Source organism: Amblyomma americanum, chromosome 2, assembly GCF_052857255.1.
Source record: "Amblyomma americanum isolate KBUSLIRL-KWMA chromosome 2, ASM5285725v1, whole genome shotgun sequence".
In the NCBI taxonomy this organism is placed as follows: domain Eukaryota; kingdom Metazoa; phylum Arthropoda; class Arachnida; order Ixodida; family Ixodidae; genus Amblyomma; species Amblyomma americanum.
Window position 1 is genome coordinate 224,898,823 of NC_135498.1, and position 1,153,433 is coordinate 226,052,255.

At 47.8% G+C, this 1,153,433-nt stretch overlaps 4 protein-coding genes, 3 long non-coding RNA genes and 2 pseudogenes across 8 annotated transcripts in view; 6 read left to right on the top strand and 3 right to left on the bottom strand.

Moving 5' to 3' along the window:
* LOC144120389 (uncharacterized) overlaps positions 1-10,730 on the top strand; it is an 11,510-nt gene extending 780 nt beyond the window's left edge. The window contains exons 2-5 of the mRNA XM_077652737.1: positions 504-688; positions 1,882-2,016; positions 9,171-9,316; positions 9,807-10,730. Coding sequence (XP_077508863.1) covers positions 504-688; positions 1,882-2,016; positions 9,171-9,316; positions 9,807-10,662 — 1,322 coding nt within the window. The 3' untranslated portion in view covers positions 10,663-10,730. The remainder of the gene's footprint in view (positions 1-503; positions 689-1,881; positions 2,017-9,170; positions 9,317-9,806) is intronic.
* Positions 10,731-77,358: 66,628 nt separating this feature from the next.
* On the bottom strand, positions 77,359-77,968 carry LOC144120390 (uncharacterized; annotated as a pseudogene).
* A 56,880-nt stretch (positions 77,969-134,848) lies between these two features.
* On the bottom strand, positions 134,849-791,175 carry LOC144120391 (gonadotropin-releasing hormone receptor-like). The gene is made up of 3 exons (XM_077652739.1): positions 790,681-791,175; positions 386,599-386,782; positions 134,849-135,535 (listed from the first exon to the last, which is right to left on the bottom strand). The coding sequence occupies exons 1-3, from the start codon at positions 791,173-791,175 to the stop codon at positions 134,973-134,975; spliced, it is 1,242 nt and encodes a 413-aa protein (XP_077508865.1). The 3' UTR covers positions 134,849-134,972.
* LOC144119448 (uncharacterized) lies at positions 587,161-592,204 on the top strand (annotated as a pseudogene).
* Positions 708,629-730,269, top strand: LOC144119451 (uncharacterized). The gene is made up of 6 exons (XM_077652054.1): positions 708,629-708,739; positions 709,206-709,517; positions 726,271-726,403; positions 727,082-727,539; positions 728,629-728,817; positions 729,524-730,269. Exons 1-6 carry the CDS (start codon positions 708,629-708,631, stop codon positions 729,713-729,715), a joined length of 1,395 nt encoding a protein of 464 aa, XP_077508180.1. The 3' UTR covers positions 729,716-730,269.
* On the bottom strand, positions 757,891-760,045 carry LOC144122199 (uncharacterized). 2 transcript variants are annotated; one of them, XR_013312850.1, is made up of 3 exons: positions 759,964-760,045; positions 759,436-759,516; positions 757,891-759,232 (listed from the first exon to the last, which is right to left on the bottom strand). It is a non-coding gene; the product is annotated as an uncharacterized LOC144122199 (long non-coding RNA). The 2 variants fall into 2 exon arrangements; XR_013312849.1 differs by having other exon boundaries at positions 759,989-760,039.
* A 105,289-nt stretch (positions 791,176-896,464) lies between the features above and the next one.
* On the top strand, positions 896,465-901,536 carry LOC144120392 (uncharacterized). Its single transcript, XM_077652740.1, has 5 exons — positions 896,465-896,493; positions 897,700-897,785; positions 898,524-898,921; positions 900,011-900,136; positions 900,906-901,536. Exons 1-5 carry the CDS (start codon positions 896,465-896,467, stop codon positions 901,095-901,097), a joined length of 831 nt encoding a protein of 276 aa, XP_077508866.1. The 3' UTR covers positions 901,098-901,536.
* A 73,015-nt stretch (positions 901,537-974,551) lies between these two features.
* LOC144119480 (uncharacterized) lies at positions 974,552-976,033 on the top strand. Its single transcript, XR_013312386.1, has 3 exons — positions 974,552-974,793; positions 975,574-975,682; positions 975,852-976,033. It is a non-coding gene; the product is annotated as an uncharacterized LOC144119480 (long non-coding RNA).
* A 171-nt stretch (positions 976,034-976,204) lies between these two features.
* On the top strand, positions 976,205-981,982 carry LOC144122200 (uncharacterized). The gene is made up of 3 exons (XR_013312851.1): positions 976,205-976,278; positions 976,885-977,048; positions 977,232-981,982. It is a non-coding gene; the product is annotated as an uncharacterized LOC144122200 (long non-coding RNA).
* The last annotated feature ends 171,451 nt before the right edge of the window (positions 981,983-1,153,433 follow it).

A 1,153,433-nucleotide genomic window follows, 5' to 3' on the forward strand; every position in this document is an offset into this window, starting at 1 on the left:
GAGTTCCCGTAGGGGAAACTAGATGCAGCAGCCTTTGGAGGTGCGGCTGCTCAACGACAAAATGTGAAAGATCCTCTATCGCCGCAAGACAGTTCCAGTTCACACAACGCCGAATGCCCTAGCCGTACCGACGACTCATCAGACAAAGTGCCACAAGACAAGCCGATGTCCTCACGTACCCCTCCGTGGTCACGACGCCTTTCCTCAATGTCGGACTCCTTCGACGCACTGCAGCCGAGACCGAATGCCTCATCCCCAAAGTAAGACGCTAGCAACAGCCGACTTGGAGATTTCGGTCGATGGCGCCGATGTAACAGCGCTGGTGGATACTGGCGCCGATTATTCTGTGCTCAGTAGAAAATTTGCGGCGGCACTGAAAAAGGTCACAACCGCTTGGGACGGCCCACAGATGCGTGCTGCAGGGGGCCATTTGAACACGCCAACGGGAACATGCACGTCGCGGGTAACCGTGCAAGGCCAAACATTTCTGGCAACGTTCGTAGTGCTAGCCGAGTGCTCTCGGGACGTCATACTCGGCATGGACTTCCTGACTGAAAACGGTGCCGTCATTGATCTGCAATCGCAGTCCGTCAAGTTCTCGACCGAGAAGGCCATATCCGTCGATAGTGTTCTCCCAGCGGCGCTGCACATTCTAGGCGAACACGTGACCGTGCCTGCACGATCCAGTGTAATATTAACCGTCGGCTTAAAGAACATGCGGCAAATTGAGGGTGTCGTGAAAAGCAAGCAATTGTTGCTTCTGTACAGAGGACTTTCCGTCGCCAGGGTGGTTGTCTTCCTCGAAGATAGCAAGGTGAACGTTCTTCTCACTAATTTCAGCAACGAACACCAGCACCTTAACAAGGGGACGACTGTGGCATATATTGACGCTCTTAGTGAAACTAGGTGTGTGCACAGTTTAACGACTGCTTCAACGACTGAGTCTGATATACCTCCTGGTGTTCAGTACGACATTAACCCAACCCTTCCGCTCGATCAGCGCGACAAGGTGCGCGAACTGCTCGATCGCTACTGTGGTGCCTTCGCGTCGGGCGGACGCATCTTGCGAAGCATCGCATAATTACTGATGAAAATGTTCCACCACTCCGGCAGTCACCTTATTGAGTGTCCTCTAAAGAACGTGAGGCTAGCAGCACACAGGTGAAAGAAATGCTCGCCAACGACGTTATTCGACCTTCTAGGGGCCCGTGGGCGGCACCTGTCGTGCTTGTGAAGAAGAAGGACGGCATCTTACGATTCTGTGTTGACTACCGTCGGTTAAACAACATCACCAAAAAGGATGTGTACCCGCTACCCAGAATTGACGATGCCTTGGATCGCTTATGCAACACCAGATATTTCTCCTCCATGAACCTGAAGGCTGGATATTGGCAAATTGAGGTAGACGAGAGGGACTGCGAAAAAACGACATTCATCACTCCAGACTGCCTGTACGAGTTCCAGGTGATGCCAGTTGGCCTTTGTTCCGCACCCGCGACATTCCAAAGGCTCATGGATACCGTTATTGCGGCTTTGAAGTGGCAAACTTGTCTGGTCTGCCTGGACGACGTCATCGTTTTTTCCCCGTCTTTCTAGGAGCACCTGCATCGCTTCGAGGAAGTATTGCAGACCATAACGTCATCAGGCCTTACTCTAAAAGCCGAAATATAGCATTTTGCATACGAAGAGTTAAAGTTTTTAGGCCATGTCGTGAACTACGAAGGATTCCTTCCAGATCCCGAGAAAACATCCGCCATTGCCAATTTTCCACCGCCGCGTGATCAGAAGGAAGTTAGTTGATTCCTCGGACTATGCGCGTATTACCGCCGCTTCGTGGAGAATTTCTCTAACATTACCTCACCCCTTACTGCTCTGACAAAGGCGCAGGTGCCGTTCAGGTGGGAACCACCACAACAGATGGCGTTTCAAGAGCTTCAATGCCGCCTGCAGTCACCCCCTGTGCTGGCGCACTTTGATAAACTTGCAGACACCAGGGTCCACACCGATGCAAGCAAAGTTGGTTTGGGCGCTGCCCTAGTTCAAGTTCGGCGGAACCAACCACGTGTCATCGCCTATGCAAGCCGCGCACTATCGAAGACATAAGCCAACTACTCTGCCTCTGAAAAAGAATGCCTCGCCATCGTATGGGCAGTTTCGAAGTTCAGACCATACCTTTATGGTCGCTCTTTCAAAGTAGTGACCGATCATCACGCACTATGCTGGCTTACCAACCTCAAGGATCCCTCCGGGCGCCTCGCACGATGGAGCCTTCGACTCCAAGAGTTCGATATCACCGTCATTTACAAATCCGGTCACACACACGCAGACGCCGACTGCTTATCTCGTGCTCCCGTGCAAACAGCTCCTTACGAGGCTGCTGATGACGATGAAGTCTTCTTGAATACAATACATGCCAACGATTTCGCCGAGCATCAACGCGCCGACCCCGACATCCACGACATCATTCGTTATCCTGAAGGTACCAGCAGGAGAGTTCCTAAAGCCTTCGGGCGAGCTTTGTCGTCTCTCTGCATACGAAGCGGTGTTCTCTTCAAGAAGAATTTCGCCGCGAACAGTAGGCAATACTTGCTGGTCGTCCCTCTGAACCTACGCGACGAAATTCTTCACGCCTGCCATGACGAACCAGCTTCCGGCCACTTTGGTGTTACTAGAACACAAGCTCGGATTCAAGACAAATACTACTGGCCTCGCCTGGGCCCTGACGTTGCGCATTACGTCCGCACTAGCCGGGATTGCCAGCGCCGCTAAGTTCAAATTCAAATTCATTTTATTTCTGGTAGAAAGCAAGTATACATCATGAGCAAGAGAGTTAAGAGGATTTTTCTACCAAGGAAGACGAGGCAAAAGGCGTTTCATCTACGCCTGACAAGGCCTCGCCTCCTGGCGAGATACATTGCACTCTCTATGCTACAAAAGCCGTTGTAAAAAATATATTGTACCATTGATTACGTGTAGAAAACAGAAGCATTGTGAACAAGCATTATATGAAATTAAAACCGTAAGTACTACAGAAAACAAGAGAAATTTTCTTCACAAAAAAAAAGCTTACATCACAACCTGTTAGTTATTATTGTGTCAGAAGGTAAGAACCGCAGTTGCATAAATATTTATCTCAACAAAAGATTAGCTCCTAACCAGAAAATTATTACAGAGTCAAAAAGCCTGAAGAAGCAACATTTGTATCGACATATTTCAAGAATCTAACAAGGAACACAGCAATACAAACGAAACACAAACCTAAATGAGATAACAAGGAGACAGGTCATTTTTTTTCTACCAGGAGTACTTTTTTTATCCGTGCTTTATAAGTATACGGTGACTGTACATTCACTGCGATGTCAATAAGCTCTGGAAACAAATTTAAAAGGACAGGAATCTGGTAGTCTAACGATTGTGTACCATAGGAAGTTCTGACTTTTTTCTTAACAAATGAATTTGCCCTAAAGTTATAGCCGCATTCTTGACGTCGGTACTTCCCAAGAAATGAATTTAGGTTACTTTTTATGTGAGTGAATATGTTCAGTGCCAAGCGCTGTCGAAATATACTTGTAATTGCAAGTATTTCATTTTTTACGAACAGTGGAGCTGTGTGTTCTCGCAACGCTGCATTTTCTATGAATCGGATGCATTTCTTTTGAAGAATATGAAGACGTTCCAAATTACCAGTGGTAGTGGTGCCCCAAACTAGTATGCAGTATTGCAGTCTTGAATTAATCATGGTATAATAAAGCTGGCGTTTGAACCACGCTGGGAGCATAAACTTAAATCTATTTAGAATTCCAATAGTTTTCGCGAGGTCCATAGTCAAATAGTTTATGTGGTGTGTCCAGTTCAAGTTTTCGTGGAAATGTACACCCAGAAATTTCTGAGCGCTAACACGGTTTAATGTTTGCCCCTCGAAGACTAGTTTAAGTTTAGTGTCAATCGCCTTGTTTTTAGCCCGAAAGATAATGTAGTTGGTTTTGTCTGTATTGAGTCGTAACTGGCTATGCTGCAACCACGTCGATAATTCTTCGAGCCATGTATTGGCATTCTTCATTAGGGTGATTAGACAATTGCCATGGAAAAATACATTAGTATCATCAGCATACAACACTATTTCGGGGGTTTGGGGTATTGATACAATGTCATTAATATATAAGAGAAATAGGAGAGGACCTAAGATGGAACCTTGGGGTACGCCATATTTAATTACCTGTGCTGTTGATCTGCTGTTATGAATACTAACGAACTGGAGGCGGTTGTACAAATAACTTTTTATCAAATCAAGAGCTTTGCCGCGGATTCCATAGTCGGAAAGTTTACTAAACAATATATCGTGTTTAATGGAGTCAAGTGCCTTCCTGAAATCTAGGAATATACCAAGAGTATATAGCTGTCTCTCTATGTTTGTTATTATTTTTTCCTTAATATTCAGTAGTGCTGATTCAACGGATTTCCCTTTTTGGAAACCATACTGTTGGTTTGAAATTATACCCTTAGAGGACAAAAAACTGCTGATTCTAGTGTTGATTATTTTTTCCGCCACCTTCGCGAAAACTGGAAGCACGGATATCGGGCGATAGTTACCAATATTGTTCTTTGCCCCACTCTAATGTATTGCGCACACTCGGGCGATCTTCATTTCATCAGGGAATGACGCATGACGCATTATGCAGTTGCAGATATGACAAAGGGGTACGCTCAAAATGTCGCATGATCCTTTCACCGCACGGACTGCAATATCGTCATGACCATATGCGCAAGTATCTTTGAGGCTTTTGATGACTGTTTCGATTTCACTTGGCGTGGTTGGAGACAAGAATATGGAACTAGTTTCTATCTTAGTTATGTAACTCCTAGATGAACTGCTCTGCGTGCTCTGTGACGCACCAGATGCTAGAAAATGACCGTTAAATTTATCTGCCAGTGAAGGACCTGAATAGGTTTTGCCATCAATGATTATTTGCTGGGGGACAGAATCTTGATTTTTACAGACAAGAGAGCGCATAAGTGCCCATGTTTCTTTCGGACAGGTATAAGCTGCTGTAAACTTGCTCATGTAGTACGATGTACGGGCTTTTTTTAAGTCAGCGTTTAACTTATTCCTAACCTTTTTGAATTCTAGGAATTTCGAGCTATCTTTAGTCGCAATAAATGAGTGGAACAGATTATTTCTATAGTTCAGTCTATTGATGTATTCATCTGTAATCCATGGTTTTCTTCCTTTCTTATTTCTTTTTATTTGTTTGAGAGGGAAAGCAATATTATATAATTCTTTTACTGTACGAATGAAGGAGTTATACGCATCGTTCGGGTCGTCGGTGCTCAAGACGTCATACCATGTTGTTTCTGATAGAAGATTACGGAATTGCGCAATGCCATTATCGCTGATAAATCTGCGCGATGTTTCAGTTTGGGGTCCGCTATGTCTTTGGATGATAGGTAAAAAACAAAAAAATGGCATGTGGTCACTAATGTTCACTGAAAACACTCCACAGCACACGGTGTCCTCTAAACAGTTTGTAGGACATAGATCAATTAACGTCTCGCTGTCTGGTGTTACGCGTGTTGGGATACCAATCACATTAACAAGTCCTATCGAATGCATCATCGCGAGGAAAGCATTGCAAGAATTGTCGAAAGAAAGCATGTTTATGTTGAAATCGCCTGGCATGACGAATGGAATATGTAATGAGAGCAGGTATTCGCCGAGTTCTTCAAAGAAGCTTAAGAATGCGGAAACAGACCCTGAAGGTGGACGGTAAATAACGGCTACTGCAAAAGCATGACTTACAACTGTTAGACATTCGTAGTTTTCTGTGATAAGTGTATATTCTGGAATAACAGTGTACATAATATCTCTGCTGATATAAAGTGCCACACCGCCACCCCTTTGCTGCTGACGACACAGTGTTTCGCAGTTATAATTGTCGAAGTGCACAGCATCTTGCGCGTTTTCGAACCAAGTTTCCGTGAAGGCTAGTATGGAAAAATTGTGATTCAGTGCGTCCAAATATGTACCAACATCGATATGCTTATTTTGCAAACTTCGGGTGTTAAGATGGAATAGAGATATAGATTTCCTCCGTGGTTGCTCTTTTATCAATTTGTTGAAAGAGTTTGTGTCATGATAACAGCAGTTACAAGACTGTTCAGCCATGATGATAGGCGCTCCTCTAGACACGTGACTTGTTCAAGCGATCAAGTGATTTGCATGATGTCATCTTCTGACTTTATGTGGATGGCCGCTTCACCTTGCTTTTTTCTGACAAGGATCCTGCCGTTTTTTTGCCAAGCAAACTGGTACGAACGTTCTTTTGCCCTCATCTTAGCCAGCCACAGCCGTTTCCGGTTTTGTGAAGTCATGTTGTCAAAAAAACTAAGGTCGGGAAGTTTCGTTCGGAGAAGTGCTTTTCGTTCGGACCATTGTTCTTTTACGGCGCGCGAAGCAAACCGTACAAGGACAATGGGTGTCTTCGGGGGTTTGGACGGCAGCCTGTGTACGGCTTCTATGTCCCTGTGTGTGACTTCTTCAATGTTCAACTCTCGTGCAATGTCGTTCAGCTTGCTCAACAAATTTTCATCATCAGTCTGCTTGAGGCCGTGAATTTCAAGGTTCTGTCGGCGGTTATATTGGTCCAGGTCGTTTAGTTGCTGTTTAAGTTCTTTGATTTCTTCAGTCGCTGTTTGTGTTTCGATTTTTTCCACTCTCTCTTTGAGGTCGTCAATGTCCTTTTTTTGTGAGTCAACCATTTCGATAACCTTATCGTACTTATCAGACAAAAAGCTGATGCTTGTCTCAATGCTTTCGACAGTTTCTTTGACTGACATGAGATCATCAATTTTCTCAAGAAGTGGGAGTAGGGCGGTGATGTTCCGATTCATCACAATTAGCCTAGCCGCAATATCAGCATCTTGTTCAGGTTTACCCTTTGCAGAGCTTGGGCCCCCCCTTAGTTTAGAAGCTTTACATGTCGGGCAGAGCCATGACTTTCCTATATCCGGTTTGGATTTCACTGCTGCTTCCCCCACTCCTGAGCAGTTGCCAGCATGATAAGAGAATGAACACTCAGAACATTTTATAGCCGTAGATTCCTTTGAAATAGTCTGCTGGCAAGCCAGGCATACGTCACAAGGCATAGCGTCTAGGAAAACACCGCAACGCAGCAAACAGAAAACACAGCAGCAGCAGCAGCAGCGGCAGCAGAAAAAATTTCGCAACTACTTAGTCGTTTAGAGCTTATTTCTATCTGAGCAAAAAACGAAAAAGAGCACCAACCTGTAAAACACGGTTTGAAAGGATTATGTATAGTCCGTCACAGGCCGTTGCTGCTTCTGCCACTACGTGCAATGATGCGAAGCTTGGTGCGTCGACCGCTTCTTATAGTTGTCCATGGGCTGTCACTGATGACGTTGCTCCGGACGGGCCAATCGGGATGCAGGCAAAGATGCAGGTCATGCAGTGTTGTCGGGCCACACCGCCAAGCAGCTGTAAAACACGGTTTGAAAGGATTATGTATAGTCCGTCACAGGCCGTTGCTGCCGCTGCCACTACGTGCAATGATGCGAAGCTTGGTGCGTCGACCGCTTCTTATAGTTGTCCATGGGCTGTCACTGATGACGTTGCTCCGGACGGGCCAATCGGGATGCAGGCAAAGATGCAGGTCATGCAGTGTTGTCGGGCCGCACCGCCAAGCAGCTGTAAAACACGGTTTGAAAGGAATATGTATAGTCCGTCACAGGCCGTTGCTGCCGCTGCCACTACACCCGTGAAGCCAGCCGGATTCCTCAAGCCAATTGAGCCGCCTTCGCAAATGTTTCAACAAGTGGGCATGGAATTGCTCGGGCCCTTTCCTACATCAGACTCCGGAAAAAGTTGGATAATAGTAGCCACTGATTACCTCACACGTTATGCGGAGACAGCGTCTCTTCAAAGTAGCACCGCCACCGATGTAGCCCAGTTCTTTGTTACTCAAATTGTCTTACGTCATGGTGCTCCACAAGTTTTAATTACGGACAGAGGGGCTGCCTTTACCTCTGAGCTCCTGCACCAAATTCTAATTTTCAGTCACACCAGTCACCGTCGAACGACTTCTTATCATCCCTAAACTAATGGACTGACGGAACGCCTAAACAAGACGCTTGCGGACATGCTTTCAATGTACGTGGACGTGGAACATAAAACCTTGGACGACGTCCTACCCTACGTCACGTTCGCATACAATACAGCCGTGCAGGAAACAACCAAGATGACACCACACCATTTGGCCTAGTTTATGGACGTCAGGTGAAGACAACACTCGATGTCATGCTGCCTCATGTCGACGATCATCCAAATGACGACGTTGCGTCATTCTTACCACGCGCTGAAGCTATCCGCCAACTCGCACGGGTTCGAATTCAGGACCAGCAGGGCCAGGACGCACAACGCTACAACCTATACTCCTTTTCATACTTAGCTGTCTACGCAGCCAAGGCTACGGTGCCTGTTTGCGATCCTCGTCCGCATCATAATATAGTGCGTCAAAAATAAAAATAGAAATGAATTGACAAGCAAAGTGAACAGTAGTTGATATTATAGTAGACCGATGGAAGTGTTTTATTTTGCAAATAGATTGATTTTTCTTTTATGTTTTCCAGAACCGAGTGACGCAGATTTTTCGTTTTCTCAGGCGCCGGCTGTATCAGGTTTTCGCAGCTGAGCCGGCAGGTCTGTTTGTGAAAATGGCGTCGCTGTCACCTGCTCGCTTGTTTTCTTCCCCCGCTTCGACTTCGAAAACATCTCCTGTTCGCCTCTTTTCCAAGGTGAAGTCTCCAAAGTTTTCTAAAGACTGCAAGGCGGTGATAGTTAATGTCTACGCAAGCATAAGGAAGCTCCACCCCGAGAAGACTGTGCGTGACGTTCTCGCAATTGTGGGCGAGATGACCGGAGTGAGCCCTCGGACAGTTGTGAGGTTTAAGAAAGAAGGTCTTTCTGGCGGAGTAAAATCACCGCAAAAAAGACCGAAAAGGATGGCAATATCAAGCTCCCGCAGTGTGAAGTACGACAGCTTTACGGTCAACGCCATCCGGCTCAAGTTGCATCGTATGTATGCCGAAAGACAAATACCGACTTTGGACAGTATCCTGCATAAAGTAAACGGAGATGACGATTTGCCGGATATGAGCAAAGCCACCTTGTGGAGGTTGCTGAAAGAGATGGGCTTCAAGTTCGAAAAAGGAAACGAACTCTCGCACTCATCGAGCGATCCGACATAGTAGCCTGGCGGCGCCGGTATCTCAGAGCTATCAAAGCATTCCGGAGCCAAGGGAGGTAAGCGCTTCGTTTTTAATGATCGTTCAGAGAGCGACTTTTACATTATTTGCCTACCTTCATCGCACCTAGCTGTGTACGTCATGCACTCATTTTGTGAAATCATTAATACTGTTTTTAAAATAAAATAAAAGACGAATCAAATAGCGATGACACTGAATCGCGGATGTTGCAAAGAAGAATTAGTTTCTCGCTCTTTGTTCTATTCTCCGGGTCCGTGCACCTTGGTGCCGATTATTCGAAAGCATTACATATATAATTTGTGTTTTCAATAGGCACTATTCAGTTCGAATGACGAATTGAAGAATATTCTAATAGCCATTCAAAAGTTTGTAATAATTGCATACGCGATATTTTATATTTCTATGATGAATACATTGATAACAACAAAAACTCGAGCGATATTTGTTCTGCCCCCCCCCCCCCCCCCCGCCCCGTGCAGGTGCACCATAAAAACTCAATCGGTATTTTTATCTTCCTCCCCGTGCAGGTGCATCGTATACCTCGATGAGACTTGGGTCAATGCTGGCCACACCAGGCAACATGTGTGGAAGGACAGCACTGTCAAGTCATCGCAAGATGCCTTTCTTAGGGGCCTGACTACAGGTCTGCCAGCGCCATCGGGGAAAGGAGGCCGCCTGATCCTCGTTCATGCAGGCAGTAGCCTCACAGGCTTTGTGAGCGGTGCTGCCGACTTCTTCAGAGCCAAGAAGGGCGCTTCAGCTGATTACCACTCCGAGATAGACGGCAAGTACTTCGAGGAGTGGTTTTCAAGCAAACTGCTGCCAAACATTCCTAACAGCAGCATTATTGTTATGGATAATGCCCCTTACCATAGTGTTGCGCTCGAAAAGCCACCAACGACATCAACTCGGAAGATTGAAATCCAGGCATGGCTCACAAGGAAGGGTATATCCTGGTCAACAGACATGGTACGAGCTGAGTTGCTCGATTTGTGCAAAAGAACGACGAGCGGACACACTGTGTATGCGATCGACACACTTGCCGCAAAACATGGCCACGAAGTGTTGCGTCTGCCTCCGTACCATTGCGAGTTTAATCCGATTGAGCAGGTGTGGAGCATGGTGAAAGGATTCGTAGCAAAAAGAAACAAAGCTTTCACATTGGCTGAAGTTGAGGAGCTTCTGCCTCAGGCTTTGGCACATGTGTCAAAGGAAGACTGGCAAAAATTTTGTGCACATGCTGAGCGCATTCAGGATGAAGCCTGGGAAAGGGATATAATTTTCGATGATGAAGTTGACCCAGTAGTTTTCGCCATTGGCAGTTCAAGCAGCTCGTCTGAAGAGTCCAGCTCTGAATTGAGTGGCATTGAGGAGCTGGAATAATACTGTTTTCTTTGCAGAGTTTTTGCATTTAATGTTTGTTGGTTGGTTTATGGGGTTTAACGTCCCAAAGCGACCCAGGCTATGAGAAACGGCGTAGTGGAGGCCTCCGGAAATTTCGACCACCTGGGGTTCTTTAACGTGCACTGACATCGCACAGCACACGGGCGCCTTGCTTTTCGCCTCGATCGAAATGCGGCCGCTGCGGCCGGGATACGATCTCGCATCCTTGGGTACAGCAGTCGAGCGCCATAACCAGTGCGCCACTGCAGCGCGTTTTCCATTTAATGTGAACAACATTACTTACCTCCTTTGATGATTTCTCTATCCGGGTGTTGCTACGGCATCTAGATAACGCTTGGATGCTGGTCACACTATCATCGAAAGTCATTGTGAAATAGTTTCTGCCCGAATTTTCAGGTGTCAGCTGAAACACGAAGACAGGTTTCCTTGTCGAAACGTTGGCTCGGCTTGCGAACTGAGGCTGCCGCTCAACCTTTGTTCAGTGCTCTCTCATACCGTGCAGCCATCTTCTTCCTATCTTTCTACCATGCATGTGTTCAATGTCACTGCTTTGCATTAAGCAAAAGTGCCCGTGTCAAAGAACTACGGAAATATTTAACGTCCAGATGACTGTTTGTCCTTTCTTCCTCTCTACTTTATGAGGTTCTCACTGTGCAACATTGCTTTGTTGGTCATTTTTTATATAATATTACTCATGTCTGGTGTGTTTTATGCCGTGTTATGCGTTGTTTTCATTTGGGTGTCTCCTCTACTGTGTGAATACCGGGACTAGGTTTTACTGCAATAGCACGGCTCCAGACGTATGAAACGTGAGCAAGAAAATTGCGTGCCAGTTATCGTGTTTGAAATTTTTCTTACTTGTTACTCACTTGTTCCTGCTTTATTGTGCTGCAGTTGCTTTTTATTTTATTTGTGACATTGCGATAGTTTGATCGTATTATTGAGTTCGAATGTCATAAAGCAACAGAGACTATGGAGACACTAGCACCGTAGCCGCTGAGCCACTTGTGATAGTAAGATGCCATATATGTTGTATGTAGCATCAGCAACTGCCATCGTTCCTAGTCATGTGTTCAAAGTCTTCATAATTATGATCATTTTCTGCCTTGTGCATATCGTGCTTTGTGCGTTGTTTCATTGCTGTCTCAACTCGCATTCTGATTTATCTATTATGTATAAATATTCCGAGGTTTTTAAGTGCCTTGTGGCCTCCTCTCTCTAAGACCACATGACCCATATGACTTCATTCTCTGGAACTGGCGTCACAGAAAATTCTTCACAAAAGATTTATTTAGTGCTGCCTGTATGATTAGCCTTATCATATTGTGTAGCTCACTATAATTTGTGCTCCTATATATGCTGTTTGTCCCAAGTTGTTGGCGACATTGCTCTGCTGGTCTTCGACTGTGTATGCCAAAGTTTGGCAGTTTTCATGCTTGTTCCCTGCTGAAGTTATATTGTATTTATCCCATGCTCCAGCTCTGAAATTTTGGCCTACTACAAAACTGCGAGAGCAAATGGCACACAAGATACTGAGAGGGTGCCGTTTAATAAAAAAATGAACAATTGATATTTGTGGACTTGTGGCATTTGGGGACATACGCTTCAATGGTTCACCTGACATCTCGCCTTTTTTTTGGGGGGGGGGGTTTAAAAATTGATTTCCTCAAGCATGTAAATGATCAAAAAAGTCTTGGACAAGAGAATTTTGGCGCACTGTTCTCTTTACAATACAGGCCGTACAAACATGGTCCGCCATTCACACGGCATGCACAGCAAATATCGACATATAACATTCTATAATCTGCAACACCAGTTTTCAAACCCTGGTATGTTTGGGCAGCAGTCAAAAAACTACAGTAACTCACGATCGAGCACAAACGGTTATCTCCAGTAACAAACATGATTTCTATCACTGCGGATATGTACAAATATTAAAAACATGCGAGGTGATGTTAATTATACCAGCCACCACGTTCATTCACTCTGTACTTACATATCCTTTGTGTAGAAACCCAAATTTTCGCCGTTGATATTGTTACCGCGAGAAGGCGGCGAGCTACCGTGGTTTGTGAGGAGGACGAACAGCGAGCTTTGGGACGTTGGACCCCATGAATTATAAATCCAAAACAACATCGCCAATCTATACCGCGTAGCCTCCAGACGACGCTGCCTCGAATAATTGAAGCCACACTGAATTCTATCATCCCACAATTATTGATTCATTGTGTGCAGCATGTGAAAAAATCCGTGAACACCGAAAAACAGCGCCTCTCAGCACGTCCGCTGCCAACTCTCACTTCACTTTCGTTTCCCTGCGGAAAAAGTTAACAGCACGCTTCTTATTAAAGAAGTCATTTCATTTTGATAACAAAAAAGGCCACTTATATATGGCTCGCATTTAGACTTTCTATCTAGAGATTCGCCGAAAAAAGATAAAAAAGAACAAACCTACGCTGAGGATCGAACCTGGGCCCCCTCATAAAATGAACAAACATGCCCGCGCTTCGTACCACTCAGCCACGACGCGAGGCGGAGTGACACGTTTTGTTAGTTTTTTTTTGACGGACTACTTCCGTACCTTTGGCTGTGTAGACAGCTATGTATGAAACGGAGTATAGGGAGGCGGCATGTGGAATACCACCCAGGTGACCTTGTCTGGGTTTGGTCACTAATCCGACGACGCGGACTGAGTGAAAAGCTCTTGCGCCGCTACTTCGGTCCTTACCGAATTGTGCGACGCATTGGAGCCATCAATTATGAAGTCGTCCTTCATGAGACTCAACAATCTCGACGCCACCACCGGCCCGAGGTGGTCCACGTGGTTCGCCTGAAGCGCTACTACGCAAGGACACCAAAATAGGTCTTCTCGAGACCCCTTGCTTTCTTTTCTGCATCGGGTCAATGCTTTGGGAGGAGGGAGCTAATGACGCCAGCGCTCGGGAAGACGAACGCGCCGATCAAGAAGAAAGCGAAGTGTTGAGGAACCGCTCTCGTCCAGGGCTACGCCGCTACTGACTCTCGGTCGCTTAAGGTCGTTGCTGACTCTACGCCAACGCCAACGTGACAATATTGCACTAGAAAAACACACATATTCAAAAGGAATTACTGGAAACTAGAGGCCTTTTCGTAAAATACGCACTTTTGATTATGTTTAGCGTTTCGAGGTTGCTTGCTTTTCTATACCTCATTCCACTCTTTTACCTGCCTTTAATCTTCCCCTTTACACGTGTTCTTTGTTGTTTCCATGCTCTCATGCCAGTTTTTCCATATGTCACACCATGATTTTGTCTCGTTTTTGTAGTTTTTACTCTTGTTGTCTGTTGGATCACCTGCATTATCATTTCGCGTATTTTCACCCTCTTTATTCAGGTTGATTGTTAGGTGCTTACATTTTTCATTTTTTCATTTTCTTGACATGGAGTGTCTCGGGACATGCTGAGTACTCTGTCGTGGTTTATCGGCCCTTCTGCAACGTAACATTTTGATTAATGTGGTCTAGATTTTAATCAGGACATGTGTGAATGACAATGATGGTTATGTGCTAAGGTTCATCCCTTATATAGCGTTTGCCTTCTGGTCTCGAAAAAACAGTTGGAAGTCTGCTCCTGTGTTGTCGTGTTTGTCCCTGTTCTCCTATCTTGTATAATTCGCGCAGCACTAACCTTTTTTCTGCAATGAACCAACTAGCCCGCAAAAACGTTCTACTTGGTACTTTTCTGTAAAGGGCTTCCCCCTACAGTGGAAAGCAGTGGGGCTTATTTTTCCAAGGCATTGGGGTTTAAAGACAGTTAATGGAAGGTATATTTTCACGTCTCGGACACTGAAGTTTACCGGAGAAAGCTTCTCGACAACCTCGCACGGTCCTCTCCACTTCGTCTGGAACTTACGAGCTAGCCCAATCTGCCTTTGGCAGTTTTCAATGTATACGCTGTCATCCACATCAAACGGCGCGTCTCTAGCACTGCGATCGTGCGCCTCCTTCCTGCGCTTCGCCGCTTTCTTTAAGGCCTCCTTTGCGATGTCCCTCGCCACTTGCAAGCGCGATTCTAGCTCAACCTTATAGTCGTCCAGTGAAGCGTATGGGACACGACGGGGGCTTCTGGCACTTCACTAGGCTGGTCCGGGTCTCGGCCGTAGAGAAGAAGGAATGGCGATTCGTCCGTGCTCTCGTGTGCTGCGGAATTGTAGGCAAACATTGCATACGGGAGCCACAAGTCCCAGTCCCGCTGGTCGCGCGAAACAAAATGCGACTGGAACCCGGCCACGGTTTGGTTCAGTCGCTCCGCCGCGCCGTTGCAAGCAGGATGGTACGGTGTTGTCTGCTTCTTAGCGATCTTAAGCAGCTCGCAAACTCTCCTCATTAGCTGCGACAGGAAGTTCGTTCCCCGATCTGTCAAAAGTTGCCTCGGGGGTCCATGTCGGAGCCCGATCTGTTCGACAAATGCTCTTGCAACCGTGTCTGCCTTCTGATCTGGGAGTGCTACCGCTTCCGCGTATTTTGAAAGGTGATCGACAAATACTAAAATGTACCTGTTTCCGGAAGTTGTCGTGGGCAATGGGCCCATTATGTCCATACCTGTCCGCTCGAAGGGAGCCGAAACCTCAGGGAACGGCTGAATTGGAGCTGGTCTTCGTCCCTTGGGTGTTTTTCTTTCGAGACAGGAATGACACTTCGCACAGTAGTCTCTAACATCCTGTCGAATGCCACTCCAAAAGTACAAACGCTCCACACGCCTGCGTGTCTTCGCTACGCCAAAATGACCGGCGCATGGCGCATCGTGAAACGCGCGAAGAACCCTTTCTGTCCACGACCGAGGTATGACGACTCTCTCCCAAGCGGTTTTCTCTGGTCTCCCTTTCCTGGTTTGCCTCGTGCGCCGACACAGGGTGCCGTCTTTGCCAATGGAATAACCTAGCTGTTCGGGGTGAAACGGTGCGCCCTCTAAGATTTCAATTATTCGCTTCAGGTCAGGATCTTTGCACTGCTCTGTGCGTAATTCGGCGGGGTCGACTACGGGGACAAACTCATCTATAGCTGCCACGGCAGCTGTGCGGCTGAGTGCATCAGCATTCAGATGTGTCTTTCCTGACTTGTGCTCCACTTCAAAGCAGTATTCCGGCAGGTGTAGATTCCATCTAGCGAGTCACGAGCTAGGGTCCCTGCCACTCATCACCCTTTTCAAAGGATGGCAGTCTGTGGCTAGCTTGAATTTGCGGCCGTAAAGGTAGCATCTGAAGTGCTTTACTGCCCAGACAACGGCGAGGCACTCCCTTTCCGTAGCTCCGTACTTTTGCTCTGTGGGGCTCAGCTGTCGGCTAGCAAAAGCAACGGGATGTTCTTTACCCTCGATAACCTGAGATAGCACGGCACCAACTGCGAACTTTGACGCATCTGTGGCCATAACGAAGGGAAAATTAAACTCCGGGTGGCGCAACAGCGGTGCACTCATTAGCTTCCTTTTCAGGGCCCCAAAAGCATCCTCCGCGTTTTCGTCTCAGCGAAAGGCGACATTTTTGGCTGTTAAGGCGGTGAGCGGCTTAGCGAGCTTGGCGAACTCCTCTATGTGCCATCGGTAGTAACTGATCAGGCCGAGAAACTGCCGGACCTGGCGGACGCAAGTCGGGGATGGAAAATGTGAGACACACCTTAGTTTCTCAGGGTCCGGTCGCACGCCGTCAGCTGAAACAACGTGCCCGAGGTATTTCACCTCGTTTTTGAGGAATTGGCACTTAGAGGGCTTGAGCTTGCGACCCGCTCCTCTTAGTCGCACCAACACCTGCTCAATATCGCGCAAATGGTTCTCAAATCTGTCACTGTATATGATTATGTCATCCATATATACGAAGCGCAGCCTCCCCAGAAGACCTGTCAGGATAACATCAGCGGTTCTCTGCCAGACAGCAGGGCTGTTGGCCAGACCCATCGGCATTCTTTTCCATTCATAGTGTCCTGAGGCCGTGTCGAATGCCGTTTTCTCGGCATCTGCCGGATCCATTGCTATCTGCCAGAATCCCACCGCCATGTCCACTACGGTGAAGTACCTGGCAGAGCCCAGCTGAGAAAGCGTCTCCTGTATATTGGGGATGGGGTATGGATCGATGCGAGTTACGGCATTTAGTTTGCGGCAGTCCACTAGCAATCGATACGAGCCATCTGGCTTTTCCACCAATAGTGCTGGTGCTCCCCAGGGTGACTTTGAGTGTTCGAAAATGCCGCGATCAATCAGGTCCTGCACCTCCCGCTCCATCTCCTAACGTTGGGAGTAAGGAATCCCGTACACACGCTGGTAAACGGGCGATGAAGTGCCTGTTTCTATCCTGTGCTTTATAACGCCACAGCAGCCCAAATCCAGGTTGGACGCGGCGAATACCTCCGAGTAGTCCTTCAGCAAACCAGCCAGAGCCTCCCTCTCCCTGGATTTTACGTGAGAAAAATCGAACGACGCCTTTGGAGCAGCCGAAGGACTAGCATGCTCTACAGTTGCGAGTACCGTAACGGTGGGCTCACGTTTCTCTATCGCAGAGGTGAAGAAAGCCAATGTTTTGTTCTTGGGAAGGCTCAGTGGATGCTGGCTACAGTTAACCACCCGTAAGGGCACTCTGTGGGCGTCATTAACTGTCACGAGGCACGCGGCTGCCTTCAGGCCATTTCTGAGAGAGTCGACCGGCTCAAGCACTCCCACGGCGCCGCTCTCTACATCTGAAAGCACACACGCGTACAAAATGTGCTCCGACCAAGGAAGGACGACCGCCTCATCGACCAGCCTGACGGCAACTCGCGAATATACCTTCTCCAATGATCCCTCTGTTTGACGGGTGTCAATATCGGTAATGCGAATCTCAGCCCCTCTCCTGGTCAAAAACGGAACTTTTGAGCCGCCCGCATTAACCTCTTCCTCAGAGAATGAGACTACTACCTTCCCTTTTCTCAAAAAATCCTGCCCTAATATACCTGACACTCCGTTTGGCAGAGACACCGTGTCCGGGCATACGTAGCAGGGGTGCTCCAATGCAATTCCGCCGAGAAAGAAGTGTAACCGGTAGAGTCCACTTATGCCAAGAGGATCCCCCGTTATGCCTACAAATTTGGTTGCCATACCACCAGACGCTTCCAACACCTCGCGGTCCCCCTTCCTTCGAAGCGTGTTAAAACTGCTCTCCTTAAGCAATGTCACCTTTGACCCCGTATCTATCAACAATTCCATGCAACAACCGTTTAAACTTGCAACGCACAACAGGGCATGCCTCGTCGGCCACACAAACCACCACCACCTCCTCATCCACTGCTCCCTCCCCACGCTCCTCAGGATGGGGAGGACTATCTAGTTTTTTGTCTCGGTACCTGGAGCCCCGCTGTAGGCTTGCTTAGGGCGTGTCTCGCCTGCTCCTCTTTGTGGCTCCCCACGGCGCACGTTTTGGCAGAACCTAGCGATGTGTCCGCGACCCTGGCAAGCGAAGCATACGATTTCTTCAAAATCTCGCATACCGCGCCTGTAGCTTTGTGGCGGTCTCTGGTTTCCAGCGAATGGGCGCTGTTGAGCGCGCGCTTCAACCTGGCGTTCCACCTGCTGAGATAGCAGCTGTTCTAAGCGATCTAACCGCTCTGTCAATAGAGCAACCTCAGGGTTGAGCACCGCTCTCTCTATGACGCGTACACTCGCTGCGGCTGTCGTTAACGCCTCATTTCGTTCCTCATCCAATGCGGCCGCCACGGCTTGGTCGAAATTGCTCGGCTTGCGCGAGAGCACGAACTGGCGCACGGGGTCTTGCAGACCAGCCACGAATAAAGCGGTCATTTCCTCTTTAAGTAGATCCTCCGCGTATTTCTTCTTTAGCTGGTCTCCTTCCTCCTCCCTGCTTAACGTATCGCGTGCTAGGCGCTGAAGCCGCGACGCAAACGTTCGCACGTCCTCCCCAACCATCTGTCCGGCGTCACGTAACCTCTGTACCCGCACGTGACGTGGTTCAGTGTCGAAATGCTCAAACGCGAGCTTCTTAAATTCCGCAAATGATTTTGTGGATTTTACTTTTTCGTCTCGCCATGCAAAATCATGAGCAGCTCCTGCCATCTTACACCTCGCCATTCCCAGCATTTGAGCATCGGACCATCCCCCATTTTCCCAATCTCTTCTAGCCTGGAAAAGAAATCGCAGATTGGAACCCCTGTCTTATCTCCCGTAAACGTCGGTATGACGCTTCCTAATGCCAGCATGCTTGCTCCGAGCGACGGCTGTGGAGTGGGAGCTCCCTCAGATACACATTTTTTTTTCGCTCAAGCCCTCCGGTGCCTCAAGCCTCTAAAATGGGGGTAAATGTCCCACAATCAGTCCCGTGATTCCCTTTTGATTACAATTTTGAAGTCATGAATGTCGCAGCATTCAGAGGACATTTGCTTTTGAGACCCCACTTTTGACACCATTGTGACGACCCCCCATAATGCGCAGGTCCACACGGGACGGAGAGGCAAAGAGACACCGTATGGCTCAGTTTAAACAAACAGATATATTCAATAATTATACATGATTATTGATTATACATGAGAGGCTGGGGTGTCCGAGCTTACGTGCCGACGACTTGATGAGGACGATGGAGGGGCTCCGGAGTTGAGCTCGAACGGTTGCTGGCAGAAGCTGCACGCCGTCGGGCTTCGGCGCTGAAGGCCTCCTTAGCGAACGATGTCGTCCTGAGCGTTCCTTCTTCCGTACTCCTTGTCGATTTTTATATCCTCTTATCCCCACATTCCCTAAGGTGAGGACGCCCACGCCGGTGTGGGAGGGGCCTAGGGCTTTCACTTGGGCGCACAGACACACCACCGCACTTATGGTCTCGGCCCCGTCACGTGTTGAGTCCGAGGGAAAGAAGGTTGTCGTCGAGGTAGCGTCGGCTGCGGTAGACGGTCTATGGCCCGCTGACGGTTCCCGCGGGTCACCAACCTCTGTTCTCCATCAAATGACACTTGCCACTCAAGGCCGGAACGCGAGGTCACTAAAAGGCCGGGAAAGTGGTCCCTTGTCCTGGGATGTGCTCGGGAGGGTTGGTGATGATGCCCGCCGTCTTGTCACGGGGCCAGGCCCGCCGAAACGAGGCCCTTTGTCCCCGGCACGGTTACGGCTATTGGGGAAGATAACGCCCGTCTCCCCGCGGCGGCGGCGGCGGCGTTCGACACGTGCCGACACTATGGAAAGGGAGTCCGGTTGTGCTTAAACCCCTTCGTTTTGGTCGTTCACTCTCAACGAGTATGGCTCGGTAATTGATTATGCCCGCCGTCTTGTCACGGGGCCAGGCCCGCCGAAACGAGGCCCTTCGTAGCACACACAAGGAACGTCACACTCGCTCACCCTCCAGAAGAATGTTCTCCGAACATTTGAGTCCATGCAGCTCCCCTTCGCTTTCTGAATCGCCTCGCACAGTGCGTCCGACAAAACACTTTTCGCTGCACTCAACATCACTGCACAACACCATATACCTCAGCTGTCATAACTGGCGTCTCCAGGGGCAGCAGTGATCTTCTTTTACAGATAAACATGAAACTCAGCACCCAAGCCTCTCCTTTCTAGTCCAAACTGGACGAAATAAATTTACCACAGTTACAAAGGAGCTCCGACTTCTAGCACGATCACGGCACAGACAAAAATATAGATAACGAAAGGAAGTAGGGCAGGTTCTGCATGCGCTCCGCATGCTCTCCTGTGAAGGTGTTACTTAATGACAGAAAAGTTTAACTACCAACTCCGATATCTTAACACATAAGCACGTAGCAATGTTATGAGCTGCGGCATTACACAATTCTAACCAGTTCACAACTCCGCTCTGTTTACGCCATTAGTCCGACTTAGCTTTCCGATTTCGCAGCGGATATCGGCTTTCATGAGTCATATCAAGTAAGTCTGTGACCCTTTATCTGCTTTGAGACTCGCGAGGGCTCGTGGCAGGAGCCTTTCCTGGCGTTATCTGCGCGGCAACCTCGCGCGCTTCTTCTTCTAGCAATGCATGAAGTAAATCCGGTGGCATTCCGGCCGGCACCTCTGGCGCCTGCCGAACAAATGCAGGAGAGGGCGTTTCTTGCGAACTATCTGCGCGCTCCGCTTCTCTTCTGTCCCCATCAAAATCCGCGCTTTCCCTTTCCTCATTTCATGAATACTGAACCGGTGCCGACTTGAGGCGATTTGCGTGTATCCTTATCAAGCGCCGGTTCACGTCTCGGACTCTGAAGTTTACCGGAGAAAGCTTCTCGACAACCTCGCAAGGTCCTCTCCACTTCGTCTGGAACTTACGAGCTAGATCAATCTGCCTTTGGCAGTTTTCAATGTAAACGCTGTCCCCCACATCAAACGGCGCGTCTCTAGCACTGCGATCGTGCACCTCCTTCCTGCGCTTCGCCGCTTTCTTTAAGGCCTCCTTTGCGATGTCCCTCGCCACTTGCAAGCGCGATTCTAGCTCAACCTTATAGTCGTCCAGTCCAGCGTATGGGACACGACGGGGGCCCTCTGGCACTTCACTAGGCTGGTCCGGGTCTCGGCCGTAGACAAGAAAGAATGGCGATTCGTCCGTGCTCTCGTGTGCTGCGGAATTGTAGGCAAACATTGCATACGGGAGCCACAAGTTCCAGTCCCGCTGGTCGCGCGAAACAAAATGCGACAGGAACCCGGCCACGGTTTGGTTCAGTCGCTCCACCCCGCCGTTGCAAGCCGGATGGTACGGAGTTGTCTGCTTCTTAGCGATCATAAGCAGCTCGCAAACTCTCCTCATTAGCTGCGACACGAAGTTCGTTCCCCGATCTGTCAAAAGTTGCCTCGGGGGTCCATGTCGGAGGCCGATCTGTTCGACAAATGCTCTTGCAACCGTGTCTGCCTTCTGATCTGGGAGTGCTACCGCTTCCGCGTATTTTGAAAGGTGATCGACAAATACTAAAATGTACCTGTTTCCGGAAGTGGTCGTGGGCAATGGGCCCATTATGTCCATACCTGTCCGCTCGAAGGGAGCCGAAACCTGAGGGAACGGCTGAATTGGAGCTGGTCTTCGTCCCTTGGGTGTTTTTCTTTCGAGACAGGAATGACACTTCGCACAGTAGTCTCTAACATCCTGTCGCATGCCACTCCAAATGTACAAACGCTCCACACGCCTGCGTGTCTTCGCTACGCCAAAATGACCGGCGCATGGCGCATCGTGAAACGCGCGAAGAACCCTTTCTGTCCACGACCGAGGTATGACGACTCTCTCCCAAGCGGTTTTCTCTGGTCTCCCTTTCCTGGTTGGCCTCGAGCGCCGACACAGGGTGCCGTCTTTGCCAATGGAATAACCTAGCTGTTCGGGGTGAAACGGTGCGCCCTCTAAGATTTCAATTATTCGCTTCAGGTCAGGATCTTTGCACTGCTCTGTGCGTAATTCGACGGGGTCGACTACGGGGACAAACTCATCTATAGCTGCCACGGCAGCTGTGCGGCTGAGTGCATCAGCATTCAGATGTGTCTTTCCTGACTTGTGCTCCACTTCAAAGCAGTATTCCTGCAGGTGTAGATTCCATCTAGCGAGTCGCGAGCTAGGGTCCCTGCCTGACACTCATCACCCATTTCAGAGGATGACAGTCTGTGACTAGCTTGAATTTGCGGCCGTAAAAGTAGCATCTGAAGTGCTTTACTGCCCAGACAACGGCGAGGCACTCCCTTTCCGTAGCTCCGTACTTTTGCTCTGTGGGGCTCAGCTGTCGGCTAGCAAAAGCAACGGGATGTTCTTTACCCTCGATAACCTGAGATAGCACGGCACCAACTCCGATCTTTGACGCATCTGTGGCCATAACGAAGGGCAAATTAAAATCCGGGTGGCGGAACAGCGGTGCACTCATTAGCTTCCTTTTCAGGGCCCCAAAAGCATCTTCCGCGTTTTCGTCCCAGCGAAAGGCGACATTTTTGGCTGTTAAGGCGGTGAGCGGCTTTGCGAGCTTGGCGAACTACTCTATGTGCCTTCGGTAGTAACCGATCAGGCCGAGAAACTGCCGGACCAGGCGGACGCTAGTCGGGAATGGAGAATCCGAGACACACCTTAGTTTCTCAGGGTCCGGTCGCACGCCGTCAGCTGAAACAACTTGCCCGAGGTATTTCACCTCGTTTTTGAGGAATTGGCACTTAGAGGGCTTCAGCTTGAGACCCGCTCCTCTTAGTCGCACCAAAACCTGCTCAATATCGCGCAAATGGTTCTCAAAACTGTCACTGTATATGATTACGTCATCCACATACACGAAGCACAGCCTCCCCAGAAGACCTGCCAGGGTAACATCAGCGGTTCTCTGCCAGACAGCAGGGCTGTTGGCCAGACCCATCGGCCTTCTTTTCCATTCATAGTGCCCTGAGGGCGTGTTGAATGCCGTTTTCTCGGCATCTGCCGGATCCATTGCTATCTGCCAGAATCCCGCCGCCATGTCCACTACGGTGAAGTACCTGGCAGAGCCCAGCTGAGAAAGCGTCTCCTGTATATTGGGGATGGGGTATGGATGGATGCGAGTTACGGCATTTAGTTTGCGGCAGTCCACTAGCAATCGATACGAGCCATCTGGCTTTTCCACCAATAGTGCTGGTGCTCCCCAGGGTGACTTTGTGTGTTCGAAAATGCCGCGATCAATCAGGTCCTGCACCTGCCGCTCCATCTCCTAACGTTGGGAGTAAGGAATCCCGTACGCACGCTGGTAAACGGGCGATGAAGTGCCGGTTTCTATCCTGTGCTTTATAACACCACAGCAGCCCAAATCCAGGTTGGACGCGGCGAATACCTCCGAGTAGTCGTTCAGCAAACCAGCCAGAGCCTCCCTCTCCCTGGATTTTACGTGAGAAAGATCGAACGACGCCTTTGGAGCAGCCGAAGGACTAGCATGCTCTACAGTTGCGAGTACCGTAATGGTGGGCTCACGTTTATCTATCGCAGAGGTGAAGAAAGCCAATGTTTTGTTCTTGGGAAGGCTCAGTGGCTGCTGGCTACAGTTAACCACCCGTAGGGGCACTCTGTGGGCGTCATTAACTGTCACGAGGCACGCGGCTGCCTTCAGGCTATTGCTGAGAGAGTCGACCGGCTCAAGCACTCCCACGGCGCCGCTCTCTACATCTGAAGGCACACACGCGTACAAAATGTGCTCCGACAAAGGAAGGACGACCGCCTCATCGACCAGCCTGACGTCAACCCGCGAATATACCTTCTCCAATGATCCCGCTGTTTGACGGGTGTCAATATCGGTAATGCGAATCTCAGCCCCTCTCCTGTTCAAAAGCGGAACTTTTCAGCCGCCCGCATTAACCTCTTCCTCAGAGAATGAGACTACTACCTTCCCTTTTCTCAAAAAATCCTGCCCTAATATACCTGACACTCCGTTTGGCAGAGACACTGTGTCCGGGCATACGTAGCAGGGGGGCTCCAATGCAATTCCGCCGAGAGAGAAGTGTAGCCGGTAGCGTCCACTTATGCCAAGAGGATCCCCCGTTATGCCTACAAATTTGGTTGCCATACCACCAGACGCTTCCAACACCTCGCGGTCCCCCTTCCTTCGAAGCGTGTTAAAACTGCTCTCCTTAAGCAATGTCACCTTTGACCCCGTATCTATCAACAATTCCATACAACAACCATTGAACTTGCAACGCACAACAGGGCATGCCTCGTCGGCCACACAAACCACCACCACCTCATCATCCATGCTCCCTCCCCACGCTCCTCAGGATGGGGAGGATTATCTATTTTTTTGTCTCGGTATCTGGAGCCCCGCTGTAGGCTTACTTAGGGCGTGTATCGCCTGCTTCACTTTGTGGCTCCCCACGGCGCACGGTTTGGCAGAACCTAGCGATGTGTCCGCGACCCTGGCAAGCGAAGCATACGATTTCTTCAAAATCTCGCATACTGCGCCTGTAGCTTTGTGGCGGTCTCCGGTTTCCAGCGAATGGGCGCTGTTGAGCGCGCGCTTCAACCTGGCGTTTCACCTGCTGAGATAGCAGCTGTTATAAGCGATCTAACCGTTATGTCAAGAGAGCAACCTCAGGGTTGAGCACCGCTCTCTCTATGACGCGTACTCTCGCTGCGGCTGTCGTTAACGCCTCATTTCGTTCCTCATCCAATGCGGCCGCCATGGCTTGGTCGAAATTGCTCGGCTTGCGCGAGAGCACGAACCGGAGCACGGGGTCTTGCAGACCAGCCACGAACAAAGCGGTCATTTCCTCTTTAAGTAGATCCTCCGCGTATTTCTTCTTTAGCTGGTCTCGTTCCTCCTCCCTGCTTAACGTATCGCGTGCTAGGCGCTGAAGCCGCGACGCAAACGTTCGCACGTCCTCCCCTACCATCTGTCCGGCGTCACGGAACCTCTGTACCCGCACGTGACGTGGTTCAGTGTCGAAATGCACAAACGCGAGCTTCTTAAATTCCGCAAATGATTTTGTGGATTTTACTTGTTCGTCTCGCCATGCAAAATTATGAGCAGCTCCTGCCATCTTACACCTCGCCATTTCCAGCATTTGAGCATCGGACCATCCCCCATTTTCTCAATCTCTTCTAGCATGGAAAAGAAATCGCAGATTGGAACCCCTGTCTTATCTCCCGTAAACGTCGGTATGACGCTTCCTAATGCCAGCATGCTTGCTCCGAGCGACGGCTGTGGAGTGGGAGCTCCCTCAGATACAGACATTTTTTTTTCGCTCAAGCCCTCCGGTGCCTCAAGCCTCTCAAATGGGGGTAAAAGTCCCACAATCAGTCCCGTGATTCTTTTTTGATTACAATTTTGAAGTCATGAATGTCGCAGCGTTCAGAGGACATTTGCTTTTGAGGCCCCACTTCTGACACCAGTGTGACGACCCCCTATAATGCGCAGGTCCACACGGGACAGAGAGGCAAAGAGACACCGTATGGCTCAGTTTAAACAAACAGATATATTCAATAATTATACATGATTATTGATTATACATGAGAGGCTGGGGTGTCCGAGCTTACGTGCCGACGACTTGATGAGGACGATGGAGGGGCTCCGGAGTTGAGCTCGAACGGTTGCTGGCAGAAGCTGCACGCCGTCGGGCTTCGGCGCTGAAGGCCCCCTTAGCGAACGATGTCGTCCTGAGCGTTCCTTCTTCCGTAGTCCTTGTCGATTTTTATATCCTCTTATCCCCACATTCCCTAGGGTGAGCACGCCCAAGCCGGAGTGGGAGGGGCCTAGGGCTTTCACTTGGGCGCACAAACACACCACCGCACTTATGGTCTCGCCCCCGTCACGTGTTGAATCGGAGGGAAAGAAGGTTGTCGTCGAGGTAGCGTCGGCTGTGGTAGACGGTCTATGGCCCGCTGACGGTTCCTGCGGGTCACCGACCTCCGTTCTCCATCAAATGACACTCGCCACTCAAGGCCGGAACGCGAGGTCACTAAAAGGCCGGGAAAGTGGTCCCTTGTCCTGGGATGTGCTCGGGAGGGTTGGTGATGATGCCCGTTGTCTTGTAACGGGGCCAGGCCCGCCGAAACGGGCCCTGTGTCCCCGGCACGGTTACGGCATTTGGGGAAGATAACGCCCGTCTCCCCGCGGCGGCGGCGGCGGCGTTCGACACGTGCCGACACTATGGAAAGGGAGTCCGGTTGTGCTTAAACCCCCTTCGTTTTGGTCGTTCACTCTCAAGGACTATGGCTCGGTAATTGATTATGCTCGCCGTTTTGTCACGGGGCCAGGCCCGCCGAAACGAGGCCCTTCGTAGCACACAAAAGGAACGTCACAACTCTCTTATTTAATAGTTTTTAATCTACCTCGTGAAGTGGAGCCGGTCTGCTGAATGACATGTTTGTAGTTGTCGGAGATGATATTCTTCTCGTTTGTTCAAACTTCGCAAGATTTCTATAGATTTGCCTCCTGAGATGTAGGTGTTGTAGAATTCGGCGTAGGTTGTCAAAGGCGGAAAGGATTCACCATTTTCAGGGAGAGGGAGGAGGAGGGACTCCGGGGAGAAATGGTCGGGTTTCTTTACCCTCTGGTAATGAAATCAGCTGTTTATAAGATGCGCAAGCTACGGATTGTTTCAGAATTCTGTGGGCCGGCGGTGCAATTCTGCCCCGATTGATGATGATGTATTATGATGATTTCTTATGTAGGATGAGATCCCTCGGGTGCAGTCACTCCTTCTTCAATGTCTGCAATATTATCAGGGTGATGGGAATAGACTGAAGCCCTTGTCTGGAACGGGGTCCTTTGACGGGAAAAAGCAGCTGCGTTTGTGAGTTTTATCCGACTATAGAAAAAGACTGACGATTGCGAAAATTATCTTCGCAGAATTTACACTTTTATAATCAGTAGTATTTCGTTTGTGGATTCATTATATCGGCTCAGCAAGTGCCATTTAAATATATTTGAAGTAATATTCAGAAACGCGTATAAAATTGCACTGGGACTGTTGGATTAAAAATCTATGGAGCAAAAAATTCCAAGCGCTAAGGACGGGACAAAGTGAACGGCGACACTCACGCCGGTCTCCTTTCACTTTGTTCCGTCCTTAGCGCGTTGAATTTTTCTCGTCATGCACCAACTGGCCCGGCTGATTCCCCTCTTGGATTTATGGAGCGTCTCTAATATTTGAGGCTACATAATCTCAGGTAACATATCAGATCCTTAGATTAGCAGGGTCAGCGACGGGACGTATAGTGTCGCAGGACTTGGGAATTGCACACCCCTAACACAACACACTGAGGCAAACTATTTTGAAACAGTGGAGATCCAGATTCGGGTGACTCCTCTCCTCAGAAACATGCATCTGGAGCATCACCCGGGATAGCCAGAGGAAAGGCGACGATCAGAGCTACGCCGGCAGACAGAAGCAAAAGCAGCGAGTGCAGCAGATGCGGCACACCAGCCCGGTCAGTCTGGACCGCTAACAAATTTTGAAAGTTTGATGTCAAGTCGAGGGTTGTGTAGCACGTTTACTCTGCTGTAGAGTTATGCAACAACTCCTGGTACAAACTTTATTTTCTGTGCACGCGATTTTGCAGTTTTCTTCTGACCTTTTTATTTTATTTTTCTCCATTAAAAGTCAGCCTATTTTTCTGATTCCTTCGTCACTTTTTCAGAATACTTCAAATAACTCATTTTTTGCTAAAGGCGTGAAACACACACACACGGAAGTTAGACAGGATTGATCGCAACTCAAAACTGGTTTATTCAGAGGCAGAACGCAGAACTATATGGCCGCCGTGCAGGTATGGAGCACCATCATGATATGACAGGTGAAAAAGTTGCAGTTTTTCTCGGCCCTATATAGATATATGGACGCGTCGATGACGCACATGCCTCCTTTCATTCTGATAAAAAATGCTTCAATTATTTCACAGTTCAAATATTCTTACTTCTTGACAGAATCTACGCTCCAGAAAAATACTGCTCACAAGAGAGTGACGGGCTGGACCTTATATGGCTTTGTAAATTTTGGCCCTCTTTATCTTGCTCAATGTTTCGCTCGTGCTCTCTTGTTCAATTCTTAATGCAGCGCCCGGTTCTCTCACAACAGGAGCGGTCGCACATGAGAGGGTTTTCAACACGACTCCACCGGCAAACTTCACAATTGCTCGCACATTCTTGGTGCCACAGCATCTTTCAAGTTTTCTTCCTCTGTCAAAAAGGAAGCAAAGGCTTCCGAGCTTCCGAGCTTCCTTGGGACTGAAAAGAAAAGCGGCACACTATGCCTGCTTGCCACTTTTCAATTGTGGGCTAAATTATGCACGTAGGGCACCATCACAGGTCTCACCACCTGTTCTCGAGAGACGTCTTCCCTAGGTATCACTCCCCTTTCCTTCATTTTCGGCGACTGCCGTCACAAGCGAATGACGGAAGCTACCTCAAGACAGCCTGGTCAGTTGGTTCCGAAAACTTCACTGCATCTTGTGACGGCATGATTTCTTAAGGGTGGATTCTGGGCGAAGTTATGGAGCTCCCTTTCTTATAAGCTTTGAATAAGCTGAGTGACATGGCAGAAGCCCCTTTCTTGGACGTACCCCCAATAAATATGATCCTCACAAAACTCAATATTAGCAACTAAAAACTAATAAATTGCCCTCAGGCACGTCACATGTAAATCTCAAACCATTTTCAACCAGTCGTAGTAAACATAAAACATCATGCACACCTTCCCTGAAATTGAAATTTTCGTCCTTAGATGTTCAAAATCGTCCACATACTTGAACACTTTCAAAAAGTTCCTAGCTGCTTAAACCTTTTCAAAAGTTCATCCACTCGTTAAGGAAAAATAATAGGTAAAACGGGTTAACAAAGGGTGTTATACATATGCCTGCTAGAATAAGAAAACACTGCTTGTCAAACGTTACAAAGTTGATTGTAGTAACACTGCAGTAGGGTTAAAAAATCGTCAATTTAGACACCCACAGAGTTTCCTTCATTATAGGACCTAACTGCCTCGAACAAGGCTTCGTGAGGAACGGAATAGAATAAATCAAGAACATCCTACGAAAAAGAGCGCCCAACATGACAATGAGATGTTAGGAATTCACAAAATTCTTTAGATTTTTTTCTTGAGCAATGGGTAATCTACATCATGCTCACACAAATCTTCTAACAATAACCGGTTAGGCAGCTTCTACAAGGAGACATTTACTGCGACTATTGTTCGAAATGGCAAACTTTGGTTGTGCATTTTCATCGAAAAGAACATCCTGAAAACGTCATTTTGCTTTTTTTTTAAATCTATTTGTCAAGACTGTCGCATTCCAGCTGCAAACACAGTGCAACAGCGCTGTTCTTAACTTTCATAGCATTCACTTTAATAAGCGAAAAATTACTTTAACTGCCTTTACTGTCCTTTCCGAGAATATACACATAAAACTACAAATTCGCCCTCGTGATGTGCTTGTAGAAGCCTTAGGTGGCTATTCCTAAAGAATGACACCATGGCTGCGGTTGAAATAGAGAGTTTCAAATATTGCTACTAGTGAACGCCTCTCAGAAGGCAGATTTCTTCCTCCTCTGGATCAGTCGTACTGGCGATGCGACGACTGATGACAATCAGTTCATGCGGCGGAACCTTTGGTTCAAGTCCGTGCTTCGGTCGTGTATGAAGAACGAATGACGTTTTCTCAGTAAGAAGAATGTCCGCCAAAACCACTGACCCATCCACAGTATTCTTCTCCTAATTCTATCCTTCATCAGACTGCTTAACACGCTCACCCAGACTTGTTCTGTCATCTAGGAAGCTAACCACCTGACGGACCGAAAATTCTTGTCAGAAAGCCAGGTAGCAAATTGCGCTAGACAAGCGATGAGTAGAAGTTCATTCAGCAGGCATAACTGACGCTACATCCGCGACCTGGGAATTCTCGTTATTGATCTCACGTGTCCTGAGGAGGGTAGAAATAGACGGAAAATCGCACTTACTTCATCATCATATCCAGCCTGACAAAGCCCACTGCAGAGAAAAGGCATCTCTCATGTCTCTTCAATTAACCCTGTATTTTGCCAGCTGCGGCCACCGCATCCAGCAAACTTCTTAATCTCATCCGCCAATTTAACTTTCTGCCACCCCCAGCTACGCTTGCCTTCTGTTGGAATCCACTGCGTTACCTTCAATGACCAGCGGTTATTTTTTCTTCGCAATGCATGCCCTCCTCAAACACATTTTTTCCCTCTTGATTACAACATGGATGTCAATAACCTCCGTTCTTTCCATCACCCACTCTGCCCGCTTCCGATCTCTTAAAGTTATGCCTACCATTTTTCTTGCCATAGCTCGCTGCGTTGTTCTTACCTTAAGTTGAACCGCTTTCCTGAGCCTCCACGTATCTGCCCAGTAGGTTAGTACATGTACGATACAGCTGCTGTATACTTTTCTCTTTAGGGATATTGGTAAACTGCCACTCATGATACGAGCGAAGCTGCGGCTTTCGCTCTACCCAATTCTGTAAGTAAACTGTATTCCGTTACCGCTTCCACCACCTGGCCACCAACTTGGAACTGCTGTTCCCTTCGGAGACTGTTGAACATTACTTTGGTTTCCTACATGTTAATATATAAACCCAGCATTCTGCTCTGCCTCTCAACTCATTTTTCATGATTTGCAGTTCATCTTCTGAGTGACTAAGGAAGGCAATATCATAATCGAATCGCAGATTACTGAGGCGTTCTGCATTGACTCTCGTCCCCAACTGTTTACAATTAACACCTCGGGATACCTTCCGCAAAAACGCAGTGAGTAGCATTGGCAAGATCAGTGTACCTGTCTGACAACCTTTCTTATTGGAATTTTACTGCTGACTTTACGGAAGAAATACTTGCAGCTGGGCTTGTTGGTGCGTATTAGTGAGAGACAAGAGAGCGCAAAATGGCAATAAGGACGAGTAATGGAGCGCTAGTCCTGTTCCCTTACTCATCCGTGTCGCTATTTTGCACTCTCATGTCTTTCACAACTTTATGGAAGACCACGGCAGCAGGGCAGTCGTTATAGATACCTTCCAGTATTTTCATTTAAGGCCCTTCTACCATGATTCCGCAATGCCTTCTTGATAGCTGAGGTTTCGACTGAGTCAAATGCTATCTCGTAATAAATGTGGGCTATATATAGGGGTTGGTTAGACTATGCACATAACTCTATCACTTGACTGATAGTGGGAATATGGTCTCTTGTCGAGTATCATTTACGAAAGCCTGCCTGATTAATTGGTTGCTTGAAGTCTAAGGTTGTCCTGTCTCTATTAGAGATTACCTTAGCAAATACCTTATCGGCAACGGATTATAAGCTGATCGGTTTGTATTTTGAAATTCCTCGGCGTCTCCTTTCTTTTCAATAAAGATAATCTTAGCCTTCTTTCAAACATCTGGTACGCTTATGTCAAAAGGCATTGCGTATACAGGGTAGCTACTTTTTCTGGCCCAATCTAATCTCCGTCCTTCAGCATATCTGCTATCACCTGATCCTCACCAGTTGCTTTCCCCCTTTGCATTGCTCCTAAGGCTTTCTTTACTTCCTTTTTGGTTACCGGCAGGATGTCTCATTGCTTTGCGCTGCTGCCGCTGTCATTGACGTTCTGATTACATTGGCATATATGCGCACCTGCTTCAAGCTTTTATGTCCGCACTGGTCACGTCCTTCAAGTTTCAAGACCACGTACCAGTACCACCACATTTTCAACGTCATTCTTTCCCAGAAGAGCAGCCGACTCAAACGAGCTTCCCAACCACATCGCTGCCACCACGTGTCCCTTTATGTTCTGTGAAAGTGCTTCCTCGCATCATATAAAGAGAATATGTATTTTTCTTCTGCCCACCCTTTATGGCATACCCCTAAGAGGATATTTAAGGTAATAAACTGAAATCAAATGAATTCGGTACAGTATAGATTTGTGTAGCACTGTTTGCCTAATTTAACTGTCTCATGCATACTGCTAATGACATTTCCCTCTTTGTCTCTTTGCACATACATGTGGTTTTTGCCATGTGTAGTTTCCTCTCTGCTGGTTTTAGATTACCTCCCTCCTTTAGAGCATGCTCCATTCTCTCCATATTAAACTTCCATATTTCGGATATCTTGCTTTTCTTTATTAGCTTTGATAGGTCTGAGAGTTCTGTTCTGTCTGTAGGGTTAGACTTCGGCGTTTTTCAATCATATCTTTCGTCTTCTGAGATATCTTGTCGTTATCCTGTCGAACAATCTTACCGCCTACTTATACTGCGCACTCCGCAATTGTAGCTGTGGGATTATCGTTCGTTGCTTGAACATTACGATCGTCTCATTCAGTTAGATCTGAATATATGTTCTCCGGAGATTTCTTGTATACCTGCACTTTTTATTATTCTGCTAACTCGTTAATAAGCTCCCAATTCACTATTTATTCCCTTCACTCTTCAAGTCTGATTTAATGCGAGACCTTACCATTCTGTACTCGCTAGAACGCGCCTTTCCGTGGACCTGTAAAACCTGCACGATACCAGCGTGAGCATATAGTACGAAGTCTGTTTCGCTCTTAGTCTCACCATTAGGGCTTTTCTACGTCCACTTCTATTTATTTCGTTTCCGGGAGAAGGTATTCGTGGTCTGTAAATTATTTCCCACTGCGAACTCTACTAATAACTCCACCCGGCTATTCCTGGAGCCTATGCAATAGTCACCTACCGCCTGGTCTTCGGCCTGCTTTTTGAATACCATCGCATTGAAGTCGCCCATAAGTACACTGTACCGCGATTTTACTTTGTTCATTGCCGCATAAGTACAATGTACTGCGATTTTACTTAGTTCATTGCCGCTTCTAAGTCTTCATAGAAGCTTTCAACGATCTGGTCATCATGGAAGGATGTTGACGCGTAGGTGTTCACCACCATCAGCTTGTACCTCTTATTAAGCCTAATTACGATTGCAGACACCCTCTCGTTAATACTGTATAACGCGTCTGTTTCCAGCTGTATGCTGTTTTATGAGGCATCCCACACCTAGTTCTTCTCTGTCCGCTAATCCACGATAGCACTGTACGTACCCGCCCCTTATCATGAAATATGGCTCATCTGTCCGTCTCACCTGACTAAGCCCTATGACATTCCATTTAAAACATTCTATTTCCTCCAACAGCACTGCTCGGCGTCCCGCACTGGATAATGTTATAGAGTTTAACGTTACCAAGTTCAGTTTCCAATAACAAAGAATGTACTTGCGCAAAGAACATAGGACACAATAAAGTAACACATACGACAAGAACAGAGCGCAAGAGTGTTAAATGCGCTCTGTTCTTGTCGTATGTGTTACTTTGTTGTGCCCTGTGTTCTTTGCGCACGTACATTCTTTGTTAGAATTGAACCAACTCGCCCAGACAAGGGTGTTAATTCAGTTTCCAATGGCGTCCTGTCCGAAATCAGAGATTCCTAGCACCCTTCACTTTGTCACAGCTCTGACCGCCGCATTGGTCAATTGCTCCGCAGCCGCTGTGGACTGATGAATGAGGGTTAATTGGTTTCTTCTTAGAAGGTTGTGTCAAAGTTTCTCATCTTTGGCTCTTTTAAGGTCATGTAGTACATCAGGGGGGCCAAATCCTACTCTGGTGAGGGAGTGCATTGCCGCTTCTGGTCACCGAGATCAGGCCACACCTCAGGCCTCTTTATGCTAATCCATCGACACGTGGTTTATTTTCAAAACCCTGTGGAGAATTTCGCGGCACCAGGATTGGAACAGCGGTCTTCTGGCACACGAGGTGGATAATGTACTTCTGCACAACCGCTGCACCAGATAGAAGCTGTACAAAAGAAACACCACAACTGGCATCAGTCGAAGTGCTTGAACTGCTCAAGGAACGAACAGGGCCTGTTCCTGCCCGTCATCACAGCGCTGTCATTTATGGAGGCTCTTCGTTCGCAGCAACTGTCTTTGTCGACAAACATGCTGGGAGCAACATCATCGCGACAAGCGCTACAATTTCTGCACTACGTGATGTCATCGGATACAAGCTGTATGAAAGGAGTACCAGTATTGACATCAGTCAAAGGGCTCGGCGAAGTGCCCAGGCACAGATCGTTAACATTGCTTCCTGTTTTCGTCGTACAGGCACCGTTCCCTTCCGTTTGCGGAGTGCTATATAATCGCCATAGGCTTCGTCGTCTGCAGCAACTTACTTCGCCTACAAGCACGCTGGGAACCACGACATCACCACGAGCGCTGCCATTCCTGCGACGAAGCAAGGCTTCGTGAAGCGAACAGGTACAAGACGTATGAAAGAACCAGCACCACTGACATAAGTCAGTGGGCTTGCCGTAGTGGCCAGGCAAAGATCGCTAACCTTGCGACTTGTTTTCGTCGTATAGGCCCCGTTCCTTTCCATCTGCAGAGCGCTGTATCATCGCCATAGGCTTCGTCGTCTGTAGCAACTTGCTGCGCCTACAAGCACGCTGGGAACCACGACATCACCACGATCGCTGCCATTTCTGTGACGAAGCAAGGCTTTTTTTTTATTGGTTTTTGGGCGAAGGAAATAGCGCAGTATCTGTCTAATATATCGTTGGACACCTGAACCGCGCCGTAAGAGAAGGGAGAAAGGAGGGAGTGAAAGATGAAAGAGGAGCCGTAGTGGAGGGCTCCGGAATAATTTCGACCACCTGGGGATCTTTAACGTGTACTGACATCGCACAGCACACGGGCGCCTTAGCGTTTTTCCTTCGAAGCAAGGCTTCGTGACGCTATCAGATAAAAGACGCATGAAAGAACCAGCACCACTGACATAGTCAGTGGGCTTGCAGAAGTGGCCAGGCAAACATCGCTAACCATGCGACTTGTTTTCTTCGTACAGGCCCCGTTCCTTTTCCTCTGCGGAGCGCTATATCATCGTCATAAGCTTCGTCGTCTGCAGCAACTTACTTCGCCTACAAGCACGCTGGGAACCGCGACATCACCACGAGCACTGCTATTCCTGCGACGAAGCAAGGCTTCGTGACGCGATCAGATACAAGACGTATGACGGAGACAGCACCACTGACATAAGTCAGTGGGCTTGCCGAAGTGGCCAGGCAAACATCGCTAACCATGCGACTTGTTTTCTTCGTACAGGCCCCGTTCCTTTTCCTCTGCGGAGCGCTATATCATCGTCATAAGCTTCGTCGTCTGCAGCAACTTACTTCGCCTACAAGCACGCTGGGAACCGCGACATCACCACGAGCACTGCTATTCCTGCGACGATGCAAGGCTTCGTGACGCGATCAGATACAAGACGTATGACGGAGACAGCACCACTGACATAAGTCAGTGGGCTTGCCGAAGTGGCCAGGCAAACATCGCTAACCATGCGACTTGTTTTCTTCGTACAGGCCCCGTTCCTTTTCCTCTGCGGAGCGCTATATCATCGTCATAAGCTTCGTCGTCTGCAGCAACTTACTTCGCCTACAAGCACGCTGGGAACCGCGACATCACCACGAGCACTGCTATTCCTGCGACGAAGCAAGGCTTCGTGACGCTATCAGATACAAGACGTATGACGGAGACAGCACCACTGACATAAGTCAGTGGGCTTGCCGAAGTGGCCAGGCAAACATCGCTAACCATGCGACTTGTTTTCTTCATACAGGCCCCGTTCCTTTTCCTCTGCGGAGCGCTATATCATCGTCATAAGATTCGTCGTCTGCAGCAACTTACTTCGCCTACAAGCACGCTGGGAACCGCGACATCACCACGAGCACTGCTATTCCTGCGACGAAGCAAGGCTTCGTGACGCGATCAGATACAAGACGTATGACGGAGACAGCACCACTGACATAAGTCAGTGGGATTGCCGAAGTGGCCAGGCAAACATCGCTAACCATGCGACTTGTTTTCTTCGCACAGGCCCCGTTCCTTTTCCTCTGCGGAGCGCTATATCATCGTCATAAGATTCGTCGTCTGCAGCAACTTACTTCGCCTACAAGCACGCTGGGAACCGCGACATCACCACGAGCACTGCTATTCCTGCGACGAAGCAAGGCTTCGTGACGCGATCAGATACAAGACGTATGACGGAGACAGCACCACTGACATAAGTCAGTGGGACTGCCGAAGTGGCCAGGCAAACATCGCTAACCATGCGACTTGTTTTCTTCGCACAGGCCCCGTTCCTTTTCCTCTGCGGAGCGCTATATCATCGTCATAAGATTCGTCGTCTGCAGCAACTTACTTCGCCTACCAGGACGCTGGGAACCGCAACATCACCACGAGCACTGCTATTCCTGCGACGAAGCAAGGCTTCGTGACGCGATCAGATACAAGACGTATGACGGAGACAGCACCACTGACATAAGTCAGTGGGCTTGCCGAAGTGGCCAGGCAAACATCGCTAACCATGCGACTTGTTTTCTTCGCACAGGCCCCGTTCCTTTTCCTCTGCGGAGCGCTATATCATCGCCATGAGCTTCGTCGTCTGCAGCAACTTGCTTCTTCTACAAGCACGCTAGGAACCACGACATCACCACGAGCACTGCTATTCCTGCGACGATGCAAGGCTTCGTGACGCGATCAGATACAAGACGTATGACGGAGACAGCACCACTGACATAAGTCAGTGGGCTTGCCGAAGTGGCCAGGCAAACATCGCTAACCATGCGACTTGTTTTCTTCGTACAGGCCCCGTTCGTTTCCGTCTGCGGAGCGCTATATCATCGCCATGAGTTTCGTCGTCTGCAGCAACTTGCTTCTTCTACAAGCACGCTAGGAACCACGACATCACCACGATCACTGCTATTCCTGCGACGATGCAAGGCTTCGTGACGCGATCAGATACAAGACGTATGACGGAGACAGCACCACTGACATAAGTCAGTGGGCTTGCCGAAGTGGCCAGGCAAACATCGCTAACCATGCGACTTGTTTTCTTCGTACAGGCCCCGTTCCTTTCCGTCTGCGGAGCGCTATATCATCGCCATGAGCTTCGTCGTCTGCAGCAACTTGCTTCTTCTACAAGCACGCTAGGAACCACGACATCACCACTAGCGCTTCCATTCCTGCGACGAAGCAAGGATTCGTGACGCGATCAGATACGAGACTTATGCAAAAACCAGCACCACTGACATAAGTCAGTGGTGCTGGTTTTTTCATACGTTTCGTATCTGATCGCGTCACGAATCCTTGCTTCGTGGACTGGCGAAGTGGCCAGGCAAACATCGCTAACAATGCGACTTGTTTTCTTCGCACAGGTCCTGTTGCCCTCCGTCTGCGGAGCGTTATATCATCGCCATATGCTTCTTCGTCTGCAGCAACTGACTTTTTCGACAAGTAAGATTTGAAACACATCGTCACCACGAGCGCTGGCATTGCTGTGAGCAAGCAAGGCTACGTGCACGGCATCGATTACATCATCGTCAGCATTACTACGCGCACTCCTGCGCAAAGGCTTCTCTCTTGTCTCTCCAAACAACCTTGTCCTTTGCGAGCTGCGGCCTCCGTATTGCCGCGGACTTCTTTATCTCATCCGGCCACCTAATTTTCTGGCGGTCCTGGCTACGCTGGCGGTCTTTTGGAATCCACTCCGCTATCCGTATGGGCCAGCGTTTTATCTTGCCTTCGCATACTTGATCCTGACTGGGGTGGCCGACAGCCCTGCTTGTGAAAGATGTGGCTTCACTGACCAACAAAGTGTTCACTGACCAACAAGCCCAAACAGCCGCTTTAGTTCATCAGATTTCTTCTACATTGGGCTCTTTTCTTTCATCCATGAGCAAGCAAAATGCAGCCATAACCTGCGTGAACCTCATCGCTATTTCTACTTGCAAGGCCAGGATCCTCTCGTTCCATATCAAAAATTGTGCTGTTCGAAGTGCGAGTGTTGTTCGGTCCTGTGGAGCCGTCTTGGGGGCATGTTCGGCGTATGTGCAAGATTCTGAAGTCAGCACTCTGGAGACAAGTGCGTCTTTTCCAAGACTGGCTAGGTGTGTTCGCGCCCCAGAGGCCACATTCGACGGGGGCGAGCTGCAGATATTATGAGTACAAAAAGCTCGCAGCACAATCGGCTGAATTCCTATGGCACCAGTACCGTCTGTGCCTTCCAGAAAGGAAGAAGGAAGTGAAGTCGTCTACGACCAACGTCACCGTTCTCGGAGGTGCACGCATCTCGTCTCAGGACTTGAAGGTCCTACAGAAGGGTCCCAAATTCAGCTTTCAACCACCTTCAAACAAGTACCAGCTCCTGGCTATGGTGCGGCAGATGGCACAACGAGTACCAGAGCAAGACAAGGCACGAGTCATTGGGGGTGGCGTCGATGTTCTACGTCGCTGTGGGGCCTCGCTCACGCATGTAAAGCCTCCCATCGTGTCCATTGCTAAACGCCTCAAGGAGGGAAACCTTATGGCTCTGCAAAGCGACAAAGAAGGCGGATTTGTCATCCTCCCTGACCACTTGTACAAGGAGAAGGCTGAGGTAGCGCTCGAAAAGAATTTCAAGAAGGTTCAATTCCGCCCCAGCATACAGAAAACTTTGGCTTTGGAGCTACTGACAAGGTTCCATCTCGATAGAATAAGATCATCGGCAGAAAAGGCCCGAGACTGCTTCTTGGAAGTCTTCTTCACAGGCAAAACCCATAAGCCTGACTGCTCTCTGAGGACCATCATCTCGGAAAAAGTTACGTGGCAGGCTGAAGTTGGTGCCTACCTACAACGCCACTTGAATGGCCTACCTTTAGATGACCCTTTTCTGGTAAGGAACTCGTCAGAGGTGTTACAGCGATTCAAAGGCAGTTCAGACGCTACGACTGGCTTTACAATTGACGTTGAAGACTTGTTTTATTCCGTTCCGCACGGTGGTCTATACGCAGCGGTGCGCGACGTGATCCAACTGTCGGGTGAAGTGCGTTTCCAGAACAGCTCGGGTGTGAGCAGCGACAATTTCCTTCGCCTTCTTCAGTTCTACCTTGAATCTACTGTTGTTCAGTACAGCGGTCAGTACTTCGTGCAAAAGAATGGCGTATGCATCGGGTCATCAATCGCTCCGGTCCTGTGTGATATCTACCTGGCGGCAGCCGATAAGCGCATTAGCCAGGTTCTCCCGGGTGATGTGGTCCATTCGGTCTTCCGGTATGTGGATGATTTTATCATTGTCCTCAGAAGTTGCCCACCTGGTTCTGTGGAGCGTGTCATTCTTGAAATTGTCGCCCTTTTCAAATCCCATTTTGGGGGACTGAACTTTACCTGTGAACCGCCGAGAGGCAAGGATGTTCAGTTTTTGGACGTACTTTTTAGTTTTGAACAAACCCACCTCTGTTGGACGTACAACCCTCGCTCTAAGAAAGGTCTTCTTCCGCATGACAGCGCTCACTCGAAATTGATCAAGCGAGGCATTGTTTCTTCTGCCATCCAGGCAGCGCTCACAAAAAGCTGTCCCCATACGATGCAGAGCAGTGTTAACAACCAAGTCCAACGTCTTTACAGTGCTGGCTACTCACCAACACTAGTGAGTAGCGTTTTAGAGACTCTTCTCCAGAAATTGAAAGTGCAAGGTAAAGACGCAGGCAAGCTAGAACAGGCCAAACGACCTCCTTTGGCCGTCACCCCGTATCTTCACATGCTGTCTCACAATTTAAAGAAGGTTGAAAAAAGAAACAACGTAAACCTTGTCTTCTCAGCCCCGTGCAAATTGTCACGAGTGTGTACACTGCTGACAAAGCAAAAGAAAGAGGTTTGCCCTATTAGACATGCAGAACCACTCACACATTGTGCTACATGTGTCATTTACGAGATTCCCTTGAAGTGTGGACGCGTGTATATTGGGCAAACCGGCAGGTGTCTCAACGAGAGATTGTTTGAATACCGCCGGAGGGTCCGTAACAAAAGCGGCGGGCACCTGGACGACCATTGCAAGTCTTGCAAAGGGTGCGAACCATGTTACACGCGCGCGGTTGTCAGAGCACGGGCGCGAACAGAAATTGAAAGGGTCATCATTGAGGCAAGGATGATAGCCAAAGCTGGTGACAAGTGCGTCAGCACGCCTTCAATTTTACTTACAGACATGGAGTCCAGTTTTCTAGGCCCACTGTAAACACGTCTTTTTTTAATCACGTCTGCTTTTAATTCTTGTTCTAGAGAACTTTCAACTTTTTTGACTCAGTTTGACTGTGAACGGTTGACTCAGCTTTTGCGTTGCGTTTTGTATTGTTTTGTTATGCGTTTGGCCCCGACCCTGCTTTTAGCTTCGACTTAGTGTTCGGTGACTATATTGTTATTTTCGTTTTCGTTTTGCCTCGTGCTGCATTGGCGGCAAAGGTCGCTGACTGATCATTTTCCATGCGTGCACCTTACGGTTCGTCGTGGTCCTCTCGGTTTTATCGGTTCTTGGCTGACATTGCGCTACCTAGATATGTATCACTTTGATATTGTGTACTTCGTTTTTTTTTTGTATTAGATAGTTGAACGCGTTTGCTATTTTCTTGGTCACGTGGGTGTTGGACTGCGTTATATAGGCTGCTCATCTCTCTGAATAAATGTGTTGGTAGTCAGCGCCCTGTCCTGTCCACTTCTGTTCGTCCTTGTTTTTTTCGCGCTGCATTCTTTTACCATGTTCGAAGAGACAATTGCACATCACTTGTGTGAGTGTCCTGCTTCGGCGGCCGAAAGACGTACCCTGCGTTGTGTCTCGGACCGCCTCGATCCTCGGCCTATAACAGAGAAAACAATCCTTGGGCCGTCTCACAGAATTCTACCGCAGTAGAAAACGCTCTGGGGCAAGTTGGCGCATAGCTAGAGTAGATGAAGCGCGCAAAAGACAGCACACAGACCAAGAATAACACGAGAGAGATGCTTTCAGAGAACAACACGAGAAGCGCCTGTCTCGCGTTATTGTTTATCTGTGTGGCCGCGCGAACTTCTCGCCATGAGGGCGATTGTGTGTCCATCCCCCTCTCGAGAGCCTACGCAGTGGGCAGGCTGAGACCATTGTCGCGTGACATCACACTTGCCGCGTAGAATTCAGGCCAATTCTCGCATTTGTGTTTAAAATCCTTGGACCCAGATCTGAACATGTAAAATGTATAAACAACAACATACACATGTCTAAATTGCACCAGGCTCATATCTGGGGCCCTCTTAAAATGCAGCAAAGTCCCCTTTTGTTCGTGTGGCTGCTTGTTATTCTTCCTAGCCCGTTTGTTTTCTCGTCAGTTGATTCGCGTTGAGTAGTAGTAGTAAGTAGTAAGTGGATTTTATTAAAATAATAATAAAATGGAAGGAAAAGATTTTTGCTAGCCCCGGCATCTGCCATCGATACTGAAGCACACCTGAGCTGGGCAACGGAAATAAAGGATAGCAGGCAGAATGGAGAAATGAAATGAAAGAGTTGAGGGGACAGGAAACATGTCAAACTTATGTAGAGCCTTTTGCATTCTCTCGCGGACTCTAGCAAAGCAAGCTATTGCTGCGTAGCACCCTGTTCAATAGCGGCCTTCCTCAGGATACCAAGGGGGCTTACACTGCCATTATGGAAGTGTGCTAAAGCTTCAGAAAGGCGAAGAGCAATGTAGGGAAGCTTACGTACACTACCTTGGGAGCCCGTTGCGATATCAGCCCATTGAAACACTCGTTTGCATTTTTTGTTTTGCCATGTAGACACATTGATACAAGTTTCTCTGTATTAAAGCCGAAATTTGAGCTAGTTGGAAATCATTCACAATCATATTTGCTAGTGCTTGTTTCCACACGAGCACAGAGTAACACGTGCGCACAGGAGAGACTATAGTCTATAACTGCCGTTTATTGAAAAAAGACATGGCTTATAAATCTTTCCACGTTGGAGAAAATCACACACGCACAGTAGTAGTGACACACTTCAGGAACGATATCTCCTTTTTGGAGAGTAACACTGCGAGTTATCGAGTTAGTACATACTTGAACAAAAACAGCGCAGCAACAGGGACAAGAAAGAAGAAGACGGGACAGGCGCTGACTAGCAAGTGAAGGTTTATTGAAAAGGAACACGTAAAATATACTCCACGTACGATCAAGAGCGCGCATGAGCTCCACCAACAACAGCACTGATAAGCTGACAACTTCAGTCATGATGATCGAGATACAATAGCTCACAGTTATGGACGGATGGGGTCCTCGACATTCTTTGTAGCGCAGGGCTAGGTTTGAAAAAGGGGCCCCTCCCAAAGAAGTGCTGTGTTCACGTAGGCGGGTATTCAGGCACCTTCCCCTCTGCCCTACACAGCTCTTCCCGCACTTGAGGGGAACACAATATACCACACCTTTGGCACAGGAACGAACTTGAAGTCATGATCTACTTGGCACGCTTTCTTTGTTTTTCCCCCTTTTTGTTTTTATGTTTTTCTTCTCTGGTTTTCCTATCCCCCATGGCGCAAATTTTGCCCTGCTTATGAGGTGCAGAAAAAAAGTACATCAACCGCATATCTGCGGCCTACCTGCTTTAAACGGTGGGACACGACACGACCGCAAATTTCTTTTTCTCTTTACTTGAAGGATCTCCTGGTTCGTGTCTACAAAATGATTTGATCTTTTTGATTATCTTACTGCATGCATGTAATATAGCCTCATCCGGAAAGCCGGCTGCCAGCCTCTCAACCTGATGATTAAATCTCTGGTTACCAGCAAAGAGAAAACCTCCCTGTTCCGAAGGCCAGCTGCTGGTGTTGGGCAATCAGCGGGTACCAGAAAGGTTCCAGAAGGTGCTCAAGCTGGGACCGAAACTTTGTGTCGAGCCAACGCTGCAAAAGGAGGAAGCGCTGTCTCTTGGGAGGCCCATCTCGTTTCACGTCCGGCAAGAGGAGTGGCCTGGGTGCTTTGTTGAATGTGTCGAGGCTATGAGAAGAAGTGAAGGGGTGTCTGTGAAGAACTGGAGCTTTTTGCCGTTGGCTTATTTCATGAAGTCTGAAAAGCTGCGCTTGGTAGTTTTCGATAAAGAAGGGTATTTTGTTGTACTCCTGGAAAAATTTTTAAATGAAAAAGCTTGAAAGTCTATCACAAAAAACTTCAAACCTGTCTGCTTTAGTGTGAAAAGACAAAAGCGTGAAGCCTTGCGCCTACTCGAAGAAATGAATTTAGAATGCCTTTAGTCCTCGGTTAAGAAAGCAGAAAAGGACATTCGGAAATATATTTTTTCGCGAAAACCCATAAACCCGACGTTCCATTCCGCTTTACAGCTACCGAACGCGCTACCTGGCAATATGAGGTTTCAAGTTTTTTTACAAAGGAGTCTGTCTTCTTTTGCAATAGATGATCCATTTCTAGTGTCTGATTCTTTGGACGTTGTTGAATATTTGATGTGCCATAATCCACGGGTGTGTAACGTGTTTACCATCGATGACAGGACTTATTTTACTCTCTTCCGCACGATACCCTCCTACAGTGCGTCAGCAAATGTATAAAAGGTGGTACCGATGAAGAGGAATGCATTTCAAAATAAGAATATCTGTGGGAGCCTTTTTAGAATCGTTGTCTTTTTATCTTAAAGATGCTCTTCATGGATGGCAAGGCAGACTGTATACCCGAAATTCGGGGGTATGTATTGTGTCGAAAGTCGCTCCTGTAGTAAGTAATATTTTACAATAAATTGTACATCTCCAACCAAAAACTTTAATTTTATCCCAACTCAAGACAGACACCAGCATAGTAATCCTCCCAGCGGACAAAGGGCAACACAACAGTCGTTCTAGAAAGCCAGGACTACAAGGAGAAAATATCCTCCTTACTCAGCAGTCAAGAGTATGAGAAATTGAAGAAGGACCCCACAACAACAACGCAAGCAAGGCTAAACAAAACATTGAAAGTCTTCCAATAGCATCCCAACTTCCGAAACCCCGACCTCCAGTTATTGAGCACCAACGGACCGGCTCCATCTTCCTGCGGCCTGCCCAAAGTCCACAAACCGGGGATCCCTTTGCGCCCGGTTGTGGACTTTCGGTGTTCCCCCTTCGCTCGTTGTTGGAATACCTTCACAAACTCATATCCCTAATCGCAGGGGAAACAGTGACCCATATCCGTCATTGCAGTCACTTCCTTGAAATGGTGTCCCAAGCCACCCTTGAGGCCGACGAGTGCCTTGCTTCCTTCGACGTGGTGTCCCTTTTCACAAAAATCCCCGTGAAGCTTGCGGTGACCGCTACCCGAGACGCCCTGCAACGCGGCGACACACTCAGCGCACGAACTCCGCTGAGTGTAAATGATGCGTGCCGCCTCCTGGAGCTGTGCCTATCAAACACATACTTCTCGTCAAACGGAGAATTTTACCGACAATGTCAGTGCAGGTTAAAGAACCCCAGGTAGTCGAAATTTCCGGCGCCCTTCACTCCGGTGTCCCCCATAGTCTTAGTCGCTTTGGAACGTTAAACCCCCATAAACCAAAACAAACCACTTTTACCGACAAGTAAAAGGAACGCCAGTAGGAGCATCCATCTCTGTCGTCATGGCCAATTAAACCATGGAACACACCGAACAACGAGCCCTCAACTCATTCCACCCGAAACCAAAGATTTTCGTCGGGTATGTCGACGACTGTTTCGCAGTCCTGAAACGATTTGAGATTCAAAATTTCGTTTCTCATTTAAACTCCGTAGAACCTGATAGTCAGTTGATGCTAGAGGTGGAACAAGAAAACGCCCTTCCGTTTCTGGACGTCCTCGTGTCCCGAAACCAAAGTACCCTTCAATTCTCCGTATACCGCAAACCAACCCACTCAGGCCGGTATTTCCACTTATTTTCGAACCACCCGACAGTCCATAAAGCACCAGTGGTGAAGACGTTGTTCAGAAGAGTTGAGACACACTGTAGCACAGAACCTGACAGAAAAAAGAACAACGCATGATATTCAAAGAACTCATCATCAACGGCTACCCAAAAAATTTATTCAAAAAACCACTCGACTTCAAAAACACAGCGTGCGCCAAGGAATCAACGCACAAAGACAAACGCCAGCACCAGAATACGTAACCAGAATACGTAAAAAAAAGGGGGTCTCCAGGTTGCGCACAAGCCTACAAACGATTTTGCACTTTGCCTACCTTTTCCCAAACACCGGTCGCGGAGCGAAAGCGCCTAAGGCATTGTCTACAAAATTATTTGCGCAGACAGCGAGCTACATGGGCGCAACCAAAAATAGAGACGTTTAGAATAGTGTATGAGCGCTTACGTACGTTATACGCAAGCATTTAGTGGGAGATTACAGTGGAAATCGCATAAGCACATTTAGTTAATCGTATGCCAACCTGAAAGCAAAGACAGCGCCGGCCGCTGTGGCGCCATCTGGTATTGAAATGTGAAAACTATTTTGTGACAGTTTCCGCATTTAGCCAAGGTTATCCAAGTCGCTTCGCGTAGATAGCCAATTCCATGCCTATAGTTAAATCGAGCCAGGGCCCAATTTCTTTTAGGCAGCTGAACAGAGCATGGTTTTTGATAGCGTCATGTATAGTTCTTTCGGGCCCTTTTGCCCACCGCGGAAACGACCACTTTTGGCAAGGTTGCCTTGGCCTAAAAATTCAAATCAAGGCAATCCACAGCCGGCGGCTTCTTCTTACCGCGGAATCGTTACACAGAATAAAAAATTAGGCACGTTTATTCCTCATTCGTTATGCTGTTTGTGAGGGGAGGAAAAGCGAATATCACGTGTACCATCTAAAGCCAATGATTGTGCCTAAAAACCTTAGAACATTGACGAATTCTCTCCGAAGCGGGTGACGTGGGCGCCGCCAACTTGACAACGCTATTTTTCCTAGTGTAAGCAAAAGCACGCACACTAATTTCGAAATACAGCGTACGTATAACGCACACGTGCGTTAAACCTTGATTAGTGATAGCGTTACGCGCATGCCGAATACGAAGAACGCTTTTTTAAAGCATTCGCTATGCCCTTGCGTAAGTCTGCATAGGCTATACTAACAGTCACTAATCTCAAAGAAAGAATTTGGCAACATAAAAACGACATCCGCTACATCGCAAAAGAGCGCAATCCTGTAGCATAACATTCCGAGGACTCAGATCATAGAATCAACATCGAAGAAACCAGCTTCCTCGGAACCGAAACAAATTACCGCGAAAAAACAAACTACCACAAAAGGCTCCTTCTGTAATCCTGGTGCATCCTGACGACCCCGAACATCATCAACCACACAAAAGGAAACTTGCCCCCAGTATATGCCCAGGCACTTCGCTCTTCAACTCAACGAAAAAAAAATCGCCTGTGACCGCGTCCCCAAGGTGCGAAAACGTGACTAACAGCCTTAACCCCCCCTCCTCCCCCTCCCCCATGCCTTTCTCATCACAACCTTGGTTCCTTTCACACCCGCCTCTCCTCCATACTGAAAGAGGCTAGCTGCTGCCCTCAGTCACACCTGATGAAGGAGCCGAGTCGGCTTCGAAACGCTGGGTTCAAATTAAGGTTTGTGGTTGGACATGTGCAGTTTATTATAAGTCTTCATACCTAACCAGACATGCAAATCTGTCAAAAATGTTTAGTTTTCAAGTAATATTTTTCTTAGTTATGTAGATAAGGCTATACAAAGTATTTTGGGCTTCCGAACAAAACATCTTCAGATATGGAGATGATTGTCTTGTTTTTGCTGGGAAAGGTGACTTCCACGGACAGATTGATAGCATTTTAAACATTTTAGAGGATTGCGGACAAGGCTTAAAATTCACCTGTGAATCACCGGACAGTAATGACCTGCAATTCTGAGGTAAAAGGTTGGTTTCAAAGCCACATCATGGGTGCTGGACTTTCAGATATCAAAGAAACCCTTGCTCAGTTGCCAATCTGAACATTCCAAGATAGTTAAATATTGTATAGATGTTTCAGGTTAGGTTCTGCGATTAACATTTCTTTTTGTGCATGCTATGAATCAGAGTTTTAACTCACACGTTGAGAAGCTGACGTCAGCAGGCTTTCCGGGTGAGGATATATTACTTGCATACAGTAAGATAACTAAAAAGATCAAATCATCCCGTAGGCACGAGCCCCCAGATCCTTCAAGTAAAGAGGAAAACTGGCGGTGGTTTAGCTCTGGTCAAACCTAGAGTGATGCGATAGCTACAGCTGGCCCAGTGCCAGGCGCCGCCGGCAGCAGCAGCTGCTCCGCACCACGTAGCTGGTCACGTGACCAACCACGTGATGAACCGCGTGATCAGGCGCGGCGCCGCGCCGCCAGCAGCTGCTGCGCACCACGTGACCAACCACGTGACAGCGTGGTGGCGCAGCCACAGTTTGACGGCGCCGCCACCGCTACGTCGCCATTACGCTGAAGGCTCGAATTGCTACCGTAATGTAGCTCTCGCTACAAGAGAAATTTGCTGTTTTACCCTACTTCCACCAGTGTCCCAGCGTCTAAAGCAGGTAGGCCGCAGATATGGGGTTGATATACTTTTTTCTGCGCACAATAAGCTGGGCAAAATTTGCGCCACGGTGGTTACGAAAGCCAGACAAGATAAACAGAAAATGCAAAAAAAAGAGGGAAAACAAAGCAAGCGTGCCAAGTAAATCATGGCTTCAAGTTCATTCCTTGTGCAAAAGGTGTGGTTTATAGTGCTCCCTTCAAGTGCGGGAAGAGCTGTATAGGGCAGAGGGGAAGGTGCCTGCACACCCGCCTACGTGAGCACAACACTTCTTTGAAAGGCGGCTCCTTCCTCAAACCTAGCCCTGCACTATTACAGTGAACTAGAATAGGGGTAGTGTGCTCACTGGCCGGGCTGGAGTGAAGCCACTGCTGACGCAAAACGGCGCCGGGGCCGTGGCGGCGCTGCTTTCGCGTTCACTGTAGGAAGGCAGGAAAAGCGGTCCAGGCGTATACGGGATAAAATGCCGTGTTACTGCCGAAAGATCGTGCCTGCGCGGAATAAACTAGTTTGCATCATGTGTATCGTTGAACATTAGCGGATGAAAGTTTAATAATGTTCTCATTCGCGCGAACGCAGGGCAGACAGAGTCTAGCGCGTGCAGCGCAGGTGCACAGCGGCCGCTACTTGTGCGCTTCAAGAACTCATCAGCTGAAATTGCGGCCTCGACGCTACGCATCGTCTGACCAACGCGAGCTTATGCTTTGAGCACACCAGTTCGGCTACGGCATGTCGCTTTATTCCCAATTTCAAAGTAGACAAATATCGCTTCAGATCAATGCTAATGGCGGCTGTGAAACTTCACGCATGCTCGCCGATTTAACGCTGGCGTTCCACTACCATGCAGTTCATTTCGCGACTCGCTCGCTCTTTTCGAATTTTTTTTATTCGAGAAGTGTGTCATGAGGCATAAGTAGAAAAAAAAGGAAGGGGGAAGGAATGCACGGGATTGAAAGTTAAAAGAAAGAGTGAAGACCCGTTGCGCTGAGGTATGCTCTTTTCGAATTGCCTGCGCCAAGCCATTCCTTTGGGCTTGTATGCTGTAACTTCTCTGCCTTATCATCGACCTAAACGTGTTCGTGAGATATGAAATTATGGTTTATGGGTTGTTTAAGGTCACAAAGCAACTCAGGCTATGAAGGACGCCTTAGTGAAGGGCTCCGGAAATTTAGACCACCTGGGCTTCTTTAAGGTGCATTGACATCGCACAGTACACGGGTCTATAGAATTTCGCTTGCATCGAAATTCGACCACCGTGGCCTAAATCGATCCCACGTTTTTTGAAAATTTGGAATTAAACAGTACACGAAGCCCTTCACCTTCAAATGGGAAAAAGAGATTTATTTATATTGTTTCAGATAAAAGCACAGAGAAAGCAAGTGTCGCAGTGGTTCAGCTACGGCTAAACTTCCAGTGCTTGGCCCGTTCACGTATGCCGGGCCTCTCAGTGTTCACTCCTTTCACAAAAAAAAAGTGAAGCCTGGATACGATGTAAAATTGTAAGGTTAGCTTGGAAATAACTTCTGCGTGAAGATGGCAACCGACCTCCTTACACAGCCTTGCCCTCACCACATCCAGCACATCAAAGATGGTCTCTGAATGGAGTTGGCTTTGGCTGCAGCATTCTGTAAAAAGGTTCTCAAGCTTCAGGACAGAATCATAGAGCTTTGAGGAAGGGTAGATGAATCCTACCTTGTAGCAGTATTTTGTCTACTTTGCAAGTTGAAACCTGTCATCAGTGCCTGATATAGTTATGAGGCCAATGCCTATTTCACGCTTTGCCTTTACGACACATTTTCGTGCTACATAGCCTGCGATGTGAAAGACTAGTCGTGAGTCACTCTTGGCTACATGCTGACTATGACCAAGACATGCTCCAGCCTGATCAACCTGCAACTTCACTATCGTTCCTGCTGGCATGCGAAGTTCAGATATCTCAGCAGCGTCTTTATCTTCCGCATCAAGCAAGGAGGCCAGTATAGATACAATCTTCACAGTTTCCCTGATAAATGCCTTTTACCAAGCCAAAAATGAAAGACAGTTTACCATGATTAAAAACTGCGATTATGATTATTAGGACTATAAATAGATAATGGCAGTGGTTTTGCTCGAGTTAAACATGGAGTGACGCGACAGCTACAGCTGGCCGTGTGGAACTTGCTCAGTTGAATTACAAAGCCAGTCTTACCCCGCTCCATTTCTCTGGGCGTTCCTTCTTCATCAACGTTGCACCTGATCGGGGCGCATGCGCACAGCTGTTGCAGCTCGGTTTCGCCGGAGCCCGCAGCTGCTCCGCACCACGTGGCTGGTCACGTGACCAGCCACGGCGCCGCCAGCAGCTGCTCCGCACCAAGTCACCAACCACGTGACAGCGTGGCGGCGCCACGGCCGCCACGCTGAAAGCTCGAAATGATACCGTAATGTAGCTATCGCTACAAAACTGAGCACGCTGAAGAGGGCGACCTTCGGGCCATCTTTCCTGTACGCATAGCCGGAATCGAAAGCCAGCGCAAAGCAATGGTTTTGCAGGTGACCCGGCATTTTTTTTCCTTTACGGAACACTCAATCTATCCAGGATGCTACATCCTTGCATTGCAGGTTCGGAGACGAAATAATGATCTAAGCACGCCACTGAATCCTGCAAAGCAAGCACAAATTGAGCACAACACACAACGACCAAAAAATGACTACCAAGCGCGTCACCGCGCCTACTTGTGCCGCGGCGACCACATATGGATGGATAGATACAGCTGAACTCTTTAAGTCAGGCGTGGCTCAAGCCATCTAGCCATGACTTCAGAAATTTTACTCTTGTACAGTGTTCGGAACGGCGGCGGCACCTAGCGCAAGAGCGGGAACCAAAAAAATGTGGACACCGGCGGCTTCACCTAGGCCTATGCAACCGCGGCGCATTGAGCACACTACCCAATATTCTAGTTCACTGTAGCACTACAAACAATGTCGTCATAACACCAAGCCTAATGAGGAACCATGTACTCCACTTTTTAATAACGCCGCCTCGGTGGCTGAGTGGTACGGCGCTCGGCTGCTGGCCCGAAAGACGCGGGTTCAATCTCGGCCGCGGCGGTCGAATTTCGATGGAGGCGAAATTCTAGAGGCCCGTGTACTGTGCGATGTCAGTGCACGTTAAAGAACCCCAGGAGGTCGAAATTTCCAGAGCCCTTCACTGCGGCGTCTCTCGTAGCCTGAGTCGCTTTGGGACGTTAAACCCCTCTTTAAAACCAAATCCAAAACTTTTTAATAATTCTAAGATCTTGCACATTCACAAAGGTAAACTAACTAGACCAACCAGCTTCGCTGGTTGGTCTAGTTAGTTTCATATCCAAAAAAACCGCGACACATGTTTAAGCACCCCATCCCTCCTCGTCCATGACTGCTAACAATTGTTTCTCGATCCCCATGACTGAAGTTGTCGCGCTCTTGGTTGTAAAGAAAGTAAATTTTATGTGTTCCTTATTAATAAACCTACAGTTGCTAGTCAGTGTTTCTCCCGTCTTCTTTCTTGTCACTGTTCCTGCGTTGTTCAAATTTTTGCAGTGCTGACACAGTTTGTTCCTTCGATATCAATACATAATGTTTCCAAAATTTCCCGCTCTGATTCCGAATTTATCTTGGATAGCACGCCCGTTTGCCGGACGATGGGAGTGCAAGGTATAGGGTCAGAGTCCCCAGGATATCGCTGGATAACCCATCGTTTACACTGATCGGCGAGATTCCCCTCAGCCGATAAAGATACCGCTGTGAAGCGGTGCTCTCTAAGCCGATTATTTAGGCATCAACTAGACTGCCCAATGTATGATTTGTCACAAGCGAGCGTGATTCTGTACACGACACCGACTTAGCAAGGGATTAACTGGGTTTGGTGGTTCGTAGTGCAACTTGGCTGCCTTGCCGCCCCGTTCACGAGTGGGCAAACGCCCCCCAAGCTCCTATGTGGCAGTCAATACAATATAGACGCCACACTTTTCTGTCATCTTTTTTAGACGGTGCTACACATTGTGCACAAAAGGCATGGCCACAACTCGAGTTCGTTTGCGTGGATCATGACGGTTTTGTCGCTGCCCAGTTCTCACTTCTTTCAGTACCTTTTCTGCCACAGGTGTTATGGTTTCCTATGGAAACCCAGCGTCCTCTAGGCGCAGTTTTTCTAAATCCACGCTTTCGGTGATGCAGTGCTGGCAGGCTTGTTGAGAGCAGCGCCGATGGCATTGAAGGCAATGCCTCTCTTTACCTGCTGTGAATGCGCCGATTGATTGTTGACGAATGTCTTCTTTGTTCTCGGCTGTTACAACCACCAGTAAAACTTGGTGCTGGTCTAGTTGGTTAGACATTCTTTGAAATAGGTTAGCGTAAAAAAAAAGAGGAACACAAGGCGAGAGAACAACGACGCGACACAAAAAAACGCTACTAATAACTGGTTTTATTTTTCGCTCCAGGATACATATTTAAAGTTGTGGAAATATGGGGGGACAAGCCTTCCGGCCCCCCGCACTTCAACTCCGGGAATGCAGCGTTCAAGCTCGCTAACCGCGGAAGGGTTCGTGCCCGAAGGAAATAAAGAGATGGGATGACACAGTGTGAACACTCATATGCTCTTTATTACACTTGCAGACAATACACAGAGCGGGCCAGCTAGCTAGAAAACATCAACGAGGCATTCATCGGAAATAGAAGGCTACGTAAGAAGGACTTCCGATTTGCCGGCTGGGGCAGGGGCGCGACTTCGGAGGTATCGGCGGCGAACTTTTGTGTGTGCCGATAATGGCGGCCGGATTTTCCCGTGTGCACCGCATTCTTGGGACAATGCACGAGCATTTGCCAGGGGAGGTGCCGAAAGCGCGCATATGCGGCGCCCACTTCGCTGCCTGGATCCAGAAGTCCAGCGGCAAGGCACAACGGATCCCCGTGCGCCTGCCGCGGAAGGTGACCAGAGCCTGCGGCTGCACCCGCTCGTGACGCTGGCCGGATCCCGAAGAGACTCTCTCCGGTTCCGCATAATTCCGCGCAACTTACGAGGTGGCGCTCACGTCGCTACTTCCGCTAGGAAAGTTTTCCATCCATTCATCCGCTTCCTCCGTAAGGGAGACTTCTCCCCTCGCCCAAACGGCGCTGTCCTGACGGCCGACGATGAAGATGGGCCGCGTGGAAACGGAGGAGGGAACAGGTTTTCCACAGAGTCTTGTCGCATCACATGCGCACAACCAGGGGGCGTCAACATGATTTCATTTCAAAAGTTTTGACGCATCACTCGCTAATCTTGAGTTTACGGCAAGGCAAGCAACAAGGAATAAAAAAAACACCAGTAATGGACACAATGAAGCAGTGAAAATGATCAGATAGAAAAAAAACAGGACGAATAAAAATGAGGTCAGTGCTTTCTTAAACGCATCTCTAGAAATGCCCGCTCCGCAGATTATAACAGAGTACAAGGTTTCAGGACTGTTCTCTTGTTTTTAAGGCGAAAGCCTTTAAGCGCTCGTACTCGCGGTGACAGCATCCGTCCGGCTTGGCTCAGTGCTAGCTGCTGCCCTCCCCCTCACCGGCACGCATCCTCCTCGCACGCCAGCAGCAGGTGGCGCATGCGCATGTTCGCATAGCAACAGTGACGCCCGTCGCGCCGCTCATCCCAGTAGCAGTAGCAGCTGTGGCGCGCGACGCATGCACAGTTGTGTATAGGCCTCGTGCACTGGAAAGGCACTGTAGTATGGTGGCGCCACTGCTACAGAACAAGTGGCGCCACCTCATGCGCGGCGTGCGCGAAAAGCGGCTGTTCGTTGTCGTCTGAGCCAGCGGAGAGAGCCGTGAAGCAGAAGGATGATAAATTTTATTTTTGTCGACAAGAGTAGCAGATAGTGTGGGGTAATAGCCCCATCAAGTGGCCATGAGCCCGTGGCGTTCGGCGATATCTAGGGCTCTTGTCACAACGCGGATCTGTGTGTCCGAGTCGGAACTGAGCAATGCGGCCTCCCACTGGTCTGGATTCGAGAGCTGCAAACCTCGCGGATGGGAGTCCTGAGGGCAAGGCCAGAGTAAGTGGTATAGAGTGGCGTGTTGGCCACATACCTGACAAAAGGGAGAGTAGACCCCAGGCACCGCCTCCTCTAACTATATGCCAGTCAAACGGGCGGCGAAAGCACTGCCAAACCCTTTCCTACCACCCTCTCAGGGCGGCCGCTAGCGGCGCTGAGGTCTGACACTACGTTCCCTCGTGGTGCTGCGGTGTGCCGCACTCGTGGTGCTGCGGTGTGCTTGCTTGTTCCAAGCTTTTCGAGGCCTATCTAACGCTAAATACTGCAATTTTGCGGTATTGATGCGTGCCATTGTGCACGTAGAGTCAGCGTAAAAAGGAGCCAGGTTTTACGTTTCACGAGATACCCGCCGACCTCAACGCACGTGCACGGTGGCTCAAAGCGATTTCCAGGAAGGACTGGGAGCCAAATTCTACTTCCAATTATTCGGTAGTGTGCAGCCTGCATCTCTACGCATCAGACTTCAAAGGCAATTGCGAGAACCGGCTGCTGAAACCAGGCGTTGTGCCGAACATTATCTCTGTCTATCACTCGTCCATGAGAAAGGCTCCCGCAACCGCAAGAAGTGCTGCCAGCATTCGGAAACGTAAGCGAGAGCCATCAACAGACGGTTCGTCAAAGATATATGCACGGTCGACGGGAGTACCAGCGGAACGGCTACATCAAGCATTGCCTCTCTAAGCAGCAAAAGTGGACGTACTCCGTACAACGAAAGGTAAGTTGGATATGAGTGTGCCTTGACCAACGGAGATGAAAGTGCAGCGTGGTGTTCCTCAATCAACATAGCGACTCCGGAAGCTGTGCACGCTCAAGGCAGCCGCAAGGACACAAGTGAGGCAGATGCTAATTTTTCGTCTATAAAACTGCCCCAGACCGAAGTTTATGCAACGCTCTCCTACGGTGGGCAAATGTCCACGACAGCATGCTCTTCAAGCGTTTTTATAAAACGGAAACGATGGCGGGAAAAAGAGCGCACACTCGAAAAAAGGAATGAAATGCTTCAGAGGACTGTAGATTCCTACAAGAAAAAGCTTCAAAAACTCAAAGAGCAAAGCTACGTGAACGCATTTTTGGAAGTTGCATCCGATGCGGAAGAGGGAAATATGAAGGCGACGTTTCTTCCGCACCAGATAAAAAACTACAAGAAGAAACGGCCAGCGTGGTAAGAGCAAACAGTGAGGTATTGCATCATTCTAAGAAACTTGTCTGCCGGCGCTTATGAACATCTAAGGTCCGAGGAGCTGCTGAAGCTTCCATGTCAAAATACCCTGAAGAAATATATTGGCCAAATATCTGGAGAAATCGGATTTACTGAATTGGTGCGCTGCCGGCTACAAGCAGAACATGAATCACTACATAGTCCGGAGGCTGAAACATGTGGACTTGTTGTGGATAAAATGAGAATCCAACACAAGCTGGAATATCTTAAGCAAAGAGACGCTTTCGTTTGGGAAGTTGATTTCCATTCTGACCTACAGCAACTTGTTCCTGCATCAGAAAACTGCACTCTGGCTAGCTCTCTATTTTGCTTCCTGCTTTGCAGTGTGCATGAAAAATTCAAAATACCAGTTGCTTACTTTTTTACAAAGGGATGCACCGGCGAACAGCTCGCCACTTGCATTTGCCACGTCATCCGAAGAGTAAAAGATGTGGGATTTGATGTCTTGCGTCTTGTCGCCGACAACCACCGGATCAATGTCCTTGCGATGGATATATTGTGCAAAGAGGAGGCGAAAGCACTTGCTCCTCATCCCTCTAATCCCACGAAACCTCTATTCCTTGCCTTCGACGAAAATCACATTGTAAAAAATATAAGATCGCATTTCGTGGCGAAAGATATTGGTGGCTCGCAAAAAATATCTTCCAAGTATTTGAGGACATTGTATAGAACGCAACAACACTCGATAATACGGCCGATACGGTTCCTTACGCGCAAGCACTTGTATCGCTCAAACGTTGAAAAAATGAATGTGCGGTCAGCCTTGCAATTGTTCAGCGCTTCGGTAACAGCAGCGTTAGGCCAACTGAAGGACGAGGCTGGCCGTACTTGTGATGCAGAGTTCGCTACAGCAGGGCCAACAATACACCTCATGAAAGTCATGCAGAAGTAGTTCACTCTCATGGATGTGAGCAACTGTCAAAAACACATTCATCGAAATGATCTTGACGCACATCAATTCACATCAGTTGATGATGAGAGACTGAGATGGCTTGAATTCGAATTTCTTGCTTACATGGAAGAACTCAGAAAGAAGAGCACACCTGGGAACTTTCTCAGAAAGGAAACCTACCGCGCACTCGTGGTAACAACGAAGTCGAATGTCGAGTGCATTCGACATCTGCTTCTTGTCAGAAAGCTCGAGTTTGTGTTGACGAGAAAAATGTCAAGTGACCCAAATGAATCCTTGTTTGGATTCCTGCGCAGAACTGCCGGGTGCAATGATGTGCTGGATGTGAAAAGTGCTGTGTAGGGGCTGGAGAAGATGCTCAAGACTGGAATTGTTGCTGCTTCGAGTGATGGCATCCTCATCCTCTTTCTCAGCCAAAAAACTACTTCCAGCTAACCAGCCCTACCACCCACTCAATGAAGCGATGGAGAAGGTTCTTAATGTAGCAGAGGAGAAACTGCATGACAAATGCGTCCGCACAATGCCGCTCGTTTCAAACCCGGACGTGTTCAGTGCAGCTTTAATAGGAGGGTTCATCATTCGCGCAGCAAGTGAGCGAATCGCATGCGGAATGCATTTCGCTCCTGCAGGCGCCTAAAAGCAACAATCCCTTTACACGGTCTCATCGCTCACCAGGAACAAGGAGGGCTTTACTACCAGAGCGAGGAGCTGGTAAATGTTCTGAGAGGGCTTCGGAGATTTGCTGATACCGTGCTCAACAACAGAAGCTCTTTTGCTAAGCCGTTAGAAGTCTGCGTCGAAAGACGCGTCCGGGCTCTCATGGAACTTCCTGTGCTCCGTTGCGAAAAGTGCGACGAAAAGTAAAGCAAGATGGTTCTGCATCTCATCGCAAAGAAGTTTATGAAGCCCATTTTCACGAACTTTGCCGTTGGAGTGACGGGCAGAAACAGGGCGACAAAGCTTCTTGAGCGGAAACCATTGTCCCGCAAAGCGTTGAAGCTATAGCTGGCCAACTTTGTGAAGCCGTTATGTTGTTCTTCATGACGAAGTGGACAATGCGTAATCATTTTACTTTCCCACAGTAAGGGTGAAATAAACACAGTTTATACGCGTACTTGAGTCTCTACTACGCGGCGTCCTTCATTTTTGCATGTTTATCGAACCACACCGATGGCTCTTCTACCTGTATGGTGCCGCGCCGGTACTGCAAGCTCTTTATAATTTACTTGGCACTGATGCGAAATATATTTAACATCTACATGTGATAATCTGCTAGCAGCCACAACAAGTGGTTAAATTTTAATGCCCGAAATGTTGAACGAGAAGTCGCTGCTGCACCCCGCCCATTGGAACGGCCCTTCCAGAGGTTTCCCTCTGCACTGTTCTTCTCCCCTGCATTCGCACGAGCGCGGGAGATTTGAACGCCATGCTTTCAACATGATTTCACCAGTGTCTTAGCCGAAATCGGAAAAAAAATTGCACAGGCATGATCAGTAACTTGTCTACTTCAGAACCCTAGAAGGGTAGCAGATTCGTAAACTGCCTCACTATCCCTTTAACGTGCACTGACATCGGACAGTACATGGGCCTCTAGAATTTCGCCTCGATCGAAATTCTACCGCCGCGGCCGGGATCGATCCCGCGTCTTTCGGGCCAGCATTTCGAATGCTCCTATCAGAGACCAGACGTATACGATTACTCGCACTACCCGATCACCATCTCGCGATTCTTCCCCTCAAGATAAATTTTCTGAGTCACCACGTTCCGCTTCCCCCCGTTGACTGCCGAATAATTCCGACTGTAACCTTTCCATTTTGAACCTAAATGCCAGAAGAATAACTTACAAATTTCCAGACTTTCTATCTTTAATCACTGCGCACTCACCTCATGTAGCTGGCATCACAGAAACTTGGCGTCATGACGACATATTAGACTCAGAATTCACGCCTCCTGGCTACGTTGCGGTTCGCACAGACAGACGCCACACTAAAGGTGGCGGCGTTGCGTTGCTTTTTCGTTCTGACCTCAAGTTTTCAATAATGTCACCGCCTGATGACATAGAATCAGTCTGGTGCAAACTTTATATGAAAAAAAGTCATGTCGTAATCGGCGTCTTCTACCGTCCTCCGGGTGACTTTAATGCCCCCGGCATCCACTGGCCTACTTTAACACTTGTGAAAGAAACCTCCATAAATAGAGAACTACTTTCCTTTTCGCTTTCATTTTACCTTAACCAGGTTACCAACAACCGTACAAGATGTGATGCTCTGCTCGATTTGGTTTTCGTTAGCTCTAGCATTGTTGGAAAGGGCTACAAATGTGACGTCATTGAAGGAATCTCCGACCATAATGAAGTTCTTGTCTACTTAAACTTTTCGATTACTAAACAGAATTTCGTTTTTTCCACATTTCCCGATTTCAATCAAGCTGACACTTCAATAACAGGCACCCTAGGTGATGGATATGATGCATTTGTTGCACTGAGCTCTACATGTGATGTTAACGAGATTATTACATCTCACACGGCGTGTACACAGACTTAGGCGTACGAAACGCCCAGGTAATCAGACAGCCATTGCACGTTTCATCAAAGCGAAAGAAGAGCTTCGATTGAAACTTAACTCCGCTAAGGATTTTTTCTTGGGTGTGCAGCTGCAGGATCTACTAAAGACTAACCCGCATAAATTTTGGTCATTTGTTTTTCTACGTGATACGACAGCTACTGCAATGAGGATTAACAATTAATCTACAAACGATCCATTTCATATATCCAATGGATTTAATGAGTACTTCCACTCCGTATTTTCTTGTGACAATAACGTCATCCATCCAGTCATCACTGCTCGTAGTGCCGTGCCAATCGACGATAATAATATTGGTGAAGAAGGTGTTTTGAACCTAATATTGAAACTTGACACGAAGAAGTCTGCTGGACCTGATGGCATCCTGAACTTGTTTTTGGTACGCTACTCATTATGGACCTGTCAATACCTTGCTGTCATATTTCGCGTGCCTCAAGCTTCCTGTACAGTTCCTTCATCCTGGAAAATGGCTCAAGTTGTCCCTTTATTCAAAAGCAGTGACAAGCAAACAATATCCAATTATAGACCAATCTCTCTAACCTCTCATGCATGTAAAATTTTAGAGGACGTCCTCTACAAACACATTATAGAATGCTTGGAATCACATCATTTATTAACGAATGTTTATAGAATGCTTGGAATCACATCATTTATTAACGAATGTTCAGCATGGCTTCAGACGCGGTTTCAGCACTTTGACACAACTTAATGCATTCACTCATGATATTTGCAAAAACCTGGATGCGGGCAATCAAATACACGCAATATTAATTGATTTTTCGAAGGCGTGATTTTTCTTGCGAAAAGCCACGACGAGGTCAGAGTAGCACAGCGTCGGCGGTACCGGCGGCATCGGATCGGGACAGCCGCGTTTTTCCGCTGCGCCGCCCAGGTGGCGCCAGATGTACGACTGAAACTGCAGCGCACGAGGCCTATAGAAACAGTGAATCAACCAGCAGTGGCGGTGACACAGCAATCAGGAAGGCTTTCGCCATGCACACTTTAGGCCCACAAAATGTCCCCGTAGTTTTTTATTTATGTGGAAGGCCTCCAGCAAAACTGATCTTTAACTTGCACTTCTGCCTAGAGCCTTAGCTTCTTAGCTTCTTCGTATACCCTTGTAACAGAATTGCATGACATCAAGCAGTCGCTGTCATTCATAAATGAGAAGTTAGAGGATTTTAACACAACCATCGAAGAAATGAAGAGGGAAGCGCTTGCACTCAAAAAAGAAAACAGCCACCTCAGTATAGCTTTAGAAAGTGGAAAAACTTAGTAGAATAAAACAGTATGCAAGACAACACAACATTGAAATCAAAACGAATCCCCCTAAAGACATTAAAACTTTCCTGATTGCGACGTGCACACGCAATCGTCGGGGGATTTTCGAACGCGGTGCGTCCACAGTGGTGCGTCGGGCGGCGGAGCGCTGCGCGTGCCAGCCCAGCGCTGCGCGTGTGCGCGTACGAAGGGTGTGCGCGAGGCGACGGCGACGAAGAGCGCGGCGAGCACCAGGAGCCGTATGAGGTCAACAACAACAACAACAGCAATTTGTACCGCGCACATAGACTTGGAGAGCCGTGCAAAAAGAGGTATCTGCTTTGGTTGCTTTAGATTTTGCTAAGGCGTACGACAGCGTAGAACACAGCATCTTGCTTCAAAAACTAGCTGATGTAAAACCTCCTTCGTACCTTTTTGCGTGGATAAGGGAGTTCCTAAGGACCACATCTTTCTTTTGCTCTAAGGGTACGGTAAATTCTAAAACATACGTCCAGTCTAGAGATGTCCCACTAGGCTCCGTTCCTTCGCCGTTGTTGTTTAACATATTAATGCGTGATATCCTATTCACCCGGAGGTCAAAGTTTATGTGTATGCTGATGATATTGCTTTTTCGCTTCTGCCAAAAATATTCATATCCTGTATCAACTGTTGCAGGAGTATTTAAATTCTCTTGAAGTTTGGATCGACAGCCTGATGTTAACTTTAAATGTCAGCAAGTGTGCCGCCCTTGTCTTTCCACCGTCATCCCCTCTCTACATTTCTTTGTCGTATCATTCTATCCCAATCCCGCAAGTTGAATCGGTTAAATATTTCGATATAATATATCACTCGCAGTTAGACTGGCGGCCCCATATTAAAAGCATAGTGCTTAAAGGTGAGCGTGTCCTTGGTCGGTTGGTTAGGATCAGCAACAAAAAATTTGGTATGCGTCGGGACACTTTGCTCTTTCTTTATAAGGCCTATGTGCGGCTAATACTTGAATTCGGCTCTGTTCTCTTTTCTGGCTGCCCGAAGTACAAGCTTCAACCTCTGTTTTTTATGGAACGCCGCGCTCTGCGCCTTTGCTTAGGTCTGCCTAAATCCGTGGCGAATGCTGTGCTGTACTTGGAGGCGCGGATACATGACCTTAATTCGAGGTTTCAGCTTGTTACTGAGCGAACGTTTTTAAGGTCTCTGGAGCATGTTCCTGGATTGGCTAACCCCTTTTTCACAACGAACCCATCTTTATTCTTTTGTACTTCTTGGCCTAGGTACATGATTCCTCAGGTTGTGTTCACTAATTCCCTGCTTTAAAAAATTTCCATATCAATAAATTCTGTAGTACCAGTTATCCCCCGCCGCGCTGACCCTTTGATCTCCTTTGATGACACCCTCCCAGGGAATGCGAAAGATCTTTCTCCCAGTGTATTAAAAGGGCTTATTGAGGAGTATCTGGATAATTTTCCTGACCATATAGCCGTTTTTACAGACGCCTCCCAGCAAAATGAAAAGGCAGCCCTCGGAATTTACTCAATGTCTCTCAATTGGAGATACTCATTTCGGGCCCCAGACTATACCCATATTTTTTAGCCGAGTTTCTGGCCATTGAGGTGGCCTTAACCAGGATTCCTTGCAATATCTCTCAGGTTATTGTACTTTTAGACAGCCTTTCCGTCTTGACAACACTCGAAAAATCGAGGGACACCCCTATGAGCCGCTCCCTTCGATTTTTTCTTCCACCACATATTACAGAAGTCCGTTTTCACTGGGTCCCTGGGCACTGTGGCATTGTCTGTAATGAGAGGGCTGATTTTTTAGCTAAGTCCGGCCTTGGGGGACCCATTGTCCCATTCGTACCCAATACTGTCTTCTTGACTGCAGCACGCTTCCAACGGTTCCAGCGCCTCCAATACTTGAGCCATGAGCCTCTGGTTGCTGTAGCGAATTTGCAACACCTGGCATTTCCTTGGAGAGTGCGGATGTGCACTTCGAGGAAATGTGAGGTGTCCATGACCCTATTGCGTTGCAGAATACCGCGACTAAACCTCCTCTATTTATGCCGATCAGGGTTATCGCTGACTAACCTTTGTGAGTCTTGTGGCGAAATAGAGTCTATAGCTCACTTTTTCCTCTTTTGCCGGCGGCTCACTTCACTCCGTTGGACATATTTGGAGATCCCCCTCGCTCGACTGGGGCTCCCTCTATCTATTCCGATACTACTCTCCTTTGGGAGTTCAAACCCGAGTCATTGAATGGGCTACCCAGGTCGCTGTCAGCCATGAACAGATAGCCACCTAGCACGGATCGTCTGCATTCTGCCTTTTCTGACGAATTAAATGTTTTCCAATCCAATCCAATACTCTCCTTTGGGGCAAGCGCCAAGGGGTATGCCTTGAAATCTGTGTGCGATTTAATTCACGGGTATATAATTGCGTCAGGTCGACTGTTATGCTAAAATGTGAATTCACTGTTTTTACATTTCCTTTTTCTTTCACCTTTTTTCTCCAAATTTGCGCCTTCTTCACAAAAATATCCAATTATTCCACTCCTTACTATGTGTGTATTTGTATCAACACTGTACACTGGCCAATCCCCCACCGTGGGTACGTGCCATTCAACCAGAGTCCATCATCATCATCACTAGGAGGAGAGAGCTGACATGTCAGAAAACCGAGGGGTAAAGGAAGACAGCGCAGTGGAGATCGGGTCATTAACCGTGGAGGTGGCAGCTGTGGGACGTTGGGCCAGCTGCCGTGGACCTCCCTTGAATCACCGACGCAAGCTTCCTGGGTTCCTTGCAAGCGTGGAGGTGGCAGCCGATGAACTGACGGTCCGTGCTGCCGAGCGGCACTCTTGGATAGCCTGCTTTAAGCTTCCAGCGTTTCGCGACGCCGTCAGCGGGAGCTGGCTACGTTTCCCCTGCTGCTGCCAAGTTTTTCGGGCTGTTTACGGAAGACCACCGGCGTCTCCCTGTGTTCCTCTCCGATCCTAGTAGCACCTTTCTCCATTTGGCTACTTCCTTCCGCCGCTTCCTTCGATGCAGCGTCAGCGACGCGTCGCAATACAACCAACCGTGTCCGCCCTTTAAGCAAGGCAGCCCCGCTTCACCTGGGACGCTCAGTACCTGGTAAACTCTTTCCGTTCTTCTGTAGCGTTGTACACGTGTTGAGTGTGTGTTTCTTATTGGCCCTTTTCCTTTAAATCTGCTTCGTTTTGTTTTGTTTCTCCGGCAGTCGGGGACGCGTTACCAATTCGTGACACTGATGCACTAATGCAGTTTGGAGAAAAGCGCTGTGTTGAAATATCGAGTACTGATGTTTATGTCATTCAATGCATGCCCGGAAAGGAAAAGAAAATGCCAAACGGAATAGTGCGGCTGAGATCCCGCTCTGTCCGCAACGGAATACTGCAGGCAGTTAAGAAACTAAGCTTGTCTCCGGAGAACCTTCGTCTTCGATGGCACCAGCACCATATATATTAATGAGCACCTTTGTCTTAAAAACAAGATTCTACTTGGAAAAGCTATTGCCCGAAAGCGTTAGGAAGACTGGAGGAGCACCTGAGCTGCCAACGGAAAAATTCTTGTTAAGAATTCCGAAAACGCGAACGTGATTCAGATCCGTTCCGAGGCCGACTAACACTAATTTGTTAAGTCTAATCTGTAAAAATGCCATGAACAGTCTGCAGTTAGCGGATCACTTTGCAAAGAAATATGCATGTGCATGTCTGCTTCATTCCAATGTTCGCAGTCTGAATAAGAACATTGATATCTGCTGGCTAATTGCCGAACATTCAATTACCTTTGGTTATATAGCCGTTTCAGAAACTTGGCTACAACCAGGTGATATTCACAATATTCAAGGCCATTAATTTTTTCCTGTAGCGGAAAATCTGTTACGAGAGTTGGAGGAGCTAGCTTACATGTAAAAGCTTCGCTGTCGTGCTCTCTGCTTTCCAAGTTGACAAATTTATTTTGTGCTGATTTTGAGTGTCTGAATGCTACAGGTGCTGTTGTAGAATAACCTGATAAATTCTAATCTGTTAGAATCATATGGTTTTCGTAACGTGGTGACCGGCCCTACACGAGTGACGGTTTTTCATTAGCATCACTCGATCACATACACTTCAATTTTGACTCATAACCTTGCTTGAGTTACATATATAAAACAGCCATCACTGACCATTATGCAGTAGCGATTTTTTTGCTTCTGGAAGGAGATGTCGCAATTAAAACATCCGATATCCAGAGCAACATTAATCTCATTGAGTTGAAACAATGTCTACAATCGGCAGTTTTTAATTTCAGCAGCTCACTTGGTGTTAATGACCATTATCTTTCATATAATGACAGACTGACCAAGGCGATTATGCAATCTTTTAAGGAACGAAAGAAAAAAATACATAGTACCCCTATCAGGCCTTGGATAACATGTTGCAATTTTTAAGGTTTTAAAGGAAAAAGATCGATGGCATACCAAAACACAAAGAAAAGCGAGGTAATTCATATCAGTTCGAAAAATTCGGGATAGCAAGAAACGCGGTTAAAGCTGCTATAAGGTCGCGAAAAAAGGAGTACTATTCAAAATTAGTACTGAGAAATGCCCATAATATGAAAGTTACGTGGAAAATCATCAATTCAGTTATTAAACCAGCAGCCACCCATTTTATTTTGCCTGGCATCAAAGTCTTAGGGATATTTAATATTTAATGTATTTTTTTCTATTGGTGCAAAACAGGAAATAGCGGTCCTTGCGCAGAATACCTCGCACCTTCACAACATATCTTAGCTGCCTTTGCCTACCACGATATCACAGTGGATGAGATAGTCTCCACGGTTCATAATTTTTCGTCCAAATTATGAGTGTATGTGATGAAATCGCCTCATTTGTGCTAAAGCAAAGCATACATATTTTACGTTTTCCATTCGAACAACCCAAAACCTTACCTCTATTCCGCTACATATCCGGAATTACTTAAGTTAGCTATAGTAGTGCCGACATATAAGAATTGGCAGCGAGAGCCTAGAAGTTGAGACGGAATACGTCTACTTAGGGCAGGTAGTGACAGCTGATCCGGATCATGAGAGGGAGATAACTAGAAGGATAAGAAAGGGGTGGAGCGCATAGGGCAAATTCTCGCAGATCATGAGTGGCAGTTTACCAATTTCCCTCAAGAGAAAAGTGCACAACAGCTTAATCTTACCGGTACTCACCTACGGGGCAGAAACGTGGAGGCTAACGAATAGAGTTGAGCTTAAGTTAAGGACGACGCAGCGAGCCATGGAAAGAAAAATGATAGGTGTAACGTTAAGAGATCGGAAGCGGGCAGAGTGGGTGAGGGAACAAACACGGGTTAATGACATCCTAGTCGAAATCAAGAGAAAGAAATAGGCTTGGGCAGGGCATGTAATGCGAAGGCAAGATAACCGCTGGTCTTTAAGGGTAACGGAGTGGGTTCCAAGAGAAAGTAAGCATAGCAGGGGGCGGCAGAAGGTTAGATGGGCGGATGAGATAAGGAAGTTTGCAGGCAAAGGGTGGATGCAGCTGGCAAAGGATAGGGTTAATTGGAGAGACATGGGAGAGTCCTTTGCCCTGCAGTGGGTGTAGTAAGGCTGATGATGATGATGATGATGATGATGATGATGATGATGATGATGATGAGAATGAAGACCAAAACCTTCTTGAGAATTATCGCCCCATCTCTATTTTATGCTGTATCAACACATTGTTTGAAAAACTCATTGCTAACAGAGTTAAGGCTTTTATTGAGCACGAAATCCTACTGTCTCCTCATCAACACGGATTTATAGCTAGCAGATCTACCGGAACAGGAGTAGTATCTCTAACAAATACAATAAACTCTTTTTTAAATGGTAATCAAATAGACCTAGGAATTTTTTTGGATGTCTAGAAAGCATTTGACACTACCCAATCATGATATTTTACTGATGAAGCTAATGTATTATGAATATAGAGGGATTAGCATAGAATTATTCAGAAGTTATCTTAATAACAGGTGCCAAATGGTCCAACTAAGTGGTACAAGGACAGATTTTGAAGCAGTGGCAGTGGGCTTGCCTCAGGGTTAACTCCTTGGTCCGATTCTTTTCTCTTTTTATATTAACGATCGCCACGCTACACCAAACAGTTCTCTGTTTTATGTATTCGGATGACACACCTCTTTTATGCGCACATGAGTGTGCATCTGGACTTATTATCACGGCTAACCGGGATTCGGAAACTTTAAGTAACTGGTTTACCTCCAACAGACTCGTTGTAAACGTTAATGAAACAAACTAGAAGATATTTAAGAGCCCAAGCAAAAAAAATCACTGAAAATTGTCCTGCAGTACAATAGCTGGGTTATCTTATTGAACATGTCAAAAAGGTCACATATCTCGGAGTAATTCTGGACGAGAACTTGCACTGAAAGGCCCACATTCCGGCAATTTCTAAAACATTGGGTGCAGCGTGCGGTGCACTGTATAAATGCGCCAGTACTTTGACAAGGACACACTCAGAATTATTTATTTTGCCATTTTTCAAAGCCAGTTGTCATATTGCATTGAATCCTGGGGTCACCTAGCTATCAGTCATATTTGGAGAGTCTCAGAGTTTTGAAAGCGGCAATTTGGTTCATCACGCAGTCGAACTACAACGCGCACACTGCTCCTCCTTTTAAACACAAGAATATTCTACCACTAAAGTCGTTTATTGACTACGGGACTCTACTGACGGTCATGCATGTCTTCTGGACAATTGCCCGTTACTCTCACCCATTTTCACTCTGCCACCACATCGCACACGTATTGCTACACCTGAAAATTTTCTTCTTCCGAAGACAAAATATTTTTACGGAAAAGGGACCGTAGCTCATGTGGGGACGAAGCTGTAGAATGCCCTTACAGATGTGATCAAAGCGGAACTTTTCCACTGCTCTTAAAGAAAAATAAATCAGAGTGATGACAATGTACGTTTTCTGCAGTTTTTTTTTCTATGCTGGATTGTGTAGAGACTTCTTATTTGTATGTATATACATAAATGTTTAGTTGATACCTTTGTTGGTTAAGAAGATTTTGACTTTCTATTTGAATGCAACAGCCTTCATCATTAGAAATGTAAAGTTTGTTCTGATGCCTGCACTTAGTTACACCAGATATGATTTGCATAAAATCAGTTGCTGGGCGAGTTGGTACTTCATGCTTACATTCACAGCGCAAAGACAAACACGGACTTGAGGGGAGAAACCACAAAGCGCCGACTTCAACAACGTTTATTGCTGCGCGCAGAGACTACATATAGCATACAGCGGGCATGCGCAGCAACGAAAAGGAAAGTCATGTGAGACTGGTAGCAGCGCCAACCCGCAAAGGAAACACATCATCACAGGTACAAGGAAGACAACATAAAGCTAAAACCTAAAAGTCAGGACGCAAACAAGAACAAAAACCATGATACCCTAGTTGTAAATTCCTAAGATCCGACGTTCTTTAACACCTAACAACACCGAAGGGGTGCTGACACAATAATCTCCTTTTTCTGCTATCTCACCAGCCTGTGCTATCTCCTTGGCAGTTTTGCTGACATACTTATGAAGAACTGTTCTTTTTCCCAAAAAAGGACCACGTTCCTTACACTGTTGGCAATCACGGCAGTGTATGCCTAGATGACGGAATGCCCCGATGACACTATTGCTGTGTTCCATATGAGCCTCTCGTTTAGACATCTGCCAGTTTGGCCAACGTAGGCTCGGCCGCAGGGCAAAGGTATATTACACTACGTTTTTTTCGCACTCTACAAAAGGTTGCCTGTGCCTAACAGTGCAGGAATCGCTGCCAGTAATGGTGGAATTTACCCTCTTGCACAGTTTCGACAGCTTCTCTGGTGCGGAAAACACCACATGCACACCTGCTCTTTTCCCTATTTTTTTGAGCTGGTGGGCGATGGTGTGCAATCTAGGCATACACTGCCGTGATTGCCAACAGTGTAAGGAACGTGGTCCTTTTTTGGGAAAAACAACAGTTCTTCATAAGTATGTCAGCGAAACTGCCAGGGAGATAGCACAGGCTGGTGAGATAGCAGAAAAAGGAGATTATTGTGTCAGCACCCCTTCGGTGTTGTTAGGTGTTAAAGAACGTCGGATCTTAGGAATTTACAACTAGGGTATCATGGTTTTTGTTCTTGTTTGCGTCCTGACTTTTAGGTTTTAGCTTTATGTTGTCTTCCTTGTACCTGTGATGATGTGTTTCCTTTGCGGGTTGGCGCTGCTACCAGTCTCACATGACTTTCCTTTTCGTTGCTGCGCATGCCCGCTGTATGCTATATGTAGTCGCTGCGCGCAGCAATAAACGTTGTTGAAGTCGGCGCTTTGTGGTGTCTCCCCTCAAGTCCGTGTTTGTCTTTGCGCTGTGAATGTAAGCATGATTTGCATGTTTTCCAACTAGATTTTGGCTAATGATCCAGATATTGTTTAAAACAAGCTTTGTAAAATGTTCCGAAATAAAATTCAGTTCAATTCATTTCTTTTAACCGTGACATGCGAAAATAAATTCGCAACCTTGTCTTGCACCCTCAAGTTATTTTCATGCTCCCTGAATCTATCGTTAAGCCAACGCCGCGTCTGCCCAATATAGCACCTTCCGTAGAAAAGGGGGATCATATACACCACTTCTAGCGCACATCCGACGTAGGCTACTTCATGTTGCGTTTATCAACCGCGCTCATGATCGCCGCAGATGCGGGAGCGCATCTTCGCCAGCTTATTTGGCGCCGAGAACACAAGTGGCACGTTGTGTCCGCTGGCCACTTCTTTGAGGCTATGCTACAGCTTATGTACATAGGGCCTCACCTCAGGCATCGTCTTCGCGCGATCCGTATGAGCCATTTTTTTTTCTCGGGGACCAAACTTCTTTAGGAGGGTTCCAGGAATAGCGATTAACATCGAGCAAGGAAAGCCTGCAGCCAAAAGGCGATTGACCTGATTATCACAGCTAGCATGCATATGGTGTCAGCGCGACTTGCGAAGCGCAGATTCCAGACAGAGCGAAGCAATAGTTGTTTTTATTCTTTGAATGGGTTGAGTCATAGGGCAGGAACTCTCTGTTGGCACGCGGGAAAATAGCCCAACAGGTATGTTCTTTGCACAAACTCAGCCTCATTTACAAAAAACGCATTTCGTTGTTCTTTGGAATTTCATGGGTAAAGACAAGGCAAAAAAATAGAAGTCAAGTTTATTTTCCAGGTTCAACTGGAGGTTTTCCTTGCTAAAAGCTGCCTGGGCAGCTTGACTGGGTCCAGGAAAGCCCTACAAGCAGTTGCACACGAGCGGTACTGGATATTTTGCAAAACCAGTCACACATACAGTAGTAGATTAAATAAAGAAAACACTCGACGCATATATGCACTGACTCAAATAATGTATAAAAATGAGGACACTGAAATGGTCATACATATGTTGAAAGAAAAATACGATAACACTCAACAAAAACTTTCAACAATCAACAGAATAACATTTGAAAAAAATATTTCCGCAGCTCAGCTTTTGTATATCCCGTTGTATGTTGATATGCGTTTAAAACATGGCGCAGATTATAAGACAACATTTGTAAATTATAATCGATGCGAAAACGGGGTATATTCTATGAGTTAGTACTTCTTGTATGTATGTTAGCACGACGCGAGTCCAAAGATGCTATGGTAGAGTAAAAATTGACAACTGATGCCGTGGAAAAATACATGTTTGCAATAATTTAAAATTATGCAAAAGATCCACGCGGAGAATGTTATGTGCTTGGAAGGTGTATTTAGTGGTTGTCATGTTATCAATATTGGCGATAATTCGAACAATTTTCTTTTGAAATACTAGACGCTTACTTATGTTATGTAGCTACAGTAGTTAAGGTGAGAAAAAATAATGCATAATAAATTTGTAATTTACATTGCAAAGGTAAAGTTTCACGGCATCGCGAAAGGGCTCCGCAGACCGAAGAGAGTTTTTTGCAGAGACAGAAATGATAATAGCGCTGCAATTAGACGAACACAAGAAAGACTGACACAGGACATGCGCTAACTTCATCTGATTTTATTTACTGCAAGGCCAGCAAATATATGAAAAATTCAAGGCATGCGCAAACAACACCTACACAACAGGCATCAACAAAACCGTTCAAGATATGATATCTCATTCTTGAAAAGGCGAACCGAGGTATCACTCACGCAATCTACTCCCCTCTTCCTAATGTGGAATGCTTCCAGAAGCTCCCTCGCCTTCGTATCTCCACTCCTGCCCGGAATCTTTATCTCCCGAAGCCGTGGCTCACACTTCTTGCATTGCTGGCATCTTTTTTGCCCCGGCCCATGTTCTGCCGCACGATTACAAACGAAGCACTCCGCGCAATGCTGTGAAAGATGCGCACCTCCTAGATTTGTAAGCGATCTTGCGTGCTCAGCCGCGCGGTCATTAACGCACCGCCCCGTTTGGCCCAGGTAGGCTTTTCCGCAGGTCAGTGGTATTTCATACACCACACCTGTGCAGCACTTCACGTACTGCTTACCATGCTTTTTGTTGCAGGAGCTCTTTTTATCGCTCCCAATGCGCGCGCATAGCTGGCCAAGCTTTCGTGGGGCAGAAAACACGACCGGCACGCCATGTCGCTTTGCCACTTTCTTCACATTGTGCGCGACCCTGTGCACATAAGGCACAACTTCTGGTCTCACCGACTGTTTGTTCGGCTCAGTCGACTTGTGAAACAACGCACACTTGACTTTTCTTAGGAGGGCTTCAGCAACTGCTGTGATAACCGTGCATGGGAACCCCGCCGAAACCAACCGATCAACTTGCGTGTCAAAACTCATCTGCATAGCATGGTGACACGACTTCACGAGAGCCGACTCAAGGCAGAGGCGAGCAATGGCGCGTTTTACAGTTTTTGAGTGTGCTGATGTGTAAGGCAAAAGCTCCTTCTGGGCTCGAGGGGAATAACGCCAACAAACATGATCCTCGCCCAGGGTAATATTAAGGTCTAAAAACTGTAAGCTCCCCCCTTTGGGTAGCTCATGAGTGAACACCAACCCCCTCCCCTCTTTTTGGAAGTTGGCTAAAACTGTGTTAACAGTATCCGTGTAGGTCAAGTTATTTTGTTTTTTAAAAACAACTAGAAAATCGTCAACATACCTAAATACTTTTAGTACTCCCTTCCCTGTTAAACTTAGTTCTAGGGCGCGGTCAATAAAAGCTAGAAAAATGTTAGTAAGAACTGGAGCTACGCAGGATCCGATGCAAATCCCTTGTCTTTGGCGGTAAAATTTGTTGTCAAATGAGACAAACGTCACACTAAGATAAAATTCAAGCAACTTAATAAAATCACAAAACGACACGCCTGAGGAGTTCTGGAAACTAACAGCACCGCTACTTTCTATGGCTTCCCTCACGCAAGTGAACAAGGCATCGTGGGGCACCGAATAAAACAAGTCTTCTACATCAACAGAACAGACATAACCAATAGAGGCATTTCCCTCCAGAAACCTAACAACATCTTGAGAACTTTTTTTAGCGAAAGGATCATGAACACTAAGTGAGCTCAGATGCTTCTGTAAGAATTTGCTAAGAACCACCTGCCACGTACCATTCTCACTGACCACAGTTCTAAAAGGTATCGACGGTTTATGCGTTTTTGCTGTAAAAAATACAGAAAGAGCATTGTATTTACTGTTACTGATGTGGTTTGCCAGCCTACCTAATTCTAAGTCCTTACACAACAAGATTGCTTTCCCTTTTACCCTCGTTGCGCTAGCTTTCAAAGGAACAAAGTTCTTGGCAATCGCTTCACCTGCTCTTGTTCGGAACTCTCCTTCGGGGAGCACCACGAAGCCTTGTCGGCTTGGAGAAGCCGGAGGCTGTGCTGTTTGAAGTAGGACACCACTTTTGCCATGGGATCCTTGCCTGGTCCAGTAGAGGAGCGACTTGTAGATCTGGTCAGTGCGTCCACACCATCAAGGAGGCACCTTTCCTTGTTTTCTTCTGCGGCCTTTCCTGCGATGCGTCTGTTTAGAGCGAGGAACTCATGTGCTTGAACCCGTGGTTCATGGCTGAACTTCGGCCCCTGGTTCAACGTGTTTCTTACGTCGCTAGGAAGCTCTACTTCCCCGATGATAGTCACACCTTTTCCCGCTGGCTTCTTAGTCTTCTGTACGGCAGAAGACTGCAACACTTCATTCAGAGTGTGAGCCCACCAAAACTCGGTCAATCTCCCTGTAAGGCGACGAATCGCACGAAGATTCTTCTCCACCAGCCACCCCGGATCCAGGTTGTAACATAGAGCCCGCACATGGTCTTCACATCTTCTAATTTGTCTCCACAGCTCTGTTTTCAGAAACTTGCAAATGCGCTTGAGTAGCCCTACGGGTGGTCGCAAACACCCAAACAGTGCAGCCACATCCACTGGAACGAAACCCTTTCGAAGGCAAAACGATATGTATCTTGCACGGCATGTTGATGCTACGATGAGAAACACAAAGGTATTGATTTGGGAAGACGACGGGTGGTCACACACAAAAGGGCCCTGGGTTTTCGACAGATGGTTTAGAAGAACGTCAGTTTGGGCTAGATGGTGCATTATTTGAGACAGAAATGATAATAGCGCTGCAATTAGACGAACACAAGAAAGACTGACACAGGACATGCGCTAACTTCATCTGATTTTATTTACTGCAAGGCCAGCAAATATATGGAAAATTCAAGGCATGCGCAAACAACACCTACACAACAGGCATCAACAAAGCCGTTCAAGATATGATATCTCATTCTTGAAAAGGCGAACCGAGGTATCACTCACGCAATCTACTCCCCTCTTCCTAACGTGGAATGCTTCCAGAAGCTCCCTCGCCTTCGACGTGGGCATCCCAGTTTAAATGACACGAAAAATATACTGCACGGATCTTGTGCTCTTCAACAATTTCTAATGGTTCAATTTCAACGTCGAGCATACAATTGCGTGTTGTCGGTTTGTTTCTTGCGCGACATATTATAGCCTTGGACTTTGTAGGATTTATCTTTAATTTATTCATCATTGACCACCTAGGTAATTTATTAAGTATATTATTACATTTCACAATTAAATCGTTAAGACTAGGGCCTGAAATAAGTAATGTGCTATCATCGGCGTATATTACAAAATCAATAGAAGGATCAATGCTAACAATATAATCTATGTATGCATTTTACAAAAGGGGTCCCAGTATGCACCCTTTTGGGACACCATAACTTATAGGCAAAATGGAAGAAAGTTCTCTCCAGACACGGACTGACTTTTGTTTTGGAGCTAGCTTTTAAGCCAACTGAGTGGTTTAGCAGGGATACTGTACATTTTAAGTTTGTTAGCAAGAATCGTATGGTTTAATGAATCAAACGCCTTGCTAAAATCAAGAAAAAGGCACCATCGTATACAAGTTCTCATTAATATCGTTCAAAATTTTTTCTTTCATTGTTAGTAAGGCTGCTTCTGTGAATTTAACAGTTCTGAAACCAAATTGTGATTGAATTATTTCCCCTTGTTTGTCAAGAAAACTTGTTATTCTTGACGAAATAGCCTTTTATAGTCCCTTCGAAAACACAGGGAGTACTGAAATGGGCCTGTAATTTGCTGGTAAATTTCGGTCACCCCTTTATAAATTACAGACACTTTTGCCGTTTACATTCCGTTGGGGAAAACCCCGCAATCCAGTGCAAGATTACAGATATGAGAAAGCAAGGGACAAATTGTGGGTAATACATATTTCAGTGGTTCCATCTGCATGGTATTTATATCTAAGGCTTTGCTGCTACTCATTCTCATGTACACATTTAAACCTCATTTTTATCAGTAGGCTCGGAAAATATAGTCTCGCTAACCTGACTAGGGTAACCGGAGATATTAGTGCCCGTAGGATCTCTAGATGAAGAAATGTTATTGTGAAAATGTTTGTTTAAATATTCTGCGAATGCTCTTCCCTTTATCTTCTTTCCACTTAATAGCATAGTTTTTGCAACATAGTTAATCGCACGGCGACCTAGGGCATCGTTTAAAGCTTTCCAAGCAATATCAACTCTCTTTGAACTGACGGTGGAAAAGACCTGCTGATAATATGAATTTTTTGCTTTCCGCAGTACCGAGTTTATTCGGTTTCTTAACTTTTTAAAGGGAAAAGGTGCATCTTCAACACGTGTTCGAAGGAACGTTTTATACAAACGATTTTTGCCCTTTATCATCTGGAACAGTTCTCGTGTGATCCGTGGTTTCCCTATCTTTTTGGAAGGGGTGTACTTTTCGAGCTTAAAGTGCTTCAAATAAAGATGTAGGAAATGGTGAAAAAATAAGTCGTATGCGGCATTGACGTCCATTTTTTGCAGCACACAAGGCCAGTCAAAGTTCGTAATATCATGCTTAAATGCTTCCAACGAGGCATCTGTGATGCGCTGCGCACTAATGGTCTCGTTCACATTGTTTCGCTTAGCATGCTTATTAGGAAAGACGACAAACACCGCACAGTGATCACTCACATCAGAAGCAATTGTACCGCAAGGGAGTACATTGGTTTCAATATTCAAAACGTAAATCAAGTGCCGACACAGTCGTGCATGTGACACGTGTTGTTGTTTCTCTTAAGTTGACAAACCCACAGGAAAAAAGTTTCATTTTGAAATCACGTACAGTAGCGTTGTGGTCAAGAATATTAATATTAATATCACCACTGCACAAAAGCGAACATTTATTCAATGATGCATATTCTAGAATCTGTTCAAAATAATCTGTAAAGTCTTTCATGTTGCCATTTGGGGGGCGGTATGCTACAGATATCAGCTGGTTTCGATTTTACAATGTTAACACTTAATAATCTGCGTCTCTCATAGCCTGAGTTGTTTTGGGACGTTAAACCCCTATAAACCAAAACTTAATAATCTTCTGTAACTCCACTCAAATTAGGCAGGATGGGCATCTTTTGCACGCGAGAGTATAGATAGCGCACAGCCACCGCGTTTGTTAGGTCTGTTAAGGAAAAAGACTTCGTAACCGGGCAGCTCTAGCATCCTGCAGCCAGGTTGATACCATGATTCAGTGAGCATCAAAACCGTAAATTCGAAAGAGAACCGTTTTAATAACAGAACGATTTCAACTTGTTTGTTGCCCACTAAGCGCGCATTGAGGTGCGAAGCAGTTTCACAGTTACTGTCCCCTAGCTTCACCTGTTATGTAAGGACAAGTTCGTGATAGGTCATTTTTGTTTAGTTCTTTTTGATTACAGAGCAGAAGGAGGACAGATTTTAGTTGCCAGGTGAGCTATGATTATCGCCTGCTGCTGACTCAGCACGACTGTTTTCCTGCAAGAACAGCTTGATGAGGTCCTTCTCGTTGGCTATCGGTACAACAGCCGAGCCGTCACTTTGCTTCATGAATACCTTTCCATTCTGTGACCAAACAGACTTTTACTGATGCTCATACTTCTTTTTTACAGCAAACGCAAGCAGTTTTTTTTTTGTGCCGCGAAAAGGGGCTTATTGACGTACGCAGGATTAGAATTTTCGAGCCCAATGTCAGTGTTCGTCAGCCTCTTTTTTTGGCTTTCTGGAGGACTGTATCACGTTTGGCTCGAGACCGGAACTGAACCACAATATTCGACGTATCTGCCTTTCGTGTCGGTACTCGATGACAGGCTTTATTGTCACTTCCTTGAATTGGTCCTTAATTGCATTTCCCATCTTCAAGACTATGTCAATCACAGACTCGCTGTCATTTCTGATGACACCTTGAATTTCTAAGTTAGCTCGTCTTCAGTATTGCTCAGGCAGAATGAGTTGCTTGTCAAAATCAAGCACTTTACTTTCCACGTTTGGATGCAAGGTTCGAAGCGCATCATTTTCTTCAGCAAGGTTCTTGTTCTTAGCGATTTCGGCATTTAGCGTTTCCTCAAGCTCTTTATTTACAGAGTCCTTTCTAAACGTGTGTCCCCTTACAGTCAAACTACACACTCGATAGGGTTCAGGAAACAGAAACGAGAACAGCAGAAGTTCACAAGACACAAAAAGAAAAATATGCAACGCAAAAAAACGCTTGGACGACCGAAGAAACACAAACACAGCGTTGACTTTGTTTCTCTCGTCCATGCGCCTCTTGCGCTGCATATTTTCGTTTTTTGTGATGAACCAACAGGCCCAAATTACCACCCTTCATCGAAGACCAGGCCTTCACCATGCTTTTTAAACGTTTTTAGGACCTGTTGGACGGAGGCTGCGAATGTGGAATCATTAGTGGCTTTCAAAAGGATTAAAAATCTTTAAAACAGGGCCACCGATAAAAGCTTGATCCAAAGGCGATCAATGCATACTATAAAAGGCGACACAAAATAGGCGCCACACATGATCCTATCCACTCCATTACGCTTCAGAAAAGGCTGTTTGTTAAAAGAGATAAAAGTGACACTTAGATAAAATTCTGAAAGCTTTAAAAAAATCCCAAAGGACATACCAGCTCAAGACGTAAAGGAAATTTCGCCACTCTTTCAGGGCAACTAAAGGTACGGCTTGAGGGACACAATAAAACAAATATTCAAAATCAACAGAAAAATCGTAACTGACCTGGCGATTGTCCTCAAGGTAATCCAACTCGTTTTTGGACCTCCTTGTATCGAAGGGATCACCTACATTGATCAACGTGAGCTTCTTTAATAGGAATCCGCTAAAACATTGCTGCCATGAGCCATTTTCGCTGATGATCGTTCTGAAGGGTGGCGTCGGGTCTGTGAGCCGTACCCGTGAACAAGGCGTTGAAGCAGTTGCCTCTGGAGTGACTAATATATTTAGCTAAAGAAAACAGATTCAGGTCCCTGCAAAAACTTGTGAACTTAGTTTTAACCTGCATATCGCTCTTTCTTGGACAAAGCTATTCAAGCTTTGACAAGCTTTGTCGCTGAGTGAATGCCCCAGCATTGCGAGGGCCAAGCTGCCCTGTTAAACACCAGGCAACTTTCCTTCTGAAGTTGGTGTGGTATATAAAATTGCTTTAAGCTGTGGCAAGGTTTGCGTGTGTCAAACCGGGCGTTGCCTCAATGAGAGTCTTATAGAGCATTCCAATAATGTTTACAGCACTGCAAAGAGAAACCTGGGAGTCCACTGCCTAAAATGCCACTCCCGTTCCTGTGAGCCCTTTTTCCATGAATGCATTGTCATCGCGAAAAGTGCACATCAACTCACACGTGAAATCATAGAAGTCGCCCACATTCTAAAGTTAGGAGAAGACTGTGTGAGCACACCATCGGTAGCTCTAACGAAGCGGCATTTAGATAATTTGAGCCAGGTTCCGTTGGAGTAAATGAGTAGTCGTACCCTAACTTCGATGTTTTATTGGATGGGTTTTCAATTTAACCTTTCCCTCTTATTGACCCTTTTGGCATCGTTTTTTCTTCCTGTTTTCATTTCCTTTTTGGCTCTTTTAATGGGTTTTAATTTTCATTCTGCTTTTAAGAGCCTTTCTTGGACCTTTTAAAGTATTTTATCATCACTTTGGTTGCGACGGCCTTGCGGCTTTTTTATTCCATTTTTTCATGTTGTTATCGCACATTTCCATTTGTTAATTTGTTACTGCCTTTCAGTGTCATCCTTTGCCAGCCCTTACCTGTTATTCACTCCCAGGTACAGCAATGTTATCTCGCGTCTTTTCACCTCAGTTATCTTTCTGTCGCATGCAAACCAAGCAGCTGCTTCCCATGTTTTCCCGCCCACTTTTCCTATATATATTTTGTCGCTCTGCAATAAAAGAACTAGTTTCGTTCAGCGCTGTGTCGTTATATCTGCCTCTGTCCGAGTATTAAGTTGGGCTGTTTTTTTTTTACAAATATGAACTACCAACTAGCCCCTTTGATCACCCTTGCAAACTGCTTTTATGGTTGACGTGGCAGTAGGTATGATTTCATTTCCACTCCTGGAATGAATTTTCGGACTTAACTTGCTCTTAGTTTTGCAAGCCTTGCATGTGCTCGAAAGTGCCTCGACATCAATAATTTTTCCTGTGTGAACAGAAATCACAGACACAAAACCGTTCAAAGAAGTATGCCCGCGCTTCTGCCCTGTTCCATCACCTGAAATACCACAGACATCGGACCACACCACACGACGAGCTTCTGCAGCAGCATTAAACATCAACTCAGACGCTACGGTTCCAGGCCCTGCTGAGAGCCAAGACAATATTCTGTCGCAGGCGGAATGACGCGAAGGCGGAGGCATGTTCATCACGTTACCGGAAGTTGATGAACCTGATGCTGTCTTCCTAACTGGCGTAACATGTACACCAGGCGAAAATTCTTCTCATTTGCACGTATCAACTTTTTCGACGTGGGAAATTAATGCTCGAAGCCACAATCCGCACATACCACTGCACACGTAGAGCACGTCGCTTGGTGAGAGCGTTCTTTTAGCGTCAGTGCTTTATTCATGCATTGATGGTATACCAGCAAGGAAAACCCAAAAATCATTTTTTTTGCAACAAAATTGATTTTTGAGTGTGGCCTTCCACCTTCCGTATCTCCAGTTGTTCCCAGTCCAGATCACGGAACACCTGTCAATAGGCGTGGAATAGCAATGGCGAGATCGTGTCTGTCTGCCGGACACCCTTCGTTAATGAAATTTTATTGCTGACTTTATGGTGGGCTATGGTAGCTTTGCCGTCGTAAAAGGTATCTTCCAGTATTTTTACCGGAAGATATCCAGTGATTCTGCAATTCATGCGGAATCATACGCAATACCCTGATGCCTGGGGAACACCCTCATTGCGGAATGCCTGCATTACTGCTGAGGTTTCCACTGAGTCAAATGCTTTCTCGTTAGCAACTAAGGCTAGATATAGAAGTTGATTATATTCTGCGCATTTCTCTATCACATGAGTAGTAAAGAAATCAGGTATTACCGTCCATATTGTAGGCGATCACTTGCCAACAGTTATACTTGTCAATCTGATCTCAGTTCACCCCGACGACTGATCCGAACGCCATTTTAGCGAATAATAAATGATCCAATTTCACGATAGTATACGAACTATGGCTAAGAAGTACTTGCAGCTGGGCTTGTTGGTGCGTATTCGTGAAAGACATGGGAGCGCAAAAATGGCAACACGGACGAGTAAGGGAACAGGACGAGCGCTCGTCCGTGTTGCCATTCTGCGCTCCCATGTGTTTCATGTATAAGAACGCATCTGTTTGATGAAACTGACATTATTAGGCATAAATAATTTCTTTAATGCACTGAGGTCCCCTTATGGTAGGTAATGGGCGCTGATCCGGATCAGGAGAGGGAAATAACTACACAATATGAATAGGGTGGAGCGCATATGGCAGGTTCTCTCAGATCATGAATCGCAGTTCACCAATATCCCTCAAGAGAAAAGTGAACAACAGCTGTATCCTTAGGGGAAGATACGTGGAGGCTAACGAAAAGGGTCCAGCTTAAGTTAAGGACGACGCAGCGAACCAGGGAAGAAAAAAATGATAGGTGTAACGTTAAGAGATTGGAAGTGTCCCGAGTGGGTTAGGGAACAAACGCGAGTTAAATGCATCCTAGGTGAAATCAAGAAAAGAAATGGGCTTGGGCAGGGCACGTATTGCAAAGGCAGGACAACCGTTGATCCTTAAGGGTAACGGAGTGGATTCCAAGAGCGGGCAAGCCTAGCAGGGCGAGTCAGAAAGTTGGGCGGAACAGATTAAGAAGTTTGCGGGGATACGGTGGCCACAGCCTGCAAAGGACATGGTTAATTGGAGAGAAATGGGAGAAGCCTTTGCCCAGCAGTGAGTGTCGTCAGGCTGATGATGATGATGACGACGAAATTTACACAAGCAAATGAAATTTGGAAACCGTGGATCAGCAAATAAATGCGGTCTGCATTAAGGAAAATTTCTAAACTTTACGAACTGCGGAAGGCAGTGTCCTGAAGCCCAAGAAAGGTTCGAGGCAATTTGGAACTTCTTCACTAAACAAGTTCGGCTTTCTTGAAAGCAATATACATTGTACCATTTTGTACCACACCTCAGCTTGTCTCCCGTTTAAAATATATGATTGGTTTAAGTGATCATTACCTCATTTGTTTCGAACCGCGAATTTCTGTTCCCCCTACCAAACGCCAAAAGTTATTTTTGATTACAAAAACGCTAATTTTGACTCCATTAATGGTGAGCTAATGAATTTCATCGCTGACTACAATCCAAGTTTTCAAACTCGTTGTGTTTAAGAAATTTGTGCCTTGTACAAAGAAAAAGTGAAATTTTTAATTGATAAATTCATCCTTCGGAAACGCAGTACATCTACCTCCTATGCTCCGTGGTTTAACGCGTGCTTGCGACGTCTACTGAACAAGAAGAAAAAGCTGTTTCGGCGAGCTAAGGCAGCTTGAACGGCAGAACGCTACCGCTAACGCTACTAGACACCTTCAGCATACCGTGTACCGTGTTGCCGTTAGCGTTACCGCAGTACCGGGATCCCGCCCACTGCCAGTAAGCAAGCGCTGGTTGGTCCCGATGAGGAAGCCGTGCGTGCAGCTGCCGGATACATGTTCATCTTTGATTCTGAGTGAGATCTTTTTGCAGTCATTGCAGAGTTGCTCCATGCCAAATGACCGGAAGGTGGTTACTTTGCGTAAATCAGGTAACAGTGTTTCAGCCCTTAACTATAGGCCCATTTCATTAACCAGCGTACCCTGCAAACTTCTTGTGCACATTATTTACTGTCACTCCTGTGCTGTCACTCCTGATTTTGAAGTGCTTACCTTACGACACCTTGACAATATGTTTTGCGTGGTCTACAGACCGCCATCTGGTACCTTTAGCCGTTTTTTGGCCTTCCTTGAAGAACTTTTAGAATATGTGACGGAGCAAAAAGCACAGATCTTCTTAGGTGGAGACATGAATGTGAACATGATTGTACCTACTCCTTACCAGAAAGACTTGAGCCTTACTCTTTCTACTTATGGCCTATCTAATGTAATCACCAACCCAACGCGTATCACAGAACAAAGTTCTACATTACTAGACGTATTTATTACCAACGTTAACACAGACACTACATTTGCTGGCACTCTTTGTACAGGTATAAGTGATCATCTGGGAACCTTTTTATTCGTAGACAAGCAATTTTCCATCAAGTGGAATGAACCAAAGCCCACATATCGTCAAGTTATTACATCTTCGCGTTTTGAATCATTCCGCCAGGATGTTGAAAAACAAACATGGGATGCAGTATATGAATGCCGTGAGAGCAACACAGCGTACCTTATCTTTATAAGTATACTTAAGAAAATATACCACCAGCATTTTCCAGTAACACAAGTAAAAAAGCCAAAGAGAGCGCGAAAACCTTGGTTAACGAGAGAACACCTGAGAATGGTCAAGCATAAAAATGCGTTGTATGCCAAATTTGTAAAAACTAAAGATCTAAATATACTTGCAGAATTTAGGAGCTACCGGAATAAACTTACGTCTACGCTGAGGAAAGCTAAGGATTCATACCTAATAGATATGTTCGATGCTGAAACTACACTGCGGTCAGATGCAGCCTGGCGCAAGTTGAACTCTTTGGTGCGTCCCGGTACTCCTACGCTTACACTTGGCACCTTTAGGCATGGGGAAAAAGAGCTCTCCGGTGTTCCATTGGCAGATGCTTTCAATCACTTTTTTATTCAGCAAACGAAAGATAATGAACTCGATGGGAGTACCATTAGAAACTACGCTCAGTACGTGCGAGGAAACGATAGGATAAGTTCGCTGTTCTTGGCCCCGACTGAAACAGCTGAGGTCTTCTCTTCCATCAATAACTTGAAGAATAGTAAAACGCTGGACGTAAATGGCTTCCAGATATTGCCCGTAAAATATGTACTTGACATACTGTGCCCGATTATTACCTATATTTATAATTTAATTCTCTCTACTGGGGTTTTCCTTACAGGAATGCAAATTGCTCGAGTGATACCCATTTTTAAAAAAGGTGATAAGAACCTATTCACAAACTACCGACCGATTTCTATACTGCCTGTGTTTTCCAAAGGCATCGAGAAAATAATACATCACAGAGTGACTTCTTATTTTGACGAAAATCACTTATTTCTAGATTTTCAACATGGATTCAGGAAGAAAAGATCTACAGAGACAGCACTTGTAACTCAAAAAGAAATTATAATTAAGGCATTCAGTGAAAACAAGCTCACCATGGGTATTTACATCGATTTTACTAAGGCCTTTGACCTCATAAATCATGATATTCTTCTTTTTAAATTGGAAAGGTATGGTGTGCGGGGCCTAGCGCCAACCCTATTACAATCTTACTTATCTCACAGAACCCAATATGTAGATATAAACACAGCATCCTCTTCTACCCTCCATATAACATGCGGAGTGCCCCAAGGAAGCAATCTTGGGCCTTTGCTATTTTTAGTTTATATAAATGACATCGTCTACAGCGCTAGTAATGTTCAGGTTGTGTCATTTGCAGATGACACAACTTTTTTTGTCACAGGTATTTCCGAGGCCGAGGTTGAAAGCAAAACAAGCGAAGCCCTTAATAAACTTCACTCATGGGCAGATGCAAACTGCTTGCGCATAAATCCGTCAAAAACACAAATTCTGTTATACCTACCTAAGGGAAAGAAAATATCTAGGCCTCTCAAAATAGCCTTAAACAGCCAACCAATAGAGCTTGTGACTTCTGTAAAAACACTGGGCGTTATCTTTTCTCACAACCTAACTTGGAATGAGCACATAGAACACATTTGTTCGAAAGCTTCCACAGCTCTAGGTATACTTGGTCGCTTTAGACATATTTTTCCAGTAAGGGTAAAGATGTTGCTCTACAACGCGTTAGTACTAAGTCATATCCAATACTGCAGCTTGGTTTGGGGAACAACAGGGGTAACAAATCTTCATAAATTGCATTTGCTGCAGAAAAAAGCCGTCCGGTCCATAGCAAATGTGCCATTCCTTTTCCCCACAAGAAATATCTTTATAAAGTATGATATCCTTCCAATCTTCGCGTTATACTTTTACAGGCTTCTATTATGCTATAAATACTCTTCACAACAACGTGACAATCTCTTTATTGTACTTGGACAACTGAGAGAAAATAACAGCTGCCGTAACACTAGATACAAAGAAACTTGGATCACTCCAACACCAAGAACTTACTCTATGAACCAGTCCTTAAGTTACAACCTTCCCCTCTTGCTAAACAAACTAATCCATGACAATTTTGATATTACCAGAAATTCAAAACACAATATCCGTGACTACTGCCGAGACAATTTCAATCTGTGAAATTGTGTTTTTGTATATTTTAGTGATGTAAAACATTTGCTTTGAGTACATGTGTGTATTGCGACTTTCGTTTTGCATGTGTGTTCGCGCTTCGCGTAAATGTGGATTTGCATCGGATATCCATGACATTACTAATTGATGTAAATGATGTGACCCTCGCCTTCCTTCTGTACTGCCACTGTCTCAAGGAGTCGGGACCTCCAGTCAAGCTGTTACCACAGCTCTTAGTCCCGGCTCCTCCTTTGTAAGAAAGGAAAATAAACTTGAACTTGAACTTGAACTTGAACCATGTTCCATTCCTTGATTGTAATAACTTTTTCAATTCGTGTCAACACGCTTCTAGAAGATATTTTTTGGTGCGAGACGTAACTCCTCTCTATCACTAACGACATATTTAGAGCTCTGCATGCTAACCTTGTTGTAGACTAATTTTTTAGATTTTGCAATGCCATTTGAAACAGTTTCGAATGAATTTCTGGTAATTAAACTCAATGCTCTATATATTGATTATCAGGTATTGGGATGGATCAAATGTTTTCTTAAGAACCGAAGCCAATATGGCTCAGTTAATGGTTATGACCCGCCTCTCATTTCCGTAACTTCTGAAGCACTTCAAGGTTCTGCGTTAGCTTTACTCTTGTTTCAAGTTTATATTAATGATCTTCCTAACAATGTCTCTTCCCACAATAAACTTTCAGAAGATTGTGTGCTATATCGTATAATTACCAATCCCTGTGATGAAGCATGTTTGCAGGCTGACCTGGATACAATTTCTTCATGGTGCAGTGACTGGCTTTTGAAACTGAATACTACTTAGTGAAAACACATGCGTATTTATAGGTGAACTTATAATAACACCACTCTTCATCTTCTCAATAACACTCCGTTATCGCCTGTTTCATCGTACAAATATCTCGGTGTTCACGTAACTCACTATCTCTCCTGGAAAATGCACGTGAACTATATATCCAACCAGGCTAACCGCACACTCGGTTTCTGACGCCGCAATTTCACAGCTGCAGACAGTTGTTTTAAGCTTCATTTGTACAGGATGTTAATAAGACCGAAACCAGAATACCAATCGTCTATTTGGGATTCTAATCAAGTATCTCTAATTAACACTTCAGAGCCCGTTCAGAAACGCGCCACCCGCTTTACTCTTTCAGATTGCTCACGAACAGCAAGCGTATCGGCAATAAAATCAACCCTTGGTCTTCCAGCTCTTCCTTTGCGCCGCAAATTTTTTCGCTTATGTCTTTTCCGGCGGATTTGTTATACTAACCCTATTCTCAAAAATTAGGTACTTCTTCCTTATTCTTGTACAACCTCACGCAAGAGAACATAGTTTTAAGGTAAGAATGCCGCACTGCAGAACCACATTTTCCTTGAATTCATATATTCCTCGAACTGCAAGTGACTGGAACCACCTCCCTGCCTTCATCGCTGCCATCACGTATGTCGGACATTCAAAGAGAACTACTTCTGATTTTGTATGCCCCTCCTTTCTGTAATGCCTCCGTGTCTCGAGAGTACTGAAAATAAATAAATAAATCAACTGTGCTGATGGACGATCTGGAAATGTCTGGATATCTCTATCTCAGGAACCTAACAAGAACCAACAAAAATTTGTGCAATGAGGCATTGAAACAAAATGCGCTGTGCTAGAACAGGATTGGCATGAATAATTTGTTTCCTTGGTCGCGCATCAGACAGCCATGGAAATGTGTCCTATATGATGGCGCAAAGGGGTTTGGTGTGGTTTATCTGGATTTAACGGCCCAAAGCGGCTCAGGCTATGAAGGACGCCGTAGTGATGGGCTCCAGTAATTTGAACTGCGTGGGGTTGTTTAATTTGCACTGATATCGCACAGTACACGGGCGTCTAGAGTTTCGCCTAAACTTGAAAGTGACCTCCGCTGTCGGGATTGAAACCGCGGTTTTCCGGTCAGCAACCAAGTGCCATAACCACTCAGCCTCCGCGGTGGCTTTGATGGCCCGAAATTGTGATGCAATATATTTAGAACCGGTTCCAATAAATGAAGTCATTCAGAGAACCATCATGTATTCACTGAATTTTCAGACGGATTCTGGAGAGGCGACATACCGGCACATAGTTAGTCTGAACCGTCCACGGTTTTTGTACATCAAGTGAACACAGTAAAATAGACGCCATTTTCATGGAATCCCCCCCCCCCCCCCTTTATTTTGTGTGTGCTCGGTGCATGAGTTTTGTGCCCTCTGCTGCCGGGCGCTGCCACTCAAGCCTTCTAAGGCATTGGCAGGCCCGCATTTGTATTGGAATTTTAAAATCAAAAATTTTATTATTATTATTATTATTCACCTCCATTGACAGTGATGCTTCGACTGGTAGCCCCGGAAGTTTTATCGGCATTGGCATTCGTGTAGAGGAACCAGTAGCTGCTTGCTATGGTACCTCGGTAACCTGCGGTATATCGTTGTTCGCGTAGGTGTGCCCTGCACCAGTGGTGGCATCCATGTCGCTCGGAGACCAGGTCATAACTCGAGGAATTGACTCGTGATCACAGCCGAAGCAGGTGAAGGGCGCAGTGGGTCCGACAGCCGTTGTCACACTTGGAGAGGTCGTAGCGACTGCCCGGACAACAGATCTCCTCTATTCTTGACGTCTCAGCAACGCGAACGCTCAGTGTGACTAAAGCAGTCCTAACAGGCGAGCCATGTCGACTTTTGGTAGCTCCTACCCGATGGGTCGAGTACTTTGTTGTCTTCTTCCCGCGGACGGCTTGGCTGGACTTAACCAGCTACTTCAACACTTATAGTCGTTAGGGGAGGAGGCGTAACTAAAGTTCCGATTATTCCTAAGAGCAGCGACGGTTCAGGCTTCAGAGATACGTCGTCTTCGTCGTCCTATGTTAAGCACTTGTGATAAACATCCCTTAAGAATTTCTTAACCTTTACTTAAAGCATTAACAACCACTGCTTATCTCTCGAGTCCAGTTGCGAGTGCTTGTAATAATTGCGCCATATGATCGGTTGAGAAACCATGTCACATATATTTAGAACAAAGGATAGAGGAAAACTGGCCTTTTAAGCACAAACTATAAAACGCAGAAACTGGAAAAAAAAATTCCCCCTACAACATATATCCGTCCTACACTAGGCTGTCAAGGACAGACACGAGCAAACTAACGTCACTAAGTCGGTAAAAGCGAAACGAGATTTATTAGCTTAATTTGGAGTTTACTGTTTTAAAGAGACTCTGGTTATGAGGGACGCCGTAGTTTCGTTTTGTATTAAAGATTCCTTTCGCGCTATTGCCTAATGAATGGAATTACATATCCTAGGTGGAGACTACAATTGTTGAACATGCGAAAAAACGGTCGTCGCTAATGTCGATGGGCAGGTGATAGCAAAGACGTCAGGAAGGCCGCACTAGTCATTAGCTGTTCGTGGAAAAAATGGCCAAGGAACCGTAGCGGTTCTAGCCAGCGGCCGAGCACTATGAAATGGAAGCTCAGTGCGTTAGTATATGCGTGAAGATGTTATGTTTCGGGAATGATTCAGCTAACTGTAGAATACCTTATGGAACAAGCAAAAGATTGCGATGCGACGACGATTTCTGAGGTTAAGAAGTTCAGAATGAACAAGGCGAAAATGAGGGCTAGTTGGTCATCATCATCATCATCAGCCTTACTACACCCACTGCAGGGTAAAGGCCTCTCCCATGTCTCTCCAATTAACCCTATCCTTTGCCAGCTGCATCCACCCTTTGCCTGCAAACTTCTTAATCTCATCCGCCCACCTAACCTTCTGCCGCCCCCTCCTACGCTTGCTTTCTCTTGGAATCCACTCCGTTACCCTTAAGGATCAGCGGTTATCTTGCCTTCGCATTACATGCCCTGCCCAAGCCCATTTCTTTCTCTTGATTTCGACTAGGATGTCATTAACCCGTGTTTGTTCCCTCACCCACTCTGCCCGCTTCCGATCTCTTAACGTTACACTTATCATTTTTCTTTCCACGGCTCGCTGCGTTGTCCTTAGCTTAAGCTGAACTCTTTTCGTTAGCCTCCACATTTCTGCCCCGTAGGTGAGTACCGGTAAGATTGTGCTGTTGTACACTTTCCTCTTGAGGGAAATTGGTAAACTGCCACTCATGATCTGCGAGAATTTGCCATATGCGCTCCACCTCATTCTTATCCTTCTAATTATCTCCCTCTCATGATCCGGATCAGCTGTCACTACCTGCCCTAAGTAGACGTATTCCGTCACAATTTATAGGCTCTCGCTGCCAATTGTGAACTGTTGTTCCCTTGCTAGGCTGTTGAACATTACCTTTGTTTTCTGCATGTTAATTTTTAGACCCATCGATCTGCTCTGCCTGTCTAACTCATTGATCATGATTTGCAGTTCACCTCCTGAGTGACTCAGCAAGGCAATGTCATCAGCAAATCGCCGATTATTTAGGTATTCTTCATTTATTGTGTCATCATTAATTAAAAGACTAGCTCACATAACTAGGAAACAGACATAGAAGAAAACAGGACAAGCGCTAAACATCAACTGAGGTTTTACTGCGACAGAATGGTACGAGAGCACACCAAGCTGGTGGATTCGTTGGCAGGGGGCGGCCATTTGGCCAAGCATTGTAAGCGGTGCGGGTGCGTGCCGGCGTTTGATGCCACGTGTGTGCTTGGTAGGGGAGGCACAAGGTTAGGCCGTGATATTTGTGAGGCCTATAACATTGACAGGCAAGGTGATAACTGTGATAACGACTTCACTTGCCTTGTCCAAAAAGAAAAAAAAATGTACGTGAGGAACAGCTTGCCACATTTTCATTAGATTGTTCATGTATTGTTACAACCCAGTGTGCGAATGCACCACGGAAGTGTATTTGAGTACTTTAAAAGAACTTCTATGAAAGAGCTTCTTTAAAAAGAACTTCTAGCGCTCGTCCGAAGTCGTTCTTCTACTGTGTCTGTGTGTTTTTTCGGCGCTACTGTTTTCCTTTCTGGATTGTATTTGTGTACCTTTCTGTCGCAGTGACACCTCAGTTGATGTTTAGCGCTCGTCCTGTCTTCTTCCATGTCTTTGTCCTAGTTATATACGCTAGTCTTTTAATTAATAATTAATAATTCGGACTGAAGTTTTATTGCTGTTACTCTGGTATAGAAAGAGCAGGCAGAGGGAAAGAATTTTAAAGCCAGACTCTTTAAAGCTTCAACGGTGTTAGCTAGATACGGTTGATGCGGATGTTGATGTGATATCCTAGCACAGACCTTATAAGCGATTTATTGCTGAGTAATTTCACATGCTGTGTTGCATGTCGTAGGTCACGTTTCTTGCCAGTAATGTGACATTAGTGATCTGAGTGCTCCTGGAAAGATCACTGCTTAAGTTTACGCCAAGTATTCATAGGATTATGCAGGTTCAATAACAGCGTTCAGGACAGTGTAGTAAATAAAGTGAAGGGCTCCCAATAATTTTGATCCGTAGGGTTCTTTATTGAGAACTGACATCACAAATCGCATAGCACAGTGGATTCTAGCTTTTTCACTTCCATCGAAATGCGACCGCTGCGGCTGGGATCCGGCCAGCGTCTTTCGGCTCAGAAATCGAGGACCACAACCGCAGACCTAGCACGGCGGCTAGGTTTATTTTTAACTTATAAAGCTGGCACATGTATTCAGCACACAACTAAAGTTCGCAGAAATGAAATATTTGAAGCAAGGCAAGAGGAAAGAATGAAATTTCTTGTTTATTCTTTCACGATCAAATCGGAATGTATAAAAAATTATACGTTCTAACGGCTAATCAAAGCTCAACATGCTCGTAGCCCGCTGAAAAATTTAGCGCTCTTTCCTGGAAGACCAATGTCTTTAAAAACTCCTTTTTCACACGAACGGTTTCCCAATACAACGCACCCGCACTGAGTGGCCATACGCCAAAATGTGCACGAAGCAGTTTGGTAATTTGATCTCTCAGCGCCAGCACCTTTATGAAACATGAAGCAGTCTGCTTTCCAGCACTAGAGTTCTCTTGAAAAGTGGCGGTGCCTCACATCACATCTTTCTGAATTTCCCGAACAATCCCAAGCAACTGTTGCAAGAGTCAGAAAACCATGCAGGAGCGTTGAGAGGCTGTTCTGCCCAGCTCGCAACCTGGGCTAGGGCTTTGGATAGTAAATTGGGCCGGAGGGGTCGGGGCAGCGCAAATGTGCCCGGCCATCTAGAGCGGCCCGTCCTCGATCTGTTTCCCTTCTTCCATCCCCTTTCATTTCATCCCCTCATGAGTCAAGAAAGTTGTTAACCTACCTAACCTGGCTTCGCAAGAAGGCGTTCTCCTAAGTGAGCAGCATAGTGCCTCGATCTTTTTTTTTTTGGCTCTTTCCGCCGGACGAAATTTCCTTTCCTTCGACAATAATAAATATAATCAAGCCCTCCTGTGTTCGCTCACTCAATCCTAGCCCACGATGTTGCAAGCACCCCTATCAACAGAAGTCATCCCCCGCATTCCAGCTTATCGATCAAGAAGGTCTGGTGTCCCAGAGAACATCGTATGAACTTTGCAGGAACATTATCTCAACCAATTCCTATTTCATTATGCCTGCAAGAGAAGCCTTGAAAGTATGTTTTTGCTGCTACGAAATTAGGTATACGGCGTTTCGCTGAGCAAAGGGACAAGGCCATCGATCAATAAACCCTTTGGAAACTAATGGTGCTGCCACAGTTCCATGTTCCTGGCCTGATTCCTTGTTCATTATTTGACATCGCAAAGACATGCGCTCTTTGACGCATTTTCCCGCTTGTTATTTCCTGTTTCGTGCTGCAATATGGTTTCCAAATGGCAGCGGCTCTGTGATACTCTCATGTATTACTTTCCCTTTTTTGTTTCTGTACGACAAATGCTACTCTGACGGGCAAAAAATAGCACAAGCTGCAAATCCCGATTTCTTCCCTGGGCCTCTGACACATTCCGCGCTGACTGAATGTGTGCGGGGAAATTGGGCACTGCTCTCTAGAGGGCCGAAAGCTGTTCGTTGTAGCTTTGTGTAATTTTCCCCTCTGCTCATCAAAGAAGTTCCTCACTTCTTATCTCTTTCCTCGCAGTGCAGTCGGAAAAGCCTACGCAGTGTACGGGCATTCAGCACGCATCAACTTTCGACGGCTGCATGGAGCCACGTTGGACACTCGGCGTGCCTTCTGCGTTGTTTCCTTTTCTGCCGTTCCCGATTCACTGCTCTTTTAACTCGCTCATAGTCGACTTGCGTAAATACAGAAAGCAAGAAAAGCCTTGCTTTGAACAGAACCAATTGAATGAAGGGCTTTGTTGCAGCGGAGGAAGGCGTGAGAGGAGGAACTTGGAGAATTCCTCAAAGCAGCGTGGCAAAAACTAGTGAAAATGCAGTATTCACTCTACCAACGGATACTACATTACTGCTTTTCCAAACAGGAGTACGTTGACTTGAATATTTCTTCAGACCTTAAAGATTTTAGAAACTTCATCCTGAGCGTCTTCACGCCTACTAGTGGCAGGTGCCAGTTCGCTGCGCTAGCAAGTGATGACGCCGGCTTCCTCGTCAATGCTAGCTCGACTTCTCGCGTCTGCTGTTGCTGATTCACGCACTATTATCATGACACAAGAAACCGGATCACCGTCGCTTTGCGCAGCTGAATGCTGCACACACTGTTCATCTGAAGTCACCAGCGACTTTCCAGAACGCTTGGCATAACTTCGCTTGCGCAGCCAGCACCCGACAGGCCCAGATTCACTGGTCTAACACGCCGGTTTGTGACTCGTCAGACTCCCTGCCGTTGCCAGTTGACCGCCCGCTTCACCACGCAGATTTGCTGCAGTACGAGAAAACTGGACACCGTCGACGTGGGCACCAACATGCTGCACTGAACGTCGCACTAGAGCCACCAATACGTACTGAAGCAGCCACTGGACATTTATTACTAGGCCAGCAAATGTTATGTCATAATCATCATCATCATCATCATCATCAGCCTGACTACATCCACTGCAGGGCAAAGGCCACCTCTGTACCAGCTGCGGTCACTGTATCCTCGCAAACTTCTTAAACTCATCCGCCCGGCTAACTTTCCGCCGCCCCGAGCTGCTACACTTTCCATCTCTTGTAATCTATTCCTTAACCCTTAAGGACCAGCGGTTATCTTGCCTTTGCATTAAATTCCGTGCACAAGCCCATTCATTGCTCTTGATTTCGATCAAGTGTCAGTAACTTGCGTTTGTTACCTAACCGACTCTGCACGCTTCCGCTCTCTTAATGTCACACTAAAACGGATGCTTGGGCGAATTGGTAAGTCATTTTAAACAGAACAGCGCGCACTTTGACAGGGACTACGAGGAAGACACGACACAGACAAGCGCTGACTTGTAACTGATGTTTATTGCTTGAAACGAGGCATATATACAGTTCCATCAAAAAGAAGAAAACGCACAACCATTCATATATTCAAGTCATTCCAACATGCTGCACTGAACAAGAACGATAACTAAGATCATCATTTCCCCTCCGCTAAAAATGCCAGTTCTTTGGAACCAATCGATCGATAAAGAGGGGCTGCTGACGATGGCGCCTTTGGACGCTGGCGTCTTTGGACGCAGACGTCTTTGGACGCAGGCGTCTTTGGAGGCGCTGCTTCAATTATTTCACGTGTTAGTTGGTTACTGTGCTTGCTTAAAACCTGTGTGCGAGTAAAGCCAGGGTGGCAAGTTTTGCTGTCACAGTCTCTGCAGTGGATGCAGAGATGCCCTTTTACAGTGTTATGCACATTGTTGTAATGTTCCTTCAGGCGTTCATTGAGGTATCTCCTCGCCTGACAAACATAAAGCTTGCCACATGACAAGGGAATGGCATAAACTACACCTCCTTCACAGGAGATGCATTGATTTTCATGTGTGATGTCGCACTCTCTAGGAACGAAATCGGTATTAACCAAGCTTGTCCGGAGCCAAAAAATTGACTTTGACACGTGCTCTATTTGCTATTTTCTTAAGTCTGTGGTAGAAATGATGAATGTAAGGCATAACAGTGTATTTTTTTCTTTTTCTTTTCACGTCAATGAGTATACCATTCCCCTTTTCTGTTTTTCATCAAACTACTGAGAATAGATTCTGACACTCACACTAGCAGCTGCTTGGGATAACCAGCCTTTATGATCCGGTCAGTTTGGTGAAAGAAGCTATAATGTCACACTATCACTGCGTTTTCCGTAACTAAAGCTGGACCCTTTTCGTCAGCCTCCACGTTACTGCCCCATGTGAGTACCGGTAAGATACAGCTGTTTCATACTTTTATCTTCAAGAATATTGGTCTTGGAATGATCTCAGAAAACCTGCGATATATGCACCATTCCATTTCCCTCTCATGATCCCGATCAGCGGTAGGCAGACTTATTTCTTTACGACTTCCAGCACCTCGCTGCCAATAGTGAACTGCTGTTTCCTTGTTAAACTGTTCAACATTACTTTGGTTTTCTGCAAGTTAAAATTCAGGCCCATCGTTCTGCTCTGTTTGCCTAACGCATTTATCATGCTTTGCATTTCATCTCCTGAATGATTCAAGAAGGCAATGTCATTCAGCGAATTGCATATCATTAAGGTATTCTCCATTACCTGTTATACCCAACTGTTCCCAATCCAGCCCTCAGAACACCTCCTGTAAACAGGTGGTGAATAGCACTGTTAAGATCGTGTCTCCCTTTCTGACACCCTTTTTCATTGAAATTTTAATGATGACTTTATGAAGGACTAAGGTAGATATGCAATCGTTATATCTTCCAGCATGTTCACATAAGAATCTTCACCCCGATTCCGCAATGACTGCATGACTGCTGAGCTTTCCTCTAAGTGAGATGCTTTCGCATAATCAGTGAAGGCTTTATATAGGGTTTGGTTATGCACTGCGCATTTCTCTACCACCTGATGGAGAGTCTGCATGTGGGCAATTCTTGGGTATCATTTACGAGAGTCTGTCTGATAGTTTCGCTGATTGAAGTTTAACGTTGTCGTGACTCTATTAGCGATTACCTTAGGAAATAACTTGTAGGCAACGTACAGCAAGATGATCGGTCTGTAATTTTTCAAGTCCTTAACTTATCCTTTCTTATGAATTAAGATAATGTTAGCGCTCTTCCAAGCTTCTGGTACGGTCGAGGTCATAAGACATTGTGTATACAGGGTGGCAATTTTTATAGCACAACCTGAGCGCCGTTATTCCGCAGCTATGCTGTTACCTGATCCTCGAGCACCAGCTCCTCTCTTCCTTTGCATTGCTCCTAAGGCTTTCTTTATTTCCTCTATCATTGCTGGTGGAATGTACGATGGCGGTAGGCTACTGCCTGTCTCATTAGTGTTCTGATTACATTGGGTACTCTATAAATTTGTGTACTACGCTTCGCCTACTTCAACTATCTTATCCATATTGCTAATAAAATGGGCCTCTTTGTCTCTTATCTCGTGCGTCTGGTTTTTACATATATGCCTAGCTTCCTCTTCACCACGTTAGGCTACATCCATTGTTTAGTCGATGCTCGATTCTCTTCATAATGTCACATTGCTCACATTCTGCCGGCGCCGCCATGCGGTCGAGCAGCACGACTTGGCTCAAGACGGAGCGACGAAGACAACGCTTCCGCTGGGGTGCGTGCAGCTGGTCTGTTTGGCCGTTCGATTCAAATCCTCTTATGATTCGCGCTACGTTTGTCGGCGACAATATTAAACTTCCTTATGTTAGCTATCTTGCGCTTATTTACTCGTTTTGAATAGCTCCACCAGCTTTATTCTCTCTGTAGATTTAGATGTTTCTATGCTTTGACGTTTCATAAAGAGATCTTTCGTCCCTTGAGATAACTTGCCGGTATCCCGTCGATGCACTCTACCGCCTGCTTCTACAGCGCATTCCGTAGCGATAGCTGTGTGATGATTGCTCATTGCTTGAGCATTAAGCACTCATGCTTAGTCGAGAAGCAGTCGAGAAGCTATATAAACCCAGTCAAAAACAACTATGTGTTTCCAAATTTGTACGATCCTCATTGCGCTTTCTGCGCTGAAGTGGCTCACGTTCGGAAGACCAGCTTTCTCTGGTGAACCGGGCAAGAGCGGCGGCAACAGCCAATGGGCGCCTCAAATTAGGGCCCACCCGACTAACTGCGATTTCCTCTGCGCATCAAACGTTTTCTCACTCAATCAACCACCTAATTTGCGTGATACGTTGTTAATATTGGAATAATATACGCGTTTTCCTCTCTATTTCTAAACCATATGTATATGAAAGTATAGTGCTGGACGGGACGAAGCAGAGAAATAAACAAATGCTGCATAAAATCAAGAAAACACAGTAGTGTTTAGCAGACCAAATAAATTTCTCACTTTGAATTACGGGTGTTGCCGTCATACACTTGTGCCAACGTCTTTTGCCGCGGATAATAAATTCGGGTTGACAGATAAAACCTCAGGCATAAAGTAAATTTTATCTTTGTATGCTTGTAACAGACGCCACGCAGAAAAAAATGCGAAGAAACAAGGTTCCCAAAAATTTAATTAAAGATCGCTCGAAGTTCAAGGTAGTTTTAGCTCCTAAACCATTTGAAACTGTTTGAATTGAATTGGCTTTTGGGTAAAGGAAATGGCGCAGTATCTGTCTCACATATCGGCGGACACCTGAACCGCGCCGTAAGAGAAGGGATAAAGAAGCGACTGAGAGAAGAAAGGAAGGAAGAGGAGCCGTAATGGAGGGCTCCGGAATAATTTAGACCACCTGGGGATCTTTAACGCGCACTGCCATCGCACACCGCACGGGCGCCTTTGCGCTTGGGCTCCATCGAAACATAGCTTCCGCGGTCAGGTTAGTACCAGGTTACTCCTGATCAGCAGCAGAGCGCGAAACTGTTAGAAGCCGTGTAAACCGGAACGGAGCCGAACGGGAACCTGCACCCGAACGCTAAACCTAAACGCCAGCCGAAACAAAAATTCCGGTTCGACAGCGTTGGTCGTTATGGGGAGAAAAAATATTTATCTTTGTTCGAGGCACTCGTATGATTTCTAAGCACATTGTTCATATTGTTCAAAGGAAATTCAATCATATCTCTCTCTGCTATTCCACGCTCCAACGCCGTTGTGTATAGAGCACCCACCTCACGGAGCGGCGATTATACAGGTCAAGCTTGCCGGTGCCAAAGCATGGGCAGTCATGCTAGCAGTTGAATGCTAGCAGTAATGAGCGCCGTTAACCTTTGTTGCCTTGTAACAAAAGCTTCTAGGATCAACGACCTACTGTGTATTATTTACAAATAAAAATTAGGCCATAAATTCAGCATTACCATGGTATTGAGAGAGTCTGATCAAGGTCTTAACCTTTTTGAAGCATTTCTTTGCTCTTCCACCGTACGTAACAAAAATCTGAAAATATTGGAAATTTAGACAAACATAATTGCTGTGGAAATTTTTGCAAATTGAGCCACATTGTCAAAGATAAGAAGAAGGAATCTTCGGACGCACACTAATTTGCACAAAATAAATCAGTGCTATCAATGAAGTTGTTTCTCTCTCTCTCTTGCTTTCACAGCGAATGATGTTTGAGCGCGTTTTGCTCACCTCTGGTAGCTGGCGGTTATATGGAGCTTTAAGTAGGTTGTAAAAAAAGGTTTGTGTAGTACTGTGAGAAATTAGCAATTTTTTTCGGAACCGTTCCTGCTGTTTTTATCCTACATGATAACCTAGGGTTTTTCCCGTAGTTAATGAACTTTGTATCTCCACCATATTTATCTGGGAGAGCTGAGACATTATGCGGAGTTTAAAAAATCTATGCCTTACCTTCTCTGGCTCAAAGCCATCCATTGGTTCTAGTGTCTCGGCCGCCACAACCCGTTCATGAAAACAGGACGTTATAACAACGCCCAGCCAAAGGCGCTGGAAGGCTCTCGCTGATTCCATGAACGAAACCGGCTCCGGACACCGCAAGTCTGCAGTTGCTACCGCGTATATCGGGAGCGAGATGCGGAGGCCGTGCAGAATCGCGGCCGCGAAATGAGGCTGACCTGCCGCATTCAATATTGACCTCGCTCCAGCCACGATCGGCTGGTGATTCAATATCAACTGTCCAATGGTAAGGAAAGGGAAAGTATTTGCCCGATGGCAGATGAGCAAGCAGGCTTCAGATCGAGCACTGCGTAGTTCGGGAGAGAAAATGTTTCAGCCTATGCTCGGTTCTGCTAGGCTGCGAGTGCACACACACGCATTAAGCAAGTGCGCATTCAGGTACCGAAAAGGGGAAGAAAATAATTTCAGCTTGTGTCGGCTACAGTAACTGAATATTTGCTTTCTAGAAACTTTTATACTTTGGCAGCACAAGTCTCATGTCCGCATTTCTTTTAACATGGAACTGGAGCTGGTTCTAGGTTTTTCAGAAGTGTGAAATATCTCAAATCCCACTTCAGATGTGACAAATGAGGGGTCATCACTAGCTACCACCGTTTTTTAGGTAGTGTGTTTTCTTTCGATTCAACAACTATTATCAGGCTGAAGACGCCCACTGCAAAACAAACGGCTCTCTTGCATATCACAGAAAATTTTGTTTATTTCCACAAACAAAGATTTACAAGGTCGTGATGGAAAACGACGGGAAAAAGCTGCAAAGAAGACAGCTTGACTGGCCCCAAGTTCCGTTTAGAATGGCAGCAGAAGGGCAGGAGGAAAAATTGTTAGACAAAAACGGAAAAGAAGAACGAAATACCAAAGGCAAATTCGTAAACAATTTTAAAGTACGCAGAAATGCATGAAAAGCACATGAAAATGAAAGGACAAATTCAGGGGGCACTTCGTTGACCTAAAGGGCGGTGAGGCGAAAACCTTTAGCGTGGTGTTGCTGCTTATGTAGCTGTTGTGTGGTGAAGGTGTTGATTAAAGACTACAAAGAGCGTTTAGGCGGCATCCTTCTAGCCTGGCTTTCAGGGGGCGTCTGACAAGAGTGCCTGGAGAACGCTCCTCTCGGACTTAATGACTTCACAGTCTCATCAACCACACGGCTTTATAATTTGTTTGCGGTGCCACCACATTTATCTCGGTGGCGCCTCCGCGAAACTGCTTCCACGTTGTTTCAGACTTGTAGTTGCTTTGGTGCCTCATCTCTATGACGTCGTCAGTTTGACTAACAGCTATGGTGTTGCACTTTTCTGCGAACATCCCCGCTGGCGAGTCATGAGCCTACAAGGCTTTCACCTTAAAAAGAAGAGCACAAGTAGAACCGTGCAAAGTCATGGGCGAAAACACACTTCGTATATATTTCTTGCGGAACAAGCCAGCCCATCAATATTACATCTGGAAAGATCATTCAGTAAACTCGGTAGCCGATGGCGTAACGAATGCTGACCATAACTCATACATAGGTGAGCAACACAGCAAGTCTCGAAAGCTCTAGTTGTGTAAGGGGCACGCGATTTGGGATAATAACGAGAGAGCTGACAACCCAAATATTCTATTCATTTCGTCTGTAACTGGACAATAAATGGTGGTGTATTAAGGCAGGAAATTTTAGGGTTCTAAGCGTACTGAAAAGAGGAGTGGAATGAATGTCGTGAGCCTCCTCGCATATGGCACGGAGAACTTCCTTCTGAAAAACAAACAACTGACGAATATTTGTGTTTGAAGTTGTCGCCATACGAGACAGTTCTAAGGTGACTAAGAAAAAATGCATTATAAATTGGCAGTTTTACGGATTGCGTCAGATACCTGTGGGAATGGACAAAACCCAACACCTGTGACAGTTTGCCATGGAGGAAATTCACATGGAAGTGCCACGAAATATCGTGATAAAAGTGCACACCTAAGCATAAGCTTGATCGTACAACTTCAATGGGACAGGTGTTAAGCACTATATCTCCCCGTAACGTGACATTCATTTATTTTTTGTATGAAAGATTAAGGCTTTGGTTTTTTCGGTGTTGATGATTAGACCGTTCTTGAGGGACCACTGATCTATTTTAGAAAGCACGCTGTTAGCACGAAGGACCAAACCATCTGGGGATTTGGATGAAAACAGAAGTTTGGTGTCATCAACGTACATAATGTACGGGGTGTCGGGATCAATTTTAATAAGATCATTGCCGAAAACGTTAAACCAACGAAGGCCCAAGATGCTTCCTTAAGAGACACTTACATGAACAGGAAGGACATTTGTTCATAAGCCGTTAACATAACAAATTGCTTTGACTGAAATTTGATTCAAGTCACTTACTACTCAATTCACGAGGCAAAAGTTTGAGATCAATGGAATCTAAGCCGTTGTACAAGCCGATAAAAACACCTGAGGCTAATAAACGTGCCTCAAAGGATTCTAGGATTAGTTCGTTTTGCTTAAGGAGGGCCAGTTCATTCGACAAGGATTTGTGGAAACCATGCTGATGCGGGGTTTTTAAGATATGCTCGTAAATAAAGGGAGATAACATACCAATTCAAGCCCTTTGGAGAAAATCGGGAATATGGAGATAGGTACACAGTTTGAAATTTGTGTTTTGTCAACTTTTCTGAAGAGAGCAAAAACCTTTACAACGCATTTTTTTCGGAATTTGCCCTTGTGAAAGACAGTTATTGTAAAGATGAGCAAGAACAGTTGAAATAATCTTAAGCACATACTTTACGGGCCTGATCTGCAAACAATCATCATCACAAGCCCTCCTGTTGCTCACTTCACAAAAAAGCCGCGTTATTTCAAGTACATTTGTAAGATTCAAAAATTGAACTCACGCTGAGGCTGCGATACAGTATCGAGCGTTAACACACCTAACAGAGGTTGCCGATTCGAATTCCTGCCGTGAGCCAGACTGTAACTTAACTAGTCAGTATATGCTGCACTAAACGCCGAACAGTATGACGCTATTCGGAGCATTCTGCGGCAAACGATCGATTGGCCCACAAATTGTACACTAGTTTCGGAATTATGTGGCCCGACTTTGACGCCTGTCAGAAAGAGATATACGCAAGTTGTCCCAGCTAAAAGTAACCAAGATTTTAAAAACTACGGAATGTCCTAGCGTGAGACCCACTGAGGCTTACGTGGGATGTCGTTTCTGCCGAAGGACGAATCCCCACATGAAAACGTGACAAAGATTTATTCGATTGCCGATGGCAGCGGATGAGCATACCGACGCTACGGTCGTCTCGGTAGCGGAAGGAAGGAAGCCACTCTTCCCAGCCGGGCAGCCTGTTTTTGTAGCCACCGTCGGTGACGCATGCCTCGGGTGACGCAGCGGTGGCGCTGTGCTGTATCGGAAACGCAGTCCAGCGTGTGGCCGTGTTAGGCTGGGCAGGATGATAACAAGGCGGAGGCTGTGCGGAAATATGCGCAGAATGTGTCGCCACATCACCCCCCTCCTCCCCCGCGGAGTGGAGAGCCCTCACGGCTTGTAAAAATCTGCGCAGCGTACCCGACGTCCATAGCGACCCTCGTCATCGCAGAAGTAGGCTGCGATGTCGAGGGTCGTGAATGGACGTCTGTGGGTGCACTGTCATTTCGTGATTCGGCAGAGTCGATGTAGGTTGGCTTCAGCCGGTCGATAGAGACGCGGAAGTCGTTCCCGTTAACGCGCAGGGTGAAGGTTTTGTCGTCGCGACAGAGAACTGGGTAGAGCCCGCTTTAAGGTGACTGGAAAGGCCTGCGGACGGGGTGGTCGCGGAGAAATGTTTGCGTGCATGTTGCCAGATCCTTGAAGACGAAAGGGGCAGTCTTACAGTGGTGAGCTGCAGGCGACGGGTGGAGGGCAGCGATGGTGCGTCGGAGCCCGGCGACGAGACCGGTGGGATCTGACGTCGCGGTGGAGGATGGCACTGCAGCTTGTGTGTGTGTGTGTGCGTGTGCGTGCGTGTGTGCGTGCGTGTGCGTGTGTGTGTGTGTGTGTGTGCGTGTGTGTGCGTATGTGTGCGTGTATCGCGAGCGTGTGTGTGTTATTTATTGATGCCTCACAGGCACCGAAGAGCATTGAGTGAGCGAGACATAAAGGAAACGGAATATACAGATGTAACAGAAATAATAAATAACAATAACGGTACAATTGACGTGGCATAAAGCAAAAACTACGAACACAAAGATGATTTAAAACGGAGCAAAAGTAACATCTGAACTGAAAAAAATTGTAAATACGAAAAAAGTTACGTACAAAATAGCGTAACATCAGACAAGGACATGAAAGAACACTGTAAGGTGGCGGTTTGGGGTTGTTGGTAGTGCATGGCGTATAAAATAGCGCAACATCAGACAAGAACATGAAAGAACACCTGATTGGACGAAAAAAGAACCTTATTGGACGAAAAAAGTGCAAACACGAATATGCAAAGAAATAGTAATCAGGTACAATCAAAAACTGTGGTACATCAGAGAACAATATAAAAGCATCTGAAACTATCACTCCAGAGCCTAATTTCTTTAGGTAATGCAGATGAATTAAATGATTGAGTTTTGCTATGCATACGATTGAAGCTAAAATGATTATGCAAGAGCGCTGAAGAGCGGCAAGGTGATTTTAGAGGTAAAATGTGTGGCGGGTGTAAACATAATTAAGAAATAAACACAGAAGTGAAAGTGAACGACGAATTTCAAGTATCTCTAAATCATTAAGGGTTTTAAGCTGGAAGATACTGGCGAGGGGACTATACTTACATACAATGTACCGGGAAGCTGTTTTGAATAGTCTCAAGCATTTTAATGAGATATATTTGATGTGGCGACCATATAGATGAGACGAATTACAACTGCGGTCGGAGAAAAAGGCAGGTATGCCAGCTTACGAACGGAGCTAGGAGAGTCACGCAGGTTACGGAGACGATGGCTGGAACAACCTCTGCACCGTTCTGCTTTTCCTGCAGATTACCTTGGATACAGTGGTATTGAAGCCTGAATTGCCAGCCAACCGCACGTGTCTGCACCGGTGAGGTGTCAGCGTGCCGCATACCAGCACAAGAAACCCATCTATAGATCGTTCAACGTCAGGCGGCACGGTCATCAACGCTCTGGACCTATAAGGAGCCACAATTGGCCCGCCGAGGTCACTTGGTAGCGGCGACGACGACTGGAACAACCCATGAACACCGGTCTGCTTTTCCCGCAGGTCAGTGTCTTGTGTGCACTTCTTCCCTAGCTGTCGTCGCTGATGCCCAAGTTTGACGTGTGGGTGTGTGCATCTTGAGTGTTACCTCAACGGGTAAGGAGCTGGCAAAATTTAAAGAGGAAATAAAAGCAGATATCCTGAAGTTTAAAGATGAGCTCCGCAAAGAGCTCAAGTTGCTACGTGAGGCGTCCGAGCGAGGCCTTCACACTGAACTGCTTGAGGTGCGAAATGAACATAGAAACGTAGTCCAGTGCATGGAATTTGCAGATTCCACAACTGAAGAACTGAAAATGAAGTTGGAGGCTGAAGTTGCAAAACACCGCCTTGCAAAACGACAACCACACACTTTGTTCAAAGTGCGATCATCTTGAAGTAAGGCAGAGGAATACGAAAAGCGAATTGTGACCCTAGAACGATACTCGAGAAACAATCCAAGTTATTGAAAGAAAAGAAGGCGAAAATGTTCCAGACATCGTATCCAGAATAGGCACTGCCATCGAATTCCCAATCACGCCTGCTCGTATTGAACTCTGCTATCGAGTGCCAACCCGCTACCCAGACAAGCCAAATATAATAGTGTAATTTAAATCACGCGCAAAACGTGATGTGACACTCAAGAGAGCAACGAAAGCTAGGTTCACCAACGCAGACATAGGCTTCAATGACAATGGCTCTGACAATGGCTAAGCACCTCTATATGTCAATGATCATCTTTGTCCCGCGCGTTAACGGCTGCTTGGCCTGGTCAGCAAGTCGAAAACAGAGCATAAATGAAAATCAGCGTGTTCGTTCAATGGCAAAATATTTGCGAAGCCGACAGACAGCTCTAAGATAATAAAGATTGCCAGAGAACACTACCTTCCAAAGATAAACTGACTTTCAAAAGGCGCATTAGCCGTTCAGTATGGACTATCAAGAATTTTCTCTACCTGAGTCCGTTTTATTCCCTCTTTGTCGAGCACATCTGCCCTACATATGAACACCAGTTCGGCAATAAACAGGGATAACGCTATCAATAGCCTTTAAAACTTGTTTAGCTTTAAATTTAATACATTTATGTTGACCGAAGCATGGTACTACAAGGGCTGCAATACCCTTAACATGGTTGGGTACAGAGGATTCTTTTTTAACCGTACAGATCAAAGAGGTGATGGTACGGCAATCTCTACTAATGCGTCTAAAAATTATATTTTGCCTGAATACAGCAAAATGACTGTTGACTAAGAAATGTTGCTGTCACGAAGTAAGGATGAGTTCCTATCGGTTGTGGACCGCCCTCCAGGTGGCAACTTGTCCTGTTTTCTCGAGTTTTCGGAAGGGTTCTTGGAATATGAAAAAAAAATTGAAAACTGGTTTTTGGGGAAAGGAAATGGCGCAGTATCTGTCTCACATATCTGCGGTCACATGAACCACGCCGTAAGGGAAGGGATAAAGGAGGGAGTGAAAGAATAAAGGAAGAAAGAGGTGCCGCAGTAGAGGGCTCCGCAATAATTGCGACCACCTGTGGGCCTTTAATGTGCACATACATCGCACAGCACAAAGGCACCTTAGCGTTTCGCCTCCATCTAAACGCAGCGCCGCGGTCGGGTTCGAACCTGGGAACTCCGGATCAGTAGCCGAGCGCCCTAACCACTGAGCCACCGCGGCGGGCTGGAATATGTCTGTGAAACCAAATAGCAACTAACATGTTCGAATATGACTCTGGAGTTCATGCCTAATCCGTTCATCCACAATTTTTCTTAACTTTTAAAATTTAGAGTTATTTGAGGAATGCTGCCGCTAGGATGAACGAAAGACAGTCGACGTACTCACGTGGCCTGAATGACACTTTTGACGAACGCTTTGTGCCAACCGCCGCGCTTGCGGAGATCGTACCGTGACAGAGGGGTGCTGGGAAGTGGTTCTTTCCGATAAGGTATCAACATGGCCCTCCACCGTGGAAGGCAGCTTACGCTGCGCTGATCGAGGAGGACCTGATTCTCCGCCGGGGCTTGCTGGAGTGCTGGCGCTGCTCGCTCCGGATTTCGGTGAGGTGATGGAGGTTGCTGCTGGTGGGTTCCAGCCGATAAGCCTGTTATCTCTCTAAACTATATATATATATATATATATATTTATATATATATATATATATATATATATATATATATATATATATATATATATATATATATATATATATATATATATATATATATATATATATATATCTGCTGCTTCATAAGTGATTTTCTTTAAAAAAACTAATTGATCGGCACTAGATATTAAAAAAATAGAAACATTCCCCTTGCACCTTGGGTTCGGTGACTGTTGGCTTCCTTAAAACGTATATATATATATATATATATATATATATATATATATATATATATATATATATATATATATATATATATATATATATATATATATATATATATATATATATATATATATATATATATATCTGCTGCTTCATAAGTGATTTTCTTTAAAAAAACTAATTGTTCGGCAGTAGATATTAAAAAAATAGAAACATTCCCCTTGCACCTTGGGTTCGGTGACTGTTGGCTTCCTTAATACGGATATATATATATATATATATATATATATAGTATATATATATATATATATATATATATATATATATATTAGCAGAGAAGGCAAATAAAATGAGGGGCTCGTTTGATAAACATTAAGGAAGCCAAGAGTCACTGAAACCAAGTTGCATAGGGGAATGTTTGTAATTTTTTTTAATTTGAAGTGCCAATCAATTGGTTTAAAGAAAATTCCTTACAAAGCAGCAGAAAAAACAACCATGCCGCTGGTGGGATCGGGACCCACGACCACCGAATATCGCGTCCGGTGCTCTAGCAACTGAGCTACGGCGACGGCTGTCCAGTCTGCTGCTTTCGTAGGTATTTATGTTTTGCGTGTAAGCGAACCTTGAGAGTGTTCACCAGCGACACCCTCGTCCATAGCGGTGGGCGTAGCACGTCCTGTAATACCGCGAGTGTGACGTAGAACGTCATCTAACGGCGAGGGCGCAAAACTGTGCCAGAGCCCTCTTATGCCACCTATAGCATCAAGACTGCCAGAAACGAGACCCCGTTAAGCTATTAGCAGACAAGGCAAATGAAATGAGGGGCTCGTTTGACAAACATATTAAGGAAGCGAACAGTCACCGAAACCAAGGTGCATAGGGGAATGTTTGTAACTTTTTTAAAAAATTTGTTGTGACAATCAAATGGTTTAAAGAAAATTACTTATAAAGCAGCAGAAAAAACCATGCCGCAGGTGGGATCCTTACCCACGACCTCTGAATATCGCGTCCGGTGCTCTACCAACTGAGCTACGGCGACGGCTGTCCAGTCTGCTCCTTTCGTGGGTATTTATGTTTTGCTGTAAGCGAATCTTGAGAGTGTTCACCAGCGCCACCCTCGTCCATATCGGCGGACGTAGCACGTCCTGTTTTACCGCGAGTGTGACGTGGAACGTCATCTAACGGCGAGGGCGGAAACTGTGCGAGAGCCCTCTTATGCTACCTATGGCATCAAGACTGCCAGAACCGAGACCCCCGTTAAGCTATACGCAGACAAGGCAAATGAAATGAGGGGCCCGTTGGACAAACATATAAAGCGAGCCAACAGTCACCGAAACCAAGGTGCATAGGGGAATGTTTGTAATATTTTTTTAATTAGCAGTGCAAATCAATTGGTTTAAAGAAAATCACTTATAACGCAGCAGAAAAAACGGCCATGCCGTCGGTGTGATCGGGACCCACGACCTCCGAATATAGCGTCCGGTGCTCTACCAACTGATCTACGGCGACGGCTGTCCAGTCTGCTGCTTTCGTGGGTATTTATGTTTTGCGTGTAAGCGAACCTTAAGAGTATTCACCAGTGCCACCCTCGTCCATAGCGGTGGACGTAGCCCGTCCTGTAATACAGCGATTGTGACGTATAACGTCATCTACCCACGAACGACATAAATACCCACGAAAGCAGCAGACTGGACAGCCGTCGCCGTAGCTCAGTTGGTAGAGCACCGGACGCGATATTCGGAGATCGTCGGATCGGATCCCACCGGCGGCACGGTTATTCTTTTCTGCTGCTTTATAAGTAATTTTCTTTAAACCAACTGATTAGCACTACAAATTAAAAAAAATTACACACATTCCCCTATGCACCTTGGTTTCGGTGACTGTTGGCTTCCTTATTATGTTTGTCAAACGAGCCCCTCATATCATTTGCCTTGTCTGCTATTAGCTTAACGAGGGTCTCTGTTCTGGCAGTCTTGATGCTATAGGTGGCATAAGAGGGCTCTCGCACAGTTTCCGTCCTGGCCGTTAGATGACGTTCTACGTCACACTCGCGGTATTACAGGACGTGCTACGTCCACCGCTATGGACGAGGGTGGCGCTGTTGAACACACTCAAGGTTCGCTTACACGCAAAACATAAATACCCACGAAAGCAGCAGACTGGACAGCCGTCGCCCTAGCTCACTTGGTAGAGCACTGGACGCGATATTCGGAGGTCGTGGGTTCGGATCCGACCTGCGGCATGGTTGTTTTTTTCTGCTGCTTTATAAGTAATTTTCCTTAAAACAAGTGATTGGCACTACAAATTTAAAAAAATTACAAACATTCTGCTATGCACCTTGGTTTCGGTGACTGTTGGCTTCCTAATATATATATATATATATATATATATATATATATATATATATATATATATATTGTAGCCGATGAAATGGCTTTAGTACAGGTGAGAGCTCTGCTGATGAAAGCTGGCCGCCGGCGGCCCAGAGCCCGGATCAGTCTGCGCGCGCCTCTTTCCTCTTCCTCCTCGATCTCCTCGGCGTAAGAATTTCCCCGCGGGCAGGTGACTCTCGTCGTCAATAAGGTTAGGTAGATCGACAATGGCAGCGCTTCAAGCGAGCCACATGAACAACTTGTTTCTTGCGGGAACGGTGTTTATCCGTCGTCACCTTGGCGATGACGTAATTCACGTCAGCCAGTTGGTCTAACACGACGAAGGGGCAATCGTACTTGTACAGGAAATTGTCATACAGTCCTCTCTTGCGGATTGGTGCACAAAGCCAGACAAAGCCTCCTGGAGAGTAAGTCACCACACGATGATGCAGGTCGTAATATTCTTTCGAACGGCGCTGTGAGGCCACGGTACGTAAGCGGGCTATTCGAGCGGGCTATACGTAAGCGGGCTATTCGACGGGCTTCTTCGGCACGGCATAGTATCTGGCCAACGGACGCATTTTCGTTGCGGGAAAACGGGAACATGTTATCGAGAAAAACTCGGGGAGTTCGGCCATAGAACAAATAGAAGAGAGAATACCCGGTGACCTCATGATTGGCAGTGTTATGGGTGTATGTCATATATGGTAGCACTGTGCCCCAGTTGCGATGACCAGACGAGACGTACATGGACAGCGTGGTTGTCAGAGTACGGTTGGTGCGCTCGGTAAGACCGTTGGTCTGCGGGTGGCACGGTGTGGAGTGTCGGTAGTCCGATCCACGAAGCTGGAGCATTTCTTCTACGACATCAGCTGCAAACTGCTTTCCACGATCACTTATTATAACACGGGGTGCCCCATTCCAGAGAATAACAGCGTGTAGAAGAAACGATGAAACATCACCAGCCTTTGCGGTAACGAGAGCGGCGGTCTCCACGTATCTGGTGAAATAATCTGCGCACACAATCACCCAGCGGTGTCCCTCTAAAGACTTTGGGAAAGGATCAAATGGGTCAATTCCAACCTTTTCAAAAGGGGAAGTGGGTGCTTTCACGGGCTGGAAAGGGTCGGCCAGCGTGGTGGTTCGTGCCTTAAATCGTTGGTATTCTTCACATGTTGCAACGTACTGCTTGGTGGTCTTATAAACTTGAGGCCAATAAAAACGCTGGCGAATTCGTTGCAGAGTGCCAGAGAAGCCTAGATATCCAGATGTGATGTCATCGTGCATAGCATGGAAAACTTTCACGCGGAGACTTTTTAGAATGACAAAAAGCAGGGCAGCACGATCGACGGAGTAGTTATTCTTGAACAAAATGCCATCTTTGACAATAAATGGCGTTGAGTCTGTTCTTCCTTCTGCCGCTTCTGTAAGGGGCTGCAGTGAGTGCTAGCTACGTTGCTCTCGCCGAAAGGTAGCCATACTGGGGAACTTGGCGCGAGCGAGGCTAAACACCCTTCGAAACAGTCTTCATCGTTGACTGGGGTCGGCAATGGGTGGCGTGGCAAGCAGTCTGCATCAGCGTGACGGCGGCCACTTTTGTACGAGACAGCAAAGGTATATTCTTGTAAGCGCAATGCCCAGCGCGCCAGACGACCAGATGGATCGCGAAGTCCGAGGAGCCACCATAGAGAATGATGGTCCGTGACAATAGCGAAGTGGTGTCCATATAGCTAGGGTTGGAACTTGTGCACAGCGAGCACAACTTCGAGTTCTTGTCAACTGGCGCAACGGCTCGAAGCCGAACAGGGAAGGGAGAAAACACAGCGCTGAGCTAACAACAGAATGGTTTTATTCAGGATACCAGTGCTTAAATACTCGCTGGTATCGCAGAAAAACAGAAAAATACATATAAAACATCAAGTTTCACAGGCTAATCATTCTGAGCGTGCGAAAGCTTTGCCGATGCACGTAATCTAGGACATCAAGTATTCGTGCTCTTTTTTCGAGATAGCAACAGAATGGTTTGGGTTCGTTTGGTTTGGTTTATGGGGGTTTAACGTACGTCCCAAAGCGACTCAGGCTATGAGGGACGCCGTAGTGAAGGTCTCCGGAAAATTCGACAACCTGGGGTTGTTTAACGTGCCCTGACATCGCACAGTACACGGGCCTCTAGAATATCGCCTCCATCGAAATTCGACCGCCGCGACCGGAATCGAACCCGCGTCTTTCGGGCCAGCAGCCGAGCGCCGTAACCACTCAGTTACCGCGGCGGCTGCAACAGAATGGGTGCTTATGCTTTCCGTACCTATCCTCATAATCTCTGGTGCCTCACTTATCTACCTGGTGAGCTTACCTTTGCTTTTTGCTACAATTTTGTTATTCTCGAACATTGGGCGGCAAGAACAATCACTAGAATGAATCCCGATATGGCGGACGGCACTCTTCACATTATTGTTGCGCTCTTTAAGTCTTTCATTTAAGCAACGACCTGTTTGGCCGACGTACGATCCACCACAGGACAAAGGGATTGAATACACCAAATTTTCTCGGCACTGAACATATTTCTTCTCATGCTTCTTCGTGCACACAGCAACAATGCGACATGCTTTTCAGGCCGATATACACGCGCGCTTAAAGTCCTCAATTTTACAGGCGCTGGAAAAACAACATCTACTCCAGCTCGTTTTCCTGCTCTTTTCAGATTGTGGGATAAAAAATGAATGCATGAAATTACGGATACATTTTTTCCTCGGCTGACTAGGTTGAAAGTAGTGCCAATTGAGATTCAGTTTCGTCAGCATACCCTCCGCCACCGAAGCTATCATGTGAAGAGAGTATCCTGAAGCAAAAAGCATTTCAACCTGGCATGATAAACTGTGCGTGGTCTTATGCCTACAAAATTTTCTCATGGCATTGCCGAAACAAGACACGGCAATGCTTCGTTTCGCTAGCTTAGAGTGTGAAGAGCAGTATGGAAGTAGAGGCTTCCTGCTTCTCGGTTCAAAGGCCCAGCATACATGAACATCATTAAAAAACAGAGTCAGGTCTAGGAACTTAATGGGGTCATCGACAGGCAGGCACTTCATGAGATATTTTCAGTGGCGAAAGGACGTCTGCAAAAAAAGAACAAACTTTAGTCACCCCTGCAGGAAGATTTGCCGGTTCACATTCAAGTACAATAAGGTAATCATCTACAAAGGGGAACACTTTTGTAACATTTGATCCCTTGAGGCAATATCGAATGCTCTGTCATTCATAACTAAATACAAATAGGTGAGCGACGGCGCAATACGTGCTCCTATGTATATCCCATTCTTCTGAATGAAAACACGCACATCCCATTCTGCATAGGTTGATGACAGCGACGCAGTGCTGAGTTAAAAAAGGTGTATGGAAATTAACAGAAAAAAAATGAAACAAAAATACACATGTAAGAAAAAATTAAACTCACGGCGAGTACATTTTCACTTCATGAACGGAAAAGAAAGGATATATGGAGACAAGGGTTTAAACAACAAAACTTTACGACAAATTCCTTCCCGTTTTTTGCACACTGTAATAACAAACAAACAAAAGTGTCAAGGCAATAACAGTGCACGGAGCAAAAAACAAAAGCAAAAAACAAGCGCGGAAAAATGTAGCTAACAAGGAAGTTTACTTATTCAAACTAGGAGGCTATAGGCTCGAGAAAAAGCAATATTACACATGAAAAAGACAGAACATTGCACAAGGCAGGTTAGGAATGTGCAAGGAAGTCAGAATTTAACACAGTCGGCAAAGTGTAATCTGGTGACCGTAATTAATTGTTCGGGTGTACGGTAGCTGCCACTGTTCCCAGTTCCTTATGTCATAGACAGTGTGAACTAATTTCAGAGGCGCAAGTTCCTTGAGATAAGGGTCATATTTCTTCATCGAGGTTTGATAGCGTGAGGCAAGCAGTGAATTGTAAAGATTAGGAAGTGGGACTAGACCTACTTCTCAAAAATTGTCCCGGTGTGTGCGTCGTGAGCAGCATTAGAAATGATACGTAAAACTCTCTTTTGAAACTTATGTATTTTGGTGATGTTCGTAACAGTGGTAGTACCCCACACTAAGTAGCAATATCTTAGTGCCGAGAAAAGCAGGCAATGATAAAGCAATAATTTTGTGTTTTTCGAAAAACGAAAGCGCAAGCGCGATATTTTTCCGACGCTACGAGATACTTTGGAGCAAGTCATTTGAACGCGAGCGTCCAACGACAGGTTTTCGTGGAAAAGAACGAGACTTTTGACAACGGACACCATTTCAACGTTGGATCCAGCAAGGCTAAGATTGAAGGTTGCGTTCGCCGGTTTGTTTTTCGGACGGAATAAAACTGCTTTCGTTTTCGAGACATTTATATGTAGAGAGTTTACCACGATCCAGTTTGCTAAAAGCGCAAGTACATTGCTTGCTTTATATCTGAGTTCGGTCAAGCTAGGTCCAGGAAAGAAAAGACTCGTGTCATCGGCGTATACGATAAGTCTAGTATGATCACTAATGTTTACTAAGTCATTTACGGAAATGTTAAATAATAATGGGCCGAGAATGCTGCCTTGAGGAACATCACTCCGGAGACGTGTAAAATTAGAAGTGTAGCTGTTCACTCCTACTTGCTGCTGTCTATTTCTTAAGTAACTTTGCAAAAGCGTCAGAAGTATGTCTCGAAACACGTAGTGCTCTAGTTTAGCTAAAAGAGTGGTATGGTTAATTCGACCGAAGGCCTTCGAGAAGGCCACGAAAATACCCAGCGCATAGTGTTCTCGCTCCAAAGAGTCTAAAATGATTTCCTTTTGTGTTAGTAACGCAGTCTCAGTTGAACGGTGCTTTGTAAACCCAAATTGCAGAGGCGTTAGTATGTTGTGCTTAGCGAGAAAACAGTTTATTCTTCTGTGCATCACTTTTTAAGTGCCCTTTCAGAAGACTGGTAGGATTAATATCGGCCTGTAATTTTAGATGTTGTTTTTATCTCCTCCTTTAAAAATTACAGACACTTTTGCCATTTGTAAGTGACATGGAAAATGCCCTGTCGAAAAGGAAACGTTGATAACATGTCCCAACAGGGGCGCTAAAATATCAATGCCACGCTTAATCGGTTGAATCTGCAAGTTATCAAAATCGACACACCTACTTGTTTTCAGGGACAAGAACGCTTCTTTATTTCAGGCACAGTCACCGATAACAAAAACGCACTTTAGGGTATTCCGTTCTTCAGATAACTCATGCAATTGGGGTCATGCTTACTGCACGCCACAGACACACAAGAAAAATGTTAATTGCTTCAGCAGGTTCGTGACCGATAATGGTTTTGTCATTGATAGTCGCCTGAGGGGGACAGTCACTATGGTCTGAATGGCGATTTAAAACAGAGTTCAACCGCTTCCACATGAGGTCAGATTGCTTGGTTGTATCATTGAAGAACAGGTTTTGAAAGCAATGCGTCTTACTTCAACGCAAAAGATTGTTCGTTTTATTTCGTTGTTTCTTAAACGATTTAAGGTGTTAAGAATTGCTAGTCTTGACGAAGCGCTCAAAGAGAGCGTTTTTTTCACGAATAGCCCTGAGACGTTCGAGTGTAACCCAAGGCTTGCGTGCTAATCGCGGACGCGTTTTCGTCACATACAGAAAGCAACTGTTGTAGCACGCTTTTGTTTTTCTATGAACAGTTCATATGCCTCTTCAGCATCTTTAAAACGAAAGACCTCATGCCAATCAATTTTAGACAGGCAGTTACAAAATAGTTCAATCGATCTATTAATTATATCTATAAATCTGGTTACACGGGTATCTGAGTTTTTTGACGGGAGCGAACCGCATCTGAGCACCAAACAAATTGACAAGTGATTACTCACGTGTACAGCTAAAGTACCGGAACAAAGCGATGTGTTTTAGAGTGTGTGATAAAAACGTCAATCGACGTCTACGTGTTCAGTTGAGTGAGGGTTGGAGTCGTTATAACATTTGTGCATGAGTGAGCTGTTAATAAGTTAGAAAGGTAATCGCGATTGCTTGACGGGATCAAAAGATTTATGTTTATATCGCCGCCGAAAATAAAATCGTAGTTATTATCAGTCATCCAACCCAAATATGAGCCAAGAAACAAAAAAAAATTTCTACGTCCCCTCCAGGCGGCCTATAAATGGTCGAGTGAATACTAAATAGACTTTTTATAGACAAAACCTTGTAATCGGTTGTTAGCTTTGACCAATCAGTAAGTACATCGCAATCAAAAGTGTTTTTGACCGGTAACATAACACCACAACTTTTCTTTTCCGAGCGGTTTAAAAAAAAACGACACATATCCAGTTAATTTCAACACTTAGAATTCGTCGAGGTGCCAAGTTTCAGCCACCATTATCACGTCGAAACGGAAAGCAAAGCTATCAAGTAACGTTATGATCTCGTCTTCCTTATTTCGGGCTGACTGAGCATTTATGTGTTAGCAAGAAACGGTCCCTTTGCCAGTGCCAACGGATCTACCAAATCACGCGGATTCAGAAGGCCAGTATTCGGATTCTTATCGCGAGTCATGGGCCTTGCCATGTTGAAAGAAAAATTGTAACCGTTCTAGATTCAAGTAGGTCCTGCTGGACGCGTAGGTAGTGCGACCATAGAATAAACCAGCATCGCTGCGGCTTACTCTGGGTCTTAGTAACTTGCACATTTTTCTTTCTCATGTTATTGCGCTCAAATCTTCCTCTTTGTTAACGCGGATATCAGGGGAAACTCCCGCCTTTCTAACCAAAATACGCCCATTTCGAAGATAGACATAACGATACTGCCTTTCCTTTGCTCGAATTTTCGTCTGCCAGAGATTCTTCTTTAGAGCCGGTGCCAGGTTCTCGTTTGGAAAGATTTTTTCGTCCTCATCTACTAAAAGCGCACTCTTCTTTTCTATGCGTTTTTCTTTGGTTGTGCACCTTGCAAACCTCACTAGTATTGGTGGAGGCGTGCCTGGTTTGCCTTTAATTCGATAAACTGCCTCGATGTCACCAAGACTGGGAGCATCCAGACCGAGTTTGCTTGCTTTAAATCCAAGCGTGTCCATCAGATTCTCATTCTGCCTTTCTTTTACCCTTGAATCTCTGAGTTATTTCTCCTCGAAAACAATTCTAGTCTCTCTACAGATCCTTCTAACCGAGAAATATGTGCACTTTTGTCAACTATTAGAGCCTCGAGGTCACCTGTTTTTTCTTTGAGATGTTTTATGTCTTCCTTGTGCGAGTTTAGAGTGTTCAGAGCATCATTATACTTAGTTGCAAGAAATTATATTAAGTTTTGTATGTCCTGAATTGTTTCGCTTTGCTCTTGGATGCTAATCACTGTCAATTGATACCTTGGAACTTGCTCCTCCTGCTTCTGTTCTAGTTTTTCTAGAAGAAGAAGAACAATATTCAATTTTTTCATGACATCCGTCAGGAACGATTCCTGAAGGTTTTCAGATGAGCGAACAGAGATAGACTCGGTGCTCTCCTGACCACGTGTTAACCGAGATTTGGCCGCAGTACAGGTGGGACAAGACCAGGCCCGAAGCTTGTCCTTTGGCATGCTCTTAAGACAATTCTTCGTAACACCTGAGCATTTCCCGGAGTGATATCGGTTGCTACATTCAGTGCATTAAATAATTAGACAGTTTGGCGCAAACGCCTTCAATCACACAAGGCGGTCCATGGGCATGTTGGGTGAAAACACGTTTTAGCAGTTCAATGTTCACGTAGCCACCAGAGCCTTTTAGCATCCCTTATTACTGCATGGCCCGAATCCAACACGGATGCATAGGAAAGGGTAACATCCAAGACAGCGCACACGAAAATACCAACGAAACCTAAACAGACACTTCTGGCAGCGACAGCCGCGAAGTTATAATTGCGTCAAAGACGCTTTACGTAAGAAAATTTCAACCAACCTGTAAAATTGCAGGGTAGCTGGTTAGATAATGTCCGTGCACCGTCTCTGTTACTGCCAGAATGACCTAAATGTTGCGATGAACTACCGCCCCAAGAGGAAGCGATAACAGGTCCCTTGATTGCAGTAAATTTGTGTAGATGGCGGGCTCGGCGATGCAGTCGCGATGAAGTCAACTTGAAAAATTGTCAACTGCACCGTGTCAACATTCGAGGCCTGGTCCTCGAGAAAGCAGCAGAACGGTCTTGAAATCTTCCGTGAGGTAACATGAAGAGCACGAGCCACAACCTTTAAAAATGCAGGGGAGCTGGTTAGATCATGTCCGTGCACCGTCGCTGACACTGTCAAAATGAGTCCCGCTTTGCCGGTGCATTCAAGAACAATACGGAGTCTTTCACTGTGCTCTTGGAAGGTCTTGCCGAAAATGATGAGATCTTCCAGATAACACATGCATATTTCCCATTTTAACTCACGAATGATAGTGTCAATAAATCGCTCGAACTTCGCGGGGACGTTGCATAAACCAAACGGCATCACATTAAATTCGTACAAGCCATCGGGGTTTACCAAAGCTTTCTTCCGTTGTCCTGTGTTGTTCTCTCCTAGTGTGTTCGTCTTTTTTTGGCTGGTATTTTCTTCTTTAACATGCCATACCAAGAGGCCCACCATTCTGCCCTGCTTCAGTACTTTTCTTCTACCGTGGGCTCTTTCCTTTAATGTCAACCTCCGATCCAGCCGTTGTCCTGTGTTGTTCTCTCCTGGTGTGTTCGTCTTTTTTTGGCTGGTATTTTCTTCTTCAACATGCCATACCAACAGGCCCACAATTCTGCCCTGCTTCAGTACTTTTCTTCTCACGGTCGGATGGATGCAGGGAAATTTTCCAATAACGAGATCGCAAATCAACGAAAGAGAAATATGACGCTGAACGCAGACAAACGACTGCGTCGTCAATGCGAGGTAGCGGGCACACGTCTTTCTTGGTTAGCACATTTAAATGACGGTAGTAAACGCAGAAACGCCAAGAATTGTCTTTTTTCCTGGACTAGGATCACTGGTGCGGCCCGCGGACCCGAAGACTCTCGGATGACTCTTTTCTGCAGCATGTCGTCTACCTGTTGTAGACTTATCTTGCGCTCAGCCGGAGATACTCTGTAAGGTTTCTGGAGAATAGGGGGTGCGTTTCCAGTGTCAATTTTATGCTGTAGTCGAAGGCTGGGATATGGCTACCAGATCCATTGGAGGAAAAGTCGAATACTTGGACATGATCCGTCAAAATGTTCAAGTTCAAGTTCAAGTTTATTTTCCTTTCTTACAAAGGAGGAGCCGGGACTAAAAGCTGTGGTAACAGCTTGACTGAAGGTCCCGACTCCTTGAGACAGTGGCAGTACAGAAGGAAGGCGAGGGTCACATCATTTACATCAATTAGTAATGTCATGGGTATCCGATGCAGATCCACATTTACGCGAAGCGCGAACACACATGCAAAACGAAAGTCGCAATACACACATGTACTCAAAGCAAATGTTTTACATCACTAAAATATAGAAAAAAAGAAGAAAAAAAATCATGTCTGCTTCTTTCACAGATTGAAATTGTTTCGGCAGTAGTCACGGATATTGTGTTTTGAATTTCTGGTAATATCAAAATTGTCATGGATTAGTTTGTTTAGCAAGAGGGGAAGGTTGTAACTTAAGGACTGGTTCATAGAGTAAGTTCTTGGTGTTGGAGTGATCCAAGTTTCTTTGTATCTAGTGTTACGGCAGCTGTTATTTTCTCTCAGTTGTCCAAGTACAATAAAGGGATTGTCACGTTGTTGCGAAGAGTATTTATAGCATAATAGAAGCCTGTAAAAGTATAACGCAAAGATTGGAAGGATATCATACTTTATAAAGATATTTCTTGTGGGGAAAAGGAATGGCATATTTGCTATGGATCGGACGGCTTTTTTCTGCAGCAAATGCAATCTATGAAGATTTGTTACCCCTGTTGTTCCCCAAACCAAGCTGCAGTATTGGATATGACTTAGTACTAACGCGTTGTAGAGCAACATCTTTACCCTTACTGGAAAAATATGTCCAAAGCGACCAAGTATACCTAGAGCTGTGGAAACTTTCGAACAAATGTGTTCTATGTGCGCATTCCAAGTTAGGTTGTGAGAAAAGATAACGCCCAGTGTTTTTACAGAAGTCACAAGCTCTATTGGTTGGCTGTTTAAGGCTATTTTGAGAGGCCTAGATATTTTCTTTCCCTTAGGGAGGTATAACAGAATTTGTGTTTTTGACGGATTTATGCACAAGGAGTTTGCATCTGCCCATGAGTGCAGTTTATTAAGGGCTTCGCTTGTTTTGCTTTCAACCTCGGCCTCGGAAATACCTGTGACAAAAAAAGTTGTGTCATCTGCAAATGACACAACCTGAACATTACTAGCGCTGTAGACGATGTCATTTATATAAACTAAAAATAGCAAAGGCCCAAGAATGCTTCCTTGGGGCACTCCGCATGTTATATGGAGGGTAGGAGAGGATGCTGTGTTTATATCTACATATTGGGTTCTGTGAGATAAGTAAGATTGTAATAGGGTTAGCGCTAGGCCCCGCACACCATACCTTTCCAATTGAAAAAGAAGAATATCATGATTTATGAGGTCAAAGGCCTTAGTAAAATCGATGTAAATACCCATGGTGAGCTTGTTTTCACTGAATGCCTTAATTATAATTTCTTTTTGAGTTAGAAGTGCTGTCTCTGTAGATCTTTTCTTCCTGAATCCATGTTGAAAATCTAGAAATAAGTGATTTTCGTCAAAATAAGAAGTCACTCTGTGATGTATTATTTTCTCGATGCCCTTGGAAAACACAGGCAGTATAGAAATCGGTCGGTAGTTTGTGAATAGGTTCTTATCACCTTTTTTAAAAATGGGTATCACTCGAGCAATTTGCATTCCTGTAGGGAAAACCCCAGTAGAGAGAATCAAATTATAAATATAGGTAATAATCGGGCACAGTATGTCAAGTACATATTTTACGGGCAATATCTGGAAGCCATTTACGTCCAGCGTTTTACTATTCTTCAAGTTATTGATGGAAGAGAAAACCTCAGCTGTTTCAGTCGGGGCCAAGAACAGCGAACTTATCCTATCGTTTCCTCGCACGTACTGAGCGTAGTCTCTAATGGTACTCCCATCGAGTTCATTATCTTTCGTTTGCTGAATAAAAAAGTGATTGAAAGCATCTGCCAATGGAACACCGGAGAGCTCTTTTTCCCCATGCCTGAAGGTGCCAAGTGTAAGCGTGGGAGTACCGGGACGCACCAAAGAGTTCAACTTGCGCCAGGCTGCATCTGGCCGCCGTGTAGTTTCAGCATCTAACATATCTATTAGGTATGAATCCTTAGCTTTCCTCAGCGTAGACGTAAGTTTATTCCGGTAGCTCTTAAATTCTGCAAGTATATTTAGATCTTTAGTTTTTACAAATTTGGCATACAACGCATTTTTATGCTTGACCATTCTCAGGTGTTCTCTCGTTAACCAAGGTTTTCGCGCTCTCTTTGGCTTTTTTACTTGTGTTACTGGAAAATGCTGGTGGTATATTTTCTTAAGTATACTTATAAAGATAAGGTACGCTGTGTTGCTCTCACGGCATTCATATACTGCATCCCATGTTTGTTTTTCAACATCCTGGCGGAATGATTCAAGACGCGAAGATGTAATAACTTGACGATATGTGGGCTTTGGTTCATTCCACTTGATGGGAAATTGCTTGTCGACGAATAAAAAGTTTCCCAGATGATCACTTATACCTGTACAAAGAGTGCCAGCAAATGTAGTGTCTGTGTTAACGTTGGTAATAAATACGTCCAGTAATGTAGAACTTTGTTCTGTGATACGCGTTGGGTTGGTGATTACATTAGATAGGCCATAAGTAGAAAGGGTAAGGCTCAAGTCTTTCTGGTAAGGAGTAGGTACAATCATGTTCACATTCATGTCTCCACCTATGAAGATCTGTGCTCTTTGCTCCGTCACATATTCTAAAAGTTCTTCAAGGAAGGCCAAAAAATGGCTAAAGGTACCAGATGGCGGTCTGTAGACCACGCAAAACACATTGTCAAGGTGTCGTAAGGTAAGCACTTCAAAATCAGGAGTGACAGCACAGAATTTCTCTTCGGTATCACACAGCAGGTTATCTTTTACCAGGATAGAAACACCACCGCCTCTTTTGTCGTGACGATTTCGATAGAAGCATTGATAACCAGATGGGCAGAATATAGCCGTTTCGCGTTCATACCATGTTTCAGTGAGCATGAGCACAGTGAAAGACATTTCAAATACTTCTAGCAAAGCATGCATTTTATTATCTTTGTTTCTTAAAGATCGGACGTTCTGATGAAAAAAAGATAGGGCAGGTTTTTTCTTTTTGACCAATTTATGAATTTGCTGTGGTAGAAAATCCATGTTTAGAGCATACAAGCTGTACAGATAAGCTGGAACATTTTAAGCAATCCTAGAGAGCTGATCCTTGCTAGTGATAGGAATAACTGTTGATGTTTCAGTTTGGCGAACGTAGATTTTTCCATTCTTGACCCAGGCGTATTCCCATCCTCGTTCCTTTTTCGCAGCATTTACAGCACCGAAGAGGCGTTTCATTGCCGGACACAGGTGCTCATTGACAAAAATTTTATTATCTTGTTCTATCGCGAGGTCACGAGCCGTTAGCCTGTGCTTTCTTGCTTTTTCTAAGAAATAGTTGCGCGGAGCTCTGTGAGTAAACTGCACAATTATGTTAGGGGAGGTAGAATTTCCGGCGGTCTGGACCCGATGGCAGCATACGGCGTTCACTAGACGGGAGCGATTTGCTGACCATGTCCTCAAGCGCAGCACAATATTTATACTTTGCTTGCGCGGCTCCGCTGCAATGAGAAATAGTTTGAATGGTGGGGGTCACATGGTTCTCAAATCTCGAGAGTGCTAGACCAGAAAGAAGACGAACAGGCTCTTCAGAGACATTCACAGTCCAGAGGTGTGCATGACAACCCATTGCCTAAACGATGGCATGGCCACCAACACTTCTTTTTTCGCCCCGTTCGAAACATCTGTCTGTAACTATTGAGTGTTTTTTCACAAAATGTTCGGATAATTTTACAGGCACAAATGTTACCGTCATCGCAGGCAGCAGCACATCTTCCGTCAGGGAGAGAACTCCTTCATGATAACGGGACAGGTTATCCACTAATGCGGGGATAATGTTCGACTTCAAAGAAATTTCACCGGCGCTAAAGTCAAGTGTTGCACCCCACTTGACTTTAGTGCCACACCACCACACTTGCACCACACAAAGTCAACCCCCAAGATAACGTCATGTGTGGCACGTCCCAACACAATGAATTCTGTTCTGTAGCACACGTCACCAAGCACAACTGAAGCTGAGCACAGGCCAACCGGAACTAAAGTTTCCCCCATCTCCACAAAACGCATCGCTTTTGTCCCGCCCCCTAAGGATTTCCTCGTGCCATGTTAGGCGGTTTGCCCCCTCTGTATTTGGCAATAAATGTTTCCACCACAACCACCACACAAACATAACTGTGTCCAAAGCGGTTCTTAAATGAAAGGCTCTTAACTGACTCAGTGGCACCAGTATTAACCAGAGCAACCGTTTCAACATTGTCGACACACACTGACGCTTTTTTCTTTAACAGGATGATAGGCAGAGGTATTCTCGAAATTGACCGTCCGGCGACCTTACCTCTATCGGTCGCACCACCTAGTTTCCCAGCGGTGGAGAAACGAAGCGGCGACGTGGAGATGGTGAGCGGCCTTGTCGCTGCGGCGGCGGAGTGATACTGCGATCGGAGACAGAGGAGTCATTGCGTGCACCTCGGTGGGGAGAAGCAAGTCGATAGAAGTTAGCGGGCGGCTGCTCCCACTGGGCGTCATTCCTGAAGCGTGGTGCGCGTTGTGCAGGGGATCGAGAAAGTTGACGACGCTGGCAAAAGCGGGAAAAGTGTTCGCTGCACTCACAGCCGTAACATATGGGCGGCTGGCGGCTCTGGAAACCCACGGCAAGATCCCTTGGAAATTAAAGAGAGGCGACGGACGTCGCCTCTATTCAACCTTTCCTGATTAAGTGCTTCGTGGTGAGACGAGACACACCACGAGGCACTTCATCAGGATGGGACGGACGCTGCTGGAAATAAGGATGCGCCGACGACTGCTCGGCCGGCTCGGAGCCGGAGTTGTAACATATTCCGTTGCTATTTGGTGCAGTCCATGAAGTGCGCTGTTTTCATGATGGCATGGACCTCGGTGTCTGTTGGTAAGGGAGCTCAAAATTTGTACGTTGACGCAGAGCAGCCAACTCCTCGCGTACGATCCTTTTAACTATAGAAGCGATGTCTTCTGGCTCGGGGATATCGATGCTGGCGACGTTTGTCACATTGGAAAGGCGGCCGTATTTGGGCGCTATCCGGTGTGCTTTAAGCGCCTCAAATGCAAGGCACTGCTTTATGACATCTGCAACCGTAGCAAGGGTGTCGCGTGAAATAAGGAATTAATTGATACACGTCCTCAGCAATTCCCTTGAGAAGGTGCCCTACCATGTCCTCTTCTAGCATCTGCCGCTTGACAATGCGACAAAGTTTCATGACATCGTAGATGTATCGCGTGCATGCTTCACCGGACAGCTGGGCTCTCTGGGAAAGTTGCCGCTTAGCACGTTCCATCTTCGCAAAAGTATTTCCGAAGAACTTGCAGATTTCTTCAACGAATCGGCTCCAAGTCGTAAGAATTTCCTCGTGGTTGTCAAACCAAATCAGAGCCGCGCTAGCAAGGAAGAAAACGACGTTGTACAGGCGGGCGATTGAGTCCCAACGGTTGTAGTTTCTGCACCTTTCATAATGTCGAAGCCATTCTTCAACGTCCTCGTCGGCCTCGCCGTAGAATGTACGCGCCTCTCGCTGATGGAGCAAGGCCGTCTCTTGGTCAGGTCGCTGCACCCGAGTCTGCGTGCTTGCGTGGTAGGCATTGAAAGAAAGTCTTGAGGCGAGAAAGGTCGAAAACCTGTTGCACGGCGGCTGCGGCGGGGTACTGGCGAATCCAGGTGAGAGCTCTATATGCGGATGAAAGCTGGTCGCCGACAATGCAGATCCCAGATCAGTCTGATATATATATATATATATATATATATATATATATATATATATATATATATATATATATATATATATATATATATATATATATATATATGTGTGTGTGTGTGTGTGTGTGTGTGTGTGTGTGTGTATAACCAAGGTGCATAGGAGAATGTTTAATTTTGTTATTGTGTAGTACTGATCAGTGGGACAATAATACTTGGAATAATCTATCGCCTAAAAAAATTACATATAAAGCAGCAGAAAAAACAACCATGCCGCAGGTGTTATCCGAACCCACGACCTCCGAATATCGCGTCCGGTTCTCTACCAACTGAGCTACGTCGACGGCTGTCCAGTCTGCTGCTCTCGTAGATATTTATGTTCAGTGGGTGTAAGCGAACCTTGAGAGTGTTCACCAGCGCCACCCTCGTCCATAACGGCGGACGTAGCACGTCCTGTATTACCGCTTGTGTGACGTGGAACGTCATCTAACGGCGAGGGCGGAAACTGTGCGAGAGCCCTCTTATGCTACCTATGGCGTCAAGACTGCCAGAACCGAGACCCTCGTTAAGCTATTAGCAACACGGATAAGCAAGACCAGAGGCTCTCAACTCAAGTAATTCCATACCTTCACATAGTTTCTCATAACCTTAAGAAAGTTGCAAGCAGATACGATGTTAACATCTCTTCTCCGCCCCAAGCAAGCTATTGAAAGTTTGCTCAATCACGGTTAGTAAGAAAAAGCCGATGTGCACTATAAACCACCAACTCGTTTTCACCCGTTGCACTACTAAGGTAGTGTACAGCATTCCGCTCACTTGCTCTAGAGTGTGCATTGGTCAAACGGGACGCTGTTTTAATGAGAGAGATAGGGAGCATTATAATCTGGTGAAAGAAGGGAAACGTGGTAATCTTGCTATCCACTGCCGGGATTGTAAGTGTAAACCCATATTCCGGAAAACTAAAATTCTTGGGCGTGGAAGGGATCGGATGGAAAGAGAGATTATTGAAGCTTATCGCATCAGAAAAGCCGGTGGTCAGTGTGTCAGCACCGCTTCCTTGTTTCTTCTTGATAATGAAATGGCGTTTTTAAATCATTGCGGTTGATTGCCACGAAGCGATAGTAGCGCTGTACTTAAGCTTTGGTATTCTCAATAAAAATCAGTTGGAAGTGCAGCATTCGTCCTGTCGTATGTGTGTCTTTTTCGTCCCCGTTTTTTCGTGCTGCTTCGTTTTCTCAAGATGGATTTAAACTAGGTTGCTCAAATGCAGACGAAGTTATAACACTTGAAAAGGCGTATTTGTTTCATCTCGAAGTCCCTTAGCCAATACAACTGTATGATAACAGAGCTAATTTTCTTGCTTGAGTCGTGTTCATGGTTGCATCTCACTCTGCCAGCTGGCTTCAATTAGTAGTCGAACGGGCGTATAGTGATCATGCGAATAGTGACCATGATCTGTTGCGACCATAAAAAGGAGCATATTGAGATATGCGGCCGAATATTACTATGCGGTACGAGTTCACATCACACTTGGTCATGAAACATATGCAACTAGAATAAAGCTGCCATCGGTGACATATTTTAAGAAAAACTGCAACAGTCCTACAGGTGTGCCGCACGTATTCACCGCCTTAGAAGACAGCCAGGAAAAATGCCTGTTATTGTATATTTTCAGGATTATTTAAAAAAATAGGCTTTTTTTCGCAACGTACGTAAGCTAAAAGGTAGAGGTATATCTATTGAGAATGACTACAGCAAAGAAACTCTGAGAAAACGTAAACTTCTATGGGAAACTGCTGAACCAGATGTCGACAGCGGGAAACGGGCTTTTCTTATCAATGATAAACTGAAGATTGCTTTCATGCTTGGGATGACAATCGAAATCAACGAATTGCCATCAGCCGCGAACGTCAAACTTCTGATAACGAATGACGCAATACTGCGTCGTTTCTAAAAATCTGAGAGTTCTATTTATTTATTTATTTATTTATTTATTTGAACCTCAAGAGTCCCTGACGGGACATTACATGAGGAGTGGGTGCAAGAACAGCGGTTAACAATGAATGTCACATAGGAATCAAGACGATGACATGGCTTCCTCGATGGCAGTCTTGAAATGGGCTGGATCGGGGATTAGTGTTAAGTCGGAGGTAAGGTCATTCCAGTCGCGAGCTGTGTGAACAAAAAATGATTTCTGAAAAGTAGTAGTGTGGGCACGATGCGGGGATGACGCTGTTTGGATGGCCTGTGCGGGGTGTTCGACGTACTGGTAGAATGAGCTTGCTGTCACAGGGTGAACAATGGAAAAACCTGTGATAAAGGCAGAGACGTGAAATTCGGCGACGGGAAGCGAGAGAAGGAAGTTTTAGTTGGAACTTCAAGGCGGATATGCTAGAGTATCGCGAGTAGTTTGAAAGGATAAAGCGAGTGGCCCGATTCTGAGCAGATTCAAGGGCTGAGGTAAGGTTAGACTGATGGGGGTCAAATATTGCGCAAGCTTATTCAAGGTTAGGGCGCACAAATGTTTTATAAGCTAGTAATTTTAGGGAAGAAGGTGTCATGCGCAGGTTACGCCGGAGACACCCAATTGCTCGATTAGATGAGTTTATTATGTGGTTAATGTGGCAAGACCATGATAAGTCACTAGCGAGGTTAGTAATACCAAGATACTTAAAAGAGTTAGCGGAAATAATGGCAGTATCGTTAATTTTATAAGTAGGCGGAGTATAATTTCGGCGGCGATGAAAAGAAATTTGCACAGTCTTTGTATAATTTAGGGACATTAGCCACGTAGTGCACCACTGCTGTATGTTATCCAGGTCATTTTGGAGGATGTAAGCATCCTCGGCGTTAGTTATGGGGCGTTAGAGTACGCAGTCATCCGCGAAAAGGCGGATGCTAGATGTTACTGTGGAAGGCAAATCGTTAATGTACATTAGAAAGAGCAAGGGGCCAAGAACTGTGCCTTGGGGAACTCCTGAAAGAACGTGTGAGTAAGATGATGAGAAGCCATTAGCGGAAATAAATTGCATGCGGTCAGTTAAAAAGCTTCGAATCCAGTTCAAGAAACTAGGATGAAAGTTTAACAGGGACATTTTAAGTAGAAGGCGTCAATGGGGTACTTTATCGAAAGCTTTCTCGAAATCTAGAAATAGCGCATCAGTTGGGGTATTGCGGTCAAGATAGGAATGAATGTCATGCAGGAACAAAGCTAGTTGTAGAATGCTAGAAGTATAGTAAATAAGGCTGAACAAATTGAATTCCTTCTCCTCAAGTATGACCCACACATTACAATTGTCACAGAAACGTGGCTGCATGATGGTGTTAGCGACGAAATACCGCTATCACCATCGCATAAGATATTTCTCAGGGATCGTGGATCAAAGGGCTGTGGTATTGCTATCATTTTAAAAAAACACAAATACCTCCGAAATACTTCCTCAGATTGATAACCATGAAAGACTATTTGTTAAGGTTAACTGTTGGGGACACGTAGTTGTGGTATGTGCAGTGTATAGGCCACCGCCATCCCCTCCCGAGTTCTTGATCTCACTACGTGACTACATGCTTGCGCTGCAAAACCGGGAAATTATTATGGCGGGGGATTTTAACCTACCTGCAGGGGACTGGCTACATAGGCCTGAAATACAGCTTGTTGGTAGCCCTGTTTTCGGCGTTATGCTCGCATGCGACCTAAATCAAGTCATACTTGAAAACACGCCCGATAATGGTGACACTGGCTCAGTATTGGATCTTGTATTTGTTAGCAAGAATATTACGCAGTTCGAGGTTTGCGTGGAGGAGGAAATTTCGGACAAAAAGCTTGTGTGTTCAGTTGCAGCCTTGATAACTGCAAGAAAAATACATTAAAGGTTGTAAAACTGTTAAAGACTTCAGTCATGCCAATGATCAATCCGTCCTTGATGAACTATGGAAGCTGGTTGACAACTTACCAAAAACTGACGTTACTTCACTATGGCAGGCGTTTGTAACTTGCTGTAAATACTGCATCGATGCCTTTGTTCAGACCAAATGCATTAAACCACAGTGAACAATCCCATGCGTTGACAGAAAAATTATACCTTTAAAGCGTAGGCTAAAACGCGCTAAAAACCGGAAGAACAGAAACCCCGTAGATATTCGCAAACGACAAACCCAGCTTTCTGTTGCATTATTGCTAGTCCGACAGAAGTATTTTTCCAGTACCTTGCCGAACTACATAAAAACTAGTCCTTATAAATTTTGGCGGTACCTTGGAAATAAGAGCACACACTTGCAAGAAATAAGGCGGCACGATAATGTGATTGCTGATCCAGAGGAAATTTCGAACATAATGAATATATACTTTCATTCTGTATTCAACCAGGTCGATAGTGTCACAGAGGCTGCGCCTTCTTGCTACCAAGTGTCAGACTTCATATCTTTTGTGGACGTGTTTTCGTTATTGCTAAAAGTTAAACAAAAATCTTCTGGAGGCCCAGATGGCATACCGAATTCCTTCCTTCATCGTTACGCCGAGCCTATTGCACACATTTTAACACCTATCTTTTTTTTATCTATTAGCACGGCAACTTTACCTGACGATTGGCGTGTGGCCCGTGTCATACCCGTCTACAAAAAAGGTGGCCGCCAGCTTGTGGAAAACTACCGCCCAATTTCACTGACATCTACGAGCTGCAAAACACTAGAACACATCATCGCTCACTACATAACAAATTTTCTTGAAGCTAACGACTTACTCTCTCCATTTCAGCATGGATTTCGGAGGGCTTTGTTGACATGTACCCAACTTTTAACAACTGTTCACGAAATCGCTCTAACACTTGATTCTTCGGGGCCGGTTGATCTTATCTTCCTTGATTTTAGCAAAGCGTTTGATCACGTTCCTCACGGCAAACTTCGTGAAAAACTTACTAATTTTGGTCTTTCTGCGTTCATCATAAACTGGATAAGAGCGTACCTTTCGAAACGCACTCAGTTCGTGGATGTCAATGGCCATGCCTCCAATGTGTTACCGGTTTCGTCCGGAGCGCCTCAAGGAAGCGTACTGGGACCAATTCTTTTCGTAATGTATGTTAATGATATAACTAGTGCCGTTCATCCACATATTAACATCAGGTTGTTCGCGGACGATTGTCTGCTTTTTAAATAGGTTACAGGCCGTGAAGATCAACTTAAGTTACACCATTGTTTAGCCACACTTAATGAATGGTGCACGGAGTGATCTATGACCCTAAACAGTGAAAAAACGGTCTTACTTCGCGTCATGAACAAAAAAACAGCAATTTCATTTTCATGTTGCATCAATAATACTCAAATAAAGGAAGTAACAGAATACCTTGGCGTAACGTTTACAAACACTCTTTCGTGATCCAAACCCATTGAAAACATTCGCGCATCCGCTTCCCGAAAACTCGGCTTTCTGCGTCATAAGCTGAAAACAGCACTCCCTGATTTGAAAATGCTAGCCTACAGAATTTACGTATTGCCGAAATTAGAGTATGCAGCCATAGTATGGGATCCCTTTGATCTAAAGCATAAACATAACCTTGATGTGGTTCAGAGGCGAGCAGTGAGGTTCATTTTCAACAAGTTCAGGACCACTGATTCCCCGTCACAACTCATGGCTGACAATCATATCCCTAACTTTGAATTGCGAAGAACTATAGCGCGACTTAAATTTCTTTTCACGATGTACGACAAGTCGCTAGAATTTAATGGGTGACCATGCATTCAACGTTACCTGCCACGCGTGTCAAGGCACCGTCACGCTCACAATTTGCTGCCTTTCCATGCCCGTACTAACTTGTATATATATTCTTTTTTTTCCTCGCACGGTTAGTCAGTGGAATGGTTTCACTGATAATTTTGACCAGGCGCTGCTGCTGTATTTTGCGTCGTGACATTCTGCGGCGTTTTTTCGGTAATTTTATAAGGTTATCATTATTCTGAGGGGTAGCGTATGCAAGTCCATTTCTGTGAGATTGCGTAAAAATCATTCTACATAACTGAAATGCGTGCTTGTTCACTTTTGTTCTCTTTCACATGGTAAACGCGAGAGCTTATTTGTAATTGATGTTAATCGGGAGAAAATGTTGTACGACACGCCCACCTGCTTGGTCTCGTTGAGACTGCAGTATTTGTAAATAAATAAAAATAAACATCAATGCGCAAGGCATGTGCAGGCCTGCGGATTGAGTACATACTAGCCTGAATAGATTAAAAAAGTTTTCAGCACTTCAAAAGCGCGATCAGCGGGCGATAGCCCCACACGGCACATCATTTCACATGGGAGCGACCAGTCCGCCGGCTGAAGAGCGGTTAGGGTGCCTCGATCGCCAGCGCCGCTTTCAGGGTGAAGACACTGGGTCGGCGGGGGCATGTTGGGTCTCACTCTCCCGTTCAGTTGCCTTGAGCGCAATGCGCCTCCGCGCCGTTTTGCAGCTGCCGCGAGGAATTCAGAAAATTTGGTGTTTTAGCTTGACAGAGTGGTAGCAGAGATAACTACCCTATCACTATCTCGCAGCTAACCTGCCGATAAAGTCGGCGCCTTATGAACAGTCGGTGCACTGTTGCGTGTTGGTTCTGTTCTGTAGCGTTCATTTTGCGCAGTGTTCCTTCATAACAGCTTTCTTACAACTTGTGTAGCATATTCCAGTGCAACCTTTTGACCCGAATACTCTACATTTCAATTACATTTCCAACAATCAGGATTACTTATTTCGAGCTGCAGTGGCACATTGGCCAAAGACTACCATTCAGGCAGCTTTTCGTTCGCCGTAAAATCAATTCGAGAAGGTGCGTTTCATGGCCGCTAATTACAATAATTATGAGTATGCAAAGATAAGTAGTGCGTTATCCCTCCGTCCCAAGCAGAAATTGTTCTGGAAAACAAGCGTTTCGCATGCCTTAGCTTTCATACTTTGAGGTTTACTGTTGTTCACGCAGTCTGGCTTGACCCGCGATTGGCAATTTTTTCGGCGCGCGCCGTCACGAGCAAAGCCAAATAGCCGGTGCATTTCAATAGTGCGGGAAGAACACCCGGGAACACAACAGACCCTCATAACTTGGTCTCTGACTGCTGCATCACGCACAGTGCGAGCTCACTAGAAGCAAAGGGGCGTGGCCCGTTTTCGCCTCGGTTTTGCAAGTTCTGTGCGTTCTCCGCCGCCTTTCTTCTTCCGATTAGAAGCACGTCGTCGCCGTTACGCGTCGCGGCCTTTCTTCTCCCGATTACAGCCGCCTCGGCACATATCGCACGTTCTGCACCACGCTGTCAAAAGTCGCGCGTTTTGACCACCAGACCACAAGCGCTTGCACTGATGACGTAGGCCAAGGAAGCTGAAAGGCGAGCGCTAAAAACTGCCAGGCCACATCAAAAGTTGCCGAGCGGCTTTGGCTTCACAACCTGATTACAAAGTCGTTTCGCAATAAGGCAGCCGTATTATTTATGCGCTCTTGCTAGTAAGCGATTATGTGAAGCTCTCGTCGCCGATTTTTGTTCAGTTTATTATTGTTTTATCTTAATGCCAGGAAGGCACGAAGGCTCTCCTCACTCCTTCTTTGCGCCAGCTCACTACGAGTATCCTGGCGCCAAACCTATCTTCAGTGCGTCAGTAAGCAAAGAAGCCGTGGCTGCGTGACGCGAATGCAAGGCGGCTTTTTTCTCCAGTAATGGTTTATTTTCCTTACTTTTCGTATAATTTTTAAAGAAATCACAACTGAGGAAAAAAGGCTCTTTTCATTGCCGCCAGGCAGCCACGTCAGTAAAATTCGTCACGAGTGTTTCTGGGCAACCATATCCTATAGACTACTTTTTTTGCCTCTTTAGATGACCGCAGCAGCAGGGATGGGCGAAACGCAAAGGCACATCGTGTGCTGTGCGATGTCAGTGAATGTTAAACATGCCGAGGTGGTCGAAATTATTGGGAAGGCCTCCACTACGGCACCTCTTCCTCTCTTCTTTTACTCCCACCTTCCTCCCTTCGCTTACGGCAGATATGTGAGACAATTACTACGCCATTTCCTTTCCTCAAAAACCAAATTTCAATTTTTTTCCTTTGTTGCTCCGGCTCCTCTTTCTTAGTTTACCCTGGCAGGGACAATGATATTGAAAATAAATAGTTATCAGGGGCTGATTTTGTGAGGCCTCTTTTTGCTTCAGTCGCTTTTGATGATTTTTCCGCATGTTTTGAAAGGAAAAAGAAATTGTTTAGTAAAATTGGCCCTCAAATAACAGAAGCTACTTAATCACTACGAGTTTATAAGATGTCATCGCATCGCATCGCATCGTCAGTCTACGTGTAGTCAGCACCATCGAAAGGGAAACGTAACCATTTGCATTGTTTTGTTGCGGTACAAGGCACTAAGAAAAGCAGTTCAGAAAATATGACCATTTGGCTTCAGACGTGTCCTCAGCTTTCTACTCCAGAGCAGTGAGGTGACATATTACTTGGAAGAGAAACTTGACATTATTACGTAGAATTTTTCACATAAGGTTCAGCAACAATACAAAGGCACTTCAGAAAATATTGGAAAGTGAATGTTGACTACGCAAAAATATTATATTTGGCAGGACATGCATGCTCTGCGCTCCTTGTATACAAGAAGAACTTGGGGCCTTGGGAACAGCCTTTACGTTCAAAACAACAAAAGCAGCATAATTATATGGAATTCGGTGACCCTAATATAGTGCATATTATCGTATCAAGGAAAACCAAATAACTTCTGCCCTTTTAAAGTGCAGCCGTTGACTTAAAAACACAGCATTCCGTCATAACTTTTCGTTTGTCGTGTAGTAAGAGCGAATTTATCATGCATAAAATACGCTCAAAACTGCCAAAACACTACTGCCACGAGTGAAACAAGTATATACTGTCTATTTCCAGATTATCAGCATTATTACAGTCGCCAAGCGACCGCACCAGAAACCGTGCCAGACGCATAGCGCACTGCACGCAACTGACGTGTGAGACCCAACAGGCCGCTGCGAGGGGGAAACGGCGGCGCGGGGCAGTACAAAGGGTGTCCACACCCTGAAAGCGGAGGCGAGCGGGCATCCAGGCACCCTATGAGCGGTAGGGTCGCAGCGCCACGATCGCGCAGCGGAGGCGTACAGGAAGTACCCCTAGCGCGCAGGCCGTACAAAGAGCGCGCCGCCGCCGCAACTCGAGCCCGGCCGTTGTTAAGCCTAACCAAAACTAAATATTAACCTAATTATGCCCTATTGGTGTGTAACGTGTTCTACTCATCTAGACCATTACGAATATGCATTAGTTAGATCATGGCCTCATCGGTTATTAATTGTAAGCAATTGAATTTCAGCCTGACCATAACAGAAGATTAACTTCATTAGTTAATATTGTTTTTTAATTTGTTCTATTTATCTAGAGGATTCCAAATATCTAGTTCGTTTTGTGATGACTCATTAATTACTGAGTTATAAGCGATTAAACATAGTCACGTGACGTCACAAAATCAGTGACCTCACCGATCAATTACCAATTCTATACACTACTGACGTCGCCAATCAATCACCACAATCAATAATGATTTACTATGGGCGCCGCCATCTTGAATTCCTCGAACTTAGAAAATTTAGACTTAAGTGCCAACTCCAAGAGCTCTTCTTGGGCGTACGCGCTCAGCGTCGGCGCTCTTGGCGTACGCCAGAACCGGTCTACGCATGCGCACTGCAGGAGACGCCAGCAAATCTAGGCGAGGTGCCGATATCTGTCCGTGCTAGATATCGGCTCCAGTGCAAGGGCCCTCGCGTACGCGTCGGAAGGGGGGTCCAGTTTACAACAATCTGAGGATCGCGGAGCTCAGGGTGACTTTTTTCTTCATGGCTTGAAGCTCCTTCAGGTTCCCCGAACACTTCTTCGCGGTTGAAGTTCTCCTTTCAGCACCCCCCAACCACTTCTCTTCACGGCTTGAAGATCTCTCCCTCGCCTCGAGAGGGGAAGCGAGCCGGCACCAGGAACAAGGAGATGCATGCCCCCTTTCGACGCCCGTTCATGCGTACGCCAAGAGCGCCGATGCTGGGCGTGTACGCCCAGGAAGGGCTCTTGGAGTTAGCACTTTAGAAGTTTGGCTGTTTCTACTAGTTAAGTGCACTTCTGGGGTTTCATTGCGTGCAAAAAAGGACGAGAAGGGTGCACAAGTGCAACAAACAAGGACGTGAAGGGTACACAACAAGCACAGACAAAGACGAGAAGGGTACATGAGAAGCGCAGGCAAGAACGGGAAGTGTACTGAACAAGGGCAGACAAAAAAAAGACGAAAAGGGTACAAACAAGCACAGAGAAACAACGACGACGAGAAGGGTACACAAGGAGTGCAGACTCGCAAGAAGCGTGCAGATCAAGCGCAGATATACAAGGGAGAGAAAAGTACTCAACTAGAGCAGACAAATAAGAAAGAGAACGGTACACAGCAAGCGCACCCGAACAAGGACAAAAAGCAAAAAGGGTGCGGAACAAGTACAGTAAAATGAGGGACAAGGAGGGTAACCAACAAGAGCAGACAAAGCGCAAAAGGGCACACAACAAGCGCAGATAAACAAGGACGAGAAGGGTGCACAAGTAGCACAGAAAAGCAAGGAAGAGGTCGGTAGAGAGACGAGAAGGCACACAACAGGGCGAGAAGAGTACACATTAAGAACAGAAAAACAACTGTGCAGAGTGTACACAACAGGTTTAAAGACGATAAGGGTACGCAACAAGTTCAAGCAAACACGGGCGAGAAGGGTACACTGCTAGCGACGACAAACAAGGATGAGAAGGGCACACAAGCAGAAAGAAACAAAGAGGAGAAGGGCGCACTAACAAGCGCAGAGAAACAAACAATAGAAGGATACGCAAACAAGCACAAGGAAACAACGACGAGAAGGGTACGAAAAGAGCGCAGGCAAAGACGCAAAGGGTACCCAAAAGGTGCAGACAAACAAGGACTGTAAGGGTACACAGCAAGCGCAGACAAACAAGAAGGAGAAGAGTGCGCTCCAAGCGCGGACAAACAAGGGCGAAGAGGGTGCACAATACGCGCAGCGAAGCAAGAACGAGAAGAGTACACAAGAAGCGCCGTCAAAGACGAAAAAGGTACACAACCAGCGTTGATCAACGAAGACGAGGATATGCAATCAAACGCAGACAAAGAATGACGAGATGATGATTTTTCTTCTGCTTTTATTGTTCTGCCAATGTTAAAAAACTACAAAAATTAAAAGACTGCTGGCTAACCGTCACTTTTGCAATAAGGAGCACCTCTTCCCATTTACTTGTCTAACGACAAGAAGGGTGCACTATAAGCGCAGAGCAAAAATGAGGAGAAAGGCACACTAGCGCAGACAAATAAAGACGAGGGAGCTGCACAACAAGCGCATGCAAAAAAACGACGAGAAGTGCACACAAGCGCAAACAACAACCACAAGTATGCACAACAAACAGAGACAGCAAACACAGATAAACAAGGACGACAAGGCTACGCAACGAGTGCAGACATTCAAGGACGAGAAGGGCACACAACAAGCACAGACAAGCAGGGGTGAGAAGGTTACACAACGAGCTCTCACAAACAAGGACGTGAGGGAGACACAACCAGCGCAGAGAAACAAAGCCGAAAATGGTACGCAAGCATAAATAAAGAAACACGAGAGGGGTACGCAACAAGCGCAAAAGAACAAGGACAAGAAGGGTAGAAATCAAGCGGCAAAGATGGAAGCTCTGAACATAATCCGAGGCCTGGCGGCGCGTGAGGTAGGCGTTATTCGTAAGGGGATGACTGTGTAAGTTTTTGCATCAAAAGGAAGGTGTGATTTTGGACTGCGCATAGTCCATGATATGACGGTTTGAAGTTGCTAAAGATACGCCTTCTTTCGAATAAAAGTCAGTCACGAGTCTGCGCTTCTTAGGGTTTCCCCTTTAGTGATTGGATGTAATACGAATGGGTGATGGTGGCAATCTTGAGGTGCTTGTTTTTTTTGGTGCACGCCAGCACGGCAGAAGAAAACTAAAAACAGAACGCTACTGGATTCCGCTTTCACTGCAGAGAACTCCTGGAGCGAGAGGTAACATAAGGAGATCATCATCAGCCTTACTACGCCCTCTGCAGAGCAAAGGCCTCTCCCATGTCTCTCCAATCAACCATGTTTTTGCCAGCTGCGCCCACACTATGCCTGCAAAGTTCTTAATCTCATCCGCCCATCTAACCTCCTGTCGCCCCCTGCTACGCTTGCCTTCTCTTGGAATCAACTCCGTTACCCTCAAGGGCCAGCGGTTATCTTGTCTTCGCATTACGTGCCCTGTCCAAGCCCAATTCTTCGTCTTCATTTCGAATAGGATATCATCGACCTGCGTTTGTTCCCTCACCCACGCTGCCCGCTTCCGGTCTCTTAACGTTACACCTACCATTTTTCTTTGCATTGCTCGCTGCGTTGTCCCTTACTTAAGCTTGAAAACTAAACATTTTGACAAATTTGCCTGTCTGGTTGGGTTTGAAGACTTATAATAAACTGCACAACTCCAACCAAAAATTTTAACTTTAACCCAACGTTTCGAAGCCGACTCGGCTCCTTCATCAGGGGTGACTGAGGGCAGTAGCTAGCGTCTTTTAAATATGGATGGGGGGGGGTCAAGGGAACGACAGCCGCCGAGAGAAAGAGCCCAAGGCATTGCCTACAAAATTCCATGCGCCGACTGCGGCGCAATCTACATCGGCGAAACCAAAAATTTCAAAGAAAGTATTCAGCGACATAAAAACGACGTCCGAAAATTCGCAAGAGAACGCAATCCAGTAGCCGAACGTTCCTAGGTCTCCGACCATAGAATCAACTTCAAAGAAACCCGCATCATCGGAATCGAAACAAATTACCACAAGGGGCTCCTTCTGGGATCCTGGCATGTACAAACCACCGCGAACAATATCAACCGCACAAAAGGAAATTTGCCCCCAGTATATGCCCAGGGACTTCGCTCTTCATCTCAACGAAAAAAAGTCGCCGTTCAGCACCTCCCTGCAGTGCGCCAGCGTGACTAACAGCCTAAACCCCACTCCACCGCGCCTTTCGCGTCACAGCTGTCGTTCCTTTGACACCCCCCCCCCCCCCCCTCCATACTTAAAAGATGCTAGCTACTGCCCTCAGTCACCCCTGATGAAGGAGCCGAGTCGGCTTTGAAACGTTGGGTTAAAGTTAAAATTTTTGGTTGGAGATGTGCAGTTTATTATAAGTTTGCTTAAGCTGAACTCTTTTCACTAGCCTCGACGTTTCTGTCCCGTAGGTGAGTACCGGTACTATAGAGCTGTTGTGCACTTTTCTCTTGAGGGATATTGGTAAACTGCCATTCATGATCTGAGAGAACCTAGCATATGCGCTCCACCCGATTTTTATCCTTCGAGTTATTTCCCTCTCATGATCCGGATCATCTGTCGCTACCTGTCCTAAGTAGACGTATTCTTTCACAAATTCCAGCACCTCGCTGCCAATTGTGAACTGATGTTCCCTTGCTAGACTGTTTAACATTACTTTGGTTTTCTGGATGTGAATTTTTAGGCGCACCGTACTGCTCTGGCTGTCTAACTCATTGATCAGGATTTGCAGTTCATCTCCTGAGTGACTCAGCAAGGCAATGTGATAAGCGAATCGCACATTAGTTAGGTATTCTCCGTTAACTCTTATCCCCAACTGTTCCCAATTGAGGCCTCGGAATACCTGTTGTAAACTGATGGCGAATAGCATTGACGGCATTGTGTCTCCTTGCCTGACGCCCTTCCTTATTGGAAATTTATGGCTGACTTAGTGGAGAACTATGGTAGCTGTGCAGCTGCTATATCTTCCAGCATTTTGACGTAAGATTATTCTACACTCGATTCCGCAATGCCTCTATGACTGCTGACATTTCGACTGAGTCAAATGCTTTTTTTGTTATCAATGAAAGCTATATACAGGGGTTGGTTACATTCTGCGCATTTCTCTGTCACCTGATTGATAGTGTGAATATGATCTATTGTAGAATATCCTTTACGAAAGCCTGCCTGATCATTTGGTTGATTAAATTATAAGTTGCCCTCACTCTATTAGTCACATAACAAGATAGTAAACATTAAGGAGAGTGGAAAACAATGCAGAACAATAGTGCGACGACCCTCGCAAATGAAAACACATGAGGCTGAAAGCACGCTGCTTAAATCGTATAGAATAGTGGTACTCCATCACTGCAGCCGTCAGCCAAGCTCGCGATCACCCGGATTTCTCGACCATTTCATGGTTCGGTTCGGCTATGGTAAGACACACCCGCACGCACACCTGTTTGGTTATTCAGCTGTTCTCTTTTTGCGGCTTTTGCCTCCTTGAGTTGGGTGCTTCGGTCCCTAACCGTCGTTGAGAGATGCGGAGGCTTCTATGGTACGCAGCTGGTTCCGAGCATGCGCGCGGGTGACTCGCCGCAGCCGCTTCTGACCCGGGTCGCCCTCCGCCGTGGGTTCCACGGGAGCCGTCTTGTTCAGGGAGCCCGGCAAGAGCACTGAGTTGTTGACGGCGCGCGATGCGGCACTGCTGTTGAACTGCCGCGATCGCCGCAGGGGCCTCTGGCGGCGGAGGTGGAAGATGCCGTAGATAAGCGGGTTTATCATTGCCGTGGAGCTGCCGAAGAAGAAAATGCCTGCCTGAAGCTCCTCGGTGAGCTGGTCATCCGGCTCGAGGAAGATGAGTATGACCATCATGCAGTAGTAGGGAGTCCAACACACGATGAATGCCGCTACTATGACCACGGTTATCATGAGGGACTTCATCTTGGCCCTGTGCAGCAGCCGCCGCCGGGCGTCGTCCATCGATAACGCACCCCGCGTAGAGCGTTCCGCGCCGCCAGCCTCGGCAGTCAGGCCCCCACTTTCTTGCTCGGACGCCGTGGCAGGAACGAAAGCACTCCGCTGAACTGCGAGGCCAAAGGACAGAATTAGCCGCTTTCAAGTGACCCAAGTATGAACTGAGTTTACATCAGTTAACAAAATCTATTGCTTTCTCAAGATAATTCGCGTACACACCGAGCATCCCGAACGACCACCGCAGTTTTTTGCGCAACCAAAGACGCTGACTTTGCAAGCAATTTCTTAGTTTCCGTTACTTTAAATAATATGGTTGCCTCGAAACAAGCCGAAAGTCCCGGGAGTGGATACAGTCCTAGCGCGAGCACTCAGACTCAGCGCTAGGACATAATAATTGCAGTACTTCGTTTACTCTCTTTACTGACCATAATCATAATAATGATAGAATAACGGCCTGAGGGGAGAGTTGGTGCATGCATAATGAAATGAATGGCGCCGCAACAAGGACACTGGTGGCGTCTCTTTCTTGTTAGTGTCCTTGTTGCGCCACCATTCATTTCATAACTATGATGGTTGCAGCGGAGCGGCTTTCGGTTGAATTACAAGATTTTTCTGCGCTCAAAGTGTTTCCCATGCGACGTTAGCAATGCAGCAACATCGAAACTCGCTAGCATTATCGAAACTGATAATGGCAAGGCTTCAGATATGCAGAACTGAACGTCTTGCTGGGCAAGTTGGTAACTGCATATCTTTGGTTACAGGCGCGAAAACAGACACAAGGCAGAAAGACGGGACGGAGCGCTACTCATAACGGATTTATTTGAAGGCAACAGGGATAAATATACACCATCTTACGCGCAAAAAATACTATCATCTTCAAAATTGATATTATAGCGAACGAGTGAAATAGTTGTTCTCAGCCTTATAAAAAGATGTGGGCGTGTCGCTGACGTAATGCTTCCGTTCTTTGCAATACAAAAAGCTTCCATTAATTCCCTGGCTTTTGCATCTTTCCATTTTGATAGAATTCGCGCATCGGAAAAACGTGGCTCACAAGTGCGTGACGGGCAGGACCTCATTTGCTTAGGCATATTTGGGCCATCTTTATCATGCTCAACGTTTCTTTCGTGTTTTCTGACTCGCTCGTTAACGCAACGCCAAGTTTGCCCTATATAAGAGCGGCGGCACGAGAGGGGAATTTCATAGACAACACCATCGGCGCACTTCATGAACGATCGCCCATGTTTGGTGCCACACCCTCTCTATTCTTTTCGTTCTCTTTCAATACGAGATCAGAGGCTTCAGAGCTTTTCTGGGGCTGAAAAAACAAGCGGCACACCATGCCTGCCTGCGACCTTTTTCAAGTTGTGGGCTAACTTGTGCACGTAGGGCACCACCACATGTCGCGCCACCTCTTCTCGGGGGACATCTTCCCAACTCTCACAGCCTTTCTCTTCATCTTCTCTAACAGGCTTTCAGCGACTGCCGTTACGAGCGAATCAGGGAACCCAGCTGAAGGCACCCTGGCCAATTGGTTTTGAAAACTTAGTGGCATCTTGTGAAAGCGTGATTTTCTGAGTGCGGATTCGAGAGAAAGTGAAGCAATCCCCCCAATTTAATTAGTTTGGAATGAGCAGAGTCATATGACAGAACCTTTTTTTTTTTTGCGCGCGGAGCATACGCCCAACAGACCTGTTCCTCACAAAACTCAATACTAAGATCTAAAAACTGTAGAACATTACCTTCAGGTACTTCGCAAGTAAAACTTAAGCCATTTCCATGTTTGCTAAAAAAGGATAAAATATCGCGCACACACTCACCGAAGTTCAAACTTCCGCCCTTAGTAAAAATGATTAAAAGTCGTCCATATACCTGAACGCTTTAAAAGCGTTGCTGGCGGTTAAAACCTAGTGCAACACTTGATCCATTCGGGAAAGAAAAATATTACACAAGACAGGTGCAACACAGGAGCCTATACATATGCCAGCTTTCTGCAGAAAACACTGCTCGTCAAATGTTAAGAAGGTAGATTGTAAATAAAAATTTAAAAGTGTTGAAAATCCTCGATGGATAAATGCGCAGTATTCTGAAAAGAAATAGGGTCTTTAGTTTCAATGCACTGTCTGAAAGAATTGAACTAGGCTTCATGGGGAACAGAATAAAATAAATCCACAACTTCGGCCGAAAAGGCGCGTCCAACATCGTGATGAGATTCTAAGAATTCACAAACTTCATCAGATTTTTTTTGTAAGGAAGGGGTCTTCTACATCAAGCTTACCCAAATTTTCCAACAAGAACCGGCTAAGCGGCCTCTGCAACTTCATCAGATTTTTTTTGTAAGGAAGGGGTCTTCTACATCAAGCTTACCCAAATTTTCCAACAAGAACCGGCTAAGCGGCCTCTGCAATGACCCCTTTTCAGTAACAATAGTTCTAAAGGGCATTCCTTGCTCGTGCGTTTTTACCGAAAAAAAAACACCCTCAATGCATTATTCTTGCATTTGGCAATCTGTTTTCTAAGACGGACTGAACCTAACCGCTCACACATTGCAACAGCTCTGTTTTTAACTTTCGTAGCTTTTATTTTGACAGGCGAAAAATTCTCTTCAATTGCCCGGGCTGCTCTTTCAGAGAAATTATTTTCGGATAACACTACAAATCCACCTTCCCTATCTGCCTGTAAAAGCCTGAAGTTATTTTCTTAAAGAAAGACACAATGGCTCGGGGTGAAGTTCCCTTATGACGAACAGGTACCCGGTTGCAGGAATTGAGAAGGCAGTCTACGCCCTCAAGAAGATACTTTTCACGCTCTTCAGAATTGGCCTTACTGGCGATTCGACGATTGATGGCTAACAGTTCTTTCGGCGGCACTTGTGGTTCCAGTCCATTCTTGGGTCCCTTCCAAAGAACTGATGACATTTCCTCAGGCAGATGAATGTCCCCAACAATCAGTAAACCTCCTTCACAATTCTTCTTCTTCAAACTTTCCTTCAGCAGCTTGTTTAACAGGCACACCGAGAGTTGTCTAATACGCACACCCAGTCCCAAATCACTAAACAACTCTCGGTGTGCCTGTTAGACAAGCTGCTGAAGGAAAGTTTGAAGAAGAAGAATTGTGGGGGAGGTTTAGTGGTTGTTGGGGCATTCATCTGCCTGAGGAAATGTCATCAGTTGTTCGGAAGGGACCCAAGTATGGACTAGAACCACAAGTGCCGCCGCAAGCACTGAAAGCCATCAATCGTCGAATCGCCAGTAAGGCCAATTCTGAAGAGCGTGAAAAGTGTCTACTTGAGGGTGTAGATTGCCTTCTCAAATCCTGCAACCGGGTACCTGTCCATCGTAAGGGAACTTCACCCCGAGCCATTGTGTCTTTCTTTAAGAAAAATAACCCAAGGCTTTTACAAGCAGGTAGGGAAGGCGGATTTGTAGTGTTATCTGAAAATAATTTCTCTGAAAGAGCAGCCCGGGCAATTGAAGAGAATTTTTCGCCTGTCAAAGTGAAAGCTACGAAAGTTAAAAACAGAGCTGTTGCAATGTGTGAGCGGCTAGGTTTAGTACGTCTTAGCAAACAGATTGCCAAATGCAAGAATAATGCATTGAAGATGTTCTTTTCGGTAAAAACGCACAAGTACGGAATGCCCTTTAGGATTACTGTTACTGAAAAGGGATCATGGCAGAGGCCGCTTAGCCGGTTCTTGTTGAAAAATTTGGGTATACCTGGTGCAGAAGACCCCTTACTTACAAAAAAGCTTGTGAAGTTTGTGAATTCTTAGAATCTCATCGAGATGTTGGACGCGATTTTTCGGTAGATGTCGTGGATTTATTTTATTCTGTTCCCCACGAAGCCTTGTTAACTGCAGTCAGAGAGTGCATTGAAAGTAAAGACCCAATTTGTTTTCAGAATACTGCGGGTGTAGCCATCGAGGATTTTTTAACCCTTTTATAGTTTTATTTACAACCTACATTCGTAACGTTTGACGAGCAGTATTTTCTTCAGAAAGCTGACATATGTATAGGCTCCTGTGTAGCACCTGTTTTGAGTAATATTTTCATTTCCCAAATGGATCAAGTTTTGCTCCAGGTTTTAACAGCTAGCAACGTTTTTGAAGTCTTCAGGTATATGGATGACTTTTTAATCATGTTTACTAAAGACGGAAGTTTGAACTTCAACGAATGTGTGCGCGATGTTTTATCCTTATTTAGTCAGCATGGAAATGGCTTAAGTTTTACTTGTGAAGTACCTGAAGGTAATGTTTTACAGTTTTTAGATCTTAGTATTGAGTTTTGTGAGGAACAGGTTTGTTGGGCGTATGCTCCGCGCGCAAAAAATGGCTTCTGCCATATGACTCTGCTCATTCCAAACTAATTAAATGAGGGATCGCTTCACTTTGTCTCGAATCCGCACTCAGAAAATCACGCTTTCACAAGATGCCACTAAGTTTTCAAAACCAATTGGCCAGGCTCTCTTCAGCAGGGCTCCCTGGTGCGCTCGTAACGGTGGTCGTTGAAGGCCTGCTACAGAAGATGAATAGAAAGGCTGTGAGAGCTGGGGAAGATGTCCCTCGAGAAGAGGTGGTGCGACATGTGGTGGTGCCCTACGTGCACAAGTTAGCCCACAACTTGAAAAAGGTCGCAGGCAGGCATGGTGTGCCGCTTGTTTTTTCAGCTCCAGGAAAGCTCGGAAGCCTCTGATCTCGTATTGAAAGAGAACGAAAAGAAGAGAGAGGGTGTGGCACCAAAACATGGGCGATCGTTCATGAAGTACGCCGAAGGCGTTGTCTATGAAATTCCCCTCTCGTGCGGCCGCTCCTATATGGGGCAAACTGGGCGCTGCATTAACGAGCGAATCAGGGAACTCAAAAGAAAGGTTGAGCAAGGTAAAGATGGCCCAAATATGCCTAAGCATATAAGGTCCTGCACGTCACGCACTTGTGAGCCATGTTTTTCCAGTGCGCGAATTCTATCAAAAAGCGAAGAGACAAAAGCCAGGATTATAATTATAATAGAAGCTTTTTACATTGGAATTGAAAGAAGCATGTGCGTCAGCGACACGCCCATATTTTTGTATAAGGCTGAGAACTTTTTAAATCGTTCGCTATCATATCAATTTTGAAGATGATAGCATTCCTTGGGTGTGAGAACTTGTCCGTGTTTACCTCAAATAAATCAGTTGTGAGTGGTGCTCCCTCCCGTCTTTCTGCCTTGTGTTGTGTCTGTTTTCGAGCCTGTAGCCAAAGATACAGAGTGAGTATAACTCACGAAATATTAAGAAGCGACAAGTGCAACATAGTTCAGAGGCACCCTTACTGGGTCGAATAGTATGCATACGGTAAATATATATTTTCTATAGTTAACCAGTGCAATTTGTTTTCCTTGACTCCGTCGACCATAGTTTGCTTACTGTTACCGCGCCGAAAATGCTTTAGTTTCCAAGTTCACTTAGTCAATAACGTGTACCGAGTATTCAGCTTTTTAAGGCCTTTCATGTGCCATGTTCATCGGAGACAATTTAGCCACAAGTTTGTGCGAGAGTTTTTCAACTGTTCAAAGCGGTCCAGCTAGAAATATTAAAATTCGACGCTGCCAAGATCCCTCGCGCAACACCACGACCCACTGTGACCCTCTTATATAACGAGCCCAGCACTACAACAGGAGCGATCACCGGGTGCTACGTGCGCTCAAGTTTGATTCCTTTGGCGACAAGGTGGGCAGAGTAGCAGGGATAGGATCCAGACGTTTAGGATGCATGCTTTTTCCGAATTCGACGGTCCGCATACCAGCTGTCAATGTCCCGCATTTTCCACGTACCCCGCCTACACTGCGTGCCCTCGTCACACGAGCCGCCTCCGGATGCTTCTTCTCCTAGTTACCATCCCCGCTCCCACCGCTCGCAGTCCCCTGGCCGCCGTTCCAGTTCTCTGACGCACCACCGCCAACCCGCTGTCCACGCAGAAAACTAATGGCCGCAGTTCCGGAGGAAAGAACTGCGTCATCAGCGAGTCACTCAGGACCTGTTTCTATGCCTGCCAATATTATTACTGTATTCGTTGAGGGAACTGCGTCACCAGCGAATCACTCAGGACCTGTTTCTATGCCTGCCAATATTATTACCGTGTTCGTTGAGGGAGTCGCCGTCGAAGCGCTTGTTGACACTGGCGCAGCCGTTTCCATTCTCAGTCACACCCTCTGCCGCAGACTCAAAAAGTGACGACGCCCCTTCCTGCCGTTTCTCTCCGCACCGCCAGCGATCAGTACATTCGACCGTTAGTCGCCTGCACAGCCCGCCTGCTCATCGAGAACATTCCCTACACAATCGAGTTCATCCTCGCCCGCTCCTTTCAAGACGTTATCCTTGGTTGGGACTTCCTCTCCTCACATCACGCCATTATTGACTGCGCCCGTGCTCAGCTTGACTTGTCGCCCTAACGTGACGCTCCCTTGGACGTATCCGATGCTGCTGGCGCTAATGTGGTCGTCTCAGAGGACACAGACGTTCCGCCTTTCTCTTCAGAGCTGGTGCCTCTTTCTTGTGCTGCTCTCTCAGATGCAACTGTCACCTATACATTCTCTTTACGTTGCGCTGACCAGAAGTCTGTTTTGCTGGCTCATGCCATGATGACAATTGTTCGCGGCTCCAGCGCTATTTATGTGGCCAACCCGTTCTCCTTCCCTACCACTTTACTCCGTGGCCAATCGCTTGGCAGTGTTGCCTTTCTCGATCCCGCCTCAGCATACCCCCTCGTCGATAGCACAGCCGGCCTTCACGTCAGCGCCATTACGCCTGTTTTCATCACGAATCAGTCTTCCGTCAAACTTTTTCACCGTTCCGTCGACGCCTCCCTGACGTCTACCCAACGAGACCAGCTTGTCGCCGTTCCGCAGGGTTTTCAAGCTTCGTTTGACTACCAGCAACCTTCCTAGGGCCGCTCGATCACCGTTACCCATTGTATTGACACTGGAACGCATGCCCCTTTGCGCCAACGTCCGTAACGCGTGTCAGCCGCTAATCGCCGCATAAATGACGAGCAGGTGACCGACATGCACAAGCGCCACGTGACACAGCTGTCGCACAGCCCGTGGGCATCGCCAGTGATCCTGGTACAGAAAAAAGACGGTTGCATCCGGTTCTGCGTCGACCACCGTCGTCTGAACAAGATTACACGCAAGGACGTTTACCCTCTCCCTCGTATCGACGATACCCTCGACTGCCTGCAGGGCGCTGAGTTCTTTTCTTCATTGGACTTGCGATCCGGTTACTGGCCGGTGCCGATGGCGGAGGCCGATCGCCCAAAAACTGCATTCGTCACACCCGACGGGCTCTATGAATTTAATGCCCTTCGGCCTCTGCAATGCACCCGCCACATTCGAGCACATGATGGACAACATACTCCGAGGGCTCAAATGGCACACATGCCTTTGCTACCTAGACGACGTTGTGATCTTTTCCGCGGACTTTTCGTCTCACCTACAGCGCCTTGAGACTGTTCGTCGCTGCCTGGCCGACGCTGGCCTCCAACTCAATTTGAGAAAGTGCCGCTTCGGTGCTCGGCAGCTCACTATTCTCGGACATGTCGTGTCGAAGGATTGTGTTCTCCCGGACCTGGCCAAGTTCCGAGCTGTGGCCGAATTTCCGAAGCCCACTTCAGTAAAAGACCTCCGCAGCTTCGTCGGCCTCTGCTCCTATATACTTCCACCGCTTTGTCCGCAATTTCGCCACTGACATCTACCTCCTGACCAAGCTCCTGTCCAGTCACGACCTTTCGGCGTGGTCGCCAGCCTGTGATGAAGCGTTTACGACATTCCGTCGCCTTCTGACCACTCCACCGATTATGCGTCACTTCGACCCTCGCTCTCCGACGGAACTCCACACCGATGTCAGCGGCGTCGGCCCCGGTGCAGTAATCGCTCAGCGCAAGCAAGGCTTTCAAGAATACGTTGTTGCTTACGCTAGCCGCACACTCACAAAAGCTGAAGCCAACTATTCTGTCACCGAGAAGGAGTATTTAGCCATCCTTTGGGCGATCGTCAAATTTCGCCTCTACCTGTACGGGCGCCCTTTTGACGTTGTCACCGATCGCCACGCCCTGCGCTGTTGTCCTGTTTGAAAGATCCCTCTGGTCGACTGGCCCACTGGGCTCTTCGACTCAAAGAGTACGACATTCGCGTTATCTATCGTTCCGGCCGCAAACATACCGATGCTGATGCCCTCTCACGTTCCCCTGTACAATCTGAGGCAGTGCCTTGTATATCCGCCCTGCCTTCTTTAACGTTTGAGTCCATTGATATGGCTTCCGAGCAACGAAAAGACCCATAAATCACTTGCCTCTTAGATCTCTTATCCGGCCAATCGTCTCGACATCCTTCTCGTGCTCTCCGTCGTCAGTCCCCCCACTTCGCCATCCGAGACGAGCTTCTTTACCGCCGCAACTACCTCCCGGATGGTCGCAAGTGGCTTCTCGTCATTCAAACACATCAGCGCTCCTTCATTTGCTCTTCTTACCACGATGATGCCCAGTGTGCTTATGCTGGATTCTTGAAAACCTTCATCCGTCTACGACAGCGGAACTACTGGCGTGGGATGGCCCGTTATGTCCGCCAGTTCGTTCAGTCCTGCACCGCATGCCCGCGACGAAAACATCCACGTTGCCGACCCGCCGCTCCTATGCAGCCGCTGCCTTGCCCAGCGCAGCCCTTTGGGCGTGTTGGCATCGACCTCTACGACCCTCTTCCCAGCACATCAATCGGGAACCGCTGGATCATCGTTGCCATCGACCACCTCACACGCTACGCTGAAACGTCACCTTTACCATCCGCTACAGCCCATGACATTGCATGCTTCATTCTCCATCGCATCATTCTTCGCCATGGTGCGCCCAAAGAGCTGCAATAGAGGTCCGGCCTTACTCTCCAAAGTTGTGGAACCTCTCCTTCAGGAATGCAACATCGTTCAGCGCACCAGCTCCCCCTACCATCCCCAGACAAAAGGCATGGTTTAGCGTCTTAACCGCACCATCGGCGACATGCTGGCCATGTATGTTGATTGCGACCAATGTAACTAGGACCGCGTTCCCCCTTTTGTCACATATACTTATAACTCCGCTGCTCAAGCCACCACCGGAGTCTCTCCGTACTTTCTCCTGTACGGCCGTGAGGCTTCCTGCACAATGGACACCATTCTACCTTACCGCTCTGATGCTTCCGAATTTAGAACTATTTTTAAGATAAATGAATAACTAAATAAATAAAAGCCGCAATTTATGACGAGGAATGCCGACAGCGTGCCCTGTCCATCACCTCTCACGCCCAGCAGCAGCAGAAAAGCACCCGCGATCCCACTGCACTTCCTCCCACTTACCTTCCTGAGTCTTTTTTTCTCGCTCTTGGTACCCACCTCAAGTCCCGGCCTTTCCTGCAAATTGTTAGCAAGTACCAGCGACCCTACCGTATTCTTCAGCAGACATCCCCCGTCAATTACCTCATTGAACCCCTTACGCCAACCCCTGATCATTGTCGCCGAGGCCGCGCCATTGTCCACACGACCCGCCTGAAACCATACTACGACCCCGCCGTCGTCACATCGTCCTAGGCCGCCAGGATGGCGCCCTTTCGCTCGGGGGCAATTGTAAGACTGGCCTTCGGCTTTGGAATCTTCAGAGGCTGGCGCTTAACGAAGAAGACGACCAGAAGCGCCGAACGCTCCGCCTTGAGAGCACTTTCTACGCTTGGAAGGTGACGTGGCCGAGCAACCGAGGCTGCGGGGCAGTGGCTAAGTAACTGGCGGTGTTGCGCTAGCTTGCTAAATTTATCCTTCTTTTTGTCTGTGCCTGCTTGCTCCTGTTATGGGGTGATTGGGCGCGGGACGAGAGCTTAATGTCTACTTCTTCTCCTGGCCAGGGGTTTTCCCCTTGGTCGGCATCTCTTCCCCAAGACCAGCTCCCAATTGATCTCTTTTCGCGCAGTGGAGTTTCGAGCATTCCAGTCGCTTTAATGCCTTCCGATGGAGGCGCTATCCGACTGAACAACCCGGAGGCAGTGCAGGTGGTTCTTCAATCCACATCCAAGCACTTCATGCGCATTACTGATGTCCGGCAGTTCGGCAGGGATGGTATTTTGTGCAGGTCACCGGATAAAGACTGTGCTGAAGACCTGCTAAAGTGTACAACCTTCCCCATCCACCCGGTGAGCGCATTTATTCCGCCTCATCTAGCATGTTCCAAGGGCTTGGTCCGAGGGGTCGACTCTCGATTGAGCCCCGTGGAAACGCTTGAGGACCTCTCGCCTGCAGTAGTGATTGCTATCAATCGATGCAGCAGGGTGGTTGACGGAGCAGAAATTCCTACGGAGTCCGTCATTGCCACATTTGCAGGAATAGTTTGCCCGTCAGAGATTAAGGTATGACCATTGGTTTTTCGAGTACATGCCTTTAACTCTCGGCTCCTTCAGTGTCAAAACTGCTGGCGATTTGGCCACAGCGGCAAAGCCTGCAAATCGGCCTTACGCTGCTGTGCCTGTGGGGAACGTCAATGCAGAGAGGAATGTCCTGAACAGCAAGAGAAATGTTGTTTGTGTAGTGGTGCTCACCCTGCTGATTCGCCTGACTGTCCTGCACTAGCACAAGAAGTTCAGGTGCTTGAGCTTATAGACAAGCGGAGATGCACGCGGAGGGAGGCTTTTGCCGCAGTCAAGGAGAGAGCCTCAGGCTACTCCAGTGTGGCCGCCAAATGCCCACCCATAATGAATTCTAGTTGGTCCCAGGCTCTTACAGCGGCAGTTAAAGCTGTGGAAAATGCAATGGATCGCATTATGGAAACCGTATCCACGTGCACTTCGCAGGTCATAGCTGCTCAGATGTCCAATCTTCTGCAGGTGTCCACCGGTCCGCTCTTGCCTTCTTTTGCTTCGGAAGCTACTCCTCCTTCTGTAGTAATCGATTCCGCTCCACAGGGCCAAAAACAATGTGAGCAACAAGGGACCTCTCAGGCCTCTCCTTCGAACAGTGTTATGGACGCTTCCTCTATGGACTGTATGGATATGGAGTCTGATCTCCGCGCCCAGAAACGAAGTTGGTCTCCTCTGAATATTGCAGGTCCATCTTGCCCCCAGTCAAAGTAAACAAAAGTAACGCAAGTCAAAATGCTAAGGCCAGGATTCTAGAAAAGGCAGTCGCAGCTGCGGCACTCCCGCCAAGATAGGGCTCTTAAGTGTACTCCAGTGGAATTGTAGATCTATATTTCTCAGCTTCAACAGATTTAAATTGCCTATGCAATCAGCTTCTACCAGATTTAGTTGCTTTACAGGAAACATGGCTAACTACAAATTTCAATTATCATCTCAAGGATTACCGTAAGTTCCGGCTTGACCGGTCATCACGAGGGGGAGAGTTGTTAGTGCTCATCTCTAATAAGTTTTGCCGCAGGGCATGCATTTCTTTCCAATATGCGGACAATGAATGTGAAATCCTTGCGGCTGACCTCAGTGTCCCAGGGCGACAGCCCTTTACGGTAGCTAATGCATATTTCCTGTCTGGTGTGCGTAACACTCGGCCCCTTGACTTATTCATGTCTATTAGCCGATCTCAGGTTCTATTACTTGGAGACTTCAATTCGCACCATGTGACGAGGGTGTTTAAAACAGACAGCTTTGGTTCTAGACTATTTGATTGGGCTTCTGACAACAACTTGATCTGCAACAATTCCGGATTGCCTACGTTTGTTCGGAGTCAATGCCGCTCTGCCTTGGATTTAACTTTTTCCTCCCAAGGAGTCTCTGTTATGTCTTAGGCGCCTGTTGACTGTGCAACAAGCAGTGATCATCTACCGATTAGTTTCAAGTTTGCATGTAAATTAACTCTTCCTGAGCGACATCAGCGCACGTTAATAAATTACAGTTTCTTTAAAGATGCGCTAAAATCATGCAGCCCTCCAAATCACTTTAGACCCTTGCGCTCAGACAAGTGCCGAAAGCAAGGCTGCACATCTATGTTCAGTACTGGACCATGCAAGGCAAAAGTCTGAATTTTTGGTTAATGGAACCAATGGTGCAATCGCAGACAATTGGCGAAATGCTGAGTGCACGCGTGCATATAGACGACGGAAAGCAGCTTGGAAGAAACTTCTCATCAATCAATTCCCCAAAAATTGGTTGGATCATAAGAATATTGCAGCAACATTTAACCGCACTGTCGCCTGTGCAAAGGAAAAGTATAATACAAATCATTATGATTTCTTTTCACAATCACGAAATAAATGAGCTTTGTTTAATTTCATAAGGCGCAACAAGGTGATTCCGCCGGCTGCCAACACTGAATCCTTCGTTCAGTCCCCTGCTGACATCGCAAAGGCCTTAGGAGATATTGCGTGTAGCCTAGAGCTTCGCTTTACATCTGCTCTTCCTTATCCTGCTATATTCATATGCTCCTCAAGTGATTTAACTGAGGTCTCTATGCCTGAGCTGTCGCAAACTATTCTGCGCTTATCCCCAGCGGCTCCTAGCCCCGATAAGGTGACTTCATCTATGATCAAAATTTTGTTCAATGAATCTCCTGCAGACCTGTTGGCTCTATTTAACCATTCTATTAAAGGTCCTTGGATACCTCATGAAAGGCGTCTTGCTGAAAAAGTTCGATTGCTTAAAAAGTAAGGGGAGGGCTTAACTTTAGACAAGATACGCCCTATTTCATTAACATCGAACCTAGTGAAATCGGTGGAAAGGGTCCTTCTCAGCCGTGCCATGTCATTCAGTTCAGAAAATGCTCTCTTGAATCCATGTCAAATTGGTTTCAGGCCAGATTGTTCAATTTGGTGTGCTCATACTTTCCTAGAGAGTAGTATTAAATTAGCTCGCAACAGAAAACAGTTTGATGCGCTGGTCACCTTGGTGTCAGTAAAGCATACGACAGCGTTGAGCACTCGACTCTGTTACTAAATTACAGGAACTGAACTTCCGAAGCTATTTTGCAGCCTGGATTTCTGTTTTTTTTTGGAAAATAGAGAATTTTACTGCTACCAAAATGGTGTTTCCTCAAGGAGATTTCCACAGACAAGAGGTGTACCGCAAGGATCAGTTCTCTCACCGGTTCTTTTTAACATTTTTCTAAGCTCCATTCCATGCATTCAAAATGTGAGCACTTATGCGTACGCCGACGATATTGCATTTTTTTGCAACCGCAGGTGACATTCACACTCTTTATCTAACCCTGCAAAATTACCTCAATGTTCTCGACAACTGGTTAGGAAGATTTCATCTGCCCCTCAATGTGAAGAAATGCGCATTTTTAGTATTTCTGGTTTCTGTTCCTGTAAATATCTGCCTGGTCTATAGAAAGAACTTAATACCTGAAGTTCAGACGGTGAAGTATCTTGGAGTAATATACGGCTCTACTCTATCCTGGCGGCCACACATTGAGCAAGTTTCTGCAAAAGGAGTTCGGGCCATTGGCTTCCTACGCAGGCTTTGTAATGCTAGGTCAGGCATGAGAAGGCATACACTTCTGATGATTTATAAAATGCACGTCCGCCCAGTTTTGGAGTTCGGGTGTGTTTTGTTCTCAGGAGCTGCTGCCTATAAACATCGCCCTCTTGTGCTGTTGGAGCGCGAGGCGTTGCGCCTTTGTCTGGGGCTTCCAAAATATGTCGCCAATGCTGTTCTGCACCTTGAGGCGCGAATCCCATCGTTATCAGCTAGATTTCGCCTTTTAACTGTTCAAACATTTTTAAAATTGTGCGAATCACCTCTTCACGCTTCCAGTATAATAATTATTAGTCAACCTTCCGCCCTTTTTAGTGCCGTCTGGTCTCGTTTTCATATTCCACAGATATGTTACGTGCAGTCCCTCCTTGATCCCATAAATATTCATTTCACAGATGTACACCAAATGTCATCGTCTTTCCAGATTAAATTCGATTACTTTTTCTCATTGAATGCAAAGCTGATGCCCTACCCGCTTCTTCAGGGTCTGTTGCAGGAACACCTAAGGTAATTTCCTTCTCATGTTCTTATTGCTACCGATGCCTCGAAGGATCGCGAAAAGGCAGGTGCGGGTATTTTTTCGCTTTCACTGGATTGGTCTTTTTCTCTCCGTCTTCCTGACTTCACTCCAATTTTTCTGGTTGAATTATTAGCACTAATCTTAGCCTTACGAAAATTAGAAACTACCGTTTCCCAGGTCGTGGTTATGACACTCTCTGTCCATTTGCTCTTCATTATCCTCACCCACTGAGTCTCGGGCATTACGCCTCTAAGTTCCTGATTCCGCTCCATCTAAATTCGGTAAGGTTGCTTTGGGTACCAGGCCACGTGGGCTTTCAATTAAATGAGGTTGCAGATTCCTTAGGAAGAGCCTCTCTCTGCGGCCCAATTCTTGCTGTCCTGCCAAAGAGTGCATATACAGCTGAGGTGAGGTTTCGCAGCTACACAATATTTCAAGAATTTGCTGCCTCGGCTCTTACATCATCTCCCGAATATCAGAATCTTCTGCATCCTTGGAGTAGCAAAGACTGGCGCTCACGCAGACTAGAGGTCTCTTTCACGCGCTTGCGTTGCCGGGTTCCCCTTCTAAATTTCTGCCTTCACAGATCTGGCCTGGCAACTTCCCCATTGTGCGCTTTTTGTGCCGAACCTGAGACAATAGATCACTTCCTGCTGTTCTGCTGCCGCTTGTCTTCTCGGCTCCACGGAAACTTGCTCAGCTCTGCGCACGCGTAGCCAGCGATGGAAAGAGGAACGGTTGCAGCAGAAAACATAGAAAACACTTTGTGAAGTGCTGCACCGGTGTGGTCTATGAGATACCACTGTCCTGCGGGAAGGCCTATGTGGGCCAAACGGGCAGGGTGCATGTGACTGTGCAGCAGCGCATGCGCGCTTGCTCAAAGAAGTAGGAGGAGCGCATCTGCCCAAACACCGCGCAGAGTGCAAGGTGTGTCACTGAGCGGCTGAACATTCGGCGGGGGAAAATTGCAAACAATGCTAAAAGTGTGAACCAGGACTTGATGGGATAAAGATTCGGGGCAGGAGCAGTGATAGTAAGGCACGAGAGGTTTGAGGCGTACCACATCAGAAAAAGAGGAAAAAATGTGTGTCAGCGATACATGTGTGAACCTTGTTAAAGCTGAGCTTTCATATTGTTGCGTGACGGCCAGCCGAATAATGAGACGAGATGACCGATGACAATGAGATGTGTTAATGGCCGATGGCCTAGCGCGAGCGCTCCGTCTCGGGCCACGGCCAACATCGTCTTCTTCGTCACACTACCCGGGGCCACCAAGCGATCACCCCAATCAATGACAAAGAGACGCGCGGAGTGGTGATGGGCTTCAGAGGATGCCGGGACAGGAAGCACTAATTGTTGAGGTGCTGGCCGCCACGATGAAGGAGATGGCTGAATGATTCCTGGCCCGCGAAGCTTCCTGGCCGTAGGTCACCAGGAGTCGACGGCCGGGGCCCCAGGACGCGCCAAACGGCATGGGCAGGGCAACGGGGTCGTCCCATGTGGGCAGCGCCTCGGGTCGGTGGGTCGGGTCCTTGCGTCAGGTTCAGTTCATCGTGTCTAGTGGTCTGGGCGCTGGACGGGGCGGTCGAAGAACAGCGAGATCAGTTCGGTTCTGAAAGGCTGGGGCACGGCCGGGCGACGCAGACCAAGAACTCACGGCCGGCGACCACGGCTGACGCATGCGCCGAAGCTCCCCGGACCAGGATGTCTATGGTACCCCGCAAGCTCCACCAAATGTGACGGCCAGCCGAAGAATGAGACGAGGTGACCGCTCGCAATGAGATGGTTTAATGGCCGCTGGCCTAGCGCGAGCGCTCAGTCTCGGGCCACTGCCAACTTCGTCTCCTTCGACACAATATCTTGAACGGTTTTGTTGATCGCACTTGAGATTTCTGCCTGCGCGTGCCTGGATTTTCTGTATATTTGCTCGCTTTCAAGGATTAAAGTCAAATGAAGTAAGCGGTTGTCCTACGTCGCTCTTCTACTGTGTGTGTTTTTTCGGTGCTACTCTTTTCCTCTCTGGATCAGCATAATTATCTCGGCGTCCATCTGTTAAGTGGAAGCCCACGGGGCCGATGCCCCCCCCCCCCCCCCCGCACCTGTTACCAGGAGCGATCATGCCTGGGGAGGGGAGGAATCGAGGAATGTACGTCGAGGCGTGACGCCCGCTTAGGGTGAGAGCTGCGCATTCCACTGGGCTCGGACCGGCGAGCCCTGGACTCCGCCCACTAGTACATACGATGCATTTGCTTTGCTATTGGTCCAAATTGGGCGAGAGCTAGATTACTGAAGCTCCGCCCAATTATCGAAGGGGTTTAAAACCCGCGGGAAACGACGACTTGGGACGAGCGCGCCGAGTCTCAAGCTCGGCCGTTTTTAACAGCCTTTTCTTTAAACTGCCTTGTCATCACCACCTTGCATTTCAATCCCGTCTTTAATAAATAAGTTTTGCTTTGAGAAGTTGGAATTGCTGCCCCAACCGGCAATGTGTCGCCGGACGAAGACCTGAAGTGCTCTTCGTACTGCTAAAAGCCGTCCCCATCCGAAGGAGAGCAGGGAAGTTTAACTCCATCTGTCACCAAATCTTTCTTGGTGAACACAAAGTGAACAAGGGAAGGAAAACCTTAGTGTGCTTGTCAACGTTTCGACAATACTTGCCTTGGTCTGGGCAAAGTTGGCGGGGTTTACATAGGGTGATTTCTCCGAGGAGGAAGGCCCGGTGAGGGGGAGGAGGTTCAGCATGGCGAAGTTCTGGGCCAGTTGGTCCGACATAATCAAGGGTAATAAGAATCGCGACAGGAACATAACGCGGGAAGAGAAGTGGACAGGACGAGCGGCAACTAGCGACTGGGGTTTATTAGAAAGAACGTGGTTCAGAAAAAAGGATGAGCCTGAGTACACTATGACAACAAAGCAATGTGAACGTCCGTGGCAGGAATCAATCAAAATGAATCTAAAAACTAAATGGCTGTGGTTTAGCGTTGGTTAAACTTGGGGGGACGCGATAGCTACAGCTGGCCGAGTAGAACTCGCTCAGTCGAATTGCGATCAGTCTGTCGACGCTCCGTTTGTTGTTGTTGTTGTTCCCCTCACAAAATTTCGCTGGGCGTTCCTTATTCTTCATCCCTGGACGTGGATTCACTGTCTCCTCTCTCCCCCTCTCCACACCCCCCTCCCCACTTGGTTTCGCCGGTGCGCCGCGCCGCCGACATCTGCTCCGCACTAGGTGATCAACCATGTGACCAGCCACGGCGTCGCCACGCTGAAGGCTCGATCGAAATGCTAGCGTAACGTAGCTATCACTACAAAACAGGAAAATGGCAAAAAAATCATACATAGCTCATGAACCAAATCTTCTTATCTAGAAGGGCCACAGAAGGCTCACTAACTTATGTGTCTAGTCCAAGTTTGCGCACGCATGCCGCTTCTAAAATTTCTCTTTCTAGCCTAGGCTTTCCCCTCCCGATGGCAGTAGCTTTGTTCAGGAAGAGGTAGCACCCTTTGCATTCCCTGCATTGTTTCGTTAAGATTGGTGCCATTGTATGTTCTCAAGGACCGAAGCTTTTCGAGAACATTTATGGGGACGAGTTAAGAGAAAGCATGAAAGGAGGACTGAGGGGGGCGCAAAGGAATATGGAAGCCAAGTGGTCCTGAGAAGGATGGCAAGAGAAGCAGGGCACAAGCTAAGGGTAAAAGAGAGAGAAAAATTGTGATTTTGGGGTATAGGACAGGTCAGGGCGGAAGTGTATGGTGAAAGAAACCATAAAGCGGCGGTATGAAGTGCTGTTAAATTCTCTGACCATGTGCAAGACCATGTTAAAGAATTACGGCAGTGCCGGAATGTTCCTGAGAGATTCTGAGTTTCCTCTGGATATGCTAATCCCTGCTAGTTTAAGGTTTTAAATTTGTGGATTAAGAATTCCTCTCTGTATTTTCTGTCTCTTGGAGATTTCAAGCTGATTGAAGAACGAATAATTAAAGTTATCGAAGTTCTGATCACGTTGGTTAAAATTCTGCGCTACTGCCTCCAGAAGGTTCCTTGATGTGTCAGCGCGATGATCATGTATTCTAGCGCTCACTGATTGCTCGGTTTCTGCGATATATTGCTTATAACAAGAGGAGCACTGAAGCATGTAGATAACATTATGACAATAGCTAGCTGGGCCAGTTTGTGATACATGTTCAAAAAAACAGAGTGAAAAACAGGGACGAAAAGGAGAGAAAAAACTCAGGGCAAGCGCTGTGTGGACAAGCTCTTGTCCTGTGTTTTTTTTATGGGGTTATGGGGTTCAACGTCCCCAAGCGACTCAGTCTATAAGGGCCGCCATAGTGAAGGGCTCCGGAAATTTCGACCACCTGGGATTTTTAACATGCACTGATATCGCACAGCACCGGGGTCTCAGAATACTGCCTCAATCGAAATTCAAGCACCCCGTCAGGGGTCGAACGCGCGTTTTTCGGGGCAGCAGCCGAGCTCCATAACCACTGAGCCAGCGTGGCGGCCCCGTAGATAACATTCGACGACGCGCACTTAAACCTAGTCGTTATATCGAACCTGAAGTCGCTTGCTGTGCTTCTACAGTAGCGTCGCTTTGTAAATGCTTGCTTGTCTTGCACCTAGCTCGAGAGCATGAGCTTTCTGTCGGTGGGGGTTTCCTATCAAGCCTAGCGTGTACTAGGATGTCGTTCAGGTTTGTGTCGTGTCTGTATTTTACCCTTGATGCGACGGGAAACATTTTTTTGAGACGATCGTTGCAGGGCAAAATAGGGTGGTAATCCGGATAATATTATTTATCTCCGCAGGGGCACTTATAACAAAATACTCGAAGGCTCTGTATCGGTAGCTAAATCGTCGTCCCGGAAGCCACGGTACATGCGCACACAGCCGGCTTCTCTGGGATAGGAGGTTGCCCTTCTTTCCTGTGGTGGCTATAAAACTAGCGCGCAATAAAGCACTACGTCCATCGCCTGCACCCGTGCTGTCATGATTCATCGGCTGCAGGAGCCGATCAGCCGATACATGGTGTTCGAAGTGGGGCGTCACCTACCGGCAAGATGGAATTCCTGAAGCCACCGGAGCCGCTGCGTGCGACAGGGGACATCAAAAAGCACTGACAGCTCTTTAAACAGAGCTTCCTAGTTTTCTTTTTTTTTTTTTGCTGCATCGGAGCCAACCGAAAAATCTCGACCGGAGTCTGCGGAGGCCGCGTTGCTTTTGAGCATCGCAGGTCAGGAAGGCATCGCAATCTACATCACATTTGTAGTCGAGGGTTTGACGGCATACCGTCTGGTCAGGAATCATGGTGATGCAGATTGCTGGTCACTGACGAAAGTCAAAAGATGAAAAGACGTTTCGGGAGCGCCACGGCCCCCTTGTTCACTATGAAGCAATCGGCGCACGGACCCGTTTTTTTGTAGCACCCAGTAGCGTTTTTAATTATTTGGCATAGATAGGATGTAGAGTTTCGTCGTTCCTGTTCAATGTGTTAGACGATGTCTCTATGATAAGGGATTCAAGGTTCTGCCGTGCTGATGTGTTCTTTTCTGTTAATATCTTTACTTGATCCCAGTTAATCTCGTGGCTGGATTCTTGCACATGCTCGGGGATGGCGTTAGTTGTTACTTTCTGGTTCAGTCGTCGTTCTGGTGCTCTCTCAGGCGTCTCCCGAAGTCCTTTGTTTCACCGATATATATTGATGAGCAATCGGGGCAGTCAATCTCACACACAACACCTGGAAATCTTTCACGAGGGAGCTTGTCCTTCACATTCACCAGTTCTGTCAGCACCTTGCCAGCGGGGACGTGCGCGATGTTGACGCCATGCTTGCGGAAAATACGTGCAAGCCCTTCGCTAATTCCCGCTACGTATGGGACAGCAGCTCGTTTTTCTCTTTGTTTTTCTGTGCTCTCGCGTTCTTCGGAGGCAGGCTGATTCGCTGGCATTCTTCTTTCGGTGTTCCTGATGAATGTCTCGAAGATGAGGGCTCATGGCAAGATCAGACCCCTTTCGACGCAGCAAAGCTTTGCGAGCTATTGCGCTTTTGTCTCGCTAACACCTATTTTACTTATAATGGCACCTTTTACCAACAGACCTTCGGCACAGCAATGGGAGCAGCGATCTCGGTTACAGCGGCAGACATTACGATGGAAGTCATCGAAAACAAAGCCCTAACCACTTTCCAGCCGCGACCAAAAAGTTTTCTAAGGTATGTGGACGGCTGCTTCTGTGTTCTAGAGCGCAAGCACATGGCCCTTTTTATGGACCACCTGAACTCCATTTAACCCTCAATCAAGTTCACATTTGAGGAAGAAGCCGACGGCTGCCCCCCCATTCCTGGACACCATGCACGGTAGCCCGTACTCCGACTGGCGTTGTATTTAATGTTTACCGCAAACCTACGCACACTGGTAAATATTTACATTACAGTTCTGTGCACCCAGTCGCTCACAAACGGTCTGTGGTTGTCTCCCTGATCAACCGTGCCAGAGAGGTCTGCAGTCAAGATGCCAATCTGAAGAGCGAAATGAAAAGAATGGAGTCTGATCTTCGAAGAAACGGCTACCTTCTTTCCTTCATCAGGAACACCGCAAGAAGAATGCCAGCGAATCAGCATGTCTTCAAAGAACACTAGAGCACAGAAAAGCCAAAAGAAAAGCGAGCCGCTGTCCCATACGTAGCGGGAATTAGCGAAGCGCTTGCACGTATTTTCCGCAAGCATTGCGTCAACATCGCGCACGTCCCCGCTGGCAAGGTGTGAACAGAACTGGTGAATGTTAAGGACAAGCTCCCTCGTGAAAGATTTCCAAGTGTTGTACATTGTGCTTTTTTAGGCGCCAAAACTACACACACACAAGAGAAGGAAACGAGACAGAGGTCGTGACAGGTGTCGCCGAAAGCCTGCTCCAGAAGATGAAGTCGAGGGCAGTGAGAGCTGGGGCAGAGGTCCCTCGAGAAGAGGTGAGACCTGTGGCGGTGCCGTATGTGCACAAGTTGACCCACAACCTGAAAAAGGTGGCGAGCAGGCATGGTGTCCCGCTCGTTTTCACAGCCCCCCTGAAGCTCGGAAGTGTTTGCCCTCGATTAGAAAAAAGAAAGCAAGAACAAAAAGAAACAGGCTGTGGAACCAAGCACGGGCGACAATTCATGAGGTGTACCGAAGGGGTAGTGTACGAAATTCCCCTCTCGTGCGGTCGTTCCTATATAGGACAAACCGGGCGCTGTGTCAATGAGCGAATCAGGGAAGATTAAAGAAACGTGGAACAAAATAAAGAGGGCCCAAATTTACGAAAACATATTAGATCCTGCCCTTCACGCTCTTGTGAGCCATGTTTTTCAACGGTGCGGATTCTGGCCAGGAGTGACAATGTAAAAGCAAGAGAACTTATTGAAGCATTCTATATCAGTAAGAAAGGCAGTTTGTGCATCAGTGAAACGTCATTATCATTATACAAGGCGGAAAAACAGTTTTTTGAAAGATGCTTATCGTGTACTACTTGATGTATGAATATGCTCCTTGCGCAGGCGCCGGTTGACTGCATATATAGGCATGCATGTGGCTTCCCCAATTTAACCAGTTGTGAGGCGCTCTGTCTCGTTTCCTTCTCTTGTGTGTGTGTGGTTTTGGCGCCTAAAAAAGTACAATGTTCAAGTACCAACTTGCCCAACAAGAAGTCCTCTTATGCCAAGTGTTGTGTATGAGATTGACTGCGCCGATTGCTCATCAATATATATCGGTGAAACAAAGGACTTCGGGAGACGCCTGAGAGAGCACCAGAACGACGACTGAAACCAGAAAGTAACAACTAACGCCATCCCCGAGCATGTGCAAGAATCCAGCCACGAGATTAACTGGGATCAAGTACAGATATTGACAACAGAAAAGAACACATCAGCACGGCAGAATCTGGAGTCCGTTATCATACAGACAACGTCTAACACACTAAACAGGAACGACGGAACTCTAAATCCTATCTATGCTAAATCCTTAAAAACGCTACTGGGTGCTACAAAAGAACGGATCCGTGCGCCGATTGCTTCATAGTGAACAAGGGAGCTGTGGTGCTCCCGAAACGTCTTTTCATCTTTTGACTTTGGCCAGTGACCAGCAATCTGCATCTACATCACATTTACCTTTGCGGATGGCGAGAGCAAGCTCGAATATGCGACGGTGGTTAAAAAGTTTGAAGAATAGTGTGCTGCCCAACGGAACGAAGTCCACGAGCGGTGCCTCTTCAGAAAACCAGTGCAAGATTCCGGTGAGCCCTTCGAGCATTTTTTGCGTGGTTTGAAGACGCAAGCCCAGACATGCAATTTCGGCACATTGACGGAGTCAATGATTAGAGACCAAATAGGTTTTGGCACCAGTGATAGCAAAATCCAAGAGAAGTTGCTCGCAGACAGCCAGCTCACATTCAAAAAAGCAGAAGACATCTGCAAGGCCGCTGAACACCAAAATATATGTAATGAGCGCCAGCAGGAAACGGTGGACTTCGTGCGAAAGGAAAGCCTAGTTTTGGGTAAAGAGCAGTCAAAGCAATTCAAGCGCAGAAAATGCGGCCGAACTTATGCACCGCGAAGCTGCCCAGCGTTTGGACGGAGACGCAGAAAGTATCAAGCAAGGGACCACTTCGCGGTTTGCTGCAAGGCAAATAACCGGGTGAACGCACTGCAAGAATCCGAAGAAACTTCGTACTCGACGTGTCTGTCAGCAGCGTCAGCAGTCAACGTGATTGGACCGTTGAAGTACGCATGAACAGTATGCTGGTGAAGTTTAAAGTGGACACGGGATCCAATAAGCCAACCTTTCACCCTTTGGGCTCTACAGGAATATGAATCCCAATCCACCAATAAAGCCGAACAGTGTGGTCCTGAGGGCGTATGGCGGCGGCGTTATCAAACATCTGGGTGTCCTCAGAACTAAAGTGGAGCTGAGTAATCGAAAGAGCGTTGCAACGTTTTCGTAGTACGCAAAGGAAATCAAGCAATCCTTGGTCTTGAAGCATGCGAAGAACTGGGGCTTCTGCCGCGGGAAATGCACAACGTAACTGTGAACAGTTCTGATAAAGTCATTCGCGATTACCAACACCTGTTCAGCGGCACAGGCTGTGTCCGACGCCTCTACCGCATGGCCCCACGTGAAGACGCCACGCCTGTTGTTCAAACAGTGAGACAGGTTCCTCTGGCTCTGCGACAACCGCTCCGGCTAGAACTCTAACGCATGGAAAAGGCTGGGTTCATCACCAAGGTCACAGAAGCCAGACTGGGTGAGTCCGCTCATTCTCGTTCGCAAAAAAGATGGAAATATCCCAGTGTGCATGGATCCTAGAAAGATAAACGAATAAATTAAGCGAGAACACTACGAAATGCCAAAGCGAGAAGATATAGAATCCGAGCTAGCGGGCGCAACAGTGTTCTCCAGACTTGACGGTAACTCGGGGTTCCATCAGATCCCATTGCACGCAGCTCATCTTTGGTACTAGGCGCGAACACACACAGAACACAAGGAAGGGCCTAGTACCAAAAGATGTTCGCGCCTAGTACCAAAGATGAATTGTGACCAACTCGCCCAAGAAGACGTTATTTTAAGCACGCAGAAACCTCCAGGATTTGTACTTTTGCAACACCGATCGGTCGATATTATTTTTTACGGATGTCTTTCGGTATTTCGTCGGCATCTGAAGTGTTTCAAAAAACACTGAATTAAATTTTTTAACCGCTTCTCCGCGTGAAAGTGCACGTCGAAGACTTACTAGTCTGGGGCACCTCCCGGCAGGAGCACGACGAACGCCTGCGGTCAGCACTACAAGCAGCTTAGCAGGCTGGTCTCACATTTAATCGTGAGAAGTGCACAGTTGGCGTTCAAGAAATTGAGTCCTTAGGCGACGTTGTCAGTGCACAAGGTATAAAACCAAGCCCTTCCGAAATGAAAAGCCTGTTGGAAATGCCGGCTCCATCTGACAAATCTGGAGCTCTGCGAATGCTCGGGGTCGTAAACTACTTTGGAAAATTTTTACCCACTCCGGTGCAAAGAACGACTCTTCTCAGGAGCCTAATCAGATAAGATGCAGTTTTCGAATGGACAGATAACCATGCGAGTGAGTAGAAACTGCTATGCTATAGCATGAGCAAACAACCGCTCCTGTCAGTGTTCGACCCAAAAAACCAACAAAAGTGTCCTGTGATGCATCACAGAATGGGATTGCCGCAGCTTTGTTGCAGTGTCATGGCAATTCCTGGAAACCCGTGGCTTACGCTTCCAAAGTGCTCACTGACACTCAGCAGCGGTATTCTCAAATAGAGATCGTCCACGGCCGGCAGGTTATTTTGAAAACAGACCACCGCCCATTAGTTGCTATCTACAAAAAAAAAGCAGTTGGCGATATGCCGCCAAGGCTGCAGTGGTTCTTTCTTAGGCTGGTGCGTTATGATATCACAATATGCTTCGTTCCAGGAAAAAAAACTTCTGCTTGCCGACATGCTTTCAAGGGCCTCTGCGAGGACGATACGAGCATCCAGAGTGATGACATGGAAGTTCATGCTGTAAGTGTGGTTTGCTCGCTTGTCAGGGACGACACATGGAAGCGACTAGCCTTAGAGACGAGGAATGATCCTTAGCCCAGCAATTAACAACTAGCTCAGCATTTTACTCCATTGGACTATTATCTGAGTTCTGTTCTAAAATACCTAAGTGATGGTATTCCTATCGAAGGACCGCTGAAGTCAAGCTAGAGCGAACTGTCCGAAGTTAGAGGCGTGCTGCTAAAAGGTTGCAAGGCTATAATATCAACTAGATTGCAACGAGATATTTTAGAAAAAATCCATCACGGCCATATGGGCATTAATAAGAACAAAGTCAGGGCACGGCGTCTAGTTTTTTGGCGTGGAATGCACCCAGATATTGAAGCGTTTGTCAAGAAGTGTAGCGTATGTATGGAGTACGCATACAGCCAAACAAGATAGCCATTGGAAATGCGTCCTGTGCGTGCAAAGCCCTGGTACCGAGTGGGCGTCGACATCTTCCAGTACGGCGGGAGGTCCTACTTGTGCTTATACGATGCGTTGTCAAACTTCCCCGAAGTAGAACTGCTCACCGACTTGTCAGCGAGGAGCATCATTGAGTCAACTAGCTCAATTTTTCCCCCGATACGGCATACCAATGGAGGTATGCACAGACAATGGTCCGCAGTTCGAATGTAATGACTTTGCTACCTTTGCAAAGTGATATGATTTCAAACACACCACCTCGAGTCCACGATTCCCTCAATCAAATGACCTCGCGAAAATGGGTGTGCAAACTGTAAAGCGCATCCAAAGGAAAACCACTGAACTTAAAGAATATTTCTGGTTGGGACTTGTTCCTTACAGGACCACACCTCTAGAGTGCGGCCGATCCCCTGCAGGGATCCTCCAGGGTCGCGAGCTTTCCACCACATTGCCCGACTAGCGCTGTAGTGCCAACTACCAGGTGTACAAGCATCGCCTGACCGAAAGCCTCCAGCGGCCGTTGGCTCCACTGCAGAAAGGTGACGTCTATCGGGTGAGGAAGAGCACGTGGTCACCTTAAAGCTCGAGTCTTGCGTCAGTCCATGTTTCCCAGGTCGTACGACGTCCTCACCGAAGATGGAAGAGTTCAAGCGACGCAACCGGCGGCACTTGCTGCGGACCAGCGAACACTTTGAGAGGAAGCTGCCGGACTTCGTTGACGACGCAAACAGCTCGAACAATTCGGCAACCACGTCCCGCACTGAACCACCGCAGTCGCGTACTAACGTGCCACAGCTTGGCACAGCGCAGGATCCCCAGCGCACTGCCTCGTCAGCACCAGCACTAAGGAGGTCAACAAGACAAAGAGCACCACCTCGGCACCTCACGTACAACAAGGACTTTGTACAAGTGCCTTAAACTTCCAATGCAAGTGAAGTCAACAAGGCATCTGTGCGAGTGGCATACTTCACTCAGATTTGTTCGTAACCAAGCCTTCTTTCTTTCCTTCCGAACGAAGGAGGATGTATTGGTAGCAAAATCATAATCCCGGAAGACACGGGACATGCGCATGCAGCCGGCTTCTCTGGGAGAGGTAGTCGCTCTTCTTTCCAGTACTGGCTATAAAATTAGCGTGCAATAAAGCATATAGGTTGCTTCCCCTGCACCCGCGCTGTCATGTTTTATCGGCTGCAGCAGCCGATACAGGCTTATTTATCTCAATCTGTCATAATTACGTCCATGTCACTGATTCCCCGCAAGCACACCTACAACGTCCCTCCTGCTAATCACAATACCTAATAGCTACAGCTATTGCCGCATTTATGGCAGTGCACATGCTTTCAACTTGTCGTTGCTCCGGCGCGCCGTCCGCCTTTTGAACGATCTTCCAGACTGCGTCGCCCTGCAGCGCAATCACGGCAGCTTTCGCGAACATCTACTCAAACACTTCACTGATAACTCTTAGTACGTTATTTATTATCTCAGTTCACGTCACGGATAGAATCATTATCAATTAACGAATAAAGCAGTTTCACTGACATACTCAACCGCCTCTCATCACTTCATTAGATTGTTAATTAATTGTGAAGAAAGTCTTATTTTTTCCGCTGCTGTGTTCCCATGTGCTCTAATTGAATTCCTTATGGCAATGCTCTACCCGACTCCTAGACATGTATTTTTCTTTTTGCTTGCTAATGTCTACCTTTTCTTGAATTTTTCTTGTTCCTTTCTGTTCACGTGTGTTTGATTTGTATTCCAAAGTGCACGGCTCAAATTTTTATCATGTTTGTCATTTTTGTTCGCCCACCTGCTATGGTCCCTGATGGGACTGGCAGTATTGTAAATAAATATACTCATGATTAAAAAACCTAAAGGATGATATTACTGTATATGTGAAGCTTTTTCTTGAGACACTTTTTCTTTTCTTTTCTTCAGGCAGGAAAAATTGGCCGAATTTGCGAAAGCACAGAACAAATCAACAGAACTCCGCTATAACAAATCTGCTTATCGACGGTGCCATGTACGTTTTCGACAGAACTTCACAACAGGTTAGCATGCTCAAACCTAAGCTAGCATCACATGCTCTAGCGCGCCGCAAAGGAAGTTGGACCCCATTCCTTTCTTTGCACTAGTATTAGAAGTATCATGCCAAAAGGAGACTCACTTTGCCATCTTACCAAGACTACCAAATACAACACAGTCCTTTTCAAAACCTTGCTAGACTGATCGACAGCCGATAGCCACGTTACCAAGTGCAGTGCTCTGTTATTAACATTACTTTATCTTTAAATATACTGTTCGTATCAAGCAACCCTTCTTCCTATCCAATTATTTTCGGAGTTACCGCCCGCCAGATGCTGAGCCAACTTTCGTAGTTGACAGTTGACAGCCGTGCGGTGCAGACGCTTGTTTCGGTGCTCTTCGGAATATGCATGGTGACCGGGACCGAACGGACGGACGACTGCGAGAGCGCCGTGACTGCGACAAATAGACGAATTCTTTCAAGATTTTCAGAGTTTAGATTTAGGCTAGATTTAGATATAGGCTAGTTAGGTGAAGTGCTCGCGAAAGAGCAGGTTAGTTCCGTAACAACCGGATTCTTTCCAGCTGACAGCTATAGATCTGTAACGCTGATTTTCAGTTAACTAGATTAGAGAGGTAGTTATTCGTTTTTTTTATGTGATCGGCCTTTGCGGTAGGCAGAATTTTATTTCAGCACGTGTTTGCAAGTGTTCTTTTTAGCCTGTAGATATTGTAGCAATTTCCGGCAGCAATAATAGAGTGCTGCTAAAATGGTCAACCAACTCAAGGTTAAATTCAACGAGTGTGAGGCGTCGGTGAATTTGAAAAAAAATGCGGTTCGAATCTGCAGCGGAGGCCGAAGGGGCGAATTTTTTGTGCAAATTCTGCGTATTCATTGCACGCCTGGACACGGCTGACGAAGCGAACTCCAGCCTAGAGTTACACATGGATGCTCTAGAAAGATAGCTAGAGGTAGAGAGGGCAGAGAAGCGGAAACTTCAAGTACAGCTTAGTTTAATTGCTGGACGAAAAAATGACATACACCGCCATGAGAAGCCACATCGGCAGCATTCCAGAGCCAGCCGCGTGGATGGGGCTGCCCTGGCATGGACAGCTATAAGGAACTACGTCAGGCAAGTTCAGAGAGGAACAGCTACGGATGCGTGGCAGCTAGGAAGTCTGGAGGCGATGGAGAGAAGGGGAACAAGTTAACCCCAAGGACTGAGGTCACAGTCAATGATAAGAGGCTGCATAATCTGGAAGTTAGGAGGGAGGAAGGGAATACCCTAGCGCTTATCGGTGGTGACTCAATATGAGTGCAGTCGAACCCCGCTACAACGAAATTCAGTAGGCAGTTGGCGGCATATCATGGCGATGTACTGATCACACTCTGTCACGCAGGTCTACTGCGTCTTTTGCATCGGTGTCCCCTCAAGGTCAAGATTTTCCTGATTGTGATCGCAGGGAGCATCCCTTCGCCCGCTCTGGCGCATCAAGAAGTGTCAGCGAAATCGAGGGGGCCGTTCCCATCAACGTGGCTTGGTGGGCTTCCGCTTGGGGCGCTACATCGATCATCTCGGACGTCAAAAAGCCTCGGAATCCGGACAGTCGTTGCAGTTGGCGGCATATCATGGCGATGTACTGATCACACTCTGTAACGCAGGTCTACTGCGTCTTTCGCCTCGGTGTCCCCTCAAGGTCAAGATTGTCCTGATTGTGATCGCAGCGAGCATCCCTTCGCCCCCTCTGGCGCATCAAGAAGTGTCAGCGAAATCGAGGGGGCCGCTCCCATCAACGTGACTTGGTGGGCTTCCGCTTGGGGCGCTACATAGATCATCTCGGACGTCAAAAAGCCTCGGAATCCGGACAGTCGTTGCTGTTGGCGGCATATCATGGCGATGTACTGATGACACTCTGTCACGCAGGTCTACTGCGTCTTTTGCCTCGGTGTCCCCTCAAGGTCAAGATTGTCCTGATTGTGATCGCAGCGAGCATCCCTTCGCCCGCTCTGGCGCAACAAGAAGTGTCAGCGAAATCGAGGGGGCCGTTCCCATCAACGTGGCTTGGTGGGCTTCCGCTTGGGGCGCTACATCGATCATCTCGGACGTCAAAAAGCCTCGGAATCCGGACAGTCGTTGCTGTTGGCGGCATATCATGGCGATGTACTGATCACACTCTGTCACGCAGGTCTACTGCGTCTTTTGCCTCGGTGTCCCCTCAAGGTCAAGATTGTCCTGATTGTGATCGCAGCGAGCATCCCTTCGCCCGCTCTGGCGCATCAAGAAGTGTCAGCGAAATCGAGGGGGCCGTTCCCATCAACGTGGCTTGGTGGGCTTCCACTTGGGGCGCTACATCGATCATCTCGGACTACAAAAAGCCTCGGAATCCGGACAGTCGTTGCTGTTAGCGGCATATCATGGCGATGTACTGATCACACTCTGTCACGCAGGTCTACTGCGTCTTTTGCCTCGGTGTCCCCTCAAGGTCAAGATTGCCCTGATTGTGATCGCAGCGAGCATCCCTTCGCCCGCTCTGGCGCATCAAGAAGTGTCAGCGAAATCGAGGGGGCTGTTCCCATCAACGTGGCTTGGTGGGCTTTCGCTTGGGGCGCTACATCGATCATCTCGGACGTCAAAAATCCTCGGAATCCGGGCAGTCGTTGCTGTTGGCTGCATATCATGGCGATGTACTGATCACACTCTGTAACGCAGGTCTACTGCGTCTTTTGCCTCGGTGTCCCCTCAAGGTCAAGATTGTCCTGATTGTGATCGCAGTGAGCATCCCTTCGCCCGCTCTGGCGCATCAAGAAGTGTCAGCGAAATGGAGGAGGCCGTTCCCATCAACGTGGCTTGGTGGGCTTCCGCTTGGGGCGCTACACCGAAAATCTCGGACGTCAAAAAGCCTAGGAATCCGGACAGTCGTTGCTGTTGGCGGCATATCATGGCGATGTACTGATCACACTCTGTCACGCAGGTCTACTGCGTCTTTTGCCTCGGTGTCCCCTCAAAGTCAAGATTGTCCTGATTGTGATCGCAGCGAGCATTCCTTCGCCCGCTCTGGCGCATCAAGAAGTGTCAGCGAAATCGAAGGGGCCGTTCCCATCAACGTGGCTTGGTGGGCTTCCGCTTGGGGCGCTACATCGATCATCTCGGACTACAAAAAGTCTCGGAATCCGGACAGTCGTTGCTGTTGGCGGCATATCATGGCGATGTACTGATCACGCTCTGTAACGCAGGTCTACTGCGTCTTTTGCCTCGGTGTCCCCTCAAGGTCAAGATTGTCCTGATTGTGATCGCAGCGAGCATCCCTTCGCCTGCTCTGGCGCATCAAGAAGTGTCAGCGAAATCGAGGGGGCCGTTCCCATCAACGTGGCTTGGTGGGCTTCCGCTTGGGGCGCTACATCGATCATTTCGGACGTCAAAAAGCCTCGGAATCCGGACAGTCGTTGCTGTTGGCGGCATATCATGGCGATGTACTGATCACACTCTGTAACGCAGGTCTACTGCGTCTTTTGCCTCGGTGTCCCCTCAAGGTCAAGATTGACCTGATTTTGATCGCAGCGAGCATCCCTTCGCCCGCTCTGGCGCATCAAGAAGTGTCAGCGAAATCGAGGGGGCCGTTCCCATCAACGTGGCTTGGTGGGCTTCCGCTTGGGGTGCTACATCGATCATCTCGGACGTCAAAAAGCCTCGGAATCCGGACAGTCGTTGCTGTTGGCGGCATATCATGGCGATGTACTGATCACACTCTGTCACGCAGGTCTACTGCGTCTTTTGCCTCGGTGTCCCCTCAAGGTCAAGATTGTCCTGATTGTGATCGCAGCGAGCATCCCTTCGCCCGCTCTGGCGCATCAAGAAGTGTCAGCGAAATCGAGGGGGCCGTTCCCATCAACGTGGCTTGGTGGGCTTCCGCTTGGGGCGCTACATCGATCATTTCGGACGTCAAAAAGCCTCGGAATCCGGACAGTCGTTGCTGTTGGCGGCATATCATGGCGATATACTGATCACACTCTGTAACGCAGGTCTACTGCGTCTTTTGCCTCGGTGTCCCCTCAAGGTCAAGATTGACCTGATTTTGATCGCAGCGAGCATCCCTTCGCCCGCTCTGGCGCATCAAGAAGTGTCAGCGAAATCGAGGGGGCCGTTCCCATCAACGTGGCTTGGTGGGCTTCCGCTTGGGGTGCTACATCGATCATCTCGGACGTCAAAAAGCCTCGGAATCCGGACAGTCGTTGCTGTTGGCGGCATATCATGGCGATGTACTGATCACACTCTGTCACGCAGGTCTACTGCGTCTTTTGCCTCGGTGTCCCCTCAAGGTCAAGATTGTCCTGATTGTGATCGCAGCGAGCATCCCTTCGCCCGCTCTGGCGCATCAAGAAGTGTCAGCGAAATCGAGGGGGCCGTTCCCATCAACGTGGCTTGGTGGGCTTCCACTTGGGGCGCTACATCGATCATCTCGGACTACAAAAAGCCTCGGAATCCGGACAGTCGTTGCTGTTAGCGGCATATCATGGCGATGTACTGATCACACTCTGTCACGCAGGTCTACTGCGTCTTTTGCCTCGGTGTCCCCTCAAGGTCAAGATTGCCCTGATTGTGATCGCAGCGAGCATCCCTTCGCCCGCTCTGGCGCATCCAGAAGTGTCAGCGAAATCGAGGGGGCTGTTCCCATCAACGTGGCTTGGTGGGCTTTCGCTTGGGGCGCTACATCGATCATCTCGGACGTCAAAAATCCTCGGAATCCGGGCAGTCGTTGCTGTTGGCTGCATATCATGGCGATGTACTGATCACACTCTGTAACGCAGGTCTACTGCGTCTTTTGCCTCGGTGTCCCCTCAAGGTCAAGATTGTCCTGATTGTGATCGCAGTGAGCATCCCTTCGCCCGCTCTGGCGCATCAAGAAGTGTCAGCGAAATGGAGGAGGCCGTTCCCATCAACGTGGCTTGGTGGGCTTCCGCTTGGGGCGCTACATCGATCATCTCGGACGTCAAAAAGCCTAGGAATCCGGACAGTCGTTGCTGTTGGCGGCATATCATGGCGATGTACTGATCACACTCTGTCATGCAGGTCTACTGCGTCTTTTGCCTCGGTGTCCCCTCAAAGTCAAGATTGTCCTGATTGTGATCGCAGCGAGCATTCCTTCGCCCGCTCTGGCGCATCAACAAGTGTCAGCGAAATCGAAGGGGCCGTTCCCATCAACGTGGCTTGGTGGGCTTCCGCTTGGGGCGCTACATCGATCATCTCGGACTACAAAAAGTCTCGGAATCCGGACAGTCGTTGCTGTTGGCGGCATATCATGGCGATGTACTGATCACGCTCTGTAACGCAGGTCTACTGCGTCTTTTGCCTCGGTGTCCCCTCAAGGTCAAGATTGTCCTGATTGTGATCGCAGCGAGCATCCCTTCGCCTGCTCTGGCGCATCAAGAAGTGTCAGCGAAATCGAGGGGGCCGTTCCCATCAACGTGGCTTGGTGGGCTTCCGCTTGGGGCGCTACATCGATCATTTCGGACGTCAAAAAGCCTCGGAATCCGGACAGTCGTTGCTGTTGGCGGCATATCATGGCGATGTACTGATCACACTCTGTAACGCAGGTCTACTGCGTCTTTTGCCTCGGTGTCCCCTCAAGGTCAAGATTGACCTGATTTTGATCGCAGCGAGCATCCCTTCGCCCGCTCTGGCGCATCAAGAAGTGTCAGCGAAATCGAGGGGGCCGTTCCCATCAACGTGGCTTGGTGGGCTTCCGCTTGGGGTGCTACATCGATCATCTCGGACGTCAAAAAGCATCGGAATCCGGACAGTCGTTGCTGTTGGCGGCATATCATGGCGATGTACTGATCACACTCTGTAACGCAGGTCTACTGCGTCTTTTGCCTCGGTGTCCCCTCAAGGTCAAGCAGCGAGCATCCCTTCGCCCCCTCTGGCGCATCAAGAAGTGTCAGCGAAATCGAGGGGGCCGTTCCCATCAACGTGGCTTGGTGGGCTTTCGCTTGGGGCGCTACATCGATCATCTCGGACGTCAAAAAGCCTCGGAATCAGGACAGTCGTTGCTGTTGGCGGCATATCATGGCGATGTACTGATCACACTCTGTAACGCAGGTCTACTGCGTCTTTTGCCTCGGTGTCTCCTCAAGGTCAAGCAGCGAGCATCCCTTCGCCCGCTCTGGCGCATCAAGAAGTGTCAGCGAAATCGAGGGGGCCGTTCCCATCAACGTGGCTTGGTGGGCTTCCGCTTGGGGCGCTACATCGATCATCTCGGACGTCAAAAAGCCTCGGAATCCGGACAGTCGTTGCTGTTGGCGGCATATCATGACGATGTACTGATCACACTCTGTAACGCAGGTCTACTGCGTCTTTTGCCTCGGTGTCCCCTCAAGGTCAAGAATGTCCTGATTGTGATCGCAGCGAGCATCCCTTCGCCCGCTCTGGCGCATCAAGAAGTGTCAGCGAAATCGAGGGGGCCGTTCCCCTCAACGTGGCTTTGTGGGCTTCCGCTTGGGGCGCTACATCGATCATCTCGGACTACAAAAAGCCTCAGAATCCGGACAGTCGTTGCAGTTGGCGGCATATTATGGCCATGTACTGACCACACTCTGTCACGCCGGTGAGCGTTGAGAACCGTTGTGTATTTTTTTCTTTTTCTCTATTTCTGCCGCCAACTGCAAACCTTGTAGTGTTTTATCATGTCAGAGGGAGATTGTGCTCGCTGCTTAATACCCTTTGCTGCTGATTGTAGATATCTGATATGTTGTAGTTGTTCTGGCCACTATCATTTGGGTCAGGACTGCTCTGGGGTTGCAGATACTACTTACTCTTCTATGGGAGCAAAACGTGATAAATGGCGGTGCAAGCAGTGCCGTGTTGGTACTTCTTTCCAGGCTGATTCCTCCAGCACATCTGAGCAATTGGCTGCTATCAACGAAAGACTTGAGGTATTGCTTTCGATCAAAGAACGGGTAGACTATATTTCCATGTTAGATCTAAAATTGGATGAACTTCTTTCATTGAAACCTGAAGTCGAAGTTCTGAAATCTGTGGTGAATGAAGTTCGGACATCTCTTGATGGCCTTTCTAAAAACTACGACTCGCTTCTGGCTCGTTCTCTGGCTTGAGATGAGACCATTGATGCATTGACCACTCAGGTGCAGTCCCTAGAAACGTGTGTCACCGCTCAGGCCTCAACTATCCTGAAACTACAATCCGATTTAAATGAAGCTGAACAATACAGCAGGATGTCCAACCTAGAGATACATCGCCTGCCCACATACCCCGGATGGGAACCTGATGGAAGTCCTGAAAGATTTGAGTGTTGACCTTGCAATTGATTCCTTCTCAAAGGATCAGGTGGTGGCTGTGCATAGGCTTTCCCCTCGTATGAACAGTCTTGCTCCCGTTCTAGTAAGATTTTCAGCGGTCAGCATTCGAGATAAGTGGCTGCTTGCTCGGTCAATACTCCGATCCTTGGATCAAAGCAATGAACACTCCAAGTTGTTCTTCGTGGAGAACCTTTTAAAAAAGCAACAGAGAACTTTTTTAGGCTTCACGCACTGCAGCCAAGGCAAATGCCTACGATTTTGTGTGGGTTAAGAACGGTCACATTTACTTGCGTGAGAAGGAAGGGGATCCGTCCATTCTTGTTAGGCATTTATCTGACTTATCGGTGCTGACTTAGGCTATCTTAATCGCCACCTTTCTTCTCATGTCTTTTCGTTTGCTTTCATTTCGAGATTTTTCGGCTCATCGTGACGCATTCCTTACTACTACTGAATGTTGTTTCACTGTTCATGTGAACATTCGAAGCCTTCGGAAGCATTGGGACGAATTCTGCTTTATAGTCGGTGTATTAAGTGATTCCATTGATGTTTTCGTTTTGACCGAGATTAACATTTTACATAACCATTCGCAGCAATTTTCAATTTTGGGATACTCTAGCTTTTTCTTCACTCGTGATTCTGGGCTAGGGGGCGGTATAGCTATTTTTGTCAAGGACAGTTGGGCTTCGACAACTACTTCTATTTCTTTCACTACTGCGGAATCATTAGCTGTCTCTGTTCACAAGGGACATTTTGACATAACTGTGATTGCTGTTTATCGTCCACCGAAGCAAAATATTGCCTATTTCATCGAAGAGCTGAGCAGGAGTGACCTTCCACAGGGTCGTATTTGTATTATTATTATTATTTACAGAATACTGCAGGCCCTTCTGGGCCCTAGCAGGAGGGGCAATACAGTGCAACATGAATATACAAAAAACACTGAATGAAAATTTAAAACACAAAGCAAAATAAGTTTGATGGCTTCAATCCTCTATTTTTTCAATGGAATCTATGTCACATAGTGCTGTTAAAGGTAAAGTATTCCATTCAGTTACGGTGCGAGGGAAGAAGGAGTATTTAAATAGGTTAGTTCTGGCGGTGAATGGAGTTAGTGAATCAGAGTGGCGATGTCTTGTTGGTCGTGGAGCGGAAAATGGCTTGACGTAGGGATCCGGGCACATTGACAACTTGTTATGTTTGAGAAGGAAAAGAAATTTTAATCTGAGAATTTTACGTCGTACCTGCAATGTTTGAATTCGGTGTGCTCGCATTATGGCAGTAGGTGAATCGGTTGAACGGTATTTTGAAAAGATGAATCGAATGGCCTTGCGCTGGATCATTTCAAGCGCTTGAATGTTAGTTTCAGTAAATGGGTCCCAGACAATGCAAGCGTATTCTAACTTGGGTCTGATTAATGATGAATAGGCTAAAAATTTCAAGTCTGCAGGAGCATGCTTCAATTTGTGCTTGAGGACACAAAGTTTACGAAAACCTGATGCACATACGTTACCTATATGTTTGTTCCAGCTTAGATTATTAGTTGTCGTCACGCCAAGATATTTATATTCAGTTACCTCCGAAAGTTGAAATGATAGAAGAGCGTAAGGGTATAAAAGGCTGTTTTTTTTGGTTAATCTCATAAATACGGTTTTCTGAGCGTTAAGTTTCATGTCCCACTGGCTGCACCAATCCAGAATATTCTTTAGGTTTAAATTGAGTAATAGTTGGTCTTCACGACAAGTAATTACATTAAACAAAACACAGTCATCTGCAAATAGCCGGATTTGAACGGGATGAGTAACTACTTTTACAATGTCATTCACATATATTAAAAATAACAGGGGACCGAGGACACTTCCTTGGGGAACACCAGAAGAGACAGGCAGGCTGTTTGAATAATGGTCGTCAATACTAACAAACTGCTGTCGGTTAGATAAGTAAGCTGAAACCCAGTTAACTATCAAGTTAGGAAGACCAACTTGTTTAAGCTTGTTAATTAATTTAGAATGGGAGACGAGGTCAAATGCTTTACTAAAATCCATAAAAATAATATCAGCCTGGCCGGATTTATCAATTACAGATGCAAAACTATGAACAACCGATGTTAGTTGAGTTACAGTAGAAAAGCCCTTCCTAAACCCGTGTTGAACGTTAGAAAGGATATTGTTATCGTCAAGAAAACCGATGATGTACTTGGCGATTATGTGTTCTAGTAATTTGCAACAGGTTGAAGTGAGAGAGATGGGACGATAATTTGATATCAGTGATGCGTCCCCTTTCTTTAGAACAGGAACAACACGTGCAGTTTTCCACTCTGAAGGAATCACAGCTGATGAAAGAGATGCGCAAAAAATAACAACCAGAAACTCGGAAATCTTTTCGGCATACCGGCGCAAGAAAGCGTTTGGAATTTTATCAGGGCCTGGCGATGCTTTAGTTTTCAGGTTTAGCAGCAATTCAACAATGCCAGGTCTTGATATCGTAATAGAAGGCATAGTGGAGGGCGTTTAAAAAGAATAATGTTCACCACTTGCATTAGCAAAGACACTGTGGAAGTAGCGGTTAAATTGCGTAGCAATATCATTTTTATCTGTGAGAGGCTTGCCGTCGTGCATTATTCGGTCAATAGGTTTTTTCTTTTGACATAAGTGGTTCCAAAATTTTTCAGGTGAAGTTCGAATGAAATTAGGCAGTCTGTATTCAAAGTAATGACGTTTAGCGGACCTCACAGCTGCATTAAGGGATATTTGAAAAGACTGAATAATGAAACGACTGGCGCCTCCACGCTTCAAACGTTTCACTTTTCTTTTCAATTGCAGGACTTCACGTGTGATCCAGGGAGAAGCTTTGCGAGATTTTATTATTTTATTAGGGACGAAGTTCTCAAGGCAGTGAGTGCACAGTGTTTTAAATTTATTCCATAGCTCATCAGCATTACTGCCTCGGAAACTGCTGAGGCAAAAATCTAAATAATCCAACACGCTCTCATCTTTCGCACGCGAGAAGTCCTTTACATAGCACACTTTGGCCACAGGCTTTTTGCAAACAATATGGACAGGGAAGGAACAATATACCAAATCATGATCGGAAATTCCCTGCTCAATTGAAACATGGTAGTCACTAATAGTGACTACCATGCTTACAAAGATAAGGTCTAGTAGAGAAGTACAACCATGTACACGTGTTGGCTGCCTCACTACTTGCTGCAAGTCATGTCTCAACATAATATTAAATATGTGCTCTTCATGAGCAGCATGATCGGGATTGAGAAAGGGCTTGTCCCAGTTAATTGATGGAAGGTTTAAATCACCAATTAATAAGATTCTGTCATGATGAAAACCATTCATGAAATCAGACAGTTCACGTAGAAACTGCGGAGGGGAATTGGGAGCTCTGTAAACTGCAATTACTAGAAAGGACCGCCCAAAACAAGAAAGTTTTAACGCGAGGCTTTCATGCCTTTCAATTTGAGTTAGGAAAGAAGTGTCGATGCCATGTTTTACGAGTACGGCAACACCGCCTCCTCTGGTAGATCTGTCACGACGGAACACCCGGTAAAGGGGAGGGAAAACATCTTCATCATCAATTCCTTCGTGCAGCCAAGTCTCTGTGATTACAACAATGTGTGGCTGATACCCTAGAATTATGGATTCAAGATGATCGCTTTTATTTACCACGCTGCGCGCATTTATGTTTAGAAGCCTGAGTTCCTTGATAAGCGGTGATGCGAGTCACTCTTTACTCTGCTCATTTCGTATCTTGATTCTGCAATTGTTGGCCTCATCCCACGCAAAAATCTGCCCGTCCATTTTTAGTTTATCATGCATCAGAATAGGCTTCTTGCCTTGATCCCTATCGATTTTTGTACTGTCCCATAAGAGTTTCCTTATTCTGAGCGTGTCACGCGAATAGTCATTTTGTACCGAATATTTGGTTCCTTTAAGCTTGCGGACATTCCACATTACTTCTTGTTTTTCATTAAAGTCCTGGAAGAACAATATGACGGGTCGCTTTTTTCCAGCTTTGCCAATACGGTGGATTCTGGCGACTGAGTTGCATGTCACACCAAGGTTCTCTTGAAAAACCTCAGAAATAACTTTCTCCCTAAGGACAGATTCTGTTTCATCGCTGGCTTCATCTACCCCAAACACAACTAAGTTGGAACGCCTACTTCTGTCCTCCAAGTCAATAATTTTTTCGCGTAGGAAGGTGACTGTTCTTTCCAGGTTTTCGACACGGGTTGATTGGTCTTTTAATAGATCGAGCTGTTGGGTGAATTCGCAGAACATTTTTTCCATCTTCGCGTTATGCGTCCTTAATGCTGCCATTTCGTCTGTCAATTTTTGCTGTCCCAGAATCAGTTGCTTCAACATCTCTTGCGCGCTCATACTGTCAGAGTCTGTCTCGGGGCCAGGATTCAGTTCGACGTCACCACACAACATCAACTCGCACATTAGGTATATATCACATGCGATACGAATGCACTGCTGGGGGCAAGGCAGAACCAGGATACCACGACAATCACTTTTAAATGTACAATAATAGGCCCCAACCTGGGTTAGACAGAGGAAGGGTGCGTAAGGCCACATGCCGCTGCCTGGTCTGCCGAGCCCACTGAAGTGAAATTCTTGCGGTCGGCTATTTAAAGGGATGTCCGGTGAGGTCACATGCTGATGCGGCGGCGCTGTAGGCGTGACGCACGTTGCCAGATTCATGACGTCATCAGGCTCTTGATTAAAGTTGTGCTGATAGTCCGCTCCGGCATGACCAAGCAGGAATACCTGGGTTAGACAGAGGAAGGGTGCGTAAGGCCACATGCCGCTGCCTGGTCTGCCGAGCCCACTGAAGTGAAATTCTTGCGGTCGGCTATTTAAAGGGATGTCCGGTGAGGTCACATGCTGATGCGGCGGCGCTGTAGGCGTGACGCACGTTGCCAGATTCATGACGTCATCAGGCTCTTGATGAAAGTTGTGCTGATAGTCCGCTCCGGCATGACCAAGCAGGAATACCTGGGTTAGACAGAGGAAGGGTGCGTAAGGCCACATGCCGCTGCCTGGTCTGCCGAGTCTGCCTGGTCTGCCTGTAATGCGATACATCGCGAATAAAGACGGGGACGAAGCGAGACAAGACACCACAGCGCTGTGGTGTCTTGTCTCGCTTCGTCCCCGTCTTTATTCGCGCTGTATCGCATTATGGAAAATTACCAACTAGCCCGATCTGCCACTCTTGCATGGTCTGCCTGGTCTGGCGACATCAGTATTGACCTTCTAAAAACTAAAAAAACAATTGGTTGTCGATTACTTAAACACTCTTGCCGATGCCGGCATTGATGCCACAATCAACCTTCCCACACGTGTTGAAATGTTTGGTAGTAAATTAGTATCGTCATGCCTTGGGGGGGGGGGGGGGGGGCACCACGTGAACGTTCGCCTTGAACACAATGAATCCTGTTCATTTATCATAGAACAAAAAAAATTAAGACCATTTCTTTGTTGGCTGTCGTGTTTTTCCACAAGCTGGGTTAAGAGCTATGAAGCAAGATAAATTGGAAACAATCGAAGTCATTGACAGACTTCGACTTGACTCCGTACTAGAAAAATACGAGATCTGTTCCTAATTAGCACTTCTGAAAGCGGGCTTTACCATTCATTTGTTGAAACCTTTACGCTGTTGATGGATTCCTGTAAAAAACTATAATCATAAAGCAAAGAAAGTCTGGTCTTCCGTGGATTAACAACGACGTTTTATCGGCTATTGCAGAAAGGGAAATGGCTTGGGCCCGTTGTAGGCGTTCGCCTAAGAACACTCAATTAAGGGCACTGTACAGGGCAGCCTGCAACAGGGCTAATGCATTACTCCGATCAAAAAGACGTCAGTATTTCCAACCAAGGTTTGTGGCGTCGAAAGGGAAGCCAGCTAAGTCCTGGGATGTTGTTAATCGCTTACGAGGCTGTGCACCCAGGTTCCATTTCCCGTAACTTTGGGGCATTATCTCTGACACTTGCTGATGAGTTCAATGCCTTTTTTTTTGGCTGCTGGTCTGGCTGTGCATTCAAAAGTTCCCAGTCTACCATCTCGCAGCATGCTATCTGTGCTTGAATCAGAATTTCTGCCACCTTGCATTGAGGACGATCTACGTTGCATTCTTTCTAGCTTCAGCAGTCGAAAGTCTCCAGGGTGGGACGGTATCTCAGTCGATACACTTTTCAGAAATTTTGAACGAAGAAAGCATGTTCTGCTCGCGATATCAACGGTATAATCGCCACCCAAATTCTTATCAATGCGGAAAGCTGGGCTAGTTGGTATGTCATCATTAATTAAAAGACTAGCGCATAAAACTGGGACACAGACAGTGAAGAAGACAGACCCAAATTGTACCTGAGGGCTTGAAGAAGGCGGTGATTATCCCAGCTATAAGAATGGAGTAAAAAATAAAGTTGAAAATTATCGTGGTATTTCGATTCTACCATCAATTGCACTTGTTTTAGACAAACACATTGCGACGGTGATGGTCAGTTTTCTTGAAGCTCATGACGTGCTCTCTGGCAATCAGTTCAGGTTTATTAAGGGTCGTGGTACACTGAACGCGCTTGATGAACTATGTGATGTTCTAAACAGCTGCATTGAAGAAAATGAATTTTCCTGTGCTTTATTTTTGGATGTGTCCAAGGCATTTGACACAGTTAATCATGTTGTGTTGGCAGATAAACTCCACAATTATGGGTTTTGGAGTCCTTTTCTATCTCTTCTTCTTCACTATTTATCCAATCGTTCACAACTCGTTGCAGTAGGAAAATTTAGAAGTGGTTTGCTGCAGATTAAATCCGGCGTTCCTCAAGGATCTATACTTGCCCCTATTTTGTTTAATTTAAATGTCAAGGACTTGAGCTCTCTCTGTAAACTGTGCCGTGTTTTTCAATATGCTGATGATACACTCTTAGTTGCTAGACATAATGACTTTAAGACAGCATTATCTCTCATCCAACACGACAGCGAGCTGGTTATGGAATGGCTCAGCAATAACTTAATTATTGTTAACAATAAAAAACTCAATTAGTATTTTTCACAATCATTTAAAGAGAATTCCTAATGATGTGTCTATTCGTTTGCACAGACCAAATTGTGCCCCATGCAAATGCCCTTTAATTATACCTGTGTCAACGGTCAAATACTTAGGTGTATTCTTTGATTCCGACATGTCTTGGAATACCCATCTGCCTTTCGTCTGTTCTCAGGTTCGGAGAATTGCTTGTTTGATGCACTCTGTTAAGACCCTTTGTCCTATGTTTGTACGCAAGCAAATTGTATACGCCTTAGCCTACAGTGTGTTACGTTATGGTATTTGCTGCTTTTATTTCTGTTCCGCCTTTTTGCGAAAGAAGGTCATCAGCATACTGAAACCTATCCTTAAATCAGTTTTATATGGTAAGGCGCGAAATGAAGGTAGTAGCGTTTTTGAACTATCACACATGCCTGACTTCTCTCACCTTTTTTCTGAATCAGTAGTTTTTAAGCATATTTGGACAAGCGATTTTTGTACACCAAATATTCCGGTCAAAGATCTGCGAACTCGTGATCGTTTTCTCGTGCCTAGATTGCGAACCCGGTACGGCCAGCGTCTGCGAAAACATTATGTTCAGTCTGTTCTCAACCGGTTACCTAAAGAAATGTTTCCTGCTAACTCCAAAAAAAAAAATAGTGAAAGCTTGCCTTGACAAATAACGTTCTTAGCTCCAGCATTCTGTTTTGATACTATGATTTTACATTTTTCTTCGTTTTCTTTTTTTGTTTTCTCTCCGCTTGTGTGCATCTTTGCTTCCGCACTTTTCGAATTCATTTTAGTTTTCTCACACCCCCCCCCCCCCCCATTTTTGTTTTTGTTTGTGTGCTCGGTGCATGAGTTTTGTGCCGTCTGCTGCCGAGCGCTGCTACTTAAGGCTTTGGCAGGGCCGCATTTGTATTGGTAAGAGAAAATAAAAAGTTTTATTATTATTGTTTATATTCACAGGGTGCGCAAAAATTTCGTTGAAGCGGAAATTTCGTTATGACGAAATCAGCCCAAATGTTAACATCTGACTGCACTGTTCAAAATATCATTTACTTCCAAAAAATTCGGTCACCTTGGCTTGCGTCCTTTTAGTGGAGATGAGCGCCGTAGTGCGAGTTTCACACTCAGCCAACAACTGCATCGCAACGTCGTCGTCATGCGCACCCAATGGAGTCTTTCGCCTTCAACATGGTTTAAAAGCGTGCTATTGGAGCTGCCAAAATCCGCAGCAATGTCACCTTTCTTCCTCCCGCTTGAGGCCTCTCGGATTATGCGGGCTTTATCCTCCAAAGAAAGGAACTGCGCTTTGTGCACAGCGTTGCCATGCTAGCGTCCAGTCTAGCACACTAACACAAATGAAACACCGGACAATCGCACTGCGTCGAGCGGGCTCCGCTGCGCTTCTCTGTCGATATGACGGACGATATCGCACGAAATGACTGGCGATATCGCACGATATGATTGACGATATGACGGGCGACGTGACGGATGATATCGAATGGCGTTTTCGGTTAAATTAAACGCCATGAACGTGTACGTACGGACGGGTAATGTTAAGCTTGTTTTGATGTAAAATAAATGTTAAGCCCATCTCCAATGCTTCGTCTTGACGATTCTTAAAACCACTCCCGCAAGAACAATCTAATTTTCTACGGTCTGCCTGATTCATCCCCCCGTGAAACATATGCCGAGTCTGAAAAAATAATCGCTGTCATTGCTTAGGACACTTGGAAATAGCCCTGGATTCCAAAGAAATAGAGCGCGCCCATCGGCTTGGCCGTCATACCCCAAACCATCAACGTCATATCACTGTTAAATTCATATATTCCAAGACCAAAGAAAGTGTTATATCTAAAGGGCCCAAATTTAATGGAACGAACTTCAGTGTCGGCGAAGATTATTCCCGCCGCGTCCAAAATATTCGAAAGCACTTGGTTGCATTTGCAAAACAAACAACTGATAAATTCTCGCTTCACTATAAGACGCTTCATATCGGCCCCAAGCGCTACTTCTTTGACGAAACGACAAACACATTGAAGGAAATCGCATAGCAGATATCTTTTCGGCGCCGGTCTTGACAGTGTCCTCTATCAGCTTGTCATCCTAGAACCAACTCCCGAGCCAACCTTTCCCTTTCCGTCATTTTCACAAATATACGCAGCTTCCTTCCGAAACGCGATCTTGTATCTAACCTTGTATCGTCGTCCGGAAGCAAAATACTTGTACTTACAGAAACATGGCTCAATGAAAACATCAGCGATTCCGAAGTTCACTTCACTTCACTTCACTTTATTCACCTTAAAGACCCCCTTCAGGGGGTATTACATAAGGGGTGAGTTAACATATTCATCAACAAGTACAAGTCATTTCTTGAAATAATTGCCTACGGTATCTGAAAATACAGAGGGGTGCGTGATGGCAGTGATATCGGTGGGGAGGGCATTCCAGTCCACAACAGTTCGGGGAAAAAATGAGCCTGAAAAAGTTGCAGTACGGGACACAGGGCGGGCAATCTGAAGCGGATGGGCAGTGCGGTGGGATGTGCTGTTCGGATGAATAATGTAGGGTGGTTGATTTAGAGAGCTGTGGAAAAACTTGTGGAGCAAACAGGGGTTGGCGATGCGGCGGCGGTCTGCGAGGCTTTCAAGACCGGCATTCTTCTTCAGAGCTGAAACGCTGGTCGTATATGAATATGCAGAGTGAACGAAAAGAATGGAGCGGTTTTGAACTGATTCGAGTGCATCTGTTAGGTATGCATGGTGTGGGTTCCAGATGGGGCTGGCGCACTCAAGTTTGGGTCTGATGATGGTTTTATAAAAGAGAAGCTTCACGTGTTGTGGGGCATGACGAAGATGACGTTTCATGAATCATATAGGGATCTGTAAGCAGATGATATGATTGTGGTAATGTGTGTTCGCCAAGAAAGATCGCTGCAGAGGGTGACACCAAGACACCTAAACGATTGGACGCTTTCTATAAACGAGCTAGCAACTGCAAGGGAAAAAATAAGAGGGTTGTGTTGACGATGAAAGGAAATGAGTTTGCATTTGTTAGCATTTAGCGTCATTAGCCAGAGGTCACACCATTTATGGACGCTGTTAAGGTCGTTTTGAAGGGCCATTTGATCAGAAATGTTAGTGACAGTGCGATAGATCACGCGGTCATCGACGAAGATGCGAATTTTACATGACACATATGTGAAGCTAGATGATTAATATATATTAGAAACAAGAGTGGGCCGAGCACAGATCCCCGAGGGACGCCACATTTAACAGGGAGAGCGCTTGAGCGGTGGTTGTTAATAGAAACGAACTGAGAGCGGCTAGCTAGAAATTCGTTAATCCATCCGGGATATTAGGGCGTAAATTTAAAAGGGCGAGTTTTAGTATTAGGCGCTGGTGAGGTATACCTTGTCAAATGCCTTCGCGAAATCTAAGATTAACGCATCGGTCTGCCGGTTGCGGTCAAGGTTAGCATGCACGTCGTGAGTGAAGATTGCCAGTTGGGTTTAGCAGAAGAACCCCCTACGAATCCCGTGTTGAGCCGGATCAAGCAAGTTGTTTGAATCTAGAAAGTTTATGATATGGGAATAGATGACATGTTCCATGATTTTGCAAGGCACGCTGGTTAAGGAGATGGGACGATAATTTAGCGGAGAATCCTTTTTTACCTGATTTGTGGGCCGGGATGACCCTCCCCACCTTCCAGTCGTCCGGTAAGGTTCCTGTCGACAGCGATTGCAAAAACAATAATGAGAGATAGATGGCAGAAATTTGTTTTGTGTTTTTCAGTACTTTTGAGTTCATTCCGTCCACTCCAGCGGCTGACGAAAGTTTAATTCTGTCGATATGGTTTTCGATGCCCTGCGCTGTGATTTCGATAGGCGACATTGCTGGCAGTCGTACAGTGGGCAATGGTGAGGCAGTTTAGTTTGTGAAAACACACAAACGCGCGGTTAAATATCTCGGCACATTCAGTGTCACCGGCATCCTCGCCTGCGGCAGTCGTTAGAGCGATGGTGCGAGTTGTTTGCGAATTTATTACTTCCCGAAACCTCCTGGGGTTATTCGTTAGGATTTTTGGTAGATCAGTTTGAAAAAATGCTTGTTTGGCGTAGCGAAATGCATTGTAATACGTGTCCTCGGCCTGATATTACCGATCCCATGCATCTGCGCCTGGGCTCCGTTTCGCTGCATATAAAGTCGTTTTTTTTCTTCTTTCTAAATCTAAGATTGTGTGAAAACCACGGTTTTTGGCGGTTTGCTCGAAGACGAATAAAGGGAATAAATTTGTTTGTCAGTTCTTCGATCTTCTTTATGAAAATTGACCAGTTATCAGCGGCAGACCGGTGATGAAATGTGGATTGAAAATAAGGCAGGAATGCTTCTAGCTCGTTGTTGATTTCTTCGTAATTGCCTTTGTCGTACATACGGATAGTTTTCTTGAATGTTTGGCGGGATGTGGGGGAGAACTTGAATATGGCATGGATAACCTTATGATCACTGCTTTCACGCAGGTAAGTAGCCGATGATAAGCTTTCAGGTCTGGTGGTCAGTATTAAGTCCAGAATATTTGAAGATCCGTGAGCGACGCGTGTCGCTTCGAGGACCATTTGCGTCATGTTAAAATTTAAGCATACATCTACGAATTCTCTTGCTTCAGGGTTACCGGCGGTTAGTGGGCCTACGTTTTGCCAATCGATGCTAGGGTAGTTAAAATCGCCTAGGAGAACAATTTGCGCACCAGGGTGTTTTTTAGTAACTTGGACTAGTGCATCGTTCAAGTTAAGCGCGAATACTGGGTTACTGTTGGGGGCCCTGTAGCAAACGCCAAGTAGAACTGTTTCCTGTGGAGCGCAACATTTTAACCACAATATTTCTAGATCTTAAGTAATGTTAACATGGGAGCATGATATCTGGTTGTTAATGGCAATAAGGACACCTCCTCCGCGTGTGCCTTGACGATCATTGCGGTAGACGTTGAAATTTGGCAATTCATCCAGGATTTCATTATCTGCCACGTCGCTTGTCAGACACGTTTCAGTTAAGGTTAATATGTTGCTGCCTGATGATGACAGGAGATTAGACAGAGCTTCGTGCTTTGGAAGGAAACTGCGTATATTGATGTAGATTATAGAAAAAGAAAGATTAACTCGACGGGTAGCCTGTGGTTGTTTGCGCGCGATCCGACGGCTACATGATTCCTATGCGATTTCTTTCACGGTCTGTGTGTCTTGGTCAAGCATATAACGTTTTGGTCCCATGTGCATCGTTTTGTATCGAAGGGAAAAGGGTCCCGACTTGGTTCTGGCGAAAGCCACAAGGTGTTTTCGGGCATTTCGGACGGACCGAGAAAAATCTTCGCCAATACTGAAATTTGTATCTTTAAGTTTTGGGCCATTCGCAAGAATGACCTCTTTGGTTTTGAAAGCAGACATCTTCACTTCTGGCGGCCAATGCTGTGACGGCCAAGGCGGTGTTCGCGCTCTATGTCTTTAGGGTCGATTACGAGGTTCAAGCTACTACGGCAATGCTGGATTATTATTTTTTCTGATTGGTCATAGGATTCTTTCTGATTTGGGTCGGGAAGACCATTGAATACTAGATTGTTTCTTCTTGAGCGGTTCTCGAGATCATCCAGACGTGTGTCTATCTCTGAAAGCTGGTCAGTCGTTCTAGCAGTGCTGGTTTGGAGTGTTTCAATTTCTGATCGCAGGGTACTAATTACCTCAAATTGAGTTGCAAGATTCACAATTCATTCGCTTAGGCCAGATAATGTTTTATCTGTTGCTACTAGTTGATTTTTCAGGCCTTTGACTTCAGAAATAAGTTCTGACTGACCAGCGCTCAACTTTTGCAGTTCGGCCAAAACAGCATGAGTATTAGGAGGACCCGGATTTGTTTCAACATCGCCTGATAGTAACAGTAAAGCATGAATCACATTGATACATGATAAAAGTTCTGCATGATTTGCCAAATTTTGGCCTCTTTCGTAACGACCGCAAGGGTTCTCGAGGGGAGGGGGGGGGGGGTGTTTTAGTCGCCGATAATCGAGAACTACCATTCTTGCTTGTCAACATCACATCCCACCTTGAAATTATGTGGCTCATTTGCCGCACAGCGCCAATAACAACCCTTATTGGCGTCTGCTATCGACCACCACATAATAGCCCTGGCTTCCCCCGTGAGTTTATAGGTATCCAAGCGCACGAATCATTCTTTTCGGTGACTTTAACTACCCATCTATAAACTGGCACCAACCTCACGTTACCGTTTCTCAAGAGCCTTGAGAATTTCTCGACGTATGTCTCAATTTGAATCTTTCACTGCTGATAACTGAGCCAACACGCATCACAGAGACTTCACAAAACATTCTTGATCCCATTCTAACTAGACATCCTGAGAACTTAGCTTCGATTACTTACCTGAGAGAAATCAGTGACCACAAAGTTATTCACGCCTCATTTAACATTACTCCCGTCCAAAAGAAAATGTTTAAAAAAACAATAAAGCTTTACGATGAGGCTGACTACGTAGCAATAAATAATGAATTAACCTCCCTCTTATCCAGTTTTGAACTTCACTTCCATCAACGTACAGTCGACGAAAACTGGTCAATATTCAAACGCAAAATTAGTGATCTAACGAGCAGATATATTCCAAAGTGCACTGTCAACACTGATTCCCAGAATCCTTGGTTCTACTAAACAATCAAAATACTAAAAAAATAAAAAAGCAGCGGCTGTACCGTGCAGCGAAACTTAGATCCAGCTCTTCTGCATGGGAAAAATACTACAGCGGTGAAGATGCGTACTTGGCCGCAGTGAAAAGCGCGAAACGTTTCTTTCTTCACAACGACTTACCCAAAATGGGAAGAAGTAACCCGAGAAAATTTTGGAACGTGATAAATTCCCCGCAATTGCACATCACCCTTACTAATGATAACGGAGACTCTGTTAGTGATACTCAGTTTGCCGATATATTTAATACTGCCTTTTCATCAGTATTCACGAAAGAGCCTGAAGATCCATTCCTTTTACTGCCTTCCACTACTGAAATGGCAATGCCAGCCATCATTTTTAATCCAAATGGAATTTCCTGCACAAACGACAAATTAAAAATTTCATCGTCAGCCGGAATCAACGAAATTAACACAAAGTTTTTCAAAAACACCAAGGACATTTCATCTAAGTTTTTGTGCTTGTTGTTCTCTCAGTCACTCGCCACAGGTATCATTCCGGAAGACTGGAAGACGGGGAAGGTCGTTCCTGTTTTCAAATCAGGTAACAGAGACTCTCCACTCAATTATCGCCCCATTTCCCTGACTAGCATCCCTTGTAAACTCATGGAGCACGTCATCTACTCCCAGATAATGCAGCATCTAGACTCTATAAATTTTTTCACTCCATCCCAGCATGAATTTAGAAAAGGCTTATCTTGCGTGACACAGCTTGCCATCTTTCTTCACGATCTTCATTCCAGCCTTGATACTAACAAACTGACGCCATCTTTTTAGACTTTGCCAAAGCATTCGATAAGGTACCTCATCAACGTCTACTCTTAAAACTTTCCAGACAAAACTTTCATCGAGAAATTATTGCATGGTTAAAGAATTCCTCACACATCGTTCACTCACAGTCCGTTACTATTAACAACTACTCCTCTAACCGTCTACCGGTAACATCGGGCGTTCCTCAGGGAACTGTCCTTGGCCCCCTCCTATTTCTAATTTGTATTAACGATCTGGCAGAAAATTTATCATGTCATGTCCGTCTGTTCGCCGCCGATTGGGTTATTTATGCCCCGATTACTAATACCGCTGATCAAGAATCTCTCCAGGACAATCTTAACCGCATTCAATCATGGTGCAATCGCTGGTTGATGATTCTTAACCCCAATAAGTGCAAGCTCATGTCTTGCCATCGTCGTCGCAACCCGCATTTATTTACTTATAAGATTTCTTATTCTCCTGTCGAACTTGTCCCGTCCTATACTTACCTCGGCATCACTATCAGTAATCACTTATCATGGCGCGAGCATGTAACAAAGCTAATGTCATCTGCGAATAAAAAACTAGGCTTTCTTAAACGTCATCTTTACGACGCCCCTCAAAATGTAAAGCTACTTGCTTACAAATCATTAATCAGGCCAAAACTTGAGTATGCATCCGCCATCTGGAATCCACAGCAAGCTTACCTCATTGATTCTTTAGAAGCCGTGCAAAACAGAGCCGCTCGTTTCATTCACCGCTCATACTCATCCTGTATTAGTGTTTCATCTCTCAAGCTACAATCCCAATTATACAGTCTTTCCCTCCGTCGCCGTATTTCTAGCCTGTACCTATTTGACAAATTTTATTATTCCCAGCTCAAACAGCAGCCATACATCTGCGCACCGCCATCCCGCACGTCTCACCGCATTGGTCATCCGCTGAAAGTTTCACGCCTTCGTGCCCGTACGACTACATTTTCCAAGTCATTTTTCCTCCGAACAGCAGGCGACTGGAACGACCTTCCACATGAAATTGCAGCCACCATCTGTCCATCAACCTTCGTAGAAAAAATTACATCCTACCTGTCATCATGAAAAATGTTTGCTTCGTCATGTTAACCCCACCCCTTATGTATAACCTCCTACAGGGGGGGTCCTTAAGGAAATAAAAATTAAATGAAATGAAACAAAAATTTCGTTGAAGCTGAAACGCACTTGAAAAGATAATTCGTTGAGGCGAGAGCTAGCATGCATTGTTTTGTATGGCTAGCTGACGAGGAATCTGAAATATTTCGTTGAAGCGAAAATTTCATTGTAGCGGCGTTTGTTGTAGCGGGGTTCGACTGTAAGTGCAAAAGAACTTTAATTGAGCGTGTAAAGGGTGATAAGCGGGTAGCAGTCGGGGCATTCGCAGGCAAGGCAATGGACGCAGTACTGAGAGAGAGACAAAAAGCGAACTTCCTGTAAATGTTGCAGAGAGCAATTTGGTAGTGGTAGCGGCGGGGCTAAATGATGCCCTGAATGGTGAAGCCGCAAAAGTAGTGGGAAGATTAGCGGAGTAAGTTATCGATTTAAGGGCGATAGCAGAGCTAGCGTACGCAGGGCATGGTGTGCACAGTGCTGGAGGTGCAAGGACGCAACAGAGAAGTTTCCAAGGCCGTTATGGCTGTTATTTGAGAGATGAGGAAGTTAAGCCTGGGGAAACGCTTTGAAGTGGAAAACATAAACAAGGAAGTGCATAGAGCAGGCTTTGGCAGAGGCTTTACACTAGATTGCATCCGTTTTAATGGAAGGCTAGGAGCCGACATCGGATGGCGCCTGGCAGGCCGGGCAGTAGCTTTTATAGTGGGTCCACTGCGGCTCAGGGCGTAGGGGTAGATATAAGCAAAGTGGCAAGTGAAATATTAGCGGCAGACCGCAGCAAAGTGGCCACTAGGACGTCCAGGAAGAAAACTACAATAAAGAAATTAAACACAGGGATCAGGTACCTAAACATTCAAGGCGGTAGAAAGATAGCGAAGTGGTTAGAAAAAGAAGACCAGTTAAAGGACGAAGAAGTAGGTGTATACGCGCTATGCGAGAAACTTCTCAGGGATCTAGAAGACCCACCGTTTATTGATGGCTACTCCAGCAACAACGGAGAGGAAGGGAGGAAGGGAAGGTATGCTGATACATCAATGAGCAAATTTGCACAGAATAAAGTCAACTTGCAAAGGACATGTCTGGGTATCACGTACAATTGCCGGTAAAGGGACATGACAAGGGGTAGTTTATTTAGGGAGAGGGGACAAATGCAGGCAATAAAACAAGAATATAGTTGAGTGCCTCAATTACGATATAAAGCAGGTTGGAGAAGGCGCCGATATTATTCTGCAGGGTGACATGAATGGCCACATCGAGGATCTGGAAGGATACAATGATTGTAACGGTAGGTTGATGCTTTGACTTCTGTGAGCGACACAACCTAGTTATTGTAAATAGAGAAACTAAGTTTGAGGGTCAAATCACTTGAGAATAACGTAACAGGCAAACTACCATTAATAATAATAATAATAATAATAATAATAATAATAATAATAATAATAATAATAATAATAATAATAATAATAATAATAATAATAATAATAATAATATTAATAATAACAATAATAATAATAATAATAATAATAATAATAATAATAATAATAATAATTGTCATGTTTATTTTCGCCACTGAGTACAGAGGAGAAAAAATAGGTGGCTAGAGAAAAAGCTGCTCTATCGGCAGCTTGACGGCGCTCCAGCCACCTTTACATCAGGAGCAATGGCGAGGCATACAGTGCTTATTGGAAACACCATTTTTTTTCACAGACCATTATTGAAGTACAACTGCACTTGCAAAACGAAATAGAAAACGGAAATAAAGGGTTCATTGTCATACATGTGCACAACACAGAGATGATGAAAGAGCACTGAAAGACTGACACAGAAGGGGAAAACGGGAATAAAAACAAAAAAATAAACATGGTTCACCCCGCAAAAAGGTTGGCGATGTGTCTACGCGGGATTGAAATGACATCCACGCTCTGGAAGTCGAGATCATTTAAAATGTATGGTAATGAATGTCTAATTCATTCCGTGCCGTAGCCAGTACGCGAAAAGGGAACAGACCATGGTGGCTGGGGTCAAAAAGAGTTGGTTTTTGTATTTTTGTAAGGTGAGCTAAATTTGAAACTGCTTCTGATCTTCCTTGGACTGCTTTTCTGTAGGCACATAGGAGTTTGTGTGTGTAAATATTATTTGCTGTCATAACCTTGTGTTTTCGGACAAGTGGTTGTGTATATTCAAGCCTAGATGTGTTTTCTATTTCACGGATTGCTTTCTTCTGAAGTAATAAGAGTTTGGTAATGTTAGTTCTGCAGGTTTTTGCCCACACTAAGGCGCAACAGTATATTTGTGAATTAAGCAAAGCGTTGTATAAAGTTTCTTAATGTTACTGGGAAGCATTTGGCGACATCGGTTCAACATACCTAAGACCCTGCATAACTTCATTGAAATCCTTTTAATGTGTTCATCCCCAGCCATACTTCCAGTAAATATTACTCCCAGTGTTTTTAGGTGTTTTACTGATTTTATGCAGTAGGGCCCTAAGTGAATATTCTCAGGTGGTGTGATTGGGGTTCCTGGTGTGAGGAAAATAATGCATAATGTTTAGGATTCATTTAGAATTAATCTATTTATACGGCACCATTCCTGAAGCCCATAAAAGAAAGTATCTGCTAGATCTTTTATTTCCAAAAGGTCTTTGCCTGAAACCAGCACTGTGCAATCATCTGCATATATTATGCATTTATATCTTCCGGGAATTCTTACAATATCATTTTTATAAAAAAGGAACGGCTACAAGGCTACAAGGAAGGCTACAAGGAAGGCTACAAGGAAGGCTACAAAGAAGACTACAAGGAAGCAATCTAGGTTATGATCTGTCGTACACATTAGGTGGAAAGGTTGTTGAGCAACAACCACCGGGTTTAATGTATGCGGACGATATTGTGCTGTTAGCAGATAGCCAGGAAGATTTGCAAACTTTGGTGAATTGCTGTGGAGACGAAGGAGACAGTCTAGGTTTCAGTTTTAGCGCAACTAATTCAGGTGAAATGGTTTTCAACGGCACAACTGATCAGGAGCTTAAGATACAAGACCATGAAATACCCCGAGTGGCGAAATACAAATATCTCGGGGTATGGGTAAACAAAGGGCATATGTACACGGAAAAGCACGAACAGTCTCTCATAGCAAAATGGTGAAGAGATGTCGGGGTAATGAAACATAGGGCACTGTGGGGGTACAGCAGGCATGGAGTACTGAGAGGTATTTGGAAAGGAATAATGGTGCCGGGGCTTACTTTTGGCGATGCGGTTCTGTGCTTAAGGACAGAAGTTCAGTCGAGATTAGAAGTAAATCAGAGAGCAGATTTAAGATTAGCACTAGGAGCCCGCGGAAAAATCAGAAACGAGGCAGTACAGGGGGATATAGGCTGGGCATCATTCGAAGCATGGGAAGCTCAGAGTAAAATACTATATGAAGAACGCCTGAGGAAATTGAACGATAACAGGTGGGCAGCTAAGGTATTTAAAGACATACACAGAAAGAGCGTTGACTCACAATGGCGGAAAAGAACTAGGAAGCTAAGCAGTAAGTATGCCAGACATGAGGACGGAGAAAGCAGGAGCGTTAAACGGCAGGTTAAAAACGCGGAAGGAAAAAATTGGATAGATTCAATGGAAAAGAAGGATAATGTAGCACTTGTAATACCAATAATACCAAATATACCAAATATCTCCTAGTACAAGTATTTTTCTTGTTCATTCGTGCCGCGTACGTCACGCGACGGGGATCACCTTTCCGAAGATATTGCCGACCTTAATAATTACGAGATGTTCCGCAAAGCCATAGCTAGGATTGTATACTCAGGTGTTATTTAAATTTGTCTCTCTGCCTTATTTTTTCTAATTTTATTCTTGTTTTCCACTCCCCCTGTGTAAGCCTCTGGCCCGGAGGGGCACGTTAAATAAATAAATAAATAAAATAATAAATAAATAGTATACATATCGGAAAAGGCAGATCAGGAAAGAAGCATTTTATGATAACTCAAGAGGCAGTGCCCTATTCTTTGAAGCTAGGTCAGGACGTCTTTGAACGCGCGGCTACTTGAAGAAATTTAACGAAGAAGATGACACATGTGTTGTGTATGGTAAATCAGTAGAAACAATAGAACATGTTATACTAAATTGTGGTGGTATCCATCCCGATGTCGATGCACGCACAGTCACTCTTCCTGAGGCTCCTGGTTTAGAGATGACCCCTCATGTAAAGCCCTTACTCAAGGGCCCTTGAGTTACCTTTAATAAATAAATAAATAAATAAATAAATAAATAAATATCTAACAAAACACATGTAAATAAATCTGCGATGGAAATTAGCAAAAAGCGATTGAAAGATTGGTAGCTCAAAAGCAGAGAGGTGTCATAAGGTTAAAAGTGTAGGAAGACGTAATTAAAGAAATGGCGAATTTTAACAACTTAAAACACAGTTAAAAAAAGAAAAAAAATAAGCTGAGCACGGTGGCAACTGCCATTACCCCGTTTCAAAAGGGACGTTTCTACCTTCCATCCATCCATCGATGCACTTTCATGAAGCTCTTAACCATATTTTCAGTTCACATCGTCAGGCTCCTATTGTAGTATTGGGTGATTTTAACCTTTTCCGAATAATATGGTCTGATTTTCCACAAAAGTTTCTAAACTCAACATCGAAAGCGATTTTTTAAATTCATGTCTAACGCTAGGATTATCTCAGCTTACTTCTAAACCAACTAGACCGACCGATCATTCGTCTTATATCCTTGATTTGTTGCTCACGTAACACCACGACCACCGTGAATCACAAAACCAGATGCGAGAGCTAAGTGATGATGTTGTTATGCCCTTTTCATTCGATGCTTAATTAACTTCCAATGAGACAAAGAAAATAACTCTGAATGACAAGTGCAACGAGAAAGCTATTAACAGAGGGCTATGTAATTTTGGTGACACCGTTTTACTTGGCTTTTCACTACGGGATGTTGAAACAAGCTGGATACTGATTAAAAACAAAATGCATACCCGAATACAAAATTACATTACGAGCATAACCGTTCTCAGGTGGCACATGAAAGCGGGCCAATATTATAAATCCGCTAGGAAAGTGTGGCCCTAAGTAGGCCCAGAGTTTCAAATGAGCTTCAGATATTGGCTGTAACCCTAATTAACACATTCAATAATGCTTCTGCTGGTTCGTCGCTTTCCCAGTCATGGTAGTGTAATCATACAATCCTGCCTTTCATGGGCCAGGTTAAGCAGAATTATCCGACTATTTTCCATTGCTGATTGTGCCTTCCTAGAATCTTGGCTACCATAGACGATGTTAGCCACAGTTCCACACTGCTTGCCAGAATCGGCTATGCCATTTTAGAAAGCTTCCTTATAGGCCTGGGTTCGTTATCACTCATCGAGAGTTAGAAGTATACTGGCAAACCTTTGGTCAACCTTGTGCAGTATTCTAATAATGCCCCCCCCCCCCCCCATGCCAAGATTCACACTTGCTACTAAAGAGAGAGAGAGAAAATTCGTTTTATAGTTACCATCATCGTCCTTACAGTTCTTAATTTTTCGAACTCGTAAATATTGACTTGAGTTCTCTATAAGAGGTGTGACACCTGTATAGGCCTATCTCATCGAAATTTAACTGCAACTGCCATGTATAGTAAGGATACAAATTACTCATTGGTATCGACCCAGGCGCCGCCATACGACCGCAAAAGAAAGCTATACAGCTTCCACAGAAACTTCGCAGTTAAAAAATTCTTCCTGGCCTTTCTGATTAAGCTCAGTTCGTAGAGCGACTGCTCCGGTGAAGCGGTGGCTCCGGATTTGAACCCCAGACAAGGATTAATTATTCCTCAGCAACGAGGTGCGTCTGGCAGCTGTGCATATAGCTGTAGCTTCCCTTTGTAGCCATATGGCTGCGCCAGGGTGGATTCGTGTGAATAGTTTGCTCCCTTATTAAAAATTTACTTCGCATTGTTCGATTCCCCTAAACATTTGACCGACTGGAATATATACGTTGCAACAGTAGCTGTTTTACGTTCATTCTTGAGATCAAAACACATGTTCTCGGAGCGCATTGTAGCATACGAGCAGTACTAGTATAGTAGCGCTGTGCTACTACCCTACTACTGCTACTGCAATTTCATCATTGTACCCGTGCTACGCGGACATGGCACTGGAGCTAAATGGCAGTGGCAGTGGCACTGGCACTGGAGCCAGATGGTATCCGACACGTCGAATGGCTTTCGGACCCAACGGAATTCTGCGGTGCTTCACAACAATTTCCAAACGCATTCAGGTGCATTCCAAACGCTTTCGCTCGCTGTATAGGCTCCGCGTGCTAGAACGGTGGCGTCACCAGCGCCGCCTCGTTGCACTCGTCGCGTTAACAGGACGGCCAATGGGTTCGCGTCAGCCCGGCCGCATACTAGACGCGTACTGACATCGCTGCCAGAATGGCACGGCGGGCGAGTGAAGCAAGGCCTGCTTTTCTGCGGATTTCAACGCATTGAAAGCCTTGGCGCCACCGCTGCGTCGCCGCTGTTACACTTAGTTTCAATTGCTTTCAGGGTGGGCTGATCACGATTCCGAGCAGCCACGATTGTGTTGCAGTCCCGAAGGCATTTCAACATACGGAAGCGCAGATCAACTTAAGGTTAATTGTCCGTACAGTTCGAGAAACAGGCATGTGATCGACTCAGATAATGAAATCCGCTATGTGCCTTTCATCCACTATATGAATAGTCAGCTAGAATTGCGAAAAGAGCTTTCTTAATGCGCACAAACAATAATGCTCTACGTCACGAGGAATGACACTGCTTTGCTTTATGTGCCTTCTCCTCAGAGAAACATATCTCTAAGCATAAAAACAGGCGATGCATTTCGCGCTGGCCATGCTTCAGAGTTAGAGGGCTTTTATTCTAGGTATTTCATAAAGGCACGCATTAAAAGAATTCTCAACGACATGTGCCTTGACGTAACATTTGTGGTTGCATTTTTCTATTTATTGATAAATGTCTTAACTTCGTAGAGGGTTTTGCGATGTTGTGAAACGAATTATCAAAAAATTTCAACCCCTTCGTTTTTCTTTTTATTGATCCGGAAAAGGGTTTCACACGTCGAGAATGCCACAAACATACAAAGTTTTAAACCACTGTAGGCAACAAACGACATTGTTGCGGAGGCTGGAAGGACGATGAAGTGTCTTGAACGGCGGCAACAACGTTGTGGTGCGTGCTAATGTGCTGCTCGGCTGTACCATGTCGTCGATCCTCTGCCTAGAAGATTTACCTCTGCGGCATATAGCCATTCGTAACATTCGGTGGAGGCTGCAAGATTCGATCCTGGACCCCAAGCTGGTTCTCCGCAGTGGCCGCCACCTCGCCTCATGTCTGCCGAATCCACTCCATTCCCGCCAGCAACGCCAACCACCGTCGTGACCCACCACCGCGAACCAGCACATTCTGCGGGACAGACGGCGTTGTTGTGGACGACTGGCTCGCCCTTTACGAGCGCGTCAGCACGCGCAACATGCGGAATGCGACACTGATGCTGGCAAACGTGATATTTTATCTGACCGGCACCACGTGAGTGTGGTTCGATACACATGAAGATGGCCTGACCTCGTGGGCCATCTGTTAACAGAAACATGTGACCTCTTCGGGAAACCCATCGGACGTTAACTCGCCGCTTTGAAGGCTCGCGTCGCGCGTCGAAACGTCTTCAAAGCCATACGCCACCTACATTCAGGAGGTGCTGGCCTTGTGCTGTAAAGTTAACGAAGATATGTCTGAGGCAGATAGAGTCGGCCACAAACTGAAGGGTATTGGCGACGATGCCTTTACCCTGCTGCTCTGAAAATACAGTTTTACGGTCGCTTCTGTTGTTGAAGTGTGCTGGCCCTTCGAGCCGGCCAAACACAGGCGCTTCTCGCACCGTTCCGACCGGCTGCCGAACGCTGCTGCCAGATCCTCACGTGATGAATTGCCAACACTGCGGCAGCCTTCCGACCCGGTTAAGTTAACCCGCATAGTGCGCCGGGAGCTGGAGGCGATGACGCCAGCTGTTTCCACCTTACGACTGCCGGACAACACCGTGGCACTCATACAGGCCGTCGTTCGCCAGGAGGTTGCGTAAAAGGCAGGCAGTAAGTTCTTCTCAAGTAGTAGACCATGTTTGCCAGCCCGGACTCTCCAGGGACGAGGGTCCCCGCCACTTCGTCCCTTCTCCTTTGTCAACCGCCGCAGCGACTACAACCCGCGGCGTTACTCACCTGGTCTCGATACACTCCGTGATGAGCACGCTCCGCCAGTTCGTGGGTCTAGCCGCTCATCGTCCCCCATAAGCTGCCTCTCCCGTTCCCCTCCCACTCGCCGCAACTCTTCTGCATTCAAATCCCGCCGCTTCTCAGAAATCTAACCGATGGTGCCCCCGGTGGTGACGCTGCATCAATGACTTGGACTGAAAATCCTGTCTTGACCCCCGATGCACAACGTAATCGCTTGAATGTTCTTGTGGATGGTGTCTCGGTCATTGCCCTCAATGATACTGGCGCCCAAGTTTCTGTCCTGAGCTCTTTACGCCATCGCCTCAAGAAAGGTTTAGCGGCCGCCTCGTTCATCGGTCGCGTCGCCAATGGCAGCACCACTGCCGTGACTGAAATGTGCACCGCGTGAGTCAGCATTGCCGGACGTCATATTCCCGTTCTGCTCACCGCCCTGACCAGGTACGTTCAGGACGTGATCCTTGGCCGTGACTTTTTAACCGCCCACTCAGCTCTCCTTGACTGTTCGTCTGGCCTTCTCCGATTTGATCTAACCCTCTCCTATCCCGCCTCCACCATATGCTGTACACTGTCATATGCTTTGACGATATCAAAGTGACTAAGCCACGACCTTTCTTTTTCATTGGAATCCTAATTTTGCTTTCCAGATCTAAATTAGCAGTCCCGATCGAGCACCCCCGTCGAAATCCTAAGCGCTCCGACGAGTTGTCTCCCGCCACAAGCTGCCGTCTACATCCCTATGCCGCCTTCTCCTCCCGTTCCTGATGGAGACTACGTCACTTGCCCTATTACCGCTATGATTCTCCTTCGTAACGTCGCCTTTCTCCACACCGTTGTCCATATCGCCAACAACTGCACCTACCTCCTTGTCCTCAACTTCAGCCTGCTTCCTCAAGTTCTTTCCGCCGGCATTTGACCTGTCCTTATTGACCGATTGTAGAGTTTCTGCCCGAGCTCCTTACCCCACGACTGTCATTTCCAACGCCCTCGCATCGCAACCCTCCCATGCGGATACTATCTCCAGGAAGATCGCATACCAGGTTCTACTAACTACCGGCCCATATTTCTAACCAGCGTCTGTTCCAAAATTATGGAGCACGTTATTTACTTGCAAATCACAAATTTCCTTACATCTGTTAAGTTCTTTCACCCTAACCAGCAGGGATTTCAAAAAGGACTTTCATGTGACACTCAACTTGCCTTATTCCTTCACGACTTAAGTACTAACGTAGACCTTAACATACCTGTTGACGGTCTCTTCATCGACTTCGAGAAGGCTTTCGACAAAGTCTCTCACAAGCGCCTACTACTAAAGCTTTCACAACTAAATCTTGACCCGCTCGTCTTCAACTGGATACAGGCTTTCCTCACTAATCGTCAGCAGTTTGTTGAAGCCAACAACAAATCTTCACTTTCTGACGTACTCTCTGGTGTGCCGCAAGGTACAGTTCTTGGCCCTCTCCTTTTCTTAATTTACATCAATGACTTGCCTAATAATATCTCATCAAACATCCGCTTATTCACCGACGATTGTGTTATTTACCTTTCTATTAAAAGTGCAGCAGATAATAATATTCTTCAATGTGATCTATTAAGGCTGGAGGAGTGGTGTTGTAGATGGCTGATGGTCTTAAACACTAACAAAACTGCGCTTGTTACCTTTCACAGACGACAAAATTACCCTACCCCAAATTATCTTCTGAACGGTTCTAGTGTTTTACCCCGCAACTGCATTAAGTATCTTGGTGTTGACATCTCGGGTACCCTTAACTGGTCTACCCATATAACGCCGATAGTTAACAATGTTAACAAACCTCTCGGCTACCTACGTCGTAATTTACGTCTAGCTTCACCAGCAGTTAAACTGCTAGCTTATAAAACATTAATTCGGCAAAAGTTAGAGTACGCATCTGCCATCTGGGACCCCGCTCAACTTAACCTAACCCACTGTGTTGAACTTGCGCAAAATCGCACCGTTACATTCATCTACTCAAACTACTTGTACTCCACCAGTGTTATCTCCCTGAAAAATAATGCATGCCTACCTAACCTCAAGCAACGCCCTATTTTTGTTGCAAGGCTATGCTTGTATCAAAAAATATATCATAACTTTACTCACAACTGTCCTATCCAACCTGCTCATCGTTCTTCAGCCCGCACAAGCCACCACAAGGCCGTTTACCCACCTCCTGCTCGCACCGTGACCCATCTTCATTCCTTATTCATCCAAACAGAGCGTGACTGGAACAGTCTTCCCACCAGTATCATCCTTCTTAGAAACCCGGACCATTTCAAGAAAGCCATCGAAACTATGTTCTATTAACACCAGGTTGTTAGCCCACCCCTCATGTAAAGCCCTCAAGGGCCCTTGAGGTATATATAATAAATAAATAAATAAATAAATATATAAATTTGTGCCTTGCTGACTCTACAACTCTTCAAAGCCTTTTGTCCTCTTAGATTGTCATTTTTCACTTCGATGAAGGTTCCTTGGGTCAAACCTCTGTTGTCGCCCACTGCACTGACACTGGCGATGCCCGCACATTTTCACGGACGTCCCTAGAGTGTCTCTCTTTCCGAGCGCCGCGTCATCTAGGCGGAGGTAGAGACGATGTTGGTCCGCAACAACATCAAGCTTTCTGGCAGTCCTTGGGCGTCTCCTATCGTGCTTGTTAAAAACAAAGATCAAATCTGGCGATTCTGCGCCGATTACAGACACCTAAATACAGGCTAACCTGTGCCTCGAATTGATGACGCTCTCGACTCCTTGACGCTCTTGACTGCTAGGTACTTTTCTTCCATCGATCTTTGCTTAGAGTAGTGGCAGATCGCTGTCGACGAACGCGACCGTAACAAAAACAACCCTTGTCATTCCGGACGGCATGTATCAATTAAAATGATGCCATTCGGCCTCGGCAATGCCCCCGCAACTTTAGAGCGCATGATGGACTCCCTGCGGCGCAGCTTCATATGGGCGACGTGCCTCTGCTACTTGACTGACTTGGTAGTTTTCTTGTCCGTGTTGGATGCCATTCTATGGAAGGAGGAAGGACGGGCGGCCGCGCGAGTGTCGCCGTTGCCACTGGCGCCGAGCCGTGCACCGAGGAGGACGCCGGCGAGGCAGCGGCAACCGGAGGCGCCTGGAGAGCCGGGGCCGCCGGGAGATGCGAGCGCACCGGGAGGGCCGTGGCTGTTGAGAGGGCCAAGACCGCGAGGATGGCTGGGTGCGCTGGGTGTGTCGAGGCTGCCGAGAGGGCCGAGGCTGCCGGGAGTGCAGCAGATGCCGGCAGGGCCGGAGGCGCCGGGAGAGCCGATGCCGAAGGGAGGGCCGGTGGTGCCGGAAGCGCCGAATGTGCCTCTCGTGTGTCGTGGAGAGGCACATGAGGAAGAAGAGGCGGTGGTTCATCTTGCTGCTCCTGCTAATTTCACCTTTTTTGCAGTGATAGGGCCTTCTAGCACATCCTGTTACTCGGAGGGGCCTGGTAAGACCTCAGTGACCCTCCGAGTGACCACCGCCCTTGGAGTCTGTGCCTAATTTTTAGACGTTTTGCCGGGATTTGGTCTCTGGCTGCTGGCTGGTTAAACCTACCAGCTGCCAGTTTGACTATGGCCTACCGGGCTCCTTCAAATGGCCAGTCACAGCCGGGCGGCTCCTCCTCGTGCGGGGTGAATCCAGCCGTCGTCTCGGAACAGTCCTCGGACAACCTTCTGCCTCCTGGTACGCCTTTGGACCCCGACCCTGCCTATCACTCTGGGGGTGCATCTCGCTGAAGCCGCCGGCGGTTCTGGAGCCGCCGAAAGCCACCCGCTTAGAGTTGGGCACGGACGCCGACGCCATGAAAGTTCATGAGGAGATTGTCACGGCAATTTTGGACAAGGAGAACAAGATAGGTACTGCAGCCCGGGATGTTCTTCTGCCTCTCGTCTGTGACTTATACCGTCAAACAGCACATTTCTTTGCTTGTGCGGTTGCCGAGACAAACTATTCACGGACGCTCCGGACCTCTTTCGACGCGCGAGAGCGCGAACTGCAAATGCTCAGAACACAGCTCACAGAGATGACTGCCAAAGTCACTGTGTCTGAGGCGGAACTTCGTCATGTAAGGCTGGAGGCACTGGTCCCTCGGACTTTTGCTGACGCTCTTCGTGGTGCTCCGGCTGTTCTTCTATAGGGTGATGCCGCAAATGCAGCCCTGCATTTGTCCTCTGGTCCTCCAGGGTCTTCTCCTGGGGGAGGCTCCTGACCGGATCAACTGCCGCACAAGTTGTTACTAACGTCTGTCGTGGCCTCGGCGGACGTCGGCCGTGAGGTGGCGACGCTGATTAAGGCAAACATCGACCGCGAGGTCGAGGGAATCGGAACTGTTACTCTCCAACCTTCTCGTCGTGCCCTCACGGTTGTCTCCAAGAACCCTGCGGACCTGGACCGTCTCAAGGCCGCTATAACCAGGATCGAGGCTACTCGTACTTCGATCAATGTCCGTGTCACCTAGCAGAGGATCCCGCACATTCGCCTTGCCGGGGTCGACCCCGACGTGCGACCGCAGGACCTCGTCACGACACTTAACCGCCGGAACACCAATCTCCATCTGGACCCATCCTTCTGCAAGGTTAGGTTATTTTTTTGCCCAAAAATCTAGACAAATTGTGTATATACTCAAGGTTGACCCCCTGGCTTCGCTCGACTATGTGCGGCACGTCGCGTAACTATTGGATGGACTTCTCTCGAGGTCCGCGAAGATTTTCATGTCCCACTCTGTACTTAGTGTGCTCAATATGGCCAGGCTTTGAAGGCATGTAAGTGGCAAAATGATCCTTCGAAGGCTTGCTGCGCCCGCTGTGCGGATTCGCACACTTTGGCGGCTTGCCCGGTCAGTGTCCAGGACCTCAGAAGCAAGTGTGCACCTTGCGCGGCTGCTGGTCGCCCGTCCGGTCATCCTGCGGGGCATGTGTCCTGTTCACCTTGGCGTGAACGTGCGGATAGGATCCGCGCCCGCACACATTATGGGCCTTAGTCCTCGTGCTACCTCGCGTCTCTTGCCCGATCACATTTTGTTTCTCCAAGTTAATTTGGATCACACCCGTTTCGCGACTTACCCGATGGTTAAATTTATCCAGGAAAACAATATTACAATAACGGCTGTGAGCGACCCATACATCTCCACCAATAATGAATTTCTAGGACTTCCCTCTACTTTTCACAAAATCTGCGCACCTCAAGACCCTAGGTGTGTCATATTGCTCCATAAGCCTACTTTTGATACCTTTCCAACTTTTATTTCTCCTGAAGTTGTTGCTATGTTATGTTCCACACTGAGCGAGCATTTTCTTTTTATTGCAGCATACATTCCGCCTCGTGCCGATATTGCAGCGGCTCTTGCTTTGCTTACTACTTGTATACAAACTTCGCCCACTGATAAAATAATCATTTGCGGAGATTTTAATGCAGAAAACGTTTTATGGGGCGGAAAGATCACTGACACTAGAGGAACTCATGTTCAAGCTTTTGCGGCCTCCAATGCCCTGGTCGTTCTTAATAATCCGGACTCTTTACCAACCTACGAAACTCCGTATGCTTCAAGTTGGATTGACCTTAGCTTCGCGTCACCAAATTTGCTAACACAGGGCAATTCTTGGCAAGCCAGTGCTGATGCATCACTTTCCGAGCACAGATTTATTACATATTCATTCTGCTCCCAACTTGTGTCTCCGTTTAAGCGGCTCACCAGAGCCAGCTCGGATCGTTGCATTTACCAGTTAACTATTTTTCCTTAGTTTGAATATTTTTATAATCATCAGTTCCATTCAGCGTCCGCTCTTGATCACGTTCTAGCTAAATTTAACGACACTTTTATGACACTATATAAGAAAAACTTGCGTTTGGTAAAACCCAAATTTCCCGAAGGTTTCATTTGGTCGACTGCTGATTTGAGCATGGAGTGGTCCCGTGTGCGCGCACTTCGCCGCCGTTTCCAGCGCATTTCAGACCCTCAGTTAAGAATTTTTCACTGCTCAGTTTATTATAGGGCTCTTGCAACGTATCGAACTAATATTCGAAACACCCATGATAGCTATTTAAAGGAGATCTGCCCCACTGCTACGCGCAAATTCCTTTTGGGCAAGCCATACAAACATGCTTTTTGCAAGCTCAGGTGCCCTTCTGTAATTCCTCCTCTTCAGTACTCTGATGGCACGTATACCGAAACGCTTCCTGACTCGGTGAAGTTGATACTTCGTACTCAGATCGCTACAGATACTTTTGCTCACGATCTTCTATATCATACCCACGTTCGTGACATTATAGCACAGCCTTACAATAGCTCAGTTCAAGATTTACCCTTCACTGCTGCGGAGATTGAAGCTGTAATGAATTCGATCGCTGTGACGTCTTCTCCTGGCCCTGATCTAATCTCTCCTCGTGTTGTTCTCACCTTGTTTAATGCTCATCCCTTGTTTTTCCTCTCTATTTTTAATTCTGCTTTGAATTTTGGTTACTTTCCTGAGACTTGGAGAATTGGAAGGATTATTTTTATTCCCAAACCGAATAGACCAGCGCACCTTCCCAATTCTTACCGGCCTATCTGCATTAATTCGTCTTTCGGGAAAGTGCTCGAACGTTTGTTGTATGGAAGGCTGTACTATTTCCTGTTCCAGAATAATCTACTGCACAAAAATCAGTATGGTTTCAAGCATGGCCGTAGTTCTGTTCAGGCTCTCTATCGTTTGCGGGAGTTATTATTTACATTACAGCAACAAAACATTTCCTGTGGTTCTCATTTCTCTGGACTACAGACGTGCATTTGATAGTGTTTGGCACCCTTTGGTTTTAAATTTTTTAAGACATCTTTGTCCAGGAAATTTATATTCCCTCCTGGCTTCTTTCTTAGATAACCGATACTTGACCTATCAATCTCCTTCTTGTACTATTTCTGCGCCTTATTCTGTCGGTAGTCCGCCAGGTTCGCCTCTGTCACCTTTACTTTGGAACATTTTAATTTATGACCTCTTAAATCTCCCTGCCCCCTCACCTATCCACATTCAGGCATATGCTGACGACACTATTATCCTTGTCCCTGGAAAGACCAGCCGCGAGTTGTCAATATTGGGTTCAAATGTTTTAACATTAATCCAAAACTGGTGTGGCAAGTATCGTGTTCACTTAAACCCTCAAATGTGTTCTTATGTTTTATTTTTTAATGGAGTCCCGGCGTTGCGCAAACATAAGCCAACTATACGCCTAGACAATTACAGTCTCAAGTGTGAACCCAATATTAAATTATTAGTTGTTTTTGACTCCCAGCTAAGCTTTATTCCTCATGTTAATCATTTGCAAGAGAAAATTATTGCATCTACGACCAAGCTCCTTAATTGGTTCAGTTTCCATTTTCTTGTTTCTCCATTGCATTTGCGCCTAATGTATCATCAGGTTATTCTTTCTACAATCACCTATGCCGCTCCAGCTTGGTGGTTCCATTGTCCGCCTTCCAAACTTAGAGATCGGGTCTTATCGTTGCAACGCATTCCGCTTCTTGCTCTTACTGGTGCCTAAAGTACGACGAGAACTGTTGCTCTTCATGTCCTTGCCAATGCCCTTCCATTGCCTATTTATCTGGACCAATTATGTGCAGAGTTTATGCTTTTTACATTACGGCAACCCGTTGTCTACGGCAAGACATTTTATAACTCGTTTGAAATTCAGCCAGTACTTAATATCTGGTCTGGCCATCCCTCATTGCAATATAAATTTTCTTTTGCTCAACTTAGTTATCAGGAAGCCTTGGTTTTTTTCGTGTCAACGTGCATTGCATATTTACACAGACGGGTCATTCACTTATCCCAGTGCTGGTGCTGCTTTTGTTCTTAGCTCTACACAAAATATTTTATACGTTCATCGCATATCCGTAGAACCACCTTCAAGTGCCTATGCCGCCGAGCTTGTAGCAAGAAAGCGGGGTCGTAGTATCTCTTGAGGCGCTGGACATGTACAGTCTCACGGCCGCGGCGTCTGAGATCGAGTGACGGCGTGAGGGGCTCAACAATATAGTTGACTGGAGATGTTTGTTCTAGGACACGATAGGGCCCTTGATATTTAGCCAGCAATTTCCGGGAGAGGCCCGGAGTACTGGAAGGTATTCATAGCCAGACAAGAGAGCCGGGCGAGAAATGTTGGGGACGTTGATCTTCATCGTGGCGCGTTTCTTGAAGGGACTGGGTAGCTGTCGTGAGCGACCGGGCGATCTGGCGGCAGTCTTCGGCGTGCCTGGTGGCTTCGGAAACGGTGGTGCACTCAGATGAGTCAGGGTGGTAGGGGAGAACAGTATCAATGGGAACGGAGGAATGGCGGCAATAAAGGAAGAAGAAAGGAGAAAATCCTGTCGTAGATTGCGTAGCAGTATTCTACGCGAACGTAATATACGGGAGAATAAGGTCCCAGGTCGTGCGGCTCGAACCGACGTACATAGCCAGCATGTCCCCAGAGTGCGGTTAAAGCGTTCAGTTAGGCCATTGGTCTGTAGGTGGTAAGCGGTGGAAGTCCGATGGATGACGTTGCACTCACGGAGCAGAGATTTGATGATAGGAAGACATCAGACATCAGATAGGAAGACACGGCCTCTGTCGCTGAGGAGTTCTCGAGGGGCACCGTGTCGAAAGATTAACCGACGCAGAAGAAAGGATGCCACATCCTGTGCCGTGGCAGCAGAGAGCGCGGCGGTTTCAGCATACCGCGTGAGGTGATCGACGGCAACAATGATCCATCGTTTTCCAGAAGCAGTATAGGGGAGGGGCCCATATAAATCAATGCCAACGCGACCGAAAGGGCGAGGCGGACAAGATAGCGGCTGCAACTCACCAGCAGTACGGGTAGTGGGTGTTTTGCGGCGTTGGGAGTCGAGGCACGAGCGTAGGTATTTCAAAACGAAATTGTACATGCCACGCCAATAGTAGCGGAGGCGGAGGCGCGTGTAAGTATTGAAACGCCTGCGTGACCACATTGCAAGTCAGTGTGAAAATATAAGCGGATATAAGACCGTAGGTGGCAAGGATTGACGAGGAGCCATTTTCGTCCATCAGAATGATAATTACGGCGATCATCATCATCATCAGCCTTACTACACCCACTGCAGGCCAAAGGCCTCTCCCATGTCTCTCCAATTAGCCCTATCCTTTGCCAGCTGCATCCACCCTTTGCCTGCAAACTTCTTGATCTCATCCGCCCACCTAACCTTCTCCCGCCCCATGCTACGCTTACTTTCTCTTGAAATCCACTCCGTTACCCTTAAGGACAAGCGGTTATCTTGCCTTCATCTTGCATTACATCTTGCCTTTATCTTGCATTACATGCCCTGCCCAAGCCCATTTCTTTCTCTTGATTTCGACTAGGATGTCATTAACCCGTGTTTGTTCCCTCACCCACTCTGCCCGCTTCCGGTCTCAACGTTACACCTATCATTTTTCTTTCCATGGCTTGCTGCGTTGTCCTTAACTTAAGCTGAACTCTTTTCCATAGCCTCCACGTTTCTGCCCCGTAGGTGAGTACCGGTAAGATTAATCTGTTGACAACTTTCCTCTTGAGGGAAATTGGTAAACTGCCACTCATGATCTGCGAGAATTCGCCATATGCGCTCCACCCCCTTCTTATCCTAGTTATCTCCCTCTCATGATCCGGATCAGCTGTGACTATCTGCCCTAAGTAGATATATTCCGTCACAACTTCTGGGCTCTGTTGTTCCCTTGCTAGGCTGTTGAACATTACCTTGGTTTTCTGCATGTTCATTTTTAGACCTATCGGTCTGCTCTGCCTGTCTAACTCATTGATCATGATTTGCAGTTCACCTCTTGGGTGACTCAACAAGGCAATGTCATCAGCGAATCGCAGAATATTTAGGTATTCTCCATTTATTCTTATTCCCAACTGTTCCCAATTCAGGCCTCGAAATACTTCCTGTAAAGAGGCAGTGAATAGCATTGGCGAGATAGTGTCTCCTTGCCTGACGCCCTTCCTTATTGGAATTTTATTGCTGACTTAATGGAGGACTATAGTAGCTGTGCAGTTGCTATATATATCTTCCAGTATTTTGACATAAGGCTCTTCTAACCCCTTATTACGCAATGCCTGTATGACTGCTGAGGTTTCCACTGAGTCGAATGCTTTCTCGTAATCAATGAAAGCTATATATAGAGGTTGGTTATATTCTGCGCATTTCTCTATCATCTGATTGATAGTGTGAATATGATCTATTGTGGAATATCCTTTACGAAAGCCTGCCTGATCATTTGGTTGATTAAAGTACAACGTTGCCCTGACTCTATTAGCGATTACCTTAATTAATACTTTTTAGGCAACGCGTAGTAAGCTGATCGGCCTGTAATTTTTCAAGTCATTGTCGTCTCCTTTCTTATGAATTAAGATAATGTTTGCATTCTTCGAAGCTTCTGGTACAGTCGAGGTCATAAGGCATTGCGTATACAGGGTGGCTAGTTTTTCTAGCACGATGTCCCCTCCATCCTTCAACAGATCTGCTGTTACCTGATCCTCCCCAGCAGCTTTTCCCTTTTCATTGCTTCTGTGACGTTCCTTGTGTGTGCTACGAGGTTCCGCGTTCGACGGCGCGGCGTAGACGGAGACCCAGATGACAGCGGCATCATGAATTACCCAGCCATGCTCTTTGAGAGTGACGACCAGAACGAAGGGGTTTAAGCCCAACCGGACCCAACCGGACCCGCCGCCGCCGCCGCGGGGAAACGGGCTTTATCCTCCCCAACTGCCGTGGCGGTTACAGGGGCGGCCTCGTTTCGGCGGGCCTGGCCCCTCCCGAGCACATCCCGGGACAAGGGACCACTTTCCCGGCCTTTTAGTGACCTCCCGTTCCAGCCTTAAAGGGCCAGTGTCATTTGATGGAGAACGGAGGCCGGTGAGCCGCGGGAACTGTCAGCGGGCCAGAGCGCGCCTTACCTTGAGGAGCGAGTGTCATTTGATGGAGAACGGAGGCCGGTGACCCGCGGGAACTGTCAGCGGGCCAGAGCGCGCCTTACCACAGCCGACGCTATGCGCTACCTCGAAGACAACCTTCTTTCCCTCGGACTCAACACGTGAGGGGGGCGAGACCATAAGTGCGGTGGTGTGTTTGTGCGCCAAAGTGAAAGCCCTAGCCCCCCTCCTTCCCCTCCGGCGTGGGCGTCCTCACCCTAGGGAGTGTGGGGAGAAGAGGATATAAAAATCGACAAGCAGTACGGAAGAGGCACGCTCAGGACGACATCGTTCGCCAAGAGGGCCTTCAGCGCCGAAGCCCGACGGCGTGCAGCTTCTGCCAGCAACCGCTCGAGCTCAACTCCGGAGCCCCTCCATCGTCCCCATGAAGTCGTCGGCACGTAAGCTCGGACGCCCCAGCCTCTGAATCTTAATCATGTATAATGATTGAATATATCTGTTCGTTTAAACTGAGCCATACGGTGTCTCTTTGCCTCACCGTCCCGTGTGGACCTGCGCATTATGGGGGTCATCACACTGGTGTCAGAAGTGGGGTCTCAAAAGCAAATGTCCTCTGAATGCTGTGACATTCATGACTTCAAAATTGTAATCAAAAGGGAATCACGGGACTGATTGTGGGACTTTTACCCCCATTTGAGAGGCTTGAGGCACTGGAGGGCTTGAGAAAAAAAAATGTCTGTATCTGAGGGAGCTCATACTCCACAGCCGTCGCTCGGAGCAAGCATGCTGGCATTAGGAAGCGTCATTCCGACGTTTACGGGAGATAAGACAGGGGTTTTAATCTGCGATTTCTTTTCCATGCTAGAAGAGATTGGGAAAATGGGGGGATGGTCCGATGCTCAAATGCTGGGAATGGCGAGGTGTAAGATGGCAGGAGCTGCTCATGATTTTGCATGGCGAGACGAAAAAGTAAAATCCACAAAATCATTTGCGGAATTTAAGAAGCTCGCGTTTGAGCATTAGGACACTGAACCACGTCACGTGCGGGTACAGAGGTTCCGTGACGCCGGACAGATGGTAGGGGAGGACGTGCGAACGTTTGCGTCGCGGCTTCAGCGCTTAGCGCGCGATACGTTAAGCAGGGAGGAGGAAGGAGACCAGCTAAGGAAGAAATACGCGGAGGATCTTCTTAAAGAGGAAATGACCGCTTTGTTCGTGGCTGGTCTGCAAGACCCCGTGCGCCGGTCCGTGCTCTCGCGCAAGCCGAGCAATTTCGACCAAGCCGTGGCAGCCGCATTGGATGAGGAACGAAATGAGGCGTTAACGACAGCCGCAGCGAGAGTACGCGTCATAGAGAGAGCGGTGCTCAACCCTGAGGTTGCTCTCTTGACAGAGCGGTTAGATCGCTTAGAAAAGCTGCTATCTCAGCAGGTGGAACGCCAGGTAGAAGCGCGCGCTCAACAGCGCCCATTAGCTGGAAACCGGAGACCGCCACAAAGCTACAGGCGCGGTATGCGAGATTTTGAAGAAATCGTATGCTTCGCTTGCCAGGGTCGCGGACACATCGCCAGGTTCTGCCAAAACGTGCGCCGTGGGGAGCCACAAAGAGAAGCAGGCGAGACATGCCCTAAGCAAGCCTACAGCGGGGCTCCAGATACCGAGACAAAAAACTAGATAGTCCTCCCCAGCCTGAGGAGCGTGGGGAGGGAGCAGTGGATGATGAGGTGGTGGTAGTTTGTGTGGCCGACGAGGCATGCCCTGTTGTGCGTTGCAAGTTAAATGGTTGTTGTATGGAATTGTTGATAGATACGGGGTCAAAGGTGACATTGCTTTAGGAGAGCAGTTTTAACACGCTTCGAAGGAAGGGGGACCGCGAGGTGTTGGAAGCGTCTGGTGGTATGGCAACCAACTTTGTAGGCATAACGGGGGATCCTCTTGGCATAGTGGACTCTACCGGTTACACTTCTCTCTCGGCGGAATTGCATTGGAGCACCCTTGCTACGTATGCCCGGACACGGTGTCTCTGCCAAACGGAGTGTCAGGTATATTAGGGCAGGATTTTTTGAGAAAAGGGAAGGTAGTAGTCTCATTCTCTGAGGAAGAGGTTAATGCGGGCGGCTCAAAAGTTCCGTTTTTGAACAGGAGAGGGGCTGAGATTCGCATTACCGATATTGACACCCGTCAAACAGTGGGATCATTGGAGAAGGTACATTCGCGGGTTGCCGTCAGGCTGGTCGAGGAGGCGGTCGTCCTTCCTTGGTCGGAGCACATTTTGTACGCGTTTGTGCCTTCAGATGTAGAGAGCGGCACCGTGGGAGTGCTTGAGCCGGTCGAATCTCTCAGCAATGGCCTGAAGGCAGCCGCGTGCCTCGTGACAGTTAATGACGCCCACAGAGTGCCCCTACGGGTGGTTAACTGTAGCCAGCTGCCACTGAGCCTTCCCAAGAACAAAAAATTGGCTTTCATCACCTCTGCGATAGAGAAACGTGAGCCCACCGATACGGTACTCGCAACTGTAGAGCATGCTAGTCCTTCGGCTGCTCCAAAGGTGTCGTTCGATCTTTCTCACGTAAAATCCAGGGAGAGGGAGGCTCTGGCTGGTTTGCTGAACGACTACTCGAAGGTATTCGCCGCGTCCAACCTGTATTTGGGCTGCTGTGGCGTTATAAAGCACAGGATAAAAACCGGCACTTCATCGCCCGTTTACCAGCGTGCGTACAGGATTCCTTACTCCCAACGTGAGGAGATGGAGTGGCAGGTGCAGGACCTGATTGATCGCGGCATTGTCGAACACTCAAAGTCACCCTGGGGAGCACCAGCACTATTGGTGGAAAAGCCAGATGGCTCGTATCGATTGGTAGTGGACTACCGCAAACTAAATGCCGTAACTCGCATCGATCCATACCCCATCCCCAATATACAGGAGACGCTTTCTCAGCTGGGCTCTGCCAGGTACTTCACGGTAGTGGACATGGCGGCGGGATTCTGGCAGATAGCAATGGATCCGGCAGATGCCGAGAAAACGGCATTCAACACGCCCTCAGGGCACTATGAATGGAAAATAATGCCGATGGGTCTGACCAACAGCCCTGCTGTCTGGCAGAGAACCGCTGATGTTATCCTGGCAGGTCTTCTGGGGAGGCTGTGCTTCGTGTATATGGATGACATAATCATATACAGTGACAGTTTTGAGAACCATTTGCGCGATATTGAGCAGGTTTTGGTGCGACTAAGAGGCGCGGGTCTCAAGCTGAAGCCCTCTAAGTGCCAATTCCTCAAAAACGAGGTGAAATACATCGGGCGCGTTGTTTCAGCTGACGGCGTGCGACCGGACCCTGAGAAACTAAGGTGTGTCTCGGATTTTCCATCCCCGACTAGCGTCCGCCAGGTCCGGCAGTTTCTCGGCCTGATCGGTTACTACCGAAGGCACATAGAGGAGTTCGCCAAGCTCGCTAAGCCGCTCACCGCCTTAACAGCCAAAAATGTCGCCTTTCACTGGGACGAAAACGCGGAGGATGCTTTTGGGGCCCTGAAAAGGAAGCTAATAAGTGCACCGCTGTTGCGCCACCCGGATTTTAATTTGCCCTTCGTTATGGCCACAGATGCGTCAAAGTTCGCAGTTGGTGCCGTGCTATCTCAGGTTATCGAGGGCAAAGAACATCCCGTTGCTTTTGCTAGCCGACAGCTGAGCCCCACAGAGCAAAAGTACGGAGCTACGGAAAGGGAGTGCCTCGCCGTTGTCTGGGCAGTAAAGCACTTCAGATGCTACCTTTACGGCCGCAAATTCAAGCTAGTCACAGACTGCCATCCTCTGAAATGGGTGATGACTGTCAGGGACCCTAGCTCGCGACTCGCTAGATGGAATCTACACCTGCAGGAATACTGCTTTGATGTTGAGCACAAGTCAGGAAAGACACATCTGAATGCTGATGCACTTAGCCGCACAGCTGCCGTGGCAGCTATAGATGAGTTTGTCCCCGTAGTCGACCCCGCCGAATTACGCACAGAGCAGTGCAAAGATCCTGACCTGAAGCGAATAATCGAGAGCTTAGAGGGCGCACCGTCTCACCCCGAACAGCTAGGTTATTTCATTGGCACAGACGGCACCCTGTGTCGGCGCACGAGGCCAACCAGGAAAGGGAGACCAGAGAAAACCGCTTGGGAGAGAGTCGTCATACCTCGGTCGTGGACAGAAAGGGTTCTTCGCGCGTTTCACGATGCGCCATGCGCCGGTCATTTTGGCGTAGCGAAGACACGCAGGCGTGTGGAGCGTTTGTACATTTGGAGTGGCATGCGACAGGATGTTAGAGACTACTGTGCGAAGTGTCATTCCTGTCTCGAAAGAAAAACACCCAAGGGACGACGACCAGCGCCAATTCAGCCGTTCCCTGAGGTTTCGGCTCCCTTCGAGCGGACAGGTATGGACATAATGGGCCCATTGCCCACGACCACTTCCGGAAACAAGTACATTTTAGTATTTGTCGATCACCTTTCAAAATACGCGGAAGCGGTAGCACTCCCAGATCAGAAGGCAGACACGGTTGCAAGAGCATTTGTTGAACAGATCGTGCTCCGACATGGACCACCGAGGCAACTCTTGACAGATCGGGGAACGAACTTCGTGTCGCAGCTAATGAGGAGAGTTTGCGAGCTGCTTAAGATCGCTAAGAAGCAGACAACACCGTACCATCCGTCTTGCAACGGCGCGGTGGAGCGACTGAACCAATCCGTGGCCGGGTTCCTGTCGCATTTTGTTTCGCGCGACCAGCGGGACTGGGACTTGTGGCTCCCGTAAGCAATGTTTGCCTACAATTCCGCAGCACACGAGAGCACGGGCGAATCGCCATTCTTTCTTCTCTACGGCCGAGACCCGGACCAGCCTAGTGAAGTGCCAGAGGGCCCCCGTCGTGTCCCATACGCTTCACTGGACGACTATAAGGTTGAGCTAGAATCGCGCTTGCAAGTGGCGAGGGACATCGCAAAGGAGGCCTTAAAGAAAGCGGCGAAGCGCAGGAAGGAGGTGCACGATCGCAGTGCAGGCGCCAGAGGTGACGGCCGGAATGCCACCGGATTTACTTCATGCATTGCTAGAAGAAGAAGCGCGCGAGGTTGCCGCGCAGATAACGCCAGGAGAGGCTCCTGCCACGAGCCCTCGCGAGTCCCAAAGCAGACAAAGGGTCACAGACTTACTTAGTATGACTCATGAAGGCCGATATCCGCTGCGAAATCGGAAAGCTAAGTCGGACTAATGGCGTAAACAGAGCGGAGTTGTGAACTGGTTAGAATTGTGTAATGCCGCAGCTCATAATATTGCTATGTGCTTATGTGTTAAGTTATCGGAGTTGGTAGTTAAACCTTTCTGTCATTAAGTAACACCTTCACAGGAGAGCATGTGGAGCGTATGCAGAACCTGCCCTACTTCCTTTCGTTATCTATATTTTTGTCTGTGCCGTGATCGTGCTAGAAGTGGGAGCTCCTTTGTAACTGTGGTAAATCTATTTCGTACAGTTTGGACTAGAAAGGAGAGGCTTGGGTGCTGAGTTTCATGTTTATCTGTAAAAGAAGATCAGTGCTGCCCCTGGAGACGCCAGTTATGACAGCGGAGGCATATGGTGTTGTGCAGTGGTGTTGAGTGCAGCGAAAAGTGTTTTGTCGGACGCACTGTGCGAGGCGATTCAGAAAGACAAGGGGAGCTGCATGGACTCAAATGTTCGGAGAACATTCTTCTGGAGGGTGAGCGAGTGTGACGTTCCTTGTGTGTGCTACGAGGTTCCGCGTTCGACGGCGCGGCGTAGACGGAGACCCAGATGACAGCGGCATCATCAATTACCCAGCCATGCTCTTTGAGAGTGACGACCAGAACGAAGGGGTTTAAGCCCAACCGGACCCAACCGGACCCGCCGCCGCCGCCGCGGGGAAACGGGCTTTATCCTCCCCAATTGCCGTGGCGGTTCCAGGGGCGGCCTCGTTTCGGCGGGCCTGGCCCCTCCCGAGCATATCCCAGGACAAGGGACCACTTTCCCGGCCGGTGACCCGCGGGAACTGTCAGCGGGCCAGAGCGCGCCTTACCTTGAGGAGCGAGTGTCATTTGATGGAGAGCGGAGGCCGGTGACCCGCGGGAACTGTCAGCGGGCCAGAGCGCGCCTTACCACAGCCGACGCTATGCGCTACCTCGAAAACAACCTTCTTTCCCTCGGACTCAACACGTGAGGGGGGCGAGACCATAAGTGCGGGGGTGTGTTTGTGCGCCCAAGTGAAAGCCCTAGCCCCCCTCCTTCCCGTCCGGCATGGGCGTCCTCACCCTAGGGAGTGTGGGGAGAAGAGGATATAAAAATCGACAAGCAGTACGGAAGAGGCACGCTCAGGACGACATCGTTCGCCAAGAGGGCCTTCAGCGCCGAAGCCCGACGGCGTGCAGCTTCTGCCAGCAACCGCTCGAGCTCAACTCCGGAGCCCCTCCATCGTCCCCATGAAGTCGTCGGCACGTAAGCTCGGACGCCCCAGCCTCTGAATCTTAATCATGTATAATTATTGAATATATCTGTTTGTTTAAACTGAGCCATACGGTGTCTCTTTGCCTCTCCGTCCCGTGTGGACCTGCGCATTATGGGGGTCATCACACTTCTAAGGCTTTCTTTACTTCATCTTTCGTTACTGGCGGGATGACGCATTGCTGTGCACTGCGGTATTTCTCATTAACGTCCTGATTACATTGGCTACTGTGCAGGCCTGTGTAGACCTCTTCGGCTACGTTAACTACCTTATCCATATTGCTGATGACATTGCCCTACGTGTCTCTTAATGCATACATCTGGTTTTTACCTATGCCTTGTTTCCTCTTCACTGCTTTTAGGCAACCTCCGTTCTTTAGAGCATGCTCGATTCTCTCCATATTAAACTTCCTTATGTCGGCTACCTTGCGCTTTTTTATTAGCTTTGATAGCTCTGTTAGTTCTGTTCTGTCGGTAGGGTTAAACGCCCTCATGCTTTGGCGCTTCTTAATCAGATCTTTCGTCACCTGAGAAAGCTTCCCGGTACCCTGTCGAACTGTCCTACCGGCTACTTCTACTGCGCACTCCGTAATTATTGATTTCCGATTATCGTGCATTGTATGAACATCAAGATCGTCTTCCTCAGTTAAAGCCGAATATCTGTTTTGCAGCGCTATCCTAAACTTCTGTGCTTTCCCTCTTACGGCTAACTCGTTAATGGTCTTTTTCTTCACTAGCTTCTTCCGTTCCCTCTTCAAGTGTAAGCTAATTCTAGACCTTAGCATTCTCTGGTCGCTACAGCGCACCTTTCCGAGGACGCCCACATCTTGAATGATGCCAGGTTTAGCGCATAGTATGAAGTCGATTTCATTTTTAGTTTCACCATTGGGGCTCTTTTAGGTCCACTTCCTGTTTTCTCGTTTGCGGAAGAAGGTATTCATGATCCGTAAATTATTTCTATCCGCGAATTGGAATAATAACTCTCCCCTGCTATTTCTAGAGCCTATCCCATAGTCACCTACCGCGTGGTCGTCAGCCTGCTTCTTGCCCACCTTCGCATTAAAGTCGCCCATCAGTACAGTGTACTGCGATTTTACTTTATTCATTGCCGATTATAGGTCCTCATAGAAACTTTCAACGGTCTGGTCATTATGGCTGGATGTGGGTGCGTAGGCCTGCACCACTTTCAGCTTGTACCTCCTATTCAGCCTAATTACTATCGCTGCTACCCTCTCGTTAATGCTATAGAGCTCCTCTACGTTGCAAGCTATATCCTTATTAATGAGGAATCCCACACCTAGTTCTCGTCTATCCTCTAATCCGCGATAGCACAGTATGTGTCCGTCCTTTAGTACTATATACGCCTCACCTGTCCTCCTAACTTCGCTAAGCCCTATCACATCCCAATTAATTCCCGCTATTTCCTCAAACAGCACTGCTAGGCTAGCCTCACTAGCTAAAGTTCTAGCGTTAAACGTAGCCAGGTTCAGATTCCAATGGCGGCCTGTCCGGAGCCAGAGATTCTTAGCACCCTCCGCTGCGTCACAGGTCTGACCGCCGCCGTGGTCAGTTGCTCCGCAGCCGCTGGGGACTGAGGGCCGAGGGTTAATTGGTTTGATCATAGAAGGTTGTGGCCAAGTACTACACCAGGGTAGCCAAATCCTGCTCTGGTGAGAGAGTGCGTTGTCGGTTCTGGTCACCGATCAGGCCGCACTCCAGGCCGGGTTATGCAATTCCATCGACACGTGGATTTATTTTTTTGAAACCCGGTGGAGACTTGCGCGGCACCAGGATTCGAACCCTGGTCTTCTTGCACGCGAGGCGGATGCTCTACCTCTACGCCATCGCGTCGGCGATAAAGCAGGTTAGCTCGCGGGATGGCTTAACCGCCGATAGGTCGGAGAGAAAGTCCAGAAGAGCCCGAATTCATGGATCCTTGCGCTGTTCATATGGCATGTCACTGACGGTGGGAGATCACTCAGGGGCTCCGATTTCGCAGAGGATGGCAAGTTCAGCGGGGAGCGGGGAGCGAGACAAGGCGTCGGCGTCCTGATGTTTGCGGCCCGACCGGTACATGACTCGGATGTTGTATTCTTGAAGACGCAGCGCCCATCGCGCCAGGCGGCCGGAAGGATCTTTCAAAGAGGAAAGCCAACAAAGGGCGTGATGATCCGTAACGACGTGGAAAGGACGCCCGTACAAGTAAGGGCGAAACTTGTCTAAGGCCCACACAATGGCGAGGCACTCTTTTTCACTCACAGAGTAGTAAGACTCAGCCTTTGTAAGTGTGCGGCTGGCATAGGTAACGACATATTCGTCGTATCCATATTTGCGCTGAGCGAGCACTGCACCGAAACCAATAGCACTGGCATCCGTGTGAACTTCAGTCGGGGCCGCCGGGTCGAAATGACGCAATATGGGAGGTGCCGTGAGCAGACGACGTAAGGTGTTGTAGGCGTCGTCGCAGGCGGGTCAACAATCCAAAAAATCGACATTGGCGCCGAGGAGCTGAGTCAAAGGGGCAGCAATTGAGGCAAAGCTACGAATGAAACGCCTAAAATAAGAGCAGACCCCTAAGAAGCTGCGAAGTTGCTTAGTGGTGGAAGGTTTAAGAAATTCAGTCACGGCACGAAGTTTCGCTGGGTCGGGGCGTAGACCGTCTTTCGACACAACGTGACCTGAAATTGTCAGTTCACGGGCTGCAAAAGTCCATGTTTTTAAGTTTAGCGGCAGGCCTGCGTTTTTGAGGCATGTCAAGAGGACCCGCAGGCGAGATAGATGCGTTTGGAGGTTAGGTGAAAAGATAACGATATCGTCCAGGTAGCACAGGCACGTCTTCCACTTGAGGACAAGCAAAACGGTATTCATCATTCGCTCGAAAGTAGCAGGAGCGTTAAACAGGCCGAAAGGCATGACGGTAAACTCGTAAAGGCCGTCAGGGGTCACGAACGCGGTTTTGGCACGATCTGCAGCTGCCATTGGGACCTGCCCATAACCAGAGCGAAAATCAAGGGAAAAAAAGAGCTCCGCGCCTTGTAGACAGTCCAGTGCGTCATCAATACGGGGCAGAGGGTAGACGTCTTTGCGTGTGATCTTATTAATTCGGCGGTAATCGACGCAAAACCGAACGGAGCCATCCTTCTTTTTGACGAGGACAACCGGGGAGGCCCAGGGGCTGGTGGAAGGATGAATAACGCCGCTCTGAAGCATGGTGTCTACCTGTTCTTCAATAACTCTTCGTTCAGCGGCGGAAACACGATATGGGCGCTGTCGCGGAGGGGCATGGTTGCCGGTTTCAATGTGATGCTCGACAGTCGACGTGCGCCCCAAACCGCTTTGGTGGCAATCGAAGGACGAGCGAAACTCCTCAAGTAGCGCAAGAAGCTGGGTTCGCTGAGTTGGAGGTAGAGTGGCGTCGATAGAGCGAAGGAATAGGTCGGTCAACAATGGAGCGGGCGCAGGAGTAGGTGAGCTGAGGGCGTCCATGGCGACCGGCGGTGATTCTGCGGCAGCGTCGGGATGGTTGAAAACAGAATCAAAGAGCTGCACCGTGCCGACGCATTTTCCACGGAGCAAAGTGAAGGGGCTTGAAAACGGGTTGAATTCCCACAGTGCGGTGAGTCCGGCGGAGAAAGTGAGCAGAGCATAAGGCAGCGGCAGGCAATGGCGACGCAGAAAAGTAGGAGACGTCGTGAAGAGGACACTGGCATCGCGAACACAAGCACAGGAGCGAGGCACAATCACGCAGGAATATCGGTACTGTCGGCGACAAAAGCTTTAGCAGGAACGGGGGCACCGCAAATTTCAGTCTCTGGCACGGGATTCGGCAACGTAGAGAGCGCTACTTGAGCCCGAGCACAGTCGATGACCGCGTCGTGAAGCGATAGGAAGTAGCAGCCCCAGATGATCGAATGCGAACATGACGGCAGAACGATGAACTCAACCAAATATACAATGTCTGCTATGACTACTCGAGCAGTGCACGCTGCTAACGGCTGGATGAGGTGCGCACTTGCAGTTCGTAACGACAGGCCAGAAAGGGGCGTCTTCACTTTCTTCAAAGATCGGAAAAGCGCTGCATTCATGACAGAAACCGCAGCACCAGTGTCCACAAGCGCCATCACAGATACGCCATCTACAAAAACTTCAATTTAATTGGCGGCAGACAGACGAGGCCTTTCAAATTTCGACGACTGCGCAGTTCTCGCCTCAGGAACTGCGGCACCTAGTTTTCCTCTTGAGTAGTCGAGGGACGCCGTCGCATCGGAGAGATGGAGCGCCGACGTGGAGAAGGCGAACGGCGTCCAGAGAAGGAGGTGCGTTCAGGAGACAGAGGGCGGCTTAAGGGCGGGTCAGCACGAGGTGAGTACTGACGCTGACCAGTAACCGGAAACTTCAGGAGGTGTTCGTGAGATGTTCATGCGTCGACGGCAAAACCGCGCCACATGAGCTGGCAAGCCGCAGAAGTAGCAGATCGGGCGGTTGTCAGGCGTGCGCCAGGAGTTTCCCAGTTGAGCAGGCGGTCGATTATTATCAGGCGTGCCCCAGGAGGTTCGCAGAAGAGCAGGCGGCGAAATAAAAGCAGCGGGCTCTCTAATGGGACCAGGAGGCGGAGCATAATTAGGTGGACGAGGTCGCGCAACAACGTCCGCATATGTCAGCGGGGCCGCAAGAGGTGTGGGGCTTGCGCGAGAGCTTCGGCGACCTGTTCTTGAATGATGTGCCGCAAATTCGGAGTCATGTGTAGTGATGGCTCTTGATGGCGGGAAATAAGCGAGAGCTGGCGAGCAACTTCTCGGATGAAGCTCTTGATGTGCGGTAGGAGCGATGACTGGTCTTTTGCATCGTTCAGGCCAGCAAGCGAGTCGACGTTCGTGGTGTGTTCGCGTGTAAGAGCCCTCTGCTTGCGTAGTTCGTCGAAGCTCTGACACAGGGTGACGACTTCCGCGACGGTGCGCAGGTCTCGCGCCAACATCTGAAAGGCGTCGTCATCAATGCCCTTGAGAATATGCCTGATCTTGTCGGCTTCGGGCATCTGAGCGTTCCCCCTCTTGCACAGATCGACGACATCCTCGATGTAACTCGTCATGTTCTCGCCAACCTGCTGTGACCGCGCACGCAAGCGCTGTTCGGCACGGAGTTTTCTGACTGCCGGGCGGCCAAATACCTCTTAGAAGTTAGATTTGAAAACAGACCATGATGTAATGTCCGCCTCGTGGTTCCGATACCACAGATTCGCAACGCCCGTAAGATAGAAAATCACATTGTTCAGTTTGGTTTCCGCGTCCCATTTGTATGCGCTCACCCGCTCATAGGATGCGAGCCGATACTCAACATTATGGTCGTCCGTGCCACTGAAGATAGCGGGGTCTCGCTGCGGAGAGAACCAGCGCAGATGACGGCGGCCGGGCTCACTTGAACGGCTTGGTGGTTAGGCATCGCGGTAGGGGGTAGCGTTGGGTTGCGTAGTTCCAGGGCGAGAGGGCGTGCCCAGCACCTCCACCAAATGTAAGGCGGGGTTTATTCTGAGAAGCTTTCTATCGGGAGCAGGGCTAGCAGCGGGTCAGCTAGTCCAGCCGAGAGCGTGTGCCAGGCGATGACCATGCAGCTCTCGCATATGCTCGTCGTCTTCTTTACACCATTAAAAAAGATCTCTATCGTTTGTCTACTCTTGCCTCATTTCTTTTAGTTCATATCGGCGGTCACTCCGGAATTTTCGGAAATGAGTTAGCCGACCTGGCTGCTGGTAGTGCTGGGCAATATGGTCATTTACACACTTATACCCTTTCACGCCGTTGCGTGCGTTCCCGTTTACACCATTCTTCATTTCTTTTATGGTGAGCGTATTGGCAAGAAAATAATGGCGGCACAGAATTATTTAACTGGATCCACGATACGCTCAATATTCCTTCCATCCGTCTACTTAGGAGTCCTCTTATTACTTTACTCACTGGACATGGTCGATTCCCTTTCTACTTAAAAAATTGGCTTATCTCCTTCTTCAAATTGCTCATGCGGTGTTTTGTGCGAAGATGTTAGTCATTACTTCCGGAATTGCTCCCTTGCTGCTCGTTTAGTTTCCCGTTTAAAGTCTCTCTGCTCATCTGACATTACACTGTCTACTTAACCCTCTCTTTTAAATAACCCTGCTGCTTGTGCTGTTCTGATTCAAATGGTTCATCTCATCAGCAGCACAATTCCTACACATTCCCGATGAGTACCTTCGTCACTATCGCTTTCCTGCTTAAGCTCTTTACAGAGAAGTGCTCTTTGTTCCTTTGCTGGACAGTGATGTATCTATCTGTGGTCTGACACTGTGTTTGAACCAACTGTGCCTGTGAATTTATCTGTGCTGACTTTTCTGTGACTTAATCTGTGCTTCTGTTTGTGGTGTCTGGATCAACTGTGCCTGTGACTTCATCTGTGCTGACATTCTCTGTGATGTTATCTGTGCTTCTGTCTGTTCTGCGCCTTTGGGGTTTATGGTTTTTGTTTGTTGTTTCTATTTTCCTGCTTTTCTCTTTAAATTAGGTTTTTTTAGCGTTTAGCTCATTTCTTTTTTATTGGCTTTAAGCCTCGTAAACCGTTGCTGGTTCGGGCTCCCTCTCTCTTTCATTTGATTTTTTTTTTAATTTTTCTGAGAGGGCCAATAAAAGGGCCAAAGAGCGAGCCTGAGACACCTGCTGGCGGCGACGACAGCGGGTCTGCAGCGTCGTAGAGCGGCAGCGGCCAGTAGGAGGCGCCGAAGTCCGCCAGAATGGCAGCACGCAGCTCGTCGTACGGCCGGCTGCCCAAGGCAGAGCAGGCGATTCGGCGCTGCAGGTCGGGCGGGAGGATATCGCAAAGGACTGCGTGTTTGAACGGCTGGATGGCGATGCCGTTTAGGTACATCGCAGCCTCGAACTCAGTGAACCACCCGCCGATGCCTTGAGGCTGGAAAGGCGGAAGCAGCGGGTCGTGGCCTGGGTCCTGTCAGTAAGCCATCGCGGAACGCCGCTGAGGAAAAAGGTTCGGAAAGGAGGATGCCGGCGTCCGGGTCACCAGATGTGGGCTGCGTTATTGTCCGTTGTCCGGGTCACCAGATGTGGGATGTCGTTCTATCGAAGGACAAATCCCAACATAACATATAACAGCTGTTTTTTAGCGACGGCAGCGGACGAGCATACCGACGCTAACAAAGAGAATTTATTTGTACACCAGACAATATTTAGACACGAATAGTACATAAGGTGATCTCGAAACCAAAGGATAGGTAAGGTAAGCAAACTTTATTGGATCTTTTAAGGAATTCGCGGCTACAGGACCCGCGTCGTCCTCGTCTCAGGCGGTCCCGGGTCCTGTCCTCGCAAGGTCGGGCCCCTATTCCAGGGCTCCGCTGAGCCGCGCTGCCTCACAAGCGTGCTGCACCAGGGTCCTTTGGACTGTGAGCTCGCTGCTGACGAGCCGGCTCTCCCATTGCTCCGCACTCGGGTGTTCGTGTTGGTGGAATGTTCTGTTTCGCTCACGCTCCCACGTGATGTGGTAAAGTGTCGGCACCGCCCCGCACCAAGGGCATGTGGCTCTGTACTGTGTTGGAAACATCTTGTTCAGTATGTGTAGGTTGGGAAAAACACCCGTCTGCAGCCTGCGCCACCCGGTCGCCTCCTCCTTTGTTAGCGCCCTGTGTGGCGGTGGGTACCTATATCTCTTGCCCCTGTATAGGCCCAGGTGCTCCGCGTACCCCCCGTCGCAGGCCTGCGCGTAGAAGTCGTCCGGTTGCCCCGCTCGGAAACTCAACTCGCGAGCGAGGCCGTCCGCCTTCTCATTCCCCTTAATGCCTGCGTGCCCGGGTATCCATATCAGGTTGTGTATGTGTTTTCTATCCAAGAATTTTACCTTTCTGAGTATGTTTAGGGCCACGCTACCTATTCTCCCTCTTACACGGACGGCAGCGACGGTGGTGATCGGACGCCCCCTTATCTGCTTTGTTTTCGCCTTACAGATTTCAACGACGAACCCTGCTGCGCTGGCCTCAAGACAGCACTAAGTGTGACGTCACAGACTTTTGCGCCCCCGCGCTTCTACCGGCCGAGCTGTAAACGGGTCACACGGACGGCAGCGACGGTGGTGATCGGACGCTCCCTTATCTGCTGTTTTCGCCTTACAGGTGGGCTACCCCTGACTGCCTGCTGCCATAGTGCGCTGCCTTGTTCTGACCTGAAGGCGTGACATTCCAGTGTGCCTTTCCGACGCTCAGCTTCCGTGAATTACCTGCATCTGCAGATTTCAACGACGAACCCTGCTGCGCTGGCCTCAAGACAGCACTAAGTGTGACGTCACAGACTTTTGCGCCCCCACGCTTCTACCGGCCGAGCTGTAAACGGGTCACACGGACGGCAGGGACGGTGGTGATCGGACGCCCCCTTATCTGCTTTGTTTTCGCCTTACAGGTTGGTGAAAAACCTACTTTTCTACTTGCCATTTTTTCTTTCACCACGGCTGCTGCTGCCGTGTTGCTCGCTGCTGCCTTGTTGCTTACCGCTGTCTTGTTGCTCGCTGCTGCCTTGTTTTCTACCGTGCTATCAGTTGTAGTGTTAGGAGAAAGATTTTCCGAATTTAAGCCTGTATGCTGCACAAGCTATACCAAGGCTAACATGCCGGAGATATGCCCTTCCTGCGAAGAATGTCTGCCAAATGACGGACTCGCCATCAAGTGCGCCGAATGTGAGTACACCTACCATCTTGGCAATTGCTCTGGTGTTTCGGCGTCAACATATAAGGGAAAAGGCGAGAAAGGTCGCAAAACGTGGCGATGTCCAGACTGTCGCAAAACAAACGCAGGAAGCTCGGACACACCCAGTGCGCAACCTGACCTTGCTGGCTGTTTAGCAGGCATATGTCAAAAACTTGATGCTCTTGCTGGCCTGCCTGACCAAGTCGATGAAGTGAAGAAGTCTATTGAACTAATGTAAAAAAAATACGATGCTTTACTTGAGAAACAGGTAAAACATGAGAAAGAGATCTGTACCTTAAAGAAACGTGTCAGTGCACTTGAGACCAGAGTCGACGCTGATGTTGAGTCATTGAAAATGACTGTAAACGACCTTGAGTGGCGAAACAAAAAGCTGAACCTTGAGGTGCACGGCATACCGGTGACAAATGATGAGAATCTGATGGAAAGGTAAATGACGTAGCAAAATCTGTGGATTTGCCAGAGCTTACTTTGAATGACGTCGATGTTGTGCACAGACTTCCTTCAAAGCCAGGAAAGGTGCCTGGATCATTGTACGGTTTTCAAAGCTCTCAACTCGTGACATGTGGTTTCAGAAGCGTACAGCTTTAAGAGATGCTCACTCGGATGTATCTGTCAGCGAAAACATGACGCGTCAAAGCCGTGAGCTGTTGCGCTATGCAAAGGCTTGGGCAGGTGAAAATGATTACCAGTACGCTTGACACCGGAATGGGAAAGTGTTCGTTAGAAGGAAACAACATGATCCTGCGATTGTCATTCATTGTCCAGCAGATTTGGACCAGTTGTAAAGCCAGTAATGTGTGGCAATACGCGGCACTCTTTTTCCAATGGCTCTTTCTACTGATCTAGTTAATCTTTCTGACATCAATAGTTTCATTAAGCCTGATAATCTTCATTGTTGCACTTACATTCACGTTAATCTCAGATCTGGTCGAAATAAGCAAGAAGAACTTGACTGTTTTTTTCAGAGAAGTGGAAACTTGTTTCAATGTTGGTTTACTTGTGAAGGTGACGTCTATGTGATTCCGACATACAAGTGTTTCTATATGAACCGATCCATAAGAAGGGGAGGTGGTGTTTCAGTGTTAGTTTCGAATCTAATGGAATCAGAAATGTTGCCTGAATTTTGTTGTATTACACCCCATTACGAAGTCCTGGCAGTCAAGGCTGGCACAAGGATATTTTGTGTCTGCTATCGTGCACCGGGCAGCAGTTCTGCTGAGCTCTTTTTATTTCTTGATTCATTCCTAGAATTTGTTAACATGAACCAATATGAGTTAATTTTAGGTGGCGATTTTAACATTGACATGCTGGCCAACAATTACACAACAAATCTAGTTAAATACCTTACTTAACGTTCACTCCTGTGTAAATGTCATTATGTCACCTACACGGATTACGACAGAATCAGAAACACTTTTAGATCTTTTCATAACAAACTCCAAAACAGAAAGCTTGAAATCAGGCACCATTGCTTATGCTCTGAGTGATCACATGCCAATATTCATATCTGTTAATCTCGCTCCGAATTCTCAACGACAACCCGACCAAATGTCATTTTATCGCGTTATAAATCATCACACGTTATGCGAGTTCAAGGAACGCTATCTATTGTTAACTGGGAACATGTTTTTGAGGAAAGCGACCCTGACGAAGCATACGAAAATTTTTTAGAGATTCCTACTGACATATATAATGCTTCCTTTCCGTTGAAGAAATTCTCCCAGTCAAAGTAAGAAACCATGGGTCGACGAGGACATGTTGCAGTTGATAAGAAAACGAGATAAACTTTACAGACTGTTTTTACAAAGTAGATGTCCTGAAGCGCTGAAAACATTAAAAAAATTTAGAAACTTCGTCACAAAGCAACTTCGCGTCGCTAAAAAGCAATATATTCATAACCGATTTAATTCAACTGGTGGACAGTCTGAAAAAGTTTGGAAGGTTTTAAAATCTATCTTCAGCAATTATTCCGAACCGACCACAAAAATTATTCATGAAGAGATTGAATTAAAAGGTTCTGATCTAGCAGATGCCTTTAATGACTATTTCCTTTCCTTTGCTGACACGTCAATCGGCGACGTAAATCTGTCCTATATGAGTGCCCGAAATGGTGAAACAATATTTCTAACACCGGTTACAGTAAATGAAGTAATTACAGAATTTTTAGCGCTTAATAATAGTAAAGCCACGGATGCGTCAGGTTTTCAGACACAGCCCATAAAATTTACCATCGACATTCTTGCACCTTGCCTCACCCATATCTTCAACCTATCCTTGGTTTCCGGCGTTTTTTCGCGTCTTATGCAAAGGGCAAAAGTGACAGTAGTGTATAAAAAAGGAAACCAAAATGAAATGGGAAACTATCGCCTGATATCAATCTTACCTGTGTTTTCTAAAGGCCTCGAAAAAGTTATTCTTAAACGGCTATCCTGCTTCACTGAATGATGTAACATTATCACTACCGCTCAATATGGGTTTCGTAAAAATAGATGTAAGATGGCAGCGATGGCGTAGAGGTAGAACATCCGCCTCGCGTGCAAGAGGACCAGGGCTCAAATCCTGGTGCCGCGCAATTCTCCACCGGGTTTAAAAAAAAAAATCCGCGTGTCAATGGAATTGCATTATCAGGCCTGGAGTGCGGCCAGATCTCGGTGACCAAAACCGACAACGCACTCTCTCACCAGAGCAGGATTTGGCCACCCTGGTGTAGTACTTGGCCACAACCTTCTATGATCAAACCAATTAACCCTCGGCCCTCAGTCCCCAGCGGCTGCGGAGCAACTGACCACGGCGGCGGTCAGACCTGTGACGCAGCGGAGGGTGCTAAGAATCTCTGGCTCCGGACAGGCCGCCATTGGAATCTGAACCTGGCTACGTTTAACGCTAGAACTTTAGCTAGTGAGGCTAGCCTAGCAGTGCTGTTTGAGGAAATAGCGGGAATTAAATGGGATGTGATAGGGCTTAGCGAAGTTAGGAGGACAGGTGAGGCGTATACAGCACTAAAGGACGGACACATATTGTGCTATCGCGGGTTAGAGGATAGGCGAGAACTAGGTGTGGGTTTCCTCATTAATAAGGATATAGCCGGCAACGTAGAGGAGCTCTACAGTATTAACGAGAGGGTAGCAGCTATAGTAATTAGGCTGAACAGGAGGTACAAGCTGAAAGTGGTGCAGGCCTACGCACCCACATCCAGCCATGATGACCAGACCGTTGAAAGCTTCTATGAGGACGTAGAATCAGCAATGAATAGAGTAAAATCGCAGTACACTGTACTGATGGGCGACTTCAATGCGAAGGTGGGCAAGAAGCAGGCTGACGACCACGCGGTAGGTGACGATGGGATAGGCTCTAGAAATAGCAGGGGAGAGTTATTAGTCGAATTCGCGGATAGAAATAATTTACGGATCATGAAAACCTTCTTCCGCAAACGAGAAAACAGGAAGTGGACCTGGAAGAGCCCCAATGGTGAGATTAAAAATGAAATCGACTTCATACTATGCGCTAAACCTGGCATCATTCAGGATGTGGCCGTCCTCGGAAGGGTGCGTTGCAGCGACCATAGAATGGTAAGGTCTAGAATTAGCTTAGACTTGAAGAGGGAACGGAAGAAGCTAGCGAAGAAGAAGACCATTAACGAGTTAGCCGTAAGAGGGAAAGCACAGGAGTTTAGGATAGCGCTGCAAAACAGATATTCGGCTTTAACTGAGGAAGATGATCTTGATGTTCATTCAATGCACGATAACCTGACATCAATAATTACGGAGTGCGCAGTAGAAGTAGGCGGTAGGACAGTTCGAAAAGATACCGGGAAGCTATCTCAGGTGACGAAAGATCTGATTAAGAAGCGCCAAAACATGAAGGCATCTAACACTACCGATAGAATAGAGCTAACGGAGCTATCAAAGTTAATAAATAAACGCAAGGTAGCCGACATAAGGAAGTTTAATATGGAGAGAATCGAGCATGCTATAAAGAACGGAGGTAGCCTAAAACAGTGAAAAGGAAACTAGGCATAGGTAAAAACCAGATGTATGCATTAAGAGGCAAGCAGGGCAATGTCATTAGCAATATGGATAAGATAGTTAACGTAGCCGAAGAGTTCTACACAGACCTGTACAGTAGCCAATGTAATCAGAGCGCTAATGAGAAAGACAGGAGTGCACAGCAATGCGTCATCCCGCCAGTAACGAAAGATGAAGTAAAGAAAGCCTTAGAAGCAATGAAAAGGGGAAAAGCAGCTGGGGAGGATCAGGTAACAGCAGATCTGTTGAAGGATGGAGGGGACATCGTGCTAGAAAAACTAGCCACCCTGTATACGCAATGCCTTATGACCTCGACTGTACCAGAAGCTTGGAAAAATGCAAACATTATCTTAATTCATAAGAAGGGAGACGCCAAGGACTTGAAAAATTACAGGCCGATCAGCTTACTATCCGTTGCCTACAAAGTATTTACTAAGGTAATCGCTAATAGAGTCCGGGCAACGTTAGACTTTAATCAACCAAAAGATCAGGCAGGCTTTCGTAAAGGATATTCCACAATAGATCATATTCACACTATCAATCAGGTGATAGAGAAATGCGCAGAATATAACCAACCTCTCTATATAGCTTTCATTGATTACGAGAAAGCATTCGACTCAGTGGAAACCTCAGCAGTCATACAGGCATTGCGTAATCAGGGGGTAGAAGAGCCTTATGTCAAAATACTGGAAGATATATAGAGCAACTGCACAGCTACTATAGTCCTCCATAAAGTCAGCAATAAAATTCCAATAAGAAAGGGCGTCAGGCAAGGAGACACGATCTCGCCAATGCTGTTCACCGCATGTTTGCAGGAGGTTTTTGGAAACTTGAATTGGGAAAAGTTGGGAATAAGAATAAATGGAGAATATCTAAATAATCTGCGATTTGCTGATGACATTGCCTTGCTGAGTCACTCAGGAGGTGAACTGCAAATCATGATCAACGAGTTAGTCAGGCAGAGCAGATCGATGGGTCTAAAAATTAACATGCAGAAAACCAAGATAATGTTCAACAGCCTAGCAAGGGAACAACAGTTCACAATTGGCAGCGAGAGCCTAGAAATTGTGCCGGAATACGTCTACTTAGGGCAGGTAGTGACAGCTGATCCGGATCATGAGAGGGAGATAACTAGAAGGATAAGAATGGGGTGGAGCGCATATGGCAAATTCTCGCAGATCATGATTGGCAGTTTACCAATTTCCCTCAAGAGGAAAGTGTACAACAGCATAATCTTACCGGTACTCACCTACGGGGCAGAAACGTGGAGGCTAACGAAAAGAGTTCAGCTTAAGTTAAGGACAACGCAGCGAGCCATGGAAAGAAAAATGATAGGTGTAACGTTAAGAGATCGGAAGCGGGCTGAGTGGGTGAGGGAACAAACACGGGTTAATGACATCCTGGTCGAAATCAAGAGAAAGAAATGGGCTTGGGCAGGGCATGTAATGCGAAGGCAAGATAACCGCTGGTCTGTAAGGGTAACGGAGTGTGTTCCAAGAGAAAGTAAGCGTAGCAGGGGGCGGCAGAAGGTTAGGTGGGCGGATGAGATTAAGAAGTTTGCAGGCAAAGGGTGGATGCAGCTGGCAAAGGATAGGGTTAATTGGAGAGACATGGGAGAGGCCTTTGCCCTGCAGTGGGTGTAGTAAGGCTGATGATGATGATGATGATGATGATGAAAAATAGATCGACTGAGTTAGCTCTCCTTGCTCAGAAAGAATTCATACTAAAACATTTTGAAGCAAAAAACATGGTACTTGGATTATTTTTATATTTTTCAAAGGCGTTTGACCTTGTTAATCACTTTGTGCTGCTCAAAAAATTAGATCACTACGGCATTAGAGGCATAGCCCATATGCTGATTTCCTCATACTTGCGACATAGATCTCAGTTTGTTAGTATTGCCGGTGAATGCTCCCAGTTGAAAGCGGTAGTTTCTGGTGTTCCACAAGGGAGCATTTTGGGTCCGTTTCTTTTTGTTCTCTATATCAATGATATTGTTCGCATCGATAGCACTGCTAAGTACATAATTTACGCAGATGACACTAGTCTGTTTTTTTCGGGTACTTCAACGGTTGATCTCGCAAATCGAGCTAATAAAACCTTAAAAGAAACAAATACTTGGACTGCTGATAATCACTTAAGAATTAACGTTAGTAAAACTGCAGCCGTTATGTTTCACCCACGTCACAAACACTTTGAACTTCCTCTAATTGAATTAAACAATACCAGAATAGAATTTGTGCAGACTGTGAAAACTCTAGGCGTTTACATTGCAGCAGATGTGTCGTGGAATGACCATATTAATTACGTCGTTAAGAAACTTTCCAGAACAGTTGGCATCATGCGCCGCCATTGCTTTCATTTTCCTACGTCAGTCAACATGTTACTTTATCACTCTTTGTTCTCTTCCATAGCCAACTACGGATGTATGGTGTGGGCAACAACAACAGGCTAAAATATTAACAAACTCACAGTCTTACAAAAACGTATTATACACATTGCATGTAAAGTGCCGTATTTATTCCACACTGCGAGCCTTTTCCACCGACACAACGTTATTCCAATGAAATCCATGTATAATTATAGGCTGTGCCATAAATACAAACTCGCCATAATGAAAAATGAAGACTCCTTACTTACACTTGCTGGGTTAGAGCAAAGCAGAACTGTGTATGATACCCGCGCAGCAGAGCTTTGGAATGTTAAGAAATGCCGCACAAACTATGGTAAACAAATGTTGCAGCATACTTTACCGACACTTCTGAACCAGTTGTACTGCCACAAGAATCTTGATGTCTCCAATATTTCTCTGAAAGAATTGCCCCAATTGTTCCTGTAGTTTTTTTTCTTGCTATTACCACTTTGAATGGATGTGTCAATTTTGCTGTCCCTTATTTTCTCCTCTCTGCGTCTGCCTTTATAGGCTCTTGGACCTAAAGTAGTTCTTTTTCCTTTACATGCGGAATGTACTGCGTACTTAACGTACATGTGTCGTATCTATGTACTGAACATTTTGTTTGATGTCCTTTTCTGCCACCGTCAATGCTACACAGTAAGAGGAAGCCAGGACCTTTCAAGCTGTCTATACAGCTTTTTTCCTGGCTGTCCTCGCAACACCTAGTTTCGGAAATAAATAAACCTTCAAATGTAGTTTCTGCATGCCTCCTTCGAGTCAGTAAGTATATTTAGGGATTTGTTTTTCCTGGACCCATTAGCTACCGCCAAGGCTATGGCGATCTCCTCAGCCTCTGTTGCCTCCGCAACCCCGGCTGCTGCGCATGTAACTAGGCCTCCCTTGTGATTGAGCACCACCGCTGCGACCGTGCGCTTCCTCCCGGTTAGGTACAGTGACGCATACGTATAGACTGTGCTTTCCAGTTGGGCCAGTCCCCGTTCCACATACTCGGCTCTCGCTTTCCGTCTGCCCTCGTGCAGGTTCGGATCCATATTCCTAAGCAGGGGGGCTACCCTAAGTATTCCCCTGATTCCGTCTGGGACGTCATGGTGCCTGTCCATGTGACCTTGTGTATCCACCCTTATCCTTTTCAGTAGCGCCCGGCCTGTTGGCGTGCCTCGGAGTCTCATAGTTTGCGCTCTGAGCAGGGCTTCTCCCAGTTCGGTAAAGGTGTTGCTGATTCCTAGTTGGAGCAATTTTTCGTTTGATGTATTCCTGGGTAGATGGAGAGCGATCTTGTATGCCTTCCTCAGGATTACATCTATCTGCTCCCTGTCTGTCTTCGTTGTCACTTGGTAGGGCAAGGAGTATGTGACACGGCTGACTATCAGGCTGTTAACGAGTCTGAGTGTGTCCTCTTCTTTCATGCCATATCTCCTGTGTGAGACCCTGCTGATCATTCGTCCTACCTGCTCTGCTGCTTTACTTATTAGGCTAATGGTGTGGCTGCACTTCCCACTCCTTTGCAGCCACATACCCTGCCCCCTTATCGTGTCCTTTTCTGGGATTTTCTGCCCCTCTAGACGGACTTCTAGGTCTGCCTAGGTGGGGTGCCTTCCGACCCTCAGAAGCTCTGACTTCTCGGTCGAGCATTTGAGACCTCTTTCCCTGGTGTAGCTCTCCACACAGGAGGCCGCTTCCTGTAGCCTGTCCTGTTTCTCCCGAGCGTGCCTTGGGTAACCCATACCGTGACGTCGTCCGCGTACATCGCGTGTTGAATTCCCGGCATTCTTTCTAGTTGCATTGCTAGCTCGATCATCGCCACGTTGAATAGGATTGACAGCGACGGCAGCTCGAGCAACACGTCCGTAACGCCGCTCTTCTGCACATGCAGGTTGATCGGTGCCAGCCGGAAATTCTTGCGGCTGCCTACCCACCTTCGTGCTTTTGCAAGCCTTTTCTGCCGAAGACTGGACAGTGATTTTGTTTGCCAGCCACCGTTCTCAACGTTCCGGACCATTCCGGACCATTCGGCGGCGCGTCTGCGACCGCTCCTGGCAACCATTTCGCCACCAGCAGAGACATCTGTGTTCCGGACTGCTACAGGGGGGCGTGTTTCGTCACGCATTTTGGCAGCGACGGCAGCTCGAGCAACACGTCCGTAACGCCGCTCTTCTGCACATGCAGGTTGGTGACCGTCACTTATCTTTACCACGCGGTTATCACGCGCTTTTGCTGCCGTTGCTGCCAACTTGCTACAGTGTTCAGTGCTTTAACTGAGAGCCATGCCTCGGTGCTGTACTTGTCGCGTGGCGCTCCGTGATGACGAGCCTTCAATAGTTTGCTGTGACTGCAAATTTCATTTTCATGCTGTTGAGTGTTCTGGTATGACTGAAGAAGTGTTCAACTCTAAAAAAAGCAAAAAGTCATGGAAATGTGCAATGTGCAGGCCAAGTGGTGCTCGGGACGACGGTCCCGTGGCTTTTGGAAAGGAGGACGCTGAACTAAAGTCCCTCGTATTAGAGATCAACCGGAAATTGTCATCCCTTCTCCCACTAACAGACAAAGTAGATGGCATTGAACAATCGATCCAGTTGTTATCGAACCAGTTCGATGCAGTGCAAGAAAAGTTAAAGCAACAGGGAAAGGAAATAAAAGACATTAAGGCACGAATTGACCGAATTGAGAGAGAGGAAGACATTGGGGGCCTGGCGCGACTGCAAATGGATGTTGACGAGCTTGAGTGGCGGAGTAGGCGGTTAAACATTGAAATACATGGTCTAGCGGAATCTCAAGATGAAGACCTCCTTGCTAAAGTCAATGAACTTGCGGACGAGTTGAACATGCATCAACTCGTAAAGGAGGACGTTGTGGCTGTTCATAGGCTGCCCGCGAAGCCCGGGTACACAAAAGCCGTGATCGTGAGGTTTGCGCGCCAGGACCTAAGAGATGCATGGTTGGAAAAAAGAAAAGCTCTGAGGGATTCCGAAGGAAAGAGGTATATCACAGAAAACATGACAAAGCGTTCAAAATCGCTCCTGGTAGCTGTCAAGGCATGGGCTAAATCGCATGACTATGACTTTGCCTGGCACTCAAACGAAAAGGTCCTGGTGCGCAGAAGGCCTGGGGGCTCCGCCGTAGTCATCAAATGTGAAAGTGATCTCTCAAACCTGGTCACCTGAGTCTTGTGTCTGTGCTGTGTTGCATTTGTTCTGTCTAAATTCCAAGTTCAATGGCGCATTTGGGATACATATCTTTGGATGAGCTAACCAAAGAATATGGAAATAGAGACACTCTCCTGCGTTGTTTCCATTTAAACGTTCAGTCTCTACAAAACAAAACTGCTGAACTTGAGTGCTTATATAATAGAATACAGAATTGCTTCAATGTACTTATGTTTACCGAGACCTGGCAAGCTCATGAAACGGATGCGTTTTACCTTCCTACCATGAAAACATTTTATGTTCATAGAACCAAGCGCCGTGGTGGGGGCGTATCTCTTCTTGTAGAAAACTCCTTACAAGCCCGTTCATTGGCAGACTTCTCTGCTGTTACAGATAGTTATGAAATTGTGTGTGTGCAGGGAAAAGATATCGTTATTGCAGCATGCTACCGTCCTCCAGATGGCAATGTGTGTGATTTTTTTGAGTTCCTAGACAATATGTTAACATTTGTAAATGAAAATCATTATAATGTCATTATTGGCGGTGACTTTAATATTGACATGTCATGTAATACCTCCAGAAAAGTTGAATTTGAAAATCTGCTTAGTAGCAATGCCTGCTCTAACCTTATAAATATGGCTACTCGGTTGACACCTACTTCAGAAACTACTATAGATTTGTTCCTAGCTAATTATGATATAGGGTCCATCACTACAGCTATTCTTCCCTGTTCCATTAGTGACCATATGGCAATATGTTGTAAGGTTGACACTAATCCGTTTAATACAACAGAGAGCCCTGCGATGTTTTCTCAGTTGATTTCACAGAAAACACTAGACTCTTCACGTACAGAGTTAGAAACTACAAGCTGGGACTACATCCGGAACATTGCTGATGCAAATGCTGCATATGAAGCGTTTATGGGTCGTTTCTTATGTATGTATAAAAAGCATTTCATTCGTAAGGAACGTGTAAAAAACAAAAATTATAAAAAACCTTGGATGACCCGTGAACATCATAAAAAAATCCATAAAAAAGATCGACTTTTCAAAAAATTTTTGAATTCCCGTAATGAGGCGGACCTTCTAGCTTTTAAACGTTTCCGTAATGTTTTAAATAAAGAACTGAAAAAGTGCAGGGACGCCTACTACTTTCGTTACTTTTCTATGTGCTCAGGTCGAATGAGTGAATTATGGAGTAAAATGAATGCTCTTATGGGACGTGGGCAGGAAAAAGATTCCGTAGTAGAGATTATACATGACGGAAAAACGCTGAGAGGGGACGCAATGGTTAATGCTATTAACGAGTTCTTTGTTAACAGGAATGTGACTGCACGCCCTTCAGGAAACAACACAATGCAAAGTACAGCTAACACCAATACTTTTTTCTTAGAACCAACCGACATTCAAGAAGTTTGCTCGGTGTTTGCAAATTTGAAAAATTCGCGTAGCTGCGACGCTGACGATGTGCAAATTAGTCCAGTGAAATATGTCCTTGACGTTATAAGTCCCATACTAACCTACATATATAATCTTTGCCTTTCAACTGCAGTTTATCCAACAAAAATGCAAGTGGCTCGAGTGATCCCGTTATACAAAAAAAGGGTGATAACCGAGATGTTTCGAACTACCGCCCCATATCAATATTGCCTGTGTTTTCTAAAGGTCTGGAAAAAATCCTATTCAAACAACTTTCACGTTTCTGCCACAAATATGATATAATCACAAAATCGCAGTATGGCTTCCAAAAACATCGGTCCACAGAACTGGCACTTCTTGATCAAAAAGAATACATTTTGCAAAACTTCGAGGATAAAAACTACGTTCTGGGGATTTTTGTTGACTTTACGCAGGCTTTTGAAAACATTAATCACTATTCTTTTTGATAAATTACATCACTACGGTATCAGAGGACATGCACTTAATATGTTAATTAGTTATCTCTCTCACAGAAAACAATTTGTTCAAGTAAGCCATTTAATATGTAATCAGAAAGCAATAGTCGCAGGCGTACCTCAAGGAAGTATTCTTGGTCCCTTACTCTTTAATTTATACATTAATGATATAGTATGTATATCATCTGACCTGAAGTTTGTTATATATGCAGACGACACTAGTATATTTGTGCCTTCATCCTCTTGTGCTGACGCGTTCGTTAAAGGAAACATAGCCTTAAAAAAGTTGGAAGCTTGGACAGACAGTAATCAACTGAATATTAATACAAAAAAAACAAAAGCAGTAATTTTTCACCCTAAGGGTAAGCAGCTATCTACCGATTACGATCTTCTGTTTAGAGGTACAAGGATTGAGGTCGTCGAAATAATAAAGGTATTGGGCGTTTTCTTTTCCAAGACGTTGCAATGGGATGACCACGTAAACCATATTTTGCAGAAATTATGTTCCATAACAGGTATACTCAGTCGAAATCGTTATGTCTTTCCAATGTCTGCAAAACTAGCCATTTATTATGCCTTATTTTCTTCTTACATGAACTATTCTCATTTAGTCTGGGGCACAACGACCGACAAAAACCTTAATAGTCTTTTAAGGATGCAAAAAAGGTTTTACGGATCATTAATAATTTGCCTAAGTTTTACTCAAGTAAATTTATCTTCAGAAATCTTAAGGTCATTCCAATAACTAAAATGTATCATTATAAACTCCTACGCGAATATAAACTCAGCATCAAGGAAAATCAAAGGCTGTTTTTGGACATATCGAACTTAGAATTAATAGGCAACGCGGCCTACAATACGAGGACAACAGACCGTTGGAAAGTGCCAAAATGCCGTACGAACTATGGGTTTCAGAGTCTTAGGAATAACCTGCCTCGATTACTAAATGAACATATTAAAGCGGGAACAGATATTTTAGGACTAAATTTCCGGAACCTGAAGGCGTTGTTTTATTAATTTGCATGTCCCTAATACACACCACACATTTCATAAACAAAACACCTTGTACAGATATTTAACCACTGTTTCATTATGACTGCATGTCTTTATTTCCCGACCGTTCCATGAGCTTGTCGCCATACCTTTCATAAAAATGCCAAGTTATAATTTTGTTTGTCTCTGTATATTTTTGTATATTTTTTTCTGTACATTTGTTTCTGGATTGTGTTGCTTCGTTGCCGTCAATGCCAGGGGGGACCAAGATTTTTTTTTCAAGCCGTAAAGGAACGGCTTTCTTCTTGGCCCCTTTCACAATGTGTACGTCATGTTGTGAAGAACAAATAAAAATGAATGAATGAATGAATGAATGAATGAATGAATGAATGAATGAATGAATGAACTGATCCTTGGGGTGTGCCTTTGCATGGTGTGGAGAAAGGACCGCTTCTTAGCTCTCCCAGACCGACCATTGCAGTTCTGTCGCTTAAGAAGGCCCTGATGTAGTTATGAAACCTTCTTCCGCAATTAGTATTGTTGATGCCTTCCATAATGGCCGCGTGGCTGACGTTGTCAAAGGCTCCTTTGATGTCTAGGGCCATGACCACGTTTTCTCCAGCCCTAGGCATTGTGGTAAGGATCTCCTCTCTGAGTTGTAGCAGTATGTCCTGAGTGGATAGATTAGCTATGAAGCCGAGCATGCTGTCTGATATAGCCTTTCTCTCTCTAGGTGTGTTTGGATTCTTTTGGTGATTATCGTTTCGTAAAGCTTGCCTAGACACGCTGTTAGGGAGATCGGCCTTAGGTTCTCGATCGACAGCTTTTTGCCTGGTTTCGGTATCATGACCATCACTGCGTGCTTCCACTCTGCTGGTACTACGCCCTCCTGCCAAAGCTTGTTGACGTACCCGACTAGTTGGTCTATGGCTTTGTCGCTGAGGTTTCTGATTACCAGGTTGCTGATCTTATCTGCCCCCGCTGCTGTGTTCTTGGTGGCGGACCTCATCGCCTCAATCACTTCTTCCCTAGTGATGGGCCTATCCATGTTCGCATTCTCTTCGCCTCTGTATTCCTCCTTGTAGCTTTCTACCTGTTCCTACCCAAAGCATCTGTTCCAGACCTCTTCTTGTAGCTGTTCTTCAGTGCCGCTGTACTGATGCACTAGCCTTTGTATTGATTTGTTGTTTTCCGCTTTGTTTTGGGTTGGATCCATGAGAGCCCTCAGTATCTGCCACGTCCTGGCTGTACCGAGCGTGCCGTTCAGCGAGTTGCTAAACTGTTGCCAGCCCTGTCTTGCCAGTTGTGCTGCGTACTGTACTGCCCGGTCAGTTACCTCAGCGATCTTTCTCTTGAGCTTCCTATTTAGCTTCTGCCTTTTCCAGCGCTTGGTCAGCCCGCGTCTTGCCTCCCACAGCCCGAGGAGTCTTTTATCCACTTCCGGTGCCTTCTCCGTCCTATCCACTTCCTTCGTGTGTGCCTCTTGTATGCGCCTGAGTTTTTGGCTCCACTCCTCGGCGGATCTGATGTCGCCCCCTAGCTGTGCGCAGTGCGCCCTAAAGGCATCCCAGTCCGTGATTCGTGCCGTGCCGATTTTCCTTTTGACGCCCTTGGCTACCATGCTTGTCCTGATTATGAAGTGGTCGTTTCCTAGATTTTCGTGTAGATTTTCCCACTCCACTTGACTGTTTCCTCTCACGAAGGTTAATCCGGGCTAGTATCTGGACTCACGCTGTTGCCTTGCATGGTTGGCTGACTTTCTTCCGTCAGAAGCTCGCATGCCGTGTTCTTTGCCGCCGTGCATATGCCGCGTCCCTTCTTGTCATCTCTAGGGTATCCCCATCTTGGACTTTTGGCGTTGAAGTCGCCTGCTATGACCAGGTTGTTATGGCCTGCGATCTTCTTCGCTTCCGCAAAGAGCGTAATGAAATCGCCATTTGTTTTCCTTGGTGGGCTATACAGGTTAACTACGAAGGTGCTTTTGGCTTTCTTTTTCTTCTTGGGAATTATCTCGGTTATTGCATGATCTATTTGTGTGTCTTCTATCTGTTTGTGTTCTATTGCCACAACCCTCTTGCTGATTAGCGTGGCGGTGCGACTGCCCTCCTGACATATGTAACCCCTGAGTGTCGGGGTGTTTGTTTCTGTAGTAAGACTAAATCTGGTAGGGTTCCTCTAGAATATATGTATTGCTGCAGGAGACCTTGCTTTCGTGCATATCCCCTGCAGTTCCATTGCCATATCTCTAGTTGCTGGCGTCGTTCTGCCATATTTGGTTAGCATTGCTCGTACTAGGGTTTTCGGTGCTGAACCTGCGCTCGTTGAAGAGCCTGTCCCTGGCATCATTAACTGTTCTTTGTGTAGTTTGACTATTTATGTAATATATAAAGCTTTGCTCTTGCATAGCCACTTTCTGCTGTGTTTGTTGCATTTCGTTGCGCATTCCTTGCATTTCGTTGCGCATTTCCCGCATAAGTATCATTATCGGGTTATCTGTTTCTGTTTTTTGCTACATGTTTTCTTCCACCTGGGTTGGTGATGTGGGGGTTCTTATTGGCACGAAACCTGCCCTGTTTTCTTGTTTTTCCCTAATTCTTTCATTTAGTTGCTTTCTTAGCTGCCTCATCTCCTCGCGACACTGTTACATCTCGCGTTTAAGGCTGGCGTTTTCATCCAATAATCTTTAGTTTTGTGTGTTTTGTGTATTGTTTAAGTTGGAGTGCGGAGCAAAGAGCGATTTGGGAGGACCGTCTCGCGAGCTCACCTGTGTGCCGCCTCCATTTCTCTTTTGTTGCTGCCGCGGCTGCTGCTGCTTGCCTGTGCTGCCCAGGGGTGGGAAGGTCTCGTCTAGGTCGTTCCCATGGTTTTGGTTCCAGTTTCTGCCGCGGCTGCGGCTCCGTGACTTGCTTCGGTCCAGATCTCTGCTCTCGTCTCCGAACCATTTTGGTCTTCTTCCCCGGCTGCGGCTTCCACTACGTCGATTCTGTTGTTGGGGTCCCCATCGCAGCTCACTCGCTGGTTTCAGGCGCTGCTTACAGTCCTTTGTGCCCGCCGCGTGGTCGCCTCCACACAACATGCATTTAGGCGTGCACTGGTGTGCTTCCGCTGGGTTTTGGCACCCGCACTGTCTGCAGGCCCTGGCTTCTGGGTTCGGGCAAACGTCCATGCGGTGTCCTTGTTGGCCACAGGTGTAACACACTTGCCTCGTTGGCCGGTATGGGTAGCACCACATTTCCCCGCCGTGATATATCACTTGTTTCGGGAGGGCAGTGCCGTCGAAGGTGATGGTGGCTGTGCTTGAGCCGCCTAGCATTCTGGCCGCCAGGATCTTCACCCCTTGCTTGCGTAGTCTAAGGTTGGCTTTAAGTTCCTCTGCAGTTGTTCCAGGGTCCACTCCGTGGATGACACCGCGTATTGTGTCCTCTGGTGCTGCTACGTGGGCGTTGACCGCGTAGCTCTTGTCTCCAAACTTTAGCTGCGTGATGTTCCTGATCTTCCGGGCCACCTCTTAGTTATCAGTGCTGACGATTATAATATTGGATTCATTGCGTAGCCGTACGATGAAGTCCCCGGTCTTGCAACCGTGCCAGGTGGCTTCCACCGCGGCTCATGCTACTTGGTGTGTCTGCAGGTCTTTAACTGCGAGTCCCCTCGGTCGGAGAACTACCTTTAGGTCGTGCTTGGGGCCTCCTCCTAGGCGCTCCTCCTTTCTCATTCTTCCATGGCGCAGCTGGCGTCCCATCTGTTGTTTCCGCCTTATCTAGGGATGATTCGTTCCCTAGGTCCGTGTTCCTTAGAGCCTGTTTATCCTTTCTGCGTTGCTGTCTTCTCTGTATCTTTGGTCCAACAACCACCCAATCAAGTTCGGTTTCACCCTTGCCGACTACCTGTGTGCCTTGTATCGTTGGGTTGCTGCTGCCTTGAGTTAGACCGACCGCCTTTACGGGTCCGCCTCGGGTTTGCCGCCCGGGGTTCGCTTCGGTTATGTCATGGATATCCTCTTCCATATTTTCTGGTGTTTCAGCCGAAAATCTGTTCGGGCTGACCGTTATGGGTTGGTTGTAGCTGGGGATGTTCGGTCGGGACATTGCTCCGTTTTCTCTACCTCGGGCCGAGGCCGGGGAGGCCGCGGCGCCCCGTGTTCTTGCTAAGCCTAACTAGGCGTAAGGCTGGGTCGGCCACGTGGGAAGTTCGGGGACCGATAAAAGCCAAAAAATTGGACCCACCAGCTTGAAATTTGGGTCCTCGTTGTCCTTTTCTCCTTCGGCGTCGATTCCAACCAAAAATGAGGTGGTCCGAGTGGGTTAGAAGGGTCAAAAAGTCCCAAAACTGCGGAGCGCATGTGACGTGCGTCCGCCCGTCTCGAGTACTTGGCAGGAACCATCAACCAAAGGAGGAAAAAAATGGTCAAAGCAGTCACCAATACGGACAGAAAGAAACAGGTACCGAACAGGCCAAAAAATCTATGTACAGTGAACACCATGGCACGGCCTCTTTCCAAATCCAACATACACCTCAGTACGCGGTGGTCACACAGAGAATTTATTAGTACACCAGACAATTATGAGACCCGAATAGCACATAAGGTAATCTCGAAACAAGAGGTGCAAAAAAAAAATTGGCGAAGAAGTCACCAATTTGAACTGAAAGAAACAGGTACCGAACCGGTCAACAATCTGTGTACAGTAAATACCATGGCACAGAGTTTCCAATAATAATAATAATAATAATAATTGGTTTTTGGGGAAAGGAAATGGCGCAGTATCTGTCTCATATATCGTTGGACACCTGAACCGCGCCGTAAGGGTAGGGATAAAGGAGGGATTGAAAGCAGAAAGGAAGTGGTGCCGTAGTGGAGGGCTCCGGAATAATTTCGACCACCTGGGGATCTTTAACGTGCACTGACATCGCACAGCACACGGGCGCCTTAGCGTTTTTCCTCCATAAAAACGCAGCCGCCGCAAACATTCATTTCAGTACGCGGTGGTTAGACAAAGGAGAAGGGTGGAGTGAGGGGCAAGGGCGAGGGAAAGTTGCCATCTGCGTACAAAACGTTCCCATATATAAGCATAAATAGGTAAGGGGGTGGTGTCCGTTACCACGACAAACTCAGGGCATACGCATCGAATACTGTCTAGTACTGCATGGGTGGGAGCAGGACTATGTTCCCATGTACGGAAATAAACTGGGTCGACCAGCGCCGCAAGAACAGTGCTTCGCCGCCTACTGTCAGCTCTCCTAGGAATTCCCACAGAATGAGGCGCACGCTCCTCAAAAGCGGAAACATGGCGCTTTGCCTTTTTCCGCGCACTTCGGCTAAGTTACGTCGCTTCCAAAGCACGTACATCACTACTGTGATCACGAGGCGCTCAAAGAATGAGCGCCTTCGCGAGTTGCGCTGGCGCGGGCGCACCCTAAACATCCTGTAGATCAGGAGCCACAAAGTACGTGCTGCGACGCAGTCTTCCAGGGCGTGCCGCTCTGTGTCAACAGCGCCGCAATTGGTGCAGCGCGGATTTGGTGCGACGCCCCATCTTGCGAGACGCTCTTTCGTCGGCAGTACTTGCCAACGGCGACACCATTCAAAGTCTTGTACTTCTTTTGGCAACGGGCTCGAAACGAAAGACCGCCACTTTCTAGATGTTTTTTTTCTACCTGGTCAGCACTGAGCTCGAAAACAGCCACCGCCGCACTAACACGTGCCACTGGTGTTTCGAGTATATCCGCGTCCGGAAGCTGGCGGAGCCAGAAACGGAAAAAGTCAGTTGCCACTTTGTAGAAGGGCATAGGTTGCCCTACCAGAGGTCCCGTGTGTCGCTGCGTTAGGAAGAGCCGACTCCCGGTACCCAACCAATACAGAACTAGTGATCGACCGCTGTACGCCTGGGCCGCCAGCAGGTCAAGAACTGCTTTGGTGGTGAAAGCTCGCGCTGTTGCCTGCCAGGATGGTAGGATCAAACCTCCTCTGTCGCGTTCCGCGGACAAAACTTGTGTGATACTGGGGCCGGCTTTCCGTTCTACAGTACCTGGCCTGCGAGCGAGTTCAGTTTCCCTGCCACGCGACGCGGCATCGGAGCAATACGGCATCGGAGCAGGTACGAAAGAACAGTGCTTTGGCACTCAAAGAAAGTTCGAGGCGTGCAATCGAGTCTATGGCCCGTCGCGCTCGAGTGATGGCGTCGTCCCACGATTTTGGCGACACACCTGGTGACTCAAAAACGATTCCTAGCACTCGCACGCCATCTACGAACTGGGCTCCCCCAGGCAACGATTCCTGAAACGTGCCAAAGTTCAGTGCTTGGCTCTTCGTGGTGTTCAACTGAGCCCCTGAAAGGGCCGCATATTCGTTGAAAAACCTTCAAGAAGGCAAGGAAACTGTCCGCATCTCTCAAGAACAGCGATATGTCGTCCGCGTAAGCGGACACAGAAACTCTTCCCTGCCCCGGAAGGGGGAAGCCTCGGATAGCTGGGTGCTCCTCACCTGCACGGAGCAGGGGGTCCAATGAGAGCACGAAGAGAGCGGGCGAGAGGGGACAACCCTGTCTAACTCCTCGCGTCACGCAAATCTTCCCGCTCAACGCCCCATTCAAAACCAGCTGACTCGACAGCCCCGAATATAGGGCACCTACTATGTTAGTAAATTTGTCCGGAAGGCCCAGACATGACAAGACTGTCAACAAGTAGTCGTGCTCAACTCTACCAAAGGCTTTGCTTTGATCGAGGGAGATGAAACAACCATTGTTTTTTTTGCCTGAGCGTATGCAAAAAGGTCGCGTGTGAGAGCCAGCGAAGAGAAGATTGATCTACCAAAGACTGACGAGCTCTGGAGCGGGCTGACCACGTCGCCTAAGCACGGCTTCAAGCGGTTGTTTAAAACCGTAGCGACCACTTTTTAGTCTGTGTTAATCAAGGTTATTGGTCTCCATGAACCTGGGTCCGAGAGGGGCATAGTTGGCTTGGGGATGAGAATTAGGTGCCCCAATGAAAAGGACGACGGCTTCACACCTTCCAGAAGCACTGAATTGAATATGGCTGTTAAGTGTTCGCCGAGAATCTCAAAGAACGCCGAGTAGAACCCGGCAAGAATTCCGTCTGGGCCGGGAGCTTTGGACGCCCTCATACGAGCTAGCGCCGCTCGCACTTCTTCCTTACTAGCCGGGCCGCAGAGCACTGCCTCATTTATTTCCAGGGACGTGTATCGCCCACACAGCTCTAGAACCCTGCTCCTTAAATTCGCATTTCTGCTGGCGTGTTCAGAGGAGAACAACGAGGCGTAGTGGGCCGTGAAAACTTGATCAATATCTGAATGGGCACTGGAGTGCCGGCCGTCTGCCAAGACCACGCTTTCGATTCGTGACAGACCTTTGCTTTCGTGTTCCCCCTCTCGGGCGCGACGGAGTTCTTCCGCCGCTACTCGGGGGGACGTTGTTGGGTCTGGCGATTTAATAGAGTTCCGAGCTAGGAACCCGTAATATCGCACGCGCTGCGATTCGAGGTATTCGCTCATGAAGAGCGTCAGAGTGCCTCCGGCCTCAACGATGCGAGTGCGCCGCATCAAGACGTTAAGTTAGGCAGTTATTCTAACGCGCCTGGCTTTACCTTCCTTTACAAGAATATCGCGCCAACTGGTTTTTAGGTCGTCCCACCTATCCGGAAACAGGTCTTCAACCTTTGCGAGGGTCTCCGCTTGGCGAATGGAGGCCAAACTAACTTCATCATGCACAAGCGCGGGGTCCATCCTCCACCTACTCTGGTCGGCCGACCTTCTGCGTGACGGGTTCACGCGCACTGACACGGGTGCGTGATCGCTGATGCCCTCGGCGTCGGGTGGAAGGCTTACAGTCCCGCATGCGCGGGGAAGTGGTACGAGGGCAGGGGGGAGATAAACTCTGTCAAGGCGGCTAGCGGAGGGGCCTCGCTTCCACGTGGCCACAAAGTCTTCATCATTATAGCAACCCATGTATCCGTGAGCTGAAAGCGTCTCGCTAAACACCCTAGTTCCCTGACATAGTTCATAGATGTCCCTTGGCCTGGGCCACGTACATCTCGCAAAGAATCTAGAGAGAGAGAGTTGTTGCCAGGAAGAAAGAAAAGGAAAGTGCACAGGCCTGCTCACTGGCTCAAGCCGAGCCACAATCGCTACCACGTGCAGATAGTAGGAGAGTTCAAAGATGGGATAGAAAGACAGGATAGTAAAGACGCGCTAAAGACAAGGCCGATCCCTGAGGCAGTGCAATACCGGGCCAACCGGTGGCGGGAGTGAAGCATCCTTCAAACTCTCCGCCACATTTCCAAAAATAAGTCCAATTGGGCCAGTAACAGATACTCTACGGGGTCAGGGCATTCCTCTAAAGAATATAGCACGCAATTGAAGTCGCCGATAAGCCCAAACTGCACATTCTGGTCTAGATAGTTACCAACTGCTTTTAAAAAACCATTCGTCCGATTGCGCCTGGCAGGCGCGTATACGTTAATGAAACGTGTTTTCCGATTTTCTAAGAATATGTCTATAATTATAGCGCGACCATCGAGACCGAAAGTGCAATGTGCGCTCGTCCTGTAGGTGTTTTTAATGAAAACCACTCCGACACCACCCAATCGAGAGGTGGTCAACGAGAAAAAAGCGTCGACATGAAATCGCCTACGAAATGCTAACACTTCTGCTGGGGTACGAAAATTGCATTCTTGCAAGAAAAGCAAGTCTGCACCTACTGAGGTGCAGACTTGCTAAAGGTAATGAAATGAATCTCAGCCATATTTAGGCAAGAAAACGAAAGCACTAACACTTAGGAAAGGGTAAAACCAACAAATGTATAGCGCGTACCGACTCACAAGTCGTGTGGTGCGGCGGTGGTCGCAGAACGGGCGATGGAACCGGGTGACTCGAAGACACTGCCACAGCAGGTAAGTCCCTGTAGATGCTAAGACGCAGACAACGTGGTTGTGGCGCGTGAAGTGTCTTTCCTTGACTCCGCCATAAAAAGTGTCCGTGGCACGCATGGTTCGGGTGGGGCGCAGAGCGCTCTGGTTCATGGTGAACACACTACACATACCACTCACATCTGCGCATGCCGCCCCCAACTGCGCTTGCACCAACCGAGGAACTTGTAGCGAAAACACATGCTGCAGGGGCACATCGACACAGTCGTCTATGCTGCGCAGCGTAACACTGTTCACACAGCACCGGCACTTTATCGCGTCCATCGTTCATGAAGGCGCGTCGAACTGCTGCTGGTGTCGACGGGAACAGGTTGATATCGGCGCGAGCCGGGTGCGCGGCTCTAACGCCGCCGCCGCGATAAGGGCGGCGGCGAGAAGGGTCGGGCGGCTGAGACGGGCGGCGAGATTCTTCGGCGCTGCCGTGGTTTCTACTCGTCGAAATCGGAGAAGTCCATCTGGGCTCCACCCTCTTCCGTTGTTTTTGCCTTTTTCTTTGGAGCAGTGGCAACTCTCGACGAGGGCCCGCTGTCTGACGAGGAGCGCTGACGCATCGGTTCGTCGGGCTCTTGCCCCTTCTGAGATGGGCACACGGTGGTCGCTCGGGGGCCCGGGCGTTGTGTCGTTGGGACACAAGTGTTCACAGGAGCTAGGGCTTCAGAGCTATCGCCCTGTGGCCCATTGGCTGTCCTCACCAGGTCCGCTACATGGCTGATAGGGTTGACCAGGCGAGGGTCCTGTGGGGCGACCTCTGGAGTCGTCGACTCCGTTTCCGTACCGGTTTGCTGTCCTTGAGCTGGCGTTGGCTGCGAGTGAAACAAGGCAGCTTCTAGATTTTCCAGGTCAGACAGGGCGTCTGACGACGTGAAGTCCTTCAAGACCTCTTCGGCGAAGGGTGGTTCCGCCTCGTCCGTCACTGGAGTGCCGGGCGATCCGGGCTCCCCCGAGCCCTCAACGAGGGTGGTTGTCGAGGTGGAGTCGTCCACTTCGCCCCGGCGTGGAGCAGGGGTTGCCTCGAACGGGGCTTGACGCGTATTCCCCGGAGCTGCGAGGGCGGCCGCGTAGGAACTCGGCGCGATGCAGTCCGAGGTGACGTGGTTCCCGCCACACCGCTTGCGGCCCGCGTGGCACGAGTCCGCCCCGTGGCCGTACGCAGCACAGCGGCCGCAGTGAGTGGCGGTGCAGGTGGCACCGAGGTGACCTTCCGCGCCGCAACGGGCACACACCTTCCTCATTCCACGGTATTCCAACATAGCGCGGTGACCCGCAGCGGTAATAAAATTTAGTGGCGCCCGCTGCATGTCGAGCTTCACCAGGCGAGCGCCGCTACGAACATGGCTCCTTGACTTAGAAGCGGGTTCCGTGACTGCCCTGACCGTGCCAAAGGGGCGCAGGGCGGCTGCGAGCGGCTTCACTCACGCTTGGTGGAAGTCGCCGGACCGTTACGAACACCACTGGCGCAGCAAGCTGAACCAGCGGCGCTTGATGACCGGCCGCGAGCAGAGAGCCCGCGGCCAACATTTTGGTGGCTTGCGCCATCGAACTGACTGCTGCTAGGAACTTCGTTCCGCTGAGGTGCTGCAGATACTGCAGCCCCCCGACACCGACGACCTCCTCGATGGCATCGATCAGGTCGTCCACCGGTACGGGTACCGGCAAGTTGAAGTTGAAACATTGCGCCTTTGTGGGGCGCGTCGCAGGCGGCAGAAGGTTCATCTTCACCAAGCCCTGGACGCCGCGGCAGCAGGCCGGGCGCCGGCGCACGAGCAGCAGGGCCTCCGGAGGTGCTGGGTAGCGTAACGGGCTTCCTACTTACACCTGGCAGTCAAACCCTCGCTACGCTCGTCTCGGCGGCGGAAGGAAAACAGCCGCTCTTCCCAGCCGGGTAGCCTGTTTTCGTAGCCGCCGTTGGTGACGCGTGCCTCGGGTGACGCAGCGGTGGCGTTGTGCTTTACCGTTAACGAGGTCCAGCGTGTGGCCGTGTTACGCTGGGCCGGATGATAACACGGTAGAGGCTGCGCGAAAATGTGCGCAAAGTGCGTCACACCGTGCACATTCCAAAGCCAATTGCACTCTCCTTTCAGCCATCCTTGCCGTCTACAGGCGCGCCGGTCTTCAGCTGAAATGGAAAAAATGTTCCTCCTGCCGTCATCGGGTCAAGGTCCTTGGTCACTCGGTCGATTCTGATGGCATCCAACTTGACCCCGACATTGTCCGTGTCGTGAGTTCCTTTCCTACTCCGCGCCACTCCGGTGATGTGCGCATGCAGCTTCCCTGGCCTGTACTCATATATCCGCCGGTTCTTCAAGGACTTAGCGGAAATAGCCCTCCCTGTTACCACTCTCCTCAAGAAGGATGTCCCGTTCTCTTGGGAGCCCGAGCATGCTGTGGCCTTCAGAACACTTATCAGTGCCCTCACCACTCCTCCTGTTTAGGCTCACTTCGATCCTTCAGCCCCTACAGGATTTCGGACCGATGCGAGCGGCATGGAATTGGCGCCCTTCTTATTCAGTGGCAATGCAATCAGACCCGCGTCATTGTGTACGCCAGCCGCCTCCTTCCTATGTCAGAGCGCAACTGTTCTAACACCGAGCGGGAATACCTCGCCCTCATTTGGGTTATACCAACCTCCGCCCTCACTTGTTTGGGCACCCCTTCTCTGTTACAATGGATCACCACGCCTTATGCTGACTTTCTTCGCTCAAGGACCCTACTGGCAGACTGGGGCGCTGGGCTCTTCGCCTTCAAGAGCATATATTTTCTGTCGTCCACAAATCCGGCCGCTTGAACCAAGACGCAGATTTCTTGTCCCGTCACCCTATCGATCCGCCTTCCTCCAACGAAGGTGAGGCTTACGCCTGCGTTTTTTTCGATATCGGATTTCCGCAACATTGCTCACGAACAGCGCTTGGGTTCCTCGTTACGTTCCCTCATCTATCGCCTCACCGCTAACCGTTCGGATCCTTCCCTCGCCCCATTCGTGCACCACGAGAGCATCCTCTACCGGGGCAATATGCGGCCTGATAGCACTGAACTCTTGCTCGTTGTACCTCAACACCTGCGCTGTAGTGTTCTTAAAAGCTCTGTGATGTTCCCACGGCAGGTCATCTTGGCGTATCCCCCACGTACGAAAGCGGGCGCCGCCGCTTCTTTTGGCCAAGTATCTGCCGCTGTGTCCGGCACTATGTGGCCGCTTGCGAGCTATGTAAGCGCCAGAAGACGCCCTCGGTTCTCCCTCCCGGACACCTTCAGCCGGCTTCCATCCCGATAAACCCGACCTCGATCTGCTCGGCTGTTTTCCGGTGTCTGCCAAGAGGAGCAAATGGATCGCCGTCCTGACGGGCTACTCGACGCGCTATGCTCGTACACCAGCTGTCCCCACCAGCTGCGCCACTGATATCGCTGACTTCTTCCGGCACGACGTTATACTCCAGCACGGTGCTCCCCGTCACCTGCTGACCGATCACGGCCGCTGCTTTATTTCCCAAGTGCTCACCAAACTTCTCCGTTCCTGGTCCGTCCGTCATAATTTCACCACGGCCTACCACCTACAGATGAACGGCCTGACCGAACATCTGAAGCGTACCCTCACCATCATAATTTTCATGTACGGCTGTGCCAATCCCCAAGACTGGAATATTAGCCGCCCATTTGTCACATTCCTGCACAATTCCACACGTCACGACACCGCAGGTTTCTCTCCTTTTTATCTTCGGTTTGGCTGCGATCTCTTGCGTCCCGTCCATAGTGTACTGAGTAGAACATTCTTGCGGACTAGTTGGCTCATTGCAGAAAAAAAGGCTAGCACTGCGCGAATTAGACACGACAGAACAGGAACAAACACGGCAAAACAGGTGCAGTGTGCAGTGCACCTGTGTTGTCATGTTTGCTCCTGTTCTCCTGTCGTGTCTAATTCGCGCAGTACTAACCTTTTTTTCTGGATATTGTACTGCCCGCCATCACCTCCACGAGCACATAAGCTCGAGACCCACCGCACACGCCGACGCCGCCCGTCTTGCCGTCCGCCAGCGGTTCTCGGCGTGCCAGATGGCTCTCGCCGGGCGAGTCTTCGAGGTGGTAAGCTGGTCGAGGCTGGTCTGCAGTGAGTGTTCGAGTTGTGTGCAATGTTGCTTGAAAGTGTTCTTGTGTTGTCTACAGGAGAGCTGTGCCATAGGTTTCTCCCTACGTCTTCCTGACCTTCTCCAGCTTCATAGGAATCATCAACTGGATCGCCTGTGCGGCTCGCAGGGCCACTGGCTTCTCTGGCGAGCTGGCATTCGACCCGTGTACTTTCCATTACAGAGCCACAGGTTTTTTTCAGTTTTTTTGACGCCACAGCGTTAAAGCTTCCGTTGTGCAGAATGTCAGCCGTCGGGGCTGTGAGCGAAGAAAATCTCCAGAGAAGCAACGTAGGTGGGCTACCTAGGTCACGTGACCTTGTGTCGTCATCACAACGTGTCCACCGGATTGTGACCAAATTGGCCATGGTTGTAGGCGGCAGCTAAATTAAGGATACGCCACTCGGGAAGAGCAACCCAGGTCGCACAAGCCCCACCGGAGGAAGCACCTGCCTTCGCAGGGCAGTGGCGCATTCCTTAACTGCGGCACCACTGAACCAGAAGCGGTACGATGACCAACAAGAATCTATGAATGGAAAGTCGGGAATGGTCAATTCGGCATATATTGGCGTTTATTAACGCTATCGTGTCATACCCTTAGACGGTGCTTAAATTTTCCCTCCAATTTTGTAGCGAGAGCTACATTACGGTAGCATTTCGAGCCTTCAGCGTGGCGGCGCCACCACCGCCACTTGGTGCGGAGCAGCTGTTGCTGCCGGCGGCGCGGCTCGCCGGCGATACCGAGCTGCTCCAGCTGTGCGCATGCGCAGTGTCAAGTAGGACGCAGATTAAGAAGGTACACCCAGAGAAACGGAGCGGCGAAAGACTGACTTTGCAATTCAACTCAACCGGTTCCACTCGGCCAGCTGTAGCTATCGCGCCACTGTAGGTTTAATCGGAACTAAACCACCGGCAGTTTTTTTTTTTTAATGCGGGGGCATTATTTGGCTCATCAGCAACGAAACCCGTCGTTGTTGACCAGACGAAACGTCCCGTAAACTCCAATGATGTCGCCATGGTCCCAAACTGGTGGTTCAAATGCAGGGTGATGACTGAACGTTACAAGTTCATAGTCCACAGAGAAGCCAGTGTATCCATAAACGCCCAATGGCCTTTCAGTCAAATGTGCATAGGATGAAGATCTTTGGATAAACGCGTTTGACTAAAGGTATTTAGCCTAAAGACACTGATCTTAAATGTCTTCAACCTAAAGGCCACTTACCCACGTGATCAACCTAAAGGCCTTTGAGACATTAGTAGTAGATACTAATTAGATAAATATAGTGAGCTAGCAGGCCACGATGACACAAATGCTTTCACACTCGCAGCATATACTAAGTATTCAAGTGTGCTCCGTAATTTTTAACGCAATAGCGTTTTAAGAGCCACGTTCTAAGGAAAATCCGGCGTCGGTGTTGTGAGCGAAAATCCACGGGCATGGCTCTGGCAGGTGGTCCCCAGAGCGGCGCCTAGGAGTTAAGTGGGCCATCTTGGTCATGTGACATTGCGGCGTCGTCAACCTGCCCACCGAGGCAGGTGGAGGTTAATAATTGGTTGCTCGGGAAGAGCAACCTGGATCGAACAAGGCCCACCGCTAGGAGCACCTGCCACCGCAAGCCACTGGCGAATTGCTGAAGCGCTGGACCACTGCGCCAGTAGGGGTATCAGAACCCCCAAGGATCTACGAATGTATAGTAGAAAATGATCTGCATATATGGGAATTAACCCATCACGCTATCGCCATTACCCGCCGCGGTGGCTCAGTGGTTAGAGCGCTCGGCTACTGATCCAGAGTTCACGCACTCTAAGAAAAAAGGGCGTGAGAAAGGGGTAAAAAGGACTTTTACCCCCTTTAGAAGACCCTAGGAATAACTTTGCACCCGTTATAAGCACGCTACTGATCACTTACCCCCTTTTAGAAAATTTACACCCTACTAACGCTCGCTACCAGTGTTGATAACTGCGCGTCCTTTCTTGACCCCAAAACAGCGGGGTGGTTATACTTTGCTCGCATGCCGCGATGGGGCGCTCGTGGAGAATTTTGCGTGAAGTGCCTCGATGCGCGTGCCGACTTCATAGAGGGGCGGGAAAGAATTAATATAATTGTCGATTTTTCTTGTGTGGCAAATACATAGAGCAAAAAGATTAAGCTTAGCAGTCTACGCTCAAAACGGAATTAAAATGCTTACATCTTTTTTCCATATAGACTGTTTCTAGTACGACTAAAAACATTCCATGCTTTAATTTAACATGATGCTGCGATCAGCTCCAACGCTCACGTTCTATGCGCATTTAATCTGTGTCCGTTTCAAGCAGTGCATATTTCCTTCTCACGCTCAGCTGCACGTAATGGCAAGATCGGCGGGCCCTGATTTAGTGTCATGATTAAACTTGCACCATAAGCTCACGCTCGTCTGTAGGACATTCGTGCTTTACATAATACTTCACTTTATGTTACGAGTGATAACGCAAATGCAATTTGCCCTTGACAGCCTTGCCGTTAACAGGGCTGGGGGCGAGCCCAATGTAATCTTTTACAAAGGAGCAGAAAGAAATAGGGAAATGCTGAGTGGCGCATACGCAGATGAACCTACTGATTTGTGGGAAGGAGTCTTGGGTCCTCTGACGCTTTCTCCTCCTCCCTGGCAATGAAATTTTTTGTTTATTTCTCAATTAAATTTGAAAATGACTTTTGAATGCTATACGCCAAGAGAAAAACAGAAAGCAGAAAACGTGCTTGTCATAAATAATTATGGTGTAATCAATAAAAGAGTGCTCAAACTCTGTTAAAGCTCACATTTCTCATGGCACACTCGCAAATTCCTGTAGCAAGGGCTGGACAGGAAAGGGGAAAAGGAAGGCGCCCTTGGCCACGTGTCACTGCAGCAATTAGTCAAAAAGTTTTTTGTCGCGAGTCCGCTTCTCCAGATTTTTAATCCGCTTTGTGCTGCTTCATTCTTTCGGCGAAGTTCCTGGTCTCGCCGATGTACGACGCCGAGCGCTATTGTGCTCCTGCGCAGAAAGCTCTTACTTGAATCATCATTCAGACGCGGGGCAATGTCAACACTCCCTAGGAATACTTGTCCCCTCTTACATACAGGGTCTACGTTCAGTGACCCGGCGAATGACTAACCGAAGGCGGGATAGAGCAGCGGACGCGCAGCTCGGAAGCCACGCTAAGCCCTCACCGTGCTGTCCTTGCTGTCTATGCACAGCGCTGACTTCCTGCTTACAGGAGTACACTAAAGGGTTTGAAGTTATCCCGCATTACAAGCTTTTCGACTGATTTGCTAATGCGAACGCAAGTGAGCGTGAATCCTAGACACACGTGTGAACACTGCAAGAGCGTTGTGAAACTTATTTTTTATTAAGTATGCTTTTTGACTTAGCAACTTTCACTGCGTTCAGGTCAGAACACAAATCTGTGTCCCACATCTTGTGGACCATCTCTAAATGCACATTTTATCGATTATATATGTGTGTGTGTGTCTAAGGCTTCCTAAATATGAGTAAACTAGTACCTGTATTTTTAGTATACATTGGCTTGATTTGCTCTCCTGTGACAACTACAAGCTGACATTTGCTTGATTTTGATATCTGGCGCATTGTATTGGCTGTTATTTAATAATAACGCTTGGAAAATCTTTCAAAGTATGGATGGTTCATGGTTTATGAGGGTTTAACATCCCAAAGCGACTCAGGCTGTGAAGGATGCCGTAGTGAAGTGCTCCGGAAATTTCGACCACCTGGGGATCTTTAACGTCCGCTGACAGCGCACAGTACACGGGCCTCTGGAACTTCGCATCCACACAAATTCGACCGCCGCGGCCGGGACAGAACCCGCGTTTTTCGGGTCAACAGCTGAGCTCCATAACGACTGAGCAACCGCGGCGGCTTCAAAGTAGAGAAGATATGACGATACGTACCAGAGTTGTACGTAACGCATTACATGTAATTGATTACTTGTAATCAGCTGCACTTTCTTGCAATTTTGTGATTAATTTGTTACTTTTTTTTCAAACGGCAAAGTTCCAGGCAATTCAATTACTTTTTCTGTAGTTGATTACAGGTAATCAGTTCCTTTTTTCCAAAAAAAAGCTGGAGCCAAAGGTACAGCTTTCCTGACGGCAAGCAGTTTTCTTTGTGACCGAGCGACAACAGACCGGTTGCCGAGAAGCATCGCGCACGATCATGTCCGCACCACAACCGGGTCAACGCCGTCTTCTATGGGAGTTCTCCTCCCGAGAGGTATCACGTGACCGCTCTGTAGCCCCCCCCCCCCCCGGTCTTGTCAGATGGCGCCGCAGCTTACCTCTCATTACACCCAAAATGGACGCAAGGTGTTCTAAGTGATCAGTGCGGCCGCTAATCGCTTCGCGAGTAAACGTAGGAACGTTTTTGACCGCAGCTTCGAAAAACAATTGCCCTCGGAAATTAACAGCTTAGAACAAATCTTTGGCAGATTTGTCTGTCTGGTTGGGTTTGAAGACTTGTAATAAACTGCACATCTCCAAACAAAAATTAAAAATTTGGTTGGAACATTCCGAGGACTCCGACCATAGAATACACTTCGAAGAAACCCGCATCCTGGGAACCGAAACAAATTACCACAAAAGGCTCCTTCTGGAATCCTGGCACATTCAAACCACCCCGAACAACATCAACCGCACAAAAGGAAACCTGCCCCCAGTATATGCCCAGGGACTTCGCTCTTCAACTCAACAAAAAAAAGTCGCCATTGACCGCCTCCCCACAGTGCGACAACGTGACTAACAGCCTTAACGCCCTCTCTCCCTCCGCTATGCCTTTCGCATCACAGCTGTCATTCCTTTGGCCCCCTCTTCCCCGTTATACTTAAAAGACAATAGCTACAGCCCTCAGTCACCCCTGATGAAGGAGCCGAGTCAGCCTGGAAACGTTGGGTTAAAATTAAAATGTTTGGTTGGAGATGTGCAGTTTATTAAAAGAACAAATCATCAAGCAAGCTGCTGCAGTTAACTGCAGTCTGAGTAAATTTGTGTCATGGAACTATAAATGTTGGGAGGAAAGTAACGGAAGAGTAACAGCCTAGTTTTCTGTAATTGTTATGTTATTTTCCTGAGGCTGTAATTCACCCCGGTATTCATATACATTTCTGCTGGAGTCATTACAATCGTACTCGGTTACTTATTTTCTGTAAGATGTTGAAGAATGATATATAACAGAGCTGTGTCAACTTTTAGTTTTCTTTCTAGCAATAGTATAGTAGCAATTGTCGTACATGTAAGAATTAGCAGAAACAGAATCCGAAAACAGGCTTTTTCCGCTTAAGTGCGTGCACTTGCTCCTTTTCTAACTTATACGCAATATTTCAAATAACTTATATTGGGGGCACGACACCGCATTCAGAATGGTGCACTCACCTCGCCTCTTCTTCCAGGCTGGCCTTGTACTCGGAATACTTGCTGCGACGCCTGACACGGCCTCCCTGCGAGCCTGTGCCTTGACTTCGACGCAATGGCCCGAGGATTGGACGCAGCAACCAGTTACGACAGATCACCAGCGGCTAATCTGGCAACAACGAGCGCATTCCACCACTATCAGCGATGACCACCGGGAATATAAGCAGCCTCCAGCAGCCGCCCCTGCGGGGCACGACACCGCATTCAGAATGGTGCACTCACCTCGCCTCTTCTTCCAGGTCAGTTACCTAAACGCTTGCCGTTGCGTTAGATCCAGCAATCGTTGTTTCTTTGCGGTGTCGTGCCCTGAGCTGTTGTGTGATGTGTTAGGATTGCTTGACGGCAAAGCCGCTCACGGCGTTAGTAACCTGCTCTTGATGCTCTGCGGCGACGTGGAGACAAACCCTGGTCCCAACCCCGGAAACGAGGATGTACTGTCAACTGTGCTCGCTACGGTACAAAGAATAGAATTAGGTCAAAACGACATTCGGAGCGAATTGACTGCGCTTAAGCACTGGCGTGCCTGTGTTGACGTCGAGCTGAAGCAACTATCTGAAAGGATTCGCACAGTCGAAGTTGATATGGCGGAACGTAAGATTGAGCAGGTTTCGGCAGCATCCGAGTCCGGACCGAATATGTCAGGTACTATTGGCGCACAGCTTCGAAAAATCGAATCGAGATGTGAAGACGCGGAAAACAGACTTAGGCGATCCAATCTGCTGTTTTTTGGCATTCCGGACGAGATGTCTGAAACATGGTCGACAGCAGAAAATAAAGTTATAAATCTCTGTTCCGAGAAACTAGGGGTTAATCTTCAATCTACACAAATTGAAAGATCGCATCGTCTAGGGCAGTTTCAGACTGAGAAATGCAGGCCAATCATAGTAAAACTTACATATTTTAAGGATAAACAACTTATTCTCGAAAACGGAAAGAAGTTTAAAGACACCGATTATGCAGTGCGTGAGGACTTTTCACTACAAACGCGGCTCGCCAGGAAAAAGCTCTTGGAATTTGCCAAATCTAAAAAAACGGCCTACAAGCTCAGCGTAGACAAGCTGCGCATGGGTGATTCAGTATACATGTACGACTCTGACACTGACCAAGTAATAGAAGTCTCACGATAGCTAAGATGCCGAAGCAATGCACGTGTTACCAAAAACCCGATCCAGTCGCCTATAGATAGCATTCCAAGCCCACCTCTCCATTTGACATTCACTAACATACGCAGCCTTCTTCCTAAACGCACCGAACTCTGCTCATATCTTGATAATAGCAACTGTAATATACTACTTCTAACGGAAACGTGGTTGCGTCCAGATATCGCTGACGAGGAACTTCTGCCTGATAGCAACGGATTTCAAATTTACCGAAAAGATAGAATAAGCAAAAGGGGCGGCGGAGTATTAATTGCAGTTAATAATAACATTTTGTCTTTCCTTGTGGATATTCCATGTGAACTGGAAATCATATGGGTAGCAATAGCATCCCGCCTCGGTAACACTGTCTTAGGCATCTGCTACAGGCCCCCGGACTCCCCTGCCACGTTTGTCGCTGACCTACATGACAATATCACGGCTATTCGAACCAGATTTCCTAAATCTGACATTTTCTTGTTCGGGGATTTTAATTACCCAGACATTGATTGGCTGAACCTATGTTCACATTCATCTGCCTCTAATGAGTTCATGCAGCTAACACTCGACTTTTCTTTTGTTCAACTAGTCAATGCTCCAACACGCGATGCTAATATTTTAGACCTTATTTTATCATCTGCTCCCGAGAGGGTTAGTGATATATCTTATAATGACGGGTTCAGTGATCATCAGCTTCTTCAGTTATCGATCAATGCCCCTTATTACTCACGCCGCACCCAACCAAAACAGATTCTAAATTACAGGAAGGCTGACTTTGACGCTATTAATCGTTGTCTCGAGCATTTCTCCGAAATTCTTGTGCGTGATTTTTCATCCCGGTCTGTTAACGAAAACTGGACTTTGTTCAAAGAAAAAATAGCGATACTGGTGCGTAAACACATACCGAGAATAACATTACGGGTCAACATATCTAAACCTTGGTATAACAATTCCTTACGAGCATTGAAAAACAAGAAAAAACGTCTTTTCAGAGCCGCGAAACGAATGCGCACTGATTCTGCGCATGCTGAGCACAGACTGTGTGAAGCATCATACTGCCATGCCATCCGGAAGGCCAAACATAAATTTTTATCACAGGACCTTCAATCGCTCATAAAAAATAACCCCGCAAAATTTTGGAAAACAATTTCCCCGTCACGCACGTCGGACACCATTTCATTGCTTGATGAAAACAAATGTCCAATACCCCAAGAGAACTGTCCAGTCACGTTTAATGACTACTTCACATCAGTATTCACTACCGAAGACTATTCCAACCTACCTCAACCCCAAGAACTCAATTACCCATTCATGACTACAATAGATATAACAGCAGAAGGCGTAGCGTCTCTAATTAACAGTCTTAAGGTATCAACTTCCTCAGGGGTAGACGGAATAAATAGAAAAATTCTCAAACACACCATACATCCCTCTAGTATCATTCTGTGTCATATTTTCAGGCAATCTTTAGCAACCGGCGAAATTCCTTATGACTGGAAGATTGGCAAAATAATCCCTGTTTACAAATCTGGCGACAAAAACACAGTAACTACCGCCCCATATCACTAACGAGTATTCCATGTAAGTTACTTGAACACATCGTTGCATCTAACGTCGCGCGCCATCTTGAGAACAATGATTTCTTTTTCCCACGCCAGCACGGATTCAGAAAAGGGTTTTCCTGTGATACACAACTAATTGAACTTACCAGTGATTTATTCAAGAACATGGATGAAAACTACCAGACTGACTGCATATTCATTGACTTTTCCAGAGCGTTTGACCGTGTTGCCCATTGTCGCCTTATAGCTAAAATATCGTCGCTTAATTTAGACTCGCTAACTGTCTCCTGGATCCGGAACTTCATATCTTTTCGTAAGCAGTTCACGGTAACAAACAACTTTTCATCACCCCTTAGTGACGTCACTTCTGGCGTCCCTCAGGGAAGTGCTCTCGGTCCCTTATTATTTTCAATTTTCATAAATGACCTGCCATCGCATCTTACATCATCGGTCCGACTGTTCGCCGATGACTGCATAATTTATCGCCAAATCCGCTCAACCACTGACCATGCAATTCTTCAGCAGGACCTTGAATGTGTAACTAACTGGTGCACATCATGGCAAATGACACTTAATACTGACAAATGTAAAATCATGACAGTTAGCCGGAAGCATTCAAACTCGCTATTCACTTATTCCCTTAACAGTGTCACACTATCCCGCACGTCTTCCTATAAATACCTTGGCGTTTATCTGACTTCAAATCTTTCTTGGGCGGAACATATTCAATGCATAACTGCTAAAGCATCGCGCACGCTTGGCTACCTGATAAGAAATCTTCATAGCGCACCTGTTTCTACCCGCAAGCTAGCATACTTAACATTTGTCCGTCCCCAACTCGAATATGCATCAGCCATCTGGTCACCACATCAGGCTTATTTAATTCATTCACTCGAAGCAATTCAGAACCGTGCAGCGCGTTTTATTTCTCACGACTACAACCGTCATTCCAGCGTAACAAGCATCAAGTTATCTTTATCGCTAATAAGTTTACAGACACGTAGGGATATCGCACTTCTTTGCTTACTACAGAAACTAATATACAGTCGTCACGCGTCCACACTGCCCCTTACACGTCCAATGCGCACTTCACGTCGCCTACATAATAATCTTAGCTTCCAACGTCTATTCGGCCGAACACTCGCGTTTAATTCTTCTGCTTTGCCACGTGCTATCAAGTGTTGGAATGGCCTTCCGGATTGCATTGCTACCATACGTGACCCATTAATCTTCAAAAACGAATTGACCACCTTCATGCATCCATGATATTGTACATAAATTGTTTTCGTATGTGTTGTCAAATCCATGCAGTGCCACTATTTGTTTGCTGTTTTTCCTCTGCGTCAGTATATTACGGTTTTTTTTTCATGTACGGTGTAATCAGTGTTTGCAGTCCAATGTATTTAATATTGTTTATTTTTTGTTCTTTCCACTTTGTACCATCTTTTGTCTGCTAAATATTGTAACCCCTCCCCTCACACAATGTTCCAAGTGTGGAACCTGTGAGGTATTTGTATAAATAAATAAATAAATGTATTTGTATAAATAAAGCACGCTTGCACCACCTTCATAGTGGCTGCCGTTTTACAGACGAGAAGCGCAGAGCATATGTACATTCGCGATATTTCCTACCGCACGCCGTCAAGAAAACAGGCGATTTTCTATTCGGACAGTTAACCAAGGAATTTTTTACATATGCGCAGAAGCAAGCTCCCGGCCGGGAAGGGCCACTGCACGTGCACAACAGCCGCAAATTATAAAGCCTGTAGTATGTCTCCGGTATGCTAAATCCCTCTACCAAGAAAGCATACGCGGGGGACACGCGGAATCCGGTCCGGGGAACAAAAAGAAGAGAAGAAAAAATCTGTAGGAGGAGGAAAGCGCGACCTGTCATGGCACTGCCTGATACTGGCAGCTGCTGCAGGGCGCAGTTTGCACTTCGCGTCTCTGGACAGAGTCTGTCAGGCTATCTGCTGTCCGACTCTGTACCTGTGGTGTGCAGTCGCCGAGCGAATAACGCATTTCGATAGCCTGCCAACAGGCTAACTTTGCGATGACGCCGTATCAGTCCTGGTAAGTACGGTCGAATGTTTATCTGATTGTATTTTGTAGAGGGCGGAGTGGCGGTGGGAAATTGCGCTCATGTACACTGTTAGTACAACATCTCAATTTCGCCCTCGCCATTTCGTGGATCTTAGAAGAGATATTAATTGTCATGGTCCAAATTGTGCAATGCATCCTTATATCTCCAGCAATAAGTTGTGGATACGAAGCAATTAGCTGTTTTCGGCACAGTCGCCTTTCTTGAACTCTTGGCGGCGGGTGTACGCTGCAAAATGCATGCGACCTCAAGCATGAGTGCAGCTAACGTGGCCTTTGAGATTCAGAGGGTGAGTCCTACTTTCTTTCAGAACCTTGATGACTGCTCTGAGCGGTTGAAGTTTAAAAATTGATAGAACTGGAGTACAAACCTTTTTTATGATGAGGCCGAAAGCCATATGGCATCTTTTTTCCAGACGCAGCTGAGTGGCGCGGCCAGGATTTTCTCTTCTTTTTATTGCAGAAAAAGGGCCTGTTTTTTCCCCCGAACTCGAGCATTAGCTCCATGCTGTTATGGCCCTGCTTAATCTTCACCAGCAAACATTTTTCTATCGCTATTTCAAGTCACTTAATCCTCACGAGAGTTGACAACATGGAAAATAGACCATTTGCAGAAATGTGTAAGTCAGCTTCTTCGCAAGGCTTGTTTTCCAACCAAAAGGTCTCGTTCCCGGACGACACTCTCGCATTTTTTGTGGAAACGAAAAGAGTGAAGTTCCCTCTTCTTAGTAAACTCAGGAATGTCGCCAGTTTACTTCAAAGTGGCCTGGAGAGAGCCATCAAGAGTACAATTGTACTCATGAAGTCAACCTTCGGTAGCACTGCAGTACAGACTAGGCAGGAAATAGAAGGGAATGGAGAGCGCTTAGGAGAGCAGAAAGTTCGGCGAGTTGGTTGAAATGCATACTGAAGAAGTTGGCGCGGAAAAACGAGGACAAGCAAGACAAACAAAGACGAGCGCTACTCACAACTGAAGGTTTATTCCAGACAATGCTCGAATAACTATTCGAGCATTCACTATTCGCGCATTCACTATTTATTCGAGCATTGTCTGGAATAAACCTTCAGTTGTGAGTAGCGCTCGCCTTTGTTTGTCTCGCTTGTCCTCATTTTTCCGCGCCAACTTCTTCAGAAGGGAATGGGCCTTTGTTCCTGTGCGCCGGAAGTAGTGAGCTACCTCACGCTAAACTTTCTAAAACTTTTCTACTGAACAACACCGTCGCGCTAACTTCCTTCCCTTCCCCCCTCCCCGCGCACTCCTAGCCAGTACAAGGAACAACCCACTCCCCACTGCTCTGTGACGAAGAACGGTATCCCTCCTTTTTCTGCCTACACTCTGCTGCAGGCAGTGGGCGGCCATCCGGAGTTTTCATTCGCTCGAAGAATGTGAGTTTGTCCTCTGCGTTCGAGACATTTACCACCGTCTTCGTTATCACTTCCTGTTCTTACCACAAAAGGGGAGATGGGTTAGTCGGTCCCGAAATAGATTAAGGGGAATCCAACCTTTTTCTGAAAATGCGAGACTGCTGTCTGTAAACGAGTACTTTTGGTCGGAAGACATCCTTTTGAAGAAGCTGACTTATATAATATTGCAAGTTGTTGCAGAAAGAAACGCACCATCTCAGTGCACATACGCTCTCGTTGCGCGCAGGCGGCAAAAATTCAGCCACAATTTTGCTAGCTAGCGCCAAAAGCATAACTGGACAACAGCTGAACAAGAGCTCACTTCAGGTCATTTTTTTTGCAAAAAATGTTACATGGTCATACAGTGACTTTAAATGGTAGCACCACTTAATGCACGATAGCAACGGGGTGAGTGAAGACGCCCTGCTTATCATTTTACAAGCGTCAAATATACTGCGGTACGGTTTCTTATGTCTTGTAGATTTCAGCTGCAAAATTGGGCCCCTTTGAATCAACGCCGAAAGAACGCTGCAATTAAAAAAAACTAGGCCATTTACGGAAGTGGGAGCTGCGCTCTATATTCCACTGCATGTGAGATATGTGTACTGCACACCAAATGTAGGAGCCTTCTAGTTTGGTCTAGCTGGTGGGGCATGCATGTTCTTCAATCAGTATCATGATTTGGTATCCTGAGCTCGTGTTGTTCATTCTTTTACTTATTTCTTGGCCTGTACAGAATGCTCGCTTGGAAAACACCACACATACGCCTTCGCGCTTCAGACCAAATTGTCGCAGATTACATTTTGATCTCATAATTAAATTTATGCGTTAAATGTGTGTACTGCCCGTCATGTTTCAAGGATTTCTTTTTGTCACACAGGTTTGCTTGGAGAATGGATGCCATCATGACGTTGACAGAAGACTGCTGAGTTATGCTGCCATTTTAAATTCCATAAGAAATAAACCCTGTCGTGCATACTGGTGTACAATAACTGGAGTCCGAAACTGCACTCTGAAGTGCCGCACGGCACGCCACAATCTTATCGCACTAACACGACCATAACCAGGAATGTGGGAGAAAAAAACATCTGTGAACTTGATGGCAGTGAGGTGCTTATGATGCCTTTTCAGCAAGCAGCTTTGTTCTGTAGGTGTATTGTAATGCTGCGTTTGGTTTCGATGTGTGTAGTACATTAAAGTAGATGCACCATTACCGACACCTACAAAGTGAAGTGGTTTGCTTTACAGGCCCAAAAACGATCTTACTTACTTTAATAACAATGGATGCCTAGTATCACAGCGAAAGTGCCTGTGCCCTACATTCGAGAAGTTGTAACAATACACTGTAATATGGGATACATTCCTCTGGACGGTAACGTTTCCCGTCCAAAAGAGACGTAAGGATGCACCTAAAAGAGCAAAACATACACACTTTCAGAGCAATGTTATGCCCACTGACGTGGTGCAAAGTTGCACCATAGAAGCGTTGTAAAAAACTCATTAGGTAACTATGGACCTCCTGCATGTTTGTAAACAAACGAGGTGGCGCTGCAGTCGCTAGCGAGCTCGTGGTAGGCAAAAGGTCGGGGAGTGGCGTCGCGGATAGGTGTTGAGCGCGGGTTTTCAAGGCTTGTAGGCGCGTTTCCAGTTTCTGCGAATCGTAGCAATGGTCGATCCTTCCAACTTAGTAATTTGTCGAAGTACACGAGCTCGCGTTGTCCACGTGCGGCCTATAAATAGAAATAGTTTGCCACTGTGTATTGTATATATGGTTAGTAGTAAACATGTAGAAAGCGTTCCTGCCGTTTATTTATGCGCTAGGCATTGAATAAAACAAGTTTTGACACTCTGCACCAGCCGGAATGATTTTACTTTGGGACAGTAGTGAGGGGAAGTGCTGGCGTTGTTTCGTCGGAGCAGACATGCGCTCATCGTCTGCTGACATACGTACGTGTCGCGCTGCGCGAAAAGTGGGGACAGCGTCGTGTCCCCGATCTCCTGTCTCGCTCAGCGCTGTTTTTAGCCGCATGACCACGCATCAGCCAGGCCGACTTGTCCTCTTGTTAAGCTGGTCGATTTGGTGAAAATTTTTGATTTCTAGAATTATTTTCTTTCCTAGCCCTGAAGTCTAGTTTCGTGACGAAAAATTATAGCAAAATATTGAGTACAAATTTATAAATTACGCTTTTTAGAAGTGTGGTCGTCAAAAATTGTGAGGTAATTTCTTTGATTTCAGTGCCGCATTTCTTTGACCAAAGCGAAAGCGAAGATGCCATAAACGAGGGAATAAACTTTAAGGTTCGTTTTCTGACCTCTCACATTTTCTGCGACTGGATCACTCACCTTCGTAATTCGCATGAAAATCAAATGATTCCATTTGTCGCAAACTATTCCTGAGACGTTGAGGAGCGTAATAAATCTCGATTTTTTTCCCTACACGTGCAGTATTGTGTTAGTTATTTTTTGTAAGAAACGTTTTCATGTAACTATGCATGCATAAGTACTGATAATATAGAAAAAGAACTAATCGCGTCATCATACAGAACAGGGCTTTAAGTACATGCTGGCATAAAAAAAACTGCGCACTATCTACTCACTTATTTTAGACCTATAGCTTGGGGGGACTTGACGACGGTGTTAATTATAATTACCCAGAACAGCACCAGGTATAGCTATAAATAAAAGGAATTACTGAAACTAGCGTAGGAATTTTATATTTGCACCAAGTTTAGTTACATATCGCATGCATGAATAACGAAAACACTTTTCATGCCGCGTCACCTCTCAATCTCGCCACGTGTCTGTTAGTAGCACGCCTGCGGCTGCTTCTTTCCAAACAAGCTTCGCGATCATGTATTACCTCATGAAACATGACACATGCATGATGCAATGAAAAAGCATATGGCGTTTAGCACACTTAAGGTACGCTATTCTAAGCACACCAACGCGACCGCGCAAGATTGACACAACTTACCAGACTTCTTTCTACTCGAATGAAATAATTACGTCGTCATATCAAGAAACAGTTTCAAGTAAATATTAAATGTCATAAAACGCGCCATTAAAACATGGTGTGCTATTAATAAAAAAACGCATTCCTTGGGGGCGAGTGAACCTGTCGGCGCCCCGTGCACTCCGGCTCAAGGTGATAAGTACGTGTGCATTTACATATGTCTTTTTTTTCCTTGAGCAATTATCAGCCTACTATCCTGAAGTTCAGGTGAATGAACGCAGTAACTTGCATGCTATTAAGTGCATTGAGTGGCAGTGCCTATCGACTCCCAGAATTCGCGCTTTACTACCGTGGCCCAATGCCTGTTAGCCAGTTTCCGAATGCGGCATTTATGCGCGAGAAACCTATCGAGGCTAATTTAATATTTTTTATGCTACTACGCGGATCCAGCAGTGACGCAGCTGGTCAATACATGCTGCTTCTGCAGTGCACAGTCTTGAAGCAGCCGCCGGTAGCTGCGGCAGCTGCGGTAGGCACGGGCAAGCGGAACCTGTTTTGCCTACCATGCGAAAGTCGCTGCTAACATCAGCGCCACCGCATCTTCGTGACGTCGCGGGGTGAAGGAGGTCCATAGCCCCTGCGAGGGTTAGCTTACGCTTACGTTACCCTTCCTAACATGGCGTAAAGGTGCACCTAAAAGAGGAACACATATGCTCTTGCAGAGCAATGTTACGCCCATTGATAAGGTGCAAAGTTGCTCTGTAGGAGGGTTGTAATAAGCTCATTAGACAGGATTAACTGTAGCCCTTGCGAGTCTAGGTTTGCGCCCTGGGATTGAGCATAAGCATATTCCGAGTGGGCGCAAACATGCACCAGAAAGTGAAGCATATGTTTACAGTTTCATGGCCTAAGCGTTAGTCTTTCTGAGGAGGGGGAACGTTAGTCATCAAAGGGTTATACTTACACTTGGCCAGACGGAATAACTTACCCCGATAACAGCCTAAACATTACACTGTGCGCACTTAGTCGCCCGACGAAGGTGTAACGTTACACCAAAAGGGGGTCACCACAGCGTCAGTGGATTTACCCCCTCAAAGGACTAAGACCACTCCTTTTTTTTCTTAGAGTGCGGGTTCGAACCCCACCGCGCCGGCCGCGTTTTTATGAAGGCAAAACGCTAAGGCGCCCGCGTGCTGCGCGATGTCAGTGCACGTTAATGATCCCCAACCCGCCGCGGTGGCTCAGTGGTTAGGGCGCTCGACTACTGATCCGGAGTTCCCTGGTTCGAACCCGACCGCGGCGGCTGCGTTTTTATGGAGGAAAAATGCATAGGCGCCCGTGTGCTGTGCGATGTCAGTGCACGTTAAAGATCCCCAGGTGGTCGAAATTATTCCGGCGCCCTCCACTACGGCACCTCTTCTTCCTTTCTTCTTTCACTCCCTCCTTTATCCCTTCCCTTACGGCATGGTTCAGGTGTCCAACGATATATGAGACAGATACTGCGCCATTTCCTTTCCCCAAAAACTAATTATTATAAGATCCCCAGGTGTTCGAAATTATTCCGGAGCCCTCCACTATGGCACCTCTTTCTTCATTTCTTCTTTCACTGCTTCCTATGTCCCTTGCCTTACGGCGCGGTTCAGGTGTCCAACGATATATGAGACAGATACTGCGCCATTTCCTTTTCCCCCCAATAAACCAATTGGTTTTGGGGGAAAGGAAATGGCGCAGTATCTGTCTAATATATCGGCGGACACCTGAACCGCGTCGTAAGGGAAGGGACATAGGAAGGAGTGAAAGAAGAAATATTATTATTACTCGTACAGTCTGGCGGAGCTTCCAGAGAATAGACAGTTTTAGCTGTGCGTACGCAAAGAGTTAGCGTACGCGAGGAGTTTGCGGGGACGGTAGTGCGCATGCGCAGAAGGCAAGCGCAAGCCTTGCGTCTTGCGTACGGTAGCCTTGCGTACGGTAGCCAGCGGAGTTTGCGTTGCGGCGCTTGCGTGGCTTGCGTACGCTAACTTTGACAAGATGGCGGCGCCCTGCTCGCCCGCTTCGGAATGAATACATGTCGCCGCTGGATTCTTCGACGCAATAGCTCGCTCAAATGGTAGCGGTTCGCTTTTATTTCGCCTAATCTTGCCCACACGTAGCGGTATAAGCGATAACTAGTCCCTGTTTTTCAGATAATTTGGCGATCTTCAAGCCCCTAGGCCTAATTATATTCAGTGTGTTTTCCTCGTAGCAACGACACCTGGCGAAGCAGTTTTCTAACTTTTAGCCAGATCTTGCATTTTCTTCGGTTTGCTTAGTTTTTCTTCTTGGAACAAAAAAGGCTCCCAATGCACTCACAGTAGTTATCAGTAATCACGAATGAAATTTTCTTCAACCGAGCGTTGATGTGGTTTGACTTTTTGTCACTAGATGGCGCCACGTGCGCCTGAGGGACGCTACGGCACGGTCAGCTAAAACTATACTTCGGAGCGGACAGCGTAACGCACGCAGCGCCGTAGCTCTTTGCGTACGCAAGCACTTGCGTACGCGTAGCTAAAACTGTCTAATAGATTTTCACTAACAATAATTGGATAAAGATTTTATCAGTGTACCTTTACTGTAGTTTGCAGAAAAAATGGATGCAACATGCGGAAGATAACAGCTTGCGCAAGTAAATACCTTTTCTTTTGGCGATGATGGAAATTGTTTGCGCAAGAATTCATGCCTACCTATAAATGACAATGTGTCTTCTCGAATGATGTAACGATGTGGATAATTCAGTACTTTCCAATCTCCTCACTTTTTTGTCAGCGACGTTGGCGTTCGCTTGCGACCCGACGCATATGTTATAGCCACTTGTCTTTACATACAAAAAAGTGTGTTATAAGGTCCTTTCGGCTTAAAGGTCCTTTCCCTGTTCGAACTGGCATCTGTATCAAGGATTCGATCGCTGTTCATGAGATTCTCGCGATCAATTTTTATTGCGCACTCGGTGAGGCTACCCAAAGTTCAGGATAAAACCATCAAGCTGAAATTAAACCAAGATACCTGGTGTTTCCCCAAACATGTTCGCCAATTTGAAAACAGGCTTTTCGGGAAAGAAGAGTGCGTCTTTCGGCTTAATATTTTCAGCGGTGTAGCGCATGAGAATACAGCTAACTGCTAACTAGTAGGCTTTTTAACTAACTGTGAGTAGTTAACGCCGTAATTAATACTGATCGATAGTCTCCTTATTTATGAAATCTGTGTAACGCGGTTAGTAATGTCCATATCAGTTTTCGAAAACGTTGTTACTCTCGATGCTGTGGGCCACCAGATTTTGGCTCCGTCGCGCCAAGAAGCGTGCGTTTTCGAGAAGCTCGCAGGCAAAGCAACACTTTCAGGGCATATAACTCGTCAATATAGCCAAAATTTCTTTCGGCCACAGCACCGAGGCTGTCTTTTCGAAATCCTATAAACTGATAAGGATATCAACTCGCCGCGGTGGCTAGGTGGTTAGGGCGCTCGGCTTCTCCTCTGGACTACCCGGGTTCGAACCCGACCACGGCGGCCGCGGTTCGATGGAGGCGAAACGCAAAGGCGCCCGCGTGCTGTGCGATGAATATGATAATTGGATTTTGGGGAAAAGAAATGGCGTAGTATCTGTCATATATCCGCGGACACCTGAATCGCGCCGTACGGGAAGGGATAAAGGAAGGAGAGAAGGAAGAAAGGAAGAAAGAGGTGCCGTAGTGGAGGCGTTGGGAATATTTTCGACCGCCTAGAATCTTTAACGTGCACTGACATCGCACAGCACACGGGTGCCTTAGCGTTTTGCCTCCATAAAAGCCCAGGCACCGCGGTAGGGTTCGAACCCGGGAACTCCGAATCAGTAGCCGAGGGGCCAAACCGCTGAGCCACCGCGGCGGATCGATGAAAATGAATTTTGTTTTTTTTTTAGTAAAGAAAATGACGCAGCATCTTTGTCACATATAGGCTGACACCTGAACCGCGCCGTAAGGGAAGGGATAAAGGATGGAGTGAAAGGCGAATGGAAGAAAGAGGTACCGTAGTTGAGGGCTCCGGAATAATTTCAAGTACCTGGGGATCCGACGTGCACTGACATCGCACAGCCCATGGGCGCCTATGAGTTACGCCTCCATCGAAACGCTGCCGCTGCAGTCGGGTTCGAAAACGGGAACTCCGAATCAGTAGCCGAGCGCCGTAACCACTGAGTCACCGTGGCATGATATTAATAATAACAGTAATTGGTATTGGGAAACGAATTGGCGCAGTATCTGTCTCATATATCGGTGGAAACCTGAACCGCGCCGTACGAGAAGGGATAAAGGAGGGAGTAAAAGAAGAAAACAAGAAAGAAGTGCCGTATTGGAGGGCTCGTGAATACTTTAGACCACCTGGGAATCTTTAACGCGCACTCACAACGCACAGCACAGTGGCGCCTTAGCGTTTTGCCTCCATAAAAACGCAACCGCCGCGGTCGGGTTCGAAACCGGGAACTCCGGATCAGTAGCCGAGCGCCCCAACCACTTAGTCACAGCGGAATGAAAAATTGGTTTTTGGGGAAAGGAAATGGCGCAGTATCCGTCTCACATGTCGGCGGACACCTGAACCGCGCCTTAAGGGAAGGGATAAATGAAGGAGTTAAATAAGAAAGGAAGAAAGTGTCGTATTGTAGGACTCGGGAATAATTTCGACCACCTGGGGATCTTTATTGTGCACTGACATCGCAAACCACACGGGCGCCTGAGCGTTTCCCCTCCATCGTAATGCAGCCGCCGCGGTCGGGTTCAAACCCTGGCTGAGCGATGTAAGTGCACGGTAAAGATCCCCAAGTGGTCGAAATTATTCCGGAGCCGTCCACTACTGCGCCTTTCTTACTTTCTTCTTTCACTCCCTCCTTTATCCCTTCCCTTACGGCGCGGTTCAGGTGTCCGCCGATATATCTTATTTCGCAATACTGCCGCTCTCAGCCTAGAGCCTAGCAGAAGGGCATGAACAATGATTTCTTGTACGCGTACGAGACAGATACTGAGTCATTTCCTTTCCCCAAAAACCAACTATTATTGTTATTACTCGTAGTACTTGGCGGAGCTTCCAGAGAATAGATTTTCACTAACAATAATTGGATAAGGATTTTTTCAGTGTACCTTTACAGTAGTTTGCATAAAAAATGGATTCAACATGCAGAAGATAACAGCTCGCGCAAGGAAATATCTTTTCTTTTGGCGATGATGGAAATTGTTTGTGCTAAAATTCATGCCTACCTACTAAATGACAATGTGTCTTCTGGAATTAAAAAAATGTTGTAAAAAATGTGCATAATTCGGCACCATTTTCAATCCCTTCGCTTTTTCTGTCAGCGACGGTGGCGTTCGCTTGCGATCCGACGCATATGTAATACCCGCTTGTCATTACACACAAAATTGCGTGTTCATAAGGTCCCTTTCGCTGTTCGAACTGCCATCTGTGTCAAGGATTCGATCGCTGTTCATTACAATCTAGCGATCAATTATTACTGCGCACTCGGTGAGGCTAGCCACAGTTCAGGACAAAACCATCAAGCTAAAATTAAACCAAGGTACCTTGTGTTTCCCCTAACATGTCCGCCGATTTTAGAAAACAGGCTTTTCGGGAAAGAAGAGTGAGAGAGAGAAAAACTTTATTGTTGGAGAGGAAGTCGGGGCACGCCCCTGGGTCTCCGCACGACACCACTGCACTCAAGTGTTTATGTCCCTAAGTTCCATAACAATGGCAGCACGGCCGGGTCCTCCGAGCGCAGCAAGGTCTCCCAGTCCTCCCAGGTCTTGAGGTCCTCTAGGCCGCGCGGGGGAGGGTCCGCCGGGCAGAGGGAGAGGATATGGAGGGAAGAGGCGAATGGTTCTGGGCACAAGGTGCAGGCAGGAGTGGGAAGGAGGGGTGATAGTGGGCTAGGGTCAGGGGTGAGAGGAGTGTGTGTGTCTGTAGTTTGCGCCAGAGTGTTGCGTGTTTGTTATCTAGGGAGGGGTGGGGCGGGGGTAGAGCTGGCGCGAGGCTCTGTAGGCCTGCGTCATCTCGCTGAACGAGTGCATTCGCTCCCTCGCGAATCCCCGATCCGAGGCCACTGGAACCCGGTTTAAAGAACCTCGGGCTAAAAGGTTGGCGGCCTCGTTTCCGGCATTCCCGGAGTGCGCAGGCACCCATAAAAGCTCTACATGGCGGGGTAGGGGTGCATCGGAAGAGCCCAGTATGCCAAAAGCAGGGACGTGGACTCGGCCTGGCGCAAAATTTAGAACTGCAGTTTTAGAGTCTGTTAAAATCTACTGGGCTTCCATGCGGGTGATGGCAATTGCGATGGCGGCTTCCTCTGCAGCCTCTGGGGTGGTGTCAGGGGGGATAGGTAGTGTGAGGAGGGAGGATGAAGAGCAGTCCACCATGGCTGCGGTTGCTTAGTCACCCGTGCAGGCAGCGTCCACCCATACGGCGTCCGGCTCGGAGCCGTACACTCGGTGGAGTGCCTTCGCACGGGCTCTGCGGCGCTGCTCATGGTGGAAGGAGTGCGTTTTTCGGCATAACATTGTCAGCGGTGTAGCGCATGAGAATACAGCTAAGTGCTAACTAGTAGGCTTTTTAACTAACTGTGAGTACTTAACGTCGTAACTATTACTGATAGCCTTCTTATTTACGAGAGGTGTGTAACGCGGTCAGTAATCTCCATATCAGTTTTCGAAAACGCGGGAAACCTCGGCGCTGTGGACCAACAGATTTTGTCTACGTCGCGCCAAAAAGCGTGCGTTTTCGAGAAGCTCGAAGGCAAAGCAACGCTTTGAGGGCATATAACTCGTCAATACAGCCAAAATTTTTTGGGCCACAGAACCGAGGCTAAGTGTCTTTTCGAAATACTATAAACTGATAAGGATATCAACTCGCCGTGGTGGTTAGTGGTTAGAGCGCTCGGCTCCTTCTCTGGAGTACCCGGGTTCGAACCCGACCGCGTCTGCCGCGTTTCGATGGAGGCGAAACGCAAAGGCGCCCGCGTGCTGTGCGATGAATATAATTGGCATTTGGGGAAAAGAAATGGCGCAGTATCTGCCATATATCGGCGGACACCGGAATCGCGCCGTACGGGAGGGGATAAAGGAGGGAGGGAAAGAAGAAAGGAGGAAAGGTGCCGTAGTGGAGGACTCCGTTATATTTTCGACCACCTGGGAATCTTTAACGTGCACTGACATCGTACGGCACATGGGCGCCCTAGCGTTTTGCCTCCATAAATCACAGGCGCCGCGGTCGGGTTCGAACCCGGGAACTCCGGATCAGTAGCCGAGCGCCCTAACGTTACACTGAGCTACCGCGGCGGATCGATGAAAATGAAAATTGGTTTTGAGGAAAGGAAATGGCGCAGTATCTGTGTCACATATAGGCTAACACCTGAACCGCGCCGTAAGGGAAGGAATAAAGGAAGGAGAGAAAGACGAAAGGAAGAAAGAGGTACCGTAGTTGAGGGCTCCGGAATATTTTCGACTACCTGGGGATTCGACGTGCACTGACATCGCCCAGCACACGGGCGCCTTTGAGTTTCGCCTCCATCGAAACGCTGCAGCCGCGGTCGGGTTCGAACCCGGGAACTCCGAATCAGTAGCCGAGCGCCTTAACCACTGTGTTACCATGGCATAATATTAATAATAACAATAATTGGATTTTGGTGAAAAGAAATGGCGCAGTATCTGTCATATATCGGCGGACACCTGAATCGCGCCGTACGGGAAGGGATAAAGGAAGGAGTGAAAGACGAAATGAAGAAAGAGGTACCGTAGTTGAGGGCTCCGGAATGATTTCAACTACGTGGGGATCCGATGTGCACTGACATCGCGCAGCACACGGGCGCCTTTTAGTTTCGCCTCCATCGAAACGCTGCAGCCGCGGTCGGGTTCGAACCCGGGAACTCCGAATCAGTAGCCGAGCGCCTTAACCACTGTGTTACCATGGCATGATATTAATAATAACAATAATTGGATTTTGGGGAAAAGAAATGGCGCAGTATCTGTCATATATCGGCGGACACCTGAATCGCGCCGTACGGGAAGGGATAAAGGAAGGAGTGAAAGACGAAATGAAGAAAGAGGTACCGTAGTTGAGGGCTCCGGAATGATTTCAACTACGTGGGGATCCGACGTGCACTGATATCGCGCAGCACACGGGCGCCTTTCAGTTTCGCCTCCATCGAAACGCTGCAGCCGCGGTCGGGTTCGAACCCGGGAACTCCGAATCAGTAGCCGAGCGCCTTAGCCACTGTGTTACCATGGCATGATATTAATAACAATAATTGGATTTTCGGGAAAAGAAATGGCGCAGTATCTGTCATATATCGGCGGACACCTGAATCGCGCCGTATGGGAAGGGATAAAGGAAGGAGTGAAAGACGAAAGGAAGAAAGAGGTACCGTAGTTGAGGGCTCCGGAATGATTTCAACTACGTGGGGATCCGACGTGCACTGACATCGCGCAGCACACGGGCGCCTTTGAGTTTCGCCTCCATCGAAACGCTGCAGCCGCGGTCGTGTTCGAACCCGGGAACTCCGGATCAGTAGCCGAGCGCCGGAACTACAGAGTAACCGTGGCATGATAATAATAATAACAGTAATTGGTTTTGGGAAAAGAAATGGCGCAGTATCTGTCTCATATATCGGTGGACACCTCAACCGCGCCGTACGGGAAGAGATAAAGGAGGGAGTAAAAGAAGAAAAGAAGAAAGAAGTGCCGTAGTGGAGGACTCGAGAATACTTTAGGCCACCTGGGGATCTTTAACGCGCGCTCACATCGCAAAGCACAGGGGCGCCTTAGCGTTTTGCCTCCATAAAAATGCAACCGCCGCGGTCGGGATCGAAGCCGGAAACTCCGGATCAGTAGCCGAGCGCCGCAACCACTGGGTCACAGCGGAATGAAAAATTGGTTTTTGTGAAAGGAAATGGCGCAGTATCCGTTAGGCATGTAGGCGGACACCTGAATTACGCCGTAAGGGAAAGGATAAATGAAGGAGTTAAAGAAGAAAGGAAGAAAAAGGTGCCGTAGTGGAGGACTCGGGAATAATTTCGACCACATGGGGATCTTTATTGTGCACTGACATCGCAAAGCACACGGGCGCCTTATCGTATCGCCTCCATCGCAATGCAGCCGCCGCGGTCGGGTTCAAACCCTGGTTGCGCGATTTCAGTGCACAGTAAAGATCCCCAAGTGGTCGAAATTATTGCGGAGCTCTCCACTACGGCACCTCTTTCTTCCTTTTTTTCTTTCACTCCCTCTTTTATTCGTTCCCTTACGGCGCGGTTCAGGTGTACGCCGTTATATTTAATATTCATTTTTCGATACTGTCGCTCTCAGTCGAGAGCCTAGCAGAAGGTCATGAACAATTATTCCTTTTACGGGTACAAGTATGAGATATATACTGCGCCATTAACTTTCCCCAAAAACCAATTATTATTGTTATTACTCATACAGGTTTGCGGAGCTTCCAGAGAATAGATTTTCACTAACAATAATTGGATTAAGATTTTATCAGTGTACCTTTACAGAAGCTTGCATAAAAAATGGCTGCAACATGCGGAAGATAACAGCTCGCGCCAGTAAATATCTTTTCTTTTGGCGATGATGGAAATCGTTTGTGCAAGAATTCATGCCTACCTACTAAATGACTGTGTCTTCTCGAATGAAATCGTGTTGTAAAGATATGGATAATTAGGCACCCTTTATAATAATTGTTTTTTGGGGGAAAGGAAATGGCGCAGTGTCTGTCTCATATATCGTTGGACACCTGAACTGCGCCTTAAGGGAAGGGATAAAGGAGGGAGTGAAAGAAGAAAGGAAGAAGAGGTGCCGTAATGAAGGTCACCAGCTTGGCTCTGTTAGGAGGACATCGTTCGACCCAGTGGCGTTCGCCCTGTTCATCGCTGCCCCGACGGCTCTGCTCTGCTGGGAACGATCGGCTAAGTTTCGGGTGGCTGATTGTGGCATTTTCTCTCTGCGTCTTTGCGCGGTAAGGCAGTAAGCCCAGACTATGTCCACCCAGTCTCCCGGCCAGGGGAGTTCCCTCTGGTCGGCTTCTCTGTCAACTGATCTCTGACCGTTGGAAGCTTTTTTGCGCAGTGGTGTCGGCAGTATCCCTGTCGCACTGGTGCCTAAGGATGGTGGTGCTATCAGGATGAACAACCCTGGTGCTGTTCGGGCTGCTCTCCAGTCGGCGACTTCTCATTATGAGTCAATCTCAGAGGTTCGCCAGTTTGGACGCGGTGGGATTCTGTGCAGATCGCCAGACCTCGCCTGTGCAAGAGATTTACTAAACTCCTTATCCTTTGCCTCCCTTCAGGTAAGTTCTTTCATCCCTTCTCATCTGGCGTGCACGAAAGGTATTGTACGAGGTGTAGACTCTTCCCTGTCTCCGGCAGAGACTCTTGAGCTTCTGTCGGCTGCAGGTGTTGTTGCTGTGCACCGCTGTAGCCGGAATGTAAACAACGTGCGGATGCCCACTGAATCAGTGATTGCTACCTTTGCCGGCACTTCCTGCCCTTCTGAAATCAAGGCATGGCCTCTAATTTTTCGGGTAGACCCATTATCATCTCGGCCTCTGCAGTGTAACAACTGCTGGCGCTATGGACATAGCGCTGGCGTTTGCAAATCCAACTTGAGGTGTTGCAACTGTGGGGATGGTCATTCAACAAGCACCTGCACTGAGAAGAATGAGAAGTGTTGCCTTTGCGGCGGTGCGCACTCTGCAAACTACTCAAATTGTCCCTCTCGAGCTCAGCAAATTCAAATTCTGGAAATAATTGACAGGAAACGCTGTTCGCGCCGTGACGCTATTTCAGAGGTCAAAGAACGTGCCCACGGTTATGCCGGTGTGACCGCTCGGCAAGGTGTCATGTTAGACTCAACGCTGTCCCAGGCAATTGCGGCTGCTGTGGAGGCTTCGATGTCTAAAATGGTAGAAAAGATTGTCGCAAGTGTGTCGGAGTGCTTTACAAATGTTCTAGCGACTCAGATTACACATGCCGTGCAGGCTAGTTTGGCACCTCTTTCGACAGCAATTCCCTCTCCTCTTATCCGGTCTCAAATTCCAGTAGCATCACAACCCCAGGAACAAACTTCTGTCACTTCCGCTGTACCTACCTCGGGTACTTCGAGGGATGTTGATATAATGTACGATTCCGAGATAGTGGAGCCTGATGCGGGGCCTCTTAAGCGCAGTGGGTCCCCCATGTCTCATTCGTTGTCTTCTCTGGGCACCCAGCCCAAATCAAAGAAGCAGCAGCTTGGAACTAAACCCAAGGATACCATTTTGGAGCAGGGAGTTGCTGCTGCTAGACTTTCGCAACCATAGCGTCGTTGCGAGTTCTGCAGTGGAACTGTCGCTCTATTCTTTCCGCTTCCACAGATTCACACTGCCTTTCTACTCAGCTTAATCCGGATGTCATAATTCTGCAAGAAACGTGGCTTTCAACCGACAAACATTTTCATATCAAAAATTACCGGTCATTTCGCCTAGACCGCCAGTCAAGAGGCGGGGGTTTACTAACTTTAGTCTCTTCAAAATTTTGCCACAGGGCTGTGGTATCTTTTCAACAAATGTCTCCTGACTGTGAGATTTTGGCAATAGACTTTGTACTTCCTGGGTGCTCTTCATTTTCAATAGCAAATTGTTATTTCCCCAATGGAGTCCAGGATGTTAGACCTGTGGATTTTTTACTCGTAAACTGTAAAAACCCAGTTCTAGTGGCTGGGGACTTCAATTCTCACCATGTGTCTTGGGGTTTTAGGACTAATTCATGCGGCAACCGCCTTTGGGACTGGGTTTCTGATCACAACCTGATGTGCTTAAATTCAGGATCGGCCACTTATCTTCGCTCACACACTCAATCTGTTTTAGATCTCACGTTCATTAGTCCTGGAATTGGCGTAACGAATTGGTCGACAGTTGATAGCGGCACTTCAAGTGATCACATACCTATTCATTTTGATATCATATGTCGTGTTACTCCGGCGTCTTCTCAGTTGCGGTCACATGTAAATTATGACAGATTTCAGACGGCGTTGCGTTCTGCCCTTGCTCCAGTGTCTAACATCGCCGAGGTCCACCAGTCAGCAAGCATATGTCTGGCTATTGAGGAAAGCCGTAAAAAGTCGAAGTTCCTGGTGAGGCCAACAAAAGGGATCTTAGAAAACATAGCGCAAAAAGGACACGGACGACACAGAAGTGGACAGGACAGGCGCTAACTTGCAACTTTATATTTCGAAAAGCCACCACGTCTAATATATAGGAGCCGATCACCACCATCAAGCGATGAGCATGCGCAAAGAAGAGCACAATCAGGATTGCAGCGTGTGAAAAATAAGCAAAAAATTTACGATAAAATAACAAAATGAAAGCACGGTGCCGGGGAACACTGAAAGAAAAGAGACATCGTGTACTGAAACTTACTGCAAAAAGCGCTTTACAAGCTCGTCAAGGTTAAGAACCAAACAAATAACGCGGCAAAAAAGGGAGATAAACAGATCGACTAAAAGATGAGGGGAGTGTACAAGGCTCCACACTGAGACAAGCACGTGGTGAAGAAAGACAGAATGACAATGGGGAAACTACATTATTGGGCATGGCAATGGAAGTAAAAGATAGCAGAAATTTAGGCCAAAAACACATAAGGGCTGTGATACTATACATATTCAAATGAAAAAATTTGAAAAAGTTTGAAACTAGGAAACAATGAAATATATGTATATGAAAAAATACAGAAAGACCTAAACAGAAAAAGGATAAAACCAGAAGTATAAAACACGAGTGTAGAGGGCTCAACGCTAAAACAGAGAGGGGGGGATGCAAAAATGAGAAAGGAAATAACAACTGAAGTAAAAGTCAATAAAATGCCAAGGAATAGAAGCAGCAGGAAAACCCTAAGGAAAAGCGGAACCGTTCCAGTTCACAACACCATAAACATTCTTGACACATGGTTCACACCTACAGATAGCCATCAAGGAATTCAACTTCACTGTCCAGTAATTGAATAGAAGATGCGCTGACGCACTTTTTCCCAGCTTTTCTTATAAAATACGCCTCCATGACTTCACGCTCCATTTTTCCTTTAGCTGATGTTAAGAATTCTGTTTTATCTATTTTTGGATAGCATCCACTCTTTTGCTCTGTGTCACATGCTTTGCAATGGTCGGCCAGGTTACTTCCTGATTTGTTGCGTACGCATAATCTATGTTCTCTGGCCCTGTCATTGAAGCATCTTCCTGTCTGCACAATGTAATGACGCCCGCAACTGATAGCGATTCTGTACACAACGTTCGCCTTACATTCCGTAAACTTTGTTTGATGTTTCGTCGTGCAATCCTCTCGTTTTACCATTTTCTTAGTGCAGACCTTGGAAACCCTACATGGGGCAGAGAAAACTACTTGTACATTAAACGCGCTGCCAGCTTCTTGAAATTATGTGAAAACATATGATAATATGGTATTACCTGGACAGGAGTCTTGCCTTTTATCTCTTCACTCCCCTGCTCACTACAAGAAACCTTGGGGGCTTTCAGCTTTTGCAGAAGGCTTTCACACACTGCCAGTAGAAGGACTACGGGGAATCCAGCCTCCTGCAGGCGCCTGAATTTCTCATGGATGCTGGCGGCCATACGGTGCGTGCAGGATTTTGTAGCTGCTCCATGGAGACATGAAGACACGATACCCCGCTTAACAACTTTAGAGTGCGCGCTGTCAAAGCGTAACAGACGTTTTTTGGTTCGTGGATGGTACATCCAGCAGATATTAAGGTTGGTGAAATCTAATTCAATATCTAAGAACTGAATGCGGCCATCTGTAGGTGATTCCCACGTGAAATTTAACCCGGCACCGTGCTCCGAAAAAATTCTCAACACTTTCTTGTCAACATCGCATTTTCTTCCATGACATTTTCTAAAAATAATAAGGAAATCATCAACGTATCTGAACACTTTTAAAACAGGAAGGTCAGAAAGATTAGCTTGAATGCGTTTGTCAAACGCGGATAAAAATAGGTCACATAACACAGGCGCAACAGAGGAACCTATACAAATGCCTCTTTTTTGAATATAGAAATGTCCTTCTGAAAAGATAGCTGTGGACGCAAGGTAGAATTCCAGCAAAGACAGGAAAGAATCGCTGCTGGTTCCCGCGCCGTTCTGGAAGGCTATTTCCCCGCTTTCACATATTGTTTCTCGGAGCACAGAGAGCAACTCTCCATGAGGTACTCAATAATAAAGGTCTTCTATGTCTATTGAAAAACCATTCACGTCGCAAAAAGGACCCTGCTCGAGGTTGACGACCAATTCTTTAGAGCTTCGGATGAGGAACGGATCCTCAGTCTTCAAGGTGTTAAGGTGCCGTTGAAGATAGGAGCTAACAAGCTTTTGCCAGGTGCCGTTCTCGGACACTATGACCCTAAACGGACATGCAGGCTTGTGCGTTTTCGCAGTGTAAACTACATCTAAGCATCCATTTTTGGTCTTTTCCACTGCTTTACGAAGAGTGTCGAGACCTAGTTCTCCCAGAAGATGAATTCCAGATCGACGGCACCGCTTCGGGTCAAACTTGACTTGGTTAAAGTTCTTTTGGATGGCGGAGAGGGCTTTTTCTTTAAACATCGCTGCTGGTAAGATGGCAAAGCCACCTTCTTTGTCGCACTGCAAAGCAACCAGATTCTGATGATGCAGATAAGCAATCACTTTTTGAAACGGCGGTTTTTTGTTGATCAGGTGCCTTTGATTACTCTTGAGGCAGGCTATTCCATCTTCAATCAGACGCTCTCTGTCCTTTTCCGTTGCTAGAGCAACGGCGGCTAGAGCAACGGAAAAGGACAGAGAGCGTCTGATTGAAGATGGAATAGCCTGCCTCAAGAGTAATCAAAGGCACCTGATCAACAAAAAACCGCCGTTTCAAAAAGTGACTGCTTATCTGCATCATCAGAATCTGGTTGCTTTGCAGTGCGACAAAGAAGGTGGCTTTGCCATCTTACCAGCAGCGATGTTTAAAGAAAAAGCCCTCTCCGCCATCCAAAAGAACTTTAACCAAGTCAAGTTTGACCCGAAGCGGTGCCGTCGATCTGGAATTCATCTTCTGGGAGAACTAGGTCTCGACACTCTTCGTAAAGCAGTGGAAAAGACCAAAAATGGATGCTTAGATGTAGTTTACACTGCGAAAACGCACAAGCCTGCATGTCCGTTTAGGGTCATAGTGTCCGAGAACGGCACCTGGCAAAAGCTTGTTAGCTCCTACCTTCAACGGCACCTTAACACCTTGAAGACTGAGGATCCGTTCCTCATCCGAAGCTCTAAAGAATTGGTCGTCAACCTCGAGCAGGGTCCTTTTTGCGACGTGAATGGTTTTTCAATAGACATAGAAGACCTTTATTATTCAGTACCTCATGGAGAGTTGCTCTCTGTGCTCCGAGAAACAATATGTGAAAGCGGGGAAATAGCCTTCCAGAACGGCGCGGGAACCAGCAGCGATTCTTTCCTGTCTTTGCTGGAATTCTACCTTGCGTCCACAGCTATCTTTTCAGAAGGACATTTCTATATTCAAAAAAGAGGCATTTGTATAGGTTCCTCTGTTGCGCCTGTGTTATGTGACCTATTTTTATCCGCGATTGACAAACGCATTCAAGCTAATCTTTCTGACCTTCCTGTTTTAAAAGTGTTCAGATACGTTGATGATCTCCTTATTATTTTTAGAAAATGTCATGGAAGAAAATGCGATGTTGACAAGGAAGTGTTGAGAATTTTTTCGGAGCACGGTGCCGGGTTAAATTTCACGTGGGAATCACCTACAGATGGCCGCATTCAGTTCTTAGATATTGAATTAGATTTCACCAACCTTAATATCTGCTGGATGTACCATCCACGAACCAAAAAACGTCTGTTACGCTTTGACAGCGCGCACTCTAAAGTTGTTAAGCGGGGTATCGTGTCTTCATGTCTCCACGGAGCAGCTACAAAATCCTGCCCGCACCGTATGGCCGCCAGCATCCATGAGCAATTCAGGCGCCTGCAGGAGGCTGGATTCCCCGTAGTCCTTCTACTGGCAGTGTGTGAAAGCCTTCTGCAAAAGCTGAAAGCCCCCAAGGTTTCTTGTAGTGAGCAGGGGAGTGAAGAGATAAAAGGCAAGACTCCTGTCCAGGTAATACCATATTATCATAGGTTTTCACATAATTTCAAGAAGCTGGCAGCGCGTTATAATGTACAAGTAGTTTTCTCTGCCCCATGTAAGCTTTATAAGGTCTGCACTAAGAAAATGGTAAAACGAGATGATTGCACGACGAAACATCAAACAAAGTTTACGGAATGTAAGGCGAACGTTGTGCACAGAATTCCTATCAGTTGCGGGCGTCATTACATTGGGCAGACAGGAAGATGCTTCAATGACAGGGCCAGAGAACATAGATTATTCGTACGCAACAAATCAGAAAGTAACCTGGCCGACCATTGCAAAGCATGTGACACAGAGCAAAAGAGTGGAGGCTATCCAAAAATAGATAAAACAGAATTCTTATCAGCTAAACGAAAAACGGAGCGTGAAGTCATGGAGGCGTATTTTATAAGACAAGCTGGGAAAAAGTGCGTCAGCGCACCTTCTATTCAATTACTGGACAGTGAAGTTGAATTCCTTGATGGCTATCTGTAGGTGTGAACCATGTGTCAAGAATGTTTATGGTGTTGTGAACTGGAACGGTTCCGCTTTTCCTTAGGGTTTTCCTGCTGCTTCTATTCCCTGGCATTTTATTGACTTTTACTTCAGTTGTTATTTCCTTTCTCATTTTTGCATCCCCCCTCGTTGTTTTAGCGTGGAGCCCTCTACATTCGTGTTTTATACTTCTGGTTTTATCCTTTTTCTGTTCAGGTCATTTGTATTTTTTCATATACATATATTTCATTGTTTCCTAGTTTCAAACTTTTTCAATTTTTTTCATTTGATTATGTATAGTATCACAGCCCTTATCTGTTTTTGGCCTAAATTTCTGCTATCTTTTACTTCCATTGCCATGTCCATAAATGTAGTTTCCCCATTGTCATTCTGTCTTTCTTCAGCACGTGCTTGTCTCAGTGTGGAGCCTTGTACACCCCCCTCATCTTTTAGTCGATCTGTTTATCTCCGCTTAAAACATAGTGACTGGCTAGTTGGTTCTGCATACTGGAAAAATTGCAGTGCAGCAGTAACAAATACGAGACGAGAAGGACGCAAACACAACCGCTGACTAACAACTGTGTTTTATTGCTCTGAGCCAGCCTATATAAGAACTAGGTACAAAACAACAAAACAGAAACCAACACATCACCTCACGCATTCGTGGCACGAATATCGGAATTGTCTCCCGTTCCTCCAATCTTTCGTCATATCATTGGCGTTCAGAAATGACATTTGTTTTTCACTAAGGCACACACAGGGGTTGCCGACACACTTATATGCGCATTTTGATATCGCCAGAGCTTCTGCTATCAACCTCGTGGTGGTGTCCCGACACTTACGAAGAATAGCTGTGCTTTCAAGGGCAGGGGTGCAGCCTTTGCACTGGCTACAATGTAAGGCGAGTTCCCCTGAGTTTGGGTCCCTTAGGTTCCTTTTGTGCTCTTGTAGCCTTGTGTTCAGACATCTCCCTGTTTGGCCTATATAGATGCTGCCGCACGACAGGGGAATTGAATATACGACATCTTTTTCGCAATCGACGAGACGCGGACGGTGCCTCGTCATGCAGTCGGGCTCACGTTCGGTGTCAGAATTTACTCCTCTGCACAACTGATGCAGTTTCTTCGGGGCCGAGAAGAAAATATCAATTCCCGCTCTGTTTCCTATCCTTTTCAGTTTGTGTGATACTGCATGTAGGTATGGTATCACAGCTGCCTTTGTTCGACGTTCACTTGTGGTGGGCCCATTTCGCGATTGTTTCAGTATGCCCTCTGCAACAGCAATTAGGAAATGCGCTGGATATCCGGCTTGCTCAAGACGACCCACATGGCTTCGAAAGGCTTCCTCTTTACGGTGCCCACATGTTTTCTCAAGAGCGCTCACAAAGCACGACTTCACAATGGCCCTCTTCACAAGCTTTGAGTGCGCTGAAGCATACGGGAGGACTGGTTTTTTACCCCTCGGCTCACAGGCCCAGCAAACGTGATCAGAGCCAAAGTACAGTCCTAAATCAAAGAACCTAATGTGGCCGTTGGCTGGCCGCTCATGAGTCACCTCCAACGGTCGAAGACACTCTGAAAACATTGTCAAAACTTCGGGCACTCGCGTATTCGCACAACCGTTTTCGTCGTTCAAGATTACGAGAAAATCGTCTACAAACCTAAACACTTCGTCTATGCCAAACTCAGCGCATCGTTCCCGTATCTTGCGGTCCCGGACACCAAGGCATATATCGCTTAGTACGGGCGCGACACAAGAACCAATGCAAATTCCGTTTCTTTGAGAGACAATGTGGTCTTCGAACTGTGCAAAGGTGGAATTCAGGTAAGTGTCCAGCAGCTCCAAGAAGCTACTGACAGCCACGCCTGAAGTATTTTGAAATTTGACGGCACCATGGGCCTCGATACAATCTCTGACTTCGCTTAACAGGTCGTCATGCGGGAGGGAATAGTACAAGTCTTTTATGTCCACAGATATGGCAGTAAAACTACCTCCGCGCCTATCTTTTAAGTAGTCAATCACCTGCTCGGAGCCTTTCACCTGAAAAGGGTCGTCAATATCGAGCACGTTTAGATGAGTGTGGAGAAACTTTCCTAGATTTTTCTGCCATGCCCCGTTCTCCGAAACAATAACACGGAGTGGACAGTCAGGCTTGTGCGTTTTTGCGCTAAAAAATCTATCTAAGCAGAGCTTATTGTCACCATTGATACTCCGAGCAAGCTTGTCCAGGTTTAAACTTTCGCATAGCTTTATAGTATGACGTTTCACTTTTTTCAACGACACTTCGTCGTGCCTGTCAAAGACCGAGTGCACTGCATCAGTAGTTCGCGATTTATATGCTTCGCTTGACATAACGACAAAGCCACCCTTTTTGTCCGCCGGTAACAGATTGAGAGACCTTCCCTTTAGACAATCAACAACTCTTCTAAGCGACATATCCCTTACATGTCCACTGCGACGCAACAGTACATCAACACCTTCCGAAATACACCGTTCTGTCTCTGTATTGGGCACAAATCGTGCGACTTGCTTCACCATCGCCAGCTGTTCTGCTGCGTTCCTTTTCGGCTCCACGGCGAACTTTGGACCATGGCCGAGTAGTTGGTGGACTTCCGCAGGGAGCTGCACGTCACCAACAGTGTGCACTGCATTCCTGGAGGGTGTCCCATTCCGTGGAAGGTTTCTCCGTAGCTGGTGCAGTACCCGTGTCCACAGGACCTCAGTAGTCTGGTCGATGAGGCGGGAAGCTTCGTTCCAGCGCCACGCAGCATTAACCACGCTCTCGGAGCAGTTTAGAAATAAGCGAAGGTGATTCTTGTAGAGGCGTGCTTGCCGCTGCCACTCTGATCGCAGGAACTTGCAGATACGAGTGCCATGGCCAGCCGACGGAGGGAAACCGCCAAAGAGCAAAAGGACGTCAGCCGGCAGTAGCTTCCGACGGATGCAAAAGGCGTATGTTCTGGCCTTGCACAATGCCAGTGCTACGTGAGGTATGAGTTGCCACGGATAACGAGGAAAAAGAAGGCCAGTTGAAGTAGAAATAAATTTGCTTAAAACATAGTGACTGGCTAGTTGGTTCTGCGTACTGGAAAAATTGCAGCGCAGCAGTAACAAATACGAGACGAGAAGGACGCAAACACAAGCGCTGGCTAACAACTGTGTTTTATTGCTCTGAGCCAGCCTATATAAGAACTAGGTACAAAACAACAAAACAGAAACCAACACATCACCTCAAGCATTCGTGGCACGATTATCGGAATTGTCTCCCGTTCCTCCAATCTTTCGTCCTATCATTGGCGTTCAGAAATGACATTTTTTTTTCACTAAGGCACACAGAGGGGTTGCTGACACACTTATCTGCGCATTTTGATATCGCCAGAGCTTCTGCTATCAACCTCGTGGTGGTGTCCCGACACCTACGAAGAATAACTGTGCTTTCAAGGGCAGGGGTGCAGCCTTTGCACTGGTTACAGTGTAAGGAGAGTTCCCCTGAGTTTGGGTCCCTTAGGTTCCTTTTGTGCTCTTGTAGCCTTGTGTTCAGACATCTTCTCCAGTCCTCCCGTATGCCTCAGCGCACTAAAAGCTTGTGAAGAGGGCCATTGTGAAGTCGTGCTTTGTGAGCGCTCTTGAGAAAACATGTGGGCACCGTAAAGAGGAAGCCTTTCGAAGCCAAGTGGGTCGTCTTGAGCAAGCCGGATATCCAGCGCATCTCCTAATTGCTGTTGCAGAGGGCATACTGAAACAATCGCGAAATGGGCCCACCACAAGTGAATGTCGAACAAAGGCAGCTGTGATACCATACCTACATGCAGTATCACACAAACTGAAAAGGATAGGAAACAGAGCGGGAATTTATATTTTCTTCTCGGCCCCGAAGAAACTGCATCAGTTGTGCAGAGGAGTAAATTCTGACACCGAACGTGAGCCCGACTGCATGACGAGGCACCGTCCGCGTCTCGTCGATTGCGAAAAAGATGTCGTATATTCAATTCCCCTGTCGTGCGGCAGCATCTATATAGGCCAAACAGGGAGATGTCTGAACACAAGGCTACAAGAGCACAAAAGGAACCTAAGGGACCCAAACTCAGGGGAACTCGCCTTACACTGTAGCCAGTGCAAAGGCTGCACCCCTGCCCTTGAAAGAACAGTTATTCTTCGTAAGTGTCGGGACACCACCACGAGGTTGATAGCAGAAGCTCTGGCGATATCAAAATGCGCAGATAAGTGTGTCAGCAACCCCTCTGTGTGCCTTAGTGAAAAAGAAATGTCATTTCTGAACGCCAATGATAGGACGAAAGATTGGAGGAACGGGAGACAATTCCTATAATCGTGCCACGAATGCGTGAGGTGATGTGTTGGTTTCTGTTTTGTTGTTTTGTACCTAGTTATTATATAGGCTGGCTCAGAGCAATAAAACACAGTTGTTAGTCAGCGCTTGTGTTTGCGTCCTTCTCGTCTCGTATTTGTTACTGCTGCGCTGCAATTTTTCCAGTACGCAGAACCAACTAGCCAGTCACTATGTTTTAAGCAAATTTATTTCTACTTCAACTGGCCTTCTTTTTCCTCGTTATCCGTGGCAACTCATACCTCACGTAGCACTGGCATTGTGCAAGGCCAGAACATACGCCTTTTGCATCCGTCGGAAGCTACTGCCGGCTGACGTCCTTTTGCTCTTTGGCGGTTTCCCTCCGTCGGCTGGCCATGGCACTCGTATCTGCAAGTTCCTGCGATCAGAGTGGCAGCGGCAAGCACGCCTCTACAAGAATCACCTTCGCTTATTTCTAAACTGCTCCGAGAGCGTGGTTAATGCTGCGTGGCGCTGGAACGAAGCTTCCCGTCTCATCGACCAGACTACTGAGGTCCTGTGGACACGGGTACTGCACCAGCTACGGAGAAACCTTCCACGGAATGGGACACCCTCCAGGAATGCAGTGCACACTGTTGGTGACGTGCAGCTCCCTGCGGAAGTCCACCAACTACTCGGCCATGGTCCAAAGTTCGCCGTGGAGCCGAAAAAGAACGCAGCAGAACAGCTGGCGATGGTGAGGCAAGTCGCACGATTTGTGCCCAATACAGAGACAGAACGGTGTATTTCGGAAGGTGTTGATGTACTGTTGCGTCGCAGTGGACATTTATTTATTTATTTATTTATTTATTTATTTATTTATTTGAACATACTGCTGGCCTCACATTTGAGGCCGTCGCAGGAGTGGGACATCACATACACTAAAATAACACAGGTCAAGTAAGTGCCAACACAAAGGCGATCGTAGTCCAACAAGGCAATATGCATTATACAAAAGGTAAAACAAAATAGCAAAACAGGAGCAAGTAGCATATTTGAGGACTTCGGCACGGTAAAAAAAAAAGTAACAAAAATGCAGACAAGTTTTTAAGGAGCAAGAAATGAAACAATAGCTGCTGAAGAATGATACTGTCATGAGAAACGAGCAACATGGTTAAAAAATATAATAAGCGAGAGTCAGATAAGAAAGTCGTGATGTCATCGTCAGCAAGGAAAAAAGAGTGCAAGAGTTAGCGCACCAGCATCGTAGTCGTTATTGCAAAATAAAGCGTGATATGCTGGCGATGAAATCTTTGAGTGATGCGCAGTTGACAGCATCGCAAGGCAGACTATTCCACTCACGGATTGCTTGTGGGAAGAAAGAGTACCTGAATATATCGTTGCGAAATCTTTACTCGGTTAAGTGCTGTTGGTGTTTTGTTCTGGTAGTGCGCGTGTTTGACTTTATTAAGTACTTACTCGTATCGATTTTCATACCGCCATTAAGCAGAAGGAAAAGAAACTTGAGGCGCAGTAGTCTGGTTCGGTTATGTATAGTGGGAAGGTCGGCTTGTCTTAAGAGCTGTGTAGGGGAGTCATGACGGCAATATTTGTTAAAAATAAATCTGACCGCTTTTCGTTGTACGCCCTCTAATCTTTCTATGTATTGTTTGCGGAAGGGGAGCCAACATATTATTCCATAGTCCATTATGGATCGAACAAGTGAAGTGTATGCTAAGAGCTTAGTGTCGACTGATGCGGATTTAAGCGATCGTTTAATCGAGTAGAGAGCTGCCAGTGCTTTATTAGTAATATAGGCTACCTTCTTGTTCCATTTAAGATCCGAGGAAATTATTACTCCTAAATATTTATATTCTTCTACTTTCCTTAACATCTGACCTTGTAGATAATAAGGGAGATTTATTGCCGCTCTCTTATTTGTTACTGTCATGCAAACCGTTTTTTCTACATTAATCGTCATCTGCCATGTTTCACACCATTGTGCTATGCTTTCAAGGGCACTATTTAGAATTGCTTGGTCTGCATGGCAGGTTATTTCTTTGTAAATGATGCAGTCGTCTGCAAACATTCTTACTGTTATGTTAGTACTATTATGCAGGTCGTTGATAAAAAGAAGAAAGAGGACAGGGGCCAGAACGGAGCCTTGTGGCACGCCAGACATCACATCGCCGCAATCTGAAGAGTGCCCTTTAAAGTGTACATATTGGCGCCGACCTGTAAGGTAGCCTTTCAGCCATTTGGTAATATTATTGTCACCGAGATAATGGAAAAGTTTTTGGAGGAGCTTAGGGTGGGAGACCCGATCGAACGCTTTCGAAAAGTCTAAGAATATCATGTCTGTTTGGCCACATTTGTCTATTGTAAACGCTAGGTCGTGAATTGTCTCTATTAATTGAGTAGTCGTAGACAAACCTTTTCTAAAGCCATGCTGGTTAGGCACAATTATGTTATTTTTTTCTAGAAATGATAGGATATGTTTAAGAATTAAATGTTCGAGGATTTTGCATGTTGTACAAGTAAGCGAGATTGGTCGATAATTGGATGCGTTGGTAATGTTGCCCGATTTATGTATAGGAATGACCTTGGAAATTTTCCATTTCTCCGGGATTTCGCCTGTTTGCAGTGATTTTTCAAAAATAATCAGCAAGAACATTGACATCCATTCCGCGTAACGCTTAAGAAATGCATTTGGTATGTTGTCGGGACCACCGGATTTTTTTGGGTCTATTTCAAGTAAGAGGGAAAGAATGCCCGATTCATTTATGATCAAATCATCTATTTTTGCTGTGTTACTCGGAGGATATTCTAGGTCAGGTTTTTTTCCATTGTCGTGCGTAAATACTGATATAAAGTAATCATTGAAGTCTGTAGCCTTCGCGATAGCCTCGGCGGGTGGTGGATTACTGTCCTGACGTGAATTCGAATTGAGGTACCGCCAAAACTTGGAAGGAGATACTTTGATAAAATTACTTAGGGTGACGTTCATGTACTCATCTTTAGCCTTTTTTATAGCTGCCTTTAGTGCATGAGACTTTTCGCGTAATTTATCAGTGTAGACGGGTAGCGGCAGTTTATTCCTCAGTGTCCTATGTCTTGCAGTCTGGCGCTTCAATTGTATAATTTTTCTTGTTATCCAAGGGTTTTTCTTATGCACCGGCTTGACCTTTGTGGGAATATATGCTGATAAGCAGTGCTGAATAATTCTTTCAAACGCTGACCATAATGTGTCTACTGAAGCTGAACTATTCATGGCGAGAGAACTAAAGGTGGAATACGATTCATCTAGATAATCCAGTACACTAAAGTCGTCGGCGTTTGTCCAGTCGAAAATTTGTGCACTCATTTTTACCGTAGGTGATGGCACGCCTAGCAGCAAGAAGCATTTAGCTGCTCTATGGTCTGATACGCCATCCACAACTTCCCATGAAACTCTGTCATTGGCAATGCTATCACTCACAAAAATCAAGTCGAGTACATTTCTGCTTACTGCGGTAACACGTGTAGGTTCCTGGATAAGCTATCTAAGGCCGAAGTTAAAGCTTACATCAAGCAGTGCATCTGTATGAGCTGTATCGGCATTTTTTTTATCAAGCGTGTCCCACGTTATGCCAGCCAGGTTAAAATCTCCCGTAAGGATTATCTTAGTATTGTGGGTGAAATGACTTTCCATATAATTTGCTAGCACGTGTAAGATATCTAGGGTAGCATTAGGGGGCCGATACATAGTGCCTAAAAAAAAGACGGATGTGTCTACCATGATTTTGCACCAAAGTGCTTCAGCGCCTATGATTTCTGGCATGGGTGTGACGTAAATGTATTCCCTGATCAAGATTGCCACACCACCGCCGCGAGAGCACCTATCTTTGCGCATGACAGTGTAACCAGGAGGGAAGACATCACTACTTGAAATATCAGGAGAAAGCCATGTTTCTGTGATTGCGACAATATCAGGAGAGTGTTCGAGAATGAATGCTTCAAGTTCTGTAGTTTTGTACAGCTGAATTGAGTTTATTTCCGTTCGAAACAACGGAGGGGGCTCGAACAAAAAGTGAATCAAGTCCACTTGACTACGTTCGAGCCCCCTTTACATGGCATTTGGTGAGGACAAAATTTTAGTAAAACAACAGATACATTTACAGATTGCAGAATAGAACAAAAAAAAATGTTAGTTATGCACAGAAAATCTTACAAAATAATTTACACAATGCCAATATGCAATTCTAAGTGCAGGGTTCATAGAAATAAGTACATATAAAAATAATATGGGGGAACAAGGCAAAAGAAGTATTAATTACACAGAACAAGCTCGACAAGACAATGCACACAGTGAAATTATACAATTGTAGATAGAATATGTACAAAGCAAGTTAGGAAATAAAATAACGATGAAAGTATTTATTGCACTGCAGCAGAAGCCTAATACAATAAGGCAATGAGAATGAGGACATCAGTTAAAAGTGGGCAGTATTGTTCGTGAGAAAAGCCTTTACCTTGGAAATGTTAGTGCGGTTGATGTCAATTTGATTGTAGTGAAGTGTGTTTAGTAAAGTTGGAAGTGAGTGGCGCAACATTTGTTGTCCTAGCTTTGTCCGGGAAAAAGGAATTTCCCAAGGCTGTGAAAATCGCAAGTCACGGCAACTTGTTGACTTGCTTATTTGTGCTATTGCATTAAATTCTAGCTGGTTATTTCGGAGTTGTTGTTTGTATTTTTTTACCAATATCTGTGAGTATAAGCAATGCACACTTGTTATCTTAAGCTGAGTAAAATATTCTTCTGTATGTGCTTGTGGATCGGCCCCTACAATATGACGAACGGACTTTTTCTGCAGTACATGTATGCGATTTAGATTAGTTGAGGTTGTTGTACCCCATACAAGAAAGCAATAGTTTATATGAGAACATATTAATGATATGTGTAGTTTCACGGCTTGCGGTAAGAACGAGTGAAATTTTGCCAAAATTCCAACTGATTTAGACATCTTTGTTAAAATATAATTGACATGGTTGTCCCATGACATGTTTTTGTGCAGATATACTCCTAATGTTTTAATTGTGTCTACGACTTGTATTGCCTCTGATCCTAATGTAATATCAAAAGTGTGCGGTATCTGAAACTGCCTGGGCGATAAAATGACGGCTTTTGTTTTTTTAGCATTAATTTCAAGGGAGTTCTCAGTGCTCCACTCATGAAGATCACGCATGACGTTGTTTATTTCAGCCTCTAGCAGTTGCAAGTTACTGTTGCGAAATAATAGGGTGGTGTCGTCTGCATATGATATGAAATGAGCAAGCGGGCTAATTCTAGTGATGTCATTCACGTAAAGGTTGAACAAGAGAGGCCCAAGAATGCTTCCCTGGGGTACGCCAGTATTAATTGGTCTGCGCGATGACAGGTGGTCATTTATTGAAACACTTTGCATTCGATGTTTAAGGTATGATGTTATAAGGGATAGAGCTGTTCCTCTTATTCTATATATTTCAAGTTTTTTTAACAATGTTTGGTGATTGAGTCGATCAAAGGCTTTTGAATAATCTATGTATATACCAACTATGATTTCTTTTTCTTCAAAAGCTTTTAATATTATTTCTTTCTGCGTTAGTAGGGCTAGTTCTGTTGATTTCCATTTCCGAAAGCCAAATTGTGTTGGTGTTTATGTGGGTGGTATTACGTGCTTGATCGGTTTTTTCCCCCTTTGAATGGCTGGTTTTTTGCCACGGGTACTCTGGCTTCTTTATCGTCGTCCCAGACATAAACCTGCTCATTGATTTTAATCTTGTCGTACATAAGTGATACTTTTTCACCCCTATCTCGGTTGTCTTTGCTGCTATCCCAAAGTTTTTTTCGAATGCCACGTACACGTAAAGAAAAATCTTCGCCAACCGAAACACCGGAATTCTTTAGTTTGTAACAATTCTTCATTATGTTTGCCTTGTCTCTGAAGCTTTGCAACTTCAGAATAACTGGTCGGGTTTTGTTTTCAGCTTTGGTGCCTAGGCGGTGCATTCTCTCGATTCCCGAGATTGTGACACCAAGGGTACCGTTAATTTGTTCTGGGATTTTTGAATTCAGGTCATCTGTTTTCTCGTCCTCTTCTTCCGTAATTCCGTAAAAAATTAAGTTTGATCTTCTACTTCTGTTCTCAAGGTCATCAACCTGAAGAGCTAGCCTACTAATGATGTTTTCAAATGTCTCCATTTTCTCCTCAACACCTGCGATTCTGCCTTCGAGATGAGCCAACGTGTCCAGTTTCGCATGAATGCCTTCCAGAGATTCGTTTATAGCCTTGTCATCTTTTATTTCAGCTATCTCACCAGCCAATTTGCGGATTTCAGTCAGGACTTCCTGCATGTTAGGTCCGGGGTTACTTTCCACATCCCCAGCAAGCAGCAGCAAGTACCTCAAAGAGACTATGCTATCACAAATAATTGTATACACTTCGCCTGGGCAAGGCAGCACCACAAGAAAAATGTCGCTACTTCTGTAACATTTGCCAAACCGTTTTCTCACCTGGAGCAAGAAGATGAATGGATTACTCGACATGTTCACTGCGGTGCCACCATGCCCAATGCCGCTGTCGGTCGCATCGCGCCCTTTATAGGCACGTGATGACGACGGTGCTGTGGAAGCCGCTGTGCCTCCGAGGGGGGCGTAGACCAGTTGATCCAGCCGTCCAAGAAATGCGCCGGGACCCAGCTCGTTCGGCGGGGCTTTGCAGCTCTCGGTACAATGCGGAGCAAGCTGTGCTGATGCGGTACGGTTGATTGTCCGGGTGCCGTCCACGAAACGATCGCAAGAAATGAGCAGACCAAGCGCCTGGAGCAAGAAGATGAATGGATTACTCGACATGTTCACTGCGGTGCCACCATGCCCAATGCCGCTGTCGGTCGCATCGCGCCCTTTATAGGCACGTGATGACGACGGTGCTGTGGAAGCCGCTGTGCCTCCGAGGGGGGCGTAGACCAGTTGATCCAGCCGTCCAAGAAATGCGCCGGGACCCAGCTCGTTCAGCGGGGCTTTGCAGCACTCGGTACAATGCGGAGCAAGCGGTGCTGATGCGGTACGGTTGATTGTCCGGGTGCCGTCCACGAAACGATCGCAAGAAATGAGCAGACCAAGCGCCTGGAGCAAGAAGATGAATGGATTACTCGACATGTTCACTGCGGTGCCACCATGCCCAATGCCGCTGTCGGTCGCATCGCGCCCTTTATAGGCACGTGATGACGACGGTGCTGTGGAAGCCGCTGTGCCTCCGAGGGGGGCGTAGACCAGTTGATCCAGCCGTCCAAGAAATGCGCCGGGACCCAGCTCGTTCAGCGGGGCTTTGCAGCTCTCGGTACAATGCGGAGCAAGCGGTGCTGATGCGGTACGGTTGATTGTCCGGGTGCCGTCCACGAAACGATCGCAAGAAATGAGCAGACCAAGCGCCTGGAGCAAGAAGATGAATGGATTACTCGACATGTTCACTGCGGTGCCACCATGCCCAATGCCGCTGTCGGTCGCATCGCGCCCTTTATAGGCACGTGATGACGACAGTGCTGTGGAAGCCGCTGTGCCTCCGAGGGGGGCGTAGACCAGTTGATCCAGCCGTCCAAGAAATGCGCCGGGACCCAGCTCGTTCAGCGGGGCTTTGCAGCACTCGGTACAATGCGGAGCAAGCGGTGCTGATGCGGTACGGTTGATTGTCCGGGTGCCGTCCACGAAACGATCGCAAGAAATGAGCAGACCAAGCGCCTGGAGCAAGAAGATGAATGGATTACTCGACATGTTCACTGCGGTGCCACCATGCCCAATGCCGCTGTCGGTCGCATCGCGCCCTTTATAGGCACGTGATGACGACGGTGCTGTGGAAGCCGCTGTGCCTCCGAGGGGGGCGTAGACCAGTTGATCCAGCCGTCCAAGAAATGCGCCGGGACCCAGCTCGTTCAGCGGGGCTTTGCAGCTCTCGGTACAATGCGGAGCAAGCGGTGCTGATGCGGTACGGTTGATTGTCCGGGTGCCGTTCACGAAACGATCGCAAGAAATGAGCAGACCAAGCGCCTGGAGCAAGAAGATGAATGGATTACTCGACATGTTCACTGCGGTGCCACCATGCCCAATGCCGCTGTCGGTCGCATCGCGCCCTTTATAGGCACGTGATGACGACGGTGCTGTGGAAGCCGCTGTGCCTCCGAGGGGGGCGTAGACCAGTTGATCCAGCCGTCCAAGAAATGCGCCGGGACCCAGCTCGTTCAGCGGGGCTTTGCAGCTCTCGGTACAATGCGGAGCAAGCGGTGCTGATGCGGTACGGTTGATTGTCCGGGTGCCGTCCACGAAACGGTCGCAAGAAATGAGCAGACCAAGCGCCTGGAGCAAGAAGATGAATGGATTACTCGACATGTTCACTGCGGTGCCACCATGCCCAATGCCGCTGTCGGTCGCATCGCGCCCTTTATAGGCACGTGATGACGACGGTGCTGTGGAAGCCGCTGTGCCTCCGAGGGGGGCGTAGACCAGTTGATCCAGCCGTCCAAGAAATGCGCCGGGACCCAGCTCGTTCAGCGGGGCTTTGCAGCTCTCGGTACAATGCGGAGCAAGCGGTGCTGATGCGGTACGGTTGATTGTCCGGGCGCCGTCCACGAAACGATCGCAAGAAATGAGCAGACCAAGCGCCTGGAGCAAGAAGATGAATGGATTACTCGACATGTTCACTGCGGTGCCACCATGCCCAATGCCGCTGTCGGTCGCATCGCGCCCTTTATAGGCACGTGATGACGACGGTGCTGTGGAAGCCGCTGTGCCTCCGAGGGGGGCGTAGACCAGTTGATCCAGCCGTCCAAGAAATGCGCCGGGACCCAGCTCGTTCAGCGGGGCTTTGCAGCTCTCGGTACAATGCGGAGCAAGCGGTGCTGATGCGGTACGGTTGATTGTCCGGGTGCCGTCCACGAAACGATCGCAAGAAATGAGCAGACCAAGCGCCTGGAGCAAGAAGATGAATGGATTACTCGACATGTTCACTGCGGTGCCACCATGCCCAATGTAAGGGATATGTCGCTTAGAAGAGTTGTTGATTGTCTAAAGGGAAGGTCTCTCAATCTGTTATCGGCGGACAAAGAGGGTGGCTTTGTCGTTATGTCAAGCGAAGCATATAAATCGCGAACTACTGATGCAGTGCACTCGGTCTTTGACAGGCACGACGAAGTGTCGTTGAAAAAAGTGAAACGTCATACTATAAAGCTATGCGAAAGTTTAAACCTGGACAAGCTTGCTCGGAGTATCAATGGTGACAATAAGCTCTGCTTAGATAGATTTTTTAGCGCAAAAACGCACAAGCCTGACTGTCCACTCCGTGTTATTGTTTCGGAGAACGGGGCATGGCAGAAAAATCTAGGAAAGTTTCTCCACACTCATCTAAACGTGCTCGATATTGACGACCCTTTTCAGGTGAAAGGCTCCGAGCAGGTGATTGACTACTTAAAAGATAGGCGCGGAGGTAGTTTTACTGCCATATCTGTGGACATAAAAGACTTGTACTATTCCCTCCCGCATGACGACCTGTTAAGCGATGTCAGAGATTGTATCGAGGCCCATGGTGCCGTCAAATTTCAAAATGCTTCAGGCGTGGCTGTCAGTAGCTTCTTGGAGCTGCTGGACACTTACCTGAATTCCACCTTTGCACAGTTCGAAGACCACATTGTCTCTCAAAGAAACGGGATTTGCATTGGTTCTTGTGTCGCGCCCGTACTAAGCGATATATGCCTTGGTGTCCGGGACCGCAAGATACGGGAACGATGCGCTGAGTTTGGCATAGACGAAGTGTTTAGGTTTGTAGACGATTTTCTTGTAATCTTGAACGACGAAAACGGTTGTGCGAATACGCGAGTGCCCGAAGTTTTGACAATGTTTTCAGAGTGTCTTCGACCGTTGGAGGTGACTCATGAGCGGCCAGCCAACGGCCACATTAGGTTCTTAGATTTAGGACTGTACTTTGGCTCTGATCACGTTTGCTGGGCCTGTGAGCCGAGGGGTAAAAAACCAGTCCTCCCGTATGCCTCAGCGCACTCAAAGCTTGTGAAGAGGGCCATTGTGAAGTCGTGCTTTGTGAGCGCTCTTGAGAAAACATGTGGGCACCGTAAAGAGGATGCCTTTCGAAGCCAAGTGGGTCGTCTTGAGCAAGCCGGATATCCAGCGCATCTCCTAATTGCTGTTGCAGAGGGCATACTGAAACAATCGCGAAATGGGCCCACCACAAGTGAACGTCGAACAAAGGCAGCTGTGATACCATACCTACATGCAGTATCACACAAACTGAAAAGGATAGGAAACAGAGCGGGAATTGATATTTTCTTCTCGGCCCCGAAGAAACTGCATCAGTTGTGCAGAGGAGTAAATTCTGACACCGAACGTGAGCCCGACTGCATGACGAGGCACCGTCCGCGTCTCGTCGATTGTGAAAAAGATGTATATTCAATTCCCCTGTCGTGCGGCAGCATCTATATAGGCCAAACAGGGAGATGTCTGAACACAAGGCTACAAGAGCACAAAAGGAACCTAAGGGACCCAAACTCAGGGGAACTCTCCTTACACTGTAGCCAGTGCAAAGGCTGCACCCCTGCCCTTGAAAGCACAGTTATTCTTCGTAAGTGTCGGGACACCACCACGAGGTTGATAGCAGAAGCTCTGGCGATATCAAAATGCGCAGATAAGTGTGTCAGCAACCCCTCTGTGTGCCTTAGTGAAAAAGAAATGTCATTTCTGAACGCCAATGATAGGACGAAAGATTGGAGGAACGGGAGACAATTCCGATAATCGTGCCACGAATGCGTGAGGTGATGTGTTGGTTTCTGTTTTGTTGTTTTGTACCTAGTTCTTATATAGGCTGGCTCAGAGCAATAAAACACAGTTGTTAGTCAGCGCTTGTGTTTGCGTCCTTCTCGTCTCGTATTTGTTACTGCTGCGCTGCAATTTTTCCAGTATGTTTATCTCCCTTTTTTGCCGCGTTATTTGTTTGGTTCTTAACCTTGACAAGCTTGTAAAGCGCTTTTTGCAGTAAGTTTCAGTACACGATGTCTCTTTTCTTTCAGTGTTCCCCCGGCACCGTGCTTTCATTTTGTTATTTTATCGTAAATTTTTTGCTTATTTTTCACACGCTGCAATCCTGATTGTGCTCTTCTTTGCGCATGCTCATCGCTTGATGGTGGTGATCGGCTCCTATATATTAGACGTGGTGGCTTTTCGAAATATAAAGTTGCAAGTTAGCGCCTGTCCTGTCCACTTCTGTGTCGTCCGTGTCCTTTTTGCGCTATGTTTTCTAAGAACTGTTACCAACTAGCCCAAACCAAGCTACTGTTACAGCAAAAGGGAATTCTTCTAACTGGTGGAATGCGGACTGTACAAGAGATTACAGGCGGAGGAAGGCAGCATGGAAAAAGCTTCTTCATAACCAATGTCCGAATAACTGGAGTGATTATAAATTTATTGCAGCCACCTTTAAACGCACAGTTTCTCGCGCAAAGGAAAAATATGACTCCGAACACTTCGATTATCTTTCAAAGGCGGGCAACCGATGTGCACTATTCGGTTTTCTACGGTCTAGGAAACAGCTCATGTCCTCTCATAATTTTAAGTCATTAGTTATGTCACCTGTAGAAGCTATCCAGGCGGTTGAATTAATAGCCATAGGCCTGCAAAAGCGGTTCTCGTCTTTACTACCTATGCGACCATTGTTGTTTGCACCAGTCGTACCAAATGATAATGCCTCACAAGTAAATCTATCAGAGCTTTCACAAGTTGTCCAGAGATTGCCAGCTGCTGCTCCTGGCCATGATGGTGTTACCACAAAGATGCTCAAGATTCTATTTGAAGAGTCTCCCAACTCCTTATTGCACCTAATAAACTACTCTCTCAAACACGCTTGGATACCTTCTGAGTGGAAGCTGTCCAAGGTGATCCCTTTACTTAAAAATCAGGGTGGAGGCTATGAATTGGATAATATTAGGCCAATTTCTTTAACATCAAACGTGGTAAAGTTGATAGAAAGGTTGTTACTAATTCGGGTGTCAGCCATTGTGGACCGCAAAAGTATACTCAGCCCGTGCCAACTCGGTTTCCGGCCACGGTGTTCGATATGGAATGTACATGCTGATCTTGAGAGCAGAATTCTCCTTGCTCATCGTCAACGCCTGGTCGCGGCTTTGGTTACGTTAGATGTCGCCAAAGCTTACGACAGTGTAGAACACTCCATCCTGAAACATAAGCTACAGTCTCTTCAATTTCCAGAATATATAGTTGCATGGATATCTGCATTTCTTCATAACAGGGAATTCTTTTGCGTCCATAATGGTGTTCATTCAGAGAGGTATAGACAAACGCGAGGTGTACCGCAAGGAGCTGTTCTTTCTCCTGTACTCTTTAATATTCTGTTAAGCTCAATTCCTCTCCACCGCCATGTACGCAATTACGTCTATGCGGACGACATTGCGTTTTTTGCTGCTGCGCCGGATATACATTCTCTGTATGGTCTGTTGCAGTCATATTTGAATACACTTGAGCACTGGTTGAGCGCATTACACCTGAAGTTAAATGTTGGCAAGTGCGCTACTCTTGTTTTCCCTCTATTCACTCCTGTAGTGGTCTCTCTCACTTGCCAGTTAAAAATATTACCGCAGGTTCAATCCCTAAAATACCTAGGGGTCATTTATGACAACAAACTCACCTGGCGACCTCACATTGACCATGTCGCGGCGAAAGGGGCTCGTGCCGTGGGCATGTTACGGAGATTATGTCATCACCGGTACGGCATGCGCAGAGATGCGCTATTAATGATCTACATAATGTATGTCAAGCCAATTTTAGAATTTGGATCAGTGTTGTTTTCAGGCTCGGCTACATATAAACTTCGCCCTCTCGTCCTTTTAGAGAGGGAAGCACTTCTCATGTGCCTCGGCCTTCCAAAATTTGTGGCTATCAATGTGCTGTACCTTGAAGCCCGCATTCCGTCTCTCTTATCACGACTTCAATTTTTAACTGTGCAAACTTACCTGAAGATCTATGAATCCCATTTCCACCGTTCCCAAAGCATTTTCTGTTCTCAGCCGACCTCCTTTTTTGGTGTCCTCTGGTCTCGTTTCAATTCCCCTCAGGTAGTGTTTGTGCAAAGATTACTTCAGCCTTTAGATGTAAACATTTATGATATCCTTCCTGCGCTTCGAAATTGGCCCACTATCCACATTCTTTTCGACGACATATTCCCAAAAAATGCAAAACGTTTGCCACCGAGTATTCTACATGGTCTTCTAGAAGATCATCTGAGAACCCTACCTACAGATATAGCAATAGCCACTGCTGCATCGCAATGCAATGAAAAAGCAGGTGTCGGAATATTTTGCTCGCATTTAGACTGGTCCTTTTCTCTGCGCCTTCCAGATTTCACCCCTATTTTTAAAGTAGAGTTTCTAGCAGTTGTACTTGCTCTACGCAAGCTAGACCCCTCTATTACAGCAGTTGCAGTAATTACTGATTCTTTATCTTTGTGTTCGTCCCTCGCTGCACAGGTTGACGGTCCCATTTTATCAACTTTCTTATCCCTACTTCCTCCGCATTTGAGCCTTGTTCATTTAGTATGGGTTCCCGGCCACAGCAGTGTGACAGTAAATGAGATTGCTGATAATCTCGCAAAGGCTTCCCTCAGCGGCCCCGTGTTGCCAATCATCCCGGCTACAGCCTACATTACAGCATCTAGATTTCGGCGACGTGCGTTTTTAAGCACGCAAGACACATCACTTTTATCATCGGCGGATTATGAGCACCTTAAATATTATTGGAACAGGAAAATTTGTTGCTCTCGGCAGCTTGAAGTATCATTGACGAGGCTGCGCTGCCGCATCCCCCCTCTAAATTTCTATTTACACAAGTCGGGTTTGGCGCTCTCTCCCCTTTGTGCATTTTGCCGTGAGCCAGAATCTATTGAACATTTTTGGCTCTATTGTCGCCGATTCAACTCACATTTGGGTTCAGCCACAGATCTGTATGCACCGCTGTTCAAAATTTCCTGATAGAATCTCACCGACTGCCTTGCTAAGTGTTCCAACCTTTTCTATCAATTATTACATTTTGACTAAATCATTAATATTTAATCCCTCTCACTCATCCCTTTTCTGTTCATGACGAAAAATTCACCGGTGTTGAACTCCCACGTGCTTTTCCTTTTTGTTAACTGCGTTCAGGTGAATGAATAGCCACCCGATTCTTGGCCGATCCCCCAGTGTGGGTATGTGCCATCTTTTGATAGGCTAACAACAACAACAACAATTTCGCCCACCTGGGGATTTTTAACGTGCAGTGACATCGCACAGCACACGGGCGTGTTAGCGTTTTTCCTCCATAAAAACGCAGCCGCCGCCCTCTGGTTCGAACACGGGAACTCCGGGTCAGTAATCGAGCGCCCTAACCACTGAGCCACCGCGGCGGGGCCGGCACCCTTATCAATATATCCGCTTTTTTGTCAGCGACGTTGCCGTTTGCTTGCGATCCGACGTATATGTAAAACCCGCTTGTCTTTACACACAAAGTAGCGTGTTCTTAAGGTCCCTTTCGCTGTTCGAACTGCCGTCTTTGTCAAGAATTCGATCGCTGTTCATGACAGTCTCGCGCTCAATTTTTACTCCGCACTCGGTGGGGCTAGCCACAGTTCAGGATAAAACCATCAAGCTAAAATTAAACCAAGATACATGGTGTTTCCCCTATTATGTTCGCCAATTTTAGAAAACAGGCTTTTCAGAAAAGAAGTGCATTTTTCGGCAGAATATTGCCAGCGGTGTAGTGCATGAGAATACCGCTAACTGCTAACTAGTAGGCTTTCTAACTGTGATTAGTTAGCGTCGTAAATACTACTGATAGTCTCCTTATTTATGAGATGTGTGTAAAGCGGTTATTAATGTCCATATCAGTTTTCTAACACGCGGTTACCCTCGGCGCTGTGGCCCAACAGATTTTGTCTACGTCGTGCCAAAAAGCGTGCGTTTTCGAGAAGCTCGCAGGAAAAGCAACGCTTTCAGGGCATATAACTCGTCAAGGAACACGTCATCTATTCTCAAATCATGGTCTTTCTTGACGCTATCAACTTCTTTCATCCTTCACAACACGGGTTTCGCAAGGGTTTGTCTTGTGAAACTCAACTGGCCGTCTTTCTTCATGACGTTCACTCTAACCTCGACCTAAATTTACAAACTGACGCTATTTTTCTAGACTTTGCTACAACATTTGATAAAGTTCCCCACAGGCGTTTACTGCTAAAACTAATCATGCTAAAACTGCATCCTAACGTCTTATCGTGGATCGAAGAATTCCTTTCTAACCGCTCCCAGTTTGTTCTCGCTAGCAGCCAGAGTTCCAACCCTCTTCCAGTAGCATCAGGCGTACCCCAAGGTTCTGTACTTGCTCCCCTCCTATTCTTAATCTACATAAACGACTTACCCTCAAACCTGGTTTGCAATGTTCGTCTGTTTGCAGACGACTGCGTTATTTAACACACGATTTCCAACACCTTTGACCAATCACAGCTCCAAAACGACATTGACACAGTGCATGCCTGGTGCGATGACTGGCTAATGTCGCTTAATCCTAATAAATGTAAACTCGTATCTTTTCACCGCCGGCGTAACCCCCATATTTTCTCTTACTCCGTTGCTAACGTTCCACTAGAATCTGTATACTCATACAAGTACCTAGGTGTCACCTTGTGCCAGGATCTCTCCTGGCGCTCTCATGTAACGAACATCGTCGCATCAGCTAACCGGTCATTGGGTTTTTTGAAACGTCATCTACGGCACGCCCCTCAAAGTATTAAACTTCTCGCCTACCAATTACTCATTCGACCAAAACTAGAATACGCATCTGCTATCTGGAGCCCGCAACAAGCATATCTCATTAGTTCACTAGAATCTGTCCAAAATCGCGCCACGAGGTTCATTCATTCTGCCTATTCATACGACATCAGTGTATCGTCACTTCAACGACAATCAGGTTTATCAACTCTTGCCCATCGTCGTCGCATTGCTTCTCTTCGTCTGTTTCATAAGTTTTTTTACAGTTCCCTCGGACAACCACCCTACATCACACCGCCCGCTCGCATATCTCATCGCACCGGCCATCCACTGCAAGTGTCATGCCAACGCACCCGCACCGTCACTTTTTCCGCATCCTTTTTTCTTCGCACTGCTAAAGACTGGAATGGCCTTCCCCACGACGTTGATGCCATCACCTGCCAATCAAGTTTTGTGAACAATTTAAATATGCATTTCATAAATATCATGTAAGCAATCATATTCAACCTATATTTGTACTCCCACCCCTTATGTAACACCCCCAAAGTGGGGTCTTTAAGGTAATAAAGTGAAGTGAAGTGAATATAGCCAAAATTTTTTGCGCCCCAGCACTGAGGCTGAGTGTCTTTTGAAAATCCTATAAACTGATAAGGATATCAACTCGCCGCGGTGGCTAGGTGATTAGGGCGCTCGGCTCCTCCTCTGGAGTACCCGGGTTCGACCCCGACCGCGGCGGCCGCGTTTCGATGGAGGCGAAACGCAAAGGCGCCTGCGCGCTGTGCGATGAATATGATAATTGGATTTTGGGGAAAAGAAATGGCGCAGTATCTGTCATATATCGGCGGACACCAGAATCGCGCCGTAGGGGAAGGGATAAAGGAGGGAGTGAAAGAAGAAAGGAAGAAACGTGCCGTAGTGGAGGGCTCCGGAATATTTTAGACCACCTCGGGATCTTTAACGCGCACTGACATCGCACAGCAAAGAGGCGCCTAAGCGTTTAGCCTCCATAAAAAAGCAACCGCCGCGGTCGGGTTCGAACCCGGGAACTCCGGATCAGTAGCCGAGCGCTCTAACCACTGAGCTACCGCGGCGGATCGATGAAATTGAAAATTGGTTTTTGAGGATAGGAAATGGCGCAGTATCTGTGTCACATATAGGGTAACACCTGACCCGCGCCGTAAGGGAAGGGATAAAGGAGGGAGTGAAAGACGAAAGGAAGAAAGAGGAACTGTAGTTGAGGGCTCCGGAATAATTTCGACTACCTGGAGATTCGTCGTGCACTGACATCGCCCAGCACACGGGCGCCTTTGAGTTTCGCCTCCATCGAAACGCTGCAGCCGCGGTCGGGTTCGAACCCGGGAACTACGAATCAGTAGCCGAGCGCCTTAACCACTGAGTCACCATCGCATGATATTAATAATAACAATAATTGTATTTTGGGGAAAAGAAATGGCGCAGTATCTGTCATATATCGGCGGACACCTGAATCGCGCCGTACGGGAAGGGATAAAGGAAGGATTGAAAGACGAAAGGAAGAAAGAGGTACCGTAGTTGAGGGTTCCGGAATAATTTCAACTACCTGGGGATCCGACGTGCACTGACAACGCGCAGCACACGGGCGCCTTTGAGTATCGCCGCCATCGAAACGCTGCAGCCGCGGTCAGTTTCGAACCCGGGAATTCCGAATCAGTAGCCGAGCGCCGTAACCACTGAGTGACCGTGGCATGATAATAATAATAACAGTAATTGGTTTTTGGAAAAGAAATGGCGCAGTATCTGTCTCATATATCGGTGGACACCTGAACCGCGCCATAGGGGAAGGGATACAGGAGGGAGTAAAAGGTTTATGGGGGATTTAACGTCCCAAAGCGACTCAGGCTATGAGGGACGCCGTAGTGAAGGGCTCCGGAAATTTCGACCACCTGGGGTTCTTTTACGTGCACTGACATGGCACAGCACACGGGCCTCTAGAATTTCGCCTCCATCGAAATTCGACCGCCGCGGCCGGGATCGAACCCGCGTCTTTCGGGCCGGCAGCCGAGCGCCATAACCACTCAGCCACCGCGGCGGCTTAGGAGGGAGTAAAAGAAGAAAAGAAAGAAGTGCCATAGTGGAAGACTCGTGAATATTTTAGGCCACCTGGGGATCTTTAACGCGCACTGACATCGCACAGCACAGGGGCGCCTTAGCGTTTTGCCTCCATAAGAACGCAACCGCCGTGGTCAGGATCGAAGCCGGAAACTCCGGATCAGTAGCCGAGCGCCGGAACCACTGAGGCACAGCGGAATGAAAAATTGGTTTCTGGGTAAAGGAAATGGCGCAGTATCCGTATGACATGCCGGCGGACACCTGAACCGCTCCGTAAGGGAAAGGATAAATGAAGGAGTTAAAGAAGAAAGGAAGAAAAAGGTGCCGTAGTGGAGGACTCGGGAATAATTTCTACCACATGGGGATCTTCATTGTGCACTGACATCGAAAAGCACACGGGCGCCTTAGCGTTTCGCCTCCATCGTAATGCAGCTGCCGCGGTCGGGTTCACACCCTGGCTGCGCGATGTCAGTGCACGGTAAAGATCCCCAAGTGGTCGAAATTATTGCGGAGCTCTCCACTACGGCACCTCTTTCTTCCTTTCTTCTTTCACTCCCTCATTTATCCCTTCCCTTACGGCGCGGTTCAGGTGTACGCCATTATATTTTCTTATTCATTTTACAATACTGTCGCTCTCAGCCGAGAGCCTAGCAGAAGGTCATGAACAAATAATTCATTGTACGGGTACAAGTATGAGATATATACTGCGCCATTAACTTTCCCCAAAAACCAATTATTACTATTACTCATACAGTTTTGCGGAGCTTCCAGAGAATAGATTTTCACTAACAATAATTGGATTAAGATTTTATCAGTGTACCTTTACCGAAGCTTGCATAAACAATGGCTGCAACATGCAGAAGTTAACAGCTCGCGCAAGTAAATATGTTTTCTTTTGGCGATGATAGAAATTGTTTGTGCAATAATTCATGCCTAGCTACTAGATGACTGTCTTCTCGAATGAAAAGCGTGTTGTAAAGATATGGATAATTCAGTACCCTTTATAATAATTGTTTTTTTGGGGAAAGGAAATGGCGCAGTGGCTGTCTCATATATCGTTGAACACCTGAACTCCGCCGTAAGGGAAGGGATAAAGGAGGGTGTGAAAGAAGAAAAGAAGAGGTGCCTTAGTGGAGGGCTCCGGAATAATTTCGCCCACCTGGGGATCTTTAACGTGCAGTGACATCGCACAGCACACGAGTTGAGTTTCCCCTTCCGGTGGCGATGAGAGGAAACTACTTGATGATGAAATCGGGGTTTCTTGATGACCCGGTGGTTCTACTCGCAAACATTCACATTACTCAAGGAAAGGAGAAGGTTAACTATTTATTTACAACATAGGTAAAAAAACGAGAAGAAACAAAGCAAGGAGAAAACTATTTACATGACTAAATCGTGGATCAGACGAATTCAGCCCCCGCTCAACCCAGAGCGCTTGGTTTTAAACCCTCTGTCTCCGCCCTTAGCGGGGACAGTAACCAATAAGATAACCAACAACCCATCTCGCCAATCAGTGGTTAGGGAAAGGAAAATAAGGTCCGCCCACTGATCAGAGATTGGGGAAAAAGTTCTGATTAAACATTTGGGAAGGAGGTTTCAAATAACTACACAAACAACACAAATGCGACTTCCGTTCCCCACGCTACCCACGGCACCACAGACGCTAGAAACATGTGCCGAAATTGACGATGACTCAGGTTGTTGACAGCAACGAAGAGAAGACAGTCGTTAAGGGAAGTAGACAGTCGTTACAGGAATAGTGGGTTTCCGGTCACCCGGCTAATACTCAGCCTATCTCGTGCGCCCTCGAAACCTCGTCAGCCCCTTAACAACCACATGTCGACAGCTGTACATCGTTAACGTTTTTCCCGGCGGGTCATCCCCGTGACGGCGCGGCGTAAACGAGGACGGGACGGGACGGTCCCCTTTGTTGGGGACTTCCGACCCCACTGGAGCGGCTTGCAGACACAATATCAACGAGTTCGCGGAATGGTCAGCGAACTCCACACCTCCCAACCAAGAATGTCACGCGGACACTTGCTGTCAGTGTGACATAAAAGTCCGGCCACAATGTTCCAAGCAGCACTGCGCACACACATACACAGCCTCAATTCGTTCCGTGCACACAAGGTTAGGACACCAATCTGCACATTCCAGAATCCACCATGTCAGATCGGTGCACCAAATTGGCAGAAATTACTTCTAGCCGCCTACATCTCGAAAAAGAAGTTCATGTTTCTTTTTGGCTTTGTCAACAAGAGTGGACCAATATTTCAAATTGTCCGGCACAGCGCCGGTTGCAAAGGCTGCCGCCGCTATCAGATCAGTAGAGCTCACCGGCTCCCCGCGGGCTAAGAAGATTGCTGCTGCCATGGCGTCTGCATACACCCTTACTTTTAGTTTTACTGTCGGGTTAGGCCTGTCATGGGCAACTTGGCCTGCTAGCTGTGCTAGCTGTTTACAGCGTTGGCGGCCGGTGTTCTCCCCAGAGAAGAGCCTGCCCTCACACATTATCGTTTGACGATCACCTTCGCCGCCGAGCTTGCACACTTCTGATGATGGGGCAAGTGGCTCCATGTGGAAACCTACAGGAATGGAGGCATTGCCTACATCCACCAGTGTCCTATCCGCTGCGAAATTCTTTGCAGCTGTCCCTGTTAGCTTGCAATCTGATGCAGAAACATTTGCAGCTTCGGGACCTGCCTGAAGCTCCACTGAAGCCTCGAGTCTGTCTCGAACAGATTCGTGCGAGCTTCTGAAATGCTCATCGCAATCTGAGCTCTCATGTTCTTCATCTGGCTGGTTCCTTTCTGGCTGCTCTAGTACCGAGTGTGTTTCCGATGTTACTAGCTGCCCTACACCTTCAGCTAGATCTGTCAGCGCGCACAGTGTCAGCACCGACTGGCAAGACAACTCATCTTTGGCAGCTGGATGACTATCTACAGCGAAGAGCGTTCTCACTATCAGATCCGCCTTCTCCCCGTCCTCGACCCATAATGCTGTGTCAGAGTTAGCGCACCCTGGCTGGGGTACGATGCTGAGCTCTTGTTCGCGAGCAATACAGTCATGTGTCTCCCGGGTCTGGTCTATATTGGGTTGCTCTGACAACATGTTCGTCACAGGAGTGACTAACGCTCCTATGCCTATCTCTTCTGGTGCGACACACAAGATTAGGCCCTGCTGTCTGACCGTTTCAGCTTTTAAAGCTGTAGTCATCGGCACACACGACAGATCAGCGTCCGCTACCTGGAGAACCGCATCTTCCTGTTTCGTTTCTTCAGAGCACTCACCCCTAGAACGTAACTGAATTTGGTCTCCTGTTAATTTTATTTCAGTCCCTGAATCCACACAGGCTTCAGAACATTGACGTTCGGTTTGCAAGTCGCCATATGCCGGCGCCAGTATCTCTACCTGAGCTACTAGTTTGCACACATCTGTCCTCACCGCGGGAACATCTTGTTTTTGCTTTGAATTCGGGCAGTCAATCATCGAGTGTCCAAATTTCATGCAGGTATAACATTGAAGTGCTGCGAATAAGACTTCGCTATCAACTTTCGTCTCTTGCCTTAATTTCAAATGCATCTGTGCAAGTTTTTTCTTTTCTAGTTCAATTTGGAGTTTCAAATTTTCAATTTCACTCAGCTGTTCAGCCTCCTCCTGCTCAACACGTCGCATCCTGCCCTCCTGATCATACCGTACGGCAGGCATCTCCGTTTTCCGTGCTATCGTTTCTAGCACTAAACACTACACCGACATGGTGAATTCGGAGAAAGCAGAAAGGTCTCCTACCTTACTGGTTGCTCTCTGCCCCGGTGATCTCGTCGTCCTCCGTGATGACGACAGGCTCCTCGATGCGGACGACTTGAGCTCTGGATCTCTCAGCAGCTCGCTGACTTCTGCCTCGTTTGACTGGCTTGTCTTGGTCGCCTGGTTATTTTCAGCAGCTCGCTGACTCGAACCCGTTCGATGTGGACGCCTGGTTCTTTTCAGCAGCTCGCTGACTCGAACCCTCCCTGGCTTGTTGTTGCCCGGCTCCTTCAGCTCCTAGCTGACTTGAGCCTCCGACGTCCTCTCGAACTCGACCCATAATCCCGAAGCTTTCGACGTCAGTCTTGCGACGCAGCTTCACGTTTTCTCCTTTAGGATAAAAAGCTTGTCCACCGACTTGTTCTTCTCACCTTCCGTCCAATGCCTTGAGTAGAAAGAAGTTGCGATCCTGTGTCGACTGCGCCAGTTGAGTTTCCCCTTCCGGTGGCGATGATAGGAAACTACTTGATGATGAAATCGGGGTTTCTTGATGACCCGGTGGTTCTACTCGCAAACATTCACATTACTCAAGGAAAGGAGAAGGTTAACTATTTATTTACAACATAGGTAAAAAAACGAGAAGAAACAAAGCAAGGAGAAAACTATTTACATGACTAAATCGTGGATCAGACGAATTCAGCCCCCGCTCAACCCAGAGCGCTTGGTTTTAAACCCTCTGTCTCCGCCCTTAGCGGGGACAGTAACCAATAAGATAACCAACAACCCATCTCGCCAATCAGTGGTTAGGGAAAGGAAAATAAGGTCCGCCCACTGATCAGAGATTGGGGAAAAAGTTCTGATTAAACATTTGGGAAGGAGGTTTCAAATAACTACACAAACAACACAAATGCGACTTCCGTTCCCCACGCCACCCACGGCACCACAGACGCTAGAAACATGTGCCGAAGTTGACGATGGCTCAGGTTGTTGACAGCAACAAAGAGAAGACAGTCGTTAAGGGAAGTAGACAGTCGTTACAGGAATAGTGGGTTTCCGGTCACCCGGCTAATACTCAGCCGTATCTCGTGCGCCCTCGAAACCTCGTCAGCCCCTTAACAACCACATGCCGACAGCTGTACATCGTTAGCGTTTTTCCCGGCGGGTCATCCCCGTGACGGCGCGGCGTAAACGAGGACGGGATGGGACGGGCCCCTTTGTTGGGGACTTCCGACCCCACTGGAGCGGCCTGCAGACACAATATCAACGAGTTCGCGGAAAGGTCAGCGAACTCCACAACACGGGCGCCTTAGCGTTTTTCCTCCATAAAAACGCAGCCGCCGCGGTCGGGTTCGAGCCCGGGAACTCCGGATTAGTAGTCGAGCGCCCTAACCACTGAGCCACCGCGGCGGGGACGGCACCCTTATCAATATCTCTGCTTTTTTGTCAGCGACGTTGGTGTTTGCTTGCGATCCGACGTATATATAATACCCGCTTGTCTTTACACACAAAGTAGAGTGTTCATAAGGTCCGTTTCGCTGTTCGAACTGCCGTCTTTGTCAAGAATTCGACCGCTGTTCAAGACAGTCTCGCGGTCAATTTTTACTGCGCATTCGGTGAGGCTAGCCACAGTTCAGGATTAAACCATCAAGCTCAAATTAAACCAAGATACCTGGTGTTTCCCCTAATATGTTCGCTAATTTAAGAAAACAGGCTTTTCTAGAAAGAAGTGCATTTTTCGGCAGAATATTGCCAGCGGTGTAGCGCATGAGAATACCGCTAACTGCTAAGTAGTAGGCTTTTTAACTAACTGTGAGTAGTTAACGTCGTAAATATTACTGATAGTCTCCTTATTTATGAGATGTGTGTAACGCGGTTAGTAATGTCCATATCAGTTTTCGAAAACGCGGTTACCCTCGGCGCTGTGGCCCAACAGATTTTGCCTACGTCGTGCCAAAAAGCGTGCGGTTTCGAGAAGCTCGTAGGCAAAGCAACGCTTTCAGGGCATATAACTCGTCAATTTAGCCAAAATATTTTGGGCCACAGCACCGAGGCTAAGTGTCTGTTCGAAATCCTATAAACTGATAAGGATATCAACTCGCCGCGGTGGCAAGGTTGTTAGAGCGCTCAGCTCCTCCTCTGGAGAACCCGGGTCCGAACCCCACCGCGGCGGCCACGTTTCGATGGAGGCGAAACGCAATGGCGCCTGCGTGCTGTGCGATGAATATGATAATTGGATTTTGGGGAAAAGAAATGGCGCAGTATCTGTCATATATCGGCGGACACCTGAATCGCGCCGTACGGGAAGGGACAAAGGAGGGAGTGAAAGAAGAAAGGAAGAAAGGTGCCGTAGTGGAGGGCTCCGGAATATTTTAGACCACCTGGCGATCTTTAACGCGCACTGACATCGCACAGCAAAGGGGCGCCTAAGTCTTTTGTCTCCAAAAAAAAACAACCGCCGTGGTCGGATTCGAACCCGGGATCTCGGGAGAGGTCAACGGGCAGCGAGATGATGAGGGCGTGCATCACATATGCTCCGTCGACGTTTGCTCGTGGTGCCGGAATATCGAGCTGAAGTGACCTGCTTTCCATCGGACACAGTCAGTGAAGGTGTTGTACACCTCTACGCACCATTTTTCGGCCTTTTTCGCCCATTGGAACCGATTTTTGAAGATTTTGCTGTTGCGCCAGGCGTGGAACGCCGTCACTGGTTAGGCCTAACGCCGCCGGCTGCTCATCGCCCTGTTCGTCTCCGAATCTACATCGTCATAGATGGAGTACCGCGTCGATGGCGAAGTGATTTTCCCAGAAGAATTCGACAATGATCCACGGTGGTCCCGCGCCGTCCGGGCCCACAACAAGCTCTACCCCACCACGAAGCCATCATCGTCCAATGACGCGTCAGCAGCGTCCAGTTCCGGGGCAAGTCCAGGCAAGCCCGCTCAACTTCCGCAAGGCAAGTCTACTCCACCGAAAATCAAGAAAAACGCCCAACTTCCTCGTCTAACAACTTCAGACCTCAAGATTGTATTCCGCCCAGGCGGTGGTCTCGACCTGCGGCCCTTGAACGGCGGAGCTCTTCTCCAGCTTCTCTGCACTGGCGCAGAGATCCACTACGCACAAGCGCGGAGCCAGGACAAGCTCCGAATCAACCCTTACAATAACGCGTTAACCGTGAGTACGTCTTCGGAAGCCCTAATGAAACGATATGTCCAACTTCAGGAACTCAGGCTCCACGACCAACAGTATCCGATACATACGTCGCGGCCCCCGACAACGCCGTCAAAGGGATACTCTACAACGCGGGATATAACCAGACTCAAGAAGATATTTTCTCCGACCTCGTGGCGCTGAACCCCAGCCGCCACTTCACGATCGCCGACGCCCGCCAGCTCGGCCGCACCAAGTCCATCTTGGTCACCTTTATTGACACCACGGAAGTTCCAAGACAGCTCTTCTTTTACGGCACCCTCTACACGTGTCATCCCTTCAAGGCGAAAGTTGAAGCATGCTTCAACTGCCGCAAGCCGGGCCATCGTGCTGATGTGTTTCCGAAAGAGCGCACCGACCTTTGTCCTCGCTGCGGTACGTCTTGGCCATCAAAGAAACGCCGGATTGCACTCCCAAATGTATCCTGTGTAATGGAACGCACTTCACAGGGACGCGCAAGTGCAAAGTACGCTTCGAACGCTCCGGCAACACCACGCCGGTCTCCACTCTAAGGACAACGCCCCCGGCGAGTCCACCACCGTCTTCGCCACCCAAGAGTCCCAGGGCGTCGCGAAGCCGCCAACGATCCACCTCCCACCCAAGAACCGGTCGCAGTCGCAGTCGTTCTCTGTCCATCCCACCACTTCCAGGCCAAAGGGTCAAGGACTCTTCGAAACAGGTGAGCTGGGGGCTGCAGTATTCCTCGCTCGAGAAGGAAAACGCGGAGCTAAAAGCACAACTGTCCTCCCAGAGTCGCGAAATTGCGGCTCTGAAAGAGCAACTGCAAAACCTTTTAAGGCGTGAACACTCCCCACCGACATTGCCCCAGTGGTGCAAACCCCGACACATCCAAACGTGCCCCGTTCCTCCTCCGTCTCTTCCCTCTCCGCTTCCTCCTCGCGCGCCACGTCACCGGCACGTGGGCTTCCCGCTAAACGCAAGTCCGCCGATGACGCCAATTCTCCCTCCCAACCAGTCACTGACAACCTTGTACACCATGCGACGTCTTTCATGCAAGATTTTGAGAAACGCATGATGGCGACGCTAAACACGTTCCGCTCCGAAACTCAAACGTGGATGAAGAACATTTCTGACCGCGTGGCGACGCTCGAGACCCGCCAAAGCAATCTGGAGGCCATTGTCGCGCAACTCCAAACTAAGATTCACGAGCCTCTCCCCAGAGGTCATACGCCACCCCCTGCATCTTCCGCTCTCTCTGTCATTGCCCAACATGGCTGCGACACCCCAACGCATTAAGGTGTGGCAGTGGAACTGCAGGGGTTTTCGCTCAAAGCGAGATAACCTGCAGCTTTACTTACAAACCCTCTCTAGCCGCGACGCCCCCGCGGTCATTGCGCTTCAGGAAACTCTGACGTCAGTCAAGCTCCGAAACTTCACCGCATACGAACCTTCTACCCAGCCACAGACCAGGGTCGCCACGCTCGTACATCGCAATCTCACTGCGAAAGAGCACCCATTAGAGGTAGACGACATAGACGGTCTCCTGCTGGAGCTTCTCCCTACCACACGCAAGTCACTTAGCCTCTTCATCCTCAATCTCTATAGCCCCCCAAAAGGTTCTCCTGCCCCTCTTGCGGCTTTCCGCAAGACGCTCTCGATCAGTTCGAACAACTCCCTGTTGGTAGTGGGCGACTTCAACGCCAATCACATCAGCTGGGGGTACCGCAAGAACTGTCGCAAAGGCACCTCGCTGTGGTCATTCATTCAGGACGAAGGCCTCTCCCTTTTGAATGACACCACGATCCCCACCCGTATTGGTTCCAGCGTTCAGCACACCAGCCTAGACCTCACCATTAGCAAACACATTCGCGACAGCCGATGGATCAACACGACACACTCCTTTGGCAGCGACCATTATATCATTTCCACAGAGCTCAGTATCTCTTCCATTACCTCGCCAAAACGACGAGGGACACAGGTGGTGGATTGGGAAAAATTCCGCCAACTTCGGCTCCTAACCCCGAACAACGTCACGGACCTCTCTGAATGGACCGCCAGTCTCAACCGCGATGTCGCCCGCGCTACCTCCACCATTCCCGAACATGAGGACACGTCGGCTGCTGACAGCCGGCTCCTCCACATGTGGGACGCACATGCCAGCCTGCAAAGGCGCTGGCTCAATCAAATGCACAATAGGCCCCTCAAACGCCGTATAGCTCATCTCATACGCGAGATTGAAACACATGCACGCGACCTGGCCCATCAACAATGGGGACAGGTCTGCGATCGCATGAGTGGCAATTTAGGCCTCAAAGACACCTGGTCCCTCCTCAGATATCTCCTGGACACGGGTCACGCGAAGGCCAACCAACGCAAGCATGTCACACGCATCTTGCACCAGCTCCCTCTCTCAGACGATGTATTCCTCCAAGCCTTTAAAGATCAATATCTCACCACCACCCCTCCCAACCCCCTCCCCCTGTACACGGGAGACCCCAACCCAGAACTCGACGCGGACATCTCTCCGGCGGAGGTTCGGGCGGCCATGCACAAACTTCGGACCACGACTGCCCCCGGCGCTGACAGTCACCAACTAGGCGCTCCGCAATCTCGACGGCCAGTCCGTGGAGGCTGTTGCAGATTTGTTCAATCACTGCTGGCGAACGGGAACCCTCCCTTTGCAGTGGACTCATGCCCGCATAACTTTCATCCCCAAGCCAGGAATGCCTCTTGAGATAAGGAATCTTCGCCCCATTTCCCTTACGTCTTGCATCGGCAAGCTCTTTGAGCACGTCGTCCTTGGTCGCCTCCAGGAACACATGGACGACAACCTCCTCTTCCCCCAACGATGGTTGGTTTCCGTCCCCACCTCTCCACCCAAGATATCATGCTTCAGCTCTCAGAAGACGTCCTCCACCCCAGAAAACGAGGCGCACGCACGCGGTCCTGGCCCTGGATCTAAAACAGGCATTCGACAATGTACATCATTCGCCTATCTTGGACGCCCTGTCGTCCCTACACGTCGGCGCTCGTACCCATCAGTTCATCTCAGCCTTCCTCCGCCACCGCACAGCTGAAATCACTTTTCGCTCACTCTCCTCCTTTTTTTCACCCACGGTAGCCGAGGTACCCCTCAGGGATCGGTACTCTCCCCGCTTCTATTTAATATAACTCTCATCCCCATGGCAAAGGCTCTTTAAGCCATTCCCGACCTCTCGCACTCTTTATATGGCAACGACATCACCCTGTGGACCTCCACGGGTAATGTCGGCACCATTGAAGAGACAATACAAGCGGGGGCAGATGTGGTGACCTCCTATGGCCATCAGGTAGGCCTTGCATGCTCTCCTACAAAATCGGAACTTCTGGTCCTTCGCCCCTCTAGGGGAAGACTGGACAAAACTCCCCCACCTGGCATCGATGTCACCATTGATGCCACCCGCATACCAGAGGTAGACAAAGTTCGCATCCTGGGGATGGTTCTCCAGAACAATGGCAAGTACACTGCCACAATCACCAAGCTAACTGCTGCCGTTCAACAAACCGTTCGTCTCATCAGACGAATCGCTAACAAACACCGAGACATGCGGGAACACGACCTCCGCCGCCTGATCCAGGCTTTCGTCCTTAGCCGGGTAGTATACTCCCTGCCCTATCTCTTCCTCTCCCGAGTAGAGGAGAACAAAGTCAACTGCCTCATCCATCAGGCATACAAGACGGCCCTCAACCTCCCCCAGCACACGTCGAATGAACGCCTTCTTAAGATGGGCGTACACAACACCCTCGCCGAGCTCAGCGAGGCCCATCGATCTGCTCAACTTGATCGGCTCTCCTCCACCCTAGCCGGCCATCACATTCTTGACACCATTGACCTACACCCCCCTGGCTATTATACTCACACCTTCTTCCTCCCACACCGCACACGGGACCTCATCATCATTCACCCCCTCCCTAAAAACATGCATCCCGAGCACCACGCGCCTCGTCGTGCTACTCGGGCTGCAGCCCTACACAAACACTATGGCGCACAGCCGGAGAGCGTCTACGTCGACGCAGCCTCTTACACCTCCTCTTCCGCCTTTGCCCTGGCGGTAGTGTCCAATTCGTACACCCCTATTACGGCAGGCACTGTCATTGCCTCCACTCCTGCGGAAGCGGAGGAGGCAGCCGTAGCCTTAGCCATAGCTACTACATCGGCGAGCCGCATTTTCAGCGACTCAAAGACCGTGGTCCGTAACTTGACGAAAGGCCGCATCTCCGAACCCGCTTTCCGGCTTCTAAGCCGGTCTCCCGCCCCTACCCGACCTATTCAGCTTCTCTGAGTCCCGGCCCACGCCGGCCACCCAGGTAACGAGGCGGCTCATTATTTAGCTCCAGGTTTCGTCAGCCGAGCAGGAGCCGCCGACGACTGGGGAGACGCGCGAGATCGAATGGTCGCGTATCACGAGATAACTACACTACCATGAGCAACGGCTAACGTATCCCCCTCCGCACAAGTCTCTCACTAAATTGCAGCAGGTTACGTGGTGACAGCTACAATCCCGCACCTTCCTCTCTCCTGCCCACTTAGCCCTGGTTCACCCGGGACTGTTCACGCCAGTATGCACCCTTTGCGGAGCTCCGAAAGCGGATTTTGCACACATTCTAAACCCGCCGCGGTGGCTCATTGGTTAAGGCGCTCGACTACTGATCCGGAGTTCCCGGGTTCGAACCCGACCGCGGCGGCTGCGTTTTTATGGAGGAAAAACGCTAAGGCGCCCGTGTGCTGTGCGATGTCAGTGCACGTTAAAGATCCCCAGGTGGTCGAAATTATTCCGGAGCCCTCCACTACGGAACCTATTATCCTTTCTTCTTTCACTCCCTCTATTATCCCTTCCCTTACGGCGCGGTTCCGGTGTCCAACGATATACGAGACAGATACTGCGCCATTTCCTTTCCCTAAAAACCAATTATTATTATTATTATTACACATTCTAACATATAATAAACTTGCGCAAAGAAAACAGGACACAACAAAATAACACATACGACAAGAACAGAGCGCAACTTCCAACTAGTTTATTAAGAGCAGGCAACTTGAATATATACCAGTGTTAGCCAACAGAAAGATTACAAAACCAAAAGGAAGATAAACCACGTGCGCTGTTAATACCAGCAAGCTTTTCCCGTACGGCGCGGTTCAGGTGGCCAACGAATATATGAGACAGATATTGCGCCATTTCCTTTCCACCAAAAACCAATTATTTATTAATATATACATTCTTTATTCTTGCTCATAGCTCCTTCCACCAGCCGATTGGCAACTCACAGACCTCGAGCGATGGGAGGCTGCGGTGTCCAGTTCTGACCCGGCTGCCCAACAGCAGCTAGTGGACTGGGCTTTGGAAATCGCTGAGAAGCATCACCTTCCGGCCACGACACGCATCGAAGAGCAATCCCATCACTAGGATGTAACAATTAGGCTTGCTCTACTTTATAAAGTATTTCACCACCACCACCCGGGATCTCCGGATCAGTAGCTGAGCGCCGCAACCACTGAGCCACCGCGGCATGAAAAATTGGTTTTGGGGGAAATGAAATCGCGCAGTATCTCTCTCACATATCGGGGGACACCTGAACCGCGCCGTAAGGGAAGGTATAAAGGAAGGAGTTAAAGAAGAAAGGAAGAAAAAGGTGCCGTAGTGGAGGGCTCGGGATTAATTTCGATCACCTGGGGACCTTTAACGTGCAATGATATCGCAAAGCACTCGAACGCCTTAACGTTTCGCCTCCATCGTCACGCAGCCGCCGTGGCCTTGTGGGCCTCGTAGCGAGCACTCCGTACGCAGAAGTTGCCAACGAACTTCGACAAATCAAGACAATGTCCCTTGGAAACCTCACTCATGACGTGAACGCCTAAATACCTTTCACAGAGCACGACAGACGGGCGTAATCCACGGAATTCCGGACCACGTGACACCGGAAGCTCTCCAGACGGGCCTATACATGCGTTCACGCGGGACCACCGTACTCGACGTACGACGCATGGGCAAAACATCGTCGATGCTGATCACTTTCAACGGCCCGAACACCCCCAAAGTTGTGTACTTCAAGAGCGCGGAGTTTCGTTGCCATCTGTACCGCCCAGCACGACAATTCTGCTATGTGTGCATGCAGCCGGGTCATCGCTCCGATGTGTGCCCCACGCCAGACCTGGCGGCCTGAAGGAAATGCGGGGCCCAAAATCCTCCTGACGGACATCAGTGCCTGCCGAAGTGTGCTCTGTGGGGAGGAACACACGAAACCGGCAGCAAGGAGTGCCCCAGTCGGTTCAAACCACTCAAGCAAAAGCCACCATCCGTCGGAGCCTCCACCCCCCCCCCCCCCCCATCAAGGAACAACACCGGTCCAGGAAAGACAACCAGGCCCGAACTCGGACGTCGCGCTGGTTCAGCACGGACGACGAGTCATCCAGCCAAAGCGGCAGCAGTAGGAGCAGATCGAGATCCGTCTCCACCAACCGGTCAACCCCTCCTCCCCCTGCACCCAAGCAAAAAAAGGAAATTAGCCGGCCACACCAGGGGCAAGCCAAGGCCACGGACAAAAGGTGAGCTGGGCAGAGCTCGTTAAGAACTCTCCCACTGTTCCTTCAAACACACCCACTCCACCCAAATGCTCAGACTGCGCAAAAATGGCACACACTATCGGCAAGCTAAGATCCCAGGTAGCGGAGCTAGCCCGCAAGTGCACTCCTCTCACCACCCATCACGTTCAACCTACCCCACCTCCTGCGCCCCGGGACGTTGAGACTTCCCCCAAACCACTGCTACCACCAGTGGCGACACCCACTCCCACACCTCGCCAACCAACAACCAACCCCCTCCACAACACATATGAAGAAATAGAGGGACGTCTCTTGAATAACATTATGAACAACATAAACCCCCTTCTCACAACATTCACCTCCCAGTTCTCAGCCCAAATCGCACAATAGGCGCGCGCCTGGACGCACATGACGCCCAATTTTTTACCCTACAAGCACTGATAAACACCAAAGCCCCAAGCAGAAAACGTGTTACCAGCTCTGACAACCCTCGAGCAAAAACTTACCGGTCCGCGACCGCGGCGGTCGCTATGAGTAGCGACAACGAATCTGTCAGGAGCTTTACCAGCCACCAGGATGGCTCCACTCTCTAAATCAGGCACTCATGACCGCCTAGAGATCTGGCAATGGAATTGCAGAAGTTTCGTGAGAAAACAAAGCCTCTTGAAACAATACATCAATGCCACCCCCATTCGACCCGATATAATCTGCCTGCAAGAGGTAGGAGCCGACCCGGTAGGCGCCAAGAGGTAGGCGCCGACTCTCCCAGGATATTACACAGTCCACAACGCGAGCTCGCCAAAAGTCGCCACCCTTGTTTCTAAGGGCATCACGGTGGTCGAACACTCCTTGAGAGAACAGGAGATCAACTACAACATGATCGAGGTCATTCCTAACAAAAGGGGCCGCAAGAGCACCTTGGTTCTGAACGTGTATCACCCCCCACGAGCAACCAAGGCCGATTTCTCTGACATACTTCAAGAGGCAGATCAGCTAGCTATTTCCCATCAGCTTATCGCACTCGGTGACTTTAACGCCCCCCACAGAGAATGGGGCTACAAAACGAACTCGCTTCGTGGTCTGAGCGTGGTACGAGCTCGGGATGCCCTGGGCCTGGAAGTACTTACTGATCCTTTATCCCCATCCCGCGAAGGAAACAGCGTCACGCGCGATTCATGCCCTGACCTTACAATCGTGATGAACATCCATAACGCTACGTGGACAAATCTCGGAGAGAGTTTAGGTAGCGACCACTACATCGTAATCACGTCTATCACCTACGCAAACATTCGTCGCCCCCTGGGAGCAGCCAAAATCACAGACTGGACTAAATACCGTGCACAGCCCGTTTCGGAAGACCCCATTCAATCAATCAGTGAATGGAGTGAACAGATTTGGAAAGCACACAAGGAGTTCACCACCGAAGTAAAATGCACACCCGATAATCCGGCGGTCGATCGTCACCTTCTGAAGTTGTGGCAGACCCGACGGACTCTGGTTCGCAGATGGAAACGCCAACACCTCAATCGTCCCTTGAGACTCCGCATATCACAGATCACGGCAGAAGCACAAGAGTATGCACAACACCTCTCTCAGAAGAATTGGCAGGAATTTTGCGAGTCACTACGCGGCACGCTGGGGACCTCCCGCACCTGGGCGATCCTCCGCAGCCTCGTCGATCCGCAAACATCGCGGTCTGCCACTAACCGTACACTCAAAAAAATCGCCCATCTGTACCCCGGAGACGACGAGGCCCTCCTCACCACCCTCAAAACCAAATACATCGGCGCCCCCCATCCTCCTAGCACAATCTCGTACACGGGAGGCCCAAATGAGAGGCTAGACGCCCCCATCACTACTGCCGAGGTTTACGCCGCAGCTCGATCTGCCACACGCAACACGGCAGCTGGCGCGGACAAGATCACAAATGGGATGATTCGAAACCTGGGCAAGTCGCAGATCGAGGTCCTCACTACCTACATAAATGACACCCTATGGGAGGCGGGAGAACTCCCTGCAGAGTGGAAACACTCCGAAATCGTGACTATCCCAAAACCAGGCAAACCTCCAAGCCTGGAAGCATTACGACCCATCTCCCTCACCTCTTGCCTGGGCATACTATACGAGCGCGTTATCCAGACCCGCCTCCAAAACTACATAGAGGACAACAACCTCTTTCCACCCACTATGATCGGCTTCAGGAAAGGTCTTTCTACGCAAGACGCTTTCCTCCTTCTCAAGGAAGAAGTACTCAGTAACATCCCGAGAGGCAGTGAGCACCTAATTATGGCACTTGATCTGAAAGGCGCTTTTGACAACGTTTCTCACGACGCCATCTTGAAAGAGCTCAACGCCCTCGATTGCGGACCCAAGACCTTCAACTACATCAAAAACTTTCTCAGCAACCGCACGGCCACGCTTGGCATAGATGTCCGCTCCGGCACAGAGCAGACACCCAACAAAGGCACTCCCCAAGGCTCTATCATCTCTCCTCTTCTCTTCAATATAGCTATGATCGGCATGACAAAAGCACTCGAGGCTATTGAAGGCATCGTCTATACTATCTACGCTGATGATATTACCATCTGGTCCAACTGGGGTTCCCTTGCCGACAAAGAAAACACCCTACAAGAGGCAGTCAATTGCGTAGAAAGACAAGCAGCAAATTGCGGCCTCTGCTGCGCACCCGACAAATCCGAAATTATCCGCATTCAGGGCTATGCCTAGAAATCTCCCGGCGACATCGAGGTTTACCTAGAAGGCGCGGCGAGAATAGAGGAAGTCCCTCTTATTCGCATCCTGGGCCTTTGGCTTCAGAGCGACAGGAAAGCCAACCACACGTTACAGCGTCTCCGGACAACTGCCCTCCAGATCTCCCGCATGATTCGGCGCATCACCCGCAACCGAAAAGGCATGAGAAAGGAGGATACAATTCGACTGATACAGGCTCTAGTTATGAGCCGCCTGTCATACGGTCTCCCATTCCTACCACTTCTGGGGAATGAGCGAGACAAAGCAGATGCCATCATCCGTACCGCCTGCAAACATGCGTTAGGCCTCCCGATGTACACGACCAACTGCCACCTCGAGGACCTGGGACTGACCAACACAATAGAAGAAATTCGAGAAGCCGTCCTAGCATCGCAAAAGGAACGCCTCCTCACCACCAAAGCTGGACGCGCAATCTTGGAAAGAGTGGGTTCCCCAGCTGACATACGCGCCGTCCAGGACAACCGAGACCTACCCTCAACTCTGCGAACTCGCGTGTATGTAGCTCCACTCCCGAAAAACATGCACTCGGACTCACAAAAGGGACGACGAAAGGCGCGAGTGGACTATCTGCGCCGCACACATCGACAGGCACAAAATGCTGTATACGTCGACGCAGCCGTGTACCCCGATTCAACAAAGGCGGTGGCGGTCGTCTTGGACACCAATTTCAAGGAAATCGCCAGCGCCTGCCTACGAAACTGCTCTCCCACAGTAGCAGAAACTGCTGCAATTGCCCTCGCATCCAGCACGGCGATGCTACGGGAAATGAGTTAAAAATTATTACCGACTCACAGTCCGCGTGTCGCCTCTTCCTCTCTGGCAGACTTCCACACTCCGTCGCTCCCATTCTGACTACCCCACAAGATCAAAATTCCACATGCAAGCACCAAATCGCTTGGACTCCTGGGCACGAGGGGCTCGAGGGAAACGAGGCCGCGGACAGTCTAGCTCGAGGATATACTAACCGAGCGACTAACCTCCCCGACCTCACCCCTCTGTCCTCTACGTACGGCGAGCGCCTCCTCCTTCTCCGAACACAAAGACAAGTCTATCCCCCTCCACACCGTAAGCTAACGGCGGCAGAGGCGAGGGAATGGCGACAACTACAGACGAACACCTTTCCTAACCTACACAAGTACCACATCATCTTCCCCGACAGATATGACAGTATCTGCCCCTGGTGTGGCGGAATTCCAACAACATATGTAACATGGGGCTGCTCCGGTCCCAAGCCCCCCGAACTAGACAAACATCACTCCGAGGAACGGTGGGAGTCTGCCCTGCTCAGCTCTGACTTGGCGACGCAGCGAAAGCTGATATCCCAAGCAAGAGCAACTGCGGTGGACATTGGGGTCATGAATTAAGGACTCCACCCAAAATCTGTATTTTCGCCTCTCTATCCTACCTTTTGAAATAAATGTTTTCTACTACTACTACCGCCGCGGTTGGGTTCCAACCCTCGCTGAGCGATGTCAGTGCACGGTAAAGATCCCCAGGTGGTCGAAATTATTCCGGTGCCCTCCACTACGGCACCTCTTTCTTCCTTTCTTCTTTCACTCCCTCCTTCATTCCTTCCCTTACGGCGCGGTTCTGGTGTCCACCGATATATGAGACAGATACTGCGCCATTTACTTTCCCCAAAAATCAATAATGTTATTACTCGTACAGTTTAGCGGAGCTTCCAGAGAATGAGTTTTCACTAAAAATAATTGGATAAAGAATTGATCAGTGTACCTTTACACTAGCTTGCATAAAAATTGGATGCAGCATGCGGAAGATAACAGCTCGCGCAAGTAATTATCTTTTCTTTTGGCGATGATGGAAATTGTTTGTGCAATAATTCTGAACTACCTACTAAATGACAGTGTCTTCCCGAATGAAAAGCGTGTTGTAAAGATGAGGATACTTCAGCATCCTTATCAATCTGTTCGCTTTTTCTGTCAGCGACGTTGGCGTTTGCTTGCGATCCGACGGATATGTAATACCCGCTTGTCTTACACAAAATAGCGTGTTCATAAGGTCCCTTTCGCTGTTCGATCTGCCATCTGTGTCAAGGATTCGATCGCTGTTCATGGCAATCTCGCGCTCAATATTTACTGCGCACTCAGTGAGGCTAGCCACAGTTCAGGATAAAACCAACAGGCTAAAATTAAACCAAGATACCCGGTGTTTCCCCTAACATGTTCAGATGCTAGCTCCAAGAGTTCCACCCTACTCCATTTCCTGTGAGCCACTTAGCGCAGTCCTTCCCCTACACAGACACACAAAGCAATTCCTGACTCCTACGAGTGATGGCACTTTCCAAACAGCCCAGACAATTTGAAGCCCTTCCCAGTTCACATTTATGAATTTAGTTCCGCAATGCACTCGATTCCGTTCACCTTCTGTGCATGGGCAAGTCAGGTCTATTTTTTCCCATGAACACATGGTGAGAGTTGAGTTTCCCCTTCCGGTGGCGATGAGAGGAAACTACTTGATGATGAAATCGGGGTTTCTTGATGACCCGGTGGTTCTACTCGCAAACATTCACATTACTCAAGGAAAGGAGAAGGTTAACTATTTATTTACAACATAGGTAAAAAAAACGAGAAGAAACAAAGCAAGGAGAATATTTACATGGCTAAATCGTGGATCAGACGAATTCAGCCCCCGCTCAATCCAGAGCGCTTGGTTTGAAACCCTCTGTCTCCGCCCTTAGCAGGGACAGCAACCAATAAGATAACAAACGACACCCCTCACCAATCAGTGGTCAGGGAAAGGAAAATAAGGTTTCCGCCAACTAATCACAGATTGGGGAAAGAGTTCTGATTAAAACATTTGGGAAGGAGGTTTCAAATAACTACACAAACAACACAAATGCGACTTCCGTTCCCCACGCCACCCACGGCACCACAGACGCTAGAAACATGTGCCGACGAGGCGATGACTCGGGTTGTTGACAGCAACAAAGAGAAGACAGTCGTTAAGGGAAGTAGACAGTCGTTACAGGAATAGTGGGTTTCCGGTCACCCGGCTAATACTCAGCCGTATCTCGTGCGCCCTCGAAACCTCGTTGGCTTCAGGCCTCTTAAGACGGGCTATGCCCGTGACGGCGCGGCGTAAACGAGGACGTCGGCCGCACAAAGGGGAGGCAGGGACGGGACGGGCCCCTTTGTTGGGGACTTCCGGCCCCACTGGAGCGGCCTTCCCTGCGGACACAATATCAACGAGTTCGCGGAAAGGTCAGCGAACTCCACACCTCCCAACCCAGAATGTCACGCGGACACTTGCTGTCAGTGTGACATTAAAGTCCGGCCACAAGGTTCCAAGCAGCACTGCGCACACACATACACAGCCTCAATTCATTCCGTGCACACAAGGTTAGGACACCAATCTGCACGTTCCAGAACCACCATGTCGGATCGGTGCACCAAATTGGCAGAATGATTTCTAGCCACCTACATCTCGAAAAAGAAGATGTTTCCTCTTAGCTTTGTCCATAAGATTGGACCAAAATTCCAATTTCTCCGGCACGGCGCCGTTTGTGAAGGCTGCCGCCGCTATCGGATCTCCCTTGTCGCTTTTCTCAAAATTAATAGAGCTTACAGACTCCCCACAGGCCACGAAGGCTGCTTTTGGTATTGCGTCTGCATTCGCCCTTACTTTGAGTTTTACCGTCGGGTTAGGCCTGTCATCGGCAACTTGGCCTGCAGTTTGACATCGTGTTTCAGACAGTGCTAGCTGTTTACAGCATTGGCGGCCGGTGTTCTCCTCAGAGAAGAGCCTGCCCTCACACATTATCGTTTTACGATCACCATCGCCGCCGAGCTTGCACACTTCTGATGATAGGGCAGGTGGCTCCATGTAGAAACCTACAGGAATGGAGGCATTGCCTACATCCACCAGTGTCCTATCCGCTGCGAAATTCTTTGCAGCTGTCCCTGTTAGCTCCCAATCTGATGCAGAAACATTTGCAGCTTCGGGACCTGCCTGACGCTCCACTGAAGCCTGAGTCTGTCTCGAACAGATTCGTGCGAGATTCTGAAATGCTCATCGAAATCTGAGCTCTGATGTTCTTCATCTGGCCGGTTCCTTTCTGGCTGCTCTAGTACTGAGTGTGTTTCCGATGTTACTAGCTGCCCTACACATTCGGCTAGATCTGTCAGCGCGCACAGTGTCAGCACCGACTGGCAAGACAACTCATCTTTGGCAGCTGGATTACTATCTACAGCGAAGAGCGTTCTCACTATCAGATCCGCCTTCTCCCCGTCCTCGACCCTTAATGCTGCGTCGGAGTTAGCGCACACTGGCTGGGGTACGATGCTGAGCTCTTGTTCGCGAGCAATACAGTCATGTGTCTCCTGGGTCTGGTCTATATTGGTTTGCTCTGACAACATGTTCGTCACAGGAGTGACTAACGCTCCTATGCCTATCTCTTCTGGTGCGACACACAAGATTAGGCCCTGCTGTCTGACCGCTTCAGCTTTCAAAGCTGTAGTCATCGGCACACACAACATATCAGCGTCCGCTACCTGGAGAACCGCATCTTCCTGTTTCGTTTCTTCAGAGCACTCACCCCTAGAAAGTGACTGAATTTGTTCTCCTGGTAACGTTATTTCAGTCCCTGAATCCACACAGGTTTCAGAACTCTGACCTTCGGTATGCAAGTCTCCGCATGCCGGATCATCCATCCCATCTGGTTGACTGACCTTATTAACAGTCATCTCCGACTGGGAATGTAGCTTATCAGGCGCCAGTATCTTTACCTGAGCTACTAGTTTGCACACATGTGCCCTCACCGCGGGAACATCTTGTTTTTGCTTTGAATTCGGGCAGTCAATCATCGAGTGTCCAAATTTCATGCAGATATAACATTGAACTGCTGCGAATAAGACCTCGCTATCAACTTTCGTCCCCTGCCTTAACTTCAATTGCATCAGTGCAAGTTTTTTCTTTTCTAGTTCAATTTGGAGTTTCAAATTTTCAATTTCACTCAGCTGTTCAGCCTCCTCCTGCTCAACACGTCGCATCCTGCCCTCCTGATCATACCGTACGGCAGCCATCTCCGTTTTCCGTGCTATCGTTTCTAGCACATAAACACTACACCGACATGGTGAATTCGGAGAAAGCAGAAAGGTCTCCTACCTTACTGGTTGCTCTCTGCCCCGGTGATCTCGTCGTCCTCAGTGATGACGACAGGCTCCTCGATGCGGACGACTTGAGCTCTGGATCTCTCAGCAGCTCGCTGACTTCTGCCTCGTTTGACTGGCTTGACTTGGTCGCCTGGTTACTTTTCAGCAGCTCGCTGACTCGAACCCGTTCGATGTGGACGCCTGGTTCTTTTCAGCAGCTCGCTGACTCGAACCCTCGATGGCTTGTTGTTGCCCGGCTCCTTCAGCTCCTAGCTGACTTGAGCCTCCGACGTCCTCTCGAACTCGGCCCGTGATCCTGAAGCTTTCGACGTCAGTCCTGCGACGCAGCTTCACGTTTTCTCCTTGAGGACAAACAGCTTGTCCACCGACTTGTTCTTCTCACCTTCCGTCCAATGCCTTGAGTAGAAAGAAGTTGCGATCCTGTGTCGACTGCGCCAGTTGAGATCCTGTGTCGACTGCGCCAGTTGCGATCCTGTCTCGACTGCACCAGTTGAGATCCTGTGTCGACTGTGCCAGTTGCAATCGTGTCAACTGCGCCAGTTGCGATCCTGCCGACTGCGCCAGTTGAGTTTCCCCTTCCGGTGGCGATGAGAGGAAACTACTTGATGATGAAATCGGGGTTTCTTGATGACCCGGTGGTTCTACTCGCAAACATTCACATTACTCAAGGAAAGGAGAAGGTTAACTATTTATTTACAACATAGGTAAAAAAAGAGAAGAAACAAAGCAAGGAGAAAACTATTTACATGACTAAATCGTGGATCAGACGAATTCAGCCCCCGCTCAACCCAGAGCGCTTGGTTTTAAACCCTCTGTCTCCGTTCTTAGCGGGGACAGCAACCAATAAGATAACAAACGACACCCCTCACCAATCAATGGTCAGGGAAAGGAAAATAAGGTTTCCCCCAACTAATCACAGATTGGGGAAAGAGTTCTGATTAAAACATTTGGGAAGGAGGTTTCAAATAACTAGACAAACAACACAAATGCGACTTCCGTTCCCCACGCCACCCACGGCACCACAGACGCTAGAAACATGTGCCGACGAGGCGATGACTCAGGTTGTTGACAGCAACAAAGAGAAGACAGTCGTTAAGGGAAGTAGACAGTCGTTACAGGAATAGTGGGTTTCCGGTCACCCGGCTAATACTCAGCCGTATCTCGTGCGCCCTCGAAACCTCGTTGGCTTCAGGCCTCCTAAGACGGGCTATGCCCGTGACGGCGCGGCGTAAACGAGGACGTCGGCCGCACAAAGGGGAGGCAGGGACGGGACGGGCCCCTTTGTTGGGGACTTCCGGCCCCACTGGAGCGGCCTTCCCTGCGGACACAATATCAACGAGTTCGCGGAAAGGTCAGCGAACTCCACAGTGAGGGTCGAGGGAAAAAAGCAGAACTTGTCGCTTGACATGCTCCTCGGCCCCTACATTCCAGGGCAGCAGGCAACATGCAAATTACGTAGACAAGTAACGTCGCAAAATGCCAACTATGGTTGGCGCATCATTAGAAAAAACAATAAGGAAACACGCACACAAAAACTGGTAACAAAAAAGGACAGAAAAAGTATACTTCATAGAAAAGAGGTCTTTGGTTATTCCAATCAGGTCAACATTTTATGAAACGGAAGTAATAAAGAAGCAGTCAAAGCATGGTGAGATCTAAAAAGTATCACATACATCCTGTATATCATTGTGGCATGCTCGTGATAAATCAATCTTTGCAGCATGAAACTTATTTAAAAGACGGGGGAACATGTTTTCTAGGCTATATGCATCATATATTGTGCGGCATGTTGGAATATGCGACAGTTCGCTCTGCCTGATAGGGTAAACTTGTACATTTAGCGAAAGGTCTGCGGTGTCACGCAAGTAATTCACATTTTGTTTTATGTCCTTATTTCTTTCAGCCAGCCTAACATTATACATTCCAGACACATTTACGCCATTCACATGGCGGAATGAATCGTATGTGTTTATATCAGAACCGACATTTAGTATTGCACGTAGAGCCTTCTTCTCTAAACCGTAAATCTTATTTTTATAGGTACCTGTAGTTGTTCCCCAAAAAGTTTACTTGGGACATAAAGAGCGAATTATAAAGTACAAGTCTAATTTTGCATGGAAGTGACGATGCCGGTTAATGATACCAGTGACACGAGAAAGCTTACTGATTCAGCGTTAACATGATTGTCCCAGCTTGGTTGGCTGTTGAAATGTACCCCTAATATTTTAACATTGTCTACAACCATTATCGTTTCCAAATCTAGCTTAAGATCGCATGGTAGAATAATGTTTTTATTTTTTGGTTTGAATAAAATAGCCTGTTTTAGTTACATTACATTTCAACTGAATATTACGGGACCACTGATGGAGTGCACTTAATGTCCTATTTGCCTCTTTCATCACGTCTTCACAGGCGCTTGATGAGAAGAACAGCGAGACGTCATCTGCATACATAACACACTTCGCATGCAGCCATTGATTAAGGACATTTCCAGACTCCTCACATTCTGCGAGCGCCGCCATGCCGCCGAGCGGCATGACTTGGCACGTGAGGGAGCGAGAAAGGCGACGCTCATCCTACGGTGCGCGCAGTTTTCCTGTGGCAAGAAATACATTGGCCAAACGGGAAAATGTGTGAACACCCGTCTTCGTCAGCATCATACCTCGTTAAATGGCCCCCCATCGTCCAACCTTGCATTACATTTTAGAGATTGCCCCCTGAATAATATCCCAGGTTCCCCCGACAAAAAAATGTGCAACCCTCTTTTCCATGAGACAAAAGTTGTTTGCAGGCACAGGGATAAATTGACAAGGGAACTGTGTGAGGCGTATCGCATCCACGCGAATGGTGATGCATGCATCAGCACACCGTCAGTGCTTCTTCACGAATGTGAGATTAAGTATCTAGATTCGCACGATTAGAAGGATGTTAAGAGGGGCGTGTTCCCTGGTTGTTTTAGGAGTGTATTAATACCTGTGTTTTTTCCAATAAACTTTAGTTGTTAGTCAGCGCTTGTCCGTCTTCTTCTGTCTTCTCTGTGTCTGTCGTCGCTGCGCTGATTTACCACGGCTTAAAGATGCACCAGCTAGCTCAGTTGTCGGTTCTTCTAAAAAAGTCCCTTTTGTGTCGCGCTACGTTTGTCGGCGATATCTTGGTGGAGCCGCTGTGCATCGTCCCAATAACGCTCACCCCGAGGAGAATTCTGATGCTCATCCGCGACGCTTGGAAACAACACCCATCAACAACATCATCATCATTTAATTTTCCTTAAAGGCCCCATTGGGGCATTACATACGGGGGGGGGAACAAATGGTAATAACGGGTCAGTGTCACATATATTAAGGAGCCTAAATTAAATTTTAAAGGAAAAGGGTGTGAAGAAGACGACGCAGATTAACCGAAGAATAAAGAAGAGGAAGAAGAAGCATTCGTTGAGGTGGAGAGAGATGATTGGTGGAGAAGCATTCGGTTTGGTGGACAGAGATGATTGGTGGAGAAGAGAAGACGACGACAAGGCTTACGTGGACTAACACCGAAGCTATAAAAGGGCGATTGAGAGCGAGGCACTGGGGGAACAGCAGAGAAGCGGAGGCTCCGGCGGGTCAGGGACACTTCGGCTGGAAGAGAGCGACGCCGGCTACTGCTCCGGTGAGCTCACGTTCTACGACATCGCATCGTGGACTGCCTGCCGTGCCTGAGCCCGTTCCGGGGAGTCAACGGAGGACGCTACCACCTGCTACGACCAGGGATATCTCCAGCGCTGTTGCCACCCATCCGGGTGGTGCTCCCAACGCCAACAACACCGGCATCACCTCCACGGGCGCTTGGACCTAGAGCTTGTACGACGCAGCCAGCGACGCCAGCCCAAGCACGGCGAACGCCGCCTCGACGCCGCCTACTGGATCCATACAACGCCGCAGCCACACCGAACCAACCGTGAGCACGAACGCCGACCGCTCATAGTAGAACAATAGTAGTAGACGCTAGTAGCAGTGTGCCCGGGTCGTGTGTATTTATAGTCTTTGTGCTTTGTGTTAGTTTTGTTAGTTTTGTGTTCTAGTGTGTGTGCCACGTAGGGTGTATTAAATGTGCGTTTGTATGGGTACACCCGTCGCCTAGTCCATTCTTTCGGCCCGAGTGTTCTCCGGGGAGATCCGTGACAGTCAGAAAGGTAGGACACAAATATAAATGCAAGCACGAATAAACACAGTAAAGGCTTTGAAATTAACAAGGCAGTAAATAGGTAAATAAACAGTTTTTTACAGGAATTGAGGAGAGAAATAAGCAGTCAATAAGTTTTTAAATTTTACTAAGTCGGTTTCATTGAGAATACCGTCAGGGAGTACATTCCAATCGGATATAACAGTTGGCAAAAAGGAAGTATTGAAAGCGTTATTGCTACCATGAATACGCTGAACACTGTTGCAATTAAACAAACGTCTGGAGGATCTCAATGGGGTCAGAATAAGGCTCTCACGTAATTGCGGGAAATTATAATAAAGTTTTTGAAATGGGCAAAGTCTTGTATATTCATAACGCTCAGCCAACAATCACAGTTGGATGTTATGAAACGAGCAGCTCGGTTTTGGATTGCTTCTAACGCCCGGATTAGGAATTCTTGATTGGGGACCCAGATAGTCGATGCTATTCAAGTTTGGTACGGATGAATGTTTCATAAGCAATCAGTCTAACCGTGGGAGGAGAAAATGAGAGAGATCGTCTGTTGAAACCTAGTGATTTGGAAACGCGTGCAGCAAGTGACGATGTGCTTTGACCAATTCAGATTACTTGTTATCTCGACGCCAAGATACCTTTATGATTCAACTTCCGATAGCGCGGTCATGTTTAGCGAATATGACTAGAGCAAGTTAGACCGTTTCCGGGACACGTGCATAAACTTACATTTAGTCACATTCAACTTAATGGGCCAAATAGAGCACCAGTTTTGGATTAAGTTTATGTCGCCCTGCAGCAGAGATTGATCACTATTAGTACAAATACGATGGTAGAGAACACAATAATCTGCGAACAGATGAATGGATGATGAAATTACCGCAGGAAGGCCATTAATAAAGATTAAAAACAGAAGCGGGCCAAGAACTGGTCCCTGAGGGACTCCAGAGGTAACATTTGTAGCGGTGGAAGAATGACCATCAATGACAGTGTATTGCGAACGATTAGTTAAAAAACAGTGAATCCATGATAATACAAGTGGGTCCAGAGACAGGAAGGAAAGTTTGGTCATGAGGCGCTGGTGGGAAACGCGGTCAAAAGCCTTAGAAAAATCAGGGTAAATTATGTCTGTTTGAAATGCTGAGTCTAGGTTTGAGTGAAGGTCAGTCGTGAATCCGAAAAACTGAGTTTCGCATGAATACTCATAACGGAATCCATGCTGGTTTGAGAAGAAAAAATAATTATTATCTAGATACGTTGGAATGTGAGAGTAATTTATATGTTCGATGAGCTTGAATGCAATGCACGTTAGCGAGATAGGTCGATAATTGGACGGATCGGAGCGGTTCCCTGCCTTAAAGGTGGGTATAACTCTACTTAACTTCCATTCGGACAGGATTTGGCCACTGGAGATAGACTGCGTGAAAATCATTTGTAGGATACGGCTGGATACTAGCTTGGTACCTTTAAGAGTTTTGGCAGGTATGTTGTCGGGCCCAGGGGCACTGGATACCTTTAGGTTATCTATTAATTTACATATTCCATCAACTCAGATATCAACTGGTATCATTTGAGAGAAATTTAAGCTGGGCGCGATAGGAATGTTTGTAACCGGTTTCTGTGTGAAAACAGACAAGTATTCGTTCACTACGTCTGAACGGAGCTCCTTTAGAACGCGAGAGCCATCGGCATCTAATAAAGTGATATTATGCGATCCGCTACGGTTGAGTGTTAACAAAGACCAAAACTTTTTTGGGTTATTTCGGAGGATGTCAAGTAGGTCCTTGTCGTAAAATATATGTTCGGTGATCTTCATCAACCTGGTGTAATTATGCAGACAGCTAAAGTACTTTTCCTATTTAAGAGCTAAGTTCGAGCCCCTAGCTGCCCTGAATAACCGTTTTTTTCTTGTTACATAATATTCTTAACGAATTGGTAAATCATTGTTTGCCGGCATCACCACGATTGCAGACGACGGCACATATTAATCAATTAGAGAGATAATTGTTTCTTTATACGAACGCCAGTTTTCATCAACAGACCTATTAGGAGCGGACTCTGCAAAGTGAAGAAGAAATTCAGCTGGTTCATCATTTGCTTTGGAAAAATCGGCTTTGCTGTAATCACGAATGTATTTCACTGAACGTTGTCGTGGCGGGATTGAAATCGACAGGTTGACCAGCACTATGCTATGATCGCCAAGACCATCGCAGAAAGACAATGACTGGAATAAATCTGGATTTGAGACAAGAGCAAGATCTAGGGTGTTACTACCACGAGTTGGATAACTAACTGTTTGAGGGAGGTTAAACGAGAGAATAAGATCCAAAAAATGTCTTGAATGGCGTGAATCTGCACTTAGGTTCTCCCCGTCGATGTCTGGAAAATAAAAATCCCCACAAACTATAAGGTTTCTAGGGGGAAACTGGTTTTTCATTTGAAATAGAACGGTACCTCAGTCTTCAATGAAGGAGTGATCAGAATCAGGAGCTAGGTAGCAGGCGATGATAATATTAGTGCGATGAGCAAGTGAAATGTTCACACAACGGATTTCGCTATTACTAGTGATTTCAACAGCAGAGGAAAGCAGGGTACGCTTAACGAGGACAATCACGCCGCCTCCCCTGCGTCGATGTCTATCGCGCCGGAAAAAAATGGAAAGATTGCTTATCTTGCAACAGCTCTTTATTCTGTATATCCGGCGCGAGACATATTTCGGTAAAGATCGCGATATCGGTGCTGTTGTCATACAATATAGCTTCAACGGCGTCTTTCTGTGGGAACTAGCTTCGTATATTGGTTAGTAAGTGATACTGATTTATCTCTTGGGGCAGGGGTGGCCCGCTTAGAAGTTTGCAAAGGTAGGCGAAACAACGGCTTCTGTGACTGCAGTGAGTGCTATGAACTTTGTTCGATCACGGATTCGCTTCCAGATCCGTATACAAACTGTTTTTTGTTCACAATAAGCTTATCAAGACGGATTTCAATGAGTTAGAACTCTGCTGACCATATGAAAAAAGTTTTTTCCTTGCCATGCGTACACGTGCAGACTAGTCTTCTCGGACTGCGAACGACGTGTCTTTAAGCATCGAGCCGGTGAAAAGGATTCACGCTTTTTTTTTAAACCTCGTGAACTTGAGAATAATGGGGCGGTTTTTTTCTTACTGGAAACGGCCAAATCTGTGAACGCGCTCAATATCTTGGCACTCTATTGTGATATGAAGCTCCTGAGAGCAGAACGAAATGATGCGCGATTAAGATTGTGACCACGTTTCCTCTTGTTCATCTTTGATTCCGAAAAACAGCAAATGTGACCGTCAGAGACGATTCTCGGCATCGTCACATTTGTCCGAGAGTAGCCTAATATCTGAGGAACGTTTACCCACATCTGAATTGGCTACCTATCCTGGGCTGCCTAACTGATTTGTTTCGGCAAGTTTTTCTAGGGCATCAACTCGAGAAGAAACGCTCGAAATCGAATCCGCAACTTTCGACTGAGCGGCGCAAATCAGCGCTAGTTCACTTAACACAGTATTTTGAGAAAGTTCAATGCGGGATATGGCCATAGCAATTCATTCGAGGGACTGTTGTGGGTTACTATCCACTGTGGGTCCGGGATTCAGTTCGACGCCTCCAGCCAACACTAACAGAGGTATAAGTGACATAGGCGTTGATACACCGGTAACATGATATGCACAGTATTCTTCGAAAGCAATGCGTAGGGTCGACGGGGCACGACATTTCTAGCAAAAATGCATTATCAGAGCGGATGCAAATTGAATCAGGTAAGTTACAACCCTGCATAAAAAAGGCATTCTCGTGACCTGCATCTCTGCGGGGGCGTGTCCCGAATGACTCCAGTAAGAGGGCGGTATTTGAAGTCCTTTCGAAGTTGCCACGCTGAGCGTAGCACTTGGTTGCCAGATGTGGAAACGGTCGTGGTTTGAAGGTGGCGGGTGAGGCACGGTGTTGCTTTCTTTGGGCGTGTTGACGGTATCCCGCCAAATGTCAGAATAGTGGTCCAGGCTGCAACGGCTGCCTAGATAGCACAACGGCGTTGACGAGGCGATCCATATCAGTGCGGCCTGCATGAAAAAGGGCATTCTGGTGACCTGCATCGTTGCGGTGGCGTGCCCCGAATGACTCCAGTAAGACGACGGTATTTGTAGTCCTTTCGAAGTTGCCACGCTGAGCGTAGCACTCGGTTGCCAGATGTGGAAGCAGTCCGGGGTTAAAGGCGGCGGGTAAGGCACGGCGTTGGTTTCGTTGGGCGTGTTGACGGTATCCCGCCAAACGTCAGAGTAGTGATCCAGACTGCAACGGCTGCCTTGATAGCAGAACGGCGTTGCGTGGCGATCCATATCAGTGCGGCCTGCATAAAGAAGGGCATTCTCGTGACCTGCATCGTTACGGTGGCGTGCCCCGGTCCACAAAGCGAGCCGCCGCCTGCGATGCCTGGAACCTGAGTGTCAGCCACTGACGTTGTCGGTGCGTACAATGACGTTCACTACTGGCAGTCAGAGAGGTCAGCCTTCCGGCACTGTCCCGCCGGTTGCAGGCCTCACACCTTGCTTGCCGCCATCCTTCCACGGGGATCGGTTCGAGAATGTCGAGAAATGGTTGGCCAGCTTCGACCGTGTGGCCGCTTTTAACAAGTGGGACTATGACCGAATCCTACGAAACGTGTATTTCGTGTTCCAAGACTCGGCAAAGACATGGTTCGAGAACCATGAGGCATCCTATACTAACTGGGAAGCGTCGTCTTTCTCGCTCCCTCACGAGAGAAGTCATGCCACTCGGACGCATGGCGGCGCTCGCAGAATGTGAGCAGTGTGGCAATGTGGTACTGCTGCAGTGTGGTAGTACTGGGCTTGGCTTGCTGAGGCTGTCCAACGCTACGTTAGAACCTGTCGTGAGTGTCAACGACGGAAGATACCGCCGACAAAACCGGCCGGCCTTCTGAAGCCGATTGATCCACCGCAAATCAAATTTCAGCAAGTCGGCATGGACTTACTGGGCCCATTTCCAGTGTCCTCCATGGGTAACCGGTTTATTGTTGTTGCGGCGGACTCTCTCAGCCGCTACTATGAAACCAAGCCTATATTCCCCGTGGCACCGCGCCTGAAGTTGCACAGTTCTTTATTCACCACACTGTGCTTCGCCACGGCACCCCGCGGTTGTATTAACTGACTGGGGAACCGCGTTTACGTCGCCACTTACATATGAGGTCCTGCGTCTCATTGGCATCAGCCAGAAAAACGACTGCTTAACATCCGCAAGCGAATGGACTGACTGAGAGGCTGAAAGAGACCATTGCAGATATGATGCCTATGTATGTCGAAGCTGACCATCGCAACTGGGACGATATACTCCCTTACATCACGTTTGCGTACAACACCGCCCTCCAAGAAACGACGCGCTTCACTCCGTTCCGTTTGATGTATGGTCGTGACGCGCTGGCCATGCTGGACGCCATGCTGCTCCCGGATAGTGACCCCTCGTCTGTCACGGGCGCTGACCAATTCATTCGTGAAGAGAAGCCGCTCGCCACCCTGCTAAACAACGGATTTGACAGCAGCAGAAAACTGACGCCCGGCGTTACAACCTCCGCCCCAGGGAGGTCACTCACAAACCCGGCGAGTACGTCTGGGCATGGAGCCCAATACGTTTTCGCGGGCCCTCTGAAAGCTTCTGCGCCGCTACTTCGGCCCCTACGAGGTGCGACGTCAACTCAGCGAGGTGAACTATGAAGTGTCCCCGCAAAGCGTTTTCCGCTCTTCTCGACCGCCCAAATCTGAAGTCGTCCACGCGTCCCGCATGAAACCGTATTACGCCCGTTAGCTCTGCCGGGGTTCACAGTCAGTGCCGACGCCACACGCGCCTTCGCCACTTCGATGCCTCCATACTCTATTTCTCCTTGCCGGCGATGCAAGGCGATGCCTCTTGAAAGGAGGGGGGAAATGCCACACTGCTCACATCCTGCGAGCGCCGCCATGCGGCTGAGCGGCATGACTTGGGTCGTGAGGGAGCGAGAAAGACGACGTTTCTGCTCCGGCGCGCTGCTGGTCTGCTTGGCCGATTGATTAAAAAAGCCCCTTTTGTGTCGCGCTACGTTTGCCGGCTACCATATCATTTATGTATACGTTAAAAAGAAGCGGTCCAAGGATACTTCCGTGAGGTACGCCAACCGTAACTTTTTTTACTCAGGATTGAGTTTCACAGCTATTAGTACTTACAAACTCAAACTTACTCAACTGATACCTACAAACTGATGAGCATGCACGACCTCTAAGAAAACCAATCAAATTATATCTTCGGTGCCTTGCCTGCAATATTCTTATAGCTTGATAACATTGGTGAGCACAGCGGTAGGTGGAGCCAACCATATAGAGTGAAGTTTGTTTTCGCCTACGGAGGAAACACCTTGGCGCTCGCCTAGCTGCCAGCAAACGAGAGAGCAGTGTCGGCGGCGCCCACCTTTCCAGGTGGCGCCACTCACACTCTGCAAGCTGCAGGGCACAGAGCGTATAGCAATGGCGCTGCTACCGCCGAGCTTTGTTTCTGCCCGTTAGCGGATTTTGAGTGGCACAGAGATACGACGACGACTTTGGAAGTGGACAGTTGGCGTATTCTGTCGGAGAGGAACCGGTCTCTCGCATAAGACGACAACACCTCCAGACGAGCGACTACAGATGTCTAGAATTCTATCCATATAATACTGGGCAACTAGAAGCGCCACCAACTAAGCAATAAAATTTATGTTAAAAGCTCTCGCAAATTTAGGTAAGAACGAATGCGCGCTAGGGCGACCCAGTGGTAATTATTCCGGCAATAATATAAGGCTTCGAGGAGCCACTGTTCTACAAAATATATTCTTTGTCCAAAAAGTGCGCTGCCAGAGCCCACGATGCTGCGTTTGTCCGAACACGAGGCAGTGCACGCTCTACTCGCGCGAGTATTGGAAACCAGCCCGAAGGTGCTTCTTTTTGAAAACAATCAAGCAAGTTTTATTTCACTCTAAATTATGAGGGCACTAAAGTCTGCTCACGGGAGAGGAATGCGAACGCATGCTTTGGGCAAAGAAAAGGACGCAGTAGGTTTCACATCTCGACATCTCGGTGGACACCTCAACCGTGCCCTAAAGCATGTAGCTGAAAGTGCATATGTCATCCGTCCGAACCCCTGTCGCAAGCTAGCCTCCAGCTTGACTAAAACATGTTACCTATATGCAAAGAGAAATGCTATGACTCACCCGGAACGCAGGACGACGAACGGTTGCTCAAAATTCTGACGCGACTGTAGTCAGCAATGCTGCCACCACAATGAGTTTGGAAAACAGCGCACCTTAAGACAAGGGCAGAGGAATATATAACGACACAGCGCTGACTTCAACTGGTTCTTTAATTGCTGAGCGACACAATATATGTAGGAAAAGTGGGCAGGAAAACATGGGAAACAGCTGCTTGGTTTGCACGCGACAGAAAGATAACCGAGGTGAAAAGACAGGAGATAACAATGTTGCACCTGTACCTGGGAATGAATAAAAGGTAAGGGCTGGTAAAGGATGGCACCAAAAGGCAGTAACAGAGCAACAAATGGCAATGTGCAATAACAACATGAAAATAAATGAAATAAAAATCCGAGAGGCCGTTACAAGCAGAGTGACGATACAATGCATTAAAAGGTCCAAAAAAGCCTGTAACAACAGAATTAAAATTAAAATCCATAAAAAGAGCGAAAAAGGCCGTTAAAACAGGACGCAATAACCTGTGCGAAAAGGGTCAATAAGAATAATAATAATTGGTTTTTTGGGGGGAAAGGAAATGGCGCAGTATCTGTCTCATATATCGTTGGACACCTGAACCGCGCCGTAAGGGAAGGGATAAAGGAGGGAGTGAAAGAAGAAAGGAAGAATGAGGTACCGTAGTGGAGGGCTCCGGAATATAGAGAGCTTTAGTTTCACGTACGTAGAGGGTTCACGTACGCAAACGTGAGAAGTCTACGTAGCCTGCACGCAGGTGGTTTGAAACCCTTATAGTTACACGTACGCGAAACACGCCGCGCGTTACGCCTAGCGCCATCTACTAAGAAACACAGACACCGGTTGTAGCCAAAATCATCCAAGACGAGTCATTAAGCGAAGCCATTCATAGCGAGACCGTTGCTATGACGACGACCAACGCTACTTCGTCAGGCTTAGCAGCTGAAAAATCGCCCTTCTGTCTGAAAAACAAAAGCTATTTGTCGCTTGAAACCTTATGCGAGGGTAAGAATGGGCAAATCGAAGGCGAATACAGCAGTTTAGACCACCGTATCGCCTCGAGGGATTAGCCACGAAGCTGTTATCGCCGTGAAGCGGCGGGCAGGGTGCCGCCATGTTTGTCAACGCTACGTACGCAAGCAACGCAGAGACCGCAACGTAAGAATCCGAATCTCACGTACGTACGTGAGACTCGCGCATACCCTTTGCGTTCTGCGCATGCGCACTGGTCACCCTTAAAAGCTCTACGTACGTGAAGCCTCTACGTACGTGAAACTAAAACTCTCTAATTTCGACCACCTGGGAATCTTTAACGTGCACTGACATCGAACTGCACACGGGCGCCTTAGCGTTTTGCCTCCATAAAAACGCAGCCGCCGCGGTCGGGTTCGAACCCGGGGGTCAATAAGAGCTAAAGGCTGAATTCAGAACCCATCCATCAAACCATCGAAGTTAGGGTACAACTACCCAACTACTCCAACGAAACCTGGCTCAGATAATCTAATTCCCGTTTTCTTAGAGCTACCGATGGTGCGCTCACACAATCTTCTCCTAACTTTAGAATGTGGGCGGATTCTATGATTTCACGTGTGAGTTGATGTGCATTCTTAGCGATGACAGTGCATTCATGAAGAAAGGGCGCACAGGAACGGGAGCGGCATTTTAGGCAGTGAACTCCCAGGTTCCTCTTTACAGTGTTGTAGACATCATTGGAATCCTCCATAAGACGCTCATCGAGGCAACGCCCGGCTTGACCCACGTAAACCTTGCCACAGTTCAAACCAATTTTATATACGACACCACCTTCGCAAAGAACGAAAGGTGACTGATGTTTAACTGGACAGTTTGCCCCTCGCAACGCTGGGGCATTCAGTCTGGGACAACGCTAGGATAGCTTGTCGGGCGCCGAGAACACAACACGGACATTTGCCTTTTGCCCGATCTTTTTCAGCCTCCAAAAAGGTAGAGCAGGTAAGGCACCACAGTAAACTTGTGTTGGTGGTCTGGGCCAGCACTCGCTTCACTTCCTGAGTTTCTTCAAGTCGGAGCCATCATTTCAGGTCACCATTTCATCATTTTAGTCGTTTTAATGTTAAGGTCATTGCAGTTGTCAGCGAAACTTGTCACCTTCATATGCCATCTACGTATTTGTTATATTTTATCGTTTTTATTTGTTATTCATGTATTTAATCGTTTTTATGGCTCTTTACACGTGACATTAATCGCTACGTGGTCAACCATAGTGCTTTGGTCACCTTTACCATCTCTTTTGAGATTTCACCTTATTTTATGCTTACCACCCTTTTACGTTTTTTATCGCTTTTATAGCCACTTACACCTTCTGACGTCGACTGCTTCTGATTGCATCTGCCACTTCCTTCCTATATATTGTGCACGTGTTGCTCAATAAAGTTCAGCTGTAAGTCAGCGCTCGTGTTGTCGTTTCCTTCCGTCGTCCTTGTATTGTTTGCGCTGTTTTTAGAATGAGTGTATACCAGCTCGCCTAGGCTTCTACTTTGACTTCCTCTGCCCTTGTCTTAAGGTGCGCTGCTTTTTTTTCCAAATGTGAACTACTAACTGACATGAATTTATATTTTCAAAATGAAACTAGTCCAGCTGCAGACATTTACTGATCATGCAAATCAATAGTTTCCGCAATGTCATTATCGGTCCGACGCGAATCACTTGTTCCACATCAACCCTACTTGACTTGTTTATTACTGACCACTCTGCTGACGACATTATATCGGGAAGACTTAGCAGTGACATTAGTGACCATCTGCCAATTTTTTTCATTATCAAGAACACTCAGCCTTCAAAACCTAATAGGTCCAATACAATAACATATCGTGAAATAACGCCTCACACAATAGAGGGCTTTCAACAAGCAATCATGCAGACCGACTAGAGCGATGTTTTCGCGCTTAATGATGCAAACGAGGCGTATGAGAAATTCATGGAAATTTTCAAAGGTCACTATTTCACCTCCTTTCCAATCAAGTCACATCGGCAACACAAAAATGTCGCGTAAGCCTTGGGTTACGCGCCAACATGTCAACCTTATTAAGGAGAAAAACAAATTTATCATTCATTTATCCAGTCTCGCGACGAATCAAAATGGAAGGAATTCAAGTTTTTCAGAAACAAACTAAATAAGAATTTAAAGGAAGCAAAGTACAACTACTATCTGCGCATTTTTGACGGCAACTGCTTGCGAAACGGTGACGTAGTGTGGAAAAAAGTAAATGACATTCTCAATAAAAACAAACAAATGGCAAGGATCGAAAACCTTGTTATTGATGGAACAGAAGTGAGTGGCATAGATTTAGCTAATAAATTCAACGACTTTTTTTGTTGAAGTTGGAAGCGGTACATATTGCTCTGAAGCAGCCAGAAATATTTCGATCGTGCAAAATACCTTATTTTTTAGCCCCGCTTCTGTGTCAGAGGTAACAATAAGGCTATTTCAGGCCCTTAAAAACAGCAGGGCTCACGATTCAGATGGTTTAGAAATTAAACGAATCAAGCAAGTAACAGATGAAATAGCGCCTGTATTAACACACATTACAACATTTCACTCTCAAGTGGAGAATTTCCATTTCAAATGCAGGTTGCTAGGGTAATAATAATGCACAAAAAAGGAGATAAAAATGAACTGACAAATTATCGCCCCTTGTCTATACTGCCCATATTCTCAAAAGGATTGGAAAAAATAATCAATTCAGCATTATCGCTTTGGCAGAAAAGTAAAACTTGATAACCGAACATCAATTTGGATTTAGGAAGTTTTGCTCGACGGAAGACGCTCTCTTAGTTAATAAGGAAACGGTGTTAGAAAACTTTGAAAATAAATTAGCGACACTAGGAATCTATATCGATTTCAGAAAGGCGTTTGATTCTGTTAATCATCTCATACTAGTTGACAAGCTGGAACGAGATGGGTTTCAGGGAATTTCTCAGCGCCTAATTAAATCCTATCTTCATGGGCGTCACCAGCTCGTAGAATTAAACCACCTTAAGTCGAGTGTAAAACCTGTAAGATCCGGAGTTCCACAAGGCAGTATTCTGGGACCTTACCTGTTCCTTTTTTATATAAATGATATTGTAAGAATTCACGGAAAATATGAATGCTTAATATATGCAGATGATTGCACAGTGCTGGTTTCAGGCAAGGACCTTTCGGAAATAAAATATCTAGCTGATAACTTCTTTTATGGGCTTCAGGAATGGTGCCATATAAATAGATCAATTCTGAATGAATCTAAAACATTATGCATTATTTTCCGCACACCAGGAAACCTAATTACAACACCTGAGAATATTCACTTAGGGCCCTACTGCATAAAATCAGTAAAACATGTAAAAACACTGGGAGTAATATTTTCTGAAAATATGACTTGGAAAGAACACAGTAAAAGGATTTCATTAAAGTTATGTAGGGTCGTAGGTATGTTGAACCGGTGTCGCCAAATAATTCCCAGTAACATTAAGAAACTTTTATACAACGCTTTGTTTAATTCACAAATATACTATTGCGCTTTAGTGTGGGCAAACACCTGCGGAACTAACATTACCAAACATTTATTACTTCAGAAGAAAGCAATCCGTGCAATAGAAAACAAATCTAGGCTTGAACATACACAATCACTTTTCCGAAAACACAAGGTTATGAGAGCAAATAATATTTAGAGACACAAACTCCTATGTGCCTACAGAAAAGCAGTGCCAGGAAGATCAGAAACAGTTTTAAATCTTGCACAACTACAAAAAATACAAAAACCTACTATTTTCGGTACCAGCCACCACGGTTTGTTCCCATTTCGCGTACTGGCTACGGCACCGAAAGAATCAGAGATTCATTAACATCCATTTTAAATGATTTCGACTTCCAGAGCGTGGATGTCATTTCAGTCCCGCGTAGACACATCGTCAATCTTTTTGTTGGGTGAACCATGCTGATGCTGTTTTTCGTGTCCGTTTTCCCCTTCTGTTTCAGTCTTTCAGTGCTCTTTCATCATCTCTGTGTTGTGCACATGTATGACAATGAACCCTTTATTTCCGTTTTCTATTTCGTTTTATAAGTGCAGTTGTATTTCAAGAAAGGTCTGTTTAAAAAAAATAGTGTTTCAACAATGTGCACTGTATGCCTCGCCATTGCTCCTGATGTAAAGGTGGCTGGAGAGCCGTCAAGCTGCCGATAGAGCAGCTTTTTCTCCAGCCACCTATTTTCACTCCTGTGTACTCAGTGGCGAAAATAAACGTGACTATTATTATTATTATTATTATTATTATTATTATTATTATTATTATTATTATTATTATTATTATTATTATTATTATTATTATTATTATGTAATGGGACCGACAGGCGCAGCGCAGCGAAGAAGCGGACGAGTTCAAGCGGGACAACGAAGAAGCAGACGAAGTGCAGCTGGGTTTTTCGAACGACGCCTGTGAGTGTGCCCGTCGTGTCGCCGGTCAACCAAGACCAACCGACCTGTGCTTCAAATAAACGCCTTGACACTTGGTGGAGGTGCCTCGGTTCTCGTCCCGGTCCTCATCCTGGAACTTCGAAGTGGAACGCTCCTCGTCTCCGCCACCATGCCGGAAGGTCCGAGTGAACCATCGCAGCCCATCCCTGCCACCGTACTCTGTCACGGGGTGCAGCGCCAGCGTGACCCTTCTCCATTTAGTGGCACCGATGACCAAGACGTCGACGATTGGCTGGCCTCCTATGAGCGCATCAGCACTTACAATCGGTGGGACGATTCCGTGAAACTTAGCAACGTCCTCTTCTACCTAACGGACGTTGCCAACCTATGGTTTCGCAACCATGAGGCCGATCTTCCCACCTGGTCGTCCTTTAAAACGAGCTTCGACGTTTTCGGCCGCCCCGCCGTCCGGAAGCTTCGCGCCGAGCAACGTCTTCGTGCTCGATCTCAGCTCCCTTCCGAGACGTTCACAAGCTACATCGAGGACATCGTTGACCTGTGCAAGCGTGTCAACCCCTCCATGTCCGAAGGGGATAAAGTCAACCACATACTTAAAGGCATAGCCGATGACGCTTTCCAGATGCTGCTGGCGAAGAACCCCACCTCCGTCGCTACCGTCATCCAGCTGTGCCAAAGCTTCGACGAACTCCGCAAGCAACGCGCATTTACGCGGCAGTCCGGCGAGACTGCGGGGGGTCTTGCTGGCTTGGCCCTTGGTGGCTCGTCTGCTGAGCAGTCCCTGTTCATGCAGCAGGTTAAAGGCTTCATCCGCGAAGAGATCGCTCGCCAGCTTTCTCTGCTGCATCACATTCCCGACCTCGTCTGCCCTCCGCACGACCTGGCGCCATCTCTCACGCCCACTATCCGTCGTGCTATTCAGGAGCAGGTCGCTGCAGTTCTGCCATCCAGTCCCCCACCTCCTCCTGTGGCAGCGCCGCTCACCTATGCTGAAGCAGTCACCGGTACACGGCGCTCGCCCACCTCTGCCGCCTACCCTAGCAGCCCGGCCTTTTATGCTCCACCGCCGTCTATACCCCCGCCGCAGGTCCCGGTTCGTCGACCCCGCCGAAACCCTACGAACCCCTGGCGTACCGAGGACAATCGACCGATATGGTATTCCTGCGGTCTTCCGGGCCATGTTGCACGCTTTTGCCGTCAGCGATCTCCTCGTTCTGGCGATTTCATGCGCAATTTCCGCTACGATTCCGGGCCGCCCTTGCCTAATGTCTCTTCTGCCTCCTCTACACATCGCTCCCAGTACCCTACTCGCCGCTCGCCTTCCCCTCGTCGACGTTCCATTTCTCCGATGCTCCACCGCCCGGACCCTCTCCCAGAAAAAAACTGACTGCCGCAGTTCAGGAGGCAAGAACTGCGTGTTTTGCCAACTTTTTAAGTCCTCCGTGTTCTCCTGCTAACGTGATTGAGGTGTCTGTTGAAGGCGTCCCCGTTCTCGCGCTCGTCGACACGGGTGCTGCAGTTTCAGTAATTAGTGATGCTCTTCGCCGCAAACTTCGTAAGGTGACAACGCCGCTGTCTGACTTTTCACTACGTACGGCCACCTCTCAGCGCATCCACCCCATCGCAGCCTGCACGGTCCGCGTTTCTATCAAAGACGTCGCCTATACCATCGAGTTTGTTGTGCTGACCGCCTGCTCTCACGATGTCATCCTCGGCTGCGATTTCCTCTCGACCCACCGTGCAGTGATTGATTGTGCCCGTGCGGAACTTGAGCTTTCTCCCCTGTGTGATGTTTCGTTGTGTGACCTACCTGTGCGCTCCGCTAAGCTTCTTGTAGCTGCCGACACCGACATACCTCCCTCCTCTTCAGCGCTCGTTCCGCTCCGCCCCGACTCTTTCCTCAGCGGCCCTGTTCTTTTCACACCTACCGCAGCAGCCACTCGCCATCAGCGCCTCCTCATTCCATTCGCCGTTGTCTCGATTTCCGATGGCCACTGCGCCATCTATGTCACCAACCCATTTTCTTGCCCGTCGTTTGTTCTTCGCGGCGAATGCCTCGGCTCTATTGAAGAACTGGACCCTGCTCCTGCTTCCGAGTTCTCCGATACCCGTGCCTGCTCCCCAGTTACTGCCTTAGCCTGTTGTGCGACAGCGCCCGATCCGATTTCTATCGACGTCTTTCGTCGTAACATCGCTCCCGACCTTCCGTCCGCTTACAGTGACCAAATCTTGGAACTTCTCTGCCGCTTTCGCAACTCTTTCGACCTTTCCCAGCCCTCCTTGGGGCGCGCATTGGCCGTCTCTCACACAATTGACACTGGTACCCACGCTCCCTTGCGTCAGCGACCGCACCGAGTCTCGCCGAGCGAGCGCCGCGTCATCCGTGACAATGTTGACGACATGCTTCGGCGCGGCATAATACAGCCTTCTCACAGCCCTTGGGCCTCTCCTGTTGTCTTGGTGACGAAAAAAGATGGCTCCATCAGGTTCTGTGTGGACTACCGCCGTCTCAACAAGATCACGCGCAAGGATGTTTATCCTCTACCCCGAATCGACGACGCACTGGATTGCTTGCAGGGAGCGGAGTATTTTTCATCCCTCGACTTACGCTCCGGCTACTGGCAGGTCCCGATGGCAGCGAACGACAGGCCGAAAACCGTTTTCGTCACCCCAGACGGCTTGTATGAGTTCAATGTGATGCCATTCGGCCTCTGCAATGCACCAGCCACATTCGAAAGGATGATGGACACTATTCTCAGTGGCCTCAAATGGGAAACTTGTCTGTGTTACCTAGATGACATTGTCGTTTTTTCCAAAGATTTTCCTTCCCACCTGCACCGCCTTCAGCGCGTACTCACTAGCCTTACTGACGCCGGCCTCCAACTAAACTTGAAAAAATGTTACTTCGGTGCAACGCAGCTCACAATATTAGGCCATGTCATCTCCAAAGACGGCGTTCTTCCTGACCCTGCCAAACTTCGCGCCGTCGCTGACTTCCCCAAACCAACCACCTTAAAAGAACTTCGCAGTTTTATAGGCTTATGCTCATATTTTCGCCGCTTCATCCGAAATTTCGCCAGTATCCTCGCCCCTTTAACGCAGCTTCTTGCCGGCAGCCCGAACCTTTCGTCTTGGTCCCCCGCCTGCGATACCGCGTTCAGCACTTTACGCCGCCTGCTGGTCTCTCCCCCCATCCTTCGCCATTTTGATCCCGCCTGTCCGACAGAAGTTCACACTGACGCGAGCGGTGTGGGCTTGGGCGCAGTTCTTGCCCAGCGAAAGCCTGGGTATCCGGAATACGTCGTCGCTTACGCCAGCCGCGCCCTCACCAAGGCGGAATCAAACTATTCTGTCACAGAAAAAGAATGTCTCGCCATCATTTGGGCAATTGCCAAGTTAAGCCCTTACATTTACGGCCGGCCTTTCTATGTCGTCACAGACCACCACGCCCTATGCTGGCTATCCTCCCTCAAAGATCCTTCTGGCCGACTCGCCCGCTGGGCTTTACGTCTCCAGGAGTTTGATATACACGTCATTTATCGCTCCGGCCGCAAGCACTGGGACGCCGACGCCCTTTCTCGTTCACCACTCCCATGCGAGTCAACCTCTGCCCTCGTCTGTGCCTACGAATTCTCTTCAACATCCCTGATATGCTCTCCGAACAACTGAGGGATCCTTGGATCACCTCGCTGCTAAACTTCCTGAACACTCCCTCGCCGCATCATTCGACCCGGACCCTTCGCCGCCAAGCCCACCACTTCGCTGTTCGTGATGGCCTCTTATACCGCCGTAATTACCTCCCCGACGGCCGGAAGTGGCTGTTGGTCATCCCTCGACACCTCCGTGCTGCAATCTGTGCCTCTTTTCACGCCGCTCCACAATGCGGCCACGCCGGTGTACTGAAAACATATGCTCGCCTTCGTCAGCGATTCTACTGGCGAGGTATGTACCGCTACATACGTCAGCACATTCGGTCATGCACCGCCTGCCAACGTCGCAAGAAACCTCCCCACTCCGCCGCCGCTCGTTTGCAGCCATTACCTTGCCCTGGCCGTCCCTTTGACCGCGTCGGCATTGATCTTTATGGCCCGCTTCCAACTACTTCGGCTAATAATCGGTGGATCATCGTTGCCGTTGACCATCTCACCCGTTACGTCGGAACGTCGGCTCTCAAATCTGCTACCGCAAACGATGTCGCTCACTTCATTCTACACGGTCTTGTTCTTCGTCACGGCGCCCCGAAAGAACTTCTAAGTGACCGCGGCCGTGTTTTTCTCTCGGACGCCGTCGAGACCCTGCTCAAGCAATGCCAAATCGTTCATCGCTACACCAGCGCCTATCACCCCCAGACCAACGGCATGACTGAGCGGTTCAACCGCACTCTTAGTGACATGCTCGCCATGTACGTTGACACCGCCCACTCCAACTGGGATCAAGTGCTCCCGTTCGTCACGTACGCGTATAACACAGCTACTCAGACAACAACGGGGTTTTCTCCTTTCTTCCTCTTATATGGCCGGGAGCCTACATCCACCATGGACACCATCCTTCCTTATCACCCTGACCCTTCCGAGACCACCTTACTCTCCGAAGCTCACCTGTATGCCGAAGAATGCCGGCAACTTGCCCGCTCTTTCACCACACAGCAACAATGGGATCAGAAGCACCGTCGGGATTCCCCGGACCCTCCAGCGTCATACCCATCTGGCGCCCTCGTTTGGCTCTGGGTGCCTTCCTCCACTCCCGGCCTCGCCACGAAACTACTGTCTCGCTTTCACGGACCTTACCGGGTTGTCCACCAAACTTCTCCGGTGACTTATATCGTTGAGCCGCTCGTTCCCTCTTCGGACCACCGTCGCCGGGGGCGCGAAACTGTGCACGTTGAGCGCCTCAAGCCTTACTATGACCCGCCCATCCTCTCCTCTCCGTAAGTCGCCAGGATGGCTCCTTTTTCGGAGGGAGAGTAATTGTAATGGGACCGACAGGCGCAGCGCAGCGAAGAAGCGGACGAGTTCAAGCGGGACAACGAAGAAGCAGACGAAGTGCAGCTGGGTTTTTCGAACGACGCCTGTGAGTGTGCCCGTCGTGTCGCCGGTCAACCAAGACCAACCGACCTGTGCTTCAAATAAACGCCTTGACAATTATTATTATTATTATTATTATTATTAATATTATTATTATTATTATTATTATTATTATTATTATTATTATTATTATTATTATTATTATTATTATTATTATTATTATTATTATTGTTATTATTATTATAACTAGGCCGTTTGACAACCCTTGCACCCCTATGAGGTCAGCCAGTGCTACCAGGGTGCACTGGCACACCTTCATAGATTAGGGGGGGTGGGTTGGACCTTGGTATGACGTCATATTACATCGTTGTCACGTGAATTCGTATGAATTCACACTTATATTACACCTTCGCTAAATATTATTTATTATCATCGCTAATTAGTGGTGGTGCTACCTAATGATCAGCATTAATTAGGTAGGTTAGTGTATGTGAATTTGCGTTCATTAATGATGTAACATCATGATCTTTTTCACGTTACTCGTCGGCACGTGATGTCACATAGTGCCGTTTCTTGCGGACATGACCTTGAGAGTGAGCCATCTAATGATTTCGCATTAAAAAGCACTTTTTTTTCTTAAGTCTGGAGAACGCACTGCCACACTGCGCAGTGGGAGCCTGCGTAATGAAGATCGGTAAATCAAACGTAATAGCTTAGTGCAAGTGTACTCGCTGAACCCACTTTGTTCGTAGATATAGCAACGTCCAGAAACGAAGCTGTGGCCTCGTAATCTACAATTACACGTTGCGCACGTGCGAAATATTAGGCCGGCGCTTCATAAACGCTAGCGACTAAGCGGTAAGAGATTCCTGCGGTTCCGTAGGTCGTGCGCTAGTATTACGCCTTTTGCCCTGTTTTCCTATTTCCTATTACCTTCCTTTCCGGCCAATCATAATGTTCCAAATTCTTGCTTTTGTGCATTTTATTGTGCTGCTCGTAATTTGCATTCACGGCTATAGATCTTGCTTACGCCTGTTTATTAACTCACAGTTTATTTTTTTGCTTTCAAACATCATCCTTATTGATTAAAAGCATTGGAAGTAGTTGCCAATCACAGTTCAACATGTTTTTGTTCGTTCTGTATTCTTTTTTGCATGAAACCTTCAAACCAACAAAAAATTCGAGGATTCTTCGATGACCAGCGAATGAATCTCCTCAAAACAAATCTTTTGCCATCCTGTTAACCAAGCTGCTTTGCCACATGTTCCGTATATGAAGCTATGAAAAGTGCGCATTCTGCTTGCATAATACAGTATTTATTGATTTATATTTTTAGCAATTTATCGTAATATTTTAAGCCACCTTTAACTGACAGAGGCCACGTCACACGGCCCTACACATTCAACGAGCGTCTGAGTCGCTTTGCCGAGAGCGATCTCCAAAAGCTCCACGTTTTTCGCATCATAGGTTTCGGGAGCCGAACATAATGTTTGTCCTGTGCCTTTGCAACAATGCTTGGACGCTTCCACGTTTCCCATTCCCTATCTCTTATTGGTATCGCTTTCTGATCTCCCCATGACTCATTCCACCAGCATTCCGAATCCCTTTGGCATGTTTCGGCACCCGTCCCATTTCTCTTTCAAGTGCCATACCTTCCCACCTCTTCTTCCGGCCGCGCCCTTTCCCTTGTAGCGTGCGTACCCGCTCCTCGCGAAACGCTATTTTTTTCATTGTGATTTTGATCCATTTCTCCAAGTTGTTTTCAATCAATCAATCAATCAATGTTGTCTTGCATTTTTGTACAGATAAAAATGTGGGGGACAATTTTGGAGGTGAGCTTGACTGCGTCAGCACCCCTTTTACATGGCATTTTTCGCAACAGCTGCCGATCAGTAGCTTAAAAAAAGTACAGATGATTCGTAGCACATGCGACTTGTACGCAGAAGATAATGTTTCATGGAACTGAGGAGGGTACATGTGTAGGCCGGTGAGACATCAGGAGGCTATGCACCGCAGCAGACACAGGACACAAGGACGCCCTGTGTCGTCACCTCTGTCCTGTGACAGCTGCGGTGTATTGCCTCCTGATGTTTCATGCAACAGTGTTTAAAGTACAGCAAACGAACACTCGCTTAACAGTATTATCCGGGATTTGAAAAAAGCGAGGACAAATAAATGAACATAACCACAGTCTTAGTTAATGAATCGTTACATGCTACTTAGTATAGTTATGAACAAGGTTGACAGTGTTCAACGTAATCAAACTCGTTCATGAAATTTAGTTTAATATTAGAGTTACACAGTTTACACAGTTAAAATTGAAAGAGAACTTTCCCATGGGCGGAAACTTAAAGGGACGAACTACGCCTTAAGAGAAGACTGAATTTCGTACACGCCAAGAACGTTCAAAGCTGCTTGAGTTCATAAGACCAAAAAAATGTGCCTTTAAAGTTGCTTTTGACAAGCTTTATGATGCAGTAAATGCTATTAATATACGCTGACACTGATAGCGTACTGGAAAGATCCAACTCAGCAGCTACCGTCTGGACAAACACAGGACCACCCCCGCAAACACTCAACGAAGCGATACATGACGCATCGACCAACAAGTACTTTAACCCGTCATTATACAGCGTCCATCACTATACCTCGACCTGAATATTGCGTTCACGAATATCCGGAGTGTTATCCCAAAACGCGACAGACTTGAAGGTTGCATTACTTATATTGAAGCTGATGTCATGCTACTTACTGAAACCTGGCTGAACGACGATATTAGAGAGAGTGAAATAGTTTCTCCCAACCTTAACTACACAATGCACGGGCATGACAGGAAAAACAAAAAAGGCGGAGGCGTTCTCATAGTTATCAACAACACCTTGTCATCGACTCACATCTCTAGTGACTACACTCTTGAACTCATATGGGCATCCGTGAATGACAGCGCAAAAAAAATTCGTATTTGGTATTTACTATCGGCCACCTGATATTGAGTGATTTATCCTTCTGTGATGCGGTGTGCCATGCTTTGAACAACATCAAAGATAAATTTTCCAATTCTCCCATCTATTTATTCGGCGCCTTTCAATTTTAATTCAATTTATTTCAGCACTACAATGTTGAGGACTACGAAACAAAAAGCCTTTTGTGGCTTGACAAGGTCCGCAGCCCCTTTTAACAAGCAGTTACAGAGCATAGGGTTAGGTATTATATATTAAGCTATAATTGCCTAAGTCCCAATAACAGGAGTGTCAGACATAATGTATATATATAATATATACATACATATATGTGTAAAATGAATTCAAGTGTAACAGAAGGTATATGCAGTACCTATAGCACTCACGTACATTTGAAACCGAAAGAATTAACGCTAATTACTAATGCACATTATACATATATGAAATCAACAAATGGGTCACACAAAACATACTGCAATGCACAATTTGGCGTATACACTGTTACAAAAACAATTTCTTCCATTTTTGCGGAAACAAAGAAAAGATAGCTACCTAGCTAGCACAATAATGAAACTTATACAGTGTTAATTTTATTTAGACAAGATGGTCGTGTAAAGCGCAACATTTGGTATGTGTAATTAGTTCTTGCCCGTGGCATCTCCCAGAGTTCGCAACTGCGCGTATTTAGCTTCCCATCCCTACGTTTTAAGTTCGATATAGTATTTAACGTGTTATTATTTCTTTTAATACCTGTCTTATATCGGTAAATTAGTGTTTGCTCATAAATATCAGGCATAGGAAGTAAATTCAGTTTTTTTCAAAAGTGGGTGCGTATGTGTGTCGTGGGGAACGTCCGTAATACTACGGGTGGCCTTTTATGTATTCTGTGTAATGTGGTGATATTAGAAAGTGTCGTGGTACCCCAAACAAGATGGCAATAATGAATTTGGCTGAGAAGCAAGGATTTGTATAGGAGAAATTTGATGCTTTTAGGGAGAAAATATCTTATCCTGCATAAAGTTCCACTCACACGGGATATTTTCGCAGCGACTAAATCCACATCAGATTCCACGACATATGTTGTTCGAATACAACCCCAAGACATTTAACAGTAGGCACAATCGGAATAATAGAATTATTAAGTTGTAATGTTAGGTCTGTAGCGACATTACGATTTCTCGGTCTGAACAGAACAGCTGTTGTTTTCTTAATATTTGTACTAAGTGAATTTGCGGTAGACCACGAGGACAGTTATGTTAGTGCTTCATTTGCGATACCGATAGCCTCTGTGGAATTCGGTGCGGTAACCAGAATAGTTGTGTCGTCCGCGTACGTAATAAATTTCACATTATTATCTATAGTAACTAAGTCGTTGATATAAATACAAAAAAGCAGGGGCCCCAGAATACTTCCTTGTGGCACTCCCGCGTGAACTGGCTTTAAATTAGACCCATATCGTTCTATTATCACTTGTTGCATACGGTGTTGCAGATACGACTGTATTAATTCAAGAACACGAAATCCATAATGTTCAAGTTTGTTGAGTAGTGTGAAATGATTTATACAATAATCAATAAAGAATAATCAACAAAGATGCCAAGAGTACATAATTGCTGTTCAAACGACTGCAATATAATTTCGTTTTGAGTAAGTAAGACAGTTTCTGTCGCCTGCCCTGTCACAAAGCCATACTGCATACTAGTTATGAGGTCGTATTTGATCAGAAACGATGTCATGCGGGCATGTTCTAGTTTTTCTATACCTTTAGAAAAAATGGGCTACACAGATATTGGACGGCAGTTTGTCAGTTCGTTTTTGTCACCCCCTTTGTACAAAACTACTACCTTCGCAACCTGAAGTCTTTTCGGGAACGAGCCCCTGGAAAATATCAAGTTGATTCTGTGTACTAATGCAGGTAGAATCAAGTCCAGGACATGCTTAATTGACATGATCTCGAATCCTTCGACGTCACAGCATCTGCTGTTTTTGATAGACATAAAAGTAGTAAATACCTCATTTTCCGTAGTAGGCGCTCAAAATGCAGATTGTTTAGTCCTGCAGCGAAGATAACTCAAAGAATTAGGATCATGAGTACTGTTTGCTAAGGTTGTGAAATAGTTATTAAATGTATTTGCAAGCGTCTCATTTGATAAAACTTTATCACCTTGTGTAATTTCTGCTATAGTCGTGTTCTTATCTCCTCGCCCAAGAAACCCATTAATACCCTTCCAGATAACATCAGATTTCTTTATTACGTCATTATTGAACAAATTATTAAAATACTGTCTCTTTTTACGCGAAAGATTATTTGCTTTCTTCATTTGCACCCTAAATTCATGCAAAGCTTTTTCAGTCCTGGTGTCAATAAAAGTCTTGTAGAGGCGGTTTTTGGCACAAATTTCACGGATACAGTTTTTATTTATCCATGGTTTTTGACTTTACGTGCTGGTTTAACTACTTTGTATTTGAAGCATTTATCATAGGTATCCTTAAACCTGGCGCAAAAGTATTCATAAGCAGTTTCTGGATCACTGGCACGCATCAGTTCTGACCAATCTATTAGCGATATTGCCCCACGAAAATACTTCAGGCTTTGCATATTCACATCACGAACCATTTGTGGTAAACGGTATTTGGGTGTTGAAGGTGAACACTTGGTCATCAAAAGAAATATTGGAAGGTGATCAGTTATATGAGCACTAACAACACCATATAAAATGTTAGAATGGTGGATGTTGGTTATGAAGACGTCAATTAAATCTAAAGTCTGACGAAAACTCGTCTGGTAGGGAAGAAGATTCATAAATGAAGTAAAAGGAACGCCGACCAAAAGGTTGTTGTTTAAAACGAAGACGTTTCGACTTCCATACGGAAGCCTTGATCACTGGGCCGAAAGCCCAAAGCACAAAGCTTAAGTACGTCGCAGTAATCGCCCCAAGCATCTTGCGTACGTAGGCGGGAGATTGCCTGCGTTGTGGTTAAGGGTTTTGTCTGTAGTTTGGATTATCAGGGATTCCAGATATCGACGTGACAGCCAATTCTTTTCTCTTGCGATGACTGATGCTTCTTCCCAAGCTATATATTGTGCGTCGCGGCTTCCACGTGCTCCGCAAGTGCATTAGATGCAATCTTTTTGTTCCTGACGTCGTTCTTGTGGTCCCTCACTCGCCTTTCGAAATTCCCGCTCTCGCCGATATAGCAGTAGTCGCAGTCTGCGCAGGGAATCTTATAGATGACGCCAGGAAACTTCCCTTTCTTTATCTTGTCTTTGGCGGCCACCAGCTCATGCCTCAGCTTGCACGCAGGAACGTGAGCGACGTGCACACCGTAAGTGCGCAGAACGCGAGCCAAAGACTCGCTCACGCCCGGCACATATGGGATAGCGGCTCGGTCTCGGCAAGGAGGACAAACTGGTTCTTATGGGCGTGAAGACCGTTGAAGAACAGAATCCACGAAGTGGTTGGGGTAGCCGCATTCACTCAATTCTCGGCGCACTTGGCGTAGGTCAGCAGCCCGATCTTCCGGCCTTGGGCAGATGTTTTTGGCACGTCGGACGAGGGAAGCCACGACGGAGCGTTTGTGGAAAACCGGGTGGACAGAATTAAAATGAAGATACCGGCCTGTGTGGGATTCTTTTCTATAAACTTTGAAAGAAAGGTGGTTTCCACGGCGTTCCACCAAAACGTCCAGAAAAGGAAGACGGCGTGCAGCCTCCTCTTCTACAGTGAATTGAATGGAATCTTCCATGCTATTGATGTGATCTGTGAAAGGACCTAACGCATTCTTTTTGATAATACAGAAACAATCGTCGACGTAACGGCACTTTGGCAGCAGCGGCGGAGCGGGTCGGACGTGGAATAATCCGTTCTTCGCTGTGTTTTACAGTCGCAGATGCTGCAGTGTTTCCGCGGTGCTTCGGACAAGAATCTCACCGTGGCCGGTTTTCCTTGGGAAGACTGAATTCAAACACCGTTCTCAAGCATCGTTTCCATATCAGCGAGACGGAGCCAATCAACGGGAGCCGACGGCTGTGACGAAAGCTGTGGAAACTTTTGCAACGGGGGGCGTACTTCGCACGACACTTTGGCAGCAGCGGCGGAGCGGGTCGGACGTGGAATAATCCGTTCTTCGCTGTGTTTTACAGGTTGGTCAAACCTCTTCATATTAAGTTCGAGCATGTTGCTTAGCTATCTGCCGCTGCTGCCAACTTGCTAGTCGATATTGGTCACCATGAATCGGTGTTGCAAATGTCGCGAAAAGCTAAAGAATGACGATAACGCTATCACATGCAGTGAGTGTGAATTTCGTTTTCATGGCGCGATATGTTCAGGCATGAGTGAAACGACATTTGCTTCAAAACGAGGGTCGAGTAAGAAGGCTTGGAAGTGTGAAGCGTGTAAACGAGGAAAGGGTGATGCCTCAAACGGTGACTCTAATACGGATCCCGACCTGAAAGCTCTTATTGTGGAAATGAACAGGAAATTGACTTCCCTTCTGCCTCTTACCGAAAAGCTAGATGCAGTAGAGAGCTCAATCCAGATGCTGCATGAAGAGTTTGCCACTATAAAAGAGCGTCTTGATACGCAGGATAAGGAAATCAAAGGAATTAAAGGCACAATTGGCAAGCTGGAGAGAGATGCTGGCTCAAAAGATATAACTCAGTTACAACTCAGTGTCCATGACTTAGAATGGCGCAGCAGGCGCTTGAACATCGAAATTCATGGCATTCCTGAGGCGGCAGGAGAGGACCTCTTGTCAAAAGTCAACGAAGTGGCAGACAAAATTGGCATGAACCATCTCACTGAGGCGGACACCCTCGCACTTCATAGGATGTCGGCGAAACCAGGAAAGACAAAAGGTGTGATGGCCCGTTTTGTGAGGCAGGATCTTCGAGACGCTTGGCTGCAGAAAAGGGTGGTTCTTAAGGAAAAAGGCGACTCAGTGTACATTACAGAAAACATGACCAACTATTCGAGAGTGTTGTTGCAAGCCACAAAAGAGTGGGCTAAACAGGCTGGCTTTGCATATGTGTGGCACGTCAACGGGAAAATTTTGGTGCGTAGAAGGAGTGGCGATGGCGCTAAGGTTATCAAGAGCGTAAGTGACCTCTCCACACTTGTTAGCTAAATGCCTTTTCGTGTAGACGGAAACCCGTGACCCTTATCTTGAAATGGCGCACCTAGGGCACGTTACCTTAGAAGAACTCTTAAGAGAGCTTGGCGGTCAGGCACATGGTTACCTTCGTTGTTTTCACTTAAATGCACAGTCTGTGTTCAACAAGGTTGCTGAACTAGAATCCTTGTTAAAAAGCTTGAGAATTGTTTTGATGTTCTGATGATAACAGAGACATGGCAAACAAGCAGTTGTGACACTTTTGATGTTCCTAATATGACAACTTTTTCTGTTAGTAGAACTACTCGTCGCGGTGGTGGTGTGTCTGTGCTAGTAAGCTCTCTGTTACAGCCTGCCTTGCTTTCAGAATTCTCTTGTGTCACAGATAATTTTGAGATTATTTGTCTGCAAATCAAAGACGCTGTAATTGCAACTTGTTATCGCCCTCCGGATGGTTCTCTCCTTGAATTTTTACTGTTTTTAGATAATTTATTGTCATTTGTTAACCAAAACAGATACAATGTGATACTTGCCGGTGATTTTAATGTTGATATGAGTAGCAATAGTATGAAGAAAACAGATTTTGAAAATATATTGCTATCTAATGGCTGTATAAACCATATTGTTTCTCCCACACGACTAACGTCGTCCACGCAAACAATTCTAGATTTAGTAATAACAAATTATGATGCTAACCTTGTCAGTTCCGGTGTTCTTACTTACCCTATTAGTGATCACTTGCCAGTGTTTTGTAGCATAAAATTTAGTACTCGGGGAAACTTCCACCATAAAGTGTTTAATCTTTTTCAGCCTGTTACACCTACCCTCTTAGAAGCTTTTTATCATGAGTTGGAAACAGTTTGTTGGGACAACGTCCTTCAGGCAACAAATGCGAACGTAGCTTATGATGCCTTTTTGAGTTTGTTTCTTTCGGTATACCAACGTCACTTCGTATTCCAACGCCACAGGGGTAATAAGAGATGTCGAAAACCTTGGGTGACAAAGTACCTATTGAAGAAGATTGAAAAGAAAGAACGTCTGTTTAAAACATTTATGCGAACTCGTACAGCATCTGATCTCGCTACGTTCAAAAAATTTCGTAATGACTTGACTAAGCAGCTAAGAAAAGCAAGAGAACTCTACTATCAGAATATGTTCGGTTCCAACGTAAAGCGCACTGACTTAATGTGGAATAACTTAAATGCACTGATGGGTCGGAGCGAGAAAAAACAGATAGTTGAAGAAGTTTTTCACGAAGGACAATTATTAAAAGGAGAAGAAATGGTAAATATTTTTAATGACTACTTTGTTAACAGAGATTTTACTAAAAACCAGACAACATCATACAAAACTTTAGGGCAGAAAAACTCTAGCACAATATTTTTTGAACCAACAGATGCAAATGAAGTGTGTTCTCTTTTTTTGAGTTTAAATAATTCTCATAGTGTTGATGCAGATGGTATACAAATAAGACCTGTCAAGTATGTGATACGTATAATCAGCCCCATTCTAGCGCATATTTTTAATCTCTGCATTTCTACAGCTGTTTTTCCAACAAAAATGCAAGTCGCCCGTGTGATAGCCTTATATAAGAAAGGTGATAAAAATGATGTATCTAACTACAGACCGGTGTCAATTCTTCCTGCCTTTTCGAAAGGTCTCGAGAAAATCATCCTAGATCGAATATCGCGCTTCTGCAACAAGCATAATATAATAACTACTTCGCAATATGGCTTTAGAAGGGACAGGTCTACAGAGCTGGCGCTGTTGGACCATAAGGAATATATTCTAAACCATTTTGAAGAGAAATGTATTGTTATCGGTATTTTTGTTGATTTTAGCCAAGCTTTCGATTATATTAGTCATACTATCCTTTTTGAAAAACTGCATCATTATGGTATCCGGGGACATGTTTTGGCCCTGCTCCAAAGTTATCTATCAAATAGATTTCAATATGTCGACATAAATGGTTTCATTTCTCACAGAAAAAAAATAATTTCAGGAGTCCCACAGGGTAGCATTTTAGGCCCTGTCCTATTTAATTTGTACATTAACGATATTGTACACATCTGCTCAGATACCAAGTTCGTTACATATGCCGACGACACGAGTGCTTTGGTGCCATCACGTTCTGAAGCTGAAGGAATTACTAAAGCAAATATTTTTCTGCGCAAATTGGACTCGTGGATTTCCAGCAATCAATTAAAACTTAACGCAAACAAAACAAAGGTGGTAATTTTTCGACCAAAAAGTAAACAAATTTCGTTACAAGGAACCGTAATGTTTAGATCCGCAGCCATTGATGTGGTAGATACTGTCAAGGTGTTAGGGGTATATTTTACTTCAACTTTACAATGGAATGATCATGTAAACTGTCTAATCAGCAAACTGAGCTGCATAACTGGAATTTCAAATCGGAACCGCTATACACTTCCAAAAAAAGTTAAACTAATGGTCTATAACGCTCTCTTTGTTTCCCACCTAAACTACTCTCATTTAGTCTGGGGAACATCAACAAAAACTAATCTGTTGAAGCTTGAAAGGCTACAGAAAAAAATAGCACGAATAATTGAAAACGTTGAATACACAGCGCCTTCTTCAGATATCTTTGCTTCGCTTAATTTATTGAAAGTAAGAAATATTTACGAATACAAATTATGCAGGCAGTACCGTTTAAGTGTCCAACGAGAGAGTACAGTTTTTACTGAAATGGCAGAACTAAAACCCAATTATCCCATCTACAGCACCAGAACTCCAGAACGATGGAAAGTTCCAAAATGTCGTACTGCCTATGGACAACAAACACTCCGGTATAACCTTCCGCGATTATTGAATGCTGCAGAAAAAGAAGGCGCTGATGTATCCAATATGTCTCTTCCAAATATGTACAAATATTTTGGTACTCATACTCTTTTTTGTGAATGAACGCACAGGTCTATCTTTATGTTCAATTACATTGCATTGTTTACTTTAAAAAAAAAAATGTTTTCCCAGGAGTCCAAACCCAGTGTTCTATTGAAACTCTTATTTAGGCTTATTTTATTTTGTGATGCGATATAGTGCTGTTTATTTTTTTTCCCTCTTTGCAACAAAAAAAAATGTGACTGTCTATTGTCCCGCTCTGCTGCTGTATGCACTGTAAGGGGGCGGAGGATTTTTCAAGCCACAAATGTACGGCTTTTCCCTCCGCCTCCTTCCACTTCTTTGTGGAGAATAAAACTTGTATGTATGTATGTATGTATGTATGTATGTATGTATGTATGTATGTATGTATGTATGTATGTATGTATGTATGTATGTATGTATGTATGTATGTATGTATGTATGTATGTATGTATGTATGTATGTATGTATGTATGTATGTATGTATGTATGTATGTATATATGTATGTATGTATGTATGTATGTATGTATGTATGCATGCATGCATTCATGCATGCATGCATGCATGCATGCATGTATGTATGTATGTATGTATGTATGTATGTATGTATGTATGTATGTATGTATGTATGTATGTATGTATGTATGTATGTATGTATGTATGTATGTATGTATGTATGTATGTATGTATGTATGTATGTAAGAACATGAAACATTTGATGTGGCTGAAAACAGCGTTTTGGAAATCTGCAGAAAAGATTTAGGCGTTGATAAAGTCCAGATAGGAAGGGCTCACCATCTTGAGAAGTTCAGCGAAGGAAAAAAATTGAACAGTAATTGTTTGCTTCACGACATACAAAGATAAGTAGGCTGTACTTACAAATGCTAAGAAGTTAACGGGCATGAAGGTTAGTATTCCTGAGGATTACTCTGAAAACGTGAGAAGAAAAAGAAAGTATTTGTGGGAATACACGAAAGAGCAAAAAAAGCTCACTGATAAATTGAATGTAAAGTATGGCGCCCTGTATTTGAACAAAGTAAGATATGTTTACAACGAAGCGCTCGGGCAGGTCATCAGAGACAACTGACAGCAACCATCGAACCAATGTAGACTTTTATTCTTGATTGTGAACTGCCGAAGTATCAAAAACAAAATGGATGAATTTTCAAATTTGCTTGACATGGTGAAGTCTTCAGTGATTTTAGGCTCAGGGTCACGGTTGGATGCGGATATAGCTGACAGTGAAGTATTTACTGTTGGGTACACATGCTATCGAAAGGCCGCGATGGTCGTGGCGGAGGCGTTTTTATTCTAGTCGGTAAGCACATTTATTCCCGCAACATTGATATTAATGTTGGTGAAATCGAGGCAGGGCGGGTACAAATCAGATTGCAAAACGGAAAAACGGTGTCGGTATGCTCATTATATAGACTCCCAGGTAGTCACACAAATGTCCTCTGCAAACTCAAAGAATCAGTGGAAACTATTAAGAGTGACTGTTGGATCATCGGTGGCGACTTCAATCTGCCAGAAATAAATTGGTCGCAGCAGACCCCGTTACCTAATATCAACAGCGGGTCCGAAAAATGAATGATGGAGATTTGCAGCTCCTTTTCACTAAACCAATTGGTCAAGGAACCCACCCGGAGGAACAATATTTTAGACCTGGTGCTGACCAACGGACCCGCGGCAACACGGTTTACCCTAGTAATACCGGGTATAAGCGATCATATAGTGGTTATGTGCGAAATGAATTTACAGTATGTAAGGTTTGCTAAACAGAAAGAGCAGTGCATATATACGTGTGCGAACGGCACCGCACGGCAGAGATCTCGTTTTCACTAGATAGGTATTTGGATGTGTTTGAAACATTAGCCTAATCTCAAGACGTGCAGGAATTGTGCAACACATTCAAAACTAAAGTTTTTGAGCTGCGTGACCAGTATGTGCCGTCTTGGGTAATGACGCAGCGGCGCAGCAATAGTAAACCTTGGTGTACAAGAAAGGTACGGAGAGTAATCCAAAAACAAAAAACCGCTTATGCAGCCTTCGAAGAGAGTCCTTCAGTAAAGGAAAAGCGAAAATTGGAAGCCATGAGTAGAGAATTGAACACCGTTCTTAAACGTGCGAAGGCTACATACTTTGACTCATTTCATTCACTCATCAGAGAACGCCCCAAACAACTGTGGCAGCTTAGCAAAAGAAATGGTAAAGATGACGTTTCAATTCAACCCCTTGCCGTGAACGGTGACATTATTGACGAAAGCCTAGACAAAGCTGAATGCTGTAACTCGTCCTTTAAGTCTATGTTATCTGCCCATAGGAACGAAAACCGAACACTAGTTCAATCCGGTATAGTGCTCGGTGAGCCAATGGATGATATTGTTATCGATAAGCACGGCATTGAGACAATATTACAACGGCTGATAAGTCCAAGGCCACCAGCCCTGATAGATTGTCATCTGTCTTGCTTTCCGCTTGCGCGAATTCTTTTTAAAATTCTTGCACATCATTTTTTGTAACTCACTGCAAGAGAGCGCTTTGCCTCTAGACTGGACAGTAGCAAATGTTGTACCCGTGCACAAATCAGGACCTCGAAATATCGTTAGCAATTACTGACCAGTCTCTTTGACAAGTGTCGCTTTTAAAGTTCTCGAGCATGTGTTTTACACTACCATCATGCAACATTTGAATAAATACTCTCTGTTGAGTCCTGAACAGCACGGTTCCCGTAGCTCCTTTTCTGGTATTACCTAACTTACAATATTGACTCATAATAAAGAATGTGCTTTAGGCCAAGAGATTGTTGTTGACTGTGTGTTCTTGGACTTTAAAAAAAAGCTTTTGATGTTGTTTCCCACTCGCTGTTGATTGAAAAGCCGTCTTGGTATAGCATGAATGAATCAGTTGTTTAATGGATAAACAAATATCTTAAATTGAAAAGTTAAAAGGTAATTATAAATAGAGAACACTCGAAAGGCGTCGGTGTGTCTTCAGGTGCACCGCAAGGGTTCGTTCTGGGCCCACTGTTGTTTTTAATTTATATGAATGGTTTATGGTTTATGGGGGATTTAACGTCCCAAAGCGACTCAGGCTATGAGGGACGCCGTAGTGAAGAGCTCCGGAAATTTCGACCACCTGGGGTTCTTTTACATCGCACAGCACACGGGCCTCTAGAATTTCGCCTCCATCGAAATTCGACCGCCGCGGCCGGGACCGAACCCGCGTCTTTCGGGATAGCAGCCGAGCGCCATAACCACTCAGCCACCGCGGCGGCTGATTTATATGAATGACATTTGTGATTGTATTTCCTCTTTTGTACGAATATTCGCGGGCGATTTTGTGATGTACAGGCAAATTACTAATACAAATGACTGTATCCAGTTACAGGAATAATTAAATAAGGTTGCCGTATGGTGCGATACATTGCACATGCAAATCAACCTAAACTAAACAGTACACATGTGCTTTAGAAGAACGGCAGGTTGGGCGAGTTGGAAATGCTCCATAATATTAAAACAGCGCTAAGCAACAAGGACCGAGAACGAAGGGAACACACACAACGGCTCTGATGTTACAACTAAATTTCATGTGAAGTAAGCACGTCAGTTAACACGTACACGAGAACTACGCACATGCGCATGGTCAAACACACATGTACTCATTAGAAATGCAAATAAATATTGTTACGTGCTTTGCACGCACGGGGGTTTATTCAAAGAGGGGACCGGTCGAAGCAGGATGGAAGCAGGAAGCCTAGCAGCGTCCTTCATCTCTCTTTTTCTTCCTCTTTCTCCGCGGGTCAGTCCTTCATCTTCTGCTTCTTCCGTCGAGGTTCTGTGGAAGCACGTTACATTTCCCTCCTCGCAGACGATGCCCGTCGGGCGAGTTAAACAGACCGTCTGGGATGGAATCGCTTGAGGCGGGCTACATGCACCACCTGAGATTGGCGTGACCGTCGACCACTAGCAGTTAGTCGTGCTATAACGTAATTAACGTCACTTATGCACTCCAACACAACAAATGGTCCAGTGTAGTGGGATAGCAGTTTCTGACACAGACCACGCTTGCGTAGAGGGGTCCACAACCACACAATGTCACCAGGAACATAAGAAACTTCTTGGTGTTGGACGTCGTAGCGGTTCTTGGAACGCTCTTGCGAAGATAAAATTCGAACGCGGGCAAGCTGGCGAGCTTCTTCAGCTCTGCAGAGTGTGGTCGCAAGAGAAGGTTCATCGTGGATGAAAAATGGTAGCATGGTGTCAAGGCCGCAGCGAGGCGAGCGAGCATAGAGCAGGTAAAAGGGGCTGTAGCCAGTTGTCTCATGTTGCGCGGTGTTGTACGCATGAGTGATGAACGGGAGTACGCCATCCCAGTCCTTATGATCTGCAGCGACGTACATGGCAAGCATGGTGGTGAGCGTACGATTAGTGCGTTCTACCACACCGTTCGTTTGGGGATGATATGGCGTGGAGTGGCGAAAACTGCAGCTGCTGAGGCGGAGAAGTTCTTCAACAACGTCCGCTGTAAATTGACGTCCACGGTCGCTAATGAGAACTGCAGGAGGGCCGTGCCGAAGAATGACGAATCGAAGTAAGAAGTTAGATACTTCAGACGCAGTAGCAACTGGTATCGCGGCTGTCTCACAATAACGGGTTAAGTGGTCTACGCACACAAGAATCCATCGATTTCCTTTAGAGGATCGTGGGAAAGGTCCAAGGAGGTCAATGCCAACTTGCTCAAACGGGGCTGTTGGAGGTGTGATTGGCCGCAATTTGCCCGGTGGACTTGAAGTCGGCAGCTTAAAGCGCTGGCATTGCACACAGCTGGCTACATAGTGCTGGATGGTTGAACGCATGTTAGGCCAGTAAAATCGTTGTTGTGTGCGGTGGAGTGTGCGTGTCACTCCCAAGTGCCCAGACGTGGCGTCGTCGTGCATCATTTCAAGAACTGTGATGCGTAGGCTTTCGGGTACGACAAGAAGCATGCGTGCTCCTCCAGAAGCGAAATTCTTCTTATAAAGCAAACCGTCGCGAATGCAAAAAGTATTCTTTACAGAATCTTGAGCGGCATCAAACAAAGAGGTTAATGTTTGGTCCTTGCGTTGCTCAGTTCGAAAAACTTGAAGATCGGGGAAGGCTTGTGAAAGTGACGACAAGTATTCATCAAAGTTGTCTGCGTCGTCCTCAGTCGTTAGAAGCGGCAAACGGGAAAGACAATCGGCATCTGAGTGTTTACGGCCGCTTTTATGCACAACAGTGAAATTAAATTCTTGTAGGCGCAAAGCCCATCGAGCAAGCCGGCCACAGGGGTCTCGAAGACTCACTAACCAGCAAAGCGAGTGGTGGTCGGTCACGACGGTGAAAGCATTCCCGTACAGATAGGAGCGGAAGCGCTGTACAGCGAAAACAACGGCGAGACATTCTTGCTCAGTAACCGTGTAATTTCTTTCGCTCTTACTCAACGAACGGCTGGCATATGCTACCACGTGCTGATCGTGACCATGGCGTTGTATAAGTACAGCGCCGATACCGATACCACTTGCATCAGTGTGCACTTCAATTGGTGCAGATGGGCAGAAGTGGCGTAGGATGGGGCCCGAGGTCAAAAGAAATTTCAGATGCCGGAAAGCTGCGTCACATTCGCTGGTCCAATTGAACGGTGCATCTTTATGCAGCAAACACGTGAGTGGGTAAGCGATGTCCCCAAACCTAGCTATAAAGCGTCGAAAGTACGAGCAGAGCCCTAAACAACTCTGCAGCTCTTTCACGGATTGAGGCACCGTAAAACTTTTGACAGCTTCAATTTTCTTTGGATCTGGTCGAACACCTTCTTTATCAACTAAATGACCAAGAACAATTGTTTCACGGTTCCCAAAATGACATTTCTTGGAATTGAGGATAAGGCCAGCTCGTTCCATGCAATCAAGCACAATATCCAGACGGCGGTTGTGCTCACTAAACGTTTTGCCAAAAATTACAACGTCGTCCAGATAACATAAACAAATTTGCCACTTGAGGCCACGCAGGATTGTATCCATGAACCGCTCGAATGTTGCAGGTGCATTACATAATCCGAAAGGCATAACGTTGAACTCGTAAAGTCCGTCTGGTGTAATGAATGCCGTTTTTTCCCTATCTGCAGCGTGCACGGGGATTTGCCAGTAGCCGGATCTCAAATCAATAGAAGAAAAGTATGAAGCGGAGTGCAGACAATCAATTGCGTCATCTATACGTGGAAGCGGGTAGACGTCCTTCTTCGTGGCCGTATTTAAGCGACGGTAGTCAACACAGAACCTCCATGTGCCATCTTTTTTCTTAACAAGGATAACTGGAGCCGCCCAAGGACTGGAGGATTCTCGAATTATGCCTCGCTTTAGCATCTCTTGAACTTGGTCATCTATTAACTTACGTTCAGTGGCTGAGACTCGATAGGGCTTCTGGCGTATAGGAGGTGCGGAGCCGGTGTTGATCGTGTGATGAATACGACTGGTAGGCGGTGGTGTTGAATCGTCTTTGGCAAAGTCGAACACGAACACGTGTTTCAGAAGGAGTTCCACTAGAGTGCGACGCTCGGTTGGGGAAAGAGCCTGATTAATCATAGCCTTAACTTGGGTCTCCATATCTCTTTTCACGTGCTGCTCACTGACAGAGTTGGTTAACGCCGCGACGAAACCTGACACACCTTCCTCGAAACGGGCGAGTTTGAGGCCCCGGGGCAACACAGCTGGCTCTTCAGAGTGGTTCACTGTCCACAGCTCGGTACGGCCTCTCACCACGGGAACGACGCAACGAGGCACGACGATACTCTTCTTAGAGCAGGCGAGTGTCGTAGGCTCTACCACAGCTTCAAAAGATTCGCACTGATTGTGAATAGAGGAAACCCGCACGAATGCTGCAGAGAAAGCTGGTACAATAGTATCTTCTTCCACCACAAATGCTCCAAAATCCGGTGTCGAGTTATCCACAAGAGCTGAAAGTAACGAAGAATTCAAAGCAACTTCTCCCGTACGACAGTCTAAAGTTGCACCACACTCTTGCAGAAAATCAATCCCAAGAATCACATCATGCGTTGACCGTGGTAGCACTGCGAATTCTGTTCTAAACGTTAGACCACCAATAACAACATCCGAAGCACACACACCAAGTGGAACCAAAGGTTCACCACCGACACCACGGAATAACGCTGCACGGTCACCACTAAACATCACTTTCCTACCTAAACGATTCTTAAACCTCAAACTCATAACGGATACGGTAGCACCAGTGTCCACAAGAGCCATTGTTTTCACACCATCAATAAACACTTCCAGTTTGTTCTTCAACATAAACACGGGCAGAGGTAGATTGGACGTCATCGACTCGCCGGCGGCCTCACCTCCATCGGCCGCGCCTCCTAGTTTCCCGGAGGCGGAGGGGATGCACGACGTCGAGGAGAAGGTGACCGCCGTTGGCGCTGAGGTGGCGGCGTCACACTGCGGTCAGATGCGGGTGATGAACTCCGCAAATTGCTCGGACGGTACGGGTCCCAAGCGGACGTTGGGGTTCTCTGCTGCGCGGTGTGCAGTTGCCCGTAAGTATTCGCCGGGGGTTGGCAGTCTTGAGAAGTTGGGAAACGACGGCGGCAATATCTAGCGATATGCCCTGCAATGCCACACCGGTAGCACAAAGGTTGAGAGCGCCAGCGACCGCCATAAGAGTCCTGGCGAGCAAAGTCGCGACGTTGGCTGAAGCCAGGATCTCGCTGCTGACGAACCACGTCTTCTGGGTAGGTGGGCCTCCTTTCTGTCGGCTGGTGGCGATAACGTTGGGCAATGTTCCGATCGTCCATGGGCAAAGTGCCGTTGGGTGGAGCCCACGGAGTCGACAGGGCGGCAACATCTTCCTCCGGTGCAGAACTGTGCCGCAGATATTGTGTGTGGCAGAAGGTATCCCGGGATCTGGACAATTCCTCGCGCACAATCTCTCGAATCATATCAGCCATAGAATTTAGAGGACTGGCTTCAACACTGGCTATAGAGGTGACATTGGCCAATCTTCTGAATTTAGGGGTGATTCGACGCAGCTTAAGAGCTTCAAATGTTCTGCAATGTTCTATAACGTCAGCGGTGGTGCTCAGGCTCTCTTTGCTAATCAGGAAATTGTAAACATCTTCCGCAATTCCTTTTAGAAGGTGGCCGACTTTGTCTTCTTCAAGCATTCTGGAGTTAACTAGCTTGCATAACTTTAAGATGGCTTCGATGTATGCCGTGCAAGTTTCTCCGGGGACTTGCGCACGGTGAAGCAATGTCTGTTCCGCACGCTTCTTCTTTGCCGATTCATCCCCAAAATTTTTCTTTATCTCGGTCGTAAAGGTAGCCCATGAACTCAGTGTATCCTCATGATTGTCGAACCAGTCAAGGGCAGTGGCGGCAAGGAAAAACACAACGTTAGCCAGTTTAGTAGCAGCGTTCCATCGATTGTATTTGCTCACCCGCTCGTAGTGTTTCAGCCACTCGTCAACGTCCTCTTCAGGTTTTCCAAAAAATGTGCGGGGCTCTCGATAATGTGGCCAGTTGTTCGCTGTGGATAGCCCGGGTTGCTCAGCATTGTCGTCTCCAGGCATGTCCGATGGCAGTGGTGGGAAGCCTGCGAGTCTACGGCTCCTTCGGTAGATGGAATGCTCCGTGGTCGATACCCGGCACCTCTCACCAACCTGTTACGTGCTTTGCACGCACGGGGGTTTATTCAAAGAGGGGACCGGTCGAAGCAGGATGGAAGCAGGAAGCCTAGCAGCGTCCTTCAGCTCTCTCTTTTTCTTCCTCTTTCTCCGCGGGTCAGTCCTTCATCTTCTGCTTCTTCCGTCGAGGTTCTGTGGAAGCACGTTACAATATAACACCGCATCGAAGGTTCATGCAGTTATCGCCGATATGCAACAGGCTCATTTCCTTGCAGGTTAGGGTTACTGAAGGCGAGCTGACGCAACTGCTTGTCTTTCTGGTGATATGGAAGGCCTCTGCTATCTCCCTTGTGCGCCGTTTATTGTGCACAAACAACACTTCCGTGTCGACAGAATACGGTGTGCATTTACAGGCGAAGGACTGCTTGGCTAGGTTAGTCTCTTTTTCCCCAAAGACTTGGCATGCTCCATGAGGCGTACATTAATACATCGGCCGGACTGTCCTATGTACGTAGAACCACAAGACAACGGAATCTGGTAGAAAATGCCAGTTCTGCACGGGACATATTGATTGACATGGTTGATGTCACACACTTTCCTCTTTCTATGTCCTTCGCTTTTTCTTGGTACTGTGGCCCCTACTTTACATAGTTCATTAGAATCTGAAAAGAGAACATTAACTCCGTACTTAACCCTTACTTTTTTAAACTGGTGCGACAGGCTGTGAACATAAGGCATGACAGCCACTCTCTTTATTTCTTTTTCACTAGACTGCACATCTGAGGTGCGCTCAGAGGACTTCAACGCTTTTAGCACTTTATCAGCACTTGATACAGTAACCGAGTCCGGGTATCCTGCTTCCCTGCACTTGAGCACTTGGGCTAGGAGACTGCTGCTCATTTGATGAAGACAAGATTTGTTTACTGCCATACTTAAACAACTAGTAACAATTCCAGCTTTTAGAAGTTTGGAGTGGAACGGCTTATAGTTAAGTAGGGGCTTCTCGCTTCGGGGGGAATATTGCCAACACACATGGTCTGGGTAAAAAATTCAGTTTTAAATCAAGAAATTGCAAGCCATTTTGCTGGAGGATTTCAGGCGTGAACTTCAGTCCCGAGCCATTTTGTGTAAAAACATCAAGAACTCGTAACACATATTCAAGATTCAGGGGCCTTCCAAAAACCAGGAAATCATCCACGTAACGGAAAATCCCTATCACTGTTCTGGCTAATTAATTCGACACTTGTTTATCAACGCGGCTCAGAAAGAAATTGCTCAGGATAGGGTCTACCCTAGCACCTATGCAGACACCCGACTTTTGCGTAAGTACTTTGTCTTAGCACATGCTGCACGTGTTATTTAGGTAGAATGGCATCAGTTCTAGAAAGGACGCGGTTGGAATACCGCAAGAATTCTGGAAGAGGCATTCATCGTTGTCTTCAGTGATACATTGCTAAACGTACTTCATGAGTTGGATTTGTAGAAGTGAATAGTACAAATGAACCACATCCACGCTAAAGCCAGAGCAATGAACTTGATTTTGAAGTTTGATGTTTATTTTCATTTCAATAAGAAATGAGGGACCCGAGACAAAAAGTGAAGGTTAATTCGCTTGACGGCGCTCGGGAACCTTGAGGAACCTTGCAACAGTTTCTGAGTTAGGAATCATGAAACGGTCCACTACATCAAGTCCAGAGAGATGTCTGCACAGGTAAGTAGATACAACCAACTGCCAAGAGTTGCGCTCAGAAAATATTGCTCTAAACGGAATATCATGTTTGTGGAGTTTTGCGCAAAAAACACTACAAGCGCTCAGAGCTCAGCTTCTTTAACCTTTTTCGCTAAATGTTCTGGACGGAAACTCTTCAGTAAAGCCCCTGCCAATCCCCTTAGATGGAGAAGGAATTCTTTTAACGCTCCTGAAATTCTTTTGAACAGCTTCACTGGCTTTTTTCGCGAACTGCTCTTCAAACAGTAGGACAAAAACCCTTCTTTATCCGACTGTAAAACGCGCAGATGATTTTCAGACAAATAGTTGGCTAGGGAACGAAACTGATTATGCTGTCCTTTCGAAACACCGCTGTTAGCAACCGCGTCAACGCATTCCGACCCACATCTCGGTCGATCTTCAGTTGGGGCTTTGAACGAAACATCACGGGCCAAAGCCAACTTTTCTGTAGTTTTCATACATGGTTCTAGGCAAAATTTGGGTCCTAAACGTGAAGTCCTTAGTTGGTTCGGATCGACATCGATGTTGATAGACAAGTGTCGAATGAATTAGCCAGAACAATCATACGCATTTTCCGTTACGTGGATGATTTCCTGATTTTTGGAAGGCCCCTGGATCTTGAATATGTGGTACGAGTTCTTGATGTTCTTACACAAAATGGCTCGGGACTGAAGTTTAAGCATGAAATCCTCCAGTAAAGTGGCTTGCAATTTCTTGATTTAAAACTGAATTTTGAACCAGACCATGTGTGTTGGCAATATTCCCCCCGAAGCGAGAAGCTCCTACTTAACTATAAGTCGTTCCATTCCAAACTTGTAAAAGCTGGAATTGTTACTAGTTGTTTAAGTATGGCAGTAAACAAATCTTGTCTTCATCAAATGAGCAGCAGTCTCCTAGCCCAAGCGCGCAAGTGCAGGGAAGCAGGATACCCGGACTCGGTTACTGTGTCAAGTGCTGATAAAGTGTTAAAAGCGTTGAAGCCCTCTGAGCGCACCTTAGATGTGCAGTTAAGTCAAAAAGAAAGAAAGAGAGTGACTGTCATGCAATATGTTCACAACCTGTCGCATCGGTTTAAAAAAGTGGGGGCTAAGTACGGAGTTAGTGTTTTTTTTCAGCTCCTAATAAACTAGTAAAGTACGGAGCACAGTACATAGAAAAAGCGAAGGACATAGAAAGTGTGTAAAAAGTGTGTAGCATCAACCATGGGGCACGACATCGTTGCGGCCATGCGTTTACACGTCTTTTTCGCCCAGGTTAGTTATTTGTGCCCTGCCTCTTGTTACCGGAGTTCGAATCGCTGTGTTATTGCGGTGTCGTGCCCCAGCGACCTATTTCGTCTCGTGCGAGTGTGCCATGCCTTTATAGATTGTGTATTGTTCGGTTTGAGTCAGTTTTTACTGATGCTCTCCGGGGACGTTGAAAGCAATCCTGGCCCTGATTCCGCAAACAGTACATCGAGTACACTGGGTGTAACCACCGATACTGCCACTATCGCTGGGATCTTTGCAGTTGTTAAGCGCTTAGAACTGGGCCAAACTGATTTCCTTCAAGAACTGCAGGCAATAAGAGAGAACCAAAATGCCATGAATACATCTCTGGATGGTCTTCTGGGTAGAGTTTCAGCTCTCGAAAATGATATGGAAGTCATAAAACGTAATGAGGCTGCTTGCGTATCTGCTCAACCACAAGCTGTTGATGATCTAGCGCGGAATTTGGCCGAGCTTAAGACATCGCTTGATGATGCGAACAACAGATCAAGAAGAAATAACCTGGTTCTTCTGGGTTTGGCTGACTCGGCTACAGAGGCATGGAGTGAATCTGAAGAGAAGGCTCGTGCCTTCTGTCTAAACCAGTTGGGTGAGCCCGTTCATTCAGAAAGTATTGAACGTGCGCATCGTATTGGCCAGTTCCAAGACGGTAAAAACCGCCCGATAGTCATTCGGTTCTGCAACTTTAAAGACAAGGAACGCATTTTGTCTTGCGGAAATAAATTGAAAGACACAGACTTCGCGATCCGCGAAGATTTCACCCGGGCGGTGCGGGTGGCTCGAGCTAAGCTTGTAAGCTATGCTCGTGCCAAGAAAGTTACTTTCAAACTTCGTTATGACAAACTGCTTATCAACAAAAAGTGGTTCGTTTATAACCCACTTCAAGACCAGGTTATCGAGCATAAACCTTAACAAAAGGCCAGGCAGCTGCGCAATGGGTTCCAGCGCCTCATTCACTGCGGTCTTGCCAGGATTCAGTCCATATCTGATCTTACTATACTTGTGGTGAACTGCCGTAGCATAAAGAATAAAACTGATGATTTTGTCACGCTTATTTCCTCAGTCCAACCGCATGTAGTCATGGGTACTGAATCCTGGCTGGACGATTCGATTCACAGCTCCGAAGTCTTTTCAGCAGATTTTGAAGCTTACCGTTGCGATCGACACTCACGTGGAGGTGGCGTTTTCCTGCTCATTCACTCGAGTCTTCGCTGTTCTGCTCTGCCGGAACTTAATGGCTGCGAAGAATCTGTTTGGCGGAATCTACATTTAGAGAACGGGCAGCTGCTTACGCTTGGCTGTTTCTATCGTTCTCCTATGCGGGCTAATCCAGATGTATTTGTATCCTTTTCTGAATTCATAAGTAAGATGCACAACGATTACATCATTGGAGGTGATTTCAATATGCCTGAAGTTACATAAGCTGACAATAAACCGGTCCTTACCAACCTGTTAAAGCTGTATGTTGATTTCCGCGACCTCATTATTGCAAACGACCTGTATCAGTTTGTTAAGGAGCCAACCAGGTCATGCCATGGTTCCTCGTCTGTTCTAGATTTGCTTTTTTCTAACCGAGATTCACTTGTGCGCGATAGTTATATTATCCCAGGTATCAGTGACCACGACTGTGTCGTTGCACACGTGCCAATGACCCAGCCTTCAGTGCCACACAGGCACCCCAGGAAAATTTTCTTCTATGATAGAGGCGATTACTCATCACTATCTAGCGAGCTTGCCAACTATTTACAAGACTTCATATCCATGAGCCAGCGTTTCGATGCTACTGCGCTGTGGGACATATTTAAGCAGAAGCTTGATGTGCTCATTGACAAATATGTTCCTTTCAAAAACATATCAGCTAAGCGGCGCAAGGACAAGCCGTGGGTAACTCGGGAAACTAAACTATTGATTAAGAAAAAGCGTCGTCTCCTAAACACGTACAAAAAATACCGGGACGCAAAAGTTCTTGAAAAGGTACGTGCTCTTGGAACAGACATAAAAGTTAAAAATAAAGCTGCGAAAAAAAGATACATGAAGGAGTTAGGTGCTAAAATTACGAGTAATCCAAAAGAACTGTGGAAATTTCTTAAAGTTAATGGCCGTGAATCAGTCGGTATTCCGGCACTGAATAACGGCGCTGAATCTATAACTGATGATTTTGATAAGGCAGGCTGTTTCAATGATTATTTTAAGTCTGTTTTCGCAGCGAGCTCGCATCATGAAATGCCAGTCATGGATGCCCATGTGCAAGAGACAATGCCTGAGCTAACAATTACATACAACGGTGTGTTAAACCTGCTGAATAACATAAAGGTGTCTTCGGCAAGCGGGCCCGAAGATGTTCCCGGTAATGTCTTGAAGGTCTGTGCTGAAATCATTGCTCATTACTTAGTTATTCTATACTCGAAATCGTTAGATACAGGAATAATACCCCAGCAATGGAAAAACGCTAACGTGGTGCCCATTCATAAGGGTGGTCCTAAAAACATAGTTGCTAATTACAGGCCGATTTCGCTTACAAGTATTAGTTGCAAAACGCTTGAACACATAATATATAGCGCGTTGATGAAGCATTTGGAACAAAATGAATTTTTCACTCAAGCTCAGCATGGTTTCAGATCAGGTTACTCGTGTACGACGCAGCTCTTAGAATTTAGCCATGATATTGTTTCATCATTTGACAAGGGTCTACAAACGGATTGCATTTTTTTAGATTTCAAGAACGCGTTTGATTTGGTGCCTCATGATTTGCTACTGTATAAATTATCTTTGATCAAGATTCCAACTTCCCTTCTAAACTGGCTTCAATGTTACCTGCAGGGACGCAAACAACGTGTATTGATTAATGGGTCCCAGTCTGATTATGTTCCTATATCTTCGGGGGTACCGCAGGGGTCTGTTTTAGGACCTCCGCTGTTTCTAGTTTATATTAATGACATTTCTAAATATATGACCTGTAAAATACGTTTATATGCTGACGATTGTGTTATCTACCATGTTATTAACAGTTTTTCAGATTCTTGTCATTTGCAGTGCAACTTGGACCGCATACAGCAATGGTGTTTGAAGTGGCAGATGTTTCTGAACCCAATAAAATGTCAGTTTATTTCTTTCACGCGCAAGCATCACCCTTTCTTGGCTGAATACAAACTAGATTCTACCCGACTTTCTAGAGTTACTCACTATAAATACCTCGGCGTTTACTTTTCGTCTAATCTCACCTGGAATGAGCACGTCGAGCACGTTTCTGCTAAAGCTTATGGCATGCTAAATTTTTTAAGAAGAAATTTTAAAATGGCACCACTAAAAGTTAAAGAGCTTCTATATTTCACCTATATTCGGCCAATATTGGAGTATGCTTGTGTTGTTTGGCACCCCCCTACTTTAAATTTAACAGACATGCTTGAGCGTATTCAGAACTTTGCCGCTCGGTTTGTCTCAAGTAATTATGATTTTAACAGCAGTGTTACTAACATTAAACTCACGCTGGGATGGGAGCTGTTACGGAAACGCCGTACCAACTCCCAGTTAGAAATGCTGTACAGAATCTTTCACCGAAAAATAAAAATAGATAAAGAAAATTATTTGCTTCCACCGCATTTCAGGTCAAACAGACTTGACCATGGGTGGAAGATTAGAGAAATTAAATGCAAAACTAACACTTATCAAAACGCATTTTTCCCATCTAGCATTCATGACTGGAATCGCCTGCCCCATGAAATTGTTGAGTGCCGTTCCGAGTCTATGTTCCGCGCGTTACTGTCGGATGTATGAGTGCGCAGTTGGCTTTCTTTTGGCTTTTTTAATCACGCGGTCTTCGTTCTTGTTGGTCCAGCAGCATTTGGTCAGTTGGCTTTTTTTTCGTCATGTCTTTTTGTTGTTTCATATTTCATTCATTTTGTACTTGCTGTGTCATGCCTTGTTGTATTGCTTTTTTTTTCTTCCTTTTTTTCTGGCCTATTCTTCTGTAATGTATCCTCATCCCCCCTGCAATAATGCCTTCGGGCGCTGCAGGTATTTCCAATAAATAAATAAATAAATAAATAAATAAATAAATAAATAAATAAATAAATATGTCCCGTGCAGGACTGGCATTGTCTACCAGATCCCGTTGTCTTGTGGTTCTACGTACATAGGACAGTCCGGCCGATGTATTAATGTACGCCTCGTGGAGCATACCGATTTCCTTGGGGAAAAAAGAGACTAATTTAGCCAAGCATTCCTTCACGTGTCAATGCACACCGTATTCTGTCGACACGGAAGTGTTGTTTGTGCACAATGATCGGCGGACAAGGGAGATAGCAGAGGGCTTCCATATCATCAGAAAGACAAGCAGTTGCGTCAGCTCGCCTTCACTAGCCATAACCTCCAAGGAAATTAGCCTGTCGCATATCGGCGATAACAGCACGAGCCTTTGATGCGGTGTTATGTTTATTTGAATTTTTAATGACTACATCTGTGTTTGAGCATGCGCACGTGCGTGGTTCTGGTGTACGTATAAATTGAAGTGCTGACTTCAAATAAAATATAGTTGTATGATCAGCGCCGTTGTGTGTGTTCCCTTCGTTCTTGGTCCTTGTTGCTTAGCGCTGTTTTATTATTATGGCACATGTGCTTCACTACAAAAAAGACATCTCATGAATTTTGTTATAATATAATGGAAGAAATTTAAAATCATTGACGGAGCACAAATATCTGGACGTCTGTATAACAGCCAATCTCACATGGAATCGACATATTCATTTTACTGCAACTAAATCCTGCAGAGTTTTAGGGTTCATCCGAAGAAACACGAAACGGTCGCCTGCTGAAACAAAAGCAGTATTATAGAAGACGTCTGTCCGGTCTGTACTTGAGTATGGGTGCACAGTGTGGGATCCATGGACAGTGAGTAATATTCGTGAATTAGTAAGAGTACAGAACATGGCAGTTCGCTTTGTCTTCGACAACTACTCAAGGAATTTCAGTGTACAAACTGCAAAAGACAGCCTTGGCTGGGACACGCTTGAAAAACAAAGCAAAATCTTTCGTCTGAAATTCTTTCACAATATCTTCCATTCCAAGACAGGTATAGAACCCGGTCGCTACAGGCCGATTCCCAACTACATTTCGTCGCGTAGAGATCACAGGAACAAGGTGAAATTAGTATACTCTAGAACAAACCTCTTCAAAATGTCATTTTTTCCCGAAGAATCAGGGAATGGAATCGACTTGATAGTGCTGTTGCAACTGTCATATCAAACTACTCTTTAGTTTCTATGCTGAATTGATTCCATTGTTAATAATAATAATAATAATTGGTTTTTGGGGAAAGGAAATGGCGCAGTATCTGTCTCATATATCTTTGGACACCTGAACCGCGCCGTAAGGGAAGGGATAAAGGAGGGAGTGAAAGAAGAAAGGAAGAATAGGTGCCGTAGTGGAGGGCTCCGGAATAATTTCGACCACCTGGGGATCTTTAACGTGCACTGACATCGCACAGCACACGGGCGCTTTAGCGTTTTTCCTCCATAAAAACGCAGCCGCCGCGGTCGGGTTCGAACCCGGGAACTCCGGATCAGTAGTCGAGCGCCCTAACCACTGAGCCACCGCGGCGGGGCGATTCCATTGTTCCATATTTCTGATTGGTGATGTAATTGCTGCATTTACGCTCTTGCCTTGCATTTTCCTTCCTCCCTCCTCACCCCCACTGTATTGGGGCACAGCTGCTGTGGGTGAACTGATAAATAAATATATAAATAAATAAAAAATAAATATACAAATAAATAAATATACAAATAAAGAAATATTGCTGGAACGGTATTTCTACACATTCCGCTTCAGGTAACAGCCGAACGCGGACAGTAGGTCTCGTTAGCTTGTTTATTTTTTCTCTCAGTATTCTTTCCCAGCATCAGCCAGAAGCCGTCAGAATATAAAGGCTCTAAATAGGTTCTTGCATTTCCTCTACTTGTGAGCTAGTTTACCGACTAATAAGGATATATGGGCTTTTACAAAGTACTGAGCATTCACGTTGTTTTGCATTAACATAGACACGTTTAGAATTATTCTGATTTGCGCAAATGTAAACCAAGATGCTGTGCAGGTGCCCATACTCATTGGCCCACAGCACAACTCATCAGGCTTGTTTGCACTGTTATATTCCGGCTTGTGAAATTTTCATTCCGATATAAGCTCCGAAATGACTGCTAAAATAAATCTAATTGCCTGTCATCGCTGTGTAGAACAAAGCCGCCAAATTTAGCTCAGTGATGCAAGGCTTGGCCTCTTTCTAGCCGCACTCTGCTATTACTATTTGGGCTTTTCTAATGAACTCAAAACATGACAGAAAGCAATCAGTATTGCTGCACTGTCACTCTTCTAAAAAATATTGAAGCACTGCAGAAAAAACTGATTCTACGTATTCCCAAATATTGGGAATGCTCTAATTTTGTCGTGTGCATTCATTTGAATTCCTATTTGACAGCAATCTGCTAAATGGGCTTATTTTTAATGTATGCATAATTCAGACACAGACATGTTTTTTATAATTAAATGGATAAGCATGCATGTTGGAATATTGGTTAAATAAGGAGACTCAAAGGAAGTCTGTTCACCTTACAGTGCCAACTAGGGTTCATGGATTAACAACAAGGATGCAAAGTGAAAGGATAAATGCAAATAAAAACAATGCAGTAGCTCTTCGGAATAAGTGATTTCACCTGTACTAATTAATTTAAAGCACCTGTTCTTACAACATGAACTAGTGGGCGAGTTGTTCAGGCATGGTTCTTGCAAACCAGCGCAACGGCTCGAAGCTGAACAGTTTTGTCCCTTCCCTGTTTGGCTTCAAGCCGTTGCGCTGGTTTACAAGAACCTGTTCTTAGCTATTTGAGTCATGACGACAGCGAAGGAGCACAAACACATAAAGAAGAAACACCCAATCACACGGACGAACACTAACTTTCGCTAAGTTGGCGTGTTTCTTCTCTTGTGTTTGTGCTCCTTCGTTGCCGTTATGAATGAATAAAGTTGCCAACTAGCCCAAGAACTTGTTTTACTTTATCTAGCTAATTGAGAAATCAATGTGAATTTCCTTGTTGTAATTACTGACAATCACTGTTAATATGTACTTTCAACAAGGCTTGTTCTAGTCAGTGTTTTTGGCTCCGAGAAGTTTCGTTAAGACCCGCGTCGTCGTTCTGAGACCGTTATTGCACGTTTTGGAAGAGCGTAACTTTTGATGGAGTCAATTTAGCTATAAGAGGGCAATAATCATTCATTATTCTGATAATGGTTGTATTTGCGGCCGAATTCTTGCATCTAACCACTTCTGTTCTTCACGCCTGTGGTGACGGAACGACTGCGGCGAACGCGAAACCTGCACGGATCTGCTGACTACCGACCGTTCCTGGTAGCTATCTGCCGCCACGCGTTCACTGAATCACCGCCAGATCATCGGTTCACCACCCATCATAAAGAGCCTACAGCGCAAGCGCCACCACTGCCCGTAGCAGCGCCCCTCCTGAATCTACTATAAAAAGACAGACGATCAGCTGCCGAGTGGGATTTGCGGCCGAATTCTAGCACCTCACCACTTCTGTTCTTCACAATTGTAGGTGAGTGTGACGCAAATACATAGGCTCGGTAGACTACTACCTTTCCTTTGGCTGCAAATCCCAACTGTGTATTTCTGAGCTGTCAATCCTGTGGTGATGGGTGTCGATCTTTGCACATACAGTGTTCGAATTGGTTGTTTCGTGCCTTTGGGCAGGGATTCATTATCATTTTCACCACTATGGTTTTCCCCGGGGGCAGCTACTGCAAAATAATGCGTACGTGGTCGTCTGACCTTAGCCATTTCTTGTATTTGGCTCCTGCTGATCTGTGCTGGTGACATTGAAACAAATCCCGGCCCTGACAAATGTGATAAAATTCTCGCCGCTTTGAAAGAAATCAAGTCAAGTCAAGTTTATTTTTCTTTTCGCTGAAAAGAAAGGGGCCAGGACTAAAAGCTGTGAAAGACAGCTTGACAAGGCCCTGGCCCCCTACAATAATTGGCAGAGCAACAGCTAGGAGAAAGATCAGTTTGCATTATTTTATACATCGAAGAGTTTCATATTATTACTTTTGTCCGTATGAAAATAAGACACACAGTAAAGCACAAAAACAGAAAATTAGACACATCCTAAAAACAGTCTTAAAATTAGAATACAAGATAACATTGTAGATACAAAGCAACACTAGGTGCACAACAGTTGTTCACGGCAAAAAAGACACATTCGGCGATTAGACTCATATACTGGATCGAATCCAGTTGCATGCAACTTATTCAGTAGTTTTGGTACAGTGTAGCATAATGATTGAGTGTATGAATACGTGCGAGGCACTGAAACAAGATATTTTTCTTTGTGTCGGGTTTGTCGGTCTCGGATATTTTCTTTTAATTCTGCAAGGTTTACGACAATACTTACATTAGATTTTATGAAATATTTATAAGCTACGATTATTTTGTAATCAAAAAAGGAGAACACAGAGAGGACATTATACTTCAAGAAAAGCTCATTGGCTGGATGACGGTAAGACACACCCGCAACATACCGTAATGCTCTTTTCTGCAAGAAGTGTAATTTGGATAAGTTGGTTACCCTTTGGTGCACCAGACTAAGCTGCAGTACTGTAAGAGCGGTAGCACAAGCGCGTTATATAACAAGAGTTTTATTTTAGAAGGCAGCAAGTATCTTGTTCGGGCGATGGCGCCAACTGCTGATGCAACTTTTGAATGCAAGTAATCTATGAGGTCGTTCCATGTAAGGTGCCTTGAAAAGACCACTCCGAGTACTTTCACAGAGTTCTGAATTTCAACTTTTTCTGTTTCTAATCGTACGCTCAAGATATCTGGTAATTCCTTCCCTTTTGGAATGTATAGGACTGCTTTTGTTTTGCTTGTGTTTATTTTTAAGTGGTTTGCTTTGACCCAAGAGTCCAAGTCCAGAAGCGCCATATTTGCTCGCTCCTCTACATCTGCTTGCATACTTCCGGCAACGAAAATGGTGGTGTCGTCCGCATAGGAATTAAACTTTACGTCCTGAGTGCAGTGCACGATATCATTAATATAAATAAGGAAGAGTAACGGCCCGAGTATGCTTCCCTGTGGCACGCCGGCATGAACGGATTGCAAAGATTTAATGTTATTTATTTCGACATATTGTGTCCTGTTGCTAAGGTATGATGTAAGAAGCGCATGTGGTGTTCCACGAACGCCTTATCTGTGCAATTTCGAAAGAAGGATAGTGTGATTGACAAGATCAAATGCCTTTGAAAAATCAACATAGATGCCCAGTACCATACGTTTTTTGGTGAATGCTTCAATGATAAATTCTTTTTGCGTTAAAAGTGCTGTTTCTGTTGATCGATGCTTCCTGAAACCATGTTGATAATCGAGCAGAAGATTATTACGCTATAAACACGATACAATTTTGGTGTGTAGTATTTTTTCCATACCTTTAGAAAATACTGGTAGTATCGAGGTTGGCGATAGTTGACGAAAAATCTACGGTCTTCAGATTTAAATATAGGAACCACACGTGCAGTCTGCATTGCTTGCGGAAATACACCCGTGGACAAAATCAAGTAATATATAAAAGTAACGACTGCACAAATTAAGTCAAGAACGTGCTTCACAGGAATTACCTGCATACCACATACATCCTCGGATTTACTATTTTTGATGGAATTGATACAAAGGCATACTTCTGTGCAGTCCGTCGGAGAAAAGAACAGTGAATGGCATGTAGCAGTCTGACAGAGGAAACGTTCAGCATGGGATGTATTGTTTGCACCGGAGTAATCACTGTGATCGGCCTGCTGTGCGAAAAAACTATTTAAGGCGTCAGCTAATTGGCTCATGATTTGAACAGCGCGAACTACAAGGGACAAGAAAAGAAGGGAAACAGGACAAGCGCTGACTCGCAACTAAAAGCTAATTGGCTGCCATTTAGCCGTTTTCCTTCATGTATAAGTGTATCGGGTATAACTCCTTGAGTGACAGAATGCATAAGTGAGTTCAGTTTTCGCCAGAGTACATCAGAACGTTTTATGCTCTCATCAGAAAATATATCTGCAAAATAGGCGCTCTTTGCTGCACGTAGTCTAGACGTAAGCTTATTTCGGTACGCTTTAAAATCGCAAAAGGCATGCGTATCTTTGTCTTTTACAAACTTTGCATAGAGGCCATCTTTATGCTTAATCGAATCTAGTAATTCCCGCGTTAGCCAAGGCTTCCGAGCATTTTTCGGTTTTCTTCTTGGACGTAATGGAAAATGCGTATTGTACAGTGCTTTGAAGAGGTCAATGAATTTGCAGTATGCCGTGTCACTATCTTGAGTTGCGTAGACAGGGTCCCAGTCCTGCTTACTAGCGGAACTACGAAACGAATCAAGTGTAGCAGGGGTAATTTCTCGTAAGAATTTTGTTTTTCTGGTTTTATTAGCTACGACATAAGATTTTCGAACCGACATTACTATTCCAAAGTGGTCACTGAGGCCAGTGCATACAGTATTTGCAGTCGTTAAATCTGTATTAATATTTGTGATAAATATATCTAGTAATGAGAAACTATCTGGAGTGACACGAGTGGGTTCTGAAATGGCATTCCAAAAGCCATTTGCATCCATAATATCACAGAGCTTCTTTTGTGTGTTCGTCCGTAAAAACATATTCAAATTTATATCGCCCCCTAAATAAAGATCTGACTTATTGTCTGTCACATAACCAAATATATCCTCCAAAAAATTAAAAAATATGTTGAAATCACCGGAGGCCGGCCGGTATAAGACGCAAAAAAGATTTATTTCAGAGCGCAAAGTAAGTACCTCGTAAGTAAGTAAGACATTATCCAATGAAAAGTTCCAAAAAGAAATTCATGGAAAGCTCAAAGAGTGCAGTTGAGCGTCACAGAGACCAAACGGCGCCTATCTAAACTAGAAGAAAACTCCGATGTAGTTAGCGACGTCTCTAAAGAAGTCAACAACTTGGGCTCGATGATCAAAGAATCCCAAGACAGGCTTCAAAGCATAAAAACAACACAAAACGCGTCACTCTAGCATAGCTGCTGACGACCTCAATAACAGAACGCGTAGAAATAACTTGATTTTCAAAGGTATTACAGAGGAAACAGCGGAAACATGGAAATATACTGAAGAAGTTGTGACTAAGTTTGTGTACAAAAACTTGGGAATTTCAGCTGGCGAAATCAAACGTTCCCACGGAATAGGAGAGCGAAGGCAGGACAGCATCCGCCCAATAATTGTGAAGTTCTTGAATTTCAGACAAAACCAACATTCTCAAAGATGCGTCCAAACTAAAATATCTTGACTACGCTTCTGTTTGGGTAGAGGAGGATTTTTCGCCCAGGATGCAGGTTTTAAGAAAACAGCTCAGAGACTTCGCCCGAAACACTCGAAATCCCGTGTGAAAAGTATAAACTTTTATTTGATAAGCTCCTTCTCAATAATAATACCGTATTCATTTAAATCTGCCAGTAAAGAAGTGATTGCTCTCCTCAAGCACGACTCTAAAGTGGCTGCTATTCCTAAAAGCGGCACTAGTGAAATGTCTACTCCTCCTGAACGCGACGCGACCACTCAGAGCCACTGACTACAAAATAAACCCACAAATTCAGCATTGTCAATTTTAGTGTAAAACTTCCGCAGCCTCTTTCCAAAACAAGATAATGTGTGTTCATATGTCGAACCATGCTCAGCCGACTTTGTGTTGGGCACAGAGAACTGGTTATCTCCCGATTCTGATGATCCTAAACTATCCTTGTCCAGCCATTTTTCATTATTTAGAAAAGATTGCATTACCTCGCGCGGTGGTGGGGTGTTGATAGCCGTAAGGAAAAGCCTGCAAGCTTATGTTGTTGATACAGGATCGTATTTGGAAATTTTATGGGTTGCATTGCGTGTATCACCGTCCGTAACTTGTGCCGTTGGGGTCTGCTATCGCCCACCTGACTCGCCCGAGGAATTCCCTGAAAACCTGAATGAATCTCTGACTTACGTGCAGAACAAATTTTCACGCTCGCCAATATTCCTGGCCGGTGACTTCAATTATCCGCATATTGATTGGCAGACATGCAGCCCCCTTCACGGCATAAGAAAGCCTGAATGCCAGAATTTTCTGGATGTACTGTCACTTTTCGATCTGCATCAAATAGTTTCCACACCTACGCGTGGCGATTCACTCTTAGATCTCGTGCTGACAACGCAACAGGACAAGACATCTGTAAACATGCTCGATGTTGTCAGTGACCACAGGATTTTGCAGTGCGATTTCAGAGTAGCCAGGAATAAAGCAGAAAAAGCAAAGAAAGTTATATTTGATTATGCCAGAGCCAATGTTGATATGCTTCTCAATGGACTATAATTATTTTCAGCCCATGGTTTTCATTCTTTTAGTTCACGGGATGCCAATGAAAACTGGTCTCTTATTCGCAACAAACTAACCTTGCTAAAAGATAAGTACGTGCCCAAAGTCACCATCACCACATCTACAGAAAGCACATGGTTCACAAGGAGCGTCAAAAGATGTATAAACAAAAAGAAAAGGTTGTACGCGAAATATAAAGTGTCAGGAGCTCAACACGATTGGAATCAATACCGCACACATGCGCAACTGTGCAAAACTGAAATTGAAGACGCGAAGGACAAGTTTTATAACAATGAGCTTTCACATATGTTAAAGAACAATCATGAAATATTTTGGCGAGTTGTTAATCCAATTTACAGTTCCAACTCCTCAGTGTTAATAGCTAAAGAAGGCAAGCTCCTTACCTCCCCTGAGGTAACAGAGGAATTTAACCACTTTTGTGCTCACTTTTCACGAATGAGAGCCCTTTGCCTACTGACCGGCGATTTCCAAAGCTGCATTCAACTATGCCCGAAATGTCGGCCTGTAGTTATCCGGTTCGGCTCATTTAAAGACCGTGGCAGAATACTAGCATGTCGAGCTAAACTTAAGGGCACAGGGTAAGCCCTATACTTCCCATGCATTTTAGGCCATGTTGAGGTACATGTTTCTCACTAACTAATAACAGTAGCCTAATAATACATATATCATTGTTTGCCAAATTTTGTGCTCTTTTTACTGAACTAGAATATTTGAAATGTGTTGAAAATTCGATTTTTAATAAAATTTTTTCCGGTAGTACACAAATCTGGCCTTTCTTTGCGCATTTCAAAATTCATAACAGAATAACTGCTCAGTGAAATTGCTTAATTCTAGTTCAGTAGTTGGCAACACTTATGTAGGTGATTGCAAAAAAAAATCAGCCACCTGTCTTGAAAGGTATTGGAAATAATGGTACCTTTGTAAGAAAAAACACTGTTTTGAGATAATAGAGCGTAAAGAGAAAAAAGATGTGAAAAACCATTTTTTATTCGCAGAAACGCCTCCATAGTAATTGTTTTAATAGCCCCCTGCTTCATAGTCACTGTCGCCGTCATTTTTTCGCTTTTCGGCTTGTCGTTTTGACTGTTGGGCCTCTTTTGTAAGCTGTCGTGTTGCTCGGTCCGCAAAGTACATGCGCTTATGGTCAGCTTCCCTCAGCCACTTGATGGTGTTGCTCCCTGGGTTCAATCCACACGCCTTCAAAACGTTGGCCCGTGCGATGCTACCGTCATTAAATGAAAGAACAGCATCCAGTGTTGCCATCCGTAGGGTCCGAAGCCTAACAAAAACATTCTTTGGCGCGCGTTCCCAAACAACATGGTTGAACGACTCATTTGCATTTTGAGTTCGCCCATGCAGGCACTTCTCTAGGAGCTCAGCCTTCGATAGCTCCCTATAAATGGGTTTGATAGCCTCCAAGACAGATGCAGGCAAACTCTCCTTGTGGAAAAATGGCTTGCCCTCTGACTGACTTCTGTTGAAGGCACACCACGTATCAGGTCCCTTTGGGCAAAGTCCATGGCATGGGTCATCGTCTGTGGCCGATAAGTGGAAGAAGGTTGCCCAAACGGCCTTTCGCATTTCATCCAGGTTTCCTACATTTCTTCTGATGGCCAAACCATAGTGCGTCTGGAGCTTGTCTATTACTGCATCAGTCAGTCGGCCTCGGCCCGAGAGGCTCTTTCCATCAGAGAGTTTTCCTGCTTTGTTTCCTTTTTTTAGCCTTCGTAACCTTGTGCCCATCCTTTTTTGCACGTGCCCTATGCACTCAACCTTGGATATTTCAACAGAATCACCATATGGCATTTGTGCCTTCACAGCCATAAAAGCCTTGCTGTCACCATCCCCAAGGTATTTGACGTATCGAACGCCGTGAAGCTCCTCACTCCTGCCGAAAATTTTCAGTGCTCCTGCGACTTCCATTCCACCGCTGGTGCCTTGGTAGTTGCTTTGGCACACCTCTCTATGAAGGGGGTCACTGTTTGTACCCTTGATGCTGCACTTTGGACAACGTTTAGACAAAACCTCCACATCCAGCACTTTCCGAGAGTCTACACTGGTCGCAGAGACTATGCCGTTATTGGAAGTATGGCCTCGCTTCTGCCAGCTTCCATCAAGAGCAACTGCGATGTCTTCATCCCCCTCATTCAGCTGCACAGCTTCGTCAGCTGCCCTTTTCATCGACTCCTGAGCAGCAGCTTCGATGTGACCTAGAAGCTCTTGATTGTATTTCGCAAACTTTTTCGGCGGCTTAGGAAGATTTAGCATAGCACAGAGTATATTTCCTGCAGCCATTCCCTTACCAATGGACCTCAAGGCATACACTAACCTGAGGTTGGCTTCATAGAGGCCAGAAGTAGTTTTCTTCGACGTCTCAAATTGTTGTGCGGCACTACACACTTCACAGTTCAAACTGTAAACGCTTGCAACACCTACCCGTTTTGTCACAATTTCGATGAGCTCAACACTTCCACCGCACTCTCTGCACACACAAATCTGTGTAATCGCGGCACAAATGCCGTCCATGTCCATTAAGACATATTGGCTGCTGCTCTGTAGCACATCCTCTTCCTGGAAGCACAGAGAAACTCTTGAAAGCTTCGATGTCGAGGAGCTGGCGCGTTCGGCATTCGGGATCTCATTCGGTCGTGGACATCCTTTTGCTTTTTCACGATGAGCGTAGCGGTTGCCGTGACATTCACGCCTGACGAAGGCCTTCTTTGCCCTGGGCATCTCAACTTATCAGCAGCAACCAACACCGGCACAATTTACAATACTGATTGAAAGGGATAGCACTCGGACGCAGCTGCATGAAGGTTGCAGAAACGTGGAAAAAACGTGCAAAGCGTCTCAGGATTGTCTTGGCTAAAAAAGAGGAGCTGTACAATAGTTTCCAGACAATTTTTTATATGTAGCTGATTTTAGACAAGTTTTGAAATCAGGTGGTGGACTTTTTGGTTGAAAAAATTGACGTTAATCCTGAAAGGGGGCGTGGCCGCTCACTACTTGGTTTCGGAAAAAGCGTTTTTCAGCCGTAAATATGACTTTCTGAGGAAAGTGCGATCATGGAACATGTGTAGAATGAATTGAACTTCTAAAATTCCAAAAGAAAAAAAAACGATTTTTTTTCTAATTTTACCTTACCCTGTGCCCTTAAAACTGACAACATTTCTGTATCAGAGGATTTTTTGCCAGCAACCCGTAACGCGCGCCAGCAACTTACTAATTTCGCTAAAAGCTTGCCTCAGTCACCAAAGTTCCAGCTTCGTTACAACAAACTCTACGTTAACAATAAGTGCTACATGTACGACAGCGTGACAAACAACATCGAACTGATAAAGGAATTTCCCACCGAAGTACTCGAAGAGGACACACCGCGGTCGCCTTCATCAAATGCCCTAAACACCGGAAACGCCCCGTAGCATCACGAGAGGGGACGTGGACAGTCGTCGCCTTCACCACGCACATCTGTTCTTCTCGCTAACGTAAGAAGTATCGTAAACAAACGTGATGCATTTCATTCCGTAGCTGACACGTGTAACGCAGATATTATTGCACTTACTGAAACATGGCTTCATTCTAACATTCGTAACACCGAAATTTTCCAGGACTCATCCCGATACACTTTTTATCGCTGCGACCGCACGTCACGTCAGGGTGGTGGCGTATTACTTGCCATTTGTAAAACACTCCGGTCTTACGCTATTAACATCACAACAGATCTCGAGATTGTCTGGGCATGCGTGGAACTTGGACACTCTAAAATTGTTTTCGGGGTATGCTACCGTCCTCCCAGTCACTCTGCTAACTTCCTCGATGATCTGCACGATGCCATAAATGCTGTTTGCACACGACACCCCCTGGCGCCTGTTTTCTTACTTGGCGACTTCAATCTTCCTAACATATCTTGGTCTTTTGATACCCCAGTTCAGAACCCTTCTTCTAACTTAAGCACCGATTTCTTAAACCTTTGTTCCACTTTTTCCTTTTCCCAACTAGTCTCTCAACCGGCAAGAATTACTAATACCACTGCAAACACGCTGGACTTAATACTGACTACCCATCCCGATATGGCCTCAGAAATCACTTACTTACCTGGTCTCTTGCGACCATCTATCGCTCTCATTTGACATTTGCATCGTTACTCCCCCAGCTGAGAAGATTTCTAAACACATCCGCGACTATAAAAAAGCTGATTTTCAGGCCATTAACAGGGAACTCGCCGAATTTATCGATTATTATTGCAACGGGTTTGATGACCGCTCTGTCGATACTAACTGGAATCTATTCGTTACCAAGGTTAAAGAATTAACAGATACATACATGCCATTACAGACAATCTGTTCCCACTCGAGAGCCGCGTGGTACAACTCCTATCTTAAACAACTGTCCAATCGAAAAAAACGTTTCTACCGAGTTGCGAAAAGGTCTGGTAGTAACGCAAAATGGGAGGCGTACCGCAAAGCTAACGCCGTTTACGTAACTGCACTTAAAAGCACAAAAAATAATTTTCTTCACAATACACTTCCTAGCATTCTTTCCACTGATCCTAAAAAGTTTTGGCGCATTGTCAACCCCAGCCACAGCGATACCATTAACTTATTAGACGAGAATGGCCTTGCCATCCCAGATGCAGAATGCCCAGCGGTACTGAACTCCACATTCTGTAAAAACTTTGTTCATTGTACTAACACCATTTTTCCACAAGCGCAGACTTACAACTACATAACTATGGATCCCATTTGCATCGAAGCTTGCGGTATTGAGAAGATTATTGAATCCCTTAAACCATGCTCCAGTCCAGGTACTGACTCAATCAACGCGAAATTTCTTAAGGGTTCTCAAACTTACTGTTCATTGCTGCTTTGCAAGATATTTCAACAGTCCCTCGACACCGGTGCTCTGCCTGCTGACTGGACGGTCGGGAAGGTGGTCCCAATCCATAAATCAGGTAACAAGAATTCACCCCTTAACTACCGTCCCATATCTTTGACAAGTATTCCATGTAAAGTATTGGAGCACATATTATACACAGGTATCGCGAACTTCTTGGAGTCAAATTCATTTTTTACAGACATGCAGCACGGTTTTCGTAAGCGACTGTCTTGCGAACCTCAGTTAGCATCATTTACGCATAAACTTAATCTCATCCTTGATCGCCGCTCAACAGCTGACTGCGTCTTCCTCGACTTCGCAAAAGCCTTCGAAAAGGTATGCCACAAATTACTACTTTTTAAGCTAAGCAAACTAAACCTTGATCCTAGGCTTTTTTTCTGGCTCGAATATTTCCTTTGCAACCGCACTCAGTTCGTAACTGCTAACAATGCCACCTCTCCATCAACCCCCGTCCATTCTGGAGTGCCACAGGGATCCGTCTTAGGCCCTCTTTTATTTCTTATTTACATTAATGACCTACCTTCTTGCGTAACCTCTAACATACACTTATTCGCTGATGACTGCGTAATCTTTCGCGAAATTAACGACACTAACGACGTATGCGCTCTACAGAATGATCTATCTGCTATATCTACATGGTGCAACTTATGGTTAATGCAACTTAATTCTTCTAAATGCAAAGTTTTACGTGTCTCCCGCACATCATTTACTACAGGTGCATATTGTCTAAATAATACCATACTGGAGGCCGTCACGTCATATCGCTACCTCGGAGTTCATATATCTTCCACTCTAAATTGGTCGCTCCATATTAACGCCATAATTAACAACGCTAACAGCATGCTAGGCTACCTACGCCGGAATTTCTCCAATTCCCCTACCTCCCTAAAACTCATGTTATACAAAACCCTTGTCCGTAGTAAACTAGAATACGCATCTGCAATTTGGGACCCCAGCTACGCAAACTCAATTAATGCACTCGAGCTTGTACAAAATAACGCCGCCCGTTTCATCCTACTTAACTTCAATCGTACTGCAAGTGTCACCTCCATGAAAAACACGCTCAGCCTCCCACCCTTAGCCTCCCGTCGAAAATTTTCACGGTTATGTTTATTTCATAAAATTTTTTACAACTGTCCCAATCTACGCGATGAATTGATATCTCCTCCGTCTTTCATCTCTCCACGGCTAGACCACGTTCACAAGGTCGGTATAACGTCGCACGAAACAAAAGCTTGTTCTCAGTCGTTCATTCCCCGTACATCAGCAGATTGGAACCACCTTCCCGGATCGACAGCCTGCATTCAAGACATCCTGCGCTTCCGTAGCAATTTAGCTAACATTGTATACTAAGGTTCACAACAAATGTACTTATCATTCTCCATTTCCTTTGTTTACTTTAGTTTCCCTTGTTTTGTTCTCTTACCTTGCACTTACATATTATGCTTACTTCTGAATTGTATAACCAGGAACATGACGCTTGTATGTTGAATTTTTGTTTTTGTTCATTTTCTGTGATTTGTAACCACTCCCCTCTGAAATGCCTTTGGCCCTGAGGGTATCAATAATAAATAAATAAATAAATAACTGTGACGCCAGAGGGTGTATCCTTTGCCATAGACTGTCTACCCGCTAACTCCGCCCCCGGCCTCGATGGGATATGTCCTAAATTACTCAAAATAGCAAAACGTGCAGTATGCCCCATCTTAGCTGCTATTTTACAGCAATCTATTGATACGGGATGTGTTCCAAACGACAAGAAAATTGCGCGTGTCATTCCCGTTTTTAAATTTGGCGATGCTTCTAAACCAGCAAATTACATACCCATTTCGTTAACCAACATCAGCTGCAAATTGCTCGAGCACATACTCTCATCTGCCATCATGGGTTATCTGGTGAAGCATAACTTCTTTTTTGCCAATCAGCACGGCTTCTTACACGGTCGATCTTACGAAACAACTGTTTGAACTGACCGCTGACCTTCATCACGCTGTTCATGCTCACTCTAAAATAGACGCCGTATTTGTAGATTTCGCTAAAACATTCTATAAAGTCCTACACATTCGTCTAATAAAAAAACTTGAGAATCTGAACTTAAATTCTAAGGTTATTTCTTGGATCAGGAGTTTTTTGGCCAGTCGGTATCAAACAGTCTTTGTGAATGGGCACTCATCGTCCATCTCCCCTGTTTAATCTGGAGTACCGCAAGGGTCTGTACTCGGGCCTATCTTGTCCTTAGCTTATATTAATGACAAAAGTTTGGTTTGGTTTATAGGGTTTTAACGTCCCAAAGCGACTGAGGCTATGAGAGACGCCATAGTGAAGGGCTCCGGAAATTTCGACCACCTGGCATTCTTTAACGTGCACTGACATCGCACAGCACACGGGCCTCTATAATTTCGCCTCCATCGAAATTCGACAGCCGTGGCCGGGATCGAACCCGTGTCTTTCGGGCCAGCAGCCGAGCACCATAACCACTCAGCCACCGCGGCGGCTTAATTACATAAGCAACAAACAAAATTCCACGGTCAGATTATTTGCAGATGATTGCGTGATATACAGGCAGATTACCGATCCTTCCGACTCTATTCGTCTACTATCAGACCTTAACAAGAATAACGATTGGTGCACACAATGGAAAATCGAAGTTAACGCCTCAAAAACAAAAGCTGTTAGATTTACCACATTATCTAGCGCCAAACCTTGTCACCACACTTTGAACAGTGCGCGCGTAGAATCTACACCCACCATAAAATGTCTAGGGTTGCATTTAGCAGCAGACCTCTCATGGAACAGTCACATCGATACGGTTATTAACAAAGTTTCCAAAACACTCGGTTTCCTCTGACGTAACCCACATTTCGCTAATCCAGACACAAAGCTTTTAGCATACACTACATTAGTACGCTCGAAATTGGATTACGCCTCTTTGATCTGGAACCCCCATCAAGCATATCTGGTAACTGAAATAAAAAAAAAGATCTGAATTTACCTCTTCCCGAAAAACGGAGAATGCTTTGCATGCTGTCATTTTTCTACAAATTATACCACAGTCCTTCTTCCTTTGCTTTGTACCATATCAAGCCGGCTCATCGGATATTCCGACGCATTGATCACCAACTCAAAGTCGAACCATTATTTGCGAGAACTAATCTCTTCTTGCATTCGCCTCTCCTCCTCGCCATCCGTCAATGGAATCTACTCCCTGGCACCATTGCATCTGCCAGTGATTATGAAGCGTTCGTAACCACCCTGAAACGCCCCTTCGAGCTGTAACCTTCATCCTTCCATTCATTTTTTTGCATTTCTGTTGAAGCACTGCTTTTCAAAAAACTTGGATGTTTGTTGCCATGTGCCCATATATATTGAGTGTTTTATGCTGTTCAACATGGTGTCCCCGGTCAAAGGATTTTGTACTTATTGCAAATTTGTGGTGCTTCATTTTTACTGTTGGTCCCCCTATGTAATGCCCACTGGGGCCTTTAGAGTATTTGAATAAATAAATAACTATAAAGGCGGTTCATATAGCTGCGAATGAAGCGATCTAGCGAAAAGGTGTACACGGTCGCAGTGTGATGCCTTTTACCACTTCCTGTGAAGAAATAATGCAAATTTTAGTCTTTCCCATGACCCTCTTTCAAACGGTTAAGCTCAACGGCGGTGCTACAAAGTATGCTGTAAAGAATTCGTTCGCGGATGTGGGGGGTGAGCAGCTGCACAAAACTGATGCCACGGATGTACGAGTGCGCCGCAATCAATACTGTTTATTTCTACCGCAACATGTCAGCGTGTGTTTCCACGACACATGCCTGTCACATGCTGCCGCATACCATTAAACGGACGGCAGTGGCGGTCGGGCCAATAAAAAAGCAGGAATCGTATGGTTTGGCCGCCAGCAGCAAAATAATCGTACAGCACCTCTTCCGCTCCGTGCCTGCATGCGCACGAGCGCAGAATCGCGAAGGCGCTTCCTCATGCGCCTGGAAAACAATCGTACATTAATGCTCTGCCGCCTGAATCTCATTGGCCATCAGTGATTTTCTTTACCCTCTCTTGCTTACAAAAAACCCGTTTTCACTCAAAGTGACCTCCTCGTCATTACGTCCTACTGATGCATCAATATACGGCCTACTTTAATTGTACTCTGTCGCGTTGCCAAGGGACAACTTGGCTTTTGGTTTGGTTTAGGGGGGTTTAACGTCCCAAAGCGACTCAGGCTGTGAGGGACGCCACAGTTAAGGGCTCCGGAAATTTCGACCGCCTGGGGTTCTTTAGCGTGCGCTGACATCGCACAGATCGGGCCTCTGGAATTTCGCCAGTATTGAAATTCAGCCGCAGCGGTTGGCATTGAACCCGCATCTTTCAGGTGAGTAGCCAAGCCCCATAACTACTGGGCCACCGTGGCGGGTTATTGTTGGCTTTTAGTGGCGCTTTGAATGCTTGCGCCAGTTGCGAATCTGCAGTTTGTGGAGGCTGCTAGAACAAATGACACAATGCATGCTGCTCTGCACAAGGAAGGAACCTGTACCTGAGATGGTGTAGAATGTGCAGATGTAAGTGGTGACCAGAGTGGCGAGCGGCAGAAGGAACATGCACACCAGCGACACGCTAGTGTACAGCTGCTCCTGCCACCGAGCCGTGTAGAAGCCGTACGTGACGCACTGGTAGAACTCCTCGGCAAACGGGCCACGCTGCACACGGAAGATGAATACCTGCGCAGTCAGTCCACGCTCAACTGGACCACCGTTTTGTGCAACATTATCAAGAATGATATTCAGTGGCCCTCATGCACTTTAGGGCACCAAGCCACGAACGGCGGCGCACGCAGACAACGTTAGGGGGCAGTTAAGCTCCGCCTGGAGGGTGAAACGCGGTAGCGGTAATGAGTGGCTTCAGCGGCCAGGAATCCCTTTCGCAGGCACTGCTGAGCCGGAGTTCTAGATTCGAACCGAGCCAAGCGGCGTTAATGATCAGCAGGTGGTCCAAATTATTCCCGAGCCATCCACGGCGGCAACTATTCCTCCTACTGAGAATGGGGAGCTCTAAATCTAAGACAAAGGGACAACACCACATAGGAACACCACGAGACACGAGCGCAAACTTTCAGCTGAGTTTATTTTCGACATGGCGCATATTTATGCGCATCTAATCATTGGACACACAAACATAAAAGCGTTAAAACCAGCCGAGATAACTACGCAATCGTAAACCATGCAAGATACAAACTATCCTCGCAAGTCATGAATTTCACAAATTACCAGCGAAAACGATTTATCTTTTTTTTTTGTTAAAACCACAGACGGGTCGCTAACGAACCCGCCACCGTCCTTTATTGAAGCCATGCAAAATACTTCCCACAATTCCCTTGTAGTCTTGTCCTTCGATTTAAGAAGAACCGTCGTTTTATCCAGTAGAGGTTCGCACTTGTGCACGGCGCAGTGAGCTGCGAGGTTGCCAGGGGCACTGACCAGAGAGTTTGATTGATTGATTGATTGATTGATTCAATTTTATTTTTCAACATTCATACAAGGCATGCTTGTGAAAACATCTGGATCCCTAGCTAAAAGCTAGTTGGGATCCATGCAATTCAGTTTCAAAGAAAATTGCAGGCATAACTAAAATTAATTACATACATACAAAAGCTCATGAAATTAGAAATACATAAATGGGTACATAGAGCAACAATATTCAGAGCACCAAGCCTCTTTTATAAACACATACAAACACACAAAAATACATGAAAAGAAAAAACGCTGGCTTCACTCATTGTTTATAATATTTCTTCAATGACTCAGGAAGAGTTTTACTACGTTTGAGTTCACTTGGAAGCTTGTTCTACAGCTTAATATCAACCTGGGCTATCCTTCTTTCTCCATAGGCATTTTTCGTTTTCGGAAGAAGGAAATTTCTATGAGTGGCGTTGCGAGTGCATAGTGGTGGGATACAGAATAGCGATGAGTGTAACGAGTAATTGTCTTTAAGGCATGTGTGTATTGTCAAGACAGTCCTGTATTCAAGTAATGATTGTAGTGGCGTATATCCATCTGTTTAAAAAGAGGAGCAGTGTGGGCGTTGTATCCTGAATGTGAAATGAATCGAATTGCCCTTTTTGCAAGACCCTAAGTGGTTCCAAATAAGATCGGTAGGTGTGGCCCCATGATTCAATGCAATGTGATAACTGGCTTTGAAAAATTGAGAAATAAATAATTCTGAGTATGTCATTACCAAAATAATCTCGGCATTTGTACAGTGCAAAGCATGCTGCCGCTAACGTTTTACAAAGCGCCTGAATGTATGGCTTCCAGTGTAGGTTCTCATCCAGAATTATTCCAAGATAAGTGATGTTATTGACAAGTGCAATAGGTGTTCCCAGCCATTGCACGGAAGGCAGGTTTTCATTTATGATTTATCTGGAGCTCCTAAATATTATGCATTTTGTCTTATTAACATTTACAACAAGTTTATTTGAAATAAACCAGCTGCACAAAGTTTCCAATTCTCGGTTTGCGGTGCTAATAAGTTCCGTTGTAGATTCATGAGCACATAGAAGAGCAGTGTCGTCAGCATACATAAAAACAGAGAAGTGTTGTGTGAAATGCGGCAGGTCATTAATATACAAGGAAAAAAAATCGGACCAGGGACTGAACCCTGAGGCACACCAGCCGTATGTTTCAGTCAGATTTTACACCACTAAGTTGGATCATTTGCCGCCGATTATTGAGATAACTTCTGAAGAATTCTAAACTGATACCTCTAAGCCCGCAATGCACCAGCTTTTTCAGTAAAATTTCGTGATCAACAGTGTCAAATGCTTTCTTAATGTCCAAGAAAATTCCTAAGACTATTTTATTATCATTTAGGAAAGTGTTGAGCGATATGACGGCCGTGCCAGTTGATCTGTTTGGTCTAAACCCGTGTTGTTGAGGAGATAGCAAGGCTTCTTTCTCGAGAAATATTTTCACTCTCTTTGCAACGAGTTTTTCAAAAAGTGTGTTTATGCAGCTTAATATGGAAATTGGGCGGTAGTTCTCAACGTGGTTACGGTCACCATTTTTGCGAATCGGTACTATTCTAGCTAGCTTAAGCAGATGGGGATAGGTGGAGGGATAGAAGGCAAAGTTGAAGATTTTTTCAAGTGGCTCGCATAAGATATCAGTGCATTCCTTCAGCGCAATAGAGGCAACGCCATCACATCCAGTAGATAATTTCGATGGGAAATGAGTAGCTGTATATACAATCTCATCCACTGTAATATCATGGTATGCAAAGGTCACTACGATGTTTTGCGGAGGAGGGAGGTACTCAGTGCAGGGGCAAGTATTTCCTATACTAGCACCAATAGTGGAAAAATATACATTGAACGTTGTAACTAGATTTTCAATAGAGATCCCCAAGATTTCTATGTCAGGCATAATAAAACGATTTGCTACGGGCTTAATAACAGAGTTAATGATCTGCCACGTAACTTTCGTACTGTGGGCATTTTTCAAAATTAATTGGGAGTAATACTCTTTCTTGCGGGACCTTATGGCAGCAGTAACTAAGTTTCTTGCTCTCCGAAACTTTACTAAGTAATATGAATTACCTCGCTTTTGTTTACATTTGGTATGCCAGTGATCTTTTTCCTTGATAAGTTTCATAATAACTTGTGTCATCCAGGGACAGATAGGCGTGCTATGGTATCTTTTGATTTGAGGTGTAGAAGATTGCAAAACTGCCGTGGTTAGCCTGTCATTAAATTCTTGGCATAGGTCATTTACATCAGCTGAGTTGATCAAGCTAAAATCTACCACTTGAAGACATTCCCTCAACTGAATAACATCGATGCTGTAGTGGGGGTCAGATGTTTTACCCGGGGCAGCTTGTTCCAGATGAAAAAATATCGCAACAGGATAATGATCTGTAAGGGATGCTTTATATATGAAGCTCAAACTAGATGATGTGTCGAAATTGCAGAGTATATGATCCAATGACGTCGAAGAAATGGGAGTCACACGTGTAGGGCCTATAACTACATTACTGAAGCCATATGACTGTAATAAGTTAGTATATACCACACTGTTATCACTTAAGCAGTCAATATTTAAATCACCACAGAATAATACTTTGACTCTTAGATTAGATAAGTTCATGAGCAGCGATTCAAAATGGTCAAAGAAGAGCGATAGAGAGCTACTTGGAGCACGATATACGACAGCAATTGTAAGGTTCATACACTGAACAACCAAAAAATCAAAGCCAGCAGAATATGAATTTCTCAACCCAGGAAGAAGCGAGGAATGCAACGATGTTTTCACGTACAGGCCAACTCCACCGCCTCTCGTAGAAGTTTTTCTACTACAGGAAAAAAAATTGAACCCTTGGATATTGTGGAATTCCCCTTCATGTAGCCAAGTTTCAGAAACGGCTACGTAGTCAAACGTAAATGAGTGCTCAGCCATTAGACAGCAGACATTATCTATATTCTTATTCAAGCTTCGAACATTGCAATGAAGCAGAGAAGCACATGCATTTTTTTCATAAATTGGTTTCTGGATGCACACTGTCCATGATTTACGGTCGATTTTGGTTTAACAGATCAGAGCTAAGTCTGCCTAACGGATCTGAATCACGTTCGAGTTCTCGGCCTTCCTAGCAAGCATCTTTCTATTAGTGACCTAGGTGAACTTCCAGCCCTTTTCTCGCTTTCGTGCAATTGCTTTTCCAAGCAATACCTTATACTCAGGACAGAGGTGCTCATTAATATAGTGGTAATTGTGCTCCCACAACCGCTCATATAAACACCTTCCTGCCTGGCCGAGGTAGGCCCATCTGCAAGACAGTGGTGTTTTATACGCGACGCCTTCAATGCATGCCACAAACATGTTCTTGTGCATCACGCCACAAGACCATGCATCGCGCTCCTTTTCTTGGCCGGAATTAACCTTTGAGCACATGCTTTTCAGTTTCTTAGGCGCAGATACTCCATACTTTTTTTCCACTTTTTTTAGCCTGTGCGACAAGCCATGCACATATGGAAAAAAACAAGTGCGCAAGTGCGAATCTCTTCTGGATAGAACGACGGTTCTTAAATCGGAGGACAAGACCACAAGCGAATTGTGGGAAGCATTTTGCATGGCTTCAGTAAAGGACGGTGGCGGGTTCGTTAGCGACCCGTATGAGGTTTTAACAAAAAATATAAATTGTTTTTAGTCGGTGATTTGTGAAATTCATGACTTGCGAGGATAGTTTGTATATCGCATGATTTACGGTGGCTCAGCTATCTCGGTTAATTTTAACGCTTTTATGTTTGTGTGTTTCATATTTAGAAGTGTATAAACATGGCCATGTCGAAAATAAACTCAATTAAAAGTTCGAGCTCGTGTCTCGTGGTGTTCTTATGTGGTTTTGCCTCTTTGTCTTGAATTTACTGCTCCCCAGTCTCAGTATTCACGACCAACTAGCCGCCTACAAAGCTTTACTAACTATTTCTGTTTTTATTCTTTCACTCTAACGTTCCGCCATTCTCTCCCGGTGCCGTTGAACTGTCCACTGAGAACTGAGGCAGTTACTGATGCAGTAGGAAGACGTGAACCTCCTACCTGAAACAATGTTAGGATTCAGGGCTCAACTATCTATCCAGGAAATACTATTGCAGCTTAACAAGGAGATAATTTGAAGCTGACGAGGGAACAGGAACGAAAGCAATATTGGGTTTAGACCTTATTGAAGCTTTCGACAACGTAATCCACAAAGCCATCTTGACAAAGTTGTCCGAAATCAACCCCGGAAAAAGGACGTAAAACTACATCCCATCCTTCCTCACTAAGAGAACAGCAGCGATAACGGTCGGAACATTAGAGTCTGCATTCATGGTGGGTGAACAGTAAAACAAAGGCGGGACAAAGGCAAGACAAGCGCTTTTGCGCTAGACCGCCTTTGTTGCGCTATTCACCCACCATGAATGCTTACCAACTCGCCCAAATCTCAGCGTTAGAGTCTGCCCCAATCACCATAGGAATCAAAGGAACACCACAGGGCTTCGTCCTGTCCCGTTTCATTTTTAACATCTCCCTCATCAAAATTCCCCCAAATTTGCGCAAATACCAGACCTACATCACACGCTCTATGCAGTTGACATCACGTTTTGGGTAACTAAAGGATGCGAACGCTACATAGAAGACACACTCCAAGAAGCAGTGAACTGAGGCATGCGCATGCGAATCCGTCCTCACTTGTTCAGAGCAAAAACTTGAACTCTTCGTGATACGCCATGACTGGGCGTGTGAACAGCACCAGGATGCGGCCACTTAATCCGCTCTGCTTCTTTGTCCAGGTTACGGTATGGGCTCTGTTCAGCAATGCGCCGCTATCGTCACCTACCCATGAGATCAGCAAGCTGCCCTGCCACTTCAACGACAATTGTGATGCTGCATGCCCGCAAGACAGGCACATTTTCATCGCCGTCCCTCCATCGCATGAAAGATCCAGATCAACAGCGACATCATTTGCTGCCTATATGTACAGCTGGCGGGCCCCCGGCGCCCTGCATTCTGCCTTTTCTGACGAATTAAATGTTTTCCAATCCAATCCCTTAGTGGGCGTGTGAACAGCACCAGGATGCGGCCCCCTAATACGCTCTACTTCTTCGTCCAGGTTACGGTATGGGCTCTGTTCAGCAATGCGCCGCTATCGTCACCTACCCATGAGATCAGCAAGCTGCCCTGCCACTTCAACGACAATTGTGATGCTGCATGCCCGCAAGACAGGCACATTTTCATCGCCGTCCCTCCATCGTATGATGAAAGATCCAGATCAACAGCGACATCATTTGCTGCCTATATGAACAGCTGGCGGGCCCCCGGCGAACTGCATTCTGCCTTTTCTGACGAATTAAATGTTTTCCAATCCAATCCCTTAGTGGGCGTGTGAACAGCACCAGGATGCGGCCCCCTAATCCGCTCTACTTCTTCGTCCAGGTTACGGTATGGGCTCTGTTCAGCAGTGCGCCGCTATCGTCACCTACCCATGAGATCAGCAAGCTGCCCTGCCACTTCAACGACAATTGTGATGCTGCATGCCCGCAAGACAGGCACATTTTCATCGCCGTCCCTCCATCGTATGATGAAAGATCCAGATCAACAGCGACATCATTTGCTGCCTATATGAACAGCTGGCGGGCCCCCGGCGCCCTGCATTCTGCCTTTTCTGACGAATTAAATGTTTTCCAATCCAATCCCTTAGTGGGCGTGTGAACAGCACCAGGATGCAGCCCCCTAATCCGCTCTACTTCTTCGTCCAGGTTACGGTATGGGCTCTGTTCAGCAATGCGCCGCTATCGTCACCTACCCATGAGATCAGCAAGCTGCCCTGCCACTTCAACGACAATTGTGATGCCGCATGCCCGCAAGACAGGCACATTTTCATCGCCGTCCCTCCATCGTATGATGAAAGATCCAGATCAACAGCGACATCATTTGCTGCCTATATGAACAGCTGGCGGGCCCCCGGCGCCCTGCATTCTGCCTTTTCTGACGAATTAAATGTTTTCCAATCCAATCCCTTAGTGGGCGTGTGAACAGCACCAGGATGCGGCCCCCTAATCCGCTCTACTTCTTCGTCCAGGTTACGGTATGGGCTCTGTTCAGCAATGCGCCGCTATCGTCACCTACCCATGAGATCAGCAAGCTGCCCTGCCACTTCAACGACAATTGTGATGCTGCATGCCCGCAAGACAGGCACATTTTCATCGCCGTCCCTCCATCGTATGATGAAAGATCCAGATCAACAGCGACATCATTTGCTGCCTATATGAACAGCTGGCGGGCCCCCGGCGCCCTGCATTCTGCCTTTTCTGACGAATTAAATGTTTTCCAATCCAATCCCTTAGTGGGCGTGTGAACAGCACCAGGATGCGGCCACCTAATCCGCTCTGCTTCTTCGTCCAGGTTAGTTCTGTTACTTCCCTGTACGCTAAGAAATCTAATGACGTGTGCCTGTTGCTGTTCCCACGCCCGGGAGTTTTGCTTTTTGAGTTCAGTGAATGCTTTGATATTGTAAACCAACTGCTGGCGTTGTCCGGGGACGTCGAGCTCAACGCTGGGCCTAACACGAGGCATCAGGTACAGGACTCTCTTCCTGACGTCCAGTCTAAGCAGTTGGAAGATATGTTTGCCATACTGGAGACTTTGAACACGCGAACTGCGAAAATGCAACTGGACCAAAAGGCTTTCATAAAGTCTATTGATGATCTTAAGAAGTCCCAGCTGAAGTTAAAAGATTTGAGCGAAATGAACAAAGATTAACTAACGTTGAGCGCAAAACTGTTACCATTGACGAAACCGAGAAGGAAGTACATCCTTTTCAGCAGTTAGTTGACCAACTTTCTAGTGAAAACTCTCAGCTGCGCGCGCGTGTGTCTGAACTTGAAGACAGGCAGCGACGCGATAACCTTTTGTTCTATGGCATACCTGACGCGCAATCAGAGTCCTGGGCTCAGTCAGAAGAAAAGCTAGTCAAGGTTCTTTCATCCTGCTTGGAAATTCCGTCCTCTGAAATTTTGATCGATAGAGCGCACAGGCTCGGTGGGTTCGCATCGGAAAAATGTCGACCAATTATTGCCAAATTTTCATCCTTCGAGGTAAAGCAGAGAATACTGCTTAACTGTTCTAAGCTCAAGGATGAAAAAATTACGCTTATCGAGGATTTTTTTTTCGCCACCCGTCACGCTAGAAAAAAACTGGTCGAATTTGGCAAATCCCAGCCGCTCACTTTCAAGCTTCGCTTTTAATAATAATAATAATAATGGTTTTATTTGCGCTTAATGAATATATGGCGCGGGAGACCCGCAGTAAAAGCTGTCACAAGCGACAGCATGACAAAGCCGGAGGCCCCCCTATACACTTGACAACATCATAGGCGCAATGAAACGGCATGTCACATCCAAAAACTAAATAGAACAAAACATGAAAACATCTGCAATTACAATCACTCACAAGAACTACATAAAAGTATACAGAAAATGTGGTAGAATGAAGTTAGAAAGCACTTAGAAAAGCAATGAAACATTCATGTGCGATGGCAATGAGTTTAGCGAAAGTAACAGATAAATTAAGCACATTTTGCTTCAAATAAAATTCAAAACAAAGTGAATACAGACAAGCGGTACAGTCAGGGTAAACAACAACGTGACAGAGTAAACAGGAATGGCAAGCGAAGTGTCCTAGTACATGTTGAAATACCGGCGGAGTGTTTTGAACGTCACCTTTTCAAGTTGGATATGTTTATGATTTAAATCATTTAGTAACCGGGGTAGTTTATTCTGTATTGTTTGTAGGCCGTATGTTGTGCGAAACGTCCTTACTTTCCAGAGCTCCGTGTGACGTGTCTGGCGTGTAGTAGTGTTTGGTTGTAACCTGGCTAGACGATGTAGAAATGAACTGTTGCTAGCGTTTTCATTCTTAATTGCCTTGCAAAGGATATAATCAAACAGTTTGGTAACAGGAATTATGTTGTATTTGGGAAATAGATGATACGTATGTGAATAAAACGGCAGATTTTCTGTTACTCTTACAAACCTTTTCTGCAACTTGTGAAGCTTCTGCAAATTTCCGTAAGTTGTCGTAGACCAAACTAAGTGACAATAATTGAGTCGGGAGGAGAATAAGGTATTATAAAGTAACAGTAAGATTTTTGGTGGTAGTAAATTGCGATTGCGGTATACTAGCCCAATTACTTGTGCTAGCTTAATTAGCATGCCGTCCACGTGGACATCCCATGACATATTCTGCTGAAAGATAACACCTAATGTCTTAATACTGGAAGTTACTTCGAGAGGAGTGGCATTTAAGTAGATAGACTTTTGTATTGTTATGTTTTTGTTTTTACTTCCAAAGAATACGGCTTTTGTTTTGTTTGCATTAATCGTCAGGCTGTTTTTACGTGTCCATTCGTCTAGTTTTATTAATGTTAAATTAGCAGCATCAACAAGGTCGTCACTATTTTAGCAGTTAATAATATGCTGGTATCATCCGCGTACATGATAAATTTCACGGTTGCATCAATATTCACAATATCCTTCACGTACATATTAAATAAAAAAGGTCCTAATATACTGCCCTGTGGGACCCCTGCTGAAATAGATAATGGGTTAGAACTGTGGTTGTTTATGACGACTATTTGTCTACGAAATTCCAAGTAGGAGCGTATAAGAGATGCAGCGTTACCACGAAAGCCATAGTGTTGGAGTTTCTTAATTAAAAGTTGATGACTGATGGAGTCAAATGCTTTTGACAGGTCAATAAAAATTCCTAGTACAAGTCTTCCTTCTTCAAACTGATTTAGTATGTGTTCTTTTTGTTGTAGCAATGCGAGTTGTGTGCCTAAACCCTTACGGAAGCCATACTGGCAATCAGTCAGCAGGCAATGTTTCTGCTCGAATTCGGATAGTCGCTTTAAAATAACTTTTTCGAAGACTTTTGAAAAGACGGGAAGGATTGATAACGGTCGATAGTTTCCTAAGACGTTTTTATCGCCTTTTTTAAAGAGCGCAGCGACTCGCGCTATCTGCATCGTTCGAGGAAACGTGCCTTCGCTTATACAGATATTGAAGATATAGGTAAGACAAGGAGAGAGAAGGTCAGCAACATATTTGATTGGTTTTATTTGGATACCATCAATATCTTTAGTGGTACCATTATTTAGACTGTGAATTGTGCTAATTATCTCTCCCTCATTTACTGGATACAAAAACATAGAGCTAGAGTTGTATGGAATACCATCAAGATCATTGTCTGGTGCGTTGTTACTTCCAATTTTAACAAAGTGTTCGTTAAAAGCGTCTGCAAGTGCTTTTTCCTGTAACTCAAGACCATTTATTTTTAAGCTCTGTATCCTTTCCTCGGGAATATTGCAGTTCAACAAAGAGTTCAGTTTTTTCCACATTGAGGCCGTACCTGGAGCTAGTGAATTAAAGGAAAGTGTATAATAATCTCGCCTGGACTTTTTTATATCTTTGTCTAAACGATTCCTAATTTTTTTAAAAGCCTGAAATATTTCGGGGTCTCTGGTCTTTATAAATTCACTGTATAATGCATTCTTTCTCCGTATTCTGGCAGATAGCTCTGCACTAATCCATGGTTTACGTATTTTCTTTTTGTGTTTAATGCACTTAAAAGGAAAGCTAGTGTGATAACTTTCTTTCAATAGGCGGAAAAAAGCCTCGTAAGCCAAATTTGCGTCTTTAAGATCGTATACAGTGTCCCAACATGTCTGAGCTATCTTCTCACGAAAAATAGAAAGAGCCTGATCAGTTATTAGTTGAATGAAATGGTTTGTCTTTGTTTCCTTGTTTCGAACGTGACCCTTGAAACATAAATATATCTGCAAGTGATCACTGAGATCCGATGCGAAGACGCCAGCGTTAATGACTTCAGAACTTAAATTCGTTATAAATACGTCAATTAAAGATGACGAATTCTCGGTCACTCTGGTAGGAAGACTGATAGTATTCCAACACGCATTCATCTCCAAGAGAGTATCTAACCTAAGTTTTGGTGAATCATTCTTCATCATGTTAATGTTGATGTCTCCGCCATAAATTAAATTGAATTTGTTGTCATTTATAAAGACGAGAAAAGTTTCTAAGAACTCCAAGAATGATGTAACGGAACCATTCGGAGGGCGATAGCAAACAGCGAAAACAGTATTGTTTTGTATCACGGATAAAAATTCATAGTCATAAGTTATTACTGAAAATTGGTTCAATATCTCACATGCAGACGGCTTTTTAACCAAGGTGCATATTCCGTCACCACGACCTGTTGATCGATTCAGGTAGAAAGTATTGTACAATAGAAGCCGAAAGATGTTCACATCGTCAACACACCAAGTCTCTGTCAGCATAATGACGTCAAAGGATTGCTTTGTTTGCTCAAAAAGGAGTTGTAAGTCATGTTCCTTGCGAGTAAAAGAACGTATGTTTAAGTGAAAACATTTGAAAGCCTTCGAAAACGCTGTACCTAAGTGATGGTTGAAAGTGTGTGGCAATACGTAAGAGTGAGTAGGTGCCATAGTGTTCTTTGTGTTCAGCTGATCTGTTGCTTAAGTTTGTCGCGGTCACTAGAGCAGGAAATGACCACCGCGTTTTGCCCATCAGCTTTCCGGACCAAGACCTTGTTGTTGTTGTGCCATACGTATTTGTAGTTATTTGCCTTGGCCCAGAGCTTTGTTTCGGTAAGCAGAGTACGTGTCCTTTTTGTCAGGTTTTCTAACACAAAAATGCTGTCATTTCCCTGGCACAGTGTTTTCCTGTTTTGCCACCATTTGTCTCTTACTGATTGTTTGGCGAAACGACAGATAATGCCAGGTATCTTATCTTGCTTTGAGGGAAGGCGATGAGTGGACACTATGTCACTTTCCTGAAGCTGTGGCAGGTTTACATAAAAGCTTTACATAAACAATAAACGCTACTCCTACAATCACTCTGATGACTCCGTTCATGAAATCCCAAGCGCCTTCCCGTTGCCAACCGACCGTTCTGAGGACCCTACGAATGATACCCAGAGCGCCTCCGCGCCACCGACCGAACTTGTTACCAATTAGCACTGCGCGAGGGACAGTGGAACTAAGTCTTTAGATTCAATGCACATGGTAACTGCGCTAGAGACACGGGCAAAGATAGGACACCACGAACGGTAACATCAACTGGCTTTATTCCAGACAGGCACATGAATATATAGGCAAACGTGTACATCAGATCACACCCTAAAGCGGATGTGCAACGGCACCTTCTTGTTCGGGAAATGCATTTCTTTAGATGACAGTGATACCGATTGGTTACTTACGCAAGGCTGCCGTTCTATGTGAATGAGGAATGCTTCCAGTATTTCGCGTTGTTTTTGATCTGAGCTCACAAAAATGACCCTGGTCTGATTAAATATCGGAGAACATTTATCCTTACAACTTTTGCAATGTGCCGCCAAGTGTCCCGAACCTGATAATGCCTCGACAGCCAGCTTGTGCTCCATAAGCCGAACATTGATACAACGGCCAGTTTGGCCGATGTAGCAATTCCCGCATGACAGGGGAATTCTGTATACCACATTAGTCCTGCAGGCCACATATGGCTTTTGATGTTTAATCGGGCAACGGGGCTTCTTCACAGTTGAGGCAACATTAACAGCTTTACACAATTTTCCGAGTTTATCGGGTGAAGTCAGCACAACTCGGACCTTGCCTTTCTGCGCCACCTTCTTTAGGCGGTGTGTCAGCTGACGGATGTAAGGCAGTGCCACGTATCTAACCCGCTCATGAGCTTGTAGCTCAGTCGTCGTTGCCGGTTTCTTAACGGTTATCATTTTTTGCAGGCCTTTAGCGACAGATGTCAGGAGTTCCCTAGGGAAGCCGGCTTTCGTCAAGCGATCCGCCTGCAGGTGCACACTCTCCATCACCTTGTGTGAGCAGGACTTGTCTATGGCAGCACTAAGGCATGTCTTGGCTATACCTCTCTTTACTAATTTTGAATGGGCCGAATCAAAATTCAAAAGTTCTTTTTTGGACCTTGGCTGGTACATATAGCAAATTCGTGCTTCGGTCAAAAAAAAAACAACTAACATCTAGGAACTGTAGGCTGCCCTCTTTAGAAAGCTCATGAGTGAAATTAAGACCATAGGCAGAAGACTTAAATACTTGCAAGGTTCGTTCGACTAGAACATCCTTTTTGTCATCCTGAGTAGTTTTTGCAACTACCAAAAAGTCATCGACATATCTAAATATCTTTAAAATCCTGTTGTCAAGACACGCTTCAATGCGTCTGCCCAAACTGGCTAAAAACAATTCACCTAGCGCGGGGGCGACACAAGATCCGATGCACACACCAATTCGCTGAACGTACATCCCGCCATTAAAATTTACAAATGTGCTGGAAAGGTAAAACTCTAAAAGAGTTATAAAATTCTCCAAAGAAATACCCGCATCATTTTGAAAGCCCACAGTTCCTAATGATTCAATGCTCTCTTTCACTGTCCTTACAATTTCACTTTGAGGGATAGAATAAAACATGTTTTCGATGTCAATCGAGAAGGTAAAGTTAGCCCCCGAAGACAAATCCTCTTTTAAGAAAAAATCAATTACATCTTTGGACTTGGCCACTCTGAACGGATCATTAACATGAAGAAGCTTCAACCGCTTTTGGATGAAGCGGGAAAGAAGAGCCTGCCAAGATCCTGTTTCGGTGACAATCGCACGCAGGGGGATTTCAGGCTTGTGTCTCTTAGCTGAGAAGAAGACTATCAAGCCATTCTTGTCAGCACCTTCAATCCTTTTTTGCAGACTAGCCAAATTCAGGTCTTTGCAAAGGGAAATCGCATGCTTTTTAATCCTTGCAGCAGTTAAAGGCTTTTTCACAAAGTTTTTCTCGATAGCTTCACGCGCTTTGCCTAGGAAGAAGTGTCTTGGCATCAATACAAACCCACCTTCCTTGTCGGCAACAAGCAAGGTGAGATCATTAGATTTTAAATAGTCAACAGTTGCTTTCGTATTGAGCTTAACCTTGCCAGAACGGTAATCCTTCCTTAGGAGACAGTCCATACCTTCAGACGTGCAGCGGCTTTTCTCCTCCTCAACAGCCGAGTTAGCAACCTTTTTCACCATTGACACAAGTCCCACTGCCGTCTTTCTAGGTTCGGTGCAAAACTTGGGCCCGTAACTAAGTACATGTTCAACGTTTGAATCTAATCTAAAGAATCTATTTAATCTAAAGATCACCAACTAGCCCAGCTGTCTGCTTTAAAGGAACTAAGTCCCCGGCCATTACCCCACTTTCTTTTTTGTTCACAAATATTCGCAGCATAATACCTAAACAAGATGATCTTTGTTCTGTAATTGATGCTTGCGATGCTGACATTGTATGTTTTACTGAAACTTGGCTATCGGCGAGGATAGATAGCTGTGAACTTCTTACCTGTAAAAAGAGATATAACATTTATCGGTGCGACAGGGGTTCTAGATTTGGCGGTGGCGTGCTTGTAGCTGTTGCTGATACTGTTATGTCTTTTCCGATCCATTTTGTAAGCGCGTTGGAACTTGTACTGGTTGAAATTCGCACATGCTCTAGGAAATTGATAGTGGGCGTTTGCTTTCGTCCGCCGTCTACCTCCCCCACCTTTGTAAATGATCTTCATGATGTCATTCATATGATTACAGTCCGTTATCCGAGCAGTCCCTTTATCTTACTGGGTGATTTTAATTTCCCCAACATAGTGTGGTCTAATGTGAGTTCTTATTGTGAACCTTTTTCAAGTGAATGCGACATGTTCTTGAATTTGTGCAGTGATTTTAACTTATCCCAGCTGTAACGCAGGCAACTCGAATTTCACCTACTGCGTCTAATATCCTCGATCTGGTACTCACCGCATCGCCTGATTTTTTCCAGCCCATATCATACTTGCCAGGGTTAAGTGATCACCTACTCCTTCATTTTGCTTTGACCTGCGCAGTTCCCCATCAACGTAACCACAGTAAATATATCCATGATTACAAAAATGCTGATTTTAATGCTATTAACCTTGAACTGTATGTTTTTCTAGACCATTACTAGCTAAGCTTTCATGATCGCTGCGTGAATGCTAACTGGAGCCTGTTTAAAGAAAAAGTTCCACGCTTAGTCATCACCTCGAACCGTCAATCACCATGGTTCACTAAATCGTTAAAACGGCTCTGTAATAAGAAAAAACGCATGTTCCGCTCTGCAAAACTAACCGGTTCCCAAGACAAGAACGTTGGACTGCTTATCAGGCCGCGGCCCTTGAATATAAAAGTGCACTGAAGGGTGCCAAAGATTTGTTTTTCAATGACACATTACCTTCCCTTTTGATAAATAACCCTAGGCAATTTTGGAGCGTAGTTAACAAAAAAGACAATTCATCCATCAGCCTTAAAGACTCCAGTAACCAATTCATCCTAATGAATGTGCAAATGGTCTAAACAGTGTATTCGTTTCAGCTTTTTCCAAAAATCAGTGTTCGGTAACCCCTGCATATAACAGTGCTGACTTTTTACCGATGGATTCTATTGTCTTTGATCCTGCTGGAGTGGAAAAAATAGTCGAAAAAGAAAAGGTTTTTCATCATGTGGTGTTGATAACATTAGTTCTAAGTTCTTGATTAAAACCAAAGTATACAGCGCGATAATACTCTCTAACCTATTTCAGCAATCTCTTGAAACAGCATGTATACCTGATGACTGGAAGGTTGGGAAGGTGATTCCCTTGCATAAATCTGGTGATCAACATTCCCCGCATAATTATCGTCCCATCTCACTTACCAGCATTCCGTGCAAAATCATGGAACATGTTATTTACTCTCACCTTGCATCGTTCCTTGATTCTAATGCCTTTTTTACGGACAGTCAACATGGATTTCGGAAGTGGTTTTCTTGCGAAACACAGCTTTTAACCTTCACACATGATCTAAACTCATTCCTCGACAGGGGTTCCGTTGTCAACAGCATATTCCTCGATTTCTCAAAGGCGTTTGACAAGGTCTCTCATCAACTGCTTATTTTTAAACTTAGTAAACTTAACCTCGACCCTAACGTTCTTAGGTTGCTGCATTCGTTTCTCACTAATCGTTCACAATTTGTCACCGCTAATAATGCTTCTTCCTTCACTTCTCCAGTTGGATCTGGAGTACCACAAGACTCTGTTCTAGGGCCTCTGTTTTTTCTTATATATATCAATGACTTACCTGACAATCTATGTTCAACAATAAATCTTTTTGCTGATGACTGCGTCATATACCGCGAAATTAACAGTGACTCTGATATAGCTCTTCTTCAATCGGATATTGATCATGCTCTTGAATGGACTAACAAATGGAACATGGAACTAAACATAAAAAAGTGCAAGTACATGCGGGTTTCTTGTCGTAACACCACATTGCCTTCATATCGTCTTAATAATTGCAGCCTTGAGTCTGTGCCTTTTTACAAATATTTAGGTGTCTTCATTTCCCATAATCTTTCTTGGAAAGTACACATAGACTATGTAAGCAATAACGCTAACCGCATGCTGGGCTACATACGCCGTAACCTTAACCTTTCTTCTAGTTCCGTAAAACTGCTTCTCTACAAGTCGTTGGTTCGTAGTAAACTAAAATATGCTGCATCTATCTGGGACCCCTATCAAGAGACACTAATATACCAACTCGAATCTATACAGAACCGTGCGGCCCGTTTCATTCTCTCGAATTATCACCGTAACTCTAGTGTCAGTGCCATGAAATCAAGCTTATCACTCCCACTACTGTCGCAACGTAGAAATATATCCCTCCTTTGTCTATTCCATAAGATTTACTACGATAACCCCATCCTTAGGAGCAAATTTATAACGCCACCTTGCTACGTTTCAGCTCGGATCGATCATCGTCATAAAGTTGGTATTCTTTCATGCCAAACATACCACTTTTACAACTCATTCATCCCCAGCACATCGGCACAATGGAATCACCTTCCCCGATAGGTCGTCGAAATAAGTGACCATTCTGTGTTTAAATCGGCTTTAACTAACTTGATGGTAACATAGTACATGTAATTCTTGCACCCTGCCGTTTATTCTTTTCAGCTTATGTGGTAGTTCAAACAGACCTGGTCTGCGTGGTATGCTTGTTTGCGTGTTATGCTTACTTTTATGCTTACTTTTATTCTTTGCTCATAAATTTGTGTTAAATGACTGTTAATTTGTTTGATTTTATTTGCTGTAACCTACTGATTTGCGCGAGCCATATTTTTGTTCACATTTTTGTGTTACTTGTGACTGCTGTTCGTTTGTTATTTTGTCTATTGTACCCCACTCCCCCCTGTAATGCCCTCGGGCCCTGAGGGTACTGAAATAAAATAAAATAAAATAAACAAAGAGGTAGGAGAACTACAGCTCCCCCCCCCCCTCCCCCCCGCAAGTAAACGTCTGTGTCAATGAAAGATCCGTCAAATAGGCACACCTTTTCTAACAGCACATTAATATCCTTATATTATACATTTATACACCCACACATAAGTTACTGTATAGTATGCTGGGGAACCACGTATGCTACTCATCCAAAATCATTGCAGATAATTCAAAATCAAGCCAGTCGCACACTTACCTGCAGTTCTTATTACATCGATGCAGCATTTATTCTTGAGGACTATAACATCCTCTCCGCATCTCAGCTTGTTAGATATTCTCTTGGCATTCTCATGTGCAAACTTGCAACAATATAATCTCTCTTCCTTTCATACCACAGTGTTATCTTGCAAACGACAACATAACCCGTCGCAGAAGTACTTGGATCATGTTATCACCGTGCGCAGACTGGCTTTGAATAGCAACTTCGAAGATTAAACAATGCGGTTATGCTTGGCTTGTGACAACCGCTTTTGTGAAGCCTTGCTGCCGAAGATTAAACTCTCTTCGAGCGGTGCTCCACCAAGCAAGCAGCGAGATAAGAGACCTGTGGCGGTACTGGATTCCGTATTTTCACAAAATAGCGCACAACATCAAGAAGATAGGGGGCCGTTATGGCGTAAATGTGGTGTTTTCGGCACCATGCAAGCTTGGCTAGATATGCTTTATGATGAACAAACGACCCCCGAGGTGCGCTATCAAGCATAGGCAGAGTTTTACGGAATACAAGTCTGATGTCATCTACGAGATACCGCGCAAATGTGTGGGCGTGTCCACTCTGGGATTGGGCAGACCGGCCGTTGTTTCAATGAGAGAGCGAGTGAGCAGAAACGGACAATAAAAAAACAATGAAGGGGCGAAGCTCCCTGATCACTGCAGAGATTGTAAAGATTGCGTATCGCTGCTGGAAAAGGCAAAGTTTATCGGCAAAGGCAGAGAGCAATTTGAAAGGGAAGTCATCGAAGCATTTCACATACAGAGGGGTGGGACAACGTGCATAAGCAGTTCGTCGGTCAAACTCAGCAGCCAGGAACTGACTTATTTAGATGGTCATGTGTAGATCTTGTCATTCCATCTTGTTATCCTGTTCGAGTAATTTTTCATGCCTTGTTCTGTGAGCAGCAATTCTATGGCTTTTATGCATAAATGTCATCTTTTTCTGTACAAATTATCGCACCGGCCGGACCGCGGTCCTGCAAAGCAGATGACAGCGTTCTGCGGCGCAATCCACAGCACATGCTCGCGACCAGGGAGCGATTAGCTTCATGCTCATCGGTTGGCAGCAACTCCGCTGAGAACCAACCATCTGAAACCCAGCATGTCCCATTATCGCCACCGGACCCTGCCGCCACTGGTGCGACGGCACAGCCTCCACTGCCGAGGCGCTCCACGCGACCCACAAGGCCACCCATGCGATTAGCCTATAACATGAACTTTCAACAAATTACCAATGGCCAAAAACGAACATTAAAAGGGGGGCGGGTGGGGAATGTATCATATCAGGCCTAGTACTTGCCTGTTATCAACAGCCGGGCGAGTGCAACGTGGTCCATTCCCCTCTCCCTTGAAAACTCCTACATTCTCTCCCCATGGCCCCATAAATGTAGAGACCGCAATAAACACGCCTACAAAGGCGCACTCAACACCATAGGCCTACAATTTAAAGCCATCAGAGTGCTTGTGCTTCTAAATACCGATTTCCCCAACAGAAATGCAATCGAGGCGACGTAGGAAGTGCGACAAAGGACAAGCAGCTGCAAAAACTAACGTTCACGCTCGAAGCATTGCCATTAAGGCTGAACAACTGAAATCCTTCGCTTTGAGCATGACCCTCAGGTTTCGATTAAACAGAAACTTGGCTGCGCAGCGAGATTTCCGGTGACCTCGCTTCCCGCTCTCATACAAGACATTTCGCAAACATAGGCTTTCGAGGGGCGGATGAAACAAAATACGGGCTGTTTTGCTAGAAGATGTAGCGGACCTTGACTTCCTTTGCATGAAACTTGTTTTTTTGGAGACATTGTTTTATTTTATAGCGATTTACAGACCTAATGCCACAAAAGAATATATAACGAAGTTACAAGTGCACATCTCGAAATATAAAAAGACAAATATTATTACTTGGTGACTTCAACTTACCTGGTGTTGTCTGGGAACGCCTGCTGTAATTCTCAGGGCTCAAGAAACACGTGGATATTGTATTCCATATAATGTTTAAGATCAACTTGTGCCAAGTGGTTCGCCAGCCAACTCGCGATTTTCGTATGAGCAGTTCTGTGTTGGATCTGACATTTGCTTCCTAGGCCTTCCATAATTGCACGGTATTGGTGGCGCTAGGAATTTCTGATCATCACCTTGTGAGCGTTTGCATACTCATAAACTCGCTTGTCGGGAAGGAGGAGGAGGAGGAAGATAAAGATAAATTGGAAGATGTTCATCGACCAAGGTAGCAGTTGGTGTGGGGTTATAGCCCTATCAAGTGGCCATGAGCCCGTGGCGTTCGGCGAGTTCTAGGGCTCTTGTCGCAACGCGGATCTGTGTGTCCGACTCTGAACTGGGCAATGCGGCCTCCCACTGGTCTGGATTCGAGAGCTGCTAACCTTGCGGAGGGGAGTCCTGAGGGCAAGCCCAAAGTATGTGGGATAGAGTGGCATGTTGGCCACATAGTTGACAGGAAGGAGAGTAGACCCCAGGGTATATGCGGGCATATATCGCTGGGTTGGGGAAAGTGTTCGTTTGGAGTTGCCTCCATGCAACCTCTTGGGGTTTGGTTAAAGAAATATGTGCGGGGGGATATAGAAGTCTACCTAAGCGGTAGTGCATGGTTAGGTCATGAAATGTAACCATACGATCTCTCGCCGTCCGCAGGACGGGCGAAAGCACATTCCGGTCGACGAATCCTCGGGCATGACTGTGGAACAGCGTCAACTGACGGGCTAGTTGGTTTTCCATGGTGTTTTACCAGCGCAAGAAGACGCGGACGAATGAACACGGACATAGACAAAAGGGCGCTGAACTGCAACTTTATTTTGGAAAAAAACGCCAAACCCTTATATATATACGTTCAGAGCCACCGCCCCCCAAGAAAAAACTTGGGAAATTAAAGCACGTGTCAGTCATCAGGACCAAAACGGCACGAACAAAGACTCAAACTACACAAAGGAACAGACAACAAACCAACCTCAGATGGGTGAAAAAACAAGCAGCGCGAAGAAGCGGCGCGAAGGAATTTTTTCTCTTTTTCCACATAAAAAACGAAAAGGTGCTAATAAAACGCGACACAAAAAAACGTGCCCTTAAAAGTAAAAAAACAACAAGACAATACACAATAAAGAAGCACTAAGACCATGGCCCCGATGAAAAACATTGTGCACATGAAAGCAAACAAGGAAACACAGCTATTCGAAAGTCAATGTGGATGACAAAATGCGTTAAACACCAAAAAATGCACCTGCACGCAAGCATGTCATTAAAAGCGAAAAAAAGAGACGACCTTAATCAGCCGTAAAGGCAAAAAAGTGAGAAAAAAAACGTAACATGGAAGCAGTGACAGCAAACAATGAACACAGTTATACAATAAAATATCGAGCCAAATGACGAAGTGACAACAGAGAAGGTAAAATTTTAATACTACAGGGGGAAGACAAGGCATTGAACGGCTACTATTAACGGTGGGTAAAGGAAGGTTAAAATCAAACAAAACCAGACAGGAAAGCAATCTCCTTTCGTGAACGTAAAACAGAGGGTGTACTAACACATTCACTCTTGACATTTAAATGCTTGGCTGCTTCTGTTATTTCGCGAGTCAGCTGATTGTGGCATTTCTTTAGAATCGTGTTTTTTTTTCAAATACAGGTGCGCATTTTTCTTCAGGGCCTAGTTGGTCACGCTGACAATCCCTAAAGTGCTGTGGAAGGTTCCTGAGTGAAGTTCCAGATAAATCCCTTCTTTGTTCCGTTAGCCATTCGTTGATACATCAGCCTGTCTGGCCGATGTACGTCTTTCTAATTTCAGAGGAACAGAATACACTACTCCCTCGGCACATGACAGCAGCGAGTTTCTGTGGCGTGTTGTGCAACTGGTGTCCTTCTTCGACAACGAATTTACTCTCCGGCACAGCCTGGAAAGGCGCTGGGGGGGGGGGGGGTGAAAAAAACAACTACACAAGCCTTTTTACCTATTTTTTTAAGATTGTGGGAGATGTTGTGCATATGGGGAATAGCGGCTACCTTATTATGTTGCGGTCGCACTTCAGCTGAAGCGTTGGCTCCTCTACGTCTGGTGCTTTTTCACATCTTTCCGCAAAAGAGGTAAGAATTTGATGCGGGTAGCCTGAATTAGTCAGCCTGCAGACTTAGGTAGCAAAACTTTCCTCCATTTTCTGTTCGCATGATTTAGTTAAGGCGTTATTGAAAGTAGACTGAACATTATTTCTTTTTACCAGCTTCCAGTGTGCCGAGTCATATGCCAGGATAGGTTTTTTTCCCCTTGGATCGAAAGCCCAGCAGACGTGCTCAGGCCAAAGGAAAAAGATCCTTTCCATTCCTTGAACTTAGACTTTTTTCACGCCTTTGTGCCCGCTCAGGAAGAGGGGCAAAGTATCTCGAGAGAGAGCTGGAGCATGTCTTGCGTAGAGAGATATGAGCGGAAGCCCATCATGGTGCGAGGCAGGAGATCATAATCTTCAGCATAATGATTAAGACGGTTGAGAATGACGTGCTCCGTCACTTTCCCAGCACAGAAAGTGAGGGAGTGGGGCGCAGGTGTCCGTGAGCTAATCGTTTGCCTGGCTTCGGTATGAAAGTCACGCGTGCATGTTTCCATGCTGCAGGGATTTCGTCCTCTCTCCAGCAATAATTCATGAAGGCAGTGAGAGCCTCAATGGACGGGTCATCGAAATTACGGAGACTTTTGTTGAAAATGCCATCCGGTCCCGGGGCAGAATTAGGGCGGAGCAGAGTGAGAGCGAATCTTACCTCAGCCTCCGAAATCTCCGCATCGAGGGCTGGGTTGGCACCACCCATGTAGGAGGGGGGGGGGGGGGGAAGAGGGTCCGGGGAAGTAGTATTGAGGTACCGGACGCGAAGTTCATCGAGAAGATCCTGGTCTGAGCCGGATGCTGATGTACTATGCGGGAAATGCTGTCTCGTTGGACTGTTTTGCAACCGTCCGGGTCTAAAAGTATCAGAGAAGGTTCCAGGTGCGGGTTAGCGCGCGCAGGCCACGCATGTTGTCACAAACTTGACCCCATTGCTGGGTAGCCGATGAGAGAGCTGTGCGCCTCAATTTGTCTTCCTGAGCTATTCGACGCCGAAGCGTTCTATTGAGGCGTTGTATTTTCCAGCGGTTTTTCATGCTTTCGCGGCCTGCAACAGGTGGAGGAGACGGCTGTCTGTGCTGGAGTGATCAGGCGTGGCAGGAAAGAAAATTGTGAAGCGCGTCGCGGCACAGACCTCACATCTGCTGATGACGCCTCAGATATTCAGCACAAGAAACTTGCATTGTCTGATTTGATGCAACCTGCACACTCTGGAATCAATTTAGCTAATGTCACCATTAAAAGAGTTAGATGTTGGGCTAGTTAGATTTCTTACAAAGTATACAATTTTTGGCGCAACCAGCACGGCATACACAAACAACGAAAGACAAACACGAGCACTAACTTGCAATTGATTTATTGAGAGAACCACGACGGCACATATATCCGCAGGCCAGGATTTCGCGAGCGGTTTTTTGATAACTTGTGCCTAGGACTGACACGGAATGGAATCGTAATTCACAAGCTGCGAAAGCAATGCAGTGGTCCGCAAGATTCGTGCGCTCCCAATTAGCTAGGTCTTTTGCATGCTCCCTGAGTCGATCGTTAACGTAACGGCCCGTCTGGCCGATGTGCAGTTTGCTACAAGACAGAGGGATCTTATATAGTGTGTCCATGACGCACTTAACGAAACGTTTTTCGCGGTTCTTTTGACAGCCCTCTTTTTTGTCTTCGCATGTGATGCTACCGCAAAGTTGAGCGAGTTTCCTTGGGGATGAAGAACCCACCGGCACGTCAAACCGATTTGCCATCTTTTTTTAAGTTGTGGGTGACCTTGTGCAGGCAGGGAACCACTTCCGGTCTCTGCTGCCGTCCAGGTTATTCGAAGCAGTCGAGGGCGTTCCGGGCTTCATTTTCTTCACCAGCGTTTCCGCCGCTGACGCCACGACCTACCCAGGGTACCCAGCTGAAATCTGCCTACCCTCAATTTATTTATTCACTCTCAGGGCCGAAGCAGTACAGAGAGGAGTGGATAGTATTAAAAAAATATATACCGGAGCAATATTGGTACGGCAGAATTAGATTATGCAATCTCTAACAACATTCTTAAAAACTCGGTGTTTGTAACGGATGCGATGGAAGCGAGAAGGTGGATTCATTCCGTAGCTGTTTTGGGGATGAACGAGGCAAAATGAAAGTTGGTGCGACTGCTTGGTACTGCAACCTTGAACTAATGGCCGCTGCGGGAGAAATGTATGGAGGTGGCAGAAGTAGCGAGTCTGTGAGATGATGGTTATAATGGCAGCTTTTGTGAACCAGACATAAACGCGCAATTTTTCAACGATGGGGGAGATCAGGAAAGCTTAGATTAGACTTCATTTCGGTTACACTGGCAGTTCGATTATAATTAGAAAAACTAAAACGTGCAGCCTGGTTTTGGATAGATTCGAACTTCAGAATTAGTCAGGTATAGTGAGGGTCCCATACTGATGATGCATATTCTAGCTTTGGTCTGACTAGTATTTTGTAAAGTGTAAGTTTCAAGTTAGTGGGCGCCATCGAAAAATTTCGACGTAAGTAACCAAGTGTGCGATTAGCGTTACTTCTTATGTAGTCCACGTGATCTTGCCCGGAACGGTTACTGCAGATATGAACGCCAAGGTATTTGTAAGATGAAACTTGTGTTAGCGAAGTATCATTGAGTAAATAATCACAAGAAACCTCATTAAATGCATGACGGGAAACTCTCATGAACTTGCACTAATTACCTTAAGCTTCATTAGCCAAGTGTTCCACCAAGAATAAATCTGATCAAGGTCGGATAGGAGGTTAAAGCAGTCAGCAGAGCTTTTAATTTGACGATGAATAGCGCAATCACCAGCAAAAAGTGTTATCGAGGAAGATACGCTATTAGGCAAGTGATTAATGTAGATAAGCACTGACACCTGTGGAACACCAGAGTCCACATTGCAAGGATCAGTGCTATGGTCGTTAGCAGTTACAAATTGTGTGCGGTTCGACAAGAAGCATTCAATCCATCTTAAAACATTAGGATCAATATTAAGCTTACTTAGTTTCAGAAGTAGTAGTATGTGGCAAACCGTAGCAAAAGCTTTGTTGAAATCAATGAAAATGAAGTCAATAATCAGATAAGTGGCAAGGGCGGAAAACAAGTCGTTTCTGATGGTTAACAGCTGAGTTTCACACGAATAGTGCTTTCGGAAACAGAGACTGCTTGGATCGCGTGGACACATGAAAAACGATTGTATCATAAATAACAATGGACAAAACAACGGTTACCGATCTGAGTGCCATTGCTCAGCATTTTAACAATTGCTTTCATAGAGTATTTTATCAAACAAAGCAGTGCGATGCGCCAAGCACAACATCAGCACACCTATCAGAAGTTAACTTCATCTCGCATCACGGTGTCGTTTCCATGTCACTATACTTGAAAACTAAATCATCCCTAGGACCCGACGATAACCCAAACGCGATTCTCCGTAGGTATGCCGAAACCCTGGCAGGATTTGGGTATCATATTTCGTGCCTCGTTGTTAACCAGGAGAGTACATAATGACTGGAGGATAGCCCGCGTTGCGCCTATATTTAAAAAAAAGCGACCGCCCTAAGGTAAGCAACTACCGCCCTATATTCTTATTACATTGGTGCAAATGAATGAAACATATTATCGCAACCAGAGTTAATGAATTTTTAGATCGCAACAACATTCTGGCAGCTTATTCGCATGCCTTTCGCAAAGGGTTTTCCACAGTAACTAAACCACTTTCAGTTATCCATTCATTTGCGACATCTCTTCACAACAACGTCCAAGTTTACGCAATTTTTCTGGATATTAGAAAAGCGGTAACAAAGTTCCTCATCACAGCCTAATCCTAAATGTAAAAACCATTGACCTTCCATCCATTTTTATTCTGTCCAAAAATGATTATCTAACAAACCGTAAAGGGCTGCCGCCGTGGCTGAGTGGTTACGGCGCTTGGCTGCTGGCCCATAAGACGCGGGTTCGATCCCGGCCGCGGCGGTAGAATTTCGATGGAGCCGAAATGCAAGAGACCCGTGTACTGTGCGATGTCAGTGCACGTTAAAGAAAGCCAGGTGGTCGAAATTCCCGGAGCCCTTCACTACGGCGTCTCTCATAGCCTGAGTCGCTTTGGGACGTTGAACCCCCATAAACCAACCAAACCAAACAAACCGTAAAGAATACATTGCGTTTGGTCGGCACCAGTGTGGTTGCCTTCCAGTTTCTTCGAGTGTGCTGCAGGGGAGCGTCATGGGGCCACTGCTCTTTCCGGTATATAGTAACTACATCCTCAGTGAAGTTTGCCCTAGCTTTTAAATACGATTGTACGCAGACTGTATTTTATTTCGCGATGTTAACAATTGAGAAGACCGCAGTGACCTACAGAATACCCTGACTAATATTCTACAGTGGGAAAAGCGGTGGGGCATGACTCTGAATGCAGATAAAACTGTTTCTCTACGCATAACCAAAAAGAAAAACCCACTACAGCATCTATTTATCTTAGAATCACCACAAGTACAACAAGTGACGTCCGTAAACTACTAAGGTAAAGAATTTACTAATAACCTTTCTTGGAACTCCCATACAAATAACATTTGTTCACTCGCATTCCGCAAGCTCTGTTATCTTAGACATAAGCTTCGAAACGCCCCAGCTAACGTTTAGCTCTTACGTTATAATAGTCCATTTAGACCAAACCTTCAATATTCTTGCAAAATTTGTGGCGCGCTTACAAAGTGTAACATAAGGAAGCCCGAGAGAATACAAAGGAAAACAGTTATGCTCATATATTAAAAATTTGTTCCCACTGACTCCCATTCAGAAATGATGGGTGCTAACGGTATTGAACTACAGTTGAGAAGGCAAAATACTCGTTTACATTTTCTTTTATTAGTTCTTAATAATAAACTCCAATAAAACTTCGACAAGGTAAGTTGTTGGGCGAGTTGGTTTCGATATTCCATGACTACAGCTCAACGAACGGGACGTAGAAGAAGGACACAGGCAGGGACACAACACAGCGCTGTGTTGTGACCCTGCCTGTGTCCTTCTACGGCTCGTTCGTTGCACTGTAATCATGGAATAAAACTTGTTGCTGGGCTAGTTGGTGACACATACTTTGAATAAAAAGGTTGCGCAAAAAGGGCGACCACAGAAGGAAGACACCACAAACACGAAGCGTTCGTGTTTGTGGTGTCTTGCTTCTGTGGTCGTCCAGTTTGCGCTACCGTTTTAGTTAAAATAAGCTCCAACTTGACCCTTGTTATTATTCCCCAATTCCAACAAGGAGCGCACGACAATATCACAAAGGTTCGTTAACACCGTATTTTGCCAATACCGATTTGTAAGCGGTGTCCTTTTTTCCATGCACCACAGCCGACTGGAACTCATTAACCGAACCTTATATATCCCCAAACATCTAACCGGAGATCCTCAGCCATGCTTCCTGTAAGCATATTATGTTTTGTTTTTCCTCTATACATGCTGTGCTACTGATGGTGTGTTGTGTACTTTCGTTGCTCTGAATTTGATTTTTATGATTATGCCCTTCCTGTCTGGGCCTAATCATGGTCTGCACTACGTAAATAAAATTAACAAAATAAAATAAATATCGGCACGTCGGAACCATGAACATAAAATTCTGGTGTACAAATGTAACACTAGCATGCAAAGAGGCGTTATTTCCAAAAACGATTCGACCACGAAATCGGTTGCCTGCCGCTGTTGCAGGGCTTTCTTCCCGCCACGCATTTTATCCTTCTCGAAAAATGGTAAAACCTGTTTGACACTGCTTGTTGATTTTGGCTGTTGTCGATGACTATCCGGGACTTTATACCTGTTGGTTAAGGATTTTTCGCCAAGCACGTACTTATCTAAATGATTGTTTACTCTGCAAGATGTCACATTGGTATTTTTCGGTGTGCTTTTCTGTGTCTTTTCTTTCGTATTGACTGGTGTGTTCGCGTACTTGTTTTCCTCTCTCGCCTGTTGATTCTTTTCGTTTTTTTGTTACGTATGCTTCACAAGCAGTGCACCTTGAATCAGACACGTAGCCAGGAATTTTTTTCGGTGCGGCCCAACAGAATAATTTTTCCTAATGCAAGCGGGAATAAAATAATGTATGTCTGGTGCGCATGTGAGGTATGCCTTTCAGTATAATGACTCACACAGACGAATTTTCATACTCCCGTTTCATGCAACCGTTCAATACAACATGGTCGTGTATACAGTGAGATGAAAAAAGCGCTCAAGTAAAAACGGAAATGTCATCTAAAAAACAGAGACCTCTATATTCTATTTCACATATAATCATTGCTAAATTGTTTAATCTGGCTTCATTAAACTTATAATGGTACAGGGAAGAAACAAGAAACAGAGCTTCATTTCAGTGTGGCATTGTATGCACCTTCTTTACTACCGGTGCTAGTTGCACAGAAGCAGCTGGTACGAAGCATATACGCACCGTGAAAACTAAACACACAGTTCCCAATTTAAACGACGGAAAAAATAGACAGCCTTGCACACATAGCGGTAATTATTCGCCACACAGAAGGGACACCTTAGGGATGTACGCACTGCTACAAATAAGCATTAGCATCAGCACTACCGCATTTTTATCTGAGTGGCATAATATATATTACAAAAAAGCGCTTTACATGAAGGAGTTTATTTTTTTTTCTTCAGCCAATTCTACTTTTGGTATGGATTGCTATATTATTTTTCTAGCGCTGTAATCCCAAGTAGCCTTGGTTTCGCCATCAATGTCGAAATAATTCCGTAAATGCTAACTGGAGCACCGATGAACTGACATCAGGACTAACCCGTTAAGGCGCTCTTCAGCTGTTCGGATCCGAAGGTATGTTTTAACTCTCTTCAGTGTAGAGAAACTGCTTTCTGCAGCGGCGGTAATCACTGGCAGCGTTGCTAAAATCTTGAAGAGTGTATGAACATTTGGAATTAGGACCTTGCCGCCGTTAATTAACGCGCCAGTGGGGTAGCCCGACGTCTGCTCTACTCCTGTTGCTTTCCATTTTGCTTTCCACATCTACTACTCTCTCCTTAGCGTAGGAAAGTGCGTCGCTTGCATGGCCTGCTTGTAAAATTCAAAAGCCAGCTGCACGGACTCAAAGTTCCATTTAGAGGCGTCTACTTAAATTTGCCCTGTTGTTTCCAAAGCGCCACTCAAGAGAAGGTCCGAAATCATCCATGTAAGGAATAAACGTCGCTCACCTATAGTATTCCTCAGTTGGAGTCGATGCTTCTTAGTGCGCACCAGTCGCAGCATTTCCGAGCTTACGCCAAAATCAGCCGCCGCCTTTTCATATATAGAGAACATTTTGTGAAACTCCTCCTCACAATTAGCAGCCATTCTTTACAGCTTGCAAAAAACCAACGTCTATGTAGTCTAACGCGACGTTCATGTCAACCGACGCGTTCTGCAAATATTCGGACAAGTGAGGCGTTGGGCGTAAGGAAGTGTCACAAACAGTTAGGCAAATGAGGAAGTTAAATAAACATACTCAATGGTGGAGGGCAGACGCAGTGGACACGCTTGTTGCTTCGCGGGAGGCTTTCATGTGCTCTTCAGTGTGGCGACTATTTGAGGCAATGCCTGAATAAATATAGTGGCCGCCTCGTGGCTTTCCACCCACCTCCACCCGGCGCGGGTGGAACCGAGAGCTTCCCACTTACACCCGGAGCGGCTAGTGCGCAACGAAAAGTCATCGAAAGACGTGCGTAATTTTGTCTGTTGAACATCCTAACTGTTTTGTTATTGTTCGTCAATCTTGTACACGTGTGATTTATCCCTTGTTCTTCAAACTCAAAAGCTTGAAGTGAGTTATTTTAGAATTATCATTAACACTGCTCTTTTCTGGGAGATAGCCGTCCGATTAGCAATCGATTCCAAGCCTTGGTGAACACCTACGAATATATGTCAAGCGTGGGAATTGATATGGCGGTGCTTTAGAAATCGGTGCAAGGTTAACGCGGGTCTCAAAAAAATGAGAGACTCTGACTGCGCCAAAAACGCAGCATGGTGCGAACGCTTCGAAATCTTGACTGTCCATCCACATTAAAGGACTTACTGGCCTTATTTTCGCTGTGGGCCATCAAAATTTCAAGGGGCAAGGTCGGTTTTGACTCATCTCTTGGAACGTTCGGCCATGTCGCCAGCCAACTACCACCTGCCAAAGGCATGCTAGGAGCATGCCTATGAAGTCCTTGTGGATTCGATTCCCATCTGAATGTTGATAGCCCGAATTGCCAGCGACGGCCAATTCCTTCCAGGCGGCTTCAGACACAAATCCTCCAAATGCGGTTCGCGGTGAGTTTGCTTTGTGTTACAAAGTTGGTAGAACAAGTTTGCAGCTTCTGCAACTCGGTTACGTGATCGCGACCAAAAATTTCATTGACCTACTCACGGCGTGCTTTCGCAAGTAAATTTTGGGGAGAAGGGGAGGGCGGGGCTCAGCCCGCCAGGCTCCAACTTCGCCACGTGCCCGCCTACAATTTGTTAATAGTTGAATCGTGTTATTCTCCCCCCACTATACTGCCTTACAAAGGTAGTAAATAAATAAGAAATAAACAAGCTGACGCAGGAGCAGGGATGCAGTTGTGCCATTCGATGAGAGTCCTGGTTTTCCGATAGTCATCGATATATTTCACTGTTCGCTAACTGCCCTTCTGTGTTATTTATTTATTTATTTATTTATTTATTTATTTATTAATACTGCGGGCCAACATACTGGCCCATGCAGGAGAGGCAATACAGTTCACAAGGTAAGGACATTGCAACAAAGGTGACAAAAATGCATATATAAACAGTGCATGAAAATGATGCAGCCCATAGACACGTTACAAAAATCTAAATGCTTGCCTTGGCACAGTAATTACAACAAAGAGAATCGCACATTTGAATTTATATGTGGATAAAGACGCTGTGCCAAACAAGAATCGGGCACTAAACATAACAAACTACAGGAAATTTCACATAAAAAACGAGAAAAATAGTGAAAATATTGCTTATGGTTGTGTTATTTTATGTGACAAATAGTTTTCTAACGCTTTTGTGAACTATTCATGTGAGATTTTGACTTAGCAAACCATGAATCTAAGAGGTTACTGATCTGGGCTAGTTGGTTCATACGTTCTACGACACAGATTGACACAGCGCAACGGAACGCGGACGAGAAGAAACAGGGAACACAGGACAGGCGCTGAAAGAGGAATCTGGTGTGGTCTTGTTGGTGCATACTTTCTACGACAGAGATTGACACAGCGCAACGGAACGAGGACGAGAAGAAACAGGAAACACAGGACGGGCGTCGAAAGAGGAATCTGGTGTGGTCTAGTTGGTGCATACTTTCTACGACAGAGATTGACAGAGCGCAACGGAACGAGGAAGAGAAGAAACAGGAAACACAGGACGGGCGCTGAAAGAGGAATCTGGTGTGGCCTAGTTGGTGCATACTTTCTACAACACAGATTCACACAGCGCAACGGAACGAGGACGAGAAGAAACAGGAAACACAGGACAGGCGCTGAAAGAGGAATCTGGTGTGGTCTAGTTGATGCATACTTTCTACAACACAGATTGACACAGCGCAACGGAACAAGGACGAGAAGAAACAGGAAACACAGGACGGGCGCTGAAAGAGGAATCTGGTGTGGTCTAGTTGGTGCATACTTTCTACGACACAGATTGACACAGCGCAACGGAACGAGGACGAGAAGAAACAGGAAACACAGGACGGGCGCTGAAAGAGGAATCTAGTGTGGCCTAGTTGGTGCATACTTTCTACAAGACAGATTGACACAGCGCAACAGAACGAGGACGAGAAGAAACAGGAAACACAGGACGGGCGCTGAAAGAGGAATCTGGTGTGGTCTAGTTGGTGCATACTTTCTACGACAGAGATTGACAAGAAACAGGAAACACAGGACGGGCGCTGAAAGAGGAATCTGGTGTGGTCTAGTTGGTGCATACTTTCTACGACAGAGATTGACAAGCGCAACGGAATGAGGACGTGAAGAAACAGGAAACACAGGACGGGCGCTGAAAGAGGAATCTGGTGTGGTCTAGTTGGTGCATACTTTCTACGACAGAGATTGACAAGCGCAACGGAACGAGGACGTGAAGAAACAGGAAACACAGGACGGGCGCTGAAAGAGGAATCTGGTGCGGTCTAGTTGGTGCATACTTTCTACAACACAGATTGACACAGCGCAACGGAACGAGGACGAGAAGAAACGGAAACACAGGACGGGCGCTGAAAGAGGAATGTGGTGTGGCCTAGTTGGTGCATACTTTCTACAACACAGATTGACACAGCGCAACGGAACGAGGACGAGAAGAAACAGGAAACACAGGACGGGCGCTGAAAGATTAATCTGGTGTGGTCTAGTTGGTGCATACTTTCTACGACAGAGATTGACACAGCGCAACGGAACGAGGACGAGAAGAAACAGGAAACACAGGACGGGCGCTGAAAGAGGAATCTGGTGTGGTCTAGTTGGTGCATACTTTCACGACAGAGATTGACACAGCGCAACGGAACGAGGACGACAAGAAACAGGAAACACAGGACGGGCGCTGAAAGAGGAATCTGGTGTGGTCTAGTTGGTGCATACTTTCTACGACACAGATTGACACAGCGCAACGGAACGAGGACGAGAAGAAACAGGAAACACAGGACGGGCGCTGAAAGAGGAATCTGGTGTGGTCTAGTTGGTGCATACTTTCTACGACAGAGATTGACACAGCGCAACGGAACGAGGACGAGAAGAAACAGGAAACACAGGACGGGCGCTGAAAGAGGAATGTGGTGTGGTCTAGTTGGTGCATACTTTCTACAACACAGATTGACACAGCGCAACGGAACGAGGACGAGAAGAAACAGGAAACACAGGACGGGCGCTGAAAGAGGAATCTGGTGTGGTCGAGTTGGTGCATACTTTCTACAACACAGATTGACACAGCTCAACAGAATGAGGACGAGAAGAAACAGAAAACACAGGACGGGCGCTGAAAGAGGAATCTGTTGTGGTCTAGTAGGTGCATACTTTCTACAACACAGATTGACACAGCGCAACGGAACGAGGACGAGAAGAAACAGGAAACACAGGACGGGCGCTGAAAGAGGAATCTGGTGTGGTCTAGTTGGTGCATACTTTCTACGACAGAGATTGACACAGCGCAACGGAACGAGGACGAGAAGAAACAGGAAACACAGGACGGGCGCTGAAAGAGGAATCTGGTGTGGTCTAGTTGGTGCATACTTTCTACGACAGAGATTGACAAGAAACAGGAAGCACAGGACGGGCGCTGAAAGAGGAATCTGGTGTGGTCTAGTTGGTGCATACTTTCTACGACACAGATTGACACAGCGCAACGGAACGAGGACGAGAAGAAACAGGAAACACAGGACGGGCGCTGAAAGAGGAATCTGGTGTGGTCTAGTTGGTGCATACTTTCTGCGACAGAGATTGACACAGCGCAACGGAACGAGGACGAGAAGAAACAGGAAACACAGGACGGGCGCTGAAAGAGGAATCTGGTGTGGTCTAGTTGGTGCATACTTTCTACGACAGAGATTGACAAGAAACAGGAAACACAGGACGGGCGCTGAAAGAGGAATCTGGTGTGGTCTAGTTGGTGCATACTTTCTACGACACAGATTGACACAGCGCAACGGAACGAGGACGAGAAGAAACAGGAAACACAGGACGGGCGCTGAAAGAGGAATCTGGTGTGGTCTACTTGGTGCATACTTTCTGCGACAGAGATTGACAAGCCCAACGGAACGAGGACGAGAAGAAACAGGAAACACAGGACGGGCGCTGAAAGAGGAATCTGGTGCGGTCTAGTTGGTGCATACTTTCTACAACACAGATTGACACAGCGCAACGGAACGAGGACGAGAAGAAACAGGAAACACAGGACGGGCGCTGAAAGAGGAATGTGGTGTGGTCTAGTTGGTGCATACTTTCTACAACACAGATTGACACAGCGCAACGGAACGATGACGAGAAGAAACAGGAAACACAGGACGGGCGCTGAAAGAGGAATCTGGTGTGGTCTAGTTGGTGCATACTTTCTACGACAGAGATTGACACAGCGCAACAGAACGAGGACGAGAAGAAACAGGAAACACAGGACGGGCGATGAAAGAGGAATGTGGTGTGGCCTGGTTGGTGCATACTTTCTACAACACAGATTGACACAGCGAAACGGAACGAGGACGAGAAGAAACAGGAAACACAGGACGGGCGCTGAAAGAGGAATCTGGTGTGGTCTAGTTGGTGCATACTTTCTACGACAGAGGTTGACACAGCGCAACGGAACGAGGACGAGAAGAAACAGGAAACACAGGACGGGCCCTGAAAGAGGAATCTGGTGTGGTCTAGTTGGTGCTTACTTTCTACGACAGAGATTGACACAGCGCAACGGAACGAGGACGAGAAGGAACAGGAAACACAGGACGGGCGCTGAAAGAGGAATCTGGTGTGGTCTAGTTGGTGCATACTTTCTACGACACAGATTGGCACAGCACAACGGAACGAGGACGAGAAGAAACAGGAAACACAGGACGGGCGCTGAAAGAGGAATCTGGTGTGGTCTAGTTGGTGCACACTTTCTACAACACAGATTGACACAGCGCCACGGAACGAGTACGAGAAGAAACAGGAAACACAGGACGGGCGCTGAAAGAGGAATCTGGTGTGGTCTAGTTGGTGCATACTTTCTACGACAGAGATTGACACAGCGCAACAGAACGAGGACGAGAAGAAACAGGAAACACAGGACGGGCGCTGAAAGAGGAATCTGGTGTGGCCTAGTTGGTGCATACTTTCTACAACACAGATTGACACAGCGCAACGGAACGAGGACGAGAAGAAACAGGAAACACAGGACAGGCGCTGAAAGAGGAATCTGGTGTGGTCTAGTTGGTGCATACTTTCTACGACAGAGATTGACACAGCGCAACAGAACGAGGACGAGAAGAAACAGGAAACACAGGACGGGTGCTGAAAGAGGAATCTGGTGTGGTCTAGTTGGTGCATACTTTCTACGACAGAGATTCACACAGCGCAACGGAACGAGGACGAGAAGAAACAGGAAACACAGGACGGGCGCTGAAAGAGGAATCTGGTGTGGTCTAGTTGGTGCACACTTTCTACGACACAGATTGACACAGCGCAACGGAACGTGGACGAGAAGAAACAGGAAACACAGGACGGGCGCTGAAAGAGGAATCTGGTGTGGTCTAGTTGGTGCATACTTTCTACAACACAGATTGACACAGCGCAACGGAACGAGGACGAGAAGAAACAGGAAACACAGGACGGGCGCTGAAAGAGGAATCTGGTGTGGTCTAGTTGGTACATACCTTCTAAAACACAGATTGACACAGCGCAACAGAACGAGGACGAGAAGAAACAGGAAACACAGGACGGGCGCTGAAAGAGGAATCTGGTGTGGCCTAGTTGGTGCATACTTTCTACAACACAGACTGACACAGCGCAACGGAACGAGGACGAGAAGAAACAGGAAACACAGGACGGGCGCTGAAAGAGGAATCTGGTGTGGTCTAGTTGGTGCATACTTTCTACGACAGAGATTGACACAGCGCAACAGAACGAGGACGAGAAGAAACAGGAAACACAGGACGGGCGCTGAAAGAGGAATCTGGTGTGGCCTGGTTGGTGCATACTTTCTACAACACAGATTGACACAGCGCAACGGAACGAGGACGAGAAGAAACAGGAAACACAGGACGGGCGCTGAAAGAGGAATCTGGTGTGGTCTAGTTGGTGCATACTTTCTACGACAGAGATTGACAAGCCCAACGGAACGAGGACGAGAAGAAACAGGAAACACAGGACGGGCGCTGAAAGAGGAATCTGGTGCGGTCTAGTTGGTGCATACTTTCTACAACACAGATTGACATAGCGCAACGGAACGAGGACGAGAAGAAACAGGAAACACAGGACGGGCGCTGAAAGAGGAATGTGGTGTGGTCTAGTTGGTGCATACTTTCTACGACAGAGATTGACACAGCGCAACGGAACGAGGACGAGAAGAAACAGGAAACACAGGACGGGCGCTGAAAGTGGAATCTGGTGTGGTCTAGTTGGTGCATATTTTCTACGACAGAGATTGACAAGAAACAGGAAACACAGGACGGGCGCTGAAAGAGGAATCTGGTGTGGTCTAGTTGGTGCATACTTTCTACGACACAGATTGCCACAGCGCAACGGAACGAGGACGAGAAGAAACAGGAAACACAGGACGGGCGCTGAAAGAGGAATCTGGTGTGGTCTAGTTGGTGCATACTTTCTGCGACAGAGTTTGACACAGCGCAACGGAACGAGGACGAGGAGAAACAGGAAACACAGGACGGGCGCTGAAAGAGGAATCTGGTGTGGTCTAGTTGGTGCATACTTTCTACGACAGAGATTGACAAGAAACAGGAAACACAGGACGGGCGCTGAAAGAGGAATCTGGTGTGGTCTAGTTGGTGCATACTTTCTACGACACAGATTGACACAGCGCAACGGAACGAGGACGAGAAGAAACAGGAAACACAGGACGGGCGCTGAAAGAGGAATCTGGTGTGGTCTAGTTGGTGCATACTTTCTGCGACAGAGATTGACAAGCCCAACGGAACGAGGACGAGAAGAAACAGGAAACACAGGACGGGCGCTGAAAGAGGAATCTAATGCGGTCTAGTTGGTGCATACTTTCTACAACACAGATTGACACAGCGCAACGGAACGAGGACGAGAAGAAACAGGAAACACAGGACGGGCGCTGAAAGAGGAATGTGGTGTGGTCTAGTTGGTGCATACTTTCTACAACACAGATTGACACAGCGCAACGGAACGAGGACGAGAAGAAACAGGAAACACAGGACGGGCGCTGAAAGAGGAATCTGGTGTGGTCTAGTTGGTGCATACTTTCTACGACAGAGATTGACACAGCGCAACAGAACGAGGACGAGAAGAAACAGGAAACACAGGACGGGCGCTGAAAGAGGAATCTGGTGTGGCCTGGTTGGTGCATACTTTCTACAACACAGATTGACACAGCGCAACGGAACGAGGACGAGAAGAAACAGGAAACACAGGACGGGCGCTGAAAGAGGAATCTGGTGTGGTCTAGTTGGTGCATACTTTCTACGACAGAGGTTGACACAGCGCAACAAAACGAGGACAAGAATAAACAGGAAACACAGGACGGGCGCTGAAAGAGGAATCTGGTGTGGTCTAGTTGGTGCTTACTTCCTACGACAGAGATTGACACAGCGCAACGGAACGAGGACGAGAAGAAACAGGAAACACAGGACGGGCGCTGAAAGAGGAATCTGGTGTGGTCTAGTTGGTGCATACTTTCTACGACACAGATTGGCACAGCACAACGGAACGAGAAGAAACAGGAAACACAGGACGGGCGCTGAAAGAGGAATCTGGTGTGGTCTAGTTGGTGCATACTTTCTACGACAGAGATTGACACAGCGCAACAGAACGAGGACGAGAAGAAACAGGAAACACAGGACGGGCGCTGAAAGAGGAATCTGGTGTGGCCTGGTTGGTGCATACTTTCTACAACACAGATTGACACAGCGCAACGGAACGAGGACGAGAAGAAACAGGAAACACAGGACGGGCGCTGAAAGAGGAATCTGGTGTGGTCTAGTTGGTGCATACTTTCTACGACAGAGGTTGACACAGCGCAACAAAACGAGGACAAGAAGAAACAGGAAACACAGGACGGGCGCTGAAAGAGGAATCTGGTGTGGTCTAGTTGGTGCTTACTTCCTACGACAGAGATTGACACAGCGCAACGGAACGAGGACGAGAAGAAACAGGAAACACAGGACGGGCGCTGAAAGAGGAATCTGGTGTGGTCTAGTTGGTGCATACTTTCTACGACACAGATTGGCACAGCACAACGGAACGAGAAGAAACAGGAAACACAGGACGGGCGCTGAAAGAGGAATCTGGTGTGGTCTAGTTGGTGCATACTTTCTACGACAGAGATTGACAAGAAACAGGAAACACAGGACGGGCGCTGAAAGAGGAATCTGGTGTGGTCTAGTTGGTGCATACTTTCTACGACACAGATTGACACACCGCAACGGAACGAGGACGAGAAGAAACAGGAAACACAGGACGGGCGCTGAAAGAGGAATCTGGTGTGGTCTAGTTGGTGCATACTTTCTACGACAGAGATTGACAAGCGCAACGGAACGAGGACGTGAAGAAACAGGAAACACAGGACGGGCGCTGAAAGAGGAATCTGGTGCGGTCTAGTTGGTGCATACTTTCTACAACACAGATTGACACAGCGCAACGGAACGAGGACGAGAAGAAACGGAAACACAGGACGGGCGCTGAAAGAGGAATGTGGTGTGGTCTAGTTGGTGCATACTTTCTACAACACAGATTGACACAGCGCAACGGAACGAGGACGAGAAGAAACAGGAAACACAGGACGGGCGCTGAAAGAGGAATCTGGTGTGGTCTAGTTGGTGCATACTTTCTACGACAGAGATTGACACAGCGCAACAGAACGAGGACGAGAAGAAACAGGAAACACAGGACGGGCGCTGAAAGAGGAATCTGGTGTGGCCTAGTTGGTGCATACTTTCTACGACAGAGATTGACAAGCGCAACGGAACGAGGACGTGAAGAAACAGGAAACACAGGACGGGCGCTGAAAGAGGAATCTGGTGTGGTCTAGTTTGTGCATACTTTCTACGACAGAGATTGACACAGCGCAAAGGAACGAGGACGAGAAGAAACAGGAAACACAGGACGGGCGCTGAAAGAGGAATCTGGTGTGGTCTAGTTGGTGCATACTTTCTACAACACAGATTGACACAGCGCAACGGAACGAGGACGAGAAGAAACAGGAAACACAGGACGGGCGCTGAAAGAGGAATCTGGTGTGGTCTAGTTGGTGCATACTTTCTACGACAGAGATTGACACAGCGCAACAGAACGAGGACGAGAAGAAACAGGAAACACAGGACGGGCGCTGAAAGATGAATCTCGTGTGGCCTAGTTGGTGCATACTTTCTACAACACAGATTGACACAGCGCAACGGAACGAGGACGAGAAGAAACAAGAAACACAGGACGGGCGCTGAAAGAGGAATCTGGTGTGGTCTAGTTGGTGCATACTTTCTACGACAGAGATTGACACAGCGCAACAGAACGAGGACGAGAAGAAACAGGAAACACAGGACGGGCGCTGAAAGAGGAATCTGGTGTGGTCTAGTTGGTGCATACTTTCTACGACAGAGATTGACACAGCGCAACGGAACGAGGACGAGAAGAAACAGGAAACACAGGACGGGCGCTGAAAGAGGAATCTGGTGTGGTCTAGTTGGTGCATACTTTCTACGACACAGATTGACACAGCGCAACGGAACGTGGACGAGAAGAAACAGGAAACACAGGACAGGCGCTGAAAGAGGAATCTGGTGTGGTCTAGTTTGTGCATACTTTCTACGACAGAGATTGACACAGCGCAACGGAACGAGGACGAGAAGAAACAGGAAACACAGGACGGGCGCTGAAAGAGGAATCTGGTGTGGTCTAGTTGGTGCATACTTTCTACAACACAGATTGACACAGCGCAGCGGAACGAGGACGAGAAGAAACAGGAAACACAGGACGGGCGCTGAAAGAGGAATGTGGTGTGGTCTAGTTGGTACATACCTTCTACAACACAGATTGACACAGCCCAACGGAACGAGGACGAGAAGAAACAGGAAACACAGGACGGGCGCTGAAAGAGGAATCTGGTGTGGCCTAGTTGGTGCATACTTTCTACAACACAGATTGACACAGCGCAACGGAACGAGGACGAGAAGAAACAGGAAACACAGGACGGGCGCTGAAAGATTAATCTGGTGTGGTCTAGTTGGTGCATACTTTCTACGACAGAGATTTGCACAGCGCAACGGAACGAGGACGAGAAGAAACAGGAAACACAGGACGGGCGCTGAAAGAGGAATCTGGTGTGGTCTAGTTGGTGCATACCTTCACGACAGAGATTGACACAGCGCAACGGAACGAGGACGACAAGAAACAGGAAACACAGGACGGGCGCTGAAAGAGGAATCTGGTGTGGTCTAGTTGGTGCATACTTTCTACGACACAGATTGACACAGCGCAACGGAACGAGGACGAGAAGAAACAGGAAACACAGGACGGGCGCTGAAAGAGGAATCTGGTGTGGTCTAGTTGGTGCATACTTTCTACGACAGAGATTGACACAGCGCAACGGAACGAGGACGAGAAGAAACAGGAAACACAGGACGGGCGCTGAAAGAGGAATGTGGTGTGTTCTAGTTGGTGCATACTTTCTACAGCACAGATTGACACAGCGCAACGGAACGAGGACGAGAAGAAACAGGAAACACAGGACGGGCGCTGAAAGAGGAATCTGGTGTGGTCGAGTTGGTGCATACTTTCTACAACACAGATTGACACAGCGCAAAAGAATGAGGACGAGAAGAAAAGAAAAACAGGACGGGCACTGAAAGAGGAATCTGGTGTGGTCTAGTTGGTGCATACTTTCTACAACACAGATTGACACAGCGCAACGGAACGAGGACGAGAAGAAACAGGAAACACAGGACGGGCGCTGAAAGAGGAATCTGGTGTGGTCTAGTTAGTGCATACATTCTACAACACAGATTGACACAGCGCAACGGAACGAGGACGAGAAGAAACAGGAAACACAGGACGGGCGCTGAAAGAGGAATCTGGTGTGGTCTAGTTGGTGCATACTTTCTACGACAGAGATTGACACAGCGCAACGGAAGGAGGACGAGAAGAAACAGGAAACACAGGACGGGCGCTGAAAGAGGAATCTGGTGTGGTCTAGTTGGTGCATACTTTTTACGACAGAGATTGACAAGAAACAGGAAACACAGGACGGGCGCTGAAAGAGGAATCTGGTGTGGTCTAGTTGGTGCATACTTTCTACGACACAGATTGACACAGCGCAACGGAACGAGGACGAGAAGAAACAGGAAACACAGGACGGGCGCTGAAAGAGGAATCTGGTGTGGTCTAGTTGGTGCATACTTTCTGCGACAGAGATTGACAAGCCCAACGGAACGAGGACGAGAAGAAACAGGAAACACAGGACGGGCGCTGAAAGAGGAATGTGGTGTGGTCTAGTTGGTGCATACTTTCTACAACAAACAGATTGACACAGCGCAACGGAACGAGGACGAGAAGAAACAGGAAACACAGGACGGGCGCTGAAAGAGGAATCTGGTGTGGTCTAGTTGGTGCATACTTTCTACGACAGAGATTGACACAGCGCAACGGAACGAGGACGAGAAGAAACGGAAACACAGGACGGGCGCTGAAAGAGGAATGTGGTGTGGCCTAGTTGGTGCATACTTTCTACGACAGAGGTTGACACAGCGCAACGGAACGAGGACGAGAAGAAACAGGAAACACCGGACGGGCGCTGAAAGAGGAATCTGGTGTGGTCTAGTTGGTGCTTACTTTCTACGACAGAGATTGACACAGCGCAACGGAACGAGGACGAGAAGAAACAGGAAACAAAGGACGGGCGCTGAAAGAGGAATCTGGTGTGGTCTAGTTGGTGCATACTTTCTACGACACAGATTGGCACAGCACAACGGAACGAGAAGAAACAGGAAACACAGGACGGGCGCTGAAAGAGGAATCTGGTGTGGTCTAGTTGGTGCATACTTTCTACGACACAGATTGACACAGCGCAACGGAACGAGGACGAGAAGAAACAGAAAACACAGGACGGGCGCTGAAAGAGGAATCTGGTGTGGTCTAGTTGGTGCATACTTTCTACGACAGAGATTGACACAGCGCAACAGAACGAGGACGAGAAGAAACAGGAAACACAGGACGGGCGCTGAAGGAGGAATCTGGTGTGGCCTAGTTGGTGCATACTTTCTACGACAGAGATTGACAAGCGCAACGGAACGAGGACGTGAAGAAACAGGAAACACAGGACGGGCGCTGAAAGAGGAATCTGGTGTGGTCTAGTTTGTGCATACTTTCTACGACAGAGATTGACACAGCGCAACCGAACGAGGGCGAGAAGAAACAGGAAACACAGGACGGGTGCTGAAAGAGGAATCTCGTGTGGCCTAGTTGGTGCATACTTTCTACAACACAGATTGACACAGCGCAACGGAACGAGGACGAGAAGAAACAAGAAACACAGGACGGGCGCTGAAAGAGGAATCTGGTGTGGTCTAGTTGGTGCATACTTTCTACGACAGAGATTGACACAGCGCAACAGAACGAGGACGAGAAGAAACAGGAAACACAGGACGGGCGCTGAAAGAGGAATCTGGTGTGGTCTAGTTGGTGCATACTTTCTACGACAGAGATTGACACAGCGCAACGGAACGAGGACGAGAAGAAACAGGAAACACAGGACGGGCGCTGAAAGAGGAATCTGGTGTGGTCTAGTTGGTGCATACTTTCTACGACACAGATTGACACAGCGCAACGGAACGTGGACGAGAAGAAACAGGAAACACAGGACGGGCGCTGAAAGAGGAATCTGGTGTGGTCTAGTTTGTGCATACTTTCTACGACAGAGATTGACACAGCGCAACGGAACGAGGACGAGAAGAAACAGGAAACACAGGACGGGCGCTGAAAGAGGAATCTGGTGTGGTCTAGTTGGTGCATACTTTCTACAACACAGATTGACACAGCGCAGCGGAACGAGGACGAGAAGAAACAGGAAACACAGGACGGGCGCTGAAAGAGGAATGTGGTGTGGTCTAGTTGGTACATACCTTCTACAACACAGATTGACACAGCCCAACGGAACGAGGACGAGAAGAAACAGGAAACACAGGACGGGCGCTGAAAGAGGAATCTGGTGTGGCCTAGTTGGTGCATACTTTCTACAACACAGATTGACACAGCGCAACGGAACGAGGACGAGAAGAAACAGGAAACACAGGACGGGCGCTGAAAGATTAATCTGGTGTGGTCTAGTTGGTGCATACTTTCTACGACAGAGATTGACACAGCGCAACGGAACGAGGACGAGAAGAAACAGGAAACACAGGACGGGCGCTGAAAGAGGAATCTGGTGTGGTCTAGTTGGTGCATACTTTCACGACAGAGATTGACACAGCGCAACGGAACGAGGACGACAAGAAACAGGAAACACAGGACGGGCGCTGAAAGAGGAATCTGGTGTGGTCTAGTTGGTGCATACTTTCTACGACACAGATTGACACAGCGCAACGGAACGAGGACGAGAAGAAACAGGAAACACAGGACGGGCGCTGAAAGAGGAATCTGGTGTGTTCTAGTTGGTGCATACTTTCTACGACAGAGATTGACACAGCGCAACGGAACGAGGACGAGAAGAAACAGGAAACACAGGACGGGCGCTGAAAGAGGAATGTGGTGTGTTCTAGTTGGTGCATACTTTCTACAACACAGATTGACACAGCGCAACGGAACGAGGACGAGAAGAAACAGGAAACACAGGACGGGCGCTGAAAGAGGAATCTGGTGTGGTCGAGTTGGTGCATACTTTCTACAACACAGATGGACACAGCGCAACAGAATGAGGACGAGAAGAAAAGAAAAAACAGGACGGGCACTGAAAGAGGAATCTGGTGTGGTCTAGTTGGTGCATACTTTCTACAACACAGATTGACACAGCGCAACGGAACGAGGACGAGAAGAAACAGGAAACACAGGACGGGCGCTGAAAGAGGAATCTGGTGTGGTCTAGTTAGTGCATACATTCTACAACACAGATTGACACAGCGCAACGGAACGAGGACGAGAAGAAACAGGAAACACAGGACGGGCGCTGAAAGAGGAATCTGGTGTGGTCTAGTTGGTGCATACTTTCTACGACAGAGATTGACACAGCGCAACGGAACGAGGACGAGAAGAAACAGGAAACACAGGACGGGCGCTGAAAGAGGAATCTGGTGTGGTCTAGTTGGTGCATACTTTTTACGACAGAGATTGACAAGAAACAGGAAACACAGGACGGGCGCTGAAAGAGGAATCTGGTGTGGTCTAGTTGGTGCATACTTTCTACGACACAGATTGACACAGCGCAACGGAACGAGGACGAGAAGAAACAGGAAACACAGGACGGGCGCTGAAAGAGGAATCTGGTGTGGTCTAGTTGGTGCATACTTTCTGCGACAGAGATTGACAAGCCCAACGGAACGAGGACGAGAAGAAACAGGAAACACAGGACGGGCGCTGAAAGAGGAATGTGGTGTGGTCTAGTTGGTGCATACTTTCTACAACAAACAGATTGACACAGCGCAACGGAACGAGGACGAGAAGAAACAGGAAACACAGGACGGGCGCTGAAAGAGGAATCTGGTGTGGTCTAGTTGGTGCATACTTTCTACGACAGAGATTGACACAGCGCAACGGAACGAGGACGAGAAGAAACGGAAACACAGGACGGGCGCTGAAAGAGGAATGTGGTGTGGCCTAGTTGGTGCATACTTTCTACGACAGAGGTTGACACAGCGCAACGGAACGAGGACGAGAAGAAACAGGAAACACCGGACGGGCGCTGAAAGAGGAATCTGGTGTGGTCTAGTTGGTGCTTACTTTCTACGACAGAGATTGACACAGCGCAATGGAACGAGGACGAGAAGAAACAGGAAACACAGGACGGGCGCTAAAAGAGGAATCTGGTGTGGTCTAGTTGGTGCATACTTTCTACGACACAGATTGACACAGCGCAACGGAACGAGGACGAGAAGAAACAGAAAACACAGGACGGGCGCTGAAAGAGGAATCTGGGGTGGTCTAGTTGGTGCATACTTTCTACGACAGAGATTGACACAGCGCAACAGAACGAGGACGAGAAGAAACAGGAAACACAGGACGGGCGCTGAAGGAGGAATCTGGTGTGGCCTAGTTGGTGCATACTTTCTACGACAGAGGTTGACAAGCGCAACGGAACGAGGACGTGAAGAAACAGGAAACACAGGACGGGCGCTGAAAGAGGAATCTGGTGTGGTCTAGTTGGTGCATACTTTCTACGACAGAGATTGACACAGCGCAACGGAACGAGGACGAGAAGAAACAGGAAACACAGGACGGGCGCTGAAAGAGGAATCTGGTGTGGTCTAGTTGGTGCATACTTTCTACAACACAGATTGACACAGCGCAACGGAACGAGGACGAGAAGAAACAGGAAGCACAGGACGGGCGCTGAAAGAGGAATCTGGTGTGGTCTAGTTGGTGCATACTTTCTACGACAGAGATTGACACAGCGCAACAGAACGAGGACGAGAAGAAACAGGAAACACAGGACGGGTGCTGAAAGAGGAATCTCGTGTGGCCTAGTTGGTGCATACTTTCTACAACACAGATTGACACAGCGCAACGGAACGAGGACGAGAAGAAACAAGAAACACAGGACGGGCGCTGAAAGAGGAATCTGGTGTGGTCTAGTTGGTGCATACTTTCTACGACAGAGATTGACACAGCGCAACAGAACGAGGACGAGAAGAAACAGGAAACACAGGACGGGCGCTGAAAGAGGAATCTGGTGTGGTCTAGTTGGTGCATACTTTCTACGACAGAGATTGACACAGCGCAAAGGAACGAGGACGAGAAGAAACAGAAAACACAGGACGGGCGCTGAAAGAGGAATCTGGTGTGGTCTAGTTGTTGCATACTTTCTGCGACACAGATTGACACAGCGCAACGGAACGAGGACGAGAAGAAACAGGAAACACAGGACGGGCGCTGAAAGAGGAATCTGGTGTGGTCTAGTTGGTGCATACTTTCTACGACAGAGATTGACACAGCGCAACGGAACGAGGACGAGAAGAAACAGGAAACAAAGGACGGGCGCTGAAAGAGGAATCTGGTGTGGTCTAGTTGGTGCATACTTTCTACAACACAGATTGACACAGCGCAACGGAACGAGGACGAGAAGAAACAGAAAACACAGGACGGGCCCTGAAAGAGGAATCTGGTGTGGTCTAGTTGGTGCATACTTTCTACGACACAGATTGACACAGCGCAACGGAACGAGGACGAGAAGAAACAGAAAACACAGGACGAGCGCTGAAAGAGGAATCTGGTGTGGTCTAGTTGGTGCATACTTTCTACGACAGAGATTGACACAGCGCAACAGAACGAGGACGAGAAGAAACAGGAAACACAGGACGGGCGCTGAAGGAGGAATCTGGTGCGGCCTAGTTGGTGCATACTTTCTACGACAGAGATTGACAAGCGCAACGGAACGAGGACGTGAAGAAACAGGAAACACAGGACGGGCGCTGAAAGAGGAATCTGGTGTGGTCTAGTTTGTGCATACTTTCTACGACAGAGATTGACACAGCGCAACAGAACGAGGACGAGAAGAAACAGGAAACACAGGACGGGTGCTGAAAGAGGAATCTCGTGTGGCCTAGTTGGTGCATACTTTCTACAACACAGATTCACACAGCGCAACGGAACGAGGACGAGAAGAAACAAGAAACACAGGACGGGCGCTGAAAGAGGAATCTGGTGTGGTCTAGTTGGTGCATACTTTCTACGACAGAGATTGACACAGCGCAACAGAACGAGGACGAGAAGAAACAGGAAACACAGGACGGGCGCTGAAAGAGGAATCTGGTGTGGTCTAGTTGGTGCATACTTTCTACGACAGAGATTGACACAGCGCAACGGAACGAGGACGAGAAGAAACAGGAAACACAGGACGGGCGCTGAAAGAGGAATCTGGTGTGGTCTAGTTGGTGCATACTTTCTACGACACAGATTGACACAGCGCAACGGAACGTGGACGAGAAGAAACAGGAAACACAGGACGGGCGCTGAAAGAGGAATCTGGTGTGGTCTAGTTTGTGCATACTTTCTACGACAGAGATTGACACAGCGCAACGGAACGAGGACGAGAAGAAACAGGAAACACAGGACGGGCGCTGAAAGAGGAATCTGGTGTGGTCTAGTTGGTGCATACTTTCTACAACACAGATTGACACAGCGCAGCGGAACGAGGACGAGAAGAAACAGGAAACACAGGACGGGCGCTGAAAGAGGAATGTGGTGTGGTCTAGTTGGTACATACCTTCTACAACACAGATTGACACAGCCCAACGGAACGAGGACGAGAAGAAACAGGAAACACAGGACGGGCGCTGAAAGAGGAATCTGGTGTGGCCTAGTTAGTGCATACTTTTACAACACAGATTGACACAGCGCAACGGAACGAGGACGAGAAGAAACAGGAAACACAGGACGGGCGCTGAAAGATTAATCTGGTGTGGTCTAGTTGGTGCATACTTTCTACGACAGAGATTGACACAGCGCAACGGAACGAGGACGAGAAGAAACAGGAAACACAGGACGGGCGCTGAAAGAGGAATGTGGTGTGTTCTAGTTGGTGCATACTTTCTACAACACAGATTGACACAGCGCAACGGAACGAGGACGAGAAGAAACAGGAAACACAGGACGGGCGCTGAAAGAGGAATCTGGTGTGGTCGAGTTGGTGCATACTTTCTACAACACAGATGGACACAGCGCAACAGAATGAGGACGAGAAGAAAAGAAAAAACAGGACGGGCACTGAAAGAGGAATCTGGTGTGGTCTAGTTGGTGCATACTTTCTACAACACAGATTGACACAGCGCAACGGAACGAGGACGAGAAGAAACAGGAAACACAGGACGGGCGCTGAAAGAGGAATCTGGTGTGGTCTAGTTAGTGCATACATTCTACAACACAGATTGACACAGCGCAACGGAACGAGGACGAGAAGAAACAGGAAACACAGGACGGGCGCTGAAAGAGGAATCTGGTGTGGTCTAGTTGGTGCATACTTTCTACGACAGAGATTGACACAGCGCAACGGAACGAGGACGAGAAGAAACAGGAAACACAGGACGGGCGCTGAAAGAGGAATCTGGTGTGGTCTAGTTGGTGCATACTTTTTACGACAGAGATTGACAAGAAACAGGAAACACAGGACGGGCGCTGAAAGAGGAATCTGGTGTGGTCTAGTTGGTGCATACTTTCTACGACACAGATTGACACAGCGCAACGGAACGAGGACGAGAAGAAACAGGAAACACAGGACGGGCGCTGAAAGAGGAATCTGGTGTGGTCTAGTTGGTGCATACTTTCTGCGACAGAGATTGACAAGCCCAACGGAACGAGGACGAGAAGAAACAGGAAACACAGGACGGGCGCTGAAAGAGGAATGTGGTGTGGTCTAGTTGGTGCATACTTTCTACAACAAACAGATTGACACAGCGCAACGGAACGAGGACGAGAAGAAACAGGAAACACAGGACGGGCGCTGAAAGAGGAATCTGGTGTGGTCTAGTTGGTGCATACTTTCTACGACAGAGATTGACACAGCGCAACGGAACGAGGACGAGAAGAAACGGAAACACAGGACGGGCGCTGAAAGAGGAATGTGGTGTGGCCTAGTTGGTGCATACTTTCTACGACAGAGGTTGACACAGCGCAACGGAACGAGGACGAGAAGAAACAGGAAACACCGGACGGGCGCTGAAAGAGGAATCTGGTGTGGTCTAGTTGGTGCTTACTTTCTACGACAGAGATTGACACAGCGCAATGGAACGAGGACGAGAAGAAACAGGAAACACAGGACGGGCGCTAAAAGAGGAATCTGGTGTGGTCTAGTTGGTGCATACTTTCTACGACACAGATTGACACAGCGCAACGGAACGAGGACGAGAAGAAACAGAAAACACAGGACGGGCGCTGAAAGAGGAATCTGGGGTGGTCTAGTTGGTGCATACTTTCTACGACAGAGATTGACACAGCGCAACAGAACGAGGACGAGAAGAAACAGGAAACACAGGACGGGCGCTGAAGGAGGAATCTGGTGTGGCCTAGTTGGTGCATACTTTCTACGACAGAGGTTGACAAGCGCAACGGAACGAGGACGTGAAGAAACAGGAAACACAGGACGGGCGCTGAAAGAGGAATCTGGTGTGGTCTAGTTGGTGCATACTTTCTACGACAGAGATTGACACAGCGCAACGGAACGAGGACGAGAAGAAACAGGAAACACAGGACGGGCGCTGAAAGAGGAATCTGGTGTGGTCTAGTTGATGCATACTTTCTACAACACAGATTGACACAGCGCAACGGAACGAGGACGAGAAGAAACAGGAAGCACAGGACGGGCGCTGAAAGAGGAATCTGGTGTGGTCTAGTTGGTGCATACTTTCTACGACAGAGATTGACACAGCGCAACAGAACGAGGACGAGAAGAAACAGGAAACACAGGACGGGTGCTGAAAGAGGAATCTCGTGTGGCCTAGTTGGTGCATACTTTCTACAACACAGATTGACACAGCGCAACGGAACGAGGACGAGAAGAAACAAGAAACACAGGACGGGCGCTGAAAGAGGAATCTGGTGTGGTCTAGTTGGTGCATACTTTCTACGACAGAGATTGACACAGCGCAACAGAACGAGGACGAGAAGAAACAGGAAACACAGGACGGGCGCTGAAAGAGGAATCTGGTGTGGTCTAGTTGGTGCATACTTTCTACGACAGAGATTGAGACAGCGCAAAGGAACGAGGACGAGAAGAAACAGAAAACACAGGACGGGCGCTGAAAGAGGAATCTGGTGTGGTCTAGTTGTTGCATACTTTCTGCGACACAGATTGACACAGCGCAACGGAACGAGGACGAGAAGAAACAGGAAACACAGGACGGGCGCTGAAAGAGGAATCTGGTGTGGTCTAGTTGGTGCATACTTTCTACGACAGAGATTGACACAGCGCAACGGAACGAGGACGAGAAGAAACAGGAAACAAAGGACGGGCGCTGAAAGAGGAATCTGGTGTGGTCTAGTTGGTGCATACTTTCTACAACACAGATTGACACAGCGCAACGGAACGAGGACGAGAAGAAACAGAAAACACAGGACGGGCCCTGAAAGAGGAATCTGGTGTGGTCTAGTTGGTGCATACTTTCTACGACACAGATTGACACAGCGCAACGGAACGAGGACGAGAAGAAACAGAAAACACAGGACGAGCGCTGAAAGAGGAATCTGGTGTGGTCTAGTTGGTGCATACTTTCTACGACAGAGATTGACACAGCGCAACAGAACGAGGACGAGAAGAAACAGGAAACACAGGACGGGCGCTGAAGGAGGAATCTGGTGCGGCCTAGTTGGTGCATACTTTCTACGACAGAGATTGACAAGCGCAACGGAACGAGGACGTGAAGAAACAGGAAACACAGGACGGGCGCTGAAAGAGGAATCTGGTGTGGTCTAGTTTGTGCATACTTTCTACGACAGAGATTGACACAGCGCAACAGAACGAGGACGAGAAGAAACAGGAAACACAGGACGGGTGCTGAAAGAGGAATCTCGTGTGGCCTAGTTGGTGCATACTTTCTACAACACAGATTCACACAGCGCAACGGAACGAGGACGAGAAGAAACAAGAAACACAGGACGGGCGCTGAAAGAGGAATCTGGTGTGGTCTAGTTGGTGCATACTTTCTACGACAGAGATTGACACAGCGCAACAGAACGAGGACGAGAAGAAACAGGAAACACAGGACGGGCGCTGAAAGAGGAATCTGGTGTGGTCTAGTTGGTGCATACTTTCTACGACAGAGATTGACACAGCGCAACGGAACGAGGACGAGAAGAAACAGGAAACACAGGACGGGCGCTGAAAGAGGAATCTGGTGTGGTCTAGTTGGTGCATACTTTCTACGACACAGATTGACACAGCGCAACGGAACGTGGACGAGAAGAAACAGGAAACACAGGACGGGCGCTGAAAGAGGAATCTGGTGTGGTCTAGTTTGTGCATACTTTCTACGACAGAGATTGACACAGCGCAACGGAACGAGGACGAGAAGAAACAGGAAACACAGGACGGGCGCTGAAAGAGGAATCTGGTGTGGTCTAGTTGGTGCATACTTTCTACAACACAGATTGACACAGCGCAGCGGAACGAGGACGAGAAGAAACAGGAAACACAGGACGGGCGCTGAAAGAGGAATGTGGTGTGGTCTAGTTGGTACATACCTTCTACAACACAGATTGACACAGCCCAACGGAACGAGGACGAGAAGAAACAGGAAACACAGGACGGGCGCTGAAAGAGGAATCTGGTGTGGCCTAGTTAGTGCATACTTTTACAACACAGATTGACACAGCGCAACGGAACGAGGACGAGAAGAAACAGGAAACACAGGACGGGCGCTGAAAGATTAATCTGGTGTGGTCTAGTTGGTGCATACTTTCTACGACAGAGATTGACACAGCGCAACGGAACGAGGACGAGAAGAAACAGGAAACACAGGACGGGCGCTGAAAGAGGAATCTGGTGTGGTCTAGTTGGTGCATACTTTCACGACAGAGATTGACACAGCGCAACGGAACGAGGACGACAAGAAACAGGAAACACAGGACGGGCGCTGAAAGAGGAATCTGGTGTGGTCTAGTTGGTGCATACTTTCTACGACACAGATTGACACAGCGCAACGGAACGAGGACGAGAAGAAACAGGAAACACAGGACGGGCGCTGAAAGAGGAATCTGGTGTGGTCTAGTTGGTGCATACTTTCTACGACAGAGATTGACACAGCGCAACGGAACGAGGACGAGAAGAAACAGGAAACACAGGACGGGCGCTGAAAGAGGAATGTGGTGTGTTCTAGTTGGTGCATACTTTCTACAACACAGATTGACACAGCGCAACGGAACGAGGACGAGAAGAAACAGGAAACACAGGACGGGCGCTGAAAGAGGAATCTGGTGTGGTCGAGTTGGTGCATACTTTCTACAACACAGATTGACACAGCGCAACAGAATGAGGACGAGAAGAAAAGAAAAAACAGGACGGGCACTGAAAGAGGAATCTGGTGTGGTCTAGTTGGTGCATACTTTCTACAACACAGATTGACACAGCGCAACGGAACGAGGACGAGAAGAAACAGGAAACACAGGACGGGCGCTGAAAGAGGAATCTGGTGTGGTCTAGTTAGTGCATACATTCTACAACACAGATTGACACAGCGCAACGGAACGAGGACGAGAAGAAACAGGAAACACAGGACGGGCGCTGAAAGAGGAATCTGGTGTGGTCTAGTTGGTGCATACTTTCTACGACAGAGATTGACACAGCGCAACAGAACGAGGACGAGAAGAAACAGGAAACACAGGACGGGTGCTGAAAGAGGAATCTCGTGTGGCCTAGTTGGTGCATACTTTCTACAACACAGATTGACACAGCGCAACGGAACGAGGACGAGAAGAAACAAGAAACACAGGACGGGCGCTGAAAGAGGAATCTGGTGTGGTCTAGTTGGTGCATACTTTCTACGACAGAGATTGACACAGCGCAACAGAACGAGGACGAGAAGAAACAGGAAACACAGGACGGGCGCTGAAAGAGGAATCTGGTGTGGTCTAGTTGGTGCATACTTTCTACGACAGAGATTGACACAGCGCAAAGGAACGAGGACGAGAAGAAACAGAAAACACAGGACGGGCGCTGAAAGAGGAATCTGGTGTGGTCTAGTTGTTGCATACTTTCTGCGACACAGATTGACACAGCGCAACGGAACGAGGACGAGAAGAAACAGGAAACACAGGACGGGCGCTGAAAGAGGAATCTGGTGTGGTCTAGTTGGTGCATACTTTCTACGACAGAGATTGACACAGCGCAACGGAACGAGGACGAGAAGAAACAGGAAACAAAGGACGGGCGCTGAAAGAGGAATCTGGTGTGGTCTAGTTGGTGCATACTTTCTACAACACAGATTGACACAGCGCAACGGAACGAGGACGAGAAGAAACAGAAAACACAGGACGGGCCCTGAAAGAGGAATCTGGTGTGGTCTAGTTGGTGCATACTTTCTACGACACAGATTGACACAGCGCAACGGAACGAGGACGAGAAGAAACAGAAAACACAGGACGAGCGCTGAAAGAGGAATCTGGTGTGGTCTAGTTGGTGCATACTTTCTACGACAGAGATTGACACAGCGCAACAGAACGAGGACGAGAAGAAACAGGAAACACAGGACGGGCGCTGAAGGAGGAATCTGGTGCGGCCTAGTTGGTGCATACTTTCTACGACAGAGATTGACAAGCGCAACGGAACGAGGACGTGAAGAAACAGGAAACACAGGACGGGCGCTGAAAGAGGAATCTGGTGTGGTCTAGTTTGTGCATACTTTCTACGACAGAGATTGACACAGCGCAACAGAACGAGGACGAGAAGAAACAGGAAACACAGGACGGGTGCTGAAAGAGGAATCTCGTGTGGCCTAGTTGGTGCATACTTTCTACAACACAGATTCACACAGCGCAACGGAACGAGGACGAGAAGAAACAAGAAACACAGGACGGGCGCTGAAAGAGGAATCTGGTGTGGTCTAGTTGGTGCATACTTTCTACGACAGAGATTGACACAGCGCAACAGAACGAGGACGAGAAGAAACAGGAAACACAGGACGGGCGCTGAAAGAGGAATCTGGTGTGGTCTAGTTGGTGCATACTTTCTACGACAGAGATTGACACAGCGCAACGGAACGAGGACGAGAAGAAACAGGAAACACAGGACGGGCGCTGAAAGAGGAATCTGGTGTGGTCTAGTTGGTGCATACTTTCTACGACACAGATTGACACAGCGCAACGGAACGTGGACGAGAAGAAACAGGAAACACAGGACGGGCGCTGAAAGAGGAATCTGGTGTGGTCTAGTTTGTGCATACTTTCTACGACAGAGATTGACACAGCGCAACGGAACGAGGACGAGAAGAAACAGGAAACACAGGACGGGCGCTGAAAGAGGAATCTGGTGTGGTCTAGTTGGTGCATACTTTCTACAACACAGATTGACACAGCGCAGCGGAACGAGGACGAGAAGAAACAGGAAACACAGGACGGGCGCTGAAAGAGGAATGTGGTGTGGTCTAGTTGGTACATACCTTCTACAACACAGATTGACACAGCCCAACGGAACGAGGACGAGAAGAAACAGGAAACACAGGACGGGCGCTGAAAGAGGAATCTGGTGTGGCCTAGTTAGTGCATACTTTTACAACACAGATTGACACAGCGCAACGGAACGAGGACGAGAAGAAACAGGAAACACAGGACGGGCGCTGAAAGATTAATCTGGTGTGGTCTAGTTGGTGCATACTTTCTACGACAGAGATTGACACAGCGCAACGGAACGAGGACGAGAAGAAACAGGAAACACAGGACGGGCGCTGAAAGAGGAATCTGGTGTGGTCTAGTTGGTGCATACTTTCACGACAGAGATTGACACAGCGCAACGGAACGAGGACGACAAGAAACAGGAAACAAAGGACGGGCGCTGAAAGAGGAATCTGGTGTGGTCTAGTTGGTGCATACTTTCTACGACACAGATTGACACAGCGCAACGGAACGAGGACGAGAAGAAACAGGAAACACAGGACGGGCGCTGAAAGAGGAATCTGGTGTGGTCTAGTTGGTGCATACTTTCTACGACAGAGATTGACACAGCGCAACGGAACGAGGACGAGAAGAAACAGGAAACACAGGACGGGCGCTGAAAGAGGAATGTGGTGTGTTCTAGTTGGTGCATACTTTCTACAACACAGATTGACACAGCGCAACGGAACGAGGACGAGAAGAAACAGGAAACACAGGACGGGCGCTGAAAGAGGAATCTGGTGTGGTCGAGTTGGTGCATACTTTCTACAACACAGATTGACACAGCGCAACAGAATGAGGACGAGAAGAAAAGAAAAAACAGGACGGGCACTGAAAGAGGAATCTGGTGTGGTCTAGTTGGTGCATACTTTCTACAACACAGATTGACACAGCGCAACGGAACGAGGACGAGAAGAAACAGGAAACACAGGACGGGCGCTGAAAGAGGAATCTGGTGTGGTCTAGTTAGTGCATACATTCTACAACACAGATTGACACAGCGCAACGGAACGAGGACGAGAAGAAACAGGAAACACAGGACGGGCGCTGAAAGAGGAATCTGGTGTGGTCTAGTTGGTGCATACTTTCTACGACAGAGATTGACACAGCGCAACGGAACGAGGACGAGAAGAAACAGGAAACACAGGACGGGCGCTGAAAGAGGAATCTGGTGTGGTCTAGTTGGTGCATACTTTTTACGACAGAGATTGACAAGAAACAGGAAACACAGGACGGGCGCTGAAAGAGGAATCTGGTGTGGTCTAGTTGGTGCATACTTTCTACGACACAGATTGACACAGCGCAACGGAACGAGGACGAGAAGAAACAGGAAACACAGGACGGGCGCTGAAAGAGGAATCTGGTGTGGTCTAGTTGGTGCATACTTTCTGCGACAGAGATTGACAAGCCCAACGGAACGAGGACGAGAAGAAACAGGAAACACAGGACGGGCGCTGAAAGAGGAATGTGGTGTGGTCTAGTTGGTGCATACTTTCTACAACAAACAGATTGACACAGCGCAACGGAACGAGGACGAGAAGAAACAGGAAACACAGGACGGGCGCTGAAAGAGGAATCTGGTGTGGTCTAGTTGGTGCATACTTTCTACGACAGAGATTGACACAGCGCAACGGAACGAGGACGAGAAGAAACGGAAACACAGGACGGGCGCTGAAAGAGGAATGTGGTGTGGCCTAGTTGGTGCATACTTTCTACGACAGAGGTTGACACAGCGCAACGGAACGAGGACGAGAAGAAACAGGAAACACCGGACGGGCGCTGAAAGAGGAATCTGGTGTGGTCTAGTTGGTGCTTACTTTCTACGACAGAGATTGACACAGCGCAACGGAACGAGGACGAGAAGAAACAGGAAACACAGGACGGGCGCTAAAAGAGGAATCTGGTGTGGTCTAGTTGGTGCATACTTTCTACGACACAGATTGGCACAGCACAACGGAACGAGAAGAAACAGGAAACACAGGACGGGCGCTGAAAGAGGAATCTGGTGTGGTCTAGTTGGTGCATACTTTCTACGACACAGATTGACACAGCGCAACGGAACGAGGACGAGAAGAAACAGAAAACACAGGACGGGCGCTGAAAGAGGAATCTGGTGTGGTCTAGTTGGTGCATACTTTCTACGACAGAGATTGACACAGCGCAACAGAACGAGGACGAGAAGAAACAGGAAACACAGGACGGGCGCTGAAGGAGGAATCTGGTGTGGCCTAGTTGGTGCATACTTTCTACGACAGAGGTTGACAAGCGCAACGGAACGAGGACGTGAAGAAACAGGAAACACAGGACGGGCGCTGAAAGAGGAATCTGGTGTGGTCTAGTTTGTGCATACTTTCTACGACAGAGATTGACACAGCGCAACGGAACGAGGACGAGAAGAAACAGGAAACACAGGACGGGCGCTGAAAGAGGAATCTGGTGTGGTCTAGTTGGTGCATACTTTCTACAACACAGATTGACACAGCGCAACGGAACGAGGACGAGAAGAAACAGGAAGCACAGGACGGGCGCTGAAAGAGGAATCTGGTGTGGTCTAGTTGGTGCATACTTTCTACGACAGAGATTGACACAGCGCAACCGAACGAGGACGAGAAGAAACAGGAAACACAGGACGGGTGCTGAAAGAGGAATCTCGTGTGGCCTAGTTGGTGCATACTTTCTACAACACAGATTGACACAGCGCAACGGAACGAGGACGAGAAGAAACAAGAAACACAGGACGGGCGCTGAAAGAGGAATCTGGTGTGGTCTAGTTGGTGCATACTTTCTACGACAGAGATTGACACAGCGCAACAGAACGAGGACGAGAAGAAACAGGAAAAACAGGACGGGCGCTGAAAGAGGAATCTGGTGTGGTCTAGTTGGTGCATACTTTCTACGACAGAGATTGACACAGCGCAAAGGAACGAGGACGAGAAGAAACAGAAAACACAGGACGGGCGCTGAAAGAGGAATCTGGTGTGGTCTAGTTGTTGCGTACTTTCTGCGACACAGATTGACACAGCGCAACGGAACGAGGACGAGAAGAAACAGGAAACACAGGACGGGCGCTGAAAGAGGAATCTGGTGTGGTCTAGTTGGTGCATACTTTCTACGACAGAGATTGACACAGCGCAACGGAACGAGGACGAGAAGAAACAGGAAACAAAGGACGGGCGCTGAAAGAGGAATCTGGTGTGGTCTAGTTGGTGCATACTTTCTACAACACAGATTGACACAGCGCAACGGAACGAGGACGAGAAGAAACAGAAAACACAGGACGGGCCCTGAAAGAGGAATCTGGTGTGGTCTAGTTGGTGCATACTTTCTACAACACAGATTGACACAGCGCAACGGAACGAGGACGAGAAGAAACAGGAAACACAGGACGGGCGCTGAAAGAAGAATCTGGTGTGGTCTAGTTGGTGTATACATTCTACGACAGAGATTGACACAGCGCAACGGAACGAGGACGAGAAGAAACAGGAAACACAGGACGGGCGCTGAAAGAGGAATCTGGTGTGGTCTAGTTGGTGCATACTTTCTACGACAGAGATTGACACAGCGCAACGGAACGAGGACGAGAAGAAACAGGAAACACAGGACGGGCGCTGAAAGAGGAATCTGGTGTGGTCTAGTTGGTGCATACTTTCACGACAGAGATTGACACAGCGCAACGGAACGAGGACGACAAGAAACAGGAAACACAGGACGGGCGCTGATAGAGGAATCTGGTGTGGTCTAGTTGGTGCATACTTTCTACGACACAGATTGACACAGCGCAACGGAACGAGGACGAGAAGAAACAGGAAACATAGGACGGGCGCTGAAAGAGGAATCTGGTGTGGTCTAGTTGGTGCATACTTTCTACGACAGAGATTGACACAGCGCAACGGAACGAGGACGAGAAGAAACAGGAAACACAGGACGGGCGCTGAAAGAGGAATGTGGTGTGTTCTAGTTGGTGCATACTTTCTACAACACAGATTGACACAGCGCAACGGAACGAGGACGAGAAGAAACAGGAAACACAGGACGGGCACTGAAAGAGGAATCTGGTGTGGTCGAGTTGGTGCATACTTTCTACAACACAGATTGACACAGCGCAACAGAATGAGGACGAGAAGAAAAGAAAAAACAGGACGGGCACTGAAAGAGGAATCTGGTGTGGTCTAGTTGGTGCATACTTTCTACAACACAGATTGCCACAGCGCAACGGAACGAGGACGAGAAGAAACAGGAAACACAGGACGGGCGCTGAAAGAGGAATCTGGTGTGGCCTGGTTGGTGCATACTTTCTACAACACAGATTGACACAGCGCAACGGAACGAGGACGAGAAGAAACAGGAAACACAGGACGGGCGCTGAAAGAGGAATCTGGTGTGGTCTAGTTGGTGCATACTTTCTACGACAGAGATTGACAAGCCCAACGGAACGAGGACGAGAAGAAACAGGAAACACAGGACGGGCGCTGAAAGAGGAATCTGGTGCGGTCTAGTTGGTGCATACTTTCTACAACACAGATTGACATAGCGCAACGGAACGAGGACGAGAAGAAACAGGAAACACAGGACGGGCGCTGAAAGAGGAATGTAGTGTGGTCTAGTTGGTGCATACTTTCTACGACAGAGATTGACACAGCGCAACGGAACGAGGACGAGAAGAAACAGGAAACACAGGACGGGCGCTGAAAGTGGAATCTGGTGTGGTCTAGTTGGTGCATATTTTCTACGACAGAGATTGACAAGAAACAGGAAACACAGGACGGGCGCTGAAAGAGGAATCTGGTGTGGTCTAGTTGGTGCATACTTTCTACGACACAGATTGCCACAGCGCAACGGAACGAGGACGAGAAGAAACAGGAAACACAGGACGGGCGCTGAAAGAGGAATCTGGTGTGGTCTAGTTGGTGCATACTTTCTGCGACAGAGTTTGACACAGCGCAACGGAACGAGGACGAGGAGAAACAGGAAACACAGGACGGGCGCTGAAAGAGGAATCTGGTGTGGTCTAGTTGGTGCATACTTTCTACGACAGAGATTGACAAGAAACAGGAAACACAGGACGGGCGCTGAAAGAGGAATCTGGTGTGGTCTAGTTGGTGCATACTTTCTACGACACAGATTGACACAGCGCAACGGAACGAGGACGAGAAGAAACAGGAAACACAGGACGGGCGCTGAAAGAGGAATCTGGTGTGGTCTAGTTGGTGCATACTTTCTGCGACAGAGATTGACAAGCCCAACGGAACGAGGACGAGAAGAAACAGGAAACACAGGACGGGCGCTGAAAGAGGAATCTAATGCGGTCTAGTTGGTGCATACTTTCTACAACACAGATTGACACAGCGCAACGGAACGAGGACGAGAAGAAACAGGAAACACAGGACGGGCGCTGAAAGAGGAATGTGGTGTGGTCTAGTTGGTGCATACTTTCTACAACACAGATTGACACAGCGCAACGGAACGAGGACGAGAAGAAACAGGAAACACAGGACGGGCGCTGAAAGAGGAATCTGGTGTGGTCTAGTTGGTGCATACTTTCTACGACAGAGATTGACACAGCGCAACAGAACGAGGACGAGAAGAAACAGGAAACACAGGACGGGCGCTGAAAGAGGAATCTGGTGTGGCCTGGTTGGTGCATACTTTCTACAACACAGATTGACACAGCGCAACGGAACGAGGACGAGAAGAAACAGGAAACACAGGACGGGCGCTGAAAGAGGAATCTGGTGTGGTCTAGTTGGTGCATACTTTCTACGACAGAGGTTGACACAGCGCAACAAAACGAGGACAAGAAGAAACAGGAAACACAGGACGGGCGCTGAAAGAGGAATCTGGTGTGGTCTAGTTGGTGCTTACTTCCTACGACAGAGATTGACACAGCGCAACGGAACGAGGACGAGAAGAAACAGGAAACACAGGACGGGCGCTGAAAGAGGAATCTGGTGTGGTCTAGTTGGTGCATACTTTCTACGACACAGATTGGCACAGCACAACGGAACGAGAAGAAACAGGAAACACAGGACGGGCGCTGAAAAAGGAATCTGGTGTGGTCTAGTTGGTGCATACTTTCTACGACAGAGATTGACACAGCGCAACAGAACGAGGACGAGAAGAAACAGGAAACACAGGACGGGCGCTGAAAGAGGAATCTGGTGTGGCCTGGTTGGTGCATACTTTCTACAACACAGATTGACACAGCGCAACGGAACGAGGACGAGAAGAAACAGGAAACACAGGACGGGCGCTGAAAGAGGAATCTGGTGTGGTCTAGTTGGTGCATACTTTCTACGACAGAGGTTGACACAGCGCAACAAAACGAGGACAAGAAGAAACAGGAAACACAGGACGGGCGCTGAAAGAGGAATCTGGTGTGGTCTAGTTGGTGCTTACTTCCTACGACAGAGATTGACACAGCGCAACGGAACGAGGACGAGAAGAAACAGGAAACACAGGACGGGCGCTGAAAGAGGAATCTGGTGTGGTCTTGTTGGTGCATACTTTCTACGACACAGATTGGCACAGCACAACGGAACGAGAAGAAACAGGAAACACAGGACGGGCGCTGAAAGAGGAATCTGGTGTGGTCTAGTTGGTGCATACTTTCTACGACAGAGATTGACAAGAAACAGGAAACACAGGACGGGCGCTGAAAGAGGAATCTGGTGTGGTCTAGTTGGTGCATACTTTCTACGACACAGATTGACACACCGCAACGGAACGAGGACGAGAAGAAACAGGAAACACAGGACGGGCGCTGAAAGAGGAATCTGGTGTGGTCTAGTTGGTGCATACTTTCTACGACAGAGATTGACAAGCGCAACGGAACGAGGACGTGAAGAAACAGGAAACACAGGACGGGCGCTGAAAGAGGAATCTGGTGCGGTCTAGTTGGTGCATACTTTCTACAACACAGATTGACACAGCGCAACGGAACGAGGACGAGAAGAAACGGAAACACAGGACGGGCGCTGAAAGAGGAATGTGGTGTGGTCTAGTTGGTGCATACTTTCTACAACACAGATTGACACAGCGCAACGGAACGAGGACGAGAAGAAACAGGAAACACAGGACGGGCGCTGAAAGAGGAATCTGGTGTGGTCTAGTTGGTGCATACTTTCTACGACAGAGATTGACACAGCGCAACAGAACGAGGACGAGAAGAAACAGGAAACACAGGACGGGCGCTGAAAGAGGAATCTGGTGTGGCCTAGTTGGTGCATACTTTCTACGACAGAGATTGACAAGCGCAACGGAACGAGGACGTGAAGAAACAGGAAACACAGGACGGGCGCTGAAAGAGGAATCTGGTGTGGTCTAGTTTGTGCATACTTTCTACGACAGAGATTGACACAGCGCAAAGGAACGAGGACGAGAAGAAACAGGAAACACAGGACGGGCGCTGAAAGAGGAATCTGGTGTGGTCTAGTTGGTGCATACTTTCTACAACACAGATTGACACAGCGCAACGGAACGAGGACGAGAAGAAACAGGAAACACAGGACGGGCGCTGAAAGAGGAATCTGGTGTGGTCTAGTTGGTGCATACTTTCTACGACAGAGATTGACACAGCGCAACAGAACGAGGACGAGAAGAAACAGGAAACACAGGACGGGCGCTGAAAGATGAATCTCGTGTGGCCTAGTTGGTGCATACTTTCTACAACACAGATTGACACAGCGCAACGGAACGAGGACGAGAAGAAACAGGAAACACAGGACGGGCGCTGAAAGAGGAATCTGGTGTGGTCTAGTTGGTGCATACTTTCTACAACACAGATTGACACAGCGCAACGGAACGAGGACGAGAAGAAACAGGAAACACAGGACGGGCGCTGAAAGAGGAATCTGGTGTGGTCTAGTTGGTGCATACTTTCTACGACAGAGATTGACACAGCGCAACAGAACGAGGACGAGAAGAAACAGGAAACACAGGACGGGCGCTGAAAGATGAATCTCGTGTGGCCTAGTTGGTGCATACTTTCTACAACACAGATTGACACAGCGCAACGGAACGAGGACGAGAAGAAACAAGAAACACAGGACGGGCGCTGAAAGAGGAATCTGGTGTGGTCTAGTTGGTGCATACTTTCTACGACAGAGATTGACACAGCGCAACAGAACGAGGACGAGAAGAAACAGGAAACACAGGACGGGCGCTGAAAGAGGAATCTGGTGTGGTCTAGTTGGTGCATACTTTCTACGACAGAGATTGACACAGCGCAACGGAACGAGGACGAGAAGAAACAGGAAACACAGGACGGGCGCTGAAAGAGGAATCTGGTGTGGTCTAGTTGGTGCATACTTTCTACGACACAGATTGACACAGCGCAACGGAACGTGGACGAGAAGAAACAGGAAACACAGGACAGGCGCTGAAAGAGGAATCTGGTGTGGTCTAGTTTGTGCATACTTTCTACGACAGAGATTGACACAGCGCAACGGAACGAGGACGAGAAGAAACAGGAAACACAGGACGGGCGCTGAAAGAGGAATCTGGTGTGGTCTAGTTGGTGCATACTTTCTACAACACAGATTGACACAGCGCAGCGGAACGAGGACGAGAAGAAACAGGAAACACAGGACGGGCGCTGAAAGAGGAATGTGGTGTGGTCTAGTTGGTACATACCTTCTACAACACAGATTGACACAGCCCAACGGAACGAGGACGAGAAGAAACAGGAAACACAGGACGGGCGCTGAAAGAGGAATCTGGTGTGGCCTAGTTGGTGCATACTTTCTACAACACAGATTGACACAGCGCAACGGAACGAGGACGAGAAGAAACAGGAAACACAGGACGGGCGCTGAAAGATTAATCTGGTGTGGTCTAGTTGGTGCATACTTTCTACGACAGAGATTTACACAGCGCAACGGAACGAGGACGAGAAGAAACAGGAAACACAGGACGGGCGCTGAAAGAGGAATCTGGTGTGGTCTAGTTGGTGCATACTTTCACGACAGAGATTGACACAGCGCAACGGAACGAGGACGACAAGAAACAGGAAACACAGGACGGGCGCTGAAAGAGGAATCTGGTGTGGTCTAGTTGGTGCATACTTTCTACGACACAGATTGACACAGCGCAACGGAACGAGGACGAGAAGAAACAGGAAACACAGGACGGGCGCTGAAAGAGGAATCTGGTGTGGTCTAGTTGGTGCATACTTTCTACGACAGAGATTGACACAGCGCAACGGAACGAGGACGAGAAGAAACAGGAAACACAGGACGGGCGCTGAAAGAGGAATGTGGTGTGTTCTAGTTGGTGCATACTTTCTACAGCACAGATTGACACAGCGCAACGGAACGAGGACGAGAAGAAACAGGAAACACAGGACGGGCGCTGAAAGAGGAATCTGGTGTGGTCGAGTTGGTGCATACTTTCTACAACACAGATTGACACAGCGCAACAGAATGAGGACGAGAAGAAAAGAAAAACAGGACGGGCACTGAAAGAGGAATCTGGTGTGGTCTAGTTGGTGCATACTTTCTACAACACAGATTGCCACAGCGCAACGGAACGAGGACGAGAAGAAACAGGAAACACAGGACGGGCGCTGAAAGAGGAATCTGGTGTGGCCTGGTTGGTGCATACTTTCTACAACACAGATTGACACAGCGCAACGGAACGAGGACGAGAAGAAACAGGAAACACAGGACGGGCGCTGAAAGAGGAATCTGGTGTGGTCTAGTTGGTGCATACTTTCTACGACAGAGATTGACACAGCGCAACGGAACGAGGACGAGAAGAAACAGGAAACACAGGACGGGCGCTGAAAGAGGAATGTGGTGTGTTCTAGTTGGTGCATACTTTCTACAACACAGATTGACACAGCGCAACGGAACGAGGACGAGAAGAAACAGGAAACACAGGACGGGCACTGAAAGAGGAATCTGGTGTGGTCGAGTTGGTGCATACTTTCTACAACACAGATTGACACAGCGCAACAGAATGAGGACGAGAAGAAAAGAAAAAACAGGACGGGCACTGAAAGAGGAATCTGGTGTGGTCTAGTTGGTGCATACTTTCTACAACACAGATTGCCACAGCGCAACGGAACGAGGACGAGAAGAAACAGGAAACACAGGACGGGCGCTGAAAGAGGAATCTGGTGTGGCCTGGTTGGTGCATACTTTCTACAACACAGATTGACACAGCGCAACGGAACGAGGACGAGAAGAAACAGGAAACACAGGACGGGCGCTGAAAGAGGAATCTGGTGTGGTCTAGTTGGTGCATACTTTCTACGACAGAGATTGACAAGCCCAACGGAACGAGGACGAGAAGAAACAGGAAACACAGGACGGGCGCTGAAAGAGGAATCTGGTGCGGTCTAGTTGGTGCATACTTTCTACAACACAGATTGACATAGCGCAACGGAACGAGGACGAGAAGAAACAGGAAACACAGGACGGGCGCTGAAAGAGGAATGTGGTGTGGTCTAGTTGGTGCATACTTTCTACGACAGAGATTGACACAGCGCAACGGAACGAGGACGAGAAGAAACAGGAAACACAGGACGGGCGCTGAAAGTGGAATCTGGTGTGGTCTAGTTGGTGCATATTTTCTACGACAGAGATTGACAAGAAACAGGAAACACAGGACGGGCGCTGAAAGAGGAATCTGGTGTGGTCTAGTTGGTGCATACTTTCTACGACACAGATTGCCACAGCGCAACGGAACGAGGACGAGAAGAAACAGGAAACACAGGACGGGCGCTGAAAGAGGAATCTGGTGTGGTCTAGTTGGTGCATACTTTCTGCGACAGAGTTTGACACAGCGCAACGGAACGAGGACGAGGAGAAACAGGAAACACAGGACGGGCGCTGAAAGAGGAATCTGGTGTGGTCTAGTTGGTGCATACTTTCTACGACAGAGATTGACAAGAAACAGGAAACACAGGACGGGCGCTGAAAGAGGAATCTGGTGTGGTCTAGTTGGTGCATACTTTCTACGACACAGATTGACACAGCGCAACGGAACGAGGACGAGAAGAAACAGGAAACACAGGACGGGCGCTGAAAGAGGAATCTGGTGTGGTCTAGTTGGTGCATACTTTCTGCGACAGAGATTGACAAGCCCAACGGAACGAGGACGAGAAGAAACAGGAAACACAGGACGGGCGCTGAAAGAGGAATCTAATGCGGTCTAGTTGGTGCATACTTTCTACAACACAGATTGACACAGCGCAACGGAACGAGGACGAGAAGAAACAGGAAACACAGGACGGGCGCTGAAAGAGGAATGTGGTGTGGTCTAGTTGGTGCATACTTTCTACAACACAGATTGACACAGCGCAACGGAACGAGGACGAGAAGAAACAGGAAACACAGGACGGGCGCTGAAAGAGGAATCTGGTGTGGTCTAGTTGGTGCATACTTTCTACGACAGAGATTGACACAGCGCAACAGAACGAGGACGAGAAGAAACAGGAAACACAGGACGGGCGCTGAAAGAGGAATCTGGTGTGGCCTGGTTGGTGCATACTTTCTACAACACAGATTGACACAGCGCAACGGAACGAGGACGAGAAGAAACAGGAAACACAGGACGGGCGCTGAAAGAGGAATCTGGTGTGGTCTAGTTGGTGCATACTTTCTACGACAGAGGTTGACACAGCGCAACAAAACGAGGACAAGAAGAAACAGGAAACACAGGACGGGCGCTGAAAGAGGAATCTGGTGTGGTCTAGTTGGTGCTTACTTCCTACGACAGAGATTGACACAGCGCAACGGAACGAGGACGAGAAGAAACAGGAAACACAGGACGGGCGCTGAAAGAGGAATCTGGTGTGGTCTAGTTGGTGCATACTTTCTACGACACAGATTGGCACAGCACAACGGAACGAGAAGAAACAGGAAACACAGGACGGGCGCTGAAAGAGGAATCTGGTGTGGTCTAGTTGGTGCATACTTTCTACGACAGAGATTGACACAGCGCAACAGAACGAGGACGAGAAGAAACAGGAAACACAGGACGGGCGCTGAAAGAGGAATCTGGTGTGGCCTGGTTGGTGCATACTTTCTACAACACAGATTGACACAGCGCAACGGAACGAGGACGAGAAGAAACAGGAAACACAGGACGGGCGCTGAAAGAGGAATCTGGTGTGGTCTAGTTGGTGCATACTTTCTACGACAGAGGTTGACACAGCGCAACAAAACGAGGACAAGAAGAAACAGGAAACACAGGACGGGCGCTGAAAGAGGAATCTGGTGTGGTCTAGTTGGTGCTTACTTCCTACGACAGAGATTGACACAGCGCAACGGAACGAGGACGAGAAGAAACAGGAAACACAGGACGGGCGCTGAAAGAGGAATCTGGTGTGGTCTAGTTGGTGCATACTTTCTACGACACAGATTGGCACAGCACAACGGAACGAGAAGAAACAGGAAACACAGGACGGGCGCTGAAAGAGGAATCTGGTGTGGTCTAGTTGGTGCATACTTTCTACGACAGAGATTGACAAGAAACAGGAAACACAGGACGGGCGCTGAAAGAGGAATCTGGTGTGGTCTAGTTGGTGCATACTTTCTACGACACAGATTGACACACCGCAACGGAACGAGGACGAGAAGAAACAGGAAACACAGGACGGGCGCTGAAAGAGGAATCTGGTGTGGTCTAGTTGGTGCATACTTTCTACGACAGAGATTGACAAGCGCAACGGAACGAGGACGTGAAGAAACAGGAAACACAGGACGGGCGCTGAAAGAGGAATCTGGTGCGGTCTAGTTGGTGCATACTTTCTACAACACAGATTGACACAGCGCAACGGAACGAGGACGAGAAGAAACGGAAACACAGGACGGGCGCTGAAAGAGGAATGTGGTGTGGTCTAGTTGGTGCATACTTTCTACAACACAGATTGACACAGCGCAACGGAACGAGGACGAGAAGAAACAGGAAACACAGGACGGGCGCTGAAAGAGGAATCTGGTGTGGTCTAGTTGGTGCATACTTTCTACGACAGAGATTGACACAGCGCAACAGAACGAGGACGAGAAGAAACAGGAAACACAGGACGGGCGCTGAAAGAGGAATCTGGTGTGGCCTAGTTGGTGCATACTTTCTACGACAGAGATTGACAAGCGCAACGGAACGAGGACGTGAAGAAACAGGAAACACAGGACGGGCGCTGAAAGAGGAATCTGGTGTGGTCTAGTTTGTGCATACTTTCTACGACAGAGATTGACACAGCGCAAAGGAACGAGGACGAGAAGAAACAGGAAACACAGGACGGGCGCTGAAAGAGGAATCTGGTGTGGTCTAGTTGGTGCATACTTTCTACAACACAGATTGACACAGCGCAACGGAACGAGGACGAGAAGAAACAGGAAACACAGGACGGGCGCTGAAAGAGGAATCTGGTGTGGTCTAGTTGGTGCATACTTTCTACGACAGAGATTGACACAGCGCAACAGAACGAGGACGAGAAGAAACAGGAAACACAGGACGGGCGCTGAAAGATGAATCTCGTGTGGCCTAGTTGGTGCATACTTTCTACAACACAGATTGACACAGCGCAACGGAACGAGGACGAGAAGAAACAAGAAACACAGGACGGGCGCTGAAAGAGGAATCTGGTGTGGTCTAGTTGGTGCATACTTTCTACGACAGAGATTGACACAGCGCAACAGAACGAGGACGAGAAGAAACAGGAAACACAGGACGGGCGCTGAAAGAGGAATCTGGTGTGGTCTAGTTGGTGCATACTTTCTACGACAGAGATTGACACAGCGCAACGGAACGAGGACGAGAAGAAACAGGAAACACAGGACGGGCGCTGAAAGAGGAATCTGGTGTGGTCTAGTTGGTGCATACTTTCTACGACACAGATTGACACAGCGCAACGGAACGTGGACGAGAAGAAACAGGAAACACAGGACAGGCGCTGAAAGAGGAATCTGGTGTGGTCTAGTTTGTGCATACTTTCTACGACAGAGATTGACACAGCGCAACGGAACGAGGACGAGAAGAAACAGGAAACACAGGACGGGCGCTGAAAGAGGAATCTGGTGTGGTCTAGTTGGTGCATACTTTCTACAACACAGATTGACACAGCGCAGCGGAACGAGGACGAGAAGAAACAGGAAACACAGGACGGGCGCTGAAAGAGGAATGTGGTGTGGTCTAGTTGGTACATACCTTCTACAACACAGATTGACACAGCCCAACGGAACGAGGACGAGAAGAAACAGGAAACACAGGACGGGCGCTGAAAGAGGAATCTGGTGTGGCCTAGTTGGTGCATACTTTCTACAACACAGATTGACACAGCGCAACGGAACGAGGACGAGAAGAAACAGGAAACACAGGACGGGCGCTGAAAGATTAATCTGGTGTGGTCTAGTTGGTGCATACTTTCTACGACAGAGATTTACACAGCGCAACGGAACGAGGACGAGAAGAAACAGGAAACACAGGACGGGCGCTGAAAGAGGAATCTGGTGTGGTCTAGTTGGTGCATACTTTCACGACAGAGATTGACACAGCGCAACGGAACGAGGACGACAAGAAACAGGAAACACAGGACGGGCGCTGAAAGAGGAATCTGGTGTGGTCTAGTTGGTGCATACTTTCTACGACACAGATTGACACAGCGCAACGGAACGAGGACGAGAAGAAACAGGAAACACAGGACGGGCGCTGAAAGAGGAATCTGGTGTGGTCTAGTTGGTGCATACTTTCTACGACAGAGATTGACACAGCGCAACGGAACGAGGACGAGAAGAAACAGGAAACACAGGACGGGCGCTGAAAGAGGAATGTGGTGTGTTCTAGTTGGTGCATACTTTCTACAGCACAGATTGACACAGCGCAACGGAACGAGGACGAGAAGAAACAGGAAACACAGGACGGGCGCTGAAAGAGGAATCTGGTGTGGTCGAGTTGGTGCATACTTTCTACAACACAGATTGACACAGCGCAACAGAATGAGGACGAGAAGAAAAGAAAAACAGGACGGGCACTGAAAGAGGAATCTGGTGTGGTCTAGTTGGTGCATACTTTCTACAACACAGATTGACACAGCGCAACGGAACGAGGACGAGAAGAAACAGGAAACACAGGACGGGCGCTGAAAGAGGAATCTGGTGTGGTCTAGTTAGTGCATACATTCTACAACACAGATTGACACAGCGCAACGGAACGAGGACGAGAAGAAACAGGAAACACAGGACGGGCGCTGAAAGAGGAATCTGGTGTGGTCTAGTTGGTGCATACTTTCTACGACAGAGATTGACACAGCGCAACGGAAGGAGGACGAGAAGAAACAGGAAACACAGGACGGGCGCTGAAAGAGGAATCTGGTGTGGTCTAGTTGGTGCATACTTTTTACGACAGAGATTGACAAGAAACAGGAAACACAGGACGGGCGCTGAAAGAGGAATCTGGTGTGGTCTAGTTGGTGCATACTTTCTACGACACAGATTGACACAGCGCAACGGAACGAGGACGAGAAGAAACAGGAAACACAGGACGGGCGCTGAAAGAGGAATCTGGTGTGGTCTAGTTGGTGCATACTTTCTGCGACAGAGATTGACAAGCCCAACGGAACGAGGACGAGAAGAAACAGGAAACACAGGACGGGCGCTGAAAGAGGAATGTGGTGTGGTCTAGTTGGTGCATACTTTCTACAACAAACAGATTGACACAGCGCAACGGAACGAGGACGAGAAGAAACAGGAAACACAGGACGGGCGCTGAAAGAGGAATCTGGTGTGGTCTAGTTGGTGCATACTTTCTACGACAGAGATTGACACAGCGCAACGGAACGAGGACGAGAAGAAACGGAAACACAGGACGGGCGCTGAAAGAGGAATGTGGTGTGGCCTAGTTGGTGCATACTTTCTACGACAGAGGTTGACACAGCGCAACGGAACGAGGACGAGAAGAAACAGGAAACACCGGACGGGCGCTGAAAGAGGAATCTGGTGTGGTCTAGTTGGTGCTTACTTTCTACGACAGAGATTGACACAGCGCAACGGAACGAGGACGAGAAGAAACAGGAAACAAAGGACGGGCGCTGAAAGAGGAATCTGGTGTGGTCTAGTTGGTGCATACTTTCTACGACACAGATTGGCACAGCACAACGGAACGAGAAGAAACAGGAAACACAGGACGGGCGCTGAAAGAGGAATCTGGTGTGGTCTAGTTGGTGCATACTTTCTACGACACAGATTGACACAGCGCAACGGAACGAGGACGAGAAGAAACAGAAAACACAGGACGGGCGCTGAAAGAGGAATCTGGTGTGGTCTAGTTGGTGCATACTTTCTACGACAGAGATTGACACAGCGCAACAGAACGAGGACGAGAAGAAACAGGAAACACAGGACGGGCGCTGAAGGAGGAATCTGGTGTGGCCTAGTTGGTGCATACTTTCTACGACAGAGATTGACAAGCGCAACGGAACGAGGACGTGAAGAAACAGGAAACACAGGACGGGCGCTGAAAGAGGAATCTGGTGTGGTCTAGTTTGTGCATACTTTCTACGACAGAGATTGACACAGCGCAACCGAACGAGGGCGAGAAGAAACAGGAAACACAGGACGGGTGCTGAAAGAGGAATCTCGTGTGGCCTAGTTGGTGCATACTTTCTACAACACAGATTGACACAGCGCAACGGAACGAGGACGAGAAGAAACAAGAAACACAGGACGGGCGCTGAAAGAGGAATCTGGTGTGGTCTAGTTGGTGCATACTTTCTACGACAGAGATTGACACAGCGCAACAGAACGAGGACGAGAAGAAACAGGAAACACAGGACGGGCGCTGAAAGAGGAATCTGGTGTGGTCTAGTTGGTGCATACTTTCTACGACAGAGATTGACACAGCGCAACGGCACGAGGACGAGAAGAAACAGGAAACACAGGACGGGCGCTGAAAGAGGAATCTGGTGTGGTCTAGTTGGTGCATACTTTCTACGACACAGATTGACACAGCGCAACGGAACGTGGACGAGAAGAAACAGGAAACACAGGACGGGCGCTGAAAGAGGAATCTGGTGTGGTCTAGTTTGTGCATACTTTCTACGACAGAGATTGACACAGCGCAACGGAACGAGGACGAGAAGAAACAGGAAACACAGGACGGGCGCTGAAAGAGGAATCTGGTGTGGTCTAGTTGGTGCATACTTTCTACAACACAGATTGACACAGCGCAGCGGAACGAGGACGAGAAGAAACAGGAAACACAGGACGGGCGCTGAAAGAGGAATGTGGTGTGGTCTAGTTGGTACATACCTTCTACAACACAGATTGACACAGCCCAACGGAACGAGGACGAGAAGAAACAGGAAACACAGGACGGGCGCTGAAAGAGGAATCTGGTGTGGCCTAGTTGGTGCATACTTTCTACAACACAGATTGACACAGCGCAACGGAACGAGGACGAGAAGAAACAGGAAACACAGGACGGGCGCTGAAAGATTAATCTGGTGTGGTCTAGTTGGTGCATACTTTCTACGACAGAGATTGACACAGCGCAACGGAACGAGGACGAGAAGAAACAGGAAACACAGGACGGGCGCTGAAAGAGGAATCTGGTGTGGTCTAGTTGGTGCATACTTTCACGACAGAGATTGACACAGCGCAACGGAACGAGGACGACAAGAAACAGGAAACACAGGACGGGCGCTGAAAGAGGAATCTGGTGTGGTCTAGTTGGTGCATACTTTCTACGACACAGATTGACACAGCGCAACGGAACGAGGACGAGAAGAAACAGGAAACACAGGACGGGCGCTGAAAGAGGAATCTGGTGTGTTCTAGTTGGTGCATACTTTCTACGACAGAGATTGACACAGCGCAACGGAACGAGGACGAGAAGAAACAGGAAACACAGGACGGGCGCTGAAAGAGGAATGTGGTGTGTTCTAGTTGGTGCATACTTTCTACAACACAGATTGACACAGCGCAACGGAACGAGGACGAGAAGAAACAGGAAACACAGGACGGGCGCTGAAAGAGGAATCTGGTGTGGTCGAGTTGGTGCATACTTTCTACAACACAGATTGACACAGCGCAACAGAATGAGGACGAGAAGAAAAGAAAAAACAGGACGGGCACTGAAAGAGGAATCTGGTGTGGTCTAGTTGGTGCATACTTTCTACAACACAGATTGACACAGCGCAACGGAACGAGGACGAGAAGAAACAGGAAACACAGGACGGGCGCTGAAAGAGGAATCTGGTGTGGTCTAGTTAGTGCATACATTCTACAACACAGATTGACACAGCGCAACGGAACGAGGACGAGAAGAAACAGGAAACACAGGACGGGCGCTGAAAGAGGAATCTGGTGTGGTCTAGTTGGTGCATACTTTCTACGACAGAGATTGACACAGCGCAACGGAACGAGGACGAGAAGAAACAGGAAACACAGGACGGGCGCTGAAAGAGGAATCTGGTGTGGTCTAGTTGGTGCATACTTTTTACGACAGAGATTGACAAGAAACAGGAAACACAGGACGGGCGCTGAAAGAGGAATCTGGTGTGGTCTAGTTGGTGCATACTTTCTACGACACAGATTGACACAGCGCAACGGAACGAGGACGAGAAGAAACAGGAAACACAGGACGGGCGCTGAAAGAGGAATCTGGTGTGGTCTAGTTGGTGCATACTTTCTGCGACAGAGATTGACAAGCCCAACGGAACGAGGACGAGAAGAAACAGGAAACACAGGACGGGCGCTGAAAGAGGAATGTGGTGTGGTCTAGTTGGTGCATACTTTCTACAACAAACAGATTGACACAGCGCAACGGAACGAGGACGAGAAGAAACAGGAAACACAGGACGGGCGCTGAAAGAGGAATCTGGTGTGGTCTAGTTGGTGCATACTTTCACGACAGAGATTGACACAGCGCAACGGAACGAGGACGACAAGAAACAGGAAACACAGGACGGGCGCTGAAAGAGGAATCTGGTGTGGTCTAGTTGGTGCATACTTTCTACAACACAGATTGACACAGCGCAACGGAACGAGGACGAGAAGAAACAGGAAACACAGGACGGGCGCTGAAAGAGGAATCTGGTGTGGTCTAGTTGGTGCATACTTTCTACGACAGAGATTGACACAGCGCAACAGAACGAGGACGAGAAGAAACAGGAAACACAGGACGGGCGCTGAAAGAGGAATCTGGTGTGGCCTAGTTGGTGCATACTTTCTACGACAGAGATTGACAAGCGCAACGGAACGAGGACGTGAAGAAACAGGAAACACAGGACGGGCGCTGAAAGAGGAATCTGGTGTGGTCTAGTTTGTGCATACTTTCTACGACAGAGATTGACACAGCGCAAAGGAACGAGGACGAGAAGAAACAGGAAACACAGGACGGGCGCTGAAAGAGGAATCTGGTGTGGTCTAGTTGGTGCATACTTTCTACAACACAGATTGACACAGCGCAACGGAACGAGGACGAGAAGAAACAGGAAACACAGGACGGGCGCTGAAAGAGGAATCTGGTGTGGTCTAGTTGGTGCATACTTTCTACGACAGAGATTGACACAGCGCAACAGAACGAGGACGAGAAGAAACAGGAAACACAGGACGGGCGCTGAAAGATGAATCTCGTGTGGCCTAGTTGGTGCATACTTTCTACAACACAGATTGACACAGCGCAACGGAACGAGGACGAGAAGAAACAAGAAACACAGGACGGGCGCTGAAAGAGGAATCTGGTGTGGTCTAGTTGGTGCATACTTTCTACGACAGAGATTGACACAGCGCAACAGAACGAGGACGAGAAGAAACAGGAAACACAGGACGGGCGCTGAAAGAGGAATCTGGTGTGGTCTAGTTGGTGCATACTTTCTACGACAGAGATTGACACAGCGCAACGGAACGAGGACGAGAAGAAACAGGAAACACAGGACGGGCGCTGAAAGAGGAATCTGGTGTGGTCTAGTTGGTGCATACTTTCTACGACACAGATTGACACAGCGCAACGGAACGTGGACGAGAAGAAACAGGAAACACAGGACAGGCGCTGAAAGAGGAATCTGGTGTGGTCTAGTTTGTGCATACTTTCTACGACAGAGATTGACACAGCGCAACGGAACGAGGACGAGAAGAAACAGGAAACACAGGACGGGCGCTGAAAGAGGAATCTGGTGTGGTCTAGTTGGTGCATACTTTCTACAACACAGATTGACACAGCGCAGCGGAACGAGGACGAGAAGAAACAGGAAACACAGGACGGGCGCTGAAAGAGGAATGTGGTGTGGTCTAGTTGGTACATACCTTCTACAACACAGATTGACACAGCCCAACGGAACGAGGACGAGAAGAAACAGGAAACACAGGACGGGCGCTGAAAGAGGAATCTGGTGTGGCCTAGTTGGTGCATACTTTCTACAACACAGATTGACACAGCGCAACGGAACGAGGACGAGAAGAAACAGGAAACACAGGACGGGCGCTGAAAGATTAATCTGGTGTGGTCTAGTTGGTGCATACTTTCTACGACAGAGATTTACACAGCGCAACGGAACGAGGACGAGAAGAAACAGGAAACACAAGACGGGCGCTGAAAGAGGAATCTGGTGTGGTCTAGTTGGTGCATACTTTCACGACAGAGATTGACACAGCGCAACGGAACGAGGACGACAAGAAACAGGAAACACAGGACGGGCGCTGAAAGAGGAATCTGGTGTGGTCTAGTTGGTGCATACTTTCTACGACACAGATTGACACAGCGCAACGGAACGAGGACGAGAAGAAACAGGAAACACAGGACGGGCGCTGAAAGAGGAATCTGGTGTGGTCTAGTTGGTGCATACTTTCTACGACAGAGATTGACACAGCGCAACGGAACGAGGACGAGAAGAAACAGGAAACACAGGACGGGCGCTGAAAGAGGAATGTGGTGTGTTCTAGTTGGTGCATACTTTCTACAGCACAGATTGACACAGCGCAACGGAACGAGGACGAGAAGAAACAGGAAACACAGGACGGGCGCTGAAAGAGGAATCTGGTGTGGTCGAGTTGGTGCATACTTTCTACAACACAGATTGACACAGCGCAACAGAATGAGGACGAGAAGAAAAGAAAAACAGGACGGGCACTGAAAGAGGAATCTGGTGTGGTCTAGTTGGTGCATACTTTCTACAACACAGATTGACACAGCGCAACGGAACGAGGACGAGAAGAAACAGGAAACACAGGACGGGCGCTGAAAGAGGAATCTGGTGTGGTCTAGTTAGTGCATACATTCTACAACACAGATTGACACAGCGCAACGGAACGAGGACGAGAAGAAACAGGAAACACAGGACGGGCGCTGAAAGAGGAATCTGGTGTGGTCTAGTTGGTGCATACTTTCTACGACAGAGATTGACACAGCGCAACGGAAGGAGGACGAGAAGAAACAGGAAACACAGGACGGGCGCTGAAAGAGGAATCTGGTGTGGTCTAGTTGGTGCATACTTTTTACGACAGAGATTGACAAGAAACAGGAAACACAGGACGGGCGCTGAAAGAGGAATCTGGTGTGGTCTAGTTGGTGCATACTTTCTACGACACAGATTGACACAGCGCAACGGAACGAGGACGAGAAGAAACAGGAAACACAGGACGGGCGCTGAAAGAGGAATCTGGTGTGGTCTAGTTGGTGCATACTTTCTGCGACAGAGATTGACAAGCCCAACGGAACGAGGACGAGAAGAAACAGGAAACACAGGACGGGCGCTGAAAGAGGAATGTGGTGTGGTCTAGTTGGTGCATACTTTCTACAACAAACAGATTGACACAGCGCAACGGAACGAGGACGAGAAGAAACAGGAAACACAGGACGGGCGCTGAAAGAGGAATCTGGTGTGGTCTAGTTGGTGCATACTTTCTACGACAGAGATTGACACAGCGCAACGGAACGAGGACGAGAAGAAACGGAAACACAGGACGGGCGCTGAAAGAGGAATGTGGTGTGGCCTAGTTGGTGCATACTTTCTACGACAGAGGTTGACACAGCGCAACGGAACGAGGACGAGAAGAAACAGGAAACACCGGACGGGCGCTGAAAGAGGAATCTGGTGTGGTCTAGTTGGTGCTTACTTTCTACGACAGAGATTGACACAGCGCAACGGAACGAGGACGAGAAGAAACAGGAAACAAAGGACGGGCGCTGAAAGAGGAATCTGGTGTGGTCTAGTTGGTGCATACTTTCTACGACACAGATTGGCACAGCACAACGGAACGAGAAGAAACAGGAAACACAGGACGGGCGCTGAAAGAGGAATCTGGTGTGGTCTAGTTGGTGCATACTTTCTACGACACAGATTGACACAGCGCAACGGAACGAGGACGAGAAGAAACAGAAAACACAGGACGGGCGCTGAAAGAGGAATCTGGTGTGGTCTAGTTGGTGCATACTTTCTACGACAGAGATTGACACAGCGCAACAGAACGAGGACGAGAAGAAACAGGAAACACAGGACGGGCGCTGAAGGAGGAATCTGGTGTGGCCTAGTTGGTGCATACTTTCTACGACAGAGATTGACAAGCGCAACGGAACGAGGACGTGAAGAAACAGGAAACACAGGACGGGCGCTGAAAGAGGAATCTGGTGTGGTCTAGTTTGTGCATACTTTCTACGACAGAGATTGACACAGCGCAACCGAACGAGGGCGAGAAGAAACAGGAAACACAGGACGGGTGCTGAAAGAGGAATCTCGTGTGGCCTAGTTGGTGCATACTTTCTACAACACAGATTGACACAGCGCAACGGAACGAGGACGAGAAGAAACAAGAAACACAGGACGGGCGCTGAAAGAGGAATCTGGTGTGGTCTAGTTGGTGCATACTTTCTACGACAGAGATTGACACAGCGCAACAGAACGAGGACGAGAAGAAACAGGAAACACAGGACGGGCGCTGAAAGAGGAATCTGGTGTGGTCTAGTTGGTGCATACTTTCTACGACAGAGATTGACACAGCGCAACGGCACGAGGACGAGAAGAAACAGGAAACACAGGACGGGCGCTGAAAGAGGAATCTGGTGTGGTCTAGTTGGTGCATACTTTCTACGACACAGATTGACACAGCGCAACGGAACGTGGACGAGAAGAAACAGGAAACACAGGACGGGCGCTGAAAGAGGAATCTGGTGTGGTCTAGTTTGTGCATACTTTCTACGACAGAGATTGACACAGCGCAACGGAACGAGGACGAGAAGAAACAGGAAACACAGGACGGGCGCTGAAAGAGGAATCTGGTGTGGTCTAGTTGGTGCATACTTTCTACAACACAGATTGACACAGCGCAGCGGAACGAGGACGAGAAGAAACAGGAAACACAGGACGGGCGCTGAAAGAGGAATGTGGTGTGGTCTAGTTGGTACATACCTTCTACAACACAGATTGACACAGCCCAACGGAACGAGGACGAGAAGAAACAGGAAACACAGGACGGGCGCTGAAAGAGGAATCTGGTGTGGCCTAGTTGGTGCATACTTTCTACAACACAGATTGACACAGCGCAACGGAACGAGGACGAGAAGAAACAGGAAACACAGGACGGGCGCTGAAAGATTAATCTGGTGTGGTCTAGTTGGTGCATACTTTCTACGACAGAGATTGACACAGCGCAACGGAACGAGGACGAGAAGAAACAGGAAACACAGGACGGGCGCTGAAAGAGGAATCTGGTGTGGTCTAGTTGGTGCATACTTTCACGACAGAGATTGACACAGCGCAACGGAACGAGGACGACAAGAAACAGGAAACACAGGACGGGCGCTGAAAGAGGAATCTGGTGTGGTCTAGTTGGTGCATACTTTCTACGACACAGATTGACACAGCGCAACGGAACGAGGACGAGAAGAAACAGGAAACACAGGACGGGCGCTGAAAGAGGAATCTGGTGTGTTCTAGTTGGTGCATACTTTCTACGACAGAGATTGACACAGCGCAACGGAACGAGGACGAGAAGAAACAGGAAACACAGGACGGGCGCTGAAAGAGGAATGTGGTGTGTTCTAGTTGGTGCATACTTTCTACAACACAGATTGACACAGCGCAACGGAACGAGGACGAGAAGAAACAGGAAACACAGGACGGGCGCTGAAAGAGGAATCTGGTGTGGTCGAGTTGGTGCATACTTTCTACAACACAGATTGACACAGCGCAACAGAATGAGGACGAGAAGAAAAGAAAAAACAGGACGGGCACTGAAAGAGGAATCTGGTGTGGTCTAGTTGGTGCATACTTTCTACAACACAGATTGACACAGCGCAACGGAACGAGGACGAGAAGAAACAGGAAACACAGGACGGGCGCTGAAAGAGGAATCTGGTGTGGTCTAGTTAGTGCATACATTCTACAACACAGATTGACACAGCGCAACGGAACGAGGACGAGAAGAAACAGGAAACACAGGACGGGCGCTGAAAGAGGAATCTGGTGTGGTCTAGTTGGTGCATACTTTCTACGACAGAGATTGACACAGCGCAACGGAACGAGGACGAGAAGAAACAGGAAACACAGGACGGGCGCTGAAAGAGGAATCTGGTGTGGTCTAGTTGGTGCATACTTTTTACGACAGAGATTGACAAGAAACAGGAAACACAGGACGGGCGCTGAAAGAGGAATCTGGTGTGGTCTAGTTGGTGCATACTTTCTACGACACAGATTGACACAGCGCAACGGAACGAGGACGAGAAGAAACAGGAAACACAGGACGGGCGCTGAAAGAGGAATCTGGTGTGGTCTAGTTGGTGCATACTTTCTGCGACAGAGATTGACAAGCCCAACGGAACGAGGACGAGAAGAAACAGGAAACACAGGACGGGCGCTGAAAGAGGAATGTGGTGTGGTCTAGTTGGTGCATACTTTCTACAACAAACAGATTGACACAGCGCAACGGAACGAGGACGAGAAGAAACAGGAAACACAGGACGGGCGCTGAAAGAGGAATCTGGTGTGGTCTAGTTGGTGCATACTTTCTACGACAGAGATTGACACAGCGCAACGGAACGAGGACGAGAAGAAACGGAAACACAGGACGGGCGCTGAAAGAGGAATGTGGTGTGGCCTAGTTGGTGCATACTTTCTACGACAGAGGTTGACACAGCGCAACGGAACGAGGACGAGAAGAAACAGGAAACACCGGACGGGCGCTGAAAGAGGAATCTGGTGTGGTCTAGTTGGTGCTTACTTTCTACGACAGAGATTGACACAGCGCAATGGAACGAGGACGAGAAGAAACAGGAAACACAGGACGGGCGCTAAAAGAGGAATCTGGTGTGGTCTAGTTGGTGCATACTTTCTACGACACAGATTGACACATCGCAACGGAACGAGGACGAGAAGAAACAGAAAACACAGGACGGGCGCTGAAAGAGGAATCTGGGGTGGTCTAGTTGGTGCATACTTTCTACGACAGAGATTGACACAGCGCAACAGAACGAGGACGAGAAGAAACAGGAAACACAGGACGGGCGCTGAAGGAGGAATCTGGTGTGGCCTAGTTGGTGCATACTTTCTACGACAGAGGTTGACAAGCGCAACGGAACGAGGACGTGAAGAAACAGGAAACACAGGACGGGCGCTGAAAGAGGAATCTGGTGTGGTCTAGTTGGTGCATACTTTCTACGACAGAGATTGACACAGCGCAACGGAACGAGGACGAGAAGAAACAGGAAACACAGGACGGGCGCTGAAAGAGGAATCTGGTGTGGTCTAGTTGGTGCATACTTTCTACAACACAGATTGACACAGCGCAACGGAACGAGGACGAGAAGAAACAGGAAGCACAGGACGGGCGCTGAAAGAGGAATCTGGTGTGGTCTAGTTGGTGCATACTTTCTACGACAGAGATTGACACAGCGCAACAGAACGAGGACGAGAAGAAACAGGAAACACAGGACGGGTGCTGAAAGAGGAATCTCGTGTGGCCTAGTTGGTGCATACTTTCTACAACACAGATTGACACAGCGCAACGGAACGAGGACGAGAAGAAACAAGAAACACAGGACGGGCGCTGAAAGAGGAATCTGGTGTGGTCTAGTTGGTGCATACTTTCTACGACAGAGATTGACACAGCGCAACAGAACGAGGACGAGAAGAAACAGGAAACACAGGACGGGCGCTGAAAGAGGAATCTGGTGTGGTCTAGTTGGTGCATACTTTCTACGACAGAGATTGACACAGCGCAAAGGAACGAGGACGAGAAGAAACAGAAAACACAGGACGGGCGCTGAAAGAGGAATCTGGTGTGGTCTAGTTGTTGCATACTTTCTGCGACACAGATTGACACAGCGCAACGGAACGAGGACGAGAAGAAACAGGAAACACAGGACGGGCGCTGAAAGAGGAATCTGGTGTGGTCTAGTTGGTGCATACTTTCTACGACAGAGATTGACACAGCGCAACGGAACGAGGACGAGAAGAAACAGGAAACAAAGGACGGGCGCTGAAAGAGGAATCTGGTGTGGTCTAGTTGGTGCATACTTTCTACAACACAGATTGACACAGCGCAACGGAACGAGGACGAGAAGAAACAGAAAACACAGGACGGGCCCTGAAAGAGGAATCTGGTGTGGTCTAGTTGGTGCATACTTTCTACGACACAGATTGACACAGCGCAACGGAACGAGGACGAGAAGAAACAGAAAACACAGGACGAGCGCTGAAAGAGGAATCTGGTGTGGTCTAGTTGGTGCATACTTTCTACGACAGAGATTGACACAGCGCAACAGAACGAGGACGAGAAGAAACAGGAAACACAGGACGGGCGCTGAAGGAGGAATCTGGTGCGGCCTAGTTGGTGCATACTTTCTACGACAGAGATTGACAAGCGCAACGGAACGAGGACGTGAAGAAACAGGAAACACAGGACGGGCGCTGAAAGAGGAATCTGGTGTGGTCTAGTTTGTGCATACTTTCTACGACAGAGATTGACACAGCGCAACAGAACGAGGACGAGAAGAAACAGGAAACACAGGACGGGTGCTGAAAGAGGAATCTCGTGTGGCCTAGTTGGTGCATACTTTCTACAACACAGATTCACACAGCGCAACGGAACGAGGACGAGAAGAAACAAGAAACACAGGACGGGCGCTGAAAGAGGAATCTGGTGTGGTCTAGTTGGTGCATACTTTCTACGACAGAGATTGACACAGCGCAACAGAACGAGGACGAGAAGAAACAGGAAACACAGGACGGGCGCTGAAAGAGGAATCTGGTGTGGTCTAGTTGGTGCATACTTTCTACGACAGAGATTGACACAGCGCAACGGAACGAGGACGAGAAGAAACAGGAAACACAGGACGGGCGCTGAAAGAGGAATCTGGTGTGGTCTAGTTGGTGCATACTTTCTACGACACAGATTGACACAGCGCAACGGAACGTGGACGAGAAGAAACAGGAAACACAGGACGGGCGCTGAAAGAGGAATCTGGTGTGGTCTAGTTTGTGCATACTTTCTACGACAGAGATTGACACAGCGCAACGGAACGAGGACGAGAAGAAACAGGAAACACAGGACGGGCGCTGAAAGAGGAATCTGGTGTGGTCTAGTTGGTGCATACTTTCTACAACACAGATTGACACAGCGCAGCGGAACGAGGACGAGAAGAAACAGGAAACACAGGACGGGCGCTGAAAGAGGAATGTGGTGTGGTCTAGTTGGTACATACCTTCTACAACACAGATTGACACAGCCCAACGGAACGAGGACGAGAAGAAACAGGAAACACAGGACGGGCGCTGAAAGAGGAATCTGGTGTGGCCTAGTTAGTGCATACTTTTACAACACAGATTGACACAGCGCAACGGAACGAGGACGAGAAGAAACAGGAAACACAGGACGGGCGCTGAAAGATTAATCTGGTGTGGTCTAGTTGGTGCATACTTTCTACGACAGAGATTGACACAGCGCAACGGAACGAGGACGAGAAGAAACAGGAAACACAGGACGGGCGCTGAAAGAGGAATCTGGTGTGGTCTAGTTGGTGCATACTTTCACGACAGAGATTGACACAGCGCAACGGAACGAGGACGACAAGAAACAGGAAACACAGGACGGGCGCTGAAAGAGGAATCTGGTGTGGTCTAGTTGGTGCATACTTTCTACGACACAGATTGACACAGCGCAACGGAACGAGGACGAGAAGAAACAGGAAACACAGGACGGGCGCTGAAAGAGGAATCTGGTGTGGTCTAGTTGGTGCATACTTTCTACGACAGAGATTGACACAGCGCAACGGAACGAGGACGAGAAGAAACAGGAAACACAGGACGGGCGCTGAAAGAGGAATGTGGTGTGTTCTAGTTGGTGCATACTTTCTACAACACAGATTGACACAGCGCAACGGAACGAGGACGAGAAGAAACAGGAAACACAGGACGGGCGCTGAAAGAGGAATCTGGTGTGGTCGAGTTGGTGCATACTTTCTACAACACAGATTGACACAGCGCAACAGAATGAGGACGAGAAGAAAAGAAAAAACAGGACGGGCACTGAAAGAGGAATCTGGTGTGGTCTAGTTGGTGCATACTTTCTACAACACAGATTGACACAGCGCAACGGAACGAGGACGAGAAGAAACAGGAAACACAGGACGGGCGCTGAAAGAGGAATCTGGTGTGGTCTAGTTAGTGCATACATTCTACAACACAGATTGACACAGCGCAACGGAACGAGGACGAGAAGAAACAGGAAACACAGGACGGGCGCTGAAAGAGGAATCTGGTGTGGTCTAGTTGGTGCATACTTTCTACGACAGAGATTGACACAGCGCAACGGAACGAGGACGAGAAGAAACAGGAAACACAGGACGGGCGCTGAAAGAGGAATCTGGTGTGGTCTAGTTGGTGCATACTTTTTACGACAGAGATTGACAAGAAACAGGAAACACAGGACGGGCGCTGAAAGAGGAATCTGGTGTGGTCTAGTTGGTGCATACTTTCTACGACACAGATTGACACAGCGCAACGGAACGAGGACGAGAAGAAACAGGAAACACAGGACGGGCGCTGAAAGAGGAATCTGGTGTGGTCTAGTTGGTGCATACTTTCTGCGACAGAGATTGACAAGCCCAACGGAACGAGGACGAGAAGAAACAGGAAACACAGGACGGGCGCTGAAAGAGGAATGTGGTGTGGTCTAGTTGGTGCATACTTTCTACAACAAACAGATTGACACAGCGCAACGGAACGAGGACGAGAAGAAACAGGAAACACAGGACGGGCGCTGAAAGAGGAATCTGGTGTGGTCTAGTTGGTGCATACTTTCTACGACAGAGATTGACACAGCGCAACGGAACGAGGACGAGAAGAAACGGAAACACAGGACGGGCGCTGAAAGAGGAATGTGGTGTGGCCTAGTTGGTGCATACTTTCTACGACAGAGGTTGACACAGCGCAACGGAACGAGGACGAGAAGAAACAGGAAACACCGGACGGGCGCTGAAAGAGGAATCTGGTGTGGTCTAGTTGGTGCTTACTTTCTACGACAGAGATTGACACAGCGCAACGGAACGAGGACGAGAAGAAACAGGAAACACAGGACGGGCGCTAAAAGAGGAATCTGGTGTGGTCTAGTTGGTGCATACTTTCTACGACACAGATTGGCACAGCACAACGGAACGAGAAGAAACAGGAAACACAGGACGGGCGCTGAAAGAGGAATCTGGTGTGGTCTAGTTGGTGCATACTTTCTACGACACAGATTGACACAGCGCAACGGAACGAGGACGAGAAGAAACAGAAAACACAGGACGGGCGCTGAAAGAGGAATCTGGTGTGGTCTAGTTGGTGCATACTTTCTACGACAGAGATTGACACAGCGCAACAGAACGAGGACGAGAAGAAACAGGAAACACAGGACGGGCGCTGAAGGAGGAATCTGGTGTGGCCTAGTTGGTGCATACTTTCTACGACAGAGGTTGACAAGCGCAACGGAACGAGGACGTGAAGAAACAGGAAACACAGGACGGGCGCTGAAAGAGGAATCTGGTGTGGTCTAGTTTGTGCATACTTTCTACGACAGAGATTGACACAGCGCAACGGAACGAGGACGAGAAGAAACAGGAAACACAGGACGGGCGCTGAAAGAGGAATCTGGTGTGGTCTAGTTGGTGCATACTTTCTACAACACAGATTGACACAGCGCAACGGAACGAGGACGAGAAGAAACAGGAAGCACAGGACGGGCGCTGAAAGAGGAATCTGGTGTGGTCTAGTTGGTGCATACTTTCTACGACAGAGATTGACACAGCGCAACCGAACGAGGACGAGAAGAAACAGGAAACACAGGACGGGTGCTGAAAGAGGAATCTCGTGTGGCCTAGTTGGTGCATACTTTCTACAACACAGATTGACACAGCGCAACGGAACGAGGACGAGAAGAAACAAGAAACACAGGACGGGCGCTGAAAGAGGAATCTGGTGTGGTCTAGTTGGTGCATACTTTCTACGACAGAGATTGACACAGCGCAACAGAACGAGGACGAGAAGAAACAGGAAACACAGGACGGGCGCTGAAAGAGGAATCTGGTGTGGTCTAGTTGGTGCATACTTTCTACGACAGAGATTGACACAGCGCAAAGGAACGAGGACGAGAAGAAACAGAAAACACAGGACGGGCGCTGAAAGAGGAATCTGGTGTGGTCTAGTTGTTGCGTACTTTCTGCGACACAGATTGACACAGCGCAACGGAACGAGGACGAGAAGAAACAGGAAACACAGGACGGGCGCTGAAAGAGGAATCTGGTGTGGTCTAGTTGGTGCATACTTTCTACGACAGAGATTGACACAGCGCAACGGAACGAGGACGAGAAGAAACAGGAAACAAAGGACGGGCGCTGAAAGAGGAATCTGGTGTGGTCTAGTTGGTGCATACTTTCTACAACACAGATTGACACAGCGCAACGGAACGAGGACGAGAAGAAACAGAAAACACAGGACGGGCCCTGAAAGAGGAATCTGGTGTGGTCTAGTTGGTGCATACTTTCTACAACACAGATTGACACAGCGCAACGGAACGAGGACGAGAAGAAACAGGAAACACAGGACGGGCGCTGAAAGAAGAATCTGGTGTGGTCTAGTTGGTGTATACATTCTACGACAGAGATTGACACAGCGCAACGGAACGAGGACGAGAAGAAACAGGAAACACAGGACGGGCGCTGAAAGAGGAATCTGGTGTGGTCTAGTTGGTGCATACTTTCTACAACACAGATTGACACAGCGCAACGGAACGAGGACGAGAAGAAACAGGAAGCACAGGACGGGCGCTGAAAGAGGAATCTGGTGTGGTCTAGTTGGTGCATACTTTCTACGACAGAGATTGACACAGCGCAACCGAACGAGGACGAGAAGAAACAGGAAACACAGGACGGGTGCTGAAAGAGGAATCTCGTGTGGCCTAGTTGGTGCATACTTTCTACAACACAGATTGACACAGCGCAACGGAACGAGGACGAGAAGAAACAAGAAACACAGGACGGGCGCTGAAAGAGGAATCTGGTGTGGTCTAGTTGGTGCATACTTTCTACGACAGAGATTGACACAGCGCAACAGAACGAGGACGAGAAGAAACAGGAAACACAGGACGGGCGCTGAAAGAGGAATCTGGTGTGGTCTAGTTGGTGCATACTTTCTACGACAGAGATTGACACAGCGCAAAGGAACGAGGACGAGAAGAAACAGAAAACACAGGACGGGCGCTGAAAGAGGAATCTGGTGTGGTCTAGTTGTTGCGTACTTTCTGCGACACAGATTGACACAGCGCAACGGAACGAGGACGAGAAGAAACAGGAAACACAGGACGGGCGCTGAAAGAGGAATCTGGTGTGGTCTAGTTGGTGCATACTTTCTACGACAGAGATTGACACAGCGCAACGGAACGAGGACGAGAAGAAACAGGAAACAAAGGACGGGCGCTGAAAGAGGAATCTGGTGTGGTCTAGTTGGTGCATACTTTCTACAACACAGATTGACACAGCGCAACGGAACGAGGACGAGAAGAAACAGAAAACACAGGACGGGCCCTGAAAGAGGAATCTGGTGTGGTCTAGTTGGTGCATACTTTCTACAACACAGATTGACACAGCGCAACGGAACGAGGACGAGAAGAAACAGGAAACACAGGACGGGCGCTGAAAGAAGAATCTGGTGTGGTCTAGTTGGTGTATACATTCTACGACAGAGATTGACACAGCGCAACGGAACGAGGACGAGAAGAAACAGGAAACACAGGACGGGCGCTGAAAGAGGAATCTGGTGTGGTCTAGTTGGTGCATACTTTCTACGACAGAGATTGACACAGCGCAACGGAACGAGGACGAGAAGAAACAGGAAACACAGGACGGGCGCTGAAAGAGGAATCTGGTGTGGTCTAGTTGGTGCATACTTTCACGACAGAGATTGACACAGCGCAACGGAACGAGGACGACAAGAAACAGGAAACACAGGACGGGCGCTGATAGAGGAATCTGGTGTGGTCTAGTTGGTGCATACTTTCTACGACACAGATTGACACAGCGCAACGGAACGAGGACGAGAAGAAACAGGAAACACAGGACGGGCGCTGAAAGAGGAATGTGGTGTGTTCTAGTTGGTGCATACTTTCTACAACACAGATTGACACAGCGCAACGGAACGAGGACGAGAAGAAACAGGAAACACAGGACGGGCACTGAAAGAGGAATCTGGTGTGGTCGAGTTGGTGCATACTTTCTACAACACAGATTGACACAGCGCAACAGAATGAGGACGAGAAGAAAAGAAAAAACAGGACGGGCACTGAAAGAGGAATCTGGTGTGGTCTAGTTGGTGCATACTTTCTACAACACAGATTGACACAGCGCAACGGAACGAGGACGAGAAGAAACAGGAAACACAGGACGGGCGCTGAAAGAGGAATCTGGTGTGGTCTAGTTAGTGCATACTTTCTACAACACAGATTGACACAGCGCAACGGAACGAGGACGAGAAGAAACAGGAAACACAGGACGGGCGCTGAAAGAGGAATCTGGTGTGGTCTAGTTGGTGCATACTTTCTACGACAGAGATTGACACAGCGCAACGGAACGAGGACGAGAAGAAACAGGAAACACAGGACGGGCGCTGAAAGAGGAATCTGGTGTGGTCTAGTTGGTGCATACTTTCTACGACAGAGATTGACAAGAAACAGGAAACACAGGACGGGCGCTGAAAGAGGATCTGGTGTGGTCTAGTTGGTGCATACTTTCTACGACACAGATTGACACAGCGCAACGGAACGAGGACGAGAAGAAACAGGAAACACAGGACGGGCGCTGAAAGAGGAATCTGGTGTGGTCTAGTTGGTGCATACTTTCTGCGACAGAGATTGACAAGCCCAACGGAACGAGGACGAGAAGAAACAGGAAACACAGGACGGGCGCTGAAAGAGGAATCTGGTGCGGTCTAGTTGGTGCATACTTTCTACAACACAGATTGACACAGCGCAACGGAACGAGGACGAGAAGAAACAGGAAACACAGGACGGGCGCTGAAAGAGGAATGTGGTGTGGTCTAGTTGGTGCATACTTTCTACAACAGATTGACACAGCGCAACGGAACGAGGACGAGAAGAAACAGGAAACACAGGACGGGCGCTGAAAGAGGAATCTGGTGTGGTCTAGTTGGTGCATACTTTCTACGACAGAGATTGACACAGCGCAACGGAACGGGGACGAGAAGAAACAGGAAACACAGGACGGGCGCTGAAAGATTAATCTGGTGTGGTCTAGTTGGTGCATACTTTCTACGACAGAGATTGACACAGCGCAACGGAACGAGGACGAGAAGAAACAGGAAACACAGGACGGGCGCTGAAAGAGGAATCTGGTGTGGTCTAGTTGGTGCATACTTTCACGACAGAGATTGACACAGCGCAACGGAACGAGGACGACAAGAAACAGGAAACACAGGACGGGCGCTGAAAGAGGAATCTGGTGTGGTCTAGTTGGTGCATACTTTCTACGACACAGATTGACACAGCGCAACGGAACGAGGACGAGAAGAAACAGGAAACACAGGACGGGCGCTGAAAGAGGAATCTGGTGTGGTCTAGTTGGTGCATACTTTCTACGACAGAGATTGACACAGCGCAACGGAACGAGGACGAGAAGAAACGGAAACACAGGACGGGCGCTGAAAGAGGAATGTGGTGTGGCCTAGTTGGTGCATACTTTCTGCGACAGAGGTTGACACAGCGCAACGGAACGAGGACGAGAAGAAACAGGAAACACCGGACGGGCGCTGAAAGAGGAATCTGGTGTGGTCTAGTTGGTGCTTACTTTCTACGACAGAGATTGACACAGCGCAACGGAACGAGGACGAGAAGAAACAGGAAACACAGGACGGGCGCTAAAAGAGGAATCTGGTGTGGTCTAGTTGGTGCATACTTTCTACGACACAGATTGGCACAGCACAACGGAACGAGAAGAAACAGGAAACACAGGACGGGCGCTGAAAGAGGAATCTGGTGTGGTCTAGTTGGTGCATACTTTCTACGACACAGATTGACACAGCGCAACGGAACGAGGACGAGAAGAAACAGAAAACACAGGACGGGCGCTGAAAGAGGAATCTGGTGTGGTCTAGTTGGTGCATACTTTCTACGACAGAGATTGACACAGCGCAACAGAACGAGGACGAGAAGAAACAGGAAACACAGGACGGGCGCTGAAGGAGGAATCTGGTGTGGCCTAGTTGGTGCATACTTTCTACGACAGAGGTTGACAAGCGCAACGGAACGAGGACGTGAAGAAACAGGAAACACAGGACGGGCGCTGAAAGAGGAATCTGGTGTGGTCTAGTTTGTGCATACTTTCTACGACAGAGATTGACACAGCGCAACGGAACGAGGACGAGAAGAAACAGGAAACACAGGACGGGCGCTGAAAGAGGAATCTGGTGTGGTCTAGTTGGTGCATACTTTCTACAACACAGATTGACACAGCGCAACGGAACGAGGACGAGAAGAAACAGGAAGCACAGGACGGGCGCTGAAAGAGGAATCTGGTGTGGTCTAGTTGGTGCATACTTTCTACGACAGAGATTGACACAGCGCAACCGAACGAGGACGAGAAGAAACAGGAAACACAGGACGGGTGCTGAAAGAGGAATCTCGTGTGGCCTAGTTGGTGCATACTTTCTACAACACAGATTGACACAGCGCAACGGAACGAGGACGAGAAGAAACAAGAAACACAGGACGGGCGCTGAAAGAGGAATCTGGTGTGGTCTAGTTGGTGCATACTTTCTACGACAGAGATTGACACAGCGCAACAGAACGAGGACGAGAAGAAACAGGAAACACAGGACGGGCGCTGAAAGAGGAATCTGGTGTGGTCTAGTTGGTGCATACTTTCTACGACAGAGATTGACACAGCGCAAAGGAACGAGGACGAGAAGAAACAGAAAACACAGGACGGGCGCTGAAAGAGGAATCTGGTGTGGTCTAGTTGTTGCATACTTTCTGCGACACAGATTGACACAGCGCAACGGAACGAGGACGAGAAGAAACAGGAAACACAGGACGGGCGCTGAAAGAGGAATCTGGTGTGGTCTAGTTGGTGCATACTTTCTACGACAGAGATTGACACAGCGCAACGGAACGAGGACGAGAAGAAACAGGAAACACAGGACGGGCGCTGAAAGAGGAATCTGGTGTGGTCTAGTTGGTGCATACTTTGCGACAGAGATTGACAAGCCCAACGGAACGAGGACGAGAAGAAACAGGAAACACAGGACGGGCGCTGAAAGAGGAATCTGGTGCGGTCTAGTTGGTGCATACTTTCTACAACACAGATTGACACAGCGCAACGGAACGAGGACGAGAAGAAACAGGAAACACAGGACGGGCGCTGAAAGAGGAATGTGGTGTGGTCTAGTTGGTGCATACTTTCTACAACAAACAGATTGACACAGCGCAACGGAACGAGGACGAGAAGAAACAGGAAACACAGGACGGGCGCTGAAAGAGGAATCTGGTGTGGTCTAGTTGGTGCATACTTTCTACGACAGAGATTGACACAGCGCAACGGAACGGGGACGAGAAGAAACAGGAAACACAGGACGGGCGCTGAAAGATTAATCTGGTGTGGTCTAGTTGGTGCATACTTTCTACGACAGAGATTGACACAGCGCAACGGAACGAGGACGAGAAGAAACAGGAAACACAGGACGGGCGCTGAAAGAGGAATCTGGTGTGGTCTAGTTGGTGCATACTTTCACGACAGAGATTGACACAGCGCAACGGAACGAGGACGACAAGAAACAGGAAACACAGGACGGGCGCTGAAAGAGGAATCTGGTGTGGTCTAGTTGGTGCATACTTTCTACGACACAGATTGACACAGCGCAACGGAACGAGGACGAGAAGAAACAGGAAACACAGGACGGGCGCTGAAAGAGGAATCTGGTGTGGTCTAGTTGGTGCATACTTTCTACGACAGAGATTGACACAGCGCAACGGAACGAGGACGAGAAGAAACAGGAAACACAGGACGGGCGCTGAAAGAGGAATGTGGTGTGTTCTAGTTGGTGCATACTTTCTACAACACAGATTGACACAGCGCAACGGAACGAGGACGAGAAGAAACAGGAAACACAGGACGGGCGCTGAAAGAGGAATCTGGTGTGGTCGAGTTGGTGCATACTTTCTACAACACAGATTGACACAGCGCAACAGAATGAGGACGAGAAGAAAAGAAAAAACAGGACGGGCACTGAAAGAGGAATCTGGTGTGGTCTAGTTGGTGCATACTTTCTACAACACAGATTGACACAGCGCAACGGAACGAGGACGAGAAGAAACAGGAAACACAGGACGGGCGCTGAAAGAGGAATCTGGTGTGGTCTAGTTAGTGCATACATTCTACAACACAGATTGACACAGCGCAACGGAACGAGGACGAGAAGAAACAGGAAACACAGGACGGGCGCTGAAAGAGGAATCTGGTGTGGTCTAGTTGGTGCATACTTTCTACGACAGAGATTGACACAGCGCAACGGAACGAGGACGAGAAGAAACAGGAAACACAGGACGGGCGCTGAAAGAGGAATCTGGTGTGGTCTAGTTGGTGCATACTTTTTACGACAGAGATTGACAAGAAACAGGAAACACAGGACGGGCGCTGAAAGAGGAATCTGGTGTGGTCTAGTTGGTGCATACTTTCTACGACACAGATTGACACAGCGCAACGGAACGAGGACGAGAAGAAACAGGAAACACAGGACGGGCGCTGAAAGAGGAATCTGGTGTGGTCTAGTTGGTGCATACTTTCTGCGACAGAGATTGACAAGCCCAACGGAACGAGGACGAGAAGAAACAGGAAACACAGGACGGGCGCTGAAAGAGGAATGTGGTGTGGTCTAGTTGGTGCATACTTTCTACAACAAACAGATTGACACAGCGCAACGGAACGAGGACGAGAAGAAACAGGAAACACAGGACGGGCGCTGAAAGAGGAATCTGGTGTGGTCTAGTTGGTGCATACTTTCTACGACAGAGATTGACACAGCGCAACGGAACGAGGACGAGAAGAAACGGAAACACAGGACGGGCGCTGAAAGAGGAATGTGGTGTGGCCTAGTTGGTGCATACTTTCTACGACAGAGGTTGACACAGCGCAACGGAACGAGGACGAGAAGAAACAGGAAACACCGGACGGGCGCTGAAAGAGGAATCTGGTGTGGTCTAGTTGGTGCTTACTTTCTACGACAGAGATTGACACAGCGCAACGGAACGAGGACGAGAAGAAACAGGAAACACAGGACGGGCGCTAAAAGAGGAATCTGGTGTGGTCTAGTTGGTGCATACTTTCTACGACACAGATTGGCACAGCACAACGGAACGAGAAGAAACAGGAAACACAGGACGGGCGCTGAAAGAGGAATCTGGTGTGGTCTAGTTGGTGCATACTTTCTACGACACAGATTGACACAGCGCAACGGAACGAGGACGAGAAGAAACAGAAAACACAGGACGGGCGCTGAAAGAGGAATCTGGTGTGGTCTAGTTGGTGCATACTTTCTACGACAGAGATTGACACAGCGCAACAGAACGAGGACGAGAAGAAACAGGAAACACAGGACGGGCGCTGAAGGAGGAATCTGGTGTGGCCTAGTTGGTGCATACTTTCTACGACAGAGGTTGACAAGCGCAACGGAACGAGGACGTGAAGAAACAGGAAACACAGGACGGGCGCTGAAAGAGGAATCTGGTGTGGTCTAGTTTGTGCATACTTTCTACGACAGAGATTGACACAGCGCAACGGAACGAGGACGAGAAGAAACAGGAAACACAGGACGGGCGCTGAAAGAGGAATCTGGTGTGGTCTAGTTGGTGCATACTTTCTACAACACAGATTGACACAGCGCAACGGAACGAGGACGAGAAGAAACAGGAAGCACAGGACGGGCGCTGAAAGAGGAATCTGGTGTGGTCTAGTTGGTGCATACTTTCTACGACAGAGATTGACACAGCGCAACAGAACGAGGACGAGAAGAAACAGGAAACACAGGACGGGTGCTGAAAGAGGAATTTCGTGTGGCCTAGTTGGTGCATACTCTCTACAACACAGATTGACAGCGCAACGGAACGAGGACGAGAAGAAACAAGAAACACAGGACGGGCGCTGAAAGAGGAATCTGGTGTGGTCTAGTTGGTGCATACTTTCTACGACAGAGATTGACACAGCGCAACAGAACGAGGACGAGAAGAAACAGGAAACACAGGACGGGCGCTGAAAGAGGAATCTGGTGTGGTCTAGTTGGTGCATACTTTCTACGACAGAGATTGACACAGCGCAAAGGAACGAGGACGAGAAGAAACAGAAAACACAGGACGGGCGCTGAAAGAGGAATCTGGTGTGGTCTAGTTGTTGCATACTTTCTGCGACACAGATTGACACAGCGCAACGGAACGAGGACGAGAAGAAACAGGAAACACAGGACGGGCGCTGAAAGAGGAATCTGGTGTGGTCTAGTTGGTGCATACTTTCTACGACAGAGATTGACACAGCGCAACGGAACGAGGACGAGAAGAAACAGGAAACAAAGGACGGGCGCTGAAAGAGGAATCTGGTGTGGTCTAGTTGGTGCATACTTTCTACAACACAGATTGACACAGCGCAACGGAACGAGGACGAGAAGAAACAGAAAACACAGGACGGGCCCTGAAAGAGGAATCTGGTGTGGTCTAGTTGGTGCATACTTTCTACAACACAGATTGACACAGCGCAACGGAACGAGGACGAGAAGAAACAGGAAACACAGGACGGGCGCTGAAAGAAGAATCTGGTGTGGTCTAGTTGGTGTATACATTCTACGACAGAGATTGACACAGCGCAACGGAACGAGGACGAGAAGAAACAGGAAACACAGGACGGGCGCTGAAAGAGGAATCTGGTGTGGTCTAGTTGGTGCATACTTTCTACGACAGAGATTGACACAGCGCAACGGAACGAGGACGAGAAGAAACAGGAAACACAGGACGGGCGCTGAAAGAGGAATCTGGTGTGGTCTAGTTGGTGCATACTTTCACGACAGAGATTGACACAGCGCAACGGAACGAGGACGACAAGAAACAGGAAACACAGGACGGGCGCTGATAGAGGAATCTGGTGTGGTCTAGTTGGTGCATACTTTCTACGACACAGATTGACACAGCGCAACGGAACGAGGACGAGAAGAAACAGGAAACATAGGACGGGCGCTGAAAGAGGAATCTGGTGTGGTCTAGTTGGTGCATACTTTCTACGACAGAGATTGACACAGCGCAACGGAAAGAGGACGAGAAGAAACAGGAAACACAGGACGGGCGCTGAAAGAGGAATGTGGTGTGTTCTAGTTGGTGCATACTTTCTACAACACAGATTGACACAGCGCAACGGAACGAGGACGAGAAGAAACAGGAAACACAGGACGGGCGCTGAAAGAGGAATCTGGTGTGGTCAAGTTGGTGCATACTTTCTACAACACAGATTGACACAGCGCAACAGAATGAGGACGAGAAGAAAAGAAAAAACAGGACGGGCACTGAAAGAGGAATCTGGTGTGGTCTAGTTGGTGCATACTTTCTACAACACAGATTGACACAGCGCAACGGAACGAGGACGAGAAGAAACAGGAAACACAGGACGGGCGCTGAAAGAGGAATCTGGTGTGGTCTAGTTGGTGCATACTTTCTACGACAGAGATTGACACAGCGCAACGGAACGAGGACGAGAAGAAACAGGAAACACAGGACGGGCGCTGAAAGAGGAATCTGGTGTGGTCTAGTTGGTGCATACTTTTTACGACAGAGATTGACAAGAAACAGGAAACACAGGACGGGCGCTGAAAGAGGAATCTGGTGTGGTCTAGTTGGTGCATACTTTCTACGACACAGATTGACACAGCGCAACGGAACGAGGACGAGAAGAAACAGGAAACACAGGACGGGCGCTGAAAGAGGAATCTGGTGTGGTCTAGTTGGTGCATACTTTCTGCGACAGAGATTGACAAGCCCAACGGAACGAGGACGAGAAGAAACAGGAAACACAGGACGGGCGCTGAAAGAGGAATGTGGTGTGGTCTAGTTGGTGCATACTTTCTACAACAAACAGATTGACACAGCGCAACGGAACGAGGACGAGAAGAAACAGGAAACACAGGACGGGCGCTGAAAGAGGAATCTGGTGTGGTCTAGTTGGTGCATACTTTCTACGACAGAGATTGACACAGCGCAACGGAACGAGGACGAGAAGAAACGGAAACACAGGACGGGCGCTGAAAGAGGAATGTGGTGTGGCCTAGTTGGTGCATACTTTCTACGACAGAGGTTGACACAGCGCAACGGAACGAGGACGAGAAGAAACAGGAAACACCGGACGGGCGCTGAAAGAGGAATCTGGTGTGGTCTAGTTGGTGCTTACTTTCTACTACAGAGATTGACACAGCGCAACGGAACGAGGACGAGAAGAAACAGGAAACACAGGACGGGCGCTAAAAGAGGAATCTGGTGTGGTCTAGTTGGTGCATACTTTCTACGACACAGATTGGCACAGCACAACGGAACGAGAAGAAACAGGAAACACAGGACGGGCGCTGAAAGAGGAATCTGGTGTGGTCTAGTTGGTGCATACTTTCTACGACACAGATTGACACAGCGCAACGGAACGAGGACGAGAAGAAACAGAAAACACAGGACGGGCGCTGAAAGAGGAATCTGGTGTGGTCTAGTTGGTGCATACTTTCTACGACAGAGATTGACACAGCGCAACAGAACGAGGACGAGAAGAAACAGGAAACACAGGACGGGCGCTGAAGGAGGAATCTGGTGTGGCCTAGTTGGTGCATACTTTCTACGACAGAGGTTGACAAGCGCAACGGAACGAGGACGTGAAGAAACAGGAAACACAGGACGGGCGCTGAAAGAGGAATCTGGTGTGGTCTAGTTTGTGCATACTTTCTACGACAGAGATTGACACAGCGCAACGGAACGAGGACGAGAAGAAACAGGAAACACAGGACGGGCGCTGAAAGAGGAATCTGGTGTGGTCTAGTTGGTGCATACTTTCTACAACACAGATTGACACAGCGCAACGGAACGAGGACGAGAAGAAACAGGAAGCACAGGACGGGCGCTGAAAGAGGAATCTGGTGTGGTCTAGTTGGTGCATACTTTCTACGACAGAGATTGACACAGCGCAACAGAACGAGGACGAGAAGAAACAGGAAACACAGGACGGGTGCTGAAAGAGGAATCTCGTGTGGCCTAGTTGGTGCATACTTTCTACAACACAGATTGACACAGCGCAACGGAACGAGGACGAGAAGAAACAAGAAACACAGGACGGGCGCTGAAAGAGGAATCTGGTGTGGTCTAGTTGGTGCATACTTTCTACGACAGAGATTGACACAGCGCAACAGAACGAGGACGAGAAGAAACAGGAAACACAGGACGGGCGCTGAAAGAGGAATCTGGTGTGGTCTAGTTGGTGCATACTTTCTACGACAGAGATTGACACAGCGCAAAGGAACGAGGACGAGAAGAAACAGAAAACACAGGACGGGCGCTGAAAGAGGAATCTGGTGTGGTCTAGTTGTTGCATACTTTCTGCGACACAGATTGACACAGCGCAACGGAACGAGGACGAGAAGAAACAGGAAACACAGGACGGGCGCTGAAAGAGGAATCTGGTGTGGTCTAGTTGGTGCATACTTTCTACGACAGAGATTGACACAGCGCAACGGAACGAGGACGAGAAGAAACAGGAAACAAAGGACGGGCGCTGAAAGAGGAATCTGGTGTGGTCTAGTTGGTGCATACTTTCTACAACACAGATTGACACAGCGCAACGGAACGAGGACGAGAAGAAACAGAAAACACAGGACGGGCCCTGAAAGAGGAATCTGGTGTGGTCTAGTTGGTGCATACTTTCTACAACACAGATTGACACAGCGCAACGGAACGAGGACGAGAAGAAACAGGAAACACAGGACGGGCGCTGAAAGAAGAATCTGGTGTGGTCTAGTTGGTGTATACATTCTACGACAGAGATTGACACAGCGCAACGGAACGAGGACGAGAAGAAACAGGAAACACAGGACGGGCGCTGAAAGAGGAATCTGGTGTGGTCTAGTTGGTGCATACTTTCTACGACAGAGATTGACACAGCGCAACGGAACGAGGACGAGAAGAAACAGGAAACACAGGACGGGCGCTGAAAGAGGAATCTGGTGTGGTCTAGTTGGTGCATACTTTCACGACAGAGATTGACACAGCGCAACGGAACGAGGACGACAAGAAACAGGAAACACAGGACGGGCGCTGATAGAGGAATCTGGTGTGGTCTAGTTGGTGCATACTTTCTACGACACAGATTGACACAGCGCAACGGAACGAGGACGAGAAGAAACAGGAAACATAGGACGGGCGCTGAAAGAGGAATCTGGTGTGGTCTAGTTGGTGCATACTTTCTACGACAGAGATTGACACAGCGCAACGGAAAGAGGACGAGAAGAAACAGGAAACACAGGACGGGCGCTGAAAGAGGAATGTGGTGTGTTCTAGTTGGTGCATACTTTCTACAACACAGATTGACACAGCGCAACGGAACGAGGACGAGAAGAAACAGGAAACACAGGACGGGCGCTGAAAGAGGAATCTGGTGTGGTCAAGTTGGTGCATACTTTCTACAACACAGATTGACACAGCGCAACAGAATGAGGACGAGAAGAAAAGAAAAAACAGGACGGGCACTGAAAGAGGAATCTGGTGTGGTCTAGTTGGTGCATACTTTCTACAACACAGATTGACACAGCGCAACGGAACGAGGACGAGAAGAAACAGGAAACACAGGACGGGCGCTGAAAGAGGAATCTGGTGTGGTCTAGTTAGTGCATACTTTCTACAACACAGATTGACACAGCGCAACGGAACGAGGACGAGAAGAAACAGGAAACACAGGACGGGCGCTGAAAGAGGAATCTGGTGTGGTCTAGTTGGTGCATACTTTCTACGACAGAGATTGACACAGCGCAACGGAACGAGGACGAGAAGAAACAGGAAACACAGGACGGGCGCTGAAAGAGGAATCTGGTGTGGTCTAGTTGGTGCATACTTTCCACGACAGAGATTGACAAGAAACAGGAAACACAGGACGGGCGCTGAAAGAGGATCTGGTGTGGTCTAGTTGGTGCATACTTTCTACGACACAGATTGACACAGCGCAACGGAACGAGGACGAGAAGAAACAGGAAACACAGGACGGGCGCTGAAAGAGGAATCTGGTGTGGTCTAGTTGGTGCATACTTTCTGCGACAGAGATTGACAAGCCCAACGGAACGAGGACGAGAAGAAACAGGAAACACAGGACGGGCGCTGAAAGAGGAATCTGGTGCGGTCTAGTTGGTGCATACTTTCTACAACACAGATTGACACAGCGCAACGGAACGAGGACGAGAAGAAACAGGAAACACAGGACGGGCGCTGAAAGAGGAATGTGGTGTGGTCTAGTTGGTGCATACTTTCTACAACAAACAGATTGACACAGCGCAACGGAACGAGGACGAGAAGAAACAGGAAACACAGGACGGGCGCTGAAAGAGGAATCTGGTGTGGTCTAGTTGGTGCATACTTTCTACGACAGAGATTGACAAGAAACAGGAAACACAGGACGGGCGCTGAAAGAGGATCTGGTGTGGTCTAGTTGGTGCATACTTTCTACGACACAAATTGACACAGCGCAACGGAACGAGGACGAGAAGAAACAGGAAACACAGGACGGGCGCTGAAAGAGAAATCTGGTGTGGTCTAGTTGGTGCATACTTTCTGCGACAGAGATTGACAAGCCCAACGGAACGAGGACGAGAAGAAACAGGAAACACAGGACGGGCGCTGAAAGAGGAATCTGGTGCGGTCTAGTTGGTGCATACTTTCTACAACACAGATTGACACAGCGCAACGGAACGAGGACGAGAAGAAACAGGAAACACAGGACGGGCGCTGAAAGAGGAATGTGGTGTGGTCTAGTTGGTGCATACTTTCTACAACAAACAGATTGACACAGCGCAACGGAACGAGGACGAGAAGAAACAGGAAACACAGGACGGGCGCTGAAAGAGGAATCTGGTGTGGTCTAGTTGGTGCATACTTTCTACGACAGAGATTGACACAGCGCAACAGAACAAGGACGAGAAGAAACAGGAAACACAGGACGGGCGCTGAAAGAGGAATCTGGTGTGGCCTGGTTGGTGCATACTTTCTACAACACAGATTGACACAGCGCAACGGAACGAGGACGAGAAGAAACAGGAAACACAGGACGGGCGCTGAAAGAGGAATCTGGTGTGGTCTAGTTGGTGCATACTTTCTACGACAGAGGTTGACACAGCGACACGGAACGAGGACGAGAAGAAACAGGAAACACAGGACGGGCGCTGAAAGAGGAATCTGGTGTGGTCTAGTTGGTGCTTACTTTCTACGACAGAGATTGACACAGCGCAACGGAACGAGGACGAGAAGAAACAGGAAACACAGGACGGGCGCTAAAAGAGGAATCTGGTGTGATCTAGTTGGTGCATACTTTCTACGACACAGATTGGCACAGCACAACGGAACGAGAAGAAACAGGAAACACAGGACGGGCGCTGAAAGAGGAATCTGGTGTGGTCTAGTTGGTGCATACTTTCTACGACACAGATTGACACAGCGCAACGGAACGAGGACGAGAAGAAACAGAAAACACAGGACGGGCGCTGAAAGAGGAATCTGGTGTGGTCTAGTTGGTGCATACTTTCTGCAACACAGATTGACACAGCGAAACGGAACGAGGACGAGAAGAAACAGAAAACAGAGGACGGGCGCTGAAAGAGGAATCTGGTGTGGTCTAGTTGGTGCATACTTTCTACAACACAGATTGACACAGCGCAACGGAACGAGGACGAGAAGAAACAGGAAACACAGGACGGGCGCTGAAAGAGGAATCTGGTGTGGTCTAGTTGGTGCATACTTTCTACAACACAGATTGACACAGCGCAACGGAACGAGGACGAGAAGAAACAGAAAACACAGGACGGGCGCTGAGAGAGGAATCTGGTGTGGTCTAGTTGGTGCATACTTTCTACAACACAGATTGACACAGCGCAACGGAACGAGTACGAGAAGAAACAGGAAACACATGACGGGCGCTGAAAGAGGAATCTGGTGTGGTCTAGTTGGTGTATACTTTCTACGACAGAAATTGGCACAGCGCAACGGAACGAGGACGAGAAGAAACAGGAAACACAGGACGGGCGCTGAAAGAGGAATCTGGTGTGGTCTACTTGGTGCATACTTTCTACGACGCAGATTGACGCAGCGCAACGGAACGAGGACGAGAAGAAACAGGAAACACAGGACGGGCGCTGAAAGAGGAATCTGGTGTGGTCTAGTTGGTGCATACTTTCTACAACACAGATTGACACAGCGCAACGGAACGACGACGAGAAGAAACAGGAAACACAGGACGGGCGCTGAAAGAGGAATGTGGTGTGGTCTAGTTGGTGCATACTTTCTACAACACAGATTGACACAGCGCAACGGAACGAGGACGAGAAGAAACAGGAAACACAGGACGGGCGCTGAAAGATTAATCTGGTGTGGTCTAGTTGGTGCATACTTTCTACGACAGAGATTGACACAGCGCGACGGAACGAGGACGAGAAGAAACAGGAAACACAGGACGGGCGCTGAAAGAGGAATCTGGTGTGGTCTAGTTGGTGCATACTTTCTACGACAGAGATTGACACAGCGCAACGGAACGAGGACGAGAAGAAACAGGAAACACAGGACGGGCGCTGAAAGAGGAATCTGGTGTGGTCTAGTTGGTGCATACTTTCTACAACACAGATTGACACAGCGCAACGGAACGAGGACGAGAAGAAACAGGAAACACAGGACGGGCGCTGAAAGAGGAATGTGGTGTGGTCTAGTTGGTACATACCTTCTACAACACAGATTGACACAGCGCAACGGAACGAGGACGAGAAGAAACAGGAAACACAGGACGGGCGCTGAAAGAGGAATCTGGTGTGGCCTAGTTGGTGCATACTTTCTACAACACAGATTGACACAGCGCAACGGAACGAGGACGAGAAGAAACAGGAAACACAGGACGGGCGCTGAAAGATTAATCTGGTGTGGTCTAGTTGGTGCATACTTTCTACGACAGAGATTGACACAGCGCAACGGAACGAGGACGAGAAGAAACAGGAAACACAGGACGGGCGCTGAAAGAGGAATCTGGTGTGGTCTAGTTGGTGCATACTTTCTACGACACAGATTGACACAGCGCAACGGAACGAGGACGAGAAGAAACAGGAAACACAGGACGGGCGCTGAAAGAGGAATCTGGTGTGGTCTAGTTGGTGCATACTTTCTACGACAGAGATTGACACAGCGCAACGGAACGAGGACGAGAAGAAACAGGAAACACAGGACGGGCGCTGAAAGAGGAATGTGGTGTGGTCTAGTTGGTGCATACTTTCTACAACACAGATTGACACAGCGCAACGGAACGAGGACGAGAAGAAACAGGAAACACAGGACGGGCGCTGAAAGAGGAATCTGGTGTGGTCGAGTTGGTGCATACTTTCTACAACACAGATTGACACAGCGCAACAGAATGAGGACGAGAAGAAAAGAAAAAACAGGACGGGCACTGAAAGAGGAATCTGGTGTGGTCTAGTTGGTGCATACTTTCTACAACACAGATTGACACAGCGCAACGGAACGAGGACGAGAAGAAACAGGAAACACAGGACGGGCGCTGAAAGAGGAATCTGGTGTGGTCTAGTTAGTGCATACTTTCTACAACACAGATTGACACAGCGCAACGGAACGAGGACGAGAAGAAACAGGAAACACAGGACGGGCGCTGAAAGAGGAATCTGGTGTGGTCTAGTTGGTGCATACTTTCTACGACAGAGATTGACACAGCGCAACGGAACGAGGACGAGAAGAAACAGGAAACACAGGACGGGCACTGAAAGAGGAATCTGGTGTGGTCTAGTTGGTGCATACTTTCTACGACAGAGACTGACAAGAAACAGGAAACACAGGACGGGCGCTGAAAGAGGAATCTGGTGTGGTCTAGTTGGTGCATACTTTCTACGACACAGATTGACACAGCGCAACGGAACGAGGACGAGAAGAAACAGGAAACACAGGACGGGCGCTGAAAGAGGAATCTGGTGTGGTCTAGTTGGTGCATACTTTCTGCGACAGAGATTGACAAGCCCAACGGAACGAGGACGAGAAGAAACAGGAAACACAGGACGGGCGCTGAAAGAGGAATCTGGTGCGGTCTAGTTGGTGCATACTTTCTACAACACCGATTGACACAGCGCAACGGAACGAGGACGAGAAGAAACAGGAAACACAGGACGGGCGCTGAAAGAGGAATGTGGTGTGGTCTAGTTGGTGCATACTTTCTACAACACAGATTGACACAGCGCAACGGAACGAGGACGAGAAGAAACAGGAAACACAGGACGGGCGCTGAAAGAGGAATCTGGTGTGGTCTAGTTGGTGCATACTTTCTACGACAGAGATTGACACAGCGCAACAGAACAAGGACGAGAAGAAACAGGAAACACAGGACGGGCGCTGAAAGAGGAATCTGGTGTGGCCTGGTTGGTGCATACTTTCTACAACACAGATTGACACAGCGCAACGGAACGAGGACGAGAAGAAACAGGAAACACAGGACGGGCGCTGAAAGAGGAATCTGGTGTGGTCTAGTTGGTGCATACTTTCTACGACAGAGGTTGACACAGCGCAACGGAACGAGGACGAGAAGAAACAGGAAACACAGGACGGGCGCTGAAAGAGGAATCTGGTGTGGTCTAGTTGGTGCTTACTTTCTACGACAGAGATTGACACAGCGCAACGGAACGAGGACGAGAAGAAACAGGAAACAGGACGGGCGCTAAAAGAGGAATCTGGTGTGGTCTAGTTGGTGCATACTTTCTACGACACAGATTGGCACAGCACAACGGAACGAGAAGAAACAGGAAACACAGGACGGGCGCTGAGAGAGGAATCTGGTGTGGTCTAGTTGGTGCATACTTTCTACAACACAGATTGACACAGCGCAACGGAACGAGTACGAGAAGAAACAGGAAACACATGACGGGCGCTGAAAGAGGAATCTGGTGTGGTCTAGTTGGTGTATACTTTCTACGACAGAAATTGGCACAGCGCAACGGAACGAGGACGAGAAGAAACAGGAAACACAGGACGGGCGCTGAAAGAGGAATCTGGTGTGGTCTACTTGGTGCATACTTTCTACGACGCAGATTGACGCAGCGCAACGGAACGAGGACGAGAAGAAACAGGAAACACAGGACGGGCGCTGAAAGAGGAATCTGGTGTGGTCTAGTTGGTGCATACTTTCTACGACAGAGATTGACAAGCGCAACGGAACGAGGACGAGAAGAAACAGGAAACACAGGACGGGCGCTGAAAGAGGAATCTGGTGCGGTATAGTTGGTGCATACTTTCTACAACACAGATTGACACAGCGCAACGGAACGAGGACGAGAAGAAACAGGAAACACAGGACGGGCGCTGAAAGAGGAATGTGGTGTGGTCTAGTTGGTGCATACTTTCTACAACACAGATTGACACAGCGCAACGGAACGAGGACGAGAAGAAACAGGAAACACAGGACGGGCGCTGAAAGAGGAATCTGGTGTGGTCTAGTTGGTGCATACTTTCTACAACACAGATTGACACAGCGCAACGGAACGAGGACGAGAAGAAACAGGAAACACAGGACGGGCGCTGAAAGAGGAATGTGGTGTGGTCTAGTTGGTACATACCTTCTACAACACAGATTGACACAGCGCAACGGAACGAGGACGAGAAGAAACAGGAAACACAGGACGGGCGCTGAAAGAGGAATCTGGTGTGGCCTAGTTGGTGCATACTTTCTACAACACAGATTGACACAGCGCAACGGAACGAGGACGAGAAGAAACAGGAAACACAGGACGGGCGCTGAAAGATTAATCTGGTGTGGTCTAGTTGGTGCATACTTTCTACGACAGAGATTGACACAGCGCAACGGAACGAGGACGAGAAGAAACAGGAAACACAGGACGGACGCTGAAAGAGGAATCTGGTGTGGTCTAGTTGGTGCATACTTTCTACGACACAGATTGACACAGCGCAACGGAACGAGGACGAGAAGAAACAGGAAACACAGGACGGGCGCTGAAAGAGGAATCTGGTGTGGTCTAGTTGGTGCATACTTTCTACGACAGAGATTGACACAGCGCAACGGAACGAGGACGAGAAGAAACAGGAAACACAGGACGGGCGCTGAAAGAGGAATGTGGTGTGGTCTAGTTGGTGCATACTTTCTACAACACAGATTGACACAGCGCAACGGAACGAGGACGAGAAGAAACAGGAAACACAGGACGGGCGCTGAAAGAGGAATCTGGTGTGGTCGAGTTGGTGCATACTTTCTACAACACAGATTGACACAGCGCAACAGAATGAGGACGAGAAGAAAAGAAAAAACAGGACGGGCACTGAAAGAGGAATCTGGTGTGGTCTAGTTGGTGCATACTTTCTACAACACAGATTGACACAGCGCAACGGAACGAGGACGAGAAGAAACAGGAAACACAGGACGGGCGCTGAAAGAGGAATCTGGTGTGGTCTAGTTAGTGCATACTTTCTACAACACAGATTGACACAGCGCAACGGAACGAGGACGAGAAGAAACAGGAAACACAGGACGGGCGCTGAAAGAGGAATCTGGTGTGGTCTAGTTGGTGCATACTTTCTACGACAGAGATTGACACAGCGCAACGGAACGAGGACGAGAAGAAACAGGAAACACAGGACGGGCACTGAAAGAGGAATCTGGTGTGGTCTAGTTGGTGCATACTTTCTACGACAGAGACTGACAAGAAACAGGAAACACAGGACGGGCGCTGAAAGAGGAATCTGGTGTGGTCTAGTTGGTGCATACTTTCTACGACACAGATTGACACAGCGCAACGGAACGAGGACGAGAAGAAACAGGAAACACAGGACGGGCGCTGAAAGAGGAATCTGGTGTGGTCTAGTTGGTGCATACTTTCTGCGACAGAGATTGACAAGCCCAACGGAACGAGGACGAGAAGAAACAGGAAACACAGGACGGGCGCTGAAAGAGGAATCTGGTGCGGTCTAGTTGGTGCATACTTTCTACAACACCGATTGACACAGCGCAACGGAACGAGGACGAGAAGAAACAGGAAACACAGGACGGGCGCTGAAAGAGGAATGTGGTGTGGTCTAGTTGGTGCATACTTTCTACAACACAGATTGACACAGCGCAACGGAACGAGGACGAGAAGAAACAGGAAACACAGGACGGGCGCTGAAAGAGGAATCTGGTGTGGTCTAGTTGGTGCATACTTTCTACGACAGAGATTGACACAGCGCAACAGAACAAGGACGAGAAGAAACAGGAAACACAGGACGGGCGCTGAAAGAGGAATCTGGTGTGGTCTGGTTGGTGCATACTTTCTACAACACAGATTGACACAGCGCAACGGAACGAGGACGAGAAGAAACAGGAAACACAGGACGGGCGCTGAAAGAGGAATCTGGTGTGGTCTAGTTGGTGCATACTTTCTACGACAGAGATTGACACAGCGCAACGGAACGAGGACGAGAAGAAACAGGAAACACAGGACGGGCACTGAAAGAGGAATCTGGTGTGGTCTAGTTGGTGCATACTTTCTACGACAGAGACTGACAAGAAACAGGAAACACAGGACGGGCGCTGAAAGAGGAATCTGGTGTGGTCTAGTTGGTGCATACTTTCTACGACACAGATTGACACAGCGCAACGGAACGAGGACGAGAAGAAACAGGAAACACAGGACGGGCGCTGAAAGAGGAATCTGGTGTGGTCTAGTTGGTGCATACTTTCTGCGACAGAGATTGACAAGCCCAACGGAACGAGGACGAGAAGAAACAGGAAACACAGGACGGGCGCTGAAAGAGGAATCTGGTGCGGTCTAGTTGGTGCATACTTTCTACAACACCGATTGACACAGCGCAACGGAACGAGGACGAGAAGAAACAGGAAACACAGGACGGGCGCTGAAAGAGGAATGTGGTGTGGTCTAGTTGGTGCATACTTTCTACAACACAGATTGACACAGCGCAACGGAACGAGGACGAGAAGAAACAGGAAACACAGGACGGGCGCTGAAAGAGGAATCTGGTGTGGTCTAGTTGGTGCATACTTTCTACGACAGAGATTGACACAGCGCAACAGAACAAGGACGAGAAGAAACAGGAAACACAGGACGGGCGCTGAAAGAGGAATCTGGTGTGGCCTGGTTGGTGCATACTTTCTACAACACAGATTGACACAGCGCAACGGAACGAGGACGAGAAGAAACAGGAAACACAGGACGGGCGCTGAAAGAGGAATCTGGTGTGGTCTAGTTGGTGCATACTTTCTACGACAGAGGTTGACACAGCGCAACGGAACGAGGACGAGAAGAAACAGGAAACACAGGACGGGCGCTGAAAGAGGAATCTGGTGTGGTCTAGTTGGTGCTTACTTTCTACGACAGAGATTGACAGAGCGCAACGGAACGAGGACGAGAAGAAACAGGAAACACAGGACGGGCGCTAAAAGAGGAATCTGGTGTGGTCTAGTTGGTGCATACTTTCTACGACACAGATTGGCACAGCACAACGGAACGAGAAGAAACAGGAAACACAGGACGGGCGCTGAAAGAGGAATCTGGTGTGGTCTAGTTGGTGCATACTTTCTACGACACAGATTGACACAGCGCAACGGAACGAGGACGAGAAGAAACAAAAAACACAGGACGGGCGCTGAAAGAGGAATCTGGTGTGGTCTAGTTGGTGCATACTTTCTACAACACAGATTGACACAGCGCAACGGAACGAGGACGAGAAGAAACAGAAAACAATGGACGGGCGCTGAAAGAGGAATCTGGTGTGGTCTAGTTGGTGCATACTTTCTACAACACAGATTGACACACCGCAACGGAACGAGGACGAGAAGAAACAGGAAACACAGGACGGGCGCTGAAAGAGGAATCTGGTGTGGTCTAGTTGGTGCATACTTTCTACAACACAGATTGACACAGCGCAACGGAACGAGGACGAGAAGAAACAGAAACACAGGACGTGCGCTGAAAGAGGAATCTGGTGTGGTCTAGTTGGTGCATACTTTCTACAACACAGATTGACACAGCGCAACGGTACGAGGACGAGAAGAAACAGAAAACACAGGACGGGCACTGAGAGAGGAATCTGGTGTGGTCTAGTTGGTGCATACTTTCTACAACACAGATTGACACAGCGCAACGGAACGAGTACGAGAAGAAACCGGAAACACATGACGGGCGCTGAAAGAGGAATCTGGTGTGGTCTAGTTGGTGTATACTTTCTACGACAGAAATTGGCACAGCGCAACGGAACGAGGACGAGAAGAAACAGGAAACACAGGACGGGCGCTGAAAGAGGAATCTGGTGTGGTCAACTTGGTGCATACTTTCTACGACGCAGATTGACGCAGCGCAACGGAACGAGGACGAGAAGAAACAGGAAACACAGGACGGGCGCTGAAAGAGGAATCTGGTGTGGTCTAGTTGGTGCATACTTTCTACGACAGAGATTGACAAGCGCAACGGAACGAGGACGAGAAGAAACAGGAAACACAGGACGGGCGCTGAAAGAGGAATCTGGTGCGGTATAGTTGGTGCATACTTTCTACAACACAGATTGACACAGCGCAACGGAACGAGGACGAGAAGAAACAGGAAACACAGGACGGGCGCTGAAAGAGAAATGTGGTGTGGTCTAGTTGGTGCATACTTTCTACAACACAGATTGACACAGCGCAACGGAACGAGGACGAGAAGAAACAGGAAACACAGGACGGGCGCTGAAAGAATAATCTGGTGTGGTCTAGTTGGTGCATACTTTCTACGACAGAGATTGACACAGCGCGACGGAACGAGGACGAGAAGAAACAGGAAACACAGGACGGGCGCTGAAAGAGGAATCTGGTGTGGTCTAGTTGGTGCATACTTTCTACGACAGAGATTGACACAGCGCAACGGAACGAGGACGAGAAGAAACAGGAAACACAGGACGGGCGCTGAAAGAGGAATCTGGTGTGGTCTAGTTGGTGCATACTTTCTACGACACAGATTGACACAGCGCAACGGAACGAGGACGAGAAGAAACAGGAAACACAGGACGGGCGCTGAAAGAGGAATCTGGTGTGGTCTAGTTGGTGCATACTTTCTACGACAGAGATTGACGCAGCGCAACGGAACGAGGACGAGAAGAAACAGGAAACACAGGACGGGCGCTGAAAGAGGAATGTGGTGTGGTCTAGTTGGTGCATACTTTCTACAACACAGATTGACACAGCGCAACGGAACGAGGACGAGAAGAAACAGGAAACACAGGACGGGCGCTGAAAGAGGAATCTGGTGTGGTCTAGTTGGTGCATACTTTCTACGACAGAGATTGACACAGCGCAACAGAACGAGGACGAGAAGAAACAGGAAACACAGGACGGGCGCTGAAAGAGGAATCTGGTGTGTTCTAGTTGGTGCATACTTTCTACGACAGAGATTGACACAGCGCAACGGAACGAGGACGAGAAGAAACAGGAAACACAGGACGGGCGCTGAAAGAGGAATGTGGTGTGGTCTAGTTGGTGCATACTTTCTACAACACAGATTGACACAGCGCAACGGAACGAGGACGAGAAGAAACAGGAAACACAGGGCGGGCGCTGAAAGAGGAATCTGATGTGGTCGAGTTGGTGCATACTTTCTACAACACAGATTGACACAGCGCAACGGAATGAGGACCAGAAGAAACAGAAAACACAGGACGGGCGCTGAAAGAGGAATCTGGTGTGGTCTAGTTGTTGCATACTTTCTACAACACAGATTGACACAGCGCAACGGAACGAGGACGAGAAGAAACAGGAAACACAGGACGGGCGCTGAAAGAGGAATCTGGTGTGGTCTAGTTGGTGCATACTTTCTACAACACAGATTGACACAGCGCAACGGAACGAGGACGAGAAGAAACAGGAAACACAGGACGGGCGCTGAAAGAGGAATCTGGTGTGGTCTAGTTGGTGCATACTTTCTACGACAGAGATTGACACAGCGCAACGGAACGAGGACGAGAAGAAACAGGAAACACAGGCCGGGCGCTGAAAGAGGAATCTGGTGTGGTCTAGTTGGTGTATACTTTCTACGACAGAGATTGACACAGCGCAACGGAACGAGGACGAGAAGAAACAGGAAACACAGGACGGGCGCTGAAAGAGGAATCTGGTGTGGTCTAGTTGGTGCATACTTTCTACGACAGAGATTGACACAGCGCAACGGAACGAGGAAGAGAAGAAACAGGAAACACAGGACGGGCGCTGAAAGAGGAATCTGGTGTGGCCTAGTTGGTGCATACTTTCTACAACACAGATTCACACAGCGCAACGGAACGAGGACGAGAAGAAACAGGAAACACAGGACAGGCGCTGAAAGAGGAATCTGGTGTGGTCTAGTTGATGCATACTTTCTACAACACAGATTGACAAAGCGCAACGGAACAAGGACGAGAAGAAACAGGAAACACAGGACGGGCGCTGAAAGAGGAATCTGGTGTGGTCTAGTTGGTGCATACTTCCTACGACACAGATTTACACAGCGCAACGGAACGAGGACGAGAAGAAACAGGAAACACAGGACGGGCGCTGAAAGAGGAATCTGGTGTGGCCTAGTTGGTGAACACTTTCTACAACACAGATTGACACAGCGCAACAGAACGAGGACGAGAAGAAACACGAAACACAGGACGGGCGCTGAAAGAAGAATCTGGTGTGGTCTAGTTGGTGCATACTTTCTACGATAGAGATTGACAAGAAACAGGAAACACAGGACGGGCGCTGAAAGAGGAATCTGGTGTGGTCTAGTTGGTGCATACTTTCTACGACACAGATTGACACAGCGCAACGGAACGAGGACGAGAAGAAACAGGAAACACAGGACGGGCGCTGAAAGAGGAATCTGGTGTGGTCTAGTTGGTGCATACTTTCTACGACAGAGATTGACAAGCGCAACGGAACGAGGACGAGAAGAAACAGGAAACACAGGACGGGCGCTGAAAGAGGAATGTGGTGTGGTCTAGTTGGTGCATACTTTCTACAACACAGATTGATACAGCGCAACGGAACGAGGACGAGAAGAAACAGGAAACACAGGACGGGCGCTGAAAGAGGAATCTGGTGTGGTCTAGTTGGTGCATACTTTCTACGACAGAGATTGACACAGCGCAACAGAACGAGGACGAGAAGAAACAGGAAACACAGGACGGGCGCTGAAAGAGGAATCTGGTGTGGTCTAGTTGGTGCATACTTTCTACGACAGAGGTTGACACAGCGCAACGGAACGAGGACGAGAAGAAACAGGATACACAGGACGGGCGCTGAAAGAGGAATCTGGTGTGGTCTAGTTGGTGCATACTTTCTACGACAGAGATTGACACAGCGCAACGGAACGAGGACGAGAAGAAACAGGAAACACAGGACGAGCGCTGAAAGAGGAATCTGGTGTGGTCTAGTTGGTGCATACTTTCTACGACACATATTGACACAGCACAACAGAACGAGGACGAGATGAAACAGGAAACACAGGACGGGCGCTGAAAGAGGAATCTGGTGTGGTCTAGTTGGTGCATACTTTCTACAACACAGATTGACACAGCGCAACGGAACGAGGACGAGAAGAAACAGAAAACACAGGACGGGCGCTGAAAGAGGAATCTGGTGTGGCCTAGTTGGTGCATACATTCTACAACACAGATTCACACAGCGCAACGGAACGAGGACGAGAAGAAACAGGAAACACAGGACAGGCGCTGAAAGAGGAATCTGGTGTGGCCTAGTTGGTGCATACTTTCTACAACACAGATTCACACAGCGCAACGGAACGAGCACGAGAAGAAACAGGAAACACAGGACAGGCGCTGAAAGAGGAATCTGGTGTGGTCTAGTTGATGCATACTTTCTACAACACAGATTGACACAGCGCAACGGAACGAGGACGAGAAGAAACAGGAAACACAGGACAGGCGCTGAAAGAGGAATCTGGTGTGGTCTAGTTGGTGCATACTTTCTAGGACAGAGATTGACACAGCGCAACGGAACGACGACGAGAAGAAAGAGGAAACACAGGACGGGCGCTGAAAGAGGAATCTGGTGTGGTCTAGTTGGTGCATACTTTCTACAACACAGATTGACACAGCGCAACGGAACGAGGACGAGAAGAAACAGGAAACACAGGACGGGCGCTGAAAGAGGAATGTGGTGTGGTCTAGTTGGTGCATACTTTCTACAACACAGATTGACACAGCGCAACGGAACGAGGACGAGAAGAAACAGGAAACACAGGACGGGCGCTGAAAGAGGAATCTGGTGTGGCCTAGTTGGTGCATACTTTCTACAACACAGATTGACACAGCGCAACGGAACGAGGACGAGAAGAAACAGGAAACACAGCACGGGCGCTGAAAGATTAATCTGGTGTGGTCTAGTTGGTGCATACTTTCTACGACAGAGATTGACAAAGCGCAACGGAACGAGGACGAGAAGAAACAGGAAACACAGTACGGGCGCTGAAAGAGGAATCTGGTGTGGTCTAGTTGGTGCATACTTTCTACGACAGAGATTGACACAGCGCAAGGGAACGAGGACGAGAAGAAACAGGAAACACAGGACGGGCGCTGAAAAAGGAATCTGGTGTGGTCTAGTTGGTGCATACTTTCTACGACAGAGATTGACACAGCGCAACGGAACGAGGACGAGAAGAAACAGGAAACACAGGACGGGCGCTGAAAGAGGAATCTGGTGTGGTCTAGTTGTTGTATACTTTCTACGACAGAGATTGACACAGCGCAACGGAACGAGGACGAGAAGAAACAGGAAACACAGGACGGGCGCTGAAAGAGGAATCTGGTGTGGTCTAGTTGGTGCATACTTTCTACGACAGAGATTGACACAGCGCAACGGAACGAGGACGAGAAGAAACAGGAAACACAGGACGGGCGCTGAAAGAGGAATCTGGTGTGGCCTAGTTGGTGCATACTTTCTACAACACAGATTCACACAGCGCAACGGAACGAGGACGAGAAGAAACAGGAAACACAGGACAGGCGCTGAAAGAGGAATCTGGTGTGGCCTAGGTGGTGCATACTTTCTACAACACAGATTCACACATCGCAACGGAACGAGGACGAGAAGAAACAGGAAACACAGGACAGGCGCTGAAAGAGGAATCTGGTGTGGTCTAGTTGATGCATACTTTCTACAACACAGATTGACACAGCGCAACGGAACAAGGACGAGAAGAAACAGGAAACACAGGACGGGCGCTGAAATATGAATCTGGTGTGGTCTAGTTGGTGCATACTTTCTACGACACAGATTGACACAGCGCAACGGAACGAGGACGAGAAGAAACAAGAAACACAGGACGGGCGCTGAAAGAGGAATCTGGTGTGGCCTATTTGGTGCATACTTTCTACAACACAGATTGACACAGCGCAACGGAACGAGGACGAGAAGAAACAGGAAACACAGGACGGGCGCTGAAAGAGGAATCTGGTGTGGTCTAGTTGGTGCATACTTTCTACGACAGAGATTGACAAGAAACAGGAAACACAGGACGGGCGCTGAAAGAGGAATCTGGTGTGTTCTAGTTGGTGCATACTTTCTACGACACAGATTGACACAGCGCAACGGAACGAGGACGAGAAGAAACAGGAAACAACGGACGGGCGCTGAAAGAGGAATCTGGTGTAGTCTAGTTGGTGCATACTTTCTACGACAGAGATTGACAAGCGCAACGGAACGAGGACGAGAAGAAACAGGAAACACAGGACGGGCGCTGAAAGAGGAATCTGGTGTGGTCTAGTTGGTGCATACTTTCTACAACACAGATTGACACAGCGCAACGGAACGAGGACGAGAAGAAACAGGAAACACAGGACGGGCGCTGAAAGAGGAATCTGGTGTGGCCTAGTTGGTGCATACTTTCTACAACACAGTTTCACACAGCGCAACGGAACGAGGACGAGAAGAAACAGGAAACACAGGACGGGCGCTGAAAGAGGAATCTGGTGTGGTCTAGTTGGTGCATACTTTCTACGAGAGAGATTGACACAGCGCAACAGAACGAGGACGAGAAGAAGCAGGAAACACAGGACGGGCGCTGAAAGAGGAATCTGGTGTGGCTAGTTGGTGCATACTTTCTACAACACAGATTGACACAGCGCAACGGAACGAGGACGAGAAGAAACAGGAAACACAGGACGGGCGCTGAAAGAGAAATCTGGTGTGTCTAGTTGGTGCATACTTTCTACGACAGAGGTTGACACAGCGCAACGGAACGAGGACGAGAAGAAACAGGAAACACAGGACGGGCGCTGAAAGAGAAAATCTGGTGTGGTCTAGTTGGTGCATACTTTCTACGACAGAGATTGACACAGCGCAACGGAACGAGGACGAGAAGAAACAGGAAACACAGGACGGGCGCTGAAAGAGGAATCTGGTGTGGTCTAGTTGTTGCATACTTTCTGCGACACAGATTGACACAGCGCAACGGAACGAGGACGAGAAGAAACAGGAAACAAAGGACGGGCGCTGAAAGAGGAATCTGGCGTGGTCTAGTTGGTGCATACTTTCTACAACACAGATTGACACAGCGCAACGGAACGAGGACGAGAAGAAACAGAAAACACAGGACGGGCCCTGAAAGAGGAATCTGGTGTGGTCTAGTTGGTGCATACTTTCTACAACACAGATTGACACAGCGCAACGGAACGAGGACGAGAAGAAACAGGAAACACAGGACGGGCGCTGAAGAAGAATCTGGTGTGGTCTAGTTGGTGTATACATTCTTCGACAGAGATTGACACAGCGCAACGGAACGAGGACGAGAAGAAACAGGAAACACAGGACGGGCGCCGAAAGAGGAATCTGGTGTGGTCTAGTTGGTGCATACTTTCTACGACACAGATTGACACAGCGCAACGGAACGAGGACGAGAAGAAACAGGAAACACAGGACGGGCGCTGAAAGAGGAATCTGGTGTGGTCTAGTTGGTGCATACTTTCTACGACAGAGATTGACACAGCGCAACGGAACGAGGACGAGAAGAAACAGGAAACACAGGACGGGCGCTGAAAGAGGAATCTGGTGTGGTCTAGTTGGTGCATACTTTCTACAACGCAGATTGACAAAGCGCAACGGAACGAGACGAGAAGAAACAGGAAACACAGGACGGGCGCTGAAAGCGGAATATGGTGTGGTCTAGTTGGTGCATACTTTCTACAACACAGATTGACACAGCGCAACGGAACGAGGACGAGAAGAAACAGGAAACACAGGACGGGCGCTGAGAGGAATCTGGTGTGGCCTAGTTGGTGCATACTTTCTACAACACAGATTGACACAGCGCAACGGAACGACGACGAGAAGAAACAGGAAACACAGGACGGGCGCTGAAAGATTAATCTGGTGTGGTCTAGTTGGTGCATACTTTCTACGACAGAGATTGACACAGCGCAACGGAACGAGGACGAGAAGAAACAGGAAACACAGGACGGGCGCTGAAAGAGGAATCTGGTGTGGTCTAGTTGGTGCATACTTTCTACGACAGAGATTGACACAGCGCAACGGAACGAGGACGAGAAGAAACAGGAAACACAGGACGGGCGCTGAAAGAGGAATCTGTGTGGTCTAGTTGGTGCATACTTTCTACGACACAGATTGACACAGCGCAACGGAACGAGGACGAGAAGAAACAGAAACACAGGACGGGCGCTGAAAGAGGAATCTGGTGTGGTCTAGTTGGTGCATACTTTCTACAACACAGATTGACAAAGCGCAACGGAACGAGGACGAGAAGAAACAGGAAACACAGGACGGGCGCTGAAAGAGGAATGTGGTGTGGTCTATGTTGGTGCATACTTTCTACAACACAGATTGACACAGCGCAACGGAACGAGGACGAGAAGAAACAGGAAACACAGGACGGGCGCTGAAAGAGGAATCTGGTGTGGTCTAGTTGGTGCATACTTTCTACGACAGAGATTGACACAGCGCAACGGAACGAGGACGGAAGAAGAAACAGGAAACACAGGACGGGGCGCTGAAAGAGGAATCTGGTGTGGTCTAGTTGGTGCATACTTTCTACGACAGAGATTGACACAGCGCAACGGAACGAGGACGAGAAGAAACAGGAAACACAGGACGGGCGCTGAAAGAGGAATCTGGTGTGGTCTAGTTGGTGCATACTTTCTACAACACAGATTGACAAAGCGCAACGGAACGAGGACGAGAAGAAACAGGAAACACAGGACGGGCGCTGAAAGAGGAATGTGGTGTGGTCTAGTTGGTGCATACTTTCTACAACACAGATTGACACAGCGCAACGGAACGAGGACGAGAAGAAACAGGAAACACAGGACGGGCGCTGAAAGAGGAATCTGGTGTGGCCTAGTTGGTGCATACTTTTCTAAAACACAGATTGACACAGCGCAACGGAACGAGACGAGAAGAAACAGGAAACACAGGACGGGCGCTGAAAGATTAATCTGGTGTGGTCTAGTTGGTGCATACTTTCTACGGCAGAGATTGACACAGCGCAACGGAACGAGGACGAGAAGAAACAAGACTGGCGCTGAAAGAGGAATCTGGTGTGGTCTAGTTGGTGCATACTTTCTACAACACAGATTGACACAGCGCAACGGAACGAGGACGAGAAGAAACAGGAAACACAGGACGGGCGCTGAAAGAGGAATCTGGTGTGGCCTAGTTGGTGCATACTTTCTAAAACACAGATTGACACAGCGCAACGGAACGAGGACGAGAAGAAACAGGAAACACAGGACGGGCGCTGAAAGATTAATCTGGTGTGGTCTAGTTGGTGCATACTTCTACGGCAGAGATTGACACAGCGCAAAGGAACGAGGACGAGAAGAAACAAGACTGGCGCTGAAAGAGGAATCTGGTGTGGTCTAGTTGGTGCATACTTTCTACGACAGAGGTTGACACAGCGCAACGGAACGAGGACGAGAAGAAACAGGATACACAGGACGGGCGCTGAAAGAGGAATCTGGTGTGGTCTAGTTGGTGCATACTTTCTACGACAGAGATTGACACAGCGCAACGGAACGAGGACGAGAAGAAACAGGAAACACAGGACGAGCGCTGAAAGAGGAATCTGGTGTGGTCTAGTTGGTGCATACTTTCTACGACACATATTGACACAGCGCAACAGAACGAGGACGAGATGAAACAGGAAACACAGGACGGGCGCTGAAAGAGGAATCTGGTGTGGTCTAGTTGGTGCATACTTTCTACAACACAGATTGACACAGCGCAACGGAACGAGGACGAGAAGAAACAGAAAACACAGGACGGGCGCTGAAAGAGGAATCTGGTGTGGCCTAGTTGGTGCATACTTTCTACAACACAGATTCACACAGCGCAACGGAACGAGGACGAGAAGAAACAGGAAACACAGGACAGGCGCTGAAAGAGGAATCTGGTGTGGCCTAGTTGGTGCATACTTTCTACAACACAGATTCACACAGCGCAACGGAACGAGCACGAGAAGAAACAGGAAACACAGGACAGGCGCTGAAAGAGGAATCTGGTGTGGTCTAGTTGATGCATACTTTCTACAACACAGATTGACACAGCGCAACGGAACGAGGACGAGAAGAAACAGGAAACACAGGACAGGCGCTGAAAGAGGAATCTGGTGTGGTCTAGTTGGTGCATACTTTCTAGGACAGAGATTGACACAGCGCAACGGAACGACAACGAGAAGAAAGAGGAAACACAGGACGGGCGCTGAAAGAGGAATCTGGTGTGGTCTAGTTGGTGCATACTTTCTACAACACAGATTGACACAGCGCAACGGAACGAGGACGAGAAGAAACAGGAAACACAGGACGGGCGCTGAAAGAGGAATGTGGTGTGGTCTAGTTGGTGCATACTTTCTACAACACAGATTGACACAGCGCAACGGAACGAGGACGAGAAGAAACAGGAAACACAGGACGGGCGCTGAAAGAGGAATCTGGTGTGGCCTAGTTGGTGCATACTTTCTACAACACAGATTGACACAGCGCAACGGAACGAGGACGAGAAGAAACAGGAAACACAGCACGGGCGCTGAAAGATTAATCTGGTGTGGTCTAGTTGGTGCATACTTTCTACGACAGAGATTGACACAGCGCAACGGAACGAGGACGAGAAGAAACAGGAAACACAGTAGGGGCGCTGAAAGAGGAATCTGGTGTGGTCTAGTTGGTGCATACTTTCTACGACAGAGATTGACACAGCGCAAGGGAACGAGGACGAGAAGAAACAGGAAACACAGGACGGGCGCTGAAAAAGGAATCTGGTGTGGTCTAGTTGGTGCATACTTTCTACGACACAGATTGACACAGCGCAACGGAACGAGGACGAGAAGAAACAGGAAACAAAGGACGGGCGCTGAAAGAGGAATCTGGTGTGGTCTAGTTGGTGCATACTTTCTACGACAGAGATTGACAAAGCGCAACAGAACGAGGACGAGAAGAAACAGGAAACACAGGACGGGCGCTGAAAGAGGAATCTGGTGTGGCCTAGGTGGTGCATACTTTCTACAACACAGATTCACACATCGCAACGGAACGAGGACGAGAAGAAACAGGAAACACAGGACAGGCGCTGAAAGAGGAATCTGGTGTGGTCTAGTTGATGCATACTTTCTACAACACAGATTGACACAGCGCAACGGAACAAGGACGAGAAGAAACAGGAAACACAGGACGGGCGCTGAAATATAAATCTGGTGTGGTCTAGTTGGTGCATACTTTCTACGACACAGATTGACACAGCGCAACGGAACGAGGACGAGAAGAAACAAGAAACACAGGACGGGCGCTGAAAGAGGAATCTGTTGTGGCCTATTTGGTGCATACTTTCTGCAACACAGATTGACACAGCGCAACGGAACGAGGACGAGAAGAAACAGGAAACACAGGACGGGCGCTGAAAGAGGAATCTGGTGTGGTCTAGTTGGTGCATACTTTCTACGACAGAGATTGACAAGAAACAGGAAACACAGGACGGGCGCTGAAAGAGGAATCTGGTGTGTTCTAGTTGGTGCATACTTTCTACGACACAGATTGACACAGCGCAACGGAACGAGGACGAGAAGAAACAGGAAACACAGGACGGGCGCTGAAAGAGGAATCTGGTGTAGTCTAGTTGGTGCATACTTTCTACGACAGAGATTGACAAGCGCAACGGAACGAGGACGAGAAGAAACAGGAAACACAGGACGGGCGCTGAAAGAGGAATCTGGTGTGGTCTAGTTGGTGCATACTTTCTACAACACAGATTGACACAGCGCAACGGAACGAGGACGAGAAGAAACAGGAAACACAGGACGGGCGCTGAAAGAGGAATCTGGTGTGGCCTAGTTGGTGCATACTTTCTACAACACAGTTTCACACAGCGCAACGGAACGAGGACGAGAAGAAACAGGAAACACAGGACGGGCGCTGAAAGAGGAATCTGATGTGGTCTAGTTGGTGCATACTTTCTACGAGAGAGATTGACACAGCGCAACAGAACGAGGACGAGAAGAAACAGGAAACACAGGACGGGCGCTGAAAGAGGAATCTGGTGTGGCCTAGTTGGTGCATACTTTCTACAACACAGATTGACACAGCGCAACGGAACGAGGACGAGAAGAAACAGGAAACACAGGACGGGCGCTGAAAGAGAAATCTGGTGTGGTCTAGTTGGTGCATACTTTCTACGACAGAGGTTGACACAGCGCAACGGAACGAGGACGAGAAGAAACAGGAAACACAGGACGGGCGCTGAAAGAGAAATCTGGTGTGGTCTAGTTGGTGCATACTTTCTACGACAGAGATTGACACAGCGCAACGGAACGAGGACGAGAAGAAACAGGAAACACAGGACGGGCGCTGAAAGAGGAATCTGGTGTGGTCTAGTTGTTGCATACTTTCTGCGACACAGATTGACACAGCGCAACGGAACGAGGACGAGGAGAAACAGGAAACACAGGACGGGCGCTGAAAGAGGAATCTGGTGTGGTCTAGTTGGTGCATACTTTCTACGACAGAGATTGACACAGCGCAACGGAACGAGGACGAGAAGAAACAGGAAACAAAGGACGGGCGCTGAAAGAGGAATCTGGCGTGGTCTAGTTGGTGCATACTTTCTACAACACAGATTGACACAGCGCAACGGAACGAGGACGAGAAGAAACAGAAAACACAGGACGGGCCCTGAAAGAGGAATCTGGTGTGGTCTAGTTGGTGCATACTTTCTACAACACAGATTGACACAGCGCAACGGAACGAGGACGAGAAGAAACAGGAAACACAGGACGGGCGCTGAAAGAAGAATCTGGTGTGGTCTAGTTGGTGTATACATTCTTCGACAGAGATTGACACAGCGCAACGGAACGAGGACGAGAAGAAACAGGAAACACAGGACGGGCGCCGAAAGAGGAATCTGGTGTGGTCTAGTTGGTGCATACTTTCTACGACACAGATTGACACAGCGCAACGGAACGAGGACGAGAAGAAACAGGAAACACAGGACGGGCGCTGAAAGAGGAATCTGGTGTGGTCTAGTTGGTGCATACTTTCTACGACAGAGATTGACACAGCGCAACGGAACGAGGACGAGAAGAAACAGGAAACACAGGACGGGCGCTGAAAGAGGAATCTGGTGTGGTCTAGTTGGTGCATACTTTCTACAACGCAGATTGACAAAGCGCAACGGAACGAGGACGAGAAGAAACAGGAAACACAGGACGGGCGCTGAAAGCGGAATATGGTGTGGTCTAGTTGGTGCATACTTTCTACAACACAGATTGACACAGCGCAACGGAACGAGGACGAGAAGAAACAGGAAACACAGGACGGGCGCTGAAAGAGGAATCTGGTGTGGCCTAGTTGGTGCATACTTTCTACAACACAGATTGACACAGCGCAACGGAACGACGACGAGAAGAAACAGGAAACACAGGACGGGCGCTGAAAGATTAATCTGGTGTGGTCTAGTTGGTGCATACTTTCTACGACAGAGATTGACACAGCGCAACGGAACGAGGACGAGAAGAAACAGGAAACACAGGACGGGCGCTGAAAGAAGAATCTGGTGTGGTCTAGTTGGTGCATACTTTCTACGACAGAGATTGACAAAGCGCAACGGAACGAGGACGAGAAGAAACAGGAAACACAGGACGGGCGCTGAAAGCGGAATATGGTGTGGTCTAGTTGGTGCATACTTTCTACAACACAGATTGACACAGCGCAACGGAACGAGGACGAGAAGAAACAGGAAACACAGGACGGGCGCTGAAAGAGGAATCTGGTGTGGCCTAGTTGGTGCATACTTTCCACAACACAGATTGACACAGCGCAACGGAACGACGACGAGAAGAAACAGGAAACACAGGACGGGCGCTGAAAGATTAATCTGGTGTGGTCTAGTTGGTGCATACTTTCTACGACAGAGATTGACACAGCGCAACGGAACGAGGACGAGAAGAAACAGGAAACACAGGACGGGCGCTGAAAGAGGAATCTGGTGTGGTCTAGTTGGTGCATACTTTCTACGACAGAGATTGACACAGCGCAACGGAACGAGGACGAGAAGAAACAGGAAACACAGGACGGGCGCTGAAAGAGGAATCTGGTGTGGTCTAGTTGGTGCATACTTTCTACGACACAGATTGACACAGCGCAACGGAACGAGGACGAGAAGAAACAGGAAACACAGGACGGGCGCTGAAAGAGGAATCTGGTGTGGTCTAGTTGGTGCATACTTTCTACAACACAGATTGACAAAGCGCAACGGAACGAGGACGAGAAGAAACAGGAAACACAGGACGGGCGCTGAAAGAGGAATGTGGTGTGGTCTAGTTGGTGCATACTTTCTACAACACAGATTGACACAGCGCAACGAAACGAGGACGAGAAGAAACAGGAAACACAGGACGGGCGCTGAAAGAGGAATCTGGTGTGGTCTAGTTGGTGCATACTTTCTACGACAGAGATTGACACAGCGCAACGGAACGAGGACGAGAAGAAACAGGAAACACAGGACGGGCGCTGAAAGAGGAATCTGGTGTGGTCTAGTTGGTGCATACTTTCTACGACAGAGATTGACACAGCGCAACGGAACGAGGACGAGAAGAAACAGGAAACACAGGACGGGCGCTGAAAGAGGAATCTGGTGTGGTCTAGTTGGTGCATACTTTCTACAACACAGATTGACAAAGCGCAACGGAACGAGGACGAGAAGAAACAGGAAACACAGGACGGGCGCTGAAAGAGGAATGTGGTGTGGTCTAGTTGGTGCATACTTTCTACAACACAGATTGACACAGCGCAACGGAACGAGGACGAGAAGAAACAGGAAACACAGGACGGGCGCTTAAAGAGGAATCTGGTGTGGCCTAGTTGGTGCATACTTTCTAAAACACAGATTGACACAGCGCAACGGAACGAGGACGAGAAGAAACAGGAAACACAGGACGGGCGCTGAAAGATTAATCTGGTGTGGTCTAGTTGGTGCATACTTTCTACGGCAGAGATTGACACAGCGCAACCGAACGAGGACGAGAAGAAACAAGACTGGCGCTGAAAGAGGAATCTGGTGTGGTCTAGTTGGTGCATACTTTCTACAACACAGATTGACACAGCGCAACGGAACGAGGACGAGAAGAAACAGGAAACACAGGACGGGCGCTGAAAGAGGAATCTGGTGTGGCCTAGTTGGTGCATACTTTCTAAAACAGAGATTGACACAGCGCAACGGAACGAGGACGAGAAGAAACAGGAAACACAGGACGGGCGCTGAAAGATTAATCTGGTGTGGTCTAGTTGGTGCATACTTTCTACGGCAGAGATTGACACAGCGCAACGGAACGAGGACGAGAAGAAACAAGACTGGCGCTGAAAGAGGAATCTGGTGTGGTCTAGTTGGTGCATACTTTCTACGACAGAGGTTGACACAGCGCAACGGAACGAGGACGAGAAGAAACAGGATACACAGGACGGGCGCTGAAAGAGGAATCTGGTGTGGTCTAGTTGGTGCATACTTTCTACGACAGAGATTGACACAGCGCAACGGAACGAGGACGAGAAGAAACAGGAAACACAGGACGAGCGCTGAAAGAGGAATCTGGTGTGGTCTAGTTGGTGCATACTTTCTACGACACATATTGACAAAGCGCAACAGAACGAGGACGAGATGAAACAGGAAACACAGGACGGGCGCTGAAAGAGGAATCTGGTGTGGTCTAGTTGGTGCATACTTTCTACAACACAGATTGACACAGCGCAACGGAACGAGGACGAGAAGAAACAGAAAACACAGGACGGGCGCTGAAAGAGGAATCTGGTGTGGCCTAGTTGGTGCATACTTTCTACAACACAGATTCACACAGCGCAACGGAACGAGGACGAGAAGAAACAGGAAACACAGGACAGGCGCTGAAAGAGGAATCTGGTGTGGCCTAGTTGGTGCATACTTTCTACAACACAGATTCACACAGCGCAACGGAACGAGCACGAGAAGAAACAGGAAACACAGGACAGGCGCTGTAAGAGGAATCTGGTGTGGTCTAGTTGATGCATACTTTCTACAACACAGATTGACACAGCGCAACGGAACGAGGACGAGAAGAAACAGGAAACACAGGACAGGCGCTGAAAGAGGAATCTGGTGTGGTCTAGTTGGTGCATATTTTCTAGGACAGAGATTGACACAGCGCAACGGAACGACGACGAGAAGAAAGAGGAAACACAGGACGGGCGCTGAAAGAGGAATCTGGTGTGGTCTAGTTGGTGCATACTTTCTACAACACAGATTGACACAGCGCAACGGAACGAGGACGAGAAGAAACAGGAAACACAGGACGGGCGCTGAAAGAGGAATGTGGTGTGGTCTAGTTGGTGCATACTTTCTACAACACAGATTGACACAGCGCAACGGAACGAGGACGAGAAGAAACAGGAAACACAGGACGGGCGCTGAAAGAGGAATCTGGTGTGGCCTAGTTGGTACATACTTTCTACAACACAGATTGACACAGCGCAACGGAACGAGGACGAGAAGAAACAGGAAACACAGCACGGGCGCTGAAAGATTAATCTGGTGTGGTCTAGTTGGTGCATACTTTCTACGACAGAGATTGACACAGCGCAACGGAACGAGGACGAGAAGAAACAGGAAACACAGTACGGGCGCTGAAAGAGGAATCTGGTGTGGTCTAGTTGGTGCATACTTTCTACGACAGAGATTGACACAGCGCAAGGGAACGAGGACAAGAAGAAACAGGAAACACAGGACGGGCGCTGAAAAAGGAATCTGGTGTGGTCTAGTTGGTGCATACTTTCTACGACACAGATTGACACAGTGCAACGGAACGAGGACGAGAAGAAACAGGAAACACAGGACGGGCGCTGAAAGAGGAATCTGGTGTGGTCTAGTTGGTGCATACTTTCTACGACAGAGATTGACAAAGCGCAACAGAACGAGGACGAGAAGAAACAGGAAACACAGGACGGGCGCTGAAAGAGGAATCTGGTGTGGTCTAGTTGGTGCATACTTTCTACAACACAGATTGACACAGCGCAACGGAACGAGGACGAGAAGAAACAGGAAACACAGGATGGGCATTGAAAGAGGAATGTGGTGTGGTCTAGTTGGTGCATACTTTCTACGACAGAGATTGACACAGCGCAACGGAACGAGGACGAGAAGAAACAGGAAACACAGGACGGGCGCTGAAAGAGGAATCTGGTGTGGTCTAGTTGGTGTATACTTTCTAGGACAGAGATTGACACAGCGCAACGGAACGAGGACGAGAAGAAACAGGAAACACAGGACGGGCGCTGAAAGAGGAATCTGGTGTGGTCTAGTTGGTGCATACTTTCTACGACAGAGATTGACACAGCGCAACGGAACGAGGACGAGAAGAAACAGGAAACACAGGACGGGCGCTGAAAGAGGAATCTGGTGTGGCCTAGTTGGTGCATACTTTCTACAACACAGATTCACACAGCGCAACGGAACGAGGACGAGAAGAAACAGGAAACACAGGACAGGCGCTGAAAGAGGAATCTGGTGTGGCCTAGGTGGTGCATACTTTCTACAACACAGATTGACACAGCGCAACGGAACGAGGACGAGAAGAAACAGAAAACACAGGACGGGCCCTGAAAGAGGAATCTGGTGTGGTCTAGTTGGTGCATACTTTCTACAACACAGATTGACACAGCGCAACGGAACGAGGACGAGAAGAAACAGGAAACACAGGACGGGCGCTGAAAGAAGAATCTGGTGTGGTCTAGTTGGTGTATACATTCTTCGACAGAGATTGACACAGCGCAACGGAACGAGGACGAGAAGAAACAGGAAACACAGGACGGGCGCCGAAAGAGGAATCTGGTGTGGTCTAGTTGGTGCATACTTTCTACGACACAGATTGACACAGCGCAACGGAACGAGGACGAGAAGAAACAGGAAACACAGGACGGGCGCTGAAAGAGGAATCTGGTGTGGTCTAGTTGGTGCATACTTTCTACGACAGAGATTGACACAGCGCAACGGAACGAGGACGAGAAGAAACAGGAAACACAGGACGGGCGCTGAAAGAGGAATCTGGTGTGGTCTAGTTGGTGCATACTTTCTACAACGCAGATTGACAAAGCGCAACGGAACGAGGACGAGAAGAAACAGGAAACACAGGACGGGCGCTGAAAGCGGAATATGGTGTGGTCTAGTTGGTGCATACTTTCTACAACACAGATTGACACAGCGCAACGGAACGAGGACGAGAAGAAACAGGAAACACAGGACGGGCGCTGAAAGAGGAATCTGGTGTGGCCTAGTTGGTGCATACTTTCTACAACACAGATTGACACAGCGCAACGGAACGACGACGAGAAGAAACAGGAAACACAGGACGGGCGCTGAAAGATTAATCTGGTGTGGTCTAGTTGGTGCATACTTTCTACGACAGAGATTGACACAGCGCAACGGAACGAGGACGAGAAGAAACAGGAAGCACAGGACGGGCGCTGAAAGAGGAATCTGGTGTGGTCTAGTTGGTGCATACTTTCTACGACAGAGATTGACAAAGCGCAACGGACGAGGACGAGAAGAAACAGGAAACACAGGACGGGCGCTGAAAGCGGAATATGGTGTGGTCTAGTTGGTGCATACTTTCTACAACACAGATTGACACAGCGCAACGGAACGAGGACGAGAAGAAACAGGAAACACAGGACGGGCGCTGAAAGAGGAATCTGGTGTGGCCTAGTTGGTGCATACTTTCTACAACACAGATTGACACAGCGCAACGGAACGACGACGAGAAGAAACAGGAAACACAGGACGGGCGCTGAAAGATTAATCTGGTGTGGTCTAGTTGGTGCATACTTTCTACGACAGAGATTGACACAGCGCAACGGAACGAGGACGAGAAGAAACAGGAAACACAGGACGGGCGCTGAAGAGGAATCTGGTGTGGTCTAGTTGGTGCATACTTTCTACGACAGAGATTGACACAGCGCAACGGAACGAGGACGAGAAGAAACAGGAAACACAGACGGGCGCTGAAAGAGGAATCTGGTGTGGTCTAGTTGGTGCATACTTTCTACGACACAGATTGACACAGCGCAACGGAACGAGGACGAGAAGAAACAGGAAACACAGGACGGGCGCTGAAAGATGAATCTGGTGTGGTCTAGTTGGTGCATACTTTCTACAACACAGATTGACAAAGCGCAACGGAACGAGGACGAGAAGAAACAGGAAACACAGGACGGGCGCTGAAAGAGGAATGTGGTGTGGTCTAGTTGGTGCATACTTTCTACAACACAGATTGACACAGCGCAACGGAACGAGGACGAGAAGAAACAGGAAACACAGGACGGGCGCTGAAAGAGGAATCTGGTGTGGTCTAGTTGGTGCATACTTTCTACGACAGAGATTGACACAGCGCAACGGAACGAGGACGAGAAGAAACAGGAACACAGGACGGGCGCTGAAAGAGGAATCTGGTGTGGTCTAGTTGGTGCATACTTTCTACGACAGAGATTGACACAGCGCAACGGAACGAGGACGAGAAGAAACAGGAAACACAGGACGGGCGCTGAAAGAGGAATCTGGTGTGGTCTAGTTGGTGCATACTTTCTACAACACAGATTGACAAAGCGCAACGGAACGAGGACGAGAAGAAACAGGAAACACAGGACGGGCGCTGAAAGAGGAATGTGGTGTGGTCTAGTTGGTGCATACTTTCTACAACACAGATTGACACAGCGCAACGGAACGAGGACGAGAAGAAACAGGAAACACAGGACGGGCGCTGAAAGAGGAATCTGGTGTGGCCTAGTTGGTGCATACTTTCTAAAACACAGATTGACACAGCGCAACGGAACGAGGACGAGAAGAAACAGGAAACACAGGACGGGCGCTGAAAGATTAATCTGGTGTGGTCTAGTTGGTGCATACTTTCTACGGCAGAGATTGACACAGCGCAACGGAACGAGGACGAGAAGAAACAAGACTGGCGCTGAAAGAGGAATCTGGTGTGGTCTAGTTGGTGCATACTTTCTACAACACAGATTGACACAGCGCAACGGAACGAGGACGAGAAGAAACAGGAAACACAGGACGGGCGCTGAAAGAGGAATCTGGTGTGGCCTAGTTGGTGCATACTTTCTAAAACACAGATTGACACAGCGCAACGGAACGAGGACGAGAAGAAACAGGAAACACAGGACGAGCGCTGAAAGATTAATCTGGTGTGGTCTAGTTGGTGCATACTTTCTACGGCAGAGATTGACACAGCGCAACGGAACGAGGACGAGAAGAAACAAGACTGGCGCTGAAAGAGGAATCTGGTGTGGTCTAGTTGGTGCATACTTTCTACGACAGAGGTTGACACAGCGCAACGGAACGAGGACGAGAAGAAACAGGATACACAGGACGGGCGCTGAAAGAGGAATCTGGTGTGGTCTAGTTGGTGCATACTTTCTACGACAGAGATTGACACAGCGCAACGGAACGAGGACGAGAAGAAACAGAAAACACAGGACGAGCGCTGAAAGAGGAATCTGGTGTGGTCTAGTTGGTGCATACTTTCTACGACACATATTGACACAGCGCAACAGAACGAGGACGAGATGAAACAGGAAACACAGGACGGGCGCTGAAAGAGGAATCTGGTGTGGTCTAGTTGGTGCATACTTTCTACAACACAGATTGACACAGCGCAACGGAACGAGGACGAGAAGAAACAGAAAACACAGGACGGGCGCTGAAAGAGGAATCTGGTGTGGCCTAGTTGGTGCATACTTTCTACAACACAGATTCACACAGCGCAACGGAACGAGGACGAGAAGAAACAGGAAACACAGGACAGGCGCTGAAAGAGGAATCTGGTGTGGCCTAGTTGGTGCATACTTTCTACAACACAGATTCACACAGCGCAACGGAACGAGCACGAGAAGAAACAGGAAACACAGGACAGGCGCTGAAAGAGGAATCTGGTGTGGTCTAGTTGATGCATACTTTCTACAACACAGATTGACACAGCGCAACGGAACGAGGACGAGAAGAAACAGGAAACACAGGACAGGCGCTGAAAGAGGAATCTGGTGTGGTCTAGTTGGTGCATACTTTCTACGACAGAGATTGACACAGCGCAACGGAACGAGGACGAGAAGAAACAGGAAACACAGCACGGGCGCTGAAAGATTAATCTGGTGTGGTCTAGTTGGTGCATACTTTCTACGACAGAGATTGACACAGCGCAACGGAACGAGGACGAGAAGAAACAGGAAACACAGTACGGGCGCTGAAAGAGGAATCTGGTGTGGTCTAGTTGGTGCATACTTTCTACTACAGAGATTGACACAGCGCAAGGGAACGAGGACGAGAAGAAACAGGAAACACAGGACGGGCGCTGAAAAAGGAATCTGGTGTGGTCTAGTTGGTGCATACTTTCTACGACACAGATTGACACAGCGCAACGGAACGAGGACGAGAAGAAACAGGAAACACAGGACGGGCGCTGAAAGAGGAATCTGGTGTGGTCTAGTTGGTGCATACTTTCTACGACAGAGATTGACAAAGCGCAACAGAACGAGGACGAGAAGAAACAGGAAACACAGGACGGGCGCTGAAAGAGGAATCTGGTGTGGTCTAGTTGGTGCATACTTTCTACAACACAGATTGACACAGCGCAACGGAACGAGGACGAGAAGAAACAGGAAACACAGGATGAGCATTGAAAGAGGAATGTGGTGTGGTCTAGTTGGTGCATACTTTCTACGACAGAGATTGACACAGCGCAACGGAACGAGGACGAGAAGAAACAGGAAACACAGGACGGGCGTTGAAAGAGGAATCTGGTGTGGTCTAGTTGGTGTATACTTTCTAGGACAGAGATTGACACAGCGCAACGGAACGAGGACGAGAAGAAACAGGAAACACAGGACGGGCGCTGAAAGAGGAATCTGGTGTGGTCTAGTTGGTGCATACTTTCTACGACAGAGATTGACACAGCGCAACGGAACGAGGACGAGAAGAAACAGGAAACACAGGACGGGCGCTGAAAGAGGAATCTGGTGTGGCCTAGTTGGTGCATACTTTCTACAACACAGATTCACACAGCGCAACGGAACGAGGACGAGAAGAAACAGGAAACACAGGACAGGCGCTGAAAGAGGAATCTGGTGTGGCCTAGGTGGTGCATACTTTCTACAACACAGATTCACACATCGCAATGGAACGAGGACGAGAAGAAACAGGAAACACAGGACAGGCGCTGAAAGAGGAATCTGGTGTGGTCTAGTTGATGCATACTTTCTACAACACAGATTGACACAGCGCAACGGAACAAGGACGAGAAGAAACAGGAAACACAGGACGGGCGCTGAAATATAAATCTGGTGTGGTCTAGTTGGTGCATACTTTCTACGACACAGATTGACACAGCGCAACGGAACGAGGACGAGAAGAAACAAGAAACACAGGACGGGCGCTGAAAGAGGAATCTGGTGTGGCCTATTTGGTGCATACTTTCTACAACACAGATTGACACAGCGCAACGGAACGAGGACGAGAAGAAACAGGAAACACAGGACGGGCGCTGAAAGAGGAATCTGGTGTGGTCTAGTTGGTGCATACTTTCTACGACAGAGATTGACAAGAAACAGGAAACACAGGACGGGCGCTGAAAGAGGAATCTGGTGTGTTCTAGTTGGTGCATACTTTCTACGACACAGATTGACACAGCGCAACGGAACGAGGACGAGAAGAAACAGGAAACACAGGACGGGCGCTGAAAGAGGAATCTGGTGTAGTCTAGTTGGTGCATACTTTCTACGACAGAGATTGACAAGCGCAACGGAACGAGGACGAGAAGAAACAGGAAACACAGGACGGGCGCTGAAAGAGGAATCTGGTGTGGTCTAGTTGGTGCATACTTTCTACAACACAGATTGACACAGCGCAACGGAACGAGGACGAGAAGAAACAGGAAACACAGGACGGGCGCTGAAAGAGGAATCTGGTGTGGCCTAGTTGGTGCATACTTTCTACAACACAGTTTCACACAGCGCAACGGAACGAGGACGAGAAGAAACAGGAAACACAGGACGGGCGCTGAAAGAGGAATCTGGTGTGGTCTAGTTGGTGCATACTTTCTACGAGAGAGATTGACACAGCGCAACAGAACGAGGACGAGAAGAAACAGGAAACACAGGACGGGCGCTGAAAGAGGAATCTGGTGTGGCCTAGTTGGTGCATACTTTCTACAACACAGATTGACACAGCGCAACGGAACGAGGACGAGAAGAAACAGGAAACACAGGACGGGCGCTGAAAGAGAAATCTGGTGTGGTCTAGTTGGTGCATACTTTCTACGACAGAGGTTGACACAGCGCAACGGAACGAGGACGAGAAGAAACAGGAAACACAGGACGGGCGCTGAAAGAGAAATCTGGTGTGGTCTAGTTGGTGCATACTTTCTACGACAGAGATTGACACAGCGCAACGGAACGAGGACGAGAAGAAACAGGAAACACAGGACGGGCGCTGAAAGAGGAATCTGGTGTGGTCTAGTTGTTGCATACTTTCTGCGACACAGATTGACACAGCGCAACGGAACGAGGACGAGGAGAAACAGGAAACACAGGACGGGCGCTGAAAGAGGAATCTGGTGTGGTCTAGTTGGTGCATACTTTCTACGACAGAGATTGACACAGCGCAACGGAACGAGGACGAGAAGAAACAGGAAACAAAGGACGGGCGCTGAAAGAGGAATCTGGCGTGGTCTAGTTGGTGCATACTTTCTACAACACAGATTGACACAGCGCAACGGAACGAGGACGAGAAGAAACAGAAAACACAGGACGGGCCCTGAAAGAGGAATCTGGTGTGGTCTAGTTGGTGCATACTTTCTACAACACAGATTGACACAGCGCAACGGAACGAGGACGAGAAGAAACAGGAAACACAGGACGGGCGCTGAAAGAAGAATCTGGTGTGGTCTAGTTGGTGTATACATTCTTCGACAGAGATTGACACAGCGCAACGGAACGAGGACGAGAAGAAACAGGAAACACAGGACGGGCGCCGAAAGAGGAATCTGGTGTGGTCTAGTTGGTGCATACTTTCTACGACACAGATTGACACAGCGCAACGGAACGAGGACGAGAAGAAACGGGAAACACAGGACGGGCGCTGAAAGAGGAATCTGGTGTGGTCTAGTTGGTGCATACTTTCTACGACAGAGATTGACACAGCGCAACGGAACGAGGACGAGAAGAAACAGGAAACACAGGACGGGCGCTGAAAGAGGAATCTGGTGTGGTCTAGTTGGTGCATACTTTCTACAACGCAGATTGACAAAGCGCAACGGAACGAGGACGAGAAGAAACAGGAAACACAGGACGGGCGCTGAAAGCGGAATATGGTGTGGTCTAGTTGGTGCATACTTTCTACAACACAGATTGACACAGCGCAACGGAACGAGGACGAGAAGAAACAGGAAACACAGGACGGGCGCTGAAAGAGGAATCTGGTGTGGCCTAGTTGGTGCATACTTTCTACAACACAGATTGACACAGCGCAACGGAACGACGACGAGAAGAAACAGGAAACACAGGACGGGCGCTGAAAGATTAATCTGGTGTGGTCTAGTTGGTGCATACTTTCTACGACAGAGATTGACACAGCGCAACGGAACGAGGACGAGAAGAAACAGGAAACACAGGACGGGCGCTGAAAGAGGAATCTGGTGTGGTCTAGTTGGTGCATACTTTCTACGACAGAGATTGACACAGCGCAACGGAACGAGGACGAGAAGAAACAGGAAACACAGGACGGGCGCTGAAAGAGGAATCTGGTGTGGTCTAGTTGGTGCATACTTTCTACGACACAGATTGACACAGCGCAACGGAACGAGGACGAGAAGAAACAGGAAACACAGGACGGGCGCTGAAAGAGGAATCTGGTGTGGTCTAGTTGGTGCATACTTTCTACAACACAGATTGACAAAGCGCAACGGAACGAGGACGAGAAGAAACAGGAAACACAGGACGGGCGCTGAAAGAGGAATGTGGTGTGGTCTAGTTGGTGCATACTTTCTACAACACAGATTGACACAGCGCAACGGAACGAGGACGAGAAGAAACAGGAAACACAGGACGGGCGCTGAAAGAGGAATCTGGTGTGGTCTAGTTGGTGCATACTTTCTACGACACAGATTGACACAGCGCAACGGAACGAGGACGAGAAGAAACAGGAAACACAGGACGGGCGCTGAAAGAGGAATCTGGTGTGGTCTAGTTGGTGCATACTTTCTACAACACAGATTGACAAAGCGCAACGGAACGAGGACGAGAAGAAACAGGAAACACAGGACGGGCGCTGAAAGAGGAATGTGGTGTGGTCTAGTTGGTGCATACTTTCTACAACACAGATTGACACAGCGCAACGGAACGAGGACGAGAAGAAACAGGAAACACAGGACGGGCGCTGAAAGAGGAATCTGGTGTGGTCTAGTTGGTGCATACTTTCTACGACAGAGATTGACACAGCGCAACGGAACGAGGACGAGAAGAAACAGGAAACACAGGACGGGCGCTGAAAGAGGAATCTGGTGTGGTCTAGTTGGTGCATACTTTCTACGACAGAGATTGACACAGCGCAACGGAACGAGGACGAGAAGAAACAGGAAACACAGGACGGGCGCTGAAAGAGGAATCTGGTGTGGTCTAGTTGGTGCATACTTTCTACGACAGAGATTGACACAGCGCAACGGAACGAGGACGAGAAGAAACAAGACTGGCGCTGAAAGAGGAATCTGGTGTGGTCTAGTTGGTGCATACTTTCTACAACACAGATTGACACAGCGCAACGGAACGAGGACGAGAAGAAACAGGAAACACAGGACGGGCGCTGAAAGAGGAATCTGGTGTGGCCTAGTTGGTGCATACTTTCTAAAACACAGATTGACACAGCGCAACGGAACGAGGACGAGAAGAAACAGGAAACACAGGACGGGCGCTGAAAGATTAATCTGGTGTGGTCTAGTTGGTGCATACTTTCTACGGCAGAGATTGACACAGCGCAACGGAACGAGGACGAGAAGAAACAAGACTGGCGCTGAAAGAGGAATCTGGTGTGGTCTAGTTGGTGCATACTTTCTACGACACAGATTGACACAGCGCAACGGAACGAGGACTAGAAGAAACAGGAAACACAGTACGGGCGCTGAAAGAGGAATCTGGTGTGGTCTAGTTGGTGCATACTTTCTACGACAGAGATTGACACAGCGCAACGGAACGAGGACTAGAAGAAACAGGAAACACAGTACGGGCGCTGAAAGAGGAATCTGGTGTGGTCTAGTTGGTGCATGCTTTCTACAACACAGATTGACACAGCGCAACGGAACGAGGACGAGAAGAAACAGGAAACACAGGACGGGCGCTGAAAGAGGAATGTGGTGTGGTCTAGTTGGTGCATACTTTCTACAACACAGATTGACATAGCGCAACGGAACGAGGACGAGAAGAAACAGGAAACACAGGACGGGCGCTGAAAGAGGAATCTGGTGTGGTCTAGTTGGTGCATGCTTTCTACAACACAGATTGACACAGCGCAACGGAACGAGGACGAGAAGAAACAGGAAACATAGGGCGGGCGCTGAAAGAGGAATCTGGTGTGGTCTAGTTGGTGCATACTTTCTACGACAGAGATTGACACAGCGCAACGGAACGAGGACTAGAAGAAACAGGAAACACAGTACGGGCGCTGAAAGAGGAATCTGGTGTGGTCTAGTTGGTGCATGCTTTCTACAACACAGATTGACACAGCGCAACGGAACGAGGACGAGAAGAAACAGGAAACACAGGACGGGCGCTGAAAGAGGAATGTGGTGTGGTCTAGTTGGTGCATACTTTCTACAACACAGATTGACACAGCGCAACGGAACGAGGACGAGAAGAAACAGGAAACACAGGACGGGCGCTGAAAGAGGAATCTGGTGTGGTCTAGTTGGTGCATACTTTCTACAACACAAATTGACAAAGCGCAACGGAACGAGGACGAGAAGAAACAGGAAACACAGGACGGGCGCTGAAAGAGGAATGTGGTGTGGTCTAGTTGGTGCATACTTTCTACAACACAGATTGACACAGCGCAACGGAACGAGGACGAGAAGAAACAGGAAACACAGGACGGGCGCTGAAAGAGGAATCTGGTGTGGTCTAGTTGGTGCATACTTTCTACAACACAGATTGACAAAGCGCAACGGAACGAGGACGAGAAGAAACAGGAAACACAGGACGGGCGCTGAAAGAGAAATCTGGTGTGGTCTAGTTGGTGCGTACTTTCTACGACAGAGGTTGACAAAGCGCAACGGAACGAGGACGAGAAGAAACAGGAAACACAGGACGGGCGCTGAAAGAGGAATCTGGTGTGGTCTAGTTGTTGCATACTTTCTGCGACACAGATTGACACAGCGCAACGGAACGAGGACGAGAAGAAACAGGAAACACAGGACGGGCGCTGAAAGAGAAATCTGGTGTGGTCTATTTGGTGCATACTTTCTACGACAGAGATTGACACAGCGCAACGGAACGAGGACGAGAAGAAACAGGAAACACAGGACGGGCGCTGAAAGAGAAATCTGGTGTGGTCTAGTTGGTGCATACTTTCTACGACAGAGGTTGACACAGCGCAACGGAACGAGGACGAGAAGAAACAGGAAACACAGTACGGGCGCTGAAAGAGGAATCTGGTGTGGTCTAGTTGGTGCATGCTTTCTACAACACAGATTGACACAGCGCAACGGAACGAGGACGAGAAGAAACAGGAAACACAGGACGGGCGCTGAAAGAGGAATCTGGTGTGGTCTAGTTGGTGCATACTTTCTACAACACAGATTGACAAAGCGCAACGGAACGAGGACTAGAAGAAACAGGAAACACAGGACGGGCGCTGAAAGAGGAATCTGGTGTGGTCTAGTTGTTGCATACTTTCTGCGACACAGATTGACACAGCGCAACGGAACGAGGACGAGAAGAAACAGGAAACACAGGACGGGCGCTGAAAGAGGAATCTGGTGTGGCCTAGTTGGTGCATACTTTCTACAACACAGATTGACACAGCGCAACGGAACGAGGACGAGAAGAAACAGGAAACACAGGACGGGCGCTGAAAGAGAAATCTGGTGTGGTCTAGTTGGTGCATACTTTCTACGACAGAGGTTGACACAGCGCAACGGAACGAGGACGAGAAGAAACAGGAAACACAGGGGGGGGCTGAAAGAGGAATCTGGTGTGGTCTAGTTGGTGCATACTTTCTACAACACAGATTGACACAGCGCAACGGAACGAGGACGAGAAGAAACAGAAAACACAGGACGGGCCCTGAAAGAGGAATCTGGTGTGGTCTAGTTGGTGCATACTTTCTACAACACAGATTGACACAGCGCAACGGAACGAGGACGAGAAGAAACAGGAAACACAGGACGGGCGCTGAAAGAAGAATCTGGTGTGGTCTAGTTGGTGTATACATTCTACGACAGAGATTGACACAGCGCAACGGAACGAGGACGAGAAGAAACAGGAAACACAGGACGGGCGCTGAAAGAGGAATCTGGTGTGGTCTAGTTGGTGCATACTTTCTACGACAGAGATTGACACAGCGCAACGGAACGAGGACGAGAAGAAACAGGAAACAAAGGACGGGCGCTGAAAGAGGAATCTGGTGTGGTCTAGTTGGTGCATACTTTCTACAACACAGATTGACACAGCGCAACGGAACGAGGACGAGAAGAAACAGAAAACACAGGACGGGCCCTGAAAGAGGAATCTGGTGTGGTCTAGTTTGTGCATACTTTCTACAACACAGATTGACACAGCGCAACGGAACGAGGACGAGAAGAAACAGGAAACACAGGACGGGCGCTGAAAGAAGAATCTGGTGTGGTCTAGTTGGTGTATACATTCTACGACAGAGATTGACACAGCGCAACGGAACGAGGACGAGAAGAAACAGGAAACACAGGACGGGCGCTGAAAGATTAATCTGGTGTGGTCTAGTTGGTGCATACTTTCTACGGCAGAGATTGACACAGCGCAACGGAACGAGGACGAGAAGAAACAAGACTGGCGCTGAAAGAGGAATCTGGTGTGGTCTAGTTGGTGCATACTTTCTACAACACAGATTGACACAGCGCAACGGAACGAGGACGAGAAGAAACAGGAAACACAGGACGGGCGCTGAAAGAGGAATCTGGTGTGGCCTAGTTGGTGCATACTTTCTACGACAGAGGTTGACACAGCGCAACGGAACGAGGACGAGAAGAAACAGGAAACACAGTACGGGCGCTGAAAGAGGAATCTGGTGTGGTCTAGTTGGTGCATGCTTTCTACAACACAGATTGACACAGCGCAACGGAACGAGGACGAGAAGAAACAGGAAACACAGGACGGGCGCTGAAAGAGGAATCTGGTGTGGTCTAGTTGGTGCATACTTTCTACAACACAGATGGACAAAGCGCAACGGAACGAGGACTAGAAGAAACAGGAAACACAGGACGGGCGCTGAAAGAGGAATCTGGTGTGGTCTAGTTGTTGCATACTTTCTGCGACACAGATTGACACAGCGCAACGGAACGAGGACGAGAAGAAACAGGAAACACAGGACGGGCGCTGAAAGAGGAATCTGGTGTGGCCTAGTTGGTGCATACTTTCTACAACACAGATTGACACAGCGCAACGGAACGAGGACGAGAAGAAACAGGAAACACAGGACGGGCGCTGAAAGAGAAATCTGGTGTGGTCTAGTTGGTGCATACTTTCTACGACAGAGGTTGACACAGCGCAACGGAACGAGGACGAGAAGAAACAGGAAACACAGGACGGGCGCTGAAAGAGGAATCTGGTGTGGTCTAGTTGGTGCATACTTTCTACGACACAGATTGACACAGCGCAACGGAACGAGGACGAGAAGAAACAGAAAACACAGGACGGGCCCTGAAAGAGGAATCTGGTGTGGTCTAGTTGGTGCATACTTTCTACGACACAGATTGACACAGCGCAACGGAACGAGGACGAGAAGAAACAGGAAACACAGGACGGGCGCTGAAAGAAGAATCTGGTGTGGTCTAGTTGGTGTATACATTCTACGACAGAGATTGACACAGCGCAACGGAACGAGGACGAGAAGAAACAGGAAACACAGGACGGGCGCTGAAAGAGGAATCTGGTGTGGTCTAGTTGGTGCATACTTTCTACGACAGAGATTGACACAGCGCAACGGAACGAGGACGAGAAGAAACAGGAAACAAAGGACGGGCGCTGAAAGAGGAATCTGGTGTGGTCTAGTTGGTGCATACTTTCTACAACACAGATTGACACAGCGCAACGGAACGAGGACGAGAAGAAACAGAAAACACAGGACGGGCCCTGAAAGAGGAATCTGGTGTGGTCTAGTTTGTGCATACTTTCTACAACACAGATTGACACAGCGCAACGGAACGAGGACGAGAAGAAACAGGAAACACAGGACGGGCGCTGAAAGAAGAATCTGGTGAGGTCTAGTTGGTGTATACATTCTACGACAGAGATTGACACAGCGCAACGGAACGAGGACGAGAAGAAACAGGAAACACAGGACGGGCGCTGAAAGAGGAATCTGGTGTGGTCTAGTTGGTGCATACTTTCTACAACACAGATTGACAAAGCGCAACGGAACGAGGACGAGAAGAGACAGGAAACACAGGACGGGCGCTGAAAGAGGAATGTGGTGTGGTCTAGTTGGTGCATACTTTCTACAACACAGATTGACACAGCGCAACGGAACGAGGACGAGAAGAAACAGGAAACACAGGACGGGCGCTGAAAGAGGAATCTGGTGTGGCCTAGTTGGTGCATACTTTCTAAAACACAGATTGACACAGCGCAACGGAACGAGGACGAGAAGAAACAGGAAACACAGGACGGGCGCTGAAAGATTAATCTGGTGTGGTCTAGTTGGTGCATACTTTCTACGGCAGAGATTGACACAGCGCAACGGAACGAGGACGAGAAGAAACAAGACTGGCGCTGAAAGAGGAATCTGGTGTGGTCTAGTTGGTGCATACTTTCTACAACACAGATTGACACAGCGCAACGGAACGAGGACGAGAAGAAACAGGAAACACAGGACGGGCGCTGAAAGAGGAATCTGGTGTGGCCTAGTTGGTGCTTACTTTCTAAAACACAGATTGACACAGCGCAACGGAACGAGGACGAGAAGAAACAGGAAACACAGGACGGGCGCTGAAAGATTAATCTGGTGTGGTCTAGTTGGTGCATACTTTCTACGGCAGAGATTGACACAGCGCAACGGAACGAGGACGAGAAGAAACAAGACTGGCGCTGAAAGAGGAATCTGGTGTGGTCTAGTTGGTGCATACTTTCTACGACACAGATTGACACAGCGCAACGGAACGAGGACTAGAAGAAACAGGAAACACAGTACGGGCGCTGAAAGAGGAATCTGGTGTGGTCTAGTTGGTGCATACTTTCTACGACAGAGATTGACACAGCGCAACGGAACGAGGACTAGAAGAAACAGGAAACACAGTACGGGCGCTGAAAGAGGAATCTGGTGTGGTCTAGTTGGTGCATGCTTTCTACAACACAGATTGACACAGCGCAACGTAACGAGAACGAGAAGAAACAGGAAACTCAGGACGGGCGCTGAAAGAGGAATCTGGTGTGGTCTAGTTGGTGCATACTTTCTACGACAGAGATTGACACAGCGCAACGGAACGAGGACTAGAAGAAACAGGAAACACAGTACGGGCGCTGAAAGAGGAATCTGGTGTGGTCTAGTTGGTGCATGCTTTCTACAACACAGATTGACAGAGCGCAACGGAACGAGGACGAGAAGAAACAGGAAACACAGGACGGGCGCTGAAAGAGGAATGTGGTGTGGTCTAGTTGGTGCATACTTTCTACAACACAGATTGACATAGCGCAACGGAACGAGGACGAGAAGAAACAGGAAACACAGGACGGGCGCTGAAAGAGGAATCTGGTGTGGTCTAGTTGGTGCATGCTTTCTACAACACAGATTGACACAGCGCAACGGAACGAGGACGAGAAGAAACAGGAAACATAGGGCGGGCGCTGAAAGAGGAATCTGGTGTGGTCTAGTTGGTGCATACTTTCTACGACAGAGATTGACACAGCGCAACGGAACGAGGACTAGAAGAAACAGGAAACACAGTACGGGCGCTGAAAGAGGAATCTGGTGTGGTCTAGTTGGTGCATGCTTTCTACAACACAGATTGACACAGCGCAACGGAACGAGGACGAGAAGAAACAGGAAACACAGGACGGGCGCTGAAAGAGGAATGTGGTGTGGTCTAGTTGGTGCATACTTTCTACAACACAGATTGACACAGCGCAACGGAACGAGGACGAGAAGAAACAGGAAACACAGGACGGGCGCTGAAAGAGGAATCTGGTGTGGTCTAGTTGGTGCATACTTTCTACAACACAAATTGACAAAGCGCAACGGAACGAGGACGAGAAGAAACAGGAAACACAGGACGGGCGCTGAAAGAGGAATGTGGTGTGGTCTAGTTGGTGCATACTTTCTACAACACAGATTGACACAGCGCAACGGAACGAGGACGAGAAGAAACAGGAAACACAGGACGGGCGCTGAAAGAGGAATCTGGTGTGGTCTAGTTGGTGCATACTTTCTACAACACAGATTGACAAAGCGCAACGGAACGAGGACGAGAAGAAACAGGAAACACAGGACGGGCGCTGAAAGAGAAATCTGGTGTGGTCTAGTTGGTGCGTACTTTCTACGACAGAGGTTGACAAAGCGCAACGGAACGAGGACGAGAAGAAACAGGAAACACAGGACGGGCGCTGAAAGAGGAATCTGGTGTGGTCTAGTTGTTGCATACTTTCTGCGACACAGATTGACACAGCGCAACGGAACGAGGACGAGAAGAAACAGGAAACACAGGACGGGCGCTGAAAGAGAAATCTGGTGTGGTCTATTTGGTGCATACTTTCTACGACAGAGATTGACACAGCGCAACGGAACGAGGACGAGAAGAAACAGGAAACACAGGACGGGCGCTGAAAGAGGAATGTGGTGTGGTCTAGTTGGTGCATACTTTCTACAACACAGATTGACACAGCGCAACGGAACGAGGACGAGAAGAAACAGGAAACACAGGACGGGCGCTGAAAGAGGAATCTGGTGTGGCCTAGTTGGTGCATACTTTCTAAAACACAGATTGACACAGCGCAACGGAACGAGGACGAGAAGAAACAGGAAACACAGGACGGGCGCTGAAAGATTAATCTGGTGTGGTCTAGTTGGTGCATACTTTCTACGGCAGAGATTGACACAGCGCAACGGAACGAGGACGAGAAGAAACAAGACTGGCGCTGAAAGAGGAATCTGGTGTGGTCTAGTTGGTGCATACTTTCTACAACACAGATTGACACAGCGCAACGGAACGAGGACGAGAAGAAACAGGAAACACAGGACGGGCGCTGAAAGAGGAATCTGGTGTGGCCTAGTTGGTGCATACTTTCTAAAACACAGATTGACACAGCGCAACGGAACGAGGACGAGAAGAAACAGGAAACACAGGACGGGCGCTGAAAGATTAATCTGGTGTGGTCTAGTTGGTGCATACTTTCTACGGCAGAGATTGACACAGCGCAACGGAACGAGGACGAGAAGAAACAAGACTGGCGCTGAAAGAGGAATCTGGTGTGGTCTAGTTGGTGCATACTTTCTACGACACAGATTGACACAGCGCAACGGAACGAGGACTAGAAGAAACAGGAAACACAGTACGGGCGCTGAAAGAGGAATCTGGTGTGGTCTAGTTGGTGCATACTTTCTACGACAGAGATTGACACAGCGCAACGGAACGAGGACTAGAAGAAACAGGAAACACAGTACGGGCGCTGAAAGAGGAATCTGGTGTGGTCTAGTTGGTGCATGCTTTCTACAACACAGATTGACACAGCGCAACGTAACGAGAACGAGAAGAAACAGGAAACTCAGGACGGGCGCTGAAAGAGGAATCTGGTGTGGTCTAGTTGGTGCATACTTTCTACGACAGAGATTGACACAGCGCAACGGAACGAGGACTAGAAGAAACAGGAAACACAGTACGGGCGCTGAAAGAGGAATCTGGTGTGGTCTAGTTGGTGCATGCTTTCTACAACACAGATTGACAGAGCGCAACGGAACGAGGACGAGAAGAAACAGGAAACACAGGACGGGCGCTGAAAGAGGAATGTGGTGTGGTCTAGTTGGTGCATACTTTCTACAACACAGATTGACATAGCGCAACGGAACGAGGACGAGAAGAAACAGGAAACACAGGACGGGCGCTGAAAGAGGAATCTGGTGTGGTCTAGTTGGTGCATGCTTTCTACAACACAGATTGACACAGCGCAACGGAACGAGGACGAGAAGAAACAGGAAACATAGGGCGGGCGCTGAAAGAGGAATCTGGTGTGGTCTAGTTGGTGCATACTTTCTACGACAGAGATTGACACAGCGCAACGGAACGAGGACTAGAAGAAACAGGAAACACAGTACGGGCGCTGAAAGAGGAATCTGGTGTGGTCTAGTTGGTGCATGCTTTCTACAACACAGATTGACACAGCGCAACGGAACGAGGACGAGAAGAAACAGGAAACACAGGACGGGCGCTGAAAGAGGAATGTGGTGTGGTCTAGTTGGTGCATACTTTCTACAACACAGATTGACACAGCGCAACGGAACGAGGACGAGAAGAAACAGGAAACACAGGACGGGCGCTGAAAGAGGAATCTGGTGTGGTCTAGTTGGTGCATACTTTCTACAACACAAATTGACAAAGCGCAACGGAACGAGGACGAGAAGAAACAGGAAACACAGGACGGGCGCTGAAAGAGGAATGTGGTGTGGTCTAGTTGGTGCATACTTTCTACAACACAGATTGACACAGCGCAACGGAACGAGGACGAGAAGAAACAGGAAACACAGGACGGGCGCTGAAAGAGGAATCTGGTGTGGTCTAGTTGGTGCATACTTTCTACAACACAGATTGACAAAGCGCAACGGAACGAGGACGAGAAGAAACAGGAAACACAGGACGGGCGCTGAAAGAGAAATCTGGTGTGGTCTAGTTGGTGCGTACTTTCTACGACAGAGGTTGACAAAGCGCAACGGAACGAGGACGAGAAGAAACAGGAAACACAGGACGGGCGCTGAAAGAGGAATCTGGTGTGGTCTAGTTGTTGCATACTTTCTGCGACACAGATTGACACAGCGCAACGGAACGAGGACGAGAAGAAACAGGAAACACAGGACGGGCGCTGAAAGAGAAATCTGGTGTGGTCTATTTGGTGCATACTTTCTACGACAGAGATTGACACAGCGCAACGGAACGAGGACGAGAAGAAACAGGAAACACAGGACGGGCGCTGAAAGAGAAATCTGGTGTGGTCTAGTTGGTGCATACTTTCTACGACAGAGGTTGACACAGCGCAACGGAACGAGGACGAGAAGAAACAGGAAACACAGTACGGGCGCTGAAAGAGGAATCTGGTGTGGTCTAGTTGGTGCATGCTTTCTACAACACAGATTGACACAGCGCAACGGAACGAGGACGAGAAGAAACAGGAAACACAGGACGGGCGCTGAAAGAGGAATCTGGTGTGGTCTAGTTGGTGCATACTTTCTACAACACAGATTGACAAAGCGCAACGGAACGAGGACTAGAAGAAACAGGAAACACAGGACGGGCGCTGAAAGAGGAATCTGGTGTGGTCTAGTTGTTGCATACTTTCTGCGACACAGATTGACACAGCGCAACGGAACGAGGACGAGATGAAACAGGAAACACAGGACGGGCGCTGAAAGAGGAATCTGGTGTGGCCTAGTTGGTGCATACTTTCTACAACACAGATTGACACAGCGCAACGGAACGAGGACGAGAAGAAACAGGAAACACAGGACGGGCGCTGAAAGAGAAATCTGGTGTGGTCTAGTTGGTGCATACTTTCTACGACAGAGGTTGACACAGCGCAACGGAACGAGGACGAGAAGAAACAGGAAACACAGGACGGGCGCTGAAAGAGGAATCTGGTGTGGTCTAGTTGTTGCATACTTTCTGCGACACAGATTGACACAGCGCAACGGAACGAGGACGAGAAGAAACAGGAAACACAGGACGGGCGCTGAAAGAGAAATCTGGTGTTGTCTAGTTGGTGCATACTTTCTACGACAGAGATTGACACAGCGCAACGGAACGAGGACGAGAAGAAACAGGAAACACAGGACGGGCGCTGAAAGAGGAATCTGGTGTGGTCTAGTTGGTGCATACTTTCTACAACACAGATTGACACAGCGCAACGGAACGAGGACGAGAAGAAACAGGAAACACAGGACGGGCGCTGAAAGAAGAATCTGGTGTGGTCTAGTTGGTGTATACATTCTACGACAGAGATTGACACAGCGCAACGGAACGAGGACGAGAAGAAACAGGAAACACAGGACGGGCGCTGAAAGAGGAATCTGGTGTGGTCTAGTTGGTGCATACTTTCTACGACAGAGATTGACACAGCGCAACGGAACGAGGACGAGAAGAAACAGGAAACAAAGGACGGGCGCTGAAAGAGGAATCTGGTGTGGTCTAGTTGGTGCATACTTTCTACAACACAGATTGACACAGCGCAACGGAACGAGGACGAGAAGAAACAGAAAACACAGGACGGGCCCTGAAAGAGGAATCTGGTGTGGTCTAGTTTGTGCATACTTTCTACAACACAGATTGACACAGCGCAACGGAACGAGGACGAGAAGAAACAGGAAACACAGGACGGGCGCTGAAAGAAGAATCTGGTGTGGTCTAGTTGGTGTATACATTCTACGACAGAGATTGACACAGCGCAACGGAACGAGGACGAGAAGAAACAGGAAACACAGGACGGGCGCTAAAAGAGGAATCTGGTGTGGTCTAGTTGGTGCATACTTTCTACGACAGAGATTGACACAGCGCAACGGAACGAGGACGAGAAGAAACAGGAAACACAGGACGGGCGCTGAAAGAGGAATCTGGTGTGGTCTAGTTGGGCATACTTTCTACGACAGAGATTGACACAGCGCAACGGAACGAGGACGAGAAGAAACAGGAAACACAGGACGGGCGTTGAAAGAGGAATCTGGTGTGGTCTAGTTGGTGCATACTTTCTACGACACAGATTGACACAGCGCAACGGAACGAGGACGAGAAGAAACAGGAAACACAGGACGGGCGCTGAAAGAGGAATCTGGTGTGGTCTAGTTGGTGCATACTTTCTACAACACAGATTGACAAAGCGCAACGGAACGAGGACGAGAAGAAACAGGAAACACAGGACGGGCGCTGAAAGAGGAATGTGGTGTGGTCTAGTTGGTGCATACTTTCTACAACACAGATTGACACAGCGCAACGGAACGAGGACGAGAAGAAACAGGAAACACAGGACGGGCGCTGAAAGAGGAATCTGGTGTGGTCTAGTTGGTGCATACTTTCTACGACAGAGATTGACACAGCGCAACGGAACGAGGACGAGAAGAAACAGGAAACACAGGACGGGCGCTGAAAGAGGAATCTGGTGTGGTCTAGTTGGTGCATACTTTCTACGACAGAGATTGACACAGCGCAACGGAACGAGGACGAGAAGAAACAGGAAACACAGGACAGGCGCTGAAAGAGGAATCTGGTGTGGCCTAGTTGGTGCATACTTTCTAAAACACAGATTGACACAGCGCAACGGAACGAGGACGAGAAGAAACAGGAAACACAGGACGGGCGCTGAAAGATTAATCTGGTGTGGTCTAGTTGGTGCATACTTTCTACGGCAGAGATTGACACAGCGCGACGGAACGAGGACGAGAAGAAACAGGAAACACAGGACGGGCGCTGAAAGAGGAATCTGGTGTGGTCTAGTTGGTGCATACTTTCTACGACAGAGATTGACACAGCGCAACGGAACGAGGACGAGAAGAAACAGGAAACACAGGACGGGCGCTGAAAGAGGAATCTGTAGTGGCCTAGTTGGTGCATACTTTATACAACACAGATTGACACAGCGCAACGGAACGAGGACGAGAAGAAACAGGAAACACAGGACGGGCGCTGAAAGAGGAATGTGGTGTGGTCTAGTTGGTGCATACTTTCTACAACACAGATTGACACAGCGCAACGGAACGAGGACGAGAAGAAACAGGAAACACAGGACGGGCGCTGAAAGAGGAATCTGGTGTGGTCTAGTTGGTGCATGCTTTCTACAACACAGATTGACACAGCGCAACGGAACGAGGACGAGAAGAAACAGGAAACATAGGGCGGGCGCTGAAAGAGGAATCTGGTGTGGTCTAGTTGGTGCCTACTTTCTACGACAGAGATTGACACAGCGCAACGGAACGAGGACTAGAAGAAACAGGAAACACAGTACGGGCGCTGAAAGAGGAATCTGGTGTGGTCTAGTTGGTGCATGCTTTCTACAACACAGATTGACACAGCGCAACGGAACGAGGACGAGAAGAAACAGGAAACACAGGACGGGCGCTGAAAGAGGAATGTGGTGTGGTCTAGTTGGTGCATACGTTCTACAACACAGATTGACACAGCGCAACGGAACGAGGACGGGAAGAAACAGGAAACACAGGACGGGCGCTGAAAGAAGAATCTGGTGTGGTCTAGTTGGTGCATACTTTCTACGACAGAGATTGACACAGCGCAACGGAACGAGGACGAGAGGAAACAGGAAACACAGGACGGGCGCTGAAAGAGGAATCTGGTGTGGTCTAGTTGGTGCATACTTTACAAGGCACAGATTGACACAGCGCAACGGAACGAGGACGAGAAGAAACAGGAAACACAGGACGGGAACTGAAAGAGGAATCTGGTGTGGTCTAGTTGATGCATACTTTCTACGACACAGATTGACACAGCGCAACAGAACGAGGACGAGAAGAAACAGGAAACATAGGACGGCCGCTGAAAGAGGAATCTGGTGTGGTCTAGTTGGTACATACTTTCTACGACACAGATTGACACAGCGCAACGGAACGAGGACGAGAAGAAACAGGAAACACAGGACGGCCGCTGAAAGAGGAATCTGGTGTGGCCTAGTTGGCGCATACTTTCTGCGACAGAGATTGACACAGCGCAACGGAACGAGGACGAGAAGAAACAGGAAACACAGGACGGGCGCTGAAAGAGGAATCTGGTGTGGCCTAGTTGGTGCATACCTTCTACGACACAGATTGACACAGCGCAACGGAACGAGGACGAGAAGAAACAGGAAACACAGGACGGGCGCTGAAAGAGGAATATGGTGTGGCCTAGTTGGTGCATACTTTCTACGACACATATTGACACAGTGCAATGGAACGAGGACGAGAAGAAACAGGAAGCACAGGACGGGCGCTGAAAGAGGAATCTGGTGTGGCCTAGTTGGTGCATACTTTCTGCGACACAGATTGACACAGCGCAACGGAACGAGGACGAGAAGAAACAGGAAACACAGGACGGGCGCTGAAAGAGGAATCTGGTGTGGCCTAGTTGGTGCATACTTTCTACGACACATATTGACACAGTGCAATGGAACGAGGACGAGAAGAAACAGGAAGCACAGGACGGGCGCTGAAAGAGGAATCTGGTGTGGCCTAGTTGGTGCATACTTTCTGCGACACAGATTGACACAGCGCAACGGAACGAGGACGAGAAGAAACACGAAACACAGGACGGGCGCTGACTACGAACTCTTTATTGCGTCATAAAAAACCAGCACAATTTACACCATTCACCCGGACCACGTGATACACTGTCAGCAAGTGGACATTACGAAAAAAACGTCTCACTCACTGGGAATAAAAACACAGTGAAAAAGCACTCATGACACGTGCAAGCACTACCATGCAATAGCGTTACAGAAATAATGTTCAATGGATCACAGATAAAAGGCGCGCATGAACCAACTACATACCTTAGACAACTACAGCTCTGAACAGGAGCAAAAGAAATCTTGGAGCTATATGAATCGCTTACGAGGGCGGCAAGGCGCAAATGAATGAGAATCGCGCTTTTGCCTCTGTCATTAACATCGTTCGTGCCAGGGGCTCTAACGAGTAGAAGAAATGCGTCGATGACAGCGGCGAAATGAAGGCGAAAAAGGGGTGTACAATCTGAGTACTAATGTAGATGAAAACGTGCTAGGCAATAGGCACAGTCAATAGGCAGAGCGAAAACGGGAGAACTGACGCCAACAAAGAACACGGCAAAAAGTTAAAATCATACAAAAGAGAAAGAATAAAGAAAAAGAACATAAAAACGAGCCCGCCAAACGTTCAAGGCGTTAAAAACACCATTAATCGCCTTTAAACGAAACACGAGAAACGATCCGCTTAAAGCCAGCAAACAACAGGGCTAAACGACTAAAAGCAAAGAAAAAACAGCGAGGTGAGGTGCGAGGAAAAACCGTTTCCCAGTACGCTTAGATGTGGTTAAAACACAAGAACCGCGACCGTTCAAAGAAGGGCCTTTCTTTCGCCTGTAGACAGACGGACAGAAAAAAAGGCTGCTGATGCAGGCGTCCCCAGCTTTTTCAACCAAAGACCCACCAATAACTTCCCTCTCTGTTTTACTCCTTGCTGTCGCCAGAAACTTAGCGTCCGATAACATAGGCTGACATTCGTGGCGGGGTTCATTGCAATGAACTGCCATGTCGCTCCCGGTTTTTTTTACGTTGAGGAGGTGTACACTTGCTCTGTCATTGAAACAGCCTCCGGTCTGGCCGATGTATACTTTACCGCACGTGAGGGGAATCTGATAAACCACTCCGGAACGACATTCGGTGTACTGATTCGATTGATTTACTGTGCAGGTCGCCTGTTTCCTCCGGTAAACCATCGGGCATATCTTAGCCAACTTACGTGGGGCAGAAAACCCAACGTTTACATCATTCCTGGCTGCAACCTTTTTGAGATTGTGGGACAGTTTGTGGATGTATGGAATGACCGCCAAACATTTCTTTTCCTTGGGCACTTTCGCTCCTTCGCCTATCTTTACTTTCTCGAGTAAAGCTTCGCACAGGCCTCATATGAGGAACGCCTTTAGGAGCTAGCCAATAGAAGGCGTTGCACCTGGTTGTGGAAACTAGAATCAGCCATGTGTTCAGAATTCTTTCTTACTGACGCATGAGGTGCACCAGTTAAAACTGCCCCCCTTGACAAGATTACAATGCGCAATGTTGAAGGGTAGGAAACCTTTCTTCGACCTAACAATATAGGACCATCACATATGCTCGCCACTAAAAACGAGCATCAGATCTAGAAATTGGATGCTGTTTCCTTTGGCTTTTTCCACGTGAAGTTCATCCAACCAGACTAGGACTTGAACACCCCAACGATGTTCTTGACGCCTTCAGGCATGTCGATAGCCGCTGCGCTGGTGAAGTTATGTATGATACTGTCTAACACAATGAGCAACTCGTCCACATAACGATACATATTGACGATGTGCTTGTCGTGTAGATGTTCTTGAACTGTCCTATCCAAGTCGTGCAACTAAATATCTGGGAGCACCGGGGCAACAGACGAACCAGTACAGATTCCCGATTTTGGTATCAGGAACTGGTAATTGTACGACACTAGTGTGGACTGCAGGTAAAACTCAAGTAGGCTGATGAACCTCTCTTGGCTTATTCCGGTTGCATTCTGAAAGCTGACGGCGCCGATCTTGTCTATTCTTCGAGGCACAGCTGTGAGTATTCTTCATGGCGTATAGTGGAAAAAGGTCCTCTACCACAATAGAAAATGCCGTAGCAGCACCTTGCAATCCTTGCAGTAGGTCTTCGACTACTTCCAACGAGCTGCTTACCTGAAACGGGTCAGCTCATGTCAAACAGTTCAAGCTGTCACGAGGATAATGCCCAAGGTGTTCTTGCCAGGTGCCTTTTTCCGAAACTGTTGTTCGTAGCAGACATTCAGGCTTATGAGTTTTGCATGTGGAGAACATTTCAAGGTATCTAGATTTTGCTTTTTTCACTTTTTTTGCTAATGATCCCAGATGGCATTATTTTCACAAACGTGTCGGAGCTAAGGCAAGGAAGAACCAGCTCTGATAGCGTTGAGGTTAGAACTCTTTATTTGCGCTCCTCGGGCTGCTGCGGCCTTAGCCCAACTTCCTATTGTCGGGCGCCGCGTGCCATGGCCTGCGAACCGAGTGCGGCGCGAGGGGCGCTACATGGCTCCTCATCATCGTACAGCGAAGCCACAGGATTCGCCTAGCGGATGCGCTTGGAGGAAGCTGCGCACAATGGTGGCCCAGTCGAAGCGAGACCGCGTGTATGGCCGACGATCAGTTGAGTGGCAATGTAAGCTGGTTTGAGTCGGTCTGCAGCCACGACGTCTTCACGGCCGTTGACGTGTAACGTGAAGGACTTCTGCGTACGATGGAGGACGCGGAACGGTCCATCGTAGGCCGGCGTGAGGAGTGAACGGATGTGGTCACGGCGGATGAAGGTATGGGTGCCGGAGGCCACATCCTGGCTGACGAGCACGGACTGAGGGTGATGAACTTCAGGGGTGGCCTAATTAATGTGGCGAAATGTGTTGCGTAGGTCTCAGATTTAGGTCGAAGCGTCATGGATTAACGGAGGAGAGGAAGGTGAGAAGAATTCCACAGGGAGACGTGGGGGAACACCGTAGACTAGCTGAGCAGAAGAGGTGCCGAGGTCAAACTTCAGGGCTGAGCGAATGCAAAGAGGACTGAGGGGAAGCTGGTCGGACCAGCGGTGCCTTGGCTGATAAGTGGTAAGGGCAACATTCAGTTGCCGATGCAGACGTTCCACCATGCCGTAGGCCGAAGGATGGCAGGCGGTCGTATAGATGGTGCGGACGCCCAGAATATTGGTAGGGGCAGTAAACAGGGACGATTGAAACTGGCGGCCGATGTCGGTGGCGACGACAGACGGGCAGCCGAAGCGAGAGACTCAACCGGCCATGAAGGCCGATCAACGGTCTCGGCTGTAGTGTCCGCAATGGGCAACGCCTCGGGCGAGCGGGTGAAACGATCCACACATGTGCGTAGAGGCCCCACGTGACAACGAGAGCGGTCTAACATTTTCTATGTGAACGTGGGAAAACCGCGCGTTGGTAGGCCGAAAAGGAGACGCAGGCGTAACTGTATGCCGGTGAACTTTGACGCGCTGGCAGTGAAGGCAGGTTCATGCCCAGTGGCGGATATCGGCATTGATGCTTGGCCAAAGGAAATCAGACATGACCAGCTTCTGTGCAGCACGAATACCAGGGTGGCTCAGGCGGTGCAGTTTTTAAAAATGATGCGACGGAAAGCGAAAATTGCGTAGGGGCGCGAGACGCCAGTGGATGTCTCGCACGTTATGAACTGGGAGGAAAACGGCAGTGTACATTCGGCGAAGGACCGGGACGTGGATGGGGAGCGAAGACGATGCCGCTCTGGATCGTTGCGCTGTGCTGCGGCTAGCTCCTCAATGTCCACTGGTGATTCGGACGCCATGGCACTAACACGGGAAAGCGCATCAGCAGCAGTGTTCTCCGGGCCATGAACATGAAGGAGATGCACTGTAAACTCGGAGATAAAACACAATCGGCGAATCTCGCGTGCAGTGTAGGTGCTGTGGTTCCTTTGGAAGGCAAACTTCAAGGGCTTATGGTCCGTGATTAAGTGAAAGTCCTGGCCCTCCAGGAAGTGGCGAAAGTGCTTGATGGCGAGGTATACAGCGAGCAGTTCTCTACCGAAGTTGCTGTATTTAGTCTCAGGTGGCTCCAGCTTTTGGGGGAAAAACAACCGAGGGGCTGCCAACTAGAGACGTTCTGCTCGAGAACTGCACCGACGGCCATGCTCGAGGTGTCGGTTGCGAGGCACAGTGGAGCGCCAGGAACTGTTTGTATGAGCAAAGTGGCGTCTGCGAGCGCCTTCTTGGCAGCAGCAAATGAAGCGGCAGCGTCCTCTGTCCACTCAAGTGGCGCAACAGAACCTTTTTTCGTAGCCAAAAGATCTGTCAGAGGCTTCAGGAAAGAGGCGCACTTCGGGAATAAGCGGAGATTAAAGTTCAGGAGACCCATGAATTCTCTGAGCTTTTTAAGTGACCTGAGAGCGGTAAAACCTTGAATGGCTTTGACTGCGCCGTCGAGAGGCCGAATACCCTGTGTAGTGACAAGGTGGCCAATGAACTCTATTGTAGCTACGCCAAAGAGGCACTTGTGTGGGTTGATGGCGAGCCCATATTCAACCAGTCAGTGGAAGAGGGCGCGCAGATGAGCTTCATGCTCGGAACCGTATGAACTTGCTGCGAAGAGATCATCAAAGTAAGTGAACACGAAGTCGAAGCCTCGCGTAACCTCGTTGATAGTTCGCTGAAAAGTCTGAACGGCTCTGCGCAAGCCAAAATGCATCCGCACATGCTCAAGGAGGCCGAACGGTGTGGTAATGGCCGTCTTCTGAATATCAACGGGCTTCACAGGAATTTGAAGATAAGCCCTCACTGAATGCGATATTTTACTAGCGTTGAAATAAACACAAAGGGCAGAAAGCAGACACACAGGACAGACGCTTTGTGTGCTTAAACGCTAGTAAAATGTCGCAGTCTGTGGATCAAAAGCACCAACTAGCCCAACTTCATTCTTTAATCACGCTCCTTTAAGCCTTCACAAAGCCAAATTTAGAGAAGATCGTGCACCCAGCAGATTTGATCCAAAGTCCTGTGTGTGAGGAAGTGGACAGCGGTCTGGTAAAGTGTGAGCATTGAGGGCGCGGTAATCTCCACATGGTCTCCAGTCACCCGTATCTTTCTTTGGCACCATGTGAAGTGTCGATGCCCAGTTGCTGGAGGAAGGGCGTACTATGCCGAGTTCCAGCATGTGTTGGAACTCACGGCGGGCGACAGGGAGACGTTCTCCCGACAAGCGGCGAGGGCGAGCAAACACCGGAGGTCCCAAAGTCACGATATGGTGAGTGATCGAGTGCTTCACCGGTGACTCTCTGGTGCGCGGCTTTGCGAGGTTGGGAAAACCAGCCGGAAGTTTCGCATGCGGCGAAACAGGGATGACAGTGCGAAGCCCCGTCACCGCAGTGGTGGAGAGTACGCCGTTGACGAAGAGGTGCGTGCTGAGATCTATGAGGCGATAAGATTGCATGTCGACGGCTAGGTTGAAGAAACTGAGGAAGTGCGCTCCGAGAACAGCTTGCGAGACGTCAGCGATAATGAAGACCCAGCGAAACGTGCAACGCAATCCGAGGTTAAGCGTCATGGACTGTTGGACGTACGTGCGAATGGGGGAGTTGATCGCTTGGAGCGGGGAGGTCTGTTCGTTGCGACGGCATCTCCCAAGAGGACGCTATTACGCTTACTTGTGCTCCCGTGTCGACCAGGAAACGAGTGCCAGTGATCTTGTCCGAGACGTAAAAGAGGCGGCATGTCCGTCCACCAGCACCACTAGCCGCCGTCAGTGGCCGTTCGCGGTTTCCCGATCAGGAGCATGGGTGAGCGCACTTGCGGGTAGAGCTGCCGAATATACAGATAGTAGATGAGTCCAAAGAGGTGGACTCCCCGTTCCACTGCTGTACCACGGGTATGCCGAATATACAGTGGTACCCGCAGACAGCCGAGGGCGACGTGGCTGGCCGCGCGTCGGATGGTTGGGACTCCAGGAAGCTCGAACCTGTCGGGCAGCGGCGCCGTGGCATGAACCTCGGCGGAGAACGGCGCGGCAAAGGCGCGAGGACAATGAGCCGCCTGTCAAGAGCATCCAGTCGGCTTTCGATGCACGCAAGCTGGGAGTCGGCGGTAGTACTTGGAGGCGGAGTGGTCGCAGAGCTGACGCTGGGGTGCCGTGAGTAGTCCGCAACATGGTCAGCGAGTTTGGCGAGCTTGTCCAATGAGACATCACTCGCACCTGCGAGTATGGGGACCATGTGTTGGGGAAGACGCTGCAGAAACAGCGCACGCAAAAAGGTTTCATGTTGAGTAGCGGAGTCTACAGGAGCTGGCGCATGCGACGGAGCTGCGAAGGGCGGCTGTCATCAAGCTCTGCAGCGCTTAGGAGCTGCCGGAGTTTGGTGCGCTCGGACGCGAACTTCCGGTCGATGATAGCCACCTTCAACCTGTCGAAGGGTCGAGGCGAGTCCAGCGAGCTGATGACGCCCACTAACTCCTCAGCGACGTCAGGAGGCAGGGTGGACACGAAGTGGAGGAACATGGTCTCCTTGCTGGTGACACTCCGCAGCTGGAATTGTGCCTCAACCTGCAGGAGCCAGGCGCGGGGGCCTTTAGGCCGAAATGGCGGCAGGCATACTGGCTGGAACGCAGTCACCGAAGCCCCGAGAGGCCGAGCGTACGGGGGCATGTCAACACCGGTAGAAAGGGCGGAAGAGGCAGCGGAATCCATGAAGGAGGATGGGGTTGCGTGTTCGAAGCCAGGTCGCCAAATCTGTCGGAGCTATGGAGAGAGAGAACCAGCTCCGACAGCGTTGAGGTTCGAACTGTTTATTTGCGCGGCTCGCGGTTGTTGTTGTTGTTGCCTTCGTGACATGGCACATACCCACGACGGGGGATTGACCAGGGTTCAGTGCTGAGATTCCATGGAATAGGGTAAACTGGTGTCAAGCTAATGATTGTCCCTTGGGTCAAATTTCAGAGTAATTAAGAAGAAAAAAAAACAAAATATCGGAAGAGAATATCTGCGAATTAAATATATGAAAATACCCAAACGCTCTTTAAAATGCGGAAATTTTCGAAACAATTAGCAAGGGGATCTGCCGGTAGCTGTTATATAATTGTGGAGGTATTCGCAAACTTGATGCAATGCAAAACCCCTGGCGCTCGCGCCGAAAGAGAGGAGGAGGGGAACCGACAAAGTCAGACCCAACTTTGTAATGGGAATTTCTAGGTGTACTCTCTTCTGATGTGCAAACTTCCGGCAAGAGAGTAGGAAATGCTAAAATGTCTCGACCGCATGAGTGTCATCGCTACCTCACACTGCCGGGTTTTACAAGCGCGAGCCTTCCGTGGGTACATGAGATGTTGGTAGCCAACAGTAGAGAGTAAGGGATTGTTGCACGCGGCGGTTATAAACTGAAAACGCTGAAGTGCAAGTCATACCGAAAAGAAGAAGATTAGGGACGCTACAGGCAACAGGTGCATTTAGAGCTGATTTTGCCAAAAAGTCTGCTGCTTCATTTTGTAGAATACCGCAGTGGCCTGGTATCCAGCGCCGCTCTTTCACCCATCAAGGAATAAAAAAAACCTTTAGTGACGGTATCAAAAAAGCGTTTCGTATGGACTCCGGCGCCAACAAAACAGAGACAATCTGAGAGGAATATCACCTGAGAAACAGTTATGGGAATTTTCAAAGCGGCCAGCCCAAGAGCCATAAACTCTGCTAGAAATATGGTTTTGTAATCCGGGACTCTAACCGAAAAGCTGCACGGGAGAGGCTCTGAAAAAATACCAACCGCTGCCTTCTGGCTGGCCCATACGCATCTGTAGCAATCACAGTATGTTGCGGGAAATGGGCAAGGTGATCAAAGAGGAGGCTAGTTAATGTCCTTTCAGGCAGATGCTTCGCATTAGGTGGGCAAATATAATAAAATCAATATCCACAGGGCACGCTGCCCAACCAACTCTGCATACAGAATTGAGATCCACACCAATGTTGGATAAAATGTTCTGAGTAAAAACAACTTGAGGGAGGCGGAATCGTGGCCAATGAAGATTAAGGAAGAGGGCTGGGTGCTAGACGAAAGTAGGTGTAGCCACACCAGGAGCCGACTCAAATGCCCGCAAAACAGTCCTGACAGTTAAAAAGTGAAAACGGGAGTTGAGGTCGGGAATACGAGCCTCCAGGTACAGAACTGCGGTGTAAATTGATTGAGGGAGACATAGGCAGAGGCTCAGTGCGCGCTTTTCTAACAGCAGCAACAGATGAAGCTTATATTTAGGGGAGCGAGAAAAAAGTATGCAGCCAAATTCCAAAATACGTCTAACATAGGCTATGTAAAGAAGTACAAGCGTGTCGCGGTGCATGCCAAAATTCATATTACGTATTCGTAGTAGCCTACCTAGTGCACGCTCACATTTCTCAACTTTAGATTTAATGTGGGGCCGCCAGTTCATACTGGCATCATAAATGACGCCTAGATACCTCAACGATTCTACCTGAGGTATGCTGTACGCGCGATAGTGTAGCGATATATATAAGGGCATGTTGGTTTTTAAAATTAGCACGCTGCTTTTGTGCACATTTATTACCAAATTTAATGTGTCCCGCCAAACCTCGAGTGCATTGAGGTAATGCTGGAGAGTGCGATATAGGGCATGAATGCCTGCTGCAGAAGCAAAGAAGGCTATGTCATCTACATAAACATATACTGCGACACCAGGGAGTACTGGAATGTCGCACATCAGCCGATTGAATAGAAGTGGCGAAAGTACAGAACCTTGTGGCACGCCTCTGGTCTGGGCATAGGTGTCTGAGGTGAAGGAACCGTCAGAGCAAAAGAACTGCCGTCCTGTCAAAAATTAGCTGATCGATGCATAAATGTATTACGGCCAGTGTAACAATGCCAATTTATAGAGAAAGATCGAACATTCAACACTGTCGTACGCTTTAGCAACGTCAAGCATAACTAAAGCTGATACTTCATTCTTGCGCATAGCAAGGCGGACTCTGCTGTCTAAATCGACATGGGCAGACCAAATCGAGCATCCGCGGCGAAAGCCAATCTGGGCAGAGCTCAATGCGTTGGCTTCTGAAACATGCGCTAATAGGCGGCTGTTCAAAATTCTTTCTATGAGCTTTACCAAACTGGATGTTAGAGCTATCGGCCGAATGTTATCAATATGGAAGTCTTTCTTTTAAGAGCAATATTATTTTCGCCATCTACCAGGAGTGCGGCAACCATGCAGTTTCCATTCATGTACTGACCAGATAAAGGAGGTCCTGAGTGAACTATGGCGTAAGATTTTCGACATACCGACCATAACACCATCCCAAACCGGAGCTGAGGATGGCATTAAAGAAACTGCAGTTGTTAACTCTGATTTGTCAACCAAAACATAGTCTGAGCAGGGGTAGGGGGCGAACAGAGGGACTCTACGCTGCTCTTGAAAACGTGAAGCAAGCCCTTGAAGAACCCGCTCTAACTCATCTTTCGCCTCATGTGGAGAGAGCACCACCGAGCTGGTTAACTGCATGGCTGAGTTCTTAATCCGTTCCACAAAATGATACAAAGCCTTCCTATTTTTTGGGGTTTGACAAATATGTGTTCAAATTTAGACTGTAGTCATCCTTTGCCTTTCTTATGGTTCGTTTCAACGAGGCCGATAAAAATTTGTAGTTGATCCAATTTTCCCGGCTCTGATTATGCGAAAGGGTCCTCCACGCTGGTTTCCTACGATGGAAAGCTGTCTAACACGCGTCATTCTACCATAGAGATGGTGTTTTATTTCAAATAGCAGAATGCACACCGAACTGGGAGCTCTCCGTACCCTTTAAAACTGAAGAAAACACTCGCTGAGCCCTGTCGGTCCTACATGAACAAGGATCAGATGTAAGAGAGGCGCACAAAGATGATTTGTAGGCTGCAATATTAACTAATTTTTGGGCAGAACAATCATCTCGGAGGGGGCTCATCAATATGATGAACGTAACGTAGCGACGTAACGGTCACTAAATGTACCGCAGTCAACTGTGGATCATGCCCTTATTCCTACACCTCTTGCTGCCAAGGACAAATCGAGAACTGAGCGCGAGTGTCGGCGGATGGAAGTTATTACCCGATAACTGCAGCACCGTACATCATTTGCTGGTATCCATGCCCATAACATATGTCCATGTGAATCAGTATAGGAACCCCAGATGACGTTATGTGAGTTGAAGTCCCCTGCAATGATTACCCTGCCAGAGTTCGCAAGTAAGCTGTCTAGGTGGCCTGTTCTGCATACTCCATTTGGTAAATAGACGTTTGCGACTGTGACAGTAGCGCAGTGCGGCAAAGAGAGATCTATAGCTAGAAGCTCCAAATCAGAATCCATTACTTTTTAGGTATTAATGCCCGGTGAGACAATTCTGACTATATCAGGGTCACCAACCCGCCGCCCCTACCATTTATGCGGTGCGCACGGAAAACACGAAACCTGTTTAAAGAAAATGACTTAACAGGGGAGAGCCAAGTTTCTTGCAAGAGCACATTATTTGGGTTGTGAGAAGATAGAATAATTTTTAAATAATGAAGAGAAGATGCAATAGAGCGGCAATTCCATTGGAGAACCTTTACACCCGCCATGATGCCTATTCGAGAATAGAGGCTGGAACAGCCTCTTGTAGCATATCTGATTTGGTAGACACTCTAGAAGGCCCTTTTTTGTGTTGACGTGGGGAACGGAGGACTTAGAAGAGGAGGTTCAGGCACGACGCTTCTCATAGGGGAAGCCATTTCTACATCATTAGTGCAAACAGTGTTGCGAGAAAGGCTTACTGAGAGGCTGTCGAGAGGCGGCACGTGAGGCGGCGCCTTGGGTGATGACGTGGAAACGAAACTTTGAGCACAAGCTTGCTGATATGCTGATGCTGGTGAAACTACAGGCTGAGGTTGAGAAATAGCCTGATTTGCAACAATATCAGTCAACGCCTGCGTGAAGCTGCTGAGCATGCGCTCGACCACAACTGAGAGTGCTTTTTTGACGTTTCACACTATTGAGGCAGACAAAGTGGCTTTGAGGTCAGGAGTAGAGGAACGCACAAGGCTGGCATATGAATGTTTTTTTGCGGTTAAAGAGTGCATAAGCGTCTTCCCGTAAGCAGCGATTCTGCTCAATTAATTCCGATAAACTTTGCTCCTGTGACCGACTTTCACAATTCGTATCTTCGGCGCGGTGACTGTTACTGCAGAGAGAACAGCTTGGTTGTTCAGCGGTGCAGCTGTCGGAAGAGTGACCATCGCCACACACCCGGCATCTGGTCGCCGACTTACAGGCTTTACCACTATGTCCAAATCTCCAACAGTTGGTACATTGCAAGGGTTGAAGATGCAGCGGGTCCACGCAGTAGACAATTGACCAAATTTTCAACTGCGAGGGGCGTGTGCGACCAGCAAAAGTTATGACCAACTCCGTTGCAACACGCACTCCAGCAATCTCGCGAGAGCAGCGGTATACAGAAATAATTTCCGTCCCGGCTTCCTGGAACTCTGCCAAAATTTCTTGAATTGAAGACGACGGGTCCACTCCACGTACAGTGCCCTTAGTGCACGCAAGCTTCTCATGAATGAAGGCTTTTGCCGGTGGAGAAGTCAAGGTTATACACCGGAGCAGATACGACACACACACAGTGTTTCCCGACTTACAAACAATGCCACGCCTCCCAGTGGGTCGCACTTCAGAGATGTCGAGATAGTCACTGGCTAGACTTTTTAGTTCATGCTGTATTGTTTTCGGATTCTTCATTTTGAAAATTCCATCTCCAATTGGTACAAGCGCCATGGAAATTGAATTAACACTATTTTTTAGAAATGAATTCAAAGGCAAGCTTTCGGCCGGCAAGCTGGCGAACCAGGCTGCCGAGCCTCCTCCCGGGGAGGTGAAGGACAAGCCTACACACAGCGCGCCGACAACCTTAAACCACCCGAGACAGCAGAGCTATCCTGAACCCTAAAAAAAACCCCACGAACGTGGAACGGCCTCACCAAAAGAAACGCCCGGCACCACCAGGAAACGAAGCAGCCAGGCGGTGACGAAGCGGACGTGGAACAGCTACCAGCAAAATGCCCAACTTCCTCTTTCTTGTCCGGCGCCGCGTGCCGTGGCCTGCGAGCCGGGCGCGGTGCCAGCGGCGCTACAGACGTGTCGCAACTGATTTCTTTCCCCTCTCTCAAGACTTTACGATCTTGAAGTTTTGTGCTATGAAAGTCAGTGCTTTCTCATTAAAAACAGCAATCGGCATTACAGAAAATGCACCATTTTTGTCTGACTGCTTCATAGTTAGGTTGTCTTCCAGAAACTTCGTGACTTTTCTGGCTGTGACTCACGTTTTTGATGGCGCAATCCACACCGCCATCCATGTGGCGTTCCTTGTCCTGTGTGCGCGAGCGGTCAGCGACCTCCCTACCCATTGGCAACAACCGAAACCGGGTAGGAGTCGGTTCATAGGAGTACTTGGGCCCTTTCAGCAGAATATCCTCGATGCCCTCTGGAAGTCTGGCGGCTCCGAGAACGGTGACTTGGTTTTGTTGGACGCTTTTTACTTGCTCCGTACACGAAGACTGAGGCGTGCTCGCTACCACAAAAACTCCCTGCTTTGGGCTGCAACACTCCTGTAGTCCTGTTGGCGTTATGCGGATCGTTTCTCCTCTGTCTTTGAAAGGCGATTAACGGTGTTTTTAACGTCTTAAATGTTTCGCCTTTGGTGGTTCGTTTTTTACGTTCTTTTTCTTTATTCTCTCTCCTTTACACGATTTTAACTTTATGTCCTGTTATCTGTTGGCGTCAGTTGTTTCGTTTTTGCTTTTAGCCTACTGACTGTGCCTATATTGCCTAGCAAGTTTTCATTTTTATTCGTACTTATATTGCACACCACTTTTCATCTTCATGTCACCGCTGTCATCGTCGCGTTTCTGCTATTCGATAGTGCCCCTGGCACCGGCGATGTTAATAACAGAGGCACAAGCGCGATTCTCATCCCCCCATTTGCGCATTCTCGCTCTCTTAAGTGATTTATATTGCTCCAAGATTTCGTTTGCTGCTGTTCAGAGCTTTTGTTGTCTAAGGTATATAGCTGGTTCATGCGCGCTTTTTATCTGTGGTCCGTTTATCATTATTTTAGTAATGGTATTGCATGTTAGTGCTCGCGCGTGTCATGAGTTCATTTTCACCGTGTAATGATCGCCAGCGTGTGAGGCGCTCCTGTGCAATGCCCACTGGCTGACAGTGTATCAAGTGGTCCCGGTGAACGGTAAAAGTTGTGCTGGTTTTCAGGACGCAATAGAGTTGGTAGTCAGCGCCCGTCCTGCATTTCGTGTTTCTTTTTCCCGTCCTTGTTCCGTTGCGCTGTGTTAATCTGTTTCGTAGAAAGTATGAACCCGTGTCTCTGTGTCTTCCTGTGTTTTTTTCTTTTGCGCCATTCAACTTTATACTGAACAAAGTAGCCGAACAAGTACTTGTGCAAACTATGAACCAACGAAGAAACATTTTAGAGCGTATTTCTCCTACATTGAGCTCTTCTGTCAACGACATATGCACGATTCTGCCATAGCCCTCGTCAACCGGTATGCTGTCTCCACCTGCAGGTCGAGAGTGCGGTCGTACTGCCACAAGACAAGAAAAATCCCGCTAGAGGTTTAGGCCTTGTTTGGTGGACTGGTGCCTTCCAGGGGCAACGCGAGACGCGTCGGCAAGGTCCTGAAGTCTGAGTACTGGCGACAAGTAAGTTTGTACCAGGACTGTCTCAGATGTGTCATCAAGGACGAGTTTAGCAGCCGTGGAGAAGCCAGGAAATCACAGGACCACACGAGGCTCGCAGCCCAAAGCAGAGAGTTTCTGTGGTATCGAGCACGCCTCAGTCTTATGTTCGGAGCAAGGAAAAAGCGTCCAACAAAACTAAGTCACCGTTCTCGGAGCCGCCAGACTTCCAGAGGGCATCGAGGATATTCTGCTGAAAGGGCCCTATTACTCCTATGAACCGACTCTTACCCGGCCTCGGTTGTTGCCGATGGGTAGGGAGGTCGCTTACCGCTCGCGCACACAGGACAAGGAACGCCTCATTGGTGGCGGTGTGGATTGCGCTATCAAAAACGTGAGTCACGGCCAGAAAAGAAACGAAATTTCTGGAAGACAACAACCTAACTGTGACTCAGTCAGACAAAAAAGGTGCATTTGCTGTAATGCCGATTGCTGTTTTTAATGAAAAAGCACAGACTGTCATATCACAAAATTTCAAGATCGTAAAGTTTTGAGAGCGGGGAAGAAATCAGCTGCGATACGTCTGCTAAAAGACTGCCGTATAGAATCGTTTGCAAAAAAAGTTAATAAAGAAAAAACTAGATGCCTTGAAATCTTCTTTACAGGTAGAACTCATAAGCCTGAATGTCTGCTACGAACAGCAGTTTCGGAAAAAGGCACCTGGCAAGAACACCTTGGGCATTATCTTCGTGACAGCTTGAACTGTTTGACTTGAGCTGACCCGTTTCAGGTAAGCAGCTCGTTGGAAGTAGTCGAAGATCTACTGCAAGGATTGCAAGGTGCTGCTACGGCCTTTTATATTGTGGTAGAGGACCTTCTTTACACTATACCCCATGAAGGATTTTACACCGCTGTGCTCCGAAGAATAGACAAGAACGGCACCGTCAGCTTTCAGAATGCAAACCGAATAAGCCAAGAGAGGTTCGTCAGTCTACTTGAGTTTTACCTGCAGTCCACACTAGTGTCGTACAATGACCAGTTCCTGATACAAAAATCGGGAATCTGTAATGGTTCGTCTATTGCCCAGGTGCTTTCAGATATTAAGTTGCACGCCTTGAATAGGACAGTTCAAGAACGTCTACATGACCAGCACATCGTCAAGATGTATCGTTATGTGGACAATTTGCTCATTGTGTTAGAGAGTGCAGCGGCCATCGACATGCCTGAAGCCGTAAAGAACATCGTCAGGGTCTTCAAGGACTCGTCTGGTTGAATGAACTTCAAGTGGAAAATGCCAAAGGGAACAGCATCCAATTTCTAGATCTGATGCTGGTTTTTAGTGGCGAGCATGTGTGATGGTCCTATATTGTTAGGTTGAAGAAACGTTTCCTACCCTTCGACAGTGCGCATACTAATCTTGTCAAGAGGGCAGTTTTAACTGGTGCACCTCATGCGTCAGTAAGAAAGAATTGTGAACACATGGCTGATTCTAGTTTCCACAACCAGGTTCAACGCCTTCTTTTGGCTGGCTACTAAACGCGTTCCTCATATCAGGCCTGTGCGAAGCCTTACTCGAGAAAGCAGATAGGCGAACGAGCGAAAGTGCCAAGGAAAAGAAATGTTTGGCGGTCATTCCGTACATCCACAAACTCCTCCTCAACGTAAAAAAAACAAGTCTGGGAGCCACATGGCAGTTCATTGCAATGAGCCCCGCTACGAATGTCGGCATATGTTATCGGACGCTAAGTTTCTGGCGACAGCAAGCAGTACAATAGAGAGGGAAGTTATTGATGGGTTTTTGGTTGAAGCTGGGGAACGGTGCATCAGCAGCCTTTCCGTCCGTCCGTCCGTCCGTCCGTCCGTCCGTCCGTCCGTCCGTCCGTCCGTCCGTCCGTCCGTCCGTCCGTCCGTCCGTCCGTCTGTCTGTCTGTCTGTCTGTCTGTCTGTCTGTCTGTCTGTCTGTCTGTCTGTCTGTCTGTCTGTCTGTCTGTCTGTCTGTCTGTCTGTCTGTCTGTCTGTCTGTCTGTCTGTCTGTCTGTCTGTCTGTCTGTCTGTCTGTCTGTCTGTCTGTCTGTCTGTCTGTCTGTCTGTCTGTCTGTCTGTCCGTCCGTCCGTCCGTCCGTCCGTCCGTCCGTCCGTCCGTCCGTCCGTCCGTCCGTCCGTCCGTCCGTCCGTCCGTCCGTCCGTCCGTCCGTCCGTCCGTCCGTCTGTCTGTCTGTCTGTCTGTCTGTCCGTCCGTCTGTCCGTCTGTCCGTCTGTCCGTCCGTCCGTCTACAGGCGAAAGAAAGGCCCTTCTGAGAACGGTCGCGGTTCCTGCATGTTAACCACATCTAGGCATCCTAACAAAGGGTTTTTCCTCGCACCTTACCTGTTTGTTTGTGTTTTTATTTTTTGATCTTAGTTTTTTTTTTGCCGTGTTGACTGTTGGCCTTAAGCGGATCTTTTCTCTTTTTATTTTACTTTTACTGTAACTTTTATTTTGCTGACGGTTACTTTTTATTGTAACTTTTATTTTGCTGACAGTGCCTTTTGCATAGCAAATTGCCATTCTTTTTATTCATACTCCAGCTGATTGTACACATCCCATTCATCGCCTTTCTCTTGTTATTTGCTTCGCCGCGCTTCTTCTACCCGTTACTGCTCCTGGCACCACCGATGTGTATGGCAGAGGCACAAGCGCAACTCTAATGTTTCTGTTATCCGGTTATCTTTAGATTAGTAGTGTATCACGTGGTCCATGTGAATGGTATAAATTTTGCTGGTTTTTTATGACGCAATAAAAGTTGGTAGTAGCGCCTGTCCTGTGTTTCGTGTTTCTTCTACTCGTCCTAGTTCCGGTGCGCTTTGTCAGTCTGTGTCGTATCAGTATTTCAAGGACTAAACAATAATAAAAGCACCGATGCAGATGGCATAAAAATTCAACCTGTGAAACATGTAATAGATATTATCTCACCTTGTTTGGCCTATATATTTAACCTATGCTTATTGCAGGGAGTGTTTCCGAAACGATTACAGCTTGTGAAAGTCAGTGTTGTATAAAAAAGGTGATAAGAACGACATTGGTATCATAGACCTTTGCCAATACTTCGAGTTTTCTCTAAGGGATTAGAAAAAGTTATTCTCGACAAAATGAATAACTTTTGCGATAAACACAATGTACTAACCAGGTCACAGTTTGGCTTCCGTAAACACCGGTCAACAGAACAGGCTTTACTAGAACAAAAAGAATTCATTTTGAATGCTTTTGCGCAAGAATAATTGGCCTTGGGTGTGTTTGTACACTTTACGAAAGCATACGACTTTCTTGACCATTCTCTCTTAGAAAATTAGAAGCATATGGAACACGTGGGAATGTTCTAACGCTGTTAAAATTTTATTTAAACGATCGTCAGCTGTATGTTTACCTCAATGGTTTCTCGTCAGTTGAAGTTGAAGTTTATTCCTTTTTTACAAAGGAGGAGCCGGGATTAAAAGCTGCGGCGACAGCTTGACAATGGTCCCGGCTCCTTACATACCCGGCAGTACAGGAGGAAAAGCGACGGCTATACATACAACAAACATACATACATACAAAGCAAAAGTAAATAAATCAACACTTCGCAGGCCACCAATGCACATCATGCAAAAATGACAAAATAAAATGCGATGCGATGAAAAGGTCATAGATAATCATACATAGAATGGTGCATAATAATCAGAAAGATTGCATCTGAAATTCTCAAGGAAAAGAATTCTCTTAGCAGTATTCCCGAATTTCGTGTTTTGATTTTCGGGTTATGTCAAAATTTTCTTCGTTTAATCTGTTCAGCAGAATTGGAAGGTTATAACAAAAGGATTGATTCACATAATAGGCTCTTGGTGTTGGGGTAAACCAAATTTCTCTGTGTCTTGTGTCACGGCAGCTGGCGTTTTCTCTGAGTTGTGCAAGCAAAATGATGAGGTTGTCGGGGTGTTTTAGGTGAGATTTGTAACATGATAGTAGTCTATAAGTATATAACGCAAATATTGGAAGGATTTCATACTTTACAAAAATATTCCTGGTGGGAGAAAAGAGTGGTACATTGGAAATACATCTCACTGCTTTTTTCTGAAGCAGATGTATCTTGTTAAGATTTGTTATGCCTGTTGTGCCCCACACTATGTTACAATATTGCAAATGAGAAAGTACTAACGCATTGTGAAGTATGATATTTACCCTTATTGGAAGAATGTGCCTAAACCGCGCAAGTATACCAAGGGCTGAGGCGACCTTTGAACGTATGTAATCAATATGTGTATTCCAAGTTAAATTGCTTGAAAAGGTAACTCCCAGTGTTTTTACGGACTCAACGAGCTCTATAGGCTGGCTATTGAATACGGCTTTGATAGGTCGCGATATTTTCTTTCCCTTAGGACGGAACAACATAATTTTAGTCTTCACTGGATTTATTCGTAGATAATTTGCTTCTGCCCATAAACTGAGTTGAATAAGTGCATTGTTTGTTTGTTTTTCGACGTCTGTTTCGGAAGTACCTGTGATAAAGAAAGATGTGTCATCAGCATATGATACTACATGAGCGCTACTTGTGCTGTAGCAAATATCATTTATATAAATTAAGAACAGTAATGGCCCAAGTATGCTTCCTTGAGGCACTCCAGATGTTATAGGGAGAGTAGAAGAAGTTGCTGTGTTTATATCTACATACTGAGCTCTGTGTGATAAGTAGGATTCTAATAAAGTTAGCGCTACACCACGTACACCATACCTATTTAATTTAAAAAGAAGGACATCTTAATTAATGAGGTCAAATGCCTTAGTAAAATCGACATAAATACCAATAGCGAGTTTATTTTCTCTAAATGCCTGCATTATAATTACTTTTTGTGTTAGAAGTGCCGTTTCAGTAGACCTATGCTTCCTAAAGCCGTGCTGAAAGTCAAGGAATAAGCGATTGTAATCAAAATATGAAGCTGTTCTGGTATGGATTATTTTCTCAATGCCCTTAGAAAGCACAGGAAGTAGGGAAATCGGTCGATAGTTATTGAGTAAATTTTTATCTCCACGCTTAAATATTGGCACCACTCGGGCAATCTGCATTTCCTTAGGGAAAATTCCAGTGGATAAAATTAAGTTGAATATGTAGGTAATAACAGGGCACAGGACGTCGAGAACATACTTGACAGGCAGTATTTGCATACCATTCGAGTCCTGTGATTTGCTATTTTTGATGTTATTTATGCAAGCGAAAACTTCGGCTGAATCAGTTGGGGCTAAAACGAGGGACTGCGTACTATCGTTTCCCTGTACGTACTGAGCGTAATTTCAGCAGACACTCACATTCTGGTTAATTACACTGCTTTGTTCACTAAAGAAACGTTTAAAAGCATCTGCCAAAGAAGTACCGGAGAGTAGCTTTCCGTCATGCGTTGTAAAACCAATAACATCAGAAGTACCACAGGGAAGTATACTTGTTTCCTTTTTATTTAATATATATTTAAATGGCATTGTGCATATCGACCCGAGCTTTAAATATATAATTTATGTCGATGATACGACTATGCTTTTTTCTGCTGCGTATCCTCATGATTGACCACTAAAGCAAACGACTCATTAGCGCTGCTACATGACTGGGCAAAGGCTAGCGCGTTAAGAATAAACACGTCCAAGACAAAGGCCATACTGTTTCGTCCCAGAAATAATTACGCTTCTATTAATACAGTTTTGTTGCTAGGTAACTCAAAAATAGAAATACTCCATGCTTTCAAGACACTTGGTGTAGTTTTTATTGAAAACCTGTCTTGGGATGATCACGTGGAACATGTTGTTTTCAAGCTTTCAAGCATCGTAGGAGTTACATACATTAATAAAGAGTTGTTGCAAATTAAAGGTTAAGGTCATTCTTTACAATGCATTATTTGCCTCTCAAATTAATTATGCTCACTTAGTTTGGGGGAGTACTTCTGCTACAAATTTAAGAAAAGTCCTTACATTGCAGAAACGAATGTTGCCACACATTTTTAATGTTCCGCTGGATCACCCAAGTTCGCCTTTATATGAAAAATTAGGGATTATAAAAATTACTCGAGTCTACTTTTACCGCCTGTGCTTAACGTACAAAGAAGGTGTAAAACAAAACAAACTTTCTTTCTTCTTTAGCTTCCTTATCAAAGAGAACACCTTCGCATGATACACGTTGTCCGGAAATTTAGAACATTTAGAACAATGCAGAACAAACTACGGAAAGCAAATGATGAAATAAAAACTGCCAGAATTATTGAATATTTGTTACAGACGCGTCATACATCCCGAGAAATCATAAATTAAACACCTAAAATTGTTTTTTTTTCGGGATTAAATCTATTTTCTTGAAGATAATTTACCTTCACCCTACTATACCTGAATTGAATTTTTTTTTGGATGCCTTTACAATGTTTCCGGTGCTCTTCTTGTACGTAATGGCTTGAAATAAACCCCTTTCTACGTGTATATATGCATTTGTAGTTTTGTATATGTCTAGAGCCATGTGAATGCGACATATCTTCAATAGCACTACAGTTGTCTCAGTATGTACAAATAGGCCTCCCTGTTGACACTACGTTGTCTCTTTTGTTTCATTATAACTTCTTTTATTGCGTGTTATTTTAATTTCTCATGATCGTTATGACTGCGCTTAGTCTTCAACTGTTGTGTTCTGTCGTCCGCTTAGCTCTGCCTTTGCGGAAGCAATTCTGTATTTTTTATGGGGGGGGGGGGGCGGGAACCAGTCAAGCTGTCCGGCTTTTTTTCCCCGACCTCCCCCATCATGTTGACGGACATAAAGGATATCACTATTATTATTATTATGGTTCGTTTTTATGTAGTTTTTCGTTATTCTTTCTTTTTTGCACGATTTTAACCTTTTGCCGTGTTATTTGTTGGCGTCAGTTCCCCCGTTTTCGCTCTTAGCCTACTGACTGTGAATATTGCCTAGCAAGTTTTCATTTTTATTCGTACTAAAATTGTACACCCTTTTTCACCTTCGTTTTACCGCTGTAATCGTCGCGTTTCTTCTGCTCGTTAAAGCCCCTGACACGGCCGATGTTAATGACAGAGGCACAAGCGCGATTCTCATTTATCTGTAGTCCGTTTATCATTATTTTAGTAATGCTTTTGCATGTTAGTACTTGCACGTGTCATGGGTGCTTTTTTCCTGTGTAATGATCGCCAGTGTGTGAGGCGTTTTTTTTTTTTTTGCACTGTCCACTGGCTGACAGTGTATCACGTGGTCCCGGTGTATGGTAAAAATTGTGCTGTTTTTTTTATGACGCAATAACGAGTTGGTAGGCAGCGGCCGTCCTGCGTTTCGTGTTTCTTCTTCTCGTGCTCGTTTCGTTGCGCTGTGGCATTCTGTTTCGTAGAAAGCATGATTCTGGTCTGCACTCTATAGAATTCCTCCTAAAAAACCGTGATCAGTCTACGAAACACTCTCCTTACAGCAGTGAGTTTGGCCAGGCAGGTTTAAAATCTAGCAATAAGTATGACACGTTTGCAGCTCATCTTGCATGGTAATAAAATGATTCTAGCGCCAAGACGTGCAACACACAAGAAACAAGACAACATGGGCATGCGAGCGCCGGTGTTGTCTTTTTTCTGTGTTGTAGGTCTTGGCGCTAGAATCATTTTATTATGTCTGGCCATCAACTAGCACAGCTGCCAAGTCAAGGCTTTTATTGCACGCTACTTTGTACTATTATACGGCGTCCCAGTTGAAGTAGTAAGATTTACTACTTATTTGATGGTGTGCTGGTTTTAAATATATTTCTTGCAGAGCAAGTGAGCGGTACTTGCTTGAAAAGAGCACACAGAAAGGCGCGACGGGACGGGCGCTGTCCTGTCATGTCTTTCTGCTTGTTCATCCGAGATAAGTACCGCTGACTTACTCTTGTAGAGTAATGCAAATCCAATTAGACTTGGGCGCGTTTTACTAACCAGCTTATAAATCTGCCATCTACATATACAATCCGCCCCTTTTGCTTTGCAATTTTGATCCAATTCGTTTGGCTTCCTGGTGGTGTCCTCTGTCGATGCGCACTATTGGGGCTCTGATTATACTCTTATGCTGAATTTGTCTTTCCGTTTAGTGGTTTTTTCTATACAAAGTGCGGAACTGCGTTATGGACGATTGTCCGCACGCGCAAAAAAGCGTGCATCCAGTGCACAGTCGACACAGAGTACTTAGAATCCCTTTGGGCATTTCATGTCATTGCGGGCAAAAGTAAAAGGCATACTGTAGAGTCCCTGCATACAGACTGTCCGCAAAGCCTGATATTCTAACTTATGAAACTTATAGGCCACGAGCTATATGTCGCAATGAACGGCAGGTTTATTTATTTACAGAACGCCTGCGTCGCATGGGGGAATTATCGGAGGTAGACTGTTTTAGAATAATCAGGTTAGTCTTCACAATAATAAGCAACGAAGTTCTTGAAACAGAGTTATTGCCAAGGTAAGACATAACAACGTTCTCATCACAACTTTAATATAAACTTCAAAAATGAAAGCAATAACATATTCCTGCTAATATAGTCCAGAATAAAAATCATGATTATCACACATTAGAACACATTCTTCAGGCAACACGCTATGCTCTTGCACTCTTTTTGGGAAAAAATAATTTTGCCAAACCTTTAGTTTTGCAGTCGTGTTCGCGCACATTTTATATGTTGTATATAGTCGCAGCATGCGCATTTTGTCTTATCTAGCTTCAATCCATTGCTATATGTCTGCCATCCTCCAGGACGTTGAAGGTCACTTTATAAACTACGACTGATCGACAGATTGATTTATTCATTCAGTTATCGGTTTTTCGGTGACCTTGAAACTTTCTCAATTTTGTATTTGCTCTCATAATGACCTAGCCATTCCGTTAAGCAAAAGCCGCTGAAAATTCTCAAAATCTGAAGTTTTGAAATTAATACGAAAAACCGCCAAGAGAGGCAGCCCTGTTCGTCATTTTTAAATGCGTAGCCACCTTGTAGGGCTTTCGTTTTCGTCAAAATAGCATCAAGGCTTAAAGGTGGAAACAAAGATGTTAGGGCGGGCGTCGACCCGAAGTAATATATATTGTAAAAAATAGTTGACATGGTAACGGGGCTTCACAAGCTACAGGAATCGCTGCCAAAGCGTCCCAAACAAACGTTTTCTCTGAATTCGTTAACCGAGAAGCCCCGCAATTAATTTTGAAAATGGTCATTTCTCATCATCTAAGCCAGACCGGTGTGCGCAGAATCGTGCTGGCTCAGAAGACGTGCAGCCACGCCTTTCAGCGTCTGCTGAACACGCCCCCGCCCCCTCCCCCCATTTTTATTGTTCTTGGCACCGAGCGATTCTAAGACCATCGATTTTGCTCTGAGATCTCCGACAGGTCAGCCCCGCCCGCCCCTTCCGCGCTAAGACTTGGAATCTATTTTCTATTCGGCATATTATGGCAGCACGATTTTCACTTCTGCTGTTCTATTTCTCCTGCCTGCCAAAATTCCAGACACACAAGAAGCGCTGTACTCGGAGGAGTTCTTTCCTCTAAACTTTTCTCGGTGCGATACATTGAGAACGCATTAATAAAGAACCAAAGCAGCAGCGCTCATTGCACATCTCCTTTGATCACAGCACCAGCAAAACGAAAAAAAAACATCATGATTTCCTACCCTTAACTGGGTATCAAACGCCATCATTCAAAGCTACACCGCTTCCTCCATTTTTAGCATATGCAGCATTTCTGCCACACACCGCGATCACTCAGTGAGTGAGGCGCTGGCCCGTCTGCAGACTTCTGCGAGTTCGATGCTGGCCTCGGCCACCGTATTTCATTGGAGGCAACATGTGAAGATCTACGTGCACTAAGAGAGAACCTCATAAAGCGGAATTAATCCGGAGTCGTTCATAACGGCACCCAATCCTACCGCCATCGCTGGAAAAACCGGTGGCGTTGCAAAAGGACAGAAAAAAAAATTATCTCATCCCTTCCTTTTTGCCACGGTGAGATCCAGGAGAGTTGACAGCAGTTGTGATGATCATCAAAAGGGTGGCAGCTTGGACGATCTTCTAGGAATCCAGAATGTTCGAGCTCCGCGAAGACGACAAACCTGTCCTGCCCTTCCTTCTCTCCGCCTGTCCTGTTCGTGGTCTTCGAACATAACGGAATTTCTAGCTGGCGCAGCGTCTTACATGTATATAGCCAAACAGTAAGCAATGCATAGTAATGCGAACTAATGCATTCGTGCATGCACTACCATTAACAATAGCTGCACTATAGGATCGCTGCTTGAACAATTAAGCAACGTGTTATGAGTATCTCGGTGTTCGATCAACTGATAAGAAGTCTGGACAAACACTTAATAAATTTCCAAAGGTACGCTCATCGCTGAAACGGATACTCTATAAAACCTACTCTCCAACGCTAGGGTACGTCGGCAGGCTCTGGGATCTGAGGTCCGGGCTTGAATGTCTCTTTTGGAAAGAATTAGGCACACACAAGACATGACTCATAAAGAGACACACACTGGGGCAAAATCTGATTGGATTTTATTGCGATTACTAGAGATATATATGCTTTCAGATTCAGGCACGAACATGAGAATGCGGGAAGGCAGCAATGGAAACATAGCTGAGTATTGCAGTCCGTGCAAATTGTGCAGTCCCATCTTAAGTAGAAGTGAGGTTTGGGAGGATTAATGGTGATCCATCGTGTTAAAAACCAGCCCGCACAGAGGACGAGACGAGACACACTGAACGCGCTCGTCGTCGTCTAGTCCTCTGTCTGTGCTCGTAAGGGCTGGTTTTTAATACGATGGGCAATCTTTAATGGTTGCTGGGTTTTGCACTCGCACTTCCAAGCAGAGAGACTGTCAATTAGAGGGAAATTATTAGGTAAGGCCCTGGCTGCATCATTAGCCTTACTGTGTAAAGAAGTTAAATTCTTGGATGGGGACCTTATATGCGAGGGTCGTATTTGGTTTTCGGCAGGTGTGGCATTAAGGTTCTTGTATTTCTCATAACTGAATGATCATCCTGATGGTGAAACTGTATATATTTCTAGCAATCACAATAAAAGTCAGTAGAAGTTTGTGCCTGTCTGTGTCCCTTTTCATCTAATGTCTTGAGTGGGCGCAATCATTTTCAAAATTATGAAGTGTCAACTCGCACAAACTACACCACATATGAATGTCAGTTATAAACAACACTCAAGGTTTATTTTGCCCAGCGGTACCTGGTTCTTTGTGTGTTCTATAGAAGCCGCATTAAACCACTATCTTTGCTCAGCGCGCCGCTGAAATGCATATTCCATAAATATTGTCACAAAGCTCTGTAATTGTGAATTTTTTCATGCTCAAAGCCAGCAACACGTAGGCTTATATCACTCGGCTTCTGACGAGAGAAGCCGCCGTGTTTATCAGTGATGTCTGTAGCCGCACGGCACTGGTTGCCCGTTATTTGCAATAGTCGTAGACAGTTTCTGCACCTTATCTCGAAAGTTCTTCGTCAGCTTGAAGCTGAGCGCAGCCGAGATTGATTGTTCTTCATGTAGGGCACTGCACGCTTGTAGCTACGCCGCCGCCACAGGTTCTGTAATTTGCAGGCGCAAGTCATCCCAATAAATACGCCTATTCAGTGCCCCGCCACTCTGCTCGTCTGTTGTCTGGGGCGTCGTCATCGTCACGTGAAATATTGCTACCGGCCTATAGCGGCGGCGCCTTTCCGCCACAGTCGCGGTAGGGGCCCCGCATGCCTATCGAGTGGATCAGAGGATATGGACAACGACAAAGATGCACCCGCCGCGGGGCAAAAGCTGGGGCTTAAAAGGTGCACAGCTGAGGCCGAGCATTCAGAGTCCCACAGCGGTCTTGGGAATCTATGATTTTACCTATGATTTGTCTGGCAAAGAGCGATAAAAAAAAGAAAGGCCACAATGGGCAGAATTGCAGTCGAAAACGGATTTCCGTCACACTAGCCTTGGTGATGCGTCGAGGAAAGGGACTGGCCAGACACCCTTTTCCTAAACATTCTACCCTAGAAGACACGAATACTAGGAAAGGGGAAACCTTGTACCCGTTAGAGAACCGGTGGGTGCCCATGTAAGTTTAGCGTTACTTGTTATGTAGTCCACATGCTTTTGCCAGGAAACGTTACTGCATATATGAATGCCAAAGTATTTGTAAGATGAAGGCTGTGTTAACGGAGTATCATAAGTGAATAATCACAACAAACCTTATTAGATGCCTGACGGCAAATTATCATGAGCTTGCACTTAGTAACCTTAAGCTTCCTTAGCCAAGTGTTACACCAAGAAGAAACCTGATTAAGGTCGGATTGGAGAGTAAGGTGATCAGAAGAGCTTTTAATTTGACGGTGAATAGCGCTATCATCAGCAACAGGTTTTATGTTTACTATGTTTACTGGTTAAATACACTGAGGCATCTTCGTGAAGACCATCATTTCATTTTCGATGATAGATAAGAAATGCCTATTAAATTCTTTTGCTAAGTTAGCGCCGTAACAATTAGAACCATGAATGTGGAGCGAGAATGGTATATTGGTTTTGTTTTTACCTAGAAGTTCGTTAAGTGTGTTTCATGTTCTCTTCTAGCCATGAGATATCGACAACTTTCTCACGTAATAATCAGTAATTGCTTTATTAGGTCAGTGCCTAACTTACTGCGGAATTTTTTTAATTCATGAAGAACGCCAGTAACTTTTGTTCTAAAAAAAACGAGAAAAAAGTCGGTTCTTTTCCTATATTCGGTCATGTAGTTGTTCAGAAATCTATGGCTTTACTGATTTCTTATAATTCGTGTGTGTAGTTTGCGGAAATACAGAATTGTAGTGCTCTTGAATAGCTGATATCAAAATTGTTTACGATTTGTATACATCCTCCTCTCTTAACATGTTACTCCAATCTGTGCTAGCACAAAGGCGTCGGAACTCAGATAAACTGTTTTCTTCAATTCGCCCAAATGCAGACGTTTCCTTTTTACTCGTGTGCTCTTTCGGTTGACTTGAAAATATAAAAAATATAGGCATATGGTCACTAACGCTTAATGTTAAAACGCCAGTGGGAACATCACTACTGCAAATATTCGTAAAACACGCGTAAATAAGTGTTCCAGAGTTGTCGGTAACTCTTGTTGGTGAGGAAATCAAGTTCACAAAACCATATCTTTTGTACAGATCTAACACATTTCTAGTAACCGAAGTTTTACCCAAAATATCTACATGTGTATCACCAAGAAATACCGCTTCACAATTATTAAGAAAGACATATTCCAAAGCTTTTTAAACAAAGTTGCAAAATGCAGACACAGACCCTGAAGGAGGCCAATATATACCTATAACAGAAATTTTCCCGCACCATATAGACCGAGCTTCTACATCTGCATTCATTTTACACCACTAAGGTATACAGTGATGGGCGACTTCATTCTTGAAATATGCAGACAAGGCCCCTCCTGTCTTCTGATATCGCGTCAAAGATACGCATTTATAATTATAAATGTTAGGAGCATCACTATCTATCACTGCTAAACCAGGTTTCTGAAAACACTAATACATCGACTGTAAACTCAGGTTTGACAACACAACCACTTTATTTATTTTGTTTTGCAGCCTACGTGCGTCTAACGAAAGGCATTGAAAGAATTGTTTTTTGATTTGGTTTATTGATTTATTGGGGTTTTACGTCCGAAGGCGACTCAGGCTATGAGGGACGACGTATTGAAGGGCTCCGGAAATTACGACCACCTGGGGTTCTTTAACGTGCACTGACATCGCACAGTACACGGGCCTCTAGAATTTCGCCTCCATCGAAATTCGACCGCCACGGCCGAAATCGAACCCGCGTCTTTCGGGCCGGGAGCCGAGCGCCATAGCGACTGAGCCACTGCGGCGGCGTCAGAAAAAGAAGAATTGTTGAAAGACTTTTCAAAATTCAACATGTGCTTACTGAAAGCATTGCTATCAAAATCAGCCATGATGGGTTATTTATTTTCCACAAGAAATCAGCGCGCCTTAAAAGCCTAAACGCGCGTTACCGAATATTTTCCAGGTTATCTTCGAAAGCAGTGCAGGTTGCATTCTCACCGGTTCTTTTTCTGACAAAGATTTTGGCATTTCTCTGCCAGGTATACTGGACGTCTGACTGCATGGCCTTTGAACGCGCCAACCACAACAGTCGCCTGTTGAATGCTGTCAGGTTATCAAAAAGGCGTAATTTTGATTGCTTGGCTTTGAGATCCTTTGCTTTTGCCAGCCATTGATCTTTTTGTTCTCCGGCTGACAAAACGGATTGCCACAGAAGGACCAAATTCAGCTTAATGATTATCTGCTCCAAATAGATAATTGGTGTACGGAATGGCAGATGTCACTGAACCCGCACAAGACAGTTTGCATGACAATTACTCACAAGCTTGAGCCCCTGAACTATGTGTATAACTTGCAAGGTAACCCGCTTTCCAGAGTAACTGAATACAAGTACCTCGGCGTGACCATCACCTCAAATCTTAGCTGAGGAAAACATATTGACAACATTGTCGCGAAGGGAAACAAGCGATTAGGCTACATTAGGCACGTCCTAAAACAGGCTTCTACGGACACAAAACTGACAGCGTACAAGATGCTTGTACGGCCTTTACTTGATTACGCATGCGAAATATGGGACCCATATCACAAAACGTCTGTCTCTAAGCTTGAGCAGATACAGAGACGGGCGCTACGCTTCATTTTCTCCCGGTATCGACGATTGGATTCAGTGACCCCTCTTTATGCCCAAGCAGATGTGCCTCTTCTTTCCCACAGACGAAAAGAAAAACGACTAACTCTGTTTTATTGTGTAATAAATGGTTTAGTCTTGGTTAAGAAAGAACAATACATTAACAAAGCAAAGACACGCGTCACTCGTAATAAACATAATAAACACGTCCAGGTAGAAAAATTTTTAAAGACTGTTTTAAATACTCTTTTTTTCCTGCCACATCGTCCGATTGGAACAGCCTTCCTAACCACGTTGTGAATGCCCAATCCCGAGAGCAATTTGCTACCCTCATGTGCAAATATTTAACGCAGGAGTGCACATAATCTGTACATTACATTGACTGTAATTTATGAACTGTGTTTGACTGTACTGACTGTTTTATCGTACTGGCCTGCGTTTATAAATTTTGATGTCGTACCCACTCCTATCTTAGTCCAGCTGGACTGATAGTATGTACAAATAAATAAACAAAATAAATAAATAAATAGTTGTCCTTTGAAGAAGCCTGCGCATACCCCCAATTTCACTTTCAGTGATTGGTTCAAGGCTCATAGACAGTGCAAGTTCTTTGACAACAGCGGCCAAGTTTTCGTTCTCAGTGTATTTCAGACCATGTATCTCAAAATTCTGGCGTGGTGCGTACTGTTCAAAGTCGTTTATTTGTCTTTTCAAGTGACCCACCTCAGCTTCAGATCCTGCTGATTCTACAACTTCAAGCCGTTTGTTCAGATTTTGTATCTCCGTACCATGACGTTTCTGCGTTTCTAGAACCTCGTCATATTTGGCAGACATCATATGCACGGACTGTCCAAGAGTTTCTATTACTTCTTTCAAACTACTTGGAGCGTCAACTTTCTCTTTCGTCTGCAGGAGGACAGTTAACTTAGCGTTGATTTGCGATAATTCAGCATTGTGTTAACACGGCTGCTCAGTTTTCCACTGTTCATTCGACTTTCCACCTCTGGCTCTAGAAGGCAAGAAAGTCAGACACTTACATGTGGTCTTAGAGGCTTTCTTTCCCCTTGGTACATTTTCATGACCCCCAGAACAACATCCATAGTGGTAGCTGCAACTGCATTCTGCACAATTTATCACCTCGGCACCATCATCGAGGTTTTCTCTACAAGCAATACATGTAGTATTCTCCGGCATTGCTCGAGGCTACCACAAGAGCTAAAACACTATGTGAAACGGAGAAAGGTGACGCACTACAGTACCATGACAGAGGCAGCAGCAAAGACGAATAACACTTGGTATCCTTAACGGTAAGAACTATCAAAGCCCACTAACCTGTAAATGTGTAAAAGTAGAACTTGATCACAGACTGCACGCCGCCGCTGCCACTGCCAAAGCGACTGCAGTGCTCGGGAACGACGCCTCCCACTGACAAAGATGATAAGCCGGGAAAGAGGCTCGAGGCGGTGAAAGTGGATGGCAGCAGAGCAGAATCCGACCCAGGACTGGAAGGATGGTTGTTCCCGATGGTTGGAACTGTGATGAAGCCGAGAGGTCCCAGCGCAAAAGAAAAATATTACCGGTGCACGCGCTTCAGCGTCACCATTTTGCACGCGAGCATGCACTGCGCCTTTGCGACTTGAAGTTGAAAACGACGAGACAATCGCTGAAATAGGACTCGCCTTGAGGCGCTGAATGCAAGGAGGGACGAGAACTGGGAGTAAAGCGAAGACGTTGAGCCCGAGTGAGATAGCCTTGATACCGGCCGATCTTTGAAACGAGATTTCTTGCACTAATAGCAGTCATTAACCAACGCCCACATGAAAATCATGCCCTACTGGAGTTATCTGGAAAGCCTCGATGACGTTAGCTGGAAATTAAATTGGCATCAGCCCGCAAGGCATCGCTGCAGTGCCATCTGTGTTCGTTTTTTGTGCGTTTTCATGCTGCGTACTTGAGAACACATGTAAAAATTTTATTAAACGACAGAAGTTCACAGAGCTCCCTATCATTTCTCTTCGAGCCCCGCAAAAGTCCTCTCAGCGAGCAGAAACAGCACGAGCGCCCACGGCATCAGGTCCCCGTGACGCATCGCATCGCAGCGATCGATGGGGCCTCTTCTCACCATTGATTACGGGCACTTTACAGCGCGCGGGTGTAATTGGAGCAGCGCTGCTTTCTCACCGCCAGTGCGCCGCCTCGTAAGCGATGCACCCCCGAGAAGGGCCAGGCTTCCCCTGCAATTAACTGCGCCCAGTGGACGCAATTACGGGGCGACCCCAAGAGCACCCGCCATGGCGCCCGCGCGGACTGCCGGCGGACACCGCTAGGGCGCTCTAAATCACTCGCCGCCTCTCAAAGTGCTCTGTGCGCAGAATTTAACATTAAAACAAGAAAATTATGGACAACCGCTTCTAGTTCGTACGGCTGGCACCTGATGACGCATAGCTTTAGACACGGGATTGCTTAAAGAAATACAAAGAGAAAAAGAGCACAGCTGGGTAGCAACTGCCACCACCCCGTTGCAAAGGGCAGTGGCAGTTAGCAGTGGTGCCAAAAAAAACTTGCTCATGCTTTCAATAAGCACTTAATTACCATTCCTTATCAAGCTTATGTCATTGATGATCTATCGAACTTTGCATATGAGTTTATATAAGAAGTTAGCGCAAAACTAAGACGAAGACAGAGAAGAAACACACAAGACGACAGACGAGCGCTCGTCTGTCGTCTTGTGTGTTTCTTCTCTGTCTTCGTCTTAGTTTTGCGCTAACTTCTTATATATCATGCAAAGCCAACTTGCCCGACAACACGCTCTTCTGAATTGCATATGAGAGCAACATGTTTGCAAAATCTGTAAGTAAACACGAATTTTAATTATAAATCGCACCAAAAGTACCGTGAAGGACGTTAACGGCATGCAAATTATTTCTAAGTTTGTGGCTTTCGCCATGTGTGGCCTACATTCTTAACCTCTGTGTAAACAAGCTGTGATTTTTCCATGAAAAGTAATAACAATAACGCTTTTATTTTTCATCCAGACGATGAGAGAAGGAAGGGAAAAAGCTGCAAAGCCAGGTGATTGTTTCCTCTTTCCGAAAGGTGTAAACATATTGAAATGGTAGGCAAAACAGCGCTGACGGACGGGACGGAAGAAGGCGAGACAGACACATGCGCTGAACTAACAACCAAATGGTTTATTGCGAAAGAGGGGGCAATATAAAGCATAGAAGGGAAGAAGAAAAGCGGTGCAAAACATGATATGGCATACATTCGGGATATCATCACTGATTAAGAAAAGCGATCTTCTGTGGGAATAGAGCCACCGACGGTTGGCTTACATATGAGTTGCCTAATGCATGAATGTGAAAGGCCTCCGATATCAGGCGCCAGGTATGATCGTTATATTTGGCGATGATAGTTGTTTGGTTCAAAAACGCCTCACATTCTTCGCAATCTGCGAAATGAATGACCATATTATTTTGGCGTGACTTGTTTTCAATGTCTTTCGCGTGTTCGCGTAGCCGATCGTTGACGCACCGTCCGGTCTCTCCGATGTAGAAACGGCCGCATGACAGTGGGACCTTGTACACTACACCACAGCAACAGTTGACAAATTTGTTTCTGTGTTTCTTCTGACAAGACTTCTTTCCCCTCTCCTGATTCACTCTCTTGCACAGGCCTCCCAACTTGTTCCTGGCAGAGAAAAGGAGCTTTACGCCGGCTTTGTTCACAATCTTTTTCAGGTTATGCGAAACTTGGTGAACATACGGAATACATGTTATGTGCTTAGTGTCCAGTTTGCGCGTCTCCTTCTGAATTCTGCATTCTTTTAATATCGACTCTGCTATGCTAGATAAGATCCTCGTCGGGTATCCCGCAGCGGTAAGCCTAGTAACCTGCGCGTCAAAGCTGGCTTGGGTCTTATGTGCACATGATCTAAACAGAGAGGATTTCATGCATGTTTTCGCTTTCCCGCGCTTGACTATCTTAGAGTGGGCCGACCGGAAGGGGAGCAGCTTTTGTGGGAGCGCGGGGAGTATATCCAACACACATAGTCACACGATAGCACAAGTTCCAGATCCAAAAACCTTAGTTTGTTGTTAGTAGGTAGCTCTGTGGTCAATTGTAGGTTGTTAAGTTCAGTACTGAACACGTCAAAAATCTGAGCAACAGTTTTTTGGGCGTTAGTTTTGCGATAAAATACTAAAAAGTGATCTACATAACGCATAACCTTAACAACGGTACCGTCCAGCTTGGCTTGAAGTTGTCTATCGCACGAAGCTAAGAACAGATCGCTGAGAACGGGAGCGAGGCTGGATCCAATACAAACACCTTGTTTTTGGATGAAAAAACTATCATAAACTCTAGCAAACGTGGACTGTAAATAAAAGCGGAGCATTTCTAGAAACATGCTAACGTTTATACCACTAGAGTTCTGGAACTTGGTGCCTCCGTGATGGTCGATGCACTTGCTGATTTCTGCGATCACCGCGCTTTGCGGCAGGGAGTAGTACAAGTGCTTGACATCCACCGAAAACGCGCCAACGTGGGCAGGACACTCGTTTTGAAGGAATTCTGACACGGTCTCCGTATTTCTGATGAGGAAAGGATCTTCAATCTCAAGGTGCGACAGGCACTTCTGCAGGAACACCGCTACCTCGCGCTGCCACGTTCTTCGTTCGGACACAATGACACAGAAGGGGCGGCTTACTTTATGCGTCTTGGCGCTGAAGAAGACGAAAAGGCTAGATGCCTTCGACGCTTTGGTCTTGAAAGTCCAGCACGCTCACAAAGCTGTACTGCCTGCTCTTGCACTTTCGACGGCTTGACAGTTTTCACTTATCTGAAGTTTGCAGCGACTGCAGCTTGAGCCTTTTCCTTGTAGAGGTCGTTGACCACGACGACAAAACCACCCTCTTTGTCCGACTGAACGAGCTTGACGCCAGCGTCTTTGAGGGCTGATACGGCTGCAGTGAGACGGCGCGTGCTTCCTTTCTTCACCTCCTGGGGTAGGGAATCCACGCCTTCCTTGATGCATCTCCCAGCTTCATCCGTTCTTACTCCTCTGTCAGCGGTCCTAACAAGAAAGAGGAGCTGTGTTTTGTCGAGTCGCGGATGATCGCAGTATTTCGGCCCCAGCACAAGCAGGTTATTCATCTTCGGGGGGACACTTGCGTTCCCCAGCACGACGACGTCTTGTTGAGGCGAGGTAGGGGGCGCCATTCGGCGAGGGAGCCTGATAGTGGATGAGAAAGTCCCCGATGAATGGCGATTAAGTAGAATGAACATGATATATAAGGGAAAGGGGGACAAAGCAGACGTAAGTAACTATCGCCCCATAACAGTGACATCTGTGGTTTACAGGGTGGTGATGCAAATTATAAAGGATAGACTGCAGGCTTGGGTGGAGAACGAGGGGGTGTTAGGGGAACTACAGAATGGGTTCCGGAAACAAAGGAGGTTGGAAGACAATCTATTTTCATTGACACAGTGTATAGAAATTGCGGAAAAGGAACATAGGCCCTTATTGCTAGCATTTCTGGATATTAGGGGAGCCTATGACAACGTTACTCAGGAGCATTTGTGGGAAATATTGGGCACATTGGATGTGGAAAATGGAGTAATTAATCTTTTAAAAGATATATATAGAGGTAACAGAGTGCTCATAAAATGGGAAAAAAATATATCAGGGCCTGTAGAGATACAGCGGGGGCATAGACAAGGATGTCCTCTGTCCCCTTCGTTGTTCATGTTGTACCTGCAAGGTTTGGAGACCAAGGTAGAGGGGAGCGGACTAGGCTTCAACCTATCTTTTTTCAAGCAAGGGGAATTGATTAAACAGACATTACCGGGACTAATATATGCGGACGATATATTGATAATGGCTGACAACAAGGAAGACCTGCAGAAGTTGTTAGACATATGCAGTACAGAGGGAGATATTAGGCTTCAAGTATAGTAAGGAAAAATCTGCAGTCATGATATTTAATGAAGAGGGCGGCGAGCATAGAATACAGGAGTTCGTGCTAAATGTAGTGAATGAGTACAAGTATCTTGGGGTGTGGATAAATAACAGTGTTGAGTATCTGACAGAGCATGAAAAATATGTAATGAATAAAGCTAGTAGGAATGCAGCTGTCATGAAAAATAGGGCACTGTGGAATTACAATAGGTATGAGGTGGTAAGAGGGATCTGGAAAGGGGTGATGGTCCCTAGCCTGACCTTCGGGAATGCGGTCCTGTGTATGAGGCCAGATGTTCAAGCAAGGCTGGAAATTAGGCAACGGGGAGTAGGGAGGTTAGCTTTGGGAGCACATGGCAATACACCAAATCAGGGGGTACAGGGTGATATGGGATGGGCGTCTTTCGAGAGCAGAGAGGCTAGCAGTAAGATAGCATTTGAGGAACGATTGAGAAGGATGGAGGAAAAGCGGTGGGCTAGGAAAGTTTTCAGATACCTGTATATAAAGAATGTTGACACGAAATGGAGAAAGCGAACTAGAAAATTGACAAGCAAATATCTGGACAGCAGTAAGGGGGCAAATCAGCAATTATCGGTAAAGAAAAAGGTTAAAGGAGCAGAGAGAGCTTTGTGGAAAACAGGGATGCTGACGAAATCGGCACTAGAAACATACCGGACCTTTAAACAGGAAATTCTCAAAGAAAATATCTATGATAATTGTAGGGGAAGTTCTTTGTTGTTTGAGGCCAGGACTGGAGTTTTGCGGACTAAGACGTATAGAGTCAGGTACCAGGAGATAGACACTTTGTGCATTGGGTGCGGAGAGGAGGAGGAAACAGCTGAACACTTGATACTTTTCTGTAAAGGGCTTCACCCTACAGTGGAAGGCAGCGGGGCTGACTTACCCAAGGCATTGGGGTTTAGGGATAGTGAAGGGAAAGTGAATTTTAAGAGGTTAGAAGTAACCAAGCGAAGGTTATCTGATTGGTGGCTAAAAGCAAGACAGGAGTAAAATTTCACAAGACATGGCTAGGTGGCTTGAGCCACCGCCCGATGTAAAGGGTTCAGCCGTATCCATCCATCCATCCATCCATCCATCCATCCATCCATCCATCCATCCATCCATCCATCCATCCATCCATCCATCCATCCATCCATCCATCCATCCATCCATCCATCCATCCATCCATCCATCCATCCATCCATCCATCCATCCATCCATCCATCCATCCATCCATCCATCCATCCATCCATCCATCCATCCATCCATCCATCCATCCATCCATCCATCCATCCATCCATCCATCCATCCATCCATCCATCCATCCATCCATCCATCCATCCATCCATCCATCCATCCATCCATCCATCCATCCATCCATCCATCCATCCATCCATCCATCCATCCATCCATCCATCCATCCATCCATCCATCCATCCATCCATCCATCCATCCATCCATCCATCCATCCATCCATCCATCCATCCATCCATCCATCCATCCATCCATCCATCCATCCATCCATCCATCCATCCATCCATCCATCCATCCATCCACATCCATCCATCCATCCATCCATCCATCCATCCATCCATCCATCCATCCATCCATCCATCCATCCATCCATCCATCCAGCCTAGGAAGAACCTGTCGCAACATGAATTCCGCCGTCTGCGAAGCTACACGCAGGTCTTGACTGAATCTTCTATTCCCTTGTTCAGGAGGGACGTTGCTTCTGCACGCAATGCTCAGGCACTCCGTGTAAAATCTCCTACCATTTCAACATGAACCAACCAGCCCGACTCAGCCCTCTCCGTGTAAACATATGCTTTGCTAAGGCGCACAGTACAGCCTAACATGCACGAACTTTGTACGACAAGATATAAAGACGAAAAAGAAATTTAAAAAATTGAGGAAGCTTAAGCTTTGCCTTTAAGAGTGGATAGCGACAGCGTGTTGCAGCGCTGCCAGGGAGTCCACGGAACGCCATCGCCTTACCCGTTGGTCAAATCGCTTGAAGTCTCAAGGAGGCATCTGAAAAAAACAGACGCTGCTCCACACTAGCACTCTTAGACGGCTGCGGTTCCATCACGTCTGTTCAGAAACTAACGACTTTACTCCGATGCAGAAAGGTCATAGAAAAACACACGTCAAGAGCGGACACTCAAGCCGATTCGCGGCCGATCCAAAAAGGGTCTGACCACCCGCAAGGCGGCCTATGTTTGCTTCCACTCTACTTCAAAGGTCTACAGCTTATCACACGTCCACCGGGTTGCATCCAAGCGTTCCATTTCCATATAGAAGTTGGTGCTGCCCCGGTCATGTGCCGCCGGTTACGCCCGCCTCACCGCGCTTATCAACGCGTCGCCTCGTTTTTCCGGTAAGTTGTTTCCTTTTGCCTGTAGGATTAATTTTGCAGTTTCTTGAGCTAAGAACATTGTAGCAAGTGGTTTGTTATGCTGAGTGAATGTATTTTGCTCGTGTAGCATATAATATGAGCCGCAAGCCATCCGTTCGTGCTTGTACTGTCTTTTCTGGAAGACCATGTGCATTACTTCGAGAGCGTAATTTTCCATGTCACCCGCAACACGTTCGGTTTAAAACACAGAATTTATCGATGGCTCACCAGGATCGTAACAGAGACCTTTTATATAGCGTGCGTCGAACAGTGTAATGCACATTTGAAATCGACTACGTGAAAACACCTTTGTCACACGGGAAGCAGTTTTGGTCGTGAATGGTCAGATCCTAATCGGTCCTCAATATGCCTCATGCCCCGATCGCGTTTGAGCCGCGTTTAGGAATAGTTGACTGCCATCAGAGCATCGGAATCAAGCTGCCCGATTGCGTTTGGGCTGCGATCAGGAGTATTTGACTGCCATCGGAGCATCGGAATCGAGCTACGGGATTGCGTTCGAAACCTACTATGTGCTATTTAGGTGTCATAGAATGTAACAAAAAAGGTTGTTTTAGACTGCAGTACAACAAATGCTAATATGTTTTAATCAGGCATAATTTCTCATATTTGTGTCAAGACCGCCCACATGATATGTTTCAGAGAATTCTAGGTTACTGAGACTGTAGAGCGGTACAATCTAGGCAAGAGGACAACACCACATAAGAACACCACGAGATACGAGCGCAAACTTTCAACTGAGTTTATTTTCGACATGGCGCATATTTATACGCATCTAATCATGAGACACACACACAAGCCTTAGAACGAGCCAAGATAGCCAAGCAATCACCTAAACCATGCGAGATATAAACTATCCTCGCAAGTCATGAATTTCACAAGTGCGCAGCTAAAAACAATTTTTATTTATTTTTGTTAAAACCACAGACGGGTCGCTAACGACCCCGGCACCATCCTTTTTTGAAGCCTTGCAAAATGCTTCCCAAAATTTCTTGTGGTCATTTCCTTTGATTTAAGAAGAACCTTCGTTCTATCCAGTAGAGGTTCGCACTTGTGCACAGCGCAGTGTGCTGCGAGGGGCACTGACCAGAGAGTTGTTGTAATTGTGCTCCCCCAACCGCTCATTTAAGCACCTTCCTCTCTGGTCGACACAGGCCCTGCTGCAAGACAGTGGTATTTTATACACCACGCCTTCAATACATGCCATAAACATGTTCTTCTGTCTCACGCCACAAGACCATACGTCGTGCTCTTCTTCTTGGCTGGAATTGATGTTTACACACATGCTTTGAGTTTCTGAGGCGCGGAAAATACAACGGAAACTGCATACTTTTTTTCCATTATTTTTAGCCTGTGCGACAAGGCATGCATATATTCTTGCATTTCTTGTACATCGGTCCTCAACATTGCTAAGTTGTCTCCGTTTCCTCGTATACACGTTTTCACTGACTTAATAGCTGGAGCAATATGCCGTACAAGAACGCTGACCTACGCACTCTCCCAAGAATTGAGCGCCTCAGTAATTGCCTCGGTGTTCGTGTTCATGGCCCCCTCCGAGACCACTTCCAGGGGACTTTGCAAGCTACTACGCGAAGAGACCTGGCGACAAGTGCGGATCTACCGAGAGAAGGCCACCTGCGCCGAGACACTGGAAGCAGAGCAACGCAAGTACATGTCAAAGTACTTCTCTGACCACGCGGAGTCGCTGGGCGAGCACTTTTAGAACGCTTCTTTCTAGAACATACCCAGAAAGGAAAAAAGGGGCACCACGACAAGCCGCAGTTGATCCACGCTACCGGGTGCCCTCTCCACCGTACGTAATTGTGCGAACTCTGAGCAAGGGCCCAACCTTTGCCACCCATCCAAATGTGGGCCGTTTGGAGGCTTTGAGCATGGCGCACACGATTGCGAACAGCGCACCCTCAGAAGAGAAAGCGGCGTGTGTTGCCGATGCACTGCTCTGCGCCAAGCAGAGCAAAAACAAGAAGACTAAGAAAAAGAAATCAGGTATGGCTCGCAAGAAAACCAAGGAATTTTTGGCCGAGAACGACATGAGGCCATTGCAATCGAACAAGACGGGTTGCTTTGTAGTTCAAGGCGCAGCGGAGTACAAGGCGAAAGCCGTGGAGGCCATTTCGAAGCACTTCGGCAAGGAGGAGAAGCATGATAAAAAAATTCTGAAGGCACGAAGCCAAGCTGCAAAACTGTGAAAAAGCATGCCTTGAGAAACTAGGAAAAGAAGTTAGAGGCAGCAAGCAGCTTTCGCTAAAACCCTCCTTCACGATCAAAACCCACGAAACGGCTGCACCCTTCCGGACAATTGTGGAAGACCAGGACACATGGCAACGCGAGGTGTCCAGATAACTCCAAAGGCTTTTGAACTTGCTTCCATTGGACGACCCTTTCTTGATACAGAATTCTGACGAGGTGGTGTGATTCTTCAAGGAGGACTCAAAATGACGTGCTTCTCTATTAATGTCCATGACGTATTTTACACCATTACGCGCGGACACGTGCTGCAGGCTGTGGAAGATTGTTTGGACACCTTTGGAACAGTTAAGTTTATGAATGCGAGTAGTGTTAGCACTTCGGGCTTCCTTCCACTACTTGAGATGTACCTCTCTTCCCTGTACATGCAGTTTGGTGGTGAGGTCTTTTTGCAGAAGGAGGGGATATGCATTGGCTCTAACACCGCGCCAGTGCTGTGCAAATGTTTCTAGCCAGAGGCGACCGTGTCCTACATGACACACTGTTTCCGCTTGGCATCAAGGCGTGCTACATGTACGTTAATGATTATCTGATATGTGCTGAAGTGGGATACGCAATGAATGATTTGGTGAGAAAAACGCTGATCGAATTCCAGCTATCTCATTCAGGACTCTCATTCACAGATTAAACCATCTCTGACAATCGCCTACAATTTCCTGATTTAGCCATTAAAATCGGCACCCAGGTTTGCTCGCAGTATAAACAAGGAGCGAAAAGGGCTTGCTTCATTTCGACTCCGCGCACTCTAAGCTTATAAAGCGGAACATAGCTGATGCATGTTTCAAGCACGCGCTAAAAAAGTCTTGCCATCACAATATGCATGACAGCGTTAACTTACAGCCCGCAAGACTGAAGCCTGTTGGATACCCAAACCCGTTTCTGGTCTCGTTCGCGTAAAAAGTTTTGAAGACATTCATTAAAGGGAAGCCTGAAAATGCGAAGGAAAAAGATAAGAGACCTGTTGTTCTGCCATATATGCAAGTCTTGTCGCACAGGCTAAAAAAGGTGGCAAAAAAGTATGCAGTTTTCGTTGTATTTTCTGCGCTTTAGAAACTCAAAAGCATGTGTGCAAAAATCAATTCCGGCCAAGAAGAAGAGCACGATGCAGTCTTGTGGCGTGAGGCACAAGAACATGTTTATGGCATGTATTGAAGGCGTGGTGTATAAAATACCACTGTCTTGCAGCAGGGCCTATGTCGGCCAGAGAGGAAAATGCTTAAATGAGCGGCTGCGGGAGGACAATTACAACAACTCTCTGGTCAGTGCCCCTAGCAACCTCGCAGAACACTGCGCTGTGCACAAGTGCGAACCTCGACTAGAACGACGGTTCTTCTTAAATCAAAGGACAAGACCACAAGAGAATTGTGGGAAGAATTTTACATGGCTTCAGAAAAGGACGGTACCCGTCTACGGTTTTAACAAAAAAAGAAAGATTGTTTTTAGCCAGACATTTGTGAAATTCATGACTTGCGAGGATAGTTTATATCTCGCATGGTTTAGGTGATTGCTTGGCTATCTTGGCTGGTTCTAGCGCTTGTGTGTTTGTGTGTCCCATGATTAGATGAGCATAAATATGCTCAATGTCGAAACGAAACTCAGTTTAAAGTTTGCCCTCGTGTCTCATGGTGTTCTTGTGTGGTATTATCTCGTTGTTTTGACTGTAGCGCTCCCCAGTCTCAGCATGTACGACCAACTAGCCCCCTACAAAGTTTTACTGGCGTTAATTTCAGGCGATCGGCTTTGATAGGTACTGTTTTTAGCCATAATACCAAATTGACACATTTTTTCTGAAAAAAAAAATTATACAAGAACTCTTTTCTGCCAACTTGGCAATTTCTTTAGTTGTTTCGGACATACTTAGTGACATCTGTTGCGCTAGGGCTGTTCTTACTCCCGATCTTTGGACAGCTATAGCAGCGATCATTTTCAACATCGCGATTGAAAGTCGGATCCAGGTCGAGGGCTCGATCACAATCGAAAGTGTCCACGTGAAGGGGTATAAGAAAATTGTTGCAGATACTGCGATCTCGAGTATATAGAAAGGAACACCGACCAAAGGTTTTTGTTTAAAACAAAGACGTTTCGGCTTCCGTATGGAAGCCGAAACGTCTTCTTTTTAAACAACCTTTGGTCGGCGTTCCTTTCTTTATACATGGATCTTCTACCCGACCAGACAAGTTTTCGTCAGACTTTAGATTTCATACTGCGATCTACGCAATCATTACGACAGTGTGCGATCACTGTAAAATGAAAGTTTACCATTGATCCGTAACGCATATAGGTGCGGTCTGGAAGAAAACCACAGACAACCATTGACAACAGCCATTGCTATATAGACAAAAAATCAGTTTACGTCACCTGGTTACCGCAAGGGTTTGAAGCTAGTTAGGCAGAATTTTTCATGAATGATATGCCAACATGCTTGTCTGCAAACATATTGTAAAGAACTGTCATCAGGCAGTTAGTTTTCCTTTTCTATCTTTTTTTGCTGCGATATATTCTCTTTGCCGTTTGATGACTGCAACAATCTTTACAGTCTGTACACAAGCCCACACGAATATGCCACGGAGCGGATTAAATTACGGGAGCTACTGCTGTGTTTCATGGTGTGGGAACAACGGGCGAAGACAAAGGAAGCCGAGGACGAAGTTGTTCCGCATTCCTCGCGACAGCAGGTGACTGACGCCCTTTCTGTGTACTTTAAAGAAAATATAAAACAGGGCTGCCAATCTCTAGTTAGATCCGGCTACTATGCGAATGTTGTTTTTTTTTAGTAAAGATATGTAATTAATTCTGTACATGCAGGACAATCCTTGTAGAAAGTTGCATTTTTTTTTCTTGAAGGCAACTGCAGCAGTTTTCGAAGAGACGATTTACGTTGTTGTTTGCCATTTGTCCATATTTTTCTTCTTTTAGAACAAGAGCGTGCAGCACGAATGTGGATTTTTTTGCGTGGTGTCTACACCTTGACCAAATAACCGCAATAATCGCCTTTTACGAACAGTGCAAGCTTACTAATTTGGTACTATGATGCATTGAATATGATGTGCTTGTATTCCTTAACAGCCTCTGAACCTATCGCTCAAAGCTACTGGTGTGCAAAACTCGAGCACGCTATACGTGTCTTTTTAACCCCTCACTTGTGTCTAGCTGTTTACAATTCCTGTTGTGTTGTTCGCCCGGGTGATGTTTCAGATTATAAACCCGCAGAGCGTATGTGCAATATTTTTTGTTCGTAACATTGTGCCACCGGCTTTGCCATAACTTCATCCTTGTTGCTCTTTGTATTATGATGTATTTTATAAAATCTGTGTGATCCAGTATTTTTTCTGCACAGTTCAAATTGTAAACAAGAAAAAATAAACTGTGCGAAACCACTCCCATCTATGTCTGCAACTGAAAGAGGGGGCTCAATGACGGCACAAAATTAAACTAAGAACAGCTCTGATTGCATTATTCCAACCTGCATGAGCTAATTCAGCTTGCGTAAGCTCTTCGAGAAGCTTGGTGGTATTTCTAGTAAAAGTCTGCGATTCTCTGCAATCCGAGAGTTTAATGTCCACATGGGTGTGGAATGATTAGAAAAGAAATATTCAAGCCCTTCTGCTCCACTTAGACGATGTAGTTGAATGTTTTAGTACCCAAAGGTAAATCTGAATAGAAAGCATTCCTATCCCGACCCAAACTGAAACAGAGCTGAAGCACGCGCCTAAAATCTCGGAGCACGAAATTAGCGGTTTGACCATCCGCTCCGGGCGCTGAGGCCAGTGTAGTAGCTCGGCCGCAGGGTCCTACGGGAGTGTCAGCTCTTTACATAAGTATGTTTCTCTATGGAAAGGTCGCCTCCGCGCGTTCCATCTGCCGGGGCAGCGCCGTGCATGGCGAAAGAGAGTTTCAGTGGGTGCCACATGATGGCGCTACAATGCACGTCAATGTTGATACGAAATGGAGAAAGCGAACTAGAAAATTGACAAGCAAATATCTGGACAGCAGTAAGGGGGAAAATCAGCAATTATCGATTAAGAAAAAGGTTAAAGAAGCAGAAAGAGCTCTGTGGAAAACAGGGATGCTGACGAAATCAGCATTGGGAACATACAGGATTTTTAAGCAGGAAATTGCCAAAGAAAATATCTATGATAATTGTAAGGGAAGCTCTTTGTTCTTTGAGGCCAGAACGGGAGTTTTGTGGACTAAGACATATAGAGTCAGGTACCAGGAGATAGACACGTTGTGCGTTGCGTGCGGAGAGGAGGAGGAAACGGCTGAACACTTGATACTTTTCTGTAAAGGGCTTCACCCTACAGTAGAAAGCAGCGGGGCTGGTTTATCCAAGGCATTGGGATTTAAGGACAGTAAAGGGAAAGTAGGTTTTAAGCGGGTAGAAATAACCAAGCGAAGGTTATCTGATTGGTGGCTAAAATCAAGAGAAGAGTAAAATTTAATAAGTCATGGCTAGGTGGCTTGAGCCACCGCCCGATTTAAAGGGTTCAGCCGTATCCATCCAACCATCCAGCAAGGAGGAAGTCTACTGGAAACGCATCGTAGTCGCCTAATTCCGACACCTGTAATTTACATGGTCATAATTACTCATATGATGTGTGATTTAGCAGCCATGGCGTAGAGTCAGAGCATCCACATCACGTGAACAGGATTGGGGCTCTAATTTCGGGACCGCGCATTTCTCCACTGGGTTTGAAAAAAAAAAGGACTCCGCGTGTCGTTGATATTGCATATAAAGGCCTGGGGTGCGGCGTGATCTCGGTGACCAGAACCGACCAAGCATTCCCTCGCCAGAACAGGATTTGGCCACCTTGGAGCAGTATTTGGCCAAAACATTCTATGAACAAACCAATTAACAGTCGGTCCTCCGCCGCAGCGGCTGCAGAGCAACTGACCGAGACGGCGGTCAGACTTGTGACGCAGTGGAGGGTGCTAAGAATCTCTGGCTCCGGACATGCCGCCATTGAAATATGAACCTGGCAACGATTAAAGCTAGAACATTATCCAGTGAGGCTAGCATAGCAGTGGTGCTCGAGGAACTAGCGGGCATTAAATGGGATGTCATAGGGCTTAGTGAAATTAGGAGGAGCGGTGAGGCGTATACACTTCTAAAGGGCGGCAATGACGGGCGGCAATGACGGCAATCTCCCGCCAGTGTATGCAAGATGCCTCGGACGATTATTGAAGCGTATTTAAGAGCCGGGGTTTTTTTGTAAAGCCTTCAGTGAAGAAGGCTTCCGTAAGGAAGCCGAAACGTCGTTTATTGACACAAGCCTTTGGTCGGCGATTCATGTATTTTTGTTTTCCTATGGCGGGCACGTACTGTGCTATCGCGGATTAGCGGATAAACGAGAACTAGGTGTGTAGTGGTAGCCATCTTGTGCTCGTCTGAGTTCTCACGCGATGGCGCTGCCTTGTGCTTTTTTGAAACAGAGAGGGCGCTGTGGAAAACAGGAATGCTGACGAAATTAACACTGGGAACATACAGGAGTTTTAAGCAGTAAATTTACAAAGAAAATATCTATGATAATTGTAGGGGAAGCTCTTTGTTGTTTGAGGCCAGGACTGGAGTTTTGCGGAATAAGACATAGAGAGTCAGGTACCAAGAGATAGACACGTTGTGCGTTGCGTGCGGAGAGGAGCAGGAAACGGCTGAACACTTGATACTTTTCGGCAAAGAGCTTCACAGTCGAGTGAAACACAGTGGGGCTGATTTATCCAAGGCATTCGGGTTTAAAGGCAGTGAAGAGAAAGCAGATTTTAAGCGAATAGAAGTAACCAAGCGAAGGTTATTATCTGATTGGTGGCTAAAATAAAGAGAAGAGTAAAATTTCATGTCATGGATAAGTGGCTTGAGCCGCCGCCCGATTTAAAGGGTTCAGCCGTATCCATCCATCGATCCATTGAGTGCGATTGAGCATCCGCCTCGCATGCGGGAGGTGCGGGGTTCGATCCCCAGCGCCGCCGGGCACCCACCGGTATAACAATGGGTACAAGCTTTCCCCTGGCATGGTGCTCAGCTTATTTAGGGTGAAATGTTTGGGAACTGGGTCTTTGACCCCATCTTGAGAAAAGGAAAAGGCTACAAATGAGCGTCTACCGCACGAGGTGGATTTAAGGTTGCTTGACGGCGGAACTTATCGCTGATCCGTCAAGGCAACTGCGGAAGTCTGGTAGCGACCACAAACTGTGAAGTCTAGGTAGTGAAGCCAAATGAATCAAGTTGAGTTTCATTAGAGAAACCAATGAAGGACTGAAGCGAAATGAACAAACAGAGGGGAATTTTTACTTAGAAAAGCAATTAGAAGCAGCAGCCAAACAAATTGAGAAAGTAATTTTTGAGGATAATGAAACAGAATGGACTTATATCAACTTAACTCGATTACTTGAGCTAGAGCTAGCTAAGGTGCGAGTAAAGCCAAAAAGGAAAAGACGCAAATCCAAATGTTGGCGGGATGAGGAGGTCAAGGGGGCGATACGGAAACGTCAGGAAGCGTCCAGGGAACACGGATATTCTAAGAAGAGGGGGAACCAGAAGTTGAAGTAGACAGAAAATGGGATATTTTCATAAAATGCAGAAGGGAAGCATCATATTTGATTAATGAGAAAATTATAAGAAAGGGTACCCAATGGATCTAAAAAGTAAATAAAAAGGACATAAAGCAGGTAAGAAATTCTGGGAACATCTAAATGCAATGACTAATAAGACTAGGCTCGAGAAAACGTTTATTTTTACAGATCAGGGTATTCGACTAGAAGGGAAGGAAGCAATGAAACACATAGGAACAAGGATGACAGAAAAATTTACCGAAAAAAAATGTTGCACATAATTTATCGAAGGAGGATAGCCCGGTTACTGCAATTGCTTCACTTGAGCAAAGAGAGTGGGAAAGGACTGAGAAGAATGTTCCTAGTGGCACGTCAATAGGACTAGATGGTATTCCGATTATGTTAATAAAGCAGCTACGACCAAAATCCAACCAAACATTAATACAGGTAGTGAATAAAAAGATAGCGGATGGCAAAGTCCCCGATGGATAGCGATTAAGTACAATGAACATGATATGTAAGGGAAAGGAGGACAAAGCTGACGTAAGTAACCATCATTCTATAAGAGTGACATCTGTGGTTTACAGGAATTAGTTGTGCCGAATTACAGGAATTAGTTACAGTTTATAGGAATTAGTTGTGCCGTATTAGTTGTGCTTTTCTCTTAACCTAGTGCGCTTGTTTGCTGTACTTTGTTCCCATTTTTTTTAGATTTCATATGTGCTGTCGTGTTTTAATTATTGTGTAACTGGAAAGTTTCTGCCATTTCAAATAGTTTCCGGCTGTTTTGTATGACAAATATGTTATTTATTTATTTATTTATATATATATATATATATTTATTTATTTATTTATTTAACAATACTGTTAACCCTCAAGCGAGGATCCTTACAGGGAGGGTATGAAAACTTCGTAGAAAATAGAATTATTCACAATCACTAAATACATCAGCAGAAGACAGTACATTCGTTCAAGCATCAAATAGCACTTTCAAGCAGATGGTCATCCAGAGATCGCTCAAATTCATGCAGATCATTCTGTTCTGCAACACTCATTGGCAAGTCATTCCGCATTTCAATTACATGCGGGAAGAAGGAATTTCTGAAAGCTTCACTATGGGCGTAGTACGGCTGAATTATCCGACTATGATTTGTTATAGAACTCCGTTTGCCTGGCGCTTGTATGTATGTTTCCTTTTGAATGTTTACCTGTCCTTGGAGCATCTGGAATAGTAGCTTTAGGCGATTATTTTCTCGACGTATTTCTAATGAATCCAGGTTACAGGAAGGAAGCATATCTGTAACTGAGTCTGTCCTTCGATATCGGCAGCAAATAAAGCGTACTGCGTACCTCTGAACTCTTTCTAATTGTTTCTTTAAATAATTTTGTTTAGGACTCCATACTACTGACGCATACTCAAGGATTGGCCTCACAAAAGCTTTATATGCAATTAGTCTGACATCTCGTGTAGCATTCGCCAATTTTTTTCTCAAAAAACATAACATCTGGTGTGCTTTAGAGCACACCTCTTCTATATGTGTGCCCCAATTTAAATTTTGTGTTATTGTCACTCCTAGATACTTAAACTGAGTTACGTTTAACAAATACTTGTCACCAATGAAACATGGGAACGAAAGAACAGATTTCTTCGTTGTAATGTGCATGTACGTTGATTTCGAATAATTTATTTCCATGTTCTATTTTTTGCACCATTCGCTTAATGCCTGTAAAGAGTTGTTAATTCTAAGCAGGTCTTCCGTGTTTCTAACTGTGGAATAAATTAAACAGTCATCTGCGAATAGCTTCAGTCGTACATTTGGTTCCATGACAGCAGAGATATCATTATTATACACCAAAAATAACAACGGTGCCAGAACAGAACCCTGTGGAACTCCTGAAAGAACTGCTAGTGAGGCGGACACATGACCATCCATTTTGACCACCTGGTTACGATTTCATAAGTACGCTTTATTCCATTTTACAATATTCATATTAATTCCAGCTCTTTCCAGTTTAAAAACTAATTTATTGTGTGGCACCTTATCAAAAGCTTTAGCAAAATCTACAGCGACTATGTCAATTTGCTGCTTCGCATCAATCGTCATTGCCAAATCTTGAATTGTCTCTACAAGTTGTGTAGTGGTGGAAAGGCCTGCTCGGAATCCGTGTTGGTGAGGGTAAAGTAAACAGCTTGTTTCTAGGTAATGAAAGATATGCTTCGCCATAATATGTTCCATAAGTTTACAAGAAATCGATGTAAGAGATATTGGGCGGAAGTTATTTACAAGAGTTCGGTTGCCTCCTTTAAACACCGGAATTACTAGTGCATTGCGCCAATCTTCTGGTACACAATGGGTGTGCAAGGATTTTTGAAAAATAAGTTTAAGGTATCGTGAGGCCCACTCGGCATATCTTCGGAGAAACTGGGTTGGTATGTTGTCTGGTCCATTGGCCTTTTTAACATCCAAATTGAGGAGCTGCTGAAATACGCGCTCCTGCGAAATTAGACGTCATTCATTCGGCTAGGCAACAAGCGTTCTGAACTAAGGTCTATGTCATGTTTGGTTGCGGTGAATACGGGCTGGAAAAAGTGATTAAAATGATCTACTATATGCACCTTTTTTATCAGTACCTGATTTTCGTGCTTAATCTCCTGTATTCTCTCCTTCCTAACTCTAAAGTATCGCCAGAACTTTTGCGGTGACGTTTTGAGGAAGCGGCTAAGCGTTTCATCGAAAAACTTTTTTTTAGCTTCTTTCAGCACCTGCTTCAGCTCAGCAAGAAGTCGCAAAACATGAATACGTTTATTTTTCATTTTACGTAGTCTTTTTATTTTACGTTTCATATGAATTATGTCCGTGGTGATCTAGGGGCTTCAGTGCTTCGTCTTTTTAACACGAGTTGGGATATACCTGTCAACGCAGTGTTGTATAATTTTCTTAAATTGCTGCCACAACTCTTCTTTTTTTTGGAATCATAGTCAATTTCAAAATCATCAAAGGCAGATTCCAGGTAGTCAAGAATGGAGGTGTCGTCCGCACGCTCATAATCCTTTGCGCGCACAGGGTTATAAGGCTTTGAACACTCGCTGGTTCTAAGCGGTAAGGAAACAATAATCATCTTGTGGTCAGAGACACCATCTTCAACGTTAACGGTGTGCTCTTTTATATTATTTGACAGGAACACCAAGTCCAACAATGACTGCGAATCGGGCGTTATTCTTGTATCCTTTTGCACAATTTGTTTTAGGTTATACGCGAACATAATTTCTAATAGTTTCTCTCCGTTAGACGAATAAGGACCAACAGAACATAGGCGTTGCCAGTTTATGTGTGGTAGGTTAAAATCGCCAGTCATTATTAGTCTCGTGTTCTTTTTCACATTCGCACATAAAAAAGTGTTTACTTCATCAAAGAACTCAGGTGAAGCAGAGGGCGCGCGGTACACAGCTCCAATCATGTAAGCAACGTTGTAAAACTTTATCTTGCACCAAACTGTTTCAGCAACATTACAATCCATCACTACTGCAGATAAAGAGTTTTTTACTATGATACAAACGCCCCCACCACGTGCGTCCCGGTCTTTTCTAAACATTATATAATCCGGAGGAACAATGCAGTCAGAAGAAATATTGTTATTCAACCAGGTTTCTGTTATTATTACAACATGCGGACTTTGTGAAAGCAGCAAGTATTCTAACTCTGTAGTCTTATTTACAATGCTACGCGCATTCAGACTTAAAAGGCGTAGCTATATCTGCGATGACGTGTCCGACGTCGCACTCTTGATTGAGGAATCAAGGTCATCTGGGCTGCCTGGCTCATCTGACTGGTGCTGTTTGAAATTATCAGCCTTATCTCCGCGGCCTGTAGACAGCAGACAGCGTTCGTTTCGGCTGTGATCCCAGATATAGGTTTGGTTGTTTACGCGAAGTTTATCATGGATAAGGAAGACCTTTGCCTTCTTAGCCCTGTCTGCTGCCGCACTGTTCCATAGTTTTCGGCGTACTTCTACAGTTTCTTTGGCATAGTCAGGGCTAATACGCCAAGAAGTCCCTTTCAGCCTTGTGGCTTTCTTCGGGAGACTCTCCTTTTCTCTGGAATCGTAGAATTTAAGAATAATTGGCCTACATTTCTGTGGTTGGGCTTTACCAAGGCGATGAATTCGCTCCACTGTGTCAACCTGCACGCCCATAGTTTTCCGAAATATATTCTCTACAACAAGTTCCTTCAGTTTTGATTCTGTTTCCGTTTCAGTGTCTGTCTCAGTTTCAGTGACGCTTCATGTCTTCATTGCAATGTTTCATTACATGATTTATTTAGTGGAGCTACAATGATTTTATATACTACATATCTTGCATTTTGAGCGCTTTTGTAGCGCACGTGTGAACACGTCAGTTTCGTTGTTCTGCTCTGTTTATTTCGAGGTCTCTACATTGTAGTGTTTTCAGGTTCACCCCCCCCCCCCTTGTAATGGTCACCTGGGCCTCGTCAAGCTGCCTCGAGCAGCTTTTAGCCCAGGTGCTCCAACCAGTAAATATCTGCTGAAAATAAAACGATTTGATTTGATTTGATTACAAAGGACCGACTGCAGGCTTGGGTGGAGAACGAGGGAGTTCTACGGGAGCTACAAAATGGGTTCCGGAAACAAAGGAGGTTGCAAGACAATCTGTTTTCATTGACGCAGTGTATAGAGATTGCTGAAAAGGAACACAGGCCCCTATGGCTAGCATTTCTGGATATTAGGGGAGCCTACGACGACGTTATTCAAGAGTATTTGTGGGACGTACTGGGCATATTGGATGTGGAAGATGGAGTAATTAATATTTAAAAAGATATATATAAAGATAACAGAGACATTATAAAATAGGAAAAAAATGTATCAGGGCCTATAGAGATACAGCGGGGGCTTAGGCAAGGATGTCCTCTGTCTCCTTTGTTGTTCATGCTGCACCTGCAAGGGTTAGAGACCAAGCTAGATAGGAGCGGACTAGGTTTCAACCTTTCTTTTTTCAAGCAAGGAGAATGGATGAAACAGTCATTACCGAGAATAATATACGCGGATGTTATAGTGTTAATGGCTGACAAGGAAGATTTGCAGAAGTTTGACATATGTGGTACCGAGGGAGATAGATTTGGTTTCAAATTTAGTAAGAAATAACCTGCAGCCATCATATTTAATGATCAGGGCGGCGAACATAGAATACAGGAGTTCACGCTAGAAGTAGTGGAGGAGTACAAGTTACTTGGGGTGCCGACAAAAAACGGTGCTGAGTATCTGACAGAGCATGAAAATTATGTAATGAATAAAACTAGTAGGAATCCAGGTGTCATAAAAATAGGGCACTGTTGAATTACAATAGGCATGAAGTGCTAAGAAGGAAATGGAAAGGGGTGATGGTTCCTAGCCTGACTTTCCATAATGCGGTCCTGTGCATGAGACCAGATGTTCAAGCAAGGTTAGAAATCAAACAACGCGGAGTATGGAGGTTAGATTTGGGAGCACATGGCAATACACCAAATCAGGGTGTACAAGGTGATATGGGATGGGCGTCGTTCGAGAGCAGAGAAGAAAGCACTAAGATAGCATTTGAGGAGCGATCGAGAAAAATGGGGGAAAAGAAGTGGCCTAGGAAAGTTTTCAGATACCTGCACATAAGGAATGTTGAGACGAAATGGAGGAAGCGAACTAGAAAATTGACAAGCAAATATATGGACAGCAGTAGGGGGGCAAATCAGCAATTATCGGTTCAGAAAAAGGTTAAAAAAACCGAGAGAGCTCTATGGAAATCAGGGATGCTGACGAAATCGGCATTATGAACATACAGGATCTTTAAGCAGGTGAAGGTGGGCAAGAAGCAGGCTGACGACCACGCGGTAGGTGACTATGGAATAGGCTCTAGAAATAGCAGGGGAGAGTTATTAGCCGAATTCGCGGATAGAAATAATTTCCGGATCAGGAATACCTTCTTCCGCAAACGAGAAAACAGGAAGTGGACCTAGAAGAGCCCCAATGGTGAAACTAAAAATGAAATCGACTTCATACTATGCGCTAAATCTGGCATCATTCAGGATGTGGCCGTCCTCGGAAAGGTGCGTTGTAGCGACCACAGAATGGTAAGGTCTAGAATTAGCTTAGACTTGAAGAGGGAACGGAAGAAGCTAGTGAAGAAGAAGACCATTAACGAGTTAGCCGTAAGAGGGAAAGCACAGGAATTTAGGATAGCGCTGCAAAACAGATATTCAGCTTTAACTGAGGAAGACGATCTTGATGTTCATACAATGCACGATAATCTGACATCAATAATTACGGAGTGCGCAGTAGAACTAGGCGGTAGGACGGTTCGACAGGATACCGGGAAGCTATCTCAGGTGACGAAAGATCTGATTAAGAAGCGCCAAAGCATGAGGGCGTCTAACCCTACCGACAGAATAGAACTAACAGAGCTATCAAAGTTAATAAAATAAGCGCAAGGTAGCCGACATAAGTGTATCGTATCAGACGCGCATGCATAGGCGACCGGCCGCCAACTACCACCATAATTCTGAAGAAGGGCAGAACCAATCCCATTTTTGGAAGCATCTACAACGACCTTCGTCTCCCTAGCAGGATCGAAAATGGCTAGCAAAGGTGGACCGCTCAATGTGTCGCAGACAGCTTGCCATTCTTTGGAGTGGTTTTCGGACCATTCAAAAACGTTGTCTTGTTTAATGAGGCTTCGTAGAAGCGTCGTCCTTTCCGCCAGATGCGGTATGTATTTTCTAAAATAGTTCACGACCCCGAGCATTCTGTGAACGCCGGCTTTGTCCTTTGGCTGAGGCATTTCACTTAATGGTGCGGTCATTGCGGGGTTAGGTCTTATTCCGTCTTTGTTTATAACATCACCCAAGAAGTCAATTTCGGTCACGCCGAATTTGCATTTCGCCGCGTTGAGAGTTAGGCCGGCCTTTTTAGCCATTTGCAAGACTGTGCGGAGGCGAGTATCGTGCTCTTCCCTTGTGCTCCCCCATATCAGTATGTCATCGATATAGATTCGCACCCCTGGAGCATGGTCGAATATTTCATTCATAGTTCTCTGGAAAACTTCAGGCGCCGAAGCAATGCCGAAGGGTAGTCTCAAGAAACGGTAGCGTCCAAAGGGCGTTCCAATTGTGCACACCTTTGACGTACCCTCATCTAAGGGGATTTGATGGAAGCCCGAGTACGCGTCGATGCGAGAGAAAAAAGGTGCACCGGCAAGCTCAGCCTCAATGTCTTCTCGTTTCGGCATTTGATAATGCTCTCGCTTTAGGCACTCGTTAATTCCCTCGGGTCAATGCATATGCGCAGTTTTCCATCCTTTTTGCGTGCTGCAACAAACGGGCTCACCCAGTTCGTCGGTTCGCTGACTTTGGCCACGATTCCAGCACGTTCCATTCGATCGAGCTCTTCTCGCAGGGGCTCGAGCAACGCCAAGGGCACCCGTCGCGCCGGCTGGACTACCGGTGTTGCATCCTCCCGCAGAACCATGTGGTACTGGCGTGCTAGACAGCCGATGCCCTGAAACAGCTCTGGAAATTCCTTGACCAGTTGGTCAGTGCTGTTTGTGTGCACAGCGTTGACAGAACGAACCACTAGTCCTAACGCTTCGCTTGCAGACAGCCCGAGTATGGCTTGGCTGCTCTTCTTTAAAATTAAAAAGTCGAAATGCCCACTTCGGTCGTTCACAGTCACTTGTACCGTAGCGACCCCGATGTGCTTTATAACGTCGCCGGTGTATGAGCGCAGGACGGAGGGGCTTGCTCTTAAAGCAGACTTCGCTTTGAGCCTTTGAAAAACGGAGTAAGGCAACAAATTCGCTTGCGAGCCTGTGTCTACTTTCAGAGACACTAGTTGGGAGGACACTCTCGCGTGGACGGCCCAATCGGCTCTGTTGCCTAAGCTGACGTCGAGGATTTCGAATCCTTCCTGCTCGTCACGTACTGCGCTCACTTGAGAACTTTTTCTGCAACAGGCCGAGAAGTGGTTAACGCCACGGCACCGAAAGCATGGTTTGCGAATGCTGGGCATCTGCCACGTTCGTGGAAGCGGTTACACTTAGAACACTTGAACTGCCTGCGTGCTTTGATCTGAGCCACTTCCTCTTCTCGATGGGCCTCGTCTTGCTCCAAACATTCCACAGTTTGTTCACAAGCTGGACATTTGCCCTGCTGGCGCGTTTTGATTTGTGCTACTTGTTTCTCCGCTTGAGCCCATACATTGTTTTGCTCGGCGCATACCTCTTCAGCTTTGCAAATGTCTTCTGCCTTCAGTAACGTAAGGTCCTTAACTTTCAGCAACTTTTCGCGCAACTTCGCATTCTTTGTTCCAAAGACAATCTGGTCCCTGACCATGGAGTCAGTTAGGCTTCCAAAATTGCAACTTCGTGCAAGTCTCTTCATGTCCCGTGAAAAATGTTCGAAAGGTTCGCCCTCAACTTGCGTTCTTGAGCGGAAGACGTACCTTTCGTACACTTCGTTCTGCTGCTGCTTGCAGTACTCCTCAAACTTCTTCGCAACTGTTTCATAATCTTCCTTGCTTTCGTTCTCCGAGAACACAAAATTGTTGAATACCTCTAGGGCGTTCTCTCCGGCCGCGGTGAGCAGCAGTGCGGTCTTAGCTCCCTGCGTCCGTGGTTCTTTCGGCGGCTCCGTGGCCTGCAGACGCCAACCGCATGGTGCTCGGGCCTTGTCATTGTGCCGAAGCTGCCTGGGGGGTACCGGCTCTGTGTCGACCTGAAGAAGCTTAACAAAATCATCCAGCGGGAGCGCTACGTCTTGCGAAGAGTGGAAGACATCTTAGGCAAACTTGGTGGGGCACACCTCGAGTACAGCGAATGCGGATCAAGCTGATGCGCTATCAGTACACCGTCAAATATGTACCGGGGAAGTTCATAGCTACAGCCGAAACTCTATCACGAGCACCCTCTGACTCGCCAGCCTAGAAAGTCGTTCACAGCCTGGAAATCTTCATCGATGAGGTCCTCAAGGATCTTCCGCCTCTGGGGCAAGTCGGCTAGATATCGGAGAGTTGTTAGTCCAGCGTTGTCCTGTGTTCTCCTGGTGTCACGTGCTTTCGCTGGTGAATTTATGTCTGATATGCACCAACTAGCCCAAATGGTTACCTTGTTACGGCTAGATGATATTCACCGACAGCAAGCTCAAGAATGGGAGTGTTCCTCAGTCATGACTTACTGCGAGAGAGGCTGCTCTCTCAAGAATAGAGTACCAACCCACATAGCATCGTACTGGAAGGAGAGAGACAGACTGAATGTGTACGAAGGTCTCCTTCTGTTCGATCGCCGTATCGTCATTCCGTCTGCTCAACGCCAGGACATTCTCGCACTGCTGGTACGAAGGGCACCAAAGGGTACGCCGCTGTCAAGAACGCGCCCGAGAGTGCGTTTGGTGGCCAAATTGCAACCTGCATATTGAACACCTTGTGGCCCAGTGTCCCAAGTGTGCCGAGACTCGAGTTGTACATTCAGAGCCATTGATGCCGATTCCCACACCGGAGAGGCCATGGCAACACCTCGGTATCGACCTGTTCCAGTTTAAAGGACGTGACTATGTTCTGATTGTTGATTACTGCTCTAGATTCCCTGAAGTGGTCGCACTGGGGACTGCAACTGCTACGGCGGTTATTGCTGCTGTGAAATGTTGCTTTGCTCGCTTCGGGATTCCCGACGTCGTGCGGACAGACAACGGACCTCAGTTCGTATCCAACAATTTCGCCGAGTTCGCCCAATTTTACGGATTCCGTCATGAGACAAGCAGCCCTCGATACCCCCAGAGTAACGGAGAGGCCGAGCGTATTGTGTAAACAGTGAAGGACCTGCTTCATAAAAGCTACGATCCGTACCTAGCCCTCTCATTTAGCGAGACACACCTGGTGCTTCGGGCGTATCTCCAGCACAATAACTGATGGGAAGAAAACTGCACACACGCCTTCCTGGACTGCCAGAATGACTTCTGCCAGCATTGCCCAGTCACGAGACATTCATGGCAGAGGATTCTGCAACCAAGGTGCAACAGGGAAAGAACTACATTCGCCGTCACAGTGCAAGCCCTCTGAGTCCTCCGAAACCAGGGGACGACGTATGTGTCAAGGACATTGGTTGCAGCGGTCGGGTCCTCGCCACTTCTCAGCAACCTCGGTCGTACGTGGTTGAGACTCCTGGAAGCATTCTGCAGAGAAATCGTCGCCATCTGGTGCGTTTCTCAACTGGCCAGAACATCACAGAACAAGCAGCAGCCTCGCTATCAAAACCTGAAAGGCTGCAACAAAGTTCTTCCTGCTCGTTGCCGGTGGGACATTTGCGCGTACCTTCTTCGCCTGAGAGCCAGGGGTTGCCTGTGGAACAGTTCGCCTCAACCTCAAGAACAGGTTCGAAAGCGATACGGTCGTGCAGTGAGACCGCCGCACAGGTTGAACTTGTAACAATCTCAGGAGGGAAGATGTTGTGGTCGCCGGCTTGTGCTTGTTTGAGTTGTCAAGCGATGTCGCTGCCTTGTGCTTGTTTGAGTTGTAACATGATGGCGCTAGGAGCGAGGGGGACAGTTCCCCTCAGTGTGTATATATTCTTCCTGCGGGCATGAATAAAGGCTTCTTGCTTGGGCTTCCTATGTTTGGGGCACGGTAATCACCCGTCTCTTCACTCGGTAGAGCAGAGCAAAGTGTGGGATTTCTCACCAATCAGGATATAGCTGGCAACATAGAGGAGCTCAAGAGTATAAACGAGAGAGTTGCAGCTATCGTAATTAAGCCGTGTCCTTTGCTCTGAGTGGTGGAGACAGGCACCTTTCTACAGGGTTTGCCTTCGCGTGCACTGCGGCCATGCAAGGAATGAGCAACACCAAATCCGGCTTTACGCGGACTGGTCCAAGACTGCGGACCGCGTAACCGAGTTTTTATGGAATACCGTGCGGCCTACGTTACCCACGAAGAAGAAAGCTTCATCAACCAGAGGAAAGGTTTGTTTTCTTGGAAATGGGGAGATTGAAGATCGTCACCTACGTACTCTAGAGCTTGGTCCCAAGTTATGCTTTGAGCCAGCCTTACGACCTCTCGAGAAGGTAGCACTCGCGCGGACAGTGTGCCAGGGCGTACCCGAAAGAGACAAACAGAGGTGTGTCTGTGAGTGCTCAGAAGTCGTCTGCAACTACAAGGGCAAAAAGGCGCCAAGACATAAGAAGGGATTGATCAACTACTTGGCAGCTGAAGGCTTGAGGTCTCTTTTTTCGGACAAAGAGGGATTCTTTGTTCTCGCACCAGAAGATGTGTTCACCAAGAAGGCAGAGGAAGCTGCGAAAAAGAATTTTATACAAGTGGAGTTGAGGCCTTCTGCCGTCAAGAAGCAAGCAACCGTCAACAACACAAAATGTACAGTGTTGGACCTCTTTTTTACTGTCAAGACCCACAAACCCGTTGTCCCTTTTCAGGCAGTAGTACCGGAGCGTGACACTTGGCAGCATGCTGTTTCAGGCGATTTGCAGCGGCATTTAGGCTCTCTTAAGCTGTCCGACCCTTTTATGGTGAAGGACTCTACTGAGGTAGTCGATTTCCTGTCGCGGATGGAGGACAAAAAACATTATGCCGTTAACATGAATGTGGAGGATCTATTTTACTCCCTACCCCACGCTCAGCTGTTGAAGAACGTCAAGGACTGCATTGTCAACGATAACGACAAAACGGGCTTCATTTCCAATTGTGGCATTTCCGTGGAAAGTTTTCTTGAATTTTGGTCCTTTTACTTACGTTCGACTTTCGTTGGATAGGGTGAAAAAGTTTTCGTCCAACGGTCTGGTGTATGTATTGGGTCTCGGGTCGCCCGGTGTTGAGTGACATTTTCCTTAGCAGGATGGACACGAGACTGCAAGCAGATCTTAAGGACTTAGCTGCGAACGTGTTTTGCTCTGTAGATGATTTTTTGGTGTTTCTGAACCATGGGTGCACCAGGAGTCTTACTAATGTCATTAAGATTTTCAAAGAGAGGAGCCAGGGTCTGGGTTTCACGCTTGAATTACCAGACTCGGGTTCTACTCGGTCCCTTGACATAAAATCATCTGCCACGAAACAGGAACGTGTTGGGAATATAACCCTAGAAAAGCTAAGCCGCTCCTAAGTTACAATTCAGAGCACTCAAAACTAGTCAAGGCGGGATAGCGACATCGTGTCTCAAGGCTTCATTGTGTAAATCGTGCTCCCACCGGGTTGAGATTAGCTTCCAGGGGCAGGTTCAGAGGCTTAGGGACGCTGGTTTTCCAGATGTGGCTCTGGCTCAAATATCGAAACGGATATTGACTAAGGGTGATAGTCTCGCAAAAGAAAAAGAAAAAGACGGCGCGCCAACAAGAAAAATCGGGATTCCGTACGTACATGGAATGTCACACCGGTTGAAGGAGGTAGGGGCAATATATGGGGTAAAAGTAGTTTTCACAGCTAAGGATAAGCTGAGCAGAGTCTGCAGTGCAGTCAGGAAGACGCTCTAGGGCTGAGATGACCGAGGGAGGAACAGATGCACAGTTTAACATAAAAAACCGCTCGTCGACTGCGAGACTGGAGTGGTTTATTCTATCCCACTTTCCTGTGGCAAGACGCACATCGGCCAGACAGGCCGCTATATAAACGAGCGGCTGTTTGAGCATCGAAGATCAGTAAACGGGGCAGTTTCGTCGAACCTTGCTGTGAACTGCCGGAAATGTAAAGACTGTTTCCCCCATTTGGACAGGACAAATATCTTGTTTAGTCACCCAGATCGGACCTGCAGGTAGTTGGTTGAGGCGTTTCTGATAAGGCAGGAGTCTGAGACATGTGTCACTTCGCCATCTATCAATCTCGTAGCCAATGAGATTCACGCTCTCGGGGAATGTGTGGCGACAGGTTGATAGCAGTTGCATGTCATGTGTTAAGATTGCTGGTGTGCTTTGTTAAAATGGGGCGATTAACCTCCTGCTGCGTGCACGTACGGTTTTACGGACTATCGCGATTTTGATTATTTGGGTTTTTGTTTGTCTTTTCGGTTCTTGATTTTGGTTCCTATATAACTAAACCTTCCAGAAATAAAAGTTTAGTTGTAAGATAGCGCTCGTGTCGTCTCGTGTTTCTTCCTCTACGCCCTGTGTTTCGCGCTCCTTAAAGATGAATCCATTCCAACTCGCCCAGTTTTCTGTTTTCGTTAACCACAAGTGAAAGCAGGAACACTAAAGCAGGCAGGTGCGCCAGCAGCAGCGTAGTCGCCGGCGCGCGGAGATCGCGCGTCGCCTTTCTCTTCGAGTCGATACGCTGCATCCCCCTATAAAGAAGCATCGTCCAGATGCTTACGCGAGAACCAAAAAAATTGCTGATGGTTTAGCCCCGGCTAATCATACTGTGTACGTGATAGCTGACCCGAAGAAGACGTGGCTTCGCTCGTAGCTTGTCGCTGTCGTTTCTCCGCTTCTTGACGGTGTCGTTTGGCGAGCGGTTCCTCTCGTTGTTCCGGCGTCTCGGCATCGCGCTTGGTATTCGTGTCTTCTTGGGCTCGTTGTCGACTCGCCTTATACCACGCCACAACTTCGGGATACGTCGACGCGGCATCCCACTGTCGCCGTTGATGTCGGTCGCAGTATACACGCGGACTTTCTTCTTCACCCATCGTTCATCTGAAGAATGAGTGCTTCGCACCCTCTGTTTATAAAGTGGCCGAGCAATGACGCGCATCTGTTGCCCAACTGCGCATTTGCAGCGCACCTATACCTACTGCGCTTGCGCACGCGTGAAGCCAGGCTGCGGAGTCTGCGACTGCACCGGAAATGGCGCAACTCTGACGTCACGCGCGGCGCACATGTTGCTCGGCGCATGCGCATTAACTGCTCAGGCTCGGCCCGGTGACCTTGGCTTTACATGGCGTAGTGAAGCTATCGCCTCAACACGCAAGGCGGAAAGCCACACACGTGCCCAGAAAATCCTGCTGGCCGTTGTAAAAGGCAGTGGGAAATGCAGGCGATCATCGCGCGTAATACGGCTTTAGCCATACTGCGTGCACAGTTTCGCGGCGGGGGAAATGACGAGATGACGGTCGCGTTTCTTCGGGCAGCACCTCATAGTTCATTCCACCGATGCGGCGAAGAACCATGCACGGGCCAATGTGGCGCTTCATGAGATTGTCCAAGAGACCTCAACGGCGTACCGGCGTCCACACCCAGACCTTGTTTCGAGAGCAGAAATGGACGTCACGTCGACGGAGATTGTACTGACGAGCGTCTGTATGCTGCTGGTGCTGCATGTGGAGTCCAGCGGGTTGCCGAGCTTCCTCAGCGCGCTCGCAGACTAGTCAGGCATTCCTCTACGTCGGCAGACGGCTCGTGCGGCAATACCGTGAAGCATAGTGGTGACCTGTCTGCCAAGCACCAGCTGGAAAGAGGAAATACCTGTCGTCTTCTGGACAAGAAGGAGCAGGATGGGGCAACCTAAAAGAATGAAAAATAATAAGCCCTTGTGCGCAACCACACCACATGGTATATAACAGGCTTAATCCAATCCAAAATAAAGGAACAGGACCGAGGGCAGTGACAATTTTACCATACGTAGGTCTGGAAAACGAAAAGAAGGGGGGGGGGAGCTGATGTTGCGAACGACAGCCGGGGAGCAGGCCCGGGGAAGCTCTCCTGATCTTTTGGCTCTGATCCGTCAATTATTTCGACTCCATTGCTGGCTTTCCTGTTCAGGGCAGGGAGGGCGTCAATACTGCCCAATGGTGCAGCCCCCGCCCACGGGATGCCCAACCGCCCACCAAAACCAAAGGGCTCAGACCGCCGGAGACAGGAGAACCTATCTCGGGGTCAGCTGCCGGGGCCCCTACACGACTTCCAGGGTTTGTTTCCAACCTGCCAGCTACTAGCCGTCGAGTGCTTTTCGCAGCATTTAAGACACTGGAAGTGTGCGTGGTGTGATCCGGCCTTTAGAGGCTTAGGTCGTCAGCCTGTCGGGCCCCCAGCCATCGGCACCATGACCTAACACCTCCAGGGTGGCCCACCTGTGCTTGCAAGCAACCAACCGTGCAATTATTTTTTCCCCTAGCTTGCTCCGCTCCTACTAAGGAGGGAGTGTTCAAGGATGGGGTGACCGGGCCACATAACAAAAAAGAACATAGCTTAGGGTGATATGACCCGTTCCGACAACGCCTGTGCTCCAGAACATCAGCTGTTTTCGCGCTGGTCGTACTACGCCTCCTTTCTCGACATCCCGCAATGACTGTTAAGGCCCTGCGGCCGGCCGTGGGACTGCTTCCCTGAGGCGTCGGTTTAGAGCCCGGCTACTGTGAACCCCCGTGCGGACCTGGTTTCTCGGTAACCAGAATCGGGTGCCTCAGTAGCAAGACGTGCACGACTCCACGTGCAGAGAGAGGTAGCATGTATTTGAAAACCTTTTGCGATTTTTACATCCCTTTCGTGCCGGATTTCATGGGTCCAGCCTGAGTATAGACCCAGGCCTGCCTCCGCTCAGGCATCTCACCTCACAAGCGCAACTGGCCCTCACAGTCACGTGGGGGTCACTGCCACTCCCATGGGGTTCGCATTCCCAGGGGATCTTAAAAGAACGTCTTGCTGGGCAAGTTGATAACTACATCTTTAGTTACAGGAGCGAAAATAGACACAACACAAGGCGCTCCTTCCCGTCTTTATTGTGTTGTGTCTGTTTTCGCGCCTGTAACCAAAGTTGTACAGAGGATGGGTCCCGGCAATACCCATCCCCACCGCTGGCGTTGCATCGGGACAATGCCTAGTGGCCGAAACTACACCGGCCCGTATCCGGTGGCGGAGGCGGGGGTGGCACGAGCATGCCGCACAGTCATGGACAAAAAAAGTATGGTGGAGCTGCCACAAAAAACCGTAAACCAATAAGCTCCTGCCTGTGCCACTAAGTATAACAGGCTTAACCCAATCGTAATATAAATGAAAAGGCCCGAAAGGAATATTGTACTTTTGCCACCCGTAGGTCGGAAAATAAAAAAAATGGGGTAATGCCACTAAGCGACCCACAGCCGGGGGAGCGGGCCCGGGGAGACTCCCCTGATCTCCCCTGGGACGTAGCGGAGGGGATGGGACATAGGTTGTGGGAATGGGACTGAGGGAAGGGTTATGGGTAATGTGATGGGAATGGGGACAGCGAGATATTGACTCTCATTTTATCATCGCTCGACTCCTGTCTGGCCAGGACAGGGAGGGCGTCGATGTTGTCCAATGGTGCGGCTCCACTCACGGGATGCCCGACCACCCAACGACGCAATAGCTCCTATTCGGAGACAGGAAATCCTAACCCGGAGCAGCTGCCTCGGGCTCCTCCACGACTTTCAGGGGTCCGGTTCGGACTTGCGAATCGCTGCCCAGCTACTAACCGTCAAGTGTTTTTCGCGGTTTTTCAGACTCCGGAAGTATGTGTGGTGGATCCAGCCAATGGAATTAGACTCCCGGGGACCCACCAGTGCTTCCAACCAACCAACCTTGCACTTATTTCCTCCCCTGGCTTGCTCCACACCTACTGAGGAGGGAGTGTTCAGGGCTGGGCTGACCGGGCCACAAACCAAGAACCTGGCCGAGGGTGAGATAACCCGGGCCTACTCCACCGCTACTCCACAACATCGACGGTTTTCGCATCGGTCGTACTAAGGTCCCCCTTACCTCGGCGTCCCGCGCTCTAGCCTCACGGCCCCGCGGTCAGCCATCCCTGGCTGCTTCCCCGAGGACATCGCTCCCAAGGAGCCCTTCTGCTGGAAACCCCCGCGCGGACCTGGCCTCTCCGTGGCCAGAAACCGACGCGCCAGCCGGTAGCCACGCACGCCCCCGCGTGCAGAGGCCTTTTGATTTTCGAGCACTTTTTGAGCCCAATTCCGTGAGTCCAACCTGATTATGAAACCAGGCCTGCCTCCGCACAGGCATCGGACCTCACGTGCGAGACTGGCCCACTCAGTCGCTTGGGAGTCGCTGCCACTCCCATGGGGTTTTGCATCCCCAGAGGACGGGCCCCGGCCAGCCCATCCCCACCGCTGGCGTTTCACCGGAACAAAGCCTAGTAGCCGAAACTACACCGGCCCGTATTCGGTGGCAGGGGGGGCCACGAGCAGGCCGCAGTCATGGACATAAATTATGGTGAGGCATAAAAAAAAGCGGTAATATTCGCAAATGCAACGTAGGGCAGTACCGCGTTCTAGCTGCGATGGACGACGCGCACGTACATGGCGGTCACGTCGGCCATCGTCTTGTTCAGTCTCTCCGTCAGCCCTTTGGTTTGCGGATGATACGCAGTAGTTTGGTGGTGGCTGGTGCAGCTGAGACGGAGGATCTCCTGCGTGAGCTGTGCCAGAAACGCGGAACCCCGGTCAGTGATCAAAACGGCAGGGGCACCGTGACGGAGCACAATACACTCAATAAAAAATTGGGCTGCCTCAAAGCCGCCGTCTATGGAAGAGCTCGGGACTCGGCGTATCGGGTTAGGTAGTCCGTGGCTGTGATAATGTACCTGTTAGCCGACTGCGACGTGGAAGTAGTATGAGAGGCCTAGTATGAGAGGCGCTGCAAGGGCGTGTTTTAATTGGCGGAATGCTGACTGCTGCTTCTCGGTCCACTCAAAGGCTACGCTATCCTTCGTAAGGCGGTAAAGTGGGACCACGATCTGGGCGATGTTCCGAACGAAACGTCAGAAGTACGCGCAGAGGCCGAGAAAGCTGCGGACAGTCTTCTCGTCGGATGGTGGAGGGAAGGATTCTACGGCAGGCGTTTCCTCGGGATCTGTCTTCACCCCAATTTGGCTGATAATATGCCCTAGAACCTTCAGCTCACTGCATGCGAAGCGGCACTTCGAAGGCTACAGCGTGAGTCCGGCGGTCAGAAGAGCTTGAAGAACCACTTCAAGGCGCACAAGATGGTCAGCGGAAGTGCTGGAGAAGATGACAACGTCATCCAGATAAACTAGACACGTCTGCCACTTCAGTCCGGCGAGCACAGTATCCATGACTCGTTGAAATGTCTCGGACGCTGTACACAGGCCAAACGACATGACCTTAAACTCGTAGAGGTCATCAGGTGTTATAAATGAGGTCTTCTCGCGGTCGAGCTCATCCATTTCAATCTGCCGGTATCCACTTTTTAAGTCGATGGACGAGAAATAGCGGGCATAGCGGAGATGGTTGAGGGTATCGTCGATTTGTGTAGTGGGTACACGTCCTTCTTGGCCACCTTGTTGAATCGCCTGTAGGCTGCGCAAAATCGAAGCATCCCGTCTTTTTTCTTGACCAGTACTACAGGTGCGGCCTACGGACTGTTGGATGTCTGAATGACGTCTTTAATTATTTCGCGCACTTGCTCTTGTATGGTTTCCCTTGCCTTCAAGGAAACGCGCTGTACGGTGGTTGGCGAATCGGGTGCGTCGCGACGTCGACAATAATTCTTTGCTTGGCGACGGGCGTCTGGAGAATCCGGGATGTCGTCGCGAAACAGTCGTGGTACCGATGCAAAAGAGAGAGCTATTCGCGTGTGTGCGAAGGCTCAAGTTTGGAATCGATGTCCAGGGTCAACGCTGTAGGGTTGCAGTACCCGGGTGCAGCCTCCTTTTCAGGCCGCGCAACAGCTTCGTGAACGTCGCTAAGTTCGTGCATTTGGGCTATAACAACCCCTTTTTTTCCGGAGCTGCGGCTCGTTCCTGAATTGGTCACGAAAATGTTGTCACGCCTACGTTGGACATTGCCGATCCCTCGCGCTACACCAATGCCCTGTGTAAGTTTCATCTGGACACTTCCTTCGAGAGCGCCTTCGCCACATGCAGTTGTATCAGCTCAGACCAGCAGGAAAACTGTCTACAACGGCAGCTAGTGGACATGGACTGCATCAACTTTCCTCGCAGCGCGGAGGCTCGAGGAGGTATTGGCAGTGAAGAACTTGCGCGTAGGGGCAACCTGTTCCTCCCTACGTCGATTACGGTGTCATACTCGCGGAGAAAGTCCATGTCAAGAATAACATTCATGGAGCAGTTCTCCAATATCACGAATGTGGTGAGGCACGTCTCACCATGAACCTCAACGCGGGCAGTGCACTTGCCAACTGCGTTCACGAGGTGACCTCCTGTGGTACGTATTGGTGGGCCGTCCAACTGGGTAGTAACCTTGCGAGCACGCCGAGAGAAGTTTCCGCTGAAGACCGAAAGATCGGCGCCGGTGTCGTCAAGCGCCGTTACGTCGCGACCGTCGGTTAAAACGGTTACGTTGCTAGAGGTCAAAAAACCGTTCTCGTTTCCAAGGGTGCCATCGATCGAGCTGGGACATTCCAACGTAGACGGAGATTCTTTACTGCGTGCGACACCGGCAACGACACCTCCAGGTGTCGCCGTACTTAGTTTTCCCGAAGTGGCGAAATGCTCTCACGGCGAGACCCGCGCGATGGGGATGATGGGCGTTGAGGGGGCGGCGACCACGATGTGCGAGGTGGAGCTGACACTGGCGATGGATAGCGTCGAAGGTAGCCGTGTATCTCGCGGGCTGCTCACCGAAGCGGGGGCGCGGATCAGCACGTCTGAAACCTCGAAGGCCGAGTTCGCGGTACGGACAGTAGCGGTACACGTGATCAGGCTTACCGCAGTGGAAACACAGCGGCCTCCGGTCTGCAGTCCTCCAGATGTCGCTTTTTCTGCGGCCCACCGGTTCCAGGCATGCATCAGACGGGGGTACGAACTCGCGGCGTCGAAGGACGGAATCGGCAGAATTTTGTTACCGAGGATGGACGGGAGGCGGACGACGGACGGCGGCGGCTTAGCTTAGAGACGGTTGGTACAGGCTGCAGCTACAATTGGCTCGTGGTCTGGCGCCAGCGCGTGTCGCAGGCCGTTCCGAACAGCCGTCGCGATAGAGACAGATGCAGGCTGCTTAGGAGCTGGGAACAGCCTTTCGACCTCCTCGCCAACGCCGTCGAGGATTATTTCTCAAACGTCGGCGAAGACAACACTGCCCATGCCAGAAGAGGCAAGACTTTGAGACAAAAAGAGCGCTCAGTCGCTGAAAGTGACTGGTTCTTGTGACCAATGCATGCTCGATGTTGGTCGCTTCAGCGACGAGTTCAGCTACCGTGGTGGGAAGATTACGAATGAAACCTCAAAAGATGTCGTTCCGAGCACCGCTCCTCCAGGCCTGCACCTTCTCTTCATTATCCCGAGGGTAAGCGCGAGAACTCAGACGCAGCACGTCTTCGACGAAACTTCTTACGGTCTCGGTGGGGCCCTGAATACGATTGTGGAGCAGATCTTCAGCATGCTGTCGCCGGTGCTGGTTCGGAAACGTGCGTCCTAGTTCGCTCTTCCTCGTCTCCCATGATGTTAGAGAAGCTTCATGGTTCTCGAACCAGTATTTCGCTGTGGCATGTAAGGAGAAGAAAACGTTCTGCAGATAGTGGTCGGGTGTCCACCCGTTGATATTGGTCGGGTGCAGATATTGGTCGGGTGTCCACCAGCTTGATACGGGCCTGCGGCCCTGTCAAGCTGGATTCTGGCTCCCATGGATGCCGCCGCTGAATACGTTGGTTAGCGGTTAAGCGCAGGCTCTGTTAAGGCGTGTTTATGCTGCGGCGAGGTGCGCGCGCGCGCTGCACGGCGAAGTCACGTCGGTCAAAGCGAGACCTTCTATACTCCAACTGCGCTTGACCGCCGACGCGTTCGGCGGCTTCGGCGCACTCTGACCGCACTGGCGGGGAGATTGGAGCATGTATCTATTTCCCGCCGAGTGCGCCAACCGCCGCCGGTCCGGACAGACTGATTTGGCTCCGCGGCGAGGTGCGCGTTATATTCAATAGCTGCGGCAGTTGGGCGGAGCTGTTCTTTTCGAGCTCGGCTATTTTATTCCATTCACAGTATATATCTGAAGGTACATGCAAGTTGGCGAGAGAGCCAGATCCAGTGGACCCGTTGGATCTAGCTGAAGCCGTTGAAGCGTCGTGCGTCGGCTTTGGTTTCAAGCTGCCGACCTCAACCGCCCTCGAGTTTCAACCGCCCTCGAGTACCCATTTGTTTTTGTGGCAAAAATAAATAAATAACTTGGCCCTTGCAACCGTGGGAGACCTCGACGCCGCCTGCTGCACCGTGCAACCGCGCCGTTCAAGGAATCACAATCCGTTGGCCCCAAAGCCCCGGCCAGCCTCAGATGGGCGCAAGGCGCCGACCTTGTCCTGGCCCCTTGCGACTCCCCACACTGGGGTTATGATATTTAGTTTGCAACGGCTGCTCTCTGAGGAAGAGAAAACCACCCGCCGGCGCCTAACCTAACCGCGCTCCCTCAAAAGCATCGCACGCTCTGTGGGGCTGAGGTCGCTGAAATGCAGGCCGGAGTTTTTGCGAGAACTACGTCGTCGGGTTCGGGAACGGGATCCATCGTAACGCTGGCAAGACGCTGGTGCAAACATAGACGAAGCGACGGTGGCGACCCCCGATAGATGCCTTCAACGTGCGGCGGCGGTAGCTTTCATTTCGGCAGCTGCTAGACCTCACCGCTAGCCGCCAGAAATCACGGAGTCTCCGTTTACGTCACGTTTCACGTCATTCCGTTCTGTGTCGTCATAAGAGTTCTCCGTGTCGTCATAAGAGTTCTCGAGTTTGAATCAGAGCGGCGGGAAAAAATTTTCAACTTCGAATCCAAATTTCTTTGAAATAAATGCATCTTTCGCTCCCGGACAAGCGTGAACAAAGCCATGAAATGCCGAACTATCAGATATTGCTAACAAAAAAAATTTGATAGGGTTCTCCTCAGTGTCCCTTTAACGCATCAGGTGACGATGAATGAATGACCAACAATAAATCAGAAAGTAGGTGCACATGAAACCTTACCACCTTCAAGAAATCACCTAAGCGTCAAAGTAGTTAAAGTATTTCCTTGTAAACAATTGTCTTTAGCCGATAAAACTCATGGCTTTTCTGGCACCTGATGGTCGCCTATAAATGCGTGGTATTCCCGACAATAAAATCAGTTGATTTCTAGCACCTGTGTTTTCATCTATCCTGTCGTCCCTCTTTTTACGGCTACTACTATGTCCTCTCATTCTAAACACCAACTAGCCCAGATTTCTGTGTAAATACCGCTTTTGAGGTCCATCGGTGAGAAATACTTGCCGCTGCCGAGCCGGTCCAGTGTGCCGTCCATGCAAGGGAGGGGGAAGACGTCCTTGTTCGTTATGTTGTTCAAGCGGCGATAATCGCCGCAGAATCGCAGTATGCCGCCTTCCTCAATGTAACAACTGCTTCCGCGCAGGAGATTTTTGATGGCTGGATTACGTCGTCGCGAAGCATTTCTTCCACTTGGTCCCGGGTGTCTGGTCGTTCTCTAAGTGACACACGGTAAGGGCTCTATCGGAGATAGTAGATTCTGGGCCATCGCCGTTTGTCGGACCTTTGGCGATGACAAGAAACACTCGCTGTAGCTTCGAAGCAGATTGTGGATCTGGTCTTGTCTGCTCCAGGGCTGGGCTGGGTTTATGTAGCACACGTTCTTGTGATCTTCCTTAGGTGAAACTTCCGAGACTCGAGCGGAGAGGGCGAAGGCAAGGCGAATGTTGGATAGTTCGTCGAAGAAAGCAAATCGGCGGTCCTTTCTTAACATGCCGGAATTCTTCGCTGAAGTTCGTCAGCAACACTTGAAATCGGCCACTGCGGATATGTGCAGTGCCTGTTGCGATCCCAATTCCTCGCTCTAGAAGCAACTCCGTGCTTCCCTCCATGAGAGCTTCAATATTCTTGGCGTATGTGGTACCTACGTGACCATGACATTTAATCTGGATTGGACGGTGATTTGTTCATCCATGACTCTTAGGGCACTGTGCTCGTCTATGGTTGTCATCGAAGGGGTGGCTTCGTCCGTCGAAAGCGCGATGTGCTTCTAACGCAGTTCAGTGATCGCCTGATGCTCGTTAAGAAAATCGGTGCAGAGTATTACGTCGAGGAAACATTGCTGTAGCACTACGTAGGTCGCCGGATAGGTATGTTCGTTGACGGTGACTCGCGCTGTGCATCGCCCCGATGGCGCAAGGAGGTGGTCCCATGCGGTGCGAATTTGCGGGCCCTCCCTACGGGCTGTGACTTTCTTCAAGAGCGCGGCGAATGTTCCGCTCATCACCGAATAGTCGGCTGCTTGTCGACTGGAACGGTACCGTTCCTGCAGTCGATAACAACTTCCAAGTCCTTAGCTCTTGCGTTGCACGTCATGCTCGGCGTAGGGTGACTGCTTTTTCGGGCATATAACTTGTGGGTAGGGCGTGTCGTCGGAGTTTTTCTGGGTGGCGTTCTGGGTGTATAGTGTCGTACTCCCGCAGCTGTTTGTATGCGGCGTTGGGTTCGTGGGTGTGGCGTCTTCATGTGACTTCGCCGCTGGAGGACCTTCGTCGATTCCTCGGCAAGCAGCCTGACCTCCACAGGGTGATTTGCTTAGTTTCCCCTACGGGGCTGGGGGACAGTCTGCGAACAGCCGCTGCGTAGTTCCGGTCCGCCGACGCAGAAACTCGGTGTGGACGGTGATGGTGAGCTGGACAGACGGCTCGACAACATGTAATACTCGCGGCACTAATACTCGTCGATTTCTTGTGTCAAAGAGGCAGTGCCGGAGAATGTGCCCGGGGATGCCGCAATGGAAGCAGAGTGCGGCTCTCATCCGTGGTTGTCCGTAGGTCTGCTTTTACTTGCTGAGCTTGCAGCACACTTGGGCTTGCGGGCGATTGATGTCATTGGGACGTGGCACAGGGCTTCTGGCGTGGAGTGGCAGGACGCCCTGGGCTGCGCATCGCGGCAGCGTAGGCCATGGCCTGGTGTTCTGTGGCCGTTGGAGTCGGGGTGCCAAGTGCCTGTTCCACTTCTTCCCGTACCACGTCCATGAGAGTCGGTGGTTGAGAGTCTGGGGAGGATGTCAACAGTCGTCGTAGCTCGTCGCGAACGATATCACGGTGACGCCCCATTTACCCGCTGCACCACTGCGCTATGAGGACTCCCAGGGGTCCATGCATGAAGTCTATCGCGTCATACCCTTAAGGCGGGGCTTAAGTGTCGACAGGTGGGTTGGTGGGGCATGGTGCCAATGGAATGCGTGGGCGGGGAGGCGGATCGATAGTGATGCTTCTGGAAGGCTGAGGCCTCACTTTCTGGGACAGACAGACGCCGGCTCCTTCTCGGTGTGTTACTGTGTTCGGAGTAACAACTCCACTAGAACTGACTCTTCGGACCAAGTTCAAGCCCAAGGTTTAACGCCCTACAAACTAACAGTACCCCTGGCCCACACGAATTTTTCGTAGATTGGTTCACCAAATTCGGGCGCCTGAAATAGATAAAATTCCACCCCAGCCATTACCAACAGGATTCAGTGCTACCGCTAACAAGAGCATTTGACCATGGGCCTGGTATTTGACCCCGAAAGTCTGTAAGCAGAAAAACGTAGCAAAAGAAACAAAGCCGTCATCTGTTGGAATGCGCTTATCATTATGCGATCTTAGATTAATAGGCTTGTTTCGATTTCCAATAATGACATTTATTATTTTAAGGCGTACAGTTCGTAGCTGCCTGAAATGTGTTGGATGAAAAAAGAGCTTTCGCTGTGACAGATAACGCGCGCTAATTCAATTTTTTTATCGTACCCGACTCGTTGTAAGTGAGGCCCAATGGAAGAATGAATTTTTGTTGTTCGGGATTTGTTTCAATGAAAGCGTTAAAAAAAAACTGCGCAGTACTTTTGATGCTGGTGCGAGTGCGTATTTCTTATCATTTCTGTCAGCTCGCAATTTGGAACTAATTCTCATTTAGTGAACGGAACGGTTCCTCCTCTTCGGCTGCGACTGCAGCACTATTGTCGCAGAAACCGCAGAACGAACGCATGAAATGGAACGGCGGCGATTAAACCGCGAGCAAGTGCCATATATATATATATATATATATATATATATATATATATATATATATATATATATATATATATATATATATATATATATATATATATATATATATATATATATATATTTATTGCCGTATACTTATTAGCTGGGTCAGGCACCTCCGCGATGGCTGAATGTAATGAGCCGCAGGGAAACAAACCTGCTGCATTTGCGACGCCGTTGGCTCCAATGCGCGCGGGACGCTTTGGTGGGAATTTTTCATTGCATTCCGGGATACAAATCGGACGAAACAATTTCAAAACATTTCAGACAGGTTCGCTTCATAATCGGCTTCGGCTCGCTATGGATTCCGGGCGATGCTCACATAAGATTGCCAAAAATATGAGAGCAAGTTGGCGGGCCAGTTGCTTCTTTTGCGTGGTTGGGGAACAGCCTAAGAGACGAGACAGAAGGAGCGAAAAAGTAAAAGGCCCCGTGTGTGAAAGCCCCCCCCCCCCCCAACATGCGAGAGTATAAGCTCAATGCATTTCGTGATAAAAACAGAAAAAGCATAAAAACGCCCTTGGTAAGCGTCTAGTTATGAGGCATGGAATGCCGCGCTAGGCAGGACATTGAAAACCGGACTTTTCACATGCTGAATCAGGTTGCCGTGAGCGTTGTAACAACTGGTGCGTGACACCTTACAATGCCGCTAAGCGGCGCGTGGCCTGTAAGCGCGCCTCCACTCGCTATTTGGCACAGAAAACGAGTTGCCTCCCCAGGCAGCAGCGATGTCGCCGCGAATGCGAGCTCAAGCGACGAGCTCGGGAAGAGGAGCGAAAGAACGTGTGTGCGTGTCTCCTTTCTCGTGTCCCGTGTAAGCGCGCTGCTTTTCGGTGAGACAAAAGGACCCTTAGCTTCGAGCCCTCGTTGCTGATGTCTGCTGTGCCTCATGAATGTGTGCAATGAAGTTAGCGATCGCACTGATGAACCCGCCAGTCGCGAGGTATAGGCGAGCAACCACGGCTGCACCGATGCGTTTGGACGTCAGTTTAAAAAAAAAATAAATAGGATTTTTGCCTAAACTCGATCAATGTGCGAAAGTGAAATGGCATGAACACCGCGTCAATTATTTGGCTCGTTTGGTGAGCTTGGAGTAGTTCTGCCAGCGTGTTATCACGCTGCGGTTATCAGTAGTGCGGTTATCAACGAACAAAGTTAGCAGACGAGTCCTCTAGGATCTGCACATAGGGCTGCCGCCCACAACAGAAGACAGAGGGGACATTCCCAAGGATTGGAGAGATAAACTGCTAGTTAAATCAATACCAAAGAACATGCATCCCGAGCACAATCAAGGTAGAAGAGAAGCCAGAGCTAGAGCTATAGAGAGGTATTACGGCAGCAACAACGGCACGTAATATGTAGACGCGGCGGGCGCTACGCAAGTGGGCATCTTCACCGCTGCGGTCATACACGAGGGAAAGCAGGTGGATGGACTCTCTGTGAAAACTAGTAAAGTTGGGTTAGCCGAGGAAGTGGCGATAGCGCTGGCAGCCACTCACTCCGACGCCCATACTCCATCCTCACTCCGACGCACATAATTTCTGATTCTCAACACGACTGGCGAAATTATAGAAGGGGAAAAATGGCGCCGCTTGCAGCAAAATTTTAGCAAACGCGCAACATAGCTCAATGCAAAGAACCAAACAATTGGTATGGGTTCCCGGACATCAGGGAATAGAAGGGAACGAGGCTGCTCACACAGCCACCCTCGAGTATCTCCCTCCGAGTTCCACTGAATTCACACACTCTGTGGGGACTCCACTACCGAATCCGCTTACCACATATGCGGACATTACAGCATATCTGCGCCTCAGTAGGCAGACGTTCCCAGAGCCCGCCAAGGGCCTGGACAGAACTGAGGAACGACACCTCAGAAGGCTGCAAACGGGCTCGTTTCTAGGCCCTGCGATTCTAAAACACATAGGACGAACTTTTTCGGGGTACATTAAGTTTTGTGAGATGTGGGCAGACGCATAACATATGGTATGGGCCTGCCAGAAAAATCCGGATATAAAGAGTAAATCAGCCAACGACAGAAGGCTGGAAGTCGACTTTGTCCGACTGCTTGGACCTGGAGTCCCAGAGGGCTCTGGTTCAAAGAGGGCGGGCAGCGGCTACTGAAAATGGTGTCCCGGAATGAGGACTACCGCCCAGGCAACGGAGCGGTGAAACCCTCCACTATCCTCTAAAAGCCACCCTAGTGCATCCATTAAAATTTTACCACCGCCACCGCGTCAAAGGCAACTACATGAAAATCACGGGACGAGCAGCGCGCGTCCATCGCCGCTGCGTAGTTGCTCGCGTGATTCCGACGCCGATGGCGCTAGCGCGTCGAGGGCGGGGACAGCGGAGTGCACCGGCGACGCGGTGTGGGCGGGAGCATCGCCCAAGGTTTATGGCTTATGGTTTATGGGTGTTTAACATCCCAAAGCGACTCAGGCTATGAGAGACGCCGTAGTGAAGAGCTCCGGAATAATTTCGACCACCTGGGGTTCTTTAACGGGCACTGACATCGCACAGTACACGGGCCTCTAGAATTTCGCCTCCATCGAAATTCCACCGCCGCGGCCGGAATCGAATCCGCGTCTTTCGGGTCAGCAGCCGAGCGCTTTAGCCAGCGAGCCACCGGGGCGGTTATCAGCCAAGAGAGGGCGCTAGGAGTGTAAACCATGTGAAGCGAAGGTTATCTGATTGGTGGCTAAAATCTAGAGAAGAGTAAAATTTCATAAGTCATGGCTAGGTGGCTTGAGCCACCGCCCGATTTAAAGGGTTCAGCCGTATCCATCCATCCATCCATCCATCCACATACATACATACATACATACATACATACATACATACATACATACATACATACATACATACATACATACATACATACATACATACATACATACATACATACATACATACATACATACACACACACATACATACATACATACATACATACATACATACATACATACATACATACATACATACATACATACATACATACATACATACATACATACATACATACATACATACATACATACATACATACATACATACATACATGTTGTCGGATGGCGGCTCTGTCGACAGTGATGTTCGAAAGAACCGTAAGGTCTTGCTCGGGGTGGTGCTTCTTGTACTAATATCGGTAGCCTCTAAAAGTTTGGCCAGGGGCATACTCAAGAACGCTGACAGCTCAAGGAATAGAGAAACGCCCTGGTGCCTGATTCATCGATTGAGGCGGGAAGCAGCTGCCAGGTACGAGTACTAAAATGCGTAGCATGCTTCAGGTTCGCGTGGCACTTTTTAGAGCGAAAGCACCAAAGCACATCCTGAAACCAAAACCAAGAATATTGTGGCTTGCATGACCTTGAGGTGGACCTTGGCCAACCTGCAGAAAAGAAATAAATATCGCCCCTGCTGGGGTTCGAACCAGCGGCGGCGCGAACAGATCAGCTTCGCTGGCCACTGCCCAGAGAGCACTGTGCTATAGCAGCAGTCGATCACTCCTCGTGTTAAACTGCAGCGCACTATTGCGCTGTGCATTGTGCGTCGTCGTCTCCATCAACTTACATCTCTGCGCAAAAGCTTTCTCAGGTCCTACTCGGTTTAACTACGTTAATGCGTTACCCTTTTTTTTCCCTGGTCGCCGTTTGCAGTGATGATAAAGTTTTGTAGACCGTTGGTTTCGCTTCATATATCCGCAAGTTCGGCAAGATGTTGAACTCAATTTGCCGAATATGAAAGAACTGTGCAGATTTTCATGCTTTTTAAACAAACATAAGCGCATCGACAACGGAAATTCAAATGTCACTTAAAGACATTGTTCGAGTCTTATCATTCTCTCTGAAATACACTTTACGCTTCGAAGCCCTCTGCGGCAATGCGTCCATCCTAATAAGAGCACTTGATGCTAAATCATCTTGCGGACCTCGTGGTGTTCCCTCAACAGCAATCACAGCTCGATGCTCTGGCAGGACTGCCAACTCAAGTTAGGAAAATCAAGGATTCTATTGAGCTATTGTCCCAGAAGTATGATGACATCCAGAACCGGCAGATTAAACAAGAGAAAGACATCAGTAGCTTGAACAGACGTGTAGGCAAATTAGAGACTGCCTGCACTTCAGGCGATATTCAGCAGCTGAAAGCCACTGTAAATGATCTTGAGTTTCGTAGCAGGAAGCTAAACATAGAAGTTCACGGCGTCCAAGCTACGCCAAACGAGGACTTGCTGTCTAAGTTGAACAATGTAGCCAAGACTGTAGATTTGCCAGAGCTGACAGGGAACGACATCTGCGCTATTCATAGACTTCCCTCAAAACCGAATAAAGTGCCTGGGATTATTGTGCGGTTTGCCCAACAGCCAACCCGTGATCAGTGGCTGAAAAAGCGGAAAGCCCTTCGAAATGATTCATCTGGTGTTTCTATCACTGAAAACATGACGCATCAAAACAGAGAGTTGCTTCGATGCGCAAAAGAGTGGCCAGAGAAAAATGATTACCGTTTTTCCTGGCATTGCAGCGGAAAGGTTCTTGTAAGAAAAAGAGAGGGCGATAGCGCCATTGTCATTCGTTGTGCTGCTGACCTCGATGAGCTCTGATATGATTTCACTTGGCACTGCCTCCTGATGTTTCTTTTGAGTTTCCTTTCATCATGCTTCCCTTCTCAAGTGAGCAAGAAGATGTCATAAATCTTAAAAGCTTATGATACCAATGGCCAAAGATGCTGTAGTTGTGTTCATTTTAATCTTAGATCGGGTAGAAATAAGCAGGATGAACTTGGTTATTTTTTTAGTGAGGCGCAAATACGCTTCGATGTAGTGATGTTTTCAGAAACATGGTTTGCCGCTGAAGAGGATGTGTTTGCATTTCCAATGTACAAATCTTACTACATGAATCGCACAGGAAAGAGGGGCGGTGGCGTAGCAATGTTAATCTCAAACTCAATATATTCTGAACTTATGTCCGAATTTTGCTTCATCACTCCTTTTTACGAGACGCTTGCTATTAGATGTGGTACTTCTGTTTTTTTTTGTGTTTGTTACCGCCCTCCTTCAAATAATGTTCGTCTGTTCTTTTCTTTTTAAGACTTTCTTTTAGAATTTGTTCGTGAAAGAAAATACGCACTTATTATAGGCGGTGACTTCAACATCAACATGTTAGCTGATACCAGTGCTAAGACAGAACTAGAATCATTACTAAACTGTCATTCCTGTCAAAACTACATAACGACGCCCATGCAAATCACCCCACAATCTGCAACACTTCTTGATCTGTTTATAAACATTTCAGATCCTTCCCTTGTTAGAGCTGGCACGTTAATTGACAATATTAGCGACCACTTGCCTATATTTTTATTCGTCAGTCAAGTTCATAATACACCTAAACAACTACGTTCGGAATATTCCTACAGACTCATAACTCCTGAAACGCTATCTGCTTTTAGAGACTGCTTAAGCAGAGTAAGCTGGACCGATGTGTTTACAGAGAGCGACCCCAACTTAGCATACGATTTATTTATGTAAAAGTTCTCTGAAATATACTTGGCGTGTTTCCCAATCAAGGCGTTTAAAATATGCAAAAAAAAAAGTCGGAAACCATGGGTAAATAAAGAAAGCCTTCAGCTTATGAAACATCGGGATAAACTGTTTAAGAGATTTATTGTTAGTAAATCGCCCGAAGCGCTCAAATAATTCAAGAAATACAGAAATTTTGTCACTAAATACCTTCGTGATGCAAAAAAGCAATATTATTCTAACCTGCTCAACTCAACACAAGGACGCACAGACAATGTATGGAAGGCACTTAACATTGTAATTAATAGTGCATCAGAAGCGGTGACTAATAAAGTTAAGGATGGGACAGAAATTCAAGGCGCTGAGTTAGCCAACGCTTTCAATGACTTCTTTCTGTCAGTTGGGGACCATAGCACCAGCACTTCTGACCTAAAATATATGAATGACCGAAGTAATCCAACCATATTTCTAGAGCCAGTCTCAAATAGTGAGGTTGTAGCCACTTTTTTAGCCCTGAGCAATAGCAGAGCCGCGGACGCGGGCAATATTCAAATGAAGCCCGTAAAACACGTAATTGATTTACTAGCACCTTGTCTTACCCATATTGTCAATATTAGTTTGTCGACGGGAATTTTTTCCCGAAGCATGCAAATTGCAAAAGTAAAAGTTGTATTTAAAAAGGGTAACAGAAATGATTTGTCCAACTACCGTCCTATATCGATTCTACCTGTGTTTTCCAAGGGTTTGGAGAAAATAATTTTGAAACGCTTTACTTCATTCACTGACCGCTTTAAATTGATAAGCTCCTCACAGTATGGTTTTCGCAAAAACAAATCTACAGAACTCGCATTACTCGCCCAAAAAGAATTCATATTAGGAAAATTTGAATGCAGAAATATGGTACTTGGCTTTTTTTTATTTTTCAAAAGCTTTCGACTTAATTAATCATGAACTACTGCTACAAAAACTTGATCACTATGGCATAAGAGGCATCGCGAACAAATTAATTATATCCTACTTGCAATACCGTTCTAAATTTGTCGTCATTGAAGGAGAACATTCCTCGATAAAATCCATTAAAGCAGGTGTCCCGCAGGGAAGCATACTGGGCCCATTTCTGTTCATCCTTTATATTAATGAGATAGACCGCATCGATGAAACGGCCCATTACATAATCTATGCTGATGACACGAGTTTGTTCTTTTCAGGTGAATAATGTGCAGATTTAGCTAGTCGAGCAAATAGCGCACTGTCAAAAATTAATGCAAGGGCACAAATGAACTGTCTTAAAGTTAACAGTAATAAAACGAAGGCTGTTTTATTTCATCGCCGCCATACACATGTGCAGTTGCCTCCTATTTTGTTAAATAACTATGAAATTGAAGTGATCAAAAACTTTAAATCACTGGGCGTATACTTTTCACAAAACATGACATGGGACCATCATGTGAACTATATTATCAATAAACTATCCAGGACAACCGGCATTATGCGCCGTCACTGCTACTTCTTCCCTACGTCTGTTAACATACTCATATATAATTCATTATATTGTTCTTTATTAAGTTACGCGTTTCTTGTGTGGCCAACAACAACAGCTGGAAATATTAGTAAACTTTCCATCTTACAAAAAAGAGCTTTACGCCTAGCCTGTAAAGTCCCTTATCGGTCTCACACTGCAGGTTATTTAAGAAGCACCATATAATTCAGGTTTCATCAATGTACGACTACAAGCTATGTTGTTTGTATAAACTCTGTTTACTAAAAAATAATGACGCCATAACAAGCTTAGCACAACTAGCGGAAAACTTTCCTATTTATAATGTTCGCCATCCGGAAGTGTGGTACGTCGCCAAATGCAGAACCAATTATGGACATCAAATGTTGAAATTTTTACTTCCCAAACTTCTAAATCGCGTGTTAAAAGAAACTAACATTGATATATCTGGTATATCGCCAAAAGAACTGCGTGAAGTGTTTGTATAATGATGCCATACACTGACCTTTTTATTTTTTTTCTCTTCTATCTTTTCCTAGTGCTTTCCTCTTCGAATGAATTTGCTTAACTCGTGTATTTGTTTTGTCCAAGTGCACTTCCTTAGCCGCACGTTTTTTATGCTGTCCGTGTGCTAGGGGGTCAGGGCTCCTCAAGCTGTTTCGCACAGCTTTTACCTGCCCTCCTCGTAACTTTTTTGTTGCGGAATAAATTTCATTGATTGATTGATTGATTAGAATCATCATATTCATCATATATGGGGTATGATTTGTCATACTGTGGGCTTAGTTACGTCGTCAGAGATTTTTTCGGCGGGAATGTAAATGCCAGTCGCTTTTCACATAATGCACAATTTCAGCAAAAAAGTGGTACTGCTATATTGTCAAAACATTTCACAATGGTTATAAACACAAGGTTAGATATTAGGAGATCCCAGCAAATCAGTGCATATTCTACAATGCGAAGCCATTTGATGCTCGTTTATATATTTTATTCATTTATTACACAATACTGCAGGCCTTATTTAGGCCCAAGCAAAAGTTGGAAGACACAAAAAGACATTTCAAACAAACACAAGAATCATTTACACCTTAAATGCACAAAACCTTATTATAATTCACGTCAGTGTGACAGGCGCATTTGCAGAGAATTTTCAAGTTTATTTCAATGAAAACTTTCTTTCGGGAGCAAATTCCTCTACTTAATATATTGTGCGTGGAAATAACTGCACTTGAGTAAGCTGGTTTTTGCAAGAATATACTGTATGAGTATTGGTGATAATAACAAGATATGCATGTTTTTACTGACTTCATATAAGATGGTATAGTTTATCTTGAGGATAAAAACGTACCAGAAGAACAATATGCGGAGTAATTTTCTACGCACTGCAGTTATTCGGATGCCATTTGAAACCATGAGCTGTAGGCGAGTCAATAACGTCTATATTTGCTAAACATATTCCTGACCGCCTTTCCCTGTATCTGTTTTAAACAATGGATATCCTTTTTTAAATGTGGGTCCCATTCGACAGATTTATTGTCAAGGTTTGATCTCGTAAAAATATAATGAGCTAAAACTTTGATCTTCACAGGGGTACGGTATAAGTCTCTTTTTAAGAATCAGCTTTCTGAACGCTGAAAGGCATATATGTGTGATTTGCGGTCACCAAGAAAACTCTCTGGTGAGAATGACACCCAGGTATTTATACTCCTTTTATGTGGAACTTATCCAAACAGATCACACGCAAAAACGTAGCATCGGCAATCTACCACCCACATACACTGGATGCCGGCGGCGAATAGTACAACGTGCGTAAGCTTTGTGACTGAAATTTTTTTTCATCAGTGAACAAGGAGAAGCGGCAGTTATAGGCCGCGAGAAAAACTGGATGTCACGCCAGTATGTGGAGTCGTTGATTATCCAAACAGGTCACACGCTAAACCCTGACATCGCCAATCTACCGCCCACTTACGCTAGATGCCTGCGGCGATTATGTACTGAAGCTTTGTGCATGAAATTTTTCCTTCACTGTACAAGGCTTCGGTGTGGAAGTCGAAACGTCTCTCCCATCGTGACTGCACCTTTCTTGGTCGGCGCTTCTTTATTTATTTGTAACATAATGTTATGCAGTCCTAGTTCCGGCCTCGTACAGTGATGTAGACATGCCACGGCTTTCAGGAAGCCTTGTAAAGCAAGTTTCGAGCTCGATCGCATTTTTGTGTCAGCTTTAGTAGGTAACTGAGGGGTTTTTGGTCAGGCTTCGCGAAGCTGTGTAGGCGGACCCTGGCTTTTGACAAGCCGTGAAGAGTGAGCTTGGAGCCCGAGCGCTACTTCTGATACAGCTTTCGTACCTGAGTGCGTAGCCCTCGTTTCTACTCTCTGCGGATTTGTTTCTGTACAGTTTTTTAAGGTCTAAAAATCCCAGCTCCTCTCCTCGTCCGTGTGTGATCGGTCGTCCATCGTCTGGGTGTCTGTCAACGCCAAATAAACGAGCACCTGAGGTGTGAGGTGTGAGATGAAAAACCAGTAATATTTACACTGCCGGACATCACTGTGGTCAGCAATTAAAATTTCGATAGAATAGACGCTTGAGGACGAGAACTCGCTCTGAAAAAATGAGCTGAACACATTCGCTAATTTACCGCTATCCGCCCACAACAGCCTATAATTACTGAGTGGTTTAACTACTTATTTGCTTTTCCTCCGAAATCTCCAAAATTTTCGAGGATCGCCTCAATCAACTTAGGAAGAGTATCATTAAAATAATCTGTTCACGCGTTTTTTTACTATACCGCTCAAATTCTTTCTAGTCTGACGAAGTGGCAGCGGCACCGGCAGAGCACCGTTCTAAGAAGTGTTTTCAGCTATTGCAGATATGAAGCTGTGACTCGATCTGGCATTTTACTTCCGAACACCGACGTTTGCGACTGATGGTTCTCGCGGAAGATAACATCGCTACCTCATCACGAACGGAAGCTGACACGCCCCATCGGACAGTCCTATAAACAAAGGTCAGCTATCAGCGGCTGTGCACTGGCAGCGGCACCGGCAGAGCACCGTACTAAGAAGTGTTTTCTGCTATTGCAGATATGAAGCTGGGACTCCATCTGGCATTTTGCTTCCGAACACAGAAGTTTTCGACTGATGGTTCCCGCGGAAGATAACATCGCTACCTCATCACGAACGGCAGCTGACACGCCCCATCGGACAGTCCTATAAAGAAAGGTCAGCTACCAGCGGCTGTGCACTGGCAGCGGCACCGGCAGAGCACCGTACTAAGAAGTGTTTTCTACTATTGCAGATATGAAGCTGGGACTCCATCTGGCCTTTTGCTTCCGAACACCGACGTTCTCGACTGATGGTTCCCGCGGAAGATAACATCGCTACCTCATCACGAACGGCAGCTGACACGCCCCATCGGACAGTGCAATAAAGAAAGGTCAGCTACCAGCGGCTGTGCACTGGCAGCGGCACCGGCAGAGCACCGTACTAAGAAGTGTTTTCTGCTATTGCAGATATGAAGCTGTGACCCGGTCTGGCATTTCGTTTCCGAACACTGACGTTTCGTGTGGTGCTTGCTGCGGAAGATAGCATCGCTACCTCATTACGAACGGCAGCGGAGACGCCCCATCGGAAAGTGCTATAAAGGAAGGCCAGCTGCCATCGGCTCTCATATTGGAAGCGTCACCGGCAGAGCACCGTACTAAGAAGTGTTTTCTGCTATTGCAGATATGAAGCTGTGACCCGATCTGGCATTTCTTTTCCGAACACTGACGTTTCGTGTGGTGCTTGCTGCGGAAGATAGCATCGCTACCTCATCACGAAAGCCAGCGGACACGCCCCATCGGAAAGTGCTATAAAGGAAGGCCAGCTGCCATCGGCTCTCACACTGGAAGCGGCACCCGCAGAGCACCGTACTAAAAAGTGTTTTCTGCTATTGCAGATATGAAGCTGTGACCCGGTCTGGCATTTCGTTTCCGAACACTGACGTTTCGTGTGGTGCGTGCTGCGGAAGATAGCATCGCTACCTCATTACGAACGGCAGCGGACACGCCCCATCAGACAGTGCTATAAAGGAAGACCAGCTGCCATCGGCTCTCACACTGGAAGCGGCACCGGCAGAACACCGTACTAAGAATTGCTTTCTGCTATTGCAGATATGAACCTGTGACCCTATCTGGCATTTCGCTTTCGAACATCGGCGTTTTGGTGTGCTGTTTGCTGCGGAAGATAGCATCGCTACCTCATCACGAACGGCAGCGGACACGCCCCATCAGACAGTGCTATAAAGGAAGACCAGCTGCCATCGGCTCTCACACTGGAGGCGGCACCGGCAGAACACCGTACTAAGAATTGCTTTCTGCTGTTGCAGATATGAACCTGTGACCCTATCTGGCATTTCGCTTTCGAACATCGGCGTTTTGGTGTGCTGTTTGCTGCGGAAGATAGCATCGCTACCTCATCACGAACGGCAGCGGACACGCCCCATCAGACAGTGCTATAAAGGAAGACCAGCTGCCATCGGCTCTCACACTGGAGGCGGCACCGGCAGAACACCGTACTAAGAATTGCTTTCTGCTATTGCAGATATGAACCTGTGACCCTATCTGGCATTTCGCTTTCGAACATCGGCGTTTTGGTGTGCTGTTTGCTGCGGAAGATAGCATCGCTACCTCATCACGAACGGCAGCGGACACGCCCCATCAGACAGTGCTATAAAGGAAGACCAGCTGCCATCGGCTCTCACACTGGAGGCGGCACCGGCAGATCACCGTACTAAGAATTGCTTTCTGCTGTTGCAGATATGAACCTGTGACCCTATCTGGCATTTCGCTTTCGAACATCGGCGTTTTGGTGTGCTGTTTGCTGCGGAAGATAGCATCGCTACCTCATCACGAACGGCAGCGGACACGCCCCATCAGACAGTGCTATAAAGGAAGACCAGCTGCCATCGGCTCTCACACTGGAGGCGGCACCGGCAGAACACCGTACTAAGAATTGCTTTCTGCTATTGCAGATATGAACCTGTGACCCTATCTGGCATTTCGCTTTCGAACATCGGCGTTTTGGTGTGCTGTTTGCTGCGGAAGATAGCATCGCTACCTCATCACGAACGGCAGCGGACACGCCCCATCAGACAATGCTATAAAGGAAGACCAGCTGCCATCGGCTCTCACACTGGAGGCGGCACCGGCAGAACACCGTACTAAGAATTGCTTTCTGCTGTTGCAGATATGAACCTGTGACCCTATCTGGCATTTCGCTTTCGAACATCGGCGTTTTGGTGTGCTGTTTGCTGCGGAAGATAGCATCGCTACCTCATCACGAACGGCAGCGGACACTCCCCATCAGACAGTGCTATAAAGGAAGACCAGCTGCAATCGGCTCTCACACTGGAGGCGGCACCGGCAGAACACCGTACTAAGAATTGCTTTCTGCTATTGCAGATATGAACCTGTGACCCTATCTGGCATTTCGCTTTCGAACATCGGCGTTTTGGTGTGCTGTTTGCTGCGGAAGATAGCATCGCTACCTCATCACGAACGGCAGCGGACACGCCCCATCAGACAGTGCTATAAAGGAAGACCAGCTGCCATCGGCTCTCACACTGGAGGCGGCACCGGCAGAACACCGTACTAAGAATTGCTTTCTGCTGTTGCAGATATGAACCTGTGACCCTATCTGGCATTTCGCTTTCGAACATCGGCGTTTTGGTGTGCTGTTTGCTGCGGAAGATAGCATCGCTACCTCATCACGAACGGCAGCGGACACGCCCCATCAGACAGTGCTATAAAGGAAGACCAGCTGCCATCGGCTCTCACACTGGAGGCGGCACCGGCAGAACACCGTACTAAGAATTGCTTTCTGCTGTTGCAGATATGAACCTGTGACCCTATCTGGCATTTCGCTTTCGAACATCGGCGTTTTGGTGTGCTGTTTGCTGCGGAAGATAGCATCGCTACCTCATCACGAACGGCAGCGGACACGCCCCATCAGACAGTGCTATAAAGGAAGACCAGCTGCCATCGGCTCTCACACTGGAGGCGGCACCGGCAGAACACCGTACTAAGAATTGCTTTCTGCTATTGCAGATATGAACCTGTGACCCTATCTGGCATTTCGCTTTCGAACATCGGCGTTTTGGTGTGCTGTTTGCTGCGGAAGATAGCATCGCTACCTCATCAGGAACGGCAGCGGACACGCCCCATCAGACAGTGCTATAAAGGAAGACCAGCTGCCATCGGCTCTCACACTGGAGGCGGCACCGGCAGAACACCGTATTAAGAATTGCTTTCTGCTGTTGCAGATATGAACCTGTGACCCTATCTGGCATTTCGCTTTCGAACACCGACGTTTTGGTGTGCTGTTTGCTGCGGAAGATAGCATCGCTACTTCATCACGAACGGCAGCAGACACGCCCCATCGGACAGTGCTACAGAGGTAGGCCAGCTCCTATCGGCTCTCACACTGGCAGCGGCACCGGCCGAGGACCGTTGTAAGAACTGTTTTCTTCTATTGCAGATATGAAGCTGTGACCCTATCTGGCATTTCGCTTCCGAACAAGGACGTTTTCGTGGGCTGCTTGCTGCGGAAGATAGCATCGCTACGTCATCACGAACGACAGCTGACACGCCCCATCGGACAGTGCTTTAAAGGAAGGCCAGCTGCCAAACGGGAACAGTACTGCAGTGCGTGGCGTTGCGCAACTTGCAGGCGTTCCTAATATCGAACACAACTTGATAATTCTAGCAAGGTAGATAAGATTGAGAGGGAAGATGCTGAAATTAGCCAGCTGAAAAATTAAATGAATAGTCTTGTATGAAGGAACCGAAAACTTAACCTCAAATTTTATTGAATAAAACAAGCGTAGAATGAGAACCTGCTTGTCGAGATAAATAAGCTGGCTACCGTAATCAAACTGCCGCACCTTTTGCAAAGCGACATAGTGGCTGCTGATAGCCTCCATCAAAGCCAGATAAGATACCTGGCTTAATCTGTCGCTTCGCCATGCAATCGGTCGGAGACCAATGGTGGCAACAGCAGAAAGTGTTGTCTGAAAGAAATGAAGGTTTCTTTATATCGGAAAATATGACAAACAATGTACACGTGCCTTGTTGAGCGAAACTAAACTCTGGGCAAAGGCAAAGAACTACAAGCATGTTTGGCACTCGAACAACAAGGTGCTGGTCCGGGAGGCTGATGGTGCTAACGCTGTGGTCATTTCTTGCGCTAGTGACCGTGACAAACTTCCGTAGAAAATGTAGACGAACACGAAGTCAAAATGGCACACGCACCTAATCAGTCCTACGTACTACCACGTTTGGTTTGCAGTAACCTAGGTACCGTGTTTTCAAATAGTTTCAAATATTTTCGCCTCAACATACGGTCAATAACTCACAAGCAACAGGATCTAGAACTATGTTTTGAGCAGACAGAGCAATTATTTGATGTTATTATGCTCACAGAAGCTTGGTGTGTGGATGACGAATATCTTTCGGCTACCAATGTACACCACTTTCTACCTCAATCGATCAACTGGTCGTTGTGGTGGGATATGTATCTTGGTTAAAAATCAGTTTTCAAGGAAAATATTTCATCCGCTCTCATTAATAATGAACAATTATGAAACTTTACCATGGAAACTAAATAACATTGCTATTTCTGTTTGCTATCGTCCGCCAAATGGCTCAAACGTATTTCCTGGATTTCCTATACACTTTTCTTGCCTTTGCAGACAACAGCAAACTGAACTTAGTTTGAGGAGTAGACATCAGCATCAATATGATGAAAAAAGATCCAATCCAACATAGGCTAAATCCTATTTTAAAGATTAATGCATGTTGGAATACTATCAGTGTTCCCACGAGAGTGACTGAAAATTCAACATCTCTAATTGATGCATTCATTACAAATTTGCTTTCTGAGGCCGTTATAGCTCGCACCTTCGCATCGAGTTTGAGTTACCATTGCCGATCTACATGTGTTTCACGGGACATGCACGGAAAAATATTGAACCCCCAAATCAAACAATTCAGCTCGTAACAGAACATACTCTTTTTGTTTTTCGTAAGAAAATAGCACCCATTTCTTGGGCACCTGTCTATGGTCTGAAAGACGCAAATTCGGCGTATGAAGCTTTTTGCAGGCTACTAAAAGTTAGTTACGAAGTTAGTTTTCCGATCAAGTGCTGTAAACAAAAAAGAAAATACGTAAACCATGAATAACTACAGAGATTTCTAACAGGATACGTAGAAAAAATGACATATTCAACGAATTTATACAGCCTAAAGACACAGTGCTATTTAAATCTTTTAAGACATTTAGAAATTGTTTAGACAAAGGTGTAAAAAAAGGCAAGGCACGATTACTGTATACGTGCCTTTAGCTCATCAGTTCCGTGCACGGCTCAGCTGTGGAAGAAACTAAATTCATTGTTGAATTGTCATGCCCATGCGGAACAAAAACACCGTTAAAAAATAAATTACGTTGAGGTACAGGATAAAGCACTTGCTGACACACTTAAAGAACATTTCGTCAACAAAGTAAGTAACACTACACCAATCGCTGATTTTGATGTCATAGTATACAATTCGAGATCTATATCTTTATGTCCAGTAGATGAGGAAGAGATAATAATAATAAAAATTTTTTTTATTTCCTCATTCCAATACAAATGCGGGCCTGCCAAAGCCTTAGAAGGCTTGAGTGGCAGCGCACGGCAGTAGTTATCATAATTCTTAGCTTAAACAACAGCTGTGCTAAAGATATGAATGGGTTTCAAATAAAACTCATTAAATATGTGGCAGACCTTCTGTCTCCTTGTATTACCTATATATTTAATGTCTGCTTAAACACAGGAATCTTTCCCAAAGAATGCAGATAACACGAGTCGCCGCAATTTTTAAAAAAGGGGTTCGAAATTACTTAGGCAATTATCGACCCATATCAATACTACCGGTATTGTCAAAACCTTTGGAGAATGTGATCGTACAGCGATTAACAAATTTCGAGGAAAAATCACAGCTTGTTGTCTGATTCTGAATATGGCTTTCGTAAAGGCAACGCCTCCTCTAACTAGGAGGCGTTGCTAAAGGTTTGGGCACACAGCTCGCTTTACTAGAACAAAAAGAATACATCTTAAATCAGATTGCAAGAGGTAAACTTGTATTAGGGATATTCACTGATCTTTCTAAAGCGTTTGACTCTACCAATGATCACATTTTAATTAAAAAACTTCAACGCTATGGCTTTCGTGGAAAAGTGGCTTCTATTTAAAAGGGACACTGAGGAGAACTTTATCAGATTTTTTTCGTTAGCAAAATCTGATATTTCGGCATTTCATGGCTTTGTTGCCGCTTGTCCGGGAGCGAAAGATGCATTTATTTCAAAGGAATTTGGACTCGAAGTTGAAAAAGTTTTTCCTGCCGCGCCGATTCAAACTCGAGAACTCTTATCACGTCACGGAAAACTCTTATCACGCCATAGGACGGAGTGACGTGAAACGTGACGTAAATGCAGATCCTTGATTTCTGGCGCCTAGCGGTGGGGCCTAGCAACTGCCGAAATGAAAGCTACCGCCGCCGCACGTTGAATCCATCTATCGGGGGTCGCTGCAGTCGCTTCGTTTAAGTTTGCACCGGCGTCTTGCCAGCGTTACGATGGATCCCGAACCCGACGACGTAGTTCTCGCAAAAACTCCGGCCCACATTTCAGCGACCTCAGCCCCACAGAGCGTGCGATTGTTTTGCGGGAGCACGGTTAGGTTAGGCGCCGGCGGGTCGTTTCCCCCTTCCTCAGTGAGCAGCCGTTGCAAGCTAAATATCATAACCCCAGTGCGGGGAGTCTCGAGGGGCCAAGACAATGTGGGCGCGTTGCACCCATCGGAGGCTGGCCGGGGCTTTGGGGCCAACGGATTGTGATTCCTTGAACAGTGCGGAAGGGCCAAGTTATTTTTTTTTTGCGACAAAAAACGGGTGCGTGCTTATGGGCGGTCGCGTTTAATGTTGGCGGCTTGAAACTAAAGGCGGCGCCCGACGCTTCTACGGCTTCCGCTAGATCCAACGGGTCCACTGGATCGGCCTCTCTCGCCCACTTGCATGTGCCTTCAGATATGTACTGTGAATGGATTAAATCAGCCGAGAGCTCGAAAAGAATAGCTCCGCTTAACTGCCGAAGCTGTTGAATTACGTCACAACGCGCACCTCGCCGCGGAGCCGAATCAGTCTGGCCGGGCCGGCGGCGAAATAGAGACATAATCCAAGTCTCCGCCAGTGCGGTAAGAAAGCGGAAAAGCCGCCGAACGCGTCGGCGGTCAAGCGCAGTTGGAGTACAGAGGGTCTCGCTTTGGCTGGCGTGACGTCGCCGTGCAGCACGCGCGCGCGCGTTACACCGGAGCATAAACGCGCCTTAACAGAGCCTGCGCTTAACCGCTAACCAATACATTCTTCGGTGACGGCATCAATGGGAGCCACTGAAATTCCCCGCCCACTCACTCAACTAAAAAAAAATCCTGCTGTATAAGGCGGAGACGCTACCACTCTGCCACGACGTCTCAGAGTGAATAAATGAATAAAGGCGCATCTAGTGAATGTATTCTTCCGATGCAGAAATCTCCGCGCTTTCGCAACGTATATCCTGGCCTAACAGAGCTAGTCATCAGCAATTTTTCTTAACTGCCTTGTCTTGATATGTCAAACACAGAAAAGTGTTTTGAAGGTGTGCGTGACAAGCTGGTCACAGAGCAGATTTTAGCGTGTTGCAACTCAAAGCTGGCGCTATTCCTGAATGAAAGAAAGTTGTGTTCGTTGGAATTGTACCTTGCCTCCCGTCCCTAATAAATGATTTCCGTTAAGTAGTTTGTAGTTGACTGGCACAGCCGGGAATGTTTCGCCGGGCGAGCGTGCGAAGACACAAGTGCTTTTTATGCTGCGAACTGCCTTGTACGATCACCGACCATCATGCCATCATAGCTTTTCATCGACCGTGGCGACCATCTGGCAAGCCTTAACAGGCTCCTTCAAAGGTTAACTAGCACTTGAAGCGGCACTTGGAGTTCCTATGCTGTTCGGCGCTTGTAAATCGAGGCGCGTCAAAAACAAAACCACGGGGCACGTAAAGGTCATAGACGCGAAGCGCTATAATAAATCGAAACTCTCCTGGCCACCTGTGGCACCCCCAAGCATCGGTTTTCTTTGCTTCCAACATTCAGGTTGTCTTTTGTCTGCCTTCCTTGTGTGGTAAAAGTGAACTATCGGTTTTAAAGCTAAACTTAACTTCAATATTGAACCGCGCAACCTTTCTTTGTCAGCCTCAGAGATTCGCGGTTTCTGTGCGAAGAAAAATTCCTCCAAGGTGGCGTCTCTTGTCCTATGACGTCGCTACGCTTGTACTTGCGAGATTGGCCTGTGGTGGCGATACCTGTATTTCGGTTGTTGATATTTTCTACCTTACAAGAGCTTTTGTTTTCAGTACGAGTGGCGTTTTTGTGATCAGGAGCCGGTATTCTATCGATACAAGCAAACTTCAATTTCTCCTCAGTGTCCCTTTAAGCTCCAATTTGGAAAACCGGAGACAAATAGTCGTCATAAACGACCACCTCCCTAACTCTTTACGCATCTTGACTGGTGTCCCGCAGACAGGTATATTAGGACCTTTTTTATTTAACATGTACGTAAATGACATTGTCAAAAACATGTACGCGGATGATACCAGCATACTACTAACAGGTAACACTGGCGATGAACTTGTCGATGCTGCAAATGTATTGTTGGAAAAATTGGATGAGTGGACGGGTAAAAGTAGTCTACAAATTAATGCAAAGAAAACAAAAGCTGTTGAACGTAAAAGCGCAAGAAACAAGACACGTAGAATAAGACAGAGAACGCGAGCGCTCGTGTTGTCTGTCTCATTCTACGTCCTTGTTTTTTGCGCTCTTACGTTCAGCATGGAAAACCAACTCGCCCAAACGCGGCCTTTACGAAAGTTGTGTTCATTCGAAGTAAAAACAAACGAATAGCTACACAAAAGACCATCTATTTAAACCAACCGAGATTAAACCACAGCGGCGCTACCTCTCGGTGATAAGCTCAGCTTCACCTCACGGCCAGTCCTTTGTTGCTCTGTCTTTTTCCCATGTAAAAAAAAAAAAACAGGTGGGAGCCGGGGCGTTTAATGCGATTTAATAGTAAATACGGCGGCACAGGACAATAATTCGAAGTTTCTAAGAATGCTTTGAGCGTGTAGAGCAAGTTCCCGTGGTAAAAAGACGACCTGAGAATACTCTATAGCGCACCTTTAAGCTGCTGCTTTATTTCCGTGGTAAGACAACAGTGTTTGGCTTTGTCCACCGCAATGCGGCACCGCTTTCCTATACCGCAATTCCAGCGAAAATAGAAAGATATGTCTCTACTGAACAACTCACAGTGTGAATGAAAAAATTCCACACCAATGCTGCCAAGAGGCTTTGATTTGTAAGTGGAATTTCATAGGAGCATTTTTGCACCGCAGCCAGTTTTTTGAAGCCTCACTGAGCTAAAATCAAACTCAGTTTCTGCAAACAATGCTGAAAACGTAGGAATTCAACAGCCTTACTGGGTGTAATTTCTACATGTTTTATTCTACAGTCTGATCATCTGCAGACTAGGGGCTGATAAAATGCTGACTGCGGTACCACGGTTCCCGTTGGACCGGCGGCCACACGCACAGCCCGGTCAGTTCTCCCTTGTTAGCGCACTATGCAGAGTGTTTCATCTAAAATTTTACACTGGTTTTATAAGTATAGGCCTTTCGAGTTGGAAGAGCGCTTTTTCCTGCATAGCATTGTCAGGGCTGTAGTACGTACATCACGCACACGGAGAAGCCGTGCGGCTCCCTGCCTTTCGTGTTCGCCTTTGTACCTTCAGACTGCGGAAACTACGTCTTCCCCGGGAAAAGTTTCCCTAATAACAAGCGCTTTAAAATGGGAATTCATAATAGGCTGCACAGAGAAGAAACGCTAGCGCAGAGTACGATTAGGGCCATCACTCTCGCCCAAGACAGTGCATCTTGCCCTCCCTAACCATCACCTCATCATATCTTCCCTCCCTCGCCCTCACCTCATCATTTCTTTCCTCTCTCACCCTCGCCCTCACAAATTTTCAAGCACCCATCCTCCCTCACCCTCACCTCACGAAGTGAAAACCTCATGAGGTGAAGGTGAGGACGCCCTCATGAGGGTTCGCCCTCGTGAGGATGCCCACCTCTGATGAAAAGATTAAATCTTCGGTAAAGTCCTCGAAATGAAGTCCTGCGTTAGAAGATTGATTTTGCAATCGTCGCAGTTTCAGAAAAAGAACAACAGCTTGTGTCCGATACACCGCACTCTACATTAATGATTTTATTGAAAAACACATCACTGACAAAAAACAAATACAAGATAGCATTTTGAGCCCAGAATCTGGGTTCAGTTCAAAGCAGGCGTAATGTTCAACACTTTTTCGCTGGCGTCGCCCTGACCATAAAGTGAGCACTCCTATTTTATTTTGAGAAGACTGAGTACCCGGTATATATTTTATGGTCTCGAAAGTAGATGGGGGTACAGTTTCTCAGAAAAATAATCAGGGGCGTCAGGAAGTCAATAAACCGTAAGGATCAAAAATTTAAATCCCCACACTGACACACTTAACCCACATATGCTGAATCTGTTAAAACTTGAAAAGAATTATTTGTGATAAGAAGTTTATTTCACGTCAGAAATCAGAATCGTCCTTCTATTGGTGGAAATATATTTCTTAGGATCGACTTTGTAGCCGTTCTGCACCGAAGAATATTACGTAAATTTTGTATATGTTACGTGTGGTAAAGCTTCAAATATTTTACATCGACATTAAACCGTTTACAGTCGTGCATGATGGTTTTGTTGCGGCAATCCGCAAAAAAATTATCTGTTAATTTGCATGGCAGAATATCAATGTAGTCGGTAGGGTAGAATCAGAAAATGGCAATCGGAAATGACTGGCCGGTCTTTCTGAACGCACAAAGGTAAAAAAAAAACGCACGCACCACAAATCTTCCGCAGAAAACGTTTAGAGCCACTTGAACCAACAAAAGCAGGCGGCAGATTTTGCACCATACGCGTTTATAGACACTGCGCAAAAAAAAATCTCCACTAAGGAAACTACGCATATACGGCTTGAAAACGGAATTTCATGATCAGCTATTCGGTCAAGTACGCAAACTCATATATTGGACATACTGGTAATGCCACAACCATGCTACCCTCCCCCCACCCCCCCTCTTATTCTCGCGAACTCCAATCACGCCTTAGCACTTGATAGCTAAGTGGGACAATATCTTCATGGCGTATTTCATCATCCAACCAGGATTCCATTGTGGCAAATATGTGGATTACAAGAGAGCAGGAAAACTTCTAACTTATCAACCTTACTATGCTTCTGGCATTTAAAGAGAGCACACGCAAGTTTCCTGCAAAGCTTGCGGTAGCTGCAAGCTTTCTGAAAACTATCCTCAGACTGAGGGGCAACTCGTAAGTATATTGTCATCCCGAACGCAATCTTGGGTATCAGCACTTAGCAAGCCGTTTATAAGGCTGACATTTTTCTCTTCCAGCCGCTCTGGGTTTATATAAGCGTACAATTATAAGATATCATTCCAGCGTACACAAACACACGGACAAAGAGGGCAGTCACCTAAGAAGTTTTTGTTTTTCGAAGCTTTTCCGCACAACAAACATTTTGAGGAAACACTTCCGATTCCTCTAGCTTGCCTGATTGAGTTAAAATTTAATCTTTTTCTATGTAATCTTAATGGGAATTTCACTCCAGCTTCTTCTCAAATGTTACCTTGATTACTTGCAGTCACAAATCCCCAGAGTAAGGAAATCATTGTCGGTGACGTACAGAAATACCTCTTTATTTATTTTATTTATTTCCACAATACTGCAGACCCTCATTTGAGTCCAGTAATTTGTGTCCATCATTCGCATTTATCGAAACCTTTACGAAAATTCTCTTTGAGATCGCTTTGGCCTTCTGAGCGGGCTAAACATGCCATATTGACTACGTATTCGGACCAGGTAGTGCCGATGTGGCATGCACACTAGGGATGCATTGAATTTCAATTAAAATATGGCCACAGCGCTTGAGTTCAGCACCCTCGATGCCAGTTCCTCATTACATTTCACCGACGCCACGGTAGCTCAGTGGTTATTGCGCTCGGCTGCTGACCCGAAAGACGCGGGTATGAACCCAGCCACGGCAGTCGTATTTCGATAGACGCGAAATGATAGAGGCCCGTGTACTGTGCTCGTTAAAGAACCCCAATTGGTCGAAATTTCCGGAGCCCATCACAACGCCGCTCTTCACAGCCTGAGTCGATTTGGTATGTTAAACCTCCATAATCCAAGCCAATGATTTTATTTCATGTTAACCCTTGGTGAAATTATTCAGCTAACTCAGCACATCGTGATCAGCTTCGGCTGCGATGAACAAAAAAAGATCACATGACAGCATTTCTATTGAGCCAGCTGGACCAACCGCCGACGCAACATTAGGAGTTACACATTACTTATTTATTCTCAAATAGTGCAGGCAGCAGGAGAGGACTACAACAAGGTGAGTTAGCAAAGAACGCCCAAAAGTATTAACTAAAGAAGGCAGGACCTCCATTGTTCGACTTCGTAAGGCAAAATTAATCTTGGAATTGCTTTGTCGGCATTATAAGGCAGCATCACTTTTTTGTGGTTCAGTATTGAAGAGCGCTGAGTTGCAGGAAAGGTGTATGATTCACGTGACAATCAATTTTTTTTCCTGGTATGAGAAGTGCAAAAATTTTAACCTGGCGATCTGCCTGCGCAACTTGAGTGGCTCCAACTTCTGCTGCCTCAACATGTCATTTGCAGATGAAAGTTTTCAATAACCGGATCAATTAAACCTACCTGAATGCCGTTGGATGCTCTCCACGTGCTCGATGTTTTGGCACGGTACGGATCCCGCACCACAGAGGCGTACTCTAGGACTGATCGAATCATAGTGCGATATGCTTCAAGTTTTACGTTTGACGATGACCCTTTTCTTTTTAGAGCAAATAGCATAGTTTCCTGTATGCTTTCTTGCATATATCATTATAACGCATATTACATTTAAGATTGGAAGTGGTACGCTGCACATAAGTAGACGACAAAAGACAAAAGAGCACAAACACAGCGCCTGTCTCGTGTTCTTCTTTGTCTGTGTGCTGTCTTTTTTGCGCTTCATCTATTTACGCTATGCACCAACTTGCCCCAGAACGTATTCTACTGCGATAATTGCTATACCTGAGTAATTAATGGAGATGACTTCATTTATGTACTCATCTACAGTTTTGCAAACGCGGCGTAAAGAGTGCTTCTTCCTTACAATTGTCATTGATGCTGTATTTGGAGCCGCGGTGGCTCAGTGACTATGGCGCTCGGCTGCTGGCCCGAAAGGCGCGGGTTCGACCCCGGCCACGGTGGTCGAAGTTCGATGGAGGCGAAATTCTGGCGGCCCGCGTGCTGTGCGGTGTCAGTGCACGTTAAAAAACCCCAGGTGGTCGAAATTTCCGGAGCCCTTCACTACGGCGTCTCTCATAGCCTGAGTCGCTTTGGGACGTTAAATCCCCATAAAAGAAAGAAATAATTGATGCTGTATTTGAGAAGTTCATTTTCATCGCTCTTTGTTCACACCCATCTGCAAGTTAACATTCATTTATATTCAGTACTTGCTGGCTGAAAAAACTTTTAACGACAAAGCAAACCAGAGTCATCACCAAACAATTTCGCAGTGATGCCATTATGAACATGTTGAGTGATATGATTGACATACGCTCGTGCCTCATTATTTATTTATTTATTTATTTATTTATTTATTTATTTATTTATTTATTTATTTATTTATTTACAGGATACTGCCGGCCTCAGTTTGAGGCCTTAGGCAGGAGTGGGCATATCAATAATACATCAAGAAAACGAACATAGAGAAAAACATCGCAAGAATTTAAGTGAGAAGAAGAGACGAAATCCAGCAATAATAATAGTAACGAAAAGTAAAGCGCGACAAAAACAACAAGGCGCGTACAGAGCAGCATGACACAACCACGCATGCTCAGTCACTTGAGCAAGAAACGAAATGTACAAACAATGAAAACAATCATGCGTATGAAGCACTCAAGGCATTGCGCACAACGACACGATGGTAATTCTGTTTTGCTTCAATACTGTCAAGCATGCCGCAGAATGACTGGACCGTCGGGCATTCCACTGTACTCGAGGTGAGCGCATTCCACTCACGTACTGTCCGTGGAAAAAACGACTTTTTAAACACGTTAGTCCTGCAAGAAAATTCTTTAATTTTTTTCGAATGATTAGATCGTGTTGGGCGCTTAGAAACTAAATTAATGTACACATCCTTATCTCATTCCCAGCATATCATGATATAGTAGGTACATATATTTCAGTCTGTCCCTATACCGTCTCAATTTTAATGGCTCTAAGTTTGCGTTGTTTAGAAGAACCGTCGGAGATACTTGCCAGCTATAACAGTTGAATATAAATCTAACCGATTTTCTTTGAATGCTTTCTAACTGTGTTATGTTTTTCTGGGTATACGGGTCCCATACTACTGAGGCGTACTCAAGAATTAGTCTAATGTACGTTTTGTACGCTAAAAGACGGATTTCTTGTGTTGATTGTCGAAGCGACCTCCTCAAGTAACCAAGCTTGCGCATTGCTTTTTTTGAAATATATGACACATGCTCGTTCCATCTGAGGTCAGAGGTAATTACGAGACCCAAGTATTTGTAGCTGCTGACCGTAGAGAGAATATTACCGCCACTGCTGTAAGAAAATTTTAAAGGGTTTCGTTTTCGCGTGATTGACATAGCGACCGTTTTCTTTGCATTCATAGTCATTTGCCATGTGGCGCACCATGCTTCTACGCTGGCCAATGATGAATTCAAACAAACCTGGTCACTGCAGTTATTGATTTCTTGATATAGTATGCAGTCATCTGCAAATAACCTTATTTTCACGTTCACTACTTGTATTATGTCATTGACGAAGATAAGAAAGAAAAGGGGCCCAAGGACGGATCCCTGTGGAATGCCCGACTGTACCGGTGCTGAGTCAGAGCGCACACCATCAATAAACACACTCTGTTGCCGTGATGACAAATATGCAGAAATCCATGCAAGCAGCAGATCATTTTTAAGTATTGGCTGTAGTTTTAAAAGTAGTTTAGAATGAGACACGCGGTCAAATGCCTTTTCGAAATCTATGAATATCATATCAATTTGACCCTGCTTGTCTAAAATTGCTGCGAATTCGTGAATGGTTTCGAGAAGCTGCGTTGTTGTAGTTAATCCTTTCGAAACCCATGCTGCCTGGAACCAATTATGTTGTTGTCATTGAGAAAGACCGAAATATGTTTGAATATAATATGTTCAAGTGTTTTGGCGCATGTGGGCAGCAATGAAATTGATAAGCGACCGGTTTTCTGTTTTGGGTATTGGGGTAACCTTTGCGTACTTCAGTCATTTGGAAGTGCTGCACACGATAAAGACTTATTAAACAGAATACACAAATACTTCGAGCACCACTCGGCGTATCTCATAAGAAATGCAGTAGGTATGCCGTCCATTCCAGGCGATTTCTTGATATTTAGATTTAACAAGAGGGATAAAATGCCTTCTTCAGTCACTGGGATATTATCAATGGGTGGGCACTCAATTGAAGAATTAAAGGTTGGCTTTCGACCGTCATCATTCGTAAACACCGAACAAAAGAACTGATTGAAAGTCTTTGCAATCAAACATTTATCTGTTACGGTTTCTCCTTCTATGCAGAAACTGGATAGGGGCTGTTTTTTCGAAGAAAAGTGTCGCCAAAACTTTGCAGAGGAGGAAAGCAGATAATTCTTCAAAGATACACTTTGGTAGTATTCCTTTGCATTTTAATGGCCATTTTTAGTTGGAGGCGTATGTTAGAAAGTTTAATGGTGTTAATCTCTGTTGGACGCTGACGGTGTTGTTTTCTTATTCGTTTAGCTTTCCGCCCTATCCGTACTATTTTCTTCGTCGTCCATGGACGTTTGCGCTGCTGTATACTTAGTTTCGTGGGAACAAAGTTCTTAACGCATTTCAGGACTAGGTTCTTAAAGAAAGACCATAGCTCGTTCACGCAGCATGTGCTTGATTCAGAAAGCGAGATAAAATCCGACAGCGACCTGTCCATGGCGTCTAAAATATCGACGTCTTCAGCGCGCGAAAAGTTTGGAACGAAACTTTTTTTTCTTTCAATGTCAGTGGTACGGCGAAGTTGAACTGTTAAAGATATCATTTTGTGGTCAGATATTCCATCAAAAATATGTACTTCGGGATTACGGTTGAGCACTGCATTGCTTACAAGAAATAGGTCTAAAATTGAAGCTGTCTCGTTTTGAATTCTGGTGGGCACTTTTACCAACTGAGCCAAGTCATGAAATATTACGAGGTCAACAAAAGGTTCAGCTTTGCTTGTAAGGGGTTCGGGAAAATCGCTACTCCAGTTTATTGACGGCATATTGAAGTCGCCACCCAAGAGGACATTACAAGAATCGCTTTGAATGGAACAAAGAAATTTGTTTAGCTCGGAAAAAAAGTTTTCTTGTGTAGGTGGACGATAAAAGCCACCCACAATTAAATTGTGCTCATCGAACTGTACTTTAATGATGACGCACTCGATTGCAGGTATATCAGGTAACTTTGAGACAAGTAATGATTGTTGGTAAATAATTGCAACCCCTCCGCCTCGCGAATTTCTATCTTTCCGGTGAATTCCGTAACCTGGTGGTGTTATTTCGTCGTCGGAGATATCAGAGTGAAGCCAAGTTTCTGTAACTATAAGAATATGCGGTTGGTGCGTCATAATAATACTTTCAATGTCATCTGATTTATTAATGATGCTGCGTGCGTTAACGTTGAGGCAACGGAGTGGCTTTTTGACATGGGTTTCGGTTCACTGGGGCGGTGACGGTGGGTTATGTGCGTCTACTGTTGGTCTGCTTGTGGGAATCCTTCCGTTACTTGCACTATCCCAAAGGAACAGTTCGCCGTTAATTCCAATTTTGTCGTACACTAGTTGCACTTTTCCTCCAGCTGCTCTAATTTCCGAAGTACTATCCCAGAGTTTCTTTCTTTTAAGCCTTGTATGTGCTGAAAAATCTTCCGAAACTGAGAATGCTTTATTCTTCAATTTGGAACAATTCTTTAGAATGGTCATTTTTTCGTGGTGGTCGAAGAGCTTAATGTAGACAGTTGGGTTTCCGAGCCACGCTGTCTATAATGCGAGTCGTCCGTAATAACTAATCATAAATAAAACAGAAACAGATATTATGCACAGTGGCAGCAGTGAAGTGGAAATTGGGCAATCTTAGCAGCTCAGATCTAAACCTAATTGTATACGCTAGCTATATATTTAGATTTCAGCAAGGCTTTTAATTGCGTAAATCATAAACTTCTCTGTAAACATGAGTCCTTTGGTTTCCGTGGGACGCCATTAAACTTAAGTAAGTCTTTATTAAGCAGACGCAGTCAGTTTGTTCAACTACATGAAAAGAAATCGCGTAACCGACCGATAAAATCTGGTATGCCCCAAGGTAGCACCCTGGGTCCGGTACTTTTTCTTTAATTTATAAATGATAATGTAGCAATCAGTATTGCCTTTAACTTCTTTATCTATGCAGACGATTGCACCACATACGGGGAAGGGAAGGATTTGGGAAGCATTTTAAGTCAGACAAGCACTGTGTGTTGTAGCCTTCAAGATTGGTATGCAAAGAATTACCTAGTATAAATGAATCGAAAACAAAATGTGTTCTTTTTCGTGCAGCAGGGTCTCGAAGAAAAGTGAGTGGAAACATTACATTAGGCCTGTACTCTATCGCAGTCGAAAAAAGCACGTTAAAACATTACGAGTAATTTTCCCAGAAAACATGTTCTTGAATGAAAATACTAAAGCTATGTGTACAAAAATTCCCAAATCCGTTGGCATGCTTAACAGAACCTGGCATGCACTTCCTCTCGCCATAAAAAAAAAACTCATATGCCATTCTTTTTTCCAATCTCATCTCTGTTACTGTGTGTCAGTATAGGGGGGCGGGAGGGGGAATCCGACTGTGTGGCCGGTCCCTGCCGCCCCCCCCCCCGCCCCGCCACCGGATACGGGCCAGTGTAGTATCGGCTACTAGGCTTTGTTCCTGTGCAACGCCAGCAGTGGGGATGGGTTGGCTGGGGCCCATCCTCTGGGGATGCAAAACCCCATGCCAGTGGCAGCTACTCCCAAGCGACTGTAAGGGCCAGCCGCGCCCGTGAGGTTCGATGCCTGAGCGGAGGCAGGCCTGGCTACATCATCAGGCTGGACCCACGGAATCCGGCACGAAAGGCATGTCAAAAGTCAAAAGGTTTTCAAATACATGCATCCAGCTTCTGCACGCGGGGGCCTGCGCTGCTGACGACCGACGCGCCGGTACCTGGCTGCAGAGAGGCCAGGTCCGCGCGGGGGTTTACAGCAGCGAGGCTTCTCGGAATCGACGTCCTCGGGGAGGCACCCTCACGGCTGACCGCGGGGCCATGGGGGTCATTGCGGGACGCCGAGGTAAGGGTGTGTAGTACGACCACTGCAAAGACCGTCGATGTTGTGGAGTACCGGCGGAGTAGGCCCGGTCATCTCACCCTAAAATCTAAGGTTCGACGAAATCTCGTCTGGTCGGGTGAATACATTGGCGAAAATAACGAAGCGCCGACCAAAAGATGTTGTCAAGATGGAAGGACGTTTCGACTTCCACACGGAAGTCTTGTTCACTGACGGAAAAATTTCGCACACAAAGCTTAAGTACGTTGTGCTAATCGTAGCAGGCATCTAGCGTACGAGGGCGGTAGATTGCCGATGTTACGGTTGAGCGTCTGATCTGTTTTCTGGATAAACAAAGACTCCAGATATTGGCGTGACATCTAGTTTTTCTCACGGCCAATAATTGCCGCTTCTTCCCAAGCGATATCATGCTCCGTGTTTTCAACGTGTTCAGCCAGTGTGTTGGAACAAGCCTTCTTTTTCTTGACATCATTCTTGTGCTCATTCAGCCGTCTTTCAAAGTTTCCGCTTTCACCTATGTAGGAGTGATCGCAGTCTGAGCAGTGGATTTTATAAATTACTCCGGGAAACTTTTCCTTTTTTAGCTTGTCCTTTACGGACACCAACTCGTGACGAAGCTTGCACGCAGGCACGTGAGCTATATGCACATCGTAGGTGCGAAAAACGCGGGCCAATGACTCACTCAAGCCTGGCACATAGGGTATTGCAGCTCGGGCACGGCAAGGTAGGCGAACGGGCTGAGCTGGTCTCGTTGTCTGCTGTATTACAGCGTTCACGAAGTGCTGTGGGTAGCCACAATTGTTGAGCTCGCGTCGCACTTGGCGTGTTTCAGAGGCTTTTTCTTCGGGTTTCGAGCATATTCTTTCCGCACGACGGGCGAGGGTAGAAACGACGGAGCGCTTATGGCACGTAGGATGGACTGAATTAAACTGAAGGTATTGGCCTGTGTGCGTGTCCTTTCTGTACACCTTGAATGATAGGCGGTCATCACGTCTCTCCACCATGACGTCCAGAAAAGGAAGACGGCCAGAAATCTCCTCCTCGACGGTAAACTGGATGGAATCTTCCATGCTGTTCAAATGGTTCGTGAAAGCAGCCAAGGCATTCTTTTTGATTATGCAAAAGCAGTCATCAATATACCGCAGGAAGACCTTCGGGCGCGGCTCGAACGAAGCCAAAGCGCGGCTTTCCAGTGCTTCCATTGTGAGGTTTGCGGTTGTGACCGAGATAGATGCTCCCATGGCAGTGCCATGAACCTGCTTGTAGACAGTGCCCCGAAAGATGAAGTACGTGTTCATCAAGAAAAACTGCAGAAGCTTCAACAGGTCCGATGGATCGATGGGTGTCCTAGCACTCAGTCCGTAGTCGTCCATGTTCTTGGTTTGTGGCCCGGTCGCCCAGCGTAGAACACTCCCTCCTCAGTAGGCGTGGAGCAAGCTAGGGGAGGAAATAAGTGTACGGTTGGTTGCTTGCGAGCACAGGTGGATCCCTCCGGATGTGTTAAGTCATGGCGCCGAGGGCCGGTGGGTTGATAGGCTGACGACCTAAGCCTGTACTGGCTGGACCACACCACACATACATCCGGATTCTGAAAAACCCGGAAAAGCACTCGACGGCTAGTAGCTGGCAGGTCGAAAACAAACCCTCAAAGTCGTGGAGGAGCCTGAGGTAGCTGACCCCTGGTTAGGTTTTCCTGTCTCCGACAGTCGGATCCCTTGCGTTTGTGTGTGGTCGGGCATCCCGTGAGTGGAGCCACACCTTTGGAAAATCACGATGCTCTCCCTGTTTTGGCCAGACAGGCCAGCAATGGAGTTTAGACGAATGAAGGATCAGAGCCAAAACTCGCTGTCCCCATTCCCTTCCCAATTCCCATAACCCCATCCCAAGTCTCAATTCCCACATTCGACATTCAACCCCTTCCGCTACCTCCCTGGGGGATCAGGGGGGTCTCCCCGGGCCCGCTCCCTCGGCTGTGGGACGCTATGTAGCTTTTTACCCCCCCCCCCCTATTTTTTTTTCATTTTCCCCACCTACGGGTGGCAAGAGTATACCATTGCCTTCGGGCATTTTCATTTATTTTAAGATTGGATTAAGCCTATTATACGTCAGTGGTGCAAACTGGAGCTTATTATTTTTCATTCTTTTTAGGTGGCCCCAACCTTATATTTGTGTGTCATTTTGGGGAAATACGACGTTCCAATGCCTGCATAAATTCACTATTTTACAAAGGAAAGCACTACGAGCGATACAAAATTTTCTTGAACATTGAGCGATGCACATTTTCTTGAAGAAACGGAAGGATCTTTTCAGACACTTAATATACTTAATATAGACACTTAATATAGTGGCAGACGTGTATAATAACAAACTACTAAGATGCTATAAAAGTGCAATCCATGGAAAACTGGAATAATTTTTACCAAATGCCAACCTCAAACACACCCTCTACGTGTGCCCATATAGACACCAACCCCCATGAAAAATACTATTCTCACGCACAGAATTCGGTCGGCAGCGGGCAGGTGTACTCTACCTAAACTAATCAACTACTATTATCAACTAGGTATCGATGTATTGACACTAAAATATCGATGCCTAACAGAATTATTCGTGTAGTTAATATGCATCACATTTCATTAGACAAAAATGAATGAAATGATCAGTTATAAGTGTAATCGTGTCTTTCTGTCTCGTGTGTACTACATGCATCTGCCTTCCAAGATTTACATTTTTGATAACGATGTGTTATTTCGACAGAGTTTTCTGTTGCAACATATGAGTGGTATTACTGGCTTTGTAACCCTTGAACAGCATCGATTACATGCTTTTTCTTTTGTTATCAGTGTGTGTGAATGTGCGTTTTTTTACATGTACTATAGCCTGTCACGGCTCGAGGGGCGCACGGGGCTTTTGTCAAGCTGAGAAACTTGCAGCTTTTTTTCTGCAGCCTTTTTTCGCCACCTGTACGCTCTGTTGGTAAAATTAATGATCATTGATTGATTGATTGATTGATTGATTGATTGATTGATTGATTGATTGATTGATTGATTATTGTGGTCGCCATTATAATGAAAATATAATGGTTTATATTGATGCATGTTTGAAGTGCCTAATGCTCTATGAGACAGATGATAGTGCCTGTTGATGAGATAGTGTCTCCTACCACGACAGTTCACATCCCAAAAACTCTGTACTAACTCGGCTGTAAATTGCTGAATATTGTTTTCAACGGAGCATACAGATCATTTTTTTAAGCGAAATTTATTGCCCCAGGGCATCAATGATGGGTGATGGTGTGATGAATGATGTAGTAGAGATTAAAATACAGATAATTCTTTCCGCAAACAGCCATCCAATGTGGCAAACGTTAAGGTGCGTCGACCTGGCACCTTACCACTGTAAAGCATGAAGCCATGCACACACAGAAAGGTGACTACTCAGGCATTTGCACATTCGCCTGCCTTTCGATGGTGTTCTGCACTCAAATTGTAAGGGGCGGAACATCTGGTAGAGGCACCGGGGATTTCGTTGTCATCGCTGTCCATATTAACCGGACAAAAATACACGGATTCCAATGGGCTCCGTGTATTTTCACCCTGTCCATTTTTGGACAGCGAGATTCCATATTAACGAGGCGTAAACAGAGTGAAAAAGTTTGGTCCCCAAAAAAGCTGCCTATAATTTGAGTCGTCCATATTAACAGGGTCTTATCAACGGGGCACTACAGTATATGAGAAACAATAGCGTTCCAAGCGCAGAGCCTACAAGCACCCAGATTTATTTTCACCCCATTCTGCAAGCTCTCTGCGATTCTGTAGGTATGTTTGCTACCAAGTGACGGGCTTCTCTGCATTATTATATAATCTGACTGCAAGGCATGTCTGGCATCCGAATTTCTTTTATGCTTTTGAATTTGTCAAAGGAAATTTGTATCTATTTGTTAGCGATTGTCAGTTAACAGGAAACAGTCGTGAATTACGGATAATAGCTGTGCTGTAGCCGATACACATTTTATTCATTTGAAATACCTTGCACGGTCGTAGGGCATTATCTAAGAGGGGAGTCACATTTTGAATACTTTCTAAAAATAGGTTGAATGATATGAAAACAAAAATGCAGTACATGGCAAAATTATATGAACACATGAAAGAAGAACAGAGTAATAAACCTAACAACAGAGAAATAAGAAAAAAACGGTACCCAAAAAACATTAAGGCACACAACAAAATAGTACGAAATGCTGGTAGCTCATGTTATCAGCGCGTAATCAAACAAGTTATGATGGAGCACAACACATGATATGCTGAGGAAATTACGACAAAGAGATAAGAAAAAAAGATGCAAAACATAAAAGAAAAACGCAAGCGCAAGAATCGCGTCAAAATGATGCGTAACGGCTGCAACAAAGCAAAAACGGTATTAAAATTTGTGACTGAAGGCATGCTAAGTGATGACTTCACTAAAATGTGCCGTGAGTTGGTAATGGAACGTATCTGGATGAGACAGAGAAGCGATGGGATCTGGTAAATCATTCCATGATCTGATCGCTCGAGGAAGTGCCGATGAATTAAAAGCTAATGTGTTGCTGTAGATTATTGTCAACCTGAGGTGATTGTGCAATCTTTTAGACATGCAAGATATAACACCGAGGTGAAGCGGACTTGACCTATCGAGGTGAACATACCTGGGAATACTGTTAAGAGTGCAATGTCACGGCGTGTGGCTACGGACTGCATTGAAAGGTCAGTTTTAATCTGAGTGATGCTGGAATGGCAGTTATAGTTTCTTGAAATGAATCGTGCAGCCCTGCTCTGGATGGACTCTAACCTGTTCACCATGTTGTTATGACAAGGAGACCAAATGGGTGAAGCGAGCTCAAGTTTAGAACGAACAACAGTATAATAAGCTAGTTGAAGAATGTTAGGAGAAGTTGTGAGATTACGGCGTAGGTACCCTAAAGATTTTGAGGCGATGGCTCATATGAATGTAATATGGATGCCCCATGAAATATCTGAAGGTTAACCTCAAGGTATTCTAGACGAGATACGTGTCAAAATAAGTGTTGTCGAATACGGTATGGCAGTTAGAAATATTGCGCTTCCGGTCGGATGAGATGACTTTGCATTTTGATACGTGAAGGGTTATTAACCGTGTGTTGCACCAGTCGTTAATAAGTTGAATATGTGACTGGAGTGTCAGGTGGTCATCACTAGAGTTCATAGGACGTAGATAACGCAGTCATCCGCGAAAATGCATAGACGAGAAATTTAACAAGGTGATGGTTCGGGCTAGTGGGTATGCGTTATGATCCATAGCGCAGCAACAAAACAGGGGACACACACAAGCGCCAAGTGTGTCCCCTGTTTTGTTGCTGCGCTATAGATCATAACGAGAAATTATGTTATTCGGTAGGTCATTTATATAAATATACACTAAAGGACCGAGCACGCTACCCTGTGGTACACCAGAGGTGACGTAGAAAAGAGTAGAAGAAAAATTGTTAACAATTATGAAATGTTGGCGATGCAAAAAGGAAGTTACAAAGCCAAGACAAGGTCTACGAGTCTAGTCGAAGGGATGATAAAGAGTAATTTTGAAATCATGCGGCACTGTGCTACGCGGTCGAAAGCTTAGCTAAGTCAATGAATATACAGCCAGTTTGCAGCATGGGAAACCACGCTGAAATTTTACGAAGAATTTGCCCGATTCAAGATGGCTTCATACATGGTGGGCTTTTACATGCTCAAACAACTTGCAACACGTGTGCATCAGCGAAAAAGGGCGGTAGCTTCCTGCATTTAATTTTTCTCCTGACTAAACACCTGACCTTATTCTGGCCATTAACCAATCTCTAGGGCCCCGTTGGCGGTCAGCTGAATCGTTGAAGGTGACGTGAATATAGCACGAATTTATCTCAGAGAACCGTTAGGGGGGGAAATTGGCGCCGTCAGTTTTTGTCTTTTCACATTTATTAAAAAATTCCACGCGGGATAAAAGCAAATTCGGGATTTTAGAAGAATGAGTAAAGGCATGAACATTGGGACAATGTACCGAAGTGGAGGTTCGTGTGAATGTCCTTTGAAAACTAATATTGAAATCATTAGGAACGTCTTTAAGCTTTGAATTAACATTACCATTAATACGTAACTGATGGACAGTGTGCTTACTACCGGACAGAAAGCGCCAAAAGTTGCCAGCTGAATTTTTCATTGCTCCAACCTATCGTTACCTTATGCTGCCAGCACCGAGTCACGTGGCGCTGTGTACAGGCATATATGAAAATTCAACACTCACGCATATGTACGCACGCAAAGCCCTCAAATTAAACCGCATGGAAGCTATGCACTCGAGACTATATATAAACGATTCGGTCAGAGTTCAGTGCGTTTGCTTCATCCCAAACTCGATCTCAGCTTCAACTGCATATACTCATCCGCAAAGGTGTCTGATGTGCACACGTGTTGAATTGCCGATCAGCAGAATTCTATCACTTATTGTTACTACTGCTTATTCATACTTGTGCGTAGTACAATTATTCGGTGCACATGCGAAGTTCTGTTAATGGAAGACGTTGCTTATTCCTCCGACCAGAAAGATAAAACTATGAGTAAGAAGAGCTTCAAATGGGCCGAGCTGGTTTGTAATCTTCGACATTGTTTTTGCGCTACTCAAGGTTTACACAGACAAGAACGACACGTACAGACAGGGCGCACTGTCTTTATGTGTCGTTCTTGTCTGTGTAAACCTTGAGTAGCGCAATAACAATGCCGAAGATATGAGTAAGAGCCCTTCTAGCCTGAGCTCAGTCAAGAATGTTGCGCAGAAGGCAATCCTGAAAGAGCATTGTAAAACTGACACTCTTATCTCAAGTAAAAGGAAGAGTTTGAACAGTTTCGTCGAGTTTACTTAAGCGTAAACATTAAGGCTGTGTCAAGGCGCATTCTCACGTAGTGGTGAGTGCAGTCCAGCGAGCAGGAAGAGAGAGAGAATGACTTCAAACCAAACTCTTTATTTGTGCTGACCTGCTGCCGCCAAAGGACTGAATTACTCGGCGGCGGCGTAGCACCAAGCGTGCTAGGCGGTCGTCGAACAGAATGTCCGCCACACTCCACCGACCACAATTTATAGCTCGCGACCAACTTTCGAGATACGGCGTACAAGATAACCACAACGGTCTGAAACGACGTACGATCAGTCTAGAACAACGTACCATCAGTCTGGAACAACGTACAATCACTTCAACCTGGCTACGCTGCTTTGAGATAGATCTGATCGCGCCTTGCATTACAAATAAAGCGATAAAGTCGCTTGCAAGTAGCGTTAAACTCGAACAAATAAACATTACAAAGCTTCCCGACAATATCTAGGTTAGGCCTCATTTGCTTCAGTTAGGCTGAGATACTTGGATGATCCAACACAAATTCATAAATTAGTCGACAAGCACTGCATTGAGCGCCGCTCATTGATGAATTTTTTATCACTGCTTTAACCACGATCAGCATCAGCCTGACTACACCCACCTGAAGGGCAAAGGCCTTTCCCATGTCTCTCCAATTAACCCTGTCCTTTGCCAGCTGCGCCCACCCTTTGCCTGCAAACTTCTTAATCTCATGCGCCCAACTAACCTTCTGCCGCCCCTGCTACGCTTACTTTCTCTTGGAATCCACTCCGTTACCCTTAAGGACCAGCGGTTATCTTGCCTTCGCATTACATGCCCTGCCCAAGCCCATTTATTTCTCTTGATTTCGACTAGGATGTCATTAACACGCGTTTGTTCCCTCACCCAATCTGCCCTCTTTTTGCATCTTAACGTTACACCTCTCATTTTGCTATCTATAGTTCGCTGCGCTCTCCTCGAGCTGAACCCTTTGTTAGCTTCCCCGTTTCGGCACCATAGGTGAGTACCAGGAAGATATTGTTGATTTCTCTTCGTAAATAATTGGTTTGCTCACAGAACGTTGCTGACAAGTGCTACAACAAGGCGGCCAAATCCGGTTCTGGTGAGGGAGTGGGTTGTCTGTTCTGGTCACCGAGATCAGGCCACACCCCAGGCCTGGTTATGCATTTTGCGAACGCATGCGCTAAGAGCGACACAAGAAAACAACACACACACAACACATTGCGCTTGTGTCGTGTGTGTGTTGTCTTCTTATGTCGCTTTTAGAGCATACATTCGCATAATGATCAACCAACTGGCCCCGGTATTAGCTGTGCTGGATAGGCAATTTCCATCAACACCAGGAGTTTTTTTTTGCAGAACCGACGGAGAATTAAGTGGCACCCCGGTCTTCTTGAGCGCGAGGGGGACACTACTTCTGCGCCATGGCTGCATTTGATTCAGCATTTGACTCAGTGGAAACCTCAGCAGTCATACAGGCATGGCGGAATCAAGGTGTGAAGAAGCTTATGTCTGAACACGGGAAGATATTTATTTATTTATTTATTTATTTATTTATTTATTTATTTATTTATTTATTTATTTATTACAGATACCTCAAGGGCCCTGGGTGAGGGCTTTACATAAGGGATTTTCAGGTAGGTTTGACCAATATATTAAAAAAACTTGAACGTTCTTCGTAACTGTTATCGCGTGGATGCTGTTAGGGTTTATCTAAAGTGTAAGTACTATTTTTTGCTCGTCTTATGTGAATAATTAGTCACGATTAATTAACTACTTTTTTAAATATAGCTTCAAAGGTTCAGGCATCAATAGGAATGTTGTGAAGCTCCACAACTATTGCCGAACCCAGGCACTTCCAACGAGGTAGCCTTAGTGTGGCCGCAAATTATTCGCGAAAAACGAAAGCGCGCGGAGTTTAAAAAAATGCGACGTGACAGCGCGCTCCGTGCGCCCAAATGCGCCGCGGTTACAGCGCTCTCATCTGTTATTTGTAAAAAACAGCGCCAGCACCGCGCCTTCCTCACTTAACGAAAAAGGGCTCTGGTCTTTGCTCGGCCCTGATGATACCGGCAGCAGCTGGCGACGCATTGTGCACTCTGCTATCATGAGAGCGCAATTATCGCCGCAGACACGGTAGCCGGCTTTCTTTCAACCGTCACCCGAACCCACTGGCGCTTATCTTTGCACCAAGCACACCGCGAAGCTATCTCGTGTGCAGCGCGAAAAATGCGAAGCGAGTGATGTTTTTAACAAAACGCGGATGAGAGCACTGTAATCGCGGCGCATTCGGGCGCACGGCGCGCTATCACGTGGTATCTTTTAAACTCCTCGGGCTTTCGTTTTCCGCGAATTAAAACGGCCACGCTAAGTCTATCTCGTTGGAAGGGCCTGGGTTGTACGATATTTGTGGAGTTCCACAAATTTCCTGTTGACACCTGAACATTTCAAGCTATATTTAAAAAGTTAAATAATTTATCTCGGCTAATTATTCAAGTACGACAAGCAAGAAGAAGGTACTGAAACTTTAGATAAACCTTAACAAGATCCACACGGTTTCAGTTCTGAGGAACGCTTAGGTTTTATTAAAAATTTTTGGTCCCACTTAGCTAGGACACCCTGTATATAGCAAATGCACAGCTACCATACCCTCCATAAAGTCAGCAATAAAATTCAAACAAGGAAGGGCGTCCGGCAAGGATACATGATCTCGCCAGTTCTATTCACCGCCTTTTTACAGGAGGTATTCCGAGGCGGAATTGGGAACAGTTGGATATAAGGAATTAACGGAGAATACCTATATAATCTGCGATTCGCTGATGACACTGCCTTGCTGAGTCACTCAGGAGGTGAACTGCAAATCATGGTCAATGAGTTGGACAGGCAGAGTAGAACGGTTCGTCTAAAAGTTAATGTTCAACACAAAAGCAAGGAAACAGCATTTCACAATTGGCAGCGAGGCACTGGAAGCAGTAAAGCAATACGTCTACTTTGGGCAGGTAATGACAGCTGATCCGGATCATGAGACGGAAATAACTAGAAGGAAAAGAATTGGGTGGAGCGCATATGGCAGGCTCACTGAGATCATGAATGGCAGTTTACCAATATCCCTCAAGAGAAAAGTGTACAACAGCTTTATCTTACCGGTACACAGCTACTGGGCAACAACGTGGAGGCTAACGAAAAGAGATCAGCTTAAGTTACGGACAACGCCGCGAGCCATGGAAAGAAAAATGATAGGTGTAATATTAAGAGACCGGAAGCGGGCATAGTGGGTGAGGGAACAAACGTGGGTTAATGACATCCTAGTCGAAATCAAGAGGAAGAAATGGGCTTGGGCAGGGCATGTAATGTGAAGGCAAGATAACCGCTGGTCCTTAAGGGTAACGGAGTGAATTCCAAAAGAAGGCAAGCGTAGCAGGGGGTGACAGAAGGTTAGGTGGGCGGACGAGATCAAGAAGTTTGAGAAGCATAGGGTGGTGGCCGCAGGCAAAGGACACTGTTAATTAGGGACACATAGGAGAGGCCTTCCCCTGCCAGTGGGTGTAGTCAGGCTGATTATGACGATGATGATTATACTTTTGCTTGAGGGATATTGACAAACTGCTATTCATTACCCGAGAGAATCTGCCATATGCACTCCGCCCCATTCTCCTTCTACTTATTTCCCTCTCATGATCCGGATCAGCGATGATGCATGAAGGCACGTTGCTCACCAACAAAAAAGATATTGCTGCCAAGTACAATTCATATTTTCGCGGTGTTTTCCCAACCTACAACTAGTGTTACAACTCGTGATTCTTGTTCTCAGCCTTTGCACGATGTTGTATCACAACCTGGTATTTTTGCAATGCTATTGAACCTTAAAAGAAAAACAACTCCTGGGCCTGAGGAATTACCTAACTCATTTTTATATCGTTATACTGAAATTGTTTTTCACTTTGTTGCCATCATTTTTCATGCTTCTCGTTTGTCATCAAGTCTACCACCCGATTTGAGGGTGGCCCGTGTCTTTCCCATACACAAAACAGGTGATGCTGCATTGTTTAATAATTACCGTCCCGTATCTTTGAACTCTTCATCCTGCAAACGTCTTAAACATATCACATCCAATTACATTAAAACATTTCTTTATGACAACAACAAATTATAGGCTTCCCAGCATGGATTTCGCTCAGGTTCTTGACAATTCCGGCCAAAAGATGTCATATTGCTAGATTTGAGAAAGCTTTTGATTGAGTCCCGCATAGTAAACTTTTCGATAAACTTGAAACTATTAGTCTTCCTTCTTTCCGTGTTAACTGGGTTTCAGTTTATTTATCTAGCCGATCTGAATATGTTAGTATCGCTGGTGACCGTTCTAACAAACTTCCAGTCACTGTTTCTTATCTATGTTAATGACATTACTGGCATCATGACGCGTCCTGTTCAAATTAGGTTATTTGCCGACTATTGTGTTTTGTTTAATCAAGCTAAATTCTAGGTGCCCAGATTTTACATAATTAAAGCCAACATAATGTTCGTGAAAGGTGCGTTAAATGGGGGATTAAACAAAATGCTGACAAAAGAGTATTTATGCGCATCATTAATAAAAGAAACAGTCATTCCTTTTCTTATAATCTTCCCACCCGACACATTTAAGAAATCAAAGAACACAAGTACCTAGGAGTAACACTAACGAATACCCTTAGTTGGAATAAACATATTGACACCGTTTGTTCTTCTTAGTTTCGCAATCTCTGTTTTTTTAGGCCAAAACAAGCTCCCCCTAACGATAAGCAATTGGCATATTACACCATGATTAGACCAAAACTTGAGTACGCATGCACTGTTTGGGATCTTCACACAAAGACTAAAATTAATGCCTTAGAAAAAAATTCAGCGCAAAGCTGTTCGATTTAAATTTTTCAAAAATCGCAGCACTGACTCACCATTGCTCTAATGTTTCAACATAATATACAGTCACTTGAAGCTCGGCGCAGAATACAAAGGTTACGATTCCTCTTTCTACAAAAAATAACATTATCAATGACTCCCGATTTGTACCTTCAACCGATAACGTCCAGGTCAAAGAGGAGCAAGCACACGACTGAATCGTTAAAACCTTACTTTGCCAGAACTAACATACTCAAATTTTATTTTTTTCCCCGCACCACTACCGAGCGGAGTCAGCTACCACCATCATCAGTAGTTGACATTGATGCCTTAGAACTTGCCGTTCATTGAACTGTTTTCGTTGATGTCTTGCCTTGAACTTTTGTTTTGTGCTTAGTGTGGCCCTCCTGCCAGGGCCCTTCACTGCACCTGCAGTATGCACTAAATAAAAAAAAAATAAGTAGACGTATTCCCTTGCCACTTGCAGCACCTCGTTACCAGTCGTAAACTGTTGTACCGTTCGGAGACTGTTGACATTAGTTTGGCTTTCTGCATAATGCCACACTGTTAGCCATTTATTGGCGCCGCCATACGGTGCGACAGCGCCCGCTGGTCTTGTCTTCCCCGGCTCGTGCGTTGATTCTAAGTGTGTCTACTTTGCTAGCCCTGGCGTGCCCTTCTGCCCTTTCTGCCGGCTTTCGTGCTGGGTGGCGGCATATGTTGGCGTCCATAGAAGTTATATTCGCCGAATGGCCGCAATGCCCGAACCTCTGCGGCAAGGCGCGCTCCATGCTTGCCGCCTCCCAAGCGAAGTCAACCACCGTGCTAGGAGGGTCGCGTACAAGTCCTCGTGCGTTGGTTCGCTGAGTGTATGCTTTGCTAGCCCTGGCGTGCCCTTCTGCCCTTTCTGCCGGGTTTCGCCGACAATACTAATCTTAGACACACTGTTCTCCTCTGCCTGTCTAACTCATTGGTTATGTTTTGCAGTTCATCTCCTGAGCTACTTAGCAATCTATGCTTTGTCGTAAATGGCAGATAATAATGCCGCATCTACCCCGCTAAGCGCACAGTCTCTTATAATAGCACACATTCTCTCCCGCAGTCACCAGCTATGCACACAATCAATCCACACAGTTCACATCACAGTCCACTCCAGAAGTCACCATCTATGCACATATTCAGTCACACTAGAACATAGGCCATTGTAGTGCCACATTCCATACGCACATTCACTCACAGTATAAAGTAGTCCACTCCGGAAGACACCATCTACGCACACATTCAATCACAGTAGGCCATAGTCCGTTCCTGCTGTCACCATTCAAAGACAAGATCCGTGTTCTGCAGAAATGTTAAAAGAAGGCGTGCAGCCTCCCTTCTGCATGTCTGGTTTCCACTCGGGTAGACAATGTCCTGCACTGTGCTGTGACGGGTTCCTGTCTTCTTGAAGGAAGCGAACATCACATGCCTTTCCGCGTTGTACTTTTGGAAGTACATAATATAATGTTCGATATCCCCGCACACACCACATAAAGAGCAGAGCGGAGACGATGCTATGCCGGTCTTATGCATCCATGCAGGAGTGCGAGCAGAGGCCATGCGAATTCGATGTAGAAGGGTCGCCTGAGATCTTCTCAGTCCCTTGGTCACACATGGCTTGTGGGACGCACTCCACAGGGTACTAAAGTGATCGAACACCGTTTTCCTGCAGAGACTTTTCCCATCTTGAGGTACTTTTTTTTATTGAATCGTTGAGAGAGCTTTATGGGCGAGACTGCCACCTCATTACCGTTGACTCCTATGTGAGAGGGCACCCACTGGAAATGTAGAGTAAAGCCTCTGCTGTGCAGATTCTGCACCAAGCGCAGAGAGCTTAGAGACAAGGCGTCAGTAGGGAATCCGCGCTCTAACCTCTGAAGGGCAGATCTTGAATCAGTTAGGATCACAACAGGTTGAGCCGGACAAGACCCTAACTTCCGTAAAGCCGCCTCAATAGCAACACTTTCAGCCGTTGTAGAGGATACAACAGCAGTACAGCGTACGGACCACTTACAGTCCAAAGAAGGAATGTAAAAAGCCGCTGCGCTAGCTTGTTTGACCTTGTCCACAGAACCATCCGTGAAAATTTGAAGAAGGCAGGCAAACTCTGTTTCCAAGTATTCCAGTACAAGCGAACGCGTTGCTGCCAAAGGAGAGCTGAGCTTTGCGCTCACATGGGGAATTGTGACCTTACAGTCGAGGGTCGGAAAAGACCAGGGGGGTTTCAACCGTTTCCTTTGCCTTCGGACATTAATGCTTAAAGAACTAAGAGTATTGAGTGCCAAGTAAGCCTTCGACTCATATCTCTTGCAGAGCCGCTGGAGAAGGGATCGCCCAGCTACCGTCTCTCCTAAGCGGTCAAGATGCATTAATAGTCTCTGAGAAGCGATAAGGCTAAGAGGTTTCGATAGGGACTCATGAAGTACTGCCTTATTCACAGCCGCCTGGGGAACTCCAATGCCTCTTCTTAGGCCCTTTCCGTGGACAACTTCGAGACGCTCAAGTTGTGATGCCGAGGGGGAAATTAAAGGTAATTGATGCATTATCCGGCTGACCACCAGCGCTTCATGAAGTTTGACCATTCACAGAAGGATGATTTCCCCATTGCTCACGTGCAATTCTACGGATCACATTGAGACGAGAAGATATAGATGAAATAATCGCGTCTACAGCTTTTCGCCACTGTAGACGGGAGTCAATAATGACGCCCAGGAAACGCGCGTGGTTGAATTGACGGATGCAAGAGTGACCGAGGTCTATCTTCAACCGCGCTTGACGTCTTCTTACACCTGGAAACAGAATAAAGCCGGATTTGCCCACTGACAGAGACAACCCTACACCTTGAAGGTAAGCTTGTGCCGAAAGTATAGCCTGTCAAGCTATCAGGGCTAATCGCTTGTGTTGGTAGCCAGTAATCCAAATACAGATGTCGTCAGCATAAAGTGACATACGCACTTGCCTGCAACTTTTTTTCAACGAATCGGGTAGGCCAGCCATTACGGCGTTAAAGAGCGTGGGGGAAAGAACACTTCCTTGAGGCACACCTCGTGACAAAACCCTTTCGGTGCTTAACGCACTCCCTAACCGTACACGAACCGCGCGATCACTTATAAACTTGTAAATGAATCTTAACATATGGCCCTGTATGCCCATGCCTTGCAAGCTGTTTAGAATTGAGCTCTGAAGCACGCTGTCGTAAGCTTTCGCAACATCAAGAAAAATGGCTAAGGTGGAAAGGCCGAAAGCTCTCTGGTGTTCAATGTGACTGATCAAGTCTAAGGCGCTATCTTGGGCACTAAGACCTCGGCGGAATCCTGTCATACAGGATGGCAGTGCCTTGCTGTCCTCAAGCCACCATGATAAGCGTTCATTAACAGCTTCTCCATCAACTTAGCTACACAGGAGGTCAATGACACTGGGCGATACGAGGCAAGGTCTGTCATGTCTTTGCCAGGCTTCAGTACCGGAACTACATGTGCCACGTTCCATGACGGAGGAACATCGCCAGTCTCCCAAACTCGATTGATGAAGTTGAGGAGCTCCTTTCTGAGTTGCAAGGGCAGATTATTCAGCCTTTGATTGGTGATGCCGTCGGGACCTGGTGAACACCGGCGCCGCAGGCCACTGAGCGCAGTCTGAAGCTCACGAAGCGTGAACGGGACGTCCATGATAGACCTGGAGGAAGCAGATGGTGAATATATATCTATTCCAGAATCAGCGCGTACGAGTGCGTCTGGAAATTCCTCTGCCAAGCACGCAATAGGTTTTTCCTTGCGTATTGCAAGAGCTTCAAAAGGCTTCGAAGGGCGAGATTCTCCAGCAAGGCTACCAATAACTCGCCATATTCTCGTTATCGGTGAGAACACAGTCAAACTAGCACAGAATGAGGCCCATTGCGACCTGTACAGCTTGTTCGTGTGCCGTCTAATAGCAGAATTCAGCCTATTGAAGGTCGTCTTCAGTTGCCTGTTGTCCTTCCGTACGAGTTGGCGCTCCGCCCTTCTTCTCGCTGCGCAAAGGTTCCTGAGTTTTAAATCCGGGGCCGGAAAATGATCAGTTAACTTGACCGCCGTAGTTGCTGCTAGCTTACTAGAAATCATTTTGTCAACAACATCACCAGAAACACGTTCTAGGTGCTTTCTGTACTTGTCCCAGTTGACCACGTTGCTAATTTTAGGAGCATGCATACGAAAGTCGGCAGCAAACACAAAAATCGGATAAAGATCACTTCCCATGCGGTCGGGTGCTGTTGACCAACTCACGCGGACGTCAGGTGAATGCAGTGTAAGGTGTATAGCTGTCGCTGAGGCTGGAGGCCGGAAAAAAGTGGGGCTTCCGTCATTGGCAACACACAGGTCCAAACTGTCAATAACCTCTACAAGTTTGCGTCCACGGGAATCCGTGTTCCGGTCACCCCAAACGGCATGATGGGCATTGAAATCACCGCAGATGATTCTAGGTGCTGGGCAGCGGTCGCAGAGCTGCTGTACAAACAAATCTAATGCTACCTTCTTCCGCGGAGACACGTACACGGATGCAATAGAAAGGTTTCGAGAGCCGAGTTGTATTCTTGCAGCCGCTACCTCAATGTCATCCGAGCAAAGATCGGCAACGCTTAGAGAAACATGTGGAATTTCTCTTCTTATGTAAAGCGCAGCACTTCCTGCAGGAAATGACTTTATGCTGCAGTTTTTATGGGCGACATATCCAGTCAAACATCTCCCGCTTGGCAGGCCAGCTTCTGACAGGGCCAATACTGGAACACAAGTCTCTTTCAAGAATAGTTTGAGTTCTGCTAACCGACTTAAAATCCCAGCGCAGTTCCACTGCAATATAAACGGCACTTTTCGGTGCATATGAGATCCACGAGGTTTAGCCCCATCCATTTTAGTTCGCAAGGAAGTTTGCTGCGAAGGTGGAAATTAGGGACTCAAAAGAAAGCACCAGCTGTAGGAAGTTCTTCAGGTTACCAGGCGCCATCGCCGGAACATGTGAACGCAGGGCCCCAAACAAAACATGAAGAAGGTCAGACATACCTTGATTTTTGAGCTCCTTATTATGCGCAACGCACTCACTTAAACATCGATAAAAGATGCCGACGGGGACACACTCTTGGCCGCAGTAGCTGGTGTTTTTGTCACGTGTGCATATGAGGGCCCCCCTTGCCGTGGAGTCTGGCTGTGATCCGGCCGCTCAAGAACATGGACACTTTTTGCTGGAGGTCGAACAGTCGACTCGCGCGCACTGGGCCTTGGCGTCTTGCTGGACTCAGGTCTCTTAGGGACATTGTTGGGCAACGCAACAACATCAGACTCCAATACTGGGAACTCGTCTAATCCAGGGACAGGCGTCTCAGTCGGTGGGGTTTTTGGACCAGCAATAAAGGACATCCGACGCTGCAGAGCGCTCACACGGAAGGGGCAGCCTCCGAAACTCTCTGGATGATTGCCACCGCAATTGGCGTAAGCAAAATCTGCCCTGCAGGTTTTAAAGTCGTGGTCGCCTCCGCACCGCTTACAGCGTCGATCCTTTGTGCAAACTTTGGCCACGTGCCCAAACCGTTGGCATCTAAAACACCGTGGACGAGCTTCAGTGAAATCTGCAACTGCGTGTTTTGTGAATCCCAGATCAATTTTTTCGGGGCGCTCTGAGTTCGGAGCGAATGTCAACACGATAGAGTTGGTAGGTTTCGCAGCCCATTCTTTTCCTCGAGACTCCACACGACGCACAAGTCGTTTCACGTGCAGTACACCTTGTGGTTTCAGATAATCAAGTAGGTCGCGTTCTGAATACCACTTTGGTACACCCTTAATAACACAGGTGTTCTTCATGTAGGAATGGGGCAACCGCACGTTAAATTTGATGCCAAAAATCTGAGAGCTCTGCAGGAGCTTGTCAACCTGCTCTTCCGTCGAGACATCCAGCTGAAGAGCCCCGTGCAGGTGAACCGACTTCGAACCGGAGCTGATCCCAGCAGTGATTGAATCGCCGCGAAAAGTAAGTTGGGATTCTTCTCTCTTAAATCAACCCCCTTTTCTGTAGGCTCAACCACTACCGGGATCCCTACCGTTCGTTGCTTGCGATGACACACCAACTTGAAGCCCTCGTTGTCCACGTCAGCCATATCGGCCACTGACTCGTCACCGTCCACGATCGTTGACTAAGCCCCACTAAGCGATGAGGTCTCACTGGACGGGTGATCGAGTCCATGTTCTGGTCGCTCCACAGCCTGGGAAGCCATGGCCGCCTCTTCCGAGCCAGCCTCCTTGGAATGGCGTGGTCGCTTTAGGCTTGCCGGCGCCGGAGCAGCCGTGCTCTTCCCGTAGGGACAGTACCGCTTTGAAGATGCTGCCGTCCTCGAATATTCAAATAAAACTAGGTAAATTAGGAAAAATTAGCTAAATAAACAGAGCTGTGGCGACAGGCGATCGAACAACGTCTTCGTCCGGGCGGTATGGTAGAATGGTGTTCATTGTGCACGAAGGCACACGGCCGTACAGGAGACAAGCAAGGTGGTTGTTTGGGCGTCCTGGTGAGACATGGTATAAACCTGAAGCGCAACACCAGACGAGGACGGTGAAGGAGACGAGAGACACACGAGCGTCAACTTTCAACAGTTTATTGTGAACCGCGAAGAAGCATGTAAAGGCTAATCGTGGCCGGTCATCACACATGCGCAGTCCGCAACCAATCAATGACGACGAAGGTATAGTAATTCCTTGGGAGATAAAACAATGGACGGCTTAGACACGTAGTTTTCACCTAAACTATCTATTATCTCTGCCTCGATAATTTCACATATTAGTTGGCAGGTATTTCTTATGATAGTGGTACATTCTTTGTAGGAAGGCACGCAGCTATATTTCGCACTGGGGTCTGCACTCTTGCCGGAACTGAGTTCGTCGCTGGAGTCATCACTTGATTCACCCTTTCTACAATGTGCATCGAGGAACCCTCCGCACTTTTTATCATGAATTAAAAGACTAGCGCATATAACAAAGACACAGACAAAGAAGTAGACAGGACGAGCGCTCTTGTGGCAGACCGAAAACTTCTTTTTAGCGCTCGTCCTGTCTACTTCTTTGTCTGTGTCTTTGTTATATGCGCTAGTCTTTTAATTCATGATGAAACACCAACTAGCCCAGCTTTCCGCCTTGATTGCATTGATTTCTCGTACATCGGGCCCTGTGCTTCCTTCTTTTATGTGTAAAAATTAGCGCTCGTCCTGTCTACTTCTTTGTCTGTGTCTTTGTTATATGCGCTAGTCTTTTAATTCATGATGAAACACCAACTAGCCCAGCTTTCCGCCTTGCTCCGCACTTTTCCCTTACATTCCTCAATGTTTATGGAGGAGATCGTTCATGCACCTCCCACTTTATACCATATATGTCTTGCCACTTGAAATCGGTAGATTATACACGACCGATTCCGCACATTTGACAAACTGGCCCTTGTGCCGATTCGTGCACCCAGGCTTGCGAGAGTCACCTGGGTTGCCCATTTTGCACAGTTTTTGAAGCTTGTCCGGAGCAGAGAAATCCACTCGGACGTTCACCTTTTCCCCAACCTTTTTTAGTCGATGGCACAGGCTGTGTATGTACGGAATCACCACAGTCTTGAGCTTCCCAGCAGAAGCCTGAAAAGCGTCTGGCTGTATTGAACACTTCCCTTTCAGAATGGCTTCCGCGACGCTGACAAGTACGTGGTTAGGATACCCAGAAGCAGACAGCCGGAGGATTTGTTCGTCCAAGCTGGCGGCTATAAGTTCGGGCAAAACTTTTGCAAGGCATTAGAAAGGCATAATTTTGCGATGCCCCTCTTAACAAGTTTGAAATGAGCTGGGTTGTACGGAAGTAGTCGATATTTTGCCGTGAAGTTCGTACTTCCAGTACACCTGTTCGTCAGGAAATAAAATCTAATATCAAGGAATCATATGCTATTGTCAGAAGGGATCTCGTGAATTATTTATTGCGGCGTTAAGCCAGCGCGTACGAAGGTTAGTGCGTTGTTAGCTAGTGGTTCAAATGACCTTGAACTGCGGTCAATAAATAGTAAGAAGTTATTTACGTATCTAAAGACTTTCGTTACATTAGAATCGGCGCGAGTCGGCAGTTAAGGCCCCTGTCAAGTTGTGCTAAAAACAATTCTCTGAGAAAAGGGGCGATGCAAGCTCTTATACATATTTCTTATACATACATATGGCCGTCCATCTCAGTGTAAGAAAGTAGATCGAAGGTAAAGACTAAGAAGTTCCAAAACGCCAATGCTCGACGTACCTGACGCGTTCTGCAAAGCAACATTACCAAACATATCAATACAGTCTTCAACCCAGCAAAACATATCAGATTGCAGCACTGAGTAGAACAAATCCTTGATATCTACGGAAAAGGCTTTGAGGATCTTCTGGGTTGACGATTTGATATAATCTTAAACGACGTCGGAATTCTTCACCTGGTCACGACCGCTTGGGATGGCCCAGAAATTCGCACCGCAGGGGGCCACCTAATTACGCCGTAAGGATGATGCACAGCGCGAGTGACTGTCAAAGGACACACCTATCCTGCGACCTTTGTTGTGCTACCGCAATGCTCCCGCGAAGTGATCTTGGGCATGGAGTTCCTTAATGAACATCAGGCGATCACCAACTTTCAATCCAAGTTGATCATGCTTTCGACGAACGAGGCCATCCCTTCGACGAAGACTCTGGAAAATCACGTTGCCAGAGTTTCCCTTAGGAAGAAGTGAGCGTCCCACCCCGTTCAAGCGTTTTCGTGAACGTAGGCGCCACGACAGCAATTAAGGTTGAAGCCATCATCGAGGGGAACATGCATTTGCTTCTAGACCTAGGAATCAGCATCGCCAGAGGCATCCCACATTTCCTCAATGACCAGGCCGATATACTGCTCACTAGCTTCAGGGAAGAATACCGGCACAATAACAGAGGAACGACGATTGCTTTCTTCGACAAAATATCTGAAGTACGTGACTCGTTCGCCCTCTCCGAACCATCCGCAGAAGACTCCCCTGAACAAAAGAACTCGCCCACTTTCGACATCCACCCAGCCCTGCCCCGGAAAAGACATGACCAGATCCGCAACCTGCTTCGAAGCTACAGCTAGTGCTTTTCGTCATCGCCGAAGGTCCGACAAACGCCAATTGCCAAGCATCGCATTATATCCGACCCGGACGCCCGACCTCTCCGTCAAAACCCCTACCGTGTGTCGCCACGAGAACGACAAGCCATCCGGGACCAAGTGGAAGAAATGCTTGCGGCGACGTTATCCAGTCTTCAAATAGCCCATGGGCGGCACCGGTTGTTCTAGTGAGAAAGAAAGAAAGCGCACTTCCATTCTGCGTTGATTACCGCCGCTTGAACAACATAACAAAGAAGGACGTCTACCCCCTCCCCCGCATCGACGACACACTAGACCGGCTCTGCAATGCCAAGTATTTCTCGTCGATGGACCTCAAGAGCGGCTACTGGCAAATTGAGGTCGATGAAAGAGATCGCGAGAAGACAGCATTCATCAGTCCGGATGGGCTCCTTTTTGAGTTCAAGGTGATGCCATTTGGTCTCTGTTCCGCACCAGCGACGTTTCAGCGAGTAATGTATACAGTGCTGGCAGGCCTGAAGTGGCAAATTTATCTTGTATATTTAGATGACGTCTTTGAAGAGCGCCTCAAAAGACTTTGAACAGTACTAGACGCCATCAAATCTTGTGCCTCACCTTTAAAGCATAGAAGTGCCACTTTGCCTTTGAAGAGAGGCTATTTATAGACGACATCGTTAGCAAGGAGGGAGTACGCCCAGACCCGCAGAAAACAGTTGCTATTGAACAGTTTCCACCACCGACCGATAAGTAAGAAGTGCGCAGATTCCTCGGACTGTGCGCATATTACGGACGATTTGTGAAAAACTTTTCCCGCATCGCCGAGCCCCTGACAAAACTAACGAAGGCAGACGTGCCATTTATATAGAAAGCCCCGCAAGGAGAAACCTTCAAAGAGCTTCACCGTCGTTTACAGTGCCCACCGATGCTCGCGCACTTTGTTGAAACCGCCGATACTGAAGTTAATACCGACGCAAGCAGCGTGGACCTAGGCGCCGTCCTCGTTCAAAGAAGCGACGGTCTGGAGAAAGTCATCGCATACGCTAGCCGTTCCCTTTCCAAGGCCGAGGCTAACTATTCGACAACTGATAGGCAGTGTCTTGCCATCATTTGGGCTACGTTGAAATTCCGCGCCTAACTGTACGCGCGACCGTTCAAGGTGGTCAGCGATCACCACGCGCTGCACTGGCTTGCCAGTTTGAAGGATCCCTCTGGCCGCCTCACTCGATGGAGTCTGTGTCTCCAGGACTTTGACGTCACCGTCGTATACAAGTCCGGACCCAAGGGCTCTGACGCCGATTGTTTCTCACGAGCTCCTATAGCTGCGCTGCCGAACGACGACGATGAGGACGTCTTCCTGGGACCCATCAGCCCCAGCTTTTTTGCCCAGCAGCAACGCACCGACCTCGACCTAAAACACCTCATCGAGGTCTTGGAAGGCAAATTTTCTTCACCTCCGCCTCCTTCAGGCGAGGACTGTCCTCCTTCTGTGTACAGAATGATGTTCTCGTGGAGAAGAACTTCACAGCGAACAAAAGAGCCTAGCTCCTTGTTGCCCCTGCTTGTCTTCCCTGAAGTTCTACAGGCTTCACACGACGGGCCGACAGCTGGACATCTTGGGCTTACTCGCACCCTCCGCCGCATTCAGGACCAGTATTGCTGGCCCCGACTGTCTGCCGATGTCGCACATTATGTGAAAACCTGTCGAGATTGTCAGCGACGAAAGACCCCTCCTACCCGACCAGCAGGATTTCTGCACCCGATTGAGCCCCTGCCCCCCCCCCCCTTCAACGCCCTTTCAGCAGGTCAGCATGGACTTGCTTGGCCTTTTCCCAAAGTCAACGTCTGGAAATAAGTGATCATCATAGCGACCGACCATCTCACCCGCTACGCCGAGGCAAAAATCCTATCGAACGGAACAGCAGCTGAAGTCGCCAAATTTCTCGTGGAGTGCAATCTTCTGTGACACGCCGCCCGCGATGTGCTCATCGCGGACAGAGGAGCAGCATTCACGGCGGAACTAACGCAAGCCATCTTGCGTTACAGCCAAACCAGCCACCCGAAGACAACTGCATATCATTCGCAGACCAACAGACTGACCGAGCGCCTGAACAAAACCATCGCCGATATGCTCGCCATGTATGTCGATGCCGAACACAAAACCTGGGACGTCATCCTGCCTTACGTCGTCTTCACCTACAACGCCGCAGTGCAGGAGACCACCCAGATGACGCCTTTTAGGCTCGTCCATGGCAGGCAGTCAACAACCACTCTAGACGCCATGCTGCCCAACGTTACCGAAGAAAACGTCGACGTCGCCGCCTACTTTCAACGGGCAGAAGAAGCTCAAAGCTTTGCCCGATTACGGATCAAAGACCAGCGGCGGACCGACGCGAGACGCTGCAACCTACGAAGACGCAACGCGGAATACAAGCCAGGTGACAAAGTCTGGGTTCGGACACCCATTCGCCGCCGTGGAATGAGTGAAAAGCTTTTGCGCCGCTATTTCGGCCCATACAAGATTCTTCATCGGCTAGGTGAACTGGATTATGAAGTCATCCCTGGCGCAATGACTGCATCCCAGCGACGCCGCGTACGGCCAGTAGTTTTCCATGTCGTCCGTCTGAAGCCCTATTATGCGCGCTAAAAGACGCTGCATTTCCGCACTCGATGTCTACTTTCGCACGATCCGTTTTTTTCCCTTACTAGTCGCATTATTTGTTTTAATGTATCGGGTCGATGCTTCTTTGAGAGGGGAGTAATGCAGCGAATCTTCGGAGTGTTGTTGCTTCTTCAAATCTGCCGCCACGCCACATTACCGCTTTGTTTGCGACGCAAGACGCGACTAGATTTATCTTGATTGATCGCAGCCAGGCGTAGCTGATTCTACGCTGTTCCGGAATGTTCTACTACCTTTGCACGCTTTATCTCGAAAGTTCGCTATCAGCTTTAAATTGAGCACGGCCGACAGCGGCGGGCATTCTGTTCGACGACCGCCGAGCACGCTTGTCGCTTCGCCGGCGCCGAGTTATTCAGTCCATTGTGGGCGCAAGTGAGTCCCATAAACAGTTTTTTTTTTTGAAGACTTTTTGCCCGTCTCCAACGCTCCTTCGACTGCCGTCACCACTACGTGGCAATATGTAAAACAGTGAGCTTTTCTGAAGAAATAGGGCAGCTGGTTTTTGCCAGGTGCCAGGTTTTTTTCCGAGACCTGGAGAGACTTTCGTGAGTTTACGGCTCTCGTCCATCGAACGACTGAGTTTTGGTGGTAGCTTAAACTGAAGCAGCTTCGTAGCCGGCTACCTATGAAGCGTACAGCGTTCTGAGGCTCCATCCATCTGCTTGAGCAAGTGTGCCTGCCTCAAGATGTGCAACAGGTGCTATCCCGGCGACCTATGTTCACCATCGAGAAGAGGAAGACTGCACCCGAACTGCTGTCCGTTGTTCGACAGATTTCCAGGCGTGCCGTGGAGGAGGACTCTGCCCACTGTGTGTCGGAGGGTGTGGACGTTTTAAACCATGTCAGGCATCCTACACAGAATGTACAGGTGAAACGCGCTGTATCTTTTTTAAAAGATCCCCCGCTTTGTGTATTACACGCCGATAGGTAGAGGGGCTTTGCTGTTATGTCGCATGAATAATTCAATGGAAAAGGTCTAGAACCAGTCTTAAAATCATTTAACCCTCGGGAACAGTGACATCAGCATGCCTCCAATGCTTCGTTTCTTCACTGTGCGGGCTATGCTGGCGCTCGGCATATCAACTTCGCCGGCTGCAGGCACTGACTCGACGTCTTTCCCTGCTCCGGTGGTTGCAAGTTCTGGGCTTCGGTTCACCGACAAATTCAGATTTTTACCCGGCCAAGATTGTCTGCTCATCGAATCCTTCGTCCACACCCGTCCAGCGTCAACGACCATGGCATCGCCACCCACACCGGATTTAAAGCGACAACACGCTGGCTTTCCCTTCCGTGGGCACGGGAACAGTGACATCGGCATGTTTCCAATGCTTCGTTTCTTCACTGTGCAGGTTTGCGCTCACAATTCTTTGCACGCTAGGAAATGCGACGATCGCTGTTTACTTCTGTTCCCGTGCCCACGGGTGTGCTTTGATGTTGCTTGCGAATGTGTTTCAATGATTTTCCTGCTTTTGCGCTCTGGCGACATTGAATCTAACCCGGGTCCTACGACTCGCTCCCTTGACATAGACAACCTGCCAGACAATCCATCTGAACAAATGAAAGTTCTGTTTAAGCTGCTCAAGGATGTACATTCTCGTACGTTGCAAAGCTCAAAAGATCAGGTCGAATTAGCAGCTGATATAAAAGACATTAGGAGTAGTCAGAAGAACATTGAATCAAAGTTAGCTGGCATGTGCAAGAGGCTTGATGAAGTCGAGGAAAAGGCAAAGAAATTCAGCGAAATGGGTCAAGAACTTTCATCTTTAAAGAAATCTGTAGAAGACCAACGCATTCGAAATGATTTGCTGCAGTCTCGCCTTGATGAAGCAGAAGATAGGTCGCGACGTGAAAATTTAATATTTAGGGGTATACCCGATGCGGAAGAGACTTGGGCAGATACTGAATCTAAACTCCTGGAAGCCTTGTCTAAGGCTGTCGAAGTATGCTCCTCGAGCCCAATTCAACGTGCACATCGCCTCGGCGTTTTTTCAGAAAACAAGTGTCGACCAATCATAGCTAAATTTTCAGACACTAAAATGAAAGACAAGATATTAACCCTTCGTAACCAATTTACAACAGATACCATCACTATCAGTGAAGATGTCTCACCTGCTACGCGCCAGGCTCGGAAAAAACTTTTTGAATTCGGATCTAATCACGCTGGCCCTCGTTCTTTTAAGATACGATATAGCAAGCTGCACATCAATAAAAAATGTTTCATGTATAACCCTACCACGGACACTGTTGAAGAAATCGTGGCACGTGGCGAATCCTCTGCATTGGAATCGTCTGCATTGGATTCCGTAGCTGGATCTTCCGCTTCACCGTAGGGAATCGCGAGGGGTAGTGGACAGTTGTCATCATCGGTATCAGTTCTTTATACAAACGTCAGAAGCCTACTTAACAAGCATACTGCTTTATCTTCTGCCATAGACACATGCTCAGCTGACATTATAGCGCTAACGGAAACCTGGCTCCCAACGCATGTGTCAGATTCCGAAATATTCAATAACGCTCATTGCTATTCGGTATATCGTTGCGATAGAACAGCCAAGCGTGGCGGTGCGGTGCTTTACTAGCCATTTCCAAAGACATTCCGTCTTCATGTATCCAAGTCTTCAGCGAACTAGAACTAATTTTTGCGTCAATAGTGATAGGTCATCTCAAATTGGTTATTGGCGTCTGTTACCGTTCTCCTTCTTATTCGTCTACATTCACTAACGAACTTCACGACGCTATAAATCTTGTTCGCGCACGATTTCCTTCATCACCGCCTTTTCTACTTGGGGACTTTAATTTCCCAACTATTTTATGGACTGCTAAGCCGCCTTCTTCGTCTCCCCCTTCGCATCAAGCTAAAGAATTCTTAGAACTATGCGCCACATTTTCGCTAACTCAGTTAGTTACAAAAGCCACTAGGACGGTAAATAACGTTTCGAACACTCTCGATCTAGTTCTAGCAACTAATCCAGAGTTAGCTACTGACATAACATATCTTCCAGGCATAAGCGATCACGTTCTTCTCAATTTTTGCATTAGTATACCACGGCCAAAAGTTAATAAAATAAAAAAAATTATTCGAGATTACAAACGCAACTTTACCGCTATTAACTATGAGCTGGGCACTTTTGTTGATTACTTCATTGAAAACTCAGACTACTGCTCTGTCGAGGATAACTGGATATCATTCAAAACGAAGGTTCACGAACTAACTGATAAGTGTATCCCAAAGCGTATGGTGACCTCTAATCCACAATCACCATTGCACAACTCTCACATCAGACGAATATCTAACGAAAAGAAACGTCTATACAGCCGCGCGAAGCTTTCACCATCTAATGAGCGATGGGCGAAGTACAAGTCTGCCTCCGACGCTTACGTCAACGCGATTAAACTTACAAAAAATAACTTTCTGTCTGCCACATTACCAACAAATTTGAAAACGAGTGTTAAAAAATTTGGCGCGTTATACATCCTGCGAACGACCCATTAATTAGACTACAAGACGCCTCCGGTAAACTTATCCCCAATGATCTTTGTGCTTCCGTGCTGAATGAAACATTCGTTGAAAGCTTTTCCTCCATTTCAAGAATTAATCTCCCATTCATACCGCACCACAGGTTCCCGACAATGCCAATCATAACTGTTCATCCACCTAGTGTAGCCAAATTAATCGAATCTTTAAAAAATTATTCTTCACCTGGTTCTGATGCGATTAGCGCTAAATTCCTAAAAAATACTTGTGCTTATAGTTCAGTTATACTAACCAAACTTTTTCAACAGTCACTCGACACAGCAAGCCTTCCTATCGACTGGAAAATAGGGAAGGTGGTTCTACTTCACAAGTCCGGTGGTAAGCACTGCCCTCAAAATTTTCGTCCCATTTCGCTCACCAGCACGTGCTGCAAATTACTAGAACATATCATTTTCAAGAATGTCGTTACTTTTCTCGATGAGCATTCATTTTTCACGCCTGCGCAACATGGTTTTCGTCAAACATACTCCTGTGAAACTCAATTACTTGCCTTTACTGATAAGCTATACCGCATACTTGACAACTCATCTTGCGCTCACTGCATTTTTTTGGACTTTTCCAAAGCCTTTGATAAAGTATGCCATAAATTGCTACTACATAAACTGAGCCATCTTAATCTCGATCCTAACGCATCCCAATGGATTAAATCTTTCCTTCTAAACCGTTGGCAATTTGTGCATGCTAATAACGCTAATTCACCGATTGATAACGTGCTATCTGGTGTTCCACAGGGATCGGTCTTTGGACCATTCCTATTTTTAATCTATATTAATGACCTTCCTTCTGCCATATCTTCTAACATTCACCTTTTTGCTGACGATTGTGTAATATTTCGGGAAATAAATAACGTCAACAATACTGACACTCTCCAGTCAGACCTTAATTTGGTGTCAAACTGGTGCACTACATGAAATATTAAATTAAACACTAATAAATGTAAAGCTTTGCGTGTTTCCCGGACATATAACGCTCTTCCTTCATATTATCTTGATGGCACTCCTCTTGATTGGGTAAAAACATATAAGTACTTAGGAATTCATATGACTCAAAACTTAACATGGTCTATTCATATTGACTACGTGATTAATAACGCTAACCGCATGTTAGGATACTTACGTCGCAAATTCTCTACCGCTCCCTCATCCCTTAAACTTCTACTCTATAAAACACTCATACGTCCTAAACTAGAATACGCAGCATCAATATGGGACCCTAGGCATGAAAACCGCACATATTCCTTGGAATTAGTCCATAATAATTCCGTTCGCTTCATTCTTTCAAATTACAACCGTACGGCAAGCATCACAGCCATGAAATCTAACGTCTCACTCCCACCGTTACAATCTCGCCGCAAAATTGGTCGCCTAACGCTATTTCACAAGCTATATCATCACGTTGCGCTTCACAACTATTTCATGTCACCCCCCGAATATATTTCACGTCGCATCGATCACCGCCACAAGGTTGGCATCCCAACATGCCACAGCAAATCTTCTTTTCAGTCTTATCTTCCCCGCACATCTGTGGAAAGGAACCGCCTTCCCCCCGATATTGCAGCCATTCCTGACAATAAAATATTTCATGACGCTGTAGCTAATAATGTTTATTCTGAAGAAAGTTGATTGTATGTTTTATCTGCTTCCACTGTATTGTATACATTGTTTCTATACTATTTACGTTTTCTGGATGTTGCAATTTGTTTTATTCTGGAGGAAATTTATTTTGTAATACCTATTTTCACTGTAATCTATTTAATTGTTGTTTATCCTAAACCCACTCCCCTCTGTAATGCCTTTGGCCCTGAGGGTACAATAAATAAAAAACGTGTCTGTAACCAGAGAAAAATCTGAAGCAAAAAAAGCAGTGCTGGTAATGTTGTCAAGCGCATTGGAACAAGTAATCGGAATTGCCTAGGCGCCTTTCTTAGTGTCAAAACGCACAAGGTTGACGCACCGCTTAGGGCAATTGTCTCAGAAAACGACACCTGGTCAAATAAGTTGCATTATTTCTTCAGGAAAAGCTCAGCCTTTTATTTATTTACTTATTTATTTACTTATTTATTTATTTATTTATTTATTTATTTATTTATTTATTTATTTATTTATTTATTTATTTGAACATACTGCTGGCCTCACATTTGAGGCCGTCGCAGGAGTGGGACATCACACACACTAAAATAACACAGGTCAAGTAAGTGCCAACACAAAGGCGATCGTAGTCCAACAAGGCAATATGCATTATACAAAAGGTAAAACAAAATAGCAAAACAGGAGCAAGTAGCATATTTGAGGACTTCGGCACGGTAAAAAAAAACAGTAACAAAAATGCAGACAAGTTTTTAAGGAGCAAGAAATGAAACAAAAGCTGCTGAAGAATGAGACTGTCATGAGAAACGAGCAACATGGTTAAAAAATATAATAAGCGAGAGTCAGATAAGAAAGTCGGGATGTCATCGTCAGCAAGGAAAAAAGAGTGCAAGAGTTAGCGCACCAGCATCGTAGTTGTTATTGCAAAATAAAGCGTGATATGTTGGCGATGAAATCTTTGAGTGATGCGCAGTTGACAGCATCGCAAGGCAGACTATTCCACTCACGGATTGCTTGTGGGAAGAAAGAGTACCTGAATATATCGTTGTGAAATCTGTACTCGGTTAAGTGCTGTTGGTGTTTTGTTCTGGTAGTGCGCGTGTTTGACTTTATTAAGTACTTACTCGTATCGATTTTCATACCGCCATTAAGCAGAAGGAAAAGAAACTTGAGGCGCAGTAGTCTGGTTCGGTTATGTATAGTGGGAAGGTCGGCTTGTCTTAAGAGCTGTGTAGGGGAGTCATGACGGCGATATTTGTTAAAAATAAATCTGACCGCTTTTCGTTGTACGCCCTCTAATCTTTCTATGTATTGTTTGCGGAAGGGGAGCCAACATATTATTCCATAGTCCATTATGGAGCGAACAAGTGAAGTGTATGCTAAGAGCTTAGTGTCGACTGATGCGGATTTAAGCGATCGTTTAATCGAGTAGAGAGCTGCCAGTGCTTTATTAGTAATATAGGCTACCTTCTTGTTCCATTTAAGATCCGAGGAAATTATTACTCCTAAATATTCATATTCTTCTACTTTCCTTAACATCTGACCTTGTAGATAATAAGGGAGATTTATTGCCGCTCTCTTATTTGTTACTGTCATGCAAACCGTTTTTTCTACATTAATCGTCATCTGCCATGTTTCACACCATTGTGATATGCTTTCAAGGGCACTATTTAGAATTGCTTGGTCTGCATGGCAGGTTATTTCTTTGTAAATGATGCAGTCGTCTGCAAACATTCTTACTGTTATGTTAGTACTATTATGCAGGTCGTTGATAAAAAGAAGAAAGAGGACAGGGGCCAGAACGGAGCCTTGTGGCACGCCAGACATCACATCGCCGCAATCTGAAGAGTGCCCTTTAAAGTGTACATATTGGCGCCGGCCTGTAAGGTAGCCTTTCAGCCATTTGGTAATATTGTCACCGAGATAATGGAAAAGTTTTTAGAGGAGCTTAGGGTGGGAGACCCGATCGAACGCTTTCGAAAAGTCTAAGAATATCATGTCTGTTTGGCCACATTTGTCTAATGTAAACGCTAGGTCGTGAATTGTCTCTATTAATTGAGTAGTCGTAGACAAACCTTTTCTAAAGCCATGCTGGTTAGGCACAATTATGTTATTTTTTTCTAGAAATGATAGGATATGTTTAAGAATTAAATGTTCGAGGATTTTGCATGTTGTACAAGTAAGCGAGATTGGTCGATAATTGGATGCGTTGGTAATGTTGCCCGATTTATGTATAGGAATGACCTTGGCAATTTTTCATTTCTCCGGGATTTCGCCTGTTTGCAGTGATTTTTCAAAAATAATCAGCAAAAACTTTGACATCCATTCCGCGTAACGCTTAAGAAATGCATTTGGTATGTTGTCGGGACCACCGGATTTTTTAGGGTCTATTTGAAGTAAGAGGGAAAGAATGCCCGATTCATTTATGATCAAATCATCTATTTTTGCTGTGTTACTCGGAGGATATTCTAGGTCAGGTTTTTTTCCATTGTCGTGCGTAAATACTGATATAAAGTAATCATTGAAGTCTGTAGCCTTCGCGATAGCCTCGGCGGGTGGTGGATTACTGTCCTGACGTGAATTCGAATTGAGGTACCGCCAAAACTTGGAAGGAGATACTTTGATAAAATTACTTAGGGTGACGTTCATGTACTCATCTTTAGCCTTTTTTATAGCTGCCTTTAGTGCATGAGACTTTTCGCGTAATTTATCAGTGTAGACGGGTAGCGGCAGTTTATTCCTCAGTGTCCTATGTCTTGCAGTCTGGCGCTTCAATTGTATAATTTTTCTTGTTATCCAAGGGTTTTTCTTATGCACCGGCTTGACCTTTGTGGGAATATATGCTGATAAGCAGTGCTGAATAATTCTTTCAAACGCTGACCATAATGTGTCTACTGAAGCTGAACTATTCATGGCGAGAGAACTAAAGGTGGAATACGATTCATCTAGATAATCCAGTACACTAACGTCGTCGGCGTTTGTCCAGTCGAAAATTCGTGCACTCATTTTTACCGTAGGTGATGGCACGCCCAGCAGCAAGAAGCATTTAGCTGCTCTATGGTCTGATACGCCATCCACAACTTCCCATGAAACTCTGTCATTGGCAATGCTATCACTCACAAAAATCAAGTCGAGTACATTTCTGCTTACTGCGGTAACACGTGTAGGTTCCTGGATAAGCTGTCTAAGGCCGAAGTTAAAGCTTACATCAAGCAGTGCATCTGTATGAGCTGTATCGGCATTTTTTTTTATCAAGCGTGTCCCACGTTATGCGAGCCAGGTTAAAATCTCCCGTAAGGATTATCTTAGTATCGTGGGTGAAATGACTTTCCATATAATTTGCTAGCACGTGTAAGATATCTAGGGTAGCATTAGGGGGCCGATACATAGTGCCTAAAAAAAAGACGGATGTGTCTACCATGATTTTGCACCAAAGTGCTTCAGCGCCTATGATTTCTGGCATGGGTGTGACGTAAATGTATTCCCTGATCAAGATTGCCACACCACCGCCGCGAGAGCACCTATCTTTGCGCATGACAGTGTAACCAGGAGGGAAGACATCACTACTTGAAATATCAGGAGAAAGCCATGTTTCTGTGATTGCGACAATATCAGGAGAGTGTTCGAGAATGAATGCTTCAAGTTCTGTAGTTTTGTTGACGACACTTCTGGCGTTTATGTTCGCTATGATTAAGGTGGGTGGTATTACGTGCTTGATCGGTTTTTTCCCCCTTTGAATGGCTGGTTTTTTGCCACGGGTACTCTGGCTTCTTTATCGTCGTCCCAGACATAAACCTGCTCATTGATTTTAATCTTGTCGTACATAAGTGATACTTTTTCACCCCTATCTCGGTTGTCTTTGCTGCTATCCCAAAGTTTTTTTCGAATGCCACGTACACGTAAAGCAAAATCTTCGCCAACCGAAACACCGGAATTCTTTAGTTTGTAACAATTCTTCATTATGTTTGCCTTGTCTCTGAAGCTTTGCAACTTCAGAATAACTGGTCGGGTTTTGTTTTCAGCTTTGGTGCCTAGGCGGTGCATTCTCTCGATTCCCGAGATTGTGACACCAAGGGTACCGTTAATTTCTTCTGTGATTCTGTGATTGATTACCCGTCCCCGGTGAAGAATTCCGACGCCGTTTTAGATTACATGAAGTCGTCTACGCAGAAGAGCCGCAAAGCCTTTTCCGTAGATATTAAGGATTTGTTCTACTCAATGTCGCAGTCTGCTATGCTTTGCTGGTTTGATTTGGTTTATGGGGGTTTAACGTCCCAGAGCGACTCAGGCAATGAGGGACGCCGTAGTAAAGGGCTCCGGAAATTTTGACCCCCTGGGGTTCTTTAACGTGGACAGACATCGCACAGCACACGGGCCTCTAGAATTTCGCCCCCATCGAAATTCGACCACCGCGGCCGGGATCGAACCCGCGTATTTCGGGCCAGCAGCCGAACGCCATAACCACTCAGCCACCGCGGCGGCTATATGTTGAAGACTGTATTGATAGGCTTGGTAATGTTGCTTTCTAGAACGCGTCCGGTACGTCGAGCATTGGCGTTTTGGAACTTCTTAGTCTTTACCTTCGATCTACTTTCACACAGTGGGATGGACGGCCATACTGCAAAAAGAAGAAATATGTATGAGATCTTGCATCGCCTCCATTCTCAGTGAATTGTATTCATACTTGGCAGCGCAGTAAAACGAGGAGACACAGCACAAGCGAAGACTATCAACTGCACTTTTATTCACAGAAAGGAAGCTTTGAAGGCGTGATAAAACACAGAAAAATCAAAAGGAAACGCCACAACCGAAGTACAAAGAAATCAGTGACATTTCCTTCCTGCGTGATAAGGAACACAACAGCAACAGGAAAACCAAATTCAATCTCATCAGGCCAACTCCCCGTACTGTCCACTTGCCCACAAGAAACTGCGCAGAAAAGGAACTTCCTTATCCTGCAGGCTGACCGACGGTGATGCGGCACACGCTTCTCTCTCTTTCCTAATCAAGTAAGCTTCTATCAGCTCCCGGCACACCTTATCCCTGTGCCTGAACAGGATACTTGTCCTGTCAAGGTGAGGAAAGCAATCTTTGCAATCCCTGCAGTGCAAATCGAGGTTGGAGGAGACAGCACCTTTTAGTGATCTGCGGTGTTCCACTAGACGCTCACTGATACATCGACCAGTCTGGCCGATGTAATTCTTACCACATGAAAGTGGAACGCGATACACAACACATGTGTCACAATCTGTCAGCCTCTCTCTGTGGGCTATCGTGCAATTTTTCACTGCGCGATCACCAACATGCTCAATCTTCTTGCGCACAGCACTGCACACACCACCGAGCTTGTTCTTCGCGGTGAAAACAACTTTTGCCCCCGTACCTCGCCCCCACTTTTCTTAGGCGATGTGAAATGCCGTGCACGTAGGCGATTCCTACCAATCGTTTTTCCACACCGTTCTCTTTCACGGTGACCAGGGGCCTACCTGGCCTGACTAAGATCGATTCAGTGACCCTAGCCAAAGTCTGATGAGGAAAACCTGCTTCCTCTAACCTGCGCGTTTGTCCCAGAAAGCCTTTTCTGACCTTTTGGGAGCAGGATTTTGAGAGAGAAGTTTTTAGGCTAGAAGTAGCAATGCCGTCCTTTACCACTTTCGAATGGCCAGTACTGTGATCGAGGAAGGGCTTTTGCGTTCGTGGGCGATACTCCCAGCACACACCACTCGCGTGGCAATCAATCCTCAGGTCTAGGAACTGAATGGAGCCTGACTGTGGTAATTCAAAGGTAAACTTCAGACCCTCGCCCCTTTCCTTGAATATCTTGACGACGTCCTGGATAACCCTGGGAGAGATATCCTTTAAGAAAATCAAAAAATCATTCACGTAGCGGAAGACTCTCCCTGCAAAATCAGCAAGATCTTCCGCTAGTTTTACGTCCATCCTGCGGAGGAAAATACTGCTCAATATTTTTTTATTTATTTATTCAAAATACCTTACAGGGCCCAGAAGGGCATTGAGTAAGGGGGGCAAAACAATAGATTAAGCAAATAGGAAGAATAAATTAAAAACAACGCGTGATACAAGGCAAAAATTGAACACAATTATAAATATACAGGGCAAAACGTAACTAAAAGACATACATCACCGCGAGCAACAAAAATTAAATTAATAGCAAGAATGCATCGCAAGTGCCCAATAGGCATCAAAAGGAAAAAGCAGTAGTCATAAAAAACATACAGATGGCTGAAATTGCACAAGAAACCAAAACTTTGTAAAATACCAACGAGAAGAAAAGGGGACCAAGGACACAGAACAACCTGAAACAAGACACAATGTCGTTAAAGAAAATGTTTGTGCAGTTGGTCTTGAAATGATTGGTGGTTGCCGATAGATGCGATACAGTTGGGAAGATCATTCCAAAGAATAATGGCACGACAGGTGCGACACGGGATCCACTGCAGACGCCGAACCTCTAGACATACACTTTTTCGCCCCACCCAACGATGGTTGAGTCAAGGTAAAACGATAGGAGCTCTAGGAAGCTTTGCACTAAAACATCACTATCCTCCACAAACACAACCTCGTCATTATCCACGGTGATGCAGTCCTTCACATACTTCATAAGCTGATTATGGGGTAAAGAGTTTCCTGTTCAGGCACAGGGATAAGGTGTGCCGGGAGTTGATAGAAGCTTACTTGATTAAGAAAGAGAGAGAAGCGTGTGCCGCATCACCGTCGGTCAGCCTGCAGGATAAGGAAGTTCCTTTTCTGCGCAGTTTCTTGGGGGCAAGTAGACAGTACGGGGAGTTGGCCTGATGAGATTGAATTTGGTTTTCCTGTTGCTGTTGTGTTCTATATCACGCAGGAATGAAATGTCATTGATTTGTTTGTACTTCGGTTGTGACGGTTCCTTTTTTTGTGTTTTATCACGCCTATAAAGCTTCCTTTCAGTGAATAAAAGTTCAGTTGATAGTCTGCGCTTGTGTTGTCTCCTCGTTCGCTTTTGTCCTCGTTTTTTTGCGCTGCCAAGTATGAATCCACACCAACTAGCCCAAATTTCTGTTCTTATTAATTACATTTGTAGTTCAATGGGATCTTTTCCTTTTTCTTGTATAACTTTTAACCTTCGCAACCCATTAGTTTTGACGGCTCTCATAGCAGTGTGCGTGTGTAGAGCAAGGACGGCATCTTGGCATATAAAGCAACAGCTCTGCCCTTCTGACATCCAAGCTGTGTGCGGGTGGCTGCAGCCGTCCCTGGCCACTCAAGACGTTTCTGCCGTATTCTACAGTCGGAGTGGTGGAGACAAGTACGCTTCTACAGGCTCTGCCTTCGCGTCTACTGCGGGATTGGTGTGAATAAGCGGCAGCAGCTCCGGATGTACGAGGATTGGTCCAAAACAGCAGACAGCCTAACGGAGTTCTTGTGGAACACTATTCGTCCTACGCTACCAACAAGGAAGAAAGCCTTCGCTTCTACGGGGAAGATTACCGTCCTAGGGAACAGGGTGATTGACGACCGTCACCGACGAACTCTGGAACTGGGTCCGAAATTCTGAGTCGAACTGCCATGAGGCCACTCGAGCTGCTAGCGTTCTCGCGCGCGGTCTCTCGGGTTGTTCCCGACGCTGATAAATCTAGGTGCGTCAACGAGTGCTCCGCTATCGTAATGGACCAAAAAAGAAAACCGAAAACTGCAGGAAGAATGAAAGAGCTGGTAACCTATTTGGCGGCTGAGGGCTTAGGGCCCGTCCTTTCTGACAAGGAGGGGTTGTTTGTCCTAGCGCCAGAAGAGGTTTTCAGGAGGAAGGCAGGGGAGGCAATTGCAAAGAACTTCAAAGAAGTGGCTCTGAGGCCTGCTGCCATCAAGAAACGGGCCAAGCTCCTCCTGGAAGGGATGAACTTCGATCGACTGGATGCTACGGTCAGCAATAGCAAAGGTACTGTTCTAGACCTGTTTTTCACAGCCAAGACACATAAGCCGGACGTTCCCTTAGGGCAATTGTTTCGGAGCGGGACACTTCGCAGCATGCTGTTTCTGGGTATCTTCAGCGTCATCTTGGTTCTCTCACGTTGGCCGACCGATTTTTGGTGGAGAACTCTGCAGGTGTTGTGAAGTTCCTGTCACCGGTAGAGGGAGAAAAACATTTCGCCTTCAGCATAGACGTCGAAAATTTATTTTACTCTTTACCCCATGATCAGCTTATGAAGTATCTGAAGGACTGCATCACCGTGGATAATGACGAGGTTGTGTTTGTGGCGGATTGTGGTGTTTCAGTGGAAAGCTTGCTAGAGCTCCTGTCGTTTTACCTTGACTCAACCTTCGTTGGGTGGGGCGAAAAAGTGTATGTCCAGAGGTTCGGCGTCTGCATTGAATCCCGCGTCGCATTTGTCTTGAGCGACATTTTCCTAAGCAGGATGGACGTAAAAATAGCAGAAGATCTTGCTGATTTTGCAGGGAGAGTCTTCCGGTACGTGGATGATTTTTTGAATTTCTTAAAGGATATCTCCCCCAGGGTTATCCCGGACGTTGTCAAGATATTCAAGGAAAGGGGCGACGGTCTGAAGTTCACCATTGAATTACCACAGTCAGGCTCCACCCAGTTCCTAGACCTGAGGATTGATTGCCACGCGAGTGGTGTGTGCTGGGAGTATCGCCCACGAACGGAAAAGCCCCTCCTCAATCACAGTTCTGGCCATTCGAAAGTGGTAAAGGCCGGCATTGCTACTTCTAGCCTAAAAACTTCTCTCTCAAAATCCTGCTCCCAAAAGGTCAGAAAAGGCTTCCTGGGACCAACGCGCAGGTTAAAGGAAGCAGGTTTTCCTGTTCAGACTCTGGCTAGGGTCACTGAAATGATCTTAGCCAGGTCAGGTAGGCCCCCGGTCACCGTGAAAGAGAACGGTGTGGAAAAACGATTCGTAGGAATCCCCTACGTGCACGGCATTTCACATCACCTAAGACAAGTGGGGGCGAGGTACGGGGCAAAAGTTGTTTTCACCGCGAAGAACAAGCTCGGTGGTGCGTGCAGTGCTGTGCGCAAAATGATTGAGCATGGTGGTGACCGCGCAGTGAATAATTGCACGATAGCCCACAGAGAGAGGCTCACAGATTCCGACACATGTGTTGTGTATCGCGTTCCACTTTCATGTGGTAGGAATTACATCCGCCAGATTGGTCGATGTATCAGTGAGCGTCTAGCGGAACACCGCAGATCTCTAAAAGGTGCTGTGTCCTCCAACCTCGCTTTTCACTGCAGGGATTGCAAAGATTTCTTTCCTCACCTTGACAGGACAAGTATCCTGTTCAGGCACAGGGATAAGGTGTGCCGGGAGCTGATAGAAGCTTACTTGATTAAGAAAGAGAGAGAAGCGTGTGCCGCATCACCGTCGGTCAGCCTGCAGGATAAGGAAGTTCCTTTTCTGCGCAGTTTCTTGGGGGCAAGTCGACAGTACGGGGAGTTGGCCTGATGAGATTGAATTTGGTTTTCCTTTTGCTGTTGTCTTCCTTATCACGCAGGAATGAAATGTCATTGATTTCTTTGTACTTCGGTTGTGGCGTTTCCTTTTGATTTTTCTGTGTTTTATCACGCCTTTAAAGCTTCCTTTCTGTGAATAAAAGTTCAGTTAATAGTCTGAGCTTGTGTTGTCTCCTCGTTCGCTTTTGTCCTCGTTTTTTTTTTGCGCTGCCAAGTATGAATCCACACCAACTAGCCCAACTTTCTGTCCCTATTAATTGTATTTAGCACAACTTGACAGGGGCCTTAGCTGCCGACTCGCCAGTTTTAATGTAACGAAAGTCTTTAGTTACGTACATTAGTTGTTACGATTCATTGACTGCAGTTCAGACTCATTCTAATAACTAGCTAATAACACACTAACTTCTTAGGCGCGGGCTTAATGCCACAAGAAATAACTCACGAGATGCCTTCGGACAATAGCATAAGATTCCCTGATATTAGATTTTATTTCGTGACAAGCAGGTGTACTGGACGTACGAACCTTGTGCAAATAAGCGACTGCTCCCGTAGGACTTTGCTCATTCCAAACTTGTTAAGATTGGCATCGAAAAAGTATGCCTTTCTAATGCCGTTCAAAAGTCCTGCCCAGAACTTATGGCCGCCAGATCGGAGGAACAAATCCTCCGGCTGTCTGCTTCTTGGTATCCTACTCAAGTACAGTCGGGGACAAAAGTCTCTGCACCACGCGTTCATCAAATGAAGCCGATACCTCTACTATTAGCTGGCGGCTGGAGACCACACTTGTGGAGGAAAAGGTAAGAATTTTTTTTTTCAAAGAATGCACCATTCTCACCAGAAAAACCTGCCAACTAACGCGTGGAAGTATCGAGGCAGAGATCACAGATAGTTTAGGTGAAAACCACGTGTCTAAGCCGTCCATTGCTTTATCTCCCAAGGAATTACAATACCTGCGTCGTCATTGATTGGTTGCGGACTGCGCATGTGTGATGACCGGCCACGATTAGCCTTTATATGCTGATTCGTGGTTCACAATAAATTGTTGAAAGTTAACGCTCGTGCGTCTCTCGTCTCTTTCACCGTCCTCGTATGGTGCTGCGCTTCAAGTTTATATTGTACAGGAGAAAGTATGGAGAGAATTCGGTGGTCCCCTGAGCAGCGTAGTTACAGCCTAAGCATAGGTGGCAAACGGTAGAACGCTGTCCCACTTAGTGATCGGAAGCGAAGTACATGGCCAGCATGACACCGCGGGTGCGGTTAAAGCGCTAAACCGTGCCATTTTTCTGCGGATGGTAGGAGGAGGTGGTGGGGTGAACGATGTTGCATTTCTGAAAGACAGCTTCTGCAACTTAAAACAGATGCTTGGGCGAGTTGGTACGACATATTCCTGAAAAACAGCGCGAACTTGAACAGCGCCCGTCTGTTGTCTTCCTTCTGTCCGTGTTCAAGTTCGCGCTGTTTTTCAGGAATATGTTCTACAACTTCAGACAGGAACACGGGTCCTCTATCCCTCAACTCTTTGGGAGCACCATGGCGGAGAATTATGCAAAGGAGGATTAAGGATGCAATGTCGTGGGCTTTAGTAGATGGTAAAGGCAACGTTTCGGCGTAGCGTGTAAGATGATCGATGGTAACGATGATCCAGCAGTTGCCGGTTGATGTGCCAAGAAGAGGGCCGCAGACATCAATGCCGACACGCTCGAACGGCTGCGCTGGACAAGGCAGTGGCTCCAGAGGAGCGGCGGGTCGGCGAGGTGGGTTTTTTAGGTGCTGGCACTCGGGGTAGGACTGGAAGAACTAGCGAAGATAACGGTAAATCCCACGCCAGGAGTACCGCTGTCGTAGCCAGATGAAGGTCTTCAATACGCCGGCATGGGCACACTGAGGATCATTCTGGTAGGAAGAGGAAACGACGGAGCGCAGATGGGTCGAAATAGAAAGTAGCCACTTGCGACAGTCCGGGAGGCAGCTCCGGTGGTAAAGAATCTCGTCTCTGATGGCGAATTTGTGCGACTAGTGACGGATAGTACAAGTACAAGGTCGTGACGATAGGCCAGATAAGAAATGCAAGAGGCAAGTGATTCATGGTACTAGGCGTTGCTCGGAAGCCATATCAGCGGGCTCAAAGGACCAAAAATGCAGGGTGGATACACAAGGCACTGCCTCAGATGGTACAGGGGAATGTGAGAGGGCATCAGCATCGGCATGTTTACGGCCAGAACGATAGACAACGTGAATTTCGTACTCTTGCAGTCGCAGAGCGCAACGAGCCTGTCTACCGGAGGCATATCAGGGCAGGGCAATCACTGACAACGTCAAAAGGGTGCCCGTACAAGTAGGGGCAAAATTTTACGATCGCCCAAAAGGTGGCTGAACACTCCTTCTCGGTGACAGAATAATTGGTTCAGCTTTTGTGAGTGTCCGGCTGCCCGTACAAGTAGGGGCAGCATTTTACGATCACCCAAAAGGTGGCTGAACATTCCTTCTCGGTGACAGAATAATTGGTTCAGCTTTTGTGAGTGTCCGGCTGGCATAAGCGACAATGTGTTCGTCAAAGCCAGGCTTGCGCTGAGCGTGTACTGCACTGAGGCCGACGCCGCTGGCATCGGTGTGGAATTTCCGTGGGAGAACGAGGGTAGAAATGACGCAGAATTGGTAGAGTGGTCAGAAGGCGACGGAGTGTCGTAAAGGCTTCATCACAGGCTGGCGACCAGGCCGAAAGGTTATGGCCGGAGAAGAGCTTGGTCAGGGGGTCGATGATAGTGGCGAAATTGTGGACGAAGGGGCGGAAGTAGGAACAGAGGCCCACAAAGCTGCGGTGTTCTTTCGTAGAAGTGGGCTTCGGAAATTCGGCCGCAGCTCGCAATCTCGTCATCCTTTGGCACGTCATGTTACACAATGGTGAGCTGCCAAGCTCCGAAGCGGCACTTTTTAAATTGAGTTGGAGGCCAGCGTCGGCCAGGCATCGAAGAACAGTATCGAGGCGCTGGAGGTGAGAAAAAAATCCGGAGAAAAGATCAAAACGTCGTCCAGGTAACAAAGAAATGTGTGCCATTTGAGCTCTCGGAGTAGGTTGTCCATCATGCGCTCGAATGTGGCGGGTGCATTGCAGAGGCCGAAGGGCATAACATTAAATTCATAGACCCTGTCGGGTGTGATGAATGCGGCTTTTTGTGTGATCGGCCTCTACCATCGGCACCTGCCAGAAACCGGAGCGCAAGTCCAATGCAGAAAAGAACTCAGCGCCCTGCAGGCAGTGGAGGGCGTCGTCGAAACGAGAGAGAGGGAAAACGCCCTTGTGTGTAATCTGGTTCAGACGGCGGCAGTCGACGCAGGACCGGATGGAACCGCCTTTGTTCTTGATAAGGACCACCGGCAATGCCCACGGGCGTTGCGACGGCTGATCACGTGGCACTGGAGCATGTCGGTCACCTGTTCGTCATTGAAGCAGCGCTCATCGGCTGGCACGTCGTACGGACGTCGGCGCAAAGGAGCATGGGTGCCACTGTCAATACAATGGGCAACAGTGGTTGCGCCGCCCAAGGAAGGTTGCTGGTAGTCAAACGAAGTTTCATAACGGTGCGGGATGACGACACGTTGGGGTCGTTGAGTAGGCGTCAAGGCGGCGTGGACAGAACGGTGAAAAATATCGAGAGAAGACGGCTTCCCAATGGGAACAGGCGTAATGGCGCTGACGAGAAGGCCGGCCGCGCTATCGACGAGGGGGTATGCTGCAGTGGGATCAGGCAAGGCAACACTACCAAGCGATTGGCCACGGAGTAAAGTGGTAGGGCAGAAAAACGGGTTGGACACAAACAGCGCTTGAGCCACGAATGACTGTTAGCAAGGAATGAGGCAGAAAAACGGATTTCTGGTCAGCGCATAGTAAAGAGGGCGTATAAATTGCAGTTGCGTCGGAGAGAGCAGCACTAGAAAGAGGCACCAGAACTGAAGAGAAAGGAGGAACGTCTGTGTCCTCTGAGACGACCAGAGTAGCGGCAGGAGCACCGGTTACGTCCAAAGGAGCTTCACCGAAGGGCGATAAGTAAAGCTGAGCACGGGCGCTGTCAATAGCGGCCTGATGTGTGGAGAGGAAGTCCCGACCAAGGATGACGTCGCGAGATGAGAGATCGAGGACGATGAACTCTACTGTGTATGGAACCTTCTCGACAAGCAGGCGGGCGGCGCAGGCGGCTAATGGTCGAATGTCCTCAGCACTGGCGGCGCAAAGAAAAACGGCAGGAAGAGGCGTCGTCACTTTTTTTAGTCTGCGACACAGGGTGCGGCTGAGAACTGAAACGGCTCTGCCAATGTCAACAAGTGCGACTCCCTTAACGAACACGGTAATTATATTGACAGACACGGAAATAGGTCTTAATTTGAGCGATTCGCTGGCGGCTCATTTCTTGTCTCCGAAACTGCAGCCCTTATTTTTGGTTACAGGCGTGAAAAAGGACGCGACACAAGGCAGAAAGACGGGATGGAGCGCCACTCCCAACCATTTCCCCGTCTTCCTCTTTGTGTTGTGTCTTTTTTCGCGCCTGTAACCAAACATGAACAGTTACCAACTTGCCCAGCAAGACGTTCTTTTATGCAGCCGTTAGTTTTCAGCGTGGACGGCGGGTTAGCGGCGGAGCATCGGAGAACAGCATTGGCTGCCAGGAGACGGCGAGCGGTGGGAGCGGGGATGTTAACTGGGACAAGAATCCGCAGGCGAATCGCGTGATGCAGGTGAGGACGACGGCAGAAGGTCGTGCGTCGGCTCACGCCTAGAATCGTAGGGACGGTGGTCGCGACTGCGACACCAACGAGCCACGTGGCCAGCGACGGTTGTCTTGTGTGCGCCAGGGGTTGAGTGGATGCGGCTGTAATCGGGGGCGGGCAACCGGACGGTAAGGTTGGGTTGCAGGTCGCTGGGGTTCTAACTGCCGGGTAGGTTGCCCGTAGACAGGGGCAGCAGGTGAGGGCCGCGACCGCACCACGGCATCGGCGTACGTCAGAGGAGCCGCAATCAGGGGTGGCAGAGGAGGAGGTGGCAAGACCAGCGACTTGCTCCTCGATGACACGCTGTAGGTTGGGAGTGAGCGACGGCGCAGGCGAGCAGGTAGACAAGCACAGCTGGCGTTCTACTTCCTCACGTACAAACTGCTGGATGCTCTAGAGGAGCGGCCGTTGGTCCAGATCACCGTCCCCGGGGAGAGCCAAGCTGGAAAGTGTGGCCTCGTGAAAGCCAGCACGCCAAGTTGAAAGGCGCTCTATGCGCAGATTATCGAAGCTTTGGCAGTTTCTTATGACATCGGAGACAGTCTGGAGATCCTTAGTGACGAGCACCTTGAAGGCATTATCGTCAATGTCTGATCTTGTCCGCCTCGCTCATAGAAGGGTTGATACACTTGCAGAGGTCGACGATATCTTCTATGTAACTGGTGAAGTTTGCACACGTTTGCTGAGCCCGATTTCGCAAGCGTTGCTCGGCGCAAAGCTTGTGCACTGCGGGACGGCCAAATACTTCTGTCAGACTGGTTCTGAGAGCCGCCCAGCTTGAGATGTCAGCCTCGTGGTTTCGGAACCCGAGACTGGCAACGTCGCTCAAATAAAAGATAGCATTGGTGTGCTTGACCCTGTCACCCCACTTATTGTATGCACTTAGGCGTTGACAGAAGGCCAACTGTCCTCCAGATCCGCGTCATCCGTGTGATCTATGCCGCTGAAAATGGTTGGGTGACGCTGCCGCGCTGCGCAGGAACAGAAGACCGCTGACAGAAGCGGTGATGCAGTTTGGGTGACGGCCTCAGGCATCGCAGATGCGGCAGGAATGCTCGGCTGCGAAGCTCCAGGGTGAGGGATCGTCGGAACCTCCACCACGTCTAATAAGGAACGTCTTGCAAGGCGCTGCGTCGCGAACAACTAGCGGTACAGTCCAGGTACCGACCACAGGCAGCGTTCAGTCCAGAGAACGCACGAGGGACGGAGCGTTCGGCGCTTCTCGTTGTCTTCTTCCTTAAGCGCCAGCCGCTGAAGATTCCGGAGCCGAAGGCCCCTCTCGCAGTGAATAGTTCCAAATGTTACCACGTACGGTTCTGTAGGAAACGCTAGACCATAGGAGGCGACTCCTCTTTAAACGGTCAGCAAATAGCAATATTAATAATAATAGTAAAATAATAATAATAATAATAATAATAATAATAATAATAATAATAATAATAATAATAATAATAGAGAAGCGCGTAACAAGCCAGAACAAAAAGTGGAACACAGAACGGCACGAGCGCTGTCAACAGTTTTTTGTAGCGATAGCTACATTAGGCTAACACTTCGAGCGTTCAGCGTGGCACCCTTTGAGCTGCGTGGCCGCCTTTGAGTTCAGTGGCAGCGCCGTGGCGGGGCACGTTGTTGGTCAGCGAAACGGAGCGGCGAAAGACTGACATTGCAATTCGACTGAGCGAGTTCCACTCGGCCACCTGTAGCTATGGCGTCACTCCAGGTTTAACGAGAACTATACCACAGCCATTTTTTTTCTTTCCGTTGCCACATACAAATGCGGGAACCACAGCAAGCACGAAATGGGAAAAAGCAATCAGATCAGCTGATACAAGCAATACAGCTCAGCCTTTCGCTGGTGGCCATCGATGGTGGCCATCACCAGAACTTTTCTGGAAAATAAATTTAATTGAACTGAAAAAAAGGCAGTAAAAAGATCCGCATGTTACAAAAAAGGATTATGGGCAACATAGCTAATATTGACTACTTTTCTCCTACTGAACAATATTTTTGTCAGTTCAATATCGCCCCCAAACAATATATGTAGGAATTTCGCATGTTGCGCTCCATTTATGTTTCATCAGGCCCTTTCAGACAATTTATGTCTATAATCACATCCCTTCAACATAGCAGCAATAATGTATTTACACGCAGCACTGATTTATAGTATTCCCAGTTTCCGCACCAATTGCAAACTACAGTCCTTTAAGCACAACCGCCAGTTAATTTTAAATAAACATTCCCAATTCACCAATTCCAGTCTTAACCAGTTTCGACAGTCCTTTGTAACCGCATAGATGTGCTCGTGAATAACTGTTTTCCACTGTTGCAAATATTCTTCTTCATATTTTTTTTTCATCACACAACCATTGCAACCACATTCTATAAGCTTATTGTTGTTTTTATTTGCACTCTTTTTCTACCTTCTATTAGACTCATGTTATTTATTTTTAATTTTTAATGTGTTTAAACTCATCCATATGCATGTTTCATTTTCAGTTCTACATTACTACAAAAATTTATACATGTTCTACCTGTAACCACATTGTATACGTCTATCTGTGCTTTGTGTTTAAGTATTTATATTGTTATGTTCCTTTATTTTCCTGTTTTCAATATTTGTATGACTTGCTCTGCCTTGTAATACGCTGGGCCGTGGGCCTTGTCAAATTGACAAAAGCAGCTTTTAGCTCAGGTGTCCCACCAGAATTTTTTCTAGAAAATAAAATAAATTGAATTGATTTAGAAAAGCGAGCTCTTTTGGTGACAGTGCCGATGATGCCATGCTCACACACTTGTCGCCTGCATGTGTAACACTAAGAGCCTCAATAATCTCTTAAACATGCTTATCATTGTGGCGGCTGATAATATGGCTCCTTTCCTAATTGCTCTTTCTCATTTCATGCTGTGGTTCATGTATGTGGAAACGGCAAGACACAAACAGTTGACAGTTGGCGCTCGTGTCGGTCTGCGTTCCTCCGTTTGTACTGTCTTGTTAAGCGCTGCTCTATTATTATGGATCACCAATTCGCCCAATAAGCCACACTTCTGAAAAAGGAGTAACTGAGGAAGCAAAATACCTGGAAGCAAAAATTTTCATCGAACCTATCCTGCTTGTAAACAGTGTAACGGTGGAATCTAGCTGCGTACTTAACTTGTTCAGAACTTCCAGGAAAGCATCGCTTGAAGTAAAGAGGATATCTACATTTCTAATGTGCACTCTATATTAGAATATGCACCTACGGTCTGGGACTCAGACTGTAACTCTCACTTACATTTTAGATGCTATTAAAAAATTCGTTTCAGAATAACACTACAGTCAACACACTGAAGGACGTGGTCAATTGGGATACGCTTGTTATCCGCCGTATCGCTGCTAGGTGTTCAATGTTAAATCAAATTGATCGCAGTTATATTGGCATCAACCGGTACATTTTTCTCAAGCCACCTGCCTTCTTATCACGAAGACATAGCAGTAGTAGAAGTACTTGCTGTTGAGCAAGTTGGTTCATCATAAAGTTGAATAGCGCAAAGGAGCAAACACAGGAAGATAGGAAGGCGCTCTTTCTGTCTCTGTGTCTTGTTGTGTTTGTTCCTTAGCGCCATTCAACTTTATGACAATAGTAGAAAAAAAAACGCGAAATTTGCTCTGAAAAAAAAGTATTCCGGTCGTATTTCTTATCCCGTTGCATTAATGATTTAAACAAACTGCCTCAGGCTACAGTGTCTACAAGTCACAAGGAATTCTTGAGTATGCTTCACGGCATGCTTGTAATATCCCGTAGCAAAAGGCCACGATAGTTTGTTGAGACCTGCAGGGTATCGTTTGCATTTATTTTTTTCTAGTCTCAAATTTCTATCTGCTCTTGACCTTTGGCACTGTACTGCTTCTCACTTGTACCATTTCGTTCATGCTGAATTTAACTGATTTTGCAGCAATGATTCCTTGCTCCCTTAAACCTGTCTAACACCTTCCCTACAACAATGCCGTCGCGTGATTTCTAGTACCATTATAAAAAAGTGGGGCTGAGGCTTAGCTAAAGTGTTAAGCCTGGATATCTCGAAGCGAAAAGCTTCGTGGCGGTGCTCGTGGTTTAGGCGCAGCCAAGTGGCGCAAATCAGCGTCCTTTTGCCGCCGTTTAGCAAGGCGTGCCTCTCGTGATTCTAGCGTTTCAGCCGCTTGTCTAGCCTTGCACTTTTCATATCTTCGCTGCTTTTGAGCCAACTCCCACGCTACCACTTCTGGGTCTTCTCCTCCTTCCATGGCGAAAGGTCAGACGACGGAGGCAGCGCGCGGTGGCTGCGACGGCTGCGGCAGCAGCGACCACCTGCGCTCCGCGTGACGTCACTCGATTTCGCGCATGCGCAGCTGTGGCAAATCTGTAGTGTGGCTCACGCGAAGCCCGGTGTTGACGAGCTTAGTGAAGCTTTTCGTTTCAAAAATAGACAGAACGGAATTCCAAAGCATGAGCGAGAGGGTGGCAGTCGTTGTATATAACCTTAATAAGACGCACAAAATGAAGGTGGTGCAGAGATCTGCGCCTAAGTCCAGCCATGATCACCAGATCATCGAAAGCTTCTACGAAGACGTTGCATCGGCAATGAGCCGAGTAAAAACACAGATCACTTTACTGGTGGGTGGCTCTACTGCCAAGGTAGACAAGAAGCAGGCCGGAGACCAGACAGTGGGATAATATGTCAGAGGCCCAAAGAATAGCACTGGTGAGCTATTAGTACAGTTCGACAAGAGAAATAACTTAGGGATCATGATTACCTTCTACTGGATGATGTCGTCTCGAATTAGCTGGGGCATTTAGGAAACAGAAGAAGCCAGTGAGGCGGAAACTCATAAAAGAATTCGGGGTAAAATGATAAGTAGCAGAATTCAGAAACTTGCTGCAGGGCTCATACTTGTTTTTGACTGGGGAGGCCATTAGCTATAATCTCACAGCTATAATTTCTGACTGCCAGGTATAAGTACGCGGTAGGGTGGTTAAATAGGATAGTGGGACGCTCTCCCAAGAGACGAAATATCTCACCAAGAAACTCAAAAGCATGAAAGCAACTTCCGCCACAGACAGAACTGGCAGAGCTATCGAAGTTAATCAACAAGCGAAAGGCAACCGACATAAGTGCGTTTATTATGAACAGAATCGAGCTTGATCTAAAGAACAGAGGTAGCCTAAAGGCGCTGAAGAGGAAACTAGGCATGGACAAGAAACAGAGGTATGCGTAGAGAAGAAGAGGGCAATTTGGTTACGAATAAGGATAAGATGGTTAAAGTAGCCGAAGAGTCCTGCACAAATCTCTAGAGTAGCCAATGTAATCAGGAGGCTAAAGAGAGAGAGGCAATAGCGCACAGCAATGGGACATCCCGCCACTAGCAAAAGAGGAAGAAAACAAATCCTTGGGAGCGAAGCAAAGGGTGAGACCATGTGGTGACGATCAAGTAACAGGAGATATGACGAATGATGGTCGGCAGATTGAGCTACAAAAACTAGCCAACCTGTATCATTATACGCAACAGCCTGACTACGCCCCCTGCAGGACAAGATTTACGTTTTGTGGTGTTTAACATTCCAAAGCGACTCCGGCTATGAGGGACGCCGTAGTGGAAGGCTCGGGAAAATTCCACCACCTGCCATTCTTTAACTCGCAGTGACATCGCAGAGTGCATGGGCGTCTAGTGTTTTGGCCTCCATCAAAATGCAACCGCCGTGGCCGGGTCGAACCCGCGTCCTTCGGGTCAGCAGCCGAGCGCCAAAACCAATGAGCCATCGCGGTGGCTGCAGAACGCAGGCCGTTCCCATATATCTGCAAAAGCAACACCTTATGACATCAAATATCACCCAAGGTTCGAATCCCAAATACGCGGGTTCGATCCCGGCCGCGGCGGTTGAATTTCGATGGAGGCGAAATCCTAGAAGCGCTTGTGCTGTGTGTTCTGTCTTCGTCCGTCGTCTTGTTTTCGCGCTCCTTTTCGCATGGATGAATACCGACTCGCCCAACATTCCACCCTAGAAGCCCGTGTACTATTCGATGCCAGTGCACGTCAAAGAACTTCAGGTGGTCGAAATTTCCGGAGCCCTACACTACGGCGTCCCTCATAGCCCCAGTCGCTTTGGGACGTTAAACCCCTATAAACCAAAACCCCTCATATATATAACCTACATAGATTCATCATCATCACCATCATCATCATCATCATCATCATCATCATCATCATCATCATCATCATCATCAGCCTGACTGCGGAGGTCATAGGCCTCTCCCATGTCTCTCCAATTAACCCTCTACATTGCCAGCTGCGGCCACCAAATCTCCCAAACTTCTTAATCTCATCCTCTCACCCAAGTTTCTACCACTCCCTGCTACACTCGCCTTCTCTAGGAATCCACTCCGTTGGCCTGAACCCCCACAGGTAATCTTGCCTTCGCATTACATGTCCTGCCCAAGCCCATTTCATCCTCTTGATTTCAAGCAGGATATCATTAACCAGCGTTTGTTCCCTGACCCAGAATAGGAAAATATGCACAGCAAAAACTGCATGGACGACAGAAGAAAGACAAACACAAGTCGTTCATGCGTTGTTTTTTTTTTTTGCGCTGCATATTTTCCTTTTCTGTGATGAATCAAGAGGCCCAAATTACCACCCTTCATCAGTTCCCTCACCCACTCTGCCTGCTTCCGGTCTGTTCACGTTATACCTATCATTTTTCTTTTTGTAGCTCGCTGTGGTTTTTATAACTTGGGCTGAACCCTTTTTCTTAGCCTCAAGGTAGGTGAGTACCGATTAGATACAGCTGTTGTGCCCTTTTCTCTTGAAGGATATTGGTAAACTGCCATTCATGTTCTGAGAGAACCTGCCGCATGCCCTCCACACCATCCTTATTTTTCGATTTATTTCCCTCTCATGATCCGGCTCAGCGGTCACTGCCTGCCCTAAGTAGACGCATTCCGTTACCACTTTCAGCATCTCGCTACCAATTGTGAACTTCTGTCCTCTAGCAGGACTGTTGAATATTGCTTTGGTTTTCTGCATGTCAATTTTTAGGCACCTTTCTGCTCTGCATGTCTAACTCATTTATAATGCTTTGCAATTCAGCTCCTGGTTGACTCAGCAAGGCAGTGCCATCAGCGAATCGCTGATTATTTAGGTATCCTCCTTTAACTGTTATCCCTAACTCTTCCCAATTTTGGCGTGGGAATACCTCCTGTAAGCAGGCGGTGCATAGCATTGGCAAGATCTGGTCACCCTGCCTGACGCCCTTCCTTATTGAAGTTTTAGTGCTGACTTTATGGAAAGCTATAATAGCTGTGGAGTTGCTATACACGACTTCCACTATTTTCACATAAGGCTCTTCGGCACCCTTTTTCCAGATGCTCGCATGACTGCCGATGTTTTCATTGAGTCAAATGCCCTGTCGTAATCAATAAAGGCTATATATAGGGGTTGGATATATTCTATGCATTTCTCTATCACCTGAATGATAGTGTGAATATGAACTATTGTGGAATACCATTCATTGTTTGAACGTCAAGACATTTAGTTAAAGCTGAATAGCTGTTCTGTAGCGAAATCCTGAATTCCTCTATTTTCTCTCTTACCGCTAACTCGTTAATGGCCTTCGGCTTCACTAATTTCTTCCGTTGCCTCTTCAAATCTAGGCGAGTTCGAGACCTTACTATTCTATACTCGCTGCACCGCGCCTGGATAAATTACGAGAAAGCATTTCACTAAGTCAAAAAGCTTGGAAGAATGCCGATATCATCTTAATCCATAGGAGAGGAGATGTCAAGGGATTGAAAAATTACTCTCCATTCAGCTTACTGTCTTAACTTGTCTAAAAACTCTCGCTTTTCGCTCTTCTTTCTTCTCGTCCTTGCCATTAGCTGCGTGCACAGACGCCATTTTATGAACCAATAATGCCTTCTGTTTGATGTATATATGAGGTTATTTTTCTAAACATTTTAAGAACTGCCATTTTTCTTGTATGAGCTATACGTACAAGGCCAATTTTACTCTTTGCTCATTGAACCTGTTAAACTACGAATACAAACAACTACTAGTTTGTTCACGCACAAAATACTGTGGTGTATTTTCTTTCATTTCATGCTCTGCTTGATATGAAATTTCCGGGAAAGTGCTCTACCTGAACGCGTATATTTCGTTTTTCCAAAAGTAAATACCTGGTTGCATGAGCAGCGCTCGCGTAGTGCCGTCCTTTTTTCGTCCTCGTCCTTTGCGCTACTTCGATCATAAGCGCAATTCAACGAGTCCAGCTTTGCACCGCAGTGTAATTCAGGCCCATATTTCTTAACATTTTCGTGACTTTTCAGTTACCGTAAGCTAATTTCTTTGTAGTAAAGTTTAGTAAACATAGAGATTTCGCATTTCTTCCCGTAGTTTGTTTAACGTTATCTGTTTTTCTAACCTAGTTTTTGTGTTGACTGTCTCAAACTTTTTACACCTTCTGTATACAACCTTTTCTTTAATACTTTCCACTGGCAATATATCCGGCCCTTAGGCAATTCTCTTCAATGCAACGTATTCCGTATTTACTGCGTAGCTCACATGGCCGGTCAGTAGCGATAGCAAATTTTCTCAGCAGGTCCAGTATTCCCACTCTTCGCGTCCTCCCTGATGGTGGCACAAATCATCACTTCCAAGGGCCTTTGTGGCCCGCGTGCTGCTTCCTTCTCGCAGCGCCGGTAGTGCGAATGCCTCCAGTCTTGACGGCTTTTTGTAACCCCTTCTTTGAAGTCCCTTCGCTGAACAAGAAAGTCGATTTAGGTCACGCCTCAGCTGATGGCAGCGAGCCCCAATTATCGACTGAGTGGCCTCCGTGCTCGCTCATTCCTACGGACCTGGATTGGCAAGTCGGGTTTCGATTCCCCGGCTAGCGGAGGCGGCAGCGCCCATTGCGAGCGATCATTAGAGCCCCGCTTACGGCGCCTGGAAAGAAACAAGCTTTCGCCAATCAGCTCGGTCGAAGAGTGTGGCGCTGTGTTCAAGCTGCGCGTTCAATTCAAGGGCCTCTTGAAGTCGCTTCGACGCGAAGTATCCACGGAAGGCGGGCTGTCCGAGTCCCCAGAAGCTGCCTCAGGTCCAAGCCGAAGAATGACCGGTCCGAAAGTTTTCTCTTTGCGGAGTGCTTTCTTCTGATAAAGACCCTTAAGAAGAAAAGAAAAAAACGGGTGAGAGATAATACAGGACTTAAAGTGGGAGTACTGGCCTTGAGTTTTTGGAGTGGTATTTGTTTTTATTGCGACAGCATCCCTTCCGGCATTCGAACTTTGTACTGCCCTTCTCAGGATGAAAACTATCAGAATATGAATTTCTGGTAGATGGATCTGTGGGCTCATTAGATAGAGCAGGAAGTTGGGCGATTTAGTTGCAAACATGGTGGAAAAAGGCACCGGAGGACTGCAGGACGGCAAATTTCATGCACGAGCCCTAACTCTCACCGGAAAATTTATTTTTGATAGTACAGGTAATAACTGAACATCCTGAAAAGACTGAACAACGAAAAAAGAAACAGCAAAGCAGCGACCGCCACCAGAAAAATTTCGCCATCCAGCAGAACTGAAAAAATATAAGCAGCATACCACAGTTATTTCAGTGATTTATTTTTTTCATTACCCGCAGAGCCCTAGGGCATTAGAAAGCAGAGTGGGTCGCATACTACCGTTAAGCGCAAAGGTTGGTCTATGCAGACCTTAGCGGAGAATTATTATAAATTTCGACGATAGATCTGGTATGGCGATTCCAACTCATTAACGTACTTGGCATGAATTATTTGCGGAAACGGTTGGTTTGGCATGAATGCCAACCTTATGAAGATAATCGATGCGATGTGAAACAACACAAGGCGGTATTCTAATTATATTCTTAAGAATGTGGTTGATCATGATATATATTATGCAATAGGCTGAGACAGAATATTTTCCTGCGCTGTGACAAAGGGTGCAGTGATAAGCTTGCATTCATAGTAGTGACGCCGGAGTTGCGGTGATAACTTGAAACAATGAAACGAGCCGCTCGGTTCTGGACAGATTTCTGTTCATAGATCAGCGACTCATCACTAGGGTCCCAGACAGATGCCGCATATTCCAGTTGATTACGAACTAACAATTTTTAAAGAACTAATTTTACACGACTAGAAGAAAGATACAAAATTAATACGGCGTATCTAGCCCAGCATGCGATTAGTGCTGTTAGTTATATAAGCTACGTGAGTCTTCTAACAGATGTTACAAGAAATACATGCGCCTAGGTATTCGTAACAGGACGCCGATTCCATGTTACTCTTATTAGGATGATAAGAAGGCAGTGTAGTATTACGAAGAAAAACGCGCTTATACTTGCATTTCTTAAGTTTTTTTTTTAATCTTCAATGTGTTAGCCCAGTCAGGAACATGGTCAATACCGGGCTAAAAAAGAGTACCATCAGTGTCGCTGCTAATTTTGCGGTATATGACGCAGACGCGGTTTATCTGCAAACACGTTAACTGATGAACATAGACTATTATGTAACTGGTTGATATATATCAGAAAAATCAAAAGTCCGAGCCCAGAGCCTTATGGCACGCCCAATTCTACTGCCGAAGTGAAGGAGCAAGTGTTTTTTACTGTAACAAATTGTGAACGATTAGTGAGAAAAAACTGAAAGCGCACAGTAACGAAAGTGTAAAGACCATTTTTTTGGTAGCCAAAAGGTCGGTCATGCCTCAGGAAATGGGCACACTTCGGGATAACGCGGCGATGATAGTTCAGAAGGCCCAATATTTCCAGTAACTTTTAAACTAACGTCGGAGGTGGAAACTATTTAATTGCCTTGACTTTGCTGTCGAGAAGCCGGATAACTTGTGCAGTAAAAACATGACCGAGAGGAATTTGTCTGGGTTGATTCCGTCATCATCATCAGGTTTTCTACGACTACTTCAAGGCAAAGTCCACTTTCATGTCTCTCCATTAACCCTTTTCTTGCTAGCTGCGCCTAGCGTATCTTCGCAAACGTCTTAATCTTTGCTTCTTCTTCTTTTTATTTATTTATTTATTTATTTATTTATTTATTTATTTATTTATTTATTTATTTATTTATTTATTTATTTATTTATTTATTTATTTATTTATTTGTACATACTGCAGCACTTTGGCTATTGCAGGGGTGGGTGTAAACAAAACAATGTACAGAAGCAAGAAGCGCAACAAGGGCAAACAGCAGAGACAATATTAGTAGAAAAAAAAATGCAAGAAAAGGAAAAACTGTTCAATAGCCTCTAAAAACAGTTTTAAGGGAAGAGAGCGCGCACAGCCAGGTAAATAATTCCAGCATTCGATTACACGCGGAAAGAAACTGTACTTAAAAGTGTCCGTGCGGGCAAAACAAGGAGTGATTTTTAGGCTTTGGTGACTTCTAGTTTATATAGGATAGCTGGGATTAGATAATCATTTGCAGAGGTCCGGCAAGAAGGGTTAATATAAAATGCAGAAAATTTAAAGACTCAGCCAGGTGACAGCAGTTGCAGGCCCAGTGCTGAAAGTGCTGTTGAAGGCGAGGAATCCTTATCAAACCTGTGGTATAAGAAAGGAATGGCTATTTTCTGGACACCCTCGATTTGGTTAATTTCGCGTTGTTTTTGCGGCGGGTTCCAGACAGGAGAAACGTATTAAAGTAGCGGACGGATTAGCGACTTACACATTAGTAGTTTCGTTTCTCTAGGGGCAGTTCATTGTTCGACGCAGTTATCGACGCAGCTATTCTTTTCTTAATCTTATTTTTATCGACTTTTTGATAATGTGTTACCTAATAAGCTTATTACTGATTCCCGTGTTATTAAGGCTTTTAGATATGTTGATTTCTTAATCCTTTTAAAACTAACTCATCTTGACAGCGTCAACTCGGCAGCCAATCACATATCTTTCATCACACTTCCACCTGACCTGAGCTTCACACATGAGGTGCCAATTCATGACAGCATCCGGTTTTTAGACTTCCTTCTCAACTTCTCTGACGGGGGCCGCGTTTGCTAGAAATACTCTGCTCGAACAAAGAAAGGCCTTTTACCCTACACCTCGTCCCACTCAAAACTACTGCAGAAGGGTATTACCAACCTGTGTATATGAAATACCCTGCGAAAAAGCTGCCCTCACATTATGCAAAACAGTTTCTTTTAACAATCTCGTCGTCTGCGGTCAGCCGGTTACCCCTGACAGGTCCTAGTCTTTGTTGCTGAATCACTGTCACGTAAACTAAGGTTACAGCACGCACCTGACAACAAAGAGAGGTAACGCCAGGAATTTATTTATTCAGTCATGCAGCGTACGGCTAGAGGTGCTTACATAGGGGGGTCAGTGAAAAAACATGTAGAGGGAACATCACTAACAAGCAAAGGAACAATAAACAGGCTAGGTATAAGGTGCAAAAATAATTAATCACCGGAGAGTAAATCAAGAAGCAGGAAATAAAAAACAATAGAATGCCAATTATAGGTTTAAAAAAACGATTGGGCATAACAGAACCGAAAAATACTATAGTGTACGTATTAGGCACGAAAATAACAGAAGTAATCGCAAATTAAATCAACTTAAAAAACATTAAAAATAAAGAACATTTAAAACATTTAAAATGCCAACGTCGCTGCGGATGAGAGCAAGAAATGTGGAGGCTTAATATTTAATGGCTATGTGCGCTGGTAGATTGTTCCATTCTATGATAGTGCGTGGCATTAATGACTTCGCAAATGCAGATGAACAGCACGCGATGTGTTTAACTTTGTGCGGATGGTCGAGCCGCGGAAAGAAGGCTGATGGTGATTGGGAAAAATCGTGGTGAAGCGAAGGATGGCGATGCAGTTTCTGGAAAAGTGCTAGTCGTGATAGTTTACGGCGGCAAGACAAGTCTTCCAATTCGGCGCGATTGTTTAAGGCAGTGACGCTGGTAGTATGTGAATGTAGTGGTGGTTCAACAGCGCAAAAACAAGTAGGAGACGAGAGACACAAACAAGTGCAGATGGAAGTTGCCATGACGAGGAATGCAGACAACTGCCAAGCGAATGGCCGCATGAGCGATGTCATTACTCACTGCGTTGTGAGACGCATTCGGCATGATTAGCGTCAGTGTCCCGCTCGTACATATCATCGTAGATAAAGAGCTTGTTGGAAACCGGACGTACACCCGTCGTCTTCATTTTTAATGGTCTAACAAAACTGCAGAGGCTTGTGACGTTTGACACGGACGGCGTCGAATAGTCCCGCGAAATACTGAAACTCTTGTTTTTTTAGTTTTAAGCCCATATTCATCACCGTTTCTACATTGCTTGAGTAGATGAAGCGCACAAAAGACAGCGCACAGACAAAGGATTACAAAAGACAAGCGCTACTTGCAACTATTTATTAATTTGAGGGTCTGATTATTTATAGCAAAGAGGAAGGCGTGGTATAAGGGGAGACAAAAAAAAAACAACAAACACCAGGAAAATGACATGTGCGAAGGCAAGGATACTACAATAGAGGGTACAAAACTAAATAAATCCTTTCTAAACTTATCTAAGAACATACTTTCATTCTTATTAATGACAAGCTATGGTGTACTCACACAGGAACTCCCGCTTTTTTTAATGCGGTTGGCTTCTAGCAGTTCACGGGCAGTCTTATCTTTGCTTCTTTGCATAACTTCTACATAACATCTCAGTGTCTTGGAGCTTTGCTTCACAAATTTTCTGCTCTTCTTTGCCACAGTCCTTGTAATGATGATGCAAATGTGACCCGGTACCAGTTCCTAGCGAAAGCTTATGTTCCATGAGACGTTCATAAATACATCGGCCTGTCTGGCCGATGTACACCTTTCCACAAGTCAGCGGGATGCCATAGACTACCCCCACAGCACATTTCATAAAAGGGTTTCCATGCTTAGTTCCGTATTCTGATGACTTGGCATTATCAGCTCCTATCTTTCGACACAGTGATGCAAGTTTTCTGGGTGCAGAGAAGACAACAGGAACTTTGTATTTCACAACTACATGCTTAAGAATATGAGCCACTTTTCTGGAGTATGAAATCACCACTGGTTTGACTTTCTTTTCAGATACTTCTCCCCCCTCGCTCATTGTTTCTATTTCTTGTATCACCCTTTTCAGCAATGCTTATTAGACTGAAATTATCAGCACCGAAGTAAATCCTGCCTGTTAAAGCTTTTGCTGAACGTAAAAGCGAAAGAACAAGGACGCAGAATAAGACACACAACACGTGTTGTGTGTCTTATTCGGCGTCCTTGTTTTTTGCGCTTTTACGTTCAGCATGGTAAACCAACTCGCCCAAACTCGGCCTTTATTAAAGCTTTTGGATATTTGCGTCAGAACTTTCTACTACTTTATGACAGCAAGATTTATTTAGCGCATCCAAGGCACATGATCGCAATGACACGTTTGACAGGTGTCAAGGGCGTCGAATCGTACGGCAATATTTACTTGCCGGCCCGAGGATGATGCATCAAGCAAACACTTTCGTCAGTAATGGTTATGTCAATATCTAAAAACTGTAACTGCTTCTTTTTTCGCGAGTTCATAAGTAAAATTCAAACCTTTGGCGTGTTGTTTAAAATCAGATAAAATATCCTCCGTAGTTTCCGAGTTAGTCAAGGGCGATTGTTTAGTCAGTGTAATTAAAAAATCGTCAACGTACCAAAAGGTCTTGAGAACTTTGCCTTCGTCAAATGCCCCCGATAAGGTTCTGTCAATACCCGCAAGAAGTTGCACAACACGGGAGCGACGCACGAACCAATACATATTCCTCTTTTCTGCACATACAATTGATTTTGAAAGGAAACGCTCGTCGAAGACAAATAAAACTCTAAGAGTGCTAGGAAGTTATCTATGATATACCAGCAGTACTTTGACAGGAAATCGGGCCGTTCGTTTCGATGCAGGCCAAGACAGAAGCCATCAACTCTGCATGCGGTATAGAATACAGCATGCAAGGGACTCATAACTCGTGAACTTGCTGCATTGTTTGGTTTCGCCAGACCCTCCATCAGCCATATTAAAATGATGTGCCGGATATTAAGATCTGAGCTACGGCGACAGGTTCGTCTGTTCTACAATTTGCTTCGTTTAATATGCTTTTCCCTGGACCATATGACCATTGCCGGCATGACGCTGCAGTCTCTGCGGGAGCTAGCAGCCCAGACCACAGAATTCTCGTGGCAGAAGACTCTTGTGACGTTCCTTGTGGAGTGTGACTTTCCTTGTGTGTGCTACGAGGTTCCGCGTTCGACGGCGCGGCGTAGACGGAGACCCAGATGACAGCGGCATCATCAATTACCCAGCCATGCTCTTTGAGAGTGACGACCAGAACGAAGGGGTTTAAGCCCAACCGGACCCAACCGGACCCGCCGCCGCCGGCGCGGGGAAACGGGCTTTATCCTCCCCAATTGCCGTGGCGGATCCAGGAGAGGCCTCCCGAGCACATCCCAGGACAAGGGACCACTTCCCCGGCCGGTGACCCGCGGGAACTGTCAGCGATCCAGAGCGCGCCTTACCTTGAGGAGCGAGTGTCAGTTGATGGATGGAGAGCGGAGGCCGGTGACCCGCGGGAACTGTCAGCGGGCCAGAGCGCGCCGTACCACAGCCGACGCTATGCGCTACCGCGAAGACAACCTTCTTTCCCTCGGACTCAACACGTGAGGGGGGCGAGACCATAAGTGCGGTGGTATGTTTGTGCGCCCAAGTGAAAGCCCTAGCCCCCCTCCTTCCCCTCCGGCGTGGGCGTCCTCACCCTAGGGAGTGTGGAGAAGAGGATATAAAAATCGACAAGCAGTACGGAAGAAGGACACTCAGGACGACATCGTTCGCCAAGAGGGCCTTCAGCGCCGAAGCCCGACGGCGTGCAGCTTTTGCCAGCAACCGCTCGAGCCCAACTCCGGAGCCACTCCATCGCCCCCATGAAGTCGTCGGCACGTAAGCTCGGACGCCCCAGCCTCTGAATCTTAATCATGTATAATTATTGAATATATCTGTTTGTTTAAACTGAGCCATACGGTGTCTCTTTAACTCTCCGTCCCGTGTGGACCTGCGCATTGTGGGGGTCATCACACTGGTGTCAGAAGTGGGGTCTCAAAAGCAAATGTCCTCTGAATGCTGTGACATTCATGACTTCAAAATTGTAATCAAAAGGGAATCACGGGACTGATTATGGGACTTTTACCCCCATTTGAGAGGCTTGAGGCACTGGAGGGCTTGAGAAAAAAAAAATGTCTGTATCTGAGGGAGCTCCCACTCCACAGCCGTCGCTCGGAGCAAGCATGCTGGCATTAGGAAGCGTCATTCCGACGTTTACGGGAGATAAGACAGGGGTTCCAATCTGCGATTTCTTTTCCATGCTAGAAGAGATTGGGAAAATGGGGGGATGGTCCGATGCTCAAATGCTGGGAATGGCGAGGTGTAAGATGGCAGGAGCTGCTCATGATTTTGCATGGCGAGACGAAAAGGTAAAATCCACAAAATCATTTGCGGAATTTAAGAAGCTCGCGTTTGAGCATTTCGACACTGAACCACGTCACGTGCGGGTACAGAGGTTCCGTGACGCCGGACAGATGGTAGGGGAGGACGTGCGAACATTTGCGTCGCGGCTTCAGCGCCTAGCACGCGATACGTTAAGCAGGGAGGAGGAAGGAGACCAGCTAAGGAAGAAATACGCGGAGGATCTACTTAAAGAGGAAATGACCGCTTTGTTCGTGGATGGTCTGCAAGACCCCGTGCGCCGGTTCGTGCTCTCGCGCAAGCCGAGCAATTTCGACCAAGCCGTGGAGGCCGCATTGGATGAGGAACGAAATGAGGCGTTAACGACAGCCGCAGCGAGAGTACGCGTCATAGAGAGAGCGGTGCTCAACCCTGAGGTTGCTCTCTTGACAGAGCGGTTAGATCGCTTAGAACAGCTGCTATCTCAGCAGGTAGAACGCCAGGTTGAAGCGCGCGCTCAACAGCGCCCATTCGCTGGAAACCGGAGACCGCCACAAAGTTACAGGCGCGGTATGCGAGATTTTGAAGAAATCGTATGCTTCGCTTGCCAGGGTCGCGGACACAACGCCAGGTTCTGCCAAAACGTGCGCCGTGGGGAGCCACAAAGAGAAGCAGGCGAGACACGCCCTAAGCAAGCCTACAGCGGGGCTCCAGATACCGAGACAAAAAACTAGATAGTCCTCCCCAGCCTGAGGAGCGTGGGGAGGGAGCAGTGGATGATGAGGTGTTGGTAGTTTGTGTGGCCGACGAGGCATGCCCTGTTGTGCGTTGCAAGTTAAATGGTTGTTGCATGGAATTGTTGATAGATACGGGGTCAAAGGTGACATTGCTTAAGGAGAGCAGTTTTAACACGCTTCGAAGGAAGGGGGACTGCGAGGTGTTGGAAGCGTCTGGTGGTATGGCAACCAAATTTGTAGGCATAACGGGGGATCCTCTTGGCATAAGTGGACTCTACCGGTTACACTTCTCTCTCGGCGGAATTGCATTGGAGCACCCCTGCTACGTATGCCCGGACACGGTGTCTCTGCCAAACGGAGTGTCAGGTATATTAGGGCAGGATTTTTTGAGAAAAGGGAAGGTAGTAGTCTCATTCTCTGAGGAAGAGGTTAATGCGGGCGGATCAAAAGTTCCGTTTTTGAACAGGAGAGGGGCTGAGATTCGCATTACCGATATTGACACCCGTCAAACAGTGGTATCTTTGGAGAAGGTATATTCGCGGGTTGCCGTCAGGCTGGTTGATGAGGCGGTCGTCCTTCCTTGGTCGGAGCACATTTTGTACGCGTTTGTGCCTTCAGATGTAGAGAGCGGCGCCGTGGGAGTGCTTGAGCCGGTCAACTCTCTCAGCAATGGCCTGAAGGCAGCCGCGTGCCTCGTGACAGTTAATGACGCCCACAGAGTGCCCCTACGGGTGGTTAACTGTAGCCAGCAGCCACTGAGCCTTCCCAAGAACAAAACATTGGCTTTCTTCACCTCTGCGATAGAGAAACGTGAGCCCACCGATACGGTACTCGCAACTGTAGAGCATGCTAGTCCTTCGGCTGCTCCAAAGGTGTCGTTCGATCTTTCTCACGTAAAATCCAGGGAGAGGGAGGCTCTGGCTGGTTTGCTGAACGACTACTCGGAAGTATTCGCCGCGTCCAACCTGGATTTGGGCTGCTGTGGCGTTATAAAGCACAGGATAGAAACCGGCACTTCATCGCCCGTTTACCAGCGTGCGTACAGGATTCCTTACTGCCAACGTGAGGAGATGGAGCGGCAGGTGCAGGACCTGATTGATCGCGGCATTGTCGAACACTCAAAGTCACCCTGGGGAGCACCAGCACTATTGGTGGAAAAGCCAGATGGCTCGTATCGATAGGTAGTGGACTACCGCAAACTAAATGCCGTAACTCGCATCGATCCATACCCCATCCCCAATATACAGGAGACGCTTTCTCAGCTGGGCTCTGCAAGGTACTTCACGGTAGTGGACATGGCGGCGGGATTCTGGCAGATAGCAATGGATCCGGCAGATGCCGAGAAAACGGCATTCAACACGCCTTCAGGGCACTATGAACGGAAAAGAATGCCGATGGGTCTGGCCAACAGCCCTGCTGTCTGGCAGAGAACCGCTGATGTTATCCTGGCAGTTCTTCTGGGGAGGCTGTGCTTCGTGTATATGGATGACATTATCATATACAGTGACAGTTTTGAGAACCATTTGCGCAATATTGAGCAGGTTTTGGTGCGACTACGAGGAGCGGGTCTCAAGCTGAAGCCCTCTAAGTGCCAATTCCTCAAAAACGAGGTGAAATACCTCGGGCACGTTGTTTCAGCTGACGGCGTGCGACCGGACCCTGAGAAACTAAGGTGTGTCTCGGATTTTCCATCCCCGACTAGCGTCCGCCAGGTCCGGCAGTTTCTCGGCCTGATCGGTAACTACCGAAGGCACATAGAGGAGTTCGCCAAGCTCGCTAAGCCGCTCACCGCCTTAACAGCCAAAAATGTCGCCTTTCGCTGGGACGAAAACGCGGAGAATGCTTTTGGGGCCCTGAAAAGGAAGCTAATGAGTGCAGCGCTGTTGCGCCACCCGGATTTTAATTTGCCCTTCGTTATGGCCACAGATGCGTCAAAGTTCGCAGTTGGTGCCGTGATATCTCAGGTTATCGAGGGCAAAGAACATCCCGTTGCTTTTGCTAGCCGACAGCTGAGCCCCACAGAGCAAAAGTACGGAGCTACGGAAAGGGAGTGCCTCGCCGTTGTCTGGGCAGTAAAGCACTTCAGATGCTACCTTTACGGCCGCAAATTCAAGCTAGTCACAGAGTGCCATCCTCTGAAATAAGTGATGAGTGTCAGGGACCCTAGCTCGCGACTCGCTAGATGGAATCTACACCTGCAGGAATACTGCTTTGAAGTTGAGCACAAGTCAGGAAAGACGCATCTGAATGCTGATGCACTCAGCCGCACAGCTGCCGTGGCAGCTATAGATGAGTTTGTCCCCGTAGTCGACCCCGCCGAATTACGCACAGAGCAGTCAAAGATCCTGACCTGAAGCGAATAATTGAAAGCTTAGAGGGCGCACCGTCTCACCCCGAACAGCTAGGTTATTTCATTGGCAAAGACGGCACCCTGTGTCGGCGCACGAGGCCAACCAGGAAAGGGAGACCAGAGAAAACCGCTTGGGAGAGAGTCGTCATACCTCGGTCGTGGACAGAAAGGGTTCTTCGCGCGTTTCACGATGCGCCATGCGCCGGTCATTTTGGCGTAGCGAAGACACGCAGGCGTGTGGAGCGTTTGTACTTTTGGAGTGGCATGCGACAGGATGTTAGAGACTACTGTGCGAAGTGTCATTCCTGTCTCGAAAGAAAAACACCCAAGGGACGAAGACCAGCTCCAATTCAGCCGTTCCCTGAGGTTTCGGCTCCCTTCGAGCGGACAGGTATGGACATAATGGGCCCATTGCCCACGACCACTTCCGGAAACAAGTCCATTTTAGTATTTGTCGATCACCTTTCAAAATACGCGGAAGCGGTAGCACTCCCAGATCAGAAGGCAGACACGGTTGCAAGAGCATTTGTCGAACAGATCGTGCTCCGACATGGACCCCCGAGGCAACTCTTGACAGATCGGGGAACGAACTTCGTGTCGCAGCTAATGAGGAGAGTTTGCGAGCTGCTTAAGATCACTAAGAAGCAGACAACACCGTACCATCCGGCTTGCAACGGCGCGGTGGAGCGACTGAACCAAACCGTGGCCGGGTTCCTGTCGCATTTTGTTTCGCGCGACCAGCGGGACTGGACTTGTGGCTCCCGTATGCAATGTTTGCCTACAATTCCGCAGCACACGAGAGCACGGGCGAATCGCCATTCTTTCTTCTCTACGGCCGAGACCCGGACCAGCCTAGCGAAGTGCCAGAGGGCCCCCGTCGTGTCCCATACGCTTCACTGGACGATTATAAGGTGGAGCTAGAATCGCGCTTGCAAGTGGCGAGGGACATCGCAAAGGAGGCCTTAAAGAAAGCGGCGAAGCGCAGGAAGGAGGTGCACGATCGCAGTGCTAGAGACGCGCCGTTTGATGTGGGGGACAGCGTGTACATTGAAAACTGCCAAAGGCAGATTGGGCTAGCTCGTAAGTTCCAGACGAAGGGGAGAGGACCGTGCGAGGTTGTCGAGAAGCTTTCTCCGGTAAACTTCAGAGTCCGAGACGTGAACCGGCGCTTGATAAAGATACACGCAAATCGCCTCAAGTCGGCACCGGTTCAGTATTCACGAAATGAGGAAAGGGAAAGCGCGGATTTTGATGGGGACAGAAGTGAAGCGGAGCGCGCAGATAGTTCGCAAGAAACGCCCTCTCCTTCATTTGTTCGGCAGGCGCCAGAGGTGACGGCCGGAATGCCACCGGATTTACTTCATGCATTGCTAGAAAAAGAAGCGCGCGAGGTTGCCGCGCAGATAACGCCAAAAGAGGCTCCTGCCACGAGCCCTCGCGAGTCCCAAAGCAGACAAAGGGTCACAGACTTACTTAGTATGACTCATGAAGGCCGATATCCGCTGCGAAATCGGAAAGCTAAGTCGGACTAATGGCGTAAACAGAGCGGAGTTGTGAACTGGTTAGAATTGTGTAATGCCACAGCTCATAACATTGCTATGTGCTTATGTGTTAAGTTATCGGAGTTGGTAGTTAAACCTTTCTGTCATTAAGTAACACCTTCACAGGAGAGCATGCGGAGCGCATGCAGAACCTGCCCTACTTCCTTTCGTTATCTATATTTTTGTCTGTGCCGTGATCGTGCTAGAAGTGGGAGCTCCTTTGTAACTGTGGTAAATTTATTTCGTCCAGTTTGGACTAGAAAGGAGAGGCTTGGGTGCTGAGTTTCATGTCTATCTGTAAAAGAAGATCAGTGCTGCCCCTGGAGACGCCAGTTATGACAGCGGAGGCATATGGTGTTGTGCAGTGGTGTTGAGTGCAGCGAAAAGTGTTTTGTCGGACGCACTGTGCGAGGCGATTCAGAAAGACAAGGGGAGCTGCATGGACTCAAATGTTCGGAGAACATTCTTCTGGAAGGTGAGCGAGTGTGACGTTCCTTTTGGAGTGTGACTTTCCTTGTGTGTGCTACGAGGTTCCGCGTTCGACGGCGCGGCGTAGACGGAGACCCGGATGAAAGCGGCATCATCAATTACCCAGCCATGCTCTTTGAGAGTGATGACCAGAACGAAGGGGTTTAAGCTCAACCGGACCCAACCGGACCCGCCGCCGCCGGCGCGGGGAAACGGGCTTTATCCTCCCCAATTGCCGTGGCGGTTCCAGGAGAGGCCTCCCGAGCACATCCCAGGACAAGGGACCACTTCCCCGACCGGTGACCCGCGGGAACTGTCAGCGATCCAGAGCGCGCCTTACCTTGAGGAGCGAGTGTCAGTTGATGGATGGAGAGCGGAGGCCGGTGACCCGCGGGAACTGTCAGCGGGCCAGAGCGCGCCGTACCACAGCCGACGCTATGCGCTACCGCGAAGACAACCTTCTTTCCCTCGGACTCAACACGTGAGGGGGGCGAGACCATAAGTGCGGTGGTATGTTTGTGCGCCCAAGTGAAAGCCCTAGCCCCTCTCCTTCCCCTCCAGCGTGGGCGTCCTCACCCTAGGGAGTGTGGAGAAGAGGATATAAAAATCGACAAGCAGTACGGAAGAAGGACGCTCAGGACGACATCGTTCGCCAAGAGGGCCTTCAGCGCCGAAGCCCGACGGCGTGCAGCTTCTGCCAGCAACCGCTCGAGCCCAACTCCGGAGCCACTCCATCGCCCCCATGAAGTCGTCGGCACGTAAGCTCGGACGCCCCAGCCTCTGAATCTTAATCATGTATAATTATTGAATATATGTTTGTTTAAACTGAGCCATACGGTGTCTCTTTGCCTCTCCGTCCCGTGTGGACCTGCGCATTGTGGGGGTCATCACACTCTGCTTTTGAAACCCAAAGGCAGCAAAGAAGCCCAAGACGGCGGCACGGCTCCTCGGATTCCGGGGGGATCATACATTCCGGACGACATCGTTGAAGTCCTCAAGAAGGATCCGAAGTACAGCCTCGAGCCGAGAATCCCGGAACATGAGCTCCTCTCTTTGAATCGACGGATTTCCAACAAAGCCGATGTGGAGGACAAAGAAAGGTGCTTGCTCGACGGTGTTGACAGCCTCTTCAGGGCGGTACCTACTAACGGACCTCTCCAACGATCTCCAATGAAACTCGTCGCAGATCTTTTCAAGGACAATGACCTACGACTTCTTCAGGCCGACAAAGAAGGAGGCTGCGTCGTTTTGCCGTCAGGAATGTGCAAGGGAAAACAGTCCAGGCCATCCACAAGAATTTCAAGACTACTAAACAGAACCCTGGAAAGCTAAACAGTCGGGCAATTTCCTTATGTGAACAACTGTTTCACAGAAGCTTGCAAAAAGTGTTAAGGACAGTAAGCTCAATAGTTTAGATATCCTCCTGACTCTGAAGGCACACAAGGAAGGTGTACCTTTCATATGCATAGTGAGCGAAAGTGGTGCCTGGCAAAATCAAGTTAGCCGCTACCTTCTAAAACAGCTCAATACCCTGGTTGTAGAAGATCCCTTTGGCCTCAGGGGCAGCCTTGAATCATTGAATTTTTGCGGGAGAACAAGTCACTGGGTTGTTTTTTTTTCTGTAGATGTGGTAGATCTGCTTTTTGGTAGATGTGGTAGATCTGCCTGCAGAGTTGATGACATCTGTTTTGGCCTGCATCGAAACGAACGGCCCGATTTACGTCCAAAATACTGCTGGTATACCTGTAGATAACTTCCTAGAACTGTTTTATTGGTCTTCGACGAGCGTTTTCTTTCAAAATCAAAGGCATGTGCAGAAAAGAGGAATATATATCGATTCGTGCATTGCTCCCGTGTTGTGCAATATCTTTCTTGCGGGCATTGACAGAACCTTATCGGGGGCGTTTCACGCAGGCAAAGTTCTCAAGACCTTTAGGTACGTTGACGATTTTTTAATTATATTGACTAAACAATCGCCCTTGACTAACTTATAAACTGCGGAGGATATTTTATCTGATTTTAAACAACGCGCCAAGGGTTTGCATTTTACTCTTAAACTCGTCAAAGAAAACAAGTTACAGTTTTAGATATTTAAATAACCGTTAATAACGACGGTGTTTGCTGGATGTATCATCCTCGCGCTCGCAAGGAATCGTTGCCGCCCGGTTCGACGCACTCGAAACCTGTGAAACGTGTCATTGCCATCATGTGCCATCAATCCGCTCTAAAGAAATCTTGCTGTCATAAAGTACATACAGGAAAGTTTTGACGTACAGATCCAAAAGCTTAAACAGGCAGATTTTCCTTCCCTGCTGAAGAGTTCTGTCGCAGAATCATTGCTGGAAAGGGTGAAAAAAGAAAGAGGAAGAAAAATCGGAGAGGGTGAAGTATCTGAAAAGAAAATCAAACCGGTGGTGATTCCATACTCCCCTCCTGATGACATTGAGGGAGCACACCGGCTAGGGCGATTCCAGGCAGACAAAGAGCGCCCTATAGTTGCCAAATTAAGGCGTTTCAAAGTTAAATCAAAGATTCTATCAGCGGGACCCACGCTAAAAGATACGTCTTACGCACTTCGTGAAGATTATTCAACACGCGTGCAAACAGCCCGAAAAATGCTTTTCACTCACGCCCAAGAAATAATAATAATAATAATAATAATAATAATAATAATAATAATAATAATAATAATAATAATAATAATAATAATAATAATAATAATAATAATAATTGGTTTTGGGGGGAAAAGAAATGGCGCAGTATCTGTGTCATATATCGTTGGACACCTGAACCGCGCCGTAAGGGAAGGGATAAAGGAGGGAGTGAAAGAAGATAAGGGAGCACTAGTTTTAAGGTCCGATTCTACAAGCTCACCATGAATGACAGACAATTCATATACAATTCCGAAACAAATTCTGTCGAGGAAGTGCAACTATAGCAATCGCCACCCGCTTACGGGTCGCCGCCACGCCCCCGGCCGCAGCCACCACGCGCACCGACTTATCATACTTTAGCGTTTCTTCTAACCAATATTCACAGGTATCTGCCGAAGAAAGACGCTGTTGAAGCCTTTCTCAATGATAGCAGTACAGACGTAGCAATATTTACTGAGTCCTGGTTAACTTCCGATATCTCTAGTTGCTACACGATGTGCAATCTTTCACGGTGTACAGGCGCGACAGAGTCGGGCGGAGGGGTGGCGGCGTGCTTGTTTTCGTGAGGTCGAGTGTGCCCTCTTCCAGTGTCTTACCAATCAGTATTCATGAGATTGTTGCTCTGAAATTAACATTTCCTTCCAGTACAATCATTTTAATTGAATGCTATCGTGCCCCGGACATCGATATTTCCTTTGTTAAAACAACTGTATTCAATCCAAATAGAACTTCGGGCCCGCTATCCCCGCGCGAGGTTCTTACTTTGTGGCGACTTCAACTTCCCTGACATTAAACTGGCTTGACTTACCGGCGCACAGTGGCCAATCTAAGGAGTTTATTTAGTTTTTACCTTCAATCTTGCTCAAACAGTTGGCATGCCAGCCTGCCAAAACAGTACTCTTGACCTTGTTCTTGCTTCGAACCCTGAATCAATACAGTTATTATCATGCATTCCCGGCTTCAGCGGTCATTGCGCATTATTTCTCAAACTGTCCGTACCCGTCCCTACTCGTCAACCATCAGTCAGATATATCCGAGACTATAAGAAGGCTGACAATCAATTTCAATTTATTTCCCATGTATACATGGTGAGGGTCGAAGGAAAAAAGCCAGAATTTGTGGTTTAAGATACCCCTCGGCCGCTACATTGCAGGGCAGTAGGCAACATACATACACAAAAAACATCAGAAAAGACAATGAAGAAATGAAGCGTACACAAAAAAAATGATAACAAAAAAGCAAGAGAAAAATATACTGCACAGAAAAACATGTCATTGATTATTCAAATCAGGTCAACACTTTATGCAACGAAAGAAATGAGGAAGTAGTGAAAGCATGATGAAATCTAAAAAGTAGCACATACTTCCTGTATATTTCATCATCATCATCATAATCATCATCATCATCATCATTTATTTTCCCTTAAAGGCCCCAATGGGGCATTAAATAGGGGGGGGGGGGAACAAATGGTAATAACGGGTCACAAAGATAGAACACAAATATAAATGGCAAGCACAAATAAACACAGTAAACGCATTGAAATTACCAATACAATAAATAGGTAAATAAAAGGAATTCTACAGGAATTGAGGAGAGAAATAAGCAGTCAATAAGTGTTTAAATTTTACTGAGTTGGTTTCATTGACTATATCGTCAGGGAGTACATTCCACTCGGATATAACAGTTGGCAACAATGAATTATTGAAAGCTTTAGTGGTACCATGAATACGCTGAACACTGTTGCAATTAAACAAACGTCGGGAGGATCTCCAGAGGGGCAGAATAAGGCTCTCACGTAATTGCGGGAAATTATAATAAAGTTTGTGAAATAGGCAGTCTTGCTATCTTACGTCGTGATGACAGGGGGTTAGACCAATGGAAGATTTGATATTAGTAACGCTCAGCCGACAATCATAGTTGGATGTTATCAAACGAGCAGCTCGGTTTTGGATTGCTTCTAACGCCTGGATAAGGTATTCCTGATCGGGGTTCCACATAGTCGATGCATATTCAAGTTTGGTACGGATAAATGTTTCATATGCGATTAGTCTAACCGTGGGCGGAGAAAATGTGAGACATCATCTAATGAAGCCTAGTGATTTGGAAACGCGTGCAGCAAGTGACTTGATGTGCTTTGACCAGTTCAGATTACTTGTTATTTCGATGCCAAGATACCTGTAGGATTCAACTTGCGATAGCACGGTCGAGTTAAGCGAATATGAGTAGACCAAGTTAGATCGTTTCCGGGACACGTGCATAAACTTACATTTAGTCACATTCAACTTCATGAGCCAGGTAGAGCACCAGTTTTGGATTAAGTTTAAGTCATCCTGCAGCAGAGACTGATCACTATTAGAACAAATACGGCGGTAGAGAACACAATCATCTGCGAACAGATGAATGGATGACGAAATTACCGCAGGAAGGCCATTAATAAAGATTAAAAACAGAAGCGGGCCAAACACTGATCCCTGAGGGACTCCAGAGGTAACATTTGTAGCGGCGGAAGGATGACTATCAATGACGGTGTATTGCGAACGATTAGTTAAAAATCAGTGAATCCATGATAATAATAGTGGGCCCAGAGACAGGCAGGAAAGCCTAGTCATGAAGCGCTGGTGGGGAACGCGGTCAAAAGCCTTAGAAAAATCGAGGTAAATTATGTCTGTTTGAAGGGATGAGTCGAGGATTGAGTGGAGGTCAGTCGTGAATTCGAAAAGCTGAGTTTCACATGAATAACCAGAACGATATCTGTGTTGTTTAGAGAAGAAAAGGGAATTATTATCTAGGTGCGTTGCAATGTGGGAGTAAATTATATGTTCGATGAGCTTGCATGCAATGCACGTTAGCGAGATAGGCCGATAAATGGACGGATCGGAGCGGTTTCCTGCCTTAAAGGTGGGTACAACTCTACTTAACTTACATTGGGACACGATTTGGCCACTGGAAATAGACGGCGTGAAAATTATTTGTAGGATAAGGCTGGATATTCGTTTGGTACCTTTAAGAATTTTGGCAGATATGTTGTCGGGCCGAGGGGCACTTGATACCTTTAAGTTATCTATTAATTTACTTATTCCATCAACAGAGATATCAATTGGCGCCATTTGAGGAAAATTTAAGCTGGGCGCTAAAGGAATATTTGTAACCGGTCCCTGTGTGAAAACAGACGAGAAGTACTCGTTCATTATGTCTGAACGGAGCTCCTTTAGAACGTGAGAGCCGTCGGGATCTAATAAAGTGATATTATGTGACCCGCTATGGTTGGGAGTTAACAAAGACCAGAAATGTTTTGGGTTATTTCGGAGGATGTCAAGTAGGTCCTTGTCGTAAAATATATGTTTGGTGCTCCTGGGCAACCTGGTATAATTATGCAGAGAGCTTAAGTACTTTTCCCATTTAAGAGCTGAGGTCGAGCTCTTAGCAGCCCTGAATGACCGTTTGTTCTTGTTACATAATCTTCTTGCGGCATGCTCGTGATACATCAACTTTTGCGGCATGAAACTTATTTAAAAGTTCACAATATTATAGCCGAGCTGGACAAGTTTCTTCATTACTTCCGCATGTCCTCCACTTCCAGAACAGTAAATGAAAATGGGCTGCTTTTCAAACAAACATTGTTATCACTCGTTGACCGTTATGTACCCCTTGTTTGCATTCGAGGCGATGCCAGCAGACCCTGGTTTTCTAACGCCCCCAGAAAACTCAAATAAAACGAAAAGACTCTTCCGGGCAGCAAAACATTTGGCTAGCGCCTTGCATTGGGAAAGGTATTTCTCTTGTCTTCGCGATTACACATAACTTTTGCGTTGCTCAAAAAGAAAATTCTATCATCGGGATCTACAGGACATTTTTCGCTCGAATCCAAAAAAATTCTGGAAACCTTTAACTCCCGGCGTTAGGTCATCACATTATATCTCATTGATTAGCGATAACGGTTCTGAAGTTCCACCAGACAAACGCAGTGATGTAATGAATTCTTACGTTTCCTCAATTTTTACTAATGAACCGACCTTGGATATCCCTCCCCTATCTAAGTTTCCATTTTCACAGATGCCACCCGTTATTATCACTACACATGGTATCATAAATCTTATTGAAAAACTTAGTTTCAAGCGCCCCTGGACCGGATAATATATCATCTAAGATACTGAAATGCACCAAGGACATATCAAACCAGTTTCTGCAAATAATATTCGTACAATCGATTTCTACCGGCTCAATTCCAGACTGGAAGCTGAGCAAGGTAGTACCGGTTTTAACGCAGGTAACCGTTCTGATTCTTCTAACTACAGACCGATTTCACTAGCCTGCATAGCTTGCAAACTACTAGAGCATATAATATATTCACAAGTTGCATTTCACGTTGATTCCAGCAGCTTCTTTTTCCCCAACCAGCACGGCTTCAGATCCGGTTACTCATGCAAAGCCCAACTTTTCCATTTCACAACCGATCTTCACCTAAATTTAGATTCTTTATTTCAGACGGACGTCATATATCTCGACTTCTCTAAAGCTTTCGATCGTGTGCCTCATCAGCGCCTTTCAGCCAAACTTTCATGCTTGTGCCTCGATCCGCTGATACTAACATGGATTCGTTGTTTTCTATCCGGTCGTTGACAATTCACTGTTATCGATAATGTTCATTCGCCCACAACTGAAGTTTTTTCGGGTGTCCCGCAGGGCTCGGTGCTCGGCCCACTTTTGTTTTTAATCTTCATAAACGATCTTCCAGCATTTCGTCGTGCATTCGTCTTTTCGCAGATGACTGCGTCTTGTACCGTGGCATAACCGCACACAATTATCAGTCGTTCCTCCAAAATGATTTAAACAAAATTGAAGACTGGTGTTCGACATGGCTAATGAAGCTGAATGTATCTAAGTGCAAATACATGCAGGTAACACGCAAGCGCACTAAGCTCAGCTACGCATATTCGTTGTACTCAACCACCCTTTCCCAAGTTGAATCATACCGTTACTTTGTAATTCTCATCACCAGCAAGCTCTCCTGGTCCGAGCACATCTTGAAGATTGCAGCTGATGCATCGAAATCACTTGGGCTCATCAGACGGCACCTCAGCTCCTCCCCTCCCTCTATTCGCAGTCTAGCTTACAAAACTTTCGTCCGAACCAAACTAGAATTTGGCTCCCCAATTTGGAATCCACATCAGGCTTACCTAATCGATACCCTAGAAGCCATTCAATACCGTACAGCCAGATATATTTCATCCGACTACGGCACCCACTCCAGTGTTACCAATATAAAATTATCGCTTGACATTGAGCCTCTGACGCACAGACGAAAAATTGCCGGTTTGTCATTATTTCGTAAGCTATACTTCGTTCTTCCTTCGCTCCGGGACTCTCTTCTGCTTCCACCTTTCCGAATATCACACCGTCTCTTCAACTCCATGAGCATTCTACGCATTCTACGTCATTCCTGCCTCTTGAAATTGAAGAATGGAATTCGTTATCAAAACATATTGTAATAGAACGCGATGCATATAAGTTCCGGAAGTTGTTGACATCATATACATTTGAAAACATGATGTGGAGAAATTCTTGCCTGCATCTGCTTGCCTCTGTTTACTGCTGCTGTTTGCATACTTTGTTAATGCTTATTTAAAGGTTTTGTTTATATTCTGCTGATTGTGACAATGTTTGACAGTGACCTACGTCGTTGTGTTCGATGTTCCGCCCCCCCCCCTTATGTAATGCCCCTCCCAGGAGTCTTTAGGGGCCAATAAATGGTGATGAAAGGTGCCTCATAGTCTTAAGCACGTAGCTGTGAAATACAAAGTTCCTGTGACCTTCTATGCACCTAGAATACTTGCAGCACTGTGTCAAAACATGACAACTGATAATGCCAAGTCAACAGAATGCGAAACTAAGCATGCAAACCCTTTTCTGAAATGGCTGTGGGGGTAGTTTATAGCATCCCGCTAACTTGTGTGAAGGTGCACATCGACAAGAAGGGCCGATCCACTAATGAACGTCTAATGGAACATAAGCGTTCGCTAGGAACTGGTACCGGGTAATATTTGCCGCATCATTGCAAGGACTGTGGCAATGAAGAGCAGAAAATTTGTGAAGAAAGCTGCAAGACACTCAAATATTATGTAAAAGCAAAGATAAGAGTGCCCTTCAATTGCCAGAAGCCCACTGGATTACAAAAGCGGGAGTTCCTGTGCTAGCACCCCATGACTTGTCAGTCATAAGATTGAAATAATGTTTTTAGATAAATTTAGAAAGAATTGATTCCCTTTTGTACGCTTCATTGTAGTATCCTTGCCCTCGCACGTGTCATTTATCTGGTGTTTGTTGTTTTGTTTTTCTTGCCTCCCGTTCCATCACGCCTTCCTCTTGGCTAGGGGAGATCGCCGTGAGCGCTCGGAGCGAACGGGCGCACCTCACGTGCGCTCCGTTTCTCTCTGGCAAAATCCCGTGTTGCCGGCCACTTACGTTCTCCTTTTTTGCCCTGGACGAACTACTACCGCTCCGGACATGGTGTTCTGTTTTTCAGACCCAGACAGGCGAGATTTCCTAAATTTTTAACGAATTTCGTTTGGCCACGCCAGCGTCTGCGGCAGCTAAGCCTAACAGCTGCCGCCCGTCCTCGGCGCGTTCGCACGCAGCTGCGGCGGCGCCGCCCCGTCCCGACGAGCTCAACTACGCCTCGACTATGCCGTACACTGTGGAAGGCACCGACATTACCGCCACGGAGTTATCCGACGGAAAATGGACGGCGTTCGAGATGCAACGCCGACACCGAAGACCATCTGTGATTCACGAACAAGCTGCTGGAGCCCAGGCTCCAGCCTCGACACCTGCTATCCCGAAACCGCGGCCGCCCTCAACCGCCGACCAAGAAGCATCCGCTTCCCGGCCTGCCCTTCGAAGAGCTCAATATAGTCCTCCGCCCGCAGGGCACGCTCAACCTCCACACCATCAGCCCCGCACGACTGGCTGTTGCCATCTACGAAGCTGCCAAAGTCGACAAACGCTTGGCAGTCACTGCCGACCAGCTCCGAATTCACCCCACTAACAACACAGTCACAGTCAGCACGCCTGACCCTGCTCGTGCAATGTGTTACGCCAAGGTACAAACCATCAAGATCGACACCACAGATGTACCGGTCGCCGCCTATGCCACAGCCCCGGACAATTCCGTGCGGGGGATTCTGTACCGGGCCTACAGCTACGAAAGCGACGCTGAAATCCTTGCCGAGCTTCGGGCTCGCAGCTCCGACCTCCCCATCGTTGCTGCGCGCCGTATGGGACAGACACGACACTTTGTCTTCACTTTCGCTAACACCAAGCTTCCCCAATACATGCGGTACTTGGGCTTTACCTTCGAGGTGTTCCCTTACAAGGGGCTCCCGGAGGCGTGTTTCAACTTTCGCAAGCTGGGCCACAGAGCGGATGTGTGCCCTCAACCAAACTCACTTGCCGGCGCTGCAGCGTGGCCCATGAGCCCCAAGCAGCCGGCACACCACCCACCTGTCAAGCGACGTGCATCGTGTGCAAAGGCCCACATCCCACCGGCAGCAGGAGCTGCAAATACCGTTTCGTGGCCACCTACCGGCCCAAATCATCCCGATCATCCACAGATACTGACACTGACTCCGGAACCTTCTCACATGGCCGTCAGTCCCGTTTCCGAGGCCGCGGAAACCAACAACGACCCCCAAGAGATGACTCTTTCCCACCACTGCGAAGCAGCAGCTCCAGCCACAACAGCCGTAGCAGCCCCTCATCACGCTCTCGGGATTCCCGGGCCAACTCTCAGACCAGGCCGGAGAGCAAGCCCGCCAAGCAAGTCAGGTGGACGACTCCTCCACCAGCTACAAGCCAACTGGCCAATCTGCAGGTAAAGAAACTGGCAGACATGGTCAAACAACTACAGCTCCAGTTGGCACAGGCCAATGCTAAAATTCACAGTGTGGAGTCCGCACAGGCACACCAAAAACCACAGTCGCAGCAGATGGCTTGAGTTCCCAACCCCGATCATGCCAATGACTCAAACACGGACATCGACCAGCCCAAATGCACTAAGCGCAAGACTCCCCCACTCTCCACCTCCGACAGTGATGCCAAATTCAATGCCTTTGACGCTCGTAATTCTAAAATAGAGGTCGCCCTTCAACGGCTGACCCCCCCTATTGACCGTCTCATTGAAGGCTGTTCCGCCATGGCAGCCAATATCCACACCCTCACTATCCGTCTCCATCGCCTTACGGGCCCCCCGCAAATCGACCTCAGCACCTCCCCGCGCACTCAGTCGCCTTGTCCGACTCCCGCGCCCGAAAGTGCAGCCACGCGCGTGTGCTGGCGGTATTCTCAAAACCGCCGTAGCGCTTCCGCAGCGCCCCGAACCCTGCACGAAACGCGATGGCTAGCGCGCCCATCACGGTATCGCAGGGGAACTGCAGGGGCTTCAAGGCAAAGCGGAGAGCCTTGGAGCATACTCTGCCGGCCCAGCCATACACACCTCACATTATCGCGCTCCAAGAAAAGTACACTGACACCAAACTCACCAGCCATGCCGCCTACAATCAACCGGTGGCGCCGGATCTCCGCCCGAGTACCGCCATCCTAGTGCACCGCAACCTCAAAGCCAATCAGCTCGACCTCGACTACAACGATGTTCCGAACACTTTCGTGCGGGTCCTTCCCAACAGCCGAGCCCATTCCCCGCTCAACATCTTAAACGTGCACAGCCCCCCCCCCCCCCCCCCCCCCCAAGTGACAAGAGCGCTAAGATAGCCACTCTCCTCCGCAAGGCCTGTGCAGCGGCGCGGAACGAGATGCTACTTATAGTGGACGACTCTGACGCACCGCACGCCGAGTGGGGCTACCGCCGCAAAGCCTGTGGTCGCAAAGGAGCCAAGGTTTGGGAGACAGCCCAGACACTGGGTCTCACGCTACTCCTCAACCCCGAACGTCTCACCCGTTTCGGCAACAGCGTCACACAAGACAGTTGTCCGGACCTAACTTTCGCCCGCAATATCCCAGACGCGCGCTGGGAAAATCTCGGCATGAACATAGGTAGCGATCACTATGTTCTCAGCACTACCTTTGCTGCCACACACACAGCAAGGCCCCCCGTCGCACTGTCGCAGACACCAACTGGGACGCTTTCTGATACGTGCGAGCTCAGCGTCCGCAGAGCCCCATAACCGACCTCGACACATGGAGAGAGACACTGCTCCGTGATGCCACCAACGCCACCTCCATGACCACCCAGGCACCACCCCCGACGCCAAACTCATGCACATGTGGGAGGCCCAGCGCAGCCTCCACGCTCGCTGGCTCAGACGCAAACACAACCGACCTCTGAAGCTTCGCCTTGCTCGCCTCGAACGAGAGATCGAAGCCTACTCTTCCAAGCTCAGTCAGGAGCAATGGCACCAGACTTTCGACCCACTCAACGGGCAGTTGGGATGCAAGAACACTCGGTTTCTGCTCAAGCACTTGCTTGCTCCAATAAACACCAAGTCTGCATCCCACAGGAATCTCAACCGCGTCATACACGCGTTTCAAGGCACCAACGAGCAACTCCTTGTTACCTTGAAAGACAAATGCATCAGCACCTCCACAGACATACCCCTCCCCTGGGAATACACGAGATCTAAGAACCTTAACATGGACGGAGACATCATGGCGTCGTAAGTCCGCGCCGCCCTGAACCACATCAAGACTACCGCGGCCGCAGGCGACGACCGCATCGCCAACAAGATGCTACGCAACCTCGACCACCACTCAGTCGAAGCATTTGCGGACCCTTTTAACCACCACTGGCATGAAGGTCGCCTTCCAGATTCCTGGAAGCATACCAAGGTAATCTTCATACCCAAACCAGGCAAACGACTCGAGTTAGGCAACCTCCGGCCCATCTCCCTCACGTCTTGCCAGTGGAAGGTTATGGAAATCATAATTCTACACAGACTTCACACCCACGTAGAAAAGGAGGACCTCCTCCCCCCACCATGAATGGTTTCCGGGCAGGACTGTCCACCCAGGACATCATGGGGCAGATACAACACGACATACTCGGCCGGGGTCCCATCCGCGCCACGCGCACCATTCTTGGCCTCGGCGTCAGTAAGGCGTATGACAACGTGTCGCACGCAATCTATACTGACAAACCTCTCAGATGAATGCAGACACCCGCGCCTACAACTATATTGCCAACTTTCTCCACAATCGCACTGCAGAACTGCACATTGGAGACCTCTGCAATGACCAGATCACCATGGGCACCAGGGGACGTCTTGTCCCCGTTCCTCTTTAACATCACTATGCAAGGCCTCACCTCCCTTCTGGACACCATACCCCATATGAAACACTCCCTATCGCCGACGATATCACCCTTTGGGCCAACTCCGGCTCGGATGGGGAGATACAGGACTCACTCCAACAGGCAATCGACACCGTCGACGCTTTTGCTTTACCACTAAATCCGAGCTGTCAGTCATCCGAGATAGGCGGGTTCGCCGACCCATCCCCGACCTTCAAGAGCCGATCACACTCCACATCGACACCCACCTCATACCTCCCGTGCAGACCATCCGCGTGTTAGGTATGCTGGTGCAAAACAACACGCAGAACTCTGAAGCCATCCAACGCCTCCGAACCACCGCCCACCAGATGAACGGCCTTATCCGCCGCATTGCCACACGCCGCAGAGGCATGCGGGAAACCGACCTCTGCCGTCTCACACAAGCCTTACTTCTTAGCAGGATTGTCTACTCTTTCCCCTATTACCACCTGCGCCGCAAAGATGAAGAGGTCGTAAACAGCGTAATCCGTTCGGCGTACAAGGCGGCAATGGGACTGCCCCAGTTCGCCAGCACGCAGCGTCTGCTCCAGCTCGGGGTATACAACACCCTCACAGAGCTTATAGAAGCACACAAGACTGCCCAGATACATCGCCTTTCTCGCACCAAACACGGTCTTACATTCTCGACCGTCTTAACATCAACCCTATAGGTGATATCCACTTCACTTCTCTTCCAACTGAAGTCTAACGTCTGCTGATCGTCATACCCATGGCCAAGAACATGTTGCCCGGCCGCCACGATACGCGCCGGAAACTCAAGGTCCTGGCTCTGGACGACACGTATTCCACCGACGAACACGCAATGTACGTGGACGCGTCGAAATGCGACTCCAACACATACGTGGCCTGCGTAGCCACGCCAACCACCACCCTCATCAACGCTGCCTCAGTGCGCACACACTCCCCCACCGCTGCCGAAGAGTTCGCGATCGCGCTGGCCATCGCAGATCCCCGCACACGCACGATTTTCAGTGACTCTAAACGAGCAATTCAAAATTTCTCGACGAACTCAATTTGTCTACCTGCCGCACACATCCTCCGCGGCTGCCCTCACGACCGCACTGTAAGCTTAGTGTAGGTACCTGCGAACGCGGGGAATTCTGGGAACGAGGGGGTCGACTGTTTAGCCAGAGGCCTAACCAACCGGGCACCCGACCCATCGAACCCGGATGCTCTCGCTGAGGCCCTCCTATACTAGGCGGAAATCACCAACTTCTACAAGGAGACGAGACGCGTGTACCCGCCTCCCCACCCCGACCTCGACCTAGCGCCAGCCACCATGCTTCGCAGACTGCATACCAATTCTATTCTCAGCCATTATCGACTATATCTCATCACTGACGGAGCATATGACCCCGTCTGTCCTAATTGCGATCATGGAGTGTTTTCCACTCGGGCACACATCCTCTAGGGATGCGAGGGTAACCCGCCCACACAAACTTTACTGCCAGCTCCCTCTTTGGAGGGTGGGACCCAACTTCTTGCAAGACGAGACAAGAAGACACAACTCGCACTCGTCTCGTGGGCTCAAGACGCCGCCCCCACCTGGGGGTCACACTCAGCCCACCTGCCCTAACTCCCAACCCTCAAGTGGTAAATAAAGTTCTTCTCTCTCTCTTTCTCTTGGCTATAAATAAGTAGACCATAAAATTAATAAACTGTTGCAAGTAGCACCTGTCTCGTATTATTCTTTGTCCGTGTGCTGTCTTTCGTGCCCTTAATCTACTAAAGCTATGCACCAACTTGCCCCAGAACGTGTTCTGCTTCTTCTACATTCTTGTGGTTATAAAATTTAGCAGTTATAGGACGACATTCGTCAGACAAAAAGCGACCGACTTGATGAGCTCAGGCGATGGAAGAAGCAGTGACACCACGCTTCTCAGTACAAAAGTCGCTAACAAGACGATCCAAGGCCTGCCAGTTTTCAGACTCGTCAGTATCCTGGATACCAAAGAAGAGTGCATTTGACCTTCGAGAGGGGTTCTCAAGGTAGTCAATACTGTCCTGAATTTTACAAATCCTTTGATCAACATTCCTGGCAGCTGGGACATTTGACAAGGATTCGACCTTTGAATCAAGCTCCTGGACGCGCTTGGTAAGACTTCCATACCTTTTTTAAGCGTAATATGAATACTTAGAATTGACGCCTGCTGTTACGACTTACATGCACAAAGCCAAAAGTTTTGTCATTATATTTGCGAATCTCTGCAAAGAGCACGAAGAATGTAAAGTCATGCACTAAACATTTTTCACCTAATGTATGTTCAACGTTGTTTATTCCCTAACCCTGTCTTGTGGTAAGGCCTATATCGGCCAGTCTGGCCAATGCATTAATGACCAGTTAAGACAGCATCGCACACCACTGCAAAATATCAGGGCCAATTTCACATAGAATTGCAACAAATGTCAAAACTTAACTCCGCTGTTCAGCAGTATGAAAATCATGCGCCGAAGCAAAACGCAGATAGAACGAGAAATCTAGGAAGCTTTTAGAATAAAATGTTAGGCAGTGATTGGGTCATGATGCGTCATTCAAATTTTCTTCTGAAGAATACGGATTCATGAATGGACATAGTCTCCTCTCGCAATGTAGCAGTATTTTTAATGACTGACCTTTCCTTTTACTTTTCTTGCTTTCTTTTTGTCAGCGTTGCCTGCTCACGCGCAAGTGTGGTCTGCTCTGCTCGATTTTGAACTCAAGTAAAATTTTCAGTTTTGTCTGGGGCGTTGTCCGTGTGAATTGCTTTTCTAGTGTAAGCACCCTTGTCTGCTGTTCTACTTTGCACCTTGCACCAAACGGCCCAACAAGCTACGCTTCAATAATTTTACGCTTCTACACTTCATAATCTCATCTGCCTACCTATCTGCCACCCCCTGCCATGCTTGCCTTCTCTTGGACACCAGTCGGTTAGCCTTAAAGGACCAGCGGTTATCTTGCCTTCGCGTTACATGCCCTGTCCAAGCCCATTTTATTAACTTGGTTTCGTCTAGGACGATATTATTACGCGCTTCTTCCCTCACCCATTCTGCGCGCTTCCAGTACCTTAGCGTTTCACCTATCAATTTTCTTTCCATAGCTCCCGGCGTTGTCGTTAACTTAAGCTGAACTCTTTTCTTAAGCTTCCAAGTCTCAGCCCCGTAGGCGAGTACAGGTAAGATGCAGCTGTAGCATACAAAATTTTTCTTTAGGAAACTGCCGTTCATAAAACTGAGAGAACCTGCCATATGCGCTCCATCCCATTCTTATCCTTCAAGTTATTTTCCCTCTAATGGTCCGGATCACCGGTCGCTGCCTGCCCTAAGGAGACGTATTCCCTTAGCGCTTCTGATACCTCGCTACTAATTGTGAACTGCTTTTATCTTGCGAAACTTTCGCCTCACCGCACTTTAGGAAAACAAAGTGCCCCCTGAATTTTTATTTCTGTCTTTACGAAGGACTATGGTAGCTGTGCACTCGTTATCGGTATTTTCCAGTATTTTAACATACTACTCCTACGGCCTGGATCCGCAATGCCTGCATGATTGCTGAGGTGTCCTTTAAGTAAAATTCTTCCTCGTAATCAATAAAGGCTATGTATGGGGGTTGGTTATACTGCCGCGAATGTTTGTAGCGTTTGTTCATTATTCAGAGCTGCCGGCACGCCGTTTCATCGCTTTGTTTGTGATGCAAGACGCGACCAAATTTATCTCGATTGATCGCATCCTGGCAGAGCTGATTCCACATTGTTTCAGAATCTTCTAGTAAGTATGCACGCTGTGTTTGGAAAGGTCGCTATGAGCTTTAAATTGACCACGGCGGAGAGCACTGGGGATTCTGTTCGACGACCGCCAAGCACGCTTACTGCTTTCTCCGCAGCCGAGTCATTCAGTCCATTCTGGGCGCAGGTCAGCCCAGTATATAATTTCCTTTTAGATGAATTTTTGGCTGTCTTCCTCACTGCTTCGACTAACGTCGCCAGTATGCGACAATATAATCACGACGCCCACTACACATACACATCTGTTTAAAGGCGGCGCAACGCGCATGTGAAGTGAGCGCTAAGGATATGTGAAGCAAGGTCGGGATCAGTCCGTTTTATATTGCATTTCTCGCTCCGAGCGACTCACGTGACCTTCCTCTCCTCCTAGCGGCGCCAGCTGAGCAGCAGCATCACGCGATCCTCTCCGCCTCTGCCAATCAATGTGCATGCTAGCCACTGCTTCCCTCTCCGTTCCTCCCCTCCACTTCTTGTTCTGTCCTCACCTTTCCTTAGATGCTGCGTTAGACAGGGGCGCCTTGCTAGTGACCCACTTAGTGCTGCACTAAAATAGCATCGCTAAAGCATGCAACCACCGAAGAAGAAAGGACCCGACACAAACGCTGACTGCCAACTGAATTTTATTGATGGAAGGCACACGCCTTAAATAAGGCGAGGAACAGATGTGAAAAGAAGATAAGCGAATAATCTGGAAAGATTGTTCGCTCGTGCGGAAGTGATAGCACACACAAGCAAGCAACAAGACATGCAAAAACTGAAACGTTAGCTGTTTCTAAAAACTCGACCTCTGCTGAGAAGAGTGATAATGACACAGTGCTGATGCAGCTGCTGCCATATCTCTTAATATAGTGCGCTTGCAGGCTGACACGCACAGTCTTGTCGCCACTCTTTCCTGGAATCCTGGTCTCATCCGACCGAGCCACGCATCATCTGCACTTGCGTGCGCAACCAAATGTGCGCACTTGTCCTTTAAATGACTTACATTTCGGGCATGTTTCCCCAACCGTTCGTTGACGCGACGGCCGGTTTCGCCTATATAAAGCTTTCTGCACATCATGGGAACGGCACATACCACGCCTGTTGAACACTACACAAACGGAGTGCCATGTATACCTGGCATCCTCCTTTTCTGGATCTGCAAATGCGTGGGCCTAACTTTCCCAGCTTTTTGGGTGCCGAAAAAAGACTGGACACACCATACCTGTTGGCCACTTTCTAGATGTCGTGTGACGTCTTGTGCAAGTATGGCACAGCCAGAGGCTTATCGTGCTTCCGACGATTACCATCGATCCTTCATGTTCCATTCTTCGGTTTCGGAAGCAGAGTCTCAGCGACTGTAATCAAGACCGAAGGAGCGAAACCCGCCGCCAAAACTCGGCTATTCTGATTATGAAAGCTCCTTTACTTCTGATCCGGGCACGAATTTTTGAGAAAGGATTCCATACAGTGCACCAGTGATAGCACTAGTGACTCATTTAGTGCTAACCCAATACAAAACAGCTCTGATTTATGCAACTGCCCCTTTTGCAGCGTCTGTCAGAGACCACGAATGCCTTTCAAACGAAATACTGCACAAAATTGTTGGATTGCCCCACTCACGCTTCAGTTTGGGTGGTACATGACGCAGAAAAGTGAAAGCTATTCTTACTATAGTATTTTTTAGTTTGTGCACTTCCAACAATTCACTAAGAAACTTCTGCAAATAGTTGAAAGGGGCGATACAGTCGAAGCTACAGAAGAGAGTCGCATATTTCACAAAAACAGTTCCCCTTTATGCTGAGTATACAGAATTGGAACGATGTAAGGCGCACAGATAAAAGACCCTGTTGTGACCCAATTTCAGCAATCCCTGTATCATCAGGTCAAAAGGGCTCTTTAAATAAATCGCGAGCAATTTTGCATCGCGGTTTAAGTGCGTTCTTAGTGACTGTCAGCAGAAAAATATGACACAAAATTTTCGCCTAAATTCTATAAACGTGCGAAAACAAATCCATTAACGCCGCCTTAAAGGCAACCGCATGAAAAGACATCGTACGACAGCGCGCGTCCATCGCTGCCACGTGGTTGCTCGCGTAATTCCGATGCCGATGGCTCTGGCACGTCGGGAGCAGGGCAGCGGAGCGCGTCGGCGATGCGGTGTAGTCAAATCAAATCCAATCTTTATTTTCTACCTCAAGGAGAAAGAGGGGGTGGCGGGAAAAGCCGCATGATTGCGGCTTGATGAAGCCCGGCCCCCTCATGCACAATTCAGCAGCAGTTTGAAAAAACACATTTAGCTTCAAAAAGTTAGAAGCAGATTTCGTTAAATACACTTCAGCTTAAACACAATGCATATAAAAGAACTTTTCAATACTATTCAGAAAAAGAATCTGCAGCAGTACAGAACACTTCATGGCAGTCAAAAACACAGCATACAATAAAATAATCAACAAGTAACAAACATCAAGAACACCGAAAAGTACAAACACAAGCATACAAAATTTATCAGGCGTTAGCTGCAAGAAATTGTGCATAAACTGCTCATTTGGACATCTTTTCCGGGCAGACATCGATGGCCGCAAGGTTATTTAAAAGAACAGCTGCGTGATAAGAAATGAACTGGCGACCATAATCTGTACGACAGAAAGGCACAACCCATGAGTCATTTCGACGAGTATTGTAGAATGAAATGGGGGGTCGAAGATTTATTAAGTCCAGGAAGCTGCGATTACACGCCAAAACGGACGAGCGATATGTAGATGTGAGACTAAAAAGATAGATGGATTCTATGAGAAGAAGTTTAAAGTGATGAAAGTAATCAGAAGTATGCGCATGACATGGAATAATAGCAATTGCACGCAAGGCACGTTTCTGACAGATTTTAAGTTTCCCTATGTTTTCCTTAGATGTAGTTGACCAGATTAGATGGCAGTAGTTTAGTGTAGACAGAAATAGTGCGTTATAAATTACGCGTTTAACTGCGGTTGTTAGGAAGTGGCGGTGTCTGTTTAGTATCCCGCAAACCTTGTTAAGTTTATTGCAGAGTACTTCAACATGCTTATTCCCCGTAAGGGTCTCAGAAAATGTTACGCCAAGGGTCTTAATTTCGTTAACAATACTTACTTCCACACCGTCTAAAAGTATCTTACCTTCGGGGTTAACATTTGTGTTCATAGTGCGGAAAAGAATAGCCTGTGTCTTTTCAGCGTTCAACCGTAAATGATTTCTTTGCGACCAGTCGCTAACAAATGACAGTGCATGGTTTGCAGAGTAATTAAATCATCAATATTTGCCCCTCTGAAAAACATCGCAGTATCATCCGCGTAACCAACCCGTGATATGGCGTCATGCAGGGAAAAAATATCATTAATATAAATAACAAACGCCCAAGGATACTCCCTTGCGGTACGCCGGAAGGGATGCTTTTTATGTTACAATTATGGTTATTTCGATTTACATGTTGGCACCTGTTATGAAGATATGAATAAAGAAGAAGATTTGCACTGCAGCGCACTCCGTAGTCCTCCAGCTTAGACAATAAGGTTTCATGATGGACACAGTCAAACGCTTTTGAAAAATCAATGTACAGACCTAGTACAAGTTCTTTACGTTCAAAGGCGTCAATTATGCGTTCCTTTTCAGCGAATAGTGCTGATTCCGTGGATTTTCCTTTCACGAAGCCATACTGATACGGCGAGACCAGAGAGAATTTGTTTAGGAAACTGTATAGACGCGTGTGCATTATCTTTTTCAAACCTTTTGAAAATATAGGCAGTATGGAGATGGGACGAAAGTTATTTATGTTATTTTTATCACCTCCTTTGTATACGGCCACCACTTTTGCAATCTGCATGTTCCTGAGAAAACAGCTCCATTCTAGACGCAGGCTATATAGTTGGCATAAGACAGGCGCAATCATATCAAGGACATACTTAACTGGAGAAATCTGCATGTCATTGATATCCAGTGATTTAGAATTTTTCATTACCTGAAATGCAGATGTAATTTCTGTCGCAGTTGTGGGAAAAAATACCATGCTTATTACTGACTGAAATTCGTCCGGCAAGTGGGACCGAACTTATTGCCGGCAGTCTGCTTGAGGCACTCACACCAATAAAGTGATCATTCAGCATATCAGAGAGCGCCCTGCCAGTCACATCTGTACTACCCACCCTCATGCTTGTAAGTACAGTTTGTCTTTTGCATCTTAGAAGACTGTTTAAACGCTTCCACAGCAAATCAGTATTTCTAATTGCATCATTGAAATGCGCCATCAAATACTGATGCTTGGCATGCGTAAGTTTGGCATTTAAACGTTTGAAGCTCTGGCACATCCTTTGATTTTACGAAGTTCCAGTATAGCTTATTTTTTATTTTAATTTGAGCTAGAAGATAGCTTGTAATCCATGGCTTCCGTTAGTTTTTGTTATTTACGCGTGACACGTACGGGAAATGTTTTTGTACAGAATTGTAATATCTGACATGAGAGCGTCATACATGGAATTAACATCAGTTTTTTCAAGAACATGAGTCCAGTCGTGCGCTTGAATATCCGTGCAAAAACTGTTCAAAGAAGTATCGGTGATGTTTTGAAAAAGCAAGGGAGGTGAGCTGTCTGTCCTGGGGGCATATTTATCTTGAATAAATACGAAAATAGGAAAGTGATCGCTAATATCACATACAAGAGTTCCAGAGATTGCAGGTTTATCAACATTTGTAACAAATACATCAATTAGAGTTTGCGAGGATGATGTTATAATTGAGGGCTCATTTATGAGGTTAACAAAGCCATATGCAGACCAGTTCGATAGGTGGAATTGACAAGCATGTCAATTTTTACATCGCCACCAAGAAATAATGAGTACTTATTTAAAGGTATGAATTCAGAAAAATGTTCACAAAACGCAAAAAAAAATTGCGACGTTTGCGTGTGGTGGACGATAAACCAGGGTGAAAAATCTGCAAGCATCACGAACAGTCAATCCCTCGTAATTTTCATTTGACTCAGAAAATTCTTCGACGATATGCACGTTAAAACAAAGTTTAAAAAGGAGCACCAAACCGCCGCCCCTTTTACGTTGACGGCAAGGTGTAAAGCTATTATAAGCCGGATGATTAAACGAGCAGGAATCTTCAGTATACCAGGTTTCGGATACCATAATAGCATCAAACTTGATATCTACGGAATTAAGCAGGAGTTAGAAATCATGCTTATATTCCAGCGAACGGGCATTTAGGTGAAGAAAAGATAATGTGCCATCAGGTTTTAGTCTTTTGAGGCAATTGAGCTGTACTGGCATTTTGTGTATATCCTTTGTTACCTTTTGTGCCAGTAGATAAGCCTGTCAAAATACTTCAGTCACTGTTAGAAGATGAAGACACAGCCCTAGCCCGGCCTGAAAAGATTTTATCGATGTCAGCTTCACTGAGGATTTGTACTGCCGGCATGCCATCGGCCTGCCTTGCGTAGATCTTTCCATTGCTTGTCCAAACGGACTTCCAACTGTTTTCGTACTACTTCTTAACAGTCATGGCCAGAAGTTTTTTAAGTGCTGGACATAGGTGCTCGTTTATGTAGACGGGCTCTGAAGACCGATGTTGCTGTTCGTGAAACGAGCCTTTTCCGCTTTCTCGAGGACGTTATCGCGCTTAGTGCGTGCCCGCAACTGGACGACGATGATACTTTTATCAGGATTTCGGGAGTATGGGCCACCGCATAAAAGGCAACCGAATGAAAAGACACAGTACGACCGCACGCGTCCATAACCACCACGCGGTGGCTCGCATAGGGTTTCTCAGTATTAACTAGAGGGAAAGCTAGCGGTGCTGCACCTCAGCCACCATGGATGCTCAAAGCACTTGCACCGATGAGCTACTTAGTGCCGGACGGTTGGATTTTTTCTGGAACACAGAGTAGCGGTACTGAGATATGTCTCATTCCGTTCACGGCGCGCACCGCGCGCAGACGTCTTTGGCGCGAACGCAGTGCGCAAAAGCAATAGTAGCGAAAACGCCACTGCACACGACGCCAATAAAAGATTTCTGTTTTCCGAAATGCCATCATAAAACCTCTTGACGTGGGTAAGCAACAAGATTTTTTCTAAACATATTTGTGTTTAAAATTGGCCCTGTTAAGCATGAAATATTGCTTTTTGTGGTACGCAATGCTTCGCCAATAGGAGAGCAAGCCATCTCTTATTTTGGGCAAATTTTACACTTGCATGCTTTTTAGGCTCGTTTGTTGCAATTTATAGACAGGATACTGAATGAAAGGACATTCTAGATCATCAAACAACGTTTATTTTCGCATTAGTTTTTTGCCAAAATTTGCGGTTCTTCAGTCTGTAGCTCTCCGTCCCATGATGCTTATAGCGCCCATGGTTGCTCAGGTGGCCTCAAAAAAGCTTGATCCAAACTCCCAAAGATGGGGCGCCAGCTTTCCCTCTAGGTAACAGAACTAGATGTGGGATTCCTTATTAATTAGTATATAGCTGGCAACGTAGAGGAGTTCTATAGTATTAACGAAAGGATGGCAGCTATCTTAATTCGGCTTAATAAGAGGTACAAGATGAAAGTGGTGCACGCCTACGCACCTACATCCAGTCATGATGACCAGGCTGTTGAAAACTTCTATGAGGACGTGGAATCGGCAATGAACAAAGTAAAATCACAGTGCACTGTACTGATGGGCGACTTCAATGCGAAGGTGGGCAACAAGCAGGCTGGCGACCAGGCGGTAGGCGACTATGGGCTAGGTTCTAGAAATTGCAGGGGAGAGTTATTAGTCGAATTCGCGGATAGAAATAATTTACGGATCATGAATACCTTCCTCCGCAAACGAGAAAACAGGTAGTGGACCTGGAAGAGCCCCAATGGTAAGACTAAAAATGAAATCGACTTCATACTATGCGCTAAACCTGGCATCATTCAGGATGTGGCCGTCCTCGAAAAGGTGCGTTGTAACGACCACAGAATGGTAAGGTCCCGAATTATCTTAGACTTGAAGACGGAACAGAAGAAACTAGTAAAGAGGAAGTCCATTAACGAGCTAGTGGTTGGAGGGAAAAAAGAGGAATTCAGAAGATCGCTGCAGAAGAGATATCCGGCTTTAACTGAGGAAGACAATTTTAAAATTGGAGGACGCTTAAGCTGATGATGGTGAATTTTTACGGCGCAAGGGCATCTACGACCAAACAGCGCCATGCCACAAGGTATTTTCGTTTGTTCACGGAGGGGTCAAGGACCCATTTCCCAAGCATTTCGCCCTGATTAAACCGAGCACCAGTCCAGGGGAAGCTTGTACCCATTGTATCACCGGCGAGTACCCGGAGGCACTGCGGATCGAACTGCGTACCTACAGCATGCGAGGCGGATGCTCAATCACTAGGCCACCGCTGCGGTAGGACGCTTAAAGGGAAGCTGAAGCACTTTTCCAAAAAAATGAGTTCTCAACGTCATTTTGTAGCTTTTAGTCCACTGAAAAAGAATATCTCCTTCAAAAAGAGCGGAAATAAGCGTAAAAAGCTGTTTTTTAGAAGAAAACGCGCCCCATAGCCTCAGAGCGCCAAGCGAACGCCGCTCTTGCCCGCGATTGGTCAATGACCGTCATGACGTCATCCGGCCGGCACCGATGGCGTTGCTGCGTAGCGCGTTGCTTCAGCTGGCTTTTACGGACTGCGTTTTGGAAATTATGGATAATTCAAGCAGTACTGGACAGTTTGGAGTTTCGCCATGCATGTTCGAGCCATCAGCAGCTTCTGAAAACGGCGGAACCAAGGACGTCGCGGAGTGCGCCGGCAGCGAAAGTCAAGTCGCGACATCTTCACGTGTTGGAAATCTCCAGTGGATAAATGGGTGGATGACAGCTTTTATTTCCACCGGAAATGGAGACCCTTTATTACTGACCGCCCCCGGCACGCAGGCCGGGAGGGCGCGGGCCGGAGCCTCCGTGAATAAAGGCTAACAAAGAGATTTTATCTCTTCGCGGAATCAGCCGCCAGGCGGATCGGCTTGTTTTTGCCGAGCGGGTTCTTTGCTGCGCTGCAGGGCTTCCCAGCTTTCCCTGCTATCAATATCTTCGTCGACTCCGGGGTAGTCGGCGCATTCCCATATTCTCTGCTTCCGGGTAACCGTGGAACCGCCGCACTGTCGGAACCTGGACGAGCGCGCGCTATAACCTACTCCGAAATCGTTGTGAACTACAGACTACATAAGAGAAAACTGGTGTCACCGCCTGATAACAAGCTAATAGAGAAGCGACATGGCGGCGCCTGCAAGCCGGAAATTTCGTTAATCCAGTATGAGCATTTCCCGTCCTACCAGGGTAACACGAAAACCAAATCTCGAGTGATACGTATGTTTTGCATAGGTGCATGCACGTGCATATCTTTTGTGTAGGTGCAAGTGGCAATAAAAAAAAGTAAATTGCGCTGAAACGTTGTCGTGTACCGCTGCTGCATAAAACCCTGGCCACCATCTTCTTTCCGGCGACAGTCTGTGCGCGTCTTCTGTTCCTGCATCTTTTTTCGCTGTTTCTTTTTCTCTTCACCAACTTATTGTAACTCCTGTAAGCGTGATGTAGTTCAGATCACCGGCATGCTTACACGAGTCGCACGGGGTAAAGCATTTGTTTGTTGATTTAATTATAGTTACTTGCCTAATTACTCCCGAAGGCCTTTTAGAACTACAAAAGAATGCCAAACTGGATGAGTTAGAGTAGGTTCACTGCTGTACTGCAGAGGGAACAGACGAGGCGACCGGGAGGAAGCTCCCGTGTTCGCTTTCCTTCTGTCGCGTGTTCGGGCTACTGTTCAACCATAAAAATTCTGCACTTACCCCCGTGCGTTGTTTTTTTTTTGCATGCTGAACACGCTTTTGAATAATAATTATGGCTGCGTTCCGGAGCTCTCAGTGCTGCTCATCAAAACTAGCGTGCTGCGAGATATATATATATATATATATATATATATATATATATATATATATATATATATATATATAGTTGTTGTTGTTGCGTATCGAGGTAACCAGCAGAATTACTTATCGCAGATATATGCGTACCGCGGCTCGACAATTTTGCCGTTCGGACTCAAGGACAGATTTGCATGAATTCTGGCGCCATTGTCGATCGTCAGCCATGACCAAGCGCTCATGAATGCAAATGTTTGCATTGCTCAAGTATACTAGGTTGATATAATCGGTTTTTGTTCAGTTAGGTGCAGCGGCATGTGCTGCGCGCTGATGAAGGACTAAGAGAATTGCTTGTGCTGCCATGAGCTGCAAGCAATCAGGACAAACCCAAAAGGCACACAGTGCGTAACGAGCTCAAAGAGTTCAAGACTGATTCACGTTCATAGTATTCCAGCGCAACGGCACATAGCCGTTTCTTCTTTTCCGTCTTCTTTTCTTTGGCTATGTGCCGTGGCGCTGGAATGCTATGAACGTGAGCCAAGATTACCAACTAGCCCAAGAACTGACTCTACTGAAGTTCAAAACTGTGTGCCTCAAAGACAGTGCTGGAAGTGGCCTTAGCTCAGCATGGATGTGAACCAGCTGGAAAAGGCATAGAGTTTACAAACAGGTAAGAAAGCAATATAACGAAAAGAGAAATATTGATGCACATATTTTGTGCAGGCAGTTTCGGCATGCTGCGTACCACAAGATAGTCTGGTTAACGTGGAAGAGGCTGGGTGAGAACAACCGACGGATTCTACCACGCTGTGTGCTCAGCGCTGTTCGAAATAAGTACCATGCCAAAACTGGTTAATATACAGGCTTCGAGCATTACACGGAACGCCCGAACGAGAGAAAGTAAACGGCGATGGCAGAAGATTGTGTTGATCTGTGGTTCGCCAAAGCGCGGGCCGCAGAGAAGCAGGCGCAGCCGGCGGACTCTCCGTGAATGGCGTCACTTCCGCCAGTTCTCAGTCTCTGCCGTCCCCCCACCCGGCGCTTCCGGAAGCGACGAGGGCGTGCCGGCGGAGGGTTTTTAAGAAGCGATTGCAACTCTGCGGATAGAATCGGGAAAAAAATTACACACATGATTTTCAAGGTCCTTTCTTCCCAACCACAGCGTTTTATGCGATTTGAAAACCGTTTCAGCTTCCCTTTAAGCTTCGCCTTTAAGAGTGGAACGCGACAGCTTATTGCAGCACTGCCAGGGAGTTCACGGAACGCCATTGCCCGTTCGGCGCGACGCCTTGCCCGTTAGACAAATCGCTCAGCTACGTACGGTGAAACAGACGCGCGGAGAGGTCAACCACGTAGAAGCGCTGCCGGGCGCCATGCCGAAACGCGCAGAACTCAGTCGTAGTTCGCCGGCACATCGTTCTCGACAAACCCGATGCCACGAACGCGAGCATAGCTTCCGCGCCGAACGAACGGGCAGCAAGCCTCAAGCTTCGTGGTGAACGCGCTTTGGATGTGCGCTGCGTTGTTCGCCGCTCACCGCGTGATTCCTGCCGCACCGACCCACTGCGCCCGAACGAGGGATGTGTCAGACGCGTCACTTCCTTTCCTTGAAATCAATTTTCAATTCATTTTTCTTCCCTTACGGCGCGGTTCGGGTGTCCACAGAGATATATGAGACAGGCCTCACTTACTTTCTTAAAACCAATTTTCATTTAATTTTCCTTCCCTTGTGGCGCGGTCCGCGTTGTCCACAGAAATATATGACAGGCGTCTCTTAATTTCCTTGCGCTGCTCTCGCGCGCTATCTGTTGGGGCAGTGGCGTACATTGCGAGGAGGAGAAGGGATTTTAACGCGATAGCGTTAAGGAGTTTGTGTCGCAGAAACGCTGGTGTCGTCGGCGGCGTTGGTCATGAGCTAAAAATGGCGCATCTCGGTGGACACTTCAACCGCGCTGTAATGAAAGATTTTCCCTCCCTTACGGCGCGGTATGCGTGTCCAGCGAGAATTGAGACAGGCGTCATTTCCTTTCCTTAAAATCAATTTTCATTTCATTTTCCTTCCCTTACGGCCCGGTTCGGGTGTCCACCGATATATGTGAGACAGGTATCCTTTCCTTAAATTCTCCAACGGGCCACGCGTCGCGCCGAATGGGCGATAGCGTTCCGTGCACTCCTTGGCAACTCTGCAACACGCTGTCGCGTCTCACTCTTAACGACGAATCTTAAGCGTCCTCCAGACTTTTTCCCTCACGAAGAGGAGGAGGGATTTTCCGCTAACGGCCGACGCCGACCACACCCGCTTTTGTGCGACACGAGCTCCTTACCACTGTCGCGTTAATTTTCATACAATGAATGATAATCTGACAGCTATCATCACGGAGTGCGCAGTAGAAGTAGGCAGTAGGATGGCTCGACAGGATACCCGCAACCTCTCTCAATAGACGAAACATCTCATTAAGAAACGTCAAAGCATGAGGGCGTCTCACACTAGAGACAGAATAGTACTAGCAGAGCTATCGAATTTAATAAATAAGCGCAAGGAAGCCGACATAACGAAGTTTAATATGGAGAGAATCGAGCATGCTCTAAAGAACGGAGGTAGCCTAAAAGCGGTGAAGAGGAACCGTCCTGTCTTCGCCCTTCTTCATCCATAGTTAAAAACCAGATGTATGCGTTAAGAGAGAAGGAGGGGAATGTCATTAGCAATATGGATAAGATAGTTAACGTAGCCGAAGAGTTCTACACAGACCTGTACAGTAGCCAATGTAATCAGAACGCTAATGAGAAAGACAGCAGTGCACAGCAATGCGTCATCCCGCCAGTAACGAAAGATGAATTAAAGAAAGCCTTAGAAGCAATGAAAAGGGGAAAAGCAGCTGGGGAGGATCAGGTAACAGCAGATCTGTTGAAGGATGGAGGGGACATCGTGCTAGAAAAACTAGCCACCCTGTATACGCAATGCCTTATGACCTCGACTGTACCAGAAGCTTGGAAGAATACAAACATTATCTTAATTCATAGGAATTGAGACGCCAAGGACATGAAAAATTACAGGCCGATCAGCTTACTATCCGTTGCCTACAAAGTATTTACTAAGGTAATCGCTAATAGAGTCAGGGCAACGTTAGACTTTAATCAACCAAATGATCAGGCAGGCTTTCGTAAAGGATATTCTACAATAGATCATATTCACACCATCAATCAGGTGATAGAGAAATGCGCAGAATATAACCTACCTCTATATATAGCTTTCATTGATTACGAGAAAGCATTCGACTCATTGGAAACCTCAGCAGTCATAGAGGCATTGCGTAATCAGAGGGTAGAAGAGCCTTATGTCAAAATACTGGAAGATATATATAGCAACTGCACAGCTACTATAGTTCTCCATAAAGTCAGCAATAAAATTCCAATAAGGAAGGGCGTCAGGCAAGGAGACACGATCTCGCCAATGCTGTTCACCGCATGTTTGCAAGAGGTATTTCGAGGCCTGAATTGGGAACAGTTGGGAATAAGAATAAATGGAGAATACCTAAATAATCTGCGATTTGCTGATGACATTGCCTTGCTGAGTCACTCAGGAGGTGAACTGCAAATCATGATCAACGAGTTAGACAGGCAGATCAGATCGATGGGTCTAAAAATTAACTTGCAGAAAACCAAGGTAATGTTCAACAGCCTAGCAAGGGAACAACCGTTCACAATTGGCAGCGAGAGCCTAGAAATTGTGCCGGAATACGTCTACTTAGGGCAGGTAGTGACAGCTGATCCGGATCATGAGAGGGAGATAACTAGAAGGATAAGAATGGGGTGGAGCGCATATGGCAAATTCTCGCAGATCATGAGTGGCAGTTTACCAATTTCCCTCAAGAGGAAAGTGTACAACAGCATAATCTTACCGGTACTCACCTACGGGGCAGAAACGTGGAGGCTAACGAAAAGAGTTCAGCTTAAGTTAAGGACAACGCAGCGAGCCATGGAAAGAAAAATGATAGGTGTAACGTTAAGAGATCGGAAGCGGGCAGAGTGGGTGAGGGAACAAACACGGGTTAATGACATCCTAGTCGAAATCAAGAGAAAGAAATGGGCTTGGGCAGGGCATGTAATGCGAAGGCAAGATAACCGCTGGTCTTTAAGGGTAACGGAGTGGGTTCCAAGAGAAGGTAAGCGTAGCAGGGGGCGGCAGAAGGTTAGATGGGCGGATGAGATTAAGAAGCTTCGCAGGCAAAGGGTGGATGCAGCTGGCAAATGATAGGGTTAATTGGAGAGACATGGGAGAGGCCTTTGCCCTGCAGTGGGTGTAGTAGGGCTGATGATGATGATGATGAAGTCAAAGTACTGGGAGATATATATACTGTATCAGATAGCAGCTTATCAGCCCGAGAACGGCGGGCCGCATCTTTCCCTCCCTCGTTCCCCTTCCCCTCTTTCGTTTCGTGGCCTTTAAAAAGGAAAGGAATAAACTGCCGAGGGGCTCTTTTCTTCGTCGGCACAGCACCTTGCTGCAATGTGTGCCTATTCCCTTTAGACGTACGATACATGGTGTCAGAAGTGCCGAAGCCCCGCCGATATGGATATTGTCAAGCCTCCAGAGCCGCTACAGTTCTCCGGAAACCTACGAAGAAACTGGCACACGTTCAAGCAAAAACTGGAGCTTTTCTTCACGGCTACGCCAACTACACCGCCCAGATCGGAAGCCGCCAAGACGGCAATCCTTCTCAGCGCCGCGGGTGAAGAGGCTCTCGACGTCTATAACAACTTCTCCTTCGAAGCAGGTGAGAGCAAGGAAGACTACCAGACAGTGCTGCGCAAGTTTGAGGCGTACTGTGTGGATGAAGGAAACGAAGTTTACGAAAGACACGTTTTTCGCCTCCGCGTGCAGGATGAAGGAGAGCCTTTTGAGCAATATCTGCGGCAGTTAAAGAAACAGGCGAAGCTATGCAATTTCGGCACGCTCGAAGAATCTATGATAAGAGATCAGGTTGTTTTCGGCACTAACAATCCGAAGATAAGGGAGAAAATGCTACAAGAAAAGGACCTAACCTTACAGAAGGCGGAGCAGATGTGCAAAGCGGCCGAGGTCTCGGCGCGGCAAAATGCTGCTTGGTCGAATGACACCCTACAAGTAGACTACGCCCACAAACGGGAGCATGACCGGAAACCTTTTCGATGTCGACAATGCAACAGGGCTCATGCGCAAGGAGACTGCCCGGCGTATGGAAAGATATGTTATGCTTGCAAGAAGCCGAATCATTTTGCGGTATGCTGCAGGCGCCGCCAGAGCAGACAGGTAGATGAAGTAAAAGAAGATAAGATGGAGGACGGGTTCGATATTTTAGATATCGGAGTGTGCGGAATCAGCGACGGGGCCGGTGCAGACTGGACGGTCAGCGGAAACATACGCGGCAAAGAAATTAGATTCAAAGTTGACACAGGCTCACAAGCAAACATAGTTCCTGTAACTCATTACCGTCGTTTGAAAAACACCGCGAGCCTCCAGAAAAGCACTGCAGTGCTGAAGGCGTACAACGGCAGTGCTATCAAGCATGTCGGAGTGGATAGAGAGATCCTTGTTCTCAACGGTGTGGCACACGTTGTGACCTTCTTCGTGGTCAAGAAGGGTCGGCAGGCCATACTAGGGCTGCAGACATGTCAGCAGTTTGGGCTAGTGCCGAAAGCTGTGGATTCGGTGGAATGGAATGAGACAGCACCGGAGAAAGCCTTTCCAGACTTGTTCCAGGGTACGGGGTGTGTTGGACGGCAGTACCGGATGGTCCTGCGGGCGGATGCTGTCCCAGTAGTGCATCCAGCACGAAGAGTACCTTTGGCCCTCCGGGACCCTCTTCGACAAGAACTGGAGCGCATGGAAAAGGCTGCCATTATCAAAAAGGTGGATGAGCCCACAGAATGGGTAAGCCCTTTGGTGATAGCGCGTAAGAAAGATGGAGCGCTTCGTGTCTGCATGGATCCAAGGGAAATCAACAAGAACATCAAACGCGAGCACTATCCAATGCCAACAAGGGAAGAGATTGAGGCAGAGCTGTCGGGTGCAAAGTTTTTTTCCCGGCTAGACGCAAATGCAGGTTTCCATCAAATCCCATTAGACGAAGCTACATCGCGGGTGTGTACTTTTGCGACACCATTTGGGCGTTACCGATTTTTGCGTCTTCCTTTTGGAATTTCATCAGCGAGCGAAGTTTTCCAGAAAACGCTAACTGAAATCTTCGAGGGACTGGAAGGCGTCCGCATATACATTGATGATATTCTAGTGTGGGGTGACAGTGAGAAGCAGCATAACGAGCGCCTCCATGCCGTGCTAACGCGGGCAGCACAGGCGGGCTTGACGTTTAACAGGCAGAAATGCGTGTTTGGGTTGAAAGAAATTGCGTTCTTGGGCGACGTAATAGGTGAGCAAGGCGTTCGTCCCGGTCGCAACTTAGTTGAAAGCGTCCTTTCGCTGCCGGCGCCGCAAGATAGGCATTCAGTGCGCAGAATGATGGGCGTTGTTAACTACTTTCGCAAGTACGTCCCGTCACTGAGTGATAAGACAGTCTTACTGCGGACACTCTTAAAAGAAAACGTCATGTTTGAATGGACGGCGGCGCATCAGCGTGAATGGAGAGAAATTTGCGACGCACTGACAAACCCTCCATTACTCGCGCTTTTTGATGAAGCAAAGGAAACCAAGATCACTACGGACGCTTCGGGGACTGGTTTGGGCGCTGCACTACTGCAGCGATATGGCAGTGACTGGCGACCAGTGTCGTACGCATCAAGGACCCTAACAGATAGCGAAACCCGCTATTCGCAAATTGAAAAGGAAACGCTTGCGGTAGTGTTCGCATGCGAAAAGTTCCATCATTTTGTTTATGGCCGCAGGGTACTGATCGAAACTGACCATAGGCCCTTGCTTGCAATTTCCCAAAAGAACATTGCAGACATGCCTCCGCGATTGCAGCGTTTTTTTATTAGGCTGCTACAATATGATTATACGTTGCAGTTCGTTCCTGGCAAAGACTTGCTGCTGGCGGACATGTTGTCACGTGCACCAGTGCCAACGCAGGCGTCGAGTGCCTCATCAGAAGCAGACTGCGACATCCATGCCGTACAGGTCGTCTCCAGCATCGTAAGCACGCCAATGAAAGAGCGTCTGGAAAAGGAAATCAGGGATGACCCGTACTTAAGCGAGGTGAGACAGCGAATTTCACAAGGGGCTGCCATCGACGGTGAACTGAAGCCGTTTGCCAGAGAGCTGTCTGTGGTAGAAGGAATACTGCTCAAGGGCTCTAAAGTTGTCATACCTAAATCTATGAGAGCAGAAATTCTTCAGAGGATTCACGAGGGGCACCTTGGACTAAATAAATGCAAAGCCAGAGCGCGGAGATTGGTATTCTGGCCTGCGCTCAACAGTGCCATTGACGAGTTCGTGCGAGTGTGCAGTACTTGCCAAAAGTATGCGTACAACCAGCAGAGGGAATCCTTGCTCATGCAGCCCACCCCGGATAGGCCATGGTACCGCGTAGGAATTGACCTCTGCCAGTTTGGTGGAGCCGCTTATGTCGTAGTGTACGATGCCCACTCAAATTTCCCTGAAGTAGAGAAGCTAAGAGGCACAGCGGCAAAAGAGGTCATAGCCAAGATATCGGCCATTTTCTCACGGTACGGCATCCCGGTGCAAGTGTGGACTGACAACGGGCCCCAGTTTTCATCGCGAGAATTTCGTTTGTTTGCGCAGAAGTACGACTTCCAGCACATCACATCGTGTCCAGAATTCCCAAGGTCAAATGGGCTTGCGGAAAAGGGGGTTCAGATAATTAAGCGCACCCTTAAGAAGACGAATGAGTCACGCGGTGACTTTTGGTTGGGTCTCTTAGCCTATCGTTCTTCTCCCTTAGAAGATGGCCGCTCTCCGGGCGAACTGCTGCAAGGCCGACGCCTCCGCACTTCCCTGCCTGAATACAACGAGGATTCTAGTGTCCCAGTGCGAAAGCATTGCCAATCTTCGAGGGGAAAGGTACTGCCACCTCTCAAAGAGGGCAGTTCAGTTCGTGTGCACGGCGACAACTGGTCACGCACAGCAACAGTAATCGAGAAAGCAGCACCGAGGTCGTACGTGGTGAAGACTGAGAACCAGCGGCTCTTGAGGCGAAACAGGCAACACTTGCTGCACATTCCCGGAGGCGATGAAAGTATGCAGAGGGATCAGGACGTCGACAGCCTGGGAAAACAGTGTCTCAGCGACAAAGACCAGGATATCGACCGCCCGGGAGGACACGCACATACAGACCGACAAAACATGGTGCATCCGACGCACGCGGCTCAGGAGACAGGCCGGGACGTCGACATCTCGCAAGAACAATCTCCACGGCACAGACAGAACATCGAAGATCCAAAAGCAGCTACGCATGAAAACGATCTCACCTCGTCAGGTCCGCGGAAATCAACCAGGCAACGTGCGGAACCTCGACGACTTCACTATGACTGCAGTTTCCGCCAAATATCGTAGTTTGTCTTTTTGTTTTTTGTTTTTTATACAGAAGAGAAGATGTATCAGATAGCAGCTTATCAGCCCGAGAACGGCGGGCCGCATCTTTCCCTCCCTCGTTCCCCTTCCCCTCTTTCGTTTCGTGGCCTTTAAAAAGGAAAGGAATAAACTGCCGAGGGGCTCTTTTCTTCGTCGGCACAGCACCTTGCTGCAATGTGTGCCTATTCCCTTTAGACGTACGATACATATACGAAACTGTAAAGCTACCATAGTCCTCCATAAAGTCAGCAATAAAATTCCAATAAGGAAGGGGTTTAGGCAAGGAGACACGATCTCGCCAATACTGTTCACTGCATGTTTACAGGAGGTATTCCGAGGCCTGAATTGGGAACAGTTGGGGATAAGAGTTAATAGAGTGTTTTAGTTTCACGTACGTAGAGGGTTCACGTACGCAAACGTGAGAAGTCTACGTAGCCTGCACGCAGTTCGTTTGAAACCCTTATAGTTACACGTACGCGAAACACGCCGCGCGTTACGCCTAGCGCCATCTACTAAGAAACACAGACACTGGTTGTAGCATAAATCGTCCAAGACAAGTCTTTAAGCCAAGCCATTCATAGCGAGACGGTTGCTATGACGACGACCAACGCTACTTCGTCAGGCTTAACAGCTGAAAAATCGCCCTTCTGTCTGAAAAACCAACAGGACTTGTCGGGCTAGTTGGTTGATCATAATGCAAAAATACGAACTGCGCAACAAGAACACGGACGAAAGGGAGGCAGACACACACTAACGCAGACTTACCACTTTACTAAAGGAAGGAATACAGGGCAAATATATATAGCGATCCCCAACGCACTTCAAATCTGATCAATATGGCACGTGACAATCTGCCCAGGCGATAAACAAACCACACAAGAACCAACCGCTTACAGGATAATCTTATACCGGGCCGGCCCTTTCTATGAAAACAAAAAGCAAAGGAACGCTTAGCGACAGTGCACACTTGAGAATTACGCGTTCTGCAAAGTAAGGAAATTCATAACAAAACCACACCACTGTAGCCATCTGATACCACTGAAGCTCGAACCGCTTACAAGCGCAGGTGCTGACACCAAAACCAAGAGACGAAGCACTCCCCCTTTTGAAAGCAAACAAAACGGGAAACAAAAACAACCACATCGGTCATCGTCAAAAACAAAAAAAACAGTGAAAAAAGGCACCAGGTCAAAAAGGTAAAAAAACAAAAAACCATGAATCAGCTCTAGAAGCTACGTCACAAAAACAGTGAAAATAGGCACCCAGTCATTTAAAAAAACAAAAAGATGAACGACGGGACAACAGTTTAAGACAACAACGGTTTTAAAAAAGGGGGGTGAATGAAATCCAAAGCGTAGGAAAACATCTCAAACCATGACAGAACCGAAACAAAACTGAGATCGCTAATCAAATGAACAACGAAAGCATCAAACGCAATCAGGAGGCACTGCTCAATCACCAGGGCACAAACAGGCCACTAGGCTACACATGCCCCCGCAAAAACGAAAATTCTTTGGATGATAAGGAAATGGAAGCCTTGCTAACACAGTTGTCCGTAGTGCCGATGTAAAATGTTTCGACGACGAGACGCTCCCATTTGTCATTCAATCTGGCCAGAAATTCCGTCTTTTCGAACCATGGTACACAGTCCCGTTGCTTCATTTTTGTGCAGTCCGCACAATGCTTAGCCAAAAACCCTCCATCGTTGTTTGCCACGCTCAACCGGTGCTCCCTTGCTCTTTCATTAAAGCATCTGCCGGTTTGGCCTAAGTAGACTTTTCCGCAACTAAGGGGAATGCGGTAAACAACGCCGGAAACGCAATCTTTGAACTTCCTTAGATGTTTATTTTGCAAGGGGTCTTCTTAGTGTTCTTCATCATCACGCACACCTTGGACAGTCTGCATGGAGCCGAGAAGACAACGTTGACGCCTCCTTTTTTCGCCACTTTCTTGATGTTGTGCGAGGCCCATGTGATTCCATACATCCACAAATTCTCGCACAACATCAAGAAAGTGGCGAAAAAAGGAGGCGTCAACGTTGTCTTCTCGGCTCCATGCAGCCTGTCCAAGGTGTGCGTGATGATGAAGAACACTAAGAAGACCCCTTGCAAAATCAAACATCTAAGGAAGTTCAAAGATTGCGATTCCGGCGTTGTTTACCGCATTCCCCTTAGTTGCGGAAAAGTCTACATAGGCCAAACCGGCAGATGCTTTAATGAAAGAGCAAGGGAGCACCGGTTGAGCGTGGCAAACAACGATGGAGAGTTTTTGGCTAAGCATTGTGCGGACTGCACAAAAATGAAGCAACGGGACTGTGTACCATGGTTCGAAAAGACGGAATTTCTGGCCAGATTGAATGACAAATGGGAGCGTCTCGTCGTCGAAACATTTTACATCGGCACTATGGACAACTGTGTTAGGAAGGCTTCCATTTCCTTATCATCCAAAGAATTTTCGTTTTTGCGGGGGCATGTGTAGCCTAGTGGCCTGTTTGTGCCCTGGTGATTGAGCAGTGCCTCCTGATTGCGTTTGATGCTTTCGTTGTTCATTTGATTAGCGATCTCAGTTTTGTTTCGGTTCTGTCATGGTTTGAGATGTTTTCCTACGCTTTGGATTTCATTCACCCCCTTTTTTAAAACCGTTGTTGTCTTAAACTGTTGTCCCGTCGTTCATCTTTTTGTTTCTTTAAATGACTCGGTGCCTATTTTCACTGTTTTTGTGACGTAGCTTCTAGAGCTGATTCATGGTTTTTTGTTTTTTTACCTTTTTGACCTGGTGCCTTTTTTTTCACTGTTTTTTTGTTTTTGACGATGACCGATGTGGTTGTTTTTGTTTCCCGTTTTGTTTGCTTTTAAAAGGGGGAGTGCTTCGTCTCTTGGTTTTGGTGTCAGCACCTGCGCTTGTAAGCGGTTCGAGCTTCAATGGTATCAGATGGCTACAGTGCTGTGGTTTTTGTTATGATTTTCCTTACTTTGCAGAACGCGTAATTCTCAAGTGTACACTGTCGCTAAGCGTTCCTTTGCTTTTTGTTTTCACAGAAAGGGCCGGCCCGGTATAAGATTATCCTGTAAGCGGTTGGTTCTTGTGTGGTTTGTTTATCGCCTGGGCAGATTGTCACGTGCCATATTGATCAGATTTGAAGTGCGTTGGGGATCGCTATATATATTTGCCTTGTATTCCTTCCTTTAGTAAAGTTGTAAGTCTGCGTTAGTGTGTGTCTGCCTCCCTTTCGTCCGTGTTCTTGTTGCGCAGTTCGTCTTTTTTGCGTCTGAAAAACAAAAGCTATTTGTCGCTTGAAACCTTATGCTAGGGTAAGAATGGGCAAATCGAAGGCGAATACAACAGTTTTGAACACGATATCGCTTCGAGGGATTAGCGACGAAGCTGTTATCGCTGTGAAGCGGCGGGCAGGGCGCCGCCATGTTTGTCAGCGCTACGTACGCAAGCAACGCAAAGACCGCAACGTAAAAAACCGAATCTCACGTACGTACGTGAGCCTCGCGCATACCCTTTGCGTTCTGCGCATGCGCAGTAGTCACCCGTAAGAGCTCTACGTACGTGAAGCCTCTACGTACGTAAAACTAAAACTCTCTAATGAAGAATGCCTAACTAATCTGCGATTCGCTGATGACATTGCCTTGGGGAGTCACTGAGGAGATGAACCGCAAATCATGATCAGTGAGTTAGAGAAACAGAGCATAACGGTAGGTCTAAAAATTACCATGCATAAAACGAAAGTAATGTTCAACAGTTTATCAGGGCAACAGCAGTACGCAATTGACAACGAGGTGCTTGAAGTGGTAAAGGAATGAATACGTGTACTTAGGACAGGCAGTGACAGCTAATCCGGATCATGAGAGGAAAATAACTAGAAGGATATGAATTGGGTGCAGCGCATATGGCAGGTTACCAATATCCCTCAAGAGAAAAGTGTACAACAGCTGTATCATACGGGTACTCACCTACGGGGCAGAAACGTGGAGGCTAACGAAAAGGGTTCAGCTTGACTTAATGGTCACACAGCGAGGCATGGAAAGAAAAATGATAGGTTTAACTTTCGCAGGCCGGAAGCGGGCAGAGTGGGTGAGGGAACAAACGCGGGTTTATGACCTCCTAGTCGAAATTAAGAGGACGAAATGGGCTTGGGCCGAGCATGTGATGCGAAGGCAAGATAACCGCTGGTCGGGTAACAGAGAGGATTCCAAGAGAAGGAAAGCGCAGCAGGGGCGGCAGAAGCTTATGTGGGCGGATGAGATCAAGACGTTCGCAGGCATGGGGTGGGCGAAGCTGGCAAAAGACAGGGTTAATTAGAGAGACATGGAACAGCCCTTTGCCCCGCCGTGGTTGTAGTCAGGCTCATATTGATGATGATTAATTATAAGAAACTCTGATTGCTCGTATGATCCGGTGCCAATGGGTCTCGTGCGTCGGGAGCAGACATGGCAGAGCGCGCCGGCGACGCGGTGTAGGTATAGAGTGTATGCTAAACCGGGGCACTAGGGATGTAAACGATGTTGTGGGATGGCGACCCCGTTGGCAATGATGACACAATCACTGCAACTTTTTGCTAAAGAATGACTCATTGGAATAATGCTTTGGCACTAATTGTTCGTCTGTCTAGTCCTTTCGGCATTGAAGTCTTTTTGGACGCAGATTTTTTATCAGTCTTTTTAATATGTTTAAGGCCTTTTAACTACGTAGTAAACATTTAAAGTTCGTGGTGCAGGTAGTGATTTATTTACAAGTATTGTGTCAAAATAGGACATCAGGGATCAGTGGGTGTAATATGCCGAAGGGCCAGGTTGGTTATCGCAATTCACAAAAAGCAATAGATGAAAAAGTTTCTTAATTTTCAGAGTGGAAAACTCTAGAGAAGGTTTTTTTTTCTACTTTGCAAAGGATAAATGAATCTTGCAGTTCCACAAAAGACGCCGCTCTCTCCCGATGACATTGCGTTTTCTATAAATTTTCAGAAAGAAAAAGGCGCAAAATACGCCGTTTTTTTTGTGAATCATGAACCAACTAACCCAAACTAGAGCTATCCTTGACTATCATTTCTCCTCGTTCTTGTCGCTGACAGATTTAATTCCAGCTTATAGTACGTCACGTCAACAATACAAGTTTTCAAACATGCATAGCCTTCATGGAAGGTAGCTGGGCAAGTTGAAGGCTTTACCCAAAGCTTTAGTCTACCAAGCTTCATGAAGCACTTGAGTATAACGCTCAGCTCAGAGAAGAGCACACCCAAGTTCTAAGCATGCGCGAGGGAGAATACGTCTGTTTTGTGCCTGTGTTCAAATCAGCTGCTTACTATACAATTCATAAGCTGGGAAATAATCTACATCTACATCTTAACCAAATGCTTAACCAGAAGAGTACCATACCGGGCATGCGTATTCAAAAATAGATGTTATGCCAGTAAAATATAGCAGTTGGTTTCAAGTTTCAAGTTTATTTTATTTACATCATAGATGTGGGTAGGGCCGGGTAAAAAGTCATCGCAGATCACTTGAGGGACCCACGGACTCCCCTCTACATGGCGTACAGCAGGAAATATGAGTACTATGTAACAGATTGAAAAGATCGGAAGATCGGCCAACACTACAGAAAAAACTTTTTACACAGACGCAGATATACATACAAAATATTTTTTACACCAAAAAAATATATATATATACTGAAACAGCGTTTTATTGCTTACGTAAAGATGGCTCTAATTTTACGCAAGTTGCTTTTTGAAATATCGACATTCATTGACTCTAATTGGTTTAATAATTGTGGCATATTGTAACGTAACATTTGATTCCCATAGTTGGTGCAGCAAAAAGTAATAAACCATTTTTCCGTATTGCGCAGGGTATAAGCCGGTACAGTTTGAGTGAGGCAAGTCATGTCTAGAAACCCTCGATTATTATAATGCAGAGATTTTTTGTATCTGGTTGCTAAGTGATATTGGTATAAGCTATGAACTGGCATATACCGGTAGTGTGAAAATAAGTGATCGGTAGGGGCCTGGTAATCAACATTGGCAATGTAACGGACAGCTTTCTTTTGCAGCACGTAAATTTTATGCATAATTGTTTCTGTTGCAGTGCCCCACACCAAAAAGCAGTAGTTTAAATGAGACAAAAAAATGGCATTATATATTTTTAACTTGACTGAGACAGGAAGGAAGTATCGGAATTTAGCGACAATACCAACACACCGTGACAGATGAGCGACGTTGGAATCAACTTGGGCGTTCAAGTTCATGTGATTGTGGAAAAGTATTCCTAGTGTTTTAATCGTGTCCTTGAATTCTACGTTGGTGCTCCCAAGCTTCATGTCGAAGATCTGAATAATTGCTGATTGCCTTGCATGAAAAAGTACGACTTTAGTTTTTTCAGTATTTAAAAGTAGTACATTATTTTCACTCCAGATTTTTAATCGATTCCTTGCGTCACTTATAACTGGAAGAAGAAGCTGAAATGAGGTGCCTTGAAAACATAAGCTCGTGTCATCTGCGTAAATGACATATTTTGGTTTATCATGTATTGTAACTATATCATTTATATATAATATGAACAGGAGGGGCCGTAAAATGCTGCCTTGCGGCACACCAGTACAAACTGCTTGAGATGATGACAGATGGGACCCTATCTGGGCTTTCTGATAATGATGTTGAAGGTAAGACTTTATAAGGGTTAGGGGCGTTCCGCCTATGCTGTATAATTCCAGTTTCCGCAGTAAAACACCATAATTGAGGCGGTCGAAAGCCTTTGAAATGTCTACAAAAATTCCGATACAGATTTTTCGATTTTCGATTGCATCAAGTATGATTTCTTTTTGCGTTAATACCGCCGTTTCGGTTGATATCCCGTGGATAAAGTCATGTTGGGAAGGGGAAAAAAGATTGAACTTTAAGCAAAAATTAATTATTCTTTTGTAGAATGTTCTTTCTAATCCTTTTGGAAAGGCCGGTAATATTGAGATTGGTCGATAATTAGACATATCACTTTTATCTCCCTTTTTGTAGACAATGATAACTTTTGATACTTGCCCTAACTTTGGAAATAAACCAGTAGATAGGGCGAGATTGCAAATATGGGTGAGAATAGAAGCTATGCAGTCAATTAAGTATTTTATCGGCGCAATTTGAATGTTATCTATATCACAAGCTCTGCTAATATTTAAGGAGGCAAAAATACTGCAAACTTCATTTTCATTGGTAGGTTCTAGAAAGACACTGTGATCATTAGCTTTTATATTTGAATTTACAGTTTTCGGGGGTGTGTTTTGTGAAACAGCATCCTTAAAAAAAATGATTGAACTTTTCTGCAATCTCGATTCCTTATACCTTATGACCTTCGGGAGTAAGACTAGTAACACCCGCAGAATTTGATTTTTAATCGAGTAGTTTGTTTATTTTTATCCAGACTTGAGCGCTTCCATAGCAATTTTCGCTCATAAAATCGTTATGCAGATATTTTTTCATTTCTGAAATGAGCAATGAATTTATTTCGATACTCTTTGAATCTTTGTCGATCAGCCAGCGACTTTGTTTTCATAAATTTTTTGAACAACTTGAATTTCTTTTTAATCATCTTTAGAGATTCGCGGTTGATCCAAGGTTTACGATTTCTTCTTGACTTCTTGATCACCTAATCTTTAAAATGTTCATGATATAATGACTTAAAACGAGAAATGAATAGCTCATATGCATCATCGACTGCATCGGAAGAAAATACATCATTCCAACTTTCGTTGGGTTGACCATATACTCTGCTTGGAGAAATTGCGTTTTAGGAAATTATGCATTAGGCAGGTTTTGGAAGTGGTATACTTAACTTGACTGGTACACGTAAGGTTAGAAGTGAAAAAAAACGCAGAGATACGCGCACTTCTATAGCAGGGGAACATTATTTAATGAGAAATCGCTCAGTATTTGGGAACGCTATCCAGTGAACGAGAAGAGTTGGCATTTTTAATTGTTCACAGAAATTTGCCATTGCCATTTTCAGCACCAGCACTGAATAGTATATAAGTGACGCTGAAGTTGCAACATATCAGAGGGACTTTTCACAACGTGGCATGCAACACAATCGTCCGCATATAGCTGTACTTTGCAGGTACGGTCCAGAACAATATCATTGATAGAAATAAGAAAAAGAAGGGGTCAAAGAACAGACCCCTGCGGCATACCTCAGCAGATATTTACATAATCAGAGTGGCAACCATTCGGCCTCTGCTAGCGGCTTTGCATGCTCGCGTTCGACTTCTGCTTGCGCCTTGGCATGCTCGCGTTCGGCTGCACGCGCAGTGCGTTCCTTTTCCTGCTCAGCGGCAACCAAAGAACGCAGCTTGGCGTCTTTCAACCCCAAACTCTTAGCTTAATTCGATTAACTTCTTTACTGTGCTCATCGCTTCTTTTTACGGACCCACGAAAGTGAAAAAACACGGCTTCGTCCTGTCGAGGACGCCAGTTGTCGCGAATTGTTAACGCGTCCCCGTCTGCCGGAGGTGAACGCTATCGCGGGTAGGTTGGAACAAGACAACAAACAGATCAGACAAAGCAAAACTAAGCCATACCTATACTTTAAAGGAAAAGAGCCAATAAGAAAGGCAAACACCAATAATAGCACATACTCAACACGCGTACAACACTACATAAATAAGGAAATAATAATTATAAGAACAATTGTTTTTTTTTAGGGAACGGAAATGACGCAGTATCTATTTCATATATCGTTGGACACCTGAACCACGCCGTAAGGGAGGTGATAAAGGAGGGAGTGAAAGAAGAATGGAAGAAAGGGGTGCTGTAGTGGTTGGCTCCGGAATAATTTCGACCATGCACCTGGGGATCTTGAACGTGCACTGACATCGCACAGCACACGGGCGCCTTAGCGTTTTTCCTCCATAAAAACGCAGCCGCCGCGGCCGGGTTCGAAACCGGGAACTCCGGATCAGTAGTCGAGCGCCCTAACCCCTGAGCCACCGCGGCGGGTAAATAAGGAAAGAGTTCAGGTACTCAGCGTCCCAGGTGAAGCGGGGATGTCTTGCAGATAGGGCGGACGGTAGTGGAAGTAGTGCGATGCGTCGCTGGCGTGGCGTCGAAGGAAGCGGCTGAAGGGAACCAGGTGGTAGTAGGAGCGGAGAAGAACACAGGAAGACGCCGGTGGATTCCCGTCAGCAGCCCCAGAAACTTGGCAACAACAGGAAAAGCGTAGTCAGGTCCCGTCGACGGCGTTCCGAAACGCCGTAGGCTTAATGCGGGCTATCCAAAAGAACCTCTCGGCAGCAAGGACCATCAATCTATCGGCTGCCGCCTCCAAACTTGAAAAGAACGCAGGAGGATTGCGTCGATGATCCAAGGGAGGGCCATGGCAATCCGGACCCAACGTCCGACGGCTGCCACGTCCACGCTTGAATGACACGATCTCCGCTGCGCTGTCTCCCTTTACACCTCGGTTTTCTGACACGTCAGCTTCCCGCTCCTCGTGCTCGCCGCGCTCTTCGTCGCCGTCGCCTGGCACACACCCTTCGCACGCGCAACGCTTGGCTGGAAGGCGCAGCGCTCCGCTATAGACGTATCACTATCGACGCACCACACTAAAAAACCTCCCGACGATTTGGTGTGCACCTCACAAACATGCCATACCAACATGCCCACCATTCTGCCCTGCTTGCAACATGTTAGTGGTGAAAGTTATTGACGACTAATCGCCGCTACTAGCATGCGATTCGCTGCTTCACAGTGGTAATTCTGATTCGAATTTAATAATTTTTAAAAACATTATTGAAGAACAGAAATAAAAAATTAAGACAGAATTCATTACAAAAATTAATGCTTTAACGTGTTAATTCAGGCTTTTTGGTTCATACTTCGGAGAAATAGCGCTGCAGGACAAGGGGCCAAGAACGAGTAGATGCAAAAAGCCAAAAAACACTCACTTCCACAAACTTTATTGTAAACAAATGCACGACCATCTATGCATACATTATTCCCGTGTCACCCCGAACCTTGCGCAAAATCAGTGCGAACGTAGGCAAGCAATTTCTTTTTTTTAGAGTCTGACGGAAGGAGTGCTTACACAAACACTTCCCAATCAGGCTATCTTTTCTGCTACAATAATCTCAACGAGTGCGCTTGTCCTTGGTTTTGCAAATTAAAAAACCCTTGTCGAGTAATGCCCTGCATTTTACACATGCGTTGCAATCTTTCACGAGTTCGCCGTCTTTTTCGTTTTTATTACTTCCATTGCGCTTATGCTGACAGAGGCGGTCATTAAGGCAGCGACTAGTTTGTGCTACATACTCTCGTCCACATGAGAGCGGAATCTGGTACACCAATGAAGTCAAGCTGCAGCAGCAGAAAGCAAAGAACCAAATTCATGCCCTAGGACCGCTGGACCTACCACCCGTTGACTGTCGTGTCCTCTCCCTAGGGCACAAGTTCGCAGCTCAGCCTAAGCGTTCGCCACCGGAACACCTCTCGTCAGTGTACAGCCTATCGCGGCATGCACTCCCCAGTGACCGTTGCATCTCGGTGGCTAGGGCTAGGTGACGGTGGCTAGGGCGTCGCCACGCCGCCATGTTTCACGAGTGTAACGAGACGGCCAGGCAAGCAGGCACGAGTGATAACGGATGATTGCGCGTTGATGCATCCAAGTTCCTAGATGTGTGCGGACACCAAATGCGGTGTCCCTTGTAGCTGATATCACAGCGCAAAGACAGGCCATCAAACAATACGCCTGCAGCGCACGGTGTGTGGCGGTAACGCGCTAACCTAGTACGGACAAAACGAGAACAGGCAACAACCAGCTGAGCCCCTTTCTCGCACTCTTAGCCTTGTGCGTGTTTGAAACGTGCTATCACCCGCTCTCAATTGCTTTTGGAACGCGCGATCACCCGATATCACCTGCACTTGCTTGCCTAGGCGCCTCGCGATTCGCGCGAAACGCGTTGGTTTTCCGGCCGCTGTTACATAAATTCAACGCGGACCTGGCGGCGTGAAGCGCAAGCACTGAGAGGAAATGAGGCAGAGAACCCACGAGCAGGCACCGCTTTATTTTGGCCGCGAATGCGCACGGGACGCATAACTCAAACCCAGAGCCTAACGTTAGATGGCGCTGACTTACTCCGCAGAGCCCCGTCGGCGCGCTCTAGACAAGGCTGCTCACCACTGTACTATTCACTGCCTCATGACAAGTTACTTATCAAATGCGTTGCTTTCATCTTGCGCAAGTTCTCTGACGAAATATCTTTATCTGCTTCTTTCAAAATCACCTGAAGAAAGTGATTTCCCTATTATTTGGAAAATGGCGTATCTTCTGCCGATTTATAACTCGGGGCCACGTAATCTTGCTTCAAATTATGGCCAGTGTCCCTCACAAGTACAGTTTTCAAGATTCTGGAGCATGTATTTTTTACGAATATCGTACACAGTCTTTAGTTTTCCTTCATATGTAACAACCGACATGGGTTTGGTAGTGGATTATTATGTGTCACACAGTTCACTCAACTCGTCCATGATATAGACAGTTCTTTAGATAAAGGAGTTTCATTTGACTGCGTGTTTCTCGACTTCATTAAAGCGTTTGACGTTGTATCACATACTTTATTACTTGAAAAAGTATCATTTGTTAACATTAACAGAACGGTAATAGGATAAACCAAAGCATGCCTTCATTTAAGAAAAATAAGGGTGGTGGCTAGTGGTGAAATATCGGACTAAGTTGCTGTAACCTCAGATGTCCCACAAGGGTCAGCTCTGGGACCACATTTGTTCGCAATTTTTATAAATGACATTTTCGCTGGTAAATTGTCTACATTGAGGTGGTTCGCAGATGACTGTGTTTTGTACTGAACTGCTGCTAATCCTGCTGACCGTGATGCTTTGCAATGTGACCTTGACAGAATTTCTGAATGGTGTGTAAATGTGGCATGACAATTAATATCCGGAAAACTGTGCATATGTGTTATACTAAAGAAAAAGGTCACATTGTAATTTTCTTTACAGCATTAACTCTATGAATTTGCTGTCCATCACCAAATATAAATGTCTCGGTGTGTATTTAACTAGTAATCTTTGTTAGCATATGCACATTAATTATATTACGGCAAAAGCAGGACGAATTTTGAGTTTCTTGCGCAGGAATGCCAACTGTTTTCCTTCCCACAGCGCTGTGTGTTGTGTCTCCTCTTCTTTGTCCCGTCTGTCGCGCTGTTATGGATCATAAATAACTGCTATACACAACTAACGTAAGGCCTTTACTAGAGTATGCGTGCACAGCCTGGGACACTAAAACTAAGATGATATTGGTAAATTATAAAAGGTCCAAAACATGCTGTTCGTTTTCTTTTAGATATTTGCAGCAGAAATTTCAGTGTGTCAGCAGCGCAGAAGCCTTTCGGATGGGTTTCACTGCAGGTACGCAGATACGTACTTAGGCTGAAAGTCTTCCATAATATATACAACTCTAAAACAGGTATTGTTTGTGACTATTCCTTATTTCCGCCACACTATACATCTGCGAGAAGGGATCAGGCTTTCAAAGTAAAAGAAATTAAATTCGGAACTGATTTACTAAACATGTCATGTTTTTGCAAAAACAATAAATCAATGAAATACGTTGCCCCATGAAATCGTTTCAACAGAATGTAATGAATTGTTTGCCGCGTTGCTGTAAGTTTATAGTCGGTTGTTTGTACCAAAGTATGCTGCAATGTGATTTCTGTGGGTATTTTTTTCTTCTCTTCCTGCCACTATGTCGTATCATTGTGAAACCCCCCCCCCCCCCCCCCCCCCGTAATGGCAAACAGGCGTTGTGGGGAATGCGATTAATGAATAAATAAATAAAACAAAAATGTGTTGAAGACCATTTTGGAATCGCTGCTTTTCTGAACTCAGCAGGTATTAAACTTCAGTAAACCTTTGAAGGGGGCTAGTTGGTTGTACATACTGAAACTGGGGAGCGCTATAATCAACACAAGGGGACAACACTACATAAGAACGTGTCTTGCGGTGTTCTTATGTGGTGTTGTTCTCTTGTCTTGATTATAGCGCTCCCCAGTTTCAGCAGGTATTAGCGCTAGCACCTTTTTAGAAGGTTTGTCCTTTTATCCGATGTCCACAATGATAAGCCTCACCTTTAAAAAGAAAATATTCGTACCGGCTCCTGTATTGCCCCGATCTTAAGTGACCTCTTATTAGCCAAACTTGACAAGGCCGTTACGGAGAGATTAGACAATCTGCAGATTGGCAAAGATTTTAGATACGTTGACGATTTCTTGACTTTTATTGACAGTGACCACGATTCCTTTGAATCCAAGGCTTTTAACATACTAACTATGCTCAAAGTTTTAAACCGCTCGTTCTAACGTTTGTACTGCCTTCAAATGACAAGCTTAGGTTTCTTGACATTACCATCATCTTTCAACCAGGTCATACCTGCTGGGCCTACGAACATCGCAATAGCAAGCCTCTCCTGCCCTTCAAATCCACCCACTCTAATCTGGTAAAAGGTGCGATAGCGAACCGGTGCTTTCAAAATTCCCTCCGAAAATCCTGTCCGCATTTGATGTATCTAAGTTTGCAACCACAAAGGAGTAGGCTATCGCATGCTGGCTGTCTTGGTCACCTTCAGATTTCAGTAGCGGAAACTTTGCTCAGAAAGCTCCACACTGACCTGCAACTTTGTGCGCGTGTGACCTTGGAGAGACTGAGGAAAAAAATGTCAATAATTCCATACTTGCATACTATCTCTCACAATCTAAAGCGCATTTCAAAACAAATAGATGTCTAAGTTGTTTTTTCTGCCCCTGAAAAGTTAAACAGCTTATGCAAGGATAACAAATGTGTTTGTCCTGTGTCCAATCAATGCACGAAGCATCATCGAATTCCGTTCGTGCAGTGCAGGGTAGCTGTGCTGTACCAGATTCCTCTTTCACGTGGACGGCAGTATCTCGGTCAAACTGGTCGCTGCCTCAATGACCGCCTCCGTGAGCATAATCGCAATCTAAGTAATAAAAACGAAGTAGACAGATAACTTGTAAAACATTGCAACGCATGTGTAAAGTGCAGGCCGTTACTCCACAAGTGTCTTTTAGGTGGAAAAACCAAGGACAAGCGCACTCGTGAGAATACTGAAGCAGAAAAGATAGCCAGATTTGGAAGTCCTTGCATATGCCCTCCTTCCGTCAGACTCTCAAAAAAATAAAATTGCTTGCCTATGTTCGCACTCATCTTGGGCATACTTGTGGATGCCACGACAAGAATGCATGTGTAAATTGTTGTGCATTGTTTTTCAATAAACTTGTTGGAAGTTAGCGCTTTGTGTGTCGACTCGTTCTTGGTCCCCTTTCCGGTTGCGCTATTGTTCCGAAGTCCGACTTATTATCCGGTTCCCAGAAAACAATCCTTCTGGAAGATAGAGGTAATGCATATTGGTGCTCGAATCCAATCCTTCTTTAATCGCAGTGAAATACTTTTATTGCTTTAACAGCGTGGGGTGCCCCACACCGAAGTACAATAGTTATGCATTCAGGACACTGCGTGGTAGACTTGTATTTCAGCAGCGTTTGCTTGGAAGCTAGTTTGTTGGGGGCTAGTTGGGATAGTTGGCTAGTTGGGGGGCTAGTTGTAGAAACGGATAGGTAGTGTTTACGGCCCCTGACATATTGCGGAGCTTGTGCAGGATGGCTTGCCTCTGTTAAGAAGCGTAAGCCCGGCTGTACTATCAGGCGCACGAATACCATTGTCCCTTGTCGGCAGGGGGTAGTCTACAATATTTCCCTGACGTGCCCAAAATTCTAAGTCGGGCGCACGGGCAGATGCTTAAATGTACGCCAGAAAGAGCGCACAAAGAAATTCAGCAATGGTGGTGTTGACGGCCATTTGGCGGAGCATTGCAGAACGTGTGACTGTATGCTTCCCTGCCTTCCGATCTTCGAGGGAGCTGTTGCACTCAATTTTCACAGCGACCAACTCACTCGAGAGATTGTTGAAGCTTCTAATATTGCCCGAGCAGGGACTGGATGTGTCAACACGCCGTCTGTATCTTTGTCACTAAGAGAACTTTAATTTTTGGCACGAACAGGTGGTGCCGGCACGGGCTGAGTATACGTTTTCGGATGAGCGTGTCGCTGTCCTTCTGTTTTCTTTTCCTTTTGCATTTTTCGTGAGTATATATATTTGCACCTGATAAGGCAATAAAACGTCAGTTGATAGCGCTTTTCCGTGCTTACTCACTCGTCCCGTCTTCATTGTGCACTATTGCTTCCAGCTTAAGTTATGCTAAAAGTACATATACTTTCATTACCAAACCACGCAATCAAGATTATTTTTGAGCGTATGAATAAGACTGGACTGACTCGTAGTTTTCTTCGCTCGTTTGAGTATTCGCTTGAATTGAATAACCTTAGCCGTCATCCAAGGCGTGTGTTTATGTGCATATATGTAAGACATCTGAACAGTATAGACGCATTTAAACAAATCGCTACCACCGCTTATTACAGACGTCATCATTTTCATCAAAAGCGTATAAACAAGTTTTCATAATGTTATGTAATCTCTATATGCGGCAGACGTAATTGAAAGACAGAATATCGATGGCCTGGGACAGCAGAGCAGAATATACGCGATCGCTAAAGCGTCGATCGTCGTCGTTCTAAAACTGCCAGCGTGCGTAGCAATACCCACCGCGGCAAAAGCACAGTCCCGGTGCGCACTACACAGCCATGGTGGGGTGCGAGTAGTTAGGCTTTAGGCGTGACACTCGGTGCGAGGTATAGAGGGCGGGAACTGTGAATGACGCAGTGTGATCACGTGCGTCACCACAGTCACTGGATGTACGACCTGGCAAGAACCCGTACAGACTTGAATCCGCAGCGTTCTCTGGGTTCCGCCATTTTCTTGCGACGGTGGCGCCGCGGTGCGAGCATTAGCTGCGGGCACCGCGAATCGTAGCACTGGCGGAAACAATGGCTTGTTTTCCAGGCGGTCCGTTGATCCTTAACATAGGTAAGTCGTTTTGGAGCGAAAAGCTTCACTACACCAGCTTTTCGAGCCGACAGCGGGCCGCAAGTTTGACGTTGAATGTAGCTAGAGGTCTCGGTGGCCGCAAGTTTCACCTTGAATGTAGATTGAGGTCAAGCCATGAGCATAACTGCTGGTAGTCAGGTTCGACACAAGATGGACGGACGGACGCCATAACTGGTGGCAGTCGGGTTCGACACAAGACGGACGGACGGACGGACGGACGGACGGACGGACGGACGGACGGATGGACGGATGGATGGATGGATGGATGGATGTATGGATGGATGGATGGATGGATGGATGGATGGATGGATGGATGGATGGATGGATGGATGGATGGATGGATGGATGGATGGATGGATGGATGGATCTTCATGCTCTCCGTCGCGCACGAAGAGCCTGAAGACGAGGGAAGATGAAAGGAGCGTGCGACCGGAAGTTGTCCCCTACCTGCATAAAATTTCGAACAACCTGAAGAAGGTTGCGGGCAGGTTTGGGGTTACACTCGTTTCTTGCCAGCCGCCGCGGTGGCTGAGTGGTTACGGCGCTCGGCTGCTGGCCCGTAAGACGCGGGTTCGATCCCGGCCGCGGCGGTCGAATTTCGATGGAGGCGAAATTCTAGAGGCCCGTGTGCTGTGCGATGTCAGTGCACGTTAAAGAACCCCAGGTGGGCGAAATTTCCGCAGCCCTTCACTACGGCGTCACTCATAGCCTGAGTCGCTTTGGCACGTTAAACCCCCATAAACCAACCAAACCAAATCGTTTTTCCCCTCCGGAAAAACTATCCAAGTTATGCCGTCATATCTCTGGCAAGGAATCCGCAAAAAAAGTTTGCGGAAGAAAGCATGCCAGGCCATGCGTGCGTTGCAAACAGGAGTGATATACGAGATACCGCTGTCTTGCGGGAAAGCCTATGTAGGCCATACAGGCAGGTGCCTGAACGATCGACTCAGGGAGCCCCAACGAAATTTACAGAACAGTGAGGACGTGCGCTAAGTAGAGCACTGCAGTTCTTGCAAGTTTTAGCCGCATTTCGAAAGCACTATGCTCCTAGGCAAAGGTAAAGACCAGACCGTACGTGAGCTATTGGAAGCCTTCCATATAAAGAAAAAGGGCAGTGATTGGATTAGGGATACGTCAATTCTGTCTTATAGTTCGGAACGTGCACTTTTTCTTCTAGAAGATAAGATGTATATTCGGGATGGTTCCGCCCCCGCTCTCTACGGGCTTCCAAAGGTGCACACACCTGGTATGCCGATGCGTCCGATACAGTCGTTCTCCTCTTCACAGTTTATCCAGCTACCTTCACCGGATCCTCAGGCCACTTGTCGGTCTCGTCTCAACACACGTACGCAACTCGACTGACTTCATCAAGAAGATAAGCGACGTATCACCGGACGATGACGAGCACATGGTTTCGTTTGACGTCAAGTCGCTTTTCACATGCGTTCCCGTTTACATGGTCGTACAAGTGCGTTCTGCTGCCCTTGAAGCTGACAATTGTTTACCACGAAGGACCCCCATTGACATTCCAGATCTCCGCAGGTTCTTACGGTTCTGCCTGGACAACACTTATTTCGTCCTCCAAGGCTATTTTTACCGACAACTTCAGGGCACACCAAAGGGCGCCTCTATCACAGTGACTGTCGCGAATCTGACTATGGAATTTGTTGAGCGCCGTACCCTTGAAACATTCCCATCACCGCCAAGAATTTTCCTTAAATATATAGACAACTGCTTCCGCCTCATTCGGAAAGATTATTTGCTGGCCTTTTCGTCCCATTTAAATTCTACTGAAGAAGCGATTGATTTCACCATCGAAGAAGAAATGAATGGCGCGATGCCCTTCCTGGACATATTGGTAAAACGAAACAGTGAAAGCTATCATTCAGCGTCTACAGGAAACCCACCCACACCGGAAGATACCTTAACTTCAAATCTTTGCACCCGGCTAATCAAAAGAAATCTGTTGCCACAACCTTGTTCAAACGCGTAGAACGCATATGCAGTTTTCCTGAAGATCGGGCAGTCGACCTTGGTACTGTACGGCAAGAACTCGCGCGCAACGAGTACCCAGCTGCTTTTGTGGCATCCGTTGAAAAGCAGTTATCTTGCCCGACACGTGAAACTCCCGTGTTGTCCCCTCTGAAACGTGCCGCTGTTCCCTACACACCCGGAATAAGCGAAGCCTTGGCGCGCATTCTGCGCACATTCCAAGTTCACGTTGCCCTTGTCCCCACAAGGAAACTACGGCATGCGCCGGTTAACGTCAAAGACGTTCTCCCCAAAGAAAAGTACCCTGGCGTTGTTTACAGCGTCCCGTGTTCCGATTGTGACAACGTCTACATCGGCGAGACTGGCGACTTTAAAAGACGCCTAAAAGAACATTATAATGGTGTTAGAAACAAAAAAGTGAACTCTAATGCTATCGCCGAACACTGCGTATCGACTGGCCACGATATTGACTGGGACAGGGCATACGTGCCGGCAAATGAAAAGAATCTGTACTGTCGCTTTCACCTCGAATCATTATTCATTCAAACGACTAATCGCACCCTCAATCGCAACACTGGAAATCTGACTCCTGTATACGCACGCTCCCTGCGCCCTCTTTTCAAACGTATTTAATCCTGATGCACTTCCTAATCCTTCTCATTGTGAACAAAGCTCCCGTACAGGAACCGAAACGTCATTTTGTTTTTTGTTTTTTACTTTTGGTCGACGTCCTCCTTTTAAGTTTTATTATGACTGTCCCCGACCAGAGGAGTTTTCGTCCAACTCTCGAATTCATGTTCGGCATGTTGTGATGGAACGCCTTCTTTCTTTCTATTTTAAAGCGCATGCGCGACGCAGCCTATATATTTCACTTGATGGCTTGGAATAAAATCATTTGTGAGTGCAGCGTCTGTGCGTGTGTCTCGGTGTCTCGTTATTCTTTCGTGTTTTTTTGCGCTACTACAGTGCCTAAGAAAATGTTATGAAGGTCAGTTCTGGCATATATATATATATATATATATATATATATATATATATATATATATATAAGGTCATTTTTAGTTATTTATTTCAATTTTTTTTTACTTGTTTATCGCCTTTTTGGCTGCACGAGACGTGACCAGGGGCGCACTCCTGTTAGGGATTAAGGAACGAACAAAGAATGTTCCCATGAAGCTCGTTTGTGTTTGTTTTGTTTACCGCCTTCGGAAGCTTGTCTCATTGCCTTGTCGGTTGCGCAAGATTCGAACAGTGCTCGCGCCTGCTTATTGTCTGAGATGCTTGTCACTATTTTAAGAACCTTGTCACAAAACTTGCCCGCTAAATAGAGCGCAGCCGCAGAAGTCATTCTTCACTCTATGGCGGTTCAGTGCACTTGCTGCTATTGCGCAGCGATCCTGGTAATGTCGATTTGTGGGCACATGCTCGGTGAATAAGCAGTTTATCGCCAAAGCTTTGCTCTGCCTATATGCGTGTTTGTTTGTTTGTTTGTTTGTTTATTTGTTTGTTTATTGATACTGTCAGCCCAAGAAGGGCTTTACAGGAGTGGAGAAAAAAGAATATACAACGAAGAAAAGGAAAGTCCCACTCCAAGTCAACAACAAAAAGACAAAGACAATGCAAAGCAGAGGTAGTATATGTAAAAAGTGGCACACAGTGAACAAGTGAGGGAAAAAAAAGCGGTCGTATTATACGCAGCGGTAACCGAATCTACATAGACGCAATCGTGTCAGGGAAGATGAGACCCTCTAACCCAGCTGTAAAAGCACTGACAGTAGAAGATATGGCGACTGAATCTGGTAGTTCATTCCATTCTCTAATCGCCCTTCGGAAACAGCTGTATTTGAAAGTATCATTGCGTGTAACCGGCGGTTGTATGTATAAACTGTGTCTGTGTCTGGAGCGTCGGTCTGGAGAAATTACACAAAATTCAGGTAAGTTAATCTTAACCTGGTTATGAATAATTAGAAATAAAAATTTTAATCGGTCAAACTTCGTCCTTAGTTCTAAGGGTGGAAGGTTTGCACGCCTGCATAGTTCAGTAGGAGATTACCCGCGCTGGTATTTATTAAATATGAATCTTGAAGCCATTCGTTGAATCCTCCCCAATTTATGTCTTTTAGCTGCAGTGTGTGGGTTCCAAATTATTTTAAAATATTTAATAATTGGCCTTATTAGCATCTTAGAGGCTATGGTTTTAACTTCAGGAGTTGCATTATACAGTCTGCGCCGGAGTCCCCACAACTTTATTTGCCTTACTACATAGTTCATTGATGTGCGTCTTCCACCTCAAATCCGGAGTGAATATTAATCCTAAATATTTATATTCTGTAACCCTTTTTAGTTCGTGCGCACCGATACTGTAATTATAGCTCAGGGGTACCTTCTTCCTTGTGATAGTCATACAGACTGATTTTACTGGGTTCAGTGACATTTGCCATTCATTGCACCAGTTTAGAATTTTTTGTAAGTTGTTAAGATCTAGCTGGTCACTTAGAGAGTCAACCCTAGTATATATGACGCAGTCGAATGCGAACAATCTTATTGGAACGGTTCTATCAGAAGGCAAATCATTAATAAAGATTAGAAATAACAGAGGCCCCAAAACACTGCCTTGAGGTACTCCAGACCAACAGGTTTAGACCTGGATTTAATTTTATTTATTTCAACATACTGCTCACGAGACTGAAGGTAGGATGTAAACCATTTAGTAAAATTGAGATTTCTAAATATTGCATTCATTTTTAGCAAGAGTTTCGGATGTGATACTTTATCAAACGCTTTGGCGAAGTCTAAGAGAATTATGTCAATCTGTCCTCGGATATTTATTGTTTGATATGATAACGTTGATAATGTTGATAATATATGATAATGTTGCAATTATCTTTTCGCGCATTTTTTTTTGTTTTGCTTCCACACCGTAGGAGACCGGGTTCTGCCGCATCCCATTTCCATCGCGGCCAACGAATGGAAAAAATATATGAAACTCTGGTCTTCCGTGCAAGAAAACCACATTACATATTACCTGCCCAAAACAAAAGCTTGCTAGCTGGAAGAAGTCCAAGCCACCAAGTGTTTAGACATGTATAACTTTGGTATAAGTAGTCGAGGGTTTGACGGCATACCGTCTGATCAGGAATCGTGGTGATGCAGATTGCTGGTCACTGGCCAAAGTCAAAACATGAAAAGACGTTTCGGGAGCACTACGGCTCCCTTGCTCACTATGAAGCAATCGGCGCACGGATCCGTCCTTTTGTAGCACCCAGTAGCGTTTTTAATGATTTAGCATAGATAGGATGTAGAGTTCCGTCGTTCCTGTTTAATGTGTTAGACGATGTCTGTATGATAAGGGCCTCAAGATTCTGCCGTGCTGATGTGTTCTTTTCTGTTGTCAATATCTTTACTTGATCCCAGTTAATCTCGTGGCCGGATTCTTGCACGTGCTCGGCGATGGCGTTAGATGCTGCTTTCCGGTTTCGGACGCCGTTCTGGTGCTCGCTCAGGCGTCTCCCGAAGTCCTTTGTTTCACCGATATATATTGATGAGCAATCGGCGCAGTCTATCTCATATACAACACCTGGAAATCTTTCACGAGGGAGCTTGTCCTTCACATTCACCAGTTCTGTTCGCACATTGCCAGCGGGGACGTGCGCGATGTTGACGCCATGCTTGCGAAAAAAAACGTGCAAACGCTTCGCTAATTCCCGCTACGTATGGGACAGCAGCTCGTTTCTCTTTTGGTTTTTCTGTGCTCTCGCGAAATGTGCGTTTTTCTTCTGGTTTTTCTGTGCTCTCTAAAGAGCGAAATGAAAAGAATAGAGTCTGATCTTCGAAGAAACGGCTACCCTCTTTCCTTCATCAGGAACACCGAAAGAAGAATGCCAGCGAATCAGCCTGCCTCCGAAGAACGCGAGAGCACAGAAAAACCAAAAGAAAAGCGAGCTGCTGTCCCATACGTAGCGGGAATTAGCGAAGCACTTGCACGTTTTTTTTCGCAAGCATGGCGTCAACATCGCGCACGTCCCCGCTGGCAAGGTGCCAACAGAACTGGTGAATGTGAAGGACAAGCTCCCTTGTGAAAGATTTCCAGGTGTTGTGTGTGAGATTGACTGCGCCGATTGCTCATCAATATATATCGGTGAAACAAAGGACTTCGGGAGACGCCTGAGAGAGCACCAGAACGACGTCCGAGACCAGCAAGCAGCATCTAACGCCATCCCCGAGCACGTGCAAGAATCCAGCCACGAGATTAACTGGGATCAAGTAAAGATATTGACAACAGAAAATAACACATCAGCACGGCAGAACCTTGAGTCCCTTATCATACAGACATCGTATAACACATTAAACAGGAACGACGGAACTCTACATCCTATCTTTGCTAAACCATTAAAAACGCTACTGGGTGCTACAAAAGGACGAATCCGTGCGCCGATTGCTTCATAGTGAACAAGGGAGTCGTAGTGCTCCCGAAACGTCTTTTCATCTTTTGACTTTGGCCGGTGACCAGCAATCTGCATCAACTTTGATATAAGTGGAAAAGTTGGTCAGCCCCTCATTTACCAAGCTGACAACGAGACTTGTTTCATTAAACGGATAGTCTCACCTTCGTAACCTGACTCTGACCGATCGTACGAAACACGGGTTTGCGTTACAAGTGATTCCACATTTTATCCGGGTCTTGCTCCTGCAAAGTTGGACTGACTACCGTGCGCAGCCACCTCGGGAAGTGCAGTTATCGGCATTATTAATGCGTCAGCGTTACAGCAGACGATCGAAGAAAAAGCAGTGTGTGTGGTCGCTAAGACGGAAACTTGAGCTAGTTGGTTCATGTGTTGTCACTAGTTCAGGATTGGTCGAGAGGTTTGTCACGTCACAAGTTGAGCTGTTGAATGATAGTGACTAAAAGCCGAGTTAAATTGTGACTATGAGGCCATAACATGGCTGAAATATCAATAAAACTAGTAGGATATAAAGTAAATTATTGCGCTGAAAAGAAGATTGGGGTAATAATTGGAAATCGGCCCCATGACCTATGGATTGAGTCAGACACGCTACTCCTATGCCATTGCAGCACGTTCGTCCAGCGGTTAAAGGGGACATCGTGTGTCTTGTGGTGTCTAATAGGACTACTGATGTATGGTAATGAGTATAATTAGAGGTACTAATTACGAATGCGCCAAATAACCATTAAGGCTATTGCATTACACATAGCCTTAAGGTTCAGCTCAAATGTCCCCCTAATTTTTGCCCCGCCTTCTGTTCCTAGAGATTGCTTAAACTACTTGTCTCATAGCTGAAGCTTGTGTCAACCATAATTTTTTATTATATCTTAGGCACCCTCGAGTCTAGTGATGTGATCTATGTGAACTGTAGATCATTTAAATCTGCATGTGTTGCATGCAGCCTCTCGGCTACCTCAGCAAATGGCACTCAACCATTCCCATGCCTTGTCGTTGCAGCTATGTTTTCATTTATTAGCAATATCTTCTTTATAGAGCTATTTTGTTGAAAAATCGCTCGTAGCTGCACAAATTTGTCTTAGTAACACGCTATCCATATTTATGTTTTTGGCATGTGTAAACAAGCTGTGTGGCCAGTACCTTCATGAGAAACTATGCTGGCTGTGTATCTGCACCTATTACGTGAAAAAGAAAAGAACGTTGTGCAGAAGTGAGTGAGACTCATTATGGACTCATCATCAACATTACTTATTTTCCATTAAGGGCCCTGGGTATGCCATTACATAAGCGGGGAAGCAAGAAAATATGTTCATGGTTATATTTTGATAAAAAGAAAAGCAAACAAAAAGGCATGCTGATGTTATAAATCACGATGAAACCATGTGGAATGAGCGTATAATGTGAAAAGCAAACGAAAGAAAAGAACACTAATGCGGCTCATGTGCGTATAAGTTTTAGAAGGAATTTTCACAAGCACAATACGCACAAAACAGTATGTAGGCGCAGAACAAATGGTCGTTTACAAATTACTCTAAAAAGTAGCAAGGAAGAAAATTTCAGTTTAGACCGGAGGCAAGCAGAAAGAGTACTAGAGTTATTGTTCTTCACCGGTTTAATCTAGCAAAATGAGCTGATTGATATTAACTTCTTAAATTTGAAGTCCCGTTCATGGACGATAGAATCGGGAATTGAGATTTCCGTTCATCAATAGCCAAGGGCAAGAAAGACTTATTGAATGCATTTGTGAAGTCAGATACACGCTACACACAGAAAACTGAAAAGCCGAGGCGATGTTCATACGGGTGGAACTAGAAGGGAGGCTCTAAGGTGACGGCGGTTTAAATGCCGATTATGAACTGAAACCATCCGTAATGTCTTTCTTTGATGAGCTAATGAGTCGAGGTCCATGCAAGATTTGACGGCACTAAAACTAAGCCGTGATTCACATGTTGAGCAAATGAAGCGAGCCGCACAATTCTGGATGTTTTGCAAGTGATTCAATTAGATAATGCTGAAGAGAAGGGCATGTTACGCAGCAAAATTCAAGTTTTGGACTAAAGTGTACCTCATAGGCGAGTTTTTGGATGTAACTGGGAGACAAGGAAAGAGAACGTCTAAAGAAACCAAGTTTTAAAGATGTGTCAGCCGCACGTTTTGGGATATGTTCAGACCAGCTGAGTTTGTCCGTGATAACACCACCTATATATCACATGATTCAACACGTGAAATGGTCATGGTGTTTAACGAGTATGAATAATGTAGGGTGCAATGCTTTCGGGACACTTGCATACACTTGCATTTGGGCCCATTCAGTTTCTTCAGCCAGGTGACACACCAGGTTTATATTGTACTGAGCTCTTTCTGCAGGAGTGACTGGTCTGAGGTAGTAGTAACGCGAAGGTGAAGTGCACAATCGTCAACAAAGAGGCGAATTGTGGATGAAATGTCTGTAGGGAGGTCATTGATGAAAACTAAAAATAAAAGTGGTCCAAGAGCAGAGCATTGCGGTACACCTGAAATACCATTGGAGTTTCTGGAGCGATGTTTCAAAATTAGTCAACTTAGTATGGTCTGATAGGAAAGAGGATATCTATTGCAGTATTAAGGGGTCTAAGGAGAGATGAGAGTTTAGTCATTAGCCTGTTGTTTTGCATGTTTTGATTTCTGCTTGAGTTTCTTTTTATTGCGTCTTCCGTTGTCTATATATACTTAATAATTGGATGTTAATTTTCACGTAATTTAATCTATTTAAATTTATAGGGAGTGCATTTTATAACAGACAGCTGTATTTCACATTGTCTTAAGATAGTGTTTATATTTCCCTTTTCTCTGTAAGTGTTGAACACTTATCCTAATTCCTTCCGCCGATTGAATGCAGTTGTATAGCCATACACTATATCTTTCTGTACCATCCGTATTTCCTACCGAAGGCCTGACATCTAAGCTTGCAGTATGCAAAAAATGAACAACGACGTCCGCATTCCATTAAAGCTTCTTCTTCACCGCCACTCAACCAGTGATCCTCGTGTTCGTTCTGCAGGGTCTGTCGTGGGTCCGACCACTATTGACTCACTTTCACATGCAGTAGCATTATTCATTGTAACAACACGTTGCATTCAATTTTTTTTTCTATCTGCATTTTTTTTCATATAACTAGGTGCGGCCCTGTGGAAGATCGCATTTGCGAATCGAAAAAACCTGACCGGACAGAGCTGCACTGAGAGGAGTGCCATGTGGAACTAGGGCACAAAGAGAAATGTTACGCCATCATAAATAGATGCCATGGATTTCAAGTTGCAAAAGGAATGCAAAAGCATGCAGAATAAAACGCAGAATTTTAATACAAAATATTATGACACCCATAAGCAATATGTGAGAGAGATGCAGCGGGCTGTAATAGAACCCCTGGGCATGAATTAGATAGCAAATCAGGTTAAGTCCTAAGGAGCTCACGCGCCAGCAGACTGGGAAGTTTTGGGAAGCTAGCCGTAAGCTGTGGCTCACCAGCTTCTAATGTGTCAGAGGTTCCACGGAAGAAAGAGACCCCACCCGACAAGTTTCCACATCATGCCTTTTCGACCAGTTTCGGGGCATGAACCATCGCGGCGTCCATGTTGAAAGTTGTTGCACAGTTGTTAGCGCCACGCATTCATTTTTGTCGGCAAAACTCTGATGCCTTAGTTGGCACAGGCAGCATCTTAAAAAATGAATGACCGCATGTAGATAACTGTCTGCGGCTTGCAGACCCCAACAGGTATGATGTCAAGAAGGACTCGAATTCAGTCTACTACCTTAATATGAAAGGAAAAAATGGTTACTACTACCAGGTGCTCTTTATTATTTTCTGCACAGAGCGTATACACTGCTACTTTTATGTGTAGTAAGCAATGAATTCCATTTTAGTTGAAGTGCCCTATGATTAAGATTTTGTTTGCTTTCATATTTCAAGGCTGTCAGAATTCTACATCAGGCACTATTTGCCAAGGCTTATTGATTGTGTTCACAGCATCAGCCTATAGACTGATCTGAACACCGGGCTATTGCTGCACCAGCAGAAAAGGCTGAACAATACACACTGAATGACTGAGTTTTTTTGCGTGTTTTATTATCACTGCGTGAGATGTTGATGCAAAGAAATATCACAGCAGCAAGCGATGCATATCTATGCACAAAATCCTGCAAATATGACGTCCAGCATTCATGCGGGTGTGCTTGATGTCACAAGAGCAAAATTCCAGAGTATTTCTCTAGCACTTCAAAAACCAAACATCGCAGCGTGTAGCCCTTAAAGAGGTACAGACACAAATTTTTAACACAAAGTAGCAAATGGTTTCTTTCATGGGCGCAAGGAAATTCCTACTAGCAACTTTCACTCGCAGGCGTTGAGTGGAACACACCATTTTTAATGGTGTCTGATGAGGCCCTCGTATTCAATGATGACAAGGTGCATCTGACCAATTCCAGTGACGTTACTAAATCTCGTGGTCGTTCACAGCAGCAACCAGTGCTTGCCGGCGGCAGCGACATCATCAGGAATGTACTAGTACAGGTTGGCTGGTCGACATTTACGTCAAGGTGCAGTTGTCACGGACATGTCGTACATCACATTGCTTCCACAATCAAAAACTGCTTTACGCGTATTTTTGGTCGTACTAAAGAGTTTAACATGTCTTCCTTACCACGTGCCTTACCACGTGCCTTTGGAATATCCTTCCTGACGAAGTTAAAAACACCAGAAATCCTGCCACGTTTCGAGATATGATAAGCACCATAATCGCCTAATATCTTGGTTTTATGTGGTTTTACCAGAAAAGAATTCTACTGCTGTATATTATGAATGAAAGTTCGCCCTTTTTAAGTGACAAATCATGTTCCATTTCCATCTTGCCGCATTTTTGAAACTTGTATAACGCCTTTCAAAATGTACTTGTATTCTGCTGAATCTCTCTTGATAACTATTATATAACGTCTCACTTGAATCGTTGTTTTGATCTAATGTATTCTGAATTCATGTGTATACTGCCCCACTCACATAATGATCTTATGTAAAATGGGCCTGTGAGTAACTTGAATAAATTCAGTGCTGGCACTGACACAGACAGAACCTGCACGTACAAAATTCTTTGTGATTATCAACTCTGTGCACTTGACTTTTGAAGCCATTTTCACGATTACGAGGCCCATATGCGTCTTTCAAGGCAAAAAACCGGACGCTCGAGAACTTCGTGCCTGCACCCCTTCAACATGGTGTATTGAAGTGCGACAAAATGGTGCACAATAGTCAAACACTCCATCCAGTCTCCTTCCACAGCACCAAAAATGTCCTCAAGTGGTGCCTTCCTGCTTTGCACGGAACAATGGTGCCTTGGATATGGCCCGTTTCATTCTCACTCTCATTTTTTCTCTCTTCCTCTTTGCCTTTTGGATCAGCTATTAGTGGTCCTCTCAGACTACCCAAGACCGCACAGACAAGAACAATGCTGTTCCTTAACTTCTTGTGAAGAATAGGAAACGAATTGTGGAGAGTTTTCTACATCTTAATACGATTAATTACACGTTCAATGTGAGTTTTCAGGTGCGAGATCCGTCTTGATGCCGTTGCTTCTGCTTCAGTAAACTGAAGCCTGCCTTTTGAGGTGCCGGCGTGTTGAGCTTCACTCCCTTTCCCTTCAAGGAATTGCTCAGACTAAAGCCTCTGCCAGATATGATTATGTGGCCTTAACAGAAGTTGTCAAAAAATGCAGTGTTGCACACTGAACTTATCTGATGCTCGTCTACCATATGTACCAGATACAAACATTATGAAGCCACTTGCTGCAACTGCGACAAGGAACGTGACAGTGTTGCAGCCCTTGTAGAAGCTGTATGTCTGCCCTCTGGGGCTTCTTGGGCCGCTGCATGTACACATCAGTGCAGTCTACAATAACAGTAGTGTCAGCATATTGGCTGTTGGCAAACTGTTGTGGAATTGGTGCTAAAATTGTTTCAATTGGCAGCCATGAAACAACATTGGTCATAATGCCATGCAAAAAGCCTATCATTTTGCGAAATATTCTTCTTGTTTGCGCCACAGGTGTGCCAGATCTCAAGGCCAAGCCAACTTACAGTAATCCTCATCGAAGTCGCATGAGCGTTAGCAGGACATGGTCACAATGGCCATGTTCCCACAAACCTTACCAAGACGAGCCACTGTTCTCGCCAGTTTCCTGAAGCCATCAAGGCCAAGATCCGTGTAGAAGTTGCACATTGCCTCAGATAGGTCGTCGGAAGTAAATCTTGGTATGGTTTGTGTTCCTGAACCCGGAAATTTAGTTTCTGTAGCTACATATGTGTGCTCCACATGTATGATGGAATATGGGTCTTCCCACTGAACACCCACACTGTAAACTTGCGTCTCTGCTTCGCAACAGCTGTTACACTTTTGACTTGCTCTTTCTTCTTGAGTGGAAGCAGGACCAAGGCAGCTGAGGTCAAGGACACTGCACTCGCACTCATCCGAGTCTGGAGTCTGCTGCGAATGGTCTACTGTGTCCCAAGTTGAACTTCAGGCAGCAGATGCGGCTTGTGCAGGTGTCACTGCTGAGACAGGGTGTTGTGCGGCCTGCACATAAAAATAAAACAAAGCATGGTAGGAAATCTCAGACGACATATAATGCGTTCATGCTCTCAAGTCTCCACTTAGCAACATATTTTTCTTTCATGCTATGAAAATTACGATTCATTTATAAAACATTTAGGCGAGTTGATTACGTGTGAGTGAGACAGCTTGACTACTTGGATGAAGACAAAGCAGAAACATATTACCTGGCTCTCCATTATTTGCACTAATGCAGCATTCGCATTTGGCTGGAGGGTTCTCAGGATTGGTCTTCTTCCACGTGTCACCTATGTAAATGCACAGAGACAGTTCATGTGAACTGCGAAGCTCGAAACATGCTAATAATCCGGCACTTTTCTTAATTGCTTAGTATCCCACGTGCACATTCTTGAAGAATTTTCAGATGTAGCTTGTTAATTGCAACCAGGGATTTTGAACCACAGTATGTTACTGCCTGTTCTACAATTACAGCACACTAAAACAAGCTCTGAAAAGTCTGTGTGTTGTGTCTGTGACATAGCGCAAGTAGTGCGCGGTATTATACGCATTGGAGCTTGCCAGTCACTGGGCGAAACGCTATGCACGAATCTCGAATGCGTCAGCACCATTGCTTGCCGCGACCATCCCTAAGTAACCGCTGACGTTAAGAAAAGTAATGGGAGCACTTTGCCAATGTGCGGCAAGAAAGCCTTTGGCCTTGCCCACTGCGATTCTAGCTTTGCAGGTTCCCATACCGGTGTCATTCCCCAAGGCTTCTACCTTGCCACATTTTCGGTCTAGACGACGTTGTTGGCGCTTGCGGTCCGCTTCTTCTTCTTCGTCCTCTTAACGCATGGCACATACCCACTTGGGGGGGATTGGCCAAGGTGTATTGGCATAAACAAGAAAATTTCAATAGGAGCTATTACGACAAAATTTTAGCACCAAGCTTGGATCTTGAAAAAAGTATCAATGAAAACGACCGAAGAATATTTAAAGTAAAATAACAGACAGCATTTTGGTGAAACAAGAAGAGCTCGAAAAATTTTAAAAGAATTAGCTAATAAACCTACCAGCTGCAATTATATAATCATGGAGAATCCCACAAATTGAATCCAATGTAAATCCTTTGGCGCTTGCACCGAATGATAATAACACTGCCAGAGATAACGGGAGCCCTAACCTGGAGAGCGGAACCTCCAGGTGAATCTTCCTCTGAAGTGCGAACTGTGGACAGTAGAGGAGAAAATGGTCTACAGATTCCAATTCCCCGCATGCGTCACATAGGTTTGTCGGTGTCAACCCACACCTACATAGATACAAATTCAAACTGGGAATCCTGCACTGTAAACGAATCATTGATAACTCACACAGCCTAGTTTTCACGAACGGACGTTCCAATTATATGCTAAGTGGTGATAATCAGTGGTATTTAGTAAGGGATCACGTAACCTGGCTGATATGTGTTGGAACCGCTGAAAGCTGGAAATCGCCAGGAGGCTGAAATTCCGGATAGGATGTGTCACTAACCCGTCAAGAGCCGACCTTGCTAAGTAATCAGCCACCTGATTTGAATAAAGACCTGCCCGGCCAGGGACCCAGACAAAACGGACCTCCTTCAAAGTGCATGGGACAAAAAATCGCAGGAAATCGCGGTTTCCTTCTTCTTCTTCTTCTTCTTCTTCTTCTTCTTCTTCTTCTTCTTCTTATTCTTCTTCTTCTTCTTCTTCTTCTTCTTCTTCTTCTTCTTCTTCTTCTTCTTCTTCTTCTTCTTCTTCTTCTCTTCTTCTCTGGGTTCTGGCTTATCTGGTGGTGGCGCGCGGGTGGCGCCAACTGCGCGCGCACCGTTACCGTGACGACCTCGGGTGTGACGTCACCTTCAACGCATTTGAATGATTTCTGGTTTTTGTTTTCCGCTACAATTGGCTATAATTAACTAATCACTCTATAGTCACTAAACCTGGCATGGAGGATACACTTTGTATCCTCTATCTGACGCTGCCATCTGTTTTCTGCTATCCTGAGTAGTTGCTGCGTTATTCGTGGAAGACAGCGTCAAACCGGACGCGCGAGTATGAGCCATTAAAGGATTTCCTCTTAATAGTGAGTTTACGGCGTACCAGGTATCCGTTTGACGCCGCTGATCGCTGCGTTGTGGCTTCGTAACACACATGCCTGTAATGAGTTGATAACGCCAGTGGACATATGGTTAAACGGCAAGACAGGCATCGGCAGCCTTGAGCCACCAGTTAATGTCTCGCTCTGTACGACCACGACTTTCAGCGCTCGGTACGAAGCGTTCTTGCGCGCAGCAAGACCTGTTTCGGGTAAACGCGAGACCCAAGTACGCATCTCGCGTAAGAGTGCCTAGTATCCATCACTATTTGAAAACAACCGCTTCCACCTCATGGAAACAGATCTGCACGACGTGGCCACCTTTCTCGCGTAGGAAAGGTCAAGCATTGGATACGGATTTAGGGCGCTGGGTTTTCTGCGAATAAAATGAACTGAATAGACCTGTAATAAACAAAAACGTGCAGCGGCATCAATGGCGCGCTGTATCTCAGCAGAATGTAGCTTAGAAGGACTTGGTTGTCGGCCAGTTGACCAGCACAATGTTCACTGCCACAAGTGGGACAACGCTCACACGTGCAAGTTTGCTGGGCTTGAAAATCTTGCTGTTCAGGGCGCTTTCAAATTCCCTACACTTCTAAGGCGCAGCCAGAAAACTGTGCATCGAGTACACGCCGCACATACACACACTCCTCTTGCACTAATGTTCGGCTCAGTTTTCATTCATCAGAAGCTTGCGCTTAAGTTGGTTGTTCTTGCAGCCAAAGACGGCACAGTGCCGCCCTGACGAGTAGTTCTTCTACATCGTAGTTACTCACTCGAACTAACCATTAATGACGCAATCAAACGCCACTCATAAATAAACACGTGCATTCGCCTGGACCGCCCCCCTAATCCCGCATTTCACGCTGAGAGGCGGCGCCTGGTGTCGAGATATAGGTCACATTAACATGCAAGGTGGCAGGAATAGGCTGAATGGGAGGAAAAAGAAGAACAGTTAAGGCAAGAGGAATTAATGGTATATGGTTTAGTGGAAACGCATCTTAGAGACATGGAGCAACCAATCTGTAACCCAGACTACGCATAGGAATATTGCAATAGAACAGAGGGCAGCAGAAAAGGGGGTGGAATTGGGGCATTCATTCATAAAAGTATGAATTTTCAAAGAACTAAACTGGAATGCAAGGAACATTTATGGCTAAAAGGAAAAGTGGCAGGGAAGCAAACACTACTTGGCTTTGTATATCTGTGGTCAGGAGGAAATGCCAAAGATGAAAACAGGAAAATTGAAGAATATTTTGCAAGCGAGGACTGGGCGAGATAATTATATTAGGCGACATGAATGCACACGCAGGGGGCCTGGATGGGTACACAGATTCGACAGGAAGCATGCTGCTGGATATGTGTGAAAGGTATGATTTAGTTGTATGCAACAGTACCGATAAGTGTGAAGGGCTCATAACATGGGAGGCAGGGAGTCTGCACTTGATGATAGATTATTCAATTATGTCACATAAAATGTATAATAGATTATCGGTAATGAGCATAGATCAACATGGTTCCTAAAGTCTAGGTAGTGACTACGAACTTGTCCAGTTGAGTTTCAGAAGAAAAACCAATGTACGACTGGAGCGAGATGAACAATCAGGGGGAATTTTTACTCAGAAAAGCAATAGGAAGAAGCAACCGAAGAAATTGAGAAAATAATTCTTGAGGATAATGGAACGGAATGGACGTACACCAAATTGACTCGATTACTTGAGCTAGAGCTAGCTAAGGTTCGAGCCAAGCCAAAACGAAAAAGACGAAAACCCAAGAGTTGGTGAGATGAGGAGGTCAAGAATGCCATAAAGAAATGTCAGGAAGCGTCCAGTGAACACAGGTATTCGAACAAGAGGGGGGAACCAGAAGCTGAATTTGACAGGAAATGGGATACCTTCATAAAATGTAGAAGGGAAGCATCATCATCATCATCATCATCATCAGCCTTACTAAACCCACTGCAGGGCAAAGGCCTCTCCCATGTCTCTCCAACTAACCCTATCCTTTGCCAGCTGCATCCACCCTTTGCCTGCAAACTTCTTAATCTCATCCGCCCACCTAACCTTCTGCCGCCCCCTGCTACGCTTACTTTCTCTTGGAATCTACTCCGTTACCCTTAAGGACCAGCGGTTATCTTGCCTTCGCATTACATGCCCTGCCCAAGCCCATTTCTTTCTCCTGATTTCGACTAGGATGTCATTAACACGTGTTTGCTCCCTCACCCACTCTGCCCGCTTCCGGTCTCTTAACGTTACACCTGTCATTTTTCTTTCCATGGCTCGCTGCGTTGTCCTTAACTTAAGCTTAACTCTTTTCGTTAGCCTCCACGTTTCTTCCCCGTAGGTGAGTACCGGTAAGATTAAGCTGTTGTACATTTCCTCTTGACGGAAATTGGTAAACTGCCACTCATGATCTGCGAGAATTTGCCATATGCGCTCCACCCCATTCTTATCCTTCTAGTTATCTCCCTCTCATGATCCGGATCACCTGTCACTACCTGCCCCAAGTAGACGTATTCCGTCACAACTTCTAGGCTCTCGCTGCCAATTGTGAACTGTTGATCCCTTGCTAGGCTGTTGAACATTACCTTGGTTTTCTGCATGTTAATTTTAGGACCCATCGATCTGCTCTGCCTGTCTAACTCATTGATCATGATTTGCAGTTCACCTCCTGAGTGACTCAGCAAGGCAATGTCATCAGCAAATCGCAGATTATTTAGGTATTCTCCATTTATTCTTATTCCCAACTGTTCCCAATTCAGGCCTCGAAATACCTCCCGTAAACATGCGGTGAACAGCATTGGCGAGATCGTGTCTCCTTGCCTGACGCTCTTCCTTATTGGAATTTTATTGCTGACTTTATGGAGGACTATAGTAGCTGTGCAGTTGCTATATATATCTTCCAGTATTTTGACATAAGGCTCTTCTACCCCCTGATTACGCAATGCCTGTATGACTGCTGAGGTTTCCACTGAGTCGAATGCTTTCTCGTAATCAATGAAAGCTATATATAGAGGTTGGTTATATTCTGCGCATTTCTCTATCACCTGATTGATGGTGTGAATATGATCTATTGTAGAATATCCTTTACGAAAGCCTGCCTGATCATTTGGTTGATTAAAGTCTAACGTTGCCCTGACTCTATTAGCGATTACCTTAGTAAATACTTTGTAGGCAACGGATAGTAAGCTGATCGGCCTGTAATTTTTCAAGTCCTTGGCGTCTCAATTCCTATGAATTAAGATAATGTTTGCATTCTTCCAAGCTTCTGGTACAGTCTAGGTCATAAGGCATTGCGTATACAGGGTGGCTAGTTTTTCTAGCACGATGTCCCCTCCATCCTTCAACAGATCTGCTGTTACCTGATTCTCCCCAGCTGCTTTTCCCCTTTTCATTGTTTCTAAGGCTTTCTTTAATTCATCTTTCGTTACTGGCGGGATGACGCATTGCTGTGCACTGCTGTCTTTCTCATGCGGAGGATGAGGGTACCAAACGAGGAAACAACTCCGCATAAGGGAAGGTCTCTGGGGAGGGGCTAAGAGAAGTCTCTCGTACCCTCCTTCCAGCTCTTCCTATGCCAGAGCTGATGGCTTGAAGAAGGCTGTAACGAGGAGAGTGTGCACTGCAGCGGGAGGCTGGGAGGGGTTCGCTGGTATGATAACGCAGAGTGTGAAAGCGATCCAGCACGCGACAAAGGAATCGTCAATGGTATGCCAGCAGGTGAGCGCCATAGATTCAGTCACCCTCACGGGAAGGTGTCGAGGTGCAGAAATTTCTCTTCGTACAGCATTTCAGAAGTTACTCGACAGCCTGTTCTAATTTGCATTGTGTTTTCGTTTTGCCTTCAGGTTAATTCCAAGGCATAATTGTCGCAGTAAGAGATGATATCACTGCAAAGAAGAATATCTCAACAGCTGAGATCGAAGTTTGCACCACAAAAAGTGTAATTGCCAATCAGTTTTTTTAATATTCCTGTATGTGCACAGTGGAAGCCAAAGTAATCCAGCGTGATGTTGCCATTTATGCCTGTTATGATGCCATTGAGCTTTTTTGAACTAAGTGGTTTACTCAAATGGAAACCCTGAAACTGCCTAAGTACACAATTTTTTTAAAGTTTGGTTGGTTTATTGGGTTTATTGTCCCAAATATACTCAGGCTGTGAGGGATGCTTTTTCTAAAAGTAAAGGAATTTTCAAAGTCCTCACCGGCACGAAAAAATTTTTCTTATCATTGAACTAGGACTTGTGTCACATAGTAACTGCGTCACATAGTAACTGTTCATTTTTTCTTTAGTAAATCAACATCAACCCATTTGACATTTTTTTGTTTTCTTTCTGTGGCAGGGGACTCCATCGATGGCACTTTTTTGAAAGATTCCCTGTTTTCCGTGATTGAAAAGTGAAGGGGCTGGGTGTCACGTGGATGCTGTGATTTCTGACATGGGGCCCAGCAACAAGGCACTGTGGAAGATATGTGGGACCTCTGCAACTCGCTCAGTCAAGCCCGTGGTGTCGTTCAGGCATCCGTGTGCGGCCAACAGTGGTCGACAGCTGTACTTCTTGGCTGATGCTCCACATGTTCTAAAAACATAAAAGGTCACCTAGTGAGGGCCAGTCATTCTTTCTGCCTTCTCCCATCGTGACCAAGTACGAGCTTCCAACTGACGAGGTGGGTGCAAGAACAGTTTCCATACATTCTATGCCCACACGGTCAGGGTAATCAGGATGGCACTCTGTATTGGGAAACCTAATTCTGTAATGATGGACTTAGTGGGCATGATTGAATGCCACATTAATTGCATTTTAACTCAAACTTCAATTTTGTAGAAAATCACAATTAACTGTGCAGTGTAACAAGGATATTGTGACATTGCTTGAGCTGAGGTCTTTTAAAACACGGTAAGGTTTAAACCATTTTCAAATCTGTTTTGTACTTCTCGCAGGTGTCTGTGAAGCACATCAGGAAACTTTCTGTAATTGACGCAGAACAGGACCTTAAGTTGGCCCCTCACCTGAAGCCTGCACGCCTGTACCCTGACCATTTTGCAAGAATGAATGTGGCATCTGCGGTTGCAGTTCTGAACCACAGTGTTGGTGCTGCTATGCGTACCCTAGTTAGTATTCGGCTCCTGCAATCTGAGGCTCTAACCACAGCTTAGTTTGTAGAACGTGCGTTTCGGTAGTTTACACTAATGACATGACGGTATATCGGCCCTGCAATGAACCTTTTCTAGCAGGATGCGCATGATGAGGCAGTGGCTTTTCTCAAGAAATTCATGAAGATTTTCGCACGCGTTTTCATAAAATCCGGCAACGCGAAGGAAATGCTCAAGCCTGTCCAAGCTAGTGTGCTCACAACAACGTCTAGTGCACTCCACATTCAACACCAGCTTCTAAGTGTGCACAAGTTCAAGTTCGTGTTGTTGTGCAGGCTGACACCGGATGCCCTGGAGAACCTCTTTTCCTGCATTTTCTCGAGACACCCAGTGCCGAGGCCACTAGAGTTTAAACTGATGCTGAGGCTCATAATGTAGAGCCAGTTCTTCAAACCAAGCACCAAGGGCAACTATGACATCGATGACTCAGTAGACCTTATTGAGTTTGTTGAAATAAAAAAGCAGCTTTGTAGAACGGTGTGAAGGCAGCAAGAAATGAGCTCTTGGACGGCAGCCTTCTTGACGATGATGCTCCCCCCCCCCTTGATGAGGTGCAAATGGAGTCGCTTGTCTATGTGTCCGGGTACATCACCCATAGCGTGACCAAGAAGTACAAGCTATGCAACACATGCAAGGAAAGTCTTGAAGCAGAGCCTGTAGAGCAAAACGGCCAGCTTTTAAAGCTGAAGTCGTATCGGTCGCAGTCACAACCGAGCCCCCTCACTCGTTCTTCACGTCACGTTGTGAGCTTGCAGCAGCATGTCGATAAGGTCTTTCGTGACCACGAGCATGAGGCCATAACTGTTTCCCTCTCCTAGCTTACGAATGCTACCTTTGACACGAGCAAACTCGCATACAGCTTTCCACATTGCCATGATCTGCAAAGGCGATTAACCTAAGCTTTCCTCATGCTGCGGCTACGAATTGCACTACGGAAGTTCAGCAGCAAGGCAAAGACCGCAAAGGCGAAATGTGGATCCAAAAGTGTCGGTATGAGAGCGGCTTTCTCTCAAATTCGTTAAAATGTTAGTTGGCTGCAGTGCAGAGAAGTGAGAGCAAACAAAAAACATTCCACAATGAACTGCCTGCGATTAATTTAGACACCTTGAGACATTTAACATATGCCGAAATTTTGTCCACGTGGGTGCTTATGTTTCTTGCCTCCATCAGAATGTGAGCGTGAGCTGGTGCCCTGGAGCAGCGCACAAGCAGAAGAGAGCGATGAAGTACATGTAGCGTCGGCAGATAAAGAATGTTCTAGGCTTCATTTTGTCGGCCTCACATCTTTAAACTTGACACATCCATCTAGGGACGTGGAACGAAGCCCCGTTGACGACCTCCGGAACAAAATAAAGGACATCAGGGTTCAGCTGCACACGTTACTGCAGGCATTGAACGTGAGCAACGATCACGGACGAGATCAAAAAGCTGATGGAGCGCTACATGACCCACGGCTACTGCTTGCAGAATCCAGCAAGACAACAAGCGGCGACTACGGCCTTAGCTGTACACATAAGCCACGACTCCACACATGTAGAGACGAAGACAGCGGGACACGTCCCTATTCTTCGACTGGCATCCTCGGTGTGACTGCAAAAAGTGCAGTTCAGCACTTGACTGGCACAAGTCCTACAGAACTCACATACATGATCGGAGCACCTGGATACAAGCAATCCCTAAGCGATTCAAGCGCAAGATGGAATAGTGACGCAAGGTGACATATTGAATGTTATTGAAAAGGCCGTATTTGTGAGGCTGTTTGCCGATGATTGTGTTTTCAAAGAGGAAGTAACAAACCATGACCTTCTGTGACTACAAAAATCCGTGGCAGCAATTGCGTACTCGTGTTAGCTCTGGAGTATGGACATTAGGCAAGAAAAAACTGTATTATTACAAATCACAAAAAAGGGCCCAGGATTCATATCTATGCACTTCGCAACTGTCCTATTTTGTAGGCGGAGAGTTATAAATATCTCGGATTAAGCCTCACGAACAAAGCTACTTGCTCCTTTCATATCGATGACCTCGGCTCATCGATTAAATGATCATCGATCAAATTACGGTTTATTAAAGGCTTTGAAACTCTCCCATCAGCATCATAATCACTGGAGACTAAAGTGTGAAACGGCGGAAGCCTCACACCATTGCCAATGGCAATTTGTTGCGTCGGAAACACCACGGAGGCACACAACTCGGACGCGCCTCGCCGCCCTGATGCATGCCACCGTATACGCTCAGCCTCTCTTGAGCACTGCTCGCGTTCAGCGGCTGCCGCACGTCGCGTGTTAGGAGACACTGGCTTGGCGAAACGAGGCATCCTTCCCGCACGATACCGCAAAGTAAACTGCCAACAACGCCACACCACACCCAAGCAGACGGTCGCCACGCGCGCCTCGCGACAGTGACGTCAGGCCACACAGTGCCCAATCGGGAGGTTACCTCAAGCGGTGACGTTAAAACACAGAGGAGACCAACCAGGAGGCCGGAAAGCTGTGACAGTTTCTGCTAACAGCAGATGACCTTGACAATGAGCCATTAGAGGCTTCCGCCTTAATATGCGGCAGCAGTGTGGGATGCGCATAATAAGCAGGACATCGCACAAATGGAGTTCACACACCAAAAAATATTGGACAGATTTTCCAATTGCATTAACTGAAAAGAGTAATTTACAGCCTCTAGCAATAAGAAGAAAAGTTAGCTGTCACGTACTGCTTCTCAGTTACATCTCAAGCAATTTGAAAGCAGATATTCCTAATTATATCGGATTGGCCTGTACTAGAAAAACACATGTACGCGAGCATTTACTAGCACCAATTTTTGCATGAGCCAATGGGTTTAAGTGCAGTTCTTTTCTCGAACTGCCACGGAGTGGAATAGCCTTCGGGTTTGTGCTGGTCTGAATATTTTGCGAAGAAATTCGAGGATTTATTATGCACCACCTAGAATTGTTCTGATGACTGTTGACCAGGTCTATATTATGACTTGCGGCTGTGTCGGCTGATTGTTTTCATGGATTTTACATTTTAGTTGATTGACCCTCTTTTTCGTTGCAGTCATATTCTTGAAAGGCCTGTTTTCCTAGATCAGCAGCATGATGTGACTTCAGCCATGTGTTTACATATTTTCAAATAAAAATTGGCTTTTTAATGTGTATAAGTGCCCGCAAAAACATTTTTCCACGTGCTACCTTGGCAGTGAATGTACTGATATGCTAATAAACGCCTGGTGACTTTGTGTGCGTGTGTCTGTGTGCGTGTACACGCACACGTCATATCGCAATGATGTCCTTGCTATAGACCAGATTCTTTTTGCCTCGCACGCAGACTGCGGACGCGCTCCTACTCTCGACACCAGGCGCCGCTTCTCGGCGTGGGCTGCGGGATGAGCGTTGCGGTGCCGGCGAATGTCCGTGTTTGTTTATGCGTGGCGTTTAGTTGTGTCATTATTGAGTGGTTTGGGTGAGTAGCTACGATGTACAAGATGGGCTACGATGTACAGTGGGCTAGGCTGCAGCGGCACCGGCGTCATGTTAAATCGATGCTTGTTCTTCATGCAGTTCATCGCTTGTTTTGCTGACCACGGCCCTTGCGGAATCGTCTCGTCTGGCTTGACTTCTTCCCGCTTTCTTCCAATATCTGCAAGCCAGTCATCTCGCCAACTTCTCGTTAGATCAGCCAATCTCGCGGCACTGCTGGTCTATGACGTCACCTGCCAAGGATATAAATGCCATGTGCGCGGATCGGCTCTTCAGTGGACTAGACTGCAGCGGCACCGGCGTCATGTTAAATCGATGCTTGTTCTTCATGCAGTTCATCGCTTGTTTTGCTGACCACGGCCCTTGCGGAATCGTCTCGTCTGGCTTGACTTCTTCGCTTCTGGATGGGCACGTGGATACCACCGTGTGCTTACCCTTGGACTTGCCAGCTGATACCCTGTGTGATGGCTTCGGGTTTCCCGCTTTCTTCCAATATCTGCAAGCCAGTCATCTCGCCAACTTCTCGTTAGATCAGCCAATCTCGCGGCACTGCTGGTCTATGACGTCACCTGCCAAGGATATAAATGCCATGTGCGCGGATCGGCTCTTCAGTGGACTAGGCTGCAGCGGCACCGGCGTCATGTTAAATCGATGCTTGTTCTTCATGCAGTTCATCGCTTGTTTTGCTGACCACGGCCCTTGCGGAATCGTCTCGTCTGGCTTGACTTCTTCGCTTCTGGATGGGCACGTGGATACCACCGTGTGCTTACCCTTGGACTTGCCAGCTGATACCCTGTGTGATGGCTTCGGGTTTCCCGCTTTCTTCCAATATCTGCAAGCCAGTCATCTCGCCAACTTCTCGTTAGATCAGCCAATCTCGCTGCACTGCTGGTCTATGACGTCACCTGCCAAGGATATAAAGGCCATGTGCGCGGATCGGCTCTTCAGTGGGCTAGGCTGCAGCGGCACCGGCGTCATGTTAAATCGATGCTTGTTCTTCATACAGTTCATCGCTTGTTTTTCTGACCACGGCCCTTGCGGAATCGTCTCGTCTGGCTTGACTTCTTCGCTTCTGGATGGGCACGTGGATACCACCGTGTGCTTACCCTTGGACTTGCCAGCTGATACCCTGTGTGATGGCTTCGGGTTTCCCGCTTTCTTCCAATATCTGCAAGCCAGTCATCTCGCCAACTTCTCTTTAGATCAGCCAATCTCGCTGCACTGCTGGTCTATGACGTCACCTGCCAAGGATATAAAGGCCATGTGCGCGGATCGGCTCTTCAGTGGGCTAGGCTGCAGCGGCACCGGCGTCATGTTAAATCGATGCTTGTTCTTCATGCAGGTATGTTACTATTCTGACGCTGAGTGCGTCCGGTCTGATGATCGATACTTGCTGCTGTACCCTTGCCCACGTACTCTTGTGTCCTGCTGCGTACACGCGTTTTATTGCGCAAGTCATCTCCTCCTGAGTGGTGACGTGGAACTCAATCCAGGCCCCCCATCAAAGTCAGCGAACTCCAGTAAAAGCAATGCATCTGGTACCAGACCTTTAACCCGGTCTGTGAGTGGTTCCAGTCTCACTCTCGGGGAGGCTGACGATGCGAGTTCTTCCGCTGTAAATCTTGACAGCGAAATCTCTTCGAATCCTTCGGTGTCTGACATGTTTTCTAGAATACTAGCAGGGCAGAATCAGTTGGCCCGTGACATCGCCGACATTAAGCAATCTTTTGCTTGTCGCTTCGATGCTTTGGAGTCACGCGTGGCTGCCTTAGAGTCTTTGCCCCCGCCCGAAAATTCCAATCTAATTTCTGATTTACACGCTGAAATTAACTCTTTAAATTCCAGAGTAACAAAGCTGGTGCAAAAGAATGATGACCTTGAAAACCGCTCTCGAAGAAATAACATTATAATACACGGCGTTTCAGAAGACCCGAATGACACCGCTGACACATTGTTGGATAGCATCTCATCTGTATTTACTGATAAATTGGAGATTAGCTGTCCCAGTATTGAGCGCTTCCACAGGCTCGGTGCAGCTCGCAGAGGTTATACTCGTCCAGTTATCCTAAATCTTTCTAGCTTCAACGACAGAAGTGTGGTTTTTAAAAACGTCTCTAAACTCAAGGGCTCTGCCTTCTTCATTACAGAAGATTTTTCTGCAAGGGTTAGGTCCATTCGGAAAAAAATATGGGACGCATCACTGTCTTTTCGTGACAACGGTTCTATCGTGAGGTCAAGTTTCGATCATGCCTTCATTGACAAGGTTCGTTACAATTGGGATGAAAGTTCTAGCTCGTTGGTAAAAGCATACAATGATCCTGCTTGTTCTGCGCCTGTGTCCTTGACTGCCGCATCATCGACTCCCTGACTTAGCTCTGGCCGTCCTGATAAGCTAGTTGTTCTAAATATTGTTAAAAAGCATTGTTAAAAAACTTCCAGATTTACTGTCCCTTATTTCTGTTCACTCCCCCCATATTATTGGCATAACGGAGACTTGGCTGCATAGTGGAATTTATGACTCCGAATTCACCCCACCATGTTTTGTTACTGTGCGCTTAGACAGAAGTTGCAGTATCGGCGGCGGTGTGGCATTGCTTATCAGATCGGATTTACGATTCTCAGTTTTGCCTTCTCCCCCTGATACAGAATCCTTGTGGTGCAAAGTTTATCTAAACAATTATAGTATTCTAATCAGTGTTATTTATCGTCCACCTAGTTCTTCCGTTGATGTCCTTCACGCTGTCGCAAATTTCATGACCAAGATCAACATTACTTCATCAAGATTTATCTGTTTGGGAGACTTCAACACTCCTGGCATCCACTGGCCATCGTTGTCTGCATTTGGTCGTGGCATTACAATTTGTAAAGAACTAATAAACATTTCCTTATTGTTTGGACTAACTCAGGTTGTTTCTAGCGCTACTAGGCTGAATTCCATCCTCGACTTAGTTTTTCTAAACTCTACATTGGCCCAAAATGACTTCTCTTGTGAAGTAATTGATGGGCTCTCAGACCATAAAGGCTTGTTAGTTTCACTCTCTTGTCCAGTCTCAAAATCACCCTATTTGTTTACTACTTTTCCTTACTTCACTCGTGCTGACGACCATTCCATTATTGAGGTTTTAGCTGATCGTTTCGATACATTCTCTGCTTTCTCAGCAAGCCACGACGTAAATTTGCTTACTAATTACTTTGAATGTCTTGTCAAGGATTGCGTCCAACGCTTTGTTCCTATTAAAACTAAGAAAAGAAATACTAATGTTCCTTGGATGACTCGAGACATTTTGCATTTATCTCGTCGCCTTCGTAGGCTAAGGCGTTCGAGAAGAAGCAACGATCCCATAACCTTAGAAAGATTTCACAAGGCAAAAAAAGAACTTAATCTTAAGTTGCGCATAGCCAAGGATTTCTTTTTTCGTGTCCACCTGCGCGATCTGTTAAGAACTAACCCCCGAAAATTTTGGTCATCCATCTTACCTCGTGACACTTCATCCACTTCGTTCAGATTAGATAATGACGTCATCAGTGAGCCTGCTGTAATATCTGATGCTTTCAACAAATATTTTAACTCGGTGTTCGTTCCGGATAACAACGTCATTCCGCCACTCACTAATATAATTTCTTCTCCAGCAATCAGTGATACTGTCATAAACACTGATGGCATCCTAAATCTTGTATTAAACCTCGACGTTAAGAAATGTACCGGCCCAGATGGAATACATAATGCGTTCCTGGTTCGTTACTCCATGTGGTCTTCGAAATATCTGACCATCATATTCAACAAGTCCTTATCATCCGCTACAGTTCCTTCTTCTTGGAAATTAGCCAAAGTGCTCCCTCTTTTCAAATCTGGTGATAGACAGTGCTTGTCGAACTACAGACCGATTTCATTGACATCACAGTCATGCAAAATGTTGGAACACATCATTCATAAACACATCATGCTTTTTCTTGAATCCAATAATTTGCTATCTAACTTTCAGCATGGGTTTAGGCGCGGTTTTAGTACGGTAACACAATTAACAGAATTTGCTCATGATATATTACATAACCTCGATGTCGGTAACCAAGTTGATGCCATTTTTATAGACTTCTCGAAAGCATTCGATACTGTTCTACATTCCAAGCTTCTTGCTAAACTAAATGCTATACTAAACAATCCTCACTTGGTTGATTGTATTTCTAGCTTTCTCTCATCTCGTTCCCAGTTCGTATCCTATAATTCTTCTCATTCTACTGCTGTTGATGTAACGTCAGGTGTGCCTCAAGGCTCCGTCCTTGGACCACTACTGTTTTTAATATATATAAATGACTTGCCGCATAACATTTCTTCTAACATTCGTCTTTACGCTGATGACTGCGTTTTATACGAAGTAATTAATGGCCCTAATGATCATCGTCACCTCCAAGAGTCATTTGCTATGTTTTGTAGTTGGTGTAGTACCTGGCAAATGAGAATTAATTTCGACAAAACCGTCCTCATGTCTTTCTGTAACAAATCTTCCGTTTCCCATTTTAGTTACTCTTTCAATGGCAGTGTGGTGGATAGGGTCTCGCAGTACAAATATCTTGGTGTCATATTCACGCATAACATGTCTTGGTCTAAACACATTGATTACGTATGTAATAAAGCACTAAAAAAACTAGGTTATCTACGACGCACGCTACCCAATTCACCAAAAGACACAAAGCTACTGTCGTATAAATCTCTAATCCGCCCTGTTCTTGATTACGCAGCTGTAGTGTGGAACCCGTACAAGCAATTCGAAATTAACATGTTAGAAGCAGTCCAGAAGAAAGCTGTGCGTTTTATATGTCATCGTTATGATCGCGATTTCTCACCATCTTCTACACTTCTCTCATTGAATTTAACCACGCTGTCTGTCCGTCGCCACACTGAATCATTAAAATTCTTACATTGTGTCGTCAATTCATCAGTAAGGCTGTCAGCTAACCACTACATTAACTTTGCACCATTATCATCTACAAGAAGTCATCACGAGCTTAATTTGATACCGTATTTTGCGCATGCTAATTTGTTCAAATTCAGTTTTTTTTCCCCGTTCAATAGAAGCCTGGAATTCTCTACCCGGGTCCATTCGTTCTTGTCCATTTCAAAACTTTGTAACTGCCGTTGAAGACGCATAATAGCTGTGTATTCTTACCCTGTCGTTAACAGTTCCTATCTTGTTTGATATTTCATTTGTGATTTTAACTTTTTGTAGTGCTCACTTTGTACATTTTGCTGCATTTTGTTTCCTTGCATTTTTGTGCGTTTTCCCACTCCTGCCATAGCGCATATAATTGCGCTGCAGTATGTATAAATAAATAAATAAATAAATAAATAAAATAAAACTACTCGTCGGGGCGGCACTGCGCCATCGTTGGCTGCAAGAACAACCAACGTAAACGCAAGCTTGTGATGGATGAAAACTGCGCCGAACATCTGTGCAAGAGGCGTGTGTGTATGTGCGGCGTGTACTCGTTGCACAGATTTCCGACTGCGCCTGAGAAGTGTAGGGAATAGGAAATCGCCCTGAACCGCAAGAACTTCAAGCCAAGCAAACTTGCACGTGTAAGTGTTATTCCACTTATGACAGTGAACATTCTGCTGAGAGACACCGCGCCACTGATGCCGTTGCACGTTTTTTTCGTTTATTACAGGTCTGTTCCGTTCATTTTATTGACGGCAAACCTACCGCCATAAATCCGTGCCCAATGCTTAAGCTTGGCTACGCGAAAAAGGTGAGTACGTCGTGCACATCTGCTTTCATGAGGTGGAAGTGGCTGTTTCGAAATCGTGATGAATACTAAGCGCTCTTACGCGAGATGCGTGTTCAGGCCTTGCTTTTACCCGCAACCGAACTTGCTGTGCGCAAGAACGCCTCGTACCGTGTGCTGGAAGTCGTGGTCGTAATGAGCTAGGCATTAACTGCTACCTCAAGGCTGCCGATAGCCGTCTTACCGTTGAACTATATGCCAATTGGCGTTATCAACCCATTACAGGCATGCGCGTTACGGAGCCAGAACGCAGCGATGAACGCAGCGATAAGCTGCGTCAAACAGATACCGGGTGCGCTGTAAACTCGCTATTAACGTCAGCGATTACTTAGGGATGGGCGCGGCAAACACTGACGTTGACGCATTCGAGATTCGTGCATGGCGTTTCGTCCAGTGACAAGAACGTACTACTTGCGCTGCGCCACAGACACAACACACACACAGACTTTTCAAAGCTTGTTTTAGTGTGCTGTAATTCTCGTTTAGTTTGGTTTATGGGGGTTTAACGTCCCAAAGCGACTCAGGCTATGAGGGACACCGTGTTGAAGGTCTCCGGAAATTTCGACCACCTGGTGACATCGCAAAGCACACGGGCCTCTAGAATTTTGCTTCCATCAAAATTGGACCGCTGCGGCCGGGATCAAACCCGCGTCTTTCGGGCCAGCAGCCGAGTACCATAACCACTGAGCCACCGCGGCGGCTTTTTGTGATGTAATTTAGAAAAGTTACCGACATGCTGTGGTTCAAAACGCGTGGTTGCAATTAACAAGCCACATCTAAAAATTCAAGATTGTGCACGTGGGATACTGAGAAAATCGGAAGAATGCCGGATTGTTAGCATGTTCTCGAGCTTCGCAGTTCACATGGACCATACTCCCTCTGTGCGTTTACATAGGTGACACGTGGAAGGAGGCCAATTCTGAGAACCCTCCAGCCAAAGGCTGCATCGGTGCAAATAATGGATAGCCAGGTAATATGTCTCTGCTTTGTCTTCATCCAAGTAGTCGAGCTGTCTCACTCAAACAATCAACTCACCTAAATGGGGTAGAAATGAATCGTAATTTGCATAGCATGAACGCATTATATGTCTGAAATTTCCTTCGATGCTTTGTTTTATTTTTATGTGCAGGCCACACAACATCCTGTCTCAGCAGTGACACCTGCACAAGCCGCATCTGCTGCCTCAAGTTCAACCTGGGACACAGCGGACCATTTGCAGTAGACTTCAGACTCGGATGAGGGCTACAGCAGTGTCCTTGACCTCAGCTGCCGTAGTCCTGTTTCCACTCAAGAAGGAAGAGCAAGTCAAAAGTGTAACAAGAGTTGCCAAGCAGAGATGCAAGTTTGCAGTGTGGGTGTTCAGTGGGAAGACCAATATTCCATCATACATGTTGAGCACTCATATGCAGCTCCAGAAACCAAATTTCAATGCTCAGAAACACAAACCACATCAAGACCAGCTTCTGAGGACCTTTCTGAGGCAGCGTGCAACTTTTACACGGGTCTTGGGCTTGATGGCTTTAGGAAACTCGTGACAACAGGGGCTGATCATGGTAAGGTTTGTGGAAACATGACCATTGGCGACCAAGTCCTGCTAACACTAATGCGACTGCGATTAGGACTACTGTATTTTGACTTGGCCCTGAGATTTGGCGCATCTGTGGCTCAAACAGGAAGAATATTTCGCAAAATGATAGGCATTTTGCATGGCATTATGACCAATATTGTTGCATGGCTGCCAATGGAAACAATTTTAGCAACAATACCACAACAGTTTGCCAAGAGTCAATATGCTGACACTACTGTTATTGTAGACTGTACTGATGTGTACATGCAGCGGCCCAAGAAACTTTATCCCAGAGGGCAGACATACAGCTCCTACAAGGGCTGCGACACTGTCAAGTTCCTCGTTGCAGTTGCACCAAGTGGATTCTTAATGTTTGTATCTGGCACATATGGTGGACGAGCATCAGATAAGTTCATTGTTGAAGACTCTGGCTTTGTTGACAACTTGTCTGAAGGGCACGTAATCATGGCTGACAGAGGTTTTAGTCTGAGTACTTCCATGAAGGAAAAGGGAGTGAAGCTCAACACGCCGGCTTTCTCAAAAGGCAGGCTTCAGTTTACTGAAAGAGAAGCAACTACAGCAAGACGGATCTCGCACCTGAGAATTCAGGTTGAACGTGCAATTAATCGTATTAAAGTGTACAGAATTCTCAAGTATTCATTGCCTATTCATCACAAGAAGTTGATGAACAGCATTGTGCTAGTTTGTGCGGGGCTGTGCAATCTGAAAGGGCCACTAATAGCAGATCCAAAAGGCAAAGAGGAAGAGAACGAAAATGACAGTGAGAATGAAACAGGCCACATTCAAGGCACCATTACTCCGTGACAAGCAGAAGGGCACACTAGACATTTCTGATGCTGTGAAAGAAGACTGGATGGAGTGTTTGACTATTGTGCACCATTTTATTGCACTTCATTACAGCATGTTGAAGGTGTACAGACACAAAGTTTTCGTGTGTCAGTTTTTTTGCCTTGAAAGACGCATATGGGCCTAGGGCCTAGTAATGGTGAACAGGAGCTCAAAAGTTTTGTGCAGATAGTTGATAATTATAAACACTTTTGTACCTGCAGCTTCTGTCTCTGTCAGTGCCAGCACTGAACTGCACCTTGACGTTGAAGTCGACTGGCCAACATGTACTACTACTACATTCCTGATGACGTCGGTGTCGTCAGCAAGCACTGGTAGCCCCTGTGAACTACCACATAGTTTGGTAACGTCACAGTAATTGGGCAAGTGCACCTTGACGTCACTGGATACGAGTGGAAAGGCCGAACGGCTTATCAGACCATGCAAAATCGTATGTTCCACTCAACGCCTGTTAGTGAACCTTACTAGAAGACATCTCCTTACACCCATGAAAGAAATCATTCGCTACTTTGTGTTAAAAATTTTGTGTCTGTACCTCTTGGTTACACACCGTGTTGTTTGGTCTTTGAAGTGTTTGAGAAATGCTCTAGAACTTTGTTTTTGTGACCTCAAGCGCACCCACATGAGTGCTAGAGGTCATATTTGCAAGACTTTGTACATAGATATGCACCGCTTGCTGCAGTGATATTTCCTTGCATCAACATCTCAAGCAGTGATAAAAAAACTCAAAACACAAAAAGTAAAACTCAGTCATTCAGTGTTTATTGTTCAGTCTGTTCTGCTGGTGTAGTGATAGCCCTGTATTCAGATATGTCTAAGCTGTTGCTGTGAACAGCATCAACAAGCCTTGGCAAATAATGCCTGAAATAGAATTCTGACAGCCCTGAAATATGAAGGCAAGCAAAATCTGCATCATAGGGCACTTCAACTAAAATAGAGTTCATGGCTGACCACACATAGAAGTAGCAGTGTGTACGCTCTGTGCAGAACGTAACAAACTGCACCTGGTAGTAGTATCCATTTTTTCCTTTCCTATCAAGGTAGTAGACTCCATTCGAGTCCTTCTTGACATCGTACTTGTTGGAGTCTGCAAGCTGCAGACAGTTATCTGCATGCGGGCATTTAATTTCTAATATGCTGTCTGTGCCAACTAAGCCATCAGGGCTTGCCGACAAAAATGAATGTGTGGCGCTAACAACTGTGCCACAACGTTCAACATGGACACCACGGTGGTTCTCAAACATCTGCCTGGCAACAGGCTCGAAGCTCTGTCCATGACTTGTCGCCTTGTTGCCCCGAAACTGGCTAAAAAGGCATGATGTGACAAACTTATCTGGTGGGGTTTCTTTCTTCCGTGGAACCTTTGACACATTAGAAGCTGTGAGGCGCAGCTTACGGCTAGCTTCCCAAAGCTTCCCAGTCTGCTGGCATGTGAGCTCCATAAGCCTTAGCCTGATTTGCTCTTTAATACATACCCATTTACTATAAAAAAATTGAGCAGGTGTTGCACGCCAATAGGTCGGCATCATCATGTCGACCATGAGTGAGCTCAGGGGCTGCATTCCCTAACATATTTTTGGCATGCACAACGGGCGACACTTTTGCGGCAACAGTCTGATGCAGAAGGCTCCCTTTTATCTCAAGAAGGGGTGCTATTACAGACTGCTGCATCTCTCTCACATATTGCTCATGGGTCTCATAATGTTTTGTATTAACCTTCTGCCTTTTATGCTCCATGTCTTTGCATTCTTTTCGCATCTTAAAATCCATGCTATCTATTTGGGATGGCTTAACATTTCTCTTCGTGCCCTGATTCCACATGGCACTCTTGTCAGTGCAGCTCTGTCTGGTCAGGCCGTTTCGGCTGGCAAATTCCACCTTCCAGAGGACCGCACCTTGTTACATGAAAAAAAAAGCCGATAGAAAAAATTGAAAGCAACCAGTGGCTACAATGGATAATGCTACTGCATGTGAAAGTGACTCTATTGGCTACAATGAATAATGCTACTGCATGTGAAAGTGACTCTATAGTGGTCAGACCCAGGTCAGAGCTCGGAGAACAAACACGAGGATCACTGGTTGAGTGGCGGTGAAGATGAAACCTTTTTTGATGTGGACGTGATTATTTATTACATACTTCAAGCTTGGATGTCAGGCAGGAAACACAGGTAGTACAGAATGAGACAGGATACGGATATACAATTGCATTCAATCGAAGGAAGGCACGACAATAAGTGTGCAGCACTTAAAAAGAAAAGGGAAATGTAAACACTACGCTAAAACAATGTGAAATACTGCTGTCTATTATAAAATGCACTCACTATACCTTCAAATACATTAAATTACTTTACAGTGAACAGACATTTATGAAGTATACTTACAGAAGAGAAGATGCAATACAAAGAAATTCAAGTGTCCCGAAAGCATTCCACCCTAAATTATTCATACTCTTTAAACACCATCATTATTTCACGCATTTAATCATGCACATATCTAGGTGGTGTTATCACGAACAAACTGAACTGGTCTGAACATATCCCAAAACTCGCGGCTAACACGTACATCTGGAAAACTTGGCTTCATTACACGTTCACTTTCTTTGTCTCCCAGTTACATCCAAAAACTCGCCTATGAGGAATACATTAGACCAAAACTTCAATTTGGCTGCATAACATGGAGCTCTCATCAGCATTACCTAATTGAATTACTTGCAAAGCATCCAGGATCGGGCTGCTCATTACATTTGCTCAGCATGTGATACACGGCTTAGCCTTAGTGCCATAAAATTTTGCACTGGCCTCGACTCATTAGCTCATCAAAGAAAGAAATCACGGATGGGCTTAATTCATAATCGCTATTATAACCGCCCTCGCTTTAGAACCTTCCTCTTATCTACCCGTATGAACATCGCCTCGGCTTTTCAGTTATCTGTGCGTGCAGCGTATATCTGCACCTGTATACTATTTTGTGCATATTGTGCTTGTAAAAATGTTTTATAAACGTACGTGGACATGAATCACATGAGTGTTCTGGTCGTTCATTTGCTATTCACATTGTACTTGCATATGCATGGTACCATAGTAATGTATAACATTACCATGCCTTTTTGTTTGCTTTTAATTGCATCAAAATATGACCATGAACATACTTTCTTGCTTCCCCCCTTATGTAATGCCCTACCCAGGGCGCGTAAGGGACAATAAATAATGATGAGTCCCTAATAAGTCTCACACACTTCTACACAACCTTCTTTTCTTTTTCACGTAAAAGGTGCAGATATACAGCCAGCATAGTTTTTCATGAAGGTACAGGCCACGCAGCTTGTTTATACATGCGCAAAAATATAAATGTGCATAGCATGTTACTCAGACATTTTGTGCAGCTAGGAGTCAATTTCCAACAAAATAGCTTTATGGAGAAGGTATAGATAATAAATGGAAACATAGCTGCAACAGGAATGCATGATGATGGTTAACTGCCGTTATCCGAGGTAGCCGAGAGGTTGCATGCAACACATGCAGGTTATAAATGATTACAGTTCACTTAGATCACATCACTAGACTCAAGGGTGCCTAAGGTACAATAAAATATTATGGTTGACACAACAAGCTGCAGCTATGAGACAAGTAGTTTAAGCAACCTCTAGGAACAGAAGGCGGTGCAAAAATTAAGGGGACATTTAAGCTGCACCTTAAGGCTATGTCTAATGCAATAGATTTAATGGTCATTAGGTACCTTAATTAGTACCTCTAATTACACTCATTACCACACATCAGTAGTCCTACTAGACACCACAAGACACACGATGTCTCCTTTAACCGTTGGACAAACGTGCTGCAATGGCATAGGAGTAACGTGTCTGACTCAACCCATGGGTCATGGGCTCGATTCCCAATTATTAGCCGAATTTTCTTTTCAGCGTAATTAATTTACATTATATCATTTCAGTCATGTTATGGCCTCATAGTCACAATTTAACTGAACATTAGTCACTATCATTCCACAGCTGCTCAACTAGTGATGTGACAACCCTCTCGACCAATTCTGAACTAGTGTCAACACATGAACCAACTAGCTCAAATTTCCGTGCTATTGACAACACGCACTGCTTTTCCTTCGAACGTCTGCTGTAACGCTGACGCATTAAGACTGCCGATAACTGTACTCACCGACGTGGCTGCACACGGCAGTCAATCCGACTTTGCAGGAGCAGGACCCGGATAAAATGCGGCAATCGCTTGACATGCAAACCCATGCTTGGTGCGGTCGGTCAGAATCAGATTGGGAGGGTGAGACTGTCCCTTTAATAAAAGAAGTCTCTTTGTCAGCTTGGTAAATGGGGAGCTGACCCACTTTTCCGCTAATTACAAAGTTGTACGAGTCTAAACTCTTGATGGCTTGGACATCTTCCAGATCGCAAGCTTTTGTTTTTAGCAGGTAATACGTTATGTGGTTTTCTTGCAGGGAAGGCCAGAGCTTCATGTCTTCTTTCCATTCGTTGGCCGCGATGGAAAGAGGATGCGGCAGAACCCGGTCGCCTACGGTGAGGAAGCAAAACAAAAAATACGCGCAAAGTTAATCGCAATATTATCATACATGGAAACACGCAGACAGAACAAAGCTTTGACGACAAACTGCTTATTGGCCGAGCATGAACCCGCAAACAGACATTAAAAGGATGGTGGCGCGATAGCGGCTAGTGCACTGCACGCTCATCGGGTGGAGAATGACTTTCGCTCTCGGCTGCACTCAATTTAGCAGCCAACTTTTTTGACAAGGTGCTTAAAGTACAGAGAAGCATCTCGGACAATAAGCAGACGCGCGCCCTGCTCAGGTCTCGCCCAGCCAACAAAACAGTAAGACAAGCTTCCGAAGTAGGTAAACGAAAAATACAAATGAACTTCACGGCGACATTCTTAGCTCGATCCGATCCTTAATCCCTAACAGGAGCGCGCTCTGTTCACGTCTCGCGCAGCCAACAAGGCGATAAGGCAAGCTTCCAAAGGCGATAAACAAAGAAGAAAAACAACCTTCATAGCGTTACCAGTTTGATCCGATCCGCAAGGGGCACCTAAGGAACATGAGAAAGGTATCTAAAAACCGGTACCTTTAAGCGATAAGCAGGTAGACATTTACTTGAAGCAAATCAAAATAAGGAGCGCCGATACACAGTGCCGTGTCGCGGCAAAAGCTTTGGTATGCAGCTGTATCATGCTGACTGGGAACTTGCCAGGACGCGTACTCTAATAAAACATTTCGTTTTATGACGCGCAAAAACCATTGCAATGCATACAAAATTCGCCGGCATCATTGCTGCCGCGCTACCGCAAAACTTTACTACCGTCCCGATGCGTGTTCTACAGCGTTTGTCATGCGTACACAATACCATAGTGAAAAGAAAAAAACACTTACCTATTTTAAGCGTCAACGGACCGCCTGGAGAACAAGCCATTGCTACCGTTCCTGCTTCCGCCAATGCAACGATTCGCGGTGCCCGCAGTCCACAGCCAACGCTCGCACCGCGGCGCTACCGTCGCAAGAAAAATGGCGGCGCCCACAGAACGCTGAAGATTCTGGTCTATAGTCTTAAGTTCAGCAGTGGAATAAAAAGGCAACAGTTGCCTGTTCGTATGGCAATCATTTTTTTCGTTGTCATGCAAAAGTATAAAATTGCTTTCTTCATTCCATGCAGAAGTTTGGTTTCATCTGATGCCATTTTAGTTCGTGTTGTCTCGAGGCATATGAAGCATTTGTGGTGTAGCAGCTGCAGTGTTCTTTAAAGGCTTTCACTTAGAGTTCATGCTGTCATTTGTCCATATTCTTTTTAACACGGTGTCATCTGCCGCCATTTTAGTTCCTGTTATCTCGAGGCATATGAAACATTTACTGTGTAGCAGGTGCAGTGTTCTCAAAAGGCTTGCACTTTGTTCATGCTGTCATTTGTCCATATTGTTTTCAACACTGATTGAATTTGTATTTTATATAAGGTGGTATCTCGTGAATAAAAATATTCTGTTGGGATATCGACTTGGTAGCACTGCTTTCATGCGTTAAGTGCTTTTGGCTCCTGACAGTGGGTATTTTTTATAGAGTCGTGTCTCAGTAAATGAAAACTGCTTAATGAAATTGCAGAGAACAGTCTCTTGAGTTTTTGGTCATGTCCACTGCGTTACAAACCAGAAAAAGTATCCAAGCTATACTCAAACCAAATAGCACATCATCATTGTTATTATGAAATAGTATACCGCACTTTATTTCCAGTATTCCTAAGTGAGGTACTCCAGCCACCAGATGCTAGGGTTTCCCATAATTTCCTTGCGGTTCTTTTAATCAATCTGGAATGAAATACGTGTATGGATACTGCCCAGAACCACCATCAGTGAAGCATGCACTTGAGAATTCGCTGTCTCTTTCTCCCGAAAAATAAAATCAAAAGCATGTGGCTGGCCCAGCGCGTGCTGAGCTGTGTTCCTTTCCGTGTTTTTAATAAGCAATTTTTCCCGAAATTTGAAAGCATTTGCGGTCGGGTGGCAAGGTTTTTTTCAAGTTATGACTAGCACAAGCGGCTGTGTGCTTCCCGAAAATCAGCTGGCGAGCAGCTGCATGCACGAAAACCGACGCTGAAAGATGAATGCCTGCGTTAGTGTACCGCAAGATTATGCCATCGCCTGTAACTAGCCCCCAAAGTTTCACGGAATTATAGTGATTACTGTACTCCGGAAGCGTGCTGACCATCGAGTTACACCAGCTACAAGTTGCGAATACGCGTGCAGACGGCTCGCTGCCGTTCGCTTGAAGATTAAGCCGGTGTTTGAAGCAGTCGGCAGCGCGCGCAGCGTTATTTTACCTCCAGCAGGGTTACCCTTGCCTTAATCACCGTGAATTCCTCAGCCGGAGCGCTCGTATATTTCTGCTGCAAAAGTTCGGAGTAACTGCGAAGATGACCGTAGTAGCATTGTACTCGACCGCTGCTTACATTGAGCCATTAGCAATACTGCCGCGGTGTTGACACATTAGCTCCTACAAAATAAAAGGAAGTTTAAAAGGCAACGCATTGAGTGTTATAGCAACAACCTCTACTGAGGAGGCGATCGCCGATCGCAATATATAATAAAGCATACGAGCAGCGCACGGCCGATTGTGCAGAGTCAAGAAACATTTGCCCAGAATAATCAACAATTACCTGGAATATTTAAGTTCATAATGCAAGGAGCGGCTCCCCATGACGAAAACATAAACTGTTGGTAACGGCTGTACCCTTTCCATCTGAGCGGTTCCAAGCCGCACGATTTCCGCCGCAGCGTCAGGGTGGCTAGCAGCGTTGTTTACGAAATGGTCGGGCCAAAGTTAGCGGCGAGGTCGCAGAAGCGGCAATCTGACAACAATGATAAACACCAAAATGGCCGCCCCTGCTTACCGCCGTGCTACAGGGTCGGTACTCTAACTTTTGTTTAGTGACTCTAGTCGTGACTAAGTTGGGGGGAACTAATGCGGCCTCGGTCCCGGTAGAGGACGATCAGCTGGGAATACGGCGGTCGTCGTCCGATACCTTCGCCGGCCTCGCTAATGGCACAACCACTTTGGCGTTCAAGTAGGCCGACCTGGGGTTCCGGCCTTGGATGCCGGATTCTTCGAATGAAGAAACAGGTGCCAAACCACGTGGGAACTTTCACCTGGCCGGAAAACATCCCAACGGCATCCTCCTCTCTCCCCGGTGCGACATGTGACGGGGGCGTGTCCCTATGTGCGGTGGTGCGTGTTTGTGCGCGAGAATGCAAGTTTGAGGCCACTCCCACCCTGGCGAGGGCGTCCTCAACCTGGGGAATCTAGGGACGAAGAACTGTATCAAACTGGACGGCGAGTGCAGTGAATCATCCTCCTCCATCCTCTTTTTGCATCCTCCATTATGATCCTACCTTAAAATCCTCTCTTCGGAGAGAAACTCACTTCTGATCTCTGACTTTAAAAATGGAAATAAACCTCTTGTAATCCTTCTCCCATCACCCAACTCCTTTAACTCGTCGGCAGTCCTGTCCTGGTGGTGGTGGCGGTGGTCGGAGCAAGCGTTGTTCCTGACCTGTGGTCCCGTCAGGGTATGACTCCCGAGGCCCACACCCAACAGCGAGTGGTCAGCAGGGGCCGAGGGTTTAAGGAAAAAAGTTCGATTAAACCGGTACAGGCGTAAATCTTCAGCCGAGTGAGCTACGTAACGCCGTATCTAGATTTGAAAGCGGTGCAAAAAGAAAAGATTGAGTCTCTAATGAGAAAATGCGTAAAAAGAGCGCCTCGTCTGCCAATGTGCAGATCCACAGAGAGACTGGTGGCTCTAGAGGTACACAACACATGGGCTGAATTGAAGGAGGCGGTGCGAACCTCTCAAATAGAGAGACAGCACCACGAGGACAGGAAGAGCCATTCTCAACAAATATGGAATAAAACCGGATAGGGTCCCACGCAGAAGGTGGAGGTAGATAGCGAAGTCAGACAAAATCTGATGATTCCTCTCCTGCCAAAAACGTGGACCCGGAATATAACAAACGCTGGAGGCAAAAACGAGCCGAGGCATTAGAAATTAAATTCGGCAAAATTTTGGAACATGAGGTGGCCTATGTAGACGCGGCGGGACGTGGTGGTTTTACGATGGCAACGGTCGTCAGCGGCCGCGGCAATCCCGGGACAGCTGCCAATTTGCGCGGGCGGAGCACAGAAGCTGCCAACGAAATTGCGATCTCGTCAGCTTGCGTTGCAATGAAAGCGAAGTTTGTCATCAGTGACAGCAGAACTGCCATAAAAAAATTTTAGCAAGGGAAGGATCTCGCCCTTAGCGGCCAGAATCCTAGGCCAGAAAAAGTTGGATTGGAAAATTTAAATAATTTGAACTCCGGCGCACGAAGCCGTCCCAGGCAACAAGGCCGCCCACGAGCTGACTCGAGATCTCTAGCGCTGAGCCACTACAGGGCCCCTAGATGACCGAGGGAGCGGAGAACGCATGCTCAAATATGAGGAGATCACGCTGCATTATAAATTGGAGCGTATACTGGTACCCCCCCCCCCCCCCCGCCTAGACCCGGAAGTAGACAACAGACCGGCAGCAACGTGGAGGCGACTGCAAACTTACACGTATCCGCACCCGGTTATGGCGAACCACATATTCCCCGAGGCCAGGAGCGATAAATGTAATCTTTGTGGGACCCTCGACCACATAATATGGGAATGGCCGTACTCTCCCGGGGATACACACAATATAGACAATAGAGATACCCGGGAGACCCTCCTGCGCAGCTCGGACCCTGAGCTCCAGCTCCTGCTCGTCCAAATGGGTGAAGAGCCAAAAGTGGAATTAGCCGGGCCAGTTTGCTCATGACACTATAAATAACAGCGCTACATAGGATAGAAAAAAGTCGCTGTAGAAGACTCGCCAACTTTAGCGCACGATTGTGGGTAGAAGTGTATTATTTGGCTCAGGATTTCATGCCGAGAGAATATCGTGGATGAGCGAGTTCATGTACTCTCCTGAGAAGCTGTTTCAGAGGCCCTTTAGCTGCCTGAAAAAAGTGCTATTTTAATGCGGCAGCTGCAATAGTCTCATTGCTCAATTGCTCAGCGTCGGCGTGCAACGGCAAAGGAAAGGAGAGAAGCTCCCGCCTCCTAAATCACAACCCACCATCCGCTCACCGACCTTCGTCGAATCTTACACCTCCAGAAAGACGCCTCCAGAAAGCACACGAGAGGAGCCCCCCGTCCCAGCGCATTTTCACACTGTCCATTAGGAGAGCCCACTACTCACCCAACCTCCAGATGCCCACCACTAAAGGCTTCCCTCCACCCACCTTCACCTTGTCGATCGTTGCGCCGTCAACGTGTGAGAGTAAATGAGTGAACCTCGCCCTGCAGGTCACAACTCCAGACGGACCGCTTATCCCCATCTCCTACCACCCCCTCCTCCAGCCTATAGAAGGCTCTTCCCACGAGATGCAAGAGGAGCCCTCACCCGCCCCTGCATCCACCTCTACTCACCGCTTACGTGAAACCCCCAGAAGGCTTCAACCCGTGTAGAGCCTCCAGAAGATTGAGCCGCCAGAAACCCCATGCAGAATAGGGAGCAAAAAGTGACGGCGAAATTCAAAAAAAAAAGTGACGGCGAAATGAAATTCATAAACAGACAGGCAAGGCTTTCACACTCAGTTTTCAGCAGTAAATGCGTATTTTGCTATCTAACAAACACCAAGAGAGCAACACACAACTGACTGTTGCTTTCTTAATAAGAGAAAGTGAAAGCAGCAGTTATCATTGTCCCTTTAGAGAACACACAACAAAGCAAAGGAAAGAAATATCTTCTGTGGTGCTGACGATGGTTCAACGCGCTTAACTTTTTACAGAACGAGAAGACACAACGACACAGAGCTCGAGCTTACCACTGGTTTTAATGGTGCAAACAAGTGATCTTTTATACACAACACGTACGAGTCATCAATCGCAAACAAAAAAAAACAAAACAGATACTGGTATGAGCAATCGTAATCAGATCCACACAACACATTCATCGCGATAACGTAAGCAGGTCCAATTTTTTTCTCAGACGACAAACACGCATTGCTGATACACCTTTCGGCCCCGGAGGATTTGATTTCAAAAGCTTCAGCGATCTCTCTTTCTGTTTTGTCACTGGAATGCGAAATGATCGCGTTTCTTTGGAACAGAGGCTTGCATTTCTTGCAGATATGACAATGAGTCGCCAGCTTTCCCGAATGCGTGATGGAGTTAGTTTTTAGGGTGCTCGCTTAGGCATTTCTTTATGCAACGGCCCGTTTGGCCAACATACTTCATTCCGCAGGAGAGCGGAATGCAATAAAAAACACATGTGTCACATTCGACCCAGCGCGTTGAACCATCATGAACAACCTACTAGGACTAATTCTCGTCATTTTAATGGTGCTTATGTCGCCGATGCAATATAAGGGCACGCTTTCTAGAGTTCAAACGCTGCAAACCGTTGTCCATCACCTGTGACGTGTGAATTATGTGATTGTCAATTCAGTTTGCCTGAAACCCTAAGACATATGCGCCTCTGCTTCTGAAGGTCATATTTAAGTCTCCGCGCTGAGAACAGGTTAAAACAAGTACTCAATAAAAGGTATGTGCACTCAATGCCGCGCAAGCACTTGCTCAATGAAACTGCCGACCTTCAAAATAAACACCCTGATATTACATCAAATTAGTGAAAGTGTCTGTACCTATGTTGTTAGCAAGAAAATCAACCAATTCCTTTTTGCGCCAAAACAATAAAAGCGGTTTCTGCACGAATTATTTTTAAATTGTCAATATTTGCCGCGTGTCTTCCCCTGAACTGTGCAAATCTAGTATTTTTCGAAGTCCTACGCCGTTAATATATCATGGATTATTTTTTCTTCAGATATTTTAGCCGAGCAAGCCATCGTTGTTCCTTTTTTTTCATGCACACCGTAACAAATGTAGCCATAATATTAAATTCTATGTGTCCTGTTGGCAATATCTGTTAAGATTGCAATGCGGATGTTCCCCGAATGAATGTGCATTAATGCATCCTATGCAAGGTACTAATGTCTCCTGGGCCTCTTCCAATTTACTCCCCACTGCTGTGAGTGTTGAGTGAAACAGAAGGAGAGAGAAACGGGGGCGTCACTTCGCCGAGGATTCCTTATGCTGCCTCCTTCGGAACAACGTAATTCTGAAATATTCCGCTTCACTTTGGCTCTGAAGTGCTCTCGCACTGACAACTGCCAACAGGTGCCACCACGCGGGTGCTTGGTGGCTGCGACATGCTGCCTAAGGCGGAGGTACACCAGGGCTGTTTTCCGCGTGGTTAGGACTGATGAAAAGGGCCCATAGAGACGCTGCCCTTCGGCTACCGTTGGACCGCTGGACAACGTTAGAACTTCGCAAACGAAGACAAACGCTGCTCGTTTAGGAGAGACAATTGGTTTTGGGGTAATTCAGATGTTGGAGTAATTGTGTACAATCTCGATGGACACGCGAACCGGGCCGTAAGAGAAGGGAGGAAGGTGGGATTGAAAGAAGAAAAAGAGAGAGGTCCCATAGTGGAGGTCTCCGGAATAATTTAGACCACCTGGGGATCATTAACGTGCATTGACATCACACAGAACACGGGCACTTTTTGCATTTCGCCTTCATCGAAACGCGGCCGCCGCAGCGGGTTTCCAACCCAGGAACTCCGGCTCAGTAGCTGAGCGCCCTAACCGCTGAGCCACCGCGGCGGGACTAACAGCATCTAGAATTTCTGTGCCGTCTCGTAATGGCCGTGTTTTTCAGGCACCCGGCAGCGCGCACGAAGCTGCGTCAGGGATGCGAGAAACAGGCCCACATGGCAGTGCACTGTAACTTGAATGTGCATGTGCAGACTGAATCGACGAATATATCTACATGAAACTGTACATGCCGACACAGCGGAATGTGCGCCACGCCCTTCCTAAGTAACTTAACCCGCTGCGTCTATTACAAGGCATAGTTGTGTACCTGTGGCAGGCTGAGCAGAGCGGCCGAGCTCCAGGCGGCGGTGACCATGCGTGCCGCAATGCATCGGGCGTTGGCGCGGCGCATGGGGAAGCGCATGGCTGCGAACCTGTCGAATGCGATCACCACCAGGATGAATGTGGACAGGTAGAGGGCGAACATCTGCAGGAACTTGACCAGCTTGCAGACCGCGTCGCCGGCCCTCCACTGGACGGTCCACGTCCACGCGGCCTCAGCCAGCACGCAGAAGAAAGCCACGAGCAAGTCTGCCACAGCCAGGTGCGCCAGCAGCAGGTACAGGGATGAGCGGCGTCGCCGGTTGGTCCATATGGAGGCCAGCGTGGCCGCGTTTCCTGCCAGGGACAGGGCACCGATGACGGCGAGCACCACCACGCGCACAAGCGAGGAAGATTTGAAAACCGGCGCAGGAGGGGACGCGCACTCTTCTTCCCCGCAGGGTCCCTGGGTGGCGTTGTGGCCGCCAGCCGATGTCGCCATCGGGACGGACCGCAGTCAGGGAATCTCCTCGCAGCATTCACCCGCGGGAAACGGCACGGCGCGGGGTGTCTCGCGGTAGGAGTCGGGTAACACCGCCGAGCTGCCTTTCGCGCCACAGTGCCGCAACATCACCTTTCGAAGGACGCGCTCGTTGAGAGAGCAGCGCAGCGAGGCCGCGCTACGGAACCGACGGGAGCCGTGGTGGCGCGAAACGCGGACTGCCGTGGGGCGCCGCTGCGGGCGTTGGCCGCACGGAGACGCCACCAGCACCGACGGCCAGCTTTCTCGCTCGGGGCCCTCTCCCCGCGGCTCATAGTGGAGAGCGGGACGCGAGCGTGCGCACCGGGCGGTGTTTTGTCGCTGGCGAAATTTTGTTAGAAGCGTGCAACATGAAGGCGTACCCACCTCACGAGAGGGGCAGGACGCAACGAAAAGCTAAAGCAGCCTCATCACTAAACGTTGCTTTTCCGCCATGCGAAAAGTAAAAAGTGCACACAGACATTGGACACGGTGCCCTTAATTCGATGAGTTTCCTCTGTTGCCACGCCGCATGTGTTTCACTAGACGCGAATGATGAACGCGCACATCTGCGTACTCAATCATGTCTAGCTTTCTCGGGCAAAAATTTTGAAAATTGGAAAATTAAATGACACTGTTATCGAAATATTGAAGGCAATGATCCACTATTCTGATGTGTGGCAAATTCTTGCTTTAAATGTGTTTCCAGCGATCGCATCTAACAGTTAAGACTGCCATAGAAAACCAATAGGGAACGCTTTTGACAACAGGAAAAACGTGAATTGAAAAAAATACAGGACTGTCGGCGGATGATCTTCGGATATATTGATTGTTGCAGTGAAATCTTGCTTTAGATCAAACTATTGCGTTCATAAACGGTTTCGTGCTCAAAAATGCTTAAGTGCAGAATTGCTGGGTATGAAAAGGTTAGGGCCTGTATGTATTCCGAGTTTGGTCGTTCTCGAAGCGGTAGTTTGTGGGTACACGATTTGCCTAAACGCCGCTAGCGGATGCGGCTGCTCGGATACAGCGAAAAGTGCCGTAGAAAGCAGACGGTAACATCACACACGCAGGGTACGTTTCCATAGTGGATGCTCAAGGACCTCAATGATACAAAGTTCAGGCGTGGCTTAATAAAACACGTTGCGGGGCTAGTTGTTGATGCATTTGCTCTTCTAGAATTTGAACAGCGCTATGTTTTTACCAGTACACAGTCATGACAGCACGGGCGCTGACTCCACCTATGTTTATTGACATGTATGTTCGTTGAACATGCAAGAAAGACGAAAGTGAGCGCATGCGTATCTATGCCCATTGAAAGAAAAGATCAAGAAAACGGAGAGTGGGGGGGGGGGCTGGGTTGCAAAAAATTCTGTTCAAGATGACAACAAAAAATTATTGCAGATTTCGTCGTCGAGTTTCAAGCAATGTGAATGCGCTGGCATGCTGGTAAACAAGTGGCGCTCACACACATATCGCCTCTCGCTTTGATATAGAAGGCTTCCGAAATTTCCCGAGCTAAACTACCTCACCTCCTCGTCAGAACTCTGATTTTGTCAAGCCGTGGCTCACTGTTCTGTTCGCTTTCTTTCTTTCATCGCAACCCGTATCAAGACCAACAAGGCAGTGGCCTTATGTAAATCCTTGTAACTTCATAACCTTGCTGGAGCTTTTGTGGACTCTAGTGTAAACGCCTTGCCTATATTCTTCGCGGTGAAAACCCATAAACCCTATGCACCCTTCAATATGATAGTTAGCGAGAATGGGGCCTCGCAGCAGCATATTTGTCGGTTCATGCTTAGGCTCTTAAATAACATCGCTGTTTCTGATTCGTTTGCCACCAAGTACTTAGAACCCACAGATACAAACGAAGTGCAGTCTATAATTTTAAGCCTCAAGAACTATCACGCTTGTGATTCAAACGGGGTACAGATAAGGCAGATTAAATATGTTATTGATATAAGAAGTCTCGTGCTTGTCTATATCTACAATCTTCCCATATCCTTGGGTACATTTCCGTCAGAAATGCAAGTTGCACGTGTAATACCTGTCTATAAATGGGTTTCGAGGCATGAATTCAGCAACTATAGGCTAATATCAACCCTTTCCATGTTTTCCAAATGCCTGGAAAAAATAATTCATAACCATTTATATTCATTTTGCTATAAACATATCATTATAACAACTTCGCAGTAGGGTTTTCGAAAGATCCGATCTACTGAATTGGCACTACTGGATTAAAAAGAGTATATTTTGCACAATTTCGAGATAAAACAATTAATTGTAGGCGTATTTGTTGACTTCACTCAGGCATTTCATTATATCCAGCATAACATTCTCGTCGAAAAATTAGAGTACTACGGCATTCGTGGGCTTCCACTTTGTTGAAAGGGTCCCTTTCACAGGTGTCAGTTTGTTTCTGTTAACAATTTGGTATCAAGCAAGAAGCAAATCGTATCCGGCGTCCCACAGGGTAGCATTTTGGGCCCTTTGGCTTTCATTCTGTGTATAAATGACCTGGTTAATATAGTGTCAGAAACTAAATTTATTCTTTAAGCTGATGACACCAGTATGTGGAAGTAATGACACTGCCTCTCCAAATGTCGATGATGCAATTGTAAAAGCAAACGATGTCTTGCGAGCGTTAGATATCTGGGCAATAAATAACTATCTAAAGTTAATGCTACAAAAACAAAGCCAATAATTCTTCCACCTAGAGGTAAACAGGTCGCCATGATTACTGACTTAATATTTAAACCTTCGAATACTGAAATTATGCAGTGCGTTAAAGTTCTTGGAGTACATTTTTCCGAACACTTGCCGTGGGACGACCATGTAAATTTTGTGTTGAACAGACTCAGCAGTACGATAGGGATAGTAAATGAAAACAGGTGTCTTTTACCTGAGAGCGTGAAGTTAATCATATACAAGTCACTGTTGGCATCCTACCTAAATTATTCATTTCAAGTATGGGGCACAACCACAGATGGTAATCTAAACAAGTTACTAATAACACAAAAGAAATTTCTACGCAATATTGCTAACGTACCGTACCTGCAATCTACCTCTCAGCTTTTTAAACAGTTCAATATACTCCTAGTTAGTGAGCTATATAGGTTTAGGTTATCACGAGGACATTATATTAGTCAAAATCGCGGAAGCCGTACCCTTACCGACATTGCCAGGCTATGATTAGTTGTGACATTCCTTGTGTGCTACGAGGTACATTCCTTGTGTGTGCTACGAGGTACATTCCTTGTGTGTGCTACGAGGTTCCACGTTCGACGGCGCGGCGTAGACGGAGACCCAGATGACAGGCATCATCAATTACCCAGCCATGCTCGTTGAGAGTGACAACCAGAACGAAGGGGTTTAAGCCCAACCGGACCCAACCGGACCCGCCGCCGCCGCCACGGGGAAACAGGCTTTATCCTCCCCAATTGGCGTGGCGGTTCCAGGGGCGGCCCTCCCGAGCACATTCCAGGACAAGGGAACTGTCAGCGGGCCAGAGCGCGCCGTACCACAGCCGACGCTATGCGCTACCGCGAAGACAACCTTCTTTCCCTCGGACTCAACACGTGAGGGGGGCGAGACAATAAGTGCGGTGGTATGTTTGTGCGCCCAAGTGAAAGCCCTAGCCCCCCCCCTCCTTCCCCTCCGGCGTGGGCGTGCTCACCCTAGGGAGTGTGGAGAAGAGGATATAAAAATGGACAAGCAGTACGGAAGAAGCACGCTCAGGACGACATCGTTCGCCAAGAGGGCCTTCAGCGCCGAAGCCCGACGGCGTGCAGCTTCTGCCAGCAACCGCTCGAGCCCAACTCCGGAGCCACTCCATCGCCCCCATGAAGTCGTCGGCACGTAAGCTCGGACGCCCCAGCCTCTGATGTATAATCTTAATCATGTGTAATTATTGAATATGTTTGTTTAAACTGAGCCATTCGGTGTCTCTTTGCCTCTCCGTCCCGTGTGGACCTGCGCATTATGGGGGTCATCACATTGGTGTCAGAAGTGGGGTAAAAGTCCCACAATCAGTCCCGTGATTCCCTTTTGATTACAATTTTGAAGTCATGAATGTCACAGCATTCAGAGGACATTTGCTTTTGAGACCCCACTTCTGACACCAATGTGATGACCCCCATAATGCGCAGGTCCACACGGGACGGAGAGGCAAAGAGACACCGTATGGCTCAGTTTAAACAAACAGATATATTCAATAATTACACATGATTAAGATTATACATCAGAGGCTGGGGCGTCCGAGCTTACGTGCCGATGACTTCATGGGGGCGATGGAGTGGCTCCGGAGTTGGGCTCGAGCGGTTGCTTGCAGAAGCTGCACGCCGTCGGGCTTCGGCGCTGAAGGCCCTCTTGGCGAACGATGTCGTCCTGAGCGTGCTTCTTCCGTACTGCTTGTCCATTTTTATATCCTCTTCTCCACACTCCCTAGGGTGAGCACGCCCACGCCGGAGGGAAAGGAGGGGGGGGCTAGGGCTTTCACTTGGGCGCACAAACATACCACCGCACTTATTGTCTCGCCCCCCTCACGTGTTGAGTCCGAGGGAAAGAAGGTTGTCTTCGTATCTGGAGCCCCGCTGTAGGCTTGCTTAGGGCGTGTCTCGCCTGCTTCTCTTTGTGGCTCCCCACGGCGCACGTTTTGGCAGAACCTGGCGATGTGTCCGCGACCCTGGCAAGCGAAGCATACGATTTCTTCAAAATCTCGCATACCGCGCCTGTAGCTCTGTGGCGGTCTCCGGTTTCCAGCGAATGGGCGCTGTTGAGCGCGCGCTTCAACCTGGCATTCTACCTGCTGAGATAGCAGCTGTTGTAAGCGATCTAACCGCTCTGTCAAGAGAGCAACCTCAGGATTGAGCACCGCTCTCTCTATGACGCGTACTCTCCCTGCGGCTGTCGTTAACGCCTCATTTTGTTCCTCATCCAATGCGGCCTCCACGGCTTGGTCGAAATTGCTCGGCTTGCGCGAGAGCACGAACCGGCGCACAGGGTCTTGCAGACCAGCCACGAACAAAGCGGTCATTTCCTCTTTAAGTATATCCTCCGCGTATTTCTTTTTTAGCTGGTCTCCTTCCTCCTCCCTGCTTAACGTATCGCGCGCTAAGCGCTGAAGCCGTGACGCAAACGTTCGCACGTCCTCCCCTACCATCTGTCCGGCGTCACGGAACCTCTGTACCCGCACGTGACGTGGTTCAGTGTCGAAATGCTCAAACGCGAGCTTCTTAAATTCCGCAAATGATTTTGTGGATTTTACTTTTTCGTCTCGCCATGCAAAATCATGAGCAGCTCCTGCCATCTTACACCTCGCCATTCCCAGCATTTGAGCATCGGACCATCCCCCCATTTTCCCAATCTCTTCTAGCATGGAAAAGAAATCGCAGATTGGAACCCCTGTCTTATCTCCCGTAAACGTCGGAATGACGCTTCCTAATGCCAGCATGCTTGCTCCGAGCGACGGCTGTGGAGTGGGAGCTCCCTCAGATACAGACTTTTTTTTTTCTCAAGCCCTCCAGTGCCTCAAGCCTCTCAAATGGGAGTAAATACCTCGGGCACGTTGTTTCAGCTGACGGCGTGCGACCGGACCCTGAGAAACTAAGGTGTGTCTCGGATTTTCCATCCCCGACTAGCGTCCGCCAGGTCCGGCAGTTTCTCGGCCTGATCGGTTACTACCGAAGACACATAGAGGAGTTTGCCAAGCTCGCTAAGCCGCTCACCGCCTTAACAGCCAAAAATGTCGCCTTTCGCTGGGACGAAAACGCGGAGAATGCTTTTGGGGCCCTGAAAAGGAAGCTAATGAGTGCACCGCTGTTGCGCCACCCGGATTTTAATTTGCCCTTCGTTATGGCCACAGATGCGTCAAAGTTCGCAGTTGGTGCCGTGCTATCTCAGGTTATCGAGGGAAAAGAACATCCCGTTGCTTTTGCTAGCCGACAGCTGAGCCCCACAGAGCAAAATTACGGAGCTACGGAAAGGGAGTGCCTCGCCGTTGTCTGGGCAGTAAAGCACTTCAGATGCTACCTTTACGGCCGCAAATTCAAGCTAGTCACAGACTGCCATCCTCTGAAATGGGTGATGAGTGTCAGGGACCCTAGCTCGCGACTCGCTAGATGGAATCTACACCTGCAGGAATACTGCTTTGAAGTTGAGCACAAGTCAGGAAAGACACATCTGAATGCTGATGCACTCAGCCGCACAGCTGCTGTGGCAGCTATAGATGAGTTTGTCCCCGTAGTCGACCCCGCCGAATTACGCACAGAGCAGTGCAAAGATCCTGACCTGAAGCGAATAATCGAAAGCTTAGAGGGCGCACCGTCTCACCCCGAACAGCTAGGTTATTTCATTGACAAAGACGGCACCCTGTGTCAGCGCACGAGGCCAACCAGGAAAGGGAGACCAGAGAAAACCGCTTGGGAGAGAGTCGTCATACCTCGGTCGTGGACAGAAAGGGTTCTTCGCGCGTTTCACGATGCGCCATGCGCCGGTCATTTTGGCGTAGCGAAGACACGCAGGCGTGTGGAGCGTTTGTACTTTTGGAGTGGCATGCGACAAGATGTTAGAGACTACTGTGCGAAGTGTCATTCCTGTCTCGAAAGAAAAACACCCATGGGACGAAGACCAGCTCCAATTCAGCCGTTCTCTGAGGTTTCGGCTCCCTTCGAGCGGACAGGTATGGACATAATGGGCCCATTGCCCACGACCACTTCCGGAAACAAGTACATTTTAGTATTTGTCGATCACCTTTCAAAATACGCGGAAGCGGTAGCACTCCCAGATTAGAAGGCAGACACGGTTGCAAGAGCATTTGTCGAACAGATCGCGCTCCGACATGGACCCCCGAGGCAACTCTTGACAGATCGGGGAACGAACTTCGTGTCGCAGCTAATGAGGAGAGTTTGCGAGCTGCTTAAGATCGCTAAGAAGCAGACAACACCGTACCATCCGGCTTGCAACGGCGCGGTGGAGCGACTGAACCAAACCGTGGCCGGGTTCCTGTCGCATTTTGTTTCGCGCGACCAGCGGGACTGGGACTTGTGGCTCCCGTATGCAATGTTTGCCTACAATTCCGCAGCACACGAGAGCACGGGCGAATCGCCATTCTTTCTTCTCTACTGCCGAGACCCGGACCAGCCTAGTGAAGTGCCAGAGGGCCCCCGTGGTGTCCCATACGCTTCACTGGACGACTATAAGGTGGAGCTAGAATCGCGCTTGCAAGTGGCGAGGGACATCGCAAAGGAGGCCTTAAAGAAAGCGGCGAAGCGCAGGAAGGAGGTGCACGATCGCAGTGCTAGAGACGCGCCGTTTAATGTGGGGGACAGCGTGTACATTGAAAACTGCCAAAGGCAGACTGGGCTAGCTCGTAAGTTCCAGACGAAGTGGAGAGGACCGTGCGAGGTTGTCGAGAAGCTTTCTCCGGTAAACTTCAGAGTCCGAGACGTGAACCGGCGCTTGATAAGGATACACGCAAATCGCCTCAAGTCGGCACCGGTTCAGTATTCACGAAATGAGGAAAGGGAAAGCGCGGATTTTGATGGGGACAGAAGTGAAGCGGAGCGCGCAGATAGTTCGCAAGAAACGCCCTCTCCTGCATTTGTTCGGCAGGCGCCAGAGGTGACGGCCAGAATGCCACCGGATTTACTTCATGCATTGCTAGAAGAAGAAGCGCGCGAGGTTGCCGCGCAGATAACGCCAGGAGAGGCTCCTGCCACGAGCCCTCGCGAGTCCCAAAGCAGACAAAGGGTCACAGACTTACTTAGTATGACACATGAAGGCCGATATCCGCTGCGAAATCGGAAAGCTAAGTCGGACTAATGGTGTAAACAGAGCGGAGTTGTGAACTGGTCAGAATTGTGTAATGCCGCAGCTCATAACATTGCTATATGCGTATGTGTTAAGTTATCGGAGTTAGTAGTTCAACCTTTCTGTCATTAAGTAACACCTTCACAGGAGAGCATGCGGAGCGCATGCAGAACCTGCCCTACTTCCTTTCGTTATCTATATTTTTGTCTGTGCCGTGATCGTGCTAGAAGTGGGAGCTCCTTTGTAACTGTGGTAAATTTATTTCGTCCAGTTTCGACTAGAAAGGAGAGGCTTGGGTGCTGAGTTTCATGTTTATCTGTAAAAGAAGATCAGTGCTGCCCCTGGAGACGCCAGTTATGACAGCGGAGGCATATGGTGTTGTGCAGTGGTGTTGAGTGCAGCGAAAAGTGTTTTGTCGGACGCACTGTGCGAGGCGATTCAGAAAGACAAGGGGAGCTGCAGGGACTCAAATGTTCGGAGAACATTCTTCTGGAGGGTGAGCGAGTGTGACATTCCTTGTGTGCTACGAGGTACATTCCTTGTGTGTACTACGAGGTACATTCCTTGTGTGTGCTACGAGGTTCCACGTTCGACGGCGCGGCGTAGACGGAGACCCAGATGACAGGCATCATCAATTACCCAGCCATGCTCGTTGAGAGTGACAACCAGAACGAAGGGGTTTAAGCCCAACCGGACCCAACCGGACCCGCCGCCGCCGCCGCGGGGAAACAGGCTTTATCCTCCCCAATTGGCGTGGCGGTTCCAGGGGCGGCCCTCCCGAGCACATTCCAGGACAAGGGAACTGTCAGCGGGCCAGAGCGCGCCGTACCACAGCCGACGCTATGCGCTACCGCGAAGACAACCTTCTTTCCCTCGGACTCAACACGTGAGGGGGGCGAGACAATAAGTGCGGTGGTATGTTTGTGCGCCCAAGTGAAAGCCCTAGCCCCCCCCCCCCTCCTTCCCCTCCGGCGTGGGCGTGCTCACCCTAGGGAGTGTGGAGAAGAGGATATAAAAATGGACAAGCAGTACGGAAGAAGCACGCTCAGGACGACATCGTTCGCCAAGAGGGCCTTCAGCGCCGAAGCCCGACGGCGTGCAGCTTCTGCCAGCAACCGCTCGAGCCCAACTCCGGAGCCACTCCATCGCCCCCATGAAGTCGTCGGCACGTAAGCTCGGACGCCCCAGCCTCTGATGTATAATCTTAATCATGTGTAATTATTGAATATATCTGTTTGTTTAAACTGAGCCATACGGTGTCTCTTTGCCTCTCCGTCCCGTGTGGACCTGCGCATTATGGGGGTCATCACATAGTCGATTCAGTATACACCACCAGGTCTGCCCCATTTTGTAAAAAATGTACCTTCCGGACTAATTACGGTCGACAAAATGCTGCATGATCTGTTATCACGTATGTTGAATGACGATATAAATCAAGGTATGGACATTTCTAACCTGTAACTTTCTGACCTCATTGCCATGGTCATCCGCTGAACCTTACTGTATTATGTTATATATGCGCTCAATTGGTGCTGTGTGATGTAGTTTATTTTTATCAGTTGAATGTTTGTACCACTTGCTACGGTTCGATTTTTATTCCTGTATAAAGTTTACTTTATACTGACTGAGCTAGCTGCGTCCTAGATCATTGTTTTTTGTGCTGCTTTCGCTGCTGCCACTGCCTGATATGTGGGGCCAAGGACAACTCAAGCCGTGCTTGAACAGCTTTCCTTTGGCTCTTTTTTTCACTGTATAGTGAGAAAAAAATAATGCATGAACGAACGAATGAATGAATGAATGAATGAATTCATTCATTCATTCATTCATTCATTCATTCATTCATTCATTCATTCATTCATTCATTCATTCATTCATTCATTCATTCATTCATTGGATGTTGCCTGTATGTGGAAGAGAGAGCAGACTGGATGATCTTTTTTTTGTAATTTTAAATAAAAGTGACCGAGTCCTTTATGAGAAAATCGCGATGAATATTTTAGAAATGTTCGGACAACATGGAAATGCACTCTCTTTTACTTACGGGTTACCGGTGCTTAACCGCACGCACTTTTTATACCAGAAAGTCATGTTCGTAGAAAGGTGTGTATGCTGATGCTACCGCCCTAGAGCCAGGAAAGATTTTCTGTTTTTTGTTTCGGCCGAATAAAAAAAATATTAAGAGGGCCATTGCGACCTCTTCTCCAGAATACGCACTCGTAAAGTCATGGCCTCACTTGATGCAGGAGAGCTTTCGGGGCGAGGTAGCGAGACTGCGCAAAGCAGGGTTCCCTGATCACGTGTTGACAGCTGTGACCGAGGCACTGCTACAGAATTTCGAGGGAGGGCCAAATAAGACACTAAGACCGGACAGGCTCGGGAACGCGTAACCAGTGGTACGGCGTCCCGATGGTATTCCCTGCGCCGTGTGAATTGGCCAAGCTGTTCCCCAAGGTCAGCAGTAATGGCCCTGTAACTTCCGTCTGCGGAATAAAACACGCTAACCCCTTCGTTCAGTGTGCGACGGGTGTGGCCTGTGAGCTGAACACTGTTCTACGCTACTGCTAATATCGTGTTTATCTGCTGCAAAATTTTGTGATGCTGGTACCTGTATGGGCGTAAAAAAATGCTGACATTTGCTGCAGATGTGGGCAAGCTATGCCAAAGAATGAGTCATTTGTGAAATGCTCCAAGAGCCAGAACACCGCTCACTTTGAAAGCTGTGCTGGAGGAGGAGGCGAGACTTTAATGCAACCGGAGAGGGGTAACGGGCGAACCCTTTGGAATCAAAGAAGCTACAAAGAAAACAAGTCCGCCGTGCCGGAAGCACCAATAGAAATAGTAAAGAAAACAATGTCTCTGATGAGACATCAAACTTGTGGTCTTGTGTCTGAACCAAAGGCTAGAAAGTCTAATTCCCCTGATAGAAAAATTTGAGTGTATTGAAAAATCACTTTTTATCTGCCAAGTTTGATGAATTTGATGAAAAGTTCCAACATGAAGAGGCTGAAATCAATAAGCTGAAATAGAGAGCATCCTAGCTGTAGCACTGTTTCAGTTTTTGTTTGACAAGCCATCAGTATGCTGAAGTAGCGTTAATACCTTACGAGTCAACTTAACAGCACGGCTTCTTCTCCAGCGCCGACATCGCTTAAATTGTGCACCGGTCCTTCCTGTTTTCCGTCTACTATCGTCCTCTCGGCGGAAATGTCCTTAACTTCCAGAATCCTATCATCGTTTTCTGTCTTTAATCGCTGTCGATAGCAGCACTCGATACGCTGGTGGTTATTTTAATAGGGATAAATCAAGGGAATTTTTTCTCTTAGTGAATTTAACATTGTTCTGGCATCGAATGAAATTGCTTAAGTAGTCAATATGGCAACAGTGGTTAAGCCATCAAACAAATCTATTGGAGTCCGGCAGATTACGAGTGCTTCATTGCTCAAAGTCAATTCAGGCGTCATATTTATTTATTCCTCAAATGCCCACATGTAGGGGTTTTACATGAAGGGTGGTCGGCTTGACAGAAAAAGATGTTCAATTGCTGTTCTGAAGTTTGAGGTACTGGAATGGTACACCGCTGCTTCAAACAGATCATTTCAGTTTTTCGCTGTACGTGGAAAAATAGGAGTAAACATGCGACGATGTGCGCGCATGTGGGGGGTATACTAATGTTGAATGGCTGGTCTGGGATGGACGACGGTGAGCGGGTGATATGACGTTGTTAGCAATTGGAACATGAGAGAACTTAAGATAAAGAATGAGCCTCGATCACTGTTTTACGTTTTATTTCCAGTGGGGAAAGGTTCGCATTGCATGTTAGCGCAGAGACACTAGTATAACAAGAACAGCACGAAAAATAAAACGGGCTGCGCCGTTCTGAACAGATTCAACGGTGTTAGAAATATTAGTCTGATGAGGTTTCCAAACTGAGAATGCACGTTCAAGCTTGGACCTTACATGAGATTTGTAGGTGATGATTTTTACGAAAGGCAAGGCAAATTTCAAATTTCGCGGCTGAAGCCGAGAGTGTGGTTAGCCTCGTTAATTATTTTAGCCATGTGCGACGACCGCGAAAGATTTTGTGTGAAAATAAGTCCATGATATGTATAAGATGCCACAGAGCATATTGCAGAGTTACCAAAAACAGGTGGGTTTTAAGTAATAATGGCGGCGATGGAAACAGGGTAGTGAATTTTTATTGGCCTAACCAGCACATTAACCAAATTTTACACCATTTTTCTACTGTTTGTAAGTCGCGTTATAAAATGACAACATCTGAGCTATTGTTAATGGGCCGGCAAATAACACAATCATCCCCCAATAGACGTACGTTAGGAAATTTATTTATTTATCTATTTATATGTTTATTTGTTTATTTGTCAAGCACTGCCTGCTTCAGTGCGAGGCGCTGGGCAGGAGTAGGCTCTATATGGTAGTTCCAACACGAAACAATTCAGTTTTGAATGCAAGAAAACAACAAAAAGCACAAAACAGTACAATCAATGCGTGAGCAAAATATAAATTCAAATCTGTAGTTTACAACACTTAAATAAGCGAACAATTATTGCAGCATGTGCAGCAGTTTGGTACAAAAGTAAGAAAATAAGTGACTTTAATATTGACAACAGGGAAAGCGAAAGATGTCATCCGACTGAACTAGCACCCTCACAAGAACTAAACACCGTTCAGAGCAGTGATTCAAACGTTGAGGCAGGCGCAAGCAATGGTAATGGCATGTATGCTGGTGTAACGGAAAAAAGAAAAACAAAGAAAAATAAACAGCGCCCATATGTGGCTAGCCAGGAATTTAGGCGGTTAAAGGATCGCTTGTAGCTTCGCTATCACATTCACGAACGAAGCAACGTTGGGGGATAACACAGCGTCAGAGGGTTATGGCGTTCCAAGTACGAGCAAAGAATGATTTTTCGGAAGAAGTTGCGAAGTTCGAGAATCCTCTTACTTTTTTGCTATGATCTAACCTTGTGCGTTCACAAGTTCGATATACAAGTCTTTATTTAACCCTAGGTTATTGTGGAAAAGCTGGCAGAATAATTTCAGCCTTTCTTGAGAGCGCCTGGATTCTGAGAGTTCCAAGCCACAGCTTTCTAGGAGGGCTGAAGTGGATGTGTGCCTGCTGTAAGCGTTGTGAATGAACCTAACAGATTTTGCTTGCACCTTTTCTAACCTAATAATATTTGCTAATGTGTGCGGGTCGCAGACAGGAGCCGCGTATTCAACGATGGGCCCGAGATAGGTTTTGTATGACAAGAGTTTGATTTCTTTCGTGGACCTTCGAATCGTTCTGCGTAGACACCCAAGCGTGCGCATTGACTTTTCTTGTATGTACTCCATTTGTTCATTGCACCTTAATTCAGACGTAATTATAGCTCCTAAATATAACTTTATGTAGTTGGGCTTGCCTAGCAGTGCTGTTCGAGGAACTAGCGGGAATAAATGGGATGTGATAGGGCTTAGCGAAGTTAGGAGGACAGGTGAGGCGTATACAGTACTAAAGGACGGACACATACTGTGCTATCGCGGATTAGAGGATAGACGAGAACTAGGTGTGGGATTCCTCATTAATCAGGGGGAACGTAGAGCAGCTCTATAGAATTAAAGAAAGGGCGGCAGCTATCGTAATTAGGCTTAATAAGAGGTACAAGCAGAAGGTGGTACAAGCCTACGCACCTGCATCCAGCCATGACGACCAGACCGTTCAAAGCTTCTATGAGGACGTAAAATCGGCAATGAACAAAGTAAAATCACAGTTCAGTACACTGTACTGATGGGCGACTGCAATGCGAAGGTGGGCAAGATGCAGGCTGGCGCACAGGCGATAGGCGATAGCAGGGGAGAGCTATTAGTCGAATTCGCAGATAGAAATACCTTACGGATCATGAATACCTTCTTCAACAAACGAGAGAACAGGAAGCGGACCTGGAAGAGCCCCAATAATGAGACTACAAATTGATTTTAATTATTTTATTTATTTACAGCTACTGCTCTCTCGGAGGAGAGACATAGCAGGAGTGGGTACATACATTAATAATTATAAATATCATGGGTAGCATAGAAATAGATAACATACAAGCATTAAAAACAGATCACCAGGTCAAATCGTTATGCAACTGAACAACGAACTCTTCAATTGGCAATGAGCGAAGTGAGCCATCCAATCGATTCCAAATTTCTACAGTTAGCGCGAGAAAAGAAAATTTGAAGCACTCTATATGTGGTTGAAAGTAAAAATGTTTAGTGGGTGCCTGAAGTGTGCCTGAATGCCAGATGACGTGTGAACGATCTTGTGCGCCTATGTTCTAAGGTTTGCAAAGATGAAATCGACTTCATACTATGCGCTCAACTTGGCATCGTTCAGGACATGGCCGTCCTCAGAAAGGTGCGCTATAGCGACAACAGAATGGTAAGGCCTCCAATTAGCTTAGACTTTAAAAGGGAGCGTAAAAAGCTAGTGAAGGGGTAGTCCATTAACGAGTTAGTGGTAAGAGGGAAAGTACAGGAATTAAGGATATCGCTGCAGAACAGATATTCGGCTGTGACTGAGGAAGACGATCTCGATGTTCTTACACTGAACGATAATTTGACAGCTATCATTACGGAGTGCGCAGTAGAATTAGGTGGTATGAGGATGCAACAGGACACCGCCAAACTATCTCATGTGGCGAAAGATCTTAAGAAACGTCAAAGCATGAGGGCGTCTAACCCTGCAGACAGGATAGAACAAGCAGAGCTATCGAAGGTAATCAATTAGCGCAAGAGTAGCCAACATAAGGAAGTTAAAAATGGAGAGAATCGAGCATGCTCTAAAGAACGGAGGTAGCCTAAAAGCGATGAAGAGGAAGCTACGCATAGATGCTGACTAAGGAGAAGAAGAAGTAGAACGTTTGTCTGTAAAGTTCCGAGACTGAGTACATTAAAAAAATGCGTTTAACATTGAAATCATTTGTGCAGCACCTCTTCGAAATAGTCTCCCTTGCAGTCTAAGTCTATATTGCAGCGAGACGACGGCCCCGCCTAAAGAAAACCACGGATGGTCAGAGAGAGCTCCACGAACACCTCCTGGCGGCCCCGAATATTTATCGTTCTCTTTCCGCGCGCTCCCCGCGCTTCCTCTTCTTTCGCCAGGGCCCTTGGCCGGCTTATGCCGTGCCCTGGGCAAACAATATACAGCTTCAAACGCTTCCTGAAGTCTTGGAAACAGTTGGAAAACACTACTTTTGGCAGGGCTGTCCGCTCCTTTGGCGTGGCGTCTTGAATGGCCTCCACGCTCTCCATCTAACGACCTTTTAGGGCTTTTTGCACACGAGGAAACAGGAAAAAAATCGCATTGGGATAGAGGTCAGGCGAGTATGGCGGATGGGGAAGTAAAGTAATGCTGTGCTGAGGGAGAAATTTTGCCACGCTGAGAGCAGTGTGCAGTCTTGCGCTATCATGGAGAAGGCTCCATTGTCCAGATGCCCATAAGTCAGGGCAACAGCCACTTATAGTGCATCACGCATTTGTTGGAGCACGCAAGTATAAAACTCCTGAATCACCGCCTGCCTTTGTGGAACGAACCCCTTGTGTATGAGACCTCTGGCATCGAAAAAAACTATCAGCAACATTTTTGTTTTGGTCTTCTGTCGCCTAACCTTTCTCGACGTCGGCGAGCTTGTGGACCGCCACTCGGCGCTCTCATTCTTTGTTTGAGGATTGTATTGAAAACACCATGTTTCGTCTTCAGCAATGATGCTGTCGACGAATGCAGCATCCTTCTCTGCCTCGGAAAGCAAATCGGTGTGCACTGATTGTCACAAAATTCCGCGCATCTTCGAAAAAAACGGCGCTGCGGGTAAGCAACCACGCCTGCGCGCTGTAAAATAAAACAAGAAAAAAAACCGCGGGGAAGGAACCCGGAAGATTGCGTAACTTTGCGTGCGCTGCTGCCGTTTCCACCCAGCTCGCCGGCGCGGCGCCAAAGATAACATAGCCACGCGCGGCGTCAATTTTTCTAGAACGTCTCAGTAGTTTCTACTCATTGATGACGGTAAAGGGGGTAACCTTGTCCGCGCTAAAGTGATACTCTCTCCCCTTCGCTATTGCACCGATCACTTCGCGTGGCGAGAATGACCCAGATTTTTCTGGAAGGCGGTCTCCGCGCTCGACCAATGGAGTCAGGCGCCCGGCGCGAGAGAGAGAAGGAGCTTGTGCAGTTGATACTGCGTGTATGTGCGCCCCTAGCTTGGCGCGAAGGACAAACAGACGCGGATTGCGCCAATAAATGAGGGGCTTCAACCGCTGTCTGTTAGCCCGAGCCGCAGTTCAAGCTTCCGAGCAGCGCCCCCGCTCCACTTCCGCCAGAACACCACTCGCCCAGCCACAGACCAGCGAGGCAACGTGCGCCAGTCTGCGGATCGGCCCCGTCGTGCTCCTCATGTAGTCGGACTGTCGCAGTGCCCGGTAAGCAAATCTCTCAGCCGCCGCGGTGGCTGAGTGGTTATGGCGCTCGGCTGCTGGCACGAAAGACGCGGGTTCGATCCCGGCCGCAGCGGTCGAACTTCGATGGAGGCGAAATTCTAGAGGCCCGTGTACTGTGCAATGTTCGTGCACGTTAAAGAACCCCAGGCGGTCGAAATTCCCGGAGCCCTTCACTACGGCGTCTCTCATAGCCTGAGTCGCTTTGGGACGTTAAACCCCCTAAACCAAACCAAACCATTATTTCTCTCTCTGTGTGTGTTAGTGAACTTTAGTTTCAAAGATTTTGTTTATTGTATCGGCCTCTATTGTTACTTTGCACGAGTTGCATTGCATTTGTAAATCACTTCGTATCTGCTCGTACAAGTGATTGTGAAATACTCTGCATCGTCTCTTAGCTGTACAAACCTTGTTTTGTTTGTGAACCTTTGGTTGCGACCCATTCTCTGGCTTGCGACCGGCGAAAGCTGGGCACAAAATGACCAACCTCCTTGTCACTTGATAGCTGGTCTCCGGATGAGCTTGACATGCTGAGTCGAGGGCATCCCCTTTGTGACCGAGACCGCTACCCCCACACGGTCTAAGCGTGTCTGGGAGTGCAAGCAAAGTCCGCGAAGTGGTGACATATTCTGGCATCCGCGACAGGACGTTTGGTGCTTTTTGAGGTCAGAGAACGGAGAAAGAGTCGGAAGGAGTTTACGAAGAGGTCGTAAATGAGTGTTTAGCAGCAGAGTGATATTGTGAGGTGCCGTTCTGAAGCAGTTTGAGAGGTTCTCAGAGTAGAGGTTTTGTGCTGCACCAGAAGAGTTCAAGATCAGAATGAATCTGAAACAGATAGCCAATCTAGGCCTTCAGAAATGTCTGAAGGGAGCTGAACTTGTTCAGTAGGTGGACCAAAAATGGAAAGAGGTTCCAGAAGAAAGAGAGAGAGAAAGACAGCGCGCTAGAGAAGCCGCTGAGAGAGAAAGACAGCGCGCAAGAGAAGCCGCCGAGAAAGAGAGACAAAGAGAACGAGAAGACAGAGAGAGAGAGAATGGCAGAAGAGATGAGAAGAAGCAGCAAAGCTCGCCTTGGAGCGGGAAAGAGAGTTTCAAAGAAAGTATGCAATCCTTGCGAGGAAGCTTGCTGAGGTTCGGCATTTGAACAACGTCAGTGAGCCATTGGAGCTTCTTCCCGGAGAGGCCGGGTGGAAGACTAAGGAATCTGATTTGTCGACAACCACGGAAGAGGTTGTAACTAGCTCCACTAGTGAGAGTGTGGTTGTGGAACAGCCGGTTCCTACAACTGAGATTGAAAAGTTTGAGGACCAGACCAGATTGTCGCTTCCTCAAGAAAGTGATAGTGTAGCTACCACCGAGGTAGTAGACACAGAAGAGAAGGGCAGCCTGGCGCTTCAATCAGAGGGCACCATAGGGATGTCACCTGAATTTGAGGAAGAATGTTGGAGCTTCACCGAGAAGTCATAGTGCTGCATGCTTGAGAGTTGCAGCAGTGAGCGTGAAGAAGAGCAGTTAAAAGATAGAGTGCTAAAGCTCCTACCTCACTACATTTCAGGACAGCACTCTCAGTGCAAGCCCGCAAACCGTTCCGAGTGAACCCTCGAACAGCGAAGAGGCCTTTACCGGTGAGGAAGGTCATGAAAATTTGACCTGTGAGAAAGGCGAAAGTGTAGTTAAAGGAATAAAGCACGAGTGCACCGAAAGTGACGAGCTTAAAAGGGGAACTGAGGAAGAAAGACCAGTGTTCAAAGAACAAAAAGGAGCTGAACCAGCGGCTTCATCGCGAGACCCTATCTCGGACGATGCAAGTGAAAAGGAAACGGGCTTGCCTCGAAAAATGAGGAAGGAAGTAGGACGAAACCGAAGTAAGCTGAAAACGGCTTAGCCGTGCGCAAGCAAGCTGAACGTACATCGCAGTAAAGTTAGAATGAAGTTGAGACCAACGAGCCCAACTTTCAGAAGGGATTCAGTGTGGAAGCGGTAGCGCAAACAAAAGAGCGCGCGCCGAGAAGAAACAAGTGGAGCCATCATGAGCGAATTGGCCTAAAATCTGTTCGCCGCAGACGCGCTAGCCACAGGAAAAGAGGAAGGGCTCGAAGTGCGAGCAGAAACGCACAGAGCAGTACTCATCTTTAAGAAGCGCGAAACACAGGACAAGAGGAAGAGACATGAGACGACACGAGCGCTTTTCTAACAACTGAACTTTTATTTTAGAAAGGTTTGAATATAGGCACCAAAACAATAACCGAAAAAACACAAAAAAAACCCAGAACATAAAATCGCGATATTCCGTAAACCGTACGTGCACGCAGTGTGAGGTTAATCGCCTCATTTTAACAAAGCACAACAGCAATCTTAACACATGACATGCACTCAGCTATCACCCTGTCGCCACACATTCCCCAAGAGCGTGAATCTCTTTTTCCACCAGATTGATAGAAGGCGAAGTGACGCATGGTTCAGACTCCTGCCTTATCAGAAATGCTTCAACTAACTCCCTGCAGGTGCGGTCTGGGTGACTAAACAAGATATTTGTCCTGTCCAAATGGGGGAAACAGTCTTTACATTTTCGGCAGTGCACAGCAAGGTTCGATGAAACTGCCTCTTTTACTGACCTTCGATGTTCAAACAGCCGCTCGTTTATACAGCGGCCTGTCTGGCCGATGTACATCTTGCCACAGGAAAGCGGGATAGAATAAACCACTCCAGTGTCGCAGTCGACGAGCGGTTTTTTATGTGTAACTGTGCATCTGATCTTCCCTCGGTCATCCCGGCCCTCAAGCTTCTTTCTTACTGCACTGCAGACCCTGCTCAGCTTATTCTTAGCTGTGAAAACTACTATTACCCCGTATCTTGCCCCTACCTTCTTCAACCGGTGTGACAATCCATGTAGGTACGGAATTCCGACTATTCCTGTTAGCGCGCCGTCTTTTCCTCTTTCTTTTGCGAGACTATCACCCCTAGTCAATATTCTTTCCGGTATTTGAGCCAGAGCCACATCTAGAAAACCAGCGTCCCTGAGCCTCTGAACCTGGCCCTTGAAGCTAGTCTCAAACCTGTGGGAGCACGATTTACGCAATGAAGCCTTGAGACACGAAGTCGCTATCCCCGCCGTGACTAATTTTGAGTGCTCTGAATTGTAACTTAGGAGCAGCTTAGCTGTTCTAGGGTTATATTCCCAACACGTTCCTGTTTTATGGCTGATGACGTTTAATTCAAGAAACTGAATTGAACCCGAGTCTGGTAATTCAAACGTGAAACCCAGACCCTGGCTCCTCTCTGAAAATCTTAATGACATTGGTAACACTCCTGGGCGACCCATCATTCAGAAACACTAAAAATCATACACATAGCCAAACACTTTCACAGCGAAGTCCTCAAGATCTTTCAGTCTTATGCCCATCCTGCTGAGGAAAATGTCCCTCAACACAGGGGCGACTCGAGACCCAATACACACACCAGACCGCTGGACGAAAACTTTTTCACCCCATCCAACGAAGGTCGAACGTAAGTAAAGGACAAAAGTTCAAGAAAACTTTCCACGGAAGTGCCACAGTTGGCAATGAAGCTCGTTTCGTCGTTATCGTTGACAATGCAGTCCTTGACGTTCTTCAACAGCTGAGCGTGGGGTAGGGAGTAAAATAGATCCTCGCATCCATGCTAAAGGCATAATGATTCTTTTCCTCCATCCTCGACAGGAAATCAACTACCTCTGTAGAGTTTTTCACCAGAAAAGGATCGGACAGTTTAAGGGAGCCTAAATTCCGCTGCAAATAGCCTGAAACAGCATGCTGCCAAGTGTCACGTTGCGATACTACTGCCCGAAAAGGGACATCGGGTTTGTGGGTCTTGGCCGTAAGAAAGAGGTCCAACACCGTACCTTTTGTGCTGTTGACGGTGCCATATAGTCCATCCAGGCTCAATCCTTGTAACATACTCAAGGCCTGCTTCTTGACGGCAGCAGGCCTCAACTCCACTTGCATGAAATTCTTTTTCACAGCTTCCTCTGCCTTCTCGGTGAACACATCCTCTGGTGCGAGAACAAAGAATCCCTCTTTGTCCAAAAGGAGAGGCCTCAAGCCTTCAGCTGCCAAGTAGTTGATCAATCCCTTCATACGTCTTGACGCCTTTTTGCCCTTGTAGTTGCAAACGACTTCTGAGCACTCACTGACATACCTGTTTGTCTCCTTCGGGTACGCCCTGAGACACCGTCCGCGCGAGTGCTACCTTCTCGAGAGGTCGTAAGGCTGGCTCAAAGCAGAACTTGGGACCAAGCTCGAGAGTGCGTCGGTGACGATCTTCAATCTCCCCGTTGCCAAGAAGACAAACCCTTCCTCTCGTTGCTGAAGCTTACTTCCTAGTGGGTAACGTAGGCCGCACGATGTACCACAAAAACTCGGTTACGCGGTCCGCAGTCTTGGACCAGTCCGCGTAAAGCCGGAGTTGGTGTTGCTCATTCCTTGCATGCCCGCAGTGGACGCGAAGGCAAACCCTGTAAAAACGTGCCTGCCTCCACCACTCAGAGCAAAGGATGCGGCACAACCGCCTCGTGTGCCCAGGGGAGGGCTGCAGCCAACCGCACAAAATTTGGAAGTCGGAAGGACACTGCTGGTTTCTTGCATGCCAAGATGCCGTTCTTGCTCTGTACACACATATTTCTATGAGAGCGGTCACCACCGCTGGGTTATGAAGGTTATAGGTTACAGAAGGAAAAGTGCCCATTGTACGAGAAATGTGGTTAACGAGAACAGAAAACTATGCGAGTTGGAATGTATTCATCTTTAAGCAGCGCGAAACACAGGACAAGAGGAAGAAACATGAGACGACACGAGGAGTACGAGTAGAAAGGGGAGTCAGAGCCGCGTAAGGAAAAGAAGCCCCAGTAAAAGGCGGAAGAGCACAGATCGCGACAGGAGCAACAGCCAGAGTCGCGTGCGAAAGAGAATCAAAAGCACGATCGAAAACTTGACGAATACAGTCCTGTTCCGAGCCCACGTTGGCCGAATCTGAAAGTATAGGCGCAAGCATGCCTCGAACTTGAATGCTCCCTGTTTGAGTTATGTTAATGTATTGCCGTGTGCCGGCTTGTATTGAGTTTTGCCAATTGTCAAGTGTATGAGTGCCGACATCATGGTATTGATGTGTGTATTTTGGCATTCGCAGTTGGGTTTGAGACCGCTAGCATGTGCGCACGAATTTTGTATTTTGTGAATATTGTTGCATAATATATTTAAATCAAGGGGTAGTGTCACAAAATTCGGCGCATCTTCGAAAAAACGGCGCTGCGCGTAATCAATCGCGCCCGCGCGCTGTAAAATAAAACAAGAAAAAAAACACCAGGGAAGCAACCCAGGAGAGTGCGTAACTTTGCGTGCGATGCTTCCCTTTTCCACCCAGCTCGCCGGCGCGGCGCCAAAGTAAACATAGCCACGAGCGGCGTCAATTTCTCTAGAACGTCTGAGTAGTTTCTACTCATTGAAGACGGAACGGGGGTAACCTTGTCCGCGCTAAAGAGAAACCCTATCCCTTTCGCTCTTGCGCCGATGACTTCGCGTGGCGAGAATGACCCAGGTTTTTCTGCAAGGCGGTCACTGCGCTCGACCAATGGGTCGCGCGCCCGGCGGAAGAGGGAGAAGGAGCTTGTGCGGTTGATACTGCGTGTATGTGCGCGCCTGCCCTGGCGTGAAGAACAAACAGACGCAGACTGCGCCTATCAATGAGTAGCTTCAACTCTGTCTGTTCACCTGAGCCGCCGTTCAAGCTTCCGAGAAGCGCGCCCGCTTGACTCACGGGAGAACACCACTCGCCTGGCCACAGACCAGTGAGGCAACGTGCGCCAGTCTGCGGATCGGCCCCGTCGTGCTCCTCAGGTCGTCGGACTGTCGCAGTGCCCGGTGAACAAATTGCGTTTTCATTATTTGTCTCTCTCTGTGTTAGTGCACTTTAGGTGCAAAGATTTTGTTGAATTGTATCTCCCTCTATTGTTACTTTGCATGAGTTGCATTGTATTTGTAAATCTTCGTATCGGCTCGTACGAGCGATTGTGAAATACTCTGTATTGTTTCTTTGCTGTAAAAACTTTGTTTTGTTTGTGAACCTTTGTCTGCGAGCCATTATCTGGCTTGCAACCGGCGAAAGCTGGGCACCAAACACCCAACCGCCTTGTGACTTGGTAGCTGGTCTCCGGCTGAGCTTGCCACGCTGAGTCGAGGGTATCTCCTTTGTGACCGAGACCGCTACCCCCGCACGCTCAAAGGGTGTGTGGGAGCGCACGCAAAAGTGCGCGAAGTGGTGACGCTGATGCCCGCGTGTCCTTCTGGTCCTCTGCGAGGCGGTGCGGCACAAGTCTCGCATTCAGCTTTCGTTTCCCAAAGTTCTCGCGCAAAATTTGGTCGCATGTTGTCTTACTAGCGTCAAGAGCATCAAATGGCTTGCGGAGTGTTATGGTGCGGTCTTGATGTACGAGTTCCCTGATCCAAGCCGCGTTGTTGTCATTCCGTGAGGTTGAAGGGCGCCCCTGCTTTGTGTCGTCTTCCAACAACGTTTCCCCCGAAACGTACCTCCTGTGCCACTCGAAACCTCACGCTCGCGATAATGTTTCTTTGCCGTAAGCATCACGAAGGAGCTCATACATCTGTGTGGCTGTCTTACCAAGCTTGACACGGAGTGTTACGTTTAAACGCTTTTCGAGGTGGACGTCAGTCTCTCCACATTCACTCACAGTAGACTGCGCAAACGACAAGTAACATATTTTCAACATGTAGTGCCATCTAGCGGGAACCACAGCAATTAACATAAATAGCTCAGATTAGCCCGAAACACTCGCGCTACACATACGCGCCATTTGTTTTGGGGAATCATTTTTAGAGAAGAAAATAAATCAGTCTCGAAACTTTACGGTCAAAGCTTCTAAATGCCAGACGTATGCGTTAAGAAACAATGAGGGCAATGACATTAGCAATATGGATAAGATGAGAAGAAGCCGAAGAGTTTTACACAAATCTGTACAGTAGCCAATGTAATCAGAACGTTAAAGGGACGCTGAGGAGAACTCTATCACATTTTTTTTTTGTTAGCAAAATCTGATAGTTCGGCATTTCAGGGCTTTGTTGCCGCTTGTCCGGCAGTGAAAGATGCCTTTATTTCAAAGAAATTTGGATTCGAAGTTGAAAAAGTTTTTCCCGCCGCTCCGATTCAAACTCGAGAACTCTTAAGACGATACGGAGATCTCTTATGACGTCACAGGACGGAGGGACGTGAACCTGACGTAAACGGAGACTCCGTGATTTCTGGCGGCTAGCGGTGCGGTTTAGCAGCTGCCGAAATGAAAGCTACCGCCGCCGCACGTTGAAGGCATCTATCGGGTGTCGCTACCGTCGCTCTGTCTACGTTTGCACCGGCGTCTTGCCAGCGTTACGATGGTTCCCGTTCCCGAACCCGACGACGTAGTTCTCGCAAAATCTCCGGCCTGCATTTCAGCGACCTCCGCCCGCAGACCGTGCGATGCTTTTGAGGGAGCACGGTTAGGTTAAATTCCGGCGGGTCGTTTCTCCCGTCCTCAGTAAGCAGCCGTTGCAAACTAAATATCATAACCCCAGTTCGGGAAGTCGCGAGGCGCCAGGACAAAGTCGGCGCCTTGCGCCCATCGGAGGCTGGCCGGGGCTTTGGAGCCAACGAATAGGGATTCCTTGAACGGCGCGGTTGCACGCGGAAGCAGGCGGCGTCGAAGTTGCAAGGGCTAAGTTATTTATTTTATTGCCACAGCGGTCGCGTTTAAAGTGGGCGCCTTGAAACTAAAGCCGACGCACGACGCTTCAACGGCTTCCGCTAGATCCAACCGGTCCACTGGATCGGGCTCTCTCGCCCACTTGCATGTACCTTCAGATGTGTACCGTGAAGGGATCAAATTAGTCGAGAGCTTGAAAACAACAGCGCCGCCCAACTGCCGAAGTTATTGAATTACGTCACAACGCGCACCTCGCCGCGGAGCCGAATCAGTCTGGCCGGGCCGACGGCGGCTGGCGCACTCGGCACGAAATAGAGACATGCTCCAAGTCTCCCCGCCAGTGCGGTCACAGTGCGCCGAAGCCGCCGAACGCGTAGGCGGTCAAGCGCAGTTGGAGTATAGAGGGTCTCGATTTGGCCGACGTGACGTCGCCGTGCAGCGCGCACGCTTGCTTTACGCAGGAGTATAAACGCGTCTTAACAGAGCCTGCGCTTAACCGCTAACCAATGTATTCGGTGGCGGCATATATGGGAGCCACTGAAACCCCCCTCACACTCCCTGAATAAAAAAAGAGTCCTGTGCCGAGTTTCGGAACCGACCAGGGCCTTCGGCTTTTGAGGCGGAGACGCTACGACATCGCCACGACGGCTCAAGTAGCAATAATGAATAAAGGCGCATCTAGTGAATGCACCCTTCCGATGCAGAAATCTCCGCGCTTTCGCTACGTATATCCTGGCCTAACATAGCTAGGCCATCAGCAATTTTTTTGAACTGCCTTGTACCTTGTCTCCCGTCCCTAATAAACGATTTCCGTTACGTAGTTTGAAGCTGACTGGCACAGCCGGGAATATTTCGCCGGGCAAGCGTGCGAATACACAAGTGCTGCCTTGTACAATCACCGACCATGGTGCCATCATAGCTTTTCATCGACCGTGGCGATCATCTGACAAGCCTTAACAGGCTCCTTCAAAGGTTAACTAGCACTTGAAGCGGCACTTGGAGTTCCTCTGCTGTTCGGCGCTTGTAAATCAAAGCGCGTCAAAAACAAAACCACGGGGCACGCAAAGCTCATAGACGCGAAGCGCCATGAAAAATCGAAACTCTCCTGGCCGCCTGTGGCGCCGCCAAGCATCGGTTTTCTTTGCTTCCAACATTCAGGTTGCCATTTGTCTACCTTCTTTGTGCGATAAAAGTGCACTATCGGTCTTAAAACGAAACTTACTTCAATATTAAACCGCGCAATCTTCCTTTGTAAGCCTCAGAGATTCGAGCCCCATGGAGGAAGGAAAATTCCTCTAAGGTGGCGTCTCTTGTCCTACGACGTCAGAACGCTTGTAGTTGCGAGTTTGGCTGTGGCGGCGATACCTGTATTTTGGTTTTTACTATTTTCTACCTTACAAGAGCTTTGTTTTCAGTAAGAGCGGCATTTTTGTGATCAGGAGCTGGTATTCTATCGATACAAGTCAACTTCAATTTCTCCTCAGTGTCCCTTTAAAGAGAGAGACCGTAGCTCTCAGCAATGAGTCATTCCACCAGTAACCAAAAGATGAAGTAAAAAAAGCCTTAGGAGCAATGGAGAGAGGAAAGGAAGCTGGGAAGGCTTAGTTAACAGCAGATCTGCTGATGGACAGAGGGTAGATCGGGCTAGAAAAAATTGGCGCTGGTCTAGCTCTGGCTGAACCTGCAATGACGCAATAGCTACGGCTGGCCGAGTGGAGCTCGCTGAGTTGAATTGCAAAGTCAATCTTTCGCCACTCCGCTTCGCTGGGTGTTCCTTCATCTTCGTCCCACGTGACACGTGCATGCGCACAGTTATGGCAGCTCCGTTTCCGCGGCGCGCCACGCCGCCGGCAGAAGCAGCTGCTCCACACCACGTGGCTGTGCACATGACAAACCACGTGACCACGTGCTGGTGGCGGCGCCACCAAGCCATGGCTGCGCCGCCACCGTCACGTCCCGCTGCCACGCTGAAGGCTCTAAATGCTGCCGTAATGTAGATATCGCTACAAATATAGCAAAACTGTATACGTAATGCCTTATGACTTCGACCGTACCAGAAGATTGGAAAATGCAAACACCATCTTAGTTCACCAGAAAGGGGACGCCAAGGACTTGAAAAATTACAGACCGATGAGCTTACTATCCGTTGCCTACAAAATATTTACTGATGTAATCGCTAATAGAATCAGGGCAACGTTAGATTTTAATCAAACAAATGATCTGGCATGTTTCCGTAAAGGATATTCCACAATAGATCGTATTCACACTATCAATCAGGTAATAGAGAAATGCGCAGTATATAACCAACCTCTATATATAGCCTTCATTGATTACGAGAAAGCATTCGTCTCTGTGGAATCCTCAGCAGTCATACAGGCATTTTATATTCAGGGTGTAGAAGAGCCTGATGTCAAAATACTAGAAGGTATATATAGCAATTGCACAGCTGCCATAGTCCTTCATAAATTAAGCAATAAAATTCTCAAATTTAAGGGCGTTAGGCAGCGAAGCACGATATCGCCAATGCTATTCACCGCCTGTTTACTTGAGTTATTCCGAGGCCTGAATTTGAAACAGCTGGGAATAATAGTAAAAGGAGAAAACCTAAATAATCTGAGATTCGCTGATGACCTGACCTTGCTCAGTCACTCGGGAGGTGAACTGGAAATCATGATCAATGAGTTAGACAGGCAAAGCAGAACGCTGGGTCTAAAAAAGGGGAAATTGTGCTAGAAAAACTAGCCATTCTGTATACGCAATGCCTTATGACCTCGGCCGTAACAGACGCTTGGAAGAACGCTAACATTATCTTAATTCATAAGAATGGAGACGCGAAAGACTTAAGAAATCAACCAAATGATCAGGCAGGCTTTCGTAAAGGATATTCACTTCACACTTGTGAGTCTGGCAACGGCATGACAAACGGTTCTTTGAAACATATGTGCTTAATTTTGCAGACAGCCGCAACCATAGCTGGCCCATACTTCCTGAATAATGTTTCTTCTTCAAGCTTCCTTCGCGGAAACTGCCCCCTCACTGGCCCTCCATTCACTTCTTGCTGTCAACCGATAGATGGCAATGCACCCATAGCCTTATCTCCCGTCAATCTTGCCTGTCTCGACCGCGCATGGCACAGCACCGGAACGTCATCGACACGGACCCAACGGGACATAAAAGCGACGCACCTGCCAATCCTCTTCAGTGGATCTGGCAGCGACCTGGACAACGGTACTTGGAAACATGTGTGCTTCAATTTGCATATAGCAGCAAGCATCGCTGGCCCATACTTCCTGGGCAATGTTTCTTCTTCAAGCTTCCTTCGCGGGAACTGCACCCTCACTGGCCCTCCATTCAGTTCTTGCTTTCAACCGATAGATGGCAATGCATCTATAGCTTCATCTCCCGTCGATCTCGCCTGTCTGGACCAAGGAGGGCACAACACCGGAACGTTTTCGACGCGGACACGGCGGGACATAAAAGCGACGCACCGGCAAATCCACTTCATTGGGTCAGCCGGCGGCATGACAAAGAGTTCTTGGAAGCATGTGTGCTTCATTTTGCAGCTAGGCCGCAACTACGCTTTCAAATGTTATAGGAGCGATAATCATTTCTTATTGCTGCTGCCACAGCCTGAGCACTTTCTATGTATTTTTTTCTTGCGTACTGCATTCGTCCGGCGATGTCGAGACTAATCCAGGCCGAAAGTCAGAGGAAATGCTAACAAAAATGCTAGCCGGACAAGCACGAATCAGCACAGAGCTTTCCGCGCTCCACTCCAGAATGGCTTCTTTTGAACATCGTATTAAGCCCATAGAGGTGTTGGCTTCAACTGCAAACGACGCTTTCCAGCGCGTTCATAATCTTTAGAATACTGTTGAGAACCTTAAAGATGTCATCACCAAACTTGTCCGCAAAAACGATGACCTGGAAATCTTATCTCGTAGGATTAACTTAATTATCTACGGCTTGAAGGAGCTGTAAAAAGAAACTTCTAAGGAGCTATTAGCTTCTGTATCAGAGTTGCTGTCTTCCAAAATTTCAATAAAATGTGAAGGGATTGAACGCTGAACAAGCTTGGCGCGCAAAGAAATGAAAAGACAAGACCTGTGATTTCTAAGCTGCTAGACTTTAGAACAAGCTTTCCATCCTTAAGAGCACTAGAAAACAAAAGTATCTGATACGTACATTAGAGAAGACTTTTCTGTGCGTGTACGGCAAATTAGAAAGGCTCTCAGGGAAAATTCGGTTGATTTGTGCAAAGAAGCAGATAAGTGCAGATTGCAGTACGATTTCCTGATAGTCGACAGTGTTCGTTACATTTGGTGTGATGTTTGCAATAGGCTTGTTAAGGCTCCACGTGCTGCAGTGCCTACGAACACAGAGTGACTCATTAATGAGCAGAAACTAACTGTTTTGAACATCTAGGTGGTGGTAGCAAATACTCAAGTGAGAACCTTGAGGACTGATGTGGAGAAGGGTTCCAAGTGAAGAGCAGTTTAACATGGGTCAGTCGGTACTTAGGGAAAAGAGAAATCCCTTCATAAGCGGGCGCAGAGGGTACGACACCCATTTGAGAATGGAGCGCTTACCCTTCCTACTGTTTCAGGCTACCCAGCTCCTTGGCTTTTCGCCACCTCCGTCGGCATCAGACATGGTCTTCACCTGCCCTCTAGGAAACGCGGATCGACCCGTGTACGTGACGAAACAGCCCTACCTACCTACCTACTGGATGGATGGATGGATGGATGGATGGATGGATGGATGGATGGATGGATGGATGGATGGATGGATGGATGGATGGATGGATGGATGGATGGATGGATGGATGGATGGATGGATGGATGGATGGATGGATGGATGGATGGATGGATGGATGGATGGATGGATGGATGAATGGACGGACGGACGGACGGACGGACGGACGGACGGACGGACGGACAGACGGACGGACGGACAGACGGAAGGACGGCGGACGGACGGACAGATGGACGGATGGATGAATACGGCTGAACTCTATAACTTAACAAGGTGATGGTTCAGGCTAGTGGATATGCGTTATGATCCATAGCGCAGCAACAAAACAGGGGACAAACACAAGCGCTAAACTTCCACTAAGGGTTTATTTGGTGCACACAGAATTTATACATGAAGTGACCTCGACCACGTAACCACTTGGTGCACATCATGGAAAATGTCACTTAACACCGATAAATGTAAGGTAATGACATTCAGCCGAAAAAAACATAACTCTTCTTACAGTTACTCACTCAACAATTCTTTAGTGTCTCATTCCTGTTCATACATTGGTGTATGAACATACATACTTGGTGTTCATTTTACAAGTAACCTCTTTTGGTCCACTCACATACAGAAGGTAACCGCTACAGCATCACGTACATTAGGCTACCTAAAACGCAATCTCCACGGAACTCCAACCACAATTCGTAAGCTTGCCTATCAAACATTCGCTCGCCCACAGCTCTAATACGCATCACCGGTCTGGTCCCCCTATCAGGCTGATCTAATAAATTCCCTTGAGATGGTTCAAAACCGTGCAGCATGTTTTATTTCCAAAAATTACGACCGCCCCTCGAGCGTATCAACCATTAAATCATCACTCTCTTTCTACATTGCAATCACGGAGAATAATCGCACTAATCTGCTTTTTTCACAAGGTGGTCTCTAATGCCAGTCATTCAAAACTGCCTCTTGTACAACTCCACCGCACATCACGTCGTTTAAACAACCATTTAAGCTTCCAACGGATTTCTGGTAAAACCGTAGCATATAATTCATCAGCCTTGCCGCAGGCTATCATCCACGGAATGGTTTTCCGGAACACATCGTACTAATTACCGGCCGATATACATACTTCCAGTTTTTTCTAAAATTATTGAAAAAGCCTTAAATTCCAGAATAACTGAACACATGCAAAAACATAATCTTATATCTTCGAATCAGTATGGTTTTCAAAGGGGTAAATCCACTGAATCTGCGTTACTTGAAATACGTGATAAAATTGTTGCCAATATAGAAAACCAACAATACACAATAGGCTTATTTTTAGACTTTAATAAAGCATTTGATTCAATTAAACATGACATACTTTTTTCCAAATTACCCTTTTATGGAATTAGAGGCATTGCTTTAGACTTATTGCGTAGCTATCTATCACACCGCTCCCAATTTGTGGAAATCAACAGCATAAAATCAGATTTAACAGACATTAGGTACGGCGTTCCGCAGGGTTCTATTATAGGTCCTACGATTTTCCTGCTTTATATCAATGATATCGTGGCAATACCAGAAACCCCCGATATTGTGTTATATGCCGATGATACAAACGTTTTTTTCTCCTCTGATAACATCTCTACTCTAATTCCTCTTATTAACAACTGGTTAGATTCCCTTTCAGCATGGTTATCGGCTAATCAGTTGAGCCTAAATGTTAAAAAAACAAAGTATATTGTTTTTACTCCTATTAATAAGCCAGTTAATTTTGCATCTTCTTTAATATTTCAATATCAACCACTTGAAAGGGTTTCCCAGTACAATTTCTTGGGTGTATTCTTCCATGAAAATCTACGGTGGACGCATCACGTAAGTCACATTAAACGTAGCATAGCACAATTAATTGGTATGCTCAATAAGCATCGCACGCTGTTACCTATAAAACTTAAACGTCAGTTATACTTTTCTACAATTCAGTCTAGATTACACTACTGTCTACTTATCTGGGGCGTCACTTCTAGGGCTAACTTGGAAACTCTATTCCGAATGCAGAAAAAATGTCTTCGTATTATTCATAACCTCTCGATGTACGAACATACCTCTGAGTACTTTCACCAGGACAATATTTTGAGTGTCACTAATCTATATAAACAAAAGCTATCCGAAAAAGCATTTTTAGAATTCATAAGTAATCGTGATAACTTTTTTCTATATATACTAATACCACAACTAACTACACCTTAAGAGCTAGAAACTTTATTAAGGTTAAAACTAGAACAAACTACGGCAATCAGCTTTTACAGTGGCAGATTCCTAATTTACTTAATAGTGAGCATGCTTTATTTGATATCATGCAAGATTCCTCAATCATTTCAATATTCAAAAAGAAATAAAAACTATATTTTTCCAACAATTGACTTTTGGCCTTTCTGTATCTTTATTTCTTCATTTGCATTATTTATACCTATTAAGTTGCATTGACTTATTGTATGTATAATTGTGTCTATTGTATATATAAGTATGTATATGTGTGTATTATGTGTATATATGTATACATTTCTTTGTGCGCTGTTGTCTGTTGTGCTCGTGGCGCCAGGGGCCTAGTCAGGCGGGTATAGTCTCGCCTTTTGCTCCGGCGCCATGACAATCTTGTATTGTCAGAATTATAATAAACTTCAAACTTCAAACATTCATGATCCTGTACGTTTTAGGGCGGAAGTGACCAGTATTTTTTCTAGTTACTAACGCGTCATTAACTATTGTACAAAGAAGTTCTTGCTTTTCAGTGCTCGGCACTAACAGTCAATAAGCTACTCGTTCGTAACTAGCCGATGTAACCACCAAATTTTTAGTAACTAACGCGTCAATAACTTTTGTATAAAGATGTTCTTGCGTTGTAGTGATGTTGTAGTGATGATTTTGCGTTGTTCCCGAAGTAACCGCCATATTCTGTAGTCATTAAATATTGTATAAACATGTTCCTGCGTTGTAGTGATTGGCACTAACAGTCAACCAGCGTTGTATAGGCATGTTACGCAAGCTCCTTATTTTGCCCCTATATTTGTAATCCCCCCTTCACACAATGCTCCGAAGCTTTGAGCCTGTGAAGAGACTTGAATAAGTAAATAAATAAATGCTCGAAGCTTGCTTAATAAGGTTGAAGATTTCAATTGGCTTGTAGAGTGCTACAGTCCGTCAATTATTTGAGTAAAAGAAACATTGTTGGAAAACTCTATTTCAGATGTAGAATTTTTGCATCCAGATTATTGGTTATAAGAAACGACATGCAGTTTGCTAAAAGAGGGGGCGTAGCTCTGTTTATTAGAAAAGGCATTAAAATTTTTATATTGCCAGAACTTCGAAATACTTAGTCTGTTTGGTGCCGGATAAACATTTCTGGCGTCGTGACAGTTGTGCGTGCAGTATACCGTCCGCCCAGTTCTGAAAACATTTTCTCGCACATTACAGACTACATAACGGAACACAGGCTCCACAGTTATAAAATGATCATTACATTTGATTTTAATACTCCTTGTATGGATTGGACTTTCTTAATTTGAACAGGCCATGACAAGGCTGTTTGTGAATCCCTAATTAATATGGCTCTATCGTTTGATTTAACACAAGTGGTTGAATGTCCAACCTGAGTAAACTGTTCATGACCTTGTTTTTGTTAATGAACAGTTGCTGCACTATGGTGTTCAGTGTGACGTAGTCGACGGACTATCAGATCCCAAGAGTGTTTTCATGCAATTTAACGTGGTTTGTGAGCCGCATAAGCCGACATTCAATATGGTTGCAGATTTTACCCGTGCCAACGGCCATGCTATTTTTGAACTGCTAGAGTCGTCTTTCGGAGATTTCGTGACTGGCAGTGAAACGTGCGGTCTTGATGCTTTGTTAGAGCAGTGTCACAATTTAGTAAATAGCTGTGTGCTTCAGGTCGTTCCCAGAAAATGTGTGAAACATAACCCGAAGCATCCATGGTACACAAAAGATATAATTCATCTTATAAGCCGCATCAAGCGTTTGCGAAAGCGCTGCCGGTCACGAAACGAAAACTGCGATTCACTACTTCTTTCACACAGGTCTGAGATAAAAACAAGAACGACAGAAGCTAAACACTTTTACTTCACCACAACACTGTCAACCTTCATAAAAGTTAATCCATCGAAATTTGGAAAACAATATTATCCTCTTCCCAAGACTGTATCCTTCATTATCAACCATCAGCCTTGCTCTGATCAATTAATCATTTCTGAAGCCTTCAATGGCTACTTTCACTCTGTCGATCATCGTGATGATGGAACCAATCCTCCTATCACTCATAGCTCGGAACACCAGTTACCCAACCTCGAAGTAAGTTGCGCTGGGGTTCACAATCTGATATTAACAATTGACACAACTAAATATGCGGGACCAGGCGCCATACCTAGTATGTTCTTAAAGAGGCACTCGGGATGGAGCGCCCGTTATCTTAGTCAGTTTCAAAAAATAACTGGACGCATCCTCCGTTCCCCAGGCTTGGAAAATTGCCAATTTCACCCCGGTGTTTAAATCTGGCGATAAAAAACAAATTAGTAATTACCGACTGATTTCGCTAACTTCCACTTGCAGCAAGCTTCTTGAGCACATTATTCACAAGCACATTGTTCAGTACTTAGCTTCTCATAATCTACTGTCACGCTGTCTGCGCGGTTTTCGATCTGGTTTTTCCACTGTCACTCAGCTCATTGAATTTACTTACGACATAGCTTCCGCATTAAATAACCGCGATCAAATCGATGAAATATTCATGATTATTCCAGAACATTTGACATGGTCTGCCATAACAAGCTTCTTCGTAAACTACGTACCATATTTAACGGCAATAAGTTACTCGACTGGATAACCGACTACTTATACTTAAGATCCCAGTTCGTCACTTTCAACCTTGAACTGCCATCGTCAGTCGTTGTAGCTTCAGGTGTGCCCCAAGGATCGGTGCTTGGGCCTCTATTATTTATAATTTTCATTAATGATGTAGGAAATGTTATTAATGACACCGCAGTAAGGCTACGCCTATATGCCGATGACTGCACGTTTTATCCAAACGTTGCTGACGCCCATGAAGTGTTTCCATTGTTCTGTGAATGGAGTAACGCATAGCACATGAAAATTAATTTCGCTGAAACAGTTGCGATGACCTTCGGTAAGAAAAAGAATCCGCTGCATTTTTCTTACAGTAATAACGGTATCTGCTCGACCCATGTCAGCGAGTTCAGATACCTGGGTGTTATTTTTTCATATGACTTAAAATGGAAAGCTCATATTATTAGCATTTCTGGGAAAGCACTTTGCAGACTTGGCTATCTCAAACGAACCTTAAAAAATGCCACGAAGGAATGTAAATAACTGCATACAAATCGCTAGTTCGACCGATCTTGGAGAACGCCTCAACTGTTTGGTCCCCTCATCACTCGCGCGACATTGACCGTTTAGAACCAGCTAAAAAAAAAGCAATACGATTCATCTTCGGCCGGTACGATCGCAAATTTTCACCTTCTTGATATATGAGACAGATACTGGGCCATTTCCTTTCCCCAAAAAACCAATTAAAAAAAATGTACACAGTGCACACTTTATCTTTGCAAACGTTAGAACTTAGGTGCACCCGTGAAAGCATCATGCTGCACAAGGTCGTTCACACGTCATCTGGAATTCAGGCACCCTTCTCATTTGTGTCCTCAAGCGACGTGAAAGCCGACGTAACCGCCCACTAAACATTGTTCCTTTCAAACCACATATAGATTACTTCAAATTTTCTTTTCTCCCGCTAACTGTTGAAATTTGGAATCGATTGTGCGAGTCACTTCGCTAATTGTCAATTGAAGAATTCGTTGTTCAGTTGCCGAACAACTTTACTTGTTGATCTCTTTTTAATGCTTTTACGTTATCTATTGCTATGCTACCCATGTTATTAGTTTTAATATGTCTTGCTATGTCTCCCCTTTGAGACAGCAGTGTTTGTAAATAAATAAAGAATTAAATAAATAAATATCAGTCAGGTGAAAAAAAATACGCAGACTATAACCAACTTCTGTATATAGCTTTCATTGATAATAAAAAAGCATTTGACTCAGTGGAAATCTCATCAGTCTTAGAGGCATCGCGGAATCAAAGCGGGGAATAGCCTTAGTACAAAATACTATAATATATATATATATATATATATATATATATATATATATATATATATATATATATATATATAGCAACTGCACAGCTACCATAATAATCCCTAAAGTTAGCAATAAAATTCCAATAAAGAAGGGCGTCAGGCAAGAAGACACAATCTCGCCAATGCTATTCACCGCCTGTTTACAGGAGGTATTCCGAGGCCTGAATTGGGAACTGTTGAGAATAAGAGCTAATGGAGAATACCTAAATAATCTGCTATTAGCTGATGAGTCATGACGTCTCCAGAGTCCCTCAGGAGATGAACTGCAAATCATGATCAATGAGTTCGACAGAGATGGCAGAACGGGAGGTCTTGAAATCTACATGCAGAAAACCAGTCATGTCCAACAGTCTAACAAGGGAGCAGCACTTCACAATTGGGAGCGAGAGGCTGGAAGGAGCGAAGGAATACGTCTACTTAGGGCGGGTAGTGACAGCTGATCCGGATTGTGAGATGATGAGAGGGAAATAACTAGACGGATAAGAATGGGGTGAAGCGCATATGGCTGGTTCTTTCATATCATTAATGGCAGTTTACCAATATCCCTCAAGAGCGAAGTGTACAACAGCTGTGTCTTACCGGTACTCACCTACGGGAAAGGATCGTGGAGGCTAACGAAAAGGGTTCAGCTGAAGTTATGGGCAACGCAGCGTGCCATGGAAACAAAAATGGTAGGTGTAACGTTAAGAGACCGGAAGCGGGCAGAGTGCGTGAGGGAACAAACGCGGGTTAATGCCATCCTAGTCGAAATGAAGAGGAAGAAATTGGCTTGGTCACGGCATGTAATGCGAAGGCAAGACAACCGCTGGTCCTTAAGGGTAACGGAGTGGATTCCAAGAGAAAGTAAGTGCAGCAGGGGGCGGCAGAAGGTTAGGTGGCCGGATCAGATTAAGAAGTTTGCAGCCAAAGGGGGGATGTAGCTGTCAAAGGACAGGTTTAATTTTAGATACATGGGAAAGGTCATTGCCCTGCAGTGGGTGTAGTCAGGCTGATTATGATGATGACTTGTAACGATGAGAGTGCAGTTTTTATGATGCAACATGTGAAAGGTCGGGGATTTTTTGTTTTGTAACTCTCCGCGAAGGGTCTTTAGGATTAAGGCTCATCTGCCAAGTGCAACACCGTGATTGTGTCTTATCTAGAGAACTATTTAAAATTACCTGGTTGTTATGGCTATTGAGGATTTGGTATAGGATGCAGTCATCTCCGAAAAGTCTTATCGTAACGGTTATGTCTGACATTATATCATTAACGAATACCAAAAAAAGAACAGGCCGAAAGGATGGAAGCTTGAGGTATACCGGAGGAAACTAAACTAAAGTTGGAGTGTATGCTGAGTCTATAGAAACGCCCAGGTAGTTGTCCGAAAGATATGCCTGAAGCCATGCGATTAAGAAATTGTTTTTTTACGGTCGGTTTTAATTTAGCATGTATCCTCCGATGAGAGACGCGATCAAACACATTTTTTGAAATCCAGAAACATTAATTCAATTTTATTAGGATTTTCAAGAGCGCTTGCTAGATCGTGAACAGTCTTCAGTAGTTGTGTGGTGGTTGAGAGTTCTTTTCGCAAACTGTGTTGCCGTTGGTCAATTATGTTGGGGCTTTCTAGAAAAGTCGAGATATGTTTATATATTGTGTGTTCAAGTACCTCTGCGCGTGTACACAATAACGAAATAGGCCTGTATGTTGACAGTAGTCACTTGTCGTCAGTTTTAGGTATCAGACTTATTTTTGCATGCTTCCATTCATTCGGTTCTTGGCCGTATGACAGATAGTTAGCGAACACAAGGGTTAAATATTTAGACCACCATTTCGCATACCGAGCAAGAAAATCGTTTGTAATGGTGTCAGTTCCGGGGGATTTTTCGTATCTAGACTGAGCATTAGGGATAGAACATCTTCTGAAATATGGACGTCTTGAAAGGTGGTGTGTCAAACGACGAAAAATATAGAGTGATTTCATCATCGCCAGTGAACACTGAGCTAAAATAGCGGTTTTTGGGCTATTTCTTCTCTGTCGTGTAGAAGCTTGGGCAAGTTGGTGTGACATTGCTGAACAGCGCAGGGGACAAAGGACGTGACAAGTGCACAGATACAGTGCACATCAGCGCCGTGTCTGTGCACTTGTCTCGTCCTTTGTCTCCTGTGCTGCTGAAAAACAACTTCTCTGTCGGTTACGTTCCGGGTTCGAACCCGACCGCGGCGGCTGCGTTTTTATGGAGGAAAAACGCTAAGGCGCTCGTGTGCTGTGCGATGTCAGTGCACGTTAAAGATCCCCAGGTGGTCGAAATTATTCCGGAGCCCTCCACTACGGCACCTCTCTCCTCCTTTCTTCTTTCACTTCCTCCTTTACCCTTCTCTTACGGCGCAGTTCAGGTGTCCAACGATATATGAGACAGATACTGCGCCATTTCCTTTCCCCCCAAAACCAATTATTATTATTATTATGTCGGTTACGTTTATGTCTTTTATGGAAATGCTAAAAGAATGTTTGGCCTTCGGTGCGATGTGACGCCAGAACATTGCGGGAGATGAAAGAAGAAAAATTTTTAAGGACACACTCGTTTCTTCCCAGGACTTGTCATGATTGGAATAACCTATCCGCATCACTAACAAGCATAGCTGAAGAAGAAAATTTTAAATCCGCGTTGCAAAGCTTCTTTCTTGCATAGTGTTAAACCATTTTTCATTTGTCAATCTTCATTCTGTACTGTGTTCCTTGTTACATTTTTATTATATTTCTGACACCAATGCCGCCTTAGGAGTTATATTTTGTACCTTGTTGTAATATTTCTTTTGTTTTATTGTTTTCTTCATGTGCTAACTTTGTATATGTATCCGCCCCTGCCCTCTGTAACGTATATCTGTACCCTGAGGGTATCTTATATAAATAAATAAATAATCTTTGGATTTTGTGATTTTGTTTTTCAGTAGCACGCGCAGTATGCGCATCTTATCTGCGCTGTTTCCAGTGAGGTATAGCTTGTGTTGTTTCCTGGCGTTATTCAGCTTGCGTTCCAAGCGGATAATATCCTTTGTTGTCCAGAGAGTAGAATTGTTCAGTACATTTAGCTTGCTGAGTACGAAACTTTGTTTTCATTTTAACACTATTTCTCTAAACAATTCCACAATTGATCCACAAAGTGTTCAGGAGATTCGTAAAGAGAACCAAATTCAGAAACTCCTTGATCCAAAGCATCCAAAATGTCAACGTCACTTGCACGAGAAAAAAGAAAAACCTTTCTTTTTTCGTTTCGAGGTTTCGTGGTGAAATTCAGTTGCATATTTAGGGACAACACTCTATGGTCAGAAATGTCCTCAAGAACTTGGACGTGTGTGTTGCGGCGCATAATTCTGCGATTAACAAGACAGAGGTCCAGAATTGAGCGGCTTTTGCGTTGGATTCGAGTGGGATCTTTCTCCAGTTGTGTGAAGTTGTGCAGTAAAAAAAGGTCGACAAGTGACACTGAGGCTCCCCAAAGCGAATCTCGAAAGTCGTGGGCCCGGTTTACTAGTGACATACTGAAGTCTCCGGCAAGCAAGAAGTTAAAAGTGCGGTTTCAATATTCGGACAGGACTCGTTTAGTTGGTCGAAGATCATGTCATCAAAGTTCGCGGGCCAGTAGAACCGTGCTATAATTACATTTATTTCATAAAGGAACACATTTATCATCACACTTTCGACTCCCGGAATGTTGATAGCCTTGATATGCGTAATGACTCCAAAGACAAGATAGCCACTCCAACGCCTCGGGAATCTCTGCCGTGTCTATGAATATGTATAGGGGTGGCGCGATTTCAGCAGCACTAATGTCCTTGTGCAACCAGGCTTCGCTTATATTTACTACGTGTGGTTTATGTGCTATAAGAATGCTTTTGAGGTCATCTGTTTTATTTACTATGCTGCGCGCATTTAGATTGAAACACCCGAATATTTTGTCCGTCTTTAAGGTCATTCTGATATTTTAGTTTTAACGTTACCTTGAGCAACACGCACCCTTATCTTCTTAGTAATGTCCCACCTGTGCATATCTCCGTTGATCTTGATCTTGTCATGAAAAAGCTGAAATTTACTTCCTGATGCTCTTTCATCGGCAGTGCTTTCCCATAGTTGCTTTCTTATTTGCCCTGTGGTAACAGAAAAGTACTCTGAGATAGAGATGGCATTTTTACTTTCTAACTTCGAGAAACTTATTACAACGCTTAGTTTTAAACGGTGATCAAAGAATTTCAAAATGACTGCGCGAGGTTTGTCTGCTTGTTTACGCCCCATTCTGGGCAGCTGTTCCATTGAGGACACCTGTACATCCAGCGTTTCCTTAAATATTTCTTCAATAACCTTTTTCTGAGTGATTCTGGAGTTTCATCTTCATTCTCTTCAATGCCAAATAAACACAGACTGTTTCGTAGAAGGACGGCAGATTGGACGAGTTGATGTTCTATGGTAACAAGAAAATTTGTTAGTTGTAAATTCAGCGCCGTGTTTGTCCCCTCCTATTTCTCGTCCTGTTGTCAAGCGCTGTTTGAATTTTCTGGTTAATACGGATTGTTCCGTTTGTTTCGATCCTCGAGGTCAAAAATTTTTCTCTCCTATTTGCCTATCTTTACTCAAAATGCTACGCCACGGATTCTTCGATGTTTTTCAGCTCTGATTTTATGGCGTGTAATCTTTTCAGCATGCTTTTCTGACCGTCGACAAGTTTCGCGAGTAATTGTTCGGTACTAGGACCAGGATTTGGCTCAACATCACCACAGAGAAAGAGGAATGACACTGCGACATTTCTAGCGCATGGCATAAAAGCCCTGAGGCAGTGTGGACACGCCAGCTGGACAAAGAACGGGTCAATAGTTTTGACCGTAGAATATTTTGAACTAACCTGCGTGAAAATAAGGATCGGGATCATTGCGTCCGCGGGGGACCAGCTGACGCGCCAACTGGGCGGAAGCTGGTAGAACGGTCTTCTTATGGTGTACGATAGTGGCGCCGAAGATGAAAGTGGTGGTGTGGCATAGTGCAGCAAGCGTGGTTGCTACTATCCAGTTTCCAATGTCGAAGCATGCGTCGGTGACAGAGCATGTTGTTTCCTCGTGAGGGCTGGCCGTCTGTAATGCAGCAAATAGCAAAGCCTGCATGAAAAACAGGATCGGGTTCATTGCGTCCGCCGGGAACCAGCTGAGGCGCCCACTGGGGGCCATTAATTATGCAGATCATTAATATAAAATAAGAAAAGAAGGGGCCCAGAACGGTACCTAGAGGTACACCAGAAATCACAGGAGACAAAGGCGAGGAGTGGTTGTTTGCAAAAACGAACTGTTGAAACCGGGTAACCAATTATGCAATAAAGGCCGAGATTGGGCGAGTTGGTTTACAATGCTGAACGCTCGTGTTGTGTGTCTTATTCTACGTCCTTGTTTTTTGCGCTTTTACGTTCAACCAATTATGGACTAAGGAATGAAGAAGAGCGTGTTGTCGGGCAAGTTGGCTTTGCATGATATAGAAAAAGTTAGCGCAGAACTTAGACGAAGACAGAGAAGAAACACACGAGACGACAGACGAGCGCAACTACCAACTGTTTATTGGGTCTTAACACCCGGAATATATATCCGAAAAAACAAGCATGCGCAGACAGTTGGAGGCACACACGTCATACACCAGCGCCGTGACGAGGCGAAAGGGAATCCAGAAAATCACATTCAGCAGTATAAATCTGTAAGGTAGGATCACTCGCGCAGCGATCAGATAGCCTTTTAATGTGGAAGGCCTCCAGCACAAGCCTCGCTGTGACATTGGCGCTCCTGCCCAGAATCTTTGTTTTCTCAAATAGTGCCCTACACGTGCTGTCACAGGAAGAAATATGCCGCACAATATTAGCGGTTCTGTCGTTGTTTTTTAAATTTCTATCATGCTCCCGTAGCCGGTCATTAATGCAACGGCCAGTTTGACCTACATAAGAAGACCCACAAGAAAATGGAATGCTGTACACCACCCCTGTAGCGCATTTGACATAAGAAATGCCATGTTTCTTTTTGCAGCCACTCTCAAAAGGGCCAGAAATGCGTCGGCAAAGCTTTGAAAGCTTGTTGGGGGCTGAGAAGACTAAGGGCACGTGGTGCCTGCCGGCCACCTTCTTGAGGTTGTGTGACACACGGTGCACATATGGAACAACCACCGGATTTGATGTCGAGAAATCCGGTCTTCTTTTTTGAGCGCCTTTTTGTTTTTGCAGGAGGGTTTCAGCAATAGCAGAAATAACCGGACTAGGGAAGCCTACCGCCAAGAGGCGGGAAACCTGATTATGGACACTCTCCTGAATGCTATGAGGGCACGATTTAAGAAGGGCAGACTCCAGGCAGAGTGACGCAATAGCTCTTTTCACAACTTTTGAGTGGGAATAGTCGTATCTCAACAACTCTTTGTTGGCACGGGGGGAGTACATCCAACACACGTGGCCATTACAGAACCTAAGCTTTAAGTCCAGGAACCGTAACTGTTGATTATCAGGCAATTCATGCGTAAAAACCAACCCTCGTCCTAATTGATTAAAAACAGCTAAAATCTGAGAAACAACCGGGTGAAGGGATGTAAAGGTCCCAGCCCTTAATATGATTAAAAAATCATCTACATATCTAAAAACTTTAAAACCGGACCATCACGTAAGGCAATTTCCAAAGAGCGGTCGATAAAAGCTAAAAAATACATAAAATTGGCGCTACACAAGAACCTATGCAAATACCTTTGCGCTGCAGATAAAACCGATTGTCATGTAAGATAAAGGTAACATTCAAGTAATACTCTAAAAGCTTTAGAAAATTATCAGTTGAAATGCCGGCATTGTTCTGGAACGAAACCGCCCCCGAGCTTTCGATACACTCTCTAACAGAGGCCAACAACTCAGCATTTGGTATCGAATAAAACAAATCTTCAATGCCGATAGAAAAGGCAGAGCATACCTGATCGCTGTTTTTAAAAAAATCGGCAACATCAGCTGACCTCTTTACCCAGAAGGGGTCATTAATAGACAGATGTTTAAGCTTGGAAAGAAGAAATCGGCTGACGTGGTGTTGCCATGAACCCTTCTCACTTACAATAGTCCTAAACGGCATATCTGGTTTATGTGTTTTGGCCGAAAAAAAGACCGATAAGGAATTCTTGGAACTGTTATCAATAGCACTCGCTAAAGGCGTCAGCTGCAAGCTCTTGCAAAAGTCAACAAATTTTGTTTTTACTCTGACTTTGCTTCGTTTGACAGGCAAAAAGTTTTTGCCCAGCGCCTCAAGGGCTTTTTCCTTAAAGAGGCCATTTGGTAAAACAACAAATTTGCCGTCTTTATCGGACTGCAGTAAGCACAAATCGTGGCTTTTGAAATGGTGCACAACAGAATTCACATCCACAGAACCAGACTTGGGGAATATTTTGCACACCTTTTAAGGCTGTCCACACCTTCTAGTAGGCATCGTTCCTTGTCCTCATCGTTGGCCTTTGAGGCAATATTCCTATTAAAAGCAAGGAGCTCGTGAGCCGGTACCTTGGTTTGAATGCAGAACTTGGGGCCTTTTTCCAGGACAGATAAAATGTTTTCTGCCACAGTAGAACCACCCGCGAAGACCACACGCTCCTTGTTGTCATGGCTTCTTTTCTTACCGAATGAGGTGAGGAGACAGGCAAGTTCAGCTCTCCAACGTTGTTCGACGACGTGCGAAAACTAGACTCTTTAGGTCAGCTGTCTTCTTTTTGGCGAACCAGTCAGGGTACAAACTCTGGCAGACGACCCACATCCAGTCATGGTAGAGCCTGATCTGCCGCCAAAGTTCCGAACGGAGAATCTTGAGAAGGCGTTTGACAGGGCCCCACGACGGTTGAACAGGGCCAACAAGTGCACTAACACAGCCAGGAATAACACCCCTCCTGAGACAGAAGGCAAACTGTCTTGCTTGACATGTAGCGATGACGGTGTGCCGCACAAGATGATCCAGAACAGAAGGATGAAGAGATGACGTACAAAAGGATGGGCCCGCTGTACAAGAAATACAATTCAGAAGAGCGTGTTGTCGGGCAAGTTGGCTTTGCATGATATAGAAAAAGTTAGCGCAAAACTTAGACGAAGACAGAGAAGAAACACACGAGACGACAGACGAGCGCAACTACCAACTGTTTATTGGGTCTTAACACCCGGAATATATATCAGAAAAAACAAGCATGCGCAGACAGTTGGAGGCACACACGTCATACACCAGCGCCGTGACGAGGCGAAAGGGAATCCAGAAAATCACATTCAGAAGTATAAATCTGTAAGGTAGGATCACTCGCGCAGCGATCAGATAGCCTTTTAATGTGGAAGGCCTCCAGCACAAGCCTCGGCATATTTCTTCCTGTGACAGCACGTGTAGGGCACTATTTGAGAAAACAAAGATTCTGGGCAGGAGCGCCAATGTCACAGCGAGGCTTGTGCTGGAGGCCTTCCACATTAAAAGGCTATCTGATCGCTGCGCGAGTGATCCTACCTTACAGATTTATACTTCTGAATGTGATTTTCTGGATTCCCTTTCGCCTCGTCACGGCGCTGGTGTATGACGTGTGTGCCTCCAACTGTCTGCGCATGCTTGTTTTTTCGGATATATATTCCGGGTGTTAAGACCCAATAAACAGTTGGTAGTTGCGCTCGTCTGTCGTCTCGTGTGTTTCTTCTCTGTCTTCGTCTAAGTTTTGCGCTAACTTTTTCTATATTAAGGAATGAAGGTTTAGCCGTGAAAGTGTTATGAAAAGCCGATTATGGGGAACATTATCAAAAGTTTTCTCGAAGTCTAAAAACAGTGAATCTACAAGTTTGTTAAGGTCTAGTTGGGAACTGATGTCATTTACGAAAAGTTGAAGTTGTATGTGCTGTGTGTTGTGCTGTCTTTTATGGCACATTAGCAACTAAGGCATTCATACGCCATGCACAGGGTATATAAGAAAAGTGTTTTGCTGAATTTCATGTGAAAAATCATCTGTGCTATAGAAGGCCAAAATGTTAGTACTATCTAGTGATCACACAGAAAAGAAATTTTAGAAACGGCTATTAGTAGAACCTTTAAATAGAGTTGGCTAACCTCAGCAGCTATCATTGGCTGGGCAAGGATGTCAAGGCTCCCAACGAACCAAATAAAGACGTTAGCCTTCTTTTCAATAATGAGAAAGTGGCTGACGTCTACCAAAAAAAATAGCAAAGCAACTGGTCAGAATTTATTTTTCAATAAATCCTGTTTCTCTTGAGCAGATAAAAACGCAAGACTTGTCAACGATTGCACTATCTCCTGTAAGCAGTGTTGGATGGAACAGAATGTGTTCGTCATAAAATTGAATAGAATGTTTTTCCGCAGTTCTTCCAGTTTCACACAAGATAATAAGATGCGGTAAGTTCAAGTCCGCATTATTCGCAAACAATTTTGTGTAATTTTCTTAGCCCGAAGTTGCGCGTATTGTGTTTGTGTGGCAGAAATAAATAAATCAAGGCGGGGAAAACTGTCACTAACCAGAAACTAAGCGCAATTGACAAGTAACTTGAAAAATTAACTGGGCTTGAAAAACAAGTATCGGCTTGCACAAAGAGAGTAGCTGAGTTCGAGAAAAACCTTGCAGCTATGACAAAAAAAAATGATCTGGAAAATAGAAATCGTCGTTCAAACATCATTGTGTACGGCATTGAAGAATATGCGAATGAAACTATTTACACGCTGCTCCAATTACTAAAGAAACCGTATTTGAAGGTCTGCTAGGGCATAATATTTCAGGAATCGAAAAAATACACCGGCTTGGAAAACCAGACAAAGATGATCCAACAAAATCCAGACCTGTAATAATGATACTTCGCGATTACCGCGAAAAGGTCAGCATATTCAAACAATGTTCGAAATTGAGAGGCTCTGGCTTGTCTCTTAGTGAAGATTTTTCACGTGCTGTTCGTTATATCAGAAAAAAATTCTTGGACCAAACAAAAGAAAATCGCGGCCGCAAAAAAAAACTATTCTAAACCTATGATAAAGTGCGAAAAAATGGACAACTGTTGCTTGGGATAACGACCGAAATGACATTGTAGAAACAGAAACAAAAAACGAAACACCGCAACAAGAATCTCGAACGACCAGAAGCAAAAGCCGATTGCGTTCCTCAACTTGAATGCCCGCAGCATAGCTAATAAGGTACCTGAACTGGAGGCTGCTTTGCTGGCTATTGAGCCTGACATCGTAATCATCACTGAGACATGGTTGCAACCTGGGCGGTGTGGGGGGGGGGGGGGGGGGGGGCGTGGCAGTTATTAAGCAATAGAATACTCTCTCATGCCGGAAGTGGCAGGTGTTGAGGCTGTATGGTGCAACATCCATTTAACCGATGGCGTTGTTCACGTTGGAGCTGTCTACATGCCTCCAAATGCCGATGTAATGTATCTAGACCCGTTGCTCGAATACATGCTTAGACATACCCTCGGCGGGAAAATCATCATAGCTCGGGACTTTAATTTACCAGATATTAACCTAAAATCTCTTAACCCCGGAAATGCTACAAATAACCTGATGATAGATTTCTTGTTCACGTTTAACCTTACGCAGATTGTTGACACTCCGACTCGTGTCCATAACCAAACCAGCTCTATTCTAGACCTATTCTTCGTTAGCGATGACTTTCCAGGAAGTGCCGTAACAATCGAAACACTTCAAGGGCTATCAGATCATGAATTGATTGTGTGTACATTGCCTATAACTTACCTTGTTAGCCCGGATCGTCCTCAAAAACGAGTCTTCGAATTTAATAGGGCCAATGATGATGCTGTTATGACTTATCTCGACCATGAATACGAGAACTTTTCCCATTTATGTCTCGATAAGCAGTAAAGTATTGACAGCGTCTGGCAGTTTTTTTTTAATCTTGTTATGCATTGCATAGAAAGCTACGTGCCAACAGTTCGAAAAGTTGTCAAAAACTAGAATCCCTGGTTCACGCAGGAAATAATTCATATTAAAAGAAGGATCAAAAGACTCAGGCTGCGAAACAAATTTCGCACCATCTCTGACTACCACTCTCGCTTTAATTAATTAAATAGGCAACTTAGCCATGCAACTCGAAATGGAAAAAAAAAACATTTGTGAAACACTACATTACAAAACTTTATTAAAGATGCACCAAGAAAATTTTGGCGTTACGTGAGCACAGAGCAAAAGATAAGTCTTTCAATGTCGTCTCTGGACGGCAAACTTAAAGCAGATTCGTTCAACAAATATTTTCAATCAGTCTTGACTGTTGACAAAAACCACGTTGGCCAGATTGCTCCACAACAATATGACCACGAGCATCTCGTCAGTACGCCTAAGATTTCTGAGGCTGCTGTGCTGTCCATGCTTCGAAATATTGATGAAAAGAAAAGTAGTGGCACAGATGACATTCCTAATGGTTTTCTGAAATGTTATGTCGAGCCTTGTAGCAAATATCTTTGTCTTCTTGTGACGATTCCCCAAGGCAGCAGACGCCAAGGACACCGCAGGCGCCTTCTCAGCGGCGCCCAGCTGCACGGGGGAAAGGGAAAAGATAATAAACGCTCCCCGCTTTTCAAGGAGAGGGGCCAGTCTGACTACCGCCAGCAACGTGTACTGTCGTTTTACGGGGCGCTCTTCCCGCGCCATCGTTAGGGCACGTCAGTGACCCGTTCCGGCATTCGCTTCTATGCTCACCCCGTTACAATACTATAACACTTCTTTTCCAGGAATCAATTCGTTCAATTCATTCTAAAAAAACTTGGAAGAAAAACGATACGTACTGGGAGCTTTTATAGACTTTACAAAGGCATTTGATTCTCTTAACCGGGGTATTTTGCTGAGAAAATTAGAATTCTACGGAATTCGTGGTGTTGCCTTGAAGTTAATGGAATCATACCTTAGTACTCGCATGCAGTCTGTTTCAGTAAGCAACAGCACCTCCACATTTAAATGTACTTCGTTTGGTGTCCCTCAGGGCAGCATTTTGGGCCCTTAATTATTTAATATTTACATAAACGATGTTGTTAACATTGATGATGATACGAAATTCCTGATCTACGCACATGACACCAGCCTGTTTCTCGAAGGTGACGATTACGAAAAACATGTTAATCATGCAAACAACACTTTAAGCAAACTTCATGATTGGTGTTCCTGCAACGGCTTGGTTAATAATACCCAAAAAACTAAAGCAGTCATTTTCCGAACGAAGGGCAGAGACATTGTTCCAAATAATATTCTTCAAATACAGTGTGAGCCGATAGAAATTGTGACAGAATTTAAAACTTTAGGCGTAATTTTTTCACAGCACATGCTGTGGGTCTTGCACACTAATCATGTTATCACGACCCTAGCTCGCACTATAGGATTAATCTACAGGCATCGAGACCTATTTCCTGTAAGCACAAGACTGCTAATTTATCATTCACTGTTTTTATCGCGCATAAATTACTGCTTTTTAGTGTGGGGCAAGACAACCTCAACAAATATCAGGAAACTGATGGTAATGCAAAATAAAGTAATCCGGATTATTGCAGATTCTTCACCAGACTACTCAGTAGACAGCTTGCTTACAAAGTTTAGACTAATTAGCATAGAGAACTTGTATAACTATCATCTTTGTAAAAACTTAAGGGATGAAAAGAAACAAGGCATTAATCTCATAACTAATCTGGGAACTTGCAAATGAATACTCATTATTATACAACTTGACATCCTGAGCACTGCGAAGTTCATCGTAACCGCACTAATTATGGTGAACAAATGTTACGACACACAGTACCAAGTGTATTAAATTATTTTTTTCGCAAAGAAATTGATCTGATGAGCATTTCGAAAACAGAATTCAGAGATTTATTCCTTTAGTTGTTTAGAAATAGGGTTGAGAAAACGGTAATCACTTTTTTTTCTCTTTTTCTCAAATGCTACAATTGTACTACTTATGCACTACCTTTTATGGAATTTTTTTTCTTAGGTTAAATCTGTATGCTCTGTGTACCTGTTAATTCTTCTGTTTGGTTTTATAACTGCTGTTCTTTCAAATCTTTGAAGTATTTTCAATCATGCATACTTACACAGCGTTTCGTACCTATACATTTCACGGAAATTGCCTTTTACCAATTTTAGTGATGTATAAAATATCCATCAAAACGTGTTTTTTTGTGTATGTGTGTATGCTGGTCTGTATATGTAAATTGTATGAGCTGCTTTTGCCTATGTAAACAAGGGGGGTAGGAGCCTGTCAAGTTGCTGTTCAGCAGCTTTTTCTTCCATCTCCCCATGTTTTCCACAAACATGAAAATAAACCGTATTCGTATTCGAATGTTGTAGAGGCTAAAAAGCTAATTCACCTTTGCCAGCACGGTTTTAGAAATGGACTATCCACTATAACACTTGTTGAATTCGTGCATGATCTTGCGCAAGGTATTAAAAATCAGTCGCCATTTGATATAATTTTCCTTGACTTTTCTAAAGCTTCTCACCGGGTGTCGCACCAAAAATTGATGTACAAACACAAGAATTTAATTGGTGGGGGTCCCGTCTCACAATGGATCCGCAGTTTTTTGTCTGAACGTTACCAATTTTTCCAATCCGACGGACATACCTCCGACATTATTCCCGCGGAATCTGGTGTCCCCCAAGGATCTGTACGGCGCTTCTTTTATTTTTGCTATTTATTTATGATATAACTAACCAAAATGAAGTACAAACGAGAATGTTTGCAGACGATTGCGTTTTTTATCACAAAATTAAACATCAGTCTGACCAGATCAAACAAAATAGCGCTTTGAATAGAGTTTTTCAGTGCTGTCATCACTGGAGTATGGCCATCTACAAAGATACAGTTTCTATGTCCGTCACAAATAAAAAATTCCGCTTAAGTTCACTTATGGTTCTGATAACACTGCGTTACAAACTGTTACGGAATACCGATATCTGGGCATCCTTATCTCATCCGACCTGAACTGGACAACGCACGTTCAGTATGTAGCTAATAAGGCAATAAAGGAACTGTTATTCCTCAAACGCGCCTTTAAAAACTCGCCTCCCGAAATAAAGCTGCTGGCATACACTACGCTTATACGCCCGGTATTAAAATATGCTAACATTACATGGTTCCCTTATACAGGCACTAGCGTAGCCGCACTGGAAAGTGTGCAGCGAAAAGCAGCGCGATTTATCTATAATCAGCACAGACGCACAGATTCATCTACTCAACTTTTGCATCGCGCAGGACTTCAGCCTTTATCTATCGGATCGAAACTGCATTGCTTGAAATTTTTATACTTCTGCACAATTCGTTTAGGCCTAACTGTGAATTAAGAGTTCGTCGATATAAGCCACTCCAGAATCAACCGCCGCAAACATCCTCTCACACTTGAATTTTTGTTGCAATAACACATTCTGTTTTTCCTTTTCCCGTGAGCAGTGCATGAATGGAATGCACTTGACGCTTCAATTGTAATGCAGCCGAGAGTCCTCAAACTTTTGGAGCTTGCCGAGCTGAGTATATTGCCACAAAACTGACTAAATATTGTAAAAATGTTGGTGATATATGATGGTGATATATGATTTGTTCTGTATAAAAGATTGCCTCGAATTTGTTTGTCCTTGTCTTGCTTTAACTATGCACATCCTTTTCATTGTACAACTGCTTACTGTTCTATAACTGTTTTATCTGGAAGTTGTGTATTTTTTGAAGTGCGGCCACCCCTGTAAAAACCTCGGTGGAGGTTTACAGCATATCAAAATTAATTAATAAAATAAAAAATAAAATCATGGGGGATTTTTGAGTGCCGTGCGTCGACAGCGGAGCGCTGCGCGTGCTAGCCCAGCGTTGCGCGTGTGCGCGTGCGAATGGTGTTTGCGAGGCGACAACGACGAAGGGCTTGGCGAGCATGAAGAGCGCAGAGCTGACGTGTGAGAAAATTGAGGTGTTAAGGGTGAAAGCGCAGCAGAGGCCGAGTCATTCAAGCGTGCAGGTGGCAGCCGTCAGACGTTCAGTGCGTGCTGCCGTAGACCTCCATTGGATCACCGACGCAAGCCTCCTGCGTACCATACAAGCATGGAGGTGGCAGCCGATGGACTGAGGGTCCGTGCTGCCGAAAGGCACTCTTGTATAGCCTGTATTAAAGGGGTGGAGACACCAAATTTTGAGGCAATAAAAACACACTATGGGATTCCTGTGTACGCTAGGGAACTCACAGCAGGGTATTGGACACTACCAACGTTTAAAAAACATTTTAATTCTGTTCTAAAGATTGCCTCAATGCCTACTCTAAAGATCTAGACCCATCGCCAGCGTGAGTTTAGTGGCGTCACTAGGCTGGTAGAGTAACCAACGTTAAAGTGACCGTCACTCGATCGGTTAGTTTTTGTCAACGTATTGCCGAACTTTTGAAAAATGCTCTGCTTCATCACGCGACCCTGCGACGACAATATTAGCGTGTGATCGTGCTCGTATTGAAGACATCCCGACGGTTGCTGGCGCAATCACCATCATGCCTTTGTATTATTGTGTGGTGAATCTCTGCCCCAGCAAATACGGAGACTTGTGCTCGGACTTATGCGAGTACAAGTATGCGGCCAGCTTGGGGATTCGGAAGAAGCGGTGACTCATGATCGGTGCCGTGCCGACGGTGCATCCCGCTGCTGCGCAACGTCTCCTGCCGCCTGTAAGCGGAACAACTGCGCCAAAACGTCCCGTCTGTATTAGATTCGGTTGTCTGCAGGTATTTTCACTGACAGTGGCGGTAATGCTGGCATACTTGATGTTTTGTTCAGTGCCTAGATGAGGTTAGCAGCGATGATGTTAATCTCTGCCAGGAAACGGTCATGGAAGAGCACAGGTACTAGATTTGCGCTGATCTGTCTCGTTGCAAGCCTCAATCACACTATTATGTGCAAAGCGTCAGAAAATGGAATTCAATGTTACTGCTGAGAAGGTGGTTTGGCTGACATGTACGTACGTTTACCGACACACCTACGTAGACTGCGTCACTTAAAAATTAGTAGTAGTGTGTTATTAATCTTGAAACTTCTTGGCATGTTCAATATGGCACATGTGCAATTTGATAGGAAATATGCAGGGAATTACCTCTTTGTAATCATGAAAATGGGTGAACCGTATGCGTGATGAACAAATATTAACATGATAGTTGCAAGCATGTCACATACGATGTGCACTTTGTGTCTAAAACTTGCCTTCAAGTGACAATCTCGTTTTGGTCCAGCACTTGGTAATCATTCGGACACATTATCAGCACCATAAGGAGCCGCAGCGGGGGTTGAGTGCAGTACATCCGTTTTCCAGACTCAGTGCACTGTCGCTGAAAGCTACACAAACTATAGTGCGTCCAAAAATGAAAAGTATCGGTGTGTAGACAGAAGGTGCAACCCGTACTGTAGGTGCGTATTAAATCTCTCCTGGAAACTGTACCGGTGGTGGCGTGCTGTATACTACTTCTGCTCCCGACAGTACACGTCTTCTTGTTTCTACTTTAATTCTATAAAGTGTTCTAGGGAACAAGTGATGTGGACAATATGTTTGTCAGTAGCTTCGATGCGAGAGTGCGGTTCAGTCTATTGCTTGACCACTCTGTGAACTGATGACTCAATTAGTATGTTTTTTGTTGTAACGTGGCCATAGAGAGTACTGTTTTCGAGTGAATTTCTTTCACGCGATAGGTTTAGTTTTTTTAAAACAGTACGTATAAGACACGGACGACAGAGATATGGACGGGACAGGTGCTACTGCCTGTTACCAACAAGCCCAAGCCAAGCTACTGTTGTAGCAGGTTTAGTGCAGGTGTTTTTTTTTGCTGTGGGAAACTTTATTATGAGCAAGTGTTAAAGAAATAGCACCACAACTGTACTTGTTGCAAAATGCACGCTTTTCACAGAGCGGTTCTGCTCCTATATTCTTCAGCGTCAACATATGCACATCCATAGCATCCACTAACCTTCATTTCCAGAATTTCAGACCGAGTGTGATTTTGCGGATATTGTTCTTTCCGAGGATCAACAGCCGAGGTGCTCAACACCAGAGCCACAGGAGTTGTCACTGACTTTTCAACTTTTCAGGATTACCCAATGGACACTACATATGAGCCATCTTTGGAGACCTCTGCCGCGTAAGTGGGCCTCATGGCTCGAAGCTGATTTTTCTTTCCATGCACGGCTTGCAGATATTGTGGAAATATTGGGAAACCAGGATTACGCCCCCAACCCCCTCCGCGGATGCAGCGTTTCTGCTCGCTAACCGCGGAGGGATCCGTGCCCGAGGGAGCAAAGGAAAGGACGACATATCTTTAACACTCATATGCTATTGATTACTCATTCAAATTAATACACAGAGCGGGGCAGCTAGCTACAAAACATCAACGAGGCATTCATCGCAAATAGAAGGCTACGTAAGAAGGACTTCCAACATACCGGTTGGTGCAGGGGCGCGACTTCGGAGGTATTGGCGGCGAACGTTTCCATGCGCCAACAATGGCAGCCGGGTTTTACCGTGCGCGCCGCATTCTAGGAAAAAATCTATCCTATTACCGGTACTAGGACTAGGACCTTTCCGGTACTAGGACGAACGTATTACATTCACTCAAGGCTTAGCAGTTGTCAAGTCCGGAAAATGAGCGTTCCTCGAACCGAACAGACAGTCATCCAATGCTCCAAGAGCAGGCCCCACGTTGGGCGCCAGATGTGGGGTTGCATCAAGGGATAAATAGTTTCTCCCCGCTTAATCGCGGCTGACACGGTTCAAAGCCACCCGGAATCGACCCTGTGAATGCGTACGCTACCGAGCGCGCGCCAACCACGGCGGGCTTTGCTCTGAGGCAACAAAGGAACGATACGTTGCCTGGCACAAACAGGCATTTATTGCTACAGCAACAATAACGCCAGCTAGCAACAAGATGTACTATGAACCGAGGTCGTCCGACTCACCAGCAAGGTTCCGAGCGAATGTTCGCCCACGCAAGGGATACTCCGTAGTTTGTATTTGGAAAAAACAGCGCACCTTTAGACACGGACAGAGGCAGATATAACGACACAGCGCTGTACTCCGTAGGCCGTACGGAACGAGATACGGGAGCGAGTCTCCCCGTCGCTTCCTCGCCCCGCTGGCCAAGAGCGGAGCCGCAAGCGACACGTCCGCTCGCGCCGCCGATCCCAGCCGAAGCACTTCTCCCATGTGTGGGCTGCAAGCAGTCTCTCGTGCTGCGACGCTGGAGCCCTCTCTTGCTGATTGATGTAATTGATAAGAGAGTGTGTTCCTCCTCGAGACGAGGCTGCTGCTGCATGGTGCCTCGCAGGAAAGCAAACACAGGGAACTGCAGGGCAGGTCCCCACATCCCCCAACCTTAAATAGACCTACGCGCCTGAAAGTTAATGCTATGGAGGATTACAGAGCGAGTTGACGGGCTAGTTGGTATTGCATGGTGTAGGAGTCTCCTGGTATTCATGTCCTTGAGGCACGTACGCAACCCACGGCGGGCCTTGCTCTGAGCGAGCAAAGGAACGACACATTGCCTGACACAAACAGGCATTTATTGCTAGAGCAACAATAACGCCAGCTAGCAACAAGATATGGAATGAATCGAGGTCGTCCGACTCACCAGCAATGTTCCGAGTGAATGTTCGCCCGCACTAGGGGAAGGGATATACTCCGAGGTCGGACGGGACGAGTACGGGAGCTAGTCTCCCTGTCAATTCCTCGCCCCGCTGGCAAAGAGCGGAGCCGCGAGCGGCACGTCCGCTCGCGCCGACGATCCCAGCGGAAGACCTGCGCTCTTCCGTGTGCGAGCAGTTTCTCGCGCTGCGACGCAGGCGCCTTCTCTCTTTAGTCAAGGTAACTAACAAGGGAATGTGTTCCTCCTCGAGACGAGGCTGCTGCTGCAATGTGCCTCGCGGGAAAGCAAACACAGGGGGACTGCAGGGCAGGTCCCCACAACCTCAGCCTCCGGAATCTCCGCATCGAGGGAGGTGTTGGCACTACCCATGTAGGGGGGAGAGGGTCCGGGGAAGTGGTGCTGAGATACCGGACACGAAGTTCATCGAGAAGATCCTGGTCTGAGCCGGGGTGTTGAAGGACTATGCAGGAAATGCTGTCTCGTTTGGAAATAAGGGGGGAACAGCCTTTCGCCCGCCCCCCGCGTTCCCACTCCGCAGATGCAGCGTTCCCGTTCGCTAAGCGCGGATGCAGTTCGTGCTCGAGGGACAAAGAGAAATGACGAAAATAGCGGAACTCATATGCTATTTATTACAGTTGCAATTAATACACAGGGCGGGCCAGCTAGCTACAAACATCAACGAGGCATACCTCTGAAATAGAAGGCTAAGTACGAAGGACTTCCGACTTACCGGCTGGGGCAGGGGCCCGACTTCGGAGGTATCGGCGGCGGACGTTTCTATGCGCCGATATTTTCGGCCGGGTTACCCCGTGCTCGCCGCATTCTTGAGGCGAAGCCATTCTCTAGCATTTGCTGGGGAAGGCGACCAGAGCGCGCGTTCGCTCCGGTTGCTTCGCTGCCTGGAACCAAAAGTACAGCAGCAATTAAGGCACACAGGATCTCCGTGCGCCTTCCGCGGACGGTGATGAGAGCTTGCGGGTGCAACCGCTCGTGACGCTGGCCGGATCCCGAACAGGCTTTCTCTGGTCTGAGACGACGCCCCGTCGTTGCTTCTGCTTCCCCCATGAGGGAGACTTCCCTCCTCGCCCAGTCGGTGCTGTCCTGACGCAAGACGATGACGGTCGTCGGCCGCGTCGAACGGAGGTGGAAACAGGTTTTCCGCAGTGGGCAAACATTTTGGTCAAAACAGTTACTTGAACTATGAGGGTTTCTCTACATATTGACTTCAAGAAGTTAATTTTCGAGTAGTACCTCTGCAAAGCCCTGCCATCTGAAGGAAAAGTGTAAAGGACAGTTTTGGTTCGGTCTGTGAGGGTTTAACGTTCCACGGCGACTCGGGCTCTGAAGGACGTCGTAGTGATTAGCTCCGGAAATTTCGACCACCTGGGGTTCTTTAACGTGCAATGGCATTACAGAGTATATGAGTGAAAAGGATGCTGCATGTAAACAAATTACTTGCGTTAAATGGAACATACATTTGCTTTAGAGTTCTCTTGTTGAACCATGCCCTCGCAATATCATTGGGTTCGAAGAAAGCCTCCTGGACTCTGTGAAGTTTTGCAGGGAATGCCACCTCCCGGCTGTGTCATAGGTACAGGTATGGAAATCATTGTTGGTATTCAAAGCACGCAGCCTGTTTTTCTCGAATGGACTTTTTTTAGTGATATTCCGAGGATGCAGCAGACTTCTCTTCCGTCATTATCGCTTGAGTGTTTTTTATCAGGGTTTTGTTTATTTTCTCTTTGATTTCTTCTTTTTCAGTGTGTAATTCATTGCCGAAGAGAAATCGGTGCTTACCAGGGTATTTGTTGTAAAGCTCCTGTATACTTGCTCGAGAAAATTTTATTGAATGGATACAAAACAATGTAAAGTCAGCTAATGCACCAGTGATTGAACAAAAAAAGACTAAATGCTTTCAGAAGCATAAAATTGTTGCTTAGCCTTTGTGGAGTTCGCTGATCTATACTCGAACTAGTTGGTCTTGTGTTCGCAAGGAAGGCCGCTCCAGTGGGGTCGGAAGTCGCCAACAAAGATGTCCGTCCCGTCCCTGCCTCCCCTTCGTGCGGCAGACGTCCTCGTTTACGAAGCGCCGTCACGGGGATGACCAGCCGGGAAAAACGCTAACCACGTACAGGTGTCGACATGTGTGCGTTGTCAAGGGGTCGCCGAGGTTTCGGGAATGCAAGAGATACGGCTGAGTATTCGCTGAGTTACCGGAAACCCATTATTCCCGTAACGACTGTCTTCTCTTTCGGTGTGTTCTGTAAACAACTTCACCGTTCGTCTTGTCGGCATATGTTTGTCGCGTGTGCGAAAGAGGAAACATATGTTAGGAAAGTGGTAACCGCTGTGCCATGGCTGCCGTGGGAGAGGGTGGTCGCGTTTGTGCTGTTTGTGTATTTGATGGCAACCTCTCCTTTCCCAAATGTTTAATCAGCTCTCTTCTCTAATCTGTGAATGTTGGCGGAAACCTTATTTTCCTTTCCCTAGCCACTGATTGGTGAGGTGTGTCACATGTAATTTTATTGGTGGCTGTCACCGCTAAGGCCGGAGATAGAGGGTTTAAAAACAAGCGCGAAGGGTGGAACGGGCGCTGAATTCGTCTGATCAACGGTTTAGTCATGTAAATAGTTTTCTCCTTGCTTTATTTCTTCTTGTTTTATTTATGTAGTAAATAAATAGTTAACCTTCTCCTTTCTTCGAGTAACGTGAATGTTTGCGAGTTAGAACCACCGGGTCATCAAGAAACCCCGATTTCATAATCAACAAGGTCTTTCCTTTCATCGCCACCTTAAGGGGGAAACTCAACTGGCGCGGTCGACAGGATCGCGACTTCTCAATTGGCGCAGTCGACACAGGATCGCAACTTCTTTCTACTCGAGGCATTGGACGGAAGGTGATAAGAACGAGTCGTTGGAGAACCTGTTTGTCCTAAAGGAGAAAACGTGAAGCTGCGTCGAAAGACTGACGTCGAGAGCTTCAGGATCACGGGTCGAGTTCGAGAGGACATCGCAGGCTCAAGTCATCGAGAAGCTGAAGGAGCCGGGCAGCGACAAGCCATCGAGGGTTCGAGTCAGCGAGCTGCTGAAAAGAACCAGGCGTCCACCTCGAAAGGGTTCGAGTCTGCGAGCTGCTGAAGAGTAACCAGGCGACCAAGTGAAGCGAGGTCCGAAGCGGCGAGTTGCTGCGGGACCAGGATCAACTCGTGGGCGTCTACCTTCCCCGGAGCCCGCTGTCGTCACGTTGAGATTGACAGCGCTGCGGTCGTCAGAGCATCGAAAGAGGTAGAACACCTTTCTGCTTTCTCCGAAATTGCCATGTCTGTGTAGTTAGCCGTACGCTATAGGGTAGCGCTAAAATGACTGATGCAGGGACGGATGCCGCAGGGGGGTATGGTTAAGAGCCTAATGAGCGAATCGTGTCATCAGAGCCGGTGCGGACGACAGAGCAGGCACTAGGAATTATTACGCAAGCTTTGCTAGTAGAAAAGGATAATAAGGTTCAAATGTTCGAAATTGAAAAATTGAATCTCTAAATTGAGCTGGAAAGTATAAAATTGACGCAAAGGCAACTTCCACTGCAAGTGGACTTGCAGCATGGACGGTGGTCAGGTCCAAAGTTGGGCGATTATGCAAAAGAACTGAAAGCGGTGCTGGCTCCTATGCCAGAAAAGGACCCATTAGTGCCCGCATGGTTCAAAAGTATAGACACGATGATAGAGACCCTTAAGATTCCTAAAGAAAGTTGCGGGGCTATCCTATTGCCATTTCTGACTGAGAAAATGAAGGCATTTGTGGCTAGCGAATCCGACGGAAGGGTAATGCCATACGTGGAGCTTAAGAAAAGAGTTCTAATAGAGGTCAGAATGACTCCGATTGGGTACAAGCGGTTGTTCACGGCGATGCGTAAAGAGCAAGGTGACTCGTGGCATCAGGTAGCGACCAAGCTCGAGACAATGTTCATGTACTATGTGAATAGCCGAGAGGTAGAAAGTCTGGAGGATATGAAAGATTTAATGATAGCAGATCGTTTCAAAAGAGAGCTGCCAGACGAAGTGAGGACATATGTCATGCAGAATGAGAACCGGAACTGGCTTACGGCCGATGAGATTGCCGGATTAGCGGAGACGTTCGAGGAAAGTCGACGGGCAGGCAAACAGAGGCAGCGGTTCGAAGGTCTTAAACTGCCACAGCAAGGTAGGGAGAAACGAGAAAGGCAGCTGCTAATTGCAAGCCCCGACTCTGGAGGCAAAAATTGACATGCAGGGGCGAAGTGCTTTCGCTGCAAGAAATATGGGCACATCTCTGTTCATTGCCGAAGTGCGCAGCAAAGACAGGACGCAACACTCTTAAAAGGACGCGGGTAAGCTGGTAGCACGAGCTCAAATGTTGGTTCCTGATAAGGTAGAATCTGAACTTGAAAGGGCGGCTAAACGAGAGCAGTTAGATAAATCGGACTCCCTTACCAGGGTAAGGTTACAAATCTGAGATAACCAGGCAGAGGCTTGTGTAGATTCAGGGGCGGAGATTAGTGTGAGGGCAGAGACAGTGCCTGTATCGTGTCGAGATGACTGTTCCGGTAAAATAAAACTGAGAGGTGCTTTTGGACAGATCGTGGATGCAGAATTAATGTAACAAAAGAACTGTAGCGCGACCAAGACGAACACAAGACAGAGGCACACAGGACTAGCGCTAAACTTCATCTAACTTTATTCACTGGCAGCGCAGCAAATATAAGGAAAAAAACCGGATAACGTGCAGATACCAGGTCACACACATCACTACCAACAGAACCGTTCAAGATATGCCATCTCCGATTTGTATAGATTCACAGACGTATCGCTAACACAATATACCCCTCTCTTCCTTATATGAAATGCCTCTAGTAGTTCCCTTGCCCTAGTATCTTTGCTTTTGCCCCAAATCTTTTTCTCATGAAACCGTGGTTGACACTTTTTGCAGGACTGGCATCTATCCTGCGGCAAATGTTCTGCCGCTCGAGGGCAGTCAGAACACTCAGTGCAGTGATGAGGAAGATGCGCACCACTTAGGTCTTTCAGTGAGCGCGCGTGCTCACCTGCCCTTTCATTTATGCACCGCCCTGTTTGGCCCACATAGACCTTCCCGCATGACAGCGGTATCTGATATACCACCCCGATGCAGCAATCCGTAAACTTCTTTGCATGTCTGACGCGGCAACCACTCTTGTCTTTGCTCGCAATTCGCGCGCAGAGCTGTGCCATCTTGCGTGGGGCCGAGAAGGCAACCGGCACGCCATGTTTCTTAGCCACTTTTTTCAAGTGGTGGGCTACCTTGTGCACATATGGCACAACCTCCGGTTTGACAGCCGTTTCTCTGCTGACACATGGCTGCTGCAACTTGAAGGTTTTTATCTTCTGTAAGAGGGCTTCAGCAGCCGCTGTGATGACAGTGCCTGGGAACCCTGCCGAAAGTAATCTGTCAACCTGCGTGTCATACCTCCCTTGCATAGTATGACACCACGATTTCATGAGAGCCGATTCAAGGCAAAGCTTGGCAATGGCGCGTTTCACTGTTTTCGACTGAGCCGTAGCATACGTAGTAACTGCTTCTGTGCTGGCGGTGCGTATTGCCAACATGCATGATATACACCCACATTGATGTTTATGTCTAAGAACTGTAAAGAACCCCGCACAGGCAGCTCATGCGTGAACCTCAGTCCCCCTCCCATATCTTTAAAGGTATTTAACACAGTGCTCACAGCATCTGTGTACGTCAACTCATTCTGTTTTTTAAAAACTACCAGGAAGTCGTCAACAAACCTAAAAACTTTCAGAACCCCCTTCCCCGTTAAACTTGGTTCAAGGGCGTGGTCAATAGATGTTACAAAAATGTTAGTAAGTACAGGCGCTACGTAGGATCCAATGCAGATCCCTTGTCTTTGCCGAAAAAATTTGTTGCCGTAAGAGACAAACGTCACACGGAGGTAAAATTCAAGTATCCTCATAAAATCATCCATTGAAACCCCTGAGGAGTTCTGAAATTGAACAGCACCACTCTCTTCTATAGCAACTTTTACAGCTACAAACAACTCACTGTGGGGCACAGAATAAAATAAATCTTCAACATCCACAAAAAGCAGTGCGACGTTTGTCTCTTACGGCAACAAATTTTATTGGAAAAGACAAGGGATCTGCATTGGATCCTGCGTAGCGCCTGTACTTACTAACACTTCTATTTCAGAGGTGTGCCTCGTTGATGTTTGTAGCTAGCTGGCCCGCCCTGTGTATTAATGGCAACTCTAATAAATAGCATATGAGTTTTAACGCTATTGTCGTCATTTGTCCTTGTCCCTCGAGCACGAACAGCATCCGCGCTTAGCGAACGGGAACGCTGCATCTGCGGAGTGGGAACGCGGGGGGGGGGGGGGGGGCGGGCGGAAGACTGTTCCCCCCTTATTTCCACACGAGACAGCATTTCCCGCATAGTCATTCAACACCCCAGCTCAGACCAGGATCTTCTCAATGAACTTCGTGTCCGGTATCTCAGTACTACTTCCCCGGACCCTCTCCCCCCCTACATGGGTAGTGCCAACACCACCCTCGATGCGGAGATTCCGGAGGCTGAGGTTGTGGGGACCTGCCCTGCAGTCCCCCTGTGTTTGCTTTCCTGCGAGGCACCATGCAGCAACAGCCTCGTCTCGAGGAGGAACACACTCTCTTATCAATTACATCAATCAGCAAGAGAGGGCTCCAGCGTCGCAGCACGAGAGACTGCTTGCAGCCCACGCATGGGAGAAGTGCTTCGGCTGGGATCGGCGGCGCGAGTGGACGTGTCGCTCGCGGCTCCGCTCTTGGCCAGCGGGGCGAGGAAGCGACGGGGAGACTCGCTCCTGTATCTCGTTCCGTCCGGCCTACGGAGTACAGCGCTGTGTCGTTATATCTGCCTCTGTCCGTGTCTAAATGTGCGCTGTTTTTTCCAAATACAAACTACGGAGTATCCCTTGCGTGGGCGAACATTCGCTCGGAACCTTGCTGGTGAGTCGGACGACCTCGGTTCATAGTACATCTTGTTGCTAGCTGGCGTTATTGTTGCTGTAGTAATAAATGCCTGTTTGTGCCAGGCAACGTATCGTTCCTTTGTTCCCTCAGAGCAAAGCCCGCCGTGGTTGGCGCGCGCTCGGTAGCGTACGCATTCACAGGGTCGATTCCGGGTGGCTTTGAACCGTGTGAGCCGCGATTAAGCGGGGAGAAACTATTTATCCCTTGATGCAACCCCACATCTGGCGCCCAACGTGGGGCCTGCTCTTGGAGCATTGGATGACTGTCTGTTCGGTTCGAGGAACGCTCATTGTCCGGACTTGACAACTGCTAAGCCTTGAGTGAATGTAATACGTTCGTCCTAGTACCGGAAAGGTCCTAGTCCTAGTACCGGTAATAGGATAGAATTTTCCCCTAGAATGCGGCGCGCACGGTAAAACCCGGCTGCCATTGTTGGCGTATGGAAACGTTCGCCGCCAATACCTCCGAAGTCGCGCCCCTGCACCAACCGGTATGTTGGAAGTCCTTCTTACGTAGCCTTCTATTTCCGATGAATGCCTCGTTGATGTTTTGTAGCTAGCTGCCCCGCTCTGTGTATTAATTTGAATGAGTAATCAATAGCATATGAGTGTTAAAGCTATGTCGTTCTCCCCTTTCCTCCCTCGGGCACGGATCCCTCCGCGGTTAACGAGCAGAAACGCTGCATCCGCGGAGGGGGTTGGGGGCGTAATCCTGGTTTCCCAATATTTCCACAATATCTGCAAGCCGTGCATGGAAAGAAAAATCAGCTTCGAGCCATGAGGCCCACTTACGCGGCAGAGGTCTCCAAAGATGGCTCATATGTAGTGTCCATTGGGTAATCCTGAAAAGTTGAAAAGTCAGTGACAACTCCTGTGGCTCTGGTGTTGAGCACCTCGGCTGTTGATCCTCGGAAAGAACAATATCCGCAAAATCACACTCGGTCTGACATTCTGGAAATGAAGGTTAGTGGATGCTATGGATGTGCATATGTTGACGCTGAAGAATATAGGAGCAGAACAGCTCTGTGAAAAGCGTGCATTTTGCAACAAGTACAGTTGTGGTGCTATTTCTTTAACACTTGCTCATAACAAAGTTTCCGACAGCAAAAAAAAAACACCTGCACTGAACCTGCTACAACAGTAGCTTGACTTGGGCTAGTTGGTAACAGGCAGTGGCACTTGTCCCGTACACATCTCTGTCGTCCGTGTCTTATATGTGCTGTTTTCAAAAAACTAAACCTATCGCGTGAAAGAAATTCACTCGAAAACAGTACTCTCTATGGCCACATTACAACAAAAAACCTACTAATAGAGTCATCAGTTCACAGAGTGGTCAATCAATAGACTGAACCGCACTCTCACATCGAAGCTACTGACAAACATATTGTCCACATCACTTGTTCCCTAGAACACTTTATAGAATTAAAGTAGAAACAAGAAGGCGTGTACTGTCGGGAGCAAAAGTAGTATACAGCACGCCACCACCGGCACAGTTTCCCGGAGAGATTTAATACGCACCTACAGTACGGGTTGCACCTTCTGTCTGCACACCGATACTTTTCATTTTTGGACGCACTATAGCTTGTGTAGCTTTCAGCGACAGTGCACTGAGTCTGGAAAACGGATGTACTGCACTCAACCCCCGCTGCGGCTCCTTATGGTGCTGATAATGTGTCCGAATGATTACCAAGTGCTGGACCAAAACGAGATTGTCACTTGAAGGCAAGTTTTAGACACAAAGTGCACATCGTATGTGACATGTTTGCAACTATCATGTTAATATTTGTTCATCACGCATACGATTCACCCATTTTCATGAGTACAAAGAGGTAATTCCCTGCATATTTCCTATCAAATTGCACATGTGCCATATTGAACATGCCAAGAAGTTTCAAGATTAATAACACACTACTACTAATTTTTAAGTGACGCAGTCTACGTAGGTGTGTCGGTAAACGTACGTACATGACAGCCAAACCACCTTCTCAGCAGTAACATTGAATTCCATTTTCTGACGCTTTGCACATAACAGTGTGATTGAGGCTTGCAACGAGACAGATCAGCGCAAATCTAGTACCTGTGCTCTTCCATGACAATTTCCTGGCAGAGATTAACATCATCGCTGCTAACCTCATCTAGGCACTGAACAAAACATCAAGTATGCCAGCATTACCGCCACTGTCAGTGAAAATACCTGCAGACAACCGAATCTAATACAGACGGGACGTTTTGGCGCAGTTGTTCCGCTTACAGGCGGCAGGAGTCGTTGCGCAGCAGCGGGATGCACCGTCGGCACGGCACCGATCATGAGTCACCGCTTCTTCCGAATCCCCAAGCTGGCCGCATACTTGTACTCGCATAATTCCGAGCACAAGTCTCCGTATTTGCTGGGGCAGAGATTCACCACACAATAATACAAAGGCATGATGGTGATTGCGCCAGCAACCGTCGGGATGTCCTCAATACGAGCACGATCACACGCTAATATTGTCGTCGCAGGGTCGCGTGATGAGGCAGAGCATTTTTCAAAAGTTCGGCAATACGTTGACAAAAACTAACCGAGCGAGTGACGGTTCACAGCAAATATGGCTGCTTGCTGCTTGCCGGGGAGCCCGGCCTAATGGCAGTGCGCCTGTCCCGCTCATCTTACATCACTGTATTATGGTATGTCGTCACTTCAACGTTGGTTACTCTGCCAGCCTAGTGACGCCACTAAACTCACGCTGGCGATGGGTCTAGATCTTTAGAGTAAGCATTGAGGCTATCTTTAGAACAGAATTAAATATTTTTTAAACGTTGGTAGTGTCCAATACCTGGCTGTGAGTGCCCTAGCTTACACAGGAATCCCATAGTATGTTTTTATTGCCTCAAAATTTGGTGTCTCCACCCCTTTAATACAGGCTATACAAGGGTGCCTTTCGGCAGCACGGACCCTCAGTCCATCGGCTGCCACCTCCATGCTTGTATGGTACGCAGGAGGCTTGCGTCGGTGATCCAAGGGAGGTCTACGGCAGCACGCACCGAACGTCTGACGGCTGCCACCTGCACGCTTGAATGACTCGACCTCTGCTTCGCTTTCACCCTTAACACCTCAATTTTCTCACACGTCAGCTCTGCGCTCTTCATGCTCGCCAAGCCCTTCGTCGTTGTCGCCTCGCAAACACCATTCGCACGCGCACACGCGCAACGCTGGGCTAGCACGCGCAGCGCTCCGCTGTCGACGCACGGCACTCAAAAATCCCCCATGATTTTATTTTTTATTTTATTAATTAATTTTGATATGCTGTAAACCTCCACCGAGGTTTTTACAGGGGTGGCCGCACTTCAAAAAATACACAACTTCCAGATAAAACAGTTATAGTACAGTAAGCAGTTGTACAATGAAAAGGATGTGCATAGTTAAAGCAAGACAAGGACAAACAAATTCGAGGCAATCTTTTATACAGAACAAATCATATATCACCATCATATATCACCAACATTTTTACAATATTTAGTCAGTTTTGTGGCAATATACTCAGCTCGGCAAGTTCCAAAAGTTTGAGGACTCTCGGCTGCATTACAATTGAAGCGTCAAGTGCATTCCATTCATGCACTGCTCACGGGAAAAGGAAAAACAGAATGTGTTATTGCAACAAAAATTCAAGTGTGAGAGGATGTTTGCGGCGGGTGATTCTGGAGTGGCTTATATCGACGAACTCTTAATTCACAGTTAGGCTTAAACGAATTGTGCAGAAGTATAAAAATTTCAAGCAATGCAGTTTCGATCCGATAGATAAAGGCTGAAGTCCTGCGCGATGCAAAAGTTGAGTAGATGAATCTGTGCGTCTGTGCTGATTATAGATAAATCGCGCTGCTTTTCGCTGCACACTTTCCAGTGCGGCTACGCTAGTGCCTGTATAAGGGAACCATGTAATGTTAGCATATTTTAATACCGGGCGTATAAGCGTAGTGTATGCCAGCAGCTTTATTTCGGGAGGCGAGTTTTTAAAGGCGCGTTTGAGGAATAACAGTTCCTTTATTGCCTTATTAGCTACATACTGAACGTGCGTTGTCCAGTTCAGGTCGGATGAGATAAGGATGCCCAGATATCGGTATTCCGTAACAGTTTGTAACGCAGTGTTATCAGAACCATAAGTGAACCTAAGCGGAATTTTTTATTTGTGACGGACATAGAAACTGTATCTTTGTAGGTGGCCATACTCCAGTGATGACAGCACTGAAAAACTCTATTCAAAGCGCTATTTTGTTTGATCTGGTCAGACTGATGTTTAATTTTGTGATAAAAAACGCAATCGTCTGCAAACATTCTCGTTTGTACTTCATTTTGGTTAGTTATATCATAAATAAATAGCAAAAATAAAAGAAGCGCCGTACAGATCCTTGGGGGACACCAGATTCCGCGGGAATAATGTCGGAGGTATGTCCGTCGGATTGGAAAAATTGGTAACGTTCAGACAAAAAACTGCGGATCCATTGTGAGACGGGACCCCCACCAATTAAATTCTTGTGTTTGTACATCAATTTTTGGTGCGACACCCGGTGAGAAGCTTTAGAAAAGTCAAGGAAAATTATATCAAATGGCGACTGATTTTTAATACCTTGCGCAAGATCATGCACGAATTCAACAAGTGTTATAGTGGATAGTCCATTTCTAAAACCGTGCTGGCAAAGGGGAATTAGCTTTTTAGCCTCTACGTATTGAGTCAAAAATCTTAGGATAATGTGTTCCAGAATTTTTCCACATGTACATGTCAGAGATATGCGTCGATAATTATTCGGGGCATTGTTTATCCTCATTTGTGGACAGGGATTACTTTGGCGATTTTCCATTCAGAGGGAATACAACATTCGAATACGAATACGGTTTATTTTCATGTTTGTGGAAAACATGGGGACATGGAAGAAAAAGCTGCTGAACAGCAACTTGACAGGCTCCTACCCCCCTTGTTTACATAGGCAAAAGCAGCTCATACAATATACATATACAGATCAGCATACACACATACACAAAAAAACACGTTTTGATGGATATTTTATACATCACTAAAATTGGTAAAAGGCAATTTCCGTGAAATGTATAGGTACGAAACGCTGTGTAAGTATGCATGATTGAAAATACTTCAAAGATTTGAAAGAACAGCAGTTATAAAACCAAACAGAAGAATTAACAGGTACACAGAGCATACAGATTTAACCTGAGAAAAAAAATTCCATAAAAGGTAGTGCATAAGTAGTACAATTGTAGCATTTGAGAAGAAGAGGAAAAAAAGTAATTACCCTTTTCTCAACCCTATTTCTAAACAACTAAAGGAATAAATCTCTGAATTCTGTTTGCGAAATGCTCATCACATCAATTTCTTTGCGAAAAAAATAATTTAATGCACTTGGTACTGTGTGTCGTAACATTTGTTCACCATAATTATTGCGGTTACGATGAACTTCGCAGTGCTCAGGATGTCTAGTTGTATAATAATGAGTATTCATTTGCAAGTTTCCCAGATTAGTTATGAGATTAATACCTTGTTTCTTTTCATCCCTTAACTTTTTACAAAGATGATAGTTATACAAGTTCTCTATGCTAATTAGTCTAAACTTTGTAAGCAAGCTGTCTACTGAGTAGTCTGGTGAAGAATCTGCAATAATCCGGATTACTTTATTTTGCATTACCATCAGTTTCCTGATATTTGTTGAGGTTGTCTTGCCCCACACTAAAAAGCAGTAATTTATGCGCGATAAAAACAGTGAATGATAAATTAGCAGTCTTGTGCTTACAGGAAATAGGTCTCGATGCCTGTAGATTAATCCTATAGTGCGAGCTAGGGTCGTGATAACATGATTAGTGTGCGAGTCCCACAGCATGTGCTGTGAAAAAATTACGCCTAAAGTTTTAAATTCTGTCACAATTTCTATCGGCTCACACTGTATTTGAAGAATATTATTTGGAACAATGTCTCTGCCCTTCGTTCGGAAAATGACTGCTTTAGTGTTTTGGGTATTAATAACCAAGCCGTTGCAGGAACACCAATCATGAAGTTTGCTTAAAGTGTTGTTTGCATGATTAACATGTTTTTCGTAATCGTCATCTTCGAGAAACAGGCTGGTGTCATGTGCGTAGATCAGGAATTTCGTATCATCATCAATGTTAACAACATCGTTTATGTAAATATTAAATAATTAAGGGCCCAAAATGCTGCCCTGAGGGACACCAAACGAAGTACATTTAAATGTGGAGGTGCTGTTGCTTACTGAAACAGACTGCATGCGAGTACTAAGTTATGATTCCATTAACTTCAAGGCAACACCACGAATTCCGTAGAATTCTAATTTTCTCAGCAAAATACCCCGGTTAAGAGAATCAAATGCATTTGTAAAGTCTATAAAAGCTCCCAGTACGTATCGTTTTTCTTCAAGTTTTTTTAGAATGAATTGAACGAATTGATTCCTGGAAAAGAAGTGTTATAGTATTGTAACGGGGTGAGCATAGAAGCGAATGCCGGAACGGGTCACCGATGTGCCCTAACGATGGTGCGGGAACAGCGCCCTGTAAAACGACAGTACACGTTGCTGGCGGGAGTCAGACTGGCCCGTCTCCTTGAAAAGCGGGGGAGCGTTTATTATCTTTTCCCTTTCCCCTGTGCAGCTGGGTGCCGCTGAGAAGGCGCCTGCGGTGTCCTTGGCGTCTGCTGCCTTGGGGAATCGTCACACCCCTCCCTTTGTTGTGAAGCCTGCTGCACGGCACTGGGGACGAGCCGTGTCTTGTTTACGCCTCTACAGTCCGTAGTAGGTAACATGCTTCCGGACCCGGGTAGACAGGCGAAGCTGGGGACGCAAAGGTGCCGCACTTGACTGCTGTTGCCGCGCCGAAGCTGTTGTAGACGGCTCGGTGCTTAATGAGCAGCGAGGTGGGGACAGCTGTTCCGTGTCCGTTGTCGCTGCTAGTGCAGGAGGAGGCTCCTCGCCGTCTGAGAGAACGCCGGGCGTCCTTCGCGGTCGCACGTGGTCCGCGTGCCTTTTCAACAGCGTTCCGTCTTCGAGTTCTATTTGAAGCGACGAAGAACTTGTGGGATGGCGAACCGTTCCGGCAATCCAAGCTGGGCCCTGGTCGGAAGTCCCTAACAAAGACGGGCTCGCCGGGCGAAGGCAAACAGCTTTTGCGTGCGTTACTGTCGCAGCGCATCTTTTGCTTCAATTGCTTGAAGTCCGCAAGCGCCCTTAGGCCGGGGTGCATTCGCTGAATGGGCGTTTGCAGCTGCCTACTCATGAGGAGCTCAGCGGGAGGGGACCCAGTAAACGTGTGCGGCGTTGTTCTGTAGGAAAGCAGGATCCTGTCGATGTCTGTTTGGAAATCTCTAGGCACCGCCTTCTTGAAGTTTCCCTTAATTGTTTGCACGACGCGTTCCGCTGCTCCGTTCGATGCTGGGTGGTATGGTGGGATCAGGATTCGCCGAATGCCGTTCTTGCTCAGGAAGTCAGCGTACTTCTCGCTGATGAATGCGGTGCCGTTGTCGGAGACAATGATGTCTGGAATGCCGCGTGTGGAAAATATGGTTCGCAGGCATCGAATTGTGGTGTCCGCTGAAGGTGCATGAACGGGAACCACCTCTACCCATTTAGAGTTGGCATCGACTAGGACTAAAAAGTAGTGTCCTTGAAATGGACCACCAGAGTCGACATGCAGCCTAGACCATGGTTTCTTCGGAAACGGCCACGGATTAGACTGTGCTTTCCGTCCCATTCTCTGGTGTTCTTGAGATATTTTGCAAAGTTGCACTTTCTGCGCGATGCTGCTGTCTAGTCGTTCCCACCAAATGTGGCTCCGTGCGACTGATTTCATCTTTTCCACACCTGGGTGAGTTTCATGAAGGAGATCAAGAACTTCTGCTTGTAGTTCTTTAGAACGACGACTCGTGTTCCTCGCAGGACGCAGTTCTCATGAACACTAAACTCTTTACGGTTCTTCTGAAATAGTGTCTAATAACTTCCTCTTGGCAGCTCTTCACCAGTAAGGAGCGCCAGTCGTAGGCGCGACATAACAGGATCAGGATCTGTAGCTTTGGCGATGGCGGATGGTGAAAGAAGTCGAGGATATGCACTTTCAATCATGAAGATATCAGCAGGCTTGGGTACTGTGCCTGGCTCTGTAGGAAGCGGTAGTCGGCTCAGCGCGTCGGCGTTGCTGATGCTGGTGTCAGGGCTGTACACAGGCGTGTACTTGTACGCTGACAGGGTAATTGCCCAGCGTATCATCCTCGGTGATGATCTGACGGGAATAGGCTTGTGCTGTCCGAGAAGTCCCAGAAGTGGTTTGTGATCAGTCACCACTTCAAAATCTTGGCCCCAGAGATACTTATGAAACTTCGATACGCCGAAAATTAAGGCAAGGGCTTCTTTGTCCAGCTGAAAGTAATTCTTTTCTACTAGAAGAAGGCTTCTCGATGCGAAGGCAATGGGACGTTCCCCTGTTGCATCTCGGTGTGCGAGAACAGCTCCGATTCCGTACGCTGAAGCGTCGCAACTGAGAACGATTTGCTTGGAAGAATCGAAATGATGCAGTACTGGCGCAGAACTCAGGAGAACTTTACTTTCTCTGAAAGCTTGTTCCTCTACGCTTGTCCACTTCCAAGGAGTTTCTTTTGTAAGTAGCACATTCAAGGGCCGGAGAACTGTCGAAAGGTTAGGCAGAAAACGCCTGTAAAAATGAACGAGTCCAAGGTAGCTTTGAACTTGCTTGACGTCCTTGGGACATGGAGCATTCACGACAGCTTCTATTTTCTTTGGTGTTGGCCTCAGTCCGTCCGCGTTTATGACATGGCCCAGGTACTCAACTTCTGTCGCTAGAAATGAACACTTCTCTAGGTTGAGCTTGCGGCCTGCTTCCTGTAGACGCTGAAGTACACTGGCTACATTGCTCAAGTGATATGCGTCGTCCAATCCCTTTACCAAGATGTCATCAAAGTACACGGTGACATGGCGCATGTCTTGTAGCGAATTTTCCATTTCTCTCTGGAATATGGCCGGCGCTGAAGCTACTCCGAAAGGTAGTCTGGTGTACTGGAAGAGGCCCTGAGGCGTATTGATGGTCACTAGCTTCTGTGAGCTCGTATCAATTTCTACCTGCTGGTAAGCGTCTTTCAGGTCCAGCCTCGTAAACTTTTTGCCACTTGAAAGTTTCGCCCATAGGTCCTCGACTCGCGGCACAGGATATTTTTCCAGCACTGTGGCACCGTTAATTGTGACCTTGAAGTCGCCACATATGCGCACGCGGCCGTCTTGCTTGAGCACAGGAACAATTGGGGCTGTCCACTCAGACGTTCTGACGGGTGTAAGTACCCCTTCTCGTTGCATTCTTTGCAATTCTTCTGCAACTTTGTCTTGTAATGCAAAAGGAATCGTTCGTGGTTTGAAGAATTTTGGAGGTGAATCTTCCTTGACAACAATTTTGGCTTGGAGCACTGCTGTAAGGTCAGTCTTTTGCCACCATATTGATATAAATAATGCGCTATGATTGCCTACACAACACAAGAGATGTCAGGTGCATTTTGCTTCGCTTTCTTCAACAGGAAAAGCTATGCATTTCAACAATGTAATATGTGTCCTGTGTTTCTGCTGCAGTTATAATTACCAAAATGGTGGCAAACACTGTATCATACTGTAACGTGTCTGCATTGGTGTTACTAGCCAGACTGATTCTTGTAGCTTTAGCAGATCCGGGCAAATGCATAGTGCTGGAGCTCAATATATGTGACTGAGGTCGCCCGACGGTTGGCACTGCTCCTTTACTGCTTACCCAGAAAAAACTCATCGTGGTGCAGCAGACCTTCCTGCGCTTTGGAGTGCCGCCAGACCAACGCGTCGTGGAAGGATCTCCGTCAGCGCGTGTCCTCGGCCAGACTGCGCATGTTCGCGCCACAGAACTGAGCAAAAACACGCACAGCACGAAATTACTCTCGCTGCCGAGGCCCGCACTTGTAGCTGAACTCATGCGGTCGAAAACAGTGGCCGAATTATACTGTTGGGGACGAGGGGTCCCTGAGTGAGCTGACTCTTTCAGCGCCACAGGTCCCTTCTCCGAATGACGTTGTCGGACTTGGTTATGAAGGAAACTGAACAGGGGGTTTATTTTGCATTATTTACAAGATTTTGGAACCCATTGGAGGGTGATGGGGGAAGGTCGGAGGATCTGAGAAGATCTGAGGATGATCGAGGATTCCTTCCTCACGGCACTCGTCGTCCGGTTTAAAAAGGGTCCGGTCCCTAGGATTCCCCAGGTTCGAGGAGGTCTTCGCCAGGTTGGGCGTGGCCTAACTTGCGTTTTCGCACACACACACACACACACACACACACACACACACACACACACACACACACACACACACACACACGCACACACCACTTCCCATAGGGACACGCCCCCGTCACATGCCTCGCCGGAGAGAGAGGGTGCCACTGGACAATCGCCCCCACCAGAGAGAGCGTTGTCTTCGCGTCCGAACGACAGTTCTCACGCTGTCAAGTGGGACACGTCTTCCGGGAAGTCCGAATGGGCGAGGCGCCGGCGAGCAGGCACAGTTGAAGGGGGAGTCACCCCTGCTCGGTTCTGGCGGTCGCTAACTGCCTCCGTGCCGCACGGTCGATCTTCCGGGAACAATGTTGTTTACAAACGGCAGTGGAATCCTCCGTCTCGAATCCAATAAACCACGCGAGGACCGGCCGTGGGAACCAAGATGCCTATCGCTGTGCAGTGACCCCGGTTGCAGGTGTCCCAGGCCGAATACGCAGCTGAATCAGACCACTGGCTGTCGCCAGAAACCTTACAGCTCCTCCGCGGCCCGAAAAATCTCGAATGTCCAGCGTTGACGACCACTGGGCAGGAAGAGATGAGATGGCGTCCGTGTTGGTCCCCTGGATTGCAATATCATCGCCCCCAAGGCAGAAACCAAAGCACCACCAACAAAGGAAAGCGCAGGTGGGACGTTCCAAACCGCAAAGCACTGCCCCACCCACAAGCGCTCGGACTTCGCCAAAGAATCACCAGGCTTCTTCCATTGACAACAATACACTTTTAAAAAATTGTGTTTAAATTTGGGTTAATTTTGTGCCGACTGAGCGCGAAACATCCCCTTTTGAAACTGCCACAGCCGGATTACTCGGAACAAAGTAAAAAAAAAACTCACAAAGGAGGAGATTCCTCTTAGTTCTCCCGCTTACATCAGTCTGCTCAAGCCATCAGCATTTCCATGCAGTTTCCCCTTCTTATAACGCACCGAGAAATTGTATTGTTGGAGAGCCAGACTCCATCTGAGCAAGCGACCATTTTTGGGGGACATCTGTCGCAGCCACGTTAAACGACAATGGTCAGTCTCAAATACAAACTTTGCTCCATACAGGTAACACGAGAACTTCTGCGCTGCCCAAACTAAACACGCGAACTCTTTTTCGGAAGCGCTGTACGCTTCCTCTCTACTGGTCAGTTTGCGGCTGATGTACAGAACTGGGTGTTCTTCATGGTCGTAGCCAACTTGGCTTAAGACAGCACCCAGCCCTCTATCACTGGCATCACACTGGACTATGAACTCTTTCCCATAGTCAGGGGTCCTGAGCAAGGGTCGGGACACGAGTGCTTCCTTCCGGCTTTTGAAGGCGTTTTCTTTTTGGTTATCCCAACTTACGTTAGTAGGTGCTCCCTTTCGCAAGGCGTCAGTTAAGGGACTAGCCCGCTGTGAGTAGTTAGGAATATATCGCTGGTAGTACCCAACTAATCCCATAATGAGCGAATGTCCGTTTTCGTCCGTGGTTGCGGAAATGCTGCGATTGGGGCAATCTTTAATTCGGATGGGCTCCTAGTTCCATGGCCTACAACGTGGCCCAAGTACGTCACCTGTGCGCAACCAAATCTGCACTTTTCTGCCTTCAGTGTCAGTCCAGCCTGTCGTAAACTGGAAAACACGGTCCTTGGGTGTCCTAGATGCTCTTGCCAGGTTTCCGAAAAAATAGCCACATCGTCTAAATAAGGGAGTGCAAAGCACTGCATGTCCTTCAGTACGATGTCCATGAGTTTCGAGAAGCTGTAGGGGGCATTCTTCAACCCAAAACTAAGCATTAAGGGTCGAAAGGTGCCCGCTGGGGAGATGAAAGCGGCATACCTGCTCGCGCTTTCTGAGAGCGGAACTTGCCAATTTCCCCGTACGAGATCGAGGGTGGAAATGAATTTCGCGCCGCTCACCCTTTCTATCCTTTCCTCTATGTTGGGAATCGGGTATAGCTGATCCCTGGTAATTGCATTCAGCTTTCTATAATCCACGCAGGGACGAGGATCTTTCCCTGCGGCCTCAACAAGAATTAGCGGTGAGGTATAGTCACTTTCCGCTGGCTCTACAACCCCTAACTCCAACATGCGCTGAATTTCCGCGTCCATTATATCTTTTTGCCGCGGTGATACCCTGTAGGGTTTCGAACGTACCGGCTCATCAGAGGTGAGCTCGATTTCGTGTGTCAGGAGGTGTGTCTTTCCCGGGCGACTGCTAGATAGGTAAGCGAATTCGCTCAACAACTGTTTTAGCTTGTCAACCTGTGTCCCGCTTAGGAAATCTGCATTCACGGAGTGAGCCAGAATGTTCTCCACGTTGTCACTAGCGTCCGCACCTCCCTTCCAACCCTGACTCTCGCTGTCCAGCTCTTCTGGTTCATTTAGAGTCAGATTGACGATCCCGCTGCGTTCCACGAACGGCTTCATCAGATTGCAATGATAGATTCTCACCTGCTTTCCCCTGCCTGGAACCCTTAGTGCGTAATTCGTCTCCGAAAGTTTTTGCAACACTTCTACTGGACCAACCCAGTGAACTTCCAGCTTGTTTTTTCTCGATGGCCGGAGGATCATCACGCGATCGCCCGCGGTGAAGCCTCGAAGGCGCGCGTTTTTGTCATAATAGACCTTGGCGGCCTCCTGGGCAGCTTTCATATTTCGGTTTACTAATTCCCTCGTGTTTTTAAGGCGGTCCAGTAGTTGAAGCACGTACTCAACCACTGTCTGGTTCTCTCCTGTCCTTTCCCACATTTCTCTCAACATTCGGAGGGGAGAGCGGAGGGCTCTTCCGTACACGAGTTCTCCTGGGGTAAACCCCGTAGCTTCGTGGGGGACTGTTCGTAAAGAGAAAAGTGTGGCCGGCAGACAATCTTCCCAGTCTGCTTTATGCTCATAACAAAGAGCGCGTAGCACCCGCTTCAGCACCGAATGCCATTTCTCTACACTGTTGGACTGCGGATGATACACCGAGCTGTGTAACAGTTTTATTCCACACCTTTCTAGGAATGTGGGCGTCAAGGCGCTTGTAAAGACCGTCGCCTGATCGGCTTGGATTTCGGCCGGAAGTCCTATTCTCGCGAACACTGACAAAAGGGCGTCAACTATTTCTGTGGAGCTCAAGTCCTTCAACGTAATTGCTTCGGGAAATTTTGTGGCGGGACATAGCATAGTAAGCAAGTACTTATAGCCTGATTTCGTTTTAGGCAAAGGGCCTACTGTGTCTATTACAAGCCGGCGGAAAGGTTCCGAGATCAATGGAACAATTTTCAGTGGAGCCTTCCATGTCTCTCCCGGCTTGCCTACGCGTTGGCACGCATCGCATGATTTTACGTAGCGTTCGGCATCTTTGAAACAACCCGGCCAATAATATTCCATTAATAGCCGCTCCTTTGTTTTATTGATTCCCAGATGTCCTGCCCAGCCATTTCCGTGGCAGAGACTCAGAATGTCCGCTCTGTATTTTTCGGGCACGACCAGCTGATCAAATGTTTTGCCTTTTCTGTCCTGGTAGTGTCGGTATAGTAAGCCTCCCTTCTCATGCATCGTTATGTTGCGTCTCGCGATGCCCTCTTTAGCTGTAAGGTGCAGTCTTTCCAAAGTGGGATCCTGCTTCTGTTCTTTTATTAGGGACTCCCTGTTCACCTGCAGAAGGCGATCAAAACTACGCGATGTTGGAGATAAAACGGATCCTTCAGCGTTTCCTGCCTCCTCTACCGACTTAGTGGTTGAAGTCCCTCGTCGCTCATTTGCTCGGTCAGCTGTCTGGCTTTCATTCCTCATTGGTTCCCTTCCCTTGTCATTTGGTTTGCAACGATATGCTGGCTGGTGCGTCTCTGGCTACCTGAGGTTCGGGAATCTGACTTAGTTGAGATGCGAGCTGACGAGTTTTCGATCTTGTCAAAGCTTGTATCACCCCGCTTCCGAGTTTCTGGCCTCTCTCGCGTAGCAATTGGTCGGATCGATTCGAGAAGAGGTAAGGATATTGAAGTGGCACGGCCTTCGAAACTGCGGCCTCAGTGATTAGCTCTCCAAACGGTCCACAAATTCTCACTCTAGCTATGGGAAGGCATGCACTGTGTTCTTCTACTGCCTGTTTTATCCACGAGACTTCTCCCGTAAAGTCGTCCACTGAAACGTAAGACGGGTGGAAAACGTCCATCGTCGCGGCGCTATCACGAAGCACCCTGCACGGTTCCCCGTTGACGTGCAGCTCGTGCAGGTATGGCTTAAGGAGCTCTAGATTCTCGTCGTAATCCTCGACGCACGAGAACACCAAACGTTGCTTTGTACACTTGGCTGCAAAGTGCCCGACACCATTGCAGTTGTAGCAACGAAATGGCCTACAAGCCTCAAACTCTTTTTTCGCGGCTTTGTCTGCTCCCTGTCTCTTCGCCTGTCCTTCACGCTTTTCTGGCGCTACCTTCGTTGCCTCCGATTGCTCCGAACTTCTAGCACTTCGCGTCTTTCTGCTAGGCCCTTTATCTCGCACCGCGTTTCGAGCGTGTGACGCACCCTCTTCAGTGCTCAACCTTCTGCGCGAAACGTACTCCTCTGCTGGCTCAGCGGCCCTTTCAACTGTGTCGACTTTTTCCCTGCCTTGAACCCACAGTTTCACCACTTGGGGAATGCTTCGATAAAATTGCTCAAGGCAAAAACACTCGATGATTTTGTCTCGGCTTTCATAAACCTCGGCTCCTTTTAGCCCCCCTAGCAGATTCGTCTTTAGGCCATACGCGAAATCCGGATAGCCCTCGCTATCGTTTTTCATTGCGTTCCTGAAGCGCTGTCGGAAAGCTTCGGCTGACAGCCGGTGCCTTTTTAGCAGACTGGCTTTGACTTTTTCGTAGTCAGCTGCGTCTTGTGTGCTAAGTCTCGCTATGACTTCAGCTACTTCACATGGCAAGAGTGTCAGAAGCCGTTGCGGCCATGTACTGCGAGCAAAGTTCTCCCTTTCGCAAGTTCTCTCAAAGTTTTCCAGGTACAATCCTATGTCCCTTCCACTGTCATAGGGCTGCATGAATCTTCATTCTATATGATTGTACATTGCTTGCTCTTTCAGGAGACCCGGCTCTCGTACTGTCGCTATTTTTTCGATTTTCGCTTTCAAGCAGCAACCGCTTTAGATTTCTTTCTTCTTTTTCAGCTTCCCACTTTCGCCGTCCTTTCTCTTTTTTCCCATTCCGCTTCCCTTTTTCTTTTTTCTTCCTGTACCAAATTCCACGTATCTAACAGCTGATCGTCATCTACGTGTTTTTCAATTGTCTTGCATATTTCAAGTTTTGTAATTTTTCCCTGTACTTCTATTGACAGTTCCTCGCATAACAACAGCAAGTCCGGCTTTGACAATTTCATAAGGTCCATGACAACGCTTTGTCCGCTTTGGCAATACTATCTGCAAAAATGTCGTGAGATTACTCTTTCTGAATTGACATACAGTTCCCAGTGATTCTAGATTATTCTCTCAAAATCTGAAGCCTGGCGAATCCTATAGCAAAATGCCGAAACGCTTACCGGTTGAGAAAGCACGATGTCGCACGGTCCATCCCAGCTGCTGCCAACCAGTTGTTGGGGACGAGGGGTCCTTGAGTGAGCTGACTCTTTCAGCGCCGCAGGTCCCTTCTCCGAATGACGTTGTCGGACTTGGTTATGAAGGAAACTGTACAGGGGGTTTATTTTACATTATTTACAAGATTTTGGAACCCATTGGAGGGTGATGGGAGAAGGTCGGAGGATCTGAGATCTGAGGATGATCGAGGATTCCTTCCTCACGGCACTAGTCGTCCGGTTTGAAAAGGGTCTGGTCCCTAGGATTCCCCAGGTTCGAGGAGGTCTTCGCCAGGTTGGGCGTGGCCTAACTTGCGTTGTCGTACACACACACACACACACACACACACACACACACACACACACACACACACACACACACACACACACACACACACACACACACACACACACACACACACACACACACACACACACACACCACTTCCCATAGGAACACGCCCCCGTCACATGCCTCGCCGGAGAGAGAGGGTGCCACTGGACAATCGCCCCCACCAGAGAGAGCGTTGTCTTCGCGTCCGAACGACAGTTCTCACGCTGTCAAGTGGGACACGTCTTCCGGGAAGTCCGAATGGGCGAGGCGCCGGCGAGCAGGCACAGTTGAAGGGGTGAGTCACCCCTGCTCGGTTATGGCGGTCGCTAACTGCCTCCGTGCCGCACGGTCGATCTTCCGGGAACAATGTTGTTTACAAACGGCAGTGGAATCCTCCGTCTCGAATCCAATAAACCACGCGAGGACCGGCCGTGGGAACCAAGATGCCTATCGCTGTGCAGTGACCCCAGTTGCAGGTGTCCCAGGCCGAATACGCAGCTGAATCAGACCACCGGCTGTCGCCAGAAACCTTACAATACTCACTGTCATGTTCGCAGCATATAACCGCTTGCGGCTCGTTCGCAGCACTGCCCCCAGACACCTTGGTAGTGATGAGTGCCCACACCCGACGACGCCGGGGATGCTGCCGCGGCAAGAGCTTAGGCAAGAAACCCTCCTTCGCCGCCGCCTTCTCCTCGGGTTTCCTCGGAAAGCGAACACACCCTTTCTGCGACCCAACGTTGACGTTGGTCTCCGCTACCCGCCACAAACACTTGTTCAGAGTCAGTTGGGCTGCGCCGATGTTTTCTTCGTTTCTAACGGCGCCTTGAAACCCACCGGTGGTGAAGAAGACCAGCGTGCACAGCACTTGCCGCTCCAATGACAGCGCAATCCGCGCACCTCCCAGTTCAACAGCGAGTTCGTCGCACAGGCACTGCGCAGTCTCCTTCTTAAGTCGAAGCGTCGAAATAACTCGTCCCGCGCGTCAAAGTCGTCTTCATGCACCCTCCTACACTGTTCCTCGCGCGGTCACCCGCGTATACGACGATGTAAACAGCCGCCATTTTGCGTGTCAAACGCTTTGAGACTACATTTCCCAGTCTCAAAAAATCGTCTCAATCTGCCCGCATAATTAGGTGGGCAACGTCAACATTTCTGGGCCGTTTACGACGTCAGTCAGTATCGCAATAAATCAAAATGGCCGCTACCCACGGCAGACCAATAGGAGAGGGGCAAATGAGATTGTTTTTGAGACAGTTTCGATTGAGAGCGATCCGTAATACCGCCCCTGTTGTTGGCAACATTGATCAGTATTATCAAGTGAATTTGACTAGCACACGTTTTCTAAGCCGATGTGAATGATTTTAATGTATTATTGTATATGTTTAGTGTATTTTTAATGTAGTATAATGTATTTAATGTATATTTGAATATATTTTACTGTATTTAAAAATTTTTGTTGTATATTTTTAATATATTTCTTTTGTATATTTGGCATATTTTTAATGTATAATAAAGATACTAAGAGGACAGAAAAGGCACTTCTGATTCATTTGTAAGAATGTTCAAAATAGTACTCCTAGCATACTCAGAAACTAATCGTATGGCAATTTAAGCATAGGAACAAAAAATTTCAAAATTATTACGAATTTAATGCAGTGTATTCGAAATGCATTTTTAGCACAGCCTTTCTTCGCTAAGGGTCGTTAAGTTCGCCAGTCATTTTCTGCATATACAATGCTGAGTCGGAAACTATCGCTCAAACACCGCTACTTTTGATTTTGAACCTGTCATGTTGGTAAAGGTAACAGAACGGATTTCGGGTTTAGGAATATGGTTTCCACAAAAAGGAATGAGGAATAAAGTAAGAAAAAAGCAAAACCAGTTAGGCATTGTTCCGGGTCAACGAAAAAAAAAGTAGTGTAGAACGTTGCTTCATATGCATCTGCCATTTGTTTTTCAAGGTCAGCTAAAATTTGGGGTTATTCAGTTTTCGCCGCTTAGACAAAAATGCCCCGAGGTTCTGTGTTTTTTGGTTTATCGGTAGATACCGAAAGCATAGAACCCTACTGATTTCCCTCCCTCAGTGCAGTAGTGGTCGCTTCAGTATTGCCGCCGCATCACCTCACGCCTTTGCCTGCTCACAGCTTTTTCTGCCCTCCGACGTTAAGGCACCTCCCGCTGAAACCACCGATTAGAATTGCAGTCGTCTTAGCTGCATGCAGCCACCTCATAGCCAGCATCAACAGCCGTACTTTAGGAATGACGGTTTTATCCGACGCAATAACCCACTGGAATGCCTTACAGAACGACAGTTTTATGCCATGAACACAAATCATTTTGTCAGCCACACCATGAATTGTTCAATGAGGATTAACGTGTACAAACTGCCGTACATGCATTTTTTTATCTATTTTGCCCTCTCCTTATTTATAATTCCTTGGTACTTTTTATGTTATATTTTAGTGTTTGCAGTTGGCAGTGTAGTGCTCATTGTGCATGTATTTACACCAGTTGTAGCCCTTCCTTATGTTATGTAGTTGGGCCTTTAGGGACAAAATAAATTAAATGAAACAGAAGGTGCAGGGCTTCCATTTTGGAATGTACTTTAGCCAAGGGGTAAAAAAATTACGAGAGACTTTCGCAATTATAGTGTGGAGAGGCGAAGCCGACCATTCTGTGTCAATTTTCACTATGCCGTGACGACTTCCGGTGGATGTGACGTCACACCGTTCGCGCGGCTAATTGATACCCAAATTATACATCTTTCGGGATCTAAATAATAAATTATGCTTAACTACACGTTTTTCTATCTAATTTGACACAACTCCGATATTTTCCGACCATTCTATGACAATTTTCACTATGCCGTGACGACTTCCGGTGAATGTGACGTCACGCCGTACCTGTGGCTATAACTCACTTAATCACTGCACTCTGTTGCCATGAAAACCAAAGCCAAATAATACTCTTCTACACGCAGCAGACGACCCACAATCACGCGTCAAAGTTGGCGAGCCCTTCCCGCCCACTTTTTCATGCTCGCACCCTCCTCCGTTCCCCGCATCTGCGTAGACATGGTGAGAGGTGGCCATTGGTTAGATTCTTGCAGACGTCAGGCAGCTACCGTGGCCGCGGCCAATAAGCTGCTTAGATCCGGCGGGTCGGGAAGCTCTGCTCCCAGGGGGGTGTTGGCGAAGGAGCGTCTACCTTCTAGCGCGCAAAAAGTGACGAGAGAAGAGGGAAAGGCGCGAAGACGCTGAAATTCAAATTTTAACTACAGATAACTCAGCTTCTACAAAGCGCATTTAAAAAATCCTTGCTGGACACTATTCGTGAAGCGCCGTGCTTCAATATCCCAGTCAAGCCGCAACTTTATTAGAGCTCCCTTCACAGCCCCTTTAACGTGCAAGCTGACATCGCACAGTACACAGACCTCTAGAATTTCGCCTTCATCGCAATTCGACCACCGCGGCCAGGATCGAGCCCGCAAGGGTGGTCAAATGGGCTTGTTGGTAGGTCATATTTGGAAAAACACCGCGCCTTTAAACACGGACAGAGGCAGATATAACGACACCAGCGCTGAACGAAACTAGTTCTTTATTGCAGAGTGACACAGTGTATATACGAAAAGTGGGCGGGAATACATGGGAAGCAGCGGCTATGTTTGCACGCGACAGAAAGATAACTGAGGTGAAAAGACACGAGGTGATAAAGTGCAACTGGGAGTGTATAAAAGGTAAGGGCTGGTAGCGGATGGCACCGAAAGGCAGTAACAGAATGGCAAATGACAATGAGATAACAACATGAAAAAATAAGAAAAAATATAGTAAAAGCCAAAAGGGCATTACGAGCAGAATGAAGATAAAATGCATTAAAAGGTCCAAACCAGGCCGTTAAACACACAGACAATTAAAATCTACTAAAAGAGCCAAAAAAGCATAAAACAGGCGGAAAATTCGATGCCAAAAGGGCCAATAAGATCAAAAGGTTGAATTCAGAACCCATCCAATAAAAATGTCGAGGATAGGATTCAGAACCCACCCAAAAAGACATCGGGGCTAAGAAAAGACTGCCTAATTACTCCAAGGAAACCTGGTTCAAGTAATCTAATTCCCGTTTGGTTATAGCTATCGATGGTATGCTCACACAGTCTTCTCCTAGCTTTAAAATGTGGGCGGCTTCTATGATTTCACGTGTGAGTTGATGTGCATTCTTCGCGAGAACAGTGCATTCATGAAAAAAGGGCTCACAAGAACGGGAGGGGCCTTTTAAGCAGTGGACCCCAAGGTTTCTCTTTGCAGTGTTGCCCCTCCCGTTCTTGTAATCCCTTTTTTTCATGAATGCACTGTTCTCGCGAAGAATGCACATCAACTCACACGTGAAATCATAGAAGCCGCCCACATTTTAAAGCTAGGAGAAGACTGTGTGAGCATACCATCGATAGCTATTACCAAACGGGAATTAGAATATCTGAACCAGGTTTCCTTGGAGTAATTAGGCAGTCTTTTCTTAGCCCCGATGTCTTTTTGGGTGGGTTCTGAATCCTATCCTCGACGTTTTTATTGTACGTGTTCTGAATTCAACCTTTTGATCTTATTGGCCCTTTTGGCATCGAATTTTCCTCCTGTTTTATGCTTTTTTGGCTCTTTTAGTAGACTTTAATTGTCTTTGTGTTTAACGGCCAGGTTTGGACCTTTTAATGCATTTTATCTTCATTCTGCTTGTAATGCCCTTTTGGCTTTTACTATATTTTTTCTTATTTTTTCATGTTGTTATCTCATTGTCATTTGCCATTCTGTTACTGCCTTTCGGTGCCATCCTCTACCAGCTCTTACCTTTTATACACTTCCAGTTGCACTTTATCACCTCGTGTCTTTTCACCTCAGTTATCTTTCTGTCGCGTGCAAACATAGCCGCTGCTTCCCATGTATTCCCGCCCACTTTTCGTATATATACTGTGTCACTCTGCAATAACGAACTAGTTGAAGTCAGCGCTGTGTCATTATATCTGCTTCTGTCCGTGTCTAGAGGTGCGCTGTTTCTCCAAAAAATCGAACCCGCGTCTTTCGGGCGTGCAGTCGAGCACCATAAGCATTCAGCCACCGCAGCGGCTGTATGAGGCATTAGTCAATAATTAATAAGTCAATGAGTTTATTTTCCAGGTTCAACTGGAGGGTTTCCCGGCTATAAGCTGCCCGCTTGACTGCGTCCAGGAAACCCCTACAAGGAGTAGCACGCGAGCGGTACAGGAGATTTTGCAAAACCAGTCACCCATACATTACGAGATTAAATAAAGAAAACACTCGACACTTAAATACACTGACTGAAATAATGTTTAAAAATGAGATCACTGAAATAGTCATACTTATGTTGAAATAGAAATACATTAACACTCAACAATCAACAAGTGGAGATATAGAATGGCATTTGAACAAAATATTTCCACAGCTCAGCTTTTGTATATCCCGTTGTATGTTGATATGTGTTTATAACATGGCGCAGATTATAAGACAACATTTGTAATTTATAATGGGTGCGAAAACGGGGCATATTCCAGGAGTTAGTACTTGTATGTACGTTAGTACAACGCGTCTCCAAAGATGCTAGGGTAGAGTAAAAATTAACAACTGATGCCGTGGAAACATACATTTTTTGCAATAATTTAAAATAATGCAAAAGACCAACGCGGACAATGTTATGTCCTTGGAAGGCTTATTTGGTGGTAGGTATGTAATCAATATTGGTAGCTATTCGAACAATTTTTTTGCAATACAAGAAGCATATTTATGTTATTTTTAGTCATTGTGGCCCATACTAAGCTACAGCAGTTAAGGTGAGAAAAATAATGCACAATAAATTTGTAATTTAGATTTCAAAAATTGCATATAAAGGCTTTCGCCTTAAAAATAAGACATTTGAGGTAGGCCAGGGAAACCATTTACATACAGCTACCAGTCGCCTTCCCCATTTAGGCAATTTTTAACGCAGAAAAGCTACTGTCCTCAGCGTCGGCTTGTTGGCCGTGAGCGAAAAATACTTCCTTCCCCATCCTTCTCCTCCTCGCAATGTACGCCACTGCCCCAACAGATAGCGCGCGACGGCAGCGCCTCCCGCTCGTCTCGTTGGGGCGCAGTGGGGCCGTGAGGGCACACAGGAATCACGCGGTGAGCGGCGAACAACGCAGCGCATATCCAAATAGTGTTTCCCACGAAGCTTTCGACTTGCTTCCCGTTTGTTCGGCGCGGAAGCTATGCTGGCGTTCGTGGCATCGGGTTTGTCGAGAACGATGTGCCGATGAACTACGACTGCAACTTCAGTCCCGCGAATTTCGGCGAGGCGCCTGGCAGCGCTTGTACGTGGTTTGCCGCTCCGCGCGTCCGGTTCACCGTACGTAGCAGAGCGATTAGTTTAACGGGCAAGGCGTCGCGCCAAACAGGGCGATGGCGTTTCGTGGACTCCCTGGCAGTACTGCAACAAGCGGTTGCGTTCCACTCTTAATGGCGAAGCTTAAGCGTCCTCTAATTTTTTTTTGCATTGCTATTAGGTAGTAATTAGGCTACTTTTCTAAATGCGCAAATATCGACATAGATAGCAGATATGCATAGCAAAATTGGAGAGCACCTTCAGAAACCCCCCTTCCATTTATTTGCGATAAAGGAAGCCTCAGGTGTATCTTTTTTTCGAGCTACAAAGAAAGCCCGCGAAATACAAAAAAAAAACACGTGACTGGCGCATTCGCACGCCACTATTGTGTGCTGGTCCTAATCCTCCCTTGAGTGAACGAAATCAGCGGCTGGCATGGCGCGTCGACCCCATTGCTCCGGCAGGCCGATATGTCGACTTTGGTGGCGACGCCCGCCCGAGCCAGTCTGCAAGCGTGACGGTGCAAGTTGCAGCGAACGCCCCGGGCATTGTGAGCGGGACGAAAAGCCCGAAGGCGGTAAACAGTAATGGGACAAGTTTTATTTGTCACTGAGAGGCAAAACAAGGTATGCGAAATACTTGCTTCGGTCGGCGGGGGTGCGGCGACGGCGTTGCTTCTCCTGAGGATTCGGATCAGCGGAAGCAATGCCTATGCTAGAATAATAGTGGCCAGAATGGGGGGGGGGGGCAGTCTTTCACTGAAAGTTGGTTTTTTTTTTCTCAACATGCACTTTCACAACACGTGCTCATATAGGTTACCTTCTGCTGCGACGCAGTACTGGCATCTTCTGAGAAGGCTTCCTGTCGGTGCCTTGAGCACCGTCAGAGAAATGCTACGGCAGACTTCAGTTATCCTCTCCTGTGACACCTCAAAGTTGTCGTTTCCGTTGCGTATGCGCGGTCCTTAATGTAGCCCCTCAAGAAAAAGTCAATACAATTAAGGTCGGGTGACCTTGCTGGCCACAAAACGGGTCCGTTCCTCCCTATCCACTGTTCTGGGAAGGTAGTATGAAGCCATGCTCTTGCTTCACCACAGCTATGGACTGGAGCCCCGTCGTGTTGAAACCACATCGCGCCAAGCGTTTCAGTGGCATGTTGTTACAGAAGTCTTTAACCGTCACTTCAGGATCTCTCACATAACTCTTGCCGGTCAGAAAATCGTTAATAAATAGTGGGCCAATGATTGTGCTCCCCTATGTACTTTCCGCACCACACATTAAAAGACCGCTGGATCCGCTCTTTTGTAGCACCCAGTAGCGTTTTTAATGATTTAGCATAGATAGGATGTAGAGTTCCGTCGTTCCTGTTTAATGTGTTAGACGATGTCTGTATGATAAGGGCCTCAAGATTCTGCCGTGCTGATGTGTTCTTTTCTGTTGTCAATATCTTTACTTGATCCCAGTTAATCTCGTGGCCGGATTCTTGCACATGCTCGGCGATGGCGTTAGATGCTGCTTTCCGGTTTCGGACGTCGTTCTGGTGCTCTCTCAGGCGTCGCCCGAAGTCCTTTGTTTCAACGATATATATTGATGAGCAATCGGCGCAGTCGATCTCATACACAACACCTGGAAATCTTTCACGAGGGAGCTTGTCCTTCACATTCACCAGTTCTGTTCGCACATTGCCAGCGGGGACGTGCGCGATGTTGACGCCATGCTTGCGGAAAATACGTGCGAGCGCTTCGCTAATTCCCGCTACGCATTTGACAGCAGCTCGTTTTTCTTTTGGTTTTTCTGTGCTCTCGCGTTCTTCGGAGGTAGGCTGATTCGCTGTCATTCTTCTTTCGGTGTTCCTGATGAATGTCTCGAAGATGAGGGCTCATGGCAACATCGGACCCGCTTCGATGCAGCACAGTTTTGCGAGCTATTGCGCTTTTGTCTCGCTAACACCTATTTTACTTATAATGGCACCTTTTACCAACAGACCTTCGGCACAGCAATGGGGCAGCAATCTCGGTGACAGCGGCGAACATCACGATGGAAGTCATCGAAAACAAAGCCCTAACCACTTTTCAGCCGCGACCAAAAATATTTCTAAGGTATGTGGACTACTGTTTCTGTGTTCTAGAGCGCAAGCACATGGCCCTTTTTCTTCACCACCTGAACTCCATTAAACCCTCAATCAAGTTCACTTTTGAGGAAGAAACCGACGGCTGCTTCTCATTCCTGGACACCACGGTAACCCGTACTCCGACTGGCCTTGTATTTAATGTTTACCGCAAACCTACGCACAGTGCTAGATGTTTACGTTTCCCTTCAGTGCACCCAGTCGCTCACAGACGGTCTGTGGTTGTCTCCCTGATCAACCGTGCCAGACAGGTCTGCAGTCAAGATGCCAGTATAAAGAGCGAAATAAAAAGAATGGAGTCTGATCTTCGAAGAAACGGCTACCCTCCTTCCTTCATCAGGAACACCGCAAGAAGAATTCCAGCGAATCAGCCTGCCTCCGAAGAATGCGAGAGCACAGAAAAACCAAAAGAAAAACGAGCTGCTTTCCCATACGTAGCCGGAATTAGCGAAGCGCTTGCACGTATTTTTCGCAAGCATGGCGTCAACATCGCGCACGTCCCCGCTGGCAAGGTGCCAACAGAACTGGTGAATGTGAAGGACAAGCTCCCTCGTGAAAGATTTCCAGGTGTTGTGTATGAGATCGACTGCGCCGACTGCTGATCAATATATATCGGTGAAACAAAGGACTTCAGGAGACGCCTGAGAGTGCACCAGAACGACGTCCGAGTCCAGCAAGCAGCATCTAACGCCATCCCCGAGCATGTGCAGGAATCTGGCCACGAGATTAACTGGGACCAAGTAAAGATATTGACAATAGAAAAGAACACATCAGCACGGCAGAATCTTGAGTCCCTTATCATACAGACATCGTCTAACACATTAAACAGGAACGACGGAACTCTACATACTATCTATGCTAAATCATTAAAAACGCTATTGGGTGCTACAAAAGAACGGATCCGTGCGCCGATTGTTTCATAGTGAGCAAGGGAGCCGTAGTCCTCCCGAAACGCCTTTTCGTCATTTGACTTTGGCCAGTGACCAGCAATCTGCATCACCATGATTCCTGACCAGACGGTATGCCGTTAAACCCTCGACTACATCAATCTGCGCAATCAGTTTGGACAACCGGCCATCACCGGAATTCGTCGTTTTGTAAGCATCACCGGCAGCCTCGCTGCATTTTGCACGCATTTGCACTTCAACCTCATTTGCAAGTCTTCTCAGTTCTACCGAAATCATTGCGTCTGAAGAAACCCGTCAAAACCTGCTCGGGTCCAGGTCGTCGCAAAGGCCGAACGTAAACTGCTTCAAGCACGGATAGAAGAATGCAAGCTAACAAAACGCCCGTAGACGGACTTGTTTTTCGCAAAACGCCAGCTGGAGTTCATCGCTCAGGGAATTCTCGCCAGCGTTCAATTAGTCGCCAACCAGGAAATGCGCAGAAGAGTGGAGAAGCACTCGAAATCACAAGAACAAAAGATGCAAGCGTTACTTGCTGAAAAAGAGACAGGCACTAGGTCAACAACGATCTTCGAAACAAAGAAGCTGTCATCCTACAGTCTGAACCCTGCTGAGGCGAAGCTACTCAGCTGAGGTTTGAACTTCAACCAAGGGAAAGTTCCGAACCCACGAAAGGTTGCTTGTGCAGTCGAAGGAGCAGCGCGACTCCTGAACCGAGACGTTCAAGGCGAAGTAAGGACGAAGGCGATAGGTGTGCTGTCTCGTATAAAGAAGACGTCATCAGACTACTCCCTGCCTCAAGACGAACGCAAGGCAATTCGTAGCCTACAGGCTAACGATGAAATTGCAATCCTTCCTGCGGATAAAGGCAATGTAGCGGTAATCCTTGACCGCTCTTCGTACCAAGAAAAAATGGAAGCCTTGCTACAGGACGAGAATACCTATCGCCGACTACCAAAAGACCCCACGTCAAAGGTGCAGACGTCTCTTCAGAAAATGCTCGCAAAAATCTTCGAGGGCCTTCCACCATCCTTGAAGCGCCTCTACTATCAGCTGCTTTGCACGAACGGCTCGGCACCCCCCATATACGGGCTTCCAAAGGTTCATAAAGAAGGCACCCCTCTACGCCCAATAGTAGACTTCAGGAGGTCTCCTGTGCACTCTCTGTCGCAGTACCTTCACGATGTTTTGGCTCCACTGGTTAGAAAGACAGAAACGAACGTCAAGAACTTGTCTGATTTCATCGACAAGGTAAAAGCCAGTGTCCCTGAAGACAACGACATGCTCGTGTCTTTCGACGTCTGCTCACTGTTCACCAGCGTACGTGTCAATCTGGCCGTTGAAGGTTGCAGGCAACGTCTCGAAGATGAGGGCTCATGGCAAGATCGGACCCCTTTCGACGCAGCAGAGCTTTGCGAGCTATGGCGCTTCTGTCTCGCTAACACCTATTTTACTTAACATAATCAATGGTTCGACGAAGGTTCGTCTGGTCAGGCATTGTATTAAAGAAAAAGGAATGCGGTCACTGACCATGTCATGAAATTCAAAGACGTTTCGGAACCTCGTACGGGTTCCTTGATCAAGGAACCCGTACGAGGTTCCGAAACGTCTTTGAATTTCATGGCATGGTCAGTGACCGCATTCCTTTTTCTTTAGTACCTATTTTACTTATAATGGCACCTTTTACCAACAGACCTTCGGCACAGCAATGGGAGCAGCAATCTCGGTGGCAGCGGCGAACATCACGATGGAAGTCATCGAAAACAAAGCCCTAACCACTTTCCAGCCCCGACCAAAAATATTTCTAAGGTATGTGGACGACTGTTTCTGTGTCCTAGAGCGCAAGCACATGGCCCTTTTTCTGGACCACCTGAACTCCATTAAACCCTCAATCAAGTTCACTTTTGAAGAAGAAACCGACGGCTGCCTCTCATTCCTGGACACCACGGTAACCCGTACTCCGACTGGCCTTGTATTTAATGTTTACCGCAAACCTACGCACACTGGAAGATATTTACATTTTAGTTCTGTGCACCCAGTCGCTCACAAACGATCTGTGATTGTCTCCCTGATCAACCGTGCCAGACAGGTCTGCAGTCAAGATGCCAATCTAAAGAGCGAAATGAAAATAATACAGTCTGATCTTCGAAGAAACGGCTACCCTTTTTCCTTCATCAGGAACACCGCAAGAAGAATGCCAGCGAATCAGCCTGCCTCCGAAGAACGCGATAGCACAGAAAAACCAAAAGAAAAGCGAGCTGCTGTCCCAAACGTAGCGGGAATTAGCGAAGCGCTTGCACGTATTCTTCGCAAGCATGGTGTCAACATCGCGCACGTCCCCGCTAGCAAGGTGCGAACAGAACTGGTGAATGTGAAGGACAAGCTCCCTCGTGAAAGATTTCCAGGTGTTGTGTATGAGATCGACTGCGCCGATTGCTCATCAATATATATCGGTGAAACACAGGACTTCGGGAGACGCCTGAGAGAGCACCAGAACGGCGTCCGAGTCCAGCAAGCAGCATCTAACGCCATCGCCGAGCATGTGCAAGAATCCGGCCACGAGATTAACTGGGATCAAGCAAAGATATTGACAACAGAAAAGAACGCATCAGCACGGCAGAATCTGGAGTCCCTTATCATACACACATTGTCTAACACAGTAAACAGGAACGACGGAACTCTAAATCCTATCTATGCTAAATCATTAAAAACTCTACTGGGTGCTACAAAAGAACGGATCCGTGCGCCGATTGCTTCATAGTGAACAAGGGAGCCTTAGTGCTCCCGAAACGTCTTTTCATCTTTTGACTTTGGCCAGTGACCAGCAATCTGCATCACCATGATTCCTGACCAGACGGTATGCCGTTAAACCTTTGACTACATTTTGCTCACTCTAGTAATGTGCGTTGTGGATATTCACTTGGGAATTCCGGGAAAACTTTGCCTCGTCAGACCACAGTACCTTGCTGAGAAAGTAACAATCCTGCTCCTCCTGAATCAAAACCCAATTCACAAAGTTGAGTTTGTTTTGAAGATCTCCATACTGAAGGCACTGATGCAACTGGAGATGATAGGAATGCAGTCAAGCTGTTTTCAAAATTTTCCCGACATTTGATTTCGGCAATCCCGTCTCTGCACTCACGTTACGCACGGTAGCGTGCGGATTTGCTGCCATAAAGGACAAAACACGTGACCGTACCTCATCATTTATGGCTGAAGCTCTCGCTGGTCTTCTTGTGAAGCTGCTGGATTCCTTCAACGTCTCGTAGGGATGCGCTATTGTCATCGGGCTAGATCGTGCTCCAAGGTGCCAGCTTCGAAATATGCTTGCAGCCTGGCGTCTCAGTCCGCCTGCAGCTCCTAGGGCAAGGATCATGTCTGTTTTTTCCTCGTTGGAGAAAGTCATACCAAATTCGCTCATGATTCAACAGTCGATACATACACGATTAAACATACACGATTGTCTGTTTACGGCTGCCACGAACTGCCACGTCCGTCAGTAGCTTCACGCTGCGCAAGCGATTACCATCACTGGCGCAAATCGCACTGGCAATGCATGCGTCGCTGCCGTGTCACCTTTTAAACGGCGCTACACGCGGCGTAATGAGTTTTTAGTCTGTACGCGGAACGTTTGAGAGCACTGCGATCGCGGCGCGCCAGTCGGATGTGATGTTGTGTTTTTTTAACGGTCTCTGATTCTACATGTTGAATGCGGAGAACGCTTGCAAGCGGCGGGATGACCTTCAACTGAGGCAAGGCACTGGAACATAGCCCGGGTAGCGTAAAGTTACGCGTAGTATAGCGCGCTATTTTGAGATGGTGCAGGACCACATGGCTCACTGACCGTTTACGAGTACCTGACTCAATGACCACTTTATTAATTATGCGTCGTAATTGATTACAGTTAATCAACTATCACTGATTTAAAATTCAATTTTACGGTATATCATCAAGCCATATACAGCTGGATAGCTCTGTATCACTGCACTGAACTAATTGAAGGATTTTATTCATTAGCGCTGACGAGTTATTCTGTTAAAAATGAACTTTATGCAAAGCATAAATTCATATATCATTGGATAGGTTAAGTCGAGGATGACGGCCCCGAACTAACATTAAGCCATTATTATTTATTGTTACTTCAGCAAATTGGATCAAAATTAGAACTTTACTCTTGAACGTCAAGTGATATATCGTTGGATAGCTTATATCGAGTACGATTGCACCATACTAACTGCGGGTCCTACGCACTTCCTGTTAATTAGTTAACTGTGATTGAAAATTGAATTTTTGCTTGAATTTCTTCATATGCCGTAACCTGAGTTAAATCGTATGATTTTTTTTCATGTCGCTGGCGTCCGCAATAAACATAAAAAAAATTGATGCAGTATATGCACGTCATAATCTTCAATCTGGCGTTTTGCGGACCGTTCTAAAGCTGTGTAACTGGAATATTTGCGCAAATTTATTCCTTGCGATTTCGGTTTACCTTGACTTAATACGCAGTTAAGCAGAAGAGAGGAAAAAGCGTGACTTTCTGCACACAGTATTCAATACCAAGCATTTGGTCGTACCATCTTAGAGTGAACTAGCATAGTTTTAAACCCTGGCTAAAGATAGCTGGGACACCCGTAGTATGAAATGTTCTTAACTACAAAAATTCACCCTATAAGAGATTCCAATTGACGAAATGAGGCCCCCATATTATGATGCAGTTACACATAGTAAGAACAGGTTGTCTTCCAACATCCGCCACTCTGATTATTTTGACTCTTCGGAATCTGTTTTCTCTATTCTGTGGAGGTCCAAAGAATATAGCGGCAAAATATTCTCTGTGTCCTCAGCCAAGGCAGCTAGCTGTCCTGCGCGCCATGAAGACATACCGGTCTCCCGCAGATTGTTTTAGGTTCGCAGAATTTTTATCGAACTTGGCCGCCTGCCTTAATTCAGCAGTGCACATTAACAGCCGCTTCTGACTATTGCATCATCACCATCCTAGCGAAGCGACGCCGCCGCCGGAACCCCCGGCGACCGAATCAAGTCTTTCACTTATCTTGTTTTGCCTCTCAGTGACGAATAAAACTCTCCGCATTTGTGTTTGTCACCTCTGGCCGTTTCATCGCGCTCACAATGCCCGGTGCACCGTCGGGCCTGTAGACTGACTCGCGCGGGCGTCACAACCACTGTCGACGTATCGGCCTGCCGGAGCAGTGGGGTCGACGCGCCATGCCAGCAGATGATTTCGTTCACACAAGCCAGGATTGAGAGCAGCCCAATCGTGGCGTGCAAATGCGCTAGTCACATGATTTTTTTTTTATTTCGCGGGATTTCTTTTCAGCTCAGAAAAAAAGATACACGTGAGGCTTTCTTCATTAAAAATAAATAGAATGGAGGTTTCTGAAGGTGCTCGCTAACTCTCCTATTCCTATTTGCAATCTAAAGTCAATATTTACGTATTTAGAAACATTATCTTAATTTCTAAGTAATCAATTGCAAAACAAAAACTGCCTTTGATGCGCAAGACGGTTGGTAGGTGTATGTAAGTGGTTTCCCTGGCGTACTTCAAATATTTTATGTTTTAACCCTTGGCTAAAGTTAGCCTGGTACACCCTGTATAGTGCACTTTGCAGGTGTGTTTTCTTTCTTGCGCAGGTTTTTAGCTCCCTCGCTGTAGTCACATCTACATGCCAAGAAGGCCATGTTTTAAGATGGCACAGCCAGCCAAAGAAGAGACAGATACGGTAGAAGCTTGGGCAGGTTGGCGTGACATTGTTTTTCAGCAGCGCAGGGGACAGAGGACGAGACAAGTGCACAGACACGGCGCTGAACATACAACTGGTTGTAAGTTCAGCGCCGTTGTGAGTTCAGTTGTAAGTTCAGCGCCGTGTCTGTGCACTTGTCTCGTCCTTTGTCCCCTGCGCTGCTGAAAAACAAAGAAGAGGCGCTTTGCCATGGGGAACATCGCTGTGACTGCTGCAATTCTTTTTACCGGCTCCAGCCTAAAGCAAGTCCTGCGGCTCTTCAAAAGCGCTGGTATTGCATGCTTCAGAAATCGCACGTACGACCGTTTGCAGAGGGACATTTTGATTCCTGCTGTGCACAAGGTGAGCATGGTTTGTCTCAAAATGTTTCTGTGGTTACCAAAAAATCCTCAACTCCTAGATGGGCATGCCACTATTTATGAAAATAAATTTTTAAGTGTGTCAACGCCCAGTCCTGAGAAAATGGGCAGTTTTATGTGGTACTACTTCGCTGATTAATGCAGTTTTATTGTTAAAAGCATTGCTGCTAGATTCTCGCTTCTTCTCCTTTTTTGGCTTACTTCTGGGCCTATGACACTCTGTACATATTTATATGTATTTCCTTTTTATTTCAGTTGTAAAAACGCAAAAAGAATTCTTTAGTCAACTCTGAGCAGGACTGGAGCTCAACTAGCAGGTGACAGCCGGGCAGATTCATCTCGCTACAGTGCCAAATGAGTTTCCAGGAGACGCGCAATGGAATTAAAAGGCCTAAAGAGTGCCCTGAAGCACCTTGATGATAAGAACATCTCTGTGCGTGAGATACTCGTAGTCACGGACAGACACGTTCAGGTACGCAGCCACATGCCACAGCATCGGCCTGATATTGCCCACTGCATTGATACTTGGCATGTTGCCAAAGGTTCGCACAGGTTTCTTTTTTTTTTGTAGCGATAGCTACATTACGGTAGCATTTCGAGGCTTCAGCGTGGCGGTGTGACGTGACTTTGGCGGCGCCGCCACACCACCATGTGGCGCCGATTTTTTTGGCTCGTGACGCTGTCGGAGGCAGACGGTTTTTTCGGAGCTCCAGTGACTACGTCCGATGCTAAGCACTTTGCGCTTGTACATGCTGTCGGGCTGTGGTTTTAAACCGAGTTAAGGGTAGGAAGTTTAGCGGAAGTGTGTGTGCCGAAGGTTTTTGTGTAGGAATTTTGGCATGCTTTTACGTTGCATAGTGCTGAAGGTTTCTGGTGCAGAAATTTTGGCGGGCTTTTACGTCGCGTAGTGCCGAAGGTTTTTGTGCAGGAATTTTAGCGGGCTCTTACGTTGCGTAGTGCCGAAGGTTTTTTCTGTAGGAATTTTGGCGGGCTTTTACGTTGCGTAGTGCCGAAGGTTTTTGTGTAGGATTTTTGGCGGGCCTTTACGCTGCGTAGTCGGCCGGATGGCGGGTCGACAAGCTAGAAAGTCAAGGTGGACGGGGACGGGGAGTTAGTGCAGTGCCAGGAGTGCGACCGCTGGTGCTATTTAGACGAGACCAAGTTCAGGAGCTAAGCCGACCTGTTGGAGCGAGTTGTGGGCGAGATGAAGGAGGAGCGGAAAAGCGGGCCCAGCTAGAAGAGCAGGTAGAAGCGCTCAGGTCGCGGCCGGCAGGGCACCCCGGTTCGGAGCAGTGTCAGGTGGGGGACGAGGCTCGTCGATCCTACAGTGCTGTAGCGCAGCAGGCTTTCAGTGATGAAGAGAGAGAGGTAAAAACTCGCGACAGTAGCGTACGGCGGCGGGAGAGACACGTAGTGCGATCCGGAGGGCAACATTCGCAGTCAGGAAGCGAACGGTTAGAGCGCAGGAGGCTTCTGGTAGTCGGTGACTCGAACGTAGCGAGGGTTGAGGGAGGCGTTTTGACGACAGTGAAGGCGGACAGGCGGGTGCAGGTGGAGGCCCAGTCATGGAAGAGCATGGCAGATACAATGGTCAAAGCCCAGGAGGTGGGGGGGGGCAGCATAGAAGGCGAACACCTTGTCGTTATCCATGCTGGTCTCAACGATGTGCTGAAGGGGAGGAGCCAGAATCTCGAGAAGCAGTTAGAAGTGGGGATGCATAGGTTTAGAGAGGCCTCTGAGAGTGGGCATGTGACCATATGCACAATCCCAGAGGTCCAGAGGCAGGCTAGCGAAACGGAAAGGAGGATCGTTGAGGCTAACCGTGTAATTAGGTTAATGAGTCGACGACTAAGATACGGGGTAATGGAAGTTAACAGGGATGTGTACGAGGCCAGGCCCCACCCTTTTACACAGGATGGCATTCACTACGGTGGTGCCAATCGCAAGAGGGTGTGGAGTAGGATAGGTCACCAGGCAAGAGCTTTTTTTCGGGGGACGCAGAGCTCTAAGAGAACCAGTGTAGAGAACGAATAACCAAGATCAAAGGGACGATTGAACCATAGGAGAAGAAATAGACACAAGCGCCAGAGCCAAGTTAATTCAGATATATGTTTAATTAACATGCAAGGTGGCAGGAATAGACTGAAATGGGAGTAAATAGAAGAACAGTTAAGGCAGGTGGAATTAATGGTATATGGTTTATGGAAACCGGAACTTCAGACGCAGGCTCAGAGGGCATCAGAATGACGTCACGAATGGTCGCTCCATTTCTAATGCTTGCGCGGAGCACAGCGTATCAACGAGACACACCATCTATTGGGACGAAGCATCAGTCATTGCCACAGAGAAAAACTTATCATCGCGCCTTCTTTTAGAATCTTTTCATACACATAACACGAAGCATGCTCTTAACAGGACACGTGGAAATCTTCCAGAGATCTACAATCGGACATTACACAATTTTAACCGTACTTAAGCCACCGTCCTTCCATGCGGCGCTTTATGTGTTGAAGGGACCCGTACGGGCCCCGAAACCTCGTGTTTCCTTTTTTCGTCGAAACTTTTGGCAAGTGTATGTTTATTTCTGCAATGCTCGCCCCTCGCCAGACGGTATTTCGTGAAACTCTGGACTACTAATGGCTCCACAGGTCGACACCAGCAGAGGCTGTCATATACCATCTCTTTTGTTACCGCAGCGGTGGCCAAGTGGTTGAGCATCCGCCTCGCATGCGGGAGGTGTGGGGTTTGATCTCCAGTACCGCCGGGTACCCACCGGTGATACAATGGGTACAAGCATTCCCCTGGTAGGTGCTCGGCTTATTTAGGGTGAAATGCTAGGGAAGTGGGTCTTTGACCCCCCTTGAGAAAAAGAAAAATACCTTGTATCATGGCGCTCTATGGCCATAGATGCCCTTGCGCCATAAAAATCCATCATCATCATCATCATCTCTTTTGTTGAAGTTGCATCCGCGTGTAAATGACAGCTTTCAAAAAAATATGCACATAATCACAATAGTGTGCAGGACACCAGAGAGGAAGAGTGTGGTGAAAATACATGATTGTGCCAGCGGCAGAGTGCGGACATTCACCAAACCGTGGTCCGCATGCCTGCAGTCGCCCTTTTTCGTAACCTTCATTGAGCTCAGCAATCTTTGAACTTGGCATCACTCCGGGATAATTTTTCTGCTCTCATTTAACTTCCTGCCTGCTAACTGGTTCCCGTTCTTTTAGGTAAGCTCAGGTGCATGAAACATGGTTGTATCATGTTGAGCAGGAAAAAGCACAGCATGTACAGTAAAAGCTTGTTAATTCGAACTTACGGTTAATTCGAACTGTCGCTCGGGTCCCGGCACAGCCCTGTGAATGTCAGTGAGGTGAACTCTGCAATAATACGAAAGAGGCGGCATCCGCCAAGGTTAATTCGAGCTAGGAGCCACCATTCCTCGTAGGTAGAAGTTGACCCTTAGCGAGTACAACGCGCTGCGAGTTTAGTAGAGATGTAAAATATTGGAAAAGAAAAAAATTTGGCTGTGGTTTAGCTCCGATTAACCCTAGTTGAATTGCGAAAGCTTCGTTTCCTCGGCACGTCGTCTACGCAGCGTCTCATTCCGACACTCTCGAGAACTCACAGCGGTCTCTTCCGCAGTTGAAGAGCCACTGCGGGACGTGGCACGAGTTCTTCTAGCCGCATCTTCGTTACGACGCTTCTCGAGTCGTGCGGCGCGTTCTTCTGGCGTCCCTTGAGCGCGTTGTTACTTCCTCGCTTCGTTCTGCCGTTGCGTCTCTTTCGCGCTCTCCATAACGACTGAAATCCTCCGAGGGGAAGAGCATATTTATATACCCCCCGCGAGGCGACACCTCCTCTTCTTTTGCCCCAGCGGAGCACATCTGGTGGTCGTGGAGCGAGCGGCGACGGCAGTGGCGTCGACGGCGGCGCCATTTGTTGAAATGCTGCTGCGGCGTTGCTCGGCTACGGCGGCTCACGGTCGTTCGTGGGCCACGCAAATGACATACGGCTGAAGTGCGCGGCGAGCCGAAATGGCTCGCTGGCTGGAGTAGTAAAGCTTTCGCTTTAAAAGCCGAGCACACGAGGCTGGCGGAGCCCGCGCTCCGATTCATGCCGAAGCAGGCTTTCGATGCTGGAGCACTCGTCCGCGCCGCCGATGCTTCAGCGCAAGCCGTTCCAGGTTTTCATTGTGCCGCGGTCGCTTGGTCATGATCACGTGGTGTACACAACGCAGTATGGACCATGATCATGGAGTTTCTTACGATTAACTAGAGGGAAAGCTGGCGGCGCTGCACCTCAGCCACCATGGGCGCTCAAAGCATCAGGGGGCGATGAGCTGCTCGGTGCGGGACAGTCTTTGTTTTTCAGGTACACAGAGTGGCATTACTAAGATTCCCCCTTCCAACCACGGCGAACCCCGCGCACAGACGACTTTCGCGCAAACGTAGTTGTGATGACCCCCATAATGCGCAGGTCCACACGGGACGGAGAGGCAAAGAGACACCGTATGGCTCAGTTTAAACAAACAGGTATATTCAATAATTACACATGATTAAAATTATACATCAGAGGCTGGGGCGTCCGAGCTTACGTGCCGACGACTTCATGGGGGCGATGGAGTGGCTCCGGAGTTGGGCTCGAGCGGTTGCTGGCAGAAGCTGCACGCCGTCGGGCTTCGGCGCTGAAGGCCCTCTTGGCGAACGATGTCGTCCTGAGCGTGTATGCAGTAGAATTTCAATAGTCGTCCGTTTCTTCGAGGATGGTTCACAAACCCTTCCTCTAGTGTCGTTCGGCTTGGAAGATGAACAGGAGGCGAGCTTGTAGATGATGACAGCAGAGCATAATTTTACAACAGAACAAACTTTGCACTACTTTACTCATCGACCGGGCAGGTTAGTGCCTAAGTAGCATCACATTACATGCTAAGCATGGAGCCCCAGCTCAGACTGGACTGCATCCGTTTACATGTGCTTTTAAGCACTTGATTAACAAAGGACTAAGGGCGGTCATTTCCAGTGGCCCGCCCAAAGCATCAATTCTCCAATCCAAAATAACATGCGAGATGGGGACCACCCCTTGGGTTGGGCTTAGCCTCGAACCCAGAGTCTGTTAACAATACAAACTAAATAAACAACAAAAACGCCACCACTCTCTCTCAAGTGAGAGTATACACAGGCTCTCTCTTCGGAGCTAATTCACTAGCGCCTGTCTTTCCACATTCTTGGCGAGTACTGCCTGTCCGCCATGACAGGTGTCCGTCACGGCCCTTCTGGGAAGCTGTGGGTGCCTTCCCGGCGATAGCCCACGACAAAGGGGGGGGGAGGGAAAGAATGTTGTCTTCGCGGTAGCGCATAGCGTCGGCTGTGGTACGGCGCGCTCTGGCCCGCTGACAGCTCCCTTGTCCTGGAATGTGCCCGGAAATTGGGGAGGATAAAGCCTGTTTCCCCGGGGCGGCGGCGGGTCCGGTTGTTCTGGTCGTCACTCAAAGAGCATGGCTGGGTAATTGATGATGCCGCTGTCACGGGTCTCCGTCTACGCCGCGCCGTCGAACGTGGATCCTCGTAGCACACACGGAATGTCACACTCGCTCACCCTCCAGAAGAATGTTCTCCGAACATTTGAGTCCACGCAGCTCCCCTTGTCTTTCTGAATCGCCTCGCACAGTGCGTCCGACAAAACACTTTTCGCTGCACTCAACACCACTGCACAACACCATATGCCTCCGCTGTCAATACTGGCGTCTCCAGGGGCAGCACTGATCTTCTTTTACAGATAAACATGAAACTCAGCACCCAAGCCTCTCCTTTCTAGTCCAAACTGGACGAAATAAATTTACCACAGTTACAAAGGAGCTCCCACTTCTAGCACGATCACGGCACAGACAAAAATATAGATAACGAAAGGAAGTAGGGCAGGTTCTGCATGCGCTCCGCATGCTCTCCTGTGAAGCAAGGTTTGTTGCTGGGCGAGTTGGTTGGGGTACATCTTGAGAACACAGCGCTTGCAGACAAAGGACCAGAACCAGGACCAGAGGCAGGTGTGTGTCCTTCTTGTTCTGGTCCTTTGTCTGCAAGCGCTGTGTTCTCAAGATGTCTCCTGTGAAGGTGTTACTTAATGACAGAAAGGTTTAACTACCAACTCCGATAACTTAACACATAAGCACATAGCAATGTTATGAGCTGTGGCATTACACAATTCTAACCAGTTCAAAACTCCGCTCTGTTTACGCCATTAGTCCGACTTAGCTTTCCGATTTCGCAGCGGATATCGGCCTTCATGAGTCATACTAAGTCTGTGCCCCTTTGTCTGCTTTGGGACTCGCGAGGGCTCGTGGCAGGAGCCTCTCCTGGCGTTATCTGCGCGGCAACCTCGCGCGCTTCTTCTTCTAGCAATGCATGAAGTAAATCCGGTGGCATTCCGGCCGTCACCTCGGGCGCCTGCCGAACAAATGCAGGAGAGGGCGTTTCTTGCGAACTATCTGCGCGCTCCGCTTCACTTCTGTCCCCATCAAAATCCGCGCTTTCCCTTTCCTCATTTCGTGAATACTGAACCGGTGCCGACTTGAGGCGATTTGCGTGTATCCTTATCAAACGCCGGTTCACGTCTCGGACTCTGAAGTTTACCGGAGAAAGCTTCTCGACAACCTCGCACGGTCCTCTCCACTTCGTCTGGAACTTACGAGCTAGCCCAGTCTGCCTTTGGCAGTTTTCAATGTACACGCTGTCCCCCACATCAAACGGCGCGTCTCTAGCACTGCGATCGTGCACCTCCTTCCTGCGCTTCGCCGCTTTCTTTAAGGACTCCTTTGCGATGTCCCTCGCCACTTGCAAGCGCGATTCTAGCTCAACCTTATAGTCGTCCAGTGAAGCGTATGGGACACGACGGGGGCCCTCTGGTCCGGGTCTCGGCTGTAGAGAAGAAAGAATGGCGATTGGCCCGTGCTCTCGTGTGCTGCGGAATTGTAGGCAAACATTGCATACGGGAGCCACAAGTCCCAGTCCCGCTGGTCGCGCGAAACAAAATGCGACAGGAACCCGGCCACGGTTTGGTTCAGTCGCTCCACCGCGCCGTTGCAAGCCGGATGGTACGGTGTTGTCTGCTTCTTAGCGATCTTAAGCAGCTCGCAAACTCTCCTCATTAGCTGCGACACGAAGTTCGTTCCCCGATCTGTCAAGAGTTGCCTCGGGGGTCCATGTCGGAGCACGATCTGTGCGACAAATGCTCTTGCAACCGTGTCTACCTTCTGATCTGGGAGTGCTACCGCTTCCGCGTATTTTGAAAGGTGATGGACAAATACTAAAATGTACTTGTTTCCGGAAGTGGTCGTGGGCAATGGGCCCATTATGTCCATACCTGTCCGCTCGAAGGGAGCCGAAACCTCAGGGAACGGCTGAATTGGAGCTGGTCTTCGTCCCTTGGGTGTTTTTCTTTCGAGACAGGAATGACACTTCGCACAGTAGTCTCTAACATCCTGTCGCATGCCACTCCAAAAGTACAAACGCTCCACACGCCTGCGTGTCTTCGCTACGCCAAAATGACCGGCGCATGGCGCATCGTGAAACGCGCGAAGAACCCTTTCTGTCCACGACCGAGGTATGACGACTCTCTCCCAAGCGGTTTTCTCTGGTCTCCCTTTCCTGGTTGGCCTCGTGCGCCGACACAGGGTGCCATCTTTGCCAATGAAATAACCTAGCTGTTCGGGGTGAGACGGTGCGCCCTCTAAGCTTTCGATTATTCGCTTCAGGTCAGGATCTTTGCACTGCTCTGTGCGTAATTCGGCGGGGTCGACTACGGGGACAAACTCATCTATAGCTGCCACGGCAGCTGTGCGGCTGAGTGCATCAGCATTCAGATGCGTCTTTCCTGACTTGTGCTCAACTTCAAAGCAGTATTCCTGCAGGTGTAGATTCCATCTAGCGAGTCGCGAGCTAGGGTCCCTGACACTCATCACCCATTTCAGAGGATGGCAGTCTGTGACTAGCTTGAATTTGCGGCCGTAAAGGTAGCATCTGAAGTGCTTTACTGCCCAGACAACGGCGAGGCACTCCCTTTCCGTAGCTCCGTACTTTTGCTCTGTGGGGCTCAGCTGTCGGCTAGCAAAAGCAACGGGATGTTCTTTGCCCTCGATAACCTGAGATAGCACGGCACCCACTGCGAACTTTGACGCATCTGTGGCCATAACGAAGGGCAAATTAAAATCCGGGTGGCGCAACAGCGCTGCACTCATTAGCTTCCTTTTCAGGGCCCCAAAAGCATTCTCCGCTTTTTCGTCCCAGCGAAAGGCGACATTTTTGGCTGTTAAGGCGGTGAGCGGCTTAGCGAGCTTGGCGAACTCCTCTATGTGCCTTCGGTAGTAACCGATCAGGCCGAGAAACTGCCGGACCTGGCGGACGCTAGTCGGGGATGGAAAATCCGAGACACACCTTAGTTTCTCAGGGTCCGGTCGCACGCCGTCAGCTGAAACAACGTGCCCGAGGTATTTCACCTCGTTTTTGAGGAATTGGCACTTAGAGGGCTTCATCTTGAGACCCGCTCCTCTTAGTCGCACCAAAACCTGCTCAATATCGCGCAAATGGTTATCAAAACTGTCACTGTATATGATAATGTCATCCATATACACGAAGCACAGCCTCCCCAGAAGACCTGCCAGGATAACATCAGCGGTTCTCTGCCAGACAGCAGGGCTGTTGGCCAGACCCATCGGCATTCTTTTCCATTCATAGTGCCCTGAGGGCGTGTTGAATGCCGTTTTCTCGGCATCTGCCGGATCCATTGCTATCTGCCAGAATCCCGCCGCCATGTCCACTACGGTGAAGTACCTGGCAGAGCCCAGCTGAGAAAGCGTCTCCTGTATATTGGGGATGGGGTATGGATCGATGCGAGTTACGGCATTTAGTTTGCGGTAGTCCACTACCAATCGATACGAGCCATCTGGCTTTTCCACCAATAGTGCTGGTGCTCCCCAGGGTGACTTTGAGTGTTCGACAATGCCGCGATCAATCAGGTCCTGCACCTGCCGCTCCATCTCCTCACGTTGGGAGTAAGGAATCCTGTACGCACGCTGGTAAACGGGCGATGAAGTGCCGGTTTCTATCCTGTGCTTTATAACGCCACAGCAGCCCAAATCCAGGTTGGACGCGGCGAATACCTCCGAGTAGTCGTTCAGCAAACCAGCCAGAGCCTCCCTCTCCCTGGATTTTACGTGAGAAAGATCGAACGACACCTTTGGAGCAGCCGAAGAACTAGCATGCTCTACAGTTGCGAGTACCGTATCGGTGGGCTCACGTTGCTCTATCGCAGAGGTGAAGAAAGCCAATGTTTTGTTCTTGGGAAGGCTCAGTGGCTGCTGGCTACAGTTAACCACCCGTAGGGGCACTCTGTGGGCGTCATTAACTGTCACGAGGCACGCGGCTGCCTTCAGGCCATTGCTGAGAGAGTCGACCGGCTCAAGCACTCCCACGGCGCCGCTCTCTACATCTGAAGGCACAAACGCGTACAAAATGTGCTCCGACCAAGGAAGGACGACCGCCTCCTCGACCAGCCGGAAGGCAACCCGCGAATATACCTTCTCCAATGATCCCACTGTTTGACGGGTGTCAATATCGGTAATGCGAATCTCAGCCCCTCTCCTGTTCAAAAACGGGACTTTTGAGCCGCCCACATTAACCTCTTCCTCGGAGAATGAGACTACTACCTTCCCTTTTCTCAAAAAATCCTGCCCTAATATACCTGACACTCCGTTTGGCAGAGACACCGTGTCCGGGCATACGTAGCAGGGGTGCTCCAATGCAATTCCGCCGAGAGAGAAGTGTAACCGGTAGAGTCCACTTATGCCAAGAGGATCCCCCGTTATGCCTACAAATTTGGTTGTCATACCACCAGACGCTTCCAACACCTCGCGGTCCCCCTTCCTTCGAAGCGTGTTAAAACTGCTCTCCTTAAGCAATGTCACCTTTGACCCCGTATCTATCAACAATTCCATACAACAACCATTTAACTTGCAACGCACAACAGGGCATGCCTCGTCGGCCACACAAACTACCACCACCTCATCATCTACTGCTCCCTCCCCACGCTCCTCAGGCTGGGGAGGACTAACTAGTTTTTTGACTCGGTATCTGGAGCCCCGCTGTAGGCTTGCTTAGGGCGTGTCTCGCCTGCTTCTCTTTGTGGCTCCCCACGGCGCACGTTTTGGCAGAACCTGGCGATGTGTCCGCGACCCTGGCAAGCGAAGCATACGATTTCTTTAAAATCTCGCATACCGCGCCTGTAGCTTTGTGGCGGTCTCCGGTTTCCCGCGAATGGGCGCTGTTGAGCGCGCGCTTCAACCTGGCGTTCTACCTGCTGAGATAGCAGCTGTTCTAAGCAATCTAACCGCTCTGTCAAGAGAGCAACCTCAGGGTTGAGCACCGCTCTCTCTATGACGCGTACTCTCGCTGCGGCTGTCGTTAACGCCTCATTTTGTTCCTCATCCAATGCGGCCTCCACGGCTTGGTCGAAATTGCTCGGCTTGCGCGAGAGCACGAACCGGCGCACGGGGCCTTGCAGACCAGCCACGAACAAAGCGGTCATTTCCTCTTTAAGTATATCCTCCGCGTATTTCTTCTTAAGCTGGTCTCCTTCCTCCTCCCTGCTTAACGTATTGTGCGCTAGGCGCTGAAGCCGCGAAGCAAATGTTCGCACGTCCTCCCCTACCATCTGTCCGGCGTCACGGAACCTCTGTACCCGCACGTGACGTGGTTCAGTGTCGAAATGCTCAAACGCGAGCTTCTTAAATTCCGCAAATGATTGTGTGGATTTTACTTTTTCGTCTCGCCAGGCAAAATCATGAGCAGCTCCTGCCATCTTACACCTCGCCATTCCCAGCATTTGAGCATCGGACCATCCCCCCATTTTCCCAATCTCTTCTAGCATGGAAAAGAAATCGCAGATTGGAACCCCTGTCTTATCTCCCGTAAACGTCGGAATGACGCTTCCTAATGCCAGCATGCTTGCTCCGAGCGACGGCTGTGGAGTGTTAGCTCCCTCAGATACAGTCATTTTTTTTTCAAGCCCTCCAGTGCCTCAAGCCTCTCAAATGGGGGTAAAAGTCCCACAATCAGTCCCGTGATTCCCTTTTGATTACAATTTTGAAGTCATGAATGTCACAGCATTCAGAGGACATTTGCTTTTGAGACCCCACTTCTGACACCAGTGTGATGACCCCCATAATGCGCAGGTCCACACGGGACGGAGAGGCAAAGAGACACCGTATGGCTCAGTTTAAACAAACAGGTATATTCAATAATTACACATGATTAAAATTATACATCAGAGGCTGGGGCGTCCGAGCTTACGTGCCGACGACTTCATGGGGGCGATGGAGTGGCTCCGGAGTTGGGCTCGAGCGGTTGCTGGCAAAAGCTGCACGCCGTCGGGCTTCGGCGCTGAAGGCCCTCTTGGCGAACGATGTCGTCCTGAGCGTGTATGCAGTAGAATTTCAATAGTCGTCCGTTTCTTCGAGGATGGTTCACAAACCCTTCCTCTAGTGTCGTTCGGCTTGGAAGATGAACAGGAGGCGAGCTTGTAGATGATGACAGCAGAGCATAATTTTACAACAGAACAAACTTTGCACTACTTTACTCATCGACCGGGCAGGTTAGTGCCTAAGTAGCATCACATTACATGCTAAGCATGGAGCCCCAGCTCAGACTGGACTGCATCCGTTTACATGTGCTTTTAAGCACTTGATTAACAAAGGACTAAGGGCGGTCATTTCCAGTGGCCCGCCCAAAGCATCAATTCTCCAATCCAAAATAACATGCGAGATGGGGACCACCCCTTGGGTTGGGCTTAGCCTCGAACCCAGAGTCTGTTAACAATACAAACTAAATAAACAACAAAAACGCCACCACTCTCTCTCAAGTGAGAGTATACACAGGCTCTCTCTTCGGAGCTAATTCACTAGCGCCTGTCTTTCCACATTCTTGGCGAGTACTGCCTGTCCGCCATGACAGGTGTCCGTCACGGCCCTTCTGGGAAGCTGTGGGTGCCTTCCCGGCGATAGCCCACGACAAAGGGGGGGGGGGAGGGAAAGAATGTTGTCTTCGCGGTAGCGCATAGCGTCGGCTGTGGTACGGCGCGCTCTGGCCCGCTGACAGCTCCCTTGTCCTGGAATGTGCCCGGAAATTGGGGAGGATAAAGCCTGTTTCCCCGGGGCGGCGGCGGGTCCGGTTGTTCTGGTCGTCACTCAAAGAGCATGGCTGGGTAATTGATGATGCCGCTGTCACGGGTCTCCGTCTACGCCGCGCCGTCGAACGTGGATCCTCGTAGCACACTCGGAATGTCACATAGTGCTCAAAAGCTATAGTAGCCAAAGCGCAAGAGCATAGAGCGTCAATAAAAGGTTCCTGTTTTTCGAAGTGCCATTAAAAAACTCTCGAAATGTTTAAGGAACGGCATTTTTTTCAAAATATATTTATTTTAAAAAGTACGCCTGTTAGGCACGAAACACTGGCTTTTATTGTCTGCAATGCTTCGGCAATAGGAGAGCGAGAAATCGCTTATTTTGGGCAAACTTCACATTTACATGCTTTTCTGCTCGTTTGTTGCAAATTATAGATACCATATTGAATGTTAGGACATTCTTTATTATCGAACAACGCTTCATTTTTTCATTACTTTTTTGCCAAAAGTTGTGGTTCTACAGTCGGTAGCTCTCCGCCCCATGATGCTTAGAGCGGCCATGGTGGCTGACGGGGTCTCGAGGAAGCTCCATGCAAACTGCCATAGGCGGGGCTAGCAGGGCGCCTGCTTTCCCTCCAGTTAATAAACAGTACGAAACTCCATGACCGTGATGCGTTTTTTTTGGTGTGGCGAGCTACGTGGACAGCAGTGTGGAGACGTTGCAGCCCTTGAGTGACGCCGATATAATTCAGGCTACATGCTGTCAGCGGACGCCACAGGGCTCACGTGAGGTGAGCACAGCCGGCAGTGATGAGTCTGACTGCGGCGACGAACCTATGCCTCCGCCACGTACACGTGAAGTAGCGTCGGTGCTCGATGTTGCAGCACGCTACTTCTCTGCCATTGAGACCTTGGACGCTGCGCTGGAGCTCTTGGGAAAATTGCAGATGATGCTGCCGTCGTGCTGCCAAGAGAAACGCAAGCGAATGCACACTACTGAATACTTTTAATATTGACAACGCTTCCTCATATATACACATTTTTGGAGCATAAATAACGTCCTATATTCCAGCAGTGAAACTCGCTGCTCATGCAAATGCATTCCAGTACTTGTTCCCCCCGCATAACTGGCTGATCAATTTATTTCATTTGCCAATAGAACCAAATTAAATTAATTCTTAGAATCGCCCGCCAGAAACGTGCACCAGCGCCTAGCTCGCAATAAAGGGGGTCTAGATGTGACTGCTTCGTATTCTGCCCGCGCGGCGGAGCGCAATGACTGCTCATTCTGGCGCCCATTCGATAATTCGAACAATTTTTTGGTCCATTTCGAGTTCAAATTAACGAGCTTTCATTGTACTACGCATTCTGCAACGAGAAGGTCATTGAAAGAGATGTGATAAAAATGATGCTGAAATTGCAATTTTAAAAATGTATAATGTTGCCCCATGGATAGCTTTTTTTCGAACGTGGTTACTGGCTGTATCAGATAGCAGCTTATCAGTAAATAATAATAATTGGTTTTTGGTGGAAAGGAAATGGCGCAGTATTTGTCTCATATATCGTTGGACACCTGAACCGCGCCGTAAGGGAAGGGATAAAGGAGGGAGTGAAAGAAGAAAGAGAGAAATAGGTGCCGTAGTGGAGGGCTCCGGAATAATTTCGACCACCTGGGGATCAGCCCGAGAACGGCGGGCCGCATCTTTCCCTCCCTCGTTCCCCTTTCCCTCTTTCGTTTCGTGGCCTTTAAAAAGGAGAGGAATAAACTGCCGAGGGGCTTTTTCCTTCGTCGGCACAGCACCTTGCTGCAATGTGTGCCTATTGCCTTTAGACGTACGATACATGGTGTCAGAAGTGCCGAAGCCCCGCCGATATGGATATTGTCAAGCCTCCAGAGCCGCTACAGTTCTCCGGAAACCTACGAAGGAACTGGCACACGTTCAAGCAAAAACTGGAGCTTTTCTTCACGGCTACGCCCACTACACTGCCCAGATCGGAAGCCGCCAAGACGGCAATCCTTCTCAGCGCCGCGGGTGAAGAGGCTCTCGACGTCTATAACAACTTCTCCTTCGAAGCAGGTGAGAGCAAGGAAGACTACCAGACAGTGCTTCGCAAGTTTGAGGCGTACTGTGTGGATGAAGGAAACGAAGTTTACGAAAGACACGTTTTTCGCCTCCGCGTGCAGGATGAAGGAGAGCCTTTTGAGCAATATCTGCGGCAGTTAAAGAAACAGGCGAAGCTATGCAATTTCGGCACGCTCGAAGAATCTATGATAAGAGATCAGGTTGTTTTCGGCACTAACAATCCGAAGATAAGGAAGAAAATGCTACGAGAAAAGGACCTAACCTTACAGAAGGCGGAGCAGATGTGCAAAGCGGCCGAGGTCTCGGCGCGGCAAAATGCTGCTTGGTCGAATGACACCCTACAAGTAGACTACGCCCACAAACGGGAGCATGACCGGAAACCTTTTCGATGTCGACAATGCAACAGGGCTCATGCGCAAGGAGACTGCCCGGCGTATGGAAAGATATGTTATGCTTGCAAGAAGCCGAATCATTTTGCGGTATGCTGCAGGCGCCGCCAGAGCAGACAGGTAGATGAAGTAAAAGAAGATAAGATGGAGGACGGGTTCGATATTTTAGATATCGGAGTGTGCGGAATCAGCGACGGGGCCGGTGCAGACTGGACGGTCAGCGGAAACATACGCGGCAAAGAAATTAGATTCAAAGTTGACACAGGCTCACAAGCAAACATAGTTCCTGTAACTCTTTACCGTCGTTTGAAAAACACCGCGAGCCTCCAGAAAAGCACTGCAGTGCTGAAGGCGTACAACGGCAGTGCTATCAAGCATGTCGGAGTGGATAGAGAGATCTTTGTTCTCAACGGTGTGGCACACGTTGTGACCTTCTTCGTGGTCAAGAAGGGTCGGCAGGCCATACTAGGGCTGCAGACATGTCAGCAGTTTGGGCTAGTGCCGAAAGCTGTGGATTCGGTGGAATGGAATGAGACAGCACCGGAGAAAGCCTTTCCAGACTTGTTCCAGGGTACGGGGTGTGTTGGACGGCAGTACCGGATGGTCCTGCGGGCGGATGCTGTCCCAGTAGTGCATCCAGCACGAAGAGTACCTTTGGCCCTCCGGGACCCTCTTCGACAAGAACTGGAGCGCATGGAAAAGGCTGCCATTATCAAAAAGGTGGATGAGCCCACAGAATGGGTAAGCCCTTTGGTGATAGCGCGTAAGAAAGATGGAGCGCTTCGTGTCTGCATGGATCCAAGGGAAATCAACAAGAACATCAAACGCGAGCACTATCCAATGCCAACGAGGGAAGAGATTGAGGCAGAGCTGTCGGGTGCAAAGTTTTTTTCCCGGCTAGACGCAAATGCAGGTTTCCATCAAATCCCATTAGACGAAGCTACATCGCGGGTGTGTACTTTTGCGACACCATTTGGGTGTTACCGATTTTTGCGTCTTCCTTTTGGAATTTCATCAGCGAGCGATGTTTTCCAGAAAACGCTAACTGAAATCTTCGAGGGACTGGAAGGCGTCCGCATATACATTGATGATATTCTAGTGTGGGGTGACAGTGAGAAGCAGCATAACGAGCGCCTCCATGCCGTGCTAACGCGGGCAGCACAGGCGGGCTTGACGTTTAACAGGCAGAAATTCGTGTTTGGGTTGAAAGAAATTGCGTTCTTGGGCGACGTAATAGGTCAGCAAGGCGTTCGTCCCGGTCGCAACTTAGTTGAAAGCGTCCTTTCGCTGCCGGCGCCGCAAGATAGGCATTCAGTGCGCAGAATGATGGGCGTTGTTAACTACTTTCGCAAGTACGTCCCGTCACTGAGTGATAAGACAGTCTTACTGCGGACACTCATAAAAGAAAACGTCATGTTTGAATGGACGGCGGCGCATCAGCGTGAATGGAGAGAAATTTGCGACGCACTGACAAACCCTCCATTACTCGCGCTTTTTGAAGAAGCAAAAGAAACCAAGATCACTGCGGACGCTTCGGTTACTGGTTTGGGCGCTGCACTACTGCAGCGATATGGCAGTGACTGGCGACCAGTGTCGTACGCATCAAGGACCCTAACAGATAGCGAAACCCGCTATTCGCAAATTGAAAAGGAAACGCTTGCGGTAGTGTTCGCATGCGAAAAGTTCCATCATTTTGTTTATGGCCGCAGGGTACTGATCGAAACTGACCATAGGCCCTTGCTTGCAATTTCCCAAAATAACATTGCAGACATGCCTCCGCGATTGCAGCGTTTTTTTATTAGGCTGCTACAATATGATTATACGTTGCAGTTCGTTCCTGGCAAAGACTTGCTGCTGGCGGACATGTTGTCACGTGCACCGGTGCCAACGCAGGCGTCGAGTGCCTCATCGGAAGCAGACTGCGACATCCATGCCGTACACGTCGTCTCCAGCATCGTAAGCACGCCAATGAAAGAGCGTCTGGAAAAGGAAATCAGGGATGACCCGTACTTAAGCGAGGTGAGACAGCGAATTTTACAAGGGGCTGCCATCGACGGTGAACTGAAGCCGTTTGCCAGAGAGCTGTCTGTGGTAGAAGGAATACTGCTCAAGGGCTCTAAAGTTGTCATACCTAAATCTATGAGAGCAGAAATTCTTCAGAGGATTCACGAGGGGCACCTTGGACTAAATAAATGCAAAGCCAGAGCGCGGAGATTGGTATTCTGGCCTGCGCTCAACAGTGCCATTGACGAGTTCGTGCGAGTGTGCAGTACTTGCCAAAAGTATGCGTACAACCAGCAGAGGGAATCCTTGCTCATGCAGCCCACCCCGGATAGGCCATGGTACCGCGTAGGAATTGACCTCTGCCAGTTTGGGGGAGCCGCTTATGTCGTAGTGTACGATGCCCACTCAAATTTCCCTGAAGTAGAGAAGCTAAGAGGCACAGCGGCAAAAGAGGTCATAGCCAAGATATCGGCCATTTTCTCACGGTACGGCATCCCGGTGCAAGTGTGGACTGACAACGGGCCCCAGTTTTCATCGCGAGAATTTCGTTTGTTTGCGCAGAAGTACGACTTCCAGCACATCACATCGAGTCCAGAATTCCCAAGGTCAAATGGGCTTGCGGAAAAGGGGGTTCAGATAAGTAAGCGCATCCTTAAGAAGACGAATGAGTCACGTGGTGACTTTTGGTTGGGTCTCTTAGCCTATCGTTCTTCTCCCTTAGAAGATGGCCGCTCTCCGGGCGAACTGCTGCAAGGCCGACGCCTCCGCACTTCCCTGCCTGAATACAACGAGGATTCCAGTGTCCCAGTGCGAAAGCATTGCCAATCTTCGAGGGGAAAGGTACTGCCACCTCTCAAAGAGGGCAGTTCAGTTCGTGTGCACGGCGACAACTGGTCACGCACAGCAACAGTAATCGAGAAAGCAGCACCGAGGTCGTACGTGGTGAAGACTGAGAACCAGCGGCTCTTGAGGCGAAACAGGCAACCCTTGCTGCACATTCCCGGAGGCGATGAAAGTATGCACAGAGATCAGGACGTCGACAGCCTGGGAAAACAGTGTCTCAGCGACAAAGACCAGGATATCGACCGCCCGGGAGGACACGCACATACAGACCGACAAAACATGGTGCATCCGACGCACGCGGCTCAGGAGACAGGCCGGGACGTCGACATCTCGCAAGAACAATCTCCACGGCACAGACAGAACATCGAAGATCCAAAAGCAGCTACGCATGAAAACGATCTCACCTCGTCAGGTCCGCGGAAATCAACCAGGCAACGTGCGGAACCTCGACGACTTCACTATGACTGCAGTTTCCGCCAAATATCGTAGTTTGTCTGTTTGTTTTTTTTTGTTTTTTATACAGAAGAGAAGACGTATCAGATAGCAGCTTATCAGCCCGAGAACGGCGGGCCGCATCTTTCCCTCCCTCGTTCCCCTTCCCCTCTTTCGTTTCGTGGCCTTTAAAAAGGAGAGGAATAAACTGCCGAGGGGCTTTTTTCTTCGTCGGCACAGCACCTTGCTGCAATGTGTGCCTATTCCCTTTAGACGTACGATACACTGGCCACGGTAAAAAATGACGCTCAGAGTGTCATCCCCAGATGAACAAAACACTGTGCTATCACCATCTCTTTCAGACATTTTCAACTCATTATAGACCAACATCTGCTTCGCTGGGACTTTTGCAGCTCAGCGGTTTGTAAAGTAAAAGGTTGAACGAGATGCATTCCAGTGACGTGTTTAGAAAAGCTGCTTCTGCAGGGAGACTATAGGTAGAAGGAAGGCACTTAAATGTGACGAGTACAAGGAGGGGGGGGGGGGGGGTGTAATACATTATTTACAATTCGCATTTTGCGCTGAACAAGAGGCGCGCGCTCTGCAAGCCATTCAGAGAGCACAGTAACAGTGACTTCATTTTTATTTGGACAGCCATGCAGCCATTGATTTTTGAAACTAATGAGGAAGATTTGTCAACACTGTATATAATTATGCTCGCTCATTTTTCCCTTTTTCTTCACCTTGTTCTAGCACTTCAGAGCAGGATTAGCAATGGGTCATTTTAAGGGTCTTCGCTGGTTCGCGTTTTCCTACCTTTTTTAATTGACTCTTTTCACAATGAAGTGCATTATAGCTGCTAAGTAAAACCTTATTACTTCTTCAGAGAGGCCTTCTGCGTGAACGGGGAAACCAACTTCTTTCTGCGATCTACTTCTAACCACTTCCAGCACATCAAGTATGCTCAAGTATGCACATCAAGTATTAATTCCAATAAAGCATTGTGTGAAGAGGTTTTCAAATTTCAACACAAAGTTATAAGCTGCGTCGATGGGTACAGCAGTCCTCCGTGGTCACGGTACGTATTTTTTCTGCCTTGCAAGGAAAAAGTTTTCATCTGGAGACTGCATTGTAAGCAAGGTTATGCACATTTGGCAATTTGTCTTCAGTGCAGTTTTCCGTGCAACATACCCTGCTACAGAGAAAACCAGTCGTCAGTTACTTTTAGCTACGTGCTTATCGTGGTCATGCGCAAGCATACAAGCTGAATTCTCTTCTTGAGTGGAAGACCTTGACACTGCATTTCAAGGGCATGCTCCATCACCTCCATCTTCAAAGTCTAGCAGAGAATCTAGCACAGTCTCGGGATGATTACCTTGCGATACACATTCCATGAGCCCACGCAATGATAGGCAACTGACTAGCATTAAAACTTGGGTTGGTGTAGGGTGCTGGTTGCATCCTGAAAACTGCCTTATGATTCCGAACCGACTCTCAAGAGGATCTTTGCTAAGCTTTGAAGTCATCAAATATCTGTACTTCAGCTTTTCTGCTAGGTATGCCAACTGTTGAAGTTTGTTGAAAGTTACGTGAAGTTACCCCGTAGAAGAGTGCAAACCAGCGCAAAATCACACAACGCAACGAAAACGAGCCTACAAATACACACGGCGCAGTGCAGCGACGGTAACTCATACCGTGAAGTAAACTCTGGCACCACCTCGTGCCGGCGCCCTGAAGCAGAAGCCTGTCCAACATTCGCGGGGCCACCGCTGGGTAGTGGGTAGTGAGCCCACTACCCAATATTCTATAGTTCACTGTACCCAAGCCAAGCATCATCCACCCACCTGGCCATTTCCTAGTTTGATAGTTTGAGGCATGATTCAGCCTATTGCTGGCTATGAAGCAAAAGGAGGATTGTTGGGCCAGTTGGTTCATGATTGTGTGTGTTGCTTCTACCTTGTCCCGTTTCTCGCGCCGTTTTCAGTCTTGAACTGGCTGTGAAGGTGTGGCAGCCATTCAATAGCCACTCATTATGGAGAGCTCTATTACACTCCTTCATGGGCTTGTTGGTGCATACATTCAGTGCCTGTAGTTGAGAGGTCGTTTCAACCGGTATCATCTGTGGGGATCTGCCCTGCAGTCCCCTCTGTAGACTTTCCCGCGATGCACCGCGCAGCAGCAGCCGCGCCTCGAGGAGGAGCACATTCCCTCGTTAGTTACCTTAACTAACGAGAGAGGGCGCCAGCGTCGCAGCGCGAGAAACTGCTCGCACGCGGAAGAGCGCAGAAGTTCTACCGCTGTTTTTGATTCATATTGCAGCGAAGAAGCACACACACACAGAGAAGGAACACGCAAAAAACACGGACCGCTGGGATCGCTGGGATCGGCGGCTTGAGTGGACGTGTCACTCACGGCTCCGCTCTTCGCCATCTGGGCGAGGAAGTGACAGGGAGGCCGGCTCCCGTATCACGTCCCGTCCGGCCTCGGAGTATGTCCCTTGCCCTAGCGTGGGCGAACATTCGTTGGTAACCTCACTGGTGAGTCAGACGACCTCGATTTATTAGCGTATCTTGTTGCTAGCTGGCGTTATTGTTGCTGTAGCAATAAATGCCTGTGTTTGTCAGCCAACGTGTCGTTTCTTTGCTCCCTCAGAGCAAGGCCCGCCGTGTTTGGCGTGCGCTCAGTAGCGTACGCGATCACGGGGTGGGGTAGGGCGGTTTTGAACTATGTCAGCCGCGATTAAGCGGGGAGAAACTGTTTACCCCCGATTAAAACCCCACACACCACAAGACCCGTGTGGCTAGTTCCAAGCTTTTCTTTGACATGTTGGACTAGGTGGCCCTTTAATGCATCCAAAAGAAGCATGGAGTGGAACTTCAAGCTAGTGCCTGGCCTCTCCTGCCAGATGTGGTCTATCCAGTCGAGGCAAGGGCGGTGCACACCCAACGCTTCGCGTTAGCATGTGCTATAACTCCTCGCAGAAAGTGCACCCACAACTTACTACCATTACTACTCATCAGCATTGTAGTTACCCGTGTCTTCTCATTGCTGGACGCTAGCACGCCAACTTGTTTCGCTTCTGGTGACTGCACTGTGGTATTGGGTGGAGGGGGGAGGAGAGGGCATATCAAAATAGAGGGGACGTTTGTTGATGTTGCCGATCTGCCAAAGTTCATAGCATTGCTGTGTCGCAGCGATAGAACATATCACTGAAATGAAATACGCTTCTCCTCAAAGGGTTCTGGCCAGTCCTTGTTCGGCTTTTGAACCATTCTTTGCTAAAACACAAGACAGAGGAACGCTTTCATCTCTTCTTTTGTCACTGAGCCCTGATTCTTGAGAGCAGAAGTTTTGCTAAGTTGGTGAGCTTGTTTTTTCCGCAATTTTTCGGTGGTTTCATAGACAGTTACGGAAACCAGGTCATCGTTGGAAAAACGCTTTATGTATTTTAGCAGTGCAGCCAGAAAGATCACGATAATGTTAGCCAAATATATAGAATGCACTTATCAAAGTGTTTGCTATGTTTTTGGATTTTCTGTGATGGTGCATAGCCGCCTGTATTTTTCTATGCCCGTTGATCCATTCCGGTGCTGCTATTTAACACCCTCTCCTGAACTCTCACGTCTCCAAAGGCACTCCCAATCCATAATGGTTTTCACCGCATGTCTTGAGGCGTATGGTAGTTTGCTCGTATTCTAAAAAGTTTTCTTCAACCTGTGAAGCAGGGTGATGATGCCAACTGCAAAAGAACCCATGGCAGACAATATTAGCGCATTCTGCCAGCACATAGTACTGTTGAAATCGTAAGATGTCACAATGGGTGGGTGCGGGGAAGGAGCACGAATGGAACAAGCACTAAATAGTGGGAAAACGTGACATTGTCATGGCCTTGTCAGAAAATGTGAAGAGGAGGATTATGACATCACAGTTAAGGGCTCTGCAAAAAAAAAGACACCCAGCTCGACAGACGGGACAGGTGCAATTACTGGTTGTCTTTCTTGTGAATGTCTTTTGCACAGCTCCTAACTCGGACACTACGAAGCTACTTGCCGTACGACACGTCCTGCTGTATATGGCACATATGCAAGCTTTTGTTCCTCACATTTTTATTAGCCTCATAGCTGTGTGCATGCGTCACTATTTTCTGCTTTATGCATTGACGTCATGGCGTATTGAGCTGTCAATACCTGTTTAATATTACAGATGCCTGCTTGCAACAGGAGATGGCACAACTTGATACTGTGAGGGAAAATGAGTAGTCTATCATGCTGTTCAATTCATGTCGCTGTGATCAGATTGAGACCCCAAGAACTGTTCTTTTCTTTTTCTGCGCCTTTTCATATGTAAACATTTTGCTGCCAGTATACGAAAATCATTTTCATCGTTTATTCCTGCTATTACTGGAATGGTGTTTGAGATGCCCATTATTGTTAGGTTCCATAAGAAGACGTGCATGGCTGCACTTCATGCTATGCTTTCAGCTCCAAGCGACGGCATGTCACAGTGCCCTCTTTTTTTTTGGTGTATGAGATGACGAGAAAAAGTCACTATCTTATGCCAGAAGTCAACACCAGTGTGAAAATAACTGCCTTACACGCCCTAAAAGCAGTTGGGGTGTATGTTGGAATAAGGTCTAACCAAAGTGTTTGTTGCATCCTCATAGTGGTACTAGTGATGAAAGTAAGTGAAGTTCATGCTTTTGATTATACTTCGTTTCATACATAGGTAACGCTGCCAAAACTAGTGTGCCTGTTCACATAGGCTAAGCCCACGCGCAAAAGAAATAGTTCACCATACAACTGTAGGGATTTTGAAGGGTCGCAGCGGAGCACCAGAGCAAGAGGACCAGTGTAGAAGCCTTTTAGCACTAAACGTGCCGTGCGTGCACACCGCTCACGCGCCGTTCGTCTTTATTTTCTTCTTTAGCCGCCTGGGAACGCTGATCTTAGCGCCTCCGCTTTGCAACGTCACTGTGGGCTACAGGACCCCCGCCAAGATGGAACGCCGAGATGTACTCACTGACGGGGTAGATATGGGGCTGCCTTGGCGCAGGCAGGTCAGCGGATAAGTCGGCAACAGTCGAGGGAAGCTCCTGGGCAGGTGTCTCTTGGTATGCGGGTTTGAGGCGATCCAAGGAGACTACCTCTCCACGACCGTTCAGCAAGATAGCCGCCGAATATTTCGTCTTGTTGAGGATGCGGTACGGGCCGTCGTACGAGGGGGTAAAAGGCTATTTTACAGCGTCGCGCCTTAGAACAACTTGCGTCGAGGACGCAAGGTCTGCGTGCACGAATGCATGGCGGTCAGATGATCGAGGCGGGACTGGGCGCAGGTGATGAATAGAGTCATGTAGGTGTTGGAGGTACTGCAGGGGCTGGGACGAGGGAGTCTCCAGAAAGCAGGGGTGCACCTAGGAGGATATATAGAACTTGCTGGAGTGGAGAGGGCGCGCTCCGACCGAAGCCGCCTGCCGCCATCTTACCAGAGGTAAAAAGCGCCCTCGGCGCCGGCTCGCGCTGCTGTTTTCGTAAGTTGGTTTGCAGGGCAAGATGACGTGAGGGGCATGTAAACACCATCGATTTGATTATGAGGACGGCGCTTATGTCAAGAAGTACCATAAGATGGTGGTCGACACAGTGCTCGCGATCCAGGCGCGCAGCGAGGGCAGCCTTGAGCTGGCGATGGAGCCGCTCGACCATGCCGTTGGCACAGGGGTGGTATGCTGCAGTTCGGCAGTGTTTAGTGCCAAGCAGGTGGTTGAGGGAACTGAAGAGGGTGCATTAAAACTAGCGGCCGTGATCCATGGTAACAATGACGGCGCAGCGGAGGCAGGAAACCCATGCTGAAACGAAGGCTAAGGCAACTGTTTCCGCAGTAATGTCCGGAATGGACACTGCTTCGGGCCAACTGGTGAAGCGGTCAATTACTATCAGAATGTTGTGGCAACCATGAGAGGGAGGGAGCGGTCCAACCTAGTCAAAAAGGTTTATGGTTTAGGGGGGTTTAACGTCCCAAAGCAACTCAGGCTATGAGAGACGCCGTAGTGAAGGGCTCCGGAAATTTCGACCACCTGGGGTTCTTTAATGTGCACTGACATCGCACAGCAAACGGGCCTCTAGAATTTAGCCTCCATCGAAATTCGACCGCCGCGGCCGGGATCGAACCCGCGTCTTTCGTGCCAGCAGCCCAGCGCCATAACCACTTAGCCACCAACGCGGCTAGTCAAAAAGAACGGGGTCATAGCGACAACCAGGTGGCAGGAAAGGCTGGGGTAGAGTCTCTGTATGTTGGATCATTTTGGCGGACTGGCAAGATGAGGGCACTGCAGCGCTCATCAAAACAACATGTTTCACCATGTCTGGATCGCTGTGCGGGTCATTTTCGTGCTGCCGTCGTCCAGCTTCAGCCGACCTGATCCGCCTGGTTTGCCTGGGCATGCGCTTTGGATTCCTGGGTCTTCAGACACGTGGAAACAACTGCCTTGTTCACAGGATATCGCTCCTGTTATTATCACAGAAAATAGAATGTCGCATTGGCTTCACGGCTCTGTGACGTCGACGGAAAAGACTACAAAAGGCCCGGATTCTTCGCATCACCTCAGAGGGCACGGCAGCGCTCATCAAAGCAACATGTTTCACCATGTCGGATCGCTGTGCAGGTTAGATTTCACAACCTTTTTTCTACTGTCCGTACGAATTCCCGTACTATCGTTGTGCTGCCGTGCCCTCGGAGGTGTTTTCAGATTGCTAATGACTGCTGGTCTGTTCTCTTACTCCTGCTTTGTGGTGATGTTGAATGCAACCCTGGCCCTCGTCTCACCGTTGCAGAGAGACTCAATGATATTCTAGCTGAACTTCAAGAGATAAAAAATGCCGGCAATACACGCGATGCTTCTCTTTTAGAAATGAGTCAGAAGCTTACAAAAACAGACGCGGTTTTGGAGTTCATTAAACGAACGAATTGAAAATACAAAAGCTAGAAGAAACAGTACAACATGTGGAAGAAACTTGGTTGGCTCAGTACAAACAGCTGGTAGACTTCGAAGACCGAGCTCGAAGAAATAACCTTTTAGTTTTCGGTATCAAGGAAAACTTCGAAGAAAATAGACAGGATCTTGAAAATAAAGTAGTTCGTCAGGTCTTCAAAGAAAAGCTCGCCGTTAATGTCAGTTCAGTGGAACGTATTCATAAGATCGGTAGGCCAGGAAAAGCAAGATAAGGCCCGTGATCGTACGCCTGTGCAATCACAATGAAAAGGTTTCCCTGTTTAAGAACTGCTCGAAACTCAAGGGTACCGACAAATCAATTTCCGATGCCTATTCACAAGAAACTGCACAGATAAGAAACTATGGCAGTCCGGACTAGCTGACAGCCGTCCAAATGACAAAATGAAACTGGTTCATGACAAGTTGTTTCTGAACGACAATGTCCGTGTGTGGGACAATGCCGAAAACTGCGAATTACTTCGTATGAAGAACACAACTGAAAAATGTCGCTCCTGCACTAAGCAAAAGCCTGCGCAGAAACTTTTTCGTATCGTTTGTTTGAAAGCGCAAAGTGTGCGGAATAAACCAGAACAGCTTGAATGCATTTTGCTATCATATGATCCTCACATAGCCATCATCACAGAAACGTGGTTTCACTCTGATATCTCAGATAGTTGCATATTTCCACCTTTTTATGTTTGTTATCGGAAAGACCGTGAAACTAAAGGTGGCGGTGTTGCAATTTTTGTAAAGTGTGAACTTTTATTCTTTTCACTGCCAGCAGTTGATAAAGATCATGAAAGCGTTTTTTGCCCATTTGAATTTAGTGGCAGTAGTGTAATTATCGCTGGAGTTTACACGTCACCTGGTTCCACGCCAGAATTCTTGTCAAAACTTTACGATCACTTAGAGAAGTGCCGCGATCAAAATATAATAGTTGCTGGAGATTTTAACCTCGCCTGTATTAACTGGCTACAAATGAAGTGTGGTCCTGTGGATGTTCAATGTTCCGAAGTGTTGTTTGACATGTTGCTTGCATTTAACTTTAACAAACAGTATTTTTTCCAACACGCGTAACAGATTCTGCTTCATCAATTTTAGACATTTTGTTTTGTTCTAACGGCATTCAGGAACGTGCAACGGAGGTTCACGATGGTATTTCTGATCATAAACTTATTTACTTCACTTGTGTTTTTCCACGAAGGGCGAGTTCTTGTAAACCGAAGCCTGTTGTAGTTAAGAACTATTCTGTAGCAGATGATGTTCAAATTGCACACTATTTAGAGGATCGCCTTTTCTTCTTCACTGATGACGTTGACATATTATGGACTAAGTTGAAATCTTGTTGTCACCACTGCATAGAAAATTTCATCCCAGAAAAGCTGAAAAAGGTTGGTTGAGGGAGCCCTTGGATAAGCAGAGATCTGCTCCAGATAAAACGTAGGTTGAAGCGCCGTAGGAAACAAAAACGCGTTGACGACGAGGTTATTACAGAACTAAAATCTATACTCACAAATAAGTTGCGAGAGTCTCGGGAACGCTACTACACTGACACTCTCCACCATTTTGCTTCAGAAAGCCCACGAAAGTTCTGGCAGTTCCTAGCAAACAAAAATCTTCGACGAATCGAGCAGATAGTGGCAGGCAACACTGTCGTTACAGACTGCAGGCAAATAACAGAATTGTTTAACTCTCACTTTCAAAGTGTGTTTTCAAAGCCAGACAATAATTGTGATGTCACACCAGCAACGTATGAATCAGACACCGTGTCCATATCTTTAGAGGGTGTAGTCGAGCTGCTGTTACGATTAAACGCAAAGAAATCGACAGGTCCTGATAAAATTCCAGCCATCTTTCTAAAGAGATGCGCACAGGTGATAGGTAAATTTCTTGCAATAATATGTGATAAGTCTTTAAAATCTGGTAAGGTACCGACAGATTGGCTCGTGTTGTTCTCGTTTTCGATAAACGTAGCCCGGCGGAAATTAGTAATTACCGACCTATTTCACTTACATGTATTTCTAGTAGGGTGCTCGAGCATATTCTTGTGAAATATCTCAATACTTTCTTAGATACAAATAAGAACATAAGTAAAGCGCAAAATGGGTTCAGGCACGGCTTTTCCACCAACACGCAATTAATATCAACCATCACCGAAATCGCTAAAGTTCTCGATATGAATGGCCAGGTAGACAATATTTTTGGACTTCTCCAAAGAATTGATAGGGTGCCTCATAATAAATTAATCCTGAAGATGAAAACAGTTGGTATACCTTCAAATAATCAATTGGGTTATATCGTACTTGACGAACAGAAAACAGTATGTAGACATAGACGGCTCTTGTTCTGAAAAATTAGATGTCTACTCGGGAGTGCCCCAAGGATCTGTAATAGTAGCAGTTTTATTTAATATTTATATCAATGATTTGGTCGATTCTGTCAGGCCAACTGTATCAGTTAAACTGTTTGCAGACTACTGTGTCATTTTTAAAACCATAAATTCTGTTACGGATCAACTCGAGCTGAACGCAAATCTAAAATTACTGGCAGAATGGTAGATAAATGGGATATGATGATTAACATTGAAAAGACTGTGCATATGTGTGCTTCTAATAAAAGGAAAAAAACTGGAACCTTCATATAACATGGGCGGTAATATGATTAGAGAAGCAAGGCGTACAAAGCGCTAGTAAGACCTTTCTTGGAGTACGCTAGTATTGTGTGGGACCCTCACACAACGGTAGATATCGAAAAAATTGAAAAAATTTAGAGGCTAGCCGTGCATCTTATATACAAACGCCGGGACTCTCCATCTGCTATATTGCAAGAAGCAAAGCTTGAATGCTTAAGAGAATGAATAAAAACGGCTTGAATTAAATTTCTTGGTCGTTTGTATTTTTCAAAACTAGGCATAGACGCCCAGGATTTTATAACTAAACAATCATCTAAGAAATCTCGTCATAAGGATAAACTCTACATTGAACCCATTTATGCCCGCACGAATGCCTATAAGTATTCATTTTTACCTAATACGATTACTGATTGGAACGCACTGCCTCATGATTCTCGTTTGCTTGCCTGCCCTGAGTCATTTCAACCGTCGGTCGGCGCTGCCTGTGACGCGCTGTGTTGTTGACACTGCGTATTCTTTCTTTCATCCTGTGCCTATTTAGTGTTGTATAAGTGTTGGTCGTCCTTTTTAGTACTTGTTTTGTCGTCATGTTTGTTTTTTTCTTTCAAGGTCGAAGTTTTGTACTCTATTGTTTTGTAATGTGCCTCTCCTGCTTGAACCGTGTTTGGTCCGCAGTATGTGATAAATAAAAAAATAAAAAAAATAAGGCACGAGCGGCCCCACTGGTGAACGTTGGCGTCAATATTCGGCCAGACTGGCTAACGAGGCACTGCGTGGCTCGGTTGCTGGGATGGCAGATGTCGTGAAGTGATTGGAGAATGGCACGACGAAAGGCCTCCGGGATGAAAGGATGATGTGGTAGAGCCGATAACACGTTGCAACAGAGCCATTCCGGCACAAACGGATGAGGCACGAGCTGGAGACGGAATGGCACGGGGATGACCACACAGGGCTTGCAGCTCAAAATCTTCCATTTGCGCCCGGGCCAGATATTCCCAGTCCATAGCAGATGTAGACCCGCCGATGGAGGTAATGAGTGAAAGCGCATCAACTGCCTCGTCGATGCCTTTGATATGCCGCATATCTGTCGCGAACTCCGATATGTAGGCCAGCTGACGAGGTTCACGGGCGACGTATTTGGAAGAGTTCATACCGAACACATACACCAGAGGCTTATGTTCTGTTAGAACGCAAAATGGCTGCCCTTCCAAGAAGTGCCGGTAATGCTGGATGGTGGAGTAGATGGCGAGCAGCTCACGGCCAAATGCGCTGTAGTGAGTGTCGGCAGGTTGGAGCTTTCTAGAGAAGAAACCCAGTGGGTGCCACTCGGAGTTGATTTTCTGCTGAAGAACAGCGCCAATGGCCATACTGGAAGCATCCACCACGATACAAGTGGGCACGGAAGTCCTCGGATGGGTGAGAAGGTTCGAATTGGCGAGGGCTTGTTTTGCAGCTGTGAAAGCACCCTGAGTTTCGGTAGACAAAGAAATCGCGGAGGAGGAGGGCTTGCTTGTGCGAAATAGGTCGATTGGTCATCTCTTAGGCCGGAGTCACCACTGTAGGGAATTTGCAGGGTTGCAGCGGAACGCCTGAGCAAGAGGACCAGCGTAGCAGGTTCTTCGCACCGAACAGCCCGTGCCATGCGTGCGCACCGAGCACGCTCCATTCATCTTTATTTTCTTTCACCGGCTCGGAACGCCTGTCATAGCACCTCCGCATTGCAGCGTCACTGCGCGCTATACAGCCAAAGTGAACACAAGCATATATCGTTGCGAGAAAACTAGAGTGCTGTGACTTGCACCTCCCCGACTTCGCTTTATCTCTTGCCTCATTTTCATCCTGCGACTCATCGAGGCTTCAAGAAGTAAACTCGCATGTGGCAGTGTGTTACGCAGTTGGTAGGGCTCGTACTCAATCTGCGCCCATAAAGTAGTCCACATGCAGTGAAAATTGTAGCCAGAGGGCCTCATAGCTTCGGCGGTGATATTTATTTTTCCCAGATCTTTTGATATCGGTCTTTGTTATCATTCATACACTCACCAGAGTTTCGAGAGGGACGGATGGTAATTGGCGGAGTAATGTGGGTTCGCGAACGCGCTACTTTCGCATCCTCCGCAGCGTTGCTTGCTATGTTTTAAACTGAGTATACAAGCTTTTTCAGGAAACAATAAGTGTCAGGCATTCTTGGACGTGCCACATGGAACCCATTTTTCGTTACTCGTGAAAACTAAATCACTTGCGTGTGCATTGCAATGCGGCAAGAGTAATTACAAACAGGTTTCTGTCACATGTTCCTGTTTGAGATCGTGTGGGATAACCTCAGTCTCAACTTGAACGGCTTCCCAATGTAAGGTGGAATTATTTTATCAGAAACCTGGCAATTCACAGCTGCCTGGCTACACGTATGGCTACTGTTCTCTTCTACAGCTGCCTTCAAGACCTTGCCATGCAGCCTATGTGCCAAGCCACAGCAGGTTGCGACAGCCCTCTTAACTTCTGTAGCGAATGCGTGACAATCTGGAATATCTCTAAAGGCGTGGCGTTATTCAAAGACTACTTTTAACTGCTAAAAGTGCGTGTGAAAGTGTCATGCAGTAGACAAAATCGAACAGGCTGATTTCACACCTGCATTTTTCCTCACCAGTGGCAACCCACACCTTGTACAAATGTAACTTGAAGGTCAGTAGTAGTCCTACCACCTTTCAACAATAAGTGCAACACATGTAAGCAACTTGCCTAAACGTTTACAGTTCTTACTCCCATCTCCAAGGCTTTTTTTGGTTACTTTTTTCTGCTGCATACTGAGTTGAAACTGATAGTCATGCATGTCAATATGAAATAAAGCACTACAGTAGTTATGACCTTTATTTTTTTTTTCAGGGCAGTCGATCATTTCACAGCTTAAAAGGAAATAATAGCGCACAAAGGAAGACAGGACGAACGAGAATAAATGGACAAGCGCTTACTTTCAACTTAGGATACGATAAATCCTCAGTTGAAAGTCAGCTCAGATCTATTTCTTCTCGTTCGTCCTATTTTCTTTAGTGCACTATTATTTCTTGTTATAGCGAAAGCTTTACTGGCCCGGACTTCCGATTTCGCTGTAGCGGTGCTCCGAGAAGGCAGAGACAGACCTTGAGCCGTTGCCTAGCAACCGCCGCAGCTGGGCGGACGCCGCGCCATCTGCCATGACATCACACCGCGCGCCTCACCGCCCTTACGCGCTTAACTGCTAACCATCGTATTCGGTGGCGGCATCTGTAGGAGCCACTGAATCCCCCACTCACACTTACTGTATAAAAAAAAACCTGTGCCGAGGCTAGGAATCAAACGAGGGCCTTTAGCGTTTGAGGCGGAGACGCTACCACTCCGGCACGACGGCTCAAGGTTTACTCTTGAATTAAGGCGCATCTAGTGAATGCACTCTTCCGATCAAGAAGTCTCCGCGCTTTCGCTAATTATATCCCGACCAAAAAGAGCTAGGCCATCAGCAATTTTTAAGTATGAACCACCAACATGCATACACATACTCTCTTTTGACATGTCTCTCGCAGCTACTCGGGGTACTTAAACCCAGCGTAGCGAGCTGGAGAGAAGGCGTTCTTTATCTCGCTGACGACGCAGCTTAGGAGCACTTTGCGACTTTTCTGGCCGAGCCAGACCCATATCAAGCGTACAAACTGCCTGTATGCAGTGTGCCTGTACCTGGTAAAGAATTGGAAAAGAATAAATTAGCAAAAATTCGGCACTCGGCTGGTACTATTTTACAATGACCAAATGCCTCATCTCTCAATGACAAATGCTAACAGCTGCCATTTCTTGGTGTGATAATGGCAGAATTTAATCGGAACAATAATAAACGGAGAATTTATGTATATCATAATTTTTGCTGATACCTAAGGTATATTCCTCAATATGCACACAAAGTATCTGACGATGAATGTGCACACGATTCGACTAAACATATATGTATCTGTTGAATGGGGCACTAGCCTATAGCGAGCGATGTAGAGAGCACGTATGCACATACAAGAATGCAGTGGCACTACATGGCGTTCTGGATTGCGTAAAACAAAAAGGAAAATGCACCCTCAAAAGAGCAAACCGATGCATTTTTACTTAGAGTTTTACGACTACTGTTGTGTTTCTAGATAGGTAGGAAAGACTTTTAATGCTCTAGAAAGGTGCTAGTAGCAGACGAGAAAGAAGAGGTCCATCTTCCTTCTTCTCACAGGGTCGGTGCCCCTATTCCAGGGCTCCGCTGAGCTTTGCTGCTCGTTGGGCGTGCTGGATCAGACCTTGTTGGCAACCCAGATCGCCGCTGGAGAGCCGGCTCTCCCACTGTTCCGCACTCGGGTCTTTGCGAAAGCTGTCGTTTTTACTGCATTCCCACGTGATGTGGTACAACGATGGTTTGCTGCCACACCACGGGCAAGTGTCCCGATATTGCGTCGGGTAAATCTTGCTAAGGATATGCAGGTTTGGGAATGTTCCTGTCTGCAATCTTCGCCAATACACTGCCTCTAGTTGATTTAGATCAGGATGAGGCGGCGGATAGCGGATCCGTACCCCCTTATAGTAGTTGAGAATGTCTGAGTACGTAGGACTGACTCGGTCGGGTAGATCGTCCGATTGGGAGGAAGCTCGGCTCGTATACCCTCGAGCTACCTCGTCGGCGCGTTCGTTCCCCGCTATGTCGCTGTGTCCTGGCACCCAGTAAATGCTATGTATGACTTTTGGTGGGGTCGCGCTCTGGAGGAGCCGGAGCGCGGCGCGACCTATGCGGCCGTTCATGTAGTTACGGCACGCTTCTCTCGAATCTGTAAGGATGGTGAGGGACATGTTGCTTCGATAACCGGCTACCGCCGCTAGAGCTACGGCCAGCTCCTCCCCTTCGGTTACCGTGCAATCCCTCACTGAGGCGCTAGCTAATTCCTTTAAGTTCGAATCAATAACTACCGCCACTGTGCTGTTATGTGAGCTTCTTGTATACGGAGCCGCGTCCGTGTATACCGTTGTGTATTTTGTAGCTAGATTTTGTTGTACATACCTCGCCCGGGCTGCCCTACGGGCCGCATGCAAGTTGGGGTCCATGTTCCGGGGAAGGGAGCGAACCTTTAGCGTCTGGCGGATTGCGTCCGGTATGCTCGCAGTACGATTCTCGAATTCCGCAGTTCCGCCTAGCCCCAGTCGGCTAAGGGGCGAGCGCCCCGTAGGAGTCTGCTGGAGCCTAGCTAACTGCGTGACCAGTTGGGCTTCTTTGATCTCTTCGAAGGTGTTGTGAATTCCAAGAGCCAATAGTTTTTCGTTGGAGGTGTTCATTGGTAGATGCAGGGCTGTCTTGTAAGCTTTGCGGAGTATGGTGTATGCACTATCCACTTCTCCTTTGTTGAGGTTGAAGTACGGGAGGGCGTAACCCACGCGACTAACCACCAGGCTCTGAACCAGGCGCAGGGTATCCCCCTCTCGCATGCCGCTCCGCTTCTGCGACACGCGCGTGATCATTCTGGCGACCTGAGTGGTCGATTGCTTGAGAAGGCCAAGCGTATGGCCGCATCGCTGGTTGCTCTGCAGCCACATTCCCAAGACTCGTATCTTGTCTCGTTCGGGAATTAGCTGTCCTTCGAGGGAGACATAGAGGGACCCTTACTTGTGTTTCCCTTTGTGGACTCGCAGGAGTTCTGATTTTTCGGTGGAGCAGGTGAGGCCTCGTGCACTGGCATATTCTTCCACGCAGGTAGCCGCTGCTTGCAGTCGTTCTTCTTTCTGGCCGAGCGACCCAGTGGTAACCCAGACCGTGACGTCGTCAGCGTATATTGCGTGCTGTATGCCTTCGATCTTCTCGAGTTGTCTTGCGAGGCCGATCATGGCCACGTTGAAAAGTAGTGGCGAGATGACGGACCCTTGAGGTGTGCCTTTGTTTGGGGTCGAAAATTTAGCGCTACGAAGGTCTCCGAGCCCAACCGTTGCAGTGCGGTTGGAGAGAAAGGCCTTCACGTAGCTGTGAATGTTCTCGCCGCAGTGGAGGTTGTCGAGTCCTTCCATTACAGCCGTGTGGCTAACGTTGTCAAAGGCTCCTTTGATGTCGAGGGCCATAACCACGTTCTCGCCTACGCTCGGGACGTTGGTGAGGACTTCCTCTTTGAGTTGTAAGAGGATGTCGTGGGTGGAGAGGTGGGCTCGGAAGCCGAACATACTGTGGGGGTACAGGTCTTCGTCTTCCATGTAGCTTTGGAGCCTCCGAGTAACGACTCGCTCGTAGAGCTTGCCTAGGCAGGAGGTTAGTGAGATAGGTCGGAGATTTTCGAGCTGGAGTTTCTTACCCGGTTTGGGGATCATTACGACCTCTGCATGCTTCCACTCTTCAGGAACCGTTCCTGCGGCCCAGTGCCCGTTCAGGAAGGTGGTCAGTTGGTCGACCGCCTCGTCGCAGAGGTTGCGTATGAGTGCGTTCTGGATCTTGTCTGCTCCCGCCGCAGTGTTGCGCGTGCATGCCTTTATGGTAGCGAACACTTCTTCCCTGGTGATCGGCCTGTCTAAGTGGGTGTTCGGTTTCCCCAGGTATGGTTTCGCGTATGCCGCAGGCAAGGTCGTGCCGTAGCATTTCTCTTTGGCCTTATCTAGCAGTTCCTCTTCCGTACCCTCGAAGGTGTGGACGAGTCTGCGGATAGCTTTCCCGCTTTCGGCCCTGGTTTGGGTAGGGTCGAGGAGGGTCTTGAGTATACGCCACGTTTTGGCCGTGCTGAGGGTGCCGTCCAGCGAGCTACTGAACTGCTGCCAGCTCTGCCTGGCCAGTTGGGTCGCGTACTCCTCCGCTATCTTGGTGACTTCTGCGATCTTGAGCTTGAGCTTCCTGTTAAAGCGCTGCTTCTTCCAGCGCTTGGTGAGTCCTCGACGTGCCTCCCACAGCCTGATGAGCCGAGGGTCCACCTCAGGTGTTTGCTCGGTGCGATCCACTTCCTGAGTGTACCGCTTCTGGATGTCTTTAAGTTGTTGACACCAATCATCTATGGAAGTAATCCCCCCTTCCAGGTCCGCGCAAGCCTTGCGGAAAGCCGGCCAGTTGGTGATCTTGGCCGTGCCGAGCTTGCGCTTGATGTTGGTGGCTGCTATCGTGGTCTTCAGGATATAGTGGTCACTGCCTAAATTCTCCAGCAGATTCTCCCACGTTGCGTGCTTCACTCCCCTGACAAACGTTAAGTCCGGACACGTATCCGGGCAGATCGAAGTGCCAAGGCGCGTGGGATGAAGTTGGTCTGTTAAGAGGGTACATTGGATCGCTTCCGCCGCGTCCTCGACCTGTATACCTTTGTGATTATTAGTGGGGTATCCCCATTGCTGTCCGCGAGCGTTGAAGTCGCCTACAATGAGCAACGAGTTGCTTTTCGCAAGTTTGCTGGCCCCTAGAAAGAGTATATCAAAATGCGCGTCCCGCTGGCGAGGCGGGCTATAGAGGTTTACTAGAAAGACACTCTTTTCCTTACGCTTCTTTTTGGGAATAATTTCCGTCACTAAGTGTTCAATTTTGGTGTTGGGAATTGGGTCATGGGCTAGAGCACGCGCGGAAAACCCTGTACGCGCCTGTGATATGGAGTGCTTTAGCGTAGCCGCGTACAGCCGTACGGCAGCGCATTACTTCTACCGAACGGCGGTAGACACGGTAACTCACTAATTGTTCCTGACGCACGTCACATTTCTCACGCGCCCTGACCGTAAATAAATCCTCATACCTACGCGTGGATATCGGGGGCATCGACAAGAGGAGGCCTGTTTACTCTCAAGGCATAATGTGCCACCGACAGAGCATGGAGATTGAGGCATATTTGCCTAAAACCGGATTGGTTGGTTATGCACTCGGCCCCTCGGGCACTTGGGCGGCCACCTCGGGAACTTTGAGACAGCATACGGACTCTTGCTCGGTATCCATTGGCCGACAACGACCACCGGTGCACCTGGGATAAATATACATTTCATTGTATCTCGTAGCCTGTCACACAGCCAGATAACTCGGAATAAAACCCACGTGCTTGCGCGCTACCACCGGCCTGTGCTCGGAAGTAAACAATGCCGCAAGGTTGCATTGCTTTGATCGCTCGCGGCCGGAGAAAGGATTTTGTTTTCGTTATAAGTCCTGGCAGTATTAGGACAAGCGTAAAAGTGCGTATCAGTAATATCCAGACGGGCGGATGTCAGACGCTTACAGCGCAACGAGAGAAGTGACAAAATGCACTGCTACAACGGAAAGCCCAGCTGACATGACCAATACGCTGCCTGCGTTCACAATTATAACCTTATAACCTTGCTTTCAAAACGTTAATCATCGCCACTTACCAGTCGTTGTTTCCCCTCCCCTGAACTACATTATTGACGGTCTGCGGCCTGGCATTTTCTTCATCGTCGTCGGCGGATAAAACATGAAATGATTCTCTGGGTTCTCAGTGGAGCCGCGTTCCTTGCCGTCCTCGCTGCTGCCATCCAAATGAAAAGTCGATGTCCTCATCGCACTCAGATTGGTCAAAATCGGAGCAGCTAGAACTAGCCACGCTGTTGTTTCTTTGCGTGCGCTAGTACAACACGTGTGTGCGAAAGCAGACGATGCACCAGCGGGTGCGTCACAACCCTGCGGGCCCACGTGACCAGGCAGACTAGTTGAGCATCCTACAAGTAGAATGTGATGTCGCTGTCCAACTCGGCGCTCAGAAACCGAAAATCGCTCACCTAAAAACGCGATATTAATTTATTCACAGTCAGTATATGAATCTTAGAGCGTGTATCATGCTTCCTGGAGCAATAAGAAGCGTTTGAAACAAAGAACGCGCTAACCAAAAATTTGGTGTCTTCAACCCTTTAAACTTACGGCGTTTCGGGACGCCGTCGACGGGTCCTAGCTACGCTTCTCCTGCTGTTGACAAGTTCTTCGCGCTATGGACTGGAGACCACCGCTGTATTGTTCTCTCGGCTCCTGCTACAACCTGGCTCTCCTCCGCCGCTTGCTTCGACGCAACGCCATCGACGCGTCGCAGTTCATCAACCCCCGTCCGTCCTGTCTGCAAGGCATCCCTGCTTCTCCTGGGACTCTGATTATGTGGTGAACTATTTCCCATAACCTGAAGTGTTGCACGCGTGTTGAGTGTCATTTTCTTGGTGTTTTCGTTTCTGATTGGCTCTTTTCCTTTAAATTATCAATACGGCTATGTTTTGCTTTCTCTTATCTGTTTGTTTTCTTCTTCGAACCTGCACGCGATAGCGTCCCCCTTCTGCACTTGCGGACGCGTTTCAATTCGCGATAATCGGCGTCCGCGCGACAGGACGAAGCCGCGTAACTTACATTGAGGGTTTTTAAGAAGAAATCGATGAGCACGCTGAAGTAGTTAATTAAATTATGCAAAGAGTTTGGGCTGAGATATGCCGAGCTGCGCACGTGGGCGGCAGCGGAACCAGAGAAGAAACACACTGCACGAGAAGCCAAACGACAGGCTGAAAGCAAGCATGCAAAGTTTCTAGCAGAAGCCGAACGCGAGCATGCGATTGCAGCTCCAATTAAGGCTCGCTGAAGCTGTTGGCTGGGTGGGGGGTGGAGGGTAATCGAGAGTCCTCACCGGGGCCCTCAGTAGCGGTTAACGCACAAAAGTTCAGTTTAGTTCAGTTTATGTATTTATTTCTCGCTACAGAAAGAAGTGAGCCCCGGGAAAACAAAAGCCGTAGCTTCACAAGCTCCGAGGCCCACAACATCCAGCAGCAGTGGCACCTTTGGTCACACGCAAACAAGAAAGGCATACATAAACCTAAGGAATAATTCACAATCTATGAATGAACAGCGGGAACACAAACTAAGCGCGCAATATAATATAAAAGACAAGTAATATACAAAATTGAAAGCATGCGCTGAAAGCATTATTTAAACATTCTGTATACAGAGATCATAGCACTTAATTTCACAGCAGTGAACACATTGACAACGCATAATAAAGAAAAATTTTCAACATACATGAATGAAGACAACATGATATTGGCGTGCTGTCGGGTTACGCTTAGCATTCAAAGAGCCTGCATATTTCGACCGTATAAATAAGAACCACCAACCGTAAAAAACAGAATTATTTAGTGAAAGAATGCCCGAAGGTCAGCAATGCTGCATTTATTAATGTCAATGCCTGCATCAAAGAGACGGTTGAGTAGTGCGTGTAGATAATGCCTAAGCATCTGTATCCCGTAATTAGTTCGTGGCGTCTTAAGGGTGTAGTGCCGCAGACGGCGTAGCGGGTATGTAGGCACTAGGAGCTCAAGCTTAGCGATTTGAGATATTGTTGAAATTTTGTCCCGTGTTTCCTGTTTGTAGCGCAAGGACAGACGTATATCATAGAGACTAAATTTTCTCCGCACGTTACTACTGTGAAAAAGGGCTGCGGAAGGATAATCATAAGGTTGGTTAAAAATAATTTTGAAGGCCTTCTTTTGAAGGAGGTAAATATTTTGAAGAGCAGCCTTTGGAGCAGCTCCCCAAACTAGGTTGCAGTAATGCGAATGTGACATGAGGACAGTTTTAAACAGAAGCAGTTTAATTGAGGCAGAGAAAAAACGGCGATACCGTGATAGTACGCTAACTACACGAGCAACCATAAGGCATATATGATCAATATGTGTATCCCAGAGCAGTTTTTACGTAAACCAGATTCATAATGTTTTAAAGGTGTTGACAATTTCTGTACTACTCGAGGCATAGCAAGGTTGTCTGGAGAAACATAACATATTTCCTTTCGGACGAAAGAACATTGCTTTCGTTTTCGAAAGATTTATCTGTAGAGCATTATAGTTTACCCAGTGGACAAGCGCGGCAAGCGTTTTATTTGCAAGGATAATGAGATCACCGGGGTTCTAACCACTGCAGAATATGCTTGTGTCGTCCGCGTATATTATAAAGTATGCATTCTTATTAATAGTGGTAATATCATTGATGTATAAATTAAACACAAGTGGACCTAAGATATTCCGTTGCGGGACGCCAGTTTTGATTTGAGTCATGTGCGAGGAGCATCCATTGATATCGACATATTGACATCTGTGCGAAAGACAAGAACGAATTAGCTCTAGCACATGGCCCCTGATACCATATCCATGAATTTTTGCAAGGAGAGTGTCATGATTAATCCTGTCGAATGCTTTTTTTGAAGTCTATGAAAACCCCAAGTGTAATCTTTTTTTCTTCAAAAAAGATAAATTATTTTTGGGCCACCAGTGCAGTTTCAGTACAAATGCCTTTCTGAAAACCGTGTTGAGAGGGGGTGATAATAGCGAGGCGATCCAAAAATTCGTGCAGGCGTTTAGCGACCACTTTTTCAAGACCTTTCGAAAACACTGGTAAAAGGCATATTGGTCTATAGTTGGCGATATTATTGCGATCCCTTTTTTTAAATACAGGCAGTACACTAGCAGCTTGCATCTCCGTGGGAAACGTACCGGTTCTAAGAAGACATAGGTTAAATACATGAGTCACTGAGGGTGAAATAATGTCTCAAGCATACTTAACAGGTGAAATTTGAAGTCCGTCCGCATCACGCGATAGGCTATTGTGTAGTTCCCTGAAGATTGATCGAACTTCTTCATTGTAAACTGCACTAAGAAAGACACTCTGCGGGTTGTTAGTCTCGAGAAATTCGATCGCTACCGGGTTATATTGTGGCCGCGAGTTATAAAGGAAGGAATCATTAAACGCATTAGCAAAGTCGAACCAACTCATCTCAACATCATAAACTGTTTAAATATCAGGAGCTTTGTAATACTTGAAGGGTCAATGATGTTGGAAAGCTGTTTCCACAATATATCCGTACGACCACCCCTACTCCCAAAGACATCACTGAAGTAACAGTCCTTAGCGGTTCTAATATCGCGGTTTAATTGGTTGCGATAAGCTTTGTACTGTGTCAAGTCATCATGCTCTCTCGTTTGCATAAATGTCTAGTAAAGTTTGTTTTTTGCCTCGATTCGCTGCAACAAAGACGATGAAATCGATGGCTTCCTAATTCTTGTCTTTTTGTTACCTTCGTAAGGGGGAAATTATTTTGATACAGAGCGATAAAATTGCGTAAAAAAAGTGTGGTATGCGATATTAGGACACAATTGAACAAATGTCATCCCATGTCTCATTTTCTAATGCTCTGCGGGAGGTGTTCAGTCTATACTCAATGATTAGTTGACGCTAATAAGGCTGATCAGAAAGCCTCTTTGTACGATGTTTTTCTTGACGCATATAAATTCCCATGTGGTCACTTATGTCGCAGCAGATTACACTACTCTTAATGTGGGCAATATCAAAATTAATAATAAAAAGACCAAGCAACGTTGCCGTGTTGGAAGTAATGCGAGTGGGTCCTCTTATTATGTTTCAGCAGCCATTGGATGAAAGAAGATATTCAAAAATGTTCTGAATAGTATTATTACGCAACAAATCAATGTTAAAATCACTGCCCCATACAATGTTATACTTTTTATCATCGATGAAATGAAAGAGGGAGTGAATACATTCCAGGAAAGCATTCTCATCATCACTGGGAGTGCGGCAAAAAACTGAGAAAACAGTACAGTTGCTGAGAACTGTGAGCACTCCCGCCATTCGACGATCGCAGGGATGACTTGGATACATACCTCAAACGTTTTGAGCATATCGCAGAGGAGCATAGCTGGACTAAGTAAAAATGGGTTACAACACTCAGTATTTCTTTGACTGCAGAGGCTCTCCACGTGTTCGGTCGATTGTCTGCAACAGATTCAATGAATTATGAGAAGGCAAAACTAGCCCTGCTCCAACATTTTAAGTTCAGAGCACGGGGTGATCGCGAAAGGTTTTGTGAAATTAAGCCCCTAGGTGAAGAAACAGGCAAGCAATACGCAGCACGCTTGCTCAGTCTTTTTGATCGATGGGTCGAGATGTAGGGAACGCCCACAACGTACAATGATTTACGTGACTTGGTGGCGGCCGAACAGCTCATGAGGAACTGTCATAGTCATCTGGCGATTTTCCTTCGAGAAAGAGAGGGCAAGACGCTGGACAAAATGGCTGAGGCAGCAGACAACTTTCTAGAGGCCCAGAAGCAGATACATTTGCCATCATTCAAAGAATAGTTTCAGGTAGGCATCCCGAGAGAAGAGGACGTTCCATCAGGTAGGCAGGCTGGAAGGCGCCTCGTTTGTAACCGACCTCGTCATAAGGCTGCTGATTGCCGCTCCAAGCCAAAACAGCTTTATTGCGTTTATTGCCGAAAGGCAAGGCATGATGTAAGTTCCTGCTCAAGGAAGCACGAAAACCAGAAGCAATCGTCTTGTGTTCAACCATAGAGTCTTGATCCTGAAACGGCGTCCACACCAGCAGATAGGCTTGAACCAGCTGAGGATAAGGTGGTGATCGGACTTGTCCGAAAAATGCCTGCAGACGCACATCACATGCCTGTCTTAGAGGGAGAGCTCCAAGGCCTACCCGTACGTATTTTACGGGACAAGGGGAGCAATACGGTAGTTGTGCGGAGAGCCCTAGTTCCTGACTCAGCTGTCACCGCCTCGAGATCTACGGTGCTCCTTGTTGATGGCAGTAGTATAGAAGTTCCCGAGGCAGAAGCTTATATCTCTTCCCGTTACTTTACTGGCACGGCCCTGGTAAAATGCATGGAAACATCATTGTACGATGTCATAATTGGTAACATACCGAAAGCCTATGAGCCGTCAAATCCAGATATTTTTTGGACGAAATCGGAAGACGCCGCTAAATTATGTCCTAACAAAGACAATTTCAAGGTTGCCAGTGGAAATGGCGAAGGCGAGTGCCCAGAAGTGGTGCTGGCTCGAAAGTTTCCGGACGAAGTAGGAAAATTCTGCTTTAAGCGTTGGTCCCATGAGGTTCTCCAAGTTTAGTTTATTGGGTTATAACGTCGCAAAGCGACTCAGGCTATGAGAGACGCCGTAGTAAAGGGCTCCGGAAATTTCGACCACCTGGGGTTCTTTAACGTGCACTGACATCGCACAGTACACGGGCTTCTAGAATTTCGCCTCCATCGGAATTCTACCGCCGCGGCCGGGATCGAATCGGCATCTTTCGGGCCAGCAGCCAAGCGCCATAACGACTCAGCCACCGCGGCGGGAGGTTCACCAAGGAAATGCTAGAAACAGAGGAGAGGATGGGTTATTGAAGCCGCGTTGGGTGAAAGCAGGAAAGGTGTTCCGTGGCAAGCACGGCAACCCTAACTCATATTCTGTCGTAAAGAGTTCGCTGTATCGCCTATATCATCTCGTCTCTGGCAGAGAGGTTCGACAGGTAGTGCTTCCAAAGTGTTGCAGATCACAGGTGTTAAGCCTTGCCCACGATAGGCCGTTGGCGGGGCATGAAGGTATTAAGAAGAATACAGATCGAGTTCAGAAAAAATTCCAGTGGCCAGGAGTGCAGCAGGAGATTAAACAGGTATGTCAGATCGTGCGACACCTGCCAAAGGACGTGCCCGAAGGGCAAAGTAGGGAAAACTCCGTTGGGACGCACGCCTCTTGTCGATACTCCGTTTTATCGTGTCGCTGTCGATATTGTCGGCCCGCTGTCGCCCACATCAATGAAAGGGAATAGAAATATTCTCACTCTCGTCAATTTTGCCACGCGGTATCCCGACGCCATGGCTCTGCCAAAGATAGATTCAGCAACCATGGCCAAAGATTTCGTGCAGATGTTTTCACGATTAGGTTTCCCGAGAGAGACTTTTTGTGACCAGGGCTCTTGTTTCGCTTCCGAAATGATAAAAGAGCTCAATGATCTCTTGGCGGTGAAACATCTCAGCACGACTCCTTACCATTCATTGTGCAATGGGATGCTGGAGAAATTTAGGGGCACCCTGAAGCAGATGCTGCGGAAGCGCAGTCAGGAGCAGCCCAAAGCATGGGATCATTATATCGCTCCGCTTCTGTTCGCTCTATTCGGGCCAGGGAAGAGCTGGGAGAAGACACGAAGACGACTTATGGTTACGTCCTCGATCTAAGAGAATGCCTCGAGCAAACTGTGAGAGCGGCAGACCAAAATTTGTTACGTGCCCAGGAGTCTCAGAAGAGATACTATGAAAGGAACAGCAAGAAGCGCCATTTAAGGGTTGGAGATCGTGCCCTCATTCTTTTCCCGAGTAGCCGCAATACACTCATGATGCAGTGAAAAGGTTCGTTTAAGGATTCTGGCAAATAAAGCGACGTTTATTATTGGATCGACTTGGGCCATTCTAAGAAGGTTTTCCAGATCAATATGCTTCATCGATATCAAGAGCGTGCGTCTCAAGAGAATATGCAGGCGTCATCTTTCGTCGTGATTGAAGAAGGTGACTCAGGCTCGAAAAACGTGGACTCTTATCGCATGAGTCGTTATGAATTGCCGGAGAGTGATACCCAATGTGCACTGCTACTATACGGAGTGTTTGCAATGGCTACCTGTGCAGATGTAGTCTAGGAGTGTTTGTGAGTTGTTTTTATTTATCTTCGTTTTGTGCAAATGGTGTGTCGGATAATTTTTAAGCTATTTGTTGCCCTTTGACCCCATGTTCCCTTTGTGTGCATCGGTACTTGCCTCAGCATGTCACTGTGTGAAGTGCCTTCGGTGATTTCGGCGGCGTTTAACTTTTACGTTTACCACATGAACATTAGTGTTGTGTGCACCAACGGCAGTTTTTTTTTGTGTAAAAAATTTCGAAAGGGGGGAGGGGGGCATATGTGAGGTGCATACCAAACCGTGGGGGGGATTTTGAGTGCGGTGCGTCGACAGCAGAGCACTGCGCGTGCCAACCAAGCGTTGTGCGTGTGCACGTGCGAATGGTGTTTGCAAGGTAACGACGGCGAACAGCCTGGCGAGCACGAAGAGCGGAGAGCTGACGTGGGAGAAAACCAAGGCGTGAAGGGTGACCGCGCAGCGAAGGTCGTCTCCTTCAAGCCTGGAGGTGGGAGCCGTCGGACGTAGGGTCTGGGTTGCCATGGCCCTTTCTTGCATCATCGACGCAAGCCTCCTGCGTTCCTTGCCAGCGTGTAGGTGGCAGCCGATGGACTGAGTGTCCGTGCTGCCTAGAGGCTCCCTTGCATAGCCTGTCTTAAACTTACGCTTCTCCTTCTGCTGCCAAGTTATTCAGGCTGTTCACGGGAGACGACCGCCGTCTTCCTGTGTTCCTCTTCGTTCCTACTACCACCTTCGTTCCTACCACAAGCTTCTCGGACAGTATTTTCAAGACGAACTAGCTGGTCGGTAGTGGAGCACGCCTTTTTAAAAGCACATTAGTGGACATCCAGACGCTCACTGGCTTCTAACACGAAGTTAAATCTGGCATTCAAAGGATTTCGGTAGACAGCTGGTGAGGGCTGTGGGCCTATAACTGCTTGGAACGGTAGGTGCTTTTCCGAGTTTTAAAAGTGGAACAATTATTGCTTTAACTGAAGCAGGGCAGAATGATGGGCCTGTTGGTATGGCATGTTAAAGAAGAAATACAGAAGATAATACTGCTTCCTTCCAAGCTTCAGGTATTTTCACCGGTACCCAAATTTTGTTTAAGAAAACTTAAAAGTGCCTCTACATCCGGTTCAGAGAGCTGTCCTGGCATTTGATAATGTATTTCATCAAGGATAGATGCAGTCTGCTTACCGGAGGATAGTACTGTATGAATTTATAAAACTGTAAGTAAATTATTATAACATTCATTTGTACCGCCACTTGGTGGCAGACTTTCGTTAACGTTTCAATTAAAGTTTTGATTTAAACGGACCTTTTTTCTAAACAGGACCCCGTTGGCTAAATGTAGCTTCCAACGTTGTAATTTTTTTGGACGGCTTCTGGTGCAGATGTTAAGCTGATTAGTAAAGGGAGGTGACCGCTGACGTGTGGGTTGTCGATGACGTCCGATTTAAAATCGCTAAGAACAGAGGGTGAACTAAAATACATATATATAGAGCTCATATCTGCCGTGCTCGCGAGCAGTGTGTATCTTTGCCGGTGTTTAGGAGGCAGTCGTTATTACAGTAATATCTTCTAAAATACGACCTCGTGCATCAGTGTGCACACTTCCCCAGAAACCGGAGTGGGCATAAAAATCACCAACTGGCAGATATGGGTCTTGTAGCTGTTCTAAAAGGGTTTCTAAATCATGAAATTTTACGGTTAGGTGTAGCTCAAGATATATGTTGCATGTGATTGTTTTAAAATGAAGGATAGTGATTGCAACGGCTTCGTATTTGGTTTTAAGTTTGACAAGTTGCAACACAAGTCTGGATGACAGTATCAACACCTCCAGGCAGTTGTTCTTGGTCACACCGAAAGGTATTGTACTTATTTAAAATGTTTTTTGTTTACGACCTAAGTTTGTCTCCTGTAAGCATAAAGCCACCGAGGACACTGTGTTTAAAAGCTATCTTATGGCACTGTAGTTATGCATTAACCCTCGGCAGTTCTACTGTATAGGGAACGCCATATTGAATGATTTTTTAGAGTAGCTAAAAACTTAAGATATCGGTTTTGGGGGTGCCATTACTGGGGTATAATGTATGCTTTTTTGCTCAAGGGAGCTGTGCCGCTACGGCAGCGGAGGCGAGTTCTACGTAGTGTCCATCGCCTCACTAGAGCCTCTGGATCCCGCGGAGAACCCACGGGTGCTCGGTTTGTGGGCCTCTCCCGACTGGGGAAGCCGTACGGGCGGCCAACTGAGGGGCCGACAAGCCTTTTTTCAGGGGTGGTAGGGCAGCCTTCGCTGCGTCTGCCGGAGGTAGGGTTGGCCCTGCCTCAGGCTTTGCCTGGGAATTGGCCCCAGCCCGGTGCAGTGTGCCGCCCCTGCGCACCACATCGGCGAAATTTGCTCTTGCTGTGAACAGGAAAGTTGAGAGGAGTCGTTTTCTTGCTTCTGGATATGTGGCATTTTCCTTTGCCTTCATAGTTATTATCTCTTTCTCTCTCTTCCAGGTCGGACACGCCCTCGATTACGCGGGGTGATCCCCTTCACAGTTCACGCACAGTGCTGCAGCGTAGCAGTCCACGGATTGATGATCATTTGATGCACATTCATTTGGCATATATTTGACAGCCCTGACAGTTCTGGGAGCCAAGGTCAAATCTTTGACACTTGAAGCACCATCTGGGATTTGGGATTTACAGTTATTTTAAGATAGCCAAATTCTATGGACTCGGGGAGTCGGTTGCAGGCAAAGGTCAGGAATATGTGCTTTGTCGGTATTTCCTTGTCGTCTTTTCGGATTTTGATGCGATGGACATCAGTAATGTTCTGGTCTTTCAGACCCTCGAACATTTGTTATTCTGAAAGGCTGAGAAAATCGTGTTTGGATATTACGCCTTTCATAGCGTTTAATGATCAGTGTGTAATAATAATAATAATAATAATAATAATAATAATAACAATGGTTTTATTTGCGCCTAATGAATACATGGCGCGGGAGACCCGCAGTAAAAGCTGTCACAAGCGACAGCTTGACAAAGCCGGAGGCCCCCCTATACACTTGACAGCATCATAGGCGCAATGAAACGGCATGTCTCATCCAAAAACTAAATAGAACAAAACATGAAAACATCTGCAATTACAATCACTCACAAGAACTACATAAAATTATACAGAAAATGTGGTAGAATGAAGTTAGAAAGCACTTACAAAAGCAATGAAATATTCATGTGCGATGGCAATGAGTTTAGCGAAAGTAACAGATAAATTAAGCACATTTTGCTTCAAATAAAATTCAAAACAAAGTGAATACAGACAAGCGGTACAGTCAGGGTAAACAACAACGTGACAGAGCAAACAAGAATGGCAAGCGAAGTGTCCTAGTACATGTTGAAATACCGGCGGAGTGTTTTGAACGTCACCTTTTCAAGTTGGATATGTTTATGATTTAAATCATTTAGTAACCGGGGTAGTTTATTCTGTATTGTTTGTAGGCCGTATGTTGTGCGAAACGTCCTTACTTTCCAGAGCTCCGTGTGACGTGTCTGGCGTGTAGTAGTGTTTGGTGCTATACAGATACAGTGACAGATACGGGTATACCTCCAAAGGAAACTATGCTGGGGAGTTCGGAACATAGCACTTTGTCGCTGATTTGGAGGAGGAGGTCGCCACTGGCTAGCTTTGTCACCTTGTAACCAAGGCCCACGGCATCAGTAATATATTAAAAACAATGAAAACAGATGTTTTTCTAGCTGGTTGGTCTGTATCTTCACTATGTACTACATTATACCTAGGAAAAAGTTCTTTTAGGTTTCTCCAGTTTCGTTTTTCCTCACTCTTTTTTGAGGGTGATGGTTTTGGGGTAGATGGGGCAGCCATGAAATGTTTGCGTTTTTTTTGGCAGTAGTGCCAACCGCCCACCAAGGAGCCCAACGAGGGGACGGGGCGGGAACTTGCAAGAAAATCCCACCCACGCCAGCTGTACACCCTAACTACAACCATATAGGACGCAACTCAGGGTGGTTGGCCACACATGGTTAACCTTAGCCGCCTACGAAGAGTGCAGAAGTGAAGAAAAAGAAGACAGGAAAGTTGTAAGAAAGAGATAGAGAAGTGAAAGGTGGAGGGGAGGATAGGAAAAGGCGACTGACGATTTTGTCAGGACGGGTCAGGCCGGAGGTGCCTTCTACAAGAAGCTGGGGTCAAAGTGGTGTCTTGCACCCGCGGAGGAGCCTTAAAGGTCCTAGCAACCGGCATCGGCTCCACCGCCAGGACCCCCTTTTTTCCGGGACACGGCAGTGGCACGCACGGCTCGGCACGGATGCTCGGCTCGGGTCCGTGGTGAAGCACTGCTTACCATCATCCCCTTGCGGGGATGTCCCTGCGGATGCTCAGGAACCCGTGGTGTCGCAAGTCACCAAGGTCTGCATGGAGCAGACGGCCTCCTGCGGAGAAAAAGTGCAAGTTGTGTATCGCACGATAAATTCTTAAGAAATCCTTGCTGAGTAGGATGAAAGAAGTTATTAGAAACTAGCAGCTCAATAATTTGAGAAAAGATCACATGCTCCATCATTAGCAAGGTGAAAAGTTGGGCTTGTTGGTGCATGATCTTGTGGCAGGAACAGCGCAGCACGAGACAAAGAAGGGACCGGCGAGACACGACGCTGACTAACAATCAGATTTTTAATGCACGTTCATCAAATATATACATATCGCTCGTACAAGAAGGAAAGGAGAGAAGAAAAACCCATAAGATGTGCACGTGGTAATGGATTAGTACCATGCACGCAGATAAACAATTTCGCTGGCACGAAACGCTATCGAAGGTATCCTAACGCATACGTCGCTCTTTTTTCTGATGCCGGAGGCTTCTTCAATCTCCCTGGTTCGTTGATAAAAATATGACGCGATGACCATAGCGTTGTTAAGCTGCGGAGCACGTCCATGCTCTCTGCAATTCTTTGCTAGTTCACTGCTGATGGTTCCCTTTAACGATCTTTCGTGCTCTTGAAGCCGTTCATTTAAACAACACCCAGATTGACCATTTTAGTGGCGTCCGGATGACAGAGGTATTTCACACACAACGCTTTTGCCACAATTCACATGTTTTGCCCGGTGCTTTTTCATGCATTGATTTTTTTTTGCTCGCTGTTGACTTTGGCGCACAGCCTTCTTAACTTGTTGGGTGCTGACGTGAGCACTTTAATGCGCGTACATTTTTGAGGTTGTGGGAAATGCCATGAATGTAAGGAATTCACACATTTGGCTTCTTTCTTCTTATGTAGTTGTGATGTATTTCCTGCCTCAGAGTGCTTGCAGAATCCCTTCTGCGACACTGGATAGCAGTCACGTCGGGTAACCTGCTGCTTTCAGCCGACTGTCCTGAGCATCAAAACTGCCTTGAACTTCATGATGAGAGGATCTCGTCAATGCGGCCCTCATTGCTGCTTTTGCTATTCCCCGCTTGACGATTTTAGAACGCGCAGATGTGTAGGGGAGCACTCCCTTCTTGCTTCGTGGTCCGTACCGCCAGCATATTTGAGCGCCTCGAAAGTTTAGCGTCAGGTCAGGAAATCGCAGAACGCTGTTTTCCGGGAGTTCGCTCGTTATTTATAGTTCTTTTAGCTCCTCTTTGAAGATGTCAACGACCTGGTCAAGGGCCTGTGGCTCTCCATCGGACCTGACCAGTTTCTAGGGTATTAGGTAATCGTCCACGTAGCGGAACACTTTTACCGTGCTTTTCACCTTAAGAGCAGTCATTAGACGTCTGTCAATATGCGCGAGAAACAAATCACTTGAAATGAAGGCGAGCGAAGACCCTATACGAATCCCTTCCTGTTGAAAGTACAGACTCCCCCTGTGGCTGATGATAGTAGATTGCAGGTAGCTGGTAAGTGATTTCACAAAATTTCCTTTCGACAGCTCACTGGTGTTTTGGAATTTTACAACGCAGTGTGGGTCAATGCATTCTTCGTCTTCTCGGCACACTAAGTTCTGCGGAAGCGAATAGTATAAGTCATTCATACCTATCGAAAAGCCAATCACGTTGGGCGGAGAGTTCCTTGAAGGAAGTCGTCCACACTTTGCTGTTTTCGTATTAGGAACGGGTCGTCTTCCAAAAGGTCAGACAGGGCCCTTTGCATAAAAGCGCCCACAATCCTCTGCCAGGTTCCTCCATCTGACACAATGGCTCTGAACGGGCACCCTTCTTTGTGGGTTTTTGGCTCTGTAGAAGATCGACAGGCTTGTCTCTTCGCACTTGTCTATGGCAGAGACCATCTTCGTCAAGCCCATGTCCTCGCACATCGTCATTGCTTCCTTCTTCAATGTTGTCGGTTTCACACCTACCAGATGTTTGAATTTGTCAGCTATTTCCTTGTCCACTTTTTCTTTGTAGACTGGAAACGACGCTAGAACAAATCTTCCTTCCTTGTCCAATTGCAGTAGCCGCAGGTCAGCTTCACGTAGGGTCACCAACTTTGTCTTGAATAGGTCGGAGCCTGCTCGAGGTGGTCGTTTAGGGAGGCATTCCACAGCGCTGTCAATGCACCTGTCTGCACCGTCCTTGTTGGCCTTTGATGCGATACCCCCTCCCCCCCCCCCCCCCCCCCCCCACACAAGACCGAGAAGCTCAGTTTTACCGGGACATGGCGGCACGCTGAACTTGGGTCTCATGTTCAACAGCTTGGTTGTTGTTTCAGAAACTGGGGCTTCGCCCAGCTCTCGAACAGGAAGCAAAGCCCTTCAAAATCTCAAGGGCAGAAGCTGGTGGTCCTGGACGAAGCCCCAGTTTCTGAAACAACAACCAAGCTGTTGAACATGGGACCCAAGTTCAGCGTACCGCCACGTCCCTGTAAAACTGAGCTTCTCGGCCTTGTGAGGGGCATCGCATCAAAGGCCAACAAGGACGGCGCAGAAAGGTGCATTGACAGCGCTGTGGAATGCCTCCCTGGACGACCACCTCGAGCGGGCCCCGAAATTTTGAAGACAACGGTGGCGACCCTATGTGAAGCTGACTGGCGGCTAATGCAGTCGGATAAAGAAGGAGGATTTGTTCTAGTGTGCCTTCCTGTCTACAACGAAAAAGCGGACAAGGCGATAGCTGACAAATTGAAACAGGCGGTAGGTGTGAAACCCACACGATTGAAAAAGGAAGCTATGACGATGTGCGAATACATGGGTTTGACGAAGATGGCCTCTGCCATAGACAAGTGCGAAGAGACAAGCCTGTCGGTTTTCACAGCCAAAACGCACAAAAAAGAATGTCCGTTCAGAGCCGTTGTGTCAGAAAGAGGAACCTGGCAGAGGATTGTGGGCGGCTTTCTGCAAAGGGCCCTTTCAGACCTCTTGGTAGACGACCCGGTCCTAATACGAAAACCGCAAAGTGTGGACGACTTTTTCCAAGGAACCTATCCGCCCAACGTGAGTGGCTTTTCGATAGATGTGAAGGAGTCATACTATTCGCTTCCGCAGAACATACTGTGCCGAGAATTCGAAGAATGCATTGACCGACACGGCGTTGTAATATTCCAAAACTCCAGTGGGCTGTCGAAAGGACATTTTATCGAATTACTCACCAGCTACCTGCATTCTACTATCATCAGCCACAGGGGGAGTCTACATTCAACGAGAAGAGATTCGCATAGGGTCTTCGTTCGCCCGCATTTTAAGTGATTTGTTTCTCGCGCATATTAACAGATGTCTAATGACTGCTCTTCAAGTGACAAGCACCCTAAAAGTGTTCCGCTACGTGGACGATTACCTAATACCCTAGAAACTGGTCAGGTCCGATGGAGAGCCACAGGCCCTTGACCAGGTCGTTGACATCTTCAAAGAGGAGCTAAAAGAACTATAAATAACGAGCGAACTCCCGGAAAACAGCGTTCTGCGATTTCCTGACCTGACGCTAAACTTTCGAGGCGCTCAAATATGCTGGCGGTACGGACCACGAAGCAAGAAGGGAGTGCTCCCCTACACATCTGCGCGTTCTAAAATCGTCAAGCGGGGAATAGCAAAAGCAGCAATGAGGGCCGCATTGACGAGATCCTGTCATCATGAAGTTCAAGGCCGTTTTGATGCCCAGGACAGTCGGCTGAAAGCAGCAGGTTACCCGACGAGACTGCTATCTAGTGTCGCAGAAGGGATTCTGCAAGCACTCTGAGGCAGGAAATACATCATAACCACATCATAAGAAAGAAAGCCGTACGCTGTCATTCCATGCATTCATGGCATTTCCCACAACCTCAAAACGGTAGGCGCAACAGCTGGCATTAAAGTGCTCATGTCAGCACCCAACAAGTTAAGACGCCTGTGCGCCAAAAGTCAACAGCGATCAAAGAAAAAATCAGTTCAAGAAAAAGCACCGGAGAAAACATGTGAATTGTGTGAAAAGCGTTGTGTATGAAATACGTCTGTCATGCGGACGCACCTACATTGGTCAAACTGGGCGCTGTTTAAATGAACGGCTTCGAGAGCACAAAAGATCCCTAAAGGGCGCCATCAGCAGTGAACTAGCAAAGCATTGCAGAGAGCATAGATGTGCTCCGCAGCTTAACAACGCAATGGTCATCGCGTCATATTTTGATCAACGGACCAGGGAGATTGAAGAACCCTTCAACATAAAAAAAAAAGTGACGTATGCGTCAGCATACCTTCGATAGCGCTTCGTGTCAGCAAAATTGATTATCAGCGTGCATAGTCGTACTCTATTACTACGTGCACATCTTATGGGTGTTTTCTTTTGTCCTTTCCTTGGACGAGCGAGATGTATATATTGGACGAACGTGCATTAAAAATCTGGTTGCTATTCAGCGTGATGTCCCGCCTGTCCCGTCTTTGTCTCATGCTGCGCTGTTCCTGCCACAAGATCACGCTCCATCAGTTTATAACATACACTTTTAATGAATATTGGCTGGTAGTGAAGAAAAGATGTCCATTTTTTTTAGGGGGGATTGGAATGATCTTACCTGCTTTTCCAATCCAGCGGCGCCACTCCTGACTAAAGAAAACATGCGACAAAACGGGAATTTGCATCGGGAGGGCGGGACAAGACTCCCAGTATTGAAGGCGGGTGGGAATTTTTAGTGCAAACGGACAGTATATATCAATTCTGAAGCAATGAAGGTTACGCTTATTAGCTATTAAACTTCTCCCCTACGCCCCTCATTACGATCACAGCGGAAGATATCAAAGTTTTTTAAAGCGACGTGATGCTCTGAGGTTTCAATCGAAGAATTTAACCAGGATTCAGTTAAACTTATAACGTTGCAATTTGTGGTGGAAGCAAGGTTATACAGTGAGTCAACCTTTGGCAAAATGCTTCTAATCTTAGTGTACAAAATAGAAAAAGAGAATTTTTTCGGCTGACATTAAGGCTTAGCTGTTAGCTACAGCTGACGTTGGATAACTTTCTCTGTGCAATGATCATAAACATAGGTAATGTTATCTCTTCTTGCCTGATATGTCGAAGCTTGTAATGTGTGCCTGAAAATTTTGGAATGAAAGAATCTCTTTGCGGGCAATCCGAGTGTTTAGTGAATAATCCGATAAAACACTGAAACCGGTATCGTTCAGTTTACTACCCGCCGCGGTGGCTCAATGGTTAGGGCGCTCGGCTACTGAGCCGAAGCACTCGGTTGTGAGCGGGAGTTTCATTGGGTGAAGAGCGAAGATTAGGCCATGGATTCAGTTCAATATCACCACATAGAACTAGCAATGACAGAACCGCATCGGCGCTGTCATAAGCTATAGAATAAGAACAGCTTGGGCTCGGCACCGCTCACCGCGCAAGGTAGCGAGTGCGAGGAGCGTGTAACGAAGAGCAGTTCGTTAAAGCGCTCGTGGTGTCCCATCCTTCTTTTTCCCTGTTTGTTCTGCGCTTGTACATGACTGCAATGCACCAACTAGCCCAAAGGTCTGTGCTCTTGAGTTCATTACCCGCACGGCAAAAAGGTAGTGAATGTGGGCAATGCCCATCGTTGCTGCGTTGCCGAACCCACTGAAGAGCAATACGGACGCCCCGCGCCTTTAACTTCGTTGGCTGATGTCGCTGGTGGTCTGTCAGCCTGGGAACCAAGCGGTCCGATCGGTGTACCGACTGGATGCTCCGTAGAACAGAGTACAGGACAACTGTTCACAGGTGCGGTGAAACGTTCTTCGGTCGAAGGATCCGGCGGGTGAGTCCAGGGGACTTGTGCGATGATTTTTCAGCCCGTTGGGATCGGTCAGGGCGTATGTGGACGAGAAGACAATGGTTACCTACACGGTCATGGACGGTGCGAAGTTCTGTGCTCGTAGCTTCGTTTCATCGAACTTGAAGGCCATTGTGTTTTGCCGCTTGAAATAGACGCTTCAGCTTTGCATCAGCCGGGAGCGTAGCAGGAGTTGCGCCCTATCACTGAGCTTCCTGTCAGCTGATGTACTGACGGTTTGGCCGGGATATAAGAAGAATTCCGAGAAGTACATCACCAATTGCACGCATTAGGATCAGCTGAAAGTGCGACGTCCCCCCCCCCCCTCCCCCTCCAGCTACCAGATATGGCTCTGGAACTTCATCATTCAGTTTTTTGCAGATCATAGACTCTTAACGGTAAATGTGGAGGAATAATAATAGTTTGTTTCCATCAGATCAAATACAATTTTATGGAAGAGGAGAGAAAAAAGCGGCAATCCGCTTGACAGTTTTATCACCTTCTGTTCGGATGGCAATCAGAGACGACGAAAAACACAATATATATCTCAACTGAACATGTTTTTCAGTATGACATAAGTCACGTTCAGCATATGTGAATAAAAACATAAAAATAAACATAACAGTGCACGCAGTGCAACAGAATATAAGGCACTATAAGCAATGAAAACAATAGGTGGATAAACATCAAACAATAAAAAAGGGCTAAAAGCATTTGACATAATAGCAGTTGATGTATTTAGTAATACCCGGATTGAACAATAGTACTTCGCAAAGAGGAGATTGTAATTCTCGGGAAGATAACGCAAGCTTCAGTTAACTGGTTTAGTAAGAACGGTTACTGATAGCCAATGCTTTGACGGCCGTAGCTTGTTCTTGTTTATGGTAAAACCAATGGTGGTTTATGGCGATGCGGATATGGCGAATCAAACTGATGCAAAGGAGCCTGAGAGGAAATTGTAGGAATATGTCGGTTTTGGTCAACTTTGTACAAGTGCAACAATCTATAAGCAAAAGGATTTAGTATGGAAACTATGTCGAGGTTAATTATCAAATCCTGAGTTGTGTGTCTGCTGGGCAAGTCATAGACTATACGAAGGATTTTTTTTTTGAAGGACAAATATCTTATGTTAGTATGTGTTCTTGCTGCCCACACTAGTGTACAGTACCGAATAAGGAATTATGTAGGCAAGTTTCACTTGCTCTAGTAAAATATTTAGGAAGATGAACGAAACACGTTGTTATTGTTTTATAGTTGACGATTTTATACCTGAACGCTTCAAGTTTTGTTTTGAGTTTGATTTCCTGGGTGGGAATGAAAGGAGGTTTTCCTATGTCTTGGGCGCGTTACGAAGGCTCTGTCATTTTTTTCGCGCAAGAGAGCTGTCGCGCCGCTGCAAAGCGGGCGAACTGGGAGTTACATCCATCACCTCGGCAGAGGTGCTGGAGTAACACGGACAGTTGAGCGAGTTGGTACATCATTTTAAAACTTTTCGAAAGCGCTGCTACGGGGGACACCAAGAGAAAGGAGACGAAGGACAAGCGCTTGTCCTTCGTCTTCTTTCTCTTGGTGTCCCCCGTAGCAGCGCTTTCGAAAAGTTTTTAAAAAGGTGCTGGAGGAACCAGGAGTAGCGGTGGCTGTGGGATTTCTGGCTTCCGCCGACGGTCCTGCGGGCTGCCGACCGGTGGACCGGCGCTCGCTGCTTTGGCAATGTCAGGACCGCTTTCGCTGACGCTGCCTGGGGCGTGGATGACCCTGCCATAGACTCGGTGGGAGTGGCCTCTGCAGGTGCCGGAGTGCTGTGTGGTGCGACGCCCCTCCGCACCACATTAGTGAAGTTGGGTTTTGCTGTGAAGGGGATTGTGTTGTTAAGCGCAAAACGCCTTCTCGCTTCTTTAAATGAGATGTTTACTTGGTCTTTATGGTGATTATATATTTTTCTTTCTTCCAGGATGGACACGTCCTAAGTATGCAGCATGGTCTCCTTCACAGTTTGCGCAGCATGGGGCAGCGCCACATTCATCAGAATGGTGATCCTTCGCTGTGCATTTGAAAAAAATGGTAATGAAAATTGGCTTTTCAGGAATTTCTGTGAGCCGTGGCCGAACCTTCGACAATTAAAACATCTACGAGGGTTGGGTATGTATGGTCTTGCATTAACTGTCAAATATCCCACTTCGAATGTGTCTGGCAGTGTGATTGTGTCGAACGTGAGGATCAAGTGTTCAGTGTCTATTTCCTTATTGTCCTTCCGGAACATGATTCGGTGAATATTTATGACGTTTTGATCGCTGTGGCCTTCGAGCGTTTCTTTTCCGATGGTGTGGACAAAACCAGTTTTAGATATTATCGGACAGAGATCGGTGGGAAGTTACGGGGTTTCCCCTATGGACACGAGGTTTGAGAGTTGAGACTGTTTGACGTCGCGCAGTTTGAGTCACGGCTGGCCCCTTATTTACACCTTCAAGCCAATTCCCAAGGCTTCTGTGCTGTGTTGAGTTTTATGGCACATACGCAACTAAGGCCAATCTCGATGTATATGAGAAATTTTCAGGATAATTTAATAGAAATGCGAAAAATCATCGGTGGTGTAGAGTGCTTAGAAAGAACCACCTCGTTTTGAGAAAGGAGAAATAATTTTAGAAATTGGGTTACTATTAAAGCTCTAAAGAGGGTCGGGTAACCAAAGCGGCCATCCTTGCCCTAGCAAAGATTTCGGTGCTCCCAAAGAATCAAATAAACTCCTCATACTTTTTCTCGGGAAGGAGAAAAGGATAAGGTGCATCTGGCTTACTGAATCATGATTTATAGTTTTGAAGGAAACCTGCTCTCAAACTTAAACAGGTTACATGTAATCCAAAAACGAGCCATAAGAAGCATTGCAAGCATCCCCCGCGACGTTACGACAAAACCCCTTTTTAATGCCTTCCACATAACTCCAATACACGAGCTATATGATGTCAACTTAATAAAACGATATAGGAGAAGTAATACCTATCGTAATTTTCTTGAAACTTTGTCTCAACTAACACCTAGAGAACACACTTATGCCATAAGAAACCGCGATAAATGGTTCATTCCCCAAATACGAACTAACTATGGACGTCAAATGCTCAGCTACCTCTTACCATTATTGCTAAATGCTTTGTGTTAGTCTTACAAACCAGTATTTTTGCATCTTATTTTTTTCCTGTTTTTGACTGTCTTTATCTCTTTTTTTTATTTTTTCCGAGTCAGTTGTGTCTCGCTTATTTTTCCTCAAACGCAATTGTTATTTTAGTTGCTGCCAATATATGTAATCAAACAAACCTTGAAACCTTGTACGGGGGCGCAGGCGCGCAATCAAGCTCCAGTGAAAGCTTTTTGTCTGCGCCCTTAACATCTGGATGATGTAAATAAAGATTTGACTGATTGATGTCCACGATTGCATTATCACCTATGAGCAGCACTGGCTGAAAATGAATGCATTGATGGTAAAATAGATAAAAGGAGTTTTTCCTTAGACTTTCGAGCTTCGAGCGTTAAATTCAAATGTGATTTACTGTAAGTTCATCTCGACATGTACAAACTGGTTGGTCTTTTTTCATTAGCAGAAGGTTCTGTGTTATGTCTGTGTGGCCTATACGGAGACGGTAGATAATGACTTCCTTGAAACGTTCCTGGTGGACACATGATTTTCATTCGCCTAAAGCTAGCTTCACTAGGTGCAGTTTGTTATTTATTGCATTATTGCAAACTAATTGCCATTTTTCTTGTATAAAATGTACTAAGTTGGAATCTTTGTAGGGTACATTTATTTTCTTTAGTTGCCCGTCACGATTCCAGAAAAGGGTTGTAGAGCCGAAAAGGATAACACATTGCAAACAACACAGAGTCTCGCTTGCTGCGTGTTGTCTTTTTCGGCGCTACAAGCCTGTTCTGTAAACATGCACCAACTAGCCCCCAAACAAGTATTGCTCGTCACGAGCTTAAGCAGTGCACAAATCTGCTCTTTCGTTGCCTTTTTTGCCGACATGACTAGGTACGCTGCAGAGTCTTATGTTTTGTCCTTCATCTATGGCTGTTGCAATGTTGTGTACGAGGTCGCCAAGCGGGGGAGTTATTGTATTTCTAGAATGAACGGCTGTGAGCACATTTAGCGAATCTCTGTAAATAATGCTGTTGGGGAGGCTCTCATTTACTATTTTTTCTATGGCTACACAGATGGCGCAACATTCGGCAGTGAAGATGGATGCATACTATGATAGTCTTTCAATTTTACTCCAATTTCCTTGTACTACTGCGCTTCCAACGTAAACATCTGTGCTTAAGCCATCTGTATAACAAGCTGTGAAAGTACTATACTTTTCCCCGAGTGTAAAAAATTCTTGGATTATATGGTGTTGTGGAATTTCTTTTTTACGAAACTGTGTAAGACTGACACCACAGAATTTCGGGCACTTGTACCATGGCGGTAGTGAACCTCGCCTTCAAGCAATGCTTGGCAGTATGTATTGTACACCGAGGTTCTGGCACACCTCTTGAAATCGCGAGAGGAGTGGACGTGCAGCTAGCGGTTTGTTGTTACATAATATTTTATACAGGCACTTTGTAGTGATTGGGTAACATAAATGCTTATGCAGTGAACAGAATTTAGCATTTATGAGCATTTGAGCATGGCTCTCCTATCTGCAAGTGATGGTTTGTTGGTTTGTACATGAAGACTGCTTTTGGGTGACGTCTAAATTATGTCCTGGATCCAGTCGTTTCAGATTCAGTCCTCTTGCTGACCCATATACTGTGCATCAATTATATAAGGTAGAGCGCACTATACAGCGAAACAATTTGTAAAAGACATGTTCTATCGGAACCCCGCGTTTATATGCAGCTGAGCGTTCAATACAAAAACGCACGAAAAGAAAGAAAAAACAGAAACGAGTCAAAGGCCTTCACGCAGGAGAATCAGGACAAGTATTCATGCAGGCGCGTCAAGATAAGAAAACTCCTTTTCATGCAGAGCCACCATTGGGGCCGGCCACACACGTGTGCTCATTCTTACGGATGAGATAGGCCTCTGAAACCTCTCTAGTTACCTGATTCGAGCGTCAAAACAAGATTTTTGTTTGATCAAGCAAAGACTTGCGACCACTGCATTTCGAGCAGTGCTTAGCGAGATTGGATGAAGGTGATTTCTTCAAAGACAAAACATGCTCTTCCAGGCGCTCATTAAGGCAGCGGCCAGTTTGACCAATATAGGTCCGGCCACAAGACAAGGGAATGTAACTCACCACTCCTTTTGCGCATCTGACATAGCGGTTCCCGTGGTTCACGGTGCACCGCTTCCTTTCAGCCCGTACGCCGCTGCTAGAGCGCGCGGCAACCTTCGCACAAAACTACTCTAACATTTTGAGGGGCAGAAAAGAGAACATTAACACCATATCTGCTACCCACATTTTTTAGTTGAGAAAACCGATGAAGATATGAAAGAACTGCAACATTTTCTTTTTCTTCTCCCCCTCTGAACCCGTAGGAAGTGGTCTATTGAAATTTTTTTGAGCACCCTGCTAGATGCTAGAGACAACAGATCCGCTGAAAACCCAGCCAATCTTATTCTATTCACTTGCTCATAGAAGCTATCTCGAGCAAAGGCACGACTTGAGCAAAGACGATCCCAAGCATGCGGCAGCATTGCCACAATTCACAATTTTTGAATGACTGAAATTTTAAGAGAGGTTTCACTGACCACGGAGAATGCATTCAGCACACATGAACCTGCATAAAACGAACTTTAATGTCAAGAAACAGCTAGCAATCATTTGTAGTGTAACGTGGTGTTTATTCTGAGAAGCTTAACGGGAGCAGGGCCAACAGCAGTCCGAGGTCAGCTAGTCTAGCCAGGAGCGTGCACTAGGCGATCACCATGTGGCTCGCGCATATGCTCGTCGTCTTCCTTACAATGGCCCCCAGACAGAAGTGGAGCCATCCTGGCGACTTAAGGAACAGACAAGACAGCGGGGTCGTAGAATCTCTTAAGGTGCTGGATATGTACAGTCTCACGGCCGCGGCGTCTGATCGGGTGGCGGCGTGAGGGGCTCAACAATATAGTTGACTGGAGGTGTTTGTTCCAAGATGCGATAGGGCCCTTGATATTTAGCCAGAAGTTTCCGGGAGAGGCCCGGAGTACTGGGAGGTATTCATAGCCAGACAAGAGAGCCGGGAGAGAAAAGTTGGGGACGTTGATATTCATCGTGTCGCGTTTTTTGAAGGGACTGGGTAGCTGTCGTGAACGACCGGGCGATCTGGCGGCAGTCTTCGGCATGCCTGGCGGCTTCGGAGACGGTGGTGCACTCAGATGCGTCAGGGTGGTAGGGGAGAACAGTATCAATGGGAACGGAGAGATGGCGGCCATAAAGGAGGAATAAAGGATAAAATCCTGTCGTAGACTGCGTAGAAGTATTGTACGCGTACGTAATATACGGAAGAATAAGGTCCCAGGTCGTATGCTTCCAACCGACGTACATAGCCAGCATGTCCCGCAGAGTGCAATTAAAGCGTTCAGTGAGGCCGTTGGTCTGAGGGTGGTAAGCGGTGGAAGTCCGATGGATGACGTTGAACTCCCGGAGCAGAGATTTGATGACATCAGATAGGAAGACATGGCCCCTGTCACTGAGGAGTTCTCGAGGGGCACCGTGTCGAAGGATGAACCGACGCAGAAGAAAGGATGCCACATCCTGTGCCGTGGCAGCAGAGAGCGAGGCGGTTTAGGCATACCGCGTGAGGTGATCAACGGCAACAATGATCCATCGTTTGCCAGAAGCAGTATACGGGAGGGGCCCATATAAATCAATGCCAACGCGGTAAAGGGCGAGGCCGACAAGATAGCGGCTGCAACTCGCCAGCAGTACGGTTAGTGGTTGTATTGCGGCGTTGGCAGTTGAGGCACGAGTGTACGTATTTCAAAACGAAATTGCACATTCCACGCCAGTAGTTGCCGAAGCGGAGGCGCGTGTAAGTCTTGAAAAGCCCTGCGTGACCGCATTGCAAGTCAGTGTGAAAACATGAGCAGATATAGGACTATAGGTTGCGAGGAATGAGGAGGAGCCATTTTCGTCCATCAGAATGATAATTAAGGCGATAAAGCAGGTTATCTCGGATCATAAAATGGGAAGCTTGACGGCGCAGCGCGCGGGATGGTTTAACCGCCGATGGGTGGGTGAGAAAGTCCAGAAGAGCACGAATCCAGGGATCTTTGCGCTGTTCAGAAGGCATGTCACTGACGGTGGGAGATGGTGCAGGGGCTCTGATTTCGCAGAGCATGCCAAGTTCGGCGGGAAGCGGGATGCGAGACAAGGCGTCGGCGTCCTAATGTTTCCTGCCCGACCGGTACACGACTCGGATGTTGTATTCTTGAAGACGCAGCGCCCATCGCGCCAGGCGGCCGGAAGGATGTTTCAAAGAGGAAAGCCAACAAAGGGTGTGATGATTCGTAACAACGTCGAAAGGAGGGCCGTACACGTAACGGAGAAACTTGCCTAAGGCCCACACAATGGCGAGGCACTCTTTTTCAGTCACAGAGTAGTAAGACTCAGCCTTTTTGAGTGTGCGGCTGGCATACGCAACGACATATTCGTCGTATTCATATTTGCGCTGAGCGAGCACTGCACCGACACCAATACTACTGGCATTCGTATTGACTTCAGTCGGGGCCGCCGGGTCGAAATGGCGCAAGATGGGAGGTGCCGTGAGGAGACGACGTAAGGTGTTGTAGGCGTCGTCGCAGGCGGGTGACCAAACCGAAAAAACGACATTGGCGCCGAGTAGCTGAGTCAAAGGGGCAGCAATTGAGGCAAAGCAGCGAATGGAACGCCTAAAATAAGCGCAGAGCCCTAGGAAGCTGCGAAGTTCCTTAGTGGTTGAAGGTTTGGGAAATTCAGTCACGGCACGAAGTTTCGCGGGGTCAGGGCGTAGACAGTCTTTCGACACAACGTGACCTAAAATTGTCAGTTCACGGGCTGTAAAGGTGCATTTTTTTTTATGTTGAGCTGCATGCCTGCGTTTGTGAGGCACGTGAAGACGTCCCGCAGGCCAGATAGATGCGTTTGGAAGTCGGGTGAAAAGATAACGATATCGTACAGGTAGCACAGGCACGTCTTCCACTTGAGGCCACGCAAAACGGTATCCAATCATTCGCTCGAAAGTAGCAGGAGCGTTACACAGGCCGAAAGGCATTACGGTAAACTTGTAGAGGCCGTCAGGGGTCAAGAACGCGGTTTTGGCACAATCTGCAGCTGCCATTGGGACCTGCCAATAACCAGAGCGCAAATCAAAAGAAGAAAAGAGCTCCGCGCCTTGTAGACAGTCAAGGGCGTCATCAATACGGGGCAGAGGGTAGACGTCATTGCTGGTGATCTTATTAATGCGGCGGTAATAGACGCAAAACCGAACGGAGCCATCCTTCTTCTTGACGAGGACAACCGGGGAGGCCATGCAGGGGCTGTTGGAAGGCTGAATAACGCCGCTCTGAAGCATGGTGTCTACCTGTTCTTCAATAACTCTTCGTTCAGCGGCGGAAACACGATATGGGCGCTGTCGCGGAGGGGCATGGGCGCCGATGTCAATGCAATGCTCGACAGTCGACGTGCGCCCCAAACCGCGTTGGTGGCAATCGAAGGAGGAGCGAAACACAAGAAGCGCTAGAAGCTGGGTTCGCTGAGTTGGAGGTAGAGTGGCGTCGATAGAGCGAAGGAATAGGTCGGTCAACAATGGGGCGGGCGCAGAAGTAGGTGAGCTGAGGGCGTCCATGGCGACCGGCGGTGATTCTGCTGCAGCGTCGGGATGGTTAAAAAGAGAATCAAAGAGCTGCGCGGTGCCGACGCATTCTCCACGGCGCAAAGTGAAGGGGCTTGAAAACGGGTGGAAGACCCAAAGTACGCTGAGGCCGGCGGAGAAAGTGAGAAAGGCATAAGGTAACGGCAGGCAATGGCGACGCAGAAAAGTAGGAGACGGCGTGAAAAGAACACTGACATCGCCAACACAAGCACAGGAGAGAGGCACAATCACGCAGGAATATCGGTACTGTCGGCGACAGAAGCTTTGGCAGGAACAGGGGCACCGCAAATTTCAGTCTCTGGCACGGGATTCGGCAACGTAGAGAGCGCTACTTGAGCCCGAGCACAGTCGATGACCGCGTCGTGAAGCGATAGGAAGTCCCAGCCTAAGATGATCGAATGCGAACATGACGGCAGAACGATGAACTGAACCAAATACAGAATGTCTGCTATGACTACTCGAGCAGTGCACGCTGCTAACGACTGGATGAGGTGTCCAGTTGCAGTTCGTAACGACAGGCCAGAAAGGAGCGTCTTCACTTTCTTCAAAGATCGGCAAAGCGCTGCATTCATGACAGAAACCGCAGCACCAGTGTCCACAAGCGCCATCACAGATACGCCATCTACAAAAACTTCAATATAATTGGCGGCAGAAAGAGGACATCTTTCAAATTTCGACGACTGCGCAGTTCTCGCCTCAGGAACTGCGGCACCTAGTTTTTCTCTTGAGTGGTCGAGGGACGCCGTCGCATCGGAAAGATGGAGCGCCGACGTGGAGAAGGCGAACGGCGTCCAGCGAAGGAGGTGCGTTCAGAAGACCGAGGGCGGCTTAGGGGCGGGTCAGCACGAGGTGAGTACTGACGCTGGGGCCAGTAATTGGAAACTTCAGGAGGTGTTCGTGAGACGTTCATGCGTCGACGGCAAAGCCGCGCCACATTACCTGGCAAGCCGCAGAAGTAGCAGATCCGGCGGTTGTCAGGCGTGCGCCAGGAGTTTCCCAGTTGAGCAGGCGGTCGATTATTATCAGGCGTGCCCCAGGAGGTTCGCAGATGAGCAGGCGGCAAAATAAAAGCAGCGGGCTCTCGAACGGGACAAGGAGGAGGAGCATAGGTAGGTGGACGAGGTCGCGCAACAACGTCCTTATATATCAGCGGAGCCGCAAGAGGTGTGGGCTGAGGGACTTGCGGGAGAGCCTCAGCGACCTGTTCTTGAATAATGTGCCGCAACTTCGGAGTTATGCGTGGTGATGGCTCTCGATGGCGTGAATTAAGCGAGAGCTGGCGAGCAACTTTTTCTCGGATGAAGCTCTTAAGTGCGGTAGGAGCGATGACAGGTCTCTTGCATCGTTCAGGCCAGCAAGCGAGTTGACGTTCGTGGTGTGTTCGCGTGTCAGAGCCCTCTGCTTGCGTAGTTCGTCGAAGCTCTGACACATGGTGACGACTTCCGCGACGGTGCACAGGTCTCGCGCCAACAGCATCTGAAAGGCGTCGTCATCAATGCTCTTGAGTATATGCCTGATCTTGGCTTCGGGCATCTGAGCGTTCCCCCTCTTGCACAGATCGACGACATCCTCGATGTAACTCGTCAAGTTCTCGACAACGTGCTGCGACCGCGCACGCAAGCGCTGCTCGCCACGGAGTTTTCTGACTGCGGGGTGGCCGAATAACTCTGAAAAGTTAGATTTGAAAACCGACCATGATGTAATGTCCGCCTCGTGATTTCGATACCATAGATTCGCAACGCCCGTCAGATAGAAAATCACATTGTTCAGTTTGGTTTCCGCATCCCAATTGTTGTATGCGCTTACCCGCTCATTCGATGCGAGCCAATCCTCTACATCATGGTCGTCCGTGCCACTGAAAATAGCGGGGTCTCGCTGGCGGAGAGAACCAGCACAGACGACGGCGGCCGGGCTCACTTGGACGGCTTGGTGGTTAGTGCAATATAGCATCACGCAGGAATGACACAACAAGAAGGAACGATTTATTCAGGCAGCCCCTTTTATAGCCCGCCGGTGAGGTGACGTTGTGATCACGTGGTCAAGCCAAGGTTTGCCGACGACGCATCATCTCTCCCCCCTTAAAGAGGAAAGCGTACAGGTGGCCGTCGCTGTCTGGTTGATCTTCGCAAACCAGGCGGGCCAGTTTCCGTCCCGGATGCTTCTGGGCTATCTTGCGACGTGGTCGGAGCGTCGTCCGCAGGTTCCCGCTTGCCAACTTCTCCAGGGGCTCTGTCTTCTGATTCAGTCCGACGTCTCAGTTGGTCCAAGTGCCGCCGCTGAAGACCTTGCTCCGAGTCAATGGAGACCATCCTGGAGCCCTGTTGACCATGCACTACTCCTGGAATCCACCTGCGACCTGCTCCGAAACTGCGCATCCAGACCGGTTCTCCCACATCCAATTTAGTCGCACCTACTCTTCGCTGGCTTTCTGCCGACTTCTCACCGGGCGTGATGCAATCCATCTTTGTTCTTATCTGGTAGCCGAATAAGTGTTCCGCGGGCGACTTGCCATGCTTAACAGGCGTTCGGCGATATCGGAACAAAAACCGAGCTATACGCATTTCCAGGTCTTTTCCAGGGTTTTTCTTTAGCCCTTCCTTGAGTGTGCGCACAGCTCTTTCGGCTAAACCATTCGATTGTGGGTGATAAGGGGCTGTTGTGAGTTGCTTTACGTTGTTTCGTGCCAGAAACTCGCGAAAAACGGCGCCCACAAATTGTGGACCGTTATCTGAAACGAAGGTTTTTGGAAGGCCGAAGCGTGCAAATATTGACCGTAGTGCGTCCACCTTTGTTTGCGATGTGGCAATTTTCATTGGAATTGCTTCTATCCATTTTGTTTCAGAGTCTACGACGACCAATACCATATGTCCGTCCATTAGGCCTGCGAAATCTGCGTGTAGTCTGCTCCATCTTTCCCCGGTTGCTGGCCACGCCAAAGGTATCTGTGCCGGTGGCATCGCAGCGGCCTGTGCACAAATAGAGCATGATTTCACCAGTCGCTCTATGTCAGAATCCAGACCCGGGTACCAAAACAGCGTTCTCGCCGTGCTTTTCATGGACGTCATACCAGGGTGCGTCTCATGGAGCAGCCCCAACAAACGCTTTGCCGCCGCCATAGGTAGAACAATGCGATGTCCCCAGTACACCAAATTGTGGCTCACGGTTAGCTCTGTTCTTCTGTTGAAGTACGCCCGGAGATGCTCAAGATCCTGCGGTAGATACGGAGGCCATCCGTCGGCAATCCACCTTTTGACCTGTTGAAGAGTGGCGTCTCGGTTTGTCATTTGTTCAACCTCCCGGGTGCCGACCGCCGTTTCCTCAAGACACTGGGCATACAAAACGTACTCGTCGGGAGCGACATCCCGCGGCTCCGTAACCGGCAATGGCAAGCGACTGAGGGCGTCTGCATTGGAATTCTCGCTGCCCTTGCGGTACTGCAATGTGTAGCTGTAGTTGCCAAGGAACAAGGCCCAGCGCTGGATTCTCGCAGCCGCCATCGGTGGTATTGGTTTGCCTGGATTGAATAAACCAGTAAGAGGCTTGTGGTCGGTTGCTAACACGAACCGATGTCCATACAAGTAGTCCTTGAACCGTGCGACGCCGAACACCAGTGCTAGTGCTTCTTTTTCTAACTGAGAGTAGTTACGCTCTGCCTTTGTAAGTGTCCTGGACCGGAATCCGATGGGGTAGTCAACACCGTTCACACGGTGGGACAAAACGGCCCCAATGCCTACTGATGACGCATCGCACTCAAGCCGCAGTGGCTTATCCGGGTCGTAATGAGCAAGGAACTTGGAAGCCACAATTGCCTGCTTAACTTTCTGAACAGCTTTTTCCTGTTCCTTGTTCCACTCCCACTTGGCCCCTTTAGCTAGGAGGGCGTACAGCGGAGCCAGCACAGTGGCCAGATTGGGCAAGAACTTGCCGTAATAATTAACAAGTCCGAGAAAAGCTTTCAGCTCACTCACTGAAGTAGGTTCTGGGGCTTCGATAACAGCCTTGATGTTATCGTCCTTTGGTCGCAGACCCTTAGCGTCGATCCGATGGCCGAGAAAAGTGACTTCGTCTTGCCGGAATTTGCACTTATGCTTGTGCAGTCGGAGACAGTACTCCCGCTGGCGTTGCAGCACCCTCTTCAGCCTTGATACCTCGTCCTTTTTTTCAGCGATGATAATATCATCCAGGTACACCTGAACTCCTGGAATATCGCCCAGCAGCGCGTCCATCCGCCTCTGGAATATAGCTGGAGCAGAACTTATGCCAAAAGGTAATCGGTTGAAACAGAAGAGGCCTTTCTGAGTGTTCAGCACTGCTATCTTTTTGGCATCCGCGTCTAAAGGTAGCTGGTTGTAGGCTTGGCGTAAGTCCAACGTCGTAAATACTTCTCCGCCATTCAGCTTAGCAAAAATGTCGTCCACTCGAGGCAACGGGTACTGTTCCATCACTGTGGCTGCATTCACTGTCATACGAAAGTCTCCGCACACTCGGAGAGACCCATCGCCCTTTAAAACGGGTACCACTGGTGTTGCCCATTCGGCGGTTTTCACAGGCGCCAGGACATCTTGCGCAACCAGTTGGTCCAGCGCTTCAGACATCTTGTCCCTCAAAGCGTTGGGAACCGTACGGGCCTTAAAAAACTTTGGACACGCATTCTCTTTCAGCTGCAATGTGACCGGTGGTCCCTTGCATAAGCCGAGTCCTGGAGCAAACACGTCAGCATATTCGTTGAGCAGCTCTTGCAGTTCCGTGCTGTCAGCTTTTATCTCGACTGGTTGCACACTCGCGACCACACGCGACAGCATTGCCACCCCAGCCTCGTTGAATGCCTTGATTGTGTCTCTGCCGCACAAAGATGGTCCGACGCTGTCGACCACTACGACCGTACCCGGAATGCCTTTCCCGTCGCATGTAGCCGTCATACTGAGCTGTCCGACAACTGGAAGTTCGCCCAAGAGGCAGGATAGCTTAAGCTGTGATTTGCGCAACGGCGGCCACAGCGCCTCGTACTTCCGGAACGTCGCTACGGAGATGACACTCACGGGTGATCCTGTGTCCACCAGCATAGTAAGAGGGACGTTATTCCAATTAATGTCCTTGTAAATTGGCCGAACCTTGCGGATGCTGGCTTCTTGGTGGAGAACCGCTGCAATAGTGTACAGGGCTTCGCTGTCGTCCGAGCTCGTGTCCCCTGCTGCTGCCATTGCGTAGGAGCCCTGGCGTCGTTGGCCTCCCGGGTGCGATGCGTGCCCAAGGAAACTTGTGCTGGACTGGCACATTCGGCGCAGATGTCCTCGTTTGCCGCACCGGTAGCACACCGCGTGAAGGTGTTTGTATTCCGCCTCGGTGTGCGACTCGCCACCACACCTGCCACATGTATCGCACTTCTCCAGCCTTGGGCGCGGCTTCGATGAACGACTCTTTTGACGGGCAAAATGTACCTCTCCTGGCTCTGAAGAGTGCATGCTTTTGGCGTTCTGGGAGGCTTTCTGTGCCGAGACAACAAAGCCTTCCGCCTCTTCTAGTGTAAGCTTCCGTTGAGTCAGTAAGTGTCGCCGGACGTCTTCATCTTGCACACCGCACACAATTCTGCCCCGTAACATGCGCTCCAGTGACGTTCCGAAGTTGCACTTCTCCGCTAGCCGCCTAATTTCCGCAATGAAGTCCTGGGCAGACTCCCCGTCTTTTTGCGAGCGCCTGAAGAAAGCATAACTTGCAGCGATCGCGTTAACTTGCGGAGCATAGTGGTCTTCCAAATGCTGGACGACTTCTTGGTAACTCAGCTCATTCACTTGTTTTGGATGACACCGCCCCTGCACCACTCGCACCGCACTGTCTGTGAGCGAAGCTATGAGCAGCGCTCGCTTCTTCGTTGGTTCCGCGATGCTATGGGCTTCGAAGTAAGCCTCCAGCCGAACACGATACGTAGGCCACGTACCTTCTGCATCCGTGAATTCCGGTGGCCGCCCGGCACTCATTCTTGCGCACGTAAGTTCGCCTAGCGCCGGCGCGCTATCTCGTCGCCACTGCAATATAGCATCACGCAGGAATGACACAACAAGAAGGAACGATTTATTCAGGCAGCCCCTTTTATAGCCCGCCGGTGAGGTGACGTTGTGATCACGTGGTCAAGCCAAGGTTTGCCGACGACGCATCAGTTAGGCATCGCGGTAAGGGGTAGCGTTCGGTTGCGTAGTTCCAGGGCTAGAGGACATTACCCGGCACCTGCACCAAATGTAAGGTGGGGTTTATTCTGAGAAGCTTCTTAACGGGAGCAGGGCCAACAGCAGTCCGAGGCCAGCCAGTCCTACCAGGAGCGTGCACCAGGCGATGACCATGCGGCTCGCGCATATGCTCGTCGTCGTCCTTACAGAAGATGTTTCGAAGGTAAGCTGCAGTCTACACCTATATCCTTTAAAAATCTTAGTAATGTCCACCGTCCGCCTTGTTAACTCATGTGTGTCAACAAACACCAGGTAGTCATCGAATTTCCTGAAAATGTTTTTTGAAAGGCCAATCAGATTTTTTTCAATAGAGGAATCAATCGAGCTAGGAAGACATCACTCAGGATGGGAGCTACTTTGGATCCGATACATACGCCGGTCTTTCGAAGAAACAAATGCCCATCCTATCAACAAAGGTGGAAACAAGATAAAACGATAACACTTCTAAAAACGAATGAACCGAAATACCACAGGCATTAACAAAGCGCTGTTCGTCGTTTTCCCCAGTAATGCTCTCACTAACAAATTTCATCACACTGCCATGTGGCAGCGAGTAGAAAAGATCCTTAACATCAATACTCAATGCAGACGCTCCTCTAGAGTTGGGATTCCTAAGGTAGTCGACAACAGCCGAAGAATTCTATGTCTGATATGGGTCCGCTAAGGTAAGACCGTATAAGTGCTTTTGCAGGAAGCATGAAACGAGGTGTTGCCAAGTCGACCGCTCAGTGACAATAGCACGGAAGGGTATGTCGTCCTTGGGAGTTCTGGCCGAAAAGAACACTTCGAGCTTTAGGTCTTCAACCTTTTTCACGTTGGAGCCGAAATGCTCTAGGTTTAAACGTGACAAAAGTTCCAGAGCATCTTCCTTCACCTTTGTAGCTTTTACTTTAACAGGTTTAAAATTTCTTCCATTGCACTATCGGCCTTCTTATTGAATAAGTTTTCGGGTAAAACAACGAAGTACTCCTCTTTGTGAGAGACAAGTACCCGCTGCTTTCTGGATGTCTGGGCACGGCCGCTCAATGGCAACGCACTTGGCACCAAGTGCGTTGCCATTGAGTGGCCGTGGTATCAAAGGCTGCCAGACGCTCTACTAGACGCTCCTTTAGGATTGTGATTCCTAAGATAAGACCTTTTCAGTGCTTTTGCAGGCAGCATGAAACGACATGTTGCAAATTGGACCGCTCAGTGACTAGAATACGTAAGGGTACGTCGTCATTATGAATTTTGTCCGAAAAGAAGACTCGGGTAACACAACGAAGAACTGTTCGGGTAACACAATGAAGTATCCCTCTTTCTGGTGTTTGTCAACAGACATGAAATTACAATGTGGGCGGGCGTTATTAAGATTTTTAAACAATATCGGTGTGGACTGCTGTTTACCTGCGAAACGCCTACAAATGATTGCTTGCGGTTTCTTGACAATCGTTTTATGAAGGATCATGTGTGCTGCATGTATTTTCTGAGGTCAGTGAAACCTCTTTTAAATTTTAAGTGGAGTCATGCGAAAGTTATGAAGTGTGGCTTTGCTGGCGCCTGCTTAGGATCGTCGTAGCTCAAGTCGTGCATTGACGAAATGAAAGACAGCTTCTGTGACCAAGTGAATAGAGTAAGATTGGTTAAGTTTCCAGAGGACGGATTGTCTCTAGCATCTAGCAAGGAGCTCGAAAAAATTTTCAATAGGTCACTTCCTAATGGTTCAGAGGATGAGAAGAAAAAGGAAAATGTTGCAGTTCTTCCATATCTTCATCGGTTTTCTCATCAACTAAAAATGTGGGTAACAGATATCGTGTTAATGTCCTCTTTTCTGCCCCTCAAAAAGTTAGTAGTTTTGTGCGAAGTTTGCCGCGTGCTCTAGCAGCGGCGTACCTGATAAAAGGAAGCAGTGCACCGTGAACCACGGGAACCGGTATGTCAGATGCGCAAAAGGAGTGGTGTGTTACATCCCTTCTCTTGTAGCCGGACCAATATTGGTCAAACTGGCCGCTTCCTTATTGAGCGCCTGCAAGAGCATTTTTTGTCTTTGAAAAAGTGACCTTCATCAAATCTTGCTAAGCACTGTTCGAAATGCAGTGGTTGTCAGCCTTTGCTTGATCAAACCAAAATGTTCTTTCGACACCCGAATCCGCTAACTAGAGAGGTTTCAGAGGCCTATCACATCCGTAAGAACAAACACACGTCTGTTCCGACCCCATGCTCGTTCTGCGTAAAAAGAAGTTTTCTTATCTAGACGCGCCCGCATGAATACTTATCCTGATGCATCTGCGAGAAGGCTTTTGTTTTCTTTGTGGTTTTTCCTCTCATTTTGTGCGTTTTGTAGCGATAGCTACATTACGGTAGCATTTCGAGCCTTCAGTGTGGCGGCGTCGCCACCGTGTGGCTTCGCCGCCACGCTGTCACGTGGCTGATCACGTGGTTCGACACGTGGTTGGTCACGTGACCAAGTACCACTCGGCCAGCTGTAGCTAACGCGTCACTCCAGGTTTAACCAAAGCTGAACCACCACCAATTTTTTTATTAAAAGCCCAGTTGCGAATAAGCGTTTGCGTTGTTTGGCCATAGCCGCAGGATGTGCCGCATCTTTTCTTAAGAATGGTGGCGCCATCCCTGCTTATACAAAGATTTCTTGCGTGTGGCCGGCGGCGATCTTCTGTGTCATCACAGTCATTATCGTGAGTGGTGCGACCTGGCAGACAAGCATATCGACTTCCTCTGGAATGCTGCTCGCCCATGGGCGCATGGCAAGAAGAAAACTTCGCCCCCTGGAGGGAAAGTGCTGGTCCTTGGAAGAGGCCATCACCCGGATGTTCATCGCAAGGTGTTGGAGCATGGACCGAAGTTTTGCCTACAACCAAACCTTCATAAGGGGCAAAAGGTATCAACTGCGAGAGGCATTTCGACGCAAGTTCCTGACGAGGGCCATTCCAGGTGCATTGTGGAATGTGTAGATGCGATGAGAAGATGCGGGTTTGGGATAAAGAGCAAATGTTGCATGAAGCCTTTGGCAGATTTTTTCACATTCAGAGAGCAGCGGGTACTTGTTTCTCACAAAGAGGAGTACTTCGTTGTTTTGCCCGAGCACATATTCAAGAAAAAGGCCGATAGTGCAATGGAAGTAGATTTTAGACCTGTTAAAGTAAAAGCTACAAAGGTGACGGAAGACGCTCTGAAACTTTTGTCACGTTTTAAGCTAGTGCACTTGCGCTCTAACGTGAAAAAGGTTGAAGTCCTAAGGCCAAAACTCATAAAGACGACATACCCTTCCCTGCTATTGTCACTGAGTGGTCGACTTGGCAACACCTAGTTTTATGCTTCCTGCAAAAGCACTTAAGCGGTCTTACCTTAGCGGACCCATATCAGACGTGCAATTCTTCGGCTATTGTCGACTATTTTAGGAATCCCAACTCTAGAGGATCGTCTGCATTGAGTATTGATGTTAAAGATCTTTTTTACTCGCAGCCACATGGCAGTGTGATGAAATTTGTTAGTGAGTGCATTACTGGGGATAACGACGAACAGCGCTTTGTTAATGCCTGTGGTATTTCGGTTCCTTCGTTTTTAGAAGTGGAATCCTTTTATCTTGTTTCCACCTTTGTTGATAGGATGGGCATTTGTTTCCTCGAAAGACCGGCGTATGTATCGGATCCAAAGTAGCTCCCGTCCCGAGTGATGTCTTCCTAGCTCGATTGACACCTGTTTTGAAAAAAATCTGAGTGGCCTTTCAAAAAACATTTTCGGGAATGTCGATGAGTACCTGGTGTTTGTTGACACACATAATTTAACAAGGCGGGCGGCGGACAATATTAATATTCCTAAAGAATATGCGTGTGGACTGCAGTTTACCATCGAAACGCATACAAGTGATTGCTTGAAGTTTCTCGATATTAAAAATCGTTTTATGCAGGTTCATGTGTGCTGACAGTATTCTCTGAGGTCAGTGAAACCTCTCTTAAAATTTAAGTGAACTCATTCGAAAATTGTGAATTGTGGCATTGCTGCTGCCTGCTTGGGATCGTCTTTGCTCAAGATAGCTTCTGTGAGCAAGTGAATAGAGTAAGATTGGTTGGTTTCCAGCGAATTTGTTGTCTCTAGCATCAAGCAAGGTGCTTAAAAAGATTTCAATAGGCCACTTCCTACGGGTTCACAGGAGGAGAAGAAAAAGGAAAATGTTGCAGTTCTTTCATATCTTCATCGCGTTTCTCATCAACTAAAAAAATGTGGGTAGCAGATATGGTGTTAATGTTCTCTTTTCTGCCCCTCAAAATGTTAGAGTAGTTTTGTGCGAAGGTTGCCGCGCGCTCTAGCAGCGGCGTACGGGCTGAAAGGAAGCGGTGCACCGTGAACCACGGGAACCGGTATGTCAGATGCGCAAAAGGAGTGGTGTGTTACATTCCCTTGTCTTGTGGCCGGACCTATATTGGTCAAACTGGCCGCTGCCTTAATGAGCGCCTGGAAGAGCATGTTTTGTCTTTGAAGAGGTCACCTTCATCCAATCTCGCTAAGCACTGCTCGAAATGCAGTGGTTGCAAGCCTTTGCTTGATCGAACGAAAGTCTTGTTTCGACACCCGAATCAGCTAACTAGAGAGGTTTCAGAGGCATATCACATCCGTAAGAATGAACACACGTATGTAGCCGACCCCATGGTGGTTCTGCATGAAAAGGAGATTTCTTATCTTGACGCGCCTGCATGAATACTTATTCTGATAGGCCTGCATGAAGGCTTTTGTCTTTTTTCTATTATTTTCTCTCTTTTGTGCGTTTTTTTATTAAATGCTCAGCTGTGAGTAAGCGCTTGTGTTGTTTGGTCTGCCTTGCCCGTTGTCTTGAGCGCGTTTTATATTTTTCCAGTGTCCTCATGGTCAGAATAGCAGCTTGGGCATGCTGGTTACGTATTTGAAAGGAAACAGCACTGAACAAAAAGACACGCAAGAGAGAAAAGCAAGACTAACCCTCGCACGCGGCGCATGCCAGGGAGCTACACCCAATTGGCCGTTCTTGCAACTGCCGTGCCTGCAAAGCAAACGTCATGAGAAGCCCTGGCAAGGTGGCACGTGAGTTTTCTGAGGCGATTTCTGCTATAAAACAAACGGGATGATTGTTTAAGTAACCCATTATTGAACGTGCATAAAAAAACAGGTTTTTTCCATTGCGCATTGTAATCTTTATGGCAGTTTGAAGTTATATAAGATACGTTTTCTTTCATATAAAAATCAGTCGCGAGTCTACGCTTGTTGTGTACCCTTCTCGATCTCTTTTGTGTGCCACATTCAAGGTATTCCAGCGCAACGGCACATAGCCAAAGAATGGAAGACGGAAAAGAAGAGGACGAACGCAGCGCTGTGTTCGTCCTCTTTTTTTCCCGTCTTCCTTTCTTTGGCTGTGTGCCGTTGCGCTGGAATACCATGAACGTGACTCAAGAATACCAACTAGCCCAAGAACTGACTCTACTCTTTTGTGTGTGCCAGGACCTACTTTTGACGAAGACAAACGCTTACTTTCAGCAATGTTTATTCTTAAAAATGGAGGCTTGCTGCTCTATCTGTTTCTAAGGCAAAAATGAAGCATCGCAGCCAAATTACTCCAACCAAGTGGAAAGACACATGAACTTTTGTACAATCAAGAAGGTGAAACTATATTTAACAGACCACATTGTTTCTTCGTTAGCAACAAGGACAGCGTGCTGACACACTGATCTCACAGCCTAGCTATCTCGTGGAATGCGGCAGCGCGAAGCAACAAGGGCTGAAAAGAGACTCGGGAACACAGGAGAAGCGCTGCGCTTGTTGCTTCGCGCTACCGCTTTCAATGATTATTCACCAACCAGCCCGCACCAAGATGTTAACCAAGCTATCTCGCAGACAACTGCCCTCTATGTCCGCCGAGCACTTTGTTTCGGGTAAATTTAGCTAATCCAGTAAATTAAAAAAATTGAGGTGAGATAATCCTGAGCAAGAAGGCGAGACAGGGAAAACAAAGAAAAAAAAAGATTTGTGGCAGCACCATAGGTGCGTAAGATTTCACATTGCCTACAGAAGATATTTCGAAAAACAGGCATTGGCACGAGGCTTACAGCCTAGAAAATTTTTAGCAATCTCTGTCGATGTGGGATTGCTGACCCGCGAGAACAGAAACCGGATGCGCAATAAAGAACCGAAACCCCTTTGGGGAATGCACTTAAGCTGTGGCACACCCCGAGTTACTGGCATCTAAAAAAGAATATGTATGTTAAACACGTGGATGTAAAAATCAAAGATTGTTGGAACAGAAAAGTAATGTTCAGCATACTGCAGAAGTCTGCGATTTCATTGGACAGATTGCCTCTCAAAAACCTGTGTGCCTGAAATTACCCGATGCAAAGTGTCGGGTAAGCTCAGAGAACAGTTGGTCCGCGAGATCACCGAGCCATCCGAGATATCTAGGCTGCGTCGTTAGTGTGTCAGCACGCCATCCGTGTTGTAAAAGACGGAATGTGATCTGTTAAAATTTGTTTTACTTTCTTTATTGAACAAAAATTCTCATTTCGCTTCACTCAGCGTGCTGTGGCTGTGACACATGTTGTTTTATACTTTGAGGGCAGATATATAAGAGGCCTGTGTTTTCCTGAATAACCATTCTTTAAAGTCAGCGCTTCCTTGCAGTCTGTGTCCTCATATCATTTCTTTTCATTTAATTTCATTTATTTCATCCTTAAAGGCCCGAAGGCATTACATAAAGAGGGGCTTACAAATGGGTTTGTATAAATGCACTCATGATGAAAACATAGGCACAATGAACTTAACATACATACATACATACATACATACATACATACATACATACATACATACATACATACATACATACATACATACATACATACATACATACATACATACATACATACATACATACATACATACATACATACATACATACATACATACATACATACATACATACATACATACATACATACATACATACATACATACATACATACATACATACATACATACATACATACATACATACATACATACATACATACATACATACATACAAGTTTTATTCTCCACAAAGAAGTGGAATGAGGCGGAGGGAAAAGCCGTACATTTGTGGCTTGAAAAATCCTCCGCCCCCTTACAGTGCATACAGCAGCAGAGCGGGACAATAGACAGTCACATTTTTTTTGTTGCAAAGAGGGAAAAAAAATAAACAGCACTATATCGCATCACAAAATAAAATAAGCCTAAATAAGAGTTTCAATAGAACACTGGGTTTGGACTCCTGGGAAAACATTTTTTTTTTGAAAAGTAAACAATGCAATGTAATTGAACATAAAGATAGACTAAAAAAACGCTAAAAAAGGAGGATCAAGCGGTTACAAAATGGTAAGCAAAAATAAAAAATAAATAAAAAGAAAGAAAAAAAGAAAAAAAAACAAAAATACAGGGAAAAAATGCAGCAAAAGTACAGGGCAACTAGTAGTTCACGTGTTCTGAAGATGACTAGTGAGTTTCGCGCGAAATGTTTTTCGATCGTTGCATGAAAATATGTCGTTTGACAGGAAAAAAAGAACTGATCATTGCTAAAGTACGGCTCTTGATGCTGGCTATGGGGTGGCTGTGGCTGAGGCGACTGGAAGTTCGGATTGGTGGTTTCAGCAGGGGATGCTTTGACGTCGGATGGTAAAAAAAAGCTGTGTAGTAGGCAAAGGCGTGAAATAATGCGGTGTGACTCAAGTGTGGGGAGGGAGATAGAACGTTTGAGTGCAGTGATGCTAAATTCTTTTGTGTATTCAGAGGTGATAAAACGGGTCGCGCGGTTTTGGATAGCCTCAAGTTCGGCGGTGGGGTAGGCTTGAGAGGGATGCCAGATGGATGATGAAAATTCAAGTTTGGGACGAACAAATGTTAGGTAAGCAATTTTTTTACTTCGGGAGATGCTGACTTGAGGTTACGTCGTAGATAACCTAAGACACGGGAGGCATCTGAACATATTCTTTGGACATGGTTTACCCAAGATAGTGAAGATGTCAGATGCAATCCGAGATACTTATATGACGTTGTAATTGCAATCGGAACTCAGTTTATATTGTATGAATGATGAATAACTGCGCGTTTGCGAGAAAACGACAACAGTTGGCATTTATCAAAGTTTAAAGGCATCAGCCATGTGTCGCACCATGTGGCTATTGTGTCGATATCTTTTTGTAGCAGGTGACTATCGGTGGGATCAGGAAGGGGGCTGTATATTACACAATCGTCCGCGAACAGTCTTAATTTGGTGCTTGTGTTTAATGGAAGATCGTTGATATAAATGAGGAATAGCAGTGGGGATAAGCCAGCCCCCTGTGGGACACCTGATGATACATCGGTAAGGGATTAGCGGTAGCCATTGCATGAAGTGAATTGCATGCGCCCATTTAAGAAATGGTCAATCCAGGTTATTAGGTTATGGGGAATGCCTAGGGAGGAGAGTTTTACAAGCAGGTGCGAATAAGGAACACGGTCGAATGATTTGGAAAAGTCTAAAAAAATAGCGTCTATTTGAAGGTTATTGTCCATAAAGTGTAGGATGTCATGAGTGAATTCCGCCAACTGTGTTTCACAAGAATAGCGTTTTCGAAAACCGTGTTGGTGGGGATAAAAGAAGTTAATTGAATCTAGATGGCTCATTAAGTTTGACGATATAACATGTTCAAGCAATTTTGAAGGAATGCTGGTTAACGAAATGGGACGATAGTTGGAAGGATTTGTGCGGTCACCTTTCTTAAATATTGAAATGATTTCAGCTATCTTCCAGTCATCGGGGACTTCTCCGGATTCCAATGATTGGGTAAAAATTAGATGCAGGATTAGGCTTTTGACTGAATTAGTATTTTTCAGGAGATTGCCGTTTATATTATCGCAGCCAGCTGATGATGAAGTTTTGAGAGAACTGATTAAGTTCGCTAATCCTTCTGGTGTGACTGTGACTTGTGGCATGGGTATTGGGGCGATGGCTGGCAAAAAATTGGGGCTGCTAGTTGCTGAGGAGAACACTGAACAGAAGTAATTATTGAGAATTGCCGCGCACATTTTACTGTCTATGGGCTCACGGTCAGCGTCAAGAAGTTCAATTCTACAGGATCGCAGTTTGGGGGAGAGAATACGCCAGAATTTATTAGGGTACTTGCTCAAACTTAGACTAATAGTTGGTGCAGCGGCTAAGATGAATATAGCTACAAAATTTCCGTCGTCGTGAGCCAGTCGCATGGCTTTTTATATTAAGTGTATTAGGTGGCACATGTATGCCTGGCTTACTTATATTTTTAAGAACCCAGCCATTGCTGGCTCTTATTGCGTGGATTTATTATTTCGACACAACCTCCTTCACACTTTCGGACCCTGTCTGTTCTTTAAATCTTTCTAAATGTCCGCATTGTATCCGTTATGCTGACGGTGAGGATGTAACTGCGTTTAAGACGGGAGAAATGAAAAGAGACGCTTACCTGCGCTCACTTGCACCCAAATGATTTTGTTGCAACGTGTGAGGAAGCATATGAAGGAAACATGGCGCGCAAAAGTAATGAAAAAAAGCACACAACTAGAGGGAAATACTCTGAGCCCCTGATTAAGAAATGCACATTCTTGAGGAAGAAAGCTACCAATGGGTTTTTGATGCAGGTGTCATTAATATTATGTATAACGTCGGCCTCTAAAATGAGCCTCGCGGTCTCTTCTTTATACCTGGTGATGGTAGCGATGGTCCGATGCCATGTAAAATTCACGGATCGAAGAAGCCGGCGGCACACGCTGGCACACAGTACCAAATAATACGAGACAGGCCCTTCGTCATAATGACAACTTACACAAACTCACCAAGCATGCATTGTTAGACGCTGTGTGCAAGCGATTGATGTTCCCTTGAACTCTGCATCTCATACTGCACGCTAGGCGAATTTCGGTTTTGCGTGCTCCTAAAGTAGCATCTTCTGAGGCGGCATCCATGAGGGTGACCACGCTTTACAGAACCCACTTCCGCCGTTAAAATTCCGGCTCGCAGGTCGACCGCGGACTGCAAAGGCTGGCCGCGTCTAGGTTCCTTTTAGAAGAAAAGAAAAAGCAAAAATAAAGATTGAGAGATGCTGCGTTTTTCCTCAGAAGGTCTCCGTCTGTGCTCGCTGTTTCGTGCTTACGAAATGGACAGGCGAGGAAGCGACGCCACCTTCACTGTTTGACGCGTCTCTCGCACGTCGTTTGAATGTGTCGTTGTTTACTGTCCTGCCTACTGCGTCACCACGAGGCAGCGCTCAGAGAAGGAGACGGGCCCGGCTCCTTACGTTTGCACTGAGCGCCTGCTGCTTCGCGGTGTGTGTTCATGCGTGGAAGCGGACACGAAAGCGGCGTCTCCTGCTTGTTATTGGGTTAGCTAGGCGTCCCTGCGTTCCCAGCCCTTAGCATCCAGACATGCACGTGGTCGGATGCAACGCGCTGAAGCCGTGGCAGGCATGCAGTCGTGCGCAGCCGCCATCGCAAATTCAATAATATGTTGACTGTTCGTCCCTCTTCCCGCGGCCTCATTTTTTTTATTTCAGCCACCAACCCTTCCCAAAGCAGGAAAGCGATTTAACTGAGTGCTTCACTCGATCCATGCCGCCGCTCTCCTCGGAAGACGCTCGCCCTTGTGTGGCGCCACCTCGCGCGACACTGGATAGTGCCGCGCAGTCAGATCGGTAGTGGGGCACTGCTGAAAGAGCAGCCACTACCACGGGCCTCAAGGGCATCGCGGTAACGCTGCAGTTACGTTACTTAAGTGAGAAAAATGTTACGCTTGATTACTTTTCGCAAGCAACTTCACACTTTATTGCGGCACAAGTCTTTGAGCCGAGCATCTCATCTTCTTGAGAAACACGATCTAGTTGGTTGGTTCCGATGCATATGTACCAGCAGCGCGAACTCAATTAGGAAAACGATGCAGATCGGGCAGACCACTCAACATTCAACTTTATTTGAATAAACTGAAACCCGCGCTTATATACACGCCAGGTCTAACGCCCACCAGGGGGAAGGTAACATGACCAGATGAGGGCAAAAGCCCTTAGTTGTACTTTTCCTCCATCACCCCGATTTCTGAATCCATGACCCTCCCTCACTCTCCTAATTTTGAAAAGTTATCTGGCCCTCTCTCGCCCTCGCATTGTCGGCCTTCCGCCACACTCACCCTCACTAATAGTCGTTTTAAAACTCGAGTTATATTTTCTAGTCGACAACTTCTGTCGATATTACTGAGTAATAAACATATAGGAGAAGCCATCAAGGCACCATTGGAAGAGAGGCTAAATGCTTATATCTTTGTGTGTGTGCCTTTACGGTGTGCGAGTTCTTTGAGCTAATACGTGAAACAAATCATAGATAATTGCGAGTTCAACCCCAAGATATCAATCTGCCTTTGCTTCTGGCACACACTTCATGCATACATGTGCCCTGCACTGATAAAAATTCATTATTATCCATATGAGCTGCTAAAATGGGTCAGTGCATTGTTGTTTCTCTGCACAAAAACTGACGTACGCCGAGAGTAATTAGAAAACAATGCATTAGCGTTTACCACGAAAATTACAATAAGTGCTACATAAGCACAGAATAGACTAAGAATGAGGAAAGTTTGCAGGTAGCTTATTTACTAATACTCGATGACACTGCGATAGCACTGGATCTTCTGAGGAGGAGGAGGAGGAAAAAACTTTTATTGCTCTATTAAGCAGAGGTGTTAGGGGCTTCCGGATGTCTTCATCACTGGTTCTAATCTCCCGCCATTTCGTGCGGTTTGCTGCATTCTCGTCTGTTGACGCTTCCACGCGCACGGGTGGAAGATGAAGAACACGTTTTCCAGCTACAGCGGGAGAGACTGGTAGTTTACCACGCGTGGACGCGGGTACGTGACGAAGACGACGACACTGCAAGCACAGCTCGAAAGCTTGGCAATTCGTTCGGCATGCTGTGCAGACTGAGCAACATTCGTTCCGGCATGAGAAGGCATTCGCTTCTGATGATTTACAGAATGTATATCTGTGCAGTGTAAGAGTTCGGCTGTGTCGGGTTCTCCGTAGCGCCTGCGTATAAACTTCGCCCCCTTCTTCCCTTGGAGCGGGAGACGTTGCGCCTCTGTCTGGGCCTTCCAAAATTTGTGGCCAATTTCGTTTTGCACCTGGAGGCGCGGATTTCATCATTGTCTTCAAGATTTCGGCTCTTAACAGTCCAAACGTTGGTAAAAATGTGCGATTCAAGGCTTCATGCCCCAAATTTTTCGTCGTCAGCCAAGGAAATTTTGCAATGAAAGCTGGTCTCAGTCCTATACTCAACAAAATTACTTTGCGCAATCTCTCCTTGACCCCTTAAACGTCCGCATTTCGAACATCCTTCCGGTGTGCGCTAGCTCTGCATCTATTCAGGTTGTCCTTGATGACATCTTTCCAATCCATGCCCACTTAATGCCTTTCCAGCTGCTCAACGGATTATTACAAGATTACTAGATATGCTTTCTCTAACATGCCCTCATTGCGACAGACGACTCTCAGTGTGAAGAAAAGGCCAGTGTGGGTATTTTCTATCTCTCGATTGGTCATTTTCACTCCGCTTATCCGACTTCACCGCTATTTATTTGGTCTAATTCCCAACAGTAGTTCTGGCTTTGCGCAAGTTAAACAGATCTTTGTCCTCTGTCATAATAATGACGGATTCATTATCCTTGTGTTCCGCTCTCACACCGTCTACGGAATCACAGGCACTCCGCTTACTCAAATGCTTAATTCATCCCCACGTGTATAAATTGTGGTTGGTATGGGTGCCAGGGCACAGAGAAATTCTTTTCTGTGAGGTTGCTGATGCCCTGGCGAAGGCATCTTTTCAAGACCCCGTCATATCTCTCCTTCCGCCCTGCGCATATAATAGAGCGGCCAGGTTTCGCAGGTATCTAGTACTGAAAGAATTTGCAGCAGCAGCCCTTACCTCCTCTCCCGACTTCCAGCAGCTTCTCTACCCGTGGTGCAGTAAGGGATGGCGATCACGCAAGCTTGAGGTTTCTTGCACGCGTCTACGTTGTCGCGTGCCTCAATCAAACTTCTACCAACATGGGTCTGGTCTGGCGGTCTCCCTATTGTGCCCGCTCTGCGCAGGACCCGAAACGATAGATCACTTCTTGTTGACCTGCCGCCGCTTCTCCTCTTTAAGGAGGTGCCAGCTGCTACAGCGCCCGTTACGATAGCCAGGCTTGTCTCCTGGAATTGTTCTGTCTCTTGGAGCTTGCACCCTTGGTAGCAGCAACAAAATATGCTCTCCGCCATTCAAAATTTCCTTTCAGACACGAAACGGCTCCCATCCTAATATTTTTCGTGCATTTCATCTTCTGGCTACTCGTGTGCACAATTCATCTCGAAATTCTCCAAAGCTTCCTAAACGCGACAGAGTTAGCCCCGTTCTCTTTCCAGCCACCAATCTCACAGTGTTTGCTTTTTTTTAATTTCAACAACAAATCTGCGTTCATATTTTTGATCTTAGTTCAATAATGTTTTCAGCACCTGTCAATCGCCGCCTGTGTGTTGGCCAATCCCCAGCAGTGAGCATGCGTCATTATCCTCTTTAGGAGAACAAAAACAACAGTTCGTACAGGCAGGATGTTAAGATTTCACCGACTGATTATTCACCCAAATGAAGGGTATGAACCGACCGACTTTAAACCTGAGTGGCACTCCCTTACCTCAGCCTTACCTGGAGTTAAATTTCTGTTGTGCTGTCCATTTTGCGTTTCCTAAAAGTTTTGTAAATAATTTAGTTAATGTAAATAGAATATATTTTCAATGTAATAAATGCCATGCTTAAAAAAGCTGCAGCGATAGCGTGGTGGTCTGAAGCAGGGGCCAGCGGAACGCATCTTTTAGCGCATCTTTTAGCAGGTATGAAGTTTTTTTTTTCTTTAGCGTCTTTCCCCAGTGCGATGCCGGCTTTCCGCTGCTCTTATGCTGTCGCTCAGAATAGAAAATTTCTTCAGGCCAGTTGAAATTCAAACGGGTAGCAAAAATGCAGCTTTGGGCTTTCCGAGTCCGGAGTGAGCGATTCCTGTGGTTGCCATTTTAGTGCCCTAGCGCTAGCGCTTCCTCTCCACCGAAAAACGGTTGTCTGTCTGTCCGAAGCCTGCTTCTAGCGCGTGGGCCACCTTAGTCACGTGATGTTGCGATATCATCACAAGCTGTGCACCATTTTGTGAGCAAATTGCCCACTGTGGCAGTTCAATTATTATTAGTCGCGAGAGTTTCCCCAGGAACAATATGGGTCTCGCAAGCCTCACAGATGGCAGCAGCTGCCATCGCAGGGCAGTGGTGCGTAGCTTAACCACTGCATCTCTGCGCAATAAGCATAGTCAGGACTCCCAGGCATCTCTGAATGTAGAGAATGACCAATTCTGACGTAGTACAAGTTTGAAATGATGCAATATCAGGCTAACTTGCATCGTATGATATATCAACCAAGGTAAGCCTGCTCAGTTCAAGAAAAACCATAAAAAGTCAGGAAAAACCATACAAAACCAAGACTAATGGAGCTAGTGGACGATAGTTCGTGTTTAACCGCAAGGTAAACTACCCCTGATTTTTTTGCTTGCATTCCTATGCATTACCCAGGCACTAAGTACCAATTCTCTTCATGCCTGCAAGAAATCTGGTTCATAAAATCAGACGCGCGAATACATGGTAACACGCCCCACCAGAAACAGAAATAAACCAAGGGATGCTGCTGTTATTTGGAAAGCAATAAACGTTTTCCCCTTAGAACATCGTACAATGTAACGCAGAGCTTGCGATGATTCAGACCAAGTTGGTTAAGTTATACTGCTTTATTTCCATGGTAAATCTACAGTGGCTGGCTTTGCCCACCAAAATGCGGTACTCTTTTCCTATACCGAAAGTTCAGCGAAAATAGAAAACACAAGACGATAGTACTGTACTGAACTACTCACAGTGTGAAAGAAAAACTTCCACACCAATATCGCCAACAGGCTTTGCCCACCAAAATGCGGTACTCTTTTCCTATACCGAAAGTTCAGCGAAAATAGAAAACACAAGACGATAGTACTGTACTGAACTACTCACAGTGTGAAAGAAAAACTTCCACACCAATATCGCCAACAGGCTTTGATTTGACAATGGAATCTCGTAGAACCATTTTTTCCGCTGCAGCCAGTTCATTCAAGCCTCACTAAGCTGAAATCAGACTTCGTTCCTGGAAGCAAGGCTTAGAACTTGGTAATTCAACAGGCTTAATAAGTATAATTTCTGCACGTTTTACTCTACACTCTGATTATCTGACAGGCTCGTGACTATGGTGACTGTGGTGCCACAGTTCCCGTTAGACCGGCGGCCACCCGCACTGCCCAGCCAATGCCTTTGTTAGCGCAGAATACAGTGCGTTTCCCCTAAAACTTTCCACCTTTTTTTTTAAATAGGCTTTTGAATTCAAAGAGTGCTTTTGTCGACATAGCGTTGTCAACGGTGTAGTACATCTCGACGACGGAGAAGGCGGGCAGTTACCAGGCTTTCCTGCCTTTCGTATTCGCCTCGTGCACATCAGGTCTGCAGTAACTACGTCTTTCCCGGGAACTTTCACCCTAATAACAAGCGCTTTAAAACGGGATTTTACCACGTCTGCACAGACAAAAATGTTAGCCGGGAGTACGGTTCGGGCCACCACCGTCGCCCAAGACAGTGCATCTTGCCCTCCCTCACCCTCACCTCATTATATATATTTCTTCCCTCGCCCTCGCCTCAGCTTTTCTTTTCTCCTTGACCTTCGTCCTTAGGAGTTTTCATGTGGCCATCCTCCCTCACCCTCACCTCACCGAGTGAAATCCTCATGAGCTGAGAGTGAGGACGCCCTCGAGAGCATTCCCACCTCTGAACGTGACAGTCAGGCCGCGCGAACGGACAGGGAATCACACGTTGTCCAGGACATCAGACGAGAACAAAGAGAAGCATCACTGCTAAAACCAAACTACACAATAGGTTCCATGATATTGTCACGTAGTGGTGACTGCAATGCGGACAGCAATAAGATAGCGAAAATTTCGCCTAAATAAAACTCTTTATTTGGGCTGACTTGCGCCCACAATGAACTAAATCACTCGCCGGTCGTCGAACAGAGTGCCCGCCGCTGTCGGCTGGGCTCAATATGAAGCCGATAGCGAAGGTTCGAGATAAACCGTGCAAAGTTACAGCATTCTGCAACAATGGAGGATCGGCTCCGCCTAGATGCGATCAATCAAGATAAACCAGATCGTGTTTTGCATCGCAAAGAAAGCGATAAAGTGGCGTGCCGATGGCTTTGAAGAATTAACGAGCAATACAAAGATTCGCGGCAATATATAGCACAAGTGAGTGTGAGAAAAAGAATGGAAAAAGAGGGTTGATGGCACGCGAATTACAAATGAAAAAGATGGAGAAGCAAAGTTGAGGGCGCAGTTTTGCTCACAACATGAGAAGGCGAAAAATGGTACAAAGATCAGCGATACGAAGGATGAAGGTCAACAATTAACACGGCTAGAACGATAACATGTGAAGCGTGCCTCTATAGTACAGGTGAAATTAGATAACACCAGAGAGAAAAGTGATTTCTTTTTCAGACAGTGAAATAGATGGGGTGCTTCCGCAAACTTTTTGTAATTGGTTTTTGGGGAAAGGAAATAGCGCCGTATCTGCTTCGCATATCGTTGGACACCTGAACCACGCCGTAAGGGAAGGGATAAAGGAGAGACTGAGAGAAAAAAAGAAGAAATAGGCGCCGTAGTGGAGGACTCTGAAATAATTCCGACCACCTGGGGATCTTTAACGTGCACTGATATCGCACAGCAAACGGGCAGCTTAGCGTTTCGCCTTCATCGAAACGCAGCCGCCGTGGTCGGGTTCGAAACAGGGAACTCCGGATCAGTAACCGAGCGCCCTAACCACTCAGCCACCGCGGCGGGTCGCAAACTTCCCTAAGCCCTGAGATGTTGGCGCTTTCAACGATTTCGCGCCTCATTGGTTTTTTATATTTCTTTAGGATGGCTGCTTTCTTAAAACGAGGAATGCAATACTTTTTACTAACATATCGCCGGAAGTAGGCGGGCAGATTTCTCAATAGGGCCCCGGATAAATCGGTCTTGTGTTCCAGTATATTTTCGTTTAAACATCTTTCTGTTTGCCCTGTGTAGGCCTTAATAATAATAATAATTGGTTTTGGGGGAAAGGAAATGACGCCGTATCTTTCTCATATTTCGTTGGACACGTGAACCGCGCCGTAAGGGAAGGGATAAAGGAGGGAGTGACAGAAGAAAGGAAGAGAGAGGTGCCATAGTGGAGGGCTCCGGAATAATTTCGACCACCTGGGGATCTTAAACGTGCACTGACATCGCACAGCACACGGGCGCTTTTTAGCGTTTTTCCTCCATAAAAACGCAGCCGCCGCGGTCGGGTTCGAACCCGGGAACTCCGGATCAGTAGTCGAGCACTCTAACCACTGAGCCACCACGGCGGGTTATGCCTTAACGCAAATTACAGAAATTCTATTCATTTATTTTATTTATTTACATACCTACAGAGCCCTTGCGGGCATTAGTGTAGGGGGGAAAAACAATATGAGTACACAGATGATATATAATACGAATTCAACTGCAAATTCAAAGGCAGGAAACAAGCAGTGAAAAATAAAACGATGCGTATACACGTAGTCGTCTTGATATTTGCGTCACTTGATCACACTGTATCGTGGTAAGTGGAAAACCAGGCATGAGAAATTAAAAGCAATGCTAAAACACATTAAAAAAAGAATATTTTTCAGATCCTGGATAAAAGACGAAGGTATCCCGGAAACAATTTCTCCTCGCAAACCATTCCACTCATGTATTGTCTTAGAGAAGAAGCTGTTCTTAAATAAGTTTATCCGGCAAGCTTATTCACGCACTTTTCGGGAATGGTCCGTTCGTGCAGATACATATGTTGGTATCTTTAGATATCTATCTTTATCAATGCCTGTTCTAGAGTAAAAGATATTATAAAATAGCTACAAGTGCAGGTATTTTCTTCTCGTTTCAAGCAGCGGCCACCCCAGGTTTTTGGAAATATCGCGAGATCTTTTCGAAAAGTTATATTTACCTGAAACAAGGCGAGCAGCACGTGCCTGCACGCGTTCAAGTTTTGCAGTGTTGCACTGGGTTGACGGATCCTAAGCACTGCAAGCGTACTTAAGAATGGGACGTACATTTGACAGAAATAATGTTTCCTTTAGCTTAGTTGGTGCCTGATTAAAGTTTCGTCTGAGCTAATTTAACATTCGACTAGCCTTCAGAGTTATGTTATGTATATGAGCATTCCATTACAAACTGGCAGAGAATACAACCCCCAAATATTTGTATTCGCTTACAACCGACAGGCAAGTTCCACCCATGACATAATTTGTAAGCATTGGCTGTGTTTTAGTTGTAAACCTTACGAGATTGCTTTTCGATAAATTAAGGGACATCTTCCAGGGCTGGCACCACAAGAACACGGAATCCAGGTCGTTCTGTAAATGTTGAGAGTCCGCCGCACTGGTGATTTCGCGGTAGATACAGCAATCATCCGCGTACAATCGAACACGGCTGGTCAGTAAGGTCATCGATATAAATCAAGAAAAGTAGAGGGCCCAAAACTGACCCCTGTGGGACACCAGATAACACAGACACACTTGATGAGCACTCACCGTCCAGAACCACGCACTGTTTTATTTTAGAGAGGCATGCTTGAATCCATGCTAAGAGATTGGCCGGTATATTAAGAAGGGATATTTTGTGTAACAGGAATGCATGACAAACGGAATCAAATGCCTTCCCAAAATATAAAAATATACAGTCCACCTGCGAAGCTAAGTTAATGGAGACTGCAATATCATGAGTAAATTCAGTCAATTTCGTATCACAAGAAAACCCAGCCCTAAAACCATGCTGCGTTGGTGAAAAGAAGTTATTACTCTGCAGGTGATTGATTAGGTTAGTCTAAATGACGTGCTCTAGTTTTTTACACACTACGCTTGTTAAGGAAATTGGTCTGTAGTTGCATGTTACGTTCGTGTCACCGCTCTTATGGATCGGAATTATGCTTGCATTTTTCCAGTCAGGGGGTAAGACTTCTTGCTCAAGAGAGGTTTCAAAGAGTAGTACTAAAAACGGAGCAATAGCTAACGCGCACTTCTTGAGGACGACAAAGTTTGATATGCCATCTGGACCAGGGGCAGAATGTACATTAATCTTCTGCAGTAAAGACACGATACCACATTCGGAAGATGATACCTCATTCATTTTTGTTCAGCTGGAAACGCATTGCGACGCCACGACTGCGGTGGCTGGTTGTGAGAAAGTAGTTTGAAAAAATGCATTAAAACTTTCAGCTGTTGCTTTTTAATCGGCATTGTAGTTTGTACCGTCAATAACATCTGGAATAGCCTGCCTGGTATTTTTCTTCTGTGTTTGTCGCTTTCTCTGTCCCGTCCTTCGTGCGCTGTGCCTTCAGTTAGTTCCACAATTCCTTCGAGTTGGATTTACGTTTATCGCCAAGATTGGAAAGGTACGTATTATGTGCTCTGCGCATCTCTTTTGCAATGACCCTGCTCAGCTCTTTCATTTGTGAGCGCAACTTTAGATCAGGAGACTGGCAATATCTACGAAACAATCTGTTTTTTTCTGTTGATCAACGTGCGAAGTTATCTTGTTAGCCATGGCTTATCGTTACGGCGCTTGGCGGATATGACACGAGAAAGGATGAAGGTTTGTGTTAACGATAGTATTTTTGTTTTAATCGATACCACAACCCATTAATATCAAGGCGTGAGATATGTGAGCGGAAATGGGGAAGAAATGCGTCAAGTTCGGCGGACAGTGAGGCGTAGTCGCCTTTTTCGTAAAAGAACACCTTGCGTGGTTCTGAAATGCGGCAGGTTTGGGCTGTACAGGATAACTTAGTGACAACACCATCATGATCACTGACCCCGGGCAATGTGACAACATTTGATGTAATATCACGTTCATCACAGAAAAATAAGTCCAATACATTTGCGGTAGCACCGCTCGTTCGAGTCGGCGTGCTAACAAACTTTAGCAAAGAATGGGCAGTAACCATTTTCTGGAAAACAGTGTAAAGTAGGGATGCATTGTTAAGCACAGGCTTTAACGAGGACTAATCTATGTTCGACAGGTTAAAATCACCAGCGAGTACTATATGCGTTGCTTGTAAGCTGAACAGTATATTGCTCAACAAAAACAGAGGTTGGGGACTGCTAGAACCGGGTGATCTGTAAAATGAACCAACTGCAAGAGAGGTACAGTTTTTTAGAATTTTGCACCACACTGTTTCACAGGATTTGGTTTCCATGTCTATCGGCATGCTAAGTATACTGTCATGGATAAGAACAAAACACCACCGCCGTGCACGTTGCGGTCTTGTCTATAAATAACATAATTGCGCGGAAAGATTTAGTTGTCATTGACTGTATCGTCCAGTCAAGATTCCGTTCCAAAAACAACATGCGGCTTCGATGCTTCGAGAAGCGAAGTGAATTCTATCGTTTTATTTTTTATACTGCGTCAATTTACTGTAATAGATACTAGGTCATGAGCATTAGATACTCTTATATTGCGGAAGGATGCATTCCGTAATGGCTACGAAGCAAATAGATCCACAGTGTCTGACTGTTGTATATAAAAGTTTGATTGCGCATTTTCAACTTGTTGAAGTTAATCTTGAATTCGCCACCACGTTTCTGAGCAAACTAAGGTAGTTTTTGCCTTTCAAGTCGTACTTTTCTTGAGTAGTCCTCACTTAGTGCAAAATCTGTTCCTTTCAACTTTGAGGCCACCGACAGCAGCCGTTGTTTGTCTTTAAGCGATTATAATTTTACAATCAGTGGTCTCTGTTTCATTTGTGAAAAATTACCAATTCAGTGCGCCCTTTCAACGACTTCAGGGAAGATTCTGACGTTCAGTTGTTGCGAGCAGAACGAAATCACTTTGTGCTCAGAGTCAGCCCATGATTCATTCACGGTATCCTGAATTTCATAGAGGATTAAATTGTTCCTTCTACACCTGTTTTCCAAATCATCTTGGCATATCATCTTGGCATATCTTGGTGTATCAGTTTGATACACGTGGCACCAAGATCTGAAGAAAGTTTCTTTGCGTCATCCGTTAGAGGAAGCACGCTGCCTTCCATAGAATCGATTTTTTCCGGTAATTGCAGCAACTTTTGCTCCAGAACTTGCTGTTCAGTACGAATAGCTCGAATTTCTTCGAGTATTTCTGATTGTGTTTGTTGCATTGATGGTGTTGTCATAATCACATCGAACATCCGTTTTCCTTGTTGAGCTGACAGTGGTCCGGGATTTGTTCAATATCCTCTGAAACAGTAATAGCCTACGAACAGTACGCACGCATGACAGACACTGCATCATCGTCAAGAAAACAGTATATGGTGAATTGAGATCTGGCACCAGTTTTCTAGATGGTCTGCCGCTAACAGGACGATAAAGATAACGAACCTGAAGAAAGACCAAGCATGATTCTCTGGCTGCCATGTCGGTGCCAGATCCAAAACTGGGCGTTTGTTGCAGCTGCTTAAGTAGACATGCGGTGAAGTGTAGTGTCCCAGGTTGCCAGCAAAGGAGATTATAGCTGAAGGAAGGAAGGAAGGAAGGAAGGAAGGAAGGAAGGAAGGAAGGAAGGAAGGAAGGAAGGAAGGAAGGAAGGAAGGAAGGCCTCAGACGTTGCTGGCACATACCCACTACGGGGGAGTGGCCAAGACACAGGCGGTTAATTACTGGATGCAGGAAAGTTTTGACGAGAAAAGGAGTGGCAATTGTATGTAGTCTGATAGATTGGAAGAGGGAAGGACAGGGGACCTGTTAACTTGGAGATCGAAGACGGGACAATGGCTTAATGTGCATAATAGTATACAATGCCTGTAATGTTTCAATGTCGTACTGACTGAGAGCGTGAAAAAGAATTTAGAATGGGAGTCGCTGCGTTTCTTGAAGAAAATTTTGCACAGCAGAGCGCACACTCCTGTCGCTTCGTCCAAGCAGAGAAGCGCCAATGGAAAGAACAACCGCGGAAGACACAGGCAAGCCCAGTTGATGAAATGGCATTTGCAAAAGACGCTTCCTCAAATGAGAGAAGCGGCGGCAGAACAGCAGGAAGTGATCGATTGTCTCAGGTTCGGCACAAAAAGGGCACAGTCGGGAAGCTGCCAGGCCAGGTCTTTGAAGGTAGAAATTTAGAAGGGGAACCCGGCAACGCAAGCGCGTGAAGGAGACCTCTAAGGCGCGATTACGGATCGGTCTCAAAAAACTGTCACAATATTGAGACAGTGACGTCAAAATGACGACACCGAGTAATGCCGACCGCCGAATCGGCCAATGCGGAGCAAGGTTGCGGTGGGCTCCGCCCCGAAACCACTATTCGCACGACAAGGGACCGTAGACTAATGTTTTGCAGTAAAGACGCAGTGAATAAAAACGAGTAATGTTTTATTTTGCTAAGAAACTGTATTTCAAACCCAACAGCAGCAAGCAAAAGAAGCAGTGTTTTGATTTTTGCAATAAAGTTTGCTGTTCAGTCACTTTTCTTGCCGCCAAGGTGTGCTGTCAGCGGTACAGCGTGAACATGTTAGTCTGAAAGTGAACAAAACCGCAATTAAGAAAACAAGTAATGTTTTATTTTTGTAGAAAACTGTGTCGCAATCTCAACAACACGAGGGAAAATTAGAGGCATTCTCAGTTTTGCAATTAAATTTGCTGCAGGTTAAATTCTTTTGCCATGAGGGCGCGCTGGCAGTGGTATCGCGTGAACATGGCGGCCTGCAAGAAAACAGCTGATTCCACGGCTAGTTCCCGATTTTTTGCGTGTCGTCTAAAATCGAGGCACTTTGTGGATGTCTGAAGTGTCTAGAAAAATCTGATTGAAGGCAGTGAATGCTACGGGCCTGCGGAGATCAACTTACAAGGAGCGCTGGGCTTTAAAATCGACGAAGACAACATATTGTGGTAAGTGTGTATTTGCTTATTATCGATGACAACAATAGCCCAAAGATGCTCTTCGGTTGACGTGTGGGATGTGTAGTTCCGTATTTTGTTTGCTAAATGCAAGACGACGGGGAAGTGTGACATATGGGGCGAAATAAAGTTGTGTGGCTGCGTGATCGTCAGTTCATCGTGTGTAGGCGTGTAAGTAAGGAACGATCAAGGACGAGAAAAACGATTAGGCGCACTCTACCAACCGTCTTGCTCGTCCTTGCTGCTTCGTAACCTTGTATAAGTTGTTCCAATAGAGCGCACGTCTATGCTCTGCTGTGTAAACCCAAGTTATATATAGCACACGTCCGCGTGAAGCCAAGGTGTACATTCCCCATTATTCCCTATTTCATTCCCTGACCGATACCTAGTAATGCTGGCGGAATTGGCACGACATACCGTTATCATTTGAAACGGCTATCCACCATCATGACGACAGCACGCGTGTCGAAAGAGCAACTCCTCATGATGGTGGAATTTATGGAGCAGCACCCGGCGCTCGCCCACGCTGCCTCACCCCTTTCCGGAGGCTACACTGCGGCTCGCAGGCGCGAGCTGTGGCAGCAGCTTGCGGCCCTGCTGAACGCCGCGGGCCCCGCTGCCAAAACTGTGCTTCAATGGCGCCACACTTGGCAAGTGTGGTGCACCCGCTGCAAGAAGTAGGAGGCGCAGTTTTTGGCGGCGGGAAGGTGAGCGTGTCAACAAGGGTCTGTGAAATGGCCCTTGAATATGTCTCTCCACATCCTGTCGCAGGGGCACTGGAGGCGGCAGGCTTCCGGGGCTGGCAGGCCGGGTGTGCAAGCTGCGGTCGCCGGGCCTCGTTCAAGGCGTCGCAGCTCCAATGTACTCTTCGTCCAGCCGGGTATGTTGTAAGCCGCGGTGACGTTAGTAATAATGAGTGGGGGAATGATAGGGGAGGCTAATGAAGAATAATGAATGTCAACCTCGGGGCTATGTACTGTGAGCAATGCACACACAGAATGAACTTCGAGACACTCGTGCATGAACGTGGGGCGCTGTGCCTCTTGCAGAACCAGCCCCGTGTGTCCGTGGGGGAGATGCCAGGGACGAGCGGCCTGCAGCAGGCAGAGGCGCGCTCTCCATCCGGTAAGTGAAAATTTCGTCATTTGATATGTACACCTAACAACTTGTGCACATTGTTGACTTCGTTGTGGTTTTTCTTTTAGTTAGGGAGGGATGCGAATGCTGAGCTAAGAAATGCAACCTCGAGTTATGTACCTTGTACTACATTGCCCTCTTGGTACTGCTATGTTTCTTCTTGTGTCTCAGTACCTAGTAACCGTGTGTTTTGCACCGATACACGCTCTGCTGAAACTGTCCACTAAGCAGTGCTGTCTTGTGGAATGAATTCACATAGATGGCACCCCCCCCTCCCCCCGGAAGAAGAGCTGGAGGAGCTGGACGAGTAGGAGGAGGGCACACCTTGTGACACAGCCTGTGAGTTGGTGTTCCAATATCATGCTGCACATTATCCATTTCGCAAGCTACCTAACATTAATACCATTAGCAGGAGCAGACTATCAGTATCACTTTAGAATACCCACACAAGTTTTGTTTGGTTTATGGGGCTTTTACGTCCCAAAGCGACTCCAGCTATGACAGACGCCGTAGTGAAGGGCTCCAGGAATTTGGACCGCCTGGGGTTCTTTAATGTGCACTGACATCGCACAGTACACGGGCTGCTAGAATTTCGCCTCCATCGAAATTCAACCGCCGCGTGTTTCGGCGCAGCAGCCGAGCGCCATAACCACTCAGCCACCGTTGCGGCCACCCACAGAAGTGTCTTTCATATGCACCACTGGTACCTTGTGCAAGCTTTTTTCCTCTTACAGCGGAAACTGTGGTGTCTGCGATGGTTACACAAATGTGCACATTGAAACAATGCTGTTTTTGTCATACTGCTGATTATGAATGCTTTTATGTACTGCTCCCCAGTACACATGTCAACAGCCCTCTGAGATATTGCACCAAACAGTCAGGTTATTGTACATCGTGCGCCACTCTATGACAAGTGTACATTCAGTCACTTTCTCCTTTTGACAGCTACACAGGAGCAGCGAGATGTGGTGGCGGGGCGTCCGCGGCAGCAGCAGCGGAGCACGCGGGCGGAGGAGGTCCACCAGCTGCTGACAGAGACGCGGCGGACCAACGACCTCCACGAAGCCCGTAGTGCTGAGGACGCCACTTTTCATGTGCGCCTCCTAGCGGTATGTGCACACAACACCCACCACATTTTGTGAAGAAGAAGCATCTGCATGCAACATGTTGCATCTACATTCACAGTTCGAAACCAATGCCTGACCTCTAGAGACATTTCAGTAGTTCATATTTATGTGAAACGAGCCCTACATGTCTGTGAAGTGTGCAAATGAAGCTCCTTTTATGTGCAGGAACAGAGGCGAACAACAAGAGCAGTGCGCAGCCTGACGGCGGCAGTGACACAATTGACTGCCGCCGTCACAGAAACCGGGGCGAACATGGTGCGCACTGCAGATGCGGCAAGGGCCGACACGGTGCGCCTCACCGAGCAAGTGGTACTGTGGCCCTGATTGTACGTGTTTTGAATAATCAGGTACAGCCACCGCAGTAACTTGTTCGGTGGGGCTTTTTTTTCTCTTTTTTACCTGTTTTTTTTTGCGCTCTGCAAGGTGCAGAACATTTTTTTATTTCCCTGCCGGGCGCAGGCGTTATGTATATATGTATTTTCCTTCTGCAAGGTGCAGAACATTTTTTTATTTCCCTGTCGGGTGCAGGCGTTATGTATATATGTATTTTCCTTCTGCAAGGTGCAGAACATTTTTTTATTTCCCTGCCAGGTGCATGGGGCTTGTGTATGAATGTTTTTTTTTTCTTTTTGAACTTTTTAACTTGTGTGCAGTGTACAGGCTGTGCAGTATTCGTTCCCCACTTTGGTTTCGTGTTTCAATGTGGAAGCATTGCTAGTCCCATTACGAGAAAACCTGACTGCATGTATGAGCACTCGCAGATGGTACAGAAAATCCCAGTCAAGTCAGGATAAATTTGCGGTCATCACGTGATCGCATGGCGCACACGGCAAGCCGAGGGCCGCCTTTCCCGGCGGTCATATACATGACATTAGCGTTTTACACCCCCCACTGACTGAGTTCAATATGGCGCAACTTTTCCCTGCTACATTTGTGTCAAAATTGCAACTAACCATTTCTCGTGCAGTGTTCCAGGTGGTGTCATACACACGTGCTTGCACATTCCTGCACATAACCAGTCTGAAGTGTGTGTGCAAATTTTTTGCGATGGTACCTTGCAACATTGTGCAAGACACACACAAGGTGTGTGATATGTACTGTTTACTGTGATTTCGTTTTTAGATGTTACCTTTTTACGTTCTGCAAGACACACAGGTATGCTATATCTAGTCAGTGTTTGGTTTTTCATATGTTCATCAATCTTCCACCTTTGCACATTCACGATTGTGTACTTTAACGACACGTTGTGACACACGTGCTTATAGGAACAATGTTGTAGAGGGCTCCGGGTTAATTTACACCACGGGGTTCTTGAACGTGTGTACACATTGCGTAGCGCACGCACACTGTTTGTCCGTCGCAATGTGACCGCCACGGCTAACAGTTAACCTGCTCTACATCGGTAGCAGAATACTTCACACAAACAGTGGGGTGCACGACGGGGCTTACCATGACTTGTTCCAAAATATTGGAAGGTATATATAGGAACTGTAGAGCTACCATAGTCCTCTATAAAGTCAGCATTAAAATTCCAATAAGGAAAGACGTCAGGCAAGGAGACACGATCTCGCCAATGCTATTCACCACCTGTTTACAGGAGGTATTCCTAGGCATGAAATGTGAGCAGTTGGGAATAAGAGTAAATGGAGAGTACCTAAATAATCTGCGATTCGCTGATGACATTGCCTTACCGAGCCACTCAGGTGATGAACGAGTTAGGCAGAGCAGAACGGTTGGTCTAAAAATTAACATCCAGCAAGCCAAAGTAATGTTCTACAGTCTAGCAAGGGAATAGCAGTTCACAATTGGCAATGACAGCTAATCGTGAGATGGAAAAAAAACTAGACGGATAAGAATGGGGTGGAGCAGATATGGCCGCTCCTCTCAGATCATGAGCGGCAGTTTACCAATATCCCTAGGGCAGGGCATGTAATTGGAAGGCAAGATAACCGCTGCTCCTTCAGGGTAACGGAGTGTATTCCAAGAGAAGGAAAGCACAGCAAGGGGGCGGAACTAAGTTAGGTGGGCGGATGAGAGAAATTTGTGGGCACAGTGGACGCAGCTGGCAAAGGACAGGGTTAATTAGGGAGACATGGAAGACGCCTTTGCCCTGTAATGGGCGTAGTGAGGCTGATGATGATGAATGAGAATTTTGTCATGTTACAGTCATTATGACAGCACAACTTGCCATATTCATGATGCATTCCGTTGTGCGTCAATCTTCTCGGAAATGCCATGGAACTGCCAGAAATTCATCACACGTTGTCGTATTGATATTCATGCATTTTGTGGGTGATACTCATTTTCTAGTCAGGCGAAATGTATTACACACGTACAGCGCATTGCTTTAGATGTGTACCATGGTTTTATATGGGCTGAAGTGCGTTTTATGTTTACATAACTCAAAAAATCGTCAGCATATCGGTACACCTTTGTGACCTTGTCCGGTTTAAAAACAGTTGCTAACAACTGGTCAATACTAGCTAAAAAAATATCACTTAAAATGGGTGCTACGCAGGACCCAATGCATATTCCTTTGGTTTGTAAGTAGTGCTGGTTGTTAAAAGCGATAAAAGTTCCTTAAAGGTAAAATTCTAAATGTGTTAGAAAATTGTCAACAGACATACCAGCTGAATTTTGGAAGGGGATGACGCCACTCTTGTCAATGCACTGTTTCAGTGAAGCGAACAATTCCTGGTGGGGTATCGAATAAAACAAATCTTCAACATCCACAGAGAATGCGAAGCCAATGCTGCGGTTGGTTTTTAGAAAATCAACAACTTCTCTAGAATTCTTTATAAGAAAAGGGTCATTAATGGTGAGCCCTCGCAAAGATCTCTGCAGGAACCGACTAACAAGCACCTGCCATGTACCATTTTCACTAACAATAGTTCGGAACGGTACATCTGGTTTGTGTGTCTTGGCACTAAAAAACACTTTCAAAGCATTGCCTTTACAATTCATAATCTGCCTGGACAGTTTATCATTTCCCACGTCTTTGCAAAGGTTGGCCACTCTCTTTTTTGCAGTTGTGGGACGGCTTTTCTTCAGGGTAAAGTTTTTTTGCACAGCCTGAAGGGCTTTTTCGCGGAAAACACCTTCCGGTAAAACAACAAACAATCCATTTTCGTCAGCCTGGAGAAGAGAGAGCCCCTTATCTTGAAAGTAAGTAACCACCTTCCGCAAAGACGTGCCAACATGACTATTATATGAAAAACCAGCTGTTTTCAAAAGAGTGTCCGCACCTTCGTGTAAGCATCTCTCCCGTTGCTCGGTCGGCGCTTTTTTTGCTATACGGCGGTTGAGTGCTGCCAGGTCTTGAACAGGTACAGAAGGTGGACGCCCGTACTTGGGTCCTTTGTCGAGTAGACCGTGCATGTTCTGGGGCAGTTCTACCCCACCTAACACAGTGAGGTTTCCACTGGCTTGTACGTTCCTCTTTGTAGACTCAGGACCTCGAATGGCGTACCTTAGGTAGGAGCTCCACCAGAGCTCAGTCAGATGAGCCGTGGTCCGTTTGAAATGGCGCATCTTGGATTCCGCCAGCCAAGGTGGATACCGGTCATAGCACGTTGCCGACTGCCAGTCCTGGTACAACCGGACCTGACGCCGGAGCTCCGAGCGTAGAATCTTTCCCACGCGCTTTACATGCCCCCATGAAGGTTTCACGGTTCCGAACAGGGCACTGACTTCTTCGAGAATCCGGGCTTTTCTAAGACACACGGCGATGTACCGGGCACGGCATGTTGTGAAGATAATATTGGAAATTAAGGCATCGACAGAAGGAAGAGCTTGACTAACACAGAAAGATGGGCCCACTGTAGAAGAAATATGCTTTAGTAAAACGAGCTTTTGGGCAAGTTGGTTACTTTGCTTCCACATACTGCAGCGTAAAAAATTACGAGCACAAAAAAGGGGAGAAACACATACAACACGGACAAAAGCTGCACTCACAACTGATTTTATTTCGCCAGGAATGGGAAATATAAAGGTTCTGCCGCGGATGCGCGCGCAGCAAGTACACGTACCTCGATCACAAAAACCAAAAAAACCCACAAAAAAACAAAAAAACCAAATCCAATACTTTATCACACCGTGAAACCCATCTTATCGCCTGGCAGAGAAAAGGTCACATTCCTCTTTATACAGATGAACAGAAGTTTCGCTTAAGCAAAAAACGCCCTTTTTCTTTATATGGTAAGCTTCCAGTAGTTCACGTGCAGTTTGATCTTTGCTTTGATCTTTGACCAGTTGTTAGCAACTGTTTTTAAACCGGACGAGGTCACAAAGGTGTACCGATATTTTGACAATTTTTTGATCTTATTGGACAAGCAGAGCCCTTTACACTACTGCGCTATTGTTGATAAGATTTTAGACGTTTTTAAACACCATGGAAGGGGACTACTTGCGAAGTGCCAAACGATAATTTTCTACAGTTTTTGGATATTCGTTTAAAGTTCGGGGGGGATCACGTGTGTTGGCGGTACTCTCCACGTGTGCAGAAACGTCTTTTGCCATATGATTCTGCACACTCTAAAATAATTAAAAGCAGCATTGTGAACTTATGCCTAGAATCTGCACTAGATAAATCGTGCGAACATGAAATGCAGACCAGCTTTGACGGCCAATTGGCAAGAATATTGGACTCGGGCTACCCTCAGTCGATCGTGACGGCTGTTGCGGGAACCCTCCTGAAAAAGGTGAAGAAGAAGGCGACGTCCTTGAAGACAAGGGAAGTTGAGCGCACTGTGCGTCCGGAAGTAGCCCCCTACCTGCACACAGTCTAGCATAACTTGAAGAAAGTAGCGAACAGGTTTGGGGTGCCGCTGGTTTTTTCAGCTCCGAAAAAGCTCGGCCAACTATGCCCTCGCATCTCCGGTAAGGAGGCAACAAAAACTGGCTGCTGCCTTCCGAAATAAAGCTGTTAGCGCACTTGTGTGTCCGTGTTGTTTGTCGACCGTCCTGTGCGAGCGCTTTTTTTCTCAGAATGTAGCTCAACCAACTCGCTGATGAGCACACCTTGATCGAGAAAGTTGCGTCTTTCATACGGCTGGCTGAAAAGTTAAGGAAAATGCTAGAGCACTGCTGATTCAACGTCAGCTAGACTACTTGTCTGTTGAACGGGCATAAAATATCATCTTTATTTATCTTGGGCAAAAACACTTCGCATGGGATTCCAAACAGACCAGAATGCCACATCTGTTTCAAAAAGCTTATTTGAAGCAAAATCAATTAATGCCTAAGAATATGGCGATAATGCAACCGCATGGCATGTACAAAATTGTAAGGGCAAGAAACTGGATCCAAGCCATTTGAGCTTATCAGGAAGATAGCGCAGAAGAAAAGAGATACAGGAAGCTACAAGTCAATTACACAGCCGGCTAAAAAGTTGATTCATATGCTGGAGCAATAATGAATCAAAGGCGGATAGAGTACTTGTCTGCTGGACTGGCATGAAGTATCCTCTTTCTTTTTCCCTTCCGGACAGCACTTCACAGAAGATTCCAAAGAAACCGGAATGCCAGATCTTTTCCAAAATTGTTTACTTCTACCGAAACCAATAAATGCATTACTATATGGCTTTAATACAGCCGCACCACATACACAAAATCACCAACACAAACTGAAACGATACTCAAACAAACTATACACAAACTCATTCATGCAGCTGCATAGACAGTTGACGAATAAGCAGGAGCATTACTGCTTCAACCTCAGATAGAGATAGTGCCTGCAGAACTAGCATGAATATCCTCTTTATGTCGCGTCATAAAGCACTCAAGCGAAATCAATAAATGCATAAGAATATGGCTTTAATGCAGAAGCAGTACAAAATATTAAGAGAAAGAAAACACATTGAAACCATTTGAGCTATTTCAGGAAGATGGCGGAGAAGAAGGCTAGAAGAAGCGGCAGGTCATTCATAAAACTGAAGAGAAAGTTGATGACATGCTGGAGAATTACTGATTCGCAGTAATTTTGAGTTGATCCCTGCATCACTGGCATAGAATATCCGCCAGTTTTGCGTTCAAAACAACAATTCTCAAGGGACTTCAAAAAAACCGGATTGCCCCAAATACCTCTGTACAAACGTACTCAAGTGAAATCAATAAAAGTATAAATATATATCTTTCATACAGCCGCACCGCATTTACAAAATTATAAGGTACACTGGGTTCAAGCCATTTCAGCTTCCCAGGAAGACGGCACAGACGAAAGAAGGCCAGAAGAGGCTACAAGTCATTCATATAACTTGACAGAATGTTGATAATATGCTGGAGTACTACTGATTCAATGCTAGTTTGACTTAATGTCTGCAGAACTGGCATGAAATGTCCTTTGTTTTTCCTCATAAGCAGCACTTCTCAGGAGATTAAAAACAATCCAGAATGCCAGATGTGTTAAAAAAATAGCGTGAATCAAGTAATAGCGATAAGTGCATAAAAACGTGGCTTTAAAACAGTCGCACAGCATGCACAAAATTGAAATGTAAAGAAATTGGATTGAAACTATTTGAGCTCATCAGGAAGATGGCGCCGACGAAAGAAGCCTACAGGAAATTACAATTAATTCACAAAGTTGGAGAGGAAGTTGATAAATTTCCTGGAGGATTACTCATTCAGCGTCAGATTGAGTTATTGTCTACAGCATTGGCATAAGATATATTTTTATCTTTTTTCCAGTGTACAGCGCTTCTCAGTGGATTTCAAACAAAGCGGAATGCCAGATGTGTTTCTAAATAGCTTACTTTAAGTGAAATCAATAAATGCACCAAAATGTTGAGCTAATCAAGCCGTACCCCATGTAGAAAATTGTAAGAGAAACCAACGGATTCAAGCCATATGATCTCGCCAGGATTGTGGCTTAGACGAAACAAGGCTAGAGCAAGCTACAAGCAATACCGACAGCAGGCTGGATGAATATTCTGTAGCGTTACTAATTCAACGTCAGATAGAATGCTTACCCGTAGAACTGGCATGAAATATTGTCTTTCTTTTTCGCTTATGGACAAGACTTCTATAGACATTCCTAAGAAACAAGAATAGCATATCGGTTCAAAAGTAGCTTATTCAACGTCAGACAGGTTATTCAACGTCAGATAGAGAAACGGTCCGCACAACTGCAATGAAATATCCTCTCTGTTTCGCCTGCAGAAAGCACTTCATTGGGGATTCGAAAGAAACCGGAATGCAAGGCCTCTTTCAAAATAGATTATTTTAAGCAAAAGCAACAACGTTTGAGGTCACTATACAGTAAGCCGCACTGGAGGAATAGGAAAGCATTCATGCCTCCTCGATTTTCTTTGCCCCTTTGTTCCTCTCTTTTCCTCTTTGCCTCTTTACTTCACTCGTCGCCTCTTTTTGCTTCACTTGTCCCTTCTCCTCACATTTACTCGTTTAAGCATTGATGTAAATTCATGCATATTTGCCATTGTTATAATTAAAGGTCTTACTTAATAAAGTTCCATCAATTGCTCATTTAGAGTTTTCAAACTTGGCGCCACGCTTCGTATTCAAATTTGGCGCCGCGCGTTGGCTCCGCCCACAATACCGGTTTTTCAAATTAAGTGCCACATGTTGCCCTGGATCCGCTCACTTTTTGGACGTTTATGCCTCTAATTAATTAACTAATCGTTCAGTCGACATAATTTCTTTGCACAGGATCCTCACATCATCCTCTTTCTATTACAGCCATTAGCTTGGCGCTACCTCATCTCAGTTCCTCACAACTGCTGCGGAAACGTTTTGCGGACACGACATTGTCGACATAGCCTAGTAAAGCTTTCGCTGTAATAAATACACAGAAATATTGCGTTCATACAACCGCACAGCTTGTAAAAATTTCAAGGGAAACTTGATTCAAGTCATGTCAGCTTTTCAGGAAAATGGTGCAGACGAAATAAGGATAGAGGAAGCTACAAGTCATTCACACAGTCGGCTTAAAAGTTTATTAATGTGATGGAGCATTACTGATTCAACTTTAGATAGAGTAGTCTGTAGAACTGGCTTGAAATATCCTCTATTTTGCTTGTAGCGACACTTCTCAGGGGATTCCCAACGAAGCAGAATGCAAGATCTCTTGCCAATCAGCTTACCCCAAACAAATTCCATAAAAATCAAAATATGGCTTTATAAAAGGCGCATCAAGTGTATTTATTTATTTATTTATTCCTACTACTACTTCGTCTCGCGTGCGATATACAGGCTGGCCTCCCTATATGACGTCCGTGGAGACTTCCCGTGTGGACCTCACAACACCATCTAAAATATAAGACCTGATTACGTATTCTCTCGGTGAGACCACGCGGTATATATGTGCGCATACGCAAGGATCTACTATTGACGTGGAATACGAAAGACTACACGCAATCCGTCGGCGCGCTCAAAGAAAATACAGAAGTACTCAATCCACGTATGATATCGCCCTTTGTCGCCGAGCTCAACGACAAATAAAACCCCACCTCGCGAGAATATTGAGACAACGTTGGAAGCAGTTCTGTTCATCCCTGGACCCTCGCAAACCGCTGTCACGTATTTGGCATGTAGCCAGGTGGTTGCGTTTAGCCCCGCAAGAACGGTATCCTTTCCATGCACTGTCCATTTACCGACACCGTAATAATGTAGAGGTAGCAGAAGAATTCTACATTATGGTTGTGGGCACAACTCCGGTAGCATCAAACAGTTTGGAGGCTTTTGTGCCACATTCACCAGACGACCGCTACGACATGCTATTCACGATGCCTGTACTAGAAGCAGATCTTTCCTCGTGTTGGCGTGCATCTACACTTGGTCCTGACGGGATTTCGTACGCGTCTCTCTCTCACCTTTTTTTTCCATTTATTTCGGACAAAAATACATGGTGTCCGCGGGGAGAGGCTAAAGGAGACCAGGATGTCTCCTGACGAGGCCTAACATCCCCATTACACGTCGGTGCAGATGGTGCGGAGTAACATATGAGAACAGTGGTACACCAAACACGGCGAGACAGGAATGCAAAATAAGCAATTACACAAGCACTGGTCAGGTAGAAAATAATACTGAAGAGGTTATCAACAATGAGCAATAGTAAGTGGCGTACAAAAGAAAAACACATACACACAGTACAGTAGGAATAACATTGAAATGTAGCAGGTATGCATAATAAAATTTCACACGGGGGTGTTCAAAAGATGCCTCATTTTCCTCTTGAATTGATGAATGTTGACACTCTCTTGGGCACAAGCAATTAATGTTGGATATGTGTTGCATAAAACTGTTATTTGGTGATTTGTAGTCTGGGTGCCGTAATTAGCACGAGGCCTAGAACCAATCAAAGAAATTGTGCGCAAGTTATGTGTGATTGCTCTATTCAAATAAGAACGGGAAAAAGATTCAATGTCATGTTTTATTTTTTGGTAGATTAGGAGTGCTAACGAGTGTTTGTAGCATAGAAAAACCGGTAACACCTTACAAGAGGTAAACATGTCATTAGTGCTAACAGTATATCTAATCAAAGTGCGCAAGGCTCTTTTTTGTAGAGAGAACAACCTATCCGAGTCAGATTTATTACATATTCCCCACACTAAGAGACTATATACAATATGAGAGTGAATATAAGAAAAATATAACTGTTTTTTACATGGAATGGAAGAAGGTAACGAAGTCGTTGAATTAACCCAATAGAACTTGATATTCGTATCCGCAGACTAATGACGTGATCGGTTCAGCACAAGTCACTGCGAAAATGGACTCCTAGAAACTTATGAGAATTCACTTGCTCAATTTGCGTGTCATTAAAATATAGTCGGATATTATGATCAAGGGTCTTATTTTTGGCGCGAAAAAGCACATATTTAGTTTTTTTTATGTTTAGTTCAAGAATATTGGCATCAAGCCATGTTCGCAGTTCATTGAGCCAGATATTGGATCGATATTCAAGCAAGCTAAGGTTGGGACCGGAAAAGAAGACATTGGTGTCACCAGCGTAGAGGACTATATTTGAAGTGGAGTGTATATTTACTACATCATTAATATATAAAATGAAAATGCATGGAATGCCGAACTGTGTGTGTTTTGAAGCCTGGAAAGCCTCGTTATGAGCTTATCTCATACCGGCCAGTTGCACTGGCACGCTGCGTCGGTAAGGGTACGGAGCGAGTGGTGCTGGCGCGCCTCGAATGGGTTTTAGAGCATAATGCTCTTTATCCGGACATGATGACCGGGTTCCGGCTGGGACGTTCTTCGATTGACAGCCTAGTCGACCCCATATCGACAGTAGAACATGAAAAACGTAGTCGCCGACTCGTCGCTCCTGTCTTCTTGGACATCAAAGGGGCCTACGATGATGTACTTCATGACGCCATTCTTGAAGCCCTTGACGACATAGGTGTTGGCGGTCGGATGTACTCGTGGATTGTGGGCTACCTCAACGGCCGGACCGTTAACATGTCAACGCCTGATGGAGAGACTACCCGTCATCAGGTTTGCCGTGGAGTTCCTCATGGAATAGTTCTCAGCCCAACCCTAATTAACGTGGCATTGATTGGACTGGTCAGTGAACTTCCCACTCACATTCACGTCAGTGCCTATGCTGATGGTATCTGCATCTGGGCTTCGGGTTCGACAAGTCCGCAAATGCCCGCGAGATTACAACGAGATTACAAGGTAGCTACGGCGTCAGGGTTTGCACTTAGCAGCTGAAAAATGTGCTGTGGTCGCAATCACGCTCAAGTCACTCTGTCGCTAACCCTGTAACACTTCAAGGGGTTGCACTACCATACGTCTTCCACCACAGATTTTTGGCCACTATCATTGACCGCGATATGTCATGGTCGAGGCATATAAATATGCTGAAGAAGAGACTCACTCTTTTTTGCCATGTCCTTGCTTCGTAGCAGGCATTAAATGGGGCCCAACGGAGCGCTCCTTGCTAAGACTTTACTATAATCTCTTTATTGGCTACATTCGTTACAGCCTTCCTGTACTCTCTACCATGAGCATTTCCTGCTTGCGGGCATTAGAGAGTGTCCAAACACAGGCGCTCAAGAAATGCCTTGAATTACCACGTTGTGCCTAGAACAAAGGCACGATTGAGGAATCCCGTACGTGCACAATATCGATCTACCTGTCACACGAACCACTTCGTGTATATTTACGCACGCTTACACGGCACCGCTGTCACCCGCTGACGAAGATTTTTGATGAGCGACCGGACAGCAATTTTGCACATGCACTGCGCTTCCATCGATCCGAATGGCCATCAGACTATGCCCTGCCACATCATTCCTTGCAGCCACAATTGGTGATGGCTCAGTGCTCAGTATTCCTGCATGTCCCTGGCATAATCCAGAAATCTGAGATGCCGGTTAGCGGACTGAAGCAACTTGCTCTTGCCTACATCTGGTCGGAATACCAAAACTGTGTGCACATATAATATATTTATTCGACCATCATGCGGTACATGATGACAGGGAGCCCGGAGTAAACCTGCCCATTGACAGCTTGACAGAGCCCGGGAACCCCTACATTCTGGCAGCAGCAATGAAGGCCGAAATCAGGGCAACACAAGCAATCACGAAAACGCACTTCAAGGTGAAAAACTACACGATCACAAGAAATAAAAAAAAACACAAACAAAACATTAGCACAGCCACACATGGACACTTTTTCATATTACAGGGAGGTGAGTAAACATGCAAAAACCAAAAGCACAAACACAAAATATGTGTTCAAGAAGAAGAAGAAAAAAAGACATGAAAAAAAGCAAGAAAAATTATATGTGAGAAGGGAATAGTTCCGTTAAACGTTTGTGTGGTATATCCTGCAAATTTATGTTCTGTTCTAAAAGTTGGTTCAGTATTCGCGGCAGCCTATTTTGTAGCGTATGTAGACCGTAGTCAGTTCGATACGTTTTCATTTTCCATTGATTCCTGCTTCTTGTTGCATACGTCGGAGTGTGATTGTCTAATTCTGCTAGCGCTTGAAGGAAGCGTGGGTGATTTGATAATTCTTGTTTGAAAGCTCGACACAGACGATAAGGAAACATGTTCGGTATAGAAATTATTTTATGCTTTGGGAAAAGTTCAGCGGTGGGATAAGACCGCAGTACGTTTTCAAGAAGGCGCAGAAAACTTTTTTGTAGTACGTGAATTTTTTGCAGGTTTTTCTGAGTTGCAGCACCCCAGACCAAGCCACAATAATTAAGGCGAGAATTAAAAAGGGAGTGATAAATTAAGAGCATCGCAGATTTTGGGAGTACGTGACGATTACGGTAGAGAAGACCAAGATTTTGAGTTAATTTTGTGGTTATATGTAATATGTGGGCGTCCCAAGACATGCTTTCATTAAATATAACACCTAATGTTTTGAACGTTGCTACCACTTCTAAAGGACAGGACCTTAAAGATATAGTTTTGCTAAAATGGACTAACTTGTTTTTAGAGCGGAAGATTACAACTTTCGTCTTTGATAAATTAATTTTTAACGCGTTTCTCAGGGCTCATTGATCTAGTTGCTCTACCGCGCGGTTTGCTCTATCTACCAACTCATCTATGTTGTCCCCAGATATCAATATACTAGTGTCATCCGCATAAATAACAAATTTTACGAGCGGTACAGCACCAACAATGTCATCAATGTAGGTATTAAAAAGAAAAGGACCAAGTATACTGCCTTGGGGAACCCCAGAGCAGACGGGCTGCATTTCAGATGTGAAACCATGTAATGTAACTGCCTGTTTGCGAAATTCTAAATATGATTTTATTAGTGAGACTGCGTGCCCGCGAAAGCCGCATAGTTATAACTTACGGAGTAGCAAATTGTCATTAATTAGATCAAAAGCTTTCGTGAAATCAATAAAGATTCCAATTACTATTCTGTTTTGTTCAAGCTCCTTCAAAATGTGTTCCTTCTGGTCTGTTAAAGCAGATTCTGTGAATAAGTATTTTCTAAAACCATATTGAGAGTTCGTAAATATATGGTTATCAGACTCAAAAGAAATAAATTGCTAATAGATAATTTTTTCAAGTAATTTAAAAAATATAGGAAGCATTGATATTGGCTGGTAGTTGTTCACTTCGTTTCTATCACCTTTTGTGTAGAGGACAGAAACACGTGCACACTGCATACCACTACGAAAGATCGCATTTGAAATACATACATTCATAATATGCGTAGTACAAGGCAAAATAAGGTCAAAAATGAACCGGATCGGCTTCATTTGCATCCCGTTGACATCACAAGCCGTAGAGCAGTTTATCGCATGAAAAATTGTGAATACTTCAGCTTCATCAACAGGTTCAAGAAATATAGAATTTGGAACTCTATTCACATCCCTTAGGTCGTTTTCAACAAGAACAGCGCTAGAGACACTAACAAGGTGTTTATTAAATGTTTCTGCTAAATCCTGGCCAGAAATTTCAATATCATTTATTTCAATTGAAGAAATGGAATTTTGATTAATGTTTCGCGCTAATAAATTATTCATCTTTTTCCACATGAGACCTGAGCGGCCATTAGTTGAAGCAAATTCAGTAGCATAAAATTCATTTCTAGCCTTTATGAGTTCTTTGTTAAGGCGGTTCCGGTATGCCTTAAATGTATTGAAGTCATTGGCTTTTATTGCTTTAATATAGTTATGATAGAGCCTATTTTTGAAGCGTATCTTCATATTAAGTTTGGGGGTCAGCCAAGGCTTGCAAAAGAGCCGATTCCGCTTCGCAGATTTCACAGGGAAACTTGCTTTGTATAATGGCTTTAAAATGTGCAGGAACTAGTCATAAGCATTGTTTGGTTCGCTCAGTGAAAAGATTGATTCAAAACTGGTGCTTTCAATTTTATGGCTAAACATAGATAAGTTATTGTCAGTTATTGCTTGGAAAAGGTAGGTTTGGTTGTTGCGCTTGACATATTGTTTTCTAAAGCAAAAGAATACAGGCATGTGGTCACTTATGTCGTCTACAATGACACCGTATTTAGCCATATTACGGCCAATGTTTGTGACAAACAGGTCAAGCAATGACGTTGATCTAGGCGTAATACGCGTTGGTAGCTGGATTACATTATAAAAGCCATTTGAATTCATTAACAATTCTAGATTTGTCTTAGCCGCGTCATTACTTAACATATTAATATTTAGATCTCCTCCAAGTACAAGTGTCAGACGTTCATCACATGCAAAGGTAAACAAAGATTCCAAGAAATTAAAAAACGTTTCGACTTTTGACTTTGGAGGATGAATATGTGCGTCACCAAAGGCATCAACAGCAGTTTTCCTAATCCCCGCTCAGCAGACGACCCACAGATTCATCTTAGAACACAAGTCTACTTCAACCGCTGCAGAGTTTGCGGGCCTTCGGGAAGCGATTCGCCACATCTGCGGAGAACCGCCTCAGGAGTGGTGCATTTTCACTGACTGTAAACCTGCGCTACAAATTTTGGGATGCTTCCTACGCCACGCCGTCTGTCAAGCTCTGGCTCTTGATATCATTAGTATCCTGTCATTTGCTCAGGAAAAAGGCCACCGTATAGTATTCTAGGGGATCCCTGGAGACTGCGGACTCGATGGAAATGAGACCGCCGACGCTGAAGCAAGGAGCGCCTTCGGCAGTGGCCTGCGTACAGCTGTGCCGTTCTCTAGACCGGACACCACTTGTATCCTTTCGGAATCAATGAGGAGTGCGACGGCTAGGTACGGGGCCCTGCCAGACACTCGACACATCCGCCTTAAACGGGTAGACCCGGCGATGACCTTTTCTGTTCCTCGCGGAATACTGCGCCCCATTGCATGCATAACACATAGATTACGTTTAAACGTCGCCTTCACGCGCTAATACTTACACTTAATAGGACAAGCGGACCGTTGGAATAACGAAAGCTGCGTATCTACTGGCATGCTAAGTGAGCGGTACTTCCCAGTACCCTCGAGTAAGGTCTAGTGTAGTTACGTATAGGCTGCTGGACTGACCTGTTCCACTCTCTCCTCGATATGGGGGATAGGGTACACTTGATCCTTGGTGACAGCACTTAACTTTCGGTAATCTACTACAGGCCTTGGGTCTTTACCCGGAGCTTCCACCAAGATCATAGGCGAAGCGTGTTCGCTTTCGGAATGCTTGATTACTCCTAATTCCAGCATGCGCTTTACCTCCCTATCAAGGATATCTCTCTGCCTTGGAGAGAATCTTTAGCAACGTGACCGCACTCGTTCATCGAAAGTTAGCTCAATATCATGCTCAATAAAATCAGTTTTGCCTGGCCTGTCTACGAAGCAGTCATCAAACTCTGCTATCAGTTCGCCGAAATCAGACAACTGAGAGTTCTCCTCCACGCTGAGTCCTCATGAGGAGTTCTTTTGTGCTGCTTTCCTCTCCGCTTAGACAGATAAGTTTGTCTTCCATTACCTCAGGACGGTTCAGCGTTATATTTATAGCGGCCTATCTCTGCACGTAACGCTTCAGTAGGTTGCAATGGTAACTGCGCACTTCTTTACGCCTTGCAAGGGTTTTCGCCATGTAGTTCGTGCTAGAGAGCTTGGCAGTTACTTCAGCAAGCCCTTCCCACTGTACTTCGAGCCTATTATGCCTTGAAGCTCTCAGACACATTACCTTGTCACCGACACAGAACGTCCATTGGCGGGCTGTCGGATCATAGTACACCTTAGAACGAGCCTGGGCTGACTCCATGCTGCCCTCCATGAGTTCTTTATATGTAGACGGTCTAGTAGACTCAACCCGAACTCCACTACTGTCCGGTGCTCTCCGCGCCCTTCCCAGGCTTCGCGTACCATTCGTAGAAGTGAGCGCAGTGACCTTCCGTACAACAACTCGGCGGGGCTAAATCCAGTGGATTCATGCGGCACTGACCGCAAAGCGAAAAGTTCCGCAGGCAGGCATGCGTCCCAGTCGCGCTTGTTTTCATAGCACAATCCCATATGCACGCGCTTTAGAACAGAATTCCACCTTTCTACGCTGTTTCTCTGCGGATGATGGATTGAGATCACTTTGGATCTCGGAAGGAAATCCAACTCAGGCAAAGTCTGATAGCAGTGAATTCACAACACTCTGTGACATCACCTCGCGCAGCGCAACAGCCTCTGGAAACATTGTGGCAGGTATGGTGAGGATATAGCGACACCTTGACTCTGCCAAGGAGAGTTGCCCAACTATACCTATCACCAAGCGGTGAAATGGCTCAGAAATGATCGGTACTAAAACGATCGGCGTTTTCCACTTATCTCGCACCTCTCCGACCCGCTGACATGTGTTGCACGTCCTTACAAAACGCTCCATGTCCTTAAAATATTCAGACCAATAGTATTCCTGTGAAAGCCTCTGCTTTGCTTTCCTGATTCCCAGGTGGCATGACCACAAACTGCCATGGGAAAGTCGCAGTAAGTATTGTCGGTACTTCTGATGAACGACTAATTGGTCTCGCTCCACTCCATGCTTATCCTTGTAGCATTGAGGTAGTTTTCCTGAAACTGCAGTTTCGGTTGTAAGCGTGCCGAAAGGGGCCTCAGTTACCACCGTCGCGATAGGCAAGTACACGCTTTGTTCTTCCACTACCTGTTGGATCCATACACATTGGCCTGTGTAATCATGGTGACACATACGACGGATGGACAACATCCATCGTTGCAGCTGAGTTGCCCAGCACCTTGAATTGCTTCCCGTTCACTACCAGGCCATGCACGTGAGATTGCAACAGCTTCACGTTTTCATCGCAGTTACTGACATACGAGAACGCAACCTTTTCTTTCTGACAGTTCACTGCTATGTGACCCAGCTCATTGCATCTGTAGCAAGTGAGCGGCCTCCTAGCCTCCAACGCGACTTTTTCTTTCTGCGCTTTGGTCACTTTTGCACCATTTTCATAGTCTTCCTTTCTTTCAGGTTTATCGGAAGCAACCTTTCTTTCGTCTTTCTCCAGTGTAGAGTTCCCAAAGCGCCTCTCGTGACGGTAATTCGCACTTCTCCCGAAATTACGGGGTCTATCAACTCTAGTGTTGTTAACCTGCTGGCGCGAAGCGTACTCCTCAATGAGTTCGGCAGCTTTTGTCGCAGCCGTTACAATGTCCCGGTCCTGTAGCCAATTTCTTTCCTCTTCAGGGGGGCAGTTGTAAAACTGCTCCAACAAAATGCTCTCCACTGGAGCGTCCCGGCCATTATAGGACTCCGTGCTCTTTAACCATTCGACCAAGTTCACTTGCAGCTTGTACAAAAAAATCGGGATGGCTCTTGTCCCTCGACTTCTTAGCTCCCCGAAATCGCTGCGTGAACGCTTCGGCGCAAAGTCTACTTTCGTAGAAGGCAAGCCTTGACCTTCTCGTAGTTGTCCGCGTCCTCCTTGCTGTGCCGCGGGACAACCTCCAAAGCATCGCAGGGCAGAAGAGTCAGCAGACTTTGAGACCAAGTACATCGACTGATGGACAGTTTCTCACACATACGTCAAAAATGTGCTATATACAGACCGATATATCCTGATACCACATATGGCTGCATGTTCCTAGACATCTTGAACGCTGCCTCCTCGTTGAGAAGAGGTACCACTTGCTGGGGACAATTGCCCAACCTCTTGCTCAACTCCACTTCTAACTTACGTAGCTCTAACGCCCACTCCAGTTTTTTTTTGCTTCATTCTCACTTTAACGCTCACGAGTTTACTTTTGTTTGAGCTGCTCTTACTTTTTTGTTCTATGAGGTGCCACGCCTCACTGTGCTCCTCATCATCCCTCAAATCTGTGATTGCCTGAATAATCATGGGTTTTCATGCCAAACTCTTTGTATCGATCACCAATTCCTCATACGACAGCAACAGGTCCGGCTTCTGCAGCTTCGGTAGGTCCCCGGTAGTTCTAAGCCTAGGCTATTTCCAAAACAACTATGCAAAAATACCAAACCTCGAGGATTTAAGCACAAGTCTCTACCAGTTCTAAATTTTAACTCTCTTTTAGAGTATGGTCCACATCAGAGGAAAGCCAAGCACTCACCCACACATGTGATCATATCCTGAGACAGCTGCTCTCTCGCTGGCTGTCCGCTGTTGCCGATTGTAGGTTCCGATCTCACCGCTGGTCACCAGTTGTCGTGGTGCAGGGCTGACTCGAACCCGGGCGCCTTCGGGTTGCGTGCCCGAGCCTTCGACTAAGGAAATATGGAACTTGAAGTTTGGGAAAACGAAAAAGAAGCGGGTTTTCTGGCGCTTTGAACAAACTTATTTACATAATTTTGAAAAGAGCAAACAGTCAAATGTTAAATGTTCATAGCGTCGAGCGACTGGATGAGCCTTTTCGTCAGGGACCAGAGTGATCGTTCTCACTCAGGTCGCCGGTTAAATATCCCAAGGCTCCGCCCCTCCACCAGTCGGCGGCCAATTCAACACGTGGTACAGATCGGAAGGATGACACAGCACATAGCACACGGAGGCACTCGTGGGAATGGGCGAGGAGGATTCGGGGGTCCGCTGCTACCTCGCACAGTAGAGCGGCACGTCTCTATGGAAAACAGGTGATTCGTGCGGGTGCCGCAGTCACTCCTGCGGTGGGCCGTAAGTCGGCTCCTGTCAGTCACAGCTAATCACTGGAAGGTATCGTCCCCTCTTCCCTCTGTCGTCTTGTCCATCGTCAATCACGTCTCGCGGCGAACCAGACAAAGGGAAGGCCATCTCCGCCCCTCCATAAGAGCGTAGGAAAGATTCCAAAGGTAGGTTCCCAGAGACATCCTTTTTTCGCGGGGTCAACGATGGGTCAAACGACGTGTCCCCAGCAGGGTTGTAACGATGCCAATGTACTGCATGCATATTGGCCTTTCAAACGCATGCTTCGGAATGCAGGTACTTTCAGAATTTTGTTCTAACTGCACTGAAACGCACAGCTCTAATTCGATGAAATTAACTGGTACTAGAGCAACTAACATAGTCACACACTCTTAGAAAAAAGGTATTAAAAAGGTAGTAACGGCTACTGTTACTACCTTTTTTTAACAGTTCCTACCTTTTTAACAGCTGCTACCTTTGTACTACCTTCTTACGACCTCGATGAAAAAGGAAGTAGTAAAAATGTAGTAAGTACGGCTCCTACGATCTTATTTGACTGTTACTACCTTTGTACTACCTCATTACCATCTCATCGAAAGCAGAGGTAGTAAATGCGGCTGCAACTCGTATGACACCATCCGGAACGAAAGTCGGCGAAATGCATACAATTGGAGGTATATATGTCTGCGGTTCGAATAACTGTCAAGACCTAGCCTCCAGCCTAAGAGGCATATGGTATATGCATATATATGAACATATATTAGTGTGGGCAAAGAAAAAGAAAAAAAATAATGTTGCCCAGCCCGCACCGCCTAAGGCACAACGGGCTTAAACCAACATAAAATAAAATATTAGAAAACAGAGAATTTAGCATACCATAAAAAAGAAACAAACAAAAAGAAAAAATAGAAGAAAAAAGGAGAGGGGGGTGTCTACCATAATCAGCGACCACAGCCAAGGGGGCGGCAGGACAGCTGGATTTATTTTCAACACGGCATACACTATTCTAATAACGTGGTTGTCTTGACTAACAAATCTTGGATCATCTGACGTCTTGTCGTAGCTATCGTCACGCCTCTGTTCCTCAACTTCGGCCCTGATGTTCCAGCAGTGAAAGCCGCGTGGAGCTGCCGGGCTGAGTTCTAGTTCCGAGTTCTTGGCAGGCAATTGTTTACGGAGGCCAAGGGCCCTAGTCCTTTTTATGGTGTGACCTGTAAAACTTGTAAAAGTACTCAAGAAAGAGAAAAGTTAATTATACAATCCAAATTTAGCAACATATACACTTAATAAATGGCCGCCGCGGTGCCTCAATGGTTATGGCGCTCGGCTGCTGACCCGAAAGACGCGGGTTCGATCCCGGCTGCGGCGGTCGAATTTTGATGGAGGCGAAATTCTAGAGGCCCGTGTACTGTGCGACGTCTAGTGCACGTTAAAGAATCCCAGGAGGTCGAAATTTCCGGAGCCCTTCACTACGGCGTCTCTCATAGCCTGAGATGCTTTGGGACGTTAAACCCCCATAAACTAACTAAACTTAATAAATGTGTGTTAGGTAGTAATATGTTAAAGACCAATAATTTAGATTTTCAAAATTTAATAATGACTTACTAAGAGAAGACGATCCGTAGTGTTTTACTATAATGCTGAATTATTTCTTATTTGTGCTACTATGTAGGATTACATGCTCTCTGGGTGAACTATAAACAAATGGAACATTTTGTTTTTCCCTTTCCCTTTTTTAGCTTCATTTCATGAAGAATTTGTTTATTTAGACTGTTATTCTGATATAACGGTATAACTAATATTTGTATGCCTTAAAAATAAATAAATAAAATTAATAGTAATTAGTGCTGATGGCTCTGAGACTTAAAGCCCGGAAGTAGTATAACTTCAAAGACAAGAAGTAGGATTATTAATAAATTCTGTTAGTAATAAAATATCTCCTGCCTTCGGGAGGATAAATAATTTGAATCTGCCGCAGTATGCTACAGATGATGTGCATTAGTAATAAACAGTTTATACTAATCGTTTTAAGGAAGATTATACGCAGGTGAATTGGTGTTACTTGACATTAAATGATGGGATTTAACAAACTCTAGGTGTTAAGAACTATGAAGCAGTAATAATTGATGTTTTAGGCTATGGAGGTTGATGATGATGCAAGAGTGATTGGTAATATGTCACTGGTCCTACTACGATCCCCAAACCTCCGCGTCCCGCGATCTAGCCTCACGGCCCCGCGGGCAGCTTTCCCTGGCTGCTTCCCCAAGGACATCGATTCCGAGGGAGCCTGGCTCTCTGTGGCCAGGAACCGTCGCGCCGGTCGCCAGCCGCGCACGCCCCCGCGTGCAGACTTTTGACTTTGGACATGCCTTCCGTGCCGGATTCCGTGTGTCCAGCCTGATGATGTAACCAGGCCTGCCTCCGCTCAGGCATCGAACCTCACGGGCGCCCTCACAGTCGCTGCCACTCCCATGGGGTTTTGCATCCCCAGAGGATGGGCCCCGGCCAACCCATCCCCACCGCTGGCGTTGCAGCGGAACAAAACCTAGTAGCCGAAACTACACCATCCCGTATCCGGTGGCGAAGGGGCGGGGGGCACGGGCAGGCCGCACAGTAGGATTCCCCCCCCCCCCCCCCCCCCCCCCAATGTTATATGCAGTGGGAAGGCGTATGGCACCACCAGCAGCGGTGTACAATAAACGATTACGTCAAAATTTTGATACGACAGTCTAGAGAAACATCCGCCGCATGCACGTGCGCCAGTGGTGCTCTCCCACTCCACGCGCTCCTGGTCACATGTGTGGCGCCCACCTACGCGTTAGTAATGGGCTAGTTCGAGTATCATTTTTTGAATTACTTTTGGTTGTGTTGAAGCCATATAAGAGCTCTGCTTCTAGCTCTGGAGTCATATTTTTGCAAAGCAAAGTATTGCAACGATGAGGCAGTGCCTGCGTCTTACCCAGCATTCAGATTAGAGGATGCTTTTACTGCTGTCTAGAGGTAAACGTCGGCAATGGCAGTTCCTGTCTCTGCCTTCGAAGGTATTAAATGAAATTAATGTATAGTCGCTGTTACTACCCTCAGAGGTAGTAAAATCTAGTAAGGGTAGTTCCTGTTACTACCTTCAGATGTAGTAAATGTTACTAAAGGTAGTCCTGGTAACTACCACTGAATCTAGTAACTGATATTAAATTTAGTTGCTGTTACTGCGTTCTGAGGTAGTAAATGCCACTAAAGGTAGTGGAAGGCACTACCCCCACGGTACTCCTTCAAAACTGTTTCAAAAGGTAGTTCTTGTTGCTACCTCCCACAGGTAGTAACCGCTACTACGTTGCAGTTACTACCTACAGTTACTACCTAGGTAGTAACATATGTGACAAGCAGTTACTACCCTGAAAGTTAGTAACTACAACTACCTCTTTGTTTAGAGTGCATAGTCATGGCAGCAAGTACTACTTTACTGCTGTGATGGCTTTGGTGTGGTAGGTGAGCGAACAAGGAGTCCATTGCAGAATGCAAATAATCAAGTGTATGAGGTACCAAAAAGGAATGGGAAAATTAGTTTAGCGCAGTAACATTCTGTAGCGCTCTCTAATTTTGCGGCGCCTATCATGCACAATGCAGTAACAACCACCCGACAAGCTGTAGTTCTGTATGCGCACCTACCTGGAATGTTTTACATTTGTGGAATACAATGTTCACGACTCCTCCTGTGTTGAATTAATTGGGGTTGTTCCTCACCATACCCTCATGCAAGCATCCACGTTTGGGTAGGGGAAATCTTTGCCATCATCTGCACTGCAAAGAAAAAATCATAAATTTGAGAAAAGCAGTTAAATTCAATGATATTCTTTTAATACTGCAACATTAGCAAATGGCACTAAAGCAGATTTGCGTGGTCTACTAGGTATGAAAGGTACTTATCGCTTTCAAAATGGAATCTCGGAAGTTGAACAATACTACTTCTGCGTCAAGAAAAAGAGGGGGAGAGGAAAATTGTCAGCTGTAGATTTGTTTTTCTAGCAACACTGGCACTGCACCCTAACAGATGGGCCAAACAAACTATTTTAATGTGGGAAAGAAATCAGAATTTTCAAATGTGATCTAGGCACATAAAGACCGTTAACAAAATTAAAATTAAATAAAAACATGAGAAATCAGCCCTGTAGGTCTCCATTTAAAATAAACAAATATATTTAGCTGCCTGGAGCACCTCAGTCACAGTAAAATTAAATTGCATTTCTGGAAAGCATGTGATACCTGATTGGTTGTAACCTGAAATGATGAATTATTTTATTTTTTGTAGACTGCCCTGTGCGCCTTCTTAAAATGGAAAAAAAAATCTAATCCCTTACTCATGCATGTGTATTGTGGCGCTTGCATTAAACAGTAATCAATTCTAACGTAGCCTCCTGCATAGAGTTCTGAGTGGTGACTCAGTAAGCGACTTTCATACCTGTAAAAGCAATGGGAAGCTGCTAAGAAAAACAAACTAAATTTACTAAGCACCGGACAAACATCATCACTTGGAATAATCGGCGGATACGGCCTCAAAGCACACGATGGATTCGCCAAGTCAGGAATTGAGCGATCTTGAAATTGACATATTCATCAAAATTATTGTCCGGGCACCTGCAGAGAAACTTAGAACCTCATGAAAATTACGCTGTAAAAGAAGGGTTTCAGAGACATATAAGTACGTTGGAAAAGCCTAAGATAAAAAAAAGTAGAAATTTTAAGGTAACAGCCACAAAGCCGTAGCAGATGACTGAAAATTCCACACAGCTCGCAAACATAACACTGCAAAGCTCTCTGGCATAGACTACTTCCATTGTCTCGTACCATGTGAATGGCTGGCTCCGCGTAGCACATTATACAGACCGAGCGCCGCATACGGCCGACGGTTACTGGCATGGCAAGACCATGTCTTCGCACGCCGAGGGTGGGGAGGGGCGGAGAGGGGCGCCGACGGCAAGCGGTGCCTGTGAACGAGCAATGGCAGGGACGTTGTTAATGAGAAAGAAGAACAGCGGCGCAGGCAGCGGCGGCGCGACGCCGCCATTACTGAATAAGATTCGTGCACATGCATTTTAAGCCCTGCAGGGACGAACGAGTAACGAAAGCAAAAGCTGCGCACTTTTTTTTCCTGGCAGTGAGAAATAGAGGCCATAATGCATTTCTACATCACAACTCACCTGAAACGTGTCGCTCCCAAAGTGCATTTCAACACATGGCAGAGTGCAAGCACTGGCGGCGGCTCTCAAGCTCAACAGTTTGGGCTCGTTCGCATTCAACTACCTTCGGGCCCAGCGTTGCGAACAGGCACGTCGTCGATGTCATTTGCCGGCATTGTGTTGAGACAGGGCAGTATCCGCACTGGCAGCACGAGGGAACCCACACAATCTGTCGCACCGGCTACACGTGCAGCTTTCAGTGCGCGCGAACTTCGCACAACCGGAGATGGATACGGATAAGTCTATTTTGTTGAAAACGAGATAATGATGCGCGACGAAGGGGTATGCTGGCGCTACTCACCCCGAGCATAAAAAGGGCTTCTATCATACTCATCCGCTCATTCAAAAATTGTAAAACGAGGCGTCGCGACAGCCGCCCTCAAAAATGTCATTTTCAGGTCATGTTCCCATCGAATGCAATCAAGCTTCAGAAGCCAGATCATGAGGCTGAAAAAGGCCGGCTTTCAAGACCACATCCTGCGTGCTGTACCAAAGAAAATTCTTGCCGAATTCCGAACAGAAACAACGATTTCGCTTGCAGCAGAAAACCGAAACTTCGCGGTGATACCTTATGTGCACAAGGAATCACATAACCTGAAAATAATTGCAGGAAAAGCCGGTGTCAGAGTCATCTTTTCTGCCCCAAACAAACTGCAGCGCTTGTGTCAAACCGTAAACCGTGAAGCACCTCCCCCTGCCGAATGCGGAAAAATCACCAATCACCCTATGTGCAGTGCCGTAAAAATGTTGTCTATAAGATAGAGCTATCCTGAGGGCGATTTTATATTGGCCAAACAGGGCGCTGTCTCAATGATCGCCTAAGTGAGCTTAAACGCTCCCTAAAACCTCCCCCCAAAAGTAATTTGGTTATACATTGGCTTTCCTGTAAATGTATTCCTTTTTTCGGCCGTACTAGAATACTGTATAAACATAAGGACCAACGTGCGCGGGAAATCATGGAAGCTCTTTTAATTCACCGGGGACTTCACAACTGCTTCAGCAAACCTTCTGTCGCGCAAACACAAAAAGAAATTGACTATCTTAACAGTTAAGTTCATTTGTGCAGGTTGCGATTCTGTGCTTTTCTTGTTGTGTGTTTTTTTTACAATCATCACTGATGCTGTTCTTCTGTTGATTGTGCTCCTTTTCGCCTATTTATTGCGTGCGAGCAGTAAAGCCTTTCAGTCGTAAGTCACCGCTGTGTTCGTCTTTTTCTATGTCCCGTCCTTCTTGCGCTGTGCCTTCAGTTAGCACTCATTTTTGCTTTCATTTCTCATTTTCTTTCCAGGGGACCCGCTTTCCCCCTCGCGTTGCATTGGGAGGTATACCACCAGCGCGATGTAGAGCAGGGTCTTTGGAAAATCAATAATCGCTACTTGGGGACATCTTGGGCAGGGGCTGTTACAGTAGTGCGAATATCTGTGTCGCATAACATTGTGTTGTTGGGCTAGTTCGTGAGACGGGGACATGGTGCAAAGATTGACAGGCGATCACCACATTGTGATGAAACAAATGTGCGACAGGACCAGTTATCGACCGCCTCGCCTCCGCTTGCGCTTCGCATTTTCTGTGCCTTGCTTTCAGTTCTGCTGCTCGCAAAGCTGTATCTTCGAATCTCGTCTGCGTCGCTTACTCTTCGGCCGCTCGCAGCACTGAGTCCTGACAGGATCGAGGTAGCCATAGCAGGTCCCTGTATGTATGATCGCGTCCGTGCCGCCAAACAGCGCCAGGTTGGTTATTGCCCGCAAACGTTTGTTGACGCAGTCGAGCATGTAGACGGACGTCGTGCTGACCTTGTCAATGACTCATTTCACGTGATGGAACGCATACGTAAATGTGTTTGGCGCTTAGGCCACGGTCCTGCGCCATGGTCAGCTTGAACACAGTGTCTACGATCATTCCACCCAGTGCGACGGTGGCTTCATCGGGGGTGGCACACGGATTGTTGCATTGACATTCGACCCACCACTGGTCGTCCACAGTTTGTAGTGCCTGTTTAGGCACTCAGTGACCAACCGAAGAACAAACGTCGTCCCACACAGAGCGACAGCATTGAGGAACGCATTGTTGAAGGCAACTATAATGCAATATACAACGTGTCGAATCGAGAGCATTACCTCTATGTCCTCGTCTCCGCTCTCGGGCGAAAGTCAAATTGGGCAATCGAATTAAAACCGAAAACTGTAAGCCAGACCGAGCACGGCGCAGAGTATACACACTTCTCCTATACTTGTGTTTGTTGAGAGGCAGTTAAGAGAAGCGGGGGAGGTCACTGACAGTGACAGTGGTGCTTGTCGTCATCACTGTATCAAACGCGACGGGACGCGATCGCTGTTCGTAGCCTGAGGTTAATCGACTAATGCAATTCTCGTTTTACACCCTTGCACCCAACAATCTCCAGGGGTGCAACTAAGAAAGACAACCCATTTAACATCATGGATCTAAAAGCGGGGTGCAAAATGGGTGTTACCTTTTGAAAACACCTTTTTCACGAAAATCGTGTGTGCTGTAAAGATGAATAGATGGCATTATGTGGTAAATATGGAAAGAAGGCTAAAAGGAAGCAATCTAGATTTTAATCTGTCGTTACAGATTAGGCGGAAAGGTCGTTGAGCAACGGCTACCGGGTTTAATGTATGCGGAAGATATTGTACTCTTAGTAGATGGCCATGAAGATCTGCAAATTCTGGTTAATTGCTATGGAGACAAAGGAGATGCTCTAGGTTTCATTTTTAGCGCAACTAAGTGATGTGCGATTATTTTAACGCGACAACTAAAAAGGTGCTTACAATGCAAGGGCACAAAATACCTACAGTGACCGAATACAAACACCTCGGAGTATGGGTAAACGAAGGGCAGATATACACAAAAGTACGAACAGTCTAATGTGGCAAAAGGGCGAAAAGATGCCGGGGTAATGAATCATAGAGCATTATGGGGGCACAACAAATATGAAGTACTGAGAGGTAGTTGGAAAGGAATAATAGTTCCGGTGCTTACTTTCGGGAATGCGGTTTTGTGCTTAAGCACAGAAGTTCATTCGAGATTAGAAGTAAACCAGAGAGCTGTTGGAAGATTGGCACTAGGTGGCCACGGCAAAACCGCAACTCAGGCAGTACACAGGAATATGGACCGGGTATCTTCGAAGCACGGGAAAGTCAGATTAAAATGCTATATGAAGAGCGCTTGAGTAAATTGGACGATGACAGGTGGGCAGCTAAGGTATTTAAATACTTATACAGAAAGAGCGTTAACTCACAATGGCGCAAAAGAACTAGGAAACTAGTCAGAAAGTATGCCGAACACGAGAATGGCGAAAGAGAGACCATTAAACAACAGGTTAAAAACGCGGAAGGCAAAAATTGGATTAAGCCAATGAAAAAACAAATATAGTGTAGAACTTTATGGATACTGAAAAAGGTAGATCAGGAAGTAAGCTTTTTATCCCAACCCAAGAGGCAGTGCCCTGCTCCTTGAAGCTAGGTCAGGGTGTCTTAGAAAGCGCAGCTACAAAAAAAAATTTAACGAAGAACATGACACATGTGCTGTGTGTGGTAAATCTGTAGAACCAGTAGAACTCCTTATACTCAAATGTGATGGTATCCATCCGGATGTCGATGCAGGCACAGTCACTCTTTCTGATGCTTTAGGGTTAAGAGATAGCAACGGTGACGTAAATAAATCTGCGGTGGAAGTTAGCGAAAAGCTATTGGAAGATTGGTGGCTGAAAACCAGAGAGTTGACATAAAGTTATAAGAATAGGAAAATGTATTTAAAATCCTAATAACACTTTATAACCTACCTAAACAAAAATAAAGAAAATATCTGAGCACGGTGGCAACTGCCATTACCTCGCTTCAAAGGGGACGCTCCTACCGGGATATATAAAAGCTGACCTGCGGAAATATTTTGTTCAAATGCCATTCTGTGTCTCCACTTGTGGATTGATGGACGTTTTTTCTATGGTGTTAATGTATTTTTTTTTCAAAAATATGTATGGACATTTCAGTGTTCTCATTTTGAAACATTATTCGTGTCAGTGTATATATGTGTCGAGTGTTTAATTAATCTACTACTGTATGTGTGACTGGTTTTGCAAAATGTCCTGTACCGCTCGTGTCCTACTGCTTGGAGGGGTTTCCTGGATCCAGTCAAGCTTATTCGGCGATTTCAATTTTTCGAACATAACATGGAATACCGACTCCCCTTTAATGTCCCCGTTCTCTTCTCAAGGTCGCGAATTTTTAGATGTGTGCTCAGTATTCGTGCTAGTGCAATTGTGCACACAAGCAACGAGAATAACTGACAGCGCGTCGAATACACTAGATTTAATCTTGACAAATCGATCTGACATAGCCTCACCTATTACATACCTGCCGGGAATCAGCGACCATTTGCTAATGCAATTTTACATTAACCTAGCCCTTCCAATTTCTAATCGAAAGAAAAAAATTATACGCGACTACAACAAAGCAAATTTTCATGCGATAAATAATGAGCTGTCTCTTTTTATCGATGTTTTCCTTGATAGCTTTGATAACCGTAGTGTTGAAACTAACTGGAGCATGTTCACAACTAAAGTCTCCCAACTCACTGAACAATACATCCCTCAGCGCACTGTTACCACCCACTCAAACGCTCCCTGGTACAATAATCACATTAAGCGCTTATCTAACAAAAAGAAACGCCTCTATCGCATCGCAAAGCTCTCCCCAACTAGTGAGCGTTGGGCTTCGTATACGGCAGCTTCCAACACGTATGTTCAGGCGCTCATAGACGCTAAAAAGCACTTCCATTCGCATGTTCTGCCCTCTATGTTAACGACCAATGTGAAAAAATTCTGGCGGGTCATTAATCCTTCCACCGATGATAGCATCGCTTTATCCGACCCGTTAGACAACCCCATTCGTTCCGATATTTGTGCCACGATTCTGAACCACGCATTCACTGACAACTTTACAGCCATGTCTGATGTACATATGCCACCGACTGACCACTTCAACTATGTATCCATGCCACCTATAGCTGTTGCTATTCCTGGTGTCGATAAGCTTATTGATGCACTCAATGTTCATTCCGCTCCAGGTTACGACTGCATTAACCCAAAGTTCTTAAAAAGCACTTCAGCTTATTCTTCCATAATACTAACCAAACTTTTCCAGCAATCACTTGACCAATCAACGCTGCCTACCGTGTGGAAAATCGGAAAGGTGGTTCCAGTCTACAAATCCGGCAGCAAAGCTTCCCCTAATAATTATCGTCTCATATTCCTTACCAGTACTTGTCGCAAAATGCTTGAACATATAATATTCACCAACCTTGTTAACTTCCTCGAATCTAACTCCTTTTTTACGTCTGCGCAACACGGCTTTCGAAAATCTTACTCTTGCGAAACACAGTTAATATCGTTTACACATGCATTGCGTCATATTCTAGACCTCTCATCATTAGCTGACTGTATATTTCTAGACTTTTCAAAGGCTTTCGACAAGGTATGTCATAAACTTCTACTTCACAAACTAAAACAACTGAATATTGACTGTAACTCTTTGAAATGGATTGAATGTTTTCTACTTAATCGCTCACAATTTGTTTTTGCTAACGGTTTCAACTCCAGTTTTACCGAGGTGTCTTCCGGGGTTCCACAAGGTTCAGTTCTTGGACCCCTACTGTTTCTAATTTACAGTAATGATCTTCCCTCTCTTGTTAACTCTCATATTCACCTATTCCCTGATGATTGCGTCATTTTTAGAGAAATAACCAACGCTAACCACGTTACATTACTTCAGTCAGACCTCAACACAATAGGGCACTGGTGCAAAGATTGGTTGATGCAGCTAAATATTAACAAATGCAAAGTCATGCGTGTATAAAGAAAAACTTCCGCCCCGCCTCACCACTACATTGATAACATCTCATTGGAATCAGTCTCGTCATATAAATACCTAGGCGTTCACATTTCTTCAAATCTTAATTGGTCTCTTCATACCGAGAACATAAATAAAAATGCTAATCGCATGCTAGGGTACTTACGTCGTAACTTTTTTAATGTCCCTTCGAATTTGAAACTATTGCTTTATAAAACACTAATACGATCTAAACTTGACTATCTTGAGACGGTTCAAAATAACTCTGTACGTTTCATCCTTGCTAACTACAACCGCACAGCGAGTATAACTGCTATGAAATCTAATCTCTGCCTCCCTACACTAACATCGCGTAGAAAAGTGTTTCGTCTCGCCCTGTTCCACAAGCTGTTTCATCATCCTGCTTTACGTGATTACTTCATCCCCAGCCAATTTATGTATCCCGTTGTATTGATCATAATCTGAAAGTTGGAATTGTGTCATGCAACACGAAATGCTTCTCGCAGTCATTCCTGCCGTGCACCTCACGTAACTAGAACCACCTTCCCGCAGATGTTGCTGGCATTCTAAATTATGAGCAGTTCCGCGTAGCAATAGCTAACATTGTATATTCAGATGCTTTTTAATTATTCTTGTAACCATCTGTATTTTCTCACTGTACCACTGCCCCTGTGTAATGCCACTGGCCCTCAGGGGTAATGTAAATAAATAAAATAAATAAGTAGCCGGTGGGTGCCCACGACATTGTTGATGACGTTGGTGTGTGATAGGCCGTGCGCAGTGATGGTAGGAAAACCAGCCGCAGATGGTCATCAGGAGGCGCCAATCTGAGGGTATCCTCTGAAGGTGTCGGTGGTAGAACCGGGCTGGATGATAAGGCGCCGGCCGATGTTGAAATGCACAAGAGCAGGAATGCCAAGAATGCCTGCGGAACGCAGAAGTGCGGTGCGTGAGACATGTGTCAGCGTTGCCCTCGTGCCCAATCGGGAAGTTCTTGCGCGAACCGCAGCTCCTCTGCATCTTTGCGAAACACGTCAATTACACTCTCCACTGCTTCCATTTCAGCTAGCACCTGGGTCGAGTTTTACAGCACAAGGAAATCATTAACGTACCCAAACACCTTGATGAAAGTGAACCCTTTCTTCTTTTGCAACATCGTTGCAATTCGCTTATCACCCTTAGCTAGGAAGATTTCACCCAAAAGAAGAGCTGTACAAGAACCTATGCACGAACCATCAATTTCCACGCACCTATCACTTATACAACATACATATGTGGACTCGAGGGAACACTTCAGCATTGCGACGAAGTTGTCAACTGATACCCCAGAGGAATTCTGAAATTTAATAGGCCCGACTCCTCTATTCTTTCCCGCACAGCACGCCACAGCTCTTCCCATTGAAGGGAATAAAACAAGTCTTCTATGTCTATGGAAAAGGCAGAAAATGCCTTGCCAGGAAAGCTCTTGCTACAAAGAAACCCGATCACGTCCCCCGAATTCTTTTCAGGAGGACACAGGGGCGCAACAAAAACACACGGACATAGAAGTAGACAGGGACGAGCGCTTACAGGGATCGTCTACACTGAGGACACCAAAATGTTTCTGTAAAAAACGCGACAAAACACCTTGCTAGGACCCTTTCTCTGAAACAACTGCCCTCAAAGGGACACACTCTTTATTTCGCTGAGAAGAAAATGTTCATTTCATCCATTAATTTTGTTGCTACCAAATTCTAGCGCAGGCTACTTAGAAGTAAAGTATCGCGAAGACCAAAGGTTTTAGTTTTTATGCTTCTAGCTGGCGGCTTTACTCTCCTAAAATTCTTATGTAAAGCTTGTTTGCCCTTTTCTTCATAAAGTTTTTTATTCATAACAGTGAGCCCTCCCCATATTTTACTAAGGCAGATAAGGAGGCTTAGCTAACAGCTTCAAGAAAATTAAGTTTTGGCGCACAGTGCGACCGCAGCTCTGGAGGCCGCAAATAAAAAAAGAGCCTAAAGCGAGAGCCCAGTTTAGAAATCCAATTAATTCCTTCAGTATCTCTCAGGCCCTTCGCAGTGAGAGAGCGAGAGAGAGAAAGACGAACGGAAAGGGAGAGAGGTTAACGTAGCCCGATGAACGGCTGATACGAAAGCCACAGGGGGGAGCCTACATCAAGTGAAATCTCAAAAGAGGAGCGATAAAGAAGGTTTTGGTCTCGCCTCGGGCTTTGTATGTGTTCCAAAACGGTTGGGAAGAAGTTAAATCTCCAGAAGAACGCTCTTGCGGGCTAGTTGGCTGATTCCAGAAAAAGGTTAGGACTGCGGGAATGGGACTGGACAGAAGAACGAGGACGAGGAACGCCTGTGTTGTCGTTTTGTTCCTCGTTTGCCCTGTCCTGTCCTAACCTTTTTCTTACATCTTCAGTATTCGAGAGACTTTGTTGCTCGCTCAGTAACACAGCCTTTCTTTATTCCTACCAGAAATGTTCTGCTGCTGGAAACCGCACGGTATTTGTTTATCCTCTTTTCTTTTTTGGCGAGTGCTCCTCTTTTCTGTTATTAAGGCGCTCGGTGTTCGCCTGAATAACAGCTTCAAGCAAGCGTAGCAAGCCAGCAGTGGCAATTTTTTTTTTGCTTTTATCGATGGATGCGGTGTCTCGGTTGACAGTTTTTTAGAAATCTTGTCCTTTTATCTATCTGCAACAGTAGTTGATTGGGAGGGAAAGGCTTTTGTACAAGCGTCGGGGGTTTGCATAGGCTCCAGGGTGGCACCTGTGTTAGCCGACATCTTTTTAAGCAGGATTGATAGGGAAATTGAAAAAGCATTGGATGGGGTAGTTGTCAGAATTTTTCGGTATGTCGACGATTACTTGGTGATCACTCGAACAGGCAGTTTGCCTAGAAGTCTAGTCGACGTTCTGAAGACTTTTAAGGAATGCGGACGTGGGCTGGAGTTCACAACTGAGGTTCCCAGCAACAAAGAACTGCAGTTTTTGGATTTGGCACTGTGGGGGGGGGGGGGGAAACACTTGTGTTGGTGGTATCGCCCGAGGACTGCCAAACCATTGCTAAACTTCCGGTCTGGCCATTCTAAGCTCATAAGGGAGGGCATTGCCGCATCTTGCCTGCAATCAGCTCTCAGGAAATCTTGCCATGAAAGGACGCCAGAGAGCATTTTGGCGCAAACAGGCAGGTTACGTGTGAACGGGTACCCAGATCAACTCATTTCCAGGGCAGCGGAGAAACTTCTTAGGCAGCTCAAGAATGGGGCTCAGCCGAAAGAAGCCAAGAAGAAAAAGCCGGCTGTGGTCCCGTATGCACACTGCTTGTCACATGGGCTGAAAAAAGTTGCGGGCAGATACGACGTTGATGTCGTCTTTTCTGCACCTAGAAAACTTAGCGCAATGTGCAAACAGGTGAATCAGAGGCACTACGGCAAGAGCAAGAGGGATGCTTGTAAAGTGCGTCATGTGTCGCCATCTATACCTTGCGAGGTAGGGGTGGTATACCAGGTCCCCTTCTCTTGCGGTGCCATGCACATTGGCCAGACTGGCAGGTGCGTTAACAAACGCTTGATGGAGCATGAAAACACCAGAAAAAATGACACCCTGTCTCACACAGGCTCCCACAGCAGGCAATGCCAATGCAGGCATGAAAAGGATAATGCAGAAAGGAGAGCTAAAGAGGACCCCCTTGCCCAGGCGTCTTTCCAGTGCAAAAAAAATGCCAATGTGTTCCCGATTACAAGAACACGCGCATCCTGTTCCGACATAACAATAAATTAACACGCGAAGTTATGGAAGCTTTTTATATTTACCACAACGGCGCAAAATGTATCAGCAGCCCTTCCATAACGTTATCCGAGAGGGAATTGAGCTATCTAACCTCCCACGTGCCTTCCAGATAACTTTTTGTTGATTGATAAGTAGTTCAGTGTTTGTATTTATACGCTTTTCGTTCTTCAATAAAAAAACAGTTGATAGTCAGCGCCTGTTTGTGCTAGTCCTTCGTCTTGTGTCCCGTTCGTGTTGCGCTGTGAGCGAAAATGAACACTTACCAACTCGCCCAAATTTCCGCCTTGCTGAACAGCAGTGGCAAACTCCCTCGGTCTTGCGTGCAGTGCTGTTGCCGGGAGAATATTCTCCCTCAGCCGAAGCACCGCTTCGGTCTCGGTGGGTGCTAGGCCAAGAAGGAGCGTAGAAGAGAAGCCGTCGGAAGCCATCACGTGAGCATGAGAAAGTAATTGTCCAAGGTTGCTATCGCCGGTCTTCAGTGAGTGGTGCGTTACGGCGACGCCGGCCTATAAGATGCCGTACTCTGTCGTTGAGAGGAAGGCCAGTGTGGGGCCAATCATTCGGCGGGGATGGCCCTGCGGCACCTGAAGAAAGGGAAAAATATTTCCTAAATAATAACAAGAAGAAGAATCATCTTTTTGCATGATGCAGGAAGCCCCCACAAAAAACTGCCTAAAGCCAGCTTGACAGCCCCGCAGGCCCCCTTCATTGGCAGTTCGAAAAAAGTTAACAAAGATAACATGAACACCAAACACCACGTAATCTTCTCAAGTTAACTGAAGCGTTATGCTGAGACATCTAATCTACAGACTAATTATTTCTTGGCGAAAAGCTCCAAAGGACAAGAAATTATTCCTCTTGCCATGGGTTATTTATTTATTTCAATTACCATCTTGCCCTGGTGGCTATTAGAGAAGAGTTGAACTTCACAAATAAAGAGGGGGGGGGCAAGGAGGAGAGGTGTAAATAGGAGCAATGCAAATTAGGAAGAAAAAAGAGGGTAGACACTACAGAAATTTCGTAATAAATAATAACAAAACCAAGCGCAATAAAAATTACAGGCTTAAGTAGCAAATTATTTCATGCCAGAAGCACACAGCAAACCATAATCACGAAACTAAACAAAATGAAGTGACGCTGAAGATATTGCATGCAGGCAGTAACACTCGATATTTTGGGGTTCAAAGAAAGAAAGCAGATTATCAACTCTCGTACAACGCACAGCATTATCGCTCGTAGACAAAAGTATACAATGTGATCTGCAAAAATATCTGTCTAAAATTAATTATTAAGAATCAGCCTGAGATCATTAGATACATAGGTTTGTTTTGAAATAATCAGCATTATCGGTTAGCACAAGCGCTCCAGGCATGCGGTTCCGCTCCGATGCTGTGTGTGTGTGTGCGTGCGTGCGTGTGTCTGTGTGTGTTTGTGCGTGGGTGCGTGTGTGTGGTTTATGTGGGTTTAACGTCCCAAATGTGTATGTGTGTGTGTGTTTGCGTGCGCGTGCGTGCGTGTGTGTTTGCGTGTGTGCGTGTGTGTGTGTGTTTGGTGTATGTTGGTTTAACGTCCCAACTGTGTCTGTGTGTGCGTGTGCTTGTGTGCGTGCGCGTGCGTGCGGTTGTGTGTGTGTGTTTGGTTTATGTGGGTTTAGCGTCCCAACTGTGCGTGCGTGCGTGTGTGTGTTTGGTTTATGTGGGTTTAAAGTCCCAACTGTGTGTGTGCTCGCGTGTGCGTGTGTGTGTGCGTGAGTGCGCGCGCGTGCGTGCGTGTGTTTGTGTGTGTGTGTGAGCGTGTGCGTGCGTGCGTGTTTGGTTTATGTGGGTTTAATGTCCCAACTGTGTTTCTGTGTGTGTGTGCGTGTGCGTGGGTGCGTGTGTGTGCGTGGGTGCGTGCGTGCGCGCGCGTGCGTGTGTGTGCGTGTGTGTGTATGTGCGTGTGTGTGCGTATGTGCGTTTGGTTTATGTGGGTTTAACTTCCCAACTATGTGTGTGTGTTTGTGCGTGTGTGTGTTTGTGCGTGAGTGTGTGTGCGTGTGTGTGCTTGGTTTATGTGGGTTTAACTTCCCAACTGTGTGTGTGTGTGTGTGTGTGTGTGTGTGCGTGCGTGCGTGCGTGCGTGCGCGCGCGTGCGTGCGTGTGTGTGTGTGCGTGTGTGTGTGTGTGTGCGTGCGTGTGTGTGTTTGGTTTATGTGGATTTAACTTCCCAACTGTGTGTGTGTGCGTGTTTGCGTGCGTGCGTGTGTGTGCGTGTGTGTGTGCGTGTGTGTGCGTTTGTGTGTTTGGTTTATGTGGGTTTAACTTCCCAACTGTGTGTGTGTGCGTGCGTGTGTGCGTGCGCGCGCGTGCATGTGTGTGCGTGAGTTTTGGTGTGTGTGTGCGTGTGTGTGTGTTTGGTTTATGTGGGTTTAACTTCCCAACTGTGCGTGTGTGTGTGTGCATGTGTGCGTGCGTGCGCGCGCGTGCGTGTGTGTGCGTGCGTGTGTGCGTGTGCGTGTGTGTGCGTTTGTGTGTTTGGTTTATGTGGGTTTAACTTCCCAACTGTGTGTGTGCGTGTGTACGTGTGTGTGTGCGTGTGTGTGTTTGGTTTATGTGGGTTTAACTTCCCAACTGTGTGTGTGTGTGTGCCTGTGTGCGTGCGCGCGCGCGCGTGCTTGTGTGTGTGCTTGGTTTATGTGGGTTTAACTTCCCAACTGTGTGCGTGTGCGTGTGCGTGTGTGTGCGCGCGTGTGTGTGTGTGTGTGTTTAGTAAGGCAGAAACTTGGGCTAGTTGGATTTTGTTTGAACTCATATTTTCTAGCGCTTAGTGAACACAAGGGACAAGAACACAAATACACAGGACGTACGCTAGTCATCAACTGTCGTTTATTCGAAAAATCATTCAATATAAGACACCTCAATTGCTGATATTCACACACGCGCCGTAGCGCGCAGTAGTGTGTGTGTGTGTGAAGGATGGAGGGGAGATTGTGCTACAAAAACTAGCCACCCTGTATACGCAATGCCTTATGACCTCGACCGTACCAGATGCTTGGAAGAATGTAAACATTACCTCAATCCTTAAGAAAGGAAACGCCAATTAGGGACTTGAAAAATCAGAGACCGATCAGCTTACTATTCATTGCTAACAAGGTATTTACGAAGGTAATCGCTAATGAAGCCAACGCTTAATAAACCGAATGATCAGGCAGGCGTTCATAAAATATTGCTACAGGTAAATACTATTTACATTTATTTACAAGCGTTAGAGGTTAGAATGAAGAGTTCCTAGTAGAGCACCAACGCGAACAGGGAGCCACATTAACCTCCTCCTCTTCGTCCTTTCACGCGAGAGGCCACTTCGTCTTCCACTGCCACTTCGTCGTAACATGACCACCGGCGGCACGAGCGCCGTCTCGGCGCTAGGCCGGTGGTCGAGAAGCGACGTGGTAGGGCTTGAGGCGCCTGACCTGAACAATATCGGTGGGTGGTCTACTTGATGACGATGCAGGCGTATGAGGAGCAACTTCATACGTGACGTCGGTGACCTGACGCTCCACACGAACAAGGAGCCACATTAAACTCCTCCTCTTCGTTCGTCCTTTCACGCGAGAGGCCACTTCGTCTTACACTGCCACTTCGTCGTATCATGACCCCCGGCGGCACGAGCGCCGTCTCGGCGCTAGGCCGGTGGTCGAGAAGCGACGTGGTAGGGCTTGAGGCGCATGACGTGAACAATATCGGTGGGTGGTCTACTTGATGACGATGCAGGCGTATGAGGAGCAACTTCATACGTGACGTCGGTGACCTGACGCACCACACGAACAAGGAGCCACATTAACCTCCTCCTCTTCGTTCGTACTTTCACGCGAGAGGCCACTTCGTCTTCCACTGCCGCTTCGTCGTAACATGACCCCCGGCGGCACGAGCGCCGTCTCGGCGCTAGGCCGGTGGTCGAGAAGCGACGTGGTAGGGCTTGATGCGAATGACGTGAACAATATCGGTGGGTGGTCTACTTGATGACGATGCAGGCGTATGAGGAGCAACTTCATACGTGACGTCGGTGACCTGACGCACCACACAAACAAGGAGCCACATTAACCTCCTCCTCTTCGTGCTTTCACGCGAGAGGCCACTTCGTCTTCCACTGCCACTTCGTCGTAACATGACCCCCGGCGGCACGAGCGCCGTCTCGGCGCTAGGCCGGTGGTCGAGAAGCGACGTGGTAGGGCTTGAGGCGCATGACGTGAACAATATCGGTGGGTGGTCTACTTGATGACGATACAGGCGTATGAGGAGCAACTTCATACGTGACGTCGGTGACCTGACGCACCACACGAACAAGGAGCCACATTAACCTCCTCCTCTTCGTTCGTCCTTTCACGCGAGAGGCCACTTCGTCGTAACATGACCCCCGGCGGCACGAGCGCCGTCTCGGCGCTAGGCCGGTGGTCGAGAAGCGACGTGGTAGGGCTTGAGGCGCTTGACGTGAACAATATCGGTGGGTGGTCTACTTGATGACGATGCAGGCGTATGAAGAGCAACTTCACACGTGATGTCGGTGACCTGACGCACCACACGAACAAGGAGCCACATTAACCTCCTCCTCTTCGCTCGTCCTGTCACGCGAGAGACCACTTCGTCTTCCACTGCCACTTCGTCGTAACAATATAAAGCTTCAGAGAAAGCTGTATAGCATTACTTATTAGCCGCATGGCTGCGCTTGAGTGGATGCAAGAGTATTTATTTCCTTATCAGAAAACTACTCCACCTTGGGAAACTCTCCTGAAACTTTTGACCAACACAGTTCCCACATCGAGTTGATCAATTCGCTCTCGCCCTACCATAAGCTTGCCGTTCCGGTTAGCTTAGTTCATAGAGCGACAGCTCCGGTGAAGCTGTGGTCCCGGGTTAGAATTCCGGACCAGGATGAATTCTTCTTTAAATATTGTTACGGGGAAATACTATTTACATTTATTTACAAGTGTTGGGGGTTAGATTCCCAGCAGGGAGCACCAACACGAACAGGGAGCTGCATTAACCTCCTCTTCTTCGTTCATCCTTACACGCGAGAGGCCACTTCGTGTTCCACTGCCACTTCGTCGTAACAATATATTCCACAATAGATCATAGTCACACTATCAATCAGGTAGTATAACCAACCGCTACAATAGCCTTCATTTATTACAAGAAATCATTTGACTCAGTGGAAACCTTGGCAGTCATACCGGCATTGCGGAATCAGGGTGTAGATGAGCCTTATGTCAAAATACTGGAAGATATATGTAGCCACTGCACAGTGCCCATAGTCCTCCATAAAGTCAGCAATAAAATTCCAATAAGGAACGGCGTCAGGCAAAGAAGCACGATCTCGCCAATGTTATTTACCGCCTGTTTAAAAGAGGTATTCCGAGACCTGAATTGGGAACAGTTGGGAATACGAGTAAATGGAGAATACCTAAACAATCTTCGATTTGCTGATGATATTGCCTTGCTGAGTCCCTTAGGAGGTGAACTGGAAATCATGATCAATGAATAATACCCCTGTCACACGGCATTCTTAGAAGGCCTTTCCAGCAAAGGCTCCTTTTTTCGCCAAAAGTTCGAAAGCTTAAAGAAGCAGCGACGCAGCTACATGGTGCCACCCAAAGGTGAAACAGTCGTTCAGGCTTATCACGCGTTGTTGTGCTCGAGGTGGCTGAAGTGCTTTAAAATTAAAGTGCGGTATTCCGTTCATTCGTTGACCTCATACAATTTTTTTATTCTGATACCTTCCTTGAAAGTACTGCAACAGCTACTCTCATCAGCCGCAGCAGGTTCTGTGTATTTCCTTGGCCATCAGGGGCACTCGCAACACTTTCTGTGCCTGGAAATCTGGGCATAAAATATAAACACCCGCAAAAAAAGCAAAGCCCTACACACCTTTCGTATTTTGTAAAAAATATTCTGAAACATTGTTTTCTGTACCTATCTTTTTATTGTTTTTACTTTTTGACGTTGGATGGCACTGCGGTCATAGGTTCTCTATGGCTGCGCTTTTGGGCTCCAAAGGTCTCTGACGAGCGCCTTCAGCTGCAAGGCCCTTAGAAGCAAAGGCACAACATTTTAGCCGTGTAGCTGCACTTCTTACACCTTTGGATACAACGACCTGATTCTCCAAGGCCTTTTCGGTGCCCGTGTGACAGGGGTATCAGACAGGCAGAACAGAAGGGTGCGTCTAAAAATTACCATGCAGAAAACCAAAGCAAAATTCAACCGACTAGCAAGAGAACAGCAGTAGACAATTAGCAGCGATGGACTGGAAGTGGCAAAGGAATAAGTCTACTTAGAGCAGGTAGTGGCAGCTGATCCAGATCACGAGAGGGAAATAACTAGAACGATAAGAATGGGGTGAAGCCCATAAGGCATGTTCTCTCAGATCATGCGTAGCAGTTTATCAATATAACCCCAAAACAACAGTGTGCAACAGCTGTACCTTACCGGTACTCACCTACGGGGCAGAAACGTCGAGGATAACCAAAAGGGTTCAGCTTAAGTTAAGGAGAACGCAGCGAGCCATGGAAAGAAAAATGGCAGGTGTAATGTTAAGAGACCGGAAGAAGGCAGAGTGGGTGAAAGAACAAACGCGGGTTAATGACATCCTAGTCGAAATCAAGAGGAAGAAATGGACTTGGTCTCGGCATGTGTTGCAAAGGCATGACAACCGCTGGTCCTTAAAGGAGTTTGGCAGCAACGCATCGAACAGTGCACACCCTCTTCACGACAAACTGCATCGTTTTTGCAGCCATTGCAGGAAGAGTGGAAGATGAGCACTACAGCGACCGCCAGGAACTAGTACGGCCACCGAATGTCTACCACGCGACAGACATTGTTGCGGAAATCATCGTACCATCCTCGCGATCGGCGACTTAATTACGGCCCCCTGAGCCCAGGCGTCCAGTTCCGCCGCGGCGTATCGAACATAGCACACGCTCACGACAAACCGCATCGTTTTTGCAGCCGTTGCAGGATGAGTACAAGATAAGGAGCACTGCACCGACAGCCAGGAACTACTACGCCCACCAAATGTCTACCGCGTGACAGACATTGCTGCGGAAATCATCGTACCATTCTCGCGATCGGCGACTTAATTACGGCCCCCTGAGCCCAGGCGCCCAGTTCCGCCGTGGCGCATCGAACATAGCACACGCTCACGAGAAACCGCATCGTATTTGCAGCCGTTGCAGGATGAGTGCAAGATAAGGAGCACTGCACCGACAGCCAGGAACTACTACGCCCACCAAATGTCTACCGCGTGACAGACATTGCTGCGGAAATCATCGTACCATCCTCGCCATCGGCAACTTAATTACGGACTCCTGAGCCTAGGCGTCCAGTTCCGCAGCGGCGCATCGAACATAGCACACGCTCACGACAAACTGCATCGTTTTTGCAGCCGTTGCAACATGAGTGCAAGATAAGGAGCACTGCACCGACAGCCAGGAACTACTACGCCCACCAAGTGTCTACCGCGTGACAGACATTGCTGCGGAAATCATCGTACCATCCTCGCCATCGGCAACTTAATTACGGACTCCTGAGCCTAGGCGTCCAGTTCCGCAGCGGCGCATCGAACATAGCACACGCTCACGACAAACTGCATCGTTTTTGCAGCCGTTGCAGGATGAGTGCAAGATAAGGAGCACTGCACCGACAGCCAGGAACTACTACGCCCACCAAGTGTCTACCGCGTGACAGACATTGCTGCGGAAATCATCGTACCATCCTCGCCATCGGCAACTTAATTACGGACTCCTGAGCCTAGGCGTCCAGTTCCGCAGCGGCGCATCGAACATAGCACACGCTCACTACAAACCGCATCGTTTTTGCAGCCGTTGCAACATGAGTGCAAGATAAGGAGCACTGCACCGACAGCCAGGAACTACTACGCCCACCAAGTGTCTACCGCGTGACAGACATTGCTGCGGAAATCATCGTACCATCCTCGCCATCGGCGACTTAATTACGGCCCCCTGAGCCCAGGCGTCCAGTTCCGCTGCGGCGCATCGAACATAGCACACGCTCACGACAAACCGCATCGTTTTTGCAGCCGTTGCAGGATGAGTGCAAGATAAGGAGCACTGCACCGACAGCCAGGAACTACTACGCCCACCAAGTGTCTACCGCGTGACAGACATTGCTGCGGAAATCATCGTACCATCATCGCCATCGGCGACTTAATTACGGACTCCTGAGCCTAGGCGTCCAGTTCCGCAGCGGCGCATCGAACATAGCTCACGCTCACGACAAACTGCATCGTTTTTGCAGCCGTTGCAGGATGAGTGCAAGATAAGGAGCACTGCACCGACAGCCAGGAACTACTACGCCCACCAAATGTCTACCACGTGACAGACATTGCTGCGGAAATCATCGTACCATCCTCGCCATCGGCGACTTAATTACGGCCCCCTGAGCCCAGGCGCCCAGTTCCGCCGCGGCGCATCGAACATAGCACACGCTCACGAGAAACCGCATCGTTTTTGCAGCCGTTGCAGGATGAGTGCAAGATAAGGAGCACTGCACCGACAGCCAGGAACTACTACGCCCAACAAATGTCTACCGCGTGACAAACATTGCTGCGGAAATCATCGTACCATCCTCGCCATCGGCAACTTAATTACGGACTCCTGAGCCTAGGCGTCCAGTTCCGCAGCGGCGCATCGAACATAGCACACGCTTACTACAAACCGCATCGTTTTTGCAGCCGTTGCAGGATGAGTGCAAGATAAGGAGCACTGCACCGACAGCCAGGAACTACTACGCCCACCAAGTGTCTACCGCGTGACAGACATTGCTGCGGAAATCATCGTACCATCCTCGCCATCGGCGGCTTAATTCCGGCCCCCTCAGCCCAGGCGTCCAGTTCCGCCGCGGCGCATCGAACATAGCACACGCTCACGACAAACTGCATCGTTTTTGCAGCCATTGCAGGAAGAGTGCAAGATAAGGAGCACTGCACCGACAGCCAGGAACTACTACGCCCACCAAATGTCTACCGCACGACATACATTGCTCCGGAAATCATCGTACCATTCTCGCGATCGGCGACTTAATTACAGCCCCCTGAGCCTAGGCGTCCAGTTCCGCAGCGGCGCATCGAACATAGCTCACGCTCACGACAAACTGCATCGTTTTTGCAGCCGTTGCAGGATGAGTGCAAGATAAGGAGCACTGCACCGACAGCCAGGAACTACTACGCCCACCAAATGTCTACCACGTGACAGACATTGCTGCGGAAATCATCGTACCATCCTCGCCATCGGCGACTTAATTACGGACTCCTGAGCCTAGGCGTCCAGTTCCGCAGCGGCGCATCGAACATAGCTCACGCTCACGACAAACTGCATCGTTTTTGCAGCCGTTGCAGGATGAGTGCAAGATAAGGAGCACTGCACCGACAGCCAGGAACTACTACGCCCACCAAGTGTCTACCGCGTGACAGACATTGCTGCGGAAATCATCGTACCATCCTCGCCATCGGCGACTTAATTACGGCCCCCTGAGCCCAGGCGTCCAGTTCCGCCGCGGCGCATCGAACATAGCACACGCTCACGACAAACCGCATCGTTTTTGCAGCCGTTGCAGGATGAGTGCAAGATAAGGAGCACTGCACCGACAGCCAGGAACTACTACGCCCACCAAGTGTCTACCGCGTGACAGACATTGCTGCGGAAATCATCGTACCATCCTCGCCATCGGCGACTTAATTACGGCCCCCTGAGCCCAGGCGTCCAGTTCCGCAGCGGCGCATCGAACATAGCACACGCTCACGACAAACTGCATCGTTTTTGCAGCCGTTGCAGTATGAGTGCAAGATAAGGAGCACTGCACCGACAGCCAGGAACTACTACGCCCACCAAATGTCTACCGCGTGACAGACATTGCTGCGGAAATCATCGTACCATCCTCGCCATCGGCGACTTAATTACGGACTCCTGAGCCCAGGCGTCCAGTTCCGCAGCGGCGCATCGAACATAGCACACGCTCACGACAAACTGCATCGTTTTTGCAGCCGTTGCAGGATGAGTGCAAGATAAGGAGCACTGCACCGACAGCCAGGAACTACTACGCCCACCAAATGTCTACCACGTGACAAACATTGCTGCGGAAATCATCGTACCATCCTCGCCATCGGCGACTTAATTACGGCCCCCTGAGCCCAGGCGTCCAGTTCCGCAGCGGCGCATCGAACATAGCACACGCTCACGACAAACCGCATCGTTTTTGCAGCCGTTGCAGTATGAGTGCAAGATAAGGAGCACTGCACCGACAGCCAGGAACTACTACGCCCACCAAATGTCTACCGCGTGACAGACATTGCTGCGGAAATCATCGTACCATCCTCGCCATCGGCGACTTAATTACGGACTCCTGAGCCCAGGCGTCCAGTTCCGCAGCGGCGCATCGAACATAGCACACGCTCACGACAAACTGCATCGTTTTTGCAGCCGTTGCAGGATGAGTGCAAGATAAGGAGCACTGCACCGACAGCCAGGAACTACTACGCCCACCAAATGTCTACCACGTGACAGACATTGCTGCGGAAATCATCGTACCATCCTCGCCATCGGCGACTTAATTACGGCCCCCTGAGCCCAGGCGTCCAGTTCCGCAGCGGCGCATCGAACATAGCACACGCTCACGACAAACCGCATCGTTTTTGCAGCCGTTGCAGTATGAGTGCAAGATAAGGAGCACTGCACCGACAGCCAGGAACTACTACGCCCACCAAATGTCTACCGCGTGACAGACATTCCTGCGGAAATCATCGTACCATCCTCGCCATCGGCGACTTAATTACGGACTCCTGAGCCCAGGCGTCCAGTTCCGCAGCGGCGCATCGAACATAGCACACGCTCACGACAAACTGCATCGTTTTTGCAGCCGTTGCAGGATGAGTGCAAGATAAGGAGCACTGCACCGACAGCCAGGAACTACTACGCCCACCAAATGTCTACCACGTGACAGACATTGCTGCGGAAATCATCGTACCATCCTCGCCATCGGCGACTTAATTACGGCCCCCTGAGCCCAGGCGTCCAGTTCCGCAGCGGCGCATCGAACATAGCACACGCTCACGACAAACCGCATCGTTTTTGCAGCCGTTGCAGTATGAGTGCAAGATAAAGAGCACTGCACCGACAGCCAGGAACTACTACGCCCACCAAATGTCTACCGCTTGACAGACATTGCTGCGGAAATCATCGTACCATCCTCGCCATCGGCGACTTAATTACGGACTCCTGAGCCCAGGCGTCCAGTTCCGCAGCGGCGCATCGAACATAGCTCACGCTCACGACAAACTGCATCGTTTTTGCAGCCGTTGCAGGATGAGTGCAAGATAAGGAGCACTGCACCGACAGCCAGGAACTACTACGCCCACCAAATGTCTACCACGTGACAGACATTGCTGCGGAAATCATCGTACCATCCTCGCCATCGGCGACTTAATTACGGCCCCCTGAGCCCAGGCGTCCAGTTCCGCAGCGGCGCATCGAACATAGCTCACGCTCACGACAAACCGCATCGTTATTGCAGCCGTTGCAGTATGAGTGCAAGATAAGGAGCACTGCACCGACAGCCAGGAACTACTACGCCCACCAAATGTCTACCGCGTGACAGACATTGCTGCGGAAATCATCGTACCATCCTCGCCATCGGCGACTTAATTACGGACTCCTGAGCCCAGGCGTCCAGTTCCGCAGCGGCGCATCGAACATAGCTCACGCTCACGACAAACTGCATCGTTTTTGCAGCCGTTGCAGGATGAGTGCAAGATAAGGAGCACTGCACCGACAGCCAGGAACTACTACGCCCACCAAATGTCTACCACGTGACAGACATTGCTGCGGAAATCATCGTACCATCCTCGCCATCGGCGACTTAATTACGGCCCCCTGAGCCCAGGCGTCCAGTTCCGCAGCGGCGCATCGAACATAGCACACGCTCACGACAAACCGCATCGTTTTTGCAGCCGTTGCAGTATGAGTGCAAGATAAAGAGCACTGCACCGACAGCCAGGAACTACTACGCCCACCAAATGTCTACCGCGTGACAGACATTGCTGCGGAAATCATCGTACCATCCTCGCCATCGGCGACTTAATTACGGACTCCTGAGCCTAGGCGTCCAGTTCCGCAGCGGCGCATCGAACATAGCACACGCTCACTACAAACCGCATCGTTTTTGCAGCCGTTGCAGGATGAGTGCAAGATAAGGAGCACTGCACCGACAGCCAGGAACTACTACGCCCACCAAATGTCTACCGCGCGACATACATTGCTGCGGAAATCATCGTACCATTCTCGCGATCGGCGACTTAATTACGGCCCCCTGAGCCTAGGCATCCAGTTCCGCCGCGGCGCATCGAACATAGCACACGCTCACGAGAAACCGCATCGTTTTTGCAGCCGTTGCAGGATGAGTGCAAGATAAGGAGCACTGCACCGACAGCCAGGAACTACTACGCCCAACAAATGTCTACCGCGTGACAAACATTGCTGCGGAAATCATCCTACCATCCTCGCCATCGGCAACTTAATTACGGACTCCTGAGCCTAGGCGTCCAGTTCCGCAGCGGCGCGTCGAACATAGCACACGCTCACGACAAACCGCATCGTTTTTGCAGCCGTTGCAGGATGAGTGCAAGATAAGGAGCACTGCACCGACAGCCAGGAACTACTACGCCCACCAAATGTCTACCGCGTGACAGACATTGCTGCGGAAATCATCGTACCATCCTCGCCATCGGCGACTTAATTACGGCCCCCTGAGCCCAGGCGTCCAGTTCCGCCGCGGCGCATCGAACATAGCACACGCTCACGACAAACCGCATCGTTTTTGCAGCCGTTGCAGGATGAGTGCAAGATAAGGAGCACTGCACCGACAGCCAGGAACTACTACGCCCACCAAATGTCTACCGCGTGACAGACATTGCTGCGGAAATCATCGTACCATCATCGCCATCGGCGACTTAATTACGGACTCCTGAGCCTAGGCGTCCAGTTCCGCAGCGGCGCATCGAACATAGCACACGCTCACGACAAACCGCATCGTTTTTGCAGCCGTTGCAGGATGAGTGCAAGATAAGGAGCACTGCACCGACAGCCAGGAACTACTACGCCCACCAAATGTCTACCGCGTGACAGACATTGCTGCGGAAATCATCGTACCATCATCGCCATCGGAGACTTAATTACGGCCCCCTGAGCCCAGGCGTCCAGTTCCGCAGCGGCGCATCGAACATAGCACACGCTCACGACAAACCGCATCGTTTTTGCAGCCGTTGCAGGATGAGTGCAAGATAAGGAGCACTGCACCGACAGCCAGGAACTACTACGCCCACCAAATGTCTACCGCGTGACAGACATTGCTGCGGAAATCATCGTACCATCATCGCCATCGGCGACTTAATTACGGCCCCCTGAGCCCAGGCGTCCAGTTCCGCAGCGGCGCATCGAACATAGCACACGCTCACGACAAACTGCATCGTTTTTGCAGCCATTGCAGGAAGAGTGCAAGATAAGGAGCACTGCACCGACAGCCAGGAACTACTACGCCCACCAAATGTCTACCGCACGACATACATTGCTCCGGAAATCATCGTACCATTCTCGCGATCGGCGACTTAATTACAGCCCCCTGAGCCCAGGCGTCCAGTTCCGCAGCGGCGCATCGAACATAGCACACGCTCACGACAAACCGCATCGTTTTTGCAGCCGTTGCAGTATGAGTGCAAGATAAGGAGCACTGCACCGACAGCCAGGAACTACTACGCCCACCAAATGTCTACCGCGTGACAGACATTGCTGCGGTAATCATCGTACCATCCTCGCCATCGGCGACTTAATTACGGACTCCTGAGCCTAGGCGTCCAGTTCCGCAGCGGCGCATCGAACATAGCACACGCTCACTACAAACCGCATCGTTGTTGCAGCCGTTGCAGGATGAGTGCAAGATAAGGAGCACTGCACCGACAGCCAGGAACTACTACGCCCGCCAAATGTCTACCGCGCGACATACATTGCTGCGGAAATCATCGTACCATTCTCGCGATCGGCGACTTAATTACGGCCCCCTGAGCCTAGGCATCCAGTTCCGCCGCGGCGCATCGTACATAGCACACGCTCACGACAAACCGCATCGTTTTTGCAGCCGTTGCAGGATGAGTGCAAGATAAGCAGCACTGCACCGACAGCCAGGAACTACTACGCCCAACAAATGTCTACCGCGCGACATACATTGCTGCGGAAATCATCGTACCATTCTCGCGATCGGCGACTTAATTACGGCCCCCTGAGCCCAGGCGCCCAGTTCCGCCGCGGCGCATCGAACATAGCACACGCTCACGAGAAACCGCATCGTTTTTGCAGCCGTTGCAGGATGAGTGCAAGATAAGGAGCACTGCACCGACAGCCAGGAACTACTACGCCCAACAAATGTCTACCGCGTGACAAACATTGCTGCGGAAATCATCGTACCATCCTCGCCATCGGCAACTTAATTACGGACTCCTGAGCCTAGGCGTCCAGTTCCGCAGCGGCGCATCGAACATAGCACAAGCTCACTACAAACCGCATCGTTTTTGCAGCCGTTGCAGGATGAGTGCAAGATAAGGAGCACTGCACCGACAGCCAGGAACTACTACGCCCACCAAATGTCTACCGCGTGACAGACATTGCTGCGGAAATCATCGTACCATCCTCGCCATCGGCGACTTAATTACGGACTCCTGAGCCTAGGCGTCCAGTTCCGCAGCGGCGCATCGAACATAGCACACGCTCACTACAAACCGCATCGTTTTTGCAGCCGTTGCAGGATGAGTGCAAGATAAGGAGCACTGCACCGACAGCCAGGAACTACTACGCCCACCAAATGTCTACCGCGCGACATACATTGCTGCGGAAATCATCGTACCATTCTCGCGATCGGCGACTTAATTACGGCCCCCTGAGCCTAGGCATCCAGTTCCGCCGCGGCGCATCGAACATAGCACACGCTCACGACAAACCGCATCGTTTTTGCAGCCGTTGCAGGATGAGTGCAAGATAAGCAGCACTGCACCGACAGCCAGGAACTACTACGCCCACCAAATGTCTACCGCGCGACATACATTGCTGCGGAAATCATCGTACCATTCTCGCGATCGGCGACTTAATTACGGCCCCCTGAGCCCAGGCGCCCAGTTCCGCCGCGGCGCATCGAACATAGCACACGCTCACGAGAAACCGCATCGTTTTTGCAGCCGTTGCAGGATGAGTGCAAGATAAGGAGCACTGCACCGACAGCCAGGAACTACTACGCCCACCAAATGTCTACCGCGTGACAGACATTGCTCCGGAGATCATCGTACCATCATCGCCATCGGCGACTTAATTACGGACTCCTGAGCCTAGGCGTCCAGTTCCGCAGCGGCGCATCGAACATAGCACACGCTCACGACAAACTGCATCGTTTTTGCAGCCATTGCAGGAAGAGTGCAAGATAAGGAGCACTGCACCGACAGCCAGGAACTACTACGCCCACCAAATGTCTACCGCACGACATACATTGCTCCGGAAATCATCGTACCATTCTCGCGATCGGCGACTTAATTACAGCCCCCTGAGCCTAGGCGTCCAGTTCCGCAGCGGCGCATCGAACATAGCTCACGCTCACGACAAACTGCATCGTTTTTGCAGCCGTTGCAGGATGAGTGCAAGATAAGGAGCACTGCACCGACAGCCAGGAACTACTACGCCCACCAAATGTCTACCACGTGACAGACATTGCTGCGGAAATCATCGTACCATTCTCGCCATCGGCGACTTAATTACGGGCCCCTGAGCCCAGGCGTCCAGTTCCGCCGCGGCGCATCGAACATAGCACACGCTCACGACAAACCGCATCGTTTTTGCAGCCGTTGCAGGATGAGTGCAAGATAAGGAGCACTGCACCGACAGCCAGGAACTACTACGCCCACCAAATGTCTACCGCGCGACATACATTGCTGCGGAAATGATCGTACCATCCTCGCCATCGGCGACTTAATTACGGCCCCCTGAGCCCAGGCGTCCAGTTCCGCAGCGGCGCGTCGAACATAGCACACGCTCACGTCAAACCGCATCGTTTTTGCAGCCGTTGCAGGATGAGTGCAAGATAAGGAGCACTGCACCGACAGCCAGGAACTACTACGCCCACCAAATGTCTACCGCGTGACAGACATTGCTGCGGAAATCATCGTACCATCCTCGCCATCGGCGACTTAATTACGGCCCCCTGAGCCCAGGCGTCCAGTTCCGCCGCGGCGCATCGAACATAGCACACGCTCACGACAAACCGCATCGTTTTTGCAGCCGTTGCAGGATGAGTGCAAGATAAGGAGCACTGCACCGACAGCCAGGAACTACTACGCCCACCAAATGTCTACCGCGTGACAGACATTGCTGCGGAAATCATCGTACCATCATCGCCATCGGCGACTTAATTACGGACTCCTGAGCCTAGGCGTCCAGTTCCGCAGCGGCGCATCGAACATAGCACACGCTCACGACAAACTGCATCGTTTTTGCAGCCATTGCAGGAAGAGTGCAAGATAAGGAGCACTGCACCGACAGCCAGGAACTACTACGCCCACCAAATGTCTACCGCACGACATACATTGCTCCGGAAATCATCGTACCATTCTCGCGATCGGCGACTTAATTACAGCCCCCTGAGCCCAGGCGTCCAGTTCCGCAGCGGCGCATCGAACATAGCACACGCTCACGACAAACCGCATCGTTTTTGCAGCCGTTGCAGTATGAGTGCAAGATAAGGAGCACTGCACCGACAGCCAGGAACTACTACGCCCACCAAGTGTCTACCGCGTGACAGACATTGCTGCGGAAATCATCGTACCATCCTCGCCATCGGCGACTTAATTACGGACTCCTGAGCCTAGGCGTCCAGTTCCGCAGCGGCGCATCGAACATAGCACACGCTCACTACAAACCGCATCGTTGTTGCAGCCGTTGCAGGATGAGTGCAAGATAAGGAGCACTGCACCGACAGCCAGGAACTACTACGCCCGCCAAATGTCTACCGCGCGACATACATTGCTGCGGAAATCATCGTACCATTCTCGCGATCGGCGACTTAATTACGGCCCCCTGAGCCTAGGCATCCAGTTCCGCCGCGGCGCATCGAACATAGCACACGCTCACGACAAACCGCATCGTTTTTGCAGCCGTTGCAGGATGAGTGCAAGATAAGCAGCACTGCACCGACAGCCAGGAACTACTACGCCCACCAAATGTGTACCGCGCGACATACATTGCTGCGGAAATCATCGTACCATTCTCGCGATCGGCGACTTAATTACGGCCCCCTGAGCCCAGGCGCCCAGTTCCGCCGCGGCGCATCGAACATAGCACACGCTCACGAGAAACCGCATCGTTTTTGCAGCCGTTGCAGGATGAGTGCAAGATAAGGAGCACTGCACCGACAGCCAGGAACTACTACGCCCAACAAATGTCTACCGCGTGACAAACATTGCTGCGGAAATCATCGTACCATTCTCGCGATCGGCGACTTAATTACGGCCCCCTGAGCCTAGGCATCCAGTTCCGCCGCGGCGCATCGAACATAGCACACGCTCACGACAAACCGCATCGTTTTTGCAGCCGTTGCAGGATGAGTGCAAGATAAGCAGCACTGCACCGACAGCCAGGAACTACTACGCCCACCAAATGTGTACCGCGCGACATACATTGCTGCGGAAATCATCGTACCATTCTCGCGATCGGCGACTTAATTACGGCCCCCTGAGCCCAGGCGCCCAGTTCCGCCGCGGCGCATCGAACATAGCACACGCTCACGAGAAACCGCATCGTTTTTGCAGCCGTTGCAGGATGAGTGCAAGATAAGGAGCACTGCACCGACAGCCAGGAACTACTACGCCCAACAAATGTCTACCGCGCGACATACATTGCTGCGGAAATCATCGTACCATTCTCGCGATCGGCGACTTAATTACGGCCCCCTGAGCCCAGGCGCCCAGTTCCGCCGCGGCGCATCGAACATAGCACACGCTCACGAGAAACCGCATCGTTTTTGCAGCCGTTGCAGGATGAGTGCAAGATAAGGAGCACTGCACCGACAGCCAGGAACTACTACGCCCAACAAATGTCTACCGCGTGACAAACATTGCTGCGGAAATCATCGTACCATCCTCGCCATCGGCAACTTAATTACGGACTCCTGAGCCTAGGCGTCCAGTTCCGCAGCGGCGCATCGAACATAGCACAAGCTCACTACAAACCGCATCGTTTTTGCAGCCGTTGCAGGATGAGTGCAAGATAAGGAGCACTGCACCGACAGCCAGGAACTACTACGCCCACCAAATGTCTACCGCGCGACATACATTGCTGCGGAAATCATCGTACCATTCTCGCGATCGGCGACTTAATTACGGCCCCCTGAGCCTAGGCATCCAGTTCCGCCGCGGCGCATCGAACATAGCACACGCTCACGACAAACCGCATCGTTTTTGCAGCCGTTGCAGGATGAGTGCAAGATAAGCAGCACTGCACCGACAGCCAGGAACTACTACGCCCACCAAATGTCTACCGCGCGACATACATTGCTGCGGAAATCATCGTACCATTCTCGCGATCGGCGACTTAATTACGGCCCCCTGAGCCCAGGCGCCCAGTTCCGCCGCGGCGCATCGAACATAGCACACGCTCACGAGAAACCGCATCGTTTTTGCAGCCGTTGCAGGATGAGTGCAAGATAAGGAGCACTGCACCGACAGCCAGGAACTACTACGCCCACCAAATGTCTACCGCGTGACAGACATTGCTCCGGAGATCATCGTACCATCATCGCCATCGGCGACTTAATTACGGACTCCTGAGCCTAGGCGTCCAGTTCCGCAGCGGCGCATCGAACATAGCACACGCTCACGACAAACTGCATCGTTTTTGCAGCCATTGCAGGAAGAGTGCAAGATAAGGAGCACTGCACCGACAGCCAGGAACTACTACGCCCACCAAATGTCTACCGCACGACATACATTGCTCCGGAAATCATCGTACCATTCTCGCGATCGGCGACTTAATTACAGCCCCCTGAGCCTAGGCGTCCAGTTCCGCAGCGGCGCATCGAACATAGTTCACGCTCACGACAAACTGCATCGTTTTTGCAGCCGTTGCAGGATGAGTGCAAGATAAGGAGCACTGCACCGACAGCCAGGAACTACTACGCCCACCAAATGTCTACCACGTGACAGACATTGCTGCGGAAATCATCGTACCATTCTCGCCATCGGCGACTTAATTACGGGCCCCTGAGCCCAGGCGTCCAGTTCCGCCGCGGCGCATCGAACATCGCACACGCTCACGACAAACCGCATCGTTTTTGCAGCCGTTGCAGGATGAGTGCAAGATAAGGAGCACTGCACCGACAGCCAGGAACTACTACGCCCACCAAATGTCTACCGCGTGACAGACATTGCTGCGGAAATCATCGTACCATCCTCGCCATCGGCGACTTAATTACGGCCCCCTGAGCCCAGGCGTCCAGTTCCGCCGCGGCGCATCGAACATAGCACACGCTCACGACAAACCGCATCGTTTTTGCAGCCGTTGCAGGATGAGTGCAAGATAAGGAGCACTGCACCGACAGCCAGGAACTACTACGCCCACCAAATGTCTACCGCGTGACAGACATTGCTGCGGAAATCATCGTACCATCATCGCCATCGGCGACTTAATTACGGACTCCTGAGCCTAGGCGTCCAGTTCCGCAGCGGCGCATCGAACATAGCACACGCTCACGACAAACTGCATCGTTTTTGCAGCCATTGCAGGAAGAGTGCAAGATAAGGAGCACTGCACCGACAGCCAGGAACTACTACGCCCACCAAATGTCTACCGCACGACATACATTGCTCCGGAAATCATCGTACCATTCTCGCGATCGGCGACTTAATTACAGCCCCCTGAGCCCAGGCGTCCAGTTCCGCAGCGGCGCATCGAACATAGCACACGCTCACGACAAACCGCATCGTTTTTGCAGCCGTTGCAGTATGAGTGCAAGATAAGGAGCACTGCACCGACAGCCAGGAACTACTACGCCCACCAAGTGTCTACCGCGTGACAGACATTGCTGCGGAAATCATCGTACCATCCTCGCCATCGGCGACTTAATTACGGACTCCTGAGCCTAGGCGTCCAGTTCCGCAGCGGCGCATCGAACATAGCACACGCTCACTACAAACCGCATCGTTGTTGCAGCCGTTGCAGGATGAGTGCAAGATAAGGAGCACTGCACCGACAGCCAGGAACTACTACGCCCGCCAAATGTCTACCGCGCGACATACATTGCTGCGGAAATCATCGTACCATTCTCGCGATCGGCGACTTAATTACGGCCCCCTGAGCCTAGGCATCCAGTTCCGCCGCGGCGCATCGAACATAGCACACGCTCACGACAAACCGCATCGTTTTTGCAGCCGTTGCAGGATGAGTGCAAGATAAGCAGCACTGCACCGACAGCCAGGAACTACTACGCCCACCAAATGTGTACCGCGCGACATACATTGCTGCGGAAATCATCGTACCATTCTCGCGATCGGCGACTTAATTACGGCCCCCTGAGCCCAGGCGCCCAGTTCCGCCGCGGCGCATCGAACATAGCACACGCTCACGAGAAACCGCATCGTTTTTGCAGCCGTTGCAGGATGAGTGCAAGATAAGGAGCACTGCACCGACAGCCAGGAACTACTACGCCCAACAAATGTCTACCGCGTGACAAACATTGCTGCGGAAATCATCGTACCATCCTCGCCATCGGCAACTTAATTACGGACTCCTGAGCCTAGGCGTCCAGTTCCGCAGCGGCGCATCGAACATAGCACACGCTCACTACAAACCGCATCGTTTTTGCAGCCGTTGCAGGATGAGTGCAAGATAAGGAGCACTGCACCGACAGCCAGGAACTACTACGCCCACCAAATGTCTACCGCGTGACAGACATTGCTGCGGAAATCATCGTACCATCCTCGCCATCGGCGACTTAATTACGGACTCCTGAGCCTAGGCGTCCAGTTCCGCAGCGGCGCATCGAACATAGCACACGCTCACTACAAACCGCATCGTTTTTGCAGCCGTTGCAGGATGAGTGCAAGATAAGGAGCACTGCACCGACAGCCAGGAACTACTACGCCCACCAAATGTCTACCGCGCGACATACATTGCTGCGGAAATCATCGTACCATTCTCGCGATCGGCGACTTAATTACGGCCCCCTGAGCCTAGGCATCCAGTTCCGCCGCGGCGCATCGAACATAGCACACGCTCACGACAAACCGCATCGTTTTTGCAGCCGTTGCAGGATGAGTGCAAGATAAGCAGCACTGCACCGACAGCCAGGAACTACTACGCCCACCAAATGTCTACCGCGCGACATACATTGCTGCGGAAATCATCGTACCATTCTCGCGATCGGCGACCTAATTACGGCCCCCTGAGCCCAGGCGCCCAGTTCCGCCGCGGCGCATCGAACATAGCACACGCTCACGAGAAACCGCATCGTTTTTGCAGCCGTTGCAGGATGAGTGCAAGATAAGGAGCACTGCACCGACAGCCAGGAACTACTACGCCCAACAATTGTCTACCGCGTGACAAACATTGCTGCGGAAATCATCGTACCATCCTCGCCATCGGCAACTTAATTACGGACTCCTGAGCCTAGGCGTCCAGTTCCGCAGCGGCGCATCGAACATAGCACACGCTCACTACAAACCGCATCGTTTTTGCAGCCGTTGCAGGATGAGTGCAAGATATAGAGCACTGCACCGACAGCCAGGAACTACTACGCCCACCAAGTGTCTACCGCGTGACAGACATTGCTGCGGAAATCATCGTACCATCCTCGCCATCGGCGACTTAATTACGGCCACCTGAGCCCAGGCGTCCAGTTCCGCCGCGGCGCATCGAACATAGCACACGCTCACGACAAACCGCATCGTTTTTGCAGCCGTTGCAGGATGAGTGCAAGATAAGGAGCACTGCACCGACAGCCAGGAACTACTACGCCCACCAAATGTCTACCGCGTGACAGACATTGCTGCGGAAATCATCGTACCATCATCGCCATCGGCGACTTAATTACGGACTCCTGAGCCTAGGCGTCCAGTTCCGCAGCGGCGCATCGAACATAGCACACGCTCACGACAAACTGCATCGTTTTTGCAGCCATTGCAGGAAGAGTGCAAGATAAGGAGCACTGCACCGACAGCCAGGAACTACTACGCCCACCAAATGTCTACCGCACGACATACATTGCTCCGGAAATCATCGTACCATTCTCGCGATCGGCGACTTAATTACAGCCCCCTGAGCCTAGGCGTCCAGTTCCGCAGCGGCGCATCGAACATAGCTCACGCTCACGACAAACTGCATCGTTTTTGCAGCCGTTGCAGGATGAGTGCAAGATAAGGAGCACTGCACCGACAGCCAGGAACTACTACGCCCACCAAATGTCTACCACGTGACAGAAATTGCTGCGGAAATCATCGTACCATCCTCACCATCGGCGACTTAATTACGGCCCCCTGAGCCCAGGCGTCCAGTTCCGCAGCGGCGCATCGAACATAGCACACGCTCACGACAAACCGCATCGTTTTTGCAGCCGTTGCAGTATGAGTGCAAGATAAGGAGCACTGCACCGACAGCCAGGAACTACTACGCCCACCAAATGTCTACCGCGTGACAGACATTGCTGCGGAAATCATCGTACCATCCTCGCCATCGGCGACTTAATTACGGACTCCTGAGCCTAGGCGTCCAGTTCCGCAGCGGCGCATCGAACATAGCACACGCTCACTACAAACCGCATCGTTTTTGCAGCCGTTGCAGGATGAGTGCAAGATAAGGAGCACTGCACCGACAGCCAGGAACTACTACGCCCACCAAATGTCTACCGCGTGACAGACATTGCTGCGGAAATCATCGTACCATTCTCGCCATCGGCGACTTAATTACGGCCCCCTGAGCCCAGGCGTCCAGTTCCGCCGCGGCGCATCGAACATAGCACACGCTCACGACAAACCGCATCGTTTTTGCAGCCATTGCAGGATGAGTGCAAGATAAGGAGCACTGCACCGACAGCCAGGAACTACTACGCCCACCAAATGTCTACCGCGCGACATACATTGCTGCGGAAATGATCGTACCATCCTCGCCATCGGCGACTTAATTACGGCCCCCTGAGCCCAGGCGTCCAGTTCCGCAGCGGCGCATCGAACATAGCACACGCTCACGACAAACTGCATCGTTTTTGCAGCCATTGCAGGAAGAGTGCAAGATAAGGAGCACTGCACCGACAGCCAGGAACTACTACGCCCACCAAATGTCTACCGCACGACATACATTGCTCCGGAAATCATCGTACCATTCTCGCGATCGGCGACTTAATTACAGCCCCCTGAGCCCAGGCGTCCAGTTCCGCAGCGGCGCATCGAACATAGCACACGCTCACGACAAACCGCATCGTTTTTGCAGCCGTTGCAGTATGAGTGCAAGATAAGGAGCACTGCACCGACAGCCAGGAACTACTACGCCCGCCAAATGTCTACCGCGCGACATACATTGCTGCGGAAATCATCGTACCATTCTCGCGATCGGCGACTTAATTACGGCCCCCTGAGCCTAGGCATCCAGTTCCGCCGCGGCGCATCGTACATAGCACACGCTCACGACAAACCGCATCGTTTTTGCAGCCGTTGCAGGATGAGTGCAAGATAAGCAGCACTGCACCGACAGCCAGGAACTACTACGCCCAACAAATGTCTACCGCGCGACATACATTGCTGCGGAAATCATCGTACCATTCTCGCGATCGGCGACTTAATTACGGCCCCCTGAGCCCAGGCGCCCAGTTCCGCCGCGGCGCATCGAACATAGCACACGCTCACGAGAAACCGCATCGTTTTTGCAGCCGTTGCAGGATGAGTGCAAGATAAGGAGCACTGCACCGACAGCCAGGAACTACTACGCCCAACAAATGTCTACCGCGTGACAAACATTGCTGCGGAAATCATCGTACCATCCTCGCCATCGGCAACTTAATTACGGACTCCTGAGCCTAGGCGTCCAGTTCCGCAGCGGCGCATCGAACATAGCACAAGCTCACTACAAACCGCATCGTTTTTGCAGCCGTTGCAGGATGAGTGCAAGATAAGGAGCACTGCACCGACAGCCAGGAACTACTACGCCCACCAAATGTCTACCGCGTGACAGACATTGCTGCGGAAATCATCGTACCATCCTCGCCATCGGCGACTTAATTACGGACTCCTGAGCCTAGGCGTCCAGTTCCGCAGCGGCGCATCGAACATAGCACACGCTCACTACAAACCGCATCGTTTTTGCAGCCGTTGCAGGATGAGTGCAAGATAAGGAGCACTGCACCGACAGCCAGGAACTACTACGCCCACCAAATGTCTACCGCGCGACATACATTGCTGCGGAAATCATCGTACCATTCTCGCGATCGGCGACTTAATTACGGCCCCCTGAGCCTAGGCATCCAGTTCCGCCGCGGCGCATCGAACATAGCACACGCTCACGACAAACCGCATCGTTTTTGCAGCCGTTGCAGGATGAGTGCAAGATAAGCAGCACTGCACCGACAGCCAGGAACTACTACGCCCACCAAATGTCTACCGCGCGACATACATTGCTGCGGAAATCATCGTACCATTCTCGCGATCGGCGACTTAATTACGGCCCCCTGAGCCCAGGCGCCCAGTTCCGCCGCGGCGCATCGAACATAGCACACGCTCACGACAAACCGCATCGTTTTTGCAGCCGTTGCAGGATGAGTGCAAGATAAGGAGCACTGCACCGACAGCCAGGAACTACTACGCCCACCAAATGTCTACCGCGTGACAGACATTGCTGCGGAAATCATCGTACCATCATCGCCATCGGCGACTTAATTACGGACTCCTGAGCCTAGGCGTCCAGTTCCGCAGCGGCGCATCGAACATAGCACACGCTCACGACAAACTGCATCGTTTTTGCAGCCATTGCAGGAAGAGTGCAAGATAAGGAGCACTGCACCGACAGCCAGGAACTACTACGCCCACCAAATGTCTACCGCACGACATACATTGCTCCGGAAATCATCGTACCATTCTCGCGATCGGCGACTTAATTACAGCCCCCTGAGCCTAGGCGTCCAGTTCCGCAGCGGCGCATCGAACATAGCTCACGCTCACGACAAACTGCATCGTTTTTGCAGCCGTTGCAGGATGAGTGCAAGATAAGGAGCACTGCACCGACAGCCAGGAACTACTACGCCCACCAAATGTCTACCACGTGACAGAAATTGCTGCGGAAATCATCGTACCATCCTCACCATCGGCGACTTAATTACGGCCCCCTGAGCCCAGGCGTCCAGTTCCGCAGCGGCGCATCGAACATAGCACACGCTCACGACAAACCGCATCGTTTTTGCAGCCGTTGCAGTATGAGTGCAAGATAAGGAGCACTGCACCGACAGCCAGGAACTACTACGCCCACCAAATGTCTACCGCGTGACAGACATTGCTGCGGAAATCATCGTACCATCCTCGCCATCGGCGACTTAATTACGGACTCCTGAGCCTAGGCGTCCAGTTCCGCAGCGGCGCATCGAACATAGCACACGCTCACTACAAACCGCATCGTTTTTGCAGCCGTTGCAGGATGAGTGCAAGATAAGGAGCACTGCACCGACAGCCAGGAACTACTACGCCCACCAAATGTCTACCGCGTGACAGACATTGCTGCGGAAATCATCGTACCATTCTCGCCATCGGCGACTTAATTACGGCCCCCTGAGCCCAGGCGTCCAGTTCCGCCGCGGCGCATCGAACATAGCACACGCTCACGACAAACCGCATCGTTTTTGCAGCCATTGCAGGATGAGTGCAAGATAAGGAGCACTGCACCGACAGCCAGGAACTACTACGCCCACCAAATGTCTACCGCGCGACATACATTGCTGCGGAAATGATCGTACCATCCTCGCCATCGGCGACTTAATTACGGCCCCCTGAGCCCAGGCGTCCAGTTCCGCAGCGGCGCATCGAACATAGCACACGCTCACGACAAACTGCATCGTTTTTGCAGCCATTGCAGGAAGAGTGCAAGATAAGGAGCACTGCACCGACAGCCAGGAACTACTACGCCCACCAAATGTCTACCGCACGACATACATTGCTCCGGAAATCATCGTACCATTCTCGCGATCGGCGACTTAATTACAGCCCCCTGAGCCCAGGCGTCCAGTTCCGCAGCGGCGCATCGAACATAGCACACGCTCACGACAAACCGCATCGTTTTTGCAGCCGTTGCAGTATGAGTGCAAGATAAGGAGCACTGCACCGACAGCCAGGAACTACTACGCCCGCCAAATGTCTACCGCGCGACATACATTGCTGCGGAAATCATCGTACCATTCTCGCGATCGGCGACTTAATTACGGCCCCCTGAGCCTAGGCATCCAGTTCCGCCGCGGCGCATCGTACATAGCACACGCTCACGACAAACCGCATCGTTTTTGCAGCCGTTGCAGGATGAGTGCAAGATAAGCAGCACTGCACCGACAGCCAGGAACTACTACGCCCAACAAATGTCTACCGCGCGACATACATTGCTGCGGAAATCATCGTACCATTCTCGCGATCGGCGACTTAATTACGGCCCCCTGAGCCCAGGCGCCCAGTTCCGCCGCGGCGCATCGAACATAGCACACGCTCACGAGAAACCGCATCGTTTTTGCAGCCGTTGCAGGATGAGTGCAAGATAAGGAGCACTGCACCGACAGCCAGGAACTACTACGCCCAACAAATGTCTACCGCGTGACAAACATTGCTGCGGAAATCATCGTACCATCCTCGCCATCGGCAACTTAATTACGGACTCCTGAGCCTAGGCGTCCAGTTCCGCAGCGGCGCATCGAACATAGCACAAGCTCACTACAAACCGCATCGTTTTTGCAGCCGTTGCAGGATGAGTGCAAGATAAGGAGCACTGCACCGACAGCCAGGAACTACTACGCCCACCAAATGTCTACCGCGTGACAGACATTGCTGCGGAAATCATCGTACCATCCTCGCCATCGGCGACTTAATTACGGACTCCTGAGCCTAGGCGTCCAGTTCCGCAGCGGCGCATCGAACATAGCACACGCTCACTACAAACCGCATCGTTTTTGCAGCCGTTGCAGGATGAGTGCAAGATAAGGAGCACTGCACCGACAGCCAGGAACTACTACGCCCACCAAATGTCTACCGCGCGACATACATTGCTGCGGAAATCATCGTACCATTCTCGCGATCGGCGACTTAATTACGGCCCCCTGAGCCTAGGCATCCAGTTCCGCCGCGGCGCATCGAACATAGCACACGCTCACGACAAACCGCATCGTTTTTGCAGCCGTTGCAGGATGAGTGCAAGATAAGCAGCACTGCACCGACAGCCAGGAACTACTACGCCCACCAAATGTCTACCGCGCGACATACATTGCTGCGGAAATCATCGTACCATTCTCGCGATCGGCGACTTAATTACGGCCCCCTGAGCCCAGGCGCCCAGTTCCGCCGCGGCGCATCGAACATAGCACACGCTCACGAGAAACCGCATCGTTTTTGCAGCCGTTGCAGGATGAGTGCAAGATAAGGAGCACTGCACCGACAGCCAGGAACTACTACGCCCACCAAATGTCTACCGCGTGACAGACATTGCTCCGGAGATCATCGTACCATCATCGCCATCGGCGACTTAATTACGGACTCCTGAGCCTAGGCGTCCAGTTCCGCAGCGGCGCATCGAACATAGCACACGCTCACGACAAACTGCATCGTTTTTGCAGCCATTGCAGGAAGAGTGCAAGATAAGGAGCACTGCACCGACAGCCAGGAACTACTACGCCCACCAAATGTCTACCGCACGACATACATTGCTCCGGAAATCATCGTACCATTCTCGCGATCGGCGACTTAATTACAGCCCCCTGAGCCTAGGCGTCCAGTTCCGCAGCGGCGCATCGAACATAGCTCACGCTCACGACAAACTGCATCGTTTTTGCAGCCGTTGCAGGATGAGTGCAAGATAAGGAGCACTGCACCGACAGCCAGGAACTACTACGCCCACCAAATGTCTACCACGTGACAGACATTGCTGCGGAAATCATCGTACCATTCTCGCCATCGGCGACTTAATTACGGGCCCCTGAGCCCAGGCGTCCAGTTCCGCCGCGGCGCATCGAACATAGCACACGCTCACGACAAACCGCATCGTTTTTGCAGCCGTTGCAGGATGAGTGCAAGATAAGGAGCACTGCACCGACAGCCAGGAACTACTACGCCCACCAAATGTCTACCGCGCGACATACATTGCTGCGGAAATGATCGTACCATCCTCGCCATCGGCGACTTAATTACGGCCCCCTGAGCCCAGGCGTCCAGTTCCGCAGCGGCGCGTCGAACATAGCACACGCTCACGTCAAACCGCATCGTTTTTGCAGCCGTTGCAGGATGAGTGCAAGATAAGGAGCACTGCACCGACAGCCAGGAACTACTACGCCCACCAAATGTCTACCGCGTGACAGACATTGCTGCGGAAATCATCGTACCATCCTCGCCATCGGCGACTTAATTACGGCCCCCTGAGCCCAGGCGTCCAGTTCCGCCGCGGCGCATCGAACATAGCACACGCTCACGACAAACCGCATCGTTTTTGCAGCCGTTGCAGGATGAGTGCAAGATAAGGAGCACTGCACCGACAGCCAGGAACTACTACGCCCACCAAATGTCTACCGCGTGACAGACATTGCTGCGGAAATCATCGTACCATCATCGCCATCGGCGACTTAATTACGGACTCCTGAGCCTAGGCGTCCAGTTCCGCAGCGGCGCATCGAACATAGCACACGCTCACGACAAACTGCATCGTTTTTGCAGCCATTGCAGGAAGAGTGCAAGATAAGGAGCACTGCACCGACAGCCAGGAACTACTACGCCCACCAAATGTCTACCGCACGACATACATTGCTCCGGAAATCATCGTACCATTCTCGCGATCGGCGACTTAATTACAGCCCCCTGAGCCCAGGCGTCCAGTTCCGCAGCGGCGCATCGAACATAGCACACGCTCACGACAAACCGCATCGTTTTTGCAGCCGTTGCAGTATGAGTGCAAGATAAGGAGCACTGCACCGACAGCCAGGAACTACTACGCCCACCAAGTGTCTACCGCGTGACAGACATTGCTGCGGAAATCATCGTACCATCCTCGCCATCGGCGACTTAATTACGGACTCCTGAGCCTAGGCGTCCAGTTCCGCAGCGGCGCATCGAACATAGCACACGCTCACTACAAACCGCATCGTTGTTGCAGCCGTTGCAGGATGAGTGCAAGATAAGGAGCACTGCACCGACAGCCAGGAACTACTACGCCCGCCAAATGTCTACCGCGCGACATACATTGCTGCGGAAATCATCGTACCATTCTCGCGATCGGCGACTTAATTACGGCCCCCTGAGCCTAGGCATCCAGTTCCGCCGCGGCGCATCGAACATAGCACACGCTCACGACAAACCGCATCGTTTTTGCAGCCGTTGCAGGATGAGTGCAAGATAAGCAGCACTGCACCGACAGCCAGGAACTACTACGCCCACCAAATGTGTACCGCGCGACATACATTGCTGCGGAAATCATCGTACCATTCTCGCGATCGGCGACTTAATTACGGCCCCCTGAGCCCAGGCGCCCAGTTCCGCCGCGGCGCATCGAACATAGCACACGCTCACGAGAAACCGCATCGTTTTTGCAGCCGTTGCAGGATGAGTGCAAGATAAGGAGCACTGCACCGACAGCCAGGAACTACTACGCGCAACAAATGTCTACCGCGTGACAAACATTGCTGCGGAAATCATCGTACCATTCTCGCGATCGGCGACTTAATTACGGCCCCCTGAGCCTAGGCATCCAGTTCCGCCGCGGCGCATCGAACATAGCACACGCTCACGACAAACCGCATCGTTTTTGCAGCCGTTGCAGGATGAGTGCAAGATAAGCAGCACTGCACCGACAGCCAAGAACTACTACGCCCACCAAATGTGTACCGCGCGACATACATTGCTGCGGAAATCATCGTACCATTCTCGCGATCGGCGACTTAATTACGGCCCCCTGAGCCCAGGCGCCCAGTTCCGCCGCGGCGCATCGAACATAGCACACGCTCACGAGAAACCGCATCGTTTTTGCAGCCGTTGCAGGATGAGTGCAAGATAAGGAGCACTGCACCGACAGCCAGGAACTACTACGCCCAACAAATGTCTACCGCGCGACATACATTGCTGCGGAAATCATCGTACCATTCTCGCGATCGGCGACTTAATTACGGCCCCCTGAGCCCAGGCGCCCAGTTCCGCCGCGGCGCATCGAACATAGCACACGCTCACGAGAAACCGCATCGTTTTTGCAGCCGTTGCAGGATGAGTGCAAGATAAGGAGCACTGCACCGACAGCCAGGAACTACTACGCCCAACAAATGTCTACCGCGTGACAAACATTGCTGCGGAAATCATCGTACCATCCTCGCCATCGGCAACTTAATTACGGACTCCTGAGCCTAGGCGTCCAGTTCCGCAGCGGCGCATCGAACATAGCACAAGCTCACTACAAACCGCATCGTTTTTGCAGCCGTTGCAGGATGAGTGCAAGATAAGGAGCACTGCACCGACAGCCAGGAACTACTACGCCCACCAAATGTCTACCGCGTGACAGACATTGCTGCGGAAATCATCGTACCATCCTCGCCATCGGCGACTTAATTACGGACTCCTGAGCCTAGGCGTCCAGTTCCGCAGCGGCGCATCGAACATAGCACACGCTCACTACAAACCGCATCGTTTTTGCAGCCGTTGCAGGATGAGTGCAAGATAAGGAGCACTGCACCGACAGCCAGGAACTACTACGCCCACCAAATGTCTACCGCGTGACAGACATTGCTGCGGAAATCATCGTACCATTCTCGCCATCGGCGACTTAATTACGGGCCCCTGAGCCCAGGCGTCCAGTTCCGCCGCGGCGCATCGAACATCGCACACGCTCACGACAAACCGCATCGTTTTTGCAGCCGTTGCAGGATGAGTGCAAGATAAGGAGCACTGCACCGACAGCCAGGAACTACTACGCCCACCAAATGTCTACCGCGTGACAGACATTGCTGCGGAAATCATCGTACCATCCTCGCCATCGGCGACTTAATTACGGCCCCCTGAGCCCAGGCGTCCAGTTCCGCCGCGGCGCATCGAACATAGCACACGCTCACGACAAACCGCATCGTTTTTGCAGCCGTTGCAGGATGAGTGCAAGATAAGGAGCACTGCACCGACAGCCAGGAACTACTACGCCCACCAAATGTCTACCGCGTGACAGACATTGCTGCGGAAATCATCGTACCATCATCGCCATCGGCGACTTAATTACGGACTCCTGAGCCTAGGCGTCCAGTTCCGCAGCGGCGCATCGAACATAGCACACGCTCACGACAAACTGCATCGTTTTTGCAGCCATTGCAGGAAGAGTGCAAGATAAGGAGCACTGCACCGACAGCCAGGAACTACTACGCCCACCAAATGTCTACCGCACGACATACATTGCTGCGGAAATCATCGTACCATTCTCGCCATCGGCGACTTAATTACGGGCCCCTGAGCCCAGGCGTCCAGTTCCGCCGCGGCGCATCGAACATCGCACACGCTCACGACAAACCGCATCGTTTTTGCAGCCGTTGCAGGATGAGTGCAAGATAAGGAGCACTGCACCGACAGCCAGGAACTACTACGCCCACCAAATGTCTACCGCGTGACAGACATTGCTGCGGAAATCATCGTACCATCCTCGCCATCGGCGACTTAATTACGGCCCCCTGAGCCCAGGCGTCCAGTTCCGCCGCGGCGCATCGAACATAGCACACGCTCACGACAAACCGCATCGTTTTTGCAGCCGTTGCAGGATGAGTGCAAGATAAGGAGCACTGCACCGACAGCCAGGAACTACTACGCCCACCAAATGTCTACCGCGTGACAGACATTGCTGCGGAAATCATCGTACCATCATCGCCATCGGCGACTTAATTACGGACTCCTGAGCCTAGGCGTCCAGTTCCGCAGCGGCGCATCGAACATAGCACACGCTCACGACAAACTGCATCGTTTTTGCAGCCATTGCAGGAAGAGTGCAAGATAAGGAGCACTGCACCGACAGCCAGGAACTACTACGCCCACCAAATGTCTACCGCACGACATACATTGCTCCGGAAATCATCGTACCATTCTCGCGATCGGCGACTTAATTACAGCCCCCTGAGCCCAGGCGTCCAGTTCCGCAGCGGCGCATCGAACATAGCACACGCTCACGACAAACCGCATCGTTTTTGCAGCCGTTGCAGTATGAGTGCAAGATAAGAGGCACTGCACCGACAGCCAGGAACTACTACGCCCACCAAGTGTCTACCGCGTGACAGACATTGCTGCGGAAATCATCGTACCATCCTCGCCATCGGCGACTTAATTACGGACTCCTGAGCCTAGGCGTCCAGTTCCGCAGCGGCGCATCGAACATAGCACACGCTCACTACAAACCGCATCGTTGTTGCAGCCGTTGCAGGATGAGTGCAAGATAAGGAGCACTGCACCGACAGCCAGGAACTACTACGCCCGCCAAATGTCTACCGCGCGACATACATTGCTGCGGAAATCATCGTACCATTCTCGCGATCGGCGACTTAATTACGGCCCCCTGAGCCTAGGCATCCAGTTCCGCCGCGGCGCATCGAACATAGCACACGCTCACGACAAACCGCATCGTTTTTGCAGCCGTTGCAGGATGAGTGCAAGATAAGCAGCACTGCACCGACAGCCAGGAACTACTACGCCCACCAAATGTGTACCGCGCGACATACATTGCTGCGGAAATCATCGTACCATTCTCGCGATCGGCGACTTAATTACGGCCCCCTGAGCCCAGGCGCCCAGTTCCGCCGCGGCGCATCGAACATAGCACACGCTCACGAGAAACCGCATCGTTTTTGCAGCCGTTGCAGGATGAGTGCAAGATAAGGAGCACTGCACCGACAGCCAGGAACTACTACGCCCAACAAATGTCTACCGCGTGACAAACATTGCTGCGGAAATCATCGTACCATCCTCGCCATCGGCAACTTAATTACGGACTCCTGAGCCTAGGCGTCCAGTTCCGCAGCGGCGCATCGAACATAGCACACGCTCACTACAAACCGCATCGTTTTTGCAGCCGTTGCAGGATGAGTGCAAGATAAGGAGCACTGCACCGACAGCCAGGAACTACTACGCCCACCAAATGTCTACCGCGTGACAGACATTGCTGCGGAAATCATCGTACCATCCTCGCCATCGGCGACTTAATTACGGTCTCCTGAGCCTAGGCGTCCAGTTCCGCAGCGGCGCATCGAACATAGCACACGCTCACTACAAACCGCATCGTTTTTGCAGCCGTTGCAGGATGAGTGCAAGATAAGGAGCACTGCACCGACAGCCAGGAACTACTACGCCCACCAAATGTCTACCGCGCGACATACATTGCTGCGGAAATCATCGTACCATTCTCGCGATCGGCGACTTAATTACGGCCCCCTGAGCCTAGGCATCCAGTTCCGCCGCGGCGCATCGAACATAGCACACGCTCACGACAAACCGCATCGTTTTTGCAGCCGTTGCAGGATGAGTGCAAGATAAGCAGCACTGCACCGACAGCCAGGAACTACTACGCCCACCAAATGTCTACCGCGCGACATACATTGCTGCGGAAATCATCGTACCATTCTCGCGATCGGCGACCTAATTACGGCCCCCTGAGCCCAGGCGCCCAGTTCCGCCGCGGCGCATCGAACATAGCACACGCTCACGAGAAACCGCATCGTTTTTGCAGCCGTTGCAGGATGAGTGCAAGATAAGGAGCACTGCACCGACAGCCAGGAACTACTACGCCCAACAATTGTCTACCGCGTGACAAACATTGCTGCGGAAATCATCGTACCATCCTCGCCATCGGCAACTTAATTACGGACTCCTGAGCCTAGGCGTCCAGTTCCGCAGCGGCGCATCGAACATAGCACACGCTCACTACAAACCGCATCGTTTTTGCAGCCGTTGCAGGATGAGTGCAAGATATGGAGCACTGCACCGACAGCCAGGAACTACTACGCCCACCAAGTGTCTACCGCGTGACAGACATTGCTGCGGAAATCATCGTACCATCCTCGCCATCGGCGACTTAATTACGGCCACCTGAGCCCAGGCGTCCAGTTCCGCCGCGGCGCATCGAACATAGCACACGCTCACGACAAACCGCATCGTTTTTGCAGCCGTTGCAGGATGAGTGCAAGATAAGGAGCACTGCACCGACAGCCAGGAACTACTACGCCCACCAAATGTCTACCGCGTGACAGACATTGCTGCGGAAATCATCGTACCATCATCGCCATCGGCGACTTAATTACGGACTCCTGAGCCTAGGCGTCCAGTTCCGCAGCGGCGCATCGAACATAGCACACGCTCACGACAAACTGCATCGTTTTTGCAGCCATTGCAGGAAGAGTGCAAGATAAGGAGCACTGCACCGACAGCCAGGAACTACTACGCCCACCAAATGTCTACCGCACGACATACATTGCTCCGGAAATCATCGTACCATTCTCGCGATCGGCGACTTAATTACAGCCCCCTGAGCCTAGGCGTCCAGTTCCGCAGCGGCGCATCGAACATAGCTCACGCTCACGACAAACTGCATCGTTTTTGCAGCCGTTGCAGGATGAGTGCAAGATAAGGAGCACTGCACCGACAGCCAGGAACTACTACGCCCACCAAATGTCTACCACGTGACAGAAATTGCTGCGGAAATCATCGTACCATCCTCGCCATCGGCGACTTAATTACGGCCCCCTGAGCCCAGGCGTCCAGTTCCGCAGCGGCGCATCGAACATAGCACACGCTCACGACAAACCGCATCGTTTTTGCAGCCGTTGCAGTATGAGTGCAAGATAAGGAGCACTGCACCGACAGCCAGGAACTACTACGCCCACCAAATGTCTACCGCGTGACAGACATTGCTGCGGAAATCATCGTACCATCCTCGCCATCGGCGACTTAATTACGGACTCCTGAGCCTAGGCGTCCAGTTCCGCAGCGGCGCATCGAACATAGCACACGCTCACTACAAACCGCATCGTTTTTGCAGCCGTTGCAGGATGAGTGCAAGATAAGGAGCACTGCACCGACAGCCAGGAACTACTACGCCCACCAAATGTCTACCGCGTGACAGACATTGCTGCGGAAATCATCGTACCATTCTCGCCATCGGCGACTTAATTACGGCCCCCTGAGCCCAGGCGTCCAGTTCCGCCGCGGCGCATCGAACATAGCACACGCTCACGACAAACCGCATCGTTTTTGCAGCCATTGCAGGATGAGTGCAAGATAAGGAGCACTGCACCGACAGCCAGGAACTACTACGCCCACCAAATGTCTACCGCGCGACATACATTGCTGCGGAAATGATCGTACCATCCTCGCCATCGGCGACTTAATTACGGCCCCCTGAGCCCAGGCGTCCAGTTCCGCAGCGGCGCGTCGAACATAGCACACGCTCACGACAAACCGCATCGTTTTTGCAGCCGTTGCAGGATGAGTGCAAGATAAGGAGCACTGCACCGACAGCCAGGAACTACTACGCCCACCAAATGTCTACCGCGTGACAGACATTGCTGCGGAAATCATCGTACCATCCTCGCCATCGGCGACTTAATTACGGCCCCCTGAGCCCAGGCGTCCAGTTCCGCCGCGGCGCATCGAACATAGCACACGCTCACGACAAACCGCATCGTTTTTGCAGCCGTTGCAGGATGAGTGCAAGATAAGGAGCACTGCACCGACAGCCAGGAACTACTACGCCCACCAAATGTCTACCGCGTGACAGACATTGCTGCGGAAATCATCGTACCATCATCGCCATCGGCGACTTAATTACGGACTCCTGAGCCTAGGCGTCCAGTTCCGCAGCGGCGCATCGAACATAGCACACGCTCACGACAAACTGCATCGTTTTTGCAGCCAATGCAGGAAGAGTGCAAGATAAGGAGCACTGCACCGACAGCCAGGAACTACTACGCCCACCAAATGTCTACCGCACGACATACATTGCTCCGGAAATCATCGTACCATTCTCGCGATCGGCGACTTAATTACAGCTTCCTGAGCCCAGGCGTCCAGTTCCGCAGCGGCGCATCGAACATAGCACACGCTCACGACAAACCGCATCGTTTTTGCAGCCGTTGCAGGATGAGTGCAAGATAAGCAGCACTGCACCGACAGCCAGGAACTACTACGCCCACCAAATGTCTACCGCGCGACATACATTGCTGCGGAAATCATCGTACCATTCTCGCGATCGGCGACTTAATTACGGCCCCCTGAGCCCAGGCGCCCAGTTCCGCCGCGGCGCATCGAACATAGCACACGCTCACGAGAAACCGCATCGTTTTTGCAGCCGTTGCAGGATGAGTGCAAGATAAGGAGCACTGCACCGACAGCCAGGAACTACTACGCCCAACAAATGTCTACCGCGTGACAAACATTGCTGCGGAAATCATCGTACCATCCTCGCCATCGGCAACTTAATTACGGACTCCTGAGCCTAGGCGTCCAGTTCCGCAGCGGCGCATCGAACATAGCACACGCTCACTACAAACCGCATCGTTTTTGCAGCCGTTGCAGGATGAGTGCAAGATAAGGAGCACTGCACCGACAGCCAGGAACTACTACGCCCACCAAGTGTCTACCGCGTGACAGACATTGCTGCGGAAATCATCGTACCATCCTCGCCATCGGCGACTTAATTACGGCCCCCTGAGCCCAGGCGTCCAGTTCCGCCGCGGCGCATCGAACATAGCACACGCTCACGACAAACCGCATCGTTTTTGCAGCCGTTGCAGGATGAGTGCAAGATAAGGAGCACTGCACCGACAGCCAGGAACTACTACGCCCACCAAAGGTCTACCGCGTGACAGACATTGCTGCGGAAATCATCGTACCATCATCGCCATCGGCGACTTAATTACGGACTCCTGAGCCTAGGCGTCCAGTTCCGCAGCGGCGCATCGAACATAGCCCACGCTCACGACAAACTGCATCGTTTTTGCAGCCATTGCAGGAAGAGTGCAAGATAAGGAGCACTGCACCGACAGCCAGGAACTACTACGCCCATCAAATGTCTACCGCACGACATACATTGCTCCGGAAATCATCGTACCATTCTCGCGATCGGCGACTTAATTACAGCCCCCTGAGCCTAGGCGTCCAGTTCCGCAGCGGCGCATCGAACATAGCTCACGCTCACGACAAACTGCATCGTTTTTGCAGCCGTTGCAGGATGAGTGCAAGATAAGGAGCACTGCACCGACAGCCAGGAACTACTACGCCCACCAAATGTCTACCATGTGACAGACATTGCTGCGGAAATCATCGTACCATCCTCGCCATCGGCGACTTAATTGCGGCCCCCTGAGCCCAGGCGTCCAGTTCCGCAGCGGCGCATCGAACATGGCACACGCTCACGACAAACTGCATCGTTTTTGCAGCCGTTGCAGGAAGAGTGCAAGATAAGGAGCACTGCACCGACAGCCAGGAACTACTACGCCCATCAAATGTCTACCGCGTGACATACATTGCTCCGGAAATCATCGTACCATTCTCGCGATCGGCGACTTAATTACGGCCCCCTGAGCCCAGGCGTCCAGTTCCGCAGCGGCGCATCGAACATAGCACACGCTCACTACAAACCGCATCGTTTTTGCAGCCGTTGCAGGATGAGTGCAAGATAAGGAGCACTGCACCGACAGCCAGGAACTACTACGCCCACCAAATGTCTACCGCGTGACAGACATTGCTGCGGAAATCATCGTACCATTCTCGCCATCGGCGACTTAATTACGGCCCCCTGAGCCCAGGCGTCCAGTTCCGCCGCGGCGCATCGAACATAGCACACGCTCACGACAAACCGCATCGTTTTTGCAGCCGTTCCAGGATGAGTGCAAGATAAGGAGCACTGCACCGACAGCCAGGAACTACTACGCCCACCAAATGTCTACCGCGCGACATACATTGCTGCGGAAATGATCGTACCATCCTCGCCATCGGCGACTTAATTACGGCCCCCTGAGCCCAGGCGTCCAGTTCCGCCGCGGCGCATCGAACATAGCACACGCTCACGACAAACCGCATCGTTTTTGCAGCCGTTGCAGGATGAGTGCAAGATAAGGAGCACTGCACCGACAGCCAGGAACTACTACGCCCACCAAATGTCTACCGCGCGACATACATTGCTGCGGAAATGATCGTACCATCCTCGCCATCGGCGACTTAATTACGGCCCCCTGAGCCCAGGCGTCCAGTTCCGCAGCGGCGCGTCGAACATAGCACACGCTCACGACAAACCGCATCGTTTTTGCAGCCGTTGCAGTATGAGTGCAAGATAAGGAGCACTGCACCGACAGCCAGGAACTACTACGCCCACCAAATGTATACCGCGCGACATACATTGCTGCGGAAATCATCGTACCATTCTCGCGATCGCCGACTTAATTACGGCCCCCTGAGCCTAGGCATCCAGTTCCGCCGCGGCGCATCGAACATAGCACACGCTCACGACAAACCGCATCGTTTTTGCAGCCGTTGCAGGATGAGTGCAAGATAAGCAGCACTGCACCGACAGCCAGGAACTACTACGCCCACCAAATGTCTACCGCGCGACATACATTGCTGCGGAAATCATCGTACCATTCTCGCGATCGGCGACTTAATTACGGCCCCCTGAGCCCAGGCGCCCAGTTTCGCCGCGGCGCATCGAACATAGCACACGCTCACGAGAAACCGCATCGTTTTTGCAGCCGTTGCAGGATGAGTGCAAGATAAGGAGCACTGCACCAACAGCCAGGAACTACTACGCCCAACAAATGTCTACCGCGTGACAAACATTGCTGCGGAAATCATCGTACCATCATCGCCATCGGCGACTTAATTACGGCCCCCTGAGCCCAGGCGTCCAGTTCCGCCGCGGCGCATCGAACATAGCACACGCTCACGACAAACCGCATTGTTTTTGCAGCCGTTGCAGGATGAGTGCAAGATAAGGAGCACTGCACCGACAGCCAGGAACTACTACGCCCACCAAATGTCTACCGCGTGACAGACATTGCTGCGGAAATCATCGTACCATCATCGCCATCGGCGACTTAATTACGGACTCCTGAGCCTAGGCGTCCAGTTCCGCAGCGGCGCATCGAACATAGCACACGCTCACGACAAACTGCATCGTTTTTGCAGCCATTGCAGGAAGAGTGCAAGATAAGGAGCACTGCACCGACAGCCAGGAACTACTACGCCCACCAAATGTCTACCGCACGACATACATTGCTCCGGAAATCATCGTACCATTCTCGCGATCGGCGACTTAATTACAGCCCCCTGAGCCTAGGCGTCGAGTTCCGCAGCGGCGCATCGAACATAGCTCACGCTCACGACAAACTGCATCGTTTTTGCAGCCGTTGCAGGATGAGTGCAAGATAAGGAGCACTGCACCGACAGCCAGGAACTACTACGCCCACCAAATGTCTACCACGTGACAGACATTTCTGCGGAAATCATCGTACCATCCTCGCCATCGGCGACCTAATTACGGCCCCCTGAGCCCAGGCGTCCAGTTCCGCAGCGGCGCATCGAACATAGCACACGCTCACGACAAACCGCATCGTTTTTGCAGCCGTTGCAGTATGAGTGCAAGATAAGGAGCACTGCACCGACAGCCAGGAACTACTACGCCCACCAAATGTCTACCGCGTGACAGACATTGCTGCGGAAATCATCGTACCATCCTCGCCATCGGCGACTTAATTACGGACTCCTGAGCCTAGGCGTCCAGTTCCGCAGCGGCGCATCGAACATAGCACACGCTCACTACAAACCGCATCGTTTTTCCAGTCGTTGCAGGATGAGTGCAAGATAAGGAGCACTGCACCGACAGCCAGGAACTACTACGCCCACCAAATGTCTACCGCGTGACAGACATTGCTGCGGAAATCATCGTACCATTCTCGCCATCGGCGACTTGATTACGGCCCCCTGAGCCCAGGCGTCCAGTTCCGCCGCGGCGCATCGAACATAACACACGCTCACGACAAACCGCATCGTTTTTGCAGCCGTTGCAGGATGAGTGCAAGATAAGGAGCACTGCACCGACAGCCAGGAACTACTACGCCCACCAAATGTCTACCGCGCGACATACATTGCTGCGGAAATCATCGTACCATTCTCGCGATCGGCGACTTAATTACGGCCCCCTGAGCCTAGGCATCCAGTTCCGCCGCGGCGCATCGAACATAGCACACGCTCACGACAAACCGCATCGTTTTTGCAGCCGTTGCAGGATGAGTGCAAGATAAGCAGCACTGCACCGACAGCCAGGAACTACAACGCCCACCAAATGTCTACCGCGCGACATACATTGCTGCGGAAATCATCGTACCATTCTCGCGATCGGCGACTTAATTACGGCCCCCTGAGCCCAGGCGCCCAGTTCCGCCGCGGCGCATCGAACATAGCACACGCTCACGAGAAACCGCATCGTTTTTGCAGCCGTTGCAGGATGAGTGCAAGATAAGGAGCACTGCACCAACAGCCAGGAACTACTACGCCCAACAAATGTCTACCACGTGACAGACATTGCTGCGGAAATCATCGTACCATCCTCGCCATCGGCGACCTAATTACGGCCCCCTGAGCCCAGGCGTCCAGTTCCGCAGCGGCGCATCGAACATAGCACACGCTCACGACAAACCGCATCGTTTTTGCAGCCGTTGCAGTATGAGTGCAAGATAAGGAGCACTGCACCGACAGCCAGGAACTACTACGCCCACCAAATGTCTACCGCGTGACAGACATTGCTGCGGAAATCATCGTACCATCCTCGCCATCGGCGACTTAATTACGGACTCCTGAGCCTAGGCGTCCAGTTCCGCAGCGGCGCATCGAACATAGCACACGCTCACTACAAACCGCATCGTTTTTGCAGCCGTTGCAGGATGAGTGCAAGATAAGGAGCACTGCACCGACAGCCAGGAACTACTACGCCCACCAAATGTCTACCGCGTGACAGACATTGCTGCGGAAATCATCGTACCATTCTCGCCATCGGCGACTTAATTACGGCCCCCTGAGCCCAGGCGTCCAGTTCCGCCGCGGCGCATCGAACATAGCACACGCTCACGACAAACCGCATCGTTTTTGCAGCCGTTGCAGGATGAGTGCAAGATAAGGAGCACTGCACCGACAGCCAGGAACTACTACGCCCACCAAATGTCTACCGCGCGACATACATTGCTGCGGAAATGATCGTACCATCCTCGCCATCGGCGACTTAATTACGGCCCCCTGAGCCCAGGCGTCCAGTTCCGCAGCGGCGCGTCGAACATAGCACACGCTCACGACAAACCGCATCGTTTTTGCAGCCGTTGCAGTATGAGTGCAAGATAAGGAGCACTGCACCGACAGCCAGGAACTACTACGCCCACCAAATGTCTACCGCGTGACAGACATTGCTGCGGAAATCATCGTACCATCCTCGCCATCGGCGACTTAATTACAGACTCCTGAGCCTAGGCGTCCAATTCCGCAGCGGCGCATCGAACATAGCACACGCTCACTACAAACCGCATCGTTTTTGCAGCCGTTGCAGGATGAGTGCAAGATAAGGAGCACTGCACCGACAGCCAGGAACTACTACGCCCACCAAATGTCTACCGCGCGACATACATTGCTGCGGAAATCATCGTACCATTCTCGCGATCGGCGACTTAATTACGGCCCCCTGAGCCTAGGCATCCAGTTCCGCCGCGGCGCATCGAACATAGCACACGCTCACGACAAACCGCATCGTTTTTGCAGCCGTTGCAGGATGAGTGCAAGATAAGCAGCACTGCACCGACAGCCAGGAACTACTACGCCCACCAAATGTCTAACGCGCGACATACATTGCTGCGGAAATCATCGTACCATTCTCGCGATCGGCGACTTAATTACGGCCCCCTGAGCCCAGGCGCCCAGTTCCGCAGCGGCGCATCGAACATAGCTCACGCTCACGACAAACTGCATCGTTTTTGCAGCCGTTGCAGGATGAGTGCAAGATAAGGAGCACTGCACCGACAGCCAGGAACTACTACGCCCACCAAATGTCTACCACGTGACAGACATTGCTGCGGAAATCATCGTACCATCCTCGCCATCGGCGACCTAATTACGGCCCCCTGAGCCTAGGCATCCAGTTCCGCCGCGGCGCATCGAACATAGCACACGCTCACGAGAAACCGCATCGTTTTTGCAGCCGTTGCAGGATGAGTGCAAGATAATGAGCACTGCACCAACAGCCAGGAACTACTACGCCCAACAAATGTCTACCGCGTGACAAACATTGCTGCGGAAATCATCGTACCATCCTCGCCATCGGCAACTTAATTACGGACTCCTGAGCCTAGGCGTCCAGTTCCGCAGCGGCGCATCGAACATAGCACACGCTCACTACAAGCCGCATCGTTTTTGCAGCCGTTGCAGGATGAGTGCAAGATAATGAGCACTGCACCGACAGCCAGGAACTACTACGCCCACCAAATGTCTACCGCGTGACAGACATTGCTGCGGAAATCATCGTACCATCCTCGACATCGGCGACTTAATTACGGACTCCTGAGCCTAGGCGTCCAGTTCCGCAGCGGCGCATTGAACATAGCACACGCTCACTACAAACCGCATCGTTTTTCCAGCCGTTTCAGGATGAGTGCAAGATAAGGAGCACTGCACCGACAGCCAGGAACTACTACGCCCACCAAATGTCTACCGCGTGACAGACATTGCTGCGGAAATCATCGTACCATCATCGCCATCGGCGACTTAATTACGGACTCCTGAGCCTAGGCGTCCAGTTCCGCAGCGGCGCATCGAACATAGCACACGCTCACGACAAACTGCATCGTTTTTGCAGCCATTGCAGGAAGAGTGCAAGATAAGGAGCACTGCACCGACAGCCAGGAACTACTACGCCCACCAAATGTCTACCGCACGACATACATTGCTCCGGAAATCATCGTACCATTCTCGCGATCGGCGACTTAATTACGGCCCCCTGAGCCTAGGCGTCCAGTTCCGCAGTGGCGCATCGAACATAGCTCACGCTCACGACAAACTGCATCGTTTTTGCAGCCGTTGCAGGATGAGTGCAAGATAAGGAGCACTGCACCGACAGCCAGGAACTACTACGCCCACCAAATGTCTACCACGTGACAGACATTGCTGCGGAAATCATCGTACCATCCTCGCCATCGGCGACCTAATTACGGCCCCCTGAGCCCAGGCGTCCAGTTCCGCATCGGCGCATCAAACATAGCACACGCTCACGCCAGACCGCATCGTTTTTGCAGCCGTTGCAGTATGAGTGCAAGATAAGGAGCACTGCACCGACAGCCAGGAACTACTACGCCCACCAAATGTCTACCGCGTGACAGACATTGCTGCGGAAATCATCGTACCATCCTCGACATCGGCGACTTAATTACGGACTCCTGAGCCTAGGCGTCCAGTTCCGCAGCGGCGCATCGAACATAGCACACGCTCACTACAAACCGCATCGTTTTTCCAGCCGTTGCAGGATGAGTGCAAGATAAGGAGCACTGCACCGACAGCCAGGAACAACTACGCCCACCAAATGTCTACCGCGTGACAGACATTGCTGCGGAAATCATCGTACCATTCTCGCCATCGGCGACTTAATTACGGCCCCCTGAGCCCAGGCGTCCAGTTCCGCCGCGGCGCATCGAACATAGCACACGCTCACGACAAACCGCATCGTTTTTGCAGCCGTTGCAGGATGAGGGCAAGATAAGGAGCACTGCACCGACAGCCAGGAACTACTACGCCCACCAAATATCTACCGCGCGACATACATTGCTGCGGAAATGATCGTACCATCCTCGCCATCGGCGACTTAATTACGGCCCCCTGAGCCCAGGCGTCCAGTTCCGCAGCGGCGCGTCGAACATAGCACACGCTCACGACAAACCGCATCGTTTTTGCAGCCGTTGCAGTATGAGTGCAAGATAAGGAGCACTGCACCGACAGCCAGGAACTACTACGCCCACCAAATGTCTACCGCGTGACAGACATTGCTGCGGAAATCATCGTACCATCCTCGCCATCGGCGACTTAATTACGGACTCCTGAGCCTAGGCGTCCAGTTCCGCAGCGGCGCATCGAACATAGCACACGCTCACTACAAACCGCATCGTTTTTGCAGCCGTTGCAGGATGAGTGCAAGATAAGGAGCACTGCACCGACAGCCAGGAACTACTACGCCCACCAAATGTCTACCGCGCGACATACATTGCTGCGGAAATCATCGTACCATTCTCGCGATCGGCGACTTAATTACGGCCCCCTGAGCCTAGGCATCCAGTTCCGCCGCGGCGCATCGAACATAGCACACGCTCACGACAAACCGCATCGTTTTTGCAGCCGTTGCAGGATGAGTGCAAGATAAGCAGCACTGCACCGACAGCCAGGAACTACAACGCCCACCAAATGTCTACCGCGCGACATACATTGCTGCGGAAATCATCGTACCATTCTCGCGATCGGCGACTTAATTACGGCCCCCTGAGCCCAGGCGCCCAGTTCCGCCGCGGCGCATCGAACATAGCACACGCTCACGAGAAACCGCATCGTTTTTGCAGCCGTTGCAGGATGAGTGCAAGATAAGGAGCACTGCACCAACAGCCAGGAACTACTACGCCCAACAAATGTCTACCACGTGACAGACATTGCTGCGGAAATCATCGTACCATCCTCGCCATCGGCGACCTAATTACGGCCCCCTGAGCCCAGGCGTCCAGTTCCGCAGCGGCGCATCGAACATAGCACACGCTCACGACAAACCGCATCGTTTTTGCAGCCGTTGCAGTATGAGTGCAAGATAAGGAGCACTGCACCGACAGCCAGGAACTACTACGCCCACCAAATGTCTACCGCGTGACAGACATTGCTGCGGAAATCATCGTACCATCCTCGCCATCGGCGACTTAATTACGGACTCCTGAGCCTAGGCGTCCAGTTCCGCAGCGGCGCATCGAACATAGCACACGCTCACGACAAACTGCATCGTTTTTGCAGCCATTGCAGGAAGAGTGCAAGATAAGGAGCACTGCACCGACAGCCAGGAACTACTACGCCCACCAAATGTCTACCGCACGACATACATTGCTCCGGAAATCATCGTACCATTCTCGCGATCGGCGACTTAATTACAGCCCCCTGAGCCTAGGCGTCCAGTTCCGCAGCGGCGCATCGAACATAGCTCACGCTCACGACAAACTGCATCGTTTTTGCAGCCGTTGCAGGATGAGTGCAAGATAAGGAGCACTGCACCGACAGCCAGGAACTACTACGCCCACCAAATGTCTACCACGTGACAGACATTGCTGCGGAAATCATCGTACCATCCTCGCCATCGGCGACCTAATTACGGCCCCCTGAGCCCAGGCGTCCAGTTCCGCAGCGGCGCATCGAACATAGCACACGCTCACGACAAACCGCATCGTTTTTGCAGCCGTTGCAGTATGAGTGCAAGATAAGGAGCACTGCACCGACAGCCAGGAACTACTACGCCCACCAAATGTCTACCGCGTGACAGACATTGCTGCGGAAATCATCGTACCATCCTCGCCATCGGCGACTTAATTACGGACTCCTGAGCCTAGGCGTCCAGTTCCGCAGCGGCGCATCGAACATAGCACACGCTCACTACAAACCGAATCGTTTTTCCAGTCGTTGCAGGATGAGTGCAAGATAAGGAGCACTGCACCGACAGCCAGGAACTACTACGCCCACCAAATGTCTACCGCGTGACAGACATTGCTGCGGAAATCATCGTACCATTCTCGCCATCGGCGACTTAATTACGGCCCCCTGAGCCCAGGCGTCCAGTTCCGCCGCGGCGCATCGAACATAGCACACGCTCACGACAAACCGCATCGTTTTTGCAGCCGTTGCAGGATGAGTGCAAGATAAGGAGCACTGCACCGACAGCCAGGAACTACTACGCCCACCAAATGTCTACCGCGCGACATACATTGCTGCGGAAATCATCGTACCATTCTCGCGATCGGCGACTTAATTACGGCCCCCTGAGCCTAGGCATCCAGTTCCGCCGCGGCGCATCGAACATAGCACACGCTCACGACAAACCGCATCGTTTTTGCAGCCGTTGCAGGATGAGTGCAAGATAAGCAGCACTGCACCGACAGCCAGGAACTACAACGCCCACCAAATGTCTACCGCGCGACATACATTGCTGCGGAAATCATCGTACCATTCTCGCGATCGGCGACTTAATTACGGCCCCCTGAGCCCAGGCGCCCAGTTCCGCCGTGGCGCATCGAACATAGCACACGCTCACGAGAAACCGCATCGTTTTTGCAGCCGTTGCAGGATGAGTGCAAGATAAGGAGCACTGCACCAACAGCCAGGAACTACTACGCCCAACAAATGTCTACCACGTGACAGACATTGCTGCGGAAATCATCGTACCATCCTCGCCATCGGCGACCTAATTACGGCCCCCTGAGCCCAGGCGTCCAGTTCCGCAGCGGCGCATCGAACATAGCACACGCTCACGACAAACCGCATCGTTTTTGCAGCCGTTGCAGTATGAGTGCAAGATAAGGAGCACTGCACCGACAGCCAGGAACTACTACGCCCACCAAATGTCTACAGCGTGACAGACATTGCTGCGGAAATCATCGTACCATCCTCGCCATCGGCGACTTAATTACGGACTCCTGAGCCTAGGCGTCCATTTCCGCAGCGGCGCATCGAACATAGCACACGCTCACTACAAACCGCATCGTTTTTGCAGCCGTTGCAGGATGAGTGCAAGATAAGGAGCACTGCACCGACAGCCAGGAACTACTACGCCCACCAAATGTCTACCGCGTGACAGACATTGCTGCGGAAATCATCGTACCATTCTCGTCATCGGCGACTTAATTACGGCCCCCTGAGCCCAGGCGTCCAGTTCCGCCGCGGCGCATCGAACATAGCACACGCTCACGACAAACCGCATCGTTTTTGCAGCCGTTGCAGGATGAGTGCAAGATAAGGAGCACTGCACCGACAGCCAGGAACTACTACGCCCACCAAATGTCTACCGCGCGACATACATTGCTGCGGAAATGATCGTACCATCCTCGCCATCGGCGACTTAATAACGGCCCCCTGAGCCCAGGCGTCCAGTTCCGCAGCGGCGCGTCGAACATAGCACACGCTCACGACAAACCGCATCGTTTTTGCAGCCGTTGCAGTATGAGTGCAAGATAAGGAGCACTGCACCGACAGCCAGGAACTACTACGCCCACCAAATGTCTACCGCGTGACAGACATTGCTGCGGAAATCATCGTACCATCCTCGCCATCGGCGACTTAATTACGGACTCCTGAGCCTAGGCGTCCAATTCCGCAGCGGCGCATCGAACATAGCACACGCTCACTACAAACCGCATCGTTTTTGCAGCCGTTGCAGGATGAGTGCAAGATAAGGAGCACTGCACCGACAGCCAGGAACTACTACGCCCACCAAATGTCTACCGCGCGACATACATTGCTGCGGAAATCATCGTACCATTCTCGCGATCGGCGACTTAATTACGGCCCCCTGAGCCTAGGCATCCAGTTCCGCCGCGGCGCATCGAACATAGCACACGCTCACGACAAACCGCATCGTTTTTGCAGCCGTTGCAGGATGAGTGCAAGATAAGCAGCACTGCACCGACAGCCAGGAACTACTACGCCCACCAAATGTCTACCGCGCGACATACATTGCTGCGGAAATCATCGTACCATTCTCGCGATCGGCGACTTAATTACGGCCCCCTGAGCCCAGGCGCCCAGTTCCGCAGCGGCGCATCGAACATAGCTCACGCTCACGACAAACTGCATCGTTTTTGCAGCCGTTGCAGGATGAGTGCAAGATAAGGAGCACTGCACCGACAGCCAGGAACTACTACGCCCACCAAATGTCTACCACGTGACAGACATTGCTGCGGAAATCATCGTACCATCCTCGCCATCGGCGACCTAATTACGGCCCCCTGAGCCTAGGCATCCAGTTCCGCCGCGGCGCATCGAACATAGCACACGCTCACGACAAACCGCATCGTTTTTGCAGCCGTTGCAGTATGAGTGCAAGATAAGGAGCACTGCACCGACAGCCAGGAACTACTACGCCCACCAAATGTCTACCGCGTGACAGACATTGCTGCGGAAATCATCGCACCATCCTCGCCATCGGCGACTTAATTACGGACTCCTGAGCCTAGGCGTCCAGTTCCGCAGCGGCGCATCGAACATAGCACACGCTCACTACAAACCGCATCGTTTTTGCAGCCGTTGCAGGATGAGTGCAAGATAAGGAGCACTGCACCGACAGCCAGGAACTACTACGCCCACCAAATGTCTACCGCGCGACATACATTGCTGCGGAAATCATCGTACCATTCTCGCGATCGGCGACTTAATTACGGCCCCCTGAGCCTAGGCATCCAGTTCCGCCGCGGCGCATCGAACATAGCACACGCTCACGACAAACGGCATCGTTTTGCAGCCGTTGCAGGATGAGTGCAAGATAAGCAGCACTGCACCGACAGCCAGGAACTACTACGCCCACCAAATGTCTACCGCGTGACAGACATTGCTGCGGAAATCATCGTACCATTCTCGCGATCGGCGACTTAATTACGGCCCCCTGAGCCTAGGCATCCAGTTCCGCCGCGGCGCATCGAACATAGCACACGCTCACGACAAACTGCATCGTTTTTGCAGCCATTGCAGGAAGAGTGCAAGATAAGGAGCACTGCACCGACAGCCAGGAACTACTACGCCCACCAAATGTCTACCGCACGACATACATTGCTCCGGAAATCATCGTACCATTCTCGCGATCGGCGACTTAATTACAGCCCCCTGAGCCTAGGCGTCCAGTTCCGCAGCGGCGCATCGAACATAGCTCACGCTCACTACAAACCGCATCGTTTTTGCAGCCGTTGCAGGATGAGTGCAAGATAAGGAGCACTGCACCGACAGCCAGGAACTACTACGCCCACCAAATGTCTACCATGTGACAGACATTGCTGCGGAAATCATCGTACCATCCTCGCCATCGGCGACTTAATTACGGCCCCCTGAGCCCAGGCGTCCAGTTCCGCCGCGGCGCATCGAACATAGCACACGCTCACGACAAACCGCATCGTTTTTGCAGCCGTTGCAGGATGAGTGCAAGATAAGGAGCACTGCACCGACAGCCAGGAACTACTACGCCCACCAAATGTCTACCGCGTGACAGACATTGCTTCGGAAATCATCGTACCATCCTCGCCATCGGCGACTTAATTACGGACTCCTGAGCCCAGGCGTCCAGTTCCGCAGCGGCGCATCGAACATAGCACACGCTCACTACAAACCGCATCGTTTTTGCAGCCGTTGCAGTATGAGTGCAAGATAAGGAGCACTGCACCGACAGCCAGGAACTACTACGCCCACCAAATGTCTACCGCGTGACAGACATTGCTGCGGAAATCATCGTACCATTCTCGCCATCGGCGACTTAATTACGGCCCCCTGAGCCCAGGCGTCCAGTTCCGCCGCGGCGCATCGAACATAGCACACGCTCACGACAAACCGCATCGTTTTTGCAGCCGTTGCAGGATGAGTGCAAGATAAGGAGCACTGCACCGACAGCCAGGAACTACTACGCCCACCAAATGTCTACCGCGCGACATACATTGCTGCGGAAATCATCGTACCATTCTCGCGATCGGCGACTTAATTACGGCCCCCTGAGCCCAGGCGCCCAGTTCCGCAGCGGCGCGTCGAACATAGCTCACGCTCACGACAAACTGCATCGTTTTTGCAGCCGTTGCAGGATGAGTGCAAGATAAGGAGCACTGCACCGACAGCCAGGAACTACTACGCCCACCAAATGTCTACCGCGTGACAGACATTGCTGCGGAAATCATCGTACCATCCTCGCGATCGGCGACTTAATTACGGACTCCTGAGCCTAGGCGTCCAGTTCCGCAGCGGCGCATCGAACATAGCACACGCTCACTACAAACCGCATCGTTTTTGCAGCCGTTGCAGGATGAGTGCAAGATAAGGAGCACTGCACCGACAGCCAGGAACTACTACGCCCACCAAATGTCTACCGCGCGACATACATTGCTGCGGAAATCATCGTACCATTCTCGCGATCGGCGACTTAATTACGGCCCCCTGAGCCTAGGCATCCAGTTCCGCCGCGGCGCATCGAACATAGCACACGCTCACGACAAACCGCATCGTTTTGCAGCCGTTGCAGGATGAGTGCAAGATAAGCAGCACTGCACCGACAGCCAGGAACTACTACGCCCACCAAATGTCTACCGCGTGACAGACATTGCTGCGGAAATCATCGTACCATTCTCGCGATCGGCGACTTAATTACGGCCCCCTGAGCCTAGGCATCCAGTTCCGCCGCGGCGCATCGAACATAGCACACGCTCACGACAAACTGCATCGTTTTTGCAGCCATTGCAGGAAGAGTGCAAGATAAGGAGCACTGCACCGACAGCCAGGAACTACTACGCCCACCAAATGTCTACCGCACGACATACATTGCTCCGGAAATCATCGTACCATTCTCGCGATCGGCGACTTAATTACAGCCCCCTGAGCCTAGGCGTCCAGTTCCGCAGCGGCGCATCGAACATAGCTCACGCTCACGACAAACCGCATCGTTTTTGCAGCCGTTGCAGTATGAGTGCAAGATAAGGAGCACTGCACCGACAGCCAGGAACTACTACGCCCACCAAATGTCTACCGCGTGACAGACATTGCTGCGGAAATCATCGCACCATCCTCGCCATCGGCGACTTAATTACGGACTCCTGAGCCTAGGCGTCCAGTTCCGCAGCGGCGCATCGAACATAGCACACGCTCACGACAAACCGCATCGTTTTTGCAGCCGTTGCAGGATGAGTGCAAGATAAGGAGCACTGCACCGACAGCCAGGAACTACTACGCCCACCAAATGTCTACTGCGCGACATACATTGCTGCGGAAATCATCGTACCATTCTCGCGATCGGCGACTTAATTACGGCCCCCTGAGCCTAGGCATCCAGTTCCGCCGCGGCGCATCGAACATAGCACACGCTCACGACAAACCGCATCGTTTTGCAGCCGTTGCAGGATGAGTGCAAGATAAGCAGCACTGCACCGACAGCCAGGAACTACTACGCCCACCAAATGTCTACCGCGTGACAGACATTGCTGCGGAAATCATCGTACCATTCTCGCGATCGGCGACTTAATTACGGCCCCCTGAGCCTAGGCATCCAGTTCCGCCGCGGCGCATCGAACATAGCACACGCTCACGACAAACTGCATCGTTTTTGCAGCCATTGCAGGAAGAGTGCAAGATAAGGAGCACTGCACCGACAGCCAGGAACTACTACGCCCACCAAATGTCTACCGCACGACATACATTGCTCCGGAAATCATCGTACCATTCTCGCGATCGGCGACTTAATTACAGCCCCCTGAGCCTAGGCGTCCAGTTCCGCAGCGGCGCATCGAACATAGCTCACGCTCACTACAAACCGCATCGTTTTTGCAGCCGTTGCAGGATGAGTGCAAGATAAGGAGCACTGCACCGACAGCCAGGAACTACTACGCCCACCAAATGTCTACCATGTGACAGACATTGCTGCGGAAATCATCGTACCATCCTCGCCATCGGCGACTTAATTACGGCCCCCTGAGCCCAGGCGTCCAGTTCCGCCGCGGCGCATCGAACATAGCACACGCTCACGACAAACCGCATCGTTTTTGCAGCCGTTGCAGGATGAGTGCAAGATAAGGAGCACTGCACCGACAGCCAGGAACTACTACGCCCACCAAATGTCTACCGCGTGACAGACATTGCTTCGGAAATCATCGTACCATCCTCGCCATCGGCGACTTAATTACGGACTCCTGAGCCTAGGCGTCCATTTCCGCAGCGGCGCATCGAACATAGCACACGCTCACTACAAACCGCATCGTTTTTGCAGCCGTTGCAGGATGAGTGCAAGATAAGGAGCACTGCACCGACAGCCAGGAACTACTACGCCCACCAAATGTCTACCGCGTGACAGACATTGCTGCGGAAATCATCGTACCATTCTCGCCATCGGCGACTTAATTACGGCCCCCTGAGCCCAGGCGTCCAGTTTCGCCGCGGCGCATCGAACATAGCACACGCTCACGACAAACCGCATCGTTTTTGCAGCCGTTGCAGGATGAGTGCAAGATAAGGAGCACTGCACCGACAGCCAGGAACTACTACGCCCACCAAATGTCTACCGCGCGACATACATTGCTGCGGAAATGATCGTACCATCCTCGCCATCGGCGACTTAATTACGGCCCCCTGAGCCCAGGCGTCCAGTTCCGCAGCGGCGCGTCGAACATAGCACACGCTCACGACAAACCGCATCGTTTTTGCAGCCGTTGCAGTATGAGTGCAAGATAAGGAGCACTGCACCGACAGCCAGGAACTACTACGCCCACCAAATGTCTACCGCGTGACAGACATTGCTGCGGAAATCATCGTACCATCCTCGCCATCGGCGACTTAATTACGGACTCCTGAGCCTAGGCGTCCAATTCCGCAGCGGCGCATCGAACATAGCACACGCTCACTACAAACCGCATCGTTTTTGCAGCCGTTGCAGGATGAGTGCAAGATAAGGAGCACTGCACCGACAGCCAGGAACTACTACGCCCACCAAATGTCTACCGCGCGACATACATTGCTGCGGAAATCATCGTACCATTCTCGCGATCGGCGACTTAATTACGGCCCCCTGAGCCTAGGCATCCAGTTCCGCCGCGGCGCATCGAACATAGCACACGCTCACGACAAACCGCATCGTTTTTGCAGCCGTTGCAGGATGAGTGCAAGATAAGCAGCACTGCACCGACAGCCAGGAACTACTACGCCCACCAAATGTCTACCGCGCGACATACATTGCTGCGGAAATCATCGTACCATTCTCGCGATCGGCGACTTAATTACGGCCCCCTGAGCCCAGGCGCCCAGTTCCGCAGCGGCGCATCGAACATAGCTCACGCTCACGACAAACTGCATCGTTTTTGCAGCCGTTGCAGGATGAGTGCAAGATAAGGAGCACTGCACCGACAGCCAGGAACTACTACGCCCACCAAATGTCTACCACGTGACAGACATTGCTGCGGAAATCATCGTACCATCCTCGCCATCGGCGACCTAATTACGGCCCCCTGAGCCTAGGCATCCAGTTCCGCCGCGGCGCATCGAACATAGCACACGCTCACGACAAACCGCATCGTTTTTGCAGCCGTTGCAGTATGAGTGCAAGATAAGGAGCACTGCACCGACAGCCAGGAACTACTACGCCCACCAAATGTCTACCGCGTGACAGACATTGCTGCGGAAATCATCGCACCATCCTCGCCATCGGCGACTTAATTACGGACTCCTGAGCCTAGGCGTCCAGTTCCGCAGCGGCGCATCGAACATAGCACACGCTCACTACAAACCGCATCGTTTTTGCAGCCGTTGCAGGATGAGTGCAAGATAAGGAGCACTGCACCGACAGCCAGGAACTACTACGCCCACCAAATGTCTACCGCGCGACATACATTGCTGCGGAAATCATCGTACCATTCTCGCGATCGGCGACTTAATTACGGCCCCCTGAGCCTAGGCATCCAGTTCCGCCGCGGCGCATCGAACATAGCACACGCTCACGACAAACCGCATCGTTTTGCAGCCGTTGCAGGATGAGTGCAAGATAAGCAGCACTGCACCGACAGCCAGGAACTACTACGCCCACCAAATGTCTACCGCGTGACAGACATTGCTGCGGAAATCATCGTACCATTCTCGCGATCGGCGACTTAATTACGGCCCCCTGAGCCTAGGCATCCAGTTCCGCCGCGGCGCATCGAACATAGCACACGCTCACGACAAACTGCATCGTTTTTGCAGCCATTGCAGGAAGAGTGCAAGATAAGGAGCACTGCACCGACAGCCAGGAACTACTACGCCCACCAAATGTCTACCGCACGACATACATTGCTCCGGAAATCATCGTACCATTCTCGCGATCGGCGACTTAATTACAGCCCCCTGAGCCTAGGCGTCCAGTTCCGCAGCGGCGCATCGAACATAGCTCACGCTCACTACAAACCGCATCGTTTTTGCAGCCGTTGCAGGATGAGTGCAAGATAAGGAGCACTGCACCGACAGCCAGGAACTACTACGCCCACCAAATGTCTACCATGTGACAGACATTGCTGCGGAAATCATCGTACCATCCTCGCCATCGGCGACTTAATTACGGCCCCCTGAGCCCAGGCGTCCAGTTCCGCCGCGGCGCATCGAACATAGCACACGCTTACGACAAACCGCATCGTTTTTGCAGCCGTTGCAGGATGAGTGCAAGATAAGGAGCACTGCACCGACAGCCAGGAACTACTACGCCCACCAAATGTCTACCGCGTGACAGACATTGCTGCGGAAATCATCGTACCATTCTCGCCATCGGCGACTTAATTACGGCCCCCTGAGCCCAGGCGTCCAGTTCCGCCGCGGCGCATCGAACATAGCACACGCTCACGACAAACCGCATCGTTTTTGCAGCCGTTCCAGGATGAGTGCAAGATAAGGAGCACTGCACCGACAGCCAGGAACTACTACGCCCACCAAATGTCTACCGCGCGACATACATTGCTGCGGAAATGATCGTACCATCCTCGCCATCGGCGACGTAATTACGGCCCCCTGAGCCCAGGCGTCCAGTTCCGCAGCGGCGCGTCGAACATAGCACACGCTCACGACAAACCGCATCGTTTTTGCAGCCGTTGCAGGATGAGTGCAAGATAAGGAGCACTGCACCGACAGCCAGGAACTACTACGCCCACCAAATTTCTACCGCGTGACAGACATTGCTGCGGAAATCATCGTACCATTCTCGCCATCGGCGACTTAATTACGGCCCCCTGAGCCCAGGCGTCCAGTTCCGCCGCGGCGCATCGAACATAGCACACGCTCACGACAAACCGCATCGTTTTTGCAGCCGTTGCAGGATGAGTGCAAGATAAGGAGCACTGCACCGACAGCCAGGAACTACTACGCCCACCAAATGTCTACCGCGCGACATACATTGCTGCGGAAATGATCGTACCATCCTCGCCATCGGCGACTTAATTACGGCCCCCTGAGCCCAGGCGTCCAGTTCCGCAGCGGCGCGTCGAACATAGCACACGCTCACGACAAACCGCATCGTTTTTGCAGCCGTTGCAGTATGAGTGCAAGATAAGGAGCACTGCACCGACAGCCAGGAACTACTACGCCCACCAAATGTCTACCGCGTGACAGACATTGCTGCGGAAATCATCGTACCATCCTCGCCATCGGCGACTTAATTACGGACTCCTGAGCCTAGGCGTCCAGTTCCGCAGCGGCGCATCGAACATAGCACACGCTCACTACAAACCGCATCGTTTTTGCAGCCGTTGCAGGATGAGTGCAAGATAAGGAGCACTGCACCGACAGCCAGGAACTACTTCGCCCACCAAATGTCTACCGCGCGACATACATTGCTGCGGAAATCATCGTACCATTCTCGCGATCGGCGACTTAATTACGGCCCCCTGAGCCTAGGCATCCAGTTCCGCCGCGGCGCATCGAACATAGCACACGCTCACGACAAACCGCATCGTTTTTGCAGCCGTTGCAGGATGAGTGCTAGATAAGCAGCACTGCACCGACAGCCAGGAACTACTACGCCCACCAAATGTCTACCGCGCGACATACATTGCTGCGGAAATCATCGTACCATTCTCGCGATCGGCGACTTAATTACGGCCCCCTGAGCCCAGGCGCCCAGTTCCGCCGCGGCGCATCGAACATAGCACACGCTCACGAGAAACCGCATCGTTTTTGCAGCCGTTGCAGGATGAGTGCAAGATAATGAGCACTGCACCAACAGCCAGGAACTACTACGCCCAACAAATGTCTACCGCGTGACAAACATTGCTGCGGAAATCATCGTACCATCCTCGCCATCGGCAACTTAATTACGGACTCCTGAGCCTAGGCGTCCAGTTCCGCAGCGGCGCATCGAACATAGCACACGCTCACTACAAGCCGCATCGTTTTTGCAGCCGTTGCAGGATGAGTGCAAGATAAGGAGCACTGCACCGACAGCCAGGAACTACTACGCCCACCAAATGTCTACCGCGTGACAGACATTGCTGCGGAAATCATCGTACCATCCTCGACATCGGCGACTTAATTACGGACTCCTGAGCCTAGGCGTCCAGTTCCGCAGCGGCGCATCGAACATAGCACACGCTCACTACAAACCGCATCGTTTTTCCAGCCGTTGCAGGATGAGTGCAAGATAAGGAGCACTGCACCGACAGCCAGGAACTACTACGCCCACCAAATGTCTACCGCGTGACAGACATTGCTGCGGAAATCATCGTACCATCATCGCCATCGGCGACTTAATTACGGACTCCTGAGCCTAGGCGTCCAGTTCCGCAGCGGCGCATCGAACATAGCACACGCTCACGACAAACTGCATCGTTTTTGCAGCCATTGCAGGAAGAGTGCAAGATAAGGAGCACTGCACCGACAGCCAGGAACTACTAGGCCCACCAAATGTCTACCGCACGACATACATTGCTCCGGAAATCATCGTACCATTCTCGCGATCGGCGACTTAATTACGGACTCCTGAGCCTAGGCGTCCAGTTCCGCAGTGGCGCATCGAACATAGCTCACGCTCACGACAAACTGCATCGTTTTTGCAGCCGTTGCAGTATGAGTGCAAGATAAGGAGCACTGCACCGACAGCCAGGAACTACTACGCCCACCAAATGTCTACCGCGTGACAGACATTGCTGCGGAAATCATCGTACCATCCTCGACATCGGCGACTTAATTACGGCCCCCTGAGCCTAGGCGTCCAGTTCCGCAGTGGCGCATCGAACATAGCTCACGCTCACTACAAGCCGCATCGTTTTTGCAGCCGTTGCAGGATGAGTGCAAGATAAGGAGCACTGCACCGACAGCCAGGAACTACTACGCCCACCAAATGTCTACCGCGCGACATACATTGCTGCGGAAATCATCGTACCATTCTCGCGATCGGCGACTTAATTACGGCCCCCTGAGCCCAGGCGCCCAGTTCCGCAGCGGCGCATCAAACATAGCACACGCTCACGACAGACCGCATCGTTTTTGCAGCCGTTGCAGTATGAGTGCAAGATAAGGAGCACTGCACCGACAGCCAGGAACTACTACGCCCACCAAATGTCTACCGCGTGACAGACATTGCTGCGGAAATCATCGTACCATCCTCGACATCGGCGACTTAATTACGGACTCCTGAGCCTAGGCGTCCAGTTCCGCAGCGGCGCATCGAACATAGCACACGCTCACTACAAACCGCATCGTTTTTCCAGCCGTTGCAGGATGAGTGCAAGATAAGGAGCACTGCACCGACAGCCAGGAACAACTACGCCCACCAAATGTCTACCGCGTGACAGACATTGCTGCGGAAATCATCGTACCATTCTCGCCATCGGCGACTTAATTACGGCCCCCTGAGCCCAGGCGTCCAGTTCCGCCGCGGCGCATCGAACATAGCACACGCTCACGACAAACCGCATCGTTTTTGCAGCCGTTGCAGGATGAGTGCAAGATAAGGAGCACTGCACCGACAGCCAGGAACTACTACGCCCACCAAATATCTACCGCGCGACATACATTGCTGCGGAAATGATCGTACCATCCTCGCCATCGGCGACTTAATTACGGCCCCCTGAGCCCAGGCGTCCAGTTCCGCAGCGGCGCGTCGAACATAGCACACGCTCACGACAAACCGCATCGTTTTTGCAGCCGTTGCAGTATGAGTGCAAGATAAGGAGCACTGCACCGACAGCCAGGAACTACTACGCCCACCAAATGTCTACCGCGTGACAGACATTGCTGCGGAAATCATCGTACCATCCTCGCCATCGGCGACTTAATTACGGACTCCTGAGCCCAGGCGTCCAGTTCCGCAGCGGCGCATCGAACATAGCACGCGCTCACTACAAACCGCATCGTTTTTGCAGCCGTTGCAGGATGAGTGCAAGATAAGGAGCACTGCACCGACAGCCAGGAACTAATACGCCCACCAAATGTCTACCGCGCGACATACATTGCTGCGGAAATCATCGTACCATTCTCGCGATCGGCGACTTAATTACGGCCCCCTGAGCCTAGGCATCCAGTTCCGCCGCGGCGCATCGAACATAGCACACGCTCACGACAAACCGCATCGTTTTTGCAGCCGTTGCAGGATGAGTGCAAGATAAGCAGCACTGCACCGACAGCCAGGAACTACAACGCCCACCAAATGTCTACCGCGCGACATACATTGCTGCGGAAATCATCGTACCATTCTCGCGATCGGCGACTTAATTACGGCCCCCTGAGCCCAGGCGCCCAGTTCCGCCGCGGCGCATCGAACATAGCACACGCTCACGAGAAACCGCATCGTTTTTGCAGCCGTTGCAGGATGAGTGCAAGATAAGGAGCACTGCACCAACAGCCAGGAACTACTACGCCCAACAAATGTCTACCACGTGACAGACATTGCTGCGGAAATCATCGTACCATCCTCGCCATCGGCGACCTAATTACGGCCCCCTGAGCCCAGGCGTCCAGTTCCGCAGCGGCGCATCGAACATAGCACACGCTCACGACAAACCGCATCGTTTTTGCAGCCGTTGCAGTATGAGTGCAAGATAAGGAGCACTGCACCGACAGCCAGGAACTACTACGCCCACCAAATGTCTACCGCGTGACAGACATTGCTGCGGAAATCATCGTACCATCCTCGCCATCGGCGACTTAATTACGGACTCCTGAGCCTAGGCGTCCAGTTCCGCAGCGGCGCATCGAACATAGCACACGCTCACTACAAACCGCATCGTTTTTGCAGCCGTTGCAGGATGAGTGCAAGATAAGGAGCACTGCACCGACAGCCAGGAACTACTACGCCCACCAAATGTCTACCGCGTGACAGACATTGCTGCGGAAATCATCGTACCATTCTCGCCATCGGCGACTTAATTACGGCCCCCTGAGCCCAGGCGTCCAGTTCCTCCGCGGCGCATCGAACATAGCACACGCTCACGACAAACCGCATCGTTTTTGCAGCCGTTGCAGGATGAGTGCAAGATAAGGAGCACTGCACCGACAGCCAGGAACTACTACGCCCACCAAATGTCTACCGCGCGACATACATTGCTGCGGAAATGATCGTACCATCCTCGCAATCGGCGACTTAATTCCGGCCCCCTGAGCCCAGGCGTCCAGTTCCGCAGCGGCGCGTCGAACATAGCACACGCTCACGACAAACCGCATCGTTTTTGCAGCCGTTGCAGTATGAGTGCAAGATAAGGAGCACTGCACCGACAGCCAGGAACTACTACGCCCACCAAATGTCTACCGCGTGACAGACATTGCTGCGGAAATCATCGTACCATCCTCGCCATCGGCGACTTAATTACGGACTCCTGAGCCTAGGCGTCCAGTTCCGCAGCGGCGCATCGAACATAGCACACGCTCACTACAAACCGCATCGTTTTTGCAGCCGTTGCAGGATGAGTGCAAGATAAGGAGCACTGCACCGACAGCCAGGAACTACTACGCCCACCAAATGTCTACCGCGCGACATACATTGCTGCGGAAATCATCGTACCATTCTCGCGATCGGCGACTTAATTACGGCCCCCTGAGCATAGGCATCCAGTTCCGCCGCGGCGCATCGAACATAGCACACGCTCACGACAAACCGCATCGTTTTTGCAGCCGTTGCAGGATGAGTGCAAGATAAGCAGCACTGCACCAACAGCCAGGAACTACTACGCCCACCAAATGTCTACCGCGCGACATACATTGCTGCGGAAATCATCGTACCATTCTCGCGATCGGCGACTTAATTACGGCCCCCTGAGCCCAGGCGCCCAGTTCCGCCGCGGCGCATCGAACATAGCACACGCTCACGAGAAACCGCATCGTTTTTGCAGCCGTTGCAGGATGAGTGCAAGATAAGGAGCACTGCACCAACAGCCAGGAACTACTACGCCCAACAAATGTCTACCGCGTGACAAACATTGCTGCGGAAATCATCGTACCATCCTCGCCATCGGCAACTTAATTACGGACTCCTGAGCCTAGGCGTCCAGTTCCGCAGCGCCGTAACGAAAATAGCACACGCTCACTACAAACCGCATCGTTTTTGCAGCCGTTGCAGGATGAGTGCAAGATAAGGAGCACTGCACCGACAGCCAGGAACTACTACGCCCACCAAGTGTCTACCGCGTGACAGACATTGCTGCGGAAATCATCGTACCATCCTCGCCATCGGCGACTTAATTACGGCCCCCTGAGCCCAGGCGTCCCGTTCCGCCGCGGCGCATCGAACATAGCACACGCTCACGACAAACCGCATCGTTTTTGCAGCCGTTGCAGGATGAGTGCAAGATAAGGAGCACTGCACCGACAGCCAGGAACTACTACGCCCACCAAATGTCTACCGCGTGACAGACATTGCTGCGGAAATCATCGTACCATCATCGCCATCGGCGACTTAATTACGGACTCCTGAGCCTAGGCGTCCAGTTCCGCAGCGGCGCATCGAACATAGCACACGCTCACGACAAACTGCATCGTTTTTGCAGCCATTGCAGGAAGAGTGCAAGATAAGGAGCACTGCACTGACAGCCAGGAACTACTACGCCCACCAAATGTCTACCGCACGACATACATTGCTCCGGAAATCATCGTACCATTCTCGCGATCGGCGACTTAATTACAGCCCCCTGAGCCTAGGCGTCCAGTTCCGCAGCGGCGCATCGAACATAGCTCACGCTCACGACAAACTGCATCGTTTTTGAAGCCGTTGCAGGATGAGTGCAAGATAAGGAGCACTGCACCGACAGCCAGGAACTACTACGCCCACCAAATGTCTACCACGTGACAGACATTGCTGCGGAAATCATCGTACCATCCTCGCCATCGGCGACCTAATTACGGCCCCCTGAGCCCAGGCGTCCAGTTCCGCAGCGGCGCATCGAACATAGCACACGCTCACGACAAACCGCATCGTTTTTGCAGCCGTTGCAGTATGAGTGCAAGATAAGGAGCACTGCACCGACAGCCAGGAACTACTACGCCCACCAAATGTCTACCGCGTGACAGACATTGCTGCGGAAATCATCGTACCATCCTCGCCATCGGCGACTTAATTACGGACTCCTGAGCCTAGGCGTCCAGTTCCGCAGCGGCGCATCGAACATAGCACACGCTCACTACAAACCGCATCGTTTTTGCAGCCGTTGCAGGATGAGTGCAAGATAAGGAGCACTGCACCGACAGCCAGGAACTACTACGCCCACCAAATGTCTACCGCGTGACAGACATTGCTGCGGAAATCATCGTACCATTCTCGCCATCGGCGACTTAATTACGGCCCCCTGAGCCCAGGCGTCCAGTTCCGCCGCGGCGCATCGAACATAGCACACGCTCACGACAAACCGCATCGTTTTTGCAGCCGTTGCAGGATGAGTGCAAGATAAGGAGCACTGCACCGACAGCCAGGAACTACTACGCCCACCAAATGTCTACCGCACGACATACATTGCTCCGGAAATCATCGTACCATTCTCGCAATCGGCGACTTAATTACAGCCCCCTGAGCCTAGGCGTCCAGTTCCGCAGCGGCGCATCGAACATAGCTCACGCTCACGACAAACTGCATCGTTTTTGCAGCCGTTGCAGGATGAGTGCAAGATAAGGAGCACTGCACCGACAGCCAGGAACTACTACGCCCACCAAATGTCTACCACGTGACAGACATTGCTGCGGAAATCATCGTACCATCCTCGCCATCGGCGACTTAATTACGGCCCCCTGAGCCCAGGCGTCCAGTTCCGCAGCGGCGCATCGAACATAGCACACGCTCACGACAAACCGCATCGTTTTTGCAGCCGTTGCAGTATGAGTGCAAGATAAGGAGCACTGCACCGACAGCCAGGAACTACTACGCCCACCAAATGTCTACCGCGTGACAGACATTGCTGCGGAAATCATCGTACCATCCTCGCCATCGGCGACTTAATTACGGACTCCTGAGCCTAGGCGTCCAGTTCCGCAGCGGCGCATCGAACATAGCACACGCTCACGACAAACTGCATCGTTTTTGCAGCCGTTGCAGGATGAGTGCAAGATAAGGAGCACTGCACCGACAGCCAGGAACTACTACGCCCACCAAATGTCTACCGCGTGACAGACATTGCTGCGGAAATCATCGTACCATCCTCGCCATCGGCGACTTAATTACGGACTCCTGAGCCTAGGCGTCCAGTTCCGCAGCGGCGCATCGAACATAGCACACGCTCACTACAAACCGCATCGTTTTTGCAGCCGTTGCAGGATGAGTGCAAGATAAGGAGCACTGCACCGACAGCCAGGAACTACTACGCCCACCAAATGTCTACCGCGTGACAGACATTGCTGCGGAAATCATCGTACCATTCTCGCCATCGGCGACTTAATTACGGCCCCCTGAGCCCAGGCGTCCAGTTCCGCCGCGGCGCATCGAACATAGCACACGCTCACTACAAACCGCATCGTTTTTGCAGCCGTTGCAGGATGAGTGCAAGATAAGGAGCACTGCACCGACAGCCAGGAACTACTACGCCCACCAAATGTCTACCGCGTGACAGACATTGCTGCGGAAATCATCGTACCATTCTCGCCATCGGCGACTTAATTACGGCCCCCTGAGCCCAGGCGCCCAGTTCCGCCGCGGCGCATCGAACATAGCAAACGCTCACGACAAACCGCATCGTTTTTGCAGCCGTTGCAGGATGAGTGGAAGATAAGGAGCACTGCACCGACAGCCAGGAACTACTACGCCCACCAAATGTCTACCGCGTGACAGACATTGCTGCGGAAATCATCGTACCATCCTCGCCATCGGCGACTTAATTACGGCCCCCTGAGCCCAGGCGTCCAGTTCCGCCGCGGCGCATCGAACATAGCACACGCTCACGACAAACCGCATCGTTTTTGCAGCCGTTGCAGGATGAGTGCAAGATAAGGAGCACTGCACCGACAGCCAGGAACTACTACGCCCACCAAATGTCTACCGCGTGACAGACATTGCTGCGGAAATCATCGTACCATCATCGCCATCGGTGACTTAATTACGGACTCCTGAGCCTAGGCGTGCAGTTCCGCAGCGGCGCATCGAACATAGCACACGCTCACGACAAACTGCATCGTTTTTGCAGCCATTGCAGGAAGAGTGCAAGATAAGGAGCACTGCACCGACAGCCAGGAACTACTACGCCCACCAAATGTCTACCGCACGACATACATTGCTCCGGAAATCATCGTACCATTCTCGCGATCGGCGACTTAATTACAGCCCCCTGAGCCCAGGCGTCCAGTTCCGCAGCAGCGCATCGAACATAGCACACGCTCACGACAAACCGCATCGTTTTTGCAGCCGTTGCAGTATGAGTGCAAGATAAGGAGCACTGCACCGACAGCCAGGAACTACTACGCCCACCAAATGTCTACCGCGTGACAGACATTGCTGCGGAAATCATCGTACAATCCTCGCCATCGGCGACTTAATTACGGACTCCTGAGCCTAGGCGTCCAGTTCCGCAGCGGCGCATCGAACATAGCACACGCTCACGACAAACTGCATCGTTTTTGCAGCCGTTGCAGGATGAGTGCAAGATAAGGAGCACTGCACCGACAGCCAGGAACTACTACGCCCACCAAATGTCTACCGCGTGACAGACATTGCTGCGGAAATCATCGTACCATCCTCGCCATCGGCGACTTAATTACGGACTCCTGAGCCTAGGCGTCCAGTTCCGCAGCGGCGCATCGAACATAGCACACGCTCACTACAAACCGCATCGTTGTTGCAGCCGTTGCAGGATGAGTGCAAGATAAGCAGCACTGCACCGACAGCCAGGAACTACTACGCCCACCAAATGTCTACCGCGCGACATACATTGCTGCGGAAATCATCGTACCATTCTCGCGATCGGCGACTTAATTACGGCCCCTGAGCCCAGGCGCCCAGTTCCGCCGCGGCGCATCGAACATAGCACACGCTCACGAGAAACCGCATCGTTTTTGCAGCCGTTGCAGGATGAGTGCAAGATAAGGAGCACTGCACCGACAGCCAGGAACTACTACGCCCAACAAATGTCTACCGCGTAACAAACATTGCTGCGGAAATCATCGTACCATCCTCGCCATCGGCAACTTAATTACGGACTCCTGATCCTAGGCGTCCAGTTCCGCAGCGGCGCATCGAACATAGCACACGCTCACTACAAACCGCATCGTTTTTGCAGCCGTTGCAGGATGAGTGCAAGATAAGGAGCACTGCACGGACAGCCAGGAACTACTACGCCCACCAAATGTCTACCGCGTGACAGACATTGCTGCGGAAATCATCGTACCATCCTCGCCATCGGCGACTTAATTACGGACTCCTGAGCCTAGGCGTCCAGTTCCGCAGCGCCGTAACGAAAATAGCACACGCTCACTACAAACCGCATCGTTTTTGCAGCCGTTGCAGGATGAGTGCAAGATAAGGAGCACTGCACCGACAGCCAGGAACTACTACGCCCACCAAGTGTCTACCGCGTGACAGACATTGCTGCGGAAATCATCGTACCATCCTCGCCATCGGCGACTTAATTACGGCCCCCTGAGCCCAGGCGTCCCGTTCCGCCGCGGCGCATCGAACATAGCACACGCTCACGACAAACCGCATCGTTTTTGCAGCCGTTGCAGGATGAGTGCAAGATAAGGAGCACTGCACCGACAGCCAGGAACTACTACGCCCACCAAATGTCTACCGCGTGACAGACATTGCTGCGGAAATCATCGTACCATCATCGCCATCGGCGACTTAATTACGGACTCCTGAGCCTAGGCGTCCAGTTCCGCAGCGGCGCATCGAACATAGCACACGCTCACGACAAACTGCATCGTTTTTGCAGCCATTGCAGGAAGAGTGCAAGATAAGGAGCACTGCACTGACAGCCAGGAACTACTACGCCCACCAAATGTCTACCGCACGACATACATTGCTCCGGAAATCATCGTACCATTCTCGCGATCGGCGACTTAATTACAGCCCCCTGAGCCTAGGCGTCCAGTTCCGCAGCGGCGCATCGAACATAGCTCACGCTCACGACAAACTGCATCGTTTTTGAAGCCGTTGCAGGATGAGTGCAAGATAAGGAGCACTGCACCGACAGCCAGGAACTACTACGCCCACCAAATGTCTACCACGTGACAGACATTGCTGCGGAAATCATCGTACCATCCTCGCCATCGGCGACCTAATTACGGCCCCCTGAGCCCAGGCGTCCAGTTCCGCAGCGGCGCATCGAACATAGCACACGCTCACGACAAACCGCATCGTTTTTGCAGCCGTTGCAGTATGAGTGCAAGATAAGGAGCACTGCACCGACAGCCAGGAACTACTACGCCCACCAAATGTCTACCGCGTGACAGACATTGCTGCGGAAATCATCGTACCATCCTCGCCATCGGCGACTTAATTACGGACTCCTGAGCCTAGGCGTCCAGTTCCGCAGCGGCGCATCGAACATAGCACACGCTCACTACAAACCGCATCGTTTTTGCAGCCGTTGCAGGATGAGTGCAAGATAAGGAGCACTGCACCGACAGCCAGGAACTACTACGCCCACCAAATGTCTACCGCGTGACAGACATTGCTGCGGAAATCATCGTACCATTCTCGCCATCGGCGACTTAATTACGGCCCCCTGAGCCCAGGCGTCCAGTTCCGCCGCGGCGCATCGAACATAGCACACGCTCACGACAAACCGCATCGTTTTTGCAGCCGTTGCAGGATGAGTGCAAGATAAGGAGCACTGCACCGACAGCCAGGAACTACTACGCCCACCAAATGTCTACCGCACGACATACATTGCTCCGGAAATCATCGTACCATTCTCGCAATCGGCGACTTAATTACAGCCCCCTGAGCCTAGGCGTCCAGTTCCGCAGCGGCGCATCGAACATAGCTCACGCTCACGACAAACTGCATCGTTTTTGCAGCCGTTGCAGGATGAGTGCAAGATAAGGAGCACTGCACCGACAGCCAGGAACTACTACGCCCACCAAATGTCTACCACGTGACAGACATTGCTGCGGAAATCATCGTACCATCCTCGCCATCGGCGACTTAATTACGGCCCCCTGAGCCCAGGCGTCCAGTTCCGCAGCGGCGCATCGAACATAGCACACGCTCACGACAAACCGCATCGTTTTTGCAGCCGTTGCAGTATGAGTGCAAGATAAGGAGCACTGCACCGACAGCCAGGAACTACTACGCCCACCAAATGTCTACCGCGTGACAGACATTGCTGCGGAAATCATCGTACCATCCTCGCCATCGGCGACTTAATTACGGACTCCTGAGCCTAGGCGTCCAGTTCCGCAGCGGCGCATCGAACATAGCACACGCTCACGACAAACTGCATCGTTTTTGCAGCCGTTGCAGGATGAGTGCAAGATAAGGAGCACTGCACCGACAGCCAGGAACTACTACGCCCACCAAATGTCTACCGCGTGACAGACATTGCTGCGGAAATCATCGTACCATCCTCGCCATCGGCGACTTAATTACGGACTCCTGAGCCTAGGCGTCCAGTTCCGCAGCGGCGCATCGAACATAGCACACGCTCACTACAAACCGCATCGTTTTTGCAGCCGTTGCAGGATGAGTGCAAGATAAGGAGCACTGCACCGACAGCCAGGAACTACTACGCCCACCAAATGTCTACCGCGTGACAGACATTGCTGCGGAAATCATCGTACCATTCTCGCCATCGGCGACTTAATTACGGCCCCCTGAGCCCAGGCGTCCAGTTCCGCCGCGGCGCATCGAACATAGCACACGCTCACTACAAACCGCATCGTTTTTGCAGCCGTTGCAGGATGAGTGCAAGATAAGGAGCACTGCACCGACAGCCAGGAACTACTACGCCCACCAAATGTCTACCGCGTGACAGACATTGCTGCGGAAATCATCGTACCATTCTCGCCATCGGCGACTTAATTACGGCCCCCTGAGCCCAGGCGTCCAGTTCCGCCGCGGCGCATCGAACATAGCAAACGCTCACGACAAACCGCATCGTTTTTGCAGCCGTTGCAGGATGAGTGGAAGATAAGGAGCACTGCACCGACAGCCAGGAACTACTACGCCCACCAAATGTCTACCGCGTGACAGACATTGCTGCGGAAATCATCGTACCATCCTCGCCATCGGCGACTTAATTACGGCCCCCTGAGCCCAGGCGTCCAGTTCCGCCGCGGCGCATCGAACATAGCACACGCTCACGACAAACCGCATCGTTTTTGCAGCCGTTGCAGGATGAGTGCAAGATAAGGAGCACTGCACCGACAGCCAGGAACTACTACGCCCACCAAATGTCTACCGCGTGACAGACATTGCTGCGGAAATCATCGTACCATCATCGCCATCGGTGACTTAATTACGGACTCCTGAGCCTAGGCGTGCAGTTCCGCAGCGGCGCATCGAACATAGCACACGCTCACGACAAACTGCATCGTTTTTGCAGCCATTGCAGGAAGAGTGCAAGATAAGGAGCACTGCACCGACAGCCAGGAACTACTACGCCCACCAAATGTCTACCGCACGACATACATTGCTCCGGAAATCATCGTACCATTCTCGCGATCGGCGACTTAATTACAGCCCCCTGAGCCCAGGCGTCCAGTTCCGCAGCAGCGCATCGAACATAGCACACGCTCACGACAAACCGCATCGTTTTTGCAGCCGTTGCAGTATGAGTGCAAGATAAGGAGCACTGCACCGACAGCCAGGAACTACTACGCCCACCAAATGTCTACCGCGTGACAGACATTGCTGCGGAAATCATCGTACAATCCTCGCCATCGGCGACTTAATTACGGACTCCTGAGCCTAGGCGTCCAGTTCCGCAGCGGCGCATCGAACATAGCACACGCTCACGACAAACTGCATCGTTTTTGCAGCCGTTGCAGGATGAGTGCAAGATAAGGAGCACTGCACCGACAGCCAGGAACTACTACGCCCACCAAATGTCTACCGCGTGACAGACATTGCTGCGGAAATCATCGTACCATCCTCGCCATCGGCGACTTAATTACGGACTCCTGAGCCTAGGCGTCCAGTTCCGCAGCGGCGCATCGAACATAGCACACGCTCACTACAAACCGCATCGTTGTTGCAGCCGTTGCAGGATGAGTGCAAGATAAGCAGCACTGCACCGACAGCCAGGAACTACTACGCCCACCAAATGTCTACCGCGCGACATACATTGCTGCGGAAATCATCGTACCATTCTCGCGATCGGCGACTTAATTACGGCCCCCTGAGCCCAGGCGCCCAGTTCCGCCGCGGCGCATCGAACATAGCACACGCTCACGAGAAACCGCATCGTTTTTGCAGCCGTTGCAGGATGAGTGCAAGATAAGGAGCACTGCACCGACAGCCAGGAACTACTACGCCCAACAAATGTCTACCGCGTAACAAACATTGCTGCGGAAATCATCGTACCATCCTCGCCATCGGCAACTTAATTACGGACTCCTGATCCTAGGCGTCCAGTTCCGCAGCGGCGCATCGAACATAGCACACGCTCACTACAAACCGCATCGTTTTTGCAGCCGTTGCAGGATGAGTGCAAGATAAGGAGCACTGCACGGACAGCCAGGAACTACTACGCCCACCAAATGTCTACCGCGTGACAGACATTGCTGCGGAAATCATCGTACCATCCTCGCCATCGGCGACTTAATTACGGACTCCTGAGCCTAGGCGTCCAGTTCCGCAGCGGCGCATCGAACATAGCACACGCTCACTACAAACCGCATCGTTTTTGCAGCCGTTGCAGGATGAGTGCAAGATAAGGAGCACTGCACCGACAGCCAGGAACTACTACGCCCACCAAATGTCTACCGCGCGACATACATTGCTGCGGAAATCATCGTACCATTCTCGCGATCGGCGACTTAATTACGGCCCCCTGAGCCTAGGCATCCAGTTCCGCCGCGGCGCATCGAACATAGCACACGCTCACGACAAACCGCATCGTTTTTGCAGCCGTTGCAGGATGAGTGCAAGATAAGCAGCACTGCACCGACAGCCAGGAACTACTACGCCCACCAAATGTCTACCGCGCGACATACATTGCTGCGGAAATCATCGTACCATTCTCGCGATCGGCGACTTAATTACGGCCCCCTGAGCCCAGGCGCCCAGTTCCGCCGCGGCGCATCGAACATAGCACACGCTCACGAGAAACCGCATCGGTTTTGCAGCCGTTGCAGGATGAGTGCAAGATAAGGAGCACTGCACCGACAGCCAGGAACTACTACGCCCAACAAATGTCTACCGCGTGACAAACATTGCTGCAGAAATCATCGTACCATCCTCGCCATCGGCAACTTAATTACGGACTCCTGAGCCTAGGCGTCCAGTTCCGCACCGGCGCATCGAACATAGCACACGCTCACTACAAACCGCATCGTTTTTGCAGCCGTTGCAGGTTGAGTGCAAGATAAGGAGCACTGCACCGACAGCCAGGAACTACTACGCCCACCAAGTGTCTACCGCGTGACAGACATTGCTGCGGAAATCATCGTACCATCCTCGCCATCGGCGACTTAATTACGGCCCCCTGAGCCCAGGCGTCCAGTTCCGCCGCGGCGCATCGAACATAGCACACGCTCACGACAAACTGCATCGTTTTTGCAGCCATTGCAGGAAGAGTGCAAGATAAGGAGCACTGCACCGACAGCAAGGAACTACTACGCCCACCAAATGTCTACCGCACGACATACATTGCTCCGGAAATCATCGTACCATTCTCGCGATCGGCGACTTAATTACAGCCCCCTGAGCCTAGGCGTCCAGTTCCGCAGCGGCGCATCGAACATAGCTCACGCTCACGACAAACTGCATCGTTTTTGCAGCCGTTGCAGGATGAGTGCAAGATAAGGAGCACTGCACCGACAGCCAGGAACTACTACGCCCACCAAATGTCTACCACGTGACAGACATTGCTGCGGAAATCATCGTACCATCCTCGCCATCGGCGACTTAATAACGGCCCCCTGAGCCCAGGCGTCCAGTTCCGCAGCGGCGCATCGAACATAGCACACGCTCACGACAAACCACATCGTTTTTGCACCCGTTGCAGTATGAGTGCAAGATAAGGAGCACTGCACCGACAGCCAGGAACTACTACGCCCACCAAATGTCTACCGCGTGACAGACATTGCTGCGGAAATCATCGTACCATCCTCGCCATCGGCGACTTAATTACGGACTCCTGAGCCTAGGCGTCCAGTTCCGCAGCGGCGCATCGAACATAGCACACGCTCACGACAAACCGCATCGTTTTTGCTGCCGTTGCAGGATGAGTGCAAGATAAGGAGCACTGCACCGACAGCCAGGAACTACTACGCCCACCAAATGTCTACCGCGCGACATACACTGCTGCGGAAATGATCGTACCATCATCGCCATCGGCGACTTAATTACGGCCCCCTGAGCCCAGGCGTCCAGTTCCGCAGTGGCGCGTCGAACATAGCACACGCTCACGACAAACCGCATCGTTTTTGCAGCCGTTGCAGGATGAGTGCAAGATAAGGAGCACTGCACCGACAGCCAGGAACTACTACGCCCACCAAATGTCTACCGCGTGACAGACATTGCTGCGGAAATCATCGTACCATCCTCGCCATCGGCGACTTAATTACGGCCCCCTGAGCCCAGGCGTCCAGTTCCGCCGCGGCGCATCGAACATAGCACACGCTCACGACAAACCGCATCGTTTTTGCAGCCGTTGCAGGATGAGTGCAAGATAAGGAGCACTGCACCGACAGCCAGGAACTACTACGCCCACCAAATGTCTACCGCGTGACAGACATTGCTGCGGAAATCATCGTACCATCCTCGCCATCGGCGACTTAATTACGGACTCCTGAGCCTAGGCGTCCAGTTCCGCAGCGGCGCATCGAACATAGCACACGCTCACTACAAACCGCATCGTTTTTGCAGCCGTTGCAGGATGAGTGCAAGATAAGGAGCACTGCACCGACAGCCAGGAACTACTACGCCCACCAAATGTCTACCGCGCGACATACATTGCTGCGGAAATCATCGTACCATTCTCGCGATCGGCGACTTAATTACGGCCCCCTGAGCCTAGGCATCCAGTTCCGCCGCGGCGCATCGAACATAGCACACGCTCACGACAAACCGCATCGTTTTTGCAGCCGTTGCAGGATGAGTGCAAGATAAGCAGCACTGCACCGACAGCCAGGAACTACTACGCCCACCAAATGTCTACCGCGCGACATACATTGCTGCAGAAATCATCGTACCATTCTCGCGATCGGCGACTTAATTACGGCCCCCTGAGCTCAGGCGCCCAGTTCCGCCGCGGCGCATCGAACATAGCACACGCTCACGACAAACCGCATCGTTTTTGCAGCCATTGCAGGAAGAGTGCAAGATAAGGAGCACTGCACCGACAGCCAGGAACTACTACGCCCACCAAATGTCTACCGCACGACATACATTGCTGCGGAAATGATCGTACCATCCTCGCCATCGGCGACTTAATTACGGACTCCTGAGCCTAGGCGTCCAGTTCCGCAGCGGCGCATCGAACATAGCACACGCTCACGACAAACTGCATCGTTTTTGCAGCCATTGCAGGAAGAGTGCAAGATAAGGAGCACTGCACCGACAGCCAGGAACTACTACGCCCACCAAATGTCTACCGCACGACATACATTGCTCCGGAAATCATCGTACCATTATCGCGATCGGCGACTTAATTACAGCCCCCTGAGCCCAGGCGTCCAGTTCCGCAGCGGCGCATCGAACATAGCACACGCTCACGACAAACCGCATCGTTTTTGCAGCCGTTGCAGTATGAGTGCAAGATAAGGAGCACTGCACCGACAGCCAGGAACTACTACGCCCACCAAATGTCTACCGCGTGACAGACATTGCTTCGGAAATCATCGTACCATCCTCGCCATCGGCGACTTAATTACGGACTCCTGAGCCTAGGCGTCCAGTTCCGCAGCGGCGCATCGAACATAGCACACGCTCACTACAAACCGCATCGTTTTTGCAGCCGTTGCAGGATGAGTGCAAGATAAGGAGCACTGCACCGACAGCCAGGAACTACTACGCCCACCAAATGTCTACCGCGCGACATACATTGCTGCGGAAATCATCGTACCATTCTCGCGATCGGCGACTTAATTACGGCCCCCTGAGCCTAGGCATCCAGTTCCGCCGCGGCGCATCGAACATAGCACACGCTCACGACAAACCGCATCGTTTTTGCAGCCGTTGCAGGATGAGTGCAAGATAAGCAGCACTGCACCGACAGCCAGGAACTACTACGCCCACCAAATGTCTACCGCGCGACATACATTGCTGCGGAAATCATCGTACCATTCTCGCGATCGGCGACTTAATTACGGCCCCCTGAGCCTAGGCATCCAGTTCCGCCGCGGCGCATCGAACATAGCACACGCTCACGACAAACCGCATCGTTTTTGCAGCCGTTGCAGGATGAGTGCAAGATAAGCAGCACTGCACCGACAGCCAGGAACTACTACGCCCACCAAATGTCTACCGCGCGACATACATTGCTGCGGAAATCATCGTACCATTCTCGCCATCGGCGACTTAATTACGGCCCCCTGAGCCCAGGCGTCCAGTTCCGCAGCAGCGCATCGAACATAGCACACGCTCACGACAAACCGCATCGTTTTTGCAGCCGTTGCAGGATGAGTGCAAGATAAGGAGCACTGCACCGACAGCCAGGAACTACTACGCCCACCAAATGTCTACCGCGTGACAGACATTGCTGCGGAAATCATCGTACCATTCTCGCCATCGGCGACTTAATTACGGCCCCCTGAGCCCAGGCGTCCAGTTCGGCCGCGGCGCATCGAGCATAGCACACGCTCACGACAAACCGCATCGTTTTTGCAGCCGTTGCAGGATGAGTGCAAGATAAGGAGCACTGCACCGACAGCCAGGAACTACTACGCCCACCAAATGTCTACCGCGCGACATACATTGCTGCGGAAATGATCGTACCATCCTCGCCATCGGCGACTTAATTACGGCCCCATGAGCCCAGGCGTCCAGTTCCGCAGCGGCGCGTCGAACATAGCACACGCTCACGACAAACCGCATCGTTTTTGCAGCCGTTGCAGGATGAGTGCAAGATAAGGAGCACTGCACCGACAGCCAGGAACTACTACGCCCACCAAATGTCTACCGCGTGACAGACATTGCTGCGGAAATCATCGTACCATTCTCGCCATCGGCGACTTAATTACGGCCCCCTGAGCCCAGGCGTCCAGTTCCGCCGCGGCGCATCGAACATAGCACACGCTCACGACAAACCGCATCGTTTTTGCAGCCGTTGCAGGATGAGTGCAAGATAAGGAGCACTGCACCGACAGCCAGGAACTACTACGCCCACCAAATGTCTACCACGCGACATACATTGCTGCGGAAATCATCGTACCATCCTCGCCATCGGCGACTTAATTACGGCCCCCTGAGCCCAGGCGTCCAGTTCCGCAGCGGCGCGTCGAACATAGCACACGCTCACGACAAACCGCATCGTTTTTGCAGCCGTTGCAGTATGAGTGCAAGATAAGGAGCACTGCACCGACAGCCAGGAACTACTACGCCCACCAAATGTCTACCGCGTGACAGACATTGCTGCGGAAATCATCGTACCATTCTCACCATCGACGACTTAATTACGGCCCCCTGAGCCCAGGCGTCCAGTTCCGCCGCGGCGCATCGAACATAGCACACGCTCACGACAAACCGCATCGTTTTTGCAGCCGTTGCAGGATGAGTGCAAGATAAGGAGCACTGCACCGACAGCCAGGAACTACTACGCCCACCAAATGTCTACCGCGCGACATACATTGCTGCGGAAATGATCGTACCATCCTCGCCATCGGTGACTTAATTACGGCCCCCTGAGCCCAGGCGTCCAGTTCCGCCGCGGCGCATCGAACATAGCACACGCTCACGACAAACCGCATCGTTTTTGCAGCGGTTGCAGGATGAGTGCAAGATAAGGAGCACTGCACCGACAGCCAGGAACTACTACGCCCACCAAATGTCTACCGCGTGACAGACATTGCTGCGGAAATCATCGTACCATCATCGCCATCGGCGACTTAATTACGGACTCCTGAGCCTAGGCGTCCAGTTCCGCAGCGGCGCATCGAACATAGCACACGCTCACGACAAACTGCATCGTTTTTGCAGCCATTGCAGGAAGAGTGCAAGATAAGGAGCACTGCACCGACAGCCAGGAACTACTACGCCCACCAAATGTCTACCGCACGACATACATTGCTGCGGAAATCATCGTACCATTCTCGCGATCGGCGACTTAATTACAGCCCCCTGAGCCTAGGCATCCAGTTCCGCCGCGGCGCATCGAACATAGCACACGCTCACGACAAACCGCATCGTTTTTGCAGCCGTTGCAGGATGAGTGCAAGATAAGCAGCACTGCACCGACAGCCAGGAACTACTACGCCCACCAAATGTCTACCGCGCGACATACATTGCTGCGGAAATCATCGTACCATTCTCGCGATCGGCGACTTAATTACGGCCCCCTGAGCCTAGGCATCCAGTTCCGCCGCGGCGCATCGAACATAGCACACGCTCACGACAAACCGCATCGTTTTTGCAGCCGTTGCAGGATGAGTGCAAGATAAGCAGCACTGCACCGACAGCCAGGAACTACTACGCCCACCAAATGTCTACCGCGCGACATACATTGCTGCGGAAATCATCGTACCATTCTCGCCATCGGCGACTTAATTACGGCCCCCTGAGCCCAGGCGTCCAGTTCCGCAGCAGCGCATCGAACATAGCACACGCTCACGACAAACCGCATCGTTTTTGCAGCCGTTGCAGTATGAGTGCAAGATAAGGAGCACTGCACCGACAGCCAGGAACTACTACGCCCACCAAATGTCTACCGCGTGACAGACATTGCTGCGGAAATCATCGTACCATCCTCGCCATCGGCGACTCAATTACGGACTCCTAAGCCTAGGCGTCCAGTTCCGCAGCGGCGCATCGAACATAGCACACGCTCACTACAAACCGCATCGTTTTTGCAGCCGTTGCAGGATGAGTGCAATATAAGGAGCACTGCACCGACAGCCAGGAACTACTACGCCCACCAAATGTCTACCGCGTGACAGACATTGCTGCGGAAATCATCGTACCATTCTCGCCATCGGCGACTTAATTACGGCCCCCTGAGCCTAGGCATCCAGTTCCGCCGCGGCGCATCGAACATAGCACACGCTCACGACAAACCGCATCGTTTTTGCAGCCGTTGCAGGATGAGTGCAAGATAAGCAGCACTGCACCGACAGCCAGGAACTACTACGCCCACCAAATGTCTACCGCGCGACATACATTGCTGCGGAAATCATCGTACCATTCTCGCGATCGGCGACTTAATTACGGCCCCCTGAGCCCAGGCGCCCAGTTCCGCCGCGGCGCATCGAACATAGCACACGCTCACGAGAAACCGCATCGTTTTTGCAGCCGTTGCAGGATGAGTGCAAGATAAGGAGCACTGCACCGACAGCCAGGAACTACTACGCCCAACAAATGTCTACCGCGTAACAAACATTGCTGCGGAAATCATCGTACCATCCTCGCCATCGGCAACTTAATTACGGACTCCTGAGCCTAGGCGTCCAGTTCCGCAGCGGCGCATCGAACATAGCACACGCTCACTACAAACCGCATCGTTTTTGCAGCCGTTGCAGGATGAGTGCAAGATAAGGAGCACTGCACGGACAGCCAGGAACTACTACGCCCACCAAATGTCTACCGCGTGACAGACATTGCTGCGGAAATCATCGTACCATCCTCGCCATCGGCGACTTAATTACGGACTCCTGAGCCTAGGCGTCCAGTTCCGCAGCGGCGCATCGAACATAGCACACGCTCACTACAAACCGCATCGTTTTTGCAGCCGTTGCAGGATGAGTGCAAGATAAGGAGCACTGCACCGACAGCCAGGAACTACTACGCCCACCAAATGTCTACCGCGCGACATACATTGCTGCGGAAATCATCGTACCATTCTCGCGATCGGCGACTTAATTACGGCCCCCTGAGCCTAGGCATCCAGTTCCGCCGCGGCGCATTGAACATAGCACACGGTCACGACAAACCGCATCGTTTTTGCAGCCGTTGCAGGATGAGTGCAAGATAAGCAGCACTGCACCGACAGCCAGGAACTACTACGCCCACCAAATGTCTACCGCGCGACATACATTGCTGCGGAAATCATCGTACCATTCTCGCGATCGGCGACTTAATTACGGCCCCCTTAGCCCAGGCGCCCAGTTCCGCCGCGGCGCATCGAACATAGCACACGCTCACGAGAAACCGCATCGTTTTTGCAGCCGTTGCAGGATGAGTGCAAGATAAGGAGCACTGCACCGACAGCCAGGAACTACTACGCCCAACAAATGTCTACCGCGTGACAAACATTGCTGCAGAAATCATCGTACCATCCTCGCCATCGGCAACTTAATTACGGACTCCTGAGCCTAGGCGTCCAGTTCCGCACCGGCGCATCGAACATAGCACACGCTCACTACAAACCGCATCGTTTTTGCAGCCGTTGCAGGTTGAGTGCAAGATAAGGAGCACTGCACCGACAGCCAGGAACTACTACGCCCACCAAGTGTCTACCGCGTGACAGACATTGCTGCGGAAATCATCGTACCATCCTCGCCATCGGCGACTTAATTACGGCCCCCTGAGCCCAGGCGTCCAGTTCCGCCGCGGCGCATCGAACATAGCACACGCTCACGACAAACTGCATCGTTTTTGCAGCCATTGCAGGAAGAGTGCAAGATAAGGAGCACTGCACCGACAGCAAGGAACTACTACGCCCACCAAATGTCTACCGCACGACATACATTGCTCCGGAAATCATCGTACCATTCTCGCGATCGGCGACTTAATTACAGCCCCCTGAGCCTAGGCGTCCAGTTCCGCAGCGGCGCATCGAACATAGCTCACGCTCACGACAAACTGCATCGTTTTTGCAGCCGTTGCAGGATGAGTGCAAGATAAGGAGCACTGCACCGACAGCCAGGAACTACTACGCCCACCAAATGTCTACCACGTGACAGACATTGCTGCGGAAATCATCGTACCATCCTCGCCATCGGCGACTTAATAACGGCCCCCTGAGCCCAGGCGTCCAGTTCCGCAGCGGCGCATCGAACATAGCACACGCTCACGACAAACCGCATCGTTTTTGCACCCGTTGCAGTATGAGTGCAAGATAAGGAGCACTGCACCGACAGCCAGGAACTACTACGCCCACCAAATGTCTACCGCGTGACAGACATTGCTGCGGAAATCATCGTACCATCCTCGCCATCGGCGACTTAATTACGGACTCCTGAGCCTAGGCGTCCAGTTCCGCAGCGGCGCATCGAACATAGCACACGCTCACGACAAACCGCATCGTTTTTGCTGCCGTTGCAGGATGAGTGCAAGATAAGGAGCACTGCACCGACAGCCAGGAACTACTACGCCCACCAAATGTCTACCGCGCGACATACACTGCTGCGGAAATGATCGTACCATCATCGCCATCGGCGACTTAATTACGGCCCCCTGAGCCCAGGCGTCCAGTTCCGCAGCGGCGCGTCGAACATAGCACACGCTCACGACAAACCGCATCGTTTTTGCAGCCGTTGCAGGATGAGTGCAAGATAAGGAGCACTGCACCGACAGCCAGGAACTACTACGCCCACCAAATGTCTACCGCGTGACAGACATTGCTGCGGAAATCATCGTACCATCCTCGCCATCGGCGACTTAATTACGGCCCCCTGAGCCCAGGCGTCCAGTTCCGCCGCGGCGCATCGAACATAGCACACGCTCACGACAAACCGCATCGTTTTTGCAGCCGTTGCAGGATGAGTGCAAGATAAGGAGCACTGCACCGACAGCCAGGAACTACTACGCCCACCAAATGTCTACCGCGTGACAGACATTGCTGCGGAAATCATCGTACCATCCTCGCCATCGGCGACTTAATTACGGACTCCTGAGCCTAGGCGTCCAGTTCCGCAGCGGCGCATCGAACATAGCACACGCTCACTACAAACCGCATCGTTTTTGCAGCCGTTGCAGGATGAGTGCAAGATAAGGAGCACTGCACCGACAGCCAGGAACTACTACGCCCACCAAATGTCTACCGCGCGACATACATTGCTGCGGAAATCATCGTACCATTCTCGCGATCGGCGACTTAATTACGGCCCCCTGAGCCTAGGCATCCAGTTCCGCCGCGGCGCATCGAACATAGCACACGCTCACGACAAACCGCATCGTTTTTGCAGCCGTTGCAGGATGAGTGCAAGATAAGCAGCACTGCACCGACAGCCAGGAACTACTACGCCCACCAAATGTCTACCGCGCGACATACATTGCTGCAGAAATCATCGGACCATTCTCGCGATCGGCGACTTAATTACGGCCCCCTGAGCTCAGGCGCCCAGTTCCGCCGCGGCGCATCGAACATAGCACACGCTCACGACAAACCGCATCGTTTTTGCAGCCATTGCAGGAAGAGTGCAAGATAAGGAGCACTGCACCGACAGCCAGGAACTACTACGCCCACCAAATGTCTACCGCACGACATACATTGCTGCGGAAATGATCGTACCATCCTCGCCATCGGCGACTTAATTACGGACTCCTGAGCCTAGGCGTCCAGTTCCGCAGCGGCGCATCGAACATAGCACACGCTCACGACAAACTGCATCGTTTTTGCAGCCATTGCAGGAAGAGTGCAAGATAAGGAGCACTGCACCGACAGCCAGGAACTACTACGCCCACCAAATGTCTACCGCACGACATACATTGCTCCGGAAATCATCGTACCATTATCGCGATCGGCGACTTAATTACAGCCCCCTGAGCCCAGGCGTCCAGTTCCGCAGCGGCGCATCGAACATAGCACACGCTCACGACAAACCGCATCGTTTTTGCAGCCGTTGCAGTATGAGTGCAAGATAAGGAGCACTGCACCGACAGCCAGGAACTACTACGCCCACCAAATGTCTACCGCGTGACAGACATTGCTTCGGAAATCATCGTACCATCCTCGCCATCGGCGACTTAATTACGGACTCCTGAGCCTAGGCGTCCAGTTCCGCAGCGGCGCATCGAACATAGCACACGCTCACTACAAACCGCATCGTTTTTGCAGCCGTTGCAGGATGAGTGCAAGATAAGGAGCACTGCACCGACAGCCAGGAACTACTACGCCCACCAAATGTCTACCGCGCGACATACATTGCTGCGGAAATCATCGTACCATTCTCGCGATCGGCGACTTAATTACGGCCCCCTGAGCCTAGGCATCCAGTTCCGCCGCGGCGCATCGAACATAGCACACGCTCACGACAAACCGCATCGTTTTTGCAGCCGTTGCAGGATGAGTGCAAGATAAGCAGCACTGCACCGACAGCCAGGAACTACTACGCCCACCAAATGTCTACCGCGCGACATACATTGCTGCGGAAATCATCGTACCATTCTCGCGATCGGCGACTTAATTACGGCCCCCTGAGCCTAGGCATCCAGTTCCGCCGCGGCGCATCGAACATAGCACACGCTCACGACAAACCGCATCGTTTTTGCAGCCGTTGCAGGATGAGTGCAAGATAAGCAGCACTGCACCGACAGCCAGGAACTACTACGCCCACCAAATGTCTACCGCGCGACATACATTGCTGCGGAAATCATCGTACCATTCTCGCCATCGGCGACTTAATTACGGCCCCCTGAGCCCAGGCGTCCAGTTCCGCAGCAGCGCATCGAACATAGCACACGCTCACGACAAACCGCATCGTTTTTGCAGCCGTTGCAGGATGAGTGCAAGATAAGGAGCACTGCACCGACAGCCAGGAACTACTACGCCCACCAAATGTCTACCGCGTGACAGACATTGCTGCGGAAATCATCGTACCATTCTCGCCATCGGCGACTTAATTACGGCCCCCTGAGCCCAGGCGTCCAGTTCCGCCGCGGCGCATCGAGCATAGCACACGCTCACGACAAACCGCATCGTTTTTGCAGCCGTTGCAGGATGAGTGCAAGATAAGGAGCACTGCACCGACAGCCAGGAACTACTACGCCCACCAAATGTCTACCGCGCGACATACATTGCTGCGGAAATGATCGTACCATCCTCGCCATCGGCGACTTAATTACGGCCCCATGAGCCCAGGCGTCCAGTTCCGCAGCGGCGCGTCGAACATAGCACACGCTCACGACAAACCGCATCGTTTTTGCAGCCGTTGCAGGATGAGTGCAAGATAAGGAGCACTGCACCGACAGCCAGGAACTACTACGCCCACCAAATGTCTACCGCGTGACAGACATTGCTGCGGAAATCATCGTACCATTCTCGCCATCGGCGACTTAATTACGGCCCCCTGAGCCCAGGCGTCCAGTTCCGCCGCGGCGCATCGAACATAGCACACGCTCACGACAAACCGCATCGTTTTTGCAGCCGTTGCAGGATGAGTGCAAGATAAGGAGCACTGCACCGACAGCCAGGAACTACTACGCCCACCAAATGTCTACCGCGCGACATACATTGCTGCGGAAATCATCGTACCATCCTCGCCATCGGCGACTTAATTACGGCCCCCTGAGCCCAGGCGTCCAGTTCCGCAGCGGCGCGTCGAACATAGCACACGCTCACGACAAACCGCATCGTTTTTGCAGCCGTTGCAGTATGAGTGCAAGATAAGGAGCACTGCACCGACAGCCAGGAACTACTACGCCCACCAAATGTCTACCGCGTGACAGACATTGCTGCGGAAATCATCGTACCATTCTCACCATCGACGACTTAATTACGGCCCCCTGAGCCCAGGCGTCCAGTTCCGCCGCGGCGCATCGAACATAGCACACGCTCACGACAAACCGCATCGTTTTTGCAGCCGTTGCAGGATGAGTGCAAGATAAGGAGCACTGCACCGACAGCCAGGAACTACTACGCCCACCAAATGTCTACCGCGCGACATACATTGCTGCGGAAATGATCGTACCATCCTCGCCATCGGTGACTTAATTACGGCCCCCTGAGCCCAGGCGTCCAGTTCCGCCGCGGCGCATCGAACATAGCACACGCTCACGACAAACCGCATCGTTTTTGCAGCGGTTGCAGGATGAGTGCAAGATAAGGAGCACTGCACCGACAGCCAGGAACTACTACGCCCACCAAATGTCTACCGCGTGACAGACATTGCTGCGGAAATCATCGTACCATCATCGCCATCGGCGACTTAATTACGGACTCCTGAGCCTAGGCGTCCAGTTCCGCAGCGGCGCATCGAACATAGCACACGCTCACGACAAACTGCATCGTTTTTGCAGCCATTGCAGGAAGAGTGCAAGATAAGGAGCACTGCACCGACAGCCAGGAACTACTACGCCCACCAAATGTCTACCGCACGACATACATTGCTGCGGAAATCATCGTACCATTCTCGCGATCGGCGACTTAATTACAGCCCCCTGAGCCTAGGCATCCAGTTCCGCCGCGGCGCATCGAACATAGCACACGCTCACGACAAACCGCATCGTTTTTGCAGCCGTTGCAGGATGAGTGCAAGATAAGCAGCACTGCACCGACAGCCAGGAACTACTACGCCCACCAAATGTCTACCGCGCGACATACATTGCTGCGGAAATCATCGTACCATTCTCGCGATCGGCGACTTAATTACGGCCCCCTGAGCCTAGGCATCCAGTTCCGCCGCGGCGCATCGAACATAGCACACGCTCACGACAAACCGCATCGTTTTTGCAGCCGTTGCAGGATGAGTGCAAGATAAGCAGCACTGCACCGACAGCCAGGAACTACTACGCCCACCAAATGTCTACCGCGCGACATACATTGCTGCGGAAATCATTGTACCATTCTCGCCATCGGCGACTTAATTACGGCCCCCTGAGCCCAGGCGTCCAGTTCCGCAGCAGCGCATCGAACATAGCACACGCTCACGACAAACCGCATCGTTTTTGCAGCCGTTGCAGTATGAGTGCAAGATAAGGAGCACTGCACCGACAGCCAGGAACTACTACGCCCACCAAATGTCTACCGCGTGACAGACATTGCTGCGGAAATCATCGTACCATCCTCGCCATCGGCGACCTAATTACGGACTCCTAAGCCTAGGCGTCCAGTTCCGCAGCGGCGCATCGAACATAGCACACGCTCACTACAAACCGCATCGTTTTTGCAGCCGTTGCAGGATGAGTGCAAGATAAGGAGCACTGCACCGACAGCCAGGAACTACTACGCCCACCAAATGTCTACCGCGTGACAGACATTGCTGCGGAAATCATCGTACCATTCTCGCCATCGGCGACTTAATTACGGCCCCCTGAGCCCAGGCGTCCAGTTCCGCCGCGGCGCATCGAGCATAGCACACGCTCACGACAAACCGCATCGTTTTTGCAGCCGTTGCAGGATGAGTGCAAGATAAGGAGCACTGCACCGACAGCCAGGAACTACTACGCCCACCAAATGTCTACCGCGCGACATACATTGCTGCGGAAATGATCGTACCATCCTCGCCATCGGCGACTTAATTACGGCCCCATGAGCCCAGGCGTCCAGTTCCGCAGCGGCGCGTCGAACATAGCACACGCTCACGACAAACCGCATCGTTTTTGCAGCCGTTGCAGGATGAGTGCAAGATAAGGAGCACTGCACCGACAGCCAGGAACTACTACGCCCACCAAATGTCTACCGCGTGACAGACATTGCTGCGGAAATCATCGTACCATCCTCGCCATCGGCGACTTAATTACGGACTCCTGAGCCTAGGCGTCCAGTTCCGCAGCGGCGCATCGAACATAGCACACGCTCACGACAAACCGCATCGTTTTTGCAGCCGTTGCAGGATGAGTGCAAGATAAGGAGCACTGCACCGACAGCCAGGAACTACTACGCCCACCAAATGTCTACCGCGCGACATACATTGCTGCGGAAATCATCGTACCATCCTCGCCATCGGCGACTTAATTACGGCCCCCTGAGCCCAGGCGTCCAGTTCCGCAGCGGCGCGTCGAACATAGCACACGCTCACGACAAACCGCATCGTTTTTGCAGCCGTTGCAGTATGAGTGCAAGATAAGGAGCACTGCACCGACAGCCAGGAACTACTACGCCCACCAAATGTCTACCGCGTGACAGACATTGCTGCGGAAATCATCGTACCATTCTCACCATCGGCGACTTAATTACGGCCCCCTGAGCCCAGGCGTCCAGTTCCGCCGCGGCGCATCGAACATAGCACACGCTCACGACAAACCGCATCGTTTTTGCAGCCGTTGCAGGATGAGTGCAAGATAAGGAGCACTGCACCGACAGCCAGGAACTACTACGCCCACCAAATGTCTACCGCGCGACATACATTGCTGCGGAAATGATCGTACCATCCTCGCCATCGGTGACTTAATTACGGCCCCCTGAGCCCAGGCGTCCAGTTCCGCCGCGGCGCATCGAACATAGCACACGCTCACGACAAACCGCATCGTTTTTGCAGCGGTTGCAGGATGAGTGCAAGATAAGGAGCACTGCACCGACAGCCAGGAACTACTACGCCCACCAAATGTCTACCGCGTGACAGACATTGCTGCGGAAATCATCGAACCATCATCGCCATCGGCGACTTAATTACGGACTCCTGAGCCTAGGCGTCCAGTTCCGCAGCGGCGCATCGAACATAGCACACGCTCACTACAAACTGCATCGTTTTTGCAGCCATTGCAGGAAGAGTGCAAGATAAGGAGCACTGCACCGACAGCCAGGAAATACTACGCCCACCAAATGTCTACCGCACGACATACATTGCTGCGGAAATCATCGTACCATTCTCGCGATCGGCGACTTAATTACAGCCCCCTGAGCCCAGGCGTCCAGTTCCGCAGCGGCGCATCGATCATAGCACACGCTCACGACAAACCGCATCGTTTTTGCAGCCGTTGCAGTATGAGTGCAAGATAAGGAGCACTGCACCGACAGCCAGGAACTTATACGCCCACCAAATGTCTACCGCGTGACAGACATTGCTGCGGAAATCATCGTACCATCCTCGCCATCGGCGACTTAATTACGGACTCCTGAGCCTAGGCGTCCAGTTCCGCAGCGGCGCATCGAACATAGCACACGCTCACTACAACCCGCATCGTTGTTGCAGCCGTTGCAGGATGAGTGCAAGATAAGGAGCACTGCACCGACAGCCAGGAACTACTACGCCCAACAAATGTCTACCGCGTAACAAACATTGCTGCGGAAATCATCGTACCATCCTCGCCATCGGCAACTTAATTACGGACTCCTGAGCCTAGGCGTCCAGTTCCGCAGCGGCGCATCGAACATAGCACACGCTCACTACAAACCGCATCGTTTTTGCAGCCGTTGCAGGATGAGTGCAAGATAAGGAGCACTGCACGGACAGCCAGGAACTACTACGCCCACCAAATGTCTACCGCGTGACAGACATTGCTGCGGAAATCATCGTACCATCCTCGCCATCGGCGACTTAATTACGGACTCCTGAGCCTAGGCGTCCAGTTCCGCAGCGGCGCATCGAACATAGCACACGCTCACTACAAACCGCATCGTTTTTGCAGCCGTTGCAGGATGAGTGCAAGATAAGCAGCACTGCACCGACAGCCAGGAACTACTACGCCCACCAAATGTCTACCGCGCGACATACATTGCAGCGGACATCATCGTACCATTCTCGCGATCGGCGACTTAATTACGGCCCCCTGAGCCTAGGCATCCAGTTCCGCCGCGGCGCATCGAACATAGCACACGCTCACGACAAACCGCATCGTTTTTGCAGCCGTTGCAGGATGAGTGCAAGATAAGCAGCACTGCACCGACAGCCAGGAACTACTACGCCCACCAAATGTCTACCGCACGACATACATTGCTGCGGAAATCATCGTACCATTCTCGCGATCGGCGACTTAATTACGGCCCCCTGAGCCCAGGCGCCCAGTTCCGCCGCGGCGCATCGAACATAGCACACGCTCACGAGAAACCGCATCGTTTTTGCAGCCGTTGCAGGATGAGTGCAAGATAAGGAGCACTGCACCGACAGCCAGGAACTACTACGCCCAACAAATGTCTACCGCGTTACAAACATTGCTGCAGAAATCATCGTACCATCCTCGCCATCGGCAACTTAATTACGGACTCCTGAGCCTAGGCGTCCAGTTCCGCACCGGCGCATCGAACATAGCACACGCTCACTACAAACCGCATCGTTTTTGCAGCCGTTGCAGGTTGAGTGCAAGATAAGGAGCACTGCACCGACAGCCAGGAACTACTACGCCCACCAAGTGTCTACCGCGTGACAGACATTGCTGCGGAAATCATCGTACCATCCTCGCCATCGGCGACTTAATTACGGCCCCCTGAGCCCAGGCGTCCAGTTCCGCCGCGGCGCATCGAACATAGCACACGCTCACGACAAACTGCATCGTTTTTGCAGCCATTGCAGGAAGAGTGCAAGATAAGGAGCACTGCACCGACAGCCAGGAACTACTACGCCCACCAAATGTCTACCGCACGACATACATTGCTCCGGAAATCATCGTACCATTCTCGCGATTGGCGACTTAATTACAGCCCCCTGAGCCTAGGCGTCCAGTTCCGCAGCGGCGCATCGAACATAGCTCACGCTCACGACAAACTGCATCGTTTTTGCAGCCGTTGCAGGATGAGTGCAAGATAAGGAGCACTGCACCGACAGCCAGGAACTACTACGCCCACCAAATGTCTACCACGTGACAGACATTGCTGCGGAAATCATCGTACCATCCTCGCCATCGGCGACTTAATTACGGCCCCCTGAGCCCAGGCGTCCAGTTCCGCAGCGGCGCATCGAACATAGCACACGCTCACGACAAACCGCATCGTTTTTGCAGCCGTTGCAGTATGAGTGCAAGATAAGGAGCACTGCACCGACAGCCAGGAACTACTACGCCCACCAAATGTCTACCGCGTGACAGACATTGCTGCGGAAATCATCGTACCATCCTCGCCATCGGCGACTTAATTACGGACTCCTGAGCCTAGGCGTCCAGTTCCGCAGCGGCGCATCGAACATAGCACACGCTCACTACAAACCGCATCGTTTTTGCAGCCGTTGCAGGATGAGTGCAAGATAAGGAGCACTGCACCGACAGCCAGGAACTACTACGCCCACCAAATGTCTACCGCGTGACAGACATTGCTGCGGAAATCATCGTACCATTCTCGCCATCGGCGACTTAATTACGGCCCCCTGAGCCCAGGCGTCCAGTTCCGCCGCGGCGCATCGAACATAGCACACGCTCACGACAAACCGCATCGTTTTTGCTGCTGTTGCAGGATGAGTGCAAGATAAGGAGCACTGCACCGACAGCCAGGAACTACTACGCCCACCAAATGTCTACCGCGTGACAGACATTGCTGCGGAAATCATCGTACCATCCTCGCCATCGGCGACTTAATTACGGCCCCCTGAGCCCAGGCGTCCAGTTCCGCCGCGGCGCATCGAACATAGCACACGCTCACGACAAACCGCATCGTTTTTGCAGCCGTTGCAGGATGAGTGCAAGATAAGGAGCACTGCACCGACAGCCAGGAACTACTACGCCCACCAAATGTCTACCGCGTGACAGACATTGCTGCGGAAATCATCGTACCATCCTCGCCATCGGCGACTTAATTACAGCCCCCTGAGCCCAGGCGTCCAGTTCCGCAGCGGCGCATCGAACATAGCACACGCTCACGACAAACCGCATCGTTTTTGCAGCCGTTGCAGTATGAGTGCAAGATAAGGAGCACTGCACCGACAGCCAGGAACTACTACGCCCACCAAATGTCTACCGCACGACATACATTGCTCCGGAAATCATCGTACCATTCTCGCGATCGGCGACTTAATTACAGCCCCCTGAGCCCAGGCGTCCAGTTCCGCAGCGGCGCATCGAACATAGCACACGCTCACGACAAACCGCATCGTTTTTGCAGCCGTTGCAGTATGAGTGCAAGATAAGGAGCACTGCACCGACAGCCAGGAACTACTACGCCCACCAAATGTCTACCGCGTGACAGACATTGCTGCGGAAATCATCGTACCATCCTCGCCATCGGCGACTTAATTACGGACTCCTGAGCCTAGGCGTCCAGTTCCGCAGCGGCGCATCGAACATAGCACACGCTCACTACAAACCGCATCGTTTTTGCAGCCGTTGCAGGATGAGTGCAAGATAAGGAGCACTGCACCGACAGCCAGGAACTACTACGCCCACCAAATGTCTACCGCGCGACATACATTGCTGCGGAAATCATCGTACCATTCTCGCGATCGGCGACTTAATTACGGCCCCCTGAGCCTAGGCATCCAGTTCCGCCGCGGCGCATCGAACATAGCACACGCTCACGACAAACCGCATCGTTTTTGCAGCCGCTGCAGGATGAGTGCAAGATAAGCAGCACTGCACCGACAGCCAGGAACTACTACGCCCACCAAATGTCTACCGCGCGACATACATTGCTGCAGAAATCATCGTACCATTCTCGCGATCGGCGACCTAATTACGGCCCCCTGAGCCCAGGCGCCCAGTTCCGCCGCGGCGCATCGAACATAGCACACGCTCACGACAAACCGCATCGTTTTTGCAGCCATTGCAGGAAGAGTGCAAGATAAGGAGCACTGCACCGACAGCCAGGAACTACTACGCCCACCAAATGTCTACCGCACGACATACATTGCTGCGGAAATGATCGTACCATCCTCGCCATCGGCGACTTAATTACGGACTCCTGAGCCTAGGCGTCCAGTTCCGCAGCGGCGCATCGAACATAGCACACGCTCACGACAAACTGCATCGTTTTTGCAGCCATTGCAGGAAGAGTGCAAGATAAGGAGCACTGCACCGACAGCCAGGAACTACTACGCCCACCAAATGTCTACCGCACGACATACATTGCTCCGGAAATCATCGTACCATTCTCGCGATCGGCGACTTAATTACAGCCCCCTGAGCCCAGGCGTCCAGTTCCGCAGCGGCGCATCGAACATAGCACACGCTCACGACAAACCGCATCGTTTTTGCAGCCGTTGCAGTATGAGTGCAAGATAAGGAGCACTGCACCGACAGCCAGGAACTACTACGCCCACCAAATGTCTACCGCGTGACAGACATTGCTGCGGAAATCATCGTACCATCCTCGCCATCGGCGACTTAATTACGGACTCCTGAGCCTAGGCGTCCAGTTCCGCAGCGGCGCATCGAACATAGCACACGCTCACTACAAACCGCATCGTTTTTGCAGCCGTTGCAGGATGAGTGCGAGATAAGGAGCACTGCACCGACAGCCAGGAACTACTACGCCCACCAAATGTCTACCGCGCGACATACATTGCTGCGGAAATCATCGTACCATTCTCGCGATCGGCGACTTAATTACGGCCCCCTGAGCCTAGGCATCCAGTTCCGCCGCGGCGCATCGAACATAGCACACGCTCACGACAAACCGCATCGTTTTTGCAGCCGTTGCAGGATGAGTGCAAGATAAGCAGCACTGCACCGACAGCCAGGAACTACTACGCCCACCAAATGTCTACCGCGTGACAGACATTGCTGCGGAAATCATCGTACCATCCTCGCCATCGGCGACTTAATTACGGACTCCTGAGCCTAGGCGTCCAGTTCCGCAGCGGCGCATCGAACATAGCACACGCTCACTACAACCCGCATCGTTGTTGCAGCCGTTGCAGGATGAGTGCAAGATAAGGAGCACTGCATCGACAGCCAGGAACTACTACGCCCAACAAATGTCTACCGCGTAACAAACATTGCTGCGGAAATCATCGTACCATCCTCGCCATCGGCAACTTAATTACGGACTCCTGAGCCTAGGCGTCCAGTTCCGCAGCGGCGCATCGAACATAGCACACGCTCACTACAAACCGCATCGTTTTTGCAGCCGTTGCAGGATGAGTGCAAGATAAGGAGCACTGCACGGACAGCCAGGAACTACTACGCCCACCAAATGTCTACCGCGTGACAGACATTGCTGCGGAAATCATCGTACCATCCTCGCCATCGGCGACTTAATTACGGACTCCTGAGCCTAGGCGTCCAGTTCCGCAGCGGCGCATCGAACATAGCACACGCTCACTACAAACCGCATCGTTTTTGCAGCCGTTGCAGGATGAGTGCAAGATAAGCAGCACTGCACCGACAGCCAGGAACTACTACGCCCACCAAATGTCTACCGCGCGACATACATTGCAGCGGACATCATCGTACCATTCTCGCGATCGGCGACTTAATTACGGCCCCCTGAGCCTAGGCATCCAGTTCCGCCGCGGCGCATCGAACATAGCACACGCTCACGACAAACCGCATCGTTTTTGCAGCCGTTGCAGGATGAGTGCAAGATAAGCAGCACTGCACCGACAGCCAGGAACTACTACGCCCACCAAATGTCTACCGCACGACATACATTGCTGCGGAAATCATCGTACCATTCTCGCGATCGGCGACTTAATTACGGCCCCCTGAGCCCAGGCGCCCAGTTCCGCCGCGGCGCATCGAACATAGCACACGCTCACGAGAAACCGCATCGTTTTTGCAGCCGTTGCAGGATGAGTGCAAGATAAGGAGCACTGCACCGACAGCCAGGAACTACTACGCCCAACAAATGTCTACCGCGTTACAAACATTGCTGCAGAAATCATCGTACCATCCTCGCCATCGGCAACTTAATTACGGACTCCTGAGCCTAGGCGTCCAGTTCCGCACCGGCGCATCGAACATAGCACACGCTCACTACAAACCGCATCGTTTTTGCAGCCGTTGCAGGTTGAGTGCAAGATAAGGAGCACTGCACCGACAGCCAGGAACTACTACGCCCACCAAGTGTCTACCGCGTGACAGACATTGCTGCGGAAATCATCGTACCATCCTCGCCATCGGCGACTTAATTACGGCCCCCTGAGCCCAGGCGTCCAGTTCCGCCCTGGCGCATCGAACATAGCACACGCTCACGACAAACTGCATCGTTTTTGCAGCCATTGCAGGAAGAGTGCAAGATAAGGAGCACTGCACCGACAGCCAGGAACTACTACGCCCACCAAATGTCTACCGCACGACATACATTGCTCCGGAAATCATCGTACCATTCTCGCGATTGGCGACTTAATTACAGCCCCCTGAGCCTAGGCGTCCAGTTCCGCAGCGGCGCATCGAACATAGCTCACGCTCACGACAAACTGCATCGTTTTTGCAGCCGTTGCAGGATGAGTGCAAGATAAGGAGCACTGCACCGACAGCCAGGAACTACTACGCCCACCAAATGTCTACCACGTGACAGACATTGCTGCGGAAATCATCGTACCATCCTCGCCATCGGCGACTTAATTACGGCCCCCTGAGCCCAGGCGTCCAGTTCCGCAGCGGCGCATCGAACATAGCACACGCTCACGACAAACCGCATCGTTTTTGCAGCCGTTGCAGTATGAGTGCAAGATAAGGAGCACTGCACCGACAGCCAGGAACTACTACGCCCACCAAATGTCTACCGCGTGACAGACATTGCTGCGGAAATCATCGTACCATCCTCGCCATCGGCGACTTAATTACGGACTCCTGAGCCTAGGCGTCCAGTTCCGCAGCGGCGCATCGAACATAGCACACGCTCACTACAAACCGCATCGTTTTTGCAGCCGTTGCAGGATGAGTGCAAGATAAGGAGCACTGCACCGACAGCCAGGAACTACTACGCCCACCAAATGTCTACCGCGTGACAGACATTGCTGCGGAAATCATCGTACCATTCTCGCCATCGGCGACTTAATTACGGCCCCCTGAGCCCAGGCGTCCAGTTCCGCCGCGGCGCATCGAACATAGCACACGCTCACGACAAACCGCATCGTTTTTGCTGCCGTTGCAGGATGAGTGCAAGATAAGGAGCACTGCACCGACAGCCAGGAACTACTACGCCCACCAAATGTCTACCGCGTGACAGACATTGCTGCGGAAATCATCGTACCATCCTCGCCATCGGCGACTTAATTACGGCCCCCTGAGCCCAGGCGTCCAGTTCCGCCGCGGCGCATCGAACATAGCACACGCTCACGACAAACCGCATCGTTTTTGCAGCCGTTGCAGGATGAGTGCAAGATAAGGAGCACTGCACCGACAGCCAGGAACTACTACGCCCACCAAATGTCTACCGCGTGACAGACATTGCTGCGGAAATCATCGTACCATCCTCGCCATCGGCGACTTAATTACAGCCCCCTGAGCCCAGGCGTCCAGTTCCGCAGCGGCGCATCGAACATAGCACACGCTCACGACAAACCGCATCGTTTTTGCAGCCATTGCAGGAAGAGTGCAAGATAAGGAGCACTGCACCGACAGCCAGGAACTACTACGCCCACCAAATGTCTACCGCACGACATACATTGCTCCGGAAATCATCGTACCATTCTCGCGATCGGCGACTTAATTACAGCCCCCTGAGCCCAGGCGTCCAGTTCCGCAGCGGCGCATCGAACATAGCACACGCTCACGACAAACCGCATCGTTTTTGCAGCCGTTGCAGTATGAGTGCAAGATAAGGAGCACTGCACCGACAGCCAGGAACTACTACGCCCACCAAATGTCTACCGCACGACATACATTGCTCCGGAAATCATCGTACCATTCTCGCGATCGGCGACTTAATTACAGCCCCCTGAGCCCAGGCGTCCAGTTCCGCAGCGGCGCATCGAACATAGCACACGCTCACGACAAACCGCATCGTTTTTGCAGCCGTTGCAGTATGAGTGCAAGATAAGGAGCACTGCACCGAAAGCCAGGAACTACTACGCCCACCAAATGTCTACCGCGTGACAGACATTGCTGCGGAAATCATCGTACCATCCTCGCCATCGGCGACTTAATTACGGACTCCTGAGCCTAGGCGTCCCGTTCCGCAGCGGCGCATCGAACATAGCACACGCTCACTACAAACCGCATCGTTTTTGCAGCCGTTGCAGGATGAGTGCAAGATAAGGAGCACTGCACCGACAGCCAGGAACTACTACGCCCACCAAATGTCTACCGCGCGACATACATTGCTGCGGAAATCATCGTACCATTCTCGCGATCGGCGACTTAATTACGGCCCCCTGAGCCTAGGCATCCAGTTCCGCCGCGGCGCATCGAACATAGCACACGCTCACGACAAACCGCATCGTTTTTGCAGCCGCTGCAGGATGAGTGCAAGATAAGCAGCACTGCACCGACAGCCAGGAACTACTACGCCCACCAAATGTCTACCGCGCGACATACATTGCTGCAGAAATCATCGTACCATTCTCGCGATCGGCGACTTAATTACGGCCCCCTGAGCCCAGGCGCCCAGTTCCGCCGCGGCGCATCGAACATAGCACACGCTCACGACAAACCGCATCGTTTTTGCAGCCATTGCAGGAAGAGTGCAAGATAAGGAGCACTGCACCGACAGCCAGGAACTACTACGCCCACCAAATGTCTACCGCACGACATACATTGCTGCGGAAATGATCGTACCATCCTCGCCATCGGCGACTTAATTACGGACTCCTGAGCCTAGGCGTCCAGTTCCGCAGCGGCGCATCGAACATAGCACACGCTCACGACAAACTGCATCGTTTTTGCAGCCATTGCAGGAAGAGTGCAAGATAAGGAGCACTGCACCGACAGCCAGGAACTACTACGCCCACCAAATGTCTACCGCACGACATACATTGCTCCGGAAATCATCGTACCATTCTCGCGATCGGCGACTTAATTACAGCCCCCTGAGCCCAGGCGTCCAGTTCCGCAGCGGCGCATCGAACATAGCACACGCTCACGACAAACCGCATCGTTTTTGCAGCCGTTGCAGTATGAGTGCAAGATAAGGAGCACTGCACCGACAGCCAGGAACTACTACGCCCACCAAATGTCTACCGCGTGACAGACATTGCTGCGGAAATCATCGTACCATCCTCGCCATCGGCGACTTAATTACGGACTCCTGAGCCTAGGCGTCCAGTTCCGCAGCGGCGCATCGAACATAGCACACGCTCACTACAAACCGCATCGTTTTTGCAGCCGTTGCAGGATGAGTGCGAGATAAGGAGCACTGCACCGACAGCCAGGAACTACTACGCCCACCAAATGTCTACCGCGCGACATACATTGCTGCGGAAATCATCGTACCATTCTCGCGATCGGCGACTTAATTACGGCCCCCTGAGCCTAGGCATCCAGTTCCGCCGCGGCGCATCGAACATAGCACACGCTCACGACAAACCGCATCGTTTTTGCAGCCGTTGCAGGATGAGTGCAAGATAAGCAGCACTGCACCGACAGCCAGGAACTACTACGCCCACCAAATGTCTACCGCGCGACATACATTGCTGCAGAAATCATCGTACCATTCTCGCGATCGGCGACTTAATTACGGCCCCCTGAGCCCAGGCGCCCAGTTCCGCCGCGGCGCATCGAACATAGCACACGCTCACGACAAACCGCATCGTTTTTGCAGCCATTGCAGGAAGAGTGCAAGATAAGGAGCACTGCACCGACAGCCAGGAACTACTACGCCCACCAAATGTCTACCGCACGACATACATTGCTGCGGAAATGATCGTACCATCCTCGCCATCGGCGACTTAATTACGGACTCCTGAGCCTAGGCGTCCAGTTCCGCAGCGGCGCATCGAACATAGCACACGCTCACGACAAACTGCATCGTTTTTGCAGCCATTGCAGGAAGAGTGCAAGATAAGGAGCACTGCACCGACAGCCAGGAACTACTACGCCCACCAAATGTCTACCGCACGACATACATTGCTCCAGAAATCATCGTACCATTCTCGCGATCGGCGACTTAATTACAGCCCCGTGAGCCCAGGCGTCCAGTTCCGCAGCGGCGCATCGAACATAGCACACGCTCACGACAAACCGCATCGTTTTTGCAGCCGTTGCAGTATGAGTGCAAGATAAGGAGCACTGCACCGACAGCCAGGAACTACTACGCCCACCAAATGTCTACCGCGTGACAGACATTGCTTCGGAAATCATCGTACCATCCTCGCCATCGGCGACTTAATTACGGACTCCTGAGCCTAGGCGTCCAGTTCCGCAGCGGCGCATCGAACATAGCACACGCTCACTACAAACCGCATCGTTTTTGCAGCCGTTGCAGGATGAGTGCAAGATAAGGAGCACTGCACCGACAGCCAGGAACTACTACGCCCACCAAATGTCTACCGCGCGACATACATTGCTGCGGAAATCATCGTACCATTCTCGCGATCGGCGACTTAATTACGGCCCCCTGAGCCTAGGCATCCAGTTCCGCCGCGGCGCATCGAACATAGCACACGCTCACGACAAACCGCATCGTTTTTGCAGCCGTTGCAGGATGAGTGCAAGATAAGCAGCACTGCACCGACAGCCAGGAACTACTACGCCCACCAAATGTCTACCGCGCGACATACATTGCTGCGGAAATCATCGTACCATTCTCGCGATCGGCGACTTAATTACGGCCCCCTGAGCCTAGGCATCCAGTTCCGCCGCGGCGCATCGAACATAGCACACGCTCACGACAAACCGCATCGTTTTTGCAGCCGTTGCAGGATGAGTGCAAGATAAGCAGCACTGCACCGACAGCCAGGAACTACTACGCCCACCAAATGTCTACCGCGCGACATACATTGCTGCGGAAATCATCGTACCATTCTCGCCATCGGCGACTTAATTACGGCCCCCTGAGCCCAGGCGTCCAGTTCCGCAGCGGCGCGTCGAACATAGCACACGCTCACGACAAACCGCATCGTTTTTGCAGCCGTTGCAGGATGAGTGCAAGATAAGGAGCACTGCACCGACAGCCAGGAACTACTACGCCCAACAAATGTCTACCGCGTGACAGACATTGCTGCGGAAATAATCGTATCATTCTCGCCATCGGCGACTTAATTACGGCCCCCTGAGCCCAGGCGTCCAGTTCCGCCGCGGCGCATCGAACATAGCACACGCTCACGACAAACCGCATCGTTTTTGCAGCCGTTGCAGGATGAGTGCAAGATAAGGAGCACTGCACCGACAGCCAGGAACTACTACGCCCACCAAATGTCTACCGCGCGACATACATTGCTGCGGAAATCATCGTACCATTCTCGCCATCGGCGACTTAATTACGGCCCCCTGAGCCCAGGCGTCCAGTTCCGCAGCGGCGCGTCGAACATAGCACACGCTCACGACAAACCGCATCGTTTTTGCAGCCGTTGCAGGATGAGTGCAAGATAAGGAGCACTGCACCGACAGCCAGGAACTACTACGCCCACCAAATGTCTACCGCGTGACAGACATTGCTGCGGAAATCATCGTATCATTCTCGCCATCGGCGACTTAATTACGGCCCCTTGAGCCCAGGCGTCCAGTTCCGCCGCGGCGCATCGAGCATAGCACACGCTCACGACAAACCGCATCGTTTTTGCAGCCGTTGCAGGATGAGTGCAAGATAAGGAGCACTGCACCGACAGCCAGGAACTACTACGCCCACCAAATGTCTACCGCGCGACATACATTGCTGCGGAAATGATCGTACCATCCTCGCCATCGGCGACTTAATTACGGCCCCATGAGCCCAGGCGTCCAGTTCCGCAGCGGCGCGTCGAACATAGCACACGCTCACGACAAACCGCATCGTTTTTGCAGCCGTTGCAGGATGAGTGCAAGATAAGGAGCACTGCACCGACAGCCAGGAACTACTACGCCCACCAAATGTCTACCGCGTGACAGACATTGCTGCGGAAATCATCGTACCATTCTTGCCATCGGCGACTTAATTACGGCCCCCTGAGCCCAGGCGTCCAGTTCCGCCGCGGCGCATCGAACATAGCACACGCTCACGACAAACCGCATCGTTTTTGCAGCCGTTGCAGGATGAGTGCAAGATAAGGAGCACTGCACCGACAGCCAGGAACTACTACGCCCACCAAATGTCTACCGCGCGACATACATTGCTGCGGAAATCATCGTACCATCCTCGCCATCGGCGACTTAATTACGGCCCCCTGAGCCCAGGCGTCCAGTTCCGCAGCGGCGCGTCGAACATAGCACACGCTCACGACAAACCGCATCGTTTTTGCAGCCGTTGCAGTATGAGTGCAAGATAAGGAGCACTGCACCGACAGCCAGGAACTACTACGCCCACCAAATGTCTACCGCGTGACAGACATTGCTGCGGAAATCATCGTACCATTCTCACCATCGGCGACTTAATTACGGCCCCCTGAGCCCAGCCGTCCAGTTCCGCCGCGGCGCATCGAACATAGCACACGCTCACGACAAACCGCATCGTTTTTGCAGCCGCTGCAGGATGAGTGCAAGATAAGGAGCACTGCACCGACAGCCAGGAACTACTACGCCCACCAAATGTCTACCGCGCGACATACATTGCTGCGGAAATGGTCGTACCATCCTCGCCATCGGCGACTTAATTACGGCCCCCTGAGCCCAGGCGTCCAGTTCCGCCGCGGCGCATCGAACATAGCACACGCTCACGACAAACCGCATCGTTTTTGCAGCGGTTGCAGGATGAGTGCAAGATAAGGAGCACTGCACCGACAGCCAGGAACTACTACGCCCACCAAATGTCTACCGCGTGACAGACATTGCTGCGGAAATCATCGTACCATCCTCGCCATCGGCGACTTAATTACGGACCCCTGAGCCTAGGCGTCCAGTTCCGCAGCGGCGCATCGAACATAGCACACGCTCACGACAAACTGCATCGTTTTTGCAGCCATTGCAGGAAGAGTGCAAGATAAGGAGCACTGCACCGACAGCCAGGAACTACTACGCCCACCAAATGTCTACCGCACGACATACATTGCTGCGGAAATCATCGTACCATTCTCGCGATCGGCGAATTAATTACAGCCCCCTGAGCCCAGGCGTCCAGTTCCGCAGCGGCGCATCGAACATAGCACACGCTCACGACAAACCGCATCGTTTCTGCAGCCGTTGCAGTATGAGTGCAAGATAAGGAGCACTGCACCGACAGCCAGGAACTACTACGCCCACCAAATGTCTACCGCGTGACAGACATTGCTGCGGAAATCATCGTACCATCCTCGCCATCGGCGACTTAATTACGGACTCCTGAGCCTAGGCGTCCAGTTCCGCAGCGGCGCATCGAACATAGCACAAGCTCACTACAAACCGCATCGTTTTTGCAGCCGTTGCAGGATGAGTGCAAGATAAGGAGCACTGCACCGACAGCCAGGAACTACTACGCCCACCAAATGTCTACCGCGCGACATACATTGCTGCGGAAATCATCGTACCATTCTCGCGATCTGCGACTTAATTACGGCCCCCTGAGCCTAGGCATCTAGTTCCGCCGCGGCGCATCGAACATAGCACACGCTCACGACAAACCGCATCGTTTTTGCAGCCGTTGCAGGATGAGTGCAAGATAAGCAGCACTGCACCGACAGCCAGGAACTACTACGCCCACCAAATGTCTACCGCGCGACATACATTGCTGCGGAAATCATCGTACCATTCTCGCGATCGGCGACTTAATTACGGCCCCCTGAGCCCAGGCGCCCAGTTCCGCCGCGGCGCATCGAACATAGCACACGCTCACGAGAAACCGCATCGTTTTTGCAGCCATTGCAGGATGAGTGCAAGACAAGGAGCACTGCACCGACAGCCAGGAACTACTACGCCCAACAAATGTCTACCGCGTGACAAACATTGCTGCGGAAATCATCGTACCATCCTCGCCATCGGCGACTTAATTACGGACTCCTGAGCCTAGGCGTCCAGTTCCGCAGCGGCGCATCGAACATAGCACACGCTCACTACAAACCGCATCGTTTTTGCAGCCGTTGCAGGATGAGTGCAAGATAAGGAGCACTAAACCGACAGCCAGGAACTACTACGCCCACCAAGTGTCTACCGCGTGACAGACATTGCTGCGGAAATCATCGTACCATCCTCGCCATCGGCAACTTAATTACGGACTCCTGAGCCTAGGCGTCCAGTTCCGCAGCGGCGCATCGAACATAGCACACGCTCACTACAAACCGCATCGTTTTTGCAGCCGTTGCAGGATGAGTGCAAGATAAGGAGCACTGCACCGACAGCCAGGAACTACTACGCCCACCAAGTGTCTACCGCGTGACAAACATTGCTGCGGAAATCATCGTACCATCCTCGCCATCGGCAACTTAATTACGGACTCCTGAGCCTAGGCGTCCAGTTCCGCAGCGGCGCATCGAACATAGCACACGCTCACTACAAACCGCATCGTTTTTTTAGCCGTTGCAGGATGAGTGCAAGATAAGGAGCACTGCACCGACAGCCAGGAACTACTACGCCCACCAAGTGTCTACCGCGTGACAGACATTGCTGCGGAAATCATCGTACCATCCTCGCCATCGGCGACTTAATTACGGCCCCCTGAGCCCAGGCGTCCAGTTCCGCCGCGGCGCATCGAACATAGCACACGCTCACGACAAACCGCATCGTTTTTGCAGCCGTTGCAGGATGAGTGCAAGATAAGGAGCACTGCACCGACAGCCAGGAACTACTACGCCCACCAAATGTCTACCGCGTGACAGACATTGCTGCGGAAATCATCGTACCATCATCGCCATCGGCGACTTAATTACGGAGTCCTGAGCCTAGGCGTCCAGTTCCGCAGCGGCGCATCGAACATAGCACACGCTCACGACAAACTGCATCGTTTTTGCAGCCATTGCAGGAAGAGTGCAAGATAAGGAGCACTGCACCGACAGCCAGGAACTACTACGCCCACCAAATGTCTACCGCACGACATACATTGCTCCGGAAATCATCGTACCATTCTCGCGATCGGCGACTTAATTACAGCCCCCTGAGCCTAGGCGTCCAGTTCCGCAGCGGCGCATCGAACATAGCTCACGCTCACGACAAACTGCATCGTTTTTGCAGCCGTTGCAGGATGAGTGCAAGATAAGGAGCACTGCACCGACAGCCAGGAACTACTACGCCCACCAAATGTCTACCACGTGACAGACATTGCTGCGGAAATCATCGTACCATCCTCGCCATCGGCGACTTAATTACGGCCCCCTGAGCCCAGGCGTCCAGTTCCGCAGCGGCGCATCGAACATAGCACACGCTCACGACAAACCGCATCGTTTTTGCAGCCGTTGCAGTATGAGTGCAAGATAAGGAGCACTGCACCGACAGCCAGGAACTACTACGCCCACCAAATCTCTACCGCGTGACAGACATTGCTGCGGAAATCATCGTACCATCCTCGCCATCGGCGACTTAATTACGGACTCCTAAGCCTAGGCGTCCAGTTCCGCAGCGGGGCATCGAACATAGCACACGCTCACTACAAACCGCATCGTTTTTGCAGCCGTTGCAGGATGAGTGCAAGATAAGGAGCACTGCACCGACAGCCAGGAACTACTACGCCCACCAAATGTCTACCGCGTGACAGACATTGCTGCGGAAATCATCGTACCATTCTCGCCATCGGCGACTTAATTACGGCCCCCTGAGCCCAGGCGTCCAGTTCCGCCGCGGCGCATCGAACATAGCACACGCTCACGACAAACCGCATCGTTTTTGCAGCCGTTGCAGGATGAGTGCAAGATAAGGAGCACTGCACCGACAGCCAGGAACTACTACGCCCACCAAATGTCTACCGCGCGACATACATTGCTGCGGAAATGATCGTACCATCCTCGCCATCGGCGACTTAATTACGGCCCCCTGAGCCCAGGCGTCCAGTTCCGCAGCGGCGCGTCGAACATAGCACACGCTCACGACAAACCGCATCGTTTTTGCAGCCGTTGCAGGATGAGTGCAAGATAAGGAGCACTGCACCGACAGCCAGGAACTACTACGCCCACCAAATGTCTACCGCGTGACAGACATTGCTGCGGAAATCATCGTACCATTCTCGCCATCGGCGACCTATTTACGGCCCCCTGAGCCCAGGCGTCCAGTTCCGCCGCGGCGCAAAGAACATAGCACACGCTCACGACAAACCGCATCGTTTTTGCAGCCGTTGCAGGATGAGTGCAAGATAAGGAGCACTGCACCGACAGCCAGGAACTACTACGCCCACCAAATGTCTACCGCGCGACATACATTGCTGCGGAAATGATCGTACCATCCTCGCCATCGGCGACTTAATTACGGCCCCCTGAGCCCAGGCGTCCAGTTCCGCAGCGGCGCGTCGAACATAGCACACGCTCACGACAAACCGCATCGTTTTTGCAGCCGTTGCAGGATGAGTGCAAGATAAGGAGCACTGCACCGACAGCCAGGAACTACTACGCCCACCAAATGTCTACCGCGTGACAGACATTGCTGCGGAAATCATCGTACCATTCTCGCCATCGGCGACTTATTTACGGCCCCCTGAGCCCAGGCGTCCAGTTCCGCCGCGGCGCAAAGAACATAGCACACGCTCACGACAAACCGCATCTTTTTGCAGCCGTTGGATGATGAGTGCAAGATAAGGAGCACTGCACCGACAGCCAGGAACTACTACGCCCACCAAATGTCTACCGCGCGACATACATTGCTGCGGAAATGATCGTACCATCCTCGCCATCGGCGACTTAATTACGGCCCCCTGAGCCCAGGCGTCCAGTTCCGCAGCGGCGCGTCGAACATAGCACACGCTCACGACAAACCGCATCGTTTTTGCAGCCGTTGCAGGATGAGTGCAAGATAAGGAGCACTGCACCGACAGCCAGGAACTACTACGCCCACCAAATGTCTAACGCGTGACAGACATTGCTGCGGAAATCATCGTACCATCCTCGCCATCGGCGACTTAATTACGGACTCCTGAGCCTAGGCGTCCAGTTCCGCAGCGGCGCATCGAAAATAGCACACGCTCACTACAAACCGCATCGTTTTTGCAGCCGTTGCAGGATGAGTGCAAGATAAGGAGCACTGCACCGACAGCCAGGAACTACTACGCCCACCAAGTGTCTACCGCGTGACAGACATTGCTGCGGAAATCATCGTACCATCCTCGCCATCGGCGACTTAAGTACGGCCCCCTGAGCCCAGGCGTCCAGTTCCGCCGCGGCGCATCGAACATAGCACACGCTCACGACAAACCGCATCGTTTTTGCAGCCGTTGCAGGATGAGTGCAAGATAAGGAGCACTGCACCGACAGCCAGGAACTACTACGCCCACCAAATGTCTACCGCGTGACAGACATTGCTGCGGAAATCATCGTACCATCATCGCCATCGGCGACTTAATTACGGACTCCTGAGCCTAGGCGTCCAGTTCCGCAGCGGCGCATCGAACATAGCACACGCTCACGACAAACTGCATCGTTTTTGCAGCCATTGCAGGAAGAGTGCAAGATAAGGAGCACTGCACCGACAGCCAGGAACTACTACGCCCACCAAATGTCTACCGCACGACATACATTGCTCCGGAAATCATCGTACTATTCTCGCGATCGGCGACTTAATTACAGCCCCCTGAGCCTAGGCGTCCAGTTCCGCAGCGGCGCATCGAACATAGCTCACGCTCACGACAAACTGCATCGTTTTTGCAGCCGTTGCAGGATGAGTGCAAGATAAGGAGCACTGCACCGACAGCCTGGAACTACTACGCCCACCAAATGTCTACCACGTGACAGACATTGCTGCGGAAATCATCGTACCATCCTCGCCATCGGCGACTTAATTACGGCCCCCTGAGCCCAGGCGTCAAGTTCCGCAGCGGCGCATCGAACATAGCACACGCTCACGACAAACCGCATCGTTTTTGCAGCCGTTGCAGTATGAGTGCAAGATAAGGAGCACTGCACCGACAGCCAGGAACTACTACGCCCACCAAATGTCTACCGCGTGACAGACATTGCTGCGGAAATCATCGTACCATCCTCGCCATCGGCGACTTAATTACGGACTCCTAAGCCTAGGCGTCCAGTTCCGCAGCGGCGCATCGAACATAGCACACGCTCACTACAAACCGCATCGTTTTTGCAGCCGTTGCAGGATGAGTGCAAGATAAGGAGCACTGCACCGACAGCCAGGAACTACTACGCCCAACAAATGTCTACCGCGTGACAGACATTGCTGCGGAAATCATCGTACCATTCTCGCCATCGGCGACTTAATTACGGCCCCCTGAGCCCAGGCGTCCAGTTCCGCCGCGGCGCATCGAACATAGCACACGCTCACGACAAACCGCATCGTTTTTGCAGCCGTTGCAGGATGAGTGCAAGATAAGGAGCACTGCACCGACAGCCAGGAACTACTACGCCCACCAAATGTCTACCGCGCGACATACATTGCTGCGGAAATGATCGTACCATCCTCGCCATCGGCGACTTAATTACGGCCCCCTGAGCCCAGGCGTCCAGTTCCGCAGCGGCGCGTCGAACATAGCACACGCTCACGACAAACCGCATCGTTTTTGCAGCCGTTGCAGGATGAGTGCAAGATAAGGAGCACTGCACCGACAGCCAGGAACTACTACGCCCACCAAATGTCTACCGCGTGACAGACATTGCTGCGGAAATCATCGTACCATTCTCGCCATCGGCGACTTAATTACGGCCCCCTGAGCCCAGGCGTCCAGTTCCGCCGCGGCGCATCGAACATAGCACACGCTCACGACAAACCGCATCGTTTTTGCAGCCGTTGCAGGATGAGTGCAAGATAAGGAGCACTGCACCGACAGCCAGGAACTACTACGCCCACCAAATGTCTACCGCGCGACATACATTGCTGCGGAAATGATCGTACCATCCTCGCCATCGGCGACTTAATTACGGCCCCCTGAGCCCAGGCGTCCAGTTCCGCAGCGGCGCGTCGAACATAGCACACGCTCACGACAAACCGCATCGTTTTTGCAGCCGTTGCAGGATGAGTGCAAGATAAGGAGCACTGCACCGACAGCCAGGAACTACTACGCCCACCAAATGTCTACCGCGTGACAGACATTGCTGCGGAAATCATCGTACCATTCTCGCCATCGGCGACTTAATTACGGCCCCCTGAGCCCAGGCGTCCAGTTCCGCCGCGGCGCATCGAACATAGCACACGCTCACGACAAACCGCATCGTTTTTGCAGCCGTTGCAGTATGAGTGCAAGATAAGGAGCACTGCACCGACAGCCAGGAACTACTACGCCCACCAAATGTCTACCGCGTGACAGACATTGCTGCGGAAATCATCGTACCATCCTCGCCATCGGCGACTTAATTACGGACTCCTGAGCCTAGGCGTCCAGTTCCGCAGCGGCGCATCGAACATAGCACACGCTCACTACAAACCGCATCGCTTTTGCAGCCGTTGCAGGATGAGTGCAAGATAAGAGCACTGCACCGACAGCCAGGAACTACTACGCCCACCAAATGTCTACCGCGCGACATACATTGCTGCGGAAATCATCGTACCATTCTCACGATCGGCGACTTAATTACGGCCCCCTGAGCCTAGGCATCCAGTTCCGCCGCGGCGCATCGAACATAGCACACGCTCACGACAAACCGCATCGTTTTTGCAGCCGTTGCAGGATGAGTGCAAGAGAAGCAGCACTGCACCGACAGCCAGGAACTACTACGCCCACCAAATGTCTACCGCGTGACAGACATTGCTGCGGAAATCATCGTACCATTCTCGCCATCGGCGACTTAATTACGGCCCCCTGAGCCTAGGCATCCAGTTCCGCCGCGGCCCATCGAACATAGCACACGCTCACGAGAAACCGCATCGTTTTTGCAGCCGTTGCAGGATGAGTGCAAGATAAGGAGCACTGCACCGACAGCCAGGAACTACTACGCCCAACAAATGTCTACCGCGTGACAAACATTGCTGCGGAAATCATCGTACCATACTCGCCATCGGCAACTTAATTACGGACTCCTGAGCCTAGGCGTCCAGTTCCGCAGCGGCGCATCGAACATAGCACACGCTCACTACAAACCGCATCGTTTTTGCAGCCGTTGCAGGATGAGTGCAAGATAAGGAGCACTGCACCGACAGCCAGGAACTACTACGCCCACCAAGTGTCTACCGCGTGACAGACATTGCTGCGGAAATCATCGTACCATCCTCGCCATCGGCGACCTAATTACGGCCCCCTGAGCCCAGGCGTCCAGTTCCGCCGCGGCGCATCGAACATAGCACACGCTCACGACAAACCGCATCGTTTTTGCAGCCGTTGCAGGATGAGTGCAAGATAAGGAGCACTGCACCGACAGCCAGGAACTACTACGCCCACCAAATGCCTACCGCGTGACAGATATCGCTGCGGAAATCATCGTACCATCATCGCCATCGGCGACTTAATTACGGACTCCTGAGCCTAGGCGTCCAGTTCCGCAGCGGCGCATCGAACATAGCACACGCTCACGACAAACTGCATCGTTTTTGCAGCCATTGCAGGAAGAGTGCAAGATAAGGAGCACTGCACCGACAGCCAGGAACTACTACGCCCACCAAATGTCTACCGCACGACATACATTGCTCCGGAAATCATCGTACCATTCTCGCGATCGGCGACTTAATTACAGCCCCCTGAGCCTAGGCGTCCAGTTCCGCAGCGGCGCATCGAACATAGCTCACGCTCACGACAAACTGCATCGTTTTTGCAGCCGTTGCAGGATGAGTGCAAGATAAGGAGCACTGCACCGACAGCCAGGAACTACCACGCCCACCAAATGTCTACCACGTGACAGACATTGCTGCGGAAATCATCGTACCATCCTCGCCATCGGCGACTTATTTACGGCCCCCTGAGCCCAGGCGTCCAGTTCCGCAGCGGCGCATCGAACATAGCACACGCTCACGACAAACCGCATCGTTTTTGCAGGCGTTGCAGTATGAGTGCAAAATAAGGAGCTCTGCACTGACAGCCAGGAACTACTACGCCCACCAAATGTCTACCGCGTGACAGACATTGCTGCGGAAATCATCGTACCATCCTCGCCATCGGCGACTTAATTACGGACTCCTGAGCCTAGGCGTCCAGTTCCGCAGCGGCGCATCGAACATAGCACACGCTCACTACAAACCGCATCGTTTTTGCAGCCGTTGCAGGATGAGTGCAAGATAAGGAGCACTGCACCGACAGCCAGGAACTACTACGCCCACCAAATGTCTACCGCGTGACAGACATTGCTGCGGAAATCATCGTACCATTCTCGCCATCGGCGACTTAATTACGGCCCCCTGAGCCCAGGCGTCCAGTTCTGCCGCGGCGCATCGAACATAGCACACGCTCACGACAAACCGCATCGTTTTTGCAGCCGTTGCAGGATGAGTGCAAGATAAGGAGCACTGCACCGACAGCCAGGAACTACTACGCCCACCAAATGTCTACCGCACGACATACATTGCTCCGGAAATCATCGTACCATTCTCGCGATCGGCGACTTAATTACAGCCCCCTGAGCCTAGGCGTCCAGTTCCGCAGCGGCGCATCGAACATAGCTCACGCTCACGACAAACTGCATCGTTTTTGCAGCCGTTGCAGGATGAGTGCAAGATAAGGAGCACTGCACCGACAGCCAGGAACTACTACGCCCACCAAATGTCTACCACGTGACAGACATTGCTGCGGAAATCATCGTACCATCCTCGCCATCGGCGACTTAATTACGGCCCCCTGAGCCCAGGCGTCCAGTTCCGCAGCGGCGCATCGAACATAGCACACGCTCACGACAAACCGCATCGTTTTTGCAGCCGTTGCAGTATGAGTGCAAGATAAGGAGCACTGCACCGACAGCCAGGAACTACTACGCCCACCAAATGTCTACCGCGTGACAGACATTGCTGCGGAAATCATCGTACCATCCTCGCCATCGGCGACTTAATTACAGACTCCTGAGCCTAGGCGTCCAGTTCCGCAGCGGCGCATCGAACATAGCACACGCTCACTACAAACCGCATCGTTTTTGCAGCCGTTGCAGGATGAGTGCAAGATAAGGAGCACTGCACCGACAGCCAGGAACTACTACGCCCACCAAATGTCTACCGCGTGACAGACATTGCTGCGGAAATCATCGTACCATTCTCGCCATCGGCGACTTAATTACGGCCCCCTGAGCCCAGGCGTCCAGTTCCGCCGCGGCGCATCGAACATAGCACACGCTCACGACAAACCGCATCGTTTTTGCAGCCGTTGCAGGATGAGTGCAAGATAAGGAGCACTGCACCGACAGCCAGGAACTACTACGCCCACCAAATGTCTACCGCGCGACATACATTGCTGCGGAAATCATCGTACCATTCTCGCGATCGGCGACTTAATTACGGCCCCCTGAGCCTAGGCATCCAGTTTCGCCGCGGCGCATCGAACATAGCACACGCTCACGACAAACCGCATCGTTTTTGCAGCCGTTGCAGGATGAGTGCAAGATAAGCAGCACTGCACCGACAGCCAGGAACTACTACGCCCACCAAATGTCTACCGCGCGACATACATTGCTGCGGAAATCATCGTACCATTCTCGCGATCGGCGACTTAATTACGGCCCCCTGAGCCCAGGCGCCCAGTTCCGCCGCGGCCCATCGAACATAGCACACGCTCACGGGAAACCGCATCGTTTTTGCAGCCGTTGCAGGATGAGTGCAAGATAAGGAGCACTGCACCGACAGCCAGGAACTACTACGCCCAACAAATGTCTACCGCGTGACAAACATTGCTGCGGAAATCATCGTACCATCCTCGCCATCGGCAACTTAATTACGGACTCCTGAGCCTAGGCGTCCAGTTCCGCAGCGGCGCATCGAACATAGCACACGCTCACTACAAACCGCATCGTTTTTGCAGCCGTTGCAGGATGAGTGCAAGATAAGGAGCACTGCACCGACAGCCAGGAACTACTACGCCCACCAAATGTCTACCACGTGACAGACATTGCTGCGGAAATCATCGTACCATCCTCGCCATCGGCGACTTAATTACGGCCCCCTGAGCCCAGGCGCCCAGTTCCGCCGCGGCCCATCGAACATAGCACACGCTCACGAGAAACCGCATCGTTTTTGCAGCCGTTGCAGGATGAGTGCAAGATAAGGAGCACTGCACCGACAGCCAGGAACTACTACGCCCAACAAATGTCTACCGCGTGACAAACATTGCTGCGGAAATCATCGTACCATCCTCGCCATCGGCAACTTAATTACGGACTCCTGAGCCTAGGCGTCCAGTTCCGCAGCGGCGCATCGAACATAGCTCACGCTCACGACAAACTGCATCGTTTTTGCAGCCGTTGCAGGATGAGTGCAAGATAAGGAGCACTGCACCGACAGCCAGGAACTACTACGCCCACCAAATGTCTACCACGTGACAGACATTGCTGCGGAAATCATCGTACCATCCTCGCCATCGGCGACTTAATTACGGCCCCCTGAGCCCAGGCGTCCAGTTCCGCAGCGGCGCATCGAACATAGCACACGCTCACGACAAACCGCATCGTTTTTGCAGCCGTTGCAGTATGAGTGCAAGATAAGGAGCACTGCACCGACAGCCAGGAACTACTACGCCCACCAAATGTCTACCGCGTGACAGACATTGCTGCGGAAATCATCGTACCATCCTCGCCATCGGCGACTTAATTACAGACTCCTGAGCCTAGGCGTCCAGTTCCGCAGCGGCGCATCGAACATAGCACACGCTCACTACAAACCGCATCGTTTTTGCAGCCGTTGCAGGATGAGTGCAAGATAAGGAGCACTGCACCGACAGCCAGGAACTACTACGCCCACCAAATGTCTACCGCGCGACATACATTGCTGCGGAAATCATCGTACCATTCTCGCGATCGGCGACTTAATTACGGCCCCCTGAGCCTAGGCATCCAGTTTCGCCGCGGCGCATCGAACATAGCACACGCTCACGACAAACCGCATCGTTTTTGCAGCCGTTGCAGGATGAGTGCAAGATAAGCAGCACTGCACCGACAGCCAGGAACTACTACGCCCACCAAATGTCTACCGCGCGACATACATTGCTGCGGAAATCATCGTACCATTCTCGCGATCGGCGACTTAATTACGGCCCCCTGAGCCCAGGCGCCCAGTTCCGCCGCGGCCCATCGAACATAGCACACGCTCACGAGAAACCGCATCGTTTTTGCAGCCGTTGCAGGATGAGTGCAAGATAAGGAGCACTGCACCGACAGCCAGGAACTACTACGCCCAACAAATGTCTACCGCGTGACAAACATTGCTGCGGAAATCATCGTACCATCCTCGCCATCGGCAACTTAATTACGGACTCCTGAGCCTAGGCGTCCAGTTCCGCAGCGGCGCATCGAACATAGCACACGCTCACTACAAACCGCATCGTTTTTGCAGCCGTTGCAGGATGAGTGCAAGATAAGGAGCACTGCACCGACAGCCAGGAACTACTACGCCCACCAAGTGTCTACCGCGTGACAGACATTGCTGCGGAAATCATCGTACCATTCTCGCCATCGGCGACTTAATTACGGCCCCCTGAGCCCAGGCGTCCAGTTCTGCCGCGGCGCATCGAACATAGCACACGCTCACGACAAACCGCATCGTTTTTGCAGCCGTTGCAGGATGAGTGCAAGATAAGGAGCACTGCACCGACAGCCAGGAACTACTACGCCCACCAAATGTCTACCGCACGACATACATTGCTCCGGAAATCATCGTACCATTCTCGCGATCGGCGACTTAATTACAGCCCCCTGAGCCTAGGCGTCCAGTTCCGCAGCGGCGCATCGAACATAGCTCACGCTCACGACAAACTGCATCGTTTTTGCAGCCGTTGCAGGATGAGTGCAAGATAAGGAGCACTGCACCGACAGCCAGGAACTACTACGCCCACCAAATGTCTACCACGTGACAGACATTGCTGCGGAAATCATCGTACCATCCTCGCCATCGGCGACTTAATTACAGACTCCTGAGCCTAGGCGTCCAGTTCCGCAGCGGCGCATCGAACATAGCACACGCTCACGACAAACTGCATCGTTTTTGCAGCCATTGCAGGAAGAGTGCAAGATAAGGAGCACTGCACCGACAGCCAGGAACTACTACGCCCACCAAATGTCTACCGCGTGACAGACATTGCTGCGGAAATCATCGTACCATTCTCGCCATCGGCGACTTAATTACGGCCCCCTGAGCCCAGGCGTCCAGTTCCGCCGCGGCGCATCGAACATAGCACACGCTCACGACAAACCGCATCGTTTTTGCAGCCGTTGCAGGATGAGTGCAAGATAAGGAGCACTGCACCGACAGCCAGGAACTACTACGCCCACCAAATGTCTACCGCGTGACAAACATTGCTGTGGAAATCATCGTACCATCCTCGCCATCGGCAACTTAATTACGGACTCCTGAGCCTAGGCGTCCAGTTCCGCAGCGGCGCATCGAACATAGCACACGCTCACTACAAACCGCATCGTTTTTGCAGCCGTTGCAGGATGAGTGCAAGATAAGGAGCACTGCACCGACAGCCAGGAACTACTACGCCCACCAAGTGTCTACTGCGTGACAGACATTGCTGCGGAAATCATCGTACCATCCTCGCCATCGGCGACTTAATTACGGCCCCCTGAGCCCAGGCGTCCAGTTCCGCCGCGGCGCATTGAACATAGCACACGCTCACGACAAACCGCATCGTTTTTGCAGCCGTTGCAGGATGAGTGCAAGATAAGGAGCACTGCACCGACAGCCAGGAACTACTACGCCCACCAAATGTCTACCGCGTGACAGACATTGCTGCGGAAATCATCGTACCATCATCGCCATCGGCGACTTAATTACGGACTCCTGAGCCTAGGCGTCCAGTTCCGCAGCGGCGCATCGAACATAGCACACGCTCACGACAAACTGCATCGTTTTTGCAGCCATTGCAGGAAGAGTGCAAGATAAGGAGCACTGCACCGACAGCCAGGAACTACTACGCCCACCAAATGTCTACCGCACGACATACATTGCTCCGGAAATCATCGTACCATTCTCGCGATCGGCGACTTAATTACAGCCCCCTGAGCCTAGGCGTCCAGTTCCGCAGCGGCGCATCGAACATAGCTCACGCTCACGACAAACTGCATCGTTTTTGCAGCCGTTGCAGGATGAGTGCAAGATAAGGAGCACTGCACCGACAGCCAGGAACTACTACGCCCACCAAATGTCTACCACGTGACAGACATTGCTGCGGAAATCATCGTACCATCCTCGCCATCGGCGACTTAATTACGGCCCCCTGAGCCCAGGCGTCCAGTTCCGCAGCGGCGCATCGAACATAGCACACGCTCACGACAAACCGCATCGTTTTTGCAGCCGTTGCAGTATGAGTGCAAGATAAGGAGCACTGCACCGACAGCCAGGAACTACTACGCCCACCAAATGTCTACCGCGTGACAGACATTGCTGCGGAAATCATCGTACCATCCTCGCCATCGGCGACTTAATTACGGACTCCTAAGCCTAGGCGTCCAGTTCCGCAGCGGCGCATCGAACATAGCACACGCTCACTACAAACCGCATCGTTTTTGCAGCCGTTGCAGGATGAGTGCAAGATAAGGAGCACTGCACCGACAGCCAGGAACTACTACGCCCACCAAATGTCTACCGCGTGACAGACATTGCTGCGGAAATCATCGTACCATTCTCGCCATCGGCGACTTAATTACGGCCCCCTGAGCCCAGGCGTCCAGTTCCGCCGCGCCGCATCGAACATAGCACACGCTCACGACAAACCGCATCGTTTTTGCAGCCGTTGCAGGATGAGTGCAAGATAAGGAGCACTGCACCGACAGCCAGGAACTACTACGCCCACCAAATGTCTACCGCGCGACATACATTGCTGCGGAAATGATCGTACCATCCTCGCCATCGGCGACTTAATTACGGCCCCCTGAGCCCAGGCGTCCAGTTCCGCAGCGGCGCGTCGAACATAGCACACGCTCACGACAAACCGCATCGTTTTTGCAGCCGTTGCAGGATGAGTGCAAGATAAGGAGCACTGCACCGACAGCCAGGAACTACTACGCCCACCAAATGTCTACCGCGTGACAGACATTGCTGCGGAAATCATCGTACCATTCTCGCCATCGGCGACTTAATTACGGCCCCCTGAGCCCAGGCGTCCAGTTCCGCCGCGGCGCATCGAACATAGCACACGCTCACGACAAACCGCATCGTTTTTGCAGCCGTTGCAGGATGAGTGCAAGATAAGGAGCACTGCACCGACAGCCAGGAACTACTACGCCCACCAAATGTCTACCGCGCGACATACATTGCTGCGGAAATGATCGTACCATCCTCGCCATCGGCGACTTAATTACGGCCCCCTGAGCCCAGGCGTCCAGTTCCGCAGCGGCGCGTCGAACATAGCACACGCTCACGACAAACCGCATCGTTTTTGCAGCCGTTGCAGGATGAGTGCAAGATAAGGAGCACTGCACCGACAGCCAGGAACTACTACGCCCACCAAATGTCTACCGTGTGACAGACATTGCTGCGGAAATCATCGTACCATTCTCGCCATCGGCGACTTAATTACGGCCCCCTGAGCCCAGGCGTCCAGTTCCGCCGCGGCGCATCGAACATAGCACACGCTCACGACAAACCGCATCGTTTTTGCAGCCGTTGCAGGATGAGTGCAAGATAAGGAGCACTGCACCGACAGCCAGGAACTACTACGCCCACCAAATGTCTACCGCGCGACATACATTGCTGCGGAAATGATCGTACCATCCTCGCCATCGGCGACTTAATTACGGCCCCCTGAGCCCAGGCGTCCAGTTCCGCAGCGGCGCGTCGAACATAGCACACGCTCACGACAAACCGCATCGTTTTTGCAGCCGTTGCAGTATGAGTGCAAGATAAGGAGCACTGCACCGACAGCCAGGAACTACTACGCCCACCAAATGTCTACCGCGTGACAGACATTGCTGCGGAAATCATCGTACCATCCTCGCCATCGGCGACTTAATTACGGACTCCTGAGCCTAGGCGTCCAGTTCCGCAGCGGCGCATCGAACATAGCACACGCTCACTACAAACCGCATCGTTTTTGCAGCCGTTGCAGGATGAGTGCAAGATAAGAGCACTGCACCGACAGCCAGGAACTACTACGCCCACCAAATGTCTACCGCGCGACATACATTGCTGCGGAAATCATCGTACCATTCTCGCGATCGGCGACTTAATTACGGACCCCTGAGCCTAGGCATCCAGTTCCGCCGCGGCGCATCGAACATAGCACACGCTCACGACAAACCGCATCGTTTTTGCAGCCGTTGCAGGATGAGTGCAAGATAAGCAGCACTGCACCGACAGCCAGGAACTACTACGCCCACCAAATGTCTACCGCGCGACATACATTGCTGCGGAAATCATCGTACCATTCTCGCGATCGGCGACTTAATTACGGCCCCCTGAGCCCAGGCGCCCAGTTCCGCCGCGGCGCATCGAACATAGCACACGCTCACGACAAACCGCATCGTTTTTGCAGCCGTTGCAGGATGAGTGCAAGATAAGGAGCACTGCACCGACAGCCAGGAACTACTACGCCCAACAAATGTCTACCGCGTGACAAACATTGCTGCGGAAATCATCGTACCATCCTCGCCATCGGCGACTTAATTACGGCCCCCTGAGCCCAGGCGTCCAGTTCCGCCGCGGCGCATCGAACATAGCACACGCTCACGACAAACCGCATCGTTTTTGCAGCCGTTGCAGGATGAGTGCAAGATAAGGAGCACTGCACCGACAGCCAGGAACTACTACGCCCACCAAATGTCTACCGCGTGACAGACATCGCTGCGGAAATCATCGTACCATCATCGCCATCGGCGACTTAGTTACGGACTCCTGAGCCTAGGCGTCCAGTTCCGCAGCGGCGCATCGAACATAGCACACGCTCACGACAAACTGCATCGTTTTTGCAGCCATTGCAGGAAGAGTGCAAGATAAGGAGCACTGCACCGACAGCCAGGAACTACTACGCCCACCAAATGTCTACCGCACGACATACATTGCTCCGGAAATCATCGTACCATTCTCGCGATCGGCGACTTAATTACAGCCCCCTGAGCCTAGGCGTCCAGTTCCGCAGCGGCGCATCGAACATAGCTCACGCTCACGACAAACTGCATCGTTTTTGCAGCCGTTGCAGGATGAGTGCAAGATAAGGAGCACTGCACCGACAGCCAGGAACTACTACGCCCACCAAATGTCTACCACGTGACAGACATGGCTGCGGAAATCATCGTACCATCCTCGCCATCGGCGACTTAATTACGGCCCCCTGAGCCCAGGCGTCCAGTTCCGCAGCGGCGCATCGAACATAGCACACGCTCACGACAAACCGCATCGTTTTTGCAGCCGTTGCAGGATGAGTGCAAGATAAGGAGCACTGCACCGACAGCCAGGAACTACTACGCCCACCAAATGTCTACCGCGTGACAGACATTGCTGCGGAAATCATCGCACCATCCTCGCCATCGGCGACTTAATTACGGACTCCTGAGCCTAGGCGTCCAGTTCCGCAGCGGCGCATCGAACATAGCACACGCTCACTACAAACCGCATCGTTTTTGCAGCCGTTGCTGGATGAGTGCAAGATAAGAGCACTGCACCGACAGCCAGGAACTACTACGCCCACCAAATGTCTACCGCGCGACATACATTGCTGCGGAAATCATCGTACCATTCTCGCGATCGGCGACTTAATTACGGCCCCCTGAGCCTAGGCATCCAGTTCCGCCGCGGCGCATCGAACATAGCACACGCTCACGACAAACCGCATCGTTTTTGCAGCCGTTGCAGGATGAGTGCAAGATAAGCAGCACTGCACCGACAGCCAGGAACTACTACGCCCACCAAATGTCTACCGCGCGACATACATTGCTGCGGAAATCATCGTACCATCCTCGCGATCGGCGACTTAATTACGGCCCCCTGAGCCCAGGCGCCCAGTTCCGCCGCGGCGCATCGAACATAGCACACGCTCACGAGAAACCGCATCGTTTTTGCAGCCGTTGCAGGATGAGTGCAAGATAAGGAGCACTGCACCGACAGCCAGGAACTACTACGCCCAACAAATGTCTACCGCGTGACAAACATTGCTGCGGAAATCATCGTACCATCCTCGCCATCGGCAACTTAATTACGGACTCCTGAGCCTAGGCGTCCAGTTCCGCAGCGGCGCATCGAACATAGCACACGCTCACTACAAACCGCATCGTTTTTGCAGCCGTTGCAGGATGAGTGCAAGATAAGGAGCACTGCACCGACAGCCAGGAACTACTACGCCCACCAAATGTCTACCGCGCGACATACATTGCTGCGGAAATCATCGTACCATCCTCGCCATCGGCGACTTAATTACGGGCCCCCTGAGCCCAGGCGTCCAGTTCCGCCGCGGCGCATCGAACATAGCACACGCTCACGACAAACCGCATCGTTTTTGCAGCCGTTGCAGGATGAGTGCAAGATAAGGAGCACTGCACCGACAGCCAGGAACTACTACGCCCACCAAATGTCTACCGCGTGACAGACATCGCTGCGGAAATCATCGTACCATCATCGCCATCGGCGACTTAATTACGGACTCCTGAGCCTAGGCGTCCAGTTCCGCAGCGGCGCATCGAACATAGCACACGCTCACGACAAACTGCATCGTTTTTGCAGCCATTGCAGGAAGAGTGCAAGATAAGGAGCACTGCACCGACAGCCAGGAACTACTACGCCCACCAAATGTCTACCGCACGACATACATTGCTCCGGAAATCATCGTACCATTCTCGCGATCGGCGACTTAATTACAGCCCCCTGAGCCTAGGCGTCCAGTTCCGCAGCGGCGCATCGAACATAGCTCACGCTCACGACAAACTGCATCGTTTTTGCAGCCGTTGCAGGATAAGTGCAAGATAAGGAGCACTGCACCGACAGCCAGGAACTACTACGCCCACCAAATGTCTACCACGTGACAGACATTGCTGCGGAAATCATCGTACCATCCTCGCCATCGGCGACTTAATTACGGCCCCCTGAGCCCAGGCGTCCAGTTCCGCAGCGGCGCATCGAACATAGCACACGCTCACGACAAACCGCATCGTTTTTGCAGCCGTTGCAGTATGAGTGCAAGATAAGGAGCACTGCACCGACAGCCAGGAACTACTACGCCCACCAAATGTCTACCGCGTGACAGACATTGCTGCGGAAATCATCGCACCATCCTCGCCATCGGCGACCTAATTACGGACTCGTGAGCCTAGGCGTCCAGTTCCGCAGCCGCGCATCGAACATAGCACACGCTCACTACAAACCGCATCGTTTTTGCAGCCGTTGCAGGATGAGTGCAAGATAAGGAGCACTGCACCGACAGCCAGGAACTACTACGCCCACCAAATGTCTACCACGTGACAGACATTGCTGCGGAAATCATCGTACCATCCTCGCCATCGGCGACTTAATTACGGACTCCTGAGCCTAGGCGTCCAGTTCCGCAGCGGCGCATCGAACATAGCACACGCTCACGACAAACTGCATCGTTTTTGCAGCCGTTGCAGGATGAGTGCAAGATAAGGAGCACTGCACCGACAGCCAGGAACTACTACGCCCACCAAATGTCTACCACGTGACAGACATTGCTGCGGAAATCATCGTACCATCCTTGCCATCGGCGACTTAATTACGGACTCCTGAGCCCAGGCGTCCAGTTCCGCAGCGGCGCATCGAACATAGCACACGCTCACGACAAACCGCATCGTTTTTGCAGCCGTTGCAGTATGAGTGCAAGATAAGGAGCACTGCACCGACAGCCAGGAACTACTACGCCCACCAAATGTCTACCGCGTGACAGACATTGCTGCGGAAATCATCGTACCATCCTCGCCATCGGCGACTTAATTACGGACTCCTGAGCCTAGGCGTCCAGTTCCGCAGCGGCGCATCGAACATAGCACACGCTCACTACAAACCGCATCGTTTTTGCAGCCGTTGCAGGATGAGTGCAAGATAAGGAGCACTGCACCGACAGCCAGGAACTACTACGCCCACCAAATGTCTACCGCGTGACAGACATTGCTGCGGAAATCATCGTACCATTCTCGCCATCGGCGACTTAATTACGGCCCCCTGAGCCCAGGCGTCCAGTTCTGCCGCGGCGCATCGAACATAGCACACGCTCACGACAATCCGCATCGTTTTTTCAGCCGTTGCAGGATGAGTGCAAGATAAGGAGCACTGCACCGACAGCCAGGAACTACTACGCCCACCAAATGTCTACCGCACGACATACATTGCTCCGGAAATCATCGTACCATTCTCGCGATCGGCGACTTAATTACAGCCCCCTGAGCCTAGGCGTCCAGTTCCGCAGCGGCGCATCGAACATAGCTCACGCTCACGACAAATTGCATCGTTTTTGCAGCCGTTGCAGGATGAGGTCAAGATAAGGAGCACTGCAACGACAGCCAGGAACTACTACGCCCACCAAATGTCTACCACGTGACAGACATTGCTACGGAAATCATCGTACCATCCTCGCCATCGGCGACTTAATTACGGCCCCCTGAGCCCAGGCGTCCAGTTCCGCAGCGGCGCATCGAACATAGCACACGCTCACGACAAACCGCATCGTTTTTGCAGCCGTTGCAGTATGAGTGCAAGATAAGGAGCACTGCACCGACAGCCAGGAACTACTACGCCCACCAAATGTCTACCGCGTGACAGACATTGCTGCGGAAATCATCGTACCATCCTCGCCATCGGCGACTTAATTACGGGCTCCTGAGCCTAGGCGTCCAGTTCCGCAGCGGCGCATCGAACATAGCACACGCTCACTACAAACCGCATCGTTTTTGCAGCCGTTGCAGGATGAGTGCAAGATAAGGAGCACTGCACCGACAGCCAGGAACTACTACGCCCACCAAATGTCTACCGCGTGACATACATTGCTGCGGAAATGATCGTACCATCCTCGCCATCGGCGACTTAATTACGGCCCCCTGAGCCCAGGCGTCCAGTTCCGCAGCGGCGCGTCGAACATAGCACACGCTCACGACAAACCGCATCGTTTTTGCAGCCGTTGCAGGATGAGTGCAAGATAAGGAGCACTGCACCGACAGCCAGGAACTACTACGCCCACCAAATGTCTACCGCGTGACAGACATTGCTGCGGAAATCATCGTACCATCCTCGCCATCGGCGACTTAATTACGGCCCCCTGAGCCCAGGCGTCCAGTTCCGCAGCGGCGCATCGAACATAGCACACGCTCACGACAAACTGCATCGTTTTTGCAACCGTTGCAGGAAGAGTGCAAGATAAGTAGCACTGCACCGACAGCCAGGAACTACTACGCCTACCAAATGTCTACAGCGCGACAGACATTGCTGCGGAAATCATCGTACCATCCACAGAAACGCCACAAGCACTTTGAAAGGCGACTTGACCCTGCTGTTCAATCAGCTCACGCACCGCAACAAATAGATCATCATAGGGGATGCTGTCCTCAATGTCAATGGAAAACGTACTGTTGGCTCCAGGGATGCCTTTGTCCAGAACTTCAATCACTGCAGCCGCGCTCGCAACACAGTAAGGGTCCTAAACAGTGATGGACTGTAGATGCCTCTGCAAATACTGGCCCACTAACTTCTGCCACGTGCCTGCCTCTATCACAATGGCTCTCAAAGGACAGTCAGCCTTGTGCGTTTTTTCAGAGAAAAACACCCGGAGGCGATTCCCTTTGCAGTTCTTCACCCTTTGAGACAGGCTGTCCAGGTTGTTGGCCAACAGAAGTCTCACAGCTGCGGACTTCAATTTCGAGGAGTTGCGCTTCGCAGGCGGGAAGTTCCTGTCAATGGCCGCCAATGCCTTCTCTCCAAACGCGCCCGTGGGAAGCAACACAAAACCGCCTTCTTTATCCGCCTGAAGAAGTGTCAACTCATTTTCTGTGAAGTAGTCCAGAACTCGGTGAAGAATGTGGTTACTGTGCCGTTTCTGCTTTCCATCTGCATTGCAAACGGCGTCTATACCTTCAGAAAGGCACCTCTGCTTCTCATCTTTGCCCGCTTTCTCTGCTACACGGTGTGCAGTAGCAAGAAGTTCGTGGCTGCTGATACTTGGTTCCAAACTGTACTTAGACCCTTTCTGTAGAAGGTGATCGATTTCTTCGGGCACTGATGCTCCATTGAGGTAAGTGACAGAACCTCTGTGCACCTTAGACCGTTCCTTTTTAGGCAAGAGCCTCCACACCTGATTCCAGTAAGCCTCAGTTGCCTGGGCTGCCAAGTGTCGGTGTTCCTTAAGGCAATGAACGCCGGGGAGTTCACCACGTACAGGGAAGCACAAAACACGAAGCTAATCATGCAATAGTCTCACCTGCCTCCAACATTCGGATTTCCAAATCTTGACTATCCGCTTCCAATGCCCCGACGATGGTTCCAAGAGGCCGAAGAACGCGACGAGCTCTTTGGGTGCCGAATTCACCGTGAGGCAATGGGACAGAGTCCGCGCTCGGCAAGTGATGATGGCAATTGCGCTGACACAAACCGTTGCCTGATTCTCGGGACCGTGCGCACTTAGAAAGATACCCAGCGAAGAAGAAAGGCATTGCAGTAGTGTTGAAATCTGGGTCAGTGGGTGCATGTTCAGGAGTAAAACCACTCAAAAGGCGGAACACAGCCAAGAGACGAGGCACACACACGACGACTGGACTAGCAACTGTGCTTTATAGAAGAAAACAGTCTCCCAGGAAAAGTGGCAAAGTTTACGTAGCTCCGTTAACAACAATCTACATCTAAAGATAAGCTGTGATCTAACGCCGTTGCGAAAGGAAGCTTAGTTCCTACTGCATGAGGTAGATAGAAGGACTGCTGATGCAATCATCTTGAATACTAATGAGGAACGCTTCGAGGATTTCGCGCTTAACTTTTCCGTTGCCTCTGCCGACAATACTAACATTGGAAAATAGTGGGTTGCAACCGCATTCCCGGCAATGTCGAGGCAAGTTAGCACCGTCAGTAGGAGACAGAGAGTTGGGGTGTTCTCTTAGTCTGTCATTAATACATCGGCCTGTTTGCCCAATGTAGACTTTTTCGCAGGTCAACGGAATTTTGTAAACCACACCTGTGGCACAGTTGACGTAGCGGTTTTCATGCTGCCTCGAACAAACCGGCCGATACGTCCTGCCACGTGCAACACGTGGGCACAGGCGTGAAAGCTTGCAGGGAGCTGAAAACACAACATTGACACCCTGCTTTCCGGCGACCTTTTTGATGGTGTGGGCGACTTTATGCACATAAGGCATGACTTCAAAATTTTTCTTTTCCACTGTCTTTGGGTCAACCCTTTTGACATCTCGAACCTTTATCTTTAGCAAGAGCGTTTCGGCACCTGCCATCAGAAGTTATTTTGGAAAACCGGCCGCCTCCAAACGTTCATACTGGATATCGAAGCTAGTCTTCATACTGTGGTAGCAACTCTTTTGCAGTGCATTACGGTAGCAGTTCGTAGCAATCCCTCTCTTGACAGTCTTGGAATGAGCTGACGAGTACGGTAATAAGGACTTCTTAGTTCTAGGCATGAAGCACCAGCAAACACGGCCATCGTCACGAAATATTAATTGAAGTTCTAAAAATCTAATCCAGTGGTTAGCCGGTAGTTCATATGTAAAACTGAGGGCACTCGAGCAAGCTTTAAAAGCTGTCAAAATCTGGTTTACAACCACATGCAATGAGTCACTGAGTGAAAGATTCAAAAGAATCAGGAAATCATCAACATATCTAAAAATTCTGCACACATGTTTGTCAAAAAGAACGCCTTGCAACGTGTTGTCAAAGTTTGTTAAAAATATATGGCACAGCACTGGTGCTACGCTTGCCCCAATACAGATTCCTTTTTTCTGGACGTACATGCTATCCTTAAAATCAACAACTGTGGAAGAAAGATAAATCTTTAACAGCTCAAGGAACGTATCCACAGAAACTCCACAAGCATTCTGAAAGGCGACTTGACCCTGCTGTTCAATCAGCTCACGCACCGCAACAAATAGATCACCATGGGGGATGCTGTAAAACTAGTCCTCAATGTCAATGGAAAACGCACTGTTGGCTCCAAGGATGCCTTTGTCCAGAACTTAAATCACTGCAGCCGCGCTCGCAACACAGTAGGGGTCCTGAACAGTGATGAACTGTAGATGCCTCTGCAAATACTAGCCCACTAACTTCTGCCACGTGCCTGCCTCTGTCACAATGGCTCTCAAAGGACAGTCAGCCTTGTGCGTTTTTTCAGAGAAAAACACCCGAAGGCGATTCCCTTTGCAGTTCTTCACCCTTTGAGACAGGCTGTTCAGGTTGTTGGCCAACAGAAGTCTCACAGCTGCGGACTTCAATTTCGAGGAGTTGCGCTTCGCAGGCGGGAAGTTCCTGTCAATGGCCGCCAAGGCCTTCTCTCCAAACGCGCCCGTGGGAAGCAACACAAAACCGCCTTCTTTATCCGCCTGAAGAAGTGTCAACTCATTTTCTGTGAAGTAGTCCAGAACTCAGTGAAGAATGTGGTTACTGTGCCGTTTCTGTTTTCCATCTGCATTGCAAACGGCGTCTATACCTTCAGAAAGGCACATCTGCTTCTCATCTTTGCCCGCTTTCTCTGCTACACGGTGTGCAGTAAAGAAGTTCGTGGCTGCTGACACTTGGTTCCAAACTGTACTTAGGCCCTTTCTGTAGAAGGTGATCGATTTCTTCGGGCACTGATGCTCCATTGAGGTAAGTGACAGAACCTCTGTGCACCTTAGACCGTTCCTTTTTAGGCAAGAGCCTCCACACCTGATTCCAGTAAGCCTCAGTTGCCTGGGCTGCCAAGTGTCGGTGTTCCTTAAGGCAATGAACGCCGGGGAGTTCACCACGTACAGGGAAGCACAAAACACGAAGCTAATCATGCAATAGTCTCACCTGCCTCCAACATTCGGATTTCCAAATCTTGACTATCCGCTTCCAATGCCCCGACGATGGTTCCAAGAGGCCGAAGAACGCGACGAGCTCTTTGGGTGCCGAATTCACCGTGAGGCAATGGGACAGAGTCCGCGCTCGGCAAGTGATGATGGCAATTGCGCTGACACAAACCGTTGCCTGATTCTCGGGACCGTGCGCACTTAGAAAGATACCCAGCGAAGAAGAAAGGCATTGCAGTAGTGTTGAAATCTGGGTCAGTGGGTGCATGTTCAGGAGTAAAACCACTCAAAAGGCGGAACACAGCCAAGAGACGAGGCACACACACGACGACTGGACTAGCAACTGTGCTTTATAGAAGAAAACAGTCTCCCAGGAAAAGTGGCAAAGTTTACGTAGCTCCGTTAACAACAATCTACATCTAAAGATAAGCTGTGATCTAACGCCGTTGCGAAAGGAAGCTTAGTTCCTACTGCATGAGGTAGATAGAAGGACTGCTGATGCAATCATCTTGAATACTAATGAGGAACGCTTCGAGGATTTCGCGCTTAACTTTTCCGTTGCCTCTGCCGACAATACTAACATTGGAAAATAGTGGGTTGCAACCGCATTCCCGGCAATGTCGAGGCAAGTTAGCACCGTCAGTAGGAGACAGAGAGTTGGGGTGTTCTCTTAGTCTGTCATTAATACATCGGCCTGTTTGCCCAATGTAGACTTTTTCGCAGGTCAACGGAATTTTGTAAACCACACCTGTGGCACAGTTGACGTAGCGGTTTTCATGCTGCCTCGAACAAACCGGCCGATACGTCCTGCCACGTGCAACACGTGGGCACAGGCGTGAAAGCTTGCAGGGAGCTGAAAACACAACATTGACACCCTGCTTTCCGGCGACCTTTTTGATGGTGTGGGCGACTTTATGCACATAAGGCATGACTTCAAAATTTTTCTTTTCCACTGTCTTTGGGTCAACCCTTTTGACATCTCGAACCTTTATCTTTAGCAAGAGCGTTTCGGCACCTGCCATCAGAAGTTATTTTGGAAAACCGGCCGCCTCCAAACGTTCATACTGGATATCGAAGCTAGTCTTCATACTGTGGTAGCAACTCTTTTGCAGTGCATTACGGTAGCAGTTCGTAGCAATCCCTCTCTTGACAGTCTTGGAATGAGCTGACGAGTACGGTAATAAGGACTTCTTAGTTCTAGGCATGAAGCACCAGCAAACACGGCCATCGTCACGAAATATTAATTGAAGTTCTAAAAATCTAATCCAGTGGTTAGCCGGTAGTTCATATGTAAAACTGAGGGCACTCGAGCAAGCTTTAAAAGCTGTCAAAATCTGGTTTACAACCACATGCAATGAGTCACTGAGTGAAAGATTCAAAAGAATCAGGAAATCATCAACATATCTAAAAATTCTGCACACATGTTTGTCAAAAAGAACGCCTTGCAACGTGTTGTCAAAGTTTGTTAAAAATATATGGCACAGCACTGGTGCTACGCTTGCCCCAATACAGATTCCTTTTTTCTGGACGTACATGCTATCCTTAAAATCAACAACTGTGGAAGAAAGATAAATCTTTAACAGCTCAAGGAACGTATCCACAGAAACTCCACAAGCATTCTGAAAGGCGACTTGACCCTGCTGTTCAATCAGCTCACGCACCGCAACAAATAGATCACCATGGGGGATGCTGTAAAACTAGTCCTCAATGTCAATGGAAAACGCACTGTTGGCTCCAAGGATGCCTTTGTCCAGAACTTAAATCACTGCAGCCGCGCTCGCAACACAGTAGGGGTCCTGAACAGTGATGAACTGTAGATGCCTCTGCAAATACTAGCCCACTAACTTCTGCCACGTGCCTGCCTCTGTCACAATGGCTCTCAAAGGACAGTCAGCCTTGTGCGTTTTTTCAGAGAAAAACACCCGAAGGCGATTCCCTTTGCAGTTCTTCACCCTTTGAGACAGGCTGTTCAGGTTGTTGGCCAACAGAAGTCTCACAGCTGCGGACTTCAATTTCGAGGAGTTGCGCTTCGCAGGCGGGAAGTTCCTGTCAATGGCCGCCAAGGCCTTCTCTCCAAACGCGCCCGTGGGAAGCAACACAAAACCGCCTTCTTTATCCGCCTGAAGAAGTGTCAACTCATTTTCTGTGAAGTAGTCCAGAACTCAGTGAAGAATGTGGTTACTGTGCCGTTTCTGTTTTCCATCTGCATTGCAAACGGCGTCTATACCTTCAGAAAGGCACATCTGCTTCTCATCTTTGCCCGCTTTCTCTGCTACACGGTGTGCAGTAAAGAAGTTCGTGGCTGCTGACACTTGGTTCCAAACTGTACTTAGGCCCTTTCTGTAGAAGGTGATCGATTTCTTCGGGCACTGATGCTCCATTAAGGTAAGTGACAGAACCTCTGTGCACCTTAGACCGTTCCTGCAAAGGGAAGAGTCCGTTCGTTGCAAAGGGAACCGCCTCCGCAAAAATGTAGTATTATATCTGCAAAAATATATTATTATCTCTAGCTCCCAGTTCGGATTCCAAAAATCTAAATCCACTGAACAAGCACTACTTCACGTAAAGGAGAAAATCATACATGGTATTGAAAATAAGGTTTATACATTAGGGTTATTTCTTGACCTGCGAAAAGCCTTTCACTCGGTTAATCAAAGCGTACTATTTCTTGAGCTGGAATTATATGGAATACGTTCCACTTCACCAAAATTAATAAAAGATTATCATGACACGCGCTTCCGAGTTTGGAATGTGAATAATTACCCCTCTACTTGATTTAGCGTAACAAGTGTAGTACCACAAGCATCAATATTAGGGTCTACGTTGTTTTTATTATACGTCAACGACATTACTGCAATTGCCAACACTCCCGATATTGTTATGTTTGCGGATGACACCAACGTATTTTTTTCTGCCCGGAGGAAACGCGAAATTGAAGAAATGACAAATCGCTATCTACACACTCTTTCTGAATGGCTAAATGAAAACTGTCTACAATTAAACGCCACTAAAACTAAATATATAATATTTTCTCTTCCACATAAACGTGGCAAACATGTGGTGCAAATTATGTACAAAACGACGAACATTCAACAAACGTCCGTGCAGAAATTTCAAGGAGTTTGGTTCCAGGAAGCTCTGACATGGACAAGCCATGCAGAGCACTTGGCCACCGATATAGCCCCATCGATCGGATGCATTAAAAAAATCTCGACAATGATACCTTTCTGGTTAAAAAATCTCTTTATTACACTTTATTTATTCAGAGCTTTCCTACTGCTCGCTAGTTTGAGGCACCACTACTCAACATATCTATAATAGGTTGATGGCATTACAAAAACGAATGCTGCGTATTTTTGAAAATTATATAGGAGACATCCGCGATTTACGCACTAGGGACCTATTTGCAAAGCACGACATGATCCTGGTCAACGAAATATACTGGTATAAAATAATTCAACACATACACGCCACACACAAATACAAATATATCGGCGTAACAATTGATGACCAGTACGGTTTCAGACATCACACAAGAAGGCTTCCGAAGTTAGAACAAATCACGGAAAAGTCATAGACCTACCAAACAATAAATATTCTAAATAAACATCAAGGCATAATAAATTGGACAGGTAGCCCTGCTAAATTAAAAAAGAGCGTATAGAACTTTTCCTGTAAAGTCAAGTAAATTTTATTTACATCATTATGATGTGGGAAGGCTCAGGCTAAAAGCGAACGATTTTCGCTTGAGGGAGCCCGAGCCCCCCTACATAGCGTACAGCAAGGGCAAAAGTTTTAAAAAATACAAAATCCATTACATAACAACATAATACAAGAAATTGAGAACAATCGATATAAACTCTTGGTACATGCTCATTAATGCGCAATACATGGGTGTTAACAAAGATGCAAAAGTCATTCTTGTCACACTTTTAACGCAACAGAATACATAACATTACAGAGATGGTTAACAGAGATGAAAAAGTCATTCTTTTCACACTTTTAACGCGAAGGGAATACAGCGGCTTACAAAAAAAAATGATTTCTTAGTGTTTGTGTACTAGATGTCTCAAGAGAAAAACGTTCAAATAAAATTTATTTAGCAACCTTGGAACTACTGCATGACGCGTCATCTGTAGACCATCTTCCGTACGGCAAAAGGGAATGGTCCAACGTTCGTGTTTTCGAAGCGAGTATGGCGTTGAGTTTGATTTGAGGGATGACAATACTATCAAGAAGTTGTCACTGTGTGAAATGGATTTTTTATATCTTGTGGCTAAGAAAAATTCGTATAGCTTATGAACGGGCATGATTTTGAATCGCTTAAACAGTTCTTCGGTATGTGCGAGGTAGTCAACATTTACTATGTAACATACTGCTTTCTTTTGCATCATGTGTATCTTGTGCAGGTTAGTTTGAGTAGTAGTGCCCCAGGCAAGGAAACAGTAGTTAACATACGCCAACCGCATGATGTGACAACCGCATGCATTCGGTAGACTGTCTTTATTATAATATGAGCAATTCTTTCTGATTTACTGTTTTTTTTGTTTCTATGCGCAGTGTGTAATGCGGCATCAGTGCTCACTGAATGCCCGTAACGCGTTATAATTCTAATGAAGTTTGTCTGGGCACATGATTTTGCCAACCGTGTATATGAGTAGTATTGCTTGTTTTTTTTCCTGGTATATTCTAAGTGATTTGTTTTATTATTTGTCGAATGGAAAACCAAAATTTCTATGTCGAGTGCACCTTTTTGCTACGCTGTACGAACAAAACGGGGGCAGAGACCTCTTCAGGCTGTATCAGCCTTTAGTCTCTGTCTCCGCAGGACACGCCCTGAAAATAAAATGTTTTTGATTTGATTTGATTCCAAGGGAAGGCAAGCGTAGCAGTTGGCGGCAGAATGTTAGGTGGGGGGTGAGATTAGGAATCTTGTATGCATAGGGAGAGCGCAGCTGGCAAAGGACAGGGTTAATTGGAGATACATGGGAGAGGCATTTGCCTTGAAGTGGGTGTAGTCAGGCCTATGATAATGATGATGTAGATGAGAAATAAAAGGGGACCAAGCACAAATATTTGTGAGACATCAGAAGATATATGAACTGATAAGCACAGGTAGCCATTAGCGCGTACGTTTTGGGAGCGATTAGGGAATAAGCATTTAAACTGTTCTAGTATCTTTCGTTCAATATTAAGCTTACTCAATTTGTAAAGAAGGAACCTGCGAGGCACTTTACCGAGCTGCTAGACTCGTCATTTAAAAACCTAGCTACGTCGTTCGAGGATTTCACCTGAAAGGGTCGTCAATTGTTAGCAGCTTTAGTTTTGCTTCCAAGAACATACCTAGAATCTCTTGCCAAGTGTCTCCCTCAGAAATGACTAACCTCAAGGGCCAGTCCGGTTAAAGAGTTTTTACAGTGGAACACAGCTCCAAGATAGCATTTTTGCAAATTTTTATGCCTCAAAAGAGGCAGTCAAGCCGAAGTTCTTTGTAGACATTCATAGCAACTGAATTTGCGTTCCTAACAGCTGATCTGTTGTGCTCGTCGGAAACAGAGCTGATTTTTCGAATTTTTTGTTTTTGTTGGGTTTAATGGAACATAGGGAGCTAATCCCATCATGCACTAAGCACAAGGTGTATAAAAGTTTTATGCAGAATTGTATAAAAAAGTGAAAGGCGATCAGCGGGGTAGACGACATAATATGTAGGTTTTACTACCTAGTGATGCCGACGACAAGACATTTAGGACATTAAGATTAGTGACAGCTGTACAGAAAGTCTGGCAACCTCTGCAGCCATCCTTGCTTGCGCAATGATGTTGAGGCTCCCAAACAATCGAATAAAGTCCTCAGCTGCCTTCTCAGAAAGAAATTGGCTGAGGTGTAGTTAAAAAAGTCACTTGTTATAACTGTGTAAGCGTGAAATCGCATATCACAGGAACATTGTATCATGGAGGTAGTGGATCTCGTCTATATGCAATGCTAAGTAATGTATCTAGTACCCCGAGATTGCGGCACATCTCTTCAAAACGCAAGAGTAGGGGCCTGTTAGTTTGTGGTTTGTTGTTAAAGAGTGTTCTAGATGCGCACTTTGTAACTATTTCGTAACAGATATGTTTTGGCAGGGTACGGATTTTTAGAATGTATGAGCATGTACTTCTGTAGAACACGTTCTTGGGCAAGTTGGTTCATAGCTTGAGTAGATGAAGCGCACAAAACCACAGCACGCAGGAAAGAAAGACACGAGACAGGCGCTACTTGCAACTGTTTATGAATTCAAGAACGGCTTATTTATAGCCAAGAGGAAGGCGTGCAGAAAAGGGGACAAAAACAAAATCACAAACTGGCAAATGACTGGTGCGAGGGGAAGGATACTACAGAGGGGGAACAAAAGTGATTCAAATCTTTCTAAACTTATCTAAAAATACATTTTCATTCTTATGAATGACCAGCGATGGGGTGCTGACACAGGAACTCCCGTTTTTCTAATCCACTGGGCTTCTAGCAGTTCACGGGCAGCCTTATGTTCACTCCTACTTAATATCTGAGTTTCTTGGAGTTTCGCTTCACATTTTTTTTTTCTCTTCTTTACCGCAGTGCATGCAGTGATGCGGCAAATGTTATCCGGTACCAGTTCTTAGCGAGCGTTTATGCTCCGTTAGGCGTTCATTAATACATCGGCCTGTCTGGCCGATGTACAGCTTTCCACAAGTCAGCGGGATGCTATAGACTACCCCCACAGCACATTTCAGAAAAGGGTTCGCATGCTTAGTTTCACATTCTGTTGACTTGGCATTATCACTTCCAATCTTCCGAGAGAGCGATGCAAGTTTTCTGGGTGCAGAGAAGACTACCGGGACTTTGTACTTCACGCCAACATGCGTAAGATTATTAGCCACTTTGTGGGAGTGTGGAATCACCACCGGTTTGATTTTCTTTTGAGATACTTCACCATCCTCGCTCTTTTTTTTCTCTTTTTCTTTTTTCACCCTTTGCAGCAATGCTTCCGTCACAGGGCTAATCACCAGGGAAGGAAAGCCAGCCTGCGTAAGTGTTTGTATCTGTGCGTCAATCAAAGCTTTCCTGTACGTTATGACAGCACGACTTCTTTAGAGCATGTGCCTTGATTCAGCTCTAAAGAAATCGTGCTGTCATAATGTACAGGAAAGCTTTGATTGACGCACAGATACAAACACTTACGCAGGCTGGCTTTCCTTCCCTGGTGATTAGCCCTGTGACGGAAGCATTGCTGCAAAGGGTGAAAAAAGAAAAAGAGAAAAAAAAGAGCGAGGATGGTGAAGTATCTCAAAAGAAAATCAAACCGGTGGTGATTCCATACTCCCACAAAGTGGCTAAAAATCTTAAGCATGTTGGCGTGAAGTACAAAGTCCCGGTAGTCTTCTCTGCACCCAGAAAACTTGCATCGCTCTCTCGGAAGATTGGAAGTGATAATGTCAAGTCAACAGAATGCTAAACTAAGCATGCGAACCCTTTTCTGAAATGTGCTGTGGGGGTAGTTCATAGCATCCCGCTGACTTGTGGAAAGCTGTACATCGGCCAGACAGGCCGATGTATTAATGAACGCCTAACGGAGCATAAACGCTCGCTAAGAACTGGTACCGGATCACATTTGTCGCATCACTGCAAGGCCTGCGGCAAAGAGGAGAAAATTTGTGAAGCCAAGCTCCAGGAAACTCCGATATTATTAGAAAACATAGCGCAAAAAGGACACGGACGACACAGAAGTGGACAGGACAGGACAGGACATGTTTTCTAAGAACTGTTACCAACTAGCCCAAACCAAGCTACTCAGATATTATGTAGGAGTAAAGATTGTGGGGATTGGGCTTCTTGAGGGATTGGAGTGCTCGCCCGCTGCTGCCGTTTGCTCGTTAGAGACCCCCGTGGGGTGTCCGCGAGCTGAATGCCGGCGGCCGCGCTGCTTGTCCTCCTTCCCAAGGAAGCTCTGTTGAAGAACCGCTGTAAATCACCCTCCCTTCCGTTCTTCCCGCTTCGACCTCGCGTCCCCATTGGGTCACTCCCAGTGACAGCTGGGGGGCATTGTTTCGGCGAGAGGCCCGAGCTGGAAATGAACGGGGAGACCGCCACCGACTTGTGCAGCAGAAAGGTGCGTAGATTTCGCCTCCCGTGGGCCCCGGCCTTTGCCAGGGGACCAAGAGCGCGGGTGGTGTAACCTTCTGCACGTAGTATGTACGCTTGAGTCCAGGCCCGAGCCTCCGGAGTCCCGTCGCCCGCCTGTGCGGCGCTCACGCGCTCCGGATTGGGGGGGGGGGGGCTGATCTGGCTGTTTCTCCGTCATCGCCGGCCATTGCCGGTGACGACGCGCGATGAGCCATCGACGTGCGATCGGCGTCGTCAAGATGTGCTCCGCGCGTTTCCCATCCTCCCTCGTGTTGTGTCGCGCGCGATTTAGCCCTCTGGTTGGCCGTGAGGCATGCTATCGCCATTGGCTGTGCCGTCACGCGCGTATGTAGTCTTTGCTTTGCGCGCGCGGCTCCGCGGGCCCGCTTTCGGGTGCTGCGGCTGGGCTATGGGTTGTACTGAGGTCTAGAGATCAATGCAGTGTTATGTGATGCAGCTTCCTGTGTAATAAACACTTGCGCTCTATAATAACTGCGCCTTCCTTCCTTCGGAGCGAGAGCTCAGGCGGGCGGCGAACGCTGGCGATGCCCTCAGCTTGCTCTGTTCCGAACCCGCGATATGTGGGCGAAGTGCCACTCAACACGTCGGCACGGGTTCGTTACCAACTCCACAAGATAAGACTGCCCGTGAACTGCTAGAAGCCCACCGGATTAGAAAAAGCGGGAGTTCCTGTGTCAGCACCCCATCGCTGGTCATTCATAAGAATGAAAGTGTATTTTTAGATAAGTTTAGAAAGATTTGAATCGCTTTTGTTCCTCCCTCTGTAGTATCCTTCCCCTCGTACAAGTCATTTACCTGTTGTTTGTTATATTGTTTTTGTCCCCTTTCCTCCACGCCTTCCTCTTGGCTATAAATAAGCCGTTATTGACTTCAATAAACGGTTGCAAGTAGTGCCTGTCTCGTGTCTTTCTTTTCCTGTGTGCTGTGCTTTTGTATGCTTCATCTACTCAAGAGTGAGCATGTACGCATGCTTCTTCTATCTGTAAGTGATGGTTCATTAGTTCGAGCATAAAGACTGTTTAACGGTGACGTCCTGTATACAGAAGTACTTGCTGTTGGGCTATTTGGTTCATCATAATGTTGAATGGCGCAAGGGAACGAACACAGGAAGACACAGAGAGAAGACACAGGCGCTCTTTCTGTCTCTGTGTCTTCCTGTGTTCGTTCCCTTGCACCATTCAACTTTATGTCCTGTATGCGCTAGTGGAAAGACGCAAACCCACATTATGAACTGGATCTAGTCGTTTCAAGTAGGACGGCCTTGCTGAATCATACACTATGCAACCATAGTCTAAGCAGTATCTAAGCAGTTATCTAAGCGGTCTAAGCAATTATGCTAGACATTGCTTTTAACTTCAACTTATTGCAAATTGAAGAAGAGAATAGCATAATTAAGCCGCAGTGGTAGCTGAGTGGATATGACGCTCGGCTGCCGCCTCTAAGACGCGGGTTCGGTCCCGGCCGCGGCGGTCGAGTTTCGATGGAGGCGAAATTCTAGAGGCCCGTGTGCTGTGCGATGTCAGTGCACATAAAAGAACCCCAGGTGGTCGAAATTTCCTGAGCCCTTCACTACGGCGTCCCTCATAGCCTGAGTCGCTTTGGGACTTTAAACCCCATAAACCAAAGCAAACAAGAATACTATAATTAAGGGCAATTCTCAATCAATGCTCGACCTCATTTTTGTTAGCGGGTCAATTATAGCGAAAACAAATAGCCAGATAGTAGATGGCTTATCGGACCACAAAGCTGTACAGCTCACTACTGCAGATGCCACTTTAGATAAGAAACCTAAATATTCATCCCATCGACATTTTTCTAGAGTTTTTCACGAGACACATTATAAGTATCTGGGACTCTCTATCACTAATGGCTTCACTTGGACTAAGCACATTGAATACATAATGGCTAATGTTAATTGCAAGTTGTTCTTTCTGAGGAGAGCTTTGAGGCTTTCTATTCCTTCTGTCCGTCTGCTCGCATACAAAAGCGTAACTCTGGCGATACTAGACTATGCATGCGTTATTTGGGACACTTTCACCAAAACTTACACTCATAAAGTAGAAATGATGCAACAAAAAGCACTTCGCTTCATTTATAATAGACTTGTACATCAGTGACTGAACTCTGATCTCAAGCGGACATGCCCCCATACACCAAAGAAACAGCGTGTCACGACTAAAATTCCCCTTTAAATTTATTAACTGCTGCAATAAGGCATATCTCACAATAATAATTTCTTTTTCATCTGGTTTCGCCGCTAGGCAAAGATATGACCGCGCAGTATTGCCATTTACCAGGCGTAATAAGCGTTTTAAATATTTCTTTCACGAACAGTAATTGAACGGAATCTCCTAACCAATGACCACGTTTCAAAATCATCTATGACGACATTTCCTTCCAGTGTTGTTTAAAATCTTTCGTGTATGCTTATTTTTACAAATTTTCAAGCTACGTTTTTCTAACTTGTTTTGTGTTCATTTCCTGTGTTATTACGTTGTGATTACTTATCTCTACCCCACCCTGCTAAAATCCCCTGTGCGGATTGCACTATAAGCAAAATAAATATAGATGACAGCGAAGTGCAGGGCGCATGTTTGCATGCAGTGCGTGCCAGAAGTAAAGGCAGAGTGATATTTTAGGCCCAACTCGTAACTATCTCGGTTTTTTCTCACGCAATATGCCGAACAGCTCACACATATGTACCCGCACAACAACAACAGCATAAGCATCTAGCCTCTAGTAGGATAGAGTCTTGAGGGCTTGCCTTGTAGGTTCATTACTCAGTAATGTCGCCTGAATTTGAAGACTAGAAAAAATAACGCGAATTCTAAAAGGACTTTTAGTGAGGGTGAGGGTCAGGGAGGGCCGACGATGTTAGGGTGAGGGCGAGGGAAGGCCAGCAAATTCATTAAAGTGAGGGTGAGGGCGAGGAAGGGCTGGATAACTTTTCAAAATGAGGGCGAGGGTGAGGGAGGGCCACGAAGTCAAAAGTGAGGGTGAGGGAGGAAAAGTAAAAATGAGAGCATTTGCCCACCTCTGATCGCAAGCCGTTAGTAGACGCAGCGTTAAGGCGAAGTCGATGATAAAGTGTTTCCAGATGGCCAGAAATTCTGGGAGGGAGTCACGTGAGATGTAGGCCGATTGAGTGAAGAAACTGGTAGTTATGTGTCGGCAAGCTCCAGAGCCGATACGCTTTTTCGGGAGCAAATCTTTTCGCCATTTGAGAAGCATCAAGAAGAAGAAAGAATTTTAATGAAAGAAAGGCGGAGAGGTCGGCCGGTGGTAACAGGGCCCTGGCCTGCTACTCCACACAGGGGAAAGGGAAGAGGAGGAAAAGGAAAGTGTGAATGAAGGCTGATGATGGCATAATACAATGAGTTTCACGGGTGATGTCTATGCACACGCACACACACAACACTGGCTGGCGCTCGCATCGCGGTTACTGGACACACAAAACTCAAAACTGGTGTCTGCAACACAACACCGACACATGTCATTAACCATGTAGGTTGTGCACAGGCAGTCACAAACGAGTATCCAGGCCTGTTTCACACAAAAAGTTGAGCAGGGCTTTTGTCACACGCCACCAATCAGAACGTCTCGTCCTTGCGCCCAGAAGAGTTTCCTCAGAGAGAGGGCGAGAGTCCAGGTTTTTCAAGAGAGCATCAAAATTCGTGAAGTCCTAATGTATCTCCGACGTTGGTGGCTTTTAGGGACCTATTCATTGGCCGTAATGCCAGTGTGCTGTTGTCCACTAAATATTTCATTTCATTTATTGATCCCTTAAAGGCCCGAAGGCATTACATAAGGGGGGGCATATTGGTTTCCAACGGCGATGATGGGAACATGCATAACAATAAAAAGAACAAACATACAAACAAACATAAAAGGGGTTGTAGTCATATCAGGGTTTTCCAGCAAGTGATACATCATTTAACAAAGATATGTCAAGCAATACTCGCTACAAAAGAGCGCAGAAGTGATCAAGATTTATGTGAGGTGAATTTTTATTTTCTCGCGGAATGTTTTGTGATCAGTGCATGCAGCGATGTCGTTAGCCAGTGAATTCCATAGTGCTATTGCGTTGGGGAAAAATGAGTTGTTGTAAGCTGACGTGTGGCCACTGATGCGTGCTATCGGGTTACCGTGACTAAGCCGGGAGGACGTTCGTAGTGGGGCGGTTAATAGAGCGTGCCGTGATCTTGTGTTATGATAAAATGTATGAAGTAAGCATAGGCGGGAAACGACGCGGCGTGATTCCAGTGTTGAGAGACGGAGGGACTGCTTGAGGGCGGTGACACTGGCTTCTCTTGAGTAACATGAAGTGATGAACCGAGCTGCACGATTTTGAATTGATTCCAATTCGATGGTGAGATACGATTGCCATGGGTGCCAGATGGATGATGCATACTCTAATTTTGGCCGCACAAATGTTTCATACGCGAGTTGTTTTATGTTAGGGGATGCAGATTTCAGATTCCTTCTCAGGTAGCCAAGTGTGCATGAAGTGTCGGAGCAAATGGTTCTAATGTGGGTGACCCAAGAAAGTGTTGATGTGAGATGTACACCTAGATATTTGTAAGATTTTGCAACGGTTATAGGGACTGATGAAATGCTGTAAGTGTGATTCGTCAAGGTGTGTTTGTGAGTGAAGGACAACGATTTGCACTTGGTGAGATTTAAAGGCATCTGCCACTTTTCACACCATGATGCAATAACGTCAAGGTCCAGTTGCAAAGTGAGGTTATCGGTTGGGTTACTTATTGCATTATAGATGACACAATCGTCCGCAAAGAGTCGCAATTTGCATTGAATATTAGAGGGCAGGTCGTTGATGTATATTAAGAAGAGTAATGGTGATAACCCGGCCCCTTGAGGGACACCAGATGTTACATCTGTTAAGGGTGACTGGGTGTTATTGGCGGATGTGAACTGCGAGCGTCCTTTTAGAAAATGTTCGAGCCAGCATATAAGATTAGCAGGAATTCCCAGAAACGAAAGTTTCGCAAGCAGATGGTTGTGAGGTACGCGATCAAATGCCTTCGAGAAGTCTAAGAAGATTGCATCTATTTGGAGGTTATCGTCTATGGCCTTAAGGATGTCTTGGGTGAACTCTGCCAGCTGGGTTTCGCATGAAAATGATTTCCTGAAGCCACGTTGATGAGGATAAAAGAAATTTATTGAATCAAGGTGAGACATTAAGCTTGATGATATAATGTGCTCTAGAAGTTTAGAAGATATGCTAGTAGGGGATATTGGACGATAGTTAGCTGGGCATGCGCGATCACCTGTTTTGAAAATGGGAACAATTTGGGCTATCTTCCAATCGTCAGGAATGTTTCCGGTGTCTAAAGATTGGGTAAATATTAGGTGTAGCATCTGGCTTGATAATGATAGAGTGTTTTTAAGTAGTTTACTGTTTATTTGGTCACATCCTGCAGATGATGACAGCTTGAGTGAACTGATTAATTTGGAGATTCCTTCGGGGCTAATTTGAATTTCCGGCATTTCTTTTTGACTATTGGTTTGCAAAACGTTGGGTGTAGAATTGCTGACAGGCGAAAACACAGATGAGAAGTAGTCATTTAAAAGTTTTGCGCATTGATTAGTATCAGCTGGTTCGCCATCAGGTCCTACAAGATCGAACCGATTAGATTTATGTTTAGGGGAGAGGATACGCCAGAATTTGGTGGGATTTGTTTTGAGAATGGATAGCAAGTCAACAGAGAAAAATTTATCTTTCGCAGCACTCAATTCATTTAGATATTTACTCGCGCAGGCGTGGTATCTTTCCCATGCTTCTTGTTTTTGGCTTAGTTTAGCGGAACGATAAAGCCGTTTTTTCCTACTAAGAAGGTGCTTCAAGTTTTTGTTAAACCAAATATTGTTGGAATCCGATTTGACGACAATGGTTGGGATGTACTTATTTTTTAGTCGCAACATTGTTGACTTGTAACTTTCCCAGTTTTCGTGAACTGTGTTGGTTAGATAAGAACCTAGGAAGTCGGTGAAAAAGAATGAAAGTTCCTTATTTATGGAATCGAAATTACCTCGCTTATAGTCAGTGATTAATTTTTTCGTAGGTGATCGCCTGTTGGAATGTAATGACGTGCAAATGTGCAGAAACATGTGATCGCTGAGGCCCGGAAGCAGAGTTACACTGTGAATGTTGTCTGGGCAAGATGTCAGTAACAGGTCAAGAGTGTGAGTACCTCTTGTGGGGTGTGTGATGGTTTGATGCAGGTTGAAGTCTAGTGTTAAGTCAAGAAATTGTTTCGATTCTTTGGAAGGTGAATGACTAGATACAGAGAGGGAAGCCCAGTTTATATGTGGATAGTTAAAATCACCGAACAGAAAGATGTTCGAATTCAAATATGTGTTTTTAATCGTCGTTAATGCGTCATGAAGGGAGTCACAGAAGGATGAATCGCTGTCTGGTGGCCTGTAGCAAATGCCCAATATTTCTTTCAATCCGAAGTTGTGCACGCATACCCAGGTTAGTTCTAGTTTGGTGTCGTGACAGATGAGTGATGATGATAGGGTGTTTCGGATGGCGATAAGCACTCCTCCGCCCCTCCGTCCGCACCGATCACGACGATAAAGAACGTAGTTCCCGTTTGAAGAGAGGATTTCAGTATCTTTGACGCCTTCGTGTAGCCACGTTTCTGTTAGTAGGACAATGTCAGCACCAGTGTCGTCGATAAGGCTGTGCAGTTTATCTCGCTTTGGTAAAATGCTCCGTATGTTAGTGAGGACGATATTAAGATGCTTGGAACGTGAAGGGTGGGGGCGATTTGGTGGCGTAGCATGTTTTGCGGGGTGTCAATCGGTGCTTTGTGATGGTTTGTAGGAGAGGTGCTCGGATTGAGCACGACCAGCTGGCTGATTTGCAGACTCAATTACGCTATCAGACACAGGGTCGTACACATAGCATTTATGCCCTACATGAAGCTTGTCATCGTTAAGCTTGAATGCGCATTTTTTAGGCCGAATAAACTGTATCAATTTAGAGCGAGCGAGACGTGTGGCAAAAGCAAAATCTTCTCTGATGGCGTAACTTGTATCTTTCAGTTTGGGACCGCAGGCTAGGATGGTGTCTTTGGTTTTAAAGTGTGCTAATTTAACAATGATAGGAGGTATTTTTTCAGCATTAAATTTACCTAAACGGTTGGCACGCTCGATGCTGGTGGGGTCTATCTCGATGTCAAGTTCATTCGAACAGAATGACAAGACTTGTGTTTCAGATTCTGCCCAGGATTCATTTTCGGTGTCTTCAAGGCCTAGGAAGAGCAAATTGTTTCGTCGCATTCGATTACTGGTATCAATACTTGCGGCCTTTAAGACTGCTATTTCATGTTTAAGTTCGCCTGTTTCGTTCAGGTTGGTGTGTATGCTCAGGTTCTGTTGGGATGTTTCCAGCGCAAGCACGCGGTTTGTTAGTGAGGATATTAACTTTTCATGGGTTATTTGGGTAGTACGTAGCTGTTTCAGCTCAGTACTGAAGGCTGCGTGTTGTTCCTCAAGGCGCTGCAGAGCGTCCAGGATAGCTTTATCATCCTTCTTGGGAGGGCCTGGGTTAAGTTCCACATCACCTGAGAGCAAGAGCAATAATCGCGACAACATTCCAAGCGCCAGCATATCACAACTAAGACGCATAACACCACGCCAGTCGACAAAATTGGGGCACGACACCGCGACAAGGCAGCGGTTGCTACTTCGGTATTCTTTACAAGGTAAGTAACCAAACTGGAACAGGAGGATGGCCGTAAACATGGTGCAGCGAACGGTGTCGGGCCCCAAGTGGCTGGCGCAGCCACTTTGCTTAATTAGTGCCCGATTCGGTCTTGTGACTGGTGACGTTGGCGATGCGGTACGTTGCCAGGCGAAGTGATGCAGTGACCTGCGACAATAGCCACATGATGTGGGTACCCGACGTCAAGGAAAATGGGCTGATGATTGGTTTTCTTTAGCAGGTTGGACCGGATCTGCACAGACAAGATAACTCATCGGCCGGGGCTTTGGAGCAGGGCATTGCAAACAGCTTCTTTAATGCCGTGAAGCTCAGCTGCCGCAGAGGATGTCTTCCGCTGCAGCCGGTAAGAAAGGACATGGCCTGTTTAGGGCCCCTAAAGGACACAGGAAAAAAGTTTCTTGAGTTGTACCGTCGGTGAAGATGTGGAGGCGAGCGTAGCTTGCAGTAGCGCTGCCGGTGGCATGCGGCTCTTCGCATTCACACCTGGAACAGACTTCTTCACCGTTAGAGGCGAGAGTATAGTGGGGGGGGGATGTCAGAGGTATTAGTTTCTGTGGCTGATTAATACGAGGGAGGGGTACAAGCTGCAAAGCTTGGCCAAAGCCAGAGTTGCATGGAGTTAGGTGGACATGGTGTAGGAAGTGCTTCTTACCTTGGAGGTCATGGCGGCAAAGGGTACGCATAGTTTCCTGGGCGGCAATCGCATCTGTTTGCCGAGAATCTCCTTTCGCAACTGTTCGTGGTGAAGAGGAACCCTTTGGGAGGCCAAAGCTTATCCGCAAGCAGTTGTTCCTCGAGGCCTCGAGAATCTTCTTTATAGTTGGATATTCTTTGAAGCACGGGTATACAGTAGCGCAAGGTTTCTTCCACGTAGGCTTTTTCAAGCAGGACCAATGACCGGCAGTTGCTGCCCCACCGGGTTCCCGCCAAGAACCTGAAAACTTGCCATGCTTTTTTGCCTTGTGTGTGAATGCGTGACAGAACCGTTGCGCGTTATTTGTTTGCTGTTAAAACACAGTGGCGACGTTGAGGAAAACCCTGGTTCAAATACCGATAAAATAGAACAAATTCTTTATACTGTCACACCCATAAAGGCTTCCCAGAATCTCATAGAAACAGGTCTGCAAAGTGTGCAAAGCCGGGTTTCCGAAATAGAAACGAGTCTTGCCTCCCTTCAGCTGTACAATGAAAAGGTACAAAAATGCGAGGTAGCGTTATGCGCAAGCAGTGAGAACAAATTAACAGCAAATTTGATGAATTTGAAAACAGAAGTCGCAGGAGAAATATCAGTTTTGGCATAGAAGAGCACGAAACTCATTTCAACAGAAAAAAAGGCAGACGTCGACCAAAGGTGTTTGTCAAAACGGACGTTTCGGCTTCCATACGGAAGCCTTGTTCACTCTGTTTTGACAAAAACCTTTGGTCGGCGTCTGCCTTTTTTTCTGTTCAAATGAGTTACTTACTACCCGACCAGACGAGATTTCGTCAGACCTTAGATTTCATTCAGAAGAGCACGAAGGCCAAACACTCAGGAACTTGGAAAACGGGTCAAGAACGACATATTCAAAGGCATATCGAGCGTATCCACCGGCTAGGAAAAAGTAACGCAGATCGTGCACGGCCTGTCATACTCAGTTTATACGCCTTCTCGGAAAAGTAAAAATCCATCAAAACTGCTTCAAACTGATAGATAGCGACTGGTCAATCGCCGAGGACTATTCCGTACCGGTTCGTGAAGTACGCAAGAAGCTATGGCAATCATCCAAGATAAATCGAGACAATGGTGATAAGGTGGCTCTGACATTTAATAAATAGAAGATAAACGACGACCTGTACATGTGGGACAAAAGCGAAAACAAGCGGGTGCTGCTAAAGCATGCCGTGCGTGCACCAGCCAAAAGTGCCGCAGGTAGCAGCGACTGACGACATGCTTCAGCACCATTTACACTACTATATTTGAATGCTAGAAGTATTGATAACAGGCCCGAAAATTTTGAAGAACTGTTGCTGCTGTGCTAACCGCATGTAGTTTTAATAACAGAAACCTGGCTCCTTGATCCGCTAAGACCGCGATGGGCGAGGAGGTGGTGTAGCCATTGCATTAAAACAGGACCTTCTTTTCCAGAAAGAATGCGGCATACCAAACCATGAAAGAGTCTTGTGCACTGTCAACATTAAAGGGCAACTTGGTACTAGTGGGCGGTATATACAGACGAACGAATGCACCAATTGATTACCTTCTTCAGGTGCACTTCCTTCATAGCAAATTTAACGCTCGCGCAAAATTCATCGTCACAGGCGATTTCAAATTTCCAGGTATCGACTGGGAAAACATAGCGATCGGAAGCAACGAAATGAATAAGTGTGAATTGCTTTTGGATATAATGTTTAGTTTTCGCAATCTAAAGTGGTAAATGAGCCAAAGCGTGTGTCAAGGAAAATCTATTTCCGTACTAGATCTCGCCTTTGTGTCTAGTTTTTCTTGTCGTGAAATTAGTGTGGAAAACGGGATTTTGCACCACAAATTGCTCTTTCTCACTTTTCCTCAACTGCACCACCACGCTGACCGTAGTGACAGTAATTCTTTCGTCACTATTAAAGACTACAGCAGGGCAGATGATGTACGCATTATAGATCGTCTAGATACAATCCTCGACAGTTTTTCTTCCCGCAGTGTAAATTACCTATTGCTGCAAATAAAAGCAGGGATAACACAGTCTGAGGCAAAAATTTGTAAGTAGAAGGATAAAACGAACAGAAAGAAAAACCCCGTGGATTACACGTACCATCATTCACCTGAAACGATTACTACAGCGCAGATGAAAAGGAAATACTTTTCAGATATTCGAACTTGCGAGCAAAGTGAATTTGGAAATTAAGACCGTGCGGGAAAGTTCTTCTCAACAACTTTGTCTAATTTTATTACTCGCGATCCAGGAAAGTTCTGGCGGTGTTTATCGAGCCCTGAGCCCCGTGTATCACAAATGGAAATAGACGGTATGGTAGTTACAGATTCCCATATTATCGCAAACTCTTTGAATCAATATTTTCAGTCTGCATTTACTAGTGAGCTGCTACAAGCACTACCATAAGTGAGGAACAATCCCTGATGCCGGATATCGTGATACCGAGACAGGTATAGTGAACTTGCTTTTGCCGATTGATGCCAAAAAGTGTCCCGGTCCAGACAACATCCCAGAAAGATTTCTGAAGCGATACGCGGAACAATTGGCCTCATTTTTGTACAAAACATTTACACTTTCGCTAGAAACAGGCGCCCTTCCGTTCGACTGGCTATGTGCAAAGGTTATTCCAATTCACAAAAGCGGCACGAGACTATCTGTAGATATGTACAGACCAATTTCATTCACTAGCTGCAGCTGCAAGCTAATGGAGCATATAATCAACAAATCCATCACAACGTATTTGGAACGAAAAAAAGGCCGCCACTGTCTGGAAGACGTTGAAGTAACGAGCGTTAGCTGTTTGATTTACTAGATTAAGAAAGCGAAGAAGAACGCGCCGCTCGTCTGGAGAAACGGAATGTAATACCTTTGAAACTGGGTGGATTGCCACCATGCTCGGCTACGCGTGCACGCACGCTGCCTAGCGTAACGACTGCCGCCTAGCGCCATATATCAGAGAAATTACGATGCATGTCTACCCATTGTCGAGTTGCACCCCCTCAAGATAAGTCCCAAACGGAATATGCTTCGTTTGGAGGTTCAAGGTGGACCTAGAATTTGGCTTGCGGTGCGATATTGTAACGCTTCAGTTAAGAATTGCATGTATACAATGTATATAGTGTTCACCTATTATTTAATTGTGGTTTAATTTCTATACCCCAACCCATAGGGTTTTATTTGCCTGCCAAATTCGGTATACAACTGTCCCCGGATGGGTGCCCGTTGTTGTCGGAGTATATATAGCGGAAAGAACGTATATTTATAGCGGTGCCGTAACAAGATACTTTTCCTACTCGTTTTAGAATATTTTTGATGAGAGGGATAGGAATGAGAGGGCACAACAAATTATATTGGGCGCCATCTTGAATTAGAGAAACCGAAACTATGCCAACATTTCGTCCCCTGACGTCATACTCGCATAGTTCCACCTCTATCCACCATATTAGACCATGACGTCATCACTGGCACGAGGCAGGTGGTTGTTCCTACAATGCTATTGTAGACGGCGCTACAAGTCTCAATGCGACAGTCATGTACCACGAGTATGAGAATATAAAGTCAGGTACCACGAGATAGACACGGTGTGCGTTGCGTGCGGAGAGGAGCAGAGAACGGCTGAACACTTGATACTTTTCTGTAAAGGGCTTCACCCTACAGTGGGTAAGCAGCGGGGCTGCTTTATCCAAGGCATTGGGGTTTAAGGACAGTAAAGGAAAAGTAAATTTTAAGCGGGTAGAAGTAACCAAGCGAAAGTTATCTGATTGGTGGCTAAAATGAATAAAAGAGTAAAATTTCACAAGTCGTTGCTAGGTGGCTTGAACCACCGCCCGATTTAAAGCGTTCAACCTTATCCATCTATCCGTCGAGATGCGCTGTTTTCTAGTTGCAGCCACAAATGGCGCTTTGATCTCAGGGTGGTAGCAGACCCCACGAAATCTCGAAACGTGATGAGCTGGAGCAAACGCTCTTAACTTAATTTACAGCAGACAACACGGCTTCAGAAAAGGGCTCCAGAAAAGTGATCGATTCCCAGCTTCAAGCCGATGCCATTCTGATTAACTTCAGGAAACCATTTGATCGTGTCCTACATTCGAAATTCATCGACAAGCTCTGTACTATTGGCATTAACTCAAAAGTAAGAACCTGGATAAAATCTTACCTCACAGGTCGCACGCAGTATGTTGAAATGAATATTCCACAATCCGAACGACTGAACGTTTTTTGCGGGGTCCCACAGGGATCTGTCTTGGGACCGATCCTTTTCTTAATATATATCAACGATATCAACGCCTGCGCTGAACCTGGAATAACACTAAGGCTCTTCGCTGAAGACTGCGTTCTGTACACTACGGTACGTACACCGGACGACCAGTTGAAATTAAATTCTACCGTAAATAACACTGCCAGGCGGTGCGAAACATTGGGAATGGAAATTAATATCATCAAAACGCCTTGCATCTCATTTACCCTTAAAAAAGTACCTCTTGTATATTCTAGCAAGTTATCAAGATCTAGCATGAGGGTGGAAACGGTGAAATATTTAGGCGTTACATAAGTTATCATTAGTTTATTTATGCTTTTGAATGTTAGTGCTTGCCCGTGTCATGAGTCCTTTTTCACAGTGTAATGATGGCCAGTGAGTGAGGCGTTTTTTTCGCAATGTCCAGTGGCTAACAGTGTATCAAGTGGTCCAGGTTAATGGCATAAATTGTGCTGTTTTTTTATGACGCAATAAAGAGTTGGTAGTCAGCGCCCGTCCTGAGTTTCGTGTTTTTTCTTCTCGTCTTCGTTCCGTTGCT

Excerpts from the sequence above, each read along its gene's own strand:
- LOC144119451 (XM_077652054.1), top strand. The coding sequence starts at position 708,629 with ATGAATGGTTTCCGGGCAGGACTGTCCACCCAGGACATCATGGGGCAG. Across the intron at positions 708,740-709,205 it reads GCACCATTCTTGGCCTCGGC|ACCATCCGCGTGTTAGGTAT; the intron begins GTCAGTAAGGCG and ends CCTCCCGTGCAG. Across the intron at positions 727,540-728,628 it reads TGGATGAGCCCACAGAATGG|TTCGTTCCTGGCAAAGACTT; the intron begins GTAAGCCCTTTG and ends TATACGTTGCAG.
- LOC144120392 (XM_077652740.1), top strand. The coding sequence starts at position 896,465 with ATGCTGTCAGCGGACGCCACAGGGCTCAC. Across the intron at positions 897,786-898,523 it reads CAACTTCTCCTTCGAAGCAG|TGCTGAAGGCGTACAACGGC; the intron begins GTGAGAGCAAGG and ends AAAGCACTGCAG. Across the intron at positions 898,922-900,010 it reads TGGATGAGCCCACAGAATGG|TTCGTTCCTGGCAAAGACTT; the intron begins GTAAGCCCTTTG and ends TATACGTTGCAG.
- LOC144120391 (XM_077652739.1), bottom strand. The coding sequence starts at position 791,175 with ATGGCGACATCGGCTGGCGGCCACAACGCCACCCAGGGACCCTGCGGG. Across the intron at positions 386,783-790,680 it reads CTCTGCTCAGCCTGCCACAG|GTATTCATCTTCCGTGTGCA; the intron begins GTACACAACTAT and ends CTGACTGCGCAG. Across the intron at positions 135,536-386,598 it reads CACATTCTACACCATCTCAG|TTCAGCGGAGTGCTTTCGTT; the intron begins GTACAGGTTCCT and ends TTGGCCTCGCAG.